Source organism: Panthera tigris, chromosome B2, assembly GCF_018350195.1.
Source record: "Panthera tigris isolate Pti1 chromosome B2, P.tigris_Pti1_mat1.1, whole genome shotgun sequence".
NCBI classification, from domain to species: domain Eukaryota; kingdom Metazoa; phylum Chordata; class Mammalia; order Carnivora; family Felidae; genus Panthera; species Panthera tigris.
Genome location: NC_056664.1, coordinates 53,113,649 through 54,232,163, shown reverse-complemented (window position 1 = coordinate 54,232,163; position 1,118,515 = coordinate 53,113,649). Strand labels below are relative to the sequence as shown.

The 1,118,515-nt window shown below is 37.9% G+C and overlaps 8 protein-coding genes, 1 long non-coding RNA gene, 1 other non-coding gene and 3 pseudogenes across 25 annotated transcripts; 3 read left to right on the top strand and 10 right to left on the bottom strand.

The window, feature by feature from the left end:
- Positions 1 to 16,762: 16,762 nt before the first annotated feature.
- On the bottom strand, positions 16,763 to 31,339 carry BAG2 (BAG cochaperone 2). The gene is made up of 3 exons (XM_042986600.1): positions 31,137 to 31,339; positions 19,201 to 19,310; positions 16,763 to 17,338 (listed from the first exon to the last, which is right to left on the bottom strand). Exons 1-3 carry the CDS (start codon positions 31,247 to 31,249, stop codon positions 16,926 to 16,928), a joined length of 636 nt encoding a protein of 211 aa, XP_042842534.1. The 5' UTR covers positions 31,250 to 31,339; the 3' UTR covers positions 16,763 to 16,925.
- Positions 31,340 to 33,018: 1,679 nt separating this feature from the next.
- On the bottom strand, positions 33,019 to 121,414 carry ZNF451 (zinc finger protein 451). 5 transcript variants are annotated; one of them, XM_042986594.1, is made up of 15 exons: positions 121,320 to 121,414; positions 120,686 to 120,769; positions 111,454 to 111,534; positions 87,821 to 87,946; positions 82,534 to 82,645; positions 77,418 to 77,568; positions 76,052 to 76,178; positions 67,706 to 67,859; positions 67,054 to 67,201; positions 62,175 to 63,784; positions 57,828 to 57,971; positions 56,370 to 56,500; positions 55,146 to 55,332; positions 45,895 to 45,963; positions 33,019 to 34,911 (listed from the first exon to the last, which is right to left on the bottom strand). In XM_042986594.1, exons 1-15 carry the CDS (start codon positions 121,338 to 121,340, stop codon positions 34,865 to 34,867), a joined length of 3,192 nt encoding a protein of 1,063 aa, XP_042842528.1. In that variant the 5' UTR covers positions 121,341 to 121,414; the 3' UTR covers positions 33,019 to 34,864. The 5 variants fall into 5 exon arrangements, with proteins under 5 accessions (XP_042842528.1, XP_042842530.1, XP_042842529.1 ...); XM_042986596.1 differs by lacking the exon at positions 120,686 to 120,769 and having other exon boundaries at positions 121,320 to 121,404; XM_042986595.1 differs by lacking the exons at positions 120,686 to 120,769; positions 121,320 to 121,414 and adding an exon at positions 120,124 to 120,506.
- LOC122238978 lies at positions 68,451 to 68,587 on the bottom strand (annotated as a pseudogene).
- A 32,724-nt stretch (positions 121,415 to 154,138) lies between the features above and the next one.
- Positions 154,139 to 163,228, bottom strand: KIAA1586 (KIAA1586 ortholog). Its single transcript, XM_042986599.1, is given in 5 exon segments — positions 154,139 to 156,556; positions 156,559 to 156,661; positions 158,429 to 158,509; positions 162,752 to 162,835; positions 163,111 to 163,228. Coding segments are annotated over 5 exon segments (2,442 nt in total). The 5' UTR covers positions 163,216 to 163,228; the 3' UTR covers positions 154,139 to 154,487.
- An 11,528-nt stretch (positions 163,229 to 174,756) lies between these two features.
- Positions 174,757 to 238,132, bottom strand: BEND6 (BEN domain containing 6). 2 transcript variants are annotated; one of them, XM_007095546.3, is made up of 8 exons: positions 237,881 to 238,132; positions 213,125 to 213,344; positions 201,012 to 201,047; positions 199,011 to 199,188; positions 185,381 to 185,601; positions 183,100 to 183,292; positions 182,111 to 182,247; positions 174,757 to 175,951 (listed from the first exon to the last, which is right to left on the bottom strand). In XM_007095546.3, the coding sequence occupies exons 2-7, from the start codon at positions 213,242 to 213,244 to the stop codon at positions 182,120 to 182,122; spliced, it is 876 nt and encodes a 291-aa protein (XP_007095608.1). In that variant the 5' UTR covers positions 213,245 to 213,344; positions 237,881 to 238,132; the 3' UTR covers positions 174,757 to 175,951; positions 182,111 to 182,119. The 2 variants fall into 2 exon arrangements, with proteins under 2 accessions (XP_007095608.1, XP_007095609.1); XM_007095547.3 differs by lacking the exon at positions 201,012 to 201,047.
- A 629-nt stretch (positions 238,133 to 238,761) lies between these two features.
- On the top strand, positions 238,762 to 730,353 carry DST (dystonin). Of its 4 annotated transcripts, XM_042986590.1 has the most exons (102): positions 238,762 to 238,942; positions 239,539 to 239,573; positions 305,504 to 305,704; positions 361,902 to 362,109; positions 467,489 to 467,550; positions 502,571 to 502,660; positions 504,939 to 505,016; positions 506,924 to 507,016; positions 531,599 to 531,765; positions 549,040 to 549,152; positions 549,245 to 549,351; positions 551,505 to 551,624; positions 553,749 to 553,844; positions 553,938 to 554,065; positions 557,389 to 557,482; positions 557,795 to 557,949; positions 559,235 to 559,700; positions 559,794 to 559,922; positions 560,084 to 560,161; positions 560,266 to 560,427; positions 560,518 to 560,622; positions 563,157 to 563,252; positions 563,856 to 563,981; positions 564,605 to 564,757; positions 565,151 to 565,305; positions 565,511 to 565,637; positions 566,120 to 566,303; positions 567,699 to 567,856; positions 568,354 to 568,532; positions 569,518 to 569,656; positions 570,400 to 570,593; positions 571,981 to 572,143; positions 572,866 to 572,949; positions 573,699 to 573,806; positions 574,337 to 574,435; positions 584,244 to 584,372; positions 586,545 to 586,633; positions 587,606 to 587,741; positions 588,823 to 594,312; positions 594,440 to 594,589; positions 594,776 to 594,991; positions 595,179 to 595,328; positions 596,673 to 596,906; positions 598,114 to 598,266; positions 599,945 to 600,178; positions 600,618 to 600,884; positions 604,391 to 604,939; positions 606,018 to 606,194; positions 612,872 to 612,995; positions 616,083 to 616,291; positions 616,916 to 617,233; positions 617,759 to 617,925; positions 619,538 to 619,694; positions 620,605 to 620,731; positions 623,261 to 623,320; positions 624,359 to 624,600; positions 625,808 to 625,937; positions 628,744 to 628,943; positions 630,618 to 631,113; positions 632,648 to 634,119; positions 650,331 to 650,492; positions 652,200 to 652,370; positions 654,938 to 655,104; positions 657,463 to 657,622; positions 657,823 to 658,149; positions 658,693 to 658,777; positions 659,990 to 660,231; positions 661,135 to 661,341; positions 671,039 to 671,158; positions 671,357 to 671,464; positions 673,475 to 673,693; positions 677,347 to 677,550; positions 678,735 to 678,966; positions 679,853 to 680,079; positions 681,977 to 682,099; positions 682,230 to 682,331; positions 684,846 to 684,947; positions 686,845 to 687,018; positions 687,348 to 687,503; positions 690,965 to 691,162; positions 691,512 to 691,640; positions 693,622 to 693,789; positions 694,625 to 694,780; positions 695,232 to 695,438; positions 698,757 to 698,876; positions 701,663 to 701,832; positions 703,507 to 703,666; positions 706,067 to 706,261; positions 706,768 to 706,896; positions 710,106 to 710,249; positions 711,372 to 711,560; positions 712,779 to 712,908; positions 714,765 to 714,928; positions 716,372 to 716,534; positions 717,854 to 718,008; positions 718,179 to 718,253; positions 719,143 to 719,160; positions 721,853 to 721,970; positions 724,302 to 724,501; positions 724,926 to 725,036; positions 728,138 to 728,261; positions 729,079 to 730,353. In XM_042986590.1, exons 1-102 carry the CDS (start codon positions 238,762 to 238,764, stop codon positions 729,339 to 729,341), a joined length of 23,283 nt encoding a protein of 7,760 aa, XP_042842524.1. In that variant the 3' UTR covers positions 729,342 to 730,353. The 4 variants fall into 4 exon arrangements, with proteins under 4 accessions (XP_042842524.1, XP_042842525.1, XP_015399032.2 ...); XM_042986591.1 differs by lacking the exons at positions 588,823 to 594,312; positions 594,440 to 594,589; positions 594,776 to 594,991; positions 595,179 to 595,328; positions 596,673 to 596,906; XM_015543546.2 differs by lacking the exons at positions 238,762 to 238,942; positions 239,539 to 239,573; positions 305,504 to 305,704; ... (4 more) ...; positions 595,179 to 595,328; positions 596,673 to 596,906 and adding an exon at positions 368,614 to 368,715.
- On the bottom strand, positions 254,270 to 256,494 carry LOC102969632 (annotated as a pseudogene).
- On the bottom strand, positions 407,598 to 407,768 carry LOC122238657 (40S ribosomal protein S29-like). Its single transcript, XM_042986593.1, is given in 1 exon segment — positions 407,598 to 407,768. A coding segment is annotated over 1 exon segment (171 nt).
- Positions 583,967 to 620,410, bottom strand: LOC122238658. Of its 2 annotated transcripts, XR_006217698.1 has the most exons (4): positions 620,263 to 620,410; positions 617,686 to 617,857; positions 584,870 to 585,051; positions 583,967 to 584,249 (listed from the first exon to the last, which is right to left on the bottom strand). It is a non-coding gene; the product is annotated as an uncharacterized LOC122238658 (long non-coding RNA). The 2 variants fall into 2 exon arrangements; XR_006217697.1 differs by lacking the exon at positions 583,967 to 584,249 and having other exon boundaries at positions 584,775 to 585,051; positions 620,263 to 620,408.
- Positions 730,354 to 760,341: 29,988 nt separating the features above from the next.
- On the bottom strand, positions 760,342 to 762,963 carry LOC102950540 (annotated as a pseudogene).
- Positions 762,964 to 893,594: 130,631 nt separating this feature from the next.
- On the top strand, positions 893,595 to 893,699 carry LOC122238924. The gene has a single exon (XR_006218068.1). It is a non-coding gene; the product is annotated as a U6 spliceosomal RNA (small nuclear RNA).
- Positions 893,700 to 940,668: 46,969 nt separating this feature from the next.
- Positions 940,669 to 960,451, bottom strand: LOC122238843. Its single transcript, XM_042987607.1, has 5 exons — positions 960,358 to 960,451; positions 955,969 to 956,016; positions 954,595 to 954,698; positions 942,412 to 942,908; positions 940,669 to 940,945 (listed from the first exon to the last, which is right to left on the bottom strand). Exons 1-5 carry the CDS (start codon positions 960,449 to 960,451, stop codon positions 940,786 to 940,788), a joined length of 903 nt encoding a protein of 300 aa, XP_042843541.1. The 3' UTR covers positions 940,669 to 940,785.
- On the top strand, positions 942,556 to 1,114,591 carry COL21A1 (collagen type XXI alpha 1 chain). 7 transcript variants are annotated; one of them, XM_007095543.3, is made up of 30 exons: positions 942,556 to 942,636; positions 990,308 to 990,432; positions 993,755 to 994,306; positions 1,010,401 to 1,010,569; positions 1,010,689 to 1,010,905; positions 1,013,463 to 1,013,636; positions 1,014,685 to 1,014,762; positions 1,016,628 to 1,016,636; positions 1,016,947 to 1,017,030; positions 1,024,298 to 1,024,360; positions 1,038,614 to 1,038,667; positions 1,038,758 to 1,038,811; positions 1,055,244 to 1,055,297; positions 1,056,401 to 1,056,454; positions 1,057,502 to 1,057,555; positions 1,057,673 to 1,057,726; positions 1,074,374 to 1,074,427; positions 1,093,354 to 1,093,398; positions 1,095,434 to 1,095,487; positions 1,096,704 to 1,096,757; positions 1,099,666 to 1,099,719; positions 1,101,325 to 1,101,396; positions 1,103,308 to 1,103,343; positions 1,106,208 to 1,106,252; positions 1,109,122 to 1,109,154; positions 1,109,731 to 1,109,877; positions 1,109,968 to 1,110,022; positions 1,110,522 to 1,110,722; positions 1,111,920 to 1,111,997; positions 1,113,323 to 1,114,591. In XM_007095543.3, exons 2-30 carry the CDS (start codon positions 990,345 to 990,347, stop codon positions 1,113,508 to 1,113,510), a joined length of 2,874 nt encoding a protein of 957 aa, XP_007095605.1. In that variant the 5' UTR covers positions 942,556 to 942,636; positions 990,308 to 990,344; the 3' UTR covers positions 1,113,511 to 1,114,591. The 7 variants fall into 7 exon arrangements, with proteins under 7 accessions (XP_007095605.1, XP_015399039.1, XP_042842521.1 ...); XM_042986586.1 differs by lacking the exon at positions 942,556 to 942,636 and adding an exon at positions 942,676 to 942,757; XM_015543552.2 differs by lacking the exon at positions 942,556 to 942,636 and adding an exon at positions 987,170 to 987,201.
- The last annotated feature ends 3,924 nt before the right edge of the window (positions 1,114,592 to 1,118,515 follow it).

Genomic DNA, 1,118,515 nt, shown 5'->3' with positions numbered 1-1,118,515 from the left:
CGTCTGCCCCTCCCCCCCGCTCTCTCTTTAAAAAAAAAAATTAATTAAAAAAAATTAAAGATAAATGGCTACTATAAAACAAAACAAAACAGAAAATAGCAAGTGTTGGCAAGGTTGGTGAGAAATTGCAACCTCTGTGCACTGCCAGCAGAAATGTAAAATGGTACAGCCATTATGGAAAACAATATGGCAGTCCCTCACAAAAATAAAAATAGAATTCCACTTCTGGGTATATACTCAAAAGAATTGAAAGCAAGGAATCAAACCAATATTTGTACAACCATGTCCGTATCAACATTATTTACAGTAGCCAAAAAATGGTAGCAGCCCAAATGTGTATCAACAGATGAATTGATAAACAAAGTGTCATATAAATATGACATTTATTATATTACTCAGCCTTAAAAAGGAAGGAAATTCTGATACATGGTATACCATGGATGAACCTTGAAGACATCGTGCTGAATAAAAGCCAGTCACAATAGGACAAATACTGTATGATTCCACTTATAGAAGGTATCTAAAGTAGTCAAATTCATAGATACACAAAGTAGAATCATGGTTGACAGAGGGAGAGTGGAGGGGAGAATGGGGAGTTAGTATTTAATGGGTACAGTTTCCATTTTGCAAGGTGAAAAATGTTCTGGAGATGGATGGTGGTAATTAATGATTGGACAACATGAATGTGCTTAATGCCCCTGAACGCTACCCTTGAAAATGGTCAGAATGGTGAGGCACCTGCATGGCTCAGTCAGTCAAGCATCAGACTTTGACTCAGGTCATGATCTCATGGTTCATGAGTTCAAGCTCTGCATCGGGTTCTGTGCTGACAGCTCAGAGCCTGGAGCCTGCTTCAGATTCTGTGTCTCCCCCTCTCTCTGCCCCTCCCCCACTCCCACTCTGTCTCTTTCTCTCAAAAATAAACATTAAAAAAATTTTTTTAAATGGTCAAAATGGTAAATTTTGTGTTAAGTATATTTTACCACAATTTTTTAATTTTTTAAATGTTTATTTATTCTTGAGAGAGAGAAAGAGAGAGAGAGAGAGAGACAGGGAGGAGGGAGGGGCACAGAGAGGGAGACACAAAATCCAAAGCAAGCTCCAGGCTCTGAGCTGTCAGCACAGAGCCTGATACAGGGCTCAAACTCACGAACTGTGAGATCATGACCTGAGCCGAAGTCAGATGCTTAACTGACTGAGCCACCCAGGCACCCCACCACAATTTTTTAAATGGGAAAAAAAAAGAAAATTCTAGTGAGTATCAAAAAATAAATCTGAGGATTCAAATTTGAGAAAAACTTCTTGAAGGCCCTTTTCCATTTCCATGGGATTTTTGCACACTCTAATGCAATTATGTCTACCTTTTATTTGATTCAAGACTGTACCCAAGAAGTGGAAACCTGGCCTTTTATTTATTTTTTAAAATTTTATTTATTTTTGAGAGAGAGAGAAAGAGTGTGCGCATGTGCATGCCAGTGGGGGAGGGGCAGAAAGAGAGGGAGACACAGAATCCAAAGCAGGATCTAGCCCTGAGCTGTCAGCACAGAGCCCGTTGCAGGTCTTGAACCCTAGACCTGCAAGATCATGACCTGAGCTGAAGTCTGACGCTTAACAGATTGAGCCACCCAGGCACCCCAGATCTGGCCTTTTAAATCCTGCAGTTGTGGTGTAGCACAAATGGCAATAGAATTAGTCTGAAGGCCTTTGAAAGAAATTTCACCTGCTGTATCTAGAAATGAGTTGTGCAAAATTATTTAGGGAAAATATTCTTTTTTTGAGAGAGACAGCACTCAAGAGGGGAATGGGGCAAAGGGGGAGAGAGAGAGAGAGAGAGAGAGAGAGAGGGAGAGAGAGAGAGAGAGAGAGAATCCCAAGCAGGCTCCAAACTCAGTGGAGAGTCTATCTCAGGGCTGGATCCCATGCCCTTGGGATCATGACCTGAGCCAAAATCAAGGGTCTCAACCCAACTAAGCCACCCAGGCGCTCCTAGGGAAAACATTATGAAAAGTTTTTTTTTTGTTGTTTTGTTTTGTTTTAATTTTTAAGTGATTGCCATGCCCAATGTGGGGTTTGAACTCACAATACCAAGATCAAGAGCGGCATGTTCTACTAACTGAGCCATCCAGGTGCCTCTGAAAAGTTATATTTTTAAGTAATTTAGTGATTCTTCAAATCTAGTACCTTCACTGACCCAGCAAAAAGTCCTTTGCTAGTTGTTTTACTATGTCTGACACTAACGTGCCAAATAGTTTTCAGGGATCATGAATTGTATATGGGTGAAAAGAAACACATTAAAGAAAAATGACTTACTCTTTTTTTTTAATTTTATTTTTTATTTTTTAAAATTTACATCCAAATTAGTTGGCATATAGTGCAACAATGATTTCAGGAGTAGATTCCTTAGTGCCCCTTACCCCTTTAGCCCATTCCCCCTCCCATAACCCCTCCAGTAACCCTCAGTTTGTTCTCCATATTTATGAGTCTCTTCTGTTTTGTTCCCCTCCCGCCTATATTATTTTTGTTTCCCTTTCCTATGTTCATCTGTTTTGTCTCTTAAAGTCCTCATATGAGTGAAGTCATATGATTTTTGTCTTTCTCTGTCTTGGCTTAGGCCAAGCCTAGGACTTGGCTATGGAACAGGAAAGAGGTAACATCAGGAATGACTCACAGGTTTCTTGAATGACCATCTGAGATTCTGGCACCTAATTCCAATGTGTGGGAGCCACCCCCCCCCACCCCCCCCAGGACACTAGCTGGGTGTCCTACAATTCAACTCAATTTTGACATTTTCCGTCTGGAGATAGCATCAGGTTCCCCAGGTTAAGGGTTCAGTCCTACAAGACTGTGTTCATTCTCCACCACCACCCCCTCCCCCCCCAACACACACTTCAGATACCAGTCACAAGCCCAGGTTATCACCTGTGTTTCTGACCAATTCTTTATAGATGGGAGGTTCCAATGATCTCTTCCATGGGTTTGATTAATTTGCTAAAGCAGCTCAGAGAACTCAAGAGAAACGTTTTACTTTCTAGATTACCAGTGTATTATAAAAGAATATAACTCAGCAATAGCCAGATGGTGGAGATGCATAGGGAGAAGAATGGGGAAAGAACATGCAGCTTCATGCCCTCTGCAGATGTCCAGTCTCCCCACATCTCCGCTGTTCATCTACCCAAAAGCTCTCTGGCCCAGCCCTCATGGGTTTTTATGGAGGCTTCATTATGTGAGCATGATTGATTCAACCATTAGCCATTGGCGATTGAGTCAACCTCCAGGCCCCCTCCCCTTGCAGAGGCGATGGTGGGAGGCAACTCTCTAATCACAAGGTTAGTTCTCCTGGCAACCATCCCCCTATCCTTAGGTGGTGTGCAAAATTCACCTTATTAACATAACAAGAGGCCTCTGTTGCTCTCAACCCTAGGAAATTCCAAGGGTTTTAGGAGCCCTATGCCTGGAAGAGGGACAAAGACTAAGCATATACTTCTTATTATAAATCACATGAACTTGCTGATAGTGATCACTATGCTACTAATTATAATCCCTAGCCAGTGTGAGTCAGGGAATAGTCAGTTCTTTCTAGATTTCCTTTTTTGGTTTGTCATTGATCGTTCTTGTCTCAATGGGCTACCTAGTCTGTACCATCGCATACACTTCTGGATTTAGGGTGCTCATCAATTGTTAGAACATAAAAAATAATCTTTGTTGAAGTGCCTTGGTGACTCAGTTGGCTAAGCGTCTCTTTTCTTTTCTCTCTCTCTTTTTCTTAATGTGTATTCATTTTTGAGAGAGCTTGAGTGGGGGGTGGGGGGGAACAGAGAGAGAGGGGGCAGAGGATCCAAGGCAGGCTCTGCACTGAGAGCAGCAAGCCAAATGTGGGGCTTGAACTCAAAAACTGTGAGATCATGACCTGAGCCAAAGTCAGATGCTTAACCAACTGAGCCACACAGGCACCCCTAAGCCTCTTACTCTTGATTTCAGGTCATGATCTCACAGTTCATGCAACTGAGCCCTGTGTCAAGCTCTGTGCTGACAGGATGGAGCCTTTTGGGATTCTCTCCCCTTTTCTCTGCCCCTCCCCTGCTCTCATGTGCTCTCTCTCTCTCTGTCTGAAAATAAATAAACATTAAAAAATGTATATTTGTTCTCCTTCACTGCCCAGGTCTTTCTCCTACATAAATTTGATTTTGTTGAAATAGTGTGCTGAGAGATGTCCTCTCTGAAATACTCTTTATTTCTCAATTGGGAGGCTTGGGATTACCTTTTAGATCCTTTTTTTAAAGTTTTATTTTTATTTAAGTAATCTCCCTATACAACATGGGGCTCAAACTCACAACCCTGAGATCAACAGTTGCACAATCCTCCAACTGAGCCGGCCACACGCCCCTAGATCCTTTTATACTCTCTGCTCCTCTTCATTTCATTTCTTAAAATTTATTTGATTTAGGGGCACCTGGGTGGCTCAGTTGGTTAAGTGTCTGACTTCGTGGTCAGGATCTCTTGATTTCAACTCAGGTCAGGATCTCACAGTTCATGGTTTGAGCCCCGCTTCAGGTCAGGCTTTGTGCTGTCAGCTAGGAGCCTGGAGCCTGATTCAGATTCTGTGTGTCTCTCTCTCTCTCTCTGCCATTCCCCTGCTCATGCTCTGTCTCTCTCGCTCTCAAAAATAAATAAACATTAAAAGATAATTTTAAAAAAAGAAACATTTAAGATTTATTTATTTGGAAAAAACTTTTTAGCTTTACTGAGATATAATGAGCATATAAGATTGTGTAAATTTAGGTGTACAATGTGTTGATTTGATATACTAACATATTGCAGAATGATTGCCACCATAGAGTCAGCTAACATTCTATCATGTCACATGATTATCATTTCATTTCTATTTTGTGGTAAGAACATTTTTTTAATATAATTTCTTTTTTTTAAGTTTATTTATTTTGAGAGAGAGAGAGAGAGAGAGGGAGCAGAGAAGGGGCATAGAGAGAAGGAGAGACAAAATCTCAAGCAGGCTCTGCCCTATCAGCAAAGAGCCCGATTCAGGGTTCAAACTCACAAACCGTGAGTTCATAACCTGAGCTGAAATCAAGAGTCGGACACAACCGACTGAGCCACCCATGCACCCTGTGGTAAAAACATTTAAGATACACTCTCTTAACAACTTTCAAATAAGTAATACAATATTATTAACTATAATTACCATGCAACACATTAGAGCTCCAAAACTTATTCATTTATAACTGAAAGTTTGTACCCTTTACCAACATTTCTCATTTCCCTCACATGCCTGTCCCTGGTAACCACCATTCTACTCTGTTTCTATGTGTTAGGCTTTTTCAGATTCCATGTGTAACTGATATCTTAAAGTATTTGTCTTTCTCTAAATGACTTATTTTGCTTAGCATAATGCCCTCATGGTCCACCCCTGTTGTTGAAAATGGCAAAATTTCCTTCTTTCTCATGGCTGAATACTATTGCACTATATGTATGTTTATATTGTCTTTATCCATTCATCCACTGACAAACACTTAGGCTGTTTCAATGTCTTGGCTCTTGTGAATAATACTGCCATGAATATGAAAGTACATATATCTCTTCAAGATACTGTTTTCATTTCCTTTGGATTTATACCCAGAAGTGGGACTGTTAAATCATATGGGACTGTTTTGGGGGAAACCTCCCTATTGTTTTCCATAGTGATTGCACCAATTTATTTTCCCATCAATAGTGCACAAGTCCACATCCTTGCTAACACTCGTTATTTCTTGGTTGGTGGTGGTGTTGTTGTTGTTGTTTGATGACAGTCATTCTAACAGGTGTGAGTTTTATAGTTTTAATTTGCATTTTCCTGATGATTAGTGATATTGAACATCTTTTCATGTATCTGTTGGCCATTTATATGTCTTCTTTGGAAAAATACCAATTTGGTTCCTCTACCTTTTTTTTATTGGATTTTTTAAAAAGATATCTCTATACCCAACATAGGGCCTGAATTCACAACCTCAAGATCAAGAGTTACATGCTCTACCAACTGAGCCAGTCAGAAGTCCCTGGACTTTCTTTTTTCTATTGAGTTGTATGAATTCTTTATATAGTTTAGATATTAACTCTGCATCGCATATATAGTTTGCAAATATTTTCTCCCATTCTGTAGGTTGCCTTTTCATTTTGTTGATTGTCTCTTTTACTCTGCAAAAGCTTTTTATTTTTTTAATTTTTTAAAATGTTTTATTTATTTTTGAGAGAGAGAGACAGAGTACAAGCCAGGGAGGGGCAGAGAAAGAGGGAGACAGAATCCGTGAAACAGGCTCCAGGCTCTGAGCTGTCAGCATAGAGCCTGACGTGGGACTCGAACTTGTGAACCGCAAGATCATGACCTGAGCCGAAGTCGGAAGCTTAACCGACTGAACTACCCAGGCGCCCCTGCAGAAGCTTTTTAAACGTTTTTGTGAGTGTTTATTTATTTATTTTGAAAGAGGGAGAGAGAGCTGGGGGGGTGGGGACGGGCAGAGAAAGAGAGTCCTAAGCAGTATCTGCGGTGTTCGTGCAGTGCCTGACATAGGTCTCCATCTCACAACTGTGCGATCATAATCTGAGCTGAAATCAAGAGCCGGTTGCTTAACCTACTGAGACACCCAGCACCCCAGAAGCTTTTTAGTTTGATGTAGTCAGAGATTACTTTATTGTTTCTTGGTAAATGCTTGTTGTCTCAAAAACTCACCTTGAATTACAAATAATAATACACAAAACCACTAACAAATTAGGAAAAAGCACTATCAACATTTGACAGATAAATGGCTAGTTTCTTTAATGTAGAAAGGACTCATACATCAATACGCAAAAGACCATCAGCTGAATAGAAACATGGGCAAAGACGACACGTCGAATATGAAAAGAAATACAATAGTCAATTGACAGGAAAGTGTATTAATATCATACACAATAAGGAAATGAAATTAAACAATGAGGATATAATTTTTCTTGTATCTAATTGACAAGGATTAACAGCATAACACTACTTAATGTGAGTAAAGCTGTGGGAGAAGAGATATGTAGTTATCCCCTGTTTTTCACAAATTCTCATTATGACACCTTGCTTGTACAGAAGACCTACATTAGTACCTGTTTTCACAACCAAAAGAAATCCGAAGAGGATTTTCGCTTTTACAAAACAAAAACAAAAACGTTTGTTTTGCAGCGGACTGTTATGGTACAAGCAGCGGGCACCTGAGCAGCGAGAGAGGCCCTGCCTAACTCCTTGAGATCCACATCCAGCATCTCAGCATGACTGGCCACAGCTCTGAACTGTGCCTGTGAGCACCTATGCTCTGTGCTCTGTCTCCATTTATTTTGTGCATCTACTGGCAAGATGTGTTCTAAGATATTGGAAAAACCTAAGAGAAGTTATTGCGGGGGAGTCTGGGAATGATGAAAAGTTTTTCCATGTAAATTAATGGTAATTGCTTCTTTGCTTTACACCAATTTGACTTAGAGTGTATTTATTTATTTATTTATTTATCTATTTTTAAGTAATCTCTACACCCAATGTGGGGCTTGAACTCATGACCCAGAGATCAAGAGTACCATGCTCTTTTGAGTGAGCAAGCCAGGTGCCCCTGCTTTATGCCATTTTGGCTAAAGCTTTCATAGGACGGCTCTACTTTTAGGAGTGGGGGAAGCCTGGTATGTTGTTGGAAGAGAAATGAAATCAATCCTTTCAGTGAGCAATTTGGCAAAATATATCAAAAGGGTAAACTTGTATTTCCCTTTTTAAACATTTCATTTACACTATATTCTATAAGGGTCCTTAATAATACAAGTACAGTGAACTCAATTATCTCATACTTTAAGGTCAAATGGATATAGAGTTTGTGAACTGAGCAAAGTATTAAATGCTTTTCTCTCTATCCCAAGTTATAGTTGGTTCCTTCTAAACATCCAGGCTTGGGGTGCCTGGGTGGCTCAGTCAGGTTAGGTGTCTGACTCTTAGTTTTTGCTCAGGTCATGATCTTACGGTTTGATGAATTCGAGCTCCACATCAGGCTCTGTGCTATTGGCTTGAGATTCACCTTTTCTCCTACCCCTCCTCTGCTCACACTCTCTCAATCTCTCTCAAAAATACATAAACTTAAAAAAATAAACAGGTTAATTTGGGCATTATCAAGCCTTCAGAGATTCAGAAATTCTGCTATAAAAAAAATGATAGTCTGTCTTGAATTTCCTCCTAAAATATTTTTCCCTCACGGGACATAATTTAAATGTAGACAGAAAAAAAAAAAAAAACCCAGAAAGAATGCAGGACAAAACAAGTGTTGCATTGATGATGAATTGGTGATAATTACAGAGACACCTCTGGGTGCTTTTAGGTTGCTTTAGGGCCACATGGCAGGTCCAGATTCTACTCCTCAGATTTATATGTTTAAGAATCGTATTCTACCAGTTCACTCAAGGGATGATTAGGGAACGGGAAACCAATCATCTTCCAAGAAGCTTATTATATACATAAAGCAGAATGTTAGTCTCATAAGTAGGATATATACCAAGGATGATAACCAGACCTGAAGGTTTCTTCACAAAACATGATCTCTTGCTTAAAAAAGCAGAAGCCTCCATTTCATGCTTCCGTCCTTCTCATTTTTCTTCTTTTCTGAATTTTTTCTTTCTTGTGGGTATGTACATTTAGGAGACCAATTTGCAAGTCAGAAGGCTGCTGAGTAAGCACAAAACTAAAGCAAATAGAATTGGATGCCTTCTGAAAGAATTTCTAGCAAACTGAAGAGAAACAATGAATTGTTCTTACACGTTACAGGAATTTCTTTCTAAAAATTTGGGCCGTGAGTCAAGAATCAGAACACCCTTTCTTTTTTCAAGTGAAGGAAAAATACAGGCTCAGATACACAGTTGACTCTTGAACTGCACGGATCCACAAGTCTACTTATACACATTTTTTTATACACCACAGTACAGTACTGTAAATGTATTTTCTCTTCTTTATGATTTTTTTTGGAAGTGTGTTTGAGAGAGAGTGTGAGCATGCACGCGTGTGTGCACAAGTGGAGGGGGGGCAGAGAGAGGGAGGGAGAGAATGCCAAGCAGGCTCTGTGCTGTCAGCTCAAAGTTTAACATGGGGCTCAATCTCACAAACCATGAGATCATGACATGAGCCAAAATCAAGTGCTAGATGCCTGACTGACTGAGCAACCCAGGGACCCCGAAGTATTTCAGCACTTTGAAGACCTTTTTGGGACAGTAGTCTGCTGTCTTCCGTGTCGGCATCATTGAAATAAACTCTTTCTTGTTTCATCGCCTCTCATCCCTCTGCCTTTGGATTTTGTCAGCTGCGAGTGGCCGATCCTGGTCTGTTTGGAGCCCCTGGAGCCGGGTGCTCTTGCACCCCAGCACCCCAGTTACGCCATGTTGTACAAGGGTCAGCTGCAGTGAAACAAAAAACCGGGCCAAGTGATTTCCTTTTATCTGCCCCAAATGATAGCACACATGCTGCTTTTTAAAAATAAAGTAAAGCACTACCAAAAAGAGGGTGAATACCTTTCTTCACTGTGGAAGGAAGTTATGTGGTTGTTTCAAAAGTTGTCAGTGTGTTCCATGATAGGGAGTTATATGCAAAATGACTCCGAAAGCAAAAGGAGCCACAAGACTGAAGAAAAAAGTGGACAAATCCAGCTTGAGAGAAATGGTCTGTTAAGGGGAAGTAGAGACAGAAGCTGTGTCTTTGGTGCCAGGAAGGCAGTAAGATGAGTAGATCGCTGCAACCTCAGCTCCCGTTAGACTTGTTTTTATAGCCTAGAGGCTGGGGAGTATAAACTGGGGACTACCAGGAGGACCACCTCTGAGGAGAATGTTCTGGAAAAGGTGTCTTATCTCTAGAGCAGATCAAGGACATTTTGCCCTGAGGGTGTACTTAAGGGCGTGGTTAACAAAAGGAAAGAAGGTGGTGGTGGTAGTAGGATTGCTGTACCCCAAAAGGCTTCTGGTCACAGAATGCAATGCTTAGAAAGAACTCTCAATGATATATTTCACAGTGCCTGTGACTTTTAAGGACTGGGATATTTTCTGAAGACCTTAGAATGAGCAAATGGCCTCAGCACCTAGTGTCTAACTTAAAGTGACTTTAACATAAAATGTTAATTGTTAGCATCCTTTTCCAAACCTTTTAAATAGTTGCTGGTAACTTGCTGAAGCACTCCCATTACTCTATCATTAGGGCATCTGTTTCTCTGAAAACAAAATGACTGGTGAGGTGAAAATTTGTCCCACACTGCAGTCATTTAATTAAAAGGTAGATTTATTCAGTTTTAACTGTTACAAATATCATGTATACCATTATAACTCTTTACGTTTTCACCCTAAAATACATAAGCCTACTATATAAGTGACTTTATTTGCTAGTAGAAAGTATTTAAAACCACAGTGGACTCTGAAATGTCCAGTCACCTAACTCCTAGGTAACTACATTATTTGGCTGTAATAACTTTTATTACAGGGTGCTCCTTTTCTTCTCTCTCTTGAAATATCTATGTTAGGATGTTGGTAAATGTCCCTTAAAAATAAAAACATTAGGGGTGCCTGGGCAGCTCAGTTGATTGAGTGTCTGACTCATTTTGGCTCGGGACGTGAGACTGATCCCTGCCTCTGGTTCTGAGCTGGGTGTGGAGCCTGCTTAAGATTCTCTCTCTCCCTCTTCCTGTGCCCCTCTCCCCACTCATGCCCCCCTCCTCTAAACAAACAAACAACCCACCCTTTGGATTAAAAGGAAAACTGAACCCCTTATGTATTTTTGTTACTATTAAATAATGCTTTTGTAAATTTGAATGGCAAACCACCTGTATGTATTGCTATTGGGTTGGCGTTAAAGTTAAGCCCTTGTTTAATTTAAAATATACTACTTAGGGGCACCTGGGTGGCTCAGTCGGTTAAGCGGCAGGTTTCAGCTCTGGTCATGATCTCGCGGTCCGTGAGTTCGAGCCCCGCGTCGGGCTCTGTGCTGACAGCTCAGAGCCTGGAGCCTGTTTCAGATTCTGTGTCTCCCTCTCTCTGACCCTCCCCTGTTCATGCTCTGTCTCTCCCTGTCTCAAAAATAAATAAACGTTAAAAAAAATTTAAAAAAAATAAAATATACTACTTAATAAAAATTTCATGAAAGATAAATCCAATAATCAAAAAATAAATGAATTTCAAAACTAAAATTTTGTGTAACATGTATCAACAGTGTGGAACAAAGCAGTAAAAGATATAATGTAACTTTTTTATTAAAAATATTTTTTAATGTTTATTATTTTTGAGAGACAGAAAGAGACAGAGCACAAGCAGGGGAGGGGCAGAGAGAGAGGGAGACACGGAATCCGAAGCAGGCTCCAGGCTCTGAGCTGTCAGCACAGAGCGTGACATGGGGCTTGAACTCACGAGCCCTGAGATCATGACCTGAGCTGAAGTTGGACACTTAACTGACTGAGCCACCCAGGTGCTCCTATAATGTAACTTCTTTAAAATTTAGAACAACTTGGGGCACCTGGGTGGCTCAGGAGGTTAAACTTCTGACTTCACCCCAGATCATGATATTGAGGTCAGTGGGTTCGAGCCCTGTGTTGGGCTCTGTGCTGACAGCTCAGAGCCTGGAGGCTGCTTTGGATTCTGTGTGTGTCTCTCTCTCCCCACCCTCCACTCATGCTCTCTCTCTCGCTCTCTCTCAAAAATAAACATTAGAAAATTACAAAAAATAAAATTCTGAACTTAAAAATTTTCATATTTATCTAATTATTTATTTTAAAAATGTTTGTTTATTTTTAGAGAGCGTGAGTGGGATGGGGGGGCGGAGAGAGAAGGAGAGAGAGAATCCCAAGCAGGCTTATGCTCAGAGCACACACCAGCCCGGGGCTCATCTCATGACCATGAGATAATGACCTGAACCAAAATCAGGAGTCAGAAGCTTAACCAAATGAGCCATCCAGGCACCCCTATTTCATGTTTTAGATACTCTGCCAATATTTAGCATAGTGATTTTATTGATAGTGGGATATTTAATGCAATTTAGTAGCACTGTGGCTTAAATAATTTTGTCTTAGAAATGAAGTTTGTTTTAAAGAAATAAAATAAAGTCTATTTTAAAGAAATGTTGTTTGGAGGCTTTTGTGTTCCACCCTCAAGTAATAAATTTACTTTGCCCTGTGCAAAATAACTGTAGCATTAAAAAATATATAAATAATCTCTACATCCAGCATGGGGCTTGAACTCACAATCCTGAGATCAAGATGCTCCACCGACTAAGCCAGTCAGGAGTCCCCTATTCAAATTTATTTAGCAAGTGCTTTCTATGTTAGCCACCATCCTAAGCACCTTGCATATGGCATCTCATTTAAAGTTCATAACTCACAGGAGCATTAGCATCCTGACTTTACAGCTGGGGAGGTCAGGGATATTCTTGGGGCTCTCTGCTGATAAGAGCTGGGGTTAGGAACTCAAGTCTTCCTGCAGCAAAGCTTAAAGCCACTATGTGTGTTCTGTCCCAGGGCTGTATCATCTTTAGACCTGAAGGCTGATGATTACACTTGAATATGTACTTATAATACTCTGGATCCAAATTCTAGGTCAGTTTTCCAATGCCAGGTTTTTCAATCTTTTCTGACAGCCTCTGTCAAATTCCTGCACAAATCGTGCCCAAAGTAGTTGCATATTAAAGTTGGACTAGAGGGGTGCCTGGGTGGCTCAGCCGGTTGTGTCTGACTCTTGATTTTGGCTCAAGTCATGACCTCACGGTTCATGAGATTGAGCCCTACACTGGGTTCTGTGCTGGCAGTGCAGAGCCTACTTGCAATTCCCATTCTCTCTCTCTCTCTGCCCCTCCCTCACTTGTATTCTCTCTTTGAAAAATAAACTTAAAAAAAAAAAAGCTGGGCTAGATACTGAAATTGGCCCTCACCAAACAGCTGTGAGTGAATGCCATAGTGATCTGAATGCTAACTACATGCAAGGGAAGCATGTTTGCCACAATGTTTTTTTTGTTTGTTTGTTTGTTTGTTTTATTGTTTTTACATAAGCTCTACACCCAGCATGGGGCTTGAACTCACAAACCCAAGATGAAGAGTTGCATGCTCTAAGGCCTGGTCAGCTGGGCACCCCCAATATTTGAGGTGGGTAATTAAAGATTAGTGTGACCCAGTTCAAGTTGTTTACTCTTTGATCATGATTGAAAGCTTAAGAATGTAGTCATGTCCCTAAACAGAGGTCCATTTCATTTTGCTTGCTTGTTGTGAGTAGACACACACAAGTTCAATTTCACTACTGTCCTTGCCTTTTCTAAAATTCTCAGCTTTTACTTTCATTTTTGTCTTTGAGGAATTTCAAAATCCAGCCTTCAAAAATAGCATTATCACATATGTGTCCTCCACATGTATCAGAATTTCTCTCAGTCATTTGAAAGGGACACATGTATGGATATTTCCTACTTAAAAATCATTGCATGTAATTGTTTGCCAGATCCTTACTCTGTTCCTTTCAGGGGTTGTTAAATTCTTTCATGCTTTCCAACTGTAACATGTTTAAGCAGAGTTCTGTAATTAATTGGTCATCTCCTTAGAGTGAATTCCAAGCATTTTGAGTTGGAGTGCTAGAGTGAGCTGCATCAATGCAGAGGACCATGTCTGTACTCACTGTCGTGTCCCTCTGCATCATACCTCACTTGCTAATGTTCTAGTGACAGGATACCATTCCCATAGAATAGCGTGAATGGTGCCCCCTAGTGGATGCAGTACTGGTACTGGGAGGGCAGCACAGCTGGAAAACCCAGTTCACATTCATTACTGTTAGCTCTCTCCTTCCTATCCCTCTGAAAGCTTTCAGGATTTTTATTATTATTTTTTTAATGTCAATGATTCCTACATTTAAATACCAGGAGGGACAATTCTACATTTGTCAGACTTTTCACGGGGTGGCGATATCACTCTGTCTTCAGTTGATGCACATTGAATGCTCTCCCGTCAACTCCTTGGCTGGTCCTGCAAGCTGCACTCTTAGAGCCAGCGTAGGAATAGGGACACTCTACTGGGAAGCAGTCTCATGAAGGATGGAAGCAGGGCTGTCCAAAAACTGTATGCTACATTCAGTAAATGGTAAGAAATGATCTTGCAGTTCATGAGTCTGAACGCCACTTCAGGGTCTGTGCCGACAGCTCAGAGCCTGGAGCCTACTTTGGATTCTGTGTCTCCCTCTCCCTCTGCCCCTCCCCCTCTCAGGCTCTGTCTGTCTCTCTCTCAAAAAATGAATAAACATTAAAGAAACAAAAAAGGAATGGGGCTTTACGGAATGTATGAATAAAAGACAAATAATATACTCTGAATTCCATTGTAGCCCCAGACTATTATCTATATAAAAGATGACAGGGGCGCCTGGGTGGCTCAGTTGGTTGAGCGCCCGACTTCAGCTCAGGTCATGATCTCGCGGCTCGTGAATTTGAGCCTGGTGTTGGGGTCTGTGCTGACAGCTTGGAGCCTGGAGCCTGCTTCGGATTCTGCGTCTCCCTCTCTCTCTGCCCCTCCCCTGCTCACACTCTCCCCTGTCTCTCTTTCTCAAAAGTAAATAAACATTAAAAAATTTAAGAAAAAAAGATGACAGATGAAGGTTAATGTGACTCTTGGTAGTTTCATCATTTAAAAATGAATTGCACTTCTACTCGTTCTTGTAATAAATAAAAATGTTAAGAATCAACACACTGAGGTCCTTGCCCCTGGAATGTGGCTCAGGCTGGAGATACAGAGGGCTACAGGTGCTGCAGGCCAGGGACTGAGGCAGCCTGGAGATGGTAGACCACAGCTCTTCAAGTCCGTGATAAGGACTGGCCTCCAATGAATCTCCACTACAAAAAAATGGGAAAGAAACAACATGAAGAGCACAAAGGTTGAGGAGGCGGGGCCCAAACATGTGGTAGAAAATGTCCTAGGCTAACATGGAGTGAACGAGTGAATGGGAAGTGGGAGTATCTCCCAGGGTGGAAGGGATTCAAAGATGCTGACAGTCCTTGAGAACTGGAAGAAAACTTGATTCTTGTTTCTTAATTTTCAAAAAGCTGGTAAAGATGGCACAAAAAGAACATCTTTATCTGACAGTGAACCTGATGACAGCAAATGAGAGTCAAATGACAAAATCAAGCGGCTTTGACCACAGTTATCAATGAGAATTAATGTTCCCCATGAAATGGAAAGATTTAAATGAGGCCGACTTAGCAATGGCAATCAAAACCATAATGTTCTCAGATTGTAATTGCTTTTTATGAAGAGAGGCTAATTTGACATTTTTGCCCAGAAAATGAAGCTCAATATTGTTTGCATCGCAAGCCATAAATATATAAAGCTAATCTGGATCCTGACTCTCTTTCTCCCCCAGTGTGAAAGAATACCTACATTCTCATGAAAATTGGGTTTGATGTATTCATTTTGAAGTAGTATTTGAGGGGAAGTCGAGGTTTTTGTGTATCCACAGCACTAGTTACTTCTAACAAATGAAAGTGTTCTACGGTTGTTTCATTTATCACACATAAAAGAATAATCAATATACAGGTCAACCTTGTTAGTAAACAAAATGCAAACTAAATTCAGGTATTTAGTCTAATGTCTAATGTTAGAAAAAACAATGCTCGATTCTCGGAAGCTTTTAGTGAAATAGCTACATTTTAATTACTGAAGACAGTATAAATTGATGTAACTCTTATACCAAAAAATTTGGAAATATGTCAGGTCATGAAAATGTATATACCCTTTGACCTGGTAAATCCCACTGCTGGCAACTTATACAAAGAAAATCAAAAACAAAGAAAAAAGGAAAAAGCTCTCTGTATATAAACATGTTGCAGGAATAAGAAACAACCTGGAAACAACCTAAATGCCTAGTTAGGGGAATGGCTAAGTAAATTATACAACTATACCGAATAGAGGTTTTAAAGTTGACAATTAGCAGACTTTATAGCAGCATTTTTTTAAAAAAAAGGCAAGTTACAATACCGCATTTCAATAATGAGTACAAATTGAGAGAAATGATGCATTTGGAAAAATATGAAGTGGACATATAGTTGTTCACAGTGGTAAAATCAGGCGAATTCTCTCACACTTTATGCCATGTTTTCACACACAGGAAGGAATATATTCATATTATCAGATGCATAAATCTTAAGTCAAAATTGATTCAGATGTCCAAAAAAGGTGCTTTATGAAAAAGATGGAGGGAAAGCTTCTTATTTTGGGATCCCTTTTAAGCACACTTCTTTTTTTTTTTTTTTTTTTTAAATTTTTTTTTTAACGTTTATTTTTGAGACAGAGAGAGACAGAGCATGAACGGGGGAGGGGCAGAGAGAGAGGGAGACACAGAATCTGAAACAGGCTCCAGGCTCTGAGCTGTCAGCACAGAGCCCGACGCGGGGCTCGAACTCACGGACCGCGAGATCATGACCTGAGCCGAAGTCGGCCGCTTAACCGACTGAGCCACCCAGGCGCCCCTAAGCACACTTCTTAGTTAACAGTAGATGTGTAGTGTGTGTGTGTGCTGATTAAGTAAAGAATTTCTAGTCAACCAAATGCCCCATGTGCCCAAGTATCTCCACGTCAGATAAAGCCCAGGAAAGAAAATAATGCTTTTGCCCTAGGCTGAGCACTAACTCTCTCCTATATACTAAGTATTCAACCACAGAATAGTAAAAAATATATATATTAGGTGCTAGATCCTAATACAAGACAAGAATTCAATCTAAAAATTTCTAGAAAGATAATTAAAATACTTCTAGGTTTAATTATGTTAATCACAAAACTGATGACACTGGGATATTTTCCTCATCTGAAATAATCAGTATCAAATGTTATGCCTAACATAAAGAACTAGTATTTAATCATTTTTACGTCATTATTTGTAAGTGCTCTTCTGTTTCAAAACTAATTAAATTTGCCTTCAGCATTTTGTTGCAGAGTTTTGGAACCAGCTCCTTTAGAATGCTCTAACAGCTTGATGGCCTTGTCAGAGTTTTCAATATTTCTAAGCAGAGTCTCTAATCTTCTCTTAATTTTCTTCTGATCTTCAAGAGCACAGCCAATCACTATGGACTGAAACTTCTGGTCAACAGGCCCAGATGGCACCTCAGATGAACAAGCACTGTACAGTGACATCAAGTGACTCTTGGCGTTTCCCAAATCATCCAGAAACTTACTGACCACCTCATCAATAATCCTGGTGGCATGCTTTAAGGATTCTTGCTGCTGGGGATTTCTAATAGTTTCTACTGAAACTTCAACGGTGAGCGTTCTTCCCATCAAACGGTTTGCTGTCAGATTTAATTCTTCTCTTTCTCCTAAACGTAGAAAGTTTAAAGTATCAATCAATATGAGATATAAATTTATCGATGTTGAGAACACAAAGGCATTCTTTTGTGGCTAAAACTATTTTCTGTAGTGCCTCTGCTATGAAATTTTTAGAGTAAAAGTTAAAACTATAGCACATAAGATTAACTATGTGTATTACAAAGAGAGGTTGCAGAATACCTTTCCCTGAAAGTCTTTATACGTGGGATACCAGATGACTTCTCAAGTGGTCATGTTTGAAAAAGTTTGGGCGGGCATGCATTTGTAACTGGGATGGAGATCAAGTCTTAACACAGAGTGAATAGTGAACATAACCAGGGCTTTGTGCTGGGTAGACAAGAGATCAGATATGGTGGATCTCTCCATACGGATGTGCACATAGGGGAAGAAAAAGAATTTTCCCTGTACCTTTCTGAGCTCTTGGCTGAGAAACGTTGTAATAAAAGACAGATTCACAAGAAAAAAACCCGAGAAATTTATTAATATGTATACTTCAAATATACATAAGAGATTGCCAGGGAAACGGAGATGGTCTAACTCCCTGAGATGGCCTGAGCCACCACCTTAAAAACCATCTTCGGCTAAGGACTAAGATGTTGAGGGAGGTCTTCCCCTCCTTAGGGAGGTTACTAGGAAAAGCAGGATAAACCAGGCTAAGGGTGTTTTGCAGATGTAGTAGGTGCTTTCTGCATAGATAAGAGTTTCTTGTGACTTCCAGTCATCCTTCTTTCTGGTACACAGAGTTCTTTACAAATGGAACTTTCCTTTGTAAATTTAAACTTCCCTTACAAAAGAATGACTTCTACTCTGTTTTCAGAGCTTCTCCTGTGTCTGCAGTTTCTCAGAAATAATCAGCTTGAAATAATTCTCATGCCAAGAGGTATACTTTCGGATGACATAGTCTGCACGTGTATCAGAATACAATGACCCAATTTTGGCTGACAAAAACTTAGCCACAGTAGTGGAGAAAAAGCTGGCCTCAGAATGAGACACTGGCTTCATCTTCTCCAGGCAAATTTAAGCAGGCCAGTAGTATAAGTCTTGACCAGCACAGAGAGGCAATGGTGGGGAGAGGGGCGCTGGGTCAACATTTCATTATTTATATGAAAAAGTCAGCAATCTTATGTGTGTTCTGTTCTGTGACTTCCTTCCTAATTCATAGATCTTTGGCCAGGATGGGGAAAAGACTGGCTAGGTCTTAATCCTGCTGTGCATGTCTAACATTTCAGGGCCTGGAGTGAGATGGCACATTCATGGCACCAGCTGCTGGCCTATTAGCTTGTCCCGGGAAGCACCAGGGCAACCAAATTAGGAAGACCACTGCTAGTGAAAGGAAATTACAAGTACCCTGTTTCTCCATGGGCAGTCATGCTTTTCGTATGGAAACAATAGCACATTTTTACATTAATGGGGTTTTATCGGGTCCATAATTTATTTCCCCTGCATTTTCTCTCCTTCCTCTCTTTAAGTTACACCTCAACCCCTCCTTTTTTGTCTTCTCTGCTTTTATACTTCTATGGTCCAATAACTTCTGAGGAGCTGAAGTTAGAAGTGTGAGCCTGAGGTCAAAGCCACAGCCCTACTGCTCGGGGCTACCTCTTCTGGACCTTAGAGGCCTTTTCTACCATTTCCGATCATGTCCCTGAGGTAGGGGGTGGGCCAGAAGGGTGACCTCTGGGTACGTGGCTCTTGTTGTAATAGACTGACAGCTGCAGCTGCTGTCTGCTGCTCACGGGAGATGCCAAAGCCAGGCGTGCTCATTCCTCAAGTCAAGCGAACATGGACCCATGTGTATCCCAAATCCCTTCACGGAGTGGAAAAGATGAGCTCCCTTCCATGGAAATGCTCTCACCATCGCTGATCTGCCTCATGTCCTGGCTATTCTGGATGCTGTGGATCATCTCCAGGAGGATTTCTTTCTCTTGCTCCACAGCAGTTGCCGCTTCTCTCAAAGCCTCCACCCTGTAGAAGTTGGGAAAACAAAAGTTACCATATGGAAGTTTAGTTTTCCTCATCGCTATCATGTGCTCCAACTCAAGTTTCAAGATCACTAGGAGTACCTTTCAAAAATTCTTTATTCCTTTTTAAAAAGTTCTTTAACTTTTCTATTGTTTTAAATCCACCTACCCCACTCCCATTTTCCTCCCTGCTTGTATGGCGACCATTCTGTTTAGTGTTTATCTATTTTGTATTTGTTCTTTTTTTTTTTTTTTTTAACGTTTTTTATTTATTTTTGGGACAGAGAGAGACAGAGCATGAACGGGGGAGGGGCAGAGAGAGAGGGAGACACAGAATCGGAAACAGGCTCCAGGCTCCGAGCCATCAGCCCAGAGCCTGACGCGGGGCTCGAACTCACGGACCGCGAGATCGTGACCTGGCTGAAGTCGGACGCTTAACCGACTGCACCACCCAGGCGCCCCTATTTTGTATTTGTTCTTAACAAAATGTATATTTGTGTTTTCACCTATTTTCAATTTATATCTCACTCTGTTTCCCCTCAGCATTATTTTATTAAGAACCATCCAGCTTCCTATGTGAATATCTAGTCAGTAGCTTCTGATTGCTGCATATCATATACTTCATGCATATACAGCTGGTTTTACATCCACTCTCCCAGTGGAGACACCCACCTTATCCCCTCACTTTTCATCACCACAAAAAATGCTTACACGAATACATGTCCCCTCATGGACTGAATGAGAATCTCCTTAGGATGTATCCCAGGGCAGGATTGCTGAGACAAGGGTACAATTGTTCTCTGGAATGGCTATGCTAGACCACTGTTCGGAAGCAAGAATTCTTGTCCCCTCACAGGTCCTTCTAGCTGGACCAAGAATTAAATTGACATGAGACAGATTAAGAGGAGAAAATCAAATATAACAGTGTACATTGGAGGAAATTCCAAAGATGGTCAGGCAAAATGAGGTGTATATGTCATTCTGAATGAAGAAAAGGGGAGTAGGGGTCTGGGACTTCGGACAAAAGGAATATACTTCACAGGGTGATAAGAAGAGCAGATGTTTGGTAATTAGATGTTTGCCCTACCAAAAAGATGGGCCATTCAGATAAAATTTATCTCTGTTTATAACCCTTATTTTGGGAAAGACCCCTAATTTAGATTCTTCTGTGTGGTTAAGGGAGGGGTAAAAGTTTCTCTTGAGCCTGCAGGTTCTCAAGTGCCTTCAGCTCAAAATAACCCACATGCCAAAGTGGCACATTCTGGGGGCCCTGTCCTGAACTCCTTCACAATATTCCCAGCAGCAAAGCAGAGGAATCCCTGTGCCCCCAAAGCCCTACCAATACTCAGCATTTTCCAACTTTCTACTTGTTGCCAGTCTAGTAAGTGTGCAGTGATATGTTCGTACCTAACTTGCATGTCTGTCATTACTAATAATTTTGGACATCTCTTTGTATTCTTGTTAGCTTCTTCATAGCCTGTACCTATTTTCACTTCATTTCATTTCATTTTCTTTTTCCCCCTCCGTCCCTCCCTTGTTTATCTTTTTTTAAAACAGGAGTTACTGTCCTCTTGTTGATTTGCATGTTCAAGCAATTAATCCCACGTTAGTTAAAGACATTATAATTATCTTCTCCCATCCTATCATACATGAATTTTGTCTGGGATATCCTTCACTGAACAGACATCCTTACTTTGAAGTGATCAAATTGATCTTTTCTTGCTTTTCTTTTGCCTTATGGTTTACGCTTTTGAAGTTCTGCTTCAGGATCTTTCCATCCTAAGTCCGAAGTTATTTTCCTATATTTCTTCCTATTAACTTTATTGCTTTATCTTTCTCATATTTATGTTTTAGTCCATCTAGAATCCACCTTGTATGTGTTTAGGTAAGGATTTTGCTTTATTTTCTCCAAATAGTGAACCGGCTTCTCCAACATTCTATCCACCAAAAATCTACCTTTCCTCCAATGATTTATAGATTGTCTACTCATAGAAATCTCTATTTCATTCACTAGTATATTTGTTCTTTTTTAATGTTTTTATTTATTTTTGAAGGAGAGAGACAGAGCATGAGCAGGGGAGGGGCACAGAGAGAGGGAGACACAGAATCCGAAGCAGGCTCCAGGCTCTAAGCTGTCAGCACAGAGCCCGATGCAGGGCTCGAACTCACGAACTGTGAGATCATAACCTGAGCCGAAGAAGGATGCTTAACCGACTGAGCCACCCAGGTGCCCCTACTAGTATATTTGTTCTTACACCAACACCCATTTTTTAAAAAACAGCAACAGCCTGGTAATATGCCTTAATATTTGGCAGAACTAGTCCCCTAATCTTAAATATAACTTAGCTATTTAGACTTTTAATTCTCCATATTAACTCTAGAGTAAGTTTATCGGGTTTCTCAAAGAACTGAGATAAATTTGGCATCTTTAGCATACTGCAATTCTATCCAGAAGCATGATGTGTCGCTCCATCTATTCAGATCATCTTCTATCTTATTTTTATTTTTTTATTATATTTTTAAGATTTTATTTTTGGGGGGCACCTGGGTGGCTCAGTCAGTTAAATGTCCTGTCTGACTCTTGATTTTTGGCTCAGGTTATGATCTCACAGTTAGTAAGTTCAAGCCTGGCATCAGGTTCTGTGCTGCTGGTGCAGAGCCTGCTTGGGATTCTTGCTCTGCTCAACATGTTCTCTCTCTCTGTCTCTCAAAAAAAATAAACTAAAAAAAAAAAAAAAAGATTTTATTATTTTAAGTAATCCCCACACCCAATGGGAGGCTTGAACTCACGACCCTGAGATCAAGAGTCACATGCTCAATTGACTGAGCCAGCCAGGCACCCCTCTTTTATATTCTTAGAGTTTTGAAGTATTCTTTTAAAAAAATTTTTTAATATATTTTTTAAAGCTTATTTATTTTGAGAGAGAGAGAGACAGAGAACATGAGCAGGGGAGGGGCAGAGAGACAGGGAGAGAGAGAATCCCAAGCAGGTTCCACACTGTCAGTGCAAACCCTGATTTGGGGCTTTAACTCACAAACCATGACATCATGATCCGAGCCGAAACCAAGAGTCGGACACTTAACCAACTGAGCCACCCAGGTACCCCGAGTTTTGAAGTTTTCTTAATGGTAGTCTTTGTGGACTCTTCTGAGTGCTTTGATCCTTTGAGGATACTGTTGTTATTGTGAATATTTTAAATTATAATTTCTTGCTGGTTATTGCTGGTTGGAGAAATGCTGCTTTTAGAAGGTTCATCTTGTACTTGGTAACTGATTTATTTATTAATTTTAATAATTTATCTTTTGATTCAGTGATTCGTCTAGATTGGTGGGCATATCATCTGCACAAAATGACAGTTTTAATCTCTTCCTTTTCAATCCTATCAGCTCCTATTTTAATTTATTTTTAGTATTGACTAAAGTCCTCTGTTACTTTATTAAGCAGTGGTGATTAGACAGGGCAACTGTGTCTTTTCCTGAATTTAAAGGAAATGCCTGTTTAGGTTTTTGGTATAAAGACCAGATCAAGCTATAGAAGCACTACTTTTCCTAATTCCCTTGAGTATAAATAAATACACATGCGCTCTTATTACACATACACATGAACACACCCAGTCACCAAAGAACAAGACTGTGGAATTATGAGAACAGAAAAAAAGAAAATCCTGTATGTTTAGGGTGCTTTGTTTTCAGGGCCATTTCTTGCTATACGTTATCCTGTAACTAAGTAAGTAGTTGCCATTTCTGCAAAATGAACAGTGACAGACTTAGATCCTTGGTATTCAGATGGCCTGAGAATCATGAGATCATGAAGATCTAATCTTGATTGCTGCCTTAAGTGGGCACAGAAGGAACAACTTCACTAATGTTTGAACACATGTCCACTCCATATAAGGCTTCCCCTACTCACCCTAACCACACATTTGCCTTTTCCCCAACAGCCATCCACCTGTTAGACCCCAAAATAGCACTGATAGACTATAAAGTCACACGGTCTCTTTGTTCATCAAGATACTAAATATATGTTGAACTTTGTGTTCATAAGAGCCAGAAAAACAAAGAGCTGGTAAGAATCTTATGTGACAAATGTGGCTGGAAAGCACAATAAAACCAATATTCTATAAAACAGCAATAATGCCAACAGCAGGCCCACTTCCAGCACCATTCATTGCGTACTTCAATATTTTACATTAGCAAACTCTCAGGCAGATAACCTAGGGCCCAGTACATAGAAGAGAGATTGAGTAGGCACTAATATGAAATATTTATGTGAAAAACACAAACCATGACTATACTGTTTAAATGACACAGATGAATCATGTGATTAGTAAATGAGAAGATGCTGAAAGAAGAGATTAATTTTTCAACACTCTTTGAGTTTGTACTCAAATGCACAATGATAGAGAATTAAATGTTACTCTAAAAAGGAAAGCTTCATTTACATCAAGTTATGACAGTAAGTTCATGGAATTGTTAACAAGAAATTGGTTTAGGAAGAGATGCTCTAGAAAAAAAACCCATAAATATAAGGAAGATATTTTGTCATTAAATGAGACCAAATGCAGAAGAAATTATTGTTAATGTTTATTTATTTTTGAAGAAAGACAGCGAGCGAGAGAGCGAGCGTGAGCTGGTGAGGGGCAGAGAGAGAGGAAGACAGACAGGCTCCGTACTGTTAGCACACAGCCTGACATGGGGCTCAAACCCATGGGCCATGAGATCAAGACCTGACCCAAAGTCAGACCTTTAACTGACTGAGCCACTCAGACGCCCCGAATACAGAAGACATTAGATGGAACTTTTAAGGGTTGTGGGGTTTTTTCTTGTTGTTGTTGTTTTGTTTTGTTTTTCTCCCCAAGGCTAGAAATTGCCAGGGCATTTTCCCTGTGATAAACAGACTTCACTTTTAATGAAACCTCTCATATACATTTTTATGTATACTTTTTTCATTTCATAGCAAAGGTAAAATGCATTCTTTAGAATGTAAATATTTCAAGGTTTTTTTGTTTGTTTTTTTTTTTTTTGGCACCATCGACCTTTCATGTGCAGTTCCCTCTAGCTGAACCTAGACCTCTACTTAAATTTATGTAAGTAATATTTGCACTGTTTGTCAGCTACTGAGATCCTTAAATTCATCTCACATATAAATCTTTCTGTCTACAACCCTTCCATTTAGTTCTAGAAAATTGTTAGTTATAGTATCTTCGAATATTCCCTGTCCTCCATGCTATTATTTTCCTCCGGGACTCTGGTTAGACAAGTGTTGGACCACCTCACTTTACCCTTCAAGTTTTTAAACATCATTTGACAACACTTCTCTTGGCAGAGAAGGGTGGTTCTGTTTTTATTAACAGATCCTAGAAGAGCTACATGTCCAAAATTGGGAAAGAAATCCTCATACCATGGCTGGCCTGGGTTGTACTCCTGGAAAACTCTCTGCATGAAATCGCAACTAAGCAGGCTTAACACAAAGAAATTTTAGTCAGAAATTCTTAGGAGGGCAAAACTTGAAGTCCCACATCCTCCACTAGTGTTCGGGTCTCCTGCACCTCACACATCTCTGCAGCCTAGGTAGCAAAAGGATGCACTTGTGAGGCCTGACAGCGACTTCACCAGACTGAGGCTACTGTGGATATGTCCACTAACACAGCATTCAGTGAAGCCACAATGGCTTTCAGTCACACTGTTCAAACCGGCACCGCCAATTACTGGCTGTGTAACCTAAGTTCTCTTTGCCTCAATCTCTTCATTTATGAAATAGGGATAATGAGATGGTGGTTGTGACTGAATGAAGTAAAGCAGGTAAAGAGTTTAACACAGTTGACTGACAGCACTGACTACAACAATTATGTTTATGAGTTACTACATGTCACGTGTCTAGAATTGGTGCTGGTAAACATTAGCTTCATGCTATTTATTACACACTTACCATTATGGACTCAGGCTTATAAATACCAAGAACTTGTGCTTTCATACAAAGGAAGAGAAATGGCAAATGCTCCTATCATGAATTTAGTTGAAATAAATAATTTCTAAAATAGGTTCTTAAAATCATAGTCCATCTCTTATTAAATACTCATATCCAAGAAACAAGTGTTGGTAAGGATGTGGAGAAAAAGGAACCCTTGTGCACCGTTGGCAGGAATGCAAACTGGTGCACACACTGGAAAACAGTATGGAGGTTCCTCAAAAAAACAAAAATGGAATTACCCTATGATCCAGTAATCACACTACTGGGTATTTACCAAAAGAGTACAAAAATGCTGACTTGAAAGGTTACAGGCACTGTTATGTTCATTGCAGCATTATTTATAATAGCCTAATTGTGGAAGTAGCCCTAGTGTGCATCAATAGATAAATGAATAAAGCAGACGTGTATATAAATACGCACACGTATGCACATACATAATGGAATATTATTCAGCCATAAAAAAGAATGAAATCTTGCCATTTGCAACAACACGGGTGGAGCTAGAGTGTATAAGGCTAAGCGAAGTCAGTCAGAGGAAGACAAATAACATATGATTCTATTCATATGTGAAATTTAAGAAACAAAACAAATGAACAAAGGGAAAAAAAAAAGAGAGACAAACAATAAAACAAGACCCTTAATTATAGAGAACAAATTGGCAGTTACCAGAGGGAGGGAGTGAGTGGGATGGGTAAAATAGGTGAAGGGGATTAAGAGAAAACTTATCTTTTTTTTTTCTTAAGTTTTTTTTTAATGTTTATTTTTGAGAGAGAGACAGAGTGTGAGTGGGGGAGGGGCAGAGAGAGAGGGAGACACAGAATCTGAAGCAGGCTCCAGGCTCTGAGCCTGACGACGAGCTCAAAACCCATAAACCCTGAGTCAAAGTCAGATGCTTAACCAACTGAGCCACCCAGGTGCTGCTTAAAGATTTTATTTTTAAGTAATCTCTACACCCAATGTGGGGCTCAATCAAGAGTCACATGCTCTACTGAGCCAGCCAGGTGCCCCAAGAGTACACTTACCTTGATGAGCTCTGAGTAATGTATATAGAATTGCTGAATCAGGGCACCTGGGTGGCTCAGTCGGTTAAGCGGCTGACTCTTCAGCTCAGGTCTTGATCTCACGGTTCGTGAGTTTGAGCCCCTCCTCGGGCTCTGTGCTGACAGTGTGGGGCCTGCTTGGGATTCGGTCTCCCTCTCTTTGCCCCTCCCCCATTTGCTCTCTCTCTCAAATAAACTTAAAAAAATATATATACTTAAAAAAAAATAAGAATGGCTGCATCACTATATTGCACACCTAAAACTAATGTAACACTGTATGTTAACTATATTGGAATTAAAATAAAAAATAAAAATTAAAAAAATACCCTTGTATATAAAGAAAGCTACAAGGATTACTTATATTCTAGGCAGTGTAAGATTTTGAGTAAGTTTTCCTAATCATCACCAAAATATGAAAATACACTCACCACTGCAACCCTGCAGTGTGAAGATGGAACTGGTGCTTAGGAGCCTCTCATCAGTACTGCGGCCTTAGGCAAGCCACTCAATCCCTCTGGACTTGGGTTCCCTCATTTCTAAAAGAGATAACATTCTTGTGCCCTCCTCTGCCTCAAAGGGTTTTGTAAGGTTCAAATGACAATGTATGTGAGAAGTGCTCTTTTAAATTATAGGCTGTTGTTCAATATTAACTCTGAGGCCACTTGTTTTGTGACTCGTGGGACACTGGCACACCCTCAGAAACTTCAAGCAACAGGAAACTTTCAGCCAAATGATCCATATCACTCCCGGCCCCAACCCTTCATTCTCTGGCTGTCGGGTAAGTCACTGGGCAGGGGAAGGACCTACAACGTGACCAGTTTTGGGAAATTTGTGAACAATCTTGCAGTCCTATCATTTTCCCCTCTGCCACTCTCCACAACCCATATCCCAAACATCTTCATTACCATCGAGAGCCTTCTAGGAGCCACTCAATACTTGGCATCAGTAGGTGTTCAGTATTTACTGTATTCAACACCAATTTAAATGTAATTTTTGGGGCACCTGTCTGGCTCAATTGGTGGAGTGTGTGAATCCTGATCTTGGGGTTGTAAATTCAAGCCCCATGATGGGTGTAGAGATTACTTAAAAATAAAATCTTAAAAAAAAAAGGGATTTTCACTTCTTTCAGTAAAGTCATATATTCATCCATATACTATTCCTCCATTTTGAAATACTGTAAGCAGCAAGAGTTAGGGGTCCCTGGGCAAAGAAAGACAGACATAGCTTTCTTGATGTAAGAGAAGTCATTTTAGGCCCAAACCATCTTGTGAAAGAATGGGAGAACAGCCACCATCAGGCCAGGAGATAGTCTAATCATAGTCAGAAAGCAGAGACTGACCTGATGCACACTCCTGAGTTATCTCTGCAGGATTTAAACCCCTTTGAGTACTCAGATCCCAGACCAACTGACGCCAGGGAACGGATGCTGCTGACCCTTTCCAGCCCTTGTGACTTTGACTTGGAATCAGTCACCCCATTGCCATGCTGTATTCCCCACTGTGCAAGCCTCTTCCTGAATATGTATGCACCCTTAGCTTAAAACTCCCCCAATCTTGTTGATCCGGGACACACTGCTTGGGAAAGATCCCCCATGTTCTCCTTCACTTGCTGCAAGTAAAACCCTTCCTTTTCCTATTCTTTGGCTTGGTTATATCTTTCGGCTTGACACCCACCAAGAGGCAAACCCAGCTTCAGGTAACAGTAAGACACATCTAACTTTAAGAGAATTCAGGCATGAATTATTAAGCTCTATTGCCAGTCTTCCTGGGTTCTGGCTGGGGGACCCTGGACAAGTCATGTATCTTCCTAAGCCTCAATTTCCCATGTGGAGAATGGAGGTAATAGTAACTTCCACAAAGGAATGGGCCCTGGTATACAGAGTCAGTGCTCATTTAATGAATCATTGTTAGTATGTACTATTCATAAATTACAGTGACTTAAAAAAAAGTAACAATAATAAGCAAGGTGTCTTGAGCCACTGATGAATGTAAAAGTCAGATGCCATTTAGAATTGGTCAAAAAACTGGGAGAGACAGGAATCACCTTTTTAGGAGGAAGCAAAAAAAGGAGATGAGATGGAGTCAAGAAAGAAAGGCCAGTGTCATGGTAAAGTATTAGAAACAAATGGAATTCCTTTAATTTGTAGAATGCTGCCAAACATTTTAAAGCATTTAAAAACTCACATACGCCACCAGTTCATACTCTAGCTCATAGAGCATTTAGCAAATTGTTTTCAGTTTCATATGGAAGACATTTTACCACAAATGACACAATTAGTATGGCTGGGGAACAGTAAATGCAAGCTTCTAAGTACAAACTACAGTGTTTTATTCTACCTAAAACACTGCCTTAGGAGTCATCCTTAATATAAAATTAAACTATTAGAGCAAAATTACCTTGAATATGTTTTCTTTTACAAATAGATCTAGGCATGAGGCTAGTTTTTAATAGTGCGGTGCTCTGTGACACTGCTCATGTGGTTTCAAAGGAACTTTAAAGCATCAGCATTTGCATTTTTATTTTCACTACCTTCTAAAATACTTCCTTAGATCAGTATTACTTTTTATTTTAAGGAAGAAACAAAGCTTACAAAAGGCTAAATTACTAGATAAGTCCTTAAAATGAGTAATTAGGACATTTTAATCAGTCTTTCTTCCTCAGCTCAAGGGTTAATTAAACAAGTTATAATGTAATCACTTGTATACAGTAATCAATTTACATTAATCAAACATTAAGAATGTACTAATACTCAGAACAGAGGCTTTCCTTTAAAGATAAGTACTTGCCTGCTTTTCCACCTACCACACACGAGGTGTTAAGTCAAGTTTGAGGAGAATGACTCAGCTTGAAGAAGGGAAGGGCAAAATCCTCCTCATTCCTTTCAGGAAAAATCGTTTCTGACCAGGAGGGAGAGAGCCCTGAAATAGTTAAGAACTTGCCCTCAAAGTTCTAAATACCTGGGGAGATGTGGGAGTTACTTGTTTTTTTGTTTTGTTTTGTTTTCAGTGTCTTCATTTCCTCATCTTTTATTCATTTATTTTTATGTTTACAATTTTATTTAAATCCAAGTTAGTTAACATACAGTGTAATAGTGGTTTCAGGAGGATGTGGGGAGTTACTTGTAGCGCTGCCATATAAAAAGAAATATTATTCTTCAGAGGGGCATTAAGTAGCTTGAAGCTACTGATCAGTCTTGTTCCACTTTCTCTGGGGGCTGAATGCGTCAAACTCAACCATGGGGAAGCCTTAGTTTTCTTTTGTTCCATTTGTCTCATTCTGAGCCGAACTCTAGAATGTGGTTTTGGCTCCGATTTCCCTACGTGTTGCCATCCATGAAATCATCCTGGAAGGAGAATTTCTCATCTTTTGACTCTTTTCTCAGGATAATAATAATAATTTCCTCAACTGCTGAGATATACTGTGGTTATGAATGCACTTTGTTGGCAAATAGACACCCCTTCTTATTTTGGTATATAAATCCAGGGAGATAAAGACATACATGCACTGCTTCCTAAAATTTTTGGCTTACATACTTCTTTGCTCCTCCAGAACCTGGTGAAAACTATAGAAAAAAAATTCGGTGTAGTTTCAGGGGTTGCAGAGCCTTAATAAGATTTTCATTTAACTACATCTGCACACAATTGTCACAGTAACTTTGGTGACATAAACGTTTACAAGAAGTACATAAAAGTTTTAATACACTAAGGGAAACAAGTATTTCCAAAATTTATTATAAATTACTTAGAGATTGTACATAAGCATAACTATGTATTACTTAATAAAATCTTATTCAGTTGAGAAGGAAAAAAAAACGGGTGACTATCTTATGCTTTTGGGCCAATGATTAGCACTTTCAAGAAGGTGTCAGTCAGGGGGCGCCTGGGTGGCTCAGTCGGTTAAGCGGCCGACTTCGGCTCAGGTCATGATCTCGCTCGCGGTCCGTGAGTTCCAGCCCCGCGTTGGGCTCTGTGCTGACAGCTCGGAACCCGGAGCCTGCTTCAGATTTTGTGTCTCCCTCTCTCTCTGCCCCTCCCCTGCTCATGCTCTGTCTCTCTCTGTCTCAAAAATAAATAAACATTAAAAAAAAAAATTTAAGAAGGTGTCAGTCAGTACAGTCAATGTCTTCTACCGAAGGAGGTACACAAATACTACGAAACTAACGGAAAGGCTGCATGCAGGGTTAGGAGGAAAACGAAAGCTGCAGGGTCTTATTACACCAAGTACCCAGCCATTGTTCTCCCCGCAGCCCCTCATTTGTCCTACTCCTCCCTACTCCTTGCTATCAGACGGATCATTTGTCCTACTCCTCCCTACTCCTTGCTATCAGACGGGTCCCTGGATTTTTAGTTTTTTTGCTCTGCTGGGTTTTGGAGCAAAAAAACTGATCACTCACCAGTAAACTGCTGCCGCTCTTAAAAATGAATAATAGGAAAAGGGCAAGTTAAAAAAACATTTGGGAAGACCACACACTGGCACTCAGAAGGTTCTAGAAGTTCTGTAGACACGGAGTGTCACAGTCTGTAATCTCAAATAACGCCACGCTAACTTTTACCTTCTCTGGTTTTTCTCCGTTCCCAAACGCTCAGGTCTGTTAACGAGAACGTGGCCACCAATAATGCGCTCACAGGTTCTTAAATCGCATGCGTTCTCTCTCCGACGGAGAGGAAAATCCACCAAGGGCGAGAGAAAACTGCAGCATCCCCATGAAGAACAAATCTCAAGCAAGCAACTTCTGTGGCCGCAGCCTGCCCCGGGACCGTGCCGGACCCGCCCGCCCCGCCGCGCACGGCCTCCGTCCGCAGACCGCCCCGCCGCTCACCTGAGCTCCAGCTGGTCCAGGCTCTCCAGCAGGCGGCTGGAGCGGTCGGCCATGGAGGAGGAGCGGCAGAAGCGCCCCTCGTTGGCTTTCGCGTTGATCTTCGCCTGAGCCATCTGAACCTCCGAGGCGGGGCGGCCAAGAGGTCACCGGCCTCTCCGGCGGCGGCGAGTGGAGAGTCCCGCGGCCGCAGGCGTCGCCGTCACCGCGCGGGGCGCCCGCCTCCCTCTGACGCCCGCGGGGGGCGGCCCGGGAGGATGCGCCGACACCGCCGCCGCCGCGTGGCCAAACAAGGGCAGGCGCGCCGCCCGCCGGGCTCAGGGCTACGGTCCCCGGCGGGGAGCGACCGCGGCTGCGGGAGGGAGCTCGCTGGCCACGGGGCCTCGAGGGTGGGCAGCCAGGGCCCGGGGCCGGAGGAGCGGCCTCCGAGGCACCTGGAGGGGCTGACGAAGGAAGGGGAGGACCTAGCTCGATCGCCCCTTCTTGCTCTCCAGACCCGGAAACAACCGAAACCCCAGAGGAGGCTCACAGAACAGCCCTCTACCCCTATCTCTGGGTGCCCGCGACTCTGTGCAGCCTGGATGTAGCCAATTCCCCACACGCCAAGGTACCTAATGGTAGGCTGTGGGTATTACCCAGTGATGGCTTCGCTTAGTTTCTCCCAGCTCTCCTAATTCACGCCCTAAACCAAAACCATTAAAATCCTTTGATATGGGGAGAAAAGGTTCCTTTGTGGCACCGATGGCATCTAAGTACGGCTCCTTGGCAGTCTGTACTTGCCCGACCCTGTCTCAACATTTCCTTTCCTGAGGTGGAATAAATGAAAGCCTGGATAAAACCACTGAAGCTTACAGAGCGGGGGAAAAAAAGGAAAGAAAGAAAAAGCTACCCCATCTTTCTTTGTCTTTCACACGCAATTGATTTAAATCTCCTGTTAAAAAGATACGGCAAGTCACTAGGGCAGACGCTATAAAGGTCAGTGAAGGAACAGGACAGGGAATACAAAGATTTATGTACTGAAAAACCTGTGCTTTGCTCCCATCTCATTATAGCTGTCCGCCTCATATTGCAATGATGAGAATATATATACAGGGCACATTAAATGATAGATAATAACAGTTTAAAGCTGAATTACCACCTTTAATCTGAGATCAAAGACATTTAAATACCTGAACAGAGAGGAGTGCTGTAAGCCTGGATTCCAGTTCCCTCTGAACTCCATCTAAATACTAATAAACTATTGGTGTAGGGGATTATTTGACCTCATTAAATATATTTTGCCATTATCATGACACAAACTTGGAATCCAAAGAGATGTTGTGAATGGTTTGAAAGTCTTTCATGGAAGTTTAGAATCATCTTGGACTCTCTCTCTCCTATCCTGTAGATCCAATCCATCAGTAAATCCCCTCACCTTTATTTTTAGAATATACTCTGATTCTTCTCTCCAATTCCACTGCTACCACGGTGGTCCCAGCCACCATCAGTTCTCACCTGGATTACTCCCAACACCTTCCTGTCTGGTCTTACTTCTCCTCTTGCCTCTGGTGTATATTCTCAATACAGTAATTACAGTAATCCTTCTAAAGAAGGCAGATCACACCATTAATTCTCAGAAACAGGATCTTTCCCTTCTTTATTTTTCCTTCTTTAGTTACCACCATTGGATACACTTGTTTATGATAATGGATAACACTCTATCCAACCCTCTCTTCACCAGTTATGCGAATCATAAAGGAGTGTGGGCTTTGCTCTGCTCACTGGTATATCCCAGTGCTTAGAACAGTCAGTGGCACATGGTAAGTACTCAACAAATACTGTGTGAGGGAATGCATGAAAGAAAAATAAATCAATGATGTAATGAAGATAAGCATCTTTGTCAATGTCAGAAACATATTTACTTTTTTTTAATCACTTACTTTTGATAATAATACATATAATTTTCTGTAATACCATCTAATTACCTCTCCTCTTTGTGTCTAAATTAAGTTCAAATTATGAAGTAATTTAAAAATGATTTTTCAATTGCTTAACAAGTAGAAATATAATCAGTGACAATTATTAAATAAAACATTGAACCACCCAATTATCTTTTTTTAATGGTCATGATTAAATATCCCTTTACTGTCATATAAAAAACTTCATTTATTCTTTACCATACACACCACAAAAACTTCTTAACAGAACATCTGTGTGTGGCACCTCTGGCAGAGAGGTGTTGATTTCTCTTTCCCACATCTGCTTCAGCACTCTTCTTTCTGGATCATCCTTTGTGCTCCTTACTATTGAGCAAGCTCCTGGAAAGGTCTTTAAGGTCCAGCTCATGACTACCTCCTAAAGCCTTGCTTGATGACTTTAACATACAAATGAAAAGTACAATGTGGTCATTTTGGAAAAATGACTGGCAAATTCTCAACCTACATGTCTACTTAAAAAAAATAAAAGCAGAAGGTAGGACAGAACTGACATCTTAAGAAATAAAAACACAAATTGTTTCCAATGTGGATTGGAAAGACTATAGTAAACAAAAACAAGCAGTAATTGTATTTTACACTAAAATATCTAGTTGCAAAGAAGAAAATTTTAGCGATGATTTTTTGTCTTAAAGAAAAAATTTATATTTATAGAAAATGTTAAGTTTTGTATGGAATTACTACTCAAAATTTTTAGGAAAGACATTTCTGGTCATGAAGCATATACACAAAGATACTGTGATAAGCCCTTCTTAGTCTTCTAATTATGTAATGTTTTTTATTATTCACAATGGAGCCTGAACATTTAAAAATTAAATGGGTAATATGAAATGTTGGAGACTGACAATTTAATGATTAATTAAAATGAAGACACTTACAATGAAATAAAAATTTTAAAGGGTTAATTAAGGAAGATTACTCCTGAGTAGACCTTTAACATTATTTTTTGAAGATTATGTTTACACAAATATATATAGAAAAAGACTAATATTATTAAAAATACATTTAATTCTATGCAAACATTTTGACATCATTCCCTTTAAATAGTAGATAATACAATTCACATGATAGTCTAAGCAGGTAAAAGGAATGGAAAGGTTTCTTTTTAATAATTTCAAAGAAATTAGGGTTTGTCTTTTTTTTTTAATTCTACAATGTGCTGCCCCAGTTAAAGTAGGAATATACATCTGAGTGAAACCTACAAAGAACACTGCTGGTAAAATTTTAATGTTTCCATGATCAGTTTTCATTACTCTCTTCTAATAATCATAAACAAAGATCTCAATGGTATTCTATACTAGTGCCACATAAGAAATGGAATTTACAGAAAAACTGATCTATGACAGCTTTATTTATATTCATTTTCACTCTAAAAAAATAAACTAGAATCATTGTACAGTACAAATAAAATTGAAGCACTAATGCTATTTGGGAAACATATAAACAATAGTTGAGGGCTTCTCTATTTTTTAATTCTTTTAACCTAAATATATAAATTCAAAGTTGACTGGAAAACTATGATAACTATATTAGAATACATGATTTATATTTGCATTAACATGTATTCTACTCCTCTGTACATTTTTGCAAAATAGCACAAAAATACAAAGCAAGTATCAGATGCAAAAGCAAAAAAAGCGTGTTTCCAAATACATTTGTACTAACAGATTTCTGGTCTCCTTTAGAAAACAAACTCAAGAATTCATTATTCTGAGTCTCTTCAAGGCCACTTGATGTTGTGTGGTAATATCTTTATAATTACATTTCCTCAAGACTTCTTCTAATAGCTTCTTCTAATTCCACATCTGCATTAAAAGACAGAATTTCAATATTTAGGGCAGAAAATAAATACATGCTTTATATAAATCTCATCAACTACACTTGGGATGATGTGACAGTTTCTTCATAAAATTTGAGTATTTCAAAACAATAAGAATCTGTATATAATCTCAGGCTGAATTATAATAAATATGAGCTTAATAAGGAACTTGCAAGTTATTTCCATTTAGGGACACGGAAAGTCAACAACCTTCTAGAATCACTTGAGGCAATGCATATAAGAGTTGATATAGGCAAAACCATGAAATGCCAAAATCTCAAAGAGATTAAAAATTTAGTTTGCAGTGCTTGGGTGGCTCAGTAGGTTAAGTGTCCAACTTCGGCTCAGGTCATGATCTCACACTTTGTGGGTCTGAGCCTCACATCAGGCTCTGTGCTGACAGCTCGGAGCCTGGAGCCTGCTTTTGGATTCTCTCTCTCTCTCTCTCTCTCTCTCTCTCTCTCTCTGCCTCTTGCCTGCTTGTGCTCTCTCTCAAACATAAACAAACATTAAGGAAAAAAAAAAAAAAGCTACAGGCTAGTGTATAATGTATGTTAAGTTAAAGCTAGATTCTAGGTCAGGGAGTTGCCCTAAGATGAATTCAAAGGGATGAGGAAATACAAAGAAAACCCAAGATGCTTCTTAGCAAAGAAAAACAAGGTGACAACACTTATAAAAAATATGAAAACTTATTATAAAGTTATAGTAATTAAGAGTGTGGTCCAGTTTCTAGAAGATAATTCAAGGGGACAGCGTCAAGACCTTAGTGTAGGGAAATATTTATTAAACAGAAATGAAAAAATATTATGGAAAACTACGGTAATTTGGAATGTATTAAAATTACTTTTATTCATTAAAAGACACCATTAAATGAGGAGCATGGGTGGCTAAATCAATTAAATGTCGACTCTTGATTTTGGCTCAGGTCATGATCTCATGGTTTGTGGGTTTGAGCCCCACGTCTGGCTCTGTGCTGATGGTATGGAGCCTGCTTGGGGTTCTCTCTCTCTCCCTCCCTCCCTCTCTCTCTCAAAATACATAAACATTAAAAAAAAAAAAAAAAGACACAATTAAATGAGTAAAAAGGCAAGACATACAGTGGGAGAAAATATTTACAATACATGGAACTTGCACCCAGAAAGTATTAAAAAATTTTCAACCCTGAAAAATCAATAAAATAATCCACAAGAAAACTATTAAGAAATTTGAAAAAGCACAAAAGATTATGGCAAAATGGTCAATAACCTTACTCATCAGAAAAATGTAAATTGAAACTACCAAGAAATAACAGTATATATCCATCACTAGCTAAAATTAAAGAGATCAAATAATTTAAATGATTAGTGAAAATGTACATCAATGGGAACTCACATATGCAACACAGGACAAAAGAAAGTGGCACAACCACTTTGGAAAAACAATTTGGCATTACCTTCTGAAGTTGAACACAAGCAATCCCACTCCTAGGTATATATTCCCATAAATGCACACATATGTGTATTAAAAGACATGTATGGGGGCGCCTGGGTGGCTCAGTCAGTTAAGCGTCCGACTTCGGCTCAGGTCACAGTCTCGCGGTCCGTGAGTTCGAGCCCCGCGTCGGGCTCTGTGCTGACTGCTCAGAGCCTGGAGCCTGTTTCAGATTCTGTGTCTCCCTCTCTCTCTGACCCTCCCCCGTTCATGCTCTGTGTCTCTCTGTCTCAAAAATAAATTAACGTTAAAAAAAAAAAATTAAAAAAAAATAAAAATAAAAGACATGTATGAGAACATTCACAGTAGTATTACTTGCAACAGACAAAAAGTACAAAGCAAATGTCTATAAATAGGTGAATTGAGATATATATGTAAAATAGAATATTATTCAGATATTAGGAATGAACAAACAAAAGCTACATGCTAACACCTGGATTAATCTATAAAACAACTCGACTAGAAGACACCCAGACACAGGAACACATGGGTGGCTCAGTCGGTTTAGCTTCCAACTTCAGCTCAAGTCATGATTTCATGGTTCATGAGTTTGAGCCCCACATTGTGCTTGTTGCTGTCAGCACAGAATGAGCTTTGGCTCCTCTGTCCCCCTCTCTCTCCCCTGCTTGTGCACTCTCTCAAAAATAAACATTAAAAAAAAAAAAAGGGCACCCAGACACAAAAGAATATATAGACTCTGCTTGTGCTGTCCAATATGATGGCCACTGACTCTATGTGGCTATTTATATTTAAATCAATTAAAATTAAATGAGATTTAAGATTCAGTTCCTCAGTTAAGCTACATTTCAAGTGCTTAATAGCCACACATGAATATTAGCAACCATATGGGTGCTGATATCAAGTATTTTCGTCACAGAAAATTATATTGGACAATGATGATCTGTATGATCCCCTTTAAATAAAGTTCAAAATCGAGCACTACTAAACTAGTATTTCAAGACATGATAGTGGCCACTAACCTTTTTTGGGAAGGAGTGCAGGAAAAGTAACTGGAAGAGAGAAATGAGGGGGACACTTCTAAGGTACTGGTTGTTGTTGAATTACGTTCCCCCCAAACATGTGTCCAAATCTCTAGTACCCAGGAATGTGACCTAATTTGAAAATAGGGTCTTTGCAGATATAATCAATTTAAGATTAGGTCACTAGGGTGAGCCCTAATCCAACATGACTGGTGTCCTTATAAGAAAAAAATACCATGTGAAGACAGACACGCAGGTAGAAGACGGCCACATGATGACAGAGGCAGAGACTGGAGTGATGCATTCATAAACCAAGGAGTGCCTATGATTGCCTATAACAACTAAAAGCTAGGAGAGGGACAATGGCCCTACAGACAACTTGACTTTAGTTTTCTAACCCTTAAAGCTGTGAGACAATAAATCTGTTGTTTTAAGTCATCTAGTTTGTAGTATGTAGTTATGGCAGCCCCAGGAAATTAACATGCTGGTGTTACTCCATTTTTTTAACCTGAGGGATGTAAGATCTTTTGTACAATTTTTGTGTTCGTTATACTATACACATTTACACCCAGAGAACCAAACACTGGAGAATACCAGCATCTAAGTTGGGAGGAGAGGATCAGAATTGAAGGGTTTTAGAGTCCTTTTCTTGTTGCAGAGGCAGACAGCATGTAGGTATACTTTAGTTTTTAAATTACATGTAAAAATGTGGCAAAATGCCAATATAAGCACAAAAAGATAGAAATAAGGTATATAACTTACAAACCAATTAAAAGAAAACAGAAAACTAAAAATATACAAAAACAATTAAATGGTTCCACTTTTTTTTTTTTAACATTTATTTATTTTTGATACAGAGAGAGACAGAGCATGAACGGGGGAGGGGCAGAGAGAGAGGGAGACACAGAACTGGAAGCAAGCTCCAGGCTCTGAGCCATCAGCCCAGAGCCCGACGCGGGGCTCGAACTCACGGACTGCGAGATTGTGACCTGAGCTGAAGTCGGTCGCTTAACCGACTGAGCCACCCAGGCGCCCCTAAATGGTTCCACTTCTAATAATAGTGGAGTAGCTTATGTTGGATTAGCCCTCTCATAGATAACAATTATGAACTATTTTAAGGCACTGGAGAACAAAAAAATCAGGTAGAAACAGGACAGAAGCTGATCACTGAAAGAAGCAAACTGCACAGGGTTCAATTTTCAGCTTTATGGTTTTATTGCCTCAGGGTATTCCTCAGTCCTTGTAGAACAAGAATACAACTTAACCCAGGAAGCGAAACTGTGTGGCTTAAGGCATCATAGACAGAGTTTGAATCACAGAAGCTAGAAAGTGGAGCTGGGGAAAGGAAGTTTTGAAAAAAGAAGGTTATCCCAGAAGAAACAAGAAACCAACAGAAGGAGGATCCTCGAAATCTACAAATTCTTAGTTGACTTCTAAACTGTGCATACAAAGGAGACGATCTAAGATTCTGAGTGAAAAACAACAGTTCGGAAGTAAAAGAAGTAAGCAACTTTAGCTACTGCCTGCTGTGGAGGAGGCAGAGGTTGGAGATTAGGTCTATCAGGTAACTGCCTTCAAAAGAAAAAAAAAAAACAAACCAAAATCCAAAGAATCTGCAATGTACATCCACAATATCCATATACATCAAAAATCACTTGATTTGCAAGGGAAAAAGAAATGTAACCCAACAGTCAAGAAAAATAGCCAATTGAAACTAATCCCCAAGATAACTGAGCTGTTGGAATTAGGAGAAAAGAATTTTAGAAAATTTGTATTTTCAAGGACTTAAGGATGAATGCATAGAAAATGTCAACAGAGAAATGAGATCTATGTAAAATCAAAACAACTAGGAGCACCTGGGTGGCTCAGCTGGTTGAGCGTCTGACTCCTGATTTTGGTTCAGGTCATGATCCCAGGATCATGGGATGGAGCCCCACATCAGGCTCTGCGTTGAACATGGAGCCTGCTTGGGATTCTCTCTCCCAATCTCTCTCTCTCTCTCTGCCCTCCCGTCCCCACCTCTCAAAAAAAATTAACACTTAAAAAAAAAAGTTCATTCCTTGAAAAAGATCAAATAAATCGATAAATTTCAAGTTAGACTGATCAGGAAAGACAGGAAACAAAAATTACCAGTATCAGTAACAAATGAGGAAATATCACCACAGATCCTACAGAGAAATAAAAAGTACATTTGGTATATTTGACAATTTAGGTAAAATGGACAAATTTCTTGAAAAACACAATTCTCTAAAAACTGACACAAAATTAAGCAAAATCTGACCCTATATATATTAAAGAAAATAAATCTATTATCAAAAAACTTCCCAGGAAGAAAACTCCAGGCCTAGATAGTTTTACCAGTGAATTCTCTAAAACATTTAAAGAAGAAATAAAATCAGTCTTGGAGTGAATTCAACAAAATGGTGGAATAAGCAGCTGCAAACACCCATCCTTCCACAGAAACACTGAAACACACGCAGAAACCATCAGAAACAACTTTGTCCAAAGTCTGAAAAACATTCAAAGGTTCACAGCAACTAAGCAAGCATTAAATCAAGAAAAAGACAACATAAAAACAGTAGGAAAGGGGCACCTGGCTGGCTCAGTTGGTTAAGTGACTCTTGATTTTGGCCCAGATCATGATCTCACGGTCCTGGGATCAAGCCCCGAGTCAGACTCTGAGTTGACAGCATGGAACCTGCCTGGGATTCTGTCTCCCCCACTTTCTCTCTGCCTCTCCTGCCCATGCACATATGCTCTCTCTCAAAATAAGTAATAAATAAACTTAAAAAAGAACCAGGAGGAAAGCCTAGTGGTATTTTTACTTGCCCTTTCTTCACCACCTCCTTGACTTGGCAGCTGTCTTGAAAACAACAGAGAATGTTCCTGGTATGGGACTCTGGTCTCTAGTTCCAGATGGAGTACAGTAGAAATTACAAATTACTGTGTTTGTTTGTTTTAGTCTGTCTGGGGGCTCTGGGGGCTACAAGAAGGATGGATACAAGGCCTATGTCTCTGTTTTGCCTTGCTCAGAACCCATTTAGGACCAAAAAGCAGTGGGCATTGCTCAAAACATTTTAAGGTGAATAATAATAAAAAAAAAAACCACAACAAAACATAGCCTGGAGCAAAAGATTATAGTTGAGACATACAAAAGACTGCCTAATAAACACCTAGAAGGAAAACCCCCAGAAACTTTCTTCGGGAAATCAGCGCATTCAAAAGCACCTGCACATGCCCTAGGACAGGATGCACACTAAGAAAATACCTGAAAAGACCCTAAGCTTTCACCACTGGCTGATTTGTAGGCCCAGTGCAAGCCTGGCTAAATGCTGAAGAGCTTCAGCACAGAGCCAAACTGCAAACACTAAGAAAGGTTGTTTTGAGCTTCTGGTAATCAAGGCAGTTTCTGGTAAAACACTAGCTGAACACAAGCTAAAAGAACAGAGATTCAGGAGTGCCTGGTTGGCTCAGTTGGAAGAGCATGTGAGTTCGAGCCCCATGTTGGGTGTGGATACTATTAAAAAAAAAAAAAAAAAAATTAAAAAAAATAGAGACTTAGATACTTTAATGACCATACATGTATTTTTTGCAAAAATACAGTTGATCTTGGAACAACACGAGTTTGAACTGTGTGGGTCCACTTTTATATGGATTTTGATAAATACAAATACAGTACAGTACTATAAATGTATTTTCTCTTCCTTATGGTTTTCTTCATTTTTTTTTCTGTAGATTATTTAAGAAAATAGTATATAACACATATAACATACAAAATATGTGTTAATCGACAGTTTATGTTATTGGTGAGGCTTCCAGTCAACAGCGGGCTATTAGCAGTTAAGTTTTGGGGGATATAAATTTCTGATTGTGTGTTGGGTGGTGTCAGTGCCCCAACCCGTTGGGTTTAAGGGTCAACTGTAGTTTGGAAGAGCAACCAACCAAACAGACAATTACAACAAACAACAGCAAACTGTGGGGAAGAGATATAATCTGATTTCCAGAGGTACTGTAGTATTTGCATACCCAGTTTTCAACAACAACAAAAACAAAGAATACAAAGAAACAGAAATGTATGACCCATTTGAAGGGGAAAAAAAAATGAATTAAACTGTCCCTGAGAAAGCCTAGATATTGGACTTCCTGGACAAGGACTTTATATCAATTGTCTTAAATAAGTTCTAAGAGCTAAAGTATATTATGGACAAAGAACTAAAGGAAACCAGGAAAGCAATGTATGAACAAAATGAAGTTATCAATGAACAGATGGAAATTATGAGAAGCCAGCAAATAGAACTTCTGGAGCTGAAAAGTACAACTGAAATAAAAAATTCATTCTAAAAGTTTAACAAATTTAAGCAAACAGAAAAAAAAGAATCAGCAAACTTGAGGATAGGGCAATTTATCCAGTTTGAAGATCAGAAAGAAAAACGGAGAAAAGCAAGCAGAGGCTAAGAGACCAGTGGAGTACCATCAAATGCAGTAAGGCAGGCATTATGGGAGCCCCAGAAGGAGAAAGGGGCAGAAAGAATATTTGAAGAAATAATGGCAAACAAATAGCCCAAATTTGATGAAAGATATGAACCTATGCATCCAAGAAGCTCAACAAACTCCAGGAAGAAACTGAAAGAGATCCACATTGAGACACATTATAATCAAACTGTCAAAAGCCAAAAACAACAAAAGCAGCAAGAGAGAAGCAATTCATCATGTATAAGAAATTCTCAATAATAAAATTAATAGCTTAATTTTCATCAAACCATGGAGGCCAGAAGGCAGTGAGATAACATATTTAAAGTGCTGGAAAAAAGACCTATAAACCAAGAATTCTATATCCAGCAAAACTAGTCTTCAAGAATGGAGGAGAAATGAAGACTTTCCCATATAAACAGAAGGTAAGGGAGTTTGTTACTAGCAGACCTGCCTTACAAGAAATGCTAAAGGGAATCCATTTGGTTGAAATGAAAGAACATTAAACAATAACGGAAAGCTATATGAAGAAATAAAGAGAATTTGTGGGAAGTAGGTCTTTGCCTTAATTTCATTCTCTTTGAAAAAGAGGTAATTACTGCAGAATAGGCAAGAACTCAGTAATAGGAGTTAGGATACTTATATATGAATCATGCCCCATCATTTTGAGACTGAGAATCTGGAGGCAAATTACTTAATGTTTAGAAGACTACATTTTTATGTAAAATGAAGAGAATATTCTGACTCTCACAGAGCTGTTGAGATTAGTGTTTTCTTAAACATTAACTGAATTAAAAAATAAACATATTATTCTCCCTTATCCTGTATTTGTTCATTCAACTAGCCACAATGTTTTACTACTTATAATATTAATTATATGATGACTGCTATTAATTGAGAGCTGAGTTTTAACCAAGGCAGTCTGAATCCAAAGTCTGCACTCTATATCACCATACTATGTGGTCCCTACTTCCCCTGTCTGGTATACAAAATAGATTACAGAAGATATTTATGATTGGCATGGGTAGTCAGAGTCTGATACTGGTCTATAGAGAACAGCAGCAAAGAATGAGACAAATCATCATGGGGGTACGTAGTGTGGGTAAGGAAACTACCATTCCTCAAGGCAAAAAGTCACAAGATTTATCCTGCCTTTTGCCACTATTTGTCGGGCAGTTACAATGTTGTGCCGGAAAGAAAAAGAAGGAAAAGAGGCTTGAGAAGTTATTTAACCTTTTTTTTAAGTTTTGCTAAGAAGTCTGCACTAAAATACCGCTTTGCTTCCATGGTGCAGGGTCAATAAATCACCCACTCTTCTCTCACCCAAATGGCCTTTATCTTTTTTTTTTTAATTAAAAAAAATTTTTTTGAGACATGGGGAGGGGAAGAGAGAGAGGGGGACAGAGGACCCAAAGCAGGCTCTGTGCTGACAATAGCGAGCCCAATGAGGGGCTGGAACTCACGAACCTCGAGATCATGACCTGAGCCAAAGTCAGATGCTCAATCGAGTCACCCAGGCACCCCCAAATGGTCTTAATCTTAATTTTCCCTTACTTAGCTTTAGAGAGATGGGTCCTGCTAGCTCTAGCATATTCTGAGTTTGTTATAAGTATATTCTTCAACAGGCAATCATTTTAGTGCCAAACACCAGGAGCTAGGTGCTATTGAAAAAAAGACAAAACAACAACAAAACACATGATCCTACTTCTCAAGGGGATAATACACAAGCAGATAAATCTGTTTGGTATGGTACAGAGGGAGCCTAGAGGAGGCAGCGGTTAGCTCTCTCTAAAAAGGGTAACTCTAAAAGTAACGACCAAACAACAATGCCTACAAAATGTCAAGTCTCTACGGTTCGACCTAAGAGATGATATTTGAGCTGGTTCTTGTTGGGTGAAAGGGGAAAAAGAAGAGTATCAGAGGAAACTGCAGAGGAGACCAAATTCCTTAACTTAACATGGAAAACTGTGGGCTGTCAAACTTATTTATATAAAGCATCAGAAAAAAAAAAAAAAACCACGCACATAACACTTTGATTTTTCTTAGAATTAGAGCATTACATTCTTACCTCATATGACAAGTAGTTTAAAGTTTAAAGTATCTTTTCCTGAATTCTTTAATAGCAATCCTTTTGCCAAACTGAAGAATCACAAAAATGTAAAAACTCTCCAAATCATAAAACAGCCAGAGATAACAAAATGTTAGAAACTCTGGTACACATTGCATTATACATATCTCAGATTTCCTGGGTCAGCTAGGAACCATAAAAACTGTGAAAGCTCCTCAAGGGTGGTTATTTAAAAGTTATAATTTTGTGTGGCATTTTCCATGGGATTAAGTCATGAGTGGAAAATAAAGGCTGCCAAGTCTGAACTACTTAGATGCTCAGTGGTGTTTATCTTTTAGTGGTCTTGATAAACAACTTAGGTGGCAGGTTTTTTGTTTTTATTTTTTGTTTTTGTTTTTAACTCACAAAAGTTCTTTCATTTGTTTAACTCATTATTATGTAGCTGCTAAGCAGTGAGCTAGACCTTGAAAAACCATGTTGGGAAAACAAGATGGTCAAAAAAACTTGCTTCCATTTAGGTTGCAGATTTACTGCCAACTTTATTTAACCACTGAATTTTGGTTATAAGACTAGAGTTTTGATGAATCAAGTCCACTGCCAGACTCAAATTCCTAAACTCCTAATAGCACAGAGTATGCTCTTTTAAAAAAAAAAATTTTTTTTAATGCTTATTTGAGAGAGAGAGATAGAGAGAGAGAGAGACAGAGACAGAGCATGAACGGGGGAGGGTCAGAGAGAGAGAGGGAGACACAGAATCTGAAACAGGCTCCAGGCTCTGAGCTGTCAGCACAGAGCCCCACATGGGGCTTGAACTCACAGACCGCGAGATCATGACCTGAGCCAAAGTTGGAGGCTCAACCGACTGAGCCACCCAGGAGCCCCCAGGGTATGCTCTTAAACAATTGCATTATGTGAGAGATCAAGCAAATACACAGAAAATAAATCAGCTGGGCCATTCTATGCTTGTTTAGCCACATTTTCCTCCCTACATTCTGGTCTCCACATTCCCATTCTCAAATCTCCAACAACAAATACTTTATTGGAATATATTAAGACTTCTGTTGCCCTTTAAGGTTAAAGATGTCATTGAAATAGTTAAACTTCTTCAGTGAAGCTTAAACCATTTTCTAAAATCACTGTTTCATTTTTCCCTATGGTTATTCCCTATGGTTATAATATTTAAGCATATTCCCTATGCTTAAAAAGCACAGTCTGTTATGGAAAAACCAAAATAAAAGCATATGACACAACTAAATAGTGGTACAGCCAGGAAACTATTCGATGTGAATAAAAAAGTTCTCTTTAACCTATGGAAGAAAACAGCTTTTCCTTTAAGAAGAGGGAAAAACTTAATTTATAGAAACAGCCCATTAATAATCAGATAGAAGTGCTTGTTTTCATAGTTCCACGCTTAACTTGTAATATTCTTGTTTTTTGACAGATAGAGAAGGAGAGAGAGAACATGTATGCACAAGGGGGAAAAGTGCAGAAAAAGAGGGAAAGAGAGAATTCCAAGCAGGCTCTGCACTAGTGGAGGATTTGCGGGGCTTGATCCCATGAATCGTGAGACCATGACCCTAGCTGAAATCAAGAGTTGGATGCTTAACTGACTGAGCCACCCAGGTGCCCCTAACTTGTAATATTCTTAATTCAATACTACTTGAAATAAAGAAAAATTAGAAAACCAAAATTTTCTCCTAGCCTAGGGTTAGAAAACTTTTTCTGCAAAGGGTCAGAAAATAATTATTTTAGGCTTTTGTCCTTGATTCAACTTCCATAAGAAAATGCAAACTCTCAAAAAAAAAAAAAAAAAAAAAAAGAGAAAATGCAAACTCTCCTTTAAACCAGGAAACAATGTTTCTGAAACTCAGGGGTAGGAGGTTAATAGGAGGGAGTAGGAGTGGATGAAGTGGTAAGAAGAGGAGCAATTAAAAAATACAGATACAGTGAAGTAGGAAAAGGATTAACTCCATTAGGTTACCTTCTGTGGATGTGAATTCTTCTTCTATTGAAGTATTTTTTATACCCAGGTTATCATCACTATCACATTCTGTAAGGCAGAATAAATACAAATATATTTCTGAAACAGTTATTGTGCCATCATTTATGTAGTCTCAAACAATACTATTTTCAATCACTTCTACCATAGCAAAGCTTACTAATTATAATTCATTAGTATTATACCACTTTTCCTATAGGTTTCCTTTTAAAAAATGCTTACCAAATACTACTTAAATAAATCAAGGGGGAAAAAAGGCTAATGAAATTAATTCAATTTCAGCTCTATATTCAAATTATTTGAAAAATTTATTTTAGCACAACTGTTAATGAATATAAAATTCTATTATTAAAAAAACCTAGAAATTAAGAAAAGCTAGTATGCTTGTTTAAATCTAGCAAATAAACTCCCAAGTTTAAGTTACATGAAATCATCTTAAAATTTCTAAAATGATGAGATAAAGTTCTTCTATATTTTGACTACCATGCATCATTGCTATAGAGACCACAGGCTTAAATTAGCAATACTTCTTCATGGCACAAACTCACTTACCTGATGTCTTATATACTTTCATAATGAAAAGCCTAAGTCTATATAAAAATGATATGACTGATCAGGTATTGCAAAAGTCACTTAAAATTTGAACCAGTGAGCAAATACTTGATTTATCACTTTAACTACATTTAAATCAATATATACATCATAGTGACTGAATCAGAGATTAAATAACTGAATATAAGTCATATGGACATATTTGCTTTTGTGGAAAATAGGTTAAAACTTAAATATACATTTAAAAATTTAAGATTTTTAGTATTTATAAATAAAAATCACTATATTTCACTTATATTCCTTTGTTGCAGAAATTTGTTGTAAGCCATCTTTTGCCATTCCAGCAAAAATACTAATGCTGTTTTTATAATCTGTTATGTACACTTACAAACTCAAATATGTCAAGCTATGTTTTAGGGAAATAAAACTTTACATTTACAATCTGAAGAACAACAAATTAAGTCTTAAGACATTAGGAACAATGAGAAAGTACCCAAGGTTTCTGTTATTTCAATTCAAAAGCAATGCCAGTCAAAAGCAGAATGTTTTAACTGGACTAAACAATTCATCACTGCATACAAGGCTTAGGCAAAAGTGTAGGTTTGAATCACAAGGATTAGCATGACACTAGGTTGCAAGAATTAAAAAAGGTTTTCTTTGCCTCAGTCAGCCCCACCTGTAGAACAGAGAAAATCATGAATATTCTTTCCTGTTTTCATTACCTTACAAAGAATTAATTGTATCAGATTTTTAGGATGGTGTCCTAACCAACAACCTGTGGATAGTCTCATTAACAGGCTGAAGAAACAACTGGCAGACTTCTAGAATTAAGTTCAACAATTATTTTATATAATGACTACTGGATACAGCATGATGCTACTTCCGTCAGCCACATTTTCATGACATGGGTGAACTTTTATGTTTCATACTTAAGATGGCTTTAAAAATTTGTGTAATTGGGGGGGCGCCTGGGTGGCTCAGTCAAGCGTCCAACTCTTGATTTTGCTCAGGTCACGATCTCATGGTTCCTGAGTTTGAGCCCTGCATCGGACTTTGTGCTGACAGTGTGGAGCCTGCTTGGGATTCTGTCTGCTTCTCTCCCTGTCCCTCCCCGACTTGGTCTCTGTATCTTTCTCAAAATAAATAAAAACTTAAAATTTTTGTGTAATTGGTATGATTCCATAGATACCAATGATACTTAATGCTTCCTTCCATCCATTCATTCCAAAATGATGACATACACCAAATAGATATGACAAAGTCCTAGGCCCTATGGTACTCAGATTCAACAAAAATTATCTTGAAGCATAGTAAAATCTGCTTTCAGACTGAATTAATTCATAATATCAAGTTCAACCTTGAAAAAATATTCTAGGGAAGTTAATACTTTACATAAAACTCAAGGAAGATGTTTAATTACTAAAGAACTATAAACAACTGAACATACAAAACTATGTTTTTAAAAAGAAAATTTTACATAAACCAATATTCTTCAACTAAACTACAAGATACAGCTAAGTTCTGTTATATAATTAGATCTCTAAGAGCCCATAGAATTCTTTTTTTTTTTTTTAATTATTTAAAGTTTAGTTATTTAGAGAGAGAAAGAGCAAGTGGCAGGGGAGGGGGGGGCAGAGAGAGAGGGAGAAAGAGAATCCCAAGTGGGGAGATCATGACCCGAGCCGAAATCGAGTTAGAAGCTTCACCCACTGAGCCACCCGGGCACCTCCAGAATTTTTTATATAAGCAATTGTCACCAATGGAGAAAGAAAAAAGAAAGAAAGAAAAAGAAAGAAAAAAAGAAAGAAAGAAAGAAAGAAAGAAAGAAAGAAAGAAAGAAAGAAAGAAAGAAAGAAAGAAAGAAAAGGTAATGTAGAAATTCAGCCATTATAAAGTATGGCTAAGATAGGGGTTTGTTTGTTTTTGTGAAAGATATTAGGGAACTTACAGTGCTGATCACTTTCCTTGGCTGTGTTTGATATATAATCAGCAATACCAAAAGTCACAATCAAATCTTTTAATTTTCTGCCCACCCCCATACATCTTCCTAAATGTTATTTTTGTTGAACTCTCATATTTGGTATCTTTACACAAACTCTGCAATTGTGTTGTCAACACTACAGCAAAACGTCTTTATCTTTTTCAAGGAGATGGTTAGAGTCAATAATTCACACTGGATTCTCTACATCATAAAATCAGATATTTGTATCAGTAAAAGGCTCAGCCTTACCAGGAGATACTGATAAAGAGAAAAATACTTGCTGTGTGGCCACAGGTAGCTTATTTTAACCTTTCTGGACCTCCACGAAATGGGATGATCTTAACACATCCTACCTCACAGTGTTGAAAAAGTAATTAAATAACATGTGGAAGTTGTTCTTTAAACATGTTTAAACATATTCAACCACTACAAATATAAAAAGCAGCTAGGAGAGTGGCTGGCACATTGTAGGCCCTCAATAAAGATTAGTTCCTTTTCTCTCCTTAAAAACATTTAAGTGACAAGTTATATTTGCATCTTCGGAATATGAGTCTTGAGTTAGAATGAACATATATTTGTGAATAAAATGTAAAAAAAAAAAAAAAAAAAGTTTTGAGGAAGAGAAAGTATACCTGGCTCCTCTGATTAGGATTACTAGAAAGGATCCATGTTTCTTGGCAAGTTTTTTTTTCATTTTATTTTTTAAGTATGCTTCACACCCAGCATGGAATCAATGCAGGGCTTGAGCTCACGACCCTGAAATCAAGACCTGAGTAGAGATCAAGACTTGGACACTTAGGGGCACCTGGGGGGCTCACTCTTGATTTCAGTCAGTGGACTGACTCTTGATTTCAGCTCATGTCATGATCTCATGGTTCCTGAGATTAGGCCAGCACTGGGCTCTGTGCCGAGAGCATGGAGCCTGCTTGGGATTCTCTCTTCCCCTCTCTCTGCCTCTCCACTGATGATTTCTCTCTCAAAATAAATAAACATTAAAAACTAAAAGTGCCAGATGCTTAAATAATTGAGCCACCCAGGCATCCCCTGTAAAGTTTTAAATGAGTGAGAACAACTGGGGCACCTGGGTGGCTCAGTTGGTTGAGCGTCCAACTTTGGCTCAGGTCATGATCTCGTGGTTTGTGGGTTCAAGTCCCATGTCTGAGCTATCAGCTCAGAGCCTGGAGCCTGCTTCAGATTCTGTGTCTCCCCCATCCTCTCTGCTCCTCCCTTGCTTGTGCTCTCTCAAAAATAAATAAACATTTAAAAAAAAGTGAGTACAATATAAAATAGAACTGATGAAGGATAAGAGGGCCAAAGGTGTCAAATTAATAGATGTTTTAAAATAGCTCTACAGAGATTTATATATTTATCATAGCTGTAATCAAAATGTAGGTGATTGAATCCTGAGGCTTAGAAGGAGAGAGAATTTAATTTACCGGGCAAAAGCCATGCCACGTTCAAATCTCAAATTTAGTCTAAAGGGTTATGTTGCCAGAAAGAGTAAATGACTTACTCTAAGTGAGAGATCTTTTTTTTTTTAATATATGAAATTTATTGTCAAATTGGTTTCCATACAACACCCAGTGCTCATCCCAAAAGATGCCCTCTTCAATGCCCATCACCTACCCTTCCCTCCCTCCCACCCCCCCCATCAACCCTCAGTTTGTTCTCAGTTTTTGAGAGTCTCTTATGCTTTGGCTCTGAGAGATTTTAAAAAGTACCAGTAGTAAAGCTACTTAGCTGTTCCCTCCCTACCAAGTGAAAAAAGTAATATCTTATGGTGAACTGACTTGACATTTATATAGGGAACCAGCCACTCAGACTGTATTTATTTCTATTGTGAAAAATACTTCCTGAAAAAAACCTTCCATTAACTGAAAAACTGGCAAAAACTAAAGATACAACATTGTCACAGATTCTCATGACACTATTCAATAGATTCTTGTTTATATAGGAAGCTCCAGTTCAGTAATATCACTTTCTGGTCCTAACAATAGAAAATTTCTGAAAAATTAGAAAGAAATAACAGGTTCAAACTTCTATCATTTGTTTATGCTATGGTGGAGATTTACAAAACCTGAAAAATCAGCAAACTGTCTATAAAATAATGACTAATATGAGAGAACCTCTCACTATATGTTACTTGCAGTATGAATTTTTGTCATATTCTAAAGAGTTTTGTGGGTTAATCAGTAACTAGGAGCCTTGAGACCACAAAGCCCCTGAAATTGTATTTGATATTGCATATACAAATTTTTTTGTTTTTTGTTTTTAATTTTAGAGCAAAAGGAGTGGGGCATCTGGGTGGCTCAGTCAGTTAAGCATCCGACTTTGGCTTGGATCATGATCTCATGGTTTGTGAGTTCGAGCCCCACATCAGGCCTTCTGCTGACAGTGTGGAGCCTGCCTGGGATTCTCTCTCTCCCTCTTTCCCTGCCTCTCCCCAACTTGCACGTGTGTGTGCTCTCTATTAAACAAACTTTAAAGAGAGAGAGAGAGAGAGAGAGAGAGAGAGAGCGAGAGAGCATACAAGCAGAGGAGGGACAGAGGGAGAGGGAGAGAGAATCTTAAGCAGCTTCCACCCTCAGTGACGAATCTCTTGCAGGGCTCAATCTCACGACCCTGAGATCATGACCTGGGCCAAAATTAAGAGTCAGATGCTCAACGAACTGAGCTACCCAGGTGCTCCTATACCTGTTCATTTTTGAGGAAAGAAAAATAGCTTTTGTCAGATTTTCAGAAAGGTCCAAAGATTTCCACCCCAAACGGTCTTATTTTCAAATCTGAAGATAGGAACACTGTGCTAATAAGCTAGGAGGGAGGAGTTACCCTGGCATTCTTGTGGTCACCAAAAGTACCTTAAAGGCCTAAGAAGAATGACAGTATTTGTGGACACTGAGGAATTTTCTAAATCCCAATACATATCAAATATCATTTTTAAACAAACGCTATTATTCTACTATTTTTCAAAGCCATTTATTAGGAAAGGTGATGGAATAAAGTTATCCAAGGACTGTTCTTTTTCTTATTGTAAAGTTCACTACTAGTCAATTTGATGTCTTTAAGCCTTCCATAAAGAAAAAAATTTGTCTTCAACTGAATCTGAACATACTGTGATTCAGTATACCTTATTTTTTTGAATTTTAGAGCTAGCTACGTAAGTATCTTTAAATCTAGGTCTAAATGAAATCTCATGATTGAAGGATTCTACACATCTTTGGCCACTTAATTTTAGTAATTTTCATTACTTTTAAAATGTAGTGGCTGTAGCACATGAAAAGATGCTTGGGCACCTGCGTGGCTCAGTCGGAAGTGTCTGACTCTTGACTTCCACTTGGGTCATGATCTCATGGCTCATGAGTTCGACCCCCGTGTCAGGCTTTGCGCTGATAGTGCGGAGCCTGCTTGGGACTCTGTCTCCCCCTCTCTCTGCCCCTCCTCTGTGTGTTCGCTCCCTCTCTCTCAAAATAAATAAACTTTAAAAATTAAAAAAAATTAAAAGATGCTCAACATCACTAATTGTTAGGGAAATGGAAATCAAAACCACAATGAGATCCCACTTCATACTAATTAGGATGACTACTATAAAAAACAAACAAAACCTAGAAAGCAACAAGTGTTAGCAGGGATACAGAACACTTGGAACCCTTGTACACTGTTGGTAGGAATGTAAAATGATATAGTCACTATGGCAAACAGTATGAAGTTTCTCAAAAAATTAAAAATAGAATTAGCATATGATCCAGCTATTACACTTCTGGGTATATATTCAAAAGAAATAAAAGGCAAAGTCTTGAAGAGATATTTGTGCATCTATGTTCATAGCAGTTATTCACAACAGCTAAAACATGGATTCAATGTAAACATCCACTGATGGACAAACAGATAAGCAAAAAACAGTCTGTGGCTTCAGCTTTTGGCTTTGTCCAGCAAGGCTGAGGATGGCAGAAAGGATTGCTCAAGATTCCATGCAAGTCAAGAGAGGTGAGAGGGAGGCTTAGGGAAGTCTCTCTGAGCTGCTCTCAAGCTCCCATATTTATTGAGCAGACATTTAGGATAACATTGTGCAATACTCAGTGGGCTACATGCCACTAAGAATGTACAGAAAACGTGCAGAAAAACAAGTTAAGACAGGGTAAAATATTCCATGTGATAACATGGTCTAAGGAATTTGTGAGCATAGGCAGGACCTAACCCCTAGGTATATATTAACAAAGCTTGGCTGGTGTTTTCAGCAAGGCCAGAAAGCAGTTTTCTGCTTTGCAATGTGTTCCCTTATAATCTCTTAACCCACGACATACCTATTTGATTTCCCACAAAAGTCTATAGATACAATGGAATATCATTCAGCCTTAAAAAGGAAGGAAATTCTAACAGTTGCTATAACCTGGATAAAGCCTGAGGACATTATGCTAAGTGAAACAGGGCAGCCACAAAAAGACAAATGCTGTACGATTTCAACTATATGAAGTACTTAGTCAAAATACTGAAGAATGGTATTTGCCAGGGGTTGGAGAAAGGGGAGTGCGAAGTTACTGTTTAATGGGTATAAAGTTTCAGTTTGCAAGATGAAAAAAGCTCTGAAAATGGATGATGGTGATGGCTGCACAAAATGTAAATGTAGTTAACACCAGTGAACTATATACATACACTTCAGAATGGTTAAGATGGTAAATCTTCCATATATTTTGCCACAATAAAAAATATTAGAAAAAACAGAAATAAAAAGTAGTGGCTAGGAATCATATTTTTTTCTTATGGTAGTAATAATAAAAATAGCTGCTATTAAATACCCACAGTACTTTATATGCTGTGCTAGACATTTTATACATATCATTAATTCTTACGACTTTATAGATATGAAAAGTGAGGCTCAGAAAAAGTTCAGTAACTTGCCTGAAATCACACAGCAAGGAGGCAGCAAAGTTAGCATTCAAACCAAAGCCCATGCCCTTCTTTATGCACTGTAGCACAATCTCTGCATTTCATAAAAATTCAGAATAAAGTACACAGGTGCCCTCAAAGAGCAGTAAATTCATAACAGCACTGATTATGAACTGATTAAAAAAAAAAACAACAAAAAACACACACACCTAGAGCATAAGGGGCACTGAGAGGGGAACAATCAGAATATAATAACCTATATCTTATCTCCAACCCTAATACACCCATGCAGACCTACTTATATGCAGCGCTCATTCCAAATCAAGTTGGTAAGAAAGGCAAACCGATAATAAGTTTCACGTTGGAAACTACCAAATAAATGTTTCCCAAATCAGCAGCATAAGAAAAGGGAAAAAAGGTGGTCTAGGGTGGCAGAAGGTAAAAATTTAGGTATTTCACAGGATATTAAGTGGATGTTATTAAGGACTGGGGACAGGATGGCAAAAAAATAAAAGAAAAAGATTAAAAAAAAAAAAAAAAAAAGGAGGAGCCAGAGATAGAAAAAGCAAACAGATGAAAACAAAAATTACAGAACAGGAAGATAAAATTCAGTACTAAAGAATGACATAAATATGCAAAACAGAGTTGATTTTCCTTTAAAGAGCAGAGTTGGGCTAGTAAAGATTCCTAACTTGGCAGAAGTAAACTGATCCACTGTAATGAGTGATTAGAGCAAAATTTTTCAGAATGGGTTTTCAATCAAAATGTGGCTCCAAAAATGTTGAAAGAAAAAAATACGTAGGCGGACAGCAGAGTTGGAAAATTTAAAGCATATAATAAAGGGGCGCCTGGGTGGCTCAGTCGGTTAAGTGGCCGACTTCGACCCAGGTCATGAACTCACAGTTTGTGGGTTCAAGCCCCGCATTGGGCTCTGTGCTGGCAGCTTACAGTCTGGAGCCCGCTTCAGATTCTGTGTCTCTCTCTCTGCCCCTTCCTTGCTCATGCTCTGTCTCTGTCTCTCAAAAATAAGTAAGTGTTAAAAAAAAAAATAAAGCTTATGATAAAAATGCCAAAGATACGTTTTCATTGAGGTCATTCATCAATATCTTCAAATCTTCTTCATGACTGGAAGCCATTAGGATGTTTAAAAATTATTCTTTTGTTCTTTTCTTCTATTCACATTTACTTCAGAAATTATGAAAAAAACTCATCTGATTCCCTAGAATTACATCCTTTCTTAAATGCTTGGTAGTGAAAGTGAACATTAGCACATCCTTTCATTGAACAATATCAGAATGTCAGAGAAGAGAGTTTAAGTCCTGGGAATAGGACAGGAAGGTACCTCTTTCAAGGAACTAAACCTCTCTCAGGGCTTCATTTCATCCCTGCCAATCTCTTAAAATGATCTTTTTTTTTTTAATTGCCATATTATTATTTATTCTTTCTGGTTTAATCTATAAGCAGTTAGCTTTCAGAAAAATTGAAGATAAATTTGGAATTTCAGAAATAGTGAAAATCTGGATTCTCAGCTTTGCAAAATTATACTAACATATTTCAAATCATGAATATATATTTTATATACATGAACACAGATTTTATCTATTAGATCAGAAAAGGCTCCAGAAAATCATGAAATCATCCTTTCTCTAAAACACTAAAAAATGAAAGGGAGAAAAGGAAAAAATAAAAAAAGTATGAGAGCATGATGCTTTAGTGAGCAGCCAGTAGTTCACTAGTGGACAGCAGTTTATTGGTTTCTCTCAGCAGTGAAGTCTCCTCCTCTTGGGCGGTTTGCACTGTGACTGCAGCTGCGTACCTTTGGTAGTATCAGATATGCTATTTAACAAGGCACACATCATATCTCCCTCTAAATGGTGAGGGTTTAGTATATGTGCTGGCCTCTGAGTCTTCTTAAATTGGTTCTCTAGCTCCAGAAAACCTTGATCTCCTGAGAGGATGGTGAAAGGAATCTGCTTGGGTAGTTGTTCATCTAGACGGCCAGCCTAAGTTGGAACAAAACGCATATGTTGATAAAAATCAGCATTTGAGTTTTAAACCATTACATCTATTTCAGTATGAACACATACCTAGAAAGGTTTATTTATTTATTTTAAGATTTTATTATTTTTTTAAAGTAGTCTCTACACTCAACATGGGGCTCAAAGTCAACCTCGAGATCAAGAGTTGCACACTCCACTAACTGAGCCAGCCAGGCACCCCTAAAAAGGTTTATTTAACTTGTTCTCTAGCTCCCACCAAAGTATGATACAAAGATCTCCTTCATAAATAAAATATAACACATTTAATCAAATGTAAACTGCCACGAATTATAAGATAAGCTATTTTATGTGCCACTAAGAAAGAAAAAAAATACCAAAAGAAGTCAAATAAGAGGCTGGAATGCTACAAGGGTTACACACTTAATCTAAGGATAAATAAGAAGTAAATCTGCCATAGAGAGAAGGGAAGCAAGGTAATCTGCATAATTCAATCTTAGCACTGAATAGATGGAAAAGAAAATGTTTTGTGGTTTAAAATGTAAGCAGGAGTTAACAAAGTTACAGAGTAAATTCATGTTATCAGTGCGACATGTAAACTGACTTACATTTAAGCAGAGAATTTAATTTAAAATGGGTCTCAGGTTGGTAGTTTCTCTAGGTGACTGGCAGACACAGAAGCAAATGCAAATTTCACCTAGGCCAACAGTGATTGTTAAGGTGTCTCCCAATTTCAGAGATGTTAAAATGTGAAAGTATCTCAGCATACATCAAATACACTGTCCTCTATTGATCATTATTCTATAAATAGTTGAGGGTCTACAATGGGTAGCTGGGAGTCTGCTAGGAATTGGGGAAAGCAGTAAATAAGTATGATATGGGTCCTTGCTCTCATTAGTCATCAGCAGAATCTGATGTAGAAGGTTTTATACAAAAATATAGCACTGAAGAATGCTCTATACTGTCATTACGATTCAAGTGGAAAAAAAAATTCCAAATGTGTCCTAGATTCACATTAGATTTTGAATAAAACAATCACTCACATGCATACATATGGCAAAATCAGCAGCATCTTTTCTTTTACTACAACGAGGATGAAGGAAGAAACATCCAATCCTATTCAGGTAATTATAGATCTTACAGTTGAGTGGAGGCTTCCAATTGGTGTTTCCTCCTATTATTTTTAGAAAAGGCATAAATGATAGTCAAACAGAGAAAAAAAGAGAACTGAACAGTAGCTACAACTGAAAGCTCTATCAAGAAAAAACACACTAGAAAAAGATTTTTTTAGAGGGCAAGTACTAGATTAGAATGCAGAACTCAGTTCTAGTATAGGCATCACCATCTTGTTGCTTTACAATCTTGGCAAAGTAGGCCACCTTCCCTGCATCTGCCCATTAATCTGAAAACTCATAGGTTATGTTAAGGAAAATCAAAAGTAATTATGTGTAAGGAGTCTCGGGTATAATTCCATATAAACGTAAGCATTAATTTTGTTTTGTTTTGTTTTTAACAAATATGTCAAGACTATTCAGTGGACAGAAATGATAGGCAATCAGCAAAGCTAAATTTACTAAAAGGTTGTACTAGAGTATTTATCCAGGTCAGTACATTTCTTTTTTAATTTTTTTGAGGTCAGTATGTCTCTATCCTAAATCCAGTCCTCCTCTTTGTTTTTTTAAAATTATTTTAAAAATGTTTATTTACCTATTTTGAGAGAGAGAGAGAGAGAGAGTGTGAGGTGGGGGGGAAGGACAGAGAGAATCCCAAGCAGGCAACATGCTGTCAGTGCAGTGCCCAACACAGGGTTCAATCCCACAAACCGTGAGATCATGACCTGAGCTGTCAACTGAGCCACCCAGGCACCCCAAATCATCCTCTTATATGCTGTTTCCTATCAAACATAAAGTTTATTGGATGCTCACTATACTAAACTTCCGTAAATCATAGTCATCTCTCTCCCTGTTTGGTCAATGGTTTGTAAAGAAATATTTAGATGAAGTTGCATATTTATGAACTTCAGTTCAGTAAGGATGAACTGAAGAGGCAATTATGGCAATTTGAAAATCATACTAGTTCTGTAGCCAAGTGGTCCAAATTCAAAAGCTAACTCTATTATTTATCAGTTTTACACTTTGGAAAAAATAAACTTCTCATGCATCCTGCCTTATGTTTTAAGAAGGAGATAAATAAAATAATTAGTAAGCATGGGTTAATACCAAGCATTAGTACCTGGCACATTGTAGGTGCTGAATAAATGTTTTTTCAATATGTATCAAAAGATCCACAAACTTTAGGTCACCAAAGAGAGCTAACATTCACCACAAAGAAATGTAAAGAGAAAAATATTCTGGCAAAGTAGCTACAATGCAAAGTGACAATATTGCAATTATGTTTGTATGTTCTATTCAAGAAGGTTCAAGAGCAATCCTTTTACTGTGGAACATATTCTAATGGAGAAAAGAGGAGAAGGTATCAGATGTTTTCCTTATCAATCATACCTTGAAAGCCCCAGATGAATGTTCCTTGGTTAAGATGCCCTGGTAGATGACCAAAAAAGTTTGACCAGTTATCAAAGTCTACAAAGACTATATGAGTCATGGTTCGCAGATAATCCAAATCTGGAAGTTCAACAACTTCTTCATCTGAGAAGAGAAACATTAACATGAATTTGGTAAGAATTAGCTAAAAACGCTTTAATTTCTCAAGTTTAAAAGATACTAGAGAATATGCAAAAATATTAATCTTGAATATTATTAATTTCTACTTAAACCTTTTCATGAGATCCAAACCTATACATGATATAGTATATTTACACCAGATAAAAAATATTCTGAATACTTCCAAAATTTTATTATTCTTTCTATAAATACATGCCATTGATGCTAAGCCTGTCTTTCTCTTTTTAATTAAAAAAAAACCAAAAAAACTGAGGTGGCTCAGTTGGTTGAGCATCCAACTTTGGCTCAGGTCATGATCTCATGGCTTGTGGATTCAAGCCCTGCATTGGGCTCTGTGCTGACAGCTCAGAGCCTGGAGCCTGCTTTGGATTCTGTGTCTTCATCTCTCTCTGCCTCTCCCCCACTTGCATGCACACTGCTCTCTCTCAAAAATAAACATTAAAAATTTTTTTAAAAAAATAAATAAAAAAAACCTGTCACACAATTAGTCAGAAATACAGTCCTCATTTTTTTTGCCCATACACATGAATATTGCCTAAAACATGTCTTCTTTGTATGTAGCAGCTAGGCTCTGCCACCAATATGGTGGTCTGAGTCCACAAATCCATGTAACTTACACCTTCCCTGTCACTTCTCTGGCTCTCCTCTCCTGCTAAGCTGTTTCCTGGCAGTAACTGAAATCTGCCACTACTATAGCTACTGCTGCTGCTGGAACTGCCATAGCCATCTTAGTTTTGTAGATTGGCAAAGTATTGGCCTGTACTACCATAGGGGCCAGAGCTTGTCTCTTTTCTCTTTTCATGGGTCCCAAATTTGAAGACTGTTATAACTGCCAAAATCATTATAGCTTCCACCACTTCCAAAATTACTTCCATCATTACCAAATATGTTATAGCTAAGACTTTCTTTAAAAGTTGTTTATAATAATAAAATAATAATAATAAAATAAATAATAATTAAAAAATAATGTACTGGGAGAACTAAAAGACCAAGTTTTAAGGCTGAAAAACCAAAAACTTGCACCATCCATCAAATAAAATTTCAAGGTGGGGCACCTGGGTGGCTCAGTCAGTTAAGCATCCAACTTTGGCTCAGGTCATGATCTCACAGTTTGTGAAAGTTTAAGCCCCGAACTGGGCTCTATGCTGACATCCTGGAGCCTGCTTTGGATCCTCTGTCCCCCTCTTTCTGCCCCTCCCCTGCTCATGCTCCCTCACCTCTCAAAAATAACTAAAAACATTTAAAATATATATATTAAAATAAAATTTCAAGTTTACCTGATAAGAACTTCTCCCCACCAGAATTATGCTCTTTTCCCTATCTAGACCGATTTATTAGTAACCTGCTAGCTATGTGATTAAAAACCCTACAGAGCACAAATGAAATAAATGACAACCCTATACCATAAAGTGGTGCATAATAGGTACTGGTGGCACATCAGTACCTCCTACCATAAACACATCTTTCTTGGTTCTCTTAAGTTCTTTCTTCTTCCACCATTCTCCAACTCTTGTTCTCCATCTCTTTCACTTCTTTCATAATTTTCTATCTTGATAAGGCCTTAAAGTTTCTAGTGTACCAATGCAAACCTTAACATTTTTAATTATTTTTAAAATGACTAGGTTCTACTCCATCTAATACAGCCTCCCTCAAATATACTGCACTGCCATCCTCTCCCATTTCCAAGCCACCTATCTTCTTTTATCTTGTCTTAAAATTCTTAGTAATTGTAAGGGCCCCTGGCTAGCTCAGTCAGTGGAGCATGTGACTCTTGATCATGGAGCTGTGAGTTCAAGCCCCACATTGGGCGTAGAAATTACAAAGAAAAAAAAAATTTTTTTAATTCTTAGTATTTGTAGATTTAGATACCACAATCATCTATCAAACACAGATCGACATAAATTCCCAAAAGTAATCGGGAGAACAAGAGAAAAGCACAAGAGAACATAAAAACAGTGTAATCACTGCTTCACTGTTAAAAGTAGAACTGAATGAGTTGATAGTATGTCATGTAATCATTTCTTACGTAAAACATGCCATGACTAAAGATGATGCTAAGATCTACAAATGCTATATACAGCAAGCCTGTATAAGCTCAGTAGTTCATAAAAATAGTTTATAAAAAAATTTTAGCAAAAATTTTCACATATCCTCATTGTCCCCTCTCTACACTGTGTAACTTACCAAGAGCTCATATTTATTTAAAAGAATATGGACTTAAAATTATATTCTAACCACGACAAATTATACTTCTAAACAAAATAAAACCATTGTCCTCTTCCAGACTTACTCTTTTTTTTTTTAAGTTTATTTATTTATTTTGAGGGGGGAGGGGCAGAGAGAGAGAGGGCGAGAAAGAATCCAAAGCTCGCTCTGTGTTGACAGCACCTAAGCCACCCAGCACACCTACATTTAGGGAGTCTTATCTAGATTAAGTACAAAGGGATCTATATCTCAATTTTCTCCCTGGTTTCCTGCTACCATTTGTAACTCTACTTCTAATTGCTATTTTAAGTCTAAGTAAAAGCTCTGCTTTCCAGAAAATCATAACAAAAATATGTAAATTCTGAAGTGAACATTATGATTTCTCATAATTACGGAATAAAGCCAAAATATGAGGATGTGGAGAAAAAGGAACCCTCATACACTGTTGGTGGCAATGCAAACTGGTACAGCCACGATGGAAAACAATACAGAGATTCTTTGAAAAATTAAAAATAGAATTACCACATGATCCAGTAATTCCACTACTAATTACCTGAATATGAAAACACTAATTCAAAAAGATATATGGACCCCTATGTTTACTGTAGTATTTACAATAGCCAACTTATAAATACAACCCAAGTGTCCACGGATAGATGAATGGATAAAGAAGATGTGGTGTATATATACAATGGAATATTAGCCATAAAAAAGAATGAAATCTTGTCATTTGCAACATGTATGGATCTAGACAGTATAATACTAAGGGAAATAAGTCAGTCAGAGAAAGACAAATAACATACGATTTCACTCATGTGTAATTTAAGAAACCAACCAAACAAAAAAAAGACAAAAATCAGACTCTGAATATAGAAAACTAGTGGTTACCAGAGGTGAGGTGCATGGGGAGGATGAGTGAAATAGGTGAGGGGATTAACAGTACACTTATCATGATAAGCACCGAGTTCTGTATAGAACTGTTCAATCACTATACCGTACACCTGAAATGAATATAACACTATGTTAACTATACTGGAATAAAAAAAAAAAGTTTAAAAAAAAGTCTGCCGACAACAAAAGAATAAAGTCAAAATATAAACACAAAGAGTTCACTGGATTTATCTTCTTAATGAACCTTCTAAATGATAAGAAGAATCTAAATGTTAAGGATAACATTTATATACATATATATATATATATATATATATACTATCAATTTTCTTCATCTCTCAAAATTCCCATACTTCTTATAAAAGAAAAGACAATGTTATCTTAAATACATAGTGTTTAAATCTAATATATACTCTTTGTCCCCTTAAGTTTAGAGTAGTTAAATGAATATTTAAATACTAGTATGTATTCGTATTTAGGAATACATATCCCCCAAAAGTATATGCTATAATGATTACTGTATCATCCCACCATGTTTCTTACTTCAAAACTGAATCATTATTAGCTTTCACAAAAATGATGGCCACAGGTGCACCTGGGTGGCCCATTCGGTGAAATGTCAACTCTTTTTTTTTTTTAATGTTTACTTTTGATAGAGAGAGGGAGTGAGACTTGGTAGGGCAGAGAGAGAGGAAGACACAGAATCTGAAGCTGGCTCCAGGCTCCGAGCTGTCTGCACACAGAGCCTGATGCAGGGCTTGAACTCATGAACTGTGAGATCATGACCTGAGCTGAAGTTGGACACTCAACCGACTGAGCCACCCAGGTGCCCCAAGTGTCAACTCTTGATTTGGGCTCAGGTCATGATCTCATGGATTAGTGAGATGCAGCCCTGTATTGGGCTCTGCACTGACAGTGAAGGGCCTGCTTGGGATTTTCTCTCTGCCTCCTCCCCGCTTGTGTGGACATTCTCAAAATAAATAAATTTAAAAACAAGGATGGCTACAATACATGTATGTTTCTCTATCAGTATGTGAAATCTGCACAGACATTAGAGTTGTAATGCCATACCTATATTCTGACAGCTTAGGTCATTCTCGGCTCCCTTTTCCATCTCTGAATTTTTTGGATGGCTTACTGCCTGTTTTAGTTTTCTCTCTGGACGTGAGGCACTGGCAGCAAACTTGTAAAGGCTTGTTTTCTCAGATCCGAAATGAGCCACACTGGGTTTCCGTAAAAAGCAGTGTTTTCTATGGAAGTGCTGCTGAGCACTCTCAGGATCGTGAAACGCTTTGGTGCAAGTGCCACACTTGATGACATACTGTTGCTCCTCTTCCTCCTCACTCTTTTCTTCTCTGTGCACTTCATGGATGTGAGTATTGATGTCAGTTACATTCTGTGCTGTTGCTGAACACAAGGTGCAGCGAAACCACAGTTTACCTTTATCCAGCATGATTTGGAGACATCTACCATAATCTTCCTTTCTGTTAACTTTACAGATGTAACTCTCACGGCAACCACAGGTTAACAGGTTACTGGTCTCTATTACTGGAAAATCATTCTCAGTTTTAATTGAAGTTTCAGTTTTTTCTGACACAAACACATAATCTGTGCTGTGGTGCTCCTTATAATGACTTAGAAATGCTTCTTCCACATTAAAGGTAAGATCACAAAGCCCACAGAAGTACTTAACTTTTATCTCATTGTTATGCTCATCTTGGCAATGTCGGTACAGTGTTTCAACCTTGTGAAAAGTCTTTTTGCAATGGGCACAGCTGTATCTATGAAACTGGTGACTTGCTAAAGACATGCAATGCTGTTTGACACAGTCCTGGGAATCAAACATATCTTCACAAATTCGGCACTGCCATTTACCCCTTGGGGGACTATTTGCTGGAGAATGATCAATAATAGTAATAGTTGAAGAAGGATTCTTAGCAGTCAAATTACTCACCAATGTTGCAGAGGATGTTGGCAAAGTTTCACCTTCTACCTCATCCGTCTCATAAAAATATCTGTGTCCATTATGAAATTCAGTCACATGTGCCATGATAGTCTCTTTTCTTGTTAACTCCTTTTTGCATGTCCGACACCAGAAAAGAAAGTTATTTAAATGTGCCCCTCCATGAATCCGGCTCATATGTAAACGGATGACCCCTGAATCTTCACATACCTTTCCACAGACCACACACTTATAACACATTGTGTTTGCTGAGAAAACATGTTTTTCCACTGCATCTTCACTTGGGAATTGTTGATGGCATTCACAAAACCAGGTTTTAACAAATGACTTTTCTTTCTGAACACAAACTGTACCTTCATGGCTTTTACCTTCTAAATTCATCTTCTTTTTTGGAACAGTGGTGCAATCTTGTGAGTTAGATTCTTGAACAGACATGGTTCTTTTAAGTGATGAAAATTTTGATCGATCTAGCAAGAGATTCAAGTCAGAAGAAGGTTTGTTCCCTTCACTGCTATGGCAATAAAGTAAGACTGATTCTTCCATTGAGGTAATGACTCGGACTTTGTGCCCTGAATTCTGCTTGTGATTTCGGGTACTGGTTTCATCCGCAAAGACTTGGTTGCAATTTGGACAGTAACCTCTTAATACGAATTTTTCTGCAACTTGGGCAATGCTCTTCTCAGCCAAAGCTACAGGACCAGCATTTCGACAACGAACTCTAAATTAGATGAAAAAAAACCTCTTTTGTAAGTACTTTCTAAATACGGTATCTCTGCTTTTTATAGGAATTATAAACAATGTATACAAAAAGCACTAAAAGATATTTTTCAATAAAAATGCAGGTTACAGGATAATTTTACCTCAGAGTACCTGAGTATTACCTATATTTTGTCTGTTTCTAATCCATGTACAGAACAGTAAAACTAGAATCAAAGGATCAAAAAAATTCATACAAATATTTGGAAACTGAATCCCTAATCTTTAGAAGTTAAACAACAAATTTCTACTAAATCTATGGGTCAAAGGAGAAATTAAAAGGGAAAAGGGAAAATATTATTAAATAAATGAAAAAGAAAACAACCTATCAAAACCTAAGGGTAATTCAATGCTTAGAGGAAAACTTATAACTTTAAATGTTTATACAGAAAAAGAAGGTCCAAAGTCAATCTAAGCTTCTACCATAGGAAGCTAGAAAACCATAAGCAAATTAAACCCAAAGTTTAATTTTTTTTAATGTTTATTTTTATTTTTTTGAGAGACAAAGTGTGAATGGGGGAGGGGCAGAGAGAGAGAGACAGAGAGAGAGAAACAGAGACAGACAGACACAGAATCCAAGGCAGAGTCCAGGCTCTGAGCTGTCAGCACAGAGCCCAACGTGGGGCTCAAACTCACAAGCCATGAGATCATGACCTGAGCCGAATGCAGACGCTTAACCAACTGAGCCACACAGGTGCCCCATAAACCCAAAGTTTAAAGAGCAGAAATCAACAAAGTAAAAAATGGGCAAAAAGCAGAGAATCATCAGTAAAGTCAAATGCTGGTGGTTTCAAAGATCAGCAAAAATTTGTTTTGAGACAAATTATAGAAATAAACATAAACGCTAAAAAAACCAAAAAGCTTAAAAAAAGCTGACGTTCATAAAAGTTGAAGTAAACAAAATATATTCCTGAAGAATAAGCAAAGGATACTCAGGAAAGAGGATGGACAACCACAAAAGACATAATTAATATGATAGCAAAGTCTAGACTGGGACAGAATATAGTCACATATTTCTGACAAAATATTTATATCTAGAATATATCAAGAATTCCAATTCACTATGAAAAACGCAAACAATCCAATCTTTAAACTAGCAAAAGACTTGAACAGACATTTCACAAAAAAAGATAAATGAATCACCCATAAGCACATGAAAAAGTGCCCAACATCATTGTTTATCAGGGAAATGCAGATTAAAACCACAAAGAGGCACTCAAAGAACAGCTAAAATGAAAGACTGGCGATACCAAACCTTGGCAAGGATGCAGAGAAACTGGAACTCTCATACCTTGTTGGTACAAACACTTTGGGAAAGTATGTAGTAGTTTCTTATAAAATTAAATATACACTTACTCTTTGATCCAGCAATTCCACTCCTAGATATTAATCCAAGAGGAATGAAAACATATGTCCATAAAAGACTTGTACAAAATATATACAGTGGCTTTATGTATGATAGCTAAAAACTTTAAATCCAAATGTCCATCATCAGGAGAATGAATTAACAAATTGTGCTAAGTTCATATAATAAAATACTACTCACCAATAAAGAGGAACAATGTACTAAGCAACATAGGTGTATCTCGCAGCTATTATGACAAATACAAGAGAGTACATACTACGTGATTTCAATTACATGAAGTTCTCAAGGAGATGAAGCCAATGCAAGGTGGAAAAAATATCTAGAGCAAGCAGGGTAAGAGGGTGGGAAATGACTGGAAAGGGACACAATGGAACTTTCCACAGACAGGTAACATATTATGATAAAAGCATAGGTTAACAGATGTAGGCATCTATCTGTGATTTTATGTCAAAATCATAAAAGTTAAGATGTGTACACTGTGATTAATTTAATTCGTATTTCAAAAACAAAGAACTTTTAAAAATAATTAAGGGGCTGGGGCGCCTCGGTGGCTCAGTCAGTTAAGCGTACGATTTCAGTTCAGATCATGATCTCTTAAGTTGTCAGTTTGAGCCTTGCATCAGGCTCTGTGCTGGCAGTGCAGAGCCTGCTTGGGATTCTCTCTCTCTCTGCTTCTCCCCTGCTAGTGCACACACACACTCTCTCTCTCTCAGATTAAATAAACTTTAAAAAAAATAAGGGGAATAAAGAGCATAAAGATGTATAGAATAAAATGGGTAAATGGAGGTTCGCTAGACTATTCTGCTGACTTCATACAGTTGAAATTTTACATAATAAAACATTAAGAATAAAAATAACAGGTAGAACCAGGATTTGAACTCACGAAATATAAGTCAGAACCAGGACTGCTAACCTTAGTAGTTACACTGGATATATACAGAGTAATTATATTCTACTGCCTCGTTTATTGAGAACATATTTTACTCGAAGGTTTGTGAAAATAATTGTTCTATTTAAATGAATGCAATTTAGTAGATACGAACTTTTAATATATTTTAATGATATAACAGGAAAACAGAGACCTAAGAGACAGAGCACCTAAATAGAAAATATGTACAGACTTTGTTTGGATCATGATTCCAAGAAACCAAATGTGAAACAAAAAACTTTATGAGATAATCAGGGAAATTTGATAACTGATTAGGTATTTGATGCTATTAAAAATACCAGTTTTTAAAGGTGTGATAATGGTATTATAGGATTTTTTTTAAAAAAAGGAGTCCTTATCATTTATAGTTATATTCAGAAGTATTTACAGATAGAATGACATGATTTACTGCAAAATAATAACTTGCAGGGGGGTGAGAATATAAATGAACACGACTGCCATGTGTTGCTAAATCCTGAAGCTGGGTAAAAGGTATACTGGGGTTGTACACTGCTCGATAATTTCCATTGCAAAGACAAAAAAAAATCACACTTGATTATTTGATAAATTTGGTCTTTCACTGAAATTTAATTTTCATATATATATTATACTTTCCATTCTGGTTGACTTAAAAGCAAGTCACACTTAAAGGCAAGTTAACCCACTCCTCCCCCCATACACACATTCTTCACAAACATACAGAGAAAAACACAAATAGAACTGTTGGTTTTACATTCACAGCAATATCAATATATCCACTTTTTCCACACCTTTAACTTCTCTCATTATGTTAAATTTGATTAATTTCCAGACTAATATATAATCTCATTTTAAAAGCAGAGGAACATGAAATAGAAAAACATCCTATTGAATCCTCCTACTGGTAAAGAGCTTCTTGGGCAGGATTCCCTTACAGCCTGACTAGACCTGTACAAACCTGAAGTGGGCAGTGAGCTCCATGTGAGAACGTAGTGTCTGGTGGCAGGCCACACACTTAACTTGAAATGGGACATCTTTGCAGAGAGAGATCAGAAGTTTCTTTGCAAAAGATGGAAATGATATTGGCTGTGCTATTCCCTTGTCATCTGAAAGACAAAATACACTATAACTTGCAAAGATTTAAGCAGATAGCAACCCAACCTTCCTCCCCTTTGCCTTTCTCAACATTGGCTGGAATATGTAAAAGATTGTTGTCATAAAAAACCAAGAGAAGTCATTTTCCAGCCATAAGTACAAAGGATGCTGAACTCATGCTCAAAATTTGAACCTTTAATGCAGAGAAACACCCAACTTCCCAGATATTATGGATATATAAAAATTATTACATCAAAAATTATTTTTTATATTTATTATATAAAGAAATGTTTTCTTTCCAAGTTTCTCTTCATTCCTCAAAGTAACTAAACCTTACTGCTGGTACAGATCAATGTTGAGAATTTTTTTTGAAAAATAAAAATTAAGACAATCTTTCACTTTCATGTTTCCAATCCAATGTGAGGATAAGTTACCTCAAGAATTATCTGAGAAGTATGGTAAATCAGCAAAGATTAAAGTACTTTAATAATTTTCAGAACAGAGTATTAACATACCACTCAGTTTAAAATTCTGATGGAAATGATTCTTTCCAGACATATGCTTCAAACACTCATCCTTGCTGCTAAAAAGAAGGAAGCAATTTGGACATGCAAAACACTGAATAATCTGAGGAAGAAGGTTGTTTTTATGTCCATCATCTGCAGCTTCCTAAAACACAAGCAAAGCTGTATTACAGACAACTAAAATCAATATTCAATTTTTAAAAATCAACTTTCAAGATTTCTGATTTGGAATATTCTGTACCAGTTTTTAACAAGAGAACTTTTCTTTCCTCAGTGTGAACTATGGAATTTTTATCATTAAATTGCCTATGTGGATTAAAATTTTTTTTTCTTAACTCTTGACCATCTTTTTGTGATAATATACAAGTAAATTTGCTTTCTATATATTTTTCTTTTGTATACACATCTATATTATGTTAATGAATAAATGTTTTCATATCACATATACTTTTTCTTCCATTTTGCTTTATTCACTCTACTCTGCAATATAACCTATGTTTATATATATGTATTCTTCCACAAATATCTCCATGCTTAATAATCTACAAAAATATATAGAAATAAACACACAGGGAACTGCCACTGTTTTACCAAATATTGTCATCTTACAGACTCTTCTGCTTCTTAGTTCTCTTATTCCACAATACCTAATGAAAATGCCTAAAAAAATCAACTGGAATACCTCTAATTCATTCTTCTCAATGGTTGCAAAGCTCTCAACTGGTTGTAAACCAGTGTAGGTTTACTAAGACTTAGGTAACTATTCATTACCAGACTTTTTTTTTTTCTTGCCACTATAAACAACACAATGGTGTTACAAACTGATAAGAACATATACTACACTTGATCTCAGGCAAAAGGCAGAGAAGCAATAACACAATGGTGTTATAAACAACCTTGAATACATATCCTTATTTACAGACGTATTTTTCTCATTATTAGGAATGGCCCTATTGAGTTAAAAGGTTTATTACTTGAATATTAAAGGATACTGTATGATTGTTTTTCAAATAGGCTCTACCAATTCACACATTCCCTAGCAATGAATGAGCCCGGTACAATAGCTACTGTAGATTTTTTTTTTTAATTCATACAATTCTATGGATATTCCATATTCTGTGGATTGCTTACTCATACCCTTTTGTCTGATGTTTCAGTTGGTTTTGTTTTCTCCCCGCCGGTTAACTTGCATCATTTCTTCATTATAAAAATTAACTTTCTGTCTGATGCTCCATTTTGCAAACATTTTTGAAATATCTATGAATTTTGATGTGGTCACTTTAAAATTTTAATATAGTCAAACGGGTATGTCTTTCTAGGTGTCCACTTGGTTAAGAGGCTCCTCTATCTCAAAATTGAAAATGTTCTAAATATAAAAAAAAAATTTTTTTTAAAGTAAACTCTACCTCCAATGTGGGGCTCAAACTCACGACCTCGAGATTAAGAATCACATGCCTGGGGTACCTGGGTGGCTCAGTCAGTTAAGCATCTGACTTCAGCTCAGGTCATGATCTCATACTTTGTGGGTTTGAGCCCCGTGTCAGGCTCTGTGCTGACAACTCAGAGCCTAGAGCCTGCTTCTGATTTGGTGTTTCCCTCTCTCTCTGCCCCTTCCCTGCTCACGCTCTATCTCAAAAAAAAAAAAAAAATAAATAAATATAAAAAAAAAGAAAAATTTTAAAAGAGTCACATGCTCTACCAACTGAGTCAGCTAGGTGCCCCAAAGCTGAAAATACTTTAAAGTATCTATATTTATGTCTGTGTATGTGTGCTTGTGTATAAATATAATTTGACATCTTGTTAATGGTCCTTAGAGTAATAGCCTTAGAAGTTGTACTGTGTCTTTTTAAATTTACAATCATTAACATTAGGGATATAGAAAGTTTATATAGTGCTAATAAGATGCAACAGAAAGAGGAATAAGAAATTTACATTTAAATTGAGCACATGTGAAGAAGCACATTAGGGTTCAAAACGTGCTTTTCCATTTAGTCATTACGATAGTCCCATGAAGTACTATTTTCATTATTTATAAATGAGAAAACTAAATTTAGTTAAGTCAACACTTCCCTCCAATCAAGTTGTACCCTGGGAAGAGACAAAATAACCATTCAAACAGTCTTATACCTCGATTAAAAATTCTATGCTCTTTCCACTATACCTTACCCCATTTTAATTTAGTGAGTGCCCTGCAGAAGATCACATCTAAGAAGATACTTAGAAAGCTCTAAATAAGAGCACTAAAGGCATTTCTTAAACACCAATTTATAAAAATGTCCCTAACTTGAAGAATGCTAACAAAATAATTCTTAGTTCAACTGTGAGTTATAAATGGATTCAATATAAAGCTTGTTTAAAATATTTGCTCAATAGAACAAGAATGTGATCCTACATAAAATTTTATTGAAATATACCAATTGCAAAAGCATAGCATATTAGCTCATGTAAACTAGGGGAATAAGTGGGAAATAGTTATTCAATTCTTTTCTACCACTATATTTTCAGCTATATTAAAATAAAATACACCATACACATTTGTATATCTAAACAAAGTTAAATCACAATAAAATATTACTTTTTACCCACTAGGATCTAGGCTAGCTTAAAAGGCACGTAAGTGTTGATAAGAATGTGGAAAAATTGGCATCTGCATATATTGCTAGTAAGAAAGTAAAATGGTACAGTGTGTTGGATAACAATTTGGCAGTTCTCCAAACAACCGAACATAAGTATGATATGACCCAATAATTTAACCTGTTAGACAAGTAAAGACATAGTCACACGAAGATTTATACATTTATTTATAGCAACATTATTCACAACAGCCAAAAAGTAGAAATAACTCAAGTGTCCACCAAGTGATGAAATGATAAAGAAAAAGTGGCATATATCCATATGCTGGAATGTTACTTGGCAATAAAAAGGAATGAAGTACTGATATGCTACAACATGGATGAACCTTGACAACATTATGGTAAATAAAAGAATCTTGTCACAAAAGGCCACATATTTTAAGATTCCATTTATATGAAATGCTCAGAAAAGGCAAAACCATAGTTTACAGGTTGCCTAGGGCTAGGGAGGATGGGCTAACAACAGGGAAAAATAACCTTCAATGATAGGCTGGCCCCTAGGAAGAGAATGAGAAAGAGTGGTTGTGCCTATTCACTCACAAGTGACACTGAGGTACACTGAAGCTTACAATATGTCCTCTACCACCTGCATTAAACGGAAGAAAAGCAGAAAGCTATCTAGTGATATAGCACTCATTAAATGGCTTTAATGTTAAAAACCACTAGACATTGGCTACTACTCAAAGTGTGACCCAAGTACAAGAAGCACTGGCATCACCTACAAGCTTGTTAGGAATCTTGAATCCAAGGTCCCACCTCAATTTATTATCAGAACTTGCATTTTACAAGATTCCCAAGTGATTAGTGTATTAAGTAAGAAACATCAGCATAGACAGAAGAAATTGGAGACGAAAGGGAAAGAGGAGGGAAGCAAGGCAAAAAATGCAAATTGTGGTAATTTCATTCTCTTTCACCGAAGAATGCCATCTTTACAAAACAGAATTCACAGGTATACAATCTTCTAGTGACCTCTTCTGGCTGATTTAAGATAGGCAATTATAATTAGTGCATACCAGTTTCCTTTAGAGTTCCGGTGACGGACTCTCCAAAGAATAAGCAATAAGGAGCATTTAATGAGAGCCATTTGTTAAGGCCTAAGTGCTTTAGAAAGAATTATATTTTCTCTCGACAATCTTGCATGTAAGTATGACAATTTTATTTTAGAGACAAATAAAGCTCAGAGATGTTCCTTAACTTGCTGAGTACATACAGCTAATAAAAGCGACAGCAGAATCCAGGTCTGTCTGGACATCAAAGCCTTTGCTCCATTTTACCACAATGCTTCTCAGAAGGCTAAATATCATAAATTTACTTCCTGGAGACCAGTCAAAACAACATGGAATAAGTAATTCCCAGAAAAAAAGGGAACAAATTAATGAAATTTGGAAAATACAAATGAGAGTATTAATTAAGGTTAAAATACCTATCCAGATTTACTAAAGAAAAAAGATAAATAATTTGCTCGCTAAAATAGACAAAACACTTACAGCCTGGAATAGGGAAACAGACTCTGAAAGAACTCTAGTTTCGAAAAAGGAAGAATACTAGTCACCAAGTGAAAACACCAAAAAAATTTATGGAACGCAGTCCTCTTGTATCATTTTTCTCTTCTCTCCTTAAACCTTTGTCACAATAGGAAGCCCTGTCATTTCTTTTTGTTTCACTTTAAGGTCTTTACTCTAAATGCCATTACCTAAGCAAAGCCTTTTTTCATCTCAAAGTTAAATTATTGCAAAAGCCACCTAAAGCAGTCTCCTTTCTACACCTATGAATCCACCTTGAACACTGCTACCATCCTAATACCACTCGATCTCTTTGGTATCCCTGAGAAAGAGAAGGAATTGGGTTCTAGAATTAAAAGTCCTTCTAACTCTAAAAGGTATAAAGCATTATTTTCATCATGTCACTGTCCTATTACAATAACCTCTTGCCAGTATTAAGGTTACCACTTGTGTTGGGAGTCCCCCAAATCATCCCCAGGTTTGATGGTTTGCTAGGATACACAGCACTCAGCATATAGTTGTATTCACAGCTATGATTCATTATAGGTTTTAAGCTATCAGGATATTTAATGTGGTATTGTTTTTAATAAAAAATGAAACAACTGATACATCTAAGAGGAAATTAAATGAACTATAATATATTCATACAGAAGAATACTATTCATTGACTTAAAGTGTATGCATCGATTCAACAAATGTTTAAGCACTCATGTTTACAACACACTGCTTTTCTCTTTTTTTAAGTTTATTTTTGAGAGAGAGAGAGAGAGAGCAAGCACGTGTGCATGCAAGGGGGCAGGGAGTGGGACAGAGAAAGAGGAAGAGAGAATCCCAAGCAGGCTCTACACTGTCAGCAAAGAGCTGGGGCATGAACTCACTAATCGTGAACTCATGACCTGAGCCAAATCAAGAATCAGACACTTAACCAACTGAGACACCTAGATGCTCCTAACACACTGATTTTCTTAATTATAGAAAAACTCACACACCTGATCTTATATAAAAATATTTATAAGTGTTTTTGATGCAACTGTAAATCAGATTTTTTCTTAATTTCACTTTCTGCTGCTTCAGATTAGGGTATAGAATTGCAACAGATTTCTGTACGTTGATTTTGTATCCTGCTACCTTACTGAATTCATTTATTAGTTCTAGTAGTTTCTTGGAATCTTTAGGGTTTTCTATATATAGTATCATGTCACCTGCAAATACTGAAAGTTTTATTTCTTCCCTACCAGTGTGGATCTTTGTTATTTCTTTTTGTTATCCAACTGCTGTGGTTAGGACTTCCAGTACTATGCTGAATAAAAGTGGTGAGAGTGGACATTCTTGTCTTGTTCCTGACCTTAGGGGAAAAGCTCTCAGTTTTTCACCACTGAGTATGATGTTAGCTGTAGGTTTTTCACAAAAGGCCTTTTTTATGTTGAGGTTATGTTCCCTCTAGACCTACTTTGTTGAGGGATTTTATCATGAATGGATATTGTACTCTGTTAAATGCTTTTACTGTATCTATTGCAATGTTTTTTATCCTTTTTCTTATTGATATATCACATTGACTGTTTTGTGTGTACTGAACCTGCTGCACCAAAACCAATAAAATACCTAGGTATAAACTTAGCCAAAGACATGAAAGACCTATACTTTGAAAACCATACAACACTGATGAAAGAAATTCAAGATGATGAAAGAAATGGAAAGATGTTCTATGCTCATGAATAGGAAGAACGTATATTGTTAAGATGTCTATACTACCCAAAGCAATCTACAAATTTAATGCAATCCCTATTAAAATACCAACGGCATTTTTCACAGAACTAGAATAATCGTAAAATTTGTATTGAACCACAAATGACCCTGAATAGTCAAAGCAATCTTGAAAAAGAAAAACAAAACGGGAGGTAACACAATTCCAGACTTCAAGTTATATTACAAAGGTATAGTAATTGTAACAGTGGGGCACAGGCATAAAAATAGACATATTGATCAATGGAACAAAACAGAAAACCCAGAAATAAACCCACAATTATATGGTCAATTAATCTTTGACAAAGGAGAAATGAATAGCCAATGGGAAAAAGATAGTCTCTCAACAAATGGTGCTGGGAAAATTGGAGAGCAACATGGAGAAGAATGAAACTGGGGACACCTGGGTGGCTCAGTTGGTTAAGGGTCCAACTCTTGATTTCAGCTCAGGTCACGATCTCCCAGATCATGAGTTTGAGCCCTATGTCAGGCTCTGTCCTGACAATGTGGAGCCTGCTTGGGATTCTCTTTCTTCCTATCCCTCTATCTCTCTCAAAATAGATAAATAAACATTTAAAAAAAAATAGAATTAAAAAAAGGAAACGAAACTGGACCACTTTCTTTCACCATACACAAAAACAAACTAAAAATGGATTGAAGACCTAGATGTGAGACCTGAAACCGTAAAAATCCTTGAGGAGAGTACAGGCAGTAATCTCTGACACTGGCCATAGCAAGAATTTTCTAGATATTTCTACCAAGGCCAGGGAAATAAAAGCAGAAATAAACTATTGGGGCTTCATCAAAATAAAAAGTTTCTGCACAGCAAAGGAAACAATCAACACAATTAAAAGGAAACCTACTAAATGGGAGAAGACGTTTGCAAATGACATATCCGATAAAGGGTTAGTATCCAAAATATATAAAGAACTTATACAACTCAGTCAAAAAACAAATCGTCCAATTAAAAAATGGGCAGAAGACATGAACAGACATTTCTCCAAAGACATTCAGATGACCAACAGACACATGAAAAGATGCTCAACATCACTCATTATCAGGGAAATGCAAAGCAAAACTATAAGAGGTGATAATGAGATATCACCTCTTATCTGTCAGAATGGTTACAATCAAAAACAAAAGAAACAAGTATTGGCGAGGATGTGGAGAAAAAGGAACCCTTGTGCACTGTTGGTGGAAATGCAAACTGGTGCAGCCACTCTGGAAACAATATGGAGGTTCCTTAAAAAGTTAAAAAATAGAACTACTCTGTGATCCAGTAATCGCACCACTGGGTATTTACCCAAACACAAAAACACTAATTCAAAGTGATAATGCACCCATATATTTATAGCAGTATTATTTACAATAGTCCAAGTATCCATCGATTGATGAATGGATAAGGAAGATGTGGTGTATATATACACAATGGAATAAAAAAGCTATAAAAAAGAATGAAATCTTGCCATCTGCAGAGAAAGACAAACACCCTATAAATTCACTCATAGGTATGATTAAGAAACAAAACATGAGCTAAGGGGAAAAAAGAGAGACACAAACCAAGAAACAGACTCTTAACTATAGAGAATAAACAGATGGTTACTAGAGGAGATGAGTGAAATAGGTGATAGGGATTGAAGAGTATACTTGTCATGATGAACACTGAGCATTCATAAAGTAAAAACTTAAGGGGCACCTGGGTGGCTCAGTTGGTTAAGTGTCCAACTTCGGCTCAGGTCATTATCTCATGGTTCTTAATTTCAAGCTCCACTTTGGGCTCCCTATTGTCAGCACACAGCTGGCTTTGGATCCTTTGTCCCACTCTCTTTTTTTGCCCCTCCCCCGCCTGTGCTCTCTCTAAACATTAAAAAAAATTTTTTTTAAATGAAAAAAAAATTTTCTCCACAGTGAACATATTGCACAAGTAACATTTTGTAACGTTAATAAGTCATTATAGATATATAATTTCAAATATAGTAAACACACACTACAGAATCATCTATTATACAGATTTGTGTATGCCACGAATCAACCTGTCTCCCTTGAGATTTAACACTTAATGAGAGTTACATAAAACAACCTTTTGTATACTAGATTTCTTAACACTAGCATTAATAAAGGAATTGTTATTTAATTTACTAGATGGCTCCAACATTTCAACAGGCAGTGAAAGGCAGCAGACTTAAGATTAAAGTTCTAGTTCTCATCATAAGCATCTTGAAGAATGTTAATTCCACAGAGCAACTCCATCAAAGGAAGGGCTTCGATGATAATCTTTAGGAGTGCTGGCTTTCAGTAATGAAGTTTACCTGTCCACAAAAATTTAATGTTCCAATCATTTTACTCTTGACCCTTATGTGCACTACTAGTGATTGCAGGCTTAAGAGCAGCAAGAAAACACTTGCATCGAATTCCATGGTTCTCTAGAAAAAATACCTACTCTTAGGACATCCTCTTACCTTAGCAAAAAGATGATCCCTATATTGCTGTTGAGTAACAAAATTTTTGTAACATATTACACAAGCAAAGGAATTGACGAATGGTCCATGTAGTGTAATTGTCGGATCACATGGAGAGTGATCAAACCTACTCAGCAAAAGAGAGGTAGCATTAGAAAAGTCCACATTTTAGGAGCCAAACTATGTTGCTTCATTTGTTAAGCATTTGCTTATTTGTTTACACACACATACACACAACACACTCAGAAATTTATACTTTTCTATTGAAATATTAAAAACGTTCTTCATGTTCAAGAAATATCAAATGACTCCTAAATGCCACACACAATCCCTTCAAACAGTGACCAACAGTTAGCTCAAGATTTCATAAAAGTATCCAAGATCCAATAAAACAGATTTAAGCATGTCTTGCCAAACTGGTACAATTCCAGTCTGAAAGTTATAGAGCCATCATCTTTTCCTTTTTGCCTTATTTGCCACAATATTTACTAATAGTTGTAAATGAATCAACAGAATTATAATCTCATGTCAAGATTTCTGGCACACACCTGTTTCCTAAAAATGGCTTTTAATCCTTTTAATGTTCACTTTAATCATTTAGTAAGTATGTGTCATTTTAAACTGCCTCAAAGACTTTTAAAAACTCTTTAGATATAGTATGCTACCTAGTTATTTATAGACTGCTGAAGACCGTACAAAAGGCTCTATAGGTAGGTTAATGCATAAGCAGGGTGAGACATCTAGAAATGAAAAAGGTTGTGAGACCCCAAATTCTCAATTTCCATCTTTAAACTATTAGAAGGAGAGATTATGAAGGTAGGAATGTTTTATACCTTTAATACTGCTTTTCCCTGATATTTACTTTCTCAAGCTCTACTATTAAAAAAATTCAGTAATAAGATAGGTTTATAAATAGAATATTTATTATTAATTTTGCTACATTTGGTTTGCTTTTAACATTTCTTTTGTAATACCATATTAGCTTTCTTTAGGCTAAACCAAATATCTGTAAGTGCTTTGTGTCTCTTGAAATTTGCATTTATGGGCTGGCTTTATCTACAACGGATTCAACTGCATATCAATGTAAAAATCTGTTCAAAATTTTATGAGACATATTAGGATAAATACATACTTGAATGCTACAAGTCTTTAAAGAAAAGAATATAACTAGAGAAATCTGACTTTAGGCCTTCTAGAAAACCTAAGAAATATAAATTTAAAATAACTATCATAAGAGCATAAAACAATTTGTCTGGAATATAAAGCTATGGTTACAATGGCATGAGTGCATCATGCTTTCATTATATGAAATCACTTTGTAACACATTTGCTCTTCAGTATCCACTATTCTGAGTATCACACTCACCTTTTCAAATGTCCTAAGAGAAGGTGTCCATTATCAAATTCCTTGTTACAGTGCATTATGGGACATAAAATTGGTTTCCCAGACACCTGCATCTGGCCTCCTCTTCGGAATGAACTTTTTTTTCCAGAATTAATTGTGCCTGTTTTGAGTCCTGCATTATTGGAAATACAAATTCTTAAGTTCCTACTTCAGATATTTGTCCTTTGGACAGGTAACCAAAATTACGGCAAAATAATAAATACTATGAAATAGCATCAACTGGGTGATCCTAATTATAATTAAAAATTTCTTAGCTTTCTAATAAAACATATGATAACCTAAAAATAAATAGTTATTTGGGACAAATAAAGCTGTTAACATCTTTTTTTTTGTTTTTTAAAGATTTTATTTTTTTAAGTAATTTCTATACCCAATGTAGGGCTCAGACTTCCAACCGGAGATCAAGAGTCACATGCTCTATTGACTCAGCTAGCCAGGTGCCTTTTCTTTTTGTTTTTGAAATAGGTATAGGGATTAAGTTTGTTTGTATGTTTATTATTGCTACAGCCAGTGTGGGTCTTGAACTCAAGACCTTGAGATCAAGAGTCACATGCTCTGTTGACTGAGCCAGTCAGGAGTCCTGAATGCTGTTAACATCTTTAAGTAACATTCTCTGGGGGAAAAAACTCTATTTTCTTAAGTTCAACAGCCAAGAAATGTCAAACATTAAATACTGATTAGAAAAGCAGTTGCTGGGGCGCCTGGGTGGCGCAGTCGGTTAAGCGTCCGACTTCAGCCAGGTCACGATCTCGCGGTCTGTGAGTTCGAGCCCCGCGTCAGGCTCTGGGCTGATGGCTCGGAGCCTGGAGCCTGTTTCCGATTCTGTGTCTCCCTCTCTCTCTGCCCCTCCCCCGTTCATGCTCTGTCTCTCTCTGTCCCAAAAATAAATAAAAAACGTTGAAAAAAAAAAAAAAAAAAAAGAAAAGCAGTTGCTCCACAGACCCCTACCCTTCTTTCTCATTTATATAAACTGGCAAAGATCTTCTAATTTTTTTTTCTCTTTTAACGATCTTAAACACATTAGAAGATTTAGCTATATTATAAAAGATTGGGGTTCTCTGAAAATTATGTTAAAAAATACAACTGGGAGAGCGGGAAGAGTGGAGAGCTCAGGGAGGCAAGGAAAATAAGAGTGGTACTTTCTGAAGAAACCAGCCACTGAGCAATGAGTTCCAACCTGGATATCAAATAATGCAGATCTCAGTAATAAATTTACAGAACACAAAGCAGAGATTTACTTATTGTTACTACCTCTTTCCTTTCTATTTATTCTATTTTGTCCCTCTTCTTCTCCTTTCATGTAAAAAAAATTTTTTTTAAATCTTATTTGAGAGACAGAGAGAGCGAGAAGAAAGTGCCAGTGGGGGAGGAACAGAGACACAGAGGGAGACACAGAATCCAAAGCAGGCTCTAGACTTCGAGCTGTAAGAACTGAGCCTGACACAGGACTTGAACTTAGGATATGAACCATTCTTGAGATCATGACCTGAACCGAAGTTGGACACTTAACTGAGCCACCCAGCCACCCCTCTTTTTCTCCTTTCAAAGTTTGCCTATCACTAGTTTCTCTCTTTCTTTTTAAAGTAAACTCCATGCCCAAAGAAGAGCTGGGACTCACAACCCCAAGATCAAGAGTCACATGGCTCTACTGAATGAGCAAGCCAAGCACCCCTTTTCATCACTACTTTCTCTTAATTAATCTTCCTCTATCCTGATCCATTCTTCATCCCCTCTCTTTCTTTATAATCACACAACTCTTGTAGACTAATACCCCTGGCCAAATTTTGTTCCCAGGGAAATTCCGAATGCATGATATATGATGGAAATTTTGTAGTCACACTGTATAAACCATGAAATGTAAAACTGCCAGGATTCTGACTGTATATCACATGATTATACACAGACGGTTTGATTATTGACTCCCTTTTATAATTATTTGTGGATTGTTTCAATACCTTGAATATTTCATACAATAGAAAACTAAGTTATTTATCTTTATGGCAGATTTAAAGATTTAAATAGAACTTAAAGATTTAAATAGAATGAATTATTCTTTTAACATCATCTAGTTTTAAGATCTAGTTTTAAGATTCTCCAAATGGTTATTATACAAACTTAAGGTTTCAACTGCTTTTCTGCTGTTTTAGTCCTCATGGGGGGAAGGCCTCCATTAAAAGCAGCCAAAATGCTTATCAATGTGTTCTGACAACATTGAACAGCATAGCATTAATCATATTTTAATCTTAAAGAGGCATTAAATGACAATGCATTTTTTTATCCTTAATTTTCTGATGCAGTCGCAATTATGACAGTTTTTATTTACCGTCGATCCACATTCTAGATGTTGCTCCATTTTGATCTTTAACTAAATAAAGGCTCTGACTAAAAATAATAGCAGAAAACAATCTATTGAAAGACAATAAGCTTTACCCATGGAAAGGCAAAAGACAGAATTTTTTTTTCAAAATACAGAAATTTAAACAACTCTTTTCCTTAAATAGTATAGACAGTGTTGTTTTTGGGGCGCCTGGGTGGCTCAGTCAGTTGAGCGTCCAACTTCGGCTCAGGTCATGATCTCACAGTCCGTGAGTTCAAGCCCCACGTCGGGCTCTGTGCTGACAGCTCAGAGCCTGGAGCCTGTTTCAGATTCTGTGTCTCCATCTCTCTCTGAACCCCCCGCCCCGTTCATGCTCTCTCTCTCTGTCTCAAAAATCAATAAAGGTTAAAAAACTTAAAAAAAAAAAAAAGAGAGAGTGTTGTTTTTAAGTTATGAAGTATTCAAATGTATACAAACTGGCCTAACTGTAAAGATCTATAAAAGATGAATTTCTAGTAGAGTAATTATAAATAAAGTACTTAAACTACTTCTAATCAAAGAACTGAATTACAAAGCTGGATACTTTGGAATAGATTGAACAAGTCCCTTAGTGCTACTTTAAAGTAGAATCTCACTTTCTGTAATTTAAGAAAACAATGACTCATCTCTGTTTCCCCAGCTATACCCTATCCAAATATCTCAGCACTTTCTAAAGATAATTTATGGAATAGCATCATACCAAATATAGTCAGTGCTGAAGCAGCTGTTCTAGAAATAGATCCCAAACTTTCGTTTTATAGTATTTTTGTAGGGAGCAAGCAAAAAAATAAAACAATCATATAAAAAGAGTATAACTAAAGACCTTAAATCCACACTTAAGCTCATCAGCCACCAATGAATCAGGTGTGACCTAAAGATATATACAATAACAAGTCTTACCAAGACATGAAGACACAGTTAAATGACTCATTTGTTCCCCCCTGACCTGTTCCGACAGATCCATAAACAGATGCTCATGAATTCATTTTACAAGAAATTAAAATATTGTGCCAACCTGGAGGCTAGGGGTATGCCTAAAGGGGCATATTACCAGGCCAACTAGCATTCTAGACAGGACTTGAAGGTGTTAGATTCACATGAGATAAACTATTTTTAGAAGACATCTTATAGATGAAATAGTCCATTTCTCTATCAAAAATACCTAGGAATCTTTCCAAAACTATAGATGTCCTAGAATTATCTCTGGAGATGAAGCCAAGGTATGTATTTAAAAGCTCCCAGGTGACTCTGATGTAGCTAAGGGGAAACCAGTGAACTAAAGTCATTAAGTTGCACTAAGAACAGAATGCTTATCAAGAGGAAGTTTTTATTATTCAAAGCCTTACAAAGAACAACCCAAGGGGCAAAATCATTTACCACAATTCCTAAGTATCTTTTGCTAAAGCAGGTCTGGAATGCCAAACAATTCTTTTGTTTAGTTGAATGACAGTCACATTTGGAACTCAAGTCCTAGGCTTCTTTTCTGCATTCATATGCAAATGATTATAGCCTGCTTTGGCTAATATTCAACCAGCATTTATTATCTCTATGCTGAGCATTCTTTTTAGGCACTCACACAAAAAAGAATTATAAACCTTGGTCTTTGTCCCCAAAGAGTGTGGAGTCTGACAAAGACAGACGTGCAAACATTTCAATTCAACATAACAGGGTAAAAACCGCACTAGAGAACTTTGGAATTATCTCATCAGTGGTAATCTGATTCAAAGAAAACCCCTCTGAAAACAACTTCAGAATAACAAGATATCTAGGTTCAAGTTGAGTACTGCATGCAGTTATTTCTTTTGTTTGTTTGTTTATGTTTAGAGACACACACACACACACACACACACACACACACACACACACACACAGAGTGAGAGGTGGGGAGGGGCAGAGAGAGAGAATCCCAGGCAGGCTCCACAGTGTCAGCACAGTGTCCAATGTGGGGCTCGAACTCAAGAAACCGTGAGATGACCTGACCAGAGATAAAGAGTCAGATGCTCAACCAACTAAGCCACCCAGGCACCCCTGCATGCGCAGATATTTCTAATGGCTTTTTCAATGAAATCTTCTGTGGATTATATCCACAGCTAAGATTTCTGTGGATATCCCAAGCGTTTAAAAGGCTCACTGTTTTGTCTACAAGACAGGCTAGAAAAGCTGCCATGGTGTGAATGTCCCACTGGCTCTTAAAGATTCCATCAAATTATCTGTTGGGGGGGAAAATGTTCCATAGTGACTCTTTCAGGAACCTAAGGTCTGCAAAGAGTTAGTGAAGAAGCTACCCAATGCTTTAGATGAGACTCTCATGTGGACACTTCCTTCCAAATATCTATACAGGCTGCATTGATGAATAAATAAATAAACATGAACTTTTTAGATCTCAGCTTAAAATCCATTTCATTAGAGAAGCCTTTCCTGACCCCAAATAATCCATTAAAAATCCTCCCAAAACACATGCACTATTCCATGTAACAACTATAAAATAACACGAATAAATACATGAGCAGTATCTAATGAGATCAAGGATGGCCTATTATAATCAAAATACACGTTTGCCAATGTAGAAAGACAAGTGGTAAAGTAGGCCATTATTAATTACTGAAACTAAATTTCAATACTTTATACACTTACTAGCAACTGAATAATACAGACATAATGCATTAAGGCTTTAGGGAAGCTCAGTAACCTCAGTGTTCCACTATGATCACTAAAGAATACCTGGCATTTTTAGCCACTGGTCCACACACAGTCTTGCTGCTTCTGTATCAGAATGTCCTCGAATAAATTCCAATTCCTGTAATCCATGAGCATGCTGAAAATCGATTTTTTCCTAAAGATATTAAGAAGAAAATTAATTAACCTATGATTACTAACCTGGTTTCCTTAAGAAAAAGATTTTAACATACTAGTGATCAGAAAATACTGATTATCCTTTGTCCCTGTAACTCCACATCTGGACATCTATCCCAAAGAGAAAAGTCAAAACAAAGGTTCATGCTCTAAGATACTGATTCCAATGTTATCTGTATTTGCACAAAGTTTGCTACAATCTACATCTCCAACAATGGGTACTGTTTAATTATGTATATATATCTCGTGAAAGTCAATTAGAAACATTAATCAAACTTTTTCAGTGAAGTAGGAATGTATTTTTGTATCAAGTAGGTCACCACATAGTATTAAACAAATGAGGCCAAATATAAATAAATATTAATTTCAAGCTATATGTAACTACATCTGCTGCAGAGGGGGAACAAACGCTGAAAGTAAATATACAAAATGTCAATGACTATCTCTGGGAATGGAAATATGAATGGTTATTTTAATTTTTAAACCAGTATACATTCTTTTCAAATTTTCCACATATGTTCTGAAGTATACAGAAGCCTATTCAATATTTGTTCAGTGAATAGTATTAATAAGAGCAGATATTCATTAGTACTGAGTATGTGCCAGTATAAAGCATTTATTACCATCTAGATCCACAATTAGCAAACTTTTTTCATAAAGGGCCGGACCAGTAAATATTTTTAGGTTTTGCAGACCATACAGCCCCTACTGCAACTACTCAACTCTGCATGAAAGCAGCCATAGAGATCATGTAAACAAATGGGGATTGCTATGTCCCAACAAAATCTTATTTACAAAAAAAGGTGGCAGGCCAGGACCAACCATGAAATTAGACTTGTGCTTTCGACTGTTAGTTTCTAACTCTTCCTGTATATTACCTGTAAATCTTTTGCATACTGTCTGATCATGCTATATCTAACAATTAACACTTATTGATGACTTATCATGCCATTATTCTAAAAGCATTTTAGATTTTTCACAATAAATTTGTGAGACAGGTACTATTACTGTTTGCATTTTATGATGGGAAAACTGAGGTACACAGAAAGGTCAAATAAATTGCCCAAGGATAAATAACAATGACAGGATTTAAACTCTCACAATTTGATTCTAGAATCCATGCACTTAACTAGTATACCATACTGCATCTCAACAAAGTTGTTCTTAAAAAGAAATCACAAAGTCACAAATGCTAGATTTGTAAGAGACAGGCCAGAATAATCAATGGCCTAGTTAGCAATACAACAAGATCTTCTATCAAAAAGTAGAGGAACAGGGAGATTCAAGATTTAAATCTGAAAAAAATCTTCTATACAACATTGTTCAAAGTACAGCCATACGATACTAATTCTGAAAGATGTTAACAAGCATTATATAGAGATTTAAAAAATTCCCTATAATCAAATTAAGTAAGTATAGAAGCAATGGTTTTAATACAAAATTTAAAAGTCTCCTTTAGTGCAGGACTTCCAAAGCCTTCAAGCGTCAATGTTTGTGTGATTTTCCACACAGAGAATATGCAGTATCTCAAGAAATTATCAAATATTTTTTTTCCAAAGTATATCCTGATCCTGCAGTATTAGTGTTCTGAGTAATACGTTATGGAAAACAAAGCTAGTTTATCCAAAGAAGCAATATGGTAAGCCTCCGGTAGACTCCAAAGACGTTTTCTAATGTACAAAATTAAACTACTTATCATAGTTCCTTACAAAAATCTATCACAATAAAAACTCTTAGATTAAGATCAAGTACAACTACATGCCAGCCAACAGCCTATTTATTTTAAATTGTCAAAATTTAAAAATAAACAGATTTTTAAAAAGTTCTGACATTTTTTATAACAGAATTTGAACTCTCTGGTGATAGTCAATGCTCAAAAAACACTTGTTGGCTGAAGTCATCCCCAAATTAGCCACTACTTTTCCTTTGTCATGAAGCTTCTTCCACAAACTTTAGGGTTATACCCCTTTTTGTAAGTCATCTTAACTCTTACAGTATAGCCACAAGCAAAGCTGGTAGCTGGTCAACTAGTCAACACAACATTATCTCTGAAAGTAATTTATCTAGTGAAGATTTTGAAGTTTATTTACTTTGAGAGAGCACGAGAGCACAGGTGTTTGCACACAAGTAGGAGAGGAGAAGAGAGAACAAGAGAGAAAATCCTAAGCAAGCCCTGCGCTATTAGCACAGAGCTCCATGTGGGCCGTGAACCCATGAACCATGAGATCATGAACAGAGCTGAAACCAAAAATGGGACGCTTAATCGACTGAGCCACTGAGGTGCCCCAAGATTTTTTAAAATTTCTTTTTAAGTAGGCTCCACACCCAAAGTGGGGCTTGAACTCATGACCCTGAGATCAAGAGTTGCACACTCTACTGACTGACACAGCCAGGTACCCCATATGCAGTGAAGGTTTTAATGAATTTTCTTTTTTTCTATAAAACCACTCCATCACAAAAGATGAACAATTCACCTTAATAGTAAAACATCAATAATTCACAAAGGCCTAAGAATAGTTGGAAGATATTTTCTACTATATCTAGTTTTAGTCAGAGTTATCATCCACTAAAACTCCTCAACAGTTATTTTTATTTTCGTTTCATTATCTTCCTTTCTGGGTAGTTTATTTTTGTTTTCTGTCATCTAGTTAAAACAAAAAAGAAGTTATCTACACAGGAAACCAAATTTTAAAAAATCATGAATGGATAGCAAGCAGTGAACTAAAGCATCTGTGTTACTTTCTCCCTTAGAAAATGAAATCTTAGGGGCACCTGGGTGGCTCAGGTGGTTAAGCTTCGACTTCGGCTCAGGTCATGATCTCACGGTTCGCGGGTTTGAGCCCCATGTCCAGCTGTGTGCTGACAGCTCAGAGCCTAGAGTCTGCTTTGAAATCTCTGTGTCCCTCTCTCTCTCTCTGCCCTCCCCCACTCTCGCTCTGTCTCTCTCTCAAAAATAAACAAACATAAAAAAAAGAAAGAAAGAAAGAAAAAAAAGGAAAATGAAATCTCGGGGCACCTGGGGCTCAGTCGGTTAAGCGTCTGACTCTTGATTTTGGCTCAGGTCATGATCTCATGGTTGGTGGGTTTGAGCTCCATGTTGGCTCCGTGCTAGAGCCTGCTTGGGATTCTCTCTGCCTCCCCCTCCCCAAAATAAATAAACTTGGAAAAAAAAAAAAAGAAATCTTAAGAAGAAAGAAATTTAGATACATTTATTCTTCACAACTGATTAAACAAGAATTTCACAATTTCAAGAAGTTCATTCAATGCTGAGGTAAAGTCTTTAATAGAATAAATCAGCATTTATATGAGTAGAAGCTAAAACCACCCTTGAGAAAAGCACCAATTATCATAGTGCCTATAAGATTCTGAACTCTTCACAGACGCTTTATTATTCATATGGGAACACTGCCTGGGAAAAGAAGCTAGCATCATTCAGGAAATCTGTGGAAAAGGACAGCTTGCAAATCACCCCTCTCTCAAGATTTTCCCCATGACCCATAAACAATACATTTAACATAGTTTTGGGGAAAAATAATCTTCCTTAAAATTGATTATTATTTCTGCCAGGAAAGAAATGATCCTATTTTTTTTTTTTATATCTCTATGCATTAAACATTTTAAACATACAACTAGAATACTATGCACTAGTTTAATTGGTATTACATTATGAAGTAAAAGTCCCCAAACAAATCTATTTCTAAATGTAAAGAATATTAATTTATTCTATACCAAATTAGGAGATACTAAAACAGAGGCTATAGAAATATGCAAATTCCTTTAAGATAACCAATGGACAAGCAATCAAAACACAGATGTTAAAATTATAAAGTCCTAGTGCTTATCCCAACCTGGGAGATCATCTCCGACGCTATCCCTACCAAATTAAAGTACAAAGTCTATAAAAGATAAGTGACCTGCTGAAACCTAAACAAGCAGCTGGCAGTGCCATGATTTCAATTTCTTTCTTTTTTTGTTTTTTTTAAAGTAAGCTTTACATCCAATATGGGACTTGAACTCATGACTCTGAAATCAAGAGTTGCATGTTGTAGGAGTGCTTGGGTGGTTCAGTTGGTTAAGGGCCTGACTCCTGATTTCAGCTCAGGTCACAATCTTACAGTTGTGAGATGTAGCCCCACATTAGGCTCTGTGCTGAGCATGGAGCCTGTTTAAGATTCTTTCTCTTGCTTTCCCTCTGCCCTTTTCCCTTACATATGTGTGCTCTGTCACTCTCTCTCTCTCTCAAAAAAAAAAAAAAAAAAAAAAAAAGAGTTGCATGTTATACTGACTGAGCCAACCAGGCACCCCTCAATTTCCATTGCCAAAGTCCTAGTATGAAGCTTTATTTACCCAACTCATCAACTTTCTACTCCTAACAGACATTTGTCAGCCCTGAGGGATTCTTTTTTAATTTTTATTAAAAAAAAAAAAAAAAAAAAAAAAAAAATTTTTTTTTTTTTTTTTTAAAGTAAATTCTACCCTCAACGTGGAGCTCAAACTCATGATGCTCACATCAGGAGTCACATGTTCCATCGACTGAGCCAGCTAGGTGCCTCAGTATTGAGGGATTCTTTAAGTAATTCATCCAGGGCCTTCTAAAGCAAGTGAAGAAAAAGATTTACATCATTAGATATTCTAAATTAGGCTTCATTTTCCACATAGCAGCTTTTTGACAAACCTGATTCAAAATTCCTTCCTTTTAGTAATAGATTTAATCTGAAGGGACAGGCTCAAGTTTGAGAAAGCGGTCTGATTCTATTTAGTAGAAAAACCTTTCTTTTAATAGCTTTCTAATAACCTTTCTTTTAACAGCTTATGTCTATGAAAGCACCAATAAACTCTTTTCACCCTTGTGATATAGTAATCAGAAACCCTTAATTGCTTATCTGCTGTAAGAAATCCCATGATTTTTAATTCCCAAAAATAAAGCCCAGTCAATTTTTTCTCCTGTATACATATATGATCAGAATCTAACAAACTAAAGACAGAGATATAAAAAGTTATTATGAATTACTACTAAATTAATGAGCTATCTAGAGTCCATACTGAACTGGATTCAATTACACATTTTTTGATGACAAGTTTCTCTTTACAATTGTATATTCTAAACAATTCTATAATTTGGTAAAACACCAACTAAAAAACACCAACCACATACCCTGAATGCTCTATTCTTCTCCTCTTTCTGCTGTTTCTCCACTTCGACGTGGCGGGCTAGACGAGCCAGAGTTAAAGCAACTTTATCCTTCTGATGGTCAATATAGTCTTTATGCTTAACATTATCCTATAATTGAAAAAAACATTTTCATTTTTTTTTAACTAACAAAACAAGCCTTGGGATAACGAATCCATTTACCAAAGCGTTATTGTACTAAAGAACCATTTACCTTTTTTTGTAGTTTATTTCTTTAAGCAATCCCTACACGCAACATGGTGCTCAAATTCATGACTCTGCGATCAAGAGTCACATGCTCTTCTGAGTGAACCAGCCAGGCACTCAAGAACAATTTACTTTTATCATCAGCAAATTTCTAAGAACATGTCTTGTGTATTCTGTATTTCATGTAGTATTTTATAGGTCAATTATCCACCAACATCTTTCATTTTCTAAAAGTTAGATAAACTAGCTTCTAAGGACAATTTATCATCTTTATTTACTTTATAATCATCTGGATATTGAAGAGTTTGGTGTTGCTTTGTTCTTCTGATCTATAAGGTAATGCCATTAAGCCATTAGTCTACCTCTAAAAGGTCTAACAGTACAAACATCCTTGATTCTGGCTTTTCAGCAATGCCAGAACAATATTTATTTAAGAGAAATTATTGATTAAAAAAATAGATCTAACTTCCAGTTTCCAGTCCAACATGTAAGGAGCTTATAAGCTACCACTTCATTCTGTTGAGTAAAAAGCTGAAAAAACCAAAAGTGAACAACTCTTCTTACATCCACCAGAGAAGTGAGGTCACAGTATAAATTGGTGCTCCAAAAAAGACAGGGGGCAAATACAGAATCCCAAGTAAATGGAGCAAAAACCCATGAGTGGAAACCTCAGCAGGAAGCAATAAAGGCAAAAAACCTCAACTGTAACTGATGGACTGCGAGAGGCTCAGTGGGATAAGTCTAAGAGTTAACAACTGCAGGATGACCCAGTCATGGAGAGCCCTCACACTTTTGTGAGTTTACCTCCAAGGAGTTCTACCAGGTTCTCACAGTAAACACTGGAGAAAAATCCCTTCATGCTTCCAGCAGGGGGAGAGGAAAAGTAAACATTTTGAAATATGCCAGAGCATTCTGTTCTTAACAAGGTCTGCCCTCACCAACAACTATTTTACCAGAAGGTAACCTTGTAGGAATTTTATCAGAACCTAACCAACCTGGGAAAATGGAAAGACCCAATCTAGCTCCATTTAGCCTTCCACATGAGGGAAAGGGAAATACCCAATTTCAGGCCACACTAGCCATCCTTCCCGATTGAAAGAAGGGAATGAGAAGCAGGGCTGAAGGTCACAGTCCAGGGGCACAAGCTCAACAAGACAGAGACTTAATCACAGGACTATACAGTGCTACCACACCCCATTCTTTACTATCACATTATAAAGGCCCATTTACCACAGTTCCTTTTACCTAACACATCTTATCTACCTTTCCACCGAAAATTATAAGGAACACTAAAAGGCAAAAAACACAGTTTGAAGAGCCAGAGCAAGCACAGAAAGGCAGACACGGCAAGGATGTTAGAATGATCAGATCAGGAATTCAAAACAACTATGATTAACAACATGAAAGAACAGATGCGTAATGTAAGTAAGAGAGAGAAATCCTAAGAAAGAATCAAAAAGAAATGGTAGAGATCAAATACACTATAAGAGAAATGAAGAATGCCTTTGACAGTGCCCTTAGTAGACTGTACACTGCCGAGGAAAGAATCTCTGTGCTTGAGAATACAGCCACAGAAACTCCCAAAACTAAAAAACAAAACAAAGACTGAAAAAAACACAAAATGGAATTATCCAAGAATTGTTACAAAAGATGTTACACATAAAAAAAATACGAGAGAGAAAGAACAGAAACCTTTATGCAATGACTAAAAATTTCCCCCAATCAATGCCAGACAAACCATAAATCAAGAAATAAAATCCTCTTTGTTCACAGATGACATGATCTTTCTTAAAGAACAACATGCAGGGGCACCTGAGTGGCTCAGTAGGTTAAGCGTCTGACTTTTGATTTTGGCTCAGGTCATGATTTCCCAGTTTCAGAAGTTTGAGCCCTGTATCGGGCTCGGTGCTGCTGGTGTGGTGCCTGCTTGGGATACTCTCTTTTTCCTAATCTCTCTGCCCCTCCCTGCTAGTGCTCTCTCTCAAAATAAATAATTAAAAAAAATAAAAAATGAACACGCAAATATATAGTAGTTAGAGGCGAAGTAACCTGTGTAATTAGATATTTGTAGCAGCTTTATTCATAAATGCCAAAACTTGGAAGCAACCAATATGTGTTTTAGTAGGTGAATGGATAAACTGTGGAACATCCAGATGATAGAATATCAGTGCTGAAAGGAAATGAGTCGACAAATAAACAAACAAAAAAAGCCATCAGTTTATGAAAGGACATGGAGATTTAAATACATATTACTAAATGAAAGGAGCCGATCTGAAAAGGCTATACATAGTGTATGATTCCAACTATATGACATTCTGGAAAAGGCAAAACTATGGTGATAGTAAAAAAGATCGGTGGTTGCCCAGGGTTGAGGAGAGGGGAGGATGAGCTGGCAGAGTACAGATTTGCAGGGCAGTAAAATTATTCTGTATGATACTATAAAGGGGACACCTGTTATCACAAATTTTTATAAACTCACAGAATGTACGTTAATAGTGAGCCCTAATGTAAACTATGAACTTAAGTGACAATGATGTGTCACTCTAGGTTCACTCACTATAACAAATGTATCATTATGCTGGGGGATGTTGATAATGAGGGAAGCTGTACATGTGCAGGGGCAGGAAGTATACAGGAAATCTCTGTCTATCTTCCTCCCAGTTTTGCTGTAAACCTAAAACTTCCCCCCAAAATAAAGTCTATTAAATTTTTTTTCTACTAGAAAGACTGGGTTACTCTGTATCACTTCTGTAGGCAAATCAGTCATTTATGTGCAACCCAAATTTTATATACAGTGGGATAGAGTTGCATCATCAACCATGTCAAACACCAAGTGTGACTTTCCAAGTACACAAAAGTTACACTGGAGTATACATAAGAAGGTCAAAATGGTATTTTCAATATGAAGCTGCATCCTTGCAACAAGGAATGCTCACAGAATCACTTTGGGTACAAGTAGTTCCAGCTGACTTCTGACCACTTGGCCAGCCTACATATACCCTTGTACCAGGTAATAGATGACATTCTCCTAACTTCACCAAAATATTCTTTTACAAGGCATAGAACAATGCAGCTTATTAGAAAAAGAGTCACAAAAATCTTTATCAGAGCTCTGATCCTTTAGTAAAGACATATTTACCTGTCTTAAAAACAAAAATTTACTCTTTGGGAAGACAAAAATAATATTTCTTTATTTAAAATGTAAATACTACCTTGAGAAGGAAATCTAGAGTAGATTCTAAAAGAATTTTTTAATTTAAGGAAGTTAATGATAATCAAACATGGGCCTAGAGTATGTTAGTTTTCCTAACAGATACACTTTTTAGGTTTTAAACTCTAGTAAAAGTTGTGCTTGGAAGGTTAAGTAAACTAAGGTCACATGAACACAAGGTAGACAAGGTATAAATTAGGGTTTACCTATAAAAATATGTTGTTGGATCACAATTCTGGGGACAGAAAGGCCATGTTCTGGATTAAGGTAATTCTAATGCAGGAAGAGCTACCCTTGAATTGATGGTTCACTATCATTTTACTTTTTCCTAGGCCACTACAAAATAACCATTCTGAAATACTTCTGAGGTTATACTCATTCAGGAAGATTTTACATAATATTTATTCTTCTTAAAGTTTCCTTTAAAGCACAATTAAGGATTCTCTGCTTTACATTATAAATTATAAATATACTCTCGGGGCACCTCGGTGGCTGAGTTGGTTTAAGCATCTGACTCTTGGTTTCAGCTCAGGTCATGATCTCATGATTTGTGAGTTCAAGCCCTGATCTGGCTCCACATTAACAGTGTGGAGCCTGCTTGAGATCTCTCCTCTCTCTCTGGCCCTCCCCTGCTTGTGTGCTACCTCAAAATAAATAAATAAATAAACTCAAAAAAATTTTTGAACATATGCTGGGCAGAAAACTAGCTGAAAATTAAAGTCTGAAACAGATTATATATCCAACTGGAAAAATTTTTAGTAATCCATTAGTCACAAAATATAGGTAAGAATTTTACTCCATTCAAACTATACTCATAAGCTAGGAAGATAAATTGTTTAGTACCTTTAATCAGCACTTATACATTTGTTTAGATCTCTTCAACCTCATTCTAAAGTTAGTCTCTAGTCCTAGAACATTACCTTTTGGAGAACAAATAAATGACTGTTGGTATTATTGTTTGCTAAAATTATTTTTCCTATATTTAGTTATCAGTAGCCTACGTTAACACTTAATGAACTAGCTGACGATATCAATCAAAAGATTACTTCTGTGATTCCCAGCTAACTCTGATCTGTTTATTTAATCTTTCATGACTTTGAAGGACTCAAAAGACCTAACAGCTCTGATACTGAAAACAAAAGACATTTGAGTTTATTTTCCTTCTTTTCCTCAAAGGGGAAAGTTTCTATTTTCTTCTTAAAAATAAAAAAAAACAAACCCCAAGCCCCAAAAACCCCACCTCTGGCTACCTATATTGAAAGCACATAAGTAGATATGAAAGACAATCTGCTAGGAGTAGCTAAAAAGGAATGAATGGCAGCCAGAGAAAGAGTGAACTTCAACTTTGAGACTTCTGCCATTTAAAATGACAAAAATTAGGGGCGCCTGGGTGGCTCAGTCTGTTAAGCGTCCTACTTCGGCCCAGGTCACGATCTCGCGGTATGTGAGTTCGAGCCCCGCGTCGGGCTCTGTGCTGACTGCTCAGAGCCTGGAGCCTGTTTCAGATTCTGTGTCTCCCTCTCTCTCTGACCCTCCCCCGTTCGTGCTCTGTCTCTCTCTGTCTCAAAAATAAATAAACGTTAAAAAAAAAAAATTTTTTTTAAATGACAAAAATTAATTATATGAGGCAGGGGATGATACTCATATATTTTTCCATCACAACTTAGGTTTCGGGATCACGGTTGCTGGTTTAAGCCAGGCATGAGTAATGGGTTATTTATGAACACACACTCACTCTAGGAAGCCAAATCCTTTCAATTTCCATTTTTAGGGGTTCAAGATGAGGGGCAGCCTCTAGATCTTACTGAATTACATACTTCTATGGTTCTGGGAAAACACACATGCACTGGAAAACCAGAGATGACTGATATTAAAACACATACTAGGGATTTTGCCTATTAGGTCGCATAAGACCTCATTTTGCACAAAAATAGAACAGGTAATTCAAAGAATCAATATGTTCAGAAATATATTTTAACTTATCAGAAAGAAGCAAGGGGAAAAAAAACTTACTGCAGGCCACCTTGTTACTGATTCAAAAGCAGAATCAAAACTATAGTGTTATTTGTCAGGAACATGGGCAGAAAGTGAACTCATTTCAGGATAGACGAAAGTGTATTAAATGTTTCTGTAGAATTAAGATGAAAAGGGGCCACTATATTCTTAGGTGTGGGAGTCTCCACCATTCCATTAGTGACAAAATACTGAATTGTTATTTAACGTGAAGTCACAAAATTCTAGGAGTGTTCTTCTTAGGCCAGATTTGCCAATCTTCCCCAAAGCCTGTAGTATTAATAAGCATTTAGGTCCTTAGAGTTTCTCTATGGTCTGACTTTCAGATATGTAAATTCTCAAGCTAGAAATGGAATTGGCTCTCAAAGGTAAGAATGGTAAGAATAAAGACACAGAGAGGATGATGCCACATGAAGAGACTAAGTCACACAGGGAGAATGTCATGGGAGACAGAGGCAGCAACAGGAGTGACAAAACTACAAGCCAGGGACTGCTGGCCACCGTTAGAAGTGAGGAGGGAGGTGAGGACCCTTCCCTAGAGTGGTCAGAGAGTGCTTGGTCTGGCCAAACTTGGACTTCTAGTCTCCAGAACTGTAAGAGAATAAATTTCTGTTGTTTTAAGCCAAAAAGAAAAAACAAAAAGAATAAAATGTTAGCAGCTATAGGATCTTCAGAGCCATCTTTCTTGAAGCACTTGCTGTGCTCACCCTGGATTAACTTCCATATTAGAAACTATTAAAGAATACTACTGAGTCCAGGGTTACAGCAAATAATCTGCAAGAAAATGCTACCCACTCAGTTATTTTTTGGGAGAAGAATATGACGGTCTCAAGAGATACACTGGGGAGGGGGAAAGTCTGTTTGCCTCTATTTTAGATCATTCTCTGCATCAGTTTTTCTTCCATACCCTCTCCTCTCCCATTGCGGAAGTTGTGTGGGGTTTTCATAGAATTAAGAAGAAAGTTGTCAAGTCAGAAAATGTTAAAAGGCATATCCTAGTTCAGGGACCATGGAAAAAAATTTATGAAGAATATTGTTTGTTTTTTAATTGGGAACCAGAGGTATGGTTAAAATCCCAGTCTGACACACACAAAAAAATCTGTGGGTGATCAGGAGTCAGAAGGTTACAAAATAAGGGACACACTGGGTACAGGAAGAAAAGCTGTTCCAGAACCTCAGAAGCCAGGCTAATATGGCCTCTCTCTGTGATCCTGTTTCTGCTCACCCTGGACACTATGAACTCCTTATATCCTCTGGTATATTCTTTACATTTTTATCTAAGACTTGGGTTTTATACAAAGCAAATTTGAGTTGTGTCCTAGAAATGGCAGTCAGATTAAGAATACGGGTTAAATCTGAGTACACATATCCATGAAAGTTAAGCACAGAGAGGCACACCTCATTTTATTGTGCTTCGTAGATACAACGTTTACAAATTGAAGGTTTGTGGCAGCCCTGCATCCGGTAAGTCTATCAATGTGATTTTCCCAACAGTATTTGCTCACTTTATGCCTGTCACATTCTGGTAATTCTTGCAAAATTTCAAAATTTTTCACTATTGTATTTGTTATGCCGATCTGTGATCTTTGATGTTACTACTATAATTGTTTTGGGGTGCCATGAACTACACATAAAGATTGCGTAAACGTTGTCTGACTGCTCCACTGACTGGCCATTCCCTTGTCGCTTTCTCTTTCCTTAGGCCTACTCCCTGAGACCTAAATATTGAAATTAGGCCAATTAATAACCTGATGATAGCCACTAAGTGTCCAGATGCAAGGAGGAGTTGCACAATTTATCACTTTAATAGCTAGAAATGATTAAGCTCTGTGAGGAAAGCATACTGAAAACCATGATAGGCTGAAAGCTTGGCCTCTTGGACCAAAAAGGCAAGTTGTGAATGCAAAGGACAAGTTCTTAAAGGAAATTAAAAGTACTACTCTAGTGAACAAACAAATGATAGGAAAACAAAACAGCCTTATTGCTGATATGAAGACAGTTTTAGTGGTATGGACAGATCAAAGCAACCATAACAAAGTAACCATAACATTCCCTTAAGCCAAAACCCAATCCAGAGCAAAGCCCTAACTCTCTTCAATTCTGTGAAGGGTTAAGTGAGGAAAAAGAAAAGCTAGTTTGAAGCTAGTTGATTCACAAGGCTTAAGAAAAGCTGTCTCAGTGAACAGCGAAGTGCAAGGGGAAGCAGCAGGTGGCTACACTAAGCCACAGCTTTTCAATGTGGATGAAATAGCCTTCTATTGGAAGGAGATAATATCTAGCACTTTCATAGCTAGGGAGAAGTCAATGCATGGCTTCAAAGCTTCCAAGGACAGGCTGACTCTCGTTAGGGGCTAATGCAGCTGGTGACTTTAAGTTGGAATCAACGCTCATTGACCATTCTAAAATCCTAAGGTCCTTAAGAACTATGCTAAGTTTACTCTGCCTGTGCTTTATAAATGGAATAAGGCCAGGATGATAGCACATCTGTTTACATCATGGTTTACTGAATTTAAGCATACTGTTGAGACCTACTGCTGAAAAAGAACTCCTTTAAAATATTACTGCTCACTGACAATGCACCTGGTCATCCAAGAGCTCTGTTGGAGATACACAGTGAGATTCATCTTGTTTTTATGCCTGCTAACACAACACACATTCTATAGCCCATGGATTGAGGAACAACTTCAACTCGCAAGTCTTATTATTATTTAAGAAATTTATTCTGTAAGGCTATAGTTCCATACATAGTGATTCCTCTGAGAGATCTGGGCAAAGAAAATTGAAAACCTTCCGGAAAGATTTACCATTCTAGTGGCCATTAAGAACATTTGTGATTCATGGGAAGAAGTCAAAATATCAATATTAAGAGGAGTTTAGAAGAAATGGATTCCAACCCTCTTGGAGGACATTAAGGGGTTCAAGACTTCCGGGAAAAAGGAAGGAAGTGCAGATGTGGTGGAAATAGCAAGAGAACCGGAATTAGCAAGAAGTAGAGCCTGAGGATGTGACTCAATTTCTGTAATTTCATGATAAAACTTGAATAGATGAGGAGCTCCTTATCAATGAGCAAAGAGATTTCCTGAAATAGAATCTACTCTGTGAGGATGCTGTGAAGACTGTTGAAATGACAACAAAGGATTTAGAATATTACCACGCTTGAGAGATTGTTTCTGAAACTTAATCAAAGCAACAAACCTCACTGTAATTTTATATTAATTGCCACAGCCACCACAAACTTCAGCAACCACCAACCTGGTCAGTCAGAACCCATCATCATCGAGGCAAGACGAGAAAAAAGATTAAAACTCACTGAAAGCTCAGATGATGGTTAGCATTTGTTAGCAATATTTTTAAATTAAGGTATGTATATTTTTTTAGACATACTACTACTGCACACTTAACATCTGTCCTATTGTGGTGGTCTGGAACCAAACCTGCAAAATCTCCAAGGAATGCCTGCACAGGTGAAAGTAAGACTTTTGTTTTTGAGGACAAAATGTTTATGTTTTAATGTAGTGGAGTTGAGTTATAGCAAAAATTCCAAGCTAGAAGTAAGGTATAACTTGGGCAAGAAAGGAAGAATCTCTTATGAGATCTAATCCGTAATAATGAGATTCAATGTGTCAACATAACTGGGGGCAGAGGGAAAAGCAAAGCCTGGGATAGGAGTCCCTTATTTTGTCAACTAAGGACATTTTTTTTTTTTTTTTTTTTAAGTAGGCTCATGCCCAGTGTGGAGCCCAATGCAGGGCTCAAATTCAGGAACCTGAGATCAAGACCTGAGATCAAGAGCTGGACACTTAACTGACTGAACCACCCAGGCAGCCCAAGTAAGGGCATTTTAAAGGAACTAATATCAATGGTCACCATTTCTTACGAGTAAAGACACAACCTCAGGCTGATCCTTTAAAATTTCCCTTAATAGTCTCATATTAAATAAATTTAGCCTTGTGAAAAACTAGCTGCACTATCCTGATTTTTCTTTTTGCTACAGGCCAATAACCACCTCAAAATCAGTTCAGTTGAACTTCAAATTAGTTTTGATCATGAACTCACAATCCTGATCATAAAAGATCATGAGGAGTCACACCCAGGGTGACTACTATTTGGACAAAATTTTCACCAAAGTAATTAATACTTTCACTTACTAGTCAAGTTTAATGAGCTAAGATTTCCTGGATACTATTAAAATTTCTAACATTCATGTGAAACATCTATGTGAACTATAAAATCATACACTATCATTAAATAGGCAAATTAATGACGAAATGGCACAATACCGCCGATCAATGAAGTTATCATCTATATACATTTCAATGTCTTTTTTCCCTAACTTGTATTTAAGTGAAAATAATTTTGTCTTTTGTTAAATAAAATATGTTAAGTAAAATCTAGAAAGCTATAAATCAAATCTTAATAGCAGTTGTTTCTTTCTGTCTGGAAAGGTTTTTTTTTCCCGTTTTATCTCTATTTCCTAGTATTTGTACAGTGAGCACATGTAATAAAATTATTTACAGAATTTCAATTTTTTTTTTCAGTAGACTTCACGCCCAGTGCAGAGCCCAACATGGGGCTTAAACTCACGACCCTGAGATCAAGACCTGAACCTGATCAAGAGTAGGATACTTAACTGACTGAGCCACACAGGTGCCCCATAAAATTTCAATTTTTAACAAACAAGACAGCATAAAGACAAAAAGAACTGAGGATCTCACTCTTTTGTTTGGGAATGATAGATCTGGTTTAAATTAATCCCTTACAAAAATAGAAGTTTAACATTTATACTTTATAAAGGTAGATGGAAATTCTGTATCTAGAAGCAACATAATCTGTTAGTAAATTGTATTTAACTTTTCTTTTCCTCCAGATTTTTCCCTCTAAGAAATCCAATGACAAGATAACATTATTTTCCAAACCTAACAGAAAAAGATACTAATCATAACTAAGGTAAGTCATATTCAATTCAACAGACTTAAGGGCTATCAGGAAAGTGTATTTTACACAGTTTTGATGTCAAACACCATTACTATTTTAAAAAAAAAAGCAAAATACATGTATGCTTTAAAAAAATTATGAAGTACCCATACCCATTTGTATTTTTAAGTGTAAATTATTAAAAGTATATTTAGTCAAATTAAAAATACTAGTTTATTTAGCCTAAACCTGACCGTCCTCTTTTTCTTTTTGGAATATAAAAATAGAAAGCAACATTCTTAACTTTTCCAACGACCAAGGTAATTTCTAAATATACATATTTATTCACAAGAAAGCTAACAATGTCCCACAAGTAATTTTAACTATAACTTGAATTTCACAGGTGGGTTTTCTTTCAAAATTCATCTACAAATGCCCATTTCTTGGACCATTCACTCAATCCTTCAGTGTATTATAGTTTAAGAAGCCAAGTGCCATATACTTGCCAACTCCCCTTTGGTAGTTAAGAACTGGACTTGGCACTGAATGCTGAGAAAACAGGCTATAATCCATTTAATAAAACTTTTCTAAGGTCTCATGAATAAATGTTTTTAAAATATTAAATACAGGCAGATTTTCCATTTTACTCTTCATTCATCTGCTCACCCAAAAGTTGAGCTTCTTACTGCCATTAAGTCAGTTTTCTAGAAATATTTGCCAAGATTAAGTTAAAGGAAATACAGAATTAAAAGAATAAATCTGCTTTTGTAAAGCATTTTCTAGAAACAATACTGAACAAGGCAGGGCTTCACAGAAGAAATTATCATTTTATAATAGTTTGTGGCATTATATCATTTTGAGGCTTTTTTATAATGAGCAACTGACATATTTTAAAATCACCAATCTCTAAAAAGCATTTTAGTTGTTGAGTAACTATCAAATTTGGCATTATACAAAATTATTTTTTAATGGAAATAATGAATATAGCCAATGGAGCACTCCGTGAAATGGACTAATTCTCACTCCTTACAGGATGATGTAAGCTAGGAGAAAGCACTGTAAAAATAGTTATCCAGAGAGGTGATCACAACAACCCAGTTCCCTATCTGACACACCAAAGGTGCTTTTTTGGCTACAGAAAAGCCAGTAATAAGGAAAGATGAGCTTTGTAGGAGGTGGGGGGGGGGGGAAGAAGATTAGGGAGAGGGGATATAGAGAACAATCCAAGGGAGAGGTTTATTTGTTGTTACAGCATCCTTCCTGAATACCAGCTGGCACAAACTAGTCAGAGGGGTGTTAACTGGAGAATGATTATTCTGGCCATTATCCTTATCCTCTATAAGGGATTCCAAGTTTTAAAAAAGCTCAAAGAAGCAATCAAATGCGAAAGTGTAATTAACTTTGTAAATCATCATATTATCTATCCATCTGACGAATGCAATTAATTTTAAAAGAATTCCTGAAACAATTGCATTATTTAATACAAACTCAAATTCCAAAGCCTGCTTATTACTGCTCATTCTAAAGCCGGGGTCCGCAGTTCGGTCTGAAGTTTGTACTCCCAGAAGTTCTGTTTACCAGAAGCCTCTTCTGCCCAACCTATGGCTCAAACCATACCCCAAAATAACATTTTGAAAAGCAACAATTTTTCTCAAGAATTTTATATTCAAATACAGACAGAGCAGAAGGGATAAACACAGCAAAGCAGTACAATATTTATTTACCATCTCCAGCAGCAAAGCTTTGGAACCAGAAAACAACCCTTTTATACAAAGCAATCATCTTCCCACCCCCAACTGGTTATTGTTTACAAATACAAAGTACACAGAACATCTGCTTTATATGAGCAAACTTAAAAACATACATACAGATATACCCCATTCTGTAAAGTACTTTATTCATTTAAGAAGGCCAGTAACCACCAAACGTGTTAGGTAAGATTCTTCTTCCTGTATTGTCTTTTCGGTAAATTGCCAGTATCTATACTTATAAAAATCCCTCCTGGGAAGAATGACAGATTCTCCTTCAGCACAGGACCACAAACAAACAAAAAAACAACTTTGGAACTCGGGAATTTTAAAATATCTCTGAAGCTGCTAAGGGGGAGTTATAGCTTTAACCCTGAGTGCCACTGCTATATCTCTGGCACAGAAAGAAAAAGGATGAATTATGAAAAGAGAAAAGGTGACAAAGTGGCAACAAAAGCAAGAAAAGAAACTCCAAACCAGAGAAAAAACAAACAGGAAGTTGACAAAATGTGTTCTGGGTGCTGCTGGAGATACCACTGGCACAAGGTTCACAGGTCTTTCTTCAATACAACACCTCCAAACTCCAATGAAGCAACATTTTTAGAAATATCTTCATTTTCCCCAAATCCACCCTCAAATTATCTATAAACCAACATACAGGGAGATTAGCCACATTTAGCTACACTAAGGACACAATGCCAATAGGAGGTCATGAAGTATACAACTGTATACCCATAATGTAACATTCCACTTCAGTGTCATCATCCTGTTCATCTTCAAAGTTGTTCTCTACCGGTGCCTCAGTTCTTTCTCACTGCTTGAGCTGTCTATCCCTGGGGCTGGTGGTGCACTGACCAAAAACCCTCCTTTGGCTCAGTTCAGAGAAGAAAAAGAATTGTTCTAGATGTCCACAGGAGACTATGGTACAAAGCGAACTCCAGACAGACTACTTCTATAACCTTACAAGTAACGGCTATACAAACTTGGTACACTTTGAATAAGTAGGAACCAATACATTTTCATGGGTAATTTATCCTTTTTCTTCAGCTGCATCTCAAACTGTGCCCCATAAAGGCTGTTCCTTACAATTCTGAAACCAGATGTGATGTTCCACATGCCTTTGTATGCACTGATTCATTTCAATGCCTGGCTCCTGATTCTCCGTTAGTCCAACTGGCTCTTCTCTAAGCATGTTCCAAACCCCAGCTCAAGTATTTACTAAGTAAGAAAAGCTTCCTTGATCCCTCTAGATGGCCCTCTTTTGTTCCAACCTCATCACAGACAATCCTCTAAACAGGACAATTACATTGTATTGGTATTTCCTTCTCTTGTGAGAATACACCATCTCTTATGAACTCCCAGTACCCCCAGACCTTCCTCAGTGCCTGCCCGCACATAGATATTGCTAATGATGATAAAAGTTTGTTGCCAACATAGACACAAAGTGACAAAACAGCATCCATCAAAAACTGTATACACGTACCTACATATCCTAGCTCTTCATTCTACATTCTTTTATTTCTTATTATCATAAGCATTTCTTAGCTTGCACTTGAGAAAAGCAACTATTTTACTTTAAATATGCCTTTCAATGACTTAGTCCATTGATGGGTTTGCAATATAGCTTAATGGTTGAGCCTTAAAAAACTGTAAACAAGGGGAAATGATCTGATGACAAGAACTATTACATGCTATTAAATACACATCTTAAAATGTACCTGTACTTATACCCAATACCATCCCACAGTTATATCTATGAATGTGTGTAGAAACAGCACAACTATGAAAGAAATCTATATTTGACTTTTGAGTTTTCAAAGTACTTCTGCGCATTACCTCATTTGAGAGTAGGAAAACTGAGGCTCAGATAATAAATGACTTGCTAATACTCGGATCAAGGTCTTTGAATTTAAATACCATGTGTGTTGCACCATTCCACCTTTTTCCCTAGCCAATATCTTAAAGATGCCGGCAAAAAAAAAAAATTAATAAAATTTAAGTGTGTATCTGAAACAAAATGGACATAACAAACAAAAAAGGTAGGAAAAAAAAAACATGACTAAAATGATCAATCAGTGCTGAAAATGAATGGAATACATGAAACAAGCCAATGACCATGCATCAAGAACAATCTTAGTCCCACAGTGAAATCTCAATGGGAAAACTAAGAGGTTAGGGTTTCTCGTCTGACACATGAAATGACCAGGAATTAGTTAATATAAGACATCAAATACTAAGGGATGAGAGTACAACCATAAACACAAAGTTTAGGGAAGAAAAAGATTAGTGTATGTCAAGTTAGCTCATCAGAAAAGTTAAGACTTTAGTAGAGCCTTGAAAAATACATAGAGGCAGCCTAGTATAATGCTGAATTCAGACTTTGGAGGAAGAGTCTATATTCAAAGCTTGGTTTCACCAATTGAGCAAGGTGTTTAATGATGTTTCATTTCCTCATCTGCAAAATCAGAGTGAATTTCTTCCTCAAGAACGCCTTGTAACTTCTAGCACACAGCCTAGTAAATGTAAGCTCTATAAATGAAAATTTTCTCCTCTGCTTGCTTCCCAGGTAGGAAGACAATAGTTAGACTCAAGGCTATCAAGGTGCTTTCAAGATCTCAAAATATATTTTTGCTAAATGTAAATAGGAGTTGTTATAAGCCATTAGACAAAGACCAACATGCCTGCAACTCTTGCTAAGAATCTAAATGAGGTTAATAAAAAACTGACTAGAACCAAGGCAGAAAGGAATGGGCTGCACACCTAACAGCTGGATATTTAATGTAATTAAATATGTTCAAAAAAATGTAACTGAAAATTTAAGACTATTTAGTGACTTGGAAAATGTTTTCCCCCAATCGTCCACATCATTGTTGCCCCACGAATTAAAAGTGGTATAAATAAAAGGGACCACAAACATGATAGTTCTTATAGCACATTAGTGTTAAATGCACACTAAGTAGTGTAAAATAGCCATCATAGATAAAAGTGGGAGTTAACAAGAGGTCTAACTGTAGCCCTTCAAACTCAATGACGTGACAGAGCTACTCTTATGGGCAATGAAAGAAAACAGAAAACATAGATAGCTCATGGGGAAAAAAACAGCATATCAAAGTAGGTCTTGTAAGAAGACTACTAACAGAACTCATAATAACACCTGAAGCATTTAAGATCAAAGGAGAAATTTAAAATACCACTAGATATAAAGCATTTACTTTCACTTCTACCAAAGAACATAGTTAGTTAGGATTATTAGAAAACTCAATACAACTTGAGAGATCTCCAAAGTCCTAAAAGAAAGTACAGACAACCTGAGAATTCTTGTTGAATTCTTGACAAGGCATCAGAAAATCCAAGAGACCATTTGAAATAGACAGTTATCTCAATAAAACATGTAAAGCCCTTAAGACCTGGAGAAAACTAGTTAACTTTAAGATACACTATATGTCAGCACTGTTCTATAACTCCATGGTAATGGGCTTAAAATTTTTATGAGAGGATGCAATTAGCCATAAACCATATGTAATAATACATTTGTGTGAAAATTATAAAATGAGAAAATACTACTATTAAATGAGAAAGCATTTAAAACTGATGAAAGTTCAATAGCCAGAAAATAATAGTTCCAGAGACTGGACTGGCTACTTTTAAAAAAAAAGGACATTAAAAAAGAAGACTAGAAAATCTCTTACAATAATGCTGAAGGCATTGTATTTAAGTATACAAAGCCACATCAAAATACTGGCTAGTAATTACTGGTAGAATAAAAAATATAATCTACATCAAAGAGATTAGGGGAAGATCAGACATCCTTCCAGAAAGATGTGTTACATAAGGGAGAAGAAAAGATCAAATAAAGAATGAAATAACCGATATGATAACATCAAAAGGACATGGTTGGACTGTGATCACTTCCAGATATATCCCACTGGAAGCAAACATAATTTCCAGTAATAACATAACTCAATGATACCGAACACGACTATAAAAAAGTTTTCATTACTATAAAGTCAAGCAAACAAAAAAGACAAAAATATTACAAAAATATTATCCCACTAATCGATAAGAAAAAAAAGATTTAATAAAACAGTATTTCATCATTCGTACAGGACGGGAAATTTCATAAAAAAATTTAATGGCTTACAAAACTCTTTATTTCTGGAAAAATAACTAAAAGATTTGCATTCAAAAGCGATCATCAGTTAAATGATAACTTCCACCTGTATATTTTAAGTGAAAAATGGAAGGATTGGTTTGTGTATCCACAAATGAAAACTATACAGAATGGACCTGGCGAACTGAATGACATGCCTAAGATGTACACAGATATCACAATCCACTATTGGACTAGCCACTGACATTAAGAATGGCAAATTTCAAAAGACAAGGAAACATAAGCAGTGCAAGTCTGGGGCAAGATATGCCTCACGTTAAAGAAAAAAGAAAGTTTTCAATTATTGCAACCTTTATAAACTATTCCTACAAAGACCTAATCCATGATTTCTAACCTTCATCAGAACCCCACTAAATTACATCCTCAAGAATAGTGAATGTGGCAGTTAAGTCTACTTATCCATGTCATTTAACTCTGTATCCAATTTTATAGCTAGAAGGGATTCTGGATTGTGTCTATTCCAACCTCCTTGTTTTTAGTACCTGAGGTTATCCTGGATGTACTGGACCCTTAAGGACATTATCAATCAGGTCACTTAGGTATCATTCAGTAAATTATTAGTATAGTACTAATGTAACATACTAAATAGTATCCAAGTATCCTGAAAGACTTTATGCTCCCCTCAAAATGTCATTTTGAGGGCTATGTAAATAAATGGAATTATAAAGAAGCTGCCACACAGTAAGAAAAAAAAAGTTTAAATACAATTACATTGATAAGGAAGTTGTCACACCGTCTGAAAACAAAGGATAAAGTATCAGGAAATCTACTGCTTTTCCTAAAGTCCTTGTTTCTTCTTACCAAGCAAACACTTCCACTTATCAAATATTAAGTTGTGTTACCATGGCTTAGAACAAAGTTAGATAGACAAATGACTCAATCAGAAAACCTGGAACCTGCAGAAAGAAAACAAAGCTGCCTTAATGCCCAGGAAACTGAGCCAATCATTAATAACTAAAAAGAACTACCATAACATTATTTAAATAAAGGGGAAGGGCATACTCTATAACCTTCTGAAATGGATCAACAGTGCTATAAAGAAAACAAATGAACATTCAGAAGGAGAGTACATTTAGATAGTGCAATTGTACAGATGATGAATAAACTATAAGACTCCAAAAAAAAAAAAAAATAACTGTACAGAACTCACATAAATACCACCAGCAACATATGCAAGACACCAAAATGTTAAGTTTTAAGCAGGGTGAAATTTAAAAAGGCACTTCATATAACAATGGAAACTGTTTCTCTGTACACAGTAACTGCAAGAAATCATATTGTCTTCACATATATTTTATGTCTAGTTGAGAAAAAACATTTTGAAGAAAAAGGATCATTAAACACATCCCTTTTGAGAATACCAAATCATTAAATTTGCAATTACCTCAAAGCTTCCCGAAAACCTAGAGATATTTAAACAGGTTCACCTAATGGAGAATTTTTGTGGCAGGCTCTGCCCATGGCAGGCACAGTAAGAAAACTTACTATCTAATTGTGAGTTCCATATGCTATTGGGGTTGTCTCCCTACAACAAGTCCCCATTTTTAGTTTTGTAACACCATTATCATTCAAGTATGCCAGAGAAAGATTTTTAAATAACAAGTTAAGAATACTGTTTCTTCTGCAGTCAAGAGACTGATCTATAGCTAAAAGCTGTTCCCATTTACTGCATTCTGACAATCCCCACTCAACTGCCAAATCCAAATCCCTTTCAGAAGTTACCCAGTCAACAATTCGGGGATTTCTTTTCACTTTTAGGAAAATTCTCTGGAGATGCTTGAGTCTATCAACTGGAGAGTGGTAATGCAATTTTAACTTTACTACTGAGCAACATAAATAACACAAGAAGAGAACAGCAATGCTGTTTTATAAAATATTTGAGGAGCTATACAATGTAAATAGAACTAACACGAGTGAACTGTACACTTAAAAATGGTTAAGATGGTAAATTTTATGTTGTCTTGTCTCTAACCACAATTAAAAACAAAAATTTTAAAAGGAGGCGTGTGTTAAGTGGAAGTGCCAAAGCAGTTTCAGAGAATCCCATCTTCACATATCATTTTTTGATTTGGATTTTGGAAAGTAAGAGTACCTCAAAAATCATCAAATTTATAACCCACTATCTGATTCAGGGGAGGAAAGGGGAGAAATGGACAAGTGGGAGATTAAAGTAGCCTTAGCTAACTCGGAACTATGTGCAGCCATATAGAACAGTTCCAAGGTCTCTCTCTCCACTGAATTCACCTGTGACTAGTCCTTTCAAAAAAGAAGCTATATAGTGCCATGTCAAGGGCACATGAGACCACTTAACTGATGTGATACATATCAAACTATAAAAATCTTTATGATTTCTTAGACCCTTGTGTCTTTCAAGGTAAATGTTAAGTCTAGATATGACTTGACCAAATGTGCAAGATCATCTCCTCTATCAAGTCTGCTAAGCTTAATCTACAAATGGGACCAATATAGTACTCTGAAATTATCTGACAAAATAAAATAACTTCTTCTAAGTAGGGATTTGAGTCTTCAACCTCTGTTGCATCTTCAGAAAGAGGAAGAAAAGTAGTAAAAAGGGTACTGAATATAGTTACAATGGAGGGGGAATGAGCTTCAACTATTAAAAAGTGGGGCACTAGGGAAAATATAAATCACCACTGTGCAAGAACTACGGCAGAAATAGAAACCACATGAACCCTAAAACAGTTATATTCCACTAACAGTAGATCCAAAATATTTTGACCAAGCAGATGAAAAAATGCAGGTGTTTTACAAACTAAGGAGATACAAAATGTTAAGTCTGTTGACAAAAATTTTTTGGGGGACTGTCAAGCAAATAATACTAGGTGATGGACTCTGATCCCTCAAACTTGACACTTCTTCCATTTTTGAAGTCATGCTGCGAAAACGAGGATCTAAGGACTGGTATACTGCACAGCCACTGCCTTGAGATTAAAAAGATACTGTGGAATATACAATTGAGGTATCTGCTGCCAGTTCCAGAATTGTGAAGAACTATTAATGGAACCAACTTGGAGCAAAAAGATAAGTCGTCTCTCATGATTAAGAGTCTGACTAGAATAAGGGACCAATAAACCAAGAACATATTACTGAAGTCTTGATTTCAGACTTTTAAGAAATCATTACTGGATGTTATCGTTTAAACAGATATCCAGAAACAGAACTGCATGAGATGTTCTCTTTACTACATCCATAGTTATACTCTAACACTTAAGGATTCTCAACATCATCTATTTGATGGCATCCCTCTTTATTACAGTAAGAGGACCAGATTGTCAGGCATGTTTGGAATTCTCCTATAAGAGTTCAGATTTGCATGCCTGGATTGTAGAACATCCTTTATTTCCAGGACACTAATGCACATTTCCTTTTTGTGTTTAGAGTGATGAATTATCAAGCTCAAAAAGTTTAACTGTTTAGAAGGTAGGTTTGTTTAAGAAGGTCATCTTGGTGAAAGGCCTAGAATATCCTGAGAGAACACCATGATGGGTCTCACAGCTTGCTTATATGTGAGAGCTTGACAGGTCAAAGACTTAGGCCATGATGATAAAAAGAATTCTCTCACATGTAGCTTTGAGTGGTAATGACACTGTAGCCATCAGTCTCGATACGGACAGTTACTTTGAAAATTTTTAGAGATGTTACAAGAAGGAAAGTCTTTTTCCAGCTGGTGTCCACAGTAGACCTGTAACATCTAGCCATCCTACTGGAAGCAAACTGGATTTGGCAAAATTTGATTTGTATTCCAGTTCTTGACAGAGTTGCACGGTTGATTCTGAAGTCTGAGAGAGCTTGAGAGTAGTATGGACTCTTGAAGAGTCAGATCGTCCTGACATAAACAGGGCACAACAGATTTGTCATTTTGTGAAGATCTGACAAGGTGAAGCCCGAACAAGGAAGCACTGATGACATAAAAATGAAGGATTTGCCTCTGGCATTAGTAAACAGAGACCCAGTAGCAGGTTATTTCCAGGCCCCAGATCTGCTAGTCCTCAGTTTACCAGTAAGATTTTCCTGAGGAACAAATCATTTATATTTTTTTAAGCACAAGAGGATTCAGATTCCTGAGTACCCTCCTCTGAACTTACTTTGGACCAGAAATAATGGGTAAACGTTTGTCCAACCCTACTCAGATGGAAGTCTCTACCGTCACTTGGCCAATAAAACATAAGTCTCTATTTCAAAAGTCTAGAATTACATGTTAGCCGTGATAATTCCAGACATGCATTTATTTTCTGAGGTGACCTCCTACCTGTAGATCCTGTTTGAGTGGGGAGGAACAAGTAAAATAGTTAGGATCTTGGATGACTACACTGCTGAATGCAAACAGGTTATTAATTCTTGTACCCATGGCGTTCTGGAGATTCTCCCTTTTTTCTATATCTATAGGGGTGGTTTCGAGGTTTGTACCAATCTCCTTTGGAATATCCTCTATTGTGATAATGTGCTTTCTGATCATGACTATAAAAGTATCGATGTTGGTTATAGTATTTGTTGTGGTCTCTATAATCATTTTCTTTTATACTGTTTTCTTCTGCAACAACAGCATTTACATCTTGTCCAAAGAGAGAAGTACCATCAAAGGGCAAGTGTGAGATCTTCTCCTGGGTTTTCTTAGTGAGAGATGTAAGTCGGAGCCAGGCTTGTCTTCTGTAGTCTATTGCCATGGCCATAACTCTGACTACAGAATCCATTATGTCCCTAGTAGTACAAAGCTGCCAAAGGCCGGCATCCATACCATCTGATATTATACATCTTGCTTTTCCACGATCAAACTCTGGGTCATGAACCAGATCCTCCATGTCTTCCCAGAGTTTACGCTGATATTGAGTCATATAGGCCATGTAACTAGCAGCTCGGGCTGCAATGGAAGCAGCATGGTAGAATCTACAACCCATGACCTCCATTTCTTTTGAGGTAGAATCTAGAGGAGATGTTGTGCTTCCTCTTTTGCTGTGCTCTAGTGCTTCTACAATAGGGCCCTCAGCTGGTGGATTTGGTTGGAAAGGAGAGGTATCCTTGGCCACAGGATATACTCTGTGCCCCATGAAGGAAGAAGGATGGCAATCAGCAGGGTCTTTAAAAACCTCAGTGGTGGCAATTCTCAGAAGAGGATGCAATGGAGGAACCAAACGTTTCTTAGAGGTCACATAATCAGGTTTCCCTTCACATGATTCTGCTTCAGATTGTAACGTTACTCTCTTTATAACACCTCTTTGTTCCATTCTTTTCAAAAGACCTGTGAAACTAGACTGACTGGGATCAGTTGGCTGCCCTTTGTCATCAGCTGAGGGGGACTTGCAGTCAGCTTCTTCATCAACCGTAGATAAATTTTCATCCTTGGAGGTGGAGATGTCCCACGGAACTGAGGAGTTCTCACTTGGCCTAGAATGATGGAATCTAAAACAGCTCCTAGACTGCAGATCACGTATCACTCGTGACATCTCAGCCACCTGTGTCTGAAGATAAAGGATGGCATCTTGTCCATGCTGTGAAGCTGAAGAAGACTCTACAGGTAAATCCTCCTTGACCTCTGAAGAGGCCAAAGATTCTTGGGGGACCAGAACTGGAGATGAAGGCAGAGTCTGATAATTTTGTGATGGTTTAAGTGTCTCTGTCTCAGAAATCTTAATATCTGAATTATTTTGATCATTTTTCTGGTTCTCCAATGGGTTCTCAACAGAAGAAGGTTGAGAAACTATCCTTTGTGGACTGCTGGTGCAACTCCCAGAGGAGGAGCTGCTGTCTCCAATGGGAAGAGGAACACTGCAGCTAGAGCACATTTCTGGGCGATGATTCTCAGAGGATGGCACCTTAGACTCAGGCATTCTCTGGGTTATCCACATGAACAAGAAAACCAAGGAAGAAAAAAAAATGCTTTTAATATGTTAACTTTCAAGTGCAGAGATGCATGACCAGTAAGTAGAACTCAATTTTTTTAATTATTATAACAACAATGAAAGATGCAATCCACTACAGGTCTGCAAGGGGATCATAGAAGTCAAAGCCACAAGCTTCACTACCCCCAAAACCCAATACCAACTACTGGCAATAATCTGGCACTCTATTAAAAAAGAGAGTAAAAACAAGCCCAGTTCAATTGGTGCCATCTTAGCCTACTGCTCAGTCTTCTGCTAGGACAAGAAGAGGTGGTGAGACTACTGGTGATTAACAATCTTTTTTTTAAAAATCCCATCTAATGTATGTAAGTCAACAAGTAGAAGTTTATAATAGTATAGAGAACTTGGGAAAAGTTCCACTGAAAATCACACACACAAAAATATTTCTCAAAGTCCCCACTGAAGAGTCACTTTTAAGTCCTTTAAAGATTCTTGTTCCCTCTCCATGAATAACATAAATGAATAATGATAAAACTTGCCAGTTGCATAGTCCTACTTTATGGTTTGTAGTTTCCAAGGAGCTTACATAGTATGTATTTGTCACTTCATTTTGTCCTCACAACAACCCTGTGAGGTAGGTATTATTATTGATAAAGAAATTAAGATTAAAGGCTACTTAATTTATCCAGAGTCACAAAATTACTAAGGAGTAAAGCTCAGGCTAAAACCTAGGCATACTGATTCCAAGTCCAAGTCTCAATCCCTTGTAACATAAAGCAAGAAGTATTCCGGCCAGGAGTCTCCAACCCATCAATCCATCAAGACAATAGCCCATTAATAGAAACTCGGGCTAAGACAAAAGAAAGACAAGGTTGCTACAAAGGGCTCAGCTAGTTTAGTTCTCAGAGTAAGGGAAGTATTAGTTTAAGGGTCAAACCCACAACCAATAAATCACAGGTAAGAGAAAAAAAAAACCCTACATATGTGAGGAATAGAGAAGGTTAAAAGGAATGACAACTGAAGTACTATACCACCTATAACCCTTCCCCACATTCCATTTTCTAAAGGATCTTCACACATCCTCTCTTCCAAGATAAAACAAACTTTCTGTGGCCACATGGTTCTGGAAGAAAAGGATCCAGTTATACATGGCACCTAAGGAGAGATACGAAAGGAGAAGGGCACAAGGAGCCAAAACACTTGCAGTTTTTATTCCATTTCCCTTTTATCAGATACCATCTTCAAGTCTTAGAACTTTGCTGTATCATGTTATCTTTTCACATTCTCACTGAAAGTAAAAAACAAAACTGGAAGTAGGAGATGTTCTGGGCAAAGGACTCAATGGATACCTTCTATGGCTCATTCTATAGAAATGGACCATTCACTAAAGTACTACAGCTCCTAAACACAGCCATCATTGACTTGATAATTGTCTTAGACAAGGCCTCTTAAATGACTAAAGTGAAAGAAATGCAAATCAAATATAATGTACTTACATCACTATGGGAGGTGCTAGGCTCTTCATCATCACTGCTGATCAGATCAATGTATTCCAGAACAGGTCTTAATGGTCCTTCCTATGAAACAATCAAGCAAATTAACAAGTCATGTAGTTATTCAAACTAAACCAGTCACTTAAAACAATCACTTTTTTTGTTGGGACTGGCAAGAATTCCTCTAAAGAGGCGGCCTATGGGCGCCAGAAAATAATTAGAACACACACAGAAAAATATTCAGAGTACATGAGTAAGAAATGATGATGGGGCACCTGGGTGGCTCAGTTGGTAAAGTGCCCGACTTCGGCTCAGGTCATGATCTCACACTTCATGAGTTCAGGCCCCACATCGGGATGCTAAGAGCAGCTTGGGGCCTGCTTCAGATCCTCTGTGCACCCCCACCCTTGCCCCTCCCCTGCTCGTTATCTCTCTCTCTCAAAAATAAAAAATAAACATTAAAAAAAACTAATGACAAGATCTAAAAGGAAGAGTTTAAACCTTGGTAGAATATTAAGACAATGTTATTCTTCGAGGAAGGATTATTAATAATAAAGGAATTAGTGCTATAAGGACACAGATATGATTCAATGTTTTTTAGATGGGATGAGTATTAATTACCTGTTAGATAACCAGACTCAAAAACATGTGGTTCTCTGACTAACAGCTTGGCTTTATTTCCCACTCCTATAGTCAAACATCAAACCTGATTCTTCTCCATCCTGCTTCCAACCATACTAACTGCATCATATATCAGGCCTTGAATACTAGGCCTAAAAGCCTAGATTTTATTCCATAGGCAAGAGGGAATCAATAAATACTAAGATAAGGAAAACATGAGTACTGTGCTTTAAAATTAATCATGTAGATGAGTATGGAGAGTGGGAAATGCAGGGTAATTAATCAGTCAAATAATGCAAAAAAAAAACCAGCAGCAAAGAGAGTAGTGTTGTAGTATATATACAAGACAATACATGGGTATTAAGAAAGAAAAAAAGATTGGCTATAAAAAACAAAATTCCAACAATAAAAAGGAATCAAAGAAGTCCCTAAGGTTTCAAGCTTGAACAACCAGCTGGATATATCTGGAATTCAGAAACAGGAAGCCGACACTCTTGAACATAATGGGTTGATGTACCAGTGGCACACAAAGTTAACTGGCAGAAGCCAGAAATGCAGGGCTGAAATCTGGATGTACAAACATAACTAGAAAAACAGATTTGGGAGGGGTTCCTCTAGAAGACTAAATTGAACTATGATATTGCTAACAAAGAAAACAATGAGGAAAAAGAAGAAATTTAATGAGGCTCTTGAGGAAATGCTGGAATTTTAGGACTCAAGAAGAGCTAAGCAGGTAATTAAAGACTGAAGAAGAATCAGGAATGGATAAATTCAAAAACACTAGAGAATCCTCAAAAAGTTGTCAATGCAAAATGCAGTCAAAAACATGGACAACCAAAAAAACTGCCACTGAAATTGGCAACATGATTTTTAAATGCCTGAAAACAACTTTCAAGAAAGTAGCAAGCATATAAAAGCCAGGCTCTAAAATATTCAGTAGAACATGAGGCAATAGAGGCGCCTGGCTGGTCAATGCAGCATGCGACTCTTATCTTGGGGTTGTAAGTTTGAGCCCCACGTTGGTTGTAGAGATTACCTAAAAATAAAATATTAAAAAAAAAAAAGAGGCAGTAAGGCCATGAGTAAAGAATATTATTTTTTAAATTCTAATATGTTGAGAATAAGAGAAAGGAACACAGGAAGAGAATATAGCTGAGGGAAAGATTTCTTAGGATGCAGAAAGCTGACTGTTGGCAAGCCAAAGCGATCTATTCAGTGGATAAACTAACAGAGAAAGACTAGAGTCAGGACACAGAAGCTAAGATCTTTAAATATCCTCTTCCTTAGAAGAGACATTCCGTCTCAAAGATAACTTGTTTCTCCCTTAGGCTATTACTTCTCCTCAAGCAGAAAACTGCTATCCTTGCAGACAGGTTTTATCTAGGCACTATGATAAAACCAGAGACCAGAACTTAAGGACAGGGATCATGTAATAAGTAATTAAGATTTTTGCCTGAGCTGTAAAAATGGAAGTTTAAAAAAATGTTTTTTATTTTTTCTAAATGTTTACTTTTGAGAAAGAGTGAGTGAGCGAGCATGAGCAGTGAAGGGGCAGACAGAGAGGGAGACACAGAATCCAAAGCAGGCTCCAGGGTCTAAACTGTCAGCACAAGCCCAACGCGGGGCTCGAACTCCCGAACCGTGAGATCATGACCTGAGATAAAGTCAGACGCTTAACCAACTAAGCCACCCAGGTACCCCTAAAAATGGGAAGTTTAGAAAAGAGGATATTCTCCAATTATGGTCAACAGAGAGGAATCACCTACCTTTAGACTACAATCTACCACTGTTATTGTCAATGTTATACATTCAATTCAAGGAAGTAGAAGAAATAAAAATATGCTAGCTTCTCCTGTTCTAACGCCTTAACTTTGGGCTCTTCAAGAAATGTGCATTAGAAATTGTTATTACATGTCCATAGCAACAGCCCACCAAGAAAGTCTCCGGGTTACCAGAAATACACAGAGGGAGGGGCAGAGAGAGCTTCCATAAACAGAGAAAAAAGAGACGAAAGAAGGTAACAGAGTACAAAGCAAAAAGTAGAAGAGGACCCCCCCAAAACCCCCAAAACCCAGGATAAAGAAAAAGGTCACAGATGGGATTTAAAAACAGCTGCAGAAATAGCAGAAAATAGCAGGAGCAGGAAATGATGAAAGAAGACTATTACAAATTTACTGCTAGGGTGAACCATTAGACTGATATGCAACCAACTATTCCTGAACTAGCGAAAAATGACAACTTCATATGATTCACACTAATTAAAAGAGTAAAAACAATCTGGGTAGGAAATCCAAAAATGAGAAAAACCAAGAGTCATTTAGAATATTTATTGATTAACTCAGCAAATAATTATGGGTTTGTATGTGAAAGAATGGTAGATGACGATGACATGTATTTGAGACCACCAAAAAAAGCAGAAGCTGAGTTAAAAAATAAGAGAAGTATCCCCAAGGAAAATATTACTTATATGCACACACTCTAAACTTTAGTTATGGATATGGAAAAAATGCCACCATAACGAACTTAACGAATCAAAACATTTTAGTATTCCATTAATTTTACTACTCATCAATAACATTTGTCTTTGAGCCCTATACAGGAACTGTACTAAACTTCTCATGTAAATGATTCCATTTAATCCCCAATTACTTTATGAGATGAAACAGTGAATTATTACTATTACTCCTTTTAACAAATGAGAAAACTAAGTGAAGTACACCTGATTCTCTAAATATATAACCGGCTGTGTGGTCACTATAATTCTGAGGTTAAGTTCAAAGTATACACACTACATTTTTTTTTAATTTTATTTTTAAGTAATCACTACATCCAACGTGGGGCTTGAACTCACAACCCTGAGATCAAGAGTCACATCCTCTACTGACTGAGCCAGCCAGGTGACTCTACATGCTTTTTTAAATCAATCCCTTATTACCTAAGTTTTTAAGAAACTTTGTCTTCCTTCAAAAAGAGAAAAAAAGACTTCTTGCTATTGCCCTCAAATCTGAATAACTCATAACACTAACCAAACAATAAGTTATTAATTCCCCATAAGAACGTGTATTATGTCAAGAAACATTTCTTAAAATGTTTACAGTAACTGCCTATGTTCTTAACAAGTATAAATGCATGTTGTCCTCCAATTAAAGGCATTTTATTTGAATTTGCTCAACTCATCAACTAGTAAACCATCACTCTCATCATCCCTTTTGTACCAATAACAAAATCAAAGGATTCTACTCCCGAAGGCCGCACAATTAGGGCCAGGAGCACAGGCACAAACAACACAGTTTAGTAACACAGCTGAATTAATATTAATATTCTAAGTAAAAAAAAAAAAAATTAATGACACAAAAAGCTTTCATTCCTGCTACTAGAAAAATGATTATCATACAAAACCAAACACCAATTACCTATGACAGTTGACCCTTGAAGAACATGAGGGTTTGGGCTATAACCTTCCCTTCCATTATGGAATTGAAAATCGACATACAGCCATCTGACTTCCCAAAACGTAACTACTAGAAGCCTACTGTTGATTGGAAGCCTTACCAATAACATAAGCAGTTGGTTAACAGGTATTTTGTATGATGTTATTATATACTGTATTCTTACAATAAAGACAAAAATATTACAAAAATCATAAAGAAAATACATTTATAGTACTGTAAAAAAAACTAGATACAAGTGGATCCACGCAGTTCAAACCCACTGTTTAAGGGTCAACTGTAAATGGAAAATAATGTCGATACATTAAGATATGGACTGTAAGAAATGTAGTTCACCCAAGACTAAAAGAATATGGATTTGAATACTGATGCAAAACTCTAATCTAAAATTTTAATAATGCATGTGTTTTTTCAATAGATTTCCAGTTACAGGATCAGGGATATAGTTTACTTGTGCAATCCTGCCCAGTTCAAAAATTCCAAGTGGTTCCCAACTGCCACTTTTAGACCACAATTCAAAATCTACACTATCTGGCCCACCCTTTTCTCTTTCACTTAAAAAGTTTTTATCCTCCAAAACTACACAGAATCTTCCCTGCTTTCCCATTTTGATGCCTTTCCTTATTTCTTTTCAAAATGCTCTTTTAAATACAAATACTAAATGTTACCTAGGCCAAAAAGGCTTCCTTTATTTTTTTATATAGCACCGGGTACTTTTTATAAAATAACTACTTTCTACAACCATTTACACAGTTCTCATAACCTATATTATCTTCCACATTGAAATATGGGCACTTACAGGTAGGACCTATTTTCAATTAATCTTTTGTAGTTCTAGAGTACTTACTTCATGACTTTGCATATCATGAGCTCCAGCATTATTTTTATTTACTGAGCTAATTATAGGTGCAAGACACCCAGCCAAGATACCTTCACATTTTTGCCCATGACTCTTACCTACTGCAGTTTAAGTATTATCACTTGACCTATGTGCTTCAGAAGCTAATGATGAAATTATACCTTGATTTCCTTCACTATTTCCATATGTTCAATGATTCCACATTATACCAATAATCTTGACTAAAACCTAAATCTCATGTGCTATTACCAAGATTATAATAGGTTGCCTTTGTGTCTCAAGTAGCACTGTGAAAAATCATGTCATCAGCTCTTGGCTAAAACCATTTTCTGGGAGTAAATTAACTAAAATATACAAAGTTTCAAAGAAAGACAGAAAGATGGTGGCTGAATAAGGGATCAGAAAAATATTCTCAGTTTTCAAAAGCTTGTGTTAACACCATTTCACTTTTACGAAAGACCTACATTGGTATCAGTTTTCACTAACTGAAGTAAATCTGAAGATTTTCTCTTATACAAAAAAAAAAAAAAGTGATGAAAAACAGAAATACTGTACAGCATTTGTTTTGCAGAAAACCATTACAGAGGCAGTATGCACCCCAAGCAGCGAGAGTACCACTGCCAAGCTGCTTCCCTGTGAACTAAACTCAGCATTTCACTGCCATAGCTTTGGATTATGTCTGTAAACATCTGTACTTTATCTCAATTTATTTTGGACATCCATTAGCAAGATGTGTTTTAAGGTATCAGAAAAGCCAAAAAGAGGTTATTTTTGGGGTCTGGAAATGCTGAAAATTTTTCCATATAAGCAAACGGTAACTGCTTCTTTGCTTTAGACCCTCTTAGCTTATAAAGTTTTCATAGGTTTCAAATGTTTCTACTTTACAATAACTGGGAGTGGTGGAGATACACCTGTATTATTAAACTAAACAGAAAATGAGAGCAAAATGCTTAAATAAAAAGTTTTTGCTATGGTAACATTATGTTTGAGATCACCCAGGTATTGGCTTTGCAAAAATCAAACAGTACACTTATAAACCGTGCAGTTCTCTGTACGTATATTTCAACATAATTTAAATGAAAGGGATTTATTATCCTTATTATTTCTTTCCTTCAGCACACTGCTATATTTTGCAAACCACTGAAAGACTGCTGTGCCACCATGTGATCAAAGACGGGAAAATTCCATTAATGAGCGTGAATTAAGAAATCCAAGCCAGAGTAAATCAAGAAGCAACATTATAATGCCATTTTTGTATCTGAAGAAATCTTAAGCAGAGAACAATTTGTTATCTTTACTGGATGAGCATCACCTAAAGGAATCAAGGATAAGATTAGTTTACAGAGAGAAGTAGAAGGTTATATCTCAATTTATTTTAAAATAGAATTAAGTTATCATTAATTATCACTTAAGTGTTATCACTAAAAATGTAGAAGCAATGTTTTTCATAGATCTCTTCTAAAACTGTAATTGTGCTTAATACATATAATTCACTTCTTCATTTGGAACTATCAGAACTTTGAACCTGTATTTGCCAACAGGGATAAATACAAGGTGTTGTATCAAGGTGCACACACAATATATTTTTTAATTTTTTAAAATGTTTATTTAGTTTTGAGAGAGAGAGAGAGAGAGAGAGAGAGACAGAGCATGAACAGAGGAGGGAAAGAGAGAGAGGGAGACAAAGAATCTGAAGCAGGCTCCAGGCTCCTTGCTGTCAGCACAGAGCCCGACACAGGGCCTGAACTCACAAGCCATGAGATCATGACTTGAGCCGAAGCTGGATGCTCAATCAACTGAGCCACCCAGGTGCCCCTGCACTATATATTTTTTATTCTTGACACAAAGATGTAAGATATTCTCTACATTTAAAATTAAAAGAATATTTTTAAAAAGCTTTTTTTTAATGTTTTTTTTTTTTTAATTTTTTTTCAACGTTTTTCATTTATTTTTGGGACAGAGAGAGACAGAGCATGAACGGGGGAGGGGCAGAGAGAGAGGGAGACACAGAATCGGAAACAGGCTCCAGGCTCCGAGCCATCAGCCCAGAGCCTGACGCGGGGCTCGAACTCACGGACCGCGAGATCGTGACCTGGCTGAAGTCGGACGCTTAACCGACTGCGCCACCCAGGCGCCCCTTTAATGTTTTATTTATGAGAGAGAGAGAGAGAGAGAGAGAGAGAGAGAGAGAGAGAGTGTGTGTGTGTGTGTGTGTGTGTGTGTGTGTGTGTGTGTGAGTGAGCACTTGCAGGGGTGGGGCAGAGAGAGAGGGAGACACAGAATTTGAAGAAGGCTCCAGGCTTTGAGCTGTCAGCACAGAGCTTGACATGGGGCTTGAACCCATGAACCGTGAGATCATGACCTCAGCTGAAGTTGGATGCTTAACCAATACACCACCCAGGGGCCCCTAAAATTAAAACAGTATTTCAAAAATAAAGAGTATTTTGAACTTCAGCTTAATACATTATTAAGCTTAAGTTACATACATGCTATACTGTAATTTTTTATTCCACAAGTACCAAAAAGTTTTTCAAATCTTATTTTTATAAATTCCATGATTCTCAACCCAACACCCATAGTTTATAAAGAAGTATATCATTCTTTCATATACACAAATATCAAGATGAATATTCTCCAAATACCAATATTCAGGAACAACCTGAAATATTTGTCCTAAGAAGCCATAGAATCCTGTTACCAACATACTTTAGTCCACTGTTAGGGCACCTGGGTGGCTCAGCTGGTTGAACATCCAACTTTTGATTTCGGTTCAGGTCATGATCTCAAAATTCATGAGATCGAGCCCTGCGTTGGGCTCTGTGCTGATAGCACAGAGCCTGCTTAGCTTTCTCTCTCTGCCCCTTTCCCTGCTCCCATGCTCTCTCTCAAAATAACTAAACAAACACTTAAAAAAAAAAAAAAAAGAAAAAGAAAAAGTACATCTGAAACTAATTTAACACTATGTTAACCACACTAGAATTAAAATAAAAGGACAAAGGGCACCTGGGTGGCTCAGGTGGTTAAACATCTGACTCTTGATTTTGGCTCAGGTCATGATCCCACAGTTTGTGAGATCAAGCCCCACACCAGGCTCTGTGCTGATAGGGTGGAGCCTGCTTGGGATTCTCTTTCTCTCTCTCTCTGCCCCTCCCCCTGTTGCATGCTAACCTGCACTCTCTCTCACTCTCAAAATAAATAAAAGGAAAAAGTACCACATGCACTAGCAATGGTGAAGACAGCCAAAAAAATGATCTCGTGAAAGACTCCTCAATAAACCAATTAAAGACAATACAAGAATGGTTTCACCACAATGGCCCTAACGATGGGTATATAGAGGATATCATTTAATAACCAGCTTTACAAACTGTCCCAAACCAACAAACATAAAAACACTACAATCTATTAAGAAAAACTATACACGTTTCACAGCAAACCTCAAATAACTACAGTATTCAGAAAATGGTTTAGAGTAGAAGTATTCTCTAGCTAACTATGATACCACTTTAAGCTGAGCCTTTGCAACTCTTGACAGTTTTGGGTGAAAATCATCTCCAAATACGTCATAACCCCCACTCTGCCTAAACCAAGGCTTTACAAACTGTGGTTCAGAGATTCATATGTCCTTTCATCTTTCCAAAAGGAAGACTCCTAGGTCCCACCTACAAATTCCGATTCAGTGGGTATGGAAGGGTGAGGCCCCGGAATCCGCACATTTACCCTTGGTAATGCTTAAAGACCACTGACCCGAAGGGACGAAATTCTGAAAAATATGTGTGTTCCTGGTGATGCGGGGATCTTCATATGAACATCAACTCCTGCACTATGCTATAACAAACACCATGATCTCACAGGTCAGGGAAGTCTTCAAGCTAGTCGCCTTCATGTTATGCAGCTACATAACGCTCAGATTTTGAGTTCTTGCAAGCCTTCTTGTTCTCTACCTCCTTCCTCATCATCACCTGTCCTCTCTCCCTCGCCTGCATCGTCATCTGTTACAGGACAACCTTGTCCCTCTTGGAAACACGCCTAGACTAAGCATTAAAACGGCGCTAAATAAACGCACGAGAAGCGTGATGGAGTGAGCACCACGGACTTTCGGCAGTCTTTGTGACGGCTACCGCAGCTGCTCAGAGCCCTCTTTGGGGAAATTTCCTAATCCTACGCCACGCTCCCCGGTGTTAGTACCTATCAGACGTTCACACACAGTTGCTCAATGAGGAGTGGACAGGTGCAGTACAATCACATAATGGCTTACCACGCGCAGTCTTGGAACTCTAGGAAAAACCCGAATGTCGTTGCTACTTACACTAACAAACTGAATGTCATCTTCATTTTCATCCGTTGTTGACTCAGATGCTTCGGGCCCAGCTGGAGGGACAGATTCTATTATCTATAAAAATAAGCCAAAACACGCTTATCTATACAGCCACGTACTTGGTGGAAAAGACTTTCCCAAAAGGAACGAAAAAGAAAGAGCTTTTTAAAACAACGAGCTCTTGAGGAAACCAAACAGCACAACTGCACGCAAATCCGACTAAGAACAGAACTCCATGGAGTCGCGTTCTGCCTCTGCAGACGCGGAGCCACGGGGAGCGGACGCCGAAAACGACCCCCCGGCCCCTGCGAATTCCCCTATCTGCTCGAGGAGGAGGGATGCACGCTCACCGCCGAAGAGCGATCCTGTCTCAAAATGTCGCTCTCGCGGGCAGAGCGGCGACAACAGAGAGCACCGGGGCCGGCGTAGGGGACCGGGGGCGGCCGGGCGGCCATTGTTACCGCTGGGTCGTCGTTAGGACCCGCACCAGGCCGGAACGCTGGGCTCGGCCCGAGACGCCGAGGCTTTCGCCCCGCGGGCGCACAGCAGGCCGCACACTCAACAAAACACAAAGCCCTTTCGCGACGCGGCTGAGAACGCCGCGGCCCGACGCTCCACCACTCACCTCCGACCCCGGGTCTCCCATTTCTCCGACGGCCTAACTGACAGCACCACCGCTGCTGCGGTCTCCGCCGCCACCGCCGCCGTCGCAGCTGTCCCCGCCGCCACCGCCGCCACGACTTCCCTTCCCGCCCAGCACCGCTTCGCGCCGCCGTGACCCGCCCCTGCGTGAGCGCCGACGCCGCCGACGCCACCGACGCCGCGGGCGGAAAGAGGTGCGAAACCGCTTCAAAAGGAGGAGCGGCCGGCTCTGGCCCGCTATCCCCCGGAGTGTCTTTCGCACAGTCCCGGCCTGCCTTCTCCGCGCCGCGCAGGAACCTGGGAATTGTAGTTCTAGTGCCGCCCGAGACCGTCCCGGCGTCAGTAGCAAACCGCGGAAAAGGACTCCAAAGCATGGCGCACACATTTTGCCACGCTGACGTCAGCTGCAGCTTTGCGGAGCCGTGGGCGGACTGACTAGGTTCTGTTTCATAGTGAAGGGCAGGAACAGGGATGTGGAGGTGTGTTTGCAATTGGGTATTGTATGGGTGTGGAATTGAAGCTCACCGGTGTCAGTTTTGGCCTAATGGCGGATGATGGGGATTAAATTCTCATATTCCTTTTTTAATTTTGTATTTTTTGCGGTGGGCCCGAAATGTAAAGGTGTAGTTGAATTTTGAGATAAAGAAATCCGAGGTGTCTTTATGTTACTCACCTGTTCCCTAGCTTCATTCTCTCAGCCATAGCATGTATTAATACACCCGAGTAGGCAAATTGAGGACCAGAGTTCCAGTCTCCAGGTTGGCCTGAAGAAAACTGGCGAAGCAAGAGTCCAGGGAGCCAAGGCCTAGCTAACTATCATTAAGCTCTAGGCCAGTGAAAACATGCGCTGTTTAAAGATATTCTCAGAGTATTACCTTACTACAATAGCTTTTTTTTCAGCGTTCATACTCAAAAAGCAGTCTTTAAAATAGTTGACTCATGTTTACTTGTGTGGTTTTTCTCACTTTAATGTCATACAAAACTGTCCGGCTTTTTTTTTTTTTTTTCTACACCAACAATTTTGAAAAGAACTTTTAAAGTCGGAAAATTCTTTTAAATTTTCCGATGCCTGTTTTTGCCTATGTCCACACCTAGCTGATTATTTATGCCTATAGTAATTATTCTTGGTATTTGTTATTTTCTGCTTTTCCAGCAAGTGCTTTATGACTTCATTTGCTTTTCTGCCTAAGTTTGAAAATTCTTGAAAAAATTGAGAATAAAAGACTGATTACAGGTAGGAGTTAATGGGTAAAACTATCGGAAAACGAGCTTTCTCTGGCTGGAGCTCCCAAATTCTCATATTCTTCAATTCAGTTGTCAATGCAAGGCTTTATCCTGAGGACATACCTTAGTCTGTAGGAAAATATGTATACAAAATATTATTTATGACAAGTTTGTAATAGAAAAATTGTAAAACATTTAAATGTCTAGTGACTGGAAAATGAAATGGTTAAACTTTGGGATGTATTCTGCCAATATAATTCTATAGTGTTTTCATCTCCATTGAAAATGTGTAGCTAAAATTTCTAAAATCCTGTTTTTCAAAAATGCAAGATAAGTAATATGATAAGAACCACGTCAACTGCCAAGAAAACCATGCCTGAATTAGGAAAACTACTTAATCATCAACAGTAATTTTCTCTGGGTAGCTAGACTATGTGTTTTTAAGAAAATCCTTTGCAACACACTAACAGAAGATTAGAGATATGCCTGTAGTTACCACAAAACTAGGTTTATTTAGCTTAGTGTAGCAAAGGAGAAGAAACCACAAACAAAGTTTAGAGACTCCTCTCAATCTGAGGAAATTAAGAGATTGGGTTGCGTGATGTTAAGACCAGCGTGTGAAGTAGGGACTGATTAGATTTGGAAGAAGCAGAGTTGTTTCCTGAAGGGTTCAGGGTTCAAAATGGAGACTTTTTAACTATGGGGAAATGTTTTCTGTGTGGCTATATTTTTTTATGTTTTACTTGGGCCGTGGATCCATTATTTTGCTTTATGAGTTTAGATTGGTGAGGGAGCCTACCACTGGTTTTGGTAACTCCTCTAATTTAGTTCTCTTAGACTGTATCCTAAACAACATAAGAGATTTTTTAGATCTAGATCAGTGATATTATTTTGATATTATTCTTTCTTTTGGTGGAGAATATTCATATTTTTTTAGTTTTTATTGAGGCAAAAAGCACATAACATGAGCTCTACCCCGTTAACGAAGTGTATGACACAGAATTCAGTATAAGCAGTGACTAGAACTTGCTCATCCTGCATAACTGAAACTGTAAACCCCAGTGAACAGCAGCTCCCCACTCTCGTTCTCTCCAGCCCTTGGCCAACACCATTCTACTTTCTGTTTCTATGAGCTTGACTACTTTAGGTACCTCGTGTAAGTGGAATTGTGCCATATTTGTTCTTCTGTGACTGGCTTATTTCACTTAGCATCATGTCCTCAAAGTTCATTCATGTTAGGTAGACCACATACCAGAATTTCCTTTTTTATGGCTTCATGATATTCCACGGTGTATGTAAATCTCCTTTTCTTTACCCTTTGATCTGTGGATGGGCATTTAGGTAATGTCCACACTCCACACTGTCTATTGAGAATAATGCTGCAGGTAACATGGGAATGCAAATCTCTCTTTGAGATTCTGATTTCAAATCATTGGATAAATGACTGGAAGTAGGATTGCTAGATCATATTTTTTTGTTTTTTATATAATGGTCATTCTGTTAAGAGGTGATATCTCATTGTGTTTTTGATCTACATGTCCTTGATGATTGCGCATCTTTTCATATATCTGTTGGCCATTTGTAGGTCTTCTTTGGAGAAATATTTTCTTAAGTCCTTTGCGCATTTTATTTTTATCACTTTTTTAAGTTGATGAAATATCATTTTTAAATTTACATCCAAATTAGTTAGCATATAGTGCAACAATGATTTCAGGAGTAGATTCCTTAGTGCTCCTTACCCCTTTGGCCCATCCCCCCTCCCACAACCCCTCCAGTAACCCTGAGTTTGTTCTCCATATTCATGAGTCTCTTGTTTTGTCCCCCTCCCTGTTTTTATATTATTTTTGTTTCCCTTCCCTTATGTTCATCTGTTTTGTCTCTTAAAGTCCTCATGAGTGAAGTCATACGATTTTTGTCTTTCTGTAATTTAACTTAGCCTAATACCTTATCTCCAGTTCCATCCACGTAGTTGCAAATGGCAAGATTCATTCTTTTTGACTGCCGAGTAATATTCCACTGTATGTATATACCACATCTTCTTTATCCATTCATCTATCAATGGACATTTGGGCTCTTTCCATACTTTGGCTATTGTTGATAGTGCTGCTAGAAACATGGGGGTGCATGTGTCCCTTTGAAACAGCACACCTTTATCCCTTGGATAAATGCCTAGTAGTGCAATTGCTGGGTCATAGGGTAGTTCTATTTCTAGTTTTTTGAGGAACCGTCATACTGTTTTCCTGAGTGGCTGCACCAGCTTGCATTCCCATGATACTATTCTTTAAACTCACAATTTAACAAAGAAGTTTAAGCTTCAACTTTAGTTTTGATCAGTTTTTTTTTTTTTTTAAAGACCACAAACAGGGGAGGGGCAGGGAGAGATGGGGACAGGGGATCTGAAGCTGGCTCTGTGCTGACAGCAGAGAGCCTGATGTGGGGCTCAAACTCACGAACTGTGGGATCATGACCTGAGCTGAAACCAAGAGTTGGACGTTTAACCGACTGAGGCACCCAGGTACCCCTGTTTTCATCAGTTTTCTATTGACTTGCTTTTTTTGTTGAATGATTATTTATAGAACCATCTGTCTGAATATTGGCTGCACAGCAGCATTTAAGATTCTGGAGACCTAGTTCTTAACTAAGAGAATGCCACCAAGAGGCAAATTAAATGCATTAAAAGGCTCAAACCCTCATTGAGAATTATACAATATTTTCATACGTCTGAAAAAAGGGGAAGTATCATGTGCCTGTAATTTACTTAAAGAGCATTCAATTTGGGCCAAAGAATTCATGTATACACAGAACCAAATCTTACTATACTTTAGTAAAAGCACAAATACTTCTAATGCAATTCTATTATTAAGACCATATTTGGTTTTGATTAAATGCTCTGGTTTTAAGACCTGGCAACTACAATGGTCTCTTCAACAACTGCTAATAAAGAAATGGATTTATAGGCATTTATTCCAAAACAATTTTCTTCAGGGAAGAAGATGGCTCTTAGAATAATACAGAACCAGTTGACATAATCATTTCCTGGGAGTTATGGGAGCAGAACAAAAAGCATTTGGTTCTGAAAAGAGTATAAAAGACTAGCCCATAGGTCTATAAGTGCAACTTCTTTTTTCCTGTCAGGTCTAGAATTCTGTACAAGTGTTGCACATAAGGAAAAGTAGCCTGTTGGAGCACAGAACAAAAGAGGGTTTTTCATTTCTATGGTTCATTCAGAAGTACAAGCCACTTTTTTCATTAAAGCAAGCTGTAATTACTTCTTTAAAATGTAGACATTTCCCCCTTCAAGCAATGATGTATTTGCCTGTATGAGGAAACTGGGGAGAGTAGTTTTTGGTGCCATTATTACACATTTTGAGTAATTTGCAAAACTTCCTACCCCTCTGTAGGACTATTTGAAGGACATTTTTCACTGTGTTTGCATCATAGTGACATTATTCCTCCATGTAAAGCCAGTGAACAAAACTTTCAATGGTTCAGCTTGTAGTGGGTCACAAGGCTTTTGAAAACACCACAGACAACCAAAAGTATTAAAATTGCTTTTTATTCAATAAAGGAATTGGTCTTGTTGCACAGCATAAGTGTAGATATAATTGTTAACAATCTTGCTAGCCAATCATAAGTATTAAGATCTCTCTAACTTCTATGATAATGTACATGTTAGAATAGTTGTCAAAGTCTATTTACCAAAGAGAAACTGTGGAGGAATTGAAGGCATTTTTAATATTTGTTTCTTCATACAAGCTAAAGGAGAATGAAAAATCCTAAACAGGAGCAAGACATCTCTGTATGATTTCACACTTAAAGAAAAACTGCAGGAAAAATATTTGTTTTATCATATTGTCTACACACAGAGAAACCTATGTATACACATATACTTTTCTAAATCATCAAAGAGCAGGTTGCATGTATCATGCCTCCTTACACCTTAATGTTCCAGTGGGTGTTTCTTAAGAATCAAGGATTTTCTTTGACATAACCATAGTACTTGTTTTAGTCTGCTTGGGCTGCTATTAATAATTTACTACAGAATGGGTGGCTTAAATAACAAACATTTATTAGTCTCGATTGGGAGGTTGGGAAGTCCAAGATATATATCTTATACCTTTACACGATGGAAAACAGTTCTCTAGGGTCTTCTTATAAGGACCCTAATCCCATCATGAGGGCTCCACCCTCAAGACCTATTACCTCCCCAAGGTCCCATCTCCAAGTACCATCCATTGGAAATTAGGGTTTCAACATAAGAATTCTGGGGGACACAAAAACATGCAGTCCAAAAAAGTGGTAATATTAAAAGCTGGAAATTTAACATTTATATGATACTGTTTTTTTTTTTTTTCTAATCTATAGTCTTTATCACATATCAATTGTCTACTCCAGGATCATGTAATACATTGAGTTGTTAGGTATTTTTCTTTAATTTGGAGCACTTTTTCAGCCTTTGTTTTTCATGCTATTGATTTTTTTGAAGTACAAACATCCATTGTTGTATAAAATGTTCTTCAGTTTTGGTTTTTCATATGTTTCCTTACTCTTAGATTCAAGTTTTGAATTACCAGACAAAATACTGTAAGTGATGTTGAAGTGCTTTAGATTACTGCATCTAGAAGCACATGATGGCTAACTGCCCCTCATTGAGGATATTAATTTTAATCATCTGTTCAAGGTGTTATCCAGTATTATCCCTTAAAACTAATAAGCAATCTGTGAGGGTATACTTTCAGACCACGTAAACTTATTCCTTTATAGAGAGCATATTCTGATTATATCAACCTTTACTATGATCATTACAAAATGATAATGTTCCAACTCTACAGTCTTTCAACTTTTTTTTAGTTGGCATTTTTCTATAAGGAAGAGTCTTGCCTCCTCTCTTTTTTAAAATTTTAATTATGAATTCATTGATTTCCTTAAAAAAAAATACTCTTCATAGTTAAGTCGGTTAAGTGTCTGACTTTGGCTCAGGTCATGATCTCGTGGTTCATGGGTTTGAGCTCTGCGTCAGGCTCTGTGCTGACAGCTCAGAGCCTGGAGCCTGCTTTGGATTCTGTTGTGTGTGTGTGTCTCTGCCTCTCTCTCTCTGTCTCTGTCTCTCTCTGTCTCTCTGTCTCTCTCTCTCTCTCTCTCTCTGCCCCTCCCCCATTCACACTGTCTTTGTCTCTCAAAAATGAATAAACGTTAAAAAAAATTTCATTACATGATTTCTTGATGTTTGTACACAGAATACAGATACTCAGAATCATGTCAAGAGCCTTCCTTGCATGTTACCTTGATCACTTTGTAGATATTAGGGGTTGAGAATATCAGAGATAATTAACTACTTTTCTTGTCGGTCTACTTTTTCTACTGTAAGACCTATGACACTTGTCTTAGATGTAGTTTAGCCATGCTACATATTTATGTTCTGATTTATTTTCTTTTGAGATAAGTTTAAATTCACATGCACTTGTAAAAAATAATTCATAGTACTTCTGGCGTGATCGTGTGAGGGGCTAGGCTGACCTGTTCCCAAAGTGAAACTGGTGAAGATTATATCTAAAAAAAACACTTAAAGCCTATGGAAGCAATCCTGAGGACAAACAGCAAATGAAGAAACATCTATTTAAGAAAATCTAGGAAAATTCTGTAACCAAGGGAAGAGTCTGTGGTATTCAAACCAAGATCACTCCCTACCACTCCCCTCCCAGCTCAGTGAGGCAGAGAATCTACTCCAGATTGCTGCAGCCAAAAGCACAGGGCTCCCTCTCTACTCACTAACCCCTAGCTCCTGGTTAGAGAGAGCTCTTTTCCTGGAACGAGCAGGATATCAGCATTTCTCATCTTGTCCCCAGCTACCTGTGGCTGAGGCTATCTCAGGTGAGTGCAGTTGAGAAGTAGTGAGTCTCGTTTTCCATACAACTGATACTAATGGAACAGAAGTTCTGCCTTGAACACAGCACACTGAGAATACTTAGTCCTTTGTCACCCCTGACTCACCTGGTAAGGCAATGTTCTGTGCAAGAAGAGAGAAGACCAGAGGACCTCAGGCTGATGCCCCCATTCCTCCACCAACTGGTTAGCTCCTTGAATGAGATGTCACTAAAAGAGAAGCTTGCCAGTGTCCAGAGCCCTAGTTTAGAAATTTTACCTCAGAGGAGAAGCAGGCTGTGCAACACATGGCTCCCAACCTCTTCACAAAGGAGCTGACTTCATTGCAATTGGTGGTGGTTAAGTTCAACCCTACAGATACTTTCAAGAACAGTGGAAATTGTGGTGAAAGGCAATTGGGAGGACATTCAAGATAAACTGTAGGCTGCCTAGTTTTCATGAGAAGCATGGAATAGGATATCTAAGACAACAAAACAAAACAAAACAAAACAAAAAAAGGTGGACATAGGAATATCAAAAAAAGGATGTAAATATTTCGGAGGTCCAAAGAACTCCATCTAAATATCATCCATGCCAGCAAAGGTAATAGTAGCTGTTTAAAACAAGAGAAAAAGAATATGGAAAGATACCATATACCCTCTTCGCAGTTTCCCCAATAGTAACATTATTCATTATTCAAAATTGTAGTACACTATCACAACCAAGATGTTGACAGTGATACAGCTAAGATATAAAATCTGTCTGGAGATTCTTCTAGATTTTTTATGTGTAAGGATATTTTGTATATCTAAGGATTCCTCCTGTTGCCCCTTTCTAGCCATACCCTTTTTCCTCCCAGCTCCAACTCCTCCTTAACCCTTGGCAACCACTAATCTGTTCTCCACTTCTATAATTTTATCATTTCAAGAATGTTATATCTATATCTCTATCTATATATAGAGAGAGATGATATATAGATATAGATAGCGCTATATAAATGGAAACACACAATATATAACTTTTGGAATTGGCTTTCTTTTCCACTCAGAATAATTTTCAGGAGATTCTTTCAGGTTCTTTCATGTAGCAATACTTCATTACTATTTATTGCTCAGTAGTATTCCAAGGTATGGATGTAACACAATTTAACCATTCAAATGTTGAGACATCTGGATTGTTTCCAGCTTTTGGCTGTCACAAATAAAGCTGCTATGAACATTCTGTAAAGATTTTTATGTAAACGTAAATTTTCACTTCTCTGGGATAAATACACCTAAGTGCAATAACTGAGTCATATGGTTTAGCCAAACTGTTTTCCAGAGTTGCTGTAACACTTTACATTCCCATCAGCAATATATGAGTGATCAAGTTTCTCCACATTCTTGCTGGTATTTGGTATTGTCACTATTTTTTATTTTAGCCATTTTAAGTGTGTAGTGCTGTCACATTGTAGCTTTAATGTGTATATTAATAATGGTAAATGATATTGATCATCTTTTCATGTGCTTGCCATCTGTATGTTCTGTGTGTCAAAACGTCTCATGTCTTTTGACTATTTTCTAACTGGATTTTTTTTTTTTTTTTTTTACCATTGAGTTTGAGACCTCTTTATATAGTCTAGGTACTAGTCTTTCATCATATATGTAGTCTCTAAATATTTTCTCAGACTCTGTAGCTTGTCTTTCATCTGTTAACAGTGTATTTCACAGAGCAAAACCTTTAATCCTGATGAAATCCATTTTATCAATTTTTCCTTTTATGGATCATGCTTTGGGTGTTAACTCTAAGAACACTTTGTCAAACATTAGATCCCAAGGATTTTACCCTGATTTTCTAAAACTTTTATAGAAACCTTTATAAATTTATAAAAAATAAATTTCTAAATTTCTAAAAATTTTTATAAATCTTTAGAAGTCTATAGAAATTTCACATTTCACGTTTTAGTTTATGATCGATTTTGAGTTAATTTTTTATAAGGTATGAAGTTTGGGTTGAGGCTCATTTTCTTGGACTATGGATGTCCATTTGCTTCAGTAATATTTGTTGAAAAAGCTATATTTCAGCTTTTTCAGCTATATTTTCAGCTGGAAAAAAAATAGCTGGAGATGTTTGTGTTGGCCTATTTCTACGTTTTCCATTCTGTTTCATTGAGCTATGTCTATCCCTCTACCAATATCACACAATCTTGATTACTAAGCTTTATAGTAAGTCTTGAAATCAAATAGACTGATTATTCCACTTTATTCTTCTTTTCCAAAATTGTTTTAGTTATTCTAATTCCTTTGCCTTTCCATATGAATTTTAGAATAATCTTGTCTAAATCTACAAAATTCTTGCTGGCATTTTGATTGGAAGTGCATTAAAGCTGTATGTCAGTTTGGTGAGAATTGACATTTTTACTATATTGAGTACTCCAATCCATGAACACATTTCTCCATTTATTTAGGTCTTCTAGAATTTCTTTCATTTGCACTGTGTAGTTTTTAGCATATAATCCTATATTTAAGGATTTTTGGTAGAAAGATGGTAAACAGTTGTATTTTTACCTTTGGTGTCTATCTGATTATTGCTAGTATACAGAAATACAGTTGGGTTTTGTATACTGATCTGGTGTTTGTAACCTTGCTGAACTCACTTATTAGTTTTAGCAAGGTTTTCGGTTGGTTTTTGTTGTTGTTGTTTTGTTTTTTTGAGACTCCTTGCGATTATCTATATAGTCAATTGTCTGCCAATAGGGACAGTTTTGATTTTTTTCTTTACCATCTGTATGCCTTTTATTTTTTTTCTTGCCTCCATGTACTGGCTAGAATGTCCAGAACTATGTTGAAAAAGTGATGAGAATGGATATCCTCATCTTTTTCCTAATCTCAGTATTAACTCTTACAGCACCAAGTGTAATGTTAACTATAGGGTTTTTGTGTTTTTTTAAAAACTTTTTAAAATTACGAATAAGCGCTGAATTTTGTTAAATGCCTTTTCGGTGTCAATTGATTAGTACAATGTGATTTTTCTTCTTAGCCCCGTGGGGGAGGAGTGGGATGAGCACACCTGCTTACAGGCTGATGGGGGAAGAAATCTGAACTCCCTGATCAGCCTTTGCTGGCATGGATGATGTTTAGATGGAGTTCTTTAGACCTCAGAAATATTTAGACCCTCTTTTTTTAATTTTCTATGTTCATTTTTTTTTTTTTTTAAGTAGGCTTCGTGCCCAGCACAGAGCCCAATCAAGACCTTAGCTGAAGTCAAATGTCAAACATCTAACCAACTAAGCCACCCAGGTGCTCCAATCTCCACCTTTTCTAACAAAGCCTTAATTCCTTAGGGACATACTAATAAAAATGCTATTTGGTATAATTCAGGGAAGCCAAGACTTAAATTCTCCAGATTAATTCAAAATTTACCATCAAATGTATCTCTCATATGCCCCTCTGAAATGTACAGTTTTGCTCATAAAGTTCCCCAAAGTGTCCAACGTAGTTCTCAATTGCCTTTGGTAAAATTGTGGCATTTAGAAAGATAGGAGCATTAGTTATGACAATAATGAGAAAACATAAAAAGAAGCACGTGCCCATCCCAATGGAGGGTAAACTAACCCATGAAAACTCAGAGAGTGGTGTTTTTGCACCTTTTGTCTCCATGTTCTAACTAATGGCTGACTGTCATTAACTGTAGGCCTGACAACTTGCAGTCCCAGTTCAAACAGGTGAGGATAATCAAGTCAGTTCTAAGTGGCAAGGAAACAATACTTAGGAGAGTTTTTATAAAATTCTGAAAGATGACCCTAGTCAAAGTTTGTGGAAAGGATGACACTCTAACAAGACTTTGTTTTTTAGTCCTTAGGGCTAATTCAAATGGTAGCCTCATCAGCCCTATGCTTTGTCCTCTCCTCAAAGATTTTCTTTTACAGAAAAACAACACAGAAGACATCAAAATGAAAGATAAAAAGGAAGAGGAGACAATGATACAAGCCAAATTTAACCAAAAGGCAAAATAACACAAATTGATCAGAATCTAACATTTTATTCTTAATCCTAGGAGTAAAAATAAACTTATGTTGAAAGGCACCATGAAAGCTTAAAGCTCAGATTCAGTTATGAAAGTACAACATCATTATGGGCAAATAGATTTCAGGAGTCTCAGATATGCACACAGCTACCATGTTGAAGTTCCTGGTCCATGGTAATAAGGATCTTAACAGAGTCTCTGTAGGACCTCAAAAATGCCAAAGCCCACCAATGGAAGATCAACAGTGACATGCCAAAGTAACAATAAGCCAATTATACTTATCTTGCTACATCAAGGGAGAACCTCTACCTCCCCCAATACAGACACACACCAGGGCAAAGTTTAGGAGAATCATAATCTAAGAAGGTTAGGAAGGGCCTTTGAAGGGGTATTAATATTTGTGCTGAGTGGTTTTAATATAGGTCCTAAATGTGAGTAACTGACAGGAATAGGTAGGTTTGGAGAAGCAAGGTTATTTATTGATTGATTCAGGCTTAAAGCAAGATTTTTTTTTTTCCTGTATTAGAATATTTATTTTATTTTTTGAAGTTTTTATTTAAAATCCAGGTAGTTAACATACAGTGTAATATTAGTTTCAGGTGTACAATGTAGTGATTTGATTCAACACTTTCATACAACACCCAGTGCCCATCACAGTCAAAGCAAGACTTTTAATTAAAAAAAAATTGTTTACTTTTAAAGATTTTATTTTGAAGTAATCTCTACACCCAATGTGCAGCTCAAAAACCCAGTCCTGAGATCAAGAATCACATGCTCCACTGTCTGAGCCAGCCAGGTACCCCAAAGCAAGATTTTTGAACTGGAGGAAGATGTTTCTTATGGCTTTACTTTGGGTCTGTTAATGTGGCCCGAGTTAAGAACTTTAAAGGGATACTTGGGCCTTGAGTCTGTTACTGTAGTTTATGAGTTAAGATCTTCACTGGGTACATAAGCATACTTCTCAATCCCTTAAATTAGCTTTTGATTCATTTTGGGTTTTCATGTATAAGTACATCTCATTTATTTAGAGGTAATAATTCTGGTAGCCATTATTATCTCAAATACAATAATATCTTGCGATATAACTTTGCTTGGAAAAATTTCCATATTTTAAAAATGAAGGCATAGGGGTGCCTGGCTGGCTCAGTCGGTGGAGCATCTGACTCTTGATCTCCGGGTCATGAGTTCAAGCCCCACAATGGGTGTGGAGCCTATTTAAAAATAAAAAATAAATAAAAATAAAAATGAAGACATGGAGGGGTGCCTGGCTAGCTCAGTGGGTATAGCATGCAACTTTTGATCTCAGGGTTGTAGGTTCAAGTACCCACATTGGGTATGAAGATTACTTAAAAATAAAAACTGGGATGCCTGGGTGGCTCAGGTGGTTGAACGTCTGACTCTTGGTTTTGGCTCGGGTTACAATCTCATGGTTTGTGAGTTTGAAGCCCACGTCTGGCTATGTGCTGATAGCGTGGAGCCTGCTTGGGATTCTCTCTCTCTCTGACACTTCTGCCCTCTCTCTCTCTCTCTCAAAATAAATAAACTTTGGGGAAAAAATTTAAAAAAGTAAAATCTTTAAAAATATAAAAACAGAATACAAATGAAGACATGGGTTCCTTTGTACTCTTAATATCCTATGACTTTCAGTTAAAAAGTAAAGAATATGAAGACTACTCACAAGAAAAGTATTAAGATGCCTCCTAAACATATAAGAAATGCTTACACTTATCCACAAAGAAACATGTAAAAACTAAAAGTACACATAATTTTCATCTATACATATTGTAAAGATAAAAATTTTAGAATATGCTGTGCAAAGCAAAGATGTGGGGAAAGAGGCATCCAATAGGATTGCTAGAATTTTAAGTTTATTAACAAAATGCAATTCGGTAATAACAAAATGTGTAATACTCTTTTCTAGGAACTTACCCTTCAGATGTATTCACAAATACTTGAAACGGCACATGCACAGGGATACTCCTAGCAGGACTGTTTGTAACAATAAAAAACTGGAAACAACCCAAACGTCCAACTCAAAGTGATTTCAAATAAAGTAGGATATACCAATACAGTGGAAACAGTTGCAACCATACAAAATTGGCTATTGGAAATTTGGATTGGGGTGCCTGGTTGGCTCAGTAAGTAGAGCATGCGACATTTAACCTCAGGTAGTGACTTCTAGCCCCACTTTGGGTGTAGAGATTACTTAAAAACAAATTAGGATCGTGGTTATATTTGGGAAATTGTGGTTGAATAGTGCTGGAAGGGGCACAAATGACCTTCTGGGGTGATGGTTACACAAGTATGTTCAATTTGTGGAAGATCATCACACTGTACACTTACAGCTAATACATTGTTTTGTATGTATGTTATACTTCAAGAAAAAAGATTCTAATGAATAAAGCAGTGTTATGTATTTATATGCAATTATCTTTATGTTAACTAAAAAAACACAAAGATCAGAATAGTGTATATAAAATCCTACAATTTGAAAAATATATGTGCATGACTGTACACGCATAGACAATCTGGAAATATAGGAAGGTGATAGGAGTGGTTGCCTCTGGGCCATGTGTTCGATATAAGACATTTTTCAATATGGAAGCATTTGGATCTTTAAAATATTTTACTGTGCGCATGTATTACTCATTCAAAATTAATATAATTTATTAATTTAAATAATTTTTGTTCTCTAGAACCCAAAATAAATTTGTCACTACCTAAAAATTATTCTACTAATCATGGGGGTATCCTCAGACCTGTCATAGCCTATTTACTTTTTTTTTTTCAATGTTTATTTATTTTTGAGAGAGAAAGAGACAGAGCATGAGAAGGGTAGGAACAGAGAGAGAGGTGGACACAGAACCCGAAGTGGGGTCCAGGCTCTGAGCTGTCAGCACAGAGCCGGACGTGAGGTTGGAACCCACCAACTGTGAGATCATGACCTGAGCCGAAGTCGGATGCTTAACCGACTGAGCCACCCAGGCTCCCCTAGCCTATTTACTCTTTAATTACATTAAGTGGATGTAGTGCATTCTTGAGTCCAGGATGATCAGTAGCAGATAACAAAAATAGAGTAGACTTACTACATGTAAGCATACTGAAAGTTATAGGAAAAGAGAACAGCTGGAAAGTGAGTAGACAAAAATTAGAAAAAATGTACATGAAATAACCCACAGAAGTAATACAATCAAGGTCATTTGGTTAAGGAGCAAATGGCTCTACCTATTCAACAACTTTTCTTTTTTTTTAACGTTTATTTATTTGAGAGAGACAGAGAGCGAGTGCCAGCGTGAGAGTGGGGGAGGGGCAGAAAGAGAGGGAGACACAGAATTCTAAGAATGCTCCAGGCCCTGAGCTGTCAGCACAAAGCCCACGCGGGGCCTAACTCATGAACCGTGAGATGGTGACCTGAGCCGAAGTCGGACGCTTAACTGACTGAGCCACTCAGGCACCCCTCAACCACTTTTGAATTTATGATGTAGCAAATGCTGTTCACATGTTCAACTTAATTCACAATAGAAAAAAATAATGAAAAATAGATTACTTTAAAAATCATGAGGTATAGTCTTCACACCATTCTAGTGTGATCATAAAACAGAATGACATGGAAAGCAAATGATCCTGGAAGTGCTACCAGGATTGTGTGGCAGGTAACTCCAAGGAGCTAGACACAGTTCCTTTCTTTTCCTTTTCCCTCTTTTTCACCTCTGGCTCCTATCACTCAAATATAAAATGGTCTATTTTTTTTTTTCCTCTGAGGATAGAGCTTGATTATTTACCACAAAAGCCCCAGATATTAGAATCCCAAATAACTATTTTCCTTTAATGAAAGTTATGTGTGAGATTTGTGCGTGTATGCACATGTGTGTACTTTCTGGTTCATTGTTGCTTAAAGCAGCAAAAGCAAAATATGAATCAATGGGACATTTGTTAAAGAATGTCTTATCTCCAGCCAAAACAAGTAATCAGACATAACACTAAAGACATACCTATTTAAGTAAGAGAGAAAATAAACTTGCCTGTTACTACTACTCCTATGTCTAGAAGTCACAAGCAATGCTCCAAGGAAAAGAATGGAGCAAAAAGCATCAGAAAGAGGAGGTAAAAGAACCATTATTTGAAGAAGAAATCTCCCCCCCCTCCACAACTTGGAAAACTAATGTGAATCAAAAGGGTAATATGGAGACTTAAAAGGAAAACACATTGGGGCACCTGGGTGGCTCAGCTGGTTAAGTGTCTGATATCAGCTCGGGTCATGATCTCACAGCTCTTGAGTTCGAGCCCCGCCTCGGGCTCTGTGCTGACCGCTAGGAGCCTGGAGCCTACCTCTGCTTCTGTGTCTCCCTCTCTCTCTGCCCCTCCCCCACTCACATTCTGTCTGTCTCTCTCTCAAAAATAAACATTAAAAAAAATTAAAAAAAGGAAAACATATTAATATCACTATTTTTCTATATAACAATGACCAATTACAAAAATAAAAATAATGTTCCATTTGGAGTAGCAACATATAAAAATATGAAATGCAAAAGAATTAAGTTTATGAGTACATAGGACCTATATTTTAAAAATGCAAATATTTATTAAAGAAAAGAAAGTATAATTTAAACTGTCCATGTACTTGAATTGGAAGAATCGGTTTTGTAAAGATACAACTTTTTCCCAGATTTGAAAATTACTTAAGTGTAATTCCAGTAAAAGTTCCAAGGGTATTTTTGGGGAAAAGGGAGTTGGGGAAGACCAGATGATTCTAAAACTCATCTAGATTAATAAATTTATGAAAATAGTAATAATATTCTTAAAAAACATTGAGTTATAATTAACTATCAGATGCTATAATTTATAAATCTCTAGTAATTAAGACACTGAAATGGCAGAATTAAAGCATGAATTTATTTTACTTCTCTTCCAATTTTATTCCTTAGATGAATATACAGAAATTATTAAGTCCACAAAAACACCAACAGAGATTTTTTGGGCACTATCGTTTAGGGAATTAATATGAATAGGACTGTCTGGGCTTTTGAGAGGTTTTATAACACTAATAACTGCCATTTGTAGAATGATTACTTCAAGTTCAGTGCTCTGTTAGGCATATTACATACGTAACTTCATTTGACTCATACAACAACCTTATGAGGTATTATCTGATATTGTTTCCATTAGACAGTTGAGAAAACTATGGGAGACAGAAAAATGAGTAGTAACTTACTTCAAGGGAAGAGGAAGCAAACCAGTTTGCCCCAGAAAACCCAGGAGGGGCTCATAATAGATACCAGATATAATGGATAAACTCTCTCAAAGAGAGTTTGAGAGACTGCATACAGGAACTATAAATCTCTCCTCCTACACATCTCCACATATCTATTCAGAAGACATTTTCTGCACTTAGTCAAAAGCAGACATTCAGGGCCCAAGGCACTGGGTATAGTTGTGGGCATGAGTGAGAGCTGAAAAGGGAATTCACACAAAGTCTGTCATTGAAACACTGTTACTTCCAGTCCCTTTTCTCTGTCCTGTATGTAAAATATTATCAGCCAGGAGTATCAAAAGATCTGGAGAGCAATTCAACACCAACCACAAGATTCAGTATCAAACTGATATGAAGGATGCCCCCCCCCCCCCCAAACAAATGGCTTTCTACCCAGTGACTCATAAGTGAAGCTACCCAGGTAACAGATTAAATATGAAAGAACATCCAGGATTCAAACAGAAAGGCCTTGGAAAAGAAAAGTACATTTAAGATAATGAGGAAAAGGGATCGTGAGGGAAATAAATAATACCTACAAAATAATTTATTAAATTTTTTTCATAAGGATAAAGGAAATCCAGAAATAAAGTATTTTAATAAAAAAGAAACTTATCAGAGAATAAAAAACAGGTCTTAAAAATTAGAGTTTTAGGGGCACCTGGGTGGCTCAGTTGGTTAAGCGCCCGACTTCGGCTCAGGTCATGATCTCATGGTCCGTGAGTTCAAGCCCCGCATCAGGCTCTGTGCTGACAGCTCAGAGGCTGGAGCCTGTTTCAGATTCTGTGTCTCCCTCTCTCTCTGACCCTCCCCCGTTCATGCTCTGTCTCTCTCTGTCTCAAAAATAAATAAACATTAAAAAAAAAAATTAGAGTTTTGACACGTTCAATTTATATAGCCAAGAAATCTTCCAGCTGAGATTTAAAAACAGCTGAGACTTAAAAGAAAAATTGTACAGAAATGATAGGAGACCTAGAGATTCAGTCCATAATGATTGGACTTCTAGGACAACTGGAATTCCAGAAAGATATAAAATGAAAAATGGGGAGGAGAACTTTAAAAATTATATAATAAGTAATAAAATAAATTTTCCCAGAATTGAAGAAATGCAAGTATCCAGATTGAAATGGTCCATCATGTGCCCCAAACAATGCATATGAAAAGATACACAACAGGCACATTTTCATCCAATTCTAGTATATAAGAGAAGACAAAAAGAACCTTAAGGAGTATGAGGAAACAGGTTCTGAATAAAAGAATGAGAATCAGAGTTGCATTAGGCTTTTGAACACTGGATATAACTGGATGTAACTCTATGGTATGAACACATTGGTAACTTAACTTTCTTTCTCCTCCTGAGAAATCAAAGCAACAAGAAAAAATTAGAAACAACAAAATGAAAAGAGGATTAAAAAAATATTGCCCCACTTTTTCAGCAAAGAGGTGTCAGACAAAATCTGTGGAACCCAAAAGAAAACCAATTAAAATTAAATAGAGGGGTGCCTGGGTGGCTCAGTCAATTGAGTGTCTTGACTTCGGGTCATGGTCTGGCAGTTCACGGGTTCGAGCCCTGCACTGGGCTCTCTGCTGTCAGTCAGAGCAGAGCCTGCTCTGGATCCTCTGCCCTCTTCTCTTTGCCCCTCCCATCACTTGCACTCTTTCTCAAAAATAAATAAATGTTGAAAAAATAATAAAATTAAACAGAAAATGCAAAGAGAACATCAAGGGACCTCATGAGTAGCAGGCCTCAGAAAGTAGCAGCAAAGCATACTTCCTGAAAGGAGAAACTCATCCAGAAATGCAAACTCTATAGCCTATAAATCTAATAACTGAGGGGTAACGTAAGCCGAGCTTCAGCAGAAGTCACAAGTTGGGATGCAGAGAAAATGCACAGAGTATCTATCTGATAGGGCTCCTAATAGCACATCTCAGAAAGATCCAGCAGAATCTTACTCCATGAAGGTCAAGGGCTCATTGGTAAGTGCAAGGGCTCTGTCCTGTTTGCTGCTGCTGCTGGTGAAGGGCCTGGGAATGCAGGGCTGGGAACAGAAATCCTTTCAGACTCAGCTTGGGTCAGAGGACCAAAGGGAGGAGGGCTACACAAAATCTTGTCAGAGGAGCCATGCTGGCTGGAATCTGTGGTCTCTGTGACTGCGAAGAGAGGGCTTCTGAACGGTCTGACGCCTGGCAGGGAACCCTGGCCCCTCCACCATCCATGAACTCACCTGCAAATAGCCGGACCAGGAAAAACCATGTCATTGTAAATTAATGTTGAAGAAAGGCTATGGCAGGACATCAGCACAACGATTTTGTAAGAGAAAATGTGAAAGAGCTATAAAGATTACAAATGCATCAAAGACATTTGCAGGAAAAGGATGTCATAGAACAGATGAAAATATTGGCCACACATTCCACCACAAAAGAAGTCTGCAAAATACACATGTAGGAACTCATACATTAGTTTTTCCTTTGGCCCTTTTGCTGCATCTTTTATATTAAGACTGTTCTTTCCTTTTAAAGAACATAAAAATATTCACCAATGTTAATTTTTCTTTTATAGCTTCAATTTTAACTCTTAATTCCATCTTTAATTTTTTTTCTGGAATTTGGTATGAGGTAGGAATGTAACTTACAATTTTTCCATATACCAATTTTATTTGAGGATAGAGAAATGCATATTTCCAAAGTAAACATACCTCATGCTTATTTGGCTACTAAATTCTCTGGCTTGATCAATCACTGATAATTAGGGTAGAATATATGTACAGCTTCTTCAGCAAGCTTTTTGCCCCATGAAGAGAACTAGTGATATTACAGACATCTCCTGGCCTGTCACTATGTCTCTGTGCTCACTGCCAGGGAGGCTGCAGATTCTCCAACAAAATCCAGTTAGATTCAGAACTGAAAATGCCTTGTTTCAGGTACCTATAAAAAGCAAATTTTTAAAAATAGGGCAGATTTATGCCACTGTTTTGTAATACTTTTAATAGTTGTATGTTATTTTTGTATCAACAAGTTTTTTGCTTAAAAATACAAATTGTAAATAACCATTATTCATAAGGTGAGTTGAGAACTGTATAATTTATTAAGAATTCCAGCATAGGGTCACCTGGATGGCTCAGTCGGTAAAGCGTCTGACTCTTGATTTCAGCTCAGGTCAGGATCTCATGGCCGTGGGACTGAGTCCTATGTCAGGCTCTGCAATGATAGCACAGAGCCTGCTTGGAATTCTCTCCCTTTCTCTCTTTCCCTCTTCTGCTTGCACACACACATGCATTCCCTCTCTCAAAATAAATAAGTAAACAAGATTCATTAGGGAAGTTTAAAAACACGAAGTAAAATGAATCCTCTCTCCCCACACACGCAACATTAAAAAAAAAATTATCAACAATTCTGTCATTCTTCAGGTAACATTTACTGACTCCTTATTAAGTGTCTGGAAACATCCCAAGCCTGCCTTACCTCATTCAAAACTCAAGAAAACCCAATGAACTAGGTCAGTGGCAGAATTAGTACAAAGCTAATAGTTTCTATACACGAATACCTTCCAAAAAAGGGGCCCTATCAATATCTTCATGTTTATTATGTTTTTGTAAAGTATGTAAAAATGTCTGTTTCTACCATAGTCAGTTAAGACTACCCTCTCTTTCCATTTCAACTGCCCCTTATTTGCATTTCCCTTCCTGTTTAGCGGAAGTAGAGGTGGCAGTAGGTATTTCTGAGATTTTGTTAAGGATTGACTGGAAATATTTTTTGTGCTTTCCAATCTCTCTGCCATATCTAATTACATTATTGCTGGCCATCTCCAGTTTGGGATGTCTTCTAAGAATACCCTGAATGTGGCCAATTCAAAAAATATTTAAGACATTCATTCTACAGAAAATTTGAAATGCCCTAAAATCTCATAGCTCAGATATATCAAAGAAAGTCAATAGAGGTTTCCTCAAATTTGACAACAATCCTAAAAATGACACTGCATCACTAGTTGAGAGTTGAGAATTTGGAAGAAACCTCTGAGCTATCAAAAATAAAAGGCAAATTTCCATCAGCTTATGTTAGAAGATACTCCAAGTTAGTTTCCTGTTCCTCCTATAGAAAATGATAATTACATGGGGCACCTGGGTGGCTCAGTTGGTTGGGTGTCTGACTTCAGCTCAGGTCATGATCTCGTGGTTCGTGGCCTCGAGCCCTGTGTCGGGCTCTGTGCTGACAGCTCAGAGCCTGGAACCAGCTTTGGATTCTGTGTCTGCCTCTCTCTTTGCCCCTCCCCCATTAGCATGTGCTCTCTCTCAAAAATAAACATTAAAAAAAATTAAAAAGAAAATTATAATTACAAAGTTGTTAAATGAAGAGAGACTCCATGTGTATGATTTTCTTGGCCTAAGAAATACTTCAAATTGTATGTAACACGGTAGTCATAATTTTGTGGGTTTGTTTTCTTAAATACAGCTTGCCAAATTTAGTAAGCAAAACCTACAAAATCTAGAACCATTCATGAAGTTATTATATTATTTTTGTTGAAAGGTTAATAAGTTGAAGTTCAGAGAGATCAATCAACTCTCCAAAGTCATGTAGATATTAAAAGGTGAAATATGACATAAAATCACATTTTCACTCCCCAAAATATTGAACAGAACCATAAGATAGTATTGGTTAACTGTTCATGACAAACTATGTGGCCATGGCAATTTTGTTGACCTCTGGAAACTTCAGTTTCACTGTGTACAAAAAAAAAAAAAAAAAAAAAGAGATAGACAGATCCCACTAGGTCATCTTTAAGTTGTCCTTCAAAACTAGGTCAATGGCATCTACCTTGAACTTAGTAGTGGGTGGAAGCCCCAATCTATCACAGGGTATGCAGTGAGGGTTGCTAGGCTTCCTGCACACATTCAAATTTATAAAAATTTGTTGATTTGTACTAGTATGGTTTTGCTCATAATGAAAATTTGCTCCCCTCCAATAATATATAGGAGTGAATCAGTGTAATCGCACTTAGGTTTCTGTTGAGTTTACCAACCTAGGACAAGAGAGAAACTATAGCCGTATACTACTACTACTGACTACATCATCAAACATGTCTAGACTGTTTTTAGTTTAATTAAAATTTTCTTTTGTGGGGTGCTGGATGGCTCAGTCAGTTAAGGGTCCGACTTTGGCTCAGGTCATGATCTCAGAGTTCATCGGTTCAGGCCCCGCGTCGGGCTCTGCGCTGACAGCTCAGAGCCTGGAGCCTGCTTCAGATTCTGTCTCCCTCCCTCTCTGCCCCTCCTCTGCTCACATTCTGTTTCTCTTTCCTTGAAAAATAAACATTAAAAAATATATATTTTTTACTCCCTTGGATTTTCTTTCTTGATTTCACAACTTGACAGTTATTTGAGAAGTTATTTTTTCATTTATTTTCTCATGGATTCGTCCTTAGAAAATAACTCTAGGGGCATCTGGGTGGTGGCTCAGTTGGTTAAGCATCTGACTTTGGCTCAGGTCATGATCTTGCATTTCATGAGTTCAAGCCCCATGTCGGGCTCTGTGCTGACAGCTCAGATTCTGTGTCTCCCTCTCTCTCTGCCCCTCCCTCGCTTGCACTCGATCTGTCTCTGAAGAATAAATAAATGTTTAGAAAAAAATTTTTTTTTTCTTTTGAGATAACCCTAGATTCACATGTAGTTTTAAGAAATAATAGAGATACTATGTATCTTTTCCTCAGTTTTCCCTTGGTGAATCTTATGAAACTATAACACAATATCACAACCAGGATACTGATAGCGATATAATCAAGATGTAGAACATTTCCATCAGCACAAGATCCTTAACACTGCCCTTTTATAGACACACTCACTTCCCTCTTATCCTTAACTCCTGGCAACCACTAATCTGTTCTCCATTTTTAAAATTTTGCATTTTGAGAATGTTACACAAATGGAACCCTACATTATGTAATCATTTGAGATTGACTTTTTTTTTATTCAGGATAATTATATAGAAATTCACGTAAGTTGTTTTAAATAAGTTGGGGATGCCTGGCTTGCTCAGTCCGAAAGTATGCAACTTTTGATCTCAGGGTAATGAATTTGAGCCCCACGTTGGGCATAGTTTACCTTAAAAAATAATAATAGTTTGTTCCTTTGTGTTATATAGTATTCTATGCTGCAGATGTACCATAGCAATTTGTACATGTAGATATTCGGTTGTTTCAGCACCATTTGTTGAAAAGATTATCCTTTCTTGTTTTTGCTCCTGTGTTAAAGATCAGTTGATTGGGGCGCCTGGGTGGCTCAGTCGGTTAAGCGTCAGACTTCGGCTCAGGTCATGATCTCACGGTCCGTGAGTTCGAGCCCTGCGTCGGGCTCTATGCTGACAGCTCAGAGCCTGGAGCCTGCTTCAGATTCTGTGTCTCCCTCTCTCTCTGACCCTCCCCCATTCATGCTCTGTCTCTCTCTGTCTCAAAAATAAACATTAAAAAAAAAAGATCAGTTGATTATATGTTTATGGGTCTATTTCTAGGCTCTCTACTCTGTTCTGCAAATTTGTCTATTCTTTTGCCAATGCTAAACTGTCCTGACTGTCACATAGCAAGTTTTGAAGTCAGGTAGAGTTAATCGTCCAAATTTGTTCTTTTTCTTTAACAGTGTATTAGCTACTCTGGGTTTCTTCTGCCTTTCCATATAAACTTTAGAATCAGTCTGTTGATACCCACAGAATTATCTTGTGGGGATTCTGATTGGGATTACACTGAAACTATAAATAATGCTGGTAAGAACTGGTATCTTAACAATACTGAGTCTTGCTATCCATGAACCTGGGATAACTCTCAATATATTTGGGTCTTCTTTGCTTTCTTCCATCAGAGTATTATAATTATTCTCATATAGATCTTTTACATATTTTGTTAGATTTCTACCTAAATATTTCTTGTAGACAACATATGGTTGGATCTTGTTCTGTTTTCTTAAATCTATTCAACAATCTCTTTTAATTGGTATATTTAGAACATTCACATTTATCCAAAGGATACAAAAATGCTGATTTGAAGGGGCACATGCACCCCAATGTTTAACAATAGCCAAATTATGGAAATAGTCCAAATGTCCATGAAGTGATGAATGGATAAAGAAGATGTGGGGCATGTATATATGGAGCATGTATATATATATATATATATATATATATACACACACACACACACACACATATATATGTGTATATATGTATACATACATATAATGTATATAATGGACTATTACTTGGTGATCAAAAAGAATGAAATATTGCCATTTGCAACAACGTGGATGGAACTAAAATGTATTATGCTAAGTGAAATAAGTCAGTTAGAGAAAGATAAGTATCATATGATTTCACTCATATGTGGAATTTAAGAAAGAAAACAGATGAACATAGGGGAAGGGAAGGAAAAATAAGATTAAAACAGAGAAGGAGGCAAACCATAAGAGACTCTTAAAGAGAGAGAACAAACTGAAGGTTGTTGGGTGGGGGGATGGGTTAAATGGGTGATGAGCATTAAGGAGAGTACTCGGTTGGAATGAGCACTGGTTGTTATACATAAGTGATGAATCACTAAATTCTATTACTGAATTATACTATATGTTATTATTACACTGTATATTAACTAACTTGGATTTTAAAAAAGAAAAAAGAACATTCACATTTAGAGTGATTACTGGTATAGATGGATTAATATATACTACTTTTCTATGTGTTAGCTTGCTCTTTCTTTTCTTTTGTGTTTCAGTCTTTTTTTTTTTTTTTAAACCTTCTCTGGTTTTAATTGAACATTTTATATAATTCTATTTTATTTCCTCTCTCGGCATCTCAATTATACTTGAAAAAACTTTTAGTGGTTAGGGCACCTAACCTGGCTCAGTTGGTTCAGTGTCTGACTCTTGTTGATTTCAGGTCAGGTCATGATCTCGGGGTTCATGAGATGGAGCCCTGTGTCGGGCTCTGCACTGACAGCATGCAGCCTGCTTGGGATTCTTTCTCTCTCTCTCAAAATAAATAAACTTTTAAAAAAAAATTTAGTGGTTACTCTAGCATTTGCAACATACATCTACATACAACTAATCCACTTTCAAATAACATTGTTCTGCTTATTTGCCTTTATTGTTACTTACTGTATTTTCTTCCTTTCTAATATTATTCTAAGATTCCTTCTTTAATGGCTTCATTTGTTTATAGAACTTCCTTCAGTCATTCTTTTAGCAAAGGTGCATTGAGGTCAAATTTTCTTAAAGAAGTTTTCCTTCCATCTTGAAAATATTTTGAATTCTTCATTCCTCATGGGTATTTTCTCTGCATATAGCACTCTTTGTGGATAGTTCTTTCAGTACTGGGAAAATGATGTACCACCACCTTCCTGCCTCTTCCATCATTCAAATTATTTCTTCTTATACATAAGGTGTCTTTCTCCCTTAATGCTTTCAAGATTTTTGTCTTTAGGGGCACCTGTGTGGCTCAGTCGGTTGAGTGTCCAACTCCTGATTTTAGCTCAGGTCATGATCTCAAGGTTCATGAATTTGAGGCCGTGTCAGGCTTTGCGGTGGCAGCACAGAGCCTCCCTGGGATCTTCTCTCTCTCTCTCCCCTCACCTCCCTGTTCCCGGTCTCTCAAAACAAATAAACTTATATATATATATATATATATACACACACACACACACACACATATATATATACATATATACACACACATATATATACATATATACACACACACACACATATACACACGTGTGTATATGTGTGTGTGTGCACATATATATATATATGTAAAGAGATTTTTTCTTTAGTTTTCATAGATTTGATTCTGATATATGTTGTTTGGATTTCTCTGATTTATCCTGTTTAACGTTCTTTTGGCTTTTGTTTTTCCCTCCCCATAGCCAGCTTCTTGAATTGAGGTTCTGTCTTTGCTCAGTATGGGAAATTTTCAGGCAATATATTTAAGATTGTAATTTTAGGTAATCTCTACCTAACGTGGGGCTCAAACCTACAACCCTGAGATCAAGAGTCGCATGATCAGGGGCGCCTGGGTGGCTCAGTCGGTTGAGCAGCCGAACTTCGGCTCAGGTCATGATCTCGCGGTCCGTGAGTTCGAGCCCCGCGTCGGGCTCTGTGCTGACAGCTCAGAGCCTGGAACCTGTTTCAGATTCTGTGTCTCCCTCTCTCTGCCCCTCCCCCGTTCATGCTCTGTCTCTCTCTGTCTCAAAAATAAATAAACGTTAAAAAAAAATTAAAAAAAAAAGAGTCGCATGCTCTGAGCCAGCCAGTCACCCCATCAGCCAACATTTCTTAATACACTCTTTCAGCCCTGCCCTTTCTTCTCCTCCTAGCTCTCTGATGACATGAATATTAGATCCTCTGTCATTGTCTCACAGGTCTCTATGGCTGGACTCATTTTTTTTTTCCAGTCTATTTTCTGTTGTGCCAATTGGATAATTTTTGTTCCATCTTCAAGTTCATGGATTCTTTCCTCTGTCTCATCCATTCTTCTGTTAAGCCTATTCATTTAGTTTCTTATTTAGGTTATTGTATTTTTCAGTTTTAAAATCTCCATTTGGTTCTTTATAGCTTCTATTTCTTGGCTGAGACTTCCTGTTTCTGTGCTGAGACATTCTGTTTTCATTTATTTTAAGCTTGCTCTTAATTGCTTGCTTAAGCATTTAATGATGGCTGCTTTAAAATCTTTGTCAGATATTTCTAACATCTCTGTCAACTTAGTGTTGCCATCTATTTTTTTTTAAGGTGTTCCTGGTTCTTGGAATGACATGTGATCTTTTATTGAAACCCAGACAGGGATGCTGGGGTGGCTCAGGCAGTTAAGTGTCTGACTCCTGATTTGGGCTCAGGTCATGATCTCATGCTGTTAGCATAGAGCCTGCTTGGAATTCTCTCTCTCCCACTCCCCTGGTTGCACTCTCTCTCCAAACCAACCAACCAACCAACCAACCAACCAACCAATGAACCTAGACATACTGCCATACTGGTTGTTTTGAGATTCTACATCATAAACTTTCTACTTTAGTTGTTCTTCTCGGACACCACTATAGGAGCAGAAAGGGGATGTTGCTGCCATGTACTCCCAGGTGGTGAGGACGTCCAGGCCCCCTAGGTAACTTCTGTAATACCTGAGGTGGTGAGGGAAGGGCTTCTTATACTGGGCAAAGGTAAAAATCATGACTCTCCATTAGGCCTCCCCTGACACATCTCGGTGGGGGATTAGGATTAGGATTAGGGTTAGGGGTACTTCACTGTAAATTGGCCAGGATAGGAGTCCAGGCTCCCCACTTGGCCTTGGAGGCCTTGAGTGGGAGTGTGGCTACTGTTTTTCCATAGTATTTGCCTGAAATAGAGACGTTATTGTGTAAAATAATACGTTTTGTCTCACTAGCCTGCCCTTTCCTGATCCTTTGACCATGACAAGACAGGCATTTTTTTCTTTTTTCTGTCTGCATCCATTGGCATTTCCAGATTGCTAGCTTCTTCAGCTTCTTCAGCCTGAGATATATGAGGCAAACAGAAAACTCCAGAAACTCACCACTCTGTGGTTCTATTGAGTTCTCAGGCCCCTCCCTACCTGGTCTGCCTTCTCTCCATCTTTCAATCTTCTTATGTGTTTATTTATATATAATGTATTCAGGGTTTTTAGTTATACACAGCAGGAGGAACAGGGCAAAGTACATTTCTCCATCCAGGTATTTTTGACTTGTGATTTTATCTAAAATCGATTTCTAGTGGACAGAGGTAGGTATTGCTATTTATTCATTTTGGCAATCTGCCTTATTTATTGGTATGTTTAGACCATTTGTAGTTAATGTAATTATTGCAATGGCTATATTTAAATCTACAATTGTATTTTGTTTATTCTGTTTTTTATTCTTCTGTACCTTTCCCTGCTCTGTTTTTCGATATTTGAATATTTAACAAAGTTCCATCAATTGCTTTTTTAGTTGTAACTCTGATTTTAATTTTATTATTACTAATTTTGTTAATGTTTACTTATTTTTGAAAGGGGGGGAGGGGCAGAGAGAGAGAGGGAGACACAAAATCTGTAAAAGGCTCCAGGCTCCGAGCTATCTGCAGAGCCCGACATGGGGCTTGAACTCAGGAACGGTGAGATCATGACCCAAGCCAAAGTTGGATGCTTCAGTGACTGAGCCACCCAGGCACCCCTAAAATTTTATTTTAGAGAGAGAGCATGCGAGCAGGGGAGAGGGCCATACGAGAGGGTAGAGAGAGAGAGAGAGAGAGAGAGAGAGAGAATTCCAAGCAGTTATTGGATTCTTAGTTATTCTAAGTAAGTTAGTTATTCTAAGAATTAAGATGTACATTCTTAACTTTGTTTCTACTTAATTAACATTGTATCATCTCATGTAATACATAGAAACTTTACAACCAAATACTTTCCTATGCCATCACCTCCACTTTTTTATGCTCTAGTGTATATGATGAAACAATGTTATAACTTTTGCTGTATTTAATTTTTTTTACAAATTTTAAGTAATTAACAATTTTAAGTAATTTCTACACTAACATGGGGCTAAAACTTACAACACCAAGATCAAGAGCTGCATGCTCTACCAACTGAGCCAACCAGGTGCCCCAATTTTGCTATATCTTAAAGAAATTAACAAGAAAATGGTCTTTTATATCTGCTTATTTACTATTTCTCTTGCTTTTTTGTCAAATCTGCACCACTTCTCAAAACTACTTGAACTTAAATACAACCAAAGTATACCACTGTCCCCCTTTGGGGATAAACATATCAATTATATAGTAAGACTGTTCTTGACCTTTCTCATTAACTCATAACAAGTATCATTTGGTACCAATGTGATTGGAAACTAAAACACAAATTTAAGTAATGAAACTGGGCAGTACAGATGAGAAGATTTGTGTTTCTGTTTCACATTATCAGTTACAATTTTTAAAAAATGCTAGATATTGAAATTCTTGCTGAAAATTCTGTCTAAAACTGTTAACATGTCTGAAATATTAAATAAAACAGGCAATGTTTTCAACTCATTTTAAAGAATTACCCCAGTATGTCTTCAAAGTAAATGTGAAATTTTAGTTCATACCAATATGTCTAAAATTAAAAACTGTATTTTATTTCCCTTAGAAGTCCACTGGGAAATAGGAATATTTGGTGAGATAACCAATTCATAAAAATAAATTCATATGTATGAAACTTCATTTACTGAACTTTCCTATGTGCTTGACATTGCTACTAACCAGGATTATAGACTCCTTTTAAGACACTCACTAGTAGGGGACAAAGGCAAAAACATTGCCTTCTTATAAGTGAATCAGAAAGGTTGAACTTTACTATCTTGAAGAAAGTGAGGAACGAGTGAAGGATTTTCAGTAGTAGAGAAATATGGTAACCTAACAGACCAGCTAACCCAACATCCACTCCCCTTTCTCCACTGTCTATATTTACTAAAGAAGCTAGAAAAGGTAGAGGTTCATATTCCAAACCTCTCTTGCAGTGAGAGATGGTCATGTTGACAAAGTTCTTGTCAGTAAAATATAAATCTACTTGAAAAGGCTTCTGGCAAAGCTTTTGATTTCCTGATGACTACACAGGGCTTGCTCCACCCCTTGCCTTCTTGGCTTAACTCCAGCCTGTCTACAACTGTGCCAGCCATCCTATAACCTGAAAGGGAAGACCAAAAGCATCCTAGATAACACAGCAATGAGGCTATTGAGCCTGCAGCCATCCCCAGATTTCTTATTCAAGATTATAAACCCATTTAAGTGATTTAAGTTTGGTTTTCTGTTATCTGAGTCTGAATGTTTTTCTAACTAATAAAAATTGTAAGAATAAATGTGTATTTTACAATGTCCATTCCTGAATTAGTGTGGAGGATGCATTAAGAAAGGGGCAAAATGACTCTGGAAAACAGTGTGGGGGTTCCTCAGAAAATTAAAAATAGACCTACCCTATGACCCAGCAATAGCACTGCTAGGAATTTACCCAAGGGATACAGGAGTGCTGAGGCATAGGGGCACTTGTACCTCAAGGTTTATAGGACCACCTTCAACAATAGCCAAATTATGGAAAGAGCCTAAATGTCCATCAACTGATGAATGGATAAGGAAATTGTGGTTTATATACACAATGGAATACTACGTGGCAATGAGAAAGAATGAAATATGGCCTTTTGCAGCAACATGGATGAAACTGGAGTGTTATGCTAAGTGAAATAAGTCAAACAGAGAAAGACAGATACCATATGTTGTCACTCTTATGTGGATCCTGAGAAACTTAACAGAAGACCACGGGGGAGGGGAAGGAAAAAAAAAGTTAGAGAGGGAGGGAGGCAAACCATAAGAGACTCTTAAAAACTGAGAATAAACTGAGGGTTGATGGGGGGTGGGAAAAGTGGGTGATGGGCATTGAGGAGGGCACCTGTTGGGATGAGCACTGGGTGTTGTATGGAAACCAATTTGACAATAAATTTCATATTAAAAAAAAAAAAAAAAGGAAGGGGCAAAATAAAGGTACTGAGACTTGTTAGGAAGTTATTAAAGAATTCTAAGCAAGAAAAAGAAGGGCCTGAACTAAGGTAACTACAGTGGGGATAGTGAAGAAAATATAGATTACAGAGATATTTAAAAAGATGTTAGAGATAGGGCAAAATGATGAAATAACTTCAAGTGTCTTCTAAGTTTCTAGTTTGAGCAACAGGATGGATATTTGTGCTGTTCTCTGAGACCAACATAGTGAAGGTCTGATAAGTTCAGGTTTGGACATACTCAGTTTGAGATACCTATGGGACAATGTGAAAATGATGAGAAGGAAGTTGACTATGGATCTTGAAGTCAAGAATGAAGTCTGGATTGAAGGAATCCTTATTTGACAGTAACCATCATATAGAGTAGTATTGTCCAACAGAATAATGTAAGCCACATATACAATTCTAAAGTAAAAATAAATGGATAATATTAATTTTAATATTTTATTTACCTCAATATAACCAAAATATTTTCAACATATTACCAATAATTATTAATGTGATATTATACATGCTAAGTCTTTAAAATCTGATGTGTATTTTACATGTAAAGCACATCTGTTAATCTGAATGCCTTTTTTTATCACAAATACTTTATATATAAATTTCATAAAATTTAGTTGAAAAATAGATTCATATACTCAAATTATTCCAGTTTTCTAATAACTGAAAGAAAATAATATTTTCCAAGAAAATAATTACATCCATAATGAAAAAAATCCCATTCATCTTTTTAAAAAGAATTGATTTGCCTTCAGAGCAAAAGCATATCAATTTGAAGACTGTATTTGTCTAAGTAAATTCGATTAATTTTGGGTCAGCTCAGTACTGTTAACATCGAATTCAGAATTATGGAATAAATTTAAAAGCAAATTAATCAATAAATAAAACATTTTTCAAATTTTCTTATAGTTTACATAGTAAATTTACATAGCAATGTCAAATACAGTTAAAAGTTTGTGCATACGGACTCATATTAGAAAAATGTGTGAAATTATTTATTTTTAAAGTTTCTATTTCAAAATAAATTTTAGTGCTTGTCTAAGTAGGACACAAATAGGCTTTTTCTTTTCCTTGCAGCTTCAAATTTAGATCATTGGGGAGATCTAATTTAGATTCAATGGGGAGAAAACCAGCATTTACTCTTTTTTCTTTTAACTTTTTTTTAAAGTAAGCTCTTGTCTAACATGGGGCTTGAATCCATGACCCCCCAATCAAGAGTCACATGCTCTGCCAACTGAGCCAGCCAGGTGCCTCCACCATTTTCTCTTTTTAAGTATTAAATATTTGGCTAGCATTTTTTTGTTGTTAAAGAAAATCCTGAACTAGTGTTAACATTACAGTAAGTTTTTACTTCCACAATTCAACCAACTGGCAGAGTACATCAGATCACTAAATTCATTCTTCTAATTCTTTCAGCAATCCTTTAAGCTGATGTTGATTCATAGTGTTTGCACTCATACAATGAATATTTAACTGTATCCATGACACCTTTCATAGAGACCATTTCAGAAAATTGACAACTATCTTCAAAATGTATCATACAGGTAGAATGAACCAATAAAGGAAATGTCTCATCTAAAAATTTCAATAAAGTATGACATTTTACCTAACCTGGCTGGAGTGCCATTTACTGTGATAGAAGTAACTTTTTTTTCTCATCTAGTTGAAACTCCTGTGACAAATATAAAAGCTTAAAAAATAGCTACACAGGGGCACCTGACTGGCTCAGTCAATAGAGGAAGCAACTCTTGATCTTGAGGTTGTGAATTCAAGCCCCACATTGGGCACAGAGCTTACAAAAAAAAAAAAAAAAAAAAAGCTACACAAGGGTCATTTTTTTAGGCCACAAATTCAAACTATTGCTTCATAAATGTTTAAGTCCTGTAAGACAAAATGCACTCCAAGTTTCACCTGAGTTGCATCTATTACATAACTCATCCAAAAAAAAGGAATTTTTCAGATTTTAAATCAATTTATCTTTTATATGTAAGAAAGGTCTTGTATTCTATAAACAAAGTTTGGTTACTTAACTAAGGACTCTGCACTTTCCTAATAAAACATTTTTTAGGCTTTACCTCATAATTTTCTAACAATTTCTATTACTAAATATTTCACTATCTATCCATCTAAAACCAGTTCTATTTCATGTAAAAATTTAAGCTGTTTTATAGCTGGCCAAACTTAACAAGCTCAACTCGTTTAAAAATTGCTAAAAAATTTTTTTGTTCAACATTTAATTCTGATTTCAAGTAGCTAAATTTCAATTCTTTTTTGACTTTGAAAGATTTCATTCAGTCATTATGCATTTGCTGAAACAGTCTCAGTATTACCCAGTCTACTGTCTTTGTTAAGTAACAGCTCGTTTTCCTCTGCCCACAGCCACTGCAATTACCATTCATCATGAAATCTGTAACATACCTTCTTCCAGCTTGTTTACTGTTCCAGTTGTAGTACTAGCTTCTGCATCTCTACTTCTTTTTCAGTATGCCTTCATTTTAAATTTAAAAATGTGTTCATATTCATGTCTAAACTAGAAAAATAATTACAATTAAAATAGGTATTTCAATCTAATTACCAGTATGATTTATATAAGTATCACTAGTTCCTGTTGTCTATATAAAATACTCAGATAAAAATGCTATGTTATATCAATTCATAGAAAAAAAGTTATGTGCACTGAATCTGTTGACACCAATTCCGTGATGTGTTTTTATGTAATACTAGACATGACACATGAGTCTGACAGGCACGCTACAAGAATCATAAGCAAGGTAACAAATGTATTTCTAAAAGTTGAGTTTTTAAAATATTTTACACTTTTTTATATTTAATTGAAATTAAAAATTTGCTTAGTCCTACTGAGCTCATTTCAAGTGCTTAATAGCCACACGTGCTAGAGATTACTGTATTAGCACAGATACAGAAATGAGAAAGAGCCAAAAAGTTTGCAATTTTTATTTCATTTTGCATCCATATAATTTCTAGGGCTTAGAACTTGACTGGGTTGTTATTCTTTTGCATCTTAAGTAAAAAGTAAGACAGCAAAAGTGGAAATGGCTGAATGTTCTGTACAGAATATATATCATGGCCCTCTAGCAGATGTGGGCTAATCTCTAACTATGTAACTCCTAAAAACAATCAACTTTAGCTTTTTGGAGAATGCCTTTTAAACAACATGTTAATAAAAGTTTAACAATTGACTTTCAAAGAATTTTTTATGTATAAGAGATGTATAGCACACAATTTACAAATGATAAAAACATATATAATACCCTTTATTGTAAGTTCCATATAGCCAACTGATTCTCACAGAAGGCTTTTGCTGATTTTTGCCTAACTCTTTTATCTGTAGCCAACCTATGGTTACAATTTGACCAGGACGTTACAAATGGAGTTGCATCCCAATCTGCTAACTCCTTCCCCAATAAATTTATTGTCATTAAATCTGATATGTGATCTATTGTTAAGCTATTTCTCACCCTTGTACAAATTATATTCATTAAATTAAAACCTCTTTCAGCTTCAGCATTATTGATTGCAATAGTGTTAACTATCTTTTTAGCTTTTTGTATAGCTATAGGAATTGAAACATTGTTTGATTTTATATTATCATGTACAAATTCTCGAAAATCATTCAAATCAATTTCGTATTTTAAAATTTCACATAGATGAAATAATTTTTTTTCACCAGCTATCCATGGTGAAGTTATTTCTTCATAAGGCCATGTAGAAGGTTCTAGCAAGTCAAAATAATTAAAAATACTTTCGTCATGGTTTCTGTCAGATAAAAGACGTAAATGCATGTGTTCAATTATATTTTCTAGTAACATACTCCTTGGAAGAGCATTAAATTCATTGTTTTTATTAAATGGAATATCTTTAAACTTATCTGACTTAATCAAACCCTCAATTTGAGACTCATGCTTTCCAGTACTGATTTTTAAATTTTCCAAAGCTCTTATGGTGCGTTTGATCAATTTTTGTGCTTTGTGAATGTTAGTTGATCTTGACTGTAATGCAGTTGAAAGTAGTGAAAATTCTTCAAGAATGTCAATCATTAAAACAAGGTCTTGTAAGAAATTAATGTTAGATAATCTCTTTGCCAAACCAGAACAAGAATGAGAAAAATGCATATATAATACAGGATATGCATGCCATACAGCAGTAGCAGCTTGTAAACTACATGCTGTCCATCTTGGTCCCATTACCCGGCCAATTTTAACAATTTCAATTTCAAGATCTTCAGCTACATTTTCTAAAAGCTTGTTTTGATTTTTATTAGACTGGTGATAAATGGAATAAATTTTATCAAGAAATAGTTTAAAATGATTAACTTGTTTTATTTCAGATATTGAATCATCAAGTGACAACTGTAATCGATAATTTAAACAGTTCCAAATAATGATTTTAGGAAAATATTCTAACAACTTTGTAGCTACTCCAGACTTTTTTCCCAGCATTGTATTAGCACCATCAGAACAAAATGCAATTAAATTTGCTTTCAAATATTCATTAGTAAACCCACAATCATTTAAAGTATTCAATAACGTATTGACAATAAACTCTGCTGTGGCGGAGACCAATTCTTTTAAAGCAACGAACAACATAACTAGTGCGGGAGCCGACTGAACTGTGCATTGGAGATAAATCACTAGAGTGCTTTTCTTTGAAACTGTAGATACCTCATCAATTATGATGCAGATTTTGGCATGCTCTTCTATCATATTCTTAAATATCTTCATTTTAATTTCTTTTGCAATATGTTCTGCTATTCTTGTTGCACTGTATCGTGTATTTAAACAGCTGACCTCTCCATTTTTCTCTTGTAATTCTATTGCCCCCTCAATATCAGACAAAGGTCTATTATGTTTTACTAAACTATAAACTGTATTGAAAACTTTTATGGTAGCATCAATATTTTTATTTTTTTTTTTATGCACTAAATTAGAAATTGAGTCATTAACTGATTCCTTCAAGAGATCCTGAATTTTACCATGGGCTTTAGAAACATCGTGTTCCCTAATTTTTTTCCGCAGAGAAGCTTGTCTAGTAGTTTTATTACTGCCATTAGGGGTTACTAAATATGCAATCCATTCCTTGGATACATGTACATGCTTTTCTGCTTTTGATCCCAAATGCCGAACTGTTGAACAATCCTTACATCCTAATTTACCTTCTTTTATTTCAAGCCATTTGTACTGTTCTGTAAACATGAATGCTTGTTTTTCATTCCAACAATCTGGAAGCACCAGATTATCTGTTTCTTCCTTTGATGAACATGATGGATTTTCTTCAATGACTGGTTTTTCAACATATTTGAAATTTGATTCCTCTGACTTAGTCCACAATGATTTCTGTTATCATTTCTTTCTGTGTCTGTTTTCACCTTCTTCACATTTAAAAAATGCAAAAAATCGCCCTGTCGTTTTGGCATTTTAGGGAACAGAATCTGAAAAATAATTTTACATATATAAGTCAAGTTCACGATAACACTTTAAGAGTTGATGTAAAAGTTTCTGTTAATGGGGGCGGCTGGCTTAGTCAGTTAAGCATTGACTCTTGATTTCGGCTCAAGTCATGATCTCATAGCTCATGAGTTCAAGCCCTGAGTGGGGCTCTGTGCTGACAGTGTGAAGCCTGCTTGGGATTCTGTCTCTCTCTCCGCCCCTCCCCTGCTCACATGGTCTCTTTCAAAATAAATAAACTTAAAAAAAATTAAATAAAATAACCTGAAGGTGCCTGGGTGGCTCAGTCAGTTAAGTGGCCAGCTCTTGATTTCAGATCAGGTCATGATCTCATGGTCTGTGAGTTCGAGCCCTGTGTCGAGCTCTGCACTGAGTGTGGAGCTTGCTTGGGATCCTCTCTCTCCACCCCTCCCCCACTTTCTGTGTGTGTGTGTGTGTGTGTGTGTGTGTGTGTCTCAAAAAGTAAATATAAATAATAATAAAAACTTACAGGGTGCCTGAGTGGCTCAGTTGGTTAGGTGTCAGACTCTTGGTATCAGCTCAGGTCATGATCTCGTGGTTTTATGAGTTCAAGCCCTGCATTGGGCTCTCCATGGGCAGCGTGGAGCCTGCCTGGGATTCTCTCTCCCTTTCTCTCTCTGTCCCTTCCCTGCTTGTGCTGTCTCTGTCTCTCTCAAATAAATAAACTAAAAAAAAAAAAAAAAAAAAAAAAAAAAACAAAAAAACCAAAAAAAAAAAAAACTTTAAAAAAGAAAAAAGAGAAAGCACTCTAGGTTGAAGTAACAGAGCCCTATATCTAAAAAACCAAAAATAGCCTCATTAAAAAAATTTGTTAATGATTTTAGAAATAAATTTTAAATTACTTACCTTGCCTTTCAGTTTTTACCTATAACTTCAATACGACTTGCTATTTGTTGAAAAATTCACTACCACGTTGTTTTCTTAAGTTTATTTGTTTATTTTTTAGTAATCCCTATACCCAGTATGGGGCTCAAACTCACAACCCTGAGATCAAGTCACATGCTCCTCCAACTGAGCCAGCCAGGCACCCCAGTTTTCAAAATTTTATAACCAGTAATGTCATGAAATCTGACTACAAATGTTTATCATCCAACAAAGAAGCTGCTCATATGATTTAAAAATGAGTATAGTTCCAATATGAAAAGTGGTTAACGTTTTCACTTAACGAATAAGGTAAAAAGTGAAAAAAATGAAGATTTATATCAGAACTCCACTCAGTCACCAATGATATCAACATCTTTGTTGAATCAAAGGAGGGTTTTCATTAATAATGCAAGTTTTCCTCAATTGTTCATATTAAATACAGTTTAGTAATTTACATCTTTTGGCTTACTCTACATTAACATTTTATCCATCACTTTCTGAAGTTCAGATAATCAATAAATAATTAATCAAGCCCCAATTTTGAGTTTGCTGATTACCGTGGTGTAAATACTCCAATCATGTTGCAGGAGGAGTATGCTGTTATAAAATATTTCTATCATACACATACAACAGATATAAATAAATAAAGATATGAGGAGTTTTGAGTATTTACTACCTTAAATGTAGTAATTTATTTCCTTGTAGGTTTATACACTTTAGTTTTTAATAACGGCTATGTTTAACAAATCAGCTTCATAAAACTCCTGAAAATCTAACCATCAGTTCTTGCAAGCCAGTTCAAGCCACCTCTAACACATTTTGCACTTGATGACAGAACTGAAAAACCACAGGTATAATGTACTTACATCACTATGATAGATGCTAGGCTCTTCATCATCACCACAGACCAGATCAATGTATTCAAGAACAGGTTTTGATGGTCCTTCCTAAAAAAGGATTGAGCAAATTCACAAGTCATGAAAACCATTCAAACCAAACTTGAATTTACAATCAATAGGTTTTTGTTGTTGTTGTTGGAATTAGCAAGAATTCCTCCAGAGAGGAAGTCTTGTAGGTGGAACAGAATAATCAGAAACAAAAGCAGCACATCAAAGACTCAGAGGAGATGAAGAAGTAACGATGACAAAACCCAAAGAAAAACTAAATCTACATAGAGGAATAAAACCATATGGATTCCTTTGAAAATGGGAAGAGTACAGGGATGGTATTAAAAAGACGGAGACAGACCTCATGGTAGTGTATTTTTTAAATGTATGACTATCAATAATCTTTTAGTTATCTAAGCTCAAAATCGCATAGTTCTTCAATAGCTCTGCTTTATCTTCCACATCCTACACAAGCAAACATGAAGCCCTGATTTTCTCAATTCTTTCTTTACATACATACTACCTGCAACACACATGAGGCCTTAAATACCTGGCTCAAAAACCTAGATTTTATTCTATAGGTAAATGAATCAATCAATAGTGTTGAGATAGGAACAACAATTAGAGCTTTGTTTCAAGGTGAGGAAAGTATGAAGTGTGGGAAGACTAGTAACAAGATAATCCAGACAAATAGTAATGTAGTACTGAAATAGAGTGAAGACCAACAATGAGGAAGTACAGTCTTCTGTATATATATTATAGTAAAATTTATAACAAAGGGCTCTTCTTGTACCCCCAAATTTCTATCATTCCTTTCTTTCAGGATATTGTGTTTATTTAGCTGCACATACATATATATTTATATGGCAGAACACAAAGGAGATGCTCTAATGAAGAATGAAGGCGGGAAAGAAATTTATATGAAAAGACTAAGGAATCCATACTAGAATACATCAAGTGGTAACATACTTTTTTTTTTTAATGTTTCTTTTTGACAGATTGCAAGCGGGGGAGGGGCTGAGAGAGAGGGGGACAGAGGATCCAAAGCTTGAATATGGGCCTTCAACTCATCAACTGTGAGATCATGACCTGGGCAGAAACACACTTAACTGACTGAGCCACCCAGGCACCCCAGTAACATACTTCTTGATAAAAGATATAAAAGGAACACAAAAAAATGTTCTTTTTGTATCTGAAGAATCCTCAAGCAGAGAACCATACCCAGCAGCCTTTCATCTTTACTAGATGGTAATATAAAAAACATGAAGAAATAAGCACATCCTGGTGGAGCCCAGCACAGAATGGGGTTACAAAGGGAAGTAAATTCTGTTTCTGAATGTATTTAATTTTATTATTTTTATTTAAAGAGTTTTTTAAGAGCTTATTTATTTATTTTGAGAGAGAGAATGTGCACACAAGCAGGGGACAGGCAGAATGAGACAGAGAATCCCAAGCAGGCTCAATATTGTCAGCACAGAGCCTAACTTGGGGCTCAATCTCATGAACCGTGAGATCATGACCTGAGCTGAGATTAAGAGTCGGACACCTAACCTACTGGGCCACCCAGGTGCCCCTCTGAATGTATTTTAAAGTAGAATTAAATTAAAAAATAAAGTAGAATTAAATTATCATTGTTTTGTGTGTGTGTGTGTGTGTGTGTAACCATTTAAAAGCAACAGAAATATTTTTACCCTCTTTTTTCTTAAATTTTAATGTTATACTTATTTATTTTGAGAGAGAGAGAGTGTGTGGGCAGAGGAGAGGGGCCTAGGAAGAGAGAGAATCCTAAACAAGCTCCGTGCCACCAGCGCAGAGCCCAACATGGGGCTCAAACCATGAACCATGTGATCATGACCTAAGCCAAAATCATGAGCTGGACATTCAACCAACCAAGCCACCCACGCATCCCTACTCTCCTTTCTGATACTGCAATTTTACTTAGATCCACATAAGCATACTTCCAAAATACTGCCAAGAATGATATTGTGAATATCACAATAAAGTGGGTCAAATGAATTTTTTGGTTTCCCAGTGCACATAAAAGTTATGTCTATATTATACTGTAGTCTTTTAAGTGTGCAATAGTGTTATGTCTAAAAAATACATACACAGCTTAATTAAAAAATACTTTATTGCTAAAAAATGCTAAACATCATTTGATCTTTCAGTGATTTATCACTGATCACAGATCACAACAAAATAATGATGAAAAAGCTTGAAATACTGTGAGAATTACTGAACCATGACAAAGACACAAGAGTGAGCGGATGTTATTGGGAAATTGTGCCAACTGACTTGCTTGACACAGGGTTGCCACAAACCTTCAACTTGTAAAAAACACAGCATTTGTGAGGTGCAATAAAACATGGTATGCCTATATAATTCACTTCTCCTTATAGAGCTGTCAAATATTTGATCAATTTTTGGAAACAAGGTTAAATGATAAGAAGTTCTATCAAGTTGGAGGTACAAAACTCTGGAGGCAAAGATACAGGGGCGCCCAGGTGGCTCAGTCAGTTGAGCGTCCAACTTTGGCTCAGATCATGATCTCGCAGATCGTGAGTTCGAGCCCCACGTCCGTCGGGCTCTGTGCGACAGCTCAGAGCCTGGAGCCTGTTTCGGATTCCGTGTCTCCCTCTCGCTCTGTCCCAACCCACTCGCATTCTGTCTCTGTCTCTCTCAAAAATAAACAAACATTAAAAAAAAAATTTTTTTTAAAAGATACAAAAGATTCTCTGTATTTAAAATTATATTTAAATTAAGAGTTTTAAACCTCAGTAAGCAACTCAATCAGATAGCAACTCAGTAAGAATTTAGAATATAATACTTCAATCCACAGAGTGTTACACAAACCTGTACCTATTCATTTTTCCAACCTTAACTTTGTAGAGTCCTTCCATTTCTCAAAGGCACGTGTCATATAACATCTATGCCACTCCTAGTTCTGGCTGCACAAAATATCATGAAGATAATAATGTCCCATTCGCTTTGATTTTTATACCACAGTCAGGAGGAACCAAAGTATTTTTCCTGAAGACCCATGAAATACTCTTTCCAAATGCTTTTCAGTACAAAAACAGACACTGTGGATCTTCAATTTTCATAGTTACATCATTTACTCCACAACACAGGGAAGGCAGAGTTAGCATACAACCTCTCTTTGTACCCCCAAATTTATAAAGTACCAAGTGTCAAAAAAAGGGGGGAGTACCATGTGTACAATTAATGGGCAAGAATGTCACAGAAATAATCTTGTAAAGAATTTCTGTATGACCCTACAAGAAACGACATGTTAACACAACGTTTAAAGATGAGATTTTATTTGATTTAAAAAACAATTTATGAAAAAAAATTGTGGTTTATCAGGTTGCCCTAAATCTATAGCAATTCAAGAACATACATACATTAAACAGGCACTCATTTAAAAAAAAAAAATTATACACCTTTCACAGCAAACCTCAAGTAATTACTGGTTTGGACAAGTTTTAAGGTAGCTAAGATACCACTTTAAGCTGAGCCTTTGCAACTCTTGACAGTTTTGGGTGAAAATCATCTCCAAATACGTCATAACCCCCACTCTGCCTAAACCAAGGCTTTACAAACTGTGGTTCAGAGATTCATATGTCCTTTCATCTTTCCAAAAGGAAGACTCCTAGGTCCCACCTACAAATTCCGATTCAGTGGGTATGGAAGGGTGAGGCCCCGGAATCCGCACATTTACCCTTGGTCAGACCACTGACCCGAAGGGACGAAATTCTGAAAAATATGTGTGTTCCTGGTGATGCGGGGATCTTCATATGAACATCAACTCCTGCACTATGCTGTAACAAACACCATGATCTCACAGGTCAGGGAAGTCTTCAAGCTAGTCGCCTTCATGTTATGCAGCTACATAACGCTCAGATTTTGAGTTCTTGCAAGCCTTCTTGTTCTCTACCTCCTTCCTCATCATCACCTGTCCTCTCTCCCTCGCCTGCATCGTCATCTGTTACAGGACAACCTTGTCCCTCTTGGAAACACGCCTAGACTAAGCATTAAAACGGCGCTAAATAAACGCACGAGAAGCGTGATGGAGTGAGCACCACGGACTTTCGGCAGTCTTTGTGACGGCTACCGCAGCTGCTCAGAGCCCTCTTTGGGGAAATTTCCTAATCCTACGCCACGCTCCCCGGTGTTAGTACCTATCAGACGTTCATACACAGTTGCTCAATGAGGAGTGGACAGGTGCAGTACAATCACATAATGGCTTACCACGCGCAGTCTTGGAACTCTAGGAAAAACCCGAATGTCGTTGCTACTTACACTAACAAACTGAATGTCATCTTCATTTTCATCCGTTGTTGACTCAGATGCTTCGGGCCCAGCTGGAGGGACAGATTCTATTATCTATAAAAATAAGCCAAAACACGCTTATCTATACAGCCACGTACTTGGTGGAGAAGACTTTCCCAAAAGGAACGAAAAAGAAAGAGCTTTTTAAAACAACGAGCTCTTGAGGAAACCAAACAGCACAACTGCATGCAAATCCGACTAAGAACAGAACTCCATGGAGTCGCGTTCTGCCTCTGCAGACGCGGAGCCACGGGGAGCGGACGCCGAAAACGACTCCCCAGCCCCTGCGAATTCCCCTATCTGCTCGAGGAGGAGGGATGCACGCTCACCGCCGAAGAGCGATCCTGTCTCAAAATGTCGCTCTCGCGGGCAGAGCGGCGACAACAGGGAGCACCGGGGCCGGCGTAGGGGACCGGGGGCGGCCGTGCGGCCATTGTTACCGCTGGGTCGTCGTTCGGACCTGCACCAGGCCCGAACGCTGGGCTCGGCCCGAGACGCCGAGGCTTTCGCCCCGCGGGCGCACAGCAGGCCGCACACTCAACAAAACACAAAGCCCTTTCGCGACGCGGCTGAGAACGCCGCTGCCCGACGCTCCACCACTCACCTCCGACCCCGGGTCTCCCATTTCTCCGACGGCCTAACTGACAGCACCACCGCTGCTGCGATCGCCGCCGCTACGACTTCCCTTCCCGCCCAGCACCGCTTCGCGCCGCCGTGACCCGCCCCTGCGTGGACTGCGCCGCCGCCGCCGCCGCCGCCGCCGCCGCCGCCATCGACGCCGCCGCCGCCGCCGCCGCCATCGACGCCGCCGCCGCCGCCGCCGCCATCGACGCCACCGACGCCGCGGGCGGAAAGAGGTGCGAAACCGCTTTAAAAGGAGGAGCGGCCGGCTCTGGCCCGCTATCCCCCGGAGTCTCTTTCGCACAGTCCCGGCCTGCCTTCTCCGCGCCGCGCAGGAACCTGGGAGTTGTAGTTCTAGTGCCGCCCGAGACCGTCCTGCGTATATTTGAAAAGTGGAAAGGAGCTCTGAGATGCGGCGGTTGCGTTCCTCTAGGCTTTTACGGTACCAAAGTAGTATTAATAGATGGCTTTTCTTTCTTAATCTGTCTCCCTCTCCCCACCTTTCTTCTACTTTTTAATTTTTTTCTTCTCCTCCTCTTCTTTCAATACAAATATCGTTCTAGATAATTTAGATCAGTAGTGTTAAAATGCTCTTTCGTTGTTTGCTCAGATACTTCCTTACTAAATAGTGGCCAACTTTTTTGTTTTCAGTATTTACACATTAACGAATGTGAACAGATACAGTTTATGAAAACATGTGTTAACTGAGAATATACTTTTAAAGCTTTTCCTCCTAGCCCTATCAGACCAAGATCACCTAACCTATCTGTGGTCCCACAAAATCCCCTTTATGATTTTGACAGTGGTCTACAATGCGTGAGATCACACAGCAGAGGAACTAAGGCATCTCACAAGACAAAGCAATAGAGTAATTAGGAAATTTTTAGGAAGGTAGAGGTAGATGAAATTTAAATGAAACAGTATTTTGATAGGTTCAAAGCCAATTAGGGCTGTGTGTAAGAGTTCAACGTCACGTCTGGACTACAATCTGGACCCAGAGTCCTGTTAACTTAAAAACTACAAAATTAACATACATACTAATTGTTGGCCCAGAACCCTCTTATCTGTAGCCTTGCACTTGCACTTGGTTTGTTCTCTGTGTGTCAGTGACCAGCCAAGGAAGGGCGATTTCATTCTTACTGATAGATTTTCAAACAACAATGTTGCTACTCTATGAGTTTGGGAACAAATTTTCTCATTGTGTAAATAAGATAGGAGTAGTCACCAAGGTCACCTTGATTCTACAAGTTCAGTATTTCTTTGGGAGAAATACGGTCTGTTAATTTTTCAGCTGACTTTATCTATGTCTGTTATTTATGCCCAGCAGATACTTACTTTCTCATTTGAAGGCTTGTTTTTGCTGGTCTAAAGGAGAACATGGTGTTTGCTTACTTACATCCTAGCTAGTATTTGATGAATCTGTTTGCATTTCCACAAAGTGGACTAAAACTGCAGGTGCATTTGTACCAGCTAATTTGGGACTTGCAGATGAAAATTGAGAAAAAGAAACATCTGCCAAGATGATAGACTCAAAAGCTGTATGTAAATTAACCATTTTTAAATCTCTTAAAAGTCTAGGAGAGATTTGCATTTAAACGATTTCTTTAATGTGCTAGTGGGATTTCAGTGGAACAAGTACTTTGAAAGGTTGCAGGTGGGAGTCATTCAGTTACATTCTTGGAAAACAGGCAGTAATTATGTGGCTGGAGCCCAAATATGGTTATGCCTTTCAATTCAGTAATTGTTGCATGGATAGTCTTTTCCATTTTAGATATTCTAATAGGTATGTAGTGATATCCCATTGTGATTTTAATTTGTATTAACCTAATTACTAATAATGTTGAAAATCTTTTTATGCATTCATTTGCCATCCATATATCTTCATCGGTCTTGTCTGTTAAGATCTTCTGCCCACTCTGTAAATTATTTGCTTGTTATTGAATTTTAAGAGTTGTTTATTTATTCTGGAATCAAGTCCTTTAACACATATGTGATTTCCAAATATTTTCTTCCAGTCTGTGGCTTGACTTTCCATTTCTTAAAATTGTTTTTCAAAGAGAAGTTTTACTTTTGATTGAGTTTAATTTGCCAATTTTTTGCTTTTCTTGATCATGCTTTTGGTAGTATATCTAAGAAATCTTTGCCTAAACAAAGTTACAAATATTTTCATCTTTGTTTCCTTCTAGAAATTTTACCCTTCACACATTTTCAGTAGTCATTCTACTATAAAGAAGGTCTTCCCTACTCCCCTACTTTTTGATTTATCTATCCATTATCATGATTCATAGATTTCTATTTTTATTCAATGGGTTATGATTTTTGATTGTTTATTGCTATTACAGAAATAAAGCAATTTTTTCCCTGGCTTTATTGAGGTACGGTAAACAAATAAAACTGTGTATATTTACATGTACATGATGTTTTGATATTATTATACATGTGAAATGATTGCCACAATTAAGTTAATTAATACATCCATCACAAAAATAGTTACCATTTTTGTGTCTGTGTAGTGAGAACACTTGACATCTACTATCCTGGGGCACGTGGCTGGCTCAGTTGGTACAGCATGTAACTCTTCATCTTGGGGTCACAAATCCAAGCCCCACATTGGACATGGAGCTTACTTAAAAAAAAAAAAAGATCTACTCTCAGCAAATTTCAAGTATATAATACATTATTATTATAGTCACACGCTATACACTAGGTCTCCAGAACTTATTCGTAACTGAAAGTTTGTACTCTTGGACCAACATCTCCCCGTTTCCCTCATCCCCACAGTCCCTGGTAATCACCATTCTGCTCTCTGATTCCTTGAGTTCAGTTTTTTTACATTTCACACACGAAATCGTGCAGTATCTTTCTGTGTCTGGCTTATTTAGCTTAGCATAATGTCCTCCTGGTATACCCATGCTGTTGTAAATGGCAGGATTTCCTTTTTTAATTTTAATTTTCATATCTCTTTATTCTTCTTTAATTTTGAACAGTTTCTCAACCTTTCCTTTTTTCATGACATTGATATTTTTGAAGAATATGGGCCATTATTTTATAGAATGTTCCTCAGTTTAAGTTTGTCAGTGTTTCCTCATGATCACATGCAGGTTATGTCTCTGACCAGAATACTACATACATGATCTTGTGTTGCTTTTAGGGAATCACATTCAGAGACACATGATATCCATCTGCCCCTTATTGATGATGAAGATTATTGGTGATAATCATCTGGTGAAAGTATTGTCCACTTTCTTCCATTTTTTTCTACTGCATAGTTAGATTTTTCTCCTTGCAGTGTACAATCAATCTGTGGGATAATTCACTGAGAATATGCAAATACCCTTTTCTCATGAAACTTAACACTTCAATCTTGCCTGATCAATCTTTACTATTATAGTTGTAAATAGTAATTTTCCAACTCTACCACCTTTCCCATATTTTTAATTGACATTCTGCTATATAATAAAGGGTCTTCCCTTCTCCCTTACTTTTTGATTTATTATCATTATGGATTCATGGATTTCTGTTTTATTCAATGGGTTATAATCCATTACAGTCCTAATTTATTTTGATGCCAGTTTGTCCCAAATTTGGCCAGTTGTAGTCCCTTTTGCAGCCTCACATGGCCATCATTCTTTGAGCAGTCCCTTACTTTCTGGCGTAACATACCATGTTCCAAGTACATTTGGTACCTTCTCTGCCCCTGCCCTGGAATCAGCCATTTCTATAAGAAGCCCCTTTTCCTTTGGTGGGAAATGGTATTTAACCAAGATCTGGGTGTTAGGTGTACTCATTGTCACCGGAACATTTACAAAAGATTCTGACATTTGTTGTAGCTTGGATCAAGGGATGATTTACCACACAATCTTTTGTTTACACAGCTAACTTAAAAATTCACATTTTGATCCATTTCTAAAGAAGATGGACATGGTGTGGAAACATCTATATATCCGTTCCAGAATACTGCCTAAAAATTCTTACTGGGTGATACTTTATATCCTCATTGGATTCTCCTTACCTTTGTTTATGGGACTGGATCAATTTCTACTCAATTCTAGAAATTGGGCGGATTTGAGATATAGCATTAAGAAGATTAATGTAATTACTCCTGCATTTTTTAAAAAGATTTTTGAAAAAGTGTTTATTTATTTAAAAAAAATTTTTTTAATGTTTATTGATTTTTGAGACAGAGACAGAGCATGAAGGGGGGAGGGTCAGAGAGAGAGAGACACAGAATCTGAAACAGGCTCCAGGCTATCAGCTGTCAGCACAGATCCCAACGCATGGCTCAAACTCATGGACCGCGAGATCATGACCTGAGCTGAAGTTGGCCGCTCAACCGACTGAGCCACCCAGGCACCCCTTTTTATTTAAGTAATCTCTATACCCAACAAAGGGCTTGAACTCACAATCCTGAGATCAAGAGTTGCATGTTCTTCTGACTGAGCCAGCCAGGTGTGCCCCTGATTACTACAGCATTTTTAAGTATTCTTCAGTTCTATGGTTTTTCAGAACACTTAGGTCATTTTCTGGCATTGTCCAATTCATTTTTTGTAATCAAGTGTTTTTTTCCTTAGGGGCATATTAATAAATGCACTAATTAGTTTAAATCAAGAAGACTGAGATTTTGAGTAGATAGGAGCACTCAGAATTCCTTCTTAAATGTATCTAATTTTTCCTGAGGTTTTAGAAATTCTTTAAATATGGCTTTCACATCTGCCTTCGTCTTGGTTCAAAATCTACTCTTCATAATTTTAAGTGAAAATTTCAACTTTACAATTACAAGTTCAGGTGGGAAAGGAGATGACCTTTGTGTGTTTAAATGGTAGGTGGAACATAAAAAGAAGAGAGATTGTGTATGTGAATGGAATTGTTTACAGATGCCTGGCTGGCTCAGTCAGTAGAGCATGTGTCTCTTGATCTGGGGGTTACAAGTTTGAGCCCCACGCTGGATGTAGAGATTACTTAAAAAATAATAAAATCTTAAAAAAAAAGGAATTGTTTAATCATTATATTGTACATCTGAAACTAATATAACACTGTAGTCAATTATACTTGAATTTAAAAAAAGGAAGGGAGATTGTATAATGGAGTAGAGAAAGGACACAAGATGAATAGGGAATTCCCAAGAGTGAAACAATACTAAATTTTTCACATTTTTTCATTAGCTTTAGCCATAGACTCTTTTGGGAAACAATTCTATTGTCAAGACTAAGCTCTGATTCTTTCTGATGGCAATCAAAGAAGGCTGACCTTCTTGGTTAGGTATTTTGTCACCTTATTGTTCTAAGTCCCTCCGAAAAGGACAATCAGTCATAATTAAAGATTCCCCCAAGATGCCACTGTAGTTCTTGATTATTCTTGGTGAAATTGTGCCATTTGAAAAGATGGCATGGTAAGTAAGAACTGTAGTGATGTAATGGAGAGGCAGAGAACCCCATGAGAACTGACCTGGATGAAGCATTGTTTATGGTTTCTGTGTCTCCATATCCTAACTAATGGCTTGCTGTCATCACCACTATGCATGAAAACCTCTGGTCCCAGTTCAGGCATTGAAAATAATCAAGGCAGTTCTCAGAAGCACAAAGATAAGACTAAGGAGTGTTCTTACAAAGTTTTGAAAGATGACCTAAACCACGTTTGTCCAAAGGATTCCATTATAATGACGTTTTTTTATTCTTTATTCTCCACAACTAATTTGAATGGTGGGCTTACCAAATATATGCCTGCTTTCTCTCTATAGACTTCATATAAACAAACAAAACAAAAGCAAAAATTAAACAGGAGTAAAAAATACAGGCCACTTTTAACAAAAGGACAAAGGATAACAAAACAGAACCCAAAGTTTTATTCTTAGTCCTGGGAATCAAAAATAAATTTAGTGCCAAAGAGCTTAACAAAGTTCAGAGCTTCAGATTCAGTGTGAAACTTACCTCATTATTATGGGTCAAGTGAATTTGAATGGGTGCAGACCCAAAGATTCTCAAATTTGCCCCCTCTTACCATATCAAGGAGTGTGGAAATGGGGATCTCAACAGAATCTAGGCAGCACCTTGAGATTGTTAAAACTCTACAACAGAAGAACATCAGTGACCTGCCCGTGTCTTAATAAACCAAGTACATTTAGCTTTCTGCAGTAAGACAGAATGCCCCATAGGCACAGTTTAGAAACATCTTAATCTGGGAAGGTCAGGGAGGACTTTTAAAATGAGTATTACGGGGTGCCTGGGTGGCTCAGTCAGTTGGTTAAGCAACCGACTCTTAATTTTGGCTCAAGTTGTGATCTCAGTTTGTAACATCAAGCCCTGCGTTGGGCTCCATGCTGACAGCATGGAGCCTGCTTGGGATTCCCTCTCTCCCTCTCTCCCACACCCCTCTCTCCCTCTCTCTCTCCCTCTCTCCCCCCAACCCCTGCTTGCACGAACACATACTCTCTCTCTCCCAAAATAAATAAATAAACTTAAATAAAATGAGTATTAGGTGCGTACAGAGCAGAGTAAATGTCTTTTCTTCTAGGGCAAAATACATACATACATACATACATACATACATACATATTCATGCTTGGATCAAGTGCTCGTAGTGGGTGTTTTGTAAAGTAGGGAGCTGGTTAGAATAGGAAGATTGGAAAAAGAAGTTATTTGCTGATTGGTTCAGGGTTCAAAGCCAGATTTTTTTTTTTTTTTAAACTGTGGGGAAATATATCCTAAGGATTCACTTGAGATTTGGGTCAGTTATAGTGGTTTATGAGTTAAGATGTTACAAGGGGGTTATAAACTCATTTCTCATTCTCTTAATTTATCTTTTCCCTCACTTTGGATTTTCCTGCATAGGCTGACCACACTTATCTGGAGGTAATGAATCTGGTAAACTTACGTTTCTGAAACACAATACTTGGGCCCTTAACTTCTGGATTAACTTCCACATCTGTAAAATGACAAAAGAGACTCCATGATCCCTTCTAGCTTTTAATGACTTGAGATTTTAAGTAAGTTAACTATGAAAGACTGTTTACAAGAGAAGTAATACAGATGTCCCCTTATACATATATGAATAGAGAGATGCAAACTGAACTATAAGAAGATAGATAGCATCCATCCCCTAACATGTTGTCAGAGACTAACTGAAGGATAAGATGAAAATGCCTATTATCACTTATATTACTTAACATTGTATAAAATACAATATCTAGGCCTTGAAATATGTGTAAGATCACCCTAATATCCTCCTCAGTGGGGGAAACTGAAAGCCTTTCCCCTAAGATCAGGAACACGACAGTGTTGGCCACTCTCACCATTGTTGTTCAACATAGTCCAGGAAGTCCTAGCCTCAGCAATCAGAATACAGTAAGAAATAAAAGGCATTCAAATCAGCAAGGAAGAAGTCCAGCTTTCACTCTTTGCAGGTGACATGATATGTGGAAAATCTGAAAGACTCCACCAAAAGATTGCTGGAACCAGTACATGAATTCAGCAAAGTCACAGGATATAAAATCAATGTACAGAAATCTGTGACATTTCTATCCACCGATAATGAAGTAGCAGAAAGAGAAAACGAGGAATCAATATCATTTACAATTGTGCTCAGAACTATAAGATACCTAGGAATAAACCTAACCAAAGAGGTAAAACTATAGAAAACTTATGAAAGAAATTGAAGACACAAAGAAATGGAAAAAACATTCCATGCTCATGGGTTGGAAGAACAAATATTGTTAAAATGTCTACACTACACAAAGCAATCTACACATTCAGTGCAATCCCTATCAAAGTAACACCAGCATTTTTCACAGAGCTAAAACAAACAATGCTAAAATTTGTATGGAAACAGAAAAGACACCAAATAGCCAAAGTAATGTTGAAAAAGAAAACCAAAGTCACAATTCCGGACTTCAAGCTGTATTACAAAGCTGTAATCATCAAGACAGTATGGTACTGTCACAAGAACAGACACATAGATCAATGGAACATAGATCAATAGAGAACCCAGAAATGGACCCACAACTGTATGGTAAAATTAACAACTTAGGAAACAACAGATGTTGGTGAGGATGGGGAGAAAGGGGAAACTTCTTACACTTTTGGTGGGAATGCAAACTGGGCCAGCCACTCTGAAAAACAGTACGTAGTTTTCTCAAAAAGTTAAAAATAGAGCTATTCTACAACCTAGCAAAGGATTTGTATTTATCCAAAGGATACAAAAATATTGATTTGAAGGGGCACATGCACCCCTCTGTTTATAGCAGCACTATCAACAATAGCTAAATTATGGAAAGAGCCCAAATGTCCTTGAACTGATGAATGGGTAAAGAAGATGTGGTACATATTTATATACAATGAAATATACACAGCAGTCAAAAAGAATGAAATCTTGCCATTTGCAACAACGTGGATAGAACTAGGGTTTGCTATGCTAAGTGAAATAAGTCCGTCAGAGAAAGACAAATACCATACGATTTTAATCATACATGGATTTTAAGAAACAAAACAGATGAACATAGAAGAAGGGAAAGAAAAGTAAGATAGAAACAGAGAGGGAGGCAGACTGTTAGAGACTCTTAAATACAGAGAAAAAACTGAGGGTTGCTGGAGGGGAGGGGAGTGGGAGATGGGCTAAATGGGTGATGGGCATTAAGCAGAGCATTTGTTGTGATGAGCACTGGGTGTTATATGTAAGTGATGAATCACTAAATTCTACTCATGAAACCAATACTACACTATATGTTAACTAACTTAAGTAACATATACTACACTATATGTTAACTGACTTAAGTGAAATTAAGTAAAGTCTTAGAAAAATTTTTAAAAAATATGTGTAGGAACTATACGGAAAAAATAAATGTAAGTATATAAATATAATCCCAATAAAAATTTCAGCCTTTCTGTTTTTGAGAGTGGAAAGTTGACAGAAGTATTTTAAAAATCATCTAGAGGAAGAAATTTATGATTATTATGAGAATAATCACGAAATTTGTGAAAAAGAATAGTTATTATATTTCACTTTTCTCCTGATTCTTTCCTAAAAAGAATACTTACGGGTGTCTGGATGGCTCAGTTGGTTAAGCATCCGACTTCGGCTCAAGTCATGATCTCACAGTTTGTGGGTTTGAGCCCTGAGTCAGGGGCTCTGTGCTGACAGCTCAGAGCCTGATGCCTGCTTCGGATTCTGTGTCTCCCTCTCTCTCTGCACCTCCCCTGCTAATGTTCTGTCTCTCTCTCTCTCTCTCTCTCAAAACTAAATAAACATTAAAAAAATTAAATTAAAAAAGGATATTTAAAATATTAATAAATCCCAAAGGACAGCAATGTAAGGAAGAGTTTGGGTGGAAGAAGGGAGAAACATGTGTTATCTCCACCATCATTAATGGAATTATTATAGCCAGGACCATCTGGGACACTGAGAGTTTGTGTAACAGTGTTTAATATAATATAAATAACATAGATATTGTATCATATATACTTAAGTATACTTTATATTTTATGTATAAATATATACTTTATAATTTATAAATCTATAAATTTATATTTTACAATATAATTGTATTTATATTAATTATTAATATTATATTAATTATATATGTCCTATATATATTTCCCAGAATTAAAAGCTAGAAGTATCCAGATTGAAAAGGACAAGCATGTTTCCTGAACAATGAATAAAAAGAGATGGAGAACAAGACATATTTTCATAAAATTTTAATGTATCAGGGAAAGACATGGTCAAAAGAACCTCAGGGAAGATGGGAAAGCATATCATGAATAGAAGAATGAGAATTAGGATCACATTATGCTCTTGATAGGCTAAGGCTGCCAGATTTGACAAATAAAAATAAAGGACATCTAGTTAAATTTGAATTTAAGACAGATGAGTATTTAGTGTAAGTGTATCTTAAATATTGCAAAGGATATACTAAAAAATTTGTTGTTAATCTGATTCAGATTTAACTTGATGAATTTAATTCTTCCAGCAATCCTACAGTGGCAACAATGGATGTAACTCTGGTAAGAACATCCAAGTAAGCCTTATTGACCTTTTCCTTACTGTAAGAAATCAAATAAAGCAACAAGGAGGGAAAAAAACCATCAACTGCAAAACACGCTGTCCTGCTATTTTTTTTTAAGTTTGTTTATTTATTTTGAGAGAAAGAGAGCATATGAGCATGTGCATGCAGGGGATGGGCAGAGAAGGAGGGAGAGGGAATCCTAAGCAGGCTCTGTGCTGTCAGTGCGGAGCCCAACGCAGGCCTCGAACTCCCAAGCTGCCAGATCGTGACCCTAGCTGAAACCAAGTTGCTTAACCAACTGAGTCACCCAGGTGCCCTGTCTTGCTATTTTTAGCAAAACAGGCAACGGATGATACCTGCAGAAACCAAGGACTTAAAAGTTGCTATTAAAGGTTAAATTGTGCAGAAAATGCAAGGACAATGTCAAGGCCCCTTATGAGTAGCAGGCCTCAGAAAGTAGCAGCAAAGCATACTTCCTGAAAGGAGAAACTCATCCAGAAATGCAAACTCTATAGCCTATAAATCTAATAACTGAGGGGTAACGTAAGCTGAGCTTCAGCAGAAGTCACAAGTTGGGATGCAGAGAAAATGCACAGAGTATCTATCTGAGAGGGCTCCTAAACAGCACATCTCAGAAAGATCCAGCAGAATCTTACTCCATGAAGGTCAAGGGCTCATTGGTAAGTGCAAGGGCTCTGTCCTGTTTGCTGCTGCTGCTGGTGAAGGGCCTGGGAATGCAGGGCTGGGAACAAAAATCCTTCCAGACTCAGCTTGGGTCAGAGGACCAAAGGGAGGAGGGCTACACAAAATCTTGTCAGAGGAGCCATGCTGGCTGGAATCTGTGGTCTCTGTGACTGCGAAGAGAGGGCTTCTGAACGGTCTGATGCCTGGCAGGGAACCCTGGCCCCTCCACCATCCATGAACTCACCTGCAAATAGCCGGACCAGGAAAAACCATGTCATTGTAAATTAATGTTGAAGAAAGGCTATGGCAGGACATCAGCACAACGATTTTGTAAGAGAAAATGTGAAAAGAGCTATAAAGATTACAAATGCATCAAAGACATTTACAGGAAAATGATGTCATAGAACAGATGAAGACACTGACCACATGTTACATTACAAGGTAAAAATCTTTTTTTTTTTTTTTTCTTTTTTAGTGTTCCATCTACTAGGTAAAAATCTTAAGGAAACTATCATCTCCATGTAGGAAGACAACAGAAAACCAGCCCAGAAAAAGATTTTTTCCCTGGATTTTATACATTAATAAGAAACAAGCAAATACTTTTTATGTTTTCAATGGGATTTATTTATATTTAAGTAAAAGTAGCAAACGTTAACATAAGTTATTTCCTTTATCATATTTATTTTGTACGACCACATTTTTATCAAGCAGCATTATGGAATGTTCCCTGGGTCCACAACTCTGAACTTTCCAACTATTATATGCATCCTCTTTTCCAACTTTAAACATGACCTTGTACACTGAAGAAGCATGGCTTGTCATTGCAAAGTTGTCGTGTGTGACAACCTGACATCAAAGTAGAAGCCTCTTGATGAAGAATGTTTTATCTTTCATTCATTTAAAAAATGGTATTTTTCTTTTTGTGTGATTATCCATCCCATATGATTTTGTTTTCAATTCTTTTTTCTACTGATACTATGGAATCAAACCAGTTAAAACTAAGGAGTGTAGCAATAAAACCAACCAAATACATATGATGTAATATATAGGATATTTTAGATGATGTTTATGTTTTATATTACACATCTGTATATAATATACTTTGGGCAATAAAAAGTTAGAAGCATGTAAACAAACAGGAAAATTTTTTCTGAAATCAATATATTGTTTCAACAGTCACAAAAACTTGGGTTTCTTTCTTTCCTAGGAGTGCAGTGGAATAGTTTCATATTAAAATAAAAAGGTCTTGTTGCTTTCACTTTTTTCGGATTCCTGTTTTATACATTTTTAGGTAACAGGGAAGAATAACCCTGTAACTTCATTGCGAAAACACCATTACTTGGTTAGATATGATCATCAAATTTTAGACCAACTTTGCTGTCCTCACATTCATGTACATTGATTATTTACTATTTACTTTTCCAAGCATGCGCTTTTGCTAAAGATCCAAACACTAAACTGGGAAGTCGTTGGCTATAATAAATGTACAGTGACTGATTATTTAGGACAATGACAAATCGTAGGGGTTGAAGTTTTTGTTGCTGTAGTAAGAGCTCTATTGTGTTAAGTTAGCTGTGCAGAGAAGCGTTTGGGGACAGGAAAATGCATATTTCCAAGAAACCATATTGCATGCTTATTTGACTACTAGAAATTCTCTGGTTTGATGCATCACTGATATTTATGGTGGAATCTACATGCAGCTTCTTCAGCAAGCTTGTTGCTCCATCGAGAGCCAGCGATATTCCAGACATCTCCCAGCCTGTCACCATGTCTCTCTGTGCTCACTGCCAGGGAGGTTGCAGATTCTCCAACAAAATCCAATGTTAGATTCAAAACTGAAGATGTTTTATTTCAGATACCTACAATACCTAGAGAAAGCAAATTTCAAAAAAACAACAAATTTATGTTAGAGTTCTTACAGTGCTTTTAACAGTTGTATGAGTTATTGTGCCTACTATAAATTTTTGCCTAAAAATACAAATTGTTAATAGGAACTATTACTACTGAGGTGACTTAGAAATTATTTTATCATCTATTCGAGAAATTCCAGCATAGACAACAGTTAAAATATTTTACATATATTTTTATCTCAAATGACTTAAAAAAATCTTTGTATTGGGTAAAATTTCAAATCCACAAAGTAAAATGAACCATCCCCACATACCCATCAATCATCCTAAAAAAATTATCACCAATTCTGTTTGTCATTCTTCAGTAGCATTTATTGACTGCTTAAATAGCAGGCAATTCCCCAAATCTGGTTTACCTCTTTCAAAAGTCACAAAAACCAAATGAGGTAGGTTAGAGGCAGAATTACTATAAAGTTAATAAAGATTGCTTGCATGAGTGCCTTCCAATATGTTCACATGTTTATTTATTTTTGTTAAATTTGCAAAAGTTAGATATTTCGACTATAATCAGTTGAGACCACCGCCTTTCCCTTTCAACTGCCCCTTAGCCATATTTTCTCTCTGATTGTAACCATGGGGTGGCAATGGGTATTTCTGGGATTTTACCACGGATTGACTGGGATATCCTTTTGTGCTTTGTCATGTCTCCGATTTATAGTTATATTAATGGTGGCCATTCCAGTTTGTAGTATCCTTTAGCAAAAATATGACTATGGTCAATTCAAAGAATGTCTAAGAGGACTCACTCCATAGAAAGCTTGAAACGCCCTGAAATCTTATAGCTCATGTATCATAGAAATTTAACAGAGGTTTCCCCAAATTTGACAACAATCCTAAAATTTATATTGCTACAAAAGAGTTAAGAATTTGAAAGAAAACTCTTAAACATGTCAAAAAGAAAAAAATACATTTTTTAATCTACTATAGTAGGGGATGGTCTAAATTATTTTTTTATTCTTTCTGTAGAAAAGGCTATTATAAACTTGTCAAATGAAGAGGCAATCAACATGTATGCAACTCAAAAAAAGTAGGATGAAAGTATTATAGAGCTGTTAGTAAAAATATTATATAATTTCCTCTACATTATGTGATATTTGAGAAATTTGTTAACTTTTAAACAGTATGTCATTTTGGGGCGTCTGGCTGGGTCAGTCAGAGCATGCAACTCTTGATCTCGAGGTCATAAATTTGAGCCCCACTTTGGATGTGGAGCCTATGTGGAATTTTAGCTGATTGTGTATTCATAATTTTGTATTTCTTGAAGTGAGTTCTCCAAATACCATTAAGCCTTAGGTCCCACAGATCCTGAATCCATTCCTAGGTAGGTAGTATTATTATCCCTGTATAAATTGATATTTAGAGAGTTCAAGTGACTTTCCAAAGGCCACACATTTATTAAGAAGTGGAACAGTCTTCAAAACCAGACTTTCTGACCCTAAAACATATAATTCTATATGTAAACTTGGCTAGCCTATGATACCCAGTTGTTTGGCCAAACACCAGTCCAGATGTTGCCATAAAGGTATTTTTTAGATGGGATTAACATTTAAAGCAGTAGATTTTCAGTAAAGCAGATTATCCTCCATGATATGGGTGGGTTTCACCTAGTAAGTTGTAAGCCTTAAGAGAAAAGGCTGAAGTTTTTTGGGGAAGGAGGAATTCTGCCTTCACACTGCCTTTGAACTCAAGACTGCAACATCAACTCTTCCCTGGGTCTCTAGCCTGCTAGCCTGTCTTGCAGATTTCAGACTCACCACACCTCACAACTGTGTGTGCCAATTCCTTCAAATGTCTCTTTATATACATCCTATTGGTTCTGCTTCTCTGGAGAACTATGACTAGTGCAATAAGAAATACAAAGGACTATAGTACTACATCAAAATAAAAAGCTTTTGCACAGGGAAGGAAACCATCAACAAAAACAAAAAGGCAACGTACTGAATGGGAGAAGATATTTGCAAATGACATATCTGATAAAGGATTAATATCTAAAATATATAAAGAACTGATACAACTCAACATCAAAACAAAACAAAACAAAACCCAAACAATCCACTTAAAAAAATGGGCAGAGGACCTGAATGGACAATTTTCCAAAGAAGATATACAGATGGTTAATAAGCACATGAAAAGATTCTCAACATCATTTAATCATCAGAGAAATGCAAATCAAAGCCACGGTGAGACATTCATTATCTTACACATGTCAGAATGACTAAAATCAAAAACACAAGAAAAACAAGCATTGGCAAGGATGTGGAGGAAAAGTAAGCCTCACACGCCATTGGTGGGAATGTAAATTGGTACGGCCACTGTGAAGAACAGTATGGAGTTTCCTCAAAAAATAAAAAAAAACATACCATATGATCCAATAATCTTACTGCTGGGTACTTACCTAAAGAAAATGAAAATAGTAATTTGGAAAGATATATGCTCCTCTGTGTTTACTGAAGCATTATTTGCAATAGCCAAGATATGGAAGCAACCTAAAAGCCCAATAGACTAATGGATAAGGAAGATGTAGTGTGTGTGTGTGTGTGTGTGTGTGTGTGTGTGTGTGTGCGCGCGCGTGCACGCACGTGCGTACACACACACAGGAGTATTATGCAGCCATAAAAAGGATGAAATCATGCCATTTGTGACAACATGGATGGACCTAGAGAATATTATGCTAAGAGAAATGAGTCAGGCTGAGAAACACAAATACCATATGATTTCTCTCATATGTGGAATCTTAAGAAAAAAAGAATAAACAAAAGCAGAATTATACCTGCAAATACAGAGAACAAACCGATGGTTGCCAGAGGGGAGACTGGGGGGAATGGGCAAAATGGGTGAAGGGGATTGGGAGATACAGGCTTCCAGTTATGGAATGAATAAGTATGGAAATAAAAGGCACAGCATAAGGAGTATAGTCAATGGTATTGTGATAGTGTCATATGGTTACGGAGGGTAGCTACTCTTAGGGTGAGCATAGCATAATATATAAACTTGTTGAATTGCTATGTTGTACACCTGTAATGTAACATTTTGTGTCTACATTCAAATTTAAAAAATGACTAAGAAAAGGTTCTTCAAAAAATACAAAGAACTATATGTTCGTGTTGGCTTTCTAATAGTTACTAATCAGATAATCTTGGCAATTCACTTAACTTCATTTTGGCTTTAGTTTCTTTATCTGCAAAGTAAAGAAATCATTTTAGACCAGGATTTCTTAATCTTGGCACAATTCACATTTTGGGTTAGGTAATACTTTGTCGTGAGGGGGACTGTCCTATGCTTTGTAGGAGGTTAGCAGCATCTGTGGCTCTGTCCACTAGATGCCAGTAGTATCATCCAGTTGTGACAATGATGTATATCTCCAGACATTTTCAAGTATCTCCTAGCTGGGAGGCAGGGGACAAAAATCCGTCCCATTCTATTTGAGCACTGCTATATTGGATCATCTTTAAGTAATAATAAATGCATATGTAACGTTATTGTGGAGATTATATAGGCTGAGGCAGCTTTGGAAATTTCAGGAGAAGGCTGTTTGACCATTTAGTGGGATGTTATAGAGGCGATATGCTAATATTCTGTTATTCTTATTTGCCTCAGTTCCTGTAAGAAAGAAAAAAAATGGAGGGAGGCCAGAAAGGTTGGCAACATAAAGCTCTTGGCAAAGCATAAGCTGCAGGCAACTTGAGGGCAGTCATAGGAGTGAGAGAGAATAGATAAAAAGTGAAGAACGATGGAATTTAGGGCTTATCCTCTCAGAAATAAATCTTATCTGGGAAACAGTTGTTTCAAATCCAAGCCACCAGTGGCAACCTTGCACTCAGTACTGGGTGGAGGGCATGGTCTACCACAGGGCCCGTGGGTGGGGGTTGCTGGGCTTTGTGGATGCACAGGAATTTGTAGAAGTCTACATGATTTTGCAGTGCATATTGCCTTGCTAATAGTAATGCAAAGAAAGTTATTTTTCCAAAGAATACTTTTGGGGGTGGGATGAGGAGGGAGTATGGTTTGCCTGAGTAAGTGCAGTTATCTTCAGGCTCCTTCCTGTTAAATGACCAAGAAGAGAAAAACATAGCAGCATTCCACTAGATGGTGCTATATCAGACTTATTCATGAAACATGGCTAAATTAAGTTTGATATGACCCTGTCTTTCCCAGCATGTTTTCTCAGTCCTTTTGAAATGATTTAGATTTAGCTATACTTCAAATGAAAGATACCTGCCAATTAAATTAATTACCTGCCAATTAATTTGGATTTAGCTATACTTCAAATGAAAGATACCTGCCAATTAAAAAAATTTTTTCCATTCTAGGGTTAATCTCCACCTCTGATTCAAAATACACACATTTCCATTCCAAGCAAGTTGTCAACAAAGTGAGGCTCAGGCCCAGAAGGCACCAGAACATGCTGTGTTCTTAGCAAAAGATTTGTTCCTTTTTTCTATTTTAATCATTGCCATAGTCAGGTGATTAATAACAGTACTACTGGGTTGCGAGTACAAGCAAAATTGATATAAAACCCTTTTAGCTTTAATTTCTTTAACACTTTGCTGACTGATAGTCAGAGTTGAGTTTTGTGCCTACCCTTGGCAGGCTGAGGCATTAAAAAGGCAGGAGTTGGGATATTGAAATACTATGCACAGCTCTGAAATATAATTGTGTGCTCCAAAAGGTAGCCCATTATATAGCAGACCCTTGGAGTTCTGGTTACATGGCATTTAGCAAGGGAACTTAGCTACTTGGATAACTGGGTAGCCTCATGTCAAAACAAGCAGTTCTAAGGGCTCATTTAAGCAATTATTTCCCAACTGGGAAGTTGTGGGATTCACAGCCTACTGAAATTTTTCATCAGAAAAAGGATACAAATATCCTATCTTTTATAAATCTGTAAGTCAGTCTACCAGTATGGATGAGCCAAGGGAAGGAACCCCCTGCAGTCGTTATAAGTGGTTTTTTGTTTGTTTTGTTTTGTTTTTAAGGAAGAGAAACTATTGTTGACCCTCATCAGAGTGAGGCTTCAGTTATATAGCAAAATAGTAAGGGGCCATCAAAGGCGGTGGGGATAGTAGTCAGGGTGGAGGATAGGTGGGGAGAATTACTGCATTACACATGGCCCAAATCCCATTTAAAACACGGTCAGAAAATAAAGTCAAAATAAAATGGTGTCAAAGGTGGCTCGAGTTAGGCAGAGAACAAGTAAAGTCAAAGTCAAAGATAGAAGTCAAGAAAATGGAAGAAAAACCTGCCCTCATGTATTTCCCATATACCTCTGTTTATCAAAAAATATTAAAAACATAATAGTGCATTTTTTTCCCACATATTTTCCATCAAAATAATGGAGAGGAAAGCTGAGCACAAGCAAACCAGCTGGGACACTGGGTTGCTAAAGCAAACACAAAATTCCACTTGAACAGTTTTGCCTAAGGGCAGGGCCTGATCATGAAGTGTATTTCCTTCAAAACTCACTAGCAATAATTCTTTCTCTTAGTATAGTAGAAACATCTTGGTAAAAATCCTTATCAAACAAGTACAAACTATAACAACTGATTTAAAGATTTAAAGACAGCGAGAAGCAGAAGGAAGGATGGCAGAGGGGACCCTTCAGGACTTCCAGCCAGTAGTCGGTGCATGAACCACTGTTTGGAGTTGTAAGTTCAGTCCCATTGATGTACCTCAGATCTCCCTGGGGTCTGTGTCTCCCCTGTTCTAGAGAAACAGTTCTTAAATTATCAAGTGTCCCTCCTCTGGCTCCTTTCTACCCCCACTCATAAGTTAACATACATTCTGTGAAAAAAAAAGAAAGAAAAGTTTCTCAGTAAAACACATTTGAAAACCACTCATACTCTATCTCCATTTTAGAGATTTCTGGTGCACTTGGGCATTTTAAAGAATATAAAATATGCTGAGAAGCTCTGGGAAAGGAAAATCTGTATCTGAACTTAGCATTTCCCAAATTGAAGTCCCCTTCCCCATCCTCACCTTCACCCCCACGAATACCTATTAGTGTTTCACAGGCCACTAGTATTCTCTAGAAGAGTGTTCACGGAATGCTACTCCAGGGATAAAAGTATTACACCTTTTGGCCCCATTGAGAGGATTGTGAAGATTGAGCAGACTTACCAAAAGGATCTACTTAATATCCTGAGAGTTCAGATTTTTGCTTAAATTTGGCTTCTTGGTACAGTTGTTTAGCTTTTGCCCTATCATTCTCCTAATTGAAACATCATCTGTGTTGGGAAATAACTGTTTTGTGACTCCTGTAAACAACAACAACAATAAATACACAAAAACACTTTTTGAGGCCTTTGCATCATAAGGTATGAACTGAGATAAAACATCAAACAATTCACATTATACTTTTGTCTCCACTTCACAAAGGCAGCCCAAACACCCATGAGATATTTAAATAGATGAGTAATATAGGCAGGGTTTTCAAAGCAAAGCAAGAGATATGGAAGGTCTATGTCTTCCTATGGTACCACTCAACTTTAACCTTGCTACTTGCTCTTAACTCTAGATCCCCTTGCTCCACAATGTTAGGAATTTATTTTTATCCATTCCCAGCAAACAGTTGAGACAACTAGATTCTGACTGATCCTTTTGTAGCTAAGAAATGGTATATTAAAATACAGAGAGCTCAGATTCATTGATTTCCTAAATTTGTTTGATATTTGCAAAAAAAAATTATTTGGTAATCTAGATTATTATATTTGAGGAGATTCATTAACTTAAAAACCATAAATAGGAAATTAGCCTCTATTTTTCTAGCATAAAAGATAAGGGATCTACAACCAAGATAAGAAACAGAAAATAAGATATAAACTGCTACTTGAAATTTTGTTTGAAAGGATTTTGAAAAGCATTTTTCTAAAGCTATGAATTTAAAAAGTTCAAACGTCACTGAAATAAAATTTAGTTTTATTTTAATGACTGCTTTAATATAAATTTTTTCTGCAAAATATACCATATTTAATAAGAGGTTTAGGCTATCTTGAGATTTTCCTTTCATAGAAAAATAAACAACAAAAAGACCATGAAACAATGACTTAACTTGGAATGATAAAAGAATTTCAAATTAATGTGACAATGTACTACAATTATATTATCACCTATGATTTCTTGAACTTCATTCTGATTCATAGCTGGTTTTACAGCTTTGTCCCTCGAAGTAGAGGACTTTGCGCCCGTCAGGCTGTGTGTGGCCATGTATTCGTTCGTGTAAAGTACTTGCATTAAATCATTAATAAACTTCTGAGGCTTGCTCTTGTTACAACGGGCAATCTGCCATTTTTCAATCTTGAACTAAAAAATACAAAATAATAATTGAACCTGAACAAAGAAAAGGAAAGTATCTGCAGAAATATATTACTGATTGAGTTAAGACACACTAGAAAACACAATTAACGTTCTTTAAGGTGATGAATTTACTTAAAAAAAATTTTTTTTAAGGTTTATTCATTTTTCAGAGACAGAACGTGAGCAGGGGAGGGGCAGAGAGAGAGGGAGACACAGAATCTGAAGCAGCTCCAGGCTCTGAGCTGTCAGCACAGTGCCCGACAAGGGGCTCGAACTCACGGACTGTGAGATCATAACCCTAGCGGAAGTCAGACACTCCACCAATTGAACCACACAGGCACCCTGGTGATGAATTTACTTTTAATATGTATTTTACATTTCAGGGGTTCAAGTTCAATGTTATCTTTGATATAGCTCCCAATATTTATGTAGTGTTTGTCCCAGAGTACATACAAATTCTTGTATGTGATCTGGATTTGATGGTTTAAGAATGAGTCCCATCCCCAACACCTCCTACTAAATGTGGTAGGCAGAATAATGGCCCACTGAAGATATCCCCATCCCTGGAGTCTGTGAATATGTTACCTTATAAGGGAAAAACAACTTTGTAAGCGTGATTAAAGTTAACTACCTTGAGATGAGAAAATTATCCTGGGTTATACAGGTGGACCCAATTTTATCACAGAGCACTTAGATGCAGAAGAGGGAGGCAGAAGAGTGGATCAGAAAAAAGATGCAGGGGGCACCTGGGTGGCTCAGTCGGTTAAACGTCCAACTCTTGATTTCAGTTCAGGTCATGTGCTGAAGTGCAGACCCTGCTTGGGATTCTCTCTTTCTCTCTCCCTCTGATGCTCCCCCCACCTCTCAAATATAAATAAATAAATAAATAAATAAATAATAAATAAATAAATAAATAAATATTAAGAAAAAAATGCAGAAGAAGGAGGACAGAGTGGAAGAGTGAGAGAGGCTTTGCCTGTCATGGTGGAATGGACCACAAACCAAGGAATATGGTTGCCTATAGAAGTGGGAATGGACTCCAGTGTATAGTCAGCAAGAAAACGGGAACCCAGTTCAACAACCACAAGAAACTGAATTCTATGATAACCTAAATGGCAGGAAACAGATTCTTCCATAGAGCCTCCAGAAAGGAATGCACCTGCTGACTCCTTGATTTTACCACACTTCTGACCTATAGGACTCTGAGATAATGCATTTGTATTATTACAAATCACAAAGTTTGTGGTCTTCTGTTATACAGCAAAAAGAAACTGATATACCAAGATTCAAATATTCTCAATGTTAGATTGGTAGTATTTAATTATTGCTCTGGAAGGCACATTTTTAAAGCTGATACCTCATTCTAATGAAACTCTGTCTTTTCAGCTTCTGTTACTTGATGAAGAGAAATTAGGGAAGTAGGAAAAGAATTATGTTCATTCAGCATGTAGAGGCTGACATTTACCTTCTCCCAATGATGTAATTTTGTAATCCTTAATGCAAATTTACCTATCACTGGTTTAAGAGTTTTCTGGTTGGCTCAGTCAGTTAAGCATCTGCCTTTGGCTCAAACCATGATCTCATGGTTTGTGAGTTCAAGCTCTGGATCCAGCTCTGTGCTGACAGCATTGGAGCCTGCTTGGGATTCTCTCTCTCTGCTCCTCCCCCACTTGCATTTCTCTCTCTCTCTCTCTCTCTCTCTCTCTCTCAAAAATAAATACATAAACTTAAAAAAAAGAGTTTTCCAGTTTAATAACCTCATCATTGACCACAATTTGACTTTAGTTTTCTAAATTGGATATTTGTGAAACAAATATTGTTTTGATTTATTGTAAAAAAATTGTTTTATGTGATTGCAGTGTTATGGTCATGACCTAAAGTTACCTAAAGTTATCTGATAAAACAATGATTATTTTGTAGTCTTTTTTTTTTTTAGATTTAATTTTTGAGTAATCTCTATACCCAACATGGTACTCAAACTGAGTCCATGGACCACGGACCGAGCCAGCTAGGAGCTCCATCATTTTGTAGTCTTCTTTTAATTTTTGTATTTACTATATCCCAGAAAAAGAAGGGGCAAGTATTCCAACTCACCTGTTTCTCATCAGTATGATGCTCCTCTTCAGCCTTCAAGGAAATTGGTGAACTGGAATTAGAATTAGAATTACTGCATGTTGAGGCAAATGAATCTGGTGAGGAGTTGTTTGTTGCTCTCCAGAGGGTGGACGCAGATGTAGACATGGTTCCTCCACCCTTAAGTAGGGCCTCTGCCATACCAACCAATTCTTCAAACTGGGTGACTGCCTGTGGTAACACTAAAATGGCAAGAAAAAGTAACAGTTTACAAATACTTTTAATAACAGGGGCACGTATTCTTATTTTTTATCGTGGTATACGTATATTATACTGCATGTATAGAAATAGGTGGGACAAATTGTTAACATTTTCTACTTTTGGAAACTAAGCATGGCAAGAAAAGTGATTGGGACATACTTTTTATTATTTAATGTAACAATGGCTTAATAATAGTAAATCAATTTAAAAACATTTGGTTATTGGGGGTGCCTGGGTGAGTAAGTCAGTTAAGCGTCTGATTCTTGATTTTGGCCCAGGTCATGATCTCATGGTTTGTGGGTTCAAGCCCCGTGTAGGGCTCTGTGTTGACAGTGTGGAGCCAGCTTAGGATTCTCTGTCTCTCCCTTCTCTCTCTGCCTCTCTCTCTCAAAAATACATAAATAAATAAATAAATAAATAAATAAATAAATAAATAAACTTAAAAATATATATATATGCATTACTTCATAACTAAAATAACTAAATGAATTATAAAATAATGAAAATGAATTAAAGAGTTGATTCTTTTTTTCTAATCATTAATAGTATTATCTGGAAGTTTTAAATCTCATTTGGAGACATTACTGATTCTGTTATCAATCACCTTCCCAATATATCAGGCCAATTTAAACGACCAGTAAAATAAACCATTTCTATTTAAATTTATTAAAATAACATTTCAATGATGCTTGTGTGTGGCTTTCCAAGGAGTCAAATTTCATTAAATTAATAAAAATCTATTGCCATAATTGAAAACTATGTTTTCACATATTAAAGATGAATTTTGGTAATCAGCTGAATGTTCTCTTTGTTCCTTTTTAAATGGAAACTTACACATTCAAAGGTGATCATGTCTCCATGTAAAATGGTCTTCTCTGTTGTTATATCTAGTTTGTTTCCTAAGGACAAATAACATTTTGTTGGAGTTGGAAGACACATTGAACCCTATCTAATTTAGCTCCCACTCTATGGTTGAGGATACTGGATGTTGGAGAAATAAAAAGACTCTAAAGCATTTTTGGACTTTTCTTAAGCACATTATTAAGCCATAATCTTTAGACCAATATTTGATTTGAAAGCTGAAAACCAGCATATTGATAATATGTACAAATCAATACACCTGGTACCATATTAATAGAAAAATAGTAAAATCTACTAAAGAAAATCTTCTTTTATATTCTTTCAGTTGATATTTACTAAGCATCTCTCATGTGCCAGACACTAATTCAATAAGCATTATTTATTGAGCATTTAATAATAAACATTTATCTAGATTTTACTCTGTGCCAGGCACTATTCTGAGAACTTTACTGATGTTCATTCATTTAATCCTCATTGCTCTCTGAGATAGATATTATCATTACCCCTAGTTTACAGATGAGGACAATTAGGCAGTGAGACAGGTTAAAAAACCCATTCAGGGTCAACCCAGTTAGTGAAAAGAAGACCAAGATTCAAATTCAGACTTAGGCAATTCCATGCCATAAACAACTATGTTATGTAGATTGTCAACATTTGCTAAACACCATATTAAATGCTAAGACTGAGACTGGGAGCAAAACCAAATGTGATCCTGGCCTTTTGGAACTGAGGTGGAGGAAAGAGGGGGAGGAACACTATTTACCCAACCATGGTGTGGAGTAAGAATTTGGCCTGCTTAAAGAGAGATCTGGCCTCCACCTAACCACCTAGTTCCTGAAAGGTAGCCTGTAAACCCTTGGAATTTCCTGAGTGACAGGAGGCACTTTGTTTTGTCTTTGTTTTTCAGGGTGAGCCTCTCAGCCCACACCTGATAGTTTATGCTAAGATATATCTCAGCGTGTGGACAATCACACCCAATAGTCTTAGTGTAGAAGCAGACCACAGCCAGAAAGCTAGAATGATTTAGAGACTGAGTTCAACATATGCAACCAACCAATCAATCAATTAATCATGCCTACATAATGAACCTTCAATAAAAACTCTGAACATTGGAGTTCCAGTGAGCTTCCTAGATGGACAATACTCCATGCATATTGTAATATATAAATGCTAGGAGGGCAATGCATCCTGAAGACAACAGAAGCTCACATTTGGAAGCCACCCTGACTCTGCCCTATGTGTGTCTTCCAACTTTGGCTGGTTCTAATTTGTATTTTTTTCCTGTAATTTTCAGTGAGTTGTGAGTTTCTCTAGAAAATTAATGGACCTGAGGGTAGTTTTGGAAAATGTCTGAGCTTATAGTTGGCAACCGAAGTGTTAGGCAAATGTAGCAGTCTAGAGGGCAGTGCCCTTAACTTTGAAGTTGGGTTAACTTGAAGTACATACAAAGAAATGAAAAATTACAATTGTTAAGTGTCACAAGAGAGGGGCATAATATGTTTAACTCAGCCTGGGGAGGGGAGGCATATGGAGGGCTTCTCTGGGGACTTCAAGATTGACCTGAGAGCCAAAGGCTGAGCAGGGATTAAATAGCTGGAGGAAATGAGGAGGTCATCAGAGGCAAAGGAAATGCAAGTTCTATACTTGAGGAACTGTAAGAAGGCAGCTAGAATGTAAAGAGAAAAAGGGAATTTTCTATAAAGTGAGGTTTGAAGAATATTTACTGATTTTTTCCTAATAATGAAAGTTGGACATGTTCATTGGAATGTATCCTTCTTGTCATTTCTGTGTATCTTCACCCATATTCATGTATTTTCTTTTACATAACTAGGACTGTACTATATACATAGCATTGTGTCATGGTTCTTTTTTCCAATTAAAACTGTAAGTTTAATATTTGCCTATTTCACTAAACCTTCTTGGAAAATATGATCTTTTGAGGTCTAATTTACATAGACTCAAAGGCAAGATCCTACACAAAGTGTGAGCAGAAATTAAGTAGGTAAAAGGGGATAAGTTTGACAAAGTGATATACCCAGTTAATGGACACCCAACAAGATATAGAACATCTCCATCCATCCAGAAAGTTGTCTCTTGTCCCTTCTGAGTCAGTCTCTAGACTCGCCTTAGAGGCAACCACTGATTTGACTTTTTGGTCAGAGATAAGGTTTACCTGTTCTAGAATTACACATAAATGGTCTCAAATGGTATATTCTCAGTTTTTTTGGTCTGACTTTTTTTTTTTTTTTGCTCTGCATAATGTTTTGAGATTCATTCATGTTGTTGTATGTATCAGTTATTCATTCCTTTTCATTGCTAATATTTTAATATGTGGATACTCCATAATTAAAGTTTTCATTCACCTGTTGATGCGTTATTTTCCACTTGAAAACATGATTTTAATGGTTCCCTAATATTCTGAGGTATTGCTGTTTTATAATGTATTTACATGCTCCCCCTTTTTTCAAATTTAGGTTGCTTTCAATTTTTCTTTATTTCAAACAAAACTTTTATGACTTGCCTAGCACATACATCTTCATATGTATCTCTGATCACAACAATGCTACAAATTCCTGAAAGCATAATAATAGGGTCAAAGGTATAAATGTTGTCCAACCTCAACTAATACTTGCTCTCGAGAAAGATTCTTCCAACTTACCCACTAACAATGTAAGAAGTTAGCATTTCTCTCCAGCATCAACAACAGGTGTTAACCACTAACAATAATCTTCACTATTTAGATAGGTTGAAATGTTAATAAAATTTAAATTGCAATTATTTTATTATTGTGAAGTTAAATATATACTTATTTATTGATTATTTGACCTTCTATGAATTATCTGTTAGACCATGGAATATTAGTACTTGAAAAACTTTTTTCTAATGTTTATTTAATTTTTGAGAGAGAGACAGAGACAAAGCATAAGTGCAGGAGGGGCAGATAGAGAGGGAGACACAGAATCTGAAGTAGGCTCTAGGCTCTGAGCTGTCAGCACAGAGCCCAACTTGAGGATTGAACTCATGAACCACAAGACATGATCTGAGCCAAAGTCAGCTGCTTAACCGACTGAGCCACCCAGGTGCCCAGTACTTTTTTTTAATGTAATCTCTATGCCCAATGTGGGGCTCAAACTTATGACCCTGAGCTCAAATGTTACATGTTCTACCACCTGAGCCAGACAGTACTTTTTCTATTTTTGATAATTCAGTTTTTGTGACGTGCTTATAAGTGTGCCTAATGTGTTATAAGCACAGTGTGTTAGCTATTGTTATTTACTCCCTTATATGTTAAGCATTTTAACCTTTTATTTGTCATAAGTTGCAAGCATTTTTCTTAGAGTGTTTATCTTCTAATTTCATAATATTTTGAAAGCATACACATATTTTTAGTTTTTATTGTAAAGTAGCAGTCTTATTCAGTGTATTATTTATTTTATGCTTAGAAAGTCATTCACCTTTCAGATCAGTAAAATAGTCATGTATTTTGTATGGTTTGAATATTTTTTTACAAATGAGATTTTTCCACCTGGATATAATTTTTAAACTTCTAATGGATAGTTCTGGACATAAACAAAAATTGTAAACTCCCATATATCCATCCCCCAGTTTCATCTCATAGCCAGTCTTGTTCTCTTTAAACCCCCATCCACTTTTCTCTCCATCCCCAAGAATACTTCCAACAAATCATAGGCAGCATCTCATTTATCTGTAAATATTTCCATATGTATCTCTAAAGGCAAGAAAACATATAAGCATATATGTTTAAAATATAAAAATATTACATAAATATAAAATAGAAACACAACACCATTGTGACAATCAACAGTTCTTTAATAACGTTAAAAAAAACTAATGTGTCCAAATTTCTCTGATTTTCTCATCACTGTTGTTTTTTTCTTTATTTGAATCAGGATCTAAATAAAGTCCACATGTTATGATTAGTTACTGTCCTTTTATAAACTATAGATTTTTTTCCTCTCTGTCCTAGTTTTTTCTTTGGAATTTATTAATTGAAGAAATTGGGTTGTAAGTTTTACAGGGTTTCCTGCAGTGGGATTTTGCTGATTGTATCTACAAAGTCATGTTTAACTTATTATTCTGTTCCCTGTATTTGCTCTAAATTGGTAATTACATATAAAATCTTGATAAGATTTAGGTAGTGTTTTAAATTCTATCAGGTAGTGATAGAATGCATGGTTAATGTTTCTTGGGGTATTAGCTGTCACTGATGATCACCATTTATATTTCATTACATCATAGGGGGTTGAAAAATGGCGATATTCTAATTCTTCTTCAATTATTGGCTAGAATTCTTGTACAAAGAGAAACTTCCTCCCATCAACTGTTTGGTTATGCTTAGGTTCATTTCATATAATAAATAATGACTGGGCAAATACTTGACTTTTTATCTATATTTGCCAGTTTCCAGATGATCATTAAATTTTTTCTTTTTTGAATACCATTATGAACTCATGCATTTAAATATACATGATAACCTGTTGCGGGTATCATTATTATTGAAACTCATATTGTCCCATCTTTGGCCAGTGGGAACCTCTTCTGGTTGGCATGTCTACATAGTCTTTGCTAACTGCCTTGCTTGCTGGTATGACAAGATTTTCATCTATATTTCCTGTTCTAGGCCCCAACAAGGCTCATTTTGTACATTTCCTGTGCAAGTTCTGGAATCAGCCATTTCTCCAAGGAACCCTAGCTCCTTTTAGAAGGAAATGTTATTATAAGACCATATCTAGGTGCTAGAAGGGCTCTTTGCTCTTGAGTTCATGTTTCTAGGCCTATTCAATGAACAAACAATATTAGAAAATACGTATTATTAATTTTTAAAGATAAATTTCATCATGTGTTTAAACCAGTACTTCCCACTCAAAATTCAGAAGATGGCATTTTTATTTAAACTGTATAGCTATGATTTTAGTGTGCCATATGGTGTGAAATGACCACCTAATTTGAACCTGCCCAACCTTCCCCCCAACATGCACTGGAATATCAAGTTCCCCAGGGCCATCTGTTGAATAATTTATCCTTTTTCTGATTAACTTGCAGGACTTGCTACATAAATTGCCAAGCCCATTGCAAAAATGAAAATGCAGCACTCCTTGTTCAAACCTTTTTAAAAATTTTAATATGGTGACAGCAGAGCTTTTAACCAGTATTTGGGACCTTTCTAAGAGTAGGGTTGTCAAGGACTGTACAGGTCAGGCATCCATGAAGCTGGCCCTGATGATTTGTGATAGTGAACCCTGGAATAGCAAATACTTACACAGCCAGGTTCTGTTCTGAATGCTTCACATGTCACCCAGCTAAGTACTTTTATTATTTCCACTTTTGAGATGAGGAAACTGAGGCACAGAGCAGTTAAACAACTTGCATATGGTTACACAGCTAGTAGGTGGCAGAGCCGGGGTTTGGACCCAGGTGGTTTGGCCCCTCTAAATCTATACTCTTTACCTTTACGCCGTAAGGCCTCTAGGATAGTTTCTGTATCACATATAAGGTTCTGTTTGGGGGATATGCATTCTGTTCCACTGATCTGCTGATCTTGCACTAGCAAGTCATTTTTAATAATTGGAAATTTATATGATTTAATGTTGATAGGTTATACACTCATATTCTTTTTCAGAATGTTCTTTATTGATTTTGCCTATTTATTTTCTCAGGTTAACTTTATAATAATCATTGCCAAATTCCCAAAAACAAAACAAAGCAAAAAATCATTAGTATTTTTATTGGAATTCCACTCAAAGTATTAGTTATTTGGGGATGAATTGGTATCTTCTCCTCTCATCAATGAATGTGACAAACCTCTCCATTAATTTAGGTTTGTATATTTCTCCAGTGAGGTTTTGGGTTTTTTTGTTTTGTTTTGTTTTTGTTTTTGTTTTTATTTTAGAGAGAGAGAGAGAGCACAAGCTGGGGATAGGGGTAGAGGGAGAGAGAGAAAGTCTTTAGCAGGCTCCACGTCCAATGCAGAGTCCTGACGCAGGGCCCAATCCCACGACCCTGGGACCATGACTTGAGCTGAAATCAAGAGTTGGACGTTCAACTGACTGATCCACCCAGGAGCCCCTCCAGTGATTTTTTAAATTTTTCTTCGTTGATCACATACATTTCTTATTAGGGTTGTTAGTAGATATTTTATAGTTGTTTGTAATTAATGTGACTAGATTTTTTTTTCTTCTAGAAATATAACTGGCAATTTCTGACCTATAAGGAAGTTACTGATTAAAAAAAAAATGATAGCTGCTAGATTTGAGCACCTATCATGTACTCATTATTGATCAGTTTTTAAGTAAAATAAGGCTTATAATGAATAACAGTAGTCCTCTGCCCTATCACTCACCTCTCTTGACTAACACTCTTAGAGACCACCAATTCCAATCCATTTACATGCTTCTTCTGGTACTTACCTTCATAGTCTTAAATAATAATATGCATATACAACTATTTACTGTTTTTTTTCAGATCCATATAATTCTTTCTTTCTTTCTTTCGTAAGCTGTACGTGCAATGTGGGGCTTGAACTCATGACCCCAAGATCAAGAGTCACATGATCTATGACTGAGTCAGCCAGGCAACCCAACTTACTGATTTTCAGCTATGTAGTATGACAATATTGCTCTCTTTCAAATCCTCCCCCAGCCACACAGAAACACACACACCTGCTAATCACATGCAAACATGTACACACTCTTCTCATCACCCCAGAATAGTGATAACACAATTGTTAGTTCAATAAATATTGTGCTTACATTATTATAGTGATGCAAATGTTATTCACAATTCCTTTTCTTTAAAACATTTTTTCATAGAGTTAATAATTACATTATTATTATTATTACTATTATTATTTTACACTATTTCTCTCACTTAAACATCTCTAAACTTCCTGTCGGAGGTGTAAAGTCTCCTTTCATTATATTTGGATACATCATGTCATTTATCAATTTCATATTTTTCTTGGAGTTCTCTCCCCTGGAGCCCTCCATACCCCTCCATAATCTGGGCTAGCTGCTTCTAGGCCACTGTATACTTGTCATTCTGGAGCTTCCCTTCACTATCATTCTATGGCTCCTCTTTGTCTTTCTCCTGAATTGGACCACCAATTTTCTGGATATTATGTTTTTATTTTTCTAGATTTACTCTCTCATTTGGGAGGAGTGCATCCTCTGTTACCTTTGAAAAAGAAATCATAGGAAGCACATTAGTGAGATTTTATAAGTGTGAAAGTATTATTCTACCCTCAAACTTGGCTGATAAATCACTGGGTATAGAAGTCTAGATTTGGAAGGCATTGCATAATTATCTTGGAGCTTCCTTTGTTGTTGGTGAAAAGGCCAATGCTATTCTGATTTCCAGTCCTTAGCCTGGGACATGCTTATTCTCTCTGAAAGCTTTTGGGTCTTCCCTTTACTTCTGGTGTTCTAAAAGTTCACAATGTTGACTTAGCCAAGTCTTTTTGCTTTTGGTGGTATCTTTTAATCTAAAAGTTTGTGTTAGTCAGTTAGCTTCTCCTTCTTCTTTCATCTTTTAGAATTTTTTGTCTTTGGGGGCACCTGGGTGGCTCAGTCGGTTAAGCAACTGACTTTGGCTCAGGTCATGATCTTGCAGTTCATGAGTTAAAGCCTCGCATCTGGATCTGTGCTGACAGCACAGAGCCTAGAGCCTACTTCAGATTCTGTCTCCCTCTCTCTCTCTGCCCCTCCCCTGCTTGCACTCTGTCTCTCTCTCTCTCCCTCTCAAAAAGAAATAAACATTAAAAAAATTAAGGGGTGCCTGGATGGCTCAGTCTGTTAAGCCTCCAACTTTGGCTCAGGTCATGATCTCACAGTTTGTGGGTTCAAGCCCTGGGTCAGGCTCTGTACTGACAGCGTGGAGCCTGGAGTCTGCTTTGGATTCTGTGTCTCCCTCACTCTCTACCACTTCCCCACTCTTGCTCTCTCTCTCAAAAAGAAATAAAATATTTTTTTAAAAATTAAAAAAAAAAAAAGAACTTCTTCTCTTTGAGCATTCGACTTCCAGGACTAATTCTTTATTTTTCCCAATCTTTTCTATTTTCCTTTTCTTGGTCTTCTTACTCTAATATCTACAAGATTTTCTTAACTTTAACTTCCAGACATTTTATTGAATTTCTAGGTTTCTCCCTGCTTGGTCTTTGGATATTCATTTCTTTTCTTTTTCTCTCTTTTTTTTAAAATTATTTTTTAATTTTTAAAAAATGTTTACTTATTTTTGAGAGAGACAGAGACAGAATGCGAGTGGGTTAGGGGCAGAGAGAGAGGGAGACCCAGAATCCAAAGCAGGCTCCAAGCTCTGAGCTGTCAGCACAGAGCCCAATGAGGGGCTCAACCCATGAACCATAAGATCATAACCTGAGCCAAAGTCAGATGCTTAAGGGACTGAGGCACCCAGGCGCCCCTGGGTGGATATTCATTTCTTAAATTACCCTGTTCTTATATCATGTATATTTCTTCTGCTCCCTGAATTATCTGTTTCCTTTGACTTTATTTTTCTCTTAGTTTGTTTTGGTCTGTTTTCCATGATAGAAGATTTCCTCAAATAATCACCTTCCCTCAGGTGTGCCCAGTGTCCCTGAGTTCATAGCTCTGGTTCAACCCCTCCTGAGAGAAAACCTCCATCTTTTGCTGTGGTGAAGAGTGGTAGTTGCAGACAGCATGGGAAGAATATGTGACTTTGTGGTCCCAAAGTGTCTTTGTGTAGGTCTTTCAGTGACTCCTCCTTTCAGTGACCTCTTCATGTAGGTCTTTTCACACTACCAGCACTATCCTAATCCCTTTCACATGGACAATTCCTAACCCATTTATAGTTCTGTGGTGTGATATGACTTATTTCTTTTTAATTTCTCTACCTCTATCCCCTCCTCACCCCCATCACAGACACTGAGTTTTCAGATTTCTACAGAGTTAGTCACTACTCATCCATCTGTTTTTCAGGTTGTAAAATTTTATTGGTATCTTTTATCTCCTGTGGTCTTCTTTCAGGTTTTCTTGTCATTTCCTTTTATGCATTTTAAGTTTATTTTTAGCACGATTTCAAGAAAGAAGGGAGAGTCACACATATTTCACTTAAGCTTTATATCATGCTTAAAGAAATCTGGGCAAAACTTAACTAATTTTTCATTCTTCACTGTAATCTCATTAGTTATGAGACTTGAGTTTTCAGTCAATGCTTTCCTTTTTATGGTACACATTCATTTTCTAAAAATAATGACAAAATAAATGGATACCTTCTATACAATAGATATGTCACCTTTTTCTCTTTTATATCTTCTTTTTTTAGTGTTTATTTATTTATTTTGAGAAAGGGAGAGGCAGAGAAAGAGGCACAGAGAGGATCCCAAATAGTCTCAGTGGTATCAGTGCAGCACCCGATGTGGCACTCATTCCACAAACCGTGAGATCACTACCTGAGCCAAAATCAAGAGTCAGGTGCTTAACCAACTAAGCCACCTAGGTGCCCCTTCCTCTTATATCTTATGGTGTTAGTCAGTTGTGGTCCACAAGATAAGTTTCAAATGCTTAACACATACATATATAGCACAAATACATTTGCCATTCTGAATGTCTAAAGTGGCATATATATTCTGCTGTTTTTCTTAGTTAGTAGGCTTTATAAGTTGAAAAAGATCCCTGATTATTAGTTCAGAGAGTTTTAAAGAATTACTGAGCAAAAGATAACCACTTTGCAGTCTGCTCTTACAGGGTAGTTAGATGATCATTGAGAAATGGATTTCGAGGCTAGCAATATGTAATGTTATGGGTTGAATTGTGTCCCCTCAAAAAAGAAACTTTGGAGTCCTAAACCCCAGTACCTCAGAATGTGACCTTCTTGGGAAGTAGGGTCTTTACAGATGTAATCAAGTTAAATGAGATCATTAGGGTGGGCTCTGATCCAGTATGATTGGTGTCTTCATAAGAAGGGGGGCTTTTAAACATGATGAGAGAGAAGCATACAGAGAGAACACCATGTGAAGACTGGCATTATGTGGCCTCAACCCAAGGAACAACCAGAAACTGAGGGAGAACTTACCTGGCACCTTTAGTGGGAGTGTGGCCCTGTTGACACCTTGATTTTGGAATCCTAGCTTCTAGAAGTGGGAGACAACATATTTATGTTGTTTAAGCTGCCTAATTTGTGGTACTTTGTTACTAGCAAGCTTATATATGGAGGTTATTGCTGATCAAGAGAAAAGAAGTTACAATAGAAGGAAAAGGAGCTAATTAAAGTGGAGCCAGAGAGAATAAAAGGGGAAAAACTGAACACAGTGTGTAGTGTCAAGTCATTTAGGGAGTTCTTCCTCTAAAGGGAAGGAGACAAATAGGGTGGAAGGTGGAAAAGCAAAATGCCTGAAAGGGGTTTTGTTTTGTTTTGTTTTTTAAATGGGAGAAATAATGGTATGTCTGATTTTAATGGGAATGATTCATTAGAGGAAGAAAATTTTATCTTGTAGCAGAGAGCAGGGAGAACCTCCAGAGCTCTGTTCTTAGGTAAAAGAGGATGGTATCTGATGCACAGATACTGCCTTTGGCCCTACAAGAGGATGGGTCATCATGAGTGACAGGAGAGAGTGAAGCATTAAGGATGGGTGCAAGGATAGGGCATCCAGCTGACTCAGTTGGTAGAGCATGGAACTCTTGATCTTGAGGTCATGGATTCAAGCTCCAAGTTGGGCAGAGATCCTTACTTAAAATATAAAAAAAATAAATAAATAAAGCATGTGTGCAGGGAGATGACAGTCTCTTTCATATCCTCCAATTTCACACTGAAGTTGGAAGTAAAGTCATCACCTGAAAGCAAGGATATGGGAGGAGGTGTGAGAAATTGGCAGAGAGAGAAGAAAATGAAATGGCATTTGGGAGTATGGGAGAGAGAAAAAACTGGTCATAGTGATTCCTTTCATATACTATTGAGACTCATTTGCTACTCTCTCATTTAGAATTTTCTCATCTAAATGTGTAACAAAGATTGGTCTAATAATTTTCTTTTTAGGCTTTATGTGTCAAGTTCCGGTGTTGATAAAAACAGAGACAATAATAATAATAAATGCCATTACTGACCACCTATCATGTGCTCTGGGGAAAGCATTTCTTCCAATGATCTCTTTTAATCTTCATAGCAGGAAGGACATGACAGATTACCCTCATCCCCATTTTGTAGATAAGAAGATTGAAGGTGGGGCCGAGGGCCCAGGAAAGTGACATGGCCAAAGTTGTATAGCTAATAAGCAGAGATGGGATTCAAAGTAAAGTCTGTAACTCAAAAATCAATACTTTGAACCAGCAATTTATGCTATGTTTATAAACTAGCTTTTAATCATACTCTAAGTTCTGGAACAGATTAAATAAAAATGAAAATTATCTATTCTTTGAAATTTGCAAAAACCTCACCAGAAAAAAACATTGGTTACAAAAATTCAATATTTAAAGTCGAAAAAATAAAGAGATAATGGCTTGGTGATGCAATAAACACATTTAAGATGTAGCTGTTTCTATATAAAATTATGAAGTCTTCAATTTAATAAATATACTTAGGAAAGCATGTGAGTCATTACTTTGTAAATCTAGCTCATCACCATGTTTTATCTGTCTCTGATCATTTCTGCCTCCAAAAATATGTGGAACTATCCTCTTTGCATCCATGCTATCACCCTGGGCTAGGCTGCCATCATGTTAGTCTGGATGACTGCAGTACTGTTAGAGAGTGGTCCTTCTTCACTTTCTTCCTTGTGTTATTTGCACTCATTTTGTGCAGAAGCCAGAGGGATTTATTTTCAAAATGTTCTGTGTATTTACAGTTTTACAACAAGATGCTGCCCACCATAGCATATGATTGCCAAATATTCAGCAGCACAAAATAGTGCCTGGTGCTGAACTGTAAATGGAAAACATAATTTTTGAAAAATAAATACTTAAATACAATATAAGACCATACGGAAGGCATTATACCAAGTGGTTTTTAATTTGCAAAGATAGATCTTTCTCATTTATCAGTCTTCAATGGAATGTGATTATTTTCTCAAACCACTATTCCCAATTCCAAAACTACGATTTAATATATGGGATCTTTAATTCCAGTAATTCTGTAATGGATCATAACAGGCCTCATTTTCTAGTGCTTTCCCTGGCAGAGGGGAATGAGATCAATACATCATAAACACCTTAGTGTATTTGTTCTGTCTTAGTAATCTTTTCTTTCTGGGGCCTACCACAGTGAGTAGCCTCTATTAAATGCTCAGTAAGTATCCACTGAATGTTATTAAGTGAATACAACATTTGGTATTTTGTAGGAATAATCTAAAATTTTCTAAGCTATAAACTAAAGGCTTCAATAGAGTGCTTAGAAAATCACAGATTTTTTTTAAATGTGATGTTTGATTTTTTTCTCTAAGGTAGTGATTTTCTTTTTCATTCTTGACAGGTGATTTGCAATAATTTTCATTTATCATATATTTTCCCTTTCATCTAAAAATGTCAGTTTTCTCAAAGTTTACCTTGAAGCATGACCAAAGACTGTCGAAGTCGGCTGTTTTCTTTCCGGGTGTTTGTTAGTTTTTGTTTCAGGCTTTTTATTTTCGTGCACAATTCCTCCTTTGACAATTCTGCTAAAGGCTCTTCTTCCTCACTGGAGCTCTCACCAGGCAGAAAGGCATTTCCTGAATATGGGTCTCTCTAAAATACAAGGCAGGCACAACAAAAAAAGCTTCAAAGTGACTTTAATGGTTTATCCCATGTTCTGTGTGCTGAAGGGACCTACAAAACCCTCATCTCCTGGGCATTTCCTGCTACAGATGTCTTACCTAGTGAACTAGCCTCAGCTTTGTCTTCCTCTCTCCAGGAGAGCTCAGAAAAAGGTAAGACATCAAAGTTTCATGCACACATCTCTCACATAGCAAAAATCAGGATTCTGTCTAACTTCAGGGAAGAATATAAAGTAGGAAAATAGTATAACAGAGAAGGATCAACCAGACTGCCACTCAAATATTTGTAATTCATCTCCACCCTCCATTTTTCCCCTAACTCTTCACTCACAGTCTCTCTGTTGAGACTGTTAGAAATTTGGGTGTTTATTGCATCAGAGAAAAGAGAGAGAAGATTCACCTAGAACAAAACATTCATGCTTTCCTTTTAGTTTTAAAAATAATTTTTAAGATCAATAGCAAGACAATACTCTGAAACATACACATTTGAGTTGCAAAACACAGGCTGTGTTGAGACAGAAAAGGATTTCCTCAAATTACCAAATTTGCCTTGGTAGTGAATTTATAAAGATCCAAACCTAAAAGGCTGGAGTATAAAGTTTTTAAAAATAAACTTTAGAATATAAGAGATAAAGGTATGACATAAAGAAAGTTTCTGTTGTACAGGAAAGGAAGAGACATTCTGGTGCTAGGAGGAGCCTAGGGAATAAGTAGCTGGAATGGCAGGAAATCAGATTCAAGTGTCTTTGCTCTTCCTGACCCCACTATTTGAGGGGAAGGGAGAAAGATCACGGGGTAAGGGTATATGTTAGAAACATCCAGATAAATGAGGGGCAATCTTAGAGCAACAGGATTGGCTCCTTCCCTCTAAGTGCATTAAAAACTCCCCAAAGAGGCATGATGTCCAGCATTAGCATCATGTCAACATGGTATTTCTCAGGGTCATAAATCTGAAATGGCCAATGTTAGTATCTAGACAGTTGGACCAGAGAGAGCAGCCAGACTCTCCAGAGTTCTTACAAAGCAGCTGGAGAATCCAAATGGTCCCTTTGTCCTTGTCAGGAAACAGGTAAGTGCTGAGGAAACTGGTGAAACAGAAATAGTTCAGTGTGTAGACAGAGAGACCACACAATTCCAGAACCTTTTAGAAGGTGGCAGTGGGCCCCACTCCTGCTAGGGACCAAACAATGCCCACAGTAGGCAAAGAAAACTTTTGCAGACAACTGGACTGAAGGAAGAAAAGGCCAAGATTCAACAGCAGAGCACATGCAACACACATAGGAGACTCCTTGAAGTGTTAGGCCCTGGGGAATAGGGAACACTGCACTACAGAGCAATAGAGGACCTCTTCTTTGTAACGTTATTATTGTAAATGGCAAGAGAAGTAGCTGAGTTTTCTAACACAGAAAAACAGACACAGAGAGTTAAACAAAATGAGGAGATGCAAGAATATCTCCCAAAGGAAAGAAAAGGAACAAATACTAGCAAGGGACCTAAGCAAAATGGATATGAGTAGTATGTCTGATAGAGATTTTAAAGTAATGATAAGGGGTGCCTGGGTGGCTTAGTCAGTTGAGCATCTGACTTTTGATTTGAGCTTAGGTTATGATTCCAGTATCGTAGGATCAAGCCCTGTGTCTGTGCTGAACATGGAGCCTGCTTGGGATTCTCTCTCTTACTCCTTCTGTCCCTCTCCCCTATGCATGCTCTCTCAATCTCTCTAAAAATAGATAGATAGATAGATAGATAGATAGATAGATAAAATAATAAAGTAATGATCATAAAGATACTCACTGGACTTGAGAAAAGAGGGCAGGACATCAGTGAGACCTTTAACACAGAGATAAAAAAAAAATCAGATCAAGACCAAAATAATTGAAATTTAAAATACATTTGATGGAATAAATAGCAGTCTAGATGAAGCGAGGAATGAATTAATGACCTGGAAGACAAAGTAATGGAGAGTAACCAAGCTGAGCAAAAACTAATTTTGCTAAGAAAAGCTCATTTTCTTTCCTTCCTTTTGTTCAAATTGAGAATAGTCTTAGGGAACTCAATGACCCCCTCAAGCATAATACCATTCACGTTATAGAGATCTCAGAGGAAGAAGAGAGAGAAAAGAAGGCAGAAAATTTACTTGAAGAAATAATAGCTGAAAACTTCCCTAATCTGGGGAAGGAAACTGATATCTAGATCCAGAAAGCACAGAGATTCCCCCTAAGCCCCCAAATTCAACCCAACAAGGTCCATACCAAGACACATAGTAATTAAAATGGTAAAAAGTAATGATAAAGAAAAACATTTTAAAGCAGCAGGAGAAAGGAAGACAGTTACATACAAGGGAAACTCCATAAGGCTATCAGTGGATTTTTCAGCAGAAACTTTGCAGGACAGCAGGAAGTGGAATGATACATTCAAACTCCTGAAAAGAAAAAGCTGTAGCTAAGAAAACTCTATCAGAGAGTATCATACAAAATCGAAGGAGAAATAAAAAGTTTCTCAGACAAAAAATAAAAGAGTTCATGACTACTAAACAAGCCTTCAAGAAATATTCCTTTGAATATAAAGGAAAGACCATAAAGGAGAGTATGAAAAGTAAAATATACAAGAGCAGTAAAAGTAAGTATTTCTGTAAAAACCAGTCAAAGGTATTCATAAAATGAAAGGATGTAGAATATGACACTATATACCTAAAACGTTGGGGAGGAGTAAGAAATTGTTTCAAACTTAAGCAATCATCAACCTAATATAGACTACTCTATGCAGAAGATGTTATATAAAAACCTAGTGGTAACCACAAATAAAAAACCAGGAAATATGCAAGGAATAAAGAGAAAGGTATCCGAGTATATCACTAAAGAAAGGCAACAAACCATGAAAGAGAGCAAGAGAAGAAAGGATCAGAGAAAATCTATAGGAACAACTACAAAGAAGTAGAAAAAAAAAGTGACAATAAATACATATCAATTAATCATTACTTTGAATGTAAAGGGACTAAACACTCCAATCAAAAGACATAGGGTGACAGAATGGATAAAAAACAAGACCCATCTATTTTCTGCCTATAAAAGACTCATTTCAGGGGTGCCTGGGTACCTCAGTTGGTTAAGCATCTGACTCTTGATATTGGCTGAGGTCATGATCTCGTGGTCATGGGACTGAGGCCCAGTGTTGGCTCCTCCATGCTGGGCTTGGAGCCTGTTTGGGATTCTCTCTTTCCTTCCCTCTCTGCCCCTACTTTGCTCATCTTCTCTCTCTCTCAAAATAAATAAATAAACATTTAAAAATACAAAAAATTAAAAAGTCTCTTCTTTAAAAAAAAAAGACACCTGCAGATTGAAAGTGAGGGGATGGAGGGCACCTGGGTGGCTCAGTCAGTTAAGCATCTGACTCTGGCTCAGGTCATGATCTTATCGTTCGTGAGTTTGATTCCCACATCAGGTAAGCTCAAGCTCCACTTCAGGTGAACATGAGCCCCACTTCAGGTGAGACCCACTTCTCTCTCCCTCTCTCCCTCTCTCCCTCTCTCTCTGCCCCTCTGTGCCTCTCTTATACAACAACAATAACAACAGCAAAGAAAGTGAGGGGATGGAGAAACATTTATCATGCAAATGGATGTCAAAAGAAAGCCAGGGTAGCAATACTTATATAGGACAAAATAGATTTTAAAACAAAAACTGGAACAAGAGACAAAGAGGACACTATACAATAATAATGGGGACAATTCAACAAAAGGATACAATTGTAAATAATTATGCATTCAAGATCAGAACACCCAAATACATAAAACATTTAATAGAAAACATAAAGTAAATAATCAATAGTAATAGAATAATAGTAGGGGACTACTATGGTAACTAATGTAACACCCCACTTATATTATGATGGACAGATCATCCAAACAAAAAATCAATAAGGAAACAGTGGCTTTGAATGACACCCTGGACTAGATGTGTTTAACAGACATATTCAGAACATTCTATTCTAAAATGGCAGTATTCACATTCTTTCCAAGTGTGCATAGAATATTCTCCAGAATAGAGCACATATTAGGCCACAAAACAAGTCTCAATAAAATAAAAAGAAAATCAAAGTCATACCATGCATCTTTTCTGACCACAATGCTATGAAACTAGAAATCAACCAAAAGAAAAAATCTGGAAAGAGCACACATACATAGAGGTTAAATAACATGCTACTAAAAAATGAATGGGTCAGCTAATAAATAAAAGAAAAAATAAAAAATTACATGAAAACAAGTGAAAATGAAAATGCAATGGTCCAAAATCTTTGGGATGTAGCAAAAGTGGTGTTAAGAGGGAAGTTTATAGCAATACAGGCCTACCTCAAGAAGCAAGAAAAATCTCAAATAAACAACCTAACCTTACATCTAAAGGAGCTAGAAAAGAAGAACAGACAAAACCCCAAATCCAGGAAAAGGAGGGATGTAATAAAGATTAGAGCAGACAACGTCACTCCTCATCAGGGAAATACAAATCAAAACCACACTGAGATATGACCTCACGCCAGTCAGAGTGGCTAAAATGAACAAATCAGGGGATTATAGATGCTGGAGAGGATGTGGAGAAACGGGAACCCTCTTGCACTGTTGGTGGGAATGCAAACTGATGCAGCCGCCCTGGCAAACAGTGTGGAGGTTCCTCAAAAAATTAAAAATAGATCTACCCTATGACCCAGCAATAGCACTGCTAGGAATTTACCCAAGGGATACAGGAATGCTGATGCATAGGGGGACTTGTACCCCAATGTTTATAGCAGCACTTTCAACAATAGCCAAATTATGGAAAAAGCCTAAATGTCCATCAGCTGATGAATGGATAAGGAAATTGTGGTTTATATACACAATGGAATACTACTTGGCAATAAGAAAGAATGAAATATGGCCTTTGTAGCAACATGGATGGAACTGGAGAGTGTTATGTTAAATGAAATAAGTCATACAGAGAAAGACAGATACCATATGTTTTCACTCTTATGTGGATCCTGAGAAACTTAACAGAAGACCATGGGGGAGGGGAAGAAAAAAAAAGTTAGAGAGGCAGAGAGCCAAACCATAAAAGATTCTTAAAAACTGAGAATAAACTAAGGGTTGATGGGGGGTGGGAAGGAGGGAGGGGTGGGTGATGGGCATTGAGGAGGGCACCTGTTGGGATGAGCACTGAGTGTTGTATGGAAACCAGTTTGACAATAAATTTCATATTAAAAAAATTTAAAAAAGAAAAAAGAAAGAAAAAAAGGACATCAATGAAAAAAAAAAGATTAGAGCAGAAATAAGTGGTATAGAAAGTAAAAAAACTCCAATAGAACAGATCAATGAAGCCAGGAGCTTGTTCTTTGAAAAGATCAACCAAATTGATAAACCCCTATACGGACTCATTAAAAAAAAAAAAAGAACCCAAATAAACAAAATTACTAATGAGGGGGCACCTGGGTGGTTCGTTTGGTTAAGTGTTCATCTTTGGCTCAGTTCATGATCCTGCGATTCGTGAGTTTGAGCCCCACCTCAGGCTCTGTGCTAACAGCTCAGAGCCTGGAGCCTGCCGCAGATTCTGTGCTCTTCCTCACCCTCTGCCCCTCCCCTGCTTGTGCTCTGTCTTTCTGTCTCAAAAATGAATAAACATTTAAAAAATCACTAATTAAAGAGGATAAATATCAACCATTACCACAGAAATAGAAACAAGTGTAATAGATTATGAAAACCTATATGCCAACAAATTGGACAACCTAGAAGAAATGGATAAATTACTAGACACATAACCTACCAAAGCTAAAGAAAGAATTGGTCTGTTCAGGCAAATTACCAGGAATGAAATTGAATCAGTAATTAAAAACTCCCAAAAAACAAGAGTCCAGGAACAGATGGCTTCACAGGCAAATTCTACCAAACATTTAAAGAAGAGTTTATACCTATTTTTCTCAAACTATTCCAAAAGATGAAGAGGAAAGGAAACATGAAATTCATTCTACAAGGCCAGTATTATCCTGATTCCAAAACCACATAAAGACACCACAGAAAAAGAGAACTACAGGCCAATATCTGTCATGAATCTTCAACAAAATATTAGCAAGCTGAATCCAGTGATACATTAAAAAAGTCATTCACCACAATCAAGTGGGTTTATTCCCAGGATGTAGGAGTGGTTCAATACTTGTGAAACAATCAACATGATACATCACATCAATAAGAGAAAGAATAATAGGATCATTTCAATAGATGCAGAAAAAGCATTTGACAAAGTACAGCATCCATTCATGATAAAAACCCTCTGCAAAATAGATCTAGAGGGTAACCCCAACATAATAAAGGGCTTATATGAAAAACACACATCCAACATCATATTCAATGGTGAAAAACTGAGAGCTTTTCTCCTAAGGTCAGGAAAAAGACAAGGATATCTGCTCTCACCACTTTTATTCAACATAGTACTGGAAGTCCTAGCCACAGCAATTGGACAACATAAAAAATTAAAAGGCAACCACATTGGTAAGGAAGAAGTAAAGCTCTCACTATTTGCAGATGACATGATACTATTTATAGAATACTTTCAAGACTACCAAAAAACTACTACAACTGATAAATGAATTCATGAAGTTGCAGGATACGATATCAATGGAGAGAAATCTGTTGCATTCCTGTACACTAATAATGAAGCAGCAGAAAGTGAAATTAAGAAAACAATCCTAGAGGTGGCTGGGTGGCTCAGTCAGTTAAGCATCTGACTCTTAATTTCGGCGCAGGTCATGATCTCAAGGTTTTGTGGGTTCAAGCCCCGTGTCGGGCTGTGTGCTGACAGAGTGGAGTTTTCTTGGGATTCTCCCCCTCTCTCTGCCCCTCCTCCCACTTACATTCTTTCTGTCTCTTTCAAAATAAATAAATAAATATTTATTATTGAGAGACAGAGAAAGACAGGGCATGAAAATGGGATGGGCAGAGAGAGGGGGACACACAGAATCTGAAGCAGGGTCCAAGCTCTGAGCTGTCAGTACAGAGCCTGAAGCGGGGCTCAAACTCACAAACCACAATATCATGACTTGAGCTGAATTTGGACCTTAACCCACTGAGCCACCCACGCACCCCTCAAAATAAATCAACTTAAAAAAAAAAGAGAGGCACCTGGGTGACTCAGTCGGTTGAGCTTCCGACTTCAGCTCAGGTCATGATCTCACGGTTCGTGGTTCAAGCCCCACACGGGGCTTTGTGCTGACAGCTTGGAGCCTGCTTTGGATTCTGAGTCTCCCTCTCTCTCTGACCTTCCTCCATTCATACTTTGTCTTTTTCTCTTTCAAAAATAAACATTAAAAAAAAGAGAAAACAATCCCATGTATAATTGCGACAAAAACAATAAAATATCTAGGTATAAACTTAACCAAAGAAGTAAAAGACCTGTACTCTAAAAACTATAGAACACTGATGAAAGACATTCAAGATGATGCAGACAAATGGAAAGACATTCCATGCTCATGGGTTGGAGAAACAAAATATTGTTAAAATGTCCATACTACCCAAAGAATCTACAGATTTAATACAATCCCTATCAAAATGCCAAAAGCATTTTTTACAGAACTAGAACAATCCTAAAATCTGTATGGAACCACAAAAGACCTTGAATGGCCAAAGAAATTTTTTTTTAATGTTTATGTACTTTTGAGTGAGTGCAAACAGGGGAGGGGCAGAGACAGGTGGACAGAGGATCCTAAGTGAGCTCTGCACTGACAACAGTGTGCCCCATGTGGGGCTCTAACTCATGAACTGCGGGATCATGACCTGAGCTGAAGGCAGATGCTCAACCAACTGAGATACCCAAATGCCCCAAAAGCAATCATGAAAAATAAAAATAAAACTGGAATTATCGCAATTCCAGACTTCAAGTTATTATTACAATGTTCTAGTAATTAAAACAGTATGGTACTGACATTTAAAACTAGACACATGTATCAATGGAATAGAAGAGTAAACCCAGAAATAACCCCTCAGTTATATGGTCAATTAATCTTCGACAAAGGAAGAAAGAATATACGATGGAAAAAAGACCATCTCTTCAACAAATGGTGTTGAAGAAGCCACATGCAAAACAATGAGACTAGGCCACTCATTTTCACCATACACAAAAACAAACTCAAAATTAGATTAAAGACTTAAACGTGAGACCTAAAGCCATAAAAATCCTGGAAGACAGTACAGCCTGTAATTTCTCTGACATTGGCCATAGCAACATTTTTTCCTGTGACAAGGGAAATAAAAGCAAAAACAAACTGTCAGGGCTACAAAATAAAAAAGTTTCTGCACAGCGAAAGAAACAGTCAACAAAATGAAAAGGCAGCCTACTAAATGGTAGAAGGCATGTGCAAATGACATATTCAATAATGAGTTAGTATCCAAAATATATAAAGAACTTATAGTATAGGAGTGCCTGGCTCAGTTGATTGAGCACCTGACTCTTGATTTTGGCTCAGGTCATGATTCCAGGGTCATGGGATTGAACCTTGTGTCGGGCTCCACATTGAACACGTAACCTGCCTAAAATTTGATATCTCTCTCTCTCTCTTCCCCACTTGATTTCTCTCTAAAAAATAATAATAATAAAAGAAAAAATAATTTATACAACTCAACACCCCCAAAAGAAATAATCCAATTAAAAATGGGCAGAAGACATAAACAGATATTTCTCCAAAGAAGACATACAGATGGCCAATAAACACATGAAAAGATGATCAACATCACTCATCATCAGGGAAATGCAAATCAAAACTACAATGAGATATTACCTCACACCTGCCAGAATGGCTAAAATCAAAAACACTAGAAGCAACAAGTATTGATGAGGATGTGGAGAAAAAGGAACACTTGTGTACCATTGGTGGGAATGCAAACTGGTACAGCCACTGTGGAATCAGTATGGGGTTTCCTGAAAAAATTAAAAACAGAGCTACCCTATAATCCAGTAATCATACTACTGGGCTTTTACCCAAAGCATACAAAAACACTAATCAAAGGGATACATGCATCCCTGTTTACTGTAGGATTATTTACAATAGGCAAATTATGGAAGCCGCTTAAGTGTCCACTGATAGATGAATAAAAAATAAGATGTGGTATATATACACAACGAATACTATTCAGGCATAAAAAAGAATGAAATCTTGCCATTTGCAATGACATGGATGGAGTTAGTATAATATAAGTCAGTCAGAGAATGACAAATACAATATGATTTCACTCATTTGTGGGATTTAAGAAACAAAACAAATGAGCAAAGGGGAAAAAAAGTGAGAGATAGAAACCAAGAAACAGACTTTTAACTATAGAGAACAAACTGTTGGTTACCAGAGAGGAGGTGAGTGGGGGGATGGGTGAAATCAGTGAAGGAGATTAAAGAGTACACTTACCAAGATGAAAAAAAGAATAAACAAGAGTATGGCAGTGGGTGCCAGGATGGCAAACTTTACCTGCTGTGCCAACAGAACCCTCAAAGGACCTGGAAGTGACTAAAACTAAAATACTAATAGTTCAAAGGGACTTTTAAAAACTAGAAAACTCTAAATGTAATTCACTGTGAATAAGCAAGTTGAAGCTTTTTTCTTTCTTGTTAAGCAGGGATGGAGAAATGAAAGCCCAGTAGGATCAGTTATAGAAAATACAATTACATTTTTGCATGATTTATAATGTATACATTCAACCTCATTCCTTATTTTATAAATATACAAGTATATGTATATGTGCATGTATTTCATTATTATATATATGCATCTATGTGACATATATAATATATATAAGGCTAATGAGAATTACTATTATCATATGTAGGCAAGTAGTTAATGTACTCACATTAGCTATATAAATCCTACAGGAAAAAAAATTATGGATTTAGCTAAATAAAAATGAAAGATTTTTTTTTTTGAAAACTGAAGGATGCCATAAATCTATGGAGAAATTTGAAAAAATTAGAATCTGTGGCCTAGTTCTTACCATTTTTAGCAAATTCCTAAAAGAAATAAATGAAATGAGGCAAAAGCAAATCTATTTGTAAACATCAATGGAAAATATAAAATTAATAGACAAATATCAGATTTGGAGAAGATATTTGCAAAAACAAAAACCATAAGAGACTAAATTTCTTCAGTAGAAATGGTATTTGTGCAAATCGATAAGAACAGAACAGGAAACCCTCTAGAATAGACTAAAAAAACCAACAGAAAAGATAAGAGTCCAATAGAAAAGTGGACAGTGACAGAGACTACTACTTCTCTCCAGGTATGTGTTCTCCCATTTTTATTAGAGTGATAGGTTTTTACTTGGGCTGGTAGCTGCCAGCTAAAGATTACACTTCCCAGGCTCCTGTGCATCTCAGTGTGGCTATGTGACTAAGTGTCCATCAATAAGATAGAAGTAGAAGCAATGTGTACCACTACTGGATCATGACCTTAAAAGGAACGGGCATGTCTACCACCTGTATTCTTCTTCTGTTGTCAGAGAGGAAGGCATGATGGTGGAAGCTGGAGTAGTCACTTTGGACCCAGAGATAGAGGCTCTGTGTTGAGTAAGGTAGACCAGCAAGATAAGAGAAAGCCCCAACTTTGTGGAGCTGCCATACTAAGCCTGAACTGCCCTTGTTATGTGAAAGGGAAGTAAACCTCCATCATGTATAAAACCACTGTTATATTTGGGACTTGTTACAGCCTTTGAAACATGCATCATAACTAATACAGACTTTGGTACCTAGAAGCAAGATATCCAAAACCTGACATATGTTTGAATCATTCAGAGATCAGGTTGTCGTCCAAAAAAAGCAGAGATATAACGTGTTGGAAAGCTGTTGACTCTTGTCAGACCTTGTGACATATTTGGTAAACCTGTCATCTGGAGTACTTTGGAAGGCAGACCAGGTGTTTACTGAGCCTGGAAAAAGAAATGTCAGTGTGTACCAGGGACTTCTTGTCAGTTAACCAGTTTGCAGAGAGGAAGGTTTTCTCTTTCTACCTCCTTTCACCTGAATGTAGCCTACAGTCTAAATTTACCAATAATCAGTAATGTTAAATCTTCAAGGTTTGAAAAGCCAATTACTGCCATATCTAAACAGCAGGAGGTAAAACTAACCTCGAGGCTTTCTCAAGAGCTTCTCTTGATATCTGTTGAGATCTGTCCCAATGGTAAGTATCAAATTCGGTATGCTACCTTTGAGCTTATTGTTTCGCATGGCCATTAGATAACTGCCATAAATTGGAGAGAAAAGAGGATGAACACAGATACCATAATAAAAGAGGAGAGTTTTCATGCTTATTTATGACCAAATCTCTGGTCCAAGATCTCTGGCTGTAGTTACTAGCCATGGAATCAAATAGAAATAAGTAATCTGGAAAGCTAGTAACTTTCTGAAGAAAATTAATTGCTAAAGAAATCACAACACTGGCCTGCAAGATCTTGTGACTTTTTTACTCCTCCGTGAACTACTGAATCCCCAAAATCTGCACCAATAAATTGAAGAAAGATGTCATTTTCTCCCATCATTGCCAGAAATATAAAATATGAGTATAAATGTTAAGTGATGGTAGGGAAGTACAAATATAGGAGTCCCTCGTGTGCTGCTTCTGGGCATGTGGACCGATGTGGACATTCTGGAAAGTAATCTTATAATATCTGGTCAAATGAACTAGAAACAAACACATAACTTATAAGCCATAAGTCATCCTTCCTATGTGTTTATTCCAGAGAAACCCTCACATTGTTTCTTAAAAGGACAGGTATGAGGGTATTTTTTTTTTCATTGTTTGTAGTAGCAAGATGGTGCAGGAAACTTAGGTATTCATCATTGGAGAAAAGGACAATGCAAGTAAAATCTGGTGCTATGCAGTGGTTAGATATGATGAGTCAGATGTATATTAGCAATATAGATAAATGTTAAAAACAGTGCTGACTGAAAAATCTGACACGGGTTGAGGTATATATTATACCAATGTAATACTGGTAAGTAAAGATTAGTTCATAGATACAGTGGAATAATATGGAGTTGTGAAAAAGAGAAAGTTCTGGGGCACCTGGTCGCTCAGTTGGTTAGGCATCTGACTTCGGCTCAGGTCATGATCTTGTGGTTCATAAGTTCCAGTCGTACATCAGGCTCTGTGCTTTGGATCCTCTGTCTCCCTCTCTCTCTGCCCCTCCCCCCCCCCCTCTGTCTCAAAAATAAATAAACATTTTAAAAAAAGAGAGAAACTTGTTTATGTACTAGTGGAAAGATCTTCAAAAAACATTAAATAAAGGGCTCAGTCAGTTACTCATTCTCTCTCTCTGAAAATAAATAGAGGTGCCTGGGTGGCTCAGTCAGTTAAGCATCTGACTTCAGCTCAGGTCATGATCTCACATGGTTCATGGGTTTGAGCACCACGTTGGGCTCTGTGCCGACAGCTCAGAGTCTGGACCCTGCTTCAGATTCTGTGTCTCCCTCTCTCTCTGCCCCTCCCCCGCTCATGCTCTGTCTCAAAAATAAATAAACATTAAAAAACATTAAAATAAATAAACTAAAAAAATCAAGTAAAGAAGCAAAGTACTAAGCAGCATGTCTGGTAAGTTACTTTTTCGTACAAAAGAGGGGATAAAAATATCTATGTTTATATTTGCTTTACTCGAATAAGAAACACTGGAAGAATAAACAAGAAAGCAATAAATATGGTTTACCTATAGCGGGTGGATGGGAAGTGGGAACAGGGTAGACGGGAGACAGGGATGTGAGGGAGACTTTTCACAGTTCCCCTTAAAAAAATACACACACACACACACACACACACATAAATGTGTGTATGTTTACATATATATATATATATATATATATATATATATATATGCGTTTTGATTTTTTTAACTCAGAAAAGCTTTATAATTTATTTTGTTTTCTGACTCTTCCTGTGCCCTCAACACTTTCACAACGACTTTCAGCTCCTCAATAAAGAAAGCGCGCTTGATCCTGTCAAGCACACATTTGGCAACGTGGAACCACCATGGGCCCTGCTGACATGTCTTTTCGTTTTAGAGAACCTCATAAGAACTTTAGGTCTTGTCTCACAGCACAAGCTCCTTAAAGATGGACCGAGCACACTCCACAGGCAAATTTTGGTGATTTACTAACTTTCTTAGTATAAAGGTAAACAATTCCATTACCAGGGTTTTAGAACAGCCTAGTTTTGCTAGAGGCATATGACAGTGTGTCAAATGCCAGACCATCCTGAATGCCCCTAGACACCATCCCCGGAGGACCAAAAGATATTTTAAACTATGAGAATGTATGGTATGTATTTAAAAAATTGTATAAGAATACATGCACATAAACACTACATGTATTATAAAGGCATACACAAATATATATATTGCAAGGACACACAAATAAAAAGATCCAGAATAAACACTGATGGATTGTCCAAAGCATAAGAGGAGTATGGGAGTGGGGAATTCCAATCAAAAAGGAATAAACGAATAAAAATAAGAAAGGATCCTAGACCAAACCAGTGATGAACGTGGGCCACAAATTGGAGTTACAAAAGAAAAGAAACTGAATCCTAAAGAGATATCTCAATTTCTTCAGTACTTTTTGAGAGGAAAAATAGTTTCTGACAGTTTGCTGCTTTTTCATTTCCCAGAATATGAGGGAAAGTTTGAACAACGGCATAACTGGTCATACTTATATGGAAGGAGGTAAAATGACTTTTGAGTTTTTCACTCAACTTGTTCAACATCACAAAGAGAACAGGGCATTTTATTCCCTTAGTTGAATAAAGAATTAAAGGGAAGCATAAGTTAATAGAAGACGGGAAAGTACTAACTCATACATTATGAAAAGAATTATGGAATTGTGCTGGAGCTAGATACAAAAATGGCATTGAGGTAACAGAACACCAACCTGTCCTTTATCCATGTCACTATTTGCATTCTCTGAGTCCATTGTCTCTGTTCTTTTCCTTTTTCCTTTTCTAAGAGCTTGGGTATTGGTAAGGTCATCTGTTTGCAAGATCTTCTGCATTTTCTCAAGTAGTTATCAAATATTTTCTGAAATTTTAGGAAGAGGGAGTGCCCATGTAGATGATGCTATTCTGGACGTAGCCCCAACATCAGTGTTTTTCCTTAAAAACAAAAACAAAAAGGGATACATAATATATTTAGCAACTATATGTTTCATAATGGCACTAGCCACTCAAGTAGTACTTTTACTAAATGCTTCTTATCTTTCTCCCACTGACCAATTTTTAAAAAAAAATTTTTTTAACGTTTATTTATTTTTGGGACAGAGAGAGACAGAGCATGAACGGGGGAGGGGCAGAGAGAGAGGGAGACACAGAACTGGAAGCAGGCTCCAGGCTCTGAGCCATCAGCCCAGAGCCTGACGCGGGGCTCGAACTCACGGAGCGCGAGATCGTGACCTGAGCTGAAGTCGGATGCTTAACCGACTGAGCCACCCAGGCGCCCCATCTCCCACTGACCAGTTTATTACACATTTTCATTTGATTCAAAAGTCTTCCAATTTCATCATCACGAGGCTGTCATGTTTCCGTGATGTGACTGATATGCAGTGAGTTGTCACTTATAAAATGAAATAGTGTAAGAAAAATTTCCATTTTTCCAAGTTTTTTCTTGTCAGTCAGTTATGAAGAGTCTAAAAACCAATGTAGAAACATTATAAATTTATGCAAACAGTATTTCAAGGACGAAGTTGTAAAAGGCATTAATAATAGCAGATTTCATCAAGATCAAAATATTCCAAAGGAAATCCATAAGAATTGCTTAAAGGTTTTTTCTTTTCCTGAAAACCTAGAGTTTTGAGGTGGAAGATTTTCCTTGGTGTAACTTTAAGAATTGTACCATAAAGAATGGAAGAAAAATATATCTCAAAGGCAAAAATACATTTCAAAAAAAATTTTGAGGGATAATCATTTTTTAAAACCTGATAAAGCAGATGATAATTCTTAGGTAGAACAGGGTTGAAATGTTCAAATTTAATTTTTGCTATACACAGATGATATGGTACATTTGGTCTTAGCATCCTTATTACTTGCATATATTGGTTTATTTCTATGAAAAGATATTAAATTATAAATAATAAAACTTTAACTACAGAAGGAAGTGAGCTCAAAGGGACTTCAAGAAATATGTACACTGTTGAGCAGAAGGTAATATATGCTCCTTACCAAATCACACTAAATAATCCTTTTATAATAAATATGGTACTTGTACCTACTTTAAGAGAAATTCATCATTCTCTACTCCAAGTGTGAAATAATATGTGGGATGGTCTTGCCAAAATTGCTTATTGTGACTCTGAAAACTTACTTTGTGTTTTCAGATATATGAAGAATACTTAAGCTCACACATGGGACTGGGCTATCATATCTGAGCCACAAATAGCAGAGATCTTATCTAGCATCAAGCTTTATTAACAATTTCAATTATACAAGCAATCAAGAGGCACAGGTCAAGTAGGGTGCACTCTAGGTCATTTTGTTGGCTTTGTAGGTCCTCTCTTTTCAGATCACATAGGTACTCTGTGGTCTAGAATAAGTGAGGCCTCTACATGAGGTTTGAGGGTCATCTCACACAGTGAGGAGTGTTTAGGTTGTGACACATCACCATTTTATAACCTCAGAGTTCTATACCTTGTGTGACCTTTTCCAGGAAGTTATAAAGCCATAGATTCTAGGTATGTTTGCCATAGGCAATCCTAAATCAAGGATATACAATTAAGAGCATTCCATAGATAAAAATTCCACTGCTAGCAAATATCATTAAACCATTTACCAGGAGCAAGTTTGACAAATATTTTCTGTTAAAGGGGGCACATAGTTTAGGTTTTGCAGGTCAAGAGGCAAAATCGAGGATATTATGTAGTTCTTATATAGCAAAAGAAAAATAAATTTTCACAAAATTTTTATTCACAAAATTGAAAACATACTAACGATAATCGAATACAACTTTTTGTATGACAATTCTAATGAGAATAGAATTTTTAAAACTAAGATCTTGTTTAATTGGGGTTCAAAGTTTTCCTTACCATCAAAATCATTTGCAGGTGTTCATTGTTAATGCTGACCTGCAATGAGATTTTATAAATTCTAGATCTGAAAATGTCTTTTACACCAATAGTTGCTGTCATATACTGATATTAATCCATGAGTTTGTAATTTTCTTAATTGAGATAAAATTCACTATTTTAATCATTTCAATTGTATGTTCACTGGTTTTTTAGTATATTCACAATATTGCACAATTATGCTAGGGAAAGATAGGATTCGGTAGGCAGAGAGGGAAAGGTTACAACCTGAGGTCCCTGAGTGGGGAAAAACACATTTTAAAACATTTCTTCTGGGAATGTCTGACCTCAAGCAAATTCCCTCAGCTGTAAGGTTCCTCTTAAGAATGTAACAGATACCACCGACTCCCCCTTCAGGTTCCCCTAAGGAATTTGACAATGACAATACCTAACTAAAGGGCTCCTGGGTGGCTCAGTCAGTTAAGCATCCAACTCTTGATTTCGGCTCAGGTCATGATCTCACAGTTCAATGGGTTTGAGCCCTGTATTACACTCTGTTCTGAGAGTATGGAGCCTCCTTGGCATTCTCTCTCCATCTCTCTGCTTGGGATGCTCTCTCTCTTCTCTTTCTGCCCCTCACCTGCTCGCTTGTGCACTCCTCTCTCTCAAAAATAAATAAACAAAATACCTAATACAAAATGCCTAACTAAAATAAACCATAAAACTTATGTTATATGAAGAATGGTATAACCATAATCTGACTCCTCACACAATGATGTCGAGCCAATCAGGAATGAATAACCCACCACCTAGTTATCATGCCATTAAGGGTAGAACCTGAAAAGGAACAAGGGAGAAAGGAAAAGGGAGGTGACCAAAACCTTATAAAACAAGGGACCTATAGTAGGCAAGGGACTACAGTGGGAGGGTATTCACTTTCAAATGTCCTCTCTCTGCAAAGAGAGCTTTCATAATATTCTTATTTATACTTATATAGGTAAGATATTCTTAGTTAGGATGTTCTTAATCTTATACTCTAATAAACTTTTGCCTGCTGTTCATTTTATTTTGTGTCTACTTCTTCATTCTTCGAAGCAGCAAGAAAACAAATCCCGGGTATTGAGTTAAAAAAAATCATGTAACACAATCATCCCCAAGATAGTTCATACCTCCCAATATAAGCAAATAATTTTAATTGAGGATATTCATCTCCTAGTAGACTTAAAAAAATTTTTTTTAATGTTTATTTATTTCTGAGACAGAGAGAGAGACAGAGCGTGAGTGGGGGAGGGGCAGAGAGAGAGGGAGACACGGAATCTGAAGCAGGCTCCAGGCTCCCAGCTGTCCGCACAGCACCCGACGCAGGGCTTGAACTCATGAACTGTGAGATCATGACCTGAGCCAAAGTTGGTCACTCAACCGACTGAGCCACCCAGGTGCCCCTCCTAGTAGACTTTTACAGAATTCTACTAAATTCTTTTGATATTTGCCTTTAGTGTGCGACTCCATTGCAACAATTAATTACTTCCAATTAAAGGTTAGGTGGAAGCTCCTCATTGCACAGTTAAATGTATTTTGAAATAGGTTTTTGCATTTCTTTGCATTTTCTTTGCATTCATTGAAGTCTGAGACACAATACCGGAACTGTAATTTGAACTGGAAAATTACATCTGGTGTAAATCTGAATGGGGATGAACATCTCAATTCTTGTTTTAACTTATGGCAGCAGGGGAAGTGTATAAAGTAGCTGGAGACGTTACTTATGAGTGACATATTTGTTGTTATTGAAATGAATTTACCTGAGTGTAAGTTTTGCATATAAGTACATGTTTTGTCTTACAATTTTGTCTTGTAGTTTATTAACAAATTCATTAAGAAACATCAAGTCTGCAGCAAAAGCTAATTTCCATTAGCCATTCAGGATTCCAAAAGCCATTCAGCCTTCCATGGGAGTGGTTGAGGGCAGTTCTCATTCACAAAAAATTTCAGTCTTGGCCCTGAATTCAAACATTTGCAGTGAAACTTCACCATTGCTAAGGTTACTGAAATGCTGTACAGCAGGGCAAGTTAGAATATTCAACTTCTACTTCTGAAAAAACTCATGGAACTGATGATGGCCAAGTCCACAAGAATGAAATTCACCATTGACACTATTGGTTCAATAATGATAATGATGTTTTCAGAAATTGCAAAATGATCTTAAAATTATAAGAAAATGCAAGAGATTGGGAATGGCAAAACAATCTTGAAAAAGAAGAAACTTGGAATATGCTCACTTTCCAATTATAAATCTTACTACAAAGCTACAGTAATCAAGACAGTGTGGTACTGGGGCACCTGAGTGGCTCAGTCGGTTGAGCATCCATCTGACTCGTGGTTTCAGCTCAGGTCATAATCTCATAGTTTCATGGGTTTGAGCATTGGGTCAGGCTCCACGCTGACAGTGTGGAGCCTGCTTGGGACTCTGTCTCCCTCTCTCTCTGCCCCTCCCCTATTCATGCCATCTCTTTCTTAAAGTAAATAAATAAACTTAAAAAAAAAGTGTGGTACTGGCATAAGGATGGACATATACATCATTAGAGTAGAATTGAGAATCCTGAAATAAACCTTTTACATCTATGGTCAATTGATTTTCGACAAGGAGGCAAATACAATTAAATGTGGAAAGAAGAGTCTTTGCAACAAAAGGTACTGGAACAACTAAAAATTCATATGCAAAAGAGCGCATCTTACCTCACACAATACACACAAATTAATTCAAAATTTACATTTAGATCATAGACCTAAAAGTAAGAACTAAAACTATAAACTCTTAGTAGCAAACCCAGGAGTAAATTTTGTGATCTTGGGTTAACCAATGATTTTATAAATATGACAACAAAGCCATTATCTTCACCATCTTGATGAGACCATCATGAAAGTAAAAAAGGCAACCCATGCAATGGAAGAAAATATTTGAAAATAGATCTCATAAGGGGCTTGTATACAGGATACATAAATAACTCTTACAATGCATTTATAAAGAGACAACCCAGTTTTTTAAATGGGCAAAGGATTTAAACAGGCATCACTTCAAGGAATATATACAAATAGCCAATAATCACACAAAAAAGATGCCCAATGTCATTAATCATTACAGAAATGCTCATAAAAACTATGATGAGATGTCCCTTCATACCCACTAAGATGGCTATAATAAAGACAGCAAATAATAAGTGTTGGAAATTGGACCCCTTATACACTGCTCGTGGGATTGCAAAATGGTGCAGGCATTTTGGAAAAGTCTGGCAATTCCCCCCAAATTTAAACATTGAGTCATCCTGTAACACATCAATTCTACTAGGTATATACCCAAGAGAAATAAAAAACATATATCCACACAAAAACTTGTATCCAAATGTGCATAGCTATATTATTCATAATACCTAAAAAGTTAAAAAACGAATGTCTATCAACTTATGAAGAAATAGATAAAATGTAGCATATCCCTATAGTGAAATATTATTAGGCAATAAGAAATAAAGTTCTGATGCTACAACATGTATGACCCTTAGAAACATGCAAAGTAGAAGACACCAGTCACAAAAGATCACACATTATGTGATTCCATTTATATTAAATCTCAAGAATAGTCAAATTTATAGGGACAGAAAATAGATTAATGGGTTCTTAGGGATAAGAGATCGTGGCAAGGAAGGAGATATGATTGCTAATGCATATAAGAATACCCTTTCATGTAGAGAGAACAAAAATGTTTCTTAAAAATTGGATTGTGGTGATGGTTGTGCAGCTCTGTGAATATACAAATAATATTGAATTGTAAACTTCAATTGGGTAAATTGTAAGGTATGTAAATAATATTTTAATAAAGCTATCTTAAAAAGCATGGAATACATTCAAAATATTTTCTGTGAAGTACCTGCTGATAAATTATAAAATGAATGACAGTAGCTTTAAACACCTTATATTTTCACAAGTTTTGTAAATTTTTCCAGTGAAACCTTTTTCTGCTGCACACACATTTCTACCACCATCAATTGTAACACATCTTAGTAGATTCCACTTCAGGTTGTACTGAATCATTGTTTTCCCAGCCTCTTTCAAAATATTCTCTCCTGTGGTTGTTTCACAAAGACTATTTATAGAGGCTAATTTGTCAGTCACTCTAAATTCAGCAATTCCTCCCAAATAAACAAGAACAACTGAGCAATATCAGTAGCATCTGTTGAAATCATCAAGTGCCAAGAAAAAGTCATTTGCCTTGTTTTTTATTTTTATTTTTTTAAATTAAAACAATTCTGTTTTTTTTTTTTTTGATAGAGAGAGAGAGAGAGAGAGAGAGAGAGAGAGAGAGAGAATGAGTGGGGGAGAGGCAGAGAGAGAGGGAGATACAGAATCCGAACCAGGCTCCAAGCTGTCAACACAGAGCCTGATGCTGGGCTTGAACTCACGGACTGTGAGATCATGACCTGAGCTGAAGTTAGACACCCAACCAACTGAGCCACCCAGGCGCCCCTTATTTGCCTTGTTTTTAAATTGATTATTATGTTGTCCCCAATGTCCTCAGTTCTTTGAACAACTGTTTTTTGCTGAAAGTCTAATGGTCTTAAGTAAGTTTATTTTCTGGGCACATGTCTTCAGCTACTGGCATGATCTGTAAATGGTTTTCCTTGCTTGGCTAACAAATGAACCACTCAGAAACTTATTTTGGTTGCATTTTCACTTCATTTTGTTTCATTTGATTGTTTAGTAAGCTCTATGCCAAATGTGGGGCTTAAACTCATGACCCCAAGACCAAGAGCTGCATGTTCTATTGACTGAACCAGACAGGAACCCGCCATTTCTTACTTTTGTGAAGAAATTCTACTGGGATGAGATATTTCATTTTACATTTTCTAATTTTTCTGACTGTTGCTGTCTTGTGAATTGTGAATATTGGGATGAGTGCTTAGTTTGGTAACGTTGACATATGTCATGTTCTTTTAGCACACCTATGGTGTCACTGTATCATAAATGCAATGCTTTGCCCAATTTGATGACAAAATAATCCACACCCCACTCTGCTTTAAAAGCATGAAACACCTGGGGGGGTGCTGGGTGCCTCAGTCGGTTAAGTGTCTGATTTGGGCTCAGGTCATGTTCTCATGGTTCCTAAGTTCAAGCCCCTCCTCCGGCTCACTGCTGTCAGATCCTCTGTCTCCCTTTCTCTTTGCCCCTCCCCCACTCATTCTCCCCCCACCCCCTCAAAAATAAATAAGCATTTAAAAAAAAGCATGTAATACTTGGGGCGCCTGGGTAGCTCAGTTAAGCATCAGATTCTTGATTTCTGCTCAGGTCATGATCTCACAGTGGTTAGATTAAGCGCTGCTTAGGGCTCTGCACTGAGTGTGGAGCTTGCTTAAGCTTCTCTCTCTTCTTCTCCCTCTGTCTTTCCACCACTTGTTCTCTCTCTCTCTCTCTCTCCCTCTCTGTCTCTCAAAAAGAAAAAAACCTGAAATGCAGTTTTCTCTCTTTTTCTTTTTTTACATGATTGTCATGTACTGGTAATAAAAAATAAATAAAATAAAATGCCTTGGTATGACAATATGCATGACACTAAAACACTGTGAAGTTATTGTAACTGCATTACTGTGATTTGTGGGGTACTGAGCAGCAGTACAAAGTGATGAGATTGCCTCGTATAGTTTCTGTCACAACAACTCAACTCTGTCCTCATAGCATGAAAGCAGCCATAATAATACGTAAACATGTAAGTGTGGATATGTTCCAATAAAACTGTTTATGAACACTGAAACTTTAATTTTATATGATTTTCACATATTATGACATGTTATGCTTATCTTGATTTTTTTCAACGATGTAAAAATGTAAAAAGCATTCTTAGCTTACAGGCTGTACAAAAATAGGTGGCAAGCAGATGAGCATTAGTTTGCTGAACGCCATAGGGGCTCAGTTACAGTATTTAAATGCAGTTTAAACCATGTCACCTGCTTTCTTTTCTTCCATCTTCACTTCTTTTCCTGTAGAACAAGCCAGCTGCTTTAACTTTTCTCTCCTCAGTGCCCTACTTCACTGTACATTATTACTAATAAATTAAGACCAGTACTTGAGAGACATAATATGTACATAGAAGATCCTATGGTAAATAGTTATTATTTGATAAAACTGAATTTTGCCAGATATAACTGATACAGACCTGTTAAGTATCATTTAGTGATGGTAATGGATGTCAGACTCCGAGGTCACTGGGGTTGAGGATAACTCCAGGGTGGAGGGAGGGGGAATGGGGAGTTACTGTTTAATGGGTATAGACTTTCAGTTTTGCAAGATGAAGAGTTCTGGCGATGGATGGTGGTGATGATCACATGACAATGGGAATGTACTTAATGCCTCTGAATTATACACCTTAAAATGGTTAAGATGGTAAAGTTTATGTTATGTGTTGTAAACACAATAAGAAAATTATGTGTTGTAAACACAATAAGAAAATTGGAGAAAATTAGTTTACAAAAACGTTGCTTTTGTAATAACCTTACCTGTAATAAAATTTTCTCCTGCTAATATGATTTTTTATATATAATTTATTGTCAAATTGGTTTCCATGCAACACCCAGCGCTCATCCCAACAGGTGCCTTCCTCAATGCCCATCATCCATTTTCCCCTCTCCCCCACCCCCCATCAACCCTCAGTTTGTTCTCAGTTTTTAAGAGTCTCTTATAGTTTGCCTCCTTCCCTCTCTGTAACTTTTGTCCCCCCTTCCCCTCCCCGCTGGTCTTCTGTTAAGTTTCTCAGGATCCACATAAGAGTGAAAACATATGGTATTTGTCTTTCTCTGTATGACTTATTTCACTTAGCATAATACTCTCCAGTTCCATCCACATTGCTACAAATGGCCAGATTTCATTCGTTCTCATTGCCAAGTAGTATTCCATTGTATATATAAACCACATCTTTTTATCCATTTGTCAGTTGATGGACATTTAGGCTCTTTCCATAATTTGGCTATTGTTGAGAGTGCTGCTATAAACATTGGGGTACAAGTACCCCTATGCCTCAGCACTCCCGTATCCCTTGGGTAAATTCCTAGCAGTGCTATTGCTGGTCATAGGGTAGATCTATTTTTAATTTTTTGAGGAACCTCCACACTGTTTTCCAGGGTGGCTGCAGCAGTTTGCATTCCCACCAACAATGCAAGAGGTTTCCCGTTTCTCAACATCCTCTCCAGCATCTATAGTTTCCTGATTTGTTCATTTTAGCCACTCTGGTGTGAAGAGATATCTCAGTGTGGTTTTGATTTGTATTTCCCTGATGAGGAGCGACATTGAGCATCTTTTCATGTGCCTGTTGGCCACCTGGATGTCTTCTTTAGAAAAGTGTTTATTCATGTTTTCTGCCCATTTCTTCACTGCATTATCTGTTTTTCAGGTGTGGAGTTTGGTGAGTTCTTTATAGATTTTAGATACTAGCCCTTTATCCGATATGCCATTTGCAAATATCTTTTCCCATTCCATCAGTTGCCTTTTAGTTTTGTTGATTGTTTCCTTTGCAGCACAGAAGCTTTTTATCTTGATGACGTCCCAATAGTTCATTTTTGCTTTTAATTCCCTTGCCTTTGGAGATGTGTCAAGTAAGAAATTGTTGCGGCTGAGGTCAGAGAGGTTTTCTCCTGCTTTCTCCTTTAGGGTTTTGATGGTTTCCTGTCTCACATTCAGGTCCTTCATCCATTTTGAGTTTATTTTTGTGAATGGTGTAAGAAAGTGGTCTAGTTTCATTCTTCTGCATGTTGCTGTCCAGTTCTCCCAGCACCATTTGTTAAAGAGACTGTCTTTTTTCCATTGGATATTCTTTCCTGCTTTGTCAAAGATTAGTTGGCCATACATTTGTGAACCAATTCTGGAGTCTCTGTTCTATTCCATTGGTCTATGTGTCTGTTTTTGTGCCAATACCATACTTTCTTGATAATTACAGCTTTGTAGTAGAGGCTAAAGTCTGGGATTGTGATGCCTCGTGCTTTGGTTTTCTTCTTCAATATTACTTTGGCTATTCAGGGTCTTTTGTGGTTCCATACAAATTTTAGGATTGCTTTTTCTGGCTTTGAGAAGAATGCTGGTGCAACTTTGATTGGGATTGCTTTGAATGTGTAGATCACTTTGGGTAGTATTGGCATTTTAACAATATTTATTCTTCCAATCCATGAGCATGGAATGTTTTTCCATATCTTTGTATCTTCTTCAATTTCCTTCATAAGCTTTGTATAGTTTTCAGCATACAGAGCTTTTACATCTTTGGTTAGGTTTATTCCTAGGTATTTTATGCTTCTTGGTGCAATTGTGAATGGGATCAGTTTCATTATTTGTCTTTCTGTTGCTTCATTATTGGTGTATAAAAATGCAACTGATTTCTGTACACTGATTTTGTATCCTGCGACTTTGCTGAATTCATGTATCAGTTCTAGCAGACTTTTGCTGGAGTCTATCGGTAATATGATTTAGTTAAAGAGTAAATCCTCAAGTTTCCTCAAAAACACACAATTCTTTCAAGACCACCCAGAAGAGACATATCAAACCTCTTTTAGAATGACTACTTTTCAGGAGACTTCAGGCCAATATTCTGTTACACCATCTACAAACAGATGATTCAATGTTTATATTACCTGCCAATTAGCAAGTTCAGAAGGAATATTGTGAATTTGGTATTAAACACTCTTAGTTCCTGATAGTAGAAGATTCACCTAGTAGTTATCTGCCCTTCTTTATTTTTTATTTTTTGCTAGAATAAATCATTTCATTAATTCCCTAGATAGTACATGTAGAATGTGAAATTAAACATAAGCACAGCCATGAGTACACCTATGATATGTGGTTGGTTGAACAATATAAGTCAGTGGCTTTCAACCTTTTTTGGAGGTTTTACATTTTGATCTGGGAAACAAACACACAAAATTAAAAGAAAATTTCATGAAACATTCTCACCCTTACTATATGTGATACACACTCTCCATTTCTAGTCTATTTACTATATTGTTTTATTTTTAAAAGTGCTGATCATAGCGTATTAAATTGATTTCACAGCTCACTAATAGGTTATAGCTCATAGTATGAAAAACAATGTTTTAAGCAACATCCAAATTATGAAAAACATACTATCTACAAAATGAGACATAGAGAAAGGGTAGCTTTATAACTAAAGAAAGCAAATGAAGTTAATAAAAATATAAACTCTTAATGCATTTAGGTTTACTTTTAATGAGTTGATATAGTTAATATTGGAATTCAAAAGGCAAAAGCCCTCCTCTGAAATTGTAATAAACAAAAGTCACCAAATTTAAGAAAAATAGATGAATATCAAAATATAATTCAATGTAATTCTCATTGACCTTTGAATCACAATATAAATTCTCTATTATGAACTGAATAAAAAATGTGAAAGGCAAGTACAGCACTATAGTAAAGCCTAGCTGCCCTTACAAAATTTTCAAAAGTGTCAGATTGTTTTCTATACATATCAGTTTTGGAATGTTCAGACATAAAAGGTCCTTTGCACTACCCAGGTCAGAATACGGGCTGAAGACTTCCCTCTAAATGAGTTCCAAAGTGCCAAGAAAATGGTGCCAACATAATTCTAAATATTCACAGGTCAGTTTAATGTTCTCTGTGAAATGGGCTCCCAGTTTCAACTCAGCCTCTAGTAAAGTGGGACATAGGGGAGGAAGATCCATAGTATTTTTAGAAAATTATATATATGCTAGAGGAAGAGAAATCAAGATCAGAATGGCTTCTCCTGCAATACCCACAACACTCTATGAGCAAAACTGGTGCTTGTATGACTTTCTCATCAAAGTGCTCTTGATTTCTGCATAGAAATTACTAGGTTTTACTAATGTCCAATAGGGAGCTTTTCAACTCTTTTTACTGCTTCCATTTCCAAAGAACATCTAACCCATTTTCAATTTCCAAGTTATTCCAGCAATATCCTGATTAAAAAGATGATCAATATACTTTAGGATGATTCAGCAACACAGCCAAACTATAATGACATTACTTAGACTAGACTGAAGACTACGTGTGAGCCTAGGAAATGTAAAATATGTTTGAAGGACTATATACCTGAAACATTTTTAACTTTCCATGATGGGAAAAGAAAAAGACAATCTTACAGGCCCAGGGTTGGCAGAAATACTTTTAATAAAACTAATTTAACTAGTAAGCAGTGATACCATGCAATGGCATCTATGTAATCACTATCTAGGAAAGGAACTAATTTTGCTCACCCTACTGCCCTATATGACATCCTGCCCTATATGACATTTCTCCAATCCTGTCTCCTTCATTTAATAACAATAAAAATACAGCTAACATTTACTGAGTGCTTACTATACATAGAGTACTGTGCTAGCATTTTACCTCTACTATCTCATTTAATTCTCATAGTAGTTCTCTAGGATAGGTACAATTATAATTCATACTTGACAGATGAGGAAACTGGGTTTCTAGTGGACCCTGACAACCACTCCTAACTGCTAACTCGTAAGCAGGCTAAAGAAGGTCTCTAGAGCCAGAACTTAGAAACCAATCATCAAATCACCTTTGCAAAAGATTCCGTTAACTCCACTAACTAGGTTTTTTGCTTTCTTCGCTTGACTAAGTACCTTAAAGTGTCCTTCTTGCTGAAGTTTCTGCTTTGTAGTCCCATTCCCTGAGAGACAAGTCTTGACCTGCTTCTTAGGACTGTAGTCCTGCTCAGACACAAGTTCTGGAGACCCTCCCTTTATCCCTCCATCTCCCTTCTCTAGCCATCTCTATTCTGCTGCCTAAATTAGGAAGCTGACCTGTTTGGGCTTCTTATCCTCTTCCCAGTTGGATTTAGCCAGTGGGGTGTCCAAGCAGGAGATCAAAGGGAAGGAGGACAAAGAGTTAAAGAGAATTTAACCTCTTGCCTCCTTTCTCATGGGGTCATCTCAGACTTTTATAGTAGCTTTGTCTATATGATCTTCTCCTTTCATATTGGAATACCATTTCTTTTCCTCTCCCTTTGAGCCTATGTCTGTAAACATTTCCATTATGATTAACCCTGAGGTACAGCATTGTTCCTCTTGTTTTCCCCACACCCAGCTGTTATGGTCTGAATGGGTGCCCTCCACATACACTCTCCCCGCACCCAAATTTGTATTTTGAAATCCTACCCCACTTAGGTCACGGTATCAGGTGATGGGGCCTTTGGGAGGTGATTAGGTTATGATGGGGGAGCACTCCTGAATGGAATTAGTGCTCTCATATAAAAGGCTTCAGAGAGATCCTTACCCCTTCTACCAAGTGAGAAGTCAGCAGTCTTGCAGCTTGGAAGAGGGTCTCACTAGAACCTGATCATGTTGGCCCTCTGATCTTGGACTTCCAGCCTCCAGAAGTTGGGGAAATAAATGTCCATTGTCTCTGTAAGTTACCCAGTCTCTGGTATTCTGTTATAGCAGCCTGAATGGACTGACACTAGCGATCCACATTAGCTTCATCATCTATACTAGAGTTTCTCTGTTTCTCTTGATCTGGCAAGAGAGCCAGATGCTAAATGATCCAGCTTTTGTCTTACCTGAAGTTAGATAGCTTACTTTCATCTTGATGTGTTTAGGAAGAAGACTTTTATAGCAGAGGTATTAGCACAGAAATCAGAGGCTGGGAATGGTGGAAGACAATCTTTACCTCCTCTACAATGTTACTTAACCCTATCAATTGTCTATGAAAAGCTTGTAGCCATGCATGGAGTTATTTGAAAGCTTGCACAAGAAAGTATATGCAAAACTTAAAAGGACTCTGGACAAGGCTTCCTGTGGTTCCAGGGTCTCCAAAATCTCTAGGAAACATCAATTTTTGTGAGAAGTTGTGGCTATTTTTCTGTTACCATCTTCCCTGCACCCCCACCAACCCTTGGTATTTTGTGACTTTTCCCCATTTATCAGAAACAGATGCAGAGTTAAGCATAAAGGAAAGTAAATCAATTAAAAGTTACATTTTAGAATAACTGTAAGTCATGTAAATCATCTTCCATTTCACATTTTTTTGATTAATGCAGAACATTCTATTCATCTTGAAAGTTGAGGGCAAGATGAGATCATTATGCTTTTTACTTCAAGTAATCATATTCTAGAACATTAAATTTTAGACCAATTTCTAAAATTCACCAAATGTAATAATTCTGATGCAAGAATCAATGTCTATGCATAAAAATCAGGAGTGATTCAACTTTCAAATATTAATTTATCACATCAATTATAACATGAAAGGACAAAGTAATTTCTCTTTGAAATATCTGCCCCATTATACCCTATATTAATATCATATATTAATTAAATAACTGGTTAGCATTTACAATGTCTCTATTAATTTTTTACTTTTATGGTCTCAAAAGTTGAGGTCTAAACATAATTTATATGCTGAGTCACATACTTGAGATAATTTACTTAATAAATCACCTTAAGTGGTTTGCCCCCTCATCTGCTACCAATAACTTTTTCATCCTAATATTTTTTCATACCACGTTAAAGCAACATTAAAATTAAAAAAAATGATCACCTACATTTCACACTTTTTATTAAGTTATTTCCCTACCTCCTATGTATAGGTCATTAGAAAAATGCATTCATCTGTCTTTACAACTTATAGTTTTTTTCTATTAATAAATTCATAGAATGATAAAAAGGGAAGGAAATATAAAGGGCCATGTCATCTCTGTTACTTGTATTGCCAAACCTGGGTGTGGGCAGCCATAGGGCAAGTCAGGACTAGGAAGTTAGTTAAGGGTGGAGAATGCAAGTATTGATCAAAGAAGGAAGCCCAAGGAAATGGAGTGGATCTACTCAATCCAGCTAAAGTCTAGAGAGCTATATAAAAGCAAGGAAGGGTAGATGGGTACAGTGAGTTCAAAGTGTGGAAGTCAACTTCAAGGTTCAAGAGTGTCAAAGATTGAAAGGAACAGGGGCTCAATGGTGGTGGCATTTTGGGACAATGTTGTGAATCCAGGATTGTGAATTCCAGTAGAGAAATTGCTCAAACAGCCAAGGGGGGACAGAACCTCAGGAAGATGTTCATCCTATTCACAGCAAGAGGGGGAAGACTAGACATCCTCCTACCAAAGGATAGAAAGCTGACTGAAATACCTTTTTCTGTTTGTTTGTTTGTTTGTTTGGTAGAGGTAAAGTCTTGCTACGTATGTCATTTGAGAGAGTTTTCCAGTCTGAATCTCTTCTAAATATATTAGATAATAAAGCAGTGTCACATAAGTGGTCACAAACACAGGACCTAGAATCAATCAAACTGTCTGGATCCATAACCATAGATCCAATACTTACTAACCATGTCACATTTCTGTGCCTGTCTCCCCATCTGTGAAAAGGTGATAATAACAGTATTATGTCTCATAACACCATTATGAGACTATATGTTAGGTATATTAATAGCATATTTATTAATTTATTTATTTAGTTTATTAATAGTAGCATTATTATTCTTATTTGAAGGAAAAAGACCCAGATCCTCTTCATACAGCTTAGATTACACATATAGTGTGTGTGTGTTTGGTGAGTGGTGGCTTACAAGGGGCAGCAGTGGGGGAGGCATTAAGAAACATAGTTAATTAACTTGGATGCCTGTGAACTATATGAGACAAACCACAATCTTACTTAAAAGTATAAGGAAAAATTATTAGACCAATCCTCCCCCCTTTTTTTAAGTAGGCTCCACAGCCAATGTGGGGCTTAAACTCAAGACCCGAGTCACATGCTCCACCCACTGAGCCAGACAGGTGCCCCTTTTATGAAAGACAGAAAGATGGTCTCTAATAGAGGCCCTTTTCCAAAGTGGGACTCTGCTTGCCCCCCAAGCCTGTTTAGCTTCCTGGAGGTGCTGATTTGAATTTACCCAATGATGGGGCAATGAAATGGTAATTTTCAATAAAAGAAGTCTTGCTAGACTGAAGGATAGAGGAAGTACTCTAGGCAAATCCCTCAAAGGGGAGGAGAAGATCTCTTGTGTGCTGGGAAACAGCTGATATACTGCTAGAGTATCTGGCTGGCCCTCATTCATCTGAGTTGGGTTAGCCTAAGGACAGTCAGATGAGAGAAAGGGTAGCTTCCCAAACCTAACTGGGAGGAGTTCCTTCAGGGGAGGGGCTGCAGTGGGCAGGGAGGCAGTGTAAATGAAAAGCATGCAACAGAAACCATAAGGTTTTTGAAGTGCTGGAGAATCATGGCACTTGCTGGCTGTGTGATCTTGGTGGATATTCTGTTCTCTATGCCTCAAGGTCCTTATCTATAAAATAGAGATGGGTAGTACCTATCCATTGTTGCTGTGAAGATTAAATGAGTAAATGTATGTAAAGAAACATTTAGCAGAAGTATTAGCTACTTACTAAAACAACTTGGTTGTCCACCCCAGGACAGCCATTCAGTAATGCAAAAGTCCAGGACATGTTGTTTCATGCCCTTTGAATGAGAGGAGCAGACGAATAAGATTGGACCAACCAACTCCCAGGGTGCTGCTGGTGGTGTCTCTTAATCCAGGCACTGAAACCCAGACTTCAACAGCTCACAGAAGGCAGACCACCAGGGGGTCTGGTACACTAACTGCAGTCCTATCGTGTCTTCTCAAGGTGGATTCCTGCCTTGTTTCAAATGGACACAAAAAGCAATTGTGCTTACTTGCAAAGAATAGTGCCTACTAGACTCAGAGCGGGCTGGGACACTTAAGTAAGTAATGGCATCAGTTCAAAGTCTGTGTGGAACACATAAATGTTGTGTCACTAAACCCTTCACAGTCTAGAGGGTCAGAAGGGAACTTGGAGGAAATAGAACCAGCCAGACTGAGAGATCAGAACACCCCTGGAAACTGGGCCTGTCCACTGGAATGAGAAAGTCAAATGATGAAATAACCAGCCTCGTGATGTGGCAGAATGGAATCACACTGATGAGACATTGGGGCCAAGTGTTCTGAAAATATGGTGATGTTGGGGGGGCAGGGGAGTCAAAGTTCATAAGCATGGCAAATGTGGGAAGCTAGACGTATGAGTAGATGGAGCTGAGTGCTTGGTATGGACAGGCAGTCTTCTATACCAAATGAAGGATTATCCTTGTTGGATTGAGGGCCCCAGTTACCAAGTTTCCAAAGAAGGATGAATGTTGAAAAGCCTCAAAGATTGTGGGTTGAGGCAGGATTTAGTAAGAGTAATTGCTACATTCACCAGGATGTCTAGGAGTAGTTTTGGGGAGCTGGATACTAAGTCCTTCTGCCTTTCTTTTAAGCCTTAAGACTATGGAGATCCTTGCAGACCCTGAGCTCAGAACTAAATTTTAGGACTAGTGTTTTTGGCTCAGAATAGACTTATCTATCCAAACATCTAGCTATAAATTGGGATACTTAACTGGCCTGAAGACAGCTCAGGAATCAAGTTAGCCCTTCTTTCCATGATAGAGGTCTATGGAAGTGGTCCTAGATAGTTAACCCAGTCTTCCCTTTCAGTGTTAGAAGTGACATCTCAATGAAAATTACCTTAGGGAACTCACTTGCCTCTTTTCTAACCTGTTCGAAGTTGTAAGAGGACAGGAAACTCACAGCAGATCGTGTCCAGTTAGTCTCAGGATGGACAGCATTTGCCTGCATTTGGGAGATGTCCCTGAAATTTTATAGGGTAGAGTTGAGAGTTTCCTCAACTCATCCTAGACTGACAGTGTTTATGACACTTCTCCCAATCTCAGGGGAGGTACTTAGGTGATGCTAATGTCGATGAAATGAGAGAATCATTTGATACTGCAGAAACGTGGTATCTGTATGGTTCTGATGATTCTCTCTCTCTCCCTCCCTCTCTCTTCCTTCCTCTCTCCCCTCCCTCCCCTTCTTCCCTCCCTTCCTTCCTTTCTCTTTCTATCTCTCGTCTCTCTCTCCTTAGTAACTCTTTAAGAACCTGATGAAAACTATGGATCATGGTCCCTAAAAGGGACCCACATTTTTATGCATAATTTCAGGACCCTAGAAGTCTGTTTATGAATTCCAGATTAAGAACTCCTGCAGCAGATAGGACCAGCAAGAACAGGCTTTAGTTTCTTGGCTTTCTTCATTGAAATGCAAACTTTACTATATTCTAATATGGTGTGTTTGCTGTTTTGTTTCCCTATTTTACTCCAGAAAGTGTGTTGAGGTTAATCAAGACATTTTAAGATATACTTTTCTTTCTGTTCTAGATCTGTGGGATGTCATTATATTGGGATAATTTCAATAACCTGTGGAATTGTGTGGCACTGAAAACAGTTTTTCTAATCATCAGTTACTCATTAAAGTTCTCTGTTCTAGAGTGTATTACGCTACATGAAATAAGTCAGTCAGAGAAAGATAAGTATCATATGATTCACGCATATGTGGAATTTAAGAAATGAAACAGATGAACATAGGGGAAGGGAAGGAAAAATAAGATAAAAAGTGAAGGAGGCAAACCATAAGAGACTCTTAAATAAAGAGAACAAACTGAGGGTTGCTGGAGGGGAGGTGGGTGGGGGATGGGCTAAATGGGTGATGGGCATTAAGGAGGGCACTTGTTTGGATGAGCACTGGGTGTTATATGTAAGTGACGAATCATTAAATTCTACTCCTGAAACTAACACTACATTATATGTTAACTAGCTTAGATTTAAATAAAATTTAAAAAGAAAAAAAAAAAAGAAAAAATGAAAAAAAAAGTTCTCTGTTCTTCTTGGGATATTTGTTACCTCTGCTTAGTGACATTATTCTTTCAGGCTATCAGCATGCTGATGAATTAACATATAAATCTATTAGCACAAAATATTTAATGCAAAAAGGCTACAAAAAATTATTGTAAAAAATGGAGGAAATTTAGCTGGAAATGTTGCTATCATTTCATTAAGATAATATGGGATTTTATTCAGAAACATTAGTCAAGATTTTATTCATCTCAAGGCACCTGGGTGGCTCAGTTGGTTAAGTGACCTACTTTGGCTCAGGTCATGATCTCATGGTTCCTGAGTTTGAGCCCTGTGTCGGGCTCTGTGCTGACAGCTCAGAGCCTGGAGCCTGCTTTAGATTCTGTGTCTCCCTCTCTCTCTCTGTCCTTCCCTCACTATCTCTCCCTCCCTCCCTCCCCCCCTCCCTCTCTCTCTCTCTGTCTCAAAAATAAATAACATTTGAAAAGATTTTATCATTGCATATTTACTACGCAACTATAAACCTCCTATCTTACTTTTTTTCTTCTTTCACCTGAGAATGCAGTACAAATGCTTGTAACTTATATGACAAGTCTTACCTTGGAACTGGAAGTCACTAACTTCAGCTTTCAAACTTGCTTTGTAAATTGCCCTTACTTAGAAATGGTGGAAATATTTTACACTCTCTGAATAGTAATGAACAATGCTGCTCAGTGATTTATAACTCTAAGAGCTTTATAATTTGATTTATGAACAGCTCTCAAATTTTCCATTGGCAGTTCATACAACTATGAGTAAATTTTCTGGCCAAATGACTTAGTATTTTGCTGCATGACTAATCCCACACTCAATGTTAGAAACTACATAAATGAATTCTATTTGCTTGTGGATAATAAATGATTACTTTCCAAAAACTGTCTGCAAAGCATTCTAGAGTAGATGAATTCAATTACACTGACATTTTTAAAAAAACTCTCAGACTCCGTAGACTTTTTTTTTTTGAGAAATCTGTAATGTTCACAAAAAATAACTTTCCCCCCATGCCCCAACAGCATTATTCTAGATTCTGTAACCCACAGGACAATAAATCCTAATTAGGCACTAAAATTCCTAAAACGTCACAAGAACAATTTGGAATGATTCACTTGAAATATTTTCTCTTACAATGATGCCTGTAAGTTATTTCAAAAGTTTTTATTATGGCAAGATGAGTCCTTTCCCGTGTACTGAAAATAATATTTGATATTACTGCAAATAATAATGATTTTTCCTTCATAAACACAAATTTTAAAAAGACATCCACCCACATGATGGCTCCCTTGATTCTGTGGCTAGAAATTGCTTCCAAGATTACATTAGATGATGTAGGTTCTTCTAGATAATGCAGCTCCTTTACCTTTCAACACAAGAACATGTGCTTTGTTGGCACAGGTGTTGGTCTCACTCTGTCATGAAAAGCCATTTGTGAATAAATAGGTGATACAGCACATTTCCTCAGATACCTCCTCAGATACCTCTCAATTTTCCTTTTATGTCATTTAAATTTTTTTAATTTTAAAAAATGTTTATTTATTTTTGAGAGAGAGAGAGAGAGAGAGAGAGAGAGAGAGAGCACGCACAGGAAGGGGAAGGGCAGAGAGAGAGGGAGACACAGAACCCAAAGCAGGCTCCAGGCTCTGAGCTGTCAGCACAGAGCCCCACATGGGGCTCAGACCCACAAACTGAGCCTAAGTCAGACACTCACTGACTGAGCCACCAAGGCTCTCCTCTGCCACTTAAATTCTGAGAGTAATAAGCTTCACCAGTCCAAACTCAATATGATTCATTTCTAAAACTTTGTTGCTAGAGCCATTCTTACCTACACTTTTTGTTTCCAAAGGGGTCATGTTTTTATGTAGTGTCATTGTGTGATTATCAGTTGGGTAATACACTCACTTCCATTTAAGTTGTAATAAAAGCTTACAGATAACCTGGGCTACATTCCAAGACATTCCTTATCTTTGTCTAAAAAAAAATCACTCTCCTAGTTTGAGTGTTAGTAGTCAGGGATGGTGGGGAGGAGACCATGGGCAGGGAGCCATCCTAACGAGTCAGGGTGAGTGTTAACTGCAGAGTCAAAAGCAGCTGGAGAGCAGAAAGAACCCATGGGGGTGGGGGTGGGGGTGGGGAGAAGACTGCAGGTATGTTAAAACAAACAGCTAAACCACACCTGGCCAGAAGAATGCCTGCTTCCCTCCTCTCTTTAACTCTCAATTTCCCCTCCCTCTGTTGGTTCCATTTCTCAGGTTCCCTGGAAACTTGTTTAGGTACCCCTATCCTGACCAAAAAAACAAAACAGAAACAAAACAAAACAAAACAAAAAACAAACAAAAACCAAAAAACCATTACTCAGGTTTTAATCCAGCTCTCTCTACTTGTCCCTTTTAGATGAATTAACTTTTAGAGTTAGAATTTAAGTTTTAGGGTTAAATTTCTCCAAAGATTGTGGACAGAGGCTCTCTACTGTTTTCACCTCCTACTCCCTCTTCAACATGTTGATGTTTGGTTTTAACCTCTCCCACCACAATGAATCAGTACTCTGGAAGGTCACCTCATCACCAGTCCTCAGTCCTTGCACACCTTCCCCTCCCATTTGTGCCTCTGTTCTAGTGTGCCACTAAATTGGAACACTTCCTACTCTGGCTTCCGTGGACTTGCCTTCTGCTGTCCTCTGCTGTCCACAAATGAAAGTTGTCTCCAAAGTTCTGGTTCCAAAGTTCTGGTTTCCTAGTTTCTCTTCCTTAGTCATTTTGTCCATCGTGACCTCAACTATAATTCGTGTTCATGACTCCCAGTCTGTCTCCGGTTCTGACTTTTCTACCCATGTTTCCGTGGGCTTGTTGGATAATTTTACATGGACATTCTGGTGCCTCTATCTCAATGGGTCTAAGATTCAGTTTGTCCTCTTTTCCTACAGAACTGTCCTACCACCCTAGCTCAAAGGTTGAGTCATCTTCATTCCTCCCTTTCTCTAAGTTGGTCACCACAAAGCTTAGGGTGGAGCCTCCTTTTTTTCCTGATGCTTCTCCTGACCCATGAATTAGGAATTTGTGCCACAACTTCCCATCTCTTAGAGAAGTACCACAGAGCTTCTATCTTTATTAAAGTTCGTTACTCACTCTTACATTGGGAGGCAAATGACTCAGTGATGGGGGAAGTTGGGGGAGGGCCTTCCAGTTGATATATGAAAGGTCCCCTTCTCACATATGGTCCTGTCTCTTGTTCACTAATGCTGCAAACCTCATGAGTGGGAGAGTGTCACGCTCTTTTTTGGCCTCTGGTCTCCTGGTAAGAAGTAGAATCCTAGTGCCTTAGTGTTGGAAAGGCCTGTAGTTCTTCAGCTGTGACCGGATGGGTGTGCAGAGTTAGGAGAAAAGAAATGAGATATCTCATTTTGGCCTTGAATCTAAGCCATGTTCTTCAATCTGACTTTACTCTGAATAAAGTTAATATTTTTGTTTCCTTTTGGTTCCTCATGTGTGTTCTCAATCCAATTTGGCTGAGAATCCAAAGAGAAGAAGGGCTGCGTGATAGGTCATCTTCTACATTCCTGACACCAAACACTCCTATTTTTATCAACTCATTTGTCTTCTCTTGGGTGACCATGCTAACTCACTATCATAAAAAGTCAAAATATTATATATACTTTTCCATCTTGATTGCTCATTTCTTCATATGAAACATTGACCAAGGACCTTCCTCCTCCATTCCTACCGCCAAACCTTAATCTTTTTGTGACTTTGATACAATGTCAATTATTCTTTGTAATGAAAACCTAGCAGAAAGAAAATATATGAATTCTATTAAATTAACTTCCAAAAAGGATTGATTGGCTAATTTAATATTTATTAAATTCCACAATGCATTAGCATTACATAAACACACAGAAAGAAGCAATTAATAACATGCCATTATTTGGAGATGGAAATGATAAATTAGCAACAAATCAGAAAACAATGGAACCTAAATACTAAATTCTATCAATGATCTGGTTTCCTTATTATTAGTATCCTTGAGGTAACTGATGTAAAGAACAGACACAAATGCATCTAAAAAGAAATATCTATAATCCTACTGCACACAGGTAAAGCATTTGTCTGCCAAGAGAGATAAATGATGTTCTTGTGTATACTTGAAACTTATAAATGGCTGCAGCAAGACACAGGATGATAACAATTGTGCTAAAGTAATAGCTCAGAAAACCATAATTGCTATTTAGTTGCTTTTTGTTGTTAAAAATGCAGAGTTTGGAGCACATTGGTTACTATGCTGTGTTTGTGGTCTTAGACATGTTTCAAGGATATTTAGACCATTTTAGCTCACTCACAAATTTTAGTCAGTGGGAAGTATCAAAGTAAAACTGACCTTTCTAAATTCTATTAGTCATTTCTCCCAATGTTTGCAAAAGGTTAGTTCATTTTTGTTGTTGTTTTAAATTACTCTACCGGGCCACTGGGAGTCAATGCAGTAAAGAATTCTTCCTTTCCTGATGTGCCACACATTGTGGACAGTCTTCAATACTCCTGCACAATGGACAGGAGTACAATCTCTCACTGCAGTGGGCTGCGGTATCAGGAGACCTTTGAGCAATGTGAACATGAGGCTATCCTACCTGTCAGACCGCGAGTGCCAGGGGCCTCTGAAGCCTATCTTGACTTGTAGTATATAGCCTATTCTCTAAAATTCAACATTCCCATATACAGCATCTTATACAGCATCTGCAAGCAAGGTCCTTGCATCTTCAAACCCAAATGACCGAATGTGATACAACATGTCAACAACTTGACTGTTTATTTTGTTTTAGGAAACATGTTGTACATAAGAACATTTAATCCGTGGTTTCCCACGTTTATGAATCTGGCATTTAGGAAATGCATTAGCCAATGCCTTTTGGAATTTCCTTTAATGCTTACACATGGTAACGTGTTCTAGGCCTTAAGAACATCAATGGTTAAGCTTTTATGCAGAGTTGCACTGTTGATTTTGTATAGTTAGAAAACAATACTGATTTTAAATTCCTACACGCAAAAAAAACTTAAGTATTGTCATCTATTCTTTGAATGCTTTTCAGAATTTTACAAATTACTTTTCTATGACAATTTCTTCAGTGTCTCAAATGTTCCAAAGTAAGAGTCCACCTTTGTAGTTATTAGAAACTCCACAAATGCAGTAATATGTTACTTTATGTCACTATAATTGCAGTTGCCTTATGCGGGTAAATAAAACAAAACAAGTTAAAAACAGCCCCCCACAGGAAACGCCTGCATTGCCTAGGGTGCAGCTTAACGCGGTATAGGGAACGCTGGGCCTGCCAAGGCCAACCGATGCCGCAGACTGCAGCCGCAGCGGCGTCCGGGCCAGGTGGCGGTGGCTGTCCGCAGAAAGGCACACTGCAGCGCTCCCGCCACACCTTCTGCGTTGGCATTGCACCAGCGACCACTGTAAAATCTCCCGGCATCAACAATATACTTTTTGCTGGTTATGAAGAAAGGGGAGGGGGCCGGAGGCAATGTGTTCATTTTGAGTGTGACAGATCATTATTTCCTCACACTCCCTGAAATATTTCTCTTCAAAATATTTACAAGCCAATCTCCAACTTCCTTTATCTGCCAGGTCCCTAAATCTTAAATTGCCTCTCTCTCCAAACGCACTAGATGAGTCAGGGCTTGACGGTAAATGCATGGAAGTGCCCGTTTCTCGGCTGCGAAATAGCACCTAGATTGGGGGTGTCACAGTTCACGTCTGCAGACCGGAGCGTTCTACCGGGGAGCGCTCCCACTTTAGAGAGGCTTGGAGAGGGTGGGCCTCCCGTTCTTGGAAAACCCCAATTCCCAGGGAAGGCCCTTCCCCGGCATTCACGCTTCAGCGTGCGAGGAACCCCCCGCAAGCAATAGCTCACCCGGCTGCATCCTCCAAAGCCCCAACCTCGGGGCGGGGCGCGGGGAGGTGGGAGGTGGGGGTAGCACCGCCTGCAGGCTCCCGCCAGCGCCTCACGGTTTTCCCCCTGGCTCCTTGGCGCCCCCTGTCGCCGGGCTCCCCAGCAGTTCGGCCCAGGGAGGCTGGATAGGTGGAAGCCCCAGGTGTCGGGGAGCGGAGAGGCGCGCGATCTGTGCACCCGCCGACCGCGCGGACTGGAGGGCGGCCCCGCGGGAGGGCGCTGGGCGCTCAGGCCCGGGCGCAGCCCACGGCCGCCGCCGAAGCCGCCGCAGCCATGTCCGCGCGCCCGCGTTGCCGCAGCCCGGCCGTGATGTCATCAGGCGAGCCCCCGCCGCGGCGCCCCATTCCCGCCCCCCGCGGGCCGCCGCCGCCGCCGCCGCCGCAGCCCGGGCGCCGAGTCCCCGCCCCGACCCACGTGCGCCCGGCTTGTGGGATGCCGAGGCCGGCGGCGGCCGCAAGACGATGCGCGGGACCCGGGTGGCCGCGGCGGCAGTGCTGCTCCTCCCAGCCCGCCGCGTCCCTGGCTGGGCTGCGCCCGGGGGCTGCGCACGGACGGGGGCGGGGGCGCCTGGGGAGAGAGGGGGGAGGCTCCCCGCCGCCAAGTCCCTGCCTCGTCGCCGTCTGCTGAGTCATGGCAAGCGCTCCCCGCAGCCCTGGATCACTCGCATAGCGCGGCTGGCGCGGGGTGCGCAGCCATTGGGCTGGGCGCGGGGCCGCGAGCGCCGGGCATGACGCGCTGAGCCGCGCTCGCCCGTGCCCGCCGCTCCGTGGTGCGCCCGGCGCGGGTGCCTGTGCCGCCGCCCTCCAGCCCCGCCGCCGAGCCGCCCCCGCCTCGCCCGCACCATGATCGCCGCGGCTTTCCTCGTCTTGCTGAGACCCTACAGCATCCAATGTGCCCTCTTCCTCTTGTTGCTTCTGCTGGGCACCATCGCCACCATCGTCTTCTTTTGCTGCTGGCACCGCAGGCTCCAGAAAGGGAGGCATCCGATGAAATCGGTCTTTTCGGGTCGTTCAAGGAGCCGAGGTAAGACACGCCGCGACGGCTTTCTTTCGGGCTAGGAGGAACATTTAAGCCGATTTGGAGAGTGAAGCGGGGTTCTCTCCCCTTCAGCGCTGCGGTCCCTACCCCCATCGCTGCCCACTTCGCAAGCTGAGTACGTTTATGTATATAACGTTCTTTGCTTGCCCTTTTTGCCCTCACCGCCTTCCTCCGGTCTCTGTTGGGATACCCACGGTGATGCCCAGAGCTGGGAGGGGAGGAGGCCCCGACGCCAGTTCTTAGCGGCAGTTTGCTAGAGCCCTAAGGGTAATTGGAGCGGAATCCGGGGCTGCGGCAGCCTCCCTCCACCCATCCATCGCTGGAGCTTAGGGGTAAGAAAGTAAGGCACGGAGAGTTCGGGGCTCCCCAACTCTCCCAGAACTTTCCCTGAAACTTCTCGCGGAGAACTCACCTAGAGATCGATGGCCTAGTAACCTCCCCGCCCTGTAGTATGTCCTCACTGAATTTAAGGCGTCCGGGATGTGTCTTCCCGACCCTTGTCCCTCAGGTAAGTCCTTAGTAACTCGGCAGGTGAAGAGCAAGGAGTTAAATGAAGTCTCGTTTTTCTCTTTTCTCCCCAGATGCTGTTATGAGATCCCACCACTTTCGTTCTGAGGTAATTTATTTAGCGCGCACGCTCAAGGTCAGAAGAAGTTCTCTTTCCTGAGTACCAATATTAATCATATGCGTGTTAAGAAACCAGCAGGGCATTGAATGGCGAGCATGCTGCCCCCAAGCCTAAAGTGACGTTTCTTTTTAAGCGATTCCCCACCGTTGGTGCCCGCCGAACCGGCGGTGTTAGCAGATTTCTTGTGTGGTGGAGCCACTGTACCAGAGGGAGAAAGACGGCCCCTAAAAGCGCTACAGACCTTAGGAAACTTCGCCACGGGGTGGATCTCAGTTTCGTTTACAATATGTAATTTGCGGGTGGAAGCTGTCTGGGTGCTGTGAGCTGGCTGTGGTGGTTCCCTTGGAGAGCCAACGACAGAGGGGAGCTCTTAGGAGGTTGGTGCAGAGCAATTTGATCCATATGCATTTCATTTTAGTCTTTCCAGTGTACATTCTTACTCACTCATAAAGCTGCCCATGTTTTATTCGGGCCATCTGATGCTTTTTGCAAAGGACGGTGGTTGTGATCCGGCCTTATCTGATCTCGTGCGCTGGTCTTTGGTCTCGAATGCGGACCATCCCTACGTGAGCAGGTGATGTGGGTGCAGTGATTAGGTGGGGCTGTTACAGGACCAGCCCCACTGAAGGTAGGACAAAACAAAAAGCACAAGCTCTCCCAGGCCCAGCATTCCTTTATGAATTTCCAGGCCAACCCCCTACTTAGTGTGAGACAATTTTCCCTCTTTTTAGGAGAGTTTCACACAGCCAGGCTTGGAGGTTACCAGTAAGGATGCTTGCTGTGGTTTACTCATTTTAGCAAAGACTTGGTAGTTAGACACCCTCCATTTACTTGCTATTTACCTGAGACGTTATTTCACATTTCGTTTCACTAGTTAATCAGATGTTTTATTGCACCATAGATGTTTTCTTGGACTCTGGTTGCTTGAAAGCTTTAATTGAATTATTACAACATCACTATAATGTTGCACAGTGAGTAATCCCACTGCATGTAGCCCTGGAGGGTGGGTGAGAACTCTCTTCTCAATTTAGGATACTTAAGAGAATAAATTTACCAGTCAGATAATCAAGAGGTTCCATTTCTGTCTTTTCACAAACTAGCTGTGTGGTTCTGGAAAACTCTCTTAACTTCTCAGCATCTCAGTTTCCCCATCTGTAAAATAGTACCTTGCAGGGTTACAGTGGGAGGGGAAATTTACAAGTAATTATGTAAAAAGAAAAAAAAAAAAAAACAAAACCAAAAAACAACCCACTTAGTTCATAGTAAATATTCAGTAATGGGTAGCTACCATTACAGGTTATAAAATTGAATTTAAAAATGTGTAAAAATAAAAATCTTTGCACAATTTAAATGAAGTCTTAATTCAACTAATTAATTCAAACTTAAAGGAAACAACATAAACTCTGTTATGAAGCAACATTTTTGAATATCTGATTAATTAAATAGAATAACTCATTTAGATGTGACAAAAATAAGTAATGGTCAGGGTGCAAACATCAAAATTTAGGATTTTTATTTTAAGAAGAGATTACCAGCTCCATACAAATAAGTGATAGAACCAAAATAATCCTGTTATGAATTAATTTATTTACCATTAGGCATTTTAGCTAAAACACAAATGAAAAAATGCGATAGGACTATGTCTTGTTTAGTTATCTCTTAGTTAAGCATTTATCCTGTGCTTGCATTTGGTTAGGAAAGCTGGGGACAGTTGTTTAATGCTTTAACTCATTTCACACAATTCCTAATCCAATTTGACATCTTGTCTATACTTCATATTTGCCTAATCTGCTAGCATATGAACTCTTTGAGGACATGAACCATGTCTCTCCTTTTAGGGCTGTATCCCTACTGCCTGGTATATAGTGGGTTCTTAATAAATATTTATTGAATGAATAAAAAAATTTCTCAGTGTGTGCCAGTTCTCATAAATTGGCAAATAGAACCCAGAGTTGGGCAGAAAAAAAAAATGCACATTCTCAGGATATTGCTTGGAATTCAACATTTGCTGAATCTCTTTCCAGCTTTTAAAATTGCCCTGGAGTTTGTATTAAAAATGTAAGTCACTAATCATAACAAAATGAATTTGGTTAGAATGTTTTTTCCTCAGGAAATTAAATACAGTATTAGCTTAATTTGTTGATGGGCTATCTGTGTGTCTTTCTGTACCAAGTTTCTTTGGTAAACTACTCAAAGAAAGTTATGTGAACATCCCAAGTGCATGAGAGTGCCACATTTTTTCACTGTTTTATGCTTACCACAAATAAAACATTTTCCTTTAAGGAAAACATTGGGAATTATTTTTTTTCCTCCCTTTTTATCAAAATGCCATTTCTTGCAGGATTTTCTCCTTGAGAAATACCTCTGAATTTTTTGGATTCCAGCTTTTCAAAAAATCAGAATTTGAGTAGCATAATGGATATTCTTGTTGCTTTTTAGCAGTAGCTGCTGCAAAATATTTCTCAAAGAAAATGTTTTGAGTTTTTGACCAGTCATAATCATACTGAACTAAGAACTTAGTGCCTTCTTCATTCCAATCTCAGTAAGTAGATAATTCACTTTCAGCATTTCCATTGTGGTCAAATAAGGAAAATGAGTTTAAGATATGCTGACTCATTTGGAAATGTGAAAGAGCTTTGGGAAAGCCCTTGAACATGTGAAGAAGTTTGTTAGCCCTGTGCTGCTTTGCTTGGCAGAGGTTATTGCTTCTGCTACCTACATGCTCAGGAAGGAGTCCAACTGGACAGGAAATTTCAGGATGTTCCTTCCCAGATAGTCATACTTGTCCAGAGGGGAAAACCATGGCATCAAGACCCACTTTGCTTTCTGAAGAAAGTCACATCCCTCACCTGAGGAGCTCCAGCTTTGTTTTTCTCACAAAGTATATAATAAACAAATTTCTTCAACATGAAGTTAATTTCTTCCTCATGAAGCTACAACTAAATAACATAGATGTTTATAAGATGTTTTGGAAGTGTAACCATCTACCAACACTTGCAAATTCATCTTTACTGGCTTAATAGTCCTCTAAATTTTTGTTAAATGTTTATTTATTTTTGAGAGAGAGAGAGAGAGAGCGAGCTCAAGTGGAGAAGGGACAGAGAGAGGGGGACAGAGGATCTGAAGCAGGCTCTGTGCTGATAGCAGTGAGCCTGATGTGGGGCTTGAACTGATGAACTAGAAGATCATGACCTCAGCTGAAGTCAGATGCTCAACTGACTGAGGCATCCAGATGCCCCAACAGTCCTCTAAATTTTAACAATAGTATATGAAAATGTGAATTTATTAAACCAGCCAGCAAGGTCTGAACACTATAACTCCAACTTACCGACAGATATAAAGACCCAATTAGATAGATAGAAATGTGTGTTTTATGTCTGAATATAAAGAACTTGTGTAGTTTTTGTTTTCATAGCAAATGAAGAGAAGTGATTTCACATTGAAGTAGGACACAGTTTAGAAACCCAAGTATTCAATCTGAACATCTAAGAAGTGTACTTTTCCTGAGGATTTATAATGTTTTATGCTGTGACTTTACACAATGGTTAACTGTTACACTGGATTCCTGTGGTAAAAATCAGGCAGTGACAATCCTGATTTTAAGGAAATTTCAGAAAGTGATATGGGTAATTGAGGTACCATGAGATTTCAAGAAAGAGCCTTGGGAGTGCTTCAATAGGATGAAGACAATTATAATGCCCTTTGAGAATACCCGGAGTGAACAGTGGTAAATGATCCCTATTCATCAGCTCAGTGGAATAAGGGGAGCCTTGTTTCATATAAGGAAGGGGACGAGTGTGTTGTGTGTCTATCAGGATTTGAGTAAATATCTTCACTTCCCGTTTCAGGTTAAGGAACCAAAAGAGTTAACTCAAGCTAAGCAGTTCTCAAAGAGTCACATAGCAAGATAAGGACTGAGTAAAACAAGAACTCTCTGGCTACATTTTGCCTGCCCTATGGTGTTTAACTGTGTCACTCATAGCTCAGAGAATAATATGTTCAACATTCTCAATGAAAGAGACAAGCTAAATTGAGTGAATTTCTTACAGAGCTGAATTAGGTAAATCCTTTAGACTTCCAATGATTATCCAAGTTATCGTAGATGAAAGGATAGTCCACACAAACTCTCTTGGCCTCATTATGTTCTCAGAGTGTTCCTTTAACAAACTGTGCAAGAATAGTCAGCAAAATAACCATATTTCATAGCTTCTCGTTAAACTTCTGTATTTCATTGAGAATTACCCAATTTAGTGAATTAGAGAAAGTGATAGTTTATTATTTAGCTCTCTTTTAAATTGGATTATCTTTATAAATAAATTCTTTGCTTAGAACTAAATTCTAGGTCTAAATTAACTTATACTAATTAAATCAGTCATAAATTGAAGTCTACACATGATATGGTATTAATTTAGCTTCACTCAGTTATTTTCAAAATAAATACACTTACATTTTTGTTCTGTACAAAGTGTGACGTTAGATAGTAGGGCTAACCGAAGGTCTGAGGTATAGCCCTGTCCTTGACGATTGCTTCTAGGTCATTTCCAATATCAGTGCTGAAATTGTATAGTTGCTGGTTTCTTCTGTTACGGTAACTGAACTGCTGTGCTGTTTCCAACTATGAATCACAAATGTGGGCAAGAGCATCAAAGGCTAGGGTGTACAAGTACAGCCAATACATTTGTAAAAAAAGACAAATTCACCCTGTTCACAGAGCTTTATTATGCCAGAGTCACCACTACCATATAATTTACCCTTATATTAGCTACATGGCAACCAAACAGAATGCTAAAAGAAAAAAAAAGGAGAAAGAATAGAAACCCATTTTTTCCCCCATGCAATCCAAGCCAGTTAAATGCATCTAGATAAAAGTTGTAACAAAAGCTTTTCCAGAGAAGTTTGAATCTTTGCCTAATCTTAAGGCTCAAGAGTGACTCTTTTTTGAGATTCGGATTACAAAATAGAACTAGGCTAACAACAAGTATTGGTTTAAAGAAAGGAAGGTAAGCGTAGAGTTTAAAATCCTGATTTGGGGTTCCAGCTGTGCCACTAACTGGGTGATCTTGGTCAAGTCTCTTAGTATCTCTGAGACTTAGACTTGGTGTTCACTGGTAACATGAAGATGATATCTGAAGCCCCTCCAGAAGTAATAGGCCATGTTTCTGCTATGTGCAAAGCATCATGCTAAAAAGGCATCATGTAAAACATGATTCCTGCCTTCTAGGAGATTAAGGCAGATGAAGATAAAGATATAACTAACAAAAATACCAAGGAACAAATTATGTATAGAAAAGGAATGGTTGGAATCGTCCTGGTGAAATGACTGCTTCTAGCTAGGGTGATCAGAAAGGCCTTGCAGGAGGCGGTGATATTTACACTGAAGCATTCAGGTTGGGTAGTATCTGGCAAGACAGAGAGGAAATGAGAGCAATCCCCCAGCAGAACACGTAAGGATAGGCAAAGATTTAGGAAGGCATGTGCCTTTTTTCAGAGCTCAGAATATGCTAATATGATTAGAAAAAAGGGTTCCTGAGATTGCAAAAAGAAGTGTAGAGGTAGAAATATAAGTGGATGCCAGCTACAATAACAATATTTTTTGCATACTATTGACAGTTAGCAAAGGACTTTGACATAACATTATTTTGTTTGAACACTTTAGGAAGGCACCTGCTATCAGCCCTCTCAAGAGAAGCAAAAAAATCACTTTTTGATTTCTTTCCCAGCAACTATAGCAAAACAGCCCTATCACTGTTTTTTTGTTTTTTTGTTTTTGTATGCTCAGGGAGAATAGAGAGTCATGTCCGCTGCTGCAGAGGGCCTGGGAAAATGAGTGGGTATGGGCTTTTCTGGTCACCCAGAAGCTGCACTTTTGCAGGATAACACGTTTTTCAGGTCCAGTGCTCAAGTATCACTGGGTTGTATCTTAACTGCAGATACCATATGTCCGGGAATTTGTGACATCCTGCTCATGTGTTCAGTGTGGTCATTACAAATCCTAATGCCAAGTATAATACATTTGCAGGTAATTTGTTATGTACAAGCCCATTTTGAACAGCTTTTGAAATATATTACGGTTTTTTAAAGTATTCGAAATATGTCTCTGCTTTTAAACTTCTTCCTTGCAAATATGTCTCCCATAGGAATTATTCTAAGTGTTTATGTCCTCCTTAAATCCTCAAGCCTACTCCTTCACCCTCGGCCTGTGACTTTTGTCTCCTCCTAACTCACAGAGAATATCAGTGCCATCAAGCAATAAGCTTTTTGGCTCCTACAAACAGTATATCTTAAACTTTCCTCCTAGTCTGATAGACAACCCATCTGTCCTCCTTTCTAGTATTTCATGCTTATGTGGTGAGTTCCTTTTCTTCCTAGCTCTCGGGGGATGTTGGTCCATGAATCATCCCCTCCTCTGTTAACTTCTTTTGCTTCCCCTTTGTAGGCTCCTTTCCTTAACACATAAGGATCATTTGTACTGCCTTTTTTGTTTTTAAGTTTATTTATTTATTTTGAGGGAGAGAGAGAGCATGAGCGAGGGTGGGGGGGAGGACAGAGAGAGAGAGGGAGAGAGAGATAATCCCAAGCAGGCTTCATGCTCGGCACGAGGGAGTCCGGCACTGGGCTTGATCTCATGAACCATGAGATCATGACCTGAGCTGAAATCAAGAGGCAGTCACTTAAGTGACTGAGCCACCCAGGAGCCCCTGTGTTGCCTTTTGAAAACAATACAAACCTCCCTATACCACCAGTTCTTCTCTTGGCAAGAAACATTTCCTGAAAAAGATTCTTTGTCACCTTCTGTTCCTCACCTCTCATTTATTCCTCAACTTTGTGTAATCTGGCTTCTGCCACTGCTACTAAAAATCACTTAGTCTTGGGGCACCTGCATAGTTCAGTTGGTTAAGCATCTGACTCTTGATTTTGGCTCAGGTCATAATCTCACGGTCATGATATCACAGTCATGAGACAGAGCCCCTGCATTGGGCTCTGTGTGCTGAGCATGGAGCCTGCTTGGGATTCTCTCTCTGCCCCTCCCCTGCTCATGCTCTCTTTCACCCTCAAAATAAATAAATAATAAAAAAATAAATAAACAAAAAATGTCACTTATTGTTAGCTCATCAATGATTTCCAAATTGTTAAATATTTCAGCCAGTGGGTTTTAGTGTATCTGCAAGGTTATGCGACCATCACACAGTTTACTTTTAGAACACTTTTATTACCCTCAGAAGAAACTCCATACCTGTAAGCAGTCACTCCCCACTCCCCCTTCCTAGTTCCATCCCCAGCCCTAAGCCATAACTAACCTACTTTTTTATCTTAATAGGTGTGTGGGGCCTTAGTTTTGCCTGCCCTATTCAAACTCTCCTTGCAGGATCTAGCCATACTTACTGTTCTAGTTTACTTACATATAATGGTTACTCTGAAATCTGTACCTCAAATTCAGACTTCACTCTTGACCTCCAGATACAGTCAATGACTTTTCCCTCATTTTCACATGGAGGTACCATAGGTATCTCAAACTTAACAGTGAACTCATCAGTCCCAAACCCTAACTGCCACTGTTTTGAAGAGTGGCACTACACTCACCCCTACCCTCTGCAGCTGCTCAAACTAGAAATCTGGAAGATATGACAGATCCCTTCCTGTGTATCCTGTCCTCTTTTAAATCTCTCTGGAGTCTATGCCTCCTTTACTACATCCACTATGGTTACCTTAGTTCAGGCCCTATAATAAGCCTCCAGAGCAGCCTCCCTGCCTCCTCATCCCTAGTCCATACACACTAATTTAATAAGGATCATTCTCAAATACAAATTCTTAATTTTTTTTTTAGTCAGGGAGACAATCTTATTCAAGTAATCTCAACATAAAAATGGATTATTAATAAACAGGGATTTGTATTCTCTCATAGCAAGAAGTCTGGAGATGCTGCAGCCTTTGCTTGAGCTTCATGGTTGCAGGATGGCTAGCTAGCATGGCTCCAGACATCATGGCCAAATTCAAGGAAGGGAGAGGAAGGGACAGGAAGGATGTTCATCAGGATCAAAATTTTTGCCAGAAGCCTTTCACGTTAAGTTTTTTCTTACACTTCACAGGTCAGAACTGCGTCAAAGTCCATCTGAAAGGAAAGCTTGGGATGTGAGCTTTTATTTTTCCTAGTTTCTGTAGTAGAGGTAGTCAAGGGAGGAAGGTTGGATAAGCCATATTCCTCTTCTATTTAAAATCTTTCAGTGGCTTCCCACTTCCTTCAAGGTAATTCAATTCAACTTTTTTTTAGGTTTATTTTTTATTTTTAAGTAATCTCTGCACCCAGTGTGGCTCTTGAACTTAACAGTCCTGAGATCAAGAGTTGCATATTCCACAGACTGAGCCAGCTAGGAGCCCCAAGTTTGACTTTCTTTATTTCTTTTTTTTTTAATTGTTATTTATTTTTGACACGCACACACACACACACACACACACACACACACACACAATCTGAAGCAGTCTCCAGGCTCCATGTCAGCACAGAGCCCAACATGGGGCTCGAACTCATGAACTGTGAGATCATGACCTGAGCTGAAATCAGATGGTTAACTGACTGAGCCACCCAGGTGCCTCCCAAGTTCAACTTTCTTAATATAACATCAAAATGATCCCTATACTGATGTCCCTGTGATAGTTCTATTCTAACCATTTGTCTACAGTTACAATTCTTGAAACAGACCATGACCTTTTAGGATTATTGTTTTTGTCCATATTATTTCCAGCTGAGAAAGCCTCTCTTTCTCTTCCATTCCTCTCATTGCCCACTCACTGCCAATAAAAACAAAAATACTCAGGCATGAAAGGCTAACTTCTGACTTTCCTTAAAAATTTAGTTCGTAAGTCATTGCTTAGAGAAAGTTTCCTAGCTCCCCCTTCATAATAGTAATTGAGGTTTTTTGTTTGTCTCTTCTGCAAGATTTTGAGTATCTTGAGGGTAGTGTAAGTCCCTAGTTCTTAGCTCACTGTCTGGCACAGAATAAAGCTCAGTAAATGTTTGCTAAATGATTGAATATTTGATGTTTTCTAAAGTCAGTTTAACTCTCAATTTTCATGGATTCTGTAACTTTCCAAATATTCTTGTATTTTGAATATTTGGAATATTTCCAAATATTCTTGTATTTCCAAATATTCATTTTACTTAAAGAGAAATAGATGATTTTCATTTAAAAAAAAATTTTTTTTTTAACGTTTATTTATTTTTGAGACAGAGGGAGACAGAGCGTGAACAGGGGAGGGGCAGAGAGAGAGGGAGACACAGAATCTGAAACAGTCTCCAGGTTCTGAGCTGTCAGCACAGAGCCTGACGCGGGGCTCGAACTCACAGACCGTGAGATCATGACCTGAGCCGAAGTCGGACGCTTAACCGACTGAGCCACCCAGTCGCCCCAGATGGTTTTCATTTTTTTAAATGATTTTCATTTTTTATTTCAGATAGTTATGCCTTAGTTAACATCGTGTGTTTACTTTGAAAATACAGATTCAGGCACTTTTAAAAATGAATTGAAAATATTCCCTGACATTTTTGTTTGTTATTGAAGGGATTTGCATACTTTGATGTGGGAGTTTTGAACAAAAATTTTAATATTTAATGTTTTTACTCCAATTTATAGAATGAAAAGTCAATGTAAGTATATTCTGAATTGTCTTGTAATCAATATACCTTATCACCAGTATTGTCACTCAGTTCCAGTGCCTGAATTTTATGTTTTGTTTATAATCACATTGGTGTCAAGTGGTATTGTTTTTTTTTTTAACATTTATTTATTTTCAAGAGACGCAGAGCGTGAGTGGGGAAGAGGCAGAGAGAGAGGGAGACACAGAATCCAAAGCAGGCTGCAGGCTCTGAGCTGTCAGCACAGAGCCCAACACGGGGCTCGAACCCACGAACTGTGAGATCATGACCTGAGCCGAAGTCGGCTGCCCAACCGACTGAGCCACCTAGGTACCCCTCAGGTGGTATTGTTTTAACTGTCATGATCTTAAGGGAAAAGATTAGGGCAGTTTTAATGTGTAATTTATGTGTTCATGCCACATGAGGGCCAAATGTGGTTTGGTAATCTCTGCTCAACTAGTTTTGAGAAATGTGGTGCTAAATTTGAATAAAGAGCATCAGATCAGAAATACCAAATATATAATACTATTTCATTCCTCTTAATTTCTTTGAAATACATTGTTTAGAGCACAAATTGTAACATTGTATTGTGGGATGTATGATGTATATATAGAGATTTGACAATATAGTATAGACCAGTACAGGGGAGTAAATGGACTCCCTATATGATTATAACATTTCTACATTTTATATTAAGTGGCATGTTAACTCTAAGTAGAGTGAAAAGTTAAGAATGCACATTATAATTCACAGAATAGCCAATAAAAAACAATGGAAATCTGATAGATAAACCCAAATTGAATCCTAAAAGATATCCAAATGATCCAAAGAAGGAAGGAGTGAAGAAACAAAGAAACAAAAAAAACAGAGAGGACAGGCTGAAAATAAAATGTAAAATGTTAGACCTAAATCCATATTAATAGTTGCATTAAATATTAGTGGGCTAAATACTCCAACTAAGAGACATATTATCAGAATGGATACATAGTAAGATCTGATTGTATGCTGTTTATAAGAGATTTACTTAAAGACCCAGTTAGATTGAGAGTGAATGGATGGAAAAAATAAATGATACATATGATAATGAAAAGAACGTCACAGTGGCCATATTAATATCAGATGAAATAGGTATCAAGGCAAATAGAGATAGGTAAAGAGGGATGTTCCATAATGATAAAAGGGCTAAATGTTCTGGGAGACATAATCATGTATGTATCTAATAATAGAGCCTCAAAATACATGGAGTAAAAATTACCAAATTTAGAGGTAATTTTAGGGGCACCTGGCTAGCTCAGTCAGTAGAGCATGTGACTCTTGATCTCAGGGTTATAAGTTCAAGCCCCATGGTGGGTGTAGAGATTACTTAAAAAAAATAAAATCTTAAAAAAATATAGAGGGAGAAATAGACAATTTTGTAATCATGCTTGATGATTTTAACATTCTTTTCTCAGCAATTGATGGAATATGCATAGAGTAAATCAATAGAAATATAGGTGATGTTAGTAACCCCATCAACTATCATTAACTAACTGATACTTATAGAACATCATACTCACATGACTCATTCACAAAGGCAGACTATATTCTGGGCCATAAAATATTTGGAACTAAATGGTAATGAAAACACAATGTCTCAAAATAGTGGGATGCAGCCAAAGCAGTGCTTAGAGGAAAACATATAGCTTTAACTGCTTATATTAGAAAAGAGGAAAGATATAAAATCTTAACAAATTTTCAATTTTAAGTAGCTAAGGGATAAAAAGGACAAAGTAAACACAAGGTAAGTAGAAGGAAGGAAATAATAAAGAGCAGACATGGATGAAATAGAGAAAAAAACATACAACAGAGAAAATAAAGTTGGTTCTTTGAAAATATAAACAAAGTATTTAAATGTCTAGCTAGACTGATCAAGAGAAAAACAAAAATCACTGTTGTGATACATGGAAGAGAGTTTATAACTATAGAACCCACAGACATTAAAAGACTAAGAGAATATTCTATACAATTTTATTCTACACAACTTGACAATGAAGATGAAATGGGCAAATGTCTATATATAACCTTTAGTTTTCCATCCTGAGCATATTTCATCATGTCTTAGAACTGCTGTAACTCCCAGATCTTGAATTCTGAAATATCTCTGATTACACAACCTCCTTTCTCTGTACTTCATCACATATTCCTGATGAGTTTCTGCCTTACCTTCATCAAGACCTCTGGTCTCAGTCTCTCCTAACTTTCAGCCTATCTGACTTAACTTCACTTGCCCTTCTGCTCAGTACAGACCCTTAGCTGACTGTATAAAGAAGTTTTTACTGTTATTCTCACTTTGCTCTTGCAGTGACTTGCTCTGCCACCAGTGACTTTGACAATTCCCAGACCTGAGTCAATCTCATTGACCCCTTTTCTATTTCTGTGCCTAGGAGGTAGAGATTGACAGTTTGGGCTGTGCCTGGCTGGGCAGTGGTTCTGATCTGAGTCAGGCTTGGCTCATTGCAGCCAGAACTCCTGTGTCTTTGGTCTGCCTCAGGCACATTCAGTTTTCCTCGACAGGTCTCTCCTCTTCCAGTAAGGCAACCCAAGTTGGTTCACTTGTGGCTAGATTTGGGCTCCAGATGTGGAATAAGTGAAGCCTCTTGAGGTCTAGGCTCTGAACATATGTAGTGCCTCTGTTCGCACATTATTTTGGCCACGGCAGGTCACAGGGAATGGGGGAGATAAGAGTCCTGATGCAGAGAATTGTGGTCACATTTGCAATCTACCATAGGTAATCTTTTGATTTCTCTCTGGTTTGCTTGTGTACTACACTCCTCAAAGCACTCATTTTAAGGTTTTTCTATTGTTTTCCCTGGACAGCCCATTCCAATATCTCAGATTTCATATATATGTAAATTACTTCCACCTGAAATTTCTAGCCCTGGCTTAATTTTTCAACATTTTTTGACATCTAATTTCCAGTTTTAGAATATTTTCCATCACCTCAGAAAGATTTCTCATGCCTGTTTGCATTTAATTCCTTTTCTCACCTCTCACCCTATAGTGGTTCTTTTTTTTTTTTTTTTTTTAATGTTTATTTTTGAGAGAGAGAGAGAGAGAGATGCAGAGAGAGAAGGGGATGGGGGATCTGAAGCAGATTCTGCACTGACAGCAGTGAGACTGACGCGGGGCTCAAACTCATGAACCTCAAGATCACAACCTGAGCTGAAGTTGGACACTCAACCAACAGAGCCACCTAGGCTCCCCAACCCACCCCTCACCCCATAAAACCTCTGATCTACTTTCAGTATCTATAGATTTGCCTTTTCTGGACATTGAATATAAGTAGAATCATATAACATGTAGTCTTTTTGCCTCTGGCTTCTTTCATGTAGCTTAATGTTTTTGAGGTTCATCCATGTTGTAGCATATTTTAGTACTTTGTTGTTCATTTTTGTTGCTGATTAGCTTCCATTCTATGAATATACCACACTTTGTTTATCCATTCACCAGTTAATGGACATTGAATTCTCCCCGCTCAGTTTTTAGCTGTTTATAAATAATGCTGCTATGAATATTTGCTTAAAATCTTTGTGTGGACATATGTTTTCATTTATCTTAGGTAGATACCTAGGAGTAGAATTGCTTATTTATATGATAAAATTATGTTTAATTTTTAAAGAAATTGTCAAACTGTTTTCCAAAGTGGCTATACAATTTAATATTCTCACCAGCAATGTATGAGGGTTCTAGTATCTTCACATCCTTGGCAGTACTTATTATTGTCTGCCTTTTTAATTATAGCCATTCTAGTGGGTCTGAAGTGGTATTCTACAAATTTAATTTGTGTTTCCCTGATGACTAATGATTTTGAGCATCTTTTCATGTTCATATGGTTCAAATCTTTGGCCATTTTAATTTTATTTTACATTATTTTTTAAAGTGTATTTATTTATTTTGAGAGACAGAGAGAGAGTGAGAGCAGAGGAGGGGTAGAGAGAAAGGGAGAGAGAATCCCAAGGAGAGAATTCCAATCCCATGTGGTGGGATCATGACCTGAACCAAAATCAAGAATTGGACGCTCAACTGTCTGAGCCACCCAGGCACCCTGGCCATTTTAATTTTTATTATTTTATTAAAATACTGAATATTTCACCTGTATTTTTTTTGTCTCCCACCATTTCCATTTGTCTGACCACCACTACTACAATATCCTGTTGTAACATTCCATACATACTTAAAACCAAGCAAAGCATGGACTTCCATCTTTAAAAATTAAACAGGCATTTTGGGGGTGCCTGAATAGCTCAGTCAGTTAGGCATCCAACTCTTCATCTTGGCTCGTGTCTTGATCTCAGGGTTGTAGGTTCAGGACCCACTCTGGCCTCTGCACTGGGTGCGAAACCTACTTAAAAAAATATTAAACAGGCATTTTGGACAACACAGTCTTGGCAATGGAACCTGGACTACATTTATCAAACATAGTAGGGAAAGTTTTCACTCTGCATCATAAAAAGGACAGCCAGATAGAAACTTTCACAGCAGTGAAATAAGATGGGAGAATTTTAACAAAGTGTTTAGTTTATTAAAAAGAGACTTCCTGGGGCATCTGGGTGGCTCAGTCAGTTAAGTGTGCCACTTTGGCTCAGGTCATGATCTTGCGGTCTGTGGGTTCGAGCCCCGCGTTGGGCTCTGTGCTGACGGCTCAGAGCCTGGAGCCTGCTTCGGATTCTGTGTCTCCCTCTCTGTCTCTGCCCCTCCCCCGCTCATGCTCTGTCTCTCTCTCTGTCAAAAATAAACATTAAAAAAGTGTTTAAAAAGAGACTTCCTCAGGGGCGCCTGGGTGACTCTGCCAGTTAAGGGGCTGGCTTTGGCTCAGGTTATGATCTCACGAATCTTGAGTTGAGTTCGAGCCCAGCATCAGGCTGCTGTCAGAGCAAAGCCTGCTTCAGATCCTCTGTAACCACTTCTCTCAGCCCCTCACTGGCTAGTGCTTGCCCTCTCTCAAAAATAAATAAACATTAAAAAAAATAGATTTCCTACACTGCCAGAGATCTTGAATATGCCACCTGGCCAGTCATCCAAAGCAATTCTTCTCATAATTGATGACTTTGGCTTCCGCTTTGGGAAGATAACTACCTTTTTCTGAACTTATTTGCATTTTGCATTATTTAATGTCTTCTATGGAAGTAGGTCCTTTCTGTGTTTTAAGGTTTTTTTTTTTTTCTTGTTTTTTTGAAGGATTCTTAACCTTTTGATCTTGGTATTAATGGTCTTGAGTTTTTTCCATTCTTGGTTTGATTTCTGTGCATTTTTGGCTGGAATATTTCATATAGATTTCTTTACTGGGGTTTTCCCTTTAGCTCTCTCATCAAAATCATCATCATTATCATCATCTTCCTCCTCCTCTCCATCATATCATCATCTTCATTAGCAACAAGTTTTACCTTTTTCTTTCTTTTTTTTTTTTTTTAACGTTTATTTATTTTTGGGACAGAGAGAGACAGAGCATGAACTGGGGAGGGGCAGAGAGAGAGGGAGACACAGAATCGGAAGCAGGCTCCAGGCTCTGAGCCATCAGCCCAGAGCCTGACGCGGGGCTCGAACTCATGGACTGTGAGATCGTGACCTGAGCTGAAGTCGGATGCTTAACCGACTGAGCCACCCAGGCGCCCCAAGTTTTACCTTTTTCTGTGGAACTTTACTACCACTTCCAGGGGCAGATCGCTTTCCAGGTATATTTAGGAGTTTCACATCTTCCTCCTCTTCATCTTCTGACTGTGCATCTTCTTACATAGTACTAAATGCTATCCACAGAAATGCACAGCCTTGAAGCACAGACCACAGGTGGTGTTATGCCAAAGCACCCAAAGGAAATCATTGACTGTACAGACATTTTCAAAGTTGTCAGTGTTACTGTAATTGGGCTGCCTTCATAATTCCTTGTCTCTGCCTCAACATTGTACAATTCATCTTTTTGTTTTAGACTGAAGATCAGATATATTTATTATCACATACATGTAAATGAATGAAACGTACCAATGAAAAGGTAAAAGGCTATATAGGATTTAACAAAAATAATGAACAGTGGGTTATGTCCTACATATAAGAATCAAACATTTATATAATGTTCTCAAAATAAATCAATTGTGTAGAGGAACAGATTAATGACTTAACTTGATTTTATTATTTATTTATTTAATGTTTATTTTTTGAGAGAGAGAGAGAGAGAGACAGCACATGAGTGGGGGAGGGACAGAGAGAGAGGCAGACACAGATCTGAAGCAGGCTCTAGGCTCTGAGCTGTCAGCTCAGAGCCCGACACAGTGCTGGAACCTACAAACTGTGAGATCATAACCTGAACCAAAGTCAGATGCTTAACTGATTGAGCCACCCAAGCGTCCTTTATTTATTATTTTTAAGTAGGCATAATGCCAAGCACGGAGCCCAGTGCCAGGCTTGAACTCAAGGCCCTGAGATCAAGATCTGAGCTGAGATCAAGAGTCAGATGCTTAATCAACTGAGTCACCCAGGTGCCTCTTAATTTGATTTTTTTAAATTGAAAGACAATTGACATACAACATATTAGGTTCAGGTGTACAACATAATGATTCAATATTTATATATATTGTGAAATGATCACCATAATAAGTCTAATTAACATCCATCACCACACATAGTTACAAAGTTTTTTTCTTATGATGAAAACTTTTAAGATTCACTGTCAGAGCAACTTTCAAATATACCATACAGTATTATCAGCCATAGTCCCCAGGTTGTGTATGACCTCTCCTTGGCTTATTTATTTTATAACTGTAAGTTTGCATCTTTTGACCCCTTCCCATATTTTGTTTATCCTCCACTCCTCCTCCTCTGGCAACCACAATCTGTTCTCTGTGTTTATGAGTTTGATCTTTTGTTTCGTTTTGTTATAGATTCCACATATAAATGGGATTATAGGTACAAGAAAAGAAAGCTCTCTGTTCAGATCTGCCTATTTTTTAATTGGGTTGTTTTCTTTCTCTTGAGTTGTTTCAGTTCTTTATATATTTTGGATATTAATGCCTTATCAAATACATGATTGTACAGTTCATCTTTTGCACTGGTCTCTAAACTGACCATTCTTAAAGATAACTGGTGTTCATTTTCATCATTATCCATCTTAAACTGATAATTTTTGTCAGCTTGTAGTTCATACCTGGAAAGATAGTTCTGGGGCTTCAGTCCATACGCAGGTAGGAGAGAAGGTAGATGGAGATAAAGGACTGCTGCTCCAGAGAATAGCCACACAGGGTGACTCATACCAGGGCTGATCTTTGCCCATTTTTAAGCTGGATTCTGTGTCTTCTTGTAAGAGTTCTTTGTATAATCTGGATATAAGTCCTTTAACAGACATAAAATTTGTGAATGTTTTCTTATGGTCTGTGGTTTGTCTTTTCATTTATTTAGTGCTACCCTTTTAAGTGTAAAATTTTAATTTTTTTGTTAAGTCTAATTTGTCAATTATTTTCCTTTATGATATCATATCTAAGAATTCTTTGCCTCCTAGAGTCATGAAAATTTTCTGTTATTTTTTTTCTGGAAATTTTAGAGTTTTGATTCTTACATGTAGTCTCTGATCCATTTAGAATTTTTCTTTATTTTATATGAATTATTGATATTCTTTTAAATATTAGTAGAGTTCATCAGTGAAGCCATGTGAGGCTGGTGTTTTCTCTGTGGGACTATTTTAAGTTATCAATTTAAAATTAAATATTCAATTTCTTTACTTTTTATATGCCTACTCAAATTTTCTATTTCTTCTTGAGTCTGTTTGATCATTTGTATCTTTGTAGGAATTTGTTCATTTCACCTAAATTGTCTAATTTGTTGGCTTAATAGTATTCCCCTTTAGTTCTTTGTCTTTCTGTATAGTTGGCAGTGCTTTCAGATTTCTTTTTTCTTCTATCTGGTCAGAAAGTTGGGGCTTTCATTAAAAAGTGTGTGTTCTGTTGCACACTTCTGTGACTATGCCTGCATCTAGGGCTAAATGGCAGGAACACAGAATATAAAGTGGTGAGAGTTGACCCCACTCTCTTGGGATCAGAGAGGAAGGTTTCCTTCCTAAGAGTTTTAGTTCCTATTCTTTTGGGACTTCTAATGTCACTGCCAGTGGGATTGCTTGAGGGCTGGAAGTTAGGAGAGAAAATGGGGGGGGGGATTTTTGCACTCCCTTCCTCACTCTGCAAGTCAGAATAAGGGGTCTTCTCTTGGAGTTCTCTCTCTCTGATCCTCAGTACCTAGCTCTGGGTTTCAGGGTGTGCGGCTGCATTGCATTCAGTCTGGGGGATACTGGAGACGAAAAATGGCAAACTCATGATTAGTTTGGTGATACTTCGAGTTCTGGCAGTTTTACTTCAAGTTCCTTGTTACTAGTTGCTTTTCAGAATCCTCAGATAGCTAGTTGCTCTGTGCATTCTGTTCAGTTATATAGTTGTGTTCAAGGGGAGACATATGCTTATTCTACTTTAGTGTACTCAAAACCCTGATATGTTTTTAATTTGTCTATCCTCCTTCCACCTTAAGCCTGTTGCTTTTCTCCCTTTTATTTATTTGTTTTTTGGAAAATCTTGTAGAATTTTGCCATCTAAAATGAAGTGTGTATTGCTATGTATAACTCATGTAACACTGCAGATTCCATTTATTTAATCATTATACAGAATTTTTAGTAACTTAACTTTAATATGTTTTCATTTGGAAAAGTTTCTTTTCTTTTCTGATCAATCTCATCATTCTCCAGATTGATGTGTTCTCTAGATTTCCTTCTAATTTCCGGAAACGAAATAGACTGAGATTAAAGAACACCCCTCAGATTTTGGAGAAAACAATATACATTTTATCATGTTATTGAAGTGATTTACACAGAGAATAGAATTCTCACATTAAGAATTAGGCAGTAGACCATTAACAAGCTTTAAGTAACTAACTGACCAACTCTGGAGAATCATTAACAAATGTTAAATAAGTAAATTCCTGCCACTACCCCTTCTGCAGTGAACTGTATGGAGGAGGAAGCATTTGCAAGCATTTCAGACGGATGTAGAGTGTAGCTAACTGCCTTTTGTTTTAAAAGCTGCTAAAGGGCATTCCAAAGGAATCCCAAATATATTTGAGAAGATTTGGTGAAACTACCTAGTTTTTGTTTGTTTGTTTGTTTGAGTTCCTTTATTTTGAAGGATAGAGCAAGTGGAGGGGAGGGACAGGAGAGAGAATCCCAAGCAGGCTTCACACTGTCAGCACAGAGCCCAATTCTCCCGTGAACCGTGAGATCATGACCTGAGCTGAAATCAAGAGATGGATGCTTAACCAACTGAGCCATTCAGGCGCCCCAAAACTGTCTGGCTTTTCAAAAGTGATGTAATATAACAGAAATTTGCAATGAAAAAAGAAACTTAAAAGTTTAATAATTAATTTATAATCAAGAGGTCTATTTGTACTGTTCTGAAGTCCTCTTGTGGGATCTCAACTTCTGAGGGACATTGTAAGAATCTGATGAAATCTATGGTCTATATCTCCAGAAATGTTAGGGATACATAGACATATACATTTGCATATACTTTGAAGTGACTAAGGAGGCCCTTTTAATGCTCATGTGTGAATTCCTAGGGCAGAGATAGATTCCAGTTAAGAAATCCTGCAGTATTGGGGCGCCTGGGTGGCTTAGTCAGTTGAGTGTCTAGACTCGTGATTTTGGCTCAGGTCATGACCCCAGGGTCGTGGGATCCAGCCCTGTGTGGGTTCCATGCTGAGTGTGGAGCCTACTTAAGATTCTTTGTCTCTTTCCCTCTGCCCCCTCCCCTTGCTTGTGCTTGCTCTCTAAAAAAAAAATAAATAAAATAATTAAAAAAAGAAAAAAAAGAAGTCCTGCACTAAGATAACCAGGTATCTTTGTCTAGTTAGGGTTGGGATTTTCAAAAATCTCTGCCAGGTAAAAATGTGTCCTGGGTAATGCCTTTGGCAGGGTGAGGTGAGTTGAGCTTTAATTCCCACTATGGTTCAGGTGTGAGATGTTGTAGATAACTTCCTGTATATTATCAGTAATGCTTGGAGAGATAGTAATTCATAAAGTTATTCTCAATCTATAGTGTACAACTGGAAATTCTAGCTCACATCTTTTACTTACAGCATGGACGCTGATGTGCTCCAAGTTTGTTTAACAGTGAAGACATACATATTCAGGGAATATATGGGGCTACAAAAACTCCCTGGGGCAATGTGTCTCTGCTTGTCTTTACCATGCTGCAGTAATAGGGCTGCAGAAGTCAAGTGGTATAGTGGAAATGATCCCAACTTAGTTGTTAAAAGACCTAAGGACAGGGGCGCCTGGGTGGCTCAGTCGGTTAAGTGTCTGACTTTGGCTTAGGTCATGATCTCACAGCTTGTGAGTTTGAGCCCCGAGTCGGGCTCTGTGCTGACAGCCTGGAGCCTGGAGCCTGCTGCGGATTCTGTGTCTCCCTCTCTCTGCCCCTACCCTGCTTGTGCTCTCTGTCTCTCATAAACGAACAAATGTTTAAAAAAATAAAAAAGACCTAAGGACAAGTCCCATTCTTTAGCTTCCCTAGCATAAATCACTTAATATTGCCAACGCTTACTTTCTTCTTTGGTAAACCAGAAATAGTAATAACTGTTCTTTTTGAAGGATATTCTGAGGATCCATGAAAATAGTACATGCATGTGATTTTTAAAAATATATAAACCTATTGATTGAAACATAAAGAGACATAGCTGTGATGAATGGAAACTTCATTCATTCACCCTGCATTTTTTCATTAGCAAGTACCTACAAATCTAACATGCATAGGGAATTTTTTTACTTCCTTATACTCTTGGCTGGAAATATGGCCCTACTATCTCTCAGATACTTTTTAGAATCTGTCCATCTTGTATAGAAAAAAGAGAATAAAAGGATGCTTAGTGTTAGAGAATGAGGAAGTCAATCGATCTATGTAATATTTGAGTTGAAGAAAATCAGTAATCAAGTAGTTTATATTAGCTCTTAAATTGATAGTCAAAAAGAGCAGGGCGATTTTAGGCTTTCCTGGAAATAGTGAGATCTTATCCTGCCCCACATCCTGGGTCAGAGATGGGGAAATGATAATAGCTGCCATTTCCTGAGAGCTTTCCTATCTTTACATATATTGTATCTCATTTAATCATCACTTGCCTAAGGTCCTATAGAGGTTGTTCCAAGTTGAAATTCCAACTCTGGTCCTTTTACCTGCATAGTCCATGCTCATAGCTACCCATCAGGGGAATGGGGCTGAATTAGAGCAAGCTGAACTGGCATTTGCCTTTTCTAAGATTCATAGGGATCAATGTTAATTCACATTTTTTAACCTTGAAAGCTCAGAGCAACCTTTGAGCTTGCTCTTTAGGACTTACAGACGGTGATAACTGCCATCTGAAAACAAGATGGGATTCAGATGGGATCAAGTTTTAGCTTTAAGAAATACGGATCTCTGAGCTCCACTTATTAATTTTTGAAATTCTTAAATGAGTGAATTTATAATATTTAATCTATTTTCTGAGAGGTCGTTTTCAAGCATATTGGAATTTAAATTTCTGAGTTATTAGAATATATGAAGCCATATGATTATTATAACTTGTAAATATAGTGCATTTTGTCCATTATTATTAGAAAGAAAAATGTGCTGGTGTTTTCCACAGGTGCAGTCAGATGCAGACTGAGGGGCTGAATTCCCCCTTGGTCTGCTCTTTTAGCTGTAGTCTGCTGGTTACAATACTGATGTGGCAGAACAGAAGAAACCAAAGGGTGAATTTTAAATAACATTCTTAGTTGTTTAGACTCTCTTAAAATATTTAGAATATCTAGCTATATGTCTGAATCATATGCTGTGCTGGGTGGGAGGTAAAATTAGGAAATTTTGGCTGGCTACTGCTACATTATAATTTCTCTAGAAACCTCAAGAAAATAATGGACTCAAGCATGCCTTGAGCTGTTCTCTGAGAAACTATGGCAACAGGCCTTTTAATTAAAGCTGAACTAGTGTGTGTAGCTTAGAAAAACAGATACTGCCAAACTGATAGCAAGAGTGTATGGGAATAATCCAGGAAACTAAAAAAAAATTCTTTTTAGATATATTTGATAATTCTTTGTTATCTATATTGTTCAAAGAAATAGGAAAAAAAAGAAACAGTAGGAAAGTCTTTTAGTGGATGTCAATATTTGGCCTTGGAATATCCTGTATTGATTTTCTGTAAGCAAATACAGTTTCCTAATTATGCTTTTTAAGGTTAGTATTCAAATTATGTTTCCTGAGTGCAGGTTCACTGACCTTGGAAGGGCCAGCCTGGAGGCATCCTCCTTTGCAAGGGCAACCAACCCGGGATAGTCAAAAAGGGTGATCTTTCCATTTTGATAACAGAGACTATATGTGTGCCACAGTGAGACAGCTCGTGGGCTGTTGATCAATAAATTAGTAAACTAGCCTTCAGCTGAGATGAACCATTTATAGCCAACATGCTAGAGTTTGTAAACTCAGAGCATACCAAAAAGTAATTAAAAAACCCCAAAAAGTAAATGGGAAGTCAAGAGTTGCCGTTTTTCTAGGATCAAAATATGTGTTATGCTCATAACTCCCAGTGATGGAGAGATTTTATCACCTTCTTTGCCGTGGAAAGTTTGAGTTTATGGCTATTGCTTTAATATCCCACCTGATTAGTGCTCCCATTCACTCTTAAAAATGTATGTGCTTGGAGCATAAATTGTAAATCACTCGGTAAGGGCAATAACAGAGATGATGAGCCTCTAATGAAATAAAATGCAATGGTGACAAATGTAAAGTTCATAAGCCGAGACAGTGTAGGAACTGGCTCTTAAAATAGTCTGTTGTCCAGTCTCCTTGGTTCTGGCTTGCAGTTTACCTTTTATTGTACTGTTAGCAGAGTTAGCTAGTATAGTATAGTATAGTATAGTATAGTATAGTATAGTATAGTATAGTATAGCTAGTAACAGTATAATCAGATCTGATCTTCCACACCTTTTGCTTAATGGCTTCCCATTGCTTACGGAATTAGTATACCCTTTCTCAGACTCAGCTCCACCCTACCTCTAATGCGTACATTACCTAAACACAAACAAGGCCCAGCTGTTAAATGTTCCCTGTCCTCCTCTGTGTGTTCCTACTTTTCCCAGTGCCGGAATTCCTCTACTCTTTGTGTGTGTGTAGCGAACTCCTACTCATACTTAAAAACGAGGACTAAACATCACCTTTTCCTTTCCTTTATCTCACAATCCCCACTTAATTCTCTCAAACATTCTCCTCTGTGGGACTAGGTGTAGGGATTTACACATCTGTCTTCCTAAGGCAGGTGCTCTGTACCGTTGACCCTTGATGCAGGGGTTGGGACATCAACCCCCACAGCAGTTGAAAATCCACGTATAACTTTTGGCTCCCCCCAAAAACTTAACTACTAATAGCCTACTGTTGACCGGAAGCTTTACCAATAAAATAAATAGTTGATTAACACATATATTGTATGTTATATGTATTATATACTGTATCCTTATAGTAACATAGAAAAAATGTTATTAAGAAAACTCAAGAAAGAGAAAATGCATTTATAGTACTGTGCTGTATATAAAAAACAAAACAAAATTGTATGACCTGTCAGAATGGCTAAAATCAACAACTCAAGAAACAACAGGTGTTGGCGAGGATGTGGAGGAGGGGGGAAACCTCTTGTACTGTTGGTGGGTGTGGTCACTATGGAAAACAATATGGATGTTCCTCAAAAAGTTAAAAGTAGAACTACCCTATGGTCCAGCAAAGGCACTATCAGGTATTTACCCAAAGAATACAAAAATACTAAGTCTAAGGGATACATGCACCCGGAGGTTTATAGCAGCATTATTACAATAGCTAAATTATGGAAACAGCCCAAGTGTCCATGGATTGATGGGTGAATACAGAAGATGTGGTATATACACAATGGAATATTACTCAGCCATAAAAAAGTATAGAATCTTGCCATTTGCAACAACATGCATGGAGCTAGAGAGTATTATGTTAAGCAACATAAGTCAGTCAGAGAAAGACAAATACCATATGATTTCACTCATATGTGCAATTTAAGAAACAAAACAAATGAACAAAGGGGGGGAAAAAGGAGAGAGGAACGCAAACCAAGAAACAGACTCTTGGGGCACCTGGGTGGCTTCTTCGGTTGAGCGTCCTACTTCAGCTCAGCTCATGCTCTCGTGGTTCATGAGTTTGAGCCTTGCGTCGGACTCTGTGCTAACAGCTAGGAGCCTGGAGCCTGCTTCAGATTCTGTGTCTCCCTTTTTCTGTGCTCCTCCACTTGCGCTCTGTCTCTGTCTCTCTCAAAAATAAAAAAAAATTAAAAAAAGAAGAAGAAGAAACAGACTCTTAGCTCTACAGAACAAACTGGTGGTTACTAGAGGGGAAGAAAGGGGAGGAATGGGTGAAATAGGTGATGGGGATTCAGGAGTGCACTTGTGATGAGCCCTGGGGGTTGTATGGAAGTGTTTAAATCTCTGTATTGTATACCTGAAACTAACATTACCCTGTGTTAACTAACTGGAATTTAAATAAAAATGTAAAAAAGAAAAATCTGCGTGTGGACCTGCGCTGTTCAAACCTATGTTATTCAAGGGTCAACTGTAGTTTTTATCTTGTCTCCACAGCCTTGTGTGGTGTGTGGCACAGAATGGGTACTTACTATTTGTTGAATATTTGATGTTTGGTAAATATTTGATGAATGGATGAGTGGGCTTAAGTGGGTAAAGTAATTGGAGTCACTAGGGCATATTTGAGAAAACACAGAGTAGTTGAAATTTGGTTCTGCTGTTTTCCCTCTTCCCTTTTTCTCGTTCTTCTGCTCCTCCAGGTGCCTGTTTGTTGGCTTCTCGGAACACTTTCTTCAGCGTCTCACCTGGGCTTGCCTTACCCCTGAATTCCCCTCAGCTTCTAAAATCCCTTTTGCCTTTCTTCCCCAAACTTCTATCTTCACCTCCCATCAGAATGTCATTTCCATACTGAAGAATGCAGCTAGATATAATTAGAGGATAATCACTTCAGCTTAATTCATTCCAGGTTATAAAAGACTGACAGGGAGACAGCAGGAAGTGTCTGATATTTGAATTCCACAATAGAAAGGCTTGCTTTGTCTGTTCAGATTTCTGACTGTGTATAACCTTCCCTTTCATATAGTATATTAATGCCATCGCTAAACAGGTTTTCATGCCAGGGTTTCGGATTATGTCATTCAATCTTGACAAAGGAATATTTTGAGAGAGGCCTGACTGTAACCAGTTTCAGCAATATTAACGTCTTTGTTCAGCATTTGTGCAATTATTTGGATATTTTACTGCTTTTTTGGGTATTTTTTTATATACATGAACGAACATTGGAAATACTAATGATGGTGATAAGGAAATTAAGTTTTATTCAGCTAATGAACTTCAAGCAAAGATAAAAAAATCATGTGAGGCAAGAGTTGATTCTTAGTCTCAAATGGATGCTCACCAATTTTAACCCTATGTGTAGTCTTTTATTATTTGGAAAAAAAAAAGCAAAAGTAAGGAAAATGTATGGAATTCTGGAACTCTACTTCAAGATTGTATACAAAAGGGGAGCTATAACTAAGGATTTTTTAATTTTATATTTCGGTTTCCAGGCCAGAAACCTAAGTCTCTCAGTGTGACTTTGCACATTTTATTTCTTCTGTGTTTTCAAACAACTGTTCGGTACAATTGAGGGGCCACCTGTAAAAGGGAAGGAGATATGCTTGGGTTTCCTTCAAGCTGCCCCTTTAACGTTGTTAGCTCTTGCTTTAAATCCTTCTAGCAGCTGAAATCTAGCTAATCGATACCTTTGCTGCAACTACTTTAGTAGATCCCCAAATCAGAGCCCTGCAAAACCAGGATATGACACAGGCTCCTGGATTGGGTACTGAGATTTATGAGATGAGGCCAGAGGTTCTGAAACCATCACCACTTCCCTTCCCTGTTTACCTCATCCATCCAGGAACCACCAGAGCCTGGAGGGCAGTTTACTCTGGGCCACGAATTCTGAAGGGCTCGGTCTTACTAGAAGAGTGAACTCAACTGACTGAGAGAGGCCTTTCTGTCAGAAGCTTAAGTGGAATAAAATCAGATTGAATAAGACCTACCCTTGCCTTTTTGGAACTCTCTTTCCTCCCTTCATCTTGTAGCGATGTATCATTTGTGGAGAAATTTGTCATTCACTGAAGTTAGTGTTGATGTTTTCTTTTTTCTCTTCTTTGGCTATACCTGCATTTTCCTGAGAGTTGCTATACTTGTGCATAGAATCAAAGGGTAAATGGGGTTTGTTATTATTTGTTTGTTTTTTCTGGCTTTGCACATGGGATTTTAGTAATGGGACTAGGAGAATGGAAAGAAGTAACCGGAAAAACTTTTTGTATGCTGGTATCTCTTCTCTGTAGAACTTAAAGATTTAGTTAGGCAGTATTTGTGGTTAATTGCCTATTTATTTTAATTTTTGTTTTATTTTTGCATGTGAAACATTCACATGATTCAAAAATTAAAACATAAAATAAAAATATATCAGTGAGAATTCTTATGCCATTCTTGTTCCTCATATATTAGGAAATCTTAGATTACCACTGTTCTAAGTTTATTGTGAATCCTTTATTATTTTTCTTTTTACAAGGAAATAAATATATATTTTGTTTTTCTCCTTTTTCATATGCATAGTAATGTGCTGTATTCACTGTTGTGCATCTTGTTTTATCCACTTAATGTATCTTGGAGAACTTTCTATAGAGAGTGCTCTAATTTTTTTTTATAGGTGCATAGCATCCCCTTTGATACAAATATAATTTAGTTAATCATCCCCAATTTATGACATTTGGGAATTTTTTAATCTTTTATTATAAACCATGCTTAAATATAAAACACATTGCACATGTGTGCAAATGTTGTCTGTAAGATGAACCCCCAGAAGGAGAATTATGTTGTCAAAGATTTATGTATTTCAGTTTTGATAAATACTATCATATGGCCTTCCATAATGGTTTGTCTTAATTACTGATGCTTCATAATATGTCCTCTCTTATTGGGATGTTCTTTTGCTTGGCTATTTTTTTTTTAAGTTTATTTATTTATTTTTAGAGAGAGAGAGACAGAAAGAGAGAGAGAGAGAGAGAGAGAGAGAGAGAGAGCGAGCTGGGGAAAGGCAGAGAGAGAGAGGAAGAAAGAGAATTCCAAGCAGGCTCTGTGCTGTCAGTGCAGTGCTGGGCTCGATCTCAGTAACCATGAGATCATGACCTGAGTGGAGATTAAAAGTTGGATACTTAACCAAATGAGCCGCCTAGGCACCCTTTGCATTGCTGTTTTTATTTTTTCCTGTTTTATATGAATATTAGAACAAGGTTGTCTAATTCTAAGAGAAAGATTAGTATTTTTATAGAGATCATGTTAAATGTAAATTTTGTTAAAGGAGAACTGAGTCTTTGTGATCTTGAATTTTCCCATCTAATAATTGGTATGCTTTTCTATTTTATTTTATTTTTTAATTAATTAATTTATTTCGAGAGAGAGAGCACGAGTGGGAGAGGGGCAGAGAGAGAGGGAGAAAGAGAGAATTCTAAGCAGGTTCTATGATGTCAATGCAGAGCCTGACACAGGGCTTGAACTCATGAACTCTGAGTTCATGACCTGAGCCGAGATCAAGAGTGGGATGCACAACTGACTGAGCCACCCAGGTGCCCCTATGCTTTTCTATTTTAAACTCTTCTTTTGTGGAAGAGTCTTTTTCATGTATTTTCCCCACATTTCTTGTTAAGATTATTTCCAGTATTTTATCTTTTCGGTTGTGATTAAAAGTGGGTCTTTTTTTCATTATATCTTCTGTTTGTAGTTTCTATATATGAAAACTATTGGTTTCATTATCTTAACCTTATAATCTGCTTACTTAACCTATTTTACTGTTTGTAATACAGTGGAATCACTGTAGATTCAGTGGAATCTTTTGTGTTTTCCAGGTATACAGACATATCATCGGGGGTGCTGGCTGGCTCAGTCAGTAGAATGTGTGGCTTTTGATCTCAGGGCTGAGCCTCCTTGGGTGTAGAGATTACTTAAAAATAAAATCTTATATGTGCTGCCGAAGCGAGCACTAAAAATAAAATCTTAACAAAAACCCCCACAAAACCCCCAAACATATCACCTGCAAGTAGAGATTATTGTACATCCTCTTTTCCTATTGTGAATTTATTATTTCATTGGTATGTATGGACATCCAGGAAAATGTTAAATAGTAGTAATGACAGTAGGTATCCTTTTCCAGTGCCTGACTTTACTGACAATATCTTTGGTATTTCCCTGGTAAGCATAAGCTGGGTATTGGGTTTAAATAAATACATTTTATTATGTTTCAGGACCATCCATCTGTGCTGGTAATTTATTTTCTGTTCTTTCAGCTCCACCTTGACCTTACATACTATAGTCCCTGGAGTTGGGGTCCGGGACTCTGCAGGCTACTTTTCTCAGATGCCTTTGACAGCTGCTTCCTATTGGGATCTGTCAATAGGGGGCACTAGAGGGAGTCTGGAAGTTGGGAGGAGGGAGAAGCATTTCCTGTCTCTTGTTGTTCCTGTCAGAGGTGCCCTACCTAGTAAAGGTAGTTCACCAAGGACCTCCAGCTTTTTCTCAGGAATGCCAGAACCAGCTTCATCACCTCCCCTCATAGGTATCAGCCGAAGCCAGGCAGTGATCCCTCTTCAGAGGAATGAGCCCCAACTGAGAGGCACTTTCCTCCTCTGAGCCCCTGAGGAACTAATGGCCCCTGAACAGTGTGCCCCTTTCACCCTCTGAGCTCCAGCTTTGTGGAGCCTCTCCTTTGAGCGCCCACATTCATGTAACCTAATCTCTTCCCACCCTCACCCCAACTAATGGGTGGCAGCTGCATTTATTATGTCTGGGTTAGCTCAGTGTCCTCCTTTTGCTCTTCCAGTCCTCCAACACCTGTTTCACCAATTCCCTTTATTCAGTCCCCTCTGTTGAGCTTGCTGATGAGCTGATGAGCTGATGAGCTTTCTGCTTTCCTGAAAGGACCCAGTCTGTGACTCATCTATTCCTGTCTTACTGAATGTTTTGATCCAGATTGTTTTCCGAATCCTTTGCCCCAGTGCTTTTTCTGTGCCAATGGGGATGATTGTGTGGTTTTTCTTTATAGACCTATGAAATATAATAATGGATTTTTCTAACTAACACTGGACTCTTCTTGAATTTCTCTAGTAAGTCCCCCTTCATCATGTGTTCTTTCACTGGGCTGCTGATCCTTCTTGATGATATTTTCATTATGGTATTTGCATTAATCTTTATACATGAGATTGGTCTGAGGTTTTCTCTTTTTGGGTAGCCTATGTCAGGGTTCTATTTCAATGCTGTATTTGCTTCATAAAAGTTTTAGGTTTCCCATTTTTTTTTTTTTCTGAACTCTGGAACAGTTCCTATAGCATTTTACATCAGCCTTTACAAGTTTCTGTTGTTTTGTCTGGTTTTTGCTTCTTAAAGTTTGGTGGTATCCCTTTAGGAGATTCTCTGATATTGGTGCTAGTTTGGTATCATATACTAGGAGATTATTTTATTAAATTAATCCAGAATGACTCAAAAAATGATGTTTGATGCTGCATTAGCTGGTCTGGTTGAGAAAAGCTGGTCCAAACCAAACTGAAATAGGCAGTGTGTCTCTGGTGCCCTTTAATCCCATAATTATTGTACTATGTCTTTAAGTAATTCTGCCTCTTACCTGCTCCTCTTTTCCATCCTATTCTGATGCCAATGCCTGCTGAGGTTACCTACTCTGAACTGATACAGTTTTTGTTATATGACCCTGCATATATCACATATTTGCATTTTAATAACAGAATCATAAATATGTTCATGACAGAATCTTGCGTGCTGGTACTTTATGTTTTGTGTCTCTTGTGTCTTCTGTTTTAAGTTCTCCAAGTGCACTTACATCTGAGGTGAGACATAACTGTACTGGGTTGAGGAGAGTGTATCTTCCCACTGACTCAGTTAAATAGGTTTAATAAACTTAGCACTCAGAAACCTGAGGGGGGTCTCTAGCCTTCTTTTAAAAAACCTCCAAAACATCAGGGTCACCTTGGAGTGAATAAGGGAAAAATGGAAGAATGCCTTATTTAAATTTCTGATCCCATCTCTAGATTCATGGCTCGTCATTTATTTTCAGTGCTGTTATGCATCCTCCTTTCTCTGACCAGTGGCCATTTTCTTGCCCTTGACCTTGTTGACTGCTTTGCTGTGACCCTGGCTTTTCTTACACAGTGGATTCTCCCCTCCTCCCGCCATGAGAAGACCACCTCCTCCATTGCCCCATAATGTCTCCTGAGCATACTTCTTTATGTCCCCTTCATTGCATCACTTGTTTTTAAGTCTGTGTTCTCCTTTGGACTGGTTGTTCCTGAGGGTGCATTGTGTCTATTCATTTTTGTTTTCAGTGTTTAGTACAGTGCTGCACACATAGGAGGGTTCAAAAAATATTGGTTGAATTATTGAATGAATAAAGCCCAAGTAAAAGTGGAGAAAAAAGAAAAATAAATGGCGAATGGCTACATGACTTCAGTACTATGTGCTAGACGCTAAAAGGTGGGTTCTGAGTAATCTACTTGCACTGTATGAAAAGTAAGCATAATGCTTTCATTCAGAGTGGATTTAACTTATATTTGATTTACGCTTACAGTGCAGATGCTTTTCTGGCAACACACCTTTCTAAATCTGCTTCCTCAGAAGGTGTATATCAGAATAAATCAGAAAGACAGTTTTCAAGGCTATGGAAGTCTAAAAATCCTCTGGTAGCTTTATAATAATCCACCTTTTGTATCAGAAAATTTGTGTTTATTTTCCCTGCATCGGGAAATTTGGTCCTGCTTCAGGAAAAAATAGTAGAGATAAGAGAATGAACGGGAATAATAAGAGATGCTAAAAATAGATCCACTGGGAGATCGAGATGACCTGAAAGCAGAGGATTAAGTTGAGGGGTTTGAGGGAAATTAAAGCTCTTTCCATGGTGCCTCCACCTGCAAAGTATAAATATAGAGCATGGGATTATGTTTAGCTTGAATGTTTTTCCATCTTGAGCTGCTAGAAAAATTTTAATTGGCAATCTGTGTTTGGATGACAACGGGAGGATTTAGAATTCTTTGGACCCACTTTAGCTACAGAAGTTATTCATGAATATATAAATATTGTTACCCTTATCTTACTGCTGCACTGATGCTACCTGCTCAAGGTAGACCTTAGTGTACTTAGGTATTTTTTATTCTTTATCTCTAGGTAGATATTTTATGTTTTAGTTTTCTCTTTCTTATCAGTGTACTAAATTATGTTTAGTTATGCTGAATTGTGTAGGGAGAGTGGGACAGTTTTGGAGAAAATTTACATATATGTGCTTACCATTGAATTACATTAAGAGTTAAAATTAATCTTTGTAAAGAGTTTAGCATTACCCCCAAATAAGGAAAACTTGTTTGACAGGGATGGTATAAATTCGCTGATTTTATAACCTTACTTCAGAAGTGTTTATTCCTTTTGGTGAGACAGTTTGGTTTTATCAACTGTGATATAAGAAGGCTGATTCTTACCTGTAAATCAATATGAGTGCCTTCATTCCTAGCCCACAGAGTTAGTTTCTGTCTTCCTTTAGGGAGTGGGGAATGTGAGTAGAGGAGAGAAACCAAGGGGACTCTATCTTATGGTTTCTCCAGCTGGAGTGTCCTTCCCAGGGAAATGTGCCTCCTCTCCAAAAGGTACACAATGTGGAGACCACTGCTGCTGCCTTTACCTGAAATAAATACACACTGGATCCCAGTAAAAGTTTTAGCAGTGTAGGGTTTAGGTGAATGCTCCAAAACTGTGGGGGTGGTGAAGGGAAGGGCCAGGGCTCTGTCAAGGTCAGGCCAGAACTCTTGGCCCAGGCTGTTCTGTCTCTTATTCTTTAACCCTTCTGTTTTTCTTTTTTCTTGGTCTCTCTACATCCTAAGCAGAGGAATTTTCTCTTGTTTCTCTGTGCTAGACTTTGCATCCTGCTCCTTCCCACCTCCCACCACTAGGGTGAAGGTCGATGCCTTTCTCCTTTTCTGCCATCTCTGAGAAGGGTAGGTGAACTTTGACTTGTGACTGCTGGCTTTGCCAATCTCTGCAGGATCTAGATGGGAAAGTAACATCCTTCCTATTTAATGCTATTTTGACTCTGTATTTTTTGTGACCTGTTGCCCCAGCATTACTATGCCAAGACAGCTTTTTAAATTAGCCAACCATTAAGGTGCCCAAATCAGTGATCCTTAATCCCTATGAAAAAAAAAAAAAAAAAAAGCAGGCACAACTATGTTAGCCAATTCAATCAAAGTTTGGCCTGAAATAGAATATTGTAATCCATACCTTCTCCTACCTCATAAAATTAAATAAACATTTTTTTTTTAAAGCAAGCATTTGTACTTTAAACTCAAATGACCACATCCAGTACTTGGTAGCTTCTTTGCGTGTGTTTCCCACAATGCTCATGGATATGTAGTTTTCACTCCTTTGTTGGAAGTATTCTAACCACAAAAGGGGTAAGCAGAGTCAAGTCCCTTTCTATCTTGCAAGAACATTGCCTCTCATTTTAGCTTACCTTTTTTTTTATTAAAAAAATTTTTTTTATACTATGAATGAGAAGTTATTTAGGAACATTTTAGGGTACACAGGTGAAACGAGAGAACTTTCTTGCATTGTGGAAACAGCTTATACTTCTGATGGCTAAATTAAAATAAGGGACATGTTTAAAAATGAGAAAAGATGATTTTGTACATTTGGTGCTAAAAATGTCTTCCTCTCTAGATATGTTTAATTTATTGCTTTCATCAAATATCCTCCACCATAAAAGAATATCATCAAAAACCTTAGATGGCCAAAGCTGAGATGAAATAATATAAATTATGTCAGCCATCCTCTTAAAGCATGTTGACCTTAAAAAAAAAAAAACAGCTCTTTTACCAGCAAAATAAACTTTTTTGGGGAATAGCAGAGAATGGCATTTCAGGACAAGCAAACCATAGCAAGTCTAAAGAACAGGAGAGAGGGGCTTGCTTTTATAGGGGAAAGAAGGAAGCTGGAGGGGCTATTATGGCTTCTCACTGGCTGAATGTGGCAGTTTCCCATTGGCTGGGCTGTTGCTGGGCAAGTTATTCCTTCTTATTGCTGGGATAGGTTAAGCTTTCTCCTGTTGAGGTATGCTTCTTAAGGTGGGTAGTAGTGCATGAGAACTCTTTCAGGGTTTCTCAACTCCATTTTTAATGACATTTCCTTTATTTATTTTCACATTTCTCCCTTTGATCAAGATCTTTACTTGAAAGCATTGCTTGCTGATCAAGAGTTGGGGTTTTTGTATTTAGTGGTTTCGAACACTAAAGTGATTTCATCCCTTAGTGCCAAGAAGGACTTTTCTTGATTGTTATGTCCCAGTTGCAGGGAAAGTGTACAGATTGAAATCACTGAGGTCACATTTCAGTAACAGGGAAAGGTAGAAGGGAGAATTTTCAGGCATTTCCCATCTGAGGTTTGTATCTTAAGCGTTTGAGATCATCTTGAAGCACCAAGCTAACATCACCGTATTGGGCATGTCATTTTTACAAAAGTTTGACAGTCAACAGGTATAAAGCTTAAAAACGATAATACAGAGCAAGATAAAGAGCAGACATTCACAGGGAACTATCCTAGCTTAAAGGAGTCTTTTCTAAAAGCCTTGCAAAGTGGAGTTAGCTCGTTTACATTTCCCTTAGATGCAGGGGAACAGATAGAAGACTGAGGGATCTCCAACATCATGAGCAGATCAGAATTCTTGGTGACAGATCCAGCAGACAGAACGGTTTCTCCCTTTTGTGATAGATTGGGCTAAGAAAGAGAGGGAAGAAATACAGTAAAATGCAATAGTGAGAAAAAAGTATACATGCTTGTTCCAGTCATCTTGGGAAAATGGTCTCTTTCAGCTATTAACCTGCTTCAATTCCTGGAAATCTTTATTTTCAGGTCACCACTTGGTGTGCAGGTCCAGTTAGGGTTTGGTGCTTTCTTTAGATGTGACACATGGATCCAAGAGTCTTTTCCTTGGGGTTTGGCAGCACAAGCGTTGGTTCCTTTGCAACATGGTTGAGAAGAGTCTTTGTGAAGATATCTTTTCCAACAGGTGAAATCCCCAGGTTGCAGTCTGTGATGTTGTTGGTCTTTGTCTCCAGGGAACATGCTTTTGAGAGACTGTTCTGCTAAAGTATGGTTATTCTCAACAGAAACAAGTAGAAGTATATCCCTCTTAACCAGCTATGGGTCAGAAGAAGCATGACCCAAGTGCATTGGGCATCCTGTGATTATCTCAAAGGGTGAGAGTTTATGGGTTCCAAAAATGGGAGACCTGAGATTAAGAAGGACTAATGGCATTGCCTTTGGCTAGCTTATTTGGAGAGTCTACAGATTTTGCCGGTTGAGTCTTAATAATGCTGTAGTGTGTTCTACTAACCCTGAGGATTGAGAGTGAAAGTAAGACTGGCCAAATGGCACAGGCTTGTTGAAGCGTTTGGCTGGTGAAGTGAATTCCCTGGTTATGAAGTTTCAGGGGCATTCCCCAGGTAGAAGTGATATTTTAAAACATACAAGCCATTGCCAAGACATATTTATATCCACGAGACAGGGGAAGGTGTATAAAATCCATCTGCCAAACCTCAAATAGTTTATTGGGAAATTTAAAGTGTCCGGGGGCAGTGAGGATAGGTTTTCTTGAATTGTATTTCAGGCAGGAGGTGGCAAGCAAAGTAGGCACTCTTTGTGGCCTTAATATTTCCCCAACCAGTGTTGGTTCATAAAGGTTATCATTTCATCAGTAGACCAATGATTCAATGTCTGTTTAGTAGTCAGTAATGGAAATTTTAGTCTCTGGTGGGCCTGGATTATTATTTGGTCCAAGTTTTTTCTTTCTTTCTTTCTTTCTTTCTTTCTTTCTTTCTTTCTTTCTTTCTTTCTTTCTTTCATCAAACCAATGGTTATTAGCTTTCCAATGTTGTTTTTCCTTCCTTGGGCTGATTATTGGATATCTGTAGTCGGTTCTTCTACATTATCATTTGGGGGAGCATCCCTTAGGATCAGGACAGAGATATGGTCATTGATTCCTTTGAGAGCAGAGTTCTCTGTGGAAATATCTATTAGGTTGTTTCCTTTAGCCTCTAAAGAATCAAATTTGGAATGCCCAGGGACCTTGATAATAGCTAATAATTCCTGGACATGAAGGCCATTTTGAATTTTGTCCCCACTGGAAGAGAGGAAGCCTCACTGTTTCCCATAGTATTCCAAAGTGATGAGCTACTCCAAAGCATGCCTGCTTCAGAAGGAATTGCAGTAGTATGCTCAGAATAATATTTATCATTTTCGTCTTTTAAATAAGAACTTTTGGTAAGCCATGAAAAGTTAGCATTATCAGGAGGCAATTTGTCAGAGTCAGGCATTCATGAGGAGCATTATTGGCAAAAGAGGGAAGAAGGTTGGCAGGGTTTTCAGGAGGGAAAAGAAGAAAGAAAGTTAATGTTCAAGGGCAGGGGTATTTAACATTCTTTCCTTTAAGGCTTTAAGGCTAAGTCATCCTGATCTTCCCAAATGATAGTGTCAGGTTTGTTTTTTTTTCCCCAAAACTTCATTTTGGGAAGTTCATGATGCCATGATCTAAATGGCATCTTGGGAAAGTGCCATTCCTGGAAATGACTTTGAGATCATGTGCCACAAATATCAAATCTGAGTTTGAGGAAACTGAAATTTTTCCTTGGATTCTTTGTGTACCTTTAAGTTTTAACATTGGGGCACCAGGCTCAGTTGGTTGAGATTCTGACTTCAGCTCAGGTCATGATCTCACCATTTGTGAGTTTGAGCCCCAGACCGGGCTTGCTGCTATCAGCGCAGAGCCCACTTCGGATCCTCTGTCCCCCTCTCTCTTTGCCCCTTCTCCGCTCACACACACTGTCTCTCAAAAATAAATAAAACATTTTTAAAAAGTTTTGGGGTGCTTGGGTGGTTTGGTTGATTAAACAGCCGACTCTTGATTTCAACTAAGGTCATGATCTCTTGGTTCATGAGATCAAGCCCTGCATTGGGTTCCGTGCTAACAGTGTGGAGACCGCTTGGGATTCTCTCTCTTTTTCCTGTCCCCCTCCCTCCGCCCCTCCTCTGCCTGCACTCTTACTTTCTCAAAAATAAATAAATAAACTTAAAAGAAAAAGTTTTAACAAGTGGATACTGTCTTCTTGTGAAGGGGTCTGAGCATCTAAGTCAGTCTTTAAAGGCTGGGAGAAATATGAAGGACTTTTTTCCCTCCCTAATAAAGACAAAGAGATATTGGCTGCCTTATCCTTAGGGATGGTAAGAAAGGTGCTACATAAATTAATTACAGTGAAAAATTTGCTTTCAGTGGGGATGTATGCTGACAAAGTATGGGTATTTGGAATAATAGGGTGACAAGGGATACTAGTACAGAGGATAATAAGGCCCTGAGCCTTATAATCTGTTGTAGGCTTGATGCCTTTTGGCTGATCCAATAGGGACAAATAGTATCTTTAAAGTTAGGTGTAGTGTTGTCAGGGGTAGAACACACAAAATATGTTTAAAGGTCATTTGATTCACCTGCTTGCTATTTTGGTTCTTGCTATCAAATTCTAGAATTCCCCCTTTCAGAAGGAAGAAATTCTGGCATGATACTTCCCTAAGAAATCTTGTCCCAATAAATGAACAGGGGCAGAGGAGCTAAGAACTGTTTTAGTACTCGGAGGCAGGGGCTTTTTAATGGCAGTGAGGCTAAACACCTAGAGTGTAGCTCTGGTGTTGATAAGATTCATTCCCCATCCGGAGAGTTGTTTCTGTAAGCGGAGTAAGAGGAGGGATTGAGAAAAGCTCCTGGGGTTGCTCAGGGCCCCATCATTGGGAGGGTACTGGAAAGACTGGGTAGAGGGCTGAAGGGACTTGGTGTGCTTGAGTTTTGTAACAATCCTTTTTTCCAGTGTCCTGGCTTTTTGCAGTAATGAAAAAGGCCAGGAGAGATTTGGTTTTGTTTAGGGGCCTCCATTTGTTGGAGCTGAAAATTAAGGGTTTTAGTGGTCTTCCTTTTAGTTGAATCACCTAGGGTGTGGGCGAGCTGATTTACTAAATTAAAAAGCTGGAGTGGAGATGGTTTACCATTCCATCCCAGTCCTTTTAACTAGAAGGGGAAGGTTCTGGTTCAGCATATTGATGAACATAGAATTGAAGCTACCTGAATGGATTTGACATCTATAGGAAGGCCAGATTTTTTCTTGAAAACTCTTTCCTTAAAAACAACAGCTGTAATAATAGTAATTATAATTCAAGGGCTTATTGACTTTTTTCGTTTATTTATTTATTTATTTATTTTTAAAAAATTTTTTTTTTCAACGTTTTTTATTTATTTTTGCGACAGAGAGAGACAGAGCATGAACGGGGGAGGGGCAGAGAGAGAGGGAGACACAGAATCGGAAACAGGCTCCAGGCTCCGAGCCATCAGCCCAGAGCCTGACGCGGGGCTCGAACTCACAGACCGCGAGATCGTGACCTGGCTGAAGTCGGACGCTTAACCGACTGCGCCACCCAGGCGCCCCTCGTTTACTTATTTTTTGAGAGAGAGAGTCAGAGAGCCAGCAGGGGAGGGTCAGAGAGAGAGATGGAGAGAGAATCCCAAGCAGGCACCGCATTGTCAGCACAGAGCCCTACGTGGAACTTGAATTCACAAACTGTGAGATCACGACCCAAGCCGAATACAAGAATCAGACGCTTAACCGACTGAGCCACCCAGGCACTCCTCACTGACTTTTTTCTTAATGGCCAGAGTATTTTATTTTATTTATTTTTTTTAGTTTTTATTTATTTTGAGAGAGAGAGTACAAGCTGGGGCGTGGGGGCAGAGAGAGGAAGAGAGAGAATCCCAAGAAGTTCTGCACTGATAGTGCAGGGTTCAACGTGGGGCTTGAAACTACAAACCATGAGATCATGACTTGAACCGAAACCAAAAATCGGATGCCCAACCAACTGAGTCACCCAGGTGCCACTCATTGACTCTTATTCCAATGAACAGGTTTTGAGAAAGCCCAAGGGATTGCCAGGTGAAGTCATTTAGTGATTGCCTGAGCCTCATTATGTAACAAGGCAGGGGACTGGGTTCCTATCTGCATTTCCAGAGATTTTTCAGCATCAGCCCAATTAGCTGTTTTCATCCAGTTGGTGGGCTTGACCTTCACCAACGAGCATGTGAACCATCTGGGTAGAAATCTGAGAAACCTGCATGTAAGTTTGAAACACTATATTAAATTCCTCAGCAAATCTGTGGGGATCCTTAGTTACTTTGGGAAATCTTTCACTATGGCTCATAGTTCAGGCTTAGTCCGGGGGACATGGGTTTCGTGTTGTTGGGTCAGCCTCTAATAACTGGACTAAACTCTATTTAGTCTTGGGTTATTAGTATTTTAACTCACTGCCAGCGTTTGGTAGGGTTTTATTTGGAATTTCTTTATCTTCAGATGTTAGATTGGTCTACAGTTGCTTCTCTTGGATGTATCAAGGTTTATTTTTAGGCTGTGGTAGCATCTTAAAATGAATTAAGACATTTTTCATCTTATTCTGTTTCTTGGAATACTTTGAGTAATAATTATCTGTTGTAAGCTTAGATAGAACTTGATGATGCATGCATAGCTCTTTCCAACTCCTGGAAATGGCAGTGCTAACTGAGTCAGTGCTGTTGGGATGTGTTTCCTGCCAGTGTGAGTTGGCAATCATTCCCCTCTTCTTTTCAGATTCTGTGGAATGAACTATTTCTCTTAGCCATTCTTCTAGCTGTAGTTCATCAAAGTGTTGGTCACTTTTTCTGTCAAGGATCTCCATAAAGTTGCAGTTAGTTTCAAATCTTTGTTTCCTATTTTTGCAGTCCTTTCTTTGAGGTTGCCTTGAGCCATTGTGAAACTCACATTTTGTTGCTCAGTGTATCCTACTTCCTTTGTTTCTCTTTGGCATACAGGGCTAGAGCTATCACTGGCACACTTTTTCATCAATAATTGTGAGTCAAAAATTTTAGCCAGAACTCTAATTAAAAACGGGCTAGAGTGGAGTAATCATTACATGTTGCGGCATATGCTCAATATACAACATGCTCTTTGGGGGATTTGTGGTAAAGGGCACTCGTATTTGTTAGCTTGGAGTCCATTTATCGTCTGAGAGCTATGCTGGCATACAGCATATGGGAAACACAGGAATTTTAATTGTTAATGGCAATAGGAACTTATATGTGTATTTTTAAAGGGATTATATATGATAGTAATTTCCTTAAATACATACATACACATATATATGTATAAAGGGATATATATATAGATGTATATACATATTATATATGTAATATATAATTAATATATAATATATAGCATTATATAATTGTATTATATAACATACAATATGATATTGTGTGTTATATTGTATGTTATATATTACATAATACATGCATATATATATATATATATATATATATATATAGAAAGGGATATATAAGATATATGATATAATTATATATAATATAATGTACATATAGATGTATGTGACTATATTTTTGAGGAAATTAATTCAGAAAAAAACTGTAGTATAATAATTCGGTGCTGTGTAGTTGGCATTAAATGGGGGCTATGTGTGTAATATCTTTGTGCCTAGAACCATTTTTCATGTTAGAGCTTTCTTTTATCCTCTTTAATACCTTCTATGATTACTGGTCCATTTAGAGTTCTTCCTCTTTTATATGTTAAAGACAAATAATTGAAGTCCTTTTCTACGAGCAATCCTCAGTTTTGATTGTATATACCACCAGTAAAATATCAGCATGCACATTCTATATATATATGTATTTATTTCTAAATTATATACTATATCCCCATATTAATTTATTATAACAAATTTCACTCTGAGAAAAATGTAGTTAAACATGTTTAACCTTAAAAAAAATCTTTGCTTAACACTATGATTTAGAAATTCAAATATTATTTTAAGCTCCATTTATTTTGGTATTTGGTTTTAGCCATTGTCATAGCTGTAAAAGATAACTTAAAAAAAGATTCAAATGGAAAAAGTGCATTGATGACTGCTCTTACAATTATGACAGTTTTCAATTTTCATTCGTTGATTATGCAAAATTATTTAAAAATAAAATTTGGTAGTAAATTTTCATATTTCTTGTCAGTTGGTTTTGTTATGAACTAATCTGAAGGAATTGATTTTATATATTTTTTTATTAAAAAATTTTTTCTTAACGTTTATTTATTTTTGACAGAGAGAGAGAGAAACAGAGACAGAGAGAGAGAGAGAGACAGAGCATGAGCGGGGGAGGGGCAGAGAGAGAGGGAGACACAGAATCTGAAGCAGGCTCCAGGCTCTGAGCTGTCAGCACAGAGCCCGACGTGGGGCTGGAACTCACAGACCGCGAGACCGTGACCTGAAATTGGATGCTCAACCGACTGAGCCACCCAGCCGTGCCTAATTTTATATTTTTAAACAGGATTCTAAAACTCACTGAAAATTTTTATTTGGGTGGTTTTTAAACTGACTAAAGAACTCTTTTCAAATTTTAAAATCTATAAAATTAGCTTTTCTAGATAATGAATTTACTTTTTTTTAGGGGAACAAAATCATATGTTAGTAGAAATATATTCAAATACCCATTTTCAAAACACCCTTTTTAATCCACAAATTTAAAAAACCAATTACTTTCCTGCTAATTATTCAACCATCACTTTTATTTGTTTGGTTTATTTGAAAATATCTGCTACTGATGGTCTCTTGTCATCACTGAAAGTTAGCAATTTGGGAATTTTGGACTTCTTGTCTTTCTATAATATAAAGTAGCATAATTTATTTCTATATTTGACAACTCATTTAAGTGCCTTTAAAGATAATCAAACTCTGTGGTACATAAATTTTTTACACTCACTTTTATAGTAAAGACTGTGAATTTTTCCTCCAATTTCAATCTTCCCCTATTTTTGTGATACAAATACTCTATACTTATGAGTGGGCATATGGTGAAACAGCTAGAGCCTCCATTTCTCAGCCTCTCTGGCAGTACTGTTAAGTTCTGTCCAATTGGATATAAGTGAAAGTGATGTATGAACATTCTAGGTCAAGTCCTTAAAACAGAGCTGCTTGTCTCCACAGTCCCTTTCTTTCTTTCCATGCTTAGAAAGGAATTGTGTGGTATGTCAAATGTATGGACAAGGAATACCTGAGGGGAAGGTAGAGCAGTGATAGGATAGAATCCTGGCTCCTTATATGACCTCATGGCTCAGAGCCACCTATCAACTGTGAACTGGCCACAAGAAAAATGAATTTCTATCTTGTTTGAATCACTGTAGTTTTGGATCTATTTGTTATAGTAGTTGGTCTGTATTTTACTATATTTTTTATTTCATTAGAATGCAGTATAAAGAGTATATTTGTATTGTTTTTATGAACAATTTGTATTTATGTATGTATCATTATAAAAAAACACACTGACTCAAGTACAACAGAGTGTTCAGATACATATCCAAATATATGTAGAGATTTAGTAAATGATAAAAATGGCATTTGAAACATTTATTTATTAAAAATTTTTAAAAAATATTTATTTATTTCTGAGACAGAGAGAGACAGAGCATGAGTGGGGGAGGGACAGAGAGAGAAGGAAACAGAATCAGAAGCAGACTTCAGGCTCTGAGCTGTCAGCACAGAGCCCGACACAGGGCTCAAACTCACAAACCATGAGATCGTGACCTGAGCCGAAGTCGGTCGCTCAGCTGACTGAGCCACCCAGGCACCCCTGAAACATTTTTTTAAAGGTTTATTTATTTATTTTGAGAGAGAAAGAGAGCATGTGAGTGGGAGAGGGGGAGAGAGGGGGAGAGAGAGAATCTCAAGTAGGTTCTGTGCTGTCAGTGCAGAGTCCAACATGGGCCTTGATCCCATGAACTGTAAGATTATGACTTGAGCCGAAATCAAGAGTCAGATGCTTAACCAACTGAGCCACCCAGGTGCTCCCGAAAATGGCATTTTAAATCAAGAGGGATGGAATGATATGATAGTTCTTGAAGCTGGGTGGTGGGTACTTAAAGTTCTTTATTCTCTTTTACCTTCTTTTTTATATTCTGAAATTTTTTATAATAAAAAATGAACACATTTAAAAAATAATGGTAAAAATGGTTGTACATTTTTAAGTTTTTTTTTTAATGTTTTGTTTATTTTTGAGAGAGACAGAGCGCGAGCAGAGGAGGGGCAGAGAGAGAGGGAGACACAGTATCTGAAGCTGGTTCCAGGCTCCCAGCTATGAGCACAGAGCCTGACACAGGGCTCGAGCTCACGAACCGTGAGATTATGATGTAAGCCAGAGTTGGATGCTTAACTGACTGAGCTACTCAAGCGCCTCAAAATGGTTCTACATTTTTGGAGACAAATCTGGTAGTATCTTTGCAATGTGATTTTTCTGAGGCCTGGCCATTCCATTTCTTTCTTTAAAAAAATATATTTTGAAAGAGAGAGAGCGCAAGTGCACATGGGGGAGTGGCAGAGAAAGAGAGAGAGAGACAGACAGAGAGAGGGAGAGAGAGAATCCCAAGTGTTGATGGTGCAGATCCCAATGAGGGACTTGATCCAATGGACTGTGAGATCATGACCTGAGCCAAAATCAAGAGTTGGACAAGATGCTTAACCGACTGAGCCACCCAGGCACCCCCTGGCAATTCCATTTCTAAGTAGAGATGTAGTTAAAGATACATAAGTGTCTTGTTGATTGCACTGTTTATAATAGAAACAAACAGAAATACCCCAAATTTTAATCAGAATAGTTAATTAAAGTATGGCATACCCATATGCTAGAAAATCAGTTGTTAAAAATAATGTACTATCTGTATAATTTTGTTTTCATGTTTTTTTTTTTTTTATTTATTTTTGAGAGAGAAAGAGTATGAGCAGCGAGGGGCAGAGAGAGAGCGGGACACAGAATCCGAAGCAGGCTCCAGGCTCCGAGCTGTCAGTGCAGAGTCCGGAGTGGGGCTCAAACTCACAAATTGTGAGATCATGACCTGAGCCGAAGTCAGACGCTTAACAGACTGAGCCACCCAGGTGCCCCTGTATAATTTTAAAATCTATATCTGTGTTATTGTTAAATGAAAAGAGCAAAGTATAAAACAATATATATGTATATATAGCAAGATCCTATTTCTTTTAAAACTTTTTTGTACATCTGTAGGTATCTCTGCAAGCATAGGGACAAAATCAGGATGCTATTTACTAACTTTGCAGTTATTACTCTGGAGGGATGTGTTTGGAGATACAAAACAGGCACATTCATTTATTTATATAGTTCAGAAAGAATGTGGTATGAACTCTTTTTGGTAGGTTCAAGTTTCCAGTTTGTTCTTTTCTGAAATTTTTAGACAAATGCATCTTTGAAAAAGGAAGATCAAACCCAAAACATATTAAGAATATACTTGTACCATATCTATAAGTAGGAACAAAGAAGGATACAAAGGGAAATGAAGCATGTCACTGCCTTTATATCCAGGAATGCATTTTAGATAAGTCAAACTGTAATAAATACTGTGAAAAAGCCACATTGAAATAAACACCACTCAAATCAATCAACTGGGAAAAGTCAACAGGATCATATGATCTAGGTTAAAAAGTTGATAGCTCTTGCCCGAATAACTGCAAGAGAAAGTAATACAATCTCTTTAAAGCTTTTAGCTACTATATCACCTTGGGAAAAAGGTGACCTCTAACAGATTTTTGCTGATGTCCATGTGATAGATGTCAAAGACAGAGCAGAAATAAGCAGTAAAAGATGTCATAGCTACCCTTGAAATGGACTAGCCACCAACATTTCTCACAATCCTCTGATTAACTGTCTTTGTTTGGACCTTGGTCCTGTTAGCTCTCTCTGCTCCTTCTTCTCTTTCTCTTTACTTAGTATAAATTATCAGAAGATTTTAGGTCATGAAAACGTTTTTTTTTTTTTTTTTCCTTGCTGATAAGTATGTCTTGAGAGTAAGCAGATTTTGAGAGGGCATGTGCTGCCAGAAAAGCATTTAAGACTTGAACACAGACCAAATACACATTCAATTAGTATCATCAGGGCAAAGGTCCAGCTTTCAGACTGGGGGCAGAAATGGCCAGTCCTTCCTGTTCTGTGCATCCTCAGTGGGGACAGTTTCTGAGACCTGTCTGATCAGAGCAGTGTTTGCTGGAAGCCTCTGCCCATGCTGTTTTTAGGCTTGCTTCACAGGCGTTGTGCCTGAGGCTTGCTGCTGGTGAGCTTGGCAAGCATCCCTCTTGCCACTTCTTGCTTGGGGGCTCAGTAAATGACTATCCCACTTTACTGTTTTAGTCTGTAGCTTACCATTGGGACTTGAAATCCTGCCCTGAACTCGAACCCAAAAGCCTGAATAGCTTTTGTTAACTTTATACATTGTCAGGGTTGATGTTCAAAATTCAAAATATTTAACAACCTGTAGAAAGTAGGCATTGACTAATCAGAACATTTGACAGCTGAAGGGCTAATGCCTTTTGTTTGCTAGATCCTGGGCAGGGTCAAGAGTGCAGTGTGAGGCTCCTGGGTGGCTCAGTTGGTTAAGCAATTGACTCCTGATATGAGCTCAGGTCACGATCTCACAGTTCTCGGTTCTATCCCCCGTCGGGCTCTGCGCTGACATGCGGAGCCTGCTTGGGATTCTTTCTCTCCCTTTTTCTCTGCCCATCCCCCACTCATTCTCTCCCTCCCTCCCTCCCTCCCTCTCTCTCTCTCTCCCCCCCTCCCCAAAATAAATAAAGTTAAAAAAAAAAAAAGAGTTCAGTGTGGAAGGGAGGCTGGCAACAGTGAGGACGCTTATGGGTCTTGGGGCCTTTACCCATTATGGCTACCCAGGTCCTCTGCCTGAATCAGTCACCTAGTGCCTGCTGAACTTATGAGTATTTGATGCCTGAAACTCTCACGGTTGTGCCAACCCACTGGCTCTTGTCTTTTCCATACTCATAACTCTGACCAGGTCTGGCTTGCTGCTTGCCTCCATTACCTGTCTGCCCCTCAATCTAGTGAGACTCTATTCATCTTGTGGCTGAATTGACCTGAGTCATGATAGAATCAGCCTCAACTTAGAAATTTCTCAAACAATACTTTATTAGGATTGTTGTTGGACTTTAAGACTAAGCTATTACTTGAGAATAGCTGGTTGGGGATGATGCTATTGATGTAGCTGTAGTTGTAACATTGGTTTAACCACCCATTCTTCCTTGGTATAGAGTGTTAGCTGTTCAGCTTGCATATACAGTTAGGTCTTCATTTTGTCCTTTCTTGGGTCTTGAATTGTTTCTGATTCACAGTCTGATAAATTGACTCAATATTCTTAAAGGCTTTGATTTTACAATGGTATTCAGGATGTCTTTGAAGACTTAGTGACCATGTCAAGACTTTGTTAGGACTTTGCTGTGACCTGTTGCAAATTAGCACACTTTTCCTCCCTTCTTTGTCTCTTGTTTTCTTTCCTTCCTTCCCTATTTTCACCCTTTTCCTTCTCCCCCATTTTCTCCTGCACTTATGGGCTGCACAGCCTCACCCATCTCTCTTGCCTTTCCTCCAGTGCTTTTCCCATGGCTCCCTTTTTCTCTCCCCATGCCCCTTTACACTGCTTTCTTTCTTATGATTGGTCTTGTGGCCTTTGCTTGGTGTGAGTAATGGTCTTTGCATAGTGTGGACACCATTTCAGAAGTCTTGCTGTTTGGGTGGGGGGGGGGTGCCTCAGTGGTGGCTTAGTCAGTTAAGCCTCCAGCTTCAGCTCAGATCATGATCTCTGGTTGATGAATTCAAGCCCCACATCGGGCTCTCTGCTGTCAGCACAGAGCCCGCTTTGGATCCTCTGACCCCCTCTCTGTACCCCTCCTCTGCTCATACTCTATCTCTCTCTCTCTCTCAAAAATAAATAAACATTAAAAAATATTAAAAAAAGAAATCTTGCTGTTTGGGTGGTATCTGGCTTCTTAGCATTTGCAACTGGGAAGTTGTAAACACCTCTTAAAACATGATTTATATTTCCTTGCTTCTTATCTTGAAAAGGACATTGTCTCTGACATAATCATGTTTTAAACTGTGACTCTTTTTGTTTTGTAGACATGCTGTTAGTGATGATGTCTCTGAGTAGGTAGCTCAGAAAAGAGCTGCATGCAAACAGATTGTGCTCACATTTAAAGAATCATCTGTAGGACCTCTTGATCTGCAATTATGAAGGCTAGGTTGTGATTTGCTGGTTGCTCTGCTATTTATAGAGCCTGTCATTGCGCATGACCGTCTGTGCCCAGGGCTGGAGCCTCGTTGCCAAGAGGCGCTGAGCTGAGCTCTGGCTGCAGCGAGAGCAGATTGCACTGACTGCTCCTGTTTCCCAGGCAGCCTTCCCCACTTGCCCTCCTTAGCTTTGAGTGGAGCTTCAGCTTCTCTCTAGGACTCTGTCTGCTCCCTGCTTCACTTCCCAATGACTGCTGCTTCTGCATCGTGTTGCCACACTGATGTATATACACTGCCTGATATTTTGCTGTTACTCTCATTTTTTGTATTGATAGATTTTCTGTCTTCTGGGAAGCTCTTTATTGCTGATTCTTTGTTTTCAGTGAGTGTTAAATATGGCTCATAAGTTATCGATGGCACTGTTTAGGAAATCAGTCTCATGTTTGTTGCACGTCAGCTTCCTAGGGAGAGACTTGGAGATGGAGATTATATGCAGGGGATTGACTGGTGAGTGCCCTTGGGAACAACACTTAAAGGGATGGAGGGAAGCAGGATGGTCAGAGAGAGAAGTAGGATTGTGATGCATGTGCAACAGAGACCTCAGCTGATCCCACAAGTTCTGCAGCTGAGAGGCCCTTCAGAAATGTCCCTAATTGAGGCAAGCACTCACCTTTCCACTGACCAGCATTGGCCCTTGGTGAGGGGCGTTGACTCTAGCTAAGCTGCTAGCTTTCAAGCTGAGGGCAAGCTGTTTCCACCATGGGATTCTGCTAAAAGCCAGGATCTACCATCACTCTTGGCACCTGGGGAAATAGGCATCTGGCTCACAAATGTGGGATTTGGGTGGTGTCCCACAGCATCCTTTAAAATGTTCTTCTTATAGTTCCACTATGATGGATGTAATTTCTATCCTACTTCTAACTTGATTTTAATAACTAGTGCAAGGCAGCTTTCATACTCTGAGAGTCTCTTAAAAGTTAAGATATTTATTTTCTTCTTACAGTTTATTTTGGTAAAAAACATGATGTTGATGAATCCTAAGAGAAAAATGAGTATAGGCCAGTTTCAACAGAATAAGCCTTGCCTTACTGGATTGCCATTGCCCACAAAATTCACTGTCACTCTGTGTTGATGGCTTTATCTCTAAAAACTAAAGCAGGAGGTGGGAATGCTGAAGGATTGAAACCTGTTGTACCAAAAACAGCTGGGTTGATAAACTTGTATAAACCTTTTGTTTGATAGTTATAATACTGATATAAAAAATATCAGGGAGTAGTTATAATCTTTATTAGAAAGATAATGCAAATGCCTCCTTGGGTAGTATTGTTTATATGTTTGATGAAACAACATAACAGATGTTGTTTAATCTGCATGTGAAACCACAAGCAGATGGGGTAGACATGGCTGCCAGAGGGAAATTAGATGGACCTTATATTTCACAGACCAGGTTGTTGATGGAGAGCACAGATTAGCAGACTAAAACACCGAGTCAAAATTACTTTTTTCTCTGTGATAGAAGCAGAATGCTTAAGACCCTATAGGATATGGTAGAGCAGGGGTTGGCAGAGTTTTTCTGCAAAACCCCAAATAATAAAGATTTTTGACTTTGAGGCCATATGAACTCTTTTGCAACTATTCACCTCTGCTTTTGTAGCACAGAAGTAGCCATAAACAATACATACATGAGTGGGCATGGCAGTATTCCAATCAAACTGTGCAGAAAAAGTGGGTCAGATTTGGCCATAATTTGTCACCCCTGATAGAGAACATGGGTCGGGTTGCCTGGGTTTCAACCCTAGGGTAGATACTAAATGTCCATTTTCTTATCTGTAAAATGGGCATCACAATAGTATTTACCTCCTAGGCGTATTATAAGAATAATGAGATCATGCATACACAGTGTCTGACAAATAGGAAGTGCTCTATGACTATAAATTATTATTATTTATGCAACTGTAAAGAAAGTTGGAAAAAAAAAGAATTGAAGTTGGATGTAGTTTACAGCTGAACAATGTTGGGAAAAAGTTAAATAAATGGGGCTCAAATTATGTTTAACTATGTAATAAGAGTAAATGGAACTCTTCTGGCCTGAGTTTGCCCTGAGAGATGTGGTTGGTAAGGCTCATGTTGCCAGAGAGAAGAGCTAGACCCCTTCTACAGGACTTGCAAAGGAGGTGGCTCTAAAATGGGTTTTGCCACTAGTTCTGTGGCAGTTTGCTGTTCCTCACCAAGATCTGTGCTCTCTTTTTCTGGGCACATGACCTAAATACATTTTTTACTTTTCTTTGCAGTTAAGTGATGGCCATGTAACTGAGTTCTAGTTAATGAAATGTAAGGAGAAATGATGTGTGCCATTTATAGGCCTGGACCTTTGCAACCCTCCCACACAATCCTGGTTCTTTCTCCACAAACTAGCAGAGTGGAGAGGACGTTGTGGATCTAGAGTCACAACATGGAAGGTGCCTCGTGCCCTAAATGACTCTCTGGAGCAGAGCACTTATCCTGCTTGCTGATCTGTGAGTGAAACAAACTTTTATTGTGTTGGTGTACTGAGATTTGGTGTTGCTCGCCTTGACAGTTAGCCTACACTTCCATTTATGATCACCCATCACCAGTTTTGAGCTAAATGGATAAAGGCTGAGGATCAAGTTATGAGAGGTTAGAGCAGTGCTATTAATAGAACCTTCTGTGATAATGGAAAAGTTCTATCTGCATCATCTGGTACCACTAGCCACATGTATATTGAACAATCAGAATGTGGCTAGTATGCCTGAGAAACTGAATTTGTAGTTTAATTTTAATTAAAATTTACATGCAAATAGCCACATGTGGCCAGTAGCTAGTGTATTGGGTGGCTCAGGATTAGAGTCTGGAAAATTGCTTAGCAGTGCACCCACGTCTCGCCCTAAGCCCTCTTAAGCCTAGTGAGAGTGAATTTAGGGAGACCATGGGGAGAGCTTGACTTGTGTCCTCAGAGTGTATGTGCCAAGGCTGGTGCCAGACCACGTGGGATGATTTCAAAGATTGTGGCTGGCGGGATGCTCTAATGATGGAGTTAGCAGAGTTGGCTGCATTGGGAATAGCCTACTTTCCCAGAATGTGTTGGGGCAAAGGATGCATGAGAATTTCTTATGGATCTCTTGGGAAAAAGAGCCTAGAGTCACTTTAAACTCTGTGTAAGAGGAAACCAGGAAGAGTGATATGACCTCATTGAAATGGCACTGGTTTTGTGACTAGAAGTGGCTAGAAGACTTTTTAATTATCTGAGAATGACCAGAAAAATTATAGAGTCCGTTCAAAATTTTGTGTAGCATTGGGAGAAAACTAACTCTTCATCGTGGATTTGAAAGACAGCAGGGAGAAAGAATATAGTTGTTTTCTGAGTGTACCCTATGATCCCTGCTTAGGTTAATCTAACAGTTATAATTAAAAAGCACTTTAAGCTCCTTACAGGAGACGTATTTCCAATAGTTTTAACCTCAAAGTCTCCTTTTATTCTCTTCCCTGCCCCAACCATGGAGGCCATGTTTTGTGTCTTAGGCTCATTTGGGTGCAGAATCAGAGACCAACTGTATTTTAGGGTATGTTGTAAGGATGTATGTGTCATTTAATGGAATTTAAGAAAAAGATTCATAGTTGATGCTGGCTTCGCAGGGATGCGTGGAGAGCTGGTGGTGGTTTCAAGGCCTCACTCCTCCCTGTAGTGAATGCCAAAGGTGGGGCTCAGAACTACTCCATTGGCTTCAGCTTTTCCTTCTGTTATCAACTGATTGTTCTCTCCTCACCATGGTTTCCATGCCCCATTCCTGTCAGCCTAGACAAGAGCCACAGAGTTTCTATCAGGCTTCTACAACCTTGTGACCCAAGGTTAGCTCTGCAGATTAACAGCATTAGAAGCTTGGAAGCTTGTTAGAAACTCAGAATCTCAGGTCTCACAATCTACATTTTAATAAGAATATAGGGGCTCCTTGGTGACTCAGTCTGTTGATTCTTGGTTTTGGCTCAGGTCATGATCCTGGGGTTGTGGAATCGAGCCCTTAGTCAGGCTTCACACTGAGCATGGAGCCTACTTAAGATTCTCTTTCTCTCTTCCTCTGCCCCTTGTCCCCCTCTCTCTCTAAACTAAAAAAAATGAAAAATAAATAAAAAAGTAAGAATCCTAGGCTATGCATGTACATATTAGAGTTTCATCACTTGTCTAAAAATGATTTTTTTTTTCAGTTTTAACTTCTGTGCTAAGTGGTCCAGGCTCTTGGTATTTCCCTCTCAAACTCTAAAGAGAGGTACACAGCTCAAGTATCAAGACCCAGCAACCATGACCGAGAGGGGTGGGATGCCATGGTACAAAACATGCTTTCCTAGGCAGCATGTGGGTGGGGCATGGGTCCAAGAAGGGAATGATTGACATCTGTAAGATATTTTAAAAGATTTCTGTTTACAAAACTGCATTTAAGTTAGAATTCACTTGCAATTAGAAAAATTATCAAGGTTCTCTGTCCCCAATCAGAGCTTCTGATTAGCAGGAACTAATAACCAGTTGATAGAATATAGTCAGTATAAAAGAAACACTACAGTGCTAATCTGGGAAACCTTATCTAAAATAAGTGTTCAATTCCTTAGACTTTTTAAAGATTAGAAACTGACTTCTTGCTATCACCATACCTCTAGAAACTATCCATACCAAAGAATGATTATTAGAAAATAAGACTTTAAAAAGGTAATATTTTGCCCCATTATCCCTTATTTGTCAGAGAATACATTCTCTGAAAACAAAAATGTAGCTCTAGATATATTATTTCTTACCCAGCTGATAGAGTGGCTTCCATGGCCATGTGGCTTCCATGGCCATTCTTTTTTTTTTTTTTTTTTTTGAGTGTTCACTATTTTTTCTTTTTCTTTTCTTTTCTTTTATTATTTTCTTTTATTATTTTTAAATTAACATCCAAGTTAGTTAGCATATAGTGCAACAATGATGTCAGAGGTAGATTCCTTAGTGCCCCTTACCCATTTAGTCCATCCCCCCTCCCACAACCCCTCCAGTAACCCTCTGTTCTCCATATTTAAGAGTCTCTTGTGTTTTGTCCCCCTCCCTGTTTTTATATTATTTTTGCTTCCTTTCCCTTGTGTTCATCTGTTCTGTGTCTTAAAGTCCTCATATGAGTGAAGTCATATGATATTTGTCTTTCTCTGATTAATTTTGCTTAACATAGTACACTCTAGTTCCATCCACATAGCTGCAAGTGGCAAGATTTCATTCTTTTTGATTGCTGAGTAATACTCCATTGTATATATATATACCACATCTTCTTTATCCATTCATCCATCACTGGACATTTGGGCTCTTTCCATACTTTGGCTATTGTTGATAGTGCTGCTATAAACATTGGGTTGCATATGCGCCTTTGAAATAGCATACCTGTATCCCTTGGGTAAATACCTGGTAGTGCATTTGCCGGGTCATAGGGTAGTTCTATTTTTAATTTTTTGAGGAACCTCCAGACCGTTTTCCAGAGTGGCTGCACCAGTTTGCATTCCCACCAGCAATGCAAAAGAGATCCTCTTTCTCTGCATCCTCACCAACATGTGTTGTTGCCTGAATTGTTAATGTTATCCATGGTCATTCTTTTAATGTAGGATTATTAAAACCACAAATGACAAAGTTGCTTTAATCTTGAAGGTCCTACTGCACATAGTACAATAAGGAACAGTGTTATCATGACCAACATCGCTCACTGATGATACAGCAAGGGGCAGGAGCTGGTATTAGAGCAGGGATTCTCAGAGTATAGTCATGGGATGGCAGCATCAGCATTACCTGAGGATGTGTTAGACATGCAAATTCTCAGGGCACCTGGGTGGCTCAGTTGGTTAAACTTCTGACTTTGGCTCAGGTCATGATCTCATGGTTTGTGGGTTTGAGCCCTGCATCGGGCTCTGTGCTGACAGCTCAGAGCCTGGAGCCTGCCTCAAATTCTGTGTTTTCCTCTTTCTCTGCCCCTTCCCTACTCTCTCTCTCTCTCATTCTCTCTAAAAAATAAACAAACATTAAAAAAAAAAGAAATGCAAATTCTCAGCCCCCATCCCAGATTTACTGAATGGGAAGATCCAGGGGTGGGGACCAGCACTTGGTGTTTTAATCAGTTCCTGGTTGTTCTGATTGTTGATTAAGTTTAAAACCACTGAATTAGGGTAATGCAAGCTTCCATAGCAAATATACACTTTAATAGCTCAAACAGAGTAGAAATATGTTTGTCATTCATTTAAGGGTGTAGTGGGCAAACAGTTTGGCAAAGTGGCTTCCTCCATGCAGGTATTCAGGTATGATAAAGTCACTACTGTCTTCAGTATGTGACTTTCAAATCTGCTCTGCAGGTCATCTCAGCCCAAAGAGAAGAGCATGGAGAAATGGCTGTGGGAAGTATTCATGGACTAGTTCCAGAAATGGCATAAATTGGGGTGCTTGGGTGGCTTAGTCAGTTAAGTTTTCAACTCTTGATCTCATCTCAGGTCTTTATCTCAGAGTCGTGAGTTCAAGCCCTGCATTGAGCTCCTTTCTGGGTGTGAAGTCTACTTAAAAAAAAAAAAAAAGCATACAGGGTGCTTGGGTGGCTCAGTTGGTTATACGTCCGACTTCAGCTCAGGTCATGATCTCGCAGTTTGAGAGTTTGAGCCCCACGTCAGGCTCTGTGCTGACAGCTCAGAGCCTGGAGCCTAGTTTGGATTCTATATCTCCCTCTCTGTCTACCCCTCCCCTGCTCATGCTCTGTCTCTCTCTGTCTCTCAAAAATAAATAAATGTTAAAACAAAATTTAAAAAAGCATACATTACTTATGTTCATATTTCATTGGCTAGAACTTAGTTCTACCTGTTGGTTCTACTTAAGTGCGAGGGAGGCTGGGAAATGTCCAGCTTAGCTTGTGCCCAGGAAAAAGAGGTAAGCATGGGTTTTGGTGAGCAGCTAACATATAACAGTATTTGTCATAAACTCATTTCTGAAATTTTCTCTATTCTGGACCCATTTTACGCCATAAACCTCTTTGGCAGTCTAGTGAAGCCCAGGGACTCAGTTTCAGAATGTTTTAAATGCATAACATTATGTGTGTGTGTGTGTGTGTGTGTGTGTGTGTGTGTGTGTGTGTGTGTAATTATAAAGGAATCCAATTATATTGAAAGATCATTATAAATTATTAGCAGTTTGGACAGAGCAGTATATGTACTTTATTAATGAATTAAATAATAAGTTCTAGTGGCAGATATGTTGACTACTGTGGTTTTGAAGTAATGATGATTATAAATGGTATTTCAAATACCTGCAGTGACTATAATTAAATATGTAAATATATTTGATTCCTTTTGGTGGCAAAAGTCACCAATACTGCTAATAGTATCAGGTTTATAGCCTACATTCATAATTGAGTGATGGCAAATTTCAAGTAGCCGTCAGTGAAAGTAAAGACATGATTTTTCCCCATCCAAGTAAATAAGTTGTCCTCTTGATTTGCCTAGAATTTTATCCATGGACCCAAGAACTTCTGCTATACACTTTATTTCTAGCTTGGATGAAGAGAATCAAAGAGTTTTTATGAGGAATTACTATATACTTTATGAAAATATCAGCTTATTGAGTATCATAATATTTGTATATGGTCAATTTGTATCATGTATACTTAACCTCAACCTTGGCGTTCTCAGGTATAGTAACAACACAAAAGCAATTTTATTTATTTTGTTGTTTATTTAAGAAACTTTTTAAATTTAAATTTTAGTTAGCTAACATAGAGTGCAATATCGGTTTTAGGAGTAGAATTCAGTGATTCATCACTTACATACAACACCCAGTGCTCATCACAACTAGTGCCCTCCTTAATACCTATCACTCATTTTTAACCCATACCCCACCCACTCCCTAACATCAACCTTCAGTTTGTTCTCTATCATTAAGAATCTTTTGTGGTTTGCTTCCCTCTCTCCTCTTTCCTCTCCTTCTGTTTTTTTTTAATGTTTATTTTTGAGAGAGCACAAGGAGGGGAGGGGCAGAGAGAGGGGGACAGAGGATCCAAAGTGGGCTCTGTGCTGACAGCAGTGAACCTGAAGTGGGGCTTGAACTCATGAACTGTGAGATCATGATCTGAGTCAAAGTTGGTCGCTCAACCAACTGAACCACTCATGTGCCCCTCATCTGTTTTGTTTCTTAAATTCCACATGAGTGAAATCATATGGTATTTGTCTTTCTCGTCTAACTTACCTCGCTTAACATATTACCTTTTAGCTCTATCCACGTTGTTGTGACTGGCAAGATTTCATTATTTTTGATGGCTGAGTAATATTCCACATGTGTACCACATCTTCTTCATCCATTCATCAGTCGATGGATATTAGGGCTCTTTCCACACTTTGACTATTGTTGATAATGCTGCTATAGACATTGGGGTGCATTAATCCTTTGAATCTGTATTTTTGTATCCTTTGGGCAAATACCTAATAGTGCAATTGCTGGATTCTAGGGTAGTTCTATTTTTAGTTTTTTGAGGAACCTCCATACTGTTCTCCATAGTGGCTGCACCCCTTTGCATTTCCACCAACAGTGCAATAGAGTTCCCCTTTCTCCACATCATTACCAACACCTGTTGTTTCTTGTGGTGTTAATTTTAGCTATTCTGACAGGTGTAAGGTAGTATCTCATTGAGTTTTGATTTACATTTCCTTGATGATGAGTGAGGTGGAGATCTTTTCATGTGTCTGTTTGCCATCTGGATGTCATCTTTGGAAAAGTGTCTGTTCATGTCTTTTGCCCATTTCATAACTGGGTTATTTGTTTTTTGGGTGTTAAGTTTCATAAGTTCCTTATAGTATTTTGGATACTAACTCCGTATCAGATTTGTCTTTTGCAAATATCTTCTCCAGTCAGTAGTCTGCCTTTTAAGTTTCCTTTGCTTTTTATCTTGATGAAGTCCTAATAGTCCTAATAGTTGTTTGATTTTGTTTCCCTTGCCTTTGGAGATGTGTATAGTAAGAAGTTGATCAGGCTGAGGTCAAAGAGGTTGCTGCCTTTGTTCTCCTCTAGGATTTTGATGGTTTTCCTGACTCACATTTAGGCCTTTGATTCATTGTGAACTTATTTTTGTGTATGGTGTAAGAAAGTGGTCCAGGTTCATTCTTCGGCATGTTGCTGTCCAGTTTTCCAACACCATTTGTTGAAGAGGCTTTTTTCCATTGGATATTCTTTCCTGCTTTGTTGAAGATTAGTTGACTGTATAGTTGTGGGATCGTTTCTGGGTTTTCTATTATGCTCCTTTGATCTATGTCTTTTTTTTTTTTTTTTTTTTTTTTTTTTGGGCCAGTACCCTACTGTCTTGATGACTATAGCTTTGTAATATAGCTTGAAATCTGGGATCATGATGCCTCCAGTTTTGTTTTTCTTTTTCAGGATTGTTTTGGTTATTCAGGGTCTTTTGTGGTTCCATACACATTTTATGACTGTTTAGCTCTGTGAAAAATGCTGGTGGTATTTTGATAGAGATTGCATTAAATGTGTAGATTGCTTTGGGTAGTATAGACATTTTAACAATGTTTGTTCTTCAAGTCCATGAGCATGGAATGCTTTTCTATTTCCTTGTGTTCTCTTCAGTTTCTTTCATAAGGGTTCTCTAGTTTTCAGAGTACAGATCTTTTACCTCTTTCATTAGGTTTAGGTGTCTAGGTATCTTACTGTTTTTGGTACAATTGCAAACAGGATCAATTCCTTGATTTATTTTTCTGCTGCTTCATTGTTGGTGTATAGAAATGCAACAGATTTCTGTACATTGATTTTATATTCTGCGACTTTGTTGAATTCATGTATCGGTTCTAGCAATTTTTTGGTGGAGTCTTTTGGGTTTTCTGTATAGAGTATCATGTCATCTGCAAACACTGAGGGTTTGACTTCTTCCTTGCTGATTTGGATGCCTTTTATTTTCTTTTGTTGTCTGATTGCTGAGGCTAAGATTTCCAGTAGTATGTTAAATAGTAATGGTGAGAGTGTACATCCTTGTCTTGTTTCTGACCAGAGAGGAATGGCTATCAGGTTTTCCTCATTGAGGATGCTATTTGTCGTGGGTCTTTCGTATATGACCTTTATGATGTCGAGGTATGTTCCATTTATCCCTACTTTGTTACAGGTTTTTATTAAGAATGGATGGTGTAATTTGTCAAATGCTTTTTCAGCATCTATTGATTGACAAGATCACGTGGCTCTTTTCCTTTCTTTATTAATGCAGTGTATCATGTTGATTGATTAGTGAATATTGAACCAGCCCTGCAGCCCAGGAATAAGTGCAACTTGATCATGGTGAATAATTCTTTTAATGTCTTGTTGAATTCGATTTGCTAACATTTTATTGAGTTTTTTTGTATCTATGTTCATTGGGGATATTGGCCTATAATTCTCCTTTTTAGTGGGGTCTTGATTTTGGAATCAAGGTAATGCTGGCTTCATAACCATTTCCTTTGATTACTATTTTTTGGAACAGTTTGAGAAGAATAAACCAAATTCATTTTGAACCAGCCCTTCGTTTTCATTGATCTGTTCTACTGATTTTTTTGTTTCTTTGTTTCTGTATCATTTATTTCTGCTCCAGCCTTTATTATTTCTATTTTTTGGCTGGATTTAGGCTTTCTTTGCTGTTTCTTTTCTAGCTCCTTTAGGTATAAGGTTAGGTTGTGTCATTAGAACCTTTTTTACTTCTTGAGGTAGGCCTGAGTTGCAATATACTTCCCTCTTAGGGCTACCTCTGCTGCATCCCGAAGGGTTTTCACTGTTTTTTCATTTTCATTTGCTTCCATGTATTTTTTTTAATTTGTTCTTTAACTTCCTGGTTAACCCATTCATTCTTTAGTAGGATGTTCTTTAACCTTCAAGTATTTGTAGTCTTTCCAAATTTTTTCTTGTGGTTGACTTTAAGTTTCATAGCACTGTGGTCTGAAAATATGCATGGTATGATCTCAGTCTTTTTGTACTTGTTGAGGGCTGACTTGTGACCCAGTATGTGACCTCTTCTGAAGAATGTTCCATGTGCACTGGAAAAGAATGTGTATTCGGCTGCTTTAGGATGGAATGTTCTGAATACATCTGTTAAGTCCATCTGGTCCAGTGTGTCATTCAAAGTCATTGTTTCCTTGTTGATTTTCTGATTAGATGATCTGTCCATTGCTGTAAGTGGGGTGTTAAAGTACCCTACTATTATTGTATTGTTATCAATGAGTGTTTTTATGTTTGTTATTTATTGTTTTACATATTTAGGGGCAAGTTGGGGGCATATATATTTACAATTGTTAGACCTTCTTGGATAGACACCTTTATTATGATATGGTACCCTTTTTCATCTCTTGTTACAGTCTTTGGTTTAAAATCTAGTTTTTCTGATATAAGTATGGCTACTCCAGATTTCTTTTGACATCCATTAGCATTGATAGATGGTTCTCCATTCCTTTATTTTCAATCTTCGGGTGTATTTAAGGCTAAAATGAGTCTCTTGTGGGCAGCATATAAATGGATCTTGGTTTTTTATCCATTCTGATACCCTGTATCTTTTGATTGGAGCATTTAGTCCATATACATTCAGAGTGATTATTGATGGATATGAATTTAGTGCCATTGTGTTACCTGTAGAATTGGTGTTTCTGGTGTTGTTCTCTGGTCTTTTCTAGTCTTTGTTGCTTTGGTCTTTTTTTTTCTTCCCTTCATAAAGAGTCCCCCTTAAAATTTCTTGCAGGGCTGTTGTAGTGGTCACAAACTCCTTTAGTTTTTATTTGTCTGGGAAAGTCTTTATCTCTCCTTCTATTCTGAATGATAGTCTCCCTGGGTAAATAATTCTTGGCTGCATATTTTTCCATTCAGCACATAGAATATTTCCTACCACTCCTTTCTGGCTTGCCATGTTTCTGTGACAGATCTGCTGTGAATCTGATATGTCTTTTCCTTGTAGGTTAAGGACTTTTTTTCCCTTGCTGCTCTCAGGATTCTTTCCTTGTCAGCGTATTTTGTGAATTTGACTATGATATGCCTTGATGATGATCTGCTTTTGTTGAATTTAATGAAGGTTCTCTGTGATTCTTGGATTTTTATGTGTGTGTCCTTCCCCAGATTAGGGAAGTTTTCAGCTATAATTTGTTTGAATAAACCTTCTGCCCCCTTTTCTCTTTTAATCCTCTGGGACTCCTATAATACGAATGTTACTATGTTTTAGTATATCACTGAGTTCTCTAAGTCTGCCTTCGGTTCCTTGGTAACCTTTGTTGCCTCTTCATTTCAGCTTCATTATTTTCCATAATTTTATCTTCTATATCACTGATTTGCTCCTCTGCATCATCCACCCTCATTTTTACGGCCTCCATTTGGGATTGCCCCTCAGTTATATAATTTTTAATTTTGGCCTGACTAGATATTAGTTAATTTATCTCTGCAGTAAAGGATTCTCTAGTGTCTTCTATGCTTTTTTCAAGCCCAGTCAATATCCTTACAATTTTTGTTTTAAATTATAGTTCAGACAGCTTACTTAAATCTGCACTGATTGAATTTCTGGCTGTCATTTCTTCCTGTTCTTTCTTTTGGGGTGAATCCCTCTGTCTTGTTATTTTGGAGAGAAAGAATAAGAAAAATAGAATAAAACCAAATAAAAATTTAAAAATCAAAGAAAAAAATTTTAAAAATAAAATGAAATATGTATCAGAAGCTAGATCCTAGGTATGTTTTGGGGTGCTTGTTATGAGAAGCTTGACAGAAAAGAGGTAGAAATAAAGAAAGAAAATAAAAGAAAATAAAAAGAAAATTAAAAAATTAAAAAAATTGCTCTTTCTGTATCAAACAAGCAAACAAAACAAACACAAATAAAGATAAAAACAAAAAAACCCAAAAAGAAACAAACAAAAAACCCAAAGGATGCTAGATCCTATTTCCCCTAGAACTGAAGCTTTGCAGCACTCTATCATCAATACACTTGGTATGCGTGAGGGGTTTGTGCTGGTCTTCAGGGAGAGGGGTCTGCTGCTCTGATTATTATGTGCAATTGCTCTTTTGGAGGGTGCAAGGGGGCGGGGCTTGGTGTAGCAGCTCCCTTCTCCACTAGGTGACACTGTTTAGCTCACTGAGGTGGATCAAGCTAGGGAGTAGGAGAGAAAACGGCTTCACCCAGTTCTCTGGTCTTGGGAGTGGGAAATGGGTGGCCACCCCTGTTAGGTAAGCCCTCACAGCTGGGAAAACAGTGACTTCACCTCTGTTTCTGGTTTCAGTCAGATCCCTGCCTTCATCCTGTCTGTGTCTGAGCTTTCCACCTGCCAGATGGTGCAGGACTCCTGTGTTTTAACTCAGGCACAGCTGTGTGTCAAAACCCCACACTTTAGACCCCCATGGCATGGACCCACACTGATCTTCTGGGGGAGGGTCTCTGCATTGTGTTGGGTGTTGGCTTGTTGCAGAAGATGGCTGCGCGACCATGCAGTGGTTTGGATTTTATGATAAATTGCACCACACAGCTGGCACTAGGGATTGCTGCCCTCAGCTGGTGTGTTTGTACCTGTACTGGTGAATGGGACAGTTGGATGTCGGCTGCAGGGTCCTTTGCCGGTGGAGAGGCTGTATCACCTCTACCAAATGTACTCAAAGCAGGGCAACTGCTTCTCCCTGTGTGACCCTGGGGATACAGAGCACTGCTCAGCTCCCCTGGGGGTGAAACTGGCAATGTCACAGACCTCCCAAATGTTGGCATCTGCACTCCGCTGTTTATAGAAAACTGGTGATATTGTAACCCTCTCCTTTTTCCTTGTCAAAGGTTTTGGGGAATAGTTTTCTTGTGCAGTCCCTCCCCTGAGTGTGTTTTGCTCTTCCTGCCACCTCCATGCTTTTTCTCTCTTTGTTCCCTGTCACTGTCCCCACCATGGTCAGGGCTCCCTCCTCTGGCTGCTCTTTTCTCCCACAAACTCTGTGCAGTTTCTGTCTTCCATGGGTCTTTCTTCTGGTTTGTAGATATGCAGTTTTGTTCTCTAAGACCACCAATAGATTTCTTGGCTGTTAAGAATGATTTGATATTTATCTATCTGTGTTCGAGGGAGGAGTCAAGCTTCTTACCTCCCACCCCTCAAAAGAAATTCTATTTAAAAATTTTTAAAGTTTATTTTATTTTAGAGAGAGAGAGACAGACAGAGAGAGAGAGAGAGAGAGAGAGAGAGAGAGAGCGCACAGGTGCGGGAGGGGCAGAGACAGGGAGACATAGAATCCGAAGCAGGCTCCAGGGTCCGTGCTGTCATCAGAGAGAGCCCGATGTGGGGCTTGAACTCACAAACCATGAGATCACAACCTGAGCCAAAGTTGGGTGCCCAACTGACTGAGCCACCCAGGTGCCCCGAAAACAATTCTATTTAAATGCTCAGTGATTCAATGTGTTAAGTTTCCATTTGTTCAGTTGCTTCATCAGTAAACTAGATGGTAGTTTGATCTTATCCAACAATAATTCTCACCTGAAAATGTTAACTTTTTCAATTTCTTCCTCACTTATCTAAATTGTTTACAGACCTTTTTTTTTGTTTTAATCAACCTGCATATATTTCTGGGCACTTCCTTGGTGCTTAGTCCTGAGAATATATGTAGAACACTATCTCTGAATGCATTACTACCCTATATATAATCTGTGCTTCATAGCAGAATGCTAAGGGCACTGGTGTTGAGTTGGAATTGGATAGACCTGAATTATGATCTGGGCTTTTCTAAGAAATTGAAAGTTTTTGCCTTATGTAGATTACTTAGCCCTGATAAGCCTCAGTTTGCTTGCTTAAGAAAGGCATATAATAGGCTTATCACCTAAGTGGTGTTAGTAAATTATTACTGTTAATGTGTCCTCCTTTTTTATGCCAGTCTACACAACTAAACTGGGTTAGTCAGAATCCTCAGACTTCAAGGGAAAGAGCTAACCATCTTAAAGCATAACAGAAGAGTATACACTGGGGTTTTTTGTTTGCAGGCAACAGAATCTGATGTAAACCAAAAGAGAATTTATTACAAATACATGATTAAACTCACAGGCAAGACTGAATGATTGGAACAGATTAAACCAGGCAGCTTCAGAAGGTCTTTGGCATAGTCACTAGACTGATGAATTCCTACTGATTTTTTTTTCAGGCTTTACATCCCTCAATTTAATATGCATTGTCCAAGCAGAGAAACTTTACTTGGTTGAGCCTTGGCCATGTGTCTACCTATTAACCGTATAGGTCATTAAGAGGCAAAATCTAGAGTGGGCTGTGGAGCATTCTGTATCAAGACTGCATCTCTTGAGAAGTTGTTACCCAAAAGGTGCTGATAAATTGGGGTGGTCTAAAAATGGCAGACATTCACTGCTGAGAGACTTCCAAGTGTTTATCACCTACTGGTTAAAGTGTATCCAGGCAAGATCAAGTGAGTAGACAAAAATGGACTTTATACTGACACCATCAAGTCCTGTTAACATCTGTAAAAACCTGCTGTTTTAAAATATTTTTTATTTTATTAATAAAATAGTATTTTTCAGAGTATTTAGGACAAGCAAATCTCATAAACGTACAATCCTATAATTCCAGGAAAACCGTTAGGGTGATTGCCCAGTGATGACTCCATGTTGTTTATATGTTTGTAGTCATAACTGTGACCTAATTATGTGTGAATTGCTGCTGCAACGTCTAGGAAAGGATATAGTAATAATAATGGTGATAATTTTTTGACTTACTGTATTATTTGTACTGTTGTGAGTACCTAATATAGATTATCTCATTTAAGCACCATCAAACTCCATGAGAGAGTTATTATTATATGTATTTGACAGATGAAGAAATGGAGACACAGAGAAGTAATTTGCATACCTACTCAGTGACACAGCTTATATTCAAACCCAGATAGTTTGACTCACTAGGGAGTAAGTGCTCTGAATTCTCTGGAGAAAAGAACTCTCCCCTAATGATTAAGGGTGATTGGTCTCTCAGCCGTGCCTCATGTGTGGCAGTCAGTAGTGCATACCTGTGGTGTGATTCATTTTCCTGTTTACATCTGATTAATAACATACTTTTGTTTTCAAGAATATCTTTTATTCACGCAAGTGAAATACATAATAATCATAGCAACACTTACGTATCACTATATACCAGACGCTCTTTTTTTTTAAATATATGAAATTTATTGTCAAATTGGTTTCCATACAACACTCAGTGCTCATCCCAAAAGGTGCCCTCTTCAATACCCATCACCCACCCTCCCTTCCCTCCCACCCCCCATCAGCCCTCAGTTTGTTCTCAGTTTTTAAGAGTCTCTTATGCTTTGGCTCTCTCCCACTCTAACCTCTTTTTTTTTTTTTTTCCTTCCCCTCCCCCATGGGTTTCTGTTAAGTTTCTCAGGATCCATATAAGAGTGAAACCATATGGTATCTGTCTTTCTCTGTATGGCTTATTTCACTTAGCATCACACTCTCCAGTTCCATCCACGTTGCTACAAAGGGCCATATTTCATTCTTTCTCATTGCCACGTAGTACTCCATTGTGTATATAAACCACAATTTCTTTATCCATTCATCAGTGGATGGACGTTTAGGCTGTTTCCACAATTTGGCTATTGTTGAGAGTGCTGCTATAAACATTGGGGTACAAGTGCCCCTATGCATCAGTACTCCTGTATCCCTTGGGTAAATTCCTAGCAGTGCTACTGCTGGGTCATAAGGTAGGTCTATTTTTAATTTTTTGAGGCACCTCCACACTGTTTTCCAGAGTGGCTGCACCAGTTTGCATTCCCACCAACAGTGCAAGAGGGTTCCCGTTTCTCCACATCCTCTCCAGCATCTATAGTCTCCTGATTTGTTCATTTTGGCCACTCTGACTGCCAGATGCTCTTCTAAGCACATATGTTAATTCATTTGTTCTTCTCAACAGCCCTATGAAATAAATTCTAGTTTTAATCACTATTTTACAGATGAAGAAATGGCTAAGTAACTCTCGAAAATCACACAACTAGGAAGTGACAGAGGCAGTATTTGAACACAGAGAGTCTCGCTGGTGTCTGTGTACTGTATACTGTAGTGCTTATAAAGAGTTATTTAAAAATAGTGCAAGTGTATTTGGCTATAATAGAAATCACATGGTGGTGCTCAGATCTTTGAAATAATATGAAGGTGTAAAGAAAATTATGAAGTTTAAGGAAGGATGCTTTAAACTTTTAAAAAAATTTTTATTATCACAAATAATATGATACCTTAAATACCCTCATACTTGTTAGAATTTCTCTAGAGTAGATACAGGGATGCAGGTTTATTGGATTATTGCTGTCTGGAATGACTGCACCAACGTCCAACATGTTGAGTTTTTTTTTTTTATTATTAAAGTTTACTTATTTATTTTGGGAGAGACAGAGAAAGTGTGAGTGGGGGAGGGGCAAAGAGAGAGAGGGGGAGAAAGAGAGAATCCCAAGTAGGCTCTGTATGGTCAGTGAAGAGCCTGAGGTGGGACTTGAACTCACGAAATCATGAGATCATGACCTGAGCCCAAATCAAGAATCTGATGTTTAACCAATGGAGCCACCCAGGCACCCCTGCACCTATATGCTTTTTCTTAAACTTTTTTTGAGGGCATCTCATTAAGGGAGTTTTATGGTGCTTTTTTCCCAAGTGTTTTTAGAATTTGTAGGCCAGCAAGAAGTATTGGTAATAATACAGGTTAAACAAAATTTGGTTGCTTATTACTCATAGAAACATAAGAGAAGGAGGATCTACATTCTTACCAAAGAAATATACTCACTCACCCTCTATGACAGAAGTTAGGGTATTAGCAAGTACTTTGTTAATTCTACCAGTGCACTCATTTCTGAACCAGAAAGAATGCAGCGGATCTGGAGGTTAGTGACACCTTGTGGTGAGACTGAGCTCTGACTCCTAGAGGTTCTCAATCTTCAAAGTATAGAAAAATTACCAGAGGAGCTTGTTAAAAACAGAAATTCTTTGTGCACTTGAAACTACTGTAAGGTTGTGTGTCAGCTATACGTCAATAAAAATAAAAATAAAAGAGAAGGATAATGACCAAAAAAAACCCACCCCAAACCAAAAACTGATGCTCTTAGCCTCACCCCTACAGAGTCTAATTCAGAAAGAAGAAAGGAGAGGGGAGAGAGAGAGCATGTGCGTGTGTTCCTGTGTGTGTGGGGGTGGGGGTTGGGGGGAGGATGTCCATGAACCTGCATATTTAAAAGGCAGCCTGCGTGATTGTTGGTTCTGTTTGGTCCTAATTCTGATTTAGAAGGCATTTTAGTGATTGGCCCAGCTCCCTCTTTGTAATCCTCCTCTCTCCTAACTGCTGTAGTATCTCTTGGATTATGTGGGAACTGTAGCGATCTTCTGGGACTATTTTGGACACAAGAGGACCCAGCTGAGCTTGCACACAGAGAAGGGATGGGAACAGGCTAATGTGTTTTGCCAACTCCATTTGCATCTTCTCCTTATTGATTTTTGATGACCTCAGTGCTTCTTTTGACTCTGTGGGTCACACCCTACTTTTGTCTTTTTTCTCCTTGTTCATGTCCTTCAGTTTGGTATTTGGGGTCTCCATAATCAGACCTCAGATCTTCTCCCATGTCCCTCACCGGGAATCCCCCATACATATTAATCTTTCATACTGCTTCTTCTCCTGAAATTCTTACCCTCCATCTTTTATGCTTTTACTGCAGTCTCTAAGTAGTTTTTATAAATCTTTTAAAAATCAGAAGACCTGCAACCCTCCTTGAAGCATTTAGCACCCCCTACACTCTGGTCTCCCACCATACTTTGTGCATAGCTTACTTATATGGTCCTCCTGGTACATCATGAAATAGTGTTTCCTATTGCTGCATAAATATGTTATCCATCCATCCATCCATCATTTTACTTATTCATTCATTCCTTATGTTGTTTTCCTTGCCTGGAATGTAAATTCTATTCATTCTTCAGATGCCACCCACACAACTAAGCCAAATATAGACTATCTTCAGCTTCATTCATTGATTCCTCCTCTGAGATCTGCTAGCACTGAGTGTCCTCAGTTGCCCACTTTAACTCTTAATTATACATATCAATGTATACATGCACTTCTGTTCTTCAGTAAATTGTAAGCTACATGAGGACAGAGACTATTTTATGTAATTCTTTGGTATTTTCTAACGTTCTATATTCCCAGATGCATAATATGGTTTAGCTAAACTTGTACTCTTTGCTTTACTGCATTGCCTCCATTTAGTTTTAAGTCTTTATGGTGTTTTATAATGATGTTTTATATTCCTGCTTTCTTACCTTCAGAGTCTGCTCTCAGGAATATAGAGTAACACTTGGCCATGTAACAGTATTCAGTCCTGCTCGTATGCCATGCTTCATGCCTGAGTGGAAAGAAATATCCTTCTTCACATGAAGTCTGACTTATATACACAAAAGTAAAGCAATGTGCTCACTTGCTAGTTTTTTTTAACTGAATTAAAAGCATTTCTTTTTTTTTTTTTTTAATGTTTATTTGTTTATCTTGAGAGAGGGGGTAGGGGCAGAGAGAGGGAGGGAGAGAATCCCAAGCACACTCCTCACCGTCAGCGTGGAGCCCAATGCAGGGCTTGATCCCATGAACCGTGAGATCATGACCTGAAATGAAATCAAGAGTCAGATGCTTAACTGACTGAGCCACCCACTTGCCCCTAAAAGCATTTCTTAACATAGAGTAACTCTGGGCCCTGAGACCCTGAGGTGCTTGACAGAATACACAACGTTGCAGGTTGAGCCTCCTTCTACATATATACTCCCTTTGGGAATGTAAATGACCTCCTTGAGCTTGGTGACTTTTGGAGCCCTTTGTGTAACTAGCCCCAGAGGATCACCAAACTAACTCAATACAAATCTGGATTTGTTTGGGTTTGTTTTCTGCCACAGGGATTCAGAGCAAGCCCTCGGCATCTTAGAAGACGCGCTGCTGCGGCCGCAGCTGCTCGCCTGGAAGAGGCCAAACCTGTGGTGGAAGTTCACCATCAGAGTGAGCAAGAAATTTCAGTGAGGAAACGAAGAATCAAGAAAAATAGCCGAGTCCAGCCAGAATTCTATCACTCCGTTCAAGGTGCTTCAACCCGAAGGCCTGTAAGTAGAGAACTTTTACAAGATTATTAAATACATGGCATGGTTGTTCTTTGAGAAAATTGCCAGATTAACTAATCAGGGTACTGTCTTGTCATCCTCAGCAAGTGCTGTGAACCCATATGAATTCCAGGGAGTGTGATTTCACAGAAAGCACTGGGCCAGAGAGTTGTCAAAGAGGCCAGAGTTGATCACTGCAGATGGAGTGATTTAAAAACTGGTGGATATTGAGCCCCATTAGAGCCAGGGTCTAGATTTAGAGCAGGCACCACAGAGTCAACAGGCTGAGGTGCAATAATGACAGGGTCGGAGTTGGTGAAGAGGGGCAGCAGCCAACCTAGTATCAGCAAAGGAGAAGCAGTGCAGGGAAAGGTGGGGCTCCTCTCCAGGAGGAGGCTTGGGGCCACTCAGGCCTGTGCTGCTCTCTGCAGTCAGCCAGAGTGATGGTAAGGGTGCTAGCCTTCTCTGATTTGGCCTTCGTTTGGGTCCACGGCAGCAGGCAGCGTTGTCCTCTTCTAACTAAGTTCTCTGCATCTCTGTTGGCTGCAGTGCTACCTTATCTGGGAAAAGCCCTCACCTGGGAGCCGGTCTCCACCTGTTGACCCCATTGTTCTATGTGCGCTGATATTTTTTCTTGGTTCAGGTTCTCACACGTGGACTTTTGACCAAGGCTGTGGCAGTCAAGGATTTGGGGCTTAGAAATGCCACATGAAAACTTTGTAAAAAATATTTCATAACTGCAATAGTTTTACATTGCTTTAGCATTTAGAAGAAGTTTCCCTGTGGTTCGCTTTTATGTTGGGGGGAGCCTATTTTTGTCGTTCTTTATGCCAACCTAGGGGAACCATCAAGATTTGACTTGTTAATAAGTTTTTGTACATTATTAAAGTGGAACTGCCCTTCTGTGGAGGTAACTACATCGTGGCACATGCGGAGATTGCTAGAAGGCCGGGAGAATGTCTGACTCAGTGAGCAGGCCAACAATGATGGCAAGAAGCTAAGTTCCTTCACAGAAAAGGTCCTGTTTGTCTTTAAACAATTGTAAAATAAGCACATATTTAGAAATGAGAGTCTTCTTTTCATGATTTAGTGAAACAAGCTATTAGGTATCTATGTGGTATCTAATATGAAGTGGTAGGAAGATTTATTCACTCTCAACAAACATAAGCTTGGAAATAAGGGATACACAGTTATATATTTATTCAAATAAATAGTTATTTGAATAACAGTTATTTTTTTTTAATGTTTATTTATTTCTGAGAGAGAGAGAGAGAGAGAGAGAGAGTGAGCAGGGGAGGGGCAAGAGAGGGAGACAGGATCTGAAACGGGCCCCACGCTGACAGCACAGAGCCCGGTGCATTGCAAGGCTCAAACTCATGAACCACAAGTTCATGACCTGAGCCTAAGTAGGATGCTTGACCGACTGAGCCACCTGGGTGCCCTGAATAACTAAGTTATTGAGGGCTTACTGTATAATAGGACTCACTTGACAGCCCTATCAAGTAGATGTTGTTATTATTTGCATATTATGGGTAATGAAACTGTGGCTCAAAGAGGATAAATAACATGTCTACATTTACCTAGCTGTTTGCAGCAGAGTCTAGGATTTGGATCTAGGCAGCCCACTTCTAGAACCCAAGCACTTACCTCTGCAGTCTGCCACCTTGCTATAGTACATGGCCTCTAGGAACGCACAGCTGACTCCATGGCCAGCATGCAAGCAAGTAAATATGATGCATGTCTGTGTTAGGAAAATGCTATTGTAGAGTTAAGGACAAGGTACCATGGAAGCATGTTGAGCATCTTGGAGGGCCGGCAATATTTACAGAGAAGCAGACACCTGAGATGAATCCTGACAGAGGAGTTTGTATCTCTGATGAGAAGCACATGTACAAAAGCACAGAGGTGTGACAAGGTGTGGCGTCCTCAGGGAACAGCTGGAGGTGGTGCTGGTGGATGAGACTGGTTGGGTCAGGCAGGGCCAGATCATCAAGGGATTGTATATTATGCTAAACAGTTGGGTTTATCTTTGTGATGGGGATCTGTTGAAGGTAGGAAATAGGCACATTGATTCTCTTGACCGGAATATAGTGAATTCTTTGTTGCTTCTAATCTCAGATGTCAGGTTCAGGTTGGGTAAGTGAGTATCATCACAGTTTTGAAACCCTCAACCACCATTATTCTCTCATGAGCACTGTACATAACTGCCTTGGGTAATAAGACATATTCCTCTGTGACTTTTTTTTTTTAAATATTTATTTATTTTTGAGACAGAGAGAGAGAGACAGAGAGACAGAGTGCAAACAGGGGAGGGGCAGAGAGAGGGAGACATAGAATCCAAAGTAGACTCTAGGCTCTGAGCTCTCAGCATGGAGCCTGATGTGGGACTTGAACTCACGAACCCTGAGATCTTGACCTGAGCTGAAGTCGGATGTTTAACTGACTGAGCCACCTGGGTGCCCCAGCTCTGTGACTTTGAAATTGGCATCCATTTTGTCCTTGAATGCCTGTCTTCCCTCTTTGTTTGCCTGGTGAATTACAATTCACCTCTTAAGACTGACCCATGATCAAGCAACTTGTTCAGAAAAGGCTTTTCCGGTCCTTCCTATCACAGTGAGATACCTTTTGTTTTGATCCTCAGCATTTTGTACAGATCTCCTGCATAGCAATTATCTAAGTGAAAAAGGCAGGCATGGGGCACCTGGCTGGCTCAGTCAGTGGAGCATGTGACTCTTGATCTCGGGGTTGTGAGTTTGAGCCTCACACTGGGTGTAGAAATTACTTAAAAATAAAAATCTTAAAAGAAAAAGTCAGCCTCTGTAGTAAGAGGGACATGGGTTCAAGTTCTTTTCTGTGTACCTGGCAGGAAACAGGTAGCACGTAAGATAATTTAACTGAAGAGAATTTAATGAAAGGACTGTTTACAGAGGTGTGGGCAGGGCTAAGGTGCGTCACTAACCTTCCGGTGGAGCCTGCCTACCTAGTATTCCTAGCCTGAAGAGGTGGCAGATGGCACTGGTCTTCCTGCATCCTGGTAAGAATTGCTGGGGCCATGAAAGAACCTTTCATAGGAACTGGGATGGAGGAGTGAAGCCACAGCCAGAATTCAGTGAGTCAGGAAGGGAGCAGGGCGAGTGTATATAGGTTATAGGTTTCCATTGACCTACCCTAACTAGAAGCCAGAGGGCAAAGGGGCTTGGATGATTTGAAGTACAGAGATCATCATCCCAAGGAGAGAGCAAGGGAGACGTGGGCAGAGAGTCTGAGAGGGGTCAGGGACAGTGGAAAATAAAAACAAAAACCAAAAAGCGTATCAGGTAATCTTTGCCAGGTTGTTTAACTCTGTGAGACTCAGATTTCTTATTGTAAAGTGTAGCTACCTCAGTGAGTTGTGAGGATGAACCGAACTGACACATGGAAATACATGGCACAATGACCTGCTTAGAATAAACAAAAATTGGTAATGTCTTCTCTTCCTTTCCTTTCCTACACCTTGACTTATTTGGGGGCTATGTCATCTGTCTACAATATCTCCTGGAGAATGGCATCTGAATGCATTTTAATGAATACATGAATGAGTGATATTTATATATGACATATAGCTTATGCAATAGAGGAATTCAGAGAACAGAGAGCGTCCACACCCCGCCTAGGGTGGTCATGGGATAACTGTTTCACAGATTGGGCTTTAAAATATTGGCAGGGTCCCTGGGTGGTTCATTCGGTTAAGCATCTGACTTCGGCTCAGGTCATGATCTCACGGTTTGTGAGTTCGAGCTCTGTGTCAGGCTCTGCGCTGACATCTCAGAGCCTAGAGCCTGCTTCAGATTCTGTGTCTCTCTCCCTTTCTCTACCCCTCCCCTACTTGTGCTTTGTCTCTTTCTCTCTCTCTCTCAAAAATAAACATTAAACAAAATAAAATATTGGCAGGAATTGACTAAGCAGCAGAAGTTAGGTATGATAAGTGGAATTAGTAAAAGTACTGAGAACCGTTGGACTGGATTTGGGGATTTATATGAGAGAAGTATAAGGTAGAGCTGGAAAAGAGGCTGGGGCCAGAACATTCTAGATAGCCACTGTGTTTAAACTCCATTTTTTGTGCTTGTGGAGGTCTAACTAGAAGAGGTATGATTAAAGCACAATTTTAGGAAGATTAAACATAAGCAGGGTGAGTCCGTGGGGAGCAGGGCAGGGGTCAGGTAAGTACTGTAGTACTGTAGGTATAATTAGGGCCTGAACTTGGGTCTAACAGGTGATGCTATGCTGGCATCTGGTGATCACTGCTTCTGGGGAATCAGATGATGACCTTGACTCTCACTTCTTCAGAAGGAATTGGAAGGGAGAGAGATGAGAGGCAGGAAATAGCAGTGGAAGCTACTTGGTTGTTTAGGGCAAAAAAAAAAAAAATTCTGGAGAGGGTTCTTTGGGGGCAAGTAAAGCTCACCTCCCCCTTCTATCTGCAGCTCCTAGGGTAGCTTCATTTTTAAAATTTTTTTAATGTTTATTTATTTTGAGAGAGAGTATGCACAAGCCAGGGGGGGCAGAGAGGGAGAGAGAGAATCCCAAGCAGACTCCTCACTGTCAGTGCAGAGCCCAACATGGGGCTCAAACCCACGAACTATGAGATCATGACCTGAGCCAAAATCAAGAGTTGGACACTTAACTGTCTGAGCCACCCAGGTACCTCTCTAGGGTCGTTTTAGAGATTGGAAATTGTCAGAGTTGGTGAGGAGGCTGTTGGTATCTTATGTCACATGATTCCTGTTCAACCTTCTGGAAACTTAGGGCCTCTGCTGACATGTCCATATTTTTACTACCATATGTGGACTTGAGCTAAGGCCTTGTGCCCTCTTCTGGATTTGGTTATAGGTGTAGTCAGTAGTTCTTGCTAGAGCCACCCTATTCAACATGTGCCCAAAGCCTGTGCCTTTTCTAGCTTACACATTTGGAGAAAGTCATGGGTTGCCATCAAGTCAACTCTGATTGTGTCTTGGAGATGGAATAAAAATAAATCAGCTGTGGTGATTCAGGATCATTTCAATGACTTTATATGAAGCACTCTAGGCATTTCTAGTAGCCATCTGAATAATAAACAGCCCTAACAGTGAGAAAGCCTGAAATAGGATGTGGCGGTGAAGGATGATGTGGAAATATTGGGGTTCAGAGCAAATGGTAAAGAAAGAATTCTTGAGACGTCTTTGGTGCAAAGAGATGGTTTTATTAAAGCATGGGGACAGGACCCGTGGGCAGATGGGCAGAAAGAACTGCACTGGGGTTGTGAGGAGCAATTGATTATATACTTTCAAGTTGGGAGGGGGTTAGGGATAGCATAAGTCTCTTAGGAATTTTGGAAGCAAGGTTTCCAGGACCTTGAGGGGGCTAGCTATTGTTAGGAAGAGGTGGATCATTTATTACTGTCTAGTAAAACCTCAATCAAGAGACCCTTCAGATGTATATCAGTGGGCCATATGCTTAGAGGATGATTGCTAACATATATCTTGGAGGTTTGAGATAAAGAAAGTTTCCAAAGGTATTTTTATATATTAAAGGAGACTTACAGGATCCTGGAGGTTAGGATAATATTAAGCTAAGATTGCCTTTTGCCCTTAGCAAAGTATTAACATCGAGGCACTTGAGTTCTTAAAGGAAGGTCACTTTGCCTGTCTCAAGGACTCATCAATGGGCTGTAAGTTGTAAGGAAATTTAAAAGTTGTAAGGAAAGTTTTTCTTTTGCCTTTGATTCCCACATCAAAGGAGATGGATCAGAAAATGTGACAGTACAGTTTCAGCCAACCTGCATTGGGACCAGCCCCTTGATGAAGTAGGCCACAGGCCACATAGAATGCATTATACTTTTGTATCCTTGGCTTCTCTAACCTATTTTTCTGATTCTATAATTAAAAAAATTTTTTTTAAATGTTTATTTTTGAGAGAGATGGACACAGTAAAAGCAGGGGAGGGACAGAGAGAGAGGGAGACACAGAATCTGAAGCAGGCTCCAGGCTCTGAGCTGTCAGCACAGAGCCCGACGCAGGGCTCGAACTCATAAACTGAGACTACGACGTGAGCCGAAGTTGGACACCTAACCGATTGAGCCTCCCAGGTGCCCCTCTGAATCTATAATTTATACTCAAATGTGCCTATATGAATTTGTAATAGAGATCACTAATATAAACTTAATTAATAATATATGTGCATTTTATTTCACACCTTTGGAATGTTTCTAAGAGTGAGTTAGGTAAAAATTTATCCAGATTTTTCTCTTAGTTAAATATGTCTTGGGGCTTATGTTAAAGACATGTCACTGGAATACTTAGGAATTTTCCACCACTTTGGAGCAGAAAAGATACTTAGCACCAGATCTCCATTTGTCCTTTAGTATTTTGACATTAGAAAACTTTTGTGTTGGAATCCTAGAGTTTTAAACCTCCTTTTCATCGTGATAACACACAATAGCAAGAGCTCTCACATTTATGGCACGTTTACCATGAGTGCACACTTAACTACCACGTGGGCAACAGTGGGCATTGTTCTCCTGTGTTTCCGTTTTTTCTCCCTTAATCTTCCCAGCTGTTCTCTGGAGTAGGTGCTCACTTTCCAGAAGGGGAAACTTATCAAGGTCACACAACTGGTAGATAACAGAAATAAGATTTAAGCCTAAACACCCTGACTGGACAAGGGAGAAATTCACATGATCATATTTTTAGTGCTAGATGTTTATCCTAAGGAACCCTCCTCATGTATTTTAATCACTTTGAGTCTCAGTTTTCCTACCTGCACAGGTGGTGGAAATGGTATCAAAAACCGTAGATAAACTCCAAACCTCATTTTCGCCATGCATTTTATTGAATCTCCCTTTTTGTGGTAGGGAGTAGTAAGAGTCTTTCTGCCTCTTGCCCTCTCATAGGAACCCGTTAATGTATAACAACATTCAGCCCCAGGAGGTATTTATGTGTTTGTGTTGGGGGTGGGATGAGGGGAAATGAAAATTTTAGAGCACTTGCAAATAACCAGGCACACTGAGTCCATTCTTGTTACATTTCGCTGCTTCTCATTTTTCGTACACTACAACAACATCGCCTCCATTTCCTTGTGACTTAAAATTTCTGAGACTTTCTCCCGGAGGTGCAAGAATATCTGATTAAAAATTGCTGGTGTTCCCAGGTCCCAGCCCAAGCTGTAGTTTGCTCCCCCTGCTGGCAAAACTTTGGCCCATGAGGCTTGCGCGGCAAGTAACTGAATTATTGAGCCTGATAATATTGCAGGATTTTTTTTACCACAATGCCCGGGATTCGTTGTCTCGCCACTTTGAAGAATGAAGAGGTGGACACAAAATGAGCAGCAGGGCAAAAGTTTCTAAGAATATAAGATTACGAAAGAAGAATAGTAGGAACGCTTTCTTTCAGAGAGGGGACATTCAAAAGTGAATGCCGGAGGACTCTAGGCAAGGGTCCTTGTTTTATACGGTGCTGGTGAGCCCTCCCTCTTCTTGCCTTCCTCCCTGTTCCTTCTCAGGTTCTATCCTTATTGGCTGGATAGCTTGAGGTGCTGGGTTGTCCATTCCTGATTGGCTCGTTTCCAGTGTATGAGGGGTGTTCTATGGCCATTCTTAACGTCTTGTGTCAAATTCCAGAGGTGAAACCTGAGGGGGAGTAGGAGAGGTCTGTTACATTATTAAGAGGAACCTTATGCCTGAGAGGTCTTGCTGTGGTCAGACACTCCCAGCATTTTTCAAAAATAGGTGTTTTTCCCCACCTGGGGACCTCAGGCCCTAATCTTTCCCTTTCTGCCTACTGACTCCTGTATTGTCCTATGATAATAATTTTGGCTCAGGAGTTAGAGGGCAGGTGGGCTTAGCGCAGACAATTGGTGGTCTGGGTTTCTGAAATGGTGATCACTGAAGAAGAAGCAGGTTTGGGCTGATGGGTGGAAATCAAATTTCTGATTTGGATATGTTAAGTTAGAAAATATCTATTAGATATCCTAGTGTCTGAATTTCATGGAAAACCTGAGCCTGGATTGGGGGTCATGAGTACAGAAACGTTACCAAATTCATGAGACTGGATGGGATGACCCAAAAAGTGAATGTTGATGGAGAGGAGACTTGAGGACTGAGCCTTGGGGTTCTCCAGTATTGAGAGGTTGGGAAGAGGACTAAGGTTCATTTATAACTTCTAACTCTTCCTCAGAAATAGATGTAGGGGCGCCTGGCTGACTCAGTTGGGAGAGCATGTGATTCTTGATCTTGGGGTTGTGAGCTTGAGTCCCAGATGGGGTGTAGAGATTACTTAAATAAAAAAAAAAAATTTAAAAAGGGGGCACCTGGGTGGCTTAGTCAGTTAAGTGTCTAAGCATCTGACTTTTGATTTGGGCTCAGCTCATGATCTCACAAGCCCCATATTGGGCTCCTCACTGGTAGCAGGGAGCCTGCTTGGGATTCTCTCTCTCCCTCTCTCTCTCTCTCTGCTCCTCCCCTGCTTGTGCGCAGGCATGTGCTACATTCTGTGTCTCAAAATAAATTAAAAAACATTTAAAAAAGTACTTAAAAAAATGAATAAATACAGATACAGAGAACAGATTGGTAGTTGCCAGAGATGGGAGGTAGGAGATAAAAAAAAGTACACACATCTGAATACAAGTGTTATTTTCAGTGACACAGAAAAGTGAATCTTTGTAATATATACACACACATAAGAAATACAGATACCTTAAGGAGAGATGGGTTTAGGGCCCTTGAATTTCATTTAAGCATATTCATTTTTGGCTAAGAAAAGGCAACTCAGGTAGAAACTAGAGAAGGTAGCAGAAAAGGATTTCCCAAACCTACTGATTATTCTTTCCTGTTCTTTCTCCTACTAAACTGCTTCCTTGACTTCAGCCTTCTGTTGTTGGATTCTGGTTTCCAGCCTTGGGGAAATTTTCTGCTTTTCTGATTGCAGTTCAGGTTATTGTAAGGCTGCAAAATATTTTGGAACATTGCATAGTTTTCATTTAAAAAAAAAAATAGTGTTAACAGGATTTCAGGTCATCTTTGTAGTTGGGAGCTTGCTGCAGTGTGGAAAAGATTAACCACACATCCTTGATCTCACTGAAAATATAGTAGGATGTTTCCCTGTTCCTTTCCTGCTTAAATTATTAAATGGTCTTCCTTTTCCTTTTCAAATATGTGGGACCAGGCAGCTTTATTTGCATAACCTCAGGACACTTCCCTTTCTGTGGAAGGCTTGACTATACAGCTTATACCTTACTTTGCCTTAATTAATTGGCAAGTATGAAGCTTCTAAAGGAAATGTTTGTTTTCTTTTTCTCTTTGGAGTTCTAGAGAGTGAATTGAATTAATAAAGTCAAATTTCTTTTGCTAACTGCCTGAAAAGGATTTTTTGAATTATGCCCATGCAACTTACTGAGTCTGCTATATATTGCTATGCCTCCCTTATGGTATCTTACAAAAGATTTTATGTACTATAAATTTACTAACAATAGGTGAAAGAATAATTAGCGCACAGAAGCATGCCAGGTAGGTGGACTATGTTGAATGAACAGTGCTCATACAGGTAGAGTTTAATTTCTCAAACAATTCATGAAACCAAGATTAACTTGGTGAAGGGATTCATGCGCTTTGCTTGGAGAAGAATAAGTGTATCTTTCTAACTCATGATTCTTTCCTAGGTCAGCATTTTGACGACATCAAGGCCTGTTGCCATTCCATTTAAATCTTTCTTGTACTCTGGGTCATCTGTTTAATTCTTTAAGCTCAAGCAAAGGACATTTGAAGAAAACTCAAGTGTTAGATAGTCTCTGTTAGCGACTTAAACTTTGCAAGTTTTCATGAAGAGCTGTGGATCAAAGGACTGAAAAGAAAGCCCCTTCAAAGATGGTCTAGTTTATTACTTCTAACCAGAACAATCTTTAAATTGTGCTGGGAATGTGAGTGGGGATAAATTCCTTTATTTTAAAGGACACACTCCAGTAGCTTCCTTTGGCATTTAAAAGCCCTCTTTGCCTGAGGTGACTCCTTGATCTTTGTCCTCAATCCCATGGGTTACAATAGAAGATCCTTCCCTGTTTGTATTGTTTGTAAAGAGAGTGAAGCTAGGCCCACCTGCTACTGTGTTACTATCAGCCCTTGTGAAATCAAAATGTTTTGAGGAGATCTTAGAGCTTAGCTGATTCGAAGGTTCTCCTAATGCAAGATTCTCCTTTGCTCTAGTCCTTTGAATGGTAAGATCTTCCATTGTTAGATACCTCTAAAGTAACAACTTAATGTACTTGGAATCAAAAAGCTGTTTGTTTTCTAGGCTCATGGTTACATCTCTCTGGACCTTTTCTCTTTTTCTCAACTTTTCTACATATCACTTTCATTGCACTCCTCCAGACCATCTCCTGGTGAGTTACAAGGATCTGTTTGATTTCTCTCAGTAGTGTGCCCCCCTCCTCACCACGCCCCTGGGTGTGAAGTGATAAGTGTGGTTCAGGAAAATCAAACTATAGAAATTGAACATAAGCAAAGAGAGCTTAGTTTGTGCCTTGGGAAAAGAGAGGTCAGTTCTGGAAATGAAAGTAATGTTTCTGGAAAATTATTGTTTTGCAGTAGCACTTTGTAGGTAAGTAGTACTTCATATTTTTTAAAAGCATGTTCATATTCATTAGCTCATTTAATCTGAACAACCAATTTATGCATTGAGTAGGGAATATGTTGTTAACCGAATCTGACAAAACCGAGCCTCAAAGAGTAATGGACTGACCCAAAGTCATAGGTCTAAATAGAAGCAGATGTCTCTTATCCCGGTAATCTGTTTGGGTGAGCTCTAACTCAGATAACACCTGAGGAATTAGGTGAGAAATTTCAGGGACAAGACTATAGATTCCAGTAGATTGTAGGAATTAATCATTTTCTCTACCTGATTCACTCCTAGGGCGTATTAGTTATATATCTTTGAGAGCCTGCTCAGTCTGCATTGTCTGTACCGGCTATCCTAGGGCACCAATGCATTGGCAGGTCTGCCTTAGACTAATAGTACCTAGTTCGTGCCTCAGCCTTCACACATCCTGCTCAACTATCATATGGTAATGTAGGTAATTGACTCTGATGCTAGGGAATATCACTGACTTATCAGCATTGACCTCCACTGTGTGCAGCTCAGTGTCACTACGATGAATGAAGATTAGATACATAATTTAATCTGGTGTTAAAAATTAGGTTGAAATATTCTTGTGCATTGTTACTGGAAATGTAAAATGGTGCAGCTACTATGGAGAACAGTATGGCAGTTCCTCAAAAAATTTAAAATAGAATTACCATAGGATCCAGCAATCCCACTTCTGGATATATAACCAAAAGAATTGAAAGTAGAGTCTCAAAGAGATACGTTTATACCCATGTTCATGGTCGCATTATTTATACTAGTGAAAAGGTGGAAGCAACCCAAGTGTCCATTGACATATGAATAAATTAACAATGTGATATATATGTACAGCTGACCCTTGAACAACACGGGTTTGAACTGCACAGGTCTTCTTATATGTGGATTATTTTCAATAAATACACGGGGAATTTTTTTGGTGGTTTTTGACAATCTGAAAAAAATTTGCAGACAAACCTATAGCCTAGAAATACTGAAAAAAAATAAGAAAAGTTAGGTATTATTGTAAGAATACCTTATATGGTAGGTACAACATATAAAATATATGTTAACCAACTGTTTCTTATTGGTAAGGTTTCTGGTCAACAATTGGTTATTAGTAGTTAAGTTTTTGGGGAGTCAAAAGTTATACATGAATTTTGATTGCGTGGGAGGTTGGTGCCCCTAACTCCTGTGTTGTTCAAGGATCAACTGTACAATGGAATATTAGCCTTCAAAAGGAAGGAAATTCTGACATATGCTGCAATATAGATGAACCTTGCAGGCATTATACTATATGAAAAAAGCCAGTCAGAAAAAAGAATCCATACTGTATGATTATACTTCTATGAAGTACCTAGAGTAGTGAAATCATAGTGATGGAAAGTAGAATGGCGATTGCCAGGGGCTGAAGGGAAGAGAGAATGGGGAGTTGTTTAATCAGTACAGAGTTCTAGTTTTGCAAGATGAAAAGATTTCTGGAGGTGGATGGTGTTGATGGTTGCACCACAGTGTGAATGTACCTAAAACTACTGAACTGTACACTAAAAAAGGTTAAGATGAAAAATTTCTTGTGTGGTGTGTTTTACTACAATTAAAAAAGAAATTTAGTTTAGGGGCGCCTGGGTGGCTCAGTCAATTAAGCATCCGACTTTGGCTCAGTTCAAACCCCATGTCGGGCGATGTGCTGACAGCTCAGATCCTGGAGCCTGCTTTGGATTCTGTGTCTCCCTGTCTCTCTCTCCGCCCCCTCTCCCCCTTATACTCTGTCTCCCTCTCTCTCAAAAATAAACAAACATTAAAAAAAAAAAAAGAAATTGAGTTTAAACAGCAACTGCAGGCAAAGAGGCAGAAGAATTACAATAAAAGTTAATGGAATAAGGACTTGAATGGTAGGAACATCAGAGGAGATATACATTTAGCTTATTTTAAATAAAATTATCACAAAGTAGGAGAGACAAAAGGTAAATAAGTGGTAATCATAAGTAGCAAATGCTCGGAAAAGGACTTAATTGCTAATGGGAGGATATGTCCTTGTAGGCACAGTGTGGGCATGACTGTGGATTGAGTATCAGGTGGCAAGACATATTTCATATAAGTGAAATGACAGTTGGTATCATTACTCTTAAAAAAAGAGAAACTACTTAGAATGTAAATTCTTAGTTGAGGTTTTAAAGGCTACTGTATGATCATTTGCATATGAATTAAAACATATTAGAATAAGCAATATTGATCTAAAACAATGTAAACCTGATATTAATTTCAAAGATTGTATTCTTTCATGATTGATTGATGTTCTGTATCAAAAAACTTGAGAAGCTTTATTTAGCAAATAGCTATGTTGATGTTGTTCAGTGGGAGAGGGAAGAGATGCAGGTATAATAACATCAGAGAAGTAAACCCTTATAATCCTAAAATTGAATTGGAAATATCAGTTTGAATTCATAATGAATTTTTTCATTAAAAAAAAGTATTTCCTAGCTCTGTCCACGGAACAGGTCTAGAGACAACGACCAATCCAGTAGTAATGCCATATTATAGTTTCCTAAAGTCATTTCTTATGTAAACAAACTAATGGTAGGGTTTTTCAAGCAGATCCTGAGGAGGGGACATCCTTGTGAAAGTGATTTATTGAAGGACAGGTCTCAGGAGGAGAATAAAGAAAGCAGGACAGGCCAGAGAGCAAAAGCTAATAAGCAAGGACAAAGGCTTGGCGGGAAACTAGTTACAGCCTGGTCCTGTATTAGAATTTGGTGCACAAATTGCACTCCAGAATTAGTCTCAACTGGAAGTGACCCTTTAGTCCCCCACTTCAGTTAGCCACTGGCCATTGGCCACCAGGTGGAAGTGGGAGGAAGCTGAGTTTAGCCCAGGGGAGTTCTTTGAAGAAGGAGCAGCTGTGAGCCATTAGCAGTCAGCACCAGCTGCAGCTGGGAGTGTACTGGCTGGGTGGAGGGGATCCAGTTGGGGCATCCTCAGCAGCCTTGGAGAAATGGCTGATGCAGATTTGGAGCAAGAAATATAGAGTGAAAGTGGCACGTCCTGTCAAATCAGAAAGCAAGGAAGCATCCAAGATTACTGAGGTCTTTCAGAAGGACCAGGAGTAAACTTGGAGAGGTTCCTACTGCCTGATCAATAAGAATAATGATCACAGTGGATTGACACACATCAGTATATTTAGAATCCATGAATTTATGATATAAAAAAAAACCCCACCTGATTAATGACCTTTGGAGAATGCTAAATGAACCAAGTCATTTTTCTGAAAAATGGTAAAGGGAAAGGAATCAAGCATTATCTGGTCTTGGCTATAAGAATTATTCTATACGGTAAATCAGATAGCTGTTGAGGGAAGAAAGCATGATGAAATTCCAGTGTCACCATTTTGCAGACCCTAATGAAATAATGAACTGAAACATTGATCAGCAGTGACTGCTAACCCCAACAATACACATTAGGTGCCTTATATAACCCTTAAGATTAATATTCTTGTGAAAAACATTGAACCTACATCAGATCAAACTACTATTTCTAATTAAAGACTTACACAAAATAAAGAGGACAGAGGAATATGTTGAACAATTTGCTGAAGATACAGTTAGTAAAACCCAGATGGTGGGAAACCTTAGGATAAACACTCCAATTCCTTCAAGAAACAAATTGTAAGGAAAAAAAAAAAAAAAGCAGGAGGGGCAATCTATAGATTAAAAGAGATTTTAGAGACCTATCAACTAAATGTAATGTATAGGCCTTGTTTGGATAAACAAACCACAAGTAAAAGAAGAATTCTTGAGAAAATTGGGGACTAATGAGATATTTGATGGTATTAGGAAATTTTTATTAATGTTTGAGATTGGTAATGGTATTACAGTTTTGTTAAAAGTAGTACATATCTTTTAGAGAGATGTACTAAAATAGTAATGAAATATTAAGATCTCTGGGATTCACTGGGAATCCAATGGGTTGGAGGAGGAAAGGTATGTAGGAATATAATCCCAACAGCACTGACCAAAACTTGTATTGATGAAGGTGGACAATGTGTAAATGGTAGTATCTTATACTACCAAATTTAAGACATTAAAAAAAATGAAACACTTATTTGTGTGAAATTTATATCATCACCACTTGGCTTTATTATGTCTCTCCTGTGACTTTTGTTTCCCATAGAGTGAGCCTAAAGTTTTGTTAATAACATTTCCAAATTTTAGATAATTTACTATTAGAAGGTTTTTAGAAAGACAGAAGGGGGAAATATTCTTATGGCCATCTTTTGAGGCTTTTTATTTCTTTTTTCTTTTAACAAAGGACTGTTGCTTATTTGTCAGCTTTTTTGCTCAGAAAATTTTATAATAGCATGTTGGTGAATGGTGTAAAAGTGTGCTATTATTTAAAACTTGAACAAATAATGTAAAACAGGTGAAGAATTATATAGGCATATTCTTTCATTTTAATATCGAAAAACTGATTTTGTCTGAGATTGCTGTTTTCATTCTTGATAGATTTATTGATATGAAAATAGAATCATTATTAAAACAAAACTGACTCAAAAGGCAACACTGCTTGACTTTGTCTTGCTGAAACTTAAAGTGATACCTCATCTTAAAACTTTTTCTTGGTAAACAGAATTCTTCTTTTGCAGTATTACCTTCTTCCAGCAAATTATACTTCTATCTTCTTACAGAGCTCATGAAATTTTGATGATGGTGGAAATGCAAGCTATTGAACTGCCTAATCGATTTTAGTTAATCTTTAATATTGACATTGCATTCCATTATGTGACTTTCTGTTCAGGAGATGGTTTTCCTGAAGTAGATTCTTTACTTTCATTTGCTGCTCATACTTCTATTTTTCTGTTGTTTAAATCGAGAGGCAAGCTGATGATTTACACATTTCTAGTTCTGTTTAAAGCTTACTTAAGAAAGCTTGAAACTATTTTAATTAGGATGCTTTAGAATTATCTGTGAATTTTACTTATATATTAGCCCTATTAGAAGTAGGCATGGATAATTGAGAAAAGATTATAATTTTTAGCTGCTGTGCTAAATGCAAAAAAATAATTACTCTGTTCAGTTTTGCAGAAACTGGACAGCTAGGCATGGATCTTTAAGAAGCAGTGGGTCCTTGGGGCACCTGGGTGGCTCAGTCGGTTAAGCGTCTGACTTCGGCTCAGGTCATGATCTCACAGTTTGTGGGTTTGAGCCCCGCGTGGGGCTCTGTGCTGACAGCTTGGAGCCTGGAGCCTGCTTTGAATTCTGTGTCTCCCTCTCTCTCTGTTCCTCCCTTGCTCATGCTCTGTCTCTCTCTCTCCTTCAAAAATAAATAAAAACGTTAAAAAAAATTAAAAAAAAAAAAAGAAGCGATGGGTCCTTATAGGGCATGTGCTTTCGTGCTATGAATTTTTATCACTTGCAGAAAAATTATTTTTAAATACCCAGCATAAGTGTTGAAAATGAGCTCCTTTTTCTTAGCTATCAGAGTAACCATGTCCCTTGGACTGTGATTATAATCAGTTGTGACATATCAGTTTTAGCCTTTCCTGCATTCCAAGAAGGTTAAACATTATTTAGTATGATTCTTTGTCCCAGGAGTTCAGAAGGGCAAAAGTCATAACATTCAGCATTCAAGCTGACCATATACTTTAAAGTGGAGCGTCATGTGTTCATTCAGCTCTTTGGAGTTTAAAGAGATGTTAAAGAGTCATTAGTCAAGATTCTTGGCACCACGTTCCATCCTTTTGCTTGGTCCTGTTTCGTTTCATTTCGTTTCATTTCGTTTCCTTTCCTTTCCTTTCTCCTTTCCTTTCCTTTCCTTTCCTTTTTCTTTTCCTTTCCATCTTTCTTTTTCTCTCTTTCTCTTTCTTTCTCTCTTTTTCTTTTTCTTTCTTTCTCTTTCTTTCTTTCTTTCTTTCTTTCTTTCTTTCTTTCTTTCTTTCTTTGTCTCTGTGAAACAGCATATTAGTCTCCCATTTAATAAAGTGTGAACTATAGTCAGACTTGATTTCTTCCACTGATGACAAATTAGAGAAATTTGTGATTTTCACCAATAAAGAAAAACCACCTGGATTAAATATATCTGATTGGCGATGTCCTTTTGAGTTGTGCTATTTTTAGGAGTCTATTTTTTAGGAGTAAAAGACAGTATGGTTGGAGAGTTTAGAATTCTGTGGCCCATGGCCTACTCCTAAAAACTTAGATGGTTCATTTTGTAATAGACATATAAACTGGTGGTTTGAAGGTGGGAGCTGGGGTGGGAAGATGAGTAAATGGGATATCAGACATTGTCTGATTCTTTTTAAAAAAAATTTTTTTTTTTAATGTGTATTTATTTTTGAGAGAGATAGAGCATGAGCAGGGGAGGGTCAGAGAGAGCGGGAGACACAAATTGTGAAGCAGGCTCCAGGCTCTGAGCTGTCAGCATAGAGCCCGATGTGGGGCTTGAACCCACAAGCCATGAGATCATGACCTGAGCTGAAGTTGGACACCTAACTGACTGAGCCACCCAGGCGCCCCAACATTGTCTGATTCTTTTGGCAGTTACTTAGTGTTTGCTTTATATTCTCAGTTATTTTTGCTGGTTCTTTTTATTTCCCTAGGTATACATAACTTTGAGTAAGAGGCGTTTTTATTACAAGGCACTGTAGAAGTATTTCATTAGTTGATGTTTTAAAATATCTCTAATTGAAGAGCCAGATAAGTCAAAAAATAGAATTGCACTGCTTTCTTAGAAGCGTACTAAAATTATTTTTCCAAAGTAATTTCTTTGTAGTAGCTCTGTCTCGTGTTTTGACTTTAATAATGAGAAGAATTATGTTCCCCGAGGAGAAAGAGACTGTGCTCTGTGTTCTAACCCTTAGCCCTAGGGCATTGTGGAATTTCAATAAATTTTTAATAATGAATCTCTGGTCTACTTTTTTTCCTGAATAGTTATGTTTAGCCATCATGGAATAGGAGAAAGTCGTACGGTGAGAAATCAGACTGAAGAGGAATAGAAGAAAGGGAAGGAATACCAAGTTGGATTGTATTTTATACATCCAAAACAACTGTTCTTGATACTCTTTTGAAAGTTATTTCTCATGGGAACAGAAATTAAAATCTTTTTATGTCACATGCTATAAGAGCACCTGGTTTATTAATGGGTTGGGCCCAATTTATTTTGCTTGGGCTAAGACTTAACCTTTCTGCAAATATAAACATTATGATGGAGTGGCTAAGAGTGCGTATTCTGGAACCACGCAGCCTATGTGAGAGTAAATTCTGGCTTTAGCACATATTACCTCAGTGCGTTTGGGTACTGTGAGTTATTTAGCTTCACTGTGGCTCAGATTCCTCAACTATAGAATTGGGGTCATAACTTCATAATGTTATTGTGCTAATTCATCTTTTTAAGGTGCTCAAAACAGTACTTGGCAGATAGTGGATGTTATATCTGTTTGCTATTATTACTTACATAGAACCTAGGTATGGAATAAGGTTCTAGATGTGTTGGAGATATGGAGGTGAATAACATAAGGTCTCTGACTTTAAGGATATTATCGTCTTATGGAAGGGGACAAACAGATGGTTACCATGTAGTGTGATAGAAGGTGTTCTAAGAGAATATTAAAGAGTCACTTATTTCAAAATAGGAAGTTCAGAGAAGGCTTCCTGGAGGAAGTGTGGTGCTGAGCTGAGTATTGAAGCACTGTTGAAGAAATAGGGGAAAGCCTTCCAAGCAGAGGGAGCAGCATGTCCTGAAGGAACAGTATGAGAGAGCTCTGCTCCTTTTGGGGAACTAGAAATAGTTCCTAACGAAGCAGGTAGAGAGTTCGAGGCTGGAAATGGGTAAGGTCACAAAGGGCCCTGTTTGCCCTGCTAAAAAATTTGAACCTTTATCTTTTGGCATTGAGGGCCCTAAGGACAGTGAGTAAGGGAGGGTTATGACGAGAATTCCTGTTTAGAAAGATTAGTGCCAATGTACCAGTTGGATTGGAAGGCTACAGGGTTAAAGTCAGGAAGACTAATACTTTGGTCCAAGTAAGAAATGATTAGGGCTTGAATTGAGTAATAATGTAGGTGAAAAGAGGAATTAACTTGAGAGCCATAAAGGATTAGATTAAATATAACTTGGTAACAAATAATATGTGGGATGAGGAAAAAAGAAAAATCTTTTAGTTGGTGTCTAGCTTTAGCAAACGGGTAGATTCTGGAGTCTCACTAAAGTGGGAAGAAAGCAAGATGAGAGGAACAGGGTGTGGTGTAGGGGAGGGGGAAGATATGTTGGATTCTGTATGTGTGGTATATGAGGGTTAAATGGTCGAAGAGGAATCCATCAGGATGAAACAAACAGAAGACACAACCAGAGAAGAAAACCAGAGGAGAATGGTGTCACAGAAGCCAAGAGAAGACTGAATTCCAAGAAAGGAGTGGTAATGATGTAAAATATTGCCAAGGAATTAAGAAGGGTGAAGACTGAATTTGTGTTCTGAATTTTAAGCAGCAACACAGAGGACATAAGTGTTTTTGAGGGGAGAACATTTTAGATGTATAATGTTGGGCAGAAACTAGATTTCAGCGTATTAACGAGTACCTGGGACTTTTGATTTCAAGGTGGCAAGTAGATGGATTTCAATTCCTGATTCTTCTTGCAAGATTGCTCCAAAATAACAAGGAGAACAAGAAACTGAGAGACAAAGTCAATCTTTGAGGAAAGTGAGAGACATTTGTAACCTTGAACCACAGTACATGAAGATGAAAGCAAATGGAGAAATGTAAATGACTTAGCCAAGGTTAGGTACCTAACCTCTGTTAGGTACAGAGAATCTAACTATTGCCCCCTTCTGAGCACCCGAGACATGGTTAGGAATAGGAATCACCTTGTTTTGTTTCAGGTGGAAATGAGGTGAGGACCACAAATAGGAACTGTTTGAAAGTCTCCATAAGGAGCATTTTGACTAGGCACGTTTTTTATTCATTCAGACACCTTCTTCCTCCTACAGGAGATGAAAAGTATAATTTCTGAAGAAATTGGGTCAGAGAGACTATGGATTTGGGAATAACAGGCATTGAAGAGGCAGGAATGAGGTGTGGGGTGTGTAAATGTGATAAGACTTCTACACCTCAGGAACTTCACTCCTCTCCAAAATGCCAGCATCCAGGCTCATAGTTCCTAGGCAGGAGACTGGAAGACCCTTCTCTGAAGAAATCAAACCACCCTGAGGAAGGCAGATTTTAGTGGGTATCCTATGAAAAAGTCAACTGCTACCTTATTGCTTGGTAATGAATCCTACCAGTTGACAGACTTCATCAAATCATGCTTTGGCCAAGCCCACTAGTTGGACAAACCTAAATCATGTTTCCAGAGTTTTCAGTGAGTTTTTTAGTATCTCAGTCCTGAATGTGAATGGGTGGCTAATCATCACCAGATATTGAAGAAAGCCTCCAACATAAAGGAGAGAAAACAAAAACCCCAGACTAACTAATAAAAAGAGGAACTCAGAGGAGATAGTGATAATATAGAGAGATGAAGAAAATTCTTAACATCCTTGAAAGAGTAAGAGGTTATATCTATTTAAATATAATTAAAGAATTAAAAACATGACCCTCCATAAATATAAACTGAGCATGTATTAAAGATTTTATTCAACTTATTAATTAATTAATGCAGGAGCCTGTCAGATAATAAGGTAAATTCAGAGGAGAGTCTGAAGGAGATATATAATTAGTCAAGACTGCAGAAGTAAATTTGCTAATAGATATAAAACAGATTAATATTTTACTGGTGAATAATATGTAATATTGGGCTTGTCATTTTTGCTGGGTGGAAATTAAATCAATTGCATCATTGGACAAAATTCATTTGCATTGCTATGGACAAGAATCATTTGTTTAAGGGGCGCTTGGGTGACTCAGTCGGTTGAGCATCTGACTTCGGCTCAGGTTATGATCTCAGGGTTTGTGAGTTCCAGCCCTGTCTCAGACTCTGTGCTGACAGCTTAGAACCTGGAGCCTGCTTTGGACTCTATGTCTCCCTCTCTCTCTGCCCCTTTCCCGCTCACGCTCTGTCTCTGTCTCTCTCTCTCTTAAAACTAAATAAACATTAAAAAAATTTAAAAAATAATACTTTGTTTTATTACAAGTTACCTTTACTCTTACAGGGTTATAAATAGCTTGGTCTAGTGGTTCTCAAAGTAGTCCAGAAGCACAGAATCACCGGGGAGCTTGTTCTTTGTTCTGATCAACTGAATCAGAAATTCTGAGAGCAGAGTCTGGCAGACATTTTAGCAAGCCCTCCAAGTGCTACTGATTGATGCATTATTAAATGGGACAACCACTGGTTTAGTCAATAGAAAGTCAATCAAAGGTGCCCACCCCTATAGAATTAGATCATTCCCTGAGGGTTTGCTAGGCAGCACTCAACGCTCCATTGAAAGAACACCTAATATTCTCTTTTGCCCATTTCCAAGTCTTTCATGAGACATGCATGAAATGAAAACAATATGTAATTAAAAAATAATAAGGAGCAAAGCATAGCAAAGAGTTCTTGGAAGTTAAAAATGAGGGGTGTCTGGGTGCTCAGTTGGTTGAGCATCCGACTCTTGATTTTGACTTGGTTCATGATCCCAGGGTCTTGGGATCAAGCTCCATGTCAGGTTCTGCAGAATGTGGAGCCTGTTTAAGATTCTCTCTCTCTCTCTCTCTCTCTCTCTCTCTCTCCCTCCCCCCTTCCCCCACCACTTGCATGCTCTCCCTAATATAAGAAAGGAAGAAACTAAAAATGATAGCACACCCAGTCTCTTGAAGTTTATAGTTAATGAAATCTTTCAGAAAGTAGACAGACAATTGGAGAGAAAAGATAACTTTATCGAATGGTTCCAGATGGTCCCACATCTGAAAAAAGAAAGAAGAGGAAAATAGTGAGGAGAAAATTATCAAAGAAATAAAACAACAACAAAGGTCTCAGAACTGAAGGATGTGAGTCTTTAGATTAAAAAGACCTACAAATGGGGGTGCCTGGCTGACTTAGTTGAACATGTGACTCTTGATCTCAGAGTCATGAGTTTGAGCCCCACATTGGGTGTAAAGATTAATTAAATAAATAAATAAACTTAAAAAAAGACCTACTGAGTGCCTAACACAATGAATGAATAAAAGACATTATGCTAAGGCATTTCAGTGTATGATTGCAGGACACTAGGGATAATAAGATAATCCTATAGAAGCTGAGAGGAAGAGGGAGGGATCAAGGGAAGGGAGAGGGGAAGGAGAAGGGAAGGAAGGTAGAAGGGAAGAAGACCTCACACAGAATCACTTAAAATGGGTATATTTATTGTATATAAACTATTCCTCGGAGCTGACTTAAAAGAGAATGAGGAAACAGTGTTATTGGACTTTAGAAAAATATCAGGAACTTTAAGACAGTGGAGAATTGCTTTTAAAATTCTGAGAGAAAATGACTTCCAATCCAGAAAGTTAGGCCCAAGCTGTCAATAAAATGTGAGGATCAAGACATTGTCACATTTGCAGGGATTCGCAAAATTTATATCAGGTGAATCTTTTCTTACTTGACTGGTAGAAGATCTGTTCTCTCAGATGACATAATAAAACAAGAAAGAAAAAGATGTGGGATCTAAGAAACTGGGGATTAACACAGGAAGGAGGTGAAGAGAATCTGTAGGATGATATAGAAGATGGTCCCAAACTCCTATCTGTGCAGCAGAGGTAGGTAACAACTGGCTGAGATGAGAGGATGGGAAGTCTCCTGAAGAGATTTCTACAGGAATAACAAAGGGTCAGATTTGGCCATATGGAAAATCTACACTGAGACGAGTTGTACACAGCTCTTGGTATGTGTCAGAAAGCATAGTCAGAGCGGCAGGCGAACAGCGTTTTTCTGGGATGGGTGTTGAGGATGGCAGTCCAGGGGGAGACCTGGCACATCTTTGAAACCAGTGTGGCTGCAGGTGAAAAAGATGCCAAATTAGGGCATTGCCTGCTCTCCTACCTCAGCATGGCCACTGTCTTCCTGGATGGCAGAGGAATTGGGTTCATTGGGTTCAGGCGAGTCTCCTCTGGGCATCATCCTCCACTGCTGATGGGGCAGTTCTGCTGTGATGCCCTCACCAGGTCCCCTGTAGTTTCCCTGAGCCTCCCTAGTGTCTGGTTGGGCCTGATCCTTCCCTTCCCCATCCTGCTTTGGTACGCCAGCACCTGAGCTGGGGCCCTGGAGCAAATCTTAAAGACAAACTGGAAATCATAGAGATTAAAATAAAGAAAATAGAAATAAATGAGGCAATTATTAATTGTAAGAAAAATGGAAGTTTGAATAAGCAAGGAAATTTAATCATGATATGCACTTGATTAAACTGTGAATAATATCAACATGAAATCAATCATGAAATCACTGAATGTGGATTTAAGCAAAATTTATGTAAGAAAGGTATAATTTGTCTACCATGGTAGGAACTCAGTAGATAATACCTAAAACTAATGAATCTAGGGGCGCCTGGGTGGCTCAGTTGGTTAAGAACGACTCTTGATTTCAGCTCATGTCATGATCTCACAGTTCCTGAGATCAAGCCCCGAGTCAGGCTCTGCACTGTCAGCATGGAACCTGCTTGGGATTCTCTCTCTCTCCCTCTCTGCCTCTTCCCTGTTCTCTTTCTCAAAATAAATGAATAAAACTTAAAAAAAATAAAATTAATGAATCTAGAGATACCACTATGTGCATATTATTCTACAAGCATGTAGAACTAAAAGACAAATGTGGTAAGAACCAAAGATTTGGAAGTGGTTACATCTAGGAAGAGAGGGAGGAGAGCCCAAGACCACCATTTTTGTGTATAACCTGTTTATTGATTAGAATAGAAAGAGAAATCAAACTTATTCCTTCTTCCCAATATCCATTTAAATCACCATCTGCTTTTATGGAAAAATGTAAGACAGGTTTCACAACTTTTTTGCAAAAGTGGAAAACCCCTGGGTTTCTTTCAAACATTAAAGATTTTAGCACAGTCTAGTAATAGCATAACCCCAGTCTGGTCTTGCGCATGATCACAACTCCTATTTGAAGTTAATATTTCCTCTTCTCCCTCAGCCTGAGCCAGAATTGGGAAATGGCAAAGGACATAGTTGGCTTCTCTTTTTCTTCTTCATTTTCTCCCGTACTGTCCAGTTGTTGCTCCTGACTGTTCTAGGATTGGCCCAAGGAGAAGAGGGGACAAGACTAGGTTTGCACAGCCTATGTAGTTAAGATCTGGCATCGGTACACTCTGCCTGTGTTGCAGTTCCCTTCATTGTGGGAAATATCTTTACTTCGCTTGTGTATTCTCCCTTGGCCCCCTGAGCTTCTGATAATTCACCTCCTCTATTTGGTCCCTTCTTCCATCCACAAAGTCCTTTTGGATAGGATCTCCTTGAATAGGAGTCTAAATTAGGTTCCTCTCCCTTGGGACCCATGTTATGTCCCCAAAAAGCTTGTGCCTTTGTCTGTCAGGATGGGCAGCTCAATCCCGGACAGCTTTTTCACTCCAGCCACAGTCTTCACCTTTAGACTCTCTTGGTGAGAGTTATATTGTAGTCTTATATTCTGTAACCCCAGGGAGACATGTTTAGTCCTTCAGGAGATCTCCTTGTACTCTTTCTTATTATAAGGTGTAGGGTAAGCACACCAACTCCTTTTCCAGGAGGCAATGCTCAAGGCATCACTAGCTTCCTCCAAAGCAATTTCTCTTGGTTTCTGGCTTTGTCTGCTCTCTTGGAGTGGATGATGGACTCTTGTTGCTCTGATTCATATTACAGTGACTTAACATGGCTTTCATAGATGCTCTAGCAAAATACTTTTCACACACTTGTGGGGAAGGATTTTTGTTTTTTAATTTTCAATACATTGAAGATCGACATATGGTCCTTTAATGCATGACTGATTGTCAGCTTATGTCACGGGTGGCTTACACATGAATTCAGCAGCGCCTGAAATGATCTGTTCAACAAGGCAAGTCTACTGACCATTTGTATTTGCAGAGCAATGTCAAATTATTGAAAAAGTTTGTAAATATTCTCAATTTCTGTATTTACCTTGTAGCAAACTAGTAAAATAGTTCTCAAACTGGCATCATCCCATGGGAATATTTTTAGTTGTGCTGTTCTAGCATTTTTCTTTAGGATCCTTTTAGGATTGTAGGATCGGGGTCCTTATGTATCATTGCTGGCCTTTGGGGCATCAGCTAACACAGAACAAAAAATTCTAGTTTGATATCTTATTACAATTATAATGTATCTTCATTAATCCCACTAAATATATTTTACTACATGTCTGCTCTGTGACACATATCTTATAAAAATAGAGTATGTATTCTAAAAAGGGGAAAGAGATAATAAACAAATAGCTAAATATACACTATGTTAGGAAATGATAAATGGTATGAAAAAAAGGCTTGAGGTAAGTGGGGGGAAAGATGGGGGTAGAATGGTGGGCTGAAAAGTTTTATATTGCATGCTCAAGGAACATTTTTTGATAAAGTTACATTTCATCAGAGATTTGTATTAGTGACAGAAGCATATATCTGCATAAAAGGCTTTTAAGCCAAATACTTTTTAATGTTATTTGCTTCCTAGATTATGGCCTGTCTTACTTTGATAAAGATGAAAGTAAATTTAATAATGAATGGGGAAAAATGAATGGGAGATGAGGACATGGAGAGAGCATTTGTAGATTACCTAAGGAGGGAATGAGGAATTTAGGCAGTAAGCTAGGGAGGATGTAGGATTCAGAAAGTTCTTTCTTTTTTTTTTTTTTTTTAAATTTTTTTTTTTTAACGTTTATTTATTTTTGAGACAGAGAGAGACAGAGCATGAACAGGGGAGGGGCAGAGAGAGAGGGAGACACAGAATCTGAAACAGGCTCCAGGCTCTGAGCTGTCAGCACAGAGCCCGACGCGGGGCTCGAACTCACAGACCGCGAGATCGTGACCTGAGCCGAAGTCGGCCGCGTAACCGACTGAGCCACCCAGGCGCCCCGAGAAAGTTCTTTCTTAAGATGGGAGACATCTGAGATGTTTTGGTAAGAGGAAAGGGAGGCCTTCTTTGGGCCTACACAGAATGAAGGTGGAGGTAAGAGCAGAAATAGAGACATTTTGGGATTGATGGAGGTTGTTAAATAGGAACAGTGCTGACGGCCTAATTTGACATTAGAAATTTGTACACTTGTCAGGGGATCAAACTGACTGGTTGAATATTTTCAAAGCAGGTTTTTGCAATTTAGGATCAGGAGTTAAGGTGAACATTTTGGTTGATACAACATGGAGGATGGAATTGATAGCTCTAGAAAAGGTGGCTAGGATATTGATGTCAAGAGAATGCTCGAAATGATACACCAGGAGATGAGGAAGATGAAGAAGAACAGGAAATCATAAGGGCAGTAATGGATCTGATGATGAACAAAGAGGGTTGGAGGTCTGATTAACCTGAAAAGTGCTGAGAAAATTAGCCAGAAATTTGAGGTCATCTTGTTGGATTGGAATGAGAAGTTTCAGAGTTGGTTCAGTTCCAGTGATGTCATCCAGAATGGGGCCATGGGTCAGAAGAGGAGAGAAGGTGAAGATTATTTGAGTTCAGAAGGTTAGCAACTTTTATGATCGAGGTGTTAGATGGCTCATCCAAATGATGTGGAAATCTTCCTGGATGATGATGACACTCAATGTGGTGATGAAGCATTGAGTCAGATGCCAAAGTCCTTAGTGAATGAGGAGGTGTGGCCAAAGGTTGGACAATTCAGAAAGGAGAAGGGAGTGGCATTGGAAGATACTGGGATGTAAGAGAGGGGCAGGCTTTTGATGGGATACACGGGAAAAGGAGCAGCCTCTGGTAGAGGAATGCAGGGATGCCGAGAGTGGGCGCTTAATAAGTGATTAAGGTAAGGCAAGCAGTGGAGTTGGTATTTTTCTGTGAGAAGGTGGAGTTTGTTGACTGTGAAATGGAGGTTCCAAAGGGCATCTAGAAAAGTTGACAGGGAGGGCAGTGGTGGAGGAGGTATAGATAGGAGGATGATAGTCTTTTAGAGGACAGTTGCCCGTGGGGCTTGAATTTGAGGCAGTAGCCAACGATGGCAGAAGTGAGTGAGTCCACCTGTACAGAGATGTCAGCGGCTTGAGAAATGGACCTCAGTGAAGTCATCTACGCCAAAGGTCTTCAGCCTTTGCAGACCAGAAGGCCAGGTGGTCTGTCCCTTAGATTCTAGTCTGTTCGTAGTCTGACAGACTTAAATACATTATTGGTTCTAAAAAGGTTTGGAGCTTGAACTTAAACAGTCTTAAATTAAATGACTGCAAAATAAATCACTATTTCAACAGGCAGCTGTAATTCAGCGTTTATATAATTGTACGTAAATGAAATGTAAAATCAATTCAAAAAGTTATTTTAGCAAAATTTATGGAAATAAAGCTCTTTCAAACCTTTGATGAAAAAATATGTAAAATGTATCTAATTGTAAGTCTGATGTGATATGGGAAGAACTTCTAAAACAGTCATAGGCCTGTAAACATCTCAAAACATCTCTGGCTTGGGTTCTAAATATAAGCTCCGTGAGGAGTTGTTCAGAAGGTGTTAGTAAAGATAGGAAGGGGATCCACTAATCTGAGGAATCGTCTCTCTCAAACACGTTAATTTTGGTATCTGCCTTTGGTGATTTGGAGGCTTAATTTATTATTTCTTTGAGATCTTTTTAATGTCATGTGATTTGCAGTGGGGGTGGGTGGTGAGAAAGGTTAGAAAGGGCAGGTATTCTTCAGGCTCATGTAGGAAAGGATAAAGAACTAGGAGTTTTAAGACCTAGATTTAAGCTAGAACAATCACTTTATCTCTTTGAGCTGTAGTTTTCTTAGATGTAGAATGAGAACAACAGCAATATATATACCTCATAGGATTGTTGCAGAGAGTCAGCAAGATAGTATTTTGACAATATGAGCTATAAAATGCCTCACAAATGTAGTTATGATTGACAGGGTTTTGGGTGGCATGATGGTAATAAAGAGGGGTAAAAAGAAAGTAACATGACTAATACCTGACACCCTCTTATCACTGGCTGCATGCCTGGCCTGGTTTGCCTTTCTATCTATCTATCTATCTATGTATCTATCTATCTATCTATCTATCTGGTACCCACAACCCATCGTTCAAAACAAAAGCTAGGATCTTGGCTAGGATCTCATCTCTGTCTAACCATATGGTCTCTCCAGCCACCTGACTGTCAGTACTCAAGGTAGCCATCATTCAGAAATATTTATATCATTCTCTTGTGTGCCTTTTCAGAGTTTATTGCCTCTCTACGTATTCTTACATAATTCACATTTAAAATTTTTAGGTGTTTTTAACTTAATAAGAAAGATGACCATACCTTATGTAATTATTTGGAATGCACTTTCACTTAATATTGCGTTGCCAGTGTTCAGCCGTGCTGTTGCATGCCATTGTAGTGTATTCATTTCGACTTTTGTGTGAATGTGCCAGTTTGTTCATTTACTCTTGTAGATGGGCATTTGTTCCCAGGCCTTTACTTATTTCAGTGCTACTCTGCGTTTTCTGGCATATGCCATTTACACTGCATGTGTAGATTTTTCTTGGATATATGCTTAGCGGAAGTGCTACATCATAGGGCATACATGAAAGTTAAACAGTGAAATGATGTCAGACTGGTTTTCAGAGTATTTGTACCACTTATACTTCCATCTACCATGGGTAAGCGAGCAGGAGTAGTCTTGATATTAGACTTGAAACGTTTTTGCCAACTGAATTCATGTAATGTGTTATCTCACTGTGGGTTTGATTTGCTTTACTCTGATCAGTAATGATGCCAAATATCTTTTCATATGCTTAATAGCCATATACGTTTCCTCTCCTGCAAAATGTCCATTTCATTTGCCCCTTTCCCATTTGGTTGCTAATGTTTCTCTTACCGATTTGCGGGAGTTCTTTATATATTTCTGTCCACTGGGTTTTAACTTAAATTATTATATTTTTCATTGCTTTGTTCTTTTTGGTAATTTCTTATACCTAACTCCTATTTTTAATGTCTTTTCTACTTTCTTTATGTGGATAAAATGCACTTGTTTTATATTTAGTGTCTGATAATATACCTGAAGTTTTTGTCTATGGGTTTGTGTCTGTATGTTGTTCTTGTAGTCCCACCAGTGGGGCCTTGTCTCATTATGCTTTGCAGCTTTTATTTATTTATTTACATTTATTTATTTATTCATTTATTTATTTTAAAATATTTACTTTTGAGAGAGAGAGAGAGAGAGAGAGAGAGAGAGAGAAAACACGTGCAAGCAAGGGAGGGGCAGAGAGAAAGGGAGCAGAGGATCCAAAGCAGGCTCTGTGCTCTCAGCAGGGCTCAAACTCATGAACCTGACCTGAAGATCATGACCTGAGCTGAAGCTGGACCCTCAACCGATTGAGCCACCCAGGAGCCCTGTTTTGCAACTTAAAAAAAAATTGAGGTACAATTGACATACAACATTATAGTGGTTTCAGTTGTACAACATAATGAGTCATTATTTGTGTATATTACAAAATGATCGCCACAGTAAGTCTAGTTTAAACCCCCCTCCCCTACTTCCAGAGTGACATTTTTTTTTGTGTGATTAAAGCTTTTAAGATTTTTTTCTTAGCAACTTTTTCAAAATATGCAATACTATATTAGTAACTATAGTTGCCACGCTTTATATTACATCAACATGACTTACTTTATAACTGGAAGTTTGTACCTTTTGACTCCACTCACCCATTTCACTCATCCCACCTATCCCGGCTTTGCAACTTTTTATCATGAGCTTTCCTCTGCTGGAATTTTGTGGGAGTTTTAGAATCCTGGACTGAAGGTACGTTTCTCCAGAGAGGATCTTCTTTTATTTTTGCCAGGCTTTAGTAACTGTGGGAAATCTAAAAGTAAACTTTTAGTGTCAGAGTTTTTCATACTGCCTAGGTGCTGTAGTTGGCCACAAAACACACATGAGAACCAGCTTGCGGTTGTGAAAATGTTTTTCCTACTGTGTCCAGCCTCAGGCCTCAGACAGACAAGTGTCCTTGCTCTCTGAGGGTATTTTGTTTAGTATTTCTAATTCATACTTCCCCTGGCTTTATTTGTGAGTGTTCTGATCAGACTGCCTTTCCTCTTTGTCTTCTGTCCTTGCCCTTGGTCATCAAAGTGAACCTTTAGGTCTCCCGATCAGTGTGTCATCTCTGTTTTTGTGTTTTTGCTTCTTCATCTCTCTGGCTTCTGAGGGTTTCCTTAACTTTCTTGCCACCTCACTGATGCATTAAGATATATATATTGTTATTTTATCCAGCATTTTAATGTATTGTATAGTAGGAAGGCATGTTAGGATGCCAAGTTTACAATATGTCTGGGAAACCCTTGTCTTATTTTTGTGACTAAATGGGTTCCCCTAAATGGGTTCTCTTAGGTAAATGGGTTCTCTTAAGTCAGAGCTGTGGGTACCCCAAAGTTCTAGCTTCTGTCCCTAGAGCCATCAAGAGTTAAAAAAGCTGATCATTACAGTTCATTCTCCCCCCACCTCTGGCCAGGGGGTCAAGACGTGACTTTTAGCATTTCTAGTATAATTTCACTTCTACGTAGGGCTGTGCAGTACACTGAGCCAGCTGCTTCTCATCTCTTATCCTTCAAGCAGATGACACAGCACCTTCATTTCCTGCAGACAGTAGAATTCATGATCATATAGGGTATTGAGAAATACTCTAGTGACTCACTGATTTTCAAGTGTCCAATTTCATATTGACAAATACATATTTGTCATTTCAGTTAAGCCAAATCAACTTTTTTTTTTTAATTTTTTTTTAACGTTTATTTATTTTTGAGACAGAGAGAGACAGAGCATGAATGGGGGAGGGTCAGAGAGAGAGGGAGACACAGAATCTGAAGTAGGCTCCAGGCTCTGAGCCGTCAGCACAGAGCCCGATGCGGGGCTTGAACTCACAGACTGTGAGATCATGACCTGAGCCGAAGTCGGCTGCCCAACTGACTGAGCCACCCAGGCACCCCAAGCCAAATCAACTTTTTTTTTTTTTTTTTTTTTTTTTAAAGCAGGCTTTTATTTTTTTATTATTTTTTTTTTCAACGTTTTTTATTTATTTTTGGGACAGAGAGAGACAGAGCATGAACGGGGGAGGGTCAGAGAGAGAGGGAGACACAGAATCGGAAACAGGCTCCAGGCTCCGAGCCATCAGCCCAGAGCCTGACGCGGGGCTCGAACTCACGGACCGCGAGATCGTGACCTGGCTGAAGTCGGACGCTTAACCGACTGCGCCACCCAGGCGCCCCCCAAATCAACTTTTTAACGGTATAATGTTTTGTTACAGTTGAACATAAAACGTCAAATAGAGAAAATATTTCTGACAAAAAAATCCAGATAAATGAATGAAATAGCAATTAATTTTATGTATTGTTTTTGGTAACTAACAACTTTAAAAAAAATGCTGTAGTCCAAAATACACTTTTTTGAGGGATGGATGAGTTATGGGATTAGGAGAGGATATTTTTTGTTTTCTTTTTTCTTCTTTTTTTAATGTTTATTTACTATTTCGAAAGAGAGAGGGGAGAGTATGAGGAGGGGAAGGGCAGAGAGAGAGGGAGAGGGAGAATCCCAAGCAGGCTCCCCACTGTTAACACAGAGCCCAACACAAGGCTCGATCTCATGAACCATGAGATCATGACCTGACCTGCAATCAAGAGTCAGATGCTTAACTGACTGAGCCACCCAGGCGCCCCTATTTTCTTTCTTATATGTGAATCTCGGTATATGCTGTCTCTAATCCACTAGATTTTAAACTTAGTTCAGGATAAATTTATTATGTAAACAGGCTGTGTATAAGTTTGAAGGGAAAACTTAGGAGATATTGGAATTTGGGCATTAAAAAAAACTTTAGAGATGATGGATCCATGGACAATTTAGAAATCTCAAGTCATCCAGCCTGAGTTGTCACTTTAAGGAATCAAGGCTCAGAAAAATGACCCAAGATGCCACACATCATATGTCCTGAAACCTTCAGAGTCACAACTGGAAAGAGGACCTCTAGGTTGAATACTTTTATGCTATATTATTTCCCTGTTTATATGCCATGGTGAGCTAGGCTTGTCAAGTTTTTTTATTTCTATAAATTAAAAACATGAATATTTACATGTTTTATAAAATGAACTGACTCCCTCCCCATGTTTACAATTAATTTAGAAAACCTAGACATTTCACATTAAAAAAAAAAAAACTAATAATCTTCAGAATTTATGGAAGTATTAAGCAGGCAACAGAGATTTCTTAAGTGTATTTCTAGAATACATGTAATCTCCATGATTCCAGGCAAACTTGTCTGTTTATTAGAGAAAAGAATGAGGAAGTCTGAGATGTAGACATTTCAGGATACTAGGGAAGCGAAAGCTATAGCTTCTTCTGAAACAAGAACACTGCTTTTTATAAACAAATGACTACCATTGTTTCCTGTTTTAAATTGTCTCCGGTTTGGAGACATTATCAGCTCTGTGGTTCTAGAGATAACCATAAATAAGTGAAACTATGCAAGAAAAGAAGTTATAGAGACACAGACATTTTATGATGGCAGCATTTTTATTGTTGCTCGTTAAGGACAGTAACAGTGGCTGGCATTTCTTAAGCACTTCCTGTGAGCCAGGCACCGTGCTAGGCAATGGGCAGTAGCTCACTTAATCCTAACAGCAACTCTAGGAAGTAGATTTTCTTTATACATTAGAGAACCCAAACTTAAAAGGGTTAAGTCCAACAGTCACATAGCCAATCAGTGGTGAAGCTGGACCAGGAGACATTGTTCTGTCAGACTCGAGACCTCAGTTCTTTATTTTCCCTCCTATAAGTCTGTGTTTTTTAGCCTGTCACAAGGAGAGGAACACTGAAGAGTGAATCTCTAATGGGAGAATTTCAGACATTATGGCACCAGTTTTGATAGATCTTCTGACTCCATCAGATCACATTAAAGATTATGTTCTCACTGGAGAATGAGGAAGGCAGGTGAGAAGATAAGGCCATCATCTGCTTCTATGACTCTGCAAAGAGGTGATGATGAGGCTCTACTCTGAACTAGGGAAACAGAGGAGCGGATTGTTGCATTTAAATGAAAACATGTGCCCTACACAGTATTTCCCTTGAGTAGTATTCTGAATTAGGGCCAGACTGTATTTCTGCTAGTATAGAGACTTGTTTGGCTCACTGCATCTCTGTTCTGTGATAGACTGGCTCTAGGAAAAATTATGAGGTAGGCAAAGCTTACCTTGCTTTACCTCTAAGAGTGCCAGTGTTCCCTCTTCCTCTTTGTTTTGTTGTTTCTTTCTTTCTTTCTTCCTTTCTTTTTCTTTTTTGAGAGAGAGAGAGAGAGAGAAAGAGAGAGAGCATGAGCATGTGAGTGAGGGGCAGAGACAGAGAGAATCTCAGGAGGGGCAGAGAAAGAGAGAGAGAGAGAGAGAGAGAGAGAGAGAGAGAGAGAGAGACAGGAGCAGGATTTACCCGAAGTGGGGTTTGTGTTTACCTGGAGCAGGGCTTGTGTTCACCCAAAGTGGTGTTCAAGCTCACCTGATGTGGGACTCGAACTCATGAACCACGAGATCATGACCTGAGTTGAAGTCAGATGCTTAACAATTGAGCCACCCATGCTCCCCCTCTTCCTTTTATCAGAATATTTCTTCAGGGGGTGCCTGGGTGCCTCAGGCGACTAAGCATCCGACTCTTGATTTTGTGTGCTCTCTTTCTCAAAATAAATAAACTTAAAAAATTAAAAAACAGTATTTCTTTAGGATGTAGTCCGATGACCTTATTCACACTGAAGTATAAATGACTGATACCACTTACTGTTTTCTATCTATGAAATGTTTGATTAGAAATAAAAAGCTTTAAACCCAAAGGATGAATCATTATTACTGGAAGTTTAGGCATCAGTGTGTAGGTGATATGAAAGGGGGTAAAGTTTTCTTCAGGGTGATATCACCAAGATGATGACATAGGTCATTCCTGACTTTGCTTCCCCTCACAAGAAGAACAACTAACATATAGTCTAGAACAAGACATCCCTGAGAGGATCCTAGAATACAGGGTTGAAGTTGAAGCCCCCCTACACCTCAGAGACCAAGACAGACACATTAGAAAAGTAAGAGAAGCGGCTACTCTGTGACTGCACTGCCCCTCTCCCAGGTCAGTGCAGTACCATGTAGATTGGTCTGCCCTGAGCCTGTGGTCTCTCCAGGGGGAAAAGAGAACCCAGGGGGACAACCAGCCTCTCCCAGCATTGTGGGTCATTTTGTAGGAGTGCCTACTCTGATCTTGCACTGCAGAGACTTCAGGGGAATCTGCATCCACTAGGAATCTGACTGATGGAGAACGGGGAAGGGTTTGCCTCAGTTAGCACACGAATCTTAGCAGACTGACCTTATAGTAGTGCCTGAGTAGTAATCCCAACCAGCAGTTTTGTTAATCTGCAGAACCAAGTTGGACATGTACTCTGACCAGGGAACTTGGTGGAGTGCAGATCTGCCTGATTGAGTTCCTCACATGAGGCGTTTTTCCAGTTCTAGAGCTCAGTTGGCACATGTCCAGGCAAGGTGCTGAGCCACCCCACCCACTGTGGAGAGTGCCTTCCAGCTCCATCTGACTGGAAGGGCTAGCAACAACTCCTGGAAGCTGTGTAGCCCAGTGACACTCAAGCCAAGAAGTGGGCTAGCAGAGCAGATTGTCCTCAGAGCAAAGCCAGTACTGGTTATCGAGCGTTCTTGTGCTACTGCACAGGTAGGGAGATTAATTCATAGCCAAGATTGAGGGTAGTTCTCAGCCCCTGCTACCTGGAGAGCTTATTTGGGAAATTGAGAGGAGCCCAGAGTGGCCCTGTCCCCTCCTGCCCAGGCAAGGGAGCTGAGACTGCCTGATTCAGATTCTCAAATGAAGTTTTGTTGGCTCTAGAGCCCAGTTTGCTCACACCCAGGCAAGGTGCTGAGTCACAGCTTCACTCACTTGGAGAGTGAATTTCTGTCTCATCGGATCAGAAGGGCTGGAGACAGCTCTTGGAAACTCTGTAGGCCAGTGGCACTTGAACTGAGAGAAAGGCACACAGAGCCGATGGTTTGCAGAGCAAAGCTAGTGGCCCTGTTCAGCTAGGGAACTTGGGGTGCAGGTCAGCTTGAGTTAAGATAACAAAGAGCTTTACTGATTTTCAAGTGGCTTCCCCTGCAGTGCCTGGGCAGGGAATTGAATTCATAGTCCCGTTCATGACTGTCTGACCATGGAACCTAACCAGAGTGTTTGGGATGCTGTGAAGCCCATATAGCAGTCCCATATACACTGACACATGAACAGAGGGCACAGCCCATGGCTTTCCTTGTCTACAGAGTGAAACCAGTGGCCTCACTTGACTATGGAATTCAGTGCCCACCCAGGCCTGATCTGGGCTCCCAATTAGTGGCACAGACCCTGGGTTCTTGCCTGCTACTCTGTAAGGGCAAAGAAGTCAATTCATAGCCTCATCCATTACTGAATACAGTCCCCAGTCCTGACCATCTAGCAAGCCTCACCAGAGAAGTCAGGCAACTGTGGAGCCCATCCTACAGCCTCACTTGGGGAGGGAACCAAGCCAGCAGTCCTAGCCACCTATTCGCAGCCAGTGGCACATTCTCCCATCCCCATCATCATAGCTTGAACAGTTGCCTTGCCCCAAAATAGACCATAATAGTAGGTCTCTTCTGTCCAAAGACATTACCAGCAGTCACACCCAGAAACCCAAACTGAGCTGACTGGTGAAGAACTGTCTCTCCCAAAGCAAATCTACAAAGTCTGAAAGAAGAGCCTCATTATTCAAATATTCCAATGTAATGGATGAAGGACCATGAAAAATTAAGTAAATATGATACCACCAATGGAAACTAATAAAACTTTAATAACTGACCCTAAAGAAATGGAAATTTATGGGATACCTGTTGGTATGGGGTATCTGGCTCAGAAGGTAGAGCATGTAACTCTTGATCTCAGTGTTGTGAGTTCAAGTCCTATGTTGGCATAGAGCTTACTTAAAAAGTAAATAAATAAAAATGTAAAAAAATGGAGATTTATGAACTGTCAGACAAAGAATTTAGAATAATCCTCTTAAGGAAGTTTAGTGAGCTACAAGAAAACACAGATAGATAACTACATGAAACAAGGAAAACTGCACAAGCAAAATAAGTTTGATGGAAATAGCAACCATCAAAATAAAAAAACAAAAACCAGAGAAATCTTAGAGTTGAAAAGTTAAAAAAAACTGAACAGAACAATTCAATAGAGTTTCAAAAGTAGATGCAGACTATGCAGAAAAAGAATTACCCAGTTAAAGGAGAAAAAGAAAAGAGTGAAGAAAGCTGACTGGAATTATAGGACACAGTGAAAAGAAACAATATTTGTATTATGGGAATTCCAGAAGAGAAAGGGAAATGGGCAGAAAATATATTTAAAGCAACAATACCTGAAAACTTCTCAAATCTGGGGAGAGAAATGGACAAACAGATCTACAAGGCCCAAACAACCCAAATAGATTGAACCTGAATAGGGCTACACTGAGACACGTTATAATTAAATGGTCAAAAGTCAAAGAAAGAATTTTATGAGCAGCAAGAGAAGAGAGAAGTTACATGCAAAGGAACTCCCATAAGATAATTGGTGGATTTCTCAACAGAAACTTTTTAGGACAGGAGAGAATGGGATGACATATGCAAAATATTGAAAGAAAATAACTATCAACCAAGAATTCTGTTCTGAAGGTGTCCTTCAGAAATGAGGAAGGATAAAGACTTTCCCAAACAAACAAAAGGTGAGGATGTTCATAGCTGCTAGAACTGCCTTACAAGAAATGGTAAAGGGAGCTCTTTGAAGGGAAGTAAAAGAATGCTAATTAACATAAAAACACAAGAAGGTTATATAAATCTCACTATAACGGTAAATATATAGTCATAGTTAGATTCTGCAACATGGTAGTAATGGTACGTAACTCACAATTTTAGCTTAAAAAGAAGAAAAATAAAAATAGCAAAAGTATCTATAAATACAATAATTTGTTATTAGTTACATGATATAAAAAGCAGGTCAATTGTAAAGCAATAACTTAAAATGTGAGGGAGAGAAGGAGTAAAAGTGTTGAGTATATGAATTCTATTGTAAGTTGGTATCAGTTTAAAATAGCGTGTTACAAATTTAAGATGTTTTTATGTAAGCCTTAGGGTAACCAGGAGGGGAAATTTTATAATAATTAGACAAAAGAATACGGTAAAGAAATCAAAGTATACCAATACCAAAAGACATGATCACACATAAAAAAGGACAGCAGGATAAGAAACCAGGAACAATGGATCTATGAAATAAGACAACCAGAAAATAATTAACAAGAAGGCAATGGTAGTGGTATCTTGTCTGACCTAAATGGCAGGAAATCTATATAGATTTCAGTAACAGGAAGTCGGTAACAAGAGGAAAATTGGAAAGCTCACAAACACATGTTAAACAACACTCTTCTGAACAATCAAGGGATCAAAGAAGAAATGAAAGGATAATTAAAAAGTTTCTTGAAGACTGAGCCCATGTGCTCACCACTCAGTCTTTCCATCCGGGAACACCCATGACTGTGACCACGTGTTCAGTGATAAGGGAAATGGCCGCCAATGTCACAGAATCGGTGTGGTACAGCCCTTATTCTCTGAACACAGGGCCAGTGCACTAGAAATCAGCACTTAAAAGACAGCTGAATGCCCCCTAGATGATGGAGACTGGAGAATGCACCCTTAATGACTCATGTGTGAGAAAATCCAATGCAGGTTGTGAAATATTTAGACCTGAACAGCCCAGTGCCCACCTGTGGGAGGCAGCCAGAGCATCTCCGGGAGGACAAGAGGAGAGACAAGCTGGAGAGATGTCAGACACACAGGGGAAATGCAGCCGCAGCGAGACTGCTGCGTTTCAAACCAGCGGGTAAACATAGAACCCCCTCTCTCTGATCCATTCTGGCTGGTATTCCCCTTGCACCAGTTAAATCTTTGAAATATCCCCCTGACTAGAGGAAACTTCCTTTCCCCAAACGTGTTTAAAAACAAAAGGGATGTAAAATAAAATGACTTCAGTACTTAGCCCTAGGAGGGAAAAAAGGCAAATCTAAAGGAAGCAGAAGGAAGGAAATAACAAAGAGCAGAAATGGGGAAACAGAATTCTATGGATCAATAGGGAGGATCAGTGAGACAAAACTGGGCAAAATTGGCACACCACTGCGGACGACAGGCAACCCCGCTTTCCTTTTCATAGCAAACTCCCTGCTGAGAGGCGTGTCTTACCATCCTGAGCCTGCATCCCGCACTGTGCTGCAAGGTCACTAAGTTTGAGCCAATGAGATGAGACTAAGACTGTGAGCTCCGCCCCAAGGGCTGAGTCACAGGGACTCAGTCACGTGCTAGGGGATGGGCAGCAGGACCCTGTGATCTAGGGGAGAGGTGGATACCTGGCTTATTGAAGCCCCTGCATTTCTGTCACAGCAGCTTAGCATCTTCTCTAAAAAAATAGCAAAGCTGTGGAAGGCATAAATAACAGCAAACAGCAATACCAGGGCATTAAAAAACACCAGGGATACAGTGTGGTTTATGATCAGAATACCTCGTCATGTGTCTGGATGTGTTAAGAGAAAAGGGAGGAGGAAAAACTCCTGTGATCTTTTCAATGAAAAACAGAAAAAACATTGTAAAAAAAATCAGTATTCATGATTAAGAACCCCCCTGCCCCAAACTCTAAATTAGGAAGAGGAAAACTTCTTAACCTGATGTGGCTCATCTGGCTTTTGTTCTAGTGTCTGTAGTGCTTTCCTGAAGCTGAAAGCCTTTTCCAGACTTCCCTACGACCTGGGTTACAGCCCAGCAGTGCGCAGAGGTAGAACTTCCAGATGGCAATGCCTGGAGGAAGTGGGGCAGGCAGGGGGAGCAGATTTTGGGGAGAGTACAATGGCTAGTACCCTGGTTCTTCAGGGGCAGCTGTACCACATTTGTACCCAGTTTTGTGTCTTCACCTAAACATTGTTAATAAACTTCTGTTTACCAAAAAAAAAAAAAAAGTTTCTTGAGACCAACAGAAATGGAAACACAACACACCAAACCTTAGGGGATGCAGCAAAAGCAGTTCTAAGGGGGAAGTCCATAGCAATAAAAGCCTGCATTAAGAAGCAAGAAAGCTCCTAAATAAACAATCTAACTTGATGCCTTAGGGAGCTTGAAGAAGAAAAAAATGATCCCAAAGTTAGCAGAAGAAAAAAAAAATAATAAAGAGTGGAGCAAAAATAAATGAAATATGGGAGAGAAAAACAATAGAAAAAATTAACCAAACTCAGGGTTGGTTCTTTGAAAAGGTAAACAAAACTGACAAACCTTTAGCTAGACTTACCAAGGAAAAGAGGGAAGGCCTAAATCAACAAAATTATATATTAAAAAGTACACATTACAACTACACCTCAGAAATCCAAAGGATCATAAGATGCTAGTATGAACAACTATATGCAAGGAACTGGACAACATATAAGAAGTGGAAAAATACTTAGAAACATACACCTTACCAAGACTGAGTCAGGAAGAAAGAGAAGTATCAATAGACCAAATACTAGTAAGGAGATTAAATCAGTAATAAAAAATCTCCCAATGAAGAAAAGTTCAGTACCGGATGCCTTCACTGCTAAATTTCAGCAGATATTTATTTTTTATTTTTAAAAAAGTTTTTAATGTTTATTTGTTTTTGAGAGAAAGAGACAGAGTGTGAGTGGGGGAGGGGCAGAGAGAGAGAGAGGGAGACACAGAATCAGAAGCAGGCTCCAGGCTCAGAGCTGTCAGCACAGAGCCCCACATTGGACTGGAACCCACTAACTGTAGATCATGACCTGAGCCGAAGTTGGACACTCAACTGACTGAGCCACCCAGGGGCCCATAAGCAGACATTTCAAGGAGGATTAACACAAATCTATCTTAAACTCTTCCAAAAAATGGAAGGGGGGTGGGGGTGGAAAACAATCCCAAACTCATGTTTCAAGGCCAGAATAATCCTGATATAAATAGCAGAAAAATACACTACTAGAGAGGAGATCTACGGCCAGTATTCCTGGTGAATCTAGATGCAAACATTCTTAATAAAATAATAGCAAACTGAATACAGCACATTAAAAGGATCATTCACTATGACCAAGTGGGATTTATCCCTGGGATGCAAGGATGCTTCAACATACACAAATTAATTATTGTGATAAATCACAGTAATAGGATGAAAGAAAAGAATTATATGATCATCTCAATGGATGCAGAAAAAGCATTTGACAAAATTCAGTATCTGTTCATGATAAAAAGGTCTTAACAAATTAGGCATAGAAAGAACATATCTCAACATAATAAAGGCTATATATGTAACATACTCAGTGGTAAAAGGATGAAAGCTCTTCCTCTAAGGTCAGGAATAAGACAGGGTGACCACTCTCACCACTTGCATTCAACATAGTACTGGAAGTCTTTGCTAGAGCAGTTACTCAAGGGAAAAAAAAGGTATCAGAATCAGAAAGGAAGAATTAAATTGTCTTTATTTGCAGACAACATAATTTTATGTATAGAAAATCCTAAAGACTCAACCAAAAAATGGTTAAATGTAATCAATGATTTCAGTAAAATTTCAGGGTACAAAATTAACATACATAAATAAGTAGCATTTCTATATATTAACAACAAAATTTCTGAAAAAGAAATTGATCCCATTTACAATAGCATCAAACATAATAAAACAGGAATAAATTTAAGGAGGTGAAAGATCTCTACATTGAAAATCGTAAGACATTGAGGAAAGAAATCAGAGTAGACAAATAAATGGAAAGGTATCCTGTGTTCATGGAGTTGAAGAATTAATATTGTTAAAACATCAATACTGTTTTTATGGAAGTAGAAAAAACACTTCTAAAATTTATATGGAGCCACAAAAGACCCTAAATATCTAAAGAAAACCTGGGAAAGAAAAGCAAAGCAGTATGTATCACACCTCCTGATTTCAAGCTATGGTATAAAGCTATAGTAATCAAAACAGTATGGTAGTGGCCTAAAACAGACAATTAGACGAGTGGAACAGAATAGAGAGCTTATAAATAAACCTAAGCATATACAGTCAACTAATATTTTACAAGGGAGCCAAGAATACTAAGTGAAGATGGGCACCTGGGTGTCTTACTTAGATGGTTAAGTGTCTGACTCTTGATCTCAGCTCAGGTCTTGATCTCAGAGTTGTGAGTTCGAGCCTGAACTGCATTGGACTCCATGCTGGGTGTGGAGCCTACTTAAAATACAGCAACAACAACAACAACAACAAACTCAGTGGAGAAAGGATAGTCTCTTTAATAAGTTGTGCTGGATATTTATATGTAAATTGGATATTTACATTTAAAGAATGAAACTGGACCCATATCTTACACCATTCACAAAAATTAACTCAAAATGGATTAAAGATTTAAATGTAAGATGTGAAACAATGAAACTCCTGGAAGTAAACACAGGAAAAAAAACTCCTTGACATGGGTCTTGGTAATGATTTTTTGGATATGACACCTAAAGCACAAACAACAAAATAAAAATAATCAAGTGGGACTGCATCAAACTAGTAAGCTTCTGCACAGCAAAATAAACCATCAACAAAGTAAAAACAACTTATGGACTGGGAAAAACTATTTGCAGACCATATATCTCATAAGGAGTAAATATCCAAAACATGTAAATACTACAACTTAATTGCAAAATGAAACAACCTCCAATAACAAAAAACCTCCCCTAAAACTTGCCCCTCCAAAAAAACCCCTAACAACACAAAAATTAAAACCAAACCCCTCCCCCATATAGCCCAATTAAGAAACAGGCAAAGGATCTGAATTGACATTTCTCCAAAAAAGATATACAGAAGGCTAACAGGTACATGAAGAGATGCTCAACATCACTAGTCAGCAGAGAAATGCTAATTAAAACCACAATGAGATGTCACCTCAGGCCTGTTAGAATGGCCATCATCAAAAAGATAAGAGATGATAAATGCTGGTGTGGATGTGGAGGAAGGGAACACTTGGGTACTGTTAGTGGGATTGTAAATTGGTACAGCTGCTATGGAAAACAGTATGGGGGATCCTCAAAAAATTAAAAATACAACTACCATATGATCCAACAATTCTACTTCTGGGAATATATCCAAAAGTAAAGAAAATAGTAACTCAAAAAAAAAAAAAAAGGTATCTGCACCTCTGTGTTCCTAGCAGTGCTATTTATAATAGCTAAGGCATCAAAATGAACTAAATGTCCACTGATGGATGAATGGATAAAGAAATTATGGTATGTATATATAATGGAATATTATTCATCCATAAAAATAAGGAAATCCTACCATTTGTGACAACATGGATGGGCCTTGAAGGCATTATGCTAAGTGAAATAAGTCAGAGAAAAACAAATACTGTATGAACTCAGTTATATGTGGAATCTAAACACACACATAAACACCGCAAAAAACGCTAACTCAGGGGCGCCTGGGTGGCTTAGTTGGTTAAGCGTCTGAACTTGGCTCAGGTCATGATCTCACGGTTCGTGGGTTCGAGCCTCACATCAGGCTCACTAATGTCAGCCTGTCAGCACAGAGCCTAGAGCCTGCTTCAGATTCTGTATCTCCCTCTCTTTCTGCCCCTCCCCTGCTCATGCTCTGTCTCCCTATGTCTCTCAAAAATGAAAAAAAAAAGTTAAAAAACAAAATTTAAGGGGCGCCTGGGTGGCTTGGTCAGTTGGGCGGCCGACTTCGGCTCAGGTCATGATCTCGCAGTCTGTGAATTCGAGCCCCACGTGGGGCTCTGGGCTGACAGCTCAGAGCCTGGAGCCTGTTTTGGATTCTGTGTCTCCCTCTCCCTCTGCCCCTCCCCTGTTCATGCTCTGTCTCTCTCTGTCTCAAAGATAAATAAACGTTAAAAAAAAATTAAAAAAAAATTAAAAAGAAAACAAAAAACCCAAACTCAGAAAAATACATCAGGCTTATGGCTACCAGAGGTGGTAGGTGGAGGGAGGGGAGATTGGGAGGAAGATGGTCAAAAGTTGCAAATTTCAATTATAAGATAAATAAATACTAGGGATATAATCTACAACATGATGACTATAGCTAACACTGCCATATGATATATAGAAAAGTTTAAGAAAGTAAATTCTATGAGTTCTTATCAGAAGGAGACAATTTCCTCCCCTTTATTCTTTTTTTCTTTTTATTGTATCTGCTTGAGTTTTTAAAAAATGTTTATTTATTTTTGAGAGCGAGAAATACACAGTGCAAGTATGGGAGGGCCCAGAGAGAGAGGGAGACACAGAATCTGAAGCAGGCTCCAGGCTCTGAGTTGTAAGCACAAAGCTGGACACGGGGCTCGAACTGCTGAAGTCCTGAGTTGGATGCTTAACTGACTGAGCCACCCAAATGGTCCTATTATATCTGTATGAGAAGATGGATGTTGAATCTATTGTGGTAGTCATTTCACACTATCTGATAATCAAAGCATCATGCTGTATGCCTTAAACATATACAGTGATGAATGTAAATTATTTCTCAATAATGCTGGAAATTTTTTTCAAGTCCTCAAAATGGTATACTTTTTGGTAATATAACTATAATCATTGCTATTCTAAGTACTCTTTACTTTGTTTTCATTTTATCTTTTCCTCTTAGAGTGAAATGCTGTAAGATATATTGAGTGTTATGTGCTAGGCAGGCATCATATTAGATGCTTTACATACATTATCTCATTTTTAAAGAAATGTTTATTTATTTTTGAGAGAGAGCTAGAAAGCACATGTGTCAGTGCATGGGTGAGGGCAGAAAGAGAGGGACAGAGAGAATCCCAAGCTGGCTCTGTCCTGTCAGATGAGGAGCCTGATAATGGGGCTAGAACTCAGGAACCATGAGATCATGACCTGAGCTGAAACCAAGAGTTGTATACTTAACCAAGTGAGCCATCCAGACTCCCCCATTATCTCATTTTATACTGCCTAACATTAGTGAGGAAGATATGATTATCCACATTAAGAATCTGGGAAAGTTGGAGAAGTTAAATAACTTTCTAATGGTAGTATGGGTGGTAAATAGTAGAGTTGGAAGAACCATTGTAGCCTTCTGACCTGGCCTGATAAAAGTTCTGTATTGTTTTTCTTTCCATTAAAGTGTAAAATGTGAATTATACCATGTGTTTCTAGTTCCCTGAAATGCAGGAAAGGTGATTTATAAAACTCTGAGAAAGTAATATTGAAGCCAGTTGTATTACTTAGGGTTCTCCAGAGAAATGGAGCCAATAGGACAGATATACATACAGATTTATTCTAAGGAATTGACTCATGTGTTTGTGGGGCTGGCAAATCCAAAATCTGTAGGAGAGTTTGACAGGATAGAAATTCAGATAAGAGTTGATGTTACAGGCTGGAAACTCAGGCAAGTTTCCTGTGTTGTAGTCTTGAGGAAAATTCCTTCATTTACAGGAAACCTTAGTCTTTGCTCTTAGGGCCTACAACTGCATTGCTGAGGCTGACCCACATCCATGATCTGGCCAAGTTGATATATAAAATTAACCATCACACCAATAAACAATGATTTTCGCTGAACAGACTTTTGAAGAGACCTGGATTCCTCACTGCCAACTTTCCAGCTGGTTCCTGTGCTGTGGATACATACACAGGACCAGTGCAGGAGGAAATGAAGTAGGGCACAAGGGAACAGCTCTCTGTTTATTCCATAGTGTGCATGTGTTTCTGCTAGAATTCATCATAGTGTTTTCTGGATGTGGAGCAAGCAAGTGTATTCCCTTCTACTATGGTTCTAGAGCACTTCAAGGTAGCCTTAAAAAGAAAAATGATGCTGGAGGAAGAAGGAGGAGGAGGCAGCTGCTGTGGTGATCTTGTTGGTGGGCTGTGTGTGTGTGTGCATGCGTGAGAGAGAGAGAGAGAGAGAGAGAGAGAGAGAAAGGGGGGGGGGAGAGAGGCAGATAGATACTCAGGACATTTGTAGCCCTAGTTGACAGAGCTTCCTCTTTGATTCTGTACTCACATGAGAACCAGCTACTGAAGCTGAGCTACAAGCCAGTGGATCCATTCAACAGATAGTCATGAGGGGCCCACTCCCAAGAACTGGAATTCTAAAGTAAATATGAAACAGTCATGCTCATGCAGGGAGTGTGAATCTATAAACTCTGGTGTAAGATATATCGCTTTCTCTCTCTCTTTTTTTCATCTCAACTTAGGTTTTGACTCCCATTCTCCCATTATGCTGGGTTGGATGGTCCTTGCTTCATCCATCTTGGAGTTGTGTTAATGTTCTGGGTTCTTAGAAGATGCCAAAGTGTCAATGAATAGGAAAGAATATTTGTGACTCTAGGTTATGCTGACATACTGCCTGTGATGTGGCTGCCCCTTTGGGCCCTTTAGGCTGTTTCTGGGTTACTCTCCGGACACAGGGATCTTTTGAAAGGTGCACCATAGGGTTGGTACCCCTAGACATACCAGGCAGCCATGTCTGTATGGTTTATCTTCTCAGATTCAAGAAGTCCCCTGCTCCAGGATCCACAGATGTTCCTTGTAGCCCAAGTGGGCCTCTTTTTAGGCTGGGGCAAGTCCTTTTCTCCAGAACTTTCTATCCTTTTCTATGCCCTAGTCTCAACAGCCACGTGTTCTTGCAGGCTGTTTCTGCTGCCTGCCCTGACACATAGCTTCCCCTAGGGATAAAGCAAAGAAGGGACAGGCCCAGATTACCTTCTGAAAGAGACATCTATTACAAAAAGAAGATGAAGTCTGAGGTAGCCCTTAGTGCAGATGTAGGGGCTTTGAACCATACAGTTGTTCCAGACGGATCTCAAGTGTTCTCAGAGTGGGATGTACAGTGCATCTTTGGGAAAGCCCAAATACTACTTAAGGGCAAATGGAATGTACTTGGCATTTATTCCCCAGAGGAGAGGCTGCAGTTGGACTGGACTGCCATCATCCAGCACGAAACATCCCAGCTGGGCAGAGTTTTCCACCAAGTCAGCTCAGAGGCATTGGGCCTCCTATGTTCAGTCAGTGATCCATGGTTCCAATCAGATGTGGCTTATGGTAGCAGGATCATTTTCACTTAACACACTGGGATCAAGCCCTGTTTTTCTCAGAAAGGGACAGTGGAAGTGCCAAGCACTTAAAATGTCATGTACTTGGTTTCAGTGCAATAGTAAGGCTCCTTTTTTAAATGAAAAAGTAATTTTTCCACTTAATTTAAGCAGTAACTATTTGAAGGGAGAGAATAACTCTGTAAAAGCTATTATCAAAAGCAATTTTCTGAGATCTCATTAATGAAGACAGGTAATGAAAATGAAGGTATAAAGACATAACCCTGCTTATGTTTCTACAGGGAAGAATTAAATACCTATAATTGCTTTTTCTTTTAATACTAATGTGTTTGTCTAAGTTTTTGTTGTTGTTTCCAACAATGGAGACAATGAATTTAAAAGAAAAAAAGAGGAATGGAAAGATACAAGGACATCTCAAAGAACTGAAGTTTCAACAACCAAGGTTGGGATGGATAGGAAGGATAGATATGGGAACTACATGGACCTTGTGTGCTGAGAGCTGTTACTTACGTGACCTAATTCCAATAACTTCCAGTCTCTGTCTCTGTTTGTTGCTTCAGATTCCCTGAAATGACAAATCATGTTGGCTTAACTGGAGTTAGTCATATACCTCTGGATCATGCCAATGTGATTAGCTAACATCACTTAATGCTAAAATTTACTTAATGCTTTCTCCATGTTGGGCATTGCTATAAGCACTTTTCATGTATTATTTATTCTGCTTCAACAACCTTATGTCTTATGCACTGTTACATTTCCCATTTCTCAGATGAGAGAACCAAAGCCCAAAGAGGCCAAACAGTTTTCCCAAGGTCATATAGCTTTTACCCAGCATTCAGTCTTTGGTGTGATATGCACATATCTTGAACTTTATGACTAGTCAGCATAGATAGTAGTTGGGGTTTGGTCTTTGCAAATGTCCTGTGCTTATATCTTAGGGCCCCATATGTGTGATCATAGCCCACATCTTCTTTTTAACAGAAGCCAGAGTTCTGTACTGGCTATTGAGAGTATTTGGAATCAAAACCTCTTCCATGACCTACACAAAGGTAGGAGAAACATTTGGTAGCAGATTTGACCATGGGGAGGGGCAGGAGCGAACAATAGTGGGAGTCAGCAGCAGTAGCAATGGGTGGGTGGTCCTGCCAAGTTCATGGAGATCATGAGTCAGCATTTACCAAGGCATATAGTTCACTGCCATTTCCTGGGCATTTGAAATGTTAACCAGAGTTTTTGGGAATGGAGCAGAATGAGATCAGCATTTGGATGTCAGCAGGAACATAGAGTCCTCTGTTTCTGTTTGACTCTAATTTAACTGAGATATTTTGATAACCCCTTCCTTTGTTTTGTCCCCTCTTTTCTGGTTTTCTTCTTATTGTTTTTTAAACTGCCATCCCCTTTCTAAAAAATTTTAAATGTTTATTTATTTTGAGAGACTGAAAGAGTGTGCACTAGCAGGGGAGGGGCAGAGAGAGAGAGAGAGAGAGAGAGAGAGAGAGAGAGAGAGAATCCCAAGAATCCCAATCCCAATCCCAAGAGAATCTGTGCTGATAGCGCAGAACCCAGTGTGGGGCTCAATCTCACAAACCATGAGAACATGGCCTGAGCCGAAATCAAGAGTTGGAGGCTTAAGCAACAGAGCCATCCAGGCACCCCTAAATGGTCATCCTCTTTTTATTGATTACCATCCCCTACTTTCCTCATCTCTGCGGTTTACTTTCTGAATGCAACAGTATCACCCATACTTTCATTTATGCCTTAATTTATGCTGGATCCTATGCCAGGCATCATAAGTAAATGAAGTGGGCCAGGTACGGACTGTGTCAGACTAGAAAGCACATGTCCTTTCTGAAAAGGGGAAATACTATTAGGCTCAAAGCTCCACATCTTAATTTTCTTATAAAACTCCCAGTTTTTAAATGTCTGTCATTAGTTTTAAAAAATGAGTAGGCCAGTCACAATGCATCTGTAGGATGGCTGTATCAGCAGTTGACAGTTTTGGATATGATACTGTTGGACGAACGAGGCAGGTACAAAATGCTTGCATCTCCATCGTGGCTTCTAAAGAGACTATAGATGCAGTAAACTGTTTCCTGACTCAGCATCTCTCTCCCAATTGACTTTATATTATTAATCATATCTTTATGTACACATATCTTTATGTATCTTTATGTACATTATCTTATGGAAGAGATATTTTTCAGCCTAACACATTAAGATGATAATATTTAAATATAAGTTGGCTATTTTATCACCTCTGCTCTGCCAGTTAGATTTTAAGCTCCTCCAAGGCAGGAGCCGATGTGTGCTTCAGACATATTTATTTTTAAGATTTTTATTTTTAAGTAATCTTTACACCCAACGTGGGGCGCAAACTCACAACCCTGAGATCAAGAGTTCTCCAGGAGCAATCAAGAGCAATGCTCCACTGGAGCAAGCCAGCCAGGTGCCTCCACTTAAGACATATTTTTAATTGATTGATATAAATAGGTAGCCATTTAAAATATAACATTATGTATTCTCTAGTTAAAGAGATGTTTTTGGCATTTGAGTTTGTCTTCCTAATGTGTTTCTGTTATGTGGGGCTATTTTCAGTGTTGCATTTGCTTTTTCTTTAGGCAAATTATTTGAAATGCCCTTTGTCAGTTTGGAAAGACTACCTACAGGTCCTCAAATGCAGACTGGTTTTGATGTCTCTATTTCTATAATTTTAATATGACCAAATTAAGCAGGACTTGCAAAAAAAGTCTGTGCTATTTTTAAAAGATTCTTATAATTTTAGAAAAATTTCATATTTTGATACCTAATATAATTTTTCTTTTATTTGTAATCCTTTTGGGGGGATGATTGGGGCAGTGTCAGAACACCTAGGACCAAAGAATCTTAGAGTTGGGAGAGACCAGAGTAAACTCAGTGTTTCCCTCAGCACAGACTTGGTCCCTTGCAGTAGGAAGGTGCTCAGTATCATACAAAGCAGTCTTTCCCAATTTTTTTTTTTGAACTTATAAAAAAAATTTATTTATTTATTTTTGGCGGGGGAGAGAGAGAGAGAGAGAGAGAGAGAGAGAGAGAGAGAGAGAGAATGGGAAAACACAAACAGGCGAGGGTCAGAGAGAGAGGGAGACAGAATCTGAAGCAGGCTTCAGGCTCTGAGCTGTCAGTGCGGAGCCTGATGTGGGGCTTGAATCCATGAACTGTGAGATTATGACCTGAGTCAAAGTCGGATGCTTAACCGACTGAGCCACCCAGGTGCTCCAAGTCCTTTCCACTTTTAAGGGTTGTTTATTTTTGTATGGTTTTTCTTTGTGAACTGACAACTGTCTCTGATCATTTCTGTCCTTTGGGCTTAGTACTGAGCATGGAACAAGTCTACTTATTTTGAGCTCCCCAAATAAATGGTAAGATCTCTGAGGGCTGTATGTTAAGATGTTCCTCCCAGTGCCTAAGACACATTTTAGGGCATTTAACAACACATGGTTGAGAGCACAGGCTTTGGGGTCAAAGGACCCAGATGGAAATCCTGGCTCTAATTTGTAATGATGGAATGACTGTGGATAAGTTACTTAACGTCTCCAAACATCTATTTCTTTCTTGGGTTGCAGTGAGTATTAAATAAGATATGAAAGAAAATGCTTAGTATTTTTCCTGACTATGGTCATTCAATAAATGATGTGTGTAGTTAGAACATGACCGTTATACTGAAAGGAAGGAAGTCTTGGAGAATGTTTTAGTACGAAGCCAAGACTGCCTAGAATCTCAGCCATACTCCTCCCAGAAATGAGTCTTTGATGCTTATCTTGTAGAGCTTCCTACACACTAGAGGAAAATGATGTGTGAGCTCAGTTTCCCCAGAAACATAATATCAAGGAACACTCTTTTTTGTTTTTATTTTTTTTAACATTTATTCATTTTTTTGAGAGACAGAGCATGAGTTGGGGAGGGGCAGAGAGAGAGGGAGGCACAGAATCCCAAGCAGGCTCCAGGCTCTGAACTACAGCACAGAGCCCAACGTGGGGCTCGAACTCACGGACCATGAAATCATGACCTGAGCTGAACTCAGATGCTTAACCAACTAAGCCACCCAGGTGTCCCCCATGGAACACTTTTAATGCACAATCTTTCTGGGAAGAATTTGTGTTCTGAATTCCAGTGTTCTTCTTTCAGAGGCTGATGAACTCGCCCTGTCCACGTAAAAGAAACCTTTGACTTCCTTAACTCTTTGCCCAAAGCCTCCTCCATGGAGTGAGATCCAAGAGCCTTCTAGCTTCCCTTCCTTCTGACCTCTCTTTTCCCCTAACTCCACCTAGGCTCTTCTTCCCCTCTCAGTTAAGGGCTCCTGCAAATGTCCCCTAAAAGGAGAGAGCAGGAGATAGCTGATGTCTCATCAAACCAGAAGCTCCCTCCCTCTTACTGTTTAAAAGTGGTTTCCAGTTGGGAGACTAATTAAAAACTATTTATTTGATGAGATATACTGAATTGTTCAAATAGGTTTTAAAAAAATTTAAAACAAGCACATAGTCTCCACAGTTTATCATAATTCATTTGGTTTTCAAGGATTTAAATACACTGTCTTGCATTTTCCTTAACTGTTTTCATCAACATCTGTTTATTTGTGGTAGAGATTGTTTTCTCTAGGATCTGTAATATCAGATAATGGGCCCTTGCTTTTTTGACTTGTTTCCCAATAAAAAACTAGCATACAAGTTGTTTTGGGCCTTACTATATATTTACCTAATCAATGGGATTTTAAACAAAATTAGATCTTCATGATTTTAATTTAATTTAATTAAATTTAATTTTATCATTATTATTTTTAATATGGGGCTTGAACTCATGATCCGGAGATCAAGACCTGAGCTGATATCAAGAGTCGGACGCTTAACCAACTGAGCCACCCATGTACCCCAGATCTTCACGTTTTTCAAGTTTTGATGTCTTTTATTTTGTTTATATAAAATTTTTTTTAAAATGTGATTTTGAACCAACTTTGTGTTCACTGGATTGTATATTAAACAAATACCAGTGAAGTCTCTTTTATATCCTTTCATCTAAAACTATACTTAGGACTAAGGCAAGCACATCACCTTTCTCTGGTGTCTTGTTGATTTAGGCTACTGCTTTGGTGCTTCTCAAAGTGTATATCAAGAAATACTATGAAAAATTACTGAGATGGACACTATCACTGTGTACTTGCAGTCCAGGGATCTCGATGTTGTGAGAATAGGCCTAGATTAAGCAACACTCAGAGAAACCGAGAAAGGTCTTACTTATGTGTCCACCCCTGTCCCCCACCCAACTCTTCATTTTGAAAATATTCAAATGTGTAGAAAAGTTGAAAGAGTAGTATTGTGAATACTTATTATTTTTTATGTTCATTTTTTTAGTGTATTTATTTTGAGAGAGGGAGAGAGAGAGAGAGAGAGAGAGAGAGAGAGAGAGAGAGAAAACGCCTGTGCATGAGCAGGGGAGGGACAGATAACCTGTTGGGCCATAACCTATTGCTATATTTACCAGTTCTCTCGTTTTTTTTTTTTTTTTTAAACAATTGAAAATAAGTGCAGACATCAAGAGTTTCTTCACCCTGGAAGATAAGGATAAAAGTGTCCCAGGATAAGGCACTTTCCTATACAATCACAATATCATTATCACATCTTAGAAAATAAACAATAATTTCCCAATATTATCTAATAAACAATCCATAATCCATGTTCAAATGTTCCCAGTTGTCCCTAACATGTTCTTTTTAGCTTAAAACAAAAGTGTAGAATCTCATCAAGGTTCACAAATTTGTTAGTATGCTTCATTTATTTTTATTTTAATTTTATTTAAAAAATTTTTAATGTTTATTTTTATTTTTGAGAGATAGAGAGACATAGCATGAGCAGGGGAGGGGCAGAGAGAGGAGACACAGAATCCGAAGCAGGCTCCAGGCTCTGAGCTGTCAGCACAGAGCCCAACATGGGGCTCAAACCCCTGAACCGTGAGATCATGACCTGAGCCGAAGTCAGACACTTGGCTCACTGAGCCACCCAGGCGCCCCTGCTGTATTTATTTTTAAATTTATAACATGCTCTGTTTGTTTGGTGTGTATATTTCTCAACATTGACCATTATGAAGAGTACAGAAGAGTTATTTTATAGAATGCCCCACAATCTAATTGTTTATGTGTTTTGGTTTTTAACCTTTTGGTAAACTTTTGGAAATATATTTGCAGAAGTGTGCATAAAATATAAGTATGCAGGTTTGTGGAAGTCACCTGTCCAGTCTCTGGGATCCTAAAAGTCTGGCTCTTTTACAAACCCTTATCTCTGCACTTGTTTCTCCACTGCATTTAGAGAATGCCTAGTGCAGAGACAACTTCCTGGCATTTTCCTGCGGATCAGGGTGCTAAGACTGGGCGGCTTCCAATTTAGGCAGTTCCATTGTACTTATCTCAGATCCCCCACCGGGGTTTCAATTAGAGAAGTTATTGTTTAGATCCCCTTCTAAAAATGTTGCATTCTCTAATTATCTTGGCTTTAAGACATTTGGGTTGTTTTTATACCATGTGAATGCACTGGCTGTTAGGAAAGTCATTTTAGAGTTTTGGTGATCTAATTCAATTGTTAAGACTGCCTTAATAACTAGGTTGTAATAAGACATAATACAGGGTGTTTAGATTTCTCACAACCTGGTGTTTTTGGTTAGAGACCCAACATCAGTCCTGAAGTGGTTCACAGTCCTTTATTTAAAACAAAAAAGGCCAAATGTTAAAAATATTATGACCCAGGCCAACTTTGTCTTTACCCTCCTACTTACCCTTTCTTCTTCTTCTGCACAGTCCACAGTGCTTTCCTATTTCTTTTGTACTCAACATGAATGCCAAATGGTGATGACAGACGATGGTGTAAATTGGGGTCCTTAACCTGGAGTCAGTGTGTCAGTGAACTCCATAAAATCATGTGCAAAGTTTGTGTATATTTGCCCATGTGTTCTGTTCTGGAGAGATGTTCCCATAGATTTCTTCAGCTTTTCAGGGGTGCCTGTGAGCCCCAAATGGTTAAAAACACTGGCTAACTAGTTACTTCTTCCCAGGGCCTTTGCTATTTTCTCTGACTCTAGGCATAGTAGCTTTCTCTTTAGTAATATTTTTGTGTACTTGTTTTGAATTTAAAAATTATAAGGAATAAAATTAAGTCCATTTATTTATAATATTGGTCAACATTCTGAGAAACCATTGTTTATACACTGGTAAATAGTTATCTATCTACCTATCTTCTGTTTACCAATTTATCAATCACCTATCTATCTATTTATCTATCCATCTACACACACACACACACACACACACACACACACACACACACACACACTTTTTAAAAGGAATCCTAGTGTAGATGGGTAACATTTTTGTTTAATTGCTGCAGTGTAGTTCATTAGTTCATTGTATGGATATACTGTAATTATCAAATCTCTTATTCATGGACACAGATTTAATAGGAATCAAACCTTAGGCAATAAGAGATAAGATCTTGGGGCTTTTGCTGGTCACAAGAGCCCTCTTCCTTTGTCTAATCCCTGCAAACTCCACATCAAATGTGAGGCTATGGATTTGGGGCCAGAAAACAGGTTAGCTTTTTCGAAAAGAAAACTGTATTCTTTTTTTTTTTTTAGTTTAATCATTTTATTTTGAGAGAGACAGAGAGAGAGAGAGAGTGTGCGCATGAGTTGGGGAGGGGCAGAGGAAGAGGGAGAAAGAGAATCCCAAGCAGGCTCCATGCTATCAGTGCAGAGCCCAATGCGGGGCTCAATCTCATGAACTGTGAGATCATGACCAGAGCCAAAATCAAGAGCTGAACGCTTAACTGACAGAGCCATCCAGGCACCCCAGGAACTGTATTCTTACACTCTTCCCTCCAGTCTCCAAGATACTGACATGAATCAAATCATTTCAAATCAATAAAGAATATAACAGTTTTATAGGATTGATTACCTTCAAAGCAGCTTCATTTAAATCCATTTTCAATTTTCAAGGTTCAAATGGGCCTAATTTTGTATAGTTTACTTACATTTTTAAAAGTGTTTATGGAAATTATTGTGTAAAAAACCCTGATATGTTCTTAAAATGCTTTTGTTATGTAGCTTGGGAGACTTTACCAAAGAGAAATATGCATGATTTCCCTTGGTCTGTGTATCTGTGTCTATATTTTCATATGATATATTGCTGAAAGAAGTGTTGCTGATGGTCTTTTCTTCCTTTTCTCTCTTATCTGTTTACCAGTGACACTACCAGATTAGAAGCTGCCCCAGTCAACACCCTTGGGTCCAGGGGTAGTAACTGTTCCCATCTGGCTACGTGTGATTAATGGTGTTTATGTCATGGCATAAATCACATTTTGCTGTTCAATCAGCTGAGACTCTGGCCATTAAAAAAAATTACTCTATCTACAAAAATCAATAACCAGTGGTTTTTGGAAAGGAGCAGTTCTTTAACAGTTACTCCCTAAGTCTGTCTGTAAAGATAAACAATCAAATTACTATAGTCAGTGAAATTGTGCGGGCAACAGCAAGAAATATAATCTCGCAGATAAGGGATGACCTTAAGTAAGGACAGGTAGGAAGCCATTTTAAGGAAGACAAGGCAACCAAAGAAACCCAATACCCTTTTGAAAGTCTTTAAGAATGTCACCCTTTTCCACAGATGTAGCCAATAACACGACATCAGAGAGTGCAAGATGAATTTTCAGAAAAGCATGGAAAATAAATTAGGTTGATAATGGCATTCTGTGACTGACTTAATACCCACTCACAACTCTCTGTGGACTCTAGCAACAATTTAGAAAATCAATTTTATTTATTTACCTCATGTTTGCCTCATACATTATTGCCATGAGGAAAACACACAAAAATCCAAATAAATAAATTAGCCAAGGTGATGACATTTCAGGTAAAATAAAATGGAGACCACTTCTTTGGGAAAGAATAGGGCGAAAGATAAATCTTAGACACTTGACTTGCTGGGAAATATTATGTGTACTTTTAAAATGGTGGTGTTGACCATGTGTAGCAACATGCCTGAATAGACGGAGGCAAGATTAATAGTCCTGATTCACTTGTAGTTTGCTTCACAGGCCGTGAGTGAGTGCTTTGGGATGTTGCTCACACAGCCTGTTTTGCTGCAGTCGCCACTGCTTTTGTGAGCAGCTCAGTGTTTTTGCTCAAATTGGAGTATGCCTCACTGATTCCGGTCTGCAACTTGCTTCTTAGGAGTCTGTGACTGCAAGATCCATTTCAGGAATTTGAGTTGCACCAGTTTGCCATCTTTACAACGAGCCTTACTTTTTTAGCAAGTGGAATTCTAAATGGGAAAGTACAGATTCCCCCTCGGTACTTTATTTATATCACTGTTCGCAGCACAGATAACATCCTTATTTCCACAGCAAGCCAGCAGCTCTCTAAATAATCACAAACCTACCTCAGTAAAGAAGGCAGGAATAATATTTCGTGCCTTTTCCCTGTGTGGAAGATAGAACCTTTTGATGCAAGATATGATCCTGCAGATTTGTTCCTGCTGGACGAAGGGAGGACTAACCTTCAGGCAAAGTGCTTTGGTAGAAGCATCCTGTTTCTCATTTCACTGTGTAATGACCAGGAGCTGAGAAGAGCTGTTTCCTGTCACTGAGCTGCATCATCCTCATTTACATTATTGGCAGCTGTTACTTTGCTAGAAGTTTAAAATATCTGAAGAACTCTCAACTGAGTTCAGATGTTTGTTTATTGGATCTGTCTTGGGCTTCTGAAAACAGTCTTTTGTGTTCTCCCAGTCTTAAAAGCTCTTCTCAGAATCTGTCCTTCTTCCTCCTTGCTCCTTTCTGGGAACCTGCTTCAATCTCATGAAGAAAATTAAGTAAAGAGGACAAGGGGCTTACAACTCGTCAGAAAGGAGACTCCAGTTGTGAGGCGACTTGAAACGGAAAGGAATTGGGACTCAACATCCTGCATTTGTGCTTTGTTTTTGAAACTTCGAGTTAGTTGCATTAATGAATTCACCAGCAGTCTAGTAATGGAAAATGTTTCTCCTGTCCTGCTGGGGGAGCCAGATACTATAGATTTGTAACAGGAAGGCTGTTGATTCTGGCTTCATTGTTGGGCCAGTCATTTGTGAGCCGGTGGCCGGACCGCAGGCCACACACTTCTGTGCAAATCTCCCATGTATTGGGACCGCCTGGGTTTTGTTTCTGCCGTCCGAGACACGGCCAAGAAAAGATGGTGAGCCCTGGGTTTCATTTCTTGTTTGTGTTTCCCCTCAGCATTGAGGATGGTGCAGGATGCCAGACTCAGTTTGGGGGCAGGGAGGGGACTGTTGAAAGCGATGAGCGTATGTGAGTGTTTTGCTATTAATGCTTTTTTCTGTGTCATCCTCTGTAGAGTTCCGGGAACGCGTCCTATCGCTGCTCTATGTCTTCCTCTGCGGATTTTTCTGATGAAGATGATTTCAGCCAGAAATCTGGCTCGGCATCTCCAGCGCCGGGAGACACCTTACCCTGGAATTTGCCTAAACATGAGAGATCAAAAAGAAAGATTCACGGGGGCTCGGTGCTGGACCCCGCTGAGAGGGCAGTGCTTAGGATAGCAGGTAAGCGCATCCGGGGAGGGGATGGAGCCTAGAGAGAGTTTCGAAATTCACCCATCTACCCCCTGGGGCTGGGGCCGTAGCTGGGAGCTGCTGATGCACCGGCAGGCGTAGATTGGTGCTCTAGGTGGGGGAGGAGGATGACCATGTTTACTTTATGCCCGATTTATATCGAGAAAGCAGTTTGCCCAGCCTGCTGGTGACTAAGCTGTTTGGCCTTGTCTTTGGGTTGGATGAATTGATACCTTTGAAATGCAAGGGGATATTTACAGACATCTGCATTAAACTTTCCTATTTACACGATGTAGCTACTGTGACATTCTGAAAGTATTAACTTATGTGATTCCTAGTGTATTTGCTAGAAGCTGTGAGAAAGCTGCCTTCTTTTCCATTTTTGCCCAGGGACACTGAGCTACGCAGATTTAACTGGGGTAGATTCCTGGCTTTTGGTACCCAGGATTGTAGAGGGTACTTGAGCAACTTGGATGCCATTTTTTTTTTTTTTTTTTTTAATGTAGCATCTCTGTCAGCATCATGTGTCCATAGCAGCTTTCTGTCCCTGGTGCTTTTCAGGGCTTAGCCATCATGCATTCCTGATTAATTAATTTATGGGAGGTGCCAACATTTCTGTTCTGTTACCGGTGTTCCCTTGCATTGGCCGTAAAAGTCGAACCAGAAGGGGTGGCTGGTTTTACCCAGCTGAAAGCTGAGAACACTGAGGAAACCAGTCCTCCAACCTTGCAGTGCTAGTGTGGTTCTCTCTTCTGTGTTCTGTGCATGAGACTTGCTTCCTGGGGTGATTGTTCCTCAATTCCCTCAATAATATTCTCTCTCTCTCTCTCTCTCTCTCTCTCAGAAATGGTATAAGTCTTTTGGGGCTCTTGCAAAGGCCAAAGGTCAGGTTTTTTCCAGAGCTAGTTTCTGCAGTCAGTGGATCTGGCCTTCTTTCCTTTCCACTCCTGGGTGGGGGTGCCCACCCAGTTTCTTTTGCCTCCCACTATAATACAAAGTTGGTACTCTATCTTCCTCTGAGGGGGCTGGTGGGGAATAGTCCAGATCCCAGCCACCACAGCAGCTGAGACTCCCCCTATGGTCCCCCCAGTGGGATTTTCTGATTACGGGAAAAACAAACAGCGCCCAGCCAGCCATTCTGTAGTCTGGGTTTCTGGGGCAACAGCCTTGAGCTTCTTCTGTCTGTTGTGAGATGCTGGCTGGTCTCTTCCAGGCCTTTGAGAGGAGGGGTGGAGCTGGGAAAGGGTAGGAGGAGGGAGGATCTAGGAGGGAGACTGTTCTGGAGCCAAGTGAGAGTGAGCAGGGGTGGCTTGGGGGAGCTGGGACAGACCTAGCTCTCACCGCCTTCCTCAAGTACTAAAAAATGTTTAGTCACTGAGGCCTGACTCCTTGTACCTCCCCTCCTTTCCCCCCACTACATGCAGGTCCGGGGCATGGAGAGGAGGAGATGGTGACTCCACCCTATCTTTGTGCAGAAAGGGAAGATAGGTGAAAAGAGGGTACTGAGAGAAGTTGTTGGGTCTTTGTGGAAAGCCTGGCCCATCAGAACAGGATACCTGTGTTCTGTGCATTTTTGTGGAAGGAAGAGGTGCTTTTGGCTCGAGGGTTTTGATAGTGGTGGCAGAAGTGGATATTTTGCTTTCATTAGTGCAGGAAGGGGTTATGGGAGCAGGACGGATCAGGTGTTTGTCAGGGGGAATGACATTATATAAGCTGAGGAAGACAACTAGGCAGGAAGTCAGGAGAAGTTGGGGAGACTGTCATTGTACCCTGCAGATGGGGAAGGAATGGAAGAATTGGCATTTCTGGTGGGATGCAGTGGGCAAGTAGCTGCTGATGTTGGTAGACTGCAGACTCTTTGAGGGCAGGAGCCATGTCTTACTCGTAAAATGTTTGTTGAGTTATTTGTGGGGATTGCTGTGAAGTTAGTGGTTATTAATGCACTTGAGACTTCCAAGTTACATACTTAAAAAAATTTCTTTTAATGTTTATTTATTTTTGAGAGAGAGAGACAGAGTGTGAGCAGGGGAGGGGCAGAGAGAGGAGACAGAATCCGAAGCAGGCTCCAGGCTCTGAGCTGTTAGCACAGAGCCTGATGCAGGGCTCGAACCCATAGACCATAAGATCATGACCTGAGCTGAAGTCAGACACTCAACAGACTGAGCTACCCAGGTACCCCTCAAGTTACATACTTTTAAGATATTAATCAAAAACAATCAAAATTATGAATAGAATAAGCAGCCCTACTATGGAAATGTGCTACTGTATTTAAAATAAATATTGGTAAGTTGCTGTTTTCTACACAAATCATAATAATCATACCTTGGGAGCAGAGACTTGGAGGCCGGTCTTCAAATATCTGTTTAATAATAATGTGGCTAAAATATGAAATTCAGATATATTATGTGTTAAATACACTGCTGATCACCCCCATGTGAAGATAAGATACTGCTGATCACCCCGTGTGAAGATAAGTGGAGGGAATTTGATGCTGTGGAGTTTGAAAACATACCATTAAAAGATTTTGACTCTTAACTTTATTAGACATTTTCACAGTCTGCCCAAAACTCACCCCGTCTTTGAAATTCATCCCTAGTAAGACATGGGATGAGGTTCAGAAATGGTATGAGGCTGTCAGTAGTGTTCATTACCTAGTAATAAAGGAGTTGAAAGTCCAATATTTTTATTTGTTTTTAAGGTCACAAAGATAGAATTGAACATGAAAATGCCTAGAGTCAAAAAGACCATATGGTCTGTGGGATACCTTAATTCATTCATATTTAATAAAAATTTGAGTCCTGGAATAAAATGAAGAAAAGCACATACTGTTGCCTCTAAGGAAGTTTTTGTTCAGTATGATAACTGGATGTGTTGTCAGATACAACACGGTGTGAGAGATTAGCTGTAATGACTATAAGTACCTAATATGAAACGAATCTAGAGGAGAGTCTAACTAGCTTGGACAGAGAGGGAAGGTTCCTGAGAGGCTTCTGGTGGGAAGTGCCACTTGAGGTGAGATTTGAAGAGCTTGATGGAAATAGGGGGAACGGGAACACCACTTCAGAGGGATGGTACCACAAGAACAAAGGTAGGGAGATGTGTTTAAATGGAAACTTTAAGACAATCTAGAAATCAGAGTTAAGTGCTTAGGAAAAGTTGGAAAATATGATAAATGGAAACTTCAAGTAATATGCGTAGTAAAGCATGGAGTTTGGTAGGGAATAGCAGAAATTATAGAGGAGCTTGTGTGCAATGTGGAGGAGATTGGACTATTTGTGTTGTAAGGGGTGGGGGAATTCTTGGAAGATTTTTCAGCAGTGCAGTGACATAATCAGGTTCACATTTTGGAGAATCTTATTGGTGCTGGTGTCGCATGTCTGACACTTTATGATTTTAAAAGTGCTTTTGCACTTGTTGTAGTTCTCTTATTTTAAAATCTGAGACTGTATACCTTTCCTTTCTCTCACAGGGTCAATGTGAGAATAAGATGACGAAGTGTGAGGAATGGGGCTTTGTAATATCCATTGTATAAATGGCTTTTACATAAGAACAATATAGATCTGCTGTTCTTAGTTACAGGGTTCCCTGTAAGTTGGCTGTTTTAGTATTGAAGTGCCCATAAAGGTACATGGTTTGTTGGTGACAGTGCTGTTTTAAAATAGGGATTTTTGTCCCATGTAAATTCTTTGAAGTGGGAATTGAAGGATCTAAGCAGAGTTAGACTTTGGACTCAGGTAAACTTGGATTTTAATTCTCCCTCTATCATTAGTCAGTTGTATTTTCTTCAGCAATTTTCTGAATTTTTCTCAGCTCCATTTTCTTTATCAAAGGGGGTTATAGCTGTGGTGAGTAAATAAAGTAGTGAATGTAAAACCTTTTGTGAATTCCTGGGCACATGGCAAATGCTGTATAAATGAGTTTGTTGATGGCCAGATGCTCTTAGAAGCAGTTACTACATTATCTCATTTAGTCTCCCAACAACCTTATGAAGTAGGTATAATTATTTTCTCCATTTTCCAGTGCAGAAATCTGCTGAGAGAGGGAGAGACTCTTCCTAAGATTATACAACTAGGAAGCGGTGGATCTATGATCTGAATTTGAACATTCTTGACTCCAGAGGCCAGCCTCTTAACTGCTGTGCTTAACTGCTGCTTCCATATGGAATAGACTATTATTATTAGCAGGTTGACCCAATATTACCATTCCAAGCATGCATGGGGCAAAGGCTGTTTTTACAGAAAAGCCCAAATGCTGCTGCTGTTCATTTTGACTGGTTCCTTAAACAGAGAGTTAAAATCAATTAAGAGAGCACTGATTATATTCACAAAACGGAGTGCTACTGGGTTTCAGTCTTTGATGAAGACTCAGACTGTACCCTCAATGACCCTACTCATTGCGAAGGACACAAAACAGTTTTGAGAGATCTGTGTACCTGTATGGTCTATAAATGGAATGAGTCTCAGGGATCTAATTGCTAACTCTTTCATTTTAAGAAGGTGTCACAAATAACGCATGTGTATTGCTTCATGCACTAATGTGTACATAAACGCATACCAAGTTGCAAGAAAACTAGTGATCCTAAGTGCTTGGTGGGACATGGGCTCAAACTCAGATTATAAGCCAGTGGTCAGGGTAGAAAGGCGAGATACGGTTTTGCTTTGTTTGGAATAACAAAAGTAGGCCAGTTGCTCACGAGAAGTAAAGATTTCCAGTTATAACTCAAATAAGTCTTTTTCGAGAGCATATAGTTTTTCAATTAGTACTCATTCCCATCTAAGAGTTAATGGAAAATGTTGCAGATTCGCAACACTGAAAGGGAAAGGAAAAAAATATCAAGGACAAAAGGTCAGTACACATGAAGGGAAGAAATAGGGAAGGAAGATGTGGGCAAAGGTGAAGCTGTCATAAGTCAGATGGTCAACAATGAGTTGATTTATCTATTAATAGTAGCTAACACGTATAAAGCCACAACTTTATAGGGTAGGCACTATTATCCCCCCATTTTACTGATGGAGAAGTTCTGAGAGGATAAGGAACTTGGCCGCGTCACACAGAAAGGAGGCAGGATGCCATCCAAGGCAGCCTGACTTCAATCAGTACTCTTAAACACATCCATTTACATGATCTGAGTACCCACTGGTTCCACCAATGGACCCTTAAAACTCACCACTTTAGTATATGACATGCCAAAGTTAAGAGAATTGTATCCATTTTACTCAAATTCAGTGGATACCAGTACTGTGTGGAATGAATAAAGGGTAGCGAGAAGAAGGGAGGGGACACAGTAGCCTGGGGGCGTTGTGAACTGACCTGGCTGTGGCCGCTTCCTAGGAGCCCAGCGGCAGATGCGCCGACAGGCTCTGGGGGGCGGAAGGGAGGGACCGAGGGCTGGTCCGCCGGCTGCGCAAGCGCAGTAGCTTCCAGGCTGTCAGGCCCTGACGCGCAGGGCCACCTGCAGAGGCCGCGCCGCCCCGCCCCCGAGATGTGCCCAGAGCAGGGACCCCCCCCCCCCGCCCGGCCCCGTCCCGTGCTGCTACCACTGAGTGACCTGAGTCCCTCTATGCCATAAGCTGGGTTGAAGTGTATTTTCCACTCTCCTCCGCGTCACCCCTTCCCCGGGGAGAACTGCAGACTGCTCAGCGAGGGGCAGAGGGGGTGGGTGGGGGGGTATCCTAAGCTCGTCAGTGACCGCGATCTGCGGCTTTGTTTCCCAGGCACCTGTTGTGGGTCCCAAATAGAAACCTCACCCTTGGGGATCCGGGCTGGCCGGCCAGTGTCCGGGGGTGGGCGTGCTTGGCAGCAAGACCGACCTAGGTGGGCGGGCCGGGGAGGGGGCCACGGGGCGCCCGGCGCTGCCTGGCAGGGAGGGGCCGAGCCGCGCCGGGGTCGGAGCCTAGCCAGCCCGGGCGCTGACCGCCGCGCTTGCCCCCTCCCTTCCGCCCTCCGCCCTCCCCCCTCCCTTTCTCCGGGGGCGCGGGCGAGTGTCTGCGGCGCGGCGGCCAGGAAATGCCGCAGATGCGCCGCGCAGCATCCCGGGCGGAGGCAGCGCGCCAGTCCTCTCGCACCGCCGCCGCGGCCTCGGCCCGGCCCGGAGCAGGCACCCATCGCAGGGCCAGGGTGGCGACCGCGTTGGCCGAAGAGGGTCCCGGCGCCTGCCGCCCTTCGCCTGTCCCCACCGTGCTCCAGGCTCCTCCGCGTGGTGTGGCGCTGCTTGTCGCCGCCCCGGGCTTGCCGAGATTTGCTGCTGCTGAAACCTGAGAGGGACTCTGGCTCCCCGGAGCGGCGGCTTGGCACCCGCAGCCCGCCAGGGGGCCTGGGCGTTTCCTCTGCCGGCTCCGGCGCCCACCACCCCCTCGCGCCCCGGGCTCTGCGTCTCCGGCTTCAGTGCTCTCCACCAGCGTGCCGCTCCTTCCGCTTTTCCAGTTCCCTAGGCAGCGTCTTGCTGACTCCCGGGGTTAGGAGGGGGAAAGGGGAATTGGCCAGTCATCGCTTAGATAAACTTCGGCATGGCGGGGTACCTCTCGCCAGCTGCTTACCTGTACGTGGAGGAGCAGGAGTACCTCCAGGCCTATGAGGATGTCCTGGAGAGGTACAAAGGTATGTGGTGCCCGGTGCTTGGGCTGCGGGGCTTGGCACGCACCAGCCGGGTAACCGTTATCTTTGCTTAACCAGAACCACTACGGCTTGGGCATAGGTAAACAGGTGTCTGGACCAGTCTTGGGAACGGACCAGGTCTTTTTGGAAGGGATTCAGTAACCCTGACTCACAGAAGGGTGGTGGGGTGGGCGATGGTCTGGAGACGCCCTTTGATAGGCTGTGGCGTGGGGGGAAGGGGTTTGGGTTCTGAGCACATTGCATTTTTCTTTCCCTTGTAAAAGCTGTTAAGTACTATGCATAATCATAATTCTTCCTGGGAGGGTGGGTACCGATTAATTCTCCATAGAATTACTAAGGCATTGCTGCTCTTGCTTTGCATGGGGTATTGGTTAACCCTATACAAAAGGTTCTGGGGTTCTTAAATAGATGGGCTGTTTCACCATTGAGTGCATCACCAAATCATTTTTCTTAGAACGATTTTATTTGAAAAAAGTTTATGGTTTGTGACTATATACCTGTTCTTATGTGTCATAAAAATTATTTGATTGTGATGGATGAAAGACTTAAGTCAGCGACTCTTGTAAATTTAAATATAAAGCAATATATTTTGAGATTTTTTTTTGCCTATACTTTATGTTGGGGAAATTCTGTGCCAACCTGATAAATTTTTCATATTTTAGTATTGTTTACTTCCATCTTAAAGTGCACCATCTCCTCTTAAAGGGTCTTTTTGTCTCTGGAAATCATTTTTCAGTGCGTACAGAGACACAGTAAGGAGACTGAAACACTGCACACCCAAGGCTAGCTCACAGAGTCTTAATATATTAATAGTGAATAGTGGTCTGATTCATATCTTGGATTCAAATGGCTTTAGATCTTTCGAATATTGGCTTTGGGCTCAATTTCGGTAATTTGAATGGGCATTATATGGTTAAAAATGGCCCGCATTAATAGTTTTCTATTAGTAGAAAGTAGAAATATAAAATACTGAATTAAATAATTAAATTCCAAATCTCCAAAAATCTCAAAACCCACCCAGTAATATGTTTTATCTCTTTCTAGAATGTGTTTTATTATTGACATTCTTTTAATCCACGTAGAATTTTGTAAACAGCACAATCAGAATTCCTTTGTGCCAAGACTCTATTGTGTATAATACTGCCACTGAGCAAATGCAGTGGTATTTTAGGCGAAAGCACATTGGTAGCATTTATGTCTGTGTACGTGTGTAATATTCTCATGTTTATGTCTTTCTTAATCAGTTGTCTCCAGAACGTTAAAAATGAGAAACATTGCAATATAGACTAGTAAACCTTATTGAAGACACACACCTGTGCTCTTTAAAATCCCAAAGAAAAAAGTTGGAAAGTTCTAAAGCATATACATTTTATACTTTCGAAAAAAATTATAGCCATATGAATTTTTGTCTCGTCGAGTTTTGCCTCAGTGATACGTGGCTGTTTTCAGGTGACTTTGAAAACAGTAACTGAAGTGCTGATTAGACTTGTCTTGCAGAAGCAGACATTATTGAAAAGCTTGTTTCTATTTGCCTTTGGAAATAAAAGAAAATTAAAGATCTGAAGGCCATTGCAGTTTTCATGACACTTCATTTTAATTATGACCTAATGATCAGTATTGCACTTAGGCGTACACTTTTTCAAACACGTCCAAAATTTCACAGAAAAAAGTGAGGATTGTTTCCTTCATTTTCTTTGTGGTTTTAAAATGCTTAGGTCATCAATTTGTACTTGGCTTTATAGATGTCCTATGTTTCATTTAGTTTTGTAAAGGAAAGTAAGAGTATTGGTTAGTGTATCATATGAAGGACTGGAGACCTGGAAAACTCATTGTTTCCCAATGTGTTTTGAAGCCAGTTATGATTTCCCATCAGTATCCAATACGATGACTTCACTATAGTGCTTATGATCCCAATGACTTGCTGTGGGGGCTGATCTAATCAGGAAAGAATTGTAGGCTTTGAATAGGGAGTGTCAGTTCACTAAACTTTCAAAGTACGGTTGCTCATTTTCTGAAATCATGCATTGTTCAAACATCTCGCATTCCCATTTGAACTTAAGAGAGGTTATTTTGACTTTTATTTCTGACAAAGTTCCTTGGTTACAGAATGAGTTTGCGTTCAGCTAGTGTATTATCAGGTTGCCAAGTTATCATATGCCCCAGCTGTTGAATAGTGTAAGTGGTGGAGTCAGCTGGAACAAATTCAAAATTTGTCTGTTGTCAGAAACGTAGAGTTGTAATAATCTATACTGTCAGCAATTATGAGTACTGGGTTTAGGAGCTGAGAGTTTTGTCAGGCTTAGTCCTCAGATGGCCTTGCAAGGACTTCCAACCTAGTCCTTTGTAGAAAACCCAGTAGTGGCAAGTGAGTGAGCCCTAATTACTTACGGTGTGGCCTATTCTAGTGTCTTGCTTTGGTCCGTTACTTCTGAGTAAAGATAGGCAACTGTTTGCTGAATTAGAATAACACAGAGCTATTTGCTGCAGAGAGGAGTGCAGTGCTCTGATTCATATTGTAGTCCTCTTATAAAACATACAGTCAGAATATTCAGGGTATCCAATTAAAAAAACATCACATTACTTCAGCTAACAGCACAGTCAGGGGGAGTAAAGGCATTTATTTACAAATAAAAAATATTTACTTATTGTTTATGCTAGAAATTGCCCATGTCAGTGGCTTTCTTTAATATTTATTAGCTTATCTACTGTATTTACCATGTAATACAAAACATGTTGAGTAGCTTAGCATAAAAGGACAGAATAATCCCTCTTGGTTTTTTTTTTTTTTCTGGTCAGTGTAAGGAAACTAACCTGTATACTATTATACTTAATTATATTTTTTTATATTATTAATACTAATTAGCTGTCACTTTAATCCGTGAAATTCTGCTAGGTAGCTCTGTCATTGGAAGCTTTAACTTTCTCAATGTTGTTACTTTTTGAAAAGGATGTTAAATGTGAAAAATGACATCATTAATATGAACCCAGCAAATCTTATTTTACACAGTTTAGACTTAAAAAGAAGGTAGTTTATTTTGGTGCAACCAAATGAATGTCTTCCCATTGATCTGGAAATTAATTATCCCCACACAACTGTAAAAAAATGTTTCACTATCATTCTCTTTGAAAGCTGCATGCCAGATTTGTTACTTGTAAAAATCGTCTTTGATTACTTAGGAAAAAAAGGAAAAAAATTTTGTTTTTCGTGAAAGCTTTGAGTAATTGCTTCAGTCCCTTCTCTCAGGGCTATGTAATTCTGCTTATGTGCTTGGTGACTGAGAACCACTGCACCTGTAGTTTTCATTTCAAGTTCAGTTTTATGGCCTGCATAGATGTGTGGTTGGCAAAAATCCTGTCCTTTTGCTGTGTAAACTACTCTGGTGCCATCTGATTTGAAAGTTGGAGTGTAAAGGTTTCCAGGAACTTTCCTTCCCTTCATATTGTGTAGTCTTTGATGATCTTGCTCAGTGGTTTTCACTTGGATTCCAGGATGCTGCAAAATCTTGATTTCACATTTCACCTGCTCATGCTCTGCTCACAGGTTAATGTAATAGTTGTGTAATAGTGAACTTCAACTGTGCTGCATCATGATAGTATTATATTGTAGCTAGTTATAACAGTATTAGTCTTGGTTTTTTCTTTTCCTTTAATGAATGAAATAGGCTTAATCTGGTAGTAAGTGTTAGGATTGTATTTGATTGTTTGTAACAGAAAACAGATGATAGTGTTTCTTTGTATCAGGTACTGAGAGGTCATGGTAGGCAGGTAGGCAGACCAGGGTTGAAGGATACCTGGATTTGCCAACAGGACCTGGACTTCTGTATTGCTGCTTAGCCACTTGTGTATCATGTGGTCATTCTGTCATCACAAGATGGCTGCTTCTTTTCTATCCCTTGTGTCTTACTTCCACATGGAGGAAGAAGTGCAAGGACAAAGGACAAAAGGCGCAAACTAGTTGAGTTGGCCTCCTTTTATTTTTATTTATTTATTTATTTATTTATTTATTTATTTATTTATTTATTTATTTTAACGTTTATTCTATTTTTGAGAGAGAGAGACAAAGCATGAACAGGGGAGGGCCGGAGAGAGAGGGAGACACAGAATCTGAAACAGGCTCCAGGCTCTGAGCTGTCAGCACAGAGCCCGACGCGGGGCTCGAACTCACGGACCGCGAGATCATGACCTGAGCCGAAGTCGGACGCCCAACCGACTGAGCCACCCATGCGCCCCCGAGTTGGCCTCCTTTTAAAGAGTTTTTTTAGAAGCCCACTTAGCAACTTTCACTAGTATCTCCTTCACAGGAACTATTAAAATGGTCACTGCTATCTGCATAGCAGACTAGGAAAGTACCCGCTTGAACACAGTTGAACTTGTGTTGGTTTAAAGGATAAGTAAAAATGGATTATAGAGTTTGCAACCAGCAGTGTCTGGCACACAGAGGGTAAAGTATCTGCCCTGAAATTCAAAACTTAAAGTTTAGGCACATGTTAACGACCATAACACAATATATTTGACTTTGCTAAAATTTAAGAGAATATCTGAGAGCTCTGCTGAAATCTTTGAGGATTTTCAAAATGACATAGTTGAATGTTTTATAATGTTACAAAATGGATTTGAAAGTAATTTCAAATTGGCCAAATAATTTCTTCATTGCCTCCTACCATAAGGAACACTATCAGTCTAGGAACGTAAGCAGTTATTAGATATTGTTAGTGAATTTAACATTGAACCCAAAATATCAGACTGATGCTCCTTTGGTTTCTTTTGTTTTGACTTAGACTTTTGTAGATTTCTCAACATTTATTTACCCAGGGACTTTTAAAAAAGCTTTATGCTTTTGAAAGTTTTTTTATTTGAGCAATGTGGAGATGCTTATTATCTGGCTCAGTGGTGATGTTTTAGGTAATAAATGACATGTAAGGAGAGGCAGTGGGAACAATTTATTGTCTTACAGTTAATCTGTAGCCAGGCAAAGAAACTTCAGTGTTTCTGCGTTTGGGTCATGTGTGCCCAGGAGCCTGGCTCTGGAGAGCTGGACTGTTTGACCAAAGTGTCTTCACGAAATTGAAGATTGTAAAAACATCCGAAGCTATAGAGGTGACAGAAAGATGGAGAGTATCGAGGCTGTTGGGTGTTCCTTTCTGTTTTAGCTCTACAACTGAGTATAAAAATGTGTAAGATTATCTGACCGTTTGTCTTATGAACGAATTCAGTGAGAGGATTTGTAGTTTAGAATATTTAGTATTTCTTATTAATTAAAAAGAAACTTGGGTGCTTCTGTTACATGGGACTTTTCTTTTGAAAAGAAAGGCTTTTGTGTCCATTTCTCAGCTCTTAGTAAACTAGGAAATCACATGCTACTTACAAAAAGGAATTTCAGGCAGCTATCTGCTGAAATACATCATTATTTCTATAACAGATCAAATAAGGATTTATTTATTTTTTGGTTTATTTCTTTTTTTATTAAAAAAATTTTTTTAAACGTTCACTTTTGAGAGACAGAGTGTGAGTTGGGGGAGGGGCAGAGACACAGAATCTGAAGCAGGCTCCAGGCTCTGAGCTGTCAGCGCAGAGCCTGACATGGGGCTCGAACTCACGATCTGAACTGAAGTCGGATGCTTAACTGACTGAGCCATCCAGGTGCCCCATTTGTTAGTTTATTTCTTTAATGCGATTTTATTTGCTGTTATTTTTCAACCTACTATTATCTCTTTCAGAAGAGGAAGCAAATAATTCTGCTTGCGTTGGATGTTGTACTTATGGTCGAAAGGGATTTTACTCTGTGAGGTGAAGGTACCAGGGAGGAAAGCTCCAAGAGGAAAGACTAGTGTGACCATTCCATTTCATTACTATAACCATAGAATCCATTTTGAGCATTTGGCTAAAGTGCACAATAAGTTTTTGAGATGCAAGTGTGTAGAGGTTGTAGGAAAATGGAAGTGGGTGAATATGGAGGGTTATGTTGGGGCAGATCGAAAGGGTGTTGAATGCCTCACTGAGGCTCAGGTTTGGGCTTTATTCTGTAGGTAGGGAAGGGAACCCTAATGATCTTCAGTAGAATGTTACCAGTGAGAATAGCTTTTAGAGAGATAACTTTGGTGACAGTAGGGAGACAGGCCGCTGTATAATTATGGTGGTTGGAATGGAAGGCTGATTCAAGAGAAATTGTAGAAGTTGACAGGATGGCTGACTGGTTGGTTCTGTGTATGGGACTGGGAAGGGGTGCAGCAACTTTCATTGTTGAAGTTACATTTGAAGAAGCCTGGAGCGTTTTCTTTTTAATTTTTGTAAAAAAAATGTGTAGTGTGTTAATTAGAAAGTATCTTTTTGAAACAATTTTTTTTTTAAAGTTTATTTATCTTGAGAGAGAAGAGTGTGAGTGAGCGGCGGAGGGGCAGAGGGAGAAAGAGAGAGAGAGAGAGAGAGAGAGAGAGAGAGAGAGAGAGAGAGGGAGAGAATATCCCAAGCAGGGTCCATGTGTGGACAGTATAAAGCACCATGCAGGGCTCGATCCCATGACCCTGGGATCATGACCTGAGCTGAAATCAAGAATTGGTTGCTTAACCAACTGAGCCACCTGGGTGCCCCTGAAACAATTAAAAAAAAATGTTCGTTTGTTTTTGAGAGAGAGTGAGACTGCAAGGGAGGGTCAGAGAGGGAGACAGAGGGCCTGAAAGCGAGTTCTGCACTGAGAGCAGAGAGCCCGATGCAGGGGCTCTAACTCATGAAACTGTGAGATCCTGACCTGAGCTGAAGTTGGATGCTTAATCGACTGAGTCACCCAGGTGACCCAAAACAAATTTTTAATATAAATGATTATTAGACCTTCTTTGGTAATGAAATGGTATGAATGCTGTTTTGCTTGACTTTGGGAATACAGCAAGTAGTGTGACCTAGAAAACTGGAATGTTCCATTTAATATAGGGCTCCTGAAGTAATGGCTTATCAATCTTGTTGGAATACTCTGAGCAGGATTTGTAGTATCTTAGAGCAGTGAATTTGTTTTCTTTAAGCAAATAAAATTACTGGTTTAAGATCCTTTGTAGAAATAACTGTAAGTTATTAAAAACAAATCTTTCAATATATTTCAGTAATTTGTAGTGTTTGGTTTTATTTCAAAAAGTCTTTTTTTTCCCTCCTATGTAAACTTCAGATTTGTAGTCAGTTTTGTTTGGTATATAAGAAGTGCAGTAGTTACATGATCTTGTAAGTTCTAAGCCATCCTTTAATTTATGGGTGAAGCTTTTAATTTCTAACTGAAAATAGTAAAAACAATAGCTACCATTTATATGCTTACCTACTTATATGCCAGACAGTGCTGGGTATTGCAAATGAATTATATATGTATAATTTCTAATTCTCATAACTCTTTCATCTTCGCTACAACTACTGCCATTTTGCCCATATGGAAATTGAGGCTTAGAGAAGTTAATTTTCCTAAGATCACATTGCTGTAAATGGTGGCCATGGCATTTGAACATAAAGTGTATATTTGATATACTATATATTTTGAGTTTCATTCCATTGGTAAATGTTGCAGAAGTTGTTTTTATGAAAAAATTTTTATTAGGATTGTGATTTTGATTAATACTACAACTGCTTGGGATGTGTTAAATGGATGCATGACATTAAAATTAATAGCTTAAAAATTGATAGAGATTTATTTCAATTCAAGTGTTAAATAGACTTTGGAGATTGAACTGTTATATATCTTAGCTGGATTATAAATTCTAATTATTAGATATCCATGAAAGGAAAATAAAATTTTAAGATGAGCATTTTCAGTGTATATTTAGGTTGAGATTTTGAGAAGAATTAAGCTTTGTAAATGTCACCAATGAATGTGGCCGCTTTGATACATGCCTGAAATGTTTCCTGGAAAGAATCGTCAAAGCGAATTGACAAAGTCTTGATTTTTCTCTAGTGGGTGAAAATATTTCCCAGTGAATCCTGGTATTAAAGACATTTTACAAAGATACTATTGTCTCAGTGAATTAAAACATGCCCTTATTTGCAGTGTTACAGTTCTCCATGCTGGCCATGCCAGTGTGACTGTATGCATTCTTGATTCTTGACATGGAATACTACTACTTGGTGGCTTATTTTGTCCTACCTTTATTAACCTGGTGAGGTCTGATGCATCAAGTCTACCTCACTGGCTCAGTGAAGGTGGGATAAAGTAGTACATATGAAGTATTCTGAGCAGCAGAGATTACATAGATGACTCAAGTCCTCTGGCTCCTCCTAGGCCAGTAGCTTTTATTTTATTTTATTTTATTTTGAGTGAATAGACTACTTTGAAAGTACTTTTAATTCATAGAAAAATTGGGCAGAAAGTACAGAGAGTTCCCATATACTCCTTCCTTGCCCCTTACTGTTTCCCCTTTTGATATCTTGCATTGGTGTGGTACTTTTGTTATAATTGATAAACCAATATTGATGTATTATTATTAAGATCCATAGTTTAGATTAGGGTTCACTAATGCATGTATCATGTGTCTACCATTACAGTATCATACAGAATTGTTTCACTGCCCCCAAATACTCTGCATTCTACCTATTCATCCTCCTTCATCCCTGAATCTCTGGCAGCTACTGATCTTTTTAGTCTTCATAGTTTGCCTTTTCTAGAAGTTCTCTAGTTGGAATCATGTAGTTTGTAGCCTTTTCACAGTGGATTCTTTCACTTGGTAATAGGCAATTAAGATTCCTCCATGTCCCTTCATGGCTTAATAGCTCATTTCTTTTTATTGCTGACTAATATTCCATTATTTGGATGTACCGCAGTTTATCCACTCATCTATTGAGGACATCTTTCTTGCTTTCAGCTTTTGTCAGTTATGAATAAAACTGCTATAAACATTTGTGAGCCGGGTTTTATATGGACAGAAGTTTCCAACTCATTTGGGTAAATTCCTAGGAGTACAGCTATTGGATCGTATGGTAAGGCTTTGTTATCTTGTAATAAACTGCTAAACGGTCTTCCAAAGTGGCTGTAGCCTTTTGCATTTCCACCAGCAATGAATGAGTGTTCCTGTTGCGCCGCATCCTCGCCAGCATTTGGTGTTGTCAGTGTTTTGGATTTTAATCATTCTAAAAGGTGTGAAATGGTTTTGAATTGTTTTAATTTGCGGTTCCCTAATGACATATGATGTGGAACATCTTTTCATATGGTTATTTGCCATCTTTACTCTTTTGGTGTGGTGTCTATTCGGGCCTATTGCCCACTTTTTAATTGGATTGTTTGTCTTATTGTTGAGTTTTAAGAATTCTTTGTATGTTTTATATAATGGTCTTTTAGTAGATACGTGTTTTGCAAATGGCTAATGACTTTTTATACAGTTGCCTCCTTTTGACACTTATAAACCATTGCATATTATAGATATTATTTAAATAAATAAGGCCCTGATTATTTCCTTTCATACGGTCATGTTGTTTTTAACTACTATTTTGTTTTGGGTACATGCATTAAATATTGTAGCTACTTCAGAGGATTGCATGTGGTGTCTCAGAGTTCAGCTATCTGACAGTTTGCTCAGTTATCTGCATATGCTGCTGCTACGATTCAGGTATCCAGTTGGCAGCTATGATGCTTTATAGCACTTGAGTCTAAAATTAGTTGAACTGTTCTATTTTAAGGATAAACTGCAGTTAGTAGTCCATGTCCTGCAAAACATATGAAAGTTCAGCTCTTAGGATATTGGATTACTTATTTAAAATGTGATCAGAAGTAGGGTTACATAGATAATTGTTAGCTTTAGTTGTTTAGCAAGTTTTTGTTGTGGCGATTTGATTATAGCCTGGGTGTAAAGCTATATGTATGTAATATCTAAGAACACATAGTTTTACTCTTGTCCCTTTAACTCAGTGATCATGTTTGAGTTTTAAAATCATGTGAGTTAAGAGGTAGAACAAGATTACCTGATTTTTCTTTCAGCGTATTTTAGAAGAGCCACAGGCTGTGAACATTGATGAATGCTGGAACACCATCGACTACCTTTGCTAGGGGAAAGAGGTGAATGATAAAAGAAATATTTGGTGGTTCATTTTATGATCTTCCCCACCCCCCTGACCAAAGTTTGTTTGTTTCTTTGTTTATTTATTTATTTATTTATTTTGAGAGAGACAGACAGAGAGACAGAGCAGGGGAGGCACGGAGAGAGAGGAAGAGGGAGAGAATCCCAAGCAGACTCCATGGAGTCAGCGCAGAGACCAATGTGGGGCTCGAACTCACAAACAGTGAGATCAAGACCTGAGCCGAAATCAAGAGTTGGATGCTTAACCGACTGAGCCACCCAGGCATGGCTGGAATGTGTGGTTTAATTCTAAATATTTGTTGATCATATGCTTTAAAAATGTATAGAGGAACTAGGGTCTGCAGAAGGAAGAGGAACATAGGACTACAGGACTGTAGCCTCCCAAAGACACAGTTTTGGTGAGGAAGGTGGACCAGCTCTATGCATTATAAGTGAGTGCCACAAAAGAGGAGTAATGTGAACATTCCAGGGTTTTACTAGCCGAGTTGGCTATTTGAGGAAAGCAGAATTTCAGTAAGGGGAGGAGACTTGGTGTTGTTTGTGAGGGGTGGATGGCATCAGCACAGGGCTTTCTCCACCTTACCATTTCATCTGGGCAGTATGACCTGGTATTTCATTCACTCTGCAATTGTAGGAAAATATTATCAGAATGATTCAATCAATACTTAAAAATTTTTTTTTTTACATTTATTTATTTTTGAGAGACAGAGTGAGACAGAGCATGAGCAGGGGAGGGCAGAGAGAGAAGGAGACACAGAATCGGAAGCAGCCTCTAGGCTCTGAGCAAGCAGCACAGAGCCTGATGCGGGGCTTGAACCCCTGAACCGTGATATCATGACCTGAGCTGAAGTCAGACGGTCATCCGACTGAGCCACTCAGGTGCCCCTGTTTAATCAATACTTTAAACCACACATTTCATTTTTAGGTATCAGTGTTAAGTCAAAAATTTTATCTTCTATTTTTAAGGACTCTACTAATATCACACATATTATCAAATCTAAGGACTTAGTAGTGAGAAATAATTCTAAGGTGTGGCTCAGCAAATGTAAAGGTTGAATGAGATACTCTTAACATGGTTTAGGAAACTATGAATTAGGCTGATGATCATAATAACTATAGTACCTTATGTGTTTGTCATATCTTTATGTGTTTGATATAATATTCATATAACAATTCTCTCAGACAAGTAACATAAAAGCCAGTGCCCTTATTTTATAGCCAAGGAAAACAGGTTCCTATGATTGCATTGATTCAGTGGCTGACTGGAGACTAGAATCTTGATTCTCTGATAGCTGGTCAGGAAGAGCACTCTACTATAGACAATTATGGCCCATCTTTATATACAAAGTAATTATTAATAATATAGATTATGAGTAATGTATCTGATAAGAGGTGAATATTCTTTGTTTGAGTGAATAGCCATTGAATATGTGTTGGGATTGGACATGTCCATGTTTAGGAAGGAGAGAAGTATGGTTTACTTCTTTTTTTTTTTTTTAAAGTTTATTTATTTTGAAAGAGAAAGAAAGTGTGAGTGGGGGATGGGCAGAGAGAGAGAGAGAGACAGACAGACAGAGAATCCCAAGCGGACTCTGCACTGTTATCATGGAGCCTGATGTGGGGTTTGAACCATGGGATGATGACTTGAGCTGAAGTTGTATGTTTAACAGACTGAGCCACCCAGGCACCCTGGTTTACTTTTTATGTAATGTAGATTTGGGCTCTCCATAATCCATAAGCTTTTATTTTTAACATGGTTTTGGTCTATCCATAATCCATCAATTTTAGTGATAAATTCTATTCCTGACTGTTGAGGATTTAGTTACTTGAGGGAAAAATTCTGTTATCCTTTATTTCCATCGTTAACAGAAGCAACTCTTAAAATTACAGGGTTTAACATTTAGGCGGAAAAACTGTCCTATTCACTAAAGGGTGTAATTTCTGTATTACTCAATGGAAAAGGAAGAACTGTGTAAGTACTTGGGGGAATGTGAGAAGAAAAATCTGATACAAACTCGCTAACATTTTTTGAAAATAAGGAAATATACAAAATATGAATAAAAATAATATGTAGTTCTGTTATCCAAATATGTAATGTTCTGACATATTTCTTTATTTTTTTTTTCATTTCTCTTTTCTCCTTAATATAGAATATTTAAGAATTTGGGCCACTGTGTGTAAAGCTCTGTATCCTGCTTATTCACTTAATATATCATGGCATTTTCTAATGCCATTAAATATTATTTCAAAACATTTTTAATGACTGATTTGTGTATTCCATTATGTAGTGGGATAAACAGTGTCATGAAAGCAGTTTTGTATCCTGGTGGATTTTGGTTAATATTATTGCAGTGATATCTTTTGACCTAATTACAAACTTCAGAAATAAAAGTTTTCAAGATAATAAAGAAATCATAGATTATATAAGCCACTTAACAATGAACTACTTCTAAGGAAGTGCCTAATTCATGATTGAGTGGATTCTTGAGTTTTATATCTAACTTAAAAATTCTAATTTCTCTGAGTTTTAGAAATTCAACAATAAAGAAAGCAATGACTAATAATCAGGTTTCCATTCCTGAATCTTATGATAACTAACTAGATTTGGATGGGTTTATAAATTAAAATAAATGATTGCCAAGGTTTCTTATCATCCTATAATACTTGCTTTAATGAATTGATACATCATTTATTCATTTAGAAAATACTTATTCTGTGTTTTTGTGTGCCAACAAGTATGTTAGATCCTTAAGTGATAGATACAAGAAAGTTAGTGATCTTTTATGTTTTTGTTGAGTTGTGAATGTTTCACTTTATACTGGTATGATCTGTCCATTTATCCTTGACATCACTTTCTGACATATTTTCCATTTATTATTTATGGCATCTGTCTCATTTTTAATTTTTGAAATGATTACCATATTCATGATTTTTATTTTTTTCAGAAACTATTACTGATTCTTTTTGAAACTTTTTTTTTTAAAGTAGGCACCAAGCCCAATGTGGGGCTTGAACTCACAACCCCAAGATTAAGAGTTGCATAATCTACTGACTGAGCCGGCCAGGCACCCCTGAAAACCTTTTTCAAATGCCTTCAGGGTTTTTGATATAGTTTGAAAATCATTGATTGCATGTGTATTTCATTTCCTTGTGCTTAGTCTTCAAGACTGTATTGTTTATTAATGGTACTGAATTAAGCAGTGCTTTGGAGGATTAGGTTTATCTGTAACACTGATTGGCGTAGAACTTTGGAAGAAATTCATATTTTTAAAAGTTTTTTCATTCTCATCACATGCATTAATGATATGTAAACTTGGTGACTTCAGATGTGTGCAAATGAGCTCTTTTTAGAAGTTTTAAGATTGTCATCCATTCTGTCACTATGCACTGTTCTTACATGTCTAGGTCTGTGTTTCTTTTGGGTTTACTTAAATGATAACCATACATGATTTTGAGGAAAGGCCTAAAGTGTTGTTTCCTTCGAGCTTCCTTCTCCATCTCTGGTTGAACGGAAGATTTCTTTCATGGTACTTAGTGTTCTTTAGTAATGAATGTGAGCAAATAGTTCCTGGCTGGCCTTTTTTTGAGTCTGAGATGGAGCTACAGCCCCAGGACCATGGATTGTCATGTTTAGTTTTGAAGCGCCTTCATTCTGGGGGATTGCTCATGCTCATGCTTTTTAGATTTGTTTTTCCCTTCCATTGTTCTCCCCTACCTCCCAAAGGAACAGAGCTATTGGAGACTTCTGTATCTAACCCTGACTGTACTTTCCTACCTGCCTGCCTTTGAGAAGTACATGGCTTATGGTTGATGTATGGAAAAGATAGAAGCATTGAGTGTGCTCACTTTCTGTCCTTTCATTTTACACTCGAGAAAACTGAAGTCCAGGGAAGTGGGACCAGCAAAGGGTAAAGCGAGATCTAATTTGGGGTCTCCTGATTTCTGGTTTTCCACATTGCTTGGTCTCCTTCTTTACTTGCTGGTAGATAGAAGGGATGCTTTCCTTGGGTATATCTAAGTCACTTAATGAAAAAGCCATGGCTGGCTAGGGAATTAATAAGGAAATGAGTGGAGAAAGTCAGGCAATAGCAGAAGTCGTAATGACCGTGTTATTCTAGACATGCAGCAAGAAGAATGCTGAGTTTTCAGTGATGGATTTGATGTGTTTTTTTTTTAAGTTTTTATTTAAGTAATCTCTACACCCAGTGTGGGGCTCGAACTCACAACCCCGAGATCAAGAGTCACCTGCTCCATGAACTGAGCCAACCAGGTGTCCCTGATGTTTGTATATTTTAGGGTCCCGTGTTAGGTCAGTAATGCAGCAGGCTCATCAGTGTTCTGGGGCTCTAAGAAATAGATTGGGCTTAATATAAATTGGAATTATAATATGCAATTAAAATATTCCTCCATGTTGAAAGGTCCAGTGACAATTTGGCTGCAGCTTTTTGATCAGCATGTAGATTTGGCTGTTTCCTAGTTAACTATCAGATGCAGGCTCCAGGAAGGTGGTATGTGGGCCACTGAGCACACCCATACTTTACCCCTTCCCTGTGGCCTGCATTCTGAGGATTGGGTGGAATCATACCCTTCCCTTCTGCTGTGGATCAGGACTGAAGAGGAGAATATGATGGTATGTGGCCTGAATTCTAATACATTTAGAAGGTAGGTAGGAGTGGCAGTGGAAGGGATGGAAAGTTTGCTCACAACTCAAATAGGCCTGTGGTGTGTGTGTGAGGCAGGGCTGTGGAGAGGGAAAGAGTAGAGAAAAAAGGAGAGGGAGGTTAGCTCTTGGTATTTCTAGGAAGTTGGGAGATAGGGGTTTTTAGATGAATGGTGGCCTGACTCCATTCCTCATCTTTTACCCCCAACTCCTTCCCTGCTCGTATGCATTTCTTCTGAGGGTCCCAGTCTCCTCAGTTCCTTGTATGATAATAGCAGGTAAGTATATGGTTGGGAAGGATGTGATTTGGAAAGTGTATTTCCAATAGGAACACCCCTATTGTATGTATTTATGAAACTTTTAGAAAATAGATCCAATGTTATATATTTTAATTATTCTAGATGAACTACAAAGTGTCAGTATATATTATACATCAATAATTTTGTTTACCGTTTTTTAAATTAAAAATATATCTCATCTTTATTTAAACAGCATTTTTAAGAGAAAATGTGTTATAAGTTGGTTGTTTGGAACTTATAAGTAAATTTCTATAGCCCTGCTCATTGGTTAACTGAAGATAACTGGCAGATTTTTGACAGTGGGCAAGTCTGTGGAGAAGTTTAAGGATTTTAGAAAACAAGAAATACTATATATTTTTAAAGTTAGTAATGACTTGGACTCCTGTCATCATCTTCCAAAAGCATTTAGCATAGTGTAATGTCCAGTACTAGCAAGAATGTAGGAAAACACTACTCTCATGCATGCTTATAACGTGATTTTCTGCCATCTTTGGGGAGGGGAGGTTGCTGCTGAAGACACATTTACTCTTTGACCCACCACAATTTTAGGATCTTTGTGGCAGGTAAAACTCAAGATATTGAATATGACATTATTTATGATAGCGAAATACTGAAAACAACCTGAATGACTCTCAGTAGGGGATAGTTGAATAAAATTTGATATTTCTATGTTAAACTAATAAAGAATATGAGTGAGGTCTCTAAGTATTTCCCTGTAACATTTCTCTGATATGTTTTTAAAGAAAATTAAAAGACAGAAGACTGATACGTATGGCATTTTTATAAAAAAAAATCTGTATTAAAACATAGAACTATAAAAGATAGGAACCAAACTGTTAAAAATAGTCAACTCCAAGGGGTGAGATTTTATTTTTCAGTCTCTGTAGTTAACAATTGAAAAAAGTATCTGTTACTTCTGTAATAAATATAAATACCACCACAAATAAAGTAGAAAGTTTAAAAGAAGAAAATTATTAAATATTTGCTTGTATATGATGAAACAGTGCTGGTTTTTGAGAAAAGATTCATCCATGGGATCTTGAGAGGTATAATTTATAAGCAACATTGTGGGTATTAAGTGACATTGCCTTAATAGACCATCTGGCACTTTCATAAACAATTTACAGACTTATGGTTTGTGTGGCTGTTTATGGCTGAGGTGGTTCATTATGACCTCAGCTATCATTTTCATCATTTGATTTGATTGTACACTTGCAGGCTGTCTTCTTAGGCAGAATCCACTGGGGCGAGAAGGCCCTGACTTGAGTAGGGCAGAGAAATGTAATAATGGTCTCTAAGAAGTGGGGTCCTTAGCCAGAGTTCCTGTTTGTTTTTAATCTCATTTAGTTTTTCATTCATTTATTTAATAATATTGGGTGCCCATGATATACACAAAGATGAAAAGGGTGATGTTGCTTTCCTTAGGAAATCTCAGTCTATAAGGGAAAACCAGCAAGATGAATTCTGGAACAATTAAGATGCAATATATTCAGTAGGAAAAAGTATCTTATGAGGAACTTTGTATGCTCTTTACTTGGTGAAGCTAGTATGTCCTATATTCCTTAGCTTGTTTCATCTAGTTTTATTTCTCTAACAAGTAGGAATAAAGAAGTAATGGTAGAGACCCATTATAGCACAGTTTCTTTTTCTTTGGATTGGAATATAAGCTAACCCCATCGTTATAATATACTTACTCTAGTACCTGATAGTAAACAATGATATAGAAATACAATGGGGAGATTAAGGAAAACAAAATGCATATTTGTTTATAAGGTCATCAAATAAGGAAATATTGAAAACTCTTGAGGTTTGCAAAACTAAGTGGGGAAACTGTAGAAAATATTTTTTTTAATTTAAGTCTTTTAAATCTTTCCAGTGCTTATCATGATATTTGGCGTATTTTAGATACTCACTAATTATTTTGTTTTTTAAATTGTTGAATGAATGAATTCCCACTGAGGGTTTTGACCTTAAAATTTTCCATATTTAGTTTCTTAACCTAACTAACTAGAGTTACTAGCTTCAGGTTTATTACTCTTTTCTTTTACAGTGTCTCATTTACTGTTAATCCAACCAAGTGTATTTTTTATCTCTATTAAGTTCAGTTTGGGTCTTTTTAAATTTCTTCTGTGTCTTCTCTTAATATGCTTTCCTCTATCTTTTTTAACATATGAAGTGTATTAATAGCTATTTTAATATCTTTGTCTACTACTTCTGTTATTTGTTCTGGATCTGTTTCTTTGATTACTTTTCCTCATTATAGGTTTTACTTCCCAGCTTTCTTACATGCCTGGTAATTTTTTATATAGATGCCAATTTATTTTTTTTTCTTTTTACAAAGTGTTTGTTTATTTTGAGAGAATGAGAGTGCAAGTGGGGGAGGGGCAGAGAGAGAGGGAGAGAAAGAATCCCAGGCAGGCTTCCTTCTGTCAGTGCAGAGCCTGACACAGGGCTTGATCTTACAAACTGTGAGATAATGACTTAAGCCAAAATCAGGAGTCAGGTGCTTAATCGACTGAATCACCCAGGCGCTCCACGTGCTGAAATTTTTTAATGTGTTATTTTAAGTGTTTCTCAGTTTTGTTTTGGGATATAGTTAAATATTTAGAATGAAGCAATCTTGTCAAGGGTTGTTTTTAAGGTTTTGTTAGACAGGACCAGAGCAGGCTTTAGTGTAGGGTTGATTTTCCCCACTACAGAGACAATACCATTTTGTGTTCCGCCTGTTGCTTTCTGATGGTTCTTTACCTGATCTCTGTTAGTTTCCTTATGTATAGTGTACACAATAGTCAGGTAAAGATACAATTGCTTGCATATCTCTAGAGTTTGCTCTTGTGCAGTTTTTTTCTGGTTCTCTGCCTTTCAAATTCTGGTTGTCTTAACCTCTTCAGATTAACCCTTGTCTCCTCAACTGAGGAAGACTACTGGCTCTCTTCTTTCCCATCTCTAGCTGTACCCCCCGATAAACACACACACACACACACACACACACACACACACACACACACACACACACACACACACACACTGTAGCCTGGGAACTCATCCAGGCAGTAAGTTGGGGTGATAGCAGGGCTCACCTTGTTTTGTTTCCCTTTTCTCAAAGATCATTGTCATCTGTTCTGCCCACTGCCTAATGTTCAAAAGTTGTGGTTTCATAAATTTTATCTCTCTTTTTAATGTTTTTTTTAATGTTTGTTTATTTTTGAGAGAGAGACAGAGCATGAGCAGGGGAGGGGCAGAGAGAGAGGGACACACACAATCTGAAGCAGGCTCTAGGCTCCGAGCTGTCAGCACAGAGCCTGACACGGGGCTCAAACTCACGGACCATGAGATCATGACCTGAGCTGAAATTGGGCGCTTAACTGACCGAGCCACCCAGGTGCCCCTTATCTCTCTTTTTAAAGGCAAAAATAGTTTTGTAAAGTGGAAAAGTAAATCCAGCCCCTGTTACTTTATGATGCTCAGAAGTTGAAGGTCCTCCCTTTCTCTTTAAGGCTCATGTGCATCTAAATTTTGTATTGATTTTTTAAAATTATAATTAGATAGACTATAGAAATGTAGACTTAAATCTTCAAGGTCTTTTATATAAAATTTATCCATGTTTATTAAGTTCTTTCTGTTTGATGGAAGTTCTGGAACTCAGCTTTGTGAAGGGTACAGAAAGGAAAAAAGTATGGTTTTTGTTCATGCATTTGCCTTTGTGTTGGTATAACCCTAAAAATGTGAAAGTTGGTAGCTGGAAAATTAAGATGGGATACATAACATTTCTATATTTTCACATTAAATGTAAATGTTTCTGTTTATGTGGTATTTAAATTTGAGTCAGCTTAATAAAACTATGTTACCATAGTAGGCCAGGCAGAGAGGAAAGATTCTTTAATAGTGACAGCACATTTATTCAGAACAGTAGATCAGAATCATAGAGCTGAGATTGTGTAATTTAGCTCTTGAATTTTATGTCTGAGAATTAAGCTCAGAAATATTAAGCTCATAGAACTAGTTAGCACCAGAGTTGGAACTGGAGCCCAGATATTCTGATTTCTAGATTAATGCTTTCTCTACTTAATCAAGCTGCCCTGAGAGAGTCATTGTGCTACTTAAGCACCCACATAGATGCATGTGCTGTACTTCCCCTTCTCTCTGGTCCTGACCAAGTAGGGTAAGTCTCAAGGGCCCAGCCAACCTGTTTCCTTGGCAAGCTCCATTCTGTAAACATTGCTACACTTTTAACATAACTCAGAACATTTAGTTGGTCTCTTTGAACACATTATGTGTGTATTTATCGCATTAGGGCCTAACATATGACATGCAATGGGCAGTTGAGTACTTGACTGTTAGTTTGAAAGTTAATATTTGTGTTTCAGTTAGACTGACTGTGGGCTTGTTGATATTGACTTGAGTTGCTAAGTAATGTCAGAAGGTCAAAACAATTTTAAGAGATGTGTGGACTATATCTGATGACAGTTTGGCACTTAACTTTTATCTCCTTAAGGTGGCCTTCATAGTGAATCATGGCAGGTTAGACTTGTTATTTTTAAAGAATACTGAATCTCTCTTGCTTTGGTAGACAGAAAAAGTGAGGCCCCTGTCTGGTGCAGTTATAGACAAAGGTATGTGGTCCTTTAGGGACACAGTTTTGAAAAGGAACCTGAGCTTGGCAACCAAGTTTGCATACATAGTACCAACAGGGATAAGAAATAGACTAGTGATAACTAACATTTTGATTTGTCACCCTTTTTTTCCTGTGAAAAAGAAATTAAAGATGACTTACTATAATAATCGCTCGAATAACAGGCAGTGGTGTACTGATAAATATTTGACAACCAGTTAAAAAAAAAGACTTGATTTATAGCATTTGCTCTTTTCTATAGTATAAATACTTTGACCGTGGTCAATTTCAAGCTACCTAGTTGACACCACTGACTGCCCCCAGTGACACCACAGATTGAAAAGAGCTGCGCAGTAACACGCTACATATGGTGGATGCAATAGATGCAAATGAGTGCAAGATCATAGATAATAGTAACGTAGTCAATTAGTGATGAGTTTTGAATATTTATTATTTTTTAATTTATTTTTTGTTAATGTAGTTTATTCAAATGTAGTTTAAGTGTAGCTTTATGTAATTTAATTTTTAATGAAGTCTATATTTAAAAATTGGCTAACAAAATCCTGAAAATTCAACAGTCAGCTCTCACTCAAGCTGTTATGAGTTGGCACTAATATACTACTGAAAATAGGTAATACTTAGTGAGCACATATCTGCTGGGCATAGTCTAAGTGTTTTTTGTGCATTACATCAGCCTCAAAGTAAGCATATGAATTAGGTGCTTGAATTATCTCCATTTTGCAGTAAAGTTGAGGCAGATAGAGGTCAAATAACATGCCCAAATAGAAGTTGGCAAAAGTGGCAGAGCTGGGATTTAAAACTAGGCCACCTGTCTCAAAAGCCTGTGCTCTTAACCATCTTGCAAACTATCTCTTGAGAATAAAGATACTCTGTTTTTTTTTTTTTTAAGTTTTATTTATCTTGAGAGACAGAGTGCATGAACCAGCGGGGGTGAGAGGAAATCCCAAGCAGGCTCTGCACTGTCAGTGTGGAGGCCCATGTGGGGCGCAGACTCAGGAACTGGGAGATCATGACCTGAGCTGAAACCAAGAGTTGGATGCTTACCTGACTGAGCCACTCAGGTGCCCCAAGTGTAAAGATATTCTTGAATGTGAGGCAGTAGTAGGTATGATAAATTTTAAGTAAATTACTCATGCTTAAGAATTATCTTTTGACTTGTTTAAATAATTGCTTAGATTTTATTTGCATTTTTATTTATGACAAAGTGCTACTATCCTTACTATATGGTATGTTTATATAAATAAATATGTTTATTTAAATCAACAAGAGATACTCTTTTCAGTGGAAAAACAGACCAGAGACTTCAATAGGCAGTTCATAAAGACTAACAATGGCTTGTAAACATTGAAGGCAAGGACAGTATCTATTTTGTTCATCACAATAGTAACCCAACCCTTGCAGAGTGCCTGACACACAGCGGGGCTCCATAAATACTATTTTAGCACCTGTTAATTTTTGACTTGTCTTAATGAAGCATATATAAAGATTTCTTGACCTTTGCGTATATAAAGCTGTTTCCTAATGTTGCCTTAAAGAATTGACATTTTTTAAAAAGGCATTTCTGATTATATTGTTAGAGACATTATTACAAAACCCTAAGTTCAAATAAGGATGAAGAGGCCCAATAAATTATTTTTTCCTTAATTATAATTAAGAATCAATATATGCTGTCTTATATAATTTCAGTAAGTAAAACTGATACTCCTAAATTTATGAGACATAGTGGAATTATAAGAAATTGCTGTATAATTCCTAGAACCTTTAAGTTAGAAGTAGTAATGTGTTACTTCATTGAGCTGTTTTTCTGAAGACCTTTTTGACGAATGTACAGTCTCCCCTGGACGGCTAAATGACTAATGCTTCACTCTGCGGTTTTCCCCAGTTGTCCATCTCTTCCTTCTCTCTGGTCAATGTTGTTTTGGCCATTTCAGAGCTCACTTGTACTTCTGGTGGATGTTGTGAATTATTTTCAGGAATGATGAAGCATATCAGAATAACGTTTTTGGTGCTGACAGATGAATTCTGGAGATTAGGAATGTGAGACTTCTGAATTGGTTTGAACAAAATGTTTTTGTTGTGTTGATATACATGTCATCTAGGATTTGCTGTAGTATATCATTCTGAAGATGGAAAAGGCAATAAGGGGGGGAGTAAAAGAGGAAAAGAGACAAATATTAATTGGATGATGACCCAGGGTCAGATCCAGTGCTAAGTGTGTACATGTATTATCATTAAAGTAAAAGCTTTCTTTTATTCAGCAGCTGGAAAAAGATGGGGGGAGGTGGTGGAGAACTGGTTCCTTTAGAAAATGTGCAGTTCACTAAAAGGTGGTGATATTGCTCTGTGTAGGTGGTTATACATCAGAGTACTTGAAACCCTTGGGATTAGGACCCTTCTCTGTATTCTAGAAACATCCCAAATAAGGTTGGCCAGATTATCAGGTTGCTTTGTTTTTGGCAGAGTTATATTAATTTACTCTGAGTTTTTAGGTTGATCACCATATCTGCTTGACAGTACAGTATATCAAATTAAAAAGGAAAATTATTTGTTAAATGTAGTTCATTTGGGAGATGACACTCTTCTTCATGGGACTCATGAAGGGTGGGGCACAAGCTGAAGTAAAAAGGGTATTTAATATTGAAAAGGTTAATGACTCTTGCCCCATTTGGTTTGTCTTGTGACTTCTCGTGGTGCCACAGAATGATACGTTAAAAGATAAAAACATTCATGTTAATGTGTCCTTTGCTGAACCTTTAGGAGGCAGAAACCTTGCTCTCCTCTTTCCTTCCTCTGGCCCTTCCTTTCATAATAGCATGATTCTTGTTATTAAAAAAAAAAAAAAATTGACAGTTTGCCCTGGAAGGAAGTTGTATTAGTTTCCTTCTGCTCTATAATATATCATCACAATTGTACTAGCTTAAATAATACAGATTTGGTATCCTATAGTTCTAGAGATCAGAAGTCCAAAATAGGTCTTAGAGGTTAAAATCAGACTGTCAGCAAAACTATTCTTCTAGATGTTGTAGGGGAGAGAATCTGTTTCCTTGCCTTTTCTGGCTTCTAGAAAGTGCCCTCATTCTGTGGCTCATGGCCACATCACTTACACTTCTGTTTCTTTGTCACATCTTCTCTTACTCTGATCTTCCTGCTTTCTTCTTACGAAGACTCTTGTGATTATATTGGACCTAGCTGGATGATCCAGGATAGTCTCTTTACCTTAGGATCCTTAACTTAATCACAATGGCACTGTCCCTTTTGCCATGTAAAGTAAGGTATTTACAGGTTCTGCAAGATTAAGATGTGGGTATTATTGGGGGACTTTTATTCTGCCTGCCACAGAAAGTTTTAGAAGTTTCTGGTAAAATACCAGATAGCATAACTTTTCCTATATTAGTTGATCATAATGGAGACCAGAGGTGATGTCCACTAACCTTTAGAAAAATCATCATGATTACCTTTAACACAAAAATATTTAATAAAAAATAAAATATGATAATTTTGGCTAATTTGTATTATGCTGTTTTGAGTAAGAATGGGGGCAAATAGTCAAAGGAAATATGACTTCATTTCTTGCCATAGAGGTTAGTAATAAAATACTATTGCTATTGAAAAAAAAATAAAACCGAATGTTTATCTCACAGTACTTCATCAAAAGTCTCATTTTCTCAAATTGTTTTTCAGATATCCAACCTGCAATATAAACAATATAATTTGTTTTCTTCTGAAAAGAAAAATCAAATCAAATCAAATGTCCCTTAGATTCACTTGGAAAGGCTATGCTGTTTTCTCAGTTGGTTTAAACTGTGAAGTTGCCTTTAAAAATAAATTCTTCATCCAAGGAAATGATTAGATCAGTAAGGTTACCTGAAGAGAAGTATCTTTAGAAAGGGAGATGCCAAAGTGAAAAGTAATAGTCCTCTTTGAAATTTTCTTATAAGTACTTTTTAGGCTGCTGCTGCTTCTTCTTCTTCTTCTTCTTCTTCTTCTTCTTCTTCTTCTTCTTCTTCTTCTTTTGTTTTCTCATTGTTTTTCAGTATCTATTTAATTCCTTTTTTTTTTCCAAGTGGCTTAAAACAACACCCATTTTTTGTCTCAATTTCCATGGGTCAGAAGTCCAGACATTGCTTGGTGATGAGTTCTCTGCACAGGATCTCACAAGGCTGAATTTGTACTTGGTTTTTAGAACAGTGTGGAATTAGAAGTAAGAAGAGACCACAAAGATCTTGGACAGAATTAAAAAATTTTTATATGAACATTATTTCTGACAAGCTACACTTTATATATAGTGTAAAGACCTTGGAGAGTATATAAAAAAAGCAAAAAAGAAGTGTCTGGTTACAACAGCTTCCAGAGCGCCTGGGTGGCTCAGTCCGTCCAGTGTCCCGACTTCAGCTCGGATCATGATCTAATGGTTCTTGAGTTCGAGCCCTGAGTCAGAGTCTGTGCTGACAGGTTGGAGCCTGCTTCGGATTCTGTGTCTCCCTCTCTCTGCACCCCCCCGCCCTTTCTGTCTCCCCAAAATGAATAAACCTTAAAAAGTTTCTTGGGCGCCTGGGTGGCTCAGTCGGTTAAGCGTCCAGCTCTTGATTTCAGCTCAGGTCATGATCTCATGGTTCATGGATCCAGCCCTGCCTTGGGCTCTGTGCTAACAGTGTGGAGCCTGCTTGGGATTCTCTCTCCCGTTCTCTATCTGCCTGTCTCCCACCCCTCAAAAATAAATAAATAAACTTAAAAAAAAACCAGTTTCTCTTTCTACTTAAAATATATGAAATTTGAAATTAAGGGAGGCATAGATTGATCAGGCTTGAACCTTTGAGCCTCATTGAGTGTTTCCTGCTTACTGTCACCACCACAGCCCTGCAAGAGAATAGGGGATTCCTTTCATACTGTTTTCTCATAGATAAGGTCTGTTAATAATCTGCCAGGATGCTTATAATGAGCAAGCAGAGCAATTACAGTAGAGTGCTATTGCTATGCAGTTGAACCATAGGCCTATAATAATACTTGAGGGATGAAGATAAGTTTCTTTACACATGCCATAGCTCTTGGGTGCCTGGCTAACTCTGTGTACTTGCCTGAGTCTATAAATGGTGCAGCCTCCTCTCCTTGAAAGTGGGACATGTATAATAAAGGAGCTGTAGAAACACAGGTCTCCCTGTTCTTCTGAGGGAGTATCAAATGACTTTGCATTAGGTTGATTTTTATAGGATGCTGAAAAATACCAGGTAAGCAGTTTCCCAAGGTTTGTAAATTTTTGTCAGTTCATTAACACCTTACACCCTGTGACTTTGGGTTCATCTCATGCTATGGAACCGAATTCATTAAATAGGGGTATAAAACTGGAACTAAGCAGTCAGGGAGAGAGGGGTGGGACTGTGACGTTAATGAGATTGGGGGCATATTCCTTTGTGTTATTTATTTTCCTACCTTAAAGTTGTCCTTTGGTCAAAACGCAGGGATTCCTTGTATAGACATTTTATTGTTAGAAACCCCTAAGTTCTTATGTAAAGCAGAGGAAGAAAGGAAAGTTAAATAAATTATTCAGTCTTAACTTTGTTCAGAGCTGGGGAATGTGGCCATAAACTTCCACTGTTTTATTATCAAATACCTAAATTGTATGGAATAATCACTGTGGCCTAAATGTCCGTATCTATCTAGATTTAGCAGATATTTGTACGAGTAGATTATACTACATTTTATATAATTTTGCAGAGTTTTTTTAATTGAAATATAATTGAAAATACTGTTTGGGCCATCATTGGTTGAAGTGTTTAAATTGGAAAAAGTGGGGCGCCTGGGTGGCTCAGTCGGTTGAGTGTCCGACTTCGGCTCAGGTCACGATCTCACGGTCCGTGAGTTCGAGCCCCGCGTCGGGCTCTGGGCTGATGGCCCGGAGCCTGGAGCCTGCTTCCGATTCTGTGTCTCCCTCTCTCTCTGCTCCTCCCCCGTTCATGCTCTGTCTCTCTCTGTCTCAAAAATAAATAAACGTTAAAAAAAAAAGTAAATTGGAAAAAGTGGGAAATCAGATGTTTACAATATTTTATAATTTACTTTCAGGATTAGCTGTTTAGTTTAACCTCATTTGCACTCCTGTTGTCCTCTGAAATGGCCTCAAGCTCCAAATTTGGGAGAGCAGAGGTGCTGAGATTTAGGCTTCAGAGGTATTTTCTCCCCTTTGTGGTGATCGTTTTTAAAGGCACATGCACAGACCTTTCACCCAGTTCTCAAAGTGGAACACTTCCACTGTGCTATAAAAATTTCCTGAATTGATCAAACTTCTTTGGCAAACTCATGCCGGGTAAATACCGTGCTTAATTAATTTGGCCAGCATAGACACCATCTACTAAAGATGTCTTGTCCTGTAAAAATGTAATGAGTATTAAACACACCAATTTTAGCTTTGAATTTTTATACCTTGGTGTAATGGGTAAAGCTATGGCTAAGTTGAAAACAAGTCATATATGTTATAAGGGGCTGTGTGCATTGGCCTTATTTGTGGATACATTTTCTATTCTACCTTATTCTCCTCCCCACCTCTCCCTTTTACGCCAGCATTTCTACGCAATTCTTTACTAGCCAGGTACTGTTGTAAATGCTTTATGTATGTTAAGTTAATCCGCGTAACGGCCCCAGGAGCTCATTTTACAGATGAGGAGATGGGTGCACAGAGAGGGTAAGTGACTTACCCAAGATGACACAGGAATCGTAGTGAGCAGCAGGGCTGTGATTCCAGTGCAGGCTCTTTGCCTATGGAGTCTGTACTCGTCATCTCCCACCTGCACTACGCTGTCTTTACCACAGTCCCATTTCTCATTTATGGTATCTGGCTGTAATCTTACAAGTAACTTCAGATCATCTTTGCAACATGCATGGTGAATGTACCAGTGAACAAATAGTAAAACCCTTTAGCATGTGCTTTGCCTCTGACTATTTTTGTTCAATAATATTTTGACTGAGCAATTATACTTCTAAAATATCATGAGACACCTTGACCAAAATATATTTCTAGAGTCAGCTTTGGAGTCCAGTCCTCTCCTCAGCTGGCAAATGTCTTAAGAGAATTTTTTGATATTTCTATTGTACAGTGCAATTAGGTTTTCTTTCTCTGAAAGCACAGCTGTAACTATTGTTGTGACAAATGTTGTTGGAGAAACTGCTGTGTTGCAAACAGGGTTGAAGAGATAGGCTTCAATTAAGTGTTTTCTTTGGTCTGTCATAGACTTAATAGGAGGTCAAATCCTGCTCTGAAGGACTGTTAGCAGCAGGTGCTATTTCTGTCACCAGGATGGTCTCTGCTGATTTTTAATTCACTGACATCCCCAAATAGAAGCATTCTGTCATTCTCTCAATCCTTCGATTTGTGGAAGGATTTTGATCAAAGAGTGCTTTTTGCTTTTTATTTTTTTAGTGAGACACAACATCATATTTCATATAGAAAAACCTTGTGTAATAATAAAAATAAAATAGCTTATTTTCTTTGCTCATTTTTCACATACTTGAACGTTATACTTTAAAAATGAAGTCCTATAGAAGCATACTCTCCCTATATAAACCTATTCATTTGTATAATACATAATAATGAGTAATTTCATTTGTGTGTTGGTACCATCGCAGTTATTGCATTCATATTCTTAAATCATTTTTTCTTTGGGAATCAACTTATTTTGAATTGATACAAAAAGCATGTTTATGCTCAGTGATTTTTTTTTAAGTTTATTTTTATTTTGAGGGGGGGGGGGCAGAGAGAGAGAGGGAGAGAGAGAATCACAAGCAGGTTCCGTGCTGTCAGCACAGAGTTGATGCAGGGCTGGAACTCACAAACCGTGAGATCATGCCTTGAAATCCAGAGTTGGATGCTTAACCAACTGAGCCACCCAGGTTCCTCTAGGTTCAGTAGTTTTTAAAAATGAGTAGTGAAAGATACTTACTTCATTTATTCTACTTGTAGTCTGGTAAAAGATTGGTTGATAGAGGATAAAAGAACTGGAATTTTTTTAGTATTTGTAGTTCATTTAGGCAAATATATTAAGTAGCATAAGAATTAAATATATTAAAACAGAATTTTAAAAATATTTGTTTCTTAAATGAGTGGCTTGAATGAGTATAGTTATAGCAAGGGTTGTGTAAATATTTGTTATTCTCAGGTTTGAAGATAAACATGTGATTCTTTCAATTCACTGTTAATGGCGGAATTTGAGTTTTTGATAATTTGTCATATTTAAAACATTAATCCACTTTATTTAGCATAAATGTTTTAGAATATTAAAAGCTGTTTTTTGGCAAGTAGATATTAGTTTAGATTTGCCCTTTGAAAAATTTTGCGTTTTATAGGGCCTACCTCACTATATTTTCTCCTTTTGTGGAATAAAGTTTATGTTTCAAGTTTATATTTTCTTCTACTTTTTAGACTTTTTTTCTGAAAAAAATTTAACTAGGCTTATTGGTAAATTCTCATCTTAATTAGAATTAGTTATGATCTACTTTTTCTTAAGCAGGTAAAACATTAAAAAAGTAAATTTTTAAAAGACTAAAAATGGTTTCAAACAAGCAGTTGAAAAGCCTAATTTAAAATTAAATAAACTGTTAAAAAGATATGCCTCCCACATCTGAGAATTTTTGTTAGACTTCAGTCATTTGCCATAATCATTAAGCAGTGCAGCATGTTTGTTGTTTGCTTACCCAGGAGTTCATGTTCCTCATCGCATCCATTAGTAGACAAGTGAATGTTTTCTTCTGTTTTCAACACAGCCTTGACATTGACATCTCAGATTCTGACTTGTCCAAAAAGAGAAAGATCAGGTCACTTACTATGTTTACCTGGCAAAAGGGAAAATGAAGTCGACACACAGTTTCATTATCAGCTTGTAGAACACCCCTCCCCCCCATTTAAAATGAACAACAGTATCTAATTAACAAATGGATTTGTTTCAAAGTTTCTTTTTAGATAGGGTTTCAGTACCACATAGCATGTTTCCTTAATTGCTGCGCTAGGAAGCCAAGGTGTCTTTTGGTTTTACAACATCCTGTGGTTTCTGTGGGAAGAGTACATCCCCTAGTTCCTTTCAGAAAAATCAAACACCTGGATATAGCATGGGGAGAAGAGCTGGCTTTTCTCTGGATCCCTCCCTTGGGTCAGCTAAGATTTGGCTTCCTGTTTTATACCCCACCAGGGGCCTAATACTTCCTGCTTATCCCCCAGGTTGGGGCTTTCCCCCACGATGACAGCGCTGCCCCAGCAGCTGCAGGGGAAGTCTGGACACAGTCCCTTGTAAAGCTCAGGCTTTCCAGCCTGAGGGGGGCCTGTGTCCTTATACTTTTTAATGAAGACAACATGATGTAGCAGTAGGAATGAAACGTGGGGTCAGGAAGCACTTGGAGTTGACCTGAAATGGCTATTTCTTCACTGTAAGACCTTGGGTAAATCTCTTAACTTTTTGTTGTTGTTGTTGTTGTGGTAGTAGTTTAGCATATCTGGTGAGTGGATTTTCTTGTTACTTTTGTTTTTATTTATTTATTTTTTTAATGTTTACTTATTTTTGAAGGAGAGAGAGAGTGTGAGCATGGGGAGGGGATGGGGTGGAGGTGGGGGACTGAGAGAGAGGGAGACACAGAATCTGAAGCAGGCTCTGAGCTGTCAGCACAGATCCTGGCACGAGGCTCGAACTCATTGACCTTGAGATAATGACCTGAGCTGAAGTCTGGCGCTTAACTGACTGAGCCATTCAGGTGCTACCCCTGTACTAAGTTACTTTTAATGTTCTTTCCTGCTTTAACATTATATGCAATGATCAGAAATTTCTGAACGGGGATTACAAATGATTAGGTTCTTAAAAGATAGGAAAATAATTTTTTACATAGACCACACAAACATTTACCCATCACTGAATGCAAATTAGGATGTTTAGAGTTGCATAATTATGAATGACTGGCATTATAATCTGTTACTAATAAGATGCCACAGTGTCTGGTGGGCAAAATCATGTTGCATAGAAATATGATGTTAATATTACATATGTTTTTAGCAGACATACACATTTTAGCTGCTTACTGAATATATAGGTTGTCATTCTTTTATTTTCTTCAACCTAACATTAAGTACAACTGGGAGACACACATACAAAAGTAAATTAATATTGATAAATAAAAATGGTATATTTTAAATTCCTAAAAAATTGCCAAATTTAATGGTTCATGAAATTTGTTATGTGAAAAGGAAGCAAAAAAAAGATTTTAAAAATTAAAAAATTTTTTTTAAATTTATTTTTGAGAGAGAAAGACAGAGTGTGAGCAGGGGAGAGGCAGAGAGAGAGGGAGACACAGAATCTGAAGCAGGCTCCACAGAGCTGTCAGCACAGAGCTTGACGTGGGGCTAGAACTCTTGAACTGTGGGATCATGACCTGAGCCGAAGTCAGACACTTACCCGACTGAGCCATCCAGGTGCCCCTGGAAAAAAGATTTTTAAAAGTTAAACTCTTGGAATTGAAAGTCTATCTAAAATCTGTCTCTTTTCTAGTCTTAGTTCAGGGTGGTAGACCTAACTGAGGCTTTCAGAATCTGCCACCGAGTGAGTCAGCACTGGGAACATTTACTGTGATTTTACCAGCTGTCCAAGTGGAAGATGGGAGGTTGTGTTAACTGTGTGCTGACACCAACCAACAGTCAATTTATATTTTAATTATTTGCATTTTTTCTTTCTTTCTTTCTTTTAAAAATTTTTAATGTTTACTTTTGGGAGAGAGAGACAGAGTGCGAGTGGGAGAGGGGCAGAGAGAGAGGGAGACACAGAATCTGAAGCAGGCTCCAGGCTCTGAGCTGTCAGCACAGAGCCCGACACGGGACTTGAATTCACAAACCGTGAGATCATCACCTGAGCTGAAGTCGGATGCTTAACTGACTGAGCCACCCAGGCACCCCTGCAATTTTTCTTTCAAGTAGAGCAATGAAGATAGTATACTGGAAGCTCTAGTTTTTTGGGTTTCTGATGTTTTATTACATAATAAATTAATTTAAGGGGGGCAATATTTTAAAATTTAATTTATGCTACCACCCAAATGGCTAGGTTGTGCAACAGGTTTGTTTAATATAGAATTGAAAGATCCCTAGACTCCTGTCAGACTGCACCCTCAGACCTCCATGGGAAAAGATGCATGGAGCCATCCAGAAGTTATGCTTCACTCAGGGAGGGGCAGTTGAGGTTTGTTCCCTGAGGCCAGCCCCATTCCAGGAATACTTGTGACTGATGGGACTGACTTGGAGGAGGAGAGATTGAGGGAATTTGGGGTGGGATGGTGTCATGGAGCTTAAAGGAGAGCATAAAGGAGCAAATCTAGGGGGCAAAAGCGGGATTAGTGCCTTTCAAGAGAGGGTGCGGAGATTTGGGCCAATAGCGTGGGTAGTCCTCACACACTCCTGCCTCCCAGCTGTTCCCTTTGCCATCAGATGCTGAGTGATTTGACATCACAGGCAGCCACAGAGGATGGTGGGCAATAGAGAAGGCTACACAGCGCCATGGGATCCACATTGCAGTCTGGCATCTGCTTCATGTTAGGCCTCATGCAACAAATTTGCCTACTAACCATTATTCAGAAATTACCGAAATCCTTATCACTGACTAATAAACACAGACTACCAGCAGGTGGTAGAAAATGTCCAGTTTCTATTATTAGATTGTGCTCCATCTGCTAATTGTAAAAATATCAGTGGTTCTTTTTTTTTAAACCTCTCAAATGAAGCATACTAAGGGAAAATGTACCATAGAATATTTTTTTTTACTAGTTATGTGAAATGAGCTTAATTAGAGTAGCATTAATAAATAGAATGATGTTTCATGCTGATTCTCGTAACCACTAGTCCATAGTCCATAGTTTTCTATGTTAAACAAATGCTGGTTAGATGCAGTTGTGTATAATTTCATTATTTAATTTAGGAAATGATCACAAGATATTAGGTAAATGGTGGGCCATTTTTTTTCCTACTTGTCCATTATTAATGAACTTATCTTGTCCATTATCCTATATGATAATGGCAAACCTGCATTGTAAGGGTGTTTTTTTTTTCCTCAACTATATCAGATTTTGGTAACTTATGACTCTGGTTTTCTTTGTTTTTATTTCAAACTGTTCACTTCTCTTTGTTCTTTTTTTGTTCTCAGACTTGCTGGAGCATTTAACATCAAAGTCAACTATTACATATCTTTGTTCTTAGGATATTGATACTGACGTATTTAAGAGTAAGGGGAAATCATGCCTGTAACTTTCTCTCAAATGGTTTAAAAATTTTATACACACACATACACATGTGTATATATAGATATAGATTAGGTAGATAGGTATAGATATAGATAGGAGGAGACAAAGAAAATATGGTAAAATGTTAACACTTAGGGGAATGTGAGTATACAGAAATTCTTTTATTATTTTTGCAACTTTTCTGTAAATGTGAAGTAATTTAAAAAAGAGTTGGGATGCCTGGGTGGCTCAAACTCTTGATTTCAGCTCAGGTCATGATCCCAGGGTCATGGGCTTGAGCCCTGCATTGGGCTCCACGTTGAGTGTGGAGCCTGCTTGAGATTCTGTCTCTGCCCCTCTCACTTCTGCTCTCTCTAAAATTAAAAAAGATAATAATTTTAAAATGTATTTAAAATTAACCATTTCAGTAGACTGAAGCAAAATGTATCTTTGGGGGGAAAAAAATCAGTGTAGGAAATTTCAGTTGATTTCTTAGAGCACCAGCTTGCAAAAGTATTTTTCATTATAGATAAAAAATAGATAGGAGACTTTACTGGGGTTTGAATGGCTAGTTTGGCAGTCATTGGGGTGTTACTTGGGTGAAGTTGCTGTAGCCCAGGATTTGGGTTTTAGTTTTTTAGGTGTAGAGACTACAGCCTTGTCTCCACTCAGGAAGACTGACCCGTTCCAGGTAAATGCACTCTCAGGACACTGATGTATAAACCAGGATGTCAGTTTATTAACATCCAGTGGAAAGAATGCAGTTGCCAAGTGGATTGGATTTTCTTGCTAGATCGAAGACTAGTGCATTCCCCTCTCCCCGGAGAAAAGCTACAGGAAAAGCCATGGTGTATATGGAAGTAGGGATGACATAGACCATTTTGAAGAGCAAATTTTTTTTATTTTTATGAAGTCCACTTTTTCTGTTTTTTTTTTTTTCTTGTGTGGTTCATGCTTTTGATGTCCTATTTAAGAAGTTTTTGCTTAACCCAAGATCATAAAGATTTTTAGGATCACAAAACTTGGAAAAAAATTAACATTAAATATTGCTTGGAAAATTAGTGCACAGATAAGAAGTAAAAAGGGAATATAGAGAACATTAAGGTAGAAACCAAAATTTAATTTTACCTGCAAAAATATAGTAGCAAAAGTTGTTGATTCTACTAGTTATGAATCAGGCACGGGGAAAAAGTATTTTTATTTGTCAGGGTCTACTGATAATTATTATCATTAGATTAAAAGGCTTGCTCTCATAAGATCTGTAGAGGGTCTGTATTTGGTTTAATACAGTTATGATCCTCTCCTTTGTGAAAATGTATTTACTGGAGCTACTTCAGTGTGGTCATTAGGTACTATGCCTTCCGTGTTAATGTTTCTTGAGAAATGTACTATTGCAGTGGGTTTCAGGGAAATAAGTATTTTACTTCGTCAAATTTTAATTGTCAGGAGACACTGATAATATATTTTAAAGCCCCAGGATGTTGGGAATTTTTTTGGAGTAAGCAATACAATATTTCATGTATCTTGTTTTTAAATTGGTATATTAATGAGAAATTTCAGTGCTGCCAAAACACTTATCTCGGTTTTCTGTGTAACTAGGGCCAAAACTACCTTAAAGTATTTTTTTTTAACATTTACTTTTCATGTTGTTTAATGACCCATTTTTGCAGAACTGAATTTAAAAGTAATTGCAATAACCTGATGTTGAGAATTTGGAAATTTTCTAAATCCTTCAGATTGCAGAGTCACAGATGATCTATATCTGGTTACCATCCACTTAATCTTTAAGATAAAAAATAATTATAGTTAGAGCCCTTGGCATGTTTTGCTACTTAATTACTGAGTATACATATATTAGTGTAGCCTGTGTCTTGATAACTTGATTTCATGAATGAAATCTAATTTAAAGATGTTCAGATTCATGCACTGAAGAAAACAACTTAATTGTAATAACTTAAAGATTGAATTTGGTCATGTGTTAGATACTCAAGACTTTAGGAGATTCCGTGAAATGGGATCACGGCCCTTGGCTTCAGCCCTTTGTGTTCATGTGATTGGAAAACCTTGCCTTGTTTCCTACACCATGATCCCCACTTTAGGAGAGTGGGTTACAAAGAAATTGTATCTGTGTTATCCAGATTCCCCATGAACCACAGAAATTCCTGTGGCACTGCATGCTAGGGAGTTGTCTTAAAGCTTTAATAAGAGGAGGGTGACATCTTGGAATACTGTTAAACAATGTTTGAGCACTTGCTCAACACTTGCTGTGTTAGAAGGAATGTGGACTTGCTGGCCAGCTTGGTCTGCTTGTAAGATCCATATTAGGGGCTGTATGAGATGGATTCTCTTCTCATAGCTTTCTGATGGGAAAGGGAGTTCTGCCTCTGGTTGTCAGGAAAATGGTTGGTAGAGATTCGATAATTATATCAAAAGAAAATGGCAGTGATGAATTTAAATAAAAGATGGTAGCACTCAGATTCAGTCCAAGACTATCTTATACATCCTTTATTATATTTTACAGTCTCCTGAACACTTAAGAGACTGAAGGTATATTTAAGCAGTAGTGTTGCTATTATAGAGATTGAGGAAATTTTTAAAAAGCCTCCTTTAGAAAGCAAAGCAAGGTATCAACTAAGATTATAGGATGAATTTTAAAAGTAATTTCCAAAGGAATAGGCTATTTCCAAATAGTTAATGTCATTGTCCATGTTTTAAAGTCAGTGGTAAATATGCCATAGTATTTTAAGAGCTCAATGGTTTTATGACCTTGCTCTGCCAGTGTACCTAAGTTTTACTTTTCTTACCTGCAAAATATGGATAATATCCACTTATAGGATTTTTTGAGGATGAAATGAGATGATGTATGTAAAGCAATTAGCTTAGGGCTTAGCACATAGTAAAAACACCCCCAAATGGCAGCTATTACTGCATAGATTTTCATGTCAGCTACAGTATTTTGGATCATTTGCCAGTATTGTACTGTATGATATTCTTACTATGCCTTGGACCTTCCTAAGTATAATGATTTTCCTCTTTTCAAATTGAATTTTGACCTTTTCAAAAGTCTGGAATTCACTGAAGACAAGGAAATATCCAATACTCCATGAATGGTGATGTTTATATTGGCTTGGCCGGAGGCCAGGTGGCAAACAGCATTCAAAAGCAGACATAAATTTTTTTCTTTAGAAGAGGCCACATGGTACTCTTTGCCTGCATCAGGCTCCCATGGATATCAATGGGTGTTATGTGTGTAGAGCAAGGGAAAGGTCTTGCTCCTAAAAAGTAGAGCAATGTGCTATCTGAGATAAGTTAGTATGTTCCCATGAGCTCATGTGTGTCCTAAAAGATGTCTTTGTCTTGAGGTCCTTAGGGTCTGGCTAGCAGTGAAGAGTCAATATTTGGTATATTTTTCAGTGGTTGAGTGTTACTAGGATGTTCTGAGTTTGTCAAAAATCTAGTGGTATTAAAGTCCAAACAAAAATATTTATCAAAATCTTACATGCCTCTACTTTGTTTAAGTGATATTTGCTGAATTTGTTCCTCTTACCAAATTTAAATGATTTATTTAAATATCTTTTCCCAAGAGTTTTAAGACAAATGGTACTTGAATCCATAAATTTAAGAACCTTTTTGCTCATAGTCTATGGACATCAGGAAATGTAATCCTTATATTTCTCATTATAATGTCATTGAGTTCATGTCATGATTCATTGTACTTAGAATGCTGTTTTCAAACCTGTCTTCTGATTATTCCTTAAATATAAAATATAAACAGATTAATGAAAACACAATTAGTAAAACTGAGAGTAGTGTTAAGAAAGTAGAAATCAGCAGGGTGCCTGGGTGGTTTAGTCCGTTAAGCATCTGACTTAGGCTCAGGTCATGATCTCGCCATTTGTGAGTTGGAGCCCTGGGTCCGTCAGGCTCTGTGTAACCGCTCAGAGCCTACAGCCTGCCTCGGATTCTGTGTCTCCTTCTCTCTCTGCCCCTCCCCTGCTCGTGCTCGCTTGCTTGCTCTCTCGCTCTCTCTCAAAAACAAAAATAAAGACATTAAAAAATTAAAAAAAAAAACGAAATTAGGAATCAGCTTTAGTTTCTCCCTTGAGGTTTATTATGTGACATGTCCTTAAGATTAGAACACTTAGTAAGTTTCATGTCATTTCTTTTCACTCATCGTTATGATTCATTTTCCTAAGAGTTTTTCAACAATTTTATATGTAGAAACCCTTTATGAATACGTCAAGAGTCTTTGGTTTCTCCATGTAGTTACAAAGATGAAGTTGCATGTTCTAGGGGAAAAGGAGGGTATTAGTTTTTTGTTAAGTTTATTTATTTTTTTTAGAGAGATGGTGAGAGCGTGCATGCAAGTAGGGGTGGGGCAGAGAGAGAGAGGGAGAGAGAATCCCAAGTAGGCTGGGCACCATCAGCGCAGAGCCCGATGTTGAGCTTGAACTCACGAACTGTGAGATCATGACCTGACATCATAACCTGCATTAGGTGTTTAACCAACTGAGCCACCCTGGCACCCCGGAGGGTTTTAATTTTTATCTGAACATTTGTAAGAGGAGAACATTTCTGATCCGTGTCTAGCTTGTGAATAATACATATTAAGCAAATACATACTCCTGATATAGAAAACAAAGTTTTAAGGGCCTTTTTATATCATTATTTTATTAGATCTTCTCAGTAATGGTATTTTTTCACTTTACAGCAAAGTAAACGGAGTCTCAGTGAGTAAAATGATTTGCTTAAGTGTAGCAATTGACATTCCTTAAACAAGCTTCTCCCAAGTATAACTGAAAAATAGCCCTTGAGATGGGGAGATGGGACAATTAAAAAAATGCATTGTTTCACTCTGGATGTGGTCCTGGAGCAAAAAGAGGACTTTATGAAAAAACTAGTGAAATCCGAATGAAGTCTGGAGTTCAGTTTTTAGAAAATGTGTAAAGAGTTAAAATTCTTTGGGGGCACACAGGACAAAATTTCTGAAGACAACTGAGCAGATGAAAATCTTGCATGTGTACAAGTAGATACAAGAGGCTTTTTCAAATCCTGTTGCTTTTAATAGAGAAACTTTGGAAATAACCTAAATGCCTGTCAATATTATAATGGATAAATAAGTGATTTTATAATTGGGCAGTGAGTACTATATATCAATTAGAAAAATGAGCTAGAATTGTATCAACAGACTTAACTTTTAAAGTTAATTTCAGTGAGTATAGCAGACTATTAAAAAAACCCTTTTTTTGGAATATGTTTTTAAATACATTCTTTATTTAAACATGATAATATATGCACATGGTTACAAAATCAAACAGTACAGAAGGATTTGTAATGAAAATGAATAGTTTCAGCTCTGGAGTTCTTCCCTTTTCTTCCCTTGTCCTTAAATGCCATTTGGAATCATGTTTTAGTTTTTCTGGTGGCCACTTACATGTCTCTAAATGAAATGTTTATATTATTTTAAAAAATATGCTGTCTATAGACATGTTCTATTTTTGTTGTGACAGATGAAGATGTACCTTGCTTATAGACTGCTTTTGTTTTTTATAATTTAGTCTTATTTTTCATTGGATCCGTTTTTAAATGGATCATTCTTGTAATTTAAAAGTGAAATAGTTCTATAAAACTTATTACAAGAACCAGCAGTCCCTTCCATAACCATTTATGCCCACCACCCCAACTATTGTTTGCACCTAGAGGCAAGTACTGTAGACTTCTGTCTGTTTTGGAATTTGAATTGTATCATTAAATAATAGATTTTTAGATTGCCTTATTGTTTTTTTGTTTTATGCATTGTATATTGGATTCTTTCTGTGGAGGGTGAGCATTTAACCCACTCTACCCTCTTCTGCCATCAGACACATCACACCCCCAATCCTGTCCTCCAGTGTAGTTGTGTCGTTCTTTTGTCCAGATCATTGCTGTGTGTTCACATTATTGTTTAGTAAATGCTATTTACACTGAGGGCACCGAGTAAAATATGACTTTTCTCTTCTTGTACAACTTCTTGTGTTCTCTGGAGTTAATAATTATCTTTCTTCTTTGCTTAGTTTTCTAGGGACTTATCACAAATCCATCCCCAGATTGTCCCCAGTTGTTAAAATTTTCTCTCAATACGTTCAGATACATGAGGTATTTTATCTTTTTGTTTACTGTCCTCACAGAATTGTGGGAATCCATTCTGGATTGGTTGCCCTGTATCTCTGGGGCACTTATCCATCATTCTGGGGATACCATTTGCCTGCCCCTGTGTTAGTTCCTTGTTTGCTGCATTCCATTCCTTCCTCTTCCTTGGTTTACAGCCTTCTTTTGGTGAACTACCTTTGTAAGTAGTATCCTGAGGAAAGATGCAGGGAACATAATCTTGTGAGACCTCAGTGTTCTGGAAAAGTTTTTGCTATGTGCTTACACTTAATTGCTACTGTCTAGATTCAGAATAAATTTTCCTTCAGAATTTTGAAAGTGCTGACGTGTTATCTTTTAGACTTTTCATTATTGCTGTTAAAAAATCTCAAAATTGTTCTCCCTCCTTCTCTCTCTCTGTTTTTCCTTAGCTTCAGGGCAAATTTAGGATGGTGGTTCTCAGTCCTGGCTGCACTTGAGAATCATTTGGGAACTTAAACCAAATCTTAGTATGAGAGATTTTGAGGTAGTTGTTCTGGATGGGAGCCAAAACATGGTAATTCTATAAAGCTCCCTAGGTAATTCAAATATGCAGCCAAGGCTGAGAACTACTGTTTCAAGATCTTTTTCTCCAATATGCTAAAATTTCACGATGATATGTTGTGATGTGGGTCTCTTTTCATCCATCGAGCTACACACTTGATTGTCCCATCAATATGGAGACTTACATCCTTTAATTTTGGGAAGTTGTTTTTTCACATTAGAGTACTTAACAATTCAAGTATTTTTATTTGAAGTACAATGAGTTAGCATTAAGGCAGGTATCTTGGGTATCTGCACTTCAGGTAGATCTCTTAGAAGACCCATTCAAGGAAATTCACTTAATCCACCTTACAGAAGCCCATATCCTTCACATACTGATGGAAACACTGGCGGTACATATTGAGGCTGTATTTCTGGATCAGATTGTGCTAGTTTGAGCAGACACATTAAGAGCGAGATCCCTGGCCAGATATCCTCAGATGGCCCCAATAGAGCTTCTGATGACCCATCTTGCAGTCTCAGATGCTACAAGGCAAAAGGAATTTTGGGAAGTTTTTTATTTCCTTTTCTCAAGTTACCCTGTTGTATTGTTTGTAGGTCCTCTGCTTGTCTCTTTTATTTTCTGTAGTTTATTCCTGTTGTTTTGGTTTCTAAGTGATTTCCTCAGTTTGACCTTTCAATCCTTCCACTGAAATTTTTCGTTTCTGTTTTTATTTTCCAAGAATTCATTTTTTATGGACTAACATTCTCCCCCCGACTCTGATCTTTATTGAGATAAAATTGACATATATCCTTGTGTAAGTTTAAGTTATACAATGTGATATTTGATATATGTACATATTGTGAAGTGATTACCACAATAAGGTTAGTTAATACATCCTTCAGTTCACATAGTTGGTTAGCATGTTCTTTTTTGTGATGACAACATTTAAAATTTACTCTTTTAGCAACCTTCAAGTATGAAATATAGCATTAGCTATAGCCACCATGCTGCTTACTCATTTTTCTATTGAAAGTTTGTAACCTTTTGACCAATATCTCCCCATTTCCTCAACCCCCTGGCAACCATTCAGTCTACTCTCTGTTTCTGTTGAGTTAGGTTCTTTTCTTTTCTTTTTTAAATGTTTTTATTTATTTTTGAGACAGAGAGAGACAGAGCATGAGCGGGGGAGGGGCAGAGAAAGAGGGGGACACAGAATCTGAAACAGACTCCAGGCTCTGAGCTGTCAGCACAGAGGCCGAGGCGGGGCTCGAACCCATGGACCGTGAGATCATGACCTGAGCCGAAGTCCAAGTCAGACGCTCAACTGACTGAGCCACCCAGGTGTGCCCCGAGTTAGGTTATTTTAGACTCCACATATAAGTAAGATCATACATTTGTGTTTCCCTGCCTTATTTTACTTGGCATAATGCTCTCAAGGTTCATACATGTTGTTGCAAATGGCGCTCAACCCAATGACCCTGGGATCACATCCTGAGCCGAAATCAAGAGTTGGGTACACAACTGACCGAACCACCCAGGCACCCCTGCTCTAAGTTAATTTTTAAAAATCTATTACTTGTTTTAGTCCCCTCCTTTAACATTCAAGGTTTTCCTCAGAAGTTTTCCTTGGCTGCCTGCTTACTCATGTTTAAAAGCTGACTGTGGAAGCTCTTGCTGTGTGATAGACTTGTCAGTCTTAGCCTTTACTGTGGAATAATCTGCCTGGGCCATTGTGCTGCGGGGAACCTTGCTATCAGTGTCTCAAGGTCCTCTGTCATGGGCTGGTCAGATTCCGCAGAGAATAATGCTTTCAACTCCAGCTGAAGGAACTGAGTGGGCAGGAGATGGTTGGAAGCTGTTCGTTTTTAGTATATGAACTCATACTTAGTCTCCTGTCTTATCTGTGTCTCGTCATGCAGATTAGAGACCCTGTCTCTGTTTCACTCTCTCCAGACAATAAATCTCGCCTTTTGGGGGCTGGGAAATCATCTGAGGGACGTAAATCTGCTTCTTACACCTTGCCCATCTGTTTCAAGTCCCACCTCCACCGTAATTTCCAAGGTTACCTGGTACCATGAATTTCTGGTGTGGTTTTTGGGAGTTTCAAGGTATGAATCAGGTTCGTTGTCTCAGCTTTCCTCAGGACTGGCTTAGGATTCAGTTCTCTGTTAGTTCAGGTACCACCAGTCCGTTTGCTTTCTAGCTCCCAAATGTTTTTTTTTTTTTTTTTTTTAACAATTTCTTTTCCTTTCTCCTTGTTTTTGGGGTGTATCCTACAAACAGATCCAATTACTGTCAGTGTAATGTGTTTTCAGCAGAGAGGGGAGGTAAGCTGTTAGTTCAATTTGACCTATTCAATCAGAAACAAGTAATGTGATTGTAAATGAAATATAAAGAGATAGTGAAAGGCTTTAGACTGTCATAATGATTCCATTTTGCATGTCAAGTCTGAATTTCAGATTACTTGGTAAATGTAATGTCTGCAGAGGTCTGGCAATAGCTGGTGTTTGCTGTTCTTTGGTGGAGGATCATGCTGTAATTAGTAGGACTGAAAGTTAAATTTGGAAAAGTTATTTAAAGTCTTCTGCTGCAATGCAGGTTGACAGCCTGTATTAAAATAAAATGTTTAGTTTAGAAACCTTAAAAACACTGTGCGGTTTCAAAAAATTAAAAAAAAAAGGGGGGGGGGGCGCCTGGGTGGCTCAGTCGGTTAGGCGTCTGACTTCAGCTCAGGTCATGATCTTGCTGTCCGTGAGTTCAGGCCCGCTTAGGGCTCTGTGCTGACAGCTCATAGCCTGGAGCATGTTTTGGAGTTTGTGTCTCCCTCTCTCTCTCTGCCCCTCCCCCGCTCATGCTCTGTCTCTGAAAAATGAATAAACCTTAAAAAAATTTTTAAAAAACAAAACAACAACAACAAAAACACTGTGCAGTTTCAACGAAAGAGCTTGAATTATTATCCTTAAATCACTCATTGACTATATTAGGATTTTTAAACATTCTCTTTTCTCAATCTCATGTGTACCTCAACCAGATGTCACAAAGAATACTCATAGATTACAACTCCTATCTATTTTTTCATTGTACATTTAAAGTATAGACTCTATAATGTAATAGTTCATTTTAAGACCTTTAGGGAATTGGTACAGGATCTTAAGGGACTTTTAATAAATACAATTTTTTGGGGGGGCATTTTACTTATTACTTCTGTGTCAGGGGCAATGTGTACATTCTTCACTGCATATTTGTTCAAGTTTAGAAAGCAGGTCCTTTTTTTCTTTTTAAATATATGAAATTTATTGTCAAATTGGTTTCCATACAACACCTAGTGCTCATCCCAAAAGATGCCCTCTTCAATGCCCATCACCTACCCTCCCCTCCCTCCCACCCACCATCAACCCTCAGTTTGTTCTCAGTTTTTAACAGTTTCTTATGCTTTGGCTCTCTCCCACTCTAACCTCTCTCTCTTTTTTTTTTCCTTTCCCTCCCCCATGGGTTCCTGTTAAGTTTCTCAGGATCCACCTAAGAGTGAAAACATATGGTATCTGTCTTTCTCTGTATGGCTTATTTCACTTAGCATCACACTCTCCAGTTCCATCCACGTTGCTACAGAAGGCCATATTTCATTCTTTCTCATTGCCATGTAGTACTCCATTGTGTATATACACCACAATTTCTTTATCCATTCATCAGTTGATGAACATTTAGGCTTTTTCCATAATTTGGCTATTGTTGAGAGTGCTGCTATAAACATTGGGGTACAAGTGCCCTTATGCATCAGTACTCCTGTATCCCTTGGGTAAATTCCTAGCAGTGCTACTGCTGGGTCATAGGGTAGGTCTATTTTTAATTTTTTGAGGAACCTCCACACTGTTTTCCAGAGTGGCTGCACCAGTTTGCATTCCCACCAACAGTGCAAGAGGGTTCCCATTTCTCCACATCCTCTCCAGTATCTATAGTATCCTGATTTGTTCATTTTGGCCACTCTGACTGGCGTGAGGTGATATCTGAGTGTGGTTTTGATTTGTATTTCCCTGGTGAGGAGCGACGTTGAGCATCTTTTCATGTGCCTGTTGGCCATCTGGATGTCTTCTTTAGAGAAGTGTCTATTCATGTTTTCTGTCCATTTCTTCACTGGGTTATTTGTTTTTCGGGTGTGGAGTTTGGTGAGCTCTTTATAGATTTGGGACTAGCCCTTTGTCCGATATGTCATTTGCAAATATCTTTTCCCATTCCGTTGGTTGCCTTTTAGTTTTGTTGATTGTTTCCTTTGCTGTGCAGAAGCTTAGAAAGCAGGTCTTTTTTTTTTTTTAATTTTTTTTTTAACGTTTTATTTTATTTTTGAGACAGAGAGAGACAGAGCATGAACGGGGGAGGGGCAGAGAGAGAGGGAGACACAGAATTGGAAGCAAGCTCCAGGCTCTGAGCCATCAGCCCAGAGCCTGACGCGGGGCTCGAACTCACGGACCGCGAGATCGTGACCTGAGCTGAAGTCGGACGCTTAACCGACTGAGCCACCCAGGTGCCCCAGAAAGCAGGTCTTAAATCACAACGTATTTGCTGAAATGAGAATAAACTAGATTTTTAATGTTTACACTAACCAGAAAACTTTTTTCTTTTTGCAAATGGTTTTCTTTTTTTTTTTTTTTTTGAGTTTATTTATTTATTTTGAGAGAGAGAGAGAGGGAGAGAGAGAGAATCCCAAGCAGGCTCTGCACTGTCATTGCAGAGCCTGATGCGGGGCTTGAGCTCATGAACCATGAGATCATAACCTGAGCCGAAATCGAGTCAGATGCTTAACCAACCAAGGCACCCCTGCAAATATTTTTCTCCTCTTCAAAGCATAGTGTTCTATCTCTGAACCTCTTTTGGTTGTTAGAATTCTTTGCGGGTAGATTGCTTTCCCTCCATTTTTTTATTTTGAAAAACTTAAAATCTATAGAAAAATTGAAAGAATGTATACTGTGTATACCCTTCACCTAGGTTTAGTGATTGGTAACATTTTGGTGTGCCGTCTCCTTATTTTTAATTTTTATTGAATCATTAAAAATTAAATTTATATGTCATGATACTTTGTCCCCAAATAATTATGTGTGTATGTATTCAGAATAAGGACATTCTTTTACCTAATTGTGATACCATTTTCATCCCTAAGAAACTTGCCTATAATCGTATTTCCTAGATTTCTCCAACCTTTAGCTACCTAATTCTTTTCTATTTCTTAGGACTCCCAAGATCTAAATAAGGATCATATGTTGTATTGGTTAGTGTATATCTTTAGTCTCATTTATTCTAGAAAAGGTGCCTTCTTATCAATTGTCTTAGAATGTTCCACAGTCTGTTTTTTTTTTTTTTTTTTTTTTTTTAATCATTTCCTCATGTTTGGATTCAGGTTAAACATTTTCCACAAAAATGTTGTAGAGGTGATAGGGTGTATTTCTTACTGGATTATATCAGGAGATACATGCCGGTATATCCCATTAAATCTGATCACTTAATTAAGGTGTTATCTGCCAGGTCTCCATTGTAATAATATCCTTTTTGGGTACTTTTTCTCTCTTATAATTAATGCATTATCTGTGAGTAGTTTGTACATATCGTCTTCCCCAGTAGCTTTTTACCCAATGATTAGGATCCTTGATCCTTGCCTGATTCAATTATCTAATAGTAAAAATTTCTTTCTCATTTATTAGCTGGCATTCTTCTGTAAAGAATAGCTTTCCTTTGTCCCCTGTTGCCCCTGCCCCACTCCCTGTTTTTTTGTTTTTAAACTTCACTGTTGACTTATGTTTTCTTTTTTTATTCAGTGTGTTAGAATCCATTGCCATTGCTATTCTTTTGATCCTTGAATTGTCCAAAGTTGAACTAGTGGGAGTTCCTTGAAGCTGACTTCTGGGTCTTTTTACTATGTTCTTATTAATCTTTAAGCATTTCTTTGCTTTCTGGAATAACAAGATGTTTCAAGCTCACTTTGTGCTTTCCCTGCCCCAGATCTGGAATCAATTATTTCTCTAAGGAGTTCTAGTTTATTTCAACGGGGCTTTGTATTTCATAATCAAGATCTGGACACTAGATGTGCTTAATGCTGCCTGGTCATCATTGTTTCTAGGTCCTTTTAATAGAAATAGGATATAGATGTCTATTTTACAAATCATAAATTTATTACTGATACTCACTATTCAAATCTAATACCATGGGACCCTTTACCTTCTCCCATTCTTTCTTCATGCTTCCCAGAAACATTCATATGTTTCCCCAATTGCTGTCTCCTATAGCATATATAAAATAGTGCATCAGTTACTGCACCTTATTCTTACCAATTTTACTTGGTTTCAGGGAACAGAGATTTCACTCAGACTACTGGAAAAGGATTAAAGGATAAAGGATTTAGTGTGAGGATACATTGTGGCCTTGGATATAAGGCAGCCTTTGGCTTGTTCTCTTGGCCTAGAATGGTTTTTCTTGTTCATTCTAGGTGTCTCTGCTTCTTATCTCTCACCTTAAACTTTCCCAAGTGTGGAAGAATTTATTAGGTTGATTATTACTCTCTAATAAGTAGCATTCCTATTGGGCAGCTTCTGAGCAAAGTACCTTTGGTATTATGGGCCAAGGGCAGGGAAATGGGCATTTCTTTTGTTGAAAGCATCTGGCTGCTTTCTTTTGTTTGGTCTTTGTAATCTTTGGGTACATTTAGGTTTCTTGGGTTAGTACAAACCTATTTTTATTATTTTATTTTTTAATGCAGTTACAGACTCCTTCACCCAGGGATATGGTTAATGCTATGTTTTAAGCTCATGAGTAATTTAGAAAATAAGGTAATGAAACATGTTTTGTTTCTAACTTGCCAACTAGCACAATGTAGTTTCTTTCTGAACAAATTAAAGTAAATAACAGGGCAGATATATTTAGTTACTGATGACATATTCTTAGACGTAGCCCAAAAAGAGGAAAAAGGTGTGTGTTCTCTGTAGATTTCTAAATGAGAAAGTGTCCAAAGTGTGTAAACTTGATGTTCTGAGAATAATGGTTTTTATCTGCCGTAGGTGTTAGTGACAGAATTAACAAGAGAATTTGTAAGATGTAGCATAAAATAGTGAAAAGACTATAAGCTTTAAATTTTATAGACTTAATTTCCAAGTTTGGTGTGGCTTATTCAAATTTTTTGACATTGGGGGGCGCCTGGGTGGCTCAGTCGGTTGAGTGTCCAACTTCGGCTCAGGTCATGATCTCATGGTTTGTGGGTATGAGCCCTGCATCGGGTTCTGGGCTGACAGCTCAGGGCCTGACACCTGCTTTGGATTTTGTGTCTCCCCCTCTCTTTGCCCCTCCCCCACTCATGCTCTGTCTCTCTCTGCCTCTCAAAAATAAAGAAACGTAATAAAAAAAATTAATAAAATTTTGTGACATTGGGTAAATGACTAATGCATTCTGAACCTTATTTTTTTCTCTTTTGTAAAACGGGCATCATAGCACCTACTGTCTGTCATAGTAGATAGTAAGTATAAGTGAGAAACCATAGGGATTGGACAAAAAAAAAAATTTTTATTTTAACCTTCTGGCAAGTCAGAGATAACCAGCTCTGGAGAAGTAATGGATTCCCAATGTTAGCAAGTGAAAGCATGGCCAGGAAGAGTAACAGGACAGTCTCCAAGAAGTGTGATCTGAACACCCACGGAGCAGCCTGTGCATACGGAGAAGTGAGGGAGTGTCTCTAGCTGGAGGTGGACTGCTGGAACTCCATCTGGTAGAGGCTGAAGCCTGATACCTTTTGAGGTCAGGCAAGGAAGAGTTCCTGTTCCCGGTAGTGACTCAGTGATTCCATGCTCAATATGAGAACTCTGGGGGCTGAGAGGTGGAAGGGATAGACTTTCCTGTCTCTTTCTCTACCATCCCTCACCCCCCTGCCTCTGTAGGGTGAAGTTGTAAGCCATATAAAGTGGAATTATCTGCTCTTCTTAATAAAATAATTGGAATTCTTTGTGCCAAGGACTCCTAATAAAGGATTTTACTGTGTTTATAAATATTTGTAAATAAGCACAGTATTTTACATAGCAGCCCTAGTCATAATAGCTAGGAGTTGGAAGCAACCCAGATGTCCATTGATGGGCGAGTGGATAAACAAAATGTTGTTTGTACATACAGTAGACTATTATTCAGCCTTAACAAGTAGGAAATTCTGACACGTTGTGCAGCATAGGTGGGTCTTGAGGACATTATGCTAAGTGAAATAAGCCAGTCACAAAAAGACAAATACTGTATGATAACACTTATATGTAGTATCTACACTAGTCAAATTCATAGAAACAGAAAGTAGAATGGCAGTTTCCAGGGATGGCAGGTGGAGGTGGGGGCAGGAACAGAATGGTTGTTTAATTGGTACAGAGTTTCAGTTTTGCACGATGAAGAAGTTCTGGAGATTGGTTGTGCAACAATGGGAGTATACTTAATACTAATGAACTCATAGTTAAAAATGGTTAAGATGGTAATTTTTATGTTACACAGTTTTTTTTAACCATAGCAATAAATAAATAAGCACAGTATTTAAACAGATACTGCTTATATAATAGAGATGTATTTGTGTGCTGTGTGTATGTATATATGTATACATATACACACAGATATATACATTTCTATATATGGTTATAAAATACAAATACTTAAAAATTAGATCTAAATGTGTTTCATGTTGTGCTATTTCAAATAATATCCTTGCTAATACTAAAAATGATACAGTCTTTTTGCAGGATAATGTATTTTTTCATGTTGACTGAAATTTCATTTGTAAAAATTTATTATAAGGGAAAATAAGCGTACACAAAGGGCTAACAAGGGTGTCGTTTACAGCACTGTATATAATAATGATAAAAAGTTGGGAACAAGTATAATTGTTTAATATTGGGGAATTGGTTAAATAGATTATGGTGCATCCATCATTTAACTGAAACAGAGTGTTACAGAAATGTATATTCATGTTGAAAAATACCTGGATGCTGTTAATACTTGAAAAAGAGTAGATTCTGTGTCTAAATGACAGAACTCAAGTTTCTTAACTCTGCATTCTTCTCCATAGTCACTATACACAGAAGGTTTCTCTTGATTGTGCAAATAATCTCCAGTCCTTTTTTCAAGAGCTAGATACCAACTAATAGTGTATCTTCCACAATTATTTCATATGCTTTTGCTTCTCAAAATATTTGATGATGAAGAGTTTAATAGAGCATTTCTCTTTGTAACTGTCAAAATTAAATTTAAAAGTTCAGAGTTTCATTTTTAAGAGAGTGTGTATTTCATGAAAGTTGTGTTTTTTTTCTTTCCTAATATTGATTTTATCAAGTTAATATTGTACTCACTTGTACAAAGGAAGTTATTAAACCATTCCAAGTTAGAATTCCTTAATAGCCATGCTTCTTTTTTTCTTTTTTAAAAACAAAGTCTGGCATTTATTGAATCATTAATAATCCCTAAGTATGATGATCAAAAAAAAACCCCCCATGAGTAATTAGTATTCTTCTCTTTGATTTTAATTCTGAAATGTTGGAAGTCTAATGTTATCTTTTGTGGTGTATGTTACAGTGTTTCACGTTTTTCCATGCTAGCCCTGGTGAGAATTGTAGCCTGTCTTAGATAATGAAGTACTTCAGTTCATAAAATGCCTCAAGCTATTTTGTATCATTTCTCCAGCGTCTAGGAATGCAAAATATTTAGTCTAGTTTGTTTTAGAGATCCTGTACTTCCAAGTCAAGTCTTGGTTTAAGTGGCCTTGGTTAAATTACTATATCTCCTTGAGCATCAATTTATTCATCTGAAGTAAAAGCAAAGATGATAAAAAGGATGCACATACTTAATTTTTGTTAATAGAATATTGTTCATTCCACGGGCATTTACCTTAGGGAAGTTTCACTATACATGCTCAGATGCAGAGTCCCCTGTGCTATCAGACTTTGGTAGCTTAAACACCCTGGTGCCTCATGCCCCTCATTTATAAGATGGAAGTAGTAATTGTACCTGCATCATAGTTACTGTGAGATGAAATGAGTTATTACATGTAGATTGCTTGGAATACTGCCTGGCACATGGTAACTCAATAAATTCATTGAGTGTTACTGTTAACTGTCTTTGTTCAGACTCTGATGACATTTTCTAATCCAAAACTCAACACTTCAATAAGTTAAAATCTACAAATCGGTAGATAATTTTTACTATGCAGTAAATCATGGTTTCAGGGAAATTGCACTCTGCCTAGTGATGAACTTAGATTTGGCTTTTTAGGCAACTAATTCCCCATTTTAGTAGACTAAGATCATAAGAAGTGCAAGATTCCTCATAGTGAGGATTTCTGTCTGACCTTGGAGTTGAGAATTTAGGCTATTTTCTCATGAATGTAATGATACCCATAAAATATTTCTGAACCCATTTTCTCAGCCATCTGTGGTTATGGCAGTTGCTGTCTGATCTTCTAAGGTATGAGTTTTAAAAAGGCACGTGACACACATCAAAGTGATGAGTGATGTTCTTTGTCATTATTGATGGACCTTTGCTATCAATGTATGGGACACTTCATTATTCTTAGGGACATCTTGGGTTAAAATAGACTGGAATGTTAGCATGATTTCAAGGGGAGGGATAATCAGGAACTCTAGGGCTTGGAGATGAACACAGAGATCAACAAGTAGGTCTTTCGCTTTCATTGTGGACTGATCAGGAACTTAAACACTGGAACAAGGTCAGACAAGATTAGTGTTCAATTCTGAAGAAAACCAGGTTTCCTATCTGCTAGTAGAACAAGCACACATTTGTCAAATGTGAGGGATCTTTAAAAAATGGGGTGAACATGAAAATTTTAAGGGCTACCTCTTGTCACAGTCTTAAGGCTTGGAGGTGGGGGAATGAATCATGTCCTGGAAGCAGACTCTAGTTTTGTTTTTACAAAATTTGAGATGAGCACGCGTGCACACACACACACACACACACACACACACACACACACACATTTAACTCATGTATGATAGGTACTGAGGTGGGTCTCAAGGATGAGAAGGTGATTTCTCAGAGAGTTAGCTCTAACACAGTGATAGGGTTATAGAGTGATAATGTTGATATGTGAATATAGATAGATCGATGTAGGGGCCTATAGATGCTCAGCTTCCTTCAAGTATAAGGAAACTAAGTAAGAACAAAATAAAAAATAAGGAAGACTTTGGGCTCCAGCAGGCTCTCAGATCTGTAATCTGTTTGTGATATTCCTGCCTCAATTCTGCACAGTGATACTGCCCTGGACAATTTTGTTTTATTTTTGTGTTCAAAATTCATGGTGTTGATTAGGGGAGACAGAGATAAGTGAAAATCTCCCATTTCCTTGGAATCCAGTTCCATGGAATCCAAGTACTTCTTAGATCTATTCAAACTTTGCGTGTGTACATACATAGAATAAATTTGCAACAATGGAATACTGAAGCCAAGGGATATGCATATTTAAATTTTGTTAGGCTTTCTTTTGCATTTTTTAGTATTTTATATAGTACCTAACACGATGCAACTAAATACATGTTGGTTGTTTCACTCTTTTCTTGTGGAGGGGGATGCTTATTCCTCATTCCTGTGATGGAGAGTCCATTAGTGTAGTACTTATACCTTCCTGCACCTTTTCAGGAGAGCAGAGGGGATTTAATCTGATTGGTGAGTTTGAAGTGAGGAAGCAGGCATATGTGGACCACTACTTCTTCCTCTGTCTCTTATGAACAAGCTGCCCATAGCTCAGCCTGTTCCACCATGCCGTAAGTTTTGTAGGGACATGCTGTTCTATCTGCAGGGTACCATGCTGCCTGTGACTGGGACGGCAAGTCTGTTCAGTTATGAGTCTCAGTATCTGGACACTTGTCTGTAGTAAGTAATGTTCTCCAATTTAGGTTTTATTGGCAATAAAGCTGAAGTTTTGGTCTTCTGTTTGCTTTCTTCTGCTATCTTAACCACATAACTAAATTGTTTCTCTTAAGATTTATCTCTTTTATCCATTTTATCTCATTTCTCAATTGGTTCTGAGTTTGGGCAGGAAGCAGGGCTTCCTATTTGTTGCATCTCAAGACATAAATGGCTTGTATTTCTTTGCTTATACTTCCTTGCATTTCTGAGTTTAATTACATGCTGTTTAGTATTTGCATAGATAAAGCAGGGTTAATTCAAGTAAACTGTTAGGAACCACTACCGAGGAAAGAACAGTAAGTAGTACAGATAGGCATTTTCATCTCAGCATGGAGATGAGCAACATTCATTCTTAATTTCTAGTAAAGTAGTTTGTAAGACATAATAAGCCCTGTTAGGGTGCCCAAACTTGCATATGTACTCCACTAGTGTAATTGTTAAAATTTTCAAATCAAGCTGTCGTGTCTGTCTCTTCAAAACTCTCTTTCTGTTTGGTATGTAGAAGACCTTCAAGTCTTGATTTGACTGTGGTTTTTAAGTAGACCATTTGTGTTGTAATGCTACACACAATAAAATCCCTAGGTGTGATAAAGGAGGTTTGGTGAGCAAGACATTTAAAGATTTAAAAAATAAAAATGAATAATTTAGGTGTAGAATTGGTCTATTTAAAAAATATTTTTAGTAGGAAGCTTAGGTCCAGAGTCTTGTTTTTCTCAGAACAGTTTTCAAAATATGCAACCTCTTTGAAGTTTTTAAAGAATTTAAAAGAACTTTTTAGAAGTTTTTAAATTGTAGAAAACTTCTAGGACAATGCAGATAGTTCCTGAATACCCTGTGCCCAGTTTTCCTTGTTGTTAGCGTCTTATGGTAGTATGCACATTTGTCACAGCTAACTGACTAACACTCGTACATACTACCTTTAATTAAACTCCATACTTGAGTTGGATTTCATTGGTTTTTCCTTAATATCCTTTTTCGATTTCAGGATCCTATCCAGGATACCACATTATATTTAGTTGTTATCTCTTTAGTTTCCTCTGGGCTGTGACATTTTCTTAGACTTTACAAGTGTTTTTGTTTGTTTGTTTTGTTTTTGTTTTTAAGATTTATTTATTTATTTATTTATAAATTTAAATTCAAGTTAGTTAGCATACAGTGTAATCTTGGTTTCAGGAGTAGAACCCAGTGATTCATCTCTTACATATGACACCCAGCGCTCATCCCAACAGGTGCCCTCCTTAATGCTCATCACCCTTTTAGCCCATCCTGCTACCCATCTCCTCTCCAGCAACCCTTCATTTGTTCTCTGTATTTAAGAGTCTTTTATGGTTTGCCTCCCTTTCTGTTTTTATCTTATTTTTCCTTCCCTTCCCTTCCCTTATGTTCATCTGTTGTGTTTCTCAGATTCCACATACGAGTGAAATCACGATACCTGTCTTTCTCTGACTTATTTCGCTTGGTGTAGTATGCTCTAGTTCCATCCACGTTGTTGCAAATGGCAAGATTTCATTCTTTTCATTGTCCAGGAGTATTCTATTATATATATATATATATATATATATATATATATATATATATATATACACACACACACATACACACACACACACACACACATACATACATACATACACACACTACCTCTTCTTTATCCATCATGGACATTTGTGCTCTTTCCATAATTTGGCTCTTGTTGATAGCTTTGCTATAAACACTGGGGTGCGTGTGCCCTTTCAAATCAGCATTTTTGTATCCTTTGGGTAAATACTTAGTACCGCAGTTGCTGGGTTGTAGGGTAGTTGTATTTTGATGACCTTGACAGTTCAAGGAGTACTGTTTGGATATTTTGTAGAATGTCCTTCAATTTGTATTTGTCTGATGTCTTTCTTGTGGTTTGGAATTACAGGGTTTTGCAAGAAGGACCACAGAGGTGGAGTGCCCTTCTTAACTCATCATATCAAGGGCATATGCTTTCAACTTGACTTTCTGTGGTGTTAATCTTGATTACCTCTCTGAGGTCATGTTTGCTAGGTTTCTTCCTTCCTTCATCTTTACATACCCTGTTCCTTGAAAGCAAGTTACTAAGTGCAGCCTGTACACATGAGATGCAGAATTAAGCTTCACATCCTTGAGAGAGGACTATCTACATAAACTGTTTGGGGTTCTTCTTTGAGGAAAATTTTTCTCCCCCATTTATCTTTTTATTCCTTTAGTCATTTATATCAATGTGGACTTGTGGATGTTTATTTTATACTTTGGGTGTAATCCAATACTCTTTTACTTGTCTTGTTTTTCAAAGTATTCCAGCATTGGTCATTAGGTGCTCTTGCAGGCTGGTTCCTGTGTGTCTTTTTTTGTTTTTAAAAATTTTTAAAAGTGTTCATTTATTTATTTTGAGAGAGAGAGAAAGAGAGAGAGAGCGAGTGTGTGGGCAGGGGACAGGCAGAGAGAGAGGGAGAGAGAGAATCCTAAGCAGGCTCCGCCCTGTCAGTGCAGAGCCCAATGTGGGACTTGATCCCTTAAGCTGTGAGATCATGACCTGAGCCGAAATCAAGAGTCCGATGCTCAACTGACTGAGCCACCCAGGTGGCCCCTGTGTGTCTTTGACGTGCCCCCATTGCTTTGTTTTTTGAGCACTTCCTTACTTTTCTGACATTACAAGATGGAACCCATTGGGTGGCAGACAGCTGTTGCAGTCATCTCAAGGCCCAGTGGGGGCCAGAGACAATCTGCTTCTGGGCTCTCTCATGTGCTTTTGGCCGGCCTCAGTTCTTTGCTTGCTGTTGGCCAGAAGCCACAACATGCTCACATCATGGCAGCTTGCTTTCCTCAGAGCCAGAGATCCAAGAGCAATGGCGAGAGAATGGGCACCGGAGGGTAAGACTCTTTTGTTTATGACCTAATCTTGGACCGTATGCAGTTGGTCACACAGGTAGCCCTGGTACAGTGTGAGACGAGACTACATAAGGGTGTGAATAACAGAAGATATGGATTATTGGGAGTCATCCTGGAGGCTGGAGTCATCCCCAGTGACTTTGAGTGGACCTAACTATAGGCCAGCCTTTCTGAGGGAACTAGTTCATATGTGAAAAGTTATTGTAGGGCAGCCTATAATAAAGTTACTTGTAATTCTGATTGTTCTGTTGTACTAATTGACTCTCATTGTTTACTTTGGATAGACTCATAAATTCAAATATAATTAAGATTGTTAAAGATCATATAGTATATCCCTCAATTTTATGACTTTTTTTTAGAATTGAGATTCTGAAAGGTAATGCCTTGATCAGAGTCACATGGCTAATCAGTTGCAGTTCAAGGAACAGATTGAAGGTATTTGACTCACAGTGGAGTGCTGTTTCCACCGTGCAGGCTCCTCCCCTGTGCTCCGCTAGTACAGAGAGTGTCATTGCAGTAAAAATGTCAGTTTAAGAGACTTATTCTCATGGCTTAGCTAATAAATAACATGTATTTTTATTCTTATTTTCTATCACATGAAATAATTCAGATGTTATATTGAAAATTTGCTCTATATTTTTTAATGCATAAATTTGACATTTGATTTTACCAAATGATAAAGTGCATACGTAACAGAAATTGGCTTAGAAAGTCTAAAATTATATCTACTTTAAATGTTGAGATTTTGATAGGTCAGCTTTTTTGACAGACTTAATATTTATTTTTTTAAATTAAATTTTTTTAAATTATAATTTATTGTCAAATTGGTTTCCATACAACACCACCCAGTGCTCATCTGAACAGGTGCCCTCCTCAATGCCCACCACCCACTTTCCCCTCTCCCCCACCCCCCCATCAACCCTCAGTTTGTTCTCAGTATTTAAGAACAGACTTAATATTTAAAACAGCCTGGACCCCACATAGTAGGGTGTAACTCTTCACTGTTTCCATTGCGGTTTCTTTTTCAGAGTGAATTTTGTTAGTGACACTGTTAATCTTCTGTTTTCTCACCTGCAGTATTAACACTTTACATAGAAGTCACTGTCCTAGTGTCTTGGAAACCATAGGGCAAGTCTAGCAGTCTTGCAATGGGGTTTTTCTCTAGGTTAGAAGTTTTTAAACTGAGGTTAAAAGTCAGGTACTCCATACATTTGAGGTAAAAGTTTGCCTTCATGTACATGTACTGTGTACATTTGGAAGAAATTTGACAGGTTTTATCACGTTCTTAAAGGGACCTATGATCCCTAAACTATTAGTGGCTCCCATTTACATGTTGCAGTTTGGTTCTGTAGGTGTGATTAGTATGTGTAGTTTGTGTTCATGGCGGGCAGTATACAGATATTTCTCGTTCTTTGGATAGGAAAATGGAATCTTAGCATTTTGCCCATAAGTACTCAAAAACAGAACCTACACCTGACTGTTTTGAGCCAGGTTTTTGTACTCATTTGGTGATTATTTGTACATTTAGAATGGCTGGAAGTAATAATTTTTATTGTTTAATGGTTTACAAACATTTTAATAGTCTACATTCAACACAGAAAATTATAGTGTCTCCTTAAATGACACCACATTCTTTAACTATTACATTACAGACAGAGTCAGAATGTCAGTTGGACAACTGCTCTTTGCAGACAATTTTAGTCACATACCAGTGCGAGGATTAGCATTAGCTTAAATTGGGGACCCTTTGTGAAAGAATTTATGAACTTCTAAAGTAATACCCAGTTTTCTTAGGTAATGTTTATAATTCTATTCCCTTTTGAAGATATTCTATTATCTAACAGGAATGTAGTTAAGATATCTCCTGATAATTGTGTGGTCACAGAGTTATTTTAAATGATAAGCTATTTTGGGATGTGGTAGCTCTAAGACCTGTGTGTAAATTGTCCAGAAGAGATACTTTTATAAATAGCGCTTTCCCTTTCTCAAACTCCTACCTTACCCCTTGATAATTTAGTTTCCTGGCTGGTTATTTGTTTACATTTTTAAAGGCAGCAGGCATGCGAGTCACATGTTAAAGGGTGTAGCAAAAACAAGTCTGGGGAAAATTCTAGTTCGTCTTGTGAAACACTAATTACTTTCCAGGACTCAAATAAAGAGAACATGGCAGAGTTGTGTTCTATAAGCAGTAGACCTGAGCCCTGAACTCTGGGCAGATGTGTAGAATAAAATAGGGCATCTCACACTCTGGGTTTTAATCTGTTAAGAGAGTTTGCAGTTAGGAACAGCTGTGGTATTTTTTGATTGAGTTAGGTTGATTTTCATCTGAACCACTGAGTTATGTTTATTGAATCACTTTGAAACTTTGACAGTTTTAAGATAACATACAGTGTAGCAATTATATCATACTTTATGGTGTAATGCCAAGACCATGAGGCTTTGAAGTCAGTTGGGTTTTGAAAGCCCAGCTATGCTATTTTTAAGCTGGGGCCTTTCATTATTTAATGTGTCTAAACCTCAGTTTATAACTTTATAAACTTACAACTTCCTGGTTACTATTACATTACTTAACTTCTTTATGTGCTTTTGAGCAATTTAATGTGAGCACAGACATTGATGAAATCACATAGGCAAAATTATAATTGGAATAGGTGCTCTGAAGGGCCGATTCACGGAGCAATGAGAAAATATAATGGGGTTCGATGGAAGGAAATAAGCAAAAGAATGTTGAAAGTAACTCTTTAGCTGACGTTTTGGTATAATTGTATTGCTTTCCTTAGACATGGTTTTTGATGTTTTATTTCTGCTTGTATTATCCTTTTTCTGTGCGTCATCTTAACTTCTTTTTGGAAGTGGGCAGGATACGTATAATGTAATGAGAGAATAAGGATTTTGAGGGTAGGAATAATTATTTTATTAACAGGCTTGTAGAACAGTTTTAAGTTTATAAAAAATTGGCCATAAACTATAGAGTTCCCATATACCCCTTCTTTCCCATAGTTTTCCTTCTTGTTAAATTAACATTTTGCATTAATGTGGTACATTGATTACAATTAATGAACCAATATTGATACATTATTATTAACTAAAATCCATAGTTTACATTGGGTTGTTGTACTGTTTTTTGGGTTTTGACAAATGTGTAATGTGTATTATCTACCTTTACAGTATGATACAGATGAATTTCACTGCCCTAAAAATAAAATGATCCACTTGTTTATTCCCTCTTTTCCACCCTTTCCTTAGCCTCTGGAAACCACTGATCTTTTACTGTCACTGCAGTTTTTGCTTTTTCTAATAGTTGGAATCCTACAGTATGTAGCCTTTTCATATTAGCTTCTTTCACTTAGCAGTATGCTATTAAGGTTCCTCCATATCTTTTTGTGGCTTAATAGCTCATATTTTCTTTTTCTTTATTTTTTTGTTAACAGTAAAAAATTAAAAAAATAAATTTATACCCCCTTTACCCATTTTTTATTAACACTGAATATTCTATTGTATGGATGTACCATAGTTTATCCATTCATCTATTGAAGGACATCTTGCATGCTTCCAATTTTTGTCAATTATGAATAAAGCTGCTGTAAACATCAATTTGCAGATTGTTGTATGGACATAAGTTTTCAGTTCATTTGAGTAAATATCTATGAGGGTGTTAATGGATTATACGGTAAGACTGTGTTTAGCTTTGTAAGAAACTGAACTGACTTCCAAAGTGGCTGTACTGTTTTCCATTTTTGTCAGCAATAAATGAGAGTTTCTGTTGATCGATGTCCTTGTCAGCATTTGATGTTGTCGGTTGTTTTAGATTTTGGTCATTTGGGTGTTTAGTGGTATTTTATTGTTGTTTGTTTTTGCAGTTGTCTAATGATGTAAAATGTAGAACATCTTTTCATATGCTTATTTGCCATTTGTATATATTCTTTGGTGAGGTGTCTTCAGATCTTTTGCTCTCTTTTCAGTTAGGTTGTTTGTTTTCTTATTTTTGTTGAGTGAGCTTTTTAAAAATTTATTTATTTTGAAGGAGAGAGAGAGTGCTCTCATGCACGTGCACAAGTGGGAGAGGGGCAGAAGGAGAGAGAGAATTGCCAGCAGGCTCTGTGTTCTGCACTCCTCACCGAGTGTGACATGGGGCTTGATCCCATGACCGTGAGATCATGACCTGAGCCAAAATCAACAGCCGGACACCCAACTGATTGAGCCACCCAGGTGCCCCCTTATTGTTGAGCTTTAAGTGTTCTTTGTATAGTTTAGATAATAGTCCTTTTTCAGATAGGTGTTTTGCAAGTATTTTCTTTTGATCTGTAGCTTATGTTTTCATTTGCTGAGCAGTGTCTATTGCAGAACAGAAGTTCTTAATTTTAGTAAAGTCCAATTTATTATTTCTCTTTCATGGAGTGTGTTATTGCTATTGTATTTAAAAAGTCACCACCAAATACGAGACCACCTAGATTTTTTTGTGTTATCTTGTGAAGTTTTATAGTTGTACATTTTACATTTCAGCCTGTGATCCATTTTGAGTTAATTTCTGTGAAAGGTCTGTGCCTCGATTCATTTTTCTTTACATGTGACTGTCCAGTTGTTCCAGCACCATTTGTTGAAAAGATTATCCTTTCTCTGTTGAATTGCCTTTGCTTCTTTGTCAAAGATCATTTGGCTATATTTGTGTTGGTCTATTTCTGGGCTCTCTCTTCTTTTCCATCGATCTCTTTGTTCTTTTGCCAATACCACACTGTCTTGATTACTGTAGCTTTATAGTAAATCTTGAAATTGAGTAGTATCAGTCCTCCTACTTTATTATCCTTCAGTATTTTGTTGGCTATTCTAGATGGGATTAATTTTTTCTACCCCAGGGATAAGCACTTGATATGTATTCTGTCTTGGAAAATCTCCCCCCACCCCCGATATAAAAGCTATAGGGATCTTTTAAAACATAAGTCGGATCTGTTATTCTTCTCCCGAAATTCCTCCAGTGGCATCTCATATTAGGAAGAGTCAAATTAAAGGTCCTTGAAATGACTTATGTGGTCCTTCAGTAGCCAGCTCTTCTGTTACCTCTCTGACCTCATCTCTTAATGCTCTCTCCCTCCAATCTCTTCCTTCTGGACACAGTGGCCTTCTTGATCTTGCCTGAATACACCAGGCACACTCTGTCTTAGGGCCTTTGCAATGTCCATTGCCTCTGCCTTGAATGTCATTCTCCCAGATATTTGCCTGGCTGACTCTATCTCTTTCAAGTCTTATTTAAGTGCGCGCTCTACCACTGAGCTACTCCCCCTCCTTTTCAAGTCTTATTTAAATGTCTGCCATCTTCCCAATGAGAGCTCTCAGATCATTTTATTTGAACTTATACTTACCTCCTTCCCTGCTCTGACCCTATACACTCTTACTCTTTCTTGACCTTCTCTGCTTGTTTCCGTAGCTATCATCACTTTTACCATCGGATATATTTACTTATTTGTTATGTTTATTGTTATTGCTCATTGTCTCTTTTTCTGCTAGAATTTAGTTCCAAATGGCAGGGCTCTTTGTGTCCCCAGCTCATAAAACATAGCAGGTTTTTAATAAATATTAATTTTCAACAATGAATGATGAAAGAATGATTTGGTGACTGATAGGGCATTAATTGTGTGAAAGGATGCTTGATGCCCAGTCATTTGATCTTACCTGATCCTTAAACCTGGGGATTTATAAGATGAAGTCAGTATTTAAACCAAACTAAAATAGTGTTTGAGAAAATTTATTGATTACTGACAAGGTGCAGCTGCTTGTGGTGGTAATAATAGGTTTTCCTTACTGTGTTATTTATGAGTGGCTTAAGGGCATCAGCCACGTTAAAATAGAAGAGAAACCACCGACTCAGTAGATTTCCAGAACACTAGTAGTCCACTTGTGCTTCTCGACTAAGAGAATTGGGATTCCCCTGTATAATCTGGACTATTAAAGGTGCTACAACAATTGCAGAGAAAGGCCTTCTATGTCTGAGATGGGAGATGGCAAGTTGTAGAAAGCTGGCAATGCTTGATAGCCAGGATTTCAAAGCTAGATCTCCGCCTGGTTGGTACCTGGCACATAGTAGGTACTCAATGAGTGTTTGTTGAAGGAATGATTGTAAGAGGCATTGTCAGTGAATGAGTGACATTTGTGATATGAAAAGGTCATGAAACATGGGTCAATGATTGCCAGGCGCTTTTGTTTTATAAGAAAATGCTCTTCATACCTTATCATAGAAATTGCATTGTTTTTGACTTAAAGATTCAGGCCAGTAAGCTTTAACAAAATGTGCGGCCATGTTTTGGTTAGCATATCTTTGAGAAATGAGGTTCAGCTTCCAGTTAGCTTAGGTGGATTGGGGTTCTTCGTCCCATGAAGTTGTGGTGTAAGAAGTTGTGCGTGTGCACAGCTGAGTGAGACAAATAGTTTCACTTAGATTTTCTTTGCCCACATACAGTTCATGTAAATGCAGTGAACCCCAAATCAAATTTGCCAAGTCTTGAGAGGAAATGTTATTCAGGTGTTTTTAGAAAATTTAGAGTGTAGATATTTTTCAAAGGAACTGATGGGTTTTCTCTTGCTTAGGAAGGTTGAAGAAGAGGCCATTGTAACTCTGTTCCTGGAAAGTTTGCTTCTGGTAGTTTGTCAGGGACCAAGGATTTTATTCTCATTCAAATCCTTGGAGGTTTTTCCAGACACTAGTAATTCTTTAACTTGGGTCTGCTTGGTGGGCCTCAAGATGTCTGTCAGATAACTGTAATTTATACTTCCCCACCATCATCACATCCCCACTCTCTAGGCAGGTTGGTTTCTGCTGCCTCTCATTACCTGTGCCTCAAAACTCAGACCCAAAATCAGTCTTGCATATCTTGACTTTTGCATGTACCTTTATTCTGTCACGTGGCCCTCTATGATGTCTTGGCACGCTTGTGTTTCCTATGTTATTTCTACCGAATAGTTGATCAGAATTCATTCCTTTTCTTGGTAGATCCAGTTCTTACCTAACATCTTCCTGCAGTGACTTCTTACCATAATTGTACAAATAATGTACCATAATTCTTACCAAATTCATAATTTGAAAATAATTAAGTCCTCAATTACTGATTTCCATGTCCACTTCTATTGAAACTAAAAATATTTTGCAGCATAAAATTAGGGGAGAAAAGACATCTTCAGAGATATGAAAGTAGTGAAAGAGGTTGTAGAGGCTTTGCTTTTAACAATCTCATTGAAAATGGGTGTTTCTGTGGTGACCTTCACTAGCATGATGAGCATTTGTATAAGAGAATAAGACAGTAGAACGTACAGGTCATGGAATCTTAGAGGTCATAGACTGTAGTCCAGTAATCTTATAGGTGATGAAACCGGGCCCAGTGAATAAGCTGTCCCTGCTCATATAGCCAGCTAGTGGCAGGCAATCGTGTGTAGATTTGGGGTCTGAAACTGATGCTTCTTCCTTTGCCTACCTCCTTTTTAACACCCTTCCTAACATCTTTTTCCTAACTTTCTCCCTTCTTTACAGAACTATTTGAATATCATCTCTGTGCTTATTGCTAGAACTATAAAGATAAATGAAACAAGGTCATTCTTCCATATAGTACCACAAATAGTGAGGTAGCTGGACTTGAAAAAAGAGGCCTGACCTGCAGCTAGGGGATCTCAGGCTGCTAGTGCAGATGGGGCATCGAAGGCCAACCAGCATGTGAATGGGGCACTAAAAGTTACCGAATATTGACAGAGACCAAAGGAAGTAGAAGAAAAGGCTGCCAGCCTGAATAGCAAATGTTATTTGCTGTTAAAGAGGTTGGACCAAAAATAGTCTTGGAAAATGTGATTGTTGCTTTGCTTGTTGGTGACTTGCATTTTTCAGTTTAGCCACTGGAGAGCGCAGGAAAACTGGGCAGTGACGTTCAGAGAGTCCTGTCCAGGTGGAAGTGGTCCAACCAGATAGGTGTCTTTCTCAAAGCATCTGGGATTGTATGTGGCATGTGTACCTGCGTGTATGCACACTGGGAAGAGGTTTAGGTTATTAGGAAGGAAACTCAGGGATGGGTGTTTAGATTTGGGCTGGAGACTTCTTAGAATTGAAGTGTAACTACTGTTAGGTTGATTATTAACCTGTAAATTTGTGGTATTCAATTACGTTAGACAGATACTTCCATGCTAGATAGCAAACATATTTGCAAACGTTAGGTTAACTGTGTACTTAATCTGAGTACATTCTTGAAGGTAAAAAATACAGATGACAAGAAAAAGCACTGGAGTTCCTTGTTAGGTTGAACCTATATTTCTGGGGGTAAATGGTAGATGACCCCTTTGCTTTTATTCTCTCTCCCCCCCCCCCTTTCTTTCTCTGTTTCTCAATTAATTGATGAAAGAGGAAAGCTAGAGACTTGATCCAAGCAGAGAGCAGAAGCATTTTCATATACTAGGCAAATGATCAGATAAATGAGGCATAAATTAATGCTTATGCTAATATGCCTGGTATATGTAAGAAGAAAATTAGAACATATGGCCATAGATGCCATATCCCTAAGGATAAACAAGGAGGAACTACTTTCTGTAAATGTGTTATTTTCATAAATTTGTTTTAGCTATGGTACAGAGTACATAGTGGGTGTTAAAATAAGTGCTTGTTGAATGACTACAATAAACTAATCAAGAAAAAGAAATCACTTTTTTTTTTTGGTTTTGACCTAAAAATATGTAAGAGGTAAAAAAAAAAAAAAAAGAGGTAAGGAGAAAATAGTTGTGCAACTATTTTACAGTGTTTTGTTAAGCAGACATTTATCGCATGACTTGCTATTATTACTTGTCTTTTTTAAAGGTTATTTTTTTTTTAAAAAAAAGCTTATTTATTTTGAGAAAGAGAGAGAGAGAGAGAGACAGAGAGAATCCCAGTCTAACAGTGCAGAGCCTGATGGAGGGCTCGAATTCACAAACCATGAGATATGACCTGAGCCAAAATCAAGAGTTGGACGCTTAACTGACTGGGCACCCAGGTGCTCTGTTATTGCTTGTCTCTTGAATGAAACTGTGAATGACATTGAAGGAAGAGGAACAAAGTAGTTAAGGCGGGATTTCTGTCTTTAAAGAAGTGTAATCAGGAGAGGGATATGGACGTGCACACATACATAGTATGAGGGGATGTGGTGTGAACTGTGAGTGGAGATAAGTGTATTAAAAGTTTGCAGATAGCACTCTTGTGCTAGAGTCTGGAGGAGCAGATTTTAAAGCCCATCTCTGTTGGGGCTAGGAGAAGGCGGGCAGGCCACACAACATGGTTTCCAAGGCTCCTTTTTACTTTTGAATTATGTGAGTCTGTTTTAAAATTTCTACACTATTGCTCAAGGTTGACATCTGTGCCACGAGTAGGTAGAATACTGTTAAGTAATAGAAATAAATTGCTTTTGTGGTTTTGAATGCTCAGCTGTAAGGTGCGTTAAATAATAGCACATGAATACTGAAAGCAAAAGCTTTGTTCATGTTCATAAATCAAGATTCCGTATGTAATTATTGGGTAAAAAATGATTTTGGTGGAAGATCTTATTTCTTGATTTGATGTGTCATTGAGTGAAAACCTGATTATTCCTTTTCTGAGTTTGTCAGAAGGAAGTGTAAGCACAGTTGTAGGATTCAAGCTTAGGTTTTTCATAGGTTTTTAACCTGGGGTTAACATGTCAGGACCCTAATCCAGGCATGTATGAATCTTTTAGGGTGAAGCCTAGCCATCTGTATTTTTAAAAAACTGTACAAATAATTGTTTCCAGTTTTATTAAGATAAAATCGGCATATAACATCGTGTAAATTTAAGGAGTGCAATGTGTTGATTTTATATACTTACATACTACATGGTTATAAAGGCATTTGGTGCTAGGGTGATCGTGCATACAAGCAAGTATCATGTTTGCCCTAGACTCTTGCCAGATTGCGATACTACTTGCAAGGCATCTTCTGATCAATATCTGACGGCTACATTAGATCTACATGTGCAGTTGGAATTCTCATTTAGTAATTGACCAGGGAGAAGCCATTGAAAGAGTGTGTTGCCAGTAGGGACCATGTCAACCTCTTCGTCTCCCCCTGCCTCCAAGAAAGGTTGTAATTTACGGAAATGGAGTATTTCTTTTAAAAATTTTTTGCCTCTCTGTAACAACATTTTAGGCAGGAAGAGTGTGTTGCTAATGTTATGACGGTGAAAGATCTTGCGATTTGGAGAATGTGAATGAAAGAGGATATTGGAATTCTTTGTACTATTTTTGTAACTTTTTTGTAAGTCCCATTATTTCAAAACAAAAAACTAAAAAATTGCAAATATAATATCTATAAGTAGGTTTGTAACATACAGTGATTGTCATCATGGATTATGATGGATTTTACTTGAATTTAGGGAATGTTTCTTTGTGTTTTAAAAACAAGAGTCTGTCACTTTTTCTTTTTTTTATTTTTTATTTAAAAAAATTCTTTTTAACGTTTATTTATTTTTGGGACAGAGAGCATGAATGGGGGAGGTTCAGAGAGAGGGAGACACAGAATCTGAAACAGGCTCCAGGCTCTGAGCTGTCAGCACAGAGCCCGACGCGGGGCTTAAACTCACGGAGCACGAGATCATGACCTGAGCCGAAGTCGGCCGCTTAACCTTAAGACTGAGCCACCCAGGTGCACCTTTTTCTATATAAGAAGTTAGGACAGAGTTGGCTGTCCTATATGTACTGAACTCATCAATACATCCTTTTTCTGCAGTATTATTTGGAAGTGTCATCCTTCTATAGTCAAAAATCTCATTTTAACCATGATTATTCTATGTCTTAATTTCTTCTGTAAGGAACATGTTTACAGAGAACTAACTACCCCCTAGTTTTGTTTTTTTTTCTTGTAATTGCTTTATTGAGATATAATTCACATACCGTGTAATTCACCCAGTGAAAGTGGTTTTTAGAATATTCACAGAATTGTGCAACCATTACCATAGTCAAATTTAGAATATTTTTTATCACATTGAAAAGAAACCCCATACCCTTTAGCAGTCATGCCCTATTTTCTCTATCTGCCCCAATGCTAAGGCAGCGCATAAGGCATACTTTCTGTCCTTATGGTTTTGCCTATTCTAGCCATTTCAAGTAAATGGAATTCTGTAATACGGGATTTTGTGTAACTGGCTTCTTTCTTTATTTCTTCTACCTTTTTTTCTATGGAAAAGGACAGAATGGTTCTCATGGCCTAACTATTATCACTGTGGCTGCTATAAGGGTTGGTCCTTCAGTGAAAGACTGTTGATGTGATGGGACGACCAGGGATCCAGGAAGGCCTGGTTTATGGACAGCATTGGGATGTGATGCTCCCTGTATGTAGGAGAACCATCTTGTGATTTCATTAGTCATCTTGAAATCATTATAATTGATTTCTTTTTTTCCTTAAAAAGATAGTTGTAGATGTGGCAATGAGAAAGAATGAAATATGGCCCTTTGTAGCAACGTGGATGGAACTGGAGAGTGTTAGGCTAAGTGAAACAAGCCATACAGAGAAAGACAGATACCATATGTTTTCACTGTTATGTGGATCCTGAGAAACTTAACAGAAACCCATGGGGGAGGGGAAGAAAAAAAAAAAGAGGTTAGAGTGGAAGGGAGCCAAAGCATAAGAGACTGTTAAAAACTGAGAACAAACTGAGGGTTGATGGGGGGTGGGAGAGGGGGAGGGTGGGTGATGGGTATTGAGGAGGGCACCTTTTGGGATGAGCACTGGGTGTTTTATGGAAACCAATTTGACAATAAATTTCATATATTGAAAAAAAAAAGATAGTTGTAGCTTATACTGTTTATTTACCTGGTAGATAGATTTTGGATTAATTTATATTTGAATTCTATTTTTGTGGTTCTGTTTGCAGAGTTTTATGTGGTGTTTATGTGGTACATTTCATTGAAAATTTTTCTGTTTAAATTTTGAGAATTACCATTCACTTGATTTTTTTCTGTTAAAGTAAGGTTCCTTTTGAATCTATTCTAATTGAAAGGAATATTCAAGGCCATAATCTGTAGCCATTTTCCAACTCCTTCTAGGTACTCAGCCAGGAAGATGGCTAGAGGCTAGTATGACTTCTCTTGTAATGTGGCTTCTGTCATCTTTTCTTAATCTTCCCTACTTCAGAGATTCAAAGCCAGTGATGGTAGCTTTCTGGTTGAGCCAAGAGCCATGAAGTGCTTGTTTTTTTGCTTGTTTTCTTTCTTTCTTTCTTTCTTTCTTTCTTTCTTTCTTTCTTTCTTTCTTTCTTTCTTTCTTTCATGTTAATTTTATTTTTATTTTGAGAGGGAGAAAACGAGAGAGAGTGTGAGTGTGTGTGTATGCAAACAGGGGAGGGGCAGAGAGGGAGGGATGGAGAGAATCCCAAGCAGGATCTGCACTGTCAGCATAGAGCCTGACATGGGGCTCGATCCCATGAACTGTGAGATCATGACCTGAGCCAAAATCAAGAGTCAGAGGATGCTCAACTGGCTGAGCCACCCAGGTGCTCCTGAATACTTGATTTCTTAAAAAAAAAAAATCCTACTTGAATACCAAAAATTTAGTAATTTAAAACATTGTAATATTATTTAAGAAGGCAAACACAAAAATATCAAAACTATGGTACATACCTTTTTGATATGTAGGGTCCCTTGTCTTCTTAAAAAGAGAGTCAGTTGTTCCTTTGAGGATCTTGTCTTGTGCAAAATAAAAGGTATGTTTATCAGTTATCCTGTCCTGTGCTACTACAGGCTTAGGGAATGATTTTGTAGTCTTTTGTCACTTTTCAGTAGTCGGTCCATCAGCAGTTCTCAGAAGGCACTATAATCCTAGTTTGTTTCTTTATTGCTGGCTTTTTATGTTATGGATGTTCTTTCAGCATCTAGAAGTAAAAGAAGCTCCTATTGTTCTTGGACTCTGAAAATTGTTTAACCTATATATTGTTGCTATCAATCATCAGCTTCCAAGTTAGGAAAGCAACACAAATTTGTTGTAACAAGCAGACCAATCAATACAAAGTTGTTTTCCTCTCTCCCCATTCTGCCTTTCCCACAGTAACTAGTATTTTTTTTAATGTTTATTTTGAGAGAGAGAAAGAGCAAACACAAGTATGGGAGGGGCAGAGAGAGACAGAGAGAGAGAGAGAGAGAGAGAGAGAGAGAGAGAGAGAGAGAGAGAATCTCAAGTAGGTTCTGTGCTGTCAGTGCAGAGCCCAATGCAGGGCTTGAGCTCATGAACTCTGAGATCATGACCTGAGCTGAAATCAAAAGTCAGAGGCTGAACTGACTGAGCCACCCATGTGCCTCTCCTGCAGTAACTAGTATTAACAGTTTGTTGTACATTCTTCCCTTCTTTTGTCATAAAATGTGTGAAACTATGTGTTCACATTTTTATGTTTTCCATTTATAGGTACTTATTTATTATTATTTTTTGAAACAAGATTATACCCTTCCTGCAGAGTATTTTTTTTTTTACTTATCACATATAGGGAAAAGGTAAAGCCAACATATTATTTGCTAAATGGCAAAAAATCTTTTAGTTTTTTTCCTCAAGTTTTGTCAAGTTTTCCTCTAGCAATTAGAATCTGGTTTACCAGAGAGATTTACTGACTATAAAGCAAAGAATTTATACCAGAACGGAAAAACTAAGTTAAACTAAACTAACTAATAAGATGAATTTAGACTAGAAAAGCCAACTGTTTTACTTGTTATGTGCAGAATAGAGCATCTTTTTCCCTATCAAGCTTTTCCTGTGTTCTCTCTGTATGAAAACATGGCTTATCAAAATCTAGAAATTTAGAAATACAAAGCTTTCCTTCTTAATCCCCACCCCCTTTTTTGTCTGGCAGCCACCTCATCCTGGAAAGTTTTAGGAACCAACTCAATATTTGGAAACTTGAAATAAAGCGAAAGTATTAAGTGTTTATGTGTATGAACTTGTACCTATACCTGAGAGTAAACAAATATTTAATAGAAGAAAGATTCTCTTTACAGAAATAGTTTAGCTTTTATTTTTATTCTTTTTCCTGTGTATCAAGTTTATTTCACTTACTTTATTTAAAAAATTAAAAAAATTACATCTAAGTTAGCATATAGTGCAATAATGATTTCAGGAGTAGATTCCAGTGATTCATCCCTTATGTCTAACACCCAGTGCTCATCCCAACAAGTGTCTTGAAATAGTTTCGCTTCAAAATGAGAAATGAATGACAGAGTTGGAATGCTACTATTCTATGCCTACTGCATTCAAGGCAATGATCATTAATGGCTGCTACAAAAAAAGAGACAGCCAGATTTTATGTGCTTGACTCTTATCAATTAGCTAGATCTAACTTCTGATTCATAGCAAACATTAGGAATGTGTTAACTGGTACATTGAGGGTGCAATCACCACAATTCCAACTGGGAAACCATAGGACAAATGATCTGCCCACTTCAACAAATAAATTGCAAGGAAATAGAGAAGGAGGGGACCTATAGATTGAAAGAGAGTAAGGAGACATATCCGGCAGCTGCAATGTATTTAAGTCACTGAGATCCTACACCAAACAAAAAAATGTTGAACTTTTATTTCATGATATTAAGGAAGATTTTACTGTTTGGAGGCACACGCTGAAATATTCATGGATGACATGATATGCTGTCTGAGAGTTACTTTAAAATAATTCATGGAGGGAAGGAGTGGGTATAGATATACAGATGGATATAGATGGACCAAGGCTGTCTGTGAGTCGATAATTGTTTAAATTCTGTGATGGATCCATGGCAGTTTATTGTGCTCTTCTCAGTATTTTAAAATAATTCTTCTGTAACAAAAGCTCCTTTAAAAAAGTAATGTCCATACCTTTCCTAGGGAGCTAAATATATAGAGATCCATCTTGCAGGTGAGGTATCCTTTAAATAGCTAATAGACTTATGTTTCATAAACCACAAACCCCGTTCTTAATGTCACTTGCTAAATATAGGAGGAAACCTGTGAGAAAGATGAACCCCAAGCCCTGTTGGAAAAAACACTGTTAGCATTGCCTGACTGCCATGCTGTCTCCAGTGTGCTCCAGGAGACAGCACTGACATGGACCCGTTAGGGACCATGCCAGTCTGCAGATGAAACAGCATTCTGTTGGTCCTGCCTGTGATTGACAGACAAAGACAGTATAGAGAATACAGATCTGTCAGCCTTCTCTTGGGGATATAGTCTGTGTCATCCAGCAAGAGCAGCACACGAAATGGTCTAGTCACAGTGCCATTCTATCAAAGGGAACCTGTGGTTTTTCTATTTCAGTGAATGTTGCCTGTATTCTCTGTTTACTGGAACCCTGGCACAGTCTGATACCTTTTGCAAGTGAGATGGAATATTTTGTGATCTGGAAAGGAGGCTGTGGAGACATTAGGTGGTCTGCATAGTCATTTAGTGAGTTAGTGGTCCTTGAACTGAAGTGGATCTAACATACACTGAATATCTGCCTTGTGCCGGGTACTGTATTTAATCTTGGTGACATTTCTTTGCAGTTGGTTCCATTTCACAGACCTATATGACTAAGGCTCAGGGAGAGCAAATAGCTTCTCTCAGATCACGCAGCTGGACCTGACTTGTAGGACTTCATTTTAACTTAACCTGTTTCAAAAACCTTTATTTTTCTGAATTCTGCATTCATGGATTTTGGTATTAAATATTCTCCTCTAGATGCATATTTACATATTTGCATCTAAGCAATATTTCAAAGCAATCTGTGGTTTTAAGTGTATTTTGAAATCATCAGACTTGTACAGTTTATTAATTAGAATGCTCTCAAAGTTTGTTTCCTTTTTTTTGTTTTGAGGGGAATGAAGGAACCAGTGATCCTTTTACGTGCTTTGTTTTGAGAGGATTTGAGGATGTGGAAATTCTGTTTTTTGTTAATTAAAAAAAAATAAAAGGATAATGATATATCCAGTGTATATTAAATGATTAGAATATGAAATGATCCTGTAAAACTGTTAGATTCTCTTTGTTTAGTTATAAATGCATGACAAGAAAGGCAGGTGGAATGAGTGCTTTACTCGACCTAGAGTAGGGTCTTTGGGGGAGTAGCTGTGATATGAAAGGCTTTGGGGCCCATTCAGTCACATTTGCACAGTGCATGCATCTGGAATTCATTGTTTTTCAGGCTGCAGTTTCTTGGCTATGTCAGCATCTTTATTGTCTGGGCTCAGAAACCCCATGATGCACCAAACCAGGAAGGGAAATGGGAAGCATGCTAATGACTGGATTGTAGTGTATTAGGGGTTTCTGATTTTCATTAATAATATTGACTGAAGAAGATATGCCGACAGCTGGCAATAGAAAATGAATTGTAACTACAGGGTCATTTTCGTAGGTGTAAAATTAGTTTTTTGAGATAGACGTTACTGCTAATTGTGTTTGATCTATTTCTAAATATTGGGGTACATAGTATTTCTTTAAAATTTTACTGCAGAGGCCCACAATTAACAGTGGCTCAAAAAATGATCACTGTTAATTCCACTTTAGTGGGGGAGCCCAGGCTGGTAAGCAGCGCAGGCCCATGAGTTTGGCCAGGGCTAGTATGATGCTCAGGGTCACAGATGGTGGTGGTGGTAAAACATGTGTTTAGTTTCTTAGCTGCTTTTCCCATTGAAAGGTTGTGGAGTCGTTGTCTTCTCCTCTCGAATCTGGTTGGACACTTGACTCAGAACCAATAGAATGTGGGGTTAGTGATGCCACGTGACTTCCTGAAGTTAGGTCAGGAAAGGTGATACAGCTTCTGCCTTGTCTGGGACACTTGCTTTTGAAGCCCTGAGTTACTACAAAAGCAGTTTGACTACCCTGAGGTCGTTATTCTGTGAGGCCAGTATGGAGGCTGCCTATGAGTGATCTGGCTGACTGCCCCAAATAAGGTCCCCTGCAGTTGTGAAGATGCTGCCGAATGATTCTAGCCCCCCAACTGCCAGGCATTCTATCTGTTGAGTTTTACGGGCTGAGGCTCAGAAACTGTGGAACAGAGACAAGATGTCCCCTTGTACTGGGTTTGAATTTCTGACCTATAGAATTCCTCAGGATAATGAAATGATTATTTTACATAGTTAAGCTTTGGAGTGGTTTGTTACACAGCAGTAGCAACTGGAACAAGGTTCCTTCTATCATTTTGCTTTGCTATCCTACATTGTTACCCTCACATGGTTCTTAGATGCTTTGCCACTGCATCTGTATTCCAGCCATCTGGACGGAGGAAATACAGAAAAGGGCACTGCCTTTCTCTTTAAGGGTACTCCCTAGACACAGCACAGTCATTTCTCACATTCACTGGCCAGAACTTAGCCAGGACATAGCCATCTCTAACTCGAGGAAGACTGGGAAATGTATATTTCTTCCCATTGACCATGCATCTAGCTGAAAATTAGGGGATCTGTTTGAGAGAGGATACATGGCTATACGAATGATTATATGAATTCTTTACTTTGTACTTTATAAGTGCTATCTATTTCTCTTCTCTGAAATTTTCCATTTTAAAGGACTCAGCAGTTTGCTGGAAAACACTATATTTGGTTAGGATTAGAATCAGTTTAATAATAACCCTATTTTGTAAATTAAAACAACACTGACTTAAAATGAAGTTTACTTCTCTATCATGTGAAGGAAGTACATCAGCCAGTCCACGCTGGCTAAGCTCTGTCTCATCAGTGCTGATTAATACAAATGCTCATGAATACCACCATCATCAGCGACTTAGAGTCCTTTTACCTTGTTCCTGAAACAGCCTCGTGGTCTGAGATGACTGCGTGGACTTCTTCCATCAGTTTGGCTTCCCAGCCTGTAGAGAGGAGGAAAGAGGGAAGAAGGCATAAGGAGTTCACCAGGCCCTGGCAGGTGCCATATGAGTTGCCATATGATACTTGTGCTTTTATTTCATTGGTCAGAATTTTATCATTTGGCCACTCTTGCTGAAAGTAAAGCTGGGGAAGTATAGTTTTTATTTGAGGCAACCATGTGACCCCATTAAGATCAGAATTTCTCTTACTAGGGATTATGGCAAGAGTCATCAACAGTCTTTGCTATGCACTGTTAATTTGAAAAGAACCATTTAGTTTGCTAGAACTTGGGCCACCTTATATGGTGCAGCATAGACAGAAAATGGTTAGAAAATGCACAGTAAGCTTATGAATGTTTTGATTTACATCTGTGTTCACATATGACTTCTAGCCATTCCTTCCTTATTATTATAAACACTTGGATTTGTAAGGACATCTGATGTTTACTAGCAGATGGCACACATCTGTGTACAGACTGTCACTGTTTTAGCTTAAATTCTTAAAGCCTTTCCTGAAAAAGAACAATCCCACCTCTAGTATAGACATAATGGGGCTGTCTGTCATTGTTTCTCAGTAATGCAAAGTTGCACTGTTTCAGGTTCCACTTTTCTAAAGGTGTAGTTCTACTCCATCATGGGGTTTTCCCCCCCATTGTTTTACACTTGAAATAGTCTGAAAGGATATATTAGCCATTATTGATGCAAGACCGAACTAGCTTCGAGTCAGTGATTCATCCCCATACCACATACAGTTGCCTACAGAACTTTTGTCTTAATACCCCTTCTGAGAAAATAGCATGACTCTTCGTTGTGCTCTGTGTAAAGCAAATTTTCTGCCCTGTTGCGGTAGGGTTGAAAGATTTAATTCATGATTAAACTTGGAAATGCCAAGAAAAAATTTTCTTTAACTTTATAACGTCTCTGTCCATCTTCATGAGTTCTACCATTTCTGAGTAGTCGAGAAAATTACTAGAGTTGAATCTGTTGTAAAGCTTAGTCTGATGTAGTCTTTTGAACAATCTCTGTTGTTCTGACTCTCCTGGATAAAAATGCTTATTAGTTCTAGGGAGTGGTCTCTCTCCTTTTCTCTTTGGGCACCTAGAAGTAGAGATGTGGCTTCTGCAAACTTGCCTTTATGGGGAAACAAGGTACCCACACTTAACCAGGGTCTTTATCTTCCTTATTATTACCTCTGCCTTCTGGGCGATGCCTCTTCTTGCCTGATGCCTTGGCACCACCAATTCTCAACTCAGCAAACAGTGAACTGGGGCCCATTCTTGTGGCTTTGTCCGTGCCACAAAGACTGTCCGTGCCAGTCATTTACTTGACTTCACCTTGGTTTGTTGGTGCTACCAAGTGTCTAAAGTCTGGCTGGGATCCTCAGTTGTTCCTGACTCACATGATCTGCTCTCCAGCCTTTGCGATATAGAGCCTCTTTTTCTTGCCAGGGATGACCCCGGTGGCCAGTGCCCCAGCCAGACTCACAGGTACTCCTGTGTCTGGTCTATTCTAAGTAGAGCCACAGATGGCCCCCTCCACAGGGTACCCAATACAGCGCAGGGCTAAGAGCCCCCTCTGCCTTCCACATCACTCGTTACTGTGAATGAACCTCTTTCTCTCAGGGCCAAAGGCTGGGCCTAGAAAATTGGCCTAGCCTCTTTATCTTCTCTCCCACAATATACCTGTTTCATATCCCACATTTCCCTGTATCAAATACTCCTTTCAACTAGTCCTGTGGCTCTGCTGTTACAACTGGAAGGGGGGGTATCTTTTCTATGCTGGAGGAGAATTCTGTGAGCCACATGAGGTCCCTGATTAAAAGGAGGTAGGGATAGGGGAAAGAATAAAGCAATTTGTCAAACTCTGTCTAGATAAACAGAGAGCATGGCTAGCAAAGTTACACAGTGTTGCTTAATGATCCTATTTTGTAAGTCAGAAGTGATTATTCATCTTTCTGTAGCATTTCTGTAACTTTTTAAAAAGTATATTTTGAGGTGGGGGTGGGCCCAAGAGAGGAGAGAGAGAATTCCAAGTGGGCTCTGTGCTGCAGTGCCCCATGCAGATCTTGATCCCATGAACCCTGAGATCATAACCTGAGTGGAAACCAGGAACTGGATACTTAACCGACTGAACCACTCAGGCACCCCTCTGTAACCTTTTTTTTTTTTTTTTAAGGCTGATGAACACTTTATGCCAAAAGGCAAACGAAGATGTGTAAGTGATTTTCAAAATGTTATCTTATTACACTTGCTTTTAAGGTGTGTGGAAATTTTAGTCTTTTTAAATTTGACATCATTGAAATCCGTGTCTTTGCTGGACTTACATAGTTTACAGGACTATGGGACTTTGTAATCCAAAGACCTGTGTTCAAGTCCTACTTACCACTTAGGTGATGCTGGATCAATCACTCTCATCTATTAGTACCTCAGTTTTTTCATCTTTAAATGTGAATAAGTATCTTCCTCATCAAATGTATGTGAATATAAAGTGGTATGATCATGTGAAAGCACTCTGCAGACTCTGGAGTACAGCATGATTTTACATATACTAGTTTCCTCATCTCACATTATGCTCACCCCTTTTGTGTACTTCTGCTCTAGTTCCTTGTACCGAGTGCGTACGGCTTCTCCTACCTTCCGCAAGTCTGTCATGAGTGCTCAAGATTACACTGGTCCTGTGCTCTCAGTTCCCATGCTACGTGGGGTCAAGAAGCTTCCCATTTTGTGTCAAATAGTTAGATTTCTTTGATGGTAGAAGCTATATTTTATATACTTCTTTCATATCTCATAATATCCCTGTATTGCATGTTCCTTTCAGCAATCCACTCCACTTCTTCTAGAACATGCCCTCCTGGTTATTTTCTCTAGTCCTGGGATACATTTTGAAGCTGGAAAAAAAATAGGCATTGGGTGGCATTACCACAAGCCAGTGAAATAGAAAAGATAATCCAATTATATTTACTTCTATAATCCAATTTCCTGTCTGATCCATTTCTGATTCTGAAAAGTACCTAACCTCTAAATAACTTATAGTTAGCTGAAATTATCCAGGACTTATGAAATAAAGAACATATGTTTTAATTTCAATACTTTATGTGTAGTTTGACTGTTAGAAAATATTTTTAGGTCTTAGAGGGTCACCTGGGTGGCTTGGTTGGTTGAGCATCCAACTCTCAGCTCAGGTCATTATCCCAGGGTCGTGGGATCGAGCCCCGTGTTGGGGCTCAGGTCATGATACCAGGATCATGGGATGGAGCCCCGTGTTGCCCAGCATGGAGCTTAAAATTCTCTCTCTCCCTCTGCTCCTCTCCCACACTTGTGCATACTCTCTCTGTCTCTCCCCCTCTAAAAAATATATATATATACACATACATATATATATATACATATATATATATATATGTATATATATATACATATATATACATATATATATGTATGTGTATATATATATATGTGTATATATATGTATATATATATATATGTATATGTCTTAGAAATTTATCTTGGAACTATGATGTCATTTCTTTTATTACACTAAAATATTCATGGCTCAGTTTGTTTGAATCCAGAGCTAATATATGTAACATTTTGATTTTGGTGGTCATATTTACATAGCTCTTTGGTCTTCTCAAGGGGTATGCCTACAGTTGCTATAATTAAGCCATTTTAGATTTAGTTAATAAATCTTAGTTAGCTAATATATATTCATGAGGCTGCCAGGAGAGTGGAACTGGTGATAAAGGAGATGGTCTGACTGAACACATTTACTCTGAAGGCCCTGTGGTAGACAACATGCTAAAGTAAATTAAGTCTGGATTTCTTAGTTAAGAGCATAGACTCTAAAAAGAATGAGTTGTGCACACCCCATCTGCAGAAACAAAATTAAAAAATGTGCAAAGTCAGATAAAAATTTACCTTTAGTATGAATGTCAGTGTATTTTGTTTACACTTTTTAAAAGGTCATTATCTGCAAAAAAGTTAGTTATTTCCTCTGCTGAATTAATTTCCTTTAAAGGGTTTCACTTCATAAAAGTTGTTATGCTCCTACCAGAGGTCAGTTGGAGTAGCATGTATCACTATATAATACTTTAATTTCTTTTTCATCCCTTTTGCTAAAACAGTCTTAATTTCTTTTGTAAGATCAGTAGTATTAAGTGGATTTCTGAAATGGTTTATGTAAACAGAAAGGTCTATTTTAAAGTTTTTTTAAAAATTTATTTATGAGAGAGAGAGAGAGAGGGAGCACGCGAGAGTAAGCATGTGCACATGAGCAGGTGAGGGGCAGAGAGAAAGAATCTCAATTAGGCTCTGCACCCATCAGCATGGAGCCTGACCTCATGAACAATGAGATCATGACCTGAGCTGAAACCAAGAGTTGGATACTTACCTGACTGAGCCACCCAGGTGCCCCAACAGGAAGTTCTGTTTTAAGAAGCATTACTATCGTCTTTGCCCCAGGGTAAAGCTAGGGAGCCTTTAACTGGCTATGCTGTTGCATCATTACTGTAACTGGACCATCAGGCTTGTTTCTTTAGGGTATCAATAACCTATGAACAAGTATCTAGTTGAATCTGTAGCCATGATAAATTTTCCATTGCTGCTTCCAAACCTCATTTTGTTAACTTGTGCTCACTCTTTTCATATCTTCTTAAAAATCTTCTCCTGAGAAAATCGGTTCACTTAATTCAAAGATGGGTTACCAGAGATCTCATTGATAAATCTGCAGTCACTGAAGTAGTGTCAGATTAGCAGAAGCCATCAAGGATGCTTCTGATGTATTGCCATCACTTAGATTCCTGTAAATGTTTGAGATGAGTGTACTAAAATCCATCAGACAGCATTAAGAGGAGCTACTATTTTATGCTGAGCATCCTCTTAGCTGCATAGCATTCATTATTCTTTTTTTTCCAGAATCTCTACAAGTCTTTGAAATGGGTGGTATTTTCTCCATGTTACAGATAAAATAAATCTTAGAGAGTTTTACTAACTTGTTCCTGCCCACAGAGTTAGTAGCAGAGTGGGGATTTGAGGCCAGGTCTTTCTGCCTTCAAAGTTGGTGTGTTCTATACTGCCTCACTGAGGCTGAAAGGAAAACACTTCATTTTGAAAGTTCTGTTTACTGTTCTCCGTTGCCTTGCTGATGGAGTTCCCTATTCCTTAGCATGGCATATCTTTACAGACCTTTTAATTGGGTCTAACCATCCATGATTCTTCCAGATGCATCACATACTTTATCCATGCCTATTCACCTTTAATTCTCTCATAAATTTGCCTTCTCTCCCTTATCTATTTTCTTTGCATACCCTATTCATTCTTTCCTTATACTCTCCACCTTCCCTGCCCCCTACATTAAAAACACACAAATATAAATCTAAGGGTTGAAACAAAACAGATAAAACTCAGCGTCATGCGTAGTAGCATAAATTGCTATCATATTGGAAAGTCCCCAACATCCATCAGGGGTGAATGAATAAACATCCATTTAATGAAATACTTCTTTGTGATCACAAGGAATAAATCACCACAACATGGAGGAATCTAAAAAAATATGCTGAGTGAAAGAAGCTAGACTCAGAATCTATTTATATGACATTTTAGAAAAAGCAAACCTAATCTATAAGTGATAGAAATCAGATGACTTGTGTGCAGGGATGTGACAGTGACTGCAAAGCACCACAAGGGAGATGGAAATGTTATATATCTTGTTTTGGGTGCTGGGCATAGGATGCAAACAATTATCAAAACTCTGAACTGAATGAACACTTAATATTTACTTGTTTTATTAGTTAACCTTCAATTTAAAAAAAATTGGCTAAGGGGTGTCTGGGTGGCTCATTCGGTTAAGTGTCTGACTCTTGATTGTGTCTCAGGTCATGATCTCATGTTTCATGAGTTCGAGCCCCACATCTGGCTCTGCGCCGGCAGTATGGAACCTGCTTGAGATTCTCTTTCTCCCTCTCCCATCCCCCCAATAAATAAATAAACTTAAAAAAATCATTTAAAAAATAAAAAGTAAAAAAGTCGACTAAGCTCATTTGCACAGTTCTATCATAGCTTCTCATGTGGTTTTGCAGTTTGGCTTCCCAGTATCTTTCCCGCTGGATCAAGGCAATTTGTATGACTCATTCATTCCATTTTGTATTGCCCATACGTAGCACTCGCCTGGCACTTAGTTGGTTCTCAAGAGATGCTTGTTGAGCTAATGGAATGCTATCTTCTGAAGAAAGCATGGCCCATTAAAAGAAAAAAAAAGGACTGGGTTTGGAAATAGTAGGAGCTTTAGTGAGATGTTTAATACTTAGGGACATGTAAATCTAAGCTTTGTAGGAGATACAATTCAAGCCATTGCTAATTTAGTTATAGAGATTTGTATATTAAAAATGGAGACTGAATTTGTATATTTTAATCTTTGAGTCTTTTAGGCACTAGGTGTCAGTTGATGTCTGAGGTTTAAACTAACAATTTCTCTATGCCCTCCCTCCACTTTTTCTTTTGGAATAAGTTTGGTCTAAAGCATATCCCCGAGTCACACCTCTGGGCTTAGGGGCCTTGAAAGTACTTGATTATTGACATAAATTTTAGTTACAAGTTCCATTTAAGTAGCCAGGCAGAAGTTGCTGAATGCTCAGTTGGTTTATAGCTAATGGACCACGTGGTGGTGCCCTCTTCTCTGAGGGAACCTGGTAGCTGGTCTCCTGGGAAAAATTCCTCTGTATTTTAAATGGCTGTCTGAGTCTGGTAGTTCAGAATTAGCTACACATTTTCAGAATGATACCAGTAGCAGTGAGGAAGGCAAGGCATGAGACATTTAAAAAAGTTGTAGAAATTGAGGAGGTCTCAAAAATCTCACAAGAATACCTGCTGTGCAACCCTCTCTCTCTCTATATATATATACACACACACACACACACACATAAGTGTATAAATGTATATATACATACATGTGTGTATATATATACATACATATGTGTATATATATATTTATTTCTTGAAGAAACAAATATATATATTTCTTAAAAATTGGAAGAAAATATTGATGTTGTAAATAGACATTTTCACGTCACTGAAACTCTTAAGTATAATTTATTTAGTGAATGCATAATCATTGTGTGGCTATGCCATAAATGATTTGATCATTTTTCTATCCTTGGATATTTAGATTATTTTACATTTTTCTATTAATAGGTAATAATAATAATACCTTAAAAATATTGAATATTATCAGACAAGAATTGTACTTAATGTTGAAATGAATATTTTCTTATATAAGTGGTATTCTGAATTTTGGATTTTCTAGACTGTATCCCAGAGGCAGTATAGAATCAGAGTTATGAGTCTGACCTTGAACAGATTACTTCTCATTGTCTCTGTAAATTAAGAATAATAATAGACCTCTACTGTGAAGATATAAAATGTTTAGGACAGGGCCTGGCACACAGTAAGTATTCTGGAAATGTCAAGCATTGTATTTACTATGTCAGAACACATGAATGTTACCAACATTTTAAAAGCTTCTTTATTAGTATTGCCAAATTGCCACTAGAATTTCCCACCAGCACTACCTCAGGGTGCCTATTTTTACCACAAAGAATTAGCAAAACTTCCTTATATGCATCTGTTATTATTGGCACATCATTATTCAGTTTCTCCTTTGCTCTGCTAGCCTTGATTTTCGTTATATCATTTATCAACTCATTAATACGTGTGGAAACAGAAAAAAACTGCAGTATCTATTCTTTTCTTACACGTATTTTCTTTTTTTCTTCCTTTTAGGGGACTAGAGTGTGACATGTTACTTTCTTATGAAGATAGGAGAGTCATGGAATTTGAAAGTTTGAGATCACTGTTCTAATAGTAGAAAATAAAGGAGCATAGAATATTTTAAAAGTTGCTGGAAGGATATCTGAGAAGAGTATCCACTTCTTCAAAATTTTATGTTCAAGGAAAACAAGCAGGTGGACAGGACAAGAGTCCTATAGAAAGTTGCGGTGTGGAAAGGTGATGTTCTCTAGGGGGTAATTTAGGGAGAAGCTCTTTTCTCCTGTCACTTCAGTCAGAGCTATTTCATCTCCATCCTTTTTACCTGTTGTGTTCTGGGTAAGCTTTGGTTGGCAGAGTGCATCTCTGGCTAAAACAAGTTTGAAGATCTTTTTCCTCCCAAGAGGAATTAAGCCTCAGGGAGAAGTCTCCTGGCACTCCAGAAGCTTATTAGTATGTGCGTCTTTCCTTTTGCTCATCTGCGCTCATGGGTGTGGCTGCAGGGGCGGGGGGGGGGGGGCCACAGGGAGGGGAGGGTGGGGGAGGTGCATGGTGGTGCCACCACAGCCCTTCTAGGATGAATTTAGGTCACTGGCTGCGTGGTTTCTGAAGCCCACTGGGGCATGTGTGGTGATGCTATAACTGAAACAGTTGCCCTACATGCTGAAAACTACATTTAAACACAAAACTTTGGGTGGGAGATAATTTTATTATAAAACAAGCCCCGGCTGAAACTTTTTTCCAGTGGTTCAGAGTAGTTGTCTTGGGTGTTCCCTACTCTTTATCCCTGCTGTTGGCTCACTCCATGACTGGCCTTGTTATATCAAAGGAGTGAATAGTATTGTGCCTGTGAATCACCCTCTAGTTTCCTTTGACTTGAGAAATGTAGCCTCACAACCTGAAAAAATACTCAAATCCATGTTCAAAGTGAAAGAGATCACAACTGTATAAAAGAAGTTACTAAGACTTCTAGATGTCAATTATACCTCTGTTTAAAGAAAAAAGAATTGTAGGTCACTCTCTTTCATGGAGAATGAAATTTGTTAGATGAATATTAGACCATATATTAAGTTATATTTGGTTTTGTTCCTTGGGCTACTGTGACATGTTCATGGTATCAGCCAATACTTATCAAGAAAGACTGATTATATTCAAGGTAAACAGAATAAGAATGTTCTATTGTGCAATAACCCACTGTCTATTACCATAGAGAGATAGTAACTCCCAAGTTTTTTTTGTCCCTTGCATTGATTTACTCTGTCACCTTGAGAAGAATTAAGGATTTCTCTCTTTCGTTTTCTAGTTCGCTATATAGAGAAATTTTATGCAGTTTATTTACTGGAGGGATAGTTTCTTCAATAACTGAGGGCATTTTATTTTGTTCTTTCTTTTTCTGGAATTGGTATGATAAGAAATTAAAGCGCCTATTTGTCTTAAGTCCCTTTCTAGGTTCCTTGATTCTAGAGAGTATATGGGTTTGAGTCACTCTATGTCTTATTTGTAGTAGTAAAAAGTAGAAAGAGCATTCAAAATTCTGGGTCAAATCCCAGCTCTGCTGCTTCCTTGTTTAGAGAAACCTTGGACCGGTTTAAATTCTTTGATATGTACTTATTTTTAACAAGTAAAATGGAGGTCCTGATACACAAATACAGTAGTAGTTGTGAGATGATGTGAAATTCTGTGGCGCATGCCATGGTAACTTTGACTTGAATTTGACACTTGACATTTGTTGTAGGTGCTTAATACATATTTGCTAATTGAATTAAAATGATTAGGAATCCCGTAGTATTTGTTGAGGTCTACTGTATCATATTTATACTATTCTCATCTTACTTAGTGCTTTTATTAATACTATGTACTTGGTATGTAGTAATGTACGTGATGACAGTCACTCAATTTTATAGATGAGGAAACTTGAGTTAACAGACGTTAAACCATTTTCCCAATCTGAAGTTGTTAGCCAGTGTTGATGCCAGGATTTGGACTCATGTTTATGTAGGTCTTTTATCCTTGTCTTCATAGCCTACCAAATGGAGCAGATAGTGAAGTATATAGAGGGAAATTACTTTTATTATTTTATGTTTTAAAGTCTAGAGGCACCTAATTACTTAATGAACTTACATAGGCACTCTTTTTTTCTTTCTCAAAATAAATAATAAATAAACATTAAAAAAAACGGGGGTGGCTCAGTTGGTTAAGCGTCCGACTCTTGATTTCAGCTCAGGTCATGATCTCACGGTTTGTGAGTTCAAGCAAAGAACCATGTTGGGTTCTTCGCTGGCTGCATGGAGCCTGCTTGGGATTCCTTCTCTCCTCCTCTCTCTGTCCATCCCCACCATCCCCCCCCCCCAATAAATAAATAAACATAAAAAAATAAACTTACATAGGCATATATTGTCTAAATAAGGTATTGGTTGGGACAGAAAAAAACATAAAGGAAAGAAGAAATATTCTTTCAGAAACTAACAAATACAATCTGAAAGGAATTTGAGACACTGTATGCATTCATTATAATTTGTTGATTGTATTTTTCTCTGGGCTATTGGAGGTCTTTGATAATTTTTGAGGCTATCTTGTATTAATTTGAATTTTAAGTGAGTGGTTCTGTTTTTCCTTCCATATGGTAGGAAACTTCCATTGTAAAAGTTTTCAAAACTAAGGACTTTTATAAAACCCCACATGATCTCAGGTATTCATAATCTTGGTGAATTTTCTCATATATAAATAATGTGGAAATGATGTTTCTTTGCTTTGTTTTGTCAATTTATATAATAACTATGCACTTTGGGCTATGTATTTTTTTTTCTTGAGAGAGAGAGAGAGAGATAGAGAGAGAACATGCACTCATAAGAGGAGGGAGGAGCAGAGGGAGGGGGAGAGAATCTTAAACAGGCTCCATGCTCAGTACCAAGCCCTATGTGGGGCTTGAGCTCACGACCATGAGATCTTGACCTGAACCGAAATCAATAGTCAGATGCTTAACTAACTGAGCCACCAGCCACCCCTGGGATATTATTAACCAGACCTTTGAATCTGAAAGAAAGGCAAAGATTGAAAACTCTAAAAGAACTCTAATTTCCTTAAGTCATGTAACACAGATAAAGAATTGCAGAAACTATCTACCTTTGGGGAGCCTGGCTGGCTCAGTCAGTAGAACATGTGACTCTAAGTCTCAGGGTCGTGAGTTAAAGCCCCACATTAGAGATGGAGCCTACAAAAAAAAAAAAAAAGAAAAAGAAAAATCCTTTCTACCCTTAACTGTGACTCAGAATGACAGCAGTTAGACCATATACAATTCTTAAATGTCCTAGCGGTATAACTATAATTAGTTCTTTACGTGTGAGCATTTAGTGTGCTCAGGTAGGAGAAATTAGGTTAAAATCAGATTGTCGGTGTTTTATATCCCAGTTCTTGGCCAGTTATGAGAACAGATACCAATAAATCCGTCAGAGCAGAACCCAATACTTTTTTGTTCCTAGCCACTGTAATGTGGATCTGATACTGTGGGTCCTCAGCCCATAGCCACTGCGTTGGCAGGGAAGTATGGGATTTGATCATTGATTGTGGGGAGTGGTGGTAGCAGGAGAGGGGATATACCAAAAAGCATTTGTGTGGAGAGATTGATGGCCTCTATTGTTCTACATCTATGCCTCAGCTTACTTAGCACATTCTATCCTTGTCCCGTTTTTGGATTCCTGGCAAAGGAGAGCAGAACGATTCCTATATTTTGTTCTGTGGCAATTAAACTTCAAACAAGGACGCCCTCTGAGCATGGTAATTTCTGAGTATATTCTCAGTTGTTGATTCTCCTTGCAGAGACTTTCTACAGTGTCATCACTTTGTATCCCAGCCTGGGCAATCATCCTCTGAAAAGACATTACCAATTGAGCCTCTGCCTCTTCTCCCAACCTCTTACGCCCCTTTCTCCTTCCCATTCCCCTCCCTTTTCTCTTCCCCTCTCTCTCCTGCTCTCCCTTTCCTTCTGCAGCCAGCAGCCTAAGAGCAACCCAGCCATACCTGAAGTGTTTAGCTCCATCTTCAGATCTGAGTAGGGGTAGTCTGGCCCGTGTCTTAGTCTTTTTCTGTATCTTCTATAGAGTCTGCCAGAGTTGGATACATAAATGAATAAAAGAACTTGAAACACTTTTTTTTTCTCATAGTTATTATTCATGTTTTCCTTGTGGAAGATTCAAACACTCAGTATAGAAATATGAAGAATGAAATAGGCAGTATATCACACTGATTTCCACTCCTTCCAGCTTCCACCCTCTTCTGATGACATTGCTCTTTCCAACTTGATGGGCATCTTATACACACACACACACACACACACACACACATTTGTTCAGTATTTTGTTTTTTTTTTTTTTTTGGAATCTTTTTCATGTCACTATGTGCAAGGTTTCCATTATTAATATTCTGTAGGATGAGTAACATATAATGCATTCATCTACCCTTCTATTGCTTGACATTTAAATAGTTTCAGATATTTTGCTATAGTAAACATCCTGGTATGCTAATCATTTATAAGCACATATTGCTTTAAATTTCCAACAAGTGGACTTGTTGGTTCGGGAAGTTATATGCATTTTAATTTATAATGTATACTGACAAATTTTCATCAAAAAAGTTTTTGCCAGTACATACTTTAACCAATGTTGTTTGGGACTACCAGTTTCTCTGCATTAGTTATTATTATAAATTTATGCTGTTATGAAATCATTTGATTCACATGCATTTCCTAATTAGAAGGGTGGTTGAGCATTTCTCCATGTCTTTTTTTTAAGTTTTTTAATTTTTTAAGTAATCTCTACACCCATCATGGGGCTTGACCTCATGACCCCAAAGATCAAGAGTTGCACGCTCCACCAACTGAGCCGGCCAGGCGCCCCTCTCTGTGTTTTTATTTGCCATTTGCATTCCTTCTTTTTCAAATTGTATGTTCAAATCATTTGTAATTGGAAAGGGGCTGTCTTTTTTATTAATGATTAATAGAAATTATTCATATATTTTGGATATTCTTGGTGTATACTACATATGTAGCATATATTTTCTCTCAGTTATGCTTTCTTTTAAGCATCATTTATAGTGTCACTGTTATATCAGTACTTTGTCAAATTTGTCTGCCTTTAAAAAAATTTGTCTGCCTTTTAAAAAAAAAATGTTTAATGTTTATTTAATTTTGAAAGAGAGAGACCGAGCACGAGTGGGGGAGGAGCAGAGAGCTAGGGAGACAGAATCTGAAGCAGAGTCCAGGCTCTGAGCTGTCAGCACAGAGCGACTTGGGGCTCAAACTCACAAACTGCAAGATCATGATCTAAGCTGCAGTCAGACGCTTAACTGACTGAGCTTCTCAGTTGCCCCTTGTCTGCCTCTATGTGTTCATTTTTTCCCAGGGGTTTTGTAACTTGTTTTGTAACACTTTTCCTACTCAACTATTTTTAAAACACAGTTTTCTGTATTTTCTTCTAATGGTTTCATTTGTTTAAATAATTTTCTCATTCTCAGGACACCTGGCTGCCTCAGTTAGTAGAGCATGTGATTCTTGATTTTGGGATTCTAAGTTCAAGCCCTCATTACTTAAAAATAAGATCTTTTTTATAGTCACCTGGGTGGCTCAGTTAGTTAAACATCTGACTTTGGCTCAGGTCCTGATCTCGGGGCTTGTGAGTTTGAGCCCCACATCGGGCTCTGTGCTGACAGCTCAGAGCCTGGAGCCTACTTAATATTCTGCCTCTGGCTCTCTCTGCTCCTCCCCACCCCTTCTCTGCTCATGTGCACACACACACACTCTCTCTCTCTCTCAAATATAAATATTAAAAAAATCTTTTTAAAAATAAAATCATAAAACATTTTTTCTCATTTTAATTTCTAATATTGTATAATTTTTTCATATACTTCCAGATAGTGTAACTCTTTGAGATGCGTTGTCAGTGCTTATCTTGAAATATCTCCTCTTTAAGCTATCTTCATTTTGTTGGCAGAAGGATTAAGGATTTTTGAAAATGTAAAGGACTTCTTTATGAAGATTGTAATTTAGATATTCCAATAACCCTTTTTTAAATGTTTTTAGTCATACTTACTAAGCAGCTCAGAAGCAGTAGACTAATTATGCTCTCATCAAGGAGGGACTGCAACAGAAAATAATGTCAATTTCATTTAGATTCAGATCTAAAAAATAATAGTTGTGAAAAACGAAAGCTGAGAAATCCATCAGCATTGGTAATTTAAATTTAAAGTAATATGAAAGTAATTAGAACAGAGGCAGAACAGTGCTTATTATTGGGAAATCAGGTATAGGCTTGAAGTTTATGAGATTTTGCAGTAGTGACTTAGCTAAGAACTTACAGGGAATAATATTGGTATGCTTTCACCCATGGAGTCCTCCACTGTTTTGTAAAGTGTGTGTGTGTGTGTTTTTTTAAGATGAATAATTTCATGGCATGATTTTGGTGAAATTTTCCAAATAAGAATCTTGCTTTTTAACAAAACAGGGATGGGGGTAGATGTTGTGGCTAAGGTCAGAAATGTTAAGTATCTTCCTGTAGGTCTGTAGTCCTAAGTCTGTGGTCACACAGAACAGTGGGGGAAAGTTGGATTAGTAGTAGCTCTATACTCATATAAACCATAATGATATTTCTCTGGGAATATTTGGTAAGATTTTTCAACTAAAATAGGAATAGGGACTCCCTTCCTCTTACCATTTCACCTACAACCTCCAGTCAACAGCTGATATTGGCTAGGGCCACTGTAGGTGAGGGTCACATCAAGTGGGCAAGGGAGTTGTTAGGAGAATGAGGGGCAGAGCCCCTAGGTGATGATTGGGTGCAGGCTGTCTGATCACAGGGCCATAGGTGGGACTGGGTAGAGGGAGGGGTGGTGATGTGCATCAGGTCTGATCCATTTTTACCTAGTTCCCTGGTCATCAACTGTACATTATCATCAGTTTCAGGAGCTGGTCTTTCCACTGATTCCAACTATTTATTCCAGCCAGTTTTCCTTCTATCATGATGGAAATGTTAGAGCTTTTGCCTTGCTATTTTCACTGTATTATACTACAGAGCTATTTCTGGGCAGTGGTGGGGAAACTGACTAGACCCATCCCCTTATTCCTCCCTCCCCCAACTTTTTTCCACATGACTCAACACTTCATCTTTTCTTTCTTTTTTTAAATAAAGATAGAACGTTTTGCAAAGTATTGTCCAATCTTCTTTTGAAATTCACATCTGAACCTTATTAATAAACAGAAACCTCATCCTTCCCCTAAATTCTGATGTGACTTCTTGTTAAAGCATTGTGATTAGCCTCCCTGTACTCTTGAGAATGACTTACCTGCAGAAGGCGAATTCCATCTTTTGTGTATCTTCACCACTGAGGAATTGTCCAAGGCTCATTTTTTACTTTTTGTTGTTAACTTATTAAGAAGCTAGCATTTTGTTTTGCAGGTATGAAATTATAATATTGAATGTGCTTTTGCAAATTGCATCCTCTTCCTACCCCTTGCCTTAGTAACTGTATGATCATGGGCAAGTTGTTGAACCTCTAAGCTTCTATTTCTTCCTTTGTAAGTAGGCATAATCTCAAAGAATTGTTGTGAGGATAATATGCAGTATATATATGTGTATTGTATGTATGTTGCTGAGAATAATACCTGGCAAATAGTAAGTGCTTCCACATTGCTAGTATTAAAATCCTCTTTCAGTGAAATGGGTAGGCTCAGGTTATTCTATAGGGGAGACAGAGTCTCTAAGAAAACAAAGACAATTCAAAAGGGAGAGAAAGGAAGTGAAGAATACTAAGTAGATACTTTAAACTTTTCTGTAGAAATTGGTATTTTTTCATTTATGATATATTGAGAATAAAGTTAAAGATCATATATGGATAATTTCAAAGCATATTGGCAACTGTTACATTTGCAGTTTCTTTTCCTGTGGCATGAGCAAATTTGCTAGCTGTCTTATTGCTGAAAATAACTAGTGATCTTTTTGTTATTGTTTGTTGTTTTCGAGTTAGGGTTTGTACAGTTTCTATTCACGTAGATCTGTTTGTTTAATGTTTCAGACAACATCAGAGTCTTGAAGATGCTTGGTTTGTTGCCTCTTTGAACGGGGGTTCTCATTCTTTTCTCTCTTTTTAAAATTTTATTTCTTTATTTATTTTAGTAATTTCTGCAGCCAATGTGGAGCTCACACTCAGGACCAGCCAGGCACCCCAGGGGTTCTCACCTCTTGACATTTTTTCATTCATGCTCTGAAGTGAAGATCTCATAAATCTGAGGGGAGACCCCTTGTTTTTCTTGCATTATTAGACTAGGGGTTCTGTTGTTTGATAACATAGAAAAGAAGTGGGTTTTGGAATCAGATTTAAGATCCCACTTAGGCTGTGGAATCTTAGGCTGGTTTCTTAATCTCCCAAACCTTGGGGTGTGTGTATGTGTGTGTGTGTGTGTGTGTGTGTGTGTGTGTGTGTGTATTTTTTAGGTTTATTTATTGGGGTGTCTGAGTGGCTCAGTTGGTTGAGCGTCGGACTCTTGGTTTTGGCTCAGGTCATGATTTTGTGGTTTCATGGGTTCAAGCCCTGTGTTGGGCTCTGCATTGGCAGTGTGGAGCCTGCTTGGGATTCTCTCTCAACCCCTCTCTCTGCCCCTCCCCCACTTTTGCTGTCTCTGAAAATAAATAAATAAACTTAAGTTTAATAATAAAGTTAGGTTAAGTTTAATAAACTTAGGTTTATTTATTTGTTTTGAGAGAGAGAGAGAGAGAGCGCACAAGTGGAGGAGGGGCAGAGAGAGAGGGAGAGAGAGAATCCTAAGCAGGCTCCGCACTGTCAGTGAAGAGCCCAATACGGGGCTTGAACACACACTGTGAGATCATGACCTGAGACAAAGCTGGACACCCAACCAACTGAGCTACCCAGGCGCCCCAGTTTTTCTGTCTTTAAAATGAAGAGGTACCATCCAGCTCAAAGAATTGTGATTGAAGTGAAAATATTTGTGAAATGTACACAAATTCTTGCTGTTGGAATCTCCCCTGAAGGATATGTATCTAGCATATAAAGTTGAGCTTTCTTTTTTTTTTTTTTTTTTTTAATTTTTATTTTGGGGACAGAGAGAGACAGAGCATGAACGGGGGAGGGGCAGAGAGAGAGGGAGACACAGAATCGGAAACAGGCTCCAGGCTCCGAGCCATCAGCCCAGAGCCTGACGCGGGGCTCGAACCCACGGACTGCGAGATCGTGACCTGGCTGAAGTCGGACGCTTAACCGACTGCGCCACCCAGGCGCCCCTAAAGTTGAGCTTTCTAAATCACCTTCATAGCATGGATATCAGGGATGAGTTAATAAACAAGTTAGGCTGGGTGTTGTCTGTTATTCCAGGGGAATTCTGCCTGGGGTGTTAGAGAATGTGATGAGCTAGTTCAGCAGTGAAATGTAACATCCTATTGGTTTGCCTTATTGAAAAAAACTTAGGAAATCAAAACTCTGTTTTTAAATTAAGGGACTTCATGTGAACAGCTTAAAATTAAAAGGAAAAATAGATAATTAAGCTTTTTAAAAAATAATAGTTGTATATATTCTGTACAAAATAGTGCAGGAGGCTGGCTTTGCTCATGTTTGTTTAAAAGGGGGAGTTGACTAGTTTTCAGCTTGCAAGTGGGAGTGTCTAGTCAGTGTTTTTCTTTGTACGTAGAAAGTTAACAGGACTCTGACACATCGGAGTTTGTACGAAAAGCTTAGGGAACTGTTGGACACATTTCTCGCAGAATGATGGGGCAGCTCATGAAAAATGATCAAGACTGGAACGCCAAGCTGGTGGGGCTGATGTGCTGTATGGGTTAGTAGTCTCACCTGTAATACCACTTTCATGTTTGCAGAACTGAGAAAGGAAAGTTGCATTCCCTATGTTAGTTTCTGTGGCGGGAGTTTAGCAGACTGTGGGGCACCCTTCAGAAATCTGGCCAGGCTCACATAACCACTTCCGAGGCTCCCTGGAGAGATTTTTCACCATATTGTCATAGGATATGTGTTTAAATAATATTAGTATTTACTTTACATGTGATACTAAGTGGATTTAATTTTGATTGGATTTTACTGAAAACCAGGCAACGTAGTTTGTAATAATAATCAGTGCTCTTTTTGCACGTTTCTTTGTTTTTCCAAATTCTCTTATTCTTCGTGTTCTGTGTCATTACATATTTTCAGCCAGGTTGTACTTTTTTAATGTGATTGTAGATGTATATTTTTACTTAGTACTTACTCTATAAATGAAATAGTTTTCCAGTAGAGGAATATTATAAAAATTCATTCAGAAAAATAACTGGATAGTCTGTAAAACCAGTAAAATCAGTTAAAATCTCAGGAATGGTTTTCCTTTTTTGTTGTCATAGTAACATTGCCCTAAATATAAATCTCAAAGCTAGACATCCCTTACTGAAGTGAAATAAAGAAGCATTATGAGACTTGTAATTGGAAAATTAGATGCTGTAATCTGGAATACACCCTTTTGAAATAACTCCCTTTTGAAATAATGCCTATGGAAAGTGGCACATCACATTCTCCCCAGACTTAAATTATTCTCTGATTGTAAGTTGCTTTCCTGAGGAAAGTTGAGGCCCTTAAAGTTGACATTACCTCTTTCCTCATTATTGTAGCACTGTGGGAGGCTTCTAGCATTTAAAAGAACTTGATATACTTGAATGGGAGTCATCTAGGTTTATTAGGGTTTGAAAGAAAAGATTTAGGTTACTGGTAGAAAACAGTATCAGAACCTACAAATTGTGTGTGTTACTTAACTTAAATCTTCTCCCCTTATGCATGTACTTTAGTTGTGAGTCATAATCCCCAGGTATTACCTCAGCATTACTTGCCAGATATTTAGCTCCCATCTTACATTTTCAGCGGTGTTTTTGAGTTCCTAGCAAAAACCACCACAACCAAACCTGAGCAGTCAAAATAGCCTTTTTAGAGTTATGTATTATTTAAGTGAATCTCTTGTCTGTACTGGGAGGTAAATTGTTTGATTAAATCACCATTCTTGATCATGTAGATAAGAAATTAATCAACATGCGATTAGTTTTTAGAACATGTTCTACTTCTTCACTTCCTTAAAATATAGGACCATTTTTTATTAATTTAGAAAATAAGAAATATATTTTATTAACCATTATGTGCCAAGAGGAGAAGAGTTATATAATGTGCATAATGTGTTAAATTTAATGATAGAGAGTAAATGTGTTAGAGTTTGTGTTATAACATGACGATTCAATAAATTAATAAAATTTTGGAGTAGAGTTACAGAAATGCCTTAATCCCATATTCTGTAACGTGATATGGAAGCTGTCTATTCTTCAATGATGAAGATTTTTAATTAATAATTCATGTTAATGTTTTTCTTGATTTAACATTAGGGTCCTAGATTATTAATTGGATAGGAATAATGTGGATATTGCTAAGAAGTGATTTTTCTTTTTCCCATACTCTGTTTTCTTTTTGCTGGAGGCTTGGAAAAGCACTGCCGAAAAGGTGATATGAGTGCTAGACTTTGGTGCAGGGGTTCTGTTGTTTTCATTCACTTGTCCAAAGTTCACCGGCATAGCAGGGCTAGATTCCTCAGCACCCAGTCTGTGACTGAGTTGTGTTCAGCACTTCCATTTGAAACTTGACAGTATGTTGGGATAGTGGAAGCAACTCTGAAGGGAATCATAACACGTGGGTTTTAACACATAGCTGGCTTCTGTCTTGCTAATCTACTTGTCCTCCTTCAAGCTCCATTTGATTGCCCTGGGCAGGGTTGGTCTTTCTCTCAGCTGTGCTTGCTTACATGGTGAGTGCCACAGCATTTGCTCATTTAGTATGTTCATCACATTGCCTTCATGCCAGGTGCCTTATCTAGATGATGTCCTCCAGAGAGCAAGGGCCAGTGCTCTGTCAGCATGGTGGTCCAAGTACCACTATGACACTGGGCTCATCATATGGCCCGATAGATGTTGGAATGAATGAGTAAATGAAAGATATACAGAATCTACATTTTAATCGTAAGTAGGACTAATGGGTTGCTTCTTTTTCTTTGGTCTTGCCTTATGTACTAGTAATTTAGGTTCATTCTGAACTCTTTAGTATGGCAAGGTTGAAAGACATTTAAAACACCATTATGCTTCATTTGCTTATTGTATGCAAGGATTTATGTATGTAAATAATTTCATATTATCTTGAACTCAATTGTGCTTTTTGAAACATAATTCCCATTATGGGCATATTTATTTGTTAAGTGCATAAAAACATTTTGGCATCTACTGTGGGGTAGGCAAAGGTGAGTGAGGTATTGATGATACCCCAAAAGGGCCAACGGAAGAATTAATACGTATTTTGTGAATGATTATGTTGGTTAACAATTATTGATAGCATTGGTCATAAGGAGAGTCATACCTAGAGATTTTACATTGAGAATTAGTGTTTTCATTTTCTCTGAATAAATATCCAGAAGTGGAATAGCTAGATCATGGGGTAGTTCTATTTTTAATTTTTTTTGAGGTATCTCCATACTGTTTTCCATAATGGCTGTACCAATTTATATTCCCACCAGCAGAGCATGAGAGTTCCCTTTTCTTCACATTCCCTCCCACACTTGTTATTTCTTGTCTTTTTGGTAACAGCCATTTTAAATAGGTGTGCAGTGATATCTTATTGTGGTTTTGATTTGCATTTCTCAGACAATTTGTGATGTTGAATGTCTTTTCATTTGCTTTTGGTTATCTGTGAATTCTACCAAACATTCAAAGATTTAATAGCTATTCTCAAATTATTTCTAAAAATTGAAGGGGAGGGAACATTTCCCAAACTCATTTTATAAGGCCAGCATTACATGGATACCAAAACGGAGATTAGGATACCACAAAAAAGAAAATTACAGGCCAATATCACTGATGAACTTAGATGCAAAATTGCTCAACAAAATATTAACAAACCGAATTTAACAATACATTAAAAGGATCATACATCATAATCAAGTGGGATTTATTCTGAGGATGCAAAGATAGTTCAACATTTGCAAATCAGTCAAAATGAGGGGTGTAAGGATGGCTGGGTTGAGTGTATGACTCTTGATTTCAGCTCAGGTCATGATCCTAGGGTCACGAGATCGAGCCCTGTGTTGGGCTCCATGCTGAGCGTAAAGACTGCTTAAGATTCTCTCTCTCCCTTTCCCTCTACCTATCCCCCAACTCTCTCTGTCTCCAAAAAAAATCAAAATGGTACACCACATTAATAAAATGAAGGATAAATTATATTATCTCAATATTTGAGAAAAAGCATTTGACAGTTTTCAGCATCCATTATGATAAAAAGTAAAGTGGGTATAAAGGGAACATACCACAATATAATAAAGGCCACATATGCCAAACCCACAGCTAACATACTCAACAGTGAAAGCTGTATGGTCTTGGACTTTTGTTTGTTGGGACTGTTTTTGGTTACTGATTCAGTCATCTTATTGATAATTTTTCTATTCAGATTTTCTATTTCTTTATGATTCGTTCTTGGAAAATTGTATGTTTTTTGGGAATGTATCCATTCTAGGTTTAATTTGTTGGTATATAATTTGTTCATAGTAATCTCTTAATGATTCTTTGTATTTTCTTTGGTATCAGTTACAACTTCTCTTTCATTTCTAATTTTATTTATTTGAACTCTCTTTTTTTCTGGGTAAGTCTAGGTAAAGTTTGTCAACTTTATCTTTTTAAGGAGCCAGCTCTTAATTTCATTGATCATTTTTATTGTTTTTTTGTTTTTGTTTTTTTTTTTAGTCTCTATTTTATGTATAGATGATCCCTGACATATTATGGTTCAATTTAGAATTTTTCAACTTTACTATAGTGTGAAAGTGATATGCATTCAGTAGGAACCATACTTTGAATTTTGGTCTTTTTCTTTAAAAAAAAAATCTTTTTTTTAATGTTTATCTTTGAGAGAGAGAGAGAGAGAGAGAGAGAGAGAATATGAATGGGAGAGGAGCAGAGAGAGAGGGAGACACAGAATCTGAGGCAGGCTCCAGGCTCTGAGCTGTCAGCACAGAGTCCAACGCGGGGCTTGAACGCATGAACCGCAGGATCATGACCAGAGCTGAAGTCAGACCCTCAACTGACTGAGTCACTCTCTCAGTTTGGTCTTTTTCTGAGGTTGTGATAGTGGTGCAATACTCTCTCATGATGCTGGGCAGTGTCAGTTGCAGCTCTCAATCAGGCATGTGATCACAAAGGTAAACGACTGATATACTTAAAACCATTATGTTTCTTGTTTCAGTACAATATTCAATAAATTACATGATGAATTGGCACTTACTATAAAATAGGCTTTGTGTTAGTTGATTTTGCCCAACAGTAGGCTAAGAAGTGTTCTGAGCATGTTTAAGGTAGGCTAAGCTAAGCTAAGCTTGGTGTTACATAGGTTTTGGCATAATATATACATAATCAACCTATGATATTTTCAATTTCTGATGGGGTTATCAGGATATAACCCCATTATAAGTTGAGGAAGTATTTTCCACTCTGATCTTTATTATTTTCTGCCTTCTAACTTTGGGCTTTGTTTGCTTTTAGTTTTTGGTTCCTTTAGGTGTAAAGTTAGATTATTTGAACTTTTCATTGTTTCTTGAGACAGGCCTATATTTCTGTGAACTTCCCTCTTAGAACTGCTTTTGCTATGGGGCGCCTGGGTGGCTCTGTCGGTTGAGTGTCTGACTTTGGCTCAGGTCATGATCTCGCGGTCTGTGAGTTCGAGCACCATGTCAAGCTCTGTGCTCACAGGCCTGGAGCCTGCTTCAGATTCTGTGTCTCCCTCTCTCTCTGCGCCTCCCCTGCTCATGCTCTTTCTCTGTCTCAAAAATAAATAAAAAAAAAAAAAATTAAAAAAAAACTGCTTTTGCTGTATCCCACACATTTTGGAATCTTGTATTTCCATTTTCTTTTGTCTCAAGGTATTTTTTGATTACCCCTTTGATTTATTTTTTAATTGACCTATTGGTTGGTAGCATGTTGTTTAAGCTCCATGTACTTATGGTTTTTCCACTTTTGTTCTTGTAATTAATTGCTAGTTTCATACCATTGTGGTCAAAGAAGATGCTTGACATGATTTTAATCTTAAGTTTATTGAGACTTGTTTTTTGGTCTAATATTTGATCTATCCTGGAGAATGTTCCATGTGTACTTCAGAAGAATGTGTATTCTGCTGCTTTTGGATAGAATATTCTGTATATATGTATTACATCTATCTGGTCTGCTGTATCAATTAAGGCCAGTGTTTTCTTATTAATTTTCTGTCTGGATGATCCATCCATTGATATTAGTGGGGGTGTTAAAGTCCCATACTACTACTGTCTTGGTTTCAATTTCTCCCTTTAGGTCTTGTTAATATTTGCTTTATATATTTAGATGCTTTTATGTTGGGTGCATAAATATTTTAAGTTTTACATCCTTTTGTCGGATGGACCTTTTATCATTATGTAATGTCCTTCTTTGTCTCTTATACAGTCTTTGTTTTAAAGTCTAGTTTATCTGATGTAAGTATAGCCATAGCAGCTTTTTTTGTTTCTATTTGGATAGAGTATGTTTTCCATACCTTCACTTTGAGTATGTGTGTGTCCTTAGATCTGAAGTGAGTCTCTTGTATGCAATGTATAGATAAGTCTTGTTTTTTAAATCCATTCAGCCACTCTGTGTCTTTTGATTGGAGAATTTAGCCCATTTACATTTAAATCTATAATTGATAGGTATATACTTCCTGTCATTTTGTTCATTGTTTTCTGGCTATTTTCATAGTTCCGCTGTATTCCTTTCGTCTTTTGCTTTCTTACCTTGTAATTTGATGACTTTTGTTTAGTGTTATGTTTAGTTTCCTTTGTCATTATCTTTTGTGTATCCACTCTAGGTTTTTGCTTTGTGGTTACCATGAGGTTCAGCTATTTCATTCTTACATATAACAGTCTTATCAATTTTACGTTGATAGTAAAATTTGAGGACATTCTCAAAATTGTACCTTTTTACTTTCCCCCCACCCTCATGTTTTGTGTTCTTGATGCCATATTTTACATATTTTGTCCCTTAACTTGCTATTGTAGTTATTGTTAATTTTACTACTTTTATCTTTTAACCTTCATACTAGATATATGAGTGGTAAATCCACTACCTTTATTATATATTTGCTTTCTCAGTGCAATTTTTACTTTCATATGTTTTCTTCTTGCTATTTAGTGCCTTTTCAGCTTGAAGAAGTTTCTTGGAAGGACAGTTCAGTGGTGATGAATACCTTTAGCCTTTGACTCTCTAGAAAACTCTTTGTCTCTTTGAATTCTGAATGATAAACTTGCTGGGTAGAGTATTCTTGGTTGGAAGTTTTTTCTTTTTTCCTTTCTTTTGAATATATCATGCCACTCCCTTCTGGCCCACAATGTTTCTGCTGAAAAATCAGCTTATAGTCTTACGGGATTTCCTTGTATGTAGCAAGTTGTCTTTATCTTGTTGCTTTGAAGATTCTATCTTTTTCTTTAACTTTTGACATTTTAATTATAATGTCTCTTGGTGTGGGTTTCTTTGGATTCATCTTGTTTGGGATTTTTCTGTACTTCCTCGACCTGGATGTCTCCTTCCTTCCTTAGGTTAGGGAAATTTTCAGCCATTATTTCTTCAAAAAAGTCTTTTGCCCTTTTCTCTCTTTCTTTCTCTCTCTCCTCCTTCTGGGATTCCTATAATGTAAATGTTTCTGCTTGATGTTGTTTTGTAGGTCCCTTAAGCTGTCTCCCCTTTAAAAATTATTTTTTTTTTCTTTTTTGCTTTTGTGTTTGGATGAGTTCCACTGCCCTGTTTTCCAGGTCACTGATCTCTTCTTCTGCTTCATCTAATTTGCTTTTGAACCCCTCTGATGTGTTTTTTAGTTCAGTTGTTCTATTCATCAGCTCTATAACTTCTATTTGGTATATTCTTATATATATATGTTTTTATCTTTGTTGAAGTTCATCTGTTCTTCTCTCAAGTTCTGTATCTTAATGACCATTACTCAGACTTTTATCAGGTAAGTTACTTATCTCCATTTCATTAAGGTTTTTTCCTGGGGTCTTATCTTGTTCTTTTGCTTGGGAGATATTTCTCAGTTCCCTCATTTTGCTTGTCTCTCTGTGTTCATTTCTGTGTATCAGGCAAATCACCTACCTCTCCCAGTCTTGAAGGAGTGGTTTTGTATAAGCAATGAACTTTATCATTCAACCTTGCCCTACCTCTTGGTTGTCTCTCAAACCTTTGTGATTATTCAAGCAGCCTACTTTATTCTTGACAGGTCTCAGTTGTTGAGATTGTGCGAATTCCTCTCAGTGTTTCAAAGGGAGTAATCTCAGCCAGCATTTATTTTCCAGCTCATTGGAAACCAGACCCTGAGGCAGGTCTGGCATACCTTTTAAAGTATGCAAATATATACAGTCCTGTGGGACCACAGTCATAACTTCTGCTGGGCTTGCAGACCACATGATTTAGAGATGTCCTTTTGGCAACAGTTGCAAAACTCAGGGCTCCAGATAAGTGTATAAGCTCCTGTCTGGGAGGTACCTGTGAGCTGTAGCAAGGCAGAGGGAGAGTGCAGAGATGCGTCTTCCAGACTATATTGTCTGAGAACTCCTCTGTGGTTTACAGCCGTATGGTAAACCTGAAGCCTGCCCCTCTGGCTAATGCTCCAAGAACAGTAAATAGGCATTTTTCACAGGAAGACTGGGGGCGTGTTTCTGTCTAATATTTGTGCTTTGCCCTGGGGGGTGGTAGCTTGCCAGAAACTATCTCTTCTGTTGTTTTATTTTCATGGAGCCCAGCAATGCAGTCCACACTGGCCACCAGAGACAAGTGCTTAAGGGGTCACTCCTGTGTGCACTGTGTGTGCCCACTGGCTTTGGCCGAGTCAAAGGGGAGCCTAGGGCTGGGGCTAGCCCACAACCTTCAGCAGTGCTTTGGGGGAGCCTGGGGTGGTATAAGTCTGTCTGCCGGCTGAAGTGGAGCTGGGCCACAAGGCACTTGGCTGCCTCAGTTGGAAGAGCGACTCTTGATCTCAGAGTTGTGGTTTTGAGCCTCATGTTGGATGTAGAGATTACTAAAAAAAAAACAACTTAAGTAGCTGAAGTGGGGCTGTAGTGGGGGGAGGGTGGTGAGGGGGGCACAGAGAAGTTGTGTGGGGGTTGGGCAAGCCCAGTAGGATGAGCAAGATGAGGGAGCCCAAAAATGGTGCCTGCCAATACTGGTGCTAGCAAACTGGTGTGAGAGTAAAAAAATGACAGTACCTCCATATCCAGAGAAATTTTCAGTATGCCCCTGCACCTCCAGCAGAAGCTTTAAGATGAGCTAATGAATCTTCTCATGTGGTCTAGGTGCATTTTTAAATTGCTGCTTTTGTGCTGAGTGACTGGGTGAGTGAGTCCTTTAAGGGTAGACTTTCTCTGTTTCCCACAGCCTTTTGGGTCTCTTGGATATAAGCCCTGTTATTTTTTAAAGCCGTATGTTTTGGGGGCACATTTCTCTGGTGCAGGTTCCAAAGGTTGTGATGTCTGATGTGGGACACAGATATTTTGCCAGTCAGAGAGATGCTCCATATTTGTGAGATCTCTGCTGGTTGTGGGTCATTGCACCAGTGAAACCATGTCTCTGCCTCTCCTACCTGTCTCAGTGTGGTTCTTTTGTCTTTTGTTGTAGAGGAGATGTTCAGCTAGTTTTCAGGTCCCTTTAAGAGGGAATTCATCCACATGTGGCTGTAGATTTGGTGTGTCAGTAAGAGAAGGTGAATTTAGGATGTTGCTACACAGCTATCTGAATCCAATCCCCTTAACAATGTCCATAAATACTTTTAATAAATAGAACAAATTTTTCAAAGGCACTTCTGTTCCATTAAAATAGTTTAAGGACACTCAGGGATGAAGAATGAGGAGGAAGAGAGTGAGACATAGCCTACCCCTAGGGAAAGAATAGAGAGCTTCAAACTGTGGCAGAGAAGGAGAGAAGACCACCAAGGAAGAAGAAAGTACTATCCCAGATGCATAAAGGAGGAAGAATGGAAACAAATATGTAGGGAATTGCTGCCTAGAACCAGGAAGGAAGAAGGTAGTGTAGTTTTGAATGTCAGTTCTGGGTGTTGGAAGATTATGGTTCTCTTTTGAAATAATTATTGAAGAACCACAATATTCGAGTGCTCTTTCTCTTTAAATCACAAGAAGCCATCCCTCACCCTTCTGTGTACCATGTCTGTGTTAACCAGGGTGTATCATACTGAGGATCTAGTTGGGGTATTCTTTTTTACCAAACAATTCAAAACTGGGAGTCTAGGAGAAAAGCAGTGTGGTTAGTCATTAAACCAGAGTTTATTTCAGCCAACGGACCTGAATGTAATTATCACAGTTTTAAATATTTTGTTGAATATTCATGGTTTAACCTCTCTTAAATCTTGTTTTCCTCTTTTGTGAGATGGGAATGACACTACCTACTCCTCCCTCTTTTAGTTGGAAGACCAGATGGGATGTAATATGTGGTTAAGTGCTTTGTGAAGTTCAGTGCAAGGGCTCACCTGAAGGTAGTAAGGTTTTTGTTACACAACTTCCTGGTTGTGGTAGTTGTGATGGAGTATATGCAACAGAATGCACAGAGGGGTTTGTTTAATGGAGTAGCACTGGCAAATACAACACTGGGCAGAGACCAGTCTGACAGATGGATCTCTAACCTTCTTACAGATAGCTGTAAGTTGCCAAAATTCAATGGGAAAATTCAAATGTACTAACCGGTATTTTTTGAATACCTTTCATAATCACAGTTGAAGTCATAGTTTTTACCAACCTCATTTTATATCTTTTTTTCCCCCTTCCAGATGAACGGGACAAAGTTCAAAAGAAAACGTTTACAAAATGGATAAATCAGCATCTCATGAAGGTCAGTTTATTATTTTCACATCTTGGAATTGTTTTGCTTACTTTAATTTATTGTGCAGTAATGTATAACTCTGAAGCATTGCTTTTCTTTTTTAAAAAAATTTTTTTTAATGTTTATTTTTCTTTGAGAGAGAGAGTGACACAGTGCAAGTGGGGGAGGGGCAGAGAGAGAAGGAGACACAGAATCTGAAGCAGGCTCCAGCCTCTGAGCTGTCAGCACAGAGCCTGATGCAGGGCTCAAACTCACAAACTGTGAGATCATGACCTGAGGCGAACTTAGATGCTTAACTGACTGCGCCACCCAGGCACCCCTAGCTTTTCTTTTTTTAAATTTTTTAAAATGTTTATTTATTTTTGAGAGAGAGAGACAGACAGACAGACAGAGTGCGGGCGGGGGAGGAGCAGAGATAGAGGGAGACACAGAATCCGAAGCAGACTCCAGCCTCTGAGCTATAAGCACAGAGGTTCGAACTCACAAATACAAGATCATGACCTGAGCCAAAGTTGGAGGCTTAACCACCTGAGCCACACAGATGCCCCTGAAGCATAGCATTTCAATACCAACTTGAAAGTTTAAATTCCAGAGCATTTCACATGCATTTTAGGCATCTGTGATTATCTGGTGTGTGGCCTGTAGGTAATGATGAAGGTGAGAAAATAAGTACCCAGTGATTATAGTGCATTCTGTGATGTTAGGAAAACCTATTATTATTGGACTTAAAAAAAAAATCTCAGCAGTTTAAGAAGTATGTAAATATTTATGTGTTAGGGCGTGGAAAAAATGTAATTCTCCAGTAAGATTTTTTCTCTCTCAAGATTCAGACCAGGTTCTGGCCTCAGATTTATGTGGATGGCAGACAGTTACTTATATGAGAATAAAGATGGATTGTAGAGACTGAAGTCTAGACTTATTTTTCTTCTTGTACTTAGTATGACATTGATATTGGCTTAATGTCTGTGTTTCTCTGTGTAGTAAATAGTTGTGGTTCTCAAGTTAATATTTATTTGTGTGCTATGGGACACTTTGAGGATCTGATATAGGCTCTCCAGAAAAATACACATGCACACAAAATTTGCATACAGTTTCATGGAGTTATTGGATCCCACCCTATAAATCTCAGCTAAAGCACCTGTGTAACTTCGCAATGAACTATTAGTCACTTTTTTCCCCTCTTACAGACAGTCCTAAAGTTGGAAACAGGTAATGTTTTAAGTGTGAGAGTTAGAAAGAGTTCTCTCAGAAAAAAAAAAAAACACATTATTTTGAATGTGGTTACATTCTTAAAGCTACTCTACTAATCGTATTTAAAGCATCATGTAGCAAAGTAGTACCAATAATGTACTAGCATCTAATAGCCTTCTATAAAAGTGATTCTTATTTCAAGGGACGTATCAAAATTACCTGAGGGATGTTGTAGTCCCCTCTGTCTCACTACCCATTGACAAAATTCTTTCCCCAAATTCTGATATGTCCTTCAGGAAGGCCATGTCACCCACTCTCCAATTGAGAATTTCTATAAAAAAAAAAAAAGAGAGAGAGAGAGAATAAGTTCTGTTGTTGATGGGAGCTGAATCCTTTGATGTGTTGGCAAGAGATAAGAGGTTGAGACATTCTGCTTTATGATGGTTTTGTTAGGAAATATATTGTGAATACTAACAAAAAATACCAGCCGTGTACCTACCCTCTTTCAAGCTTTTGTCTAATCACACACAAAGTGTGAGTGGGACTCTTCCACAGGCTGGGGCATAGGTGGGCTGATTATGAGGTTAAGGGTATGGAACTTTGGAGCTGAAGACTCTGACAAGATTTCCCCATTTTTGAGGTGAATCCAAGGGAAGCAAAGTTTTTGATGAAGAGGTTCCCTTTTGGTGGCTGATGCCCTAGCAACCTTTGTAGCTGTGGCTGTGTAGGGGTGGGCATGTCAGTGGGCACAGAGGGTTGTCCTACGTCTTCTGGAGCATAGCTGCTATACTTCCAGGTTGGTAATCACGTTACAACTGCTGGCAGTGGATGCCAAAGAGAAGTAGAAGTAGAAACACAGGCCCTATAGGAACCATAGCACGGGCCCTGGATAGGTATTTATTGAGGGTCTACTGTGTGCCAGGCGTGTTGGATCGGGCCATTCATTTTATAAGTAGTTCATAAATTGAATGGTTGAGTAAAAGGAGACTTCCATTGCTAAAAATGTCAAAATTCCATTCGAGCTGCTAGAGGACAAAGGCTATATTATTTACTCCTAGGACCCATCGCAGTGTTTGGCAAGAGTATTCTCACTGTGTGTAATATATGTTGTATACATTAAATCATTTAATTCTTCTAGCTGCTGCCCAAGGTGGTTTAATTTAGTGGTTATACACACATAGCCTTCAGAATCAGACAGCAAAGGTTCAAAGCCTGATTTACCTGGAATATGTGACCTGGTTTTGTTTTGTTTTGTTTTTTTAAATAAAATGACAGATCTCAAGATTTAAAGTTTACTTTTGCTGCAACACAGTAAGAATGGGGAAAATATGTTATTTTTATGTGCAATAGCTATTAGATAGATGCCAATCCAACTGATGAGGGTTTCAGTCAGATTAGTTTATTTGTTTTTGTTTTTGTTTTTTGGAGTATGTTAAAGGATCAGAATTTAAAATTAACTCTTATTAAATGAGAATTCATTTTAGGGAGTGGGGGAAAGTCAGACTACATAGTCTTGGCTAACTACCACTGTCAGTTACTTACATTCTTGTTCTGATTTGGTCTAGTATCAGCTCAAAGTAGTCTTCCCTTATAATCTTAAGAATTGTGCACTGAGATTTCTGGCGCAAAACTCAAATATGTGAGAACGTAGTTTTTTAATCTTTAATTCTTTTATGTCTGAAGTTATAGCTTTAACCTCAAGTGAAGAAAAATAATCCAATATCCTAAAACTTTTAGAGGCACCAGGCTGTTAAGGTTTGTTTTGTTGTTAGATAACCAGAGAAAGGGCAGCCTTCATGAGAACTTTTCCATGTTTCATTCAAGCAGTGGTTGAGGAATGTTGCACTATGTTGTCAGCCTCTTTTGTCTCACTAAAAAAAAAGAAAAAAGAAAAAAGATGCTGGATGCTTTTGTTCTAGGTAGCCATTTGGTTGTAATCCAATTAGTGGGAAATATAAAATAAGTATATGAATTTTAAGTAAAAATTTTCATATTTGAAAGTAGTATTTTTTCTGTATTGATTTTTTTTATATTCTTCACTTGAAATATTGAACATCTTCAAGGGAGAAACAGAGAAAGGAGAGTAGCAGGTCCCATATATTTTTTGCCTTACCATATTCCTTTTCAGTGAATGAGAAGTATGTTATTTATAGAGTTTGCGATAAAATGGGATCGTGGGAAAGGAGGACCACGACAAAGGGGTCAATAAAGTAAAAATGGGTAAGGAGAGAAAAAACTGGGAATGAAATCATTTAGATAATTGAATAATTCTACATGCCTTCTTTATGTTTTGTCACTTTTAACTGTAGTCACAAGTAGTCCTTAAACCATGGGGAAGGGAGGAAAATTACAGGAAAGGGGGAATTATAGGAAAAAAAGAGAGAAAGAGAGGTGAGGGAGGTGGTTAAAGGGGGAAGAGAGGGCAGGAATGGCTGTTTTGTGCACTAGGAGTGCTCTCTCACAGCCCAGAGTTGTGCCTCGGGATGGCTCTGTGGGGCCCAGGGTCTGGAGACCCTGCCCTTGGCTCAGCTGCCTGAGAGTGCTAATTCCAGCTGGGAATTATTCTCCATCTTCTGAAATAATTCTTACAAAGTTTGCCTTTTCTAAGTTATTGTTTTATTTATTTTATTTTACCCTGTTCTCTCCACCACAGTTTTGCCTCCAGGGAGAACTGTCCTTGGGAGTTCTGCTTGTTTGGGCAGTGAGGTGATTGAGAGGTTTAGTCCCGGAACAGACTTTCCTTTACTGAGTTTTTCTTCTCAGGTGATGACTTATATATTCTGGTAACTTAGATCAAATTGTCTTTGAAAGAAGAATGTCTCCTTCAAAGTTGCTAGTCTGTGACATGTAAGCCAAAGCTGGGAGGCAAGAGAGGTTAGACAGACAGGGGGTTGTGTCCAGGCTTTGTAGTTTATTATTTGTGTGACCTTAACCTTCTTAGGTTCTCATCTGTAAAATGGTGGTGGTGATAGATTAGTGTGAGGAGTTAAAGGAGATAATCCATTTAAGCATAAAGCATGCTAACTGGCACATTGTATAAGTTGCCTCTGGAACCCTTCTGCCTCACTCATCCAAGTCCCTTTCCTTGCCTCAAGTACTTTCCCTTTTAGTTTATTCATTTTAGAAAAAGCTGGGGTTTAGGTTCAGAATCTGTTGAGGAGATAGATTGACCTATTGCCTTCTTGCCTTAGAGTCCTGCTGGGACACTGAAGAATTACTTATTTGAGGTAATCCTGTTAGCTGTACCCTCCTCTCCTCCCTATACCCTGCACCCCAGTCATTTATGGGTTGATCTTGGGGCTCACAGGTCTTTTTTATTCTTCTTTTTCCTCTTCTCCCACACACTCTCCTCACAGAAAGGGAATCAGTGAAGACCCACCATACTTCTGAAAGGTTGGCCATTTTTATTTCTCAGTTGTGATTTCACTTAGATTCACAACTGGAGGGCATCTTCCACATCCTCCAATTTGCTTCCTTCATTTACAGAAGGGAAAGCTTGCCACACCAACTTTTACTGGGAGAGCTGCACCAGAAGTCCTGAGATGAGAATACAAATTAGAATGAGGGGCTGTGTCCGGTGTTTGTTTTCCGTGTGCAGTGTGAGATGTTGCAGATCTGCCAGCAGGTCCCCCTTGGCTATGAGGTTGTGTTTACTTTTTTCTACCTATAGTTTTAACTACTTGTAATTACTCCCTGTGATTTAAGAAGTTATGGTTTATGCAGCTGCAAAATAGCATATGCCCAGTGCTTAGGGGATGATTCTGGCATGGTCAGTTTTTAAAAGTTTATATGACTGAGAAAGGTAAACACTGTAAAGTTTATAAATGATTGATTGAGTTATTATTATATCCATGTGTATAAACATTTTTTTTCCTTAAAATATTTGGTTAGGATTTTTTTTTTTTGGAGAAAAAAAACTATATTAAAAATATAGCCTTGATTTATATTCATCAGAGCTAAAATTACATTTGTTTAAAGTAAATAGATTGCTTAATTAAAACTTCCATTTGCTGTGAACAAGATGACTCTGGCATTTTTCTAAATATATTTAAATTTTAGTGTTCTGGTATTTCAGTTGTAAGACTAAGCCTGTCCTTAAACTGATTGTTCTGGCAAGAGTGTTTTCCTTTTGAGTGATTATTTTTCAGAATACTTTTATTAAGGGGCGCGTGGGTAGCTCAGTCGGTTGAGTGTCTGACTTCAGCTCAGGTCATGATCTCATACTCTGTGAGTTCGAGCCCCACATCGGTCTCTGTGCTGACAGCTCAGAGCCTGGAGCCTGCTTCAGATTCTGTATCTCCCCCTCTCTCTGCCCTGCCCCTGCTCATGCTCTGTCTCTCTCTCTGTCTCAAATAAAAAAAAAATAAATAAATAAATAAAATAAAAAAAAGAATACTTTTATTAAAATCCAGTTGACACATTCAAGTCTGTTTCCTCTGTAAGTCTCTTCACACCCTGAGTAGACTGGATTGTTTACCTTGCAAATTGGATATTGAGGTAAACTACTGGTTTAGGTAACATTTATGTATTGTTCTTAGAATAATTTTAATTATAGTATTAAAAAACATGAGCTGGTTGTTATCAAAAATGTTTGTGACTTCACTTAGCTAAATTTTACCCAGAGGATTGTTCTAAAACATAAAATTGATGACAGTCTTCTATTATTTACAGTATTTTTATGTCCATTTTACCTATGGAAGTTTATAAATTAGAGGATCTTCTATCACTTTTTAGTTTTTTTGTGATCACATGCAATTCTGTCTTGCTGTCTAGAAATCAACAAGACCATAGTATAAGAAATAGCATCTAAGGTTTAAATACCCATGATTTAACTTTTGCCTTACTCTGGTGAAAACAAGAAACAATGAAGCCATTTTTTTGTTTGTTTATTGTTTATTTATTTATTTTTAGAGAGAGAGAATGCATGTGTATGTGTGCCTGTGAGGTAGGGAGGGTCAGAGAGAGAGGGAGAGAGAAAATACCAAGCAGGCTCTGAGCTGTCAGCTCAGAGCCCAACCAGGAGCTTGATCTCATACTTTATGAGATCATGACCTGAGACAAAATAGTTGGATGCTTAACTGACTGATCCACCAAGAGGGCCCAATTTTCTGAAATACTTTAACAGTTATCAAAGATCAGAAGATTCTCTTTAATTGTTGACTTGGACCCAGAATTAGCATTTGAGCCGTGGCTGAGAGGCTGCATTAAAGAGGAATAATTGAAAGGGCTGAACAATTTTTAGAACGTTGGAATCTGAAGAAGTCTTTACAAGGGGCTTTCCTTACCTTGGATCCATCTAACTGGCAGTTTATAGTAGAGATAGATTCCTCAGTACTGGTTAGCTATACTGTAAGTTTATTCCTTAACGTTGTATAATAGAATATTTGGTCTGAATTTTAATTTATTGATATATAAATGCATTTGGAGCAGAAGAGGCCCGGGTTCCAATATTGCACCACACCCTATTTGGTATTAACCTGCTTGGTTGCCACATGGGAGACACCCAACTGACTATCTGATTTTTGTCTCTGTTCCATCATATCTTTGGAACTCTTCATTTACTCATAGCATGGATATTCTTTGCCCACATTTTAAGGTCAACGACTTCATGGCTACACTGAATCAATTACACCATTCTTTATTTTCTGATTTGGTGGCTGGAAGGAAATGTAAATCCTCATGCTGAGAACATAGTGATAACGTTCAGAGAATAGAGAAAAAGCTCTAATTTGCTCCGTGTTCTTGACCATCACATTCTTCTTGAGTGATTTTATATCTGTGGGCACAGATGAGATGGGAGACTATTTGAAGCATTGACTTCATAAAGGGTAATGATAAATACATCTTCTGAAAGTATAAGACAGTGCTTTGTTCTTAGAATCTGTAAATAAGATATATTTTTTAAAGATCTTAGACTTATATGAGTGGTTCTTAAACTCTAGCTCCATCAGACTCACTTGGAGGGCTTGTTACAATAGATTACTGGGCCTTACCTGAGAGTTTCTGATTCACTAGACTGGGGATAAGGCCTAAAAATTTCCATTTCTAACAAGTTCCAGGAATTTGTGTTTCCAATAAAATGCTGATGCTGGTAAGTTGGGGGCATATTTTGAGAACCCCTGTCATAGACAAATGGATAAATATTTCAATTAACCATCAGTTTTGTTATAACCAGCAAATATTCTAATATGGCTTAGAAAATAACAGCAATGTTTTTAAGTTTATTTATTTTGAGAGAGGGAAAGAGGGAGTGTGTGAGCCAGGGAAGGTCAGAGAAAGGGAGAATCCCAGCGAAGAGCGTGACGCGGAGCTTGATCTCATGAACCATGAGATCATGACCTGAGCTAAAATCAAGAGTTGGATGCTTAACCAACTGAGCCACCCAGGTACCCCAATAGCTGTATTTTTTTGTATGCTAGGTACTTTACAATTTTAAGGCCAATATTTAATAATAGCTGCTAATAGTACTTGAGAGGTAACCATGTGCCAGGATCTGTCACTCTCATGTCTTAGTGTATTTAATTCTCACAACTATCCTTATAGTCTGGCCTGATAATTTTTATCCCCATGTTATAGATGGTGAAACTGATGCACAGGGAATTTCCATAATTTTCCAAGGTCATGCACCTAGTAATTTTTTGGACTGTGTGGAAACTAAGGCTACGAGAGCTTATATAATTTTCCATAGGTTGGACAACAGTCTAAAGGGGAAGTGAAAAATGCATTCCAATCTGCCTCACTACAGATCTTTTGCTGTCTTGACTACACTGAATTCTTAAGGATTAATTTAGAGTTGCATGATTAAAGCTGAAAGAGAAGCTGAGCTTGACATTTGGACATTTGTGTGATTTCTTTACAAATATGACTTGACATTTAAATTATTTCTGTTGTGATATAAGAGATTAACAGTGTAGGTAGAGAGGAAGGTTTGAAAGCTTTTTGGGGAAATGTCTGGTTAAAGGCCCAATGTGTAGAATTGAGAAGTAAGTCAGGACTTACAAATGTGAAGAGATCGTTGATTTCAAGATAGTAAGAGATGTATGGAAGAGTACGAAATGGTTCCGTGTAGATGAATATAGCTTGGGATGGAGAAATTCTGAATGTCTTCTCATCATGAAGAAGAATGATACCTTGGTGATAAATTCCTCATCAAGAAAAAAGTCCAGATTAACACTATGTTTACTTTCAACTTTGCTGTAACTTTAGCATAATAAGAGCTGCATTTGAAATACAGTTTAGGAACTATTCTGTTTTCATGCAACTGTTTTATTTTTTTAAGTAAGCTCTATGCCCATTGTGGGGCTTAAACTCAGGACCCTGAGATCAAGAGTCACATGCTCTTCCAGTGGAGCCAACCAGGTGCCCCCATTGAGCTATTTTGTTGGAGATAGTAAGTATCTCCATATGTGTAAAACCATTAAACATTTAAACCATTAAAGTTAGGCAGGGCAGCATAGGATAAAGTGTGCCAGGAGTGGCAAAGTGTAAGGGTTTTAAGAGATTAGATATGGGAGGCTTGGGGTGCCTCTGAGTAGTCAGAGACTGTGTCAGGAGGAGGAAATGGACTTAAGCTGGGTGCAGAGGAGAGGGTGGCGGGGGCGGGGGAGCACAGTGCCTGTGAGGAAGTGGATTGCTAGGATTTGCTGGAAGGAGATCAGATTGGATAGAAAATAATGAAGCCAGGTAAGAAACAGATGTGAATGGTTAGCCAACAATGTTGGAAGTTTTTGAGGACAAGAGTGTCATAATGTAATTGGCATTTTAGGGAGAATCTTGCATTTCATACACAGGCTTTAAGGAAGTAAGTGTGGCTATTGTGAATTTTATGACATGATTGGCTGTATGTTCACATAATAACTCCATATTGTAATGAGCATACAGAGAGATGACTACTGGCTTACCCCAGGGGACTCTTAATTTAATAAATCTGCTTTGTAGTGGATAGTTGAAGTCAAAGAAGGCCCGCTGTTCAGACCTGTAGAGGAGAAGAATACCCAGTGTAATAGATCAAGAAAGCTAGATCTCTAGTCTTATCAAAAAGACAAAATTTGACAGTGAAAGATGTAAAGTTCTGTTTCAAAGATTGACATGTTCATCTGTATGATACAGAAGCTCTGGTATAGAAGTAATTCATGTGACAAGACCTAGGGGGGTTGTTGACCTCAGATTTATAACAGTGGTGTACCTGAATGCAGTCTTAATAGAATTAAGCTATCTTAATAGAGCTGAGAGTATATAGCTCTTTTGTACTGTTTGCTGATTGGGCCATATCTAGGGTATTTTTTGTTTAGTTCATGGCAGTGCATTTTAAGAGACAGTAAAAGGGAAAGTCTATAAGGAGGAAGTCATGATGTTGACGGCATGGAAACCATCTCTCGGAGGAGGAATGATAGAAACAGTGGGGAAGTTAGTTTTGAGAAGACAGGATCAGGAGAAATGTGATGGGTGTTTTTAGATATTGGTAGAATAGTCCTATAAGAAAGAGTACAGTTTTCGGTTTTTTTAAATCTAAAAAGAGGATAGCTGGATAATTTCAGGTTTGAAGATTTTAAACTGGGTGTAAAAAAGTATCTGCAAACGGCTTCAGTGCCTAGTAATAGATAGTCAAGAAAGTGTTTTGATCTCAGGGTATATTTTTATAGTTTCCTATGGCTGCTCTAACAAGTTACACAAACTTGGTGACTTATAACAATATAACCTATTCCCTCACAGTTCTGGTGGTTAGAAGCCTGAAATCAGTTTAACTGGGCTGAAATCGAGGTGCTAACAAAGCCGTGCTCCCTTCAGAGGCTCTAGGGGAGAATCTGTTCTTTGCTTCTTTCAGCTTCTACTGGTTGCTGGCATTCCCTGTCTTGTGGTCACATTCTCATCTGCCTCTGTGGTCACATTGCCTCCTTCTGTTCAGTGTTATCCTCTCTGCCTCTCTTTGCATAAGGACACTTAGAGTTAGGACCCACTGGGATAATCCAGGATCACCTCCCCATCACAAAATTCTTAGTACATTTGTACAGACTCATCTCCAGATAAGGCAACATTCACAGTCTCCAGGGATTAGGACCTGGTTTCTTTGGGGTCCCCACTCAGCCTAATGCATGTATGGCCAACTCTAACTCTCTGATGTGCAATTAGCCATGGTTTCACTCCCTAGCCAGTAATAAATTTCCACCAGAATCTCATGGGGATTTAGTTAGAGTCTATCAGAGATGGATTAGAAGTGATTAGTATTTTGGTTGGAGGTTGAACTAGGTGGTATCTAATATCCTTTTCAAGACCAGGAAGATATATTCAAATGACTTAGATGACAGGTTATGTGAAGTACTAATTAATAGGGATATATCAGAGATTTATTTTTATATTTTTAAGCTATTTGTTTGGAAATAATTTTACATTTTAAAAAGTTACAAAAATAAAAATAGGACAATGATCACTGTAAGCTGTTTACCCAGACTGACCTCTTACTAACATTTACCCTCTTTGCTGTATCATTCCCCAGACATTGTGCATATGTGTGTATGTATGCAAGTGTATATCTATCCTTTTAAAATCTGAACAGTTTGAAGGTAATTTATATAGACCATGGCCCTTTGCCCCTAAATACTTAAGTATCCATTTCCCAAGAATAGGCGTATTCTCTTTCATGGTTATCAACTTCTTACATTTACATTGGTATGATACTTTAATATATTGTTTATATGCAAGTTTTGTTGCTTGATCTTTTTGCACCATTTTCCTTCCTGGGTAGGATCCACTTGGTTAGGTATTGAATTAATGAATGAACAAATTAATTAATTAATCCATCCCTCTGCAAATATTTATTACTTATTTATTTTTATTTAAATTCAAGTTGGTTAACATATAGTGTAGTCTTGGCTTCAGGAGTAGAATCCAGTGATTCATCTCTTACATATGACACCCAGTGCTCATTCCAACAAGTGCCCTCCTTAATGCCCATCACCCATTTCCCCACCCACCTCCCTTCCAGCAACCCTCAGTTTGTTCTCTGTATTTTAGAGTCTCTTATGGTTTGCTTCCCTCTCTGTTTTTATCTTATTTTTCCTTCTCTTCCCTTATGTTCATCTGTCTTGTTTCTTAAATTCCACATCTGAGTGAAATCGTATGCTCTGTATCTTTCTTGGACTGACTAATTTCACTCGGTGTGATATCCTCTAGTTCCATCCACATTGTTGCAAATGGCAAGATTTCATTCTTTTTCATTGCCAAGTAGTATTCCATTATATGTGTATATATATATATATGTATATATATATATATATACATATATATATATATATATGTGTATATATACACACACACACATACCACATATACCACATATACCATATATATATATAGATATAGATATATAGATATACACACACACACACACACACCACATCTTCTTTATCCATTCATCAGTCGATGGACATTTGGGATCTTTCCATATTTTGGCTATTGTTAATAGTGCTGCTGTAAACACTGGGATGCATGTGCCCCTTTGAATCAGCATTTTTGTATCCTTTGGATAAATACCTAGTAGTAGTTAAATCATCAGATGTTGGCAAGGATACAGAGAAAGGGTGACCTTTTTGCACTGTTGGTAGGAATGCAAACTGGTGCAGCCACTCTGGAAAACAGTATGGAGGTTCCTCAAAAAATTAAAAATTGAACTACCCTAGGTACTGCATTTAGTTGGCATGTCTCTTTAATCTGTTCTGGGAACAGTTGTACAGCCATTTTACAGACTTCTATGACATGAACATTTTTGAAGAATACAGAACAGTGGTTTATTGGGATAGAATGGAAGATGAATTAATAGCAAAATGCCTTTTGAACTTAAAGTTGCTTTATGACAAGAAGACAAACTTTTTTCCTGTGAGAGTCATTTAAACACTTACAAGTGATTTTAGTGTTTGTCGAGAATATAGTGGACTACCTTTTCAAATTAGGGACACCAAATTTTACTCAGTAATTTCATCAGATGATTTTAATTCTATCTTGTGATCAATAGCAATTTTCCTTCTTTTTGACTTCTTTATTCATTATTATCATTATTCTGTCACCATCGCTACCTTTTATTGAATGCTCACCATGTGCCAGATCCTGGACTGGATACATAACATACATGATCTGATTTAATCCTTGTTTTTACCAGTGAGGAAACAGGGGCTCAGGGAGGCTAAGTTATCCACCCAGCATGAAGTAGGTAGGATGTGTCAGGACTGAGCTTTTTAGTCTGTCTCTACAGAAAAACTTTGTCCTACCACTACATCATGCCACAACAGAATGACACAAAATTAAGGAATGATTAAGAAGAATTGAAGATAGAGAAGTAAGGGAAAAAAGCAATATGTTGGGATACATTGCACTTTACTTGGTTCTGATTTCTCTCAGCCATATCCCTATATACTTTAAGTCTTTGCTATTATGGCTTGGCCTCTTCACATGACCATAAATTTTTATTTGCATTCTTCCCTAATCAATATACTTTACAAGAATTTGGAGATATAGATAAAATTGTACAAAGAAGCCAAGCAGCATTCCTGAAAGTAGTTGTTTTACTTGGAGGAAGGGTATTGACTCAGGCATTTTTGAAGAAGAAAAAAATTACACTTTGATTAGTGGAGCTAACATTCTTTTTTTTTTTTTTTAATTTTTGAGTTTATTTTGAGAGAGAGGGAGCGAGAGTGGGGGAAGGGCAGAGAGAAAGAGAGAGAGAGAAGAAACAGAATCCCAAGCAGACTCCACACTGTGAGTATAGAGCCTGATGTGGGACTCGAACTCACACATTGCAAGACTATGACCTGAGCTGAAGTTGGACACTTAACTGACTAAGCCACCCTGGTGCCCCAGTGATGCTAACATTCTAAATCATATTGTATGGGCCTTGACATCAGAAGAAGTGTATGCATTCTGTAGTAGGTAGATTAAAGCAGAAGATTTGTTTTATTTGGTACTAGGCTGTAAGCTGCATGAGGACAGAGCTGTGTCTATCTTAGCAAATAGTGTGTCCCTGGAATCTAGTATAGTGCCTGTTACACTGCTGTTTTCCTCAGACCATACTGAGGAATTTGGTTGCTTAATGAATGAATGTAAAGCCAAATGAAACTTTCTTCCAGTTTATAGTATAGTATAGTATAATATAGTATAGTATAGTAACTACTATGACGGGAAAAGTGAAAAGATTGCTTTGGGTAGGAATGAGATAAAAGTTAGCTGGAGAAAAAATAAATTTATGATGACTTTCTTCTTTTAAAGCTAAAAAGATCTGTTTCATTGTAGGTGTAAAAACTGAGGTTCCAAACAGGTCATGATTAGCAGGGCCAGACTTTCCATGTTCTGACAGCTTTTCATGTTATTTCCACTGTGTAATTCAGTTTTTCTATTTGTGGCTATGAATACCCATATTCATAGATGAGATTAATTTATCTAAAAGTACTAATTAGTTTTGCTATACTTATCCACTATTTTCATTAATTCAGAATTTAGAAGAATATTGGCTTGGAAATTCTTAATATATTAATAAAATTAGATTCTCTGCAGACTTACTGCATGTAAGGGAGAAAAAAACCCTTTTTACCTTCTCTCCTTCTAGATTTTTGGTTAGACTGTACAATAAAAAATAGTTTAACAAGAGAAAAGCATACAAATGTATTTAATAAAAGTTTTGGGATACAGAAGCTTTAATATGGAAATGAAGGCCAGAAAAAATGATTAAGCCTGAGTGTTTCTATATGAGATTTGATGAAGAGTGGAAAGTCATAGAAAAATGTGATAGCACAAAAGGGTATGAGCTAAGGGTAATAAACTGATGGGAAACTTAGCAAGGCTTAGTTGTTCAGTACATTTCAGTGTCCCTTTGTCTTTAGAGATAAGGATGCTCTTTTCCTCCTGGTACAGGGAGGGAACCTCTCACATGAAGGTCTTATGACCTGCTTCAGGGAAGAAGATGTGGGGAGTCAGAAAATCCTTCCAGGACTTGGTGTTTTCCAAATCCCTTCACTGTAAAACATTCAGTATGCTAAAGTGCTGTATTTTGGGGTCATGTGCCCTGACCTCATCATGCAGATGTAGTTAAATTTCTATGTAGGTCTGAGATACTCCTTTGCATAGAATGCAAGAAAGCCCTGTTTCCAGGCCCTAATCAGTGTTTGCTGTAACTGCAGATCCAAGGAAGAATTCAGAAACTAGTTATCAAAGGGGCTGACAGAGCAAGACAAGTAGCAAAGGAGATAGAAGTCAGTAATCAGAGAGGGTTCAGAATTTGAGATAATTTGATAATGAAAGTGGTCAGGGTGTCAAAGGTAGCAGTGGGTCAAGTTCGACTGTTCCATACACTAGAACTATTTGATCTTAATGTAATATAAAAGAAATTTCTGCTTTCTGAAAAAGGGAAAGAGGGATGACTTCAGAGGGAAATTGTTGGAGCTGGGAAAACTATTGCATACTTCTGTTGCATATATGCCCGATGGCACTGAACTATTGATTTACTCTGCTAATATGTTCTTACACTGATGTTTGTGTCAAGAATTTATCAGAATTGTTCAGGTACTCTTCTTTGTCATTCAGTAAAACTCCATGGAAATGCACTACTGATTTTCAAGTAAAATTTAGGGGGACCATGGTATTCATTAAAAGGTCAGTTTTTGAGGGGTGCCTGGGTGCCCCTCAATTGGTTAAGCATCTGACTTCAGTTCAGGTCATGATCTCACAGTTCTTGGTTCAAGCCCCGTGTCGGGCTCTGTGCTGACAGCTCAGAGTCTGGAACCTGCTATGGATTCTGTGTCTTCCTCTCTCTCTGCCCCTTCCCCACTCACACTCTCAAAAATAAATAAAAATTAAAAAAAAATAGGTCAGTTTTTGACTCTACATTCGTACAGAATACTTAACATATGAATGGGGACTTTTATAAGTCATTTTTAGAGAACTGCATTTCCCAAATGGCTAAAATATGTGGTAATGCTGCTTGTTCTCAGGCTAGCCCATTAGATCTTACTGGATTCATGTCCTGTTTTACAGATGTTAAGAGCTCAAGTCCCGACATCAAGGAGACTTAATACACTAGAGGAGAGAGAGGTCTCCTCCCCTCACCCCCAAATAGGTTTAAGCTTAAACCTCACTCTAAATCTTTATTCCTTAGAATCACCCTCTTTTTTTTTTTTTTTTTTTCCTAACCCCAGGCCCCAATGCATGTATGTATCCTCCTAAGGCACTGTTTTTCAGTGTTCATGTTCCATCTTGGACTCCCAGGGCAGTTGGTCTCAGTTAGGGTCAGGAGGGAAACCTGCTGGGAAAGACTGGTGGGAGCCTAATTCACCACAGCCCACGAATGGTAGAGCCCTCTGGACATCCTGCTGGAAGGTAAATCCCTGGTAGGGTTTCAGACAGATTCAAGAAAAAAAGTTAGTTGTAGTTAGGAAGCCAGGATGGAAGTAAGTTGGTCATGACTGGAGTGTGCCTTGGCTTAGTTTTTCTAGCCTATACCTACTTTTTATAGCATCTTTCATCACTGTCCTTTAGAATCCAGGGAAGGTGGTATACAGTGTAGTGGCTGAGAGCACAGGCTTTCAGCTGAGCTGCTTAGACTCACATCTTCCCTTGACTATTTACTAGAGATGTGACCATGACTTTTCCTATGCTTTTGTTGGCTCATCTGTAAAACAGAGAGAATAGCGTATCTTTGTATCTATAGATTTTTAAGATCATCATAAAACTTCAGGTTTGTCCTGTCTTCTATAGCAGTGGTTAAAATGGTCCTGATGTTTGCATTTTCATGGGATTAAGTCCTAATGTTGCCTATATATTGAAAAGAGGACACTGCCTAAAATGTACAGCTGTGGTGGTTTTATAGTAATATTAAAATAATGGATACCAGTTAAATGCCGAATTCTAAATAAAGAATGTATTTTTCATGGTCTGGCAAAGCCTCCCTTTAACACCTTTTTTTTTTCCCCCTCCCATGGGCATGACAGTTTGAGGTGAGATGCTATGAGTGTTTGGCAGCTAAATGTATTATTTATGAGCCATCACATCACTGACTGAGTTTGCCTAGATAAAGTAGTTCACAGAGCCACAAACACAACACAGCTTGTGTTTGCTTGAGCAGAGAATCTGATGCTTATGTTTTCTGTAAGAGCACTGGCAGCTTTCTAGTATTTCTTAAACAAACAAACAAAAAGCCCCCCCCCCCCAGTATGTTAAAATCTCCAAAAAGGAGTACTACCTGCTGAATTCTTGAACAGTGTATAAATCCCATTTCTTAGATATAAGTACAGTTATACCAGAAAGATAAATATTGTTCCTCTGACAAGTTCTAAAAGTAGAAATGTTTCCTGTAGATCTGTTGTCTGAGTTAATGAGTTTTGGTCCTATCCTTTTATTTCACAATTTGTTTCTGTTCCTCTTAATCGTAAAAAATAAAACTGCAGGTTATTTTATCAGCAAAAATGGGTTTATTCAGGAATAGAGAATTGTAATATGGTACAAGCAAGCTACTTAAAAACAACAACAACAAAAAAACATAGGCAAAACCATAGGCAAGTCCAGAGAACAGAGGGGAGGAGCACTATTTTATAGTGGAAAGGGGTGAGTTGGGAGGGCTGTTATAAACAAAAAGTCCCTTGGAGTCAACTGGGAGTTGCAAGTACAGTGGCTTTTCATTGGTTGAGTTGTGATGGTTTCTCATTGGCTGGGCTGTTTGTTGCTTGTTGCTGGGGGAAGAGGAAACCTTTTCTTTCTCCTGCTGGGAGAGTAAAGCAATAGTAAGAGTAATATTGGCTTGCAAGGTATGTCTCTTTCCTGTTGGGTCTGCAGTTGATCACGAGTATCAGGGTGTGACAGGTCTCCTTTTTGGTCTCTCAACTCCATTTTAGTGAGGTTTCCTTTTATTAATTTTCACAGTCCCAAATGTTTTAAACATTTAATTTTTATTTTATATCAACTTCAACTTAAGAAACTGTTTGCAGACACTTTGATTTTACTTAAGTTAAGGAAGAAAAATTCAGCTGACTAAATTTGAAGATCTAATTGGCTTTATTAAGCAGTTCATGGATTGGCAGCATCCCATCTAGCAAGTAGAGGGGACCTCTAAGGAGTCATATTAAATAGAAAGTTTTTATAGGAAGGAGAGTGAGGCAAGGAAGTTATTAGCAAAAGAAAAGATTATTCCAGGCAGGGTCACCTTCCCTTAGGGGGAAGGACTGTGGGTTCTCATTAGGTGGATTACCTCATCTTCCTTTGGGGGATACCAAGGGCTTTTGTGACAGATTACCTCATTGGTGCTGACCAGAAAATTCCTGACTGACCAGTTAAGATTTCATTTGTGCGGGAGGGTGAAATTGCAATTAGGTTAGGTATTAAGCCCCAGTATTGTGACTTTGCCTGGCCTAAGTGGCTCCATCTTTGGTCTGTGGCTTTCTTTTTAACACTGAGCATTGTATATAGTAGAGTAATTTTAATGTTTAATCCAGGTCATTAAGTTCCACACTTTTTTCTTGTAAAAACTTAATTTCTTGTTGATACTTTTCTTGCTGAATTTAAAAATTAATTTTCCAGAGTTGACAAGATCAGATAAAAACATTTTTTTTTTTTTTGCAGAGGAGCAGCGTTTTTCAAATCAGGTTCCCAGGAACACCAGTGTGATGGTGTGAGATGTCCTGGTGGAAAAAAAAAAAAAAGTTTCCATTGCCAAAAGAATTTGGAAAGCAGCATTCCCTGGTTGAAGAGATTTATGGTATAGATTAGCATATTAAAGACCGAGAACTTCTGTGGTAAAGAACCCTGTTTAATTCAGTGTGTCACAAATTCACTTGGTCATGGATTCTTTTTATCAAAGAGTATCTACTAGCATCCCTTTGGGAGATCCTAAAGGAGTTTTAAAGTGACTGCTTTTAAGCAAATGTAATTAATTTTAATTTAATTAGAATCCCGGATTTGGACAGGATCTAGTTAATTTGGTTGTCATTGCAGGAATATTTTCTCACAGCCTTTCTTATGGGTCACTGATTAATTAATGGACAACTTATACTTTTGGTTCACTTGGGTTGTAACTGAGCTGTTTTTTTCATTGTCTAAAATTTGCTTATTGTGACTTCCACTCATTTATCTTGGGCCAGCCCTCCAGAATGATAGAAACTATATACGGCAGCTCTTAAATATCTGAAGAAACTATTTTGTCCCTTTTTAGAAAACTTTTCTTGTCAAATTCTATCATTTCCTTTATTAAAAAATATTTTTTTAACGTTTATTCATTTTTGAGAGACAGAGAAAGACAGAGTGTGAGGTGGGGAGGGGCAGAGAGAGAAGGAGACACAGAATCTGAAGCAGGCTCCAGGCTCTGAGCTGTCAGCACAGAGCCTGACGTGGGGCTCGAACCCATGGACCATGAGATCATGACCTGAGCTGAAGTCGGACGCTTAACCGACTGAGCCATCCAGGCGCCCCTCCTTTATTTTATTTCTATGTGATGCAGTTTTTATTTCATACATATCTTTTTCTAGCATATTCTTTTTTGGTTTTCTCCATTTGAAATACTTAAGACTCTTGAGTTGAAGGCAGAAAATGAGCTGAGGGAAGTCTACCAGGTAATCAGTTATACAGGAAAAGCATGGGCTACTGTTATCCATAGAACCCAAGTCTGTTTTTATTGTCCAACTCCCTTTCACCTCTCCACCTTAGTACATATTGAGCTGTTTGCCTATTTACTTATCTTTTCTTTCTTCCTTTCTTTCTTTCTTTCTTTCTTTCTTTCTTTCTTTCTTTCTTTCTTTCTTTCTTTCTTTCTTTCTTTCTTTCTTTCTTTCTTTTTTTCTATTCCATTGTGGAATAGCTCCTTTAGTCTTAACTGTTTTCCAGTTTTTCTGCAAAGTCATGTATTGCTTTTATTATTAGAAAAGAGCAAGTTTTATAAAAACCGTTGCTTCAACTCTGAACTTGCTACAGCAAGAGAAGGCAATTGAATGATTCATCTTCTTTCCTAGAGTGAGGGACTGATAATGATTAAGGGGCTGCTTGCTAGTCCTAAAGGTGTTTGTGTTTCAACCTGGAACTCTTGGTGGGGGAGGGCTTAGAGTTGTACTGCCTCAGGGCCAAATCTGGCCACAGCCTATTTTTTTGGTACCGCGAATGAGGTTAAGAATTGTTTTTACATTTTTAAAGAGTTGAAAACAAAAGAAAAATAATATTTTGGGACACATGAATATTGTATGAAATTTCAAATTTGGTGTTTATAAATAAAGTTGTATTTTTAAAAAAATTTTTCAATGTTTATTTTTTGAGAGAGAGAGAGAGAGACAGAGTGTGAGCAGGGGAGGGGCAGAGAGAGAGGGAGATACAGAACAACAAGCTGGTTCCAGGCTCCACGCTGTCAGCACAGAGCCCGACATGGGACTTGGGCTCACAAACTGAGTTCATGACCTCAGTCCAACTGAGCCACCTAGGTGCCCCTATAAATAAAGTTGTATTGACTCCAGCTGCTACCATTCACTTTTGTGTTATCACATCATATGACCCTTAAAACCAAAAATATTTACTATTTGGTTTTTGTAGGAAAAGTTTCTTGATTCTGATGGATGGAATGGTTTTACATATATTTTAGGAAAGGTTTTGTGTATATTCACTTTAGTGATGAGATATGACACCTTGTGTTTCCCCTGAATCCCTTTATGAAGGTAGCATTCCTTTCCTATATGTAAGGCTAGCTATGGTTCTATGAATGTGATTTTATACCATAGCTGCTTTTCTGAATGAGCTTCCCTCTTTGGTTTATTTTAAAATACGGCATTGAAAAGGCCAGCTCAGTTTAATGCTTTATTAAAGCAAAATTTTATTTCTGTGATTATCCTCTTTGAGTCAAGACAGTCACGGAGGATAATATGCATTGCAGATGCCACTTCAAGTAGCAAGTTCAATGAGCAATGCTGATAGAGTGGATGAAAGGTTTCTTCTATCACTTAAATTAGAGGTTTCCTACTAGATTAGTAGGTAATCCTTTATGATTATTGTATTTGCTTTTTGCTCTTTTAATATATACCTCCTTTCTGGCATAAAGGTTTTATAGTGATTGGCTTTGACAGCTTTTCCAGCTTTATTAATACTATGATCCGCCCTTTTATTTAATTATTAATTGATTATATTTATAACAATTTTTCAGTAAGTACAAGTCACGCTCTTTTTAAAATGTATCTCAGCTGAGTATACTGATGCATTAGAACAGTCTAACATCCTGTTCTATGTTCTGGGCACTATTATTAATTCTTGTTGAATTGTTGTGAGTATAAACATTTCTCATGTGTGAACGTTGCTGCTATTCATTAACTTGAAGGAAGTGTGATTAAAATATTTTTAAGAACATATTTCCTTGAGGTATAATTTACACGCAGTATTCATTGGTTTTAATTGCATAATTGAACTATTTTTAATTGAATGATTAAAAAACCTTTTTTTTTTAATGTTTAGTTTTGAGAGAGAAAGAGTGTTGAGTAGGGAAGGGGCAGAGAAAGGGAGACACAGAATCTGAAGCAGGCTCCAGGCTCTGAGTTACAGAACCCGACTTGGAGCTCAAACTCACCAACCTTGAGACCATGACCTGAGGCTGAAGTCGGACGCTTAACCGACTGAGCCACCCAGGTGCCCTTTTAATTGAATAATTTTTAATAAACACAGAATTGTGCAGCTCTCACCACAAGCAGAATTTTACAACATTTCCATCACCCCAAAAAGAAACCTGTAACTATCTGCCCTGTGCACCCCACTCCCCCTGGCCCTAGGCAACCTCTAATCTATTTTCTATCAATAAGATTCACGTTTCCTGGGTATTTCACAAAAATAGAATGTGTCCTTTCTCTGGCTTCTTGCACTTAGTACAATGTGTTTGAGGTTCACCATGTTGTAGCATGTATCTTCATTCCTTTTTGTTGTCAAGTAGTATTTCCATTCTAAGGATGTGTTACATTTTGTTTATTCATCTAAAAGTTGAGTGGCATTTGGATTGTTTCCACTTGGCTATTATGAATAATGCTCCTGTAAACATAAACATGCAAGTCTTTGTATGGTTATGTTTTTTCACTTCTTTTGGATATTTATTTAGGAATGGAATTGCTGGATCATATGGTAAATCTAGTTTAACATTTTAGGGAATGCCAAACTGTTTTCTAGAGTTGCACCATTTTATATTTCCCCTAGCCATGTGGGGGCAGGGGTAGGGCTTCCAATTTCTCCAGATCTTTTCCAGTACTTACTGACTTTTTTTGATTTTAGCTCTCCCAGTGGGTACAAAATGCTCTCTCATGTGATAGTGATTTGTATTTCTCTAATGATGTTGAGCCTCTTTTCACACGTTGATTGCTCATTTGTGTATCTTCTTTGGCAAAATGTCTATTCAGATCTTTGACTATTTTTAAATTGGGTTGTGTGTCCTTTTATTATTGGGTTTTCTTTTACCACTTATGCCCTTGGTGCTATATATAGGTAATTTTTGCCTAACCCAGGGTCAGAAAGATTTGCTCTTCTGTTTTCTTCTAGCAATTGTATAGTTTTTAGCTCTCACGTTTTGGTCTCTGATCCATTTTGAGGAAAAGGTTCTTTTTGCATGTGGATATTGAATTTCTCAGTATCATTTTGTAAAGATTCATCACAGAATTGCTCTTCTGCTCTTTCTTTTGTCAAAAGCCATAAATATGTGGGTCTCTTTCAGGACTTTATTATGTTTCAGTGACCTTTATGTCTATTTTTATTTAAAACATTTTGTTATAAGATTAATTATTAAGTTCTGATAACCTGATTTATCAGAACACCAAATTAATTTAGATGGGTTCAGGAAAATATTTAGACAGTTGGCATGCCAAAATGAACATTTCTCCTCTGTGTGTTAATCATTCAGCAGCATTTATTTAGCTCCAACTGTGTGATAGGACATGAAGCTAGGTACTAACTCTAATAGATGCCATGATAGGCCCTGGGAGCAAAGACAGATCCCTTGCTAGGGAATGGCCCAGTGGAGTTCTTGAATCTGTTTTCTCAGTTGCTCTTTTCTTCCTGTAACTGGGCAGGCATTCAAGGGCCCACAGCTGAGGGCATGCCTACATTCACAAGCAAAGTGCAAATGACTAATCTTTTATTTATTGAACAAACCGTCTTTGAATGTTTACTATATGAAAAGTACCGTGCAAAGCATGCCACATTTACAATGAGGACCTAAGACAGGGCCCTGTCATTTTAAGGGGCTTATGTTTGAGTACATCATGTACATAAAACGATTCTATAAGGAAAATGATTACTGGTGTCCTGGAATAAACCATGGAATATATGAACATAGAAGAGAAGCCTTCTTAGTCTGGGTGGCATTACAGGTTGACCTGGAAGGGAAAAGTAAGATTTCAATAGCCAGAAGAGGAGGGGGAGCAGAGCAGCATTTTAGGTTGGAGGGAATACCATGAGTATAAGTGGAGAGAGATGACAGGGGTAGTTTCAAGAATGTGACCTCAAGCATTCAGTTTTAAAAAAATTTTTTTTAACATTTATTCATTTTTTGAAAGAGACAGAGTACAAGTGGGGGAGGGGCAGAGAGAGAGGAGACACCGAATCCAAAGCAGGCTCCAGGCTCTGAGCTGTCAGCACAGAGCTCACCATGGGGCTCAAACTCACGAACTGTGAGATCATAACCTGAGCTGAAGTTGGACGTCTAACTGACTGAGTCACTCAGGTACCCCAAGCATTCAGTTTTCTTTTCACATTCTCTTCACCTTTGGGATTAGGAGGAGCGCTCTATTGTTCAGGCACTGGCCTATATGTCTTGCACTATACCCACAGCTGTGTCCTGTGGTTCACCTTTGCACATGTGGTCTCTGATTTGCTAGGTGTTACTTAGCTCAAGCCTACTCTTGGTGAGTCTTGTCAGTTCAAAAGAGAGAGTGCTCAGAACTGAGGCTGGAGAGAAAATCACTCGCACTTAGATTTGAGGCTCCAGTATGAGGCATAAATACAGCATCTCCTCTGGTCATGAACAGCTGGGAGGATTAGCCGTTGAGTATTTGTGGTGCACAGGCCTTGGTTGAGTAAATGGAATCTGGAAATTTGGCAAAATTGTAATGTCATTTAAGAAGTGAATCAACTTGAAGAAATTAAAGACATCTTTGAGAGTTTTAATCTTCCTACAGAAGGTATAATTCTGTTACAGGGATTACTTTTAACAACAGTTAATAGAACCTCTGTCAAAAATTTTTTATTAGGTGACTAATAGAATAAAGCTGTGTTTGTAACTCTGTTCAAAATTGCCAGTTTCCTAAATATGTTTTTCAGTGTTTTTATTTTGGAAATATACATCATGGTACTGGGGAGTTGGAATTTCATCTGGATTTAAGGAAGCTTTTTTTAACAGGGAAGAGGTGTTAAGCATCAGCATGGATTGTAGCAAAGATAGAGGAATCTCATCATCTAGAAGTGTCTTTAAAAATAGTTTCATTGTTCATCTCCCTGTGACAGTTGTCTTGGTCATAATCCAGGGTTATTTCAAAGGTTTAATGTAGAGGATACAACCAGTTGTTCTCAGTGGTTTGTCAGGACTCGAGGAAATGGGCTTATGTTTAAAGAAGAGTGAATTAATTTATGTATAAAATATCAAAGAGTGTCAGAGTATTGTAAAGGCCTTAAAACTATAAAATATGGGGTGCCTGGGTGGCTCAGTCAGTTAAGTGTCTGACTTTTGGTTGTGGTTGGGGTCATGATCTCATGGTTCGTGGGTTCAAGCCCCACATCAGGCTCTGTGCTAACAGCATGGAGCCTGCTTGGGATTCTCTCTCCTTCTCTCTCTCTCTGTCTCTCCCCTGCTTGCTTGCTCTCTCTTTCAAAACAAATAAATAGACATTAAAAAAAAAAAAACTATGAAAGAAGCTACTGAGAGAACCATAGATTTTCCAGCCCTTGATACTTAAAAAGAGATGAAGCTACCACTTGTGTGATGGCCTCCCTTGGTAGTCTCTTGCCCAGTGCTCCGAAAGGGAAGTAGCCGGGGTGCTGTGACCAGGAGATATCTGCACTTGCTGGCTCCACCTTCCCTGGCCCCTTCTCCACAGGTGGATTTGATTACTCGCCTAGCACTCCCCCTTCTCTATGAGGGCCTTGCTTCCTCCCCAGCCTAGAGCCTGACTCCTATTGCAAGCCTTCCAGTAAGTGGCTCACTGTTTGCTTGAGGACTGGCAGAAGCATGCTGGACATCATCCATGAAGTAAGATGAAGTTCCTTTTTGAAGGCTTAGCCAATTCTCCGTTTTTTGTGTGTATGCTGAGATAGTACCTATTTTTTTCTATAAGCAACTGTGCTGTAAAAGGTATTTTCTTAATTTTTATTAGTTTTAAAATTCCAGTATAGTTACCATACAGTGTTATATTCATTTCAGGCATACAGTGTAGTGATTCAGTAATTCTGTACATTACCCAGTGCTCATCAAGATGAATGTACTCTTTGATTCCCATCACCTGTTTCACCCATGCCCCACCCTTCTCCCCTCTGGTAACCATCTCTGTGTTCTCTATAGTTGAGAGTCTGTTCTTTGCTTTGTCCCATTTTCTTTGTTTCTTAAATTCCAAATATGAGTGAAATCATATGGTATTTGTCTTTCTCTGCTGACTTATTTCACTTAGCATTATACTGTCTTTTTCCATCCATGTTGTTGCAGATGGCAAGATTTCATTCTTTTTATGGATGAGTATATTCCATTTTGTGTGTGTGTGTGTGTGTTGTGTGTGTGTGTGTGTGTATACATACACCACACGTTCTTTATCCATTTATCTATCAATGGACACTTCGGCTCATCCATTATTTGGCTATTATAAATAATGCTGCAGAAAACATAGGGGTGCATATGTCTTTTTGAATCAGTGTTTTGTATTCTTTGGGTAAATACCCAGTAGTTCACTGGATTATATGGTAATTCTATTTTTAATTTTTTGAGGAACTTCTGTATTGTTTTCTACAGTGGCTGAACCAGTTTTCATCCCCAAGAGTGCATGAGGGTTCTTTTTTCTTTACATCTTCAGTACTTGTTGTTTCTTGCGTTTTTGATTTTAGCCATTCCGACATGTGTGCAGTGATAACTCATTGTGGTTTTGATTTGCAATTCCCTGATGATGAGTCTTTTCAGCATCTTTTCATGTGTCTCTTGGCCATCTGTATGTCTTCTTTGGAAATGTCTGTTCATGTCTTCTGCCCATTATTAATTGGATTACTTTTGGGGGGGGGCATTGAGTTATATAATTTCTTTATGTATTTTGGATACTAACTATCAGATATACCATTTGCAGATATCTTCAGCCATTTAATAGCTTGCCTTTGAGTTTTGTTGATGCTTTCATTTGCTGTGCAGAAGCTTTTTATTTTGATGTAGTGTCAATAGTTTATTTTCACTTTTCTTTCTCCTGCCTGAGGAGACAGATCTAGAAAAATGTTACTATGGCCAGTGTCAGAAAAATTACTGGCTGTGCTTTCTTCTTGAATTTTTATGGTTTCAGTATCTCACATTTAAGTCCTTAAATCCATTTTGAGTTTATTTTTGTGTATGGTGTAAGAAAGTGGTCCAGTTGTAAAAGGTATTTTAAATGGTGCCACAAAGAGAGAGGACAGTTCTTTTTTGGGGACAAGTATCTACTTAATTGTTGAATTACTGTGTAACATGTCAGCCATTGACACTCTATAGGGCATCTGACAAATGCCCCAAAGGAGATAATTCAACTCAAAAGTATTCAGTAAGCAGGTGCCATAACAAGCACTTTAATCAGAATTGTGAAGTAGCTGACATTTTTATTTGTCACTTTTCTATATCTCTTTCTTGGACTCTTCTGTCCCCACTCATCAGCTACCCAGAGTTCTCCTGCTGCCTTCTTAGTGTTAAAAGCTCTTACTCTGGAATCCTACCATGCCCTGCACTGCAGTGCTTCCTTCAGAGTCTCCGCCCACCCCCCTCCTCCCAAAAAAGTTATGCCATGTAATCATCAACCATGTAATGTTTCTCTGAAATTGATAATGGGTGTTAGGAAGAAAATCAGTCAGATGAAGTGACTTGGCCTTAAGGGGTGAATGACTGATAGGTTTCTGTATTCCAGGAGCTGTCTTCATTTTCATATGGGAACTGAATATATTTACCTGAATGCATCACCATTTTCTAGTAACTAATCTGATCCTGACTTAAGATACCAGTGTAACCTTCCCAGAGTCCTTAAGTGGGGATTTATTGAGGAAATGTACATTTTGTGAACTAGTTGTAAATTTTGGTCATGACTGTAATTTAAATAAAAGGATTTAACAATTTAAAAGAATTTACATGATTTTTACTGAAAAATATGCACAATTCTGTTTCAAACTTTTTCATTTGAAACTAGAATTTGAAAATACAGTGGAATCTTTCAAAATGTTGGTGGTGAAGGGTAGGACTTTGATGCTGTAGCTACAGACCATGTAGGTTAAATAGGCTTAATTTATGTCTAGTTATGTTTTTTAGGAGTTGGCACATATGAACTCATGTAGTACCTAGCTATTATAATAGTATTCTGCTCAGCTGTCATGATTTGTCTTATTAAATTATTGTTGTCACATATTTACATCAAAATTTAGTTTCTAATGAAAAAAATTTTAGTTTCATTGACTGGCTTATTAATTATTCATTAGAAGTATTGTGATTATGACCCTCCCCACTTTGGCCAGCCTTTTCTTTCTTTTGCCCAAATTGTGAGAATGTGAACCAGAAAGAGGTGAGTATAAAAATGCCAGTGATGAGGGGTGTCTGGCTGGCTCAGTTGGTAGAGCAAGTAACTCTTGATCTGGGATTTGTGAGTCCAAGTCCTGTGTTGAATGTAGAGTTTAAAACAAAAATGCTAGTGATTGGTTCCTTCTCTTTAACTTATGTTATTATTGAGAGCTGCTCTTGATAGAATAGCTTTTACCGTGATTTTTTTCAAGTCATAAATGGTTTAAAGAAAGATATATGTAAGTAATGAGCTAGGAGGATACTTGAGAAACTTCTAAAAGGTGATATCCATATCCTCCTGCCAAACATCATTAGATTTTACCCTTGGTGACAGAATACTGGACAGAAATATCCTTTAAATCTCAGCTAAAATAGTGCACCCCATCCTTCTTTTCCTACTCCATTTAAAGACTACATGGAATGGATAATGCTGGTTTCTTTATAAATCAGTGTTCATTGGTCTGACATTATAGTACAGAGGTTGTCTAGCCCACATCTTTAATAAAAATTAACTCCAAAAAAAACAGTGGACAGATGCAAAAAAGTAAGTAGAGTAATTGATTTTTGAATTCATTTTTCTCTTTCAGTGACATTATTTGTAATTGCTCAGCACAAGAACTATACAACTCTGCAAGTGATCAAAGATCTGCAGGCTGATGGGGAAATACACACAAAAATAAAGTTTCCCCCATCTTCCCTTAGAGGGAAGAACTGCAAGGAAATGTAGAGGATTCAAACCCAAACTAAACCAAACCAGAACCAACTATCCCAAACCCAAAACAGATTTTTATGAAAAATAGTTGCACGCTTGCAAAATTTTAAAAATTGAAGGAGCCTTTTGAAAAGATTCCTATGATAATAGTGAAACTGTGCAAAAGAGAATATAAAAAATACGTAGGTGAAGACTAAACTGTTCCCAAATCTTAAAAGTGTTTATTAGTAAAATAAATGCTTTTATTTTATTTAACCATCTAATGTTCTACCTTTTAGTGAAAGACTAGAGAAGACCTTTTTGCTTTTGTTTTTTAAATTGATTATAGATTATAAACCTGAAAGTTTAAAAGAGAAATCTTCTTTGTCAAAGAACTTACTGGCTCCAACAGAAAGAAGACAGATTATTTGTACTGCCCAGGATCAACATTGATTTGTTTTAAACGCTTCCTTATTTTATTCATTAATACCTTAAGATTTATGATAAATATCTTTATTTTATAGTTTTATAAAACAGTAAAAAATATGAATTAAGTATGGCCTTAATGCTGACCTAACATATTTACTAAAAAAAAAGCATGACACCCCTTTTATTATAGCAGACAAGGATATTTCCCCATTATACTTGCTCACACCAATTTAGAATTTATAGTAATTTAAGTAGAATGTAAACTGTAGCTTTTATTCTTTCACAATTCTTGAAGAAATAGTACTGGAGTAAAGAAAACTGTTTAGATAAAGCAACTAACTGATGCAGGCAGGCTGGTCCGAGGACCCAGAGGGGTCCCTGTGGGACCAGCCAAGAGGATCTTTGGCTTCTCACAGGATGGAAATCAAACAAGAGCCATGTTGGGGCACCTGGTGGCTCAGTAGGTTAAGTGTCTGACTTCAGCTCAGGTCATGATCTCACGGTTTGTGAGTACGAGCCCCACATCAGGCTCTGTGCTGACAGCTCAGAGCCTGGAGCCTGCTTCGGATTCTGTGTCTCTGTCTCTCTCTGCCCCTCCCCCGCTCACTGTCTGTCTGTCTCTCTCTCTCACACAAATAAATAAACATTAGGGGCGCCTGGGTGGCTCAGTCGGTTAAGTGGCCGACTTCGGCTCAGGTCATGATTTTGCGGTCTGTGAGTTCAAGCCCCACGTTGGGCTCTGTGGTGACTGCTCAGAGCTTGGAGCCGGTTTCAGATTCTGTGTCTCCCTCTCTCTGACTCTCCCCCATTTGTGCTCTGTCTCTCTCTGTCTCAAAAATAAATAAACGTTAAAAAAAAATTTTTTTAAATAAATAAACATTAAAAAAAGTTAAAAACAAAAAAAAACAAAAAAAAAACAAGAGCCGTGAGCTGACAGGAAAGAAGAGCCGAGTTTATTGACGACACAGAGCAGCTACAGACAATGGTGTGTAGGAGACTCAGGAAAAGGAGCATGGGTCTCATCTTTGCCTAGGGTCTGGAATTTTTGTTTTTTAAAGATTTTATTTTTGAGTAATCTCTATACCCAACGCAGGGCTCAAACCTACAACCCAGAAATCAAGAGTGGCATGTGCCAATGCCTGAGCTGGCCAGAGACCCCAGGGGGAGGGGGTCTGGAGTGTTTAATTGAGGTCAGTGGTCTGGTGTACATGTTCTCTCAGGCATCCAGGAACTTGTCCAACTAGGATGAGTGCTCAAGTGTCCTCCATAAGTCACTAATGCTCTGGAGCCAGGGGTCTTGACATCAAGGTGCTTGGAGTCAGTGGTCTTGGAGAACATTCATGGCAACCTACCTGGTCACTCCTTAGATGTTATCTATTGGTTGGAAGACTCCAAAGAAATCATTAACTCCTTGTCCTTTATTAGGAGGATGTACATTAAAGCGTGTGTAAGAGGGGTGTGTAGGGTCTTAGCAAGAACAGAAGCATGAAAAGAAGCAAAGGAAAAAAAAAGCCATCTCTTTCTTTCATGGGGTCCCTTTGGTTTTCCTGTCTCATAATTACCCAAGAATAGGTATTGTTTTTAAACATATCTGTGTATTTTAAAAGCATTAGTTACTCATCACTAGTTAGTAAGGTAATATATTGATAGATTAATTTAATTTTATGTTTGCTCCTCTTCCCTATTTTTATTTTTTGAACTAGAATTTCTAAGGATCTCTCCCAAGAGAATGTGGTAGCTTATTTTTCATGAGTGTATTGGTTTGAAGTAAAAAAAAAAATTGCATTGAAAAACATTTTAATTCACAGTTTTCACTGAAGCTGACTGTCCCTCTTCTCTTCACTCAATTAGTAGGCTGTGAGGCGATCTTATTTGGGACAAGCCTTCTTTTATTATTTATGTTCCTTCCTAAAGATAGCTAGTTGTTTTCCAGAATACTGTATCCTTTGGATGTAGGACTTATTTAAGAGAGGACTTTGGATGCTTCTTGTGGCTGCTGTTGGGCCCCTTGCTGTGCTGGGATGTGTGCATTTTACCCAAGATTTACTGATAGAATGCTCCCTCTGCTTTTTTCTGAGAGACCTTTCCTCATTATTGTGTGTAGATTTGACCCTCAATAGCTTTATCTGTGATTAGGGTTTAAGATAATACTTTATTTTACTTTATTTTTTGCTCAAGATAATATTTTACAAGGAAGCTTTTATATTGGTCAGAGATACTGAGTCCTTGTTCTGCTTAAGAGGCTTTTGTGGTTCTCTTTGCTCAGGAAAGGTCTGAGCTTCTTCCCAAAGTGGCATGCAAAGCTGTCACGCCGGTCCCCAGCCCACCTTTCCCCACCTCACCTTCTGCCTCTCCTTTCACTCATTTCACAGGCTGCTTTCCTTCCTTGGATGTTTGCCTGGTTGTCTTTGTTCTTGCTCTTCCCTCCTCTTGGAACATTAAGCTGTTTTCTCCATTTCTATCACCTCAGTCTGAAGGCTTCGAGAGATGGCACTCTCTTATTATTCATCTTTGTACCCTTACAAGTTAAATGACACCTGGGCATGTAATGGACGCTCAGTAAAGATTTAGTGACCTGAACCGAACTGCAGCTACATGGTAACTTTAAGTTTAAATGTGGGAAGTAACATTGTGGAATTTTCCTAGATTAACAACAACCACTACAAAATCAGACTTTTAAAAAAGGCAGTCTTAAACGTATTTAAATGAACAATTAGATGATCTTATCTTCAAAGTTGTATTTGACTTAGGCAACAACAAACCAAACAATCAAAAGTTAGCAAATTTTCAGAGTGGGGTTTTTGGTCATTTAAGCCATTTAGATGATGTAAATCTGGCAGAATATATACATATATATCTTAAAAATGAATTGCAGTATTGCTTATGTTATCATCACTATCACCTTGTTTTTAATCTCTCTCCTTGTGTGCCCTCCCCACCATTTTGTACTTTATTTTCCTTCCTTAGGATACTCTTCTTAAGCAAAGGATTAGTGCCCTCTAGGGGTGAACTGCAGATGCAATGCAGTGCGCACCTTTTAAAAAGCACTGCAAATTCTAGAATTGTATGAAATACAGAAAATGATGCTTCATCCTTATTATGTAATTCAAGTTATATAATTTAATCCCAGAGTATCTCAGACTGCTTTCACTTTGCTCATCACTTCCCGTAGCATGATTTATTCAGACAGTTTTTTTGCCCCACGGGGGAAAGTTTCCAAAATGAGAAGAAAGAACGTTTTATTAAAAATTGAAGCAGAAGGTTAAGACTGCTGGCAGTTAGTATAGTCATCTGTGAAGGAAAGTTACCAGGCCAAATATCTATGACTCAGGCTTAGGACAAAATAAAAAGCTTTTCTGTGTCAGTTTAACTATTTAATTCCTTTTTTTTCTTCATAAATTGGTCACTAGATCAGCTATTTCTAGAGAATCCCAATTATTTCCACTCATTTCATCCACAACCACTCATTCCCCACAATGCAGATTTGCTGACTTTTAATAGTTGATTAACATTTTCTTTCATCCCATTCTTTGGTGGTCAGGAAAATGAGCAAATACAAGCACTTGAACACAGACAACCTCAGGTGCCTAGGAATAGTTCATTGTGTATGTATTTGTATTTATTATTATTACTGTTATTATTATTACTATTATTATTATAACTCCTTTTTTTCCTTAAGATTTTATTTTTAAGTAATCCGTACACCCAAGGTAGGACTTGTACATACAACCCTGAGATCGAGTCCTATGCTCTTCTGAATGAGCCAGCCAACTGTCCCTGTATTTATTATTGTTAATGGTAACATTTGCTTGACATAGCATGACAAAGATGATGATAATGGTATCTCCTGCAGTTGTGTAGCATTTTTTATATGTAGTATTTATGTGAACCTTCAGAATAATCACTTGAGGCAGGAAAAATAGGCAGTATAGCCTCAGGATTTTTTCAAGTATTACAGAAATTAAATTAGTCTATTTCTATATTCTCTCCTAAAATTCTTAAGAAATTAAGCCATAAGACTTAAGGTCAGCTTTCCATTTTACCATTTTCAGATCATAGAATTTTTGTTTTCTGGTTTAGACTAGAGGCCTGTGTGCAAAGTTTTATTTTGAAGATGAGAAAATTGAGGCCTAGAGAAGATAGGCAGCTGGTGCTAGTTCATGAGACCCGTGGCAGAAGCAAGACTAAAATGCAGGTTTCCTCATTCTTTTTTCCCTTATTACATGTTTTCTTTTTTCCTAACTTGGTTTTGCATGGCATCATATTATTGTTATCCTTCTCTACACATATCTAATTTAATTTTTCTTTACTGTTGGCATATACATGATGATGAAAAATGGCACCTGATTTTGGAAATTGTCCCTGATGTCAGAAAGAAGGTTTAGTTTGATTTGGCAAAAAGCAAGTTGTGAAATTGCCTTCCTATGAAATAAGTGTTCAGAATCACACTTCATCTTTAACTGTCTGAGAGTGAGAATGACAAAGGAAGTGGATGTGGATTGAAATGTGGCTTTGGCAGTGCGTGGGAGGGTCCAGTGGACCAGAGAGCATGGAATTCTCAGCACTATGTGTTAGTTCCTGTCATGGCAGGCCACATCCTGATCGTGCGCTGAGAATGTCAGACCTGTACAATAAAGTCATTTATTTTGAGAGATTAAGCCAGGATCAGGAACTACATAGTATTATTTATATAAATGTGATCTCTTTTAGGTTCAGGCTCTTTTAGAGTTAGGCTGCCTTCTCGTTACACTGGAGATGTACAGGGAAGTACTTAGATCTAGATGCATTGATGTGCAGAAATTGGTAAGCATAACTCTTCTGCCTTGTTTTTAAGTAGGTCCTTAGTCTTGTAAATTAAATTCATAGTTTGGAATGGGACTAAAGGAATTCTTACAGTGCTCCAATGAGTGAGTAGAAAAGTAAGCATTAGGGGTGCTGGGTGACTGTCAGTTGAGCTTTCGACTCTTGGTTTTGGCTCAGGTCATGATGTCATGTTTCGTGCGTCAGGCACTGCTGCCAGTGTGGAGTCTGCTTGGGATTCTCTCTCTCTCAAAAGAATTAAATAAACTTAAAAAAATAAAAAAAAAAGAAAAGTATTAGTACTCATTTCTCTAGGTTGCTTATTTGCATGCATATGTGTCATGTGTGTGGTAGATGTGTTCCTGAAAATATTCTTGAAAATTGATTCATCTCTGAAATATAATTGAGAACTTGAGGGGATTGTCATTTAATGGTATCCCAAATGGAAGGGATAATCACTTTATAACTTTTTTGGATATTTACAGATTTTCTAAACTAGAACTGCCTAAAATATGTTATGCTCTTTTTTTTTAGGAAACTAAAACATTTTTTAAACTATATTTTACTGTTGCATCGTTATCTTGTGACACCAAAGATTCAGCTGATATTTCTCAGGAATTAGGAAATCAAAATAAAATGTCAGTCTGTGAAGATGGGGACACTTGTTTTAAAGTAATTTGACTCACTTTCAGTGTTACTGGACATTTCATAGGTACTATTGATATTAGCAGTTATTTAGAGCTGTTGAGCCTAAGTTTAATACTTACATTATTTGTGGCTAATGATCCCTAGATAGGTAATCAAATATTGAAAAGTTCTGTGATTTAGGCAAAAACCCATAGGAATTAGTAAGTTTAATATGAAACAAGGGAATTTTTCTTCATTAATAAAAAGTATTTTCTGACACAGATAAACTACAAAATATGTATGTAGTCAACTAAGATAATAAAATGTAATAGTATTTGAAGTTTTTTAGGATGAAAAACTTAACCATCAAAAGTTTGTTTCCAGTTTACTTTAGCCCTTGCTTGTTATGTATTCAGATAGTTTTGATCATAGTTTAGATCTTGTTATTATTTTGTGCTGTATATTCACTTGACATTTTGGAAATGCAGAGAAGTTTGACTTATATGTACAAAACCTTTGAGAGTTTACCACACCAACTGGCAAGCATATAGGGCTTGTGCCCTATGTGTGATGTAGGTGGGATTCTGGTCTCTGCCTCTGGGCCACTTCCTTGACTCTTTTAATGAGATCAACACAAAGTAATGCAGCCTGGAATCACTAAAAGGTGAGAAAATGGAAACATGCCAACCCGCTGTGGAACAGCCATCTTAATAGCCTGCTTTGACATTTGTCTCTCTAGCACAAACCTTAGAGCAGGCCAAGTATTTACAGGAGATATCCCTACTTGGCAGACTGAACAAAGCTTTTGGGAAATCTTTGGTGTTTTGTGCTCTAAAGTCACAAGCTTAAATCAGGCCTGTGGAATGGAGGAAGAAGCTATTATAGATTAGGTGTTAACTTTGTGCTAGTGTTAATGTGGTTATAAAAACCCCCTGTCACAAGAAGATTTATGTTGTGCACAGGATGGTTTGGGCAGAGGTCTTCTAACTTGACATACGTGAATTAACATTTTTTTTGAAATAAATATAGAGACTAAGGAAATTTCAAAAATAGTAAGAATATAGTCTCATGGGCCCTTCTAGCTTATATTTCTGGAATTTTAAAGTGTGGAATGTGTATATCTGGCCTCCTGGATCTAGTGGCACAAAGAATAGGAAGAAAGACCAGCTCGGGTTAGGGGGAGGGGTGAAAACTTGCTTGTCTTGCTAAGGTGGCTCTGGCTGTTATATCAGGAATCATGAATAAGGTTATTGCCATTGCCTGTATTTAAAAAATTGTAACCCTATGTAGTTGTCCAAGCTTATTTATAGTAACTCTAGTTACTGTTAAAAAGATAACAATTTTGTTTGTTTTTAGGAATTACTGATATGAAATTTACTTTTTTTAGTTTTTTTTAAATTCAAATTTAGTTTTTAAGTAATGAGAAAATCAAAGTGAAAATATTGCTGCAAGAATGAACACTGTATGAGGAATGTTTCCTACTTGTCCTTGTTCTTGTTTTAGTGTTAAAGATGATCTACATTCTAGACCCAAAAGTTAAATTGCTTTTCTTTGTGTAGGTTCGAAAACATGTGAATGATCTCTATGAAGACTTAAGGGATGGACACAATTTAATCTCTCTTTTAGAGGTTCTTTCGGGAGATACCTTGGTAAGTTTTAAATTTCCTAATTTAGTTTGAAGAACACGTAATGCTGTCTACGTAAGGACCAGTGTGTTGTTGGTAGAGACTGTTCAGATTTTTGCAACATTCGCCTTTAGAGCTGTGAATTCTGCCTGAAAAAAAGAGTTCTGGTTAGATTCCTAATCATTTTCAGACTTCAAGTGATGTGAATTTGGGAGATTGAAGCCCTTTGACTACTTTGCTTATGTAATCAGTTCTATAATAAAACTACTATTTTTGTTCTTGCTTCTTTTTTTACCTTTGGGTTTTTTTTGCTTAGCAGAGGTTGGATGCATAATATAACCACATATTAAAAGACTCACAAATAGCAAGGAAATAAACATTGCTTTCTGGAAAATGGTCTAACCCATTCCACAGGTGTCATTTCCTTTTTTGTGAACATTACTTCCCCTTCTTGGTTACTTGTTCTCCTTCATTATGTTCTGTTCATGCTCTTCTTTTCATTTCTGGTCTGTCTTGTGTCTTTGCTGTCCTATCTTCTGTCTGTTATATTCATTAGCCAAGGGAGCGAGATTTTTTGAAGACCTTACGATTGGTGAGTGCAACAGAAGCATGCGAATATGAACAGCATGAGGATGTGGAGGATGAGGATAAGGGGGTAGGTGTCGGCCCCCATAACTCGACTAACCTAGCCATTACAGTGCGGTGAGCGCTAACGTGATAGAGAAGTAACCCATGGGTTCGGGCTCCTTTTTAGAAAATTATAGAAAGGACCAAAACCCATAGTGAGGTAGATGTGTGTGTACCAAAAAAATTGGACAAAGGAAATATTTTCTCTTTAAATTTATTTAGACATTACTGTGCAGTGCATGGTAATTGAACATATGTGATTGAATTATATGATGCCATTTTAGCTAAAGAATTTTACATGCATTTTATATAAATGTGGAAATCTTGACAACTAGCCTGCTAATTTTTATGCAAATTTGTTCCACTTCTGGAATTTATATTTCAAATGTGGCAACCATTGCTTTATTTGAAGGGACTTATGGAAATTTATTTCCTATTTAAGTTTATGCTTTAAATCATACTGGCAATAGGTATTTGATGGACATTATTTATGCATTTTCTATGTCTTATTTTTATTTAGAAGGGGGGAAAGTTTTAAAATCTGGATTCCTGGTAGAACCTATAGAACTGTTTCATCTTCATGACACTTAGTTGACTTCAGCCCACCTTTGCAAGACAGATAATGCTTCTTTTGTCATCTACATCCCAAGTGCCCCTGATTTGGAAATTGTGCTTTTTTTTTGGATCCATTGGGTGAATTTACCAACATTATTTCTACCTGTTTATATAGAACCTATTTTTCCGTTCTGTACTCTGCTGTCTTTTCATTATGGTACCTTGGCTCTCAATATTCATATTTGAGAAGCTAAGCTGTCAGTGTTTTTTTTCTTTTCTTCCTTTGGGAAGATTTTATGTGAAAAATTTCAACTCCATTCTTTGTATTTTTGTTAAGCATCTTCTCAGCTCTATGTCCTTATGTTTTCCGTCTGCTAACTTGTTACATTTCTCAAGGAAAACGGCACCAAGGAAAAGGATTATGGATTGCCAGTTTTCCTGAGATCATAAACAGTCATGTCCATCCCTAAGCAGTAAAACTATTAGAGTCCAACTGATTTTGTGAAAAAGCTAAAATAAAATAAAGAGGAAATATATGGCTTTAATTGCTTTTTTCTCTTCCTCTATCATGGCTAAGTAAGACTCCATCTTTCTCCTTCTTGGTGATTTTTATACTAACTGCATGCTACTTTACCTCATTTTCATTAACATGCCATACATATATAATTATAAAAACCCGCTTGACAATAGACTTTATTAAGAAGGCAAAGTGGGGAATGGTATTTAATTCTTTCTGTGCATCCACAGCTAATAAACTGTAGGCTAGATTTGTAGTATAATGACTATAAAAAGTCTGTATGTTCTGTGGTATTTTTTCTTTTCCTTTTGTTTAAATAAGGCAAAATGGAATAAAGCATATGTTTAAATAAAACATTTGGAGAAATCCCTATTTGTTTAAATTCAATTTCAAACAATACAAAACAATTAAAAGTATTTAATGTAATTTAATTTAATTTTAATTTAAAAAATCTAATGGGTTTACCCAAATATTAAATCCTGTTTTGATATGTTAAGATGAGCATAAAGTATATTTATAGAGTATACATCATAAGTGTATTTAGCATGGTCAGTGGTATCAGAAACTATAGTGTTTTTATACCCTGCATTTTTCTATTCTTAGCCCAGAGAAAAAGGTCGGATGCGTTTTCACAGACTACAGAATGTACAAATTGCACTTGACTATTTGAAAAGACGCCAGGTATGATGTTTTTCAAAGACTATAATCATATAAACATATGTGATGGAGTACATCTAGATAGGAACATGTCAGGGGATGAAACGGTTAAATTTGTCAATTATAATGTTTAAATTTGTGCTTTTGAGAGACAAATATTTAAAAATATGTTCAAACATTTGCTCCAAAGAAAAGGAAGTTAATAGTAGGTGTAAGCCCACAGGAATTATAAGTGGCTGCATTTCCAGCTGAATAAGAGCTACTGATTTTCCTTCTGTTAGAATTGGAATGCTTTGCCTAGGAAGTTAATGACCTTTTAGTAGCAAGAGAATGTTAAGAATGCCTATGAAAAGTTCTTAGTATTGGGGCAATACTTTATTATTTATACTTAGTATATAAAATTATTTTTATAAAAAATAGTTGATGGACTACTTTCAAAAAACTTAGTGTAAGCATTTTTAATACTTAGTGGTAAGACTATATTTTGTTTTTATAAATAGATAATATTGGGTAATTAAAAGGAGTTAAAAATAAAACAACCTCCAACTAACTTGAGGTTTTAGAAGAAGTCATGGTTAAAGAATGAAAACCATATTGGATATGATCTTGATTTGGTGGCATTGTGGTATTATAGTGGTATAAGCCAAAATATTCGTAATTTTTCAAATAGTAGAGGAAAGAAAGAAAATCAGGGGAATGGAAAATTACTGCGAACAATGAGAAATCAGAGGTGGCAGCAATTTAGCTTGTTAATGGAATAAGGAAAAAAGGGAGGAAAACGGGGAGAGGTAAACACCATTTTTTTATTCGTTTATTTAGTTTATTAACGTTATAGTGATTTATTTAAACTCAGGTAAACACTGCGTGCTTAAATATGTTAAATGTTACTTTTATTTACCTTATTATTCTTTTTTAAAAAATATTTTTGAAGTTTATTTATTTGGAAAGAGCGAGAGAGTACAAGTGGGGGTGGGGGCCATAGAGGAGAGACAGAATCCCAAGCGGGCTCCGCACCATCAGCGCAGAGCAGGATGAGAGACTTGAATTCAAACTGTGAGATCATGACCTGAGTTGAGATCAAGAGGCAGATGCTTAACCAGCTGAGCTGCCCAGGCACTCCTATTTACCTTATTATTCTTGATTCTAGTGGAAGTTTTCAGAAGGACTGATGGTTGATTATGTTTCCTTGTCTGAAGTGCTTTTGTCAGTGTTTTGTCCAGGAAGTGAGATGTTAGTTATTATTGTGTTTGATTCATGATATTTAATTATTTTTATCCAGGGTATAAATGATAGGTATCATTACTATATTTGTTTACCTGAAAATGCATAATTTGATAGTTAATAAGCTTTAAGTCTAAGTATTATTATTGTTTGTTTTTATTTTTATTTTTATTTTTCATATTTGAGCAGCCTTCCAAATATCCAGTGACTTATATATTTATTTATCTTGGTAACAATTTATGGTAGATAAATGGAAAAAAGATGCTAGTTTTTTTTTAATTTTTTTCTCACTTTGTGACAGAAGTATGAGAAAGTTGTTAAACTATTTTATGGTTCAGAACAGTATCTTAATGGTTAGAGCAAAATAAAGCTTATTTTCAAGTGATAAAATTGTGTCTAATTTTAAAATCTCAAGTATTTAAGAATTCCCAACTTCAGTAGTATTTTTCAATTGGAAAGTGATTACTTATAATACTTGTTCTAGAAGAAAAACCAGAGTAACGCCCTTTTTTTTTCTTTGTGGTGACTCTATAATTTGCAATCTAAAATGAGTAGAGATAAGGGAGTAAGACAATATTTTGAGGATTTACTGGTATTTAGATCACTCAATTTTTTCTTTGTGTAATTTAGAATTGATTTTATGTAGGTAAATATAACTTACATGCTGGTTTGAAAAAGTTTTCTTTATTTCTTCTTTCCATATAACACAGGTGAAATTAGTGAATATTAGAAATGATGACATAACAGATGGAAATCCCAAGTTGACTTTGGGATTAATATGGACAATAATTTTGCACTTTCAGGTAAGCTTAATTTTTCTTAGTTATCATTTCTTTTAGCCTCTCATTGCTGATTTTCAAATGGTTCATATGAAGAATAAATTATGCACTTACATCCTATGGAAGAAAATAAATTTCAGGCTTCTTAAAAAGTACATTTGAATTTTTCCTTTCAAGTAACATACTGCCTGTGAACCTTGCACCCTGTCTCCTGGTATTGATGAGCTTAAATATTCTAAGATGCTTGTAATCCTGTTGTGGAAAACTGGCCTCTATGCTCTGGAGCCCAAATATGTATGGTGAAGACAAGAGTTTGGATATAAAGAGGAACAATAGCTTTAAGAGGAACAATAGCTTTGTTACTTTGCTGGGCAAAGAAGACTGCAGCAGGCTCAGGCCCTCAAAATACAAGCCCACCTGCAGGAAGGGGCTCCAGGATTTTATAGGGAAATACAGGATCCAGCTGGTTTCCACAGGAATTGTGTACCTACTACTAGCCAAGTTCATCGTGATTTCTAGGTGGCTCTGGGTTCCTGAAGCAAAAGGCTAAGAAGGGAGGAAGGGAGGGGAGGTTTACGGAAGAGAGGAAAAAGGTTACTTAGTTTAAAATTGAACCTCCCTGAAGCATTAATGCAGCCATTTTGATTTTAACTTCTGCTTTTAAGCGGTTTCAGTCTCAGTGTTGGAAGACACACATTCTTTTTATGGAATGCAGAGTCATTTCATTTATTTATTGGATAGTATTACTTGATTTAGATACATAAAAATTTTATGATTCAATCCTTAGAATGGTTTTTATTGGTATTATGGTTTCTCAGCTATGCAAACTACTTTTTCCTGTTGATAGACACTAGATGGCAGTATAATTCTCATAACGGTATCTCCTGAATTAGAAGAATCTGTATTTTGTGTAGACCTGTACTTTCTCAAATTGGATTTGAGGAGAGTCAATGCAGATTTGTTAACTATGATTTATATAAAAAAATCTGTGCTCGTTGAGGGCTTATTTTGATTTTCTAGTTTTTTTTTTTCTAAAAAAAAAAAAAAACATCTTTATTTGATTTAAGGTGAATCCTAACTCTGGAACTTGCTTTAGTTTATGAACCATTTTCCTGCTGATGCATATTCTCTGTGCAGCCCAGAGCCTGACCCATAGTAGGCATGTGGCAAGTCATACTGAATGACTGCTGTTCAGTTGGACCTTAAAGGAGGAAGAGGTAGCTTGCCAGCTTCAGGAAGGAGCTGGGGTTTGGAACCAAATCACAGGAGGAATAATACTTATTTCTTAATTTGTGCAAGTTTTATTGGGATTTAATATTTGTAAGGGAATAGTGGGAAATAGTGTACCTGGGGCTCATTTGGGAGCAGGATAAATGTGACAGGTATGGAGAACTATAGGAATTAGAGTCTAGGTAGTCCCAGCACCTGAACAGGCAGGTGAACAAAATTACAGCGGTAGGAAATTGGAGAAGACCCAGGTGACTAGGTGTCACCAGCCCGACTACAGGGTAGCTAATACAGGTGAATGTTCCCACAGTGTGGGGGTATTGCTGTCAGGGTGATCCAGTAGCAGGAACTGGAGGCAAGACCCTAAAGATCTGAGGGTCCCAATTATTAGAGCACTCCTGCCTTAGGGGATTAGGGGACTGAGCACTAAACCACAGCAAGGATTTGGGCACAGAGCCAAGACCTTGTTTCTAGAATTGGGTAAAGGCTAAGTAGAACTGGCTGAAAAGCACATTTCATGTGTAGTTCCTCAGCATTCTCAGTGATCCTTTAATTATTATTATTTTTTAAATTCTTTTAAATGTTTATTTTTGAGGGAGAGAGAGTACAAGCAAGGGAAGAGCAGAGAGAGAGGGAGACACAGAATCTGAAGCAGGCTCTAAGCTCTGAGCTGTCAGCACAGAGCCCAACTCGGGGCTCGAACTCACAAACCGTGAGATCTTGACCTGAGCTGAAGTCGGACACTTAACTGACTGAGCCACCCAGGTGCCCCTGGGGATCCTTTAATTAGTCCTCAGTTGATCAGGTCCCACAACTTTTAGTAGGGTAGAGACTGCAGGAACCCCACATGGGAAGACAAAATGCCTGTTGGAGCAGGGAGCCAATCCCATCATTACCGACACAGTTGGGAAACAGGCTGTGGCTGGAGTTTGAATGTCAGAGTAAGAGCGCTGTGAGGCAGTAGGAAGCCACCCAGACTGTGGTGGGAGGCTAAGTGTCACCATTAACTCTTACTTATGGCAGTTGATTACATTGGGTGCATCACTTAACCCTTCTGAACCTGAAAAATAATGTTTTAGGAAACTAAATCTATCAATTCTACATGAAATAAATTGAAATGAGTAGAGTCTGCAGTTAGGGAGACAAAAGCTAAGAAGCTGAGGTGGTGATCTCAGAGTAGAGTGATAAAGGTCAGGACTCAGATGGGGATGAAAATTGAATCCAAGGGATGGCATTTTGAAAGAAGAAAGGAATGGGCTTAGCAACAGAGCACAGAGAACGAAGGAGAGGGATTAAGGCTGACTCTGAACCGTTGCGCCTGATAGATAAGACAAACAAGAAACCAGTAGATGACTGAGAGAAACAGAGTGATGGTCAGGGGAGAATGAATGACCTCCAGGGTGGGTGTGATGGTGTGGCGGGCGTCCTTTGCATCTGTGCACTGAGCAGTTTGGGAAGTCAGCTACAGGTCTTGGAGTTATCAGTATAAAAGTGTTGGAGAGAGGGATCTCCAGAGGATTTGAGAGAATCCTCTTGAATATGTGAAGAGCTAAGGACAGAAGTTTAGGGAAGGCCCATGATTTGGGATGCAGGAGGAAGAAGTTCCATCTGGGGAAACAGAAAAGGAACATTTGGAGAGATAGATGAAAGCAACAAGAAAATCTAGTATTGCTGAAGCCAGGGGAAGAGAGTTTCAATTATAAAGGAATGATGAGCAGTATGAAATAAGAAAATGAAGACTAAGCCATAGTTTTGTCTAGAAGGAAGACTTTGGAGACCTTGGAGAAAACATTCCCAAGCAACTGGGAGCAGAAACCAGAAAATGTCAGACCAAAATGTGAGAAAATGGTTGGGAATTAGAATCAGTCTATATAGAACCTTAAGTTTGAAGAGATATAAAGCAAAATGTCATTCAAAAAAGAATTATATACTGGGGAGCCTGGGTGGCTCAGTTGGTTAAGCGTCCAACTCGATTTCGGCTCAGGTCATGATCTCCCGGTTTGTGGGTTTGAGCCCTGCATTGGACTCTGCGCTGACAGCACAGAGCCTGCTTGGGATTCCCTCTCTCCCCGTCTCTCTGCCCCTCCCTTGCTTGTGCTCCCACATGCTCACTCTCTGTCTCTCTCTCAAAAATAAATAAACTTTTTAAAAAAGAATTCTGTATTAAGAAACTCTGCGTTTTGTCATTGGGAGAAAAAGGAAGACCAGCCACAGAAGTACTTCTAATATAATCCTAATGGTCCTGTGGCATGTATTATGAGTTCCAGTGTATTTTAGGACCTGAACTACAGCATATTAAATTAAATTATCACCAATATTTAAAAATTAGACCCAGATCTGTTTAAAGTGGAATGCAACAATGTTTTGGTAAAATAAAAATATTTCTTCTTATTTGAATGAAAGAACTTTTCATAGTACTTTGATAATTTAAGATTAGAATGATTCTCTGATTATGCCAAGATAAAAGGCTATTTACAGCAGTGGTGATCATCCTCACTCCAAGTGAGTTTTGGTTGTTTTTGTTTGTTTGTTTTGTCTCTATACTTTGCATAAATAAGGGAAGTAACTTTAAAAGATCAATTAGTTATTAAAAATATATTTATTACCAGTATCACAAGTTGAATCTCTTTTCCAGTCAGGCTGTCTGAAGATAAGCATTATCAACACAGTAATCCTCTATCAATAGTTACCATATGCTAGATTCAGAGATACTAAGATAATGAAGTATGTTGTTCTATCTGTTGGGACAATGTTCATAAATCTATTGGTGACGAGTCCAATGCAATATAAATAAAAATGAGGATGCAGAGGAGGGAGTGTTGTGGTAGGATCAGCAAGGTGTTAGAGAGTAAGGGAAATTTTTACTGATATTAGAGCTAGACTTTGCAGGACGAATGCTAGCTTCCAGGCAGAGACTAAAGTTGGGCCATTTCTGGGAGAGGGGGCAGTTGCTCAGACTGGCAGGGCTAGAAGGAATGGCGGATGGGATGCACATCACTGGTTAGTTGTGCCTTTATCTTGCCAGTACAGACTCTAGCCATTATACTTTTAAATTCTCGTGAATAATGTTCCATTGCCAATGAAAACATTGAAAATCAAATTAAAAATAAACCCACATCTGAGCCTTTATTTTTGCCGGTTTTTCTCCTAGGATACTCAGTTTTGCCATTGGAGATTGTTTCATTATCTCTTTGAATCATTAAGGAAAGCCTCATCACACAGGCCTATTGACAAGTATCAGCAACATTGCTAGCTTGACTATTTAATTGGATATTCTTATTTAGAAAAGTATAATGAGTTCCATCTTCTGATCAGTCTACCTAGAGAATGGCAATTATTTTTTTTTTTCTAATGAGTCAAATGATAATCTGCTTACGTGTAAGTCCAGTCATGCCATACTAATTTTCTTTTTACCACATCTGTGACTCAGTTTTAGAAATATGCACACCTTAGATAATCAGGCTCCATACTGATTTACTATTTTTACAGCAAGACCCTAGTAAAATTGCATAATATTTAACTAGGGTACAATTACAAAAGTTGTATATGAAGTTTAACTGCCTTCCTTCATGTAAAAGAAACACATTCATGTGTTTCTTTTGGCTAAGCATTTTATGCTTTAAATCATAAAATTTATCAATTTGCTTATGTGAAAATACTAATGATCACATAAGGAAAATGGCTTGGAAATTGGTGTCATATGAAAATGTGAAAAATATTAGAAACTATTTTATAAGATTTTAGAAATGATTTTAATTGATATTTTTAGGAATTTAGCATTTATTATCTCTCCTTCAGCTATTGAATCATCCTGTTGGGTTTTTTTTAATGGCTGATGTTTTTAAAAAGTCTGAGTATAATTTACATAGATTTTTGAGCCTTTTTTTGTTTTTGGCAAGTACCAAAATTAGTTGTTTTTTCTTAAGAAAAAAATTATATGGTAGAGACTCTCTGAAACTAAATTTGAAAGACATTTTGTTAAATTACTCCTGTATTTGCTTTTTGCTTGCTCTCAGATTTGTTGAACCACCAGTAGTTTCAAAGGTTAATGCAAACTTTGGTAGCGTAACTGCATTTCTGAAAATCGAAAGTTAGAGTGAGGGTCAGAGTCTTCTCGTGTGATAAAGCTGAGGTTTGCCTTGAAAGCTCAGCAGCGTTGTAATTTTACCGTGAACACTAATGTTTGTCTAAAAGGATTGGTGGCCAGAAATAAGCCACGGTGTCTAATGAGACACAGGGACCCAGCTGGGCAAGATGCCATGGCATTTCTTGCGTGTGTTTTTCTCATAAGCAAAATGGCTTCATGCTGAAGAGGATGGTCACAAAGTCTGAGGAATTAGAGGTCAGAGTGGGACTTTCAGACTTAATGCGGAAGATCTAGGTAAGCCCTGGATTTTGAAATGAGTGAATCTGTGGAACTGTGATTTCCTGCAAATCAAATGGGGAATGTCTGCAGATGTGTAAGAGCTGAGAAAGAAGAACAGTATTTAGATCCTGCCAAAACTCCTTTGAGCCCTGAAAAATACTCTCCCAGAAGAAAATATTTCAGGAGAAAACCGGTCAAGACAACTGTAGGTGACACAGACTCAGTAGAGCCAAGCCAGGACAATGAAGACAAGAGGGAGAGCAGTGTTCAGCTCTCAAGAGAACAGCCTGCTTTTTCACTCAGGGGACTGGCGCGGGAGGGATCTGCCGCCCCAAACCTCACACCGGAAAGTGGTATTCGGCAAGAGGGGACAGAAGTTGTAGTTGATGCTAAGGAACAGAAACTCGTGCCGAGTACTGTGAGCATTCGGTCTTACCATGTGGACACCTCTCCTGCTGATGACAGTGAAACAGAAGTAAAAGTTAGTGATCTGGACGAAAGGATTCCAGAAAAGAACAGCACTCCATATTGTGCAAAGAGGAAGGAACATTTAGATGCTGTCAACAGGAGAGAAATAACATTCCAAAGGAAAACTGATGTTTTCTCTTTACGAAAGGCAGCCAGCTTAAGTTCCATTCACTATGGTACAGAGAGATCTTCTGAAAAAAGTGGGCTTTCTGAAGACCCATCAAAAAATTATAGCAGTGTTCAAGAAAAGCATAACACTGAGAGATTCTGCCCTCGTGAAATAAACAGTTTTCACTTTGAAAAAAAGAGATGTCATTCCCTCTGTACTATTGGGTTCTCTGCTTCCAAGGGCACAGATGGAAATGAGGTAAGTGAAACGCAGAGTCTGAGTTGCAGGTGTAAATAAGTACTCCTGGTGCTTATAATCCGAGGGAGGTTCTGTAATTTGTTCTAAATTATTTTCGTATTAGCTTGTGTGGAAGTTGGAGAGTTCTTGGTGCATTTTATTGCCTGTAATCTTAGGTTTGGTTATTGTGATTTTTATTTTCTGTGATTTCCACATTCTTTGATCACACTTTAAACCCCTATACATTTTTGTTGTCGTCGGAAGACTTTAAAAAGCTTCATTGAAAGAGAATGCACATCTTCTGAAGTTCTCTAGTTCACATCTCTTGACTTTTCCTGTGGAATAGCTTTTGGAAACTTGTAGGCACAATTGAATCAGAAAATAGTCATGAGAAGACAATAGCCTCATGACAAATGTAGACAGAATACAATACAGTTACCGGTCAGTGCTGGCTTGCTAATTGAGAAGTTTGGAAAAGTCAGTTCTAGTTCTCTATTGGTTTTCATGCATAGGAACACTCATATACTTGCTTTAAGTTTGTGTGTGTGTGTGTGTGTGTGTGTGTGTGTGTGTGTGTGTGTGTGTGTTGGGATGGGTAGCACGGAGGAAATCACCCAAATCTTTTGTCTCTTTGTTACATGAGTTGTTCCTCAGCCCCCATCTAAAATCAGAAATCATTTGGGCAGCATGTCATAGGAATTTCAGTATGACACCATCTGGCAGGAAGTTGAGATCTTTATTCCTAACACTGATACTTAGCTTCAGATGAGTTATTTCTCTGGGGTTTTCACTTGTCTTTAAAACGTAAACATAAGCGCAAAATGTATATTTACTTACATTTAAATGTAAGTAAAATTTATTTACTTGCTTGAGACATGTGTTACCCAAACAGCCTCTACATGTTACTAGTTGGAATTTGATGGCTTTTTCTTTAAGCTACTTCTAACTTTGTCTTTTTACACAAACTCCGGACATAAATGGGGTATGTGATGATAAACAGTCTTGGCAAGGTCAGCAGAGATCATTTGCACAGTGATAGAATCCAGTTTTATGAGGGTCAGTGTGCATGATCATTTTGGGCCTTAGCTGCTGAATTCGCTGAAGATGTTTTTGTTTATATACATCACCACACCTTGCCAATATTATGTCATCCCTTAATATTTACAGTTTTCAGTGGTTACATTTAGAAAAGAAAGCATATAGTCCATGTCAGCGCAAAAAGAAACGACTTAGCTGTTCCGTGTTTACTAATGCAACCTCTTGCTTTGCTTCATGTTTTCCAGGTGTTTTTTTGTATAATTTGGCTTCTTGTAAGCCTTAACATTTTTTCAATATTGGAAATTCTTAAAATCAAAGTCTGTTTCCTAAGTGCTACACAGACCTTCTTTTTCCCCCCTTGTATTATCCTCATGCCAAGGATTTTACCTTTCTAATTGGGATATTTTTGAAGATTTTTGAAACGTCAATGGTAAATATATGTGAAAAGAAGGTGCAAACCTGCCAGTTAGATTTGTTAAATAATTGTGATGTGGAAGTACTTACCAAAGCGTTACATCTTTTGGGGTCAAAACTGAATGGGATAGTCATTGTCTGAGGAGTTTGTTGTCTTATTTTCCTGCAGTCCAGAAAAAGACTCTTCATTCTGGGGCTTACAGTGTCAGAACCGACAGCTTAGGTAACTTCTCTTAGGACATTCTTCCTGTCACCTTTTGAGGTGTTTGATTCTGTTTGCTTAATTATCTTGGTTAGAACTATTTATCTTGCATTGGACTCTACTTTTTTTTTTTTTTTTTTATCTTTTTTAATCTTTATTTTTGAGAGAGACAGAGACAGAGTGCGAGCAGGGAAGGAACAGAGAGAGAGGGAGACACGGAATCCAAACCATGCTCCAGGCTCTAAGCTGTCAGCACAGAGCCTGACATGGGGCTTGAACTCACGAACTGTGAGATCACGACCTGAGCTGGAGTCAGCCGCTCAACCAACTGAGCCACCCAGGCGCCCAGACTCTACTTTTTTTGTTGGAGAATCAAATGCAAATGAGAGCCCTCAACCCCTTTATTAGCATTACAGCTCAGAAATGACTGGTTAGCTAGCATTCCTTTTATTTAATCCTTCAGGATCTTTTTCATATCTTCCCTATTGATTCCACTCTTTCTCTTGGTCATTTGTCTGCAGGATTGAGGTTGATGACTTTTAAGTTAGCTTCCAAGTAGAATAGTGTACGGTTCTCTGAACTTTTATTAAACTTCGACTTAGTGCAGGCCTCTGACTTTAACTTCCCTGGTCCTATGAAATTTTTCATTCTTAGTATAGGTGACCGGCCTACCTCCCCTTTAAATCCTTGCCATCCTATGCTGACCTAGAATGCTCCTCCAGGCGCAGGGGTTCTGTGGAGGTGGCTCAGCCAGCCGCTGCTTGAGTGCCTACCAAATAAAATCTCAGTCATGTTACATCTTGCCTCCGATCAGGAGTTGAAAATAAAAAAAAGGAGTATCTTAGATTTGTGTATTGCTTTGGAATTAGAAAAAGGATTTTAGAAACATTGTGGCTTTTGATTATCCTGACAACTGTATGAATAGGCAAAATTGACAGTTCTTCTTTTATAGAATGAAGAATTCAAAATTAAGGTTAAATAATGTCCTTAAAGGCGGCACAGTAAATGGCAGTAGCTGAGTTGAGCTGCTCAGCAACCTACTTAGATTAATTGTCAAAGTGCTAAGGATATTGCTGTGAGGTCAGAGCAGGGGTTGATGTTTATAGGAGTTGATGTTCATCTGTGAAGGATGAGTGTTATAAACAGTGGTGGAAAAGGCAGATCATGTTTGGGAACAGGGAGGAATGAGCTCATTGCAGTCACCTTCTTCAGGGATTTATTTGTCTAAGACTTACATGCTTCCTGTACCTTGTGACAAGGTCTCCTACCTTTATCCTTGAGCTTTTCCCACAAAGCTTTCTTATTTCTCTAGTTTCACAAATCCCACCTCTTTCTAGTCTTGTTACATTGATCTCAGCAAAGATGGCAGTCTTCTCTGTTTATAGGCCATTGAATCTCTAACTGACCACATGTAAGTGTCACCTGAGGGCCTGGGGGCACCTGGGTGGCTTAGTCCATTTAGCATCCAACTTCAGCTCAGGTCATGATCTTGTGGTTTGTGGGTTCAAGCCTTGCATCAGGCTCTGTGCTGACAGTTTGGAGCCTGCTTCAGATTCTGTGTCTCCCTCTGTCTCTGCCCCTCCCCTGCTCACACACTCTCTCTCTCTCAAAAATAAATAAAATGTTGGGGCACCTGGGTGGCTCAGTCGGTTAAGCATCCGACTTCGGCTCAGGGCACGATCTCACAGTCCGTGAGTTCGAGCCCCGCATCGGGCTCTGGGCTGATGGCTCAGAGCCTGGAGCCTGCTTCCGATTCTGTGTCTCCTCCTCTCTCTGCCCCTCCCCCATTCATGCTCTGTCTCTCTCTGTCTCAAAAATAAATAAAAACGTTAAAAAAAATTAAAAAAAATAAATAAAATGTTAAAAAAATTGAAAAAACAAACAGGTGCCTGGATGTCACCCCTGTGATTCTAATGTAATAGATAAGGGTACAGCTCCACAGATGTTTCTAATGCCCAAGACTATGGATAGGAAGGTCCCTATGCTTCTTATTTCTACAGCAGTGCTTCTCCAAGTGTAACTCCAGGGTCCTTGCAGTAGAATTATCTGGAATGTTTATGGGAAGCACCTTATCCCTGAGTTAACTTGATCAGAGTATCTTTTAGTGGAGCATTAGACACATGCTTCTTAAAAGCATGTTTCCGGGTGCCTGGGTGGCTCAGTCGGCTAAGTGTCCAACTTCAGCTCAGGTCATGACCTCGTGGCTTGTGAGTTCAAGCCCCGCGTCGAACCCTGTGCTGACGGCACAGAGCCTGGATCCTGCTTCGGATTCTGTGTCTCCCTCTCTTGCTCTACCCCTCTCCTGCTCAAGCTCTGTTTTTCTATCTCTCAAAAGTAAATAAATGTTAAAAAATATTAAAAAACATGTTTCTTAAAAATGCTAAATTTTGGGAACCAGCATCACCCTAGCTTAGCATTTGCATCTTGTTCTCTTCTCAATGTAGTTTTTCTTTTTTCTTTTCTTTTCTTTTCCTTTGTTGTAATATTTACTTATTTTTGGGAGAGTATTAGTGGGGGAGGGCCAGAGAAAGGGGGACAGAGGATCCGAAGCAGGCACTGTGCTTGACAGGCTGACAGCAGTGAGTCCGATATGGGGCTCAAACTCATGAACTGCCAGATCATGACTTGAGCTGAAGTCGGATGATTAATTGACTGAGCCACCCAGGTGCCCCTCAGTGTAGGTTTTCTGATAAGCAGTGCAGATTTTGGGCCCAGGAGGCAGGAGGTCTGAGTTCTAGTCAGCCTTTGCCCCAGAGAGCTGTACAACTTAGACTTTTTAAATTTCTTTAAGCTCAGTTTCATTTCCTAGAAGAGGAGAATATTGGACTAAATCATGAAACTGCTATTAATAATAATGGTATTTGTTGAGTCCTACTATATGCCAGACACTCCACTGTTGTGATATTTAATCTTCAGAGCAAGCCTATGGAATGGTTCTATTTTTAGCTCCATTTTACAGAGGAGGAAACTGAGCCTTAGGAAAGGTAAATAACTTGCTTAGGTCACTCAACCAGTAAGTGGAAGAGCTTGACCTACATATTTTTACCAAGCTGAACTCTTAACCTGATACAAGTTACCTACCTTTTCCCGTATACCTCTCTTTCACTTTTAAATATCTATGAATTCATGTATGTAACTGCGCACCTTTTTGTTTGTTTACTGTTTTCACCCTTTCCTCCATCTCTCTCTTCTTTTATTTCTCTGTCAAGCGCTTATTATGTCCCGTTATATGTTGAACCAAAACGAGGCACTTTGAGAGTAATAAAACATAGCTCTTTTCTGCGTGGAGTATATCCCATTGTTTGTGTAGAACAAATGACAGGGACCATGACTGTAAACTTAGTTACCTGGAAGTTAGGCCTCTGGGATGGTAATCATGAAGAACTTTAACTTCCCACCATACTGCGTAGCCACATATTAACTAATGAAAGCCAAACTCTTCCTATGTTCCTTTTCATCTTTTGGTGAATTGCCAACGTATAGTTCAGTAACCAAGGAAAGAAGCCGAGGAGAGAGGATGAGAAATAAGGAGTGTGGATATTGTACAAATTATATTATCAGTCTCTAAATAATGAAGAGTTTAATTTTTAATTAACTTTCGTATTTTAAAACTTAAAAAAATTGAGAACCACCTCAAAATGTTAGAAGAATATATTAATGTTCAAACTTGCTGAAATATAATTATTTGATATTATTTTCTTTGGCCAAGTCTTTTATGAATCTTAGACTCTAGAATTCTTTATTAGAATTCAAGCACTAGGATAAAATCTAAATGCTTTTCCTTTTATATGATAGCTTTGGTCTACTAATTTTGAAAACAAAGGTAATTTGGTTTACAGTTGACTAACTCATTCCTTTCTGAACTATTTCATCTTTTAAAATGAGAAGGCATTTATTAATTTTTAAAAATGTTTACCATTGTTAGTTGTTTTGGATTTCATAACTAGTTTCTGAAAATTTAGTTATGAAATAGTTGCATGGAATTTGGGTCTTTTTCAGTATTACAATGCTTTGATCTTTTCAGTTAAATGAAGGACGTGCAAAAATTTAAAGCCTTTGCTGTACAAGGAGAATAGTTATATTTTCCCCCTTATTTGATTAAGAAATAAATGAGCATTTCCTAAATTTAAAGCATTAGTACTTGAACTTTATCAACTTTTTGCTTTTGTCCTTTATTTAACTCTTCCTTTTAGGGAGACCGTTATAGCCAGATAGAATTTTCAAAATATTTGTGCCATCTTTGCTGTTAAAAATATTTTGTGGAGCATTTTCACACATTTTTGAAACTTGGAAGCACTGACTAAAAATGTGTTGATTACATTTGTTTCTGCCAAAATAGTTAAAACATCTTTGAAGAGGTTGTCTTTGGAAGCAAACATCTTGGCTTGCAAATATTTGCCTGTGTTGACAAACTCAATATGGGATTTGCTTTTGTCTGACTACATTGTCGAGTAGTGCGAATCAAAGAGTTTATGCAATAGTCCTCACCTGGTGCACAGTTACCTCTGCTCACTGGGGGCAGGTGCTGTTCTGAACCCTGTGTGTGTGTTGTTTTAGGCTCTCAACATCTCCATGAGGAGATACTTTACATGGGAAGAAACTGAGGCCCAGAAAGGCCACAGGGCTAGTATGTGGTGGGGTCCGGAATTGAACACAGGTCACAACCTTCCACGGCTCTGTGCCAGTCTTCCTCTCATTGTTACACTTTTACTCGTGAAACAATTATGTTAAGAAATTCTGGAGGTAGAAGAATTTTGAGGTCCATTTTTTCCAACGTGCAGCTTTCATTCTTCTTCATACCAGAACTCTCTCAAATAGAATATAACCTCTTTTATTTTAACAAATATATGAAGGAATTGAATTTCCTTTGATACCACTCTTGTGTCCAACCCTCTGAAACCAATAGTTGTTTTGTGTTGTGCAAGGAAGAACATTTGATTAGCTATCATTTCTATATTTACTGTGTCTGTTAAATCAGTTTTTGCTTTTATAAAATGAGATGGTTCACTGGTAGGCACAGCTCTTTCTGGAATGTTTTAAGGAGTCAGTACAGATTTGGGGTGGCAGAGGAAAGGGAACTTATGAAATCTTGAATCAGAAGACTAAAATTTAACCCAGTCTTACTTTCCCCATCTGTGAAACAGGGTGGTGTGTTTTGAGCATTAAATGAGGTAATACATGTGAAAAGGATTTACTTAACTTCTGGTTAAGTACTTGATAACTTCTATCTTGTTAGTGTCTTCTGCTGCTGTGGAAAAGAGGAAACATCTTGTAACCATCTGCTGAGTAGAAAAGCTGTATGTTTTCCAAATTTGTAACAGGGCATTTCTTTCGTTCCTATGGACATGAGGCGTTATGCATAAGCAGAGTAGGCTGCCTCCTTCTGTCTCCCCAACTCTACTCATCCTCTCACTATATTTTAAGCAAATATTTACTGAATACCTATCATTTGTCAGACAGTATATTCATCTAACTCTATAATTAGTTAAAAATTTTGTCAACCTGTCGGAATAGAAATAACCCCTGGGATGAGCCAATTCTTGGAGCTCATATTGGTTATGGACACCTTAGTACATGTACATTTCAGAGACATTATTGTTAGTAGTTCTGGTATGAGAGTAGAAGAGAGCATGATGCCAGGGGGAAATCTACCATTCTGTGGGGGAAGTGCTGTCATTTAAGGTGTTGTGTTTAGTGAGGAAAATTGCCGTGAACCCTGACCTTCAGTTTATGTCAGAGATCCAAGGGTATAGCTTCCTCTGAAAATGTGTAGAATTTTATGTATCAGCTACTTTGCCAGGATAGAGACTGAGAAGCTCCGGTGAAAAGGGTCTTGACTTCAGGGGTTAAGGCAAAGGTAGAGGGTGCTCTTTCGTGACCTATGTGTGGACAGCCATTTTCCCAGCAGAAGGCACACTGAAAGGAAGCACCCACTGTGGCTACTGACCCAGAGAGTTGTAAGGATAGATTTCTTTTGTAAATGTGAAGGAGAAACTTCTTGCAGATTCTAAATTGGAATTTAGAAGACCCAAGTCCACACCCTAGGCCTTCTACTAGCATGGGAGATGCTGGTCAAGTCACTTCACTTCTTGTAGCCTCAGCTTGCTCACAAGTGAAACAAGGGAATCCTCCAAATGCCTTTGGGTACTTTCAGCTTGAGTTCCCCTGATTCCTTAATCCTTAAGTATAGTTATAGCTTTCTCTAAGCTAAATATCTTAGTTCTTTTTACTTCAGAGATGTTGCCTTTCCCATGTTACACATAACTTATTTAAGTAGTAAATTTGATTAAGCTTTTTAATCTTTTCAACAAATTGTAGTTATTAAAAAAATAAAAAAATAAACGTTGCATGATTTGCCTTGTATAGAAGAATGAAATACATGCATTTTTTTTTAAAGTGAATCTTTTAGGGAGTATCCGACTCAGCTTTGCAGTTTGGCTGTTCTTGTGTTCTTAGTGCATGCCAGAACCATGACAACATCTGTAAAAATAGGGTGTTCCTATCTCCCAGTTGTCTGGTGGCATTGACTTTGCTCAGAGGACTTTCACATATATGGCCTCAGCTGACCACAGTGAGGCTGTTGCAATTCAGTTAGCAGTAAGTGGGTCATCTAGTAATAAGCTGTGAATAAAATCAGAGTGTGCTATGAGATGGGTTATGTTGGCTTGTTTTCTTTTATTGGAAAGGCATTTTGAGGTAGTCTGTTGTGTCAAGTTTATGGAATTGTTTTAGAAAAATGATTTAGATGAAGCTCAGTTTCACTGCTTAATGTTGGGTTCTCACTGAGTAGTCTCTGGGCTTGAGCTTGCTGCTGGGTACTTTTGTGCAGTAGTCAGGGCATTCTATTATTATTGGAAAGTGAGCTTAATTGGAAACGTTTTACTTTTCTAAAATGACAAGTCTCACATGACATGACAGGTTAAAACTCACTCATCTCAAATGAAAACATGAAACATGTTTCTGATCTTGCATTATATATTCCCTCCCTCCACTTATTCAGCAGATATTGAGCACCTAATCTGTGTCATGTTAGGCAGAGTATGAGGAGAATGTTCCAAGGGGAGTAGTAGCTTGAACAGAGGACCCTAGGAGAGAGGGAGCATGTGGTTCACATGGTTCGAAGTTCAGATGGTTCGATCATAGAATAGGAAGGAGATGGCTTGAGTCTAGAGAGAGCAGCCAGGGGCGCCTGGGTGGCTCAGTCCGTTGGGTGTCCGACTTCGGCTGAGGTCGTGATCTCACAGTTTGTGGGTTCGAGCCCCACATCGGGCCCTGTGCTGACAGCTCAGAGCCTGGAGCCTGCTTCGGATTCTGTGTCTCCCTCTCTCTCTGCCCCTCCCCCACTCGCACTCTGTCCCTATCTCTCAAAAGTGAATAAACGTTAAAAAAATTTTTTTAGAGAGAGCAGCCAAAACTGAACTGGAATACTGTGGCTGTGGAGTCAGGAACAACCTGAAATGGCATTTGAAAGTAAGCCAAGACTTGGTGCAATGAGACTAGTTAGGAGACTATTACTAATCCAGACACTGAGGCTTAGTTCCAGAAGGAGGTGGAAGCTCGCTTGAGCCCAATATTATTCCAGGTGTCTCATGACTGTGTCTTAAAGGATGTCCTTAGTATTGACACTGGAGACTAGAGGTGGTGGTCCAGACCAAGGATAGTAATTATTGCCACTCGATAGTTTGTAGTGGGAAAAGAGAGAAAACAGGGAATATAAGACCCTCCTCTCCCCTAGAAACAGTCTTGGGACAGCTAATATATCCATGTTACTGATGCTCGTGTCTTCCTTAGGGATGCGGGAAGCTAGCAGATGCATGAGTTTGAGTGGCACAATGAGTCAACACCCATGGGGAGGTTTCAGGAGCATTGGAGCAACTCATGCTTTTATGTTTTGAGAATTCCAACACTGGATTCTTTGGTTCCATTTGCAGAAGCAAACAGTCCATTTGTTCTTGGGTGTGTATTGTGTCTCTGAGCTGTTTGGTGAGACTGTGGTTCACATTTCCTGATGGTGCTCTATGAGGCATTTGGTCAGATGTGCACTATGAAACAAAGCTCATCCCTGAGCAGGCACATGCCTGGTTCTACCGCAGTTAGAACTGTGTGAATTTGGGTCAGGCTTTCTTTCTTGTGTTTGAATAATGTCTGCACCCTTTCCCCCTCCCCTGCCCAGAGACTTTTCTAAAGCCCCTTGGACCTTATTTACTTCCATTTATTAGTGTTTCAATCATTGTATGTTGTCTCAGCTCTGCCAAGAGGAAGAAGGGAAATTATGTAGTAAAATCTTAGTGTTGAGTGTAAGGGTAGAGGTGATGTGGAAATAAGGGATGTGAATGTAGGAAAAAGTATGAGGGTTTTTGTTTTGTTGGTAGCATTTTTTTTTAGGCTGAGCTTTTTGGTTTTTTAATTGCAGTTTTTGATCTTATATGGAGTGAAAAGAAAAAAAACAGATATGGTGACTTCTTTATTCTCAAGGCTCAGGATCCTGAACTATGAAAATGACTTCATATACTTGGTATCTGGATTCTTTTTTAATGCCCTAAATGGTTTAAAATAATTTTGCTAAAATATATAGCCAGCAGGCATATTTTTAATTCAAATGGGTTTCGGGACTTCCTATCCAAATGGTTAGATTTTTCTGAGATTTACCAGTAGGAACAATACTTTTAGAATCCACATTTGGAGAACCCACTGTCTAATAACATGACCATGCCATTTTTGAGAATGCCTTATGTTGTGTATTTTTAAAGCTTGGAACTGTTCTCTGTAAACCAGCTTTTGTCAGGGCTCTGGAAAATACTTGCTCTTCACATAAAAACTTGTAGATTTCCAAATTTCGGTTTGGACTGTCCTCTTGGAAGAGGAATACACATAAATAGAGTGGTTGTAGAAGGCCAATTACCCTTTCTTGCTCTGGCCGTGTCACGGCATAACCACATTCTTGACTTTATGGGAAGGAAATAACGTTTCCTCTGTAATTCAAGTGAAAACTACTTACTGAAATTTCACATTTAAAGCAGATAAGCCAGAAAAAAAGTCAGTGAAGTTGCTTAGTTGAAAAATTAAGGAAAATAAGCAGAAAGAATTATTTTGATTGTAGCTAAAGTGGAAAGCCAGACCAAAACTTGACAGTTCATACAAACTTCAGATTTCCAGTAGTGAGACTCAGTTCTAGAAGAAGGTGGAAGCTTTGCTGAACCCCATACCATTCTAGACTTAACATAATTTTGTCTTAAAAGATACTGCAAGATTGACATTGGCATTCACTTGGACTTGGGATATAAAGACATTTTAATTCAAACATGTCAACCTCCTCCCATCATACTCTTCCTTGAACTTGGAGAATACTAGATTTAGGTTATTTTTACACAGTGCCAAAATAAGTTTTTTGGAAAATGTTGCCAAATATGTCATTTTTACTGTGTAGATAGTAAGCAAAAACCTACAAAAAATGGTTGAGTGACATTTTTATGGGTGCATCAGTTTTTTTGCTTGGAGTTTGCACAGTGTAGGTAATAAAGCCTCTCCTTCCTGTGTGGGACCTTGAAGTATATGCTAAAGCAGAAGTGATCAAGGGTATCCTGGTTGCCTGAATGAAATAATTTAAATTCCAGAGGTTCCTAACTCAATCACAAAGATATATGCTCATGGGCATTTACTGTCTATTATGTGCCAAGCAGTGACAGACTTAAGACAGTGTAATGCTAAAATGAATAAGACATTGTCATTTTGTGTACGTTTGCTCACATATTAGAGGGACAGAAGATATATCAACAGATGATAATTATACACAACATGTGTTATTACAGTAGTGTGTGTATGCGCCGCTGTGGAAGCAGAGAGGATGGTGGGACATCTCTCACAGACCCTGGAGATTGAATCAGCTGGGGCTTCTTCAAAGAGATGGATGAGTGAAGGGGTTGAGTGGGATGGCAGCTGGTGAGGGCATTCTGTAGGTAGGTAGTAGCATATATAAATGCATAGTGTCCTGTGGAAATGTATTGTTCTTGAAGGAATAAGAAGTGGTTCAGTGGGGCTGGAGTATGAGGAATTTTGGGGGGTGTGTGTTGAAGGGGAGGGAGGAGAGAAGAGGCTGCATAGGACTGTGTGACCAATTGAAGATAGGTACAGATGGAGATAAAGGCATCGAGGATGACTTCAGTGTTTTTGATTTCGGAGCAACTGGGTAAATGATGGGGCCATCCTCTGAGCTACAGATACAGAAGGAAGAGTGAGATGGAGAAAGAGAAATTCAGCTTTCTCTATAGTGGGTTTGAAGAGGTTGTGAGATAAAGCACAGTGAAGCCAGGTAGATGCAAGTTCAGGTGTTACTTCTACCTGTTAGTAGTTTGTGTGCACTTGAGCAAGTCACATAACCACTTTGTGCTTCATTATCATTTGTAAAATGAGATTGTATCTAATGATGATGAGATGATACTTGGGAAGTGGTTCAGTACACGGGCTCACTGAAGTGCTCAATATATGATTGGTTTTACTATTTTGACAGAAGTGTTCATTAGGGAGTTAGAATTTATGGCTCTTATGTTCAGGGGTAAGTTTTGGGAGCAACATGGGGATCCCAGAGTCATTGGTATGAGGGGGGAAGTTGAAACCATTGTAGAAGGTGAGATTGTACAGGAGGCGTGAGAAGAAGCAGGGGTGCTGAGGACTGAGCCTGGGGAATAGCACTAAAGGAAGGGTAGCAGTGGAGCCTCTACTGCAAACTGACAACGAATGGCCAAGGATGCAGGAAGAAAACCAGGAAGGAGTGACATCAGGAAAGTCAGGGAAGAAGACTGCCAGTGACAGATGCCTCAGACAGATCAGGAGTGGAGAATGGACAGATTGGAAAGCAACCCTTGAACTCTTCTCTGTGATGTTTTTCTGTCATTAAATTGCAGGCTCCATGAGGGTGGTTGTATGACCAACTCCTCGTAGTGGTACTAGCAGACATTTGTGAGTGCTTATTGATTAAGTGAGACTATGGAAGAGGAGGTTGTAGATGATTGCTCACAATATCTTTCAGCTCTTCAGGTACCACGTGACCTCCCTCCTTTCGTGCTTACAACTTGCTCTGTTACATTTTACCATCTGATTTCCTTTTTCTCCTGGGAAAATTGAGTCACGAGCAGGAAGCTCCCTCACTTTCTTGTCTGGTCACCGCTACTTAGTTTTAGTGGAGTGATTGGGATGGAAGCCACATCACAGCAGGTTGAAGAGTAAAGATAATAGAGCTAAAAAATACAAAAATAAAGTCTATTTAAAAAACATGAAAGTTACAGAGGGGTTTTTTTTGTTCAGTTGCTTTACTGGAAGAGAGAGAGACAGTGATAAGAAAAGAGGGAATTGAGTTTATAAATCTTGTTTATTTTTGTTTTAGGATGGAAGAGATGGGCATTGTCAGTGTGGAGCCTGATGTGGGGCTCAAACTCATGAACTGTGAGATAATGACCTGAACCGACATCAAGAGTCAGATGCTTAACTGGCTGAGCCACCCAGGCACCCTGAGATGGGCATTTTTAAATACTGAGAGCCAAGACCCAGATGTGGAGGGGATGATTGATAGAGTGAGAATTCCCCAGGAGACAGGAGGTGGAAGGATTCTGAGCATATGAGAAAAGCAGGTCATGCAAAAGCCAAGTTTGTTGGTAGCAGGGCAGGGCAGTGAGGGAGTTCTTACTCATGTTGCTATTTTCTCGATAAAGAAGGAGATTAAAAAGTGAATGGTAAACGTAAATAAGGAAGTGGTACGGTAGGGAATTTCATGCAAATGGTAAACAATATTGAAAGAGAGATTGTGAGGGATAGAAAAACGGGCCAATTAGGACACCAAGAAAAAGTGCCAGGTTTCTTAGCATGCTTAGCTGAATTGCAGACCTGGAACCTGTGGTGGCAGCAGTCCACATGGGACTGCAGTTTTCTAGTAGAGCTTTATAGCAGAGGGAAGAGTAGGGGAGACGTGCAGCTGACTTGGCCAGGATTGGGGTTTGGCTGGGGGCTTGCAGGGCAAGGAGAAGGGTGTGAGGGAGTTGAGGAAGTTGGTTGAAGTGATGGATCACGTGTTGCAGGCCAGCTAGAGAAAAGAGGTGAAGATAGAAGAGGGCTCATAGAATGGATCATAATGAGGCATATCAAGCAATGTGAGATGTCAATGAAGCCAGAGAAGTGGTTTTTACCTAGGGTTGGGGAATGAAAGTGGTAGAAGAACAGGAAGTCACTATCGGAAGTTAAATATCGGAGGCGGACTAGTTCTGGTGTAAGATGATGAGATCCAGGACGTAGCAATAGATGTGTGAATGGATGAAGTGGAGAGAAGAAGGACTGTGAGGATGTGGCACAGCATGGAGCCAGGTACACACTGAGCCAGGTGTCAGATCTTTCGGGGATGCAGGAATCTTTTTTTTTTTTTAATTTAAATTTTAGTTACTGTACAGTGCAGTGCTGTTTTCAGGAGCAGAATTCAGTGATTCGCTTCCATACAGCACCCAGTACTCCTTACAAGTGCCCTCCTTAATGCCCATCACCCATCTAGCCCATCTCCCACCCACAGGGATCATTTTTAAGGAGAAGAAGGTGGTGATATAAGAGTGAGTGGCCTACAGTGTAAAAGTGAGGTCTTCGTACCTATGGGTCACGGTTTGAAAACTATCATTTTTGCATCACTGGGGGATTAGAATATGCTTGCCCTGCCTGGTGGTATGTGGGACTTGACCGGAGGTGAGAGGGACAGACCAAGTTCAGTAAAATAGTAGAAGCAGTGAAGGTACTGAAGTTTTAGGAGCCTTTGTTTACCCTGGAATAGATATTTCTGGAAAGCTTGAGAGTGGTGGCAAGCTGGGTCAGGAGAGATGAGACAGGGATGAAATACAGGCTCAGGAGGCTCAGTGACAGGAAGAGCTCGAATTTGGGTGGTAGCCAGCAATGACCTGGATGTGAGGCATGAGGGCTTCAAGTTTCCAAAAGGAGCTCTGGTGTAAAGGGTTTTGTTTGCTTTAGGTGTTAGCTGACAGATTGTTGGTGAGAAACTTTAAGTGGCAAATACTACTAGTAAAATTGTGGTGGGAGAAGCTAACATTTGTATGCCAGGCACTGTGCTAAGCATTTGATGTGGATTTATTTTACTGAATCTTTAGAACCACTCAAAAGAGGTAGAAATTCTGTCATAATTTAAGTTTTTTAAATGAGGAAAACGGATTTTAGATGATGTGGATGGCTCTGGGTTGTGGTCCCGTTTACTCTTGGAGCTGGAATTTGAACCCAGGCAGCATGAATGGAAACCTTCTCTGGTCTCAGTATTGACTTCAGGATCTGAAAGGAGGAAGCTTGATTACTTCCTAGGACCACCCCTGACCTTTCACTGAGGGAGGGTTCAGACTGTTGTGCTGAATGCATAGATTTTAAATCAGGGGTCATCAATGACAACTGCAGACATAAATTTTAGAGTTTAATTTATTTTTCATTTTGGTTTTGATTGCACAGTATCATGAAAAGTTTGATATACTCAAGAGAGGTAGTAGTTAATGGTAACAGGACATTTTAAAAAATACCTTGAGTTTCTCTATAGGAATAATACTGAGGTAATTGGAAATGGCAGGAAAAGCTGAAAATGAGTCAATGTGTTAGTAGTCTTTAATTATGTTAAAGTTTGGTTCATAATATTTGAATATACATTTGAAAATCACAGCTTTTTAAATAGTGTATACATGTGTAATAACCTGAAGTAGTGTGTGGGAGTAACAATCTGAAATTCATCCATTGGAAATTTATTTAATTAGACTGTACTGCTTTCTCTTGGTTGATATTTAGACCATTTTTCGACCTCAGAACTCTCCCTTTAATATCCTTCCTGGGATAAAATGCTGAGCAGCACTTGAACCTATTAAACTTACCTTGTAGTTGAAATTTACTGACTTCCCTTGTGAATAGATAATTCAGTGACTAGACTGGCATGGAACGTTCTTGACCAGCAGAAAATAGTCCCCCGCCTTTCCAACTCTCTCCCTTTTCTTTATTTAGTTGTGATTACCACCCACGGAGCTCCCTTGTGGTAAGGGTTCCCAGAAGCAGTTGATTTTATAATTTGTAAAGACTAAGAGAAGCCTCTTGTGAGATTTTGCCGGGAGGCATAACTTTCTTGTTTATAGTTTCCTAGATTTGTTTCTCTGAACCCTTGTTTTTATAAATGTTGATTTGCTTGAGGCAACAAATTTAAAAACTTTTTACTTCTCAGGGCACCTGGGTGGCTCAATTGGTTGAGTGTCCAACTCCTGATTTCGGCTCAGGTCATGATCTCATGGTTTGTGAGTTTGAGGCCTGCATTGGGCTCTGTGCTGACAGTGGGTAGCCTGGTTGGGATTCTCTCTCTCCCTCTCTGCCCCTTCCCCACTTGTCACTCATGCTCTCTCTCTCTCTCAAAATGAATAAACATTAAAAAAAAAAACTTTTTACTTCTCTTTACAGTAGGAGAATTGGGAGAATAATAAAGCCAAATTTTTGCTTCTCCCTTTGTAAAAAAGAATAATAATAACCACAACAGTAAAGTTGCTGACATTACACTGTGTTCGTGTTGAATTCTCATGACATAGCATAATAACTATTACCATCATTATTTTACAAGTCAGAGGATGGTCTTGAAACAGTTGAGTAACTCGAACATAAATGGTGGAGATGGAATTTAAACTCCTGGGATGTACTAGAAGGGCTCTCTAGCATAATTTCAGATCAGGGTATCAGTTGGAAGTTGGGGGTGGAATAACATTGGTGATTTTTCTGCTCTTTTTTCCCCCACATTAAAAAAAAAAAAAGGAATTTGTCCTGTATATACTATATAATGTGTTCATGCATGCACATAGTTCTTTTCATGCTGTGGAGATTAGCACAGGTTCTTAGAAAAGATGATTAAATTGAGACCGTGAGCTCATATTTATTTTTTTTGTTATAAAAATAATTAATTAATTTAGATCGAGCAAGGGAGGGGCAGAGGAAGGGGGGGGGGGAGAGAGAGAGAGTCCCAAGAAGGCTCCACACTGTCAGCACAGAGCTGGACAGGGGCTCAAGCTCACGAATCGTGAGATCATGACCTGAGCCAAACTCAAGAGTTGAACGCTTAACCAGCTGAGCCACCCAGGCACACCCTGAGCTCATCTTTCAAATCATTTGTCAAGGAGCATGTCTCATACTGTGGCTGAGAGCAAGCTCCGCAGGGCATGGAGATCTATGCAGAATATTGGAGAAAGGGTGTGTGTGGCTCCCGCCATGATGTCCAGGTGGTGGTGTTAGAGGCTGCCAGGCCTGGCATGGGCTTTTGCTGCTGCAGCCTGCACCAGGTTCCTGGTTGGCCTGGCCTCCGGCTCTTGTGGCAGCTGGGAAGAATAAAGGGCTTCCTGTCTGAGCCTAGCACTGCTGCATGTCAAAGGCTTTCTTCAGTCTGGGACTGTCAGATTTTCTACTTTCAGTTCTTTGACTCTGGCTCTTCTGACCTCTGACTTCTGTGTTGTATTTACAGTCTCTGGGTAAGACTTTAGATTGACCAGAGTCTTAAACATGATCTGCTTCTCCCTCCTACCTCCTCATTTTATAGATGAGGAAGTTGACTCACAGACATGAAATGTATTATTCAAAGCTGTGGGAGTAGTGGCCAGAACTAGAAGCCAACCTCATGACTTGAGTGATTTTTTTTCCTGTTACAAAATGACTTGTGCCTCCCTATATATTGCTTCCAATTCTTTATTTACTCATCCTGATCCTGGCTTCCCGCCTGTCTTTCTTGATCCCTTGGCTTTCATCCTGCACTGATGGAGGGAACAGTTGTTTCTTGGTGTTAATCCCAGCTTTGGAATCACTGTGTGACCCCTGGTAAAGTCACTTTGTGCCTTAATATCATTATCAGCAGATTAAGTAGGACCCTTGTTAGAGAGGTTCTTAAGAAAATCAATCATGTGAACTGGTGACCTGTTTTATTTAGTGAAAGAGACTTTTAGAAAATTAAATGAAAATGAACAAAGTATAGGGAAAAAAATCAGTTAATAAAGGTATCCTGTTGAGTAAACTGAGAAAGGACTCATGAGAAAATTAAAGAGACTTTAGGTCAAATTGTTATGTAATGTAGTTAATTGGGGAAAGTACTAGTTTCCTTCTTTGTTCTTTACACAGAATACCTGTCAGTCAGATCAAATCCTGCTCTGCAGGTGGTAATATAGATTAGTTTGTAGGTTTTACTTTGGATCCATTTGAACTTGGCAAAACCTTTGGTTGGATTATTTTACAGATCTGATTAGTAAAGAGGAATGTAGAATTCTCAGTGCTGTGACATTTTGGCATAATAAAAAAAAAAATTAGGTGCTTAGGTTAAATCCTCCTTTTCCATCTATGAACGTCTTTGAAACTCAGTTTCCCTGTATGTAAAATGGGAAAAATACATTTAGCTTTCCAGTCAGAGTTATGAGGACTAAGTAAAATAACACTAATGAAGTGCTTGGTACATAGTAGTTTCTCAGTCTGAGCTGGCTTTCTTCCTAATATTTTAACACTTTCTGTTGTGTTTAGATATCTGATATCCATGTTACTGGAGAGTCAGAGGATATGTCTGCGAAGGAGAGATTGCTACTGTGGACACAGCAGGCAACAGAGGGTTATGCTGGAATACGGTGTGAAAATTTCACTACCTGCTGGAGAGATGGAAAACTATTTAATGCCATCATTCATAAATACAGGTATGGAATTTGTGGGGTCTATTTTCTTAGACAAATATGAGAAGTGTTTCTTCCATTTCCAGATTTTAAAATAACCTTTTATTATTATAGAAGCAATACATGTGCAAGGCAGAAAGTTAGAAAATACAGACCAAGTACAAGTAGAAACATCAGATTCTTACCACTGCGAGATCATCACTCTAAGCTTGGTGCATACACACAGACCACAGAGCTATATCATATCTTTGAATTTTGCTAGTAACTTGGAAGACAGTAAGCTCTGATATATAGAGTCTTCAAGTGGATGAGCATGATTGTACAAATGGAGAACTGATGAGTTGTAGGGTAAGGGTTTAGTTCAGACTTAGAGCTCACACATGTCCAAATTACAGTCTCCTACACTGGTTACTCTGATGAGTAGCTGGGTTCAAAAGAGGACAACTTTGGGGTCGTAAACAGTTTTCTGGGTGAGAATTATTAACAACTGAATCCCAGTTAACACTGACATAGCACTTACTATAAAGTGCCAGACACCATCCTAAGCAGTTTTTACATATATTGATTTATTTAGTTCTTACAGCATCCCTATATCATCATTCCCAGTTACCATACAAAAACTGAGGCACTGAGTAAATACTTGCTTGCAGTCACACAGAGCAAGTGGCAGCTTTGAGATTCAGACCTGGGGCCTCTGGCTTTTGACTCCATGCTTTTAATGTCTTCTAAGGAGCTAGAGCCCCAGAAAATATTTATTGAAAACAATACGTGTGTTGATCTCAGTAACTTTTCTTAGTTTTGAAAAAATTATATCATGTTGTTGAAGAATGTCTTCCTAAGTAGAGTAAGCTTAAGCTATAGCTCATTGGACTAACAAATTTATTTGATAAAAATAATAATTATATAGAATAGTTAATATTTTGATAACTTTCTACATGTGGGGCATTCTGCTCATTGCTTTCCATATGTTATCCCATTCAAATCTAACAGTCCCACAAAACAGGAACTGTTATTATCCCACTTTTGCAGAGGAGGAACCTTGGGTTTGCCAAGGTCTCGCTGCTAATACATCATAGAGCTGAGATTTTAATCTCAGTCTGCTTGATTTAAAATCGCATTCTCCCCATCTGTCTCCTTTCTCTTTCTTTTTTCACTCCCCTGAGGACCTTACTCTCTTTCCCTCTTTTTTTTTACAAAGGGGAGAGATCTTTTTCTCTTTCCCTCTTTTTTATTTTGGAAATTTTAACATCAGTCAAACTGTAATGAATCTCCCACGCATCCGCACCCAGAGCCCCTTTATAACACTGTAATAGTCTGCTTCTTTATGGAACGACATTTCAGTAGAGGTAGGTATAGTTTGCCTGATTAATAAGAAAAATCAGAATCAACTCGCCTACACTTGTTGAAAATAAAGTATCAGATCTCCTTAAGTAACACAGTGCCAAGAGGGTTTAGTCGGTACAGACATTGCTGTCATCATACTGCACTTCTATGTGACTTAAAACATGAGGCCATCAGAAGGCTGCATAATTGGATATATTTTATACCTGGGATGATAAGATCTTGGCCTTTAAATAAAAATATTTGGATTGTTATACCTGAAGGATTTATGTCATGATGTACCTTTGAGTGTGTGCTCTTTTCTCTTTGAAGTGTTTTAAGTAGAAGCAAAGCATTTAGAAGCTGGCTATTATTCTAAAATAATTGACTTTTAAAAACAATGGTCTCTGGACATTGTCTCTTCAATACTCGTGAAAGAGTATAAGTACAAATTAGTATATACATGCTATGTGTTTTTCTCCTACATATGTGACAGAAATGCTGAAATTTCCTGGGGAAGTTTAATATTATAGAGCTCATATTGCTTTAGGAGAGAATTTGGATCTTTTGAATATTATTTGCTTTGAACTTTTAATTTGACAGAGTGATCATTTTAGAAAATTGTTTAGCTTTACTGGAGCACCTGGCTGGCTTACTCACTGGAGCATGTGACTCTTGATCTTGGGGTTGTGAGTTCAAGCCCCACGTTGGGTGTAAAGATTACTTAAAATCTTTTTTTTTTTTTTAAAGAGAAGAGGGCATCTGGGTGGCTCATTTGATGAAGCATCTGACTTCTGACTTTGGCTCAGGTCATGATCTCATGGTTCTTGGGATCGAGCCCCATGTCGGGCTCCACACTGGCGGTTTGGAGCCTGCTTGGGATTCTCTCTCTCTCCCTCTCTCTCTCTGCCCCTCTCCTGCTCTCACATGTGCATACGTGCGTGCGCGTGCTCTCTCTGTCTCTCTCTCTCAAAATAAATAAATAAACTTAAAAAAAAAAGAATTGTTTAGTTTTAACTTTGAACTTTGATTTCCTAGTTGGCTTTGTTTTCCCTTGTTAGAATTCTTGGTAGAAATACTGAGTATCAGGTTTAAGTGCTCACGAGATTTCTTTGTTGCTTACGTTCATCATCATGTGCCTCATAAAATACTACTGTGGCCTTTTTCACTGGAAGAAACTTTTCATGTGTAGAACTGTTTTTAGCTTTTCTTTTTACTTAAAAAATGATCGAGTACTTTTCTTCTAGCATGTGTAAGAAATGGATGGGGTTGAACTACACATAGTTTTCACTGTTGAATGTTTTAAAATACTCTAAAGGGGAAATAGAAAGTTATAAACAATTGAAAAATCACTGTAAGAAGATTTTTGGATATACAGCAATAATCACATTTAGAGAGTAGTGTCTAATTTATAGTTGTTTTTACTTGGTAATTATTCCCCTAAATTTTGTGATGTATTTGGACTTGCTGTGGAAACATATCCATTTAATTGGGTTTGGGGGTCTATTTCTAGATTAAAAGTTGTTTTTTAAGTATGAGTTTCATTTGACTTATGTAATAAAAATGATCTGAGGTGGTACATGGGTTTGGTTTCTACTTAAATACCAAGCCTAACTGTATGGAGTACTCGGTTGAGAAGGATCTTGACAGGGAGTGAGGGCTTAGCAGGAAAGAACCTTGAGATTCCTGGAGTGGATGGGTGGAGGATTGTGGTGCCACTCATGAAGCAAGTTTGCACGCCCCAGAGAGAATATGCAAGATTTCTCTGGGGATTGCAAGGAAAGTGGACACTCTTTGTCATTTCAACTATTTTTTTTAAAGGTTTTATTTATTTATTTTGAGAGAGAGAGCGAGCACTAGCATGAGTGGGTGAAGGACAGAGAGACACAGAGAGAGAGATAATCTCAAGCGGGCTACACATACAGGCCTCAATCTCTTGAACCATGAGATCTTGACCTGAGCCGAAATCAAAGAGTTGGACGCTTAACCTACTGCGCCACCCAGGTGCTTCCTATGCCCCGTATTTGTCATTTAAAAATAAATGAGTATTAATTGTAGTAAATGATCTGGTCAGATTTTTGTGCACACATCTCCTGAAGATTTAGAAATACTGATCTGAAATGGGGACAGAATAATAGCACCCTTCAGATTTTGTATTGCTGTCAATACTGTCAAAACTTAAGTACATTAATTTGGATTGCCTAGCATAATTTTATTAGTGTTCCCACATAGAATATGACTTATGAAGTGGAGAGAATGTTTGTTAACCCCAGTAAGCAGTACTCGACTAACATGAAATAAAAAAGAAATTTTTATAGTAAGAGTAATTTATAGACATTACACAATAAAAACCATCCCTGAAGTTAAAAAGAAAGTAACTGTTGCATAGAAGGCACCCAAGAAATATGTGTGGACTGTTGACCATGTATCAATTTCTGTGTTAGCTGTTTTTATATATGGTAGCTTTTAAAATGATCACAGTCCTGTGAAATAGATGACACTATTTCCATTTTTATCTGCGTATTAAATGATCACATTATTAAATTACTGAAGAAACTGGGGCTCAAAAGGGAAACTAATGTACTCGACGACATACCTTTTAAATGATGGAGGTGACAGCTCAGGAGTCTCAAGTCCTCATATGCTTCTGTGTAACTACTTACCATAATACCCTGCAGGTAAACTAGATATCCAGAAATGGAACTGTTGACCTGAGCAACTGTGCTAGGGCAGTGTTGAAAACTAATGATATTCAGCAAAGATACATGAGAATTCTCGATGAATTTAAGAAATGTCTACATGAATAGTATATATATAAATGCCAACTAAGATCTTTGTCCCTCGTAAGAAATTAGTGAGGGACATCAGTCACATAACTTAGAATTAGCCGTCAGTGAAAATGGCATTAGCAGCAACTCATAATGTGAGGAAAATTGTAGATAATAAGAGAACATTAAAACACTCAGCATAAGTGAGAGCAAAACCACAAATGAACTGTTCTGTAGTTTTGGGTATGTCATATTATCCCCAAGAAGGTGAAGAGCCTGGATTATGCAATGGGTAATAAGAATGATAAAGTACTATGATATAGTGGAAGAGATTACAAAGGATAGCTCTTATAGGTTCTACTTAAATAGGTCATTGATTCAGATGGTAACCATGATTATTGCTTATTGTTGTGAGCATGGTATAATATATAGAATTATGGGATTACTATGTTGTATGCCTGAAACTAATACAACATTGTATGTCAACTATCCATCAATTAAAAATAAAATAAATAAATTTTTAGGAAATTTTGTTCCTGATTCTTTCTAGGAACGTCTGTTTGTTGTGTTCAGTTTTCAGTGGAAAGAATTCAAATAATAAAACTACCATATATCTGTACTAGCTTGTACTTGTTTTGTTTGTATAGTTTAAATTTTCTTGAAAGAGTATTAAAATCTTTTCACTGAAAACCACAGCTGGTAAGAGATCTTAGGTGAATAAGCCTCACTGTTGCCCCTAACCTTGGTTTTCATTCAAAAGAATAACAAGGTAGACTGGATTTGATGGACTTAGATCAAAAGGATGTCACAAAAGCATCTGATGAGTAAGTAGCTTAAAAGCAAGAGAAGTAGAGTTAACTGAGAATCAACAGCCTCTGGGATTCTAAACTGCAGTAGATTAATCATTCTCCTAGAGTTTGGATACAGAGGACTAAAATTCCCATTAGTAGCACATGTTCTTCATAGTAGGTGTTACAGTCAGACCGTTCAGCTGATTTTTCTGTGCTCTCATTTAAGAGTGTGCTCAGTTATCACAGTAAAACTGATTTTGTTTTTCTTTTTGAGAGAAATAAAGCTCTGGCTTCTAGCTTGACATTCCGCCCCTGACTTGTCCTACTTTATCAGTCACTGCATGCAGATAACTGCCCCAGAACATTGATGAAAGCCAAGTTCCCAAACAGCAGCACTCACTGTGAAAACATGTCTGCCTGAGCAGGCATGAACATGAATGTTCGCCCACAGGCCACAAAGAACAGGGCAATATGTGCGGTAGAGCCAGGTGAAAACCTAAGGTGGTAGGATGGTAAGGTGGTAGGATGGAAAGGTACGAATATGTCACGACTCACATGGTAGAGGGGTGGTGTGTTTGGCAGAGAGATTATTTCTGCTTAATAGTTTCTGTTTGTCCTAGTCTTGTTTTTAGTTTATGCCATTCACTGGTTTGAATTTCCTTTTGAGGCCCTTGGCATTCTTTTCATAAGCATGTTTTACATACATTATGTAACCAAGGAGGACTCCACTTTCTTAGGATGGATTGTGTTCAGGAGCACGCCATTTAAATATTTTCTAATCAGGCAGCCAGAAGCTTTTCACTTGTCTGAGTGTGTAGTTGGATAGCAATTATTTTGTTCATTGTTTGCATTTTGAATTAGAACTTAATGGGACCATCATATTTCATTACATTAAATGTTTAAAGATGCTGTAATTGGGAAGATTAGACTGTAAGGCTGTGGTCAGAATCATCATGTTTAATAGTCTGACCTGGAGGCCTGTGATTAAGCCGCATGCTTGGATTCAGTCACACCTTACAAGCTGAACTGGATTGGACTGGTTTAATACTGGGAGGAGGCCCTTTAGGGTTTGAAATGTTCCCATAGGAAGTTGGATTAGTGTTGATGAGGGGATTTTTTTCCCTTCAGAACCAGGTCTGCCCTTAGGCTGCAGAACCCAGAAGTCTGAGGGTGTGTGTATGTGTGTGCGCATACACACAAGTATGGTCTCTGGTGTGTGTGTGTGTGGCCATGGGCTAGGCAAAGACACAGAGCCCCGAAGGTTATAATTTTTGGAAAAGTCACAAGTATTTCAGTTTTTGAGGCAAAATCAAATTGCTTATTTGCCTTACCAGATAAACTCAACACAGTTGAATTCTGAGAGCTCACCGTGAAAGCCTGGTAAATTTTATAGTAGGTTCTCCTACTATACTGTGGTATTTCTTGCCACAACCCTACTTTGACTTGCATCTGTGACTTTTATATAAAAAAAAATAGCAACTAACAAAATGTAATACATTAACATAGTAAAATACTCAAATAGAATAAAGGCGAATGCATTGAAATGTGATCTCTTTCCCCAGATACCCAGTCCCCTTCCCTAGAGACAACTATTCAGTTTCTTTCATAGTCTTCCAGAAATGTTCTGTGCATATACAAACACGTGTTTTGGGGCAGGGTGGGGGGAGGGTCAGCTTGTTGAGGTATAATTTACATAAGCACCGAATCTTGAACATTATTATAAATAATCTTTTCTAAAACACAGTTGAGAGAATGGCATATATGCTATTTCACATTTTTCTTTCTCCTTAATTTATTTTGGATGTCTTTCCATATCAGCAGAAATGGGTTTACCTTATTCTTTTAAAATGCTACAGAGTGTTCTGATGTATGGATGTAACATTATTTAATAGTATTGTATTGATGGACTTTACATTTTTTTGCTATTAAAAAGTGTTGTATTGGACTTTGTATGTGTGTTTGTGCAGATGTGTGAGTGTGTTGGTTTGACAAGTTCCTAGAAGTAGAATTTCTAGGTCGAAGGGTAACGCATTTAAAGTTTTAAGACCTATATCTGGATTGTCTGCTAGAAGAGTTGCACTGAAATACCCTTCTGTACTGTTTCCCCTCCATGATGCCTTTAAGAAAGAAAGATTCCGTTATTTGTTAATGACATCCTAGCAGATATTAAACCCATTCATTTTTTTCTATTCTTCTTTTAAGTTTGTTTATTCATTTTGAGAGAGAACGCGAGCATGCAAGTGTGCACAGGTGGGTGTGGGACAGAGAGAGAGGGAGAGAGAATCCCAACAGTGCAGAGCCTGACACAAGAGTCGAACTCATGAACCATGAATGAGATCATGACCTGAGCTGAAATCAAGAGTCAGACACTCTACTGACTAAGCCAGCCAGGTGCCCTCTCTTCTTTTTTAATTTACCCTTTTATTCATATAATTTTTTTTCAGCTTTTAAGGTATGTGCCAGAGCTGAAATTGCAGGCTTATGTTTCCCTCTGGTGTGCAAGCTATTAGTCTAAACATGTATGTGTTGAGAGTTTAGGGGAAAATGACCAAGTAAGTTGGCAAATTTGAGAGTGATGTGATCATTTAAGACGTTAGAATGCCAGCAGTGGGGGTGGTCTTGAGGTAACATACAAGAGAATGTGGGCCACAATGCCAGAGGTTTGGGAAGTATGTAATAAACATCAGATTCCTTCCCTTCCTGCTGCCCACCCACTAATAACAGGGCACGTGACTGTAAAGCACAAGAGAAGCTGGGCTTTGCTGAAATACTCCCCTTACTTTGAAACTTGACATATGCTTCCTTCGTCCTGGCTCCCTTCGACATTTTCTTACCTTTCTCTAACACTAAGATTTCTCTTCTGTTGCAAGAGTAGCTGACATATCTTCTATCCATCTATTTTTCTTTGATAGGTCCATCTGTTTTGTTGCAATATGTCTTTATTTCGACTCATTTTCAGATTCCTGTTATATGTTATTTTGTGATATGAAGTGGTTTAATATTTTCTATCAGACTAAAAAGTAAGTTTATCCCTCTTTTGGAGGCATATTTATCCCCTAGAGAGTAAGATTTACTTAAGTTCACTAAAATATAGGTATTGAAAGAATTATGTCTCTATCAAAATCAATACTATTCTCTGTATTTGTTAAAGTGTATGAAGCTGTTATGGGGTTAATTGTTCTTTGTGAATTGAGACTTGTAACTCTTTAGGTATCTTTTAATTTCCATTGGTAGGTTCCAATCTTGAAGTACTAACTAAACTCGCTGTAAATCATAGCATTTTTCGTACTTTGCTTTCTGTCTTGTTGGTAGAGAGTTACTTTATAGAAAAAAATAGGAAGAAAATTTGAAATAAATTGAGGCATCTAGTTCTGAGAAAGGGAAAATTACCTTCATGGCTTTGTTTCCTTCTACAATACGTGCCCAAATAGGAGCATAAAGGAATATATACACCCATTTACAAAAATATGGGTGGGTCTCTTGCATGTTCATCTTTATTTGCTGTCCTTTTTTTTTTTTTTCCGCTGAGGGGAGGGGGCTGAGGGGAGATACTTTTTGTACCAATAAGAACAGTAAAAACATGCTAAGCCTGAACATGATTTAATCCAAACAGTCATCTACGGGAATTTGTTATGGTAACTGCTGAACTGCCATAGGATAAGTGAGGCATATTGAATACATATTGTTATTGTGTGATCTATCAGAGAACAAATGTTGAGTAACGTATGTGGCTTCATGCATCTGTGTGTGAGCAGGTGCGTCGTGTTCTGGAGTACAGACGTTGTTTTAAGACTGATTTCTAGGTAAATGGAGGTTTTGTTTTGTTTTTTTTTTTATTTCCACATAATTTCCTTTCAATTCCTTGCATGCTGCTGAGTACATACTAGTTTTCCAGCAAAGCCTGAGCCTGTGCGCGCCCAGCTACCTGCTTTGTCTGTGCATGTACTCAAGCAGTGAAGCGCACCAGGAAAAGTCATATGCAGATGATCAGTTTCACTGTGACTTCATGCTTACCAGCTTCAACTGGTTCTGATCAGCAGTCTTTTCCTATCTGTGTTAATTCACACCTTCTCTCACTCATACTGCCTTTTCTCCCCTTACTATCAGCTGATGATCTGCACTCCTGCTCTCAGAGAATACTGACACCAGCAAGTGAAATGTCTTTCTCTTTGCTACCAAAGATACAGACCTGACTTCGTTTGCATCCATCCCAGCCCATCTTTGCTCCTGTTTGACAGATGAATTCCTCCTCCACCTCTCCAAGGCCTGTATCCCTCCTCCTGTGCTCTGGATCCCATCTCTACCATTGCCTCAGAAGCCTTCTTTCTCATTACACTAAACCTTTCTCCCTCAACAGATCTTTCTCCTTGAATTTTAAGCACGCTGAAGCCTCTTGGCTAATAAAACAACAAAAAAAATTCCTCTCTTAACTCCATGCTTTTTTCCCGTCTACTGCCTCACATCATTCCTTTCCTTAAAGGCCAGACTTGTCAAAAGAATTGTCTGTACCCTCCATTTACATTTCTTTACTCCATATTTATTCCTCACCTCACTTCTTCTGGCCTCTGGCCCCATAATCCACCAAAACTCTTCTAGGGTCAAGAATGACTTCCATGTGGCTAAATCCAATGGGTCGTTTTCAGGCCTCATTTTTCTCCTCTGTATTTGACCCTACTGACCATTCTTTTCTTCTTGAAATACTAGTCTTTTTTCTTTGGTTTTTATGGCTCCACACTGCCCTGGTTTTCCTCCTGTTTCTTGGGCTCTTCCTGCTCAGATCTAGGCCAATACATGTTGGGAGTTTTTGGGGGGTTGCCTGTTGACTTTCTTTTCTCTCTGTGTTGACTCCCATCCATGCCCACACCCCTAAGTTCTGTGGATTTGACCTTCGAAATATCTCCTTCCCTGTCTGCTTCTCTCCACTGCTGCCACATTCTTTTGCAGTCACTATGGTTCCCTACTGGCTTCTGTGGGAATACTTTCAATACTTGAGATTTCTTCTGCATGTAACCTCAGATCTGATCATTTAGGCCTGTAACCTCCTTAATGCATTTCAGTGCATTAGTTCTTAGAAAAATATTCAAAATCCTTTAAGAAATTCATGAGATTTGGGGCCTCTGGGTGGCTCAGTCAGTTAAGCGTCTGACTTCAGCTCAGGTCATGGTCTCATGGCTCATGAGTTCAAGCCCGGCATTGGGCTCTGTGCTGACACCTCAGAGCCTGCCTTGGATCCTCTTCTTCCCTCTCTCTCTGCCCCTTCCCTGTGCACACGTGTGTGCACATGTTCTGTCTCAAAAATAAACATAAAAAAAAAGTTCATGAGATTCTGCATCATCTCTGCCCCTGCATCCTTCCAGTCATCTCTTACCATGTGTCCTCCTGATGTTGGCTCCCATCCCAGGCAGTGGTCTCCTTGTTCTCACGTGGCCTCCAGGCCTGAACATGTGCAGGCTTTTCCCCCTCTGCCTTGGTGCTCAGGGTGTTCTTTCCAACCAGGTTTTCTCCTGGTTTACTCCTGAACTCCCTTTAGAGCTCTGAGCTCTTCGTATGCCCAGTGCCTATATTCTTAGTGCCTCTCTGCCCAGCACATAGTAGGTGCTTATTAAATGTTGAGTGAATGAATGAACTTGCTAGTTTGTTGACTGGGAAGAATTATTTAGGATTAGTGTTACCGAAGTGCCAAGTTAGGCCTTCTGTGACATTTTCATTACATTGGTTACATGCCAGTGGATGCTTTTTAATAACCCGTGTGTATAGTGGTTTATATTTAGTTTCACAGGTACTTTCACATAAATCTTCTCTTGAGACCTTGGACAAATCAGTTGGCTTCTTCAGATCTAAAATGGCTTTCTTCCACTGCACACAAATCTCAAGACACTCCCTGGAATTCCAGATGATTCTTATAGTTCCTGATTTTCTGTAATCCTTGATTTTCATTTTTTTGTAGGAGAAATGAGAAACCTGAGACACAGGTTTCTGGATGCATGTTCACAGTCAGAGAACAAGTTAGGACTAAATCACAGGACACCTGAGTCACAGCCCTGTTACTTGTTTCTATCTCGGTAGAGCCTTTTCGCTCAAATATGTAAAAATGGTCCTTTAAATTATTTTAAAGTTTGAAAAACTGTGGTAAAATATACGTAACATTTACCATTTGGTATGTTAATACACTGTTGCTAAACCATCACCACCATCCATCTCCAGAACTGTTCTCCCACCCCCCAAACGCTGGTAATAACCATTCTACTTTCTGTTTTTTTGTGTGAGAAAGAAAATTATTGCTCAGTGTCCTTCCACATGATCAGGTATCTCCTATCGTGAAATTTATTTAAGTGATTTTTATTTCTTATTTTTATTTTTTTTTAAATTTTTTTTTTTCAACGTTTTTTATTTATTTTTGGGACAGAGAGAGACAGAGCATGAACGGGGGAGGGGCAGAGAGAGAGGGAGACACAAAATCGGAAACAGGCTCCAGGCTCCGAGCCATCAGCCCAGAGCCTGACGCGGGGCTCGAACTCACGGACCGCGAGATCGTGACCTGGCTGAAGTCGGACGCTTAACCGACTGCGCCACCCAGGCGCCCCTAAGTGATTTTTATTTCAATGAAACAATCTGTCACCAAATGCTGTCTTCGTCAGCTACCTCGTTTTACAGTCTATTCTAGAGTTGGGCCAATATGAAATGTGACTCCGCCCCATCCCCTCTAATCCTAAACGTGTTCTTTTCCTCTTGATTTAAGCAATAAAAATCAGCACTGGAAAAGAGGGAAAAGGCTTGCTGTCTCCTACTGAGAGTCTAAGGCAGTAGGCATGTTTGTGTCTGCTTTGTGTTTGTCTTGTTACATAATTATCTGATAGTGTTATGGATTTTTTTTTTTTGCCAGTGCAGAATATGGATGATTTTGAAAGAAAATGAGAAATGTATTAGAGGCAAGAAGGATTTGAAAATGATTTAGTTCCCAGACTTGCCTGATAAGAATCACCCTGGGGGAAGGGGAGAACCTTGTTAAAATACAGATAACCAGGCCTTTCTCTATATTCTGTCAGTCTGGAGTAGGGCCTAGCACCATTCCAAGTGTGGAAAACATTGTTACAGTATATATTGATGAGTACTGTTTGGGTGACAGTCTGGAATTACATTTATTTCATACAGTTTATTTTTCTGAATATGCCAGCATGCACAGACACACTCTCTTGTGTTTCTTGTATTACCATCATCATTATCACTTTCCCCACCAGCAGAAGCATAAATTCTTCTCTGTTTTCTTTACCTTGATTTTTCAGCTTCATATCGGATGTTACGATTTAATTAGATTTCAGTTTATAATGCCAGCACAGCGCAGCACCTTGCTCAGACTTTGTAGAGAGATACACCTGGGTTCAAATCCTGACTGCCCTTGTCAGCTTGCATTCTTCAAATTACTTAATCTCTTAAAGCTTAAATTGTTTCATCTGTAAATTCAGAGTGATAATTATACTTTTTGAAACTTTGTAATTTATCCCTTGCCTGTTGTTTTCACTGCATGCCTGTTTTCCAGATTGTTTTTAGCAGAGAAAGCCTTTAGGAAACCTTAAGATGTGTGTTTGTTTAGTTCGTGGAGAAGTTATGGCATTGTGTTCTGTCCCATGTGGATTTTGATAAGGGTGTGAAATCCTGATTGGAAGCTATCGATGGTAGCTTTATCTGTAGAAATTAACAAAAAGAAAAGGAACAAACCTAGGAATCAGGAATTTGAACCAGGTGCCAAATGGTACCTTCCAGTCCTCAAAGCTATTCATTTCTTTATAATTTATTCATTTTTCAAATATTCGTGTGCCGAGCATCATGCTAGATATTGAAGATACAAACATGGCTAAAACAAGGTCTGCCTTCAGGCAGCCTGCTGTCCATTGTGAGAGGCAAGTGCAGAGTTAGAATGAATTGTGGCAGATACACACATGAGGATAGTAGACAGCATCTGGGAATGTAGAAAAGCAAGACTTACAGGAAGAATCTGAGTTGATCAGGTTGTGTCATGTATGGGGGTGAGGTATGCAGTGGACATTTGTTGAGCAAAGGAAAGAGACAAAAACCCGATGTGTTTTTGCTTTGAGAAATGGACTCTGCTCGTTTCTCTTTCTGTCATGATTCCTAAAAGGGAAAATTTCTCAAGAGGGTTCAGATCCTGGATAGCCAAAACTTACGTCTATACCCACACAGTAAATAATGATTGAATGCCAATTGAGAGCCAACACAACCCAGTAAACCCTATGAATTTAAATAAATTTTGCATACTTTGAAAAAACATCCTGATTTGGATTCTGACTACTAATGTTAGATCTATCCTTGCAGCCATTATCATACTTTTGGTTTGGAATTTGTTAATCTTGTGTCTGCACTAATGCTCTCTTCTCTTAGGTAACTTTTATCAGTGTCCCTTCAAGGATGTTCCAATGGCCGTTTCTAAGTCTAAGTATTCTGACTTGGTTTCATGTTCCTTGTAGTTGAGCATTTCAGTGTTTGGCATGATGTAATGTGGAAGTCTTAGGTAGTGTCTTGTGCTAATCTTTAGCCATTTGTAATACTGCATAAGTCAAATTTTCTCTCAGAATCCTAATTCTCATGTGAGCTAATATAATAATAAAGAATTTGAGTACTGAAAAGTTACTTTGGGGTGTCTGTACCAAAAAATATCTTACATAGTTTTAATGTTCTGTTAGTTTGGCTATCTATTAATGTGGGTGGTAACATATATAAAATATATGTCTGTCTATATATGTGTGTTGTGTGTGTGTGTGTGTGTGTATGTATGTGTGTATATGTGTATATAAATATAAACATAAATAAAAATGCCCATATACATGTATATATGCCTGCAGTTTTGTATGTGTGTGTGTGTGTGTGTGTGTGTGTGTGTGTGTGTGTGTGTGTGTATGTATGAGTGTAGCCTATTGTATAATTTTTTTGTTTAGAGAGAATGCTCTTTTAACATGGGTGTTATATGAAAGATAAACATTACTTTTATCCAAAATTATTTTGTATTATGGCAGTAGCCACTTTGAGACCTTTTGGTCCTATATTTTTAAACAAATTAAGGGCACTAAGCATGCATACAAGTGCTTTGCACTTGGGCTTTGCTTTCAGTTTCATCTTATGGTCTTATCTTGATTTTATACTCACACTATATAATTTGTGGTATCTTCTTTTTTTAAAATTTGTTTTAGGTTTGTTTATTTTTGAGAGAGCACATGAGTGGGGGAGGGGCAACGAGAGGGGGACAGAGGATCCAAAGCAGGCTCGGTGCTGACAGCAGAGAGCCCAGTGCTGGGCTCAGAACTCATGAACCATGAGATGGTGACCTGAGTTGGACGTTTAACCAACTGACCCACCCAGGTGCCCCTACTTTGTGGTATCTTCTTGTGTTTTTCTTTGTAAGCTGTTTTTAATCATTTATGGAAAAAAAAGTAGGATAAAAATATATGTTTTTTAAAAGTGCTATCTGTGAACATTGAGTCATTAAGAAAAGATTATATTATTCCAGAATAATAACACAAGTTAAGAGTTAGGATGGCCCTTTTCCCATAAAAGACTAACATATATTACTTTCAGTGGCAGAGTATTACATTATACGATTTTGAAAGGTTTGAAGAAAATAGGGAAACTAGAAAAATTAATGCAATATAGGAACATGGTTGTTGCCTTGTACCTGTTTACAATGTAGTGTAGACTTGGGTTAATCAAACCTAAGATGGGAATGAAATTTCCTATTAAAGTTCCACAAAAAGGAGATCTTAAGCTGGAATGAAACCTTTGGAATGAAAATACAAACCTGTAGGTGGAAAATAGCTAACGTTTTAAAAGGTTATATGATCCCAGTGAGCCTGTAAAGAAGAAAGATAGGTCACAACACAAGCCTCTTCTGGAAGCTCCAGACACGTAGAGGAAAGGCAGAGTAGAAGACTGAAAATGACTGAATGGTTAGGAGATGAGTTTGGAGAGGGATAGGATTTTGAAAACGTTCAGGCTGTTCGTTTCTCTTAGTGGTTTTACAATTTTTTTCTTTTTTTCTTTTTTTTTATTAATTTTGTCTACTGCAGTCTTTTAATAGAGGAATGTCACTTTGTTTTTTGTTCCATTAAAGTGTTAAATATCATGATAAAAGAGGTGACTTATCTCAACTCAGTGTATTATACAGCTGCCTTTGTGCTGAAATGACTATGTCATTCTGAAGGAAGTTTTATGTTTTATTCTCTTAGTCAAAAACTTGGTTCTTCAATGACTTTATTCATTCCCTCTGGGATTACTCACTGTTTACTTTCTTGCTAATGGCAGGGTTCGTATAACAACATGCCCTTTCTTGTTGGGAGATTTGGCAAACCCAGAAAGGCTGGTTTTTATTTCTTCAAAATGTGTGAACTTTATGGAAGCAAAACAGTTTTTTGAACTTTAGGTATTTGTTTTTGTCTAAACCTAAATTCACCTGTTTAGTAATCTTGAAGTTGGCAGATTCTTCAAAATACTTCTTTGGGAGTGAAAAATATTATTTTTAGAAGTATGTCACTTACCTCTATTGTTGTCAGTAGATTTATTGTTCCTATAATAAATGTAGGATCACTTTTAAGTAATCATGTTGGTGCATATGAAAAACGTTAACGAATTTGCTAATAATTTCCCGGGAAATAGGTAGGTAGGTCATGGCGGCTACATTTCAAGGTTCTGAACACTTTGAAAGTTCTTTAAAACTGTAAGTAGATTTCTTTGAGGTCTGCTTTCTTATCAGATAAAAAGAAGACTACAAATTGTTGTTTACCTTCCTAAGATTAAGAGTTTTTCATGTAAACAGCTTTCCAAGTAGTATTCAAAATAATTTGCATTTCAGTCCTTCTCCATGACCTCTCCCACTCATTCTGCAGTTCCCAGATGACTATTCTGAGCAAACCCGAATGTCTGTGGGACATTGTTAAGAGCCAGCCTTAGAACTTGATAAGAGTGGGTTCTTAACTCAGTGATTTTGAGGGTGGGTACCACTCTTTTTGAGCTTTACTGTTTCCACATTTGTTTTTGCATTCTTTTAATGCTTTGCTTTTGAGATGAACATTTCCTGACTGGCTTTTGGCCTTGTGTTAAGTTTCCAACTACCACATTTTGCCACTGTCTATGCAAGGAGTATTTGGGAAGTCTTTCCCTTTTCCTGTCTTGTATATAGACAGAGATAGCTTTGAAGTATCCCTGTGGTTTAGTGTAACATGCAAGTCTCACAAAATAGAAAGGGTTGAAGTCTGGTGTATGAGTGTGTGTGTGTGTGTGTGTGTGTGTGTGTGTGTGTGTGTATGTGTGTGTGCTTGCACCTGTGTGCATGTACACGGGCATGCACATAGATGCTTGTGAAGATGTAAACTAGTGCTTATTTTAGTCTTTCATTTATGATTCAAATTACTAATTAGCCAACCTACTTACCAACTTACTGCTAGATATTTGTTGTCTGCTAATTCTTTGTCACTCTTTGCCTCAGCAGAAGGATAAAATACAAAAGTTTATTAATACATGGTTCTTGCTGACTTAGAGTTAGCCGGTTGTGAGAAGCAAGATGTGCATGCAGCACATTAAATAGTGAATTAATAGGGCAGGGAAGTGTATGATTATTCTAAGGGCCAAAGTGACGAGCACAGGCCCAGGAGTCTGTAAAGAGTTCAGGCAACAGAGAGAAAAATGAAGGTTGGGAAGATGAGTGAAGGCTTCACAAAGGATGATAGTGCTCGCAAAGATGAGTCGACAGCAATCACAGCACATGGCATCCTGTCCACTGGGCGGTGGGTGCCAAGGAAGCAGCATTGAATTCATCATAAACCTTTGTGTTTGGGGAGTAACTGAGAGGATGCTAGTTGGATTGGAAGGATGCTGTTGGAATAGTAGAGTTTATGATTATGAGGAATTTGTAGATTTTGTTGAAAGTTATCAGCTTTTTATAATTTCCTTGCTACACTTGGTTTTGGCACACAAAAGTTTTTTTTTTTTTAATTGGGAGAGAGAGAGAGAAAAAGCACATGCGGGGGGAGGGGCAGAGAGAGAATCTTTTTTTTTTTTTTAAGCTTATTTATTTATTTTGAGAGAGTTCACAAGCAAGCGGGGGAGGGGCAGACAGAATCCCAAGCAGGCTCTGTACTGCCAACTCAGAGCCTGATGTGGGGCTTAAACTCAAGAACCGTGAGATCATGGCCCAGGAGTTGGACCCTCAATTGACTGAGCCATCCAGGCACCCCAGCATACAAAAGTTTCTGAAAAAAGTAAGCATTGTTAAATATTTGATGAAAATCTCTGTATTTCAACATAGGCTTATTATTAGTATTTGCAGAGATGGTATGTAAATGGATAAACAAGTTTGTGTAATGTTGAATTAGCACGTGAGAAAACTTAACTGATTGCAGTGAATTTTTTCCTAGGCCGGACCTGATAGACATGAATACTGTTGCTGTTCAAAGCAACCTTGCAAATTTAGAACACGCTTTTTATGTAGCAGAAAAAATTGGAGTTATAAGACTTCTGGATCCTGAAGGTGAGTTGTTCTGGCTAGATGTAGACTGGCATGAAAGTCTGGTCAGAAGTAATCTGTCAACATTTTGAAATAATTTATGTGGCTGCTTTTAGATGTTGATGTCTCCTCACCTGATGAAAAATCAGTAATAACTTATGTGTCATCTCTCTATGATGCATTTCCCAAAGTCCCTGAAGGTGGCGAAGGCATTGGTGCAAATGTGAGTATTGATTTTTCCCTACTAGAAGCTGCGGATTCAGTAATGACCAATTAATGACCAGTTAACTGAATTCTTTGATAGAGCTTTTTGCAGTATTTAAATGTGAAATATTCTTTAAAGAATTTGAGTTAAGATGCTATTTAATGAACCAGTACTGTTTGCATTTTCATGACACTATTCTACCATTATGATTAAAGTAGAACTCAAAAAAATTTGTTCTGTGTCATAAAGTAAGCTGTTTAGAGTTACATATAATTTTATAATTAAAAGCTCTAAAGCACCGAATTTTGGAGTTTTACCTTTCTAACTTGCTGCTGTTTTATATTTGCTCTGTTTGATGTCCTTCTGTATCTGCAGAATATCTCACCCCTGAGATCACTTTCAATGTTACTAATTCTCATAATCTCATGAAATAAGTTGGCTAGGAATTGTTTTTCTGATTTAAAGGTGATTATCTAGAGGAAGGTTATTTGATTTTGCCAAATTAACAAGCTACTTCATAAGCAGAGTGAAGTGTGGTACAGAGAGCTTTGGGCTCCTCATTTGTCCACTGTTTCCCAAACATTTGTGTAATTCAGTTCAATGGTGCATTTTGTAGTGGTCATACAAACAAATATGGAAGCATTTCTGGAAGAGAACAGGAAACCATCAGTTGTGCGTTAGAGGATGAGCCCCTTCACCCTGGACTTCTCCCCTTTCCCTTGCAGATACCTTTATTCCTAATTTACTTAGAAGATTTTGGAGCTCATCTTTTTCACCTCTGTGTGCTTTTGTTTCTGGACTTACTTCCATTCTCTTCTCCCTGTTCTTTCTCTCAGAGGTGTATCGTCTTCTGATCCCTGAGTAACTTGCTCTCCTCCTCATCCTTTACTGTGATGTCTGCCAACAGTTGAGTGTTGAGCGTTGCTTGAGAATGTTTCTCTTGGCCATTCCTTGCCTTATCTTCTCCCTGCCTTCACCCCATTCCTGCCTCGTACTCCTTACTAGGATGACAGCTTTTCTACACTTTTCTGCCTCTGTTTTATTTCTCTTCCCATCAGCACTGCACACGGTCACCAGATTGATCTTCCTAAAACCTGATGTCTTTGGCTTGAAAACATTCAATGATTACGTATAGCTTGTTAGGTGAAGTCCAGCCTAGATACTCTGACATTGAAAATTCTGCATACCTCCTTTTTTAGCTACAGTGTTTCAACACAGGCTGTTTGCTGGTAGCCAGGGCATTTCTAGTTCAGAGTCCTACTCACTTGGGGCTCCCTATCTTTTATCTCTTCCTCCCCCTTGCCCCCCGACACTTACTGGTTGTTGCAGAACTGCTCAAGGACTTCTCTCCCAAGAATACCTTGGTGATTGTTTTGGGGCACATATATAATGACCTGATTCTTATCTCAGCCTTTATCATATACTACCTGTTTCAGTTATTTCAGCACTTAATTAACTACTGCTTTTCAATTTGCTTAACTGTTTATATTATGACTCTCCTGCCTCCCTATCTAGACAGTAACTCTTTGATAAAAGCTATTATGTTTTAAAGTATTAAATTCTTATTACAACACATAGTATAATGCTTTGAATGTAATAAGCACTTGTCAAATACTTTTAATTCAACAGAGCAGGTGACAGCCTTCCAGTTTCTTTCCATTTTTATAAAAGGTTTGCTTAATGAGTAATCCTACCACATACATTTTCTATAATTTTTATTCCTGTCTGCTTTCCTGCATACTCTATAGACCATTGAATTCAGGTATACAGTGGATTTAGATCTAGAAAGGTTGGAGGACATAGCAGCTAACTTGGCTTGTGCACGCTCTTACTCCCTCATTGTGGGTGCCTGGAAAACCCCAAAATGATCACAGTGTTTCTTCCTGCTGCATTTGGATGCAGCCTCAGAAGCCATCTTAACATAGTGCCCCAGGCAGCCACCATCTCTGGATCAGAAGTGACACTCATTAGGTCAGTCTTCGTTGTCAGATGATGGTGGCATGTTTTCACATCTCTTTATGTGGGGCTGTGTGAAAAGTGAGAAGACAATGAGCTGCTTCTGACTGACCAGCTTAAGGACATATAAATTCACAGAATGACCTTTGACTAAATTGTGTTAGATATGAATGTTATTATTTGCAGACATGGATCTTGTCATTTTATTGTTCCAGGATGTTGAAGTCAAATGGATTGAATACCAGAATATGGTGAACTACCTCATTCAGTGGATTAGACACCATGTGACCACAATGTCTGAGAGAACATTTCCTAATAATCCCGTAGAACTCAAGGTCTGTGTCACTGTAGAAGTTACAAAGGATTGGGCTTGATTATTAAACTTTTAAATAATGTTATAATAGTTCCATAATTTCAGAAGTTCAAGAAAAATTTCCCTTGGCAAGCCACTAATAAATAGGCAGTTTTTACATTTATTCATCTCCCATTGCTCAAAGAAAATGGAGGTAAACGTTAATAATGAAAACATAATAGCAATAACACCTTAAAGAAATTTATAGTCTCTTAGCTTTGAATTGTTGGGAGTTAAAAGATGTAATTTGAAAGACCCTGGAACTGACATTGCCAAATTGCTTTTGGTGCATGGGGAATGCTTGGAACCCACCATATGGCCCAGGCAGGAAGGGCTCTGGGAAGCTGGCACAAGTTTAACCATGGTTGGGATTGTGCCTGTGGTTAAACCCTGTTAAAAACTCCTGTAGAGGTTTCTTTTTGTAAAGCAAGAAGCACATACTCTATTTCACCATGAAATGAGAAACACATACCTGACTTTCATTTCGTAAGACGTTTGCTGCTACCTAAAAACAGGTCCAACTCTTTGAGGCAAAGACATCCTAGAAATAAGAATTATTTCTTAAAGAATTTTATTTCTAAAAGAATTATAGATATGTAAAACTACTGATGACTATCATCTCATTTTGTATATTTGGATTTGTAATAACAAAGTAATCTGCTTTATTTTAAGAAACGGATAATGTGAATATTAACAATAAAGTCTTAATTCCTTGAATTATAGGCTTTGTTTTTTGATCAAACTGGAATTGCAAAAACTGTAATAACCCAGGGTGGGTCCTGTTAAAATTATTCATCGTGTTCATGCATCCGTACAGAACATCTGTGGAACAGTTTTTATTCACATTGCCATGGGGAGTTTGTCCTTGGCGTGAAGTTACTTGGCATGTGTTGATATGATGCTTTTTAAGTGTCCTGAAGTTGTTTGTGTGATGTCTTCCTTTGTGGATGCAAAACTTCCCAGGGCCAGAAAGATGTCCCCCTTCTTTCACCACATCTACCAGGAATGGTGGTTAGCACATAACATAATGGCATCCTGAGCTTATTTTCTAGTGGGTGTCCTGAAACATTGCATTTTGAGTTCAAAGCCATTTTCAGATTTGAGGTTCAGCTTATTTCCAAGTGGGTTCCTATTGTCCAGACACTTGGGTAAATTTGTATTGGCTTCTGATTAATGCAAATTCTTAAGGTTTTGGAAGAAATTTGAGTGGCTACACAGATTATTTGCTGGTGCCTAGGACAGCACATGATACATAGACGAAAACATCATGGGGAAATGCCAGTAATTTCATTAACCAGTAAAACGTTGAATGGAATCCTTCAGAAATCCTGCCTGAAGATTTATACGGAATTTTTTTAGAAAAACAACATGAATGAAAATGAAATAATTTGTATATACTTATTAATGTGTATATGTTTTATCTATATAATTTTTATGAAGGTCCTTTTTAATATTTAAGATATTTTCAAATTAGTATCTACAAAGTAGATAATTATGTAGTTGAAACTTCTATAATAATAGCTGCAACAAATAACATCTATGTTTGTTTATTAAAAGATCTGTTTAACTTGGCCAACAAGTTAAAGTACTATAATGGAGCATGGGGTCATTTTACTGGGACACTGGAATCAAGATTTAGCCCTATCTATATGATAAGAATTCTGTTTTCAAGGATAGATCCATAATACAGAAGAGAACATTTTTTTCCTTTTGGGAATTGCATCAGATTATTTTTCCAAAAACTGAAAGCTAAAGGGCAGCATTTGGAAAGTGAATTTTTTAAAAGATATGTTTTCTTGTTTGTATGATGAGAGATTTTTAGTTAGAACCATATTAAACTCTGCCATGGCTTATTATTATCCAGATCCCTGCATGGCACATGTTGAATCACGACGCACATCAGTAATTACACCCTTGTCAAATCTTGCGTTCTGCAACCTAGTCACCAACTAGCTGGGAATCCGTATTGTCCTTGAGTGTCAGTTTTATAAAGCAATTCCACTGAATGCATAGAGCATAGTAAGTGGCATTTGAAGTGGTACACTGTGCGGTAATGAAAATAGGTCTTTGAAATTTGGGCCTTCATTTATTTTCCCTTTCATTCTAGGCACTTTATAATCAGTATTTACAGTTTAAAGAAACAGAAATTCCACCAAAGGAGACAGAAAAATCAAAAATTAAACGCCTATATAAATTATTAGAGGTAAGTAGGAATTTCCTTTGTATTGTCAAGCATAAATCTTTTTTTTTTTTTTTTTCATCCTTGCTTCATACTACATTTTTTTGTTCTCTCAAGATTTGGATAGAATTTGGACGCATCAAACTACTTCAAGGTTATCATCCAAATGACATAGAAAAAGAGTGGGGGAAACTCATTATTGCCATGCTCGAGAGAGAGAAGGCACTTCGACCAGAAGTAGAAAGGTAGGCCTGGGGATGTTTTCTGCCATGGGTATCAAGTTGGGCATGGGGAGGTGTCTCTTTGTTCTCATAGGAAGAACTTAAGTTTTGGAGCCAGGCAGGCCTAGGACCAACATTTATATTTTTCATTTCCTTTGCTGCATGACCTTGGATAAGTCACTTACTTAGTCTTTCTGATTCTCCCATTTTCTTATCCAGAAACTCATCCAAGAGATGTGAAGAGTAAATCAGTGAAGTAATGTTCAGATAGGACATGCTAGGCTGGGTTGGTGTGTGAAGTCTTCTCTAATAATCTAAATTACCTGTGGGCATTTCCCATATATTTAAGTCATCAGGGCCTGGATCCATTTGCAGGTCAACAGTTAATTTACTTCGTTTTTTATTATATTTTTGCCAAGGCCATCCTTCCGTGGGGCAATGGAAGCCAGACTCGAGTCTGTCTCCATTTAAAGGGCAGCGAAGTGGCCTCTAGAGAACACTCAGGATATGCTGGTTCAAATTCCTACTTCCACAAACGCAGTTATTCCATGAAATCATCACTGACTCTTTATCATTCTCTCTCTCCCATTACACCCAGTTGCCTGGGAAAGCACTGCTTAGTCCTTAGGAGATATTTGTTGAGTGGATTTGCCTCCATTATAGTACTTCCCTCACAGCCTGTCCTATGTATGGCATTGGGGAAGGGAGCTCCGTAGGGGCTGACCCTCACAGTATAGGCCTGTGTGGTCCGGTGCACCTCTCTGGCCTTCTCACTCCACACCCTTCTTGCTCCCTACCCTGTAGCCACACTGGCTGCCTCTCAGGAGCCCTGATGTGCCAAGGTCCCACCCTCCTCCATACACAGGATCTTTGCACCATCTGTTCCTTTGGCAGGGAAGTCTCTTTCATCCTCCATGTCTCTCTTCACTCCTGATCAATCTCAGATCCCGGCTCCAGTGTTACTTCCTCATGAAACTTCCTGTGGTCTCCCATGCTGGTTCAGATGTCTTGGTTATAACTCTCATATTTACATGTATTGTTCTTTCATATCACAGTTGTAATTTTATATTTATTTCTGTGTCGTTTGAGTCAGTGCTGCCTGTTCACAGTTACGAGCCCCAGGAATGTGGAGACAGACTTGGTTTTGCTGTCTTTTGTGTTGCCAGTGCTTAATGCATTGCCTGGGACACAGGGAGCGCGTAGTGTGCTCAAGTTCTTTGTGTTCCACACATGACTCCCGCGTTGTTGAAATAGGAAAGAATAATGCCTTGAAGATATGAGAGCAAGGCTAATGAGTCATTCATTTATGAAAATACTGATTACACTTCTGTTAAAGTGTAATATTCTATCTGCATAACTGGATCTAGATCCAAAATAAGCTTGAAATACCCAGGATGAACCTTTTATGGAGGAGATAATTGTGGGTGATTAAAATTATACACTAAACTAATCATCAGAAGTAATGGAAAAGTATGTCTCAGAAAGGATAACGGAGTAGATTTTTAGTTGTCAGAATAGTAGCCGGATTTTAACGCAGTGGTTGAGTTCAAGGTCCAGGAGCTAGTCAATCCTGGATTAGATTTTTAGCTTAACTTGCAAGCTGTGTAATCTTAGACAAGTTCATTAACCTCTCTAAGCCTCAGTTTCCTTATTTGTAAACAGAATGTAATAGTACCTACCACATTTGGTGCTTATAAGTATGTGATGAGGTCATGCATATGAAATGATCAGTTAATTTTCTGGCACATAATAATTGCTTAATAAATGCTAATGCTGCTGTTATTATTTCAAGCTTTTCTGCTTACTAACTATATTTGATATGATACTCTCAAATTTCCCCTTTCTTGCCATCTGAAAAGAAAAATAGCTACCTTTAGAGTGGAGAAGCAACAATTTTGCTTTGTAGTGTTGGGTATATGAAAATACTCTAGGAGCTTGGTTGGATAAACGCCTTCATTTTTCTTGACGCAAGTTTTTTGGCATTAACTATTAACTGCAAGTAATAACCATGTACAGTGAGAGTGTGTAAAAGGTAAATGAGAAATAACCAATGTTCTTTTGCCATGTGATAACCTATAGAAAGGAAAAACAAGCACAGACAAGTTGAATTTGCAAGCATTGCATTGATATTCTTCTACTTTAGTGCTTTGGCATTCTTTCTTTCTTTCTTTCTTTTTCTTTTTCTTTTTTTTAAAGTTTATTCATTTATTTTGAGAGAGAGAAAGCGTAAGGCAGGGAGGCACAGAGAGACAGAGAGGGAGAGAATCCCAAGCAGGCTCCACACTGTCAGCATGACACGGGGCTCGAACCCACAAACCGTGAGATTGTGACCTGAGCCGAAGTCTGAAGTTTAATAACTGAGCCACCCAGGCTCCCATACTGCTTTGGCTTTTAAAAATATAAAGTAACAGTAGTAAGATTAAGTAATGTTCTTGAGAGCACATCATGTGAAAAAAGGCAAATGGATAATTTTCCAGTTAATTTAATCTAATAAACAAATGACATAGAGGTTAAAATGGAAATGTACTTTGTTTCTCGTCAAACTCACTTGTTTACATGTGCTTATAAGTACCAGCTTTTAGCCAGGAGAGACAGACCTGGCCCTTTACAAAAGTCAGGCTGTGATTGAATATTTGTATTTTTAAGCTGGTGATTGGTATTGCCTGAATAACCTTTACAATTGTACCTGGGCTTCAGTGAGAGGCACCTGAGTTGTTTTTTAGGTGACTGCAACTGGATGACTCTTGATGAAAATATTTGGCAAATATTTTTCAGTGACGCCCTGATGAGGCTGCCTTGTCCATACTTGTAGAGTTTTCATGCAGGCTACAAAAGGCAAACCTCAGCTAGCAAACGCATGGCTTTAGGCGAGATTCTTTTGAATGGTTACCAGCACATTATTTGCTGTATGTTGAATATGCAAGTCGGAGCGTATTTAAGGAGCTATTAAAGCTGTAACATTTAGCTGTGGTTTTCACCGTTAGAAGTAGAGCTTTCAGCAGACCTTCTACTTTTTAGTCTACTTTTAATGGTCAAAGAAAGAACATCGTTTCAGGAACAAAAATGCACAGTAGTAGTTACAGCTACCGTAGCAGTGATTCTGTGTTTAGTAACACTACTAGCACTCGAACCAGTCTTGATTCAAATGAAAACTTTCTCTCGGTTAATTGTGGTCCAACTCTGATCAACTCCTGCATTAGCTTCGGCAATGAATCCTTTGATGGACACAGGTATGGAATCATCGTTGTAGGATTGTGTTTTGCTTTTGGTGGGGAATTATTTTTCAGGGGCGGTAAACTCTGTACTTCAAAGGGAAAGGCTTTAATTTATTTTGTCCCTTCTTGTAGGTTGGAAATGTTGCAGCAGATTGCCAACCGAGTTCAAAGGGACAGTGTCATCTGTGAAGACAAACTGATACTTGCCCGAAACGCTCTCCAGTCTGTAAGTTAATTTTAGGAGCCATTGGGATTATGGTGGAGGGGTCTGTACCTTTGGATGAAATAAAATTTTTGTGTAACATTTAGTTGATTCTTGGTATTGTCTTCTACTGAAACTTAAAGTTTGTTAAAGATTGTGATCACTGTTTGCTCTCTTGAGGAAGAGTGAGCAAAGAGAAAGCATATTTTTGAACCAAAAGGGAAAACAGAGAAGACCTAATAAGTAGCTTTGCATTCCAGTATTTTGAGTTTCATATTTGAGGCTAGTTTGGAAACTTGTTTCATAGAATTAATATTGAGTTCTTTAAAAATACAGGATTCTAAAAGATTAGAATCAGGAGTGCAGTTTCAGAATGAAGCAGAAATTGCCGGGTATATACTTGAATGTGAGAACCTTTTACGCCAGCATGTGATCGATGTACAGATTCTTATTGATGGAAAATACTACCAGGCAGATCAGTTGGTACAGAGGTAAGATTGCTACGTACTCATACCTTATCCTTTTGTGTAATCACTTCATGGGCACTTGTGATGGGAATGCAGAATGTGGCAGTTTTATGAAATACATTTCTTATGCTCTTTGCAGTTGAAAATGTGTGTTGCCTTAATTCAGATGTATTTTGAGATGTTAAATAGGTATTTGTTTTTCAAAGATAAGTAATAGAAAAATACTTTATAGCACATACAATATGGAATACTGCAGTAATATACTTACGGTTAAAATAGTTGTATGACATTTGAAAAAGGGAAAATATAAGAAAGTATCCTTTATAACTGATTTTTTAAGTTATCGATTTATGCTATCATGAAAATGTTTATAGCAAAATGTTGAAAAAAAATGTCTAAAATTCTGTGTCTCTGAGAAGTGGGTTTAGGGGTAGGGAATGGAACCCTTTCAGGTTGTAGACTGTATATATAATATATAATATATAATATATAATATATAATATATAATATATATATATATATATATATATATATATATATATGAGATACATATTAAGCAAAAATTATAAATGATGCTTTGACCCAGTAATTTCACTTCTAGGAATTTGTAATAATTTTAAATATAGAAAATATATAAATAAATAAAAAAGTTTTTTGTTCATGTCAGAAATATTTTATAATAACAAAATTTGGAAATATCCTACATGTCAAATAATAGAATGATGACATTGTAGTGCAGTAATTATGTTCACTAGAAAGACTATGTGATAATATGGAAAGTGCTTATTGCACAAATTCAGTGAAAAAAATTGTGATGCCAAATTTTGTTAGTATGATTATAAGGACTTTTTTTTTTTTTTTTGAGAGAGAGAGTGAGCACGTGCAAGTGGGGAGAGGGGCAAAGGGAGAGAGTGAGAGAGATTTTTAAGCAGGTTCCACACCCAGCGTGGAGCCTGTCGCAGGGTTCAATCTGAAGACTGTGAGATCATGACCTGAGCCAAAAGCAAGTCAGACTTTTAACCGACTGAGCCACCCAGGTGCCCCATGATTTTTTTTTTAAATACACTATTTTTTGGAGCAGTTCAGGTTTACAGAAAAATTGATTGGAAAATACAGAGTTTCCTTATGCCCCTTTATACACACCTTTCCCAATTAGTAATATCTTGAATTAGTGTGATTCTGTTGTTATAATTGATGAGCCAGTAATTGATAATGTTAACTGACTAATGTTCATAGTTGGCATTAGAGTTCACACTTTGTGAAAAATGCCTTTTGCGTTATAGTTTATGTCTTCTGATGTTCTTTCCAGGGTTGCAAAACTCCGCGATGAAATTATGGCCTTAAGGAATGAATGTTCCTCGGTGTACAGCAAAGGGCGCATGCTGACGACGGAACAGACAAAACTCATGATATCAGGAATTACTCAAAGTTTAAACTCAGGATTTGCACAGACCTTAAACCCCAGTCTGAACTCAGGGCTGACCCAGGGTTTAACGCCTTCCCTGACCCCTTCTAGTGTGACATCAGGCCTGTCATCAGGTCTGACTTCCCGTCTGACTCCATCTGTCACGCCAGCTTATACACCTGGTTTCCCATCAGGAGGATTAGTTCCAAGTTTCAGTTCAGGAGTAGAGGCCAATTCACTACAAACTCTGAAACTGATGCAGATCCGAAAGCCCCTTCTGAAGTCTTCTTTGCTGGATCAGAATTTAACAGAAGAGGAAATCAACATGAAATTTGTTCAAGATCTTTTGAATTGGGTTGATGAGATGCAGGTAAAAAAATGTTTACTTTACCTGAAAGTTTTAGTCTTTAGTCTTTATTGCTATTAGTTTCTTTTTTTAAATCTAGTATCTTTCTGTTTAAAGGTGCAGCTGGACCGCACTGAATGGGGATCAGATTTGCCAAGTGTTGAAAGCCATTTAGAGAATCATAAAAACGTTCACCGAGCTATTGAAGAATTTGAATCTAGCCTTAAAGAAGCTAAAATCAGTGAGGTATATGAATTTAAAATGTGTATATATTTCATTTTAGTTAGCTATTGTCTTGCTCTTTTTTTTTTTTATAAAGAGCCTATAACAAAATAATAGATACAGTGAGTATGAGTCAGAATTCCTTAGGATCCCTAAGCTTGATGTCTTTTTATCCCATGTTATAGATCCAAATGACGGCACCTCTTAAACTAACTTATGCAGAAAAGTTACACCGATTAGAGAGTCAGTATGCAAAACTCCTGGTAAGTTGTGTTTTTTTGTTTTGTTTTGTTTTGTTTTTACTTTCTGTTTCCCTTATCTCTATTTGGCAAAGACATGATTCTTAACAATGATTTTTCTTGCGAAGAATACATCCAGGAATCAGGAACGGCACCTTGATACACTCCATAATTTTGTAACTCGTGCAACTAATGAACTTATTTGGTTGAATGAAAAAGAAGAGGAGGAAGTTGCCTATGACTGGAGTGAAAGAAATAACAACATAGCTCGGAAAAAAGATTACCATGCTGTGAGTATGGCCTTTGTCATTGAATGCCAAGGTTGTATATCAGGTGTAGATCTTTTTCTAACCTCACTTCTTCATTCTTTGTTAAATTAGGAATTAATGAGAGAACTTGATCAAAAGGAAGAAAATATTAAATCCGTTCAGGAGATAGCAGAGCAGCTACTTTCGGAAAATCACCCAGCCAGACTGACAATTGAGGTAAGTCAGGAAGCGTAACGGTCATGGTCGAATATTGACATTTGATAGTCACTCTTTAGATTCTTTTATTGCTGATAAATTCAGAAATACAAACTATCAAACTTTTAATACAACGTGACTTAAAAATAATGTTTCTGACAAATCATAGTGCTTCTTGCCTTTAGCTCTCTTGCTTTTTCTGTGTTACTCACCTGTCCCTTAGAATAAAGGTACCTTTGTCAACTCCCATGGCTAAAGGGATGTATTATAGTAAATATGAAGGCTCTTTTTTTTTTTTTAATTTTTTTTTTTACATTTATTTATTTTTGAGAAACAGAGGGAGACAAAGCGTGAGTGGGGGAGGGGCAGAGAGAGAGGGAGACACAGAATCCGAAGCAGGCTCCAGGCTCCGAGCTGTCAGCACAGAGCCCGACGCGGGGGTCGAACCCACAAACTGTGAGATCATGACCTGAGCCGAAGTCGGACGCTCAACCGACTGAGCCACCCAGGTGCCCCTGAAGGCTCTTTTTTTATTCCTCCCTGATACTGTGGTATTGTGCAAGCCATGTAACCAGACTTAGCCTCCTATCCAAAATGGGGGCGAGCCTCTAACCCATAGCATTGTAGTAAGATGAGGCAAATAACGTACTCTTACTACTTAGTACAGCTCTGGTTACATATGTTCCCAGGAAGTATTTACAATTATTATTTAACTTAATAATTTTATTCACAATCTAGTTTTGTGAGGTATATTGGAACAACAGTCTGTCAAAGCCACATGGCATAGTGCACACATTTCACATCCAGAAATGGAGAAGTGGTGTGGGATTTATCAGGTTTCCTGTGCGATAGTGGTAGTGTGTTTACTTTTTAGTCCTAATATGTACTAGTTAGAGTTAGTGACTTTCTAAAAGTAAAGGGGTGTTATATAAGAGAGACATGCATCAAACATGGACAAATGCGGTATATTGCCAGAGGGAAAAGATGGAGCTGTGCTTAAAATGTGACATGCTTGAAACTCTCACAGGTGAGGAGAGGAATCTGATAGTCTTTGTTCACTGAAATTGCCACAAAAGATTAGTGAAATTTTAGGCCTCAATAGGAAGTTTTGGGAATGTTACATTTGACCTGCTTCATAGAAAAATGGAGTCTTAGGGCACCTGGGTGGCTCAGTCAGTTAAGCGTCTGACTTCGGCTCAGGTCATGATCTCACAGTTTGTGGGTTCGAGCTCCGCGTTGGGCTCTATGCTGACAGCTCAGAGCCTGCTTCAAATTCTGTGCTTCCCTCTGTCTCTCTCCTGTTTCCCCGTTTGTGCTCTCTTTCTCTCAAAAATAAATAAATAAACAAACATTAAAAACAAAAAAAATTAGAGTCTTGCATGCAGATGAAATGCCAATTAAAGAGCCAGTTAAAGAGCTAGAAGAGGAGTGGGGGGCACTAGGGAAAGCACTTTAGAATAACGAAGGATTTGGATATACTTTTGTATGATACTAAACTAAAAATAGAGTATTCTTCAAGGTAGAGATGAAACTGTTAGGAAATATGATTACAGGCTAAGAATTTTAATGGGATTGGATAATGTGAATGTGAACCTGATTACTTTTATGTAGAAATGCTAATCTAATTAAAAATTTCTTGAGGGATAAAATTAAGCTTGAGTCATCTTTATGATTCTTTTGGCCTATCCAATGTCTTGTGGGCACATGGGTAGTATTTAGTTAATTATCAACACTTCTTCATATGTTATGTGAAAAAATAAACTAATAATCTAACAACTCACAATGATATGTCTTTTATAGCCAATTTGCTCAAAGTAGCTTAATTTGAGGGTGCAGGTAATATGACTGTGATATGTTGCCAGATTTCCATTCCTACACTGTATATTCCATTCAGAAAGCCTGCCTGAGCATAGCTCAGCAGAAATAACTTTTTCCAGAAGGGGAAGCGTGACAGACTTAAGAGTCATTGAAGTATCTAGATCGCCCTCTTCTGGAAGTCAGTGAATTGCATCTTAAATATGAAAGGGTGTTTTATGTTTTCTTTATGAAGTAGGTGTTCTGTTACCTTCTTGCTCTCACAAGAGATTCACTTTATATTAAAAATTCAAGTGAAAATATTTGTAATACTAGTACTATAATAATTATAGTTCCAGAATTACAGAAATAAAGGATTGCCCTCTCTCTTCTTCACCTTCCCAAACCTCTCTGGCAAAAACAAATATGTAAGTCACCCCCCTGACCCCAAGAACTGCTGGCCTAGTTTTAGAAACAAAAACAAGTGAAAACTACAGAACCATCTATTTTTATGTGCATTTTTAAATATTTATTTTAGATTTAATTTAAATTTAGATTTAGATTTTTAGGACTGGCTTTGTGCAAGTGAGAGCTCTTGTATTAGAGGGACATTTCACTACCCTAATTTTCAGGTCTTGCTCTGTTAAAATGATCTCATCACCTATTTCGATAGCAGAGTTTCTAATCCTTTAAAAGCTTTGTCGTATGTATATGTCATTCCTCTTCAGCCAGTTACAATGGCTGTGATTTTTATCTTCAAGGCCTATCGAGCGGCAATGCAGACACAATGGAGCTGGGTCTTACAGCTGTGCCAGTGTGTGGAGCAGCATGTCAAGGAAAACACCGCGTATTTCGAGGTATATGAATGGGATCACAGTGTGATTTGGGCCGATTTACAGAAAGCATCTCCCTGTTTATTAAGGACATGTATGTAATGTGCAGGGGAAAGAAACTGAAATATTTTCTTTGTAGGATATATGGGAAAAATGTCCTATAGGATAGACTGAAGCATTGTATTAAGGAGGAAATCCTTTAAAAGCCTTTTAAAATGTCAGAAAATCTTTATTTTATAAAAGCCTTTTACAAGGAAATATTTCATTGTAAAGAGTCATTACAAAGAGTTCTTTTTTTTTTATTCTTCAGGAATTTTAAAATATTGGAATTTCACTCCTATTCATAAATTATTTGGACCCTCAAGTAAAACAAAGCTTTAGCCAGAATAAATATAGGGCCAAAGCACAATACAGATATAAGCTTTAGACACTTAGCATTTACTGACAATCATCCAAATTCAACAGTGGTTGTTTGGGTAAAGGAGGAATGTGACTATTAAGTTGTCTTGTGATTTTATTCTCTTCGCACTCATGAGGGGTCCACGGGGCTCTGGTACTTGGACTTGACAACTCTGTGCTTGACTGGCATTGAATAAACTTGAGCTGCCGGTTTTCATCTTTTTATAGTTTTTCAATGATGCCAAAGAAGCTACTGATTACTTGAAGAATCTCAAGGACGCCATTCAGCGGAAGTACAGCTGTGACAGATCAAGCAGCATTCACAAACTGGAAGACCTGGTTCAGGAGTCAATGGTACCAGTGCAAGAACCTGTGCATTTCATCAGTCATGTGAATCAGGAGTAGATTAGTATTTCATCATATTGTTATGTGTGCAGAACTTTATATTTTATTGGTACTGTTGGTATTTCATTTGATCAGGCATTTAAACATTCAGTTTTATTGTGTTTTGGTAACAATTACAACAAAAGTGTTTTTTATGTGATTGCCTTCATATTTTAAATACATGTTTTGATAGTGGTGTGTGTGGGTGTGTGTGTGTGTGTTTAGTCATGCACTTCACAAATAACTGTAAGCACTTTGTATATGGTAGACACCATTTTAAGTACTGGAGATAGAGCAGTGAAGAAAAGAGACAAGAATCCCCACACTCCTGGTGCTTCTGTGCGAGACGGGGAGCAGGCAGTAAACATGATAAATGAGTAAAATATAGGAAGCATAGTGGTAAATGCTAAAGAGGAAAAAAAAACATCTCATAAAGACAAGGGAAGAGAGATGCCAGAGGGGGTGGGGAGGGCTTGAATGTTTAAACCAGGTGGTCAGGGACTTTTGTGATGAAATTTTGTTTGTGTAAAGCCCTAAAAGAAGAGAGAGTACTAATCTTTTATTTTTCAATATCTGTCTTATGTATTATTTAGGAAGAGAAAGAAGAACTTTTACAGTATAAAAGCACAGTAGCAAGCCTGATGGGGAGAGCAAAAACAATAATTCAGCTGAAGCCGAGGAATCCTGACTGTCCACTCAAAACTTCTATTCCAATCAAAGCTATTTGTGACTACAGACAAATTGAGGTATTGTAGAAGTAGACCAATTTCTGGCATTATTCTTGTATTTCTTAATTTATTTTAAAGTTTATTTATTTGAGAGAGAGAGAGGGTGAGCAGGGGAGGGGCAGAGGGGAATACCAAGGAGGCTCCGTGCTGTCAGTACAGAGTGCAACTTGGGGCTTGAACCCATGGACCGTGAGATTGTGACCTGAGCTGAAATCAGGAGTCAGATGCTTAACCATCTGAGCCACCCAGGCTCCCCTATTCTTAATATTTTAAAAATGAGGTCAGATTGCTTGTTCTCATGGTAGAGTTTTCTACCTCAAAAAACAAACAAACAAAAAATCCCAAGATTGGGTATGATAAAGGATTAGTTGATAGTGACCTTATTGCGTTCTTTTCTTCATTTAAAACCAGATAACCATTTACAAAGATGATGAATGTGTTTTGGCCAACAATTCTCACCGTGCGAAATGGAAGGTCATCAGCCCCACTGGGAATGAGGCTATGGTCCCGTCTGTGTGCTTCACAGTCCCTCCACCAAACAAAGAAGCAGTTGACTTTGCAAACCGGTGTGTATGTGTTCACTAAACACATAGAACTGGGTTTGGAGGCTCTCTGAAGGTTGAAGAAACAATCAATACTTTGTCAAGGCCCATAGGATCAGAAGGATCTAGAACTAGTAAACACGGGATAGTTCACAAACAGAAAAATTGTAGCATGTTTTCAGAGGGAGTGAAAAGAATTAAGTGTTTGTTTGTTTTTCATATTTTTCAGAATTGAGCAACAGTATCAGAATGTCCTGACTCTTTGGCATGAGTCTCACATAAACATGAAGAGTGTAGTGTCCTGGCATTATCTCATCAATGAAATTGATAGAATTCGAGCTAGCAATGTGGCTTCAGTAAGTATAAATCTACACATCAGCCTGATCTGTCCAAAAATGTGGGGCACATTAGCATGAGGGGTGGAATTTTGTTTTTGTTACAGGATAGGATGGAGCCCAGCAGATCCATGCTAATATTCATCCATTTAATGATTATTTGTTACATACCTTCTGTATACAGGCACTTTGTAAGAATTGGGGAAATCTGGAGATCACATTTCATTCAGTGCTTAATACATTTTGATGAGACAGGGTATAGTGTTTGAACTTATGGGATAAGTTGATTTCATTTTTTGATGTTTTATAATCTTGTTTTTCCTCATCTTTTAAAACTCAAAAATGTTAATTAAGAATAACATTAATTTCAAATGGTTCTTCTGTTTATGGCTATCAATATGAACTGATGTATACCAGGAGACCCTAACTTAAGAACTGTCCCGTTTAAATTTAGCTCTTAGTACCATAATCACTTGATTACATGGATCATTGGTCTTCCTTAGATAAAGACAATGTTACCTGGTGAACATCAACAAGTTCTGAGTAACCTGCAGTCTCGTTTTGAAGACTTTCTGGAAGATAGCCAGGAATCCCAAATATTTTCAGGCTCAGATATAACGCAACTGGAAAAGGAGGTTAATGTATGTAAGCAGTATTATCAAGAACTTCTTAAATCAGCAGAAAGAGGTAAAGCATGGGAATCTTTATCTTTTTTTCCCTCCATAGGTGTTTAGATCAGGCTATTTTCTGCTGTCAGTGGGAATCTTGATCTTAGGAGTGTTATATTACCCAACCTATGATAGTTAGGCACAGTGCTACCTATCAGACATAGAAATTAAAAGTATGTTTGTGGTAGGAAGATACAAGAGACGTTCATTTGTTTCTAAATGATCAACTAATTAAAAAATGCCCACCAAATAATATGACAAATGGTGAATTCTTAACACATCTGCTTTTCAGCATTTCCTTTCTTTTTTTTTTTAATTTTTAAAATTTTTATTTATTTTTGAGAGAGACAGAGACAGAGCACAAGCAGGGGAGGGGCAGAGAGAGAGGGAGACACAGAATCCAAAGCAGGCTCCAGACTCTGAGCTGTCAGCACAGAGCCCAACGTGGCGGTTGAACCCACAAGCCGTGAGATCATGACCTGAACCAACGTCAGGCACTTAACACACTGAGCCACCCAGGCACCCTCCAGTATTGTCACTATTTTGTAATGCAATGTTCCGAATGATCTTTTAGTTTCAGTAATTTTTCTATGTACCGAGTCTGGATTTTTTTTTTTTTTTTAAACTTTATCTTTTGGAGCAGTTTTAGATTCATAGTAAAATTGAGAGGAAGGTACAGAGAGTTCCCATAATCCAAACTGGATTTTATACAGGGGTTAGAGGAAAAGGTTGTGTCTAGTTAACTTTTGTTAAATATGTATTTTATTCTGAAATCTTTTGATATTACCTAGAGACAAAAGAATTTATTAGTAATCTATTAAAAATTTTTTTAAAACATTAACAAATTCTTTACCTACCTTTCATTTTTAAGGGTTTTTAATTTAAAACATTAATCTGCAGTTAATATAATTCATATTTTTGTGATCATAAAACAGCATAATACATTTACTTTCCTTGGACATCATATCAGAAATTGGCGGGGCACCTGGGTGGCTCGTTCATTTAAGCATCTGACTTTGACTCAGATCATGATCTCACAGTTCTTGGGTTTGAGCCCTGCATCAGCTCCGTGCTGACAGCTCGGAGCCTGGAGCCTGCTTCAGATTCTGTGTCTCCCTCTCTCTCTGTCCCTTCCCCACTTGTGTACTCTCACTCTCTCTTTCAAAAGTAAATAAAACATTAAAAAATAAATCAGAAATTGGCACTTTTGGGGGAAATATTAACTGTTCATAAACTGTGATGTCCACTATTTCAAGATTTATATCTTTAGGGTGGGATTTTGGTGAATGCCTGGTAACAGTAGTTCGACCAGCCTTGTGCCAGTAGTAGTAACACTGCCACATTAGGATACGAACAGCAGCATCCAGAAGACGGAAAACAAGGTGTTTTCTAAACATTACATTTACGTTCACAGAGGAGCAAGAGGAATCTGTGTATAACCTGTACATCTCTGAAGTTCGAAACATTAGACTTCGGTTAGAGAGTTGCGAAGATCGGTTGATTAGACAGATCCGCACTCCACTGGAAAGAGATGATTTGCATGAAAGTGTGTTCAGAATCACTGAGCAGGAGGTGAGATTCGTAAATGTGTTGGGACAGAATTAACTTAAGGTAAATTACTGTCTCGGTGACCTTCATTGTCAAACTCCGGTGACTTCATATGCTCAGCTTTGCCCACTGGTCACGTTGTGAGATCTCATTATGTGTTTATTTCTTATTGTGAAGCAGGATTCTGTAATTCAGTTCTATATTTGACTCCAGTAAATGTAGAAATGTGTACCCTCTTACTGGACTTGTCATAGTGAAAGTCATCATATGTTTATTGACCACCTGCTGAATGCAGAAGCACGGAGTTAGATATTTGTGCCCAAGGAGATGGGCAGTAAGGGAATTACTGATTATGAGACTTGAATGCTGTGGCTTACTTTCCATGATAAAGAAAAAGTAAAGAATATGTAGCTTTTTAAGTCAGTGATTATAATGTAAATTGTGTGTTTTTAAACTGTTTTAGGAAAGATGCCCCATCTGGAGTGATAGCCCAATACCTATGTTTATTCTCTGTTTTATAGAAACTAAAGAAAGAGCTGGAGCGACTTAAAGATGATTTGGGAACAATCACAAATAAATGTGAAGAATTTTTCAGTCAAGCAGCAACCTCTGCATCAGTGCCCACCTTACGGTCTGAGCTCGGTGTGGTCATTCAGAACATGAACCAAGTCTATTCTATGTCTTCCACTTACATAGATAAGTATGTAATCTCTGTCTTTTTATTTATTTTTATTTTTTTATAGTTTATTTTGAGAGAGAGAGTGTGAGTGGGGGAGGGGCAGGGAGAGAGGGGGAGAGAGAGAATCCCAAGCAGGCTCCATGCTGCCAGCACAGAGCCCAGTGTTGGGCTCAAATCCACAAAACCGTGAGGTCATGACCTGAGAAGAAACCAAGAGTCGGATACCCAACCTACTGAGCCACCCAGGCACCCCTGTAACCACTGTCTTAATATAAATTTGCTTCATGGGGTGCCTGGGTGGCTCAGTCATTTGAGTGACCAACTTTGGCTCAGGTCATGATCTCATGGTTTGTGAGTTCGAGCTACACGTTGGGCTCTGTGCTGACAGCTCAGAGCCTGAAGCCTGTTTCGGATTCTGTGTCTCCCTCTCTCTCTGCCTCTCCCCGACTCATGCTCTGTCTCTCTCTGTCTCAGAAATAAATAAACATTAAAAAAATTTTTTTAAAAATTTGCTTCATACAACTGTCCTATATACACATGCTGTTCATTTAAAACATTCATCTTTATGAAAGTAAATACTCCCTTTTTTGTTTTAATAACAAATATACTAAATATTTCCATGGATTTATTATGCTTCATATTGAAAGGAAATGTGCCTCAGATTAGAGCATATGTGGACAGGTGTTCCCACATTTTGCCCATAGTTTTAATCCCACATCTGTTGGAGCCCATAGTATTTTTTCCTCTAGAGCTTGGTCTAAATAAGGTTTGAAAGAAGACCACCTTATGTTGCAATCTCTTGCAAAAAAGCATTTGCAGGGCAGGGCATGAGAGCACATGCCCTCCATTAAGAAGAGAGTTAGTTGAATGTTGATCTCGTAGTAAATGTCTCAGTGCTGCAAGATGAAGAACAGCTGTATCGTGCATCATTATGGTGCATCAGGACTGTGTTATTGGAAAATAAACATTTACTAATAGGAAGCTGTTGTTGCATTCTCTTTTTTAGACTGAAAACTGTTAATTTGGTGTTGAAAAACACTCAAGCAGCAGAAGCCCTTGTAAAACTCTATGAAACTAAACTGTGTGAAGAGGAAGCAGTTATAGCTGACAAGAATAACATTGAGAATCTAATAAGTACCTTAAAGGTATGTGTCTCACTTCTGGCTCTTTTGTAAGGTCATACTTTATTTCTCCAGCACCTGGATCTTCAAACATTAAGTAAATAACTTAATTTGAATTTCATTTCATATCTCTCTATAGCCATACCTTAGCATAAATGAGTCATTTTTAGTTTGTGGATAGTTTTTCTCGTTTGAAATTTGCATCTTTTTGATAATAGCTTTTTATAATCAATTCATGTGAGCAAAAGGAGTTGAAGCTAAAAATTATGTTATTTTTAGTAGATTCTCTTGCTGAAAGAGGCAGTTAAGACATTAAGGATGTAAGTAGAGGAGTTAATTCAAGAAGGGAAGTAGACAGGTAATTGTACTCGTCTGTATTGATATTTCTATGTATAAATCATGAGTATAAAATTATTGCGAAGGAGTGAAAAATGGTCTCTTTGATTTTTAATGCAAGTATTCACTTTTAACCAATGAGATTAGTAGATACTTAAGAAATAGTCTTGCTTAATTTTGTTTTATTGATATGCAAATTATTTTAGGCTGAACTTTATAAAATTGCCTTTTTTAAAGATCAAAGTGCAGTCAGATATTGATAATTTCATGTGGTTCAAACTAATATATTATTTTTGTTTATGAAAGATAGTCTTTCCTTTATTTTATTTTATATCAGTCATTTGTACATAAATTGTAAAATTAGGTAAAGAGTGTTTGCCTAGTGAGTGGTTGACACATTTTTATAACTTTCACCCATTAATGTATTTTAGCAATGGAGGTCTGAAGTAGATGAAAAGAGAGAGGTATTCCATGCATTAGAGGATGAGTTGCAGAAAGCTAAAGCCATCAGTGATGAAATGTTTAAAACCTATAAAGAACGGGACCTTGATTTTGACTGGCACAAAGAAAAAGCAGACCAATTAGTTGAAAGGTGGCAAAATATTCACGTTCAGATTGACAACAGGTTAGTATCCTCTTGTGTTCAGTTTCAGCACAGATGTAATGTTTATCCTTGTGTTCTAGTAAAATCTAAAGTTACTAGGTTTTTTAAAACTTCATATATAGTTAATTTCACAGAGTTACTTTCCATATATAGTTAATTTGATTAATTGCAAGGGCTCTATCTAATTATATTTCTTTTTGTTTTGGTGGAGTTTAGCAAGACAGTTAACTTCAAAATAAATGTTTTTCAACTCTTTTAATTAAAAAATGTTTTCAGTGTTTATTTTGAGAGAGAGAGTGTGAGAGAAGGAGAGTGGGGGAGTGGCAGAGAGTGGGAGAGAGAGAGAGAAAGAGAGAGAGAGAATCCTAATCAAGCTCCATACTGGCAGCAGAGAGACCGATGTGGGGCTCAAACTCATGAACCCTGAGATTATGACCTGAGCCCAAATCAGGAATTGGATGCTTAACCATCTGAGCCACCCAGGAGCCCCTTAACTCTATTTTGTTAAAACTGCTGATGTATTCTGGCATTTGTATAGTAAATCTACTTGTCTTTTCTGAAGGCAAAAAATAAGTTATATGAGTCATTACCAATGTACAATATTCAAATAACCAAGACTTAGTAAGAACATGGATCATGTGTTTGAGAGGGCTGTATGAATCAATCTGTACTACACCTAAGAAGTGTAAAGCGATTGTAATGACCTGATGTTCATTTTAATTTAGGTTACAAGAAAGTTGAAATCATTCACCCAGTGACTGAAGTAAAAAAGTGAAAGCAAATGGGATGGTTTTAGGGCTCATCTTAAAGGAAATCAAGTCCTGTCCTTTATCATTCATTGTAATGTTTATATTAATGCCAATAAAGTGCTTTTATAATACAGGGCCATTCTTGAGAAGTAAAATTATGTCCAAATATATGTCATCTAATTTCTGTAAAATATGTGTTATGTAGTAAATGTTTAATGTAGTAGTCTTAAAATCATAGAAACTGAGGTTTGTTTGTTTTTTTCTCACACTTCCTAGAAAGCACTCTCTGAGTCCATGTTGAACCATCCATTGAAATACTTTGTCATTATTTCAAAAGAGAACTGCCATTGGATGCAAGCTTTGGGTATTTAAGATATGCCAATTGATAATAATTATGGTTAAGTTTCCAGTTTTCTTGATTTTTAGCTTTAGTCTGTTGGGCTTGAACCTAGAAAAATCAGAACTACTAAGTTGTACAACCCCAGGACAAAATGTTTATATTCAACCTAAGCCAGTATGGAGTGAGTCCCTTGGAGATAGGCCTTGAATTTTTTACACTTATCCCTATTGTACCTAGTGCGTTGTGTGTCTCACTATACCTTGCACTCTCTTAAGGGATACTGTTGGAAACTATGAGTATCTTGTTTTTATTCTCTTAGGTTACGGGACTTAGAAGGCATTGGCAAATCACTGAAGTACTATAGAGATACTTATCACCCTTTAGATGATTGGATCCAGCAAGTTGAAACTACCCAGAGAAAAATTCAGGAAAATCAGCCTGAAAATAGTAAAACTCTAGCCACACAGTTGAATCAACAGAAGGTATGTAAAAACAGTTTCTTATACTAAGGTTGTGCCTGCATTTGGTGAGTCATGACCCTTATCTTCCTTTACCTTATTAAAAGAAAAAGCCAGCAACTATCTGGAGGAAGGTAAGGAGTAAATCATAAACATTAAAATCCTATAGTCCCAACTTACATCCATCACGTACTTTGATTTCTTGGAAGTCGTTTTTGAAAATATAAGGCATTAGAAAATAGCATGTTGGGACAATGTTCAAATTTAATCATTTACTCATAAGTATGGTCATTTAATCATTAGTATGGAAATCTCTTTGGCACTTTGGTGGCCACAATAGTTTTGCAGTATCTTAAATAAATAAAAATGGCTAGTGTCTGTAGAAAATTAAACAGCCACGTTTGACAGAGAATTGAATTCTTTGAGATTTCTGTTCCATCTTGAGGGGACAGTAGTGTCCAGTTCCACTTTGATCAGGAATGGGGGGGGGGGGGCAAGGCCTTCAAGTCCACTTTTGGATAATTCCTGGGGAGTGTAGTAATTTTTGCTTTGGAAGCCCCCTGAGGCTGGGTCACTTATGTGGCTTAATCTAGAAGTTTGTAATTTGCCTCACTACATATTAAGTACAAAGGACTAAGGAGCTTTATTATTAAAGGGTGTGGTTATTTCTTAGTTCCTGAGCATTTTAGTAGTTAAATAGCATAGAGTTCCTTGTTCTCTTTCTTCTAAACTGTATGTGTTTGTAGATGCTGGTGTCCGAAATAGAAATGAAACAGAGCAAAATGGATGAGTGTCAAAAATATGCAGAACAGTACTCAACTACAGTGAAGGTAAGAAAATTCAGTTACTTGTGTCAAGTTCAATGTTCAGGTATGTGATTCAACAAAATACTGAAGAAAAAAAAAGCCTCTGCAAATAATTTCACTGTGTTAAAAAGTAAAAACAGAGAATCTTCATTTGAACCCTGTGACACTTACCTAATAATTCTTTGTGACACGTGAGGCACATGTCAGCCTCGGGCTCATTCATTTTCTCCCAATCACACACGACACCCCAGAATAAATGCATAGCTCTGAATTTTTTTTTTTTTTTTTTTTTTATCATTTTGTGCATGTTTGTGTATGTTCTGTCTCTCTCTTTCTCTCTCTCTGTCTGTCTCTCTTCTTTACTATTGCTAGAATATTCCCTGGAAGAGCTTGACTTTCTTAGGAGACAGTTCCCATGTGTTTGAAGCTGTTGACAATGCCTGGGCTTTAGCCATCAGACCTACTCTTCCATTGCCCAGCCAGAGGAAAGGAAGGCTGAATATAACTAGCATATTGTAACTAAATGTTCCCATGAACTTCTAAAGAGACCTAGGAAACTTTTCTGATCACCCTAAATATTTCTTATTTTTATTACCACCTTGGAAATATTCCAGGATTAGATAGATTCCTAAAAGTGTAGTTTTGCAGTAATTTCATAATGTTGCTCAGTGAAACTAGGTTCCATTTCTCTGTATCGAGTCACCAAGTCACTGTAGAATGAAGTGTCAATGCTTTGCTTTAAATAATTTAGTCTTATTGACTCCATTATACAGGACTATGAATTACAAACAATGACCTACCGGGCCATGGTAGATTCACAACAAAAATCTCCAGTGAAACGCCGAAGAATGCAGAGCTCAGCAGATCTTATTATTCAAGAGGTAGTAAAAGCATGAAAGAAGGGAGGGGACATAAAAGAGAGAAACACTACTGAAAGAATTATAATTATCTATTTGTATTGTAGTAGAATATATATAATAGGAAATGTACCATTTTAACCATTTTTAAGTGTGCAGTTCAGTGGCACTCAGTATATTCACAGTGTTTTGCAAACATGACCACTGCCCGTTTCCAGAACTTTTTTCCTTGTCCCAAAAAAGAAACTCTCTACCTAAAACAATACATTTTATTAAGGGTTCTAGAAAATCCTTTGAAAAGCTTTATTCCAATATTAAGTATTAATTACAGAGAATTATAAATGTACTTCATCATTACATTTAGAGGAGAATTGTCATGTAGTATGGTTTGCACAGCAGTAAGAAGCTCATTCCTGCCTACTTACCACTATTGGGCAGTTGTGTATTTTACTGTCACAAAGCCTAGTTAATGTTATAATTATTAATCAACATTCAGTAAACTCACTTAGAGCCACTGGAGATTGTGTTTTTATTATTTATTTCATTATTTGCAGTTCATGGACCTAAGGACCCGATATACTGCTCTGGTCACCCTCATGACACAATATATTAAATTTGCTGGTGATTCATTAAAGAGGCTGGAAGAGGAGGAGGTAACCATTAACTATGAACAGCTAACTAAAAGGAACTATAATATTTTTGGGAAAACAAAAAAAAACTGTACATGGTTGAGAAGTAATTATTTAATTAGAAAATCACAATGAGAAAGAGTAGAGGCCTAGGATTTTTTGGTTTGTTTCTAAGATTCTCTCAAATAGGGAAGACATTGTTGATCTTCATTCTAAGATGCTAATATTATTAGAGTCATGGCTCTATTTAAATTATGGAATGTTGGTAGTTTGGCAGAATTTTTTTCATTTTTTCTCACATTTGAGAAGTATACTTCTTTGAAGTATAGTTACTACGGTTAAAATGTCTACAGAAATACTACTTAAACACATTTCTCTTAAGCATTTTAAAGTGATTTACATCTTAAGGATTTAAAACATAAAATCAATCAATTTAGAAGAAACAGGTTTTTGCAAAAAATGATACTACTTTTTAAGAATTGTGGAGGTTTTTATTTTGATTTTTCCTAAAGATCTATGGTGAATGGTAAAAAGACTATTTAAGTACCATTCTAATTTGGAGGATTTCTGTGTTTTTATTCTACATTCACAAAATATATTCAGAAGTAGAGCAAGCAGTTGATGAAAATACATTGTCATAAAAGGTTGTTGTATCTAATTTTGAAGGGATAATGCTATGCTTTATTATCTTAATATGTTTTCTATGCCTAACCTCAGAACAGACAAACATAGTAGACAGAATGCTAAAGTAAATAAATTGCGAGGCATTAGCTGTTTTAAATTAGGCTGTTGATAATTCTGAAGATGATTATACTTAGTGTTAACACTTCTTATAATGAGAGAATGTAAATGGTAGTGAATGTCGAATAGATGTTACTTTATTTTCTACTATTTTAGTCTGTTCAGAGTTAACAGTTTTCTGCAACTAATTCACTAACGTAGCTAATTGCAAGTCTTTATAACTAGATTTCTTTGCACTTAGAAAGGAGAACCAGAATATTTGTGACCAAATAATCAGTATACATCTCTCATCAGTGAAAGAACATCTATAATTTTTTTTTACCTTTTTAGTTTTTGAGAGATATGATTCCACTTAAAATGATATGTAGATCTTTTAGATTGCATATTTAGTAGTTAAATATAAGTCCTTTTCCTTTCTTAATAGTGTATATGTGATTTGCACATACATGAGCCACTTAGTTTATCTGATGAGGTATAATACTAGAAGTTGATAGAACCAAAAAATATTTCAGAAAGCCTGAGATAATATACAAATTAGGCTTGTCATCTTTTGAAATGTAAAAGATTCATATTGGATTGAAAGTCAAAACAGTAGAGTTTATGGAGGACCATGCAGGGACTGTAACTCAAAATAGATAGAACACATTCCTGATTAAAAATTCACCAGTAAAGGATCATGTTAATGGAGCATCTTATAAAAGATACATAGTTCGGTTTTCAGACCCAGGGAACAGTCTGCAAAGACTTACATTGGATGTCTTGGTCTGATAGCAGAATTTTTTAAATAATAAACATAAAATCAAAGAGGGATACAAGTTAATTTCAAAAGATGAAACCCAACTAAAGAAATGTTAGTGGAGTATAATGGGTATTAGATGGATAAAGAGATTTTCTAATCTGTGTTGAGAGAAAAACATATCAAGCATTAATTGATGGGATTAAAGGACAGCATGTCCTTTCTGACTTTTCATTTTTCTAACCTCAGAACATGACAGAAGAAAAAAACAGCTCAAAACCTCTTAGCAACAGCTAAGTTTTAAAAGATTTTGATAAGGAATTGAGATGAAAAAAAAAACAAAAACAGAAATTACCTCAAAAAAAAAATACTGAAAATTTGATATTTAAGCAGATAGCATGATTCAGTGTCACCAGTTGATCCTGATAACAAAATAAAATAGAGCACTAATTTTTGCATGTTGTGATGAGATTTGTTTTTATATTCATATTCTTATTAGGAGAAACCATATTTAGGTTAGCAGGAAACAACTGATATTCTTGTCAAAATTATTGGGGATCAAAAATTAGAAGAAGTGGATTAGGATGTGTGGTCTATGATGTAAATTAAATTCTTAAAATTCACCAAAGCCTCTCAAAGAAAAAAAAATCTACCTAGAATAATTTTTCTACTCCTGTTTAAATTGTTTCTAATTATGATAATTTTGAGTTAGTGATATGAAACTAATAGTCTTATGGTATTAATAAAGAGAAATTAAATTGGAATTATATACTAGCCCTGATCATGTAGTCCTGTAGTCAATGCAGAATGTATTCCTCCTAGCTGAGACTGATTCTTCTATCATTTGAAAAATAATTTTTTTTTATTCTATACATTGGAGCTGACTCCCTAATTATATTTTTAAAAGCATTTGTATTTAACAAATATCTTTATATTTATGGAGTATCTAAAGGTACTTGTCAAGGTGGATTCATATGAGACATGTCATTAACAACAGCAACAAAATCTGTGAGTATATGAAGCACATCTTTTCTAAAGGGACTATAGCTGCCTTTGCATTAGCAACTCTGATTATTATAATTGTCATAATATGGCAAGTATAAACAAATAAGGAATTTGGCTTGAGAAATTACAAGTTTTTATATAATTTTCCTCCTTCCCCATGTTAGGTATTATTTCTTGTTTTGAGTCTTTAAAGTAGTACCAAACTCCATATTTCGTTTCTTTAACCATAAAACAGAGAGATGTAAATATCATTTTAAATTTCCATTGGGTGGCATATTGAAAACTAAATTTTTAATTGTCATTCCGTTCCTTTATGTTCTTAGCTTGTAGGACTAAGTTGTGAGTGAAAGCTGAAAGGGCTCCGTTGTGAGTCTTACTTCCCACTTTGTCACTCACCTGTTGTGAGGGTTTTCAAAAGTATTTGACCTCCCTGCACCTCAGTGTCTTCATCTGTAAAAGGTTGGGGTCATGCTGTATGTTTTGTGAGGTCCCTCCTTTCTTGCAGTAAAATCTTGAGCCTACCTAATTTTTAAAATGAAATTGTTCTTGAGAGACAAGAAAAGATTCTTTGGATTAGCAAACCTGACATGAAGGATTTTTTTTTCGCTTTTCCCATTGCCAGCTTTCTGAAGCTTCCTCTCTGGAAGGTGGTGGTGGTGGTGGTGGTGCTTGTTCTGCGATTTGTTTCCCTTGTTTTTATAAGTACTTTTATGAGCATCGCTTCAGGTTTTTGTGGATAAATTTGAATAGAACACTTTGACACTTTTAAACATCTCTTGTAGATTAAAAAGTGTAAGGAGACTTCTGAACATGGGGCATATTCAGATCTGCTTCAGCGTCAAAAGGCAACAATGATTGAGAATAGCAAACTTACGGGAAAGATAAGTGAATTGGAGAGAATGGTAGCTGAACTAAAGAAGCAGAAGTCTCGAGCAGAGGAAGAACTTCCAAAGGTCAAGGAGGCTGCAGAAAATGAATTGAGAAAGCAGCAGAGAAACGTGGAAGACATTGCTCTGCAGAAAATCAGGGCCGAGAGTGAGGCCAAGCAGTACCGCAGGGAGCTGGAGACCATTGTGAGGGAGAAGGAGGCTGCAGAACGGGAGCTGGAGCGGGTGCGAAGGCTCACCCTGGAGGCCGAGGCCAAGAGGGCAGCAGTGGAAGAAAACCTCCTGAACTTCCGGAACCAGTTAGAGGAGAACACCTTCACCAGGAGGACCCTGGAAGATCATCTTAAAAGAAAAGATTCGAGTCTTAATGACCTGGAACAACAAAAAAATAAATTGATGGAAGAATTGAGAAGAAAGAGAGACAACGAGGAGGAACTCTTGAAGCTGATAAAGCAGATGGAAAAAGACCTAACATTTCAAAAACAGATAGCAGAGGAACAGTTGAAAGAAAAGCAGAAAATTGAACGGGAAGCAAGAAGAAGAATAACTGAAATGCAGTATTCGTGTAGAGAAAACACGTCGCCTGCCTGTGTGGTCGCCCAGGCTACGTCATACAGGGGAACAGCAGACAAACAGAAAACAGAAGAACTCAAACAGCAGGTAGATGAGCTAACTGTCGCCAATAGAAAGGCCGAAAAAGACATGAGAGAGCTGAAGTACGAACTCAGTGCCCTTCAGCTTGAAAAAACTTCATCTGAGGAAAAGGCTCGTTTGCTAAAAGAAAAACTGGATGAAACAAATAATACGCTGAAGTGCCTGAAGTTAGAGTTGGAAAGGAAGGATCAGGTGGAGGAAGGGTATTCTCAACAGCTCAGAGAACTTAGTAGGCAGTTGAACCAAACCACAGACAAAGCTGAAGAAGTTTTGCAGGAAGCTAATGATCTTAAGAAAATAAAGCACAATTATGAACTGGAATTAGAATGTCTTCAACAGGAAAAAGGGAAGCTGCAAAGAGAAGTAGACAGGATCACTAGGACCCGTGCTGTGGCGGAGAGAGATATTCAGCATTTAAATTCACAAGTGAATTCTCTTCAGGCTGAGAAGGAATCCTCTAATGAAAGAGTACGATTCTGCCAGAGAAAGTCGGATCATCTAAAAGAACAGTTTGAGAAAAGCCATGCACAGTTGCTCCAAAACATTAAAGCTGAGAAAGAAAATAATGATAAGATCCAGAAGCTTAATGAAGAATTGAAGAAAAGTAATGAGTGTGCAGAAACGCTAAAACAAAAGGTCGATGAGCTCACGAGGCAGAATAATGAAACCAAGTTAATGATGCAGAGAATTCAGGCCGAATCGGCGAATGTGGTTTTAGAGAAACAGGCTATCCAGCAAAGATGTGAGGCCCTGAAAATTCAGGCAGATGGTTTTAGAGATCAGCTACGCAACACAAACGAACACTTGCATAAGCAGACAAAAACAGAACAGGATTTCCATAGAAAAATTAAATGCCTCGAAGAAGACCTGGCCAAAAGTCAAAATTTAGTCAGTGAATTTAAGCAAAAGTGTGACCAGCAGAACATTATCATCCAGAATACTGAGAAGGAGGTTAGAAACCTGAGTGCAGAGCTGACCGCTTCCAAAGAGGAGAAGCGACGAGGGGAGCAGAAGGTACAGCTGCAGCAGGCTCAGGTGCAGGAGTTAAATAACAGGTTGAAACAGGTACAAGACGAGCTGCACTTAAAGACCATAGAGGAGCAGATGACCCACAGAAAGATGCTTCTGTTTCAGGAGGAATCTGACAAGTTCAAACGCTCAGCAGAGGAGTTTCGGAAAAAGATGGAAAAGTTAATGGACTCCAAAGTTATCACTGAAAAGGATATCTCAGGCATCCAGCTTGACTTTGTGTCTCTCCAGCAAGAAAACTGCAGGGCTCAAGAGAACGCCAAGCTGTGTGAGACAAGTATTAGAGAACTTGAAAGACAGCTTCAGCAGTATCGTGAGCAAATGCAACGAGGGCAGAATGTGGAAGCAAATCATTACCAAAAGTGCCGGAAACTTGAAGATGAGCTGGTAGCCCAGAAACGTGAAGTTGAACGCCTGACGCAAAAGATGGATCAGCAGATAAAGGAACACGAGCATCAGTTAGTTTTGCTCCAGTGTGAAATCCAAAAAAAGAACCCAGCCAAAGACTGTACCTTCAAACCGGATTTTGAGATGGCAGTAAAGGAGCATCAGCACACCGGAGAACTGTCCTGTAGGAACACGGGGCAGCTTCGCCCAGCGACCAGATCTCCATTGCTGAGAAGGACGCGAGAGTCACAGCAGTCAGAGGAAAAATGGCAACATCGGGTTGTTGACCAGATACCAAAGGAAGTCCAATTCTGGCCATCAGGGGCACCGCTTGAGAAAGAGAAAAGCCAGCAGTGTTACTCTGAGTATTTTTCGCAGACAAGCACTGAATTACAGATAACTTTCGATGAGGCAAACCCTATTACAAAACTGTCAGAAATCGAGAAGATAAGAGATGAAGCTCTGTACAATTCCAGGCCACCGGTTAGGTATCAGGATGACAAATGTGCAATGGACCTGGCGAAGCTTTTGGCCCCCTTAGAGGTATACTCTGGATTCTGAGACCTTATCAACTACCTCATGTCAAGTTTCCTCTTGTGTTTTCTTTCTCTGCTACACTAAATTTTTTAATAACATTGAGCAAGATTGGCCCTTTGTAGTTCTGGCAGAAACTAATGCTATCATTTTCTAGTGATTGACTTGAATCTTTACTACAAATTACCATTCTTTAGTTTTTAAATGTTTGAGATCAAATACACAGATGTAATAGTTATACTGTGACATCTATGGTATTATATTCTGATGGACATTTTTTTCTTGAATGTTTATTTTGAGAAAGAGAGCAAGTGCACACATGCGTGAGCAGGGGAGGGGCAGAGAGAGAGGGAGAGAGAGAGAATTTCAATCAGGCTTCATGCTATCAGCACAGAGTCGGCCCCAGGGCTCAGCCTCTGGAACCATGGGGTCATGACCTGAGCTGAAACCAAGAGTCGGAAGACTGAGCCACCCAGGCACCCCTGAAGAATGTTTTTTTGTTTGTTTTAAAAGCTAGGAAAACCAAGAAGTTCACTTTAATTTCTAACAGTTTCTGGGGACACATTTCATCTTTTTTAAACATTTCATTTTTTTAAGATTTTATTTTTAAGTAATCTCTATACCCAATGTGGGGCTCGAACTTAAAACCCCAAGATCAAGAGTCACACACTCTACTGACTGAGCCAGCCAGGTGTCCCTAAACATACCATTTTAACACCTTTATTGTCATCCAGGTAAACCTCACACTCTCAAAATAATATTACTTGTCCCTGAACCCTCTTTGTTTTGAAAATTTTCTTCTCTTTACTTATTTTTGTTATTGTAGGAAGTATATTTGGATTAAGGATGGGTAAAGTGACGTCACGTTCTTTAGATGGCCTTTAACGTCTCATGAATTCCTATTACAGATAGCTAAGAGCAAGCAGTATGATATGCACACAGAAGTCACCACATTAAAACAAGAAAAGAACCCAGGTCCCAGTGCTGAAGAATGGACGCTGGAAGGGTGCAGAGCATCCGGTGGACTCCAGAGAGAGTTTATTAAGAAAGGCTCAGAACGAGAGACCTTCCAGAATTTGGATGGCGATCACGTGTGTTCAGTTAGGGACGATGAATTTAAATTCCAAGGTCTCCGGCACACTGTGACCGCCAGGCAGTTGGTTGAAGCTAAGCTTCTGGACATGAAAACAGTAGAGCAGCTGCGACTTGGTCTCAAGACCGTTGGCGAAGTTCAGAAAACTCTTAGCAAGTTTTTGACGAGAGCCACCTCAATTGCAGGGCTTTATCTAGAATCCACAAAAGAAAAGATTTCATTTGCCTCGGCAGCCAAGAACATCATAATAGACAAAATGATGGCTTTAGCATTTTTAGAAGCTCAAGCCGCAACAGGCTTTATCATCAATCCCATTTCAGGTCAGACCTACTCTGTTGAAGATGCCATCCTTGAAGGAGTTATTGACCCCGAATTCAAAATTAGACTCCTTGAGGCAGAGAAGGCAGCCCTGGGGTATTCATATTCTTCTAAGACATTGTCAGTGTTCCAAGCTATGGAAAATAGAATGCTTGACAGACAAAAAGGTAAACATATGTTGGAGGCCCAGATTGCCAGTGGGGGCGTCATTGACCCTGTGAGAGGCATCCGCGTTCCTCCCGAAGTTGCTGTGCAGCAAGGCTTGTTAAATAATGCCATCCTTCAATTTTTACACGAGCCATCCAGCAACACGAGAGTTTTTCCTAATCCCAATAACAAGCAAGCTCTCTATTACTCAGAACTACTGCGGATGTGTGTGTTTGATGTAGATTGCCAGTGCTTTCTGTTTCCCTTCGGGGAGAGGAGCATTTCCAATCTCAATGTAGGGAAGACCCATAGGATTTCTGTAGTAGATATTAAAACAGGAGCAGAACTGACTGCATATGAGGCTTTCCAGAGAAACCTAATTGACAAAAGTACCTATCTTGAGCTTTCAGGGCAACAGTATCAGTGGAAGGAAGCCACGTTTTTTGAATCTTATGGGCATCCTTCTCATATGCTGACCGATACTAAAACAGGATTACAGTTCAATATCAATGAGGCTATTGAGCAGGGAACAATTGACAAGGCCTTGGTCAAAAAGTACCAGGAAGGGCTCATCACACTTACAGAACTTGCTGACTCCCTGCTGAGCCGGCTGGTTCCCAAGAAGGATTTGCACAGTCCTATTGCGGGGTACTGGCTGACCACTACTGGGGAAAGGATCTCTGTCCTAAAGGCCTCCCGCAGAAATTTGGTCGACCGGATTACTGCCCTCAGATGCCTTGAAGCCCAAGTCAGCACAGGGGGCATAATAGATCCTCTCACCGGCAAAAAGTACCGAGTGGCAGAAGCTTTGCACAGAGGCCTTGTTGATGAGGGGTTTGCCCAGCAGCTGCGACAGTGTGACTTAGTAATCACGGGGATCGGCCATCCCGTCACTAACAAAGTGATGTCAGTGGCGGAGGCTGTGAATGCAAATATCATCAGTAAGGAAATGGGAATGAGATGTTTGGAATTCCAGTACTTGACCGGGGGGTTGATGGAGCCCCAGGTTCATTCCCGGCTGTCACTAGAAGAGGCTCTGCAAGTGGGTATTATAGATGTTTTCATTGCTACGAAACTCAAAGATCAAAAGTCCCATGTCAGAAATATAATATGCCCTCAAACAAAAAGAAAGTTGACATACAAAGAAGCTTTAGAAAAAGCTGATTTTGATTTCCACACAGGACTTAAACTCTTAGAAGTATCTGAACCTTTAATGACGGGAATTTCTAGCCTTTACTATTCTTCGTAATAGCACGTGTTTAAGTAACTGTGCATGGGAGTGATGCTGTCTACTTCATATCTGTCCAGAGCATGACAACATGAGTTAAATAGACAGTCTAGCAACTATGTCATGTACTCAAAAGGGCTGTTTATTTCTTGAGGGCTGGAAATGGCTGACTGTTCAGAAGAGAGAATAATTTTTAAATTGAGAGTCACAAAATATTTACTCTTCTTCAAAATGGTTTCCTTTGGCTTTTAGGTTAGTCTTGTCTACCCCCCCCCCCAAAAAAAAAAGGTATTTTATCTAGAATATGGGGTAAACTTGATGAACTCCAGCAAGTTCATAGCATCCTTTCTTCAGAATTCCTCGTCACTGAATAGATCCAGCCTGAGGTTAGGGCTCCCATTTGTTAAGTGATCCATTACACTCATTGAAAGAGCACCTCAAAAAGCACCATAGAATCAAAGAGAAAGATGTAAATTTGTTCCCACATCCCTGAAGCTATTGTGTTTCAGATGGCCTTGAAAAGTGAAAAAGTTTTTAATTTTTTGTACATTGTAACTTTCTTTACATATTAAATGTTTACCACAATCTCCCATTTCCAGGTGGACTCTGTAATTAAAAGTAACATTGTGTGTTGGAAAAGGGGGAAAGATTTTTCTTCATTCTGTGTATTTTTCATACGTATGTACACATTCACACGTCTTTCAGCTTTCACTTGTTTGATACTTTTCTGTGAAGACAATTGTGATTGTAATGCGAATGCAAAGGCAGCAGCAATTCAAAGATCTTCTAGTGCTTCATGAATAAAATTGAGTTTATTTGTCATATTGGTAGACCAGCTGGGAGTTTAGACTGATGATTATAGAATGTCACAGCTTCCTTTGCCACCATAAACATTTTGGAAGTACATCTGCTATGTGATGTGATAAACATGGTTAAGGAAATGAATAAAATACTCAGTAACCTGGTGTGATGAAAAAATATTTCTACATTCTTGTTTTCTGTGGAGAGGTCAGTTTCATAGCTCAATCATTTACTGGAATATATTTTTTTTTTTTACCACTCACACTTGTCAGAAGTCACTGGAAGAAGAAAAGAAAGAACATGTTGAAAAAGCCAAAGAATTACAGAAATGGGTATCAAATATCACCAAGACATTGAGAGATGACGAGAAGGCTGGAAAATCTCCCTTCTCTAAGCAAAAGGTATTCACTGAGGTTCTAGTTTAATCATAATAATGGTAGAATTTACTGAGTTGAAGCAGTCAAAGTAAAAAAACCACTTTAGTTCTTTACCTTAATTTTCCCCAATTTTATAGGCAATTACAATGATGGCCAGAGAGGTTAAACCTGCCCAAGGAATTACAGTATGCAGCAGAAGAGGTGTCTCTGATTCCAAAGCCTGAACTACACCTATTAGTCTTACTATTAGTGCTTCTTCTAATGGTTAGATCTGCTTCTTGATTATAGTGAAGAGAGTCGCTAAGGAGCAGAGTCATCCTATTTTGTGCCCAGATTAAATCCATGCCCTCCTTATCATAAAGATATGGTCTCGTTCTCACAAAGGTTAACAAAAAGGTTCAGGAACAACGAATACAAACTAGGATATCAACATTATTGAGTATTTAATTTAGCTGTGCTTTGTATTTTACAAAGAAGTGTTCTCTAGTCAGTCACTGGAAATTCTAGATTATTTCCCACACCTAAATGAATTCTTTTGTGCTGTGGTCTGTATTCTCCAGCTGCTCAGCACTAGTTGGATAGCTGCAGCTTGTGAGATGTTAGTGCTCCATGATGGCCATTGGAAGGTGCTACTTGAATCTCTCAGGGCATCGATAGCTAAGGTCCAGTGTTGACGATGCTGGCCTTGACACCGGAATTGAGGCTGTAATAAAAAAAAAATAAGTTTCCACTAAGTTAAGCAGCATTTTTCTCAACTTGCCCTCCTGCTGCTGCCTGACCCTAGGAAATGATGGGGCTCTCATTAGCTTCCTCTTCTAGCTTTGCATCAGTGTTCAGTTGTCATCAGTTGAAACAGACATTATTGACATAATTAAATAGAAAACTTCAGTGTCTTGTCTAATTTTGCCTGTGATATGAGGGCAGATGTAACTTATCTGGGGTTCCCCTTAGAGAAGTATATAGACCCAAGTATATACTTGGATTAGTATTCAACTGAAATAAAGCCATATTAGCTCATAGTCTTACATACTGTATTTCATATTAGTGTGGAAGAAATCAGAAGTTGGCAAGCAATTACATTTGGTGTCTGAAACCCCAAACTGTCAAAGCAACTTTATACAAATATTTAGCTTAAACTATTTTCTCCTTTTCCCCCCTATCAGAGAAAGAACTAAAATATGAACATAAACCTTAGCAAGGATTTCTTGGGGGAACAAGTTTCTTTTGAGAAATGTGGATGATAAACCTTGGTATTTTCTTATTCTGCACTTTTAAATTGCCCAAAACTTCACTAAATTCGTTTTACTAGATCTAGTAGACACTTTTTAAATGCAGATCATGCCCTAAATCCTACATCTCTAATAAAGATTGCCTTTGTGTCAAGTGAAATTTAAGGAAATTTGATGTGAGTAATAAATGTGTGTATTAGAAATCATTATGGCCTCATGATTACCTGTAATCATGAAAAAAACAGACTTTAAGTTGACTTTGTTCTGAATAGAGTACATTGGGAGAAAATAGACTTTTCATTTGCCCATCATTTCCTCTCATTTCTGCTTGTTTAAAAGAGTGGCAGTCCATTTCTGAAAGTATTCAGAAGTAATACACTGTGTAATTGGGAAAAAATGTTACAACTTCTTGCTTTTCCCTAAACAGATAAATTTTATTCCTCTGTCATAGATGAATTTTGCAAAGTTTAGAAATCGAAAATATTTAATGTTGGTCTGCATATCTACAGATTAATGCTTTCACCATAATTTTTTCAAAAAGAGCAGGGTATACAAGAGCATGGGAGAAGGAGGACACTTTTGGAGTAGTGTTCCACGTTCATGTATCTTTTTGATGTAAGGATGATGTTGGGCCAGTGGAAAATCTCTGGCCACTTGGGATGTGAAGGCAACCTTTATTCACTGTTGGGCTGTGACAAATGCAACAACCATATGATGTAGCAGTATTATTGCCTATGAAAATGATGACATTATGGTTAGAGAGACTTTCCCTAATTAGCATTCTAAATAAAGTAGTCTTCTTATTCAGGCCTGTACAGTGGTAATCACTGATCGGTTTTTCACTTGTGCCACCCAGAAAGTAGTCCCTTCATTTGGATCTTAATTAAAACTTGATTAATGTTTAAAAATTCCTATTTTCTAGTCTTGATGAGGGGGAGAGTTTGAGCATGTTTTCTTAACCTTGCAGATTTCCAGTGAAGAAATATCAACCAAGAAGGAACAAGTATCTGAAGCACTTCAAACCATGCAGCTGTTTTTGGCAAAACATGGAGACAAGTATGTTGGTTTTTATTAGCTCTTTTATTCAAATTAGAGAAGTGATGTTAATGTTCAACAAAGCAAAAGCTGATAAATTTTAATTGAGGTTTAAAAAATGGAAGCCAATTAGAAATTTACTTAATATAATAACATACAACTATAAACTTAGCAATTTAATTGTCACTTTTAGTCACGTCTAGTGTTTACCAAAACCCTGAAATGTACCTATTATTCCCAGATATTAGTGAGAAGAAAATGAGTTCAGGGAGATTAAAGATCAGTAGCTAGTGAGTAGTAAAGATTCTAAGGCAAGAGTAATTCTAAGTAGTATTCTCTGTGACTTTACTTTTTGGAAAATGTGTGTGGATATATTGTTCACTTTTCTTTGCTGAGACTTGCAGCAACATGATTTTGCATAGTTTGGTCCCACTTTTTCCAAAAGAGCACTTCATTTATTTCAGCTAGTGCCTCAGGCAGGGAAGAAATCTACCCTTTTCTTAAATCCTTTTTGGGGCTGTCCCCAGGATCATTCCACAATGACTTTGTTTTGTACCTTAGAGAATCAGGTTAATCTCCTTGTAAATTTTTTTATCTTTATTCATGCTTCAGTCTGAACAAGTTTCATCTTGAGTAATGGTATCTTTCTGTCCCATTTCTGTGTTGGAACTAACAGATATTTCCCTTTGTCGGATAACAGCAATTGTTATTTTAGAAATGTGTATATGCTGGAGAAGTGCTGATCTATTAATTCATATCCTTTCCTCCAGTCTGTTTCTCAGGCAAGAGAAGGATTCCTGGATGTGTAAGGGCCATTCTTAATTTTCATACACAGTCATTCTGAGACTTGGGCAATCTGTATCTGAGGGTTTATTTTATGACCACGTGCTTATTTAGAAAAGGATTCTACTTTGCAAAATCATTGAGCCTAATATGTTGTCTTCATCACTTGAAGCCTTGCATTTCTTTTTTCATACTTTCTGGTTATTTTAGAATGACAGATGAAGAAAGAAATGAATTGGAAAAACAAGTGAAATCTCTTCAAGAAAGTTATAATTCATTCTTCAGTGAATCTCTGAAACAACTACAAGAATCACAAACCTTAGGAGATACAAAGGTAGAGGAGAAGGTAATATAATTTTTTTAAAACACGATGCTCTTTCAAGATTCTTAGCTTTACTGCATGGTTGTAGAAATATATGTCAATGAGGAAGAAATGACCTTGAATTTGTGTACATGGAAAAAACATGGATGGAATTTATCTAACTATTTAGAGATCTCAGTGTTGTGTATTAAATTCAGTCCTACACTTGCCGTCATCAGTTTCTGTGACATCTTAATCTCTGCCTTGCATGGTAAAAGAAAAAAATCATTCATTTTTCTAACTCTTCTCTTTAAAAGCCATTTGTCTGCTATATTAGGTATTTTACTATGTATAAAGTAACCTTGAGTCATCTCTAAAGATGACATTGGAGTGTTAGGAACTTTTTTGATTTTTAGAGATAACCATGAGATTTATTTGAGCGAAACTGGGCCATTTGCCATAGTGAGGATGCCCTAGCATCTTCTTACAATGTAACAGAAATCGCTTAAAATTTGGCCTGTTCTTAAACTTTTGAACCGTGACAATACATATTCACAATTTGCAACACAATATTCAGTATTGAAAAAGTTATCTTCATATTCAATTTCCTTACTCCCTGGAATACTTTACACACTACTTGTCACATTTTGGGGGTATGTAACAATTTTTCTGGTTCATTTTTACTGTCTGCGAACAAGGTCTGTATGCTGTAAACATCAATAGCATGGGGTTTGATACTCTCTTTCATGTCAGTCGACTAATCTCACCCAGTTGCAGAGAGCATGATTTGCCTTCTTAGGTATGTGTTCTGTTTTCTCACTATCATCATTTACTCTGTTGTGTCCTCACTAACCTTGTTAATGTACACAATATTAAGTTTTCAATTCACAGATGCATGTTGTTTTCAAAGCTTTTATCACATCCTGTGCTGTTGAATAGATCACTGACATAGATCACTTGTGCATTTGAGCTGCCTAACATTCACAGCATTGCTGCGCCTTGGTAAGTAGAGGATTTTCATGTTGAAGTGTATTATTTATTTAAAAAAAATGCCAACTAAGTTTCATGAAATTCTGCCCACCCTTGGCTCACACACTGACCTGAGAATTTTGTATTTTCCTTTCAGCTGGCTAAAGTGATTGCAGGCACCATTGATGAGACAACTGGAGAAGTCCTGTCAGTCTTTCAGGCAGTTTTAAGAGGCCTTATTGACTATGACACAGGAATCAGGTTGCTTGAGACACAGCTAATGATTTCTGGTCTGATTTCACCAGAATTAAGAAAATGTTTTGACCTCCAAGATGCCGAAAGTCATGGCCTTATTGATGAACAAGTTTTATGCCAACTCAAAGAACTAAATCAAGCAAAGGAGATCATTTCCACCATGTCATCTACCACAATTCCAGTGCTGGAAGCTTTGGCTCAAGGCATGATATCAGAATCTATGGCCATCAGAGTGCTTGAGATACTACTTTCCACTGGCTTTCTAGTTATTCCAGCCACCGGAGAACAGCTGACCCTACAGAAGGCTTTCCAACAGAACTTGGTTTCTTCAGCGTTATTTTCTAAAGTCCTGGAGAGGCAAAATATGTGTAAGGATCTTATTGACCCCTGCACCGCTGAGAAGGTGTCTTTAGTAGATATTATACAGAGAAGTATTTTACAGGAAAACACTGGGATGCGGCTTCTACCTGTGAGACCACAAGAAGGAGGTAGAATAACATTAAAATGTGGAAGAAACATAAGCATTTTAAGGGCGGCTCATGAAGGTCTCATAGACCGGGAAACCATGTTTAGGTTATTAGGCGCACAGCTGCTTTCTGGAGGTCTGATCAATTGCAATTCTGGTCAGAGAATGACTGTTGAAGAAGCTTTGATGGAAGGGGTGATTGACAGAGACACGGCTAACAGTATTCTCACATATCAGGTTCAAACAGGTGGAATCATCCACTCAAATCCTGCTAAACGTTTAACCGTGGATGAAGCAGTCCAGTGTGATCTCATAACTTCGAGCAGTGCTCTTTTGGTACTAGAGGCTCAGCGAGGCTATGTGGGACTCATCTGGCCTCACTCTGGTGAAATATTTCCTACATCTTCTTCCTTGCAGCAAGAATTGATTACAAATGAATTGGCATACAAAATCCTGAATGGCAGGCAGAAAATAGCTGCTCTTTATATTCCAGAAACTTCTCAAGTCATTGGTTTGGATGTTGCTAAGCAGCTGGGAATTATAGATAATAACACGGCATCGATTTTAAAAAGTATAATACTGCCTGATAAAATGCCAGATTTGGGAGATTTAGAAGCTTGTAAAAATGCCAGAAGATGGCTCTCTTTTTGTAAATTCCAACCATCCACAGTCCATGATTACAGGCAAGAAGAGGATGTTTTTGATGGAGAAGAGCCAGTGGCAACTCAGAGCTCGGAACAAACTAAAAAATTATTCCTGTCTTATTTGATGATAAATAGCTATATGGATGCAAACACAGGGCAGAGGCTTTTGTTATACGATGGAGACTTGAATGAAGCTGTTGGTATGCTACTGGAAGGCTCTAGTGCCGAGTTTGAGGACACACCCGTAAAAGAATGTCTTGATGTCTTAGGACTCCCTGGTGTATTTCTGAATAATGCTCCAAGTAGAGGAAGGGATGACAGTGTAGCTTCACTGACTAGTTTTGATAAATGTTATTGCAGAGAACCTAAGTGTAAAGAAATCCCTGAGGAGAGAAAGAATGCCGTAGATGAAGAGTTTAATGAAATGGGAAATAACATTACCAGTGGTGAATATCATCAGTCAGAAAACCTGGCAAATATAATAGCAACTGATCATAAAGTTAAGAATTCATCCAGTGTGCGTGTTCCCAATTCGGTATCGTGTTTAACACAGCCTGGACTTGTACCAGTTAGCATGCTTAGACAAGACTCTGAAAACATACTTAAAAACTGTGAAAATCAAAGTCAAGTTGGAATAAATGAAGATGAAGATGAATGTAGTCATTCTAAACATACTCAAAACTTTGCAAGTGACTCGATAACAAATCCTATTATGAAATCAAAAACTAGTAGAACCAGTGATTTGACCGAAAAAGAGAATGAAGATAATATAAGCAGGGATTTGACAACCTTTGACTATTCTCCCAGGCTGAGTGCCTTGCTAAGTCATGATAAATTGAGGAATGATCAGGAAAGTCTTAATGATTTACATACCACAGAGAGCCATGGAAACAAATGTAAAGACTCTACTTTGTCATTCAGTGACCAAACCATGTTATCGGGTCAAAGAATGGGAGAAAAGTTTCAAGACCAGTTTCTGGGAATTGCAGCTATCAATATCAGTTTACAGGGAGAACACTGTCAACAAAATCCTTTAAATATAGGTGACAGTGATCCTCAGGTACCGTCTCACAATGATAAATATAATTCAGATATTTATGGTGAAGATGAAGAACCGCATGCTGCTTCTCAGCAGAAACCTGAAGACGGGAAAAATGAGTCCCAAGTGGAAGAGTACTCCTGTGCCACAACTCCACAGGGTGACACTGATAATGCCAACCCATCTCGTATCTGTGGTACATCGCTGCTTGAAGAAACTGTCTGCGCCAGTGACTATGAGACGTCACTGCTGGATGATCAGCACAGTGTGACAGAAACAGACACAGATAGTGATGATGATTTTTATGATACCCCCTTGTTTGAAGATGATGACCATGATTCTCTGCTTCTTGAAGGTGATGATTGTGATTGTCTACAGCCTGAGGACTATGCCACACTGCAAGAGGAAAACGATGGGGCTGCTCCTCCTGGTGATGTTTTTTATGATGTTTCAAAAGAGATTGAAAATTCTGTGGTGACCCAGGGAGCACTGGTTGATAGCTTAAGTGTGAGGGAGGACACACGGTCTCCTCAGGGTTTTCTCACAGGTACTGAGAAAGCTGAATTCGATTCTGGTGAAAGAGTACGCTCAAATTCAGCTGACTCAGACAAGGACAATGGACAGTTGCTGGAAACTGTATCAGAAAGTGAAAGTGCAAACAGCCTTGAAGGTGATGAGTGTGACTCATTGGCTGATTATGAAATTGTAGAGGGAAAAGAGAGCTTCAGTGCTTCTCTAACATTTGATGACACTGGGTGTTGGAGAAGGAGACAAGAAGAACATATAGCTGAACAAGAATTTAAATCTGATACTGAGCATTTAGATTCTGTGCAAAGTGAAGAAAGTTATGGGTATTATGTATGTGACAGTAATGATCAGGATGATGATGACGATTCCGATGATGATGATGGTGACAGTGAAGAAGGAGTAGAAGGTGAAAATGGAAAGCCCCCGTACCAAGATGAGGGTATGAATAGCCAGCTGCGTGCCACCATAGTAAGTGAAAAGGAAAACGGTCGTGAAAATCAAAGTGTTACTAAAGTAATTCTCCCGGATAAAGCGCACAACTACAGTTCTTCAGAAAAACAGCAAAGTGTAAATGTTTTACAACTAGAATCAACTAGTAAAAATAGCTTAGTTACTGAAAGAAGCAACCTTCCAGAATATACACCTGAGGCTGTTGGAAAAAGCAAAGAAGACCTGTTGAATCATGACATGGCTCTTAAGGATATATTGCTGACTATCACTAAAGACACTGAATCAGAAAACACCTCTGGCTCTGTAGATGTTTTAAATAATACTAATACCTGTTCGACTTCTGAAGTAGATAAGGATCCCATGAATGTAAAGTTTCAGTTGATTCAAGAGCCAGAGTCTACTGACACTGTGAAAGGTGGAGATCAGTATTTTGACAATGTGACAGTTCAGGACTCCTCTCCTTTTGATAAAATCATTTGCCCTGAGCCTGATTTAACAGGAAATCCTGCTGAGGAAAGCCATTTGTCATCCGTAGCCTGTGTAAGTGCCAAAGATCATCAAGTACCTGAAAGAGGCCTAGTTAAAAAGAACAGTGGCCAAAATGGTATACTAACAGAAGATGAAACATATGTTCATAAAATGTGCTCAGGTAAAGGAGATGTGCTTAGAGAAGGGCTAGAAGAAGAGAGTAGGTCTCTCAGACCTCTGCCTGGTGAAAGTACAAGGAAGAATCTTGATTTAGTGAATGATCAATTTCCATTTCCGGCAGTCACAGATAGTGAAGAACATAATGTGAAAGGAAGCCTGAAAAAAACAACTGTAACTCTTGCAGATGAACCACAGAATCTACAAACAGTGGTCAGCAAAAGTCCTGTTCAGTTTGAGAATCTTGAAGAGATATTTGAATCCTCAATTTCCAAAGTGATCAGTGATGACATTCTTTCAGACATTCCATTGTCTGAAGGGAATACAGATACTGAGAAAGATTCATTCACTGATGGACCTGACAAAGAATCTGACCTGTTCACGTATTTAAAACATTGTGCCAAAGATGTAAAAGCAAAAGATGTATTGAAACCAAATGGAGATATACCAAGCTGTGTTCTAATGGCTTCCCCTGCTGTGAAAGAAGACATACAGTTCGGAATAAATAATGCAAAAGAGAAGACAGCTCTTACCCAGGAAGTCTCACCTCTAAATGAGACGGCCCAACAGAATGATCTTTGTAGTAACGAAAGTGCCTCAGAAGGGGGAACAGAAGTTGGTCACTTCACACCAGAAAGGAATGAAAGCACACTTTCAATCTTTCCTCTTAAAAACATGGAAGACTTTGGGGAAAATACTGATTTTGTGTCACCAGAAATCTGCACAAATGTGATAAGAAATGATAACTCCAGTAACCCTTTAAGCACGGACTACTTATTTTCAGAAATTCACGGTAAGATGGAAACAATTGAGCAACAGCAGCGAAAAGAACAAGCTTTGTCTCTAGGACTCCAAGAAAAGGAGGTTCACATTCCTGAGTCGTCTCAAGTATTTGTTGAGGATGTAGAAAGTAGATTGGAAGAAGGTCCTATGAATCCTCAAGAGGTTGGAGAATCTCCAGTCTGTTCAGACACTGAAATTTTAATTCAAAGCTTAATTGAAAGGGTAAACACATTACAGTTGGCAAAAGAAGCATCTAGTGTGCCCAGTGATTCTAAAATTGGTGACTGTTCTAGAGTTTCCCCCATGAATAACTCACCAGAACTAAAAGCAGAGAGTAGAGATGATCCATTCTGTATTGCCAATCTTAAGTCTGAGTTTCTCCTTAATATACTTAAGCAGAATCAGTATAGCCAGAAAATTACTGGAGCATTTGAATTGATGAAAGAATTAACCCAGATGGAGTATGAGCTCGAGAAAAGAGGTATTACATCCAAAGTACTTCCATTGCAACTTGAAAATATATTCTATAAGCTGCTCGCTGACACATATTCAGAGAAAGTAGAGCAGGTCAGAGACCTGAATCAAAAATCATCCACTGCTTCGGAGGTTGTGGATGAAAAGTCACACATTCTTGATGATCTTAAAGGTGAAGAAGGAAACCACTGTTCCCATAATTTACAAAACCTAAAAGATACCGGACTTGAAAACCCGACTGCGTGTGCATCGGCATTGCCGAGCGATGAGAAGCTGGGGGAGCTATGCAGTGATATCCCAGAACATCTGGAAAGTATTGCAGGGTCAAAACGAGTGACTTCAGGAGATAGCTCAATGGAACAAGTAAGTTGATACTACATTTCAAATGGCAGTAGCTGCATGAAGCATTTGGGAATAATCCCATTTATTTTATTTGCTTTGAAAAACTATGTAAAGGCTATTGATTTAACATGTCCAAATTTGTGTTTAGTTTTCCAGTGAGTTACAGCAGTGTTTACAGCACACATCAAAAATGCATGAGTATTTGGCTTTACTTCAAGATATGAAGCCCCCGTTAGACAACCAGGAGTCTCTGGATAATAATCTGGAAACATTGAGGAACCAACTTAAACAGTTAGAGGTGAGAACTGTCTGCTGCCTATTATGAATGGTAGTCAGCTGGTGTTAATTTGGAAAAAATAAGGATTGTGTTTATTTTATTTATTATATTCTAAAAATGTAATATGCTACATATGCTATTACATATAAAATAATAGTTATATTTGTGTTTCTCACTGAATAGTTCTGGGATATATATTTTTTGCAGACATTTGAATTGGGATTGGCTCCAATTGCTGTTATTTTAAGAAAAGACATGAAGTTGGCAGAAGAGTTTTTAAACTCCCTTCCCAGTCACTTCCCCAGAGAACAGCTTGAGGAATTGAGTCTAGGCCACCAAAGTTTGCAGACTGCTTTCTCTTCCCTCAGCAGTGTGTCTTCAGAAAGGATGAAACGTGTCATGCTCGCGATTGACTCTGAAATGGTAGGCATTGAAACTGTTCACGCTGAGTCAGAATTTGAGTCTTGAAGAGAATTTTGATTGTTTGAAAATTTAGTCATAAGATGAAGTCTTTTATTTTCATACTATTAGCCCTTGAAACAGAACCATTTTTTGTAGGAATTCAAAATTTGGGGATTGACAGAAATGAACACGCTATTTTATTTTCTAGTCTAAACTAGCAGTTTCCCATGAAGAGTTTCTGCAAAAACTTGAGTTGTTCTCACATTGGATATCAGAGAAGAACAAATCTGTGAAGGATATTGAGATTGTGAATGTTCAAGATACTGAACATGTGAAGAAAAGTTTGCAACTTCTCAAGGCAAGTATCAAAATAAATGAGATGAAGTGCATTGAAAAACCTCCATATTAAAAAATTTCTTTTAATGTTTATTTTTGAGAGAGAGAGAGAGACACAGAGTGTGAGTGGGGGAGGGGCAGAGAGAGAGGGAGACACAGAATCTGAAGCAGGCTCCAGGCTCTGAGCTGTCAGCACAGAGCCCCACATGAGCTCACAAACTGTGAGATCATGACCTGATCTGAGGTCAGATGTTCGACCAACTGAGCCACCCAGACACCCCCCTTTTTAAAAAAATTTTTTTTTCTAAAACCTTCTGGGTTTAAGATAATAAATGTTTAGGGGCACCTGGGTGGCTCAGTCAGTTGAGCATCCAACTCTGCATTTTGACTCAGGTCATGATCTTACAGTTTGTGAGTTCGAGCCCTGTGTTGGCCTCTGCACTGACAGTGTGGAGCCTGCTTGGGATTCTCTCTCTCCCTCTCTCTGCTCCTCCTCCCCCCACCCCTCAAAATAAGTAAATAAACATTAAAAAACTTAAAAAAATAAATAAAATAACAAATGTGTAGAACAAAACATGACTGCTAAATCTAAAATGATTATTTCCTTTCTTTGTCTCTAGAAGATGTTTGTGTCACACACGTTTATGGTTATAGACACAACTGTAAAATAATCACAACTTTGTGGATGTCTTTCTGATGCTGTTCCAACTGCCTTATCACTCTCTTCCCACCACTTACATCTTGAAATTTGTATTTATGTATTAGTCACATAAATACGTAATAGTTAAATTATTCTTATAAATACATCATAGTTAAGTAGTATTTATGTACTGGTCACTTTTGTCGTGGCTTTTTTTTCTCCCCAAGTTCTTAATTTGAATGGCATCCCTCATGAATGATGCTTAGGCTCCTGGCCCGTGAGTCAGAAAACTGAAATTCTAACTCATTGAATTTATGTTTCAAATTCCCCATTGGCTTTTTTATGAGCAACGATAAATACATGGATGTTGTAAATATTAGCAAGTGATATTTTAATGTTGATTTCCCCCTTTAACGTGCCATGTATATGTAAGTTAGGTCTTTGTTTTTTGTTGAGTTACATTTTAAATGTAATGTGGCAGGCAAGATTAAAATGTTCTTACAGGTGTTGTCTTTCCATGTAATATTAATTACCATAGTATTGAGATAATTTTATCATTGCTGTCTGTTACTAGGTGATGAATAGATTTTTGACTAAACAAATCATGAAAAATGTCAATAAAACCTTCAGTCCATGATATAAGAAACATATTTTAAAAATATTATTGATGTAAACTTTATATTATGGCTTAGCTCCCTTTTGTACCTTGTACTGTTTTGTTCACAGAATGTGTTAAAAGACCTTGGACCTACCAAAGTGCAGCTGGAGACCACAGCTTTTGATGTACAGTTCTTCATTTCGGAATATGCACAAGACCTGTCTCCCAACCAAAGCAAACAACTGCTGAGGCTGTTAAATACAACTCAGAAGTGTTTTCTTGATGTACAGGAATCAGTAACTACCCAGGTGGAACGTTTAGAGACTCAGTTACAGCTAGAACAAGATCTTGATGATCAGAAGGTTTGCCTTTCTTTGTCGAGTTGGCATTCTTTGTTTTTAGTTCTTCCGTGCGAAACCTGTAATGAGGATACCTAAGGATCATGGTGTAACATGCAAGATTTTCTGGAAAGGCAGTTAATGGAGAGGGTTAATGTAGAGATCCTGGAGTAGACAACAATATTGTTTTCCATAATAATGCTATAGTTAATTTTGATTTTTTGTGACTCCTTGAAACTACTGTTTTCAAGTGGGAGTCTTGATTTTTTTTTTCCGTATAGTAGGAAATATGGAAGTACTCAGAAATTTCGATAAATTGATGAACATATGGATAAAGAAGGTTACGGTGTCTTCTTCCTTTGGGAGGCAGTGTGGCACAGCAGTGCAAAGTGTGGGCTGTGGAGCCAGACTGCTTAGTGCATCCCAGCTGCACCCAGACGGGTGTGATCTAGGGCAACCCGCTCAACCACCATTTTCTCAGTGATAAACTGGAAATAATCACTGTGCTTACCTGGGTAGGATTGTGAGCATCGATAAAAGAATGAATATAAAATACTTAGTGCTTGCCTGGTATGTGTTAGGCTCCTAGGAAACATGATCAGTGGCTATCAGATGAATAACTAGTGTATGAGTAATAGGAAAGTGAAAAATGCAAGTAAATTCATCTCTTAGTTTAGTGAATTATATTAGAATACTACATCTAATCACAATAATGAGCAAATGGGTGGGAATGGAATTAGGCATAGTGGTTAAGTAAAAATATTGCATGCAAATGCTTTTATTATTTCTTGAAGCGCCTAGGTTTTGTCTCTAGCATGATAACCTATATACACATATTAAGTATGTTCACAGACAAATCACAACTAACTTCTGTTTTGATATCCTTTTGCAGAATTAATTGTGTGTATCGCAGGTTTCAAGAGCTTAAGAAAATGGAATGTTTCTTCCTGTCGGTCAGAGGTTCCATCTCTTACACATATGCATGGCCAGTATTCTGCTGAGCAGTTTCATCCACACATCTCCTCCTTTGTATATGGGACATGCTTTCACTTTCTGTGTCACCTTGCTCAGTTTGTTACCCCACTGCTATCATGTTTACAGCATACTCAGAAAATCTTGCAAGATATGTTCTGATTTTTCTATTAGAACTTGCAAAGTGTGTTCTAATTAGGAGTAATCACAGTAGTTCATGTGCACACATTTAAGATGCTTTGATTTTGCCCCGCTTTAGATCGTGGCAGAGCGTCAGCAGGAGTACAAAGAGAAACTCCAAGGGATATGTGATCTCCTCACCCAAACTGAAAACCGCCTGATCGGTCACCAAGAAGCCTTTGTGATTGGAGATGGAACGGTCGAGTTGAAGGAGTACCAGTCCAAGCAGGAGGTAAAATTTGGTTTTGCATCAGCAGGTCTATGTTGCTGTTAAGTTTGATTGCTATTATTACCAAATCGTTTTAGCTTTTCTGAGCCAAGACATACTTAGATGGCTGCAGGCTTGAGCTTTAAACTTTATACTAAGAGTTACATTTCCATTTCAAGAAAGCCAGGTAATTTTCTTGACTGGTTTTGGTGAGATACTCAGGGAAGGAGATACAAAAGGAGGTTGCTAATGGAAATACCTTGTGTGAGGAGTTAAAACTTGGATCTATTTAAGCCCAGCTCATTCACTTGTACATCAGGTGAAATAGCCATTTATTTGGGCTCGTTCTCTTTCTTAACGCCTTCTTATTCCTTTTCTCTTTCTCTACAATTTGTTCCTTTTCAGTGAACAAACAAACAGTGATGGCAGGTAAAGATATAATTTATATTGGTATCAGGAGAAAGAACACTCTCATTGTAACTAGTTAGCTCTTGGTTCAAATCCCAGACTCTTCCACACTGTTAGCTTTATAACCAAATCTGTTTGAGCCTCAGTTTCTTCATCGGTCACACTTCATTGATTTTAAGAGTTAAGTAAATACTGTGTGTTAATTAAGTGACTAGCACAGTTAATATCACATAGTATTGGCTTAATAACTAGTATCTCTTTCAGTTCAAATGCTTCTGTTTTTGCAAGTTTTATTTATTTATTTTGAGAGAGAGAGAGCATGAGCAGGGGAGGGGCACAGAGAGGGAGAGAGAATCCCAAGCAGGCTCCATTCTGTCAGTGTGGAGCCTGATACAGGGCTTGAACTCCCAACCCATGAGATCGTGATCAAATACTTCTTAGAATAATTTGATGAGGCTGAAATTAAAAATATGAAAAAATAATATGAAAGTTCAAACGGTGTAATATGAAGAACGAAAATGCAAAGTAAAGGAGGAAGAGAAGAATAAAAATTCCATAAAGAAATCTAGACTGAGAGGAGCTGTAACAGCTGGGGCAAAGAAGCAAACATTGCATTTTAGAGAGCTTTGGGGTTTAGAACTTAATGTTAGTTCACTGGGAGAACTACTTTGTTTTTATCCTGAGTAGAGATATATATTAAAATAAATGTAGGGGCGCCTGGGTGGCTCAGTCGTCTGACTCTTGATTTCGGCTCAGGTCATGCTCTCACGGTTCGTGAGTTTGAGCCCCACGTTGGGCTCAGTGCTGACAGTGTGGAGCCTGCTTGGGATTCTCTCTCTGCCTCTCTCTCTGCTCCTCCCTGGCTCAGGCATGCACGTGTGCGGGCACTCCCTCTCTTACTCACTGAAAAATAAATAAACTTAAAAAAAATGTTTAGAAATTGAATAATATTACCATGTATTTAAAAGCTCTTATAAATGTGCTCACATGATGTAAGAATACCTGGTGTGTGCAAGTTTGTATAGATTATATTATTAAATTCATTATTTTTAGTGTTTTATAAACCATATCCCTTTGTGAAATATGAAAATCTGACAACTTTCTTTAATGCTGTTTGAGATTTCGAATTATGTTAAATATTGTGATTTAAGTAACCGGTTCAAATTGACTATATTTTGTCAAACTCTGTATGCTAGATTCTCCTTGCTCACACCCTCTTTTGGAATTACAACTCTGGAAGAATTAAATAGATAATCATTTAATAAGATTTTTTTTTTTTGTTTTGTGTTATAAGGAATTACAGAAAGATATACAAGGAAGTGCACAGGCTTTGGCAGAAATAGTGAAAAATACAGAGAACTTCTTGAAAGAGAATGGTGAAAAGCTGTCACAAGAAGATAAGGCTTTGATTGAGCAGAAACTTAATGAAGCCAAGTTAAAGTGTGAACAGCTTAATCTAAAGGCAGAACAGTCAAAAAAGGAGCTGGATAAAGTTGTGACAACAGTAATCAAAGAAGAAACTGAAAAGGTCTTTATTCAAATATATGGTCCACTGTTGCTTTGTTGAAAACGATTAGTGTAACAGCCACTTGAATTTTTAAGTGTTCCCAGGCAGCAGTAAGCAATGCTGAGCACCAGAGACTAGAATTCTGGGTTTCCAGTTATGTAATTGACCAAATACTACAGAAGCTTAAAGAATTGGCTTTGTTTAACTTTTAAAAAAAAATTTAAGTGGGATTCTAAGACTTTCTACTTGGGAAATACAGGAGGACTTATCAATTACAGTTAAAATTTTTAAGGACAGTGGAAACTTCCAAGTAATTGCCTGTTGCTCTAAGGTTTAATTTCACTGCATTCAGTTTTCAGTGTGTGTCAGCTTTTAGTATCCCCACTCTAAAGTTAAATGATCTTAAAACTAGTGCCTCAGCCTGCATTCAGAATACCTACTGTGAACTTTCTCTGCCCAGGTTGCAGCTGTGAAGCAGCTGGAAGAGAGCAAAACCAAAATAGAAAACCTTTTAGACTGGCTGTCAAATGTGGACAAAGATTCAGAAAGGGCAGGGATGAGACAGAGACAGGTAATTGAACAGAACGGGACTCATTTTCAAGAAGGTGATGGCAAGTCAGCGATTGGAGAAGAGGATGAAGTTAATGGTAACTTGTTGGAAACTGATGTTGATGGACAAGTTGGAACCACTGAGGAGAACCTGAACCAGCAATACCAGAAAGTTAAGGTTGGTTATTTTAAACATAGAGATATTGTCAAATTCTGTTTTTTAGGTCGGTTAGAGAGAGGAGCACCTGAGTTATCTTTCAAAGCCTTAATGACCAGGGCATCTGGGTGGTTCAGTCAGTTAAGCGTCTGACTTTTTTTTGTTTTGTTTTGTTTTAATGTTTATTTATTTTTGACAGAGACAGAGCATGAGTGGGGGAGGGGCTGAGAGAGAGGGAGACACAGAATCTGAAGCAGGCTCCAGGCTCCCAGCTGTCAGCACAGAGCCCGACGCAGGGCTTGAATCCACGAAGCACAACATCATGACCTGAGCCGAAGTTGGATGCTCAACCCACTGAGCCAAGGCGCCCCAAGCGTCTGACTCTTGATTTCAGCTCAGGGCATGACCTCAGTTAGTGAGATCAAGCCCCACATCGGGCTCTGCACTGACAGCGTGGAGCCTGCTTAGGATTCTCTCTCCCTCTCTTTCTGCCCCTCCCACTACCCTGCTCTCATGTTCATTCTCTCTCTCAAAATAAATAAACATTAAAAAAACCTTAATGACCATTAAGAGTAAAGTCCCATTTTCTAGGTTCATCATGTCAAATGTAAGTTACTGTGAGAATTCTAAGTAACTCAAAAACAATGAGAAATCATTAGCTATGGCATTCTTCTAAGTGAAGTGACTTCTAAGGAATTGATAGAAGTAATAATAAGCTGATACTTATAGAGCAGTTATGGTGGGCCAAGTACTCTTCTTAGCTCTTTCCATCTCAACACATTTAGTCCACCCAGCTCCCTCTGAGGCTACATCCTACTCGTGATTCACAGGTAGGGAGACTATAACTTTACAGAAGAAGTCACTTGCCCAAGTTTATATATCTAGTGAGGCCTGGAGTTTGGATTTAAAACTAGGCCATTAGCTCAGTTGCTGTGCTAAGTTCTACTCCATATTTGCAGACCAGCTCGCTGTGCACTCTTGAGCTCTCTCACGTTCTCCCTGAGCCTTGGCTCATCTCTATAGTCAAGGGCATTGCTGAGAAGAGGAATGAAAAGCCTTTTAAAAATTTGTGGTGTGAGTGCGAATTGAAGTGAACAGTAATGCTACCACAGAACCAAAGGCAACTTTGGAAAAACCTTTTTCACAGCATCACACAATTGATCATTTTATTTCTGCATTTGGGTTTTGTAGTCAGATGACTGAACTTTGAGGCACTTTTGCAGTTTTGTGTGTTTTCCTCCATGTCCTAGTCTTTGTAGTCTTTGGAATAGAATGCTGTCTGGGAGGTTTTTATATTACAGGAAATCTAAGTTAAACCAGAAGAAAAGTGGAAGTATTTATTATATTTATGGTTTCTGGGGGCTCTTACAGAACCTTGCTATAATTATTTCTTTTTTTTTTTTAACATTTATTTATTTTTGAGACAGAGAGAGACAGAGCATGAACGGGGGAGGGTCAGAGAGAGAGGGAGACACAGAATCTGAAACAGGCTCCAGGCTCTGAGCTGTCAGCACAGAGCCCAACGCGGGGCTCGAACCCACGGACCGTGAGATCATGACCTGAGCCGAAGTCGGCCGCTTAACCGACTGAGCCACCCAGGCGCCCCTATAATTATTTCTTAAAATGAAAAACTTAATGAATTCATTTAGGAATGCCTTATGAGTCCATTACATAACAGTCAGGAAAGGTTAGTAACTTGACACAAGGAGTGAAAAATATGGGTGGGGGGATTGAGACATAAAGATGTTTCACTGCATGAGGTTTGCCTTCTGATCTTTTTGCTTCTAAGAATACGGACTCTGAAAGTGCTGTAGGAATTCCTGATGTCCTGGCAGAGTGGAGAGAGAGCCCCAGTGCCTGTTTCTAGCTCTTTCTAGTTGTGCCACATGTCCTCAGCCATGGCATTTCTTCCTTCAACCCGAGTTGCCTCACCTTAAGAGGAAGGGGATGGATCAGAAATTTCTAAGGTGTTCTGTATGTCTAACTTACTATGTTCAGAAGACCCACTGGAGAATAGTATGTGGTTCCATTTCAAATGCCAAAGACACAGTCTGTGGGAGAAATGTTCTTCAGACACAAATATTTATCTTGTGCCCACAGTGTGGCAGGCGTTGTTACGGATAGTGAGAATACAAATAGTTCGCTGCTGACTAGTGGGGGATCAGACTTGAAAGTGAACAGTTGCCCTACAGCGGTGCTTCTTGGTCCTGTCTACTTCACAGCATATAGTTATTCTTAGTTAGCCCTTGTTGCCAACACTGCTCTAGGTGCTTGGGATTCCCCAGTGAGCAAATGAAATTCCCTGTCATGGTGTTTGCATACTAGGAGAGTGAGGATGATAGGTCAGACAACAAATACCTAAATGTTACGCGATATGGGATGTTAGAAAGTGGTGAGGTTTTGCTGAGTTGGGTACAGGTGGGTGAGCGTGGGGTTGGGAGCCACTCTTCAGCATTAAATAGGATCATCTGAGTAGGCTGCATGAGAGGATGAGATCTGTGTGAAGACATAGAGAGGACATGTCAGAGGGGAAGGGGGTTGCGAGGCAGATACCTGCGGGAAGAACCATTTGGTGAGAACAGCCAGAGGAAAAGGTCCTAACGTGCCTAACAAGGTGAGGGAAGAGGTAGTATTTGAGAGACTGGCGTGCCTCAAGTAGGGTGGGAGACAGCCAAGCAGTAAAGGAGCTCGGCGTTAATGTTACCAGGCCCTTTGACTCCCTGTAAACCATTATGAGAAATGTGGAAAATGATCCAAAAGGATTCTTCTCCTATTTGCCACATTTATATGGCATATTGCGGGGAATGGAAGAAGCTGCTATGGCTGGAGAGAAAGGGACTCCAGTGTATTTTAACCCCTGGTACGTGCCAGGCTCATCAGCAGGTATTCTACACGTGTGACCTCATGTACTCCTTTCAGCAAACCCATGACGTGCAGGGGTAATTGTCTCCATTCTCCCCATGCAGGAAGCTGAGGGCCAGAGAAGCAAAGTAGCTCCAGCATTCTCTTTGATCCTATTGGGCTCCTCTGAATGCGTATTGTTCTCGCTTAATTGTTGTCATGGGATTTTTATAGCTTTAAAAGGAACAAATTCTCTTTTTCCTATGTATGTGTCTTTTCGGGATCATTTCTTAATTAAAATATTGTATTTATCTGCTTAGTGATTAGCTGAAGACATTAGCAGTCCCTTTAAGGTGATTGTGAGGAAGCAGTGAGTAAATTGAGATCATACTGTAGATGTTTGTTTTAGACGTGGAAGAGAAATTCATAACATTTTTTCCAAACTTCTCAAAAACAGTACTTGTCCTATGTGATCATCTAAGTACTTTCTAGAGAAGATTGGGAAACCTCCTCAGAAGTAAGGTTAGGGTGGTCAGAGCATGCTCTTCTGAAATGCACCAGTACACGGGACACACTGTGCACCTTGACAAGGTTAATGAGAAGCAAGTCTGTCAGTCCTGGGCTCCTGACACCTCAGTGTCACCCCATCGCCGCTCTGACCTTACGGCTGATTTGTTTTCACGCAGGCCCAACATGAGAAGATCGTCTCTCAGCACCAAGCAGTCCTCATGGCCACTCAGTCTGCACAAGCCTTGCTTGAGAAACAGGGTCACTATCTCTCTCCTGAGGAAAAAGAGAAACTGCAGAAGAACATGAAGGAACTGAAAACACATTATGAGACCGCACTGGCCGAGTCGGAGAAGAAAATGAAATTAACGCATTCTCTGCAGGAAGAATTAGAAAAGTTCGATGCAGATTATAGCGAGTTTGAACACTGGCTGCAGCAGTCAGAACAAGAATTGGAAAACCTGGAAGCAGGTGCTGACGACCTCAGTGGTTTAATGACCAAACTGAAACGGCAGAAGAGTTTCTCAGAAGATGTCATTTCTCACAAAGGGGACTTGAGGTACATCACAATTTCTGGAAACAGAGTGTTAGAAGCGGCCAAATCTTGCAGCAGGAGAAGTGGCAGTAGCAAGGCTGACCAGGACAATATCGATACTTCTGCAACCCACAGAGAAGTCCAGAGCAAATTGGATCATGCTACCGATCGCTTCAGGTCTCTCTATTCGAAGGTAATTTCATTTTTAAGGGAAGATCAGACTATGACTAGAGTTTTCACCCTGTCCCTCTTAACTTTTGTTTTGGAATTAGAGGCGAGAAATCTAAGAACTGAAGCAGAGGAAATAAGGTGGTTTCATCCTCATTCCGTCTTTCTTATGCATGTGCTTTACTTCTGCAAACGTGTTTAAAGGTTAGGAGCCTAAAGTTATACCTAGTTAGTGTTTTGAGATGCATTTTCCAGGCAGCCTGAACTCTAGAATGCCAGCATCCGATTTGACCACCAGGTGGCGTATATGTTTTGGTTCTGAGCCCAAAGCGTGGCTTGCTAATTTGCTTGCTAATTTGCATCCTCTCAGGCTTGGGAGGTGACGTTTCATCTCGGATAATTCCCTTCACATATATGACTCTTGTTTGTTTTGCAGATATCTTTGATCAGTGCACTATTTTAATACTTAATGGCTAACAGACTGTTTCAGCTTCTTCTTGTGGACAAGCAGAAGAGTTCTGTTTTAAAACAAAACAATACGAAGAACATTTCCCTGTTTACAGTATAAGCTGAACACACTGGCCAAGTTGCACAGATGGTTTGAAGAGCATCATTGATTATTGGCCTTTGCTTCATTCTGATCTAGATTATTTGCCCTCCTTGTGCAACATCAGTCTTGTGTAACATATGAGTGATTTATTATAAGCACTTTGAAAACCTTTCCATCAAATACATGGCTGTACACATGGTGGATAAAACTTCTTGGGAATGTGCCCTGGTAGATTAGTCTCCTCTGGTGATTGATTCCTAAATCCTTTGTTCTGGGGTAAGACCCAGATCTTGTAAATATGTTTTTGAATTGGTATAAATCTAGAACTACCTCTTTGTTTTTATTGTTACTCTTTGAAGATGCTTCTGCATGTAAAAGAGAAAATCTTAGTCCTGTAGGTTTCACTAACTTTGGCTGAAGGCTGATGTTTTCCAGGTTGCATTACTCATAGGTCCTAAGGTTTTTAATACATGCGAAGATAGTGGGATTTTAATCCCCCACGCTTTTTTTCTTCTGATTTTTTTTTTTTTTTTTTTTTTTTTTTTTTTTTTAGTGCAATGTCCTCGGGAATAATCTTAAAGACTTGGTGGATAAATATCAACACTATGAAGATGCCTCATGTGGACTTCTTTCTGGGCTTCAGGCCTGTGAGGTCACAGCAAGCAAACACTTATCTGAACCTATTGCTGTGGACCCTAAAAATCTGCAAAGGCAATTAGAAGAGACCAAGGTAAGAGGTAGAGCAAGAAAGAAAGAGAAAAGTGAGAGATCAACCCTTCTGTCGTCTTACTGAAAGCCATCCGTCTCCCCACACTTGTGTGATGGTTTCACGTAGGAAAGGAGAATAAAGTATGGGAAAAGTACTTGTCTTTCTAAAGGGAGGTGCAACTCTAATTCACCATCCAGTTCAGTTCTCTTTCTAATAAGATTGTTTTTTCCACTGTTGTTTAACTGTTGGATGTTGCTGTTATGGCTGACATCCCACTGCTCCCTCCTCCCTAAAGAAAAACCACTATTGCCCTGGCCACTTACTTATCTCTACACTTCTTTATTTTGTTCATTGCAATTAAGTTCCATGAAGGTAGGTGTGTTTTCCTCCATTTTGCTCACTGCTACCTCCCCAGCACCTAGAAGAGTACATGGCCCAAAGTGGGTACTCAGTAAATACTTGTTCAAGAATGAACAGGTGAAAAGGAAGAATGGATGTCACTGTCCCATCTGGGGTCTGAGGGCCAGGATTGGTGTTCCTATTGAGTATCGCTGTAATTCTTAGAGACATAAACTTCAGTTATTACCTAGCACAGTTCTCAAAAAGTCTACCTGCTCTTCAAAAAATGCAGGCTTGGTGTCAGACTGAATAATTGAAGTCTCGGAATACCCACAATGGAAGAGTATCTTCAATTTAATGCGTATATTATTTATTTTTCAAAAAAAAATAAGTTTATTTATTTATTTTGAGAAAGAGAAAGAGTGCACAAACAAGGGAGGGAGAGAGAGAGAATCCCAAACAGGCTTCTTGCTGTCAGCACAGAGCCCAAAATGGAACTTGAACTCACGAACTGGGAGATCACGACCTGGGCTGACATCAAGAGCTGGAGGCTCAACCGACTGAGCACTTGTGCAACCGAAAGCCTATTTTAAAATCTTAATGTAGTGAGATAACTTTTGAAGTGTTTTACTCCTGTTCCATGTGACTGATAATTTTGAATTTGAAAGTTTCATTTCATAAATCTGTTCTGTCTTTTCTTTTAGCAGGTGGGTAGCAGTCACTTATTGCTGCTGTAGCTAGAAAGTAAACACAGTATTGCCAGTGAAACAACTACAGTTCAGAGTTTAGTTGCCTCTGTTAGTTACAGAATCAAAAAATCATTATTATTGTGCTATTACAAGGAAAACAGGTACTGTAATGTTAGTTACTGCCTGAGACTGGCAGCTTCTGCCTGGAGGTCATACCAGAGTGAAATGTGGCAGGTTAAGGCCAAGGCAGAGAGATGGGGATGGGAAGCACGGGATGAAAGGAGGGAGGTGAGGTGCCCGGAGGAGAGGAGAGGGGAGGGCGCTGCTTCTGTCTTTACTCAGGGTCACATTAGGCACCCGGGAGAGGTCCAGTTCCAGGTCAGAATCCTGCAGTGGTGCTGCCTCCCAGGGGTTGTTTCCTTCCTCTAGATGTGCATTATCAGTCCTGGACCTCTTTGCTTTTACCCTTTCTTTTTTTCTTTCCCACAAGCACTGGAACAAATCTGCCTTAAGTTTTCAGGTCACACTTGATTACGTGTCAAAGGACAGTATGGCTCAGTGGGTTGAGCATCTGACTTCAACTTACGTCATGATCTCACAGTTCATGAGGTCAAGTCCCACATCGGGCTCTGTGCTAATAGCTCAGAGCCTGGAGCCTGCTTCGGATTCTGTGTCTCCCTCTTTCTGCCCCTCCCCTGCTCATGCTCTCTCAAAATGAAATAAAACATTAAAAAAAAGTTAGGTGCTTTTAGTATAGGAAAGTATATAAAATACAACACATTTCAAGTTAGGTCTCTATCAGGAAACTGATTACATACTATATGAAAGTAATTTTTTTATAACTGGAGCAAAAAGAGAAAGAAAAACCCCAAAGAATGCTATGGCTTTTAAGTTAAACAGATACATGGATTAATTCTAAAACAGGAGAACTTACTTGGTATGTGCTGTGGAAGAAGATTCTTTCAGTCACAAGGCAGCCAAAGAAATAGTAAAGAGGAGAGCAATGTCTCAAAGGAGGATAAATTCTAATTAAGCCACAGCATAATTTAAAAAATTAAATGTGCAATTGAAGTTGTTCTTGGCATACGTTCATATTTTCCTCACAGATGATCTCAGCATGTAGCAAGGATAAATTTTTATGAGGGTTGGGTAGTCTCCATTTCTTTCATTTTTATTAACATGTAAAATTATTTTTCTTTAACAGTAATATAAACACATAAGACTACCACATTTTGTTTTGTCTACATTTGCAATGCTAACATATTCTATTGGGCAGATAATGTGATTTGGGGGTACCCAAGTCGGTTCATGTGAAATAATTCTCCCAATAGCACATTGTCATTATCATTATTATTCAAATGACTGTTAGCTGAGTTGTCTGCACTCTGATACCACTGAGCTATAATGACCTCCTCAGGATCGGCTTCCAGGAAAATCCATGGACCAAACAAAATTTTTGTCCCATCTGAGGCACAGAAAGACAGGATTTGGGGACCAGCTGAGAGGCCTGGGTTTGGGAGCAGGTGTGGAGCTAGGTCATGCTGCCTGGCAGTATCCACCCTGTAGCCTTGCCTTGATCTCAGGGATAGTGTCAAGTCAGGAATCTTCTATGAGTTGGACAAGTGCCCTTTACAGATTTCACGCTTCTCTGGTCCAGGCAAGGGGCCCAAGGTCATAATCTTTCAGTATTTCCGGTCATAGATGCGCTTTCATGTTTTAATGTCATTGAGATCCTTTATAAACTACATATGGTACCCTTTTGACTATTTTAATTTGCAGTTTTATCCTAAAGTAGTATTGTAAACCACTGCTATCACCAAATTATAACCCAATACATGTTGGGAATTAAAAACTGTTGACTCTCTTAAACATAATTATGCAGAGAAAAGACATGGGATGTTTTGAAAAGGAGAGGGGAAGAAAAAAAATGCTTCTTTTGTAATCCATTTCTAAGTTTTAGGATGTTTAGTAGGGCCATCTTTGGTATTGGATGTTTTTGTAGAACTTTGGCATATATTTTTTTGGTGGACATTTATGTGCTAGGCCCACGGTAAGATTTTGTGAAGACACAGATGTTGAAACCCTGATTCTCCCCTTGGAGAACGCACATTCTAAAAAAATCTGTTTTTGGAGGTATCCATAACCTTATTCCATCTCTTAAATAAGCATGCAATGCAAGTAAGCTGTGTCTTAGATTTCAGTCTGGTTCTAGGTAAAGTTCCTGTCTTGAGGAATTTTTTATACCTTCTATAACTAAACATCTGGAAGAATTTCCTTAGACAGACCCACTCTAACACAGGTTCTTTGGCTTCTTGGGACAACGTTAGGATCTGGTATACAGATCACAAATCACATGTTGGCCACAGCTTAGTGGGCCTTTTGACATATATGTACTGCCCATATGTCATTTAAGTTTTCTTGAATATAAAAATTAGTGGAGGAAATAGTTGTGATTGGCTATAGGCATTTGCTTTAGTCTGAAATGAAGGCTGAAACAGAAGAGGATCTTTCTGGATCTTATACTTGATATTTTTATTTATTTTCATTCATTTACTTATTCTAGAAAGGTTATATACCAGACATTGTGTAGGCAGTGATAAAAGGAAGCTGAATGGAATGAATTCCTAGTTTTCAAGGAAGTTACAGTTTAAAAGAAGAGACAAACCCAGTAATATTCACAGGGCATTTATGGGAGAACCTGCAGGGAGTACTTAGAACTAGGGCTGAAGAGAAAGTTAGGAGGGTTACCAGCTGACTATGAAAGGGTGAATAAGAGGCCAGGCTCAGGATAACAGGGTTGCATGAGAAGGTTAGTATGTAGAGATGTTAAACATTGGGTCCAGCTTGAGCAAAATAGCTGTGTTGTTGGACATTTCTGGAACAGGAGGTGGAAGATATTGAAGATAGAATTAAGGAATAGATTTCATTGGACCTTTTAGAGTATACTCAAGTCTGTCTTTTTTATGAAGGCACTGGGAAGCTACTGAAAGATTTTAAAGAGAGGAGTGATCTAGTCAGTATATATTTTAGATAGAACACATTGGGGAGGCTATATCAGGGAAGAGACTGGAGACAGGGAGCACAGTTAGGATGCTTTTTTGAGTTGAGTGAGAGATTATCCTGCAGTGATCCAGAAATACAGAACAGAGGTCTGATTAAAGAAAAAACAGAAACACCGTTAAGCAGGTAAAATTGTCAGGGCCTGGTGGTGGATTTGCATGTGGAAAGGAGGGTTGAGGGAGAGTCTAGGAGGAGCCTCAGAGTTACTACTTGGATCACCTGATGCAACACCAGGAGAAGTGCAGGTGTAGGGGATGAGATGATGAGTTCAGATTTAGTGTTTTGAGTCTGTGGTGACTGTTTACACCCAGATGGAAACGATCAAGAGCCAGTTGGAAACCTGGGCCCACGGCCAGGGATGAGTTCATCTACAGTTGGACATAGGGGAATTTGAATTTGAAATCCGAATGTGAGACTGGAAGAGGACCTTGAGTAGCTTCAGTGAAATGAAAGCCAAGCATGGGGCCCATGTGGACAGTGGCCCATTTGGACACAGCTACGTCAGAGGGGTTAGGAATGCCGGGCCAAACTTCTGGAAGACTTATCTGTGGTTCTTGCCTCTACTTCTCTCTTTGTCCTAGCTGTTGAGCTGCATCTGCTTAGAGAAATGGGGGCTTCTCTTCAGATTCAAGGTTATAGTATCCTTTCTAAAGCAGATGACATTAATAACATTTTCCACTTTCTGTCTTCCTGTAACCTTTGGGGACAGAATTGTTTCAGGCCGATTTCCATCTCCTTGATGATAGGTTTTTTTGTGTTTGTTTTTTTCCCTTCTAATCACTTACGTAGAACTCTCTGTGATTCCTTATGGCCTTCTTCTCCGGTGTTTTCCTGCTTTCTTCTCTAGCAGTCTCACCATGGGTCTTGGCTTCCAGTGCTTTATGTCTAGTTCCAGCCTGTGTTCAGAGTCAACTCCCTTTCCAACTTCACTGTTTTTTTTCTTTTTTTTTTTTAATTCTTTTTTTAATGTTTATTTATTTTGAGAGAGTGTGCAAGTGGGGAAGGGGCAGAGAGATAGGAAGAATCCCAAGCAGGCTCTGCATCATCAGTGCAGAGCCTGATGGAGGGCTTGATCCCACAAATTGCAAGATCATGACCTGAGAAATCAAGAGTCAGATGATTGACCGACTGAGCCACCCTGACACCCTTGGGTTTTTTTCCTATATGAGGGTCCTAAGAGTACTTTGAAGTCATAAATTCCCAGACTCTCCTTTGCTCCCACTTTCGCTTACGAATTCCATTAATTACCTAGGCTCAAAAACTCTGGATATTTCTCTTGTCTTTTCTCTTGTTCCTGCCCCCTCAAGCAGTGATGTCTGATAGAACATTCTGTGATGGTGGACATATTCTGTAATCTCTCCATTGTGGTAACCACTCCTCACCCTTGGCTACTTAGTGCTTGAAATGTGGCTGGTGCATCTGAGGAATTGAATTTTTAATTTTGTTTGATTTCAATTAATTTTAAATTTAAAAAGCCCCATGTAGTTAGTGGCTATCATATGACACGGCACAGTGTTAGATAACCAGTTATCAAGTGCTGTGGTCCCTCCCCTACTCCCTCACCAATTCTACCTTCCCAGTCCCGAACGGGGCCTCTCAACTGCTTAAGTTGCCCCTAACTGGTGTCTCTCCCTCATTTCTTACCCATTTAGTTTATCCCACACAGTGCTACAAATTTAGCCTTCTCTTAAGACAGCTCTGAGCATGTCAGTCCCTATTCAAAAGCCCTGAATAACTTTCCATTGCTGCAGGGTAAAATGTAAACTCCTTAGCAGACATTTGAAGCCTTCCCGGTCCTGGTACTGTTTATTCACCCATACACATTCTCTAACTGGTTGGGACCCTCCCCTTCTCCTAGGATGTTTCTGTCCCCATCTGTCCCTCTGCAGGGAGCTGTTACCCCTCTCCACTCCTGCATGCCTCAATCTACATTTTTTTCAGGACTTACCTCAGTCTCACCACCATGGGAGTGGATGTCAGTTCCCTTCCCAGTTCTTCCTCTTCTCAGTTTCCAGTAGCACTTAACACTTTCTGACTGTAAGATCCCTGTGGGTGAGCTTTGTGTCTGGTTTGTTGGTTTTTTTTTTTTTTTTTTTTTTGGATCTTCACAAACATAGCAAGATATTTTGGATTTGTTAGATGTTAAGTAACTTTTGTTGAATAAACAGATATAAACATGACTTTGTATTGAAATGGAAATCCCTAATTGTTTCCTTACTTGGAGTCAGAGTCCCAAAGTTTTTTTGTCAGGTTGATTTTTGTTGTTGTTTTCTGGTGGTTAGTGAGGGTATCCTCTGAAGTCTCAAAGTGGGGACTCAAGGGGATCTCAGGCTAGAGGTAGAGGGTTGCAAGATCGAGAATCAGGCCAAGTATCATGAACATATGCTCAAGGGTTAATTTCAAGACTGAATTTGTATTATCCTGACTGGTTGATATCTTTGCTAACACCACTTTATAACTGGCCTTACTCTAAGGACTCTGGAGTAAGTTTGTAATGATGAAGAGATTATTATGTCCAATTTAACTTTATCTTACTGTAAGCAATTTTTTTTATACTGGAAATATACCATTTAGTCCTACTGAGTATAACTGAGGCATTCAATCCTCCAGGCTCTGCAAGGGCAGATATCAAATCAGCAGGTGGCTGTAGAGAAACTGAAAAAAACGGCCGAAGTCCTTTTAGATGCCAGAGGATCTTTACTTCCAGCCAAGAATGATATCCAGAAAACACTGGGTGAGTATTGATTTCCTTGTTCACTTTCTCCCGGGTAAATCCTAAATGAAGATATTCTGATATGGAGAACACGTTCACTAGTGTATATTGTGTTGTTTATGGCCTTTCACTGTGAAATGGTGCTTCTCAATCTGGGAAGAGGCATGGCTTTTCTCGGCAGGTATATTGGGAGTGGGGGTTGTATTCTTTGAGAGGAGTATATTTAAAGTTTAGTTTTATTTTTAGAAAATGTAACAAAAACTCTATGTAGTATTCACCACAGGAAGTAGAACTTCAGATTCTTTTGGTTGATGGCATTGGGCAGAGCTAGCCTCTAATCCTGTAGCCAAAAGAGACTCCCTGGAGGGGTCTGTGTTTGTTGAAAGCAGGAGCGTGGGGCTAAGAGATGTGCTTTAAACCAACATTTCCAGCTCTCCATTTTCTAGAAGCCTTTGAGGGGTCTCACAGGGTTCCAGTTGCCCCAGTTCTTTGGTGATACTAGAAACTTGTATCCAGTTATGTTGGTGCTTTTGTGCCCTCTCAGAGTCCACATTTCTTAAGAAAAGAGCTATTGCATGTTATTCTTCGTATCCACTCATAATGTTTAGTTTATAGTAAATGCACAGTGGGGGTATCGGTAAATGCTTGCTGTCTTACTGTATGTTTTGCTTCGACTTTGCTGCTTTTCATATTATTTAATGTGTAGTTTCAGGTTATTATATATTTCTACATGTGAAATAGAAAACTTAATGTTTTGTAAGATAATTGGACCTGTGTTTTCGCATCAAAGAAAGTGTGAATTAAAATCTGAGCAGAAATTTTAGATGAAGAGAAGGATGAAACTTTGCTTTTCTAAAACTGCTCTGTAGAAGGAAAACTTTTTTTTACATTCTTAAAGATGTCTAAACTTCTTTGATCATGCACCTCTATCAAATAATTTTCAGCATACACCCTCATATATGCGTGTGTATTTATAAGTTATGTACACGTTACTGTCTTATCACATTATGTGTATTATAATTATAAAATACAAAAACATAACATTTTAAAGTATAAGGTAAAAAATATGAACGGAAGGTCTAACATTTTGTTCCTATATGCCAGTGTACCATTTTGACATCCCACATTTGCAACCAACTGCTTTAAAGACTTGGGCACAGAGATTTGGAGAAGAAAGAAAGACTTTGTTATATGTGTTGCTGTTATTTGCAGAGGCATTTTGACGTTTTTCCCACTGTTAATTGTACATAGTCTCATTTTTATTAGCTTAAAACTCCACATATTATACATTATTTTGAGACTTAAAACTTCTATGTGGTATAAGTTTCTAGGAATATGTGAAAATATATTTAAGATAGAGAGGAATTTCTCTAAGATCTGTGTGACCTAAGAAAACTCTATGTGACCCTATGAAAACCAACCACTTAAAAAATTAATATTCTTACAGTAGATTTCATTTTGTCACTTTTTATAAAACAATATTCACTTAGTAAAAGCAAGAATTGACTTCAGTGACAGTACTTGATCACTAAGAAATACGAAAATAGTAACATTCAAGATGTGTTAATTTTATTAAAATAGCTGACTTTGTGCGGGACGTCCCTTAGCAAGGCTAAACAGATTGCCTACGTTACCCTGCTGATGCACAGAATTGCCCATTTGAGAAGCAGTTCACCTGGTAATCAATCACTACCTGCAATTCAGAGTATCTTCTCTTGTGACTTTCAAAGCAGGGCTTGTATTTGAACTTGCTGCTTGTTTTGTCTGCTGATAGAATCTTGGTGCATATTCAGTGCACTCCCCTATGCCCCCCACCCCACTCCGCCTCCACATTCTCAGGGCTTCATTATGTTCTGTGGCAGAAGCATGATTGTCTCTTTAAATTAAATTTAACCTCTCAATTTAGTGAAAATTTGTCAAACTGTTTTCTCATTATATATTAAAACAATCAAAGGGAAATATTGCTTATATAGATCATGTTCCATGGACCAAACACAACGTGTAAAATATTTCACTTTTAGAGAGGGGTTTCAGGTCAAAGTTTTCTGCTAACTGCACATACAATGTATCCAACTAAAGCATTCAGAAGTAATTAAAATATGTTTCAAATTATTGTACAGTGAGTGACAAATTGATGATTATTCCAGAGAGAGATTAATACATTTAAAATCATTGTTCTTTGAACTTTTTTTGGTCTGCAGTACAGAATGTAGGATGTTAAAATATAGAACTTTATATTTGAGTGAAAAATTGGCTAGAATGGGCTGCTTTTTTAGCATCTTAATTGAAAAGAAGGTTAATCTCATCTGAGATAGGTCAAGCTGTTAACATTTATTTTTCCCTTTTGTCTGCTATCAAACTTTTCAAATACATTCTATTTATATTTTAGAAGCATAACCTCAACCCTCTGTATTTTAAGTGAATTTTCATTATCTGTTTTCTGATTATATTTATTTATTTTCTCATGTTTGGATCTGTCAGTTTCTGTGCATTTGAGTACTTTGCTTAGGATGTGAAGGATGACAAAAGCTTAATTATGTGTGTGTGTGTGTGTGTGTGTGTGTGTGTGTGTGAGAGAGAGAGAAAGGGAGAGAGACGGAGAATGCATATGTGTACATGGGAGAGATAACTTTTTATATGTGAGGGTTAATTCTTGATAAATCTTTTTATAGCTGTGTATTGTTTCTTGAGAATAGCTGTATCTGACTGTCACCCTTTTCCCCCCATATAGTTACCAAGTATGGCTAATTTGAAATGTCAGGTTGAGAACCAATATTTATTCCAAACATCAGCAGTTTAGACCACTTAACATTCTCTGCAACAATTCAAATATTTATGCATCCAAAAATCTCTTTTCAAATGCAGATGGCATATATTTGAACTATTTTTTAAGAAATAATTCTTTTTTTTATATTCCACTGAGATGCTTTCCTTCTTTTTTTAAGTTTTTAGATGGTGCTCTGATTATGTATTTTGAATTTATCATTTAAACTTTTTCCTTTTTCCAATTTTGGTATGGAAGTTTTGTGACTCACCTTAGTGTATTTTTGAAAAGGAATAGGTCAAAGAGAACTTCATGGTTAACATTTCCTGATCTCTTTGGACTAGATGACATTGTTGGGAGATATGATGATCTGTCCAAGTCTGTTAATGAACGAAATGAAAAACTCCAGATAACCTTGACCCGCTCACTGAGTGTGCAGGATGGCCTGGATGAAATGCTGGACTGGATGGGAAGTGTGGAAAGTTCTCTGAAAGAACAAGGTCAAGTGCCCTTAAACTCTGCTGCTCTTCAGGATGTGATCAGTAAAAACATTGTAAGTGACATTTAAAAAGAAAAAAAAAAACACTTTTAGATGAAAAAAAAAATGTTTAAAAAGTCCCAAGAAGGGGTAGATTTAAGATCAATTTAAGGATATAGAAAAAGGGGTTTCCTGAATATAACTGGACAGTATTGCTTGCACCAAAACACATGTGTCAGAACAGTTTTTCTGTGAAGAAGTATAGAGAGAGCTTTGTATACTTTTTCATGAGTGTAATTCATTTCAGAGGGCTTACACATACATGAGCCCTATCGTGTGTATCACAGCTTCAGCCAGCTGCACATGAGGTTAATCAGATCAATCTTGTTGTTGTCTAGCCTTTTAAAAATGAGGACCATGGATAATCCCGGGGCTCCATTAGATCCCAGGGGCTGCTGAGTAGCAGCCGCCTCCTGCCTTGCTCAGGCAACTTGCCAGCTGTTCTCCAGTCTCTCTTGAAGAGATTTGGGATTGTGTTCCTCCAGGGACAGATCAGACTTGTCAGTCAGTTTCAACGTTAACTTGCCTCAGTCACAGGTGGTTCAAGCTCATGTTGTTATGAATAGTGATGTTTTAACACTCTGTGATACTATTTGTAAACATCATTGTGAAACATACGCATTATTTGGTTCATTTCAGATGTTGGAACAGGATATTGCAGGTCGTCAGAGCAGTATAAATGCCATGAATGAAAAAGTGAAGAAATTTATGGAGACCTCAGACCCATCCACTGCATCCTCACTGCAGGCCAAGATGAAAGACTTGTCTGCTCGGTTTTCAGAAGCTAGTCATAAACACAAAGAAAAACTGGCCAAGATGGAGGAGCTCAAAGCCAAAGTAGAACTCTTTGAGAACCTCTCAGAAAAGCTCCAAACGTTTTTAGAAACAAAAACTCAGGCTCTTACTGACACAGATGTGCCAGGAAAAGACGTTAGTGAATTGTCTCAATATATGCAGGTGTGTCTTCCTTAATAATCACGAGGTTAATCAAGTATATTAACATTTAAGACCAGCTCATAACATGTATTAGCGGAATTATAATTAACGATCATCATTAATGCTGATAGATTGCTGATAGATTAATTGCTGATAGATTGGTAAGGATCTGTGCTTCCCTCCTTTAAAAATCCCAAACCCCATCTTCTCCTTGACATGTTTTGCTCATTGATTAGAAATGAACACCATGTCTCACATACACAGTTTGCACATATTAAAGATCTTAAAAGTACCTTATATGCCAGAACCCACAAAGAGACAGAGTATAAAGAGTACGTTTTTAAATTAAATAAATTTACTATGTTCTCTTTCAAACAGCCTACTTCATGTTTATTTATATTTAGAGTACTGACTACAGGCGGGATCATTCTTCTGTGAAATTCTGAGGAGAGCCATTCTGGCTCCATACATACCTCTTGGTAGATAGAATGCCATCTGAAAATCTAGCAGTATCTTCTATTGTTTAAATATCTAAATCCTTTGTAGGAATCAACTTCTGAATTCTTAGAACATAAGAAAGATCTTGAAGTTTTACACAGTCTTTTGAAGGAGATATCCAGCCATGGCTTGCCAGGTGATAAGGCTCTGGTTTTTGAAAAAACAAATAATTTGTCAAAGAAATTCAAGGAAATGGAGCATACCATCAAACAAAAGTAAGCACCCCTTAAGAAATTGGATTTTAGTCTACTTGACACTTAAAGAATGAATTATTTTTCTTTGCTTATGTCAATACCTGAAATAAAACTTGAGAATAAGCATAGGACTACTTTGTAAGTGCTTTTATATTGATAACATTTTTTTTTTTTGCGATTAAAATTAAGTGCATTTTTGTTAAAAGATTTAGGAAGGAAATTTGGTACTTTTTCCTAAAAGTAGAGAGTATTACGAAGAAAAATAGTGGTGGTGGTGTTTTACTGAAAATAATCTAAAGTCACTATAGTCTCTGAAGCTTTTGGCGAATAGCACATTTTATTTGCAAAAGCAGAAATAACCTTGAAAGATAGCTCATGGCTCATTGCTTTTTGGGCTCAATTCAGAAGCTATGCGCAATTTTAAAATAATTCTTGATGGCCTTTTTTAAAACGTAAAATAGTTTAACCTTTTAAAGAGTTGTAGAAAGAAATGATTCCGTGAATAAATAAGAAACGAGAAAATGAACCTAAGTTGAGCAAAAAAGCTGTGCTTTTTAGAAAAAAACCTTGTGGCTAGACTTATACATATTTCTGATCTCATGTTAGTTTGGAATATACATTTGGTTTTGCTAAAGAACCCACAAAGATGGAAAACACTTATCTTTTACCTATACTTAATTTCTTCAGGATCCTCTACCTAAAACTTTTGAGTGCTATTATCTATACTATTTCCAGAGCTACATTTTCCATCTTGTCACATAATATTTAATTCACATTGCACGGAAGTAATATTCTTTTTCCTAGGTCAACTCTAGGTTTTTTCTTCCTTCAGAATTGTCCAGTTTTAAGACCATGTAGTCATCAGTAATTAGTCCAGCTTCAGTGGACTCTTCTATGTTGCTATTCCACATACATGCACATGCGCACATGCCATCCATAGGTCATCCTCCATGTACCAAATGGGACTGTCCTCACAGCTGTTCCTTGCTGGGCATGTGCCCTCCCTCCAAGGTGCTTAGTGTACAGAAAGATCCTAGAGTTCATTGGGGAGCGTTCTGAGGATCTGTGGGGGAGGTGGTCGTTAACATTCTTGTAACCAGGTCTCACCTCATCTTTGGAGAGTTTGGAGAGAACTGTACTCTCTGAGGCACCTGGTTTATCCATCCACTAGAAGGACTCTAGTGTCGTATAGAAACCACTAGGTGGCAGGATGTTTTCCTCATGTCAGTGATGTGTAAATGTTTCCCTGCCCATTCTGTGCCTGCTGGCATTAAGCACCATATAAAGTGGACAGATCAAAGTTTGCTGAATCTAAATAATGTTAAAACTGTTTATATAGCCTTAGAGTTTATGTAGCATTATAGAGTGCCATTACCATATGGGTTACAGATTTCTTAACTGCTCCTATCTTTTTCTGTGGAGTGTGCCTGAGGAATAAAGTAGTTATTTAGCTGATTTCACTTGGATCTATGACACCTTTCCTCTTTTTATCAAGGGTTAGAGAGTGCATAGAGGAATATTTTTTTCTTAATAGTAAGTTTGATACAAGAATAATAATTTATTTATTAGTAATTATTTCTTTGGAGTATTTTCTGTCGGAGACTTAAATTCTTCAATAATTTTTGTTATCTAGAAAAGAAGCTGTATCTTCTTGTCAAGAACAGATGGATGCTTTCCAAGTCCTTGTTAAGTCATTGAAGTCATGGATAGAAGAAACAACAGAAAGAGTTCCTATTGTGCAGCCTTCTTTCGGTGCGGAGGATTTAGGAAAATCTTTGGAAGAAACTAAGGTGAATCATTATCTAATACTAATTCTTACTTGCCTGTGTGAGTCATGAGAGGTTAAAAGACTATTAGTGGTTTTCTTTTATCTAATATCATATTAAGTTAGATCCTCATTTATGTTCAGTATATTTTGGTGATACTTGGAAGTCATAACATAGCTCTGATCCTTTTGAGGAAGAACACAAACTTTGACTTAATTTGATTTTTGAGAGATATTTATTAGTGGCTGCCTGTTCTAGTACCCAAGTTTACTTCCCCATCAAATCTCTACTTAGCTTGAATTTTTATACCATTTCTCATAACGTTATGTAAAAGACCCTGCTCTTCAACTCAGCAATTAACTCTAGCTCAGATACATCACTGTAACCAGTATTTGAATCCCTAGTACAAATAGTGTACAAGTCTTGCCAACTGATTCAAATCCTAAAACTTACGACCAGTTACAGCAGTTATCCCAACTCCCAACTTTGTGGAGATGTATGTTTTTAAAAATTCATTGAAATTTTGATGATTAAAACTCACTATTAAATAGAATTCTGAATTCCCATTTTTAAAAAAAATCATTTCTAGTACCTTTCTTCTTGTAATTTGGCCACTACTGAGTATAGTCTTCAGACTGGCAGTTGACAGTTACTTTGGAATCCATGGCAGCTAGAAATAGCCTGACTTCCACTGTGGCTAGGAGCAGAATGCAGGATGGACCATACCTCACTTCTCACTGCTAACAGTGTTAACAGTCACCTGGGCACAGTGTTAACAGTCACGTAGGGATGGTGCCTTTTTTTCTATCCGTGCCTCCATGAATCAGGACCCACAGTCATCATTGCTTTAAGATATGTTAAAGAAATTGAATTATAATGTGTAACTTTGAAACTATTATGAAGACTGGAAAATAATGTATTTTCATATCTCAAGAAATTACAAGAGAAGTGGAGTTCAAAAACACCAGAGATTCAGAAAGTAAACAACAGTGGGATCTCACTATGTAACCTAATCAGTGCTGTCACTACCCCTGCAAAGGCAATAGCAGCAGTCAAATCAGGTATGTGCTTTACTTACATCTGTGGAGAAACCCCTAAGAATTGGGTCTGACCCTGTTACTTTCACTTACCTTAGTTTTTAAATTGATGCATAAAGTAAACACAAAAGAAAAGTGACAAGAAAGATGGCATGTATATGCATGCACTAAAAGTATGCTCCCCGTGTGGAGGAGTATCTGTAATGAGTCAAATTTCAGATCCCTCTTCTGTTCATTTTGTTAGAGGCTACAGTTGAAATGTAGCCAGACTGATACGTAAGAATAGGGAGCTTTAGATTGGGGAAGAGGAAAGAGCAGATTCTAATTTGTTTTTTTTTTACCGTAATTAATGGAGATGCTCAAATCCTCTTTGAAATATTTGATAAATGAGTCTGGTCTCCTGGGAAAGGAGAGGTGAAAGAAAGAAGCAGTTCTTTTGTGTAGGGTGAATCTCTCCTTTTTTAAAAAATTAAAGTCCCATCTAGGGGCTTCTGGGTGGCCCATTCGGTTAAGTGACCAACTCTTGGTTTTGGTTTAGGTCATGATCTCAGGGTTCGTGGGTTCAAGCCCCGTGTCTGCTCTGCACTGACGGCGGGGCCTGCTTGGGATTCTCGCTCTCCCTCTCTCTCTTTGCCCCTCCTCTGCTTGTGCTGTCTCGGTTTCTCTCAACAAGATAAATAATAAAATAAAAAAATAAAAAATTCCCATCTCCTTTAGCATCTACTTTATTTTGTACAGAAAACAACTATAGCATATCTAAATTGCAGTCATGACTGAGGCACTTAACACAAGGGGAGAGTCATGTATAAGTAATGATTCTACAGTCCATTTAAGTTGTGGATATGCTTTTAAGTTTAAATTTTTTTTAATGTTTATTCATTTTTGAGAGACAGAGACAGAGCATCAGTGGGGAAGGGGCAGAGAGAGGGAGACACAGAATCTGAAGCAGGCTCCAGGCTCTGAGCTGTCAGCACAGAGTCCGACACGGGGCTCAAACTCACCAACTGTGAGATATGACCTGAGCTGAAGTCGGATGCTCAACCGACTGAGCCACCCAGGCGCCCCAATAGTTTAAAACATATTTATGTTGTTAAAATTGGTGTTTTTTTTTTAAAAAAAATACAAGAACAGATGGAGGCAAATCTTGTATCTTTATTCTGAGAATCTCTGAGTATCCTTTGTGGTTTATCTGTCCCTCCCAGCCCCCTAGCTGCCCCTCTTGTGAGACTGATGTTCCCGCTGGGCCTCTCTCAACCATTTATTCCGCTCTATTAACCCCATTTAAGGGCCCACTTATGTTATATATGGTGTGATGACCTCTCCTTTCTCTTCTAATCACATTTCCTGAAATGTCAAGTGTTTTGTTTGGCTTTGTTTTTAGAAAAGGAATTCTATTGTGTTTTTAGTTCTTCAGGTCCACTTTGTATTTGCAATAGGTAAAAAAAAAAAAAAAAAAAAAAGTTTTTTCCTACTCTTGATAACTAACAAGCATGGTAGGAATTATTTTTGAGCATCATCAGGATATGTTCACTTTCAACCAAAATGTCAATGTGTGATTTTTTTTAAAGAGACCAAACATAGATTAAGATTTAGATATTTAAATATTATTGTTTTAATCTTGTTCTCATGTGTCTACTGTTTTAGATAGGAAGCCTATGCAAACTCACATGAGAAAGTCTAATTCAGTATTTTAATACTCTGCTTATGAAAAAGGAACCAAGGCTAGATGTTTATATAATTAGAGAGGAGTAATAATTACTACTTACTGAGTAGTTCCTATTTGCTAGGCAGTCAGTCAACTGTCTTGAATACCTACAGTGTTCTTGCATTTAAATTAGGTATTATTATCCCCACCCGTTCGGTTGGGGTGGTGATTAATTTGTCCAGTCACCCAGCTAGTAATTAGTGGGGCTGGGATTTAAATTCAGGTGACTCATACGCTGAAGCCCAGGCATTTCTAACCACTGTGCTCTTCTCTCTCTGTGTTGACATAATGTGGGTTTTAGTAATAGGGTTTGTGTGTTTGTTTTGCTTTTAACTTTTCATGTCTTTGTACCTCATTCTGTTTCCATTAAACCCATAATAACACTATGTAACTGTACCAGACAATTTTCAAATTTTTAAGTAAGGATTTGTCTGTCAGTCACTTATGCTTCATGCAACACACTTACATAGTGAGCAACTTTTGAGCTTCAAGGACATTATCACTAAAATTTAGCAATAAAGCAACTTTATCGCAAAATTGTTTTATAATTAATACTTAATTGTTAATGTTAATAATTGATTAATGTATTAATCTAAAGTTATTGACACTAGTATTTAAAGTGATCATGTTACCTTACCACTTTAAGAATGAATTTTATAGACAAGAAAGTTTCTTAAAATTTTCGACCTTTATTTGATTTAGAAATTGAATCAGTGGTTTACATTTTCAAATAGTAATAACATTTGTAAATGACTACTGTTTATGGGGTTTGAGTTAATGCAGTCTACTGTTAATGTGTAGAAATACTATTGGAATCTATGACTACTTCAGTGTTAATAATTTTGCAGGTGGAATAATAAATGGTGAAGGAGCAGCCACAGATACTCAAGAAATTTTGGCAAATAAAGGTGAATAGTAACTTTAAGTGCTTATTTTTTTTTGTTAACATTTATTTATTTTTGAGACAGAGAGAGAGCATGACGGGGGAGGGTCAGAGAGAGGGAGACACAGAATCCGAAACAGGCTCCAGGCTCTGAGCTGTCAGCACAGAGCCCGACGCGGGGCTCGAACTCACGGACCGTGAGATCATGACCCGAGCCAAAGTCAGACGCTTAACTGACCGAGCCACCCAGGTGCCCCAATAACTTTAAGTGCTTATTGATTACAGTAACTTTGTTTTTGTTTTTGTTTTATTTTTTATTATTTTTTTTAATGTTTATTTATTTTTGAGACAGAGCATGAATGGGGGAGGGTCAGAGAGAGAGGGAGACACAGAATCCGAAACAGGCTCCAGGCTCTGGGCGGTCAGCACAGAGCCCGACGCGGGGCTTGAACTCACAGACCGCGAGATCATGACCTGAGCTGAAGTCGGACGCTCAACCAACTGAGCCACCCAGGCGCCCCTTGTTTTTGTTTTTGAGAAAAAATCTTTAGAGATGAACAGTAGTTATATCGAAATTTCAACCTTGACTTAAAATAATTATTTATTATCATAGTCATTTGCCATAAGTATCATATTAATATAACATTCCATGCAATTTTGTTCATCTGAAGTTAGTGAAACCTGGTAGTTCAGTTTGGTATTTGGTTATGTTCCTTTTTTCTGGTTAAGTAATTTAAGATATTTTGTCACTTGGAATAACATTCTTTGAGCTATTTCCTTGAGTTTGATTTCTAAGAAATTAATATATAGCATTTTATGGTTTTTGGTATTATGTAATGTACCTAAATTGTTTGTTATTAAATAGCATTATAATTCTAAAAAAATTTTTAGAAATATTAACCCTTTAGTTCTAAAAATTCTATGACTTTATCATGGTAGGCTTAATATAGAGAAAATACAAGGGAATAACATGTAAAGCAAACTTATTTCTAGAGTTCTAACTCTAAACTGTCTTGAAAATGTGTCCATCTGATTTTATTTTATTTTATTTTTTTACTTTTAGGGTTAACATCCATTAAAAAGGATATGACTGACATAAGCCATGGTTATGAAGATCTTGGCCTCTTACTTAAGGACAAAATATCTGAACTGAATAGCAAACTCTCCAAATTGCAAAAGGCTCAGGAAGAATCAAGTGCAATGATGCAGTGGCTACAGAAGATGAATAAAACTGCAACAAAATGGCATCAGGCACCTACACCTACAGATGCGGAAGCTGTGAAGACTCAAGTTGAGCAGAACAAGGTATATTCTGTGGATATATTTATTGAAGACCTAAAAAAGAACAGACTAGCATTCCGATGGGACCCTCAGGACCCCTATTGTGATTTCTAGCTCTATAACCTTCAGCAAATAATTTGCCAGTTTTGTTTCATATGTTTTTCTGTAGAAAGTGATCATAATAGGAATCTGTTTTACACACAGACATTACAAAGATGAGTGAACTGTTTGGGGTAACTTTGCCACCTTTCTTTGTTTTTTTTTTTAAAGATTTTATTTTTAGGAGTGCCTGGGTGGCTCAGTCAGTTAAGTGTCTGACTTTGGCCCAGGTCATGATCTCATGGTTAGTGGGTTCGAGCCCCATGTCAGGCTCTGTGCTGACAGCTCATGGAGCCTGGAGCCTGCTTCAGATTCTGTGTCTCCTTCTTTCTCTGACCCTCCCCCACACACACTCTGTCTCTCTGTCTTTCAAAAAATAAAACGTTAAAGATTTTTTTGTTACGTAATCTCTACACCTAACATAGGGCTTAAACCTACAACCTACAATGATCATGAGTCGTATGCTCTACTGACTAAGCCCACCAGATGCCCCAGCTTTGCCACCTTTAAATCATGTTAAGTCTGGGATTTTAACCAGTCAACTATTAGAAAAGATTTATGTAGGTGTATCAGGGATTTGTTCTGTCCAGCATAAAATAGGGTAGCTTATGCTTTCCCTTTCTTCAATAGATGGCATTTCTTTCTGCAACTGTCAAGGCGGGGGAAATGACTTTTTGTGGCAATTATGGCAAAAATGTCTACAAATGTGATTACCTATATCTGAATTCTATAATGTGTTATCCAGAAAAGCATTGACTCACTAGTAGATTCTCAAAACTGGCAGCTTTTATCCAGACTGATTTTCTTCTCAGTTACAATGTTGATGCCATCTTCCTTTTTTCCAAAGGGATTTGTTTGAGGATAATAAGAAATTATTCCTAGGTACTAGGGTGTAGAGTAATTTTCTCCACAGAAAGTGGAGTAATTTTCTCCACAGGAGTAGTGTTCCTCTTTGGGATTCCTTTATCAGATAGTTGAAGATTGGTTAAGAAGAGGAAAGGAGAATAATTACCTGCTGAATTCTGGTCCTCACTCATTTCAGCACCTAACAGTAGATATTTTCGTCTGTTGTAATTGTGTTTGTGTCTTTTGATATTGACATACTTTAACACAGTTTTTTTCCTTTTGTTAGTCATTTGAGGCAGAACTGAAGCAAAATGTAAACAAAGTACAGGAGTTGAAAGACAAATTGACAGAGCTGTTGGAGGAGAACCCAGATACTCCTGAGGCCCCCAAATGGAAAAAGATGTTGACAGAAATTGGTATGTTATGTTACTTAAACCAGAGTCCACCAATAGAAAGAAGCACAATTATTTTTTAATCACAGTCTTTATCAGAAAAAAAATTATCTAACAGCCTCGGTTTACTTTTGAATTTGCCTTAATGTTTCGTGTTTAAAATGTTGCATATTTAAATATACCATTTCAAATTTCATTGTACTGAGACTTGGCATATCTTGTATTTTTCTTGCTAAACACCATAACTAAGTTTATTTTTATGAAGAGGGTAGATACTGGGAAATAAAATGCTGTGCACTGAGTAACATGTTTTCATTACTGGTTTTTACTTGATTTTTGGTGTTTCTATTTTTTTATACTTTATTATATTTTAGTTTAAATATTCCTTACGTGTGTGTGTGTGTGTGTGTATGTATTATGTACACACACACATATATATATATATATATATATATATATATATATATATATACACACACATACATACATACACACATATATATTCCCTTTGGTCTGGAAAAGACAAACTCCCTTCTCCTTCATGAAGTTCCTTCTGGGACTCGTTTGGCCCCTACTGTGTGTTCTTCTCTTCCCCCATCAGGGTTAAAAAGTAGCTCCCTACAGAAATCTAGTGATTTTCACTCTTTATCTAGAGTTATCCTCCCATCTCTATCCTGTCCCCATAGAAACGGTTTCTCCTAAACAAGGAACTTCCTTCACAAGCTCTATTATCTTATCACCCCATTTCACTATTATAATGATAAGGAAAATGCGCGTAAGACAATGGTACTAATTTTCCCTACTTCATAGTATTGTTTGGAGAATTCAATGAATTAATGTGTGTACGGCTTAGACAAGCTGTACCTGGCACATAATAACTGCTGTGTGTTTACTATGATTATAATAAGAATTCTTTTACTTTCAATTGTTCCATTATGTTTAGCTAAATATTGTCCTTCCATTAGAGTCAGATATGCTATGATAAATTTAGAAACCTGTAAATATGTTTTAGTTTCAAAAGTTATTTTAAGGGATCTTAACATTCAAAGCTATATTTAATCCAACTATAGACTATTGCATTATAATTAATTTGTCCCTAATTCAGTGGCTATCACCTGGGGTATCAGAGTTACTTAGGACAGTATTATCAAGATATTTGAGAATAGGGGTGAGAGTAAGAAATGCATATTTCAAAAAATCTTCCCGATAAGATTTTGATATTTCTCCCTCCCAATTCATTATTTGAATTGCATTATTTTGTTGTCAGACTATATTTGATTGGAACATACCATATAGAATGATGCTATTAGGTGAGGTTTTCGGGACTGGGTTCTATTAAAAACAGCCATTTATTGTACTGTGTTAGATGAAAAAATCTGTCAGGTCAACTAATCATGCCCATCAGTAACTGTTTATTGAGTGACTAATGTGTTCAAATGCTGGTCAATAACTCTTGGCCTCAGAGAGCATACTGTATGAGGGTGGGAACAGCTTGAAAGCCTTCCTGGCAGAGAAATCTAGTAGAATTGTGATGAAGGACAGAGCTGGGGTATACAGAGAGGAGATAGGGCTGTGTTAGGTATGGGGCTTATGTAAGCAGAAGCCTGTTTGGATGATAATGGTAGGATAAACAGGGTTAGGTTAGAGGTTTCATCTCAGACTGCATACCCTCTACTGTTAGTAGATTAGGGTCAGTTTGTGGGAGGCCTCGAATGTGAGGCAGAAGTCCTCCGATTTTATCATATAGGTGGTGAGGAGTTAGTTATTGAAGGATATGAGCACAGAAATGACATATTTAAGTGATTTTTAAGGGAAATTATTTTAGAACCAAATTGGTTGCAGCTGGGATACCCTAATTACAAGGAAACCCGTGGTAAGACTAGTAGTCTAGGACTATAGTTCTCAAAGGTGTGCCCCTGGGAGCAACAGCATCAGTGTCACCTGGGAACTTTCCAGAAATGCAGAATTTCAGCCCCCACTTCAGACCTCCTGAACTGTAGATTTTGGGGATGGGGCCGAGCAACCTGTATCCCTCCAGGTCATTCTAATGCAGCTGGGGTTTGAGAAACACGAGTCTAGGCACACCATGATGAGGACCAAAGTGGAGTTAGGACACTAGGAATGTAAAGGATGGGTTTCAGGTTTTATGATCAAGGATATAGGAGTTCGGAGAGTCATGAAAGAACATTCTGAATTATTGTTTCTCAGTGACGTGGAAGAGAGAATAACCTTTCAAAGTAATCTAAAATCGGAAAAATCTGCCAGTTTCGATAGGAATAAAAAGTGATTTTTTTTATGTTAAGTGTGAAGGGTTGGTGAGATTTCCTAGTGTAACTTTCAGGCAGCTGGTTGTCAGTGGTGATTTAAATAAAATAGAATGGACATGGATATACAAACGTGGGAGTCATTTGCCCAGAATTGATCATTGAAGATTTCCTATTAAAGGAAAGAATTAATGTTCATTGTTCTAGTAGGGCAGTTATTGTTGAATAAACAGACTGTATAGGACCTCTAGAAGAAACGAGGATCTCCGGATCCTGTTTGCTTCAAGGAATATTCCATATTATTCTACATTATCTTCTAGGGTCAGATTCAAATTTGTTTTTCATGTACTTCGGTTGATACCCAGCACCAGCATCATAAAATCTGTATCATTAAATGCCATTGACCCTCAGAGTAGGCTTTAATCGACTGTGTAAGAAGAGTTTCAAAGATGGAATGATAGCCACCTATGTATCATTCTGAGTCCTGTCCTGCAGTCTTCATACATGTAGTGATGTTAATGTATAAAAACCAAACACCTCTTTTATTTTTTATCTTTTTCTTTTAGATTCTAAGTGGCAAGAACTCAATCAATTAACAGTTGATAGACAACAAAAACTGGAAGAATCCTCTAATAATCTAACCCAATTCCAGACTGTAGAGGCTCAGTTAAAACAGTGGCTTGTGGAAAAAGAACTGATGGTCAGTGTTCTTGGGCCCTTGTCAATTGACCCAAATATGCTAAACACACAAAGGCAGCAGGTGCAGGTGAGTGTTACATGACTTGACTTAATAAGACAAGTGTTTTCATTATAAATACATTAGCTGTGGACAGTATGTGCTTAAACTGCCTTGAAGTGTATTTGTAATGTTTCAGATGCCCATAAGATAACATCCTGAGGTTAGTGGGGAAACCCCCAGGGAACCAAAGCCAGGAGGCATCAGTCTCCTGAGCCCATGAGTGTGTCAAGTCCCTTGATCATTTGAGTCATATTGTGGTTTGTGCAGACCCTGTTAAAAAGGGCCTTCTTTGAAATATTAATGTGATTGTATAAGTAATTACATTTTTATGAGAAGCTGGTATATGCTTTTTATTGTTTAGAAATTGCTCCTTTGAGGTTTTATTCATTTTGATTGTGGTAGAAGATAATGAAACTTGTAAAACTCATGCAATACAGCCCTGAGGGGTGGAAAGACAGAATAAGAAGAGGAAAAAGAGTAAGCAAAACAGAGGAACCTTGAAACAGAGTGGGTTAGACCAGTCTAATTACAAAGTGGATAAATCCACAAGGAGAAAAAAAATACATGAAATTTAAGTCAGAGAGAAAAAGCTCCATTGTGGTTCCAGTTAGATTTCCTCCTGTATATGTAGTGGTATTAGAGCAGTGCGGCTAATCCTATACTTTTGAAAACACAAATCAGTCTTGGTAGTTTAGAGTCAACATGTCCTAGTTCATATATGTTCTTACCCTAAAGATAGTGAAAACAAAAGATGTAAATAAATACTTGGTAGAAATAATTGCCCCTAGACTTGGTAGTCTCCCTAAGATAGATAAAATATTATACTACAATTTAGGGGGTGCCTGGGTGGCTCAGTTGCTTAAGTGTCTGACTCTTGTTTTTGGCTCAGGTCATGATAACACATTTTGTAGGATCAAACCCCACATCAGGCTCTGCGCTGATAGCATGGAGCCTGCTAGGTATTTTCTCTCTCTCTCTCTCTCTGCCCCTCCCCGCCCAACCACCCCTCCCCACTGGCTCACACACATGCATGCACACTGTCTCAAAATAAATAAACATTTAAAAACTTAATATAAAAAGGAAATTTTTAGATCATTCATTTTAGAACGAGAGTCAGTGTTGAGCCTGCACATTCTGAGCAACATGATTTATTGGCTAAAATTTTTATATAGAGAGTATAAATGTCAGTAATCTTATATTTAAAAGAGGTTTTATAAATCAATGCACTATGAGTTAATGTATTCTAACATTGTTTTCACTGAACGTTTCCTTTGGTGTAAAATGCTATAGAGCATTTAAAATATCCTACCAAGAGACAACTCCAAGTAGGAAAATACGAATTTGGTGTTTGTGTGATATGAACTTGTCCAATAGCAGTGCTTGTCTTTGTATATGAAAATTTGTACATGGGTTTTTGTTCATTTTGCCCAGACTGCTATATTTACTCTCTTTTCCCCTTTGAGGGATATTATTTTAGACAAAATGTTATCTCTGTGAAGCACCACTGCTCTTTGGATTAATTTAAGATAATTACACTGCCCTTGAAATAAAAGCTAGGAAAACAGGAACTAAAAAACAAAAGTAAAAACTAGATAAGTAAAAACTAGACCATTTATGTCTGTTTAGAAACTCAAAGCTCTGTTTTCCATAATTATCCACTAACTTGTATGTTTATTTACCCTTGTTACCTCTTTGCCTTAGATCCTGCTGCAAGAATTTGATACTCGGAAGCCTCAATATGAGCAGCTAACTGCAGCTGGTCAGAGCATTTTGAGCAGACCTGGTGAACACCCTTCTTTCCATGGGATTGTGAAAGAGCAACTGGCAGCTGTGACCCAAAAGTGGGACAGCCTAACAGGACAATTGAGTGACAGATGTGACTGGATCGACCAAGCCATTATTAAGAGCACACAGTATCAAAGCCTGCTGAGAAGTCTTTCTGATAAACTGAGTGACTTGGATAATAAACTCATCACCAGTGCGGCCGTGAGCGCACACCCTGATGCCATGAACCAGCAGTTGGAAGCAGCCCAAAAAATGAAGCAGGAACTGGAGCAGGAAATGAAACAGATAAACGTGGCCCAGGCCCTCTGTGAGGATTTGTCAGCACTGGTTAAAGAAGAGTACTTGAAAGCAGAACTGAGTAGGCAACTAGAAGGCATCATAAAGTCATTTAAGGATATTGAACAAAAAGCAGGTTCGTCTGTCTTCTTTTAATACATGTATTTCCTGGAAATAGAGATCAAGTATTGCCTGCTCTGTGTTTCCAAGCTGTTGCCAGGAAGCTAGGACCCTAAAGAGAGTCTGCCCTCACTGAAATTGTACATGGGGAAGGGGCCACTCACATGAGCACAGAGAGTCATTCTGTGTTCACGTGCAGATGCAGCATCAGGGAAATTCTGCACACATAATTGGCAAAAATCCCTTGAACGAAGGCCCGTTGAAATTTCAGATATTTCAACCTGGTTTTTAAAAGATATAAATGTTTGGGGCACCTGGGTGGCTCAGTCAGTTCAACATCCGACTTAAGCTCAGATCATGATCTCACAGTTCGTGAGTTCAAGCCCCGCGTTGGGCTCTGTGCTGATAGCTCAGAACCTGGAGCCTGCTTCGGATTCTGCATTTCCCCCTCTCTCTGCCCCCTGCCCTGCTCACACTCTGTCTCTGTCTCTCAAAAAGTGAATAAACATTAAAAAAAATAATAATAAATAAATAAAATAAGGTAAAAGACCTAAATGTTTTTGTCTTGTGACAGTTTCACTGCATCAGAAAAACAGATGGATACAGTTATTAAAAAGGCTTTGTATCATTTTCTCATCTACAGTTACATTGTTTCATTCTGCCGCAGACAGCTTTTCTAAAGAAATGTGTGAAAGAGAAGCATTTGGCACTCTGTTTCTCTCTCACCTACTGTGGCCATAATTCTGTGACAGATGAGCCAGGATGTGTCAGAGGCAGTGGTAGTGAGTTACTGCACGTTAGAATGGCCTGCATTTGGCTGCTATATTTGTTCTGTTTGAAAGTAACACTGAGTGCCTTGCACCTAGTAAATACTCAGTTTATACTTTTTAAATTGATTGGATTTATTTATTGATCATAGCAGCCATTTCCGATTTACTCCTTTATTTTGACAGGATATTGGTAATGAATATTAGCTAGCGTGTTGGTGATTATTCCTGTTACGACCACTTTTATGTGACAGGCAGTAAGCCAAGAACTTTACATGTGCTGTCATTTAATCACCACAATAGCTTCTATTGATTTTGCCAATTTACATTTGGGGAAATGAGGCTCGGAGGTTTAGTCATCTGTTCAGGGTCTTCCAGCATTTTGAGAGGCTGGGCTGGAAGCCTAACCCCTGTAGTCCCCAGGTGCTCCGTAGTGCCCCTATGACAGGTACAAATCACGGAAGTGGAAAAGTCAGATTTTACAGGAGGTGGATTATTTATCAGAATAACGTGAACTCTGAACAGTTATCACTTCCTCGTACTGGAATGGAGTTGGCTCCAGGATCTAGCCTTGACAGCTTCTGTTCTTCCTGTGGTGCTCCCCTCCTGCTCCTCCTCAGCCTCCATGTCGGACTTCAGCTCACTTGTAGTTCTTACAGTTAGTGCTAACAGGCTTTCCTTTTAGCCAGTTCTGTACGTTTATTTGGTGGTCTTTCTCTTGGCTTTTTGCAGACAGAATTACATTTTGATGAAAAATAAACATGTCTGTGATTTCATTTTTAGAGAATCATGTTCAGCACCTTCAGTCAGCCTGTGCGAGCTCTCACCAATTTCAGCAAATGTCTCGAGATTTTCAGGCTTGGCTGGATACAAAGAAAGAAGAGCAAAACAAGTGTCCCCCCATATCAGCCAAACTCGATGTCTTGGAGTCCTTAATTAAAGATCAGAAAGACTTTAGTAAAACTTTGTCTGCTCAGTCTAGTATTTATGAAAAAACCATTGCAGAAGGTGAAAATCTCTTGTTAAAAACACAAGGGTCTGAGAAGGCAGCCTTACAGTTACAACTTAACTCAATTAAAACCAACTGGGATGGATTTAATAAGCAGGTGAAAGAACGGGAAGACAGGGTAAAAGATTCATTGGAAAAAGCCCTCAAGTACAGAGAGCATGTGGAGACTCTCCGGCCATGGATAGACAAATGTCAAAATAACCTGGAGGAAATAAAATTTTGCTTGGATCCTGCTGAAACAGAGAATTCTGTTGCCAAGTTACAGTCTCTGCAGAAGGAAATGAACCAACACTTCGGGATGGTAGAACTGCTAAACAATGCAGCCAATAGCTTGCTCAGTGTCTGTGAGGTAGATAAAGAGGCTGTTACAGATGAGAATAAATCACTGATCCAGAAAGTAGACATGGTCACCGAGCAACTTCACAGTAAGAAGTTCTCTCTGGAGAACATGGCCCAGAAGTTTAAAGAATTTCAAGAAGTTTCCAAAGAAGCTAAAAGGCAGCTTCAGTGTGCAAAGGAGCAGCTAGATGTCTATGATTCCTTAGGACCCCAGGCCTACAGTAACAAATACCTGACTGTGTTGCAGACTCAGCAGAAGACCCTTCAGACCTTGAAACATCAGGTAGATTTGGTCAAAGGGCTTGCACAAGACCTTGTGGTAGAAGCTTCAGACTCAAAGGGAACCTCTGATGTTTTATTACAAGCAGAAACCTTAGCTCAAGAACATAGTGCATTGAGTCAACAGGTTGATGAAAGGTGTTCATTCTTAGAAACCAAGCTTCAGGGCATTGGGCATTTCCAGAATACCATCCGAGAAATGTTTTCTCAGTTTGCAGAGTTCGATGATGAACTAGATAGTATGGCCCCAGTGGGGAGAGATGTAGAAACATTACAAAAGCAAAAGGAGGATATCAAAGCCTTTCTGAAGAAACTAGAAGCCCTCATAGCAAGCAACGACAATGCTAATAAAACCTGCAAGAGGATGCTGGCCATGGAAGAAACCTCTCCTGATCTTGTTGGAATCAAAAGGGACTTGGAAGCTTTAAGCAAACAATGCAACAAGTTACTGGACCGAGCACAAGCCCGAGAAGAGCAAGTTGAAGGGACGGTTGAGCGTCTTGAAGAATTCTACAGCAAACTGAAGGAATTCTCTACTCTGCTTCAGAAGGCTGAAGAACATGAAGAGTCTCAAGGCCCTGTTGGTATGGAAACAGAGACCATTAACCAACAGCTTAATGTGTTCAAGGTAGGGAATTCTTCATTTTTATGTTTAAAAAATTTTTTAATTTTCACTTTTAAAGAGAATTTTTATTTCATATCTTTATTTTTTATTTTTATTAGAAAAATAAATTTTTATTATTTTTCGTTATTAAAATAAATTTATAATTGGTATCAGAAGGAGATTGCCTATTTTGTAGAACCTTCTAATATGGCTGTCATGTAGCGAGCGTTTGAGCCTGAAGGAGCATGTTATGGGGGTAACATCCAGGCATGTGGGGACTTGCAAGCTTACTAGGAATTTGGGCCCTCATGGAATAAAACCTGAGATAATATCAAGAGGTCAAAGGGTACTTGAAAAGTTTTAGGCAAGCCTGAAACTAACATTTTAGAGTCTGCGTCTGATGTCATTTACAACTGACATCTGGAGTGAGCAAAGCCATGTTTTGAACTCTGCTGCAGAGGCCAGTGTATAACACAAAAAGCTTGTTCTCTTCATGTTTGTCTCCCAGCATTTTGTTTAGATGGTGAATTATAGTCTGTTCCTGCTCTTTCCCTTTTTATAGTCTTCTTATCCTTCTTAATTTAATTTCTTTTGTAAACTTTTTCTTCCAGAAGTTCATATTTGTAAAAGCAGAGTGGAGTTCCATGTTGTAATCCTGGTTTTATAAAACAAAGATCTTGGGCTCACACTCCAGAGGATTAGGAAAAAAATTATTTTTGATTGGACTGCAAGCTCCTCCGTGCCAAGAAACGTCTGCCACTTGATGGCACTGAGTGATGCTTAATAAATGGAACATTAGATAAAAATGGTGGGCAGCATTCAGTGTCACTGGTTTTGACCTCATTTATGACAGTATGAGTGAGAGTTGCATCTCCACAGTGGACAAAGACAGGTTCAACGCTGCACCGAGGAGGTCCTAAGTATTGGGACTGCATGGGACCTGTATCAGTCTTTGGGGTTGGCGTGGGTCTTGTTCTATTCATGAGGTATGTTTTGCTTTGCAGTAAAGACCAGTATGATGGTAAGTCCCACCACTAGCACATAAAGGATAAAACAAGGCCAAATGAAAATAGAGCTTGCAAAACTATAAATTATTTCCCATGAGAAATGAATATGAATCAGATGGACTATCATATTCTACGTTGTTATACTTGGCATAGTGTTTCCTTTGCTCATCTTTAATAACGCTATTTAGGTGACTGACTTTTGAAAAATAACTTATTACTATTATGGTCATTTGGTATTTATAAAATGTGTTTAAGGCCTGGTTCCTTCGGGGCTTAAAAATCTGTGATTCTGTATAGATCTTGATTTCTGAAGGTGAAGGAAGTGTTAACCTTAAAAAATAAAACTGGCAGGTACTTTACCATCAAAAGATAGACTTACTTGAGAATAGCAGAGAATTGGCGATGGGGGACAAGCATGCCGGGGCAAAACCATAGGCAAGTCTGGAGAACAAAGGAGAGGAACATTGTTTTATGGAGGAAGGCTAGAAGTAGAGAAGGCTGTTGTCAACAAAAAGTCTATTGGAGTAAACTGGGGTTTGAAAGTGTAGCGGCTTCTCACTGGCTGACTTGTTCTGTCTCTCCTTGGCTGGACCGTTGTGGGGATCGGGGTGGAGGGGTAAGTCCTTCCTTCTGCCTGCCCTGCGGTAGAGTAGTATCCACCTGCGAGGTCTGATTCTTCCTGTGGGATTTGCAATTGAGGACTGAGTGGTAGGGCATGAGAGCTCCCCCTGCTGAACTTCCCATTTTAGTGAGGTTTCCCTTAATTAATTTTCACAAAAGCTACCTTACAGTTGATTTGACTTCCCCAATTACTCTGTCAAACTTTCCTATTTCTGTTTTGCAAAATAGAGATTTCCTATGAGAGAATTCACTCTCGGAAAAACAACATTCTGGGGCATCTGGGCAGCTCAGTCGGCTAAGCGCCCGACTCTTGATTTCTGCTCAGGTCATGATCTCAGGGTTCACGGGATTGAGCCCCATGTTGGGCTCTGCACTGACAGTGTGGAGCCTGCTTGGGATTCTCTGTCTCCTTCTCCTGCTGCCCTTCCCCTGCTTGTGCTGTATTTCTCGCCCTCGCCCTCTCCCTCTCCCTCTCCCTCTCTCTCTCCCTCTCTCTCAAAATAAATAAATAAACTTTAAAAAAATAATAAAAAATAAAATGTTCTGTGGCCATTGCTGCATCAAAGGTCTGGGGGAGAGCTTGATAAGTGAGTCCCTGGAGTTTTCTGTAGAACCCTGACAAAATCTGAATGCTTAAATGACAGTAATCAAGTAGTCTTCTTCCTAATGAAATTGAACCATGTTCAGTGCTTTTGTGAAACCTATCATTTCTCTGGATTTTTCTGTGAATTTGTGTAGAAAAAAGGCCTTCATTTCTCTTTACAACTTCAACTACTTGTAAGAAAATGGGCAAAAGTAATAATGTTGGTGCTGCTGCTTGTCGATACCTCCTTCTTTGTGTTCCCAAGCATGAATACAGTGAAAAAATGGGCTCTCCATGCAGAGAATTCTTTTGAAAGTAAGAAAAAGCAAGGTAGGACGAGCACTCTCACCACTGCATGGAAAGTGTTTTGCAAACTGAAAAGCACTAAAGCATCATTACCATTAATGTTACAGAGATTGTTCTGTTTGATTGTGAAGAGAAATAAAGTGGTCACTTCTTCTAAAATAGACCACTTAGCATGCTGTGTTGTCTCTTTTCTGATTACTTTGGAAGCAGTTGATTGATTTTAATGAAATTTAGTAATAAAGAACATCTTGACATAACTTCAGTGTCTTGAGACCTAGGGACTCAAAAAGAAGCTTCCAAGTGGACAAATCACCTGCATTTAATATATTTCAGCAACAGAGGGGAAAAAATAACAAGAATGTTGTTGTGGTAAATAAAGATGGGGGCATACAGTCACTAATTCTGTTTATTTGTATATGTATGTTTTTTAAAAAGCAGTTACAAGCAGTTAACATTTACGGAGGGCTTAGTATGTGTTAAACGTTATTCTAAATCCTGTCTTCAGTTCTGTTAACAGTCCTGAAACATGGATGCTATCATTATGATCCCCATCTTGTGTAAGGAAGCTGAGAGCCAGGGGTTAGGTGACCTGCCCAAGGTCACACAGGTAGTAAGTATCACAGCTTGGATGTTTTGGTGGAAATAATGCAGAACACTGTGTCAGTCTGACTCATCGTGATGCACATCTGATACTTTCTCTGGGAAATTTTGAGTCATCTCTTCTGTAGCCTAATTTGGGTGAGCTAAGTAACCATTGTCCATTTCGAACCAAAAACACCAGGAATACTTACTTGATGAAAGTGTTTTATAAAACCGGCTGTGGTGAGAAACATGAAATAAATGTGTGTGAACCTGGCTTAGAACCTGATGCGTGGATGCTGTAATGACGTCATCAATGATGCAGTGATGACGGTGACCACCACCACTGCGGTGGAAACAGAACCAAACAGTTCATTGTCTTCCTGATGGTGTCTCTCTTGATTAAGTTGGCCAATTAATCTGTGTACAATTCAGATTCTAATTTAGTTTTCCTTGGACAGTTAGGCTTTGGTTGAACATTAGTTTTGACATACTATTTTAGGAAAATTAAAACAAGTAGAATAATCTGTATCAAGTGAAAAACTAATAGTTTGCTAAAAATAGCTATTAGTTTTTATGATTTCTAAAAATAGAAGAGAACTCAAGTACTGGGTCTATTTTTATTATAGACTTTGAAATGTAATTTAGTTTGACATTACTCTTATCTGGTAGCTTTAGTTGAACCCAATCATGGATAAAATCTTATAACAATTTTCCATAATAGCAAGTTTGGAATATGACTGAAACTTAGTAGCTATCACCCAGTTACTCAGTAGGAGGTGTCTTCTATTCACTGGGAGGGTAATGGATTATTTAAACTAGATAAGGCAGACCTCTCTGCTTCCATTTTTTTTTTTCCTAAAAATTATCCTAAGAAATAGCAGCTAATATCCTTGAAAGTTCAAAATTAATTCATGTTTAAGATAACAACCCAAACATAATAATTAAAAACAAATGCTATTCTCAACCAAATGTCCTAATTCACTGTCCGTGAAAGCTATTCCAAGTCTTTGAAAATATTACCTTTTGTGTTAGCTTGAAGTCTTTAAACTATTTTGATTGTGTGAGTTCTGTTTACCATATGTTTTCTGACTTCTAAATATTAGTCATTGGACTAAAATGTATGCAGTGTGAGGTGTTTTCTATTACTGTTGATAACTAAAGTATCATTTTTCTACTTATACTTCTCTATATTACATTAAATTCTATGCACACTGTCATCGATTCCTAGGCAGAAAGGGAAAAATTCCCTTTGGTGTTCCCCCATCCCTACCTCCTGGTAAAGATTACTAGCCTAAGATTATCTTCAAGTCTAAATGACGTTATTAAGTAATATTAATATTTCCACATTTTTATTTATCAAAGACACATGTAACCTACTCGCATACAAGGAACATGTCCCAGCAGTTCCTGTGATGTCATCAACAGCCAGTCAGATCTTCTGATCATCCTGAAGTAATCACTATCACTGTATTGAATTGATTTAATTTCAGTGAAGATCAAAGAAACTTGATGTTTCAATAAGCATATACACCCTTCACACCTCTATCTAGGCCATGGTAAAATGTTTTACCTCAGAACCTGTTTACTTTTTATTTTGGCCACTCTGTTGCTGCCCCAAATTGTCATTCAGTTTGTCCCCACAAATAAACATATCACCAGTACAAAGCTCTCTAACCCAATTTCTTTTTATTTTCAAAATTGAAATAGTACTACATAGAGCAAAGAATGTTTTTAATGTTTATTTTAAAGAGAGAGACTGTGCACATGCGCTAGCCGGGGAGGGAAAGGGAGGGAGACAGAGGTTCCAAAGAGGATCCTATGCTGACAGCAGCAGGCCCTATGTGGGGCTCAAACCCATGAACTGTGAGATCATGACCTGAGCCCAAGTTGGATGCTTAACCGACCGAGCCACCCAGGTGCCCCCCAAATTTTTAAAAAAATTTATTTATTTTGAGAGAAAGAGAGAAATGGGGAGGGGCAGAGGGGGGGGGAGGAGAGGGAGAGAGAGAGAGAGAGAGAGAGAGAGAGAGAGAGAGAGAGAGAATCCCCAGCAGGCTCCACACTGTCAGTACAGAACCCGATGTGGGGTTTGAACTCACAAACCATGAAGTAATGACCTGAATTGAAATCAAGAGTCTGACACTTAACCTGAGCCATCCAGATGTCCTGGGAGCAGAGAATTTTTAAGCCAAGCTGAAACCATAGAACACTTGCCTAATTTGCTGTGATACATGTTCTCTGGTCAAGGTAAAGTCATTGTTTAACCCAGGTGTCTTCATTTGGATAGTGGGTGAGTTACAATGCCTGTTATCATGAGACAAGTGAAACCAGGCAGTTTGAGCCTTATTTGTAAACAGTATTGCTGAAATAAATCACTTTCCAAATATCTTCCTAAGATATTTATGAAATGATCCTAAAACAACATCTGTGATGTCACCATATTTTTAAAGATAAAATTATCCAAAGATATGCTTTAACACAGTGGATTTTAAAGAGGGTGCCCGTGTTGTTATGTAGAGGTCCATGACAAATCGTTCCCCATTTTTGTTGAGAACAGGAGGATATTAAATAAGGCTGTTGCATAAGAAGTTTTTCTTAGGGAAAAAAATTCTTACTTGACTGGACTTCTGTTAATTAGAGTATATTAGCAAGGCACTTGCACGATGCTTTTCCTCTAGTATTTTTAAAAATGAAAATGTTCTCACTATAGAAACCATAACTTGATGCATAGACCTTATGGGAAGATCACATCATTTAATCAGATACATCAACATGGAATTTAAGATTTTAGGAAGAAGGAATATCATACATGCTGGGTAAGAGAGAAATCCTACCCAAGCAGAGACCACCATAATCATGCCACAAAGAGCTGGTGCTGATCTGTGTGCTATCAGTAATCCCTCATATTCTCGTGAGAATATGACATAGCATAACACGGGGGTGCCCTCCTTCATACATCAAACACAAGAATGTACTGTACTGAAAGGAGTGACTAAAGGGAAGTTGGCACTGTGTGTTCTCTTCCTGCTTTTTGCTAACTAACGCTGTCACTCTTTATGCTGCGTGGTCCTCTCTTCTCTTGCTTCATTTAAGATTGGGGAATTACAGTAGGTTGTTCTGATGGCAGTTTTAGCCAGAGATTTTATAAGGCGGGGTGGGGATGGGGATTCTTTTTTTTCTTTTTTTTTTTGGTTGTTTTGATGTTAACGGGGTAAACCTTGGGGGATTTTAAGCAATCCCCCAAGAGCACAAAACTGCAGCTTCTACTGTCATCATAGGCGTCCCTTTAAATAAAAGGTGTTCTACATAATTTATTAATGTGGAAAGTTGCTTAAAGGTGCGTGTGTGTCTTTGTGCATGTGAGACAGAATTTGCTTTGTGGCTATAAAATTACACATTGGTTTCCTGTTAAGAAAAGTTTGACCTGTAAATGTTTTATAAATGGTTGTCTCCGTCTACAGTCGTTCATAAAACAATGTCTCACAGAGGTAAATGCTGTGATTGTAAATTAAGGGAAGAGCTTTTGGAGCTGTCCAGGAACCAGAATACCCTGAGAAAATCTCTGTGCTCACATATCCTGTTCCTCACTTGCCTTTAATCGCCTTAATTTTAAGACTACTTTATTTCTTTGGTAGTGTTTTAGTATGAAGTGTTTTCAGGTTTTGTCTGGTTTTTGGTTTTCTGAAGGAAGTTGAAGGGGATCATTAACAGGTGCATTGGTTTTGCTTACTGGATGGCTTTAAAAAAAAAGAACTTTACCTTTTAGAAGTTACAGTGCACATATGCATATATTTCAATTAATAATGTTACATATAGAATCATTTTATTAGGTAGAATTTTTTTATCCACTGTCATCTGAAAACCATATTGAAGATAGAAGAAAAACAGTATTTACGTAACTCACAGGAAAAATAGCAAGTGCCTATTAAAGCTATTAGCTAACATTCACATCAAGATAAATTCCCGTCAAGATCAAACAGTAAATCTGTTAAGTGTTTCTAAAGTTATTTCCTTTGTGGTGGGGTCTGCATATCCTACTTTATTTTAAATATAAACTATTTCCACTGAAATAAATAGCTATTGCATATCCATCTGATAAATACCCTCAAAAATCCTTTAGTCATTTATGTGAAGAAGTTTACTAGTTTGAAAACTAAAAACATGGGTTCTTTCAGTTTTCATTATCTAATGGTGTATCTGTTTGAGAAAGAACAGAATTTGTTGCTCCTAAGGCTTATTTTTGTATCACGGCAAAAAAAAAAACAAAAAAACCCCAACAGATCACATGTTTCTTGTTTGCCTTCTGATCCAGATTTCAGTAGCAAGCCATTGGGCCGGGAAAATACTTCTGTCAGTTTTCATGGATAATATTGCATTTACTCACACATTTTCTACTTACTGCACATTGAGTTTCTTAATACCGCCAGTCTTTCAGCTCTAAAAACTCCATGTATCAGTTGATAAAATTAGCCTTTAGCTTTTCTATGAAATGGATTGTTGGACTTAATTCTAAGAGTTTTCAGTAATTATTCTTTTCAAAGACTTAATTTAACTTTAGAAAAATAAAATGAGAACGTGGTTCTACTTTGCTCATTTTTCAGTTGGAATTTGTGTGCTTTTCCAAAATCATCTGCCTTTAGAAGATACTTTAGCTAGATCACATTTAGTAGGCAACATAAAGTAAGTAAAGTCACATTTGGGGAACATTTAACATTATGACTTTTGTATATATGAAATAACAATGTTGACTATTTTTCAGAAAAACTTTGCTTATTTTATTCATTGTGTATTTCTGTCTTATGAAAATGTGAGAGATCTAGATATAATGATTAATATTTAACAGTTTAATATATCTTAATTTTGTTAGTATCAGAAACTTTAACATTTAAAGTATCTGTAAACAGGGGCGCCCGGGTGGCTGAGTCGGTTGAGGGTCTGACTTTGGCTCAGGTCATGATCTCACAGCTTGTTAATTGAAGCCCTGCATCAGGCTCTGTGCTGACAGCTCAGAGCCGGGAGCCTGCTTCAGATTCTGTGTCTCCCTCTATCTCTGCCCCATACCCACTCATGCTCTGTCTCTCTCTGGCTTAAAAATAATAAAACATTTTTTTAAAAGTAAAAAAAAAAATAAAGTAGCTGTAAATAAATCAGATTTGGGAGGAAGAGATAAACCAGTCTAGTTTTGCTCTAAATGTAAGAGTTCTTTAGTTATCCAGATAGATTTTTGGAATGTGATTTTAAGTAACAAAGGTATATCTATATATCCATATCTTTATAAACACACGTAGGTTTGTATATAATTGTCATAAATACCAGTATAACATTAATAGTTCATGGGGCGCCTGGGTGGCGCAGTCGGTTAAGCGTCCGACTTCAGCCAGGTCACGATCTCGCGGTCCGTGAGTTCGAGCCCCGCGTCAGGCTCTGGGCTGATGGCTCGGAGCCTGGAGCCTGTTTCCGATTCTGTGTCTCCCTCTCTCTCTGCCCCTCCCCCGTTCATGCTCTGTCTCTCTCTGTCCCAAAAATAAATAAAAAACGTGGAAAAAAAATTTAAAAAAAAAAACAAAAACAAAACAAAACATTAATAGTTCAAATTTTAACTTGAAACAGAATTATTAGGCTCATCATTTATAGGATTAGTTGAAATTAGTTTAATAAAACAGGAATTCTGTTATTAAATAAATGGCATGTACTTAAACATAATCACCAAAGAGCATTTTTCCACAGCACTCCTTACTTCCAAACTGTATATTGTACCCATTTTCCCATCCGTATTCTCCACTGTACCGTCAATTGTATAAGGACAGGGGTGCTACATCTCTGTGCACCATTGTTTTGCCAGTGTTTACTGTGGTGTTTGATAGGTAGTGAGCACTTTTTGATGATGCTTGTATTTATGAACAAATTATATATGTAGTTTAAAAATGTAGTTTAAAAAAATACACTAGCCACCTCAACTGTGAAGGTTACATGTTGCTTTTCTTAGCATTATGTAAAGCCAAAATAATATTGTGCTGATAATTCAGAGTTAGAGTTTAAGGTGATTTAGGGCCATTTTTGGGAAAAGTTCTTTGAGGATCTCAGAATGTTTAGGGAAAGGTACTCATCCACATTTCATGGAAAATTTAATATTAATATTACCATGAATACACAGCTTTCCAGTCTTACATATCAGTACAGTGACAGTTGGGAGTAAAACCCGTGGTTTCTTCTAATTCTCAGCCTAGTTCCCAATCTACTGTTCAAACAAGGAAACTGTGTGCACTTTTTTAAAAATCTTATTAGCATCTCACAATAGCCTCTGTGCTTAAGTACCATAGGATTTAGTGCTTGTTGAAATATTTCACTTCTTGACTATGAAAAATGGGCATTGATACTGTGATATTGATAGGTGTTTTTATACATATTTTTCTTTATAGATGGCTATGTGTGTGTGTGTGTGTGTGTGTGTATGTATATATTTTGTTTTTTCCCCAACCTAATGATAGCCACATACTGAATTGCATCAAATAATTGTTGAATGAGTGTTATTACATATAGAGTTCCGGTTACAGATAGATTTTTTAAAAGATTTAATACTTAAGTTTATAAAAATAATTTTGGAACAATATTTCATATTTGGAATAATAATTTTGTTATTATTAAAAGTACAAAAGTTCCCTGCCACATCATTTATGTTCAAATGATGATTGTTTTGTGAGAGTGAGAAAAAACAATCTACCTTTATTTGTAACTCTGTCTGCTACTTCTGGTAATGTTGCTTATTTTGTAAACTAAAGAATAGATATTTTTTATAATATTTAATTAAAAGTATTAATTTTTCTTACAGAGGTTAAGGTTTTTCTTGCTGAATTTATTTTCAGTGTTTTCAAAGAGCGTTCAATACATAACAATCTGTGGAAGTGATTTTGTTTATTAAATATCCAGAGTTACTGACTGCCCTTGATCTTTGCCTGGGCCTTGCATTAAGCTCCAGGGGACTGTGTGGGGTTATTAGTAACTACTGATATTCATGGCAGCGGTGCTCAGGGCCGTGCCCACAGGAATAATTTGCTCTGGAGAACAGTTAGACTTGAACTTGGGCTTTTAAAAGGAATGACTCAACATTGGATCCAAAGTGATCCGCACTTCGCATCGCAAATGCTACTTCAACGGTGTGCAACTGAAGCATATGAGGGTGTGGTTTCAGCCGAAAGGTGGGGACCTGTGTAGTCCCTTTCTTCCTACCTACCCCCCCCCCGCCCCCGCTATTTAATATTCAAATGAGCGCCGTGACCGGCGTTGACGAAAGGATACCTTCGGGGAGCCCCTGGTGTCAGGTTCTGCCTCTGCAAGCCCTTCGGATCTCTCCCCATGTTGAACTCCATAGTTGGTGGGATTTCGAGGATCTCTGAACTCGAGCCGCCCCTCTCCCCAGCTCCATGACTGGGTCTGATGTGCGCTGATGTCACCACCGAGCTATTGCATTGCAGCCGCTCGGCCTCTAGGTACCTCCCCCTGAAACAGCCCGCCGGCTCCCGAGAGGGGGCCAGGAGTCAAAGAAAAGATGACGGCGAAGTTAAGTCGCGGGAGGGCGTAGCAGCGAAGAGAGGGAGCTGCATGCCCGGAGCGCTGCTCTGCGAAGGGACGTAGCAGCTGTTGCTTGAAGAGAGAGGGCGTTGCTGGAAGCGCCCTGGCTCGGGAGGATGCCTCCCGGGGACCGTACTGCCCTAAGGAGCTGGGGACCGCGCAGGACGTCCCTGCTGGAGTTCCTTTTCTGCCTCCTCCACCGGCCACCTCTGCCTCTCTCCAGCTGTAGCTAAAATGAAAGCCAAACCGCGGCCACAATTGGTCAATTTCAAAGGTTAGAGTAGACTTGGTTTTGAGCTGAATGTGAATTACGCTGCTTGTGCCTTAGAGGAAACCCGGAGCTCTTCTTTGCTACAGTTTCCTCAGGTGGAATAAGCCTTAAGGAAGATCAGATAAGACTCTTTGGAAATGACTTTCTTTTTTCTTTTTCTTTTCTTTTTTTTTTTAAAGGGGAGTTTATAGCACACCATGCTTTCTAACTGTTTACTTTAAACGGTTGCTGGATTGTCCTGGCTTGGCTGTCCAAAAGTCTATTTTTTTCCTTTGGGTAGCCTCGAAGAAGCTTAATATGGGAAGAAAAACTGCCTTTTGAATCAAGATTATTTATAGCTACACCCAAAAAAAGTAAAAGAAAAATTTAACTTTCTTAACAGCATTCGACAACTTATTTTTCGCTGAGGATTTGTTTTTGTGCCTTGACCTGAACAATACATGGTCCCTGTGTTTGTCTTTTAAGTTTCTGAAGCGTGGTTTATTTATAAAGGAGATGGAGTTTTGCAAGCCTTCTTTAAGTGGATTACAGTTAACCAGAGTTCTGCCGATATTAACATTCAGCCTAGCCTGTTAAAATGCTTGCTCATTTGGAAATTTTAACCTGGAAATCTCAGATGCAAAATTAGACTAAAAAGGGAAATGGACTGACAGTGGAATCTTTTGAGTGTTTGAGCCACTGTTAAGTGTGTGTGTTTGTTTGTTTTCTGTGTTTTGGAGTATGTGAAAGGGAACCTGGGGGGATAAGGGAAGGGGGGAGGAAGGAGATTTCTGTTCTTTGTTCTCAATGCACTTTATTTTTTTTAGAATCATTTAAAAAACAACCAGGTAAAAGGATAGTTGCATTTAAGACTGATGCACTGATGACCTTAAACACCTCCTATATCACAACCTATATTGTTTGAGCGTGTCTTTATGCTGACGACACTTCATAGTGCTGTCCAGAAGTATACTTTTTTGAAAGATGCTTTACCTTACTTCTTATTTTCTGTGTCAAGAGCCGCAATATTTGTTTTAATTGTCTACGAAATGGGGAAGCCACTCAGCAGACCAGACTGTTTACGTCAGAATCCCCCATGTGTAGGGAAAGGTGAAGAAGAGGAGGACCTAAATATCGAAGACTGTTATGTCCCACAGCGGTCAATCTATGATACTGTTAGGCTGAATGAACAGATAGACTCTGGTTCAAAGGGTAGCCTCTCTTCCAGGCATTTTACAGATCGGACTTTACCCTACAGTCACAGAACACTGGATGTTAGTTCTCTATGCTCTAACGGTGCCCTTGCTTCTTCCAGTGTATTTGAGCTGAGAGGTCGTGAAGCTAACAAACTAGATGAAAAGATGATCTTTGATGCGCTCAAACTAAATAGTGATATCATTCGAACCACCGGGTTACCCAAAGCCAAGTCCCATGCAGAAAAGAAAGAACATAGACGGTCATGGCGAATGTTTGTCCCAGCCAATTTTATGGATTATGCAAACAAAAGTGAAAGCTCTTTTGTTGAACCTACTGATATGTCAGATGCTGTTCCCAAGGCCAGCAAGTGCAGATGGGGTACTAATTCTCTAACGTCGGAGGAGGATGACTCTGGTTTATGTAGCCCTCCAGCAGAGAGGGAAGAAAAACAGGGCATTTTAACTGGAGACCAGTCACGAATTAGAAGCTTATCTTCAGCTGAAGATATTCATATGGCAGAGCAATACAGGCCATTTTTTTCTGTTTATTCCATTAGTGAGCAGAAAATCCCATTGCTTTCATGTAGAAGTGCCCACCCTGATGAAAATTTCAAAATGATTTTGCCTGATGTTCCTCCACTAGATGAAACAAAAGGTGCAAATGGTCAAAGGGAAATCCATGGTGAAAATTGCTTTCTACAGAATGATTTAGAAGAGAGCACTGTAAAGTATGATCCATTGATTATGTCAGGAGATGGGGAAAGCCAGTGTATTTCTAACACTGGAGAAGAATGGAAAACCTATGGATCGGGAGAATCCCAAATCACGGCACAAAGTGGGAAATTTCTGGAAAATTCTGAGGATTTACATCTCTCTCTCACAGATGTGGAGGGAAACGATGCAGATTGTGGTAGCACGAGTTTAGTAAAAAATGTGACCGTGTTGACACCAGATGATTCGGAAGAATCCAACGTTGCATCTAAAGAGGCAGTGGAGGTGCCCCTTTATTCCCGGGAGATGGAGGTGGTCCAAATAAAGTGTTCCCCGAAATTCATACCAGTAAGAAAGCAAGCAGCTTCCAGAAAAGCAAGGGCCCAGGCAGGAATATTGGACACAGTCTGTAATGGCTTTCAGTCAGCTCAGGTAATTAATGGGGAATGTGAGACTGCAATGCCGGGTGTTTGTGGTTCCTTTTTAAAGTGGTCACTAGTGTTTCTAATAATGATCAAATCCAGTCTTTTATTTTGGGAGTTTGCCTAATACCCCACAAGATGCCAGGTATTGATAAGGTGATCATTGTAACAACTTAAATTAGGGACCTTTTTTTAAGAATGATTATTCCCAGCTGTTTAGATTCCTACTGTTGGTTTGTGCAGGTGCTGGGCTGTTCCCCTGCATTTAGAGTGCTTCCACTGTGAGTTTATGTGAACATGAGGCTTTTACACAAATTGTGGTTTAAGACTCTGCCATTTAAGGGTAGTTCTGTTGTATTTATTAAGGTTGAGCAGGCCTAGTCATGGAGGTACAAACACACAGTATTCTATTGTTGTGGTCTGCGAAGTAGGCTACTCAAATTAAGGACATTTAAAATGTGCTGAAAATCAGAATTCTGTCAGTAGCTCTGGACATGGAAGTAGAGAAGCTGTGCTGTATTTTGCAGTCATTATAGCTGCTAACTTTTTGTGAGTGGTGAAGGAGGTAAGAAAGTAAAGGGTGCAGCCTTGTAATAAGTAGAGGCTGTTTGTCAAGCCTGTAATTTTTTTCTTCCCACTCGGATTGAAGTTCAGCTATTTTGGTATTTTTACAAAGTTCTTCTGGTAAACTTTGCCTCAGAGGTAATTTTATTTTATTTTAAGCTTTGTGTTTGTGTACTTATGGGTTAGATTAGGGGGAAAGTCTCTCTTCATAGGTATTTGTTACCACTGAGAGATAAGGAATTTGGACAGTATCAGAAACGTTCCTCTTCCCAGCCTATGAAGTCATTGCTCTAGGCAGCGTTGCCCTTTCCTTCAGCTTGCGTGAGATGACATACTATTTTAAAAGCTTAAAAGTACTTTTTTTTAATGTAAAGGATTTTGCAGTCTATTTGTAGGAAGTAATTGAGCCCTTAGGAATATACAGATTCCTTAGTAGTTTTCTTCTTTAACCCTTAGTATATTTTTTGTAGCACTTCAGAAAATTACGACTCACCCAGACCTACTCTGATATGCAGCCTTAAAATTGATTTCTTTAAAACCAAGATCAGGGGTTAAGGCAATTTACTAGAATGTTATCTTAGGTTTTTTTGTCCTGAGCATTATCTGACAGGAAATGTAGAACTTTTCCCTGAATCCTTCTATACCAGACAAGTTCCTGGAATTAAGAATGCAGCAGTTTTCTTACTGTCCCTCCTTCTTTTTTGTAAGTAGTAAAACCTCTCCAGAGCTCTTAGTTCCTAGAAGTAGTTAACTTAGAAAGTAGTATAGAAAAGAAGTAGCATCTCAGTTTCAAATTCTATTTTTACCACCTTGCCACAAAATTATGAAAACTTTTTTTTTTCCTCAGTGATTTGAGGAGTTCTTATTTCTTTGGTTATGTGTAATTGACTTTTTATATTCAGCACTGCTGTATAGAAACAATTAGCCAGTATGGAAATTGTCTATAAGGATTTTATATACAAGAAGAAACTCGGGCTTTTAGCAGAGAGACTTCTAAGGGAAATGATCATTTATTTGTTTGCTATTCCTAAATTTACTCATACATGCAATAACACAGAACTATCTTGTGCGCCATGCCTTAGGCCAGAGTCTAGACAGTTTTTCTTGTAGCCTCTCCATTATTTTCCATACTGTGTAAAATTATTTTCCATACTACCTCTGTAATTTTTTAAGTATTATTTTGTTACTTGCCTTTTTAATGTTTCCATATATTCTGTTAACTGTTCATTTACTTGGACTATTGGTATATTATATGGTGCCCTGTGGTGTAATGACTCAAACCCCAAACTCGGTCGTGTCTTAGTATCTAGCTGAAACTTCCCTTCTTTGGTTAAATTCATCTCTTTTTCTTTATGGAATCCTTTAAGTCCTGTATTTTTAAACATTTGTATGTCTATGAAAGAGTTAATGTATTATCAGTATTCTCTTTTGTGGAGTTAATGCCATCCACTCCGAGATGTAAATACAATTTTTCTGTACCGACACGCATTCGGCAAATAATTATTAGGTACATATTACATGCTAGGTACTGTGGTAAGTCCAGGACATAGAATGACTATAAGGAAGACAACTTTCTGCTTTCATGGAACTTGCATTTTACTCTAATACATGAGATTTGTTTGCCAGTTACAGGCACTGGAGGACTGTTAGTTGGATGAGACTGAGAGTCAGAGGGAGGGCATGGGAAAATGGTTGGCGGTGCAGGGGGTGACCATAGAGTCACTGGAGTTGCTGTGCTGGCCACGTGTGTGAGCACGTCTGTGGGGTGAGGTCTCTGTGCTCTTGCAAGTCCTTTGGCATCTCACTAGGCATTGAGGGGGCTGGATGGGTAAGGATCTATTCTATTTACTATGCCTGCCTAAGTCTTTTCTCTTTTCCTAACTCTGTATTTGGGCTCCTCTGGCAAGCTGTAGATTGGCCTCTTGGCTCATCTCATCATCTTGTCAGTTATCTTCTTTCCCAGTTTGAGTCTCAAACTTCAGTTGTCAGCTAGCAGCAGTTATCCTTAGAGGAGCTTGTAAGGGTCCATGCCCAGGAAGACTGATCTTGGGCCCATCTTACCATTTTGCCCCTTTGCATTTTCCATACTGTTTTTACTAGAGTTATATTGGAATGATAGAAAATATCTGGTTTATGCTAATGAAGCAGTAGAGAGAGGACACAAACTCTTTTCTTGGTTTTATAGGTAATCTGATTAAAGGTACTTAGAATATCGTTCTTTAAAATTCCTGAGTGGTTTTGATAATATGAATTTATATTAAGTTTAGTTTCTTACTGTTATTCATAAGGTAGCTGTCACATATGAATAGCCAACAAAAATTCTTTTTAACTCTGATAACCGATACTCGATCATTGAACAAATGTTTATATTTGGTGGTTGTTAGATAAGGTAATTTATATAAATGATTGCTCTCCCAACTGCAGGTATTCCAAAAAGAAGAGATTGAACCTTTGCAGGTTAAACAGCAAGATGTGAACTGGTTAGGTCAGGGCCTTATTCAGAGTGCTGCTAAAAGCACCAGCACCCAGGGTTTGGAGCATGACCTGGATGATGTCAACGCACGGTGGAAGACTCTCAATAAGAAGGTAATTTTTCCATTCCCTTCATTGTCATTTCTGTTGATTATTATTCTCTAGCATTTGTTGTGACTCGTCATATTTATAGTAGCTAAACTTCCCTAAACATGGCTACCTTTTTATATTGCTGTCAACTCGGCAGCCCAAACTCGGATGCCCACAGGGCTTCAGTGGGCAGCTAAATGAAACAAGCAAGCTGGATGAAATAGGACCTCTCCCTGCCGTTAACTTGACTTTCATAGAGGCCCAGTCGTGCCGGGGTGATGGCAGGCGGCCCGTGATTCATGACCTTGTGTTGAGCGAGCACATACACCTTCGAAGGTACAGCCGGTACTTAGCTCCAGCAAATCATTCCATGTAGGGATCTAGGTTCACTGTTGCCAAATAGTCTGCTTATTTCCAAAGGAACCCGAAAATCTCACTTTTTCTGTGAAGCCTAATTTTCAAATGTCAGTAACTAATTTTACATTGTATAATAGGTCACGCTGTGCAAGTGAAAGCCACCGTGTCTCTCTGTCAGTCCTGGACTAAGGGTTTACCACCCTCACTATAGACTATTAACTCTAAATGGCATTTCATTTATGAGGTGTAGATCCCACTTTTTTCTAAATGCCCACGAAGGAAAACACTGGAAGACAATGCTCTGGTGTCTTAAGGAGATCATGCTGAAACACAATGGCAGCCCTTTGCATGACGTAAATTATCAGGACATTGTTAGGGGACGACTGTGCTTATCTGGGGTGGTGGTTTTTGTTCTTGTAGTTTTCTGTGCTTTGAGATCTTAGGCAATTGTGGCCAGATCTCAGAACTACGTTTATCATTCTTTAAAGTCTGATTTGTACTGTAGTGCTCTTCAAACACAATTGGAATGTAGTGTCAGGTGCAAATATATTCAATAGTGCTTAAAACATCTTGCCAACTACTTTTTCAGTCCTGAAGGAAAAGATCTGTGAGAAGGGCAATAGGATATCTCTGTGTAGGACACAGAGACTCCATTTACTAGAATACAAAGGGTCCGGTTTGTCCAAAAAGCCTGTAGGACTTGGAGCTAGCAGAATTTAATTGGATACTTCACAGGCAATTTTCCTAGCAAAATAAAAATCTGTTTCTCTCTACTGTAAGTTTTTTTAATGTAGTCTTTTAAAATATTCATCCGTAGGAAATAAAATATGAAGTCAAAGGATAATAATAAAAATGACTAAGACATTGTTTCTTTCGGTAATCTTAAAATATTTGAATTATTCATTGCTAATCATAAATGTACTGGGTATTTCCAAAGTCTCAAAGGTTTCATCTTTTACATTACCGTTTGGGATGGTAACCTTTTCTTCCTGGCTTACTTGCTAAACTTTGACTCCTTTCCACCACAGTCCTGGCCACTGTCAGTGCTTTGGGCAGATTTTAAGTGAAAAGGAAAAGAAAAAGCATTTTTTAATGTTTGTTTATGTACTCTTTTGAGAGACGGAGGGGGAGAGGCAGTGGGAGAGGGAGACAGAACCCCAAGCAGGCTCCATGCTTTCAGCACAGAGCCCACTGTGGGGCTCAAACCCACAAACCGTGAGATCATGACCTGAGTTGAGACCAAGAGTCAGAGGCTTAACCAACCAAGCCACCCAGATGCCCTGGAAAAGAAAATTTATGAACAGTGGTGGCTGGTGGGCAAACTGCATTTTTTGTGAAACCAGTAAATAAGCCGTTGCAACGGAAACTCTGCAGGTAGCTCAGCGGGCAGCCCAGCTGCAGGAGGCACTGCTGCACTGTGGGCGCTTCCAGGACGCCCTGGAGTCCCTGCTCAGCTGGATGGCAGACACTGAGGAGCTTGTGGCCAACCAGAAGCCCCCATCAGCCGAGTTCAAAGTGGTGAAGGCCCAGATACAAGAGCAAAAAGTAAGTTCGTGATACTTCTGTATTGTGTTTCATGTCCCATCATAACCACGAGAGTAAAGATTTACCTTGTGACTCTCTGTAGTAATAGGATATTCTAGTTGACTGGTTGTTGATGCTCTAGGTATTGTTTTTTAGTCATTCAACAAATATATACTGAACATCTGCCAGGTTTCAGGCTTTGTTTCAGCTGCTGGCAGTGATCCCTGAACAGAAAAGATGCAAGTTCCTCACTGAGTTTAAGGTTTAGTGGACGGGGAGGAAGAGGGAGAGACTGTAAACAAAGTAAGTACATGGTGGTAAGTTAGCAAGTGATAAATAAAGCAGCGGTGGGAGATAAGAAGTAGGAAGTGACAGAGCAAGGATGGACAGGAAGTGCTGGAGTGGAGTCTGGGGGTGGGTATGTATGCAGTTTCCAGTAGAGTTGTCAAGGAAGATTTCACTCACTGAAAAGGTAACTTGGGCGGAAATGTCGTCATTCCCTTACATAGCAGATTGATCTGTATGAAATTGCCTTTTTTTAAAAAAGTATAGTTGACACACAATGTAACATTAGTTTCAACTGTAGAATACAGTGTGATTCAACAAGTTCATATGTTACGCTATGTTCCCCAAAAGTGGAGGTACCGTGTATCACCGTACAATGCTTTTACAGTTCTATTGACTGTATTCCCCATGCTGGCCTTTTATCCCTGTGACTTATTCCATAACTAGCACCCTGTATTTCTCACTCCTTTTTTTTTATAGATTAAATACAGGCCGTTTCTTGTGGCTCAGCCTGTACGAAAGAAGCAAACATTTGATTCATATATGCTAAAGAATGTGTTGTGTCTTTTGACACTACTAATACAGGACCAAGTTGGAAAGAAAGACACACTTGCTGAAGGGATGATAACATACCAAAAAAACCATTTTGTGCTCCAGATGGTGATGGTCAGTTAGGACGTATTTAGTGACATTTTCAGTACTAATTTGTCAGCCATGACTTGAAATGGCACATGGGAGGGGCCTAGCACACAGCACATTGGTAAGGTTTTTCCCGTGTGGAATCTTAAAAAGAAAGGAATGGATTAAGAGGCTTAATTTAATTTTGACATTCAGTAGTATTTCTAAAAATTCTTTGAGGACTCTAGTATGTTGGGAATTAACCTATTAGAAATAAATTTGGAGATAAGGATTAAAGAAACATAACATAAACATAAAAAATGATTTTTAAATAGAATATAATTCATAATATGTAATAAAGTAATAAAGAATAAGAATGTAATAAAGTAATAAGGATGTATAATATTATATATGACAATATAATTGCTACCATTCGCTATTTAATTTAAACCTTTGTTATTCTCCCAAAGTTAATGAACTATGTTTAACCAACAAGATCTATTTGTGGATTTTGCTTTCTTAATTGCTAGAGGCTTTGCTATTAAAGTTTATCAGAAATAATCCACTTAATGAGTTCTCTCTACTGCCTCAATCACCTGTGGTTCGCTGATTTTCTAATGACTCTAACCTGTGTCAAGAGAGTTTGCGTTTCTTCCTCTTCTTTTTATACATGTTGGTTCCTCTTACCACCTGATTTGGCGGTCTCAAAGTGAAAGGGAGAGGGTGCTGTCTTAGCTTGTTACCTCTAGGTAACTGTACATTTCTTTAATCCTTAATTATCCATCAGGGTCAGAATAAGGAATCAGTGAAGTATTTAACGTTTTACGTACCTGTGTCTTCCTCACTGCTCTTGACCAGTGCCTATGCATAGCACTTGCTCATCAAATAATTGTTTTGATTAGGTGAGAGCAAAGTAATCCTGGGTTCTGGCCACTTCTTTCAAACATTCCATTCTGAGTTTTTTGAAATGCTTCTTAGAATTAAATTGCATTTTTTTTTCTGCCTCTAAATCTTGAAATACTAGTCTTATTTAGCCAGCTTTGGGGGATTTCTGACTTTCCATTCCCCGTTCATTTTGGACATGATACTTGAAGTCTCTTTTTTAGTTTCTATCCTAATGAAGGGTTATAGGAGCTAGTCCCACCTAGTAAAGGGAGTCCAGAGCCTCTAGATTTAGCGTCACTGGCTTGTGAAGTTGGTCTGAGTCTCAACTTCCCTCTCTATAATGATTTAACATGGGGAGAGGTTTTGAAAACAGTAATGATTTATAATATCTTAAGCTTGTCTCGAAAGGACAGATGATTGTTGAATGTTTAAGGTGTTCCCATTTCTTTACAGTAATGGGAATTTTGCGCTTTCTGTGCAGTGGACTTATACTGAAGCAGCACCTTGTACCCTATTATTTTATATTAAAAATTAATAGTGAATGGCTTAGCAGGCTTATCAATATTAGTTTTATCTGCTATGAAAATCCCCCGTCACAGCGTCTGACACAATAGTAATGAATCACTAAACAAAATGAGCTATTTTTAAAATCCTACTTCTTTTTATGTGAATCTATACAGAATATGTATTTTGTCACATATCAAAAGTACTTAGACTGTGTTTTCCATTCGATAACACAAATATTTCTTTGTCCCTCCCGCCTCTCCTTTTGCTTCTGGTATTTAATGTTCTATGTCAAGCTTCTCCAAAGATTGCTGGATGACCGCAAATCGACTGTGGAGGTAATCAAACGTGAAGGAGAAAAAATTGCTGCAACAGCAGAACCTGCAGACAAAGCAAAGATTCTGAAGCAGCTGAGTCTCTTGGACAGTAGATGGGAGGCATTGCTTAATAAAGCTGAAACACGGTAACTTACGTACTTGCGGTCTTTTGAAGAAGTAGCAAAGTCTTTAATTACTGATGTTTTGCATTTTGATATTGCTTTTCTTCAAACTGTCATTTTCCTATGTTTATCATGTATGTGAACAGGTAGCAAGGGCTGTGGTGCCGCTCTCCTCCCTCCTCCCTTGGTAAGGTCTTGTAGTCACCAGATACATCTCAACACTTGGTTTTAGAAAAATAATTCCCACAGGAGTAATTCATTTATTTATTAATAACGCAGTTACTGCCTGCCCACTGTGCATCAGGCATAGAGCTAGGCCTTGGGCTTTAGAGGTGAGCTGGACAGATCATTTCTGTCCTCAGGGTACAGTCAGTGTTTTATAGCCATTGAAAAGTAATGACAAATGTGATATTTCAGAGCAAAAATATAGAGTGCTATGGAAGCATGTAATGGGCTTTTGCACTCAACATGTTTCTTGATTACATCTTTTTTTCATTCTCCATGTTGGGATCACAGTGACCTGTGTTGAGTAGTAGCTACACTGGAGTGTAACCACAGCCACATAGACTGGGTGGGTTAAAACTAGACGAACCACTGAACAGAATGATTATCTCCATAAATTGCTACCTTCTTTGGAACTACAATGATGAAGAGAAGAGGATTTGTCTAATCTTGAATACTGGAGTAGAATTAATTATAGTTTATAGGACCGTAGAATGAGATGCTCCTAAGGAGGCTAAAAGCTTCATGTCCTTTAGTCTCGTTTTGGGAGATTATTCCATTTGCGGAATTACCAGGACATTGTACCCTGACTGCCATGAGAGATACTCTCAGTACTTTTTAAAAATAAATGAATTAATGAAATGAATTAATGTCTAGATCCCTGCTTTACTACCGCAATGGCTTTCTTTTCCTAAACCTTCCTCACAGTGGTATTAAATAGAAGGATAGTGGTCATATTATGATTTATATGCTGATTAATAAAGTCACTCACAATTTAAATCACAGTAAACTAAATATGGTCACAAAATAGTTTATTTTCACTGATTCTAGATGATTGGATATTTGAATTTAGAAAAAAAGAATGTGGAGGATCTGGGTAGCTGAGTTGGTTGAGCGTCCAATTCTTGATTTCGGCTCAGGTCATGATCCCAGGGTCATGGGATTGAGCCCTGCATTGGGCTCTGTGCTGAGCATGGAGCCTGCTGGAGATATCTCTCTCTCTCTCTCTCTCTCTCTCTCTCTCTCTCTCTCTCTCTCTCTCTCTCTTACATGCTTACATGTGTGTGTTCTCTGTCTCTAAAATAAAACTTTTAAAAAAGGAAAAAAAGAATTTTAGTAATAATTTAGAAGTAAAAAATAATTGTATTCATTTTTTTAAAGATCAAATATGTTTCATGTGAAAGTTTTAAGAGATATATAAATGTGTAGTTTATGATATACACAGAAATTATATTCAGTAGCATGTGCCAATTTTCCAGAATTCCCTTGGTCTCCATAGAAACAAATTTATTAAATCATGCAATTCCCTAAGAATTATGCATGATAAAAAGTTATGACAACCACTCTTGGTCCCAGGATCTGGTACTGAGGTACTCTGTATAGAGACGGGCACAATCTCTTGCCCTAGGTAAAAACTGAGGGTGGCGGAAGGTAGGTTTTCAGTTACGTGGTACCATTTTAACTGAAGAACTAATGTGTTTTTTAAAAGCATTTCAAACTATATAAAAGTGTATTCAAATAAGTAAAAGTCTAAAGAAATCCTTTTTCATGATATTTTAATCCATAAAATATTAAGTGTTGCTTTTGGGAAATATATCTGACACTGTACTTTTTTTTTTGGCGGGGGTTGGGAGGGAATAGACCTGGCACACTACTTTAGTAGGAGTCACTATTCATTCCACTATGGGGGGAGCTACAGATGGTCTTCAAAATTTGAATCCAATTTTGACCAGTTGATTAAGTAAGTCCCAGTAACTGGTGCTCTGATTGAAGTGAATTAATATATAACACACTTAAAACAGAGGCTTGGCAGAGCATATGTGTTCAATAAGTTTTTTTTTATTGTCATCATTGTCATTATTGCTGCTATTGTTATTATGACATTACTATTATTATTACATAGCTATTATTGTGTTGTAACCAGATTTCTTAAGAGTTTCATAAGATTTAGCTGCTTGGGATTGGCCTGTGCTTCACCTTTAATTTTATTTAATAGGATAGCTATTTTAGCATGTCCTTTAAATGTGACAGATCTTAATTTTAACCTTAGTTGTTTTCCACAAAAAAATGTTTAGAATGCAGGAGCCTGAGTAAAGAAGTTTGTTGACTATTTCACACATTCTTCATCCCTAAATGACCTTTATCTTGGCACATTTATAGGAATCGTCAGTTGGAAGGTATCTCAGTGGTAGCACAGCAATTTCATGAAACCCTAGAACCATTGAATGAGTGGCTTACAACCATAGAAAAGAAGCTGGCGAACTGTGAGCCCATAGGAACCCAAGCGTCTAAACTTGAGGAACAAATTGCACAGCACAAAGTAAGATAACCATTGCACATTAGTAAGATTCAGTTTTCCATTTCCTTTGTGGTTTTATGTCATAAATTTGAGTTATGTACTGTTGTGTTATGCATAATTGTAAACTAAGCCCATTTCAAATGTCATTCTTTCATTTGATTTATGTTTTCATTTTTATTTGTCCATCCTTTTTGTTTCTCTTTTCTTAAACTTTATTTTAGGCCTTAGAAGATGACATCATCAATCACAATAAACATTTACACCAGGCTGTTAGCATTGGCCAATCCTTAAAGGTTTTGAGCTCCAGGGAGGATAAAGATATGGTGCAAAGTAAACTAGACTCCTCTCAAGTGTGGTACATTGAGATTCAAGAGAAAAGTCACAGCAGGTCTGAGCTCCTCCAGCAGGCCTTATGTAATGCTAAGATTTTTGGGGAAGATGAAGTTGAGCTGATGAATTGGCTGAATGAAGTGCATGACAAACTGAGCAAGCTCTCAGTCCAGGATTACAGCCCTGAGGGGTTATGGAAGCAGCAGTCTGAACTTCGGGTATTTTTATTTATTTTATTTTATTTTATTTTATTTTATTTTATTTTATTTTATTTTATTTTATTTTATTTTATTTTGTTTTTTCATTTCACTTGTCATTATTTTCTAAGTCTTTCTCATTTCTGGATTATTTTATGTTCTTATGATTTAGGGGAATTGCTATACTCAAAAAAAGACTTTGCCTGTATATACAGATTACTTCTAATGGAGTCACTTTAAAAAGAGATTGAATTTATCCAATAGCCAGATTCCCCCCTTTCCTTTGCTATTTTATTGTTGTACATGAAGACTCATAATTAACTGGTAGTCCAATATCTTCACATAGTCTGTTTTCTGAAAAGGAGAGAGCGTGTGAATTAGGGTAGATGAACATGGGCCATGGTGGTTTAAAGAGGAGGCGAAAATAAGGGAACAGGGATTAATAGTTGAAAATGGGAGGTGTCTACTTAAATCTCTATGAAACACAGAGTTCTCTAAGATTAACCAAAGCTAACTGTGATTTTTTTCCCCCCCGCCAACATAAAAACCGTACCTGTGTCTTAGGTTCTGCAAGAGGACATCCTACTCAGAAAACAAAATGTAGATCAGGCATTACTAAATGGTTTAGAACTACTGAAACAAACAACAGGTGAGAATCTTTCAAATCAGATCATCATGCAATTAGCATTGTTGCATTGCTTTCTAAATATTTTAGGGATAAGAGAAAAACAAAATCCTTTATAATTCTGAGGCCACTCCAAGACTTCATTCTGCAGAATTCTTTGAAGACTGATCCAAGGGGGTTTTGGGATATGAGCTCACTTTTTTTCTCATGATCTCACTTGAGTTCCTAATGGAAGTTGTGTGTATTACTCATAGCACATAGCAGGGTTACATTCATTTTCCACTTGCGGGAGGCAGTTGTTCTGCATGAGTACGCAGGTTGTAGACCAGTTTTTAAAATTTTAAGATAGTTTGCGTTCAGTGACAAATTCTCTGAAGTATACACACACTTCATTTCTCCATGCTTACACTTACTAAGAAAACAGATACAGACTAATTCGTTTTAGTAATTCCTTTGGCCACAGGAAAGTTTCACTGTACCTGTGTCCATTAGCATCTGTGTTGAAGTATGGGCCAGTAACATTCATTGTGAGTTGCGAGGGGTTCACTATAGTATCTACAACCTTGAACCAGGAGTCTGAAGCCCAGGATGCGATTTCTCTGGGTGTCTGAAAATGAGGTAGAGGAGAGCGAGGACCTACTGGAATAGTGCAGATAAGTTTATTATTTTTAATATATACACATTCACATCCCATACACATGTACCACGTACACACATGCGCACACATTTGCACACATACATATGCACATGCCAGACGCTGGTCTAAACGCTTTGCAACTATAAACTTGTTGAATTTTTATCACAACTTTATGAGGTAGATTCTTTCATCCCTGTGTAATAATGAGTAAACCAAGGACACAAAGAGGTTAAGGATCTTGTGCATGGTAACAAGTGGCAAAGTCAGTGTTGGAACCCAAGCAGTTTTTAGCTCCTGTGCTTGAAGTCTGAAAACACCATATAGTTAGTTGTGAAGGTGGTGCTTTCCCATAACGGCAGGCACTGTAGCCCTTTCCGGTTTTATATTGGCATTTTCAGAGCTGTTTAGATTTGCCAGAAATCTCGGGAAGGATTAAAACCTAGAAAAAGGCTTCTCTTGGGTCAGATCATCTTTGGAAAAATGTCTCTCCTCCCTCCACTCCCTGAGAAAATCTCATCAGTGTACAATAATATCTGAAGAAACCCTCCCTCTAGCTTTTCTTTGCTTTCTTGAGATATAACGTGCCTTTGAAATTTTAGGTGATGAAGTTTTAATCATTCAAGATAAATTGGAAGCCATTAAAGCAAGGTACAAAGACATTACTAAATTAAGCACGGATGTAGCCAAGACCTTGGAGCAGGCACTGCAGCTTGCCAGGCGCCTGCACTCCACACGTGAAGAGCTCTGCACCTGGCTGGACAAAGTGGAGGTGGAATTACTTTCATACGAAACTCAGGTTCTGACGGGAGAAGCAGCAAGCCAAGCCCAAGCGAGACAAAAAGTAGGCTTTTATTTACGCATTTTGGATCCATTTGTTACCGTTTAGGGTGATAGTCTCGTGTCGTTACTAATATGCTGAAGGATGCCTTGATGGGGACCCAATAGAAATTGGCAGGAGATCAATTGTGTAACACTTCGAAGAGCCCAGAGATGAAAGCCTTGCATTTATAATTTGTTTCCAGAGTCTTATGGTTGGGAGTATAGTTTATTACACAAGAGACAGAATGATGAAAACAGAAAGAAAAAAAAAGTCATTGTTTCAAAGATACACATAATTTGCTTAGAACAACAATATTTATGTAAGATAGATGCGTAGCATGAGGTAGCTTTTCTACTTATATTGCAGAAGTGGTATTCTGTCATGCTGGTTTTCTTTTCAGAGGTAGCCTCTGTTTTATCATCCCTGAAGTATGATCACATGTGGGTGGAAGGGAGCCGGGGAGGTCAGGCTCACTGAGCCTGTAATGATTCAACAGGGATGATTTAAAGCCACTACGTACTCATTTTGAGGGTCACTTAGTTCTGGCTTGGACTTTACTCTTTATTTTACTTTCCTAGTACCTGATTACTTAGAGGTTACCAGAAAGCAAAGAATAATACATGTGAACCTGCTTGGTTTTGTTTCCCGAATTTTAAACATTTATATTAAAGTTCAAAGATAAAATCTTTGCCGTGTTGACAAATGAATTGTTCTTTGGAACTCCTCAGGAAACACTTTTCCTTTTTACAAAATAGCTCTAAATAGCAAAGGTTTCTAGAACTTAACTGAAACTCAGGGACCAATGCCTGGCATAATTGACCTGCAAAGGATGTTAGCCCCGAGGACAGTTAAAGGAAAAGCCTGTTCTAACTCTTAAGCTAATATTACCCACAGATTTGTATCTTTTCTGAATTCTGTTTTCAGGAACTGAAAAAGGAAGCTAAGGACAGCAAAGCCTTATTGGACTCCCTTAACGAAGTGAGCAGTGCTTTACTGGAGTTGGTACCCTGGAGGGCGAGGGAAGGACTTGAAAAAATGGTGGCCGAGGACAATGACCGCTACCGATTAGTGAGCGACACCATCACTCAAAAGGTGGAGGAGATCGATGCGGCCATTCTGAGATCACAGCAGGTAGGGACAAGCGGTTTGTTGTCTAGGCAATAAATTTCCCCCAGTTGTTCTCAGAGCCTTTACCTGAACAAAGATTTCTATTAATAGTGTTTCCATTCATTTGTTATGCTTCAAAAATGAAAAGAGGGATTTGAAAAGATTTTGGGTTACTTCGACATCTGAGTGCGAGGCAGGGCAAGGCTAATCTGTACATTGTTAACAGCCATCTGCCTCATTGTAGCCCAGATTTATACCCTTACCAAATCGGTCACTGGGAAGATCAGCCCTGCTTTCCAAACAAAGTGCTTTTCGCTTACATATATGTGAATTGCTAATGCTAATTTTATGCCTTGGCTAAGTCTAATCTGTATGTGAGTAAATATTTTGAGTTATCACATAAGTCCACACTGACTATTCATTTACATACAGCAATGGCAAAGAGAGGCTGTGTTCTTTCTAAAAAGGAAACAGTCGTGTTGGCGATGTGGTGTTTTTTCTGGACTGAAGGGGGGGGGGGCGGTGGGAAGGGTTGTTTCTGACCTGTCTGTGACTCATGCAGAGTTTAGAGTTCCAGAGAGTTTTGTAGGCACCCAGCCCTCACCACAGCTCCGTCAGAAAACTCTGGGTTATGAGTGGGGTCCTGGAAATAGAAATTTATAATATGTGTTTTGATTAACTTTTATTGACTATCTCGGACTATTTACATTAAGTCATCAGACTCTTACTGCAGACTTTCTGTGACAGGATTAGTGTGCTATTGCAGGGTACTTCAGAGCAGAGCTCTGGAAGGCACATAACTAAGCCTTTACTAATACATGCTGAACACCAGAGCCACAAACCAAGCAGATTGTGTGGGAGCATCCAAAATTAATTTTCTAAGGTTGCTGTAAAAGTGTAATTTATATAGTTCTATATTATAATTTATGTGGCATAATGCCTCACTCCTCATTTCAGGGCCATGCTCTAGAATCACAAAAGCTGATGAAATACAATGATAGCGGAAGGCCTGCCTTAGAAATTTTTGTGAGGGAGAGCATTCATGCCTGAGGAATGTATTTGCATGACTTCAGTTTTCAAAGTTCGGCACAATCTGTATGCCTCATTATTACAGGAGGATAAATGCATTTATCTGTGAAGTTTATTCAACTGTATGAAAACACTGGATCTTTTCCCCAAAACTTATATCCACATTTCAGAATTGGCACTGAAGATTTCCCTAAATAGCAAGACTACTATTCTGTACTCTTGGAGTACGATTTTTCTTGAGAGGTTGACTGTGGGTGGTTAGTTCAGTGAAATAAGAGCATAAAAAGGGCAAGATGACAGGTTGAGCTTGTATTTTTTTTAATGTTTATTTATTTTTGAGAGAGAGACTGTGAGTGGAGGAGGGGCAGAAAGAGAGAGACACAGTCATTATAGAAAATTTTAAGATTTTCTGAAAGAATACAGGAAAAACTCATGGAAGAAATAGTGTGTAAATAATATGATCTCTATCCTTCCAGTCTTCCTTCTGAGAGAGGAAGACCTAGTGTCTTACTACCAATAAGTCATACAGCTAATGCTAATGCCATTGATATTTTCTGGTTGTTCACATGTTTCTAAACTCATAATTTTCAAGTTTATAAAGGAGCTAATTTATGACTGAAGTCATTTCATAACTTTGCTCACTTATAAATATTTGGAATTAGCACCAGAGTACAGTTTGGCACTAAAATATTTGTTTTCTCTTTTCACAATAATAATTCGTCTCTTCAGTATAGAAGAGATGGTGCAAAAATATCTGGAGACTCGGATGTTAGCCACACATTTTGTACTGTTTTAAGGTGCATAAACAGACCAAGCACCATTCTGTGTCTCTTCTCCATCTAAAACAATGGACGTGATCTGACCTCCGTCCCATCTTTTTAGACATACCTATAGTCACATACAATTTGTTTTATTAACAGCTACTCCTTTCCAGGTCCCTACCTTCAACATACCCACACCCACAAGTTGACAGGGTAGGACGTATGTCTTGAACACGAAGTGGTAATTTTTACATTTATAGATTTGATGCTTTGTTTCTTAATAACCTGGCTAAATAGATTTTAAATAACTGAATGTTTTGTTTCCAAGTAAATTTCTATTAAGATGTTTCACCTTTTGCCCGGCATTAAGGCTGTTTGTATACAGATCTACCTCCTATATAATATTATAACCTGCTTTTTGGAATTCAAGAAAAGCATAGGGACTTTGTGAGTCAGGTCACTGTTGCAGAGTATATTGGCTTCCAAACATCGATGAGAAAGATGTCTAGGAGTGCCTGGGTGGCTCATTCAATTAAGCAACTGACTTTTGATGTCAGCTCGGGTCTTGATCTCAGGGTCGTGAGTTTAAGCCCCGTGTTGGAGCCCACTTAAAAAAAAAAAAAAAAAAAAGATATCCAAGAAAACATAGAAAAGAATTAGTTTGAAAAGGACAGGGAAGGGAGCATGCAGATGTCTAGTAATTGGCATGACTTTGTAACCACCCTGTTTAAACATAGTTTTTAGAAAAGTTCTGATTTGATGTGGTTAGATTTTTTATGGTTATCCTATATTGATAGTAACAGTTTTGAGAATATGTGTCACTGAATTTTGAAATCATGGAGGCCTATGACAGAACCCTTTATAAATTTGAGTAGTATTTATTGCTGTTTGAAAATCATCAAACTGCCTCTATTATGGACAAATGAGTGAGGACTGTATGCATCTGACTCTACAGATTGGCAAGCATTGACATTCTGAAGAGAGTATGCTTTTTTATAAGAATTAGGCCCATTCGTTACTTTTAGGAAATATCTGAGGAGAACAAGTCAGCTTTAGTAAACAGTGATGGTGAGCTTTATAAACATAAACGAAACAGGTCTCTCCTTCTCACAATACATGCCATCATCTGAGTTAGAAAGTGTACATATTTTTGCCTGTTAAACCTGCACGAAGTAGCATCTTTTTGTTGCTTTCTTTTTGTTGCTTTCTTTCTCTAATTGCAAATTGAACCAAATGAGCAATGTGGAAATAGGGGGAGGCACTTTCGCTTAAAAGATGTGCAGACTTATAGCCTGAATTCACACCATTGTGATTGTTTTAACCTCAGAGCAGTTCATTGTCCTTTGCCTCATATTAATATGCACAATTGTCAGAAGTTGCTAAAATGTGTGTATTTCACGGGATCTGGGAATCCCAGACACTCTTCAACAGTTCTAATTGCTTGGCTTGAGTGGCCATAATGACCCTTTTATATTAAAGGCACGTAGGTTGGTGATTTGGGTGCAATTAGAATAAGCAACTCATCAGGTCATTAGGAATCAGCCTTGGAAAAAAAATAACACCTGTTTGTTTCTTTTAAAGAACTAGTAGGAAACTTCCCCCATGGAAGTGAGATTAGTTTAGACCCTCCAGGTGTTGGGGGTGGGAACATATGGGCTGTGTTATGAATAATGCAAAGCAAAATGGAAGGAAATGCTAATCAAGGAAAAGTGATAAGATCCTCAGCCAGGGGAAGGGAGTAAAAGGATGTCCTTGAAGTTAAGGTTCACTTATCATTTTGCCTTTCTTAAGCCTCTATTTCCACTTAAAAGAAACCCTCTAGATAAACACAAAAGTAGTTTGTCAGAGACTGGAGAAATGTTTAAGAAGTTAAAACCTAGTATTTATTGACGGTTGTGGTATATGAGCCATTTTTGGTGAAATTGCATGCATATTTTGAGTTCACGAAGCCTGAACTGTATATGAGCACCAGTGATAGGGCAACTAGCAATGCAGTCTCTGGGGTCAGACCACCTTGGTTTGAGTCTCAGCTCCAACAGTTACTAGCTGGGTAAGCTCTGGTAAGTCAGGTAACTTTTCTCTACCTCAGTTTTCTCAACTGTAAATGGAGTAGATGGTAATACCCAGATGATGCAGTTGTTGTCAGGATTAGAGAAGATACTGCATGTGAAGCACTTAGTGTGTTCAGTAAAATGCTGGCCATTATTGTTTTAGAGCGTTTTTCAGGAATAGAGATAGCCAATTAAAATGTCTTTCACTATTAGGGTGCCTGGCTGGCTCAGTTGGTGGAGTGTGCGACTCAATCTCAGAGTTCTGAGTTTGAGCCCCACGTTGGGTGTAGAGATTGCTTAAAAAATAAAATCTTTAGGGGTGCCTGGGTGGCTCAGTTAAGCACCCGACTTTGGCTTAGGTAATGATCTCATGGTTCGTGGATTTAAGCCCCACATGGAGCTCTGTGTTGACAGCTCAGAGCCTGGAGCCTGCTTCGGATTCTGTGTCTCCTCTCTCTCTGCCCCTCCTCTGCTTGTGCTCTGTCTCTCTCTGTTTCTCAAAAATAAATAAACATTAAAAAAATTTTTTTAAATAAATAAAATCTTAAATGTCTTTCACAGTCTTGTTGGAAATTTCTGAAATACTGGTTCTACTATAATAAGAGTTATAGTAGGTCAGTGGTTAGATTCCACTGATAAAACCTAGTAGAATATTTCCTAGAATGCAATTATGGATGGTAATATTATCTACAATTTATTTGAAGTCAATTTCTGCTACTTGAGTGAGCAGTAAACAAGTTTATTAAAATTTGGTCTAATAAACTGGTTCTCCATATTGTTCACATTGTAAAATAAGCAGCCTTTATGGTCTATTAGAAATGTACACATATAGTCATTCGAAAGTTTATAGGTGTAAATAAAATGCCTTGCTTCCCTGTAAATTGCTTAATGAAGACCCTGGGGCTATTCCATTTGTTGCTAAACAATAAATATTTGCTAATTTAATTAAAAAAATCTCAAAAGACAGGAGGGAAATTTCTGCTTGCAGTCTTGTTTTCTTTTAGCAGAGCAAATATTTGCTTTGGTTGAAGAAACAGTGTTTTAGTTTCAGCTTTCCATTTTGGCAACTTAGATGGTATCCCCATACTATTTTTCACTGGAGTCTTTTTTTTTTTTTTTTTAAGAGAAAGAGAAATAGATTTAAACTAATATTAACACTAACAGGCTGACTTTATTTACTAGGACTGTCATATAAGTGCTGAAAATTGCCTGATCACAAACAAGCGGGGTGGTTTGTCACTTTGTTTTTTCAGGGACCAGTAGAGGAAAAAAGTCATTACTGTTAAATTTTATTCAGATATCTTGCAGCACTTGCACTCAGGTACAAAGGCCTGGACTGTTCTGCCCAGTTTCACATTTGTTAAGGGAATCCCATAATAAAGTTTTACCTTGAAGTTTCATCGTATATATCTTGAAAGTGAATAATCTAACCATGAAGGCTCTTCTACTTGTTTTTCATGAGGATTTCTTTTTTCTACATTGAAGCTCCTGAATTAGTTGAAATTTTTTCCTTTCCTTTTCTTTTTTTTAAATTTTACTTTTAAGTAATCTCTACCCCCAACATGGGGCTCAAACTTGAAACCCCGAGATCAAGAGGCACATGGTCCACTGACTGAGGTAGCTAGCCAGGTGCCTTGAAATCTTATCTTTTCTTTTCTTTTCTTTTCTTTTCTTTTCTTTTCTTTTCTTTTCTTTTCTTTTTCACATTGGTGAATAATTGCTAATGAGTAGTTCCGTTTGAAACTAATATAAAAATTACTGAACCAGATTAAGATACAATTTTTCATATGGTCTTTCATATGGATTCTTTTCTGGAAGCCACATTGTTCTGGTTTGTCCCAGTAGCAGAAAAAGTAACGAATCAATGAAAAAAAAACATTTATTAACACTACTGTCTGCAAACCAGGAGCCTTTTCAATAAGTTTTATGAAAAATGTGGCTTCGCTAAAAAAATAATGTATAAAGTTATGGGAAATACAGGAAAAATGAGTAATTCTGTTTGAATGTATAAATGTACACACAGTCATTTTAGAAGTACTGCCCTTATAAAGGAGCTCACCCCACTCTGTGGACTAAAACTCTGAATTTCTGTCTGGAACAAGTTCAGCATATCATTGGTTCTCTTAAATGTGTGACACTTGAAGGACAGCCCAATGTGGCAAATGTGTTCCAATCTGCTGTCCAGACACTATGTTAGTCTTAAAGCAGCCTGATTTTGCATCGTGTTTGTTTGTTTGTTTGTTTTGGTAGGTATTGGTTTCTATCAGATTTTATTCAGGCAGCAGTTTAGAGGTTGTTAAGGAAAGGTCTGTTAAGCCCTATCTCCTCCTTCATATCCTTATGCAATTGAGTTGTTTTTTTGTTTTTTTGTTGTTTTTTTTTTTTTTACACCTCTATTGTATTCCTGGCTGGGACCCATTAGTTACATGATTACTAAATTTTTCTTCTATCTGAACCATTGACTAAAAGAAACTGACCTGCAAATGGCATCAGTATTTATTTACTCATTCATTATTTGGCAAAGGTGAAAACAAGTGGGTTCATGATATATAGGAAAAAACTATAATAATTTATAATATTATTAAGTATTTTTCACTTCTATAATTTGTTATTCTTTCTTTGTGAGATGGAAAGTGTAACATTACTCTTAATCAGTGCTATTCAAGTCTGTGCCAGGTTACTGCTGGCAGATTATTTCCTTATAATTAAGGGAAGTCCACTGATACACTTGGAAAATATTATTTAAAAATAAATTGTACCCCATGGTGATGAGGGTACAGAAAAACTTGCCTTGTGGCTGTATAAATCAGTATATCCTACCTGAAGGACAGTTTGGCAGTATATTATCTAAAAGGAAAATGTGAACTGGAGCTCACACAGAGGTTATCCACACAGACCTTTTGTTGTTGTTGTTTTTAATTAACTTTTATTAAGATACTTGTAGATTCACATGCAATTATAAGAAATAAGATAGAGACAGTCACATTGTACCCTTTACCCATTTTCCCCAGTGGTGACGTTTTGCAAAAGTATAGTACAATATCACAGGCAGGATGTTGATGTCGATGCAGTGAAGATACAGAACATTTCATCACCGTAGGACTACCTCATGTCTCCCTTTTATAGCCTCCCACCTCTGCTCCCTCCTTAACTCCTGGCAACCAGAAGTTATTTCTGCATTTCTGTAATTTTATCATTGTTTAAAATATTTGAGGGTTTTTTTTTCCTACAATCTCTTTCTCTTCTCCTTCTGAGACTCCAACAACAGGAATGTTAGATCTTGTATTATAGTTCCACAGGTCCCTGAGGCTCTATTGATTTTTTTTTTTCCTCCAGTCTGTTTTCTATTATTCAGCTTGGGTAATTTCTGTTGTTGTGTCTTTTGCTTCACTGATTCTTTCCTCTGTGCCCTTCATTGATCTCATCCTCTGACCTTATTTGTTATTATATATTTAACTTCTAAAATTTCCATTCGGTTCTTTATATATCCTCTTTTTTTGCTGAGGATTTTTGTTGCTAAGGCCTTCTGATTTTTCCCATTCGTTTCAGTGGTGTTTAAAATTGCTCATTAAAGCATTTTTATCATTGTTCCTTGAAAATTTTTGTCAGACAGTACTAACATTTCTGTCATCTAGGTATCGGCATCCATTGATGATCTTTCTTTAGTTCAGTTGGAGGCCTTGGTTCTTGCTGCTAACTTAGGAGTTTTGGGTCGTAATTAAACTTTCCGTTTGGACTGGCCTCCTCAGGCACCACTCTGGCAGAAGAAGCTGGGGGTACTGCTGGGTACAAGCAGAGGTCTACGTTCCCCACTCAGCCTCTCGTGACACCTGACATGGGTGCTCCTCATCTCTGCCGGCTGGGAGTGGGGATTAGACCTCCAGCTGTTGGAGCAGTCTTTTCCAGCAGCTCGGTGAAGGTGGCTAAATTAACCACAGAGCCGTGGTGAAAATCCTGACTCTCCACTAGGCCTTCTCTGAACCACCCCGGAGGAGATAGGGAGGGGCAATTCATGACTGCTTGTGGGGGCTCCCCACATGATCTCCACTGATACTGTGGGCAGGAGCTTTGTTACTGGCCAGTGGCACCAAAAGTTGCATCTCCCTATTTGGCCTTCTCTGACATCACCCTGGCAACAGTGCCAGCACCTTGATATGTAGGCTCATGAGCGCGAAAATGTAGGCCTTCCTTGGCATGAGTGTGGGTGAGACCACAGCCTTTTTTCCTGTGGAGTCTAGACAGAGTGGTTATCGTTTAAAAGTTCTGTGTCTTGCTAGGATGCCCCTTTCCTGGTCATCTGGCTGAGGGGACAGACTTCTCTTGGGGTTTTGTCTGTGCCTCTTGGTGTTTCCGGGTTCCATTTTCTCCAGTGTCCAGTCTAGGACGTGTGAGGCAAGAAGAAAACCCATAGAATTCACCACTGTGTTGTTCCCCGGGCGCCAAGGTCCACAGCAGTTGTGCTGTCTTCTGTCTCCTTTCACAATCTTATGCGTGTTTCTTATGTAACGTGGGCGTGTATGTAACGCCTGGGGATTTGTAGGTGTGCTTATGAGGAACAGGGAAAGCACATCTCCGTCTTCCCGTGAGTCTGCATTGTGTCGCAGAGTGTTTTAGAAGTATGAATTATTTTCTAACCTAGTATCTTATCTCTACTCTTCTCTCTCGTCACTTATATATCCCCTGCTCTCATCTAGATTTCCAGATTCTCTTGAAAAATTAAAAGTTCTGGCAGTACTGTAACTGAGTGCTTGCAATGTCTGTTTCCCATTAAATCTTCCAACTAAGGCCAATGTTAGTTACCATTTACCGTTGGTGCTTGTGGGAGCACTTTGCTCATTTATGATACCTGCTTGGTTCTAGAAGGCATCGGGTTCTGTCTCATGCAAGGTAATGAAGAAGTTCATGCTCTTTGACTTGGTAGTTAACTTCTAGGAATCTACCCTGAAGAACTAATTGAAGATGCCAGCAGAGATTTATATTTATTACAGGTCTGTTTATATAATAGCAAAAAATGCAGTGTGCCTAAATGAAAATATCCACGTATGCTAGAATACAATGATGTTATTTAAAATTCACATTTCAAAGAATATGACATAGGAAATGTTCATAATAAATGAAAGAGCAGGATATGAAACTGTTTATACAGTATTATCCCAGACTTTTATAAATCTTTTTCAACTTCTGGAATAAAATTCACTAAAATACCAACAGTATTAACTCCAGGTTTTAATTTTCTTCTGTATATTTTTCTGTACTTTATGAATTTCTACCATGAATTATTGTTAAGATCAGGAAAATAAAACCTCGTAAAATATTTAAGAACGCTCTTGGAAGTGAATTATTAAATGAGATATAAAAAATTTTACATGAGACATTTGCAGGTATACTCTACATACACAATCATACTTTGCACATACATTTATACACACATAGTATGGTAAATAAATGGGAATATTTCATGAGTTTTGCTAGGAATCTTATACGTCAGTAGTGGAGTGCTGTCTGCATACCATATGGATTAAAGTGATGAATGCAGTGATTGAAAGATGATACCCACTTTCTTAGCTGTTTAATTTGGATAGTACTCTTACAGAGGAAATTCTTATAACAACCAAAAAGAAGGTAACAGACTTAGCTGTCCCAGAATAATTAATGCCATGTTACAGATTCAATGTGTTTTAAGAGCGTGTGTTTAATTATTCTGTGGGAACTTCTCCTTTATAACTTGAGTCATTACCATGAATTATTTCAGGATGCCATGAAGAGATAAGCTCAAATTTTCCTCTTGTGTAATTAGGATATTTTAAAAAATCTTAGGTAGGTATTTTTCTGGCACCAGTTACAGGAACTTACTGACCTAATTATTCATCTTCTGTTTAGTTTGACCAAGCAGCTGATGCTGAATTATCCTGGATTACTGAAACCGAAAAGAAATTGATGTCTCTGGGTGACATCAGGCTTGAGCAAGACCAGACCTCTGCTCAGCTGCAGCTTCAAAAGGTGAAGAAGTACATTTCCAGTTATATCAAAATTGCTTGTTAATGTGCTCCGATCTAGAACGTGGGATTGCATGATTTACTTTACAAGACCCTTTTAGTGTAACTTGGTATTTTTAACTACTTTGCCTGATTGTTTTCATTTTAGTCACACAGCCTCTCTCTCTCTCTCTCTTTTTATCTTTATTCTGGTAAATCACAGAAATTCACCATGGAGATTTTGAGACACAAGGATATCATTGATGAGCTTGTCAAATCTGGACATAAAATCATGACCACATGCAGTGAAGAGGAAAAGCAATCAATGAAGGTATAATCTTGTCTGTGTGGCTGCTGCTGAGACCCTCAAATAAATGGCATGTATTGAGTGCTCAGTCCTAGAGCAGCACATTTTCTTTATCCACAGCTGCCATTTGGACATCTGAATCATGAGATTTAAATAAGGCATTTTTTCAAGCTTACAGAGTAAAAGTAAAAGGAATATTTCTTAAGGGAATCACCCTGGGGACACTTATTTTAATAGACACTAAAGCTATTAAAATTTGCATCCTTGAATAACTGGCACACGTTAAACATTCAGTTAATGTTAGCTGTATTATTGCCATTATTATCGGTATAAATTATCACTCTATATGTCACCTGTTGTCTGTATGCTTCAAAATATATGGTTCTGTTTAATGCTGAAATCCATTCTGTATAAAATTTTGGTAAGCTGTACAGGAGAAAAATGAGCTGAATAATTAAGAAAGCATCTGGTTTCTAGACTTCTAATGATCCTTTAAATTGATGGAAAACCAGTCACAAGTAAAAATGTTTAGTTCAATTCACATTCAGACATCTCAGCAGTCTAAAGAAATTAATGTATACTAATGCTTCTGATAGGAAACTATCCCATAGCAAAAAAAAATATGCAAATGTTTATGCCTAAGATTACACTTTAAATAGTATGCATTGGTTTCAAGGTGTACCGTGGACAAAGTAATAGAATGTAACTGTATATTGATACTACTTTTATTTATTCTGGCAATTTACTTATTTATAATTTAATCTTTCCTTTATTATTTTTATAAAGACTGACATGAAAAATAGAGATCATCATGAAATATTTTCTGTGTCATTCTGTGGTTTATTAGATTCCTGTTGTGCTTTATCTTCTGCTATTAGTTTATGATGTAAATTTATACCGTAATCTAGATCACTATGATCACCCCATAAAATATAGTGTATAGTATAATGTTCTACTCTGATTGTAATATATGCAATTAATTTTGCTAGCAATTCCTCTTATAACTTCACTTGTGAGAGGGAGTCTTTACTTTTGGCCAGAAAGTAATGTTAATGTCGCTAGACTCATATGAGACTTGTTTTCTAGCCCAGAAGGCCTATACGACCTAGAAGGATAGTTGAAGAATTTGGCTTATTATGTTTGGAGAGCTCATTGTCTTTTTCATAAAAACCTGAATCTGTTTATTTATTATATTTTGGGTTTTGTCACCTAATATTTCTGACGGGGGGAAGGGGGGTGCTTGTTCTCTGTCATTAAATCCCATGATTTTTGATGACAATATAAAAACCTGTTGTGTGGATATATCTTGATCTCCAGTTGTACTTTTATGGTTCCACATTTTTGCTATTTTTTACATATATATGTGAAAGGTTTTTTTGTTGTGGTAAGATACAACATTAGCATAGAAGGGATTATTATTCAGCCTTAAAAAGGAAGGAAATCGTGCCTTGTGCAAAAATATGGATGAACCTGAAGGATCTTTATTTTTCTTTTTAAGATTTTATTTTTAAGTAATCTCTACACTCAACGTTAGGCTCCAACTTACAACCCTGAGATGAGGAGTCAGATGCTATACTGACCAAGCCAGTGAGAAGCCCCCAAAGGGTCTTTTTAAATTTAAAATGAATGTTTGTACATAGAAATAGTTACAATCTAAATACATTTTAAAATTTTTAATTAATTTATTATTGAGAGAGAGCAAGAGCATGAGCATGTGAGCAGGGGAGGAGCAGAGAGAGGGAAAGACAGAATCCCAAGCAGGCTCCACACTGTTAGCACAGAGCCTGATGCAGGGCTCCATCTCACGAACTGGGAGATTGTGACCTGAGCTAAAGTCAAGAGTTGGATGATTAACCAAGTGAGCCACCCAGGCGCCCCTAATCTAAATAGGTTTTAATGATTTTTTTCATTTAACATACATCTGTGAGTGCCTGCTTTGCACTAAGCATATAGTGCTAGAAAAAACATTCTGGAGTATATGTGCTGTTTGGCCTGTTTAGCCAGCTAAGCACATTTCATTTTCTTATTTTCTAGAAAAAACTGGACAAGGTGTTGAAGAACTATGATGCCATCTGCCAGATAAACTCAGAGAGGTATCTACAGCTAGAACGAGCACAGTCCCTGGTTAACCAGTTCTGGGAAACATATGAAGAACTTTGGCCATGGCTGACAGAAACACAAAGAATCATCTCTCAGCTTCCTGCCCCAGCCCTCGAATATGAAACTCTAAGACAACAGCAGGAAGAGCACCGGGTAAGCTGGGTATTAAAGAGAATGTTGAATTCCCCATTGAAAGAGAACCACTATGGTTATGCTGTTTTTCTAGTATATGTGCTGCCAAAGTGAGCACTGGGATGGTGTTTTTTAAATGCAATTAGATGTTTTACATTATTTTGGGGGGTTTTAGCAATATTGTATTCTGGTCTGCACAGTTGCTTACCTCATATTGCTCACCTGTTTTCCAGGGTTACAGTGAGAAAGACTCATGTGGGGAGGCCACATTGTGTATGTCATTAATTATATCCCAGCTTTCCTAGAATAGTATGAAGTATAAGCCTTCCTGGTACAAAAGCAAAGTGCTCATTTTTAAATGTTAGCGAAATAAGCTTTTTGAAGTACTTTGAATTGATGCATGTTGAATTGCTTTTAATTTACATATGTCGACTAAGTTTTATACTTAATATGTATTGGTTGGAGACCTCTAGAATATAAGCAAATAGTAGAAATACATCAAAGCGGCATCATACAGACAAGGCCACTGAGCTTGGAGGAAATTGGCAATATGACAGCGTGTCAAAACACAAATAATGTAAAAGCTAAGTCAGTGAGAAGGGAGAATGCTAAAGGTGCAAAGACAAGTTGTTTCCCCATTTTTTTTTAACCTTATGTGCATGGAACCCTTTTGATGTTTGTTTTTGCTCCTATAAGCGTATACGATTAAGCTAGAGAGTATACTTACATCTACAAATATATCATGTTTTAAACATAAATAAAATGGCATTATGAAGCCCTCATTTCAGCAGCTACTTAAATATTAACATGGCTTAAAATTTTGCAAGGGTTTGAATGAGAGAGAGGGTTCAAGACTGTCAGAAAAACTCTGAAGTTGTTGCTGTCATGGATGTGTGAACCTAGTTGCTGTCTCCCAGATCTATACAAGATGTACTCTGAGATTAATCATGCGTGTGTGCAAGTGTGCGCATGTGTGTGTGCACGCACACAGGAAGACTTTAACTCAGTGGTGTATTACATCATTGTTTGAAGAATGTGCCACCCTTATTTTGTTTGTTTACTTTTTTAATGTACTGGCACTGAAGAATATCCCTAAGCGTTTGTTTAGAAGGGCTTTAGTCAACACTTTAATGCAAAATGGAAATTTTAAGTTCTATCTAAAGCAGCAGGAGAAAGACCTAGAAATTATGTAGAATTGAATTTAATTTTGGTATAAAGGTTTCTTCGTGGCAGAAATCCTGATGCCTATCCACTGAATAAGTTTTAATATAAAATGTTAACGTGGATTTCTTCAATTCTGAGGTGAGATTTGAGCAGCTGTGTTTCTGTCATAACATCAAATAACGGAATGAGATTATTATTGAGTTATTACTGAATTTCAAAGTGGAATTAATTTTCCCTTTTTAGCATAATCTTTCAGCCCTTAAATGTACAGTTTTATGTATAAAGGAACTACAAAACTTTGTAGCTGAGTCTTCAAATTATTCAACTAAATTATTCATAATATTTACAGCCTTGTAGAACAGCCTTTCTTTTGCAGCTCCACAACCTTATCCTCCGCTGTATTTGTTTGGGAAGATCTTCTAGTTCGTTCTGATCAGGAATGAAAAATGGCTCCAAGAACCAGTTATTATATGGTAGATACATTGAGGTCACACTCATTATCTCCATTTGACTCGACCCTTATGGCAGTATGTTGCCAAGAATCATTTTGTTACATATGAGGCAGAAGACATCACCCATTGGGCCCTTTCTCCACACACACACCCAAGTAGGCATCTGGTAGTACCAGATGTTTAAAAAAGGAATGGTCTGAAAAAGGGTCATCTCAGTACTTCCCAAACTAAGGAGTTTCACAGTGGTGCTACACAAATGAGATCTACCTACATGCTAGGCAACTGGGGACATCTCAGCAGAGATCTCTCATTTTACCTGAGAGTCTCTTGATAACTCAGAGTGTAAACTTGATTTACCAACATGCCTTGTAGAGTACTGAAACCAGAACGTGTGTAACACATTGCTTTTTTGTGAGATTGTTTATTAGCTGTTACTACCATTATTACCTCCATTTCTTAAGGCAGCATGAATAGATGATCTCATAATATGAAACAAAAATAAGAAAATCTCAGCCTGGACCACTCAGGAGCTAGATCACAGACATCCTTATGAGCAGCATGTTAGATTAGGACCAACCCCTTCTTTTTCTTTTAACGGAATTTATGTCTATTTAGCTGTTTTTTAAGAGTTTGGAGACCATATTCAGAAAAGCTTCAAAAATAGCATTGTATTCAAAAATACATCATTGTAAATTTTAAAAAATAAAAAAATAAAATTAAAAATAAATAAATAAAATAAAGGATTTAAACCTTGAAAAAAAATACATCATTGTTAATGATATGCCAATTTCCTTAATAATTTTCAAAATAATTTATATGACTGATTTTAGTGAGCACTTTCAATAAGTATCTAGATATGTGGCTATCTTGGCGATTCTTCTTGATGAATGATAGAAATTAAAATGTTTACAGGAGAAGATTGGTAGCTTTCTCTAGACTGTCTTTCCTGAATATAATTTCTCTCAGAGAAGTTTTTGTTAGGGGCTAGGTAGCAAATAATTTGGAGATAAACCTTCTGGTGAGGACAAGAAGCTTCTGATTAAGGATCCTAATCACTACTGTGGTACAAATGGAAGGCTCCTCAATGCTGCAGGGAGGCTACCCTAAGAGAGACCTGAAGCAAAGATGGGTGTAGCTTTGGATCTGGTCCATGAACCACTGCTCAGCGGAGGCTCTGGGTTCTACGGAGTATAGATATTCTAGATTTATTTGTCTTCCTAGAAGGAATGGGGCTCCATTACACACCCACTTATTGGCATAAATATCATTGTATCTCTTGATTAGATGACATTATGCAAAATATTTCATGTGTCATATATTTTTCTTTCAACACACCTTACCAATAATGCTCAGTATACAGACATGTCTGATAGATTGATTACCCTGTAGCCTTTAACGTTTTAAAATACAGATGGATTTATTCATATGTGTATATTATAGGTATCACATATATACATATAATGGAGTCATACTTGGGTATATGTAATGTAACCTATATATACACATTTTATATTGGTTTAAATATATACATAACTACAATGCCTTATGGCCTTATATCCTCTTAACTTTTTCTCTTGGCATTATGTCTGCCTTCTGCTGAACTTCTTTCCTTTTCTTTCCTTCCCTTTCTTCCTTCCTCCCTTTTAAAGAATTTTTGCATATATCATGAGTGTACAGAAAGGGACACCAAGAGTTATGGCTTAATCTCTATAGGTTGGGGACATAGTGAGTTCATAATTCTTTATGTAATATGACCCTTGTCAGAGTGTGTACTGCTCTTGATAGGAAATGCATAATGAACTGGGATTCATTATTTCACTCAACGAGCAGTTTTGTACGTACCCTTAAAGAGACTTTGACGTGACCAGACTATTGTTTATTCTTTGTGTCAGGGGCATCTCTTGCTGGCAAGGAGCAGTATGAGCCGTCCTGTGTTAAATGCCTTGTGATGGGAAGGGTGTTTGGAGTTTCTTGCCAGCTGGATGCATTGGGCATGTAGACAGCTGTAATATGGAAGTGTGACCCTGAGATACTGAGAAGCTGTTTGGTTTGTTATAGCAACTGCGAGAGTTGATAGCCGAACACAAGCCTCATATAGATAAGATGAACAAAACTGGGCCACAGTTACTGGAATTGAGCCCAGGGGAAGGCTTTTCTATCCAAGAGAAGTACGTGGCAGCTGACACCCTTTACAGTCAAATTAAAGAAGATGTCAAAAAGCGAGCTGTGGCATTGGATGAAGCTATTTCTCAATCTACTCAGGTAATCATTTATACCAGAAATATGACTGAGTTCGTTTAAATGGCAGAGCATGGAAAAACATTTTCTTGGATCTCCTGATTAAATTTGAACCAGAATTATTTCACTACATTAAATCTGAGTATTGAAGTTTTTGCCTCTCAAAAGGGGTATTTGCTCGGTCCAATCCTTATATTTCTCTCTGCCTGCTTGCAGATACAATACAAAATAATATTCAATGCCTTAAAAAACATACAACTGACATCACTGTTCAAATATTTAATTAAGTGTCCATCTAAAGTAGAATTTGCCACTGGGAGAGCTAAAAGAAAAGTGCTATTATCATTATTAATGAGACACTCCCATGAAGGCAATAAGAAGAAAGACTGTGTAGACTGAATTAGAAGGAAACAATATAGAGTTGGAAATTCATGTTTTTCTTTTTTTGAAAATACCTGTTTTCAAGAAGTTGAATTGGAAATTACCTACAGATTTTCCATCTGCACAGTTGGGCTTTTGTTATTATATACACTGACAGTGGAGTGGGCCATTTTTCGTAATCCTGAATGATGATTCTTTTAAAACTGAGGAGAGTGTAAAATCCATGACTGAACAAGGTTTTATGACTTTGCTTTATTGCCCATGGTACCTTTGCAAACAAAACTTTAAAATTCTTTCATGAATCTGATTATGTGTTTGACCATGAATGGAGCTCAAACTTCTGTTCTGTCAGGGAGGTTTTTGTTTGGTCTCATTTTTTAACATTTTTCAGTTCAGAAAATTTAGAACTTAAGAAATTCATGTATTCTAATAAAAAATGTTCTTGAATCTTACATTTAATAATATAACGTTTTTAGGATGTCAAAATAATGAGTACAGATGAATAAAACAGTTTTGATAGAAAAACACACAGCTTATTGGGCTTAATTTTTAAAATTAATTTGAATTATGATAAAATGAGGCAACAGGTAAAATGCTGATGTCAGCTAGTCCAATTATATATTAATGTATGCTGTTTCTTTCTTTTTTTAACGTATACTGTTTCTTAACGAATACACTCATTTGGGTAGATATGTTAACAAAGTAGCTAAGATTTAATTCTTGATTGTGACATTAACTATATGGGGTTTTTTTTTGTTTTCATTTAAATATGACATTTGATATCACAGGTCTTTTCCCCATAAATGACCCCTTTGATTCACTTCTAGTTCCACGACAAGATAGACCAGATCCTTGAGAGCCTGGAACGCATCGTGGAGCGTTTGAGGCAGCCGCCTTCGATCTCAGCTGAGGTAGAGAAGATTAAGGAGCAGATCAGTGAGAATAAGAATGTGTCAGTAGACATGGAGAAGCTACAACCATTGTATGAAACACTTAAAAAACGGGGAGAGGAAATGATTGCCAGATCTGAGGGCACTGACAAAGACATATCTGCCAAAGGTAATAATTTCAGAATAAGGAAACAACTGAACTTTACCTTTAAAATAATTCTAAATAATTCTAAACATTTAGAATTGTCCTGGTGTTTACGGACGGTCCAATGGCATAACAAAATGCCAGATTTTAGAAAAGGTACTACCATTGGGGTTGAAGAGCTATGTACAAAAATCCCTTGTTAATGTTTTTCTGTGTCACAAAGTGTGCCATTATGCAAAAGCCATGTGTTCTTTGGGACTTCTAAACCAGTTGTTTAAAGCATGATGCTAAGGGACAAATCTAGGTTTTGTTTTTGTTTTTTTTCTCATTACTAATTACACACTACTTTTTATAATGCGTACAACAGACTGGGTATCGTGTAGCCACAGAAATGGCAACCACGACCTTAGCCAGCCATCTTAAAGATAAGAACTGGGGGTCAAAAGGAAGAGTACATACATGGATTAGTGGAAGTTTATAAGGTTACTCTAGAAACAAGCCCAAAATACATATCCTACATTGTTATATTCCTGAGACTGAACAGACATCAGTATTTTTGATTTGGAGAGCTTAAGTGGTTATTTCATTTTCTTTGGAATGAAGGTCAGCCTTGGTGAACTTCAAACTTGGTAAACTTAGGTCTAGTCTGAGCTCACTTACCCTTGAGTGTCTAACTTTTGTCAGAAACAGCCTTGGTTCAGGAGGAGTAGGATACCCTGAGAGCTTGCATTTGTCTAGAATATGCTATATTGGGCCTAGTGATACTCACTAGACTGTGGTCAACTAAAATTGGGTCCAGTTTTAGATACTTAGCAAATTGAATCACTGTTTCTGTGTAAACTAAAACATTCTGCTTTATTGCTTAAATGAGGCTAACATATTGCCTTTTTGATACTATTTTGTGCCATAGCTGTTCAGGATAAGCTTGACCAAATGGTTTTCATTTGGGAGAACATACACACACTTGTGGAAGAAAGGGAAGCCAAACTACTGGATGTAATGGAATTAGCAGAAAAGTTCTGGTGTGATCACATGTCATTGGTCGTAACCACTAAAGATACACAAGATTTCATCCGGGATCTGGAGGATCCTGGAATTGATCCCTCAGTAGTAAAACAGCAGCAAGAAGCAGCAGAGGTAAGCAGAAAATCTCCTTTAAAGTTAAAAAAAAAAAAAAAGTAAGTTGTAATGAAACCTGGATTCCCTTGGTAAATATTCGGAATTACTCTATTACAGTTTATATTTGGTTCCAAAAGTAGAATGCATAGTGATATAGTAGGAACTAGATTATACCCACATATTTCACTGAGAGAGTATGTATTTTTAAAGTTTCCCTTCATCTCAACTCCTCCTGCCTTATTTCAGGCCCTTGTTCCCTCCGTTTTTGGCTTCTGAAGTAATCCATAGTGGTATCCCTACCTGCAGAGTCTTTTTCCTTGCCCGACTTCCAACCTTGTCCTCTCTCTAGATCTACTCTTACCGTATCGCCACTCAGAACCACTCGGAGGCATCCACTGCCTACAGAATGAAATCCAGACACCCGACAGTAGTGTCCTGGCCTTTTACATCCCAGCATAGCCTATGCCTGTGTTCTCAAAGCCATTTGGTTGAGTGCTGCTCCTTTATTAGAAAGTGGCTTCCCCTGACACTGCGGTGTGCTCTTTCTAGTCTCTTTTATCTTTGCGGATTAGTTACCTCACCCTCATATGTTCCTACCACTCTTCTGGCAAATCCCACTCAAACTTCAAGGGTCATTTGGGTTGTAAGCCTTCATGAAAAATCTTTTCTTGCATACTTAGGAAAGTTTGTCTGTGTTCTCATAATGCTGTCCTCATGCAAAAGACTCTACACATAGTATAACTTATTGATTATATCTCTCTTTTTCCTAATGGACTTCGATCCCCTTGAGTGGAATAGCCCTATTTTTATTTATATCCCCAATGCCTAGTTTGGGCTTGGTTTATGCTTATTAAATGTTTCTTGAGTGAATAAATATATTTAACCAAGAAGATTAAAGCAAAAGTAGTACACTGCATTTTTCTCCTATTTTTTTTTTGTAGTTTATAAGTCCTAGGGAAATGACATAATAAGCTAGATTGTCTTAAATCTACTAACATTGTTAATTTGTTAGAAGTTTTTGAACTCGTGCTTTACTTTTGGTTATTTAAGTTCTATTCTTAACAACTTTAAAATATACAATGCAGTATTATTAACTACAGTCACCAAGCTATACATTGCTTCCCATGACTTCTTTTTTAACCAATGGAAGTTTATACCTTTTGACCCCCTTCACCCATTTGTCCCACCCACATCCCCTGCCTCTGGCAACCACCTATCTGTTCTCTGTATCTGCAAGCTTGGTTTGGTTGTGTGCATAGGGATAGGAGTACTTTAGATTTTTTTGTTGTTGTTGTTGTTGTTGTAGATTACTCAACCTCTATTTTAAATGTATATTGCCAGGGCATCTGGGTGGCTTGCTCACTTGAGCGTCTGACTCCTGAATGCAGTTCGACTCATGAACCCAGGTTCGTGAGTTCGAGCCTCACATCTGGCTCTGCACTGACAGTACAGAGCCTGCCTGGAATTCTCTCTCTCTCTCCCTCTCTCTGCCTCTCCCCTGCTGATGCTCTCTCTTTTCTCTCAAAATAGATTTTAAAAAACTTCAAAAAAATAAAGAAAAATATAAATGTATATTGCCCAAACTATTTTGTTTCAAAAACAAAATATATCTCTACACTTTTCATTGTTATTGATATTTAGAGGAGCTTGTTCTGGTATTTGTTACGTAGAACTAATTCTTTAAATATTGTTTTTAGAATAAACATGTCTATTACAAAGGATGCTGTTTTTCTTTAAAATATTTCTTCTTTCTTATTCAAAAAAATTGATTGCAGAAAGTTAGAAAAGAAGAAGAAAATAAAATTGATCATAATCCCACTTCCTAGAAATAACTATAATTAATGTCTCTGTGTCCATCTTTTTAGTTCCCGTGTGTTTTTGCTTAAAACTCTGAGGCTGTCATTTCTTATTCTAGGCCATTAAGGAAGAAATTGATGGACTACAGGAAGAGCTGGATATAGTTGTCAACCTGGGTTCTGAACTCATTGCTGCATGTGGGGAACCTGATAAACCCATTGTCAAGAAGAGTATAGATGAGGTACAGCTAGTGTATTTCCTACTCTCATCAAAATGCTTTTTTAAAAAAGATTTTGTTTAAAGCATATTTGGAAGAAATAGTTGCAAACTTAATAAATGACACTAAAAGAGTTCTGATATTTATATTGTAGTTAAATTCAGCCTGGGATTCTCTGAATAAGGCTTGGAAAGACCGGGTGGACAAACTTGAGGAGGCAATGCAGGCTGCCGTTCAGTACCAGGATGGACTACAGGTAAGGGCGTTCCGGCGTGTCTCCTGGGAGGAGAATCGGGCTGACTGACGCGTGCAGATTTACACATTGACACCACCCCAGCACAGCAGATACATGTGCAGTAGGCTCACCTACTTCAGTGTATGTTTTGCCTTTTGGAAGGTATTTCTGACACTGGATAGATGTGTAGATTTATGCACACATCTCACTACATTTTTATACACACAGTGCAATTTACTTTGAAAAGAAAAATTTTGATTTTTGGAAAATGTTAATGGTTCCACACCAGACTGAAATGAGAGCTGAATCGGAGTTCTCTTCTAAAGTTGAGTGGAGTAAGATGAAAGGAGTAAACACTATCTAAAAATATCCCTGAGTTTAACTAAAGTCAGGAGTAAAAGAGATTTGATTTGAAGCCAGTGTTCCCCGTTGAACTAAAATAGATTTCTGTTTCATTAGGTCATAATCTGTTGTATAAAATGTTTTTCTTCCTTTCCATCCACGTAATTCCTTTTCACGGTTGTTTTTCACACCCCTTAACGGTTCTCATTCAGTTTATTAACCATGTTTTAAAGTTTCCCTTTTCATATGAAAAATTGTCTTGTTGGTGGAGGCCAGCTCAGGGACATTTCTCTCCTTACCTTCTTCAGCTTTATTCCATTTCCTAACAGGCTGGCCAGTGTTGAATCTGTCAACCCTCCTACCGTATGGAAAAAGCCCTTCTGAGTATTTCCATAACACCAAGTGAATATTATTTTTAAAGCTCAGATGAGAACATCTTTTCCTTTTTATTATGCCATTCCATTTCTATATTTGTAAAAGTAAATATCAGAAGCCAGGCTTCATGCCAGTTGAAAGTGTTTTGAACTTTGGAAATATATGAAAAAATTCACCACAAATAATATCTTATATAACTTTCCTCCTTCCCCCACTTTTTAACCGAAGAGTTAAATGATTGGTTAGGTTTCAGTGGCCAGGAACTAACTAATCAGGCTCCAGCCCTCAGTTTGTGGGAGCAGGTCATGATTTGTATGTATTATTAATAAATGACTGAGTTGTGCCCTCTTCTGTGGCTGCAGATGGCACTGCCACCATTTGCAGCCTTTTGCCTTCAGGAGCCATTAGCCACAGAGGTCACTGGCTAGGCGCTATGACTTTCCTTTTTTTAAAATTTTAATGTTTGTTTATTTGTTTTTGAGAGACAGAGAGAGAGGGAGGGAGAATGCAAGTGGGGGGAGGGCAGAGAGAGAAAGGGACACAGAGAATCCCAAGCAGGCTCCATGCCGTCATTGCAGAGCCTGATGTGGGGCACAAATCCGCGAACCATGAGATCATGACCTGAGCATGAAATCAAGAGGGAGGCTTAACCAGCCAAGCTACCCAGGTGCCCTGGGGCACCTTAACTTTTACTCTCTCATTACCCCTGCTAGACAGACAAGGCCCATTATAGGTTAGGAGCATCATCTGCGAGAATGAAGGGCCACTTGATTTACTAAATAGCTAAGATTGGCTAGAACGAGATGTTGAAAGGTCCAGAAGCTCTAGGCATTTCAGGGTTTGACTGTAAAGTAAAAATATATGTATATGTTTTTATTAATTGAAGAGCTAAAGGTATGCGTGGGGTTCATTAATTTATCAGAGATTGTATTTTTATGTTCTTTATTCATGCGACTCTTGACACAAATTTATTTTACATAACTGAAGTATTAACATTTTGATTGTGAAACTGGTTTAATATAGCATAATTACATAATAAGCAGCTTATAAGTTCTCATTAAATATAATTTCACAGGTTACTGCTTAAGTTATTGGGTTTATTAATGATAAATGAAAATAACAGATAGTTTCCAAGATTCTTCCTCCTACTATATGGTCTGGCAACTTCATTAAAGTCCAGAATAATTTTGTGCATTCAGTATCTGAAAGAAATGTGAGTTGTGCCTTCCTAAAATGTTTATATTACATAAAAAGAACAGGAAAATAGATTCTGTAGTCTTATGTTGTAATTCAGAATCATGGTCATAATATTAATTGTGGTATGTGCAGGATTTTTATGCTAATCTAAATAATGTGTAAGGCTTTAGCTGGGCCAAATATTTTACTCAAGTGCTAAACAATAAACTTCTTGCTTTATTAGAAAAAACAGATGGCTTTGAAATCTTTTTCTTTCAATATATTTACATAATCTTCCTCTTAGAATTCTCTATGCTTTCTTATGTCTATTTCATGTGATTGAATTTATAAAACTTTTTCAAATGCACTTTTTTGAAAGTTGTTAATATTCTAAGATTCCATTCAGAAAAGAATTTCCTTTGCAAAGTTGGATGCAGAATTGAAGGTTCTATCTATTGCATATTTGGGACAACTTTTTCATCATATTGTTTCTTTTACTTATTTAGGTGAACCATCTTAATTTGTAAAATAGGCTCATTCCATAATATCTGTATAGATTTATGATTGTACTTTTCTGTAGCACTTGGGATGTTATAGCAATTTCAGATGTGCTACTAACTCGTGGGCTAATGTGTTTTTCAGGCAATATTTGACTGGGTAGATATTGCAGGTGGTAAATTAGCTTCAATGTCACCAATTGGAACAGATCTTGAAACTGTCAAGCAGCAGATTGAAGAGCTAAAGGTATGCGTGTGGTTCATTAATTTATCAGAGATTGTATTTTTATGTTCTTTATTCATGGGACTCTTGACACAAATTTATTTTACATAGCTAAAGTATTAACATTTTGATTGTGAAACTGGTTTAATATAGCATAATTACATAATAAGCAGCATATAAGTTCTCATTAAATGATACAAAATACTAGTTTTCTTCTTATTAAATCAATACCTATTCATTATAGAAAAGTCAGAAAATGATAACCAGAAAGGTGGCTTTTTAAAAGCTACCCAAAAATGTTACATACAACTTCTTTTAAGATTTGATCTATAGCCTTTCAGAAATCCTTATGCTGGGAGCACACTGAAGAGGGGAAGGGGGTGGGAGGGTGTGGGTGTATACTTTATACACATGTAGCTCATACTGTAAGGATTTTTATAACTTCATTATTCAATGGTGTATCATTGTCCTCGATACACATATAACATTTTTGTTTTTTTCAGTGGGTCAGAGTAATCCATTCAGTCTAACAGGCTGAAGAAACATCCTTGGTATAATAGTGTTTCCCAAAATGTTTGTTTTGTAAAAATGTTTATTGTTTTCTATCTGCTTTCCTCTGTAATTTTTACTTTCGTGGTTCTTGATCTCCAGCTGTGTAAGTGGCTGGACTGTTTCCTCTTTGAATTCCTCTGTGCTGATGATCATTTATCCAAGTGGGATCAGCTGTTTCCTTCCTAATTTCAAGTCCCCATCCAAAGAGACATCATGCCATTTTCAATGAACTCTACTAGATGTTTATATACATTTATTATCTGGCTTTAAAATTATAGCATTTTCATCTCTATGTGTGATATAGAATATTTCATTTAGAAATTATTGCCGTCGCCATTATTAGATTTTGTTTTATTTTCTTTACCTTTATGTGGTCATGTAGTAAGCACATGATATACTTTTTGTACATTTACATGTCTACATTTTTTTTTTTTATATTTGCGTATATCTCAGTAGTTTTCATGCAGCAGGCTGCTTACGAGTGCTGTCTCTGAGATTAGGTTGTTTTGAGATTACATCCCAGTGCATTCACTTACTTAGCCAAAGGACCTCGGGACAGTTCTCTAACTGGTCTCACTTTTGTGTCCTTAGCTTGAATTGAGAATAAAATTATTTTCTTTATAAGTTTGTTAGAACAAAGAAAGTGTTCATGATACCTTAGTTATTATTTTTTAATTATTATTTTCATGTTTGAAAAAATTAAGGGACTATTTAGTCATTAATAATGTACTACTTAATGATTTACTGTTACAAATAAAAAATAAATATTTTGTGAAGGACAGTTTCCTACTACAAGCAACGATTTGCTAACCTGTGTTGGTTGCCAAAGCCAAGATCATTAAATACATGTTAGTGAGCACTGGGAGAAAAATAATGTTATTCTGAGTCAACAGTTAGGCATAGGAATAACTGAATATCAACGAACACAGCACAGCTACAGAAAACATAAAATGTTCAGTGGATGCACTGTTTTTGAGCAGGAAATAAATATTAATCTGGGTTTCTTAGAGATTTTTTTGGGGGGGTTTCATATAGGTCAGTGTCAGTGTATATTTATTGAATATAATAGGCATTGGAATAAGGTTAACCTGGAAATATCTTAAATTTGTACTATAGAGAACAAAAGTGAGATGTCAAAATTATAAATAGAAATATCTTTCCAGCATTTATAAAACATTGAATAAAGAAAGTATATTTCTCTCATCTTTTTTTTTATTTGTAATTCTTTTGTGTTAGATTTTATTCCTCTTCATCTCCCTGGCCATAGTAAATATGAATTAGAATAAATATTGAATCCATAGAATTTTTATTGTTTAAAGTTTTGATTTAGAACACATTTTCCTTGTATATCTCCTTTTTTAAAAAATAGCAATTCAAATCAGAGGCCTACCAACAACAGATAGAAATGGAGAGACTAAATCATCAAGCAGAGCTTTTGCTGAAGAAAGTAACAGAAGAGAGCGACAAACACACTGTTCAAGACCCATTGATGGAGCTGAAATTGATATGGGATAGTCTGGATGAAAGAATTATCAACAGACAGGTAAACATCAATACTTTTGTTAGGAAGTTAGAGAAGTTCAGGTAAAATCATTATTAAAAAAATAGGTGATTAAGCACATAAACTTTTGAAGCCCCTACGTAAATTCTTATTTTATTAGACCTCTTCCTGCTTCTCGACATGCCATTTTTAACCACAAGGAATGTCAAACGTAAAATGTAGGATATAATTGGGCTTCATTGGATATGCTTACAGAATTACACAGTGTGCAACAATTGATTTTTCTTTTTTGCTCTTGTTATTTTTATAAATGTATGTCATTCATGATATCGAATTCATATGGATTTTCTTCCTCTCCACTGTTTCTGTAGCATAAGCTAGAAGGTGCTCTGTTAGCACTGGGCCAGTTCCAGCATGCCCTGGATGAGCTGCTTGCCTGGCTGACACACACTGAGGGCCTGCTGAGTGAACAGAAGCCTGTGGGAGGAGACCCTAAGGCCATTGAAATTGAACTTGCCAAGCACCATGTATGTAGCTGTGATTGCGTGTCGTGTTTCTTCTCTATGTGTTTCTAATGTCATCAGAGTTTTGTTTTGGTATGTTTCCTCTTTATGTATTTTTCAAGTTGATGGTGATAGCTCAGGTTCATATTTGACATTTGTAACTGAAGGCTAAACTCCTTAAAACACACTTTTTAAAAGATTATAAACAATTTTTTTTTCTCATTGTTCAGGGCAGTTATCCAGAACGGCAAGGATGGGAAACTTCTGGCTAAATTTCCAGGCTGCGTGGCAGATATTGGTTTAAATCCCTGATTATCCCTGTCACTGGATTGACATAGCCTAGTTTTAAAAGTGGTTGGGGATACCCTAACAAAGTCATAGGCTCAAAATGTTGTTCCGCTGCAGGCTGTGTGTATGTTTTTCCTCTGGTCGCCCTTAGCGCCATGTGAGTGTCACCTGCTGTGTGTTTGGCATGTCTAACATCTTTCTGCTTGCCTGTGCATCTCTCACTCTGTGGAGGTTTGTTCTTCAGTCTCCGTGTCTCCCTGATTTCTCATTGGCTTTCCGTGTCTTAGTCCTTTTCTTTCTGAATTAGTTTTAAACAATATTTATTATGTTTAAAGGGTTTTTATATGTCCTGAACATGATGGAGAGCTTTAAATTAAAAATTAAATTAAATTAAAAATTTTAATTATATCTTGAGGTACATACCCAACAACTTTATGTTGTCATCTTTGTGATACTTGATTGACAATTCTTTTTTTTTTTAAGTTTGTTTTTTTTTTTTTTTATTTTTTTTATTTTAGACTATTTTTGAGAGAGAGCCAGAGAGAGAGCAGGGGAGGGGCAGAGAGAGAAGGAGAGAGAGAATCCTAAGTAGGCTCCACACTGTCAGTGCAGAGGCCGATGCGGGGCTCCAACCCACAGACAGTGAGATCGTGATCTGAGCTGAAATCAAGAGTCAGATGCTCAACCGACTCAGCCACCCAGGTGCCCATTGTTGTCATCTTTGTGGCCCTTGGTTGACAATTCTTAATAGAAAATACCTTATCTCTGTACAACCTGGAGGGTTTAGGGAGGAGGAAAGCATGGAGCTTAACACAGTGGGCCCCAAACTGATAGCCGGAGGCATCTTCAAGGCTTAGATGATATCCAGCCTAGGTAGGTCATCAGAGCAGAACTTGTGGGGGGGGGTTGAGAGCAGAATTCTAGTTTATTACGATAAAGTTCATTTGACTAGAAACAAATCCTGAAACCCAGTTGTTAGAATCTTTGTGCAAATGACCAAAGCCATTGACTTGGCCAGGAGAAGTGAGATAAATGATTTTTTTTTTTCAGATGAAAAGAAAATTCCCTATCTCTTAAGTCAGTAGGCTTAATGAATAAAAGGTGATGCTTGGTCGAGTTTATCCTGACAGTCCAGTCTTTCATAGTACTTGAGCATTCACATTAATAAGGCATCTTACCTAAGGTTGTGTCGTAAATTCTGACCTTAAATAAGTTTTCCTTGATTATCAAAGAGAAAATGTTTAATAATTTTTATCATTTTAAAATGAAAGGTGAGTTTTTGGGACTTTACTATCATGATAAAGAGTTTTTTAGTATTCTTGCTGTAGTTTTCCTTCTTTCATACTTTTCCCCACAGTAACCGTACCCTAATTTAAATTTCTCTCCCTCTCTTACCTGGTTCTGTCTTATTTATGATCATTGCCCAGCCATATCTAACTGCCCAGCAGTTAGGACCTATTTTGTATCAATATTTTTAATTATTTAATGTCTATTTTATACCTTTCTAAGAATAGTAATGACTGGTCAGACTGACTCTGCATAAAAAAAAATATGTTTATTCCAACTTAGCAGTTGTCCTTAAATGCAGCATACATCAGTGACAGGAATTTTTGTAGAGTCCAGTAGAGGTGGGACAGTGAGACACCACAATCCAGTTATTTTGGCCGGGCATGAGGTAGGGATCTTTTATTTCTGTTTATCTACCTTTGAGCAGTTAGGGATATGTCCTCCCTTCTTCTTCCATTTTTCAAAGGTCACAAGTTAAAGGGCTTAAAATCACTAGCACAGTTGCTGGAGGAAGGGAGGGAATGTTTCCTCAGTTGATTTTATAGCCTTTAACTTCCTTAACAGGTGCCTCAGAGAATGAGTGCATATCGTCAGAAAAACAGTTACCACAGATGATTAGTGCTCTTCACTAAAAATCCCCCTGTTCTGGATTTCCCTCCAGATGTGGGATGCCTTATGTAGGATGATACATGATGTTTCTTTTCTCTCCTGTTGTTAACCCTGAGTCAGTGAATCTAGGGAAAGATTACCATTGGCCCTTACTAACATGAGAGGAAGGTTTCTTCTGGTTTCCAAAAACATAACTGCGGTTTTCTTGAAACTATTCCTAACCTCTATTTGTTCTTTTTTTAAAATTTTTTCTAATGTTTATTTATTTTTGAGAAAGAGAGACAGACAGACAGAGTGTGAGCTGGGGAAAAGGCAGAGAGAGGGAGACACAGAATCCAAAGCAGGCTCTAGGCTCTGAGCCGCCAGCACAAAGCCCGAAGAGGGGCTCGAACCCGTAAGCTGCGACATCATGACCTGAGCTGAAGTCGGACGCTTAACTGACTGAGCCACCCCAAATAGGTGCCCCAGCTCAGTTTGTTCTTTAAAATGCAATTCTTTTCAGTGTAATTTCAGGGTTTTTTTAGCCTTGTGGTTGCTTTTTGCACTTAACATTCTTGTCCCACGTTAGCACATTTAAGCATTATTGGTCTATTCTGATATTTTCACTGTACATAAGGAAGGTGTTATTTATTGGAATCTGTAGTGGACACTTCAAATGCGCATTTTCTCGTAAAGGAACAGCTACACTTTTGATTGCTGGGCTTGAGTATTCTTGCTGTCCAGTGAAATCTCTTTTCCTCTACTGTCAGGGCATCCTAAGATTCCTGTCTACTTAGCAGTTAATTGTAGCATCTTTACAATGAGAGAAGCTTGAAGAATAGTCTGTGGTAATTTTTTTTTCCTCTTAGAGTGTTAATTGTAAAGCATGGCATTATCTAAGAATGTAATAATTTTGTATTTGAAAATGGATATATAGAAATCAAAATATTTTTCAAGTTGTTTACTTAAGACATGAAAATTAAGTTCAGTCAAAATGATTTTGAATCAAATGAAAACTTTCATAACCTTTTAATTATAATCTCTAGATACTTAATGTCCTCAATATAAGGTTATTCTAATGGGAAGAACTAGCAAAATGTTCTTTGATAATCATTTCAAGGTAGACTAAAGGTATATCCAGGAAAGCTGCAAAGTTAAGGGAAAAGAAGTCCACCATTTGAACACTTTTTTAGTATTAAAACTTTCTGTAGACGATGGTTTTGTTTCCAAATGTTCTATCTTCAGCAAATAAAACAGTTGCATTAAAAGCACTGTTAACATGTTATGAGCTAGCAAACATAGTGTTCTCTTCATATTTTCAGGTGCTTCAAAATGATGTACTAGCCCATCAGTCCACAGTGGAAGCCGTTAACAAAGCAGGAAATGATCTAATTGCATCAAGTGCAGGAGAAGAAGCAAGCAACCTTCAGAACAAGCTAGAGATTCTAAATCAACGATGGCAAAATGTTTTGGAAAAAACAGAACAAAGGAAGCAGCAGCTGGATGGTGCCTTGCGCCAGGTGAATAAGAGAGTAGATTCTCAGCCTTTCATGGCCTTCCAGACCAAAATAGTATGGAATTCTTTCGTTGGTTTGCAGACCCTGTTTAATTTGTGTACCGTAGGAGAGGAGTAAAAATAAGTGGGATAAAGAACACAGCAGATGAGAAGGCAGCCCTCTGGCTCTTAGTGTAATAGTCTTATCCGCCAGAGCTCTCACCATGAAGAAAGGCAAGGCAAATCCACTTGCACCTGCCTATTGTTAAGAACGCAGAGAGAGGCTTAGCAGGCCGGGCTCCTTCAGACATTGTTTTCTCCTTAAAAGTGACAATGTGTTTATGGCCCAGACTTAAAATTCTGTATCACTCCAGGCCAAAGGGTTCCATGGTGAGATTGAGGATTTGCAGCAGTGGCTGACGGACACGGAGCGTCATCTGTTAGCCTCCAAACCTCTGGGGGGGTTACCGGAAACAGCCAGGGAGCAGCTTAATGCCCACCTGGTAAGTATATTATTTCCTACAGCTCTAGCCTCAGAATAAGAAAGACACTGACCATTTTGTGTGGGTCCTGGTGACCAATAAATTGTGGGAGAAAGTTTAAAGGATATACAGTTTTACAGCAGAAATCTTTATGTGTAAGTGCTAGAAACACCATTTATTGATTAAATTTTTCAAGTCAGAACTTATTCTTTATTTCAGAGATGAGTGTGCCAGAAGTACCTAGAAGTCTAGGTATTTTTTAGAAGCTAATTTGCCCCATAAAATGATGAACTTGTATGGATAGTAATAAAACGTTGTGTAAATTATAAACTGTTGTACCTTCAGTGAAGAGAAAAATCCCGAAAGCCGTCAGAATTGACTTAAAAATTATTGCTATGAGCATGATACTCCCGTCTAGTTTCATGGAAGGCTGGAAAATATATTCTTGTTCTGTTCAAGAGTGACTTGTTTATTTGTTTTACTTTCTTAAGTTTATTTATTTTGAGTGAGAGAGACAAAGAGAGAGAGAGTGTGTGTGTGAGAGAGAGAGGGAGAGAGAGAGAGAGAGAGAGAGAGAGATAGAATGGGGGAGGGGCAGAGAGAGAGGGAGACAGAATCTCAAGCTGGCTTTGCACCCTCAGTGCAGAGCCTCACGGTGGGGCTCAAACTTGGAGACTTTGAGATCATGACCTGAGCCGAAAACAGGAGTCAGAGGCTTAACCGACTGAACCACCCAGGCACCCCTGTTTGTTTGTTTTAATGGTGATAGGGCTGTATCTTCAACTTCACACCTATACGAGCTGTGAACAAGGGGTGGCTTCTGTTTAGTTCATTGTCCAGTGGGAACATTGTGCCTATGGGCTGTTCCCACCCAGATTCTGTGGCACTGTCCACTCTTAAAAGAGGAAAAGATAATGAAACTTGAGACTCTGGCTTTCTTTCACAGAAATGGAGACTGACAAATTGAATTTAGACTGATTTATTGGCATTTCCTATTCATTTACATTATAATTCAGGTTTAGAAGTTTTAAGATAAAACAGTCTGTTTCATATTTTGAAAACTAATCCTCTTTTATACTTGCAAATTTGCATCAGAAAGTTTTTTTTAATATTCAAATGCTGACAATTAGTATCTTGAGAAATAAGAGTAGATATGCTTGGGGATTGGGCAAAAGAAATGGGCCATTATACATCCAAACCTGTATTCTTTATCAGATGTCCAATGTTGTTGTGAGAGCTTATTGAAACCACACTTGGTTGTAAATAATTTTGAATTTGGGGATTTGGATAGGAAGTAACCATCATACAGGTGTTGTGGAGAACTGGTCTTAAGTTTTTACAAGAATGTAACTCTTGTTTTGATATTAAATTCTGAATTTGTTTTCATAATTTTTTTGTATTCTCTGTAGAAGAAACACATTGCATTCCAGTTGAAAGCTTTAAAGATGTTATAAGTGAGAGTAATATTCATAGTATCCCGAATTTGTCTTTTGTGATTCCAAAGTCCGAACAATCAACTTAAAATATCTTACTGTATTGAGCCTTCACTTTCTATTCGTTGTGTGCCTTCTGACCACACAAATAAACTATCCCAAAAATTATTATAGCCACTGTCATAGTCTGAGGTGAGACTTAGAAAGCCCATGTTACAGAGAAGGAAAACAAGGCTCAGAGAAGTTAATCACTTGCTCGGGGTCACCGAGCTGATTGGTTACTGCACAGTGAAACCTTTCTTGATAACATAAAAGTTACTTACCAACTTTACCATGCTGGACTGAATTGATAATGATAGCACCATTTCTGAGATTTCTGGCAGACGGATATGTCTACAGGCTTAGGTGTTGTTTTAATATAGTGAAATATTTGAATGTGTCACAGTTATTCTGTATGTTAGATAAAGGTGACTATATGATGAGGGGCTTGGGATTGATGACCTGTGAAAGGAACTCTTAGATTTTATTCTCTTAAAAATGATTTAACTTGGGGGGATATCTCAATGTAGGAAATCTGTGCTGCCTTTGATGTTAAAGAAGAAACATACAAAAGTCTGATGCAGAAAGGCCAGCAGATGCTTGCAAGATGCCCCAAATCTGCAGAGACAATTGACCAAGACATAAATAACTTGAAAGAAAAATGGGAATCGGTGGAAACCAAACTCAATGAAAGGAAAGTATGTGCTTTAATTAATGTAATAGAATGAATGTTTTATTTCATGAGATTTACTTAATCTCTGAGTAGAATTAGCAGTGGAACTTTTAATGACCCCATGTTTAAATTTTCTTTGTATACATTTGGAGGTTTCATGGGGTCAATTGAAAATAATATTCTCTTTCACACAGGAGGATAGAGTTAAAGCAGTCTGTTCCAACACAGATCATAGATCAAGTGTTTCTAGGTGTATTTTTAAATTTGTGAACCACTCGAATTCTGGATTGTTAAATAATTCTAATCACACTTACTTATGTATATAGTGGGAAGGGAAAGAGGGAGGTCAAGAGAGTGAGATGATTGTGTATATAATAAGCACTTCCATGACAAAAGTCCATGAAAAGGGATTAAAAATATCACTGTTTAATGCTGTAAGAATAATGATAGGTGAGGAATACTAGATTGTATTCCCTCACTGACAGACCATAATGTATATATATTTCACATCATTTTGACCCTCCAGATTAATCATGTGAATGTCAAGTTTTCTTTTTATATAAAGATATAAAAGACATCTGTTTAGTAATTGCATTCTGTGGTTCATTGACCTCAAATCACAATTTTAGTGTATATCAGATTATTTTTAGCTGCAGTGAGATCTTCTCACTATACTAAAAGGGGTTTGGTTTGCCATTATTTTAGTGAAGGCCCATTACACTCATAAACTGTTTAGGTAATACAGAAATACAGATTAGGTATAAAGAAAGCATGGATGGGAAGGAAATCTGCCAGAGAGTGGTTAAACTGGGGGGAAGACACTTAACTATCATCAAATACTAAATGATCTGCCTTTGCAGACTAAACTGGAAGAGGCCCTCAACTTGGCAATGGAGTTCCATAATTCCCTCCAAGACTTCATCAACTGGCTAACCCAGGCTGAACAGACCCTAAATGTAGCTTCTCGGCCAAGTCTTATCTTGGACACAGTCTTGTTTCAAATCGATGAACACAAGGTATGATGTAACTCAGATGGATAGTATTCTTATTTTAGACCTTTTTATTTTTTTTTTTTTTAATTTTTTTTTTCAACGTTTTTTATTTATTTTTGGGACAGAGAGAGACAGAGCATGAACGGGGGAGGGGCAGAGAGAGAGGGAGACACACAGAATTGGAAACAGGCTCCAGGCTCCGAGCCATCAGCCCAGAGCCTGACGCGGGGCTCGAACTCACAGACCGCGAGATCGTGACCTGGCTGAAGTCGGACGCTTAACCGACTGCGCCACCCAGGCGCCCCATTTTAGACCTTTTTAGACCACAGACTGTTTTCATGTCAGAAGTATGAATTTGGTAGTTTAGAAACTTTATTTTGTCCTTTAAAATGGTTTCAGCTTATGACACCAGAAGCACTTATAAAACAGAACAGTTTTTCATGTGTTTCTAATTCCACCCTTCTTTTTGGGAAAGGTCTTCGCCAATGAAGTAAATTCTCACCGTGAGCAGATAATAGAGCTGGACAAAACTGGGACCCACCTGAAGTATTTCAGTCAGAAACAAGACGTTGTCCTAATTAAGAATCTACTGATCAGTGTACAAAGTCGGTGGGAAAAAGTGGTTCAGCGGTTAGTAGAAAGAGGGAGATCTTTGGATGATGCAAGGAAAAGAGCCAAGCAGGTAAACCTTTCTAAACTAGTCAATAAATCAGTTCTAGGTATTGAAATATATATGATGACATTCAAGTACTTTTATCGTAGGCTGTATTGGTTGTAACAATCATGGCGCAGGGCCAAGGTGTTTATATCCGAAAAGGGCCTAAGTTTCAATGATAACATCATGTTTTGCCCTAGCACCTTCTGGTCCTGGGGACTAATCTTGAAAAGACTGATTATAGCTTGGCTTCATAGGCCCACTGTTACTAAGATCCAAAAAGAGGCTCAAGTTTTTTGTTACTGGGTTTATTTGTTTTTTTCCTTTGTGCTTGCAATCTCCACTCTCATAGCTGGAGTAAGTCATCAGACTTTAGTATATTGCTACCTTGTGTTTAGTCCTAAGCCAGACTTTGTCCACAAACTCTGAGGGCTGAGAGACAGACACCAGCCCACCGGACAGCTTCCTGAAAGGGCTGATTCTGTGTCTAAGCTGCTCGGTACTCCTCACCTTTCTGAATCTTTACGCTTGTTGACAAGCTCTCATTTCTTCTCTGGTGTTTTGATACAGTTCCACCCTGCTTTTATTTTTTTATTTTTTTATTTTTTATTTTTTTCAATATATGAAGTTTATTGTCAAATTGGTTTCCATACAACACCCAGTGCTCATCCCAAAAGGTGCCCTCCTCAATACCCATCACCCACCCTCCCCTCCCTCCCACCCCCGATCAACCCTCAGTTTGTTCTCAGTTTTTAAGAGTCTCTTATGCTTTGGCTCTCTTCCACTCTAACCTCTTTTTTTTTTCCTTCCCCTCCCCCATGGGTTTCTGTTACGTTTCTCAGGATCCACATAAGAGTGAAACCATATGGTATCTGTCTTTCTCTGTATGGCTTATGTCACTTAGCATAACACTCTCCAGTTCCATCCACGTTGCTACAGAGGGCCATATTTCATTCTTTCTCATTGCCACATAATACTCCATTGTGCATATAAACCGCAATTTCTTTATCCATTCATCAGTTGATGGACATGTAGGCTCTTTCCATAATTTGGCTATTGTTGAGAGTGCTGCTATAAACATTGGGGTACAAGTGCCCCTATGCATCAGTACTCCTGTATCCCTGGGGCAAATTCCTAGCAGTGCTATTGCTGTCCACCCTGCTTTTAAATGAATTGTTTGAACCTTTTAAGGCTTCTTTTTTCCTTTTTCTTTTCATCTAGAGAATCTCACGGGTCTCACAAGGAACTCCCCTAACTCTCTTCACCTACTATTAATATGCCATTCTTAGGCTAAACACAAAAAAGAAGTAGAATTATGTGTCTCTCTACTCTGGGAGAGAGATGTGCCCACCTTGTTTGGCAACTATCTTTGAATTTTACTAGAAACTCTGTGTAACGTTGAGGCTGAATTTTATAATGAGTCTTTCTGCCCCATTCAGTTCCATGTTTCTGTAATTGGTATTGGACTCCATTCTTCTGGGGATCCAGGCTCAGTTGGGTGATGTAAAAGATGTCTGGGAGTCAAATGTTTCTGTGATTAATGCTCTCAGCATAAATTTGTTAAAAGCTTAGAAATGACAAATTGCATTGTTGTAGGATTACATGCCATATTATTTCTTTTTTTGAGTGGGATGTATGATGTGTTCAATGTTATCAGTGAGACTGTGGAATAGAATCGGTCTCTTCTTGTTTTTATGAGACAGTATTAATGATAAGCCTGACATTCTTCTCTGCACCGAGCAGTGTCCTCGGTAGTATGGGCATTTCTTGAGTTATGAACATCTAATTTATAGAAGTCTTTTTCTTTTCTCCATGTTGCCAATTTTATTTTCTCATTTGGCTTAATCTGTAAGAATTTTCTACTGCTTTTAGGTACAAAAGTATGGCATTTCTTGTATTTATGTGGCTTAAAAATAGTTTTTAAAGCAGGACCAGTCTTAGAACTTGTGCGTTTGTATCATTAAACTTACCATCTGTTATAGCCTATATTAATTGTGGTAAGACCACCAAACACTGTGACTATTTCTTTATTTCTCACTATCCTACTTTCTTAGTTTGGGGCTCAGATGTTGATCATAGTTCTCTGACTTTGGCGGTTTATATACCTCTTCTGGCCTCTTTATTTTTGTATTTAAATTGATTGGAGTTGTGGGAAGGAGGGGTCAGGAGAGCAGGTTTGTGATGAGGTGATCTCAGCGGGTGCTGCCAGCTTTGTGATCCCGTGCTCTTATTGTGCTGATTGTTAAATGTCTTCTTGCTATTTCTTTATTAGTGTGCTTTGATATAAAGCAGATTTTATTTTGATTACTTCTGTTTTTGTTATGTATCCGTTCACTTAAGTTTATTATGAGAAATAATTTATAACCAATTTCACAATTTGGGATCCAAAAATAGTACCCGCTAGTTCTCTGTGATAAACAGAAAAGAGACTGTGGCTGAAGCCAAGTATACATAGCACCAGAATATTGCAAAATCATGGAGGCCAAAGAGAATTCTATTTTGTTAGAATTCAAGTGCTGTGGGTGCTCTTACATATAAAACCAGTAAGTGAGGCCCAGGCGTTAAGTTGAGGATTTTACTAGTAGCAGTAAAGATACTGAATGCCTTTTGTATTAAATAGGAATGTTATGGACTTCTATTGTTGTTATTCTTTTACTTTTTAAGGCGAGCTTATTAACTTTATCCTTTGTCTTTCCCTTTTTGTTCCTGTCCCTTAACATGGGAATTAAACACCTTAGAAGTAAACCTAGATCTGTCGGCGACAGCAGTGGGCAAATCAAATTCTCTTGAGAGTTTACGTTAATTGCTAAGCAGAAGGAAAGGGAGGGAAATTCTTCTGGTGTTCCCTGTTTCTAGGCTCATTTCTATTTTTGTTAAAGTTTATATGTTTCAGTGAGTTACAACAAAGTAACCGTGGGGGCCCGACCACAGAAGCCAAGAGTTAGTAAGACATGGTGAATCCAATAAAGCTACTACTTTCTTCTTTTTTTAGGGGAAATTTGAATTAAGTATTTTAAACATTTTCATTAATACTAATTCCTATTTTATTTATTTTATTTCTTTAATGTTTATTATTTTTGAGAGAGAGAGAGAGAGACAGAGAGAGAGCAAGCAGGGAAGGAGCAGAGAGAGGGAGACACAGAATCTGAAGGAGACTCCAGGCTCTGAGCTGTCAGCACAGAGCCTGACGCGGGGCTCGAACTGACAGACCGCGAGATCATGACCTGAGCTGTAGTAGCCGCCCAACTGACTGAGCCACGCAGGCACCCCTATTAATTTCTGTTTTAAAAATATAGGGAGCATACCAGGAAATTCTCTGGATTGAGATGTGTATTTCTTTTACAGTTCCATGAAGCTTGGAGTAAACTTATGGAGTGGCTAGAGGAGTCAGAGAAGTCTTTGGATTCTGAACTGGAAATTGCCAATGATCCAGACAAGATAAAAACACAGCTTGCACAGCATAAGGTGGGTCTATAATTAGGAATAGCATATATGTCATTCTGTATCTCAAGATCACCTTTTAAATCCTTACTTGGTTGTGTATTTATTCATCACTAGAAAAAAAAAAAAAGGTGTCCTCTGTGGACCTCTGTTAAATTTAAAACCAGCTGCCCATCACATTGGTCAAGTAGCAATAGTATCTTTACTCTCTGCTGACCATCCCACCATCATTCTAGGATTACTGTTAACAAAAAATATACAAAATTAAAGCTGGCGGTGTTCTACAATCTAGAACTTAAAAGATTGAGAGGGGGTCAAGTGTTGGCATCTCAATTTTTCACTTATCTGTCTTGTCTTGTAATTTTGTTCATAGACCAAATGCTATGCAGAAGATAATTTTATAGCAAAAAGTAATATAAATTTTGCCATATAGATTCTTTCAAACAGTTATGTGGGGAAAATTGGTTGCCTCTGCACAAACTGGTGTTTTGTTATGTATATGTGGTATATGAAATTCTATCCTTACCCTCAAAGACATAGAGTCAGTGGCCTCCTTATGTAGACTAGAAGATGCAGAAACATATTATTTTATATTTTCTACCTTTTATATTCCTACTACATTGCATTCAAAGAACATCCCCCCACCCCATCTTTCTCAACTCTTTTGAATTTGGGTCTGTCATTCTGGTTATAAAGTGATCATCAGCCTTCAGGGTGAGTGCAGTAGGTAAAAGGAGAGTGGTTCCTGCAAAAACTATAAAGTTTTAAGCATCTATCTATCTATCTATCTATCTATCTATCTTTCTATCATCTAACTATCTATCTAACTATCATCTTGACACATGATAGTTTTTTGAAAGCTGGAAAAAATGGGGTGATGTAAGGTTTATCATCATCAGAAAATTCTAGCCATCATATACCGATTGATAGCTTCCATGCTGGTTGTTAAGTCACCTCAGGAGGTCACGATCCTAGGATGACAGAAAGAAGCTGTTCTTTGACTAGATGAGGGCGTGTGAGTGGCTCATTCTGCTGGCACCCTCTACCTGTGAGCTGCCACCATGTTCAGTACTGAGAGCACAGTGAGGGGGAGCAGCACCTTCCTTCCTTCCCCTGATGGAGAAACGAGAGCCTCCTTCTCAAAATACACTGCCTGTTTGAACTTGAACATAGATATCATGTCATGGAGTCTTAGGAAAGTATATTGTGTGTTTAAGTTGGAGAATCCTAGAAATAAGAATACGTGAGGAACCCTTCTAGATCCTCTCTTTTTCCTGGTGTGACTTGTTACCAAAGTCAGCATCTGTCTGAGATAAGGGTACAAGGCACATGAAGCCAATTTTAAAATAAGTCTTTTCTTTCCTCTTTTGGCTATTTTTCTGTCTTTAAAGAGTGTTCATCTATCCTGTATTCAGCTGTAACATTTTTTTATGTATCTTCTTTTGAGGAAAATTTGTCAATGCCATGATTCTAAAACTAATATTCTATTTAGAATAACAAGAAAAAATAATAATTACAGAAAGCAAACTTTAGAAATAGTGTGGTATTGTAATAGTGTTTATTGCTAAAAAAAATCCTAGATGTAGTGGCCTCCTATTATAAGACCAAGTAAATATCTTAGTCATATTAAGACACCTAAAGTGTCTGGGTTTTAAAGGCAATAAAAATGCATTAGGTAATGATAACCAAGATTATTTTAGAAAGTTATACATTTGCATAGCATTTTACTCTCTAAGGTGATTCTAATGTGCTACCAGGAGTTAGAATCACTGTGTTAGTGTTTCCATAATATATTATGAGCTTGTAAGATGCCCATTAAGTTGACCTTCCTTCCTTCCCATCTCTGAGATTGTATATGCAATAGCAGTGGTCTCATTCTTGCTATTACACACTTACAAACACACACAAAATGTAAGATGATAATGAGAGAGGCCTGCAAAGACAGTGTCCTTACTTTAGAAAAGCTTTTAATTGAGTTGTGTAGACAGATTATATAATCCATCTTTCCCACACATAGAAATTTTCATACACAAACATGCAGATTAATAATGTAAAAGATAGGAAAGTATAGATGTCACATTAGCAATATAGTTATTTAATACTGGAAAAGTAATCTGTAGATCTTGAGAGATGTTTGTAGGGCATCATAGTGGTGGGGAGGAGGCGTATAGGCTTGCCAAGGGGTGTGAATTGAAGGGGCAGTAGGTCGGAACATAGGAATCTTGAGATGTGGTTCTTATTTGCCCCTCACCCTGGCTCACAGATGGAATTATACGTATCATCATTGTAAACATCCAAATTGTGTGACAGCAGATCTAGTTGACCAAAACAAAACAAAACAAAAAAACCAAAAACCCACAAACAAAAAACAAAACCTGTAGTAAATGTACACATTATGAGTCACTCTGTGTCCACATAGACCTTTATTTAGTTACTCATTGAGTGTTAACTACTTTTTCCTCTCCAAAATCTTGGGTTTCTCAATAGCAGATTAGCAATTCCATTTTATTATAACTAGTATACTATTTGTGGTTTATAGCTATGAAAGATTCAAGATTTGTTGTGCTCTGAAATCACTTTCTTCATAATAGTAGGCTTCTGGGAAAAATAAGTTCTTCAGTTTGAAAATATAAGGATTCTTTTCCACCCTGGTGTGTTCCTGTGTAGCCAGCAGCACTACACCATCTGACCTGTTTGCTGATGTCTTCCTCTGTTTAGATTCCTTTTATTAGGGATGCCTTTTGTGATGTCTGTTACCTATTTAATAGTCCTAAGTAGAAATGCACATTGTTTTCCTGTTAAATATATAGGAGTTTCAGAAATCACTCGGAGCCAAGCATTCTGTCTATGACACCACCAACAGAACGGGACGTTCTCTGAAGGAGAAAACCTCCCTGGCTGATGACAACCTGAAACTGGATGACATGCTGAGTGAACTCAGAGACAAATGGGATACCATCTGTGGAAAATCTGTGGAAAGGTAAAATGTTCTTTAAGGCAGTTTGGTTACCTTGTCGGCTTCTTTCAAACATACAGTAGTGATGCTTTGTGGGAACTTTCTAGGAACCTAAATACCTCCTTTAAGAAGTTGTTTCTTCTCTCTAATGCCCCACTTACACAGTATCTGCACGGAGAAGGCTTTGTTGTTCATTTTTACTTATTTTTTAACTCCTCAGTTCACTCAAAAGTGGTATCATTCTCTAAGCATATTATCTGATACCTGACTTGCTGTTGTTTTCCATAAGCTAATTTCCATGTAACCACTGGGGTGGTCTCTTTAAAAAATAAGTTTGATCTTATCATTTCCCTTCCTCATACCTTTTAGGAACTTATTATACCTTGAGTGTGAGCCAAAACACAGGCTCCTTAATGTGTCGTGCAAGGTCCTACCAATCTGACCCCAGTGTTCGCTTCCAACTTCCATCTACCCCTTCCCAGTCTTCTTTCTCATTACACTTGAACCAGTTGAAATATGTAGTAGTAGAAGAATTCAAATATCTTAGAAATGTTTTCAAATATTTCATAGATCCTTAGTCTAATTACTTTTGTCAGTATCAAGATTGAATGGAATATTATATTCTAATAATAAAATTATATTAGAAAAGGAAATTAAAATATATTCTAAAGAATATATGGAAGGAATATAGAAATTTTGGGGTTGGGTTTTAAAAAGCTTTAAAACCTGGGGCACCTGGGTGACTCAGTCGGTTAAGTGCCTGACTCTTGATTTCAGCTCAGGTCATGATCTCATGGTTCACTAGATCAAGCCTCTGGTCCAGCTCTGCATTGACAGCGTAGAGCCTGTTTGGGATTCTCTTTCTCCCCTGCCTACTCGTGCTCTCCTTCTTTCTCAAAATAAATAAATAAACATTAAAAAAAATATTTAAAACCTTCAATATCAAAAGGTTATCTGCTTTTTTACTAAGTCATATAAATGACTTCATGGCAGAGAGATACGTGAATACAAGGGGATGAAGATGGGGCAGGCTAGGACTATAGGCAACATTTGGCAGATTGAGGGATGATGAAAATGTTCAGTTTCTTGATCATGATGATAGTTACATGAGTCTATACATGTGTTAAAATTCATAGAACTGTACACCCAGAAAAGTTAAGTTTACTGTATGATAATTTAAAATATAAAAAAAAAAATTAGGGGTGCCTAGAAGGCTTAGTCAGTTCAACATCTGACTCTCGATTTTGGCTCAGGTCATGATCTCATGGTTTGTGCGTTCAAGCCCTGCATTGGGCTCTGTGCTGGCAGCATGGAGCCTGCTTGGGATTCTTTCTCTCCCTCTTTCTCTGGCCCTCTCCATTCATGCATGTTCTCTCTCAAAATAAATAAATAAACATTGAAACAATATATTAAAAAATTTTAAGGCATATTTTTTTACGAAGAAACCAAAGGGCTATTGATTTCTAGAGGTGATGATGAGGGAATTTTCTGAGAACACATGCTATGCATTTAAGGAATAAAAAAGAAAATTTGAGAAAAGTTTTGTTATTTTCTAAGGAAAGCAAAGAAACAGCAGTGAGTACCAATATATCATTTTTTCTTTGAGTACTCTCAACCTTCATTAATGGATTTTAGATTTTCAGATATGTAGGGTGGCTTTTTTGTTGCTCTCATTGATTTTTCCACCTTCTTCCTCAGACAAAACAAACTGGAGGAAGCCCTGTTATTTTCTGGACAATTCACCGATGCCTTGCAGGCCCTCATTGATTGGCTGTATAGAGTTGAACCCCAGCTGGCAGAAGACCAGCCTGTCCATGGAGACATTGATTTAGTGATGAATCTGATCGATAATCACAAGGTATCATTATCTGGGACATTTTATTTATCTCATTTGATTATCATGTACAGAAGAAAATGTAACCCCTTAACTCAGCCTTTAAAAACTAGAGACTGCATATCATACTACATACCAGTCTTTAATAATGATATATGTGTACATATGAGCAGAATCAGGAAGCCAACTTTAAAAGTGAGTCAGAAAAGGTACTTTATCAGTTAGATACTTTTTTTTTTTTCCCTTTTCAACTTCCAAATCTAAAACCTTTTAGAACTTAGAAAATGATTTTATTCTCTGGTGCTTCATGTTCCAAGAATGTTTTACAGTCTTTCATTATTCATGGAAAGAATTGTGGAATATAATTTAAAATTCTTCATTCATTTACCCGGAACTTGGTCATTGCATAAGCATATGGATTTGTAACATGATCTCTGGGGGTCAAGACAGGCTGCTTTTTTGTTTTTAAAAACTGTTTTAAACTTGCCCCTTTAACTGCAGCAATTGATGAGATATCAGTATACGCTGTGAGGGACTTGATTATTACTTCAGAAAAGCGGTTTCTTGCAACCTCCTGAAGGGTATTCAAAATTTTTGTGCCAGTAAAAAGGAATGTACAAGACATCCAGCTGATACGGAGTGTAAGGTCCTAAATTATGGTAAAATGTTGTATTACAAGCTAAAGAACCTTGAAAACAACCTCGCGGGCACAGTACTAACGTGGAGTGGTGGTATCAGAGTAGACTTTATATACAGGTATCATACAGCACTGTATGTGAATCCGTATTGTGTTTCTTTCTCTTCATTATTTTTGAGTTCAGGAAATACATTTCCTTTTAAAATGTTTTCTTTATATTTCCCTGGCTATCGTGTTTTGATCTTACCTATCCCTTTTTAAATGGTTGGTCCTTTCAGCATATTTATTTCCCTTCTTCTGGTTCTGTTATCTCATTATATCTATAAAAGAGTGTTACATTTGAATATTATCAAAAAATCAAAGAGTAAATGAAGGACAGGGATCAGGCCTACAGAAATCAAAAATTTTAAGTTTTGTTACTTGCCTGTATTGAAACAAATGCTTTGTGCATGATTAATATAAACTTTTTATGCCCTGGCATTCATTCAATGAGTAATGAATAGTGTAATGTTACTTTTTACATAAATGCCATTTGTATAAACTCACTGTCTAAACATTTACTCCCTTCGGCACTTGCCAGGTTTTTTTTATATATTAAAGGTCATCAAGAATGAGTTAATCATTCAGCATTAGTAATGCAATTGGAAGGCTCAGGCTTAAGTATACAAAGTACATTGGAAAGTCTTCTCAGAACTATTGGACTCGTCCTATCACAAACAGATTGTATAGACACTGTATTTCCTATGCCTGTGTATGGATGTGTGTCTCTGTGTGTCTGTCTATCTATCTGCAGGCACATCTCATTGAACACTATCAGAGTGAAATCAAGCAAAGAATTCATCACACTATGTGTGGTTTGTTTCAGATGGACTCCTATTTATGAATGATTTGATTGTCAGAATAGAAACTCATGGATATAGCCAAAATTATAAAATGTGATTAGTGATATTCATTTGTGACCATTTTTTAGAAAAATAAGTTAATTTTATTCTATACATAACATTAGTTACTTGAAAGATCTAGCTGCATATACAGAATTTTGGACCAGAAACGAAGTACCCTGGGCTCATTTCTTAGATTACGTCTGTGGTCAAAGGAAGCCAGTTCAACTCCTGGCACCTCAGAGTTCATCAAAATTAGGCAAGGGGTGGGGGGAAGCTTTTCTTCCAAAATGACAAAGATTTAAGCCTCTAAAGTTTGACATTCTAGGTTAGCTCTCAGGATACTGTGAAAGTTGAAGCCATGCTACAGAGAAGAAGACTGCATGGCAAGTCCCTGTACGATTCCCTGCCATTACCTCCAAAACCCCCATGTGACAGCCCAGGACTGCTTAGTTATTTGTTAGTCTGTTAGATATGTTTATTAACTAAGAGTAATGAGGTAGCCAGCACATTCTAGGCATTTAGAGTAATGATTTGAGAGGAGCTGGGATGCCATACTAAAGAATCGTAGAAAAAAAAGAATTTGATTCTTTTGTGTAAACTGAAATAAAGAATAGCTGCCATTATTTAAATCCAATGTGTCATTAAAAAAAATCGGGTTTGTTCACTCAGGAGAATGTTACAAGATTGAACAGATTTATACAAGACCGTGTTCTTAACAGTGCTCTGGTGGGAGCAGTGTGCCACGACTCAGCTTCTAAAGATTCTGTGAAAAGTGTGTGTCATTAAGCTGTAGGTCTTAGAGATTGGTACATGATGTCATGTGTATGTATATTCCAAGCAGTGTCTTTTACTGGCTTGATTTTATAATTAAAAATTAATTTTTCTAAAAACATGGTCTTTTAGGCTTTCCAGAAAGAACTGGGGAAGAGGACCAGCAGCGTGCAGGCCCTGAAGCGCTCGGCACGAGAGCTCATAGAGGGCAGCCGAGACGACTCCTCCTGGGTCAAGGTCCAGATGCAGGAACTAAGCACACGCTGGGAGACTGTGTGTGCACTTTCTATATCAAAGCAGACCCGATTGGAAGCAGCTCTGCGTCAGGTAAATGTCATGCAAATTGCATCTGGACATAGTGAGAAAGGTTTCGAAGCCTCAACGAGAACTGCTCTTGTGAGGAACTGTTCCGTTCCCCCTTTTCTTAACTGGGACAGTCATGAGAAGGAGATTCTTAGAACATCCTTGCCTTGGTCTTCCTGACAAGAATTTAAATTACTCACAGAGGAAGTTGCCTCATCTTTACATAAAAGTGCTGCTCTATTAATTTTTCAGCTTGAATGTGCAATGGGCTACCCTGTATCTAAAATCAGATTGTTCAAATGGTGAATTAATCTTCATATAGGCCTCTGTGATATATTAGAGGTATTACATTTGTAAAATGTAGTAGCACCATATATCTTTATCTTTTTAATGGGAATAATGCATATCATTAATCAGTTTAAGACTTTTTTTCACTGAGAAGAGAAATCTATACTAACAAGCATATTTGGGGATCTTATTTGCGGTGTGTGTGTGTGTGTGTGTGTGTGTGTGTGTGTGTGAACTATTAGGCAGAGGAATTTCACTCGGTGGTGCATGCCCTCCTGGAGTGGCTGGCCGAGGCGGAGCAAACCCTTCGTTTCCATGGCGCTCTCCCAGATGATGAGGATGCTCTTCGGACTCTCATTGATCAGCATAAAGTGAGTTATATAGATGCTAAGTAAAACTAAATGAGAAAATCAAGTAGACCCAGGATCATAAATATCAAATGCATGAATATTTCCCTCCCTGAGAAGTAATTAAAGATATTGGTACAGTTGAGAATTTACCTGTGTCCTCCTGGCTTACATAGGTATGTTCCCATGCCCCTACATATGTATAGCTATCTTTTCATGGTTTCTTTATGAAGAGGGTGGTTATTCTAAAATCAGGGAATTTTCTAGGGAGTTATTTGGCTTCTGACCAAAACTGGCCGATTTCATTGCACTTGTATGTGCATTTCAAAGACGAAACTTCCGTAATGAGCGTTTCGCATTTATAAATTTATTTATAATGCATTAGAATTGTAAGTTAATAATTTTGACCTTTGTAAGTAAGACAAGTAACTTAATAACTTGTTCAAATTTTATTTTTAAATCTCTGTCAATTCTGGTTTTAATTGAGATCCACTTAAATTCTTTTGAGAAGTAGCCTTTAGTATAAATTATAAATTAAAAATGAATTCTGTAAGTAGATGCACTATTAAATAGTTAACCAAAGTAAAAATCTGGCCACGGAGTTTTCAGGTCATCCTGTATTTTGTAACAGTGCATAGAACTAGCAAAACCCTTAAGAGAGTGGTCCAGATACATGTGAACACATGTTTTTTGTTTGTTTGTTTGTTTTCTTAACCCTTGACTTTAAAGAATTAGGAATTTGCGGTGCTAACACTCAATGCAGTATTGATGTCAACATTTCCATTTAAAAGTTCTGTTTAACACCACAGGATAAGCTTATCTTTCATGGTCAAGTTGGAAATACATCATGAGTTCTGGTGTCACATGGATTCCATCGTTTGTGGAGACTGCTTACAGTGATTACTGATGGATTGCCTAACCTATAGCAATGAAATCTTGCCTTGTCATTAACAAAAGTGATGCGAGCTTGTCTAACATTATCTGGAAGAATGAAATGCTACATAAAGCATTTAAATTTGAAGCAGAATATAAGAGTAGGAAAATTACAGCAAATTTATTGTGAATTTTTGATTCAATTCAATGTTTTGAAAATCTCTTATATTACTCTTGGCTGACCATCAGCCAGCATCGAGTTCCACTAACATACTTTGGTCTTAGAATAGCCTCTTGGAGCCCAGGCTGCATGTCTGACACCTTACAGAAAGGAGCCTCGTGGTGGTATCTCCACCCTCACGGCAGCAAGGAACCCCCAGAAACACCAGGAGGCAGGTATTGAGAGCAGAGGTAGTGTTGTGGGGTTTTTTGTTTGTTTGTTTGTTTTTTACAACAAATTATCTTTAGAAACATTTTATTTATTTATTTATTTATTTTTATTTTTTTTATTTGATTTATTTGATTTATTTGTTTTAGTGAGAGACTGAGAGCAAGCAGGGCAGGGGCAGGTCCTAAGCAGACTCCCCACTGCCAGCATGGAGCTCTAACTCATGAACCATGAGATCATGACCTGAGCTGAAATAGAGTTGGATGCTTAACCTGTTGAGCCACCCAGGCACCCCAATATTTTTAAATAGTGTAAAATTACATGTAATTTTATAAAAGTGGTGCTTAGTAATATTTGCAGTAGCATCATCCATTCTTTCTGATCTCCTTCCTTCACACTCCGACCAAATAAAAGTAAAACAGAGTATTTAAATTCTTAGCTCCAGGACTAGAGGCTTCTCAGTATAGTCCACTCTGTAAAACTGGCAAGCTTTCCCAGGTGAGCACTAACCATTTAGCACTCAGGGTTGGAAGAGCACAGAATGCAAGCAGGGAGTTGCTAGTCCAGTCGACAGCATTCTGGGCAGGACTCTGGCTCTGCCAGGTTAGGAGTGATGTAAAAGTACATGGTCAGGTCACCTGTCCTTGGAAGAGCATAGCTGTTGTTGACCTCTTCCAGTAGGTCAACCTGTTACTGACCTGTTACCTTTTTCCCAATAAAGTTTTTGTTTTCCTTCCAGTTAAGTGGATCTATATTGGGGAAAATTAAAATACTTTTAAAAGTAGGTCATGGTATTTAAAAAGTAGGTCATGTTAATGGAGTATATTGTTAATCAAGCCTTGATGCCACAGCAGGAAAAATGTGTAAATAAAAGTGAAAAAAAAAAGCATTTATTCAGTCACAAAGACTCACAATTGAATAAGACACAGCCTTCTGATCTTGTGGACCTTAATATCCAGTAGATATCTATACGAACAGGTTAGTTTAGCAAAATACCAGAGTAGGAGCTATGTGACAGCTTCACAGACCTGGAAAACAAGACACTGTAGGAAACACATTTTCAAATCATCACCTTGATCACATGGCATGAGTAGTACTGATCGTCAACTGTGTCTGTAGCCCCTTGTCAGCCTGACTGAGGGATTGGGTGCTAGTAGATGCTTGACATTCATTATGGGGTTTTGGAAGCATGTGACCTTTTTTAAGGCAGAGGTGCTCATTTGTAACCACACTTTCAGAGTTCTGTGACCCATGTATCTATGAATTACAGTTCAGATGGTGTAAAGTACAGGTATATGTGTAAGACATTTGCCAAAAGGTAATTCGAAAGCTTCTCGAAGCCTTTTAAGGTTTATTCACCCCTCCAGGGCAGAGAATAGCTGTTACTAGCCTCTGAAAGGGACTCTTCTCACACAGGCTGTCTGGTGATCAGGCCCCCAGCACCTCTAGCCTCTCCCTGACTCCTTCCTGCTAGACATTTGGGCCCCCTCACCCCAAATAGTTATCATTTCTTGTTGAGCCTTCTCTCTTCCATGGCACTTTTTTGGTACATATCCCTATAATTCCTGGCACAGTTCATGCTATTTTAAATATACAACCTTCTTGTCTTCTTTGTTAGAACATATTTTTTTGTAATCAGTATTATTTCTGTCTGTGCTGTTACTGTCTCTCTTGGTCCTGTTCTCCATTAATATAATATATCCAGATCTAGAAGAATGTATTTTTTGTGTAACATACTTTGTAAAGCAGGAGATGTCACCCTATCCTCGAACTTTGAAATACTTGTTAGAAAGTACTTCATTTCCCATTTTTGTCCCTTCTCTCTTAATGCCCCAATGAGTGAATTTCTTCCAGCTGTGAATAAACCAATTGAAGTTCTTCTTTATTTAACTCTGACAGTCACATACACATCCCTGGAGTTTTGTTTTCAGCCAGTGCCAACAGCTAATCGAAGTCTTTCTTTCTGCTGTAGGAATTCATGAAGAAACTGGAAGAAAAAAGAGCCGCACTGAATAAAGCTACCAGCATGGGAGATGCTGTTTTGGCTATGTGCCATCCTGACTCCATCACCACCATTAAGCACTGGATAACCATCATCCGGGCCAGGTTTGAGGAGGTCAGTGTGTCTGAGGTCATCATTAGAGCAGCAACAGCGTTGAGAATGAGGGTGTGGAAACTTGGGCAACTGCGATACATTTATGACCGTGGGAACATGAGGCCTCTGCAAAGAAAAATGCTGTTTAAAATACCTTCCAGTGTGTATTACCTGTCTCTGAAGTCCACTTTTATTTTTAAAAGTTGAAATAGTTTTGCAGCTATGCCCCTGCAACATGGAAAGGCAAATATTTGGTTCACTGTATTACTTTCTGTCCCACTTACACACTGTCTCTGTTGGATAAGCCAGCACTTGAATTGTATTTCAGACAAGCGTATGCTTGTGGAATGAACTGCATGCATGAACTGAATTCTGTATCTTAAGATTTTAGCTATTTTTATTTCTTCTCAGTGCTACATGGAATAAGCATACCTGATCCTTCAGAGAATGCATGTTTGAATTTTTTAACGTTTGTTTGTTTATTTATTTATTTATTTATTTATTTATTTTAACATTTATTTATTTTTGAGAGACAGAGAGAGGCAGAGCATGAGCAGGGGAAGGGGAGAGAGAGAGAGAGGGGGAGACACAGAATCTGAAGTACGCTCCAGGCTCTCAGTTGTTTATTAGCACAGAGCCCAAGGTGCGGCTCAAACTCACAAACTGCAAGACCATGACCTGAGCTGAAGTCAGACACTCAACCGACTGAGCCACCCAGGTGCCCCAATGTTTCTTTTTGGGAGAGAGAGAGCATGAGCAGGGGAGGGGCAGATGGAGAGGGGGCCCTGAGGATCCATAGTGGTCTCTGTGCTGACAGCAGTGAGCCTGATGCAGGACTCGAACTCATGAACCGCAAGATCATGACCTCAGCCCAAGTTGGACACTTAACCAACTGACCCACCCAGGTGCCCCCAGCAAGTGCATATTTGAACTTAAATTAGAAAACAAGAGGAAACCTGGGATGTGTATGACATCCATCTCTGCAAGCTGGCTCTTGGTACCACGGATGGGATATAGAAAGACTGGAAGTATTATGAGTCCGGCCCAGGATGATCCCAATTTACATTTAAATTTTGTGGTTTTTATATCAATTAAATAATTAAGATGAAAGAAATTCAGGGAAATTTTTTTTTCCCCCAACAGGTGTTGGCCTGGGCGAAGCAGCATCAACAGAGATTAGCAAGTGCTCTGGCTGGGCTCATTGCTAAACAGGAATTGTTGGAAGCTTTGCTGGCTTGGCTGCAATGGGCTGAAACCACGTTGAGTGATAAGGACAAGGAAGTCATCCCCCAGGAAATCGAAGAGGTGAAAGCCCTCATTGCAGAGCACCAGGTAAAATAAATATCATCCTAACCCCTGGTTCTTTATTTCACCACCATACTGCTCAAAAGATTGCTTTGTGCTTGTTACCTTCATGTCCTCTAGTCGTTCCTCCTGGGTTTCTAATTCCTTACCTTTATTTTCAGCTCTGTCCCATCCTGTTCTCTCTTTCGGCGATCTCCCTTCTTTATTGCTCCCTGCTTGTGTATTCCACTGTCTGGTGCTGAGCATCTCCCATGATGTCCACCAATACGCCAGTATTTCAAATATATCCTGTCTACAAGGGAATGCATCGTCTTGTTAAGAAAAAAAAAAAAGGCTACTGCTCTATCCTAATCTGTTTTAAACTTTGAAATGATGGGCGTCACATTAACGCTGACTTATTTGTTTGCTTGTTAGTCTGTTTAATATACATTATTAAAGGTCAGCTTAGTTGGCTAAGAGTTAACATCGCTATTATATCTTAATGAAGGTATGAGCCATCCATGTCCAAAATGGCCCTGAAGTGCCTCACGCCATGTTCTCTGTGATGAGAGCTCTTCCGTGTGACAGATACTCCAGAAATGTGTTACTCCACTTTTCACTTTTATCCCCCTCCTCTTTTTTTCACCCCTTTTCACCGCAGTCTGTGCCTTTGCCACATATTCCAGATATTGGGATATGTAAGTCAGTAAGCCTAAGGAGATGAGATAAGAAATGGCAAGATAGTCAAACCTGTTAAATGGAAACTTTAACCTGAATAACTTTTATCTGCCTTGGCATAGCATATATGTTAACAGGACTATTTAAAATATATCCACATTTAATGTGGATGCTTTACATCACTGTACATCAGAGCCATCTTAAATATTTCAAATATGTAAGTGAAATGTGCTACAAAGAAGTTCTAAGCACCAACCCAGTTAACTAGTTGCTTTGCAGATAAATGCTCACTTTAAGATTCTTCAGAAAGAGCTTGGGCTGATACCCAGGCAGATTATGTGTGGTCTTCAAACTAAAACAAATTACTGTTACAATGCTGTAATTACTTAACAGGTATCACATTTTATATTCTTTACATATGAGTAAGTGCTTTGTTATGTGGGCTTACATTTTTTCCCCCAAAGATGCAACATGTTTATTCCTTTTTCCAGAAATAATAGCATGGTCCTTTTATCCTTTTGTTTTTAGTTCACTTCTAAAGATAGTTTTCTCTGGTATACTTGTATTTAATTGACATTGACATTTCAGACCTTCATGGAGGAAATGACCAGAAAACAACCTGATGTGGATAAAGTTACCAAGACCTACAAGAGGAGGGCAGCTGATCCTGCCTCATTACAGTCCCATATTCCAGTCCTGGATAAGGGACGAGCAGGAAGTAAGCAGTGGCTAATTTCTTTAATTATTATTATTTATTATTTTTTCTTTTTAGAGAGAGAGAATGTGAGAAGGGGAGAGGGGCAGAGGGAGAGAGAAAGTATCCTAAGCAGGATCCACACTCAACACAGAGCCTGACATGGGGCTCGATCCCACAACCCTGGGATCATGACCTGAGCTGAAAGCAAGAGTTGGACACCCATCCTGCTGAGCCGTACAGGAGCCCCCTAATTTCTTTAAAATGAATATGGTTAAGCAAGGAAGTTAGTTTTGAATTGTCATTTGAAATTTTAGAACAATTGGTGATTCTGTGAGCTCTCTATCATAAAAGGTTTCCTTGAAAGAATACATGGGCTCAAATATTGTAGCAACTTATTTAAAAATAAAGAAAAAGATATATCCAGGTCCCTGTGTGTAAATTTATTTGCTTGAAGGGTATCTTTTAGATTAGTTAGAAGAAACTGGAAAAATTTTGCAACAAGAACAGAAATCATCATCTCCATTTGCTTTCATTATATAACTAGCCCTAAGATGGAATATAACAGAAATAGCCATGACCTGGGTAAAGTTCATGACCTAACTATTCATTGGTGACCAGCAGTCCAGTAGATTTTGCCCATGTTCATATGACTTCAGGTTCTATTTACTTCTCAGACTATCTTGACTCCACAAAAGAGTGTCAAAAGTGACACTTAAAACAATAATAGCTGGTTTGGAGAAGATTTAAAATAAGCAAAATTTATCTCTGAATAGTGGTATAGTTGATGTATTTCTGAATAGTGCTTTAATTAAAAAAATGGTTTCAGATCTTTTAGTTACTGTATTGCACAAGGGGGCAAGGTAACAAGGCGATTAAGAACTCTGGAGACAGACTCCTTGGCTCTTCTCACTACTTACCAACTAGGGAGATATAACCTTAGACAAGTTACTTAAACTCTGTCTGAGCCTCAATTTACTCATCTGTATAAGGGAATAACTATAACTTCATTGGATTCTGGTAACAATTAAATGAGCTGATGTGTGTGAGGTGGTTAGCATACTTTTTGGCATGTAGTTAAATGCTCAATAAATATTAGCTATTGATAACTCCAATAGGAGTTAGGAACTCTGGGCATTTCCCAGCTTGGACACTCACTTCCTGTATGACTTTAGGCCAGTGGTTTTTCTAGGCCACATTTAATCAGGTAGATGAGGAAAATGCATTGAGACAATTGTTCTGTGACATTATAAAAACTTGTGAAAAATAGCCAGAAAAGAGGGAGAAAACTTTAGTAAGGCAGGAAATTGGGGTATGAGACTATGCACGGGAAACATGCAGTCTCAGCGGAAATGGATTTGGATGAACGCTGGGATTTTACACACACTTAGATATTTGATTGGAATTTGTAAAGTATCTTGCTCTGACTCTAATGAATGGCCAGTGTCTCCTGCCCTCACCTGCCCTCCTTTCAGCCTTTTTTTCTAAGAAGGGCAGCTGAGTTTGTGTAGCTTATTCTAAGATAAGTCTCACTGTCCTGGGAGATCTCTTTTATCATCCCTTAACAAGAGAGAAGATCACAAGGTAATTCATTGTCATTGAAATGGCATGGATTTTAAGCTGGAAAATGCTTTTAAACATAATTTTATAAGAGATCATTCCAGTGTTTAAATGCCCTTGTCAAGATATGTTTCTTTAATTTATACATAAGATCCTTGGTAAGTAAAACAGATTTGGACTTGAACATTATGCATCATCTAAATAGGATATTTCTAAATAATTAAGGTGATTCAGTCTTAGCTGGGAACGATAAAGGCCCGGCCTTAACATATTGCGGAACCCTGGAAACTGCCCTCCTAACTAAAGTTGTATTTTAACAGGAAAGCGCTTCCCAGCATCAAGCTTATATCCCTCTGGATCACAGACACAAATCGAAACCAAGAATCCCAGGGTCAACTTGTTGGTGAGCAAATGGCAGCAAGTTTGGCTCCTCGCACTGGAAAGAAGGAGGAAGCTTAATGATGCCTTGGACAGACTGGAAGAGGTTAGAAAACTCATACATTCTGCACCCCTGATATATGGGATATGGGTTTAGGGAATCAGTACAATAAAAAATTACAATTGACCCTTGAACAACATGAGCGTTAGAGGCACCAACACCCTTCCACACACCGCATAGTCAAAAATCTATGTATAACGTTTGACTCCCCCAAAACTTAACTGCTTAATAGCCTACAGTTGACCAGAATCCTTACTGATAACAATCAATTAACACAGATTTTGTATATTTGTTATATACTGTGTTCTTACAATCAAATACGCTAGAAGAGGGGAAATGTTATTGAGAAAATCACAAGAAAAAAATCACAAGGAAGAGAAAATACGTCTTTTTTTATTTTGTAAAAAACCTGCATGTAAGTGGATCCACACAATTCAAACCCATGTTGTTCAAGGGTCAAACTATAATGTTTAAACATAAGCAGAAGCTGACTCCTTAAGAAAAGGAATCAGATCCAGCTTGGGGCGCCTGGGTGGCTCAGTCAGTTGAGCATTCGACTCTTGATTTTGGCTCAGGTCATAATCTCATGGTTCATGAGTTCAAGCGCCATGTTGGGCTCTGTGCTGGTGGCATGGAGCCTGCTTGGGATTCTCTCTCTCCCTTTCCTCTGCCCCTCCCCTGCTTGCACACTCTCTCTTTCTCTCTCTCTCTCAGATAAAATTTTTAAAAAAATTAAAAAGAAAAGATCCAGCTTGACGTATGTTTGCTTGGTATTACCTGGAAAATGTAACCATTTATAGTTCAGATATTTTCGTTATTTATATTCTGTGATCTGAGATTTAGAGTTTCAGATTCTGAAACTGGGAAATTTTTAGAAGCCTAAAGGAGGTAGAATGACAAATAGCAGAGAGAGAACAGAGGTAAGTGCTACCACGCTGGGCCTGGTGCTCAGTGGGCAGAGAACTTTCTAGAGGTGTTATTACTTTGGGGCATGATCACATTGGCATGATCAGAAATTTTCAGTTTGAGGGTGCCTGGGGGGCTCAGTTGGTTGAGCATCCAGCTCTTGATCTTGGCCCAGGTCTTGATCTCACAATTCGTGAGTTCAAGCCCCACATTGGGCTCTGCACTGACGGCACAGAGTCTGCTTGGGATTCTCTCTCTCTCTCCCCCTTTCTCTGCCCCTCCCCAGCTTGTGTTCTCTCTGTCTCTGTCTCTTTCTCTCTCTCAAAATAAATAAATAAAAACTTAAAAAAATTTTTTTTTCAGTTTGACTTTTTGACGAACTTTTATTTGTAAAGAAAAGCCAGTGACACTAGTGAAATTACAGGAAAAATGTTTCTGAGTTCTCTGTGCAAGATCATACCTTTGTTTGAAGTGGGAAAGATAGGTGCTTTATCTAGAAGATCATTAAAAATAACTTTATTCATAAAGTGTAAGATATAATTTGAGCACTGAATTAACCAAAATACATTTTGTCCTTTCCAGCTGAGGGAATTTGCTAACTTTGATTTTGATATCTGGCGCAAAAAATACATGAGATGGATGAATCATAAGAAATCTCGAGTGATGGACTTCTTCAGGAGAATTGATAAAGATCAGGACGGGAAAATAACCCGACAAGAATTTATTGATGGAATTCTTTCCTCAAGTAAGTCCCAACAGGGGTGACTGTAAATGATGTAATTTTTAAAGAAAATAAGCACCGTTTAAACTTGTGTTACCAATAAAGCATCGCCTTTAAAGTTGGCTGTGAAGTCACAGCCCTCAGTGAAAAGTGCCCTTGGTAAAATTCATGGGTTTGGATTCAGGCACACTTGTAATTGTGTAACCACAATTAGTATATTCCTTGTTCCACTGCAGCTGTGTCCTCATTAGGATAATAAACTTAATAATATTTGATTCTTAGATTGTTTGGCCTGACATATAATGGGAAATCAATAAACACAAGTCAGTCTCTTCCCTTTTTTTGTTCTAATTGACATTCTGATCATTGTCATTAGTAGGAAATTAGAACTCTTTAAAAATTCTTAAAGTATTTGTCACCTTATTGGTAGTTTAGTCATATGGATATGCCTTCTCTGGAAGATGTTACTGGAAGTAATTCTTAAAGGAAATTTAATACAATCATATGAATGTGTATATTCATATGTATAAAATCCATATATTCCTTAAGTAAAGTGGTAGTTGAACCGTATGAAACTTACTAATATGAAACAGTTTTTGAACTAGAAAAATAACAGTTTCAAGTGATTCACCCTGGTGTAGTCATTAAAGATAAATGTAGGTCCTATACACTGGTTTCGTTTGTTTCAATGTCAATCGGCTTCTTAAAAGGATTTTAATATATTTGATGACCCCGATAATTTAACTGGCAGCATTAAGATCAAAATAATACAATCAAGAATGTCTTGAGGCAGAATTAACATGTTATACCTCTTCCTTTTTTTTTTTTTAAGGCTTAAATCTTTTTGTCAAATGTTACTGTAAATAGCTAGGTTTTTAAAAACTTTCATTGGGAATGTAGTATGGCTTATTCTGAGAGTATCCTAATTATCATTCATACGTGGAATCTAAATACAGAGTTAAACTCAGAGTGGAAAAGTGGTTGCCAGGGTCTGGGGGTGGGGGTGAGGGGAAATAGGGAGAGTCTGGTACAAGAGTACAATCTTTCACCGTATGGTGAGTAAGGTCTGAGGTTCTAAAGTATAATGTGGTGACTATAGTTGATAATATTGTATTGTGTGATTGAAATTTTCTAAGTGAGTAGAACTTAAGTTTTCAGAAAACAAAACAAAACAAAAAGATAAATATGTGAGGCGATGGATGTGTTAACTAACTTGATGGGAGGAATCCTTTCACAGTGTGTACGTGTATCAAATCATCACAATATACACTTTTCATTTTCTTACAATTTTATTTGTCAGTTATACCTCAGTAATGCTACTTACTATTATCTGAAAATTTTAGAGTTTCCAACCAGCCGCCTGGAGATGAGCGCAGTTGCAGACATCTTTGACCGAGACGGCGATGGATACATTGACTACTATGAGTTTGTAGCGGCCCTTCATCCGAATAAAGACGCATATAAACCTGTCACTGACGCCGACAAAATCGAGGATGAGGTATCATTATCTTTCCGCCACCTGCAACAACATCTTGTGCTGCCAGGATGTCCTGCACAACCCATGCAGCCGTTTTATTTATTTCATTTTGAGTTGTCCTGTCAAGGTTTTAAGGATTCCGCAGTGTGTAATAACATTAAAGTGGACATTTCGTTGTTTTTTTTTGGCAGGTGACAAGACAAGTAGCTAAGTGTAAATGTGCAAAACGGTTTCAAGTTGAACAAATCGGAGATAACAAATACAGGGTAAGTCTGCAAAATAACGGTTTAGTTCTCTTGAAGGAGAAAAATTGAAATTTGTATGCAATTTGATCTGCATTGCTTTCCAGGAATGCTAATTACTTTTACCTCACATCACAATATAGTGGTCTGTAAAATTCCAACTTTTGTCATTTTACATTCTATAAACATAGCCTGCATTTTGTAAATTAGGACATATCTTTGACATGTACGTTACTTTTAAGGAGCAAAACACATCTCACATACTCAAGTTGGTTCGTGTGACTTATAATATATTTTATTATGACTACAGGTAAGTTTTCATATTTCTAGTAACAAAGCTATTCCAAGCCAGAACCATAAAGTTAAAAATGTTGACTCATTTTTAGAAAAGTGAAAAAAGAGGCAATGTTTTCCACTTGTACAGTTATTTTTCCTTTCATTCGAAGTCTCAAAAGCTCAGTCCACCTTCTTCAGAACAATTATTTGAAGACTAATGTGACTTTGTCACTCCTCTCTCTTTTTTTTCTCTGTTTTGGGATATCTCTTATATGTAGTAGCTAGACAGGAAATGTGCTGAGTTTCCCTAATACAGTTTGTTACTTACAAATTTTTTTAAATTTTAATTTGTATATTTCCACATTGGAAAATATTCATCCACATATTTGAATTTCTAACCTAAATTTGAAACCCAAAGCTTTTCAAAAAAACTTGTATAGGAAATTTTCTGCCTATTTGGTTTGAAGTCTGAACACATGGGTACCTGCACATTTCTAAACTAGGTACTGTATCCAGGAGCCCCGAGTGTGAAAGATTGTGTGTGTGTGTGTATGTGTGTGTGTGTTCTAGAGTCATATAGAAAGTTTCCTATTGAACTAATTGTGTCTTTCTTCCATTTTTCATTTTTTTTTATCAGTTCTTCCTGGGAAATCAGGTATAAACCAGTGGAATGTATTCTCAAGTTCCCAATGATTTTTTTTTTAAACTTTAATTCATAGCCATTAAAGCTTGCCATGGCCAATCTTTCCCATGCTGTTGCCCTAGCTACTACATTGTTGGTTGGCGTGGTGTTTCTGTAAATGCTGTAAGGATCCTTGATCCAGGATTCCTTTTTGCAGTGTGTCTTAAATGAGGAGATTACTTTTAAGCAAACCAGATAATAAATTGTAGCTTGACTGGTCACAGTGTTGCAAATGCAATTTTTAATTCCAGTTTATAATAATATGTTATATGTATTTTATGCAAATACTCATTGGAACACAAATTTGATTCTGCACACATCTCTACACTGTATTTAACCATTGAGGTCACATGGTCTACAGTAGCTAGAGAAGGACCAGCGTCAGGCAATGACGTGGGAAGACAGAGAAGTGAGAAGTCTCCCTGGCACTCAGCCACAAGTAATGTGTTCTCTCCAAAGCAGCTATTGTCCTATTTGTCCTAAATCATCAATTTTAGGCCTTTGCATTTTCCAAGTAGAAATTTTAACTCTGGAGGTTTTAACTGGTATCATTCATTTTGAGGACATGTATCTCTCCCATATGAAATCCTAAACCACGCTTTATCCCATTTTGACTTCACATTGAAGTCAGTATAAACTGTCCAGTGGTACTGTGTCATGATCACAAGTTTTAGAACTAAAGATAAGAGAAATTGTGTTTTGATTTAAACAAAGGAGAAGAGTTCTTCCCTGTATGCTTTTGGAAAGAAGCGTACTATTTGTAATACCTGACCATATCATATTAGATATTCCTCTGCCTCTCAGTTGTTAAGCCATATTGTAGCTTAAGTTTCAAATTCCCTCTTACTCCCATTTATTGCAAGCACATAATTTTTTCAAATAGAAATTTTCAGGTCCTTCAAATTGATGTCTTTAAAACTTGGCATTAAGTATAATATATAAAAAGTTACTGTCCAATTCACTTATTATTATTTTCTGAGTTAACAATTGGGGTAGTATTTTTTATTTGTGGAAAGGATGAGAAAAATGCTCACTTTAAATGGTTTTATTTACTGAAAACACAAAGAGCAACATTAATCTATTTTTTTCTTACATCACGATTTGGCTGTTAGGAAAATTAGAGAAATTCTGAAGGCAATGTTATTGTCTAGAAAATACATTCTCAAAATAAAAATTTATATTTATTAGACTTGAAATATCTCTATAAAATAGTAATTCTCTTTTTGTTTTGAACATAATTATCTGGTTTCTTAAGGGTAATTTTCTTTAAATCCCTTCCTTTTCCTTTGCTTATTAGCAGCACCAAATTTTTTTCTAACAAAATAAATATATATTTTAATTTCAAAATTTTAATTTACATTTCAGGAACCGGTTCAATTATAAGAGAGTTTAAATCTCAAGGCTTGAAAATGGACTACTTTAGAAATAGCAATATAAAAAGGGCTGATGTAAAACGCATGAGTTCCTGCTGGTGCATTTTACATGCTTTCCAGGTCCTTTTGAGTTTCAGGGTCATGGGTTGGCTTTGTTTTAGGTTCTATTCCTGAAACTCAATGTTAAAGCATATTGAAAAGCAGCAGATTGTTTCTACTTAAAGTGAAGTTTTCTGTTTACCCATCATGAGTCCAGACAAATAGTCAAAGTCACAATTGCATCTTACCTGCCTTTAAAAGAAACTATGTTTACTTGACTGTTCATTTTGCTATGGTATCTGTTGAGTTGGCAACCATGAAAATCAGTATGGTGATTTTTACAAGCTGAACATGAGCCTATTAGAAATGATTTCAAAGTATAAAATTATTTCTCATGGGCTTTCAAAACAAATCTTAGGATCAAAAACTATCTGTACTCTAGACGGTTATTCCAGACTTGCAGAATTTGTAGCATATCCAAGTGATTGGAAATCCATTGAAAGGGTAAGAACACAATTGCGTATTAGTGTCAGTAATTATGGTACAAACAGCTTTAAGACAAAGCCTTTTAGATTCGAAAGCTGTATCACTAATAATGTGTCACTGGCTGTTCTAATATTACAGTAATCCAAAATGGCACACTAATCCAGCCTTTGACAGATTGGTTTACCAGATCATTAGTGATCCAGAAATTTTAGTTGACTGTGAAATTTTTGCTGGTCATGTTCGTTTACTGCTTTATCTCTCTAAAGTCAAAACTGCTCTTAGGGAAAACCGAATGAGCTTATGGAGATTATTCCTGCAGATTTCAGTGGAAAATAGTTTTAGTATAGGATAAAGTTTTAATGAAGAAGAATCAGAGTTTACTAAACTTTCTTTAGAATCTTATTTTGTATAAGCCCTGGCAGGTGGGCCAGTGCTTATTTTGATGTCTGTGTTTAATTTCTAGAAACATCTTTCAATTACTGCCTTACTAATGTTTCTATCATAAAGAAAATTCATTTCTGGAACAAAGCTTCAATATTACACTTGATAACCTTGGTAGCTTTTTTCAAACTGTTTCCTTTGGGCTAAATCAGCATGCAGCAGTCTAACGCAGATCATTTCAAACCCGTTTTTATGAGATTTTACTAATCGCTGTGAACTAAGCAAGAAATTTAAGTTGGTTGCTTAAGCTACTGCAGATTGCATATCATCCTTAGGTGTTTAGCCTTACTGTTGACAATTAGAGGTTCTGTCTTTCATCTTCACAGTTTGGGGACTCCCAGCAACTGAGGCTCGTTCGAATCCTACGAAGTACCGTAATGGTTCGTGTTGGAGGTGGATGGATGGCGCTTGATGAGTTCTTGGTGAAAAATGATCCTTGCAGGGGTAAGGAGATGCTATGTTATGATAATAATACCATGAAAGTATACCAATTTTGTATTACTTACTAGCATCAAAAACATGCTGGGTCTAATTTTGGTTATTTATTACGGTAATGAACATTTCACATTGGTCTCTGTCAGCCTAAAGTTCCCAAAGAACTTTCGGCAATCATGTAAACCATGTTCTTCTCATTTTTTTTTCTTACTTCTTCTGGATAATTATGAGAGTGATAGACAGGAAATACTAGAGTAGATGTATTCATTTTTTTAATGAAATGCTCCCATATGCAATTTTCAAAATCAGTAATTACATCAACTAGGGAAAAGAGTTCATCTGTCATTAAATAGCAAAGTAAAATGAAAGGAAACTGAGGTGAAGAAGACTGAACATGCTGGATGGTAAAAGTTTAAAAGTGAAAGGTTTTTTTTCCTTTAAATTGGGGGAAGGTAAGGAAAGTAATACCTAAACATTTAAAAATTAATTATCAACTGCTAACTTGACGCTTACTTGGAAGCTGTAGGTTAGCACATTAAAAATATAAACATATGCTACTATATAGCTCACTCCATATCTACCAGCCACAGAGTCCTTGATTATCTTTTAATTTTCCTTATCTTTCAGATCCCATAGTCGATTTTGGAATTCTTAACTGATTTACCTTACAAATGGTCATTTGATTGCAGTCTCTAGTTAGGTCCCCTTTACTTAGTAGGTCCATTTTTCTTTGAAAAAAGGAAACAATAAAATTCTGTGATATTCTTTAACCTGTGAGCTCATTTTACTCCTCTTAAACAAACAACCACAAATGTTTGTGCTGATACTGATAGGCTACCCTGCGGGAGGCCGGGGTTCTTCCGGTGGGGCCTGTTTGTTAATTTAGTGCTGGCACCTGGATGCACAGGTGTATCAGAGTGAGCCCTGCTCTGCCAAGGGCACCTTCGATCAGCATACAACCCTACAGGTAGCTCTGCTCTCTGCAAGTCACAGATACACCCCAAAAAGGGGCAAAATAACGAAAACTCCCTTTCTTAGTAAATGCAGCCTAAAGTAATGTACCTTCATTTATGAAACAAAGAAATGAGAATGTGTAGCATCCTGTTGAGTTGCTTAGAGAGGCTGTGGTGGCTGCGGTCAAGTCTTCCAAATAGGTTTTTCTTATGGAGTCAAATCTCAGAGTGCTTCTTTTCTTGATGCAACTTTTCTTCTAAAATGTGTGCTAAAAGCCGGATCTGAGCACCCTTTGCATATTCAACTACTGTACTTTGTTTCTTCTCTTGCTAACAGTATTCTTTAATGTGATTGGTATCCTGTGTCATTTTTTCTAGTTCATCATCATGGGAGTAAAATGTTACGTTCGGAATCAAACTCTTCAATTACTACTACTCAGCCTACTATAGGTTGGCAACCCCTCTCTTTGCCTCTCCCCTCTTACCTTTTCTCTTTCCTACTTTTACATTCTCGCTTTAATCATTTGTTTTAAGATAACACGCTTCATCCATCGCGTATGGCTTAACTCATATCCAACTGAGCTGGTGCTTCCAAATTTAAATTCTGAACCGTTGACACACTTCCGGTGTGTTGCACATGTAGGTGTTCTGTAAGTGATCAAACACATGCTAACACGTTGCTCATTGGGTTCTTGTGGAGTGTTCTCCGTGTGCATATGTGTTTGTATGAGTGTTGCATCACTGATTATCTCCTATCCTTGGGTCTGGTGTTTGTTATTTGCATGTTGGTTAAACAGACTTTTTGGAGGCATAAAATAAAAATACTAGTTGCCTCATTTAAGTGAAGAACCTGAGAGTTTATATGTTGTCATCATGATTAACAAGCCATCTCTCATTCTGTGTGATTCTATTGTTTAATTAATTCCAGTGTTAAAAAACTGGCATTCTCCTTACCTCAGTAGTACATGCAAAAGACACAGTCCCCGCCTTACTGGCTTGTCTTCTCAGTGTGCAGAAAGGGCGATGAAACCATGTGGGCATCAGTAGCTGGTGGATTAACAATATTTTAGCATGAGCTTTCCATTTTCATGCTGACTCTTTCTTTAATAGTGGTTATTCTTGCTGGTGTCTAGTGTTAGAATAAACACACTATTTTTTTTTTTCTTTCCCAAACTTACTTGTATCCAAAAGGAATGCATTGTAAAGGAATGCATTTAACTTTTTGTTATGCTGAGTTGGAGTTGGCATGGCAAAAAGATGTTCTTGAAATCCTCAACTTAATCTGTGGTGCCAGCTGGTTGTTCTTCCCGTAAATTGATTGAGCATCTCTTTTTTTTTCCCCCTTCCTCTTTTGCTTGTGTACCTCGTTGTGTGCCACGTAATCCAGCCAAAGGAAGGACAAACATGGAACTTCGGGAGAAGTTCATTTTAGCAGATGGTGCCAGTCAGGGTATGGCAGCCTTCCGGCCCCGGGGCCGAAGATCGCGGCCTTCGTCACGAGGAGCTTCACCCAACCGCTCAACGTCTGTGTCCAGTCAGGCTGGCCAGGCGGCCTCTCCACAGGTCCCTGCCACCAGCACACCCAAGGTAAGACTCAGCTGGGAAAGGTTGTCTTTCTCCCATGCAGTCACTGTTTCCAGTATGCTTTTGAATGTTTTGGGACCCCAGCATTTGAAGGACCTGCCTTCTCCATTTGTATCCCTTCTCACAATATGATGCATGAAGGATTTAAAAACATGTATCTACATATGTGCTTTTGCCTTGTGGCCCATATGGAGACTGTCTATTTAGGGGCTTTGGTTACCTTTCAGATTGGTTTTTCTTTTTAAATAAAGCTTTATTTTTTTATTTTATTTTTTTGATGTATATAATTTGCCATCCAATCTTTCCACTTATTTTTAATCATTATCATTCTTACTGTGAAACATTACTCTTTGCTATGAATATCTCTTTCTGTGGTTTGTTTTTTATCTGCTGTCCTTTACATTTGATTTGCCATTGTTCCATACAGATTCTCCATCCTTTAACACGCAATTATGGTAAACCATGGTTGACAAACAGCAAAATGTCAACTCCTTGTAAACCAGCAGAGTGCTCAGACTTTTCCGTGCCGTCTGCAGAGGTATCGTAAGGCCCAGATTCTAGTCTAACAGTCTTCTTTAACTGAAACTGTCACCCACTAACATTGCTTTACCTCTCCCTTAACACATGCACTTTTGATAATACCACGTCTTTTTACAGACTTCTATAAAATAATAAACAACTCCGCATTTCTGAGAAGACATGAGAGTGTCTTTTCTCTCTTGGGAGAGTGAAATACAGGAGATTGTATTAGACTTATGTCAAGTTTCTTTTAGAGCTCATGGTAGGCTTGTGCTTCTAGACATTATTTGGGCAAGAAATGCAACAATACCCCTTCAGGTGAGAGTGAGAGGCAATGTCATTTACAAGTATTTCCTTAAAAGAATATTTATTAAGTGTACACTGTGAGCAAGGTCCTTCCAAATGTATGCTACATTTATTTCTGCACAAGAACACTGGGTGGGTAAGACATAAACCTTTTAGTTATCAGTGGGGGGGTGTGTGGCTTAGGTATGAAAAAAGTTACCTGGCATTTTCAATAGGTATGTGTCTTTATTAGACTTTAAGGATTATTATTTAAGTGTGCTTCAGCTTTTTATATGGCAGGATTTATGGAGATAAGATATTTAGGTCATGTAAAATGTGCCCAATTAGCTCATATATCAGATCATTTCATTCAAGTGAAAATCAACCAAATAGATTTGAAAGAAAGTTCTCTGTAAAATGACACACACATAGGTATCAAATGATCACATACTTGATTAGAGGTACAATAACTGGGGTGATGTCCCTAAATAACTTTGCTTGAAATGAAGTCCAGGACCCTTTTATGAAAGTGATGTATAGTACCTGTAAAAAGCCCTGTATGCTTTTCAAAACACTTTCTAATCTATTATTTAATCCTCACATCAGTAGTAAGAGGTAAGCAGAGAAAATTTCATTACTCTCATGATTCAAAATGTCATTACTGGTAATGGTAGAATTGAGGCAGAAACAACCCATTCTTCAATTCTTCCTCATTCCCTGACCCTTCATTTCCACCCTGTCACTTATGGTGAATCTAGTGTAACAAAAACTGAGAACAGTTCAAGAGGCCTCAAGCAACATACATGTTTTAAATATTTAGGGCTATGCTGCTATGTTCCAATTTTTTTAAAACTAGAGATTCCCCCAGATTAGAGTTTATGTTATTTTAACTACTATAAAACTATGTTTCGTTTCAAATAGCCTCATTAGACAAAACAACCGAAGAGAGAAAACAACTAAGGTATATACCTCTATGGAGGGGTCTGTGAGAATCCTAGGTAGGGTTGGTGACCCTGAAATAAGAGCAGTCAAGGCCTTCCGAGAAGAATGATTTTACATGGCAATGAATTCTGCCACCTTGGGTGATATGTTTCATAATTTGGGGTCCTCACTCTTTTGTGGGTTGTCAAGATTCTTTGAAACTTAGGAATTTAACTAGATGAAAGTTGTCAGATCTTGGGCAGATCACTGCCCTCCTCAGGCCCTCATTTTCCACATTTGCCAAAAAAGTTGTGATTAGGGGAATGTAAGGATTAATTATCCTTACGTGGATGAGAGTATTTTGAAAAGTTAAGGTTATTTTAATGTTTATTTTGAGAGAGAGCGAGTAGGGGAGGGGCAGATAGAGAATCCCAAGCAGGCTCTGCACTGTCAACATGGAGCCCATCACAGGGCTCAGTTCACAATCTGTGAGATCATGACCTGAGCCAAAATCAGGAGTCTGATGCTCAACCTACTGAGCCAGCCAGGCACCCCAAAGAGTTAAGTTATATACGTATACAAATCACATATTAATTCTGTCCTTAAATGTATGTATAGAATACATATGTAAATGAATTTTGAATATTACATTCATATTAAATTGCAACTCTAATATATCAAAATGTCTTACATACACTTCATTACACATTTACAACTAATATGAGAAAAACTAATTTTTAAAAAAAATGGACACATGGGGTGCCTGGGTGGCTCAGTTGGTTGAGCGTCCGACCTTGATTTCAGCTCAGGTCATGATTCCAGGGTCGTGGGATCAAGCCCGACATTGGACTCTGCACTAAGCATGGAGCCTGCTTAATATTCTCTCTCCCTTTGCCCCTCCTGCCCACTCATGTTTGCTCACTCTGTTTTTAGAAAAAAAAATTTATTTAAAAAATGCCCATATACACCTGTTGGGATGAGCACTGGGTGTTGTATGGAAACCAATTTGGCAATAAATTTCATATTAAAATAAACAAATAAAAATAAATAAAAATAAAAAATGCCCACATAATTTGTACAGGTTCATTTCCTCTGAACAGCTCCCTGTGAGTTCATTGAGGCAAATGACAATCTCTTCTACTTCATGGGAGATTTGCTTATTTTGTTGACTTTGGGGAAATTTTCAGAATGTTGTAGTGGTCTGGAAAAAATGCAGTGATTTTAGGCTTATAATAAAATCTCATGGTTGTGATTGTTTTGGGCATTCTCTGTGAACTCCTATAAGAATTTTAAAAGAATTTTCCCTAAGTGTTGCCCACGTGTCTCCTGCGTAAAGACCATAGAAGGAAATGAAAGTAGATGAAGTGATGTGGTACCAAGTTGTAAAATGTCACTGCCTCTTTTTTGCAGTTAAGTTTGTTTAAATGAAGACTGTTGAGGCATCATTTACTTATTGTTCTGTCAGTTTATTTCTGGCTGGTTCCCTAAAAGCATTGGAGGCACCAGAATATCCAAGCACAGCCTTTTCAGAGTCCCATTCTCTCTCTGTACCATGCACTCCCAACCTTTCTGGCAAGACTCTTCTAACTCCATAATGTTCACTGACAACCTGAAAGATACTAATGTGCTCACGGTTTAATTTGCCTTTTTTTTCCCTTGCTATCCTTTGGGGAGCTCTATTTCTGTGTTTTCTCTTCCATATGAATTCCTTTTTAACTCAGGGAGGGAATACGGAGTGAGTGGGAAGAAGCAAGTGGAGAGAACCCCATGCCACGTCTAATCGAAAAGCCTCTCCCACTCCCCCTCCTGAGGAGGCCCAGTGCAGGGGCTTCCACCAATCTATAATGTGGTGTCAGTGGAATATCGTGGAACAGGAACGATTTCTTGAAATGTCCTTTCACTGATTAAATACAGGGAACACCAATACAAGGAAGCAAGCTTCGACTTCCAGGATATTTATCAGGGAAAGGCTTCCACTCTGGGGACGACAGTGGCTTGATAACCACCGCAGCCGCCAGAGTCCGAACACAGTTTGCTGGTAAGTGTGATGTGGCTCTTTCTGTGATAGCTTTTTGCGGTATGATCTGAAGGTGAAAGTCCCTGTTCTTCATGGCGGATGAAATCACAAATTGACAGTGCTGTATTCTTTCAAAATGACACATAGCCCTGTCCTCCAACAACGGTAGGGGATAAATGACAAGAAAATCCCTTTTGGAAAGTACCAAAGGAAGATGAGCATAAAAAAAACTAGAGCAGTATCCTACCCCTTTACGCTGGAAGCTCTTGGCTCTTCTGTCTGCTTACAAGTTGCCTGGGCTCCATTTTGGGTGGTTGGAAAAACCCAACTGGACTGGGCCTTACACCCGTGCTAGTCCTGCTTCTTCACAGAATAGTGAACCTGGTCCCTGGGGTTGTGGGCTCAGCAAGCATGAAGTTTCTTTAAAATTTCAAGACTTCTCTTTTAAATTCCTCTGTGCTTCAAATTACTTATCCTCGGGCAAAGCGTTTGCCCCATGTCTGCCCTGCACACATCCCTAGGTACACATGTTAAACTTTGGAAAGCATAATGTTAAATTCTAGGTATATTCCTTATATCTGTTTGTAGGAAATGGAATCCTGTCTAAGCCCAAACCTACCTTTTGTCTGTAAGCCTACCTTTTTGTATATTACATTGACTTAGAATGAGGCTACCGACCCTAGTGGAATGTAGAAAGGCCACAAATCCACAAGTGTCTGCTGAGTGCCTGCTAGGTGACAAGAAAATGTGTTGAGATTAAAGGTGGCATTGGGTTTCAAGAATGTGTTGTCGATGGACCCGGGAATGAGGGTGGTTCAACTCCGTCCTCTCTCCTCAGATCCCAAGAAGACTCCCAGCCGACCAGGAAGCCGAGCCGGAAGCAAAGCTGGCAGCAGGGCCAGCAGCCGCCGAGGCAGTGATGCGTCAGACTTTGACATTTCGGAAATCCAGTCTGTGTGCTCAGACGTGGAGACTGTCCCCCAGACACACAGGCCTACGCCCCGAGCAGGTTCTCGGCCATCCACAGCCAAGCCTTCCAAAATCCCCACTCCCCAGAGGAAATCACCTGCCAGCAAATTGGACAAGTCCTCAAAGAGATAGTGCAATTGGTTCCACCGCGGCCCTTCCTTGAGCGTTTATTATTTAAGTTTGAAAGATGTAAAATATGTTGTAGAAATTATTGTGAAATAATTGCAAGGAGTTGAGTTTAAAATTCTGCAGACGGCCTTATTTGTGTATTTGTCTTCTTATTTTATCTGTATAATTTCTTGTCAGATATTCTGGGGGTTAAAGTCACGTCATATGTGAGGGGGAGGAAAGAGTCTAACATGCACTAACATTTCCGCACCGTAAGGTGTGGAGCACACACTAGAATCGGTGACTGTACCTACAGGTAAGTCCTCATCCTCTCCGACAGCCACAGCACGACAGCCACAGCTAACGTTAAGGATACCTCATGACATTTTCTTGCTTTTGTAGACACTCTGAGAAGCCAAAAGACACACACCGGGGATACATTTTGAGATCATTAAAATGTAAACTAAACGGGGGAGGGCAGACAGACGAACACAACCACGTACAGTTCTTTAAGCAGCGTCTGACAGAGAACTCACAGGAAGTTACTTTAGGCACTTGCCAGTGCTATGACATTCGAGAACCTTACAGCATTTCTGTGCCATCGCTTCACATGAGGCCAGAGGCGTCCCGGATATTAGACCTATTATACTGTAAGAATATAATTATAAAGTGCATTCATATAAATGTGAGGTTTTCTTTTGCTTGAGTGGACAGTAGCACCTGTATCATTGAACTCATTTTGTATCAAAGCAATTTTGCTTGCAGAAAGCTATGAAATAAAACATGTCCCTTAACTACATTGCTATGGAATTAATTTTTTTCCCCAGGGAAAATCCGTGTATTTTTTTATGAGCAATATCAATTTGGAGTGACCAAAAGAAACTTAAAAATGGGTTTATTTTGATTTCTCATCTGAAATAATCATGTTCTGGTATTATATCTATATTTAATAAATATATACATTTTAATTTATTATGTATACTCACATACTATAGAAAGATATTAGTATGCATTTAATAAAACCTATTCACTTGAACATGTGGAATACCTGATTATTTAAAGAACTCTTTCTATCGTTTGTTTGTTTTGAATAAAGGTTGTACGTCTGATGTATTTGTACTAATAGTGTGACAGGGTAAGTTTGGGGGGCATCAAAACACAGGGACACAATAAGGTATGTACTAAGAATGACATTAACATATATTCAGTATTCTACAAATATTTTTAGTACCAACCATGTGCAAGCTCCTGTGTTCCCCTGAGGCTGCAGGTTCCTTGCTATCTTATATTCAAGGGGAAAATAGTTCATCAACAAGCAAATCACTCAAATCACTAAAAAACGTGAATTAAAACCAGGGGATGTGTGACAGGGTGCTGATTTTATTATTAAGGCAATATAGTGATATTTTTCTGGCCTGTGTACATTTAAAAATCGAGTGATCAAATTTTCCTAAATACAGAAAATGGCCGTTAGAAGAATGGCCAATCCTGATTAGGGCTTGACAGGTTATGACTCTCCCCAGAACTCCGTAAATTTATCTCAGCAAATGTTGTTGAAGCTCAAGGGGATAGTATTATGTTTTCCCTGCTTGGCCTTGTTCACAGAGGCCAACAGAGAAGGGCCTGGAGTCTCCACTGACAGAAATTAGGTGCTGCTTTTAAGTGATAGTAATTCCTTTTCTCTCCAAGCATGGGTCTCTGGTGGGAGTCCTTGATGGAAAAGGGTAATCCTAACCTAACAGATCACGTGTTGTCATTCATGCATTTATAAACGTGTCATCCGAGAAAGCAGTGGGAATTGTCCTTATTCCTTCGGTGATTTGCGTGTGATCACATTTCTACTTCAAAGACAAATTTAAGGGAATGTTTTTTATCTCAGCCTCTTTGAATGCCACCCCTGTTAAAGACCTGGGGATTTTGCGCGCTCTCTCTCTCTCTCTCTTTTTTATAAGTTAAATAAGCTTTTGAAGAAAGACAAGTGGTTTAAAATATTTCAGAGAATTCTTAAGGAACTGCTCCTAGTTATCAGCAGTTGCCCTCATGGGGAGCTTTTCAAACTTTGATGCCTGATCTTTGTTTCCTCTTGAGCTAATTCTTTACCCACAGGTTGACTTATGAAGAGTCCTCCCATAAATTTCAGGGAATGTAGCAGACACACCTCTTTCCCTACACACACACCTTCTTCCTTTTCCTTGTCTCTTTTTTCATTTTTCTCTCTTTTTCTTTAAAAAACATGACATTGAGGGGCGCCTGGGTGGCTCAGTCGGTTAAGCGTCCAACTTCAGCTCAGGTCACGATCTCGCGGTCCGTGAGTTCGAGCCCCACGTCAGGCTTTGGGCTGACGGCTCAGAGCCTGGAGCCTGCTTCGGATTCTGTGTCTCCTTCTCTCTCTCTGCCCCTCCCCCGTTCATGCTCTGTCTCTCTCTGTCTCAAAAATAAATAAACTTAAAAAAAAAAAAAAAACATGACATTGAAATGAATCTCAACTCTAAAAATCTTTTCTTTTTAGTATTTATTTTTGAGAGAGACAGCACAAGTGAGGGAGGGGTAGAGAGAGAGGGAGACAATCTGAAGCAGGCTCCAGGCTCTGACCTGTCAGCACAGAGTCTTTGTGGGGCTTGAACTCATGAACCACGAGATCATGACCTGAGCCGAAATCGGACACTTAATGGACCGAGCCACCCAGGTGCCCCATCAACTCTAAAAATCTTAAAAGTTTGGTTCTGTTAAAAGATAAATTAATTTTTTTTTAATGTTTATGTATTTTGAGAGAGAGCATGAGTGAGGGAGGGGCAGAGAGAGAGAAAGAATTCCCAGTAGGTTCCCAGCTGTCAGTGCAGAGCCCGACATAGGGTTCGATCTCAGGAGCCATGAGATCCTGACCTGAGCTGAAACCAAGAGTCAGACGCTTAGCTAACTGGGCCACTCAGGTGCCACAAACTGAGGAATTTTTATAAAACTTCTAGGAGTTTTATAAAACCTTTAGGAGTTTTGTGGTGCCTGCGTGGCTTAGTTGGTTAAGTGTCTGGCTCTTGATTTCTGCTCAGGTTACTATCTCACGGTCTGTGAGTTCAAGCCCTGTGTCGGCCTCTGCGTTGACAGTGTGGAGCCTGCTTGGGATTCTCTCTCTCCCTCTCTCTCTCTCTGCTCCCCCACTTGGGCACTCTCGCTGTCAGAAATAAACATTTTAAAAACATTGTAGGGGTTTATTTGAGCAAAAATCTATTGGAATCAGCACCAAACTGGAAGTGGTTGGGAGTGCTCCACTGACAGGAGCTTGGGAGAGATAGAGAGTAGACAAAAGCAAGGAAGGAAGGAAAGTAAGGAAATTATTGATTGACTATAGCTTAAGCCCTAGTTGGCTGTTTGTAATTGGTTGTCCTTGGTATTTTGATTTTTTAAATTTTTTTAATGTTTTATTTATTTTTGAGAGAAACAGCATGAGTGGGGGGAGGGGCAGAGAGAGAGGGAGACACAGAACTCAAAGTGGGGTCCAGGCTCTGAGCTGTCAGCACAGAGCCCAACGTGGGGCCCGAACCCATGAACGGTGAGATCATGACCTGAGCCAAAGCCAGACTTAACTGACTGAGCCACCTGGGCACCCCAAGGTATTTTGATTTTTAACGTTGAGGCATTTACAGGCTTAAACTTTGGTTTGCTAAGTTAGGCCATTAAGACATTAGACTACCCTGGCCTAAAGGTCTCCTTGTTTAAATAACAGTTCTTAAGCACTAGGGAACCATGGAGTAGCTTTTTTTGTCTTAAAAAATCAAAACCACTAGTTCTGATGTACTGCTACCTTGTTTTGAAATAATGGAGCATCCTCTTTGATGTCAGTGCAGAACTAGATGGGCCTGGCCAAATATCAGATCTGGTTCCTTTTATGGCACATGCTGGTGGAAGGGCTTGGGAGGTGCCCTGTGACTGTCAGGAATTGACCTGTAAAGCTGAAAAGGAGGAGAGACTAGGAAAGGATGTTGCTCCCCCCCCCCTTTTTTTATCCTTGTAAAACTCGCTTTCAGCATTTACAAGGGAAACTGTAATGTAGTGCAATGATTTACTCCTTTTTTGACAAGATGCTTTGAAATGCATGTGCTTTATTGTCAATTGGGTGAGCAGATAACCACCCAACAGTACAAGTGCCCAAGCTGTTGTGTGTGTATCTGTCTGATGACACTGCCACTTGGCCGTGACTTACCTTTGGGGGTCCCACAAAGAAGGCAAGGATGGACACTTTGTCTTTAAGAACTTTAATGTTCCCTTCAGTCATGTTAGGGATTGACTTCATGCTTATCAAAATCTCCTGGGAAGAGAATAGAGTCATGGGTAACACGTTTGTGCAAGAAATAGTTCATATGACGAAAATCTGACAACCTACAGAATTCTAAAACTTGGGTTGATTTTATGTAATTTCAGAGCCTATGGAAATGTTGGCTATCTAGTTAGGATGAAGGATGACAAAAACGGAATTCTTTCTGCTTCCAACATGCTAAGACTATATGCAAAGCAAAATGTGTTCAAAGGGATTTTGTATTGTTTTACCACACTTCTATTATACTCCATTATTTGAAATTAAAAGACTGCATAGGATATGAGAATAAAATAGAGATTAAGAAGCTTTCAAAAGTTATCCTCACTTAAAAACAAACCATTCGTTTGGAATATTACTAACATATAATTACTTTTACCCCAGGGCAAAGACTAGGCTATTTAGTTCCCAGGGCCTTATACTCTAACTTCCATGCCCGTAGTCTCCAGCCCTCTTTGATGGCATATTTCTATCAATAAAAGTTTTTTGAGGAAACCCTCCAATATATGCATGTTAATTTCTTCCAAGGTATTTTTTGCATGTATTTTATCATTAGCTAATTTTGCAAGGCTCAACATAATCTTAGAGTATGATCTATCTTTAACAACATCAATATAGGTATATGTACATATTTGAAATAGACAACGTAAATGTTCGTGAAGGTTAGTTTCCTCCTCTTTCTTTTAAACAAAATGGAATTCGAAATAGATATCTTATTTTCCCACATCCCCTGCGGTCACCTTGTGTACAACCTGCTTTAGAGATCACTGTTCTACACTATTTTCTTCTGCCACTATTCACCCATTTTTCCACAGGGTAGAAGTATGTTGTACGGTTCCTTTCTCCTCTGCTCCTAGTTAAGCAAAGATACATGCCTTTGCTAATGGTTATCTGTGGTTGTAGCCCTGCTTATCTAGTCTCCAAAAATTCAGGGTTGGGGAGGGGGAGGAACACATCAATATTTCCAAAGCCACAGTTTCCTTCTGGCCCTTGTTACCTCTCACCTGTCTTACTACAACCAGTGCCTGTTTATTGCCTTACTTCCCATGACTTCTCCAGACATCATCATGTTGGAGAAATTGGCCTCATGGGGAAGGACATGCCTTTTTGAGGTGAAGAAAGAGTGATTAAAATGGGATAAGAGAAGTTAAGGGAGTTACCCTGCACTGGCTTATTTCTCTCAGCAAATTAGAAAATACAGTGTCCTGCCTGGGGTTAAGGAAAAGGTTATAGGTTAAGGTTTTGGAGTTGAGCAGAGAAGATTCAAAGTAGCTGAGACCATGGGTTTATAGTTACCCTGATCTACAGGGTGCAACGTAGTATAGGAACAGAGGGGACAGAAGGTTAATCTACAGCTGGGCTCCTTCCAGTCAGCTTCAACAGGAAGAGCAAAGGTTTTGAGCAATGGAAGGAAACAGAGGGCAGAGGCTGGGTTTTTACCTCAGAATCAGGTTGTAGGATTCCCACAGGAAAGAGTTTGGGAGGAAGGCACACCATGAGTGGAGTTTGGATCAGGGCGGTAGGAGGCTAGAGCAGTACGAATGAGCACACAGGAGCACATGTATGACCACGAGTGATTTATATTTGGGGCATTGTCTAAGGGTTACATGAATGTGAATTTTGGTGGCCTCAGTATCTTGTTAAAAATTAGTCTCAGCTCTTCCACATCTTGATTTTTATTGTGCTTATAGCAGAGTCTGCATGTAGATCACAATAATAGTCACCTCCTAGATTTGAGGAATGGGTGGAAGATACTGCCTTTCAACTGAGCTAGGTCGTGCTTCAAAGCCCCAAGTAGGCTGGTGTGTGTTGGTGTGTGTGTGCATAGCTGTGGCTTTTTAAGAAGGCAAAAGTCTCTGGCCTCAGGAGTGTAGTATGTTGATACATACTTGTTAGATCTGGCTGTAGGCAAGAATTAAAAATGAACTGCCATAAAGACTAGGTTTCTGAAAGGAGCAAGATGGCCTTTCAGAAGGAGGACTGACCAGAACATAACATAGTAGTGTTTTTAATTACTAGTGTAGAAAAGTTTGTTTCAAAAATAAGCAGTTGTGGAAATATGATCTGGTCAACAATTTAGTCACAATATGCCTATTTGGGAATTGGCCAGTCAATTCAGGGAAATAGAATAGGTTTGAAGCAATGTCTTCAGATATATCCCATCATGGGGGTGCCTGAGTGGCTCAGTCTGTTAAGCGTCCGACTTTGGCTCAGGTCATAATCTCATGGCTCGTGAGTTCGAGCCCCACATTGGGCTCTGTGCTGACAGATCACAGCCTGGAGCCTGCTTCACATTCTGTCTCCATCCCTCTCTCTCTCTGCTCCTCCCCTGCTCATGCTCGCTCTCTCTCTCTCTCTCTCTCTCTCTCTCAAATATAAATAAACATTAAAAAAATTTACAGTATCTCATCAGTGATTAATTTGGAGTTGTTTCTCCTGGGAAATCTTTTGCTTCTTCAGATACTTGATTATGCCCATATTGATTCTTTTAGTCTTAACATTTATATGCCAACTTTGGTCTGTAAAGCTCTTAACATAAATAAATATCTTACTGAGGTTCTCAACCAGTCATTGAAATAGGAGATAAGTATTATTTGCATTTAATAAATAATTTGAATGAAGCTAGAAGGGGGGTTGTTTTTCCGAGCTTACACAGCTAGAACATGAGTAGATAAATATTTTTATACTGAGACCAATAGTCATTCCACTACACGTCACCATTATGTCAGGGCCTACACATTCTTTTCTAAAGATGGCACCTTCGTAAAGAAGACACGATCGTGACCTCTCTCAGGAAGCCACACCACATCTGGGTTTTCCAGAGCAGCAAACTTCATCTTAAGATAATTGGAGTGTTAGAAATGTCTTGTGTTCCATAACTAGACTAATTTTCCATTGTTTCATGTCTCATCAAATTATCTAGTTCCAAAAAAAGTAGCAACCTTTTAAAATTGGTTTGCTGAGGAAGACGGTCTGTTTCGAGATAGCTAATATTTAACATCCCTTTTCCCTCCAACCACTACAAGATGCGTAAAATGTTTCCCTGTAAAGTTGATTCATCGCTTAGTTACCAGAGCCCTGATTCTTCTTGCTGCCAGATAAGTCATCTAAATGCCTTACCTGAATTAAACTTTTGAATATTCTGCCTTTTGTTTAAGTTCATTGAAAATATATGTGGATAAATATTGTAACTCTTCATTCACCATGTCATGGTATAGTATTTTCATGGCAAGTGTTTTTCAAAAATTAACTTCAGGTGTGGAGACATATATAATGTGACCTAAACAAAAAATATCTAATTAAGATATGTAAGGAATGATGTACATTCAGATTTTCCTGCTTCATTTTTTACTTAGTTTGACAATAGGACTTTACAAGGTGGTCCTAGGCATTTATCCTGAATCTATCACTTAAATATATTTCAGATTATGTTGGTACTTTCACGCATATGTTCTTTTGCTCATCTGGCTCTCACCCTACTCTGAAAATGCATCTTTTAAATGTCAGTTTATATAAAAGTGTCAGAATCCTTTGCTTTTGTCGAACCGTGTATAAAAGGTAGTTAATTCAGTGAATAATTTTGTTTAGTAAAATCCTTTGGTTTATATTGACTGCATTTTGGAAGTGGGATTCTTACACATTCAGTGATATGTTTCATTATCAGCTTCTATTATAAAGCTATGTTTGTTAACTATAGAAAGTTTAGTAAATGCATAAAGGTACAAAGAAGAAAATAAAATTGCTAATCACCCCACTACTCAGAATAAGTCACTGATAAATTTTGTAGGTAGTTGTTATTTTGTTTAAAATTTTTGAAGTCATATTGTACTTTGTGGTTGGTATCCTTAGTTACATACTTAAACTAAAAAAAGTCAAAGACGCTTGAGTTGTTTATCTGTATTTTAGTCTTTAGAAGTAGAAATAGAATGATACCTATATTGCTTTCCTTTTCTGGACAATGATTTCTCTAAAACTGGGTGATTTCAAACAATATATCTCAGAGTTTCTGTGACCAAGAATCTGTATGAGTCTTAACTGGGTCCTCTGCTTTCATGATCTCTTATGAGACTACAGTCAAGGTTCCCACTGGGGCCTCATTCATCAGTGTCACAGTTGATTTGGGACATGATCCACTCTCAAGTTCACTCATTGGTTGGTTAGTTTGTTGTCAAGTTAACTCACAGACTGTTGGACCAAGGGACTCTGTTCCTCGCTAGCTGCCAGGCTGGAGGCCACCCTCAGTTCCTTGCCATGTGTGCCCCTCCAACATAACAGCTTGCTTCATCAAAGTATGCAAGCTAAAAGGACAATAAAGTCCAACAAGATGAAGTCACACTCTCCATGACCTAAGCACAGAAATGACATCCTATCTACTTTTGCCATATGCTGTTAGAAACAAATCACTAGGTCCAGCCCACACTCAAGAGCATGACTACCAGGAGGCAGGGATCACTGAAGGCCATCTTTGAAGGCTGCCTACCATCATACTAAATCATAAAAGCTGTGTTCTAATCTCTTGACCCACTTATGTAATGAATAAACAGGTTTTAAAATCTCTAAAAAATCCCAAAGTCCTTTTCATCACACATGAAGAGTATGACATATCAAAATTCAATTGCCGATTCAACATAGTCTAGTTTGGAAGAGGGATGTTTCTCCAAAGCTTCACTTTCTTAAAAAGTGTCATATTGTTAAATAAGTAAGACAGTCATCCAGGCAAAGATTGTTTATCCCAGGCCACAGGAGTGGTATCTGACATTTTCAACAACAACAAAAACAGGGTAGAGTACAAATGGACATGAGTGGCTCCTTAGTAGGGACAATGGAGAGGCACTGGGAAGTTAATGAACATTCTTCAAATACAATGAGAGAGGATTGATGGAGTGAAGACTCTAGGCTGGCAACTCACTAGAACCCACCTCACCCCTTGGTTAAATGTTGCCTTGCCTCAATTTCCTTCTTCTTAATTCCCCTTCCTTTGTAACTCTGGAGACTCTAGGTTGCTGTTCTATGGATACATTAGATTTGCTCTACTGGAGAACACCCAATGTTCATGGCTGGGAATATGTGCTTGTCACTGGCACCTAAATGTTCCTCTGCTGGCCTAGAGCTCCAAGGAATTAACTAGTTGGTCATAGTTAGTATCTCGTTCAAATTTTTTTTCCAAGGGATCTTACATTTGCAGCATATGCATTTTAAAAGACACATATTCTTTTGTGAAGCAGGGGAAAGTTTGGCAAAAGATAAAACATGCTCTTATGGGCCCTCCCTCCTTGTATACATGTCTCAGTGTGGTTTGACATTTGCTTGGTGCCAGTAGGATCACTTTCATATTCAGCGGAATGGCTTCATAGTATTGTCTAGAAAACCGAAGTGCACAAAACACCTCAAGAGCAGGCACGGTTTTGTGAACTTCAAACCAATGTTTATCCAAGAAATGTCATGTAGAATGAAGCAACACTAGAGTTTTTCACAGTAGGTATGCGCCAGCTTGCCTCTGAGTTATTGTTAACCCAGAGACAATCCAGATAGCACTTTTCATACCAAACACATACATTGGTTTTCAGGGGACAGAGCTATTCTTTAGTTTTTATTACTTCTAGGGAAAAGCTAAAAGAATATTAGAGCCATGTTGGAGTTTGACTCCTCCCACCCTCACAAGGCTGTTGGCAGATAGCAGTGGTATGAAAGGAATGGGGAGTGAGCTGAGGCTCTGAGAATTACATGTTCAAAATCACCTAGTTAATAAGTAGAAGAATCCATGTTTACTAGCCAGTTCTGGTTGAACCCAAAGCCCATCTATTATACCAAGCTACTGTGTGAGTGGTTATTTCTTGGCGTTATTGTTCGTGTCCTGGCCCACATCTTATTAATCAGTTTCTTGCTTTATCTGTTCTTAATTTGAGTACTTTAGCAACTTAAAAACTAAACTAAAAACATATTATTCCCCATCCTGCTTCTCCTGCCAACAAAAAAGTAAAACATTTTAAAAAACAGAATTCACCTAGTTCATACAAACATTAATTACCTGACAGCTAAATGTGGGGACAGATTAGAAAGAGAAAGGCAAAAAGAGAGAGAGAGAAAGGCAGAAAACGACAATTGGGAAACAGCAAGGAATGTGGTCCTTTTACACTATGATGTATATTCAAAATGCACAATTTGTGCTCAGCTTTGCAAGGAAATCCTTAGCTTTAGAGGATAATATATAAACGTTGTTTAGGATTAAGCTGAATTATGGCTCCAACTGGATGGAAGAGTCCATCTTCTGTGCCAAGGATCAGTGATCTTGGCTTATAGTTGCCTCTTCTCTTTGGTATGTCGGGCTTAGGTCTCTTAAGATCAAGGATGGCCTTTGGAGAGAAGTCCCTTTTCTTCCTCACTGCCAGATAGAAAGCTGTTCCAAGCCTATATATAGAACTTTAAATGCCAGAACTGAACTATGTGACGTGTGTCTACTAACAGATTTGCAGACAAATATTAAGGAAAAATGATCACCTGATTCTAGAACACATGTTTGAAAATGCAAAATAAAGCTGATCTACTTTTCTACTAAGCTCAGAATATTGCAAAGACCTGTTATCATCTTTATTACCTCCCTTGTATGGCCTCCCTGTTAGGTAGATACACTAGAGTGATTAGCCATCTGGTCACGCATGTCTGTTAATTGACCTGAATGTTAGTTACCAAGAAACTGGTGGTAAGAAAAACCCCTTCCCTCTGATATACTGCAACACAGAAGGAATCTCTTTTAGCTTTAAACCTAAAATTCCTCAGTCATCCTGCCTCAAAGCTTGAGTTTCTAAATCACAAAATATTTTTAAAAACAAATACATAGATTAAAAAAAAGCATGTCGCTTTGTGACCAATGACAACAAAAAAGTAAATATATGGTAGATAAAGATTTAGAAGAGTACAAAAACAATCTGGATATGTTAGATTTCCACCTACAAATCAAAGCTACAATTTAGCAAGTTTTATAAATTTAGGAACAAAGAAACCAAATGCAAAATATAAGAAATTTATCCATAGCATATAGAAGAACAAAAAGTGGTTGTAACTGAGTAACTGTCAGCTCTGTGGAAGTCAGTTGGTGATGTTTCAAATGTTCTTGAGCTTTATTACTGGAAATATAAGGCCCAGCACAAGAGAGGAGAAAGTCCTGCTTCACTGTGGCACATCTTAACGTGGGCAGCTTCAGGTAAGGGACCAGGATACAGCATAGAACCCTATTGGAAAAGGCTGTAATAATATGGAAGAATAAGAGTTTATATTGTGTGCTTAATATAAATTCCTTCAAGTTAATTATTCCAAAGAAATTTCTTTTTGCAGGAGAATCTGCACAGTTTGTATGCTAATTACTTTGATTATAACAGATCAGTGAAATCATAGTTAATAGGTTATTTAGCACAACTTTGATGAAAAAATTCACTTAAATTATTACATGGGCTGACAACAATTGTTTTCCAACAACTAACATTTATTCTCTATGGTGAATATAGTCTCTCAAAATCACAGTTATTGTAGTTCAGAAATAACTATTGACACCTGTGAATACTATGCAGCTGCTCTTTGTACTTTTGAGACAACAGACCTAGGAGCCAGTGTCATGATGACTAGATACAGAATATAGAGAGAGTAATCATCAGTTAAGCATCCTCTAACTGTTCTAAACATTCTCTAACTGATATCCCCCTTCATCCTCCAGGACAGGTTAACAGTAATCTTCGTGTTTTACCCTAGTGAAAACAGTCTTCTCTAAATTTCCATTAACATTACTCAAAATTGTGGCTGATTCCAACCATCACTTTGACTAGGCTGAACGACGTTATTTGGGGCTTTTAAGAGCTACAATAATAACGGTTTCCCTGTAAGGCAGGCAATATTATCTCATTTTGGAGATGGAAAACACAGAGGTTAAAGAAACTGCCCAAGGTCACAAAGTAACAAAACTCAACCTAAGCTGACTGACTTTAGTGCTTCCTCAGCTTTCTTTAAATATCTGAAGGACCACCAATGGGTAGAAGACAGATCTTCATTTCATTATGATAAAGAATTTTTATTCATTTAACCGTTCTAAGGTGGCTGCCTTGGGAGTAGAGTTGTTATATAAGATATAGGACATCAGCTAAATTTGAATTGCAGATAACGATGAAAATTTTTAGTCTGAGTCCCAAACATGGTATAGGATGTTCTTATATTAAATATTATTAATTGTTTATCTGAAATTCAGAGTTAACTGAGCACCTTCCATTCTTATTTGCTGAATCTGGTTACCCTGCTTGGGAAACGTTATGTTTCCAGGTGCTGGTGATTAAAAAGATGTATGATCACATGCAGACGTGTTTTTGAGGCTCTGAGGGGCAGAAGAAGCAGAGGTGGGGTGTTTTGGAGAGTGGAATCCAGATTTCATCATCTTCATGGGCTAGGGGTTGGGGAGGAACAGAATGACTTTACAGTTTATGGCTTTGAGGAACAATAGCTTTTTATGGTCTTTCCATTTTCTCTGTTTCTTGTTCCTTTGGCAGGATCATCTCACTGCTGTCCAGCCCCTGGTAGGTACAGGGGACAGTGGAGATATGAAAGAGAACATTTTGCTCCTTATTGATATTTCTTGAACTGATTGGTGGTGGAGATCCTTGGAAATATATTTATATGGAGGGTTGTGTTCCTACCACGAATTCTGGAATTTTCACCACCAAGATGCAGTATCAAGTATATTTTCTGTTTTGTTCCCTAAGGATAAAACACTGGGAGTATTCCTCTTAGAGGTAGGGATTAGAATAGTTCTGGCAGACTCTCCAAATCACATAAGTAGATAAGTTATAAGTTGGCCTTACTTTGAAGCTGATGAAACCATTGCTTTGGAAACATTTCTTAATGTTTCTGAATGAAACCCTTTAGGACAATTCTTCCTTAATGGACATCTTCTAGCCCATGGTATTAAAGACTTGTCACATGAAACCTTTAAGTAGCTTCATGCTAATAATTGACAAATAATGGAAGTTCAACTGGGGCCCCTTTCAAATTTGGTTCTCCCACGCAATGTAATCTGTTTACTGGAAACAGTTGTTAAGACTGTAAAAACAATCTCTGTCTGGGTGCCAGAACAGAATGCAGGCTGCCCAAGGCATAAAAACTCAGTTGTGCATATGCGCAGAGGTAGCAATATTTCTATAGATGTATTTTTAGGTTATAATTATGAGAAATACTTGAAAATTCCCCTAGAGAGGTGAAACCAGAGCCATAACTTCTTGGGGGAACAGCTATACAAGAAATATGCCCAGTTTTATAAAACGTTCTCATTATTTCAACTGGTGGAAGCCTGCCTTACCTAAAAATACGATTCTGTTAAGGCACCTTACCAAAAGCAAAACTGAAAAAGCATGACAATCCAAGAGATGAGTTTTTAAAATATAATTTTACAGTGGGAAAAGCCTTTCTAAGCAAGATACAAAATATAAGAATCATGAAGGAAAGACAGACAAACACCTGCTCATCACAAAAACTACCACAGAGTCAAAAGACAAATTGGGGAAAATATTATAATGGCAAAGGCTAAAATGTTCTTAATGGACCAGAAAATTCAATTCACATTCGAATATAAATGGCTGGGGCATCTGGGTGGCTCAGTTCATTAAGTGTCCAACTCTTGACTTCGGCTCAGGTCTTCAGGCTCTGCACTGACAGCACAGAGTCTCCTTGGGATTCTCTCTCTCCCTCTCTTTCTACCCCGTCCCTGTTAACATGAACACACTCTAAATAAATAAATATATACATAAATACGAATATAAATGGCTAACTCTACTTAAATATAAGAGTTATGAAATCACATTCTCCCCTAGTAGTTTGGCAAATATAGAAAAGTCTGATTGTATACAGTGCTGGCAAGAACATGATAGAACAGACCCTCAAAATGCACTGTTGCTGAGAGTGAAAATTGAATGGCCTCTTTAGGAGACAATTTGGCAATATCCATCAGAATCTTAAATGCACGTATACTTTGACCTAACAATACTGGTTCTGGAAATGTATCCAACAAGAATGTGTGCTACGCGGGACAGTTTTCCAGGAAAAATAATATTCCCCTAACCAGACCCACTTTGCTTTGCCAACCAAAGACCAAAGTGATGAATTAGCATTGCCTGGGTGTAGAAGGAGAGGGAAATAGAGAAGATATCCATGGTTTCAAGCCTGCCGGAATGCTGGTCAAGCTGAGCTGGGGTCCAGAGTGAGTGTACAGTTTGTAAACTGAGTCTCCACAGAGAAAGCTGGTGCATCAAGGTGTTAGTTGGGGACACTACATTTCAGTATGGGGAGAGAGGACTCGATGTACATTAACTTCTTTCGCAAAGAGTGGCATTTGAGACACTCCAGGATTCTTCCTCTTTGAATCTAGCTTATTTAGCTTACAGCTTATTTTTTGCTCTTTCCCCTTTGAGTCCTGTGTTCTCTGCTCCTCCAGGGTGACATGGCCTTCACTCCCTCCTGGGACTGTGGTTCCCTTCAGATGTAATATGCAGCTCAGTGGGAACATTTCCAGGCCCTAATCCCATGGATTCCTCCATCCTCAGCAAGATGCTGGGCCTCATGCAGCCCGGGACAGGCTGGCACTCCCCTGCCTCCAGCTCTGCAATTCTCACGCCTTTGCATGCTGTCTCCTAGGAGAGTTTCCCTTTAATCTCACATTCGTCTCAGCCAAAGACAAATGGGTACCACAGACACTTGGAAGAAAGCCACTGTTGATGTGTCTATTAAATATTAGGCCCCAAGAGGCCCACAGAGGATCAACCCTTGCTCCACTGCCTCTTCTCTGTCTTTGGCTTTGCCCGTCCTTAGATTTATTATTTTAACAATTTAATTTTTAATAGGCCATACATTTACTTGACTCAAAAGTCAAAACTATTACAACGGTGTCACAAGAAGTCTCAGTCTCTCTTCCCTTCATTCCATTTTATTCATTTTGTTTATTTTCCCACTGGTTCTTGGTATGAATACAAGTACATACACATATACACATGCACACACACATATACACACACACAGAAATATGTATACACACAAATACAGCAAGAAATAAGAGATTATACGAACTTTCATTCCTCTTCCTTGGCCAAAAGTATTTGCATCATAATATAAACAATACTACACCTTGCTTTTTCTAACCTAAAAATATCTGGTTATATATAATTTTTATTATTCACTGTGGCAAAATACACGTAGTCCAAAATTTACCATTTTAACCAGGTAATCATACAAATTGGTCTTTTTAAGACTAGGTTATTTCACTTAGCATAATGTCCTCAATGTTCATCCATGTTGCAGCATGTGTCACAACTTCCTTCGCTTTTTATGGCGGGACAATATTCTACTGTGTGTACAGACCACATTTCGTTTATCCGTTCATCCATCAATGGGCATTTGGATTGTTTCCACCTTTGGGTTATTGTGAATAACGCTGCTATGGATGTACATATATCTCTCCAAAACCCTGCTTTCAATTTTTATTTTTTGAGTATATACCCAGAGGTGAAATTGCTGGATCATGCAGTACTAGTTTTAATTTTTTGAGAAACCTCCATACTGTCCTCCGAAGCTGCTGCACCTTTTGCATTCCCTCCTGCAGTGCACAAGAGTTCCCATTTCTCCACATGCTTGCCAACACTTTTGTTTTGTTTGTTTTTGATAGTAGCCATCGTAATGGGGGCAGGGTGATATCTCCTTGTAGTTTTGATTTGCACTTCCCCAATGGCTAGTGGTCCCGAGCATCTTTTCATGTGCTTGTTGGCCATTTTGTCTCATCTTTTAACTAGTCTAGACCTTGAGTAACTTACCAGATTTAATAGCAACAGAATCACTGGGCCCCTCTACTAACTACATCTTTCTCTGTAGTAGTGGGATATTCCATAAATCTTCATTTCCCTACTCCTTTCAGCTGCCTGTGTAAAATCTTCATCTGCTTCTGAGGCTGGTTCTTGCCCGTCTCCACTAGCTGTGATCCAGTCTGACACAGTCCTTGAGATTCTGCAGTAAGCGGGCACCACAGTGAGGAAGAGATGATAGTCAGCCAGTTCTGGGTCCCCTGAGAACCTCCATCGTTTAAACAAATCCCACTGACCTAGATTTTTACTACTGAGACCTAGATCTCTTGTTATCTGCTGCTTCCCATCTGCCAGGTCTCACTTGTACCTGGTATGTTTCCTTGGAGACGATCAATACTTCCACCTTCCCCAACTAATTTTTTTTTAACGTTTTATTTAATTTTGAGAGAGAGAGACAGAGTGTGAGCAGGGGAAGGGTAGAGAGAGAGGGAGGCACAGAATCCGAAGCCACAGGCTCCAGGCTCCGAGCTATCAGCACAGAGCCCAATGCAGGGCTCCAACTCACCAACTGTGAGATCATGACTTGAGCTGAAGTCGGACGCTTAACTGACGGAGCCACCCAGACACCCTATCCCCGCAACTAACTCTTGAATATGAAACTCACCTATGGGGCACCTGGGTGGCTCAGTTGGTTAAGCGTCCAACTTCAGCTCAGGTCACGATCTCGCGGTCCGTGAGTTCGAGCCCCGCGTCAGGCTCTGGGCTGATGGCTCAGAGCCTGGAGCCTGCTTCCGATTCTGTGTCTCCCCCTCTCTCTCTGCCCTTCCCCCGTTCATGCTCTGTCTCTCTCTGTCCCAAAAATAAATAAATGTTAAAAAAAAAATTAAAAAAAAAAAAAAAAAAGAAACTCACCTAATGCTCCAAATAACATGTGCTGATCTTCTCAAACTTTCTTTCTCAAATCTTGCTCAAATCAGTGGTTCTCAGTTTTGGTTGCACATTGGACTCAGCTGGGGAGATTTTTAAACAACTGAGGGCTGGGTTCCACCCCCAGAGGCTTCTACTTAATTGGCTCCATTGCAGCCTGGGCATTGGAATGCTAATGTACAGAGTCAAGGTTGAGAACTACTGACCTAAATTTTACAAAAAAAATTAATTAATCTTATTAATGAATGTTATTAATAAATCTTAATAGTTCTCTGTCTCTTGGTAGTATCCTAGATTGGGCTGTCCCTATGGAAGTTATCATAGTTAGCTCTCTGAGGTTTTATCCTGTGTTAATTATTTCTTGCATCCCAGGCTTCTCCTATGATCTAATCACTCAAGGATCTTAATTCCATTTGTGAAAGGAGTATGCCCCTTTCATCTTTTCCTATCTCTCTAGCCTGCCAGTAGAAGAAAATACCTTCTCTACCCCACCCTGGAACCCCTTCTACAGGCAGGAAGACACAGTGGCAAATATTAGGTCCAAGACTTGTTAGAAATCCCTTGGGAGTCTGATTTCTATGATTCCAGAGTGCTACTAGAAGCCACTTATTTATAGGGCGCCTGGTTGGCTCAGCTGGTTAAGTACCCGACTTAGGCTCAGGTCGTGATCTCACAGTTCGTGAGTTTGAGCCCCATGTTGGGCTCTGCTGCTCAGAGACTGGAGCCTGCTTCAGATTCTGTGTGTCCCTCTCTCTCTGCCCCTCCCCTGTTCATGCTCTGTCCCTTTCTCTCTCTAAAAGAATAAACATTAAAAAATTTAAAAAGAAGAAAATGCTACTTATTTCTGAATATATTGAGCTGGCATCTGCTGTTAGAGACACATGTGCAGCTGGGAAGGCAAGAAACCTCTGAGTCCAGCAGAAAAATGGTAGAAATAATACAGAAAGAAGATTGGCAATCTGAATGATTTGAAACTAAGTTGACTCATCTCTCTTTGGAAACTTCAGAATTTTTGCTTTTAGATCAATTCATGTGATTCCTCTCAGGTGTACCACCTCTAGAATCTGTGATTCCTGGAACTTTCATTCCTTAAACTCAAGATGTCATCGAGAGTCATCCAATTATTCTGCTATGAAAAGGTAAGCACCGTTCATTTTGACGCTATATTAATTAGGGTGTGTGTTGTCTGTTTACTGGTCAAAGCCAGGGGGAAGACCTTTCATCCAAAGCACCTTCTCCTGTTGAGTCATATGAGCTGCTTTGTGGAAGTTGTCCTTGCTTTATTTTTTATTTTTTTTTTAAATATGAAATTTATTGTCAAATTGGTTTCCATACAACACCCAGTGCTCATCCCAACAGGTGCCCTCCTCAATAGTCCTAACCCACCCCCATCAACACTCAGTTTGTTCTCAGTTTTTAAGTCTCCTATGTTTTGGCTCCCTCCCTCTCTAACCTTTTTTTTTTCCTTTGCCTCCCCCATGTCTTCTGTTAAGTTTCTCAGGATGCACATAAGAGTGAAACCATATGGTATCTGTCTTTCTCTGTATGACTTATTTCACTTAGCATAACACTCTCCAGTTCCATCCATGTTGCTACAAAAGGCCATATTTCATTCTTTCTCATTGCCACGTAGTACTCCATTGTGTATATAAACCACAATTTCTTTATCCATTCATCAGTTGATGGACATTTCGGCTCTTTCCATAATTTGGCTATTGTTGAGAGTGCTGCTATAAACATTGGGGTACAAGTGCCCATATGCATCAGCACTCCTGTATCCTTTAGGTAAATTCCTAGCAGAGCTATTGCTGGGTCATAGGGTAGATCTATTTTTAATGTTTTGAGGAACCTCCACACTGTTTTCCAGAGCAGTTGTACCCATTTGCATTCTCACCCAAAGTGCAAGAGGGTTCCCATTTCTCCACATCCTTTCCAGCATCTGTAGTCTCCTGATTTGTTCATTTTAGCCATTCTGGCGTGAGGTGGTATCTGAGTGTGGTTTTGATTTGTATTTCCTTGATGAGGAGTGATGTTGAGCATCTTTTCCTGTGCCTGTTGGCCATCAGGATGTCTTCTTTAGAGAAGTGTCTATTCATGTCTTCTGCCCATTTCTTCACTGGATTATTTGTTTTTCGGGTGTGGAGTTTGGTGAGTTCTTTTGGATACTAGCCCTTGTCCGATATGTCATTTGCAAATATCTTTTCCCATACTGTCGGTTGCCTTTTAGTTTTGTTGATGGTTTCCTTTGCAGTGCAGAAGCTTTTTATCTTTATGAGGTCCCAATAGTTCATTTTTGCTTTTAATTCCCTTGCCTTTGGGGATGTGTCAAGTAAGAAATTGCTGAGACTGAGGTCAGAGAGATTTTTTTCTGCTTTCTCCTCTAGGGTTTTGATGGTTTCCTGTCTCTCATTCAGGTCCTTCATACATTTTGAGTTTATTTCTGTGAATGGTGTAAGAAAGTGGTCTAGTTTCATTCTTCTGCATGTTGTGTCCAGTTCTCCCAGCACCATTTGTCAAAGAGACTGTCTTTTTTCCATTGGATATTCTTTCCTGTTTTGTTAAAGTTTAATTGGCCATACATTTGTGGGTCCAATTCTGGAGTCTCTATTGTATTCCATTGGTCTATGTGTCTGTTTTTGTGCCAATACCATGCTGTCTTGATGATGACAGCTTTGTAGTAGAGGCTAAAGTCTGGGATTGTGATGCCTCCCACTTTGGTTTTCTTCTTCAATATTACTTTGGCTATTCAGGGTCTTTTGTGGTTCCATACAAATTTTAGGATTGCTTGTTCTAGCATCAAGAAGAATGCTGGTGCAATTTTGATTGGGATTGCATTGAATGTGTAGATTGCTTTGGGTAGTATTGACATTTTAACAATATTTATTCTTCCAATCCATGGGCACGGAATGTTTTTCCATTTCTTTATATCTTCTTCAATTTCCTTCATAAGCTTTCTATAGTTTTCAGCATAGAGATCTTTTATATCTTTGGTTAGGTTTATTCCTAGGTATTTTATGCTTCTTGGTGCAATTGTGAATGGGATCAGTGTTTTTATTTGTCTTTCTGTTGCTTCATTATTAGTATATAAGAATGCAACTGATTTCTGTACATTCATTTTGTATCCTGCGACTTTGCTGAATTCATGTATCAGTTCTAGCAGACTTTTGGTGGAGTCTGTCGGGTTTTCCATGTATAGTATCATGTCATCTGCAAAAAAATGAAAGCTTGACTCATCTTTGCCAATTTTGATGCCTTTGATTTCCTTTTGTTGTCTGATCTAGCACTTCCAACACTATGTTAAACAACAGCAGTGAGAGTGGACATCCCTGTCGTGTTCCTGATCTCGGGGGGAAACTCTCAGTTTTCCCCCATTGAGGATGATATTAGCTGTGGGCTTTTCATAAATGGCTTTTATGATGTTTAAGTATGTTCCTTCTATCCCGACTTTCTCGAGGGTTTTTATTAAGAAAGGATGCTGAATTTTGTCAAATGCTTTTTATGCATCGATTGACAGGATCATATGGTTTTTACTTTTCTTTTATTAATGCGATGTATCACATTGATTGATTTGTGAATGTTGAACCAGCCCTGCAGCCCAGGAATGAATCCCACTTGATCATGGTAAATAATTCTTTTTATATGCTGTTGAATTCAATTTGCTAGTATCTTATTGAGAATTTTTGCATCCATATTCATCAGGGATATTGGCCCGTAGTTCTCTTTTTTTGCTGGGTCTCTATTTGGTTTAGGAATCAAAGTAATGCTGGCTTCATAGAATGAGTCTGGAAGTTTTCCTTCCCTTTCTATTTTTTGGAACAGCTTGAGAAGGATGGGTATTATCTCTGTTTTAAATGTCTGGTAGAGTTCCCCTGGGAAGCCATCTGGTCTTGGACTTTTATTTGTTGGGAGATATTTGATAACTGATTCAATTTCTTCACTGCTTATGGGTCTGTTCAACTTTTCTATTTCTTCCTGTTTGAGTTTTGGAAGTGTGTGGGTGCTTAGGAATTTGTCCATTTCTTCCAGGTTGTCCATTTTGTTGGCATATAATTTTTCATAGTATTCCCTGATAATTGCTTGTATTTCTGAGGGATTGGTTGTAGTAATTCCATTTTCATTCATGATTTTATCTATTTGGGTCATCTCCCTTTTCTTTTTTGGAAGCCTGGCTAGAGGTTTATCAATTTGGTTTATTTTTTCAAAAAACCAACTCTTGGTTTCATTGACCTGCTCTACAGTTTTTTTAGATTCTATTTTGTTTATTTCTGCTCTGATCTTTATTATTTCTCTTCTTCTGCTGGGTTTGGGGTGTCTTTGCTGCTCTGCTTCTATTTCCTTTAGGTGTGCTGTTAGATTTTGTATTGGGGATTTTTCTTGTTTCTTGAGATAGGCCTGGACTGCAATGTATTTTCCTCTCAGGACTGCCTTCACTGCATCCCAAAGTGTTTGGATTGGTGTATTTTCATTTTCATTCGTTTCCATATATTTTTTAATTTCTTCTCTAATTGCCTGGTTGACCCATTCATTCTTTAGTAGGGTGTTCTTTAACCTCCATGCTTTTAGAGCCTTTCCAGACTTTTTCCTGTGGTTGATTTCAACTTTCATAGCATTGTGGTCTGAAAGTGTGCATGGTATGATCTCAATTCTTTTATACTTATGAAGGGCTGTTTTGTGACCCAGTATGTGATCTATCTTGGAGAATGTTCCATGTGCACTTGAGAAGAAAGTATATTCTGTTGCTTTGGATTGCAGAGTTCTAAATATATCTGTCAAGTCCATCTGTTCCAATGTATCATTCAGGGCCCTTGTTTCTTTATTGATCCTGTGTCTAGATGATCTATCCATTACTGTAAGTGGCGTATTAAAGTCCTCTGCAATTACCACATTCTTATCAATAAGGTTGCTTACGTTTGTGATTAATTGCTTTATATATTTGGGGGTTCCTGTATTTGGCACATAGACATTTATAATTGTTAGCTCCTCCTGATGGATAGACCCTGTAATTATTATATAATGCCCTTCTTCATCTCTTGTTATGGCCTTTAATTTATAGTCTAGTTTGTCTGATGTGAGTATGGCTATTCCAGCTTTCTTTTGACTTCCAGTAGCATGATAGATAGTTCTCCATCCCCTCACTTTCATTCTGAAGGTGTCCTCAGGTCTAAACTGAGTCTCTTGTAGACAGCAAATAGATGAGTCTTGTTTTTTTATTCATTCTGATGCCCTATGTCTTTGGGTTGGAGCATTTAGTCCATTTACATTCAGTGTTATTATAGAAAGATATGGGTTTAGAGTCATTGTGATGTCTGTAGGTTTCATGCAGGTGATGTCTCTGGCACTTTGTGGTCCTTGTAACATTTCACTCACAAAATCCCCCTTAGGGTCTCTTGTAGGGCTGGTTTAGTGGTGACGAATTCCTTCAGTTTTTGTTTGTTTGGGAAAACCTTTATCTCTGCTTCTATTCTGAATGGCAGACTTGCTGGATAAAGGATTCTCGGCTGCATATTTTTTCTGTTCATCACATTGAGGATTTCCTGCCATTCATTTCTGGCCTGCCAAGTTTCAGTAGATAGGTCTGTCACTAGTCTTATTGGCCTCCCTTTATATGTTAGAGCATGTTTATCCCTAGCTGCTTTCAGAATTTTCTCTTTATCCTTGTATTTGCCAGTTTCACTATGATATGCCATGCAGAAGATCGATTCACGTTACATCTGAAGGGAGTTCTTTGTGCCTTTTGGGTTTCAATGCCTTTTCCCCTCCTCAGATCAGGGAAGTTCTCAGCTATGATTTGTTCAAGTACACCTTCAGCCCCTTTCTCTCTCTCTTCCTCTTCTGGAATTCCTATTATATGGATATTGTTGCGTTTGATTGCATCACTTAGTTCTCTAATTCTCCCCTCATACTCCTGGATTTTTTTATCTCTCTTTTTCTCAGCTTCCTCTTTTTCCATAATTTTATCTTCTAATTCACCTATTCTCTTCTCTGCCTCTTCAATCTGAGCCGTGGTTGTCTCCATTTTATTTTGCACCTCATTTATAGCATTTTTTTAGCTCCTCATGACTATTTCTTAGTCCCTTGATCTCTGCAGCAATAGATTGTCTCATGTCCTCTATACTTTTTTCAAGCCCAGCGATTAATTTTATGACTATTATTCTAAATTCTTGTTCCGTTATATTGCTTAAATCATTTTTGATCAATTCGTTAGCTGTCTCTACTTCCTGGAATTTCTTTTGAGGAAAATTATTCTCTTTCATCATTTTGGGTAGTTCCTGCAGTGGTTCCAAGCTGCAGGGAACTTCCCCTGTGCTGTCTGGAGTAACTTGTGTTGGAGGGCGGGGCTGAAGTCAGACCTGATGTCTGTCCCCAGGCCACCACTGAGGCCACAGTCAGACTGGTGTGTACCTTATCTTCCCCTCTCCCAGGGGCAGGACTCACTGTGGAGTGGTGTGGCCCCTGTCTGGGCTACTTGCACACTGCCAGGCTTGTGGTGCTACTTCGATGGGATCTGGCGTATTAGCCAGGGTGGATCCGCAAGGTGCACAGGGGTGGGAGGGGCAGGCTCAGCTCACTTTGCCATCGGTAGTCCCCTGTGGGAGGGGCCCTGCAGCATTGGGAGGGAGGCTGACCCGTCAGAGGGATGGATCCACAGAAGCACAGAGTTGGGTGTTTGCGTGGTGCAAGCAAGTTCGGTGAACTGGTTCCCTTTGGAATTTTTGCTGGGGGATGGGAGGGTGAGAGGGCGCTTCACAGCGCCTTTGTTTCCCGCCAAGCTGAGCTCTGTCTTCCAGGGCTCAACACCTCTCCCTGCCGGTGTCCTCTTGCCCTCCCGCTCTCTGAGCAGAGCTGTTGACTTATAACATTCCAGATGTTAAGTCCTGCTGGCTGTCAGAACACACTCCGTCCAGCCCCTCTGCTTTTGCAAGTCAGACTGGGTGGCTCTCCCTTGCCGGGGGGGCTGCCCCTCCACTGCCCCGGCTCCCTCCCACCAGTTTGTGTGGCGCGCACCACCCTCCGCCCTTCCTACCCTCTTCCATGGGCCTCTCGTCTGCACTTGGCTCCGGAGACTCTGTTCTACTAGTCTTCTGGCGGTTTTCTGGGTTATTTAGGAAGATGTGGGTGGAATCTAAGCGATCAGCAGGACGAGGTGAGCTCAGCGTCCTCCTATGCTGCCATCTTCTCCAGTAATCCTGTCCTTGCTTTAATTCCAACAGCAGCACTGGTTCCATGTTGTTTGAGCCACACAAGGACAGAAGGTGTCATGATAGACAAGCCTCTAGGCAATGAGTCATCGGGTCAGACCTCTCTTAGGAGTCAGAGGTGAGTGTGCTCAGCACAAAACTGCAATCAATCAGGATGTACTTAACATGCTAAGTGGAGCCCTTCCTTTCCCTGGAAGGGGTAAAGGACTGTCTAGTTGGCAGTCTCTGCCAGGCCTTTAAGAGGCCCTTGTCTCAGGCTGTTTGGGCTGTTGTACCAAGTTACCACAGACTGGGTGCCTTAAACAGCAGACTCTTGTTTCTCACAATTATGAAGGCCACAAAGGGTTCTTGGTGATGGCCTGTTCCTTGTTTGCAGACGGCAGCGTCCTTGCATCTTCACCTGGTGGAGAGCAGAGAGGCAAGCTCTCTCGTGCCTCTTCTGAGAGGGCACTAATCCCATCATAAGAGCCACACTCTCATGACTTAATTTCCTCCCAAAGGCCCCATCTCTGAATATCGTCACTGGGGTTAGTGTTTCAAAATATGAATTTGGGAAGGACACAAACATGGGGTCTGTAACAGCTCTTCTCAGGGTTCTAATGTTAGTGTTGAGGAATCCTATTGGTGAGTTTATCCACTGCTGTTCATCTGCCAGTCTGCCTGCCTGCTCCAAGATCCATCATCCCTGTGCCCAGTGGACACCCCCAATAATTCAGATTAACGTACTCAACTGCTCATCCCAGACACTGAGTTTCTGCCTCCTGCCGAGCTCCTTCCCAGGTCACATTGCTGCATGTGATTCCTTGACATGGATGACTAAAATGACACCTGCCTCATTTTAGTGAGTCAGCTCAGGCCCAGGCCCCAGCCCTGCCCTGGCCTCACCCTGTAGGTGCACATGTTCATGCCTGACCTTGGTGGTGATGAAGAGCAGCAACATGGGGCAAGGCTTAAGATTCAGGTTCAAATGATTCTCTGCCACCTGCTATCTGTGAGACCTTCCCAAGCCTTTTATTTTCCTCAGGTGTAAAACTGAGAAAAAACAGTAATTACCTAGTAGGATTGCTACGATGTTTAAATAAGATAATCCACATAAAGCCCTTGGCACATTGTGAGCTCTCAATAAATGCAATAAATGTTATCTGCATTGTTTCAGTTGCAAGAAAAATACCAAGTCAATCTAGCTCTAGAAACAATAGGGCTTGTTGAAAGGCTACAGAAGAATTTCATAGAACCTAGTTTCTATTGCAGTAAGGACAGATGGGTGTCCAGGAACTGGGAAATCACAGAATCTCCAACATCCATTTTTCTTTTTTCCTTTTAATAACAGAACCCTAGCATTGAGGCGAACTCATGGCCTTCCAGCAAAAGATAATATTTTCTAGACACTCTTGTAACTGGGTGTGGCCATGTGACCAACTTCTGGTTTGATGTGGAAGTGTTGTATGCAACTTTGTGACCCTAAGGGGGTATGTTCCTTACTCCATCCTTCTTCTGATGGATGTATATAGTAGAGAGCTATTTTGGACCACACAACCCTAAGGATGAGGCCACAAACTCCAAGGAGCCTGTGTCCCCAGCAATGAGGTTTTGCTATATCAAGTGTGGACGATTTTCGTTCCAACTATTACCTGGGAGAGAAAAACAAGATCTTCTATCTTATTTAAGCCATTTTATTTTTGTCTTTATTGTGGTGGTTGAACCTGTGTCATAATAGATAAATCATTTGCTCTCATTGGCTTATGGAACTATGGCTTCCCTTGACCCAAAATAAATACTACCTTGAAGTGCAGGCACTCAAAATTGTATATTCCATTTCCAAATTCCAACAAGAAGGAATCTGATTGGCCAAGCTTGGGACTGATATTCAGCCTGTCCCTGTCATCTATGGTTTTGGGATGTAGTGAGAGAGGAGGAGGGTCTTGTGGTGTAGAGAGCTACCCTATACAAAGACCATCAATGTTGCAGTTTTATTAATAATAGAATATGAATTGTTTCTGGAATGGTAATTGCTTCCATTAAGTTGTTAGCTTAAAAAGTTATAATTATTGGAGCACCTGGTGGCTCAGTCGGTTGAGCGCCTGGCTTCGGCTCAGGTCATGATCTCTCGGTTTATGAGTTCGAGCCCCACATTGGGCTCTGTGCTGTCTGGATGGAGCCTGCTTCGGATCCTCTGTTTCCCTCCTCTTTCTGCCCCTCCCATGTTCATACTCTCTCAAAAATAAATAAATATATAAAAAATTTTAAGTTATAATTATTAGTAATAGAATATGGGTGTTAAGATAATTATTGGCCTTCCTAAGACCCTAAGATATAATGCATATGTCCAGAAAACAAACTTTTGGTAATGTAAAACAACAACAACAACAACAACAAAGCTTCTAGGATATGTTGTAGATCAGAAAAGATTGAAGACAGGGCGCCTGGGTGGCGCAGTCGGTTAAGCGTCTGACTTCAGCCAGGTCACGATCTCACGGTCCGTGAGTTCGAGCCCCGTGTCAGGCTCTGGGCTGATGGCTCGGAGCCTGGAGCCTGTTTCCGATTCTGTGTCTCCCTCTCTCTCTGCCCCTCCCCCGTTCATGCTCTGTCTCTCTCTGTCCCAAAAATAAATAAAAAACGATGAAAAAAAATTAAAAAAAAAAAGAAAAGATTGAAGACAAAACCCCAGAATCTTCTACTTGTGTAGGATGGTATTATAATCACTGGATAATACACATTCTGCACAAATAAAAAACCTCAAACATTAAAACATGCTTCAATTGTGTTTACTTACTGAATTGACAAAGTCCAAAAGTATACCTATAGATTTTATAAATATTTTTAGCCTAAATTAACTGGAATTTAGTTCTAGCTAATTAGTTCTGGCTAATAATTTAGCCAGAAAATTCAATATGTTCAGGAAAATTTAAGTTACTCAAGATTTTGCTGTCTGTGAAATTTTTTAGCTGTGATATTATCAAAATGATTTTTATGCTAATGTAAGTAAACTGGGTGCTGTAGGTACATTTGGCTCCCATAACTTCACACTTAAGTTTAAATGTCATTCCTAACCTCTGATCAGTGTCAGAGGACAGTGTGAGATTACTGGGGATATGGTCTCTGAGATTCTCCTTGTCTTTAGCTGTGGAGCCATTTCATTTCCATCAAGCCTATACAGTAGCATTTCCAAATGTGTGTTCTGTAGCCCACTGGGACCCACATACACCGCAAGAAAAGTGAAGTTCCATTGTAAAATAAATTTGGAAAATATGCTGTAAGTTATAGATCCCTCTTAGAGGGGCATAATGCCATACATAACGAAGGCTCTGAGACATCCTGCTGAAATGAAATGTGTAACATCTGTTGACCATTGTTTAATCCTGTGTTTCCCCCAAGTTTCACATTTGGGAAAATGCTGTGAATATGTATATATTAGCACTGGGTGCAACAGATGCAATAATGAGGCCATGGATAGAATTGTAAGAACCAGAGATCAAAGTAGCATAATCAGAGATGAGGTTGCCCAAGAAAGATATGATACTCATGCTTTCAAGCTGGGAAGGGCTACAGATATGTTTAAACAGAGCAAAAGGTGTGAAGAGATATGTACATATTAGTCTTTATCACCAGATATGCCCAGGCCTGAAAACAGCCATTTGTATACTTTGTCATTTACAAGGCAATACATATGTATGTAAACTTTTACTCAATCCCCATATTAAACCCATAAAAATAAGTGTTACTCTATTTTGGAAATGAGAAAGCTGAATGTTAGAGTGGATGGTGATTGGCCCTTCAGGGGAACAGACACACTGCAAAGGAAAAATGAAGCCAGGATCCTTGGGCGTGCGGGTCGGGGAGGTGGGGGAAAGTGTATATTCAAATAAGTTTGGAGAGGCACAATAGACCATTGAACATTCTAAAATATTGTCACAGACAACTCATTTACCTTCAATTTCACTTGGCATTTGTCAAACTTACTTGCCTGCAAGACATGTTTTAAAGTTATTTTTCCATATTAATTTCCTATCAACTTTCTACGGAATATACTTTGAAAATGGCTGCTCATTATCACCAGCATTGGTTCTGTACTGGCTAAAAATAAGAATCATCATGGCTGTAGCCCTCCCATGATTCATGGCTTGTTAGTCAGGCTACATGACAGAAATCGACGAGGATTCCTGGAACTGGATTCAAGTTTACTTTTGTGGGTTCTAGAAAGAACACCCTTGCTATGTAATTAGTATCAACCTGATTCCCCTCCCCACAGCAATCTGCCCGAATTACGTGAATGTGACTTTGCTCACAGGGTTTTTCTGTTGTGAGTCCTTTCCAAAAATTGAGCCAGGTTGACGCCTGCCACGGATTGCTTAAAGTATTTGGAACCTTATATACCTTCTGAAAAATAAATGGGAAGCTTGGGCCAAACTTTAAAAATGAATATTCCAGATGAAAACAAACTGATAACCATACCCAGATGTTAATTCAGTGAATACATCTCATGTGGTGCCATTGTAATGGCACATTCCAAGTTTTTGGTGGGCCAAAGTGCGGAATGCTTACAGTCTCCCAGACTCCAGTTAAAAGCCACATGTCCTTTGTTGGGGAAGTCCTGCTTCTTTCAGTTGCCATATTTAATTAGACCAGTCTCCAAGCAGTCTATGAACAGTCATTATAAACACATTGAAGGATAATTCCAGGAAAGGTACCTAACAGCATACCGTGAAAATGCAAAGACAAAAAGGCATAGAAGCCACAGACTTCACCCTGGAAGCAGGTTTTGGTGGGGAGGAAAAGTTAATCCCACTTCACTTTTCCTTGATTCAAATTTTCCTTTAATTCATATTCATCCTAAGTGACTAACTGAACAGAAGAGGGAGTAACTTCTAAGGAATATTTACATGTCTGATCTTTTGAGTTTTTTCCCCCCAGCTTTATTGAGATATAATTTATATAATAGCATTGTGTGAGTTTAAGGTATACAATGTGTTCATTTGATACACTTATATATTGCAAGATGATCACCACAGTAGAATTAGTTAACATTTCCATCACATCACACAATTGTCTTTGTATGTATGTGCGTATGGTGAGAACAATTAAGATTCACTCTCTTAGCAACTTTCAGTAAAAAATACAGTATTGTTAACTGTAATCATCATGCTGTACATTAGATCTCCAGAATTTATTCATTGACATATAAAATTGTAGAAGTTTAAGGTATTCAGTGTGATGGTTTGAAGCATGTATAATACCGCAAAATGTTTTCCATGGTAAGTTTTTTTAACACATCTATCACCTCATATTTGGTTGTTATGGCGAGAACATTAAGATTCTACTGTCAGAGCAACTTCCAAGTATACAATACAGTATTGTTAGCTACAGTGACCATGCTGTACCTTAGATCCCTGAAATTTATTCATCTTATAACTAGAAGTATATACCCATTAACCAACATCTCTACATTTCCCCAGTCCCTTGGCCCTTGGCAACTACCATCCAACTCTCTGTTTTTATGAGTTCAGTGTTTCTTAGATTCCACATGTGAGTGAGATCATACGGTATTGTCTTTCTCTGTCTGACTTATGTCACTTAGCATAATTACCCTCAAGATTTATCCATCTTATCACAAATGGCAGGATTTCCTTCTTTCTCATGGATGAATAATATGCAATTATGTGTATGTCTATACATCTGTATCTATCTCACATCTTTATCCATTCATCTGTTGATAGACACTTCGATTATTTCTATATCTTGGCTATTGTGAATAATGCTGCAATAAACATGGGAGTGCAGATTTCTCTTTGAGATAGTGGTTTCATTTCCTGTGTATATATATATACCTAGAGCTGGGATTGCTGGAGCATATGGTAGTTCTATTTTTAATTTTTGGATACTGTTTTTCATAGTGTCTATACCAATTTACATTCCTACCAACAGTGCACCAGTGTTCCGTTTTCTCCACACTCCATTTCTCTGGCCATTTTTTAATTTAATTTAATTTTTTGTTTCTGAAAGCAAGTTTTGTTTAAGTAGGGGGTTAAATACATTACATAACATTAAAACTGAAGAAAAGTTAAATAAAAAACCAGCGTGTTACTTCACATGACATTGGGTAGCTTTTGCTAGTAAGTTGCAAGGTCTACAGCCAGCTACATGACTGATACATCAGTTTGAAATTTGTTCCCTGGTCAGAAGTTTAACTCTGATAGGAGGTTGTCCTCACATTCTGGTATTTGGATGTCAATTAGCTACGGATATGTCTGGTCAAAAAAAACTTGGTGGCAAGCCAGATGTCCTATCACACTTCACTAGAAAGAAGATGGTGACTCTAAGCCCTGTCCACAGCAGGTTGAAGACACCAGGGATCTTTCTTTGACTACCAAGGACTCCCTCTAGCAGCATGACTGCCACTGATGTCTTACCTCATCCTGTCCTCCCAGCTCTGCCGCGGGCTGTTCAGGTGGTGACATTCTCTTAGGTTAGGGAACTCTGAAGAGGGAGAGCTGATGAGCTTCTGGCCAGATGTAGCCTACTGTGATCTTGGGGCTTTGGGCTTGACTGAAACATCACATTACTGCTTGGTTTCAGGCCAGATACTGCCAGACGCCTACTGCTTGACCTCTGTTTAAATGAGGGACTTCAAGACTAGACAGCATGGCTCTTTTCAGTTTATCGGATGAAGGAGTTACACTAGTCCAAGTTAAAAGCAGACCCCAAATGGTTACATTATACAAGCTGTGAGGTTTTCAAACTTGTGACATGGGATAGAAGGGAAATTCTACTCATTGCAAGGAAATCCTCACTTAAGCTTCAGTGAGCCAAAAGCACTTAAAACCCATGAAACTTCAGCTGGTCGTCCTTAGCCAGTCCAATCTCTGTGAGGGAGGAACTGGCATATATACTTGTATTGGTCTCCCAGTAGCTGAATTACTTCTCCATATTCTGGAAGCTCACTTATAGTACCATTGCAGGCAAGTTTCTTCTTAAATGCTTTCATTAGTTTCTTTTTATTTATTTTTTATTTTTTTAAGTTTATTCATTTTTGAGAGACAGAGAGAGACAGAGCGTGAGTTGGGGAGGGACGGAGGGAGAGGGAGACACAGAATCTGAAGCAGACTCCAGGCTCCAAGCAGTCAGCACAGAGCCTGATGCGGGGCTTGAACTCACAGACCGCAAGATCATGACCTGAGCCAAAGTTGGTGGCTCAACTGACTGAGCCACCCAGGCACCCCACTAGTTTCTTTTTATCATAATCATTAGTGATCCCTTAGACAGTACTAGGGGTCTTCCTGTTGTTGCTCTGTTGAATTCCTTTTTAATATAGATTTTTAAATGTTTATTTATTTATTGAGAAAGAGACACACAGAGAGAGAATTCCAAGCAGGCTCCACACTCAGTGCAGAGCTGACAAGTGGCTCTATCCCAGGACCTTAAGATCATGACCCGAGCTGAAATCAAGTCGGTGTCTTACCTGACTGAGCTACCCAGGCACCCCTCTCTGTTGAATTCTGAGGATATAATCCTCAGTGCTAGTAGGAAGCAGATCATCACTCTTACCTGTATCAGTAAAGGGATCAAAAGAGTGAAGGTTTTGGATAGTGGATATTCTATAGGATTCCTTTTCCTCAGTGGCAACAGTGGAAAAATGGTGGGAGAAGGTGGGCGTGGGGATGGAGCCTTGGGAAGCAAAAGGCTCAAGGAGGAGGCTTCTGAGTCCTTGTTGAGCAGTGACTCTGTGACTGGGTCTTTGACCATTTTTTAATTGGTCAGTTTGTTTTTGCTTTGGAGTTGTTTGAGTTCCTTACATATTTTAGAAATGAACCACTTATTAGGTATATGGTTGACAAATATTTTCCACCCTTTCTCTGACCCTCTGTAGGTTGCTTTTTCATTTTGTTGATTAGTTCTTTTGCTGTCCAGAAACTTCGTAGCTTGATGTAGTTCCACTCGTTTTTGCTTTTGTTGCTTATGCTTTGGTGTCATATCAAAACAATTATTGCTAAGACCAATGTCAGGAGCTTTTTTCCTATATTCTTCCAGGCATTACAGTTTAAGGTCTTAGCTTTCATTTTTGTAAGGTTGTTGAAGATAAGGGTCCAATTTCATTCTTTTGCATGTGAACACCCAGTTTTTCCAGCACCATTTACTGAGGAAACTAGCCTTTCTCTGTTGGATATTCTTGCTTCCCTTGTCAAGTATTATGCAAGTGTTTATTTCTGGGCTCTCAATTATGGTTTTTAAGTCTATGTATCTGTGTTTATGCCAGTACCATACATACTGTTTTGATTACTATAGCTTTTTAGTACAGTTTGAAATCAGGAAATGTGATGCCTCCAGCTTTGTTCTTCTTTCTCAGGATTGCATTGTCTTTTTGAGGTCTTTGGTCCCATATGTATTTTAGGATCACTATTTCTATTTCTGTGAAAACTACCATTGGCATTTCCATAGGGATTACACTAAATTTGTAGATCGCTTTTGTTAGTATGGGCATTTTTTTTTAATATATGAAATTTATTGTCAAATTGGTTTCCATACAACACCCAGTTCTCATCCCAAAAGATGCAGTATGGGCATTTTTTAAAAGTAGTCTTTGCACCAGTGCAGAGCCCAACATGGGGCCCGAACCCATGACCCTGAGATCAAGACCTGAACTGAGATCAAGAGTCGGATGCTTAACTGACTGAGCCACCCAGGTGCCCTGGTAGCATGGACATTTTAACAATGTTAATTCTTCTGATCCATGAACATGTGATATCTTTCCATTTATTTGTGTCTTCTTCAATTTCTTTCATTAATGTCTAATATTTTTTGTCTTATAGTTCCTCTCTTAAATTTATTCATAAGTACTGTATTGCTTTTGGTGCTATTGTAAATGGGATTGTTTTCATTATTTCTTTTTCAGAGAGTTCACTGTTAGTGTATAGAAATGCAACTGACTTTTATATGTTCATATTATATCCTGAAACTTTACTGAATTTCTTTAGTCTAACAGTTTTTTTGGTGGAGGTTTGTAGGGTTTTTCTTTCTGCACAGATTATGTCATCAGCAAAGATGATTTTATGTCTTCCTTTCTTATTCTGATTTGGGCACACTGAAAGCTGGAGGCCTGCAGCCATGGCCTCAGGGTCTTGGCACTGGTGCACACACTGCATTATAGGCCGGTGATTAGACTTGGTCAGCAGGGTGCAGGTGCACAGCTAGTTGCAAGCAAGCCCAGGAGGGGAGGCCAGTGACATGAGAGGCCTACATCCAGGCCCAGGAGCAGCTGCAAGGGCTTTGGCTCTCCGTCGTGCCCCTGTAGGTGCAGGATCTCCCCACTGGCATGTATACAGCAGAGGAGACTGGTGATGGGATTCAGGGGAAGGGTGTGCAGGTACACAGCCAGAGCGGCTAGCTTCAAGCATGCACTTGTGAGTGAGGGCCCACTACAGGGACTATAGCCTTGCCTTTTGTACTTCTACAGCTCCAGAGGCTGGGGGTTGCTAGTGGGGATTCTAGGCTCTGCTGGGGGTGGGCAGGCTAGGAATTGGAGAGGAATCAGGTGGCTGGAAAATACCTGTGGGATGAAAACCCTGTAAAATCTGCAGGTGATGTACAGCGACTGTGCTTGTCATTGAGTTTTTCAGTGGCAAAAGCTGCTGGGCTCCTTGGCAAAGCAGGTCACTGGGAACCTCCTGCTGCATGGCTGATACTGGTAGCCCTTGCTCTTCCTTATTCCCAACTGTCTCTCTACATCTAGCTTTGCCGGTGTCTAGGTGGAGTGAGGTAGAAGCTGGTATCTGGAAAGACTGTAGAAGCTGGTTGATCATCTGCTTTTCCTTTCCCAGCGAGAGAACTTTCTCTAGCTAGCGCATTTCCTCTCCAGAATAGAACAGTGCTGGCCTTGGGGTGTGGGGTGGGAGGTTGTGAAATGATGTAGGATGAATGGAACTGTTCTTCCTTCCCTTTAAATGCAGTTATTCTCAATTTTTTTGTTCTACGGTGTTGCTGAGGTTTCTAAAATGGACTCCTGAGCTCCCCCAGAGTTATTTTGGTTTGTGGATAGCTATGTAATTGTTGATCTTTGTGGGAGGCAGAGGCTGAGGTCTCCTACTGCACTGTCATGGTGTCACCATCTAAATGTTTTCTTTTTCTCAAGTTTATTTATTTATTTATTTTGAGAGAAAGAGCAAGCAGGAGAGGGACAGAGAGAGAGAGAGAGAGAGAGAGAGAGAGAGAGAGAGAATCCCAAGCAGGCTCTGCACTGTCAGTGCACAGCCCAATGTAGTACTCGAACCCACAATGAGATCATGACCTGAGCTGAAGTCGGAAGCTCAATCGACTGAGCCACCCAGGCACCCCCTAAATGTTTTAAAATAAAAATCCATAGGGACACTTGGGTGGTTCAGTTGGTTAAGCATCTGACTTCAGCTCAGGTCATGATCTCCCGGTTGGTGAGTTCAACCCCTGCATTGGGCTCTGTGCCGACAGCTCAGAGCCTGGAGCCTGCTTCGGATTCTATGTCTCTCTCTCTCTGCCCGTCCTCAGTTCATCCTCTATCTCTCTTTCAAAAATAAATAAGCATTAAAAATCCATAGATCTATAATTTCTTTCTGTTCTTTTTCAGCTCTTGTCTCACATTCATAGTTGACAAAGATAGGATGTCACTTTATTACAAATTCTCTCAACTTCTGAAACTCTCAGTTTTTTCACACTCAAAATAAGAAGATTAGGTGCATGTAAGGCCCCTTTGTTCTTTAATTTTGGTGCACTTTCTGGACCACAGTGAGTACTGGATAAACATTTGTTAAATAATTCTGGATATTCAGCCACATACACTGACCCCTACCAAACACAATATTCTGCCATCTAGCAGACCCATGTTAATACTGTGGTTCCACAATTTATTAGTTCTGTGAACTTGAGCAAGTTGTCCTTTCCAAGTCTTTGTGGCCATTCTATGATATGGAGTAAAATATGCCCACTCCATTAGGTTAGTAGAGCATGAGGTGAGGCAGCCTCCATAGCCCTCAGTTTAATGCCTGTTACAGAGCAAGCATGCAACTATTATTATCTTAACAGGCACTAATAAGAAATCATTATCACTAACTGTAGTTCTATGGGAATTTCCTAAGAGCCTCTGTAAGAATAGTTCTCATTATAGGTGCTTGTCAGCCTCGCTTGGCATCCATTACACTGGGCAATGTGTTCACAGTGAGAAAGTTCTGATATTTCCATGTTCCTAGTTTCTAGAGAGTCTCTTGCCTCATTATGAATCCTCTGACTTCTTCACTTCTCCTCACCATCTCTGCCCCATCATCATCCACCAGCCCCTGTGCATCTCATTCTCGCCAGCTTTGCATCCTGCCCTTTCCTAATGTTAGCACTCACTTACTCTCCTGGCTCTGTCACTCTTCTCAGGCTCTTTCACTGAGCCTGGGTTGCTTCCTTCCCTGGGAAGCGATATGGAAAATGTGGATAAGTAAGAAACATATATGCTTCAGACTAGATCTTCTTCAAAGAGCAATACTAAGACAAATAGTTACATTTCAACAAAACTTATGGAAGTAGGAGTCAGTGGGATCATATTTTTAAAGTGCTGAAGGGGGGCAAAAAAACCCTGCCAACCTAAAGTTCTATATTCTGAAAAAAAATCCTTCAAAAATTATGACAAATTAAAGACATTTTCAGAAAATTAAAAGTTGAGCAAAGTTGTAACTAGCAGAACTTGAATACAAGAAATCTTAAAGGAAATTATTCAGAGTAAAAGAAAATGATCCCAAGGATCTTCAGGAAGAAAAGAAGATCTCCGGGAAGGGTAACTGAGGGTAAATGTGGGAAAAAAAATATTTGCAACTTAAAGCAGCAATACTAGTAATGTCTTATGGGGTTTATAACATTTGTGAGAGAAAAATATTCAAAAGCAACAGCACAAAACCAGGAAAAAGGTACATGGGGTTAAACTGTTTTGCACTATTGACAAAGTGGTGAAAGTACTGATTTAAGGTCGATTGTAGTCAAGAGTGAGATGCATATTAAAATCTTTAGAGTAACCACTAAAAGAATAATATGATAATGCTTAATTAAAAGCCAACAGAAGAGATAGGGTAGATTACTGAAAATACTTGATTAAACAGAAGTTTAGAAAGCAGGAAAAAAGGAGTTAAAAACAAGAAGGTTAAATAGAAACAAAAAGCAGTATAGTAAACTTATGCTATTGGTATAATAGTAATTACATTAGTTAGTAATTAAAATTGTTAGTTATTACATTAAACATTAATGGACTAAATACTATGATTAAGAGACCAAAATTGGTAGACCAGATTTAAAAAGTTATCTCAAATATTTTGTTTGTAATTTACACATTAAGTATAAGGACCTAGATAGGGTGGAAGTAAAAGGATGGTAAAGATATACTAACACTAACCAAGGGAAAGCTGGTACAGCTATGACTCTCCAAGTACATTTAAGGCAAGGTAACTAGGGATAGAAAGAGGGATATTTCATAATAATGCAAGGGTCAGTTCAGTAGGAAATCATAATTCTAAATGTGTATGTATCTAACAATACACACTTAAAATATATGAAACAAAAATAAAAGAACTATATAAATACACAATCATAGGTGTAGATTTAAAAATACCTCCCTCAGCAGCTGATAAAATAAGACAAAAGAAATCAGTATTCCCAAACTGTAGCATACGTGATAAAGTCAGAACCAAAACAGAACATATGCTGGAACAAAAACCAAGTTTCTTTTCTTCTTAAAAATTTTTAATGTTTGTTTGTTTGTTTGTTTGTTTGTTTGTTTGTTTGTTTTGAGAGAGAGATAGCATGAGCAGGGGAGGGGCAGAAAGAGAGGGAGACACAGAATTTGAAGCAGGCTCCAGGGTCTGAGCTGTCAGCACAGAGCCCGATATAGGGCTCGAACCCACAAACTGTAAGATCATGACCTGAGCTGAAGTCCAACGCTTAATCAGCTGAGCCACCAAGGTGCCCCCAAAACCAAATTTCAACCAATTAGAAAGGATTACAATAATACACAATATATTCTCTGATCAAAGTGGAGTTAAACTAGAAGCAAAAACAGAAATATAGATTCTGTCTTCAAAAACAGAACGATAGATTTCAGCAGAACAAAGATCTCCAATTGTTTAGAAATTAGGCAACATATTTCTAATTAGCTCATGAGTCAAAGAAGAAATCACAGTAAAAATTAAGAAAATATTTTGAAGGGGTTCCTGGGTGGCTCAGTCAGTCAACCATCTGACTTTGACTAAGGTCATGATCTCCCGGTTCACGAGTTCGAGCCCCGCGTTAGACTCTGTGTTAACAGCTCAGCTCGGAGCCTGCAGCCTGCTTCAGATTCTGTGTCTTCCTCTCTCTCTGCCACTCTCCCACTTGTGCTCTGTCTCTCTCTCTCTCAAATATAAACATTAAAAAAATTAAAAAAAATATTTTGAAGTGAATGATACTGAAAATACGGCATATCAAAACATGCCAAATGTAGCTAAAGCAGTGCTTAGATCTATTGCTTTAAATAAAATATTAGAAAAAAAGAAAGGTTGAAAATTAACGATCTAAGCTTCTGTTTATCAAAAGTATTTGATTAAAAATAGCAAATTAAACCCAACGATAGTAAAAGAAACAAAACCATAAAGACAAAAGTAGCATCAGTAAAATAGAAAGCAATTATAAACAGAGAAAATCAACAAAATTAAAAGTTGTTTCTCTGGGGGCACCTTTGTGGCTCAGTTGGTTGAGCATCCAACTCTTGATTTCAGCTTAGGTCATGATCCCAGAGTTATGGGATTGAGCCCAGTATCAGGCTCCACACTGCGTTAAGTAAGATTCTCTCTCTCTCCCTCTGCCCCTCTCCCCTCGCATGTGTGTGTGCTGTCTCTAAAATAAAAATAAAAATAAAAATAAAAATCCAAGCAAAGTATTGTTTATTTTTCTTTTGGTAGAAATGTACAAGTTGAATTTAAAATTTGTGGCACCTGGATGTGTCAGTCTGTTAAGTGTCTGACTTCAGCTCAAGTCATGATCTCACCATTTATAGTTTGAGCCCCATATTGGGCTTTGTGCTGACAGCTCAGAGCCTGGAGCCTGCTTTGGATTCTGTGTCTCCCTCTCTCTCTGCCCCTCCCCTGCTCTCTCTCTTTCTCTTTGTCTCCCTCTCTCTCAAAAGTAAATAAACATTAAAAAAAATAAAATAAAATGTTTATGGAAATGCCTAGAATCCTAAGACAATTTGGAGAACAGAATTGGAAGACTTGTACACCACCAAATTTTAAAACTTATGAAATTATAAAACCATAAAACTACCATAATTAATTCAGTATGGTACTAACAAAGGATAATCAAATATACCAAAGGAACACAGAAAGCCTATTAGAAAGTCCAGAAACAGACCCTCACGCAGAGGTCAACTGGTTTATAATAAAGGTACCTCTACAGCTCAGGGGGGAAATGACAGTGTTTTCAATAAATAGTAATGAATGAATTGGATTATAAAATAACTTGCCCCATAGTTCATTATATACACACAAAAATGTATTTGAAATGAATCATAGACTTAAGCATGAAAAGGAAAACAATAAAACTCTCAGAAAGAAAAACATAGAAAGGTATCTTTTTACGAAGTTCAAGAACTCACAAAACTGCTTGATAGTGATGGAAGTTGGAGAGTGGCTTAATCCCCTTTTGGGATTAAGAAGGGGCAAGTGGACCCTCCGGGATGCTAGAGATGTTCCTTCTAGCTCTGGATCTGGTGGTTTGGAACAGTTATGCATCTGTCAAATGCGTCATGCCATACACTTGGATTGGAGCACTTTATTCAGTAAAAAGTAGAAATAAAAATTAACAAATGTATCAAAGAAGAAATCTCGATGGAAATGAGAAAACATTTTGATATTTGTTCTCCTCTTCCCACCTCCCACTCTTGTGCCCCAGCCCCAGGTGAACCTTTGTCAGTTCCTTTTCTCCATATTGACTAAAACACTTTCAAAAAGCATTTAAAGAACTAAATCTACGTTTCTCTGAGACTTCTCTTATAACTCTAAATAAACGTGGAAAAAGTTCTCAGATACTCTAGTGACTTGTCAAAAGCTCAAATTTGTGTTAACACTGATGAGGGAGCTCCGTGAGTCAAATATTAACATCAGGGTTGCAGTTGGATGGCTCAGGAGGTTAAACATCAGACCCTTGATCTTAGCTCAGCTCTTGACCTCAGGGTCGTGAGTTCAAGCCCCACATTGGGCTCCATGCTGGATGTGAAGCCTACTTAAAAAAAAAAAAACAAAAAAAACAAATATTGACATCAAACCAAAGTAAAACCACTTGGGAGTTTAATCACTGTCACATATTCTGGGAGTAATGCTGTCACTATGCTAGGCCCAGGGAAATCCGTAACAATGAGATGAAGCTTCTTTCTCCAAGGGATTCACGCTCTACTTAGAATAACTGAGATTTCTATAGTTCTTCTTGTGTGCAAGGAATTATTCTCAGTGCTTTGCCTGCAAGTGAATTTATTTCATTCCTCCAGGGACCCCATGAAATGGGTTATCCCTCATTTTACAGATGACAAAACTAAGGTACTGAGAGGTTAAGTATATCTAGATCACACAGCTAAGACATGGTGGAGCTGGATTTGAACGCAAACATCCTGGTGCTATTCCATGTATTTTACCCCCTTTGTCCTATAGGAGAATGAATGCTTCCTGTCCCTTAGGGTTGGGCGAGTGTATTTCGGGGAAAGGACCCCTCTTTGGAATTCCTTAAAAGCCCAAGAGCAGCCTACACCCAGAGCTGTGCAGCCAGGAAAGGGGTTGTCATGTCATTCCTGTGGAGGCCTGGTCTGCAGGAGGTGGCCTCTGCATCTGTATTTAATCTCTAAAATAGAATGGGTATTCCTGAACCAGGCATCCTGTCCACCTCAGGTTTGGAAGGAATGTTTTATCTTACATGAAGCAGTTTCTCATTCTAGAACCTCAGCTCTGTGGCACGCAAGGAGGGCTAACTAGCAGATTTTCCTAAGAGAATTGGCTAAGAGAAGGCTAGAAATTGAATCTTCCTCCTTCCGGCACACCAGCACCACTGACAGCATTTGCAAAATTCCCGGTAATTAGATTAATTTGCCAACACTGCCGATTAAAGGATATTTTAAACTTGATTTTATCGTACTGCATATGCTTTGTTTACTTCCTTATCAGTGCTGTGGCTTAATTTATTTTTTTCAATTTTACACAGGCCTTTCTTTTCCTTGAGAAGTCTGGGAGGTACCTCAAATGAGAGCTTTTTGTTCATCTCTGATTCTTAAAAATTGAGTTATATTTGCCATACAACCTTGTGTTAGTTTGAGGTGTATGACATATAGATATGATACATTTATGTTGCAGTATGATTACCATTGTAGCATGACCTAACATGCTACATCATAAAATTATCATTTTTTCTAGTGTTGGGAAAAATGAAGATCTATTCTCTTAGCAAGTTAAATGTTTATAATACAGTTCTATTGTCTATAATCACTGTACTGTGTATTAGTTTTCCAAGACTTATTTATCTGCTAGTTGACTCTTTGATTTTTGGTTACAGGATTTTTTCTTTACATTTTTGGTTCAAGGTTTCTTAACCTCAGCCCTATCAACATTTGGAGCAATAGAACTCTTTGTTTTTGGGGCCGTCCTGTCCTGTGCTTGGTAGGATGTTTAGCGGCACCCCTGGGTTCTACTCACCTGATGCCAGGATCACCTACACCCCCAGTCGTGACACCAAAAATGTCTCCAGACAGTGTCACCTGGGGAAAGGCGAGTCAACCTAGATTGGACACTGCGTTAGTCACTGGTTCACAACTGCAAGGCAGCCAAGTACAGTTTGTTATAAAGTGCCAGACATTGGGTGTCTATGTAACCAACCCCAGTGCAAATGGTGGACATTTACAAGCATCTCCCACTGGGTTGTGTGAGTTCTCAAGGGCACAGACTCATGTAGCTTCTAGCTCTGGGCCTGACACAGAGTCTGCAGAAGATTTTTGTTGGATGAATAAAATAAGTCAGTGATGACTCCATAAAAATTCCTTTTAATGCTATGAATTTGACGCAACTGGATGTCAAATAAACCAAATGCTGTGACTGGCCTATGTAATTAAAAAAATTTTTTTTAATGTTTGTTTTTGAGAGAGAGAGATAGAGGGAGAGAGACAGAGTGTGAGCTGGGGAGGGGCAGAGAGAGAGGGAGACACAGAATCTGAAGCAGGCTCCAGGCTCTGAGCTGTCAGCACAGAGCCGGATGCAGGGCTCGAACTCACGAACTGTGAGATCATGACCTCACCCAAAGTCGGACATTTAACTGACTGAGCCAACCAGGTGCCCCATGGCCTGTGTAATTTTACACTAAATTGATTGCTTTGCATTCATGCAGTTGTATATTCATTCATTCTTTGACTCAGCAAACACTTATTGTTATCTCACTATATGTAGGCAGGTTGGTCCAATGGTTCATGGCATGGGCACTGGTGCTGAATTGCCTGGGTCAAGCCCTGTCCCTGCTACTTGTTGGTTTTGTGACCCCAGGCAAGTTTACATCTCTGTGCTATAGCACATACCATATAGAGTTATTATAAGGATTCAGTAACTTAATACATGCTAAGTGCTTAGACTATTCCCAGACACTTAGTAAGTGCCATATGTGTTTGCTATCATTATGCCCTCACTGGAAAGGTAAAAAAAGGTAAAAAAGGTAAAATATGTGCATCAGAATTGCTCTAATTTGGTGCAGAATGTATTATGTATTATAAGAGAGTTCAAACCCATCTTTGTGTGGAGAGTGGAGAAAACAGAGATGGCCTCATGACAGAGAAGACATTTGAGCTGCGTCTTCAAACGTGGGTGAGTAGAATAGAGTGTCAAGCAAGAGGGGCTTTCAGTAGGAGGCAATAGGGGAACAAAGTTGTGGGGACACGTGAAGGGAATCCTGGTGGTGCTCTTGAATTGGCGTGTGGGGAGGTGGTGGAAAATGATTCTGGTAACCCAGGGTAGGGTCTGGCTGAAGGGCTGCACATGAGATTCAGTCTGTTCCTCATGGCACAGCAGTGAGAGGGCTGAAACCAGTGGGTTTCAGGTCCCACTTTCATTACTGATTAGTTATGTCCTAGGCATGTCGTGAAACTTCTCGGAGCCTCAGACTGTAACCTCAAAATGGGAAAAATAATGCCTACCTCACGTAATTGTTGTGGGAATTAGTGCAAGCAATGAATATAAAGGGCTTAGTACAGTGCCTGTAATCAGCATTCATTATTATTCTGGGAGAAATGGAAAAGAAAAGAAAGAGGGAAGTGCCAGAAGTGTGCTGGAAGAGAGAATGCTGGCTGACTTACACTGGGTCCCTTACAGGCTTTGCCAATGACAGAGCCAGGAGGTAATGGCTAGAACATGAGGCTGGATGACAATTACTTGATGAGGGACTTCCCCATGCTACGCAGCACTGCATACAGAGATAAAGTAAGTAGGGTCCAACCACGGCCCTCCTGGAAACCACATTGCAGTAGGGGAGACCAGACCATTAAGAAATGGTGGCAGTCTGATGTTGTAGGCCATCCTGTCTCTCCTTCTGGATATAAACACAAGAAGTGGGGGTGGGGCTAGGAGAAGGGCTGGGATGTGGGCAAAAACTAGGCACCCTTAGGCCGACTGTTAAATGAAATTGTATAATGCCCTGTTGTCATACGGCACAGTCACTATGGGGGTCGGGGGGGGGGGTGGGCATTGAAAACACAGACTAGCAACAACAGCACATAATTAAAAGAAACTGAAATCTTTCCTATCATCTCTCTCAAAAGACTAAGCTGTTTTGTTTTAAGAGAGCAAACAGGAGAGAAAGGAGTGTGCTTTCATAAAGCACAGGAAAACTTGAAACTTCTTTTCCCTTATATTATTCATATCCAAGTTCTCTACCTACTATAACAGCTGCAAAGTCTCCTCTCACTTCAGACTCATCTCCAAGATTGGCTACTCTAAACCTAATTGATGTAGAAGCCCTCTTTTCCCTCCCCCATCTGCCCTGGCTCAACTATCATGTGGGTTGACTTCACCTTCCATGAGCTTTCAATTGCTATTGGCTCTCCCACTCTCTACATTTTGTGCAATCAGCAGCCCAGAGCTCATCAGGCCAGTCAGCATCTTTGCTACTTGGGAATGTAAAATAAGAACAGAAGTATGCCTACAATCCTCCTTAGAGAGAGACACAGGGAAAGAGCCTACAAATATACATTGAGTATTAGTTTTTGATCCTGTTTTTTTTTAATTAATGTTTATTTATTTTTGAAAGAGAAAGTGAGACAGAGTATGAATGGGGGAGGGGCAGAGAGAGAAGGAGACACAGAATCCAAAGCAGGCTCCAAGCTCCGAGCTGTCAGCACAGAGCCTGACACGGGGCTCGAACTCCTGGGGCTCGAACTCACGGACCATGAGATCATGACCTGAGCTGAAGTCTGATGCTTAACTGGTGGAGCCACCCCAGGTGCCCCTGGAGATCCTTTTAAATAATCCTCATTTCAACCTTTGTCCTATAAATAGAGAGTTCAGTGGTGCTATTTTCTTAGTTTAATGAGATTCACCCCACAACGAGGTATCTAGTTTTTCATGGAGCGTCTTACCTATTTTTGATTTTTAAAAGCCTTTCCAAAACGTGATAAACTGTCTTCCTGGGCCTCGCCACAGTTTGCCTCCAGACACAATTTCATGGCTTACTGGGTAAGTTTGTGGTCGGCTGGAAAGTAAATGAATTGCTTGTGGAGGAACTCGTTTTTCAGGGCCTGTCCATTGAAGAAAGCTGTGTGACTTTTCTGTCACCTTGGGCACTCTGACCTGACTAAATGCTACACAGAGTTCATTTTCATCTGTCATCTCAGCCCATCTCCCTTGGAGTCGAATACTTATTTGTAAAATTTTCCTTCTGCACGTACTTTGTTTATGATATGGATCCTTTAAACACCAAGGCTGCCAACTCAATTCTCTTCAGCATATGGTCGTCCTTTAACAAAAATACACAATTACGTTTTCCACAAATAGACGGTAATTGGGTGGTGTGCACTGAATGGCTCTTGACCTCCTCTTGAACTCTACGACCAGTGTGACTTGCGTGTCTCAGCCAAGGTTACCTCGCAAGGCTCTGTTATTCTGGGATTCCTGGCTGCTGGAGGAAAATGGTTTTGAGGACGTCTCAGTGCCTCTGTGACCTCGGGTCTCTGGAGGATATTTCGCCACACGTGGTCCTCTCCAGAGTTCGAAAGCCTCCCTGGACCCGTGGGTGCACTTATGAGACAGAGGGCAACAAAGGCTTTTAAGCTTTTTTATAGGCTGTTAGCATTGAAGGATGCTGGATACTTTTGCCCCTTTAAAAAAATTTTTTTAGTGTTTATTTATTTTTGAGAAAGAGAGAGACAGAGTGTGAGCAGGGGGTGGGGCCAGACAGAGAGAGAGAGGGAGACAGAATCAGAAGCAGGGTCCAGGCTCTGAGCTGTCAGCACAGAGCACAATATGGGGCCCAAACCCACGAACCGTGAGATCATGACCTGAGCCGCTTAACCGATGGAGCCACCCAGGCACCCCTGCATCTTTTAAATAACAGACTAAGAAGATTTCATAATTCTCTTGTTGTTCATCTTTTTACCAAGAAGTCTATCCCACGTGACACCAGATGATTGTCTCTGGCTTCTTAGTGAGATTCCTTTCTAAAACTGTAAGGATTGCCATTGTAACCAGGTCCTTGATGAATAATACCGCAGGTCAGAGCTGTTTGACACACGTACTTGGCTTTCTAGGGCCCTTTGGGGTTTGTAACTAAAGCTGGAGCTTACGCAGCATGCAGCTTTCAGGCCCAATGGACAAGAGCCTGCAGGCAGCTGAAGTAGGAGACGGTCTGGATCTTCAGTGTGAAGATGAGAGACTGAACATGCAAAGGGACAAGGGTCTGACCACCTATAAAGATAGAACTTTGACCCACAATCTGTAGTGACCTCTAGGAGGCCAGATGACAGCTCTAACTTCCCCACAGGTGGGAAGAGGTTCTGACAGTCCCTGAGGAGGCAGCAAGACTCTGCTCAGTTTCCCATCGTGTCCACCTGTAACCGCCAGAGCCAGCTACGGATAAGGAAGAGCGTTCTCCTGTGAGGCTTTATGGAAGGGACGGTTGCAGCACAGAGGCTTCTGTAAACATAGACATAATCTGTTCTTGAAGCATTCTGGGAAAAGCCTATTGCCCAGCCTTGAAAGAGATGCCTTTAGACTAAAATGCTTTCCCCCAAAAGTTCCTTTATATTATCCAGCAGGGTCAGTCTAAAGAAGTAATAATGCTAACTAACCATGATGCCATTGCACCGGGGAAAATGTCTTAGTCACTAAAGAGAGCCTGGGAGAGGGAAACTCTAGGTGCCCTTGGCCTTGTCCTGGCTCCCCCGGGGTGGGGGGGGGAAGGACTTCCCCTCTACCTAGGACTGTCATTGCAACCTTGTCCTTCCCCCAATAAAAGGAGCAGCCTATGTCCAGTATTATCAGAACCCCGTTTTCCCATTTCTATAGTAGCAGGTGGTTAGGCTTATGCCTAGTGGCTGTTATATTACCTACTTGATTTCTGTTACCCAAGTCAAATGTATTCAAACATGACATAGAAACAGTCCTCTATCAGTGGCTGTCTAATGTTATGGTATGTAGGATGGACTGGATATGACAAACCCCAGGATGGAGGAGATCAGGCCCAGCCAGGTTCCTTGTCAGTCACTCTGGGGAAGGAGGTGATTACCAACCAGCCTTGCACCTTAGACCAGTTACTTCTCTGGACCTTAGTTCTCTCATCTTTAAATCTGGTGAATAATAGTTATACATTGTATTTATCTGATGCTCACTATTTCTCAGACACTATTTTAAGCATATCATATATCTGTTGACTTACTGAGACCTCACAACAATTTTAACTTCAGGCTCATTATGCATGTGAGTGCGTGTGTGTGCATGCGTGTGTGTGTGTGTGTAAGATGTTGATAATTTTAACAACATCTAAGAGTTGATGTAAATATTCAAGTGAAAATAAATGTAATAGGTCCTACACATAGTGAATCTGTGTGTGATAAATGGATATGAGAAGTACTGTGATGTTCATTGTTCTTTGCTGGATTTATGGTATATGGAAAACCCACTCTCTCACTTGAGAAATACATCAAAGGAGCCTGATTTTTTTCCTTAATGAATTAATAAACTTTCTTCATAATGTTAAGCAGTGCCCTATCTCAGTGTATTAGGTTTGGGGTCTTGCTCCTTCAACTAATTATTTAAATCTCCTTCTATAATGAAACACAGAAAAACTAAGCTATTTGCTATTGATGGGCCCATAACTAAATGGATATATGTAAAACAGTTACATCGTGTTTCGGAGGATGTAAGTACCACGAAGACAGGGGTTTTGTCCATTTCTTTTTCCCACTGCTGTATTCCCAGTGTTTAGAATAGCTCCTGGCACCTCGTAGACAATAAATACTTATTGAATGAATGAATGAATGAGACAGGAAACACGAATGCATGCCCTTTTATCTTTGTAGAATTGCTCTAAGCAGAGCTATAAGAAGCTTAAGCTTGTTATTTTTTTACCAAATGAAATAATGCAAATGAATGAATGAATGCTCTTTGTCAAATGAATGCCCCTTAAAGAGTTTTGAAAACTATAAAGCACTACAGAAGTAGATGCTATACTTTGATTTCCTGCTGGGGAGGTGGTTGGGGAAAAAATTTCTATAGAAAACAATATCGGGCTTTCTAAGTTTGTTCTGAGTTTATTTAAAGAAAATGCATGTAAGCAATAACTAGAGCACTGGATTCTATTTGAAAATTGAAAAGGGTCCAAGAAGTAAAATGTGAAGAAAGTCTGGCTTCTCTGATAGTTTGCTGGGTGTGTGGCAGATGTGTATGTAATTCCGCATAATTGTTTTTCCACCAAAAGCCAATACTAATCTTTTAACAGCTTCTTACCACATTAGACTCAGTCTTTCACTTTCTATCAATTCCATCTGAAGAGTCAATTTTGTTTGAAAAAAAAAAAAAACAAAAAAACCCAGAATGACACTCACCCAGATGTTCCGGGAGGTGCAGGGAGCTTGTGGGATCAGCGTCCTCTATTCCTCACTTGATGTGTTGAGTGCTATCCTTGCAACAGGCTGGAGCCCACGGCAATGTGACACTACCTTTGACTCTTGGGCCTCTACTCCATGTTTACAGTTCATTTAAAAAAAACCTTGTTGTCTGTGCAAGTTGGGGAGACCTCGCTCTCTGTAGACACCTCTACAGTGTTCAGGAGCCTATTCATACAAGTATGAGTTGTATATTTTAATGCTGATAATATACAACTGGTGATGAAGTTGTTTTTTGCCCCTATCCACTGGTAATTTTAAAATATGATTTATTTAGAAGGAAAACATTTCAAACAAACTATATTGAGTTCCCTTGGCTGAGGAGAACTATATCCTTGTGTTACATTTGCTATTGTTTTTTCATTTTATCCTTCCCTATTTTATCCTTATTTCTATGACTTCTAGATAGTTCTTTGTTTTAAGAATTGTCACTTTTTTCTTCAAACCCCCAACATGAATGGGTTATTTCCCACAAGATCAGTCTGTCGTTGTAATTTAGTTTCCAAACTTTTCCCAAAGATATACCTTAAGATCTTTTCAGGAAACCCGGCCTATTTCAGGTGGCATTGAGGGAAATTTTATGAGTGTTCTGGTCTGGATGTTTCTCCCTTTGATCTTTTTAAACTACTTATTATATCCGGAGAGTGGGAATTATGAGAATATTAGCAAAGAAAAGAGCAGAGACCAAAAGGAATATCTTCTGGGTGAAGGTCCTCAGGATTTTATCCTCTGAATACGTTAGCCTGCTGTCTGCTGAAAGGATCAGAAAAACCGCACCCAATTCCCTGGAAAAATAAGGGATTCATTAATTCAAATTACAGGATGTCTTGAAGGAGGGCAGGTTTCAGGCATAACCTATTAGGCTCTGTCTTTGCTTCTGTGTGACCCCCTTGGCCCTACCAGCCACTGAGGATCAGCTTTATCTTTGAGCTGGTAATGAGAGGTGACAACAATCTTCAGTATCCCTTCCAGACAGGACAATGTTCCCAGAGAAAGCACGGATCTTTTTTGTTTTTTTTTGCATTTCTTCTTAAGACCATATCTTTCCCATGTGGCCCCCAGAAGACCTCCCTTGGTGAGTGAGTGGCCAAAATTGCATCACAGGACTAGTCCTAAGCCAATCAACAGCAATTGGGATGAGATTGCCATGGAAGGTTGGTGAAGCCTTTGGCTTTTTGGAGGAAGCAAATAACTCCGATGCAAACAGGGTTTAGTCTAGGCAACTAAGAGCTTCAGCTATACCCTTGTAGGGCAATCAAGGAAAGAGTCTTGAAAGGCAAGAAATGTAAATGGAGTTCTTGACTTGTTCCAGGTATATGTGGATGGGTCCAAGAAACACAAAGCAGTCTCTTAAATATTTGAAGTAAAGAATTAGGCAAAACTCTGAGGCATTGGGATTACAGAGCTGAAGTAGATTTATATCTTTGGTCATGCCATCCAGGAGAACGTTCTAACTCTAAAGTTTTTTGTTTTTTTTAAATTTTTTTAACGTTTATTTATTTTTGAGACAGAGAGAGACAGAGCACGAAAGGGGGAGGGGCAGAGAGAGAGGGAGACACAGAATCGGAAGCAGGCTCCAGGCTCCGAGCCATCAGCCCAGAGCCTGACGCCGCGAGGCTCGAACTCACCAACAGCGAGATCGTGACCTGAGCTGAAGTCGGACACTTAACCGACTGAGCCACCCAGGCACCCCCTAACTCTAAAGTTTGATGGACCCATCCATCTTCTAGTTAGCAAACCAGTAAATAAGACAAGTAGGGGAAAACTTTGGTGGTTAGTGAGTGTTAATGACTTTAGTGTAAATAGAGCTTCTGACTGACTTATTGAAACATTTCATCTACTTTTCTAATTGTCGTTCCTCACTATTTAAAGAGCATTGTTAAATAGTCCCTTTCAAACTGTCTTGTTGTGGGTAAGTGAAATAGGTCAGTGAAAAAAATCTGATAGAATAAAAAATGCACTTTTAGTTTGCTTCTCATTAAGGCCGAGTGTGCTGGTGAGGCGCACTGGTGAGCTGGTATGTTTGGGTTCTGACCCATGATTCTGATGGTCATGCTGATTATAGGTAGTGGAGCCTCTTAAAGACTTCTTCTCTAAACTGGTACTAGTTAAGTGCTGAACTATTTGATATGTCTTTTATCATGTCCATATGATTCATTGCATGTGATTAACATATACCTTTTCCAAATTTTACTCTTAATTCTCATTAAAAATTTTTTTTAGATTCTTTGTTTATTTTCATATAATGTGGAAAACATATAAGGCAAGCCTCATAACTGATAGTGAAAAATAACTGTATCAAATATTCCTGTTCATGAGGCCCTTTTTTGGAAAGAGCAAAGAAACGGAGAGGGCTTTGGTGAAATTCAATTGAACAAAGGCCCAAATATGGAAAATGAGTACTTTCTGAGGTAGCTTTTTATGATTTAAAAAGAAAAATGGAGAGGAGAGGATAGCTTTGCAATTGACCAGTTCTAAAAAGGCTAAAAAATAAACAAGGCTTCTTTTCTTTTGTGTGAGCATCTGGCAAAATCTTACTAATTTCTTTCAGGTAGGGAGGCCTGCCAACATGAAAAAAAGAGCAACTTAAATTTTCTTCTGCATTTTGTAACTAATGTTATTTGGCATCCTTTTAATTTGGCAACGGGCTGCATGTGAATCACAGATTACTAAAGGGGGTGATTGGCATTAAGTCTTACTCAACAGATAGTCATTGTACAACTGTGAAAACTCACTGGTTCAAAGACGCTGCAAACTAGTACTTTACCTCAGGCTTCTTCACTTAGTTTTTCTTTTCTTTTTTTCTGTGCATGTCTTCTATAACATGTTTCAAAAACCCTAAAATGGACCCAAATGACACAAAATCTGGAAAATATGCTTTCTTAGCCAATTCTGGTTTGCCTCAGTAGTTGTTTTGAAAACTTTCTATGCTAAGTGCAAACATTCATATACCAAATTCCATGGGGCCTTCATCATTTTTAATGTGAAAAGAATCTGTTTTTGGTTTCTTTAATCTTTTATGGCCAAATTGGGTCCAGAAGATGAAACTGTGGACCTACACTTTCCAACTAAACAAAGCATTGCAAATAGACAGGAAATGTGTGGAGATCCTGTGCAATCAAATCTCCAAAGTATGCTTTCTTTTGTTTTGAAACAAAGAGATCTATTTAATATGCGAGAGAAACACCTCCCTCTAGTCTTAAAACCACTGAGAGAAGGAAGTAATTTCAGAGGCTTAAAGTCTGGTGTTATTTGAGATCTACTTGGAACAGTAGACCTGTATGGGAGATGTAATGGCTCACCTCTTGCTTGTGATCACAGCCACTTTTGTAAATGCCACTCAGGTGAGTAAAAAAACCCTTTTCATGTGGCCCATTTCAACGCTTTGACATTATATGAGCGTATTTATTATTTTCTCTGAAATAAGTGTTCTTAAATTGTGATATGTGGATATCCAGAAGATTTATGAATGAGCTTCAGGAAGTCTGTGAACTTTCTGGAATTTTGAGTTCACTTTTCTGGGTAGAGAGATCTTGATTCACAACAGATTTTGAAAGGAGTCACTGATCGTCCTCAAAAGTTAATGACCACTTCTTAAAGACTTATATTCAAGATATTTTGAGCCTGTGTTTTAAGATTTTTCTTTCCCTGTGTAGATTTGAATACTGAATAGTAGCTAGAATTAAGTGAGTTCTGACTATGTATGTATACTTTTATATTTCTCATAAAATATATATATATATATTTTAAAGTTTATTTATTTTGAGAGAAAGAGGAGAGCATGTGTGTGAGTAGGGGAGGGCAAGAGAGAGGGATAGAGAGAGAGAGAGAGAGAGAGAATCCCGAGCAGGCTCCATGCTGTCAGCACAGAGCTGCATGCAGGGCTCGATCCCAAGAACCGTAAAATCATGACCTGAGCTGAAATCAAAAGTTGGTTGCTTAACCAACTGGGCCACCCAAAATTTTGGCCCCCCAAATTTTATATTTTAATCCAAGTTATATTTTCAGAGTCAAACAGTTCCACAATGTTTATTATAAAAATATAGCACTCCTCACCTTAATTTCTACTTCACAAAGGCAAACATTTTCAACTTTCTTAGCTATTTCTTTTGGAGTTTGCCTCCATCTTTCTAAACAACGTAACTAGGGGCACCCCTCTCTACCCCTCCTCTGATTGCTCTCTCTCTCTCTCTCTCTCTCTCAGAATAAATAAATAAACCTAAAACTTTTTTTTGAAAAATATAACTATATTGAGAGTTTTAGTTTATGCATTGTTAGCTATTTTCTAGTGACGTCTCCTTTGCAGAAGAGGATGGAGTTCTCATAGCTCCCTCTCAAATAGGCCTAGGGTATTGCAGATGTTACAAATGCGAGTATTCACACACTCACACAACTTCCCCTCTCCCAGCCCCCCCATGTATTTATATAATAATAGTTCAGTATACATTGCTTATATGATTATTCTCATATAAAACTTACTAACTGCTAAGTCACCTAATGTACTATTACATTTCTTATTTTGTATAACTTTATTTTCTCTTGGAGCTAATAATTTTTTAAATTGAAGTATGATTAATTAATACAACATTATATTATATTAGTTCGGGTATAAAGCATAGTGATTTGACATTCCTATACACTACTCAGTGCTCACCACGGTAAGTGTAGTCACCATCTGTCACCATACATTATTATAATAGTACCAACTATATTCCCTAGGCTGTCCTTTTCATCTCTGTGACTCATTTATTTTATAACTGGAAGTTTGTACCTCTCAATCATTTTATCTATTTTGCCCCTCCCTCTGGCAACCACCAGTGTGTTCTCTGTATTTAAGAGTCATTTTTTGTTGTTTCTTTTGTTTTGTTTTCGGAGTCCACATAATCGTTTTTGTAGTGTTCAATAAAAATACTCCCAAAATATTTTTTTGCTGTGTTTTTTCTTTAAAAAATTTATTTATTTATTTATTTATTTATTTTGAGAGAGAGTGCACACATGCATGCAAGTGGGGGAGGGGCAGAGAGAGAGGGAGAGAGAGACTCCCAAGCAAAGCCTGACATAGGGCTCGAACCCATGAATCATGAGATCAAGACTTGAGCCAAAATCAAGAGTTCAAAGCTCAACCAACTGAGCCCCCCAAGCCCCCCATTTGGTGTGTTTTTTTCTTATTTATTCTCAGACTGTCCTCCAGAGACATAGATCTCTTAAAAGGTGGTTACCTATCAGGTTGTCCATCACTGTCACCAGTTCTTGGAGGATAGCTCCTGGAGCCTTGGGTCCCTATGGCTCTCTTCTGGGCCTATTGTCCTTGGGTTTGCTTTCAGCATCACCTTGGACTCTTTTCAACTCTCTTCTGGTTGGATCACCTGCTTAATGGATTTATACTTCACTTTTTCTTGGTTTGCTCCCTCATTTTCTTAGAACATATTCTTTGATAACTTCCCAAGAAAGTTTGCATGAATAATGAATGTTTTGAGAGCTTGCATGTTCCAAAATGTCTTAATCCTACCCTCACAATTGATTGATTATTATAGAATTCTAGGTTGGAAATTATTTTCTCTCAGAATTTTTGAAAATATCTAAGCCATAGTATTTTATTGAAAATAATTAGTTTGGTGGATATAATTATTATGTAAAACAAGTATTTATATAGTACATTTTTATGGGTAGAAATTAGTAATATCTTTGTAAAATAACATATAAGATATCATAAGTGAAATCATTTTTCTAATTTTAGGCCACAAAAAAAAAGTGATTTAAAATGTGTAGATTTTCCCTACCCCTACAAACATTATTAAATGTTAACTTCTGCTGAGTAACAATTTTATTAAATGTCACAGGGTTTAGTTTATAAGTGGCAATTTATAAATACTGTTTTAAGACAGTTTTCTTTAGTATAATTAACAAATATCAAAATAACTAAAATAACTGATCTTTTAAAAAATTTTATTTGAGAGAGAGAGAGAACACATGAATAGGAGGAGGGACAGAGGGACAGAGAGAGAGAGAGAGAGAGAGAGAGAGAGAATCTCAAGCAGGTTCCACACTCGGCACAGAGCCCGACATGGGGCTCTATCCTACAACCCTGATATCATGACCTGACCCCAATTCAACAGTCAGATGCTCAGCATACTGAGCCACCCAGGAGTCCTGAGATAACTGATCTTCTTCTTTTCTTTTAAATATTTATTTATTTTTGAGAGAGAGAGAGAGAGAGACAGAGATAGAGACAGAGACAAAGCATGAGCATGAGTAGGGAAAGGGCAGAGGGAGAGGGAGAAGGAGACAGAATCCGAATCAGGATCCAAGCTCTGAGCTATCAGCACAGAGCCTGACTCAGGGCTCAAACTCACGAACCATGAGATCATAACCTGAGCCAAAGTTGGACGTTTAACTGACTGAGTCACCCAGGCACCCATGAAATAAGCAATCTTCTATGCGGTGTACCAAAATCACAGGATACTTTCTGTTGGTAAGAATGTGTGAAACATTTGTGAAACAAATGTAACATTTTAATCATGTTCCTAAAGGTAAATGATAAAATTGTTCCTTAAAAACAAACCATATTCCATTTGACCTTTCATAGTTATAAGTGGTAAAGATACAGAGTTAGGGAGAAACTTGATTATTTTTGATGTAACATCTCTTCAATACTCATATTTTTAACTGATTTTTTTTCTTGTGACCAAATATAAAACAAAAATCTTACCTCATCCTTAATTAAACTTAAATTAAACTTCTTTTCAATCCTTAAACTTCTTTTCAATCTCTGTATCTCCAATTAATGAAAGTGAAAATACAAATAAACCAACGCCCCCTGCTGTCTTTATTCCCATTAGTTTTTTTTTTTTTTTTTTAATATATCCATTTTGATTTGAGTCAGGAAAAATGTTGAGAAAGAGCAAACACTTTGAATAACTCCCATGTTAAGGTACTATAGTAAGACATTAAAAAGGAAAAAATGACCATTAAGGCCGCACTTTGAACACAATCGGTGAACAATGAGTAGCTTTGACACTTGGCAGCCATTTATCATCAGCTTGAGTTAGCATTGATTTCAAATATATTCCTGTACATCATATGGAGAAATGTGTATTACCCAAAATGAAAGGGATGGGAATGGGTGACAATGGATGAGACGATCTAAATATAGCATAGCCATTATTACTAATCACATTCCATCAGAAAACTATTCCCAAAGGAAACAATTAAAGTTCAGAAGGCCTGGAAGGTATGAGGACTCCATTTGGCCAAAGCCACTAAAGAATTCTGGGTCTGGAATCTCAAAGACTCATCCCAGATAAACTTGATGTCTGTTGCTGAGGCTGATCTTTAAAATGGTTTTTGAACAGGTCTAATTAAGGCTTTTAAAATTATTTTTAGGGGTACCTGGGTGACTCAGTTGGTTAAACCATCCAACTCTTCGTTTCAGCTCAGGTTGTGACCCAAGGGTCCTGGGATAGAGTCCTGCCTTGGGCTCTGAGCTGACAGCACAGAACCTGCTTAAGATTCTCTCAGCCCCTCTCCTCCCCCCAAATAAATAAATTAAACATAAATAAAATAAAATAAAATAAAATAAAAATCTTTAAAAAGAGAACATTATTTTCGAATTTAGTTAGGAAAAAAAAACTCTTACTGACTCTTATTTTGTAGGTGAGAATCTTAACTTAAAATCCAACAGCTGGAAATTACAGGCTATTTTACTCTGTAGCACAATGTAACCAAGATTAACTTTCTAGGGATAAATATTTGAGAAGACTACAAGTAAAAATAAAAATGGCTTATAATGAGTTTGCTGCAGTTACTTTTACTGTTAGTTATTTGGCATCAGAATCTAGAAGACTTTAAAAAATTACCCTCCAGAAGTCTCTTTTTTTTTTCCCTAAAAGCTCTTTAAGTGTATTGTTTTTCACTGTTTTGCTTGGTAAGGAGATAAATGTATAGTTAAATTATCTGGTTCAAATGGTAGCAGCAAACTGGTTTTAGGCGTTATGCTCGCACATATACAGCAAGAACAAAGTGGGAGACTTGAAGCTGGACTGCATGCTGAGCAATGTACTCAGTGTTGGCCCCCTCAGCTCATCTTTGTATCAGTAGATAGGAGTCCTACCACTCAAAAGTATCTTAGATAAAAAGGAATTTTTCCTTGATACACATCAATGGTCTTAATCAATGACTGACTAGGTAGGCCTGTTGATCTCAAAGAAATTTATTATTAATGGTACTTGCTAAGCAGTCATTGAAAACTGATTCCAACATTCGTGGTTAAAAAGGAAGGAAAATGAAAATAGGCATTCACAGCATGCATAAAAACCACAACAATGACAATGTTAAAGTACTTTTTAGGAAAAGTTACAACAAAGATAAAACCACAATAAAATTTCATAGGAACTTAGGATGAGTATTCTTCCAACAATCTCAGAAAAACATACAACCAAATTCCTGCTCTGGCGTGTTGTTTTACACAGGTGCTCACAGGCACTGCCATCGCCATGTGTGGCCTGCGTGCATGTGATTCAGGTGCATTCATCTTTTGCATGAGACAAGCATTTCCGGCAAGGTGCAGTCTTATATTTACATCCTTACTTTACACTTTTTTTGTTGATTCTCTTAAGCCTTTTCAAATGAATGTTTCCATAGGGAAGGCTGGGATTACCCCTCAAGATCTGCAAGTGAATGATGAGTGTCATCCTCAGCCACAGTCATTATGTTCTGGAGTCTTCATGCCCACAAAGCCCCATGGAGAGAGATGAAGTCTAACCCTTCATCATTCATCTCCATAATCAACTGGATCCTACCACAAAAATTGGAATCCTAGACTTGAGAGAACACAGTCTGATCTTTAAACTCTTCATCTTCATCTGATTCTTATTCAGGTAAGTGATAAACTTTCAAAAACAGTGACGAGATTGATGTCATGTTTTTAACTTTCATCAATAATCTATGTCTTCAACTGCTGTTTCATCTGAGTCAGGTTGTTAGCTTTTGCAATGACAGGTACAATAATTCACCTGAGTGTGTATTATCTTCATAAACTTAGCTTCTGAGGATTCAAGTTCGTGCTCAAAAAGTGAAGTAGAGTAAAAACAACATTGCACTGTGTTCTCTGTGATATGACCACTGATTCAAACCATTTTTATCATGCAGAGATCATTCAAACTGCTCATCAATGTAAGAGATACCAAAACAGACTCTGTGGTTGATTGCTCATCATGTCTTGGTGTAACCACTGCTCTAAGTCACAGTTTGACTCTGTCTCTCTCTTTAGCTTAACCCCTTGAGCATCACTTTGAACGGTTTTTCAACTTTCTTTGTTCTCCAACTCAAAATAATTTTACATAGGTGAGTCAAGAATAGACTGTCTATGAATGTGGATTTTTAATCATTACTATGAATTCAGAAAGCATTTTCACTAGATTCAGTTGGGAAGATTGCAAATCCAAAATAGTTAAGAATTTCTGGATTAGTAAATTGAGTAGGCTGCTTGAACACCTTTAATGATGTTTGCCTAATCAACAAATAAGACAAAGGGTAGATGCCAACTGATTAAGCCGCAGACTGCACCCAGCATCATCACTCATGGTCACATCTTCACAATATTTTAAATAACAACTCTATTGAGGTATAATTCACACACCATAAAATTAATCTATTTAAAGTACACAGTCAAGTGGTTTTTACTATATCCACAGAGTTTTGCAATCACTACCACTATCTAATTCCTCAGTATTTTTGCTACCCTCAGGAGAAACCTTGAATCATTTGTAGTCATCTCCCACGTCCCAAGTCCCTAGCAACCGCAAATCATCTTTCTGTTTGTGTGCATTTGCCTATTCTGGGCACTTCACGTAAATGGTATTATATAATAAGTTCTTTCTGTGACTGTCTTCTTTCATTTAGCATAATGCTTTAAAGGCTCATTCATATAGTATTATCAGTACTTCTTTCCTTTTTATGGCTAAATAAAATCCCTTTGTAAGAATATAACAGCTTTTCTTATTCATTTATCAGTTAATGAACCTTTGGATTGTTTCCATTTTTTGGCTATTATGAATAATGCTGTTGGGGTGTCTGGGTGGCTCAGTCGGTTAAATGTCCAACTCTTGATTTTGGCTCAGGTCATGATCTCATGGTTTGTGGGATCAAGACCTGTATCATACTCTACGTTGACAGCACAGAGCCTGCTTGGGATTCTCTTTCTTTCCCTCTCTCTCTGCCCCTCCCCTGCTTGTGCTACTCTCATTCTCTCTCAAAATAAATAAATAAACATTAAATAAAAAAATAATGTTGCTATGGACATTTGCATAATACATTTTTATGTGGATGAATGTCTTCTATTCTTTTGCATATATACCTAGGAGCAGAATTGCAGGTCATATGGTAACTCTATGTTTAACAGTTTGAGGAACTACCAAACTGTTTTCCAAAGGAGCAGCACCATTTTACAATCCTGCCAATGATGTATGAGGGTTCCAACTTCTCCACAGCCTTGTGAATACTTGTTATTGTTTGTCTTTTTTTTTTATAGCTGTCCTAGTGGATGTGAAGTAGTATCTCAGTGTTTTGATTTGCATCCCCCAGTGATTAATGATGTTGGGTATCTTTTCATGTGCCTACTGGAAATTTGTGTATTTTTTTTTTTTTTTGGAGAAATGTCTATTCAAATTTTTTGCTGATAACTTAATTGGTTATTTGTCTTTTTATTGTTGAATTGTAAAAGTTCTTTTAATATTTTACATACAAGTCTCTTGTTAGTTATATGATTACAGATACTTTCTCCCATATTTTGAGTTGTTTCCACAGAATTTTGAAGGCACTTTTTCATTGTCTGATATCAGGTTTAGTATTTAGTAGTCCAGTGCCTTTATAATTCTTGGTCTTTTTTACAGCACCTATTCTCTCTCCCCTCCCCCTTTCTCTCAGCTTTTAGGATTTTCATTTTGTCTCCAGTACATACTAATTTCTGGGTAATACACATTAATGATAGTAATAAAAAACCCATTGTGTTTGAAATAAATATTTTATTATAGTAATTTCCAAATATAATAAAAAGTAAAGAGAATACTGTAATGAATACCTGCATACAATGTTGTTTACTCATATAGATTAAATAATTATAAACATTTTCCAGGCTTACATCATCCATCCCTTTCTAAAATTTTTTTGGGAATATTTTAAAGATAATACAAGGCATCTATTATTTCACCCATAAATCCTTCAATATGCATCTCTAAGAGATAAATTTTTTAAACATACTTATGATGTCATTATTACCTCTGTAAAAATAAATAATAATGCCTTAATATTATGTAGTTTTCCATTTATGGTCACATTTCTTCTATTGCTCAAACATTTTACCTACAACTGGATAACATAGTTTATTCAATCATTCTCCTATTGATAGACATCTGGATTGTTTTCAGCATTTTGTTATTACACAAATAACTCTATAACAAATATCCCTGTGCATATGTCATTTGGCATATTTGCAAGTATCTCTTTTGGATAGAGTCCTAGAGTGGGATTGCTTGGTCTAATGGTAAATACATGTATATATTGTATGATATAGCCCAATATCTTTACATGAGTGTTGTGTAATTTAGGATTCCCTTGGTGCAAACATTAATCTTGAAACACATGTCTTTTGGTTCTGGGAAATTTATTGAATTCTTTCTTTGATTATTTCTTTGCTCTTATCTTACTTTTTAGAATTCTCAGAATTGGGGTATTTTCCCTTTTATTCCAATCCTTCAATTTTGTTATCTTTTGTCTTCTATTTTCCATCTTCTTGGGTTTCCCTTGTATTTTCTGGGAGAAATTTTTCTACTTTATCTTCAAACCTGTCTAATAGATTCTATTTCCAGCTGTTGTATTTTAATATTCAAGAGCACTGTAGTTTGTTTTCTAACTCATCTCTTTTATAGGCTTCTGTTCTTGTTTTTCAACTTATTTTCATTCTGTCATGTATTCAACAAATAGTGAGCACCCATTATTATGTCCCAGGTATTTTTCTAGGCTCTGCATAACAGGCAGTGAATAAACAGATAAAATCTCTGTGCTCAGGGAGCTCAAATCCAAAAACATATTTAACGTGTCAGTTAGGTAGTTATAAGTCCATGAAAAAAACAAAGCAGAGGAAAGGGAAGATGAGAGTCCCTGGAAGAGGGGCTGCAGGGTTGCATAGGAGAGTCAGGAAAGGCTTCAATGATGAGGTGATATTTGCGAACAGACTACAAAGAAGTGAGAGAGTAAGATGTGGTATGGGGAAGAGCTTTTCAGGCAGAGGAAATGAAAAGTATAAAGGCCTGGAGGCAGGAATATGGAAAGTTTAGGGAAAACCAAGGAGACTACTGTGTCCAGAGCCCTTAAGGGAGAGAGAAACCAGAGATGAAGTCAGAAAGGGAACAGGGGTGGAGATCACAGAGGATTCTGAGAAGAAGAAAGTCATGATCTGACTCGTACTTTTAAAATATCATTCTGGCTGCCCCATGGAGAATGGGCAACAGGAGGGCCATAGTGAAAGAAGGAATAGTTTGGAGGCTTTTGCAATAATACAGGTGAGAGGTAATGGTGACTCAGACTTGACTAATTGAGTAAGAAGTGGCCAGATTCTGAACAAGAGTTCACTATTGAGGGTTCAAGAATGAATACAAGGTGTTAGGACCAAGTACAGAAAGAGTGTTGTTGCCATTTATAATTATGAGGATGATATAAGGAGAGCCAGGTTGGGAGGGAAATTTAAAATTTCAGTTCTAATCATGTTCAATTTGAGATAAAATTAGAAAGCCAAGTTCATTTATGAAGAAGTCAGTTGGATATAAGAGGTTTCAAAAGAAAAGTCTGGGCTAGAGATATAAATTAGTAGTGCGATGTCTCATGATATTTAATGAAAAGGAAAGAAAAGAGCTCCAAGAACTGAGTTTCAGTCTACTCCAACATTCAGAGTTTGAGAAGGTGAAGAAAAACCAGCACAGGAGGCTGGTTATGCTTGGTTGGCCTAGCAGGAGGAAAACTGAGAGAGAGTGTTATCCTAGAAACCAAGAGAAGAAAGTGTTTCTGGAGGGAAGAAGGAATTAACTATATCAAATACTGCTATAAAGTTGAGTAAAATGAAAACTGAGGATTAACCTTTGCATTGACACAGAAAAATTCATTCTGAGTGATAAGGGCCAAGGTCTGATTGTAATGGAATCAAGGGGGAATAAAACAGAGGAACTGGGTACAGGTACTATAGATGTTCTTTTGTGGGTTTCACTGAAAGGGTGGCAGAATAATGCAGTGATAGCTAAAGATAGATATGAGTTCAAGTATAGTATCTTTTGTCCTCCTCCTCTTCCTTCTTTTTTAAAAATTATTTATTTTTGAGAGAGAGAGAGAGAGAGAGAGAGAGAGAATCTGAAGCAGGATCTAGGCTCTGAGCTGCCAGCACAGAACCTGATGTGGGGTTTGAACCCATGAACTGCTAGATCATGACCTGAGCTGAAGTCAGCCACTTCAGCAACTGAGCCACCCAAGTGTCCCTCTCCTCCTCCTTCTTAATTGCGGTACCAATAGGAATGATCTACCTGAGAAGGAAAATTGATGGATGCAGTATAAGGGAGAGGGCAACTATATTCCATCTGTTCTTGAGAAGGTGGAGGTAATGGTGGAACCCAGTAAACAGTGAAGGTGCTGGTCTTGGACTAGAGCTGGGACCACTCATTCATTTTTAATGGGAATAAAGGCAGAGTGTAAAAGTACAGATGCAGGGTAGACTAGGAGATTTGGTGATAGTAGCATGTAGAAGTTCTCTTCGGACTATGTCTATTTTTATTTTTTTTTATGTTTATTTTTGAGAGAGAGAGACAGAGAGAATGTGTGTGAGGGCAGGAAAGGGCAGAGACAGAGGGAGACAGAGGATCTGAAGTGGGCTCTGTGCTGACAGCAGAGAGCCTGGGGTGGGGCTCGAATTCACACACCATGACCTGAGCTGAAGTCAGATGCTTAACTGACTGAGTCACCCAGGCACCTCTAACCATGTCTATTTATTTGGTGAAATAAGAAGCAAGGACATCAACTGAAGGTAAGGATGGTGATGGAGATGTTGAGGATTGAGGACAAAGGAGAAGGCATAAAATACTAATCTAGGAAAGTAGGAGTGAAAAAGGAAGAAGAAAATATTTTGGTGCTGCAGATCAGTCCTGAAGGCCCATGTGGGGTTATTGATCACAAATTTAAAGTAAGGTCAGTTAGCATGGCTGCCTGATTTTTTTTCCAGCCATGTTCAACTGCAAAGGTGCCTATGTGGAGTAGGTGGAACTGGACTTGGCCAAGAGGGCTTGGCAAAATGGAAGAGAAGATCACTTATGCAAAGTAGTAATGAAGGACTCTGGGAGCAGGTGGGCTGGAGAAAGGATCATTGGAAGAGGGCAATTCAAGGAAGTGAGCAGACAAGATATTGGATTGGTCATCTACATGTTGACATTGCCAGGTGTTCTAACTGAAGTAGTGTAGAAGAAAGTGACCACAAGTTGGATGCCAGAATTGTCATGGAATGAGAAGCAACCCAGAGATATAGAGAAATCTAATAAAAATGGTAGATAATAGAGTGTGTATAACTGAGCTTCAGAGGAACTGAAGGATTAGGAGGATGAACAGATAGAAATGGAAATGGTGATGAGAAGCAGAAGGGTGACCCTTCTTTCCTCCAGGCTCTTTGGTGTGTGGGATGTGGGAGACAAGCAGCCACCACTTGCATTGGGCATATAGGAAGCTATGGCTTTAGGATAAGCCTTTTCTTTTTGAGAACCAGAAAATGATGGGAATTTTCAGAAAAGAAGTAGAGAATGGAGGATTGAGTCATTGCTGTGATTGAGTTTGTATTTGATCCTATGTTCTAGAGGTCACAGTAGATGTTTAAGGCTTGGAAAGAGTACAATTGGGCCAGTTTAAGGGAATACAAAACCATTGGGCTGAGATTCTAGTATTGCTGCTTTTCTCAGTTATGAAGGACCCCAGACTCAGGCCTAATGGTAGTGAAATGTGGGAGGTGGACAGTTTCTGCCATGAGCACACAGAACTTTGTGGAACCATCCTATAGCAGTATGGAAGATGGTGTCAATGGGAACATGTAGAACCTCTTGAAAGGGGGATGTTCTTAGATGGAACATGAGAAACTCTGAGGGAGCCCTGTTCACTCAAGTTAATGGTGCTGTGTAGGTCAGGAAAGAGGCAGAGTCACTGGGAGGGGATGGAGCTCTGTTCTATCTCTTAGCAGTGTCTCCTCCTATCTCTTTTCCCTCAAATATCATTTATTTTTTTCTCTTTTATTTCTTTTTATTATTATTTAATGTTATTACTTACTTATTTACATCCAAGTTATTTAGCATATAGTGCAATAATGATTTCAGGAGTAGATTCCGGTGATTCATCCCCTATGTATAATACCCAGTGCTCATCCCAACAAGTGTCTTTCTTAATGCTCCTTCCCCATTTAGCCCATCCCCCCACCCACAACACCTCCAACAATCCTCAGTTTGTTCTCTGTATTTAAGAGTCTCTTACATTTTGTCCCCTCCTTGTTTTTATATTATTTTTGCTTCCCTTCCTTATGTTCATCTGTTTTGTATCTTAAATTCCACATATGAGTGAAGTCATATGATATTTGTCTTTCTCTGACTAATTTCTCTTAGCGTAATACCCTCTAGTTCCATCCATGTAGTTGCAAATGACAAGATTTCATTCTTTTTGAGTGCCAAGTAATACTCCATCGTATAGATACACCACATCTTCATCTATGCATCTGTCGATGGACATCCTCAAATATCATTTATAGTGAAGCTTTTTGTTGTTTTTAATATGTTCCCTATATTGTCCGTGTTCCTCAAGATTCCTTATTCATGTTTGTTTGTTTTGAATTTTGTTTCTTGAAACTGAAGCAGAAATATAAATGGAGACCCACATGCTATATCTGTGTAAACATAAAAACTTTAAGTAAAGATAACAAAGTGTTAATAAAGTATGTTCAATTCTTCTACCTCAACAACTATATATTCATAATAACCTGGAAATCCAGGACCAAATTTATGGTGGTAATCCTAATATAAAAATGTATCAAATCAATATCTTTCACACCTTAAGGTCACACAATGTTATATGTCAACTATATCTGTATTAAAAAAATCAAATTTAGGGGCACCTGGGTGGCGCAGTCGGTTAAGCGTCCGACTTCAGCCAGGTCACGATCTCACGGTCCGTGAGTTCGAGCCCCGCGTCGGGCTCTGGGCTGATGGCTCGGAGCCTGGAGCCTGTTTCCGATTCTGTGTCTCCCTCTCTCTCTGTCCCTCCCCCGTTCATGCTCTGTCTCTCTCTGTCCCAAAAATAAAATAAACGTTGAAAAAAAAAAATTAAAAAAAAAAAAATCAAATTTAAAAATCTTTGGGAGAAGGGAGCTGGGAATTCACTTCTTAGTATAGATCTCTACTAAGGCCCACATGTTTTCAGAACTCTATTCCTACACTTAGCAATGCCTGGGGTGCCAATATTCATTCTCCTTCCTCTCACCTCTGCATTGACTACACCTCCAGTCTTCTACCTGAGTGCTGTAAGATTAGTCTCCATGCTACTCTGGCTTGGAAGGTAGGTCCGGACATCTCTCTACTCCACTGCCTAACTTTTATCAGATTCTTCTGCTTTTGGACCCACCTGAACTCCACTAGGTGCTCCTAACCTCTCATCCATTCTGCTTTGATTTGACTTGCTTCTGGGTCCTGTGTCCACTGCTGGCCAAGTTTTCACCTTTCCAAAATTGTGTCCATCTGCTTTCCGGCTTCGAAAATCCTTTTGCTGTCATCTCTTCTACGATTCTGTTTCTACTAGTGAGTTTTTGCTTGAAAAATTTTACTGTGATTTTGGTAGACTTTGGAAGATGAGATAAATATGCCACTTTAACTGAAATTATTAACCCTTCTGTTTCATTGGTGCTGGTCTTCTTATCATTGTGATGACTATAGCAAGCTACTGTATTGGTGCATACAATGATAACAGTGACAGCATACTGTCTGGGAAGAGAAATGTTTGGAGTCCATATTTCAACACAGTGCAAGTTTTCAAATATTTCTCACTGACCTGATTTGCTGACTGAATCATTTGGTTTATTTGAACACAGTAGATGAATAAGAAGACTCAAGAGTCAGATCCGGTTTGTGAGGATGCCTGATTCTCCAAACTATCTAGGGAGTGTAGCGGATATTTATTTTGTGTATCTGCCCATAATACACCACTATTTTCTGGCAGTCAGTTTGATTTTTCCACTGGGAACTACCCCTCCCCAACTCTTGGTCCAAGTATTTGTGTGAGCCTGGATCTGGGAGCTACACACAACCTGGCTTGTTTAATGAGTACACTCTCTGGCTATAGTGGTTGGTTCAGGGAGATCACCTAATCCAAATCAGTCCAGTGTGGTACAGTCTCACTGTGGTCATTGAGCTGGCAGACTTTATAGCCAAAGGTGCTACTGGCCATCCTGTCCCATAGACACATGCCTGTGCAAGAATGAAGGAAAGGAGAAGAGAGATTGAGATTGAGGCCTAATGATGTTACTTATTGCTAGAGCCCCTAGGTTTAAGGTAGCTTGTGTTGGGTTTCTGCTTTGTACAACCACAGAGGTCATAACCATATTAGAATATTTACAATCTTGGATGTGGTGTGTGTGTGTGTGTGTATGTGTGTGAGAGAGAGAGAGAGAGAGAGAGAGGTCCAAAGAAATCATAGATCCTTCTCACTTTCTTAAATATAAATATAATGCCATGGTGTTCATAGAAATAAGTAAAGCTAAGTTGTTCATGTGAATATGGACTTTTTTATGTGAATAAAACAAAAAAGCACGATGCTAGAGGTATGACTCTTTGAAAAAGTTCTTCTCAAAGTCTTTGAAGATGATTTCATCTAATGCTAACAGCTCACAGGGGAATTTCAGAGGTTAAGAAAAAGTGAACATTACATGATCCCACCAGATGTGGGATAAAGGAATAATTTTAGAATTTAAATAACTAAAAAGTGCCTCTGGTGTGCTTCTAATGTTTCAGTATATGCAAATTAGATTTTATATAATGCATCTCATAATATGGCCAACAATGGAGTGAAATTGAGCTTTAATTGAAAGCAGAGCTAGAGGAAAGCTGGGGTTGGGAAGCACAATTTTTCAGTTCCAACAAAAGCCATTTACACTACATATGAAAAATGGGCCATAATTTTAAACAAAATCAGAAATAGATCAATAGGAAGGAATCCATTCCAATGTTGGAAGCATATTGAGAGACACAGGATAAAATCCTATATATTTGGTAATTATTTAAATATAAGTAAGAGAAATTATGATACAGAATTTTAAAAATTGTCCATAGCAAAGCAGTTCATGGGAAAAGAAGTGGAATAATGCTAGACTGAGAAGCACAATTGATATAAAATACTATTACACCACACGCCCCTTTGGCATGGATCTGTGTTCCTAAGTTATTTTTAAATTGCATTTTTTTTCAGTTTTTGCATTACATATCAGCTTAGAATCATAATCCAAGCAAACATTACACTGAGACCTAATTATAGGACTATAGAAATCTTCCCCCATACATTACCCATACATTACCAAATGCCTATTTACAACAGTTCCTTTCATCCAGTAAGTCATGCTAGACTCTCAAGAAAATATTTTAAGACCTACCAAAAGACAAAATACAGTTTAAAGAGACCGAACAAGCATCAGAACCAGACTCAGATATGGCAAAGATGATGGAATGATCACAGTGGGAATTAAAAAACCAAACAAACCTGTGATTAATATGCAAAGAGTGCTAATGGGTAAAGTAGACAGTATGTAAGATCAGGAGAATGTGAGCAGAGACATGGAGATTCTAAGAAAGAACCAAAAAGCATGGTAGTGAGAAACAAACAAACAAACAAACACTAGAACAGGAACAGAGAATACCTTTAACAGGGTTATTACTAGATTGGGCATAGCTGACGAAAGAATCTCAGAGCTTGAGGATATATCAGTAGAATGCCTAAAACCCAAAAAGCAAAGAGAACAAATATTGAGAAAAAGAGAACAGAATATCCAAGAACTGCGGGCCAAGTACGAAAGGTGTAGCATATGCATAATGGGAGTGTCAGAGGAGAACAGAGAAAAAGACAGAAGAAATATTTGAAACAATTATGACTGAGAATTTGTCCAAATTGTCAGACACAAAACCACAGAACCAGGAAACTCAGTGAACATCAAGCAGGATAAATACAAAACAAATAAACAAAAAACTAAAAACACCCCCAAAACTATAACTAGACATATCATTTGCAAATTACAGAAAAGCAAATATTAATAAGGAAAGATCCTGAAAGAAGCCAGAGGGAAAAATACTTTATCTATATAACAAGAAAGATAAAAATTACATTTGACTTCTCGGAAATGATACAAATAAGAAGAAACTGGACTAAAATATTTAAATAGCTGAGAGAAAAACCCCTCAACCTAGAATTCTGTGAAATTATCCTTTAACAGTGTAAGAGAAATAAAAACTTCCTTAGACAAATGAAAACTGAGGGAATTTATTGCCAGTAGACTTGTCTTGCAAGAAATATTAAAAGTTATTTAGAAAGAAGAAAAGTGACATAGATCAGGAACTTGCGATTCTGAAGGAAGAGATTCAAAGAAGGAATAAACAAAAGTAAACTAAAAACTTATTTTTCTTATTCTTAAATGATCTAACAGATAACAGTTTTTTTCAAATAATAACAATGAAACACAAGCTGATTCTTTGAAAAGATAAGCAAAATTGATATACCTCCAGTCAAGCTAATCAAGAAAAAAGGAGAGAGACAACACAAATTACAGTCCTATATCTACTAAAGAAATTGAATCAATAATTAATAATTTTTTAAAGCAGAAAGCACTAGTCTCAGGTGGGTTACCTGGTGAATTCTACCAAACATTTAAGGAAGAAATTATGCCAAATCTCTACAATTTCTTTCAAAAGATATAAGCACAGGGCATATTTCTTAACTCATTCTATGAGCCCAACATTACTCTAATATCAAAACCAGACAAAGGAGTTACAAAAAAAGAAGACTACAGACAAATATCTCTCATGAACACAGATGCAAACATCCTCAGTAAAATATTAGTGAATCAAACCCAGCAATGTATATAAATAATTATATGCCAAATCCAGGTGGGATTTATCCCATGTATGCAAAGCTGGTTCATCACTGAAAAGTCAATTAATGTAACCCATCACATCAACAGGATAAGAAAAATCATATGATCATATCAATAGATTTAGAAAAAGCATATGACAAAATTCAATACCCATTCATAATAAAAACAGTTAACTTGGAATAAAGGGGTATTTTGTCAACTTGATAAAGAATATCTACAAAAATCCTAGAGCTACTGTTACATTTAAAGGTGAGAAACTCAAAGCTTTCTCTCTAATATTAGGGATAAGACAAGGGTGTCTGCTCTTACCACTGCTTTTCAATAGTACACTGGAAATGCTAGCTAATACAATAAGACAAGGAAAAGTAATAAAAGGTATATAAACTAGGAGGAAAAAATGAAACTGTTTGCAGATGATATGATTGTAGAGAAAATCTGAAAGAATCAACAACAAAAATCCTGGAACTAATAATTGATTATAACATGTTTACCATTATGTAAAGTCAATTCCTTTCCTTTATACCAGCAATGAACAAGTGAAATTTGGAATGAAAAACACAGTACCATTTACATTAACATTCCAAAATATAACATACTTAGGTATAAATCTAACAAAATATGTATAAGATTTGTATGAGGAAAACTACAAAACTTTGATGAAAGAAATTAGAAGAACTAAATAAATGCAGATATATCCCATGTTTGTGGATAGGAAATCTCAATATTGTCAAGGTGTACATTCTTTCCAACTTGATTCAATTTCAACTATAGATTCAATGCATTCCCAATCAAAATTCCATCACATTATTATGTAGAGATCAATAAACTTATTCTAAAGTTCATATGAGTAGACAAAAGACTCAGAACAACCAACACAATATTGAGAGACAAGAACAAAGTTGGGGAACTGACATTACTGACTTCAAAAATTAGTAGAAAGCTATAGTGATCAAGACAGTGTAGACAGTGTAGTATTGGTGAAAGAATAGACAGAGAGATCAATGGAATAAAATAGAAAGCTCAGAAATAGACCCACAAAAATACAGCCAACTGATCTTTGACAAAGAAGCAATGGGAATATGATGGAGAAAAAAATAGGCTTCTCATAAAATGGACCTGAAACAACTAAATGGTTATCATTGCATTAATCTAGACGCAGAAGATACACCCTTCATAAACATTAACTCAAAATGGCTCACAGACCTAAATGTAAAATGCAAAACTACAAAACTTTGAGAAGATAACAGAAAACCTGGATGACCTCGGGTTTAGAGAAGACTTTTAAGATACAACACCAAAGGTATGATCTATGAAAAAAATAATCAATAATTTGGATTTCATCAAAATTACAAATTTCTGATTCGGAAAAGACACTGTCAAATGAATAAAAAGAGAAGTCACAGATTGGGAGAAAATATTTGCAAAAGACACATTTGAAAAGGACTGTTATCCAAAATATGCAAAGAAGTCTTAAAACTCAACAGTAAAAAAACAAAGAAACTAACTAAAAAATGGGCCAATGTCCTTGACAAAAGAAGATATATACAGATGACAAATAAGCATATGAAAAGATGCCCACATCATATGTCACCAGGGACATGCAAATTAAAATAACAAGGCGATACCACAACAGATCTATTAGAATGGCCTAAATCCAGGACACTGACAAAACCAAATGCTTCTGAGGGTGTGAAGCAACAGGAACTCTTACTCATCACTGGTGGAAATGCAAAATAATTAACCACTTTAAAAAATAGTTTGGTGGTGTTTTACAAAATTAAACATAGGCCTATTATACAGCAATCATACTCCTTGGTATCTAGCCAAGTAAGATGAGAATTTATGTTCACACAAAAACCTGTACACAGATATTTACAGCAGCTTTATTCATATCTGCCAAAACTTGGAAGCAACCAATATGTCCCTCAGTAGGTGACAGATAAATAAACTGTGGTCCACCCGGGCAATGGAATGTTTTTAGTGCTAGAAAGAAATGAGCTATCAGGCCATAAAAAGACACGAAGGAATCTTTAATACCTATTACCAAGTGAAAGAAGCCAATCTGAAAAGGCTACATACTGTTTGATTCCAATTATATGACATTCTGGAAGAGGTGAACCTATGGGGACAGTAAAAAGATCAGTGTTTGCCAGGGGCTACCAGGGAGAGAAGGAGAATAGGCAGAGCACAGATAATTTTTAGGGCAGTAAAACTATGTGTTTAATACTATAATGGATATATGTCATTGTACTTTGAAAATACTCTGTATGTTTTTATAATGATATACATTATTATACATTTTCCAAAACCATAGATTGTGCAACGCCAAGAGTGAACCCTAATGTAAACTATGGACCCTGAAAATGATGTGTCAGTATAGGTACATGGATTGTAACAAAGGTGCCACTTTTGTAGGGGATGCTGATAGTCGGAAAACTATATATGTGTGGCGACAGGGGGTATATAGGAAATCTGTGTCTTCTGCTGAATTTTGTTCTGAATCTAAAACTCTTCTAAAAAATAGAGTCTACTAAAAAAAAACTAGGACATTTTTTCAGTAGTTATTCAAAACTTTAAAAATATGTATTCCTTTCACCCAGAAATTCTATGTTCATGAATTTATTCAAAATAAATGGACTTCTGTTCTAGGGTGTTAATCATGGAGTTATTGATACAACAATAGTCTAGTATCTATTGATTAACTGGCAATTGATTACATAAGTTATGATATACCCACAGTACGACCCTTAAAATTGTACTGTGAAAATATTCATTGATATAGAAAGACACTCATGACTTGCTAAATTCATTTAGCCAACAAATGTTTACTGTCATGGAAAGTATGCATTTTCTTTAACAGGTATATTTCAAGAATGAGATGGGCTATATAATGTCACACAGAAGAAATAGATGATTCGTGTCAAAAGATTTTTCTTAACCTTTCTCAGAAGTGGCTCACCCTTCTCTATTTATTGATTCAACCATCCATTTAGTTGCTAAGTTCCCCTGTGGGGTTAAAACATGTTCAGACACTCTGATACTTCCTCCAAGAAGGTGGATTGCAGTTTGTGCTCCCCATAAATATGGGTTGGCTTGAGTGACTTGTTTTAAAGAAATAGAATGTGGTGGAGGCAATGCTACATTTTTCTAAGGCTAAGTCATAGAAGGTGATATTATCCACCCGCAGCTGTACACGAGCGTTGGGAACCCTAAGTTGGCATGTACTAAACCCTGCCTACCCAAAGCTACCATGCTGGAGGGGCACCTGGGTGGCTCAGTCAGGTAAGCATCCGACTTTGGCTCAGGTTATGATCTCACTGGTCATGAGTTTGAGCCCCCACGTTGGGCTTTCTGCTGTCAGCACAGAGCCCACTTGAGGTCCTCTGTCCCCTTCTCTCTCTGCCCCTCCCCTGCTCGTGCTCTCTCTCCCTCTCTCAAAAAGAAATAAACATTAAAAAAAAAAGTTACCATTCTGGGGACACCATGAGGACAGAGCACATAGAAAACAAGAGATGCCCAAGGACAACCAGCTGTCCAGCTCAGCTCTTCCAGGCTAGGCACCAGGTTTACATAAGAGAGAGTCTTCAGATGATGCCAGTCCTAATCTCTAAGCTGCCTGGCTGACACAGGGTAGAGGAAAGATAAGCTGTCCCCATCAAGCCCTGCACAAACTGTGAGCTTCTAGATTTGTGAGAAAAATAAAGGTTGCTGTTTTTAAAGCCCCTAAGTTTGGAGGAAGTTTGTTGTACAGACTTAGATAACTGGAACCAACCTTACCTGCCAGCCAGGTTACAAATGTATGTACAAAAGTCTACAAAGGTATGGTTTATCTCTCTCTCTCCATCATGAAAACACACTAGAAGTACATCAAATAAAAATATGTTGGTAGGATAATATTTAGGTGGTGGAATTATGCAGAGCTTTTGGCTACTCCTTTGTTATTTTCTATGACATACAGATGATCTGAAATCAGTAATATAGTTATTAGAGGGTAAATCAATAAAGGAATAGCCAGACAAATAAGTAGGGAAGAACAAATGACTTCTGGAAAGGCCGTGACAATTGTTTTAACACTAATCATTGGCTAAAGGATGACACATATCCCCTCTCATTCTTGTTATGTGCTTATTAAAATGCATCTTCTGTGACAGTCACAGTGTGCTGAACTCTCAGGCTTCATAGACGCTGCATTCACAACCTAGGACACGTGACCGGAGAGGAGAGAGACACAACTCCTGGTGGCCGCCCAGTAATTTGTACCCACCAGAGCTACCATCAATTCTATTTCTATTAATACTCACGTATTTAAAAAAATAAATGTCTGGACAGTCTCTGGGTTCTGGGTATTTATAATTATGCTCTTTATCCTTCATATAATGACTCATGGAAAAGCTCAGATGCATGTTTTATTTACACCAGCATAAGCTGATCATTGATCATTGGTCAATGTGCTAGTGGCAGAAGAAGATTGCTGGGAAGATAATAATTAGTCTTCCCTATACACATTTTAGATGCTCCTTGCACAAAGGGGAAAATATGAAAATAGCTATACGGGCTGTGATTGTACAGAGTGTTTGGTGGGTGATGACATTTGCTTTCTATTTCCACGTAAATACGGCTGTCAAACATGTTAGGGAAGCTGGTCTTAGTAAAAAATAATTAACGTTTTCATCCCCAGGGAAAGACGTCATGGACACATAGGCCTAGATTTGGTCTGAAAACATCAGGCAGTTCATGTGGTAACCTGTGAAAGTATGTTGTGTATTATTACAATGTCAGGATGAGAGCAAAAACTAGACAAACAAGCGTATAAAATTTATCTTGCTTTCAGAACCCTGGAATATGTTCATTTTAATAATGTTTGAGGTAAGGGTAAGCTGGTTTCCCAGCCCAGCTATAAATAGATTGTTCTTTAGTCCAAGTTCAAGCTGCAAAAGGTCTTCAGGCATCCTCCAACCAGCTGTGCCCAACCTCTTGACATCACAGCAATATTTTTTCTCCCTTTTATTTCCTTCTATTGTGAAAATGTTGGCTGTAGTGTGACATCAAATGACTTGGGGAATTAAAGAATTCACTTTCACTTATTTAGTGATTAGTGTGTGCCAGACACTAAGTGTTATGCACTTATTAAAGCCTTATTAATTTTCACAATGGCCCTGGGAGGTATTATCCTCATTTTGTAGTTGAGAAAACTAGAGCAAAGAGAGAACACCGCCCAAGATCAGCCGGCTAGTATGCAGCAGAGCTGGATTGTAAAGATAGAAATAATAAATATGCTATCATATTTTCAGCACTAATTATGTAAAAGACTCTGTGCTAAATGTGTATTAAGAAAAATTATCCAAAACTTGGAAATAAGGCAAAATGATGACTGCATGTCTTACCATGCTGTAATATTGTCTGACAGGACCATTCAAGGATTATCTAATTGTCTAGGAATACATCTTTGTTTGACTTTCTATTTACTCTTGGTGCAGGCCCAGATGGAATCAGATGAAAATTTCTAGCAGACTGATACATTTCAAATAATTTTTAAATGGTAGAGATGCAAATAATTTCTATGGAAAAGATAACTTCAGTTTTGTTACTCTATAAGATAGTAACCAGTTTTCTAAATCATTTAACAATCTTATTCCAACACTTTCTTTCATTTTATTATGTGTACGAGCCTCTCCCATACCCCTTTGAATCAGCTTTGTCATTCTGCTGGCTTCTTCACTAATGAGTTAAATAACTCTTTGTCTCATGTTCACTATAAGTTTGGAAGATAGTCCTGTCTTTAATGTTTTGAGAAATATACTGTTTAACTCCCACAAAATCCTGTGAGGTAGACAATGTTGTTTTCTCTGTTATACAAAGAACCTGAGGATAGAAGTCAAATAATCAGCCCATGATTTCACCTTAATAAGGAAAGTTGCTGGAACATAGACCTAGGGCTGCCTGATTCCACAGACTATGTTTGAATCAATGTATTCATCTTTCTGTTTGAGTCCTTGAGGGTCTTGTTCTATTTACTTACATTAAAAAAAGGCTGTTGTAATGGACACTTAGTAAATACACGTACCAAAATATATTACAGAAATAATCTCAAACCTTATTGGAATAAGATGGAATACAAAACTTTAAAAAGCTAATATTCTGGGAAATCACCCAACTCCAGATGTGATCTGTAGATACTACTTTGAAACCCTCATTTCTTTTTTTTTTTAATTTTTAATGTTTATTTATTTTTGAGAGAGACAGAGTGTCAGTGGAGGAGGAGCAGAGAGAGAGGAAGACACAGAATCTGAAGCAGGCTCAAGGCTCTGAGCTGTCAGCACAGAGCCCCATGTGGGGCTTGAAATCACAAACTGTGAGATCATGACCTGAGCCGAAGCTGATGCTTAACCGACTGAGCCACCCAGGCGTCTCTGAAACTCTCAGTTCTGCTAAAGGCTTAAGATATTTTAAATGTTAGAATTTTCTTTAAAATTATTTGGAGTTGGGAAAGTTAGTCATATTCAGGATAATATTTTTACTAAGATAATGTTCTTATGTAGTTCCTATTAAGGGTAAGAACTATTGGGCCGCTAAGTCCTAGCTTGAAGTCCTTGCTGTTGACTTCAGACTAGTGACAATCTCTCTAATTAGAAAACGAGGATGCTTTCTCTTCTTTTTATTTCCCATCCTTTAATTTTCCTGCCTAGGCTATTGTTCTCTTCCTACTGCTTTTGAACATGTAACTGGTTGTCCATTATATTACTATTCTCAGATTCCCTATACTAGAATCATCTGAAGTGCTGTCAGAAATTCAGATGCCTGAGTTTTACCTCAATTGTTTTGAATCAGAATGACTAGAGCCAGGAATCTGAATTTTTAACAAATCTCTAGGTGATTCTTATATAAACCCAATAACTGGTTTGGTTAAAATTCTGAAGATCTGCATTCTAGTCCTTCATTTTCTAAACAAACTACTGCTCAATTCTGAGTTTAAATTTTCTTGTTTATTTAAAACAGGAATAATGGCATTTGCCTTACAGATAGTAGATAGTTGCAGCATGACTCCAAAGATGCTGACCAAACTTCCATGAAATTTGGTAGAGACAAGGTCCTGAAATCTCTCAGGAAGGAGTAATTGGGGGTCAAGCTTGGGTCAGTTCAGAAAGGCAGAACCAAATTGCTGGGTTTAGGAAAAGAAGCTAACAGGAAGTTATAGATGAACTATTCTTATAGAAATCTGCTAGAGGCATTCAACAGACTACTTTGCTGGTAGGAGAAAAAAAATCAACACACCTGAATCTAGATTAATAGAGATTATACAATCTGAGGAACAGAAAAAAATGATGAAAAATGAAGTCTCAGAAAATGTGAGATAGCATTAGTTGCATAATTAATGCTTATTTATGGGATTAATATAATAGGGATCCTAGAAGAAAAGAAGAGAGAAGAGTCAGATAAAACTCTGAAGGAAATAATGGCTGAAATTTTCCAAGTTTGATAAAGCAAAACAAAACAAAAAAAATATTAGCTTACTCTTCAAAAAGCTCAGTGAACTCCAGGAAAGTTAAACACAAAGGTATCAACACTCAGATACATCATAGTCAAAGAGAAAGAGAAAATCTTGAAATCAGCAAGAGAAAAATGACTCTATGTGTACAAGTGAATCCCAATAAGGTTATGGCTATTTTTTTTTTGTCAGAAACAGTGGAATCTGGAAGAATGTGGGATAACATGTTAATGGACAGAAAGAAAAACTTTTCAATCCAAGAGTCCTATACCTGGGAAAATTATCTTTCAAAAATGAAGGCAAAACAAAGAATTTCCAGATAAACAAAAAATGAGATAATTCCTTGCTAGCAGACTTAGCTTATAAGAAATACTGAAGGAAGTTCTTAATGATGAAAAGAAATTAAAACAGAGAGTAATTTGAATTCATATAAAAAAACAAGGTGTGCTGGTAAAGGTAATTATGCAGGTAGCTATAAAAGAAAGTATAATTACTTTGGTGGACCTATAACATATAGGTATAATATATTTGACAAGAACACAAAGAAGCAGGAGAGGAAAGTATACTACTGGATTAAGAAAATGAAATCAGATGGTTACTCAAATCCCCATGTAGAAATAAAGAGAACCAGAAGTGGTAAATAAAACAATCAATATAAAAAAACTCTATAAATAGGGGCACCCATGTGGCTTAGTCAGTTAAGCATCTTGACTTTTGCTTTCGGCTTGGGTCATGATCTCAAGGTTTACAAGTTCAAGCCCTGTGTCAGGCTCTGGGCTGACAGTGGGGAACCTGCTTGGGATTCTCTCTCCTTTACTCTCTGCCCCTTCCCCATTCATGTGCTCTCTCTCTCAAAATAAATAAATAAACTTAAAAAAAAAACCCTCTATAGGGGCACCTGGGTGTCTCAGTCAGTTCAGCGTCCGACTTCGGCTCAGGTCATGATCTCATGGCTCGTGAGTTCGAGCCCCACATTATGCTCTGTGCTGACAGCTTAGAGCCTGGAGCTTGCTTCGGATTCTGTGTCTCCCTCTCTCTCTGTCCCTCCTTCACTCATGCTCTGTCTCTCTCTGTCTCTGTCAAAAATGAATAAACATTAAAAAAATTTAAAACAAAGAAAAATAACCCTCTATAAGTAGATTTTTCCTCTTTTATCTCTTAGACATAAGATTGTACAAAATAATAACAATAACACTGTAATCTTTGGGTTTAATATTCCCAACAATAACACAAAAATTAGGAGATGGGAATAGGGTTATATTAGAGCAATGTTTCTATATATTATAGGAATTGAGTTAGTGTAAATCTGAAGTAGATTCTAACAAGTTATTATTGATTCTAAAGCAAACACTAAAAAAATCACTCAAAAATAATCCAAAAATTATTAAAGGATAAAATCATACACAAGAAAATGTCTATTTACTACAGAGAAACACAGTATAGGAAAAAACAGAAGAACACAAATGACATAAGACATATAGAAACTTTAAAGTAAAATAAGATATCAATCCAACTATATCAATAATAATATTAAATGTGAAGAAATAAAACAATCCAATTAAAAGGTGGTGACTGTCAGACTGATGTAAAACAAGATCCAACTATCTGTCATCTTCAAGATTCATGCTTTAGTTTCAAAGATACAACTAGGTGGAAATTAAAAGATGGTGTGAATTTTTTTGGACACCAGATCTGTGTTGATTTTCCACTCCAATTCAATTCTCTCACATCAACTGGATGTCTAACAATTCAGTCCTATTCTGATGCTATCTACCTGGTGTTAGTGTCAGACCCCACAGTTGAAAGGGCTTAGCCCCATAAGACTGTCTCCACTTCAAACACCAACTCTAAAGGGGATTCCCAAGCAACCCACACTTCTTCCCAGATGACAACAAATTTGGGGGTTCCAACGACAAGCACCCCACTACCTCAGGTCTGGTACTTCACTAGAACAACTTACAGAGTTCAAGAAAGTGTACTATTTACTGTTACAGTTGATTATAAAGGATACAAATGAACCACTAGATGAAGAGGTACATACAGTAGGGTCCGGGAGGGTTTCAAGCACAGGAGCCTCTGTCCTTCATGGAGTCAGAGTGCACACCCTCCTGGCACATGGATGTGCATACCAACTCAGAAGCTCTCCAAGCCCCATGATTTAAGTTGTTTTTTTTTAAATCATTTATTTATTTTTGAGAGACAGGGTGTGAGTAGGGAGGGGCAGAGAGAGAAAATCTGAAGCAGGCTCCAGGCTCTCAGCTGTCAGCATAGATCCCGACCCGGGGCTCGAACCCACAAACTATGAGATCATGATTTGAGCCAAAGTTGGATGCTTAACCAATTGAGCCACCCAGGAACCCTTAGCATTTTTTTTTTAATGGGGATTTCATTCTGTAGTCCTGGCTGATTAAATCATCAGCCATCAGATAATTGGCTTCAATCTCCATCTCCTCTTCCCTCCCCAGAGATTGGAGGTTAGGGCTGGGAGTTCCAACACTCTAATCAATGGTTGGTTTTTCTGGCATTCTTAAGCTATTTATGCCCCTGCCCCTCTCCCCACCTGAATCATCATCTCATTAACATACAAAAGACAGTAAATTCCTAGGGTTTTAGGAGTTCTGTGCCAGGGACTTGGGATAAAGACCAAATATGTATTTTTTATTACACCACAGATGGAAAAATATATTCCATGCAAGCAGCAACCATAAGAGAACTGAAGTATCTATATTAAGATGAGAAAAATAGACTTTAAGATGGAAAATATTACTAGAGACAAAGAGGAACATTTTCTAGTTCCCTAATATCCTGCACAAAGGAATTGGTGGATGGGAAGAAAAGGAGGATCAGAAGTTATAATGCTTGCTTGCCCCCATAGGACTGGGTCAGGACCTGAGGCAGGCCTTAAACCCAGCAGAGCCCATGGGGGTGAAAATGTTCCTGGTATATGAGCTGTGGGAAACAACACCAGGGGAAGATATTTTCTCTAATTCCTTTCCTCACAAACCTCACAGTTTAACCTTTAACTTTTGTTATGGCCTCTCTATGAACCCTCAGTGGAAACGGTTTTATGATCAGGTTGAATACTAGAAAAATGTACATTTTATATCCTATTAGGAATAAGATTGAGAGAATATAAATTACTCGGTAAGATGGTAATTCAATTTAATGGTTGAATGGAATGTGTGCCTCCAAGGTGACTAAGCTCAGAGAAAGAAGTGATGAATAATTGTGAATAAATGGGAGAAAAGCACTTGAGAAAATGAAAGATGTTTTAATATAGCTTATGAAGGGCAAAATCTTCCATTCTTTTGCTGTCTTAATGACCTAGTGATAATAAAACTAAAGGATTCATCAGTCTTTGAAAAAAGACAGTGTTACAGTGATTGTGTGGGTTTTAGCACATAATCTCATGTGTTCAATTCAGCACAAATTGTTTTGATTTGGCATTAGCAGACATAATAATATTATCACTTTTACCTTTTACAAATGGGTACAGTTCTTGCTTGTTGGGATTATGCCACTTAAATTTATTTATGGATTTGATTCATTCCTAAATTTTTAAGAGAAGGCTTGTATAAAAAACAACATTCTGTTGATTCATTTATAGCTTTGAAGAACTGTTCTTAATAAAACTGTTTGGGATCTAATCAAATCAGGTCTAAGTTTTAAAATGTGCCAACTTGAGTATGTTTTTGTAAGAATAGAGAAAGCCAGATCTCAAATTAAGAGAATTGTAAATTATAAAATCTGTTAGTCCTTATGTAACTGTGCCCTTATTATCAGGGAATTGTGCTATTTTAGAATAAAAATTCTATGCCTTTAATTGGGAATTGGAGCATTGACATATTTGCATTTGGTAGATCTTAAAAGGTAATCTCCATTAGAATTCATATTCCCCTTTTGATAGGGTAATAGACTTTATCAGAGTGATAAATCCTTGGCTCTTGAATTGTGGAATGTTGTCTATAACACAATGACTGATATTTAGAGGATACCTTGGTTTAGATTAACTATTTAAATTAATTAACAATTAAATTTTAAATAATTAAATTGTTTCCACTTAAATTTTATCCTGTCTCATCTGTTCCTGCAATGGAGAAGGGCCTATTTTTATAAGCAGTTAATATATGTGTGCAACATCAATTTTGAGAAGCCCTGAGTAAATTTCACCTCATAAACCTCTTTGATATTTGCAAGGTAAAGTCATTCTGAGATAGAATGTTCACTGGGTAGCACTCCGTGTCATATGGCCCACTGTTTTGTTTTACAGAGGAGGATAGTAAGGGCAATTTGACTTCTCCCTGTCCTCCAACCCCTGCTTAACTGGTCTCTAAATTCTGATAATTTTACTTTCTAAATATTTCTCCAATTTATTTCTCCTTCTCTTTCCCTATTCTCATCTTTTATTCCTTGCCTCACCAGATTTCATCTGGAAAACTCATTTTCCAAACTTCTTTTCACGTTCTTTTAAATCTATCTTTCACACAACTTCCAAATTCAGTTATTTAAAACACATTTTTAGAAGATACCCACAGGACCTGGGTGGCTCAGTTGATTGAATGTCTGACTCTTGATTTTGGTGCAGGTCATGGTCCTGGGGTTGTAGGATCGAGCCCCATGTCGGGCTCTGTGCTGACAGTGCAGATCCTGCTTGGGCTTCTCTGTCTCCTGTCTCCCTCTCTCTCTCTCTCTCTCTGCCCCTCTCCTGCTCATGCTTGCACTCTTTCTCTGTCTTAAAACTAAATAAATACACTTAAAAAAAAAAGAAAAGATAGTATCAATAGTCTTTAAGGAAATGCGAATCAAAACCACCTCACACCTGCTAGGTTAGCTATAATACGCACACACACACACACACACACACACACACCAACAAAAATAGAAATTAACAAGCGTTGGCAAGGATGTGGGGAGATTGGAACCCTCATATGTTGTTGGTGGGAAGGTGAGATTGTGAAGATACTGTGGAAAACAGGTTGGCAGTTTCTTAACATGTTAAACATAGAGTTACCATGTGACCCAGCAATTCTGCTCCCTAGTATGTATGCAAAAGAACTGAAAACAGGCACTCAAAGAAACACTTGTACACAAATGTTTACAGCAGCACTACTCATATTAGCTAAAAGTGGAAACAACCTAAATGTTCATCAAAGGGTGAATGGATAGACAATGTGGCATAGTCATAGAATGGAATATTATTCAGCCATAAAAAAGGAATGAAGTACTGATAGATGCTACAGCATGCATGAACCTCAAAAACATGCTAAGTGAAAGAAGACAAACACAAAAGGTCGCATATTATATGATTCCATGTATATGAAATATCCAGAACAGGTAAATCTATAGAGGCAGAGAACAGATTGCTCATTACCAGAAGCTAGAGCTGGGGGAAGTGATTGATTTGTGGGTCTGGAATTGCCTTTTTTTTTTTTTTAGATATGAATTTTATTGTCAAATTGGTTTCCATACAACACCCAGTGCTCATCCCAAAAAGTGCCCTCCTTAATACCCATCACCCACCCTCCCCTCCCTCCCACCCCCCCATCAACCCTCAGTTTGTTCTCAGTTTTTAACAGTCTCTTATGCTTTGGTTCTCTCCCACTCTAACCTCTTTTTTTTTTTTTTTTTTTTTTTTTTGGAATTGCCTTTTGAGGTGATTAAAATGTTCTAAACTTGGTATACATTGTGGTTGCACCATATTGTGAGTGTACTAAATGCCACTGATTTGTATACTTTAAAATGGTTAATTTTATGTCACATGAATTTCACCTCTCTAAAAAAGTCTGCGAGAATGTGAGGACTGGCTTGCTTTTGCTAACTTTAAAGATGGAGGAAGGAGGTCATAAACTAAACAATGTGGCCAGCTTCTAGAAGCTGGAAAAGGCAAGGAAATGGATTCTCCTCTGGAGCTTCTAGAAGGGAACTCAGGTCTGCCCACACCTCGAATTTAGCCCAGTGAGACCTGTGTCTCTGACCTGCAGAACTATAAGATAATAAATTTGTGTTAAGTTGCTTTAAAAAACAAAAAAGCAAACCTAAGCATGCAACTTCTTCACCAAAGCTTTTCTAGGGTATTAGGAGCCAATACAAGCTGCACTGGGACTTGATTCCTGCCAGCCTCTCCAGGGTCCTCATACATCACTTCTATCGCTAGTGTTGCCTCCTTAGCGCCAACCTTTTAGCATCCTTGACCTGCATGTCACCTACTCCTGCAAGACTCAGCTCAGACTGCTCCCCTCCAGGCCATGTTAAGTTCCCTTCCTTGGTGCTCACCTAGCATCTCAGGCACATCTCTGTCCTTGCAATGACACCCTTTGGCTCATTTGCTGACTATGTGCAACTTGAGGTCAAGGCATGTCTTTAAGCCCCAAGACCTATATCACACTCTCTCCAAATTCCTGCAGTGAATAGGCCTATAAAAGTTCGCTGAATGCATAAATGGAAAAAGCATTTCCAGAGAGGTGAAATGGTTTATAGGAAATGATTAACAAAGTAGGGAGTGAGTCTTCTCCCCAGGCTGGTGCTGTTATGAGCTGCCTAATCACATTCAGCAAGAACTTGTCTGCAATTGTATCAGATATTTCTACTCAGGACCTGTTGTTTGGGAACCAGGATCATTTAGGAAAATATTACTTTTTCTCTCTGTATTTTCCCTTTCCCATTTCCCCAAGTGTAACCAATCCTTTTGATGTTCCTTTGGCTTAGAGAAAGTTTTTGTTATTGGGCCGGAAGCAGAAGTTGTCTGTGACACACTTCTCTTCCTGGCTTTTGTTTTCCTAAAGCCTCAGCTCTGACAAGTTTATGCTAAGCTCTTTGAAGGACAATCAGAGGAGAAGAGCTTTTTTTTTCCCTTAGATCAAGTCAGAAGGTCAAAGTGGGGTGCAAGTGGTCATTGTACCTGAGGCATCATCCACACTCCTGGTGCAGGAGCAGAGACGCCTGTTCAGGGAAGCAGTGTGGGCTCGATGATGAGGACATCAGGGGCACCTGAGAGACACTGACCATTACCGGTCTTTCCCCCAATTTCCATGCTACCTAGCCTTTTGGATTCTGGTGGGACTGTAGGTCAAGAAGGAGTTTGGGAGAGATGGATGCCACACAAATGAGCAGGAAAAGGGCTAGGAGTTACATTTAGTTTAATCTAAGGAAAAATATTTTAAAATGGGTATTTCTTACATCTTTGACTTTATAGACTAAAATTCATACTCACTTAAAAATGGATGAATAGGGGCGCCTGGGTGGCTCAGTCGGTTGAGTGTCCAACTACAGCTCAGTCATGATCTTAGGGAGTTTGAGCCCCACATCCGGCTTGCTGCTGTCAGTGTGGAGCCTGCTTCAAATCCTCTGTCTCCCTCTCTCTCTGCCCCTCCTCTGCTGGTGCTCTCTATCTCAAAAATAAATAAGCATTAAAAAATGGATAAGTAAAAATGTCGAACTATGAGGAGGTGGTCTGAAAGATTCCCTTACTCTCTAAAATCTCTTCTGGCAACTGGCTTCAGTGTCTGAGATGATCACTTTTCAACTTTTTAAAAGTTATTATTGTAATAAAATTCCTGATGGAGGCAACAGGGTAGGCTGGAAGGACTGTTAAATAGGAAGCCAAAGACCTGGGCAGTTTCCCAAAAGTACTGGGCAAGATTATGAAGGAAGTAGATTGCCTTCAAAGTTACCCTTTGGGGGGTGGTGCTTCTTCATCCCCCTTCCTCTGCTCAGCTCCAGAATAAGCTCAGGATTGTCAGGTTTGTTCTGCCCTTATCAAAATCTGTGAGGGGAATGTGGACGTGTTTCAGGAGACCTGCTCTGCCTCTGATGTATCTGAGGGAGAAATGAATGTGACATCAAATCATTACCAGACATTGACACTATAACAGGAAGTAGTTGATTGGATCATCCAGTCATCTTCTCCAAGGGAACAGAAGTCAGAGGCAAGGTTTTGATTAACTGGGAGGAGGAGGAAGTTGCTCGAAAGATTAGGACTGTGGGTGCTATTGAGGTAGGGATGGGGGACAGTGTGGGGAAATGTGTGGCTGCACACATGCTGTTCAGAACCAGCATGAAAACACCAGGCCCCAAGTCAAGGACAGGCAGGATTTTAGTTGGGCTGGGATAACAAAATGTCGCAGACTTGAACAACAGACATTTATATTCTTATAGTTCTGGAGGATGGAAGTCCAAAATCAGGGTGCCACTATGGTCAGGTTCTGGTGAGACCTCCCCTCATGGCTTGCAGATGGCCACCTTCTCCATGTGGGGTACATGGCCTTTTTTGAGTGCATGTGAGTGGAGAGAGAGCCACAGTGAAAGAGCTCTTTCTCTTCTTATAAGGCCACCAATCCTCTTGGATTAGGACCTTACCCTTATGACCTCATTTAACCTTAATTCCCTCCTAAAAGCCCCATCTCCAAATATAGTCACATTGGAGATTAGGGCTTCAATATATGAATTTTGTGTTGGCTGGAGATGGGGACACAGTTCATTCTGGTGCAGGAAGAGAGAGAAGGGGGCTGGGGGGAGCAGAGAACCTATTTCCCAACTTCACCTCTGAAGATGCCTGCTTCTTCATAAAGTGGTTTTCTTTAAAAAGACAACAACAAGATCACCTGATTTGTCTACAGAATTGTGGGGCTATGGAGACAATACAATTCTTTTGTTCCATATGAAAGACAAGTATATGCTGGAATGACTAGTGGTTACTTAGGAGGGAGGACTTGCCAGATTAATCACCAAAATAAAAAAAATTCAGTGGTGCAACTGTACAGGTCATACATAGTAAAGCTCGCCAGCTCTGACAGGTATGGTCTGCTTGCTGCCCTAGTGGTGATAAACTTGACCACATATCAAATCAGGTGATTTTGTTTAGTCTCCTTTTACACTTCTGTATGCATGTCATCAAGAATTATTTGCATGTAGGTCACAGATTCATATCTGTTGCTGAAGCCAAATTACTGGCAGAGAGGACAATGGACAAGGAGAAGCTTTCGCATGGTGTCATTGTGTAAGGGTGTTGCTATCAGAGTCTGAAAATCAGCCATCGCCTGAGATTTGACAAGTGGAGGGGCTAGAAGTGTGACTTACAATTTGGAATCAGTTTGTCATTTTCAGCTTCATTTAAATACGACTTGTGGACTCTCTTAGCTGGTAATTTACCAAATAGTCCTCATTTTGCTAGAAGGTAGGTCTTCATTCTTTTGGAAATGATCCCAGTCAAAATTGATTAAAGGGAAAGTTTTATTATAATTGCCCAAAGTAACTTTTGTAGCTTATGTTGGGTGAAAGTTAATGTGACCTCCAAAGTATAACAATATTCCTACTGCAAATTTTGTAGAAATGGAAGTGACCATTTTCATGCATTTCTTTGTAACTGAAGCCATGGGCTCATGCCATCCCCAAGTAAATATTTCAAGGATAAAGTGAAACAGCACTCCTGGGAATCTAATTGCTTCCCTTTGAAGTAGTAGACATATAATCTTTCTTTTCCTCTGTATCAGGTAGGTTTTATTTGAGTGGATGGAGAGATATCTTGTTTCTGCTTGGGCAGAGCTCCACAGACCAGATGGCAGGTAACACCTGGATTCAGGTGTTTATTCCACTCATTCTTCTTTTTCTTCCAAACAAGTCACAATAGCTGGAGATGTATAGTCAACAAAACTTCATAAATATGACTACATGAAAAAAAAACATATATCCTTGCCAAAGAAACCAAACTAAATGACAAATGACAGGCTGAGCTTATATCACAGACAGAGGGTTCACTTCCCAAGTGGTTATCATTATTTACATTAGTCTTCTGTTCTATAAAGTCACTGTAAATACTGAATTAGCAAATGCTGAACCATTCTCTTAGGGGAAATTCAGGAGTACTTTCCTGTTAGCTTTGGTCACGACATTTTTGTCAACCAGTCCATACATAACCTCATTCTATGCATGTTTCTGTGTAAAGACACCTTGTGTAATGTAACCAATAGCACTATAACTTGTGCCTGCACGGAGCTTATCAAACATACATATTTTCTCAATAAAACCCATCGTAACCCTCTTGCTCCTAGAAAGACTAGGCAGAGCTTCAACACTGTGGTTAGAGGGCCATTTAAAACAGCCAAATTACCAACAAAAACTCAAAAATGTGAAAAATGCGGTGTGAAGTAGACCATGAAAAGGATACTTGTTTACAGAATGGAAGCTGAAACAAGAAGGCAGAGCATGGCCTTGTTTGACCTTGTTTGACCTTGTTTGCCTGGGAGCAGGTGCGTTGGGTGACTCACACTTTTCACCTCTCTGTGCTTATCTGAGAACGACCACAAAAGCACTGCAAATATTGACTTGGGGATTACAAATGCATTTTCGTAAGTGGGTGAATTTGCAAATACGGAATTCATGAATAATGAGGACCTAGTGTATATAGGTAAAAAGAGTTTATTAAAATCAGTAAGAAAAAAAACAACTGCCTAGTTGAAAAATGAACGGGCAAAGGCAATGAATAGACAGATCTCAGAACAGGAAACACAAATGGCTCCTGAGTATGTACAAAGATGCTTGATCTCCCTCAGATTAAGAGAAATGCCAATTAATTCAAAATTATCAGATGTCATTTTATTTTACTTATTTATTAAAAAAATTTTTTTTAACGTTTATTTATTTTTGAGACAGAGCGAGAGAGCATGAACGGGGGAGGGTCAGAGAGAGGGAGACACAGAATCTGAAACAGGCTCCGGGCTCTGAGCTGTCAGCACAGAGCCCGACATGGGGCTCTAACTCACGGACCGTGAGATCATGACCTGAGCCAAAGTCGGACGCTTAACCGACTGAGCCACCCAGGCGCCCCAGATGTCATTTTAAAACCTATCAGACTAGTGTAGATAAAAATTTTGTTAGGGGTGCCTGGGTGGCTCAGTTGGTTAGCAAAAAGCATCCGGATTTCTGCTCAGGTCATGATGTCACAGTTCATGAAGTTGAGCCCAGGTTGGGCTCTGTACTGACAGTGAGGAAGAGTCTTCTTGGGATTCTCTCCCTCTCCCTCCCTCTCTGCCCTTCCCCCACTTGCATTCTCTGTTTCTCTCTCAAAATAAATAAAATTTAAAGAAAAGTAAGTTTTGTCAGAGTGCCATTTCAGAGAGGTTGTGATGAAATCGGCACTCATATTTTGCCTGTGGGAGTGTAAAATGATATGATATTAAATAGTAAGTCACATGCCCTTTCACTTAGCAATCCCACTCCCAGGAATTCATTCTATAGATGTATTCATTTCTCTGCAAAATGACGTACATATGATGTTATTTACTGCAGCAATATTTATAAAAGCATGAGTCTTAATAACAAGCTACATGTCCATCAGTAACTCTCTGGTTAAAGAAATAATGATACATCAAGACTATGAAATATCATGCAGCTTTATAAGAGAATGAGACAGCTCACTGAGATACTGAATTGAAAAAGTATGTAGTATGTTACCACTGCGTGTGCTTGCGTGTGTGTGCTTGTGTGTGTGTGTGTGTGTGTGTGTGTGTGTTTACTGCTCAAATGACATTCAAAGTTTAGCATTCTTCTAATTTCCAGTTTATTTTATTTTAGCCAAGATCATATCTACTGTTATTTGATCACATCTTGGTACTGGAGGATACTAGAGCATTCCCTCCACCCTCGCCGTCCCCTCCTCCTCTAAATTTAACAGGTTCTTTGTATGAATATAAATTTCAGGGAAGGAGAGTAGGTGGGGAGAAGGGAGGAAACTGATGAGTACACATTATTTTGCCTTAGCCTAATTATCTATATATTATCTAACTTCATCTATATCTTATCTACATTTAATTTTCTTCCTGCTAGTGGACACCACACACTCCTCCCCATGGGTCTTTAATTATAAAAAAATTTAGGCCATGCATCATCCCCCTCCATCTTCAGAGTATTTCCATGTACCCCTCCATTTTTTCTCTGACTATTCACAATCTCCTAAGACTCCTATCCTATTTCAGTGCCCCACATCAAATTTCCATGACCCTTAACTTATTGAAAAAAAAATTGAGGCCATAAGGTATAAAATGTCTGAACTTGTTCTCCATCTCTGAGACTTATCTACACAACTGCTCATCCTTACTTTCTTCCCCTCTTCTACATGAGGGATGAAGGCCCTCATATTCAAGTTCAACTTTCGGGAGCCTGCCTCTCCTTGTCCTGTTGTAGGGTAAAACTCTTCCTCTCTATTGGGATATTTCTCTCTGCATAGAGTGATTCTCATGTTTCTCCCATTACAAAAAAAAAAAAAAATACCCCCCTTCCCCTGTTCCTTCTCTAGTTACTGTCGAATCTTAGTCTACCTTCTTTTCTAATCCAGGGTGCCTAAACACAAGTCTCTACATTCTGCCTCCATGTCCTCTTCTTCCTTTTCACTGTGGATTCCCAGGCAGCTGGTGTCCACAGTCCCACTGTTTGGAAATTTCCCTGACAAAGGTGGTAACTGTCTCCTCAAATGTTGCAGCCAATAGATAAGCTTCAGTCATTATCCTACAGGTCTTTTCTTAGAATCATACTGACAACCAGTCAGCTCTTTCCCCTTAAAAGCCCTACTCCTGACACTTGAGTGACATCTCTCCACTGGCTTATTCCTCCTTCTTGATTGCTCCTTTTCAGTTGCCATGCTCCCTTTTATCCATTAAACACCCATGTCCTGGGGAATGCATCAGCTGCCCACAGAATTTCTCAACATTTTTTTTCTTTAATCACCTTTGTGGAGGTATAAGTTTTGTACAACAAGTAATGTCCTCTTAAAGTATCCAATCCAATGACTTTTGACAAATGCATACGCTCATGAGTCCACTACTACAATCCAGACACAGAATAATTCCATCATACTCAAAGTTTTCTTTTCTATCTTGGTCTGATTCGTGACTCCAGCAACCAATGAAATCTTTGTTTTGTCACTACAGATTAGTTTGCCATTCCTAGAACTTTATATAAATAGAATCATACACTGTGGCCTCTTTTGTTTCTGGCTACTTTCACGCAGCGTAATGTTTTGATTCATAGTGTTTTTGAGTATATCAGTGGTTGGCTTCTTTTTGTTGCAGAGAACTACTTCATTGTATGGATATATCATATTTTATGTATCCATTCATGTTTTCAAAACCCCGTTTGATATGTTTCACCAAGTCCTGTTCTTAGTGCCACCTGCTAATTTGTTTCATGTCCTTCAACCTAAATTTCACTCATCTTTTGTCATTTATGTGGATATATAGTTTCACTATACGCTACAAGAAAAACAATATATGATTGAAAGTTTATAAAGGACATGTATATTTAAGTGGAATTATTTAGGATTTTTTAAAGTTTTTTTAAAGAAATCTTAATGATTTCTTTCTCAAAAGAAATTGCTTCTAATCAAGAATGTAATCTTTTCCTCCGGAGGTCACTTTTATCTCTGGGCCATTTTGTCACCTGGATGACAGCAATGATGAGATCTCTGTAGAAATGTATGCTGACATTTAAGTGGAGCAGAACTTTTCTGACAAGGCACCTCCTTGCTTCAAAGACACATTATCTCAAATTTACAAGGACTTCGGTTATAAAAGTTGGTTATCACAGTCTGTCTTCCCCATTTGAAATTTAGCTCTTTGAGGCTTTTGTTAGTTTTTTAAAAATTACAATCAAGAGTCTCTTCTCACCTGTTATTTCCTGAACCACTTTATCTACTTTCCTAGTTTTATTGTCTACCTACCTGTGAGGAATTCCTAAACTTCCATCTCCAAAAATGAAACGTTGACCCTCGTTCACATATTTGACATCTCTACTTGGATGCAACGTAAGAACATGTCTGGACTGAATGTAACACATCTACTACCCTCATCCCAATTCTGCTTGTTCTCTTGCCTTTGAATCTATCCATTCCCCCACCCCCTAACCCCCTACCCTAGGCTGCCTGTGGTCAGTCATTGGGTCTTTCAGAGAATGTTTTCATTTTGTGTCAGTCACAGACCCAGCAGGAAACTGATGGCGATACTCAACTGATGTAACTAAGGGGTATAAACACCACTGTGTAAAGGGACCTGTTTACTCTGTGGGGGTTGATTTAGGGAAACCAATAAGGGATGGAGCGGTGCACTAGGGCTAGAACAGAAGACAGTGCCTTCCACCCTGGTCATGAAAGGGCCTGGGGAAGGGGCAGTGAGCAGAACCCAGAACAAGTAGCCACATAGAGACGACTTCCTGATGGGGGCTGTGGTCTTGCTGGGAGAGAAGCAGGAAAGTAAAATTTCAGACCTCACTCACTTTCTTCCTACTTTTCTATCTTCTGCTGGTGCCTCCCACTGGCTGAACCCAACTGGAAGCCAGCAGAGAACTGATAGATGCAGTCCACATGGCTCAGACTTCTCGGTCAGTGAACAAAGCGGGGAAGCATGGAGAGTGGATCTGGAAAGCCAAATGGAAAATATCCCACACAGACTCCTTCTGCAGGGACTCGGCATACAGCTGTTTCTATTTATATTAGGGTTTTGCTGACCTTGATGCAATTTCGTACATGTTCCCCCCTCTCATTCTCTAACATTCTTTCTATCCTATTCCCTCTGGCCCTGCTTTTCTCTCACTTTTCTTCTAAACTGGCTTTCTGCCTTCGGCTGAGTCCTACTTCCCAAGAGTTCTGGCAACATGTAAGAGTCTACTCAGCATGTGGTGGGGCTCCTGCTCTCTGGGGTGCAGCGACACTATGTAATGATTGGAGCTGGGTTTTTTTCCCTCGGCGAAGACTGGTTTCCTGGCAAACATCCACCAGGAGAATCATCTTCCCATAGACTAAAGAATCTCACCACATTCTAGGTGACCAGAAATGGGGAGATAATTAAAAGAGAGCAGGGTGGGAATTTTGTTTAGAAGTGATTTCCTAATTATGTCTAGATGTTATTGAAAATATGTTCTACAAACTTTCCAAGGCCTAGAGAGAAGAAAACATAGTTTATCTTATTTTGAGAAAATCCATACACAAGGTCCCTCCTACTTCTCCTATTCCTTGCCTTTTTTACTTTACGGTATCCTATTTTATTCTTCTGAAGAGGTAAACAAGATTTGTTCTTTCAATTCTTTGTAGTTTGGTGTTTGTCAGTTTTAAAAGACTGGTCAATGAACAGGGAAAATTCTATATAACAGGAAAGGATTTATCACAGACATCTATTTCCTTTGGGGAGAGTTTACCTCCTCCATTCTGTAAGATCCTTGTGAGGTTGTCTTTCATGAGGTCCATTGTCCTTGGCCACAGACATGGACATTTCACACAGGTTAAGCCAATCTTAGAGTCCCATTCTTCTAGCAACATGATTGGGGTAGAGGTGGGTATGTGATCCCCAAAAGATTGATAGGAATCCTTGCCTGGATTGATATACACTCTTAAAGAACCTCCTTTTCAAGTGGAGTTAAACTGAGTCAGTGTGAATCTGGGGCAGCTGTTTGCAGTCAGGTTCTTATGTGCAAGCAATAGAAACTCATTCTGGATGATTTAAGTAGAAATATGTTTGTGGATAGCAGAAGGAATCCCTGGGATGGCCAGAGAATCAGATGCTTTGTTCAAAAACCAGAAATATGGTCCCATATTGCCTCAGGATGGGTCCAGCAAGGACAGCATTGCCATCATAGCTGAGCACAAAATCCTCCAGGTTCTAGAGCTGACACTATGAGAATAGGACCCTAGAAACCACCACAATGTGGCCACCAGTGTCCCAGGAACATGAGCTTGTCAGGGAGGCCCTCAGATTGTTTTTTCTCTTTTCTTTCCCTTTGCTCTTTCTTTGCTTTATCTGTGTCTGGTTCCAAATTTAGGATGGCTGTGTTTGACTGGTGTTGTCTGGGTTACATGTCTGAACCCCAGCTGCAAAGCAGTTTGGGAAGACAAGCATCCGACATTTGCAGCTTCCGCAATGGGAGAGCACGTGTCCCACCAAGACTTATGAGGTTGGAAATTCCCTAAGCAGAGAGAGGAGTTCCAGATGCTGCAGAACAAAAGAATGACCAACACCATTACAATAACTACCTTTGCTAGTCATTGGAGAATAGGTCTGCAGAAGTAAGCCAACATAGAGAAGGAAGAAAAGCCAAGAAGTGAAGAAACAGACAAAACCCAGACGATATTATTGAAGCCTCTGAATCTAGATGTGCCTGAGCCTTTAAAAAAAAAAAAACAACTCTGGCCTATTTGTGTAAGCTGATAAATTCCCCTTTTGGCTTAAGTTACAAACTCCCTTTTAGTTGAGCATCTGTCACTTGTAAACAAGAGACTCCTGCCTTTTATGGTGCTGCTTTCATTATTGTTGAAATCATATTCTTGTTTCTTTATTGGGGCATTTTTACTGAGTTTCCTCTGCCAATACTTTCTGAATGCTCTTGGCGTGTTGGCACATGGACAAACCAGGGTGAGGAGGGAGAGAACCACCACGCCCATTGGCCAACCTTATAGATTGGGCCTTATCCTCAGATAAAATTCCCCAGATTTTCTCTAATTTTGCTTCTTTCTCCTGTGTTTGAAAAAATATTGTTTCCAGTTGTAGAGACTCTGAGAGCCAGTGTCCAACTGTAGGGTCCAGGTGTCTATTTTGATTATTTCTAAAATTTTTTGGTTTTGTACAGGGATCTATTTGTAAGCACAGGATCAAGGGGTGAATCTTTCCTTTCCAGGAATTGGCATACCTGGAACCCTGTGGAATTAGTTTTCTGGTGTAAGACACATCCCAAGGATTTATTTTTGGAGGGATGAATACCTTGGAGCTGTCCTCTGAGTCCTCAGGGCAGGCAGGACATGTATAGCCTTGACCCCCTTGGCTCTCTGGTCTCCGTCTTTCATGGGCTCACCCTGGACATGAGGGGGCTTATCTCAGCTTCACAGAGCAGGGTTTTGGCGATGGGTGATGGACACTACTTCCTGCTTGCCTTATATCTTTCCTTCTTTGATGGCACAGGGGGCTGAGGCCTTTGGGGCTTAGCCCAAGGGAAATGAGTAAGAGGTCAGGAATTTCTGAAATGGAAAAAAAGGGAAGTCTAATGTCTTCTTAGCATCCAAAGAGGTACTCATTGCTCCTGAATGGCTGACACACTGCTATGGAGACCTTGGTTCTCTTAGCTGGTCTCAGTGGGAGGCTGGACTGTAGATTTTGCATGGCTCCAGCACATTTTGGGTTGGTGAGAACCGGCCCTTCAACCTAATTGTCCTCTCCTAGGGAACCGTGATAAATTCCAGGCTACCAAGCGGGGGCAAACCAGTAGAAGAGGAAAGGATGTTCAGGGTGGCTGGGTAAGTGGAGGTTGGAGCTAATCTCTCTTTATCTAGTAGACCCTAAATGGATGGGGCACCTGGCCCCGGACATGCCTGTGAGCTGATAAGATGTTCATCCTCAGGATGCAGCAGGTTGAACATGACGCTTTGTCATCCAGCTGAGCTGAAGCCAAATAACTCTTAAGACATAGCTCATCTTACACACTATCTTGGTGTATACCATTAGACTGTAAATCCTCTTCTGCACTGGGATTTGCAGTGAATCTACTGAGTAAATAGCAGAGGCTGAAGAATTCCACGATGATACATTTTTACATTTTCAAACATGGTTGGCATTTAACTTCTCTTGAGGTTTCTAGACTCTGGAATATATCATACTTGTTGACTAGATTTCCCTTTGAACCTGGAGGTTTTCAGCAGACATGAGTAACTGGTGAGCAGAGGTTGTGGTCAGCATATGGTGTAGATCCCGAAGGAAGTGAAAGCAGATTTGTTCAATGACTATTCAATTCTTTAAGGCATTTCCTTTTCCCATAAAAAAAATCTACATTAACCTGATTTGGAATATGTAAATAAGCCACCTCCTTCCTCTTATTTTCATCTGTTGCTCTGCAAAATCCATTCTTCCTCTGGAAATGGAAGGAACTGATGTAATTGCTCTGTGTGGAAGACAATGAAGAGCTGTGGGAGCCTTGCCAAGTATATTTCCTGCCAGGGCTGCTCCTTCACTCAGTTTAATTATGAGCGATTGTTTGGGCTGCGATGTGAAGAAATATTAGAGAATGGAAAAAAAGAAGAACAGAGCTCAGAATATTCTGCTGCAACTGATTCATGTTTTGGCAAGAACTCTTAACTAGATTTTATGCTTTAGCCTTGTGACGGTATCGCAAGGAGCAACCTTGCCATATAAGCACATAAAGCCCAATTCTACGGTTTATTTTGAAAAGGTCTGAGTAAAAGCATTTGAAAAATGTAGGAATAACATCAGCCATCGGGTAAAGTTCTGCGTTAATCATGTAGCGGTGCCCTCATCCGAGGGACCAAAGTTATTTTAAATGGGATGTTAGCACTCCCTGTATTTAGCTGCTGTGTCTGTCAAATTTTACTGCTTAATTTTCATATAGTTGACAAACCTCACATTTTACAGAAAGATTCTGATTAGTTCTCACTGTATGTGCTCAAGGAGGGACCTAAAGCTGGGGGAAGTTGAACCCTGGGAAGAAGGCTGGGAACAGAGATTTTTTGTTCAGATCTGGGTCTGAATCAGGCAGTTCTGAGCAGAAGTATCCTCAAGTGGCTGCTCCTGAGAGAGTGAAATCAGACTCCAAGGGGGGAAAAGGAGGCATTTGTGGTTTCTGTCTTTGGATCAATAAAGTAAAAGACAAATACAGAAAAGATAAAAAGAAATCTATTTTTTTAAAGAAATTTAAAATAGCCTAGAATCCCATAACCTGTAGATAAAATCCTTTGAGACTTCAAGTCATTTTCTATGCATATATTTACACGTAAGCATATATTTTTGAATACATTAGTCTCCCCATTTTGTGTGGTTTTACATTCTGCAGTTTCAGCTACCTGCTACGTCACAACGCCCACGTCATTGACGTCATTGATGTCCGGTCATCTCATCACGTGGGCATGTTATACTCTCACATCATCACAGGAAGAGTGAGCGCAGTACAATAGGGTATTTTGAGTGTGAGAGAGAGACCACATTCACATGACTCTTGTCACACTATATTGTTATACTTGTTCTATTTTATTGTTAGTTGTTGTTAATCTCTTACTAATTTATAATTAAATGTTGTCACAGTTATGTATATATAGGAAAAGGTATAGTATACAAACGTGTCAGTACTACCCACAGATTCAGGCATCCACTGGGGGTCTTGGAAGGTATCCCCCTCTGGTAATGGTGGGGGGACTGCTGTAATTACAAACCTTCAGCACAACTGTTTTGTAATATACTTTTTCATGAGCATTTTTCTTGCATTTAATTCACAGGACACACATGTTTGTGCCGGGCGAAGATTACATCTAACATCTCTACAATCACTCTGAATATTAGATGGTTCTGCATAAATCTGCATTATGGTTGTTTTAATTTGTGTTTATTTGAGTATCATTGAGGTGGAGCTTTATTTTCCAGATTTATGGACGTTTATGTTAATTCGTGACCTTTGTTCATGGGGCATGGAATTTATCCTAAATGATTTGAATGATCTCTCTCTGTTAAACCTATAACTCCTTTGATCAAACCTTGCAAAAAGATTTCACAGTTGTTTACCTTCTTACTTTGTTCAGGATTTTTTTTTTAATGGAAAGATTTATATTCTTGTGCAGTCACATACACCAGGTTTTTTTTTCTTTCCTTTATGTTTTCTTCTGCTGCTTTTATGCCCAGAAAAGCCTCTGGGCCCCAAGATCAAATACTTTCACCCGTGTTTCCTCCCACTTCTTTCATGGATGCAATTTTACATTTAACTCCCTCTTACATCTGGAATTTCTTTTGCTGTGTGATGTGCAGGATGGTTTTTGATGGTCTAGGCATTTGCTGAGTCTTCTATTTTGAATTCATTTGTCTCTTCTCATACCATTACCACAGTGATTGAACTATTGTAACTTCATTATATGACTTCATATGTGAGGGTAAGACTTCCTTCTTTTTCACTAGTGCTTCAGAATTTGCTTGGCTATTTGTGCCAGTTTAGTTTTTGTGATAAATTTTAGAATCATTTTGTCAAATTGTCTTTGGAAAATGTTCCAATTCGGGAACATAATGTTTCTCTCCATTTACTTAAATAGGCTTTTATATTCTTCCTTGATATTTTGTAGTTTTCCTCACAGGTAGTCTGTGAAAAGAATAGCTTAATTTAGTGCTTAAAAAAATCAGCTTTGGATGAAAATAAAACACACTAGCTGGTAATTCCCGTTCTGATATATTCTGAGCACTTGTAGAATACAGACTTATTTTTAATATCTGAATAATATAAAATCAGTAATACCAAAATATTTTTCTCCTTATCAAATATGTTCAATAAGATTAGATATTCAAAGCATTCTATAATTTCATATGTATTTACTGGAAAATTTCAATAAGCTTTCTCCTTGTGGTCTTGCATATCTAATCAGAAAGTGAAAACGGTCATTCTATTAACTGATAATTCCTTCTTTACAACGTCATCAATGATTCAAATACTTTTTTTTTTTTTTACTTAATGGGATGTTTTCAATTGAACAAAGGGGTTGGCTAATAAAGATGACTAAAGCAATTGTATTTTGATATTCAGCGAAAGGCAGATATTCTGGATTCATACCTAGGATTTATTTGCAGTGACTTCTAAGCAGTCTGTACTCAACCTAGTTTGTTTCCAAAGATGGAAGAAAATACTGTGCTGCCCATTTTACAGATAGAGTCTTAGCAAGGACTGAGACTCTCTCTTATAGTAGAGAAATTATGTTGACATTTTTCTACCGAGATAGTTAAGATTAAATGAAATGGATGGCACACCAGCACATATTTGCAAACTGCTGTGGAGGACTGAAAATTAGAGACCATTGAGAATTTCTCTTCCTCAGTGCTATTGCGAGTAGGAACAGGAAATGCCCTGAGTGACACTTGCTGACAGGAAATTAATGGTAGGAAGTGACCTTGAAGCTTTGCTCCCAAGAAATATAAACGGACTTTCCCTGGCAGCTGAAAGCAGATAATTCTGAAACCAGGGAAGTGTAAATGAATTTTAATGGGAGTGAGAAGAAGAGAGTGTGGAGTGAGGACCAGGTTCCAACTATGACCAACTGGAATTTTAATCAAGCTACAAAGCAGTTACTGCCTGGCATGTCACTTCTGCACTCTTAACCAAGCTTTTCTTTCAGCTACAGAAAAACCAAACTGTTCAGTATTTAGTTTTCTCCACTGCCATGAATCAGGTTGTGCATTTCTTTATTCATCTAAAATCGTTATGGAAAATGCCATTTTATCTCTTCCTGATTAATCCATGTACCTAAAGAACATACCTTTAAAGTCTGTAGCTGTAGAGCTTTAAAATTTTATTTTTGTCTAGTCCATGAATAACAGATTATAGATCCATAAATGAGGGAATAATTTAAAAGGGTGAGGTTATTCTAGAATGATTTATTTAATTTAATTTTTAGAATCATTTATACAATACAGAAATACAAATATGCTGCAAATACCATTCCCAGTTCCACCTTACTGAGTCAAAGGACAGACCGCTGAATAATTTCTGACTGGAGTGTTGAGATGACTACAAATTTGAAATGCTTGACTTCATTATGTAGTGTTTTAACTAAAGCAATTGTACTCAAATGCTTATGGGTATGTATGATGAACCTTTAAGAATTATTTCACTTCTGGGGCACCTGGATGACTCAGTTGGTTAAGGGTCTGGCTCTTGGTTTTGGCTCAGGTCAAAAACTCATGGTTTGGGAGTTCAAGCTCCACACTGTCAGTGTGGAACCTGCTTGGGATTCTCTCTCTCTCTCTCTCTCTCTCTCTCTCCTTCTCTCTGTTCCTCCTCTGCTCACTTTCTCTCTCTAAATAAAAATAAATAAATAAAAGTTAAAAAAAATAATTATTTCACTTCCAAGGAATAGAAAACTGGATAAATGGACTTAAATAATGAGTATATTTATTATTTCATGTAACAAGACATCCAGAAGTAGATGCTCTAGAGCAGGCTAATTCATTCATCTAGTTACTTTCTCTCTGCTCTGTATTTTCAGGGTATCGTAAGAGACTATTATCTCCCCTCCTTGTCTCAAAGTATCATTTCAGACACAAAATTATCCTGTAGAAAATGTGACTGTTTTTTCTTACTTATGTTTGTTTTTTTAGATGGAGGAAATTTTTTCCAGAAGTCCCCAGAAGACTTCCCCTCACATTTCATTGGCCAGATCTGGGCCACATGCCCACTCCTACACTAATCACTGGCAAGGGAAATAAAATGACCTTTGTGGGTTTAGACTAATCAGGTTTACACTCTGAGTCATATGGGGAAGGGATGAGCAAACAAACAAAATTAGGATTCTATCAGCAGCAACGAAGAAGGAGACATTAGAGACTGATTTCCCCATCTATCATACATACAATCAATGAATAATGGCATTTTCAATCAGTTCTAAATATTTTAATATCGATTCAACTAAAAGGGAAAGCTACTAAATTTACGTATTTCTGATGTGCCATTAAACTTTGTAAGATCCTAGAGACCTCATATATTCTTGAAATTTTAAACTTCTTTTTAATTTTTTTTATTTTTTAACTATTTATTTTGAGAGAGAGAGAGGGAGGGAGGGAGAGAATGTGGGTGGGGGAGGGGCAGAGAGAGAGGGAGAGAGAGAATTCCAAGCAGGCTGTGTGCTGACAGCTACTCAGGACCAAATCCCATGAACCATGAGATCATGACCTGAGCTGAAATCAAGAGTCAGACGCTTAACCAACTGAGCCATCCAGGTGCCCTGAAATTTTAAACTTCTGATCTAGATGTAACTTTGAGGAGATTATATTTTAAGTAAATGAAGGTGGGGTGTATACAGGTGTGTTCTTAATAGTAAAAAGAACACCCCAAGACCTTAGAAATGCCATTAGTCTTCCATAGTTGACCATCTCTCTCTCTGAACACAAATTGGCCCAGTGAGAATTAAATCTCTTACAAGCTATTGCTTCATCAGTTGCTAAAATCATTCTGCTTTTTCTTGCCATAAAACAATTTCCCACTCGTGGTACTGTGGGAACACTCATCTGGAAGAAACCTGCATTTGTCCTTTTGAGAGATGTTGGCCTAGAGTTCAAACCAAATCCCATCAACCTAATTGATCCTGCCACATGGCCTCAGGAGTGAAGAATTCTCCCTTTGTTCACAACCTGACAGAGGGGCAGAGTTCCACAAAATATATTGCTTGCACGAAAAGACAGAAATATGACTTTAGATGACATCCTCCTCCAGGTTAGTTGCTTTTTTGGCACTGCCTGGGCATACATTTGGATGTTGCTGCATGCAAAAACAAAACAAAACAAAACAAAACAAAACAAAACAAAACAAAACAAAACCAACATATTTCTTTTCAAATGGGAGCAGCCCATTCTCATTCCTGATACTCAGCTTCTGAGAATTGACATGATCCCAACCAGACACTCGTAAGATTTTCCTGTTGTAAGACTTGGCCATCAAAGCTAAAAGCCTGTTCCTGTACAGGTCCACTGGTCTCCGCAATTTGCAGAAAGGTATCATGGGATGAATGTGAGCACTGAACAGGCTCAGCTTTGTCAAGGCTGTGCCATCATCAAGGTTTTGTCTGGTGAGCCAGATATTCTTACCTTTTAGTCTTGTTTCCATTCCCATGTTTCCTCCTGCTGCAGCTTCTTTTTTTTTAAATTTTTTAAATTAATGTTTTATTTATTTTTGAGAGAGAGAGAGAGACAGAGCACCAGCATGGGGGTGGGGGGGGGGTAGAGAGGGAAACACAGGATCTGAAGCAGGCTTCAGGCTCTGAGCTGTCAGCACAGAACCTGACACAGGGCTCAAACCCACAAACTGTGAGATCATGACCTGAGCCAAAGTTGGACGCTTAACCGACTGAGCCACCCAGGTACCTCTTCCTGCTGCAGCTTCGGTATCTGCAGCATTTCTAATTTTTTTAAACCCCTTTCCTCCTATCAAAATGTGATTTCAGAAAAGGAATCTAATAAACTCAATAATATACAAGGGTAAATTCCGTAAGGTTAGAGACACATTTGCATTCATCCTTTCCTTGAATTTTCAAGTGAGACAAATCTCTAAATCAAAGGATCCATCTCTAATGGTGACATTTTCTTTTTTTCTTCTTTCTTTCTTTCTTTCTTTCTTTCTTTCTTTCTTTCTTTCTTTCTTTTGAGACAGCAAGCGAGCATGCAAGCAGGGGAGGGGCAGAGAGAGAGAATCTTAAGCTGGCACCATGCTCAGCATGGAGCCTGATGCAGGGCTCAATTTTACAACCATGAGATCATGATCTGAGTTGAAATCGAGAAGAGGATGCTTAACCAACTGAGCTACCTAGGCGCCTCTAATTGTGACATTTTAGTCTTCAGTAAAAGCTAGTAAGAAAGGTTCTCTTCTTTTTTTAAAAATTTTTTTTAACGTTTATTTTATTTTTGAGACAGAGAGAGACAGAGCATGAACAGGGGAGGAGCAGAGAGAGAGGGAGACACAGAATCTGAAACAGGCTCCAGGCTCTGAGCTGTCAGCACAGAGCCCGACGCAGGGCTCGAACTCACGGACCGTGAGATCATGACCTGAGCCGAAGTTGGACGCTTAACCGACCAAGCCACCAGGCGCCCCAGAAAGGTTCTCTTCGATTCCTAGTTTTCTTTTCTTTTCTTTTCTTTTCTTTTCTTTTCTTTTCTTTTCTTCTTTTTCTTCCTTCCTTTCTGTCTTCCTTCCTTCCTTCCTTCCGTCTTTCCTTCCTTCCTTCCTTCCTTCATTTGGAGGGACTGTTGAAATTCTTCATGGGGACTTTAAAATCCCATGCACTGAGATGGGTTCCTACTTTAAGAGAAGAATGTAGTGAAATGAAAAGAGACTTGGAAAGAAATAATTGTTACAGAGGATGTAGAAGTTCAGAGTCAAATCCATGAAATGAATGAACTGTTCAATGGCAAACCAGCTCACCACCCTCCCCATCTGTGAGGCTTTAGCATACGAGGATTGTGAGAACATTTTACTGCCACATTGGAACTCATGGTTTTATGACCTTGGATGGTCTTCTGGCCTTAAGGAAATAGATAAACTATTGGGAATAAATCTGAGATTAGGAATATTTTAGAAAATCCTAAACACTGTATTTGTATCATACCTATAGCCAAAGCAGGGGCGAGACAGCTTACATTAACACATCTCAAGCAGCAAACTAGCAAAACCACTAAAACAAGAGGGCGGGAAAAAGGACTCAAGAACCAAGAAGTTAAAGGGTAAGAGTGGTTTTAAATATCAAGCTATTTAAATGAGTTTAATATTAAACTATTCTTTGGAGCATAAAGGTCAGGTTAGGACTGACCTTAGAACCAAGAGACAGTTAAGGGGTACACAGGTCTCATTATCTTCCTTGTCCATCCAGTAGGAGAGAGAGAGAGAGGGAGAGAGAGAGAGAAGAATCCTAGCTTTCATCTCAGGAAGGAATCTATCATGTAGGCTTTTATATGGGGAACACTGAACAATAAAGAAGATAAATTATTACTGATGAGTCATTTTGGTCAAGTACAGATAGCTATTTAAAATTATTAGAGATTTGAGAATCTCTAATAATAGGTTGGGGGAAGGCTTGTGGTGAGCTGTCATTGTTTTTTTCCTGATAAATTTGACTCCTGACTGTTTAATATTCCTGAGATTAAAGGATGTATCTGAATCTATTTTAGGAACCTCAAAAATTATGTTTTCTGGAATTGTTACCTATGAAACAATGTTTTAGATAATATGAGCATCCCAGCATCCTCTCTTGGGGAAAGAATTTTACACAACACCCCAGGGCTTTTAGAGAATTCAATTCTCCAGCGACTCAGAAACAAAAATGGAACCAAAATACTTTCTTGAAACCTGTATAGTCCCTCTTGTATAAGCCTGAAAAGTGCCCCAATCGTAGCTATGGTAAATGATTATGCCTTCTGTGAGAGAGAGCAGGCTGCTTGAATTTCTGAATCCTTTTTTTCTGGGCTCTTTAAAGAGTGAGATATCATCTAGCAAACTGGGTAGAATAAGATCAGACCTGCTTTTGCCATGTAATCTTTACTCATGGCAAAGCAAATTGTAGCCCTAAAGCCATCCAAGAGAAAATGAAAGGCACCCAGTTTGGCTGTCTGAGAACCAGGCAAGGCTTGTGATGGGAAAAACAGCACAGCACAAAGCTCTTTTCACCAGCTGCTTGTGTGATTCAGATGGTTAGCTATGGATGGAGATAAGTTGGATTTATGGGAGGGGTCTCCCCAAAGGGTCTAGCACACAATCCCCTCTCCTAGTCAAACAGGAAAGCTCATTCATCTGTTAACAACATCCAGGAGAAAATAGCCCTTGAAGATGGTATCTGTGTAAAAGCATTGTGTGCTAGTAAAAGAAACTACTTGTTTCCATGGAGGTGGGGGATCATTGAGGCTTCTAATTCTTGTCTGCCTCTTTTCTGAAAGGTTGCTGCTTAGATTCTCTCATTTACAGCACCTGACACTACTACTTCTGCCAGGGTCCATTAGTACTGTCTCGATGACTCCCTTTGCCAATTAGAAAGAATTTAACATTAATGAGGGTCTGGGACACTAAAGAACTCATCCTTGCCAATTCAAAGGACAGCTGAGAGAGACACATACTCTGTCAAAGATGTAGATATTTGTTTTTTTCCATTCTAATAAAATCACACAACACTCATTATGCTCATAATGCATTTATCCTGGCAGCCAACCTATTGAGAGCTTGTTGATTACATCAGCCATCAAATCTGATGTTCAATACAAATTCCGACTTAGTCCAGGTCAGCTCAGTTCAAATTATCTGCCCTGTCTAGTAATTTTTTTCCCACTGGTACAATTATTGTTTCCAGTTGTCACCTATTAGCAATACAGGCTCAACTTTTAGATCAGAGGTTCTCATCTGGAGAAAGCATAGTCCCTCCAGGGGTGCTTAAAAATGTGTGGAGGCACTTTGGATTATCCCAATCAGATTTTAGTGGGCAGGTATCAGGAATGCTGAACACCCTGAAACATGGAAGACTGCCTCACCCAAAATGTGTAAGGTGAGTACAAATTGATAAATATTACCTCATGTCTACCTCTCACACTCAGGTAGGTTTCTCCCAGGATTCACTTATTTCCGTCTGAAGCAAATCTTCTGAAACACACAACCAGCTGGTAATGCCACAGGTGACCAAATTTAAAATAACTCCCACAGTGAACTGTGATACAGCAGAGACTCTCTGGTACAAAGCCACATGACTTGTATTTAAGTTTCTCTCTAACATTTACCAGCAGTGTGACTTGTGCTAACCTTCTTAACTTCTGCAAGCCTCAGTTTCTATATCAGCAAAATGAAGTTATAAAAGCCTATCTTACACAGCTATGAGCATTAAAATAGATGGTAAGTGTGTGATCCCAAGATACCTATGGTGTCTGTATGGCCTGGTCCTTCTGCTACCTGGGACAGTGACTTAGTAAAAAGAGGCTTAAGCCTTGTCCCCAGAAGGTCGTGGAAGTGAGTCCTCACTCTCCCAAAGCATGCTTTCATTTATTAGTTTAATTTGTTTCTCCATGCAGGTCTACACATAGTAGGTGTCAGCCATTCCTGCTTCATGAAAGAATGCCTCAGAGAAATTACTGAGCCACTGCTAGTCTCCTGTGGCCTTTGGTCATACCTGGCCCTGATAGAGATTCAGAGTAGAAACATTTCATAGAAGTTGAGATAGAGGTATAGCTGTAGTGAGCCCTTGGGACTCAAGGGACAATGTAGGGCGGGGTGAGGTTCAAGCCTGTTCTGTCATGTGGAAGAATCACAAAGCTTCCCAATAGGAAGACTTACACTGAAACCAGGGAAGGTTGCTGGGTCCTTCATGGAAGGGCTAGGAAGCTGGTGGGGGGGGGCTGGGAGGTAGAAGTGGTGAGGGTGGATCCTTGCTTATAAAAGTCAGCAGGAATGGGAGATGCAAGGCCCTAATATAGAGAAAAGTGTCTTCATTGTGATGAGGGAGCAGAAGGCAAGCTGACACCCTGCAACCTGTCCCCCCCCAACCCCCCTCCAGGATGTGTGACATTCCTCAGGCACTCTTGGCTGCCCAGGAACAAAGGTAAAGGGAAAACCAATGGTTAACTGATAGAGATCACAGTTATGCAGGGCAGGAGTCTCCATCAGTTTACAGATGTCTTAGTAAATTACAAGAAAAAGGCAATCTTATCAATAGCCTAATTTCCAGAAACATATAGACTCAGTTTTCTGGAGTCCCAACTTTACCCTCCCCTCCATACTGATGTGGGGAGCAAAGAAGGAAATGGCAGGTAAAATGAACATTTTTTAGAACCTGCAGCCCATTGACAAATACTTCAGGCAAATACAGAGTATAACATTTCTTCAGGAAACCCCTCCTGTCTTTAATGTTGATGGCTTGCTAGAGGAAAAACAACTTTAGCTTGACGATAGCAAGGCCTCAGATATCTTCTGAGTGCTCTTTAGCATATGAAAGTCCTTCTGGAGGCATATGTTTTGCGTTTACTTCCCCCAACTCCATAGTATATAACCAGTCACTCTTCACAACCCCATTGCAGATCTTTCTGCCCATGGCCCTGTCGCCATGCTTTAATAACACCCCCTTTTTGCACCAAAGACATCTCAAGAATTCTTTCTTGGCCATCAGCTCTGGACCCCCACTACTCCAAAACCCCATCAGTAGTGGGTGAGGGAGGAGGAACATTCCTTCAAGGACAGACCCCAGATGGGATGCCAGTAGTGAAAGCCAAACCTGGCCACCATTAAACACAGGGCCATTTGAGTAAATTTAGTAAAAATCCCAATACTGTAACCATTCAGTCTTTTAGAGAGCTATTACTTATATTTCATAGGTATAAATTTATACTTATTTATAAATAATTATAAATATGGGCATGGATATGGGTGTATTTATAACCAGGGGATCCCAAATTATTGGCTTGATTAAAATGACAAAATAACTCTTAATCATTGTATTTAAAATTATAAAATGATACATATTTATTGTAAAATATTTAGAAAACAGAGATCAGCAAAATAAGAAAATTTAAGGCACTCATAGTTCCACCACACAGAGATAATCATGACTAACATTTTGGTGAATTTCCGTCATATGTTATTACTGTTATAAGTTTTTAAAATAAAACACTGAGATCACACTTTACATACTTTTTTCTTCTTTCACTTGCAAGACTATCTTTTGAGTTTGGCCGAATTCGCTATTTGTCAGTGTTCCCTCATCTGGTAAAATCAGGTGGGGCCTCAGTTGGTGTGTGAGGCATTGGATGGGTCATGGGACAGGTTCACCGGGGTTTCCAGGGGCAAGCGCTCATTGTGTTCCATTAACCTAGAGACCTGATTCATATCCTTTCAGTGACCAGGAAGGTGGTTGTTCTTGCTGGGAGGCCAAATGGCCAGTGAGCCAAAGGAAAAGGTTCTGTCTGCTTGAAAACAATGCCCAATATCCTTGTAAATGACCCAAGGGCACTTTGAGCTTGGCTTTCTTGCAAGGGCTATAGAAGTGGGACTTTTGGAGTTTTCAAAAAGATATCAGTTGTCTTTGTGTTGTTTATATTGTAGAAAAGCACATACACACACACACACACACACACACACCCCATAAAAAATCCTACAAATCAGCAATTGCTGTTAACTTTTTAATTTTTATGCTTTAGCCTTCTGTTCTTAATATAAATGAATCCTGGCAACCAGAGATGAACAACGTTAGCATTTCGGTGTCACTAAAAAAAAAAAAAAAAAAAGTGTGATCATTCTGTTTTGCAGCTTCCTTTTCTCCCTGTGATCAAACTAGTATGAGCATTTTCCCCAAGCCACTGTATGATCTATGTCATTTCAAATGGATACCTGATAGTCCAATGATATATCACAATCATGAAAAATAATATCCTATCATTGAGCATTTAGTCTATTTCCAACTTTGGACTTGTTTTAAAAAATGTTTATCACATTAAAAATAAAGTTAAGCAAATAACTGTGCAACCTGCAATCAAAATCATGACTAATCAATGCCCTGGTTATTCATGTAGGAGACAGAGCATGAACTGGGAGAAACTCAGAAGATGGACATTCCCCTGGCTCTGTTCTGAAGGATGTAGTGTAGTCTAACCCTCTTATTTTACACTGTGGGAATCATGAGTCGGCAAAGCTAAACTACCTGTCTCAATCACATAATGAGCAAATAATAGAAACTACAGGTTTCTGACTTCCTGTCTTGTGTCCTTTATCTGATTAAGATTTAAATTCATATTATTATAATTAAAAATTAAATAAGAAAAGAAAAAGGTGGGGGTTGCTGCTAATAATTCCAGCATTCTCTCTACCTGAGGCTTTTAGAAATAGGTTTTGTTATTCAAATGTACCCATTTAGTTCCCAGGAATGGTGCCCTGGGTATTTGCTCTCTTCAACTGATACCATTTTTATTTTAAAGCTTTTCAGTCAATGCCTTTTAAAATCGTGCTGCCAACTTTTTGCCAAGACATTTTCTTTTACCTGTTGCTCTTTCATGTTGCATCTCCTGCTGTCTTAGTTTTGTGACAAATAAGCTCACAGACCCAATCAAAGGAGGGATGGGAAGACTTGGAGCACTGTGAAGTGAGGCTTTAATCGACATTCTTGCAAGAGCCGGTGTCTGACAACAGACACACTCAGGGCAATTACAGCAGACAATTTATCTCCTAGTGGAAAGTCCCTCCCCTGATTCCTCATTGGCTGAGTAGTACAGAGGTTACAGCTTTTCAGGGGTTGCCTATGCCCAGGTAAGGCAAACAGTGGTCTGATTGGAACAAATGTCCATTTCCTGAGGTGACCCAGAGACTTTCAGTCCCTCCTTGGTTCTTTGGCGCATGCTCATTGAAAGCCCAGGAAAATAAGCCCCCATTAATTGGAGAGGGGAAGAAGAACCAGGAAGTGAAGTGTCTAAGGGTTTGGGACTCCATTATGTGGGATGGGAAGTTCATATATATTTCCAATAGGTTGTAAACCCAGTGTTAACTAGACAGCACAGCTTTTATTTGGTATTTCGGAAAATGAATCATCTCCCTTACCTCTCACAGTTTCTATTTCTGTGAACTCTTGTGGCCCCATCACTTCCATTAGTTCTCAGGTTCACAACACTTATGGTGGCAGGGATTTTTTTTTCTTTTTTAACAAAAGGGCCTTTTCATGTCTTTCATCAGGTTTGCAATAATCTCATGCTCATCCCTGGTCTGTAGCATCTGTTCTCCCTGATGTTGCAATTTTGAATTCCGCTATTGTAACCTGCAGAGTGGTCCACGTTGCCACACCAGTGTGAAGCCGAAACAGATGCCGTGGCACAATGCAACCAGCTTTATTCCCTTTCTGTGCATGGAGCACACACCCTCCTGGCCTGCCCTGGTCGCTTTTATTAGTCTCTGCCCTCTGCTTTCTCATCACCATTGTGTTTAGAAGGACTTCTAATTCCAGGAGAATGATTTAAAATCCTATGAAAAAGAATCAGTGCTACAATACCACTGTCTGTCATTCTTTTTAGGATAATCAATAGGCATTCTTTGTTTTGTGGTTATTTATTTGCAGCGCAAATAAGATTATGCAGCGGTGTTCCGGACACATCATATCTCGCTAGTTTATTGTCCCTCAGTTTGCAAGGACTTTATACTTAAAGAGAATCTCAAATTAGATTAAGGAATACATTTCATTTCCTTTGATGTAAGACTCGGATGAGACTTCAGAGGCGCCAGCAATTCTCCTTTGTCTTGCTTTTCAGACTCACATAATAGAACATCAATCTTGCAAAGAATCCTTCTGCCAAAATCACCCAGTTTAATTTAATATGCTACTTGGTTAAGACTGGAAGTCTTTATCTTTCATCCTGCATTAATATGTCAATCTTTTAAGTTTATTTATTTTTGAGAGAGAGAAATAGTGAGTGGGGGAGGGGCAAAGAGCGAGGGAGAAAGAGAATCCCCAGCAAGCTCTGTGCTGTCAATGCAAAGCCTGTTGCGGGGCTCGAACTCACGAACTGGGAGACCATGACCTGAGCCAAAACCAAGAGTCAGACGCTAAACCCACTGAACCACCCAGGTGCCCCTAATGTGTCAATCTTAAGCACTACTAAAAAATGGGAATATTACTCATATGGAGAACTTTGGGGGTGTGCTCAGACATAACTTTTAGGAAAATCAATGGCAAATGTCCGAATACCTCTTATTTCCAAGTTTAAAAAATGTAATTCATTAACTGATATAATAAAGGGCTCACAAGAAAACCAACAGCCTCATTCCATGATCCAACTTGGTGAATAAAAAACTGAAGGAAAGGTATTATGAGATGCTTTGCTGCCCTCTGATGGTTAATCATCTCAACAACACAGACATGGCTCAGAGGTTCATTCTGAAGAGGACAATCTCCAAGCTTTATAGGACAGGAAACGGAGCAGGTGGGGCCCTGTGACTGGTCCAGACTACAGGGAACAAAATCCTGTTGGGGTTCAACTGCAAGCATTCATATTAAGATTACTGGATGTTTTTATACATATATTGTAGTGTATATTATTATATGATGTGATATACATTTGAACTAGTTTTTAGAAAATACTTATTATCAGAAAAATTCTACTACAGAATAATTTTGACGCCAAAGGAGTGATATATTCTATGCTTTTTTTTTTTTTTAACATTTATTTATTTTTGAGATAGAGAGAGACAGAGCATGAATGGGGGAGGGTCAGAGAGAGAGAGGGAGACACAGAATCTGAAACAGGCTCCAGGCTCTAAGCTGTCAGCACAGAGCCCGACGTGGGGCTCGAACTCACGGACCGCGAGATCATGACCTGAGCCGAAGTTGGACACTAAACCAACTGAGCCACCCAGGCGCCCCATTCTATGCTAACTTTTGACAGAAAGTTACATTTGGGGACTGAATTCATCATCAAAATTCTTGTTAAATTTTGGGAAAGTTTTAAGAAACATTATTTAGTGTATTGTAGGTAGAAAGCTTAACACTGAAAGAATACAAAATATGCTTTGCTTTAGGTAAACACCTATTAAATGGAAGTCATGTCTTTGAGAAGGGAAAACACTTCACATTTTACTGTTTGTATAGAACAAAAGTTCCACATACATTCCTCTATGTCTTTTTATCCATTTGGCCATAACAGGTATTTTCATACAATTAAAAATATCAACAAATGTGACTTCTTTTCCCAGAACATTTGGAGATTTTAGATCTTTTCTTTTCTCTTTAATTTATATTCTTTGAGTATCTCTTCTGACGTGGGGCCATGTTTGGGGGAATTCTATACTCAGAAGCTGTTCCTTTCTTCTGAATGCCTTTATATTCCATTGAGATTTAACCAAAAGTACTAGAAGCTTAACAATGTACAGGATTGTTATGGGTGTGCAAGCCAGTGGGTGAGTGTGGCTTTAATTTCTAGTTCTCTCGCTCTGCCTGCCTCCTGATGCTGTTGAACTGTCTGCTACATGGACAAGATAACTAGGGAAAGAGTGTAAGAGAGAATAGGATTGAAATTACACTTTGGAGTTAAGTTATTATTTGAAGATGCAAATTCAACATGAAATCAATAGCTTAGAGAGGACTTTGATGGTTAAGCTATCATATAGCATCATCTGTATCACACCTGATTTGGGAGATTTTTTTTTTACAGAATAAATTTGTATTCTCAAATGTTGCCTCTCGATTTGACCAGATTTGACAACTATGAAATCCTAGCAACAACATCTACAGTTTGTTGATAACCAGCTAGGTGTGAACCATGGTATTGGCCTTCTCTGTGTTGTATTCCCTCAAATCTAAAACAAATGTGATGTACACCATCATTTTATGCATCACTAAGGAAGAAAAAGTGTGCAGTTAAACATACAATTTTTGTTGTATACATATTGCAAGAGCTATTCTGGACTTAGCTAAATGTTGTTCTTTTTTATTACTGATCACCCTTGCGCATATACAAGAAGCAAAGTACAAATTCACTTGGTTAAGGAATCCCTGAAAGATTGTTGTTGTTGTTTTGTTTGTTTGCTTTGTTTTGTTTTTGCATTCAGACTCTATTGAATCCCTTTTTGTTTCAGAGTTGTTGAGATTCTTGTTTCTCTACCCAACATTTTCTTTGTTACCTGTGAGAATGTGGGTGACACAGCTTTCCTTAGAAGATGCTTCCCTATGACCTCTGGGATTTCTTTCCACACCACTGACACCTTTTCTGCAAGGTTTGGTGTGGTGCTTCCTTTAAGTATCAGCAGAGGGTTTTCAGACAACAACCAGGACCCACACTCCTTCCTCAGATGATTCTGGAATGGTCTGTTTGCTGAAAGCTGAAGAGTTGCCAGTTGTGTCACCGGGGTCAACAATACGTTAGTGCAGGGGCAGGCGATGACAGCTAGACTATGGCTGCTCCCTCCTGGTGGGGAGTTAGATGCTAGAGATTTTAAGATACATTCCCATTCTTGAGATGCTCAGATGCAGAGGAACTGTACTTTTCCAAATCAGTGAAGTACTGTGTATAACCCTTTAATCTTTATTATAACCCCCTGAGGTAGGTATTGCCTTCTCTGATTGACAGATCATTCAGGCAAACTACAGCACGGAGGGAAGATGCAAGATTACAGAAAGCCAACTTCATAAGAACTATGGCTAGTCCTTTCATAAGTAGCTGGAAGAAATGAAAAGTAATCATACCCGTTCATGTTACCTGGCATCAGGTACCCTATTTATAAGGAAACCAGTTTATTATGTATGGCATGTTCAGAGAACCCAGAAAGCATTTCAGAGGGTACTGCAGAATTTGGTGCGAGTGGCCTTTGGCTGCGATTTCTGAGAAACAAATGGAGGCATTCCATAATATTTCTGCACCATACCCCAAACCAGAATCACTGATGCTGCCATGATGATGTTTCAGGATTGTGAAAATTGGGCTGTTGACGTTATTTTTGTAAATGGGCAGCAGGGCTCCTCCATGGAGAAATTTTAATCATCTACAGCAAAGGCACAATAGCCTCTTCAGAGGGAAGTGGTTCACAGCAGGACTTGGTGGCCAAGGGATTCATCCTACAGAAACAAGAATGTGTCAACATATTTCCCAAGGCATGCTCCAAGGAACTGCTTGAGGAATTTAAGTTGCAAGCAGGCTGTCAACATTTGGCCACAAAGGATACCTTTTATGAGGAAATCACATTGTTATTCCATAAGGCAGTCATTATTTTATGTTGGCTGCATTTCATGCAGCACACCCCTCCCTCTATGGTTATTATGAAGACATTGGGTAGAAACGATAATTTTTTGCCCCCTGTGGGACATTTGGCACTGTCTGTGGACATTTTTTATTTGTATGGCCACTGCTGGTGGTGGTGCGACCAGCATCTAGTGGGTAGAGGCCAAGAATGCTGCTAAATATCCTATGAGTCACAGGAAGGCCCCCCTACAACTGAGAATTATCAGCCCCACAAGTGTCAGTAGTGCTGAGGTTGAGATTCCCTGGTCTAGCCCCGCCATTGTCCTTCAGTCCCCACAGTAGCATGGCTTCTGGAAAGCTTTTTTTTTTAATTTTATTATTATTTAAAAAAAAATTATATCCAAATTAGTTAGCATATAGTGCAACAATGATTTCAGGAGTAGATTCCTTAGTGCCCCTTACCCATTTAGCCCATCCTCCCTCCCACAACCCCTCCAGCAACCCTCAGTTTGTTCTCCATATTTGTGAGTCTCTTAGGTTTTGTCCCCCTCCCTGTTTTTATATTATTTTTGTTTCCCTACCCTTATGTTCATCTGTTTTGTCTCTTAAAGTCCTCATATGAGTGAAGTCATATGATTTTTGTCTTTCTCTGACTGACTAATTTCACTTAGCATAATACCCTCCAGTTCCATCCACGTAGTTGCAAATGGCAAGATTTCATTCTTTTTAATTGCCGAGTAATACTCCATTGTGTGTGTGTGTGTGTGTGTGTGTGTGTGTGTGTGTGTGTATCTATATATATCTATATATATCACATCTTCTTTATCCATTCATCCATCGATGGACATTTGGGCTCTTTCCATACTTTGGCTATTGTTGATAGTGCTGCTAGAAACATGGGGGTGCATGTGTCCCTTCGAAACAACACACCTGTATCCCTTGGATAAACGCCTAGTAGTGCAATTGCTGGGTCATAGGGTAGTTCTATTTTTGATTTTTTGAGGAACCTCCATACTGTTTTCCAGAGTGGCTGCACCAGCTTGCATTGCCACCAACAATGCAAAGAGATCCTCTTTCTCTGCATCCTTGCCAACATCTGTTGTTGCCTGAGTTGTTAATGTTAGCCACTCTGACAGGTGTGAGGTGGTATCTCATTGTGGTTTTGATTTGTATTTCCCTGATGATGAGTGATGTTGAGCATTTTTTCATGTGTTGGTTGGCCATCTGGATGTCTTCTTTGGAGAAATGTCTATTCATGTCTTTTGCCCATTTCTTCACTGAATTATTTGTTGTTTGGGTGTTGAGTTTGAGAAGTTCTTTATAGATTTTGGATACTGACCCTTTATCTGATATGTCATTTGCAAATATCTTCTCCCATTCTGTCGGCTGCCTTTTAGTTTTGCTGATTGTTTCCTTCGCTGTGCAGAAGTTTTTTATTTTGATGAGGTCTGAATAGTTCATTTTTGCTTTTGTTTCCCTTGCCTCTGGAGACGTGTTGAGTAGGAAGTTGCTGTGGCCAAGATCAAAGAGGTTTTTGCCTGCTTTTTCCTCGAGGATTTTGATGGCTTCCTGTCTTACATTGAGGTCTTTCATCCATTTTGAGTTTATTTTTGTGTATTGTGTAAGAAAGTGGTCCAGGTTAATTCTTCTGTATGTCGCTGTCCAGTTTTCCCAGCACCACTTGCTGAAGAGACTGTCTTTATTCCATTGGATATTCTTTCCTGCTTTTTCAAAGATTAGTTGGCCATTCATGTGTGTGTCCATTTCTGGGTTCTCTATTCTGTTCCATTGATCTGAGTGTCTGTTTTTGTGCTAGTACCATACTGTCTTGATGATTACAGCTTTGTAGTATAGCTTGAAGTCTGGGATTGTGATGCCTCCTGCTTTGGTTTTCTTTTTCGAGATTGTTTTTGCTATTCAGGGTCTTTTCTGGTTCCATACAAATTTTAGGATTATTTGTTCTAGCTCTGTGAAGAATGCTGGTGTTACTTTGATAGGGATTGCATTGAATATATAGATTGCTTTGGGTAGTATTGACATTTTAACAATATTTGTTCTTCCTATCCAGGAGCATGGAATCTTTTTCCATTTTTTTGTGTCTTCTTCAATTTCTTTCATAAGCTTTCTATAGTTTTCAGTGTATAGTTTTTCACCTCTTTGGTTAGATTTATTCCTAGGTATTTTATGGTTTTTTTGAGCAACTGTAAATGGGATCGATTTCCTTGATTTCTCTTTCTGTCGCTTCATTGTTGGTGTATAGGAATGCAACCGATTTCTGTGCATTGATTTTATAACCTGCAACTTTGCTGAATTCATGAATCAATTCTAGCAGTTTTTTGGTGGAATCTTTTGGGTTTTCCATATAAAGTATCATGTCATCTGCGAAGAGTGAAAGTTTGACCTCCTCCTGGCCGATTTGGATGCCTTTTATTTCTTTGTGTTGTCTGATTGCAGAGGCTAAGACTTCCAATACTATGTTGAATAACAGTGGTGAGAGTGGACATCCCTGTTTTGTTCCTGACCTTAGGGGGAAAGCTCTCAGTTTTTCAACATTGAGGATGATATTAGTGTTGGGTCATTCATATATGGCTTTTATGATCTCGAGGTATGCTCCTTCTATCCCTACTTTCTTGAGGGTTTTTTTTCAAGAAAGGATGCTGTATTTTGTCAAATGCTTTCTCTGCATCTGTTGAGAGGATCATGTGGTTCTTGTCCTTTCTTTTATTGATGTGATGAATCATGTTAATTGTTTTACAGATATTGAACCAGCCCTGCATCCCAGGTATAAATCCCACTTGGCCGTGGTGAATAATTTTTTTAATGTATTGTTGGATCCGGTTGGCTAATATCTTGTTGAGGATTTTTGCATCCATGTTCATCAGGGAAATTGGTCTATAGTTCTCCTTTTTAGTGGGGTCTCTGTCTGGTTTTGGAATCAAGGTAATTCTGGCTTCCTAGAATTTGTTTGGAAGTTCTTCTTCCATTTCTATTTTTTTGGAACACCTTCAAGAGAATAGGTGTTAACTCTTCCTTCAGTGTTTGGTGGAAATCTCCTGGAAAGCCATCTGGCCCTGGATTCTTGTTTTTTGGGAGATTTTTGATTACTAGCTCGATTTCCTTATTGGTTATGGGTCTGTTCAAATTTTCTATTTCTTCCTGTTTCAGTTTTGGTAGTGTATATGTTTCTAGGAATTTTTCCATTTCTTCCAGTTGCCTATTTTATTGGCATATAATTGCTCATAATATTCTCTTATTATTGTTTTTATTTCTGCTGTGTTGGTTGTGATCTCTCCTCTTTCATTCTTGATTTATTTATTTGGGTCCTTTCCTTTTTCTTTTTGATCAAATGGCTAGTGGTTTATCAATTTTGTTAATTCTTTCAAAGAACCAGCTTCTGATTTCATTGATGTGTTCTAGTGTTTTTTTGTTTTTTTGTTTTTTTGTTTTTTGGTTTCGATAGCATTGATTTCTGTTCTAATCTTTATTATTTCCTGTCTTCTTCTGTTTTTGGGTTTTATTTGCTGTTCTTTTTGCAGCTCCTTAAGGTGTAAGGTTAGGTTGTGTATCTGAGATCTTTTTTCCTTCTTTAGGAAGGCCTGGATTGCTATATACTTTCCTCTTATGACTGCCTTTGCTGCAATCCAGAGGGTTGTGGTGTTATCATTTTCATTGGCTTCCATATACTTTTTAATTTCCTCTTTAACTTCTTGGTTATCCCATTCATTCTTTAGTAGGATGTTCTTCAGTCTCCAGGTATTTGTTACCTTTCCGATTTTTTTCTTGTGGCTGATTTCGAGTTTCATAGCATTGTGGTCTGAAAATATGCATGGTATGATCTTGATCTTTTTGTACTTGCTGAGTGCTGATTTGTGTCCCAGTATATGGTCTGTTCCGGAGAACGTTCCATGTACACTGGAGAAGAATGTATATTCTGCTGCTTTAGGATAAAATGTTCTGAATATATCTGTTACATCTATCTGGTCCAGTGTGTCATTCAAAGCCATTGTTTCCTTGTTGACTTTTTGATTAGACAACCTGTCCATTGCTGTGAGTGAGGTGTTGAAGTCTCCTACTATTATGGTATTGGTATCAATGAGTTTCTTCATGTTTGTGATTAATTGATTTATATATTTGGGTGCTCTCACATTTGGTGCATAAATGTTTACAGTTGTTAGGTTTTCTTGGTGGATAGACCCCTTGATTATGATATAATGCCCTCCTGCATCTCTTGATACAGTTTTTATTTTAAAGTCTAGATTGTCTGATATAAGTATGGTTACTCCGGATTTCTTTTGTTGACCATTAGCATGATAGATGGTTTTCCATCCCCTTACTTTCAATCTGAAGGTGTCTTTAGGTCTAAAGTGGGTCTCTTGTAAACAGCATATAGATGGATCTTGTTTTCTTATCCATTCTGTTACCCTATGTCTTTTGAGCATTGATTGGAGCATTGATCAGAGCATTGAGTCCACTGACATTTAGAGTGAGTACTGAAAGATATGAATTTATTGTCATTATGTTTCTTGTAGAGTTGGAGTTTCTGGTGGTGTTCTCTGGTCCTTTCTAATCTTTGTTCTTTTTCATATATATATATATATTTTTTTTTTTTTATTTTTTTTATTTTTTTTATTTTTTTTTTTCATCTTTTCTCCCCTCAGAGGGTCCCCCTTAAAACTTCTTGCAGGGCTGGTTTAGTGGTCACAAACTCCTTTAATTTTTGTTTATCTGGGAAACTTTTTATTTTTCCTTCTATTTTGAATGCCAGCCTTGCTGGATAAAGAATTCTTGGCTGCATATTTTTCTGATTCATCACATTGAATATATCCTGCCACTCCTTTCTAGCCTGCCAAGTTTCTGTGGATAGGCCTGTTGCAAACCTGATCTGTCTTCCCTTGTACGTTAGGGACTTTTTTTCCCTTGCTGTGTTCATGATTCTCTCCTTGCCTGAGTATTTTGTGAATTTGACTATGATATGCCTTGTTGATGGTCAGTTTTTGTTGAATCTAATGGGGGTCCTCTGTGCTTCCTGGATTTTGATGTCTGTGTCTTTCCCCAGGTTAGGAAAGTTTTCTGCTATGATTTGCTCACATAACCCTTCTACCCCTATTTCTCTTTCTTCCTCTTCTGGGACCCCTATGATTCTGATGTTGTTCATTTTTAATGAGTCACTGATTTCTCTAATTCTTAAAGCGTGCTCTTTTGCCTTAATCTCCCTCTTTTTTTCTGCTGCATTAATTCTCTATAAGTTTGTCCTCTATATCGCTGATTCTCTGTTCTGCCTCATCCATCCTTGCCGCCACAGCATCCATTCATGACTGCAGCTCAGTTATAGCATTTTTTATTTCATTCTGACTAGTTTTTCCTTCTTTTATCTCTGCAGAAAGGGATTCCGATCTATTTTAGACTCCAGCTAGTATTCTTACTATTGTGATTCTAAATTCTGGTCCAGACATCTTGCTTGTATCTGTGTTGGTTATCCCTGGCTGTCGTTTCTTCGTGCTCTTTCTTTTGGGTGAATTCTTTTGTTTTGTCATTTTGAAGAGAGAAAAGTAATTAATGAGGTAGAAAAATTAAAATTAAAAAAATTATAATTAAAAAATATTAAATTAAGAAATTAATTTACACACACACAATCAAATAAATGATGCTAGATCCTAGGTGTGTTTTGGTCTGGGTGTTGAAAGTGGTTTGACAGATTAGAGAGAAAAAAGTGTGGGGGAGGAAATCACTTGAGAACTTGAAAAAACGAATACACTGAAGTAGACTAAAATGAGACGATAGGAGTAAAATAGAATTTGAAAAAATTTACACAAAAGTAAGGAATATAGTAGAAAAAAATTGAAGAAAAATATTTTTAATAAAAATTAAAAATAAAAATGAATTTTTTCTCTTTCTGTATTCAAAAAAAGAAAAGAAACAAAAAAGAGAAAAAAGAGAGGAAAAAAAGGAAATCGTTTGAAAATTTGAAAAATGAATACACTATAGTAGAGTAAAATAAAATGATGGAAGTAAAATAGAATTTGAAAAAATTTACATAAAAGTAAAAATATAGTAAAAAAAGTAAAGAAAATATTTTTAATAAAAATTGAAAATAAAAAGGATTTTTTTCTTTCTGTATTCAAGAAAAAGAAGTGAAAAAGAGAAAAAAAAAGAAAATTGAATAGATAGACCTGCTATCAGATTGAAATAGGACTGAAATTACTTCGTTTTCCCCTAGAAGTTAGACTATGAAGTGCTTTATAGTCCATAAACTAAGCAGGCAGTGAGACTTGTGTTCTTGAAGTGTGAGGTTGGCCCAGTTGGGCAGGGATTAGTGTAATGGCTCCATTCTCCACTAGATGGCGCTGCTAGCCTACTAGGGTGGAGTGTTGTGGTGCTTTTAGGTGTGTATGTGCATGCACGGGAGCAGTGAAAATGGTGTTACCCAGCTACCCAGTCCCTAGTATTGGAACTCTGTTCTCCCCGATCAGCAATTGCGTATCTGTACTCTGTCGTCAGCTTTCGTCCACTCCTCATTTCTTCACTGTCCGTGACCAAGCCCCAGGCAGTACCTCTCTCCTGAGTTTTGTCTCAGATACTCTCAGAGTTTTGTCTCAGATGTTAAGGGTGAAGCACCAGGCTTCACCCTTAACGACCTTGTTCCAGCACCAGCGAATGTGGCTGTTTTCTGGGGTCTGCTTGGACCAGGTGGCTTCAACAGTCTCTACCAAATGTCCTTCCAGCAGTGGAACTGCTTTTCCCCGTGTGGCCCAAGAACCTCCTGGACCCCAGTCTGTTCCTGGGGATTCGCCCTTCCCACCAGAGCACCACCAGGTATTGAGCTGCTGAGTTGCAGACTATGCACTCCCCTTGTTTACAGTCTTAATGGAATTTAAACCCTCTCCTTTCTCCCTTTTTAGTTTAGACCCTGTGGCTGTTTCCAATTTTCCTCTTTCTCTCCAGCTGCTTTTGGGGAGGCTGCTTTTCCCGTATTCTACCCCGCCACCCCCATCTCTGTCCTCTGCCCGCAAAAGCAGCTCCCTGCCCTCTGTGGCTTCTAGCTCCCTAAGTTCACTTCTCCATGCCACGGACCTGCTGAATTCTGTGGTTCAGGTTGTGCAGATTGTTGTGTTAATCATCCAATCAGTTTTCTAGGTATGCAGGATGGTTTAGTGTTGGGCTGGCTGTATTTCATGGACACGAGACACACAAAAAACTTCCATGCTGTTCTGCCATCTTGGCTTCTCCCCTGGAAAGCTTTTCTGGGTGCCTCTTCCGTGGGCTGCATAGTGCCCTGTGCTCACTACCTTCACAGAGCATATCACTCTGTTCTGAAGTCAACTGCATTTTTGTACCTGTCTTCACATTATCCTTTAAGCATCTTGAGGGTGGGGTGACCATGGCATTGCGCCTGATTACATTAAATTATTACAAATGAATGATAGCTATCAATTAGAGCTAGGTTTCACAAAATAAAGAATCCCAGGAAAAGTTGAAATATACAAATTTAGCAAGGCCAGGGATATAGCTGGAGTTCAGGAAGAGTTCAGGAATAGCAAAAGCTGACAAGGCTCTCACCCTTTCTCTTTCTCTGTTCCTCTCTCTATGTGACCATTAGTCTCCTACATGGGAAAATGTGGCCATGGATAGTTACTGAGTTTTTAGTCTTATGACTGGCTCCCTTGAAGAGGAATAGGGCCATCTTTCTCTGGGTCTCAAATTCAAAAGTCTAAGGAATTTTGTAGGTTTCACTCATTGGCTGCCTTGGATCAGTTGTCCACCCTGAGCTATTCAATTGTGGATCAAGCTAAGAGCAGGAGCAGTTTCTACAAAAAGAAGACTACTGGACAGACAAAACATAGGTGTCTACGACACCTGGTTGATACTCAGTGATTATTCATTCAGTGAATGACTATTGAAAAGCCCAGAGGAATATAATGTGTGCCAACATATTAGAATAACCTCCAAGGACCTCTAATTTTGATACGAGATGAAATTTCTAAGAGGTGGCATGGTTGTCTGGGAATCCTGAAATTGAGGGAAAGCTTCCATTAGTCGGTGTTCTTTGGCCCCAGATGGCTAAAACCTGACTTAAATGAGCTTACCCATAACAGAAACTTTTTGGTTCCTGTAACTCTGAAGTCTGGAGATAGATCAAGCTACAGTCATGATTAGATTCTGGATCTCAAACAATCTTACACCTTCTTTGCTTAGCCTAATTCTGTATGCAGACTTTCTCCATATTTTGGAAAAGAAGGACATGGGAAGCCCTAGACTCACATCTTACCAGTTTAGCCATGAAAAAGAGAATGGTCTCATATGCCAATATCTGAAAAGATTCCAAGTGACTCTTTTTGGGGTTTGGGTCCAATATTGATCAATTTCTGTGGTTAAGTGCATAGGGATGTCTAACTGGTGCATCTGCATCTCATGACCACTCTTGTGATATACACTGAGTTTGTAGCCACATGGAATCAAGGAGTCAAGGAGGAGTTTCTTTAAATTTTTTTTAATGTTTATTAATTTTTGAGTGACAGACAGAGAGAGAGAGAGAGAGAGAGAGAGAGAGACAGAGCATGATCAGGGAAGGGCAGAGAGAGAAGGAGACACAGAATCTGAAGCAGGCTCCAGGCTCTGAGCTGTCAGCTCAGAGCCTGATGTGGGGCTCAAACTCATGGACCGTGAGATCATGACCTGAGCTGAAGTGGATAGTTAACCGACTGAGCCACCCAGGCGCCCCAAGGAAGAGTTTCTTTAAGGTGCTAGAAGTCATGATAGAAAGACAGATACAGCTATCACAGTTCACTGTATTGCTCTACTGCTTTTCACTCACATGACTTTGGAGAAAGAAACTTAAAAAATCTGAGGTCCTTATTCAAATAAAATATAAAGACTGCTTACTAAATATGAATAATAACAATAAAATTATAGACATTTTATTTAGTAAATACTTAGTCTTGCAATTAATTGCCAGGAGCTTTGGCTTTGACCTACTCTTTTGAGATAATGGTGCCTTGCTGCTAATCAGCCAAGAGAGGAGGGAGATTACTACACAGAACCTTGTGTTTCCTTTCTCCTCCTCGGCTTCTGCGCCTTTCCTCTTCCGCTCTTTGAAAGTTCAAATTTGGTGCCAAAGCCCTCAAGTTGGGGGCTTGTACATTTAGGAACTTCATCAGTGTTATTTTTTTTTAAATAATTGTAAAACATGAGATGAGAAAAGGACTTTATATTAAATAGAACATTCTAGTATAATGGCCCCTTGGGGCCCATCCCCTTGCTTAACAACCATCAACTCTTGGTTTATACTGCATCATTCATAATGGCACCCTCTTTGCGCATCTTTACCAATCATCCCAAAGCAAATTTTTTTCCGAATTTCATGTGTGTCTCTGAGAGATAAAGACACTTTAAAAGAAACTCACAATGCCATTATCATGCCTGAAAAAAGAGCAGTAGTTTTTAAATAACATCAAAGAGGCCACAAGGTTCACATTTCTTTGATTGTCTCATTCATGCATTTGTTTATTTATTTGTATTATTAATTTATTTATCTTTTAAATTTTTTGAGGGGGGAGTTATGACTCATCTAAGGTCCAGGCATTACAATTGGTTGACAGGACTCTTAAGTCTCATTTAATCTATAGGCTTCCCTTTTCATCTTTCTTTTTTTCCTTGTATTTTTTTCATTGAAAAACTGGTTATTTGTCCTGTAGAGTTGCCCATAGTCTGGATTTTGCTGATTGAATCCCTGTGTTGTTGTTTAATGAGCTTCTCTGTCTGCTGTGGTTCTGGAGATTGGCAGCTGTATTTAGAGGGCTGATCAGATTCAGGTTCAGTCCCCTGAACAAGACCATTCCTGTAGGTGGTGGCAAATACTCCCATCATGAGGCACGTAATGACTGCTTGTCTTTCTTTTTGTGATCTTAGTAACCATTGTTCCATTAATTTATTGGGGATTTCAAAGTGATGACATTTTAGTTCTATCATCCCTTATAATTGATTAACTGGAGTGATCTATAAAGAGAAATCTCATTACCAACTCCAATTCCTACCAACTGTAGGAATGTTCTCTTCTGACCTAGTCTGGGAAATCTTGCAGCGTCACTTCTATAACATTGTAGTCACTATGAGGGAGCCACTAAGGAAGCCCATGGTCAAAGAGAAGGAAATTGGACTCCACTTCTCGATGGGATAAATGCTAAATAATCTGTAGACATGTTTTACCACCACTGAAGTTGATATCTTCAGGTCTTTTCTTTAGGGCTCTTGGGTTCTTCCTAAGATGAAATATCTAGTCTACTGTTGAGGATGGGAGATAAGTCAATGTTTGATAAGCCTCTCTGTTCGTATTCTTAGACCAGGGTGCAGAGAGAAAGGAGATTGCAATTTTCTGGTGGGAATGTCCATGGTTTAGTATGCAGATTTTAATTTAATCCTCCCTTTCATCAACTGCATTTTGTTCCTTAGTCCTATTTTCTTAATTTAATTCCTTGGGAGCTCTGGTTTCCTGCTGGGTAGAGCAAGGGAGTCCAACTGCTCCTTGTAAACCCTTTCAACATATCCTCATTTTCAGAGGCTCACCTGTCCACTTTTGTGATATATGGTGGCTGCAGTACTTGAGTCAGCAATACTGGTGTCCTGGATATGTTCTGTTTTTCTGTCTGAATTTACTTTCCATCCCTCTCTGTTCTGCCTCGGACTTTGGGATACTGACCATATAGACTACATGAAGGGGCTCCTTTCCAAATTGCTTCCAGCATCAGTAATGGTGCTCTGCTGAGCCATATTAGAGATCCCTACAAAAGGAAAAATTAATAATACTGATTCTGTCTTTAGTTAAAATTTTTATATTTTGTCCATCATGGAAGTTTTTGCATCAATTTTGACTTTTTAAGATATTGTGTTAAAATATCATTTATCTTGATCACTGAGTCTTTTGGTCCTGCTCTCCTTTAAATTTTGCACCCAAAGCAAATATTTCATTTACCTCACCCTAGTCCCACCTCTGACATTCAGAATATTATGTGGCAAGACTCTGTGTCCTGTTAAAATCATCTGGAGAATGTCTTTTTTTTTTTTTTTTTGCTTTATTTTGTTTTACGAGGCAGTGAGCCCATGAGGTTCAGACTGCCAATTCTGTCTCACCTTCTTTCAGTGGTGGTTCCAATGTCAGCACAGACTTCAAAGGCTTTGCCATGCTTTGGGTGGGGTCTCTGCTCTTGGCCACCCAGGGTTAGTCTGGAACTGGGTTATAGTTTATCTCATAACTCAGTTCTCAAGGCCCTCTCCTGAGGGAGATCACAGGACTTGTGTCAATTCATATACAGAATTAGGGAACCCCTTTCTGAGATTTTAGCCATATTCCCCAGCTCTAGGTCCTGGTTACTGATTCCTCTATCCAGAAAAATGAGGCTTCCTCTGAGTTTCAGCCTCCTGTGTGTTGTGCAGTTACAGTGAATGGGCCTGCCTTCTGGAGAAGCTGTAAGAGGTAAGAAAAGGGAAAAATAATGTGAATTTCTCCCCTTCTCTTTTGATAGTCAGGACCTTTTTTCTTGTATCTCTCTTAACATTAGTCACTTTACGGCAAAAATACTTATCACTTTCTTCTGCAGTGGCCTCCAGGGAATACAATAAAGAACCCAAAAGAGAATTCGGCCGAGCTACCAAAGTCATATAGAACATAAGCTCTTTGCACCAGTTTGGGCATCTAATTATAGATTCTAATATGTAGAATCTGTAGTACCTGCTAGGTTATAAGCTCATGCCTGGCATGAGCCAGGCACATGGCACAGGGCTTTAACACACAACATAGGGTTGGACACAGAGTAGGTGTTAAATAAATACTGATTAAATGTTCCATTGACAGATTTCACCATAACTATTTGAAGTTTGACTACAGAAAATTGTATTTCCAAAGTTTTAAAATAATGAGCCAACATTGCATCAGGCAAGTGTTTCTACTGTCAAAGACAGAAACCTGGAGCCTCTGTGGGTTGCTGAAGGAATGGGCTAAGCTGAGGCTGGGGTGTCTTCTTGGGTTTGGGGGTTTAGCCATCACTGCCATCTTGGCTCTGCAGTGTCTCCTCTCTAGTCCAAAGCCCCAGGTTACTAACTGGTAGAAAGAAGTCCCAACTGGTTGTGGGTCTTTGAATACAGTTCTGGTACATACCCAATAATATTTATATCCTCTTCTTCTAGATTACTAATTAAATTAAGTCATCTGGAGGAGAGATGTTAGAACTTTAAGTCCTTTGACACAGGTTCAGAAAACAAAAGCAAACTGAAAAATCACTGATATTCTTGAATATTTCCCTGAAATGTATTTTAGCTTGCCTTTTCTTTATTTTTTCAGTACTCACCGCTTAATGCCTTAATGTTGTGAGAGACAACACGCAATACCCTTTGAGGAATAAAAAGAAACACTTATTTAAAAAGCTAAAAAGAGGGGCCCTGGGTGGCTCAGTCGGTTAAGCATCCCACTCTTGGTTTCAGTTCATGTCATGATCTCATGGTTTGTGAATTGGAGCCCTGCATCAGGCTCTGCACAGGCTTGGGATTCTTTCTCTTCCTCTCCTCTTGCTCTGTTTCTGCTTCTCCCTCTGTCTCTCAAAAAAAAAAAAAAAAGCTAAAAAGGCATTTCTCTGCTCTTCTTTTACCATTAGGTAACATTCTCTTGGAGGATAAAACATCTAAGCCCTGGTTGTAACACAAGTGCTCTGAGAGGTTGCCAACCCTTCCTCACTCACCTCTCCTTCATGTGGCTCTTTCCACCTGCCTAGGCTTTTTCAGGCTTTCATCTGGGGCAGTCTCATTCCTGCTGAGCTGGCGGCAGGTCACGTGACCCTCAGCACACACTCCCCACTCCAAGTTTGGAGTGGACCCGAAGTGCATACTTGATCATTGCTGGCCAGTTAGATTCCTTCTCTTTGTAATTTTGAGTTGGGACCAAGATTTGAATTAGCTAGGCTTACATGCTGATGTGGACTCTAATATGAAACTGCCATTTCGAGCAGACCTCTGGGGACATGTGACTAATTAGTAAGGAAGTGTGTTGACCTACACTGTGGAAAGAAAGGGGGAATGTAGAAAGGATCTGACAAAGGATCCATGTCGGTGCCTGAGAAAGACGGAGACAGAATCCTGCTTGGTTCCTATTGGTGTCCCAGGCCCCTGTACAGGCCATCGGTGTTTCTGCCCTTGGATTCGGCAGATGCCCTAATTCCTTAGGATGAAACCCCTTTTAGGACCAACTCGAGTGGACTTCTGGATTGTTTTCTTTTAACAACAAAATGCATCTTGATTAAAATAAAAAAAGAATGAAATATAAGGTAAATAATAATAATGGAAAAGAAGAAATGGCAAATAATTCTGGCTGGTTAATTCAAAAGACAGGAATGTTATTTTATAATTTCTCTAAATTATTGCTATCCTCCTCCTCCCCAGATTTTTAAACAGAAAAGTTCAAAATCACTGCTCTGAAATTTTGAATTATTTTCTGTCTGATTGATGATTTTTAAAAGTTGATCACTTTGGTGATAGCCTTAGCATCTCCAATTTCTTTGGTAAAAACCACTTGCTGGTAAGAATGCAACTTGAGATAATTATGGCTTTGCATGCTGAGTTTGTTTTCTAAAGGTTATTTTGATTTATGGTGACTCAACCCCTCAGTCTATGTGGTTAACTTTTTGGGGGTGGGAAAAGATCTTCATGGATTCCCAAACTCTGTCTACAAAAAGCATGAAATTTAAGGAACTCTAGTTTCATTTCTTATCTCAATTCATTTTGCTCTCTCTGGGGTATTTAGTCTAAAGGTGCCTGGGAAGAAAGCGTTTGTCTCACTAAACTGGTAATTATCAGTGTAGTGGGTTATTTTCAAGGCTTGTTTGATTCCTAGACAAGGATTAAAAGAATGCCTTTTTAATTTCTCTTAATCAGAGTCAATTCTCTGCTTTTTTCTCTGCTTTAGGGACATTTTTCCCCTGAGGGAACATTCTATAAAGGAAAAGTCTATTTTCCTTTCCTCTGTAAGTGATAAGGACAAGTGTAGCATTTTTATCTTCTGATTTAACCATTCTAAACTTCCACATTGAATTTTTATCCCCCACCTTGTTCTATTTTTTGAAATTGAGTGAAAACACCAAATCCTTTTGTCTTTCTGAGTTTCATAGATGACGTGAAAATTTTTATAGTAAATTCTGACAAGAAAAGTTCACAAAAGGAGAAACTTATAGGGCTATAAAGGCCCACCTCCCTGTCTTCCCAAAGGACGGAAATTTCCCTCTTCTCTAATCCTAAAGTGTCTGGAGGGAGGCTGGCCCAGTCTGAATTATAAAGGAGAATAAATTTGTCTTCTCTGCTTCCCTAACGTTTCTGACTGAGATTCATGGCTATTTTCAGTGCTCAACTCTTTCTGTTCTAGCAACTTGTCTCTCCCTGCTGGCCTCTTTTACTGCCCTGAGTTCCAACCAACTCACCTGCTAGGATTACAGACCAACCTCTCCCTCCTTATCTTCATTATTCCTTAACTTACTTTGGCTGGAAGAATTTCCCATGACCGAAGCAAGGGCTCCCAGAGTGGTTATGTGAAAAGTGTTTGTGGGGGCAGGAGTGGGGGTATTGGGGAAAGTGAAATGGAAATGAGGGAGATGGAAGGTGGGGTGTGCCCTGAGCTGCATCCCATATATCACCTTAGAACTCCTCACCTTACCCCTCACAGTTATATGCCTTAGTTCCTTTTTCAATATGACCACCTTCTCTTCTGGGCTCAGCTTCTTATGAGAAGAGAGCAGGTTTCTCCAACTGCCCTTCTTATATGCTAAAGAACATGAGCCCCAGTAAGCACTCAGTAAACAGTTGTTCAATAAATGAAGAGAATCCTCTCTTTTACTCTAATCATGACATCTATATAGCACTATAACACTAGTCCCGACTACTCTTTTATGGAATAATGTGGGCCACAGTAGGTGAATGAATGGATAAATGAGAAAAATGAAAGGAATATGGGGATGATATTTTGAAAATGTTATTTGAGAACACTTTTGTAAACTATAGGGTTTGAAGGCAGATGAAATGACTATAGCACAACCCCATCACAAAGGAGAGGGAGAAGTAGGAGAACAGGGCAAAGAGGTCAGACAGGAATGATTTGGCTTTCTCTTGAGGGATGAACCTTGGCATGGGGCTGAGTAGGGGGCAGCAGGGAACACCCAGAAATGTTAGGAAATGCCTGGTGTGGGACTTACTCAAAGCTTCTCAAATGCTTCATAGGAGAATCCCAAACCATGTAGGTATTGTGTTCAACATGATGCTGAGCACGGGGCTGCTCTGGTGATACTTTAAGAATATCTGAAGAATCTAAGTTGATGGGCCAGAAATAAGTCCTCAAAGCCCATATTTCTCCCGTTTGGTACAGCAAAGGCAGCTGAGAATTTTTGGGACCCAAGGGGGATCCAGATGTGGTGACAGGACTGGTTGACTAAATAGGGCTGAGGTTGGGATGGGGAGATTGCTGAGTGTAGAAACCTCTTGCAAGAGGCTCTGGCAGGGACCAGAGAGTGCTACAGTGAGTGGCCGTGACATCCTAATACCCAAAGGACTAGATTATCAGTGGGCAACAGACCAGCAAAGACCTTGGGTGTGGTTCTTGTCTGAAACCCCACTGCCTGCTGCCCTGAAGACAGGAACATCTTCCCCTCCATCCAGCCACAACACTGGGAAGGCAGAAATAGCCCTCATTGGGGATTGGACCTTTGAGATGAATTCATATTCTCTCCAAATCAATTTGGACCAACATACATTGTTTTAAGCTGGAAGGTATCAAGTTATATTTAATTGTTATTTGTATGTTTCTGCTGCCAGTGAAAGTAGGAACAACAGGGCAAGATGAGATGGTTATAGATAATAAAGTTATATGTCTTGTGTGTCTGGTTTGTTGTATGTAAATTTTTGAGGTGACACAAATAATACAAAAGATGAACTCAAATATTGACCAAGTAGATCTAATAATTTCTCATTACTATTTCATAAAAGTACAGTGGGATAGTACTCATCAATGATAAAGTAAATGCTAATACATACAACAATCTGAATGAAATGCAAAAACAATGAGCAAAAGAAGCCAGGCCCAAAAGAGTGCATATAATTTGTTAATATGAACTTGGGGAATGGGAAAAGTAATTGATATGATAGAAGTCAGAATAGTGATAATTGTGGTTATTGACTGGAAGGGCATGAGGAAACTTTTTGGGGTGATGGGTATGTTCTACATCTAGATCTGGGTGGTAGATAAATAGATGTATACATATGTAAAATTCCACTGAGTTGTCCACATAAGAGTTGCATATTTTATTGTATATAAATTATAAATAAAAGTACTTTTATAAAAAAGGTAGAGGGTAAATGAAGAAAAGCAGTCCTACTCATTTTTCACCCAAAGATTAAGTTAAATTGTCAGAATACAAAGCCAAGTGTTGAAAAGTGAATGGTGCCATATAAAAATATATGTGGTGCTTAAGTTTGCCAGAGGTTGACTCAGTCAGGCTCCTGGAATAGTTGAGAGAAGACAGAAATTTAGACATGAGCAATGAGGAAAATGTGTTTTCACCAAAAAGCCCCTTGGGCTTCCTCTGACAGCTTCTTTCTCTCCCTTGGAAATTTTTAGATGCATTATGTTACCACAGCATTTTTCCAAAACTCTCCTTCTGGAATTGATTTGTCTAAAGACATACTGGCTTCTTTAAAATCAAAACTAAGCTGTCAACACATCTTAATGGCATTTTTTTGGAGAGAAGATTGGTGGTGTAAGTGGCCCTGGAAGACACAGAAATCATGCATGCATATGTTCTGAGTCTTTAGGAAGGTTGCTTGTTTTTGTTGTGGTGTAGTGGGAAGACTGTTGGTTTTGACATGAAAAAGATGTGAGGTCAGCTTCCAACTTCACTATTTCCTATCTGGGTGATCTTGGGAAAGTGGCTTGTTCTTTCAGTACCTTTGTTTCTTTACCTGCAAAAAGGATATAATATCTCTTTCACAGATTGGGGCATGAAGATTAGATTAGATAATGTATTGGTGCTTGGCATAGGATAGGCTCCCCATAGATGAGTACTCATTATTATTGCTAGTATAAAATTACAAAGAGTCACCTACCCAGATATCATCCTTATCAGTCATGGACCTTAGTTCATACGCTTCTGTTCTTTTAGAGTTCTCTTCCTCTTTCCAATCTCAACCCAAATGCTATCTGCCTCAAATCATATTCTGCCTTTTGTCTCTTTTGTTACCTTATAAGGCTCTTAAAGGAAGAGTCTTTTCTGTTCACCAGTGTGCCCCACAGAGGGGTGAGCTCAGTGGTATATGGGAAAACACCTAATGTTTGTTAACCTGAAGGATTCGTTAAAAATACAAAGGTTTTAGTAGAGAAAATATATACTATTAACATATTTGCAATGGTTTACACAGTAACCTCTATCAGTTTATTGTATCAACTGCTTATGAACTTCCAGAGGGCATTCCCTGAAGTTAGGAAGAGGATATTACAACAAGTACCTTATGGGTGAGATGGTAGTGTCTGGGCACTTTCAAGAGTTTGGCTGATACTAAGCCTGTTGTACTAGTTATCTATTGCTGCGTAAAAATCTCTCCAAAACTCAACGGCTTAACACAACAATAAATCATTTATTATCTCTCACAGGCAATGAGAGTCGAGAGTTTACAAACAGCTTGGCTGAGTGGTTCTGACTTGAAGTTCCTCGTGGAATTACAGGTAGGTGTCATGGTGCTACAGTCATTGGAAAGCTTGGCTGGAGCTCAAGGTTCCACCTCAGGGGGCTTATGGTTATCATGTTAGTCCCAGATGTTGTGGGAGACGTCATTTCCTCTCCATGTGGGCCTCTCTACAGGGTGGCTTAATGTCCTCACAGCACGGCCACTGACATCCCAGAGTTAGCAATTCAAGAAGCCAAGCAGGAGCTACAGTGCCTTTGTGTAGCATTGGAAGTCATGCAATGTGACTTCTGCCACATTCTATTGGTCACACAAACCTACCCTGACTCAGTGTGAAAGCAGGGCATGTGCTGGGCATGTGAAAGCACGATGCAAGGGCATGAATACCATGAGGTGAATATTGTTGGAACCATTTTGGAAGTAGGTACCACATTCTGGCACTAGGGACTAGGTAGAACCTATTCTATATGCTTCCTGCAGGATGGTGAGTTGTACTACATTTGTCTCCACTGAAAGAAGTGTTTTGTTTTGTAGCTGTGGAGATTTTCTTGGCATTTGAGTACGCGTGCCCTCTTGAGTTGTATAACAAAGTAGCCCACTGGAAGGCCCTTACAAGGCCTGCTTTAGAGAGACTTCTGGACCGGAATAAGGGGACTAGAAATTTAAAAAGCAAGGGACAATGTTAGAAAATACCCTCCTATGGAGCAATCTTTCTGAGGGAGGATTTTTTCTACTTGTACACAGCTTTTATCCCCAGAGTCAGAACAGTGCCTGACATATGATCAATGCTCAAAAAATATATGTGGATAAATAAATGCATGAGTTTGAAACCTGTTTAATAACTGATGTCTAGTACAACTTGTCATAAGAAAACTGTAGGAACCTTAGTCTGTTATGTAAATATACATATGATTTATGATGAGACATTGTTAATCATTAATGTTTAGAAAAGGTTGTTTTGTAGTTAGATGAGTGTTACTTGAAATATTACCTAAAATATCTGAAACTCAGTTTTATAAAATTATTTTATATGGCATTTTCTTGTGAAACATCTCTTTTCTTTTTTCTTATTTGTAAATCATTGTCATGGGGAAATAATAGGACATTGGAAATGTTCTTGGAAACACTGATTCTGGAAATAGAGTTTTTTGTATTTTGATTATTACAGTAAGTTGTAAGTGACTGTTACTATTATATGATGGCAGGCACACTGTAGGAAAATGTCCTTGGTGAAATATGTAAGATAATGAATTTAGTTGCTCTATCTCTATGATATTGAATAATGTATTTTATTTGAATAACTAGCCACAAAAATAGAACGTAGGAGGGGGCACCTAGGTGGCTAAGTTGGTTAAGCAACTGGCTCTTGATTTGGAGTCAAGTCATGATCTCACAGTTCATGAGTTCCTGCGTCAGAGTCTGTGCTGATAGTGTAGAGCCTGTTGGGGATTCTCTCTTTCTGCATCCCCCCACCCCCACCCCTTCCCTGGTCATGTGCACATGTGCGTGCACACTCTCTCAAAATAAATAAATAAACTTAAAAAAAAGAATGTAGAAAAACTCTGAAGGTAAATTTGAACTCTGAAATTGGGGTTGCTCTTCATAATAAAAACTGGCTGAAATCAACAGTCAAATACCATTATCCACCACTCTCAACTTTCCACTGGTTTATCATCAATGGTTATTGTGAAAATGACTTTGCTCCTAAAGTGGAGGGAGGCATCTGAGAGAGGCTGAGGTAACCTTCACATCCATTCCAGGAAATGTATAAAGAGCCATGGGCAAAAGCAGATAAACAATGCTCCCCTAACCAGAAAGAATAATGTGTTGTCAAAAATAGAGCTAAGTTTCAGCATTTAAGTTGTGATGGAAGTTGACAGTTTTTGCTTCCATATGCAAGAAAAATGCAATTTTTAAAAGCTTGTCATGAATTATTATTAGGCGTTCTGGAGGTTATTACAATGACAGACTGGGAAGTTAGGGGGTTCTCGGGCAATGGGACTAGAGTGGCAAGTCTAATTTGTACTGGTGAACAGCTGCTCCTTAGGACAGAAAGCAACATATATTGTGGATCTTTTCAGAGATCAGATACAGATACTCAGTTGCTTATCAAAGTGCTGCCTTGTCTCTTTGGGTGGCCCCAGTGGTGATTACTTTGAAAGGAAATGCTTCCTGTTAGCCTTGGAGACAGACGTTTTATAGGTGGGTCCGTAGGAATGTGGAAATATCACTTTCCTGGGGTTGTCTTGAGAAACAGCCCAAAGTTCTGTTCATATACAGGTAATGGAGTCCCTCCCTTAGCAATTTCCACCTTAAAATTTAATTTGATTTTATCAGCTATGAGTTGTAAGCAATGGGTCCTACAGCACTTAGCTCTAGGGGAGTCTCTTTCTGCTGAGGAACTGACTGGGGTCCCAGGAAATTTCTGGTTGGACATGTTCTGCAGGATTCCTGCCCCCAAATGCTGAGAACTGACAACAGAAGACCCCATTAGCCCAGAATTTTCAGTTGGTGTGTTGGCAAAAGTATATGTGTGCAAGAAAGAAGGTCCAGATTTTGCTTCCACTAGTCTTATTAATTTGCACAGTGACTTTAGCTTTACAGTTTCTTTCTGTGTCTCCATTTCTCTTTCCATTAAAAGGAGATAATTTTAATTTTAAATTGCTGCTTTCCAGTTCCAGTATGTTCTAGCCAAACCCCTGTAGGCAAAACACATTTGAGTGTTTTCCCATCTCTAAAATGGAAATAGAAATGACATATAAGCCAGATGGTAAAATTCTAATATATGTGGAAGCATGTTATAAAGCATAAAGCAAGGTATACACATTGATTTTGTCTTGTCAGTGTAAAATCCAGGTGGTCAGCACATAGGCAGGTCAGCTGCCCTCTTCCCAGGGGATTCCTTTGCTCACTTACATGGAGTCGGAGTTAACTGCAGTGTGGATGACTGAGTTTCCTCCTCAGGCCAATGGGATTTGTGAAAGAAATAATATGAAATAATATATTAGAATGAATTGAAGTAAAATAACAAACTCTTGTGTGGTCTAGATGGAATTCAATTATGCCATAATAGTAATCCAGGATATTTACGGCTCTTTTCTAATAAAAACCATGTATATGCATGTCTGGAATCAAACATTAATTTTTCCTAAAGTTTTCCTGCTCCTGACTTATCTCCTTCCCCAAGGTAAAGAAAAAAAACATGTTATTCCTTTTCTTATTTTCATATGCAAAAACTAGAACCACAGATGAGAATGTATATGCAGAACTTCCAAACCAGAGTTCAGCATAACTTTGTTTAGCATTAAATACACCCAGTCACTCACTGTTTGGAACTCAGTCATGTAGCAATTGGAATAGGGAAAGGAAAATGACCAGTTTAAAAGCCAGTGACTGTTAATGACACTTCAGGTGGAGAAATGAGCATTCAAGTGGATGTGAGACTAACTTTACATTGGTCTGGACTAGATTGAATTAAAAAAAAATCCAGTATAATTAACATATAGTGTTATATTAGTTTCCGGTGTACAATATAGTGATTCACCAATTCTTTACATTACTCAGTGCTCATCACAAATGTGCTCACAACCCCCTTCACTTATTTCACCCATCCCCTCTCTCCCTCACCTTCCCTCTGGTAACCATCAGTGTGTTCTCTATACTTAAGACTTTGTTTTTGTTGATGTTGTTGCTTTTTTCTTTCCTTGTTTTGTTTCTTTTTTTTAAGCTTATTTATTTATTTTGAGAGAGAGAGAGGGAGAGAGAGAGAGAGAGAGAGAGAGAGCAAGCAAGAGCATGAGCAGGGGAGAAGCAGAGAGAGGGGGAGAGAGACAGAATCCCAAGCAGGCCCTGTGCTGTCAGTATAGAGCTCGATGCAGGTCTTGATCTCACAAATAATGAGATCATGACCTGAGCTGAGATCAAGAGTCAGACACTTAACTGACTGAGCCACCCAGGCACCCCCCTTTGTTTTGTCTCTTAAATGAGTGAAGTCATATGGTATTTGTCTTTCTCTGGCTTATTTCATTTATCATTATACCCTCTAGATCCATCCATGTTGTTGCAAATGGCAAGATTTAATTTGTTTTTATGGTTGAAAAATATTGCATTGTATATAAATACATCTTTTTTATCCATTCATCTATTGATGGATACTTAGATTGCTTTCATAATTTGGCTATTGTAAATAATACTGCAAAAAACATATAGGTGCATATATCTTTTTGAATTAGTGTTTTCTTATTCTTGGAGTAAATATTCAGTGGTGGAATTAGTGGATCATATGGTAATTCTATTTCTAATTTTTTTGGGGAAACTCCATACTCTTTCCCACAGTGACTGCACCAGTTTGCACCCCCCCCAACAATGTATGAGGGTTCCTTTACTTCCACATCCTCATCAACACTCATTGTGTCTTGTGTTTTTGATTTTAGTCATTCTGACAGGTGTGAGGGGATATCTCATGGTGGTTTTGATTTGCATTCCCCTGATTATTAGTGATTTTGAGCATATTCCATGGGTCTGTTGCCTATCTGTTTGTCTTCTTTGGAGAATGTCTGTTCATGTCTTCTGCCCAATTTTAATTGAATTGTTAGGTTTTTATTTGTATGGTTTTGAGTTGTATAAGTACTTTATATATTTTGGATACTAACCCTTTATTGGATATGTCATTTGCAAATATTTTTGTAGATGGGACTTTTAATTTTAATACCTGCAAATGACCCCAAATCAATGGAATATCTCCAAAACGAAGTTAAAAGGGTTTGCTATAGCACATTGTGATGGCAGCCCATGGAGAGAAGGAAAACCATTTCTGTGTGTATTCCACTGTATTTAGACATATCAGTAAGCTGGTTACATGTGCATTATCTCAATTTATCCTCACTACATTTCATAGACATTAAAACTGAGGCCTAAGAGGCCCAAGATTACATGGCATGGAATGGAATGTGTGGTTCCAGAGCTGAGACCGTAATCAGAAACCCGGATTGGTGGTTGAGAGCAGGAATTAGGAGTCACAAAGGTAAAGATTCTTAGTATGTTATAACATTTTCATGTCAGCCAAGGACTGTTTATGGGCAGGACGCCTTACAGAAATTATTTATTTTCAGGGGAATATATCCTTTCACTGTCTAGCCTGGGAGGGTGGAAGTGAGAACTAGAAGATCTTGGAACATCCCAGGGCTTTATTGAAGGTAGTAGTTGTTACTGCTATTGTTATTTTTATTATGTAGTGGAGCCCTTGTGAAACCCATTGGAAATAATAACAAAGAGGTTCATTGCCCAGGAAATTTTTGAAACTCAGGTCATACGATATTGTCATGTCCACTCATGGTTGTTATGCTGGCTGATAGAGAAAAACATCTAGGAAAAATGCATTGGTAGAGCATGTTTGGAAGAGAGAAAGAGGTGTGACAATATTTTGGAAGAGTAAGCTGAGGTCTAGCTAAGAACAATTCCATGAAACAAGGGTGGCAAAGGAGGATTCATGGAGACTGAAATGTGGAAAAAGGCATAGAAAGTATTTACTTAGTCAAAACAAAGCAGCTGGTTTTGCCAAAATAACTGGATGGAAAATGATCTACCCATTGTTTTGGACTAGACAGTACCAAATAACTGCTTTGACAGATTTCTTTCTCCCAGTACATTGACCAAAATTTTGGCATTGAGTAGACACTACTTAAATCACAGGGCAGAGAGAGGGACCAAGGGGGATCATTTGCAGATACTGGGTCTAGCTAACAATAATGGCGGTAACTTGAATTTGTATAATTCCTTAAAAAGTATTTTCACATAAGTGATCTCATTTGTTTGAGACTAATCTCAGTTTGTGTTTTTGGGTAATTCCCTGTTACATAGCCTTAAGGCAAAAGTGGTTGCTGGGAAAAATAATTGATCTTGGAAATTTATATAATCTCTAAGGCTGGTCCTTCTTCAGGGCTCTGAGGGGAAAATATCTTTAATATCAGAATATTTTCTTTTCATCCATTTGTCCTTGTGCCACTTTAATTACAACTCACAAAGTGAATAGTATCCACATAGACTAAGTAGATAAAGAAAATTGGAAACTTTTCATGTTTTCTCTCGTAGCTAGAGAGGCAGTATAGAGAATCAGACTGTCCAGGTTTGAACCCAGCCTTTATCTCTTTCTAAATGTGTGAATATGGGCAAGTTAGACAGCTGCCTTGTGCCTCACTGTTCTTATCTTAAAATGATATGAATTAAAATGATGTCATGGGGTAGTCCATTGGCTCTCAAACTTTAGTGGCATCAGAATCACCTGGAGGACCAGTCAGTAGATGGGGGGAAGGGACAGAGAATTTACAGTCCTAACAAGTCCTCAGATGAGACTTGATGTACTTTGAGAATTTTGGGGGTATTCTATGAGTTAATTGTGTAACCAAAGTGCAGAGAACTCAGAATACTACAAGAGTTCAATAAACATTAGTTGTTGTTATTCGTCTTGTCCTCCTCGTCCTCATCACCATCGCTGTCATCATTACCATTGTCATCAAATAAATGATAGTGAATTGAGTCAATAGCAAGGCAGTCCCCAAGTGCTCCCAGCTAAAATAATAAAATTTACACAAAGTAGAGGCATTTTTCAAGATTCCTGAGCAATTACCAACGAAGAAACTAAACTGGTATCCATGGCAGGTCTCCCTGTGGGCGGCTCAGCCTGGCTTACCCGTATAGCTGTAGAAATAAACCAAGACAATCAGATGAGAAAAGTAAAGGCTGTTTATATGACTCTTTATATGTTTATATGACTACCTTACTATAGCAAGGTAGTCAGCCACCACTTGTGTTTTGGCAGACTCGAAGGCAAACAGAAGAGTAGAATAGCCAAATCGTAGGAAAAAGGTAAGACTTCTGGTATGCCCTGATTGGAGGCTGTTTGCAGGGGAAAGTGGAAGGCAGGCTATGTAGAATTGGGGAATTCTGTGTGATTGGTTAGGGTGCATATTTGGTTTTCTCTGGTTGGTCCTAATTTTGATGCTGTCAGTTATTAATCAAGTCCTGATCATTTGGGGATGATTGTTAGAGAGTTATTGTTCAGCTTCCTGGATTGTCACCAGAGATGGCAATCTGACTTCCCACACATTTGACTAATAGCAGGCAGGCTTCCTGGGTTGTTTAATGCAGATAAGGAGTTGATTTCCTGTTTAATGCAGATAACCTGTAGATTACTTCAGGTTGTGGGTCAAATTTCAATGTTTATATATGGTCTGGCTATTGTCTATTTTTATATTCAGTCTCTCATAGTGCAGGGACAATCTACAGGGAGAAGTTCTGGCTACATTGACTAGGGATCCAACCCATGTGGCACTTATAATTATTATTACAGCTCACACATTGGCTCTCTTCTGCATCAGTTACTTGTGATCCTAGCTAGTGTTAGTCTCTCTAAGGAAATGACTTACTCTTGGCACACTAGCAAATCAAGACTTACCAAAACAAAGGAATAGATTCTATAATTTACTAAGTCATAAGCTAATGCCACTCGACAAGCTTCTTGTTGGCCATGCAGCCATTCTTTCATGGGCAACAACCCAACTTCATTGTCATTTATGTTTAACTTATGACTGTCTTGCTCCATACAGCTGCTTTAAGCCACCACACCAGGGTCTAGAAGTAATGACACTTATAACTCAAAATTATTGTGTTTTGTATGTCAGGCTAAAGTGTACAAAAGTGCTTTACATACATCATTTCACTTAATCTACATAGCAATGCTGTAAGGTGGTAAATGATTCAATTGCTCATTTCAAACATGTATGTGAGGTGGGCTTCCGCCACACCAAATGGCAATTCTAGGGGCCCTAGATGGGTGTTCTGCAATTTAACTCATTCTGACTCTACCTACTCCTAGATAATGTCATATCCCACAGGTTAAGGGGTCAGTCCTACATATCTGCCTCCCCCGCCCCACTTGAGATTCTAGTCACAAGCCCAGGTTGTTACCCATACTTTTGACTGGCTCTAAATCAGAGGCTCCCATGACTCCCTCCTGAGGTTCTATTCATTTGCTGAAGTAGCTCATGGAACTCAGAGAAACATTTTACTTACTCAATTACTGTTTATTAAAAAAAAGAGGGCGTAACTCAGGAACAACCAGATAAAAGAGATGCATAGAGTGAGGTATGGGGAAAGGGTGCAGAGCTTCCCTGCCCTTTCTAAACATACTACTCCCCAGAACCTCCATGTGTTCATCAACCGGAAAGTTTTCCAAACACCCTCCTTTTGAGTTTTTATGGAGGCCTCATTACAGAGGCATGATTGATCACATCATTGACCATTGGTGGTTGATTCAATCTCCAGCCCCTTTGCACTCCCTGAAACTCAGAGGGGTAGGATTGAAAGTTCCAACCCTCTAATCACATGGTTGGTTTTCCTGGCAACCAGCCCCCTCTTTAGGTGATTGCCAAAAGCCACCTCATTAACTTAACAAAAGACACCTATATTTTTCTATGCACCTGGGAAATTACAAAGATTTTAGGAGCTTTGTACCAGCTGGGGATGAAGACCAAATCTCTGGAAACAGGGATGAAGACCATACAGATCACAATGTCACTGGTGGGTGATAGATATGTTCCTTATCTTGAATGGGTGATGGCTTCATAGGTGCATGTGTTTGTCAAAATTTATCAAATTGCACACTTTAAACTTGTGCAGTTGATTGTATGTCAGTGATACCTCCATAACACTCTTTCAAAACATTAAAAAATGAAACCTTAAGTTGGAGGAAAACATGGCAATTTCTTATCTCCGAGTGGGAAGACCTTAAACATAAGTGCAAAAAAAGTACCATGAAATGAAGAAAAGTTTAAAGAATTAAACTACATGAAAATCTAAAACTTATTAAGGAAAACACAATAGAATGAAAATTAAAGGGCACATGACAAATTGGTAAAATATTGACCAACATGTCCTTGCAATTTTTAAAGTATAAAGAATTTTTACAGAGAAATCAGATGACTAAGAACATGCCAATTGATTAATGAGCAAAGGACATAAATAAGCAATTTGGAAAAGGAGGACTACAAATTGTGAAGAAGCATCTAGAAATGTTTAGGCTGTTTAACTGACTTCCTCCATGCCCATCTCCTTACCTACAGCCCTGTAACTTGGGTAGTGCTCATAGAACCAGAGAACAGGGAGGGTGGTGCTCATAATTAAAATTGAGCAGGGTGATGATGTCACTCTCTACTTTGTAAACTCATAATTTAAAAGTAAATTCACTTTTAAAAACTGATATAATTTAGTGTTGACAATGGCGATAGAGGAAAAAAAAACACCACCTTATACTGTCCCGCTAATGGAAGGACAGGCATGCAGCCCATTTGGAGGACAGGTTGGTGACATGTATTACAAGCCCTCATATTTTGAGTTAGAAATTCCACACTAGTAATACATCCTAAGAAAATAACTCCAATTTAGGAAAAAATGTTTTACCCAATTCACAGCTAAGTTCGATAACTAAAGTCTTTTTTGAATATCCCACCATCTTACTGATTATCTACGATAGCTCTTCCCAGCCTGGAGCTTGTGTTCTAAAACTTAAGGGGTAATTACTACCCAAATGTTACTTTTCTTTATGATTTACATAGTTACATAAAGACTATGTTTACTATTAACTTATTCTTTTTTTTGTGTTTCAGAAATATTAACACTGTATCTTCTGTGTCCATTTGCAAGTAGTTTTATTTCTACAATGCAGCAGTTAATTTGGTTTCTACTAAAAGTCCAGCTTAATAATTTCCAAATTTACTTGGAATGATTTCAAATAAACTCCAAATTATTTCCAAATAATTTTAAATTTTAATGTTTACATTTTAAATTTAAATCCATGAATTACATTTCCTTAAACATGAATGGTATATTTTGAGATCAATATATGCTTATATTCAGAGAATTGAGTTTCTTTGTACAATATAGCAAACCAAATATAGTTCTAGACTTCCAGTGGTTTTAAGATATAATAGGTTATATTGAACAGAATACTTTAAGAAAAAGCAGATCATAATTTTTATTTTTATAAAATTATTTTGCCATGTGGTGTTTGATTGTCAAATGAGACAATCAATGAGAAGTTTCATCGGTAAGATTCTTTAAAGATTCTTTCCTTGAAGAAAATTAATTTTGTGGTATCTTTGCCATGCTGAAATTACAGACGTCTAGATTATCCTATGAATCACTGGCCTATATGTGAAACTTTTATTAAGCTTAGCTCAGGAAACTGGGACCACATGCCACACCTATGATAAAACAGAAGGAGACTAGTTGAGATTCATCCAAAAGTTTTATGCGTTGCGAGTTTGTCATTGCATTAACTACATCTGTGACTTAAGTTTGTGGTATTACTTAGGTATATTGCTACATAAACAACTTTTGTTGAGTGCATATTCTCAGCTGCATACAGAGAACTTATTTCCTGACAAACAACCCTTTTCATTTCCTCTCACCTCTGAACTAAACTGTTGTAAATGTAGAGGGAAAAAAATCAGTTTATATTATTCAGGCAGTAATATTAAATATCAAGAGAGGAAATGGTCCAATGTGGTTATACAGATTTGGCTTTTGACTAGTTACTAATGTGAACTACTTTTCCTGACTGCCTCCACGCTGACTTCCTCCATGCCCATCTCCTTCCCTACAGCCCTGTGACTCTGGTAGAGCTCACAGAACCAGGGAACCGGGGAGGGTGGTGCTCCTAATTATCAGATGTGTGAGAGTGTGAGTGTATGACTATATGCATACAAAATATTAAAAAGTTAGTTTTTACAGTTAAAGAATCCTTAAACTTGAAATGGCAGTAGATACATGTCATATAATAATCATAATGATAATAGCTATTATGTTTGAGCCTGTGCTATTTGCCTCCTGCTATTGTAAGCAATTTGTGAATAGATACTGCTTTTCCCATTTTAAAGATGAGAGAGCTGAGATTAGAGAGGTTATATCACTTGCTCTAGGTCATTCAGCTATAGTAAGTAGGTGGCCAAGCTGGGATTTGAATCCAAGTTTCCTCTGGTCCTAAACCCAGGCTCTGAACTATATGGCCTTTCCTTTTCAAAACTGTATCCATGAAGCAGGAGCCTTGCTGCTGGGGGAAGATTTGGATTCATCAGGCCAAGTGATCACGGAGCAGCAGACTGTGAGCTCAGTTAGCAGAATTTGCTGATTAGAATTTTTCTCCCTACTTACCACTTGATAGTATGCTTTTCAGTTATATATTTTAAAATAGTAGATGTAAAACATACAGTACTGGTAGAGTTCCATTATTTAAAGTTTATTTATTTATTTTGAGAGAGAGAGAGAGAGAGAGAGAGAGAGAGAGAGAGAGAGAGAATGCAGAGGGGAAGGGGCAGAGAGAGAGGTAGAGGCAGAATCCCAAGCAGACTTTGATGCTAGCATAGAGTCTGACATGGGGCTCAAAGCCACGAACTGTGAGATCATAACCTGAGTCGAGATCAAGAGTTGGACACTCAACCGACTGAACCACCAGGGCACACCGGTAGAGTCCCATATTTACAAAGAATTACAGAGAATATCTCGAAAAAATTTGGGAATCCTTTAAGGAAATAACTCCAAACATTGATAGTTATCAGTTCTTCCAGGTGCTTTTTGTAGATAAGATCTAAAGTGTTTCTACCTTTGACATGGTTCCAAATGTATAGGTTTCATCAAACTGAAAGAGGTTTGGTCTTTCTGCGACTCACATTAATGCTTTAATAGTGACTTATTAATTCAACAATATTTCCTTGGCTTTGGGGATTTTGTGGAAAACATAACAAGCAGAGTCTCTACTTGATTTTTTTTTTCCAGTTCAATTATCGCTCTTGAGATTGGGAACATGACTTAAAACTAATGGCAAATGAAGAGACAATTATGCACTGGCTTTAGGAGTACAAAAGCTATTGAGTCTTATACCTAGAATTCAGTATGAATACTATGATATCAAATTTGAACTGGGATAGATTTTAAAATATGTAAGAATTTTTTAATGAAAAGAACTTGTATTTTAAAAATAGTTGACCTTGAAACTATTTGCGACTGTCACTATAAAGACAAGTTTATGTACTTGGTTTATATAATGACCAATTTATTTTGACTTATGTAATTAAAGATCTGAGACATAATTAAAGAATCTGGAAGAAAGGGAGTAAAATGTGAGCCTCTTAAAACAGAAACATTTAAAATGTTCCTAAAGGCAAAATATGAGCTACAGTTTTCATCAGAATGTCAAGTGTCTGCAGCTAATTAATCAACTAATTATTTTCCATATTTGATGTTGCAAGTTGGAGTATAAGGGAGTAAAGGTGAGTTTTCACTTGTAGAAGATAAAGAGTGGCATTTTGCAAATTGTGTTACTGAGCTGAGCTTAATCTGTGTGGACAAAGACATGCACTGTCTTTCTAGATGAGAAGTTATTAAACCTCATGGTCACACTGGGCGGTCTGCAGAGAATTAAAGATCTAATAAGAAAATGTTCAGATCTTTGGCAGAGGAAGAGGTTGTGACCTTTGGAAAGCATGTCTGCTTAACTTAGACAAAGCAAGATTTAAAGACATTATACAGTTAGGGCTGTTAGAAAAGATGACTCATATTAATTCTTCACTCGCATTCTAGAAACCATGTGATTATGAGTCATAGAAAATGAATTTTTGAATTAATGATGTGAATATAACCAGAATGTGGGTTGGACAAATTTATATATTGTAACAACTACTAGGTTGTTTCCAAGTCATATTTGCGTGTAAAATGAGAAAATGTGCTTTTTTATTTTAAAGCAGGCAGTAAATGACCCAACTCCCGATTGTGCAGTGGACAGCCTGATGCCCCGTTTATGGGTTTTTACTGTGTCTTTTTTATATTCCTTAAGATTGCAAATTGGTTCCTATTTTACCAGCTTCCCTCTTCTCAACATGACTCCTCAGCTGCAGGTGCTGCTTTGTGACCAGGCCTTGTGCTAAGTGTATTATGTGGATGATTGTTCATTGTTCCTCATAACAATCCTAGGAGAGAAGCATTGTGATCATCTCCACTTACAGTTTTTAAATGTTTATTTCTGAGAGGAGGGAGGGGCAGAGAGAGAGAGAGAGAGAGAGAGGATCTGAAGCAGGCTCTGCACTGACAGCAGAGAGCCTGACGAGGGGCTCGAATTCATGATCCACAAGATCATGACCTGAGCCAAAGTCAGATGCTTAACTCACTGAGCCACCCAGACACCCATCTCCATTTACATTTTGAAGAAACTGAAGCTCTGAGGACAGTAGCTGGCCCAAGAGTATCTAGTTACTAACTGGTAAAGTCAGGATTTGAGTTCAGGCCTGTCGGATTTGTCGAGTTCATACCTTCAACCATATTCCAAGGTGGGCATAATTCTCTGAAATTATCCAAGTGCCTCATTGACTTCAGACCACCCCTGTCTCCCCTTGGACTCTTCTACTGGGGGACTTATAGCCACTGACCTATTACCTGATATTTGTTCTTTACCATGGATAGGCTTCTGGAGACATGCTCATTTCCTTATTTTTGAACCTGTTACTTTAGTTTCTTCCATTCCTTAGGTGGAACTGTGTTATTCTATTGTTGAAATTCACTGCACCATGTGGCATGAGTCTCATATTTTTACTTGCTTTTAATGAAATTAGATAATAATTTTTTATTTCTGCCCAATGTATTCCCAACTTTCTGAAATCCAGAGTTCCTCTAAAACCAAGCTGTCCATGTTTTAAAATATTTACAGAGCTTCAGAACATTTGAAGAAAATATGTAATATTAGGAGCCTCACAAAAATAAAATCAAAGTAATTAAGTTTTATATCATCTACTGCAAATTAGAATGTTTAACTTGATCATATTGGTTTATGTAAAAAGGAAAAAAAAATCCATGCTGAAGATGCATGCATTTCCACAAACCATTTCCCAGGTATGTAACTAGAATGGGAGAAATTCCCATTTTCCGTTAAGGTTTCCCTCTATCAAGCCCAGGTGTCCGGCGCAAGTAACTTTTGGAGATAGTTTTAGATTTTTCTGTCTAGTCTCAATTAAGACTAAATCACTCCTGTGTTGATTACCGTTGTTCCCAATTGAGTGAAGATAGAGATTTATGTTTTTAACTGAACAGATGAGTTGAATTAATAGATATTTTATTAAAGGTCTTTCAGAATTTCCTAACTTAAAATAGTTACTTTGCTAGCAATAAATGTCTTAAGTATTGTTAGAATCGTTTCAACTGATCACCATGTAACATTGTTAACCAGGGAGAAAGACAGGGCTGTCTTTTTGATTTGTGACGCAATATCACTGAATTGCAGTTAGATTAGTTTTTAGAATCTTTCCTCTGGCAAAGTTTGAGAGCCTAGTGAAATGAGGAAGAGGGTAGTTTTATGTAAGAGAAAACAACAGGTAAGCTAGGACCCATGTTGCAGCTACTTTTTGAGAGGGAGAATTATGATTATCTTGTTGCTTCTAACTCAGTATGTTTTTCTAATTTCTCAGGTTTGAATTAACATGTGAATTATAAAGTATATTTTTAATATAATAAATTTAATCTAAATGAAGAATCCATTATTTTAAAAAACTGCCTTAGATTCCTTTCAGAGAGATCAAAAGATTTCAATGCTTAATTATCTTTTCATTTTGTATATATACGCTTAACTAAAATGTATGAAGAGCTTTGATAATGGAAGATAACATATCTAATCAAATATTACATCAAAATAGAATCATGTGTTTCTCCCAGTTTGCTCTTGCCTTGTATTAAAATTCGTAGTCAGTCATCACAACTAATGCTAATTAAATATCTGTCGGAAGAATGACACAGTCATATAGAGGGTCTCAATTTTTATATTACTATGATAGAAGTGGATGCAATTTCATGGCTGTCCAGATGTGGTGGGACATCTGGTTCTGTCTCATTTTCCCTTAATCAGGTGTAGGGGTGGGTCTGTCTTCCATGCTGCTGCCATTTTCCTGTCCAGGTGTCTAGGGCCATGTCATGTTCAGGGCCAGTGAATGGAGAGATTGTCCTCCTAGGGGAGTACTAAGCAATGTGTTAGCTCTAGGAACTGGATGCTATTTGGGCTAACAGAGACCACCCTAAACAAGTTCATGATTATTTGATCTCTGAGAGTTTCTCTTTAACCCAGTCAATGTTCAGTCCCTACTGCTTTGAGGAAAGTGTAAAGCAGGAAACAAAGGTGGTAACTTCTTGGAGGGACTCAGCTTCAAACTAGCAAAGCAAGCTTTTCCTGTCCCTAGACTAGATAAAAGAGATAACAGGCTAGTATACAGGGGACACCACCTAGAATGGAGAAGAGTGAGGACAACATAGACAAATACCAAATCAGTGCCCAATTACTCTTTTCACTAAGGTCCAGTGAGCAGCCTGAATATTGCCCTGGCTTGTCTAGTAGGAATGGCCCTCATTTGTGCCTCAACACATTGCTTAGGGTTTACCTGGCACCTTGGGTTAAATATAAACATTGGCAAAAATCAAGTCTTTCATCTATTGCCAACAACAGAGAATTAAGGGATAACTATAACCAATATTCTTGGTAAATTTAGGGATTCTAAGAATCAGAGATAGAAACTGCTAGAATCTACTTGGGGCACTTCGGAACAGTAGTATAGTGTTTGTGAAGAACTGTGAAAAGTATGAGATCTTACCTACTTGCAAGCTCACAAGTTAGCCTGCCACAGTTTTGATGATGGCAGAAGGCACAACTTCTGACTCAGAGACAAAGGAGTTTATTACTCACAGCACAGCAAGCAGCATGTTTGTGTGAGTTCTGTGTGCCCAACGTTCCACTGGGCCAATGTGTTGGGTTTAGATTTGTGCCTATACATGTGGTAGGTTTCATTACAGGAGAGAAACACTGAACTTAGGGAATCCAATATTTTAAAAATGACCAGCAAGCATGCCTTCCCTTTGTTCTGGAGGTAGATTCCATCTCTAATTTCTAGGACTGATCAGTATATAAATACCCATGGAAATATAGCCTGGAGCAAAACCAGTTAGTGCCTCTGCTCATAAAATGTGCAGAAATGTGAGAGACTCATGAAGAATCGATTCCTAACTATATTCTGATGAAGATGGTGGGTTTGTGTGTGTGTGTGTGTGTGTGTGTGTGTGTTGTTTTTTTTTAAGATTTTATTTGTTTTTAAAGTAATCTCTATACCAAACGTGGGGCTTGAACCCAAAGCCCCGAGATAAAGAGTTGCATATGCTCCACTGACTGAGCCCACCAGGTACCCTGAAGTCACGCTTAATTTGAAGTTTTACAATTTTTACCAGTTCTGTACTCCCAGTGGATGAGCCATGGCATGTAGTGTCTGTAAATTTGGTTTCTTGTCTGCAAAATTTAGTATTCATTCAGCTAATACATATTAAATGCTCCTGTGTCCAGGCAATGTGGAATAAAAGCAATAGGCACTTGGAATAAAAGCAATAATTAAACCAGACAAAAATCCCTCTCCTATGGAGTTTACATTTTACTGGTGTGTATCAATAATTTTAAAAATTTAGAAGATGCTAGGGGCGTTCTGGGTGTCTCAGTCAGTTTAGCATCCGACTCGGTTTCAGCTCAGGTCATGATCCCAGGCAGAGTCATGGGATGGAACACTGTGTTGGGTTCTGTGCTGAGTGTGGAGCCTGCTTGAGATTCTCTCTCTCTCTCTCTCTCTCTCTCTCTCTCTCTCTCTTTCTCTTTCTCTCTCTCTTCCCTGTGCCCCTGTCCTCTGCTCATGCTCTTACTCTCTCTCTCTCTCTCTCTCCAATAAAAAAAATTCAGAAGATGCTAACGCTCTGGGAAAAAAAAAATAAAACAAAGCAGAGAAGGGGGAAAGAGAATCCTGGGTGGAGTGATGGGAGAGAGCTCATTGTTGTTTTAGAAAAATTTGTTAGGCTTTTCTGATAAGGTGACAGTTGAGCAGAAGTCTAAAAGAAGTGAAGGTATAAGCCACGTGGATATTAAAGGAAAGAGATTTCCAGGTAAAGGAAACAAAATGTGAAACCCTGAGACAGGTCCTGATTAGTGAGTTGTAGAAATAGCAAAGAGGCCTGTGGCTAGAGTGGAGGGAGAGAGAGGAAGAAGCAGGAGATAGTGTTAGAGAGTTATGTGTGTGTGTGTGTGTGTGTGTGTGTGTGTGTGTACGTGTGTGTAGTTTCAGACAAGTACAAACAATTCCAAGAGGTTTTATTGAAAACTAGGCCCAAGAGGGGCGCCTGGGTGGTTCAGTCATTTGAGTGTCTGACTTCGGCTCTGGCCATGATCTCACAGCCTGTGGGTTTGAGCCCCATGTTGGGCTTCTGTGCTGACAGCTCAGAGCCTGGAGCCTGCTTTGGACTCTGTGTCTCCCTCTCTCTCTGCCCCTCCCCTGCTCACACTCTGTCTTTCTCTCCTTCAAAAATAAATAAACGTTAAAAAAATTTTTTTTTAATAAATTAAACAAAAAAGAAAGAAAAATAGGCCCAAGAAGTGGGGTAGTAGCTAGTAGGATCGATACTAAATATATACTTTTTGAAGATAGGAGTGTTTACAGCATGTTTGTATGTTGATGATAATAATCTATTAGAGAAGGAAAAATCAATGATGTCAGAAAAGGTATGGTGGAGAAGGTAAGAGGGAAAGGATCTGGTGTACGCATGGGAAGACTGGTCTTATTTAGATACAAGATTAACTATAATAGGAATAAAGGCAGAGGACATGGGCACAGGTGCAGGATAAGTGGGTGGTGGTGGTTGTAAGAGAGCATGGAAGTTTTCTCTTGATAGTTTTTTCCCCCTGAAATAGTAATCGGAAGTGTGGTTGTCAGTTGAGAGTAAGGAGGCAGATGAAGGTTTGAAGGTTTGAAGACCCAACATTTATGAGGAAGAGTCTAGGGGAATGGAAGAGAAAATGTACTAGCAAGTTGTTGGATTTCCAGGTATTACAAAGTGCTAGTGGACACATATTTGACTTACAACCCGTCAAGGTGGTTGAATATTCGTTTTTAGTCATAGGTACAGGGTTAGATTTGACTTCACAGGTACAGGGTTAGGATTAGGCAGAGTTGGATTTAACCAGAGTGACAGTTGAACGAAGAGAACCTAATGAAGAAGGCATGTGACTTGAGGCTCTAGACAAGAGTCTAATTATAATGATGGACCATGGATGTAGAAGAGCATGGATGATGAAGACAGCAGGGATCAGTGAAAAGTATTATTAAGAGATTGAGAATCTGCTGTCTTTGAAGTGTTTTGGAGGGCAGAAGAACTAGAGAGATTGAGCTGGGGAGATAAGAGGTAGTGGTAGAAAAATTCAAATTTGAAATTGAGATCATGGAGAGATTCATATTTGTCATGGCAAATCTGCCAGTGATATGACCATGCAGGTAGGTAACTGAGATCGCATGAAGGACACAGTCAACTATGGAGAGAAGGGAGATCGAGGGACTGAGGGTCTGGAATATTGGAATAATCACCTACATGGATCTCGAAATTGCTAGAAGTTACAACAGGAGAAACTGCTGTACAAGGAATTAAAATCCTCACACAGTGAGGAGGACTCACCCAGGGGTCTGCAGCTGGTTGCAACAAGGAGGCATTGTGGTAGTATGGAGGTTGCAGCACAAAGCCATAATGTTATGGGGAGAATTAAAGACATGGACGCTTATCAAATGGGTTGCACGGCACCAGGTGCATGGTAAAGGTCAGTAAGTCATCTTTGAACTTGTAGTTTTAGTTCTGACATGGAAAGAGCTCATAAGTCATCACTCTCATCCTTACAAGAAGAAAAAGCTGAGCAAACTAAAAATCATTGACTTTTCATGACCCATCAGAGAACTGAGCTTGTGGAGCAAACTGCCACCCTGAGATGTGGAGAGAGGTGAATTCAGACATTCACAGGTGGATTGAGACAGGTGGATTCAGACAGTCACAGCTGAGATTTGCTTAACGGGAGTAGAAGCCACTAGAGTCATAAACTGGTAGGGACATTTGAATGATAATTTTGATGAATTGCTAGAGGTTGAGTGTGGACCAGCATGATAACGAGAAACTCCAGGAGGCTGTGGTCTTCAAATCCTACATGACACTTCTGGAGAAGTAATATGCCTCAATGACTAGAACAGGCTTACAATTTGGATATTTGCAACACACTCTGCTGCTCAAAAACATCTCAGTATTCATATAAAACTATAATTCTTTTATAAAAATAAGAATAATCTGTTTGAAAATGTATATTTTTTTTTTTTTTGAGAGAGAGAGAGAGAGAGAGAGAGAGAGAGAGAGAGAACTTGAGCAGGGGAGGGGTAGAAAGAGAGAGAACCTCAAACAGGCTCTATGCCCAGAGCAGCGCTAGATCTCAGGGCCCTAAGATTATGACCTGAGCTAAAATCAAGAGCTGGACGCTCAACTGCTCAACTGACTGAGCCACCCAGGTGCCCCCCAAACATGTATTTTTAATTGTAGTTTTTCTTAGCAAGCATGTAACAAACTTATGACTGCTTTGTAGTTGAAGGACATGTTTGTGTTATTGCAATATAGTAACACTTAATTAAGTACCATGTACAAAAAGAAAATCAGTTAGCAATGACATTACAATTACTGTAAGGTGTGCTTTTAAGCTCCCTTTTCAGGGGAAGGAAAAAGGACCCAATTAGCCTAACTGAGGTAATTGAAAAAATCTATGTGTAAAAATAGAGGAAGGCAAATACAGAGGGAAGAGAAGGGAAAGAGGAAGAGAGAGAGGAGGGAGGGAGAGAGGAAGGGAGGAAGGGAGGAAGAAGTGGAGAGAAATCTCAAAGGAAGTGAGGAACAGCTTCTAGAAAACAGGAAATGTAATTTGGAAATGAGAAAGATTCAAGATTCAACCTGGATCTAAAGATAAGCGTTTCTAGTGGCCACTCAGCAGCAGGCATCCAAGATCACCAGTCTTTACTTTCTTCTCATGTATATATTCCTGCAATCAACTGACTGATTCTCTCCATAGGTCTAAATTTAAATTTCACAGTGAGAGAAACTTGTTGATTGCAACCAGTCATCCCTGGCCACATTTGTGAAGAACTTTTGTGTGAAGCTACCTCATAGCTGGTTGGTCAAGCTATGGGTTATCTGTTTTTGTGGGATCCAATCAAGGGGAGGAAGTTAGGCCTGCAGGCCCGGGAGGGCTGTCACAGGTGGAGGACACAGGCACCCTGCTCAGGGAATAGGTCAGGGTGCCTTCATGAGGCAATATCCTTTAAAAGGAGCTGAATGTAGCCGTACTGTACTGTATGGTCAGACACCTAGATAAAAAGGAAAGAATCCATTATTGGGATTGGTATTCATGCATTTGCCTTGTTTATAATCAGTCGAAGTGTCTAAATTTATCATGCTGGTATTAAATAATTCCCAGTTGCATTGATTTTTTAAAATTTTTATTCTTTTAGTTTGGTTTCTGTCTTTGCAGTGACATCCCATAATAATGGCAGTGCTCAGGCATTCAATTACATCATGTTTACAGGTGATCCACCACAGGATAAAATGCCAAGGTACAAAAGAATCTATGTTACTGTATTGCCCTCTAGTGGTATGCTCTTGGGTTAACGGTCACTGTTCTGCCATATGTGGAGAGCAACCTCGTGCACTAATTAAAAGTTATAAAGGAAACTCTTTGCTTCTGTTCTACTTAGAGAATGCATTGCGTAAGAGCCATAATATCACAGTCTCTGCCTATTTCTTACCATGGAAAATCACAAACTAGGCTTATCAAACTCTAATAGACAATTTGAGTTGGAGACTATGGAAACCTTAGTTTTGAAACTTAGAAACTTTTTGACATTGTTAGAATTATATAACATTAGGAATGGAACAAAGTTTAAGACCATTAAATCCAACCCAGTCATTTTACATTTGAGAAAACCAGCTTCAAGATGTAAATATATTACCCAAGGTGCTGCAGATGATTGACAGTAGAACTGAGCCTAGAATCCAAGTTTCCTGCCTCCCAGGCAGGGAATCTTCTTTCACACTTTCACAACTCACATGTTGCAGTTACATTTATTCAATGGGGGAGGGCTTAAGGTCCTTGATGTTATTTAAAAAAATGTGTCATATCTTGAAAAGGAAAATTAATGCATGGGTTATTTTAAGGAAGGAAGGATATATGCTCTTTCTCCTTTAGGAAAATAATACAATTTTAAAAACCTTATTCTCTTTATTAATTCCATAGCATTATTTCTGGGCAAAGCAGGAGAGAAGGGAAAATAGGCTGGGCAAGGCAGAGGCAAGTGGGGGAGGGTATACAGGAATACCTCTATCCATGTTTCTGTCCTTAGGTGCTTATTCTTATTCAAAGAATATGTTGTGAGGGAGGAGGGAGGGTGACTTGACTGGAATATCCATTCCCTTCTTATCGGTGATCTGAATGGCTATGCTATGGACTGAATTGTGTTCCCCACCAAATTCACATGTTGAAGCCCTAACCCCCAATGTGACTATATTTGGAGACAGAGCCTATAAGGAGGTAATTAGGGTTAAGTGAGGTCATAGGGTGGGTCCCTAATCTGATAGAACTATCTTCTTATATGAACAGGAGGAGAGAGAGAGAGAGAGAGAGAGAGAGAGAGAGAGAGAGAGAGAGATCTGTCTCTCCACTACGCAAGGACATATCCAAAAGACGCTATCTATAATCCTGGATGTGTTCTCACTAGAACCTGACCATACTGACACCTTGCTATCATTATTTCATTTTAACTTTGAAAGTTTTGGAAACTAAGGATCAGAGAGTAACTCACCACCCTTGTAAGTGGTGGAACAAGAAATCAAATCAAGCTTTGTGTGATTCTGAAACCCAAAATCATTCCAGCCCATTGTACTTTGGCCACGTTAGTTTCCTACCAGCTGCGTTAAAGACATGTGTCATTTGGCCAGTCTTCCTAGTGTAGGAGGCTGTGAACCCAGCGTCTTTACTGACTTCTCTGATGCTTTTGCCAGTCTGGACTATACCTTCCTTATAAACCTCTCTTCCCTTGTTTTCTTTGATACCAATTTGTATTGGCTATCTTTCTTCCTAACTAACCCTTGCTTGTCCCTCAAGGACATGCTTTTGTCCCTTTATGTACCTTAGTGGCATTGATGTGTCCCAAATGGTGTTTGTCATTGTTATTTTTGGCAACCTCATGTCTTATGCATTATTGTATTTTTTACTACCAGTCATATTCTTTGACCTTCCCAGTAGTTTTCTCTTTCTTTCTTTTTGTACAGATAGAAAATAAGGGTATTTATATCTGAATCTCTGACAGATACTTCAAAGCAAATTATAAATCTGAACTTAGAAGTTTTCATTCAATGAATGTTCTTACTCAAACTCCATCACTCCCTAACAAATACCAACATCCTCTTAATCACCCAAGCAAGAAAACTGAGGGCCAGTCTCAATTCTTTCTTCTACTCCTTATCCAATTAGTCATCAAAATCTATGTTTTATCATCAAAATAATCACAGACTCCATCCCTTCTCTTTCCCAACTGCCATTACTCTAGTTGACGAGGTTTCATTGCTTGTTCGCATTAACCTTGTAACTCATCTTTCTGCTTCCATTATTTATCCACTTAAATCTTTCATACTACAGCTAGACTGAATAATCTAAAATGCTAATATGAGTGGTTGCAAAAGAGAAGTTCAGTCTTTAAAACAAGGTCCTTGTAATCTAGATTCTGCTTTTCCTTCCAGCCTCATCTGCAGTCACTTTTACAGCATATTCCAAGTTTGCTTAATTTTTTATAGTTTCCTGTTCACAAAATTTTGTTGTCAGTTCATTATGTTCTTTATTCTGTCCATAACTCTTTAGTGCTCACCCTCACTCAGCAAGAATGATGCATATCATGACTCATTTTTTTTCAGGACATAGTTAAGGTGTCACCCCCACCAAGAAGACTTCCTGATATCACATTAGGCTACATGTCTTTCCTCTATGCTCACACAGAGTCCTGAACATTCCTCTGCTGTTGATGATGCCACTGTAGTTACATGTCTGTCTTATTTGCTCCTCAATGGAAGTGGAGTCAGGAATCAGCCGAGCATTTAATGAGTCCTCACAAGTGTTTGTTAAGCTGAAGTTTTCTAAGGGCAAGTTTTTTTTTTTTTTTCAGTCAGAGCCTTCAGTTTCAATATCTTGTGGTTCACTAATTATTTTTACAGATCTATATCTATATCTATATATCTATATCGATATCTATATCTATATTTATATCTATACATACAGATATGCATTTGTGATTTTAAATCAAAATGATTAGTTATATAATATGATGAATTGTATACATATATGCACATGTATATGTCTGTATATATGTATAACGTATACATTTACACAGCTATAACCATGTTAGTTAGCTGCTGTCTTTCAAAGTAGAGTAAAACTCTTTTATAAATTTGTAGAGCTATACTGTGGATCCACTTGAAGGAAACTTACCTTATTGAGATCTAACCCTCTCATGAAAATACGGAATGTAATTTTTCTTTACCCCAACTACGAAGGGTTCTAGCAGCCTTCCCAATGTTCTTTCTTCTTTTCACTGTTTATCGGAGAAAGGACTAGAGAAGGCATTAAAATGCATGGGGTGGCAATGCAGGGGCCCAAGTGACTCACTGCCAAGGGGCTATGATCTGGACCGCTCCCATCATTATCCCAGGAACACATGTTTTCTAACAAATGCTCTAATCTAACAACTCATATCCTGGAACTGGTCTCTGCTCACTAATCCAAGAATTGTATTCTCTGGTTTATTCTTTTTACTCACGATCTTTGTACATTTGTCTTGGCCAGGAAAAGAGTCATTGTATTCTTTAGAGCTAGTGTTTGATGGGCTAGCACAAAGAGTTTTGAAGGTTTTCTCCTTATCCAAATGGTGTCTTTTAAAATACATTGGTAGGAAATAGAGTCAATACGATTGTATTAACTTTGTTTTTTTAAAAATGTTTATTTATTTTTGAGAGAGAGCGAGTGGGGCAGGGGCAGAGAGAGAGAGGGAGATAGAGGATCTGAACTGGGCTCTGTGCTGATAGCAGAGAGCACAAGGTGGGGCAAAAACTCACAAACTGTGAAATCATGACCCGAGCTGAAGTTGGAACTTTAACCAGCTAAGCCACCCTGGTATCCCTATGTTGTGTTAATTTTGTAAGGTAACAGATAGTAACAAGACTTACTGTGGTAACAATTTCACCATGTATACAAATGTTGAATCACTATGTTGTACACCTGAATCTAATATAGTATTCTATGTCATTTATACCTCAATAAATTTTAAAAAATGCATTGGCATTTCATTGCTAAACCCATACTCTATCTTTTAAAAGATAGCTGAGCAGGGGCACAAGCCATGCAGCCAGTCCCTGGAAAAATGTCCTTTTGCCCGTCATCTCCAGCATGCTTGTTCTCAACATGGTCTAACAATGTGAGACTTTGACATTTACACTGGCAGCTGGACGTCAGCTCTCACTTGGCTAAGCCATCTCTCCCAAGTACCAAGTCCTATAAAGGTACACACAACTAAATTCGAACTTTATTCTTTTCATCTCCTCTTGCCTGGAGCATTTGTGTGACTGATTAATCTAACGTTAATTAAAAGACATTATCCTTAAAAAAACCCATAAGTGACAGTTGTTTATTATTCCTGTTACCTTGTTCGGTTGCAACATCTGAGCCAGGTATTATAACTCACGTTTTAATGTTTATTTATTTTTGGAAGAGAGAGACACCCACACAGAGTGTGAGTGGGCGAGGGGCAGAGAGAGAGAGGGAGACACAGAATCTGAAGCAGGCTCCAGGCTCCGAGCTATCAGCACAGATCCTGAAGCAGGGCCTAACTCACGAACCTTGAGATCATGACCTGAGCCGAAGTTGGATGTTTGACTGAGCCACCCAGGTGCCCCTAAGACCCATGTTTTAAATGTCTATTCCTAAAGTACGCTCATGGACCAAATAGTCAAATAGATTTCTGGTGAAAGGAAAAAAGATTAACATATATACTAATAGAAATATGTTTATATACTGTGTTTTAAATATTCTATAACATTATAAATATTAGCAAATATGTAATTATATGTAACATATATATTCAAATATATATTTATATTAAATATATAAATGTATTAATGAATATATATTTCTTCATTTGTTCTGGACATACTCCTTGGCGTTAGATGGTAAGGCTTTTGCTATGAAACTTTTTTTTTTTCACTACTACCATATTTTATTTATTTATTTTTTTCAATATATGAAATTTATTGTCAAATTGGTTTCCATACAACACCCAGTGCTCATCCCAAAAAGTGCCCTCCTCAATACCCATCACCCACCCTCCCCACCCTCCCACCCCCGATCAACCCTCAGTTTGTTCTCAGTTTTTAAGAGTCTCTTATGCTTTGGCTCTCTCCCACTCTAACCTCTTTTTTTTTCCTTCCCCTCCCCCATGGGTTTCTGTTAAGTTTCTCAGGATCCACATAAGAGTGAAAACATGGTATCTGTCTTTCTGTGTATGGCTTATTTCACTTAGCATCACACTCTCCAGTTCCATCCACATTGCTACAAAGGGCCATATTTCATTCTTTCTCATTGCCACATAGTACTCCATTGTGTATATAAACCACAATCTCTTTATCCATTCATCAGTTGATGGATATTTAGGCTGTTTCCATAATTTGGCTATTGTTGAGAGTGCTGCTATAAACATTGGGGTACAAGTGCCCCTATTTTTGCTATAAGACTTAACTACCTAGACACGTTATTTCGGCAGCAATTATGTATTTTTAAATGGCCTCCAAGTAACTTTTATGAGAATAAAAAGAAAGCCCTTTCCAATAATAGTACTTATATTTAAATAAAATTATTGCTCAGTGATAGTCCTATTAAAGAGTTATCTGGAGAACACTAAAAATACTGATACTCAAACTCGCCTAGAGATTCTGGTTCAGTTTATTTGGAAGGGCTTGAGCATTAGTATTTTTAAAAACTCCCCAGTGCATTCCATTGTGCAGCCAGGATTGATAATAAAAGACTGAGCACAATTAATAACCAATCGAAGGTCAGATGGAAGCCTCTGCATTTGCCGTGTTCCTGTGCCCACCACCCTGGCTAAGATAATATATCAAAAGCATAGCATATCCCAGGGGAATAACAGAAATTGTTGTCATTTTTAAGAATCCTAAGTCAGGCTGCCCAAAAGAATTCTCTATAATGAGGGAAATGTTCTATATCTATCTTGTCAAACAGAGTACCCATCAGCCATGTGTAGCTATTGAGCACTTGACATGTCGCTAAGGCAACTGAGAAACTGAATATACATTTTTTTAAATTCTTTTTTCCCCAAATTTTTATTTAAATTCTAGTTAGTTAACATACAGTGCAATATTGGTTCCAGTAGAATTCAGTGATTCATAACTTAGATACAACACCCAGTGCTCATCCCAACAAATGCCCTCTTTAATACTCATCACCCATTTATTTAAAACATTTTTTTCTTTTAACCTTTATTTATTTTTGAGAGAGAGAGAGACAGACAGAACGTGAGCAGGGGAGGAATACAGAAGGAGACACAGAATCCGAAGTAGGCTCCAGACTCTGAGCTGTCAGCACAGAGCCCAACGTGGGGCTCGAACACACAAACTGTGAGATCATGCCCTGAGCCCAAGTCAGACGCTTAACTGACTGAGCAACCCAGGTGCCCCAAAACTCATCCCCCACCTCCCTCCCTCCATCAACCCTCAGTTTGTTCTCTATCGTTAAAAGTCTCTTATTTTTTGTTCCCCCCTCTTTTTTCCTTCCCACAAATTCATCTATTTCTTAAGTTCCGTATGAATGAAATCATATGGTTTTTGCCTTTCTCTAACTTATTTCATTTAGCATAATACATTCTAGCTCCATCCATGTCATTACAAATGGCAAGATTTCATTCTTTTTGACATCTGAGTAATATTCTGTTCTGTATACATACCACATCTTTTTATTAATCAATTAATTAATTAGTTAAATTTTAATTTTTTTATACTCAAGTTAGGTAACATAAAGTGTAGTCTTGGCTTTGGGAGTAGAATCCAGTGATTCATCACTTACATATATAACATCCAGGGCTCATCCCAACAAGTGCCCTCCTTAATGCCCATCACTCATTTCCACCTTTTCCACCCCATCAACCCTCAATTTGTTCTCTGTACTTACGAGTCTCTTATGGTTTGCCTCTCTGCTTTTATTTTATTTTTCCTTCCCTTCTCTTATGATCATATCTGTTAAGTTTCTCAAATTCTACATATGAGTGAAATCATGTGATATTTGTCTTTCTCTGACTGATTTATTTAGCTTAGCATGATACCCTCCAGTTGTTACAAATGGCAAGATTTCATTCTTTTTCATCACTGAGTAGTGTATATATATATATATATATATATATATATATATATCACATGATGATATATATATGTCCACTGATGAATGGATTATGAAGATGTGGTGTGTGTGTGTGTATTTACATATATATATAAATATATTAATATATTAACATTTATATTATATATATAATACACCACATCTTCATAATCCGTTCATCAGTCAATGGACATTTGGGCTCTTTCCACAGTTTGGCTATTGTTGATAATGCTGCTATAAACATTGGGGTGCATGTACCCCTTTGAATATATATTTTTGTATCCTTTTGGTAAATACCTAGTAGAGCAATTGCTGAATCATAGGGTAGTTGTATTTTTAACTTTTTGAAGAACTTCCATACTATTCTCCAGAGTGGCTGCAACTATTTGCATTCCCATCATGAGTGCAAGAGGGTTCTCCTTTCTCTGCATCCTTACCAAATCCTGTTGTTTCTTATGTTACTTTTAGCTGTTCTGATAGGTGTGAGGTGGTATCTCATCATGATATTGATTTGTATTTCCTTGATGATGAGTGATGTTGAGCATTTTTTCATGTCTAATGGCCATTGGGATGTCTTCTTTGGAAAAATATCTTCATGTCTTCTGCCTATTTCTTAACTGGGTTATCTCTTTGTGGGTGTTGAGTTTGATAAGTATTTTATAGACTTTGGATACTAGCACTGTATATAATCTGTCATTTGCAAATATCTTCTCCTATTCTGTAGGCTGCCTTTTAGTTTTGTTGATTGTTTCCTTCACTGTGCAGAAGACTTTTATCTTTAAGTCCCAATAGTTCATTTTTGCTCGTTTCCCTTGCCTCTGGCAATATGTCTAGTAAGAAGTTGCTCCAGCTGAGGTCAAAGATGTTGCTGCCTGTGTTCTCCTCAAGGATTTTGATAATTTCCTGTCTCACATTTCAGTCTTTCATCAATTTTGAATTTATTTTTGTGTATTGTGTAAGAAAGTGGTCCAGTTTCATTCTTCTGCATGTTGCTGTCCAGTTTTCCTAGCACCATTTGTTGAAGAGACTGTCTTTTTTCCATTGGATATTCTTTCCTGCTTTGTTGAAGATTAGTTGACCACATAGTTGTGGATCCATTTCTGGATTTTCTATTTCTTCTATTGATCTATGAGTGTTTTTGTGCCAGTACCATATGGTCTTGATGAATATAGCTTTGTCATAGAGCTTGAAGTCCAGAATCATGATGCCTCCAGCTTTGCTTTTGTTTTTCAGGATTGCCTTGGCTATTCAGGGTCTATTGTGGTTCCATAGAAATTTTAGGATTATTTGTTCTAACCCTGTGAAAAATGCTGGTAGTATCCTGATAGGGATTGCATTAAATACAGATTGCTTTGAGAAGTATAGACATTTTAACAATGTTTGTTTTTCCAATCCATGAGCATGGAATGTTTTTCCATTTCTTTGTGTCATCTTCAATTCCTATCATACGTGTTCTATAGTTTTCAGAGTACAGATCTTTTACCTCTTGGTTAGGTTTATTCTTACGTATCTTGTGTTTTTTGGTGTAATTATAAATGAGATCGATTCCTTGATTTCTTAATCTGCTGCTTCATTATTGGTGTATAGAAATGCAACAGATTTCTGTGCGTTGATTTTATATCTTGTGACTTTGCTGAATTCATGTAATAGTTCTAGCACTTTTTTGGTATAGTCTTTTGGGATTCCTATATAGAATATCATGTCATCTGCAGATAGTGAATTTTTAACTTCTTCCTTGCCAATTTGGATGCCTTTTATTTCTTATTGTTGTTTGATTGCTGAGACTAAGACTTCCAGTACTATGTTCAATAGTAATGGTGACAGTGGACATCCCTGTCTTGTTCCTGACTGTAGAGGAAAAGCTCTCAGTTTTCCCCCATTGAGGATAATATTAACTGTGGGTCTTTCATATATGGCCGTTATGATATTGAAGTATATTCGCTCTATCTCTACTTTGTTGAGGATTTTTATCAAGAATGAATGCTGTATTTTATCAAATGCTTTTTCTACATCTATTGACAGCATCGTATGGTTCTTATCCTTTCTTTATTAATGTGGTGTATCATGTTGATTGATTTGTGAATACTGAACCACCCCTGTAGCCCAGGAATGAATTCCACTTGATTGTGATGAATAATTCTTTTAATGTATTGTTGGATTCGATTTGCTAGTGTCTTGTTGAGAATATTTGCATCCATGTTCATCAGGGATATTGGCCTGTGCTTCTCCTTTTTAGTGGGTTCTTTGTCTCGTTTTGGAATCAAGGTAATGCTGACTTCATAGAATGAATTTGGAAGTTTTCCTTCCATATCTTTTTTTAAAAAACACTTGAGAAGAGTAGGTATTAACTCTTCCTTACATGTCTGGTAGAATTACCCTGGGAAGGAATCTGGACCTGGACTTTTGTTTGTTGGGAGATTTTTGATTACTGATTCAATTTCTTTGCTGATTATGGGTCTGTTCAAATTTTCTATTTCTTCCTGTTTCAGTTTTGGTAGTTTGTATGTTTCTAGGAGTTTGTCCATTTCTTCCAGATTGCCCAGTTTGTTGGCATATAACTTTTCATAATATTCTTTTATAATTGTATTTCTGTGGTGTTGGTTGTGATTGCTTATCTTTCATTTATGACTTAATTTATTTGGGTCCTTTCTTTTTTCTTTTTGATAAGTCTGGCTAGGGGTTTATCGATTTTGTTAATTCTTTCAACAAACCAGTTCTTAGTTTTGTTGATCTGTTCTACTGGTTTGTTGTTGTTGTTATTGTTTCTATACCGTTTATTTCTGCTCTCACCTTTATTATTTACCTTCTTCTGTTGACTTTAGGCTTCATTTGCTATTCCTCTTCTAGTTCGTTTAGATGTAAGGTTAGGTTGTGTATTTGAGACTTTTCTTGCTTTTTGAGTTAGGCCTGTATTGCAATATACTTCCCTCTTAGGACTGTCTTTGCTACATCCCAAAGGTTTTGGACTATCATGTTTTCATTTTCATTTGCTTCTATATACTTTTTAATTTATTCCTTAATTTTCTAGTTAATTAATTCATTCTTTAGTAGGATGTTTTTTAATCTCCATGTATTTGTGGTCTTTCCAAATTTTTTCTTGTGTCTGACTTCATGTTTCATAGCACTGTAGTCTGAAAATATGCATGGTATTATCTCAATCCTTTTGTACTTATTGAGGGCTGATTTGTGACCCTCAAATGTGTTCTACGTGCATTTGAAAAGAATTCGTATTTTGCTTCTTTAGGATGAAATGTTCTGACTATATCTGTTAAGTCCATCTGGTCCAGTGTGTCATTCAAAGCCATTGTTTCCTTATTGATTTTATGCTTAGATCATATGTCCCCTACTGTTACTGTATTATTATCAATGAGTTTCTTTATGCTTGTTATTAATTGATTTATATATTTGGGTGTCCAAGTTGGGGACATGTATATTTATAATGTAATATCTTGATGGATAGACCCCTTAATTATGATGTAATGCCCTTCTTCATCTCTTGTTACAGTCTTTTGTTTAAATCTAGTTTGTCTGATATAAGTATGGTTACTCCAGCTTTCTTTTGATGTCCATTAGCATGATAGATGGATTTTCATCCCTTCAATTTCAATTTGGTAGCATCTTTGGGTCTAAAATGAGTCTCTTGTAGGCAGCAGATAGATGGGTCTTTTTATTTTTTATTTTATCCATTTTGATAACCTTTGTCTTATGATTGGAGAATTTTGTCCATTTATATTCAGAGTGATTATTGAAAGATATGAATTTAGTGCCTTTGTGCAGCCTGTAAGTTGTTTCTGATGATGTTCTCTGTTCCTTTGTAATCTATTGCTTTTGGTCTTTTTCCCCCCACTTAAAGAGTCCCCTTTAATATTTCTTGCAAGGCTGGTTTAGTGGTCACGAACTCCTTTAGTTTTTGTTTGTCCGGGAAACTCTTTATCTTTCCTTCTATTCTGAATGACAGTCTTGCTGGATAAAGTACTCTTGACTGCATATTTTTCTCATTCAGCACATTGAATTTATCATGCCACTCCCTTCTGACCTATCAAGTTTCTGTGAATAGGTCTGCTGTGAACTTTATCTGTCTTCCCTTGTAGGTTAAGGATTTTTTTTTCTTGCTGCTTTCAGGAGTTTCTTCTTGTCTAAGTATTTTGTGAATTTGACTATGTCTTCATGATGGCTGACTTTTGTTGAATTTAATGGAAGTTCTCTGTGCTTCTTGGATTTTGGTGTCTGTTTCCTTCCCCAGATTAGGGAAGTCTTCAGCAAAATTTTCTCTAATAAAACTTCTGCCCCTTTTTCTTGCTTTTCATCTTCTGGGACTTTCATGATATGAATGTTATTACATTTTAAGGAGTTGCTGAGTTCTCTAAGTCTACATTCATGATCCAATATCTTTATTTCCCTCTTCCTTCCAGCTTCATTTTTTCTCATAATTTTATCTTCTACATCATTGATATATCCCTGTGATTCATCCATCTTTGTTGTCCTGGCATTCATTTAGGTTTGCATCTCGGTTATAGTGTTTTTTATTTTGGCCTGACTAGTTTTTTCTTTTTTTTTTCTTTTTTTGATCTCTGCAGTAAGGGATTCTCTATTGTCTTCTATGCTTTTATTTTTTTCAAGCCCAGGTAGTGTCTTTATAATTGTTTTAAATTCTAGTTAAGACATCTTATTTATATCTGTATTGATTAAATCCCTGGCCATTACTTCTTCCTGTTCTTTCTTTTGGGGTGAATTCCTCCACTTGTCATTTTGTCAAGGACACTCTTTTTGTTTTATTTTGTTTTGTTTGTGGTTGCTCCTGAGAGTGATAGCTATATTAAAAAGAGGTCCAAAAAAAAAAAAAAAAAAAAAAAAAAAGGAAAGGGAAGCTAAATCCTAGGTCTGTTTTGGTCTGCTTGTTAAAAGAGGATAGATCCAAAAAATTGTAAAAAATAAAGAATAAAATAAAATAAAATTTAAAAGTTGATTTTTCTGTATCCCATAAAAAATACAAAAACAAAGGAAGCTAGATCCTATTACCCCTAGAGCTGAAGATTTTCAGCACCTATGATTCTTCAACTTGGGGCGTATGAAAGGTTTGCGCTGTCTTTGGTGGAGTGGGGCCTCCTGAGCTGATTCTCAAAGGATTTGACCTAGTAGAGATGCACCTGCAAGGCGCAGGTGTAAGCAGCTCTAGCCTCCACTTGGCATTGCTGTTTTGCTTACAGAAGTTGGTCAGTGTTGTGGAGGGAGATGGCTTGGCTGTCTCTCATATCTGTCTTGGGAGTGAGGACTGTGTGCCTGCCACTCCTCAGGAAGCCCTCACAGAAGAGCAAACAATCATCCCCCCTTGTAGCTGGCTTCCACCAGATCCCTGCCTTCACCTTGCCTGCCTCTGAGCTGTCTGCCTGCCAGACGGCACAGCACCCCTGTATTTTATCTCAGGTGCAGCTGGGTTTCAAAACTCCAAACTTCGGAGACCCCCGTGGCATGGACCCACTCTGATCCTGTGGAGGAGGGTCTTGCTGCACAAACAGTGTTTGTTTGTCCCAGAAAATGGTCATAAGACCAAGCAGCAGCTTTGATTTTATGACAAAGTGCAAAAGAAAGTTGGCATCAAGGCTTACTGCTTTGAGCCAGCATCCCTGTTCCTATGCTAGTGAACAAGGCAGCTCAATGGTGTCCACTGGGTCTTTTGTCCCTGAAGAGGCTGTGCCATCACTCCCAAATGCATTCCAAGAAGAGGAACTGTTTGTCCACCTGTGACCCAGGGGATCCTCAGACCATGGTGCCTGCTCCAGGGTCTCTGCCTTTCTTCCCCACCAGAGCATCACGAATCCTGCCAGGTATGACATTGGTGATGGTGCAGAACTCTACAACTTCAAACTTTGAATTCTGTTGCTTATAAAAACTTGCAATGGTCACCCCCTCTCCTTTTCCCAGTCACTGGTTTTGGGGAAGTTTTTCTTGTACAATTCCCTGTGCATGTTTTCACTCTTATTCTCTCTCTTGCTGCTTTCTTCGTGACCAGGGCTCCCTCCCCTCTGCAGCACCTGCAGCTCTTTTCTCCCCCAAATCCACTCTCCGCAGCTCCTACTTTCCATGAAGTGGTCATTTTTCTACTGTGGACATGCTGTTTGTTCTCTCAGTTCTCAGATTGATTTCTTGTGTTTGAGGGACAAGGCAAGCTTAGGGTCCCCCTATTTCTATGCCATCTTAAATCCTCTAAAAATTTTATTTTTAGTTCTAGTTTAAATTTAGCCACATGTATTTAGTGACTACTGTACTAGACAGTACAGATCTAAAGGATGCAGAAGTGAGATCTCTGTTATATTTCCATTTAATCTCCTCCAGAAAACTATTCCTGATGTCTCTAGTCAGAAGTAATTTTGTTCCTATCTGTCTGTTTCCTATTTCTGCTGTAACAAATTACCCCCAAACTTAGTGACTTAAAAACATAAAGTGGCTTAAAGGAACATAAATCAAGTTCTGAAGGTCTCAAGTTTCTGGAGGTCAGGACTCTAAAATGGGTATTATGAGGCTAAAACCAAAGCATTAGAAGGATTGTGCTCTATGAATCAATCTGTTTCCTTACCTTTGCCAGCTTCCAGAAGTCACCTGCATTCCTTGGCTTGTGGGTCCTTCCATCTTCAAAGCCAACAGCATAGCATCTTCAAATCTCTGACTCTGACATTCCTGTATTCCTCTCACTTATAATGACCTTTTTTATTACAGTGTGTTAATCTGGATAATCCAGATAATCTCCTCATCTCAAAATCCTTAATTTAATGTCACTTTCAGAGTATATTTTATTTGTAAGGTAACATATTCACAGGTTTGGGGGATTAAGATGTAAGCATTCTGAAGGAGCTATTATTCAGCCCACTGTAGTATTGTACTTATTCTGCTTTGTCTTATAGTTTCCCATGTGCTTTTCTGAGTCCTTTTCTATGAGCAGCAAATGAGCCTTAATATAATTCCTAGGTTAAAACCATGGCCTGCACACTATAGGTGCTCAAAATATATTTGTTGGAATGAGTTGGTTAAGGTTAAAAAAAGAAGAGAGAGTATTTGATAGATGCTGACTGAGTGAATAAAGCATCAAGGGGAGTCCTGTTGCAGCAAATTAATTTTGAGCATCTGCGTGGATTAAATATTCACCAATCAATCAACCCATGGAACAGATTTGGGGGCAGTGCTTATCAGTTGCCAATCAAATACAGACTGAATAATTGTACCCTGGTCTGTCCACTTTAGCTCAGTGTGTTTTGAGCTAATAAGAAAGCAATGGGAAGCCAAACCTGTTTGCGTAATTCTCTAGGAAATAAAAAGAAAAAAAGGTAGAATGATAATTATTAGCTTATGTTTGATGAATATACTCCAAAACGTCGCCAGCACATTTTAAGATTAATACATTATTTGGTAAAGGAAGCTAGTGTATAAAAATCTATGATTACTTTATTAAACATTTATATTTAATGAGTGAATAATTTACTGTAGTTTGGTTTTTTAAAAAAGATATTTCAGGATAAAAAATGCCTAGTTTAATTATTTATAAATTAAGCATTTAGTGTAACAGACTAATATTTTTTCTACAAAAATTTAAACGTACACAAAAGTTGAAAGGATCATATAACAGACCCCATGTACCCATCAGCCATGTTAAACAACTATCATCCCATGACATATAGTATTGTTTAATCTGTACTCTATTCCCCACTCCCTATCCCCACCTTCACCCCCAACCCTGATTATTTTCAAGCAAATTCCAGAACCATATCATTTTATTCATTAATTTAATCATTTATAAACACATTTGGGCAGATTTGTTCATGAATTTCCTCATATTCATGTTGGCTTCCTGCACACTTTGGCGGCTCCATAATCTTTCTGATATTTACTATCTTTTCTTTACCTTGTGTGGAGTTTTGTTCTGAAGGACAAAATATAACAACTAAACATGGAAAATGCTAAGCTGGCCAGATTTGTTTAATTTTCCTATTACTTTGATTCATATTTTAGAAAATAGCTTACAATGTGGAAATATATATGAGAATGCAAGTAAAATTAAAACAATATTTGGATTTTTTGGGAGTAGAGAAAGGGGATCTCTTAACCACAGGGGAAATATGAGTTAATATGAGTGGAAGCCTCCAAACTCTACTCTTCTTATTTAAGGAACGTATTAAATAATGTTAAGGTAAGACATATATTACTCAGTTTAAGAGGAGCTTAGAGAAAGTTCAGGATTAGGGGACATTCTGAGGGAAAATTTTTCATAGGCATAATTAAGTGAAGCCTACACTAGAACTGAGATAAAAGATGTTGTTGAAGATGAAAGTCTAATCAGAAAACATTAAGCCATATAAAATATGGTTTCATAAAATTTGAAAATATGAAATGTTTCTTTGGGAACTAAAATACTATCTTCTCATATTTGTCTATATACAGTGATTATAAGCAATATTCCTCAATGTATTAACTATATTAACAAAAGTATGCATTATCAGATTTGGCTGGGCTGGAGGAGGATGATAATTTTATTATTTTAAAATTATATGTCATTAACACGTATGATATATCTTTATGCATTTCTATCTTTCTGTATTTCTTTCTGTCCCCCCCCCCTTTTTTTTTTTTGGTCTTTACCAGGAACCATTCAGTGTATCTGAGTCACAGTATTTTATCTATGAATATACAAGTTAAATATTTGGAGGAATAAATAAAATCAATTTCTAATTTTTCAAATCCAAATTTAGCATTCTAAAATTTATCGAGCTGAAATTCCCTGTTGTGCCACTGTTCTAAAGAAGAAAGTTTCTGTGGGCCTGTTCCTTTTGTGGACTCAAAGATTTTTAGCAGAATCTATGAAATGATCGAATTCAGCTCCATATTTGGAGCTGGAGGTCTGTGGATCAAATGAATTGCTAAAGGTAACACAGCTAAAAGTGCCAGTTCAGTGCTCACTTAGCAGCACAAATACTAAAATTGGAACTGCAAAGAGAAGATTAGCATGGTCCTGCATGAGGATAACCTACAAATTTGTGAAGCATTCCGTCAAGAAAAAAAAAAAGTGTCAGGTCAGAGAAATGTAAGCAACTTTCTTGCCTTCCACATTGATGACCCCCTCCCAGATATTACAAAATATGAAGTTTTTAAATTTTTTATTTTTGTTTTATTTAAAAATTCTTTTTTAAGTTTATTTATTTTTGAGAGAGAGACAGAGAGTGTGTGCACACGTGAGCTGGGTAGGGGCACAGAGAGAGAATCCCAAGTCGGCTTTGCACTGTCAGCACAGAACCTGATGAGGGGCTCACAGTCTATGAGATCATGACCTGAGCCAAAGTCAAGAGTTGGCCACTTAACCGAGTCACCCGGGTGTCCCATAGATGACGTTATTTTTATCTCCAATGGCACATGAATAAAACTATTTTATTCTTTTACTTATGACGGTATAGAAATCTGTACTTTAATAATATGGCCTTGAATGCAAGTCATTTCAAGGAATTATGTGATTTTAAGGTTTCTTCAAGCTCTACGATGATGAATTTCTTTTTAAAAATTTTTATTTTGGGGGGCGCCTGGGTGACTCAGTCGGTTAAGTGTCCGACTTCAGCTCAGGTCATGATCTCACAGTTCATGGGTTCTAGCCCTGTGTTGGGCTTTGTGCTGACAGCTCGGAGACTAGAGCCTGCTTCAGATTCTGTGTCTCCCTCTCTCTCTCTGCCCCTTCTCAGCTTGTGCTATCTCTCTCTCTCTCTCTCTCTCTCTCTCAAAAATAAATAAATAAATAAAAATTTAAAATTTATTTTATTTTTGAGAGAGAGAGAGAGAGAGAGAACACAAGTGGGGGAGAGGGGTAGAGGTAGAGAGAGGGAATCGTAAGCCCTGAGCATTGAGCATAACATGGGGCTTGATCCCACTTCCCTGGGATCATGACCTGAACCGAAATCAAGAGTCGGGCACTCAACCAACTGAGCCACCCAAATGCCCCAAAGGTGATGAATTTCTAAGAAGAGGTTCTGGTTTGCATTTTTAAAATTGAGTACTATGGTTTTGCATAAACTAAGGCTATAAAACTATAAATGCTATAAAACTATAGTGCCAAATATTTCCGAAAGAGCAAATATAAATGCAAAGACGAAAGGGTTAGTTGTCTGCTTCTGGTCTCTGTGGTTGATGTCCGTGAAGTGATTGTATGTTGATACCTGTGCTGTAGCAAAAGAGTTCTAATAACAGCAACCTCCCCACATCCCCAACTTCTTCTCTAAAGACTTCCTTTACCTCCTTTCCTTAATTAAAACTTGGTTCACGCTCAGATATCACCTCATGCCAGTCAGAGTGGCCAAAATGAACAAATCAGGAGACTATAGATGCTGGCGAGGATGTGGAGAAACAAGAACCCTCTTGCACTGTTGGTGAGAATGTAAATTGGTGCAGCCACTCTGAAAAACAGTGTGGAGGTTCCTCAAAAAATTAAAAATAGACCTACCCTATGACCCAGCAATAGCACTGCTAGGAATTTACCCAAGGGATACAGGAGTACTGATGCATAGGGGCACTTGTACCCCAATGTTTATAGCAGCACTCTCAACAATAGCCAAATTATGGAAAAAGCCTAAATGTCCATCAACTGATGAATGGATAAAGAAATTGTGGTTTATATACACAATGGAGTACTACGTAGCAATAAGAAAGAATGAAATATGGCCCTTTGTAGCAACATGGATGGAACTGGAGAGTGTGATGCTAAGTGAAATAAGCCATACACAGAAAGACAGATACCATATGGTTTCACTCTTATGTGGATCCTGAGAAACGTAACAGAAACCCATGGGGGAGGGGAAGGAAAAAAAAAAGAGGTTAGAGTGGAAGAGAGCCAAAGCATAAGAGACTCTTAAAAACTGAGAACAAACTGAGGGTTGATGGGGGGTGGGAGGGAGGGGAGGGTGGGTGATGGGTATTGAGGAGGGCACATTTTGGGATGAGGACTGGGTGTTGTATGGAAACCAATTTAACAATAAACTTCATATATTGAAAAAAAATAAAAAATAAATAAAATAAAATAAAATAAAACTTGGTTCTACCTTGAATTATATCACTTACCAAGCAACCCCTTAGACTCAGGGCTAAGGGTGGAATGGTATCCCTCGCTCCCCATTACTATTTTCACACCATTTCTCCTTCTACCTCAGACCATATATCCAGCTTCCAATTGCACATATGGGTTTTCTACAGGCATAATAAAACCAACTGCTTTTAACTCTCATCCCTCTGCTATCCCACTGTCCAATCTATTCCATGTCCTATGCTCACTCTCCCACAGAAAGACACCCTAAGTTTATAACTGTCTAAGACAGACACCTGGGAACAATACTTGGCCCTTCCCTACCTCACCCAATTAAAAGTCAATTCCTGTTGATAATACCAGTTAAATACATCTCCAGTCTGTTGCTGTTCTCCAAACTTGTGGACTTGCATTAGTTCTACTCACCATCATCTCTTTCATGAATTGTGGCCACAGCCTCCCTTGCCATTAGACTTGGCCCCTTCTAATCTGTCTGTGTTTGATAACAACCGTGTGCAAGTTATTTTCTTCTTTTAGCATTCATATTGCTTCCATAATATAAAATGAATGTCATGAAAACCAAAAAATTGGCTCACACTAACACAACTTTTGAGTGTTTGAGCCAGATATTCTTACTCTTTACTAGGATTTCACTTACTTCCATTTGCCCCTTTTGTAGGTCTGGAGATATGTGTACCCCTGAAGAATGCACACTGCAGAATTGAGGCCTAACCGAGGGTAAAATAATAGAAGGCTCTCAACTTTTAAACCCTAACTGTAACATAATGTTCAGCTGTTCAAAGGACGCATTCTGAGTCATAGTAATGGTATTTGGAGGCCATCAGTCTACAGCATTGTGACCTTTTGAGAACCATAACTTCATTGTGTATAACTTGTTCCTATTTCCCAATATCTCATTTTATCGTCATTATAAATCATGTTTGTTTCTTGAGGACTTTAGTTTTCAGGTTGCCATAAATAAAAAACTAAGTTATCCTTTGGAGTTATACCAACCAGTTGCCCATGAAGTCAAATAAAAAGAAATTACAGTCAATGAAAGAACATAGTAAATAACTATTCTTGACCATTCTTTTCAAATATTAGAATTATTTGACAACATGACAGGATATTAAGCAAAGTAAAAATATGTATGTTGGCTCACATACAGGGACCTGCCCATCTTTGTAAGGCCAGATGGCTACTAACCAAGTTTTAAGGTCAGTGAAAAGTAATCTCAGGTTTCACCTTATTTAAGCTGAAGAGAATAAGCAAAACAATGGATAACTAGAAGGAAATTCTGAGATATGAAGGTTTTGGGGGGAATTTACTGAGATGACTTTGAAGGGTAGAAAATGATAGAAACTAGTTTTCACTTGTGCAAGATTATATTCATTCTGCATAACTCAGGTTCATTGTAAACTTGATCTGTACTCAGTCATTTTTGTACCCATGTATATTGTCATTTCAACTTGTTTTTAATTCCTCCCTCTTTAAAAATTAGAAAATATCTGAGATCCATATTGGATCTCTATGGGAGATTAGCAATTTAATATAGTAGTAGGCTGTATTATCAAGCTGCAACAAGAGTTCTGTTGACTGTGAAAATTCAAGAAATGAGTACATGCTCAAAGGGGTCTTAGATATTTCATGGATGGTAATAACTAAGGTTGAGCCTTCTTTGGATTGACAGATACGTCAGTAATTTTGGAAATATATCCTCACTTTGATAAAACATGTCATACTTTCATTCCTGTAATCTGTTTCTTGTATTTAATGCCTGTGGTAAAGCATTTCTTAAGTGTTCTATGGACACTTATGAATTACTTTTGTGAGGATAAAATGTAAGAGTAGTTTATTGTTCTAGAGAGCTCTTCTTGGTGGTTAGTATTGTGGGAATTTCACATGAAGTTTTCAATCTGGCCATCCATGTGGTGGTATATTCTTTCCCAAGTGTTGGTTTACCATAACAGAAACAGTCCAGATATTGTCTCAAGGAGAAGTTTGGCATAATGTACAGTGTATCTGTAAACAATCCAGAGCCAATGATAAAAATTATAAAATTGCTTTGGATGTTTATTGCACATGGCACCTATGATTGTATTGAGAAAATTAGAGGGAACATAATAGTAGTTTAAAAATATTATTATATGTGTTGAGGTAATTGGAGACATAGCTAAGTGTCATAGGCAAAAATTTAAAATCATTAGTATACATAATGGTTTAAAGAAGTGATTTTGACCAAGAAAATTGGAGGGTTATTTTGCTTAAATATAGTTTTCATTCAAGACTGGAAAATGCCATTGGTACTTATCTACACCCACTGGAAGTTATTTGGATTATCATTTTTTTTCTTCATTTAAAAATATGATGTATGTTGGACATACTCTTATTTTAGAAGTTTTAGGTTAGAAAAGGAAAGATGATATATTGCCCACCATGCTTTAAGACAGATATTTCTGAGTTTAATACCGAAACATACTAATATTAATTAAAGTAAATCAAGATCTCAGCAAACTGAGAATAGAACATCTTTAACTTGATTTAAAAAATCTATGAAAAATCTACAGCTAAAAATCATACTTAGTGGTGAGGAATTAGATACTTTCTCACTAAGCTCAGGAGTAAGGCAAGGATGTCTCACCACTCCTATTTAACATTGTGCTGTAAGTCCTTGTTAATCCAGTAGGTCCAAAAAAAAAGGAAAGAAAGAAAGAAAGAAAGAAAGAACAAAAAGAAAGAAAGAAAGAAAGAAAGAAAGAAAGAAAGAAAGAAAGAAAGAAAAAGAAAGAATACCATTTAGGAAGGAAGAAACAAAAATGTTTTGATTCGTAGGTGATAGGATTGTCTATGTAGAAAATCCTACAGAATAACAAGACAATTTCCAGAACTAATAAGGAATTATAACAAGTTTATAAGATGCATAGTTAATACACAAAAGGCAGTTACTTTCCTATATAACAGCAATGAACAATTGGAATTTGAAATTGAAAACACAGTACCATTTACATTAGTACAAAAAGAAAAGAAAAGAAAAATAGGTATAACAAGATATATCTAACATCTATATGAGGAAAACTGTAAAACTGTGATGAACAAAAACAAAAAGAGATTTAAATAAATAGATATTCCATACACATGGATTGGGAAACTCAATATTGTTGTCTGCTTTTCCTGAGTTGATCTATAGATCCAGTGCAAGGCCACTGGACATCCTAGCAAGTTATTTTGTAGATATTGATAAACTGATGATAATGTTTATATAAAAAGGCTAAAGGCCCAGGATAGCCAGTCAAATATTGAAGGAAATAAACAAAGTTGGAGGATTAACACATCTGAACTTCAAAATTTACTATAAAGCGTCAAGTATACTCAAATAAATAAATAATTTTTTTGAACATTTATTTATTTTTGAGACAGAGAGAGAGAGAGAAGAGCATGAGTGGGGGAGGGGCAGAGAGAGAGGGAGACACAGAATCTGAAGCAGGCTCCAGGCTCCGAGCTGTCAGCACAGAGCCTGATGTGTAGCTTGAACCCACCAACCATAAGATCATGACCTGAGCCGAAGTTGGTCGCTTAACCGACTGAGCCACCCAGGCGCCCGTACTCAAATTAATTAATTAATTAATTAAAAAAAGATGTACTATAAAGCTATAATAATCAAGACAGTGTGGTGTTGATGGAAGAATAGAAAACACGTAAGTGAAACAGAGAGCCCAGAAATCGACTCACACAAATATAGTCAATTGATCCTTGACATAGACAATTCCATGGAGAAAGGATATTTTTCACAAATGGTGCTGGAACAATTGTATGTCCACATATGGAAAAAAGAAAAGATTCTAGACACAGAGTTTCATAAAAATTAACTCAAAATGGATCATAGGCCTAGAGGTAAAATGAAAAGCTATAAAACGTCCAAAAGATAATGGCCATACATTTGTAGGTCCAATCCTGTGTTCTCTATTCTATTCCATTTGTCTATGTGTCTGTTTTTGTGCCAATACCATACTGTCTTGATGATTACAGCTTTGTAGTAGAGGTAAAGTCTGGGATTATGATGCCTCCCACTTTGGTTTTCTTTAAAAAGAACTCTTAAAACTCAGTAAAAAAATAATCCAATTTTAAAAATGAGAAGAAGATCTGAACAGACACTTTAACAAAGAAGATAAACAGGGAGATGACCATATCATTTGTCATTTGGGAAATTGCCAATTAAAACAACGAGATACCACTATATACTGATCGGAATGGCTAAAATCCAAAACACATAACACCAAATGCTGGTGAGGATAGGAAGTGACAGGCGATGTGAATGCAAAATGATACAGCCTCCTTGATAGGTAGTTTGGCATTTCCTTAGAAAATTAAACATGCTGTTATATGATTCAGCGATTGTGCTCCTCAGTATTTACACAAACGAGTTGAAAATTTATGTCTACATATAAACCTGCACGTGAACACTTACAGCAGCTTTTGTCATAGTTACCAAAACTTAGAAGCACTAAAAAGTCCTTTAGTAGATGAATGTATATATAAGCTGTGGTATATCCAGACAATAGAATATTATTTAGTGATAGGAAGAAATGAGCTATCAAGCTGCAATAAAGACATAGAAATGCATATTGCTAAGAAAAAGAAACTAATATAAAAATGTTGTTTATTACATAATTACAACCATATGACATTCTGGAAAAGGAAAGCTGTGGAGACAGAACAAGGATATTCATTTAGTGTAACTGAAGCTTTACATAATTTAACAACCCCTCTTTAATGTCTAAAATATATAAGGAACTCCTACAACTCTATAGCAAAAACAAAACAAAACAAATGGAACCTATGGAATGGGAAAAAATATTTACAAATCATATATCCGATATGCATTGTTTCTCAACCCTTTACAAACTCTTGTGCTGTGGATTATTAATTGATTTTTCATTTTGACGGAAAAGGCAAAAAATGTTAAGCCCTCACACATTGCAGCGAACTCATAAAGGAAGCAGAAAATTGCTACTTAATTTAATCTTGCCTTTTTGTACAATTCAACATCAAAATGCAATTGTAATGATAGCCTTATTTAGTTTAGTAAAGTGAAGGTAGGAGTTTGGAATGATTTTGATTGGTAGAGTAACAAAATAATTTGGGTCCAGTTCTGGTTCAACTAAATTGCCATTTCAAATCAATTTTCTGGTCTTATTTTAATTGAGTTTGACTCACCACATGCAGTTTTTGCCATATGCACTTTGCAATGAACCAGGATAAATTCCAAAAGGAGCTGGTGCATCTCAGCTGTTATAGTTCAAGTTCAGTTGAAACATAACACGATAAAAACCTTTCTCCCTTTTCATGATAGTTTCTAATGCCTGAAATCATTTTTGCATAATTAGCTAACTGCTTGGAAATTGTCATGTAACTTTTTAGTTATTTTAATGAAATTTAAAAATCAAATAGCTTTCATGTGTTTTCTCTATCTCCTTAAACTTTTCTTAATGTTTCTTAAATTTCTGTGATTTTTTTTTTTTTTTTTTACTCAAGAGCAGGATTTCTATAATATGTTTGCTAGCAATTGAGTCAGAGTTGCCTAAGGATATGAAATTTTCAGAAGAGTCTTTATCTATAATCTCATATTTTATTTCATTAATTATCAAAAATTATTAATAAATTCATAAGATGATTTAAAACTGGGGTTTCCCCCCCTTTTAATGTAAGACATCTGGCCTTCTAGTTTCTACATAGTAAATACATGATTATTAGGAATTACAATTTTTTGTTGTTCTTTGAAGAATGTCATATAATATTTTATCAGCATATTTACTCATCAATTTACTCATCCACATTCAGAATAATCCCTAAATTTCGCATGGATTGTCTTAAAGAACTTAAAAATCTCAGAATCCATGGTTGATAAAATATGTGAGAAAAATAACCCTATACACAAACAAAACAATCTCACAAAATAAAATATTTTGGCAAGCCTGCAACAAATGTGAACCTTTGAATCAAAATACTTGACACTTTTTGTGTTACTTGATTTTTTTACTTCATGCGAAAGTTGAAAGAGAATTTATAATGTTTGAACATAAAAACTGAACATGTACCTATATATGGAACTCTGATCTTCTTAGTGTATTTTGGAACTATGAAGAATCTTCCCACATTTGAAAAAAAAGTCATTTTGTTTTCATTCGCACTTTCATATGAACTGTGTTCTCACTATAAAAGCATACTATAAATTTCCATTTATGTAAAATTGAATATGTGTGCATACGTTGTTTACACTTGCCCACATGTGTGAATATATTCCATTTAAAATAACTTTCTAATGCATTTATTAAAAAGATTGGCAGTTTTTAGGAACGATTATACTTCAGCTTTAAATAAATTCAAAACGCTAGACTTCACAATTGAAGTCCAAGCATAAGAGTTAAGGATGTCCACTGGGTGGCAGAAGCGTACCAGGAACGTTCACAAATAAACCCCCTGTCCTGGGAACGTGCTGGCTATGCCAAGGTGGTGCTATGGAGAACATGCTGATGCTCTGGAGGAGGACGTTTGCAGACCAGTTATCAGCTGCGTCCGTGTGTGGGCACTGAGCCGCCATGCTTTCCCACCTGGTATCTCTTGTGGTGAACAAGGCACATTTGCCAGATGCCTGGTGGAGTGAGACGCTCCAGCCTCTTTCCCGGAGAGAAGCTGAGGCGGCTGTGTGGTAAAGAAATAGTTCTCAGACTTACTGGTCCCCTGGTGAGTTAAAGGACCCAGAATCTCCTTGAGGGCTCTTGTTGTGTTGATATTAATTGAACACTTGAAGTTTTTGGATTTTACTTAGCCATTTAAGGACTAAGAAACAAAAGAATGCCGACTTGCTTTTGCTTGTAATACTTTGAACTAGAAAGGGAAGAACAGAGAGGGAAATACTGAGTTTTTAAGAGAACACAGAGCCTGAATTCATTTCTTTCTCCCTTGACATATGAGACAATAAGACGTATAAAACCACAATAAAGCAGTGGTTTGCACCATTGGCATTGTGATTATTTGCAAGTAGGGGGTTGCCGCCAGGCTACTGACTAACTTGTAACTTGTTTGAGGTAACTTGTTTAAAAGTCAGGATTGATAAAAGAAGTGACAGACTCTGCAGCAGGATTTCCTACACCTTGATGTGCATAGGAACCCCCTGGGGATCTTGCTAAAATGCAGATTCTGAATCAGTGGATGTGCCTTTGTTAAACTATTGTCTCTCAACTCCAAACCCACACTTTCAAGCTCCCCTTGGTGTTGCAAGGGCTGGACTCTGCAAACCACATTTATGCTTTGCCAGCTGGCTCCAGGCTAGATAGACTTTTTCAGTTGGGGCACTAGAGGGAGACTGCAGAGCTGGAGGAGGGAGAAAGGATCTGTCTACTTGCTGCCCCTGTGAACATCACCTCAGCAGTGCTTCTCCCATCTGGGAGCAGCGCGTCCTTCCTGTGGCAATTTTCAGTTTTTCCAGCCTTCTCAAGATGAACTTCATTATGCCCTTCAGAGACCCCAGCACTGGCCATGCAACTCCCCTGTCAGAGGTTTCAACCTCTTTCCTGTATTTCCCTAAGCTTAAAGGCGGTCACCGCTTTCTGCAGTTGTTATCTCCCTAATATAGGTGACCTTTATTTTTACTCTTTCAATTACCTACTTAACAACTCTAATAATTTAATGAACAATTAAAAACTTTTTTTTGATTTAAGTGTAGACGCCATACACTATTATATTAGTTTCAGGTATACAACACAGTGCTTCAATGTTTATATACATTATGAAGTGATCACCACTAAATCTAGCTAAATCATACACAGTTGCCACAATATTAACTAAATTTCCTATGCTTTACATTACATCCCTGTGATTTAATTATTTTATAATTGGAAGTTTCTACCTTTTCATCTTCCCTTATTTTGCCAGTTCCCACACTCTCCTACCCTCTGGTAGTCTCCAGATTGTTCTCTGTATCTATAGGTCTGTTTCTATTTTGTTTGTTCATTTGTTTTGTTTTTTAGATTCTGCATTTGAGTGAAATCATATGGTATTTTTCTGTCTGATTTATTTCACTTAGCATAATATCCCCTAGATCCACCCATGCTGTTGCAAATGGCAAGATTTTATTCTTTTTTATGGCTGAGTGATATTCCATTGTGTGTGTGTGTGTGTGTGTGTGTGTGTGTGTGTATACTACCCTTTCTCTATCCACTCATCTATTGATAGGTACTTCAATAGGTTGGCTATTGTAAATAATGCGATGAACAAAGGGGTGCAAATATCTTTTCAAATTAGTGTTTTCTTTTTGTTCTTACACCATATAAAAAAATAAACTCAAAAATCATTTTGGTGTAAGAAAGTGGTTCAATTTCATTGTTTTGCATGTAGTTGTCCAGGTTTCCCAGCATCATTCACTAAAGAGACTGCCTTTTCCCCCTTGTATATTCTTGCCTCCTTTGTCAAAAATTAGTTGACCATGTAAGCATGGGTTTCTCTCTGGGCTCTCTCTGTTCCATTCTATTGATCCATGTGTCTGTTTTTGTGCCAGTACCATACTGTTTTGATCGCTGTAGTTTTGTAGTATAGCTTGAAATCAGGGAGTATCATACCTCCAGCTTTTATTCTCCCTTTTCAGGATCGCTTTTGCTATTCAGGTTTTTTGTGTTTCCATACAAAGTTTTGGATTACTTGTTCTACCTCTGTGAAAAATGCCATTGATCTTTTGATAGGGATTATATTGATTCCGTGGATTGCTTTGGGTAATATGGACATTTTAACAGTATTCTTCCAAACCATGAGCATGGCATATCTTTTCAGTTATTTGTGTCATCTTCAATTTCTTTCATTATTATCTTCTAGTTTTCAGAGCATAGGTCTTTCACTTCCTTGGTTAAATTGATCCTTAGATATTTTATTCTTTGATAAGTTGTAAATGGGATTGTTTTCTTAGTTTCTCTTTCCGATAGTTCATTATTAGTACATAGAAATACAAATCTATTATATATAATCTATATATTAATTTTATATTGTGTGATTTTACTGAATTCATTTATTAGTTCAAGTAGTTTTTTTGGTGGGGGGTTTTTCTATACATGGTATCATGCCATCTGCAAACAGTGACAGTTTTACTTCTTTTCCAATTTGGATGCCTATATTTCTTTTTCTTACCTGCTTGCTGGTGGCTTGGACGTCCAACACTATGTTGAATAAAAATGGCGAGAGTGGGAATCTTTGTTTTACTCATGATTTTAGAGGAAAAGCGTTTAGCTTTTCACTGTTGAATATGATTTAACTGTGGGTTTATCATATCTGACATTTATTGAGTTTTTATCACAAATATTGAATTTTATCAAATGCTTTTTCTGCATCTATTGAGATGATCATATGATTTATGGTATTCACCATTCTTTTTGTGAATGTGGTGGATCATATTGATTGATTTGCAGATACTGAACCATCCATCCTTGTATCCCTGGAATGAACCTCACTTGACTGTGGTATATGATCCTTTCTTAATGTGGTTTTGAATTCAGTTTGCTAATATTTTGTTGAGGATTTTTGCATCTGTGTTCGTCAGGGATATTGGCCTGTAATTTTCTTTTCTTTTTTTTTTTTTTGTGGTATTTTTGTCTGGTTTTGGTATCAGAGCAATGCTAGCCTCATAGAATGAGTTTGGGAGCCTTCCTTTCTTTATCCATTTTTTGAAATAGTTTGAGAAGGATAGGTATTAACTCTTTAAATGTTTGGTAGAATTCACCTGTGAAGCCATCTGGTTCTGAACTTGTTTGTCAGAAATTTTTGAATACTGATTCAATTTTATTAATAGGGATAAATCCATTCAGATTTCCTATTCCTGATTCAGTCTTAGTAGATTGCATGTTTCTGGGAATTTATACATTTCTTTTGGGTTGTCTTATTTGTTGGTATATAATTATTTGTAGTAGTCTTTTATGATCCTTTGTATTTCTGTGGTATCGGTTGTAATCTCTCTTTGATTTCTGATTTTGTTTATTTGGGCCCTCTCTCTCTTTTTCTTTTTTCTTTTTAAGTTTATTTATTTATTTTGAGAGAGACAAAAAAGAATGAGTGGGAGAGGGGCGGGGGTGGGGCGGAGAGAGAGAGAGAATCTCAAGTAGGCTCTGCACTGTCAGCACAGTACCTGATGCAGGGCTTGAGCTCATGAAGTGTGAAATCATGACCTGAGCTGAAATAATCAAGAGTCAGACACTTAACTGAGTCACCCAGGCCCCCCCTTTTTTTTCTTAATGAATCTTCCTGAAGATTTATCAATTTTGCTTATCTTTTCAAAGAACTACCTCTTAGGTTCCTTGATCTTTTTACTTATTTATTGAGACTTTATTTCCTCTGGGTGTGATGGGGCAGGGAACTGCTCGAGAAGTGCCCTGGCTGGGGTAGGCAGGTTGGGCAGGGTGAGTGTGCAGGGGAACCCCAGGGCAGAGCCAGTGGTGCTGGCACAGCACATGGACAGTATCAGAAACGGCTCCCACCAGTGCCAGGCCAGGTAGGTGGAAGGGGAGTAAAAAAAAGAGATGGCTGCCAGTCCTTCCATCAGACAATATTCTAACAGATCCCTGCCCCTCTGGCATATGCCCTAAAATTTGTCAGTGATTCGCCTTCAAGTGTAACCACGGTACTTTTCAAACTGCTGCCTCTGCACTGGGACTTAGAGTGAGTAAGATTGTACTTGTGCCCTTGGAGAGCAAAGTCTTGGTTTCCTGCTGCTCTCCAGCTCTCCTGGACAAAAGACCTGCTCATTTAAGTCAGACCTTAGGGGGTCTCTTCTTCCTGGTAAAGGACCCCTGGGCTGGAGAACCCAACGCTGGGCTCAGACCCCTCATTTGTCAGGGAGGGTCTCTATGATTGTGATAGCCCTCTCATTTGCAGGTTGCTGCTTCAGCGATGTGGATGTGCATCCTGATTAGACTGTGTCTCTGCCTCTCCTGCCCATCTCAGTGTGAGTTTTCTTTACATCCTTAGTTGTGTGTGAAGTCTTTTCAGTGAATCTCCAGTTATCAGAGATACTCGTTCTGCAAGTAGTTGTAGTTCTGGTTTGTCTGCGGGAGGAGATGAGCTCGGCGTCTTCCCACTCTGCCATCCTCATCTTGTTTCCAGTTAACAATTCTTTATATGAAATTCTCACTGTTTAAATAATTGGTGTGGTTTCTGTCTCCTGCCTGGACTCTGTCTTGAGTCTGAGTCTCAGGTAGGGCCTGAGATTCTCCATTTCTCCCAAGGTAATGCCCAACTGCTGGTCCAAAGACCACAGTGTTAATAGTGAGCAGCTAGAGAAGTGATTCTCAACATTTGGCTGCAAATGGGAATCACTTGAGTGCTTTTGGAAACTACTTAGACGCCACCCTGAATGAGTCTGACTTGTTAATTTGAAGTGTGGTCTAAGCCTTGGGTTCTTGAAAGTCTTTCTAAGTTATTCTAACATGCAACCATAGCTGAGGACCTTTGTTCTAAAGTGGAGGTTCTTAACCAGGGGCAATTTTGCACCCCCGATTGGGACATTTTTGATTCTCACAATTGGTGGGGGATGCTAATGGCATCTTGTGGGGAGAGGTCAGGGATGCTACTAAGCATCCTATAATGCACGAACAGTGCCCTACAACAAAGGATTGTTTCGCTCAAGATATCAATAGTACCGAGGTTGAAAAATCCTGATCTAAAAGATGTGCCAAGGTCAACCAAATTCATCGCTTCATCTATTTGCTCATTTATTTGCTCATTCAGATATATTTACTGAGCATCTACTGTGGGCTTATCTAGGTGTCAGAGACTATTAAAAGATTTGTGAGCCACGTATTTTCAGATAACCTTAGGAGAGAAAAGATAGTCCTATAAGGTGCTTGCTGGGTAAAGATGCCTGCTTTGTCACTTATTTTAGGTCCTGAATTTAGCCTCATATATTCAAGGTCTGAATATTAGAGTGTAGACATTGTAGGAGGGCATTATTCTTCCCACTGCCTGGCCACAATGTAAAAGAGTTTGAAAAATACAGCTTTATGATAAAACATTCTGCTTCAAGTATATCAAGTAGCCTTGAAGGGCTTAGATGTAGTTGTGGATCAGGTTTAATGTCATGTCTCATGTGTATTTGAGCCTCAATCCGAGTATCGTGTTTGGTTTCTGTTAACATGCAAATCCATTCACAGGCCTGAAATGTCCTCAATAATTCTGCCGCTTTCTATTCATTATTTCCCTAAGAACAATTAGTATGATACTGTAACATGGAACACTAAAGTCAAATCAGCATTATCTTTAAACACATAAAAGCCAAAAAGCAAACAAAACAAGGCTGCTCTTTTCAGAAAAGAAAATCTAAACTTCCTGCTCCTCAGATTATTCCATCTCTCTCTATGAACATTCCTTTCATCTCCAGTCTTATTTTATATAGAACTTGATGAGATCATGAACCTTATCAAATTTGCATTCCCCTTTACAAAAGTGCATGTGCTCCAGGATCATGAGCTTTGAGCATCCCTATAATTTTATGAGAAAAGCAGGGGTTTTTCACAGTTTTCAGTTGGGAAAAACAAGATATGAAGTTATATAAAGAAGGTCAAATGATTAGTAAATTTAGACATACCAATGTAGAAAATTATGTAAACGTTTTGAGTTAACTTGTATTTGTTGAGTACTTCACGTGGGCTCAGCTCAGTCAAGTGCTGTAGAAATTTACAAGTAGAGGACATGGTACCAGCCTCATGGAACTTAGACTTTTGTTTGGGAGGTAAAATAAGAGCGTGCATACATGTGCATTTGTGTACATGTGCATATGTGTGGATATGGATATGTGCAGCTGTGTATGAGTAGTATATGCGTGTTTTTTTTTCAAGTATGTTAGTATGTATCTGCGTGTATGTGTACAAAGTCACGTGCAAGTATGTTTTTGTGTCTCTCTGTGTGTATGGACATATGCATGTATGTGCGCACTTGTACTTGTGTGTACATATGTTAGTGCGTGTGCGTGTGTATGTGTAACTGAACTTCAGTGGCAGCAGAGTGCTCAAATGCATGCACTTTTGAATCAAACTGACCTCTTCTCAACCCGTCTTTTATGGATATCCTCTTCTCTGACTTGTTTTGAGTATGTCCTATTTAAACTTTGCATGAAATCATACCTGGGCATAGTTATTATCCTAAACACTAGGATGATTTCTGATTGGCCAGTTAATTAGGACTTATCAAGGGAGACTTTAAGTCCTTTGCTCTTTTTGACTTTTCTGTTTCCTGAAACAGATTGAGCTAGTGGAAATCCACATTTAATTAACTGCCGGTATGAAAGCCTGAGGGGAAAGGCAAAAAAAAAAAAAATTAGTATTGCCATTTCCTTTTCATGTGAGAGCCCAGAAGGGAAGAATGTGTATGGCAGGAAGAAAAGAGTAAGCAAACCATGTTTGGGAGATTAGCAAACTTTATTACAAATAGTGCCTTTAGGAGAAGGTGGGCTGAGGAGGAGAGAGGGGTTGGAAGGGGAGGGAGCACGGCCCTGAAGGAAGGGTTTAAAGAGTGGGAACAGCCTTTGGATTTTACTCAATAGAGAACAGGGAGCCTCAGGAGTTTTCAGTTAAATACCATATCATGTGAGTACTCAAGAAGACTTTACACTAATTTAATAGATGTCACCTTTTTGCCATGTGTTTCCTCCTTATCCTAACCAAAAAGAAATGAGGTTTCTACTTCCCATGTATATATTCTTTTGTGAAGTCATTGTACTTACATTTTAAATGTATGAACTCCTTGTGTTGTGTGAGATGGACTGTTCAGAACAAACACTATCCTTAGAGTTGTATCCTAGAGACAGTTGGATTTTAAGATCCTTTCCAGATCTAAAATATACAAAGCTAGTATAATGTTAAAAAGAAGTTAAGTGCCTGACACCTTAGCTAATTGACACTCTTAAAGAAGAGCGATTTAAGACAGTGATTAAGGGCTGAAAATCCCTAGTGATGATTTCAGTGAATTAAAACACAATTTTATTGAGTTTTTATTCTAAGCCAAGCTATATGCTAGATGTTGAATGGGCAGGAAGAAGGAGACAAAGGAGGTCAGATATGAAAATTAATAATGCCTCGCACATAAAGGCACATAGTAAATACCTATTGGATGAAGGAATTAATGAATGGACAAGTCCCTGTTATTTATTGATTCAATTTGTGGGAGATGGTAAGGGTGGTACTAGGGGGACAGACACAAAAATAGAAATGACCAGAGACCAGATAAGTGATTCCCCACATTTGGCTCCACATTCAAATTACCTGGGAACTTTAAAAATTTCTAATGACCAGATGCCTCTCTAAATCTGACTTGGTTTGAAGGCAAAGAGAAGGGGAGAAGGGAAAAAAGTGACCATAGACCCAGGAACTTGGAAAAACAAGGCATATTATGGAGAAGGATGAGTGTTTTGGAGTAGGTAAATTGTAGGGTAGACAGATCTTAGCCAGAAGATGGAACTTCTGGGCAGACTATAAACAGGTTGATGGAGTTCAATTCCTGAAACACCTGGTTTGGCACTGAGAGCTGAAGAATTATGTCCACTCTTGTTGCTTTTACTGTTTGAGGTCTCTTTGTCTCTGTCTCTCCTTCTCTCTGTTTCTCTCTCTCTCTAGCTGAGGAGGTTTTGTGTGCGTGTGTGCATGTGTGCATGTGTGTGCGTGTGTGTGTGTGTCCCTGCTCTGCCTTCCTGAGACTACATCTCTTTTATTGGAATTTTTGAGTTAAGGCATACTCCTCAGCAAGGCTTCTTTATTTAAAACATTGGTTCCTGCTACAAATGGCTGCTCACGTTTTTCTACGGCTTTCATTCATCTTTTGGAGACTGGCCTTCTTTCCTTATTTGTGGTCCCCTCACACACCAACGATCATACCTGTTTTTCTATCACTGAGCAACACTGACAGAAATGGTGTTGGTCTATGTCTTCCTGTAAAAAACTAGTACATGTTCATTGTAAATACTTTTAAAATATAGGAAAGTTAGAGAAGAAAATAAGAATTATTCATAATAGAGCTCTTACACTTTTAGCATCTTGGTATATTCTAAGCATGCATTTGGTTCATGCCTATACTTAGTTGTGAAGTTGGAGATGGCTTCCCAGTGAGTTTTTATTCTCCCTCTTTAATTTTTTTTCTTGTAACTTTGAATTATGAAAATTTCTCTACATGATTAAATATTTGTTAAAAAACATTTTAATGACTTATATTGTTCCAACCAATGGGTTCATAATGATTCTTTACTATGGTAAAAATTGGACTTTGTTTTTTTTTTTTTTCAGTTTTGTGAATAGTATGACACTGAGAACATTGCACATAAATCTTTAGGCACGTTCTGACTTCCCTGGGACATATACTTAAAAGGAGGATTTTATTAGGCTAAGGCTTTTATCTTTGAAGATCTTTTATAAAGATTGCTAAATTATTTTTCAAAAAATTTGAGCATATTCAGTGAATGTTAGAGTACATTGTTTATAATGGATTGAAATAGAAGTTTCTCCTGACCTACATGGAAAATTTTCTAAATGAGATTCATCCATAAAACAACATCTTTGCTGAGAAAGCCATGGGAAGAAAGTTCACATGAGTAGGCTATTATGTAGCCTGGTAAGTGGATACAGCATATTCTTATTTTTTTATAGTGATGAAGGGGATTATTGACATAAATAATTTTTAAGAACCGGAGTTCATTAACTCAGTGGCCCTGTAGTAGGTTTGCAACATGGTTTGGGATGGCAAGGAGTCTTATTTACTGTATAAGGAAGGATCATTTTTGTTGGAGGAACATAATCCATCATCTGGGTAACTTGTGTATAGATGATAGCCTTCTTTGCAAGATGGTTAACATCAACGTACACATTTCTGGGGAAACATCAATGTACACATTTCTAGGGAAACCCTCCCATTTTGAAACTTGTGTGAGCTAAACAAGTGTCTGGATCTGGTTTACATAATTGAGCATGTAATCAATGCATCTGGAAGAAGTCTACATGCTGCTCAAGGCTCTGCATTCTGGTCTGTCCACAGAGGAGCGTTTCCCATCGTAAGCTGGACACACTTTGAACCATTTATATCAGGTATCTGGCATCCAGGGGTCTTCTCATGTTTCATAATAATAGAACAATAGAAAAATGGCTCTATTCTTTGTACCTTTGTTTGTGATTTTCTTTTTTTTTCTCTGGGAACATTTGTTCTAAACTTATTTTCTCTTATTATAGAAAGACCATGTGTTTAAGAGACAATAAAATCTTATTTTAAAATGAAACTTACCACCAACCCCCAATAGGAGCTAATGTCTCTCTCTCCAGCTTAAAGTTTTCCAATTTTTTTTTCTTCTTTCTTTCAGGGTTCCATGAAAATCTTCATTGCTACCTATAATTGTAATACAATTTTGATGGCAACCAATACTAAGTCTTTCTGAAGCACTTCTGTAATCTGGGAACACAGACTTTTTGTGTGTGACCCCAATCAACAGTTGCTTATTTGGCATTCCTGGAACTATAATTTGAAGGCACCAGGGCTTTTAGAATTCCTCCAAAAATACTTAGAATGGAAACTTACCACTTAGAAAACAGCAATTCTAAAAACCCACTCACGTCATCTTCCAAAACAACAGTGAAATTATTCCATTTTAAAGATTTTCTAAGAGTTTCTAGAATTCAATAGTTCTCCTTTTTGAACTCCCAGATTATTTTTTTCCCCATACCCACTTATGACACTTGACCTTTTCTTGGAGTATTGGAGTTATTTAATTATAGGCTTTATCTGCCAAGTCTAGGTGCCATCTGATTCACACCTGTTCTCAGCCTCCCACATATTTCATGATCAATTGATACAAGGAGTGGGTACTTCTTTTATTTCTTAATTTTTCTGTTTGAGATCTGGAGGCAAGCACACTCACCTCATAGGCCTTGGAAGTGCCACTCCAAGTTAGCAGCAGGAAGTTAACAGGGATAAAGAAGGAGACAGATAAGTTAACAGAGCACTGGTAAAGCATTCTCTTGGCCCATGATGAGGAAGAGTATCAGCAGAGCTGGACATTTTACTTTTATAAAATTCTGAAAGTATTCTTGAAGTCTAGAGCTCACATAGCAAGTGCTTGTTTAGGTCGATGGTGATAATGTTAGTGGTGGTTGGGGGTGAAGTTTCTTTCTTTTTTCCATATCACACTATTTTTTAAAAAAATCTTTTTTAGTATGCTCCCATAGCATTTACCATGTGTGCATTAAATGATAAATGACTTTGTAAACTGTAACTTTGTCATTGTTATTTGATATTGTGACTATCCTTTAAAAGGTCACTCTCTTCAAAGACATATAAAAGCTCCCATTTTCTTTCTTTCTGACAGATTGTGGTCCTGTGTCTGAAGCCTCCCCATCTGGGAGCATCTGGGATATAGAAGCTGCAGGGAATACGGAAGGCAGGGCTGTTGAGCTATGACGACTGTGGGAAAGTCTGGTGTAAAGGAATGAACATTCTTGCCCTGTGGGTCAGACAGACTTAGGTAAGTTATTTCACCCTTCTGAGCCTCAGTTTCCTGACACATAGAATGGTGATCGTAAAATCGTTCATATGCAAGGTCATGTGTATTAAGTTCCCGGCCTGGTCACAGAATGTACAAGCTACACATGTTTCTAGCCTGCTTTCTTTCCTGCCTGCAGCCTTTGATTGCGCTTCTCTGACTGCCCTCCGCACAGCATAGTATAGTCACCTGCTGGACTGGGGAGGCTTTGAAGAGCAGGGATAGTGTCTTGTTCGTTTTTTCACTCCAGTGACTGGTTCAGTGCCTTGGAGACTGGAGGCTCCATGAGGGACAGCTACACTGAGCTGTGTCCAATTGTGCAAAAGAATCCACAATAATAGCAGGAATTTGGAGAAGAGTTGAGACACTTGGAGGGAAGTAGAATAAAGCAATAATAGCCTGGTTCTGTGCCACCTATTCAAACTTACCTCTTGATGGTTTGGGGCTTAGTCAATACCTGTTGAGTGAATGATATTAATAAGAAAATTTGTAAATGAGCCCCACAGGAAAGGTATGTGGAATTGAGATTAGCTGACCTAGCCAAGGACCTGGCCCATACTAGACACTGGATAAATATTCACTGAATCAATGAAAAAGTAATTAAGCAAATGAAAGACATGCATGGATGGTAACTCATGGATAGTAGTTAAGTAAAATAGATTATTTGGAAGGTAATGGATGTAATGGAAGGTGGTACCCACATTATCTGTGTGTGTTTGTATTCATGTAGGACAAAGGAGGTAAGTGGAGGGAGGAGAAGGTGTGTTCAAATGAACATCTGAGGGATTGAATGATTTATCAGGCTTAGTTTCCTTTCATTGCTATTAAACACTAATTTAATTACTGGAGGAGGTTGGTGGTCTTAGAGGCAGAGGAGAAATTCTCATCTGATTCATACAGCCAAAATATAAAACTATCTGACCTTGGTGGACAGAAGGCACCTCCATGCTCTTACTAACACCTTTTTCTGGTTCATCTCTTGCTCACGGACAGTATTGTTCACAGGCATAACCTAACACTCATAAAAGAACCTCCTTTGATATTGTAAAGCAATTAAATGAACACAGCTTTTATTTTGCACCTGAGGTTTGTGAATCACCCTTAAGTATTTCCAGTATTTTTCCTGCACGACCCTGGAGTTATCAAATCTGGCAATAGGAACAGGATGGTTCTCAGGAGGGCTGCCTCAGAGAGGAGTGGCTCTTGCTTGGCTGCCAGGAGACAGGCACTCCCGGCCCCTGCTATTGCTATCAGAGATTCCAGGAACTGCAGGGGCCCAAGCAAAGACGTGGCAGCCAGCTCTGCTACACACAAGTCCCCAGTCCATGGCAGCCTCCTTCCGCGGCCACTGATTCCTAGCTCGGGCTACGCAACTTCATTCTCGTGCATGAGCATAGTTTATGTAAAGACTAGGAGATTAGAGTTTTTTATTACTATTTCAGGAGAGAGGGTGTTCATGGAGGTGGAAGTCTTCAGGTGTTTAGGAAGGTGTTTAAGGAGGTCTGTGGAGGGTCCTAGCGCAGTGGCCATTCTTCAAGAGGCATTGGTGTGATGTGGGGAAGCTGCTGCCATTCCTGAGCCTCAGTTTTTTCATTTGGATTATGACCATGCACCTCTTCAGCCACAAGGAATAGGACCTTATTGTCCTAGAGATTAGCAAAAACAGATTTGAACAGGCTTTGTAAAATGCACCATGCTGTATACATACACGAATGTGTAGTTTATAGCCTGCATATCTGGAGGAGGGGAAAAAGGGAATGGGGAGAGGGAAGCCTCTCAGGCTATTATTAGGAGTTTGGCTCATTGTAGGGAATGTTGGCGGTGCAGCGTTTATAGACTCCTGGGTAGGCAACACATAATGAGAGCACGAGAGGACAAAAATGACATTCTTATAAAAAAAAAAAAGGCTTCTTTTCCTTTCCATCTCCAACCCCCTACTGTCATACCTCCTGCTCCCTTTTGGCTTTTACGTAGGGTTGTGTCAGCTGGAATGCTTTTTGAGATCATTAAGTGTAACCCCCAGGCAGTTATTTTACAGTTTTTCAAACATCCCACGGTTATTTTAGCCTACTCACATAAGCTGAATAAGACGGATCTAATGCTCAAGGGAGAGGAGAGTGGTGGTAGGAATTCTTATGGGGAAAGGAAGATGAAAGGTTCTGGTGCTTGTTTAATTCTGTGCTTGCCAAATAGAAAATATACAAAAAGAAAATTGCAATGTAAATAGCACAAAGTGTCCAGAATTGTTTTGAAATAAATCCAGGTTTAAAGGACATAATTTGCCACTTTGAACATATTATTTCATGCTCCAACAAATAAAAGATGCTCAGAGCTCTTTAATTTTGGCCAGTATTAAAAAAAACCTTATGGAAATTAACCAATGATAATTTGAGTCAGATCTCTGTTGCCTTTGTATAATTAGCACAAATATCATTTATTTGTCAGGAGTGTAAATATAAGTCTTGCCTTATTAGCCACTTCCCATCTCTTCTGAATTCACAAACCAATATTGGCATTGTTATAGTTCACATGCTTATCTGTAGTTTATTGAGTATTTTCCGGTTTTAACAGAGATATTTTTTTTTTAAAGTAGTGCCACTTTATTTAGAGTTTATTCCATTAAACAGAGTAATATATAGCAAAAATTTTTTAAAATGACAATCACGTTTAAAAAAAATAATAATTGTGACCCTTTGGAAGATAGCTTTTTTTTTATTTTTATTTTTTTTTAATTTTTTTTATTTTTTAATATATGAAATTTACTGTCAAATTGGTTTCCATACAACACCCAGTGCTCATCCCAAAAGGTGCCCTCCTCAATACCCATCACCCACCCTGCCCTCCCTCCCACCCCCCATCAACCCTCAGTTTGTTCTCAGTTTTTAACAGTCTCTTATGCTTTGGCTCTCTCCCACTCTAACCTCTTTTTTTTTTTTTTTCTTTTTCTTTCCTTCCCCTCCCCCATGGGTTTCTGTTATGTTTCTCAGGATCCACATAAGAGTGAAACCATATGGTATCTGTCTTTCTCTTAACAGAGATATTTAATATCTGAAATGACTTATGCAAAATGTGATGAAAATGGTATGTGGGTTTCTAAGATCAAGGAGTTTTAGGACATTTTAAGAATCTGCTACACATTAGCGTGGTAATAATAAAAATTACTAGTGTGTATGGTAGACATTATAAATACATAGAAGTAATAACAAAAATATCTTTTGATTAAATGAGAATACCTATTGGAGCTATGCTACCTGTGGTAACAAACAAGTCAGCAAAGGTATCATGGAGCAAGAATTACAGAGGATAATTTCTCACTCACAGAATGTACAAAATGGGGAATCTTGATTGACAGCAGGCTCTCCTCCAAACTGTGGTTGGAGAATGAGGTTTCTTCCATCTTGGAGCTCTCCCCTCTTTAACAGTTGTTTTTCAGGTTGCTGGGATCATCTCCTTGAATCAATGAGAAGAGAGAGTATGGAGGACCATGCACCAGAGACTTCTGTGGACCAGGAACAATCCATTAGTGGGACCTCCAGCTGTGTCCCTAGAAGAGGAGGAAGCAGATTTGCTGAAGAGTTAGTCTCTGGGGCACTGGCACATTGTTAGCTTTCAATGACATAGCTACTAATGTTATTATATTGAATGTCAATGTACAGCTCTTATAACCCCTTTTTATTTTAGGTGATATGAGAGATAATTTGTGTGTGTGTGTGTGTGTGTGTGTGTGTGTGAATGTGTGCTGTATTGAGACTCATGATTAGTAATTTAGATCTTTATTTGGAAGGGGAATTGAAGAAGGTGTTTATTATCTGTTCCTTACATTAAAGTCAAGCTTAAATTAACCGGATTTTAAAGTTAATTATGTACATTCAGCCTGAGTCGTATGCTGTAGAAAATATATTGATGCAACTGAGTCAATACATTCTGTTAATAGTTAACTGAACAAAGGACAAGAATGGTAAAATTGTTTTCTTTTCTTGAACACAGTTTGAGGTAGATAATCTTTGTCAAACACATTATCTAAAGAATAAAAATGATTCTTAAAATGAGATTAGTAAAGCACTTTAAATGTCCTTCCCCCCCATTTCCTTTAGATGCTATTAATAGAAAATATTATATATAAGTAGAAACTTCCTTATTCATCTATCTATCATTTATTATCTATCTATCTATCTGTCTATCATTCTATCATTCTATCATTCTATCTATTATCTATCTATCTATCTATCTATCTATCATTCTATCATTCTATCTTTTATCTATCTATCTATCTATCTATATCTAAATGAATCCTACCAGAAAAGATTTAGGTACTCAGTTACTTTTCTTTCAAAGGAGAGCAGCCATTCTAGCATAACTAGAGATAATGCATTGCAGTGAGAACAGGAGTTAGCAAGTTTTCTGTAAGATGGCAGGTAGTAAATATTTTAGCCTTTGTATGCCATACAGTCTCTGTCACAACTACTCAACTGTGCTGTTTTTGTGTGAAAGCCCCTGTTGACAATATGTAAACAAATCACTGGGGTTGTCCTTGATAAAATTTTATTCACAAACACAGGCAGTAGCCTGGATTTGGTCCATGCACTGCATTTTTCTGACTCCTGGTCTAGAATGTTCAGTACTTTCTAAAAAGGGTACATTTTCTAATTTTATATTAGTTGTTTATGTTTATGTTAGTTATGAAGCTAATTTCTCTCTACAGAGTTGGAAATATTACTGTCAGTTTGATTTTTGATGGCAAGAATAACCATGACCTAAGATAGCATTGACTAAATTCACTGTCCTTTGTCATCGGCATTAATGAAGCTATAAATCATAATTGTGTTGGCAATTTTTGTTAGATAACAGACCTATAAAAGTGGTTGGTTATTCAGAGTAAAATTGCTTTATTAAAAGCACTTGGAGACAGGCCTTAGTAACTGCTAAAAAAGAATTCATAAGGCTTTCGTCTTTCAGGAAAGTTTAGTTGGTGTGTATTTGCTTACTTTTTCTTCTCATTGGTAGATGGAATTTAATTTTTATACCTCAAAAACTTTACACTTATAAGACTCCAACTAGCATACAGAATTTTATTTAATGTTTTCAAACTGTCTACGAGAGGGTTTTTTCCTAAAATGTCATCAGCAAGTAGAGTGAAAATATAAAAAGCAACCCTGTGCACCCGGCAGAAGCACATAAAGAGGTCTAATTAAATGACACAGATGGAAGCAGGCCCCCTGTTCACTGAATTAAGATGACACGATCTGTCACATATGGGAACTATGAGATATAGAGTCTTCTTTAAGTACAGGGATTTGGAATTCTGATACCTCCCACATTAGTTTATGTAACAAGTGTTTTTGAAGTAGAGTTTAGACCCACTTTGCACTGGGGGTGGGGAGTACAATTGTTTGTTCTTGGATCAGGCTGTTCTGGTAGGTGGAGTAGGGAGGAGAGAACGGAAAAGGACAGCGTCTCTTTCTTGGTTGGCTCTGTTACAGTCCTTGAGCTGTTAGTTCCTGTTTTGTTTTGTTTTTTTTTTCTTTTTCTCTTTTGGACTAACACTGACTAACCTTTAGTGACGCATATGCAAAAAGCATTCAAATTCTGGCTCTTCATGAAGAACTTGCATGCATTCTATTACCTCTTCCAACTCCCCACTTAGCATCTGCCCTGGCAGTCCCCTCCAGAGCCTCTTTTGTCTGGGATCCCCATCAAGAGTTGTGGGACATCCACTTGACCCATGGCAAACCCACACATTGCTGATTTTTCCAAGTTGCCTGTGGACTGCTTCAGTGCCAGCCCTGTCTCAGCCTTGGCATCTCACTCCAACTGTCCTCTCCTCTTGCTCAAATAAGCACAATGGGCAAATCCACAAGACCTCTGTGTAAGCAGATATCTGGCATGGACTGAGATGCCAGTCTCCCCTTGTGTAAGCATCTCAGTTCTCTGAGTGATTCTTTTCTAGTTTGTCCCTCACTGGATTGCAAGAGGTACCTTTCCTTCTCTATGTGTAAAGAAGGGAAAAAAACCTCATCAAGAACTACTGATGGCTCCTGGGCAGCAAGAAAGTCCCATTCAACATCCTCCATCAGTGTCTTGTGCTAGGCAAATGGTGACAGTGAAGGATAAAAGTGGATAGATTAGAAATATTGAAGAGATAATATTTGTAGGACTTGGTGATTAGATTATATTTGATTAGACATAGGATTAAAGGAGAAGGGGATGAGAAAGGAAAGCATTAGAGTAGGATCAGGTTGAGAGTTCATGTATTACAAATTCAGTTTTTGATAAGTTGAGTTCTAGGTGCTAGGTGGGCATTCAGATGTCAATGTCACATGGGCAATTAGTTACATGTACAGGGGACCTTTGAACAACATGGATTTGAACTGTGTGAGTCCACTTATATTTTTCTAGTATATTTTTTACTTATATTTTTCAATAAATACAGTAAAGTACTCTAAATGTATTTTCTCTTCCTTATGATGTTCTTAACATTTTCTTTCCTCTAGCTTACTTTACCATAAGAATATAGTATATAATACATATAATATACACACTATAATCTAATTGGCTATTTGTATTATTGGTAAGCTTCTGGCCAACAAGAAGTTTTGGGGGAGCTAAAAGTTACAGATTTTTAAGTGTGTGGGGGTTGGCATCCTGAACCCCACCTCATTCAAGGTTCAGCTGTACATTAGCAGCCAAGTCTTGAGGCAGATATAACTTTGCAAGTCTTATGAAGAAAATCTTCTAGGGAACCGGGATAGGATGAAAAAGAAGAAAGTGTCTAAGATTGGTCCTTGAGGAATTCTGACACTTAATGGTCGGGGGATAGTAATAAGCATTCCAAGGAGACTGAGAAAAAGCAGCCATAGAAGTAGAAGGAAAATCAGGAGATAGCTTCCAAGGTACACAAGATATTTAAGTTGAAGGCAAGTGGAGGGATTTGGAGTCAGTGGCAGAAGGGTGACTTGTGGATTATTCTATTTATGTTGCTCCTACTGATGCATGAAGCCATTAACCAAATGGAAATGCAAATGCAAATGGAAGCATTATGAAACTCTTGTGAATTTATTTGGAATGTTCATGCTGCTAAATAAAAATTTATTTCAGCAATTTGCTTCCCATGTGTGTTATAATCAGTTCCAGAGAGACTTCATTTATCACAAAGACAATGCTTTATGTGTCACAAGGAAAACATTATAAACTAAAGAGTTTCCCATAAGGGAATATAATTTCATTCTTTATAGATTTTTTAAGAAGTTTGTGTGTGTGTGTGTGTGTGTGTGCGCGTTTCTCTTTCTAAAGCAAATGTTATCATTTGTTCTTTCTGCTAAGATTTCCTTTTTAAAAAATATTTATTTATTTATTTATTTGAGAGGGAGATAGAGAAAAGTGGGGAAGGAGCAGAGAGAGAAGGAGAGAGAATCCCAAGCAGGCTCTGTGCTTGTCAGCTCAGAGCCTGATGTGGCGCTCAACCTCACCAACTGTGAGATCGTGACCTGAGCCGAAGAGTCGGATGCTTAACTGAAATCGAGAGTCGGGGATAAAGCATTTCTTGCTTTCATGGAGTTTGCCTTCTTGTAGCAGTGTAGTAGTTGAGACCACATGTTCTGGGGTCACTTTTCTTGGTTTTGCATCCAGGCACCCCTTTCTTCTAATATTTCTTATAGTATCTCTTATGCTCTATGCTGAGTGAATGCTCAAATATCAGGAAAATGTTTAAATAACTGCCTAAACTGTATGAAGCGTATTATAAAGAGAATGTTAAACAGCTGTTTTCCATTTCTCCTGATAGAAAACAAGAACACAGCTTCATCTTTAGCCATAGAGATGTGGGTAACAACAAAATGGAAACTTTGCCTAGAACAGAGTGAACAATGGTGGGTTCCTGGAGTACAGACTAAGACATGGCTTAAATGAACCATGATTTGGAGATATTATGGGGCACACTTTTGACTTCCTTGGCTGTGGGCATTGTTACAAGTGGAAATGTCTTTTGGAATGTACAGTTTTGAATTTCTCTCTGACTTAAGCATATTGTGATTGAATAAGGTGAGGCTTCCACAATTCAATACCAATGTACTTTTTAAGCCTTATTTCCTACCACTCCCTTATTTCAACCTTCCATTTCAGTATGGAAGCCAAATATGGCTTTTGTGCTACTGGGTCAAACTTTTTTCTAGATCTTTAAAAAATCTAGCACAGATGTCACTTCTGCCATGGAACCTTCCACAGCACCCCAATAAAATATAGTCTCTCTTTCCTACTGATCTCTTTAACTTTTCCTGAAATACCACTTATTTAAGCCTAAACGTATTCATTCACTCAGTAAATATTTACTATGTTTACTATGTGTCAGACTATATTTGTGATGGGTTCTGGGGAGAAAGCATTTCTTGCTTTCGTGGAGTTTGCATTCTTGTAGCAGTGTAGTGGTTGAGACCACATGTTCTGGGGCCACATTTCCTGGTTTGTATCCTGGTTAGTTTCTAGCTGTGTAATCTTGTTTAATTGTTATGTTTCTGTGCATTAATTGCTTTAGCTGAAAGCTGAAATAAATCACAACTACCTGAACCAAATGTTTTTGGCATGGGTTTGTCTACTACCCCAGACCCACATTTTCACCTTGTTTTCTAGCTGGAGCAGTCCTTGTAACCGCTTGTCTTCTTCTCTTGGGCAGGAAGCCAGGCTGCAGCTACGAGGTCTAGTGTCTACGGAAACACTACTTCCAGTCTAATTGGAGACTGGGATGAACTTTTCAGAGAATAGTACTTTTCTGCCTCTCTCAGTATCTCTTGATTTCCTGTGAGCACCTAGCATGTCACAAAACCATGGCCATCTCTGTATGCCAGTTCCTTATATGTCTTCCCTGTCCTTCCTGCCCCTTTGGCCTCTTCTTAGGCTCCAGTGCTTCTGGAATTGCCCACTGAATAGAAGACTAGCATATACATTTTCATCTTAGGCTCTGTTTTCTAGGGAGCTTGGGCTGCAATACCACCTCATTGGCTTATTGGGAGGATTAAATGGAAAGTGCTCAGAACAGTCCCTGGTGGAGAGTAGAAAATAAATGCTAGCTATTATTATTGTGACAAAAGCAAATGAGAACACAGTAGAGGGTCTAGGTTGAAAGAAGGAAGGTTATTTAAGGATTCTTGGAAGAAATGCTGTTTAAGCCAAGACCTGAAGGTTGAGCAGCCAAATGTAGGATTTGGCAGTGGGGTACATTTGTGGTGAATATGCCAGGCAGAAGGAGCCTTATGTTTCAAAGCCTGGGGTTAAGAAAGAGCCTAGGTTTGAGTAACCAGATACATTAATAACTAAAATTCATATCTGTTGTATTCATTTGTAGTTATTTATATATGTGTGTCTAGCAGAGACGGTAAGGTTTATCAAATATTCTACTTTCTTCCTTAACTTTCCCAATCCTCTTGCAGTTCTGGATAATGAAATATGAAGGAAATGACATGAGTCACTCCTGGGCTGAGGCAGGGTAAAGTCTACATTCTTCCTCCACGATAGTGACCAGAGACCACATGTTCCAGAGAGATGGGATACAACATGATAAAGCTGCTATCACTAGTTTCTTGAGTAATTCCCTAGGTAAAGCAGAGGGTCCTGCTGGCCTCCCTGTGGTGAGAATAAGAAATAATTCTTTGTTGAATAATGCCACCAGAATTTGGGACTGGTTTGTTATTGCAGCATAACTTAGTTTAACCTGACTAATACAATGATTAATCTTCCCGACTGCAGTGTTAGCTTCTGGATTAGAGCCATGCCTAGGGTGAGGCAAGAGAGATGCCTGTGGTACAAAATTGAAGGAGACACTTCCTTTCAGGTTTATGCAAGTGGGTGACATTATGACCAAAGCAAATTAAGTGAGAGGGAAAGTGTGGGAGAAGAGGTCTGAGAGGTTGTAACTTTGAAGACCATTGGAAGATCTTTGGATTTTTAGTGGAATTATATATTTTTTAAAGATCTAATTGGCTTTATTAAATGATTCATGAATCAGGCAGCATCCCATCTTTCAAGAGAGGTGCTCCCTGTAGTGGAATTATGGTTAACTCCTTATTTGCTATAAAATAAGGCAAGAAAACCAAAAGACAAAGGAGTTCATTTAGACAGTGAAAATTTGCTTTTATTATTTAAGGCAAAATTGTACTCCAAAAACAGTCTTCTTTGGGAAGAAAGTTATCTTCCATTTCCACTTTCTAAAGAATCTTCACTCAAGTTAAACATTGCCTGTAATGTTTAACAGTACCTCACAACTTTCTTTTGGGTTAAATCCATGGTTATAGAAGAATCACTCCATCAGGTTTTGAGTCATTTTTTGAAGGAGGATAAAAAATAATTCAGCTTGAGCCTAGGTTCCTGAATAATATTCTCCTGTGAAACCAGACTCATTATTTGGTTAAAACTTTCTGCCTTTTCCCTGTTGTTGAATTTGAAACATGCTGTGTATGTGCATGGTGGAGTGGCAGTGGGTCACTCCTGCTGGGTTAGAATCCAAATGTTAACGTGAGAAAGAATGTCATGCTTTTCCCCCTTGATAAAGAGACTTATCTGAAAATTTCCAGAAAAAATCCAGAATACCATAATGTAGCCTGGAAAGCAATAAATACTGAACTGGCCATATATTAAGCTCTAGTTATATGGGGCACGTATTTACAATCTAAAATAATAGGTTTCATGAAGGCTGTTGTAACCTGAAGCAATATTTTATTCTGTATCCTTTGTAGACTGGCTGTAGAAATTTGCTTTTGGAAAAAGTAGATGTTTTTCTAAGAAGCTATTAATTGAATTAAAGGTTAATGCAGAACTCCCTGGTGATTGGACATTTGAAAGATATTGCCAAAAGAGAAACAATGAGATGCATTCAGAGAAGACCGTATATTGGATGTGCTCAATTCTTAGAAAAATAAATGTGGGAACATCTAATCTCATCACAGTTGGATACATATGTTTTTGCAAATGGAATGTAATTTTCTAAAAATGTCAGCTGTGTATGTCTCATGGATACTGAAAACATATGCTAATTTTTGGCAGAAGCCAAGGAAAGCTATGGTGCTTTTAATTTAAATTTAAATACACAGTTGGTGAGTGAGCACTCAGTAATGATGGGAATGCACTAGAGTGATAGCACATGTGGCGAGGAATCAGAGAGATTGATAGAAAGAGAAGCAGCAAGTGGAGAAGGAGGGAGTTGAAGGCACTCAGTAGTCTAAGTAGAAATGCAAATGGCAGCAGTGCTAGAGCAGCCAGGACAATATGGTGGAACCTGGGCCAGAATGGGCCAGATTTAGAGTCTGAGACCATCACCATCCAATGCAGAATGATTTGAGGGATGCTAAGCATATTAGTTTCCCCACCTCCTCTTTCCCAATCAGCTCTTCTATTAGCCAGGTCAGGGTATCTCCAAGAGTGTACCTTGGGAACACTGCTTCTGCTGGATGTTTTTGATATTTATGTGTTTCTATTAAAACAAAGTACAGAGGCAGGGAGGGGGCAATACAGAGGGAAGTCACAAATAAATTTGGGGTACAATGAATTGCACAAGTTAAATGGGTTACCTTTACTTTTGGACTTTGCAAAGCCTTTAAAAGCCTTTATATTTATGAATATATATTATGAATCATCAGTCTCAAACATGGAATACTGTAAGCAGCATCTCTCAAAATGATCTGAACACAGATCTTATTTCCCTCCCTGCAATATCTCCTAAGACAAGTGTTTGTGAAATACATTTGGGAAATGCTGGCTCAGATGCCTGAAATTTGTCCGTCAGCTAATTATTTAATTGAGTTAAGATATTAAGATTCCAACCCCCCTTTTAAAATAAATATAAAGATATTTCTGGAGGTCCTACAGAATGAGTCCTTATCTAGTACGTACACCACAGCACTGACACAGCAGGTGACAGGCTGCTTGTTAACTGACCAGGAGCCAATAGCAGGTGAGCAAGAGATGAGGGAATGGGGTGCGTGCTGGTGGACTTTGAATGGCAAGCCTCGGAGGTTAGAGAAAGTATATTGGAGATGCAGACAGAGGGAAGTAGTTGGAGGATTTTTAATGCCAGGACGGGGAGCTGGGACAGCATGTACTTGCTGAGTAGCTGGGGAGAGCTGAAGGGTGTGCAGGGCTGGGAAGGGAATGAAAAAGTAAGGGAGACACCCTGACTTTGAGGCTAAGATCTAGTATAATTTAAAATAATTTAAAAATTTAATATAATTGAAAAAATGATATGCCCTTAAAAATAAATGAATTGAGAGCTTCTATTTACACAAACGGTGTTGTTTAAATGTTATTGCTGAAAAAGAGTGCAAGCTTTGTCAAGAATTTCAGAAAGTCCAAAGTTTCTGAGTAATGTTTAAAGAATGAGAAAGAAATGAATCCTTTTAGCCAAAAAAGTTGTTCTTAAAATATCATTTTAATCATGGAATTACATATGCTTATTGTGGGAAATCCAAAAAAATACAAAATAAAGAATGAAAGAAAAATTATACATATCACCCATAATCTCTCAATCTAGAAATAGCTACAATAAATCTTTTAGCATATTATCTTCCAGTTTCTCCTTTGTCTCCTTTTTCCACCCTCTCCACCTCCCTACCAAATTGTATAATTTTGGCTGATAGTAAACATGAACATATAATTTTAGTGAGGATACTATAATTTAATCAATCAGTTGGAAAATCTGGCCTGTTACCTGTTTTTGTAAAACCCATGAGCTAAGGATGGTTTTATATTTTTAAATATTTAAGATAATCAAAACAATAATATTTAATGCTATTTGAAAATTACATGAATTCAAATTTCAGTGTCCATTAGTAAAGTTTTATTAGAACCCAGCCACACTCACTTACTTACTATTGTCTGTGCTGTTTTCACATCAACGATGCAGAGTGGTAATTGTGACAGAGACAGCATGGTCTGCAAAGCTTAAAATATTTCCTATGTGGGCTTTTATAGAAAATGTTTGCTGACCTTTCATTTAACCAATCCACAATTTGGGGGTATATTTGTTTTTTTTTAATCTTTTCCCCATTATAAATAATGTTTTAACTGATATCTTTGGGCACAAATCTTTGCCTACTTTTCTGATTATTCTATTTGGGTATTTTCCTAAAAACAAAATTACTGTGTCAAAGGGTATGAATATTTTAAGGCCTCTGATGCATAATGCCAAATTTCTTTCCAGAAAGCTCAAACTAAGTTCTTTTCCCACCAGAAGCATAAGAGAGCTACAAAGATTTTCTTTTTGGCAATACAATCTGTATCCTACCCCACCTTAAACTATTTTAAGTTCAATAACAAAACAGTATTAAGTCCAACCTTGCTAGTTATGAGGATTTGCTGAGGGGGGGGGGATAAGTTTCATATGCTCTATATTTTTGTCTCTCCTTTCAATACAGCCCTGAATCATGCAGCCTCTGCTCTTGATACATCCTGTTGTGAGACCTCACTGCACTTGCTTACTCCTCAGTCATTGTAAATAGAAGTATGTAATGGAGAAATACCTACCTATAGTATGAGAAATATGATTCATCCAAGTTTGTACTTGATTCTGTATAAATTGGAGATGAGGGTTGCTTTGCCTATCTACATGAATTTACTTGTATTTTGAATGACTGATTTTAGACTTAACATTACAAATCCTTTTTTTTTATATGAAATTTATTGTCTAATTGGTTTCCATACAGCACCCAGTGCTCATCCCAACAGGTGCCCTCCTCAATGCCCATCACCCACTTTCCCTCCTCTCCTCCCCATGAACCCTCAGTTTATTCTCAGTATTTAAGAGTCTCTTATGGTTTGTCTCCTTCCCTCTCTATAACTTTCCCCCCCCTTCTCCTCCCCCCAGGTCTTCTGTTGAGTTTCTCAGGATCCACATATGAGTGAAAACATATGGTATCTGTCTTTCTCTGCCTGACTTATTTCACTTGGCATAACACTCTCCAGTTCCATCCACGTTGCTACAAATGGCCAGATTTCATTCTTTCTCATTGCCACGTAGTATTCCATTGTGTATATAAACCACATCTTCTGTATCCATTCGTCAGTTGATGGACATTTAGGCTCTTTCCATAATTTAGCTGTTTTTGAAAGTGCTGCTGTAAACATTGGGGTACAAGTGCCCCTATGCATCAGCATTCCTGTATCCCTTGGGTAAATTCCTAGCAGTGCTATTACTGGGTCATAGGGTAGATCTATTTTTAATTTTTTGAGGAACCTCCACACTGTTTTCCAGAGCGGCTGCACCAATTTGCATTCCCACCAACAGTGCAAGAGGGTTCCTGTTTCTCCACATCCTCCCCAGCATCTATAGTTTCCTGATTTGTTCATTTTAGCCACTCTGACTGGCGTGAGGTAGTATCTGAGTGTGGTTTTTGATTTGTATTTCCCTGATGAGGAGCAAAGTTGAGCATCTTTTCATGTGCCTGTTGGCCATCTGGATGTCTTCTTTAGAGAAGTGTCTATTCATGTTTTCTGTCCATTTCTTCACTGGATTATTTGTTTTTTGGGTGTGGAGTTTGGGGAGCTCTTTATAGATTTTGGATACTAGCCCTCTGTCCGGTATGTCATTTGCAAATATCTTTTCCCATTCTGTCAGTTGCCTTTTAGTTTTGTTGATGGTTTCCTTTGCAGTGCAGAAGCTTTTTATCTTTATGAGGTCCCAATAGTTCATTTTTGCTTTTAATTCCCTTGCCTTTGGGGATGTGTCAAGTAAGAAATTGCTGTGGCTGAGGTCAGAGAGGTTTTTTTCCTGCTTTCTCCTCTAGAGTTTTGACGATTTCCTGTCTCTCATTCAGGTCCTTCATCCATTTTGAGCTTATTTCTGTGAATGGTGTAAGAAAGTGGTCTAGTTTCATTCTTCTGCATGTTGTGTCCAGTTCTCCCAGCACCATTTGTTAAAGAGACTGTCTTTTTTCCATTGGCTCTTCTTTCCTGCTTTGTCAAAGATTAGTTGGCCATACTTTTGTGGGTCCAATTCTGGGGTCTCTACTCTATTCCATTGGTCTATGTGTCTGTTTTTGTGCCAATACCATGCTGTCTTGATGATTACAGCTTTGCAGTAAGAGGCTAAAGTCTGGGATTGTGATGCCTTCTGCTTTGGTTTTCTTGTTGAATACTACTTTGGCTATTCGGGGTCTTTTGTGGTTCCATACAAATTTTAGGATTGCTTGTTCTAGCTTCGAGAAGAATGCTGGTGCAATTTTGATTGGGATTGCCTTGAATGTGTAGATAGCTTTGGGTAGTATTGACACATTTTAACAGTATTTATTTCAGTCCATGAGCACGGAATGTTTTTCCATTTCTTTGTATCTTCAATTTCCTTCATAAGCTTTCTATAGTTTTCAGCATAGAGATCTTTTCTATCTTTGGTTAGGTTTATTCCTAGGTATTTTATGATTCTTGGTGCAATTGTGAATGGGATCAGTTTCTTTATTTGTTTTTCTGTTGCTTCATTATTAGTGGATAAGAATGCAACTGATTTCTGTACATTAATTTTCTGTCGCGACTTTGCTGAATTCATGTATCAGTTCTAGCAGACTTTGGTGGAGTCTGTCGGGTTTTCCATGTATAATATCATGTCATCTACAAAAAATGAAAGCTTGACTCATCTTTGCCAATTTTGATGCCTTTGATTTCCTTTTGTTGTCTGATTGCTGATGCTAGCACTTCCAACACTATGTTAAACAACAGCGGTGAGAGCACTTCCAACACTATGTTAAACAGTGGTGAGAGTGAACATCCCTGTCATGTTCCTGATCTCAAGGGGAAAGCTCTCAGTTTTCTCCCATTGAGGATGATATTAACTGTGGGCTTTTCATAAATGGCTTTTATGATGTTTAAGTATGTTCCTTCTATCCCGACTTTCTCGAGGGTTTTTATTTAGAAGGAATGCTGAATTTTGTCAAATGCTTTTTCTGCATTGATTGACAGGATCGTATGGTTCTTATCTTTTCTTTTATTAATGTGATGTATCACTTTGATTGATTTGCGAATATTGAGCCAGCCCTGCAGCCCAGGAATGAATCCCACTTGATCATGGTGAATAATTCTTTTCATATGCTGTGGAATTCGATTTGCTAATATCTTGTTGAGAATTTTTGCATCCATATTCATCAGGGATATTGGCCTGTATTTCTCTTTTTTTGCTGGGTCTCTGTCTGGTTTGGGAATCAAAGTAATGCTGGCTTCATAGAATGAGTCTGGAAGTTTTCCTTCCCTTTCTATTTTTTGGAACAGCTTAAGAAGGATAGGTATTATCTCTGCTTTAAATGTCTGGTAGAATTCCCCCGGGAAGCCATCTGGTCCTGGACTGTTATTTGTTGGGAGATTTTTGATAACTGATTCAATTTCTTCTCTGGTTATGGGTGTGTTCAACTTTTCTATTTCTTCCTATTTGAGTTTTGGAAGTGTGTGGGTGCTTAGGAATTTGTCCCTTTCTTCCAGGTTGTCCATTTTGTTGGCATATAATTTTTCATAGTATTCCCTGACAATTGCTTGTATTTCTGAGGTATTGGTTGTAATAATTCCATTTTCATTCATTATTTTATCTATTTGGGTCCTCTCCCTTTCCTTTTTGAGAAGCCTGGCTAAAGGTTTATCAAATTTGTGTATTTTTTCAAAAACCAACTCTTGGTTTCATTGATCTGCTCTACTTTTTTTTTTTTTTTTTGATTGTATATTGTTTATTTCTGCTCTGATCTTTATTATTTCTCTTCTTCGGTGGGGTTTAGGGTGTCTTTGCTGTTCTGCTTGTATTTCCTTTGAGTGTGTTGTTGGATTTTGTATTTGGGATTTTTCTTGTTTCTTGAGATAGGCCTAGATTGCAATGTATTTTCCTCTCAGGACTGCCTTCGCTGCATCCCAAAGCATTTGGATTGTTGTGTTTTCATTTTCATTCGTTTCCATGTATTTTTTAATTTCTTCTCTAATTGCCTGGTTGACCCATTCATTCTTTAGTAAGATGTTATTTAACCTCCATGTTTTTGGAGGTTTTCCAGACTTTTTCCTGTGGTTGACTTCAAGTTTCATAGCATTGTGGTCTGAAAGTGTGCATGGTATGATCTCAATTCTTTTATACTTATGAAGGGCTGTTTTGTGACCCAGTATGTGATCTATCTTGGAGAATGTTCCATGTGCACTCGAGAAGAAAGTATATTCTGTTGCTTTGCGTTGCAGAGTTCTAAATATATCTGTCAAGTCCATCTGATCCAATGTATCATCCAGGGCCCTTGTTTATTTATTGATTCTCTGTCTAGATGTTGTATCCATTGCTATAAGTGGAGTACTAAAGTCTCCTGCAATTACCACATTCTTATCAATAAGGTTGCTTATGTTTGTGATTGTTTTATATGTTTGGGGGCCTCCAAATTCGGTGCATAGACATTTATAATTGTTAGCTCTTCCTGATGGATAGACCCTGTAATTATATAATGCCCTTCTTCATCTCTTGTTACGGCCTTTAATTTAAAGTCTAGTTTGTCTGATATAAGTATGGCTACTCCAGCTTTCTTTTGACTTCCAGTAGCGTGATAGATAGTTCTCCATCCCCTCACTTTCAATCTGAAGGTGTCCTCAAGTCTAAAATGAGTCTCTTGTAGACAACAAATAGATGGGTCTTGTTTTTTTAATCCATTCTGATACCCTGTGTCTTTTGGTTGGAGCATTTAGTCCATTTACATTCAGTGTTATTATTGAAAGATATGGGTTTAGAGGCATTGTGATATCTGTAGTTTCATGCTTGTAGTGGTGTCTCTGGTACTTTGTGGTCCTTGCAATATTTCACTCACAGAGTCCTCCTTAGGATCTTTTATAGGGCTGGTTTAGTGGTGATGAATTCGTTCAGGTTTTGTTTGGTTGGTAAAACCTTTATCTCTCTTATTCTGAATGACAGACTTGCTGGATAAAGGATTCTTGGCTGCATATTTTTTCTGTTCATCACATTGAAGATTTCCTGCCATTCATTTCTGGCCTGCCAAGTTTCAGTAGATAGGTCTGCTACTAACCTTTTGTGTCTACCTTTGTATTTTAAGGCCCATTTATCCCTAGCTGCTTTCGGAATTTTCTCTGTATCCTTGTATTTTGCCAGTTTCACTATGATATGTCATGCAGAAGATCAATTCAAGTTACATCTGAAGGGAGTTCTCTGTGCCTCTTGGATTTCAATGCCTGTTTCCTTCTCCAGATCAGGGAAGTTCTCAGCTATGATTTGTTCAAATATACCTTCAGCCCTTTCTCTCTCTTCCTCTTCTGGAATTCCTATGATACGGATATTGTTCTGTTTGATTGCATCACTTAGTTCTCTAATTCTCCCCTCATACTCCTGGATTTTTTATCTCTCTTTTTCTCAGCTTCCTCTTTTTCCATAATTTTATCTTCTAATTCACCTGTTCTCTCCTCTGCCTCTTCAGTCCACGCTGTGGCCACCTCCATTTTATTATGAACCTCATTTATAGCATTTTTAACATTAAAATTCTAACTGAACCTGCCCACACTTATTTCTCCATCAATTGATCAATATATTTACCTCCTGATGGGGAAGCACTGTTAGTTTCACTCTCATGTGAGACTAAAAAGCATATAGCTTTGCCCTTGAAAAGGGCCATAAAACCCTCATTTTAATGTTATTTGGTTGGTGGAGTGAGAAAATAGATATTTAGGGTTCAAAATCTTAAGTCTAGATTTTACTCATCCTTAGTATGAAACTAATTTATATCATGGAGGATATAGTTTTGAATCTCTTTTTCTTTGAAGCTTTACTTCTGGCACTACATAAAAGTGATGTCTTGATTCTGATTCTGACTATTTACTTGTTACGTTTTCAAGGATCTAATTTGACACTAAAAATTTTCATTTTTTTCTATTCATAGGGAAAATATATTTCTTTTAAGTAAGAAACTTTTAGGGACACTATACATGAAAGTGCAGGAAGTAAGATTCATTCTGCTAGTATTTGAAGAGAAAACACAATGGATGCCTATGAAATGAATATTTTCCGTCTCTGTCCACATTCCTATATCCACCAGAGATAAAGGGGGTAGATCAGAAGCCCTGGAAGTCATCCTCAGACTAAGCTTTCCAGATCCTTAAAGAAGAGCAGGGCGAGTGTAACTAGGGTGGAAAAGTGATATGAGACCATTGAATTAGCTTTAATTTTAGCCTGGTCTTAGGCTGCTTGGCGTTGAGAGAACTTCATGTTTATTCAGCAACTATTTAATGGGTTAAAGTGCCTCCTAAAAATACTCCAGAGTCCTGTAACTTGTCCTTACGAAAAATAATCAGAAAAACTTATAGGGAGACTCTATAATCCTAATGCCCTTATAATTCACCAATCACTAGATGAGAACCTTGGGTGAGGATCTTTTAGCTGAGCCAAGCAGACCTCTCAGAATTGTCACGGTTCATGTTTGCGGAAAGTGTATAGCGATTGTGATTACCCTGTGTATCACATCTCTCAGAGCCCAGCTATGGTGAGAAATGGGCTGGGATTCTCTTTAAACCTTTGTTGTTTTCCTTTTTTTTTTTTTTTTTTTAAATCAGGTACATTGTGGCTTTTTCAAATTCAGGCTCAAAGGCTTTATCAAAGTTGAGTTCCTGAAATGCCTGAGGGGAAAGCCACATCTCTCCTGTACACAGATTCTAGCAGATGAATCTGCTACAGAAGAGGGACTGCTCTTTTGAATAACTTGGCATTTATGCAAGGTGGGCAGACAGCCAAGCCAAGGCATTCATCCCCTCCCTTTGCTGCTTCACTGAGGCTTCCTGAGTATGCTTTTGGCCAGGGAAAAACCTTGGCAGAGCAAGAGGGAGATATTTCTCTCCCTGTTCCTTTACAACAAGATGTCAGGCAGGCAGGTGGCCTAATTTATGATGGCAGGTTCTAGAGATTGCATCTAACGAAAAGAGTCATGTATTTCTTTAAGAAAAGATTAGTTTTACAGGGCTCTGTGCAGTTAGACTGGGGCAAAATCTATATAGACACTAAGTACACATACATTCTCCCTTTTAAGAACAACAATCAGTCTAGAAGGTTAGAAAAGAAAGATATACCCAGAATTGAAAAAGAGAGTAATGAATCTAGGATACAGTTTGTTCAATTAGCTCTGATTTAGAGAACATGAGAAGTAGGAAAACAAAATGCAGGTTATAATGTCTGATTAGGACTATGACTTGTCTGTCCCACAGAAGTTCAAGCACTTTAGATCTGGGAAGGGACCATAGGTATCATTTCATCAACATCCAAATTTTCATAAGGCATATGATGAAATCTCTCTTAAATCTGGTCAAAGTGACTTATATAAAAACAAAGTATTGGTAATTAAACAGAACTGAAATGTAAGGGAATGAGTGTGAGCCATTTACCTGAGGGAAAATGTAAGTTGGATAATAAATGACTTATTATGACAGAAAAAAATCTAGGATTATTAACATGAATTGGGAAATTAAACAGTATAGCGTTATCTCTCTTTTTTATTTATGTATGTATTTATTTATTTTAAAATAGGAAGAAAACACCAGTGGGGGGGTGGGCAGAAAGAGAGGGAGAGAGAGAGAATCCCAAGTGGGCCCCACACTGTCAGCACAGAGCCTGCCGTGAGGCTTCAACTCATGAACCGTGAGATCATAACCTGAGCTACAATCAAGAGTCAGAGATGCTTAACTGACTGGGCTGAGACACCCAGGTGCCCTGGATTGTCTTTTCTTTTTAAAGCAAGCAGCACACTGTAGGATGTCTTCTCCAAGTGGTTATCACTGATAATTCCCTGTATGAACTATTTATTATTCAGGGTCCTATGCAACCCTTGAAGCAATCTCAGAGTAATGCTAAGCAAACCCTCAGGGGAATAAAATGTGACCTTTAAGAAAAGTTAAAGAACCAGTATTTCTAGAAAATACAAAATTTTTAGAAAAATACATTAAACAACTTCAGTATCTTCAAATATTTCTAATTCTACCCCCCCCCCCACACACACATGCACACTCACACATCCATTGGAACTTGAAACACTAATTTGATATATATCACTGCTGACTTCAAAGTTAATGGAAAGTGAGCTCTCTCTCTCTCTCTCTCTCTCTCTCTTTTAATCTATCCCAGCCCATTACTAACCATGTCTATAAGGAATTCAGGGACTTGTGGAATCCTTGTGGACAGGCCTCTATTTCCAATTAAAAAAAAAAAAAGTTTATTTATTTATTTTTGAGAGAGAAAGAAAGAGAGAGAGAGAGAGAGCACAGTGGGAGAGGGTCAGAGAGAGAGGGAGACAGAGAATCCAAAGCAGACTCCGTGTGCAGGGCTCCAACTCATGAACCATGAGATCATGACCTGAGCCAAAGTCAGATGCTTAATTGGCTGAGCCACCCAGGCACCCCTCTATTTCCAACTTTTAACTGTAACTCAAAGGAACACCGGTACTGAATATGTACTTTCACTTTAGATACAAAATTTCGATCATAAGTAAATTAACCAACAAAGAATTTAGCTTCCTTTTACTTTTGATGATGCCTGTATATAAATGACTTCACCACAAAAGCCAATCGCCTCTTCCATCTTGACAGTAACAATCATAATGAAGCATCTTTTGAAGAGTTTCTGTGGAAAGGGGTCTAACAAGAAATCATTGCCACAGCTGGCTGGAAATAGGGTAGTTACTCATTTCTGTTATGGCTTAAATCTAGGGAAGTTGGATTTGCCTGTTGGCCCTAAAATAAAAATGTAAGAAATGTGACCCAAACCTTGGGGAATGTGAATTCATTCAGTGTTCTCTTGGCTAGAAGAACTTGGGACTCTGAATGAAAAAAAGAGAGAAGCTATGAAATGGAATAATTAACTCTTTCTAACTGCACTTTTGGTGTATTTGTACTTTTTTGCAACTTTTCCTGCTGATTTAGGTGTCTCACATTTCGATCTGAGAACCTCCCCTCGGAAATAATAACTGTAGGTCACCCAACAAAATTAGACTATGAGTCAAATTATCTTGAGCTTTTGGGCTTTTATGTACATTTGTTACTTTGAAAACATGTTTATTTATTTATTTTGAGAGAGAGAAAGAATGGGAGAGGGGAGAGAGAGAGGGAGACAGAGAATACCAGGTAGACTCCATGCTGTCAGCTCAGAGCCCAGTGTAGCAATCTCACCAATCCTAGATCTTGACCTGAGCAGAAATCAAGAGTTGGACACTTAACTGCTGAGCCAGGTGCCCTGGGATCTTGGAATTTTAAAGGGAATAAAAATATTCATTTTTGATGTCAAGCTCTAATATTAAACAATGATATTTAGCATCTCAAGCTATAAATTTAAGAAGGATTTAAGACACAAAATGATTTTTTTCATGTATAACAAAACATGGTATTTATTAACTAATTTATATTTTTATTTAAATTCAATTTAGCTAACATATAGTAAGTACTGGTTTCAGAAGTAGAATATAGTGATTCCCCACTTACATACAACATCCAGAGCTCATCCCAACAAGCGACCCCTTTTATGCTCATCACCCATTTAGTCTATCCCCTCACCTACGTTGCCTCCAGCAACCCTCATTTTGTTCTCTGTATTTAAGGGTCTCTTATGGTTTGCTTCCCTCTCTATTTTTATCTTATTTTTCCTTCCCTTCCCGCATGTTCATCTGTTGTTTCTTAAATTCCACATGTGAACGAAATCATATATTTGTCTTTCTCTGACTAGCTTATTTCACTTAGCATAATACACTCTAGTTCCATCTACATTGTTGCCAATGGCAAGATTTCATTCTTTTAGATTGCCTAGTAATATTCCATTGTGTATGTGTATATATACACACACACACACACACACACACACACACACACACACATCTACTTTATCCATTCATCAGTCGATGGACTTTTGGGTTCTTTGCTTAATTTCACTATTGTTGATAGTACTGCTATGAACAGTGGGGTGCATGTGCCTCTTCTAGTCAGCATTTTTGTATTCTTTGGATAAATACCTAGTAATAGACACTAAATGATTTTATATTGACATTCTGTTTTCTTAAGGCTCTTTCAGCTTTGAATGTTCAGTTTAGGACTCTTCTCACTGAGGGTAACAGAAACCCAATTCAAATTGGTTTAAACAAAAGAGGGATTTATTGACTTAAGGGAAAAAATCTAGAAGTAGGACTAGGTTCAGTAATGGCTGGATGTAGATATTCAACTGATATCTGTTGATTGTACTTTCTTCCTGTGTTTCTGTTGATGTCTGTGTTGTTTCTATTCTCAGTTATAGTCTTCTAGGAAGATTCAGACTTACATGGTCCCTAAGGTTCAAAATCCAAGAAAAACAACAACAAAAACTCCTCTTTCCCTCCCTTCCACAATTCCAGAGAGATCTCTGCCTGGCCTAATTTGGGTCATTTGTCCATCCCCAAACCAGTCTGTGTGGATGATTTCTTCCGTGGATTGAGTGGTCCAGTAATGTTATAATGGGGGCCAAAACTAGGGACCATTAGAATCACTACTGAAAAATCATGGACCTTTGGGATGTGAAGTATTTTCCAGTTATTTCCACGGTAGGGCTATTATATGCCATACCTACTTAGAATACAATCAGTGTATATTAACCCTTTGGATTTAACCATCAAAGTGTGTGTATGATACAAGAATGTAGGTGTTGAAAGGAATAGAAAGTAGTCTCTATAGTTGGTTCTGAAAAAGTCCTAAGGAAATAGCATAGCTTTCCTTTCTCCATAGTAGCTGTTTTATTTTGTCTTGCACACACAGCACTCATTCCTTTTTTTATGGTACCAGGCATCCTGATTTCCTTTGTGGATTTCTTCTTCCCCATGGTAGGCAGTTTTAGTAGGCCAGTACAATTAGATGCCTTGTTCTTTCCTAATCTAAGGGGTTGACTGATGACCCAACCTAGGCCAATAAAATTCACTATCTTTATACATTGAGTAGGTTAATATATGAATGGGAAAAGTAGCTCATTTCTACCACCAGTGGTATCCTTTTAAACATGCTAAGTAGTTCTGTTATCTGTGATTTCATCTGGTTCTTCTTTTCCTAATGTAGTTTTCCAGACCTTCTGTGGCCTATTCATATATTTCAAAAGGATTCATTTTCTGTGTAGATTGGAAATAGTTTCTGTGCTTGTAACCAGAAAACCCTAACTGATACAGAAATTGGGGCCAGAAGTAGGGTGATACAAGTCACAATGCTTAAAATGTAAAATTATCTAGGCAAGGGAGGATGGAGGGTGGAAAAGATGCTATCCAGGGCTAGGAAGTTGGCCACCATTATTATGCAATAGGAGGAAAGGTTGTTAAGCTGTAGCCTGTAGTAAACTGGGATTCAGACCATCTGAGTCTTTCAGAAACACAGAAGGTAAATGTGAAGGTATTGATGTTTTGGGGATATATTTTAGTAGGACACTAGAAGAAATTGACACGTGAGCTAAAACTCATTTCAAAAACAGGAAAAGTTGGGTGAAAGAAAGCCTTTTTATAGTCACTGAATGCAGCCTATAAAATGAAATGGCATAAAGCCTAGTGCTCTGGGGACTTGGATAGTTGGAAAAGCCAAGTTCTCTGGCCAATGATAAAGCTTGTAGGATCAACAGTAGGAAAGTAGGAACCACAGAAGGAAATAAGAAGCCTACTCTCCAGGACCCTTGCATGTACCTCTTGTTATGAAGTGTCTGATTGTCAGAGGGGATAATGACATTTATTGCAAAAATGTAGTTGGCTCTTGTTTGGAGTCAAAGGTCAGACTGAACAAGACTCTCCACCCCACATTCCTTTTGATAATTGCTTAAATGGAGGCTAGGGAGATGGTTAGAACACTGAAACTACTTTCCGGAAACTGGAATCCTCAGTAGATGTTTAGATTCGAGGACATGACTCGATAAGTTAATGACCTTTAGTTTCTAGCCTCGGGAATTGAAAGAAGCCTCCTAGAGTTTAAAGGAAGTTGTCTTCTCAGATAGACCTCAACCTTGGCAACAATGTCCTTTGATCAGTGATCAAAAAGGAGATGCTCCTGGGAGAGAATTAGCAGCTACTAGTGTGCTGACCAGGACACCTACTTCTCTTCTGTGGAACAGTCTTGGCTGTTCCTGTTTAGCAGGATATATTGACAGTAGTGGTGGTATATATTTTATTCTCTCTCTCTCTTTTTTTTAACCAAATCGGGCGTCTTTATTGAAGTTACTTGTTCTCTAATATTGATATTGGTTAATTTTATCATTTAGTCATGGTTGTTGGACCATGTAAACCTGACCAAGAAAAATGCACATCTTGGATTTGAAGCTGCATGTCTGATGAGGTTTTGGGTTCTCCTCACTTGGGAAAAAACTTTATTTGGAGCCTGAACAGCAAAAGGTGTAAATGTGGTGAACATTTGTTGCTTTTTAATATCCCCTTCTCTCAGGTTTGTTTCCTCTTTTTTAGTTAACAGAGCCCTGATTCTATCTGAAGAAACACCATCTCCCTCTTCCAGTCTGTGGGTCCTGGGTCAGCTCCGCTCCTGACTCCAAGGATGGAGCATGTGACCTAAGCCTCTTCATTTAGCACCCTGGATAGTCCTCACATGGGAACTGCCTCAAGGTTGGCCACCTGGTCAAGCAATTTCCTCATGACTTTGGAAACTACTTAAGTCCACACTGCATTTGAAGGAGTGCTACTGGGTACAGCTGATTTTATGGTCAGGTTGATCAGACAATGCTTAGTTTCTGGTTGTCAGCTGGTGTATTAGGATCAGATGTTTCTCCACCACTGGCTTCGGGTCTGTCAGATCCCCAGATGAGGGAGTGAGCTTAGAACCCAAGCCAGGCTAACTGGACTCTCTCTCTGGACTTTGGGTCTTAGGCAGAGTGCTGCATGAGCAGGAAGAATAGACACAGTTTGTTTTCTCATGCTGTGTTGCCTTTACCGGACTGTTGGGCAGTAATCGCTGCACAAATCTTGGCCTGACCAGTCTGTCTTTGTCTGAGCCTGATTCTCCAGGCTTCCTATCATTTCTGTGGCCACTATCTTTCTAATACATTCCTTTGCTGTTGAACTCATCCAGAGTTGCTTTCTGTGATGTGCATCCCCAAGACTGTCAGGTAATTCACCTTTTCCTTTTCAAGCTGCCTATCGTACTTCTCACTCCCTTCATGCCTGCCTTTGATTTAAAGGGTAAGACTGGCTTGGGATGATCCTGCCTGCAATCCGAGAGAGAGTATTGGAAAACTGCTGCCTTTGTGAATGGTGCATTAACTGAGGGTGATTTTAGCTACTTCTGAAGGAAGACAGGGGCTTGTTTGGTTCACAGCTCTATCCCAAAAGACTAGCCTGATGCTTGGAACAACATCAGTGCATTCAGTGTATATACACTCATGTTATTCTCCCTTGGTCTTGTCACATTAGCCAATTTGTTCATTCAATAAATATTTGTTTATTGTTCACATGGGAATATAATGGTGAGCAATACAGATATGACACTTGCTTCTCAATGGTATTGACTTTTAGTTGTCGCTGTGTGGCTCAGCTGTGGTAGATTGGTTAAATATGTTTTAGCTGTTGCAAATTTGAGATTTTTAAAATGCAATAATATAGGCTTATTCTTCTGGAGAACAGGAAAAATTATTGGCTTGAGCAGGATTAAGCCCTGAATAGTCAGGGCAGAAGGCATTTCTAAGAGAGCAATATATCAATTATAGGCAATCTTTTTGTAACACAGTTCCTTCTATATCCATATTCTGGGTTTGGATGGGGCCAAGATGAAATAAAGGGGACTGTAAAGGAAATGAAGGATTTTTTTGGTCTCTTCTGTTCTGGTTTTGGGATCTATGACTAAGCTCTCTGTTACCAAGGAGGAAGAGGCTATATTATAGATTTGATACAATAATGTCCTAAAACAAAAATTGGGAAATTTTATTTGGCAAGCATGTTCTGTTTTCTAAATTTTAAATTTACATGTTTATGGACAAGTCTTAAAGTGTTTAATAGGTAATAAATAAGTTTATTAAACAAATAAAAATTAAATAATAAATATTTTTTTAAGTTTACTTATTTATTGACAGAGAGTGAGAGAGAGAGAGAGAACGAGCTGGGGAGGGGCAGAAAGAGAGGGAGTCTGAGGATCCGAAGCAGGCTCTGTGCTGTCAGCATGCCAGGCTCGAACTCACGAACTGCAAGATCATGATCTGAGCTGAAGTCGGATGCTTAACTGACTGAGCCACCCAGGGGCCCCAATAAATAAGGTATTTATTGAGGAATACAATAATTTATTTTTAATATCAAATTAATATTACTTGAGAAAATAGCCCAGGGAATTCAGATTTTGCTAGAATATCTGGACTTATGGTCACCATATTCGTTTTCTATTGTCACATAACAAATTCTCCAAAACTTAGCAGCTTAAAATGACACAAATGCATTATTTCAGAGTTTCTGAAAGTCAGAAGTCTGGGCACGGAGTGTTCGAGGCAGTGGAAGTTAAGTATGGCTAGTGTTTCAAGGATAAGGGGGTGAGAAGGTGGAGAGGAAGTGGCAAGTCCTAAGTGTGGAGAAAAGTCGTGGAGACACGTTAAGGAATTCAGAGCTTAAGAGCAAAGGAAAACCATGTTAGTGTTTTAATCAGGAGAGGGTCATACTTAACTTTAGAGTGAAGACTGAGGCAAAGTCCTAGCTTGAGCAATTGGATGACTGGTGGTGACTTTGAGAAAGGCAAGAAGGCAGAGAGGAGGAGCAGGTTTCTAAAGAGGAAAACAAAGATAATAAACTCAGGCTTGACCACATTTTATTTGAAGTGCTTGTCATTCATACAAATAAAGATGTCCAGCTAAAAGTTGGAGAAAGAGACATGGGTTGGAGATGTAGACATGGGAATACATGGAAAGCTTTTAACCATTTAATACATGAAAAGCAGAGGGTCATGCTTTGAGAATCTAAGAAGTCATTGAACATGTCCCCAGATAATTACAGCTATATGTATATATATGTACACACACACACACACACACACACACACACACACACACACACATATAGCTGCTATCTATGTCTCCTTATTGGGAAATTGTTATGTTTTCATTGATATGACCTAGGAAGAAACATATTTGCATACCAATGGACTATAACATGAATGTATAAATGAATGAGTGAAGAAATGCAGAAAATGACAATTCTCCCAAGATGTTTGTATCTGACCTGAATTTAGGATTCAGTTATTGAAGGAAGGCATTTCTCTGTGAACATTCTCCCCTGGAGATAAATTAGTTCACACATTCATTCAGCTGATATTTACTGAGCTCCTACTATGTTCCAAGTATTGTTGTAGATGCAGAAAGTGAGGCACAAAACCAATTCTCGCTCATAGAGCTTACCTTGAGATGGATGCAAAACCAAAGAACAAATAATACAATTTCAAAGAGTGGTGAGTAATCTGTTGAAAATAAAGTGGGGTTGGGGAATGTGAATGGTTGTGTGAATTTCATTTGGCTATAGTGTTCAGGAAGGACTGTCTGGAAGAGGCATGTGATACCTGAATGAAGAGAAGCAGGAACTGAAAAACACACTGGTGGCAAGCAGGCCACAGGGGGGTGGGGAAGCAGTGTGAGAAGTGGGGAGAGTGACAGGTGAGGGGGGTAAAGGGAGCCAGGGCACAATGGAATTCTAAACACAGGACAGTGAAAGAACTTTCTTGCCCTCTGTGAGTAATGGACAGAACAAATGAGTATTCCTTTATTGTCACAAAGGCAGTCACCTTGTTCCAGGACTTCCTGTAACTTTTAGGTCCGCAAAGGCAACCGCCTACCTATGTGAAAGTGAACTCCCCTCAAGTGTTCTGGTAGCTGTTACCTTAGGTCAAAGACAGGTACAACAGTCAGCTGCAGGGCGGAGCAGGGTGACTAACCCTGGCGACCCCTGGGGGCCGTTCTCAAGGGCCAAGAGAGGCAGGCCACCTCTGATGAGTGCCGGCGACACTCCCCAGGTCCTCGCTCCCTTGGTGCTTTTGCCCTCTCACCCTCTGAAAGTCGCCTTTAACCTTCCCGCTTCCCGGGCAGTCCCTCAGTCCGCCCCTCCAGTCGTCTACTTTCTGGTCCTGGCAGGATTTTAACTGAGCGTGTTTCTACCAGGGTTCCACTAGTTTGGAGATCGCGATCCAAAACCCACCCTCTGGCCTTGCCCACCGGAAAGGGGGCGGGTGGGGAGCGCGAACCTTATCTCCCGGGCTCCGCCTCCAGGGGGCTGAGAGCAGGCTTCACAGCCGCGGCGCTCGGCACTGGTCGCTGCGGGGAGACGGGGCTCGGGGCGGAGGGCAGCAAGCCCGCTTCGGCCCAGATTCTGCCCGGGTTGGGGCTGGTCACTCCCTGGGACGCCCCCGAACCCTTGGTGCAACACGCAGCTGGTTGCGACGACACCCCGACCCTGGACGCTGCGCCAGGTAAGGTGACACTGCCTTCTCCTCTCTCCCTGCTGGCCCTCCAGGGGGGCTGCAGCCTGACGTTTTGGTTGGCCTGAGGGTACAGTTTCTCCCTGCGCTGAAACGGTTGGTGAACTGAGAGGTAAGTCCCGCACCCAGGCTGGAGGCTGGGATGTCAGGGTTTGTCTTGCAAAGTTACTGAGTGCTAACGGATCACGGGAGGTTCGCTGGGTGCTGATTTCTGCCTCGAGGTGTTTGGCCCCGAGAAAGAATGCTGTGCGGTGAGGTACCCCCTAAGCCCAACGTCCCCCTTGGAAGAGGCGGTGGCGTCCACACGTGGCGCGTCGGGAGCGTGGGTGAACGCGCAGGACGCTGCCCAGAGGCTCTTGAAGATTCCTGCGCTGTACGCGCGCGTGGGGGAGCTTCACAAACTTGGTGCTTGAGCAGGACCCTAGGCCAATTAAATCAGAGTCTCTAGGAGTGGGGCTTGGGGCGTCCACATTAAAAAGCAAAAACAAAAAAAAACAACAACAAAGCAAAACAAACAAAAAACCCAACTCTTTTCAGGTGATTTCCACGTGGAATAGTTTGGAAACCAGTGAGTTAAAGCAGTGGTTCTCAAAGTGTAAATCTCTGGCCAGCAACAGGAGCCTCACCTGGGAACTTGAAGGGACACTTTAGGGCACAGACTGAAACTCTCAAAGTAGGGCCTAGCTCTCTGTGTTATTTGACTCCTCCAGGTGATGCTAGCATTTGCTTACTTTTGAGAACTGTTGGGTTGGATCTCAGTTAAGGGCAAACACCTGCAGATTCCCCTCCACAGAAGGAGAAGGAAACCATACTTTTCGGAAAATCCGAGGTATGCATTGGTAGGGTTTTACCCATATTGAAAAAAAAAAATCATACTGGGAACTTTGGAGGATCCTATAAAGGGTATAGAGACTTAGCTATCATCTTGAGCAATTTTGACATAGTGGAATTTGCATAGTTTAGGGGAGAATAGGAATTTTATGTTCTTAGAGTTGAAATGAAGCCAAAGAAGAAATGTCCATAGGAGTTTTCTAGTTGTAATAACATGAATCTTTGGCTCCCAGCGACAAGATTCCAGATCATCCCTGTCATCAGTGTACATTACAGGACTTTTTTTTTTTTTTTTTTTTTTTTTTAAAGCAGTTGGAGGTTTAAGGAATTTATGCCAGTTCTCCAGAGTGAAAGGGGATTCAGCATTGCAGGTCTCTGGATTATCTGAAGTGGTTCCTTTTTTCTTTTAATAGAGATCTGAGATTTCAAAATTTTGGCTGAAAAGATTCCAGCTGTTTTTAAGTCATTAGTACAGAAATAGAATGACTTTGCAAATAAGCTTAAATGGATTAGAAAATCTGACATTGGATTAAAAAGCTAGAATAGGCATGACTCCAGCCCCAGCACATGTGTGGTGTGGTGAACACAGTGCTAACTGTAGCAAGACATCCTGTACAGAGAACGTTTATTTTCCAAGCTGGTATTTGCTGTGCCAGTTTGTGACTGTAGTATATAGGCTTGTTAAGGGACAGGTACCGAGCTTGTGTTTAGAGAACTGGGGAAAATACAGGTAGTGGTTACGAACAGGAGGCTTTGGGGCTCAAGTCTCAGGTTCAAAATGGGCTCTTCTGCTTCCCTGTGCTCTGGGAGGGTTGCATAACTTTTCTGAGCCTCACTTTCCTCATCTGTAAAATGGGGACTGTGGTAGTACAATAATGCATACTTTTAATTCTCACATTGTTGTCAAAGTTAAATGAAATAATACTAAAGTGTTTAAAATAGTAAATATTTGTTAGCTTGAAATACACACACCACACTCAAACTAAGAAAAAGCCTAATCCCCAAATACTTTTTGAAATGAAAAATATGTTGATAACGTAATTAGATTTTGTATTCACATGTCAACCTAACCCTTAGAATTTACAGTATTTGCTTTTTACCAGAATGTGAACACAGGAATATTTTCAAATTATTTTTGTAATATTATTGCATGTTTTTAATGGAACTTTCTAGAATTCTTTTTTTTTTTTTTTTTTTACTTGATTAGCTTCAAATCAACTAGTCTTTATTCACTATCTGTGGTGAAGTATTTCAACATCTGGTGGATTTTATAATCTATTAACATTCACATTTAAATAGTCTTGAACTCTGGCCCTCCACAGTATCATTCCTTACAAAAGAAAATTCAGATGGTAAAATAAAAGAGCATCTAAAAGTGGCATGCTGTGGCATTCAAGAGAACCAGTTGAGAAGTACCATCTGGTGTTTAAGTATTTAAAAAAAATTTTTTTAATGTTTATTTTTGAGATAGAGCGTGAGTGGGGGAGGGACAGAAAGAAAGGAAGACTGAATCTGAAGCAGACTCCAGACTCTGAGCTGTCAACACAGAGCCCAACACGGGGCTTGAATTCAATGAACTGTGAGATCATGACCTGAGCCGAAGTTGGACTCTCAACTGACTGAGCCACCCAGGCGCCCCTGGTGTTTAAGTACTTGTGAGTGAGAATAGAATGAAACCTTATCCAGTTACATCAAGGTTTGTTCAAGACAATATCAGAGAAAGCAAAATGAGGACACAGCAAGGACAGGCCTAAACTGGCAAAAAGGGGAGGTGAGGTAATTTAAGAATCCTTTTCCTCCTGAACTGTAATAACTTCAAAATGCTTCAAACCACATACACAAAAAGCAATTCTTTGCTTGGTATTTGATTGGAACTGATCTGGACCAAAAAGTTCTCATGAAAAAATAGGGTATCAATTCCAAAAAGGATGCCAGATTATTCTGTACCTGGAAATTAATCTTGATTATCCTTTGATTTCAGGGATAAAGCGAATATTAGATTTTGAACTTAAAGTGCCTTTATCTTGCATTTTTGAATGCAAGAGGTTATACTATTACTGTGTCTAATGAGCTTTCTTTGTGACCTTAAAGGTACTTATGGGCAAGTTGCACCTTTTGTGCTCATTCTCAGCTCTTAGAAGTCCCCTTGTGACTTTTGAGTCAGCTCTGTGGCTAGGCCTTTCCTGTTCTTTTAGCCCTTAGAAGTGGCTCTGAAGGTGTGGATGATAACCCTTGGGGTGGCTCTGAGGGTGTGGCCAGCCTCTGCTTTACTCCACTCTCACACCTAACCAACAATACCTGCCTATTACGAATCTTATGTTTCTTCTGGAAGACTAAACTGTAATGGAGGTTCCAGCACATAAGCATGTTAGTAACTCCTTCATTTGCGAAATCAGGTCTTTATTAAGATACTTTTGAAATTACAATTGAATGTTATTAAATTGAATATAATTAGAACTTAATGTTGGTAAATGTCATTACAATTTCATAGAAGTACAGTGTTCTGTTTCACTCATTATGAGATGAGAAGTAGCTGTGGGGGTGGGAGGAGAGATCAGAAGCACATCTCTTGATGGGGAAAATGAAGGGCATGTGGAAGAAAATTCAAACTTCCAGTAATCAAATTATGTGTTCTGGATAATTTATCTGAAGAACCAAGAGAGCCTGTGATGTCACAATTTGCAGTGACAGGATGTGGCAGCACTGCTTGTGGTAAGTGGCCAATTAGGAATGATCAATGCTGCAATGCCCCCACGGTGATTTTAGGATTCTCAACTTTTAGGCATAAGGACTGGAGCAGAGATCTTTTTGAGAGGCTAGCTTAATTGCATTTGATTTACATAACCTGGCTCACTTAGAGAAGGGTTTTGATGAGAGTTACCTGGCATTCATTTACTTGGTTTCAGGGGCCTATTTTGTTCCAAAGTGGTTGGTTTTACTATGAAGGCCAATCTTGAAAGTCTTGTGAGTAAAACACATCACTGGAATGGATCCATGTTTTACTTTGTATTTATTATCTTTGGATTATATTTCTTAGCATGCAGTAGTAATTCTTTAGCTAGATTCATTATCATTCTTGTGAGAAACAAAGGAGGAATGTTTATTCCTGGCACGTGATCCGGTCTCACTCAGAGAATCAGACATGGAGGCCGAGTTCCCTAACTTTCTTCTCCATCTTATGGTTGAGGACACTGTTCGGCCATGCTGCCTAGCCACTTATTAGTTGTTTGAACTTGGTTAAGTTATATACCTTTATTTTTTGCATCTGTTTTCTCATTAGTAAAATTGGGGAAACACTACCTCCCTCAGCAGGGTTGTATGGAGTAAATGAGCTAGCATATATAAACCTGACTCTTAGTAAATGCTTAATAAGAATTTACTGTTATTTTGTCTTGGAATTAATGAATGGTTTAAGTGGAAGCTCTCCTGTTTTTACCTCTGAAAATTGGATCCTAAGAAAAAAATAGTATAGGTTATGTTCATGTGATGGCTTTTCTGTATTAAATAGTGGGAGAATTTGTTTCATAATAAGTGAAGTACTTCAAGTTTCTCAGAAAATAATACAACATTTTGAATACCATTTCTAAAAGTTCCCAGATGCTTTTGCTGCTGGCCAAAGACCACACTTTGAGAATCCCTGCTTTAACCCACTGGTTCCCAGGCTTGACTGCACGTTGGTATCACCTGAGGAGAGTTTTTTAGAATTTTTGTGCCCAAGCTGATTTAAAAAATAATCAGTTGGGTTAATGTACTGTGAAAAGGAGTAATCATGTTCTTAACATGTTCTGTAACATCACACATTAATATCCGTGGGATTCCCGGGTACTCATAGAATTTTTAGAATGCTAAAGGGTATTATAATTTTTGTAATATAAAGAGGAAACGGAGGCTTGGAGGCATCATTCTTGGTGAAAGCCTCATGTATAGCGCTGGATAACAAATCAGATTTCCTGTGTTCTACTCAGTACATTTTTCATTCAACTACTTTGCCTTCTGAAAAGTCAGATGATGTGACAAAGGCACATAATCCAAGATTGAGAATGCTTTTGGAATGCTACAGATCTACCCATCCCAGTTAACCAGTTTGCGTTCAGAGTTATTTATTCAAAAGATTTTCTTAATGAAAACCACAGAAAACAATATGTCCACAATGCCAAGCTAATAAATTTATAGCTGTCAGTTGGGAAAAGGATTTTTTCTCTCTAGGTTTGTCTTTTCTAATGATTCAATTTAGTTTTTTCTCTTTGTTGTTTCTTTGGCATTTTGGTTTTTACTAATGAAAAAACTCAGAGATGCCTTTGAAAATTTCAGGAAACGTTGACAATTTTCTCAAGTCCAAGTTTAGTGACCTTCTGGGAATCCTGCCAGTTGCTTGTGTTTGATTCAGTGTTTAGTTTTTGTTTTGATTTGTGTGTGTTGTTTTGATCTAGGTCAATTCAGCCATGATTGCAGAGTTATGCTATTTGTTAACTGTTTTTAGAGTTATCGGTGGCAAGAAGAAAAGATAAAGGACCAACAATTTTTTTTTAAGTCCAAAGTAAAAGGAAGTTCTAGTGAAGTTTGAGCTTTTAGAAAGTTCTAAAAATATTCTTTGGAAATTTAGTTTTTAAATGTTTTATTACACTGTTGGGGCAAATATAAACACCAGAATATAGGTGTCATATTGTTATAACTTTCAAATCCATAGATGATTCAAGGATTGAAACAACTTTTGAAATACTTTCAAAAATACAAAATCCTATTATATATGTATTTTGCTACTTTATTAGGAAGAGAGAATTTGATTCCACTTTGTGGGATATGTCTAGGCCTGTGTTTTCCAGTAGTATCCAGAATTAAATAGAATATTAAGACAGGAACATTCTTTGTAAGTGTTCAGCTAGTCATCAAATAATGATCAAGCGCTCACCCTGTGCTTGGCTATCCTAGGGGGATTCTTAGAAGTTGCTAAGTTCAGTTTAGTAAGTCTATAAATAGCCAATTGGCAGTTTTCTTTCTTTCTTTCTTTCTTTCTTTCTTTCTTTCTTTCTTTCTTTCTTTCTTTCTTTAGTGGGAAACTCCCTTCAATTTATTATATAAAAATAACATTTTGTAAATTTCTGTAAGTGAAAAAAATGCATAATACAAAAATAGTTCTGATTTAAATTTAGAATAATCAGTCACTGCCTGATGTGTCCCTTAGTTTCTTCAACCATTTTTGACTGACACTTGACATGCTACCGTGTATCAATCTTTAGAAAGGGTTGAATATGATTTGAAGGGTATCTTGGCAAGAAGGGAGAGTTGATTCTAGAGAGAGGCACTATGGAGAAGATTAACACCTAGGGTCCTGAGAATGTATGCACTTCACCACTTTCTGGAGAAATTTCCCTTTGCCTTGGGCAGTCTGCCTTTTCTCCATTTTATAGCTCCTTTGACCGTTCTGCTGTTCAAAACACTTGTGAGCTAGCACCCTTGGACTAAGGTTTGAAATGAGAAAGAGTGAAATAAAAACTGGGGGAAGCAGGGATGACACGGTCACTGTCTTCACTAGAATGGTATAGGTAGAGTTCCTACTTGGGTTTCTTTGGAATGAGGAGGGAGAAGGGGTGAAAAGAGGCAGGGTTCATATTCTTGCAGGGAATTGGAGGCACCTGGAACCTAATTCAAAGTCTATTTAATGGAAGCAAGCAGGTGAGTAGTATGTAGTGGACCAAGTAGGTACCTACTGTCTAAGTTCTGTGTCATTTCTATACTGCCATTTAAACAGTAATAGTAATACTTACACATCAAATACTAAATCGATAAATGCTCTTACTATTCCCAAGAAGGCCCTAGACCAGGAAATGGGAAACCTGGATTCTTATCCCAGCCTGCCACCAACTCCCTGAAAGCTAGTATCTTGGAAGAGCCTACAGTAAGGGACAGCTGGGCAGGTGTGATTGTAAAGTCTTTCATTTCGCTCTTTGTATGTTTTTACATACCAAAACACCATTTGAGGCCATCATGGGACATGTAAAGAATTTCAGCGTAGGATATCTATATGTAGAGTTTAAACTAACGTGGGATAGAATCCTTTAGGAAATTAGTCTACTGGGAAATGTAGAATGCATTTCTAAAATTTCTATGAACATGCTTTTTCAGTGTTCACTGAAGATGGACAACAGTGGATGAGGAATAATGCGATGACAGATCTTTTTATTTCAAGAAAATTGTAAATGCCTTTTCATGATGGCTAAACAAAATTTTCTTCGGCCTCCATGTGGGGATTATATTTAAAGAAATTGGTCTTGTCAACACTTGAAAACATTTTTTTTTTCTGATTCTGAATTATGGGTTTGTGGGGGAAATCAGGTTTATATGAGTAATGAAATTATATTTTTGAGCTCTGAATTGCCTGTTTCTCAAAACATTAACAGTTGTGTTTGGTTGGTAGAATGATATTTTCTTTCTGCTTTTCTGTGTTTTGTCTATTTTTTAATATACGTGTGTTACTTTTATAATGCAAAAATGAATGCCTAATGACTTATAGATGGAAACACTTGAAATTGTAATTTGGAATTCTCATACAAATGAGAGATGATATTACAGTGTGATTAATTTATGTTCTTGTAATTCATAAAGTACATATTGTGCCACATATGCTTTTAAAAACAAGACACAGACAGTAAAGCATGGCTTTACTACGAATTACAGATGGTAAAGCATGGCTAAAATGACAAAGAATGTTTTTGTAACAGCAGAATATCAGTTTATTACTCCTTGTGAAGGCCCAAAGAATATTCTGTGTTCTAAGATGTTGAGGGCATGTAAGATAATAGCTGAGATCATGGGTGTTGTGTAGTCGTGTCCCTGACACCTAGCACCTGTGTGACCTTATGCTTGGTATTTAACTTTGTAAAGCTTAATTTGCCCTTCTGTCAAGTCAGGAGCGTAGGACCTACTTCCTAGTGTGGTCAGGAGGGTTAAATGGAATGATTCAAATAAACACCTCAGCATAGTGCCTGGCAGATAAAAAGCACTCAAGTTAGCTCAAATTTGTTATACTAAGTATAGTATTCTCCCTGCTTCTCAGCTTTATCACACTTGGGACTTGGATATCTATCTTTTGGAAAACATGTTACTAATTTCGATGAAAATATCCTCTGTACAACCTGGGTCATGAAGAGGCACATGTAGATTTTTGCCATTGTCCATGTTGGGATGGGGGAGAGGAAAGTGTGGATGCAGGGGATGGAGTCTCCTGAAGCTGGCAGTGCACTAGCAGCAGTAACAGAGGCCTTTGAGAGCAACACCTTGTGACTGTGAGTATTGATCTAGAGTCTGCAAGACTGTCCTTCTTTGCTAGATGGCACAGTCCCAGAAGGTCACTGTGGTGGTTTCATGGGGTTGAGGGTATCCTGAAGTCTTGTTTTCAGCTAGAGGTGGTTTGTGACGAGCTCCTGGATTTAGCAATTGCAGAGATCTCTTTGGTCAGGGCCATAGATAGCCCATTATCACAGCTTTGTGAAAATTAGAAGACAGCCATTGCAATGGGCAGGTGTAGCCCTGGATTTGAGTATCCATTTGCTTTGTCAGCCAGGTGCCTTTGTACTGTTGCAGCCTGGACTTCAGTGCATTTGTATAGGAATGCATTAATCCATCCACACGGAAAATATATTTTTTACTTCTTTCTGTAGTTTAAACTAGATCTTATTGATGTAGCAATAAATGAGACACGATCACTGTCCTCAAAGACTCGTATTCTCTTAGCAAATTTCCCCATGGATGCTTTGGACATCACATCACAAAGCCCCTCACCCTGTTTTATTGCTGCTTACAGTAGGGTCCTTTAAGAAGGTTGTTTTATTTGCATTCGTGTATTAATTGCCCCCACTAGACCTGTTAGTCTGAATGTTTACTATTAGCATCTGTAGTTGGATCTATGTTCTCAGAACCGTGGTGAGTTCTACATATATGATATACATAAGTTTCTACAAAGTATTTGGACTTAATACCTAGTCTATTAAATGAAAAACTAAACCAAAAAAAAAAAAAAAGCCCAGAAAACAAAAACAAAAAAATCCCCATGATTAATTGAATTCAACCGACTGAGGCCTGACAGAGGAAAGTTAGGGAGGCACTGGGAGATCAGAATCAATTATTTTTAGGCTATACATGTCAGAACCCTGGAAGAAAATGTGAATATTTTTGATCTTTTTTTTTTTCAATATATGAAGTTTATTGTCAAATTTGTTTCCATACAACACCCAGTGCTCATCCCAAAAGGTGCCCTCCTCAATACCCATCACCCACCCTCCCCTCCCTCCCACCCCCCATCAATCCTCAGTTTGTTCTCAGTTTTTAAGAGTCTCTTATGCTTTGGCTGTCTTCCACTCTAACCTCTTTTTTTTTTTTTTTTTGAAAATGTGAATATTTTTGATCTTTAATTCATTTTAAATCAATTAAATGAATGGCCAGTTACCGATATAGAATAGTTAAAGCCATTTTGTGCATCTGTGTTTCCTTAACTATACCTCTAAATATTTTTAATTTTTAGCTGGGTAGTGTAATTTCACATTGGACAATTTTTGGCCAGACGTATTACATTATTAAATACTAAGTTTGAGTAATGCAGTGAGTTTGTGCATTTAAACATTTTGGATATGGCTGCCAAGCTGAATCCGAAATTTCCCTTCTAGTAACCTGCCATGTTTCTGAACTTTGAGCCTAAAGCAGCCTAAGTAAGACTAGAGAAAGATAATTTTACATTTTCAAACTTAATTTAAGTACTAATGACTTAAAAAATAAATGTGTGTACACTTTCTACTTCATCCTGTCTTCCAGTTTATCTTCAAAGATGAGCATTTATCATCAAGTGAGCTGTAGGAGAAAGTTTTTACTGTTTATTTCATTGTTTTTGTACTTCGAATTCTTAGAAAGGCTGGTCTAGCCAGTATCCTAAGGAATCCACTTATACACTGTACTGTTTCCAGACCTTAGTGAAGAGGACATGTAGCCTTGCTTCTCTTGAGTGCAAGGCTTTGCTAATCTTTATTACTATAGACTCTAAAGAACTATATGTTTTGATTTTTTTCTCTTAAAAATCTTCTGGGATTTCTGTTTTCTCAGAGCCATCTATCGGTATGTTCTAAGGTAAAAGGAGAAAGGAACAAGGTGTATTTTATTACCTGAAAAATCCACAAGAATGGGTTTCAGTTTCTGTATCTGTGATTCTCACTAGGGAGTTGGGAAGTTTTAAATGGAAAAATGCAGCAATTTTGATATATCAAGGGGGAGGGGAGATATAGAAACTCCCAAGGAAACCATTCCTGTGTATTTCATTATTTTCACAACAAGGACATGTTGCTGATTATAAAAACATTGACTATGGGCTATATGAAGAGGAAAAAAACCCAACAACAACCCAAAACAAGAGAAGTGATGAGTCAGCAAGTTTAATTTCAGTGGCTTCCAGGGCACCTAATAGATTGACGTTGATCACGACCCCAGGTTGCTTATGATACCATTTGGAGATGGACTATTTCAAGTATAGTTTTTAGGGGGCAAAATAAAACTGTGATGGAGCACTAAATGGTCTAATACTGGTGGTAGGCACTGTGGACGGTATGGTCTGTTTTTGTCATGATGTGCTTCATAGAACCTGCTTCTAGAAGCATGGTGCAGTTTGGATAAATGATTCAGTTTAGACACTCCAGTCAACATAAATCATAGGTTTGGAAATTATCTTAAAAATAATTGTTTACAGTATAAATGCTGTTGATACCAGTAATGCTTATCCCTGTAGCGTACCTACTGAGTATTGTCCAATTCCAGACACGTCTAGTGATGGGAAATTTTCAGTTTGAGGGACATCTCCATTTATTAAAAACTTTTTAAAATTAAACTGAAAACTTCCTTCCTGGAGTTTCCAGGCACTGGTCCTAATTCCGTACTCTGGGAGTGAGAGGGAGAATCTTAATTTCTTTTCCACGTGGCAGCCTTGCCAGTATTTGAAGACAACTTATGAGAAGTAAGGGAGATGATTCATTTTCAGAAATACAAATAAAAGCTGAGCCGTCTAGTTAACAGTAGATTTACAACCTATTGGAAATATGTATGAATTGCCCCCCACCCCTTGGCGTCCCAAACCCCTGGATACTGCACTTCTGGTTCTTCTTCCCCTCTCCCTCTTGCGGGCTTATTTTCATGGGCTTTGCAATGAGCATGTGCCAAAGAACTGAAGTGTCTGTGTCACCTCAGGGAATGTCCACTTGTTCCAATCAGACTACTTTTTGCCTTATATGGGCACAGGCCATGTCTGGGTAAGGCTGTAACCTCTGTAGTACTCAGTCAATGAGGAATCAGGGGAGGGACTTGCATGCTGGGAGATAAGTTGTCTGCTGTAACTGCCCAGAGTGTGCCTGTCCCTCAGACATCCACTCTTGCAACAATGGTGATAAAAGCCTGGCTTGGCTGTGCTCCAAGTCTCTGTGTCCCTCCTTTGATTGGGTTGATGGGCTTATTTCTAACAAAGTGAAACATCAGATTTCTGACACTGCTTCTTTTTTGTAGTTGTCTGCAGTTACTTCTCCAGTCTCCTCAGCCTTCTCTAGACACATTTGAAGCTTGATTCTATCTGACCATTGGTTGCTGAATAGAAAGGGTGTAGCCCAAGAGCAAACTAATTGTTGGCAGCCAGTTTACAATAATGACTTCAGTTTACCATGAGCTAAGACCTTTTAGTCTATTTGGACCTCCAGCTGTGAGGCCAACGGATTCCTACTGAGCCTTCTACACTCCAGATTTTGGAGCCCAGGATTTTTTTGTGTTTCTTTTGAATTTTGTCTTGTGGCAGTTGGTCCATTATTTATCCAGGTGTGATCTTTTTAAATCCAAAGTCTTTTATTCATTCATCCAGAGGTCTTAGCTCTGCTTTGTTTGGAATTTTCATTTGCAGGTCATCAATGCTCTTACCCAAATTACAGTAACCAATTAACTGGAAGTGGCAGAATTCTAAACACCATCACTAGAAACCTTCTACCATGTTGGCATTAGGTGTTACTCTCCGTTGGGGAGCCATTTTGTTTTATATTAAGCTTAGATTTAATTTGTTTTCATTTTTGTAATCTCTTGAGCACAGTATTCTTCTGATGTCACCTTAGTACTCCCATCAAAGAAGTACAGGTGAGTTTGATTTGAAGTATTCTTGGAACTTAACACATGTTGTAGGTGGGTTTCTTGTAAGCAGCATGCAGGAGGACCTTAAAAAAAAAAACACCTACAATTTGAAATCTCTAAATTCTAAATACTAAATTTAACCCATTAAACATTTTATGATTGCTAAAATGTTTGGACTCTCTCTTTCTTTGCATTTTCCTTTGTTTTCTGTTTTTATCATGCTTTCTTGTTCTTGATTATAATTATTACTGTTATTTTTTCTGTCTTTGTTTGGAATTAAATTTGTTTCCTTTTCTTCCCTTACCAGTTATCTATGGAAATTATATTCCTGTTTGTATAATAATAGTTATCATTCTATTTCTTTATATAAATTAAAACATATTTTCCTACTAATAGCTAGTTAGTATCTGTTCCCCTCCCTCAGATAACTTATCTTATGTACATGATTTCTATCATCTTGACCACCCTCCATCTCCCACTCCCCACCAGCTACCAGTTTGAGAGCTTGTATTTCTAGCACATTATTAATTTTTTTTCAGTAATAATTTTAGACAGAAGTTTAACTTTGAGGAATGTTAGGGGTGGGGGCAAATCCTTTTAAGTGAAAAAAAAATTACATCTTACAACTAGCTCTTAGTTTTGTTTATCCCCTAGTAATTTTTTTGGAGAGAGCAAATAAGTATCCTCTCTATTTCCTCTCTCCCCCACCCCATAAAAACACTTAAGATTTTTTTCTTTATCCTTTGAATTATGATATTTCACCAGTATGTGTCTAAAAGAGGTCTTTCTCCCCCCACATTCAAGCAATTTGTAACTTGTGAGACATTTTAAGTCTGAAGATTCAGGTCTTTATTTAGCTCTGAAAGCTTTTCTTCCATTTTTTCTTCATATGTCTTTTAATTTTTTTCCTTCTGAAAATTCTTTTTTAATATTTTATAAAATTAGTGTCCTTTTTGCATTGTAACTTGGTAGAATTCTTTCACTTGATTTTCTGTTTCACTCCTTTCCTCTTATCTCAGGTAGCTCTCAATATATTAATGTCCATAGTCAAATATTCTCACATATACTTTTGAATATTAAGTACATTTAAGCCAGTTGTGTTTTGACTGTATTAACTCTTTCTATGGATGTTAGTTACTATATTTTCTATTTTTGTGTCTTCCTCCATGATGATAGTTTTTGTTGAATATTTGTTCATATCTTTGTGTTTGTGATTTTGTATTTACTACCATATGGATTTTTTTGTCCCGTTTCCCATAGCTTGCCCCTAATGATTGTGGAGTTGGGCATTCTAATCTCTTCTGGACATGGCTTTTTCCTGTTTCTCTCCGGTTTTGCTAGTGGGGAATTTACCTGAAATTGCTTTGCCAATCCAGTCTAAGAGACCATACTCAGGGCTTCCTGTGGATACAAATGGAAAAGAGTTGAATAATGTCCAACAGGCCATTTGTTCTTCCTCATTCGTGCAAATCACTTCCTACTCTATCTCTTTCTGGGAACTTTTCCTCCTCCTGCTCTGAGAATACTTTTTCTTTTAGCTCTGAGTAATATGTTTCCTCTGACCTTCGCAGCAGTATAGGGCATGGAGTTGTGAAGACATCATGTTCAGTGCTAATCCGACAATATTCGAAAACACCTGTAATTGTTGAAAGGAGAAGAACTCATTTTGGTACCTGCTTTACTACTTCTGCTATGAAATGAATTTTTTGGACCAAACAATATGTGGACAGCCGTAATTGTTCCTTTGGGACACTGGTTAATATGGCTTCAGGGATCTTGTTTGCAATTTCTTCTGAACAACATTTGGATGATGTACGAAAATAAGAGCATCTCCTTTTGGATAAAGTCTGACATATTGTAATTCTGAGACTGCACTTGGCACTTGCTAGAGAAATGTCAGTTTTCCAACATGAACAAAGTCCAGTGCAGCTGTTTCTGCTTTAGACCATTGAATTTGAAAATCTCTATAAGAGAATGGAACCAACCAAGTTCAGAGTGAGCAGTAAGTTATGAGAGTTTCCCAAGTCATGAGTATCTTGCATTGTAGGGGGAAATTATATAGTAATAATACGATCTTGAGTTTGTGTGTTGTGATCCCTGTTAGGGCTCCTTTCTGCAAGAATTTTTATAAATATTTAATGACAGTGTCACCTCCTATAATTCATTCTCTTTAACACACTAGTCTTATATAGCAGGGATTTAAAAATACTGTTTTAAACAAAGCATACTCTTCTCATTTCCAAGGTGTGAACCAAAATATTTACAAACTAAACTGTTTTCTAGTTCTCTTGGGTTGGTTTTTTCCTAGGATAGTTTCATTATTTACTCAGTTTGAAATACATTATTGCCAATTTCTAGAGTGCCAGGAATTGTTTTATTCAAATAGAAGAATAAAACACATTCTAGTGCCCAACTGTATGTTTTCCCAAACTCTCGACCATTTAAGAAGATCTGTACTACTTGTTTCTTGCCACCCAGTTGACAGATAATCCAGATTTGATACAAATTTGACTAGTATGTATTTGCTGTCGTTGTGTGTGTGTTGGGGGAGAACAATGTAAAATAGTTTAAGAAATTATACATTTAGGGTTCAAAACCAAACTATGAGCATTTAGTTGGATTTGTATAGTGCTTTTCATTTGTTTAAAAGGAGGAGGATTTCCAAGGAGCTGCTTTTTGTCTGATAACCATAAAAAGAGTAACTATCACAAAAAGAGAATGATCAGAATGATACTGTGCTTGTCTTTGGAGCTCTCTGAATGTAAAAGAAATGCTATGGGTATGGTAATTTTGATTACAAGATGTTAATTTATAGAAAATTCATAATAGTAGATCCAGTTTGGAATAATGGCAAGAGATGACCTTTTTTTTTTTTTTTTTGGTTTAAAGAAGCTAATTATTAACCTTGTATTTAATGGAATAAATAATTAGGTAAGTTATTTAAGAGAGTAGGACTGCAGAAAATTTAAAGTGGAAGAGATCCTCACTCGTGTCCTCACCTCCTGGTCTTAAAGAGGAGCTACTGACATCCTGCTGAGCTTGCTTTCTTGCTCAGATTCTTGTAGTGTCTTAGAGGCCTTGCTGGGATGTGGAGGGTCCAGCTGCCAGTACAATCCTCTTTTCCCCACACCTAGCTGCATAAGGCCAGGAAGGAACAGAGTATTATGATTCATCATTTTTAAACAAGTTACTGTTACTAAACTGAATATAATGCTTCCTCAATTAACAAATGCAGGATGTTCATCATTTTTCCATACCAGAGCTTCCTTTTATATGGTAAAAAATTGCACACTAGTTTATTTTTGAGGATGGTCTTTTCATTTTCCATTCTTTTAAATGCACTGAGTCATGTTTTATTTGGTTCTCTTGAATGTCAGGACGGTAGATTGTATTAGCTCCCGTTGACTCTTTTTTTCCCTCAGGAAGCCTCTCTGGCATATCTAATTAAGTGGCAGTGGAGCCATTTGGGAGGTAAAAGAAGCTTGTACTACATGAGGCATTTTGTTATTCTTGGCGGTTTAACCAGTATTTTCTCTGTAGAAACAAAAGGATGGCTTTGGAACTGGTAGTGCTGTGAAGGGGAGGTAGGAAAAAGTATGGCAGGGTATTTGGGGGGAAGGGTTGAAAATAATGACTGGTTGAAGCTCATGCATTTACATAAGCATTTATAAACATTTCCCATGGATGGAAGAAAGAGTAATAAGAAGGATTCATTTTGGAAATGAGAAATTTGAAATTAAATTGACAAACATTGTACTTTCCCCAAAAACAAACATATGGAGTATGCGTATTTCAAATTTGTATCTCCTTAGTTGAAGATAAAAAGTGGAATATTGAAAATTGGGAATATTAAGTCTGTGACCAGAGTTACGTACAATAGGTACTTTACCATTTTGAAAAGTGGATTCTTCCCTTAAACATCAAAACATAAGTAAGCCTGATAATCATTCATGATGTTTTAGAAGTAAATACCCATACAAAGTAAAAAGGTTTTATTACCATTCTCTTGATCAAGAATGCCATTTAAATTAATATAAGATTGTGTATATTCCTAACAAACCAATAAAGTGAGGATCTGTATAATTAAGGGAAATGTTTTGAAACTTGAAATTTTTTATTTTAGGAGAAATTAAAAGTGATGAAACTAATACTCTCAGAAGGTGCTAACAACGTAAGTTACTTCATGCTGTTTCTTAATTTATTACTGAGAGAGCATTATACCAAAGAAAAGGTAAAAATTGGACTGAGTTCTTTGAGATGGATACCATGGAGGAAGAACAAGTTTTCCCAATCATTCATGGTAGTCCAAGAATATAGGATTAGAAGAGCCTGGTATGGAAATTGTTATGTTTCTGTCTACGTGGCTATGTTTCTATCTACGTTATGTTTCTGTCTACCCACAGAATGATGACTTTGAAAATGTTTTCACGTGACCCACAGGAATATATTTTACATTGTGACATATCTGGCAATGCATTCATGCGCGCTCGCTCTCTCTCTCTCTCTCTCTCTCTCTCTCTCTCTTTCTTTCTCAAAAAAAAAATCCATAGGTTTTTTTTGGGGGCTGATGAATTTCTAGTTGTATATGATCATTATTAGCTCTGTTAATAAATAGATTTCAGGTTCATGGTAGGTTTACATCTCCTAGCCCTATGTTCATTCTGGCCAGTGAGTTTGATGGAAATTGACTAGTGTTTCTGGACTGGCACATATAATTGCCAGTTTGAGACATGTTAGAGCTCTTTACTTCTGCCATGGCAGGTGACCATATTCCTCAGATTGGGTCTTAAAATGAGGAATGTGGAACAGAGCTCCTAGCCAGCCCAGGGTGGACATATCATAGGAGCAAAAAGTAAACTTTTGTTGTTACAAGGCACTACAAGTTTTGGAAATCTTTGCTATTTAGCATGGCCTAACATCTCCTGATTGGTAGGGAATAATTATGTTTCTGCTAGTGGTGGGAGAGAGCCTTTTTTAAAAAATACTAACTTTGCCTAAAAAACATATGCCAGTTTAAAAACAAGTTTATTTCTGGTTTTAAAACAATATGTTCTTTATAAAAAATTTGGAAAACATGAGAAAACAATGCAAAAATTACATATTTGTAATGCCCCTACCTGGAGGTAACAATTTTTGACAGTTCTATGTGAAAAATATTTTTATAATTAGCTTACTATATAGTTTTGTATTTTGCTTTTTCTCTCTTTTTTTTAATGTCCTTAACTATTCTTGGAATGCATGAATATCATGCCTCTGTAATGCTCCGTCATATAAATGAACCAGCATTTATTTAGTTAACCTTGTACTGTTACATGTTTAAGTTAAGTTCAATACAAAGAATTTTAATGGATGAAAATCTCAGCCTTTGGCATTCAAAAGCAGATAGTAAGCCAGAGTAGGATCCATATCCATTCACTCTGCTTAGCATCAGTTTTATCTCCCATTACTCTACTCCTGGGACATGGTGAGTTTGTATACTCCGCTGCCAAGTAAACAATTCCATATGTACATACCACATATGAAACTTATACTTAATTTTCTGAAAACTGATAAGGTTTTAATTTTCTCTCCTATATCCCCCAGCAAACAAATTGGGTTTTCCTTCCTGAGTTCTTTCTTTCAGGAAAGAACATTGCAATCTATTAGATGCATAAGCCAGAGCTGGGGTCATTCTCATTTCTCCTCTCCACGCTGATTTATTCAGTCAAACTTGGCCTGTTTTTGCTCCTGAATATCTCTCACCTCTATTCTTATTCCCTCTGTTGTGCATCAGGCCCTCACTGCCTCTCTGTGGCCCATCTGATTTCCCATGCATCATTCTCCCTTTTGAAGCCATAGTGAGCTTTCTAAAATGTGAGACAGAATATGTCACTCCCTGCGTCAAAATCCCTCTGGAATCCTAGAATGAGCTTTACAGACGAAATGGATCCTTTACTTGATACGAAAGGCTCTTCATGATTTGTTTCCTAAGTACCCACCCCATCCTTGTCATTCATTTCCCTCACCACCTGCTATGAACTGAATGTGTCTTAAGGGTGGGGCTCTGATATGATAGGAATAGTGTTCTTATAAGAAGAGACACCGGAGAACTCACCCTCCTCCCTCTCCCCTCCACCCCTGCTCCCCACAGACAAGGTCTAGTGAAGACATAGCCAGCAAGATGGCGCCCACCTATAGTGAGGTCTCATCAGAATCCAAATATACTGGCATTCTGATCCCAGATTTCCAATATCCAAAACTGTGAGAGAATGAATGCCTGTTGTGTAACCCACCTGGACTATGGTATTTTGTTATGGCAGCCCAAGCTAAGATACTGCTTCCCATACATACCTCACAGGTACTTCACTCCGGGCACCTTTACTTAAGAAATATTGTTTTGCTGAGCACATCTCGCTCTTTGATGTTTCCAGGCATAACCAGGTACTGTCTTCTTATCTTCCCAAGAAGATAAAATCCCTGATTCTGCTTAGGGTACAAGTCAAACTCTACCTCATCTTGGAAACCTTTCCTGTCTCCTCTCTGCCAGGTGGATTTAGGTATTGATTTCTCTGAGCTCCTCTTGCACCTTGCCCGTACCTTCATTAACATCTTTGCTTCTCTGTGGTAACTGCATGTTTGATGTCTTTCCACCAAACCCTATGCTTTTTGAGGCCTTTATCTATGCTTTTTCATCTTTGTATCCTCAGTGCTTAGCATATTGCCTGAAGAATAGTAGGTGCTCATAAAAATTGTTGAGTAAATAGACAGATAACAGTGGTAATTATTCATTTATTAACTTGTATCTCTTGAAGATTTTTTCCTCTCTCTTACAATCTAAACAACCAAGCTTCATGTATTCTTTTTATCAAAACCAGCTGTCAAGACAGGATTCGAAATTCATTTACGCTGAAGTATAAATAACTGATAACAGTTTATGTCTCCCAAGAGAATTTCCATTTTAACAGGGATGGAATTATTTTTTCTTATTTGTAATTTTTTTTAAAGTTTATTTATTTATTTTGAGAGAGAGAGAGAGAAAGATTGAGAGAGAGCAAGCGCACATGAGCAGGGGAGGGTCAGAGCGAGAGGGAGAAAGAGAGAATGCCAAGCAGTTTCCACATGGGCAGTAAGAAGCCCAACATTGGGCTCGATTTCACCAACTGTGAGATCATGACCTGCCCTGATATCAAGAGTAGGACGCTTAACAAACTGAGGCACTGAGGCACCCCAGGAATTCTTAATTTAAAGAAATAAATTTTGGTGGGATTTCGGGTTTAACAAGCATATGAGATTGGTTTTAATTGGAGGTGGAGCGGAGTTGAAGAAGTTTTCTCTGCTCAAGTTCAAACTTCATAGCTTTGCTTTAGACCAGGCCTATTCCCTGCTGGCTCATAGAATGAACTGGCATGTCAGATTACACAGCAAATTCATTTTTGTTTCTATTGCTCAGCATGGATCATATGAACTTCACATCTGGTAAGCCTTTGCACATAAGATGTGCATCTGCCAAGAATTGTGGTTTCCTAGCGCATCCCACTGACTCTGAGTCAGGGTCACAAACCAGCATCACAGAGTTTTGGTGGTCTGGAACTGCATTCTGCATTTAGTTATTGAGAAAGAGTTGTTCTCTTAATTTCTTTGAAGAGCCTCCATGTCACCATTATAGGCTTGAAAAAGCACTTGGGTGATTCCAAGTCCATTCAACTGTTGGTGGCCTCCCCCTACTTAAAAAAAAAAAAAAAAATCTCCACAGTATTTTCTCAATGGCCCATTTTCATGTCTGGTAAGTCTCATCAAAAGTTTCATTCTCAAACTAAATCTTGCCTAATTTAGTTTTGTCACCTTGTTTGGTTCTTTGTGGAAGTGAGGAGCATCTGATTTTCATATAAACTGCAATACTGGAGTTACTAAGCAGTACATCGTCCCATAAAAGCAAAGCAAACCAAAGAACACCATCACAAAAACAATTCAAGTTAAATTAAGTTAGGAAAATGGGGTTTCCTGAATACAGTGTGACTAAAACCAGATCAGCTAGTTAGCAGGTTTGCTGGTGAGACTGGAAGTCTGACATTTTGGTGCATTTATATGGTCAACATCCCCAGTGAATTCTGTCCTGAAAATCCAGGTAACATTAATATAATTGAAGAACTAGTTCATTTTGTATAGTTTTAATTCAGAAAGCATTTAACAAACATTCGATGGTAGTTTCATTTCCCTCCACTATCATGAACGAGACGGGCAAATGCTTATCTCTCAAAAAGTGGAATCATTTAATTGATCTGTGTAAATTAAATGGTAGGGGGCATTTGGTAAGAAATTACCTTTCTCTAATTCCTAGAAAGATAAATTGCATTCCTGTTATTCTAGGTGAGGAAATTAAAGTGTCTTACCTTGGTATATATTCTTGATTGTAAAAGCTACCAGGTTAGGGAATCCACTATCGCTACGAGTTTCATGAATGCATTAACCACTGGTAACGTTTCTAATGTAGGGTTTAAAAATGTAAAATTCAAGACCTATGGATTCTTTGAACAATTTTGTCTGGTGTTTGTACTCTATAAACAAATTCTATTTAGTATTTGTACTTGGTTTATTCTTGGGAATAGTATTTGAAATAAGCTGAAGAAATCACAAAATCGCATTGTAACTTCTATAAATACGTTTTAGAGATTTAAGATTAAAAAAGGCAAGATGCTCTCTTAATGATTAATATATTTAAAAAGTAAAGGCCATAAACAGACACATGGAAAGATGCTCAACATCGATTATCATCAGGGAAATACAAATCAAAACCGCAATGAGAGCTCACCTTACACCTGTCAGAATGGCTAAAATGAACAACTCAGGAAACAACAGATGTTGGTGAGGTTGTGGAGAAAGGGGAACCCTGTTGCACTGTTGGTGGGAATGCAACCTGAGTGCAGCCACTTTGGAAAACAGCGTGGAGGTTCCTCAAAAAATTAAAAACAGAACTTCCCTACAACCCACCAATTGCACTACCAGGAATTTATCCAAAGGATACAAAATTGATGATTCAAAGGGACACATGCATCCTAATGTTTATTAACAATAGCCAGATTATGGAAAGAGTCCAAAAGTCCAGTAAGTGATGAATGGATTAAGAAGATGTGGTTATATATATACAAAGGAATACTACTCATTAATGAAAAAGATGAAATCTTGCCATTTCCAACAACATGGATGGAACTGGAGGGTATTATGCTAAGTGAAATAAGTAAGAGAAGGACAGATCTATAATTTCACTCATATGTGGAATTTGAGAAACTCAACAGATGAACATAGGAGAAGGGAAAGAAGAACCATACAAGACTCTTAAATATGGAGAACAAACTGAGGGTTGATGGAGGGGTAGGTGGATGGAGAGGTGGGTTAAATGGATGATGGGCATTAAGAAGGGCATTTTTGGGGGATGAGCACTGGGTGTCATATGTAAGAGATGAATCCCTGGATTCTACTCCTAAAGCCAAGACTGCACTGTACATTAACTAACTTGAGAATAAAAAAAAAGAATGTAAAGGCCATAATATATTTAAAAATTTCAAAATTTTGCCTCTGAGTCATATCAGTGACACATCCTTGCCAGTTGAAGTCCTTTTCTTTAAAATGATATTTTTGTGCCAATATCCTGACCAAATTCTTTTATGATGTAGGTTATTTTCATTGAGTCCCTAAAAACAGCACCTCCTTTGTCCAGGAAGAAGCTGAAAATTTACTCAAGTGGCAACCTTTATGCAGTCAAATGCCAGGTCACTGCTGTCAGAGTAGGTGTTGGTTGCTGTCATTCCACCAATTAATGTAGGTTCCCTCTGTACTTGAGCAGAGAACTTAGCTGCTTAAAATTTTCAACTTTACTTATTATGAACCAGTGGCAACCACTAAAAGTGAAACAAAAGAGTCTCAGAAGTGTTGAGTCATTGCCTCACTCAGCAGCAGGTGTTCTGAATCAGGGATGATCAGTTGGTCTAGTGCTTAGTTTCTTGATAGCTCAGGGTCTCAAAATGACTTAAAGAAATGGCCATTTCATACAGAGGAAATTGTTTGCTTTAATGGAAGCCTTATTGTAACTTGCATAATATGAAAGGAAAATGGAACACTTTAAGGGTTTTGTGGGAAGAAAATTTAAATTGTGGCTTCGAAGGAGTCAGTGGTGTTTAGACTAATTTAGTGGTTAGAGTGACTTTATTTTTAGAATTTTGAGAAAAGGGAAATCTCTTCATGATTTTTTTTTCCTGGAGGTTTGGGGATTTTGTTTTTCTTTTCCTGTTTATTGTCTTAAGTGTTTTTTTTTTAATGTTACAATTTATATTGCATGGTATCTTACTTGAGCCTTGCTGTTCTCCATCATCATCAGTATTGAAAAAGCTAGGAAAAGTGGTTGGTGGGATTTGGTTCACTGGTTGTGATAGTTAAAGCAGTACTTTTTGTTAACTGCATTTAAATAATGCAGTTACACAGAATCGGATACTATCCAACTGTAATATTTCAGCATGGTTATCCAAGTGAAATCTAATACCATTATTTTCATCAAATAGATCAATGTCAGGAAAACGAAAGCCTCATAGTGTCACTGTTTTACTTTTTTTTAAGTTTATTTACTTATTTTGAGAGAGAGAATGAATATCCCATGCAGGCTCTGTGTTGTCAATGCAGAGCTCTATGCAGGGCTCCACCTCACAAACTAAGATCATGACCTGAGCTGAGATCAAAATTTGGACACTTAACCAACTGAGCCATCTAGACACCCCAAGATTGGGAATTCAGTAGTCACCTATTGAAATGAAGAAGGTAGGTGTCAGAATAGAAAATATTGAAATAATCAGTATTTTTTGTTTTAATTGTGTCTAACATGAAGTATAGACTATAACATATACTTTTGCTAAGGAAAATTGTAAATCTACATGATAAATCATGGAGTTCAGTTATACATGGTGATTTGGCCTCTTCATTTAACGTTTACAATTCCTGTGCCTCTTCTGTGTTTGTTTATATCAAGAAATGTGAAGGTTCTGAGATTTTACCCTACTGGAGATCTAACAAGTTAGTCTGACACAGTTTTAGGCAGAGTGGAGACTCTTGGGTCAGAGATAAAGGACTTTATTACTCACAACACTGCAGACAGCACGAGCTTCATGTCTACATGGGTTCTTCTTGCCCATGAAAGTCCCATGAGAGCAGTGTGGAGGGACCCAGGTGGATACTGGAATACGCAGTGATTTAGGTCACAGCTGAGGAATTTTGAACTTAAGAAATCCCCATTATTAAAAGGGTGCTAGTAGACTTGTCCAACATTTGTGCTGGAGGGAGAAATCATCTTTACTGAGTCAGGAAACAAGTCTGGCCTCATCTCAGGAGGGAGACGCTATCCATCTCCCAAGGCTGTTTGGGATTTCTCCCACAATCTTTGGAAATAGTCCAGAACAACAGCTGATTCAAGAGGGTGCAGAAATACCATGTAGAATTGTCTTGTAACACTTTACAATAGAAAAATTAATTAAAATGCAAAATTTTATATTTATTTACATATCAGCTAATCAAGAGGAGGTATGGTGCATTTTGTTACTCTGGCAATAGCTAACGGCATTACATTCCTGAGCATCTTTGATTTAAGGGTAGTTTACCATGAGTGCATTGTGCAAATACAGTTTTACACTGTTTAAAATTTTTATATAATTTTTGAACTTAGAATTACTCCTTCACTGGTGTAAGACCAATGTAATAACTTTTCTTATCACCAGAAACCATTTACTGCTGGCCTCCAGGAAATTTTAAGGTACTTTATTTGCCACCATATATAGAAAATGACGTAAATCTAATACCTACATTTTTAGAAGAATTCCGTATATTTTTAATTTTTAAAATGTAATGATTTACTTACCTGGAAAAGCAAACAAATCAGTATTTCTGCAAAGCATGGTATAGAGTGAAGAATATTGCTTAGGCATCCAAATAAAGCATGAATAGAAATGTGAGCTAAGAGTACAGACCTTTTCCTTCATATTGTCTTCATGGAGGACACTTTTACTCTTCAGTGGAAAGGAAAAGATATTATCTAGACAATAAAGAATCAAATAATACAGGAAAAAATATGGTACTGTCCTCCATTCTATTGATATTATTGTCAGTCACTATCAGCCGTTCTTCAGATGAACACAGCTAATGCATGGACTGATAATCAGAAAGTGATATTGGTAGGACTACTGCATATCTCAGAAGTGAGTGGACTCGTGTAGTTTGTCCAGGGATTGCAAATTTTTTTATTCTGAATAGACCAAGGATATCTCTTCCCTCTTCCCAATATGTACCTTCTCAGCATTTAACAGAACATAAGTATATGAACCATTCACATGTGATCTCTTTGGTGTGAGAGCAGAAATGTAAAGGACACAGAATTAATCCACTTGGCTACCATTGCCAAAGTCATCAAGGAGGTTTAGTTTTTTGGGATCTGGGTGTTCTGATCTGTGTGATCCACTTTGAAATTCTCTTAACACCTCCTGGGGAGCCCCTGTTTTTGAAGAATATGAGCTTAAACTGAATGAAAATATATCCAATTGACAATCACATGAAAATCCTCTAGGCTGAAAGCCAAAGAATCTTTTTGTACATGATTTTTTCTGAGCCTTAAATGTAACCAGATGAATTTTCTTTTTGTACTGTGCTACTCAACTGATTTAAATGAATGATTTGTCTTCTAGTAGGAAATCTGCATTTCATCATAGAGATGGATTACATGCCTTAAACTTTACTCCCCAGAGAAGCGGTACTTCTTTATCTTTGGATGCACTAAAGACTCAAGATTATGTAACAATTTCATTATAGGTATGAGATTTTAGAGCTTTGTAGAGGTATGGATTGAGAAACATGAAAAATATAACCACCATTATCATGTGAGTGAGTGGAACATTATAGTCTTTTACAATTAGTTTTCTGTGAACACAGAATAAAATAGTAGGAGAATGCTTCCAATTTTAGAAGAATTTTGTTCATGACCAAAGGGTAAAAAGCAGGGGTGCCTGGCTCAGTTGATAGAGCATGAGAGTCTCGATCTTGGGGTTTTAAGTTTGAGCCCCATGTTGAGGGCAGAGGTTACTTAAAAAAGTTAAAAGCAAATATAAGCAAGCCATGAATTGTGTGTGGTGAGTTTCTTTATTTGCCTGATCATTTTTGGGGGGGCAGAAATATCTTCTATTATAAGAACATTTGATTCTGAACTAGAAGCAAAATCCCGGAAACACTGATGGTGAAAGAATAGACTTTATGTCACATCTGAAACTGAAGGGCTATCCAGTAAGCTTAAACCTTTTTAATATTGTAAACTGATGCTTTTTTTTATCTTAATGCCTTATTCTTTGGGTGAAGGGCTATAAATAAGGTGGTTGATTTCTACTATGAAATCTAAGACTTAACCAAGTTCAAAAGCAGTTTTATTAAGTCTTCTAACTGCCAATCATTGAGGCAAGCCTCTTTTGACTAAATTTGTGATTTTCAATGGCATTGATTTTATTCTCTGGTCATGTCTGGGAACATTTTTGATTGTTACAACTGGAAGAGGGTACTACTGTCATCTTGTGGGGTGGAGCTCTGGGATTCTGCAAACATCCTAAAATGCACAGGATAGACTCCATGATAGTCATCTGGTCCCAAATGTCAACCTAAGTTGTAGAAGCCCTGGGCTAAGTACACAGTAGTGCATTTAATGCAAAAAGAAGAACTGGACCTACAGAATATCACTTAACAAGAGAGGTTTTTGCCTCAAGACTAGCACTGAATTGTAATAGAAAGCAGAGGTCATATGACCTCAGAGGGATTTCCTTAAGACTTGCGGCTCTCCCTTTGTGTGACTACTTTCCTTTAAATCTCTCTAAGCCTCACTGCCCTATTGTCAAGTAGAGCTAATGGTATGGTTGCTACTTCAAGGGTTTACAGGATTAAATGAAATTATGTAATTGTTGAATCTATTGCCTGGTTCGTATAGGATCTCAATAAAAGTTAGCCGTTATTCAGGATACTATCAGGAAGACCCTTGTAGCATTTAAGAGATAGCAAATTTTCTGTTTTTGGATGAATTCAAGCAGAGTGTGGACAACATTTTGGGTTTCATCTGACTCTATAATAAGTGTTCAAATGTTATTCTCTTTCTTAGTTATAAAAACCATTCCTAAATAAAACATAAAATGACTGATGGTCTTCCTTGAGTCTTTAGTAAGTAAGAAATAGATAAGGTTGACATCAGGTAGGCATAGGTAGCACTGATATCATTCAGTGATATTAAATTTGCTTTGTGTTTTGATACTGAGGCATTGACTCTAACTTTTCTTTCATAATGTTCCCTTAGTTCCCTCTGCTAACCAGTATTAGTTAATTGCTTGGATTCACTTAGGCTATTTTCTGTATTTCTGTAGCATCAAAATTCTTTGTACGTATATTGTGTGCCCTTTTCCTGATAGAAGCCGTAGCTGGCTTGCTATTTATCTCTCCATCTAACATGACATTTATTAAGCACCTCCTGTATGCCAGGTGCCATGCAATGTGCTAGGCATGTATTATATCATTTGAAAGGCATGTAATAAATAATCAGTGAATGAATGAACATATAATTAACCATAAAAACAATATTATTTGAGCTTCTACTATGTATTATGCAGTAATACTGTTATTATTAAAAATAAAAAAGTGTCTACCCCATAAAAGCTCTTAGTTTTTTGAAGAAGCAAGATGCATTTATCATAAACTTCTTCTACATAGTTAAGTGCTTTGATGACTGCATCTTCATAATACCTCAGTGCTTATCAGGCATTCAATAAATCAGGTACTCAATAAATGCTTAAAAATCACTATTTCAGTGGATCACATTCAGTGATCACATTCAGTGAAACAAAATATTCATCGCAACAGAAGTCAGCTATTTGACAAAATACTATTTTAACTGTGTAACTAAATGGAATTTATCTTGATGATACCACAAAGGATAGATATGGTTCACTAAAGCAATAGATACAGATGTCATTTTTGCTAATTACATTTCTGTAAACCAAATCAGGTGTTTAAATTTTAAATCATCTGAATTTGTGAGAGGTTTCACTACTTTGGTTTTACCATTACTCACCCCACATAAATTGGTGAAAATTTTGCAAATTTTCAGTGCAAAATTATAATGGGGACAGCCTCCTTCCTCTAGAATAATTTTTCTCCGTGAACCTAATCACCGATTTCGTCATTCGGAGTACTTAACGTACATACTAATCAGTTGAAACTTTTTTTCCTTCCTGCTTTCTGTGGGCAGAGAGAAATACTAAGATTGTGTCTGAGATAAAGACAGCACCCTTTAGTTTTACTTCCAAATATAAAATGAATCCAAGATTTAAAAGGTGTGAAGTAGTAAATACCAGTTCAGAAATCCCAGACGGATGTGTTCAATATATTATAATATATTCAACACAAAGAGAGGAGACATAAAACCTACTCCAAGAATTAAAAGGCATTTCAAGAATTTATGCAATAGGCCCTCATTTCACATAAGGTAAACAGGTACTATTTTAAAGTGGTGCTCATGTGATGGGAACTACAGAGTACTTACTGTATATTGGGTGTTTTCTCTGCAATGGAAATGAATGAGGGACGTGTTTTATTTCCATCTAAGTGGGAGCTGTTCCTTGTAGATGTACTGCAGTGACAACCCACGTAGTGGTCTCGTTATGCAGTTAAGGAAAAGCCCATGACTTTAAGAAGTGTTGGGAAGTGTATTAAGAACAAAATAATGATATGGTTAACAACTTCCGTGAAGTTACTCATGATGGTTTTCTTACACTTTATTTTTACAAAGTGAACTACTTTTATGCCTTGGAGTAATGTTAGAGACCAGTTAGGAGTAGAAGACCCCTGAATGTTCATATTCATCAAGTATGTTTTCTCTGCTTTGAAAGCAAAGTACTTTAGAAAAGTTTGAGGACCTTCCTGATATTTTATATCAAGCTAATGTTGTGTTAAGTGTTTTAATGCATTCCTCTTTGAAGAAAAAGGTAGTAAGTTGTGTTCAGATAGTTTTATCGTACAGATCAAGGAATGGGTTATCTTCTCAGTTGGGGATGTAGAATTTTTAATAGTGTGTTTCACGTGTCACAGTGTGTGAAATGCTTGAGCCTCCATGATCACATGTAGTCCTCATGACATTGATATTTAATAGAGTGGGCTTCCGATCTCTGTACACATGTTGTGGCCTGCAGCTCTCAGAGGGGCTCAGTGACGAGGAGAATTGTGCATCTGCAGCTTTGCAGAGCTGGGGCTGGAGTGGGATTGTGTCTTACTACGTGTTAAAGAGTGGGTGGAGCTGTTTTGAGGTTCCTGGGATACTATCTGTGGATAGAAGCCTTCTTTGTGCTTAAGCCATGGGCTGACAACTGTAGGTTGCTTCTAGAGCAATAACATTAAACCTTCTCCCAGGTAAGGGAGGCAGTATGTTAGATTGGGGAGAACATTGTTTTGGGAACCACTGGACCTTGGTGCTGATATTGGCTCTGTCACTGCATTTGAAATTGGTTAGAATATTTAAGCTCACTGAGCTCCAGCTTTTTTTTTTAATTTTTAAAAATTTTTTAATGTTCATTCATTTTTGAAAGAGGGAGAGAGAGAGAGAGAGAGCATTAGTGTGGGAGGGGCAGAAAGAGAGAAGGAGACACAGAATCTGAAGCAAGCCCCAGGCTCTGAGCTGTCAGCACAGAGCCCGATGCAGGGCTTGAAATCACGAGCCGTGAGATCATGACCCGAGCCAAAATTGGACACTTAACACCGACTGAGCCACCCAGGTACCCCACTGAGCTCCAGCTTCTTATCTGTTGGTAAGAACAGACAATGAAACAGGGTTGGAAGGACTTTCTGGTACCTTTCAGTCAATAAGTCCATTTTTCTTAAGGGCCGTTCCCTTTATTTTTCTTTTAGTAGGAAGTATCTTATTTGTTGATGGCATTTAATGCATGCTATACTGAGTCTCAGAGAAAATTCAATCCTTAGTTGTCACTGCTATGGAGCCCACAGTTGGGCTGGATTTCTGTTCTAATCTGGTGATTGAGTTAACTGAGATAAAAGCTTGACTTAATTGGTAGTTTGGCTTCAGATGACCAAATAGTGGGACTCTACCAAATTATGTCTTCTGTTTACTGGCCAAATTATTCAGACAGAGGATACCATTCAGCAAAACTCGTAACATGTCCTTTCGTAGAAATCTTATTTTAATTAAAAAGCTAACATCATACTTCTATCACATTTGCGAGTATTTTGAAACTTGATATATTTCTTCTTATTTTGAAACTTGATATATTTTATAATTACCACTAAACTGTACACTTAAAAAGTTTCTTAAAAATATGGACTGGCAACATATTTTTTTATAAGAATTCACACATTTGAAGAATATGTGTATCACTGAAGTTGCTTTGGAAAATGTAATTAGGACTTACCTTATAAATATACAAATTTATTTTCTCATGTACTTGATTTTCAGAAAGAAATGACTAATTCAGCTTGTTATTTAAATATGAAGAATGTTGAGTCAGAGGTCCTCGAATTTTTTCATTGTTTCTTTAAAAAATATAAATGTGTAGAAAAATGCAGCTTAGTCCTCATGTGTTAAGTTTTGCCCTGAGTAAAAAGACACATGTTAAGAAAGTATAGCTCTAAGACTCTACAGGTGGTTAGGGACAGGAATTGAACTGGAATCTTGCCATGGTCAGAGGCATTGAATAATGCTGACATAGTATTGGCTGTATATAACTATTGAGGCTCTCACATCTGTGTGAGGCTGACTGTAATCAAGAGGTCTGTTGATGATTCCAATGGGTATTACTTGGATAACAGAATAGAGCAGGGGAGAGGACGGGATTCTCAGCATTTCTTTGAGTCATCCTAGTGTGGATTGGGCTTTGAATGACATCCTTGGCCAAAAGGAAATTTATGTGTGTGCGAATAGGGGATGGATATCTTTTTGTTGTTTTTCCTTTTGGTTCTATCACCTTTTGGCTCTACTCGGTTCACAATTTCAAAGCTAAAATATGAATTTTCTAAAAATAAGGTCTTCTCCAAAAACAATATTGTTGGTCTTCTGTGTGGGGTTGGATGGTCTCTGGACTGGTTTGGTTAGTTGGTTGGTTGGAACATAGCTACTAGGGTAGCAGTAGGTCCTGTGTGCCAGTTGACTTTTAGTGTTCCACAATGGCATTCTGTATACTTCGTCCTAGCCAATCGTTCCACTGTTGTGTGACCCCAAAGGAAGTCATCTCAGAAAATGCAGATGAATTAGCATCACTCTATCGTTGTGAAAAAAAAATACCTTACAGTGGTGGGTGAGCCATCAATGTAATTAACTGATTGCCTATAATATGTAAAGCATAGTGTGGCTTGGGGGAATTGGTGGTTTTAAACTCTGTGTCTGGGAACTCGCTAGTCAGGCAACTAAGAGATACACATTTGCACATGAATGTATATTACCTTACAGGAAAGTGATGGATGCCTGCTTAAAATTTGCATGTAATCTACTATAGTATTTAGGACAGAAAGGGGAATTCTTTTCAACTAGAGCAATCAGTTGTTTTTCCACTCATGTATGCGTTGTATTTTATATATATATTATATTATACATATTATATATGTATGTATTTTATATATATGTATTATATATAGTTTTTTTAAATAAATTTAAGGAGGAGTGAAAAAATTACTGAGTTTTGACTTCTTATAATGCGTGAGAGACTTTATAAGGTGCTTTTATGCCATTTCATTTAGCATTCACAATAACCCTTCAAGGTAGATAGGGTAGACTTCTCACTTTAAAAGAAGAGGACAGTAAGATTCTGAGAGATGAAGAAACTTGTTTTAAGTCACACAGTAAGTGTAAGTAAGTAAGTAAGTGGTAGATGAAGGATTTAAATCTGTTTAAGTAAAAGCCTATGATCTTTTAGCAGTCTGTGCAGGAAATTACAGAAATGCCTAGATATGGACAGATCTTCAGAAATGTTTCCATCTTGATCTATAGGTAATTGCACTGCCAGGTCAGGATGGTGGACGCTTCTGCACGTTGAGGTTGTGGAACAGGAATGGGGGGCCCCAAGAGAGTACAGGTGTAGTTTAAGTAGCAGCACCACTCTTTGAAAACTAGAAATCTGGGTTAAGTGAACATGTAGGAGGAGGGATAGTGGCCACCCAAACTCCTAGAATCACTTAATGTCATACAAGTGTTTATGCCCAGTTCTTTACTGGCAAAGAACATGTCTGTGAACTGAAAGCTGGTAGGAAACAAGGCTGACATTCAGCAATGGATGTCTGTGTATAGGTATCTATCCCCCATTTAATGAGTTTCTAATATATGATCGCACTCTGAAACACATTTTGGTGGAGAAAGATGGACATGTATATAAGCAGTTGTTACATCAAAGGTTCTCTGAAGTTCTGGTGTGAGGCAGAATCCTACGTCCCTCTGAGAGTGGGAAAGATGTCATTATGGAAGGTAGCACACAGATTGTGATGTTTAGCAGGAGTGGATAATTCTTGAATGTTAGGTGGGGACTAAATCATGAAAGGGCTTATTTGAGGAGGGCTAGAGCTGAGTCCTAAAGGCAATAGGAAGCCATTAAGGGATTTTAATATTGTTAAATTTAAACATTTAATTAAATATTAAAAAATTAGAGAATATTTTAAATATAGATAATATAAACACCAATGAACCCATCACTCATGTTTATTTGTTTCAGATATTTCTGTATTAAAAATTTTTTTAAATGTTTATTTTTGGGATAGGACAGAGTGCAAATGGGCAAGGGGTAGAGAGAGAGGGAGACACAGAATCTGAAGCGGGCTCCAGGTTCTAAGCTGTCAGCACAGAGCTTGACATGGCTTGAACCCATGAACCGCGAGATCGTGACCTGAGCCACCCAGGTGCCCCAGTCCTGTATTTTTTTAAGTAATAAATTTTCAGATAAACAGCTAGAGATCTATCTTCATGCCTTTCATTTCTTCAAGCCCAGAAATGATTGCTGTTTGAAGGTTGCTGTGTTATTCCCAGGTATATATTTGTACTTACTCTATACTTATGTACCCCCAAACAACATCTATTGTTATTGTGTAAAGTTTAACATTTATGTAGATGGCATCATACTGTTTATTTCCTCTGGGAACTTACTGTTTTCACTTATATTGGCACACATAGCCCTAGAACATCCATTTTTACTGTCTTGAAATAAGTGTTCACCCTCTTATTGATGGACAATTAGGCTGTTTCCATTTTTTTCTGGTTACACATAATGCTGCAGTGATATGTATGTCTCCTTGATAAGTCTACTTTTATACATAGTTATATTTTTTACAGGGTACTCCTTGAAATAAAATCATGTGATTATAGCATATGCTTTTTTCAACTTTACTAAGCATTGTAAATTGCTCTTCAAAATAGCTGTACTAGTGTATTCTCATTTTTAGGAGTATGAATTGCTATTTTCCTATATCCTCTTTAACTTTTGTTAACATATTTTTATGGGTGTGAATAGTATTTTGTTCTATTTTGTATTTTTCAATTATGAAGATTGCTCATATTTTCATTATAGACATCTAGGATTCCTCTTGAGTGTCTCATTCACAATCTTTACCTATTGTCTTACTGGATTATTTCTATTTTTTCTTCTGAATGTAGGCATCAATATCCAAGGCATCAATATTTGGTTGGAAGTGCACCTGGCATATATTTTATTGCAGGTTAGGTTTGTCTTTTAACTTTATGATGTCATTTGTTATGAAAACATAAATTTCCTCATCTGTTGTTAAGAGGGTATCCTGTATATTCTTCTAAGAGTTTTGAAGTTTTGCTTTATACATTTAGGTCTTTAATCCATCTGTACTTGGCTTTGGTATATGGTGTCACTAGGGGTACAATTTTATCTATAATTCCCCTCCCCCATATGATTGCTAGTTATCATAGAACATTTATTCAATAGTCCATCTCTTCAGAACTCATTTGTAATGCTACTTCTCTTTTGTAACAATTTCTTATATGTAGGTGGATTTGTTTTTAGGGCCATAATTTATTGATACCCACTGTTTTGGACTAAACTTTTGTCAATACTGAGTCTTTATAAATATTGTAGTTTTAAAATAAAATTTGATATCTGGTAGTATAAATCTATTCCTCTGTATTTTTCTTTCTCAAATTGGCTACTTTTGGCCTGTTTCCCCCTCATCTGATTTTTTTTTATCAACTTTTCAACTTGTACACCCACAATCAAACACAAAACACCAGGGTTTTGATGAGAATTACATTAAATGTTTAGATTAATTTGAGGGAAAATCTGTTACCTTTTTGATATTAAGTCCTGTCATGAACACATTTATTTTCCCTATATTTAAAACTTTTTGTCCTTCAATTATAGTTTTGTTCTAGTCTCCCTAGACATGCCATTATTTTTACTGCCATTGTGAATGATCTCATAATGTAATTTTTGAAATTTTTTGCTCCTAGAGTAAATGGAATGGTATTTGATTTTTAAAAGTGTAGTTTTATATGCAGCATCTTTCTTAAAATATGTTATTGTTAATTATTTTAATGTAAATTTTTAAATTTAGATATTTTCCCTAAGAATATTGGTAATTTTATTCGTTTCTCAATCTTATACCTTATTTTTGTCATCTTCTTAGATAGTGTTTATTACAGAGCTAAATAAAAGTGGTGATTGCAGCATCCTTGTATTATTTCTGGCTTTATTCAAGGAGAATTCTTCTAACATTCACCATTAATTATTATGTTTACAAAGATTTTTGGTTTTATCATACTAAATAACTTTTTACTTTCATATAGTAAATAGTATTGTGTATTTCAAGGTAATGAGTGTGTGTTGAAATTATCAAATATTTCTTCTGCATCTATTTCACTAGTTTGGATGGGTATGGAATCATAAAGTCCCAGCCTCTGAATATGGTGGTGGGTTTAGAGCAAATAGATAGAACCTTGGGGATTTTGTTATTAGTTGTGAGAGGGGATGGACAGAAAACAGCTTTTGCAAGACACACATGATGCTGATTTAGGATAGCTGGGTAAATGGTAGGGTCATTTCTTGAATAGGGAATAGAGAATAGCCATTTTTTACGAGTAGATTTTGAGCTCACTTTAAGATTTGTTGAAATGGAGATTTATGTTGGTTGTTTAAAAGTTGATGTTCTGCAGAGTTTTGAATATAATTATTTAAAAGTCGACTTTTGGGGCACCTGGGTGGCTCAGTCGATTAAGCATCTGACTTCTGCTCAGCTTATCTCGTGGTTTGTGGGTTCTAGCCCCGCATCGGGCTCTCTGCTGTCAGCACAGAGCCTGCTTTGGATCCTCTGTCTACTTCTTTGTCTGCCCCCACGCTCTCAAAAATAAATAAATTTAAAAAAATAGAAATGGACTCTTGAATGCAAGAGTTAAGTATGCCCTGGAGATAAACATTTGTGATGTGGTGATATCAAAGTGGAAGCTAAAGCTGTAGGGGAGGATGAAGTTCTGCAGTGAGAGTTTGAAGAATTAGAAAAGCAGAGGCTCTGGCTAAACCCCAGGAACCTAATCACATAAAGGTTAATATAGGAGGGACTCTAAGAGAAGTCTGAGAATAAGTCACTCCTAGGGAACGTGGTGTCAAGGAAGAGTTAGGGGAAAAATTTCAATAAAAAGAAAAAGCCATCTATATAAGCCAAATGCAGGAGAGGTTAAGAGAGATGGTTAGAAAGAGTTGGCTTAATTTGGCCCTTAGGAAATCACTGGTGCCTTAAACAGGAGTGCTTGAGTCAGACACTGGATTGTAGTGGGATCACGCTTTAGCAGGAAGTGAGGGATTGGAGGGAAAAAAATGAAGACCTCTCTCTCTCATGAAGCTTGGCAATGAAGGGAAGGAGAGAAAGGAACATGCAAGTAAAAGAATCAAGGGAAGCATAATCTGTTAAGAACTAGTTGTAAGTTTCCCAGTTGCGGAATTGTCATATGAATGAAGCATAGGAGGTTAAGCTTTAGTTGAATGTGATTGTGGGATAGTTACTGGATGTTGGGAAAAGCTGATCAAGGTTGTATGACTGGACAGTTTGAATTCAGAGTTGATCAGGTGTATGTTTGCTTGCCTTTTGGCTCTTGTTGTGTCTAAAGGGCTTGAGATCACGCAAAACAAACCCATATGAAACAAATTCAGAGGCTAGAGCTAATCCTTGTATAACAGTGAGGTCCTTAAAGAAGGGTAAAACCTTTAGTAAGTGTAAAACATAATTTAAATGTTTAAATGTAAAATGTTTAAAAATATTTTAAAGATATTACTATAAAACATAAATGCTTTGATGCCTTATTTGGCTTAACAGCCATATGCCAATAATCAGCTGGATCTCTAGTTTGGAAAAAAATAATCTAAAAAAAACCCCAAAAACAAACGTAGCCTTGCCTGTTTGGAATCGGATGTTGGGTCTATTTTGGTTATCATGATTCAGTAAATGCTATTAAACCCACAGACTCTGCTAGTCTGTAATAGAGGAAGTTCTTGTCCCTGTTCTTGCTCCAACATTAGAATCAAAAGACAACCATATTCTAGATTCTGTTTATTCTGGCACAACTTAGTTCATTGGATTTGTTTCCAATTTAAATGATATCTTTGCCAGGTGAAGTTGGCAACAATTAAAGAAATTAAAAATATGTGTTTAATCTAATGAGATCCTTTCCGTGTATTTAGCTATCATTTGAAAATTACTTTATGATAGTATGGATAATTTTTTCAAGTTGCCAAATTTATTTTTATAGTTGAAATTAGCCAAAATTGCCAACTTAAGTTGGGCTGCAACAAACCAATTCAGGGTTTCCATGGAAACATGATTTCATCCCATCTATGAAAACCCATTTTGTTTTTTCTTCTTTATCATGGAACTTGAATCTCTACAATGTTTTTCCTGTGATTTCCTGCTCCAAGAAAAAGAAAACAGGTTTCCAATTAGACAAATATTCACATTTGCCCATTAAAGTTTAACCCCAAGGGACATTTTCATTTAGGGAGATAAACAATGGTCATAGACTACAATCTTTCCTATTTAGTTATGACAATGACTATGTGTTTTTGTTATTTTTGTTTTGTATTTTGAAATACTTTTTAAATAAATTTTTAAATACTGGCCAACCTCCAGTCACAATTATTCCAAGTTATGTTAAAATTACTTCATACTTCTAATATTCTTGTTACTGAGTGTGTAGCTGATTTAAAAATCTTCAGCGAAAGAGCTGTGACATTCTTCTTCATTTTTATTTTCTCTCCATGCCTACCCCAAATCCTGACACACACTGGTTCTCAATAAGTATGTATTGAGTCCATGATGCCACAAGTATTTCATTGCCTTCTGTGGGCTTAGAATTATTAAGGGCTCTGTGGAATTCAAAAGACATATATAAGATACTTTCCTGTTTGTGACTGGGCATCTAGTGAGGGTAAAGGATGAAATGTAAGTCCTTGCTGCTATTTAACCTCACACAAGCCAGACCTTTGCTATATCATTTAATCTTTATAAGAGTCCTAGAAGGGCTGTGGTATCATACTCATTTTTCAGATGAAAAAACTATGGCTCAGCAAGAGTTGAGAACTTTCCCAGTGATTAGTGACCATGGTTTGAATCCTTGTCTTGCATGGACAAGTACACTTACGCGCTGGGGAGACCATTCTTCTACACATAAATCCATTAGTGAAGTAGTTGATGTGATTGGTTGTGAGGAGTTTAGACAAGGAAGAGTTATGTGGATGAGAACAATCAATAATATAAATGAAAGCGCTCTGTACTACATGATGAACTTCTGTAAATCTCCCCAACACTATGTATTTGTTTCTTATCCAGTGAAATAAAATGTCTTGGCTCTTAAACTTGTTTCTTAAATGTCTGTGATTTGGTTTTTTTAATCATTTTTCTTAAGTTTATTATTATTTTTTTAATATTTTTTTTTAACGTTTATTTATTTTTGAGACAGAGAGAGACAGAGCATGAACGGGAGAGGGTCAGAGAGAGAGAGGGAGACACAGAATCTGAAACAGGCTCCAGGCTCTGAGCTGTCAGCACAGAGCCCAATGCAGGGCTTGAACTCACGGACCGCGAGATCATGACCTGGGCTGAAGGCGGACGCTCAACCGACTGAGCCACCCAGGCGCCCCTTAAGTTTACTTATTTTGAGAGAGAGACAGAGAGAGTGATGGGAGAGGGGAGAGAGAGAATCCCAAACAGGTTCCAGTGCTGTCAGCATGGAGCCTCACGTGGGACTTGAACCCAGAAACTGTGAGATCATGACCTGAGCTGAAACCAAGAGTCAGATGCTTGACCAACTAAGCCAACCAGGTGCCCCTATGATTTTTTTTTTTTTAAAGCAGGTTACACAATGGTGTAATTATACTTTTGTTAAAAACAAAACAAAACATCAAGACTTCATGTAAATTGATTTTGCTGATTATCACAGACTGACTGGTCAACCTTTTTCTTTTCATGGAAAAGAAAACCAAGTCCCAGGGAGCAGTCCCAGCTGATTTCTTCCTTTCTCTCTTGCTTAAATTCATATGATATAGCAGAATCAGGCCTAATACAATCTTGCGAAACCCAGTCTAATATTTTCTAAGCCACATAATGCTTGCGCTCCTTGATTTTTAGCAGATAGATACACGTCATTAATGGATAAAAATAGTTCTAATAATTTTTGAGAATACAACTTTCTCCTGCTTCGCTAAGCTATTACAGAAACATCTTACTGTGGAAACCATGCATTTCACATCCTTGTGCAAAATATTCTTAAAGATCACTGAGAACTTTAAGTATATTATTAAATTAGATGATAATGATGCTTTGTATCTATCCTTTGCCTATTTTTTGGTACCTTTTTCTTGGCGATATTTTGTTTCTTTGTCAATGACTCTAAATTTTACTTTTTACCCAGGTTTTCTCTTGTTAGACAGGTCTAATACATGTGTCCTAATTTCCCGTCTGACCTTTAGCAGCATTAGTGATCCTTGCCTAGATCCATTATTTCATGAGAGGTTGCAAAATGTGATTTTCTTTTTTTTTATTTTTTATTTTGAGAGAGAACGAGAATGCACAAGTTAGGGAGAGGGGTGGGGGGGGGGAGACAGAGAGGGAGAGGGAAAGGGAAAGAGAATCTCAAGCAGGCTCCATGCTCAGTGCAGAACCTCACGTGGGGGTTGATCCCATGCCCCTGGGATCACAACTTGAGCCAAAATTAAGAGTCGGTCGCTCAACTGACAGAGCCATCCAGGTGCCTTGCAAAATGTGATTTTCTAATTCTGTTATTCTCCTGGCATTTATTAACTGTTGCTTCATCAACTGTTTTATTACCCTGAAGTATCACAGATGTAGGAAAAGAAAATTCTTGTCTTTCTTTACTTGTATACTAGCAACCTCCAAAGGTGACCCATGGTGTTTTTTGTATTTATCATTGTGAACTCATAGGTTTATCAAATTGTTAGGCTTCAATCCATTGTATTATTATTTTTAACGATCAGATGCTTTCATTGTTACCCAGTAGGAGCCCCTCAATTTAGTTCTCTGGTCCTTTTGATCTAATCCCAGTAGTTTTTGAGACTTCCTTGTAATGACAAGATTTCTGTCGTTATAGTTCTGGAATCTGCTGTTTTCCCAAAGAGCCCTGGTTCCTTTTAATGGAAAATGGTATTTAGAAACCATAATTGGGATGAACATAAAAATGTTCATTTCCACCTATTTCCTTTACCCTGGCTCCTCTTTTGTTTATACCATATATTTTGTATTTCTTATCCCATATTGCTATTTAACTTTGCATATGGTTATGTTTTATTTTCTAAGTAGGCAGACAGGGGACATGCATGACTAGAACTCACACCTCATGACTTGTTATCCAGCATTCTTTTTGGTGTAACATTGATGAATTGGAAGATTAAGTTGCTGGAGAATAATTTGACCTGAGTTAGGTGTTGAAAAATTTTCTTAGCTATCTCTTTGGAAATTGATGTCTTTACCTTTATAATAATTTGTTTTAAAAACTAGAGGTGAATTAAAAGAATTAAAATTAGGCTAATATATGTTAATATAAGAGGAATTTAGGGATAGAAAAAAGGGCTACATTTTAAGCATAGCTTAAATTACCGACAGAATCCTATGGCCTGATTTCAGTGGATTTGCTGGCATAGGCAAATAAAATATACTGTGCTCCATGTTCCTTGGCTGTCTTTTACTGGCCTCAATTTGAATGCCTGCACAGATGTGTGTATTTTGTTGCTTGAGTATTCAGAAGCTCCTATGGCCAGATGGAGTTTTAAACCACTCCACCAAACTACAGACAACCGAGTTACTGCACTTCACTTTGTCTTGTGTGGGTTTAATGGATGCTGTGTAATGTACAAATGAATTGAGAAAGTAGTCACCCACTCTGCAGCAGGAAGGTGAACTCTGCAAGGTATAACATAATATCTTTGAATTTGTTAGTCTATCTGTGAAATGGGGGTTTATAATTACCCATCTGCCCTACCACACTAGATTGTTGTTTAGAGAAATATAACCAATGTCATTTTTTAGATATCCGCAAATTGTTACACACAATCAAGGTAGCATTGATTAGTTATTTATTTTGGGGGGGCTTGCTTGGATCTGTGAAATGGCAAATGTTATAACCGTAGTTCTGTTGTTTTAATGATAACTCAGACTCTAGACCAAACTCTACATACATCCATATGTATATAGGTGAATTATTTCTTAATTTGTTTTCTGGTTTGCCAGCATTTTGCCCTTTTGAAGTCTATCTGTCCCACTTAATGCTTCTTTCTATAATAATGTCAGAAATCTAGAACACAATAGATGTGCGTGTGTATGTGTGCATGAAAGTGTGAGGACTGCCATTTGTTTCTCCACCTTTTCCTGTTTTACAACGTAGTTTAAAGGCAGAGCCTATAAATAAGCCTGAGTGTTAGTGTCCCAGGAGGGGACTATTTTTAGTCTTCAGTTTTATGTGAAGGTTTTACAGCCGAGCACAGCAACCAGATTTTGAGATGGCATCTTTCCTGACAGTCCCTTATTTTGAAAGCTTGTAGTACATTCCTGATGGCTCATCCTGCTGATTCCCATGCCTTTACCACTGACCCACTGCAGGAAACATTAACTGCAAGGAGACAAGAGACACAGAATTTGCTTTCATTTGTATCCACTGTTCTCACAAATTTACTCACAAGTAGTTACTTTGATTTTAATAAAATGTTAGGGACTGTGACAGTGAAATGTGATACAACACAGAGGGTAAAGAAATGGAAGAGAAGTGAAAAGTAAAAAAGGATAATAATTGATCAGTTGATCTTTGTCTTGCTTTCTCTGAGAATCAAGTGTTAAAATTTATAGAGCTCTTGGGGTGCCTGGGTGGCTCAGTCGGTTAAGCATCCAACTCTTGATTTTTGTCTCAGGTCATGCTCTCAAGGTTCGCGAGTTCAAACCCTGTGTTGGACTCTGTGCTGACAGTGTGGATCCTGTTTGAGATTCTCTCTCTGCCCCTCTTCCCACTTGTGTGCACACACCTGCACGTGCTCTCTCAATAAATAAGCTTTAAAGCTCTTTGATTTGGAAAGTGGGATGATATACTAAATGTGACAAAAACTTGATCATGATGCACCTATCCTTAAAACCCTCCATTGGATTCACTTGGCATTTAGGGAAGACAGTCCTAAATTTAACATACTGCATGTAGGCCTTTGTACGTCATTTGAGTCCTGCCATTTTTTCTCTTGCTCTTACACTCATGCTTCACTGACCTTTGTTCTGTTCATAGAACAAACCAAACTTCTCCATCTGCAAAAGGGAAGGTTTATCCTCAGTTCCGGGCAAGGATGGCTCCTTAACATTACTCAGCTGTCAGCTCAAATGGCATCTTTCTAGAAGCCTGTTTGGACTTCTAAATCTACAAGAGCCCTTCCTCTCCTGGCCCCAAGTTACATGTTACTATTTGTATTTCTTCGTAGCATTTACCATTATGTGAAATTATCTCACTAAGTTACTTCTTTAGCCTCTGGAACAGGAACTGCATGAAAACAGATCCCTTATCTAGTTTGGTTGCTGCTGAATTCCCAGACCTATCTGTCACATAATAGGCACTTATTAACTGTTTATTGTTGAATGAAAATAGTCAAGAATTCTAGGTGAGAGAACCTGAGTTTAAGTGTTGGGTCTGTTGTTGATTAGAGCTCATGTGACAGGCAAGCCATGGTACCTAAGCAAACCTTATTTTCTTCAACACTTCCCAAGATTAAATGAAGTGCTGTAGCCTCAACCATTGTAAACTACACATTTTCATTATCATAAGAATGTGAGGTCAGAGAATATGGATCATTATTTCTGTAGTTGAAAGGAAGATTATGGATCATCAATTTCCTTTTTTTTTTTTTTTGAACATTATGGGAAAGATATTAAGGTAAAGTTAGTGGCAGTGTTAAATCTATACCCTGGATTACACGGTGTGCATTTAGCCTAATGCATATCCACATTAACAGGTGAACTCAGTTTAATTCCTACATTCTGCTGGATCAAGAATTATTCCTATAGCATTAAAAGGTTAAATGTTTCCAAGACATTCCAAGACATTCCAAGACATTGTTTCCAGGATTTTCCATGTGTAAGGGTGGCATATGACTACTCTTTGAGTAGCAAATTTTGAGACATTTTTGCTTGAAGAGATTCTCTGAGTAATGCTTTCCAATTTGGGGTTGCTAGCTTATTTCTCTACCAGGGGAATAGGAACTGCAGGAGTTTAAAATTTTTTTCCTTATTTATCATTTTTTGTATTACCTTACATCAGAATTTCTAGAACTTTGGTATACAGTGGCATATGGATATGGGAAACTTTTTATTTTTAATGTTTGTTCCCTTGCTCTATAGTCTGAAGCTAGTAGGTAGGGCTAGGGCATCCATATGTTTAACAAACTCCCCAGGTGATTGACGTAAATGCTAACAGGGGATATGTCTCAGTTTATATGCATTGCACTTAAGCATATGTACAATGAAATAGTTATAAAACATATTTATGAAACATTCCAGTTATGTTTGTTATGTTTCAAAGGCTAAATAATATGACTGTAACATGTATTTAATGCCCTTTTTATGTCATCTACTTTAATAGCTGTCTATCTAGAATTGAATAAAATTAGACAATTAACTTTGGCCCAGGAATTCTGAAGGAATTAGATACTACATAAAAATAGTAAGGATGATTTTGGTAGAGGAGCAGAATAACTTAACTTTGATGCTTTTGGGGTGGAAGCCAGTCAATATTTATTAGCATAACTTATTACCATAAAATAGTACATCCTGGTGATGACTCACCAAAAATGCTTCTCATTGACATTTTTCGACCATTATAGCTCTTTGTCCAGAGGGGCCAGCCTAATTTGAAAAATGACAGCGATGATGTTGGATTGTTTCTCACTGAGGTATAATTTATAATCAAGCCATAAGTTTAATGGGCTTAGACAAATTTATACACCAGAATAACGTCACTGCAAGTGTAGATGTTTCTATGACCCAGTCAGTTTACTTATGCCACTTTCCAATTGAATTCTTTTTTTTAAGTGTTTTTATGAATTTATTTTTGAGAGAGTGAGAGAGAAAGAGTTCAAGAGAGAAGGAACAAAGAGAATTCCAAGACCACTCAGATACCAGTGTGGGTCTTGATCTCATGAACCGTGAGATCATGACCTGAGCCAAAATCAAGAGTCATACACTTACCCTACTGAGCCAACCAGGTGCCCCTCCAGTTGAATTCTTTCATCTAAGTCAAATGTTTCCTGATTTCTAGAACCATGGGTAGGTTTTGTGATTTAGGACTTCGCATAACTGGAATCATGCTTTATGTATTCTTTTGTGTTTGACTTTTTTCATTACACAGAACAAATCTAAAATTTGTTCATGTGTTGGTTATAACAATAGTTGACTTTATTGTTATTGCTGTGTGTTATTTCCTTATGTGAATATACCACACAACTTGTTTGTTTGTTCTCATGTTGATAGCACTTGAGTTACTTTTAGTTTGGGACAGTTATGAATAAAACTACTACAAACATCCTTAAAGTCTTTTTGTAGGCACATGTTTTCATTTCTTTAGGTTTTATACCTAGAAGAGGAATTGTTGGTCATAGTTTAACTTTTCTAAGAGACTGAACCTAACAGTTCTCTAAAGTGGTTGTTTCATTTTCCACTCTCACCAACAATGTATGAGTTCCAATTTTTCCACGTAGTCTCAAGAAAATATTTGATACTGTCAATTTTAAATTTTAGCTATTTTAGTGGGTGTGAAATGTTACTTTATTGTGGTTTTAACACTTATTTCCCTGATGACTAAAGATGAGTTCTATTTAATAGGTTTATTGGCCATTTCTGTATCTGTCTATGTAATGTATCTGTTCAAGAATTTTACCATTATTAAAAAAAATGGATTGTTTTCCTTTTTTTAAAAATGTTTATTTTTGAGAGAAAGAGAGAGAGACAGAGAATATGCAGGGGAGGGGCAGAAAGTGAGGGAGTGAGGGAGACAGATGATCGATGTGGGGCTTGAACTCAGAACTGTGAGATCATGACCTGAACTGAAGTCAGATGCTTAACTGACTGAGCCACCCAGGCACCCCAGATTATTTTCCCTTTTATTGTTGATTTTTAGGGGTTTTTTTTTGCCAGTAAATTATTTTATTTTTAAAAAATATTTTTATTTTTATTTGTTGAACTATGATTGACACAAATATCTTGTTAGTTTTAGGTGTATCACAGTGATTCAATATTATTATACATTACAAAATGATCCTCGCAATAAGTGTAGCTACCATCTGTCACCAGACATGGTTATTACTGTACTACTGACTATATTTCCTGTATTGTTATATCCTCATGACTTACTCATTTTGTAACTGGAAGTTTGTACCTCTTAATCCTCTTCTCCTGTTACCCCAGCCCTTCAACCCCACCCCTGTATGGCTGTCAGCAGTTTGCTTCCTATGTCTCTCAGTCTATTTCTGTTTTCTTTGTTTATTTGTTTTGTTTCTTATATTCCACATATGAAGGAAATAATACGGTATTTGTCTTGTTCTGACTGACTGATTTCACCGAGCGTAATACCCTGTAGGTCCATCCAAGTCATCACAGATGGCAAGATTTTATTTTATTTTTTTATGGCTGAGTAATACTGTAGAAGTTTAAAAAATATATGTATTCTGGATATGTGTCACTTTTCTTGAGTATTGTGAATATTGTCTTAAGGGTGTTTTTTGAGGAACAGAAGTGTTTATTTTGGCGAAATCGAATGTATCCATGTTTAAAGTTGCTAGTGGTTTTTGTGTCCTAAGAAAATTTGCCTAATCCTGAGGTCATGAAAATATTCTCTTAAGTTTTCTTTTAGAAGCTTTATAGTTTTAGCTTTTACATTTAGGTCTATGCTTTATCTAATTTTTGTATGCAGGATGAGATGGTTCATTTTATTGTGTTTGTCCAGTTGATCCAGCACCATTTAGTGAAGAGACTCGTATTCACTTACCTTGACACTTTTATTGAAAATCAATTGACCACGTAAGTGTGGATCTGTTTTTTTTTAAGTAATTTTTTTAAATGTTTATTTATTTTTGAGAGAGACAGAGTATGAGCGGGAGAGGGGCAGAGAGAGAGAGAAGGATACACAGAATCAGAAGCAGGATCCAGGCTCTGAGCTGTCAGCACAAAGCCTGACATGGGGCTTGAACCCATGAACTGTGAGATGACCTGAGCTGAAGTCAGACACTTAACCAACTGAGACGTGTGGGTCTGTTTTTGAACTCTACTGGGTTCCATTCTGTATGGTTATCCTTACACCAAGAGCACACTTTCTTGATTATTGGAGCTGTATAGTAAGTCAGAATCAAGTAGTATAAATTCTCTTAATTTTGTTCTTCTTAATCAAGATGGTTCTTTGTTGAAAATTGTTCTTCATTTAAGATGCTTTTTCTAATTCAAAATCATTTGAATTTTATATAATTTTAGAATAAGTTCATCACTTTCTTTTAAAAATATGCTGGAATTTTAATTGGGATTGTGTTGAATTTATAGGTCAGTTTAAGAAGGATGGACATGTAACCAAGACTGAGTCTTTTAATTGATGAATATAGATTCTTTATTTGTTTTTTTTAATTGCTCTCAACAATGTATTATATTTTTTTAGGGTAGAGGTCTTTCACATTTTTCATTAGGTTTAGGATGCTTCTGATACTATTAAATAGAGTATTACATTTCCCCCTTCCCTCCAATTTTATTGCTAGTATATAAACTTAAAAAAACCCTACTACCCTTGTTTCTTGTGGCCTTGTCAAATTGACATATTCAACTAATGTCTTGGTAGATTTCAAAAAGTTGTCTATGGAAAAATCATATCTATAAATACAGTTTTATTTCTTTATAGGCTTTATATCTTTTATTTTCATTTTGAATATGACAGTGGCTAGGACTTCCTGTATGGTTTTGAATAGAAGTGTATTCACATTTTGAATAGAAGTGAGAAGAATGTATATTATGCTGCTGTTAGGTGTTCTGTAAATGTCAGTGAGGTGAAGTTGGTTGATATTTTTGAAACCTGTACAATCATTAATTTTTTTGTCTAATTCAATGATTACTGAAATGTGAGCATTAAAATGTTACATTTTTATTTGAACTAAAAAAAATTTTAATGTTTATTTTTTTTTGAGAGAGAGAATGAGAGTGAACAGGGGAGGGGCAGAGAGAGAGAGGGAGACACAGAATCTGAAGCAGGTTCCAGTCTCTGAGCTGTCAACACAGAGCCCGACGCAGGGCTTGAATTCATGGACTGCAAGATCATGACCTGAGCCGAAGTTGGCCGCTTAACTGACTGAGCCACCCAGGTGCCCCTGAATTATTTTTTGACATATTTTTCATGGCAAGCATTTCAGTTTGTATCTTTTTTTAATGATTCCATCTCTCTTCTGAAATTTCCCATATTTTTGCCCATTGTTGTTTGTCTTACTCATTAGATCCTTTAACATATTTATGATAGCCATTTTACATCATCTCTGGATGTGCTTATACTGAATATTTTAATCCTGATCAAAAATCAGATTTTTCTTGCTTCTTCTCACATCTTGGGAGACCCTTGGGAAATTTCTTTCAGCTTGTCAGTATGATTTCCAGCCTTTTGTATTTACAAGTTCTGTTTTTCTCTCTTGTCCTTTCTTTGACTTTCTGCTTTTTTTTTTTTAAGCTTATTTATTTTGAGACAGAGAGAGAGAGAGAGAGAGAGAGCGCGCAGGAGAGCAAGAGAATCCCAAGCAGACCCCGCACTGTCAGCACAGAACTCCATGTGGGGCTGGAACCCATGAACTGTGAGATCATGACCTGAGCCTTAGTCAGATACTTAACTGACTGAGCCACCCAGGTGCCCCAGCTTTCTGCTTTTTGAGTTCTTTTCTTTCTCCACTGTAGTTAAGAACCGGCATGCCTCCAAGGGATTTCTGTTGAGTTCTGTTGCTTCTCCCCCAGTCTTCAGCATGCCAAAGATTTGCATTTGAGGAATTCCCTGGATACCTGAACAGGGAGAGGAAGGTAGATCTCTCTTATTGTTCTGTGTTGTTCTCAACTTTCTCTGTAGTACTTGTCTGTTCCATGTACTCTGTTAAGACTCATGGGCAAGTATTGCTGACTAGGGGCATACTATTTCTGTGTCTGGGACCCTCCTGAAGAGGATTCTCTTTCTGCTAGGTACGAAATCAGCCCAGAATCTCTTCTATCGTATAAAGGATTGCTAACTTTTGAAATTTTACTCATTTAAGTTTCTTTAAATCCTGTCTTTACCGGTGGGTATAAAAGACTATAGTTGTGTAGTTTATCTGGAGTTGGTGGGAATGATAGTGTCTTGCAACTTTCCACATTCTAACCAGAAGTGAAGTCCTTGGACTAACTTAGAAGACGTATTAAGGTCATATAACTGTTTATGAATCAAATAAAATAGCTCTTAATGCTCAAAAAAATTAAAATCCGCTTGCTTTATTATGTAAATATTTTTCCAGATGCCCTTTAAGTGTTTCTTAAATGCAAATCCATTTTTAAAAGAAAAATGTTTGCTCCCAGTGAGATAATACAAAGAATGTGATAAGGCTCTACAGGCTATGCTGGAAGGAGGAATTCTAGTAAATATTTTGAGCAAAGCCCAAAGTTTTAGAAAAGTTTATGCCTTTTCAAGATAGTTATGAATTAAAAGACTTACAGTTTTCCTCAGCTCCTATTCATTGTCCTCTTGCATAACATATTTAGAATATGGTTATTTCCGGGGTGCCTGGGTGGCTCAGTGAGTTAAGCGTCAAACTTCAGCTCAGGTCATGATCTAGCAGTTCACGAGTTCAAGCCCCACGTCAGATTCTGTGTTGAGAGCTTGGAACCTGGAGCCTGCTTCGGATTCTGTGTCTCCCTCTCTCTCTCTCTGCCCCTTCCCTGCTCACGTTCTCTCTCTAAAAAATAAATAAACATTAAAAAATATGGCTATTTTGGACATGTAAATTATTCTAAGGCTACTAAAAACTGTACTCCAGCTGGATATTACAATGAAAAAATCTAGACTTACAATAATGACTAGCTATTTGTCTTTATTTTTCTAATATAGTTAACTTTCCTTTTTTTTCTCTCTCTCTCTTTTTAGGAATCCTAAACCAAAATATTAGAACGAAAGAAGAAACATGGCTCACCATAATATGTTTCTTTGGATAGTTTTGGTCCTGCTTCTTCAGAATTCTGTATTAGCTGAAGATGGGGAAATAAGATCAAGTAAGAACTATCAGCATTTTTGTGATCAACAAATCGATTGTAGAAATCAAATTAGTGGAGCTCAAGCAATTCTTTTAAGGACCTTATCTTATTGTCTTTAATGTTGTAATGCCCTAAAATAAAATGAATTGCTGTGTTATGTATTAACTGAGAGGAGAAACTTCTATCAGAGGTAATTTTGAGAAAATTGTGTGGTAATTGTTTATTTTACCCATCAGGCTTTGGAATAAATGGTCTCATATTGAGTTCATGCTCAGCCATTTATGAGGTTAGTGATGTGAAGATGAAGTATCTACCTCATAGGATGATTATCAGGACCATCCTATGAAGTTACCTTATAGAGATAACGAGATAATCCATGTAAACAGGATAATACATTTTAATGGCTTAGCACAGTGACATCTGAGTAAATGGTGATTATTATTCTGATTGCCTGTAGGAGAGCTTGCATTAGAGAAGGAGGGTTATATTAATCGCTGTTCTGCTACCCAGGCCATTATTTATAGATATCATGCTTTTTTAAAAAAAAACAACTTTGCTTATAATCATATTTGAAAAGTCATAAACACCCTACTGTAAATTAATTATGGTTTCTCTAACACTTAAATCATATGGTTTGACAACTTGCTAAAAATTTATTAAAACAATAATAAATTTAATGTTTATATAACACTTTTATAGGTTAATCAACCCAAGCACTATAGAAGGTAGATATGCTTTGGTTTTTTGGGTGGGAAAAGAGATTCAGCAAAATTTAAGGGGCTTACCTAATGTCACACAGCTGATTAGTGCCATAACTAGTATTAGAACTATGCCTTTGCTCTTTAGTCCATTTTTTTTCCCCCTGGTGACACTGGTAATTCATCTCTCTAAGGAAGAAGTCTCTTGGAGTGGTATTTTGCCTAGCTTTTATAAACGGCAATACTTGCTTTCGTACCCATGTTCTTGGCTCACCTTGCAGTTGTGAAATATATGCTCTGTGGCTCTGGAAAGGGGTATGAAGGGCCAAGAACAACCTGGTTAGAGTTTATAAACACTGAATCAAGTGGCACACAAACACTAGCAGGTCTAGACAATGAGTCTCATAGCATTGAGGAAGGACAACTCTAAAGAACTCTGTAAACATAACTTGCCTGTCCTTTTGTGTCTCGAATGAAAGCAGATGTCTGTAATCCCAGTCCAGCTTCCAAAAAACCCCAGAAGAATTGCATTCCCTTGAGTTAGAAAATTCGCCTCTGGGGCAGAATTCCATTTCTGCTGTCCCTAACCTGAACCCTGGCTGTGGTCACCATGGCAGAGGATGTTGGAATAGAGTCCCTCAGGCTTTTTTGGACTTCCCCACCACCTTAAGAGTGGCATCATAATCATGGTTACACTTTTGAGATAAATCTATGTTTTGGCATTGAAAAAAGTTTTTGGGAGGGGGGAAGTAATTTCTTGACTGCATGTTCACCTGACAATAGTGTTTCTTTTTGCTGGTTACTGTGTTGGGTGAGTTAATTTTAAAATTGAGGCATCTTCCTGTGAGCCCTGTCATCATCCTAGATATGGAAGTAGACAAAGATGAGGAAAAGAATGGAAAGGAAAGCAGAGAGAGATTGATTGATTGATTGATTGATTGACTTTACTCCTAAGGAGATATGAAAATGCAAATACTAATTGTCAGTAAACATTGCTTTTTCCTTCACGACTGTCCTTGGCAATTGTGATATCTCATTTGCAGTGTCTATGGAAAATAAACCATTATAACTTTAAATTGGGCATCTGATCACTACTTAAGGGAGACCATTAATTTGAGTAAAAACACAAGACTTGCAACAAAATTTGTTGTCATATTACCTTGACTCATCTCATTCTTTTCCAACTTACATCTCCAAGGATATGTGACCTTTATCATGTGGGCCATAAACAGTAGTGTTTTTGTTGCTTTGCAGAAGTGAGAGAAAGAGAAAGCAAGTATGGCTGTTCAGCATGCTCTGTTTCCATTTCAAACTATTGGAATTACTCAAATGAACCAGTTTGTCTTTTGGGCAGTGTTTGACTCTTATCTCTGGACCTTGGCACTTGCTGTCCCCTCTTACTAGGAGGTCCTCCTCTTCACCTGGCTACAGCTCTCCTTTCAGACCTCAGACTCCCAGTCGGCTTTCCCACAAAATCTACCCTGGTTTTCCACAGTTAGGTTGCTACCCCCTCCTAAATGTTCTCAGGATACTTTGCACTTTCCCTAAGCAGTCAGTTGTCTGTCTTACTAGACTTTGATATCTATTCGAGATATCTTATGTATCTTTGAAGCTGGTACCTAGCAGGATATCAAGCACGGAGTAGGTATTTAATATATATATAGACTGACAGAATGAAATAGGGTTGGAGGCATGTTGTGCAGTGTGGAAAAGACCAGTAAGATTTTTTCCCCCACAATTGCTTAGAACTTGTCTAAGTGTAACTTATACCAACGGTAGTTTTTTATTTTCCTTAATAGAAATGTAAGGTGTGCTGATCACATGTATTTCCTGGCATCTTGAAACGAGAATCCTTATCGCTCTGGAGAAATAAATAGCTTTATACTTTTGAACATAGATTCACTTAGCACAAATATATTATTGGCTGACAATGAGATATTGGACCTGCATTGGTGATCTCAGTTCATTAAGCTTTTATTAACTATATTAAAGAATATGGATCTTTATTGACTAGTTGAATCCTGAATTTGGCAGAAAGTTTCTTTTTAAATTTCTTTCCCTTATTTGTTGGTTTATTATTGTAAATACTTTAGGTTATCAGTAAACGAACCATATTTCATTGATAACTTAATGCTACTAGTGTATAGCTGAAAATAATTTATTTGCATATTTTTGTGTTTTCATTTATTGGGTGGGGAAATAGAATAAAATGGTGCTTTATGGTAATACCTGCCCCTACAAAGAGATATCTAGATATCATGTCATATACAGCATGTCTTTTTTATTCCCTACTTTTAAAGCTCAGTCATTAATCCTTAAATTAAGATAAAAGAATTAAAAATGTCAACAAAAATAATAGCCCTCAGAAAGAATTTTCATGAGCTAGGCGGTATATCTTATTTAATCTCACATAGCTCCAGTGAACTGGTTACTTTAAAAAAAAAATTAAGCTTTATTTAGGGATAATGGACATAGGAAATGGTAAGATATTTGAAGTATACCTCATGGTGATTTGATATACATGTATGTTGTGAAAGGATCTCCCTCCCCCAGTTGGTTACTTAAAAATCACGCAGTAAAAACTGCCTATGCTTTTCTTTTTATGCAGCAAATGTACTCTGATGGTTTTCTTTTTCACTTAGGTTGTCGTACGGCTCCAACAGATTTAGTTTTCATCTTAGATGGCTCTTACAGTGTTGGTCCAGAAAACTTTGAAATAGTGAAAAAATGGCTTGTCAATATCACAAAAAATTTTGACATAGGACCAAAGTTTATTCAGGTTGGAGTGGTCCAGTATAGTGACTATCCTGTATTGGAAATTCCCCTTGGAAGCCACAAGTCAGGAGAGAACTTGATGGCCGCAATGGAATCCATACACTACCTGGGTGGAAACACAAGGACCGGAAAGGCCATCCAGTTTGCTCTTGATTACCTTTTTGCCAAGTCCTCACGGTTTCTGACTAAGATAGCAGTGGTACTTACGGATGGTAAATCTCAAGATGAAGTTAAGGACGCAGCAGAAGCAGCAAGAGACAGTAAAATCACTTTATTTGCTATTGGTGTTGGCTCAGAAACAGAGGATGCAGAACTTAGAGCTATCGCCAATAAGCCTTCATCTACTTACGTGTTTTATGTGGAAGACTATATTGCAATATCCAAAATAAGGGAAGTGATGAAGCAGAAACTTTGTGAAGGTAAGCCTTAATAGAATTTGGAAACAATTAATAATTGCATTTTCTAACATTTTGGTATAACCTGTGCTTATTATACCAGTGTAGTTATATTTAATGTCAAATTATCTATGATGTTAGAACTGAAATGAACACTTAGTTTTGTGTTTCATTTATTCTGGATAAAATTACTTGAAAAAAATCTACAGTTGGAAAATGTCATACTTTGTTATATTTGTTGCGTTTTCTTTTTGATCACAATATGTGTGTTGTAGAGATGGTAGAAATAAAGACACATAAACAATATGAAGAGGGGTGCCTGGGTAGCTCAGTTGTTAAACCTCCAACTTTGGCTCAGGTCATGATCGCACGATTTGTGGGTGCAAGCCCCACATGAGGCTCTGCACTGACAGTGTGGAGCCTGCCTGGGATTCCTGCTCTCTCCTTCTCTCTCTGCCCCTCCCCCAGTTCACGTTCTCTCTCTCTCTCTCTCTCTCTTTCTCTCTCTCTCTCAAAATAAATAAACTAAAAAAAATATGAATCCATGTGGGGTGCCTGGGTGGCTCAGTTGTTAAACATCCAACTTTGGCTCAGGTCATGATCGCACGATTTGTGGGTGCAAGCCCCACATGAGGCTCTGCACTGACAGTGTGGAGCCTGCCTGGGATTCCTGCTCTCTCCTTCTCTCTCTGCCCCTCCCCCAGTTCACGTTCTCTCTCTCTCTCTCTCTCTCTCTCTCTCTCTCTCTCTCTCTCTCTCTCTCTCTCTCTCTCTCTGTCTCTCTCTCAAAATAAATAAACTAAAAAAAATATGAATCCATGTGGGGTGCCTGGGTGGCTCAGTTGGTTAAGTGTCCGACTCTTGATTTTAGCTCAGGTCATGATCTCATGGTTCATGAGATGGAACCTGCATCTGGCTCTGTGCTGACACTGCAGAGCCTGCTTGGGATTCTCTCCCTTTCTCTCTCTGCTTGTCCCCAGCTCTCTCTCTCAAAGTAAATAAATGAACCTAAAAAAAAAAAAAAAAAAGATCAAGAATATGTATAAATCACACATGATCATTATTACTCCTGTTAATGAGTTTTTGTCTTTTTCATTGCAGTCTTTCTCTTTTATTTCAGCGTGTCTGAGAATTTATTTATGTGCCTAAATGAGAATAATATTGTATATATTATTTCATACTCTATTTTCTTATTATTTTATATTCTATTACTGTGTGTATAATTTTCATCCTCTATTAATGTGAAAGCAGACAATCTCAGTCTCCTAAGATAATTTATTGAATAATTTTTCTATTTTTGCATGTTTAGTTTTTTTTTTTAAGTTTTTATTTAAATTCTAGTTAGCTAACGTACAGTGTAATATTAGTTCCAGGTGTAAAATTTAGTGATTCATCACTTACGTACAATACCTAGTGCTTATCACAACAAGTGCCCTCCTTAATACCCATCACCCATTTAGCTCATCTCCCCACCCACCTCCCTCCAGTAACCATCAGTTTATTCTCTATAGTTAAGAGTCTATTTCTTGGTTTGCCTCTCTGTTTCTCCTGTATTCATCTGTTTCGTTAAATTCCACATATGAGTGGAATCGTATGGTATTTGTCTTTCTCTGACTTATTTCACTTAGCATATACACTCTAGCTCCATCCGTGTTGTTGCAAATGGCAAGATTTCATTCTTTTCTGATGGCTGAGGAAGGTTCCATTGTATGTATGTATGTGTATATGTCTGTGTGTATGGATAAAGAAGATGTATCTTCTTTATCCAGTCATCAGTTGATGGTGTTTAGTTCATTTCTAAGTTTTTCTGTAAATAACAGTGAATATTCTTGTACAGAATTCTGAATGAGAATCTCCCATTTCTTCCAAAAACGAAGGCCAAATTACTAATATTATTAAAGCTCTGGAAAAATGTTAAAAATTGCACTTGAGAGAGACTTAAATTTCTATGGTTAGTGAGAGAACATTTGAAAATATAGTACTTATCAGTCAGTTATTTTTATATCATTCCATGAAATCTAACTTTGTGTTTATGATAACTCCATGGAAATGGAAAAGTTTGTATTTTTAGTAAACATTAATGCTATTAGGATATACACATGCTTATGTTCATATTACTTAGGGGGAAAGTAATTTGTATCTTTTATTTTTAATATTATAGTCATTTAATATACAATATACCTAAAAATAATATTTGTGTAACATGCAAAGGCTTTTTTTTCCCCCAGTTTACCTACAAAATCTTCAAAAATAGGTTGGTTCACATTTCATAGAAATATTTCTAAATGATTGTGGCTTAGAAAAAGTTTCATTTCTCTTTTTTCTTCAAATTTGCTTTGGGTGTATAGTACAGAAAAAACATTTAATCATTTTTTTATATTATTTAAGAAGGTATAGAAATTAAGCATTTTATTTAATCAAACTTTTAAAAAGGTACTATATCGGGGTGCCTGGGTGGCTCAGTCAGTTAAGCCTGACTTCAGTTCAGGTCACGATCTCATGGTCCATGGGTTTGAGCCCCGCGTCGGGCTCTGGGCTGATGGCTCAGAGCCTGGAGCCTGCTTCCGATTCTGTGTCTCCCTCTCTCTCTGCCCCTCCCCCGTTCATGCTCTGTCTCTCTCTGTCTCAAAAATAAATAAACGTTAAAAAAAAAAAAAATAAAAAAAATAAAAAGGTACTATATCAAGTAGAAAAGGTCATCACAGTTTTTTTTTTTTTTAATGTCTCTAACAGTTAGACTGTGTTGACTTTTGTCATCTTGAACAGAACAGAGGGGTGTAGATTTGTTTCCCAGTTGTATTGAGAAATAATTTGACATACATAAATGTTTAAATGCTTTGTCATATTAGAATTATGTGGTTTTGAAGCTAGCTATATATTATTATTAAAATAGATTTTTCATGGTGATAATTTACTATTTTGTATCCTAAAATAAAATTTGATTAAATATGTCTTTGTACTACTTCAGAGATTTTTTGTAGATAGGTATTTTGGTAAATGTATTCTATTTAAAAAATTCTAATTACACATGAAAGAGTAGCTGTGCTTAAAAGGGGTAAAAAATTCTTTTAGCAGAAATGTCCAGTCTGTAAAAAAAAAAATTAAATTGGAAATCTTGCCAAAAAACTCTTCATGCACACTCAAAGAAAGAATGTAAGTAATGTCTGTGTCTATTCAGTTCACAAACATGCTGTACAATAGCCATCTTTGAAAATGTGGTTTTTTGAAATTGTGCTTAGAGCAGTATATGAGCTTTTTTGAACTTGACTTTTTAATAACTGTATTAAAGTATGATTAATGCATTGCTCTAATCATGTAATTTGTATTTGAATCATTTGACAGTTTCCTTTTTTTTGACAAATGGTTAAATTTTACCTTGAGGTGCTTATCATATAGGATTACCATTTCCTAATATTGTTCACCTTTATACTCTTGCTGTGATTTGATCCACATTGAGCAAAATATTATTCACCTCTTTGTTCTCACATGGATTATTTCATCTTCATAGACTACCATTTCCCTGAAGGTGCATTCTACAATACATTCCTTATTTCAGGATGATCTTTTTATAATGGGCAATGATTTCTTTCTTTATCTGTCTGAGAGTCTAATTTTTTTCTTTTTTTCCTATTCTTTTTTTATTGTTGTAAAAAACCAATAAGATCTAATCTCTTAAACATTTTAAGTGTATACTACAGTATTGTTAACTACAAGCACAGTGTCATACTGTAGATGTCTAGAACTTTTTCATATTTCGTGACTGAAACTTTGTGCCCATTGAACAGCCACTCCCCATTTCCTTCTTCCTCCCACTCTGGCAGCCCACCATTATACTTTCTGTTGTAAGGAGTTTGACTCCTTTAGGTATTTCATAAAGGTGGAATTATCCCGTGTTTGTTCTTCTGTGTCTGGCTTTTGGGATTTTGATAGAGATGCATCACTTTGGGTGATAGGGAAATTTTTACAATATTAAGTTTTCCAATCTGTGAACGTGAGATGTTTCTATTGTTGGTGATTTCTTCAATTTCTTGTAGCAGTGTTTTGTCATTTTCAGCATTCAAGTCTTTCACCTCCTTAGTTAAGTTTATTCATTAGTATTTGATTACTTTTGCTCCTCTGCTAGTACTTTGAATATTAAGTTGAATAGAAGTGGCAAGAGTGGGCATCCTTGTCTTGTTCCTGATCTTAAAGGAAGAACTTTTAGTTTTTCACCATTGATTATGATGTTAACGGTGGGCTTTTCATATATGACTTTTATTATGTTGAGGTAAATTCCTTCTTTTTTATTTTGTATTTTATTTTTGAGAGAGAGAGAGACAGCATGAGCACGGGAGGGACAGAGAGAGAGGGAGAGAGAGAATCCCAAGCAGACTCTGCTCTGTCAGCACAGAACCTGATGCAGGGCTCCATCTCACCAAACTGTGAGATCATGACCTGACCAGAAACTAAGAGTCAGATGCATAACTGACTGAGTCACCCAGGCGCCCTGGTAAATTCCTTCTTAATTTGATGAGCGTTTTTGTCACGAAAGAAGGGTGAATTTTGTCAGATGTTTTTTCTGCATATATTGAGATGATCACGTAACTTTTATGCTTTATTAATGAGGTGTATCACATCAATTTCTTAGGTTAAATCATTTTTGCATTTCAAGGATGCTGTTGAATTCATTTTATTAGTATTTTGTGTAGGATTTTTGCATCTGTATTCATGAGGAATATGGACCTTTAGTTTTCTTGTAGTGTCTTTATCTGGCTTTTGTATCAGGGCAATGCTGGCCTCATTAAAAAAAAAAGTTTAGAAGTATTTCCTCCTCTTCAGTTTTTTTAAAAGTTTGAGAGGGATTGGCATTAATTCCTTAAGTGTTTGTTAGAATTCACCAGTGAAGACACCTGGTCCTGGGCTTTTCTTTGTTGGGAGATTTTTGATTACTGATTCAATATCCTGACTAGTTACAAGTCTTTTTCTGCTCTAATCTTAATTATCTTAAAGATTATTAAAATAGATTATTTCCTTCCTCCTATTTTGGGCTTAGTTCTTCTAGTTTTTTGATGAATAAAGTTAAGTTGTTTATTTGAGATCTTTATTCCTTTCTAATGTATATTTTTATCACCATAAATTTCCTTCTTAGTACTGATTTTGCCACATCTCAAAAGTTTTGGTATGTTGTATTTTAGTTATTGTTTGTCTCAAGATATTTTCCAATTTCTTTTTTGATTTGTTTTTTGACTCAAGAGCATGTTGTTTAATTTCCACGTATTTGTGAATTTTCCATTTTTCCTCCTATCATTAATTTCTAGTTTTTATTCTGTTGTGATTGGAGGATGTACTTGGTATGATTTCGGTCTTCTTAAATTTGTTAAGACATTTTTTGACCTAACATGTGATCTGTTTTGGAGAATGTTTCATTTGCAGTTGAGAAGAATGTGTATTCTGCTGATATGTGGTGGAATGTTCTGTATATGTCTGTTAGCTCCTTTTGGTCTATAGTATTGTTCAAGTCCTGTGTTCCCTTTTCGATCTTCTGTCTGGATGTTGTGTTTATTATTGGAAGTGGCCTATTGAAATCCTTACTATGACTGTGTTTTCTGTGTCTATTATTTTTCTCTTCAGTTCTGGCAGCGTTTGCTTTAGATACTTGGGTGGCATGATACTGGGTGCCTATATATTTGTAATTGTTATGTCTTGTTGGTGAATTGACTCCTTTATCATTATATCATGTCCTTCTTTGTGTCATTTGAATTTTTGACTTAAAGTCTGTTTTGTCTAAGTATTGCCACCTTTGCTGTATTTTGATTACTATTTGCACAGAGTATCTTTTTCCATCCCTATACTTTTAGCTTGTGTGTCTCCACAGTCCTAAAGTATATGTCTTATAGACAGTACATAGTTGGATCTTGTTTTTTTCCATTCAGCAATTTATTTGGGAATTTAATCCATTTACATCTGAAATAGCAAGAGGGAAGGATTTAATATCACCATTTTGTTAATTGTTTTCAGTCATATGTTTTTTGGTACCTTCTTTTCTTTCTTTCTGTCTTTGTCTTTCGTTGACTTTTTTTTTTTTGGTAGTGACATATTTTGATGTTTTTCTTATTTTTTAAATGTATCTTGTATAGGTATTTCCTTTGTGGTTACCATGGGGCTTATGTAAAATATCATGTAGTTATAGCAATCTATTTTAAGCTGATAACTTATTAACTTAATTTCATTCACATATACTCTATATTTTTGCTTCTCCCTGCCCCCCTCACACTTTGTCAGTGGTGTTATAAATTACAACATCTTATATTTGTGTGTGTGTGTGTGTGTGTACACTGTATTAGCATATTTTTACAGTTATGGTTATTGTTTATACTTTTCTTAAACTTCTATTTCAGAGTTAAAAGAGGCTTACATACCACTGTTACAGTATTATGGTATTCTGAATTTGTCTATATATTTACTTTAACCAGTGAGTTTTATATTTTGCAATGCTTTTGTGTTGTTTAATGTTTTTAAATTTCAACTTAAAGGACTTTCTTAATATTTCTTATAATGTCGATCTGGTGGTGATGAACTCCCTCAGGCTTTTTTCAATCTGGGAAGTTGTTTATTTTTCTCGTGTTTTTGAAGAACATTTTTGCCAGATATAGTATTTTCATTTGGCAGTATTTTTCTTTAAGCAAACACTTTGAGTATATCATCCCATTCCTTTGTGGCCGGAAAGTTTTCTACTGACAAATCTGCCAATAGTCATGGGGTGGGGGGGCTACCCTTGTATATAACAAGTTGCTTCTCATGCTGCTTTCTAAATTCTCTCTCTCTCTTTTGACAATTTGATTATGTCTTGATGTGGATTTCTTTGAGTTCTTAAATTTGGATGTACATTTCATTTCCTATATTTGAGAAGTTTTTGGTTATTACTTTAACTAAATCCCATCTCCTTCTCTCCTGAAACTCCCATAACATGTATTTGGTATATTTAATGGTGTCCCAGAAGTCATTTAGGCTTTCTTCAGTCTTTCTCAATCTTTTAAATTTTTGTTCCTCTGCCCCAATAGTTTCAAATGACCTATCCTTAAGTTTTCTGATTCTTTTTGTCTGCTTGGTCAAGTCTGATTTGGAGTCTCTCCAGTTCTTTTTTTTCTTTCTTTTTTTTTTTTTTTCCCCCTGTTCAATTACTGCATTCTTCAGCTCTAAGATTTCATTTTGGTTCTCCTTTATATTTTATATCTATGTTGGTATTGCCATTTTGTTTATGCCATCATTTTGTTGAGCTCATAGGGCATCTTTATGATGATTGTTTTGAATTCTTTGTCAGATAATACACCTCCGTTTCTTTAGGGTTGCTTGTGGAGAGTCATTCTATTCCTTTGATAGGATCATGTTTCCCTGTTTCTTTGTGTACCTTACAGCTTTGTTTTGGGATCCACACATTTAAAAAAATAGTCATCCCTGTCAATCTTTACCAGTTGTCTTTGTACAGGGGAAGTCCCTCATCAGTTAGTTTGTCTAGAGATTTGAGGGAATCTCTGAAGCCTTTTTATGGAGGGATGCCGTTTCTTTGGGATTGAGTGAGCAATTTCTTAATTAGAGAGGCTTGTTATTTTTTTTTCCCCAGGAGCTCATAATCTCTCACTCCCTTTAGTATTTGTTTGTACCTCTTTAAGTTCTCTAGTTCTGTAACCGTAAGCTTCCCCACCTTGTTCCCAGTGGGCATTAGGCATCCAAAGTATTTTGGTTCCCTGTCATCATGCTTAGGCAAGAGCAGTATCATTTCCTCAGGTAGCCCTTGGAAAAGCTAGAGTGCTGGATACATGCTCCACTATTTTCTCTTTCTCCGGAGGGAGAAGATTCCAGTTGTATGTTTCTCTTGATCATGCTGAGCCATGCTAGCCACAAAAAGCTCCCTCCTCCAACCTGCAACTGACGCTTCTTTGTTTTCAGCAGTTTCCAGGCATCTAAATGATTCTGGTTCCGTCAGTGCTCTAAATGAGGTGAGACTAAAACCTGTCTCTTGGGAAGCCCCCTGGAAGCATGCTTCACTCTTCTTTTTTCCACCCAAGGACAATATAAGCTGGGCTTTCTCTCCTGGCACTTACTTGTACAGGCTTGGGGGAGGGAATGTTGTGGGTACAGTTAATTACTCATATTACTTGTTTCAATGAGGCTGTTCTTAGCTTTGTGTTCACTCGGGATATTTCAACTTCGCAACCCAAATACGGAGTTTTTGTAAAGGTATTTTTGTCTGTATATTATTGTTAAATCAGTGTGTCATTGGGGGAATGTGGGCTGGGACTTCCTATTCCTCCATCTTGCTGACATCACTCTTCTGTTTTTGAGTAAATCAGGTTCCTTAGGTGTCTTTAAGAGCATCCAGCAGCCTGTGGCTTGAATTACTTGGCTTTAGGACCCATGTTTTAATTTAGGTATGTTGAGCTTGACTATGCACAGGTTCAGGTAAAGAATAGTCTCTCAAAAACTACTTGTGTATTCTTACTGTTCTGTTTCCTGCCATCTTGTCTTTTGGATGATGCAGGAAATTTATTTTTTAAGAGAGTATATTATGTTGACTTGCTCAAATGGGGCCAAAGGCCAGATGTCAGAAGATAATTAACTATGCATCTTCAGCCTTATCTTCTTTGAGTGAGTCAGTGAGAAAGAGAGACAGACAGAAAGAGAGGGCGAGTGCCTGCTTGAGTGGAACTTTGGTATCTTACATGTGATAAAACTTAGAGGCTCTTCTCCTGCTAGTGCTTTCTACCATAATGCAGTTTAACTTGGAATGATGTTTAGGACTTCTGAATTTCTTTTCCTCCCATCAAAAGCTGCTCATACTTTGTATAACTGCTCTTTGCTTAGAGATTGTTGGATCTAATTCAAGCCTTACAGTGCTTTGTAATAGTGGCCTAGTGCATTGCCTTATCCTACTTCTATAATTCTACCTGTATTTCATTAGAAGTCACAAAGGGTAAGGATACACATATCAACAATCATGGCCAGGACAACTGAGATATTTTTGGAGGTGGCCAGTATTTTAGCTTTCACGATTTTATAACATGTATGTGATTAACTTCTCTGCTCTCTTATAAAACTGACTGACTTACATTCTTCCTCTTTACTATTGGTATACATACAGTATGAATTTCTGACCACTGAAGTTGGGCAGGAAGAAATGGGGGATGGGAGGTGGGATAAAGTTGCATGGATAGGAAAGGATTGAGTATAATATTCCATAAAATCTCAACAAACATCAGGGGAATCACTTTGTATTCTATCTGTAGATTGAAAGGATTTGAATCTAATCTGAGTTGAAGGGAACTTACATTGTGAGGGACTTAGGGTATATCCCAAAATAAGAATTTTCCATTTAATTAGAGAGGCAAGAGCTATGTTTGCTACAAATAAAGAAACACAGTAAGCTTATAGTTTATGTGAGAAGTGATATTTGATTATTCATTGGAAAAGTAGAATGATTATGGCATGATTTAGAAAATAGACAAATTATGGCATACAGATCTTGCTGTTAGTGTTTATGATTAGATCTAGATGCAGTTGTATGAGTTAATTATGACTAGGAAAGGAATGAAAGGCAAAATATTCAGAATAATTTTCATTAGGAGTGTTTAAAGCTTGTACGGATAGCCCATTCCCCCCCTCTTTTCTCTCTTTGAAATATCATGTATAATCTCTGTCCCCTAATTATGTATTTCATTTTCATAACACCTCCATCCTTTTAAAGTAGCAGCAGACATGCTGGTAGAGATAAAAAATTGGTACAACAACTTGGGAAAAGCTTGTGGCATCGTCTGCTAGAGTAAAGCATATAGATCCCCTATGAAACAACAGTTCTACTCCCAGATACATGACGACGAGAAATAAGTTCATATATTTACCAAAAAGCATCTGCAAGAATGTCCATAACAGCTTTATTAAAAATAGTCAAAAACTGTAAACAACTCAAATGATTGCCCACATAAAAGTGGATCGATACATCATAATACACTATAATTCATACAGTGGCATACAAAAAAAGAACAAGTCACCGTTAGGTGCAACAACATGGATAATCCCACAGATGTTTGTTGGTCAAGCAAAGCCAAGTAAAAGAGTATATTCTATGGTTTATTTATATTAAGTTCAAGAATGGACAAAATTAATCAATGATAGAAATCCTAACAGTGGTGGCCTCTGGTCGTGGTGGTTATTGTCTGTGAAGGAACATGAGGTAACTTTCTATGGTGTTAGATGTGTTCTTTGTCTTATCTGGGTACTAGTTATATAAGCATGTAAATATGTGCCGGTTGATGTGCAGTTGAATTTATTGAATGTAGATTGTACCTTAATAAAAACATTTTTAAAAACTCCATACAATGTCTGTTAAAGTAAAGCACTGTCTGCTGATTTTTTTTCTATAGACCTGAGGCTGTATGATTATATGGTGCTCCAGCCCAGTCTCTGGAGTCAAACTCAGGTCTGGGTTTGATTCCTAACTTTGTCAACATCACTTTCTTGAAGTGTGATCTTGAGTTAAGTAACGACTCTAACTTTGGTGATAAAGGTCATGTTTTATGAACATTAATATCCATGTATAGGAGGAACATTAGGGACATGTTAAGATGGTTAAGGAAAAAAAAGCAATGGTGTGTATGTTAAAATGATACATAACTGCAATATCTTACAAAAGCTCTGCCAAATTAAAAATGAAACAAGGAGTAAAGAATGAGGTAAAGGAATTATACACATACTATTGTCTGGGTGTGTAAAGGCAAAACACATTACCCTTTCTCCATGTATAGTATTCAAGCAGGAATAACCAAGAAAATTCATTACATTACATAATCAGTGCTTTTACAATGAAAAATGGCAAAACCAGATGAGTTATTTGTATAATTTTGTAAGACTTTAAAATTGTACTTTCTTAACTATTTATTAAGCCAAAAATGATTTTTACTTTTTGTATTTTTCTTATTGTTAAAAATAATATATTCTATGATCAGTGAGGCTGCTTAATGGTGCAAAAGATTCTGACTTGTCTGGTTGGCGCACAAGTTATACTAAAGAGTAATAAGAGTCTCTTGTTCTCATTGATTTACCGCTGAAATCTGTACTTACTGTGTCCCATTGCCTGTCAGCCATGCATCTGGCAGACATCTTCCTTAGATGAGAACTGTTGACTCTAAATTAACCTAGATTTCAAGGCAGTGGGGTTACTTGATGGTGAAGGAGAATGAAATTATTCAATCTGTAATGAGAAAAGAAATTGTGTGATGATGGGGCTACCTTCTTTCTTATTTAACTAATCTTTGGTAAGAGGCTCTGTGCTTCCATAATTTATTTTGATTTTGTGATTTTGTTGTATTTATTATTATTTGCTATTATATTACTATGTTACATTAATTAATTATTAATTATTAATATAATTAATATATTAAATATATTATTATATTTTTAATATGATGTGATTTAGTACCTTGGTACTAAATTGAAACAATGGTGACTGTACTTTCTTTTAATGAACCTGTGCATGATATTAAAGTACATGATATAATAGACATTCAGAAAGGCAAATGTATTAAATTGCCTCTGAATACCATTGAGGGGTGTGTATCAATTGGACATACACTCATGTTTGCCTTATCATTAAAACCAAGTTCAATCTGGGAAGTCTTAAGAAGTTGGCTCACACAGATCTGCACCAGAGGCCCCAAAGGCAACTCTATTTTATTGGACTATCAGGTGTGGATCAGTAAAATTACTTTTGGTTTCTGACCACAGATCTTGATAGAATTCCTTTGTTCTGAATAAAATATTTGACTTCTGGAGAGGGGCAACATATAAATAATGTGGCAATGTGGAATTAGATTAAATAGGCACTTAGAAAGTAGGCCAGATATATTTTGGAATAATGTATTCATTAGTGTTCCTATGATGTTAACTTATAGGTGGAAAAGTATAGCTGGAATTTGTTCTAGTTAGACTCAAGACATAGGTTTTGTGTCCTTGTCTGTGGCAGAATTTTAAATAAAACATGTTTTTATGACCTTGGTAAGACTGTATTATATTACTAAGCCCTGAGATTTAATAGAAAAGCAAGTATTTTTTTCTGTGTTCTATGGATCATTTAAAAATTTTTTGATTTGAGTGTAATTTTAAGGCCAGGTGTACAACATAGTGTTGGAAAAGTTTATACATTATGTTATGCTCACCACAAGTGTATCTACCATCTGCCATTATATGACACTATTAAAACATGATCAGCTATGTCTCCCACTCCCCTTTACCTGTACTGACCATCTCCCTACCTCCCTCTACTCTGGCAATCATCGGTTTGTCCTCTGTAATTACAGGTCTGATTCTGTCTTTTGTCTATTTCTTCATTTTATTTTACTTAATTTTTTTAGATTCCACATGTAAGTGAAATCATATGGCATTTGTCTTTCTTTGACCTAATTCCCTTAGCATACTACTCTTTAGGTCCATCTATGTTGTTGCAAATGGCATGATCTCATCCTTTCTTATGGCTCTGTAATATTCGTGTGTGTGTGTGTGTGTGTGTGTGTGTGTGTGTGTGTGTGTGTGTGTCACATTTTCCTTATCCATTCATGTATCAGCGGACGTTTAGGTTGCTTTGATATCTTGGCTATTGTAAACAATGCTACAACAATCATAGGGATGCATCTAATCTTTTTGAATTCATATTTCTGTTTTTTGGGGGGGTAACTACCCAGTAGCAGAATTATTGGATCATATGGCATTTTGATTTTTAATTTTTTGAGTCACCTCCGTACTGTTTGACATAGTGGCTGTACCAATTTACCTTGTCCTCTACACTGTTCCTTACCAACACTTGTTATTTCTTGTCTTTTTGATTTTAGCTATTCTGACAGGTGTAAGTTGATATCTCATTGTACTTTTGATTTGTCTTTCCCTGATGATCAGTGATCTTTTCATTTCTTTGTATGTCTTCTTTAGAAAAAAATGTCCATTCATGTCCTTTGTCCATTTTTTAATTGGTTTGTTTTTTGGTATTGAGTTTTATAAGTTCTGTGTAAATTTTGGATATTAACCCCTTTTATTGTATATATCATTTGCAAATATCTTCTTCCATTCTAAAGTAAAGTGGATTAAAGTTCTAAATGTGAGACTTGAAGCCACAAAATTGCCAGAAGAGAATATAGTCAGTGATATCTCTGATATCAGCTCTAGCAACATTTTTCTAGATAATTATCCCCAAAGGCAAGAGAAAGAAAAGCAAAAATAAGCCATCCAAACTGAAAAGCAGACATTGCTGGACCCTAGTGTTTAAAAGAAATAGAGTAATCTTTGCTCATCCCAGAAAGCATTCCTATTCTGAATACTCTGAACATATAAGTGTAAAATGAAATTGAAACTGTGTAGTTGGTATAGGAAATCATTTGTGAAGTTAGGTCTTCTGTTTTGTTTACCCTTGTTCCTGAATGCATTCCTTTAAAATAACTTGGTATGTCTAGATTGTTCTAATTACTTATTGTGGGTGTTATAACAGGCTCCCAACCGAGTCTCTCTTAGCATTTGACTTGCCTCGTATTTAGAATAAGTTCCACGTTTCAGTTCTTATTTCCAGTTTCCATACTTCTCTCTAGATGTGGTTTATATATTTATGCATATATTCCTTTTTTCTACACAATGGGGGAAATTATTTCCCTAGGTTTCTGCTGAAGTTTGTGCAGAACTGTTGGTTGTTCCATACATAAAATAATTGCTCCATCTATAAAACATAACATTTTATGTATGGAAGCTTCTTTTACCAGTTTCCTATAACTAGGTATATACAAACATAATACTGGTATCGGAGCATCTCAACTACCTTTTTTTTCAGTTCCCATGTATTAAGATATCTTACTGTTCTCCTTACAGGTGAACAAATTGGGGAGAAAAATTACCTTCAAGAAAATATAGTTAAATACATTTTTCCTAATAAGATGTGCATAAGTAATGAAAACATGGCTGTATGGTACATTCTTGATTTCACAAGCCATGCTACACTGTTCCCCCATGAAATTGTGGGGATTACAATACAGTGTAAAGGACTTTGTTATAGCAAAAGAATGAACACAGTAATTGCTTTATCCCCTGCACTTATGGGCCATTTTGGAGTCACAAAGCACTTTCACATACATCACATTCGATCCTCAGACAATCCCTGTGAAGGAGATCATTGTTCCCACTTTACAGATGATAATCCAGAGGTTCAGGAGAGGTTAAGAGAGAGGCTTAAGTCTAAAGCTAAGGTTCTTGTTTGAAGTCTGAGATCTTTATCTAACATCTTAGAATTTCTCATTTGTAAAGCAAATCAAAGGAGTAATTCAGATCTAAATATTCTTATGATGTAATGTTTCACACATTTTCTTTCCAGCTGACCTTCTTTTTTTTATAGTTTTAAATCAAATGCATCTGAAATGAGGCTTCATATATTGTTCTGCATACCTCCCCCCACCGCCTGCCAAAAAAGAACCCCTGCATCATGACAGGAATTATTTAATTTGATTGATTTATGATTTAAACTCTAGAATATAGTGTTATTAGGAACACATTCCCTGCTGTTCATGTTTTCATTGGGAGTAACTTCAACTAGACTGACTCTACTGACCTCTCTCATCCCTTTCTAGCTCCTTACCAGTGAATGAGAAAATGAGTTTTCAGATTAGTGAGTTTGTTAAACGTCACCGGTCATGGTTGGCAGCGTGCCTTTGGTTTTCTTCTCCTTGAGTCAGTGAGCCTGGGGAGCTAGTGTATTCTGGCTTCCTCTGTAGACCATGTATGAGCTTAATGGTCAGACCCTGCTTCTGAGGTGGGAGAGGGAGTAAGTGAGCCCTGCGTTGCTGGGATGGTGTGGGGGTTAATCATGGTGTGCAGTCTCATGAAGCTCACTGGATCAACGTGTTTGCCTCATTCCTGTATCTCCCCATAAGTTAGGTCCAAGCTTACCAGAGAAAGAAGGTTGTAATTCATTGGGTCACTTCAAAACTTAAGACCCGAAGAGAAAAATGTCCCTCCTTTTCCAGGAATACTTTTTATTTTATTTCTATCAAACCTTTATTTTATTTCCAATATTCTATGGTGTAAGTTATGACTGTATGTGTTAGGCTCATAAAATCCATCTCATTACTTTTTATTGTATTGTAAATATGATACTTTTCCCTCTTCTTAATGTTGTGTAAGAATGATTGTTTTAAAGTATGTTTAGTGGAGTTCTTGTTTTATTTTGTTAGCTGCTCTATAAAATGTAAGCAGTCATGCTCAATATGTATGTTATATGAGGACTTTGGAAGAATCCGAAAATACTGCAACATATCTACAGAACAGCTTAATTGCATTCAACCATGTAAAATTTTCCACGTAATTTTAGGTGCTAGTTTCTCAGCAAAAAGCATGCCATATTTTTATAACATATAGATGATTGTATAATAGAAATCTTAATGATTTTTCTTAAGGAAATAGTCTTTATTTATAAATATGATTAATGTAATAATATAGTTAATAATAGATGAGATAATAGCCTCATTTTGAGTACTTTCATGAACAGAAAAGACCCACAGTTTTTTCCAGAGTAATAGAAACAATGTGCTTTGAACTGTGGAATTATTAACTGCTTAAACTGGAAAGAATATCAAGAACGACACCTACTTTTTTTTACCCCTCAAATGCTGTGAATGCAAGAATGGAATCTTAGAGTTCATCTCCTAGATCCAAGAAATTTAGAATTCTGCAAGGTCATGTGACAAATTAACACCAAATACTGGATGAGAATTGTGAATGCCATTCCAGTCTTCTCCTACCCCACTGGTAACAGGTTGCTTCGTGTTCAAAATAGTGAAGTAAAAACATCAACATGGTGTTGTTCTTAAAACAGTACATTAGCAAGTGTTTCTTTTATATTTCTGTTTTACTTTTATCCCTTTTTAGGGGGAAAAAGACTTTTGAGACTTCGAATGCCAAAATCATTCCTGCATATTTTTTCAGACAATGCATTTACATCCATTTGTGTGCATATGCAGATTTTATTATTTTCTCTAATATTTCTCCTTTGACATTTTTTCTTTGTCGAAGTAATCTGTGACTAATTAACGTTTACTGCTTTTGCTTTGGATTTGTAGAATCTGTTTGTCCAACACGAATTCCAGTCGCAGCTCGTGATGAGAAAGGGTTTGATATTCTTTTAGGCTTGGGAGTAAAGAAAAAGGTTAAGAAAAGAATCCCGCTTTCACCAACAAAGATAAAAGGATATGAAGTAACAGCTAAAGTTGACTTATCAGAATTCACAAGGTAAACATTATGACATTATGTGTTGATCTGACTTCTTTTTTTTCTTTTTTTTTTTTTTTTGGTATGTCTGTAGATATGTTGAGAATTCTTTAAGCTTATGCATATTCTTCTTTTTCTAGCAATGTTTTCCCAGAAGGTCTTCCTCCATCATATGTATTTGTCTCCACTCAGAGATTTAAGGTCAAGAAAATGTGGGATTTATGGAGAATTTTAACCATTGATGGAAGGCCACAAATAGCAGTTACCTTAAATGGTGTGGATAAAACATTACTGTTTACAACAACCAGCATAATTAATGGCTCACAGGTGGTCACCTTTGCTGACTCCCAAGTTAAGGTAAATATGCCTGGGTATGAGTATGGTGGTATTCATGGTGGTATTAGCAGGTTTGTGTGTGTTTGGAGGAAGGGAGCCATAATTTTAACATGGCTGAAAAGATACTGACTTCATAATTTAATGTTGCTTTACTGAATAAAAGCAACAGATGAAGGAAATTTGTTTCTTTTTTTTTTTTAATTTTTCAATATTTATTTATATTTGAGAGAGAGAGAGAGAGACAGAGTGCAAGCAGGGAAGGGGCAGAGAGATGGAGACAGAATCCAAAGCAGGCTCTAGGGCTCTGAGCTGTGAGACATCAGGACTGGAACTCATGAGGAGTGAGATCATGACTTGAGCCGAGGTTGGACTCTCAACCTACTGAGCCACCCAGGTGCCCTGAAGGAAAATTATTTCTTAAATGGGATTAAGGGGTGGGGCTAATTCACATTTTTTGAGTGCCTACTACTAGATGCCCTGAGCATGTAATTATAATATCCACCCAAGGAAGAAGGTATTGCTCTCATTGTACAGACAGAAAAAAAAATGCAGGGATATTAAATCCCACCTCAAAATAACACAGCTAGTAAGTGTTGACATCAGGAATTGAAGTTAAGTCTTGTCAGTTTCAAAGTCTGGTTGGTTGTCCTTACATTACCATGTCCTACAAAATGCTGAGATAAAGACATTTGTTAGAACATCAAATACAGGTAGATAATGGGTAAAGAATTCACAATTATTGGGAGGACATTTTGTTTCCCCAGAAGGAAGCTGTATTTAATAAAATTGATAAACTAAAAATAAAAGTTTATTTTCCAAGTCAAATATGTTCGGAATACAGATGTAGCGATAAAAACAGTTATGTTTTGGTCGTTATTATAATTATGGTAGTCTAACACTATATTGTATAATTTAGGAAGTGTACAAGGTTGTATATGAAATTATGCATCTATGCAATTTCATATGGTAAGCAGATTAAATTTTTAAAAACTTTATTTTTATTAAAGGCAAATTGCTAGGTTCTGTAAGAAATCACAAATGAATAAGGCATATTTCATACCTCGAAGGAACTTATATATAATGGAAGATTGAAGGTCTCTGATATCTAATAGGAGTACTAAGTATTAGTGGAGTGTAGAGGGAAAGGTGGATTCTAATACAAAATGTGGACAAGACTTATTAATGAGCTGCTTTTTGGATGGGACTTTGAAGAACGAATAGGATTTTGATGAAGAGAGCTAAGGATATGTAAGTCGGTGTTTCAGTATTGAGTAATCATGTATAATAAAATGCAGGGTTTTTATTTAAAGGGTAGAAAGTGGTGACCCCTGTGTTTGGAGTATAAGATACATGAAAGAAAGAGCTAACAAGGTGTGAACTCAATTTATGGGGACCTGGAAACCATACACAGGGTTTTAGACTTCATTCAGTGGATGACAGGGTTCCATCTAAAAGTCTTTAATAGGTGTGCCCTAGTCAAAGCAGCTCACTCTCCTCCTTTTGCTTTCACAAAGAATACTTGCATTTCTTTCCTGGAATTGGCATAGGTCCTGGGAATCCAGAAATTAATAAGATGTGGTATCTTCTCTTGATGAAATTCTAGTGAGAGAGATTAATGGTAGTAGAGGTATGAAGAATGGCTTAGAGAGAGCAGGATTAGAGATGTGTTTGAAAATTATTTAGATAAAGCAAGATATCCATGAACCTAAACGATGGTAATGAGAATGGAAGGGGAGAAGTGAATTTGAGTCAAAAGACATATTTGGTAGAACTTTGCATCTGGTTATTATTGGAACTGAGGGGAGGGCAAGAGGTAAAGACACTTGTTGCAGTTTAGAAACTGAAGATGTTATTATCTGAGGGAAACTGAAAGGAAGAAAGTTTTGGGGATAGTTCAAGTTCATTTTGCTTACACATTCTCTCAGGCTGGTTGTGAAATATCCTGGTAAAATTATACTAGCCAGTATTAGAATTGTAGGTCCCATATGTAGGAATGAGGTCCAGGCTGTTGATGTAGATATGGGAGTTATTCCATCGAAGTAATAATTGTCCTGTAGAAGTGGGTAAGATAATCAAAGGGGAGAATGAAAAAGGTCAATGACAAACCTGTGGAGAATGACCTCATCAAAGGGCAGGTGAGGAAGAGGAGCCTTTGAAGAAACAGAATAAGCAAATGGAGAAAAAGAAACAAAGATGATCAAGATGGTTTGAATCATGGAAGTTGAATGAGGATATCAAGGAAGATGGACTCGTTAAGGGTGCAAAGTTGCAATGAAGTAAATAGGATGAAGAATGGGAGAAGCCATTTGGATTCAGACATAAGGAACTTTTTTTGTGACCTTGAAGGAATTGCTTCAGGAAATTGATACATCTACTAATATGTAATGAATATGTAATGGAAAATGGGGATTAATTAATAAGTAGCTTTTAAGGTCCAGCTTGGGTCAAGGTGAATTAGTATATAGTACAGACCGTCTATGTGGTATGGATTTATGGTTGGCAGCGAAGGAATGGGAACAAAGAAAATGAAAGATGGTTAGCATTTTGTTCATGAATGTTCCATACTTTCTTCCTATAGACATTATTTGATGAAGGCTGGCATCAAATTCGTCTCTTAGTAACAGAACAAGATGTAACTCTGTATATCGATGATCAACAGATTGAAAACAAGCCCTTACATCCAGTTTTAGGGATCTTCATCAGCGGGCAAACTCAAATTGGAAAGTATTCTGGGAAAGAAGAAACCGTTCAGGTAGATGAACGATGATTTGCTTTTTGCATTGTATAAAGTGGAGCTCTTGCTGTCCTTTGTGGTAGTATTTATGACATTTAACTGCATTTGATTTAATTATTAATTCCTTTAAGACACTTAAAATGTATTCAGTTTATTAGTGGGATTTTGTATTTGAGTGTGTATTAAAATGCAAAGTTAGACTTAATAGATTTTATAGGAATTCTTAGAAAAATGTTCCCCTGGGTTAAGGGTAGAATTCTACATTCTTAGGAAACATTAATTTCATATTTCCCAGGAGATAACGAATTTGGAAAAGAAAATGTAAGATTGGAGCTGTGAGTAGGGGCTATAAAATTTGTTTGCAGCTGTGAGGATACAATAAGATGAATTCATCTTGGTGTTCTTTCTTCTTAAAACTAATTTTTGATATTTTTGAATATTTTTGAAGCTGGAGTATCTATCTGTGGTTTGAGAAGTGTGTGTATAAAAAGATAGCCATTTCTTGAAAAATGCTTTGTTTGAAAAGGTGTGTCTTTCCCGCTGTGTTTCTATTAAGGGAAGACTGTCACATCCAAATTACGCACATGGTCTCTCTGTATTAATGTTACATGTCAAATTGTAGTAAGTGTTTAAATAGAAACAGGTGTTTGGCCTACTCATCACATAACACTCCATGCCATCAACTAAGTGTCTGAAATGAAAGATGACTTCTTAAGCCGACTCTATTGTAATCAGAAATGTTGCAGAGATTTAGGATAAACACAGAAAGCCTGGGAAAGCTTTTAAGTGTCCTAGGAAATGCTCTCTAGACTAGCTCTTAATACAGAGATAATAATAAAAGCTCCACTGGGTTCCTGAAGGACATCAGAGATTTGTTTTTAGTGCTAGAGTTTTTTTTATGAATTATGTTGCATCACATCTTTAAACTGTATCTTAGGTATTCAGATTTAGTGTTTTTATGTTTTAGCTGAGTGCTAAACCTTACATAACAGCTAATGTATTTGGGTTGCTTTTATTAAGCCATTAGCTTGTGCCTCAATTTTAACTTGAGTGGTTTTGTTCCTAGTTTGATGTCCAGAAGTTGCGAATCTACTGTGACCCAGAACAGAACAACAGAGAGACGGCATGCGAGATTCCTGGATTTGTGAGTAGGATGGATTATTTTCCCCCAAGTGTTGCTTCAGTACTTTCAGAGCAATAAACAAATGACAGATAATGTGTGAACCTTAATTAAATATACAGCATTAATTTGTTTGTTAATTGTCAGTGCAAATAAAGTTACATTGATTAAAACATATTTCATAATTGAAATAAAATTATAATGTATCTCTGTACACATAGGAATGGAAGAGTACAAGGAAGTATTTTTTACACATCTCAGCATGTGATATTTCCAGTACTCAAGTGAAGCAGGGCTGGGCCTGCTCTAGAAAAACATAGGATTCTTTGTCTGAATATCTAGAGTGTAAATACATTTCTATATTTCATTAAATGTGTGGACAGAATACCCCACACAGCATAATTCTGAAGAATAGGAAGTGATTGATTTTCCTGTTCATCAGCACGTTTTCTCAAACCATAAGGAATATATAGGTTTCTTTTTGTTGTTGTTACCTAAGTAAGATTTTCTTGTTTCTAGGTTATAAGCCACTTTCTATTTATGTAGCTATATTCATTAATGTGTTAGGAGGAAATAATTATAAGCTAAAATATTAGTCTGATTATATATGTCTGCTCCTAGTGTGTGTGTGTAATCAATCCCTCTCTCCTTGAGCCTATGTGTATATGTGTGTGTGTGTGTATATATGTGTGTGTGTGTGTATATGTACATATATATACACATATATATACATATATGTACATATACATACACATATATACATATATGTACATATACACACATATACACACACACACACACATATATATATAACACACACATATATATATTTGTAATGCAAATAAGGCAGAATATTGTAAAAGTTTCCAGTGACATTTGAGCTCATGCTATAGTTCTTTTAGTTTGTAAAGTCATACTGTCATTATCTCCTTTTTTCCTATCAAACTGAATAATCTGCAAATCCACATGTTCTGAAAACTTGAGGATGTGGAGCAGTGCCTATGAAGGATCTATAATAAAATCCAACATGGAACCTTTTAGAAATAATTCATTCTTGGTCTTTTAGATAGGTAGTTGTTTAAACACCGTAACTTTTATTTTAGATATTTATAGCTTAGAACATGAATCTCTAATCTCTCCTAAAAGTACTAATGAGTGATTGCATTTGAGAGTCCATCTTATATACTTATTTGTTGATATTTCTTCATCGATGTGATGGCCATTACCATTACCCTTCCACATCATGAAAACCCAGGATTAAATGGTGGATTCTCAGTCCTCACAGCCACTGTTTTGTGTTTTTATGTCTCTTCCCTTCCTCTGAGGTGTGAGTTCATGGGGCCTGTTTGCCTTTTGCATCTTATTCCCACTTTCTTATCTTCTGATTGAATTTATTATTGTTTGGAAAGATTATTAACCTATTTAAAATCATGTGTTATTCACTGAGAAACAGATTGTTGAGTGAGAAGTTCTAAAGTAAAAGGCATAAAATTTAATGTATGGAATTTGTGACTTTCTCAGATGTGTTTTGGCTTTTTCCTCTGGTTCTTAAATGACTTCCAGAAAGTTCGAGGGGGCATATAAATCTCACCGAGGTACTTTTGCTCCTGAGTGGCCATTATACCAAGCTGCTTTGGCATTTTCGTTCACTCCTTTCACTCGTCATTGTTGTTCATTTCCTTACTTTATCCTACTGTAAATGTTACCATAACATGTACAAATAGGTACTTTTTTTTAAGGATAGTTGCAAGCAAATGTTTTAACTCTTGCCGGTTCCAATACTTCATGTATCTGGAACCTGGACAATGAAATATCTGTAAATTAGGAAGAAAATTTAGAAAAAATTAAAAGCATCTTTTAAAACCCATTTGTTCTTCCTTTTCTTTCAGAATGGTGAGGTAGGCCTGGAAACTATTATTCTCCTTAAGGTAGTATTTGTACTGTGGGACTGTTTAGCTTGCTTCCATCAACTGTGAGTATATTAGACAAATAGAACTCATTTTTTATGTCGTTGGAGTGTATTTCGTTTTCATAGCTTTTTGTGATTCAGAATTTCGTATTGGATTGGTCTGAATAAAATTGGAAAGTCAGTGTGAGATACCTTTACCATTTCGCACAGACATGCAGGTGCATACACATACCTGTGTACACATGCATATGTATGTGTCTTCCCACATTTGTTGTTTATTTCCATTTCTGTCTTTGTAGTGCCTCAACGGTCCCAGTGATGTAGGCTCTACTCCAGCTCCCTGTGTTTGTCCTCCAGGAAAACCAGGACTGCAAGGCCCCAAAGTGAGTACTGCCTAACATGCTTTTCTTGTTAAAACCCACAAACAAAAGAGCTGAGCAAATGCGCAAAATTCCTAGGCACCACTGACCCTTTTTTGAAATTTCTACCTAGTGTCTTAGAACAGTTTAAAACCTGACTTTTAGTGATTTTTTTAAAAAAGCATATTCTAATCTATAAGTGCCTTTGAACCTAGAACTGATTCCCCTGGCCCACAGTAAAGTGAGGGAACTTTATTAGTAAATGAAGAAAGGGCATTTGTTGAGATGTGTTCCAAATTCTCAGCTTGTCAAAATGATTTTCAGATAGGGGGTGCCTGAGTGGCTCAGTTGGTTAAATGTCCAACCTCAGCTCAGGTCAAGATCTCACAGTTTGTGAGTTCAAGACCCGCGTCAGGCTCTGTGCTGACAGCTCAGAGCCTGGAGCTTGCTTCAGATTCATTCTCTCTCTCTCTCTCTCTCTCTCTCTCTCTCTCTCTCTCTCTCTCTCTCTGCCCCTCCTCCACTCACACGTTTCTCTCTGTGTCTCTCTCAAAAATAAGCATTAGAAAACTTTTTTTAAAAAATAAAAAGAAATGACTTTCAGATAGAAAACTGAAGTAGAAATATTAAAATTGACTTCAACATTATGTTTGATGTCTAATTCTAAAAAACAGGCATATAGAGATTTATTAATTTTACTTAATTATGTGATAATCACTTTGGGGGAGTAGGTCTATTAGTGATACTCATATATGCACATCTTCCAGTTGCATATATTGATTTGTGTGTGTATATATGTTAATTGTGTGTATGTGTATATAAACATTTACATATTTATTTGCGTATTATACATTTTTATGTGATTGGAGCCATGATGTGCATACTATTTCTCAACTAGTTACTTTTTATATAACTAAATATTTTGAACATGTTTCTATGCTATTAAATATGAATGATTAAGTGTAAGTTAATACTTACTGTGGCATCACTTAGACCCAGCCTGATACTGAGATGTTAAGTGGTTTGTCTACTCTATGTGAATCTTACTCTTTTAATAGTATTTTACAGTATCACTTAAATAAAAATGATGTCTAACTTGGAAGCAGGTATGACTCCCTAGCCAAAAAGAGTGTTTTGTGTATTGATCATTTATTGCCTGAGGTGACCAAGCAATAAATATGAATTCTGATGTTCATTTCGATGGAATTTCCTTAAGTGTTTTAGTCACCATCACTGAAAATTTTAGATTTTAAACTGCTCATCTGATTTAATTCTTCCTATCTTTTATGCATGTTTCTCCTGTCCATTTTTATGTGATAGCTCATGACACACTCCAGGCCTAGCATTAAAATCAAGAAACAAATATAATTTAAGAAATAAAAGTACACATTCATTATTTTATTTAAAGAAAATCTATTTGGTTTGGAATTTGACTTCAGTATGTTATAATCAATTTATTATTATAAAGTATTTTTAAATGGCATTTAGGTAAGTTAATCTAAGTGTTCTTCCTTTTAAAGTTTATTTATTTATTTTGGGGGGGTTGAGTGAGTGGGGAAGGGCAGAGAGAGAGAATCCCAAGCTGGCTTTGTGCTGTCGGTGCAGAGCCCCACGCAGGGCTTATGTGTATGTATGTACGTATGTATGTATATACATACATATATATATACGTATATATATATATATATATACGTGTATATATATATATATACGTATATATATATATACGTGTATATATATATATACACGTATATATATATATATACATATGTATATATATATAAATTCAACTTGAAATATTATACATAAGAATTATTTGATCTGTAAGATATATAATATGGAAATGAGAGTCCCATTATATCTGACCTCTCAAAGCCCAGAGTGCTTTCCTGACTCCCAGGGAGGTTCTGGCCACCCCTAGGGTATCTTAAGGTTTGTCTTCTTTTGGGGAGACATCAGATGCCTCTGATGCTTTCTGAATCTTTATTAGTGATCTGTTAGGTGTCTTGAAGTGACATCAGTTTTTATTCACATATGTTTCTACAGCAAAGTTCCAGAGCACCCTTTGTCTTATCTGGTAAAGCCTCTGATATCCAGTGTTTCCAAGTTCCATGTGTTCCTCATGTTCATTTTCTTAGTCATAATCTCACACTCTTGCCACCTACTACTTTAAGTGAAATTGCAGTTTTCCACCAATCTTGAAGTTGGCGTGCCTTCCCGATCTGCTTTCCATTTTCTTCAGAAAATCTGGCAGGAGAACAGGAACACACACATACTCTTCCATCCTTTTAGGGCTCTTTCCCCTGGAGGTGGTTCCTAGCCCACATCAGGGACCTGCATGTGAAAAACAGAATCCCTAGCAACACTCTGAGTTGTATTTCCTTTAGAGAATTTCTGGCTTGGGGAATTAATAGGGTTTTAATTAGATCAGCAGAACTGGAACTAAAACAGATCAAGTGTTTTTACTTATAGATTGAACTGAGACTTAATGCGCATTTTTGTTTGATGCTCTCTGGAAAGTTTTGTAGATAACCATCAAATAGAGTTACCTGTGAAAAACAGATCTAGTATTCCTGCTAACCAGAAATAGATTTCTGGGAGCTGATAGTTGAGGCCTGAGACTGAAACTGAGGTGAAATTCTTGTGTGGGTAGGTGGGTAAATGCTTATTCTAGGATAAAGAAAGTCATCTGTTTAGAATTCTCTGAGTTTCCAAAAGATAGGACAACCCTATTGGAAAACTAGGTCAAATTAACTGTGGTAGCCTGTACTTAGACTTACCATGGCATTATAACTCTATAAAAAGCATAGAAATATATGTCTGTTATTGGATTGCGAGTTCCTTAAAGAATAGCTAATTCATTTTGCATTCTTAATGTCAAATATAGGGAGGATCCAATAAACCTGTTGGAATAATTTTTCTACGCAAGCACTTTACATTTAATAAAAACTAAATTCTCCTTTGAAATTCCAGTGTCTAACAGTGCTTAATGGTGGTAGTTTTTTAATTTAATGAATTATGAAATCATTGAACAAATAAGATTCACCCCTCGTCCCAGTTGACTTGTGTGGGATGGAATGCCTTTGTTGTGCTATGGGAGATCCAGGCAATCCCCAATTTACAAACACCCCCTTTCAAAAGACCTTTGTGATTGGCAGGTTCTCTCTCCACTTGAGTAGTCATAGGAACGTTTGTGGGGGCAGACTCCCACATTTGATCTAACCTTGATATTAGAGCTATTAGTTCAGAAGTGGAAAGAAGGCGTTTTGTCCTCTTTTTAGGAAGGAGCAATTTCTTACTAATCCTTTCCTCTGAAATTACTGCCTCCCCCTCTCCAGCTGTATCTATCTCTATTGACTTCCTTTGTTTCACCCTCATCAGTCCACTGATTAGGGATTTCTTTGAGCTATCAAAGTATCCTCTGTTTAAAATACAAAAGCCTTTGGAAAATTTCAGGGGCCACCGGGCATTCACATTTTTATGTAGATTTCCCCAGACTAAGTGGATTCCTTCTAGCCTGTGAGTGGGTGTTTGAGTTTTGAGGGAGGGAAGAGGTTGGTTTGGGAGGAGGGAATAGGTCGTAGGTCAGGACTCCTGCAAGTCTTCAGGGGAGCATGAAGGCACAAGGATTTTTGAGAAAAGGGCTTGAATACCTGGGATGTGGGCCTAGGTGAAGGGCTCCAAAGACCTTTGTTTCAGATGAGCAACTTAAACTATTAGCTTGCTTCTGCAAGCACAACTGTTTCTTACTTTAATTATTCATACTTACACGACTTGAGAGGCCAGATGCAGAGATGTTTTAGCTTAGTCCATGACATTTCCACCCCTGTCAACAACTCAAAAATCCTGTGGCACGAGTTCAGTTCAACATAAGTAAGTATTGCTTTTCAGCTGAACACATAGTTTCTAAAATTCAAAATGTGCAAATGTTTCAACTAAATTAGAAGAAACTGGATTGGGAATTTAGTCACAGTTGTACAATAGGCCCTACGTCTCGTGTAATGTATTTGGAAATTGTTTTCCATGTTAAGTTTCCTAGCAGTCCGCAGGTCTGGTTCTAATCAGTGTATGCGTTTTAATGTGGGCAGGGACAGTGGTGTTTAGGAGCATGGACTCTGGGCCTACATTGGCTGAGTTCAAGTGACATCTTCACTACTGCTGTGTGACCGTAAGCAAGTGACCTAACCCTCCGGGCCTCAGTTGTCCTATACAGAAAATGGGAATAATGAAATTACTTGTGTCATGGGATTATTAAAAGGATTAAGTAATTTAACATATGTAAATCTCTTACAGCAGTGTGTAGCATATAATTAACAAAGGTTGAGCATCAGCTTTTATTACAGTAATACAATTGAATTTTTATTCTGATTGGTCGTCTCTCCAAAATTAGTGTTTTACTTTATTCTCCCAATTTTATGGAAACAACACCAACCCTTCCTGAGTTTTTGCAAATAAATAGTAGGGCAATAGTCAAAATAACCAGTAAAACCTACCAGAAATAATAGAACCTGAAAAAGAGATTATTTTCCCTCTTGGGGCCTGTTCACCAGTGTTATGGTCCTTACAAAGTCACATTGGATTTATCTTGTGAGTGATTTTTTTTTTTTGTCTTGAAACCTAGTTTTTATTTATTTAAAATGTTAAGTATGTTTTGTACTTTTATGCAGCATTAAACCACAAATCTCATTTCTTCTTATCCCAAACCTGTATTTCAGCTTTGTCATAAAAAATAAACCCTCTAAGATCCTTTTAGTATCCTAGATTTTGCTGATGATTAATATGCTGCAAATAAAGAGGGTCATTAACAGGAAATTTGACTTAAGTCAATTGGTAGGGTCACGTTGGTGGCTCAGTTGGTTAAGTGTCTGATTTAGGTTCAGGTCATGATCTCATAGTTCATGGTTTTGAGCCCCTCCTCTTGCTCTGAGCTGACATTGCGGAGTCTGCTTGGGATTCTCTCTCTCTCCTTCTCTTTCTGCCTCTCCCTTGTTTGTGCTCTCTCTCTCTCAAAAATAAATAAACTTAAAAAAAGTTTAAAATAAATCAACTGGCAAATAGTTCTTGAATCTCTACTTGATAGCATTTTCAACCCCTGCCTCTTCTGCCAAAAAAGGAAGAGTTTGCACAGTCTCAGTTCAAATGATAAATGCAGACTAATCAAGGAAAAACTGAAAGAATTCTACTTAAGAATAAGGAAACAGTTAAGAGCTGCTATCGCATTTCAAAAGAAAAAGACATCAAGTAAAAAGGAATAATTGATTCTTTTTTTTAAAATGTTTTCAAGAGAGAGAGGAGAGCAAGAGACAGGTAGAGGGAGAGAGAGGGAGACACAGAATCCGAAGCAGGCTCCAGGATCTGAGCTGTCAGCACAGAGCCTGATGCGGGACTGGAACTTGGGAACTGTGAGATCATGACCTGAGCCAAAGTTGGACGCTTAACCGACTGAACCACCCAGGCGCCCCTTAAAAATAATTTTTTTTTAGTGTTTATTTTCGAGAGAGAGAGAGAGAGAGAGAGAGAGATAACAGGGGAGGAATAATTGATTCTTAACTGGATAAGGAAGGAAAACTTCTTGCCAAGAGAAAAAAAAAATGGAATGTGTTGAAAGACCTCAGGTCTGATCTGAACATGGATAAAGGATGGCAGGGAGGCCAGAGATGAAGGTGGATCCTCTCATAATAAGAACAGTAAAACTCAGGGCACCTGAGTGGCTCAGTCAGTTAAGAGTCGCATTCTTGCTTTCTGCTCAGGTCATGATCTCGTGGTCATGGGATTGATCCCCATGTAGGGCTCCATGCTGAACATGGAGACTGTTTAAGATTATTTCTCTCTCTCCCTCTCTCCCCTACTCACTCTCTTTCTCTCTCTCTAAAATTAAAAATAAAAAATAAAAAAAGAGAAAACGCTAACTACCTAGAGAACCAGAGTGTTACTCCTTAATGGAAGTCCTTGGGTTAGAATTATAAATTCTGTCTCTTCAGGAAGACATTACATGTTTCAGCATTATTTTTCTCCCTGGATTTGTAGCTATTCTTTCTCTCTTTTAAAAATGACATTTCCATTTTTCTTAGCCTTTCCTTGTGCTATGCCTCGTGGGCAGTTCCTAAGTGAAAAAGCCCATCCCTCCTTCGTTGGCCACTTAATAGAGTTCACATAGTTCTTTCCATTTTTCCTGTTCCATTTTTCAGGAACAAATCTCCCTAACCAGTAGCCTGAAGTAGTATTTCAGACTAGCAGATCTGGCTCTGTGAAAGTACCCTTAGTATTGGTGTTTAGTTAACTTACAATTATTAGGGTCCTGTGTGAATGATTTCTTAAATAATTAATTATTGAACTGAAATCAGTTGTCTTACCTCTAGGCAGGAGTTTACTGATAGTATATGTTTTTAAGCAAGATGCCCCATGTGGATCTCATGGACTCAGTAATAGATTAATACATTAATTTTGAAGTATTTCTTAGAATTAAATTATACAACTCCCTTACCTCACAAAAAACGTTCCCTTTTTTATGGGTGGTGACCATCTGAATGCCATTGGGCAACATACTAGAGTTCCATAAAATGTGCCTGGGTGAATTGTCATATTGTAGGGAATAGTGTTCTTTGGACATCCTTGGATTGTGAAGGCAAAGGTCATGTCTTCATTTCTAGGTATTAAATGTGTTAAAGACTGTGGGGGTTGGGCAGATTGATTTGGCTTGGCTATGCTCTCATGTAAATATTCAGATTTAAAAATTTTAACATTATTAAAGAAACACATTGACTGGAATAAAAGAAATGAGTGTCATACAGCTTTAAACTTGAGTCCCATGTGTAAGATCATAGAGCCTGTGGACTTAAAAAAAAAAATTGTGAATTGAATTATGACATTATAGGTCATTGATATCTGTAGTGTAACATTTAGAATAAAGACTGTAGACTTACAAATGAAAGATGGCTATTATTGAAACCATATTTGCTAGGACACTTAATTTGTTTAGAATTCTAAAAATGTCCTGCCATAAATACTGACATTTTACATTAGCGAAAGTATCTCACTTGTTATACCTGATATACTCACAGAAGTAAATCCTTGAACATTTTGCATAATAAAAAGCCTTTATTTGGTAAAGTGGGTGTTTAAAATATGGCATTTTTCTAACCCTATTTTGGGACTTATGTTTTTTTTGTTTTGTTTTGTTTTTTAACATACAGAGAGGTACAAATAATGGAATTGGTTTGAACCTTGAAGTGGACTGATTGCATCATTATGGTTTGTCATTTTGTACTGAAGATTTTTTTTTCCTTTCTAGGGTGAACCTGGACAGCCTGGAAACCCCGGCTACCCTGGACAATCTGGTCAAGATGGTAAGCCTGTGAGTACTGAAAGCTTAGTCATCTCCAGTACTGGGATTATGTCAAAGTAAAAACTGCACTGGGTAAAGTTAAACAGGCAGGGAAGACTTTATTCAAGACTGTTGTAATAGGGAGAGAGATTGACCTCTACTCAGTGAAACAAAGGAAGGGTTCTTGCGTGCTGGCCTGAGCTAGTGAAAAAGTACTGGAGAACTTTAGGTGGGTGATCAGTGGGGTGGCAGGAATTGAGTTATCCTGAGTTTGGCAGATGTTTTCCTGTGTGATTAGGGCAACTGTCTTTGGTAATTGGCACTTCTCGAAGTTAGGGTCCTACCCTCCCTCAGAGACTGGAAGATCCGGGTACTTCCCTTTCTTGATGAGTGTATTTCAAAGGGATGGCTCCTAGGTCCTTGAGAAAGACATTCGTTGCTAGTTGCAAAACTGACAAGAAATTTTGAAAAGGTTTGCCACTCAGAGGGTCAGAGAAAGTGACAAATTTTCTAGAGTATAAATGCTCTAAGAAGAGGGAGATCAGGAGCCTAGGGTCAGGAAGAAGGCTGTCTGAAGTTTAGTTAACCTGAGGGGAACATTAAGCCTGGTTGGGTCAATAGGATCAGCTTTCCAGTCACTTTTTAGGTGCATTATCCCCAAATTGCATGCATCTTTGTTACATTTAAAAAGTTGTCTAATGAGTATCGATGCATAGCTAGGTTCAGAAATCTTTTTGTCTTTTTCCTTCATGTCTATGGCAATTTTCAAGTTGAAGATCTTTTTAAAAGTGATATTTTCCTAAGAACATACGTGCACTGGAATATATTGACTAAAAAAATAGTATCTTGTAAGTTTCAAGAGAACTGAGGGAGATTTTTGAATTAAGGAAACATAAAGCAAATCTACTTTAAAGCATTCTAGGCAAATATTTTCAGATAGCTCAGCTGTCAGCATGTTTATAACAGCAAATAAACATGAGGAATTTGCTTTTAAATGTTAGATAATTGTCATCCAAAATATCTCTTTATCATGAAACATTAACTTCTTGCGTGAAAGATGGGAAGGTGTGTATTGTGAGTCAGTAATATTTAAGGAATGAAGGAACCACAGCCTAATGTTAGACTATCACTATCCCAACCATCAGGATAGAGGAGCTTGTTAGTTCCTGAGAGAGGTTTGCTGACAAATTCAATACAAAAATATAGCCAACTTTTGAAGAAGTAGTGATGTGCTGGGGTCTCATACACCAGTTTTGTGTGGGAAAATGGTACACAGGTGAGCCTCTCTGGAGAGAGATTGTTGGAGAAGGGAGTCAGGTCACAAAATGGTGATGCACTAAAGCTGTAGAGAGCTGAGGAGCTGCTGGGTGGCTGGGGTGGTGCTGCTCAACTGACACACTGGGATGCATTCTAAGTGTGATGACAATGCATTTGGGAATTTTGAGATAGGAAGTAACTTGACCTGGCTTATGTTTTAGAAAGATAAATATGAATATTATGTGGAGAGTAGATTATATAGGGCAAGAGTGGAAACAGGAGATGTGTGGGAGGTTATTTCAAGATTCTAAGGGAGAAGTAAGACTGGCTTGGACAGGTTGACGTGGTGAAAGGGAAGATAAGTGGTCATATTCTGGATTTTTTTTTTAATGTAAAGCTGACCAGAATTGCTGTCAAATTAGGTGTGAGGCATGAGAGAAAGAGTTGAGGAAGACTCTGAGGATCTTTGTGTGAACAGCTTACTGAGCTGGACAGCCCTGGGAGAGAATGCCTTGTTGCTCCTAGGATGCCCATGGTGCTTGCTCGGATATTAGAGGAATCTTGAGTTCAGGGATGTGAGTTCAGGGAATGAAAGTACACAGTTGGGACTCCTTCGTTTGTAGATTTATCTATATCAAGCCACCAGAGTGGATGCGATCCTTTAGAGAGTAATCACAGATTAGAGAAGAGAAGAAGGCAGTGGACTGAGCCTTGGGCTGTCTTTAGAGGAAAAAGGGGAGGAAGATGCAGCCAAGGAAATTGGGAAAGAAAGACCAATGAAGTAGGAGGAGAACCAGCAGGGGGTGGCATCCCCAGAAGCCAGGGGAAAAAAGCATTTTGAGAAGGGAGTGCTCAGTTGCGTCATTGTTGCTAAGAAGTTTTGAAAAATGAGCTCTATGCCTAGTCCATTGAATTTGCTAGATGGAGGTATTGGGGCCCTTGATAAATGGGGTTTAGGGAAGGTGGGTATAAAAGCTGGATTGAAATGGGTTCAAGAGAAAGTGTGAAGTAAAATGATGACTGAATATAGATGCTTTTTCTGAGGGGTAGAATGAGGAACAGATGAATGGAGCAGTTGCATGGTTAGGATGTGGGATAAAAGGAGGGTTTTTTTAAAAGATGGGAGAGAGGTGCCTGGGTGGCTTAGTTAGGCCTGCGACTCTTGGTTTCTCCTCAGGTCATAATGTCACAGTTTGTGGGATTCTCCCTCCCTCCCTCTCTCTATGCCCCTCCCCCAACTTATGCACCTGAGTGTTCTCTGTCTCTGTGCCTCTCTCTCAAAATAAAAAAAACCTAAGAGATGGGACATGTTGTAACATGTTTTTATGATGATGAAAATGAGGCAGAGGAGGAAAATATCCCTGATTTGGGCGATAATGGATGTTTTCAGGAAGAAAACCCTTAGGTAGGTGGGAGGACATTGGTATATAGCATGGGCATTTGAATCTTTCTGTGCCGTTGTAGGCCAAGCTGGTAAGTACAGAAGTAGCTTGGTAGCAATTTGTGGGAAAGAAGGTGAAAAATGTATCATCAGACATTTGAATTGAATGAAACAAATAGGTTCTTAATCTAACATCTCCTCTTTGCCTTTAGCCTCAACTCCTGTAACATGGCAACATTTTCCTCGGAGTTTCTTATATCCCAGCTGTTTTCACTTCATAACTTAAAGTGTCATGTCACTTGGTGGCATTCCTCACTGTGACTCCCGCGGCCCGGTGATGGTGCTGCCTGAGGCCCTGTGTGAACTCTTCCCTAATCACACTGGGTGGTGGGATGCCCTGGAGACCCTTTCCTGGGCCCTACTCTGTCTGGGTACTGGTAGCTGTGGTGCTTTCCCCCTCGAAGCAGATACACGATATGCTGAAATATCATCTGCTGGCACCTCGTAATGACACAGAGCTCCTCTGAGAGCACTACTAAATTATTTAGTAATAATAATTTAGTATAACAATTAATTATAATAATATTAATTAGTTATATAATTATAAATATTAGTTATATAAGTACTTATGTTAATATATTAGTAATATTATATGTAATATATTAATATACACGAATACATATTAATGTATGTTAATATATTATTGTAATAATTAATATATTACTATATAATTAATATATGTTAACAATATAAATTCAATAATATAGATAATATATATAAATTATAACTATATACAATTGTATTAAATTATAATTGTACTAAATTAGTTATAGAATTAATATTAATTGTATAATAATAATTTAGTATAAGTTATTCAATATATCGAGGTGAGTGCTGAGCAAGCTTTTCACAGGCTATCAGCTCTAGTTTGCTTTTTTTTTTTCCTTATTAAATATTTTGTCACGAATGAAGTACTGGAAACTAGTTGCAATAAGCCTGATCTAATAATCATGGATATTGCTTTATGACTTTTATCTAAGCTAATGGATTTATTATGTCATCTCATTGAGTACATGTGTATGTGTTTGTATGTGTATATGACTTTATGTATAGTTATAGGGATAGGTACATAGTACCTGATATGAGAGGTTAGATGGTATTAGAGAATATCTGATGTTAGAGAAAAGACAGAATAATGTCCACATCCTAATCTCTAAGACCTGTAAATGTATTGATTAGGAACTCTGCACACATGATTAAATCAAGGATCTTGAGACGCAAAGATTATCCTGTGGAAATTTATCTGAGTGGCCGGTATAATCACAACGATCCGTATTGGAGGGAGGTAGGGGTGTCAGAGTCAGGGGAGGAGATGTCATGACAGAAGCAGAGATCAGGATGAGGTGTCCATGTCCAAGGAATGTTGGTAGCATCCAGAAGCTGGTAAAGGGAAAGAGCACTTTTCCCTCTAGAACCTTTAGAGGGAATGCAGGCCCGCTGACATGATGAGTTTAGCTCCCTAAAGCCATGTTGGACTTCTGACCTACAGAACTACAAGTGTGTGTGTTAGTTTAAGCCATTATGTTTGGGGTAATTCGTTACAGCAGCAATAAGAAACGGTTTCTCTAATGTTAATCTGTTTACCCAAAGGTGCAACTTTTCCTAAATCTCTCCTTTTCCCTGTAGGAAATCTGTAGGAGATAGGAGTCAGGGCAGGAAGAGAAAGTGAGTCTGGGAGCCAGAACAGCTGAAGGTCATTAGTGTGTGTCCAGGGCCAGTGCACAGCGGGAGTGGGAAGGTGTGGGTGGAGTCTCTGGCTGGCGATTGAAGCCATCTGGACCAAGGAAAGTTGGATGGAACAATTTGAAGGGAATTCTGCTTTGTTTGGATTTGGTTCTGTGCAATCCCCTTCAATAAGCAGCTTGAATCTCTTTCACATAACCAGGCCAAGTCAACTAAAGCTTTAAATAGGAATTATTCCATTCTGGAGAAATACTAATTTTCATAAGGAAAATGCCTTCAAACAAAATGAAAGAGCGATTTTCAAATTCTTCCCCTCCTTTCTCGATTTCTATCAGCAGTGTCTGAGCATATTACTATTTTGCTATTCTATCATTATATAGAGGGAAGCAGCGGAAATATTTCTATATCCTGCTAGGTAGTTCAGAGTAGTGCTATTAGTAAAGACATTATACTGCTATGACATTGATTTTTTTTGAAAGAAGGCCTACTATGAAAATATATAGGACTGTTTTATGATTTTGTAGTAGTGTTTGTTTCTGTCTGTTTTCTGTCATTATTAAGTACTCTTCATGAACTAAAGTACTTTATGAAACCAAAGCCCTTGCTGGCTGTTGGAGAGATCTGAGCCTGTTTTGCCCTCTGTTTTGCTTTTAAAAAATGCTTCGGTTTCATGGGCCTCAGTTTCTTCATCTGGGAAATGAGAAGATGGTGCCAGATGAGGCCCATGTTCTGTCCAATGTTGATTTTCTAAGATTCCGTGAAGGCCATCACATTTACTGAGAGAGAAAGGTAAGCTAGAATAAACTGTCAAAATCTGGAGTTGGTTTTCTGTATTATTGGCTTAAGTGATTCAGGAATATTGATAGCACAGTGCTACCAATAGACAGAAGAATAGATTGGTCAATGAGCCCCACTCCATGATGCAGCACCCCTCTTTGTCCCCACCCCCACCCCTTCATTGTACCCCTGTGTCATCTAGAGATTCCAGAAAGTGGCTAGCTGTCTATGGAGGGTTCAACTTTACAGAAGTAGTCAACACACATGGGGAATTTCAAAGTTACCTGACTTGATCAAACTACAAATACGAGGGATGGGGCAAGTTAGTAGGAGATGAATTTGTGTACATAGGAGGGAGAAAGGAGGGGAGATCAAATAGGGTTCTTCAGGCCATTGTGATGACTTTGGCTTTCAGTTGAAGTGAACTGAGGAACCACTGGAGGATTTAAGTAAAGGACTGATGTGATGTAACTTACTTACAAACAAAAGTACTCTAACTTCTGAGTTGAGAATAGATTTTAGGGAGATGAGGGCACAAGCAGGATCAGTTAGGCTCTTAAAATAACCCAAGAGTAAGATGATGGCAGCTAGCATCAGGATAGTAAGTAGTGAGGCAAAGAGAACTGCGACTTTCTGGGGGTATTTTGAAGTTAGAGCTGATGGAATTTGATGATGTACCCTGCCTGAGTTTGAGGGAGAGAAGTCAAAGGAGACTCCAGTGAGATGTGGAAGGATGGATACGGAAACTAGGGCAAGGGAAATTAAGAGTTTGGTTTAGGATATATTAAAATTTTATCAGATGGTCAAGTAGAATTTTTTTAAAGATTATTTTTGGGGTGCCTGGCTGGCTCAGTCTTTAAGCATCCAACTCTTGATCTCAGGTCTTGATCTCAGAGTCATGAATTCAAGCACTGTGTTGGGCTCTGCGCTGGCTGTGAAGCCTACTTGAAGGAAAAAAAAGATTAAAAAAAATTTTTTTAAAGTAATCTCTACATCCAGCATGGGGCTTGAATCTACAACCCTAAGGTCAAGAGTCGCATGCTTAACTGATTGATCCAGCCAGCTGCCCCTATTCAAGTACAAATTTTAAGTGGTAGTTGAATATAGAAGTCTGACAGAGTGATTTTCCTCTTGTCCTTTTCTATAGGAGTGATAGTATGTTTCATGTTGATTAGTAAGAGCTTCCTATACACTAAGAGAATCAATTCTTTGACATCTATGTTGTAAATGTTTCTTTTAATTATTTATTTGGTTTATAGTTTTGTTTTAATTTCTAGTAATGTAAAATTTTGTCACAATTAAATGTTCTGTTATTTCTTCCAGTGTTTTTTTTTGAACATTACTGTATTCATTTACTGTATTATGATTTTTGAGAATTTTAATTCTTGACTTCACTTTTGGAATTTATTTTGGCATTTGCGGTGACATGGAGATCCAAAAAGATTTAGCGAACTTGGAGAATGGCTGTTCTAATGTAGTGAAATTCAACCCAAATAAACGTATGGCTCTTACTTGTCTGGGATGTGTTATTTAAATTTAACCTTGGTGAAAAGGGATTTGTAATGGGGTTGCCTGAAAGGCTGATGCAATACTTGGCATTGTTAGTAAATATATAATGTCTATATTAAGAAAGATGACAGTCCTGCTTTTGAAGTGTTAGATTTGGTTTGGATACTATGGGGAATTGTAGAATTTGGATTTGACTTACAAGAGAGAGATGGGGAGAGAGTGAAAACTCAGAAGAATGTCTGTCAGGGAGAATTGACTGTACCTCAGGTGTAATCCAAACAAGAGGTGCTGTTTTAAAATTAGTCAAGAGTGTTGGTAGAGAATGGAAGGAAAGGGAAGAAATCTGGCAGTTAGGTTTGCAGAGTAAGTGTGACAGGAGGTGAATAATTAGTAGTAGAACAATAAGACCCATGAGACAAGTTTTTATGTTTTCCTCAGACTCTTAACATGGTGCCAGTTGTGGACTCAACAGTTTAAGAGCTGTGGGCAATTTGGGGCTGAGTGCCATGAAGATTAAGGCCTGGAAAATGGGGTACGTGAGGTTACAAGCCAAAGGAATGGCTGTTACTTAGCTTAGAAAAGAGAATTGTAAGAAGAGGCTTACTGAAATGTGTATACAATACACATCTAGAGAAAACTATTTCTACCTGAGCTCTTACTTCACCTCAGTTTGGATTCCTTTAGCAAAAAGGTTTATTGTCTCACTGTCTCCCTGTACTATAAAATACATGCACATGCATGATCAAACCCCTCGTGAGAGTCTTACTGGTAAACTAAAATTTGGACCACTTGCCTCAAATGAACTATCTTCCACTTGGGCAGTTTATCTCCCTTTTGTAAAATAAAATGTGATTTAAAATTTTTCTGTAAAACTTTCCTAGACAAAGCTTGGTCCACTAGCTAATTCATTTTTCTCAAACACACCCCTTATGTAAATCTCCTGTATGGATCTCTCCATGTTTTCCTCATGGGCCTCTTAAGTACATTACTTATTTTTTTTTTTATATTATGTATAGTATATACAATAATGATGTGTATGTAGATATTTTATAGAAATGTTACTTGTCTGGTTTTAAAAAAATTTTTTTTAATGTTTATTTATTTTTGAGACAGAGAGAGACAGAGCATGAACGGGGGAGGGTCAGAGAGAGGGAGACACAGAATTTGAAACAGGCTCCAGGCTCTGAGCTGTCAGCACAGAGCCTGACGTGGGGCTCGAACTCACGGACCGCGAAATCACGACCTGAGCCGAAGTCGGACGCTTAACCGACTGAGCCACCCAGGCGCCCCATTACTTGTCTGTTTAAATTCTTGAAGGAATTGATTGATAACACAACTAGCATGTGTGATTTTAAAGATAAATTTATGCTTATATTTTGTATTGTTTTGATTGTAATCTGTATGAATGCAGGGCTGTTTCTGCCATTATTTTAGAGCCATCAGTAGTAGTGACTGGTTGGGCACCATAAACATTTATATGTTTGTTTTCTTATTCATTCTTTCATTCATCCATTCATATACCTGATATTGATTGGGTATTTACTTTGCTCTTGGCACTGTTATAGTTTGAGGAGATATGCAATGAACAAAAAAGACAAAACCCGCCATTTTGAAGCTCACATTCCGCTAGGGAGGGACAACAATAATGACTATACAATAATAATAATAATAATAATAATAATAATAAGTGATATCAGATTGTGGTAATTACTATGGAAAAAATATAGCAGAACAGAAAGAGAATGAGGCTAGTTATTGGTCACTTCTCTTTGAATAGAAAATGTTACTATTAGAAATTTAGGAAGTAAGAACTATTAAAGATGCTATTGGTTACCTTAAAAAGTTGCATATTCTCCTTTTGTTTTTTTAAATGTTTACTTATTTTGAGAGAGCAAGAGCACGAGTGAGCAGGGGAGTGGCAGAGAGAGAGGGAGGGACAGAATCCCAAGCAGACTCCACAGTCAGCACCAAGCTCGATTCAGGGCTTGAACTCATGAACTGTGAAATCATGACCTGAGCCAAAGTTAAGAGTCAGACCTTAACCGACTGAGCCATCCAGCAACACTGTACATTTTCCTTTTGAAATAAGCTTAGAATAACTTCAAGTGCAGTCATACTCAGGGAATGAGGCAATTTACCTAAGCTTAATTAAGTTTTGTGAATCTGAGAACCAAGCTGCATCTATAGAGGTTGTCAAAGGTAGGCAGTGTTTTTCTTTTATGTGCTTAAGCTCAAGGCAAAATATCATAGCAAAGCAGGTGATGTGTTCCATATTTATCACTCATCCACTCTTACTTAAGGGTGGGAGAATTAGATATAGATTAAATTTCATTTATAGTAAATGTAGTCTGCTTTGAGTAGAAATTTTGTCCCCCAACAAAAGTCTATAGCTTCCCATTGTCAAATGTAAATTTTTTATGTTAGTCCACAAAAATACATTAAAAAAATTGTGCTATTATTTGGCAACCAAATAATAGTATTTTACTCCAGATTCCCCCACTCAGTTAGTGATACATTATCTGCCATCCACTGCACAAATCAGAAACCTGGGCATCATACTATAACTTCAGATTCCTGACATCCTGTAGCTCATCATCAGGTTGAATTAAATACAACTTGAATGGACTCAGGTTCTACCTACCATTATCTCTCTCCTGCAGGAACCTCCCACTTGGTCTTTCTGCTTCTCCCTGCCACTTATAATTATCTCCATAGTGTAGCAAGCAAGCTTCTCAGAGCTGCAGTCTGATTGTGTGACCCTCTGGTATAGTGGATTGGTTAAAGACCAAAAACCTTCATGGAGCACCTGGGTGGCTCAGTTGGTTAAGTGTCCGACTTTGGATTAGGTCATGATCTCACGGGTCGTGGGTTCAAGCCCCACATTGGGCTGTGTGCTGACAGTTCAGAGGCTGGAACCTGCTTTGGATTCTGTGTCTCCCTCTCTTTATGCCCCTCCCCTGCTCACACTCTCTCTCTCTCTCAAAAATAAATATTTAAAAAAATCCTTCATAAGACCCACAAGCTGTGCATGAAAGCTGCAGTCTACTGTCCAGTCTTGTTTGCAGCATGCTTCCCCATGTGCTGTCTCTTTTGTCTCCATGGGTATGTCTCATCTTGTCATGCTTCATGGCACATTTTGAAGGGCTTCCTCTTCTGCACTGTGCTTCCTTTAGTGTTCCTTTGAGCTTGTCTCTTCAGAAAGCTTCCCTATCTACTCTTCACCGCCCATAGCATTCCAGTTCTTTCTTAGATCTTAGCTTGGGTTTAATTTTACATATATTAATGAGATGTATTAGTCAAGTAATTTGAGCAGTCAGTTAAAGCATATAAACTATTGGACTGGTAGTTCAGTTAGGTGGCAAATGAGTTTCTACATTAGTTACACATGACAAGACAGATTTATGAATATTTTTTGAATTTAGTTATGTTGAGCTATAAAGTGTGCTGGTGGCAAGAAGAATCCACAGTGGATATTAAAAATATACACTTGATTTAGGTTACTTAGTTACCATGGCTGTATACTTAAGAGTATCTGTGGGAATTTTGGAAAACTTTGAAGAAAATTAATGTAATAGAATAAACTTTGAATCACATTCTTACATTTCAGAAAGAAGAGTGACAACCAAAATTATTTCTCTGTATTTTATTCTCATTTTTAGAGTTTAGAGCACTGAAAGAAAATTGATTACTCTATCCTCCTCACTACTTGAGAAGATCTGTATGTTTAGATTGGCAGAATATTTTATGGCCTGATCAGAATTGGGCTCAGAAGAGATTGTGACCCTTGCACATTTGCTGATTTTATTTCCTTAATTTCCATTTCAATGCTATACATCTTTCCTGGAGCATTATAACTATGAATCATGGAAGGAAATTAAATTGATTCTGTATTCTTCAACCCTACAATTTGGCAGTGAGAATATTTTTTTCCTAAAAAATGACTCATTTACAAAAAGACTTTCTGTGAACGTGGAAAAGACTTTACTGTCAGAAATCTTGCACATGGCTGTAGGGTGGATATTTGGACCTGCTAATAATTGCAAAATGGCAAAATTAGTGTTGAACAGTATTGATCAAAGATCATGTGAAATTTGCAGGCCCACCTGAAAACACAGAAGCCTGTGTATTCAGAACAATAAAAACTCAGTGAGCTATATGGAAAGCTTATCATTTTTTCTGTTTCAGGGCATTTTCCTTGTTCAAGTGTACCCTGCTATGAGTCAACCAGTGTTTAGTTCTTGCTCCTCTTGGAAATTGTTGTGTGTTGTAATATTCCTCCCTGTTAACCTTTATTTTCCTGATTTTTAGTCCAAATTTCATTTTTCTGAATTTCATCCAATTTCTTCTGGTGGTTTACCCTGGGATCCCCCAGCTTGGATGTGGTTTTGGTTTTTCTTAATTTTGTTACTAATCATGCTTCCTCTAGCTTTTAAAATAATCTTTGAATTGCTTTATATAACTAAGTTTTCTAGAATGCCTCTCACCGTAAGTTAAAAAAAATCCCACATCAACTTGGTTCTCATATTGTGGGAAGCATTTGTTATTTTTTGTATTGCAGTTCTTCAAAAGACAAAACAAACAGGGCCATTATAAAATACACTGAAGCCTTGTTCACATGTTCACCATTAGATCTATATGAATGTTGCAAAAGGGTTAAATCATGATGATGACTGGATCTGCCATTCCTCATGTGCTAGTGGTGCCCATTAAGGCTACAGAATAACATTTTGCAGAAGTGTTCTCATGGTTTTGTACAATAGCCATTGAATCTGAAGAACATAAAAAGAAAAACTCACATTTGAGTTTTTAGCATCTGCCAGGCATTTTCACCTGTGACTCCATTTGTTTCTTTTCAGAAGTGAAGTGGGCACTGTTATCCTGGTTTGTGGTTAAGAAACTGACACTTAGCTAGGCAAAGTTAGTCAAAATCCTGTAGAAAGTAAAGGGAGGAGCAAAAATTCAGCCCAAGGTCTTCCAATTTCAAGATTCATTGTCTTTCCACTTTATTGAGTTGCCTCCCAGGATTTGGGGATATGAACACTCCGCCTGAGGTCACATTATGAGTCAGAGGTGAGCTGGGAACACAGTCTGGGGCATCTCCACATTGCTTTAATCCATTAAAATGTGATGTGTCTTCTCTAACAAATGGATCATATTAATTTACTTCTTCGAAGAAGAGAACAGCTTTTGATCTTCTACAAAAGATTCGTTTTGTAAAAAAAGTAATAAAGCAGATACGACATTTGGCTTAACTTTTGAAAAAATGTGAAAAAAATAATTCATTACAGTGAACTTTGCAGATGACCGGCCATTTTGATAAATAGCCAATCTCCATGGTAACTTTCTTTTGAGGAATTTTATGAACATTCATATTCTTTGGGCACTCAGAATTCTAAACAACTTAAAAGCAGCCTGGCAAATATGCTTTTTTGAATCTGATTAATTATCCTAGAATCATAAGATTAGATCTACCATGAAGCATTTTCTGATAAGAGAGTGTTCCTACTGACTCTATCAACTAACGAATAACTTTAGGCAAGTTATTTAATCTTATGTGCCTCAGATTCCTCATCTGAAAATAAGGATAATACAGCACCTACATTAATTAAAGGGTGATTGTGAGGGTTACATGAATTAAGTGAAATACTTAATCTGGACTTTGGTGAATTCTGTATAAATCATTGCTATTATTGTTTCTCCCGATTATGGCAGCCTGTTGTAAATCCTATCAGACTGTCCAGAGAAGTGCATACAGGTTTTTGAAGGATCTGGAGGCATCCTAAGTGGCAGCAGTTATAAGTAACCTAACTCTCTTGGGCATATGCTACCAGTGACAGAGTTGAAATTTAATTCCAGACCTATCTGATTGCAAAGTGGTTGAAGGAAAGAGATTCAGTAGTAACTAGAGTGGTAGAGATAAGAGGCTGAGCAAACGGTGTGAATTGACTTTGTTCTTTCTTCCTACCATTCTTGGGAACACGAAGGCATGACTAAAACTTGAATTTGCTACCGGTAGCGGCCCAAACATAACCTTGTTCCTTTGGGAAAGGGATTTTATGCAGTGTGGATTACATGAAGGTAAATTCTTCTAAAGTTTGATTAACCCAAAATGCCAAATGCTCTGTTCAATGCTGCAAATGAAGAAATGAATTGGACTGGGTTTCCCATATCAAGGGGGCACATAATCCCATGACACTTGAGACAGTGGCCACCCAGAGAGCATATGTTGGGCTTGAAAGCTGCAGGTTGTTTAATATGGAGCGTGGAAAGGTTTGTTATGAGACTCATTCACTGGTGAAGCAAAATGTTTAAGGATTGGGCACAGGGATTCAAGAGAAGAATTTGTTGAGAAATCCTGGAGGAAGCGTGATGATACACTCTGATAAACTCTGAAGAACTGAAAGAGTATGAAGGAAAGGATCATGCTTGGTGGTAGGAATTATATAGTTTATCATTTGGAGAGTGAGAGCGTTTTACAGAATAAAAAATGTGAGTGAATGTAAAGGGAGAAAACCAATAAGACTGATGTTGCTGAGACAACTATTAATGTTATTAGTATTGTTAGACCTAGCAAATAGTAAAAGGAATATTTGAAAATGGGAGTGGTAAAGCAGGGAATTTTGCTATCTCTAAAATCATAGCTAAAAATGTGCTGACAAGTGAGTGGGTGAATACAAAAAGCGGCCGTAAATAGCCACATGGAAATGAAGCTTTTGGATTTAACAATGAAGATGTAATTGGAAACACTAATGACATCTGTTTTAATATTGTTAACAACAGAAAGCTATATCCAAACAGTAAGACCCGAGAGAGATGGGATCTGAATAAGAACGTGAAATGTGTTTGCAGGTGCCAGGTGGTCTAAGTCAACGTGACATTGACCTAGGGAAACCTAGACAAATGTTGAGGGCCTGCAAGTTTGTTCTGGAGTTTAATTGCCATGTGCTGAGTGAAGAATGAATAGTTTGCCTTGTTGAAACAGTTGTGCTGTTTTGCCAAAGGCCCGGTTTCTGGAGGGATATGTAAGAAGCAGTGGAGACCAAAGTGACCCTTGCCTCAACAGACAGCCCAGCCTTGGGAGGTGGGGGAGACATGTCACAGCCATGCTCATGGATAACATCAGCAGCTTTCTAAAATGAGCAGTCCAAAGGCTGTTAAAAACTTACTCTGAGGAATAACATTTATCAAGTCTTAATTTATTCCAAGGATTAACTCAAATGGCCATTAATCAGGTGGTTTAAAAATGTAGTCCATTTGTATAATCCTCCAATCTTATGTGTTTTTCTCTCGAATATGTTAAATATGTTTCTGTGTGCAAAACATTTTTTTGGGGGGGAGCTGTGAACATTGGCTCTGTTTTTGCAAATCCAAAGCTTCCTTTTAACTGAAGCATTTTTGTTTATTTTTATTAATCTAGAGATATTTGAGACCTTTTCCCTAAAGACTGGAGGATATTAATTCCTTATTCAGCATTTGAAACTTTGTTATTTTTGTTTCTTAAACAGTCACCAAGTGAAGTCTTAAGTGTAAGACATTCCAGACAAGAGTGAATCCTGGATTCCTGCTCTTAGTGAGTATGATGAAATATTAATTATTTTGTGTTTCCTTTTCTTTAGGGATATCAAGGAATTGCAGGATCACCAGGTGTCCCAGGATCCCCTGGCATACAAGTATGTGATTCATAGATACACATTGTAGAATTATAGTTTCTAGTGAACCCAAAACATAACTAACCGGATTTTATTTTGTGCTTGATTTAGGGAGTTCAAGGACTACCAGGTTACAAAGGAGAACCAGGGAGAGATGGTGAAAAGGTAAATGCACACAAACAAAAATGTGTCCAGTCACTTTGGTCATTCAAGGAAGACAAAGGATGTTACCTATGATGACTCCCATTCAGTAGTGTTCACCTTGGTGAATTGCAAGATAATGTGGGCTCAGAAATTTGTCAGTGGTCATTGGCTAATAAAGCTCACAGCAGGTTTTTGTCACTAGATGAAATAGGTTGTAACTAGATGACCACTGTCAGATGAAACAGGTATTGGCATTGCCCTGATGCCATGTTCCCGTGTTCTCTCCTTGTGGTTAAACTCTGAGGGGGGGATTACCTTCTTAGAAGGGAGAGAACTATGTGAATGGAATATGTTCCTGTTAGCCACAGATAGCCCAATTCTAATATGTCCCTCTCCTTAATAGATACCTATTTGGTGCTTCTTTCATAGGTTTATTGAGGATCAAATGAGACAATATAATATGTGAAAAATATTTATTATGTTTCCTGGTGCAGGGCCTGCCTGCCTTTCTCTCTGTCTCTCTCTCTCTCTCTCTCTCTCTCTCTGTCTCTCTGTCTCTCTGTCTCTCTGTCTCTCTCTGTGCACAAGTAGGGGAGAGGGAGAGATAGAATCCTCAGTAGGCTTCACACTCACCAAGGAGCCTGACATGGGGCTCGATCTCACGACCTGATCTCATGACCTGAGATGAAATCAAGAGTCGGACACTTACCCAACTGAGCCACCCAGGTGCTCTGGTACAGGGTCTTTCTTAAATAAACAGTTGTTTTTGTACAGTTCTGTTTTGTTCATCCAAGTAGCATGGTTGCAGTTGGGATGTAGCATGGGGTAGGTTGGCATATGTCATGGGCATAACATGGGTTTAAACAATCCCAAGGGCAAATAGGAGGTTTAGTGGCCAGAAAAGATGGAATAGGTCAGGGCAGCTTTATAATCTGGGGAGAGTTAAAGGACAGAGTGCAACAGTAGCAGTCAATAAAATTCTTGAAGAAGCAGCGTAAAATCCTCCTGTCTTCTATGTGGCCTCTATGAATCTTTTTAGCCACTGAGAAATCTCTGCCTTTCTTAAACAATGGAGGTATATATTAAGAGGTGATAGGGAGCATGCTGGAGCTGTAGGAATGGCAGACGTCTTATACTTTCATGCTGTGGCAATGTTGAGAGGGATAGCCTGACCTCTGCCAGGTGATGGGGGATTCCACTGAGATCATGAAGATACCTGTTCTGAGGAGTCCGTGTGGCAGACACCTCACTTATATTCTGGTTTACAGGATCACTGCTGTTTTTTAACATTGTCACAATTAGTCTGATTTGGGGATGGCAGGGAGGTAATGAAAGTGTGAGTATATGAATGAATATATCTATGGATGAATGCATAAATTTGTCTATTTTTCCCTTTACTTGGGTTTTAGAAACCAGATATAAAAAGGAGGGTGTTTTTTATTCATCTTAAAAGAATTGAAGTAAAGTGCCTGTTTGAAGGTAGAAGAATAGCAATAATTTGATTAGTCACATCTTTAACTGCTCTGTTGGATGGGGTCATGGTACTGTCTTCAACATAGATGGGCATGAGTTTTACAAAGTCATACATTCTCTTGAATAAAATAAGATGAGTGAAGATGATGTGAAGGTCTCTGTTTTCAGTCCAGTAATAATTCCACTCAAGAGTTGCTTGTTTTCTGAAATTTGTTGTTTGGGTATAAAGTCTGATCTGACACAGTCCCTGTGGGCCTGAGATCACCGTGCGCTGTGCCATCTAAATTTCCTCCTCACATGCCTTGTGGCTTCAGAGTGTTCTTTATCTAGAGTTGCAGTAAATGAATAAGTTAAAGACTTTTCCTTGGTTCTTCCTCTAGAATATACTTCCTTAATTTTCAGAAATAGGAAGGTTGAAAAATAGACCCTGAGATGACTTTGACTTGTGGTGGTACAGGACATTTTTTCCAGGCATCACATAGCATCCTCTGAGAGATTGTTCCACACAACACTGTTCTCCATTAGGATATTTTCCCAGAATCATTTCCATTTTGTGGATTTCTTCTGAGAACTCCCATAGTAGGAGTTTCCACTTAAGATAATTAAAACTACATGCACTTTCTTGCTGGCTTTAGCATTTGTTGCTCCCATATCAGACAGTAGAGTGTGTATAGATTTTGCAGGTCCCCCTCCCCCCCCACCGATTTATAAAGTTAAAAAGGAGCACCAATTCACCAAATGGTCTTCAATTGGTAACTCATTTTATAATATGTTTTGAAGCTATTCTTTGGAATTTAAGAAAACGTACTTCAAAACACTTCCTCAACTTTAAGGAGACCCATGTATTTAAATCATAGGGAGAAATATATTTTGTTAAAACTTATATTAAGTTGTGTTGATGGGATGATAGGTATTTATGGGTTTTTGAGTTGAGTATGAAACTTTCTATGGAAAATTCAATTCTCAACACATGGGAGATAGTAATTTATTTTTTTAACCTATCTAAACTTGGTACAAACTCATCACTTCGTTTTTCTGGGTTTAAGATATAAAATATGTTAATTATATCTAAGGTCTCATTATGGAGTGAATTACACATTTTGTTTAATTTCCTCTTTAGGTCATTTAACATTGAAATTGTCCCTTCAAGACTTTACTTTCCCATTGTCCTTAGTGTCCATAAAAGAGTATAATGTGAGGAATGAGATTTCCTTACTTCAAATCAATCCCTTACTTTCATGACTGCACTTCCAAAGTCAAAAGATTAAGTGGTATTACAGTGATTTATATGGTTAATTATAATTAGGGAGTGCCTATATACATGTGGAGAGAACAGAATAAAGGACCAACTTAGTATATATTAGTGGTTTTACTTCTTACAATGTCTGAAGACAAAAAAAAAAAAAGAATGTTTAAAAAATTAAAGCCAAGAGTGACATGAGAGGGAGAAATAGAATTGGCTTAGTGAAGTTGCCACTTTTTTCTTCTTTCTCAGAAAAGGAGGGTAATCAAACTGTGTAGCTTTCTGATAACACCACCACCCAAGGCCCAAATAGTGGTGTGCTCATGGCTAGGTTGGAGGGGGGTGAGGGTGGGAGGCTTAAAGCAGTTATGGGTTTATAGACTGGGCTCTGAATTAAGACTGCTTAACTCCCTAGCCATGCTTCTTAATCTATTTAAACCTGGATTTCAAAATCTGGAAAGTGAGTGCTATTGTATTTCTTCATAGTTTTGTTGTGAAGGTTAAATAGGCTATGCACGTACTTGGCCAAAATTAAACACCTATAAATTAGTGATGATAAAGATGATGTTGATGACTGTCTACCCTCTTACTTGTGTATGTGTCTAAATTTTGCCCTCTTTCCTGTTAATATGGATGAACTGTCCATAATGTCCAGTCCTCCTCTTATGTTCTGGATCCTATCCTTCTCCATTACTTTGTGTTATTAATTAGCCCTTCTCTGCTATGTCATGGTTTTTTCTTTCTTAGTTAATTTTTTTACCAATAGCCTAAAGGCTGACCCATCTACAACCAACCAAACTGAACCCCCTCCTCTACCATATAGTCTCCTTTAGTTACCACCCTATTTCTCCTTTCCATTATAGTAGAAATACCCTAGAGAAGTTTGCCTTTATTCTCTCTGCACTTTCTTGCTTCCCTTTCTTCCTTTAATTCACTCTAGTAGGATTTCCATCCCACACTTGTGCTGTGTATTTAGATTAGTATCTACCATCTTTGAAGTCCAGTGGTCAGTGTTTTCCAATGATCTCTGCTTATCTTGCTGTATGTCCCAGCAGCATTTGACACAACAGACTTTTCCCTTCTTCTGTGAACAATTTGTTCTCTTGGCTTCTAAGATAGCACATTTTCCTAGATTTTCTCTTGCCTTCGTTGGTTACATTTTCACTGTTGACTTGTCTTCTATATTCATTCACTAAATGTTGGAGTGTTACCGACTGAGTTCAGTCCTATGCCCTTCCTCTCCTTCCTTAATGAGTCCATTTATTGTAATATTATTAAATATAAACCTTAATGAATATAAATTTATTTGTTAACTATATAAATATACGTATTTGTGATAAGTATATCAATAGCAATATATTTATGTGATCAGTGTTATAGTTAATAAACTAAAAATATTAGATATACATACATATGCATGACGTTTTCTTTTTTTTTATTTAAAAATTTTTTAATGTTTATTTATTTTTGAGAGAGAGCATGAGCTGGGGAGGGGAAGAGAGAGAGGGAGACACAGGATCCGAAATAGGCTCCACGCTTCAGCACAGAGCCCAACACAGGGCTTGAACTCACAAGCTGTGAGATCATGACCTGAACTGAAGATGGATGCTCAACTGACTGAGCCACCCAGGTGCCCCACACATTCTGTTTTCTAATAAAATACTTTGCTTCATCTGAATATGAAGAAACCGGAATTGTTGTTAAAACCAGGGATTTTCGGAAAAACTTCTTGTATGTTTTATGGATGGTGTGGTACCACACTTTCCTTCTATATCCTTTTCTTAGAGGCTTTTCTTCCAAAAAAGCAGCACTAATTGTGCCTTCCTTAAATATTCTCTGAAGTCAGGTTTTGTTAAGTGCCTCTTGTGTACATAGGGTGCTCACCTGTGTGTGCCCAGGTGTTTATTACTTCTGTGGATACTTTTACAACGTCTTGATTGTTTTCTGGTCTTGCAGCTTCTTTTCTTTTAAGCCTTTGTAATGGATTCAGCATCTCAGTTTATTAAAAAGAATCATTAATTCCAGGTCCCGCCTCATTTGTTGGCTGCAATGCCTTTTTCTGTCCCATTTTGTTTTTCTTTACTGGCATCCCTTGAGAAACTTGAAACTTACATTTCATTTTTACAGAGTGCTTCATATTTTGTTGGTTCTAAATGCCATTTCTCATCTTCTCTTTTGGGTGTACTCTGTGGTCACTAGGAAGCTATGGCAGTGCCTCTGTAGTAGGAGCTCACGAACCTACCTTTTTCCTAGGCCTGACCAGTTCAGTCATGATCTCCAAACCCAAGGGGATTGCCCATTGCTGTATTAAAGAGAGGAAACATTTTTAGCAGATTTAAAAATTTCCAGTAAATCATTAGTGCCTGAGCCTCCCATTTGTTTTTATGGGAGAGAACAAGGAACAACCCAAGATATGTAAGGCTTCTGATGTATTGAGTGCTTGAAGGCGTTCATTGTTGTGTGTACACTTTTTCTGTTTTATTTTTAGACATGTTTTGTATCGATATTATCCATATGCATTTCTTATCACATGAAATCCTCCCAAAAAGCCCTATGAAGTTACTAGAGTAAGCAGTACTATGCCGATTTTATATTAATTGTGAAGTAGGTGATTCCTACTTAACAGCTGGGATGACTGAAGAATGAAGAACTTAAATCATTTGTCTAAAGTTACTCAAGAATCAGGGGGTTGAAATAAAATGTCTTGATTTTAGTCTGTTTTTTTTGTTGTTGTTTGTTTTCTGCATTGGCCAGAATAGTTTTGAACCATGTGACTTGTTCATTTTTCACCCTATTGCCTGCACTGCACCCTATTGCCTTCACTGGATGTGAAGGAATTCAGGCATCCTGAATGCCTGTCAGTAGCCATGCAGATAGGTGGACGGGGGAACTGGATGAAAGAGATTAGATTGTACCGATTGTGCCATGAGAGACGACTCCTGTTTCTCCATCTCTCTCAAGTGAAGGGAGATTGTTCACTCTAGATCATAGATTATCAGACTTTTAAGTTGTGAGCTCTTTGCAGTAAAAGACTTTTGGGCATGTAGTTCCATGTACATCTATGAACTATATGCCTATGCTACTGAACAAAGCATTATATGCATTAAAAACACATGCATACACTGAGAAGTTTTTGAAGAATGAGGTTTTTAAAATAATAGTTTTCATATTCTCTTAACAATGCACATAAATAATCGTGACTTTGAAAACGATATGATTCTAGATCAGATTATAGGATGGACAAGCTCATCAAAGCCATGTTCATGAGTCATGAGAGTTTTGGAAGCAACCTGTGGAATTGGAACCATCTTACTGTAAATCTTGGTATACTCTTTGAATCTACTCTCTTGTAAGCTCGGGTGCAATCAGGACTGTGACTCCTCAAAATAATTATTTTATTGGAATATTTTTGGAAGAATCAAAAGTATTTACCATATTTTAGAAAATGAAAATATTTTGCATATTCAGCAAATTATCATTAATTAGAAGCACAGCATCAGCTTAGGATACAGTAGTAGAGCTCTGATCTGACAGCATGAAGCCTACTTAGGATTCTCTCTCTCTCTTTTCCTCTGCCCTTCCCCCACTGGTGCTTGTTCTTTCTCTCTCAAAAAGAAGAAAAAAGTTTCATACTCAAAATCTCTATAAGTTACAGGGGAGTTAACAATTCATGAAAGAAACTATAGGCAGAAGGTTAATCACAGCTATATATTTTACGGGCTGTACTTATCCACTGTAAGAAATCTCTAAATTAGGGATGTTCTGGTTCTTAATATGTTGCTGTGTGTGTTTGTGTGCGTGTGTGTATGTATGTATTAACACTACTGGAATGAACATCTTTGTATATATTTCTCATATCCCAGTATTTTTTTTCTGAGAATATCCATAGGAAAACATCCTGGAACTGGAATTTATTATAGGATCAAAGGATTAAATGCATAATTAAACTTTGATACAAATTGCCTATTTAACTTGTAATAAGTTTGTACCTCCCAGCAAGTGTGTGAAAATGTTTGCTCACAGTCTTTTTTACAATTTATTTAGAGAAAACACATGCATGGGGGAGGGGCAGAAAGAGAGAGGGAGAGAGAGAATCCCATGCAAGCTCTGCGCTGTCAGTGCAGAGCCTTATGTATAGGGGCTGGATCTCACATGTATAGGGGCTGAGGGATCATGACCTGAGATGAAATCAAGAGTCAGACACTTAATGAACTGAGCACCCAGGTGCCCCATCTTTCTTCAAACTCTTCAAATTCAAACTGAATTTCATTAAGGTTTTTAGTTGTCATCAGTACAAGTTATAAATAGTATTGGTCTGATTTGCATTTTTGTATTAGTAATTAAGGTAGAGTACTTTGTCATGGACATTTTGTTACTTCTTTGTAATATGCTTTTTAGTCATATCGTTTTTTTTTTTTTTTTTTTTTTTTTTTTTTTTTGCTTTCTACTGGGCTGTTGATTTTTTTAAAAGCTGATTGTTATTTACAGTTCATAAATTGTATGAAAATATTTTTTCCTGGTTTATATTATGTATTTTGACTTGGCTTTTGGAATCTCAGCCACACATAAAATTTAAATATTTATGTAGGTAGGGATATTTTTTTTCTCTCCTTATGTTTGTGTCTATATAGAAGGATTCCACATTATAACATTTTGAGTATATATTTAGACCTTGTTAATTTATATTTTAATCTTTAAAATTTTGTTGTTTCGAGTAAAGGTAGATGAGCAGTCATATTTTTCCCTCTCTTTTCCTAAATGGATATCCAATTGCCACAACATTTATGGAATATCACTTTTTTCTCCATTTATTTGAAAACTCATCATTATTACTAAATTTCCATTTTCATTTGGGTCTGGTGTTTTTGGCTTTCCATTCTGTTCCATTTATCTGTCTACATCCTCTCCAACACCAAATTGTTCTTAATTGTTGTCACTTCATAATATGATTTAATATTGGCAGTCCTAGTACTTCCTCATTATTCTTCTTCATCAAAATTTTCCTGGCTATACTTGCATGCTTATTTTTTCCAGATAAAGCTCAATATCTTTCCTTCAGTATTTTAGAAATTCCTATTCATGTTTTAATTAGGATTCCTTTGAATTTATGGATTAATTACAGAATCATTGACATAATTTCAATATTGAGTTTTCCTATTTAAGATTATGACTTATTTAATTTTTTATTTTCAATCTTGAAACTTAATAAAATATTAGAGTTTTTCCATAGTGGTCCTAAACATTATTCAGGTTTATATCTTAGAATTGTTATGTCCTTTGTTTCTATTATAAATGGAACCTTTTCTTTAATATATTTTCATTTTGATTAGTATTTATATATAAAAACCTTTTTATATATTACCTTTTTAAAGCAGCAATTAACTGAATTAGTGATTTAGGGTATTAGGTATATTGGTGTCTTAGATGTATAATCATACCTAACGATGATTTGTTTTCTTCCTTCTAGTTTTTAATCTTGCTTTGTTCTGTATTTCGTCTAAATTCAGTGGCTAGTCACAACTGGATAGAAAAACATTAAAAATGGTGATGTTGGGTGACTGTTTTTCTTAAAGTTTCAAACAGTTGTGGAGTCTTTTATGGTTTAGGGCTTCTTTGGTAGTACAACTCTCTCAACAGCAGATGAGTATTTCCAATTTTCTATCTTTGGCTTTTGATTCCAGCCAATGGCAGCATCCACAGTCCTTGCTTTAGTCATGGCCCTCTCTGCATTAATTAATTAACTACTGATAATTAATGATAGATGACTTGAATTTATCAGACATCCATTACACTCTTACACTCTTAGGCTTTTTTTTTTTTTTTTCTTGAGCCATTCTGTCCAGCCTGAAGGAATTTATTGGGCCCACACTCACTGATTCAGAGCATTTAAGAATAGTGTTTATGGCCACCCCCTTGATTTGATTCTTCACAGAGGCTATTTTAATTGAACTTCTTTTAAAGGTCCTCTCCAGTTTCAATTTTTACCTATTAGTGATGAGAACAAAGTTGTATCTTACAATCTCCATGTTTTCGGACTTGGTCTATTGCTTTTCATTACTACTTGCAAATTGGCTGATTCTTTTCTGAGCTTCTTTTCTTTTACAGGGTCTTTCAAATATAGCCAATACCAATCACTTCATGATACTAACATTCTGTTTTCTTAATTCTTTGCCTCTAGCTCTAAGTTAATTTGATGTATTATTTACCTTTGCAAGGTAAAAATTTTTATCAAATATTTACCATTATATTAAATGAATTGCCATTTTCTAAACATAAACTAATTTTTTTCATTCCTCAAAGCCAATGCCATATATATTATTTAATACTGTTTTGGCAGTGTCCTTTTCCTACTATACCAAGTTTTGTATTAATTAGCTTAGATTACAGTAGCAGATGACCAAACAAGAGCATTTATTTGTCATTTGCATTTATTTGCATTTATTTGTCTTTTGCATCACATGCCCATTGTGGATAGATTTTGGCTTAACTTTACCACTTCTTTGCAACCACTTATATTAAACCATGGGCATAATTATGTGAACAATATGGATTTGAACTGCATATATGCACTTAAAAATGGATTTCTTTTTCAGTAAATATCGTATAATATTATAAACATATTTCCTCTTATTTTCTTCATGGTTTCTTTTTTCTAGTTTACTTCATTTTAAGAATTCAGTATATAATACACATACAAAATATGCATTAATTGATTGTTTATGTTATTTGTAAGGCTCCTGGTTAACAGTAGGCTATTAGTAGTTAAATTTTCAGAGTCAGAACTTATGTGTGGATTTTCAACCACATGGCAGTTGGTCCCCCAGTCTCTGCATTGTTCAGAGGTTAACTGCAGTGTGGTTGGGTAACACTTTGTGTTCAGTACTTTGTAGATTGTGTCAATATTCCTCAACCATTTCCTCACTAAATTTCTCTCCTCTCTCTCCTCTCCCCTCTTAACTGCTATGTGTTAATATGTATGCTTTGCCTTTTTATTTTACTTAAAAACTCTTGCTTGTACATGTGAGGGTAGCTTTGTCCAGATTTTCAATTTTTCCATCCGAATGTCGGTGAATGCTGCTGGTCTTTTCATTTCATCTGAGATTGGTTTGTTATCTCTGGTAAATTAAAGTTTGAGGATTATGTCTTCTATAACCTGTAGCCAGAGAATGGAAGTCTTAGTTGGGACTTTGTGCAGTCTTAATAGGGAATCCTAATTTTCCCCCTTTCTTCTGTATTTTTATCAAGTATTTATTATCCCCCTAAATTCCATTTTATCAAGAGTGTAACTTAGTCTATCCTGACCATCAAGGAGTTGTTTCAGCTCAGTCAAGAGCTAGCTCAGGTAGTCTTTAATCTTTTCTCTCTATAGAAACGGTTACTACTCCTACCTGCCCCAAGCATAAAGGAAAAAAAAATTTTTTTCCAAAAGTTAGTTTTGGTTCTTGAATTAGGAGTCTACATATACATGGTAGGGGAAAGAAATACCCAAATACCCAGTTTTCTTGTTGTTTCTCTTGTTTTCCCCCTAAATTTATTTTTTTCTTTTATTCCTTGGTTAAATTGTTGGATTTTAGGACTAATAAGCTCTGGAATGTGTGGACTTTTAGTGGATCTTCTCTCTCTCTCTCTCTCTCTCTCTCTCTCTCTCTCTCACTCTGTCTCTCTCTCTCTCTCACTCTGTCTCTCTCTCTCTCTCTCACACACACAGATCGTTTTTAATCTTTACTGGAAAATTTAAGTAGTCAAGGGAAAGCTATTACCCATGAGAAAACATTCTTTACAAGCCAAAAAAAAAAAAATTCCTGTTTAGACCAGAAACAGACCCTGAAATGCAGTGATGTAAATGAGAAAGAAGTTTATTTTTCTCATGTAGTCAGTTTATGTACTTATTCAAGGACTCAGGTTTTTCCTTCTTATTGGTCTAGTCTCCTTGAGAATGTCGTTCTCTTCTACACAGTCAAGGCTATATCACTGGTCACTGTCTTACCTGCATTGTAATCTGATGGGAAGGGAGAAAGAGAAGTCATAACAATAACTTTATTTTTAATCAGTTATGTGAAGTTGCATGTCATAGTCCCCCACACATTCTGCTAGCAAGAACTTAGTTGTGTGGCCATTCCTAACTGCAAAGAAGACTGGGAAGTATAGTCACTAGTTAGGAAGCTATGTGCCCAGATAAAAATCTTCTCTTGGTAGTATAAGGCGAATAGATTTTTGGATATAACCATTAGTTAGTATACTTTTTGTATCAGATACACTTATAAAGTAAAGGATCCAAATGTAATACAGATGGATCTGAAATATAATGTAACTTTTGTTTTTTATTTTCCATCAATTATTATGGGAGACGATAAGGGAATTCCTGGACTTTCAGCCCTGGCTCCTTGTCTGTAAAAATTTATTTTATAATGGCTCCCATTCTTTCACTAATGGAAAATCAAGGAATATTTCTGTGGAAATAGATCTGTTGTTAAAATTAAGGCTGCTTTTTTTTTTAATTAAGGCCAATATTGTATTAGTCTAGACAGATAAGTACATTCCCAGATTTTCCTGCAATTAACCAGAGTGGATAAGGGATGAAATTGGTTCAGAATAAAACAGGATAAGTCTGAATGAATATTGGGGCCCTACACAAGAGGTCATAGCAACCCTGTCCAGGAGGTTTAAAGCCTCCTGGTGGAAAGTGTCCATGGGAATAATTGGAAATGATACCATGTACGTACTTTTTCAACTTGTATCTTCCTTCTTTTGTGTCTGTCCTGCTGTCTCCTGTAACAGTGGACTGTTGCGAACCTATCTCCTACAGGGCAAGGTGCTCTGGATATTACTATTGAAGTATCAATAAGTCACTAGGGCTTCTTGATGAAGATGAAGGGTAAAACATACACATTTTCTCTATTTCTTAAACTCCCACGAAGACCCAAGGAAGCTCAATCTTAAAATAGAAAGAGATACGATTCATTTAAGAGAGAATCCTGTTTGTGTGTGTGCACACACATACATGTGCACACATGCACGCAGGTACCCCAAAAGCTTAGGAAATGGTAATACAAAGTATTCTTGAAAATAGAGGTGGATTGGAGGTAGAGCTAAAAATGAAAACATGGTTGAATATTCCTTTAAGAACAGTGAGATCCTGCTATCCCTTCCTCACCTCTGTGTAGTTAAGTGAATTTCCCTTCTACCGTGGTAGGACTTGAAAGTTGATTATCTGGGGAGGATAAGACTGAGGGTTTCTAGACTGGAAAGAAAAGGTGGAGATGTACAAAACTATAGGCAAAGAAGATCTTTCTATGGGGAATCCGCTGATATCCAGAGCTGTTTAGTGAAATGACCCAACCACACCATGTATAGAGAATCTCAATGAATAGTACTCAGTGAGAGCTTATCATCAGCTTCCAGGTGAACTGACCACCAGGAACCAGAAAATATCTTAGGAAAATTAAAGATACCAAAAAGTCTAAAGAAACTGACAAAAGATGTGTGAAGAAGACTTGGAAAAATGGTCATTAATGCCCTCAGAGATGCAGAACTCCTGATAGATCCTGCTTCAGCCGAGCTCCTTGATAGGACACACTGCGTCTTCAGGGCCAACACAGAGACAGTCCTGTAGCACGTGATCCACTTGTACACCACATTCCAGATCATTGGTCCTGGCACTCCTTGTACAGACCACCCCAGGCCCATTCCCACGGTCTGCAGGCCTCTTTCTTGTCTCTGTCTTGCTGAGGGCCTTTTAACACAGTATGCTTAGAGGTAGCCAAGGGAAGGTTGTTTATGTGAAATGTGGATGGAGTTGGGTGTGTGGTCTGAGTCCACATGTGTAAGCATGGGGTCATTATGGATGAAAAGTCTTCCATAGTGCTTAGCATAATGGATGATTATAGACCACATCCATGCTTAATATTATACAGTTTTACACTGTAACACACCCTAACCAAAAGGAAGATCCTACAAACATTCCAAGAGGGAAAACACTACAACCACCCCCCAAAAATATGCCATATACAAATGATCAGAATCAGAAAGGCTTCAAACATCTCACTGGTGACACTGATGTCAAAAAGAGAATGGAGCAGGGCCTACAGATGTCTGAAAGAAAAATCTAAACCATACTTTTATATGTGAATTAATTAAGTGAATATGATAAAGTTATTTTCAGAAATTTAAGGTTTCAAAAGATTGTCTCCCATAAATTCCTTTTGAGGAAGCTATTGGATGATGTATTCCCCTAACAAGGGAATAAATACAGATAGAACAGCAAATGTATATTGAAATAAGTGAGAAGGCTGTAGGAAGGACAAAGAATATCAAATTTGCAATGTATGTGATTCTGTTTTGAAGTGATCTTGACAATTGGAGATAGATTGGAGTTCAATATTACAGAAAGTTTATAGGAAACTAGTGTACCCCCTCCCCCCTTACCAAAACAGGTTATTGTTAACTGTAGGTAAAACAAACATTTGGTCAGGAAAAGGCAAGCAATCAACATATTGATGGCTTAGTTGTGAATCTTAATATAAGAAACACTGACTATTGATTTAACTAAAGCTTTAATAGAAAGTTAAGGGGATCTCTGCTTCTTACAAGTGGAGATGGGGAGAGGATGTTGGATGGTATGAGAGGTTGATTCTCTTCTTTTCACAGAGGAAGGTCAGTAGATAAGCCTGGAAACTGAAACTGTGGTAGCAGTGTGACCACGTGATTTGAGCTCATAGAGATACGGAAGCTTAGAATAAAAAAAGAGCGGCCTTGGGAGGGTTTTAAAACACTCTAATAACTAGGTTAGTCTTTAAAATATGTGAATAAATAATTTTCTTAAAAATTAAGATTTAAGTTTCAAAAATGTTTTTTTTTATTTAAGTGCAGCTGACACACAACATTGCATTAGTTTCAGGTGTACAGTATAGTGATTCAGTGTCTCTTTATGTTATATTGCTCTCCCCACAAAGGTGGCTACCATCTGCCATACTACAATGTTATTACAATCTCATCGACTCTATCCCCCGTACAGTGCTTTTTATTTGCTTGACTTATTCATTATATAACTGGAAACCTGTATCTCCTACTCCCCTTCACCCATTTTGACCCTCCCTCCACTGCTGTTCCTTCTGGCAACTATCAGTTTGTTCTCTGTATTTATAGATCTCATTCTGCTTTTTGTTTGTTTATTCATTTGTTTTGGATTTAGATTCCACATATGGTATTTGTCTTTCTCAGTTTGACTTATTTCACTTAGCATAACACCCTCTAGGTCCATCCATATTATTGAAAGGTCCAAATAGCATTTTTCTTACATCTGCATAATATTCCATTATATATGCAAGTATATATACATATCACATTTCTTTATTCATTTATCAGTGGACACTTGGGCTGCTTCCATATCTTAGCTATCGTAAATAATGCTGCAGTAAACGTAGGAAGCCATATATCTTTGAATTAGTGCTTTGGAATTTTTTGTGAAAATACCTAGTAGTGGCATTTGGATTATATAGTATTTCTATTTTTAATTTTTGAGGAAACTCCATACCGTTTTCCACAGTGGGTGCACCAGTTTTCTTTTTCACTACATCTTTGTCAATACTTGTTACTTCTTTGTGATTTTAGCCATTTTGACAGGTGTGAGGGGATACCTCATTGTGGTTTTGATTTGCATTTTTTGGATGATGACTGACATTGAGTGTCTTTTTATGTGTCTGTTAGCCCTTTGTATGTCTTCTTTTGAAAAATGTCTGTTCAGGTCCTCTGCCCATTTTAAAATCAGATTTTTTTTTTGGTGTTGGGTTGTAGAAGTTCTTTATATTTTATTTTATTTTAAAATATTTTTAAATGTTAATTTATTTTTGGGAGAGGCAGACAAAGCATGAGTGGGAGAGGGGCAGAGAGCAAGGGAGACAGAATCCAAAGAAGGTATGGTACTGGCACAAAAACAAACACATAGATCAATACAACAAAATAGTCCAGAAATAAACCCACACTTACATGGTCAATTAATCTATAACAAAGGAAGTAAGGCTCTACAACAGGGAAAAGACAGTTTGTTCAGTTGATGGTGAAAACTGGTCAGTTACATGCAAAAGGATGAAACTGGAACACTTTCTAACACCGTACACAACGTGTCGAGGGTGTATTCAATGGAGTGATCTTTTTTTTTTTAATGTTTATTTATTTTTGAGAGAGAGATAGAGAGAAGCAGAGTGCAAGCAGGGGAGGAGCAGAGAGAGAGGGAGACACAGAATCCGAAACAGGCTCCAGGCTCTGTGCTGACAGCTCAGAGCCTGACTCAGGGCTCAAACTCATGAACCCGTGAGATCATGACCTGAGCCGAAGTCGGATGCTTAACTGACTGAGCCACCCAGCTGCCCCAAATTCTTTATATTTTAAAAATATTAAACCCTTATTGGATATATCATTTACAAATGTATTCTCCCATTCAGTAGGTTGTCTACTGATAATCTCCTTTGCTGTGCAAAAGCTTTTTATTTTGATGTAGTCCCAAAAGTTAATTTTTGCTTTCATTTCCTTTGCTTTAGCAGACATATCCAGAAAAATGTTGTGATGGCCAATACCAGAGAAAATACTGCCCTGTTGTTTTCTAGGATTTTTATGGTTTTGGGTCTCACATTTAGGTCTTCAGTCCCTTTGAGTTGATTTTTGTGTATGGTGTTAGAAAGTGTTCCACTTTCGTCCTTTTGCATGTAACTGACCAGTTTTCACCATCAATTGAAGAAACTGTCTTTTCCCTGTTGTATAGTCTTACTTCCTTTGTTATAGATTAATTGACCATGTAAGTGTGGGTTTATTTCTGGACTCTCTATTCTGTTGTATTGATCTATGTGTTTGTTTTTGTGCCAGTACCATACTGTTTTGATTACTGCAGCTTTGCAGGGGATCTTTAAATTTGGAATTATGATACCTCCACCTTTGTTCTTTGTCAAGATTTCTTTGACTATTTGGGATCTTTTGTGGTTCCATGAAAATTTTAGCATTATTTTTTTCTAGTTCTATAAAAAGTTCTGATGGTATTTTGATAGGGATTAAATTGAATTACAGTTTTCAGAGTATAGGTTTTTTACTTCCTTGGTTACATTTATACCTAGGTATTTCAGTTTTTTGGGTGCAATTGAGAATGAGATTCTTAATTTCTCTTCCTGCTGTTTCATTATTAGTGTGTAGAAATGCTACCGATTTCTGGGTATTAATTTTGTATCCTGCAACTTTAGTGAATTCAGGTATTACTTCTGATAGATTTTGGCTGTTTCCCCCAAATTTTGGAACATCATGTTTTCATTTTCCTTTGTCTCCATGCTTTTTGATTTAACCAAGGAGGTGAAAGACCTTTACTCTGAAAACTGTGAAACACTTGATGAAAGAAATTGAAAATGACACCAATGGAAAGATATTTTATACTCAAGGATTAGAAGAATTAATGTTCAGATTCCCACACTACCCAAAACAGTCAACAGATTCAGTGCAATCCCTATCAAAATACCAACAGCATTTTCCACAGAACTGGAGAAAGTTCACCTAGTCTCAAAATACTTTCCTTATTTGATCATAAAGGAAACTTTGATAAATGAGGGTTGATCTTTCATAGACATGTGGTTTTAACGTATGTATGCGTGTGGAAGATTTTTCTTCCAGTAGACTTTGACCAGGGTGAAGTTAAAGAATGTATGATGATATTTTTTAGGCTGATGTATTTTCTTTCATTAATTTTACTTTTATTTGCAGGGTGACCGTGGACTTCCTGGTTTTCCTGGGCTTCATGGAATGCCAGGATTAAAGGTTGAAAAAATCTAGTCTTAATATTCACCACATCATATTTTATTTTGAATTTAAAGTTACTTATGCTACAAATGTGTTATAAATAAATCCTCATGTGTAAATGAAAGTATATTAAAATAAATGGGTTACTATCATAGTGTACAGAAAGCTTTTACAAATTTTCTTTACAATTTCCAGATACAAATTTTATGGTATTTAAACATCGATGAGTAAAGTTTACCATATGGAAATTTTTTTTAAGTTTGTTTATTTTTGAGAGAGAGAGAGAGAGAGAGAGCGTGTGTGTGAGACGGGTGGAGGGGTGGAGGGGTAGAGAGCAAGAGAATCCCAAGCAGGGTCTGTGCAGAGTCGGATGTGGGGCTTGAACCCATGAACCGAACTGTGAGATCATGACTTGAGCCAAAACCAAGAGCTGGAAGCTTAACCGATTGAGCCACCCCAGCACCCCTCTATGGAAATTCTTTTAATTATAAGCCCTGAACTGTAGGTCCTATTTTGGTACCATCTGTCCTTATTTTTCCTTGTTTTTTTTTCATAAAGCCTTAAACATAGGGCTTTTGTAAATCTTACATTATTTTATATTATGTTGACATAATAAACCTTGTTTATAATTGGTGTTGCTTTTTTTTCTTTAATCTGTGAGGGACGTTTTCATACTTTTTCATACGTTTTCATAAGGGACGTTTTCATACCGTGTTATATTAGTTTAAGGTGTATGATATAGTGATTCAGCAATGCAATATACTACTCAGTGTTCATCATAATAAGTGTACTCTTAATCCCCTTCACTTGTTTTGCTCATCCGCCCCCGCCTCTGGCCAACTTCCCCTCTGATATGCTTCATTTTAAATGAGTACCCTCAGTTAAAGTTATTTTTCTTCCAACAAGAACATTTTTTACTAGAAGCATACTTCAAATTACATGGTTTGAAAGATATATATAAAACCACTTTCCATCCAAGAAAAATAGAATATACATTTTCTTCAAGTACCCACAGAAGAATCACTTGGTTAAATCACGTAAAAAGGGACATAACAAATACTGGAATTAAAATTAAAAATTTAATAAAAAACAAAACCCAATATTTATATTTTGCATTTTAGGGTGAAATGGGCCCCAAAGGAGATAAAGGATCAATTGGATTTTATGGCAAAAAGGGAAGTATGGATTGTAAAACAAAGTATCTATATGGAACTTTGAATGTCATGGAAATGCAAAACTTGAATTTCTTTCCCAGCCACCATTTCAGCAATTAGCTTTGTTCATCTTTCTCAGGAGATTTATTTAGAATAATGAAAAACCCTAAAAATAACTGGTTTAGGTGTACCCTGTGTTATTGATTATTCTGAATTTTTAAAGTATTTATGGAGAACGATTCCTTGGGAGAAGTAGTAACAGCATGTCCCTGGAGAATCAATGTTAAGGGCCTTCTGACTTCTTCACATTGAAGGAAGATTATATTCTCTTTATATTGTGTTTAAAATACACTGCTTTTTAATTTTGCGAGATGTGGTTTCTGTATTTAGATGCTTATAATAATCCTGCATTCATCAGTAATTTTGATGTCTTTATGTTGTGTCCATTGGCCTGGTAAAATAATGCTTTGCCAAAAGTCGTAGAGCCAACACAAGCTATAGTTCCATGAATTCTGTCATTACATAAAGAGTTTCACTTACTCACTTTTTAACTTAAGTTTGAGTTGCAATTTAAAAATCATTGTTGTACCTCCTCTGAGGATGGTGTCTAGAGACATTCACAGTGGTCCAACTGCCGTCATAGGCTATTCTACAATACAGCCTCTAGCAAAACTAGGCTGTGCAGAATGCCTGGTAATAGGATTGTTTACCTTACTACCAACAAAGTTGGGAAAGCACCAACATCTGCATGTGTGTGCCTAGGCAAACGTCAGAGTTTGTGCTGTGAGACCTAAAGTTCTTATGAATTTGCCTCAAATGAAAAAAACATGTTAGAAGGGCCCATGGTGGTTCCATGTGTGCTAAATATGCCCATGCCAAAGTCAAGCCTGCTTTCTTTATTGAGGAGCAGAATATCTTTGAGGAAGTGTTGAAGGCACAAGCACAGAGTCAGAAAGCTAAACAAACAAACAAAATGAAGCTTTTCTGAGTAATAAGAACAAAAAAAATAAAAATAAAAGTTTTGCATGGATTGTTTTTTTTTTTTTTAAGTATTTATTTTTAATACAGGGTGCAAAAGGTGAAAAGGGAAATGCTGGTTTTCCTGGCCTTCCTGGACGTGCTGTGAGTTTGACAGAAAAAGTTCTTGAGTATTTTACTTAAAAATTATCTTATACTCTCTTTCTTTAGAAATAAAAATTAGTGCAAAAATATATTAAAATACATGTATTTATTTTTTAGGGAGAACCAGGAAGACATGGAAAGGATGGACTAATGGGTAGTCCTGGTTACAAGGTATTTACATTAAAAAAAAATTCTGTAACTTGTGAGTGAACATTTGAAAAATGTACTGACATTTAACTTTTTACATTATGACATTGGTATAAAGTAATGAGCTAAAAGTTGTTTTACTGTAATTGAAAAATGAAGTAAGTTTCTTGGGAGTCTGTTGTGAATTCTTATGTCTTAGAAATAAAATCCTTGGATATTTGAGAGTTGAACTTCTTTGATAAGCCATTGAAACTGAATTTGTTTGGTGGGTTAGAGGCAGAGGTACAAAGCTCTTAGCTCCCAAAGGATTGAAGTTTTGGGTGGGAGGTAGGAAGACTTCATCCTTAACCTTAACAACTTCTTTATCAATTCTATGGTGTCAGTATGGGAGAAATAAAGCAAGAGGTACTGGGAAGTCAGTCCTTCACCAACCCTGAAAAAGTCAATGGCTCTGAAAAACACGATGGTGGGTTAGCACCGTCTTACTGTTACATAAATGGTTGATTGGTTAATTATCAAATAGGAATGGGCTTTCTGTGCTATAATTGTTAAATGAAAAGATATCAGTCATGTGTATATATTTAAGTCCATGTATCTGGAATATGCTAACAGCCCACATCATTGTTCTGCTATAAGTTTCTTGAGTACTTAAGGAGAGGATTTGTGTAATCCATCAACCAATGAGGCTGCTTGGTCAAGCATTGGATTTAGAGATGTCATCAGGTTTCCTAATCATGAGGCCAAACTTGCTCAGAAATCCAGTCCATATTTTCTTTGTCCACCATTGTTTTCTTTTCCTTTGGACAAACTGTTCATTTATTTGCCTAAGTATTATGTGAGTTACCCAAATATCGATGATTCTTAAAGATTATAAATAGTGCTTCCTGAATGTAAAATATTGGGGCTCATTTTTTTAATTTTTTTTTAACATTTATTTATTTTTGAAAGACAGAGACCGAGCATGAGCATGGGAGGGACAGAAAGAGAGGGAGACACAGAATCTGAAGCAGCTCCAAGCTCTGAACTGTCAGCACAGAGCCCGACAGGAGTCTCAAACTCACAAATAATGAGATCATGACCTGAGGTGAAGTCAGACACTTAATCATCTGAGCCACCCAGATGCCCCTGGGGCTTAGTTTTAAAAGCTCAGTCATGTGTTGTTAATTATATTTCAGTGATTCTGTATTTTATTTCCCATTTGTTAATTCAACAGATACTTATTGATGTTTATTAGGTGCTATATGTACAGAAGGGAACATAACTATATTAGCCCTTATTTTTGTGGAGTGTATAATCTAGTCTCTATTAAAGAACACAGATTCTTCTCTTTAACTTCAAATTTTGCATTCATCTAATTTAATTTTCCTTTGTCTTCTGTTATCAAAAGCCCATGTGCCACAAGAAATGAGATTATGGTTTTTTGGGGTAGTTAAGTTCTGGAGAATAGAACTGAATTGGATTTCTACCCCTCAGTGAGGTTTTCTAATCAACTGTCTTTTGGCAAATTTTTTGACCTTCAGTTTTCTCCATTTAAAATACGGGATAAATATTACTTACATAGATTGGTATGGTGTAGGGACTGAGAAAGATAGAGCACCCAGCATAGTACCTGTCAGAGAATGTATTCAGTAAGGAATTAGTTTCTTCGTACATTTTTTGATTGGAGCTTTGCATGAAGATCCCTTTTGGAGCCTAAAAAAAAAAAACTTTATTGAGGTATGATTGAGATGCAAAAACTGTACATATTTCATATATACCACTTGGTGAGTTTGTATATAAGTATATACTCATGAAACCATCACCACAGTCAATGCCATAAACATATATCACCTCCAAAAATTTCCTCCCTATTTATTATTATTATTTTTGTGATGACAACACTTAATATAAGGTCTACCTTGTTAGCTAATTTCAAAGTTTGCAATACAGCATTGTTAACTCTGGGCATTAAGCTGTACAGTAGATATCTAGGACTTACTCATTTTGTATAATTGAAACTTTGTACCCTTTGACCAGTCTTCTCTCTCTCTCCCTCTCTCCATCCCTGGGAAACCACCATTCTATTTTCTGCTTCTATGAGTTTGTTTGGGATTCTCCATATAAGTGGGATCATATAGTATTTGTAACTATGTGTCTGGCTTTTGCTTAGCATTGTCTTCTGGGTTCATCCATGTTGTAACAAATGACAAGATTTCCTTCTTTTTTTGAGGATGAACCATATTTCTATGTCTGTGTCTGTATATCTTATCTGTATCTATCTAGATATCACAGTTTATTCATTCAACTAGTGCACATTTAAGTTACTTAATGTCTTGATTATTGTGAATAATGCTGCAATGGACATGGCATTACAGATATGTCTTCGATACCCTTATTTCCATTCCTTTGGATATATACCCAGAAGGGAGCTTGTCATATTACATGATAGTTATCGTTTTATTTTTTTGAGGAACTTCTATACTTTTTTTTACATAGTGGCTGCATCAATTTACATTTCCACCAACAGTATACAAGGCTTCCAGTTTCTCCACATCCTTCCTAAGACTTGTTACTTTAATTTTTTGTTGTTGTTTTTAGTAATAGCCCCTAACGGATTTGAAGTGATATTTCATTGTGGTTTTGATTTGCATTTCCCTGTTGATTAGTGATGTTGAGCACTTTTACATATACTTGGTCATTTGTATGTTGTTTTACAGAAATGACCTTTCAGTTCCTTTGCCCATGTTTAAATAGGGGTGTTATTACCGCTGTTGAGTTGTAGGAGTTCCTTCTGTATTTTGGACATTAATCCTTTATCAGATATAGGGTTTGCAAATGTTTACTCCCATTCTTTGGGTTGCCTTTTCATTTTGTTGATGATTTTCTTGTTTGTGCAGAAGCTTTTTGGTTTGATGTAATCCCACTTGACTAATTTTGCTTTTGTTGCCTATGCTTTTGGTTCCTGGATCGAACATACACATTTTAGGATTCTTTTTTCTATTTATATAAAAATTTCCATTGGGATTTTGATAGGGATTGAACTGAATCTGTAGGCCATTTGTGGTAATGGATGTTTTAACAATAAAAAATAAACAAAAAAAACAAAAAACAAAAAAAAAAAATAAAAAATTAACAAAAAATAACAATAAAAAATATAGTCCATGAACTAGAGATGACTTTCATTTATTTGTTTATTCCTTAATTTCTTTCATTAATGTTTTATAGTTTTTAGTGTATAAGTCTTTCTCCTTTTTGGTTTAGTTTATATCAAAGTATTTTATTATTTTTATGCTGTTATAAATATGATGTTTTCTTAATTTTCTTTTTGTATAGTTTGCTATTAGCATATAAAAATGCAATTGAGTTTTATATGTTGATTTTGTATCCTGCAACCTTATTGAATTTATTAGTTTGAACAGTTTTTTTGTGGAGTCTTTAGGATTTCCTATATATGAGATTATGTCATCTATAAACAGAGACAGTTTTACTTCTTTTTCCAATTTTGATGTTTTTTCTTTCTTTTTCTTGCCTAATTTCCCTAACTAGTACTTCTAGTACTATGTTGAAAAGAAGTGGTAAGAGTGTACATCTTTGTCTTGTTCCTCATCATAAAGGAGAAGCTTTCAGTTTTTCATCATTAAATACGATGTTCACTGTGGGTTTTTCATATATGCGATCTTTTTTAAGTTCCTTCTGTACCTAGTTTGTTGAGAGTTTTGATGATAAAATGATGTTGAATTTTGTCAAATGTTTTTTCTGCATTTCTTGATCATGTGATTTTTATCTTTATTCTGGTAATGTGGTGTATCACACTGATTTGCATATACTGCCATCTTTATATCCCAGGGATAAATCTCACTTAGTGATGATGTATGATCCTTTCAATGTGCTGTTGAATTCAGTTTGCCACTATTTGTTGGGGACTTTTGCATGCACCTTCATCAAGGACATTGTGGTTTTCTTTCTTGTGGTGTTTTGTCTGGCTTTAGTAGCAGGCTAATACGGGCCTCATAAAATGATTTGGAAGTGTTCTCTCTTCTATTTCTTGGAACATTTTAAGAAGGGTTCATATTTAAATGTTTAGTAGAATTTACCTGTGAAGTCTATGGTCCTGGGACTTTATTTATTGCAAGATTTTTGATTACCCATTCAGTCTCCTCATTTGTTTTTGGTCTTTTCAGTCTTTCTCTTTCTTCTTCTATCACTTTTGGCAGGTTTTGTGTTTCTAGGAATTTATCCATTTCTTTTAGTATGTCCAATTTTTTTTTTGCATACAATTATTCATAATAGTCCCTCATGATCTTTTTCATTTCTGTGGCATCAATTGTAATGTCTCCTCTTTTGTTTCTGACTTTATTTGAGTCTTCTCTCTTTTTTCTTTGTCTAGATAACTAAGGATTTGTCCATATTTTATATCTTTTTAAAAAATCAACTCTGGCTTTGTCTATTTTTTCTATTTTTTGTATTCTATATTTTATTTATTTTTGTTCAAATGTTAATCATTTCCTTCCTCCAGCTAACTTTGAGCTTCTTTTTTTTTTTTTGAGTTTATTGCCCTTTTTGATATTAATCTGGGTAGCATGATTGCATGCGTATACCCACAAGTGTAAACTATAGTTCAGTTTTTAACAGCTTTATTTATAAATAAACCACACATTATATAGTTTACCTATTTAACTTATTGTACACACAATTCAATGGTTTTCAGTATACTTAGAGTTATTAAATTGTCACTTCAACCTAATTTTAGAACATTTTAATCACCTCAAAAAGAAACCCTATACTCATTAGTGGTCTCTTTCAATTTCCTCCCAGCCACTACCCCTCTACTTTCAGCCCTATGCAACCTCTAATGTACTTTCTGTCTCTATGGATTTTCCTGTTATGAATATTTGATAGGGAATTTGGCAGTATGTGGCCTTTTGTGGCTAACTTCTTACACTTAACAGAACATTTTCAAGTTCTTTCTGTGTTTTGGCCTATACAGTACTTTATTCATTTTTATTGATGATATTTCCTATTTATTCACTCATTGGTTGATGAATATTTGGGTTTAACTTATTAAGAAACTACCAAACTACTAAGCTTCAGTATACTTTTTAGTTTGGAATAATTCTAGATTTATACAAAAGTTGCAAGTAACAGTATACAGAGTTCCCTTACACACTCTGTCCATTTTGTCCTGATGTTAACATATTGCTATGGTACATTTGTCAAAAGTAAGACATCAATATTGACACATTGCTATAAGTTAAACTCCATACTTTATTTGGATTTTATTCATATGTCTTTTTTCTATTCCATGATCTAATTGAGGATATTCCACATTGCATTGTTTTGTTATGTCTCCTTAGTCTCTTCTAATCAATGATAATTTATCAGCCTTTTCTCGTTTTTCATGACTTGGACAATTTTGAAGAGCTTTGATTACGTATTTTGTAGAATATCACTCAATGTGGGTTTTTCTGATAGTTTCTTCATGATTAGGCTGTAACTGTATTTTTTATTTTTTATTTATGGTTTTGGTGGGAAGGGAAGAATAACACAAAGGTGAAGTGACCTACTCATCAGAGAGTATATATGCTATCCACTTGACTAATCATTGATTATATTAACTTTGATCATTTGGTTATGGTAGTGTTTGTCAGGTTTCTTCACTGTGAAGTTACTGCTTTTTTCCTTTTACTGCTTTTTTCCAGTTCCTACTCATGATAGGACAGAGGGGCTGAGATTAAAATTTCAACTCACAGAGCGGAGAGTATGTACATATCTTTACATTTATTAGAGGAGAGTTCTGGTTGTAACAATATTGAGTTCTTCCAGTCCATGAACATGGTATATCATTCCACCTAGATGGTCTTTCTTTAATATATCTCAGAAATGTTTTGTAGTTTTCAGCATGCAGATCTTGTATGTGATTTTGTTAAATTCATATGCAAAAATTTTATTTTGTTAAATGCTCTTGTGAATAGATTTTTAAAAATTTATTTTCTCTTGCTAACATATAAAAATACAATGGTTGGTATGTTGATTATATACCCTGCAGTATTGCCAAACTCACTTATTGATTCCTGCAACTTGCTTTGTAAATTCCTTAGATTTTTTCTGCATAGATAAGCATATTGTTTAGAAATAAAGACAATTTTCTTCTATACTAATTCATATGACTTAAATTTATTTTAATAATAGTATTGCATTATACAGGCCCTCTGGTGCAACAGTGAATAGAAGTAGTGAGAGTGTATATTTCTTGCCTTGTTTCTGGTCGTAGTTAGAAAGCCTGCAGTCTTTCACCAGTAAATGTTAGTTGTTTTATATAGAAACCCTTCATCAGGTTGAAGAAATTCCTTTTTATTTGTAATCTCTTTAGAGTTTTTCTCTTTAATTATGATTAGGTATTTTGTGAGAAACTTTCTGCATTTATTGAGTTGATTTATATTGTTTTCCTCTCTTATTTCTTTAATACGATGTATGGTATTGATTTTTGTATGTTACACTAACCTTGCATTATTGGGATAATTATATTGGTGGTGATATTATATTCCTTTTATATATTGCTGGATTCATTTTGGAAATGTTTTATTAAGGACTTCTGTGTTTATGCTCATGAAAGATAGTGGTCAGTAGTTTTCTTGTGATTTTTTTTGTATGGCTTTGGTATCAAGATAAATACTAGGTTTTCTTTTCTAAAAGAGATTATGTAGAATTGGTATGATTTCTTCCTTATTTGGTAGAATTTACCAGTGAAATGATCTGGACTTGAGCTTTTTAAGTTTGAGGAAGATTTTAATTACTAATTAAATTCTTTTACTAAATATTGGGATACTTAGTGTTTTTCTTCCTTCTTGGGTAAGTTTTGCTAATTTGTGTCTTTGAAGGAATTTGTTCATTTCATTTTCAATTTGTTGGCATATTTTATTTATAATATTGCATTATTCTTGTCTGTTTAATTAACTAATTTTATGAAGTTTGAAATTTTAATTCCAGTATAGTTAACATACAGTGTTACATTAGTTTCAGGTATACAAGATAGTGATTCAACACATCTATGCATTACTCAGTGCTCATCATGAAAAGTATACTCTTTAATCCCCATTACCTGTTTCACCCAGTCCCACACCTACCTCCCCTAGGGTAATACATCAGTTCTCAAAAGTTACAAGTCTTGGGGTGCCTGAGTGGCTATGTCATTTGAATGTCCGACTCTTAATTTTGGCTTGGGTCATGATCCCAGGGTTGTGGGATCAACCCCTCTATCAGGCTCCGTGCTGAGCATGGAGCTTGCTTAAGATTCGCTCTCCTCTCTCTCTCTCTCTCTTTCTTTCTCTCTCCCCCTCCTAAATAAATAAATAAATAAATAAATAAATAAATAAATAAGTAAATAAATAAATAAATAAATAAGTAAATAAAAAACAAGCAAGCAATTTTTAATAAATAAATACTTTATTTTTAGAGAGAGAATGGGAGAGGGGCAGGGCGGGCTGGTAGGGAGAATCTTAACCAAGCTCCATGCTCAACTCAGAGCCCAACAGAGGGGTTGATCCCACAACCCTGGAACCGTGGGATCATGACCTGAGCCAAAATCAGGAGTTGGATGCTCCCCAGGCACCCCACAAATCTTTAAAATAAAAGATGTTTCTCGGTTTGTTTCTCTCTTTTTTTCCTTTGCTCATTTGTTTCTTAAATTCCACATATGAGTGAAATGATATGGTATTTGTTTTTCTCTGACATTTTGTTTAGCGTTATACTCTCTGGCTTCACCCGTGTTGTTGCAAATGGCAGATTTCATTCTTTTTTGTGGCTGAATAATAGTCTGTTTTATGTATATGCCATCTCTTCTTTATCCATTCATCTATAGATGGACACTTGGTATGTTCATAATTTGGCTATTGTAAATAATGCTGCAGTAAACCTAGGGGTGCATGTATACCTTTGAATTAGTGTTTTTGTACTTTTTAGGTAAATATCCTGCATATTGCAATTATGTATCATAGGGTAGTTCCATTTTTAACTTTTTGAGGAACCTCCTCACTGTTTTCCATAGTGGTGGTATCAGTTGACACTCCTACCAAAATTGCACGAGGGTTCCTTTTTCTTTAAAAAAATTTTTTTTAATGTTTGTTTATTTTTTAGAGAAAGAAAGAGCATGAGTCGGGGAGGGGCAGAAAGAGGGGAGACATAGAAATCTGAAGCAAGCTCCAGGCTCTGAGCTGTCAGCACAGAGCCTGGTGTGGGGCTTGAACTCACGATACATGAGATCATGACCTGATCCAAAGTCAGATGCCCAACCTACTGAGCCACCCTGGCACCCCAAGCGTTTCTTTTTCTCTACATCCTCTCCAACACTCGTTTCTTTTATTTTCTATTTTAGCCTTTCTGATAGGTGTGAGGTAATATTTTATTGTAGTTTTGATTTGCATTCTCTGGTGATAAGTGATATTAAGCATCTTTTCATGTGTTTGTTGGTATCTGTATGTCTTCTTTGGGAAAATGTCTATTCATGTTTTCTGTCTATTTTTAAATTAGATGATTTGTTATTTGGTTGTTGAGTTGTATAAATTCTTTATATATTCTGTATTCTAAATCTCTGTAGAGTTGTCATTTGCAAATATCTTCTCCCATTCAGTAGGTTGTCTTTTAGTTTTGTTGATGGTCAGCACAGAACCTTTTTTTTTAAATTATTTTTAACATTTACTTATTTTTCGAGAGGGAGGGGCAGAGAGAGAGGGAGTCACAGATTCTGAAGCAGGCTACAGGCTTCGAGCTGTTAGCACACAGTCTGACGTGGGTATCGAACCTGTGAACTGTGAGATCATGGCCTGAGCTGAAGTCGGATGCTTAAACAACTGAGCCACCCAGGCGCCCTGAGAAGCTTTTTATTTTGATGTACTCCCAGTAGTTTATTTTTGCTTTTGTTTCCCTTGCCTCAGAGGACGTATCTAGAAAAAAAGTAGCTATGGTTGATGTCAGAGAAATTACTGCCTCTGTTCTCTTTAAGGATATTTATAATTTCAGATCTAACTTTAAGTACTAAATCCATTTTGAATTTTTTTAAAGTTTATTTTTTTGAGAGAGAGAGAGAGAGTGAGTGCGCCTGCATGTGTATGGGAGAAAGTGAGGGAGGGGAAGTGAGGTAGAGGGAGAGAGAGAGAATCTGAAGCAGTCTTCACACAATCAGTTTAGAGCAATATGTGGGGCTTGAACCCATGAACTGTGAGATCATGACCAGAGCCAAAGTCAGACCCTTAACCAACTGAGTCATCCAGGCACTTCACCATTTTGATGTCATCTTTGTTTTTGGTGTAAGCCAGCAGTCCAGTTCCATTCTTTTACATGTTGCTGTCCAATTCTCTCAACATCAGTTGCTGAAGAGACTTTTTCCCATTGTGTATTCTTTGCTGTTTTGTCAAAAATCAATTGACCGTGTAAATGTGGGCTTCTTTTTGGGTTTTCTGTTCCCTTGATCTATGTGCCTATTTTGGTGTCATATTCTTGTCCTTTTAATGTAGGATTTTTTAATGTGCTCTCATTCCTGATATTTTGTAATAACTTAACACAGTTACAGTTGAATTCATGCACCACAGGGTTTTTCCTCATTTTCTCCTTTGTCATCTTGGCCTGATGCTTTTTGTGTTGAATCGTTTCGTGATAACTTTCTCTTATTTCTTACATGGAAACTGGTTAAGTTGAGCACTATATCTCTCATAGGGTCAATAATAGTAAACTTCATTCTTGTAGGAAATGAGCCATTCCATCTAGATTTTTCAAAGGACTTGTATAAAATTGTGCAGATTCCTCTATAGTTTTTAAAAAGTTCTTGGTTTCAGTAATTTGTCTCTCTTTGTTACTTGTTTGAATATTTGTGCTTTCATTTTCTACTGTTTTTTTTTGTTTTGTTGTTTTTTTGTTTTTGCTTGATTATATGAGATTGTGGTTTTTCTATTTGTGTTTTTTTTTTCACAGAACCAACATTGTAATTTAATTATTAACTTCACTGATTTTTCCATTTCTGGTTTTTGGTGTGTTTTTTGTTTTTGTTTTTTTGTTTCGTTTTTTGTTTTGTTATTACATTTATACTACTTCCTAACTTCTTTCTTTTTTCTTATATTTTTCTAGGTTTTACAATTGGGAATTGAATTCATTTATTTTCATTCTTTTCCTATTTTTTGCTTCCAGTATTTAAATTATATGTATTCTTTTTGATTATTGCTTCAATTGTATTCCCTTGATATTAATGTGCAGTGTTTTCTCATTAATGCTACTTTTAGAGGGGCACCTGGGTGGGTCGGTCACTTAGGTCTTGATTTCAACTCAGGTTATAATCTCAGTGTCATCAGATCAAACCCCGTGTCAGGCTCTGTGCTGAGCATGGAGCCTCCTTGAGATTCTCTTCCTCTCTCTCTGCCCCTCCCCTGCTCTAATATTTATAAGCTATTTTCCACTCTTTGCCCACCTTTGTTTCAAATCTGCAATTAAATATATTCAGGGTTCATCCCCAGGTATATTTATCAGTTATAGTCATCATTGTGGTTTATAGAAGCTGCTTCTATAGTGTATTTCTTAGGAAATGCTTGTGAATACAGTGTTCTCTGATTTCTTATGTCTTAACATGTTTTCTACAGGTTATAGCATTTGTTGCAGTTTTTTTTTTCTGCTTCATGTTTATTTTTGTATGAGAGAAATTGAAATGTTTGGGTTCTTATTTTATGTTTTTCATTTAGTAGTTTTGTTTGAATATTGTCTGCAGATTTTTCTCAATTTGAAATGTTTTATGTGTATTTGGACCTACAGTAATAGGGGTGTAAAAGTTTGAGCAGCTTACTAGGCTTCTTAATTCTAGAGCATCTCCTTTTTATGTATAGTGAAGTTAGCTTTTTATTTAATTATTCTTAATTATTTATCAGAGTGGGGGACAGGGGCAGAGGGAGAGAGAGAATCTTTTTTAATGGTTGTTTATTTTGAGAGAGAGCATGAGTGAGGGGCAGAAAGAGAGGGGAACAGAGGATCTGAAGCAGGCTTTGTACTGTTAGCAGCAAGCCTGATGTGGGGCTCGAACTCATAAACCATGACATCATGACCTGAGCCGAAGTTGGATGCTCAAGAGACTGAGCCACCTAGGTGCCCCTCAATGTTTATTTAATCAATGGAATCAATTATTGGGATAGGTTAAGTATGCCTTCGGTTGGGGAGGTGGAGAAATGAAAAGTATAATGTGTGCATTTGATTATAATGTGGCACATTTAAGAGTAAATGTCCAGCAAGTAGTTAAATACTGATAACTGTCTCATTTGCAGAGGGGAAGGAATGGGAGAGTGAACGGAATTGGAAGGGACTATCTTAGGTTGTGGGAAAGAGACCCTTTCACTGTAAAAAAAAAAAAAAAAAAAAAAAAAAAAAGGAAGGAAGGAAAGAAGGAAGAAATGAAGGATGTAAGAAGGAGGGGGAGGAAGAAAAGAAGAAGAAAAAAAGAATGGGTGGATGTAAATTCAGGACAGTTTGTTGGTTTGGTGGCAAGATGTCTAACTTCTCTTTCCTCTAAGGAAGTATAAATTATCACCTGTTGAGAGGCAGGGAAAAGGGAATTTCTGTTGATTAAAGAACTTTTAGCTCTGTGGAGAATGTGGTACAGAAGAGATTAAGAAAATATAGAAGCTGCTTTGAAGTGTATTTGAAGCTGGAAGTTATCATCTGGTCAACAGTGGTAGTATATTTCCCCTCCCACTGCTATACTTAGAAACCCAAGAGTGGGTCTGAGGAGGCTTTCCGTTTGATTAACTCAATATTGAGGTTTGCATAAGCAAGTGCTGTGCTTGAACAGTGAGGCAAAGGGATAAGAATCTCAGTTAGCAATTGAAATACTGAAAAATGGTGTCGAAACTGGATCTGGAGAGAAGTGAACACAGGACAGGACACATGATAACAGACACAATTTATGGATACTTCCTACATGCCTGGCTCTTTTCCCAGCATTGTATATGCATTCTCCCATTAAACTCAAAAGTCATTGAACTACAAGTGGAAAAAAGAAATTATCCTCTTAGAGATGAGGCAACTAAAGAATGAGGAGATTAATAATGTGTCCTAGATCATGTAGCCATAATTTAATAACCACTGAAAGTGTCTTTCACCAAATTGTTGAAAAATCATGTTATAGCCAAATAATCTTTCTTCAATATAGGAAATGATGATGGAACTATGGCCTCTACTATTTTTGTGGTATTTTAGCTAGATTAAAATATTGACCATCTTTTTAAAAATACTCATGTTTTCTAAATGATAATGCTAAGCCATAGCAGTACAAATATGAAAATACCATATTATTTGAAAAAAGTGAAGCCTAAAACAAATCATAAGGTAAAGGATTGTTGAAACCCCAACTTTTTGATGACAATGAAATAGCAAACTTTCATGAATCTTCCCTTCTGTGTCTTGAGATGTGCAAGGTACTTTCACAAAGCCTCTTAATTTGTTTTCTTAATAAAAGAATCTTGGGAGTTGGGAGTATTAATGCCACTTAGACATTATGGTCAGATTAATACAGATTAATTAATTTATCCAGAAGTGCGGTCATTTACATGGCAGGGCTAGAATTCTAAGCCTAGTTTGTGTGATTCCCCTCTATGCATGATGGGTCCCAAACTTCTTGTCTATTTATTTGGTAACCCGGGAGAAGCTTCCCTAGTCTTATATCTTCAGTATATCCTTTGGTATGGTAGAGATTTGTTTACAAACTAAGAATAAACCATGAATTAAGATCAAAGTCAAAGTATTTAATAACAAAGTAAGGAACTTCCTCAAAATTAAATTATATTTTAGTGGTCACACACCTGATTTTGAGGGTTGCTATGACCACAAACTAAATTATTCTCCATTCTTTTAATTTTTTTTGTGGGTAAGTACCAGTGACCACAACATGAAAGGAAATACACATACAATGCGAGTTTTACGTATCTGTTTTTGGTTAAATTTCCTTCTTAAAAATAGCTGCTTTTTGTGGAATAAATCGTCGTTGACATTAGCTGTAGAAATTGGATTTAGGGATAATGTTTAGCATAGCATCTTTTCAGTTATTTTATATCAAATAAGAAGTTAATAATAGAATGCAAAATGATAGATTAGAGCTAGGGGCATTTGTTTTCCACCAGCCAAACAAATTAGCATGTGTCAGGTTCTCCAGGTCATGAAAGCAATCAGATGATCAGGTTACGTCGCAACACTGCACTTCACAGGTTAGTTGTGTACTGCATTTAATTATTTTATGGAGAATGGCTCCAAAGAAATCATCCTTCATCTCCCAATGAAACATTATTCAGAGAATCAAGAGCATACTTCTAGGTAAAGATTATTTGTCATTGTCTTATGATAACCAAACTCCGTAATTTCACAACAGCGAGTGCTATAGTGCTGTGCATAAATGTTTCTCCCCATTTCCTTTATCCTCTTGGAATCAAGTATTTAAGAATAAATAGCCAGGTCCTCCTTCCTTCATATGCTCTTTAGTTGTTTGTAAAGAAGGGGACATAAAGCTTTACATGTAGTCATGCGTTTCATTTGGCACAATTCTAAATATTGTAGGTGATAAAACACTCATGTAGATATGTTCCTTGCCTTCAAAGAATGTACAACTCAGGAAAACAACACTTCCATAAACAAGATATCTGTTGAACAGCATAGCCATCATAAAACTCAGTGCCAAGTGTAAAACTGTACAGTGTCATTATAGTTCACACAGAGAGGTGTTGGTAAGCGAAACCAAGGATGTATAAGTCTCTTGAGATATGGGCTAGAGCATTAGTCCCAGTGGCCACCGTCCAGCACTTTCTGGGAACTTGTTGGAAATGCCAATTCCTGACATCTACCCCACACCTATTGAATCAGAAACTCTGGGGTGAAGTCCACAATTTTCAGTCTAACAAATTCTCCAGGAGATTCTGTTGCAGCTAGTATGAAAATCACCGCTGTAGATAATAAAATAGTGATATTTTATTACTATTTATTATCTAGTGATAGATAATAAAATAGTGATATTTTGTTCATATGATGATGTATCATTATGTTTAAGAAGTAGGAATAGAAAGAAAATAAATCCTCAAATAATTTGGGGACTTAATTATTGATAATCCTTGATGATGATTAGTAAGCTTTTAAAAAACCCTCTGCTAATTAGAATAAAAAAATAAGATGAAGTCTTCAGAGTAGTAGAAGGAGACAGTTTTTTTGTCAGCTAAAGTAGTCCTGTAATTCCAGATTACTTGTTTCTCCTATTTGACAACTGCCCTCCTCCCTTTATATACAGAAGATCTAAACTACAGATTTGCTTAGCAAGTCACATATGACAGTACCTGGAGGTATGGGAAGGTAAGTGGCCTAATGATTTAAAGATACACCATGTCCCTCACATCATCAGAGTCAGCTGGGTGTGTTAAAACCGACTGTTGGGCTCCACCATCCAGAGCTGCTGATTTGTTAGGTCTGAAATGTTGTGTTTTTAAGTTCCCACATGAAGTGAGGCTGAGCTGGCTGATGTGGGGGAATGAATGGTCCTGTTAATCTTAATGTCAAGTTTAGATGTAGTCGTTGTAGGATTTCTCTGTTTTATTAAGTCCTGACAAATCCCTTTTCTTTAATTTTTCAGACTTGGTAACCTATAGCTTTTAAACTTAGTGGATCCTACATATATCCTTGTTTCTCTGAGATTTTCATTAGCTTTTCTGTAGAACCATCAGGCCAGCAGCACTCCCCCTCCCAATGTGGTTAATTTACAGGAAACATCATTCTTTGCTCCCTCTGTCATCACTTGTCAGCTGGTGTTTGTAAATAAAATTGGAACAGATGAAATATTTGGCTTTTGCTGGTATTTCACTGTGCCTATGAAATGCAAGAATTCATAAAAGTGGGAGAACACTGGTTCCATAAAGTGAGACGGTTGAGTTTTTTTTCTAAGTGCTGATTATGTTAGCCATGTTCTTCGTTTTGTGGTTCGTTTTTTACAGTTTTGGGAAATTCATTAGAATCTGAAACTCTGGAAAACAATGTTGGCATATGCATCGGTACGTGTATTCTGAGACTCTTTACCCTTAGATCTGTTTCCACTCAGGCATTTGAAGCATTTACAAGAAAAATGCTTTTGTTTTGCTTTCTTGCTCTCATGTAGAATGAAATGTTTTTTCTGGTATGAAGGAAAGTGTGGCATAATTGCAGAGAACTTTGCTTGTTATGATGCAACATTTGGCTGAACAGAAAACAAAATATGGCTCCTAATGACTGTTAGGTTAGAAAGCCTAAATGTTTGAGGGTGTGTCTGTCTGTGTCTGTGTGTGTATTTTAGGAGGCTTCTCCCCCACTACCCCTTATTTGTGTCTCGGCAGTTTAATAGCTGTATTCATCTGTAAATGTTACATATTTTATGAATAAATTCAGCTAATATTTATAAGCAGAGTGTCAGATACTTTTGTATACACTGGCATTTTGGGAAAAAGTTTGAGAATGCTAAAAGGTGGATGTAAAATAAGATGCTTAAATAATTTGAACATAGTAATTTAAAGGCATAAAACTGAAAACTAGGATAGTTTTTATAGCTACCTAAAAATAAGCATTTTAAACATATAAAATGTTTATTTTAAATAGGTAGATACTATGGGGCGCCTGGGTGGCTCAGTTGGTTAAGTGTCTGACTTCAGCCCAGGTCATGATCTCATAGTTTGTGAGTTTGAGCCCCGCGTCTGGCTCTGTGCTGACAGCTCAGAGCCTGGAGCCTGCTTCAGATTCTGTGTCTCCCTCTGTCTCTGCCCCTCTGCCACTCATGCTCTGTGTCTCTCAAAGATAAATAAACATTAAACAAGTTTTTTTTTTTTAAATAGGTAGATACTAAATGAAAGTGCCAAATAATTTCAAGTAATAGCCTATAAATCCATTTAATGAAAGTTTTATTTGTTTTTAAAATGCAACTGTTGCTTGCAAGGTCAAATTAGAATGATCAATTCTTATAGATCCAAAAGAATGTTCCAATTCATTGGGTCCAGTACAACAGAATGATCATTTTTAAAGTAAAAAGGAAGATAAAAATATGAAAGGATTCATTTCACCCTCTTGGTCTTTTTCTAGATTGTCTATATTTTGGTAATTTGTTCTTCTATTGAAATCCTATCATTGTTTCGCCAAATTACAACAAAAATCTCCTTGAAATTTCTATTGAAATTGTACTAAATTTTGATTAATTTGGAGACATCTGACATCCTTATGCTATGAAGACTTTATAGCTTCAAAACTATGAAAAAGATTTTCTATCCATAAGGAGGATATGTATCTCCTTTTATTTAGGCTTTTTACCTAATTCGTTAATAGAGATCTATAATTATACATAAAAAATCTTGTATTCTTGTTAGAATTTTTCTTAGTCAAAGTTTTGTTTGCGATTTTATTATTTATTTAACTTATTTTTTAATTGAAGTACAGCTGACACACAGTGTTATAGACAGTTTCAGGTATACAACATAATGATTCAACAATTCTGTATATTATGCTGTACTCACTGTAAGTACAGTTGCTGTCTGTCACCATACAGCGTTATTAATAATCTGGAAGTAATGTTTATGTTTGTATCTAATGTGCTTTAATACTCACTTATATATATTTGTTTTCTAAGCATGCCTGAAAATAGAATTCTCTATTTTCTTTTTTTATCTTTAAAAGGGAGAAGTGGGACCTCCAGGTGCTCCAGGTCAGGATGGATTACGGGGAGAGCCTGTGAGTATCTTCTTAATTGTGTTCCAAAAGATGAGGTTCGTTTCCTGTCGTGAAATCCTCTAAGTGCTCCTGTCAGATGCCCTGTTCTTGTTCAGTAACTTTCAGTCTGAGATGTCGTAACGTCTCTTTATGGAACACTGTAAAATAGTGAACTATTTAGTCCTTTTTGCAAAACAAGAAGAATGTTGCCAGCAGACAGTTCCCGTGCAGTATGAATTATGATCATGAGTACTCGCGCCTGTGCAGACAAATGGCTAATACGAACAACAGGGTCTGTTGCTGACCCTTTAGTCAGTGTCACCTTGTCACTGGTTCGCTGTTTTGTAGTCTGCTTTCTGGGATCATGCGTTCAATAAGAATTGGGGTAAGAAACATATGATGGAGAAAGTACCGATTCTGAATCCTCAATATATGTGTCGTTAGCAAGTGCGCCAGGGGACTCAGTTTCACTTACAGTCTCCCCCGCCTTTTATTCCTACAACTCCTGGCCGACATTGGCCAACATTTAAAGATCAGCAGGTCTCATTTTATTCGTCAAAGTTACTTATTGTTAGGGAATTTGCAGTTTGTTTTGGGGATAACTAGATTAAGAAATTTAAAAATCGCCAAGATATATTGCAGTTTATCACAGCATGTTCACACGAGCCCTCAGAGTCTAAATACTGGACAGAAGAGGGAGAGAGGAATCATTAAAGCCTCTTACATGGACAGACTGAACTCCTCTTAGGATGCCGCAATCAGATATTGATTAACTTCTCATCTTGTGTATTATAATGCATTAGCGCAAGTTCTCTACACAGCTACTGCCTTCAGGGAACTTATAATCTAGTAAAAAAAAAAAAAAAAAAAAAAAAAAAAAAAGAGGATGCAAATCCTTGCCAACCTGCGGCAATTTTTAGTAAATGCCAAGTAGGGATTTAACATGGAATCTGAAGGCCAGGGTTTAAAGATAGTTTCTGCCACACTCCAGCTGTGCAAGCTTGGCTAAATCAATTTGCCTCTTTGAAAACTTTTCTCCTTATCTGTGAAGTGTGCATACTTAACCATACCTACTTTGCTGTGTTGTTGGGAGGCTTACATAGGAAACATGAAAAAAAAATGTGAGAACATTGCACAAATGCATGGAGTTATCTCAAGTGCAGAAGCAGTAGAGAAAGGGAATCTTGTATCATGAGAAATATTTATGAAGGATTTGGGGCTAGATTTTATCTTGAAAGGGTGACTGGGAAAGAAAGGAAGACAAGAGGGAGAAAGAATATTAGTAAAGGCACACAGGCTGGGATGGTTAAGTGTGTGCCCAAGAAATGATGAAATGATTTTTTTTTTTTTACTGTTTATTGAGAGAAAAGAAGAGAGAGAAAGAGAATCCCCAGCAGGCTCCACAATGTTAGCGCAGAGCCTGATGCAGGGCTCAATCTCAGGAACCATGAGATAGTGACCTGATAGTGGAAACCAAGAGTGGATGCTTAACCGACTGAGCCACCCAGTGCCCCATGATGAATTGATCTTAATGAGGTCCTGAGGCTGCACTGATAGGTCCTTACTGGGCGGTAGGAAGTGAAGTTGGGAAGTTGGATAGAATCATAATATGGAGATCCTCAACTCCAATTTGGGAGAGAAGTAATTCGGGAAGTAAACTTTTTTCACTTGCCATGGAAGTGACATGAGAAAACAAGAGTAATGTGATATAAAATAGTGCTTTAGAGGCAACTATGAGCTCCTGATAGATTCAGGATGGATTGAAAAGAGAAGAGACTGGAATCAAGACGTCAATTTGCTAACTATTTTGACAGACTGGGCATGGGCAAAATAAGGCCTCAGGGTGTGAATTGGAATGGAATGTGAACACCGGATGTCTGACTCATAATTTTTATTATTAAGGAAGAATTCTAGGACTTGGTAACTGGATATGAGAGTGGGTATGTTTATTTGTTCTTATTTCAAACAATATAAAGTGTGTGTGTGTGTATGTATGCACGTGTGTGAGCACATGTGCATGCATTTACATGAACACGGGCAGGACAAGGGAAGACAGGTGAGAGAGAGAAAGTTCAAATGGAATAGGAGAGGGAAATAAGAGACAACTGAAATGAAAAACAGGTTATAATTGGAGCTGGTTGTGTTTTAAGTCTTTGAGTCAGTTATTTGGAATTGTGACTCTTCCCACAGAAACAATGTTAGAAAGGGTAGACTGACCAAGTGTAAATGTGAGCAATTATGCAGTGTGAGCGGCATATATTCACTTTAAAAATAATACTGTTGGGATCCTGTTAATTAAGCCAGATAGGATAAATAGGAAATTAGGGGCCCTCAGGGGCTCTTTTCCTCTCCCAAGGATGCCTGTTCCTTACAGCAGCCAGAAGCAGATGCCCATCTGTGTTTTCTTGTGCCCTGCCTGCTCCCACTTTGTTCAAGATTTACCTTCATCTAGAACTTTTGCACTAGGATAAAATTCCATCCCAGGCAACATGGATGGCCCTTCGGATTTAAACCTTTTCTTTCTTTGCTCCCTTCCTGTTTTCACTGTGTTCCCAGAATGTATACGGCATTGGTTTTAGTGAGAGAAACACCGGGACTGCCCATGGAGCCATACAGACTCGCAGGGGAGGTAGACAGTAAAGGGATAAAGAAACAAAAGCTAATTACAAAGTTCCAAGGCAATCAAGGTGTTGGGGCAGGGAATCATGGTAGTGGGACGGTGGAAGTATCTGGAATGTAATCTCTTCTAAACCAGCGACATAGAAGACTGGGAGTTACCAAGTGTAACTCTTTGGACTCTCTCCAGTTCTGTCCCACCAGATCAGGGAAGGCAAGAACGGTCCCTACCCCTCCTCTCCCTCTCTTTCTCTTTCCTGCAAACCTCTGGAGAAGAAGCCAGGATTCCCAGGCCAGAAGACATATTCTCTTAGGAAAGCAATTAATAGATTAAGCATCTAAAATTGGCCCACGTTATCTGGATAGAATTCTTGTGATGTGTATTATTTTACAATAAAGAATGTAATTACAAATTATTCCCTTCCTTTGGCCATTAATGAAAACTTCGTTGTTAGAAGTAACATCCTGGGAAGATTGATCTTTACCATTTGTGGAAAAGCTTTGAAAACAGGAGAAAATGAAAGTTTTTATATTTGGTAATGCAAACAAATGAATATTCTTCCATTGCATGTGGATGTGGGTTGTAAGTATTTATGATGAATGATTTAGCCCCGCTAAAAAGGACATGTTCACTTTGTTTTATAATGTGGCAGCCAAAAATTAATGGAGCTTAAATTGGAAGGGCAGAAGCTCTTAGAAAAATGCTTTAAAGCTAATTAAACACAGCTTGTAGCAGCCAGATCATGGTTCATCCCTGTAAGCAGATTGATAAATATGAACCCTAATTCCTGGAATTCAAATTGAGGACAAAGGCTATATTTCAGTGGGAAAAGATTATATCGTCTAAAGTATAATTACATTCAAATGCCCATACTTTTGAATTTGAAGTCTAGTATAGGCCAATTCTAATGGTGATTTAGTCCCAAAGGTGATTTACTTTCTAAGTGCCAAATTATACATACTTAACTTCAACCCAGGTGACCAGATACTCAGTTCTAACACTTGCTGGACATATTATAATGGGTTTCAACCACGGAATGCTCCATTTAAGGATTATAGTCTGATCATTCATTGTGCCAGACATTATACTATTCCAGGAGAACGTGAAGATTAATTTGTGAGGGCCCTGCCCTCAAACAGTCACACGAGCCAGTAGATAGTTTAGTAGAAATGTTAAGGAGGTAGGCACATGGGGTCTTGCAAAGTTGAAGAAGATGTGTGTAACACTACATGAGTTTGGGATCATCACTTGGCCCAATTCATTCTTCTTTTCTTTTTAATAATAGCATTATTGAGGTATAATTCATGTACTGTACAATTCACTTGTTTAAAGCACATAGAGATACATTTCCTAAACAAGGTAGTCTCTTGGCCACATCCTGGAAGATAAATAGGAGTTGTCTAGTTGTTTGGCCTGGCAAGGCAGGAACCTGTAGCATATTCCACAGTGTCAAAGTAAAAGAAATCATGATACTTTACGAAAAGCTGACACTAGTTCAGGCTGCTTAGGATACATGAAAAGGATGGGATAGAAATAGAAGATGAGGTTGTGGGGGTGGGTGGCAGCCAAATCCCAAAGGGCCCCATATGTCTATGCTGTTTGCCCTTAAATCTGACAGCAGTGGGACCTTTTCAAAGGTTTTGAGTAGGCAAGTGAGTTGATCAGAGTTAGAAAGTTTAAAATTTTTTTAATGTTTATTTTTGAGAGAGAGAGAGTGTGAGACAGAGGTACACACAGAATCTGAGGCAGGCTCCAGGCTCTGAGCTGTCAGCACAAAGCTCTTTGCAGGGCTTGAACTCGCGAACTGTGAGATCACGACCTGAGCCAAAGTCAGACGCTGAACCAGCTGAGCCAGCCAGGTGCCCCAAATTCAGAAAGTTTTAGAGAGGTGATTCTGACAGCAGAAAAGAGAATAGATAAAGGTGAGCTGAGGTAGAGGACAGAGCCTTGCAGCTGTCTAGCTGGGCTGTGCCCCAGTACAACTAGGGCATGAACATTGAGAGTGGGAGGAGGGAGTGGGGTGGGACTGGTTTGAAATGAACTGAAAGGTGGACCAGCAGGGTTCAAGGACCAATTGCATGTGTTACTTAATGATGAAAAAGGATGACTCTCAAAGTTCTACTGCATGGATGATAGCACAGGGAGACCAAGCAATAAATAGAAAAGAGAGCAGGGAGAATAAGTTTGTACTGAGGGAGATGATCGTACGATATTTTCACATGGGACTTGCTGGATAATAACAAAGACATTTAAATGGTGTCCTGTGCTTTGGGTAATGAGAAAAGAATAGACATGTACAAATGGAGGCTAATACAATTCCAATAAGAGATAGTGGGTCAGATTCAAGGAAATTATAGGCGGATTTTGTGAATAACTAGGGTGTACTAGGTTGAAAATGCCCCCCCCCAAGATAATCAGACCCTCTAATGCCTGAAACCGGTAAATGTTATCTTACTTGAATGAAGGGCCTTTGCAGATGTGATTAAACTAGGATATGGTGATAGAGAAACAATCCTGGATTGTCTGAGGGGTAGCTGATACAAGTTCAAAGGTGCTGAGAGCAGAATTAAAGTCAGAGGCAGAGGTGAGAACGTGGTGGCTGAAGTGGGAGTGATACAGCTACAAGTCAAGGAATGCTGACAGTTACCAGAAGTTGGAAGAGATGAAGAATGGATTCTCCGCTAGAGCTTCTGGGGGGAACACAACCCTGTTAAGCTCTGGACTTCAGACTTCTGGCCTCCAGAAGTGGGAGGGAATAAAATTCTTTTGTTTCAAATGACCAAGTTTGTGGTGACTTTTTTTTACAGCAGCCATAGGGCAGTAGTACACGGGGGCTTGTTATCAAATCATTTGTGGAGTGGACCCGTGTCAAAAGGCGTGTGAGCACATACTGATACCTATCACACACTTCGTAGTAGCACATGTATCGATTAAAACCATTTGGGATTAAAGCACATAGGTAAACAAGTTTCAGTGACAGTTTGGTTAAAAGCAAGGCTCCCCAGCCACAGATATCTTCTGATTTAGAAATTTTGCTAAACTGTCAAGTGTTTTTAAAACCTTAATGCATCAACTTCTCATTTTTCTATTTTTGTGTCATTCGATTTGGTAACTTTTGGCCTATAGGTCTTGCACGGTTGGAACAGTTTAAATGTCTGATACTTAATGTGTTATATATATAAACTGTGTAAAATGTATATGGATTTAAACATAGTTTAGAAAAATTGATACTATATGAATGTGTATGTGTAAAAAATAATCTGCACGGTAAACATACAGTTTAATCCTGTTTTGGTTACCTGGCTTATTTTTTCCCCAGGTTGGTTTTTGATGTCTGTTATGTTCCATTTATTTATCTGTATTTTATTTTCTCCCCTGAGCATGCCATTGTTTTTGTAATACATTATAAAAAAAATTGAGGTCTGGATTGTGAGTGGCTTACAGTGTTTCCTTTCTGTTCTGTTTTTAAAATATGTTAAGCTTGTCAGATGACATTTTCATTTTTGTGCCGAGGAATAGAGAACAATCAGATTGCTCCAAGGAATCCTCATGTGTTTTCACAAATCACTCCGATTTTATCTTGGGCAGTTAAGTGGATGGGATGACAGGGCACCGACACACCAAATTCAATTAGTTGAAAAACAAAAACTGGAAACATCCATATTTGACCAAATGAACTTTTAGGGCAAATCACCATGTTGACCAGCTACTTTCCCATGGCCCATTGTTGCTGGCCAAATTATCTGTGGTGTCAACATTTCCACTGCTTCTTTGTCATAGCTGTTCTTGTCCTGCTGCTCCATCCTGATGACATGCTGTATTTAGGGTAACATTTTTCCTCAGACGGTCTGAGGCGTTTGCTCGCTACTTCTCTCCTGATCAGCCAGCCCCTTGTGGCTCATGGCGAAGATGTGTAAGCAGGGCCTGGACTCCACTCTTTGAGCCAAGATCCCTGGAGCTCCATGAGGATGAGAGAAAGGATGGCACTTTTTCTGGAGCTATGGAGGTGAGCACACGTTTCTAAAATAAGGATGTGTTAAGCCTTTTTTATTCTGGAAATGTTCGCTGTATCATTTTTCTAGGAATGAAGATGTAGTGTTCCCTGTACTATATATTCAAGGACATTGGCTCATAGAGGTTTCTGTTTCCTTTCCTCATGTCTTTAGAAAATTTCTAAACCCCCAATTTGTGTTTGTGTGTATGGTGTAATGTTAGCTGCTGAACTGGTCCAAGTCATCATGTACTTAAGAGACGAGTAGGTGTTTTGTTTAATTGCCTTTTCTCTGGTGTGGTGATTTGACTTGTCATTTTTCTGCTTATAAGCCAAAGACATCCATAAACTTCTTGGGAGAAAGTTAATGTCAAAAGGCTATGGTGGTTTCCCATGTGGAATAATTCACTTTATTATATTAGCAATGTGGAGGTATCCTTATTTACCTACTTGACTGTATTTTTTAATTTATATTGAGAAGGAAGAAATTATTAGGAAGAGAAAAACCCAAGTTCTGTTTTTGTTCCTATTTGATTGGCATTTGAGTAACAAGCTTTTTAAAATATTCTGTAGAGATTTGTAACATCTTTTTCCCACTCTTCTTTCAGGCACCAGGAAGGACACATCCTTGTTATGTGTTGAGTGAAACAAGCTTAACCCGATGTTTCCTGAGAATTTCACGTGGCATTTCTTAGTATCAAGGCAGCTCGCATTTAACAACTTAGAATACTCGAAAAATTGAATTGTATTTATTATTGTAATAATCCCCTGCTGATTCCAGGGTGGGTTATGTTTTAAAACCTGATTGAGAGTAAACCCTTAGAATGAATTTTGAAGTTGGTTTTATCTAAATTAAATAATGTATAAGTCTGATTTATCTGCAGGAGTGATTAACTTTGTTCGGTGATATCTGCAATTTTTTGGTTTCCCAGAATAAGGCCTTTGGCTTTGTAGTGACTATGAAAATATTGTATCTGTTTCTTTAAACATAAAAAACAAATGGCCCATTATCTGTATAAATTAGTTAATAAAATCCCACTAGATTTAACAAATGATTCACTTAATTCTTTCCATTATAAATGATTCCACTGGCAGAGTAAACCAGACCACCATCAAACAACTTTAATAAAGTGACTTTATGGATTTTAAATCTGGGGGCTCTGTGTTTATGGTACTGATCATTTTTCTGTTCTGAAGAAATCTTTTAAATATGTTCATTGTAAAATTATTGATCAGCATTAAAATGGATTTATTTCAGTCTTTCCCTTGTTTATTTGTTTCCTTATAATTCAAAAAGGCTTTATCGATTTCTGAAATGACAAGAGCGTTGAATGTAATTGAACCTAGGAAATGACGTGTGATTAGTTCTTAGAATGGTTAACATATAATATGGGTAAATAGAATCTTCATGTTGCTTACATAGGCTCACTTCTCACTGACATGGGGATTGATTACATCCACCTCTGGAGAATGGGTGACAGGAAGCTTACATCACCATATGTACAGGATATTTAGTCTAGGTTTCAAAGCTTTCAAGACTTTGACTTTAAAATTATGTTCTTTAGTCATACAGGGGCTGGGGTTGTTTTGTATACTTTTAATCTTGTTATAAGGTATCATACGATACTTTTGAATTAGTCCAAATACATTCTCCATTTTCAAAGCATGAAACTACAGAATTAACAATGTTGTTTAAGACAAGGCATAAATATTTTAATACTGGATTCATGATCCATATTAGTGGCTATTTTAGCAGACGAAATGAGAATGTTTTCCATTCGTTCTATTTTCACAAGTGTGGAAACTAATACATTGTTGATGTGATGTGGAGTGCACACTTTGGTAACTAGATTATTTCATTCTAAACAGCTCTTGTTTTTATATTTTAAGAAATATTTTCAAAATGCTTGAGTGTGGTTACCACATTGAGCACTAGACAAATGTTTGATGTCCCTGAGAACATCAGAAAATCATTTATATTCTCAGTATGTTAGGGTGTGTAAAATACATATGGGGAATATCTGAGAAAGAGCACTTAAAAATACTTGTTTATACCAATGTGCATTTTTATTTTTGATGATGAGGTAAGCTCCTAATAAGTAATTGATTGCCAATAGTTCTAGGTACTTTGATGGTTTATAAAAATGATTTCTATAATTTTGAATACTGAGGTGTTCTATTGTTTGAAATGTATGCTTAGTTAAGCCATAGCTGCTTTGCTGTTTTAATTTTGGTTCCTTAAAGATGTGTGGCTTTGAAATGCTTTTGGCATAGATAGATAATTCAGGGGTTGTAGGGGAAAAACCCAAGGTATGTTTTAACAAAAGAGTGTATGAATCATGAGTAGACTAGTATTTATGAATATATTCTAGAAGTCATGTACTACCCTAATGGTTCAATCCAATGGAAATTATCAAATAATATTGGAATATTAATTTCTTTTAATAGTTTTATTAGAACATAGGGACTAGGATTTTTCAGTGAAGATCTCTTGCGGGTGAAGTATAAAGACTGATTTGATAAACTAATACTAAAATCAGGGCTAAAGAGTTTTATGATCTATCAGTTTTAAAAACAATGAATAATTTCTTTGTTGTGATAGAATTTTCTTTCTGCTGGCTACATAAAAAGAGTGCACTTAACTGATGGATTTAGGTGGAATATGGAGAACTTCTGAACAATGGATTTTAAGAATGAAATGACTAATCACACAAAATGGGAAACCACCATTAGAGAACTTTAGAATTGTTGCAGATTCTTTTTTTTTTTTTAATTTTTAGTGTTTATTTTTGAGAGAGAGACAGAGCACAAGTGGGGGAGGGGCAGAGAGAGAGAATAAGAGAGACAGAATCTTAAGCAGGCTTCAGGCTCTGAGCTGTCAGCACAGAACCTGATGGTGGGGCTCAAACTCATGAACCGTGATATCATGACCTGAGCCAGAGTCAGACACTTAACCAACTGAGCCACCTAGTTGCCCTGAATTGTTGCAGATTCTTATTGAGATGTGGAGTCAAGTGTTAATATTTGCTAGCAATCACAGAATGTACAATACTGTATCCGGTGGCTTTAGATGGAACAATTGTTCTCCAGTTAGGAGAAATAGAAAATTTACTCAATAAACATATTGTACAAAAGTTTATATGAAAAGCCTGTGGTAGGTTAAGACTCTTAAATGCCATTAAAGGCAAATGAAGTTAATCATGAAAGGCTGAGTATTAAGAATTTTGATAAAGGGTTAAAAATTGGTGGGGAAATGATCTATAGTTGTTTTTGACCAGAGAGACATAACATGGATTATAAGAAAATTTAATTGGTAGATAATCATAAATAAAAAAACTCTTTGATGACTATTCTAGCTTAACACCCCAATGCAAATAACGTTCAAGAGTCTTTTTTTTTTTTTCAGTACACGTAGAGCAGTGTTTCTCGCTCTGATCCAGAGTACCTTAATCAGAATCTCCAGAGATGGTTATTAAAGTTCCATTTCTTGGCCCATTCCAGTCCTAATGTATCAGAATTAGGAACTGAAACCAAGGAAACTGCATTTTTAATGGCTATCTTATGTGTGTCTGATAAAAAAAAAAAAGAAAACTAGTGATATTAAAGACTATGATACAGGTTAATCAAAATAGAGAAATATGCAGGTAGTAGAAAGACAAAGTTACCTACTCCAGGAGAAAAATTAATTTTAGTGATATTAGTAAATGAAAATGGAATTATTATCTTATTATCTACCTCATTATTTTTTAAGGTTCTATGTGCTTTAATATCTTTCTCTGACTAAATTTCAATATTGCCATGAATAATAATATGAAATTATATTTCCAAATGGATTCAGTATTTTTGGTGTATTTAAAATCATTTATAACTTTTTGACAAAACTTCAGAAGCAAATCTGTCTTGGAAAATAGAAATCTGCATGCAATTGAATAAGACTAAAGTTATTTATATGAAGATAGATAAATCCTCACAAATATAGGAATTTGGTCACTTAAATTTATTTTGTTATAACTTGAATGAAACTTTTGGGTTATTAGTTATCCTAGATATTTGCTTTGAAGATGTTTATAGTCTTTAAAAAAACAATTTTTAGACCTGATGTGTTACCATTTTTATTTAGAAAAGTTCTGTTACTTCTGTTACAGAGAAATGGAAGAAATGGTGAGGAAGAAATGCCAAATTCCTGTATTTTTTTTCAAGGAAGTTGCTTCTTAAACACAGTATTTATTATTCTTCCCTAGATGGGAAGACTGAGGCCTTTGTCTAACAGTATGTCTTTAGCAATGTGTGAAAAGTTATCTGTGAGAATAACCTACCAAGGTGTGAAACTAAGCTAACATGTTACCCTCTCAGGTCACAGCAGTGAGTCAATCTCTGAGGTTGCACTGTACTTCTTGTTATTTTAGTTTTTTTTTAATTATTTATATTGAGAGGTAGAGAGAGTACATGGGGTAGGGGTAGAGAGAGAGGAGAAAGAACCTCAAGAAGGCTCCATGCTGTCAAGACAGAGCCCAATGTGGGGCTGGGTCCTAAGCTGAAATCAAGAGTCAGATACCCAAATGACTCAACCACCCAGGCACCCCTATGGGTGTGTGTGTGTGTGTGTGTGTGTGTGTGTGTGTGTGTGTTTAGCCCAATAGCCACAACCATTAGAATCTTTACTTTTTTATTTTGAAAAATAAATATTTAGCAGTCGTTTATTGAATGACTTAAATGTGAGGGGAAATATATTTTTTTCTGAGAAAGTTTTGCAATGTAAAACTGTGGGCAAACTTTTATTACTTATTGTACATTTCTAAAAATTTTAGAGAGTATGAGCAGGAGGAGGGGCAGAGAGAGGAGAGCGAGAATCCCAAGCAGGCTCTGAGCTGTCTGTGCAGAACCCATTGTGGGGCTCAATCTCACTAACCATGAGATCATGACCTGAGCTGAAATCAAGAGTTGGATGCTTAACTGACTGAGCCACCTAGATGCCTCTATTTATTGTACATTTTATTTTATTTATATTTATGTATTATTCATTTTTATATACTTTAACTTCTATGAAATAGGCAAAAAAATATAGAAGTTGTGTTGTAAATTTCAAAATCTGCCTTCATTTACCCAAATCCCATCCCCATGCCCAGAGATAACAATCGTTATTCATTTATTGATTCTTTCCAAACTTGTGTATACAAATACATAAACAGAACACATACACATTTTTAAGATAAAAAGTCATGTCTTTTGAAATTTTATTTTACTTCACAGTATTATAAATGTTTTGCCATATCTGGATATTAGAGAATATAAAGTCTATCTCGTTTATAGCATGGATGATGTATTTCATCTAACTTCTCCTATTGATGTTATATATATTCCCATATACTATGCAATATTTTGGGGAAGGATGCATTCCTGTAAGTGGAATCGCTACTTCTAAATATAGCTTATGCCTTTATTACTGATTTTAAGCAGAAATGTCTAGTGTTTCACCAAGTATGATGTTTGCAATCGATTTCCAATGGATTCAGATTTAGGTTTACCAAGTTCTAGTCTTAGGTTCTTAAGAATTTTTAGTAATGCGTGATAAATTGTATAAAATTCACTTTCAGTACTTTTTAGATGATTTTTGTATTGTTCTTCCTTTAAACTATTAATAACTTATGTGAATGTATCATATGGGTATAGTTCTTAATGTTGAACATTCATTCCATCCTGAAACAAGCCCTGTTAATTCTCTGCTTTTCTAATGCACTGCTATATTTGATTTACTAACATTATAGTAAATCCATTTGTGTTTATATTAAATTAGATGAGCTTGGAGGTTTCTTTTTTAGGTATTATTCTTGACTGGATTTGTTATTAGGGTATGGTGGCCTCATAATTTGAACTTCCATGATCTCCATCTTCAGGACCCTGGAGACATTTAAATAAATTAGAAACTATCTGGTCCTTGGATTTTAGGTAATATTTCTGTGGTAGGCAAAATAATGACTCTCTTCCTCCCCCTGAGAGATATCTGTGTCCTAGTTTCCAGGACATTTACCTCACATTGTAAAGGGACTTTGCAGTTGTGATTTAAGTTCACTGACCTTGAGATGGAGATATTATCCTGGATTATCTGAGTGGGCTCAGTCTAATCCCAAATAATTAGAAGTGGAAGAAGGTGCTTGAGAAATGGGTCAAAAAGATTCAACTCCAGAAGGACTTGACCAGCCAGTTGCTGCTGTTGAAGATGGAGGAAGGGGACCATGATCCAAGGATTGTGGTAACTTCTAGAAGCTGGGAATGGTCTTTAGTTTATAGTTAGCAAGAAAACAGAACACTTTGTTTGTTTCCCCCATCCCCCTGAACTACAGGGAATTGAATTGTGCCAGTAACCTGAATGAGCAGGAAATGATTTTTTTTTTACTACAGATTCCAGAAAGGAGTGCAGCCTTGACAAATCCTTGAATTTAGCCCAGTGAGACCCATGCATTACTTATGGCCTACAGAACCTTAAGAGAATATGTTGATGTTCTTTTAAGCCACTAAATGTGTGTAATTTGTCATGAGTCAATAGAAAACATAATTTCCTTTAAGTTTTTTCCTTTCAGTGAATGCTTTTTAGTGTACTATCTCCTTTTTCAATAGGAAAATAGGGACATACATTTTATAAGCAGAGCAAAATTCACAGTGGGCTGAGTTGCACAATAAATGTGATTTGGTGTAACAATATATGCATGTTTAAAAAATAGGTTATAAATAAAAGATACATGGACAACTAATTAGATGTAATTTTCATATAATTGGTTTTTATTTTATTAAGGTTAAAAATTCATTTGATTTCATCATCAAACTAGTTTCACCTTTGATGTTAAAAATTTTTTTTGGTGACTTCTATCATATGGAAAATTTTAAAGAGTAATTCAGTTTCTCTAAAAAGTGTATAAATTCTAAGCAACTGAGTTGACTGTAAAGGTCTTTGAAAAATTCATTTTCTTTTTTTTCCTTATTGAGAAATTCATCACACTTTGAGTTATACGGTGAAGCTCCATGTACCAAAAAATATGGTCTATATTTTTTAGGTTCTCAGAGGATCATAAATTCTAAAGCAGAAAAAAGTTTTGGAACTACTTTCAAATGGAATTGAATGTGTCTATATGCATACATTCATTTTAACTCACTAATATATTTTACGTGCATGATATCACTTGCTAATAATGTAAAGGGACAGGTTATTTTTCTGGATTCCTGGGTTCAGGGTGGTTATGTAACCTTCCCATGATGTGGGTAGTGCAGAGACCGTCCCTGAGTCTCTGAAACCTTTCCCCCTTCTCTTCTGAGTTTTTAGGTATGTTAATTTGTTAAACATTTGTCTCTTTTTTGTGTTGTCCCTCAAAATGATACTTGTACAATAACAAAGTTGTTTAGAATATCTTTTTGGCCTTTAAAAAATGTAGAGGGGTGCCCAGATGGCTCAGTCAGTTGAGCGTCCATCAGCTCAGGTCATGATCTCCCGGTCATGGGATTGAGCCCTAAATTAGGCTCTGTACTCAGCATGGAATCTGCTTAGGATTCTTTCTCTCTTCCTCTTCTCATTCCCTGCTTGCTTGAGTGTGCGCGCGCTCGCTCTCTCTCTCTCTCTCTCTCTCTCTCTCTCTCTCTCTCTGTCTCAAAATAAATATACGTTTAAAAAAAACATAGAAATGCTTTTAGATGTCAAAGAAAAATGCCTGTAACATTAAGCAACTTTGTACGGGGCTCCCAGATCACTTTTTCCTTCTGATAATATCCCTGTTAACTTTTTATGTCAAACTGGTGACACTTTATGTTGTATATAAACATGAGTATCCTAGAAATATTTACCAAAGCATTTTTCTGTTGAAATGACTTACCTTTGGATACTTTGGGTTCAGTCCCATGTGGGTCCTGATCTGTAGGCTAGGGAAGAATAAATTCATCCAATGTTACTCAGATTACTTTTTTCCCCTTGATGATTAAAGGCAGTTGTAAAACTGTGTTAAAGTATTCAGGGACATAGTAAAGCTGGTGATTTCCTTATTATGGGTTTATTGCAAGTATTTATATATTGGTTTCTTTTAGGTTTGGCAGCTATGTTTGTGAGTTACTTGTCTTTAGACTTCTCTTACCACAGAATAATCTTTCGTACATCATTCATAGTGGTCTGTCAGTTAGTGTGGAATTTTATAAAAGGATTGAAAACCATGAGGATCAGCTGAAAATATATTTGAAACTTTTGGTTACATTTTTTTCTGAAACAATTGTGATGAACTACATATAAATGTTTAAAAAGCAAAAGTCCTAAAGTTAGCCAAACAGGAAAAGGCACAGTTAATGGAAGAGGGGCAATACCATCTGGCACCCCCAAGGGAAGCCTTAGATTGCTGGAATCAATCATGGGTATACTGGGAGATTTTGGAAACAAAGGTAGAGAAAGGTGGAAAGACAAAACAAAACAAAACAAAAACTCAACAACATCCTGCATTGGAGAAGGAGGACAAAGTTTGAGACATGGGAGAGAATTAACTTCATCTATTTCACAACTTTCAAAGGTCAGGGAGGAGCTGTGAAAAGACAGTCATGAAGATGTATTCATTAATGTGCAGCATTGAGCTGAGCACTTGTGAGAGTTAATATAATGTACCAACTCTGTGATGCAGATCCCATTACTTTCATCATATAAAAAATGGGGATACTAAGATTCCACAGTTTAAATAACAGGCCTGGAGTCCATCAGCCACCGGATAATGGGCTGGCTGACTTCATTGTCAAAACTTGTAACTGCTTCCACTGTGCTTTTTACTAATAATCATAATAATCATTGTGATTTTTTGTAGCTAATAAGAACAATACTTTAAACATAGGTGCTTTTTCTTCATGAATCTTTAGGAACAAACACATCACTTCTTGATATAATAGAAAACATAACATGCTTCTAATATATTGATAATTGTATATTAAATATCTCTACCACTCTACAAATTTTGAAAATTACCATTAATGGGGGTGCCTGGATGGCTCAGTCGATCAGGCGTCTGACTCTTGATTTCAGCTCAGGTCATGATCTCACAGTTTGTGAGTTCCAGCCCTGCACTGGACTCTGTGCTGACAGCTCCGAGCCTTCTTGGGATTCTCTGTCTCCCTCTTTGTCTGCCCCTCCCCTGCTCATGTGTGCATGCATGCACACTCTCTAAATAAATAAAAACTTCTGAAAAACACCATTAACAGGTTAGATTTGTTTTTACTACACTGAAAATATTGCATTACTTACAGGCAGGTTGGATCCAAGATGCGCTGATTTCAGGGGTAAGGTAAATGCATTCATGGGACGTGAGAAAGTATCAAGTGATGTTTTATCTTTTCCAAGTAATGTATCATGGACACATTTCTTCTTTGTAAAGTAGTCTTTAGGAAATAAGGGGCAGACTTTTTATTCTAAAATATGTATTTCAATTCTTAATGACTTTTTTGTTATACATCAATGGTTTAACGGTTACAGAGAAGCTTTTAGAACATTTTTTTAATGTCTACATTTTTTCACCACAACATTATGCAGGATTTTCCAGTTGACTTTCTGCTCTTGCTCAAACCCAAACTGAAATCACAGAAGGGGGGAAATATGCCCCTTTACTCTTACCAAATAAAATGCTTGTTTCTGTCTTTATTTACACATTATCACAGTTGCCTGAATCCAGAACCACCCAGGCCAAAAGTGAAATATAAAATAGTTTGCTTGGAAAACATTTATTGTATGAAGTAATTGTTACTAAGTACTTTGGATCAGCAAACTGCTAAATTTCAAGTGGTTTTGAATAATATTTCTGCTAGTGTAAAATTGGCAAAATTTAGTGAATTTCAATAAGTGGAAGCCCAGGAAAATAAAATATAGGAGAATTTTATTAACTAATATAGCTCTGATTGGTTTCAGTTCTGGTTAGTCTGTCAACAGTCTTGCATTCTAGGCATGCTCATGGTATTATGTTAGTTTTGCCAAGAATTGCTTTCATAAATCAGGTTTACATTTTCTTTTTTAATATTATGTAGTTTTACATATTTTTGGTTGATATTTTTAAAATAAGACTTCTTGGCATAGTTGGGCATAAAATACATGACTTCATATGTCTGAAATATATTTTAATGTTTTACTAACATGTTAAGCAGACAATAGGGAAAAGAATTTTTTTCAGATCTGGAATCCCCCCAGAATACCCTCAATGTCTGATATGCTGAAATAACATTTGAGGCTCTATTCAAATATAGACCAAGTTTAGTATTATAATTATTTAGATAATAAGATGTCAAATCGGATCCAGAAAATGAATTGTGGGGGCTCTCAAGGCTTCTGGGAGGTGGAGGCCAGGGTGCCTGGGTGTTACTCCGATTTTCCTCCACAGTGAGGATGTAGCCTTTCTGACCCTGAAATTGGCTTCAGAAAACAGGAGTAGGGGTAGGATATCTGTAACTGATTCATACTGATATTGATTGTGTGAGGGCATAGAGACTTGAATAGTGATGAAACTAAACAATAAAGGGCACCATGCAGCAAGATATTCAGTTCCTCAGGTCTGACAGTATCGTGAGCAATTGCACAACCCCTTTAGGGATTCGTGGGGCTAAAGGACACTGAATGGCCACAGCTGCACCTCTTTCATTATCCATCTTGTATCTGATAAGAGTTTACAGATTTTATTTAAATTCAGAAATTAGTCTAAACCTATAGTGGGTTTGTGTATATGTGTATTTGAATGGGAGCTGATTACAGACGGTTTCATGCCAAATTATGGTCTATTGAAATGGAGGCCTTTATTTGAAACAAGATTAGTCTTAACTGATTACATTAAGAATATGTATTTCCCACCTTGGAAGGATATAATTCATATCATTTTATGTTCTTTATACATACAAGTCAAATATTTTAATTTTACTTTATGTTTTAGGGTACACCATGCTCACATTTTATAACGTCACTTTAAAATGTATGTGGTTTTATGTTATTTTCTAGTTAGTATGTTTTTAAAGGTTTGTGTTTTCAACTAGACTACAAGCCCTTGGTTGATGGTCATTGCTCAGATACATCTTTTCTCTGCAAAGGGTATGGTGCTGTGGCAAAATAAATGGAACCAAATAGAATCAAATTGAATTCCAATTTATGATTCAAGTTCAGATTTTAAAACTAAAACTGTATGCATATGTCTTGCACTATAACTGTGGCTAACACATTGACCAGTATTGTGCTAATAAAATCAAGATGTGAAAATCAAGTAAATGGCCGATTCTCCCTGGAATAGAAGATAACTTGATCTCATTGACAGTGGCCTCTCCACCACCTGCCTTGCTTTTCTGAGGAGTACTGCTGTTCTTCGAAAGCCCTGATGATGCAGAGGGCTTTCAAAGAAATACCGATGGGGCCCAATTTCCTGGTCTTTCAAGTTCCTTTTCCTGCCGGAGTCTGTCTACATAGATATATACATACAAATGTTACTTATTTCAACTGCAGTGTCATTAAGAAAGGAGCTAAGAGAAATGAATAAAAATGAAAATTGATTAGTACCATCACTGTTTGCTTTGGGTGGTGAAAGATTATTTTGGTAAATTCATTGACTGTAGAATTGCTTTCCCGTTAACGAATGTGCTGTTATTTTCAAATGTATACAATGATCATTAATATTCTCTGAAAATTGCTAGAACTTATACATGTGGATTGTACATGTGAAAGAGCTCTTTGTATTTCTTTCTCAAATGTGATCTGCATATTCTTCATGATTGTGTCAGTAAGGAAATCATTAGGACAAAGATTGATGTATTTCATACAAGAAATTAGGTTCCTGGGTGTTTCAAGGCTCAATTTGGAGGATATTGGTTAGTCTTGTTAGTTTTTAATTATGGTTGTGAGACAGTGGGCGCCTTTGGAACTGTTGTACTGAATCTGAACTCCTATGATGTGATAGTTTTTATTGCATTATTTTAAATAATATAGGAATATGTTCAAATGAAATATCCTTATTTTATCACTTATGTTGGTCTCAAAGAAAAATCAAGTTAATTAATACCCTCATAAGCTTTTCTTTCTGAAAGCCTTTATTTAAAACTTTAAATACCAGTGGATGTTCATATAATAATGAATTTCATAAATATTCTCTTTTCCAAAATTGGATTATTATCAGTAGCAGTGTTATAGTGTAAGTGGATGATACAGGTTTGAAATTATGCATTATTTACCAGTTAAAAATCTGATTAGGACTTATTCTTCTTTAATGATACAGTCTCTCTCTCAATCAATCAATCTCTTTCTCTCTCTCTCTATATATATATAGTTTTGTTTTTTAATTAAGATTCTACTTTATTACTTTTTAGGGACTACCTGGATTTCCTGGAAATCAAGGATTAATGGGACAAAAGGTGAGTATTAATGAAAGTTGAAAGATTTAGGCCTAGATCTGTTTATTAAAAGTACAAAGTGTTGATATCTTCACATAGAATGCATTTTTACCACATTAGTGGCAATAGTTAATTGTTGAAATATGATATAATTTCAGAAAGTATTATTTGTCCTTATAATTAGTTTTTGTTTTGTTCTATATGGATAATATTAATTTGGATTTATACATATGCTTTCTGTTTTACTTGGTTACTTTTCTATCTTGTGCTCTTAGACCAGCCTTTTGGGATAATTTTCCTGTTTTCTGAACTATTTCTTTAGCATTTCTTTGAGTACAGATATCTTGGTAACAAACTTTCAGATTTATCTAATTCTAAATATGTTTATTTTACTCTTGCTTTTGAGAGATAATTTTGTAGGGTATACAACTCAGAGTTGATGATTATTTTCACTTAACATGTTGAGGATTTTCTTCCATTGTCTCCTGACTGCCATTATTAACTATGAAACATCTGCTCTCATTCTAAGTATTGTTCTTTTGTAAGTGATCTGTCCCTTTATTTGGGATTCTTTTAAGGTATTTTATTTGCTTTTTTTGTTTTTTTGGTCTAAAACTCATTACAGTATATCTAGATACACAGCCTCTTTAGTCGTCCTGGGGAGAATTCAGTTTGATCCTGGCTGTGTGGTATTGTTTCCATTAACTCTGGAAAACATCATCCATTATCTCCAAATTACAATTCTTCCAATTTTATTCCTTTCTTCTGGAATTACAGTTAGAGAAATTTTATTCCTTCTCATATTGCCATCCATGTTTCTAAAGAGTATCTTATTTTTATATCTTTTCTTCTTACATTCTGGTTAAATTTTTTTGATATGTTGCCCAATTATTCTTCCTTTACTGTGTCTAATCTGTTATTTAAGCAGTTGATTAAAAAAATACTTTTCTAAAAGTTTAAATTTTTAATAACATCTTTTTATTCTTGATAGCCTCTTGTTTCATTTGCAGTCCTAATAGTCTTTCATGATTCCATTATTTAATTAGTAAAGATCTCATGTATTGTTCTTAATTCTGTTTTAACAATTCCACCAAATGCCCTTCGTTATTTCGGTTAACTCTCAGTCTTGTGGCTTGCTGCTTCCTCTTTCTTGTTAAATATGAGCTCATTGCTTCATGTTAATTGGCATGGGTTCTGTCAGCCTAATTGGGGCATGGAGAGCTGCCTCCTGTTGGTTGCCATGGGTACCATGTCAGCCCCCTTTTAGAGTCCTGGGTCATCATAGGTATTAAAGATTCCTGCCCTCTTCCCACTGTTAGCCCACCATTCAGTTTCCCAATAGCTGAACATGCATTCTAGATGCCTCTGGCCTTTTCTTGGCTTCTGCATCTTGACCTCTGGCAAGATTTCTGCATTGTTCCGAATCCTTTTAATCATAGCCCCAACTCAGAGTGTATTTAATTAAAATAAGGGATCTTTGAAGACTTCACCCATTTCTTGAAAGACCAGAACTCCCTCACAGAAGATGTTCTTTCCAGAGTTGGTTGTTGTTTTTTTGTTGTTGTTTGTTGTTTTTTTATGTTCAAGATTCAGACTCCCTTGGAGTACCTAGTTAGCTTGTAGGGTATAGAAATCTGAGAAATTGAAGTAAAAATGCTATTATTCTCTATCCTATTTTTTTATTAATTTATGTTAACTGTTATACTTCTTAATCTATGATAAATAGATTGATCTCTTGTCTCTCCCTCTTGTCCCTCTTGTCTCTCCTCACCAACTCTGTGTGAACTTCCAGATCTTCCTTTCAAACAATGACAGTATCACTCCTGATTTTCTAATAAAAATATTTGACTTAGTGATTCCATAGACCCTTGGCTCAGATCTTTAAGATACCATGTACCATGTTTTTTACACTCTGTTGCTTCTGTTTACAGTAGAGAAAGGGGAAGCAGTTGGGCTGATTGGTATTGAATTTTTATTCTATAATGCTTTGGTAGGAAATTCATTGAAATGAACTGATAATTTTCAATTTTAAATTTGATCTGTATTTGATTTTTAGGGAGAAATTGGGCCTCAAGGACCACTAGGAAAAAAAGGAGCTCCAGGGATTCCTGTAGGTTAATGTCATTATTATCAGGATATATGAAATATAGTTATTATGTGCCATTTCTAATATTTTGCACCCTATGCTATGAATTAGTGTATTTTACATTTTATAGGTGAAATAATATACTAAATTGATAGTAAAGCATAATAGTGATGACATGGTATTTTCAATATGACCATACTGAGATTATGTTTCCTGATGATATTAATTGAATATTTTTTGCTCATCACATTTCCTTGGCTATATTTAAGAGAAAGCAATGTCTTTTAATGTTTGTTTTGGCATTTAAGGTAGAATCCAGAGGTGCCTGGGTGGCTCAGCTGGTTAAGCATCTCAACTCTTGATTTTGGCTTAGGTCATGGTCTCATGGTTGTGAGATCGAGCCCTGTGTCAGGCTCCACACTAAGCATGGAGCCTGCTTGGGATTCATTCTCATATATTTTCTCTCTCTCTCTCTCTCTCTCTCTCTCTCTCTCTCTCTCTCTCTCTCTCTCCCCCCCCCTCCCCGCCCCTTCATTACTTGTGTTTTCTCTCTCTCTAAATAAACACTTAAAAAATAAAGTAGACTCCAAATTAAATCAGTTCCTTGTTGCTAGTTATTGTTGTTTTATTTTGAGTCATATGGCTAGTTAAAAATATGACTATTTTGTAACTTGAAGAGAGATTGTTATATTCAGAGAATTTATTAGATTGTCACTCTTTCAGAATATCATTTAAGAAAATAGAAATTGGAAGTAAAGTTGACCAGGATAACATCTATAAAGAAACCTAATTCTTAATTACTTTTAAATTTATTTATTTTTGAGAGAGAAACAGCATGAGTGGGGGAGGAGCAGAGAGAGAGAGGGACACAGAATCTGAAGCAGGCTCCAGGTTCTGAGCTGTCAGCACAGAGCTCAACGCGGGGCTCCAACCCAGGAACCCTGAGATGATGACCTGAGCCGAAGTTGAATACTTAACCAAATGAGCCACCCAGGCTCCCCAAGAAGCCTAATTCTTAGTCATCATGACATAAGGAAGAAAGTAAGAATGTAGAAAAAAATGAACTTTCCTTTACATTTGTCTTTTACTAGCTCTCAAGAAATTTTTGCTGTTTGTAGGTTATTTGATTAACCATGTTAAGAGGTCTTTGCTGGCCTTCAGGCTATCTTGCATAGTTAGATTTTTTATTATACTTTATTGAAGGAAATAAAACTCTTGAAACTTCCACTTAAAAATATAGGGTATGATGGGACGTGATGGCTCACCGGGTCAGCCTGGAACACCAGGATCTAAGGTAAATAAAATGAAATTAATAAGAACACTTGTGCAAAATTACCATTTGTGTGCCTCAGCAAAACTTTCAATTATACTGATTTTAAGTGTGGTTTTAATTCTATGAACAGTCATTTGTAAGAATGAAACCTTAGACAAAATGAATTGTATAAAGTAGGCTAATGTAATGCAGGTCTTGTTTAAGCTGGAAAAAGTCCAGAATCTCTCACTACTTGACCCTCTTCTCCTTTATTGTCATCTCACAGGCACTGAGGATTATGTGGAGTTCTATGGAGTTTCATGTCAAACCTCACCAATATAGAGGATTAGTGGTTTTGATTGAGGATGACTTTTGCCAATTTCTGAGTCCTCTTCTTGATATTTTTATTTAGTAGGATGTATACGGAGTTTTTATTGTAAAATGCCTTTTAGTGGGTTTTATTAGGCATTCTCTCCTTCAGGACTGTGGGTAAAATAGTGTATTATCTTTACTTTCATCTTTAAAAAATGTCAGGCAAACCTGACATACGTATTCAGGATGTCAGGTTAGGTTATTTTCAAGATAGAATTGCAACTCCAAATACCATGCTTTGACCATTTTCTAGGTATATAGAGTCCTGTGCTAAGAGAACTATTTTTTTTTCTTGGTTTACTAGAAGGGTCAAATCAAGTACATTCTGGCTAGACTCAAACTATTCTCAACTATTTAATGATTAGAGAATGTAGGACAACCTTCCAAAGGAAATGATGGAATTGCTGTTTTAGAAGCATTGACCCTCTAACTAGACAATGTTGCACGGAAATAGACCCTGGCATGCAGAATGAGTAGATGAGTAGACAACCTAATCTATTCTACTTTTAATTTCTAAATTACTTAGAGAAAGAAATAGGATAAAACATCATGGGAAAAGTATCTGCCCTTTCACCAATGGTAGACCCTCGTAAATCTTTGGAGAGAGGAGTCCTAGTAGTAGTAAGTGTGCACAGAGTTGGTGTAAAACCCTTGAGTGACTGGGCCTGCCAAGTGGAGATTCTCCATAATTTCTCAAAGTCATTTTCTAAGAAGATGCTGGGTAGTTGTATATTTCTTAAGTAACTGGGATACGATGGATCCCCCAGGGTGTTCTGGATGCTCTAATTCTTAAGAATTCAACCTAAGATTTCATCAGCCACTTCACATTGTTGGCTCACACTGAGCAGGAGGTCAATTAAATCTACTGGAACTTCCATAAAAGGTTTTATAACAATACTTTGTGTTATCAGCCATTTGAGTAGATTCTGCTGATATGGCTGGGAAGGCAAGTGGCTGTTTCCAGAATCACTTTATTTTGACATGAATTACTAAGAAGTTCGTTTCCTCTCATCTTGTACTTGTGCAATTATTTTGTTAAAAATAGATTCGAAGTGTTAAAATCCTACCTTTTAAATATAATCTCTTCAGTGAAACACTTCAAATTCTCCTCATGTAGTATGTTAGCTCAGGTGTTCTGCAAATGGCCAGATAGTAAATATTTGAATCTTTGAGGGCCATATAGTTGCTGTTGCAACTACTCAACTCTGCTCTTGTAATACAAAAGCAGCAGTGGACAAACAGGGATGTGCCTGTTTCTGGAAAAACTTTATTTACAAAAGCCTGCATTAGGCTGGAGTCAGCCCATCAGCTGTAGGTTACTTACCTGTGTGTTACTTTATCCCTGCCTATTTTGTCAACTAATATGTTTGTGAACTATGCCTTATCAGTTGCTATGAATTCTAGAGTGGGCCAAAAAAAAACAAAGCTGTATTAAACAGGGCAAAGATGAGGCTGAAACTTTGTGGTAGATCTTTAGAAAACTTCTAATTTGGTTTATAAAACCTTTTTAAAAAATAGCTACTGAACCATACTATATTCCAGTTTTTAAAATTATTATCTAAATGACATTAGGATAGGTTAACATAATCAAGTCATGTGACTTGAAGCAAGTTGTCACCTCTGGATTTCTGCTGAATCACTTGTAAAATTAGATATTTTAAGGAACCAATGCTCCACGGCTTAATAACGTTGTTATGTGCTCAGTGCTTAATGAAGTCCAGATATTGTGTTCATATGTTTCTCAACATGACCAACCTAGAAAACTTTTCAAAAGCTGAAAATGCAGTTGGTTACCTTAATTATTAGTGTGCCCAGTTTGGTTCTGGCTTTTGCCAGAACCAGGTTGGGATTTTAGGTATCAGAATGTGTATGAAAACCAACACTACCTTTGACAGTCTCTCCTATTAGCCAGCAGACATATTCTCTCTGTATATCCGACCCTTTTTATAATTTTGTATTCTTTGTCAAGTTGGTCTTGTCCTTCAAACTTTTGTTGGAAAGGACTTCACTTAAATCCTGAAAAAGAAAACAAAGTTTTCTTTTCATATATGCGTGTTTGTGTGTGTGTATGTATATATACACACACACACACAATTTATACATTTATACATATATATGTAATACATACATATATATATATATTTTTTTTAAAGCCACTGTACATTTGAATCTAATTTTCTTTCCTTCAACTGCACACCGAAGGTGAGTCATCCTGAGAAAGTGACACAGGGAAATATGATGATTCTCAATGTATAGGATGTTGTCAAAATCAATGGCTCTGGCCTGTGCGGTATGGAGACCCAGGTAATTAGCACTGGTGCCTGAGGATTTGAATTTCTTCCCTTACTTGGAGCTTCTAGATTTAAAACACACTTTTGGAAAGCTTTATAAATGAGCAGACCCATTCCTTGCTTACAAGAGTTTTTTCTTAATAAATAGGCTTAACCTACAGAGTCTGTGTTTCAAACAGGTAGAAAGTTGGAAATATAAAAATTATTTAAAAGATGTTCCCTTAAGTGTCTATATCAGATATGACTTTTTTTTTTTTTTTAACTCAAATGGTTTGATGCATTGACAGGGAAATAAAGGTGAACCTGGACTTCAAGGGATGCCTGGGGCTTCTGGGCTAAAGGTAATTATCATTTGATACATTTGGAAATACATTCAAAATATTATAAGTCCCCTTTATTATTTGATGAGATTACCACATGTATCCATTAAGAAAAGTTACATGAAATTAAGGATTACCTCTATCACAGAGTTCTCATTCAGGAAAGAAAATGGCCAATGGGGGGTTTCAATTGTTTTGGGGACACTTTCTCACAGTTTAGGTAAAAAAGACAAAATATATTTTGGCTTGATTTTCCTAGAAATGGTAAAAGCCCTATGCTTATATGAACCTACTCTTTGGTTCAGAGAATATCCCTGTCTTCTGTAACTGAAAGGAAGTGTGTATGACTGACTCTCACAAGTGATGCTATTCCTTTGTTTACTGCTTGATGGGACTTCAGTGTGGGGACTCAGAGCTGCTTATACCAGTTTCCTCCAAACCAAATAATTAATGTTTATTTCAATAGGATTTTTAATTCTTTTCAAGCCTTTAGCAATCTAGAGTAGTAATCAATAGCTCAGGAGTGGGCCTAGTAAGTAAAGAGGCAATACTGTTTCCACAAAAGACAGTAGGCTTTAGTTAATGTGATAGGGTTTGGGACTAATGGTAAAACTCAAACCAAAAACCATGAGGCAAATTCAGGTTTGCGTCCCCTGTCTTACAGACATTACCTAAATGTCATTGATAATTTGTCACTATATACTTTCAGAAAATGTTCTTACTTAAGAATTTTAAGGAATCTTTATTCCATGAAGGAAATAATCCCTGTGGGATGATGCAGAGTAGAAAAATTGGGATAAGTCGTGGAATATTCCCTGTACTGAAAACAACTCAAGAATTTACTTCTAAGAAAATATTTTTCCCTGTGTATGAAGAACCAACATAAGTGTGCCTATGATTTAACTACAAAGATATTCACCCCCATATTGTTTATAAAAATAAACATTGTGAAAACTAATTGTAACAATAGGCATTTTATTAAAGATGATAAATCACTACAGTTAAGTACTATTCTGTAATTCAAAATTATGTTTTAAAAACATAATGGCATATAAAGAACATCACAATATTCATATGTCTTGGTGAAAGACATAAATTAGGCCTTATGTAGCGAGAAAACCTTAGTAACTGAATTGTGTATTGTGTGTTTGTGAGAAAATATATAACAAAATAAAAACAATGAATAATGCGATTTTCAGCAATTTTAGTACTGTTTCCTCAGCAGTTTTTTAACAATAAAATAGGTTCTTTAAAGTAGCAGTATGAGAATAAGCAGTCGCAAGAAGGAAGAGAAAGTGTTAGCAAACAAAACGAGATACCTATGTTTATTATCACTGCTTTACTATTTATTGTTGAAGCTATAAAATAAAGATGAAAAATATGTATAAAATTTTAAAATCTATGCTATCAGAATTATTTTAACTTACAATGTTAGGAAAAGGTACAAGAAGTTTTGTTGGGACTCCCATAAACTTTTCATTCTTTACTATTTCTGCAATAATAACTAAAGGTCAACAAACTTTGTAACCATCAGTTATACATTTGGGATTTATGTAGAGATAAAAACAGTGGTGTCTTTCATAAGCAATAGGTATGCAATCTTTATGTAATTTCTATGTTACTTAGGGAGAACAAGGAGCAGTAGGTCCCCCAGGAGAACCGGGATACCTGGGTTTGCCGGGAGTTCAAGGAAAAAAGGTATGCATTGTTTAGGTGATATAATTAACTTTTTTCTTTTTTTTTTTAAAGTTTATTTATTTTTTTATTTATATAGAAAGAGACAGCACGAGTCGGGTAGGGGAAGAGAGAGAGAGGGAGAGAATCCCAAGCAGGCTTCGTGTTGCCAGCATAGAGCCCGATAAGGGGCTTGAACCCATGAAATTTCAAGATCATGACCCGAGAGGAAACAAAGAGTGGGTCGCTTAACCGACTGAGCCACCTAGGTGCCCCAGGATAAAATTAACTTTTAATCAGCTATTAGCATGTAAGTCTTCCTTTTGTGAAAGTAGCACAATTTGGACTGACTGTACTTTTAATGACCTTTATATTTGGTATATGTGTAATATGATCAATCGCATGCCCATAGCTGTGTCTCATCTTTCACATTCCTGCATGGGTATTGTCTCCTAGATGAAGGCCTTGGATGAGGCATGCAGCTCAGAAAATATAAACATTCTATTAAGTAAAGCCTGTAAATTCAGATTGTTTTGCAGTCGGTCCAAGTGAGTCAAGACTATTTTAGGAAAAGTATTCAATGTCTGGCACTCTTACTAAAATGTGAATATTACTCTTATCAAAACTGGGACAAAGGTCTAAAATAGTAACAACTACACCCAGAACACTTGACCATGCAGTTCCTATTTATGAAAGATTATATTGCATAGAATTTCATTTGAAATTAAGGAGTTTAAAATACAAATCATGTATTCTGATATAAAATGTTTTGGTGAGGTAAGAGAGCAACATTTTAGATTCATACTCTCTCTCTCTCCTCAAAAAGGAACCGTGAAGCTGTATCTATATAAATAGTATTTGTTTGGTGGTTTTAAGCAACAACTGACAGCCCGTTTGCCAAAGAAGTTCATGCCACTGCAAATATATACATTTCAGTCTAAAAGTAAATATGTTGACCTTGATTCTGGAAAAGATACAAACTCTTACATCTTCATCTTTATATCCCTTGCTGTTTTGGTTTTGCTACCATTTCATTTTTCTGTTTCTCATGTGTCATGCACTTGGCCCCTAGGTTATTATAACCAGTATGATCATTGACCGTTTTGTTCCAGTGAGCAGTAGGCAACACTTGCTGAGACAGGGATGACCCTCAGGGCAGCAATTAAGTGTCAGAACCTTGGTGAATATTACATAAACCTACTAGGACTATATGTTGAGGTTTTGAGAAATTTCTTTTTCAAAACTTGCCCTTTAAAAGAACACCTGTATTTTGTTGGCTGTAACACAAAACTCTTAATGTTTAGAGAGCATGGTGAGGGAGGAAAGAAATTTGGAAACAGTGTCCAAGTTCATCTGAGGGCAAGTGCTTATCTTTCCTAATTTGCAGATTCATTATCTAAGAACAAGGACATTGAACTTAGTTGGTCTGGAAGGTTTACTCTAGCTGAAAAGTCCCAGGAATATTTATATTATGGAATATGGATTTTACCCCAAAAATTCATTTTTGAAGTGTATGTTTTCAAAAATACCATTTCAATATTATATTCTCCTTCATTGTTTCCTATAAATTTGTGGCTACTACTAGCTCAATGGAAGATTTTTCAGTTTGATTTTGTAAAACAATTGCCGAAATGAGTTTTCTCATGTTTGTTTGCTAAACCTCAGATTGTGATCAATATAGACAAATTTTCTTATTTCTGGTAAACTAGAAATTATAATAATTTTTCCTTTGAAATGTAAGAGCACAAGGAAGTATTCACTTAGAACATTTTGACATAATATGATTTTTCTCCTTTTGGAGTCTGCTTCTGCATATAAGGCACTTGTGGAATTTGTAGGAGACCATATATATTTTTTTCCTGCAGAAAAATATGTTTACTTGAAAGGATACAGAATATCCTAGATTATGATAGACATTAAACTGCCTTTTTGCAGGGCGACAAAGGAAGTCAAGGTGAAAAAGGCATTCAGGTATGTTGCTGGCTTTTTTAAAAGTTTTGCTTGGCAATAAAATCAGGGCTTTGTTCTTTTTAGTTGTAGCGTGGTTTTCTGGCTCCTTCCTGCTTCACCATCAGTATCTAATTGTTAAGTCTCAGCTTTCTTCTTTTCTTCTAAACTTTTCGGACAACATCAGATCTCCTTTTAAGATTATTCTCTATTTCACTGTTGTAGAAACTTGGAAATCAAATGATTCAACCAAACATATGTAGATTGTATTACATACTTCTAGTATGTTTATTTGAAATATTACATATCTATATTATGTATGTTTCCAGAAATGATTTGAATGGATTATGGCACAAATAAATGTGATAAGATTTTATATTTAACACCAAATATAAAACATGTTCAAACTAATAATTGGAAGCAGAATTATACTAAAAAATTAAATCAGGTTGAGGAAATCTAGGGTGATTTAGAAAGGATATTTCATTTGGGTGTGTTACCACAAGGGCAAAGTGTTCTAGGATTTCTGGAGGCATAAAAGGAGATTACAAATTGAAGTAATATTAGAGTGAACATCTGCTGAGGTCTCAGTGTCAACAATTGTTTTTTAGCTGTTGATTCAGTACCTTTTACTAAAGATACTCAAGTATTATTATGATTTCTGTAATTTTGAAATTAGGAGTGAGGTAGATTTTAAGCAAGTGTCTGTAAACTCTAGACCCGCATATTCCGGTTTCCCTCTTGGTACTGAGTTTGAATGTGTCATGTGCACACATCCAAAGGTCCAAAACAGAGCTTATCACCTTTCCCCATAAACCAGCTCCTACTCTATTCTTGGTCATGGTAATTGGTAGACCCATGAAATGATCTCAAGGAAAAAGGCTTGAAAGCCATCCTAAAACTCAGTCTCTTCTCTTTTCACAGGTAGTTTCACATCTAAATCTCTCTTGAACTTGGCCCCTTCTCCCTGTCCGCACTGTCCTAATCATTTCTTGTCATGGGTCTCAGATTACCAGTGTCCTCCCCGCTTCCTCTCATGCTCCTACCAGCGTGCAATAACTAAGCTACACATCCGCTTAGGAATCCTTCTGTGGTGCCCCACACATTTCAAGATAAAGTCTGTTCCATGAAGTGCTTCCTGACTTGACTATTTTGGCTCTCTTTTACTTATCCCTAAAGCCTACACTTAAGGTTGAGTAGTTCTCCCCACCCTGTAGGATGCACCTCTCTCAGATGCCCCCTCCTCTGTCCCCATAGTATCCAGCCCAGAGGCTTAATTATGCATTTTCATCATTCTTCATTTAATGACTTAACTTTACCACCACACAGTAAGCAACTTGATGATACCAGTTTTTGGTTCAGTGCCCCTACGAACCAGCAAATAGGTATCATTCAATAAATATTGGGAATTCACTTAAGTAAATAAATGAATAAATCAACAGTGCTAGAGTGATTTAAAATTTAGGTAATTAGATAAGTCACTGTTTTATTATCTGGGTATATGTTTTCCCAGAAACTGCTAATTATCTCGTCCCACATGGGGATGAGGTAGTACTTTAGGGGTTAGTACCATGCATTATATATGATGGATATCCACAAGTATGTTTTAAATGGACAAATGTGTTTATACCTTTGTTAATTTTCCTCTCTTCTTATTTGTCCTGATTTAAAGATCTTCATTCAAAATATTTTTGCAGTATTTTTTAAATTGAAGTATAATTGACATGTAACAGTATGTAGTTGACCCTTGAACAATGCAGGTTTGAGCTCCTCAGTTGTACTTACATGCAGATTTTTTTCAATAAATACAGTATTGTAAATGTATTTCTCTTCCTTATGATTTTAACATTCCCTTTTCTCTAACTTGTAAGAATATAGAATATAATACATATACAAAATATATGTTAATTTATATGATTAGTAAGGTTTCTGGTCGATAGTGGGCTATTAGTAGTTAAATTTGGGGGGAGTCAAAAGTTATCCACAGATTTTTGACTTTGAGGGAGGTGGTGCCTGTCACCCTACCATCATTCAAGGGTCAGCTGTATTGCAGGTGTACAACATATTAATTCAAATTTGTATACACTGTGAAATGATCACCATCATGTGTCTAGTTACCATCTATCACCATACATAGTGACAACATTTTTTCTTCTTTTGATGAGAATTTTTAAGAATTACTCTTAGCAACTTTCACATACACATTATGGTATTATCAACTACAGTAACCATGCTGTATATGCATCCCCATGACTTCTTTGTTTTATAGCAGGAAGTTTGTATCTTTTGACCTCTTTCACCTATCTCACCCTCCCCTCCCTCCTGGCAAACATTATTCTATTCTGCGTATCTGTGAGCTCGAGTTTTTTGTTTTGTCTTGTTTGGTTGTTTTGTTTTGTCGCACTCTACATGTAAGTGAAATCATACGGTATTTATCTTTCTCTGTCCGACTCATTTCACTTAGCTTAATGCCCTCAAGTCCCATCCATGTTGTTACAAAAGGCAAGATTCCTTTTATTTTTTGATGTATGAGTAGTATTCCACATTTGTAATATATTTTTCATCTTTAAAAACTCCTTTAAAGATGTCTTCTTGTCCTTGCATGTACATAATCAACACTAAACATAATTATGTCATTGAAATTAATAACATATCCATAACCCATTGGGTTTTTAAATTATCTTTCATGTTGTTAATATTAGGGTTGACTCTCTTTTTTTCTTCCTCCAAGAGACTAACTTCTTTATCTCTTACATCATTTTGCATATTTGCATCACTGCTTTTTGTGACCTTTCTTCTTGACACCAGTGTTATACATAGTTTGTGTCTTACATGAGATTGCATTGTATGTGTGCAAGCTAATCAATGATGTTTATTAAATTTTAAAGGGTCAAAAGGGAGAAAATGGAAGACAAGGGATTCCAGGGTCACAGGTATTTTTGTTTTCTTTGATGGACAATGGAATAATGAACCACATAACTGGATGGTGTTGGGAGAGGATTATTTGCAAATGGAAACGAGTGGGGAGAAGGGTAGATAGATGGTAGTGCTCATTCTAAGCATCTGAGGAAGAAAATGCCAGATGGTGGTGGTGATAATGGTTTACTTTAATCATATGTTTTATGTTTTCATTTTCCTGTACTGATTGGTGACTATGAAACTTGCTTCTCCATGCTTTTTTCTCTTCAAGTAAATGGCTAAAGGTAGACAATTTCACTTACTTCCTGCAATAGTTATTGGCCAAAGGCAGCCATACAATGACAGTATCTCCATATTTACTATTCACTCTTTATTTTTTTCTTGAAATGGGAGTAGTTGAAGCCTATAAGTAGTGGAAGAATATTCTTGTTTCCCTCTTGTGTGTTCAGAGATACAATTTCCTACACTAGAGACTTTTTCAAATGTTATCTTCAATGAGATTGCCATGTGGCATGTAAGTACAGTCACAGCCAAATTGGACCAAAAGTAGCATAAAAGTGATTTGTATGTAACGGTAGCTTGTTTGCTGCTGCACTGCCAGTAGTTAAGCTCAGATCCAACTTGGTCCACACTGAAAGGACCGACTGTACATATGATCCCCTCATGGGATAGACCTCTTTCGAATGTGACATTCAAGACAGATTCAGTAATTACACTGGTTCTGGAGATGGGCGGATAAAACTGTGAGTGATGTCTTCAAGGACAGGGGTCTCTATGTCCCTCGCTGGAGATATCGGAGACCATTGGAGAGAGGTGTAAAAGCATGTGGTCACAGGGTTGTCTGTAAGATAGGATGGAAGGTGAGTGCTAGATATTCAAAAGAGTTGAGAATTTAGAAGCCAACAGCAAGAGCAAAAGAGGAGAAAGACGAAGTTTGTCTGTCTACGTCTATGCTCAGTAAAGTGTGTCTTTTAATTTTTTTGCTCCTCCACTTAGATCCACTTGATGACATGACCAGCATTGACCCCATTCTCCTCCCTGGCAGCACAGACTGACTGCCTAGGTTTCTCTAAGTCAATCACACAGTATCTATAAACCGCTCTTCTCATAGGACAACCTTAACTTCCTCGTCCATTCAACCTCCACAACCCAGGCCCTTCACCAAAAATTCTTACAGGAACTTTCTGAGAAGGCTATTTCCTGTGGAATCTGAGCTCTCAACTTAGCTAGCTCACTGGCTTACAGATAACACTCTCTTCACACTTCCCTAAACATGTTTGGTTTTTTTCCCCTCACTTCTCAAGGGAAATAGTGGTCGGCCACCCTAGGGCAGGGTTTGGGCTTCCTAGAAAACTTCTGCCCAAGATTTGTTGGATGCTGGTGTTCTCACCACCAGTAACTGAGCCCTAATGGAGTACCTGGGGGTCAAAGCAACTGTTGCTTCTCAGCAGTTGAATAGTTGTCCCAAGTTGTTTAAGTAAACATTATTAGTTACCTGTCATCCTACAAAGGGCTGCAAGTGTGCAATTTCTTGGCCTTCATGTTGGGTTCCTCTCATGAAACCATCCCAGTGGATTCTCAGATAACCGGTGTTTTCAGTTGCAGCTCTAACTCAGTTCTAGTCCTGAGAACTTCCTATTCTGTGTTTCCTCTTACACAAGCTCCAGTTGTAGGGTTATGTCTGGGAGGGAACACCTCAGCATTTCTGCAGAAACTTCAATATTTAAAGAACAATCTTGAAGTGTTTTACTCACTAATATATTTTTACATGGAAACTTAGTGTTTTTATGCTCTTGTTTTAATTTGAGAGTATGCCTCTTTCTGTGCCATACTCTGATTTTACCCCATTTGTCTTCCCTTTTGTCCAATCTGGGTATCCATGTTTAAGGGACCTAGAAATAAAGCAAAATAAATATGCAAATTCAAGTTTCATTGTGTGAAATGTCATACGCTAAATTTTATAGTGAATTGCAGAACTCTGACTTTTAATTTGAAACTTGAATAATGAAGTCCTACCTGTGTGTGTGCAAGCTCTACCCTTTCCCAGAACTGATATCAGGTGATTTTGAAGCCCAAGTGTACAATGAATTTCAGAAATGGGAAATTTTCATGCCTTTCCTGAAAGCTCTTATCATCTATAATTTGCCATTGTAATGAATATGTGAGAGATGAGTGGGAAATCATTTAATAGAACCATCCAGATGTATTCAGTGATTCTAACGGTGAATGACTTTCATGCGTGAGCTCCCCAGTGTGTATAATATCACTTGGGAAGAATACCATATTATACATCACACTGCTTTTCTAATCTCTGAATTGCCAGCAGTGAGTGGTTTAGGCATAGGACAAATGGGTATTGTCTTCCCTGTTAATCGCCTTTAATGGCATCTTTGCTTTATTCCATCTTTTATAAATAGTACTCAATTGAAATTTAATTTTAAGAACATAAACTTGGGAAAATGGAATACTTATCTTAATCACCAAATAAAAGAATAAACATACCTTACATTACCTGATTGAGTTTAATTTACATTAAAATAGCAACATATTTAAAATCCAGAATAGAACTGAAATAGAATTCACATAGAATCCCATTCTAACCTACATATTTGACCTGCAGCATATAAAAATATTCATATCTAAGAATGAAACAGTGACATAAATTAACAATTTTATATTATCCAGTTAGCATATCACCTAGTCATTAGCCTCCTTTAAAAAGGCAGAGAGAGTATCATGTGTAATTCTTTCACTAATTGTATCAGTACTTTTCAGATTGAAAAGTAAAGTTTGATTAAATGTGTGGTAACAGGTGCACACCATGCTAATAGTACTGTACCTTGCAGATTTATTATGTTTTTTTTCTCCTATTAATTTTCAAAGGGAATTCAAGGTCATCATGGTGCAAAAGGCGAGGTATGTTTCTTCATGTATTATGCTCTCTCTTCAGTCCATACTGCTTCAGTTTTCAGTGCTGAATAAATTTAGCTTTGGCAGAAAATGCCTTTCACATTCTTCAGTAGTTCTTTAATAGTGATTTTCAGAATATGTAGATAGGTGTGAAATGTTGCATATTTGTGAATATTATTGGTTCTTCATCTGTATTAGGAGCTAAGTTTTTTTGTGCAAAAATTTAACAAAGAATATTGTGTTTCTGTATTTGTCTCTCTAGAATGTAATCTCTTTGAAAACAAGACTGTGGCACGTTTGTTTTTTCTCTAGTGCTATATGTATCGCCTACACAATATGTTGAATAAATTGAGGAGATTTGTGGGGTTGGATGGATGGGTGGATGGATGGATAAATGGCAGTTTAATATGATATGAAAATTCCCCTCTGATCAATAACAGCATTTCACAGCTGTTCTCTACATAATGTACTTTATATATATGTATGTATATGTTCATATTCATATCCTTAAGGACTTTTATGATGCAGTTATACCTTCTGAAATATTGAAACAGAACTTCTGAAGATTTCTTCTGATTTTAGAGAGGTGAAAAGGGAGAGCCTGGCATCAGAGGTGCCACTGGACCAAAAGGAGAGTCTGGGGTGGACGGCCTGATGGGGCCTATGGGTCCCCAGGGGCAGCCGGGAGAAACAGGTCCTCAAGGACCTCCAGGATTGGATGGAAAGCCTGTATGTATTCTGCTTCTTTCCAATTTCTCATGTTTTCATTGCTTTTTACTTGGTATGTACATGTTATAACCCACTAATAATTTGATGCAGGGAAGAGAATTTTCAGAACAGTTTATTCGACAAGTTTGCACTGATGTATTAAGAGGTAAGTCTCAAACAGAGATTTTAATAACTTTTTTAAAATTGGTAAAATAATACTAATTATTGGTAGAAATTATAAAATATATAAGTAAGATTAGAAGAAAATAAAGGAAATTTATAAACTCCTGTTTTTTTCCCTAGATGAGTAATTTTTTAAAAATGAAAATAATATGTACTCTTTTCTAATCTTTTTAATAAAACAATTTATCATTATTTCACCATGAATTAAATTTTCTGACATAATTCTGATAATGTAATTCATAAATATGGATGTCTATAATTTACACAATTTATTTTTTTGGGGTGCTTTCACTCCCCCCCCCCGCCATTTTAAGTGATTGTAATAATAAAATGATTGCATAGAACAGAGTATTTCCACAGTTAAATTCCTAGAAGTGAAGTTATTGGTCAAGAGATGGGTATCTATAAATTGTGAAAAAAATGGTTAGTGATTTTACCAATGCCTATTTAAACTTAAGGGGTGGGGCTTCTTTGTTTTTAAGCTCAGCTACCAGTCTTACTTCAGAGTGGAAGAATTCAAAATTGTGATCATTGCCAGTCTCAACATGGTTCTCCTGGTATTCCTGGGCCACCGGGTCCCATAGGCCCAGAAGGTCCTCGAGGATTTCCTGGTTTGCCAGGAAGAGATGGTGTTCCTGGATTAGTGGGTGCTCCTGGACGTCCAGGTGCCAGAGGATTAAAAGGTGCTGAACTTGTTTACATATTTTGTATTCACTTTCTAAATTGATTTAATAGGCAAGGGTTCATCTTTGGTTTTATGATGCCAAAAAGCTTTTTGTATCCCTGAGTCTTTCAATAATTTGTCAGGGTGCCTGGGTGGCTCAGTCAGTTGAGTGTCTGACTCTTGATTTTTGTCTCAGGTCATGATCCCAGGGTTGTGGGATTGAGCCCCACATCAGGCTCCATGCTGAGCATGGGTCTTGCTTAAGATTCTCTCCCCCCTCTTTCTCTCTCTGTCTCTTTTTCTCTCTCTCTCTGTCTCTTTTTCTCTCCGTCTCTTTTTCTCCCCCTTCCCCTCCCTCTGCCCCTCTCCCCTGCTTGTTCTCTATCTCTAAAAAATAAAAAAAAATAATAATTTTTCAACTAGTTAAAAAGCAATTCTGTTTTCTTAAAGCAATATTCTAAAGTAGACAAAAATTAAAGTTTGAAGCTTGTGAAGTTACAAATTAGAAAATATTGATAGTGCACTTAGAGATTTTGCCTGAGTCTTTGATAGAAAATCACACTTTCCTTTATTTTGACTCCAGTAACTTCTGTTACCTTAAGAATTTTTCTATTATAGGAAAAATTATATTTTGCCACCAAACTTCTTAATAGCCCACAACTTACTTATCATTGTCTTTGAATGTTTATGTGAAATGTCAGTTGATAATTCTTTCCTTTTTATTTAGTATTATGTGAACAATTGAGATGTTCAATCAAAGTAATAAACAACTATGAATAACACAAGGGTTAATAATCCCAAACCATTTTCCTTTTCAATATTTCAATATTAGATCCTTCTAGATCACTGATAATCTTAGAAATTTTTGCTTCAAAAATTCTGTTTCCCATTAGTAATAGTAAATAAGTGGCAAGCTTTTTTAAAAAGATTTTTCTTTTTTGTTAAAAAAAAATTAAGTTTGTATTTATTTTGAGAGAGAGAGAATCTGAAGAAGTCTCCACGCATCAGTGCAGAGCCAGATGTGGGGCTTGAACCCATAAACATTGAGATCTTAACCTGTGCTGAAATCAGGAGTCGGACGCTCAACTGAGCTACTCAGGCGCCGCAAAATTTATTTTTCTTCCAATGTGTATATTAACAGCTTTGAAAGAAGCAATCTAGCAGGATGTGATTTTATAGGAAAAGTAAGCTTATTCCCATCTTTGACACTCTGCAGGCCTACCAGGAAGAAACGGGGCAAAGGGGAACCAAGGGTTTGGGTACCCTGGAGAACAAGGTCCTCCTGGTCCCCCAGGTAAGAACTGGTACATGCTCCTAAGTGTTGCTGCACATTTGGCTTTAAGAAAATCTGCATAAATCTATGTCAAAAAATTTGAAATCAAGACATTTGTTTCCTTTTTTGAATGATTCACATTGAACATATTGAGCTCTAACTACTAGAATTTTCTTCCTCCAGCTTACTGATCAATCATTCTGGATTTTCTCTTGTTTATCATTTGGATGCCTTAGAAGACTGGTCCTTAGAATAGTTCTGGAATGGTTTTAGTCACCCAAGCTTATCTAGTGTATATCAGTGTTCACTCTTTATGATTCTCAGGGAAGCAGAACACCTGCAGTGGTGGACTCGTAGGGCAGCCTTGGCTAGCTGTGTTATTTTAACTTTGTCAGGCCTCCATTTCCTCATTGGTGAAATGGTGATGAGATGTTGCCTGCATCATGACATTATTGTAAAATGATATGAATTAATACATGTGCTTTTGGAACAGTGTGTAACAATCATGTTTTCAGTAAATGGGTGCTATTACTGTTATTTTAGATGTTAGAACATCGTGAGGCTTTTGCGGGGATGAAAGGATTCAAAAGTCTTCATGTAAAATGCTTGGAACAGTATCTACAGTTGTAGTTAAATGCTGACTAAATGTCTCTTAGTGGTAGCAGCAGGAATTATTAGTAGTAGAGAGTGCCTCAACCTATGCTGCTCCATTTCACACCCTGAATGGTTTTTGTTACTTTGAGTCATCACCTTTCACATAATATCCTGTTAACTCTCCTTCCTTTGAGCATGCTAATTGAGCTAATTAGGCTGTGGTTCTCAAATTAGTGCTGTAACACCTTTGTGTGTATAATGATCACAATTACGCCATGGTAATAGCACTGTATTTAAATATGGAAACCTAAAAACGTGTGTAATGAAAAATCATTTTACTGCAAAAATGGCACAAAAGTGACTTCAGTAGAGTTGTAGAGTTTTACCTTACTCATCTCTCACTTGCTAATTTATAGTAATTGGCAGAAGATATGCTGGAAGGAAGAAATAAGTTTGGACAACCCACCAATTAAAATATTAGAATGTTAGCTCAGTGTCTTAATCAGCAGGGTGATTGCTATATTGATATAGCTTAGCCTGGTTTTATAAAAATTACTGATCATTTCTCCATAGTCTTCTAAATGGAAGGTATATAGAATTAGCAAGAGAGTACTTCTCTTTTCACATTAGTGCAAATATGTAAAACTTTTAGGATTTGTTTTTTTTCCCACTTCCATTTCTTACAGAATCACCTATATCATCATCAAAAACCAAAACTCCTCTGTTCATATATTGATCATGTCCCTTCTTAGGTCCAGAGGGTCCTCCTGGAATAAGCAAAGAAGGTCCTCCAGGAGACCCAGGTCTCCCAGGCAAAGATGGAGATCATGGAAAACCTGGAATCCAAGGACAACCAGGCCCCCCTGGAATCTGCGATCCATCGCTATGTTTTAGTGTAATTGTTGGAAGAGATCCATTTAGAAAAGGACCAAACTATTAGTGTCTGATGCCTCATTCAGCAACCTAGGCGTGGTGCTTTTCTTTTATGGTCTTTTGCATCTCAGGAAGATAATAACATAATCCCTTGAAAAGAAACTAAAGTACCTCGGTGTTTTTATTACTTTTTCTTAAGGAAAAATATATGAAAGGTCACATATACTGATTTTAAAGGCTCCTCAGTAATTCAGAGCCTTTGGATTGGTAGCATTAACTAAATCTCAAGGGTGTCTTATAAGTCCATTTATTTTAATCAAAGTTGAATTATATATATAAAAAAACCAACACCATTGCCTGTTAGCCAGTCAATTTCAGTCACTGTGAAATATTTCACATTCAGCCTCCATGCAGCAGAGTATTTGAGTTCAGTTTCATGTCTGTGTGAATTTCATGTTTCATATCTCATAGCACATGCTTGTACATTAGCCAAAACATGTGTCTGGTCATTGGAAATAACATCAGGGCTGATATTCAGCTAGGACAGACTGTATTGCCATGCCAGTCATTTACTCCAGCATCTGTGCTTGGTGGGTAGGGACAATGGGCTGCTGGTTGTTCAGTGTTTTGAATGTCACCTCTGTATGAGAGTAACGTGTTTCTTAAGTACATTTGCAAATTCTCAAATTTGATTAATGAGTATGCTAAGAAAGACTATTGGTTCCAATGGGAATGGTCCAAATTATATAATATTAAATACATTTGGAAAAAAGTTTCTTTGTACCTGGTGTTGTCAAAGGAAATGATAGTTCAGAAATAAAAGACTTTATTCTTCATACTTGCTTAGCAATTGGAATGTTTGTTGGATGCCTTCATTTTCCATTTCATTTATTACATGTGTATGGTCCTATATGTTAACTTTCATTGTAGCAAAGCTAATGGGAATAAATGCTCTAGTTGAGAGGAAAGTTAACTCCACAGATTCTAGTATGTCTTGATATTTTTAGCAGACTTTAAAATATTACAAACAGTCTTTGTGTACTGTACTTACTGCCTTTGTAAGGAACATATTTGAGATATTTTATCCTAATCATGCTCTAAATTTTGTTACATGCTTGTTATTCAAAGTTCAATAAAGTGTTGTACAGGCCTGATTGCAGTGTTTTATTTTTTTAAAATACATAATTTTACCTGATTGTTGAGTGTAGTATCCGTATCACATGGTCATTGTTTTCAGTGGTTATACTTTATTGAATTATTTACCCTATTCTTGAAAAGCTCGATCATCTGAAATAAGAACTTAGAAATTCATTTGGTATACTACGCACACAAATGGGTGCAGCACCTGCTTCCTGGAGTGACTGTTGATCAGCGTTTAGTTTAACTGACATGTCATCCTGCCACTTTGATGAGGACGGTGGGGGAGACTCAAGTCATAACATTCAGTAGCAGAGTTAGCGCACAAGAATTTTTTGTCATTTTTGGTTTTTTTTAAATTGAACTATAGTTGACCCACTGCTACATTAGTTTCAGATGTGCGATGTAGTGATTCCACAAGTGTATATGTTATGCTGTGCTCAGCACAAGTGTAGCTCCCATCTGTCACCATACGACGCTATTACAGTGCCGTTGACTGTATTCCTTGTGCTGTGCCATTGATCCCTGTGACTTAGTCATTCCATAACTGGAAGCCTGTATCTCCCACTCCCCTTCACCTATTTTTCCTGTCTTCCCATTCATCTCCCCTCTGGCAACTATCAGTTTGTTCTTTATATTTATGGGGGTGTTTCTGCTTTCTGTTTGTTCATTTTGTTTTTTAGATTCCTCATATAAGTGAACTTATATGGTATTATTTGTCTTTCTCAGACTTATTTTACTCAGTGTAATATCATCTAGGTCTGTCCATATTGTTGCACATGGCAAGATTTCATTGTTTTTTATGGCTGGGTAATATTCCATTGTATATATGTGTACCACATTTTCTTCATTCATCTATCTGTGGACATTTGGGCTGCTTCCATAATTTGGCTACTATAAATAATGTTGCAGTAAGCATAGGGGTGTGTACATCTTTTTGAATTAGTGTTGTTTTATTCTTTGGGTGAATACCCAATAGTGGAATTGCTGGGTCATATGGTATTTCTATTTTTAATTTTTTGAGGAATCTCCATACTAGTTTGTACAATGGTTGCACCAATATACGTTCCTACCACCAGTAGGGTACCTTTTTTCTCCACGTTTTGCCAACACCTTTTATTTCTTGACTTTTTTATTCTAGCCATAGCATGAGTCTTGTTTGGATATTCAATCTCCAGCAAAGCCCTAGGTATCTGTTGAGGCTTAACTCCTAGGTGGTTATGGCATTTTCTAAGACATGCTAAAGGAGCAGAATAGGTAGTTAGTGTTACCTATTAATTCATTTAGCCACCACTCACCATGTGGCCAAGGATATAGTGGCAGAATAGTTGCATTGTCTAGCCTGCAGTTACTTGTGTGTAATGAGATGTAGGTAAGTAAACAGGATTCCAATACATTCATCCTAAGAAAGAAGTGCTATAGAAATGTATAGGATGATGCTATGTCCCTCCCAAGTTCATATGTGGAAGCTCCAACCCCCATGTGGCAGTATTTGGAGACAGGGCTTATAGGTGGTAATGAATCCTATGGGACTGGTGGCCTTATGAGAAAAGAAAGAGGACAATCTCTCTCTTTCTGTCTACAGGTATGCAGGAAAGGTCCTGTGAACACGTACTGATAAGGCAACTGTCAACAAGCCAGGAAGGTAGCCCATCTTGATCTTGAATTTCCAGCCTGTAGTTGTGAGAAAATTAATTTCTATTGTTTAAGCCAGCCAGTCTTAATAATGCCATATAAAATATTATTTTGTTATTTTCTGCACAAGCTCATAAAACAGATGTGAAAGTAGTGAAAACTTCCCTGCAGCAAAGATTATAAACACATTTGAAAGGCGAGGAGGCATTAACCTAACCAAGTCATGTCAAGATAATGGAAATGAGCAAAAGCTGGGGAGTTAGAAAAGCAGGGAGAATTCTGAGAACATCACCTGTGGAATATAAACCATATTTACTTTTAGTATCCCTACTTTTCAAATTGATATCTCAAGATGAAATATTTCTGTGATTTATCATGGTACACGTTATGTCCTAACATATTTCTGCCTTTGACAAATTTGAAATTAACCATGGTGTACTGGCTTTCACAAATGAATAGGTGAGTGATTTTTTTCCTGCAAGGACATTTTGCATTGTAATGTCCATCATCACCATTTTACATGTATACCCTTTAACATACTCACAAGAGCATGACTTCTGTAATGAATTTGCCTGAGTTCAAATCGCCACTTGCTTTCTCTGGTATGAGTCTTCAGAAAATTTATTTCTTTTTGCCTAGATTTCTGTATATGTTGAATAGGAAATATTAATAGTACTTACCTAAAAGCAAGAGTTAGGATTAGGTGAAACAAAAAATTTATTTCATGGAATAAAGTTAGATAACTTACCAGAAACATACAGTGTGACAATAGCAAATCTTGAGATGAAATTTTAACTATTCAAAACATTTTATGTCTGTGTAACTAATACTGCTAAAACTGATTAATCTGATTTGTTTCAATTCAGAATGAAACTCTCAGTCTTTAGGATAAAAATAATTCTGGGGTGCCTGGGTGGCTAAGTTGGTTAAGCGTCCAACTTCAGCTCAGGGCATGATCTCGCAGTTCATAGGTCTGAACCCCACATCAGAATCTGTGCTGACAGCTCGGAGCCTCAAGTCTGCTTCAGATTCTGTGTCTCCTTCTCTCTCTGCCTCTCCCCTGCTCATGCGCTTATTCTCTCTCTCTCTCTCTCTCTCTCTCTCTCTCTCTAAAATAAACATTAAACAATTTTTTAAAAGGATAAAAATAATTCTCAGTGAAAGCTCAGCCAGATTTTTGATCATCTTGGTCTAAAATGTAAAGTGGGAACAATTTAGGGGAAAAAAAAACCATCAAACCCTTGGGGTTTATTGTCTGTGGTATTTTATCTGTATTTTGTTAACTATTTTTTTTTTTTATGAACTGTATTTTATGTTTGGTTCTTAGAACTTCACCAAGTAATTAATTTCCATTGTGAAAAGATTTTTAATGGAGATGGAACCGAAAATCATTCTTTGATGCCCAGTAGAGGGCAGCAGAATACACATATCCACTCATATCCGGAACCAAGCTGTGATGATCTTTTTCTCATTGTATTTATTAATTATATCAACTATCACTGTATATTTACTTAATGTGTACATTTTCTCAGTTTTTCAAGCATGGTTAGATTTGTATCCTCAAAACTTTATTATCCCAAAGGTAAAAAAAAAACTCACGAGGTTTTGTAAACTGCACACCTAAGCCACAGTTAATGAGGTTTGTTTATATTTTGATGTCTTGCCTGACTGCTTTATCTTTGTAGGATTCAGTTCATCTGGTTAAAGTGCTATGGCTAGGAGCTTTGATTGTATCTTCAAACTGATAACTGTGTTGTCAAAGGAGAGATTTGAAACTTACTCCTGCTCTTCCTCAGTTACGAATCTGGCCAGTTGACTGGTATTTTAGCTTTGTTATGCCCGTGGCAGGCAGAAAGGTGCCCTTATCATTATCTAGAGTTTATAAGTGAGTAAACCAGACATCCTATCATCCTGGTACAATAGATTGTATAAAATGCCAGCACAAGAGATTATTAGCAGCTCTGTGACCAAAGCCTTGAGAGCTTAATCTCTGAGGAGTGTGGGGCATGATGGGGGACACAGAGGGAAACTCAGATTAAAAGTCTCTGCAATTTTAAGGGAAAAGACCAGAATTAAGCCCATAAGTTAGTTAAATTGAGCTGTAAAGTTTTCTCTGGAACGTCTTAACAAAACTTTAGTTTAAAAGGTACGTAGAAAAATTTTATCTTGCTCCAAATAACACATTTGAAATAAGGAACATTGCTGTCTCTACTCACTAAATTATTTCTGGGTTCTGCATTTTCAAAAGTAGGTTTTCACAGAGGAACTTTGAATAGATATATTTTTAACATCTATTTATT

Bases quoted from the DNA above. Each gene is read 5' to 3' on its own strand.
- BAG2 (XM_042986600.1), bottom strand. From the start codon at position 31,249: ATGGCTCAGGCGAAGATCAACGCGAAAGCCAACGAGGGGCGCTTCTGC. The intron at 19,311-31,136 runs GTGAGCGGCGGG...CAACTTCTACAG, and splicing joins CTGGACCAGCTGGAGCTCAG to GGTGGAGGCTTTGAGAGAAG. The intron at 17,339-19,200 runs GTGAGAGCATTT...TTCTACGTTTAG, and splicing joins CATGAGGCAGATCAGCGATG to GAGAAAGAGAAGAATTAAAT.
- ZNF451 (XM_042986594.1), bottom strand. From the start codon at position 121,340: ATGGGAGACCCGGGGTCGGAG. The intron at 77,569-82,533 runs GTATTCTTTAGT...CCAATAATGCAG, and splicing joins CCAGTGGCTAAAAATGCCAG to GACTCAAAACAGGCACAATT. The intron at 67,860-76,051 runs GTAAGAGGATGT...CTTGTGTTTTAG, and splicing joins GGGATCATCTTTTTGCTAAG to GAAGCTGCAGATGATGGACA.
- BEND6 (XM_007095546.3), bottom strand. From the start codon at position 213,244: ATGCAGAAGATCTTGCAAACAGATGACCTTACCAATACCCAAGCTCTT. The intron at 199,189-201,011 runs GTGAGTATCTTT...CTTGTATTTTAG, and splicing joins GCCCTCTTTTCTCAAGTCCA to AGAGACCCATATTCAGGAAA. The intron at 182,248-183,099 runs GTGATAATATAA...TGTTGTTTACAG, and splicing joins TGAAGTTCAAGAAATCATAG to GAGTCACAAAACAGTTATTT.
- DST (XM_042986590.1), top strand. From the start codon at position 238,762: ATGATCGCCGCGGCTTTCCTCGTCTTGCTGAGACCCTACAGCATCCAA. The intron at 594,313-594,439 runs GTAAGTTGATAC...ATTTGTGTTTAG, and splicing joins GAGATAGCTCAATGGAACAA to TTTTCCAGTGAGTTACAGCA. The intron at 658,778-659,989 runs GTGAGAATCTTT...TTGAAATTTTAG, and splicing joins ACTACTGAAACAAACAACAG to GTGATGAAGTTTTAATCATT.
- LOC122238843 (XM_042987607.1), bottom strand. From the start codon at position 960,451: ATGGCTTCAAAAGGGAGAATGATGCATGGGAAATCAGATGGGCCACAG. The intron at 956,017-960,357 runs GTGAGAGATATT...TTGTATCCACAG, and splicing joins CAGAGGGAATAAGAATAGAG to GAAGCCCTGAGTATGGTCTC. The intron at 942,909-954,594 runs GTGACATCAGAA...CGTTGGGCTTAG, and splicing joins TCTTTGATGGGAGTACTAAG to GGGGTACCTCACCGCACAGC.
- COL21A1 (XM_007095543.3), top strand. From the start codon at position 990,345: ATGGCTCACCATAATATGTTTCTTTGGATAGTTTTGGTCCTGCTTCTT. The intron at 1,013,637-1,014,684 runs GTAGATGAACGA...TTTTGTTCCTAG, and splicing joins GGAAAGAAGAAACCGTTCAG to TTTGATGTCCAGAAGTTGCG. The intron at 1,056,455-1,057,501 runs GGAAGTATGGAT...TTTTTAATACAG, and splicing joins TTGGATTTTATGGCAAAAAG to GGTGCAAAAGGTGAAAAGGG.